Below are 1,153,433 nucleotides of genomic sequence, written 5' to 3'. Positions count from 1 at the left end.
TTCTGGCCAAGACAACTACCCTACTTATATTCTCTCACTGTTTTCTTTTCTCTCCTAATTATTAGCTCCTAAAAATAAGATTGTTATCTTCATGAGTATGCAGACCACTTATTTTGCTCTTTTCCTGTTATCCTCCCAAACACATTTGTAACAAAATTAAATACATTTTACTAAAAGCATAGCTTTTAAATGATTTATAAACACTTCTTGCCAAATATATCAGTGTACCTGATTTTTTTAAAAAAAGATTTGTGCTTATAGACATTGATTCAATTAAAGTATCATCATGTAATGAGAAATAAGCTAGAGTGAGAGGGTCAAATATCACTCGTGAGAGGGTCAAATATCACTCGTTACAAGGGGTAAAATCTAGACAGTAATAAAATTAAACTTAATAATTACTATTTTACAATTATTTAATCACTATTAATACTTATTTAATAATAATTACAGACTTACATAATAATACAATGAAATAGCACATATTTGAGATGTAAATTTAATCAAAACACATAATATGCATGCATTGAAATTTAACGATAAAAGTTCCTTTGTATAATTAATATACACTGTTAGAAAGAAAGAAAGAAAGAAAGAAAGAAAGAAAGAAAGAAAGAAAGAAAGGAAGAAAGAAAGAAAGAAAGGAAGAAAGAAAGAAAGAAAGAAAGGAAGGAAGAGAAAGCGAGGGAGAGAGAGAAGGGCAAGGCAGGGAGAGAGGGAAGAAGAAAAAAAAGGAAGGAAAGAAGGAAGGAAGGAAGGAAGAAAGAAAGGAAAGAAGGAAGGAAGGAAGGAAAGAAAGGAAAAGAAATAGGCAAAGGAGACCCCACTAGTCAGTGAACCGATCACACTGTAGAATTTCAGAATTTTTCTATGTCAATGAGAGCTGAATTGACTGGGAGGAAATTCTCGTCTTCTGGGAACTGACAGCATTTGCAAAGGCCATTGTGAATAAACTGAGAAAAGGAATGCATTCCATAATCCACCCAGCTTCCCACCGAGGAAAGCAAGATGGATGTGCAGCTACTTCCCTGAAGCAGTCGACATCTGTTCTCTCAGTCTTCAGTCTATGATTTGTTGCTGGTAAGCATCACCACCTTGTGCTGAGATTTCAACTGATACTCTCTATATTGTGTTTCCTTTTGTGGTTTCTTGGAACTTGTTTAATGAAAACATTTTTTGACTTTCTGATGCGTCTTAGGGAAAACAACTCTTGAAAACCCAACTGAGAATTTAGTTTAAAAATCAGAGAAGCTTCATTCCTTCTTTTGGGAGTCTGTATCATTGTGAATTTTTCATTTTCTCTGCTTGGTTGTAATGACCTATGACAATCTCCCGTTGCTTGAACATCCTACCTTCAAGGGATAATGGAAATTCTACAACTATCCCTTTCAGAGCCTAGTTAGTCTCCCTGCATCCTTTGTATATTCCATTAATGATAAGACATTATTTTCAATAAATCACCACCATTTTGTTTAATTGTTAAGTACATCTGAAAGTTTCAACTGAACCAATTGAGCCAAAATCTAGTTTTTTCTTGTAAATTAGGATATATCAGCTCAGTCTTTTCTGTTAATAGATTAATTTTCTTCTTTTGATAGTGTGACCTTTCTTCTACCCAGCAATCTAGAGGTGATGGAATAGTATTTCAAAACTGTCACTCCTTTCTCTATTTTATCCTCCAAAAATATGTCTTATGTGTTCATCTTAGGTGCAATTGGAAGCATTCTTATTCTTACATGCATTCCTTGGGGCTCTGTCATTTTAAATACAAGACTCCCCGCCCCACTATAAAACTGAGTTATGGGAAGAAATTATATTTTATAAAAATGTATAAAATACTAGTTGTGTGCTATCAAAGATTTTCTAAAGTGTGCAAATATTTCCAGCTTAAAGAACCCATCATCAAATTGAAGGTTATAAAATGCTACTTGCTTGGTAAACTAGAATAAATGGAAGGCAAAGACTTTGAAGTATGCTTTGGTTAGGGTTTTAGTAAAGTAAACACTTAAACTTTCTAAAGGGACAAAGAGATCAACTCAACAGTTTATTTTATTCTAAGTACAAATTAAGACAATTATTCACCAAGACCTGAATAGCGGTGAGCTAACTTTTGGGGTAAAATTGGAGAAAGCACATAGAATGTGTTTTAAATTTTTGAAGTGCCTCTTTTGTAGTCACTTACAATACTTAGTCTAGCCAGAGTTCATGAGAAAATAGAGCTGGAGGCAAATCTTTACCTCGCTTTATTGAGAGGTATAATTACAAAGTGTGGATAGCAGAGAAAGAAAGAAGAGACAGAAAAAGAAGAATGCAACTATGAAGTGAGTCATTATCAAGCTAATATGACCATAGGAAGTAAACAGTGTTTGATACATGGATGAAATAACTTGAAGAAAACACCACACTTGCGATAGAAAGAGGTGGTCTCTCTCTCTCGCTCGCGCTCTCTCTCTCTCTCTCTCTCTCTCTCTCTCTCTCTCTCTCTCTCTCTCTCTCTCTCTCTCTCTCTCTCTCTCTCTCTCTCTCTCTCTCTCTCTCTCATCATGGTCTCTTATATTTCTGGCTCTTGTCACACTTGGCCCACACACAACCCATAGGGAATGCAAGTCCTGCATCTTTTGGAGCCTGGAAGAGTTGAAAGCCAGAATCTAGGCTTGTAGTCCGGATCTGAGGCAGCTCCTATCTCAGTGGGTATAATAGAAGCTGGCACAGCCTAGGCCTAACTGGGGATGGAAGAGACAGCTGAGAGTACTAAAAGGGAACACAATTTCAAGGCTCTCTGAACAGCTGAGAGTGCAAAAGTTTGGCAAGGCAGTACAAAAAGACACATGGAACGAGTCCTCTATGATTCTCTCCTAGTACCATTCCTATTACACCCATTTGTGATATTTTAACGTGGGACCTCCAATCACATGAAAACGGTGATTCTTCATTTCATTCCCAAGAACAGAGGTATAACTACAACCAATTCCATGTCTTCCTTGTGGTCACCAAATACCATTGCTGAGAAATGACCATCTCTAATAACATCCCTTCTGCTGTTATTGATGTAGCTGTAATTAATAGCCAACATCTTTCTAAAGGCCTTTTTGCCAGGAGGAATAGTCTCAAAAATGGGTTTGAGTCCTTAGTTGCATTTATCTCCACTGTTGGGACATGGTAGATGCTTGTCCATGGACAGTTGGCAGAGGGCATGTTACTAGCAAGGCAGCTCAGTGAATGCTTTAGACCTTGGTCATACTCCTCTCTGCCCCTCTATGTTGTAAACTACAGTAGTTAAAATTTTGGTTGTCTCCTCAAATGCTCTCTTTTTTTCTACCTGTTTGTCCAATGGTATAGTTAAAAATGGCTAACTGGTTGTCACAGTCTCTAAATTAGCTGAAACTGTAATAGGTTCTTGAACAGAAGAGATAACAAACTTCACTCTTGAACACAACATTACTCACTTTCAGATCTTACGATTTTGTTTTGTACACATTTTATGGGTGGGTCACTGGTAGAGATGGTGGGATGGGTGTTTCCTAAGCCCTGTGTATTTGAGCTACCTGGAAGAACTTCACATGTTGGCTATATATTACACCTTGGAAGATAGAATCCTAAAATGTGTTTTGCTCAAACTGATAGTTTAAATGGGCTTTAAATAGATGATTTAATTCTTTTCACAGTGTATTACTGGCAAGAACTCTGCAGTGTTAACTCATATTTCTTTCTCTTCTGGTTTGAAGTAGTGGTATGAGGTTGCCACATTGAAGGATCTGTGTGTGCTGGGGATGTTGGTGCTGGTGAGGACCGGATTCCATGAGCCACAAAAAGATCTCTCAAATGGGCCTGGCAGTGATTAGAGGAGTCTTTGCTTCATTGGTTTCAAGTAGGTAGTGGGTTGAGATGGGGATCCTGTAACTCCTGCTGCAGTGGGCACTTTAAGAACTAACCAAGCCTTGTCCATCACTTGGGACAGATGTGGGTGAGAGAGTCACTGACAGTGGAGTTCCACCTTGAGCATGGCAGATGACTGGAAAGAAGTGAAGAGTGAACCACACCTGACCATAGGCCATTGTAGGCTCATTCTCATCTTCAAGTTTTTGCCTGAATATTGAAGGAGCCACACAAGAGAGAAGGCACTGTGGTGGGGTGCAGACTGGGGCTTATGAACACAGATGGAAAAATATTCAGAGAGAATATGCAGATTCATTAGAATAAAGACCATTAGATATGATGCCGCACGAAACAGATAAATATATACATACAAAAAGAGTAATGTTTTAAAATAAATAAGGTTTTGGGCTCAGCCTAGTGTCTTTTAACTACTACTCATTCAGTCCCTCAGTTGGCCCTAATGCTAAGGCATCTATTCTGAAGCTATTTTTCTCATGAGCTGCGGTACTTCGGCATCACATAGAATGGTTACCTGTGCTATCATTTGGCAGCTGAGTCCCTCTGCCTAGGTCCCTGCACCCTTTCTCCCTGAACCACTGCCTCATTATGGAAGAAACTGTCATTTTTATCCTCAGGTGCAATTCTTTGAAACCGGGGGCCATTGCTCATTACATATTTATATTGAGAGGAGTCTTCAAATTATCATTTAGCTTCTCATTATCATTTAGTATTTCCTCCTTCCCAGGAAAGTCAGGCTAGAATGATGGAGAAAAATTATGCAGGGACTCTGTCATCTCTTTCTTTTGTGAAGGCTCCTTGGATTCATCATCCAAGCAGAGGCAGTTACAGGAACAATAAAGGAATCAGTGGTTAAAGTAAATTCTCCTTAGATGTTTTTCATGTATTATTGGGCAGCGAGCTTTTTAATGAAACAGATTTTTAGAATGTAAAATCAACATATTACTTCTGCTAAATTCTGAAATACTTTGATTTTTAAAATAATTTACTCTTGACAAGTCAGCAATTATTTTGTTTTTGTTTTTTCTTGTGAAAGTGGATGGAGCAATTTATTAAGAAAATAATATGCTTTCAATAGAATAGAAGTGGGTCATCTCTAGCGTGAGGATGACAATGATTTTTATCCTGTCACAAATTTCTATTAAAGTGTGTGGGGATTGGAGTTTTAAGTTTTTCCCTAGGTCTAGCCTTTGGGAGACAATCACTGTCCCGCAACTGGAGGAGGCATACTGGATTACATTTGACTTAAAGGACTCAGTTTAGAGGCCTGGGTCTGTAAGTTAAAGACATTTTATTTGGGAACTAAGGTTGGAATGGGGCTTATCAATAGGTGGGTGGAACATTAAGAAAAACACAGCTCATTGTAATCACCTCCATACTAACAATAAAATACATTTTTAAAAATCCCGATCTTGTGACATTTTATGACTTTGGTGGGCCTAGGGAAAGTTGTCAACTTGGATTTCTCCCTAATCATCCATTACATTTTTTTAATGAACCATGTTTTAGAAGTTCTTTCTTAATCGCTACCCATTCTTTTTTTTTCATTGAAGGCTATTCTTAATTTATGGCTATAAAGTCCTCTGAAGGATTTCCACATATGTATTGAAGTGGAATTTCTCTATCTCACAAGACTTTGATTCTTCATGGTAGATACTATGGTCTGCTGCCCAGATCTCTGCAAGGAAGGGCTTGTGACCAATTGTGAGAATTGTCAGGAGGTAGCCTTTCAGCTTGAACCTTCATGATGATCCCCTTTTAACTGTAGGATTGAAGGATAGTTTTTTTCTCGAAAATGTACTCATGGTAAATAGTGTTCCTTAATGCTACATAATTCAGTCTTCCTTTTTGTGGTTTTGCAACTTCTTCTGAAATTAATTTCTAGTAGGTGGTCCACTAGAGCTGCTCCTGATTGCCTGATGATGTTTGTTCAAAGTGTTGTGCACGCATCAAGCAAATTAGTCTTCACTCACACTACTAGGTAGCCACAATCACTGTGTCTGGTTTTGTGAATAAGGAATGTTGGGCTTAGGCAGAGAAGGAAACTCGTTCCAGATTACAGTTCCATATATGATGACTCTGGATATCAACCTTAAGTTGTCCAACTCCAAGGATATCTTCTTAACCATTTCATAGTCTGCCTCTTGATACCAGGGAACAAAATTAGATTGCAATAGAGACTTTATGGTTTTTTTTTAGGTAAATAGTGAAGTTTTTATACTATTTTGGTTAATCAACAATTCTTATTTACTTCATTACTATGGAAAGAACTAATTAAACCAAACACAGAAAGTAGAACCTATGTAATTATTGAATCACTCAAATGATTTGCTATATTCACAAGAGATAATGCAAGGAAAAATGTGTTTAAAATATAACTTTTGGAGGTGATGCTGTGGCTCAAGCGATAGAGTGCTCACCTTGAGCTGAAGAGCTGAGGGGCAGCACCCAGGCCCAGAGTTTAAACCCCAAGACCAACCAAAAAAATATATATATAAATAACTTTTATCTACAAATGAATGCAATGTTGTTGTGTGTGTTTTAAAGAACTAGAAAGGTAAAAATTTCATCACTCTCTCTCTCTCTCTCTATATATATATATATTATATGTCTTGTTAAAAACAAACAAAAGAATACTATCAACAGTTTTAAGTACCTTATATTTCAAAAACATTAGGTCCAAATCCAAGCTGATATGGCATTTTTATTAAAAATGTCTCAATAGTTTATTTTTATTGTTAAGTAAGTAACTAAATTTCCCAGTTATTTTCACCAAGCATTATTTCTAGTTTAGGAAATATTACAAGAAAGGATTTAAGGAATGTTTGCTGTGAAAGAGAATCTGATTGGTTTGTCCCTATGTGTTCTTTTTAAAACAGAATTTTAAGTAGCAGATGGTTAGAATGGGGTTTTAGTTCCTTCCCTTTTCATTACTCATAGCTTAAAATTTAGAAAACCCCACTTCAGGAAAAGAAGAAAGATTATCATTTAATAGTAAGTTTTATTCCACATGCTCCCCACATGTGAGTAGGAGTAGTCATGCATTTATACTTTGGAGTATATTGTATTTTATTTCCATTCAAAACATATGTAATGTTTAAATTAGGTTGTTTGCCTGCTCTCGAACTCCTGCATAATTCCCAAGCTGCTTTGTTTTGAAGAAGCCCAATAAAGTTTAATCTTTTAGAAGTGGAAATGAGGCAATGGTATGAAATACTTAAAATTTATTCCCTGTATGTCAGCCAATTATCTTTCTTCTAAAATCACATTGTGCAAAGAAATTTCTTAGTGATGTAGGGTGTTGAAGGAAGAAATGTTCAGTATTTTGTGATATGCAGTCCAACAATGGGATCAGCTATTATGGTACCCTTTTCAGAATGGATAGGAAAAACAAAGCAACTATCTTTTAGTGGCATCTGAAAAATATTGTTTCTGTGAATGCAACCATTCTCCAATTAAGAAAGAGAAATAACATGCTCATTCTTTACTCAAACTTCTCACACACCAAAATAAAAGAAAGTAAACAAGTAAAAAATATAACACAAGGATGAAAGCTATGATATTCAAGTAGTTTTTGTAACTTTTCAATTTAGTGTAGTATTGCCATTTAGCTTTTTGTGTAATTATCATGCTGCTCTCATATTTGTTTGGTTATATCTATTTTTATTTTGTACTTTAAAATCATTACAAACTATTTAAGAAAAACGTAGCTTTCCCCCTCTCCAATTTTTTAATGCAATCTTAAAATCTGGAATAATTGCTATTTTAAATGACAATAAAATTGAGCCAATATTTATTTAAAATTGACATCAACTTTAGACATTATTGTTGGGAGTTTATACATATCTCCTTTTTCATCAAAAGTCCATTGTAGTTACTTAAAGTAGACACTGAGGAAAGAATGAAGTTTTAAATGTACTTTAAGAAGAGAAGTGGCAATAATGGATCAGGAATATTGAGGACCTAATGGTTAGCAGAGAGCAGACAACTTTGAATGATTAGCAATCAGAGATGAGCACTAGTCCTTTCACTGCTTAAATGGACTAAGTATTTGAATTTAGTTTTGGAACATGCTGAATTGTTCTCAGTACATCTGGTAGGATTGTTTAGATACTCTTTTTCAAATATCATTCTAGGGCTTAGAGAATGACACAAGTGGTAAAGAGTCTTCTTAGCAAGCAAAAGGACCTGAGTTCAAACAAACAAACAAAAAAAACTGTCAATAAAACAAAACAACACAACAACAAAGTTTGCAAAAAGATACTGTTCTTTTCCTCCTTCATCCACATCTCAGCAATTGACTTGATATTCCCTAGATCTAGAAGTCATCCTTGGCTCTTCTTTTTCACAATCTATATCCAATTTGGCAGCAGTTCTACCTGTAATCTCCTGTAGATCTGGTCATCAGCTATATCTATTTTTAATCATCTGAAGCTGGACTGCTACAAAAGCCTGTGAACTAGTATTTCTGTTTTAACATCTACTTTCCAGAGAACAGTCATGATTATGTATCTACAATGTGCATAACACTGCTCCACAACTATATTGCTCCAAGAATCTACCAAGTCATACACAAAAAAACGTGCAACAGGATAAAATAAATCACAGCAAGTGGGCTATGAAACAAACAAAAACTAGAAGATAATTCAAAAGAACTCAATTCCTAAGAGCTTTTTTTTTTTAATTTAATTTAATTTTATTTGTGAACATACTGTACAGAGGAGTTACAATTACATGGGCAGGATAATGCGTACATTTCTTACCAAGCATTGCAGCCTCCTCCTTTGTTTACCCTTCACATCCCTTCCCAGCCTCCCCCCTCCCCCCCATCCCAATCCTATTCCTTCCCCCCCCCCCCCCCCCCCCCCCCCCCCCCGCACCGACGTTGTAAAGCTCGTTTTGGACATGACAACTTGTACTTCTCATTGTTGCAACAGGCTAAGAGCTTTCTTTTAAGAGGAATGGATTTGTAATTATTTCTTGTTTGGTTCCAGCCATACTATTTACTACTATGATAAATAGTAGAAAGTTAATACACAGTGACTCATAATGTTGAATTTGAGACTTTAATATATTATATATACTTACAGGAAAAAGCCATGAGAAATACTACATATACAATGAAACAAAATAAGGAAGTAATTGGAGTGGGAAAAAACAAAACAATCTAAAAATATTCTTTAATAAGAGGTATAAAATGTCACTATCTAAATTGCTAAGATACAAAATGTTTAATTATATGATTTGGAACTGCAATCAGAATCTCTATAGATTAAAAAGCACACATTGTAAAGTGTTAATCTTTGGGAACTAGGACTCAGTGAAAAGGTAAGGCTCATAATACTTCTATTCTTGGTGTGGTTAATATTTTAATCATTATTTCCATAGTATAGAAGCTGGTCTAAAAATGTTCAAATGAAAGTGAACTATTTTTCAAAATGCACAAAGGAAGTAATGAAATTATTTAATGTCTACAATCTACAGTAAATATCATATTAATTGTATTTAATGTAAAAACAAAGTAACCCAAATAGCCCTATCAAAGTATTTATATTTATTATAGGAGACCAGTCATTATAAAATTATCTTATCTATGTAAATTAGCCCTCTCCCCACCCCAGCAATTCTTGGGAGGGGACAAGGCTGCAGTTCCTGTCTGTGTCAGCTCTGGGAAGAAGACTCTGTGGACAGAGATTTGCATGCAGGAGATGCATGTAAAGTACTTTCGGGGAAGAACACCCAGAAGGGAGAGGTCACTGAGACTCAGCAGTGGCAGCAGTTGGAGTTTCAACAGTAAGTTGACTTTGTGTGTCTATCCAAGCAAGGACAGACTTTCAGAGTTGACTTGACTTTACAAAAGGATAACGCTGGTCTCTCTTCCTAGATACTGAGGCCAGCTTTTATACATAGCTTGTCCTTAAACAGGGGAGAAATGACTCTTAGTTGAAGTCAATTCTCATAATAGAACTCACTTACAAAGCAAGAAACAATGGAAAATTGGATAATGAGTGTCTTGGTCCTGAATGGGGAATCTGAGTGAGATATCACACAGCATCTACTACAGTTTCTTAGACACCCTTTAGTGACTGGTGGCTGCTAGTTCCTCACTGTGAATGGATCCTTTCAAAGCAAGATACAGAACTTTAGAGCATTAACTGGTGGGGCTGCAGAGAAAGCAAATGTGATGCACGGTGAAATCTCAACATTTTTTATGCTTAACAAAGTCTAATACATCTATCTAGATTAATATGGGCATTTTCTCTTCTCCAACTTTCCATTTGACTTTAGATCTCATAAATTAAACATTCTTTCTCATCCAACATTGCTTATGCTGTTGATAGAGTACTATTAAGTGTTATGCCCAGAACTTAGTTTGGTCCATACATAAATACCAACAGTGGTGTCTTATGAAGCTATGAAATTAGTACTTAGGGGTGTTTTAAGGAAAGACTTTTTTACCCCCAAATAGCCAGAAATAAACATAATTAATTTGTCTTTAAGACCTGTGTGTGTGTGTGTGTGTGTGTGTGTGTGTGTGTGTGTGTGTGTGTGTGCGCACACATGCACGTATAAGTGTGTGCACCAGTCCTGAAGCTTGAATTCAAGGCCTGAGCACTGTCCCTGAGCTATTTCCTCAAAGCTAGGGCTCTACCACTCGGGCCACAGCTCTACTTCTGGATTCTTTCTTCCTCCCTCCTATCTTCTCCCTCTTCCCCCTTACTCCCTCTCTCCTCCTCCTCCTCTTCCACTTCTTCCTCCTCCTCCTCCTTCTTTCTTCTTCCTCTTCCTCTACTTTCTCTTCCTCCTCCTCCTCCTCCTCTTTTTCCTTCTTTCTCCTTCTCCTTCTCCTCCTTCCCCCTGCTCCTTCTCCTTCTCCTTCCCCTTCCCCTTCTCCTTTCCCTTTCCCTTTCCTTTTCCCTTCCTCTTCCCCTTCCCCTTCCCCTTCCCCTTCCCTTCCCTTTCCCCTTCCCCTTCTCCTTCACCTTCTCCCACTTCTTGTGATTAATTGGAAATAAGAATCTTGCTGAGTTTCTTTCCTGGATGGCTTCTAACCATAATCCTCCCTTACCAGCTTTCTAAGTAGCTAGGATTACAGGTATTAATCACCAATGCCTGGACTATTTAAAACCTTTTAATATGTCTTATATTGCCAAATATTCTCCCAATAAATCTATTTGAACCAAGAAATATTATTTGGGGGAAGATACACTTAAAACAATTTCAATGCATTTGTGCTTTTTTTGTCAAGATCATTTGATGTCATTGATAAAAAGATTTGAGATGTTTAAAAACATCTGGATTTTTGTATTTCAAAAAATAGATGTCTGATTTGAAAATCATCAATTAAAGAACAATATGGGATTGTGTTATAGAAAATAAAAGAAAATATCTGCCACGACACTTTCTAAACTTCTAGATGCATCAGTTGCATCTAGATGAGATGACTCTATCCCACCCTCCAAGTTTCTGATTCACAGTTCAGATATGAGGCTTGGAATCTTGCACAATTCATGTTTTCCACCAACATTGTTATTGATGTTTCAGAATCTCATATGGATAGTACACTGATTTAGTGAATAGATACCAATGTCATACAAATCATTATTCTACTATTTTGTGAGTTTTTAATTGCTCTTTGAAAGTATATCTGGCCTTCAGATATAAAAGCAATAACTTAGATGCTCCTAAGAAAAGTGCTGGGAAATGCTGTGTACATGTACAACCAGGGCAATCTTCTCCTTTCATCTACCACTTGTCATCAATCTTCTGCAAGCAGTAAGTGAAAATGGAAGCTGTCATCCAGACTTCAGCATTTGCTTTGCAGCCTTCAGGCAGCACATTTCTGTTCACTTTTCTTAAGTACTGAGGTTTATCCTGACCTTTCTGGATAACCAGAACTTGACTTTATCTTCACCTGTCACTCCAGCTGGTACACAGAGTTGCTCATTATTCGTGTCTCCTATATCACTTAAAAGGCTTAGCTAAGATTATTGATTACTTTTAAATATTCTTCCTTCTGGTCATAGTTACTACATCAAAATGTGTCGGTATGAAGAGCAAATGGCAAGGGAAAAAATACCATAGAATACTGAGGACACAGTGTAAGGGTATCAATATGAGGTAAGAAAATAAAGGTGAAGTTTCAAGATATCTTCGTGTTCTCATACCTAGAATCTGAGAGCAGTCTGTTAAGTAATATGTATGCAGCAATCATTTGTACGCACAGATTTTAAAAAATGCCCTCTGAGAGATATGTCCTAATGACAAATGCTATCCACTCAAACTATTAACATGACTTCAATGCAGCTGAATATCATTTGTTGCTTGCCACAATATTTTAAGAAAAATAATCATTATGAACTCTTGAAAGGGTCTTAATTGCTTTCTAACCTATGACAGCTCTGGAGGACTGGTAAGAACCATTTGACTTTTGTAGAAATTATGAAGTATGAAGGTTGAAATGTCATGTCTGCATTAGCATGTAAAAAGAATTTCTTCCATTTAGAAAAGTTAAAAGGAAGTCAGAACTTGAAAGGTCTAATAGCTTTTTGTCAGTCAGTATTGCCTTCTGTGCTGACATAATTTAGGGAATATCGTCTCAGTCACCACTGACCAATAATGTGTTCTTGAATCTGGAAGTTCTGTCAAAACACCTTTTATAAAAGCAAAGAGAACTCAAACTACATATTTGATACTTGTAATATAAAGTTATTTGTTTGTTATAGACTATAATATTGCATATTTGTTATAAGAGTAACATCAAAATTATGGAAGCTATTACATAAGCTTTATAAATAGACTTTATAATTGTTTTAATAAATCAGTGTAATTCAAATGTATAGTTGATTTCTTTTTTTTATTTTTTTATTGTGAACATACTGTACAGAGGGGTTACAATTACATGGGCAAGATAATGAGAACATTTCCTATCAAGCATTGTAGCCTCCTCCTTTGTTTACCCTTCACATCCCTTCCAAGCCTCCCCCCCACCCAAACCTCCCCCCACCCTCCCACCAAAGTTGTAAAGTTCGTTTTCGACATGACAACTTGTACTTCTTATTGTTGCAACAGGTCCACCTGTATCCTTATTTAAACGATTTGTTTTTCCCCTTCCCCTCCACAAATTATACCGACATCAAATACAGTGAAAGCAGGGATTTTACTGTGGGGGAGGGACATACAAAGCAACAAAGAAATAATCTTATTAATGCATCAGAAACAAATGCATGAAAGAAAAAAAACATTTAAATACATATCTTAGGGTTCATTTTCCTAACATCACCTTATCTGACCTTTTCTGCTTGACTCAGACATATACTAGATATTGCAAATAAGGGAAACCATGGGACCTATGTTTCTTTGGGCTTGGCTTACTTCACTTAATATAATTTTTTCCAAGTCTTTCCATTTCCTAACAAATGGGGCAATGTCATTCTTTCTGATGGAGGCATAGAATTCCATTGTGTATATATACCACATTTTCTTGATCCATTCATCTACTGAGGGGCATCTGGGTTGGTTCCATATCTTAGCTATGGTAAATAATGCTGCAATAAACATAGTTTTGCTGGTAGCTTTAGTGTGGTCTTGTTTGTAAACATTTGGGTAAATGCCCAAAAGTAGGATTGCTGGGTCATAGGGGAGCTCTATGTGGAGTCTTTTGAGGAACCTCCATACTACTTTCCAAAGTGGTTGAACAAGTTTACACTCCCACCAACAATGAAGTAAGGTTCCCTTCTGTCCACATCCAATCCAGCATCTGTTGTTATTAGAGTTCTTGATTTTTGCCATTCTAACTGCGGTGAAGTGGTATCTTAATGTTGTTTTGATTTGCATTTCTTTTATGGCTAGGGAGGTTGAGCATTTCTTCATGTGTCTATTGGCCATCTTTCTTTCTTCTTCAGAGAAGTTTCTCTTTAAGTCTTTAGCCCACTGATTTATTGGGCAGTTGTTTCTTTGAGGATGTGTTGTTGGGGAATTTAATTTTTTGAGTTCCAAGTATATTTTAGATATGAGACCCTTGTCCATTGTATGGCTAGTGAAGATCTTCTCCCAATCTGTAGGCTTTCTATTGATCTTACTAGCTAAAAAATTATACACCATGATCAAACAGTATTCATTTCAGGGATGCAAAGCTGGTTCAATATACGCAAATCAATTAATATTATTCATCACATCAACAGGAGCAAGAATAAGAACCACATGGTTATCTCAATAGATGCAGAAAAAGCATATGACAAGATCCAACACTCCTTTATGATGAAGGTTTTGGAAAAATGAGGAATCCATGGAACATTCCTCAATACAATAAAGGCTGTATATGACAAACCTACAGCCAACATTATACTTAATGGTGAAAAACTAAAGCCATTTCCTCTTAACTCAGGAACAAGACAAGGATGCCCACTCTCTTCACTTCTCTTCAATCTAGTATTAGAATGCCTAGCTACAGCAATAAGACAAGATGCAAGCATAAAGGGGATCCAAATAGGGAAAGAAGAAATAAAACTCTCCCTCTTTGCAGATGACATGATCTTGTATTTAAAGAATCCCATAGACTCCACTCCCAAATTACTCAAGCTGATTCAAAACTTTGGCAAAGTAGCAGGGTATAAAATTAACCATCAAAAATCAATGGCTTTTCTGTATGCCAACAATGAGAAAAGTGTGGCTGAAATTAGGAAAGCAACTCCATTTGTAATAGCCCCACAAAAAATAAAATACCTAGGAATTAACTTAACCAAAGAAGTGAAGGACCTCTATGATGAAAACTTTAAAAACTTGAAAAAGGAAATCAAAACAGAACTTAGAAAATGGGAAAAAATCCCATGCTCCTGAATTGGAAAGATTAACATCGTGAAAATGGCAGTACTTCCCAAGGCTATCTACAAATTCAATGCAATACCTATCAAAATTCTAACCTCATTCTTCAAGGAAATAGAAGAGGCAATCCAAAAATTCTTATGGAACAATAAAAGACCCTGAATAGCAAAAACTCTCCTCAATGGAAAGAACGCTGCTGGAGGAATATCAATACCAAATTTCAAACTCTACTATAAAGCCATAGTAATCAAAACAGCTTGATACTGGCACAAGAACAGACCTCAAGACCAATGGAATAGAATTGAAAACCCAGAAATGAACCTACAGACCTATAGCCATCTAATCTTTGATAAGGGAGCTAAAAAAATAGAATGGAAGAAAGACAGCCTCTTCAGTAAATGGTGCTGGCAAAATTGGTTAACTACTTGTAGAAAACTAAAGCTAGATCCTTATATATCACCCTGCACCAGAATCAACTCTAAATGGATCAAAGACCTCGGAGTCAAAGCAGACACTCTGAAAACATTACAGGATGGAATAGGAGAAACCCTAAGTCTCCTTGGCACAGGCCGAAATTTTCTTAATAGAGACCCAGAAACACAACAAATCAAAAAAGGTTGGACAAATGTGATTGCATGAAGTTGCAGAGCTTCTGCATGGCAAAGGACATAACTAGATAGATATAGATTTTTTTTTTGCCAGTCCTCAGGCTTGAACTCAGGACCTGAGTGTTGTTCCTGAGCCTCTTTTGCTGAAGGATAGCACTCTACTATTTGAGCTACAGCACCACTTCTGGCTTTTTCTGTGTTTAGGGTACTGAGGAATCGAACCCATGGCTTCATGCATGCTAGGCAATCACTTTACCACGAAGCCATCTTTCCAGCCCCATTACAATATTTTTATAACCTTCTCTAGGCTCTGTCTAACTCACAGTTGGGCAATGCTATAATCTCAAAGGACATAGTTTTTGTTTTTTGCTTTTTCATTGTTGTTGTTGATGCTTATTTAGAGAAAGCATGCTATGGGATTTCTTATGCATTAATTCAAAAATATATGTGATGATCTCTTTCAAGATGTGGAGTATGTCCAGAATAAAATCTAAGTGCTTTGTGGGGACAATACATAATAAAGTGGGAAACGTGCTAGAAAAGCATTACATTCGAAGAACACAAGGACTGGGAAACAAGTAAAGGGGCTCATATATTTTTCCTTCCACATATTTCATTCTTATTTCTTTCAGTAGGCAAGGGCACATAGGAAAAGTCCCTTCCTGGAGTATGAGTTCTACAGCTGCCTGCATTTCCATCAATTAGAGATCATTTATTTAACAAGAACAATACCTCCGGGAAATTACTAGCTGGAAGATTTACTCTTTCCAGTATACAAACCAAAGGCACCTACTTCAACTTTGCAGCGTTAAGACAGAATAAAATTAAAATTTTAAGATAAAAGAAGCAACTTGGGAGGAATTCGTGACCTTAACACCATCAAAAGTCTAACACTGGCCTCTAACAAAACATTGAAATGTTAATGTTCTAGTCCATAGGTAAAAATTCTAATTATGTGAACTCCCAAGTTTTGTTGTATTCTTTTCAATAAAACAGAGGCTCTTTAGTCCTCTTAAATCAACAGACTATTATTGGACAATATTTCTTTCATTGTCTTTCTTTTGTCTGATATATTGACAAGCCTGAATTTATAAGCTGATATTCTATCTGTGACTCATGATGATAGTAAGCTGTGGTGGTTTTTCAATGTCTCTGAAGTTTGTATGCTGGGATAAGTAAGATAGCTGTGATTCCTTCTCTCAAAGCTTACTCTGAAGCAAAAAGATTAGACATTAAATATGTCATTACCTAAGCATTTCCTTTCTTCTGTGAGATAAACATCCATGATCTGTAATATGGACTTAGTAACTGACTACTGAATGATCCAAATTAAGTAGTTACCTGTTCTGTTTAATTTAGAGCAAAGAGAGACTTTTATCAAGGATTATTTATGCTTGTACAGATGTGTCTGTTTTTTACTCACTTCTTTTCATATTTGTGCATTTACAGTACCATCATGCAGTATTATAACTTACTGCTTCTCAGCATGTGTCAGAACTCTCATTGGAAGAAACTTAAGAAAAATTGACTTTACAAATAATCAGCTCAACCGCAGATACTTTATCCTGGCATAATGGATGTTCTATCCTCATCATTTGGAGTTTGTATTGACTTGTACTCTGACACAATGATATTCACTTCTGCTGAAGGATGCTGCTGGAAAAAACCTGGTGAAATGCATTTCTGTAATAGTGTAAGGGTGTTGTCTATTACATTTACACTTTATCCTCCCAGAGAAGCATATGGGAAAATTTCCTGTAGATATCAAGCACGAGTATTTGCGCCTCTTCAAAGCAACTAGTTTGTCTTTATTATATATTCTATGTGAGTCAAGTGATGAATAGTGCTTTCTATATTTCCATTGGATGTGAGGAAATTGAAGTTTGTGGCTATGTCCAGCAAACATACAATATTTTAAAATATGCATTAAAATGAATCTTCTCATTTCAGTCTTTATTTTCCCTTCTTCGTTCCCCTTTTCTTCCATTTAAAGTGTCTTATTTTGCTCTAGGACACAAATGAAACCATCTAAAAACATTCCCATAAAAGAGAGATATAAAATATCAATTTGACAAGGAGCTAAACAATTGGCCTATCAGAACCCACTGAAAAATACTCTTAGTCTGCACTAATGTGAGAATTCTTTTTTATCGTACTTTAATTCTTTAATATTCAAAACTCTGTTTTGGGGTAGTTTTGTTTTGTTTTGTGCATTTTCAATACCATATTCACTCAGAAACTCTGTGTGGTTGTAGCTGCTCTTCCTTCTCCATCCTTCTTAGAATGAATGGCTCCTCGGGATTGAGGAAATAATGGTTCTTCATTTTGTGTTTTCCTGAGACAAAACCATCAGTACCAATTTTGCCCAACTCCCAGACTTCTGGATCTTGGAGTTCTTACTCTTAGCTCTATTTTCCACTGAAAGTACTCTGTAAGAATTCAGTTTTCTACTTTGTCACAAACCATTTCCAGCATTGGCTCAGCACACTTAGTACTGATCCCAAGTTCCTCTCTGTCAAGATGAATTTGTTTCCAGCAGAAATCTTCACTTTGATACCTACTTTCCACAAAGAAATACCTAGAATTGTACTCGTTGTAGTGAATATGATTGTGTGAAATTTAATATGAATTTTGTGTATCTGTTTTTCTGCTGTGTGTTTGAAAGTTTCCATAACAAAAATATTTTTAAGTAAAAAAAAGTACATATACTCAAATGTACTTTAATTCCTGCTCACGGTGAAAGCAGCCATTTTGTTCTTTCCTTTACTTTTCTTCTCCATACTACACCATACTCATCTGATGAGGTAAATGTCCTTCCTTGAAATGGACAAGAACTTGCTTCAGATAGAAACAGCACTGATCTTTTAAACAATATTGTAAATGTGATGTAAAGAGGGGTTACAGTTACATAAGTCAGGCAATGTGTGCATTTCTTTTTGAACAGTGTCACTCCCTCCCTCATTCTCTACCAGTTTTTCCCCTCCTTCCTCTCCTCCTGTTCAAATTGTAAAGTTCATTTTCAACATAGTATCTAGTGAATATCACTGCTGAACTGATTCACCCTTTGTCCACCATTTTGATCTTAGACAATTACAGAACATCCCATGAAGGCAGGCTTTGGAATAAAGTAAAGGATACTCCAACTGGGCTCAGCCAAACTCATTGACTAATGTCACCCTCAGAAAGACACACTGGTCCAGCTGCAGGTCTCGGCCTCAATCTCAGCAATTTCACAAACCTTGAGAAAACCAGAGAATCCTATATTGGAGCTCACACTCACTCCTCAGCAGAGTGAACTATTTGATCCATTTCATTTATGTATTCATATATATTCAAATTTCACCTCACTTTATTGTACTTTACAGACATTGAAGATATCTGTGAATGATATGTTTCAGTCCTGCCTTAAACAAGTTGGTCAGAAGCCATTGTCTTAAAGCACGAGTTTAACAAGATTTTTCTTTGTTGTTGCTGGTTTTAACGTACCATGTGAAATTTTTTGTTTCTTTTGTATGTTCTTCCCCCTATGGTATATCCTCTATTGTCACTGTATTTGATTTTGGTACCCTGCATCTTGTATATACATTTATCTAATTTGGGAAGGGGAAGGGGAATAACAAAATGCTGAAACAAGGACACAGGATGACCCATGGCAACAATGACACTCACAAGACACTATGTTGGAAATGAACTTTACAACTCTGGGCAGGGGAGGGAGAGGGAGGTAGGGAAAGGAAAGGATAGTAGGAGAAAAACAAAGAAAGGGTAACAATGCTTGACCAGAAATGTACTCATTACCTTACTCATGTAACTGTAATCCCTCTGTACTGCATCTTTACAATAAAATAAAATTTAAATGCATGAGTTTTATTTGATGCCTCCATATCGTAATTTGATAATTCTCACATTTGAAAACTTAAGTATGTTTGTTGCAATGATTGATCTATTATCAACTATGCTTGGTGTTAACACCTTAGTTATTTTGAGGAGTGATGGACGGTGCCCACATAAAATGACAAGCTTAAGAGATGAATGTTTGTGGGTTTTGAGCCTTACACAAGAGACATGTATCCATCTCCCTCCCTCTCCTCATCTTTCCTATCTTTGAAGATACAAAGAAACTGAAATTGGCCAGCCAATAACCTTAAAATGACTCTTAACTGTTTAAGTGAAAGATTCATATGCATAATTAAGATTAGTGAGGAAGGCATGTTGACAGTAGAGATAGTCAAAAAGCCAGGTCTCTTGAACCAGTTAGCCAATTTGTGAATGCAAAGACCAAGTTCTTGAAGGAAATTAAATGTGCTACTCTAGTGAACACATAAATGATAAGAAAGCAAAACAGCCTTGCTGCTGATGTGGAGAATGTTATAGTAGTCTGGATAGAAGAATAAACTAGTCGCAACATCCTCTTATTTCCTCTGCAGTGAAGAAGTATTGATTAAAAAAATGAGCTTTTTCTTTCTCTGTCCTCACTTTATTGTGTTCTACCCCATCGTTATTTTCAATATTTTTATCCCATATAACTTTCCAATCTTTAATAACTCACTTCCTTTGTCTTTTCCTTTCTCCATAAGACCTCTCTCTTTCTGTCTCCAGTAAGCAATCACTACAATAAAAATGAATCACACATGACCCTCAGCCTCATCCTGGGAAAGCTGAACATGTTGAAATAACTTATGAGTATGCATGCAGGGAGTTTTTTCATGGAGCTTGAATTTGGGGCCTGGACACTATGCCTAAGCTTTTGTTCTCAAGGCTAATGCTCTACCAGTTCAGTCACAGTTCCACTTGTGGATCTTCTGGTGAATAATTGGAGATAAGAGTCTAATAAGACTCTTATCTTTCCTACCTGGGCTGGCTTTGAACCACAATCCTCAGATCTCAGCTTCCTGCATAGCTAGGATTACAGGCTTGAGCCAACATCTCACCAGCTTGCATGTGGAAGTTTGTAAAAGGATACATCCTGCTTTCTTTGTTTGGGTTTTTTTAAACTGTATTTTTTGTCTTTTCTTTTTTGGTACTGGGGATCGAACCCAGGACGTTGCACTTGCTAGGTAAACGCTTTGCTATTGAGCTACATCCCAGCCCAGCATTCTGCTTTCTTATGCACTGGGTAAAAGTAATCCTAAGAAAATAACATTAGGAAGAATGAAAGAAGAGAGAAGGTACAGTGCTGAGTACTGCTGTTCCATATGGAATTTCTCCTCTGTGCTTTCTCTCCTGCGTGAATTGCAGCGTGACATTTTCTGTGCTAATTGTGATAATTAAACTGTTCTCATTTGCACTCTAGATTTAAATTGATAATTGTTCTGGAAGCTCAGAAAAAGATAATTGATATATTAGAAGAAACTAAAGAGAAACTATTCCTTAGATAATGTTAAGTAAGTTGTTACACACAAATGAAAATGGCATTTGGCTTGTAAGGTGTATACATTAGGAGTGTGCTGGATTTTTAGTTATCTCAAATTGAATGAGCTTAGAAAAAGATGTATTTCAGTTACAACTAGTCTGATTCCATTTGTCTAAGATATGCATGAATACATTCCTTAACATTTATCTTACCAGAAGTATATGTACACATATATGTATAAATACATAAATTATATAGTATATAAGCATATATGTAGTGCCTGAATTAGTTGTAACTGAATTTTTAGCACATTCTTTTCTTTTTATTTATTTTTTTGTGCAAGTACTGGGGTTGGTTATTTGGAGATGGAACCCTGTAGACTTTTCTGCTTAGTGGTTTTGAACCACAGTCCTCCAGGTCTCAGCCTCCTGAGTGGCTAGGATTACAGGCTTGAGTCACTGGTGCTTGACTGAATTGTTAGCACTTTTAATTGCCTTTGTTTTTTCACAGCTTTATCTTAATTTCCCTAAGTGCTTGTAGTGGTAAACATTTCATTATTTACACATGTAACAAAATAACGTGAAGTTCTGACTTCTTCTAATCACCTTGTTCCACCTTGTCTGTTGTAAGTAAGTTTCCTATACAGAACAGTCACAAAAGATTCCAGAATTCTGAGATTAAGGCTAGTGGGAAAAGCAAGCTGGGACATGGTTATAATAGTGAGAAAGAGCGGGGCCAGTAATTTGTCCTTCAACCTGGAAATCTCTTGTATTTTTCATCTATTCTGAATATCCAGAGTAAAGTTTTATGTACCTTATCTCTTTTGATTAATGATGTTTATTTAATCATCAGTTTGTGGCTGGAATGTGACTTGAATATCTACTCTGGATTTTTAGCATGAATCCCATTTTTCAAAGATACACTCATGTTCACAGATAAACAATTTCTCTCTCTTAGTTCTCAGTAAACTACATGAAGGCAGGATCTACATTTCTGTGTCCACTCTTGAATTTATAACACTCGATATAAAGGTGTTTATTAAACATTGACTTAGATAAGGAAATCTTAGTAAAAATTAGTTTTGAAGGTTAGCACCTACTAAACTTCATTCTTCAACCTATTTATGCTTCCTGCTTTTATTTCAGAAAAGCTGAATGGGGAAAATGAAAACTTAAGGTCTTGCTATACTTCCTCTCATTTTTTTCAAGTGCTTGTTAGCCAGAGGAAATAGGTTCTTACAGCTCAATAAGGAGTAGAGAAAGGTAAAGAAATGAAAATAGAGGCAGAAAATTCAGCTTGATTTTAAGAAAAGAGTCTTATTGCCTTTTAAAAGCTATACTAAATAAGTTGTCTCCATTCTTTGTAGAATGGCTATGAAGGCTGAAATAAAGGAAAAAATAAAGTAAACATAGAATTTATAAAATCATAGACGTACATTTTCTATGACAGTGAAGCATGAATTTTTCAGAGTAATAATTATTTTAATGTTTCCTAAAATATGATTCCCAAGATATGAATACACCATAGAGCATTAGAATCACTTTTGAAAGCACAATTACTTAAAAATCAAAGTTATATTTAAAATGGGTATGTTGACCTTGAACATTGTGATTTTTTTGTTGGTTTGAAGATACGATAAAACCTTATTAATTCAGATTTTGCTTCATTTGGAATTTGTGATCATTTGCTAAGGATGACATTTCCTTCTGCATTATCTTGAAGAAAGTTTAAAATGAGTGGATGAATAGTTTAAAGAAGATGGGGCCATTTAACCTTTATGAAAGAGACAACATAATTTTAGAAGCTTCATCACATTGTTTATATGCAAATGATGCTATTACTTATGAGTTGATTTTTATCTCTTAAAGAAGGCTTTGACTAATCTGTTTTTACAAATACAGTTTTAGTTACTCTAGCATATATAAAATAATTCCAACTAGTTAAAGACAGGGACTTGGATATGCTCATTTACCTATCAAATATGTATTTTTGAAAGATTATCATGGACCAGCCCACTAAAGGTTCAGAGATAGATGTAAAGCCTTTTTACTAAGGGGAGTTTTATTCTACTGAAGTGTTTTAAAATCTCTGATCACTCTATACTATTAGGAAAATTGTTTGATGCTATTCTACTGATATTGTGTTCTTTCAACACACATTGTATGCATGTGACATTTTAAAATATATGAAGTTCATTTAAAATTTAACAGAGAGAACAGAGCTGGAGGAATATCATTACCAAATTTCAAACTCTACTACAAACCCATAGTAATCAAAGCAGCTTGGTACTGGCACAAGGAAAGACCTCAGGACCAATGGAATAGAATTGAAAACCCAGAAATGAACCCACAGACCTATAGCCATCTAACCTTCAATAAGGGAGCTAAAAAAAATAGAATGGAAGAAAGACAACCTCTTCAGTAAATGGTACTGGCAAAATTGGTTAATCACCTGTAGAAAACTAAAGCTAGATCCTTATCTATCACCCTGCACCAGAATCAACTCCAAATGGATCAAAGACTTCGGAGTCAAAGCAGACACTCTGAAAACATTACAGGACAGAATGGAAGAAACCCTAGGTCTCCTTGGCAAAAGCCAAAATTTTCTTAATAGAAACCCAGAAACACAAGAAATCAAAGAAAGGTTAACAAATGGGATTGCATGAAATAGCAGAGCTTATGCATGGCAAAGGACATAGATAGCAAGATCAACAGAAAACCCACTGATTGGGAGAAGATCTTCACTACCCATACAATGGACAAGGGTCTCATATCTAAATTATACCTGGAACTCAAAAAATTAAATCCCCCAACAACAAATCCTCCAAGAAACAACTGCCCAATAAATAAGTGGGCGAAAGATTTAAAGAGAAACTTCTCTGAAGAGGAAAGAAGGATGGGCAATAGACACATGAAGAATGCTCAACCTCCCCAGCCATAAAAGAAACGAAAATCAAAACAACATTGAGATACCACCTTACCCCAGTTAGAATGGCTATAATCAAGAACTCTAATAACAACAGATGCTGGAGGGGACGTGGAAAGAAGGAAACCCTACTGTATTGTTGGTGGGAGTGTAAACTTGTTCAACCACTTTGGAAAGTAGTATGGGGGTTCCTCAAAAGACTCCACATAAAACTCCCCTATGACCCAGCAATCCCACTTTTGGGCATTTACCCAAAAGATCACAAACAAGACCATACTAAAGCTACCAGCACAACTATGTTTATTGCAGCATTATTTACCATAGCTAAGATATGGAACCAACCCAGCTGCCCCTCAATAGATTAATGGATCAAGAAAATGTGGTATATATACACACAATGGAATTCTATGCCTCTATCAGAAAGAATGACATTTTCCCATTTGTTAGGAAATGGAAAGAATTGGAAAAATTATATTAAGTGAAGTAAGCCAGGACCAAAGAAACATAGGTCCCATGGTTTCCCTTATTTGCAATATCTAGTATATGTCTGAGACAAGTAGAAATGGTCAGATAAGATGATGTTAGGCAAAATGAACCCCAAGATAAGGACTTAAATGGATTTTCTTTCTTGCTATTGTTTCTATCATATTTATAAGATGATTTCTTTGTTGCTTTGTATGACCCTCCCCCATGGTATAACCCCTGTTTTCACTATATTTGATGTTGTTATAATTTGGGGAGGGGAAGGGAAAAAACAAATTGTTTAAATAGGGATACAGGTGGACCCATTGTAACAATGAGATGTACAAGACGTTATGTTGAAAACCGAACTTTCCAACTTTCGGGGGGGCGGAGTTCGGAGAGGTGGGGAGGATGGGAGAGCAGGGATGGTAAAGGTAAACAAAGGATGAGGCAACAATGCTTGATAAGAAATGTACTCATTACCTTGCTCATATAATTGTAACCCTTCTGTATGGTATTTTCACAATAAAAACTTATTAATAATAAAAAATTAGCTAAAAATAATTATGACTAGAACAAGGATTAAGAGGCTCCTTGACACAATAAAATGAATTTAAATGGTCAGAAAAAGACTACATGAAGAAATTTGGCATTTTTGTCTTGGTTCACTGACAAAGAATGGAAGGCTTTTCAGCAGGAAGCATCTATAACCGGACTTACAATGCAGAGATACATAGATACGCTGTATCTATGCTATTGAACATACAGGTTCTGATTGAGATATTGAGGGGTAGTTGTTCTATCTACTAATGACTGGGGAACAGAATACAATGGAAAATAGAGTTGTATTTTAGATACATTACATTTCAAATGCTTTTAGTAGAGTGATCTTAGATGTCACCCAAACAAAATCCCAAATTTCAATGGCTTCGCAACATAAAAGGGCAATTTCCAAGTTAGTATGGTGCCCTTTTGCTCACATTCACTGAAGGATTCTGGGTCTTGTACATGGTGTAGAAGACTTACACTAAGACAACAAAGTCCTGTGAAACTAGATAAGTTTGCAAAAGAAGGAACATGGAGAACACAAACTGGCTTCTAGAGCAGAATGACATATATCTATATACTCATATTTGTTTGAAGGGAATTGGTTACAAAGTCTCAAGATACAAATTACACTACTTCTATGTGATTAAACTTCTTAGAATATACATCAATAAGATGGAGAGGTATTTTCCTTTCTGTGCCCAGTATATTTCACTTAACATAGTATCCTCCCACATGGTAAAGGTTTAGGTAGAAAAGAAGAAACTCCTTTTCCCCAGATATTATCCAAAATTATGTTTCCTCTGAAACACCAACAATGTACATGTATTTGCAGAAGAAAAGCAGAAGAATTCCAGAAGTTAGAATAAAATCTCTTGATACAGTAGACACGGTAGCTCACACCTGTTATCATGACTACTCGGTGGTGAAGGCTGGCTGGAACATGATTTGAAAACAGTTTGGGCAAAAACATTCACACGACCAGTAAAAAGCCATCAGTGGTGGCATGTACTTACCTTTCATCTTTTAAGTAAGTAAGGATCATTGGAGCAGTCATGGCTAAATGCAAAATCATATTCAAACGTAACAAAACCAAAAAAAGGTTGTTGGTGGTGCGACTTAAGTGCTGTGACCTGAGTGCAAACCCAAGTACTATCAAAACAAACACAATTATCAAAAGACAAATTTACTATATATATATATATATATATATATATATATGCTGGGTGAATGTGTGTCTAGTTAAAATCCATAAAGTCAGTTTGCTTTACAATATCAAATTTTTCCTGAGCTGGATGAAGAAATGGCACTGCCTTTTCCAAGGCTGATCAAAAAGAAATTCCTTTGTTTATGGGAAGAGCACAGAGAGGATGTAGTGGAGAAACAGACCTTTAATCATGTCTACGGTTCTCCATGTGAACAAAAGGGAACGTTAATCTTGAATGCTGGTGTAGTCATAAGTTCTGGTTTGTCAAGCCCTAGGCCTTGTGGCAGGCATTTGTTGTCACTAATGACTTTTTCCTTTTCATCTTTGCCCTTTGTAAAGGACATGAAGGATCTCACCATGTCTTTTTACCTAGTGTGACTTTGCCCATTATTTTTCTTATTGCTTTGAGATTTGAGGATTTTTCCAACTCGACTTTTCAGATGCAGCAAAGGTTTTTTTGTGCTCCCTGTTATGTTACTGGCACTGGAAGAGACAAGGCAAAGAGTATTTCTTCATTATCGGTGAATAACTGAACAGCCTGAGGAATGTGCAAATAGATTTTACAGAAGTATCCTAAAAGTTGTTACTAACATTTACTTATAGAAAGATGCATATATATATATATATATATATATATATATGTATGTCTATATATCTATCTCTATATCAGTAGGAATTAAAACATGATAACAAGTGAAAAAGAGAAGGCACATTGAGAAAAAAATTATTAATGTGTCAACTGTCTGCCACACTGCTTTTGCCTTTTATGCTAGTCCTGGGCTTGAACTCAAGATCTAAGCATTGTCTCTGAGCTTTTGTCCTCAAGGCTAGTACTCTACCAATTGAACCACACCTTGTCTTCTGATTTTATTGGGTAATTTATTGGAGATAAGAATTTCATGGAGTTTCCTGCCCAAGCTAACTTTGAACTGTGGTCCTCAGAGCTCAGCTTCCTGAGTAGTTAGAATTACAGGCATGAATCTCTGGCACCTAGGTAAGAATGATTTTTTTACATTAGCATCAGTTAGTTATACGATGGGGGTTCATTCTATCGTGTCCATTTATGTATTTAGTGCATCTTGATTGCATCACCTCTTCTGTCATTCTCTGTCCTTCCCCTTCTATATCAGTCTTGTGTTCATTTTTATATATGTGCATAAAGTATTTAACTACATTCACCATCCTTCCCCCCCGTCTCCTACTTTTACCTGTTTTTAAACGCCAGGTAAGAAATATTTTAATTTCCTTATGTTAAATCTTAAGTGCACATGAATTTCTCAAAGGAGTTTCACTGTAGTATCTCACTTATATTTATACTGTTCTTTAGTCACACACATACATTTATTCCTGTGTTTATATATGTATGCATGTATGTATGTATCTGTGTGTATATGTGTGACAATATTTCTTTTCTTTTTTTTTTCTCTTCTCTTCTCCTTCCTTTCTTCCATTCTTTTCTTCCTTTCTTCCTTTGTTTCTGTGCTGGTACCAGGGCTTGAACCCAGAGCTTGAACTCTCACTTAGTTTTTTTCTCTTTTTCTTTTATTTTTCATAGAACAACAAACATCTTTATTATACTACCTAAAGATGGTGAATGACTGATTTGCCTTTGCATGCCTTGAACTTCTCCAAATAGTACCCCAGTTCTTTGCCTTCCAGCACACAGTCATCTGCTCAGCTACACTGGCCTGATCTTGATACAATGCAGATCAAATGCCTTGCCTACTGGAACTGCTCCTCCCAAAGACTGAGGATTGTGGCATTCTTACTCCTATTGTGTTTCTTCTGAAATTTCTTGAATTATTTCTTTGTTTATAGTCTTTTCCCAGCTGGGAGTCAACCTAGCCCCTTCTTGTGGACTAGGGCAGGGCCCAGTGGGTGGATTGCATCACGCTCAGTACGATGTTCATCAGTGAGCTCAGTGCAGTTCTTCTCCGGGGTCTTGGTGTGGGGCAGCTCATCTCACGGCTGGATGCATTGGAGTCAAATAATCCTTGTTTTACAAGTAAAACACCCAGAGCCCCAGGTAAAGCTGCCTGCTTCAGGCCTCAGAGCACAGTACTTTTATTGCCTCTTTGAACTCAGACAGTGTATGTGGGGGTGGGGGTGGGTGCAGTCTTAGTGTTGGTAGTAGGTGTCACAGCTCATACTCCATTTAAAAAATATGTTTTTATTATAAAGATACTGTACAGAGAGGTTACAGTTACATGAGCAAGGTAATGAGTCCATTTCCTACCGAGCACTGTTACCCCCTCCTTTGTTGTTGCTCTACCATCCCTTCCCAATTCTGCTTCACAGTGTTAGGACTTTCCTTTGCTTCCTGTCTTGCAGTGCTTGTCCCAGTTGTCCTGAGAGATGTTCATCTCTCAGCACTGTCTGGGAAGAGGTCGCTTGGCTCTGTTGCTCACTCTGGCAGTCTTAACCCTGTCTTTTTTCTGGTTAATTGAAAATAAAGTTTCAAAGACTTTACTAGCTGGTCTGACTTCAGTCTGTGATCTTCCAATATTCAGTTATCTGGCCACCATTTGTTGAAAAGTTTGTTGTTGTTGTTGTTGTTGTTGTTCAATATATATTTGGGGCTGCAGTTGCATGAATGACTTGAGTCTTCTAATTTTTCTATTGGTCTGCAGGTCTGTTTTTGTGCCAGTAGCACACTGTTTGTTTGTTTGTTTGTTTTTATCACTATGTCTCTGTAGTTTAATTGGAAGTCTGGAATTGGAAAATCTCCAGCATTGCTTTGTTTGCTTAGGATTGCTTTGGTTATTTTGTGCTCCCATGAGAATTTAAGAATATTTTTTGTATCTCTATGAAGAATGACATTGGGATTTTAATAGAGATTGAATTGAATTTGTTGATAATCATTGGCAGTATGGCCATTTCTGAGAGACCAATTTTACTCTTCCTAAATTTTCCTTGATCATGAACATTACTGTTTGGATCAACCAAGTTGGATCCATTCTTTTTCTTATAAAACAATTTCTTACTACACAAATACTCTTGCTTTGCAATTTGGTCTCCTTTTTATGTCTTAGTAGTAATTTTTCTCTCCTAGTACAACTTTTACATTTTCACAATGTGATCTCATCTTTCTAAAGCTATGTCATCATTTTCTCCTCACAGCATTAAATATTAATATACCTTAATAGAATCTGAACATTGACCAAAAAAAGCTATGTACTTACTGAATATGAAATAATATGAGCTGCTCTTTGCTGGAAGAAAATACCACTTCTAGACAAAAATTAATTCAGAGAATTAGGAAATTATATTTTTATGTTTTTTATTGTAAAAATAGTATACAGAGGAGTTACAGTAACATGAGTAAGGTAATGAGTCCATTTCCTATGGAGCATTGTTACCTCCTCCTTTGTTTATCCTCTACCATCCCTTTCCTTCCCACCCCCCCTAACTCCTCCCCCCTCCCCACTTGTAAAGTTCATTTTCAACAAGTGTCTTGTACATCTCATTGTTACAATGGGTCAACTTGTATCCTTATTTCAGCATTTTGTTATTTCCCTTCCCCTCCCCAAATTAGAAAAATGTATATACAAGATGCAGGGCAACAACATCAAATCAAATACAGTGAAAACAGGGGTTATACTGTACGTGAAGAACATACAAAAGAAACAAACAAAAAAACCCCACATAGTACATTTTAAATACGTTAAAAACAATAGCAAGAAAGAAAAAAATAGTTGTGCCTTTTAAATGTACTACAAAGACTGCTTTTGTTAATTTTTCAAAAATCAAGGGTGTCATTTAGTCATAATTTTTCTAAAACTAGTGAGTTCTTTTAATAATTTAACCAATTATATAAAATGTCAATCAGACATGGGCAGGTAAATGACCTCTCCTTCCCTCTGACAAACTTCCCAAGTATTATTTTTTATTTAAAAAAATCAATTAATTATCAATAATATATAATATATCAATAATATATTAATAATGTAACAACCTTTTGGGAGATTGAACAATGAGCTGCAAACTGAACTCAAGTATATTAGAATTTCTTCTGTCCTGACACTTCTTCCAGCTGATGACCCTTATGGACTTTTAGCCAAAAGCTTATTCTGATGGTCAGACTCTTCTTGTTCTAAAGGAGGCTGCACTTAATCCCTGTCCATGTTCTCAACCAATGTTGCATAGAAGTTGCTGTTTCATTAGCACAGCCTCACAATCTTGGACTTAGAAAACTTGGAGGCCTCTCCTCCCTTCACATCCCAGATTTTCCCAATCGGATTAAATTCCAATTATACCCTGTGATAACACAATTCATAACACATTTATTACGAACTTCTTTCCTTTTCTGGTTTCATTTTCCCACTCAGCTACTGATGTTTTCCTGGAATCGCCTCCTAAGTCAACTGACTGTAGCGAAATATTTGAACGAATGTGGGTTTCAGGAGAAATCAAACCAAGACGTCAGATGACTTGTTAAAATGTCACTGAGACAGAAACAGAGATTTACTTTTCTCCTAAGTCTTTCGCCACTGCATTTCAGAAGTATTTTGTGTACACTAGACTTGATAGTGATATTGATTAGCTCACAGAAGTGAAAGTAGTGCACAGATATCTCTCCTCCTTTGTATTATATACAGACAAGTGGTTCTTATATTGAATATGAACTGGTAGAAAAGAAAGTACAATACATATTCTCCATATTCACATGCTTACTCCAATGCATCTCACTAAGTAGGGATGATTTTATTCCTCAAAGGCTGATTCCTTTCATAGGATTTTTTCCATTGTTCAGGGTGAGTGACATGATGAGTGTAGGGAAAGAAGCAGCCAGTATTACAATGCCACCTCCCTTCTGCACACGGAGATGCTTTCAAAATGGCCTTACACTTGCTCTCTTTCTGCCTTATCTTCCTGAATAGGTTGAGATTTTGTGAGGATCCCCATCCACATGAAAACAGTGCAAGCGGTTGTGATGGCTAAACTAGGCCTTAAAGACATTTTTTGCGTCTTTGCGGCTTTCTTAGACGCTGAATGCAAGGTTGGAAGTCATTTTTACTTCATTTTGTTTGTTTGACAATCTCTTTGATTGTGTTACCGTGCCTGACTATATACCACAGGGGATCCCTGTAATTTTTAGGTTGGTCATAATTACATATAACCAGAGTTCTTTCTTAATTTAATTGGTGGATCATCTTTTACCTGTGGGAAGCCTGTGCTTCTGAAGAAGGTGGCATGATGTCTCCTAGAATGAAGGGTAAAGGTAGAACAAAGAGTAGAGAAAGCAAAGCAGATTTAATTAGAGATGATACCAAGAGTAAAGATTATGAATTGTGAAAACATTTTTCAAGGCTTTTACTTCTCGTATAAGGCTAAAGATTTGCATAGTTGAGGTGTTGGAAGAGCCAAGGGAAGAAGGAAGAAGTATGTGCTCAGGCTCTAGTCCTTATGTAGAAAGAAAAAAAGTGTTTCAGGGAGAACCAGAGAAGGAGCCAGCTATGTAGAGTCTGCCTGGAATACCCTCTCATTGATGTTACTGTGCTCCGATGCAGCCCACACTCAGATGTGCATTTTAAAAAGGTGGATCCACAATGAGAACCTGTGAATAAAGAATGCAAAGGATTGTTGGTGTTTTGTAAAAGTTCTTTATTATTATAAAGGTAATGTACAGAGGGGTTACAGTTACATAAGTCAGATAAACAGTATATTTTTTGAACAATGTTACGCCTTCCCTTGCTCTCTCCCAGTTTCACCCTCCTGTCTCCAACCATAAGCTGTATAGTTCATTTTCAACATTGTGCCTAGTGAATATCACTGCTGCCTTTGTTCCCCCACCATTTCTGTGAGTTCAAACAACTATAAGAACTAGCTTAGGGAGAAGCTTAAAAGAAATAATGAAAGAACTTGTTCAGTTTCTGAGAGGTCACGGAAGGCTGTTGGGGCTGTCTTCAAGGGAAGAATCAGAGTAAAGATTTGCCACTGGGGGCTCAGAAGAGTTGTTCAACCAGGGAATACTGATCAGAAACTCAGTTGGATTGAACACAAGAAGTATGTTTGAGATAATTAAAATTCTTGTTAATAATGAATTTGCTAAAAGCTTCCGTTTGGGTTTTTAAAAAATTGGATTCAACTTTGGAAGCCAAATATTCTGGAATGATTTTAAGGATTCTTGTGAATAAATCAAGACTAAAGAACACCAGAAAAAAAATAAGAAAAGATCAAAAAGTGAATAGATAAGAGACCCCCATGACCATCACAATGATAAAAATATGGAAACTATATCAGAAGTCAAAAGATACATTAGAAGAGAAATCGTATGTTGAGACAGAACGTTACTAGAAGGCATTCAAAAGAGTTCTGCAGAGTCACTTAATGAAAATATATTAAACAAAACTGTACTAAGAACTTACTAAAAGCACAGTAACAAAGGCTGTAATTTCAATTGTTAGTTAGAAAGATATTCAAGGAAATAAGTAAAAACAAAATTAAATCTTCCTGAAAGCTACAGGACTGGAGAAAATGTTATTGGTTAAAGGCAGGAAAAGAAAGATAATAATGGGAAAGCTCACATGAAATTATTGTCCTCTTAAAACACTAGACCTCTTCTGAACAGAGTATTTCTAAGAGAAGAGACATAACTAAATGCTGAGCTGCATTATCTGTACTGTACTCTTGGGCAGAAGATTATACAAGGGAGAATTCCTTCCATAATTGTATTACATCACCTGTCTCAGTTCAGGCTCACAAAAACCAACCAACCAACCAACCAATTAGAAGTTCCTGGCTCATCAAATGAAGTGACTGCTCCAGAAATGGAAGATCGACATAAGAAAAAGAGATGTTTGCCAAGTGCACATAAAAAAGTTATCTGCTTATATGTCAGTAATTTGCTCCTTTGGGACATGAGGGAATAACATATTCATGTCTTGAAATAATGCTTGTCAGACTATGTGAGAGTTGTGCCTGCAAGAGGAAAAGTTTAAAGAATAATGAGATTTATTTTGAGTTCTAACCTCACATATGAAGAGATTTTTTTCTATCAGGATATTTTAAATCTCATTTATTGCCAGACTATATTGAAAACACAAAGATTCCTTGATCATTTAAAAAACTTGTGGATGTAACATATTCAAATTAGAAAGACAGAGCTGATGCATTTTGAAATCATTTTGGATTAGCAAGTGTTTTAATCATGAGATCATTTCCAATATTCGAATGTTTCATTGTTACCATTACCTCTTAGCTAATACTTATGGACCTTATTTTTTTGTACATTTTTAATGGTAAAAATATTTTATAGAGGGGTTACAGTTACATGAGCAAGGTAATGACTACATTTTCTATTGAACATTTTAGCCTCCTCCTTTGATTTTCCCCCAGCATCCCTTCCCTCCCACCTCCACAACTACTCCCTCCTCCCCCACCCCACTGAAGTTGTAAAGTTTGTTTTCAGTATAGTGTCTTGTATATCTCATTGTTACAACGGGTCAACCTATATCCCTATTTAAGCATTTTATTTTTTCCCTTTCCCTCCCCAAATTAGAGAAGTGTATATACAAGATGCAGAGCACAGGAATCAAAGTGAAAACAGGGGTTATACTATGGGGGAGAAACACATAAAGAAACAAAAAAAATCACATAGCACATTATAAATACATTAGAAACAATATCAAGAAAGGAAAAAAATTGTGTCCCTATCTTGGGGTTCATTTCACTTATCATCATCTTATATGGTCATATGTACATAGCTTTTGACCTTTTCTGCTTGTCCTAGACATATACTAGTTATTGCAAATAAGGGAAACCATAAGACCTATGTTTCTTTGGGCCTGGCTTTAATGGGGCCATGTCATTCTTTCTGATGTAAGCATAGAATTCCATTGTGTGTGTGTGTGTGTGTGTGTGTGTGTGTGTGTGTGTGTATCACATTTTATTTTAATTTTTTTGTCAAGGTAATGTACAGAGGGGTCACAATTATATAAGCTGTTTGGACCAAGTTCTCTTTAAAGTTATCCTGCTTTTTCCTTCTTGTACTTTTCCTATTCTTTAAAATTTCCCTTCTTTTTTTTGGGGGGGGGTTGTGTCATGGGCCCTGAACTCTGGGCCTGGGCGCTGTCTCTCAGCTCTTCAGCTTAAGGCTAGCGCTCTACCACTTGAGCCATAGCACCACTTCCGCCTTTTTTTCTTTTTGCTTATGTGATGCTGAGGAATCGAACCCAGGCCCTCATGCATTCAAGGCAAGCGCTCTACCACTGAGCCACTTCCCCTGCCCGAAAATTCCCCTTCTTGATCATATAGAACTGAAGAACAGATAACTCCTTGCTATACAAATATATAAGCATCGTTTAGGCTTTCTCCATGAAAAGTAATACAGATGGCTTAAAAATAGTGATATCAGAGGTAGGGGAAATCAGACATTGTAAGGCATATTTCTTAGGTAAAAATAACAGGCAGGGTTTATCAAACCTAAATTCAGTGATGGAGGAAGGGGAGTCAAGGACAAGACAATGATTTTAGCCTGTATAACAAAAATGATGATGCTGTCATTTAATGAGATTGAGAATGCTGAAATAGCTTTGGGGTTTATATTAGAAGAATGACTTAAATATGTCAAATATAAAATGCTTATTAGAAATATAGGAAGAGATGTCAAGTAGAAGGAAGAACAGAGGTTGATGTCAGAAATAAAATTTTAGAAACCAATTCAAAATGGAAAATTTATCCAGGTGTCTAGAAAGTATTGCACACTGAAAGATTATACACAGAAAGCATAAAAACATACTTCTCAGAAATTAGTCTTCTGATAGATATTGTTGTTAACTGAATTCTGTGTTCCCTTAAATTTTCTTGTTGATCAATTCGTACTATGGATGTGATGGCATTAGCAGGTAGGATCCTGGGCAGATAATTTGGTACTGAAGCAAAAGCTTTTGCAAATAGGATTAGTATACTTGTGTGTGTGTTCCGAGAATCTTAGATTCCCAACATCCAGAACTGTGAACAATAAATTTCCCTTGTATGTAAACTGTCCTGTTAATGGTAGTTTTCCATAGATCAAAGTGACTAAAATAAACATTAAGATGTCCCTATCCTATGTGATAGGGAAGTGACAATAAAATAATTCCAAGTTAAAGCAGATGCTCTGTGAATGTTACTTAGAAAAAAAAGGCAGAGACCAGTGACAAAGGCATGGATTTGACAAGGCAATGATGTGATTTCCATAGAAGAATAGTTTGGCTTCAAAAGTGAAGGAAACCTGGGGGGGGGAAGGATTGGGTGGGGAGGCGGGGAGTGGGGGGGAGGCTGGGAAGGGATGGGAAGGGTAAACAAAGGAGGAGGCTACAATCTACAATGCTTGATAAGAAATGTACTATCTTGGCCATGTAATTGTAACCCCTCTGTACAGTATTTTCACAATAAAAAAAAGTGAAGGAAAGCTAAGTGACTAAAGAATAAAGAGAAGGTGAGGAGGTAAAGCCAAGACAGAAGATTGCTGTAGAAATGTTCTCGTTATGTACAGTTTGATTTAGAATTGTAGAGATTTGTATTCTAAAGAGAATGGAACTTAGAGCATGTCTGGGGCAGAAGGGATCCAGAATGCAGGGGCTGTAGGGAACACTGAAGAACAATAGTTCCAGACAAGATGAGTGAGTGGCAAATCTGGCACACAGGACTGGCAGGACTCATTTCATGACTACAGAAATGAAGGTAAAGAATAAGGGGAAAATACAAGGAAGCTCATGGACTTGGTGACAGAGAGACAAAGTATTTCTCTCTGGGCAAAGAAGGAGAAATCTACATGAATCAAAATCCACAAGTGTTTCCATTCAGAACCAAATCAAATACCATCTCATTGACTACACTGGCTAAGAGATAAGGCACAGGTCAGCATTGAAGAGGAAATGAACTAGAGCTGACATTCACACTGTATAATAAACTTTATGTAGTTTTCCTTATAGAGTGTTGATTCAGTCATTGACAACAAATCCCTTTATCATTGCTGGAAAATCTTCAAATAAAGAACTTCTCCAGGGGTTATTAAAAATAGATCTAAGGATTTGTGGAACCCTATATTTCCACCAGGTCACAGTTTTGGTGCCCTTTGTGGAGAAACTGATTTCCTTATACTTGGTAATAAAAGAAAAGAGAAAAAAGAACAGTTGAACACTTCCATGTTTCTGAAGTGCATGGAATATTATGTATTAATCACCCACATAATCATCAAAATTGAGCTCTCAGGCAGAAATATCCTCTGCTTTTCACATTTGAAGAAACAACTAGACAAGGAAATGACTTGTCCATACATACATAATTAAGGTTGCAACTTAACGCTATCATTATCTCAGCGGTAACAAAATAATTATAGCTTAAATAGTTAAAAGGAAAGCGCAATAATGTGCAGTTATGATAGGGAGAAGATGAAAACCAGGGCAGGTACAACTTATGTAGCAATGTATCATTTAGGAAAAGTATGCATTCATATGTGTATATGTAAAGACTGTCAAATTTAGATCAATGTGATGAACAGATGAAATACTGAAGAAGAAGTTAACATGGGTTTAGAAATCACTAAATACATAAATTTAGGGGAAAAGATGTTAAATAGGATGTGAAAATAAAAAAGAATGAATAAAGAAAAGCTTTGACAGAGAAGTAATCTATACAAGGATTCTGGAAGACATTTGAAAATGTCTTCAGTAACTCTAACCAAATCTTCCATGATGTATGGGAGAATGTAGAATGACTATAATAGTGAAATAGGTAATAGCAATGATTTTAAATAGAGAATGAGCAGAGAAACCCTTGATTCTGGTGAATTCATTTGTTAAGTTTCTGCCTCCTTGTCCCCCTCCCCCTGCCCCTAGTAACCTGCTGCCTACCTCTATCCTCATGACCAAGCATTCCTACTTGCAGGGCAGTGTTGTGTCATAGTCAGGAGGGAACAATCCGTTAACTTAAAATTTTAAGATTTGTGATGAGGAAGTAGGGAGACACTTCAAGTTAGTGTGGTTGCTGTTTTCTCCTCTTGAGGATCACCCCACGATATAGGACAACACACATGTAAATGTACCAAGGGTGCCCATACTCTGTGGAGATGGGAAAAGTTAAGAATTCTGTCTTGAGTATGTGAGCCTAGGAAATTAATCCTCGTAAGAAAAGGTGCTGAATTCATAGCAAGTTTAGACTAAAGAGAGAGTGAGCTCTGTTTGTCACATGATCAGGTCAAGGTCATAGGATGAGGGTGGGGAAACACAGGAAAAAATACAGTACCAGAGACAGAATTAAAGGTATAGATAATTAACCTTTTAGAAGATAATTTTACTAGATGTACTCAGAAAATCTTATAGTACATATGATTCCCTATAACAATGTTTTGTTTGTTAATATAATGCGATAAATTCTTGAACTGTTGTTTTCTGTACGTGTGACTACAGATGCTTTTAATTTGCAAAAAGACTATAAAGTCCATTGTTAACAATAATGCAATTTGTAATACACAAAATATTTTTCTCTGTAGTAAAATGTGCTAATTTTTAAAAACTGATTTCTTAAAACTGAATTGATCATTTTAAAGCGACACAGAGTACAATATTGTTTTAGCTTCATTCTGAGCAAATCAAATAAGGAAAATAAAAACATAAATATGGTACATATCTTTTATAGTTTGGATTATGGTAAGAAAGTTTTTGAAGTGTTATTGCAAGTTATTATATTTCTGTCATGTAAGTAAAACTTATTTACATCAGAGCTTATGTTTTGTTCTATTACAGTCTCTTGAAGATTAGTGCTCTTTTGTCCTTAAACAATGGCTGTTAACCTTGCATGTGTGGACTTCTAATGTTTGCATAGGGACCTATAATTTTAATGTCCTAATAATCGTAAAAACCTGTATCATAATATTTTTATATTATAATTATCTTAGTTACACAACATCACTTAAATTTTGATGATATATGTTAATTTATACTGAAACTATTGTAAGCTATTTTAAAAAATGTCTTCTTTTTTAAAATTAACATTTATAATGGTGGTAGACTTTAAACCTTTTTTTTTTATTCTTAGCTTCTCAGTAACTCTCCAGAATGTAAACGCAGTGTGACGGGCCCTCAGCCTCCATTCCCATAGTCTTCCTCATTCTCCCTTGTTTCTCACCGTCAGAATCCTGGAACTGAGGTCCCGAAAATTCCTTGCTGAGATGCTTCCAGTTTTCCCTGATGAGAGGCACTTGTAACCATTTGGAAATTGAAACAAGGCAGGGAATGCTATTCACCCTCCACTAGTGGGAGATATTTATGTGGATTTCAAAAACCATGAATCTTAAAAATATATTTCAACACAAATGTATTGAGATATAGCATGCATCTTGTAAGTACAGGAATCCTAAATCAACAACTTGACAATTTCACACATTTTTGTATGAGTAACAACCTTATGAAGATGCAGAACAGTTTAAACAAGCAAGATACTTCCTTCATCGCACATGTCACTTGTCAGTACTCACTATCCAATCTCAACAGTATTTTGACTAATAATATCTTAGATTGTAATCCTCTCTCTACTCCTCTCCTTCTCTCTCTTCTTTTCTCCTTTCTTTCCTCCTCATTTCTTCTCTCCCTTCCTTCCTTCCTTCCTTCCTTCCTTCCTTCCTTCCTTCCTTCCTTCCTTCCTTCCTTCCTTCCTCCCTCCCTTCCTTCCTTCCTTCCTTCCTTCCCTTCCTCCTTCCCCTACATTCACACACACACACACACACACACACACACACACACACACACACACACACACATGTACTCTTTATGTATGATTTCTTTGACTTAGAATACTATCTGTAATACTCAGCATCTTAACTATCTGTAATATTCAGCATCTTATTTTTAGTTTGTGTCTAGTAGTAATCCATTAGATGACTATGCTATCCTTTATTGTGTGTCTTTAAGCTACAGATGGATAGCTGAATTATCACCAGTTTTTTACTTTAATAAAAATGCTAATAGGAATATTCCCACTATTTTTTTTACTGTACTGGACATATGGAAGATGAATACTTGCATCTGTTCCCAGTTTGGGCTGTTTCCTCCTTCCCCTACATTCACACACACACATACACACACACACACACACACACACACACACACACACACACACACACACACAGACACGTACTCTTTATGTATGGTTTCTTTGACTCAGAATACTATCTGTAATACTCAGCATCTTATTTTTAGCTTGTGTCTAATAGTAATCCATAAGATGACTATACTATCCTTTATTGTGTGTCTTTAAGCTACAGATGGATAGCTGAATTATCACCAGTTTTTGACTTTAATAAAAATGCTAATAGGAATATTCCCACTATTTTTTTTTTACTGTACTGGACATATGGAAGATGAAAACTTGCATCTGTTCCCAGTTTGGGCTGTTTCGAGGTCTCCACTATATATTACACCCTTGGTTTAGTAGGTACCTGTGGCTATGGAACTGAATTTCTTTAGTTCCATACTGATGAAAATTTTCCCTGAAACCTAGCAGTAAACTTAAAATAAAATAGAAAGAGCCCTTTGGCGTTTATTCTTCTCCCTTTTAATGTAGTTTTCAACACGGAATTTTCTTTATTCATTTCCATTTGGCTTGAGTAAATAAAGTGATTACTGTTTGGTAACAGAAATGTTTCTAGGATATGGACTGTCAAAGACAAAAATCTGGGATTGTTTATTTCACCTAGGGTTGCCAGATAAACTACAGAGTTCCCAGGCACAGTTGAATTTCATATAGACAATAAATAATATTTTAGTCTAAGGATGGCCTGTGCAATATTTGTATCTTTATTTACTAAGCTTTTCAACTGTCTATAGCCCTAGTGAAGGCAAGTTAGTTCATCGTCAGCATTTATTGTGCACTCATGGGACACAGGGGAAGGAAATGCTGACGCTGAAAATGTGGCCTGTGGTGGTCAGGAATGAAAATGTATGCAATGAAGCACGTTATGTGAGGTCCTGTGGAAACTGTTCTATTTTATTGGTTATGCCACAACTCAGTCATTGATAGGTAATTGGTATGATTTCGGTTGACTTTTTAAATTTTTTATTTTATTGTAAAGGTGTTGTACAGAGGGGTAACAGTTACATAAGTAGGATAATGAATACATTTCTTTTGAACGTTAGTACACCCTCTCTCATTTTTCTCCCACTTCCCTTGCCCACCCCAATTCCTCCCTCCCAAGTTGTAAAGTTCATTTCCTGCATATTGTCTGGTGAGTATCACTGTTGTATTGGTTCACCCTTTGCCCTTTGACTCACCATTTTGTTATTCCCTTTCCCTTCCGAAATCAGATAAATGCATATACAAGACAAGGGTACCAAAACTAAAAAAAAAAAAAAAGTGATAATTGGATAAACCAAAGGAAAACAAAAGAAAAGGAAAAAAAATAACTTCACACAATACATTAAAAACAACAAGAACAGCAATAACAAAACCCTCTTGTTTCCATATCTTGGAGTTTCATTTCAGTTATATGCACATAGGTATTGTACCCTTGCGTTCCTTTGTGTGTATTATTTTTTACTTGTAGACTTATATGCACATTCTAATTACCACAAATGTGGGAAACCATGCAACCTGTGTTTCTTTGGATCTGGCTTACTTCAGTTAATATTTTTTCAAAGACTTTCCATTTCCTTGCGAATGGCACAATACCATTCTTTCTGATGAAGACTAGAATTCCATTGTGTATATATACATTTCCTTGATTCAGTTATCTGCTGAGGGGCATCTATGATAAACCATGCTTTAACGAACATAGTTGTGGTAGCTTTAATGTGGCCTTGTTTGTTGGATAAATATCCAGGAATGGAATTGCTGGGTCATAGGGTAGCTTTATGTTTAGTCTTTTTTTCTACTTCCTTTATTTTTTAAAAATTCATTAATTATTGTTATTGTAAATGTGATGTACAGAGGGGTTATCTGACTTACATAGCTATATAAATGTTTAGTCTTTTGAGGAATCTCCATATTGCTTTCCAAAGTGGTTGAACAAGTTTACATTCCCACCAACAGTGTAATAGAGTTTTCTTTTGGTCACATCCCCACTAGCATTTGTTATTGCTAGTTTTCTTGATAATGGCCATTCTAACAGGGTAAAGTAGAATCTCAATATTGCTTTGATTTGCATTTATGTTTATGGCCAGAGATGTTTGTCTATTGGTTATTCTTATTTCTGAGAAGTCTCTCTTTAAGTCTTTTTTTTGTATGTTTTTTTTGTACATATGCTCTACAGAGAGGTTTCAATTACATGGGCAAGGTAATGAGTACATTTCTTTTTTTAATTTAATTTAATTTTATTTGTGAACATACTGTACAGAGGAGTTACAATTACATGGGCAGGATAATGCATACATTTCTTACCAAGCCTTGCAGCCTCCTCCTTTGTTTACCCTTCACATCCCTTCCCAGCCTCCCCCCTCCCCCCCAATCCCAATCCTTCTCCTTCCCCCCTTCCCCCCCCCCCCCCCGCACCGACGTTGTAAAGCTCGTTTTGGACATGACAACTTGTATTTCTCATTGTTGCAACAGGGCCACCTGTATCCTTAAACAACTGGTTTTTCCCCATCTCCTCCACAAGTTATACTGACATCAAATATAGTGAAAGCAGGGGTTATACTGTGGGGGAGGGACATACAAAGCAACAAAGAGATAATCTTATAAATGCATTAGAAACACATGCATGAAAGAAAAAAACATTAAAATACATATCTAAGCGTTCATTTTCCTGACATCACATTATCTGACCTTTTCCACTTGACTCATACATATACTAGATATTACAAATAAGGGAAACCATGGGACCTATGTTTCTTTGGGCCTGGCTTACTTCACTTAATATAATTTTTTCCAAGTTTTTCCATTTCCTAACAAATGAGGCAATGCCATTCTTTCTGATGGAGGCATAGAATTCCATTGTGTATATATACCACATTTTCTTGATCCATTCATCTACTGAGGGGCATCTGGGTTGGTTCCATATCATGAAGAAATGTTCAACATCCCTAGCCATAAAAGAAATGCAAATCAAAACAACATTGAGATATCACCTCACCCCAGTTAGAACGGCAAAAATCAAGAACTCTAACAACAACAGATGCTGGAGGGGATGTGGACAGAAAGGAACCTTACTTCATTGTTGGTGGGAATGTAAACTTGTTCAACCACTTTGGAAAGCAGTATGGAGGTTCCTCAAAAGACTTCACATAGAACTCCCCTATGACCCAGCAATCCCACTTTTGGGCATTTACCCAAATGTTTACAAACAAGACCACACTAAAGCTACCAGCACAACTATGTTTATTGCAGCATTATTTACCATAGCTAAGATATGAGTACATTTCTTACCAAGCATCGTTGCCTCCTCCTTTGTTTCCCCTTCTCATCCCTTCCCATCTCACCCCCCCCCATTGAGCACTGTTGTCTCCTCCTTTGTTTTTCCTCTAACATCCCTTCACTCCCACTTCCATAACTACCCCTCATCACCCTCCACTGAAGTTGTAAAGTTTGTTTTTAGCATAGTGTTTTGTACATCTCATTGTTAATTCTTTTTTGATTTAATTTAATTGTCAAGGTGATGTACAGAGGGGTTACCGTTACTTAGGGAGGTAGTGAGTACATTTCTTTTTTATAATCAATTTTTATTGTGAAAATACCATGCAGAAGGGTTACAATTACATGAGCAAGGTAATGAGTACATTTGTTTCCCCTTCCCATCCCTTCCCATCTCCCTTTCCACACCCCCCAAGGTTGTAGAGTTCATTTTTCAACATAATGTCTTGTATATCTCATTGTTGCAATAGGTCCACCTGTATCCCTGTTTAAACAATTTGTTTTTTCCCTTCCTATCCACAAATTATGCCAACATCAAATACAGTGAAAACAGGGGCTATACCATGGGAGAGGGACATACAAAGCAACAAAGAAATCATCTTATAAATATGTTAGAAACAATAGCTTTAATATGGTCTTGTTTGTGATCCTTTGGGTAAATGCCCAAACGTGGGATTGCTGGGTCATAGGGCAACTCTATGTGGAGTCTTTTGAGAACCTTCATATTGCTTTCCAAAGTGGTTGAACAAGTTTACACTCCCACCAACAGTGCAGTAGTGTTCCCTTCTGGACACATCCCCTCCAACATGTATTTAAGCATTTTTTATTTTCCCTTCCCTTCCCAAATTAGAGAAGTGTATATGCAAGATTTTTTTTTATTTCTGTACCTTTTGTCTGTGTATAAATTTATCTGATATAGGGAGGGGAAGAGGGAGCCAGAAACAGTGGTACAAGGGTGAATCTATTCATCAGTGAAACCCACTAGACACTATGTTGGAAATGAGCTATACAACTTAGGTGGGGGGAGTAAAGTTGGGAGGGAAAAACTGGGAGGGAATGAGAGAGGAGGTGACACTGTTCAAAAGGAAATGTACTGATTACCTGACTTATGTAACTGTAACCCTTCTGTACATCACCTTTACAATAAATTTTTTCTATAGTAAGTGATATCTTAATTTTTATATTCAATTTCTTTCAGTGTAGATATCTTACACCTGTTAGGTTAAATATATTGCTGTACACACACACACACACACACACACACACACACACACACACACACACACACACACACACATATATATTTCTGCAAGGTTTTTCTGAAAGGAACTGCCAATCAGGAAAGAGTTTATTATCCAATTGCTGGCCCACATGCAGTGGAAGGTACACAGAGAAGATATGACTCCAGGTAGAACTGGGGTTGACATAGGGAGAGGGTGGGGAGGGGTTGTGACCACAGTGGATGCAGAGGTGACCTCAGAGTCTGAGAAACTTCCAGGAGGTAACATCGCCCAGCTGTGTAGACTCCCATGCAGAAAAGTGGCCCTTTTCCCAGGCAGACCAAACAATTTCTATAATCAATGGAATTATTTTGATATCATGTCATACTAGCCTGCTAACATGTGTTTGGAAGAACTTCCTCTACTATTTCTTTAGAAGTTTGGAAAAAATGGCATTGATTCGCTAAATATCTTATAGAATTTAACTGTGAAGCCATCAGCTCCTGGATTTTTCTTTGATGCCAGATAACTTCGTTTGAAGTAACTCTGGATTTCTTGGTGATTCAATTTGTCGTCTTCGTTGGATTGATACCTGTATGACTTTTGAGAGTTAAGGAAGGTGACATTGCCATAGTTTACCTTCTAGTGATATACAATTTTAATAGAAGAATATTTCATTTTCACTTAGATTTTCCCAACTTTTATGCTGTTTTTGTTCATATCATTTATTTTTGCATACCTATTACTTCTTATTATTTGTCCTGATTTCACATTTACTTTTAGGAGACAATTTGCTGGTTGTAGAATTCTCAGTTGATATTTTTCTTTCCCGTTTTATTATAGTGTTCTACTGTCTGCTAACTTGTTTCACTTTTCAGCGAAATATGCTATTATTTATATCTTTTTTTTCTGAACATAAAGCGCATTTTCCCCTGGATGATTTTCCCTGGACTACAAATAAAGATTTTCTATCATTTTTCTGAGTAGTTTGATATTACTAGTTACGCTTTTCTATGTGTTTTCTATACATGGAAGTTGCTGAGATTCTGAACATGCTTCAAATAATTCTTGGCTTTTCTTCTGCCTCTTTAACTGTGGACATTAAGAGCATTGATATTAGGCCATTTAAATAAACTATAGGTCAAAAATTCTCTTTTATGTCTAAGTCTGTGTGTGTGTGTGTGTGTGTGTATACATATACATATATACATATATATACATATATACATATATATATATATATACATATATATTGTCGGTGGTGGGGCATGATCTCTGGGCCTGGGCGCTGTTCCTCAGCTCTTCAGCTCAAGGCGAGCGCTCTACCACTTGAGCTACAGCGCCACTTCAAGTTTTCTGGTGGTTTATTGGAGATAGGAGTCTCACAGTCTTTCCTGCCCAGGCTGGCTTTGAAGCAGGATCCTCAGATCTCAGCCTCCTGAGTAGCTAGGATTACAGGTGTGAGCCACCAGCGCCTGGCTTCTATATATTGTTTATAGTTTATATTCCTCATTCTTTTGGTTTACAAGGTTTGTTTTTTTTTTGCAAAGTTCAAAACCTACAATTTTTTTTCATTTCATACAATGCACTAGTGTCTGATTTGGTGTGTGTGTGTGTGTGTGTTCTTGGCAGCACTGAGATTTGAAATCAGGGCTTTATATTTGTTATGTGTCACTCTACCACTTGAGCTCTGTCTCCAGTCTCTTTTCTCCATCTATTTTAATTAATTAATTATGGCAATACTAGGATTTGAACTCAGAGTTTGGTACTTGCTGGTGTAACACTCTACCACTTGAACTGTATCTCTAGCCTTGTTTTTGCTGGTTATTTTTGAGATGAAGTTGTTCATGCCACCTGGAAACACACCTGAACTACAATCCACCTACAATAGGCTGTGCTCAGCTTTCTTCTGTAGAAGAAAGAGCTGGCCTGGAACCATGATATTCCCAATCTTAACCTCTCACATGCCTTGAGATTACAAATGCATGTCACTGCACCCAGCTAAGGGTTAAGAAGGGTGCTTGAGATTTTGTCTGGTTTCAAACCACAGTTCCCCTGGTCCCAGCCTCCCAAAGATGGTCTGGTTATTTTTAAGACTCACTGTTTGCCTGGAGCATGACCCTTTTGTTTATGCTTCCAGACATTGCAGAGCTGACAAGTGCATGCCACCATACCCAGCTTTTTCTGTTAATGTAAGGTCTTACAGTCTCTTTAGCCAGGGCTGACCTGGAACGTCAATTATCCTTATCTCTTTATCCAAACTAGCTGTGTGTGTATGTGAAAGTGGCAGTGTATTTGTGTATGTGTGTGATGTATGTGTGTGTGTAACTTTTGTCTCTATTTACAAGGAAATAGCATAACTTTCTGATCATATGAAATCATTTTAATAACTATGTTGATTTTTTGGTTAATTTTACCAGCCATATCCGTTGTGTGATGCTTTTGGTACATTGATTTTCTCCCCATAATGGGCATCATTTTTATGTTTCTTTGCATGCCTTGTGGTCTCAAGTTTCATACCAGATACTCTGTTTCTGAGAGAAAATAAATAAATAAAATAAGAGAAACTTTCTCCCCAAACCCTGCTTTGAGAATGTTGTCTCTTGCTCTACAAATAGACATTTCTATGTGGAATAATGAAATGGTTTTTTTCTTTTCACACTTGAAGCAGTGTAAATTTGGTTTCTATGTTTTACTTGGATAAGAAATATTATTTATGATGAATGTATAACTACTCTTTAAACAAAATTTAAGATTTAATCCATTGAATATTTGGTGTCTCTGATGCCAATTCTGTACACTTAATGTTTACTTTTAAGTGGATCTATTTAATAACTATCTATCAATATTTATTGACCTGCCATATGGAAATATGCTAAGAGATGAGTTTATATAATGAACCAATAACAAATTACATAATTGTTTCTGAATAGAAGCTATGTGAACCCCTTGACAATGTGCTGATATAAAATAAATAAGGAAATTTTATAAAAACAAGGCTTTGAAAAATAAAATCATACTTTTTAATCCATCAAAAATATAGAAATGCTAATCATTTCACCTATTTTTATTCCTATTGTTTTCATATGTTTAGGTAGAAATAGCCTACACTTAAGAATGCTCCTGAAATGTTGAAAGGAATTTTAGGTAGAATAAAATGTAAGAAAAAGCACATCAACACATCCAATCAGTATGAGAGAGAAATGATAAAATCATATGGATTACATGAATGGAGTTCCTAGGATGTAAAGGATTATTCAAATTAACTTGATGAGCCAAAGTAGCATTTTCTTCTAAGAACCACCATTTTAGGAAAAATAATATAGGACAAATGGAACGCTGAAGTATAACAGAAGCAAATACATTGTTGCAGGCAAAATTGCAGGCATTCAACTTTTGATAATTGTATCTGTTTGTAATTATGGATTATGGATGAACTGTAAAAAGTAAGACAGGTGTAAAGTAAATGCATCAGATGTGGTAACTCCCACCTAGAACTTCCTGCTAGGCATTCTGAAGGCCAGCCGGATATGATTTTATTTATGCCGTGAAATTTTGATTTTGAGAACGTTTAGCTCCATCTTTCTTAAAGTTTGTAAATGAATTTCATGCCCCTTTGAACAGCTGGAGTCAGAAGATGGAAAGATTCTAATATAAGCTGCTACTCATTAGTAGTGAAAATTCAAAAAAAAGGAAGATGGATTGAATAACACTTTTCAGCTATATTTTAATAGTGACACTGCTTTCAAGGAAAGTGTAGAAAATGTGGAAGGTCATTGAAAAGTCATTGGAAAAATAAGGAATATATACTTTAATGAAAGGCTTTGTTGTCTTTCCTAGGATACATCTAATTCAACTCACAAGTCATCTCTCTTATTTGATGTATTCACAAGGGGCAGTGGAAAAAATCCACAATCAACAAAGAATTAGTAGCCTTGTTTAGTTTAGAAGAAAATAACATTTCAAATTGCTTAGTAAAAATAGGTTTTTGTATTTACATTTTCCTGATTTTTTTATTGTGAGAATACCATACAGAGGAGTTACAATTACATGGGCAAGATAACGAGTACATTTCTTATCAAGCATTGTTGCCTCCTCTTTGTTTCCCCTTACTATCCCTTCCCATACTCCTCCCACCTCCCCCCACATGATCCTCCCCCTCCTACCAAAGTTGTAAAGTTCCTTTTTCGACATAACAACTTGTACATCTCATTGTTGCAATGGGTCCACCTGTATCCCTAATTAAACGATTTGTTTTTTCCCTTCCCCTCCACAAATTATACCAACATCAAATACAGTGAAAGCAGGGGTTATACCCTGGGGGAAGGACTACAAAGCAACATAGAAATCATCTTATAAATATGTTAGAAACAATTGCATGAAAGAAAAAAAAATTTAAATACTTATCTTAGGGTTCATTCCCCTAACATCATCTTATCTGACCTTTTCTGCTTGACTCAGACATATTCTAGTTATTGCAAATGAGGGAAACCATGGGACCTATGTTTCTTTGGGCCTGGCTTACTTCACTTAATATGTTTTTTTCCAAGTCTTTCTATTTCCTAAGAAATGGGGCAATGTCATTCTTTCTGATGGAGGCATAGAATTCCATTGTGTATATATACCACATTTTCTTGATCCATTCATCCACTGAGGGGCATCTGGGTTGGAAACTTCTCTGAAGAGGAAAGAAGGATGGCCAATAGACACATGAAGAAATGCTCAATCTCTCTAGCCATAAAAGAAATGCAAATCAAAACAATGTTGAGATCCTACCTCACCCCAGTTAGAATGGCTATAATCAAGAACTCTAATAACAACAGATGCTGGAGGGGATGTGGACAGAAGGGAACCTTACTACATTGTTGGTGGGAGTGTAAACTTGTTCAACCACTTTGGAAAGCAGTATGGAGGTTCCTCAAAAGACTCCACATAGAGCTCCCCTATGACCCAGCAATCCCACTTTTGGGCATTTACCCAAATGATCACAAACAAGACCATACTAAAGCTACCAGCACAACTATGTTTATTACAGCATTATTTTCCTAATTTTTAATATAAAATAAACCATGAGAATATTTATCTCACAGAATTGGAAAAACAGACTTCTTGAGAAGTTAAGTAATTTTTGAAAATGACACAAATATTTGTCACTGAACACAATAGAGCAGGACGTTTTTAAAAATACTTCCAGTATTATTTTTCTTTTTCTACCGTGAATATTTTATTAATCAAAAGGTACTTCATTTATGAAAATGGACAGATTGATAATATTGGACCCAGAGAATTAATTTAGCTGATTTGAATTATTATAAAGTCATAACTTTTTAACTGTATTTTTTTTGTCTTTTCTTTTTTGGTACTGGGGATCGAACCTAGGACGTTGCACTTGCTAGGCAAGTGCTTTGCCACTGAGCTACATCCCAGCCCTAAAGTCATAACTTTTTAAATGGTTCAAAATCCAACCAAATGGACGTACAACAAAATTCAATTGGCTTAGAGCTTTTTATTGAATGAGTAAATAAGTTTCCTTTACTCTGTTACTCTGATAATGTTCTCAATAAGCAGACAGTAGGAACTGTTCTTTGGTTGTGTGTGTGTGTGTGTGTGTGTGTGTGTGTGTGTGTGTGTGTGTGTGTGTGTGTGTGTGTGTGTGTGTGTGTGTGTGTGTGTATGTTTCACTTTTCCACTTAGGCATCCATTTGCCCTTCTTACAATGGGACCAAAGAATCATTTCTAGGTGACGCTCAGGCGCTGCTGAATGCATGTGTCCATGAAGTTGACTGAGATGTGGGCTGTCCCAGGCAGAACACAATGTTTTTAAAGTCACAATGATCATTTTAATATTAGCTTGATATACGCCCACCTACTCTAGTTCTATGAAGACAAGCTTGAGAATGTATATTAACAGGCTTGAAAGGTGAGATCAAATATTCCAAGCCTGCGTCTTTGAAAGCATGCAACTAAAATTCTGGTAATTTCCCATCAATTTATAAGAAAATATCCCCTGTGGCAATGTAACTTTCCCAGAAAAAATTAAGCGGAAAATTCCTGTTTTGTGAAGAGAAACAGACAGGCGCCACACTACTCTCTCGATCACAACATAATCACCATATAATCTGGACACAATAAATCAAACAATGATATCCTAGACAATGGGGATAGGGCAGGCATAAGCCTTTTGATGTGCAAAGCGACAGTTGGGCCCTATAATTGTCCCAGAGAACTGTCTAGACAGAATTTCTAGGCTGGACTCAGGGCAAGAAGACAAAATTAGACTGTGTCAGACTTCTGAGAAGGAACCCAGGAAGAATTACATTTGCAGGATCTCTCCTAGGAGTTATTGTTTGGGCCTTAAATATTTCTCAACATCCTTAGAGTAGCACTGTTGCCAGGTGGTGGAGGTTGTAAGAAATGGAACCTAGTGGGAGGTCATGAAGTAACTGGGTGCAGACCATCGATGGGGATTTTTAGACGCAGGTGTTCCATCCTTGTTGTCCCTTTAACTTTCAGGCTGATTATCTTTTCTGTCATGTGTTCCTGCCACAATCTGCAACCTTGCTAGAAGCATAAAAGCAGCAGGGCCAAATATTCATAGATTGAACCTTCCAAAACAATAAGCCCAAATAAATCTTTTCTCTTTATTTTTTGAAGTATTTTGATACTGATAGAAAGCTAACTAATACACAGTGGCAGAAACAGGAGATCTGTGCAGATAACACTCGACAACTTTAGATTCTCCCTTGAGTACTGTTCAATACAAACATAAAAGAAAAGAACCCACAGTGGTTGGAAGGACCACACAAAATTGCTACAGGGAATAGCACCCACTAATCACCACAGAATTAAGGATAGACTTTAAGTCAGTCTAGAGAACCTCATGAATCAACAAAGCCCTGAAAAGAATACTGAGAAGAGTCTTGACTCAGTAGAGGGAAATAATTATCTTTGCACACAAAATATTACTCTTTGCCTGCCAAGAAAAACTTATGAAACAAGACCTAAAAGAAATAAAATTCTTAAAAAAAAGAAATAAAATTCTTATCAAGCAATTCAATTGTCTTCTTGTATTCCATTAATAAAAATATTTAAAGAACATATAAACAACACAGAAATATCCAATGACCAGTAAGGAAAAATTTACATCATGTAATATATTTATATTATATATTTAAATAATATATATTTATAATATATGATAATATCCAATAATACATTTTCAGGAACAAAATAAAACTGGAAAATACAAACTATTGTGAAGAGACAAATCAATAGAAACTCAAAGGAATTAGAATGAACAAATACAGATATTGCAGTAATTAACTCTATACTTCACCTTCGAACATTTAAATTTAATATTAAGCAATATAAAGAAGACCCCAAATGAACGTGTAGGGAGACAAACCATGATATCTAAATAAAACACTTTATATCATTAATACTCGAGGAATAAAGTGCCATCAGATACAAATAAACAAATTAGAAATTCAAAAAGATAAGATGAAAGAATTTGGATAATCCACAATGAATCAGAACTATCCAAAATGATACAGTGGCAAAAATGTGGAAAAGTGGATATGACACTAGTGAGCTATGGAATGTACAAGATGTGTGTTAGAATAAAGTGTAAGTTCAGGCAAATTAACACGATCCAATCAGGATGAGAAACAAATGATGGATAGGGATTATACATGGATGTAATTCTTGGAATGAAAATGATTATTCACATTAACTTGATGAGTTGCTGTATCATTTTCTTCCAAGAATTACCATTTTAGGAAAACAATAGAAGACAAGACAAATGGGAAGTGTAAGTATATCTGCAGCAATTTTATCAACATTGCAGAATAAGTAATTGTATTTCCATATATTAATGATCAATAATCAAAACTGCAATTGGAAAGCACTGTAACAGCAAAAAGATCCCAAAATACTTAAGAATGACCCTAACAAATGTTTTAAAATCATAGAACCTCAAAACCACACTGCACTGCTAACAGAAATTAATGAACAAAGAAATTACAGGTATAAAATATAGGCTGGTAGACCAAATGACTCAGCATTGTGACCCTGTCATTTCAACACAGGTTAATAAATTAAAGAAATTCTAATCAGAACCCAAGCAGTGTTCTCTTTTTTCATAACTGACAATCTGACTCTAAAATTCATGTAGAAATATTTTAAAAATCTAAGAATAAGTAAAACAATTTGATGAGGAAAAATGATCTGATCTCAAGACTTATTATAAAGGTCACTTGTCAAGATGTTGTAGCATTGGATCAACAATGGACAACTAGATTAATGGGAAAGGGGAGAGAGAGTTGAAAAATGATCACATAGACATATGGACAATAAGAGTACAAAGGGGAAAATTACCTTTCAATGATTTGTGTAGAGTAATTTGATATCGATTTGTCAGAAAGTACTTGGATCTGGTAATTATATAACTTGTAACAACTCAAAATGGATCACATGGCTTATGTTTAAAATGTAAGCTTCTAAAATGTCTAGGAGCTAGGAAAGTAATGACCTCGACTTTTGCATAGAATTTTAAAATAGAACACAAAAAGTTATGAACTATAAAAGAAAAGCCAATTAGTTTGACTTTATAAAAATTAGAGATTTTACAATTCTAAAGGCATTGTTATGAACATAAAATAATGAGAGATTCTATAAAAATATAGTTGTCAAATGTACCAGACAAAGGCCTTGGCACACCAATTATATATAGAAGTCTTTTAACTCATAACAAAATGCCCAACTAAATAGGGTCAAAGAATTGAACAAAGATTTATACATGGAAAAATTTAGCACATAAACACATTTACTGTCATCAATATAATTGCAAGTAATATTCATTATAGCTAATATGGCATTTCTGTCAAGTGGCTAAAGTTAAAGAAAATGAGCAATGTAAGTTCTAAGGAGAATGAAGGAATGATGATTTTTATACACTAAATATGTAAGAGGATGCAACTAATTTATAAAACTGCTGGAAAGTTAGTTTAATAAATGGAAACATACATCTAGCCAATGATCTAGCTGTTCCCTTCCTAAATAGTTAGTCAAAAGAACTGAAGGGATATGTCAGCTAAGGTTGTACATCTATACTTAACTTAAGTGGCCTGATGAAAAATCCAAATTTACTGGGGAAGACCATAGATGAATTAATTAATCAAGGATCAGCTAGTGCCATTTCTTCATGCCTGAATACTAGAAGTCTATCCTCTTCATACAAGAAAAGAAATTTTCATCAAAGGAGATTAATTCCTCAATTCAAATATTCAAATCTCAGTTTATCTAGACTGGTTGGACAATATAACTCATTCAGGAAAGGGAAAGGAAGAGAACAGCTAGATTGTATGGTATGTAAACAAATCTTCTCTAGGGAGAAGATATATGTATATGTATATCTATATCTGTATCTATGTCTATATCTATATAGTTCTATCATCTTTTCAAGTGGAAGTAATTGATGGTTTTAGGAAAAGATAAGACTTTCTACCTACTTGGAGGTTTTGTCTTAAGAGTTGATGCTCAATCATCCCTTAACTCCAGTCGGAGTCATCTTTGTTAAGAAAGTTCTGACCATTTAGAAAAGTAGAAATATTTATAAGGCAGTGTGCCCTAACACTGTCCATACAAGATTTTCACTCAGACATTCACAGCAATGGAATTGTCAGTGACTCCAAACAAGACACAATATCAAAGTCCATCACCTGATCAGTGAACTAATGATTGCCATATATCCACACGATTCATAACACTCAACAATCAAAAAAAAATCAACTATTGAAATACTCAACTACGAGAGTGAATTTCAAAAAAAAATATGTTGAATAAAATGAACCCAAGATAAGGATTCAAATGTTTTTTTCTTTCGTGTGATTGTTTCCAACATATTTATAAGATGATTTCTTTGTTGCTTTGTATGTCCCTCCCCCAGGGTATAAGCCCTGCTTTCACTGTATTTGATGATATAATTTGTGGAAGGGAAGGGAAAAACAAACTGTTTAAATAGGGTTCCAGGTGGACCCATTACAACAAAAAAATGTGCATTCCATCCTAAATCCCCACATCATACGTAATCATTTCATGTACACAAAATTCTAGAAAATATAAGTTAACTAATAGTACAAAAATCAGATCAATGGCTACACAGCAACAGGAGACAGGGAGAGGAATGGGTTCAAAGGGTTGGAAAAAGGATCATAAGAACACAGGAAACTTTTGTGTGTGGAGTATGTATTCATTATTTGATTGTGATGATTGTTTCATAGATTCGTAAATGTGTCATAAACTATTATGTGTTTTAATTATACACAATTTATTTTATATCAGATTTACCATAATAAAACCATTAAGAACCAACTCCTCTAAAATCTTGCAGTCAAATGCTTTACCACTTATCTATACCCCTGTTCCTAACTCTTCTAGAATTTATAAAGTTAATTTGCTTTTTACTTTCTAGTTTAGAGTTTTATAGGAGGGGGGGAAAAAGAATAGTTTTTCCTTCTATCAGGGAGATTGAAGATCTCAGTGCTTGAAGTCTAGATTTCTACTTGATCTGTAGTCTGTCAGCCTGAGAACCAGTGAAACCTGGACTTGGATATCTTCACTGGACTGACATTAATCTTTGATGACAATCTGGTAACCACACAGAGTAAAAAGTGGGAAGAAGACAATTTGTTTCCACTTACAGGTCTATGACTTACTTTGACCTTGCATAAGTCATTTAACTTTTCTTGTAAAGGTTTTTAGTTTTTGTTCTAATGTGTAAGTAAAACAATTATCTTGCATTTATATGGTGGTTTGGGAAATTTTTATAGTCCATTTTACCTGTAGTATCTTAACATTTAGTCTTCAAAATGTTGTGAACTATCAATGCTCTATTTATACATTAAATAAGAATGTGCAACTTTTTGACAGAACCGAACTCCCTGAGTTTATCTCTTAAAAAATATAAATGCATGTTAGCATTATACTGCCTGTAAGGGACGCCTTTGCCTAGTTTCTCTTTCCCTTTCCTTGGTGGTAATTTCCAGTGGCTGAACACAGCTATAAATCAGAGAGAACTGGGCAAGGTGGAATATACCTATAATCTCACCCACTCAGGATGCAGAGATAAGGAGATTCGTTGTTTCAGGTGATTTCAGGCAAAATGTTAGCAGGAGTTTGATCTCAAACACAAAAACTATGGTATCACACAACTATAATCCCAGCTACCTAGAAGGCCAAAGCAAAATTATGGCTGGAGGATAGTCCTATGCAAAAGTAAGAAACTAAATTTAAAAATTTACCTATATTAAATGGAAAGACTTGGAAAAAGTATATTAAGTGAAGTAAGCCGTACCCAAAGAAACATAGGTCCCATGGTTTCCCTTATTTGCAATAACTAGTATATGTCTGAGACAAGCAGAAAAGGTCAGATAAGTTGATGTTAGGTGAAATGAATCCCAAAATAAGTATTCAAATGTTTTTGTCTGTCATGCCATTGTTTCTACCATATTTATAAGATGTTCTTTGTTGCTTTGTATGTTCCTCCCCCACGGTATAACCTGTGTTTTCACTGTATTTGATGTTGCTATAATTTGTGGAGGGGAAGGTGAAAAACAAATTGTTTAAATAGGGACAGAGGTGACCCATTGAAACAATGAGATGTACAACTCGTTATGTGGAAAAACGAACTTTACAACTTTGGCGGGGTATGTGGGGGGGTGTGTGTGGAGGGACAAAGGAAGAGATGGGAAGAGGAAACAAAGGAGGAGGCAACAATGCTTGATAAGAAATGTACTCATTATCTTGCCCATGTAATTGTAACCCCTCTATACGGTATTTTCACAATAAAAAATTACATATATTACTTTTTCTTACATAATTTTATTTTCATGTATTATTCTTTTATATATTATTTATTTTCATTATATATTTTATTCTTATGTAATATTTATTATTTTATATATACATTATTCTTCATTTTCATTATCTATTTTCTTTTTATATATTATTCTTTTACAAATAATTATTTTTATTTATGTTAATTTTTATATATTATTCTTTTATTTTAATTTTTCATTATTATGCTTAAGTAGTTGTACAAAGGAGTTGCCATTTAACAGAGCAGTTTATTAATACAATATATCAATACAATATGTCTCAATATCACCCTTTGCAACATTCTCATCCATCCCTCCCCTACCTACCACTTCCTTCCCTCTTATTAACTTTGTAGAATATACATTGCATTCTTATCTGCATTTTCTCCCTCTTCTCCTCTTCATTTGTCTACCCCATGCCCTTACCCATGTCCAGTACCTGCTTGCTGGTGTTTTATTTTCCTGAACTTTGATTTTGCCTTTCTAAGGATTATACTCTTTGAGATTTCCCTTGAATCTACTGCATTTCAGTGGGTACATTGTAAACTCTTGCATGCCACTCAACATATTTATTTATGAGTTTGTAAGCTAAATCTAGCTTCTATACATAAGGGAAAAATAAATCATTTGTCTCTCATGACCTGACCTACTTAATGTAATTTTTTTCAAATCTTTAAATTTCTTTTAGAACTAGTACAATATCATTCTTTTTCAGGGGTGAATGAAATTCCATTGTGCTTATATAGCTACTTCCGGATCCATTCATCCATTGAGAGATATCTGGACTGATTCCATACCTTGGTTATAGTGAGTAGTGCTGCAATAAACATGGTTGTGCTGGTGGCTTTACTGTATCTGGGTTTGTACCCTTTCAGTTTATTCCTTTATATATATACATATATTTATTTCTTTAGTTTGATTATATATTATATGTTATTCTTTTATTTTATTATGGAATATATTTATATATTAATAATACATTATTTTTTTTCCTTATGGCTATATGCTTATAAACTTTTTGGCCAAATTTTACTATAGCTTCACCCTGTTATCATGGAATTTTACTATAAAACAACTGAAATTGTAATGCACATCATTTATGTGACATTTTGTTGGCCATACATTGTGATCTGGTAATTGACTTAATTTTCCACTTTAGACTAGATTAACTTATAGATGATAACAACTGACAATCACTGAAAAGGGCAGATCCTGAGGTGGGTGGGCAGTGCATTTGAACCCAGTTTGCATAATGTCATTTTTAAGTGTTTTACTTGTTTTCATACATTTCCTTTAGTTAGTTATAACAACCATGATCCCCCAGAGCAAGCTTACATTTCTTCTTTATGGATGTAGTACTTTATTTTATTTTATTGTAAAGATGCTGTACAGAGGGGTTACAGTTACATGAGTAAGACAATGAGTACATTAATTGTCGATCATTGTTACCCCTTCTCTTTTCTGTTGTTGTCCAACTATCCCTTTCCCCTTCACTCCCCCATCTCTTCCACTCCGCCCACCCCGAAGTTGTAATTATACTGTCCTGTGGGTATCCTGTGCGTCAATCCTGTGTCCTTGTTTCAGTGTTATACTTTCTTGGTATGTGTAGATTCAGTATTTGTGAGTTCACGTAGTCATTAAAATGCATTTGTAGCTTCCCAAAATAATATTTAATACTTTAGTATTTCCGTAGTCATTTGTGGCCATGTGAACATTTGCATCTCCTGCCCAACTAATCTATTCTAGGAGAACAAAATGCTCATACTGGACCCAAATGTCCTTTTTACTTTTTTCTCTTTTCTGCTTCTATTTAGTGCTATATTTTTACATTTTTAAATTTTCAGTTATTCCCCTACTTAAACTGGGCCCCTGCTCTAATGTTGAAGTGCTGTCTAGTGATCCAAAAATGGAGGAACAATACAAGGGTCATGGAAATCTCATTTTGACATCAGCACAGTAATGTTTACAGGAAGTTCACCACTAATAAATCCACAAATCTAGAAAAAGCAAGAAAATATTCCCTGAGTTAAAAGGAGGCCACTCCAGAGCTGAAATAGCATCAACATGGGTCATGATGCTGTGGAAAGGATTTATGCATAACTTCTGACTCCTTTTTTTCTTAAGTCAGTCTTGAGACTTGAATTCAGGGCCTATATGCTGTCCCTAAACTCTTCTCTTTTGCTCTACTCCTACTCCACCACTTTGAGCCACATCTCCACATCTATTTTTTTAGTAGTTAAATGGAGATAAAATTCTCAAGGGGTAGTTTTTTCCCAGGTTGGCCTCAAACAGCAATCCTTAGATCTTCTGAGTAGAAAGGATTACAGGTATGAGCCACGGGTGTCCAGTTACAACTGACTTTTATTTTATTTTATTTACTAATTAGGATTTTATTTTTGAATTTATAATGAGAGGGATTCTTTAGGTTGGTTCCATATATACATTAAATGTAATTTGAACAAGTTGACTCCCTCCACCATATTCCCATTCTTCCTCTCTTCCTCTCTTTCTCAAGTAATATTTGATGATTTTTATTGTGTTGCATACAATCACACATATATGAAGCACGCACACACACACACACACACACACACACACACACACAGTGACCCATGTCTGTCTTCCAGAGTTGACCTTGGAGAACTCTGTTTCCCTGAAGTCATTTCAACATTTCAGGTCACATAATTCAAATCTATTATTCATTGGGAACTGATTTTTGCAGGGTAAGAAATAAAGATCTAGTTTGTGTTTTGCACAAGCAGCACAGGTTTGTGTTTTCCCATAATTGTTTATTGAAGAAAATATCTTTTGTTCAGTGTATATATTTCAGCTTATTTGTCACAAATTAAATGGCTATTTATGTATGATTTTATTACAGTGTCTTTGTTTCCATCGGTCTGTGTGTCTGTTTTGGTGCCAATACCATGCTTTGTTTGTTATGATGGCTCTGTAGTATAATTTGACATCTAGAATTGTGTAATACATGAGCACTGCTGTTTTTGCTCAAATTGCTTTTATGTTTCCCTATGAATTTTAGAATTCATATTTCTACCTCTGCAGAGAATGATATTGAGATTTTTGATGGGAATTGCTTTTGGTAGTATTACCATTCTTATGATATTAATTCTGTCAGTCCATGAACTGGAATATCATTCCATTTCCTGGTTTAGATGATAATTGATTTTTGTGGATAGTTTTGTTATGAGACTAATTTTCTTTGCCAAGAAAATTATGGTCATATTACCCACCATCGGAGACATGTTAAACCATTCTAAGCTAGTTGTTGCTGGCACATGCATTAGAAAAGGCAATAAGATGTAAAAAAAAAAACTCCAACTTTCAAGTGAGGCAGGATGTGAAGAAGACAACATTGCAGAGTAATGTGTAAGTGCCTTTTTGATGTGATGCAGGAAATATTTTCCAGGAAGAACAAACTTTTATTCTTGATGAGAATGGTTTGTTTAATAAGGGCAGTGGCAAAGAAGCTTGTATGTTGTAAATGATAGTTTGGATAATAAAAATGGAAGATTTATAGGAACCGAACCATTTCTTCTAAGGGCAATAGTTTAGGGATCATGGTGATTTTGTAGGACATAAGTATTGGAAATAATCAGAATTAACTGCAAGTGTCCAATGATGCTATATTTTTCTTCTTCCACTGAACTAGATTTCATTACTACTTTATATCAGTGAGTAATCCTCATGATTTCCACTAGACATTTATTTCCCTGGATAATGTAACTAATTTTGTATATTACATGTATACAATAAAATAATTGGCCCTTTAAGCCTCTGCATAAAAAATTAAAGTATCTAGATTATAGGTATATAAGATTCCAAATCCTCCTTCTCTCTGACTATATCACAGTCTAGTTGGGTACTTTACCATTAACCATATGAACTAGCTTGGGGAAGGGAAGGTCCTCTTAGGTATCTCAATACTTTTAAAAGTATTTAACACTATCACTAATCTTCAAACTAGGAGAACAAAATAATACATGTGTCAGAGGCTTCTCGTATTGAAGTCACAGTACAAGGTAGGACAAGGTAGGGACTCATAAATAAGGTGGCATATTATGGTATTTTTGGAGACTTTGAGCCAATTAAAATTATGTGGCAAATTGTTATAGTTTTTTGAACTCCCTTTTCTTTTAATAACCATGCATTTTATGCATCTTGGCTCTTGTGGTCATGCTTTAAAGCAATTTACATTTCAGAAAAACATGGAAATCATAAAGTAGGTAAATAGGATCACATGGTGTATTGAGATGTTAAGAAATTCCATTTCAGTTTTTCAAACTTCATATTAACCATCTGCTAAGATATAGCTGCAGAACTAGCCATATGTTGAAACCATTCTCTTATCTAATGTATATATTTTTATATATGACTCTGGTTGCTATTGTTTTACTACCTCATGAAATGTATCTAAAGATTTTCTTTTTAATACAGGTCATTTATTTGAAGGGAATTTGGTCACAGTGAACAGTAAGGCAATATTTTCTCGCATTTCATTGAACAGTTTTGAAGAACTGGTCTCATATCCGCTTTTAGCTTTCAATTATTCAACATATTTAGTAAAATCTAGAGACTTTACATATATAATGTATGTAAAGCTGGAGCATATTATTTTCATTTTCTAAAAAGTTCCTTCTAATTATATATTTGGCAAGTACATGATACTTCAAGTTGAATTTGGTAGAGACTGTTAAATTGGCTATCTTTTTTACCTTTTATGGAAATTTTTATTAAGATATTGCCAAGATCGTTGTTTGATTTAGATTTTCCTAGTTGTATTAACTTCTGGAATAATAATACTTTATAACTATTAGGAAAGTTAACTTAAAATTGTTATTTGAGCATATCCATGTTCATAACAATTTATCCAGGAAGCAAACCATGTCCATAGCACATGAATGGATAAGTAATGTATGATGCATGCCTGAACAATGGAGTATTTCTCAGTCTTAGAAAGAAAGGAAATTTTCACAAGTGCTAAAACATAGTTGAATTGTAAGGAAATTCTGGATGATTCTGATTAAATGAATTATCTAGAATAGCCAAATTCACAGAAACATAGAATGAGGTTTTTAAGGAATAAGGAAAGGGGGAAACAGAATTTTTATTGTATTGATGAAAGAGTCAGTTGTACAAAGTAAAAACTTCTAGGTATTAGTTATGTAACAATACAACTACGTTTTTGATGGTGTACATTTCTGGACTGTACTTGTCTGTAATTTCAGCTAATCAGGAGAAAAGAGTAATGGGGTTGTTCCAGGACTAGCCTAGGACAGAATGCATTGCAGTATCTGATAGAACACTCTCTAAACAGCAAAAAAGAACTGGGATCATAGCTTGATAGAGTACTTACCTAGTAAATAAGGCATTCAATTGAACCCATTGATTGTATATACATACACACAACGTAAAATTTCTTTTTACTATTGATATGTTATAAACTGATATTTTTCTGATTAATTTCAACTATGTGTGTCCTTTCATTATAAATCCAGTAATTTTAGAAATCCATAAATAAACCACACAAAATTTGTAACATTTTTATTTTACAAAAGTAAAAATCTCTGCTCAAGGAATGTTTACCTCAATTCTTTGTTTTATTTAATGAAATGAAAAATTAATGGGCAAATTTATGGTCAGATTATTAGCACATGATCCTCAGTATGTGTATGTCAGGGGCAGGCCCTCACATCTGCATGTCTATGTATTTGTGCTAAAAAATGGGGGGCAAATCTCCCTGTTAAGTTGCTGTCAGTTAGGTCTCCTACTATGTAACAGTTGACTAGCCCCATTTTTCTAAGAGTTTTTCCTCTGCTAGGATGCCATGTCATCGTTCTCACTGATGTCTTTTCATACACTTTTAACAATTATTTTTGTATGTTTTTTATTGTAAAAATGCTGTACAGTGGGGTTACAGTTACATGAGCAAGGTAATGAGTACATTTCCTATTGAGCAGTGTTGCCTCCTCCTTTGTTTTCCCCCTACCATCCCTCCATCCCTTCCCTCCCACCTTCACACCTACCTCCCATGCCCCATGCCACCCCCCCCCCGCCCCTGCCGAAGTTGTAAAGTTTGTTTTCAACTTAGTGTTTTGCACATGTCATTGTTACAATGGGTCAACCTGTATCCTTATTTAAGCATTTTGTTTTTTCCCTTCCCCTCCCTGAATTAGAGAAGTGTATATACAAGATTCAGGGCACTGACATCAAATACAGAGAAAATAGGGGTTATACTGTGGGGGAGGAACATACAAAGCAACAAAAAATCACATGGTACATTATAAATACATTACAAACAATAGCAAGAAAGAAAAAAGATATTTGTGCTCCTATCTTGGGGTTCATTTTGCTTAACATCTTCTCATATGGTCATATGTACATAGCTTTTGGCCTTTTCTGCTTGTCCTACACATGTACTAGTTATTGCAAATAAGGGAAACCATGGGACCTATGTTTCCTTGGGCCTGGCTTACTTTATTTAATATAATTTTTTCCAAGTCCTCATATACTTTTGATGGCCTTTTCTTGTTCTTCCCTCCTTGATTTCTTCAATGCTGTTTCTCTCTCTAACCAATGTCTACTAAGATGAATATTTTTCAATTATAATGTTTTGGACTTTATTAATAAATGCTCTTTATCAATTATTGTTTTCATTGTAGGTGTTTTTTCTCTTTAAAATTTTATTCTCATAATCTTAACCTTTACATCTAAAATAAAATGAGCCAAATAACTTAGTTCCTTATTCCTAAATCTTGGTAGTGGCCTTAATTAAAGTTAGGCTAGAACTTAAATTAAGAGAATCCCAAAGGAGCAATAAAGGAAACAATTGTACCCTCTTGCATTAACTTATTTAATGAACATTTGTTGAATAGTTATACATGTGATAGAAGCTAAGATTATAACAAACTATGAGAAACAATTTAGAAAGAGAGTGACATAAGCAAGTCAATGGTTTTAGTTTAGTGGGATTATATTTATGATAAAATGATTAGTTGTGGAAATAAAAAATTTAAGAAAGGAACTTATAATTAGCACTGGTGAATCTTTACCTTACTCTGTGAAAGGAAATGCTACCAATCCTGATTGATAAGATTTATTGATTCTCCACAGTGTAAATATCTATATCAAGGATGTTTGATTGGGGTTATCAAACATGTCACTGAACCTCGATTTGCAAAGAAGCCTGCTTCCAAGGACTATTTATGAGTCAGGTGCTCAGGATACTGTTTTTGTAACTGACTAGGAGTGCTAAATAAATGCTTTCCTGAAGGATACCATTTGATGGGAAACTGGTGCTTGAGTAGTTAGTTAGATAAAGGTGATAGACGAGGCAAGAAATGGATTTCTACTAGAGAAATAACATGTGGAAGGCATATAGTTTTGCAAAGAGTGTTGTTTGTGGGAACATCAACGATTATGTTTAAATGTAGTGAAGTATAGGCAGAAGGGAGCAGTGTTAAGTTGAGATATAGAGGAAGCCTTTATGTGGCTAGAGGGCTGAACCCAGAAAAGAATCTCTATGAGAGATGGAACATACTAAACGTCTAGTTTCTTTTGACTTAGGTGCAATATCCTTGGTTGAATATTTGCTATGATTTAGGCTTAGCAATATAAAGATGAAAAATATAGAGTTTTTTTCTCTTGAGTAAATTCCAGTTGAGTAAGAGACTAATCAGAAGTTTGGTTGGTAAATGGTATCTTTATAGATGATCACAGACTAGAATAGCCTCAGATTCTTTGTTGTACTTTGATGAAATGAAGCTGGCCCTTGGATGAGAAGATATAGAAAAAGATGCTGGGAGGTGTTCAGGAATGTGTCTTGGTGGTAGAGTGTTTGTCTGTGGGGATGGGCATGCTGGCTCTCAGTGAGAATTTTAAATGCTATACCAAGGAGATAACATTTAGACTGAGTAGTGTAGGGAAGAGCTAAGAGACAACCATTAAGTTTTAGAGAGATAGATATTGAGAAGTATAGACAGGTAAAGAAGGAAGAGTTGGTTTCCTGTGGTAGATTTCCACAGATTTATGACTTTGATTGTTCCTGTGATAGGTCCCTTGTTATCCTTCTTCTACCATGTTCTATTTGATTAGCACTCTTCCTTTTTTTTGGTATTTCTATTACTTGAAAGATAAACTCAATGCCTATACTCAGATATTTTTAGAAGCAATTAAAAGTTTAATTTAATTTTATTGTCAAGCTGATATACAGAGGGGTTACAGTTACATACAAAGGTAATGAGTACATTTCTTTTCACATTGTTATCCCTCCCTCATTTTTCTCCAACTTTTCTGCCCCCCAACCCCCCACCAAGTTGTAAAGCTCATTTCCGACATAGTGTCTTGTGAGTATCCCAGTTGCACTGGTTCACTCTTTGTCCTTTGTCTCACCTCTTTGGTGTTCCCCTAACCTTCCCCAAATCAGATAAATGTATGTGCAGGACACAGGGTACCAAAATCAGAAACAGCGACAACAGGGGGAAAAATTAAAGAAAAAAAGAAATAAATTCACACAGTACATTAAAAACAACAACCAAACCCTTTTGTTTCCATATCTTGGAGTTCATTTTGATTAGCATTATTTTATATGGTCATATGTACATAGCTATTGAGCTGTAGAAGAAATTAAATTGAGCTATTATTCTGGCACAGTAAAATGCAAAAGAATATATAGTTTAATGGATTTTTAAAAATATAGGCAACTACTTCATCCATCCATTGACTCAGGATCTAAAACAATTCCAGCACCTCAAAAGTTCCTATGAACATTTTCCCTCCTAACGCCTTTCCTCAGAGATAATCATTGCTTTGATCTTATCCATAGTTCATTCTGTTTGTCTTCAATCTGTTCATGCTTTTTCACTCAAGATAGTATCATTGTTTTGTGGGTTTTTATTGTGCATTGTCTCGTAAACTCAGTGGCAGGCTTGCTAAGCATGTACTCTACCATGTGATCCATGACTCCGGTCCTTTTGGTTTGTACTTTTTCCAGTTTGACCTTGATTTATACTTCTCCTGCCTCTGAATTCAAGGACTTGGGATTGTTGGCATCTACCACACCTGGTGTCAGTATAGGGTTTTTGAAATTCATGTTGTGTTTGTAATTTGCTCTTTATATTGTAGTGTTCTTTCAGTAACTGTATCTAGTTTATGCATTTTCTTAATGACAAAATACTGGATTTTTTCTCTGCTTATTGACTATCATCAGTAAATCTATATGAATATTTTGGACAACTCTATATTTTCATCTCTTATCTGTAAACCAAGACATGGAATTGTGTGTAATGTAGTTGCATGTTTAAAATTATACAATATTTTTAAAAGTTTCCTAAGAAAGTTCCAAAGTTGTAGTATTTTACAACCCCACCAGAAATATAGGAGAAATCTACTGGCTTTACATCCAACAGCATTTTCTATTGTTAGTCTTTTCAATTGTTTTGACTCTAATAGTGTGATGTGGTATTTCATTATGGCAAATTTTCTGTTTTTGCTGAACTTAACTCCTGTTTTCTCATGAATCTGCAAACTCCTTAGACAAAACTTTGGCCTCCGAGAAGCCACAATTCCATTGTGTTTTATAAATTAATTCAATTGAGTCACAAAAACCACAAAGTACTATCACTAAAATAAAATGCAGAGTGAATTACTATTCAAAAATATTGGTGATGGTAGGAGGAAACAAAGGAAGAGGCAATAATGCTCAATAGGAAATGTATTCATTACCTTGCTCATATAACTGTAACCCCTCTGTACAGCACTTTTACAATAAAAAAGTACAAAAATATTTGCTAAAAATATTTGCATTATTTTAGGTATAAGTTTTCCTTGTAGAAGGAAAATAAATACAAGTTTATACCTAGACAACACATTAAATGATTAATAATATAGAAATGAAAACTGGCAGGTTTGATAGATATACTGAATAGAGAGTAAAATATTATCACAAGAATAAGTTGGCAGGGTTTAGGAGAGACATAATAGTTCTTGCTTCAAAGATCTATAGTTTATAAAATTCTTTACACTATTAATTACTAGGTCAAATGGTGTGTGTGTGTGTGTGTGTGTGTGTGTGTGTGTGTGTGTGTGTGTGTGTGTGTGTGTGTGTGTGTGGTTTTTACTAGGGAAGGTAAATATCCAGAAATGGTTCATGATCTCCAGGAAAAGAGCAAGTAAATAGCTTAATAGTTTAAAAAAGTATTGTTTCAAACTTTCTCTACATATGTTTTTAATTAACTTCCAATTTATTTGTATTTTTAAGAATTTAGATAAATACAATTCATCTTTGTCATGAGTTTTATTCTCCTCTCTTCTTAGTATTCCAATTCCTAACAGAGCTAAATAAAAACACAGCTTCTGCTAAAAATCTAATTGCTCCAAAGTTTGAGCTTTCCTTGCTAAGTTATGTTAGAACATAGAAGCATGATTTATTTCATCAGCTTTTCAAAAGCTACTGTTGGTCTAGTCCAATAAAAGTTGAAAGGCCCTAGAACTTCTACTCTTTATGTAGAGATAAAACATAAAGAGGGTTGTGTCTCTGGTGTGTTATTTTCAGTTTGACTTAAGAAATTTCGATCCACTTGATCCATTTGATCTTGACTGACTTCCTTAAGGAGAACACTTCCATTTCAGAGAACAAATGCCTGTTTGAGCTTATCCTACTTCAATATCTAAATTATAATAAAGTGCTCCAAGTACTAGAGAAAAGATAAGTCCTGATAAACACTAGTGGCTTAGATAATCTTCTCTAAGTATGCGTTATTGATCTTCTTACTTTTCAACTTCCTATTCAAAAATAGTGAACATTTTCTTGTACATATAAGGAATCCATATTTGTACAGTAAAAGAAAAGCTTCTTAACTTTATAAAATTGGAATGGGAGTCTTTCTTCAGCACTGGAAATTGATGTCAAAATCTGTATATGAGCCAAATTAGGGCACTGTAATCTTCATTTTTCTGTAGTAAGGAAGGTAGAAGTTATGATATAGACATTTGATCCAACATTCCCTGTATTGAACTCAAACTTTGATCTTGTTTTGCCTAGTGGTTGGCATGGTAGGAAAGCAAGACCTACTGATCAATTCCATTTTTTACTTTATGCAGTTAATGTTGATGGATCTCTATCTTTTCTTTTGGCTACTGTTTTTCTGCAATCTCCTACCTTTATAGTCACCTCTGTACATCCATGCTAAGAGCAAAATTTGAAAGCTTTCATGTTCCAATAGATGTGAGTCTTATAATAATCCTTACCTTGTGCATTATAAGACTTAACTTTGTTACCTCCGTTTTCTCTTGCTTTCTCTTTGGTCTCACCAGTTTCTGGACAAATAAAATTATGTTCTTATGTCCAGTTCTAAAGTGTGTGATCTCATTCATCCTTTTGGAGTTCATTATCATCTCTGGTTCTTATTCCTCCTTGAAATCACATTTCTGAATCCAGAGATAAAGCCTGCTCTTCCCTCTCCTTACTCCTTATTTTAGAGAGAGATCTTTTGTCTCTTTGCAAAGTTTTATGCTGTTATGAATCTCAATCCGTAATTTCTAGGATATTGTTTTCTTATAACTGACTTTAATTGCACTGCATTTTCTCAGTTTTTATTTGGAAAAAATTATGGTAGAAGGCAGCAAATTACTATAAAGATTATGTTGTGGACATGACTAGTCAATCCAGTAATCAGTGTTATAAAGTGAGAAACTCAGTCTCTATTCCAAAATGATAAGACATGTTAAAATAAGGTAATCAGATCTCACAAAAACTAGTATGTAAAATATGAATGCAGTTTATTCATCTGAAATGAAAAATGTAGCTTTCAGAATGAAATGGCCAGAACTATCTTCCTATCTTAACAATGTACTTATGATTTGAATGATGTAGGTAGAATAAAATTATTAGATAAATAGACTAAATGTATGCCAGCCTCTCTCTTTGAAAGTTTATTGAGTCCAGATCCTCAAGAAGCTTTTTGGCCATGAAAACTTTGTGTCTAGGAAGATATCTTCTATCCTAGTTGCTGTTGGATTTTTCAATGTGAATGTTTGCTTCTGCCACAGTCTTAAGGAATGTGTTTTTATCTTTTGTGTTTACTTTCTTATTTCAGTTATTGGAAGAAAACCCCAACTTCTCCTACTTCCCTCATGTACATCTGTGACTTACTTTGATGATCATACAATGAATTACGTGTAAATATGTACTTTAAAATATATATGGTGCTACACACAAACCTTTATATTTGGAAATCTAGCCCTAAAAAGCATATGGCAAAACAGTATGTGCATTTCCAATTCCTTTCATAGACAATTTTAGCACTTGGAAAATATCTTTACCTAGCTCATCTTGATGTATTTTTCTGGTTGTCCAGGTATTCTCTATACATTGGAGAAACAAGTTAATGTAGGTAAAGTATATGTTAAATTAGGAAAAGGAAAAGTACATGTTAGGAAAAGTGTATATTAAAATACAACTCCTGAATTCCAGCATTGGTAGTAAATTGTGAGACATATTTTTAGAGATAATACAAGGTATTAAAAGAGATGAGTGTGTGATCATATTTTCTAGGCATACAAACTATGAGAGGGTCAGAATTTAAATGACTTTCTTTAGTGCAGAAGGATATAGTAAAGGGGAAAAATGGAGACCATAATGTAGGGACGTCTAAGAAATAATATTGTGTGGGTGTGAAAAATGATTAGGATATTTCCGGTCAGATTGGAAGAATGCATTCCATTATGTTTGGAAAGGTTGAGTTTGGTATAGGAGGGTTGCAGTTAAGAGGCAAGAGGGCAAAAACTGGAAAAGTCAGTCACGGGTGATTCTGAAGGACCTCCGTCTTGATTGCAAATCTTGGTTGCTTTCTGTATGCAAATGGAAAACATGACTTTTAATTTTAGCAAAGTATATATTTTGTTTTTAAGAATAGATATCTGCACATTGGACATGATGGCTTGGAGAAGAGTCAACCTAGGAACCAGGAGTCCAGTAATCAATGAATGAATGGAATAGGTCAGTGATTGATGTATGGCTCACACCTATACTCTTAGCTACTCAGGAGGCTGAGATCTGAGGATAGAGGTTCAATGCCAGCCCAGGCAAAGAAAGTCCGTGAGAATCTTTTCTCCAAGTAACCACCAGAAAACTGGAAGTGGCACTGTGGCTCAAGTGGTAGAGTGCTTATCTTGAGCTGAAGAGCTCAAGAACAGCTCCCAGGCCCAGAGTTTAAGCCCCACAACCAACAAAAAAATAAGAAAGAAAGAAAGAAAGAAAGAAAGAAAGAAAGAAAGAAAGAAAGAAAGAAAGAAAGAAAGAAAGAAAGAAAGAAAGAAAGAAAGAAAGAAAAATACATTTGATTTGAGGTTCATTTCTAAAATTAAAACTTGTAAGACATCATGACCAAATTGATACAAAGGAAAAGGAAAAGAAAGAAGGAATGGAACAATTTCAAATTTTGTAGCTTTGGAGCCTAATAACTAAAACGTCTAACAAGACAGAAGAAACATAGAGTAGGCACAGTGAAAGATGATCTGTTGTCCAGGAGGAGTCCGGTTTACTTTTCTTCCAGTATGTCCATGTCTCTCAAGAAGTAACTGCAAATGTACCAGGGACACACCAAGAAAGATTTGGGAGAGATTATGTACTGCTGAGGCTAATTCTAACTAAATACAGCCTGTAGACTAAAAAGAGAAGTTAAGAAGTTTAAGCAGAGCAGGAATGCTTCTCTTGTGAAGATTTGTTTGGGAATCAACCAAGAGATCTAAATATACTTCAAGTGGCAGGGGATGTAGCTCAGAAGAAGAGTGCTTACATAGCATGCACAAGGTCATGGTTTTGTTCAACACACACACATGCACGCGCGTGCGCACACACACACACACACACACACACACACACACACGGACGATGTTTCATATTTGTTAAGGAGAATATGTGAAGGGAGTGGCAATGCAGTTGAGAGTAATCAGTAAAAAGTCTCTTCAACCCTCACTCCACCCCAGTCATGTCTAGACTTTAATTTTGTGTCTCTAAGATTGATCTAAGATCTCCAGTAGTATAATTAGTTTACTTCTGAAAGTTACCACAATAGTTACTAATCTGTCATTTCCTAACGCTTTTAATTAACTCCTTTCCTTTTACTGTTTCTTAGATTTGTAATTTATTTTTGACTCTCATCTTGAGCTTCTTAATTTCCTCAACCAAATAACAAACTTCCTTTTCCATCCACTTCATTTCTTCTAACTCTTATTTTCCCTTTGATATCACTTTGAAAAGGATCCTCAGCCTTTCTGGTCTTCAAGTGTCAAGCTATTATTCTTTGAGACAGCTTCTTTCCCTGTCTTCAGAATACTTTACCAATGATGTAGATATTGTTATATATCTTTGTTCTTTCATTTCATTCAGACTCCATTCTCTCTATTTTTGCACATTCATCTTCTAAAGCCTTTTATAACCCTTTCTCATTCTTTCCCTTTTCTAAGAAAAAAAATTACTTGTTTATACTTCAGTGCTATGGATTGAACCACAAGCCTTATATATGCTAGGTAAGTACTCTATCACTGAAAAACCTCAGCAAAACTTCCCTTAATTTATTGTACACTGTATGTCCACAAACTCTAAACACTAGTTCGGAGAAAATTAGCATCACACTTAAATATCTGACAAGTTTGGGGTATAACTATCCTTTTATATTCATGTCTTATACTGTTGGTGTTTCAAAATCTACTATATCATGAATAGATTGTTAATTGAGAAAGCTTTAAAATTAATGTTTCTAGTATTCTATAAGTGGTAGTACTCTGCCATAAATGTTTACATATGAATTTTTCTTTTAGAGAGGATTTATGACTTTAGTTAATTTTTAAGAGTTTTTGAGATGAAAATAAACTTGCCTACTTATGAGAATGAAGATCAAGATCTTGACTTCAACTTATGAGAAGAACGAACATGATTAGATTTTATTATACATTTGTAACCATTTATCTATTGATGTCACTATTTTTGTTCCTTCTTAAGTCGATTGGTGTTAATATTATATAATTCATGGATCATCTTCAGTAAGGCCTAGTAGTTGTTCATTGCCTTTCTATAATAATAGCTGTTTTGTTAAGCCTTTGAATCAAAAGCTCTACTTAAAGTTGTTCTTTGGAAAAACTTTTTTCCCCCAAAGAACAAAAATCTGAAACAGGAAAATGGGAACTTCTGGCAGCATAGAAGCAAAGTGTGTAATTTTCTAGCCATTCAGCTGCCACCTGCCCTGCCACTAGAGATTCAGTCTAATTATACTCACTGATCTGCGCCAGCCACAGAAAGAGACATGATGTATGTGAAAGGGGAGGTTCTTTGAAGAGTTAAAGCAATCTTTCTTTAAAAGCTGGTTCTGTTTTTGCCTTGCTGCTTGCTTTAACTGCTTCTTCTTGCCATGGTGCAAGCTCAGTTTCCGTAGAAGTAGTGGAAGATGACAGAGTGGAAGATGACAGTGCTAACATTAATCATGAGGAAGTCTAATTTTCCTAGCCTTCGGTTCCACTAAGTGACAGGGCGATTTTTACTTTTCCTCTTCTAGAATACTAATGTGCTAGATGATATTAAGACTTCCCATTCTCCACAAACTATCCCAGTGTCATTTTCAGGATACTAGTGTTTGGACCATGGGCACATCTGTGTTATTCTTTTTCAGTGTAGGTAACCTCTTGGTAATATGTCCCCCAATCCAGGCAATATGGGTTTGGTGTTCTTTTTTGTTGACCTATTTCTGAATAAATGTCAAAAGCTCCCACAGTGATCAGCTCTTTGACACTGCTGTAGATGGTACATGTGGCTTGCGAGTGTTTTATTACTGATTATTGCAGTCCGTACTTTTGAATATAACATTGATAAGTGATGTTACATTCATTTAGATCCAATGAATATTTATCAGAAAGCCAAGTCTGACTTTGGGACAGTTGCTACAGCTTAGTTGAAGCTGTTTTGGGTTTTATTTTTAAATTCAGGTTCTGCAAAAGTTTGATTCATAAAAGTACTTCCTGCAAACTAGGAAAATGGCCCTCAGCATAATTGGACTGTGTTCCTCCTATTCTTGGACCTCCAGTTTCCAAAACTGTGGGAAAATTATTTTCTTTGTTTCAACCACCACTTTATGGTATCGTGTTATCCAAGTTCATTTAAACATCATGTAAAAATAACATCATTGAAATACTAATTAGGAAGTAAGATTTTGTACTGAAATGTTATTACTTGCAGTCACAAGAATCTGGTAGCATATACCAGATTCTGGTAGCATATACCAGAACTAGAACTAAATACATGCAACGTGCAATACATATGGAGCACCATAAAGTTCCCTCACACACTACTAATTCATCTATAAAATGTGTTAGTAAACTTCTTTTGTGTGCTGAGGAAGCCAGTAATTGTTACTATCCAATAGTATTGCCCATATTTCCCATAGATTCCGTCTGAGCTGCTCATCTGTGTTCATGATATCACTATTCCATCACACCTATTAGCCCCCAAATGGCCACTTCTTTGTTTTAAACACTATTTTGCTTCTCTCTTCAATCTCCTTCTGTTTTCCCCTATTTTGAGAAAAAAAAATCTCAGGAATTTCTTATCCATATGTTCTACAAAATATTGATTGTGTATTTTGTCACAATATATATACGTGTGTGTGCGCACACACACACACACACACACGCACACGCACACACACTCCCTCTGCTTATTTAACTCTCCAGCTCTCTTCACTAATTTTAATGCTTTGTTCTAGCTCATCAGAATTTTCTGTAGCATGGAAATAAACTTAGCAAAACTTCAAGCTGTCTTCTCATTGAGTAGATACAATCTTGAATGGGATTTTTAGCTTGTGCTAATTTGTTTTAATCAAATACTTAGAACCAGCAACTTATTAAAAATAGAAGTGTTTGGCCCATGCTTCTGGTGACTGGAAAGGCCAAGAGCATAGCAGCAGCATCTGGTTGGCATTTGGTGAGAGTTTCTTGTTGCGTCATAGCGTGGCAAAGGTGTCACAAGCCAGGCAGGACAAGTAAGGCCATTCATGCGTCAGGAAGGCTCCACCCTCATAGCTTCATTGAGGCCTAATTAACAGCCAAAGGCTCTACCTCCAAATAACATTAACATTGGAATTTGAGGCATAAGTTTCCAACATACGAGCTTTCCAGGACATAAACCAGAAAAAAATACTAGGATGAGTTTTACATCTGATTTGGGGTTTCTCTCCTCCCTGTGACCTTTAAGCACCTTAGTCTTTGTTTAGAATGTTATCCAACACTCTCCTCTTTCTAACTGTTCACTTTTGATCTTGCACAATTTCCCCTAGTCATCTTTTCCTCCAAAGGGTACAACAGTTGGACACCAGTGGGTGGCCCACACCTGTAATCCTAGCTACTCGGGAGGCTGAGATCTGAGGATTGCAGTTCAAAGCAGCCCACTCAGGCAAGTTCCTGAGACTCTTATCTCCAATGAAGTATTCAGAAAAAGCTGGAAGTGGTGGTGTGGATCAAGTGGTAAAGCAAAAAATAATCCCAGAGACAAAACCCAGATACAGAGTTCAAGCTCAGGACCGAACCACCGCCACTCCCCGCCTCCCCCCCCCCCAAAAAAAAACCAAGAGAACAACTGTAAACTTACCTAAAGCAAGTCATTATGCTATTCTCTCCTACATCCAACCATAGCTATTATTTTCTTTTCTTAGGCAAGTCAATCATCTATAGTGACATATCTGTTTCCTATTGGGCTTTGAGATACAGAAGATCAGGGACTTTGTCTATATCCTATTACTTAACATGCAATCTACTGATAGTGCCTAAGTAAAGTTTACAAGCTATTTCCTAGTGTTTCAGGCTTCTAACCCTAGCCACTTAGGGCTGGGATCCAAAGAATGGTGAATTGAGGATGGCTTAGAGAGTACACTAGACTATCTCCAAAAGAACTGGCAAAAAAATAAATAAATGAATAAAACTAAGCTAGACTAGTGCTTAAAGAACAAGCAGTTCAAGCAGAGTTAAAGAAGAAGGAGGAGGAGGAAGAGGAGAGGAAGGATTGGGAGGCGCAAGGGGGGGAGGAGACAGAAATGCCCAATTTCCTTCCTACAAAATGCCTTTAGATTTACTACTCTACAGAAAATTTTCAATAATGAATTTTTAAATGTTGAAATCATTTTTTAAAATACTGGAGCTGGAAGTCAGGTGTCTCACACCTACAAGGCATGTTCATAGCCATCTGAACCATGCTTCTAACCCTTTTTTTTGCTTTAGGTGTTTTTCAGAGTCCAGTTTGGGCCATAATCCTACCTATGAATCTCACCTTGCTGGAATCAGAGGCATGTACCATGATGCCTGGCTTATTTGTTGATCTGGGTCTTGATAGCCCTCTGCTCAGGCTGCTCTCAAACTACAATCTTCCTTCCTGCTGCTTCTTGAGTATCTGGGATTACAGCTATGCGCCATTGAACCTGACCATTATATTCTAGACTTTTCATGTCTATTATTGATTGGCTATCCATCAAAGGTGAACATGAGCACTATCATGCTTACAGAAATCTAGCACTGCTTTGTAAGATGCTGGTTTGAATGCAGACACAAGAGAATGTTAGAAATTAATATAAAATACTTTGTTATAAACATTTAATACAAATTGAGGCATGTTAAAACACTCATGCAGATTTGTTTAAGGACATGAAATGAAGTACTGTTTGTATTCAGACCTACTACTGAAACTTTAGGATTGAACAAAACTAGGAAAAAATAAAATGTTAGGATTGGGAGTTTATATTTGGGAGTTTTTAATTGAAGACTTTATAATGAAAGTAAGAAATGCAATGAGAAAGCAAAACAAAAATATGGAGAGAGAAAAAGAAAGCTAATTTTTTAAATCTTGTATCCTTTTTTTCCAAAGTGGTATTTTAATTTTTATTATTAATAAGTTTTTTTATTTTGAAAATACCATACAGAGGGGTTACAATTACATGAGCAAGGTAATGAGTACATTTCTTTTTTTCTTTTTTTTTGGGGGGGGGCTGGTCATGGGGCCTGAACTCTAGGCCTGGGCGCGGTCTCTCAGCTCTTCAGCTCAAGGCTAGCGCTCTACCACTTGATCCACAGCGCCACTTCTGGCTTTTTTCTTTTTGCTTATGTGGTGCTGAGGAATCAAACCCAGGGCCTCTGGCATGCAAGGCAAGCGCTCTACCACTGAGCCACCTTCCCAGCCTCATGAGTACATTTCTTATCAAGCATTATTGCCTCCTCCTTTGTTTCCCCTTTCCATCCCTGCACTCCCATCTTCTCACTTCTCCCCCAACGATAGTTGTAAAGTTCATTTTTCAACATAACATCTTGTACATTTTATTGTTGCAATGGGTCACCTGTATCCCTATTTAAACAATTCAATTTTTCTCTTCCCCTCCCCAAATTATACCAACATCAAATACAGTGAAAACAGGGGTTATACTGTGAGGGAGGGACATACAAAGCAACAAAATCATCTTATAAATATGTTAGAAACAATAACAAGAAAGAAAAATCATTTGAGTCCTTATCTTGGGGTTCATTTCACCTAACATCAACTTACCATTTCTGCTTGTCTCAGACATATACTAGTTATTGCAAATAAGGGAAACCATGGGATTTATGTTTCTTTGGGTCTGGCTTACTTCATTTAATATAATTTTTTCCAAGTCTTTCCATTTCTTAACAAATGGGTCAATGCCATTCTTTATCAGAGAGGCATAGAATTCCATTGTGTATATATGCCACATTTTCTTGATCCATTCATCTACTAAGGGTCATCTGGGTTGGGTCCATATCTTAGCTATGGTAATAATGCGGGGGGAGGATGGGATGGGAAGGGGAAACAAAGGAGGAGGCTACAATGCTTGATAAGAAATGTACTCATTATCTTGCCCATGTAATTGTAACCCCTCTGTACAGTATTTTCACAATAAAAAAAGAAAAAGTAATAATGCATCAATAAGCATAGTTGTGCTGGTAGCTTTAGTGTGGTCTTGTTTGTGATCATTTTGGTAAATGCCCAAAAGTAGGATTGCTGGGTCATAGGGGAGCTCTATGTGGAATCTTTTGAAGAACCTCAATACTACTTTCCAAAGTGGTTGAACAAGTGCTGGAGGAATATCAATACCAATTTTCAAACTCTACTACAAAACAGCTTGGTACTGGCACAAGAACAGACCTCAAGACCAATAGAATAGAACTGAAAAACCAGAAATGAACCCACAGATCTATAGCCATCTAGTCTTCAATAAGGGAGCTAAAATAATGGAAGAAAGATAGCCTCTTCAGTAAATGGTGCTGGCAAAATTGGTTAATCACTTGTAGAAAACCAAAGCTAGATCTATATATATCACCCTGCAACAGAATCAACTCCAAATGGATCAAAAACCTCAGGGTCAAAGCAGACACCCTGAAAACATTATAGGACAGAATAGGAGAAACCCTAGGTATCCTTGGCACAAGCCGAAATTTTCTTACTAGAGACCCAGAAACATAACAAATCAAAGAAAGGTTGGACAAATGGGATTGCATGAAATTTCAGAGCTTTTGCATGGCAAAGGACATACCTAGCAAGATCAATAGAAAGACTACGGACTGGGAGAAGATCTTCACTAGCCATACAACGGACAAGGGTCTCATATCTAAAATATACCTGGAACTCAAAAAAATTAAATCCCCCAACAACAAATCTTCAAAGAAACAATTGCCCAATAAATAAGTGGGCTAAAGGCTTACAGAGAAACTTCTCTGAAGATGAAAGAAGGATGGCCAATAGACACACAAAGAAATACTCAACCTCCCTAGCCATAAAAGAAATGCAAATCAAAACAACACTGAGATACGACCTCACCCCAGTTAGAATGGCTATAATCAAGAACTCTAATAACAACAGATGCTGGAGGGGATGTGGACAGAAGGGAACCCTACTGCATTGTTAGTGGGACAATTAATTAACCACCAATTGGTCTATCTCTTTTTACTATTGGTGGTAGATACTACTGGCTATTTTCCAGTATATTTTCTTTCCTTTTCAGTAATATAACCTTTAGTTAGGCATTGACCTGAGTCATCACTACACTTCTCAGTTACGTAAGTCCACAGGTCATGAGTTTGGGTCAATAGTCTATGAACAGAAATGGTGAGGATGCTTTCTAAGCCATGTAATTGAAAAGGCATGTCTTCCTTCTGTCTATCCTCCTACGTTTTAGTTATTATATAGTCAGGATCATAGAACATAGAACATGATTTGAATTGTGAGGGATAAACCACATAAGGTCATTCGAAGGGCAATAGGTACAAATAAAACTGGTCTCTTCTTGATGAAGACTGGGACTCCTACCATCTGGGACATACCAACATTTCAGAATCTTCTCCCCAAATCTTATGTTACACCTAACCTTAAATCACCACCTGCAGTCGATCTTAAAGTTTGAATTAATCCCTAAAGACCTGTCCTGAAAATTTCTACCTGCTGAGGCCTGAGATGGAAAGTTAGTGCTTTGGAGAGAAATTCCCTTACACCTGCACATCAGGCAATTCTAGAACTCATATCTCTTCTAGCAAAAGATACATGGGATTGAGTGGCTGCAGCTGCATCTCAAACCATTGTGGCTGCTGCCACCATGAAGTATTCCCAGAAAAACCTCCAGGTACATATACTATCACTACCTACAACATCCATCTTCAACTACTGATTTACTTTTTATTGACCCTTATTTCTATACTACATAGAGCAAAAAAAAGGTTGAGAAGAAGATAGATTCCATCATGTACAGGTTGAAGTATTCCGCATTGTATTTCCTCAATTCAATTCCTTTCTACTCCTACAAATCTTCCTCATTAGAGATACTGTTATCCCAAATATCTCATGCCTGTCTTATATGAGAGCTAGTGAACAATAGAAAATAATTACTCCAGCTACAAGAAAGAATGGTTACATTCAACTTCCATGTAGAAACTTTTTAAATACGATTTTATCGTAAAAATACTGAACAGAGGGGTTACAATTATATGAGTAAGGTAATGAGCACATTTTCTTTTCTTTTTTTGGGGGGGGGTCCGGTCGTGGGGCCTGAACTCTGGTCCTGGGCGCTGTCCCTCAGCTCTTCAGCTCAAGGCTAATGCTCTACCACTTGAGCCACAGCGCCACTTCTGGCTTTTTACTTTTTGCTTATGTGGTGCTGAGGAATTGAACCCAGGGCTTCAGGCATGCAAGGCAAGTGATCTACCACTGAGCCATCTTCCCATCCCAATGAGCACATTTTCTATCGAGCATTGTTACCTCCTTCTTTGTTTTTTCTCTACCACCCTTCCCTCTCCAACCTTCCCAACTCCTCCCTGCTCCATCCTTCTCATCTCCCTTCCCCCCAACCCCCACTCTCCACCAAAGTTGTAAAGTTCATTGTCAGCATAGTTTCTTGTACATCTCATTGTTGAAAGGGGTCCATCTGTATCCTTATTTCAGCATTTTGTTCCCTTCCCTCCCCAAATCAGAAAAATGTATTTACAAGATGTAGTGCCCCTGAATCAAATACAGTGAAAATAGGGATTATACCGTGGGGGAAGAACACCAAAGAAACAAAAAAAATCACACAGTACATTATAAATATGTTTAAAAAAAACAATAGGAAGCAAGAAAAAACACTTGTGTTCCTATCTTGGGGTTCATTTTGCTTCACATCATCTTATATGGTCATATATACATTGCTTTTGACCTTCAAAAGACTCTACATAGAGCTCACCTATGACCCAGTAAGCACGCTTTTGGGCATTTACCCAAAGATCACAAACAAGGCTATACTTATTGAAGCATTATTTACCATAGCTAAGATATGAGACCAGCCCAGATGTCCCTCAGTAAATGAATGGATCAAGAAAATGTCACACACACACACACACACACACACACACACACACACACACACACACACACACACACACACACTGGAATTCTATGCTATGCTTCCATCAGAAAGAATGGCATCGCCCCATTTGTTAGGAAATGGAAAGATTTGGAAAAATATATATTAAGTGAAGGAAGCCAGGCCCAAAGAAACATATGTCCCATGATTTCCCTTATTTGCAATAACATGTATAATCTTTCTTAAGCTGTACTTTGATGTAATCTCACTTCTTTTGGTCCTCAGACTCTATTTTTGTCTGTATCTTTCAAGAATACTTGATGTATGTGACAAAGAGAAATTAAGAAGTTTAGGTCCTACTTGTACAATGATATTCAATTTTCTTTTTAGCTAATGAACCCAGTATTCTAATCAAATTTGTGTATGGATCTACTTATAGAAGTTTAATACGTTTGGAAATTATATGACTAAATTAAAAAATAAAAAGCACTCTAGACACTGGACCACTTTGGAAAATGAATGACCTATGAATTTGGTTGCTTCCTTCCAATAGTATTATGCCTTGTCCTTCCTTAGACATTTATCCTTTTTTCCCCCTCCTAGTTATGGAGACAAGACATTTTGTGCCAGCAATTTAAAGAAGTATGTTTGCTTTGACTCTGAGGTCTCTGATCCATTTGGAGTTGATTTTGGTGCAGGGTGTTATATAAGGACCTAGCTTTAGTTTTCTACAGATGACAAACCAATTTGCTAGCACCATTTACTGAAGAGGCTGTCATTCTTCCTTTCTATTTTTTTTGCTCCCTTATGAAGATTAGATGGCTATGGTCTGTGGGTTCAGTTTTGGGTTTTCAATTCTATTCCATTGGTCCTGAGGTCTGTTCTTGTGCCAGTACCAAGCTGTTTTGATTACTATGGCTTTGTAGTAGAGTCTGAAATTTGGTATGGATATTCCTCCTGCACTATTCTTTCTGTTAAGGATTGTTTTTGCTATTCAGGGTCTTTCATTGTTCCATATGAATTTTTGGGTTGCTTTTATTTCCTTGAAGAATGAGGTTGGAATATTGATACGTATAACACTGAATTTGTAGATAGCCTTGGGAAGTATTTCCATTTTCCCAATGTTGATACTTCCAATCTAGGAGCATGGGAGGTTTTCCCACTTTCTAAGTTCTGCTTTGATTTCCTTTTTCAGGTTTTAAAAGTTTTCATCATAGAGGTCCTTCACTTCTTTGGTTAAGTTAATTCTTAGGTATTTTTTTTTGTGGGGCTATTACAAATAGAGTTGCTTTCTTGATTTCAGCCACGTTCTTCTCATTGTTGGCATACAGAAAAGCCATTGATTTTTGAGGTTAATTTTATAAACTGCTACTTTGCCAAAGTTTTGAATCAGCTTGAGTAATTTGGAAGTGGAGTCCATGGGATTCTTTAAATACAAGATCTGCAAAGAGGGAGAGGTTTATTTCATCTTTCCCTATTTGGATCCCCTTTATGTTCGCGTCTTGTCTTATTGCTGTAGGTAGGCATTCTAATACTAAATTGAAGAGAAGTGGAGAGAGTGGACACCCTTATCTTGTTCCTGAGTTTAGAGGAAATGGCTGAAAATATTATAGGATGAAATAGGAGAGACCATAGTTCTCCTTGACACAGGTCGAAATTTTTTAATAGCGACCCAGAAACACAACAAATCAAAGAAAGGTTGGAAAAATGATTGCATGAAGCTGCAGAGCTTCTGCATGGTAAAAGACATAGCTAGCAAGATAAACAGAAAGCCCACAGATTGGGAGAAGGTCTTCATTAGGCATACAACGAGTAAGGGTCTCGTATCTAAAATATACTTGGAATTCAAAAAATCAAATCCCTCAAAAACGAATCCTGAAAGAAACAACTGCCCAATAAATAAGTGGGCTAAAGACTTCAAGAGAAACTTCTCTGAAGAGGAAATAAGAATGGCCAATAGACACATGAAGAAATGCTCAACCTCTCTAGTCATAAAAGAAATGCAAATCAAAACAACATTGAAATTCCACCTCACTCCAGTTAGAATGGCTATAATCAAGAACTCTAATAACAACAAATGTTGGAGGGGATGTGGCCAGAAGGGAACCATACTGCATTGTTGGTGGAAGAGTAAACTTGTTCAACCACTTTGGAAAGCAGGATGGATGTTCTTCAAAAGACTCAACATAGAGCTCCCCTATGACCCAGCAATCCCACTTTGGGGCATTTACCCAAATGATCACAAACAAGACCATATTAAAACTATCAGCACAACTGTGTTTATTGCAGCATTATTTACCATAGCTAAGATATGGAGCCAACCAGAATGATGGATCAAGAAAATGTGACATACATAGATAGATAGATAGATAGATAGATAGATAGATAGATAGATAGATAGATAGATAGAGATAGAATGGAATTCTATGCCTCCATCAGAAAGAATGCATTGCCCTATTTGTTAGGAAATGGAAAGAGTTGGAAAAAACTATATTAAGTGAAGTAAGCCAGGCCCAAAGAAACATAGGTCCCATGGTTTCCCTTATTTGCAATAACTACTATTGTCTGGGACAAGTAGAAAAGGTAAAAAGCTATGTACATATGACCAGATAAGATGAAGTTAAGCTAAATGAACCCCAAGATAGGGATACAAGTAGTTTTTCTTTCTTGTTATTGTGTTTAATAGGTAACGTGATTTTTTTTGTTTCCTTTATGTTCCTCCCCCATGGTATAACCCCTTTTATCAATGTATTTGACGTTGGTATAATTTGTGGAGGGGAAGGGAAAAAGCAAAATGTTTAAATAGTGATACAGTTTGACCTGTTGTAACAATGAGATGTTCAAGACACTCTGCTGAAAAACAAACTTTACATTTTAGGTGGGGGGGGCGGAGGTGGGAGAGAAGTGTAGTTGTAGAGGTGGGAGGGAAGGGATTTTAGGGGAAAAACAAAGGAGGAGGCAACAATGCTTCATAAGAAATGTTTGTTACCTTGCTCATGTAACTGTAAACCCTCTGTACAATAAAACACACACACACACACACACACACACACACACACACACACACACACACACACACACATTTAGAAGTAAGTTTGAAATAGCTGGAACTACCAAAGATAGTTCATAATTCATATCCCACCTTTGCCAGCTTTGGGGCCCAATGCAGCCCCAAAATTTGCTGTTGAGCTAGGAAACTTCAAAGTATGGGAGATTTGCTTTTTTTTTTTAGAAAAAGTATTTTCTCAAAACGTAAAGAGATGAAGGAAAGCAATGGAGGGAGTAAATCTGGTCATGTCTACATTATATGCATCTATACACTTGTCAAAGTGAAAATTCCTTATACAATTAATTGGTGGTAATAACAACAATAAAACATTAATAAAAGAAGGAAAAGGATGATCTGGAGGTTAGACTATATGACCAAAATCCCATGGTCTAGGCCTATACACCCAACATGTAAGTAGAAAGAAGAGGGTCTATAGAAATGGAAAGAAAGCAAGCTCTGTGTTTTTGGCAGATCTGTGACTTTACCTTTTGTTTGTTTGATTTATTAAAGTTGATGTATACGTTACCTAGGGAATAGCTAAGATCCTATTGAGTTGATGGATATTTTCCCCCTGAGTAGAATTTCATTTTCTTTTGTTGTTTTTCCTCTCTTTCTTTCTGGAGGCAGTGATGTTTGAACTCAAAGTCTCACATTTGCTATGTTTGGCACTCTACCACTGTACCCACACCTCTAGCCCTACGTTACACTAGTAAAATTTTAGAGAATGAATAGAGTGAATTTTTCTGTCCGTGCTGGCCATAAGCCAAGATCTTCTAGATCTCAGCCACCTAGGCTGGCCACCCTGCTTCTTGTGTAAAATTTCTTTATTCAATATTTGCTCTGGTCCCCAGAAAGCTATCATGTCCTGATTTAGTCATTATTTAGAGGGAAAAAATGAGATATGAATAGATATTCTTCCATATATGCTCCGGTTATTCTCCATACTAAACCCTCCTGAATATAAGAAGAACCAAACTCAAGACATTCTTATGAACTAGAATTTAAGCTGTCTGCCTATAGGTTTCTTAAAGTCACATAGCTTTCCTGCTACAGAAGAGCAAACATGGAGTGTGCACTGATTTGTTCAGTCTTCTTGTAGGTTTCTTTTTCAACCTCTGAGGTTGTGTTGATTTTCTTGCTACTTGTTCTGTTTCTGCACTTGAGTAATTGGGGGCAGAAGTTGACCCTACTGGTGTATAAAAGTAATTGACCACAGTAAATTTTGCCCTTTGTGTTGCACAGGTAAAGAAAGTCCTTTATTTCACACTACAGTGTAAATTATCTGCTCATAGCCAGTTTCTGAAATTGTCTTTCCCAACTTCAGTTAAAGTTCATGGAGTTTGATGGGTAGATTTAGTATAGGATTAATTCCAGAGCCATGACCTTTTTACACATGGGTATTTCGTGTATGGCACTTCCTATTAAGATTGGATCTGATTAGAACATAGATATTTACTCCTTCAGAGCCGATGGCTGCAGCAGCAGCTCTTGGATACATACTTCAATTACCACTGGATTCTCTCCTAACAAAGCTTTATTGGTTGGGCTGTTTTTTGCTTTGCTCTCATGATTATTATTTATTTAACTTTGATTTCATGCCATTTTTTATTTAACCAGCCATATGTAAAAATATAAATGAAAGGAACCACATGAAATACATGAAAAATAAATGGCCAGGCACATGTTTCAGGCTGTAAATTAGAAGGAATAATGTGTAGACTAAAGCTGGTATTTATATATAAACTCCTATCAGAATGACTGACAAATTTCTAAAATAATACAAAAGCATTGAGCAGAATCTCAGTGGTATTTACTGGTAAATAATATATTTCTTTTTTAATAAAATAACATCCATAAGTTATAAGAGGGGGTGGGGATTTATTGTGACTTTCCCCCCACATGTTTACAATGTTTCTCAACCAATCCCATCCCCTCCATTGAACTCCTTTTCCCCTTTCTTCCTTCTTAAACAATTAAATAGGTTTCATTGATCTGTTTTCATATCCTTCTGGTTAGCCCAACTCCTTCCATTACTACCCACCCTCCCAAAAGAACCTCTTTCTTTCTCACAAAACCTCTTACTGATTAGCAGCTTTTATTGAGATTTTTACGGTGTTTTTATATATAATTGCACGGTATTTCAAGATTATTCATTATCTTTCTTTATCTTTTGCCTCTTTCAAGTAGTTCCTTAGTTAGATTTGTGCTCTGGCTGTCTTTCTTTCTTTCTTTTTCTTTCTTTCTCCTTTTCTTTCTCTCTCTCTCTCTTTTTCTTTCTTTCTTTCTTCCTTCTTCCTTTCTTTCTCTCTCTCTATTATTGTATATAGGGGCAAATAATTTTTTTTATTGTGAACATACTGTACAGAGGGGTTACAATTACATGGGCAAGATAATGAGTACATTTCTTATCAAGCATTGCAGGCTCCTCCTTTGTTTACCCTTCACATCCCTTCCCAGCCTCCCACCCGTCCCCCCACCCAATCCTCCCCCCCCCCACCAAAGTTGTAAAGTTCGTTTTCGACATGACAACTTGTACTTCTCATTGTTGCAATGGGTCCACCTATATCCTTAAACGACTTGTTTTTTAGGGGCAAATAATTTTATATTTCATGCAATAAGAAGTGCTTATAAAGAATACTTCATATTAAAGCAAAATTCTAAAGCAGAGGCCTATCCTTACCCCCTTCTTCCAAGTTTGGGACTCATAATTCATTCTTGTTTTGACCATTGCTTTGAATACTAATAACTAATGTGCTACCATTTTCATCATCAGTATTATTATTGTCATTATTATCTTTAGATATACAAAAGGTTTCAATATAATGTCAGTTTGTGAATATACTGCATCTCAAATTTGCATCTTTATCATTCTTCCCCATCTCTCCCAAACCTACCCCCTCCTCAATATTCCTAATTCCATATTCACATATATACATTGGATAATATAACTACATTTTCCCATCCTTCCTCTCTCCATTTGTCTACTCTCACACCATTGTTGCCATTTCCTTGTTCATCATTCTGTTTTTGCAGACACATTAAAAGAAAAGAAAACTGGGCTCCAGATCTGTCATCAGCAATGCACTTTCCTCACGTAGACTCTGGGAATGGGAATGTGTATATAACTCTAAGTATAGCTACCAAAGCAGAAAATTAGATTTCCGGAAGTTACCTGAGAGATGCCTTTTCCTATCTGAAATTCTCTAAATAAAAAAGGTAGGAGGAAGAAAAACAGATTAAATCAGAAAAGACCATAATGCAATTTATGGCAACAAACTGTAATGGGAATATTAAAATCCTCAAAGCAGAAAGTAAGTCCAAATTCCAAGCTCTGTATGTATAATCTAATTTTATGTACTAAAGAGATTGTGAATTTAGTTAGAAGGTGCTACAAACACAGGAGTCAGTGACAGAGAGCCTCAGGTGAGGAATATGTAAGAAAAGCATGATGATTATCAGGAATTAAACAACATAGACAGAGGGTATACAAAATGTACCTGGTTTAAGACACTTATGGAGAGAGTCATGAAGCCCTTCTGGATCATCAAGGTTATAATGATCCAAGATAGATAAGAAGAATTAAGGTTTGTTCTACAATTCAAGTCCTCAGTAACTGAAAGGAAATGAGATGTGCAAAGGAAGCAAACGGGTTCTGAGGTAATTACTGCCAGGCTTTAGTAGAAAAGCCATTATAAACAAGAAGGACTAGAAGACTGTGCTGTGAGGCAGGTTGGCAACAGCACTGGGCTCTTATGCCTTAAGTCAAACATCTCTGCACTCTCTGTGCTGTTATGTTTACTTACTGGAATTATCCAGTTCTTTACCAGTGAGATGCACATAACAATGCCAGGAGGTTATCTGAGGACTAATTGAATTAATATGTATAAATTATGTCACTCCCACCTACATCACCCAAAGATTATATATCAAACTTTGTTGGCAGTTACAGTTTCAATCCTGATTAGTCTAATTAGTCTCACCTCAAATTTTGGGTTCAGAATAAGAAAGAGTGTTACTTAACTGTATTTGAGACACTCGGTGAGTAGTTTTAAATTCACTATCAGTCTCACTGGTGGGTCTACTTGGATTCTTCCATTCATTCATGAATAAATTCATTGAACAGATATGCACTGTCTGTTTCTAGAGAGACTTTTAATTTTAATTATCAGCAAATAAGATAACTTCAGGTAATGGTGTCATAAAGGAAAACAAATTGAAAGGAGCAAGGGTGGCTGAGGAAGAGGCTATTAGATTTTTATTAAAAAAAAAACTTTAAAAAATTGTTTTGTTGGTCACAGGGCTTGAACTCCAGACCTGGGTGCTATCCCTGAGGTTTATTGTGCTCAAGGATAGCACTCTACCACTTTGAACACAGCTCCATTAGCAGTTTTTGAGTGATTGATTCGAGATAAGAGTCTGGTAGGACCTCTTCTACCTTGGTTGGCTTCAAACTGCGATCCTCAGATCTCAGCCTCCTGAGTAGCTATTGTTACAGACATGAGCCACTGGTACCAGGTGGCTTTTTTTTCCTAAATGAAATGCTTTTAATTTAAAGGAAAGCCTTCTTCAGGCATTTGAGCAGAGATCTGAATGTGAGAAAAGGACCATCACAGAAATGTTTTGAGAAAATATTCCAAGAAAAGGAATTGATAGAAGTAAAAGCTAAAAGGCAAAAATTTGGAATGTTCAATGCTTCAGAGTAAGAACCATTGTATCTAGACTAGCACTGATCCAGAGATTTCTTAGATGAGAATGAGCTAAGGGGGACAGAAGTGTAGATTTGGGAGCCGATAAAGGACATGGTAAGGAGCTTGAATAATTTCTACTCAAGGTCTTAATTAACATTAACATTTACTCACCTCCAAAGCAAATCAAATGGGTCATTATATCTTACATCTAGCATGAAGCCTTCATTACTTCGCTGATTTCTGTGAAACAGTAGTGAACTCATATACTAACAAAACACTTCCCTAGAATTTCTATTGATTTGGAACATCAGTGCCTCAGCCACTTCGAACCCATGAACCTGGTGAGCCATAATATCTTTCTCATCCATACCTTTCCTTAAGGGGTTTTTACTCACACTAAAGGCATAGACCTAAATCAACTCTGGGTCCCAGGAAGATTTTTTTGTTATTAACCAGATAATTGTGATTGATTTCAGACATTTCCTGACCTCTTTAGATCTTGTATATATCTGGATCCCAAATACCCAGATCAAATAATGAACAGTTGACTATTGTAATGTAGGGGGGTGAAAATATACATTTTGAAGAACAAATAACTCGTGTCAGCTTAAAGTGGACTTAGCTATTGAATTGGCTTGGTACTCAGAGGACCAAACCCCATTTGTTAAGGGTCTTGTTGACTGAGACACAGAACCTCTTAGCAGCCTCTTTTAAAATCCAGTAATACCTTTTACTTATCGAAAGTTTTTAATCTAACTTCAACTTGTTCATATTGGCTCTCTAAGTGTAGATGCATCACTTGACTTTGAGAAGTTTGTCAGTGAAACAATAACATCATTATTTTCATTCAACATATATTGTCTTTATAGTTAGCACTTAGTTGGACCAGAGTATGATTGAATAGGTGCCATGGGCTATTGATTAAATCCTGTACACTAATGCTACTCACATGACTACTCTCTGATCTCTTCTCACTATGGATTCCAGTTTGCCTTTATCTTCTCTCTCTGCCTAATTATTTCTAGGAAAAAATATTTAAAACATTTCCCTCCTTGTACATTTAAGTTCTTATTTGGAACTGGAAATAAGTAAATGGTGATGACATCCTTGACTCTCAAATGATTTACAATATAGTTTTTATATCATAAATTGCTTTCAGAATTCCTTTCTGAAGATCTAGCTCTTAGTACATGGGAATGCAATAAGTATATTTGTAGACAGGGTCTTCAAAGAAGAAATCAAAAGTGAGCTGTGGTTGAGTGTTTACTAGAGTACACAAGATCCTGGTTTTAATCTTCGTTACTACAAAAATTAGGTTTTATTGGGAAAGTGTCTTCATTCTATATAACTAGGATCCTTAGAAAAAGAGGAGCTGAGGGCACACACACTTATGTAGAAACGGAGAAAACAACGATGAGGCCAAATACAGTCCTCAGAAGAAACAGATCCTGATCACATTTTGATCTCAAACTTTTAACCTTTGAAATAGTGAGAAAATAAATTTCTGTGGTCTGAGCTACCTACTTTACTTACTGGTGTAATTTGTTATGAGAGACCTAGAAAACTAATACAATAGCCAAGCAGATAAAGTAACATTGGTTCATTTTTCAAATACATCATACTCAGAGCATCATGAAAGAAAACAAAGGATATAGTACTTTTGAGGGTTAAAGGGTGAAAGGGTGAAAAGGAAAATATTCATAAAAATGGTGATATTTCAGCTGGATGCTGGTGGTTCAGGACTGTAGTCCTAGCTACTCAGGAAGTTGAGATCTGAGGATTGATGTGCAAATCTAGTCTAGACACAAAAGTCTGTGAGTCTTTTCCTATAAACTAGAAAAAGCTGGAAGTAGAACTGTGGTTCAAGTGGTAAAGCACTAGCCTTGAGTAAAAGAAGCTGAGGAACAGCACCTAGTTTCCAAGTTCAGGAAAAAAAAAAATAATGGTAATATTTGAGATTCTTTTTTTTTTTTGTCAGTCACAGGGCTTGAACTTTGGGTATGGGCATTGTCCCTGAGCTCTTCAGCTCAAGGATAGCATTCTTACCACTTTGAGCCACAGTGTCAGTTTTGATTTTCTGGTGATTAATTAGAGATAAGATTCTCATGGACTTTTCTGCCTGGGCTGGCTTTGAACCAAGATCCTCAAAGCTCAGCCTCCTGAGTAGCTAGAATTACAGGCATGAGCCACCAGTGCCAGACTTAGATTTTTTTTTTTTACAAAAACTATTATCCTCATATGAAGACCAGGGAGTAAAATCAGCCAAAGGCCATGGGACTTGTGACTGTTTCTAGAGGACAGATTCTTTTCATGGGAGAAGAGGAAGAGAATACTGTCAAGAATACAATGAGATGTACAAGTCGTTATGTAGAAAACAAACTTTACAACTTTGGTGGGGGGGGAGGAGGATTGGGTGGGGGGTGGGGGAGGATGGAAAGAGATGGGAAGGGGAAACAAAGGAGGAGGCTACAATGCCTGATAAGAAATGTACTCATTATCTTGCCCATGTAATTGTAACCCCTCTGTACAGTATTTTCACAATAAAAAAAGAATATTTGAGATTTTGAATGATGAATAAGATTAAGTGAAAATAAAGAATATTTCAGGTGTAGTGAAAAGGATATATAAATATGAGAATGAATGATAAATCATGGCACATTTAGTAAAAGAAAGTTGCTTTGTAAAGTTAGAAATATGTGTGCATGTGTGTGTATCTCTCTGTGTGTATCTGTGTGTTTGTACATACTCACTTGACGGATTGGTGTTGTATGAAGGGAAAGGAGGGATGTATTGGATAACTGGAGACTATGAAGTTAGGCAGTTCTTACATCAGGAACCATCGTTCATATAAAGATAATATATCTATACTTTATTACATAGATTACTTACTCTCAGAATTAGAGATGGCATTCCCTCACAAAATTTTAAAATTACCATTATAATGGATAAAATGAGAAATGTCTATATGTCTATGAGAAATGTCTATAAAGAAAAAATATTATCTGAGAGCCGTGACTTACAGTTGTAATGCTAGCTACTCAGAAGCCAAGATCTGGGGATCAGGATTCAAAGAGAGCCCAGGCAAAAAAAAATTGAGAACTGAATAGAAGAGCAACTTGATGTGGTAACTGGTAACAAAGGAGGGTAGACTGGGAGAGGTAAGTCTGCATGCAAGGAGAAGTTAACTGGTCATATCAGTAGGCTGGGGAAATTAAAATTTTGACCTACACTCCCAGAAACAGTGATGAGAGGAGACAAGCTCAGAAACAGAATTGATGAAACCTGGCAGAATCAGAAATATGGAAGTCAAGGGTGATCATGGCTCTTTGATTCAAAATCTTGAGTGATGATGCCTCCACTCTTCTGGCTCGGAATTTTAGTTGGAGACAATAGTTTTAAAGAGGTTTGTTTTATTTTGGATAGATTGAGTGTGAGAGACTGAAGAAAGTTTCAGGTGGGCAATGCAGACATGAGCAACACTCTATTTCTGAACCTAGTATTTCCAATCAGTCATCTATAAGAGGAAGTCAAATCTTGAATCTTTTATCAGCTCATGAGAAAAGAAAAGAGGGGAGGGAGAAAAAGAAAAAGACAAACTATCCTGGCAACTTGGAATTGCTTATCTTTTCAGTTTTTGGCTACGAGCTTGGAGGAAGTTATTATTTTTTCTGGAGTACCTGCTGGGGGCTATATCTTACATAGCATGGGAGACAGTGAATGCTTGAATATCGCTCTATAATACAAACATCCCAAGTTTTTATCTTCATACTTCTCTGATAGCAGCTCTCTGAGGTTATGCAGAAATAAGGTGGGGCTGAAAGATAATGAACTTAGAAACTAGCTTCTAGACTTTCCAATTCAATACTGCAATCTTTTGATAGTTCTAAGTAAGATTGCTATTTTTTCTGAGAATTAGTTTCTAAATTATTTTCATTCTTTTCAGTAAGCTTAAACCTGAGATAATTATATTCATAAAATTTATATTTGACTTTGAGTTAGGAAGGATAGGTTAGCAATATAGTGAGCACCTCTAACATTGAGTGATTAACAGAAAGTTTCCCACTCAGTTTTTGAGTGTAAAAGTGAGTTTGCAGCAGAGAGCTCTTCTCACAGTAGTTACTTGGAGGCCCAAGTTGGCTTCTTTTATGCATATACTTCTAAGATTAATTCATTAGTGGGAAAGAAATGTGGTAACACACACACTGGCTTTTCAGGTTTACACAAGGAAATGACATATGTCATTTGCACTCAAATGTTATTAGCCAAAGCAAGTTAAGAGACACAAAGATGAGTCAGAGTAAATAAAAATGGTGGAAAACAGTAACAAAGATTAGCAAAATGAGCTACACGGGTATCCTATGCATGTAGCTTATACTTGAAACGAATATTCACTCCATAGAAGATATAAATCTTCCAATGACACAAAATTATGTAACGAATGAGTGAGTTCTTTCTATTTCAATTGGTTTTATGGTGTGAAATTTGGTGAGATTTAAAATCTCTTGTCAGCTTGATCGTAATATCTAACTGCAAAGCTTTTGGAGGGAAAGTGATATTCTTGGAATTCTCTCAGTTATTCTTACCACTATGTACCAAATGTTCTTCCATTTTATAGGCTATTTAAGTGGTTTTCCAAAGAGAAAGCTTTAAATGGGCTACAGAGCATGTCAAACCATGGAACCCAGTGCTATTTACCTTCAAACTACATCAGGATATTTTTCAGGAGGGCTAAGGATCCATGGTTGTTTTGAGATGTATAGATAAGGGTGAGAAAAGTGGCCAAAACATTGAGCCTGTAGAAGAAAGAAGATGAGCGAATTTCTCATATTGGGCTTCTCTCCAGAAAGAGTCATCTGGTGAGTTGGCAAGTACAAAATCAAACAGCTATCTGCCAGATGTGCCCGGCTGTTGTTGGGCCATCTGCCTTTTGCTTCTATGCCATATGCCACTTTTACATTTAGTTGACTGGGGTATCAGAGGCAAATTTCGGATTGTACATGTTTCTGTTTGTTCTTGTAAATTTGATCAGAAAAAAATGAACTCATGAATGAGTTTTGATAGAGAGTGAGTACCATATAGTTAATGCAGTATATAGGTTTTAATAGGCATGTTTATGTGTACATTGTAACTGAACAGCTAGCAATACCTTTCACAGCATTGTGGTAAGGTGACAACATGGTGCTATGATTCTGACTCATTGGGGTCCTTGTTAACTTAAACTGACTCAAATATTTTTTTCTTTTTTTCTCTTAAGTTGTTCCATTTTGCTCTTCCAATGATAAACGGATAGCTGTGGTACTTTTGCAAATAAAAGCAGTCATTCAATGTCACTTTATTGGAAATGGGCTGAAGTATATTTCTAAGTTTTTGTTCTACTTGGCTCAGTAAAACATTAGCAAAAGAAGAGATTGCTTTGCAATTTGAGTTCTGTAAGAAATATAATAATACCACTGACAGGGTATAAACAGATGAAAAATGAAATATGGTGTGCTTACATTTCACATTCAGAAAAGAATTTGTGGATTTTCTTTCAGTGGCCACAAATCAATATATTTGCTGTTTGCCAGTTTGGAATCTATTTGAGGCCAAACTTTAGCCAAATATTTTTCTGAATCAAAGCATAGTTTTAATTAAGTTAACAAATGCCCACAGCTTTTAATAGAATCTCTGCTTTATCTTGCTAGTAATATTCTTATTTTGGATATAGCCTAGATAGATAGATATATTAGATTGATTGATAGATACTATAGTAAACTATACAAAATAACAGTATGCTTAAAATTTTAAAAGCTGCGCTGGGCATCAGTGGCCCACGCATGTAATCCTAGCTATTCAGGAGACTAAGATTTGAGGATCACAGTTCAAAGCCAGCCTGAGTAAGGAAGGTCCATGAGACTCTTATCTCCAATAAACCACTAGAAAACCAGAAGTGGTGCTGTGGCTCAAGCAGTGAGTGCTCGCCTTGAGCTGAAGAGCTGAGGGACAGTGCCCAAGCCCAGAGTTCAAGCCCCATAACTGACCAAAAAAAATTAAAAGCTGAGATGCTTTTTTTTAACATTTTGTGAATATTGTATTAATATGTTAAGTTTTACATGGAACAAACAAGCCTAAGAGGCCTTAATGATGTATAAAAAGTAAGTATAAGGTAGTCAGGTGCTAATGGCTCACCCCTATATCCTAGCCACTCAGGAGGTTGAGATCTGAGGATCACAATTTGAAGCCAGCTGGGCTGGAGTCTGCAAGACTCTTATCAATAAAGTACTAAAAGTTTGGAAGTGGACCTGTGGTTTAAATGATAGCATGCTAACTCTGAGCAAAGGAAGCTCAGGGGAGTGACCAGGCCCCAAGTTCAAGCCCCAGCACTAGCACCAAAAAAAAAAAAAATATATATATATATATATATATATATATACATATTTATGGAAACATATTCTTAAGCAAGGATGGAAAAGTTCTTGATTAGTGGCTGAATTTAGCTTCCTTATCTGAAAAATTAGTAGAGTAGAATAATATATACCTCTACTCGGTTATTATAGTATTTGATTGCTACTGGAGTCTGTTGGTTTTCTATTCTTTGGTTATCTACACCTAACATAAAAAGTTGAGAACAGATTATACATCAAGGCCTGCATCATCCATGAAGAATTGAGGGTAATTGAGGAAACATTGTAGTTGGTTAACTATATCGTAGAAAGTGAGCTAGATGCTTCCTCAAGTACCTCTATAATCTCCTCAGGATACATATTAGAGTTCCTTATTAGATTATACCACATAAATTTACCTTCTTCATAGGTAAAAAAACTGTTCAATATTCAGCAATATTATGTCATTCTAAATGTTCTCAACTTGGCAAACACTCAGTCCCAGAAAAGAAAGTAACTTTCTTGATTCCACAACTATTTAATTGCTAACCTGAACTTTAAACCTATTCCAATGTTTAAAATAATATATATCACACTGCTTTCCATAAACTGATAGTTTATTAACTTGCTTTTTCTATTTGCATATAAATAATGCCCTACAGTTCTTTCAAATTATATTTTAATGGGTTAAATATGCTCCCACCGGACAGATTTTCTTCCTAAAAGTCTCTACTTTTTCCACATTAACATACCATATATTAACTCCAGACAATGACCCGTGGCAATGTAGCTGCTATGTATCAAGTGCTGACTGTTAACATATTAATAAGGTAGAGTTTTATATATGAAGTTCTGAAATCACAATATATTTTTCCTTAATTTTAAAGAACTTTCACCTATTGAAGGGTTAACTCCATTTTTGAGGCAGTGACCATTTGCTTAAACTATTGAAAGGTTAAAGTAAACCTAAGATAAGCAAATCCTGTGAGCAAACCTAGAACACCAATTATCTCAGCTATCAGAGCAACACGTGGTGGTGATCCAAACACCTGGTTGTTTGCCTTTATAATCCCTGCAAATGTTTAGCTCTGGGCTCTCCTCCTAGGCTCCGCTGTGTCAGAGTGTGGAGTGTAGGACGAGGCCCGAGTTGCAGCTCGTTTAAATAAAACCTTGTTTTTGCATTTGGGAACGTCTGACTCTCGGTGGTCTTCTTGGTGGGGGTCCTGCGACTTGGGCACTACACTATGACCCTTCATTAGAACTCTTGTGATTGTGTTTGTGTTTAAAGAGAGTATCATGGAATATTATTCAACTTTTGGAAGTCCTTTTTTGTCTCCTTATGACTGGTTTCTTACAAAAGATCTTTGTTGGTTTTGAACAATATTTTTTATAATTAAGAAGTATTGATTAGAGTTTAATGAGATGGCTGAAATGACTAAGTAATTAGCTATGTAAGATTTTGAGCTTGGCAGACTTTGGTTTAACAACCCTAGTCTTCTGTAAAAACAAAAAAAGTAACAGAAGCAGATATACAGGCTAACTTGCTGCACTTGTCCAATGCTACCTTGCCTCTGTGTATAGAAATGCAATGTGGTAAAAGCATCCTCCGATGATCCTTTGCAATCACTTCATCTTTTATAAGTTGTGGCTAGGACAGCTCCCTTACAAGTTGCTTCTCTATTCTCTTTGCTTATTTGAGATGACTTTCATGATCTGAAAACTCATGCTAGATGATTTACGTAACAGTGATTTACATAGAACTCCTGCTCAATTATATATTTTTTATTTATTTGTTTATTTATTTATTTATATTATGAAAATACCATACAGAGGGGTTACAATTTTACATAAGCAAGGTAATGAGTGCATTTCTTATCAATCATTGTTGCCTCCTCCTTTGTTTCCCCTTACCATTCCTTCCCATCTCCTTCTCACCAGACCCTCCTCCTGTACCCCTCCCCTCACCCTGTGCCAAAGTTGTAAAGTTCCTTTTTCGACATAACATCTTGTATATCTCATTGTTGCAATGGGTTCGCCTGTATCCCTATTTAAACAACTTGTTTTTTCCCTTCCCCTCCAAAAATTATACCAACATAAAATACAGTGAAAGCAGGGGTTATACCATGGGGGAGGGACATACAAAGCAACAAAAAATCATCTTATAAATATGGTACATTGGAAAGCAGTATGGAGGTTCCTCAAAAGACTTCACATAGAGCTCCCCTATGACCCAGCAATCCCACTTTTGGGCATTTACCCAAATGTTTACAAACAAGACCACACTAAAGCTACCAGCACAACTATGTTTATTGCAGCATTATTTACCATAGCTAAGATATGGAATCAACCCAGATGCCCCTCAGTAGATGAATGGATCAAGAAAATGTGGTATATATACACAATGGAATTCTATGCCTCCATCAGAAAGAATGACATTGCCCCATTTGTTAGGAAATGGAAAGGCTTGGAAAAAATTATATTAAGTGAAGTAAGCCAAGCCCAAAAAAACATAGGTCCCATGGTTTCCCTTATTTGCAATACCTAGTATATGTATGTCAAGCAGAAAAGGTCAGATAATGTGATGTTAGGAAAATGAACCCTTAGATATGTATTTAAATGTTTTTTTCTTTCATACATTTGTTTCTAACACATTTATAAGATTATTTCTTTGTTGCTTTGTATGTCCCTCCCCCACAGTATAACCCCTGCTTTCACTATATTTGATGTCGGTATAATTTGTGGAGGAGAAGGGGAAAAACAAGTCGTTTAAGGATACAGGTGGACCCGTTGCAACAATGAGAAGTACAAGTTGTCATGTCGAAAACGAACTTTACAACTTTGGTGGGGCGGGGACGATTGGGTGGGGGGGTGTGTGGGGGAGGCATGTGAAGGGTAAACAAAGGAGGAGGCTGCAATGCTTGATAAGAAATTTACTCATTATCCTGCCCATGTAATTGTAACCCCTCTGTACAGTATGTTCACAATAAAAAAATTAAATAAAAATAAATAAATAAATAAATATGGTAGAAACAATAGCAAGAAAGAAAAACCATTTGAGTCCTTATCTTGGGGTTCATTTCGCCTAACATCAATCTATCTGTCCATTTCTACTTGTCTCAGACATATACTAGTTATTGCAAATAAGGAAAACCATGGGACCTATGTTTTTTTGGGCTTGGCTTACTTCGCTTAATATAATTTTTTCCAAGTCCTTCCATTTCCTAACAAATGGGGCAATGTCATTCTTTCTGATGGAGGCATAGAATTCCATTGTGTATAAATACCACACTTTCTTGATTCATTCATCTACTGAGGGTCATCCCAGTTGGTTCCATATCTTAGCTATGGTAAATAATGCTGCAATAAACATAGTTGTGCTGGTAGCTTTCATATGGTCTTGTTTGTGATCATTCGGGTAAATACCCAATTTTTGAATAAATGGATGATTTGATTTTCACAGTAACATTAGCAAATGGATACCATTACAGCTCTTTCACAGATTAGGGGTCCAATAACCCAAAACAATTGGCCTCTTCCTTTTGTTGTCCCTGACACAAAAGTTCATGGTGAGAATGTGATGCTCGTGTGCATCTATGATATAAAGGATTCTGAGCCCTCCACCTGCACAACCAGCCCATAATGACTGCCTATTAATATATCTAGCCTGTGTCCAAGCAGACGATAATGTGTAGAAACAATACCATGATTTTGGAACCAGATAGATCTGAATTTGAATCTTGATCTGCAACAATGTAATGATATGCAAATAACTCCTTTGTTCTTCGTTATTAGAGCTTATAAAATGAGAACAATAATATACAACTCCAGGTACTTTTCAGAAGATAAAAAGATAAAGATAAAAAGATACATCTAGATCATCTAATAGATTGATGTCAGAGCTAAATTCTCAACATATGTCAGCATATGTCCTTCTTTTGCTGAGCCCCTTTTCTGCATTGAAGCTTTCCTTGATGTTGCTTCCCACAACCTGGAGCAGTATGATGAGTTATCAGAGCTGAAAAATGAAAAAAGACAGCCGAGGTGGGGGAGAGAGAGACAGAGACAGAGAGAGACAGACAGAAAGACAGAGAAAGACAGAGAGAGACAGAGAGACAGAGAAACAGAGAGAGTAAATCAAGCAGGGACCAGGGTACAAGGCTTACCCATTCCTGAACACCAGATTCCCATAAACAAGCCTATTTATTTAGTTTAGTACAGGGAAGATTATCATAGGTATGTGTAGAAAACAACACATGAATCTATTTTGTTATTACAATCGTTGAAGTGAAACAAGGGTTTGTGTATATCATGATTAACTGCCCCCTTATGCTTTTGGAGGCTAAGACTGCAACTTATTCATAACTTACACATCCGTCCTGCTTTATCTGTTTTGACCTTTCCAGGATCCTGTTCTCAGCTTCTGAGTATCTGCCAGTGGCCTTTCACTTCTTAACCCTTTCCTGGTGTTACAGCTCAGCTTCACCCTGATGTTCATCTTACTGAATTTTTCAGTTTAGAAATGTTCAGCTTTAACCTACTTAAAAAAGGAGTTTTGTTTCTTTGGAAATGAGTTTATCCTTACAATTTCCTAAACAAACACCATCTCCAGCAATAGATGAATGAAAATGATGGGTTATTATTTCCATTGGAAAGTACAATAAGAACTAGAGCAAAACTGGCATGGAGAGAGATCCACACATTCATATTCACAAAGAAGCCTCAATCTTTACTGGAAATAACAGGTAGATTGAGGATGAGGACACAGGAAGAAGTGCTTCCTCTTAATGAAAATATGCTCCATATGAGAAGATGCAACTGATAGAGCTTATAGGATATGGAAGAATATACATCAGGTATCCTCATCTGCTGTTAGAAAGTACTTATAATAAGATTCATATTAGTATTTATTTATTCATTTGCTGAAATGTTTTGCTCTTTGTTTTTATATTTCTGTATGCTACATTAATTTTTTCTCTTTGAAATTTTTTACAGCCATCTGCAGCTCTGGGAACTAGAAAAGTTATTATGACAGCTAGTTTCAGATTTGGTTAAGCTTACTGGTAAATTGCATGCATTAGCTTTTAAATTTTAAGGGGGAGATTTGAAACACCTATATACTAGATTTTAAATAAAATGTGTCCCTCTAACATGCTGGAAAATTCTCAAAAATGAAAAGAACATAAAATCTGTTCACTATTTTTCTTTGAGAATATTTTTTCAGCATGTAAAGCATTAATTTTATTTAATTAACTTTTGTTGAAACAGAACCAAGAGTTTTCTTCCCCACTATGTTGATTTGATTCAGTTTTCTGTAGTCACTGACTCTAATGGCCAATACATTATTCTAAATACTTCAAACCTTCTTCTCTACATAGCTTAGCATGAATTATTTTCTACTGCTCTTCTACTGCTTTTGGTTTTTTTCTTTATACTCTTCCAAACATTTAACTTCCTCTCTGTAGTATTAATCTCTTCTGCGTATATTCACTGTTACTCAATGAACTCATATTCTCCTATAGCTTCAGTGATTACCCATAAGTGAATGATTTTCAAATAACAACCATGTTTTCAAGCTCTGTTTTTCATTTCCAACTCTTTGATTGACAACACTCAGAAATTCCCAATGGCACTAAAATGAAATCATTTACCCTTTATTTCTTCTCATTTTTTAACACTGGGGTGTTTAAAAATATACAAACCAAAAATCTCAACTTCATTTGAGTGCTTCATTTCCTGCTTCATCTTCAGTAATTCATTTATTAAATTCTGTCAAAACTTTTAGTCTCTTTATCATTTTCATTATAACCATTGTACTGCATTTCACCAGTTCTAATGTGGATATTTGTTCCAATGTTAATGTCTCTGAAGCAGCACATGTCTTGCAATCAATGATGGATTGTGCCTTAGTTTAATCAGCAGTGCTTTATGATCTTTTGTGGTCATTTATAAAACAATAGTGCTTTTTACAACTGATAGTTTCTCTGATTTGAGGTCTCATTCTATGTAAACTTCTAATTTCCACACACTTGGATTATGTAATTACTTCATCAAACTCCAATTGTTCTTTTCATTATTACCAGAATGCTCCTCAGTACAATTCTGACCAATCATTCTCTTGGTCAATAATCATTTCTACTCATTTATTACCATGTAAATCTCAAATCATATGTGTTTGCCTTAAAAAGCCCTTGGTAGTGTGACCCTAATCTAACTTTGCAGTCTTATTTCCTCACAACCTTTATCCTTTCAAACTGCAAACACAAACTAGAATAACTATAAGGTTCATTGTGGTTTTTTTTGTTGGTCAAGGGGCCTGAACTCTGGGCCTGGGTGCTGTCCCTTAGCAATTCAGCTCAAGGCTAGAGCTCTACCACTTGAGACACAGCACCACTTCTGGACTTTTCTGCTTATGTGGTGCTGAGGAATCGAACCCAGTGCCTCAGGCATGCAAGGCAAGCATTCTACCACTGAGCCACCTTCCTAGCCCTCATCATGTGATTTCTTACTGATGGTACCTGCTGAAGCTGGTGTTCCTTTCATCCATCTATTTTTTCCTGTGAAGCAAGCCACAGATTGTCACTTTCTCCCTGAATTCTTAAATTTACTGCATCTCTTCTTGTTCTCAATCATGAAAGGAACATGATGATTAGATTCCTCATTTGAATGGAGAAAAAGTCAGGCATAAGAGACTTGTCACTCAAGGGTCAGGCTGTGAACATAAATGTGTCTGGCAAGAATGGACATGTAGTTACTGATGTAATATAGTGGTGAACGAGCTGAATAGCAAGGAAAAGAATCCTAAGTATTTTCTTTCTATGTTGTGCCCAGTAAAGAGCGAATACTAACTTCATTTTATCTTAAAAACTATTTAGTAGAAGCATTCTAATATCTATTCTATAGAGCTATCAATCTAATATTTGTCTATCATCTATATATTTATCAATTTATTGTCAACTTGTTGGTTTATGTTCCGATTTAACGTCTTTTTACATATTTGGCCATATTACAATAGGCAGTATAACGCTGCAAGCTGCATCAACAATGTTGCCAGCCATAGGCTTTGCTAATAAAAAATTTTTTTTTAATTAAGGAATCCTCCAGAGAAATGCACATACACATATACGGAGTATAAAAGCATGATGTGCAACAGTATACTTTTTCATAAGAATAAGTAGGATTCTACAGATGAAGCAGATGCAGAAACTGGGTTTTCTATCTACCATTCCATGCAGAGGTCAGGTAGTGTAGAGGACACTGAGGGATATATACCAAAGCAACTGCATGAGTTTTATGTTGCTAAATGCTTAGAACTCTTCCATCTAGCATTGCAAGTATGTGTGAAAATAGGGAATCATGAAGCTCTTTAGGATCAGCTGAGTGATTTGCATTCAAACATCCAAATCCAACCCAAATGCTCCTCAGTAGATGAGTGGGATCAAGAATATATATATATATATATATATATATATATATATATATATATATAATGGAATTCTATGCCTCCATCAGAAAGAATGGCAAAGCCCCATTTTTTAAGAAATGGAAAGACTTGGAAAAATTATATTAAGTGAAGTAAGCCATGCCCAAAGAAACATAGGTCCCATGGTTTCCCTTATTTGCAATAACTAGTATATGTCTAGGACAAGCAGAAAAGTTCAAAAGCTATAAGATGATGCTAAGCAAAATGAACCCTAAGTTAGGGACACAAGTTGTTTTATATTTCTTGCTGTTGATTTTTAATGTATTTATAATGTACTGTGTGATTTTTTTTGTTTCTTTTGTATGTTCTTCCCCCATGGTATAATCCTTGTTTTCACTGTATTTGATTCTGATGCCCTGCATCTTGTATATAAGTTTTTCTAATCTGGGGAGGGGAAAGGAAATAACAAAATGCTGAAATAGGGATATAAGTTGTAACAATGTACAAGACACTATGTTAAAAACAAACTTGTTAACTTTGGGAGGGGGGAGATGGGGAGGTGGGGAGGGAAGGGATGGTAGGGCAAAAAGAAAGGAGGAGGTAACAATGTTCAATAGGAAATGTACTCATTACCTTACTCATGTTACTGTAACTCCTCTGTATAGCATTTTTACAATAAAATATATACAAAAAAAAGAAAATCCACTAATGTGGTTTTTACAGAACCTAGTCTATCAAACCTCCCATTACTAAATGGTGTGCCATTGGAAGCCATCATTCACATAGAGATTCATCACTAACTCCAGTAAAAGGAAAAAGTTTTCACTTAAAAATCCAGTATCAAGCTGCAAGTCAGTGCCTCATACGTGTAATCCTAGCTAATCTGGAGACTGAGATCTAAGGATTGTGATTGGAAGCCAGTCCAGGCAGGAAAGTCTAACTACCAGAACACCAGAAGTGGCACTGAGGCTAAAAATGGTAAGGCACTAGCCCTGAGTGAAAAAGCTCAGAGACAGTGCCCAGGCCCTGAATTCAAGCCCCATGACCAACCAACAATAAAAAAATTAAATTAAAATTAAAAGTCAGATCACTGATAGTATGATTTTCATGAAAAACATCCATTATAAATGTAGTTTTATGAACTTTAGCAAATGTAACAATTACCACCTCCAAGAAAAAGACTAGAACTAGAATATTTCCTGTAGGTCTTTCCTGTCAATTCCATTCCTCACCTTATCCCGCACAACCACTGCTCTATATTCTGTTAGTATAAATTAAATTTTCCTGCCTTTAGACTTTTATATAAAGGGAATATGATTACATTTTTTATTTGTGTATATGTTTGTTCTGCATATTCTTTTTGACATTCAGCTATATTTTTATTGAAAACATTTTATTTAATAAAAGTTAAACATACAAAACTGACATTAACACACATCCTAAAAGCCGTCTTCTTCCATTAACAGGAAGACCCTTTTATGCATATTTGGCTTCAACTTAACTTGGGATACCTAAGATATTCACTTACACCAACAAATGCTGGCAACTTGATCTAGTTAATAAAAATTGAAAACTCATCAGCTATATTTTTACAGGGACCAGTAACAACTTTTTTTCCACACTGAGGACTATTTTTCTGTATTTAAAAGTTTGTTTTTCCATTCACTTGCTGATGGATATGTGGCTTATTCCCATGTATTGACTATTCAGAATTAAACAATTTAAGTATTTTTGTTTAAATTTGTTTTTCCAGTGCTGGGGATTGGATTTAGGAATTTGCATGGGGTAGGTGTGCACTCCTATGACTTGACAATATCCTTTGACCCTACATTAATATTTTGAACGTGTTATAAAGAGATATGCTTCCATTTTTCCTGCATAAGGCATTAAAGAGAACATTTACATATTCAACTTTATGAGAAATCCCTGAATCTTTTGTAAAGTTTCTTAATCATTTTACATTTTTAGTGCAGTGAATCTATCTCTCATGTGTCCATATTCTATGAACCTATAGTATTCAGCCCACATCTTCCCTCAAGATTAGTAGTGCTGAATATTTTAAGGCTAGCCATTCTGGTGGGTATATTTTAGATACTGTAGTTTTCCTTTTGCTGATGATTTCCTTTTCCTTTTCCTTTTGCTGATGATTAATAAAGGTGAATTGTTTTATGTTTATTAGCAATTTATTTATCTTCTGCAGGGTTAGATTTATTTTGATATAAATCCAAAATTGAATGTCCCTTATATTGAAAGTTAGCTCCCTATCAGATATTAAGAAGGCAGAAACGTAATCTATTTATTATATTTGCAGGTGGGACCTTTGTGAAATAACTAAATTTAAATATGGTCATAGAGTTTGACCATAATTTAGGAGACTCTAGATTTGGTAGGGTTTATAAGCAAAAGACAGACTTGAACAAGAGCATCCATTCCTCTCACTATGACCTCCCAAAGAGTCCTCACCAGTTAAAAAAAAAAAGAACAAAACAAAAACATAACTTATTAGATAGAGCTTCCATTTATCTTTTTGCATTTTTTAAAATTATCTTTAAAGTAGTTGTATAAGAGAGTTGCTATTCAAAAAGCAGTTCATGACTACAATCCATCGTGATCAATGCTTCCTCATTCATCATTCATTATTCTCTTCAATCCCTTTCACCTCTTCTCTCAGTTTTTATAATTTTGTAGGAAACACATTGAATTTTATGACCGCATTCTCTCCCAGTTTTTCTCTTAACTCATCTACCCCTTTCTTTTGATCACCCCATTTTGAATACCTATTTCCTGGTGTTTATTTTGTTGGACTGTGAATTGGTCTTTCTAAAAAATTACACTATTTGAGTTAACTGAAATACAGTAAATTTGGAGGGCTGTGTTAATCATGAATTGCTTCACCTCCAGAACTGTGAGCTGAGTGAATCTTTTCTTTATAAATTGTTGTCTATCATATATAGTTATAAGTACAGGAAATGGATTAAAATGTTAATTTATCAATTTTTTGTGGGGTGATGTTCAGATATTTTCATACATATTTTAATTGTAAAAATATTGTACAGAGGGATTAAAGTTACATGAGTAATGTAATGAGTACATTTCCTATCAAGTGTTGTTACCTCATTTTTCATTTTTTCCCCTAACATACGTGTGATCAAGGAAATATTTCCTATTCTAAGATTACAGAGATTCTCTTCTTTAACTCTCCTATACTTTAAAAAATGTTTACTTCTGCTTTTAAATCTATTTTACTTGATTTTAGTTCATTTTCATATAGGCTTTAAAATGTGGGATAAGGTTGTTGTTCATGTTTATCCAGCAATATTTGTGTTTTTTAAAAGAAGCACACATTTTGCTATTGTGTTGCCAGGACTAATATATTTCAAATTATTTGATGTCATATTAGTGAATTCAGCTGAATTTTTATTCTGTGATTTATTTCATATATTTATTTTCTATTTTGGTTACTCCAGTTTTATGTTAAGTCATTAACTTCAATCTTATATTATAAAATTAACATCTTTAGAAACCTACATTTGACAGTTTAGTCCTTCTTGGTTACCATTAACCTGAATATTCCAGAAAATTTTAAGCAAAGAAAAAGTTTGCTATATTAAAAAAAGTTTCACTATTTTAATATGGTTGAATGTACAACACCAAGCTTTTAAAAAAGAAAGTAACTGGATTGTAATGAAAACTGAAAGAAAATATTTGATAATCATGTATAACTAAGTGCCAAACATCAGTCTCAAAATACAGACCAGATAGTACAGGGCAAAACAACATTGTTGAACTTACTTCTATCAGAAAATTTTTTAAAGAATGAAAAATAAGTAGAGATATAGAAAAATAAAATGCAAGTAAATTAGAAGTATTTGATACATATATAAATCTACTAATAGCAAATTGCTCAAAGAAAACAGCACATACCTTTATAAAAGATGCTTGTAATACTTAATATGACAGTTCAGATACAATAAAACTAAATAAAATAGAAAATATAAAAAGTAAAGATAGTTTGGGGCTGGGAAGGTGGCTCAATGGTAAAGCGCTTGCCTGGCATGCATGAGGCCCTGGGTTCGATTCCTCAGCACCACATAAGCAAAAAGAAAAAAGCTGGAAGTGGCACCATGGATCAAGTGGTAGAGTGCTTGCCTTGAGCTTAAGAGCTGAGAGACAGCACCCAGGCCAAGAGTTCAGGCCCCACGACTGGACCCAAAAAACAAAAAACAAACAAAAAAAGGATAGTTGGACATTAGTGGCTCAAACTTGTAATTCTGGCTACTCAGGAAGCTGAATTCAGAAGGTCACAGTTTGAAACCAGTTCAAGCAGGAAAGTCCCTGAGATTCAACTCCAATTGTTCCATCAAATGGCTGGAAGTGAAGCTGTAGCTCAAGTAGTAGTACACTAGACTTGAGCAGCAAAACTGAGGGACTGTGCCAGGCTCTGAATTCAAGCCCCAGACCAGCACGCGCGCGCACACACACACACACACACACACACACACACACACACACACACACACACACAAAGTAAACACAACATTCTATGTTTATTTTATTACCTGAAAAAATTCTATCACCTGAAAATGATAAACTTGAAAAACTTGTAAGTGAAGGGCATCCCGAGCAAAAATTTAAAATATCTAGAAAACAATAGCCGAAAAGTAATTGAAACATAATAATAGTAGTAGCACCTAGAATAATTAATCATATGTAGCTAAAATTGTAATAAGAGGAATTAGATATACAGATCAAACAGCAAGTTATAAGAAAATTTAAATAGTGAAGTGATAGCTGAAGAACTAACTGGCAAAGCAAAAGAGGCAAAGCACAAAAATACCATAATTAAATGAAAAATTTAAGAACTGATTTAGTGAACACAATCATAACAATACCATTATCAGGCAATAAAAGAGATAACATGAACAAATTCAATAAATGCATGACATTAGGGAAAAATTAAGCATGGCAGGGAAATGAAGGACTCATCAGAGATTTTAAGAGGGAGAATGGTGCATAAGGTGAGTCTGATCAAGGGACCTGCCAAAATGAAAACGTCATGTATAATTAGTGTTAACAAAAAATTGGTGTAAAGAATCTACTAAAATTCCAATTTGATTGAACATATGATTTCCAATCAAATTGCAAGTATTTTTATTGTAAATCACTAAGAATGTATTTAAAAAAACAACAATCCTAAATAAGTCAATTACCATAGAAGAAAGTGGCTGAAGGCCAATGTGCCACTCTACTTACACAAGTGCAAATACTCTATGAAGAAGGAAATTTAATTTGGTGTATTTACAGTTCCAAAAGGCTGGACTAATCTAAAATTTCAATAGTCATACATTACTTATTTTATTGATGGTATGTTCTTGTATGCATTATAAAAGATGAAAAGGCTATATATGTATTCTTCAGGATAAATTACTGTCATATAAACAGGTTAGAAAAGTATGCCATAGTAAATTACTAAATGATAAATGTAATATACCACATTATTTGTGAATGGAAAGTTAATTTAGTCTGTATCACCTTTTATATTTTAATCTTGTATCATTTTGAATTATACAGCCTATGATTGATACTACTTTAAAAGCACTAAATCTATTAAAAGAAAAGAACATGTAATGATGTGATGATGATGATGATATGATGATAAGACAATAATGTGACATGTGATGGTGATGTGATGATCTAATACTGATAATGTGATGATGTGATGTTGACATAATGATATAATGATGATGTGATGGTCATGTGATGATGTGATGTGACAATAATAATTATGTGATCATGATCATGGTGATATGATAGCACACAGGTGATATGATGATGTGATTATATGATCGTGGTTTAATGATGTGTGATGATGATAATACCATGCTTAGGTAATGACAAAATGCTGAGATGATGTGATGATAATAGCTATGCTGTACTGAGTATCTGTGACAGGGCCTTTCATAAGCAGTGTTATTTTAATGCTCCTATTTTAAAGATGAGGAAACTTAAGAGGTAAGTAATTGTGAAGGATTCCTGGTAACTTCTTTATCACATGGGAATCATAGCTATCTAACTTTAAAGCCAGGGATAGCCAATGTTGGCCCACGTTCAACTGAGCATCAAGTTAACTAACTTTAAAAAAGATGTCAACCATTTTTCTGCTTCATTGAGCCACATAACACAACTTTTTCCTCTTAACTGCCAGATTCTATATAAATTAGCTAACTTTATTGCTATAGTTTAGGATTTTATATACATGAAATCTTGTTTTTCTGAAAGATCCAATTAAGATTGCATAAAGGTTTACAACAGTCCTGTTGTGTAAATGGTTCAACATTCCAACAACAAACTAGATAAACATTTTGCCAATCACTAATTAAAAAGCTGGCTCTAAGTACAATAACCTAGAGTCAGTTTGCATTCGCATTTCTATTAAAGGCTAATGAATACACAGCTAAACTAATTTAGTCAAATTGTTTCTTCATTGTGTTCAAAGTTAAAACTAACAATTCTGCGTTAGCCCTCAGTCTTCTAAATTATTTTTCCTTCCCTATTGAGTAAAAGTCTAATTAAAAGCTTTTAGTCTTTCCTGTTGTGCAGGCTGTTAAGTGATATTGTTTGTCTGTAGGGATTCAATTATTACTTGGCTTTAAAATATACAATTCTACAAGGAATTTTATAGCTCACATTGCAGGAGAGGTTTTGTGTTCTAAAATTTAATCTGATAACAACATTGTTAAATTGTGAAATAAAAGAAAAATTTTCTTCAAGTATTTGGGATAAGGTTTTGACTCAGTCGTAAAACTTACTAACTGTACTGTGTGAGTTCCACATGAATTGGTGTAGAGATTTCAAAAATGTCCAAAAGAGTATGCAGTACATGTAGGTTTTACTCAACATCTTTACAAACAGAAAGAGCTACGTGACTTTTATGGTCTCATAAAAAAGGAAAGTACAGAACCCCTTGCTCAAGAACTGAGAATTTTAATTTTGTGACTCTTAAACATTAAATCCAGACCAAGGATTTGCTCACCATGCTTCCTTTTACAAAGCTATAGATTGCTTCCTCATGACACAAATGACATAAGCCCTGATAACAAGCAAAGTGCAGAGCTCTCACATAACATCCTTATCTTAAAACTGAACTCATTGCTACGTCTCATTGCTCATGCCTGTAATCCAAACTACTCAGGAAGTAAAAACCTGCAAGACTATAATTGAAGAACAAATCTGTAAAAATAAAAAACAATAAAACAAAAAACCCAACTTAACAAACTTCTTCACAACCAATAATCTGGATGTGTTGGCAAGCATTTGTGTGTGGGTGGGGAGATGGCTTAGGTAGAATGGCCAGGCAAAAATGCATGATCTCACATTTTTTATTAAGTTTTTTTATTGTGAAAATACCATACAGAGGGGTTACAATTACATGAGCAAGGTAATGAGCACATTTCTTATCAAGCATTGTTGACTCCTCCCTGTTTCCCCTTACCATCCCTACCCTCCCATCTCCACCCCCCAAGCTGTAAAGTTGAGTTTTCGACATAGCATCTTGTACATCTCATTGTTGTAATGGGTCCACCTGTATCCCTATTTAAACAATTTTTTCCCTTCCCCTCCACAAATTATACCAACATCAAATACAGTGAAAACAGGGGTTATACCATGAGGGAGGGACATACAAAGCAACAAAGAAATCATCTTATAAATATGTTAGAAACAATGGCAAGAAAGAAAAAACATTTGAGTCTTTATCTTGTTGTTCATGATCTCACGGTTAAATAATTTTTAAAGTAAGCATGAAAGGATTGGCATGTGGCTTAAGTAGTGCTTAGTCAGTACAAGGCCTTGATTTCACACCCCATTACAATACTGCCAAAACAACAACAACAACAAACAAGCAGACAAACACTGCTCAGAAAGAAATGTACTCATTACCTGACATATAACTATAATCCTTCTGTGCATCACCTGTACAATAACAATAAAAAAAACAAAGCCTTGATATGGCTATGTAAATCTCAATCTATGATACTGTATACTGAAAGAAAATTTCACATTATTAAATTTTCCCTTCTTAATAACCAGGAACTATGAAGGCATAGAAGGCTCCTGAGTTTTCATGTGTGCTCATTCAGCCTTTCTACTGAGTTTATCATCTAAATCATTATATAACAAGAGTCTGGCCTACAGTGAGACTGTGCATGCCAACTAGGTTCTGTAGTTATCATCTCATAGCCATTCTGCCCATCAGTCTTGCCAGTTCAACCCTAACAGCTTGAGCTGCCTCTGTGAACCTGGGCTAGCTCTCCTCTCGGCAGCCTGGCAAGAAGCCCCTGGCGAGGAGAACATAGTCACTGTGTGGTAGTCTCCATTGCTTATTATTTTTCCCCTTTTCTTCTTCTTATGAATGTCCAGGGTTATTTCTCTATTCTGGATCTTTCAGCTACTTAGTTGTTTGGAGGACAGTTAGATAGTCCAAACTTTTAAGTACTTTAAAAGTAAAAATAAATAATTTTTAAAGCAAAACTTCTAGACATGAGGAATGAAAGATCTTTAATTTTTTTTAAAAAATCTTTACAATAAATACATGGATTTAAAACTTGCATGTGGATATCCTGTTTTCATTGCACCATTTATTAAAAAGATTACTTTCTCATCCTGTGCATGCTCCTGGAACCTCTGTTCACAGCCACTTGAATGGAAATGTTTACATCTTGGTTCTCTAATCTGTTCTATTGGTTTGTGTGTCGGTATTGACACACATGCTGTCATTATTATTATTATATACGAATTGTACAAAGTAACGGGTTTCCCTATATTTTCTTTTTTTTTAACAGAGGAATGAAAAACAGTTTATTTTTATTTATACTTATTTTTATTCTTTGCCAATCCTGGGACTTGAACTTAGGGCCTGAGCACTGTCCATGAGCTTCTTTTGCTCAAGTTTAGCACTGTACCACTCGAGCCACAGCACCACTTCTGTTCTTTCTTGTTTATGTGGCATTAAGGAATCAAATCCAGGGCTGCATGCATGCTAGGCAAGCACTCTACCACTAAGCCACATTCCCAGTCCCTGAGTTTATTTTATAATCATCTCCCACATTGATTTTCTCTTCCTGTACCTTTAAATCTATTTAGTTCATATGTTATTCTGCTTCTTGCTTGTGATTTTTTTCTCAAGTTCTATTTTCTTTGGATTTCAAAAACATTTCAAACATTCTTGTATTATAATATCTGTATTATAACATGTGTTATAATAATCTATTATAATCTGTAATGTAATAATGAACATTTAAAACATTGTATTATACTATCTGTATTATAATCTTATTATATAATCTACATTGTAATAATTATAATGTGAAAGCTTATAAATATAATCGTTATGGTTTTGTTTGTTGTGCTTTCTCTTGAGAGCTTATATTTTATGGTTTGATAATTTTGGTTTCATGATATGTTCATTTGTCTGTGTTTTTTCCAGAAACCTAGACTACTAAGCATAGAATCTTAAGGGATTTATTTCTTGACATTTCTTGGTCACACGTGGACCAAGTACATGTAATATGAATTCTATTGCTAGTTCACAAGAATACAGGTGCTCCTAAGAGGAGGTATTGTTTCCTTTCCTAGAAATGACATAGAGACAGATAAGTTTCTTTGACATCTCTTCCATTTTAGAATCAGGAAGATTTTCTTTGGTTTTCTCAAAGGAATGAAAGTCATCTTTTTATTTTGTAATTGAATGATTTTAATACAAAAAAGAACAAAATGATTCTTTTAGACAAGGCTTCTGGAGGAATTATCTCTTCAGTTTTTCATCAACTTAATTAATTAATTAATTAATTAATTTTTCCCAAAAAGTTGTGTTACTTTTAGCACCTATGTATTATTTTAAATTTAATTTTATTTTATTTGTGAACATACTGTACAGAGGAGTTACAATTACATGGGCAGGATAATGCGTACATTTCTTACCAAGCATTGCAGCCTCCTCCTTTGTTTACCCTTCACATCCCTTCCCACCCTCCCCCCTCCCCCCCAATCCCAATCCTTCTCATTCCCCCCCCTTCCCCCCCTCCCCGGCACCGACGTTGTAAAGCTCGTTTTGGACATGACAACTTGTACTTCTCATTGTTGCAACAGGGCCACCTGTATCCTTAAACAACTGGTTTTTCCCCATCTCCTCCACAAGTTATATTGACATCAAATATAGTGAAAGCAGGGGTTATACTGTGGGGGAGGGACATACAAAGCAACAAAGAGATAATCTTATAAACGCATTAGAAACACATGCATGAAAGAAAAAAAATTAAAATACATATCTAAGGGTTCATTTTCCTGACATCACATTATCTGACCTTTTCCACTTGACTCATACATATACTAGATATTACAAATAAGGGAAACCATGGGACCTATGTTTCTTTGGGCCTGGCTTACTTCACTTAATATAATTTTTTCCAAGTTTTTCCATTTCCTAACAAATGGGGCAATGCCATTCTTTCTGATGGAGGCATAGAATTCCATTGTGTATATATACCACATTTTCTTGATCCATTCATCTACTGAGGGGCATCTGGGTTGGTTCCATATCTTAGCTATGGTAAATAATGCTGCAATAAACATAGTTGTGCTGGTAGCTTTAGTGTGGTCTTGTTTGTAAACACTTGGGTAAATGCCCAAAAGTGGGATTGCTGGGTCATAGGGGAGTTCTATGTGAAGTCTTTTGAGGAACCTCCATACTGCTTTCCAAAGTGGTTGAACAAGTTTACATTCCCACCAACAATGAAGTAAGGTTCCTTTCTGTCCACATCCCCTCCAGCATCTGTTGTTGTTAGAGTTCTTGATTTTTACCGTTCTAACTGGAGTGAGGTGATATCTCATTGTTGTTTTGATTTGCAATTCTTTTATGGCTAGGGATGTTGAACATTTCTTCATGTGTCTATTGGCCATCCTTCTTTCTTCTTCTGAGAAGTTTCTCTTTAAGGCTTTCGCCCACTTATTTATTGGGCAGTTGTTTCTTTGAGGATTTGTTGTTGGAGGGTTTAATTTTTTGAGTTCCAAGTATATTTTAGATATGAGACCCTTGTCCGTTGTATGGCTAGTAAAGATCTTCTCCCAATCCGTGGGCTTTGTATTGATCTTGCTAGCTATGTCATTTGCCCTGCAGAAGCTCTGCAACTTTATGCAATCCCATTTGTCCAACCTTTCTTTGATTTGTTGTGTCTCCGGGTCTCTATTCAGAAAGTTTCGGCCTAAGCCAAGGAGACCTAGGGTTTCTCCTATTCCATCCTGTAATGTTTTCAGAGTGTCTGCTTTGAGTTCAAGGTCTTTGATCCATTTGGAGTTGATTCTGGTGCAGGGTGATATATAAGGTTCTAGCTTTAGTTTTCTATATGTAGTTAACCAATTTTCCAGCACCATTTACTGAAGAGACTGTCTTTCTTCCATTCTATTGTTTTAGCTCCCTTATCGAAGATTAGATGGCTATAGGGCTGTAGGGTCATTTCTGGGTTTTCAATTCTATTCCATTGGTCCTGAAGTCTGTTCTTATGCCAATACCAAGCTGTTTTGATTACTATGGCTTTATAGTAGAGTTTGAAATTTGGTATTGATATTCTTCCAGCAGTGTTCTTTCCATTGAGGAGTGTTTTTGCTATTCGGGGTCTTTTATTGTTGCATATGAATTTTTGGATTGGCTCTTCTATTTCCTTGAAGAATGAGGTTGGAATTTTGATAGGTATTGCATTGAATTTGTAGATAGCCTTGGGAAGTATTGACATTTTCACGATGTTAATCTTTCCAATCCAGGAGCATGGGAGGTTTTGCCATTTTTTAAGTTCTGTGTTGATTTCCTTTTTTAAGATTTTAAAGTTTTCATCATAGAGGTCCTTCACTTCTTTAGTTAAGTTAATTCCTAGGTATTTTATTTTTTGTGGGGCTATTACAAATGGAGTTGCTTTCCTAATTTCAGCCACACTTTTCTCATTGTAGGCATACAGAAAAGCCATTGATTTTGGGGGGTTAATTTTATAACCTGCTAATTTACCAAAGTTTTGAATCAGCTTGAGTAATTTGGGAGTGGAGTCTATGGGATTCTTTAAATACAAGATCATGTCATCTGCAAAGAAGGAGAGTATTATTTCTTCTTTCCCTGTTTGGATCCCCTTTATGTCTGCATCTTGTCTTATTGCTGTAGCTAGGCATTCTAATACTAGATTGAAGAGAAGTGGAGAGAGTGGGTATCCTTGTCTTGTTCCTGAGTTAAGAGGAAATGGCTTTAGTTTTTCACCATTGAGTATAATGCTGGCTGTAGGTTTGTCATATACAGCCTTTATTGTATTGAGGAATGTTCCATGGATTCCTAATTTTTCCAAAACCTTCATTATAAAGGGGTGTTGGATCTTGTCGAATGCTTTTTCTGCATCTATTGAGATAGATAACCATGTGGTTCTTATTCTTGCTCCTGTTGATGTGATGAATAATATTAATTGATTTGCATATATTGAACCAGCTTTGCATCCCTGAAATGAATCCTGTTTGATCGTGGTGTATGATTTTTTGGATGAATTGTTGAAGTCAATTGGCCAAAATTTTGTTGAGAAGTTTTGCATCAATGTTCATCAAAGAAATGGGTCTATAGTTCTCTTTCTTTGATGAGTCCCTGCCTGGTTTGGGGATGAGGGTTATGGCTTCATAGAATGTGTTCGGTAGTGAGCTTTCTCTTTCAATTTCATTGAAGAGTTGGAGGAGTATTGGTGTGAGCTCTGCTTTGAAGGCCTTGTAAAATTCCGCTGTAAAGCCATCTGGTCCTGGACTTTTCTTAGCTGGGAGGTCTCTTATTGCTGTTTCTATTTCAGTGCTTGATATGGGCCTGTTAGGCTGGTTTAATTCATCTTGGTTTAGTTTTGGCATGTCAATATTTGCTAGGAAAAGGTCCATTTCTGTCAAGTTCTCAAACTTATTAGCATAAAGTTTTGAGAAGTATTCCCTTATAATGTTCTGAATCTTGGTTGTTTCCGTGGTGATGTTTCCATTCTCATCTCTGAGTTTATTAATTTGGGTGTGTTCTCTTCTTTTTCTGATAAGATTTGCTAAGGGTCTGTCAATTTTGTTAAGTTTTTCGAAGAACCAACTCTTTGTTTTATTGATTCTTGCTATAGTTTTTTTGGATTCTAATTCATTTAATTCTGATTTAATTTTGATTATTTCTTTCCGTCTACTGGATTGGGGTTTATCTTGCTGCTCTTTTTCAAGGATGTTTAGATGTGTCATTAAATTGTTAGTTTCAGATCTCTCCAATTTGTTGATGTAGGAGCTCAGAGCAATAAACTTGCCTCTGAGTACTGCCTTTGCTGTGTCCCAGAGGAGCTGGTAAGTTGTGTGTTCATTTTTGTTGAATAGCATGAACATTTTAATTTCCTTTCTAATCTCTTCCATGACCCACTCATGATTCAGCAGTGTGTTGTTCAGCCTCCATGTGATACCGGACTTTCTTTGCTGGCTTTTGGTTTTGAGTTCTAATTTTATTCACTTGTGGTCAGAGAGGATGCAAGGTATAACTTCAATGTTTCTGAATTTAGACAAGTTTGCTTTGTGGCCTAAAATATGGTCTATTTTAGAAAACGTTCCATGTGCTGCTGAGAAAAAAGCGTATTCTGATGCTGCTGGGTGAAATGTTCGGTAGATGTCTGTTAAGTCTAGTTGATCTATGCAGCTGTTTAGATCTGCGGTTTCTCTGTTGAGTTTTTGCTGAGTTGATCTATCTAGTGGGGAGAGTGGTGTGTTAAAATCCCCAACAATTAATGTCTTTGGATCTATATGGGATTTGAGGGAAAGTAGTGTTTCTTTGATAAATTTGGGTGCTCCATTGTTTGGTGAATAGATATTTAGAATTGTAATATCCTCCTGAAGGAGAGATCCTTTAATTAGTATGTAGTGACCTTCTTTATCTCTTCTCACGAATTTTAATTTGAAGTCTATTTTATCTGATATTAGGATTGCAACTCCCGCCTGTTTATGGGGGCCGTTTGCTTGGTAGATTTTGTTCCAGCCTTAAACATTGAAAATGTGTTTGTTTTTACGGGCAAGATATGACTCCTGCAGGCAGCAGATAGAAGGGCCTTGTTTTTTAATCCAACTAGACAGTCTATGTCGCTTAATTGGAGAGTTCAGTCTGTTAACATTCAGAGATAGGACTGAGAGTTATTTTGGAGTTCCTGCCATGTTATCCACCTTCTTGGGGGCTGCGAAAACTGGGTTCTTCCTATGGATCTTGGATTCTCAGTTTGGGTGCAGTTTCTTGGCCTTTATTGCGGTCTTGTTGGTTTTCCATGTGTAGGACATCTTTAAGAATCTTTTGTAGGGCTGGTTTGGTGGAGATGTATTGTTTCAATTTTTCTTTGCTATGGAAGGTTTTTATTTGGCCTTCAGTTATGAAGGAGAATTTAGCTGGGTACAGTATTCTTGGTTGATAGTTGTTTGTTTTTAGGGCATGGCATACGTCATTCCAGGCTCTTCTTGCTTTGATTGTCTCTGCTGAGAAATCTGAGGTGATTCTAATTGGTTTCCCTTTATAGGTGATTAACCTTTTCTCCTTGACAGCTTTAAGGATCTTTTCCTTGGTCTGAGTTGATCCTGTGTGAATTATAATGTGACAGTGGGATGTCCTATTCTGGTCTGGTCTATTTGGGGTTCTAAAAGCTTCTTGTATCTGAACAGGCCTATCTTTTTGTATGTTTGGGAAGTTCTCTGCTAGGATCCTGTTAAACAAATTTCCTAGACCATTAACTTCTGTTTCTAGGTGCTCCTCTACACCCATTATCCTTAGATTAGGCCTTCTGATGGTGTCTTCCAGGTGTTGGTTAGATCTATCATATTTCTTGGACTTGTCTTGGATGGTTGTATGTTCTTTCTCTATAATATCTAGGCTGTCTTCAATCCCTGAGATTCGATCTTCTGCATGGTCTAACCTCTGTCAAGACTCTCTACTTTGTTTTTATCTCTTTTCCTTCTAATTGGTCAGCTTTGATGGCTTCAAGTTCTTTGTTGAAGCTCTGTTTTAGGTCTTGTATGAATTTCTTTACTTCCTTAATTTGGTGTTCAGTGTTTGTTCTCAAATCACTTAGTTGATTGGTTATGGTTTCTTTGGACTCCCATTCCTTCTGTTGGGTTCCATTCAGCATTCCCTTTGTGGTCTCCCTGACTTCCTTCAGCTCTTTGTTAATGGATTCCATGAATGCCTTTAGTGATCTTTGTGTATTCTCTACCTGGTTTCTCAATTCCTGTATTACTCTTTGATTAGCTTCCTCCCGTTCGTGGGATTCCTGCAGTTCTCTTTGAGTGTTCTCAGCCTGTTCATGCCATTCCTCCCTTTTTCTTTGAGTATTCTCAAGTTGTTCACACAAATCCTGTATCAGTTTTTGAGTATCTTCCTCACGCTTATGATATTCCTGTATAAATTTTTGGGATGCCTCCTCTCTCTCCCTATCACGCTCATACAGAGTCCTTTGTAAGTTGTCAAACTTCTCATTTATCATGTTTGCCAGCAGTGTTTGTAGAGCTATTTGAGAACTCTCCTCTGGATTATTCATTATCTTTTCTGACCCCTGATTATCAAGATTGGGAATTGAGATATCCGGATTTGCCATTTTTCTTGTGTTTTTCCGGCTTACTCTGCCCATTTGAGATGAAAATAGCACCCATTTTGTGCTAGAACACTATCTTAAGGCAACCATCAACCAAAGTTTGCATTTGTACAGTCAATAGTCTACAGATACAATCTAGTTCAACAGATACATCTATTCAACATCAAACAACTATATGTTAATGGGCTTCGAACTGCAGAGAAGAATTTGGAAAACCAGAAATTTTTAGGGTTAGGGAGAGAAGTGGGTAAAAAATAGGAATAGATTGGTGTGGGGAGGCACAGGGAGAGTTAACTATGTCCTAATCTCAATGCAGGAAATAGGTTGGGTAGGATGCAAGTAGAGAGAGAGAGAGAAAGAAGAAAGGGAAAGGGAAATGAAAAGAGACCAAAAAAATAGAAACGTAAAAATTAATATAATTATGGAGATTAAAAGACCATCTATTTAGAGAGGAATGTGAATATATTGAGAGAAGGGGAGGGACATAGAGGAGATGTGAAAAACTTTAAAAAATGCTTAAAATATTATATAGGTATAAAGAGGTAGTACTGCTATTAAGGAATTTAAGTCTCAGAGGTTTTGAATTGAGTAATAAATTTGTGGATTACGTGTGTACACAATGTGGGATAGGGTCTATTAGTTAACTACGGGTTTATCTGAGGATGTGCAAGACAAGAGTTAAGTCACATAAAGAAGAACAGAAGAGAGGAAAAGGTGAAAAGGATAAGAAAGGGAGAAAAAAAAAGATCAGAAGTTCAGTAGAGCTAGACAAAAAACAAAAAGATAATTAAGAAAGAAAGAAAAAGAGAAAGAAGACAAGAAAAGAAAGGAAAACACACATTCACGTATTCCTAAAATAAAAATTATAAGAGGAATAAAAAGTTACTGGAAAACAATTTTTTTTCCAAAAAGGCAAAAATTAAAGATTAATAAAAGTTTTAGAAAAGGAAAAAAAAATTTTATATATATAAGGTACCAAAAAAAAAAGAAAGAAAAAAGAAAAGGAGAAAAAGAAAAAAGAAAAAAAAAAGTTCTTTGATTTTTTTTTATTTTTTTGGGAGGGGTGGGAAGAATCCTGTATCTCCCTTTTGTCTGTAAACAGCCTCTTGTTGGAGTCTCTGGTCAGCTTGAGGTCCTGTGGCTTGATTGGTTTCTTAAGTCAGTTTGTTTGAACAGGCAGAAAAATGCTCTGCTTTACCCAAGATTTTGAGATCCCCCTCCCAGGTTAGTTTAATGGGAGGGTGATCTGCTTTGAGAATCACAAAAGAGAGGGATGCAGTGATGAGGCTAGGTTCTGGGTAGAGTTGAGGCCTTTCAACAAACAGTAGCTTTTCCCTGGGGCTATTTTGTGAAAAACTCACGGAGCCCAGCCTGGAGCCATTCTCAGGGTTTCTGTTTTTCAATTGATTGTGGAGGCTGCTAGAGGGTGGGGCAGCCTCTGGCTCTGGTTACCCAGTGAGGAAAGCCACTCCAATGGCTGGCACCTGAGCTGGGTGACTTTTCCCTGGATGGAGCCGAGTCTGGCAGGTCACTTTGCCATTAAGTTCTTGTGACCTGCTAAATGACTCCTTTTATTCCAAGGCCTGAGTTGGAGCTAGCAGCTCCTCCGAGCTTTGTCGGTATCCAAGATGGAGATCACCGGTGCTGGGGGGGGGGGGGGGAGGGGTGGCCTTCCCTCCTCTGCTCCCTGAGAAGGAGTGAGGATGTCGGGCTTGTACTCACGCCGAGTCTTGGATCCTGGGTCGTCTCTGGTCTGCAAACTGCAGGATGAAGATGTCCGCTCCTTGTCGGTTCTTGCTGGTGTTGAGTAGAATCTGCTCGCCTGCTGCGTCTGGCTCCTTTGTCCCGGACTCTCTGTGGCTCAGGTATGGCCGCGGCTGTGGTCCAGCGACCCTGCCGCCGCCGCCGCTGCTGCTGGCAAGCGCTCAGATGTGTCTCCTTGCCTTCACTTCCCCTCTCTTGTCTAACTCTCTGTCCTGTGATGGCACACTTGGTGTGATTCTCTGGCTTAGGACTGTTCACTGGAACTCTAAAACTGCTTTCTATGTGAGAGCTTGTTCAGATTCCAGCTTCTCCTCCGCCATATTCCTGGAACTCCTTCCCTATATTTTCATTTCATAAATATTTAATATACTTTGATTATATTCACTCCCATTTATGATCTCCCCACCCTTTCGTATGTCTAGTAGTCTTTTTACTTTCATGCTCTGCCATTTGCTTTTACTAAGCAACTTATATAAAAGAAAGTATGACACAGGTCTTTCTGAGTTTGGCTATTTTACATATTATGGTGATATCTAGTTTCATGCATTTCCGTGTAATGTTTTTTCTTCTTGATGATTCAATAAAATAGATCATATTTTCTTTATCCATTGATAGACCTTCTTGGTTGATTTGATAACTTGGCTATTGTGAATAATGTCACAATAAACCTAGATATGCAGAGATATCTATTTGTAGATGAACTTAAATTTCTTAAGGTATATACTCAGGATTGGTAGAACACAGTCATATGGTAGATCTATTTTCATTTGTTTATTTTTCTTGTAAATCTCTACACTTATTTCCATGATGTATATATGCTAATTACAGTTAGTTACATCCAGACCAACAGTGCATAAGGGTTCATTTTCCCTTGCATATTTACCAACATTTGTTATTGGTTTTACCTTTATCTTGTCTGTGATTCTAAAGGGTTTTTCAAGGTTTCATTTTTTTTTCATTCAATAAAATGTTGGCTGTAGGTTTGTTGTATACAGCCTTTATTATGCTGAAGTATGCTAATTTCTCTCAGTTCCTTCAGGGCTTTTTTTTGTCATGAAGGGATATTGAATTTTCTGTATCTCCATGTATGTACTATATATTGTGCATTTGAGCATCCCAAATTGTCCTTGCAGTCCTAAAATTAAATCAGTTTGATAATTGTGTATACTATTTTTAAAGTATTAATCCATCAAGTGACTGAGAACTTGTAACATCTATGTTAATCAAGTCATTTGTTCAATAATTTTTATATGTTGCTTTGCCCTCATCTGATTTTGAGTTCAGGATAATACTGGTTTGATAAAATAGTTTGGAAAATTTTCTTCCCTTTCTACTTTTATGGGATACTTTGAAGATTGGTGTTAATTATTCTGTAAAGACATGGCAGAATTCAGTAGTGGATTCATCTGCTACTTATTTTTTCTCCTTTGAGAAAAGGTTTTATGGCTTCTGTATTATTAGTCATGATAGACCTGTTTCTGTTATCTACTTCTTTCTTCAGTAGTACTTCTTTCTTTAGTAGTTCATGTATGTCTGGGAATATATCCTTTTTACCTATATTTTCCTTATTTTTTAGGATGTGAGTTTTCAAATTATTATCTAAGTACCCTCTGGATTTTGGTGTTAACTGTAGTAATGTCTCCTTTTACTTCTTTAGTGATATTTGGTTCTTTTCCCATACTAATTTTAAATGTGGCCTGCATTTGTTCTTGTAAGACACTGAAGTTGTATATTTGATATCTTGCTGATTTTTTCAACTAATCTACAAATTTCCCTCTGAGAACTTTCTTTGCTATATTCTACATATTTTGGTAAGTGGTATTTCCATGTTAATATTTTCTAGGAATTTTTCAATATTTCCCTTGATTTCTATAGTAACCCACTTATCATTCAACAATATGTTGTTCAGTATCCTTACGTTTATAAATTTTTCATTGTTTCTTTGATTCTATTTATGTTATGATACAATTTTTGTATTTATAAGTTTTGCTTTATTGTCTAAATTGTGATATCTAGAAAACATTTCATGGGTATCTGACAAGAAAAATACATATTTCTTATGTGTTGGATGGAATATTCTGTAGGTGTGTATTAAATTTGATTATTTGATTTATGATTTAGTTTAACTAAAAAGTTTCCTTGTTGATAATTGTGTGGATGATATACTTATTGACAAGAGTGAGTTATCAAAATCAGCAGCTATTTTTTGAAACTTTTAGCAAAAATTCATTTTAGTGTAACAGGGGTAACATAAATAGGAATTGAAAGGGAAAGAATCATTTTCTGTTCATTATGCAAGAAATGGAACTTAAAGACTCCAAAATTTCCCATTGTTACAATGTCTGGATCTATTTGTCCTTTTATGTTTATTAGTGTTTGTTTTATAAAATTTGGTGCACTTGTGCACTCATATAATGATTTGTAATCATTGTATCTACTTGGAAATTCATTCCCTTTGCTATTATGTTTCTACTTTTATCTTTTGGAACAAATTTTGTCTTCTACTTCTTTTGTTAGATGTGTATATAGCTACTCCTACTTGCTGTCAGAGTTCAATTGCTTACAATGTCAGTTGCCATCCTTTCATATTCAGTCCATGCATATTCTTTGAAGTGTTTTTCTGGAAAATAAGAAAACAATTGGATCCTCTTTTTTCCTGTTGATGTTTTAATATGTCTGTCTTTTAATTGAAGAATAAAGACCATGAACACTTAAGTTTTATATTGAGAGGTATATACGAATTCCTCTGGAGGTATTGCTTAAGTTCCGGCTTGATTCAACTATTCTTTGTTATTTTCTTGTTCCATAAGATCATATCTTCTGAAAACATGATAATTTGATTTTCACTTGTCTAATTCAGATTCCCATTTTTTCTTTCTCCTGCCTACTTGTTCTTTTTACTCTGGGACTTCCAGTACTATGTTGAACAAGAAGTGGTAAAAGTGAGCTCCTTTGTCTTGCTCCAGATCTTAGAGAGAACACAATCTGTTCCTAAGATGGTGTGATGTGGGACATTAGTTTGTTATTTAGGCCCTTCATTATATTGAGATACATTCCTTTCACATTAGATTTGATTAAAATTTTATAATGAAGTGGTACTAAATTTTATCACATGTTTTTTCTGCATCTAACAAAATGTCCTTTAGTTTTGTTGTCCATTCTGTGGATATTATATATTTGTTCTCCATTCTATTGATATTATATATCTGTATAGTTATTTACTTGTATATCTTAAATCACCCTTGCGTCATTGAAAAGAATCCAGCATGACATAGTAACTATTATTTTCTAGTGTGCTATTGGATTTGGTTTGTTATTATTTTTGTTCAGGAATACTTTCATCATACTATTACTTCTAAATATGTCCTTCGGCAATTACACATTCCTTTTTCCTCAATTTGTATAGCTTTATTGTAATGACTATGTATTATTATTTGTTTGACTGCTGCTCCCTCACTTTCACATCTTCAGACTTACGTTTTGTATTGTAAAGAAGAAATACAAAGGGATTACAGTTACATATGTGACTTTGAACAACGTTACCCTCTCCGTTTTCTCTCGCTTTCCCTCCCTGCCCCCACTCTGCCCTCTCTTGCAAGTTGTAAACTTCATTTCCAACGTAGTATCTAGTGACTATCACTGCTGCATTGGTTCATCCTTTCTCCTTTGTCTCACCCTTTCTGTGATTCCCTTTCTCACCCCCATTTCGTCACAAAGGGTACCGAAATAAAAAACCATGCCAACAGAGGGTGAACCAAAAGGGGAAAATGAAAGACAAAAGAAATAACTGCCTATAGTACACTATGAAAAACAAAGACCAAAAAAACCCTCATTTCCATATCTTGTAGTTCATTTCTATTCACATCATAATGTCATATGTACATAGCTATTGACCTATTATGATCCTCCACTAGAACTATCCTAAACATATACTAATTATTACCAATGAAGCAAACTAGGTATCCTATGTTTCTTTGGGTCTGGCTGACTTCAGTTAAAATTTTTTCCAAGTCTTTGTATTTCCTTATGAATGGGGAGATATCATTCTTTCTGATGGAAGCACAGAATTCCATTGTGTGTGTGTGTGTGTGTATATATATATATATATATATATATATATATATATATATATATATATATATATATAAATTGATTGATTGATTGATTGTTAATCTGGAGATAAAAATATAGTATTTTTTTTGTCCAGATTGGCCTCAAACTGTGCTTTGCTAGATTCGAGCCACCTAAGTAGCTAGGACTACAGGTGTGAGAGACTCTCATCATGTTCTTCTATCTGCTTTCTTTTATTTCCTTTTCTCTGTAGCACTTAAGGATAAACACTATATAGTACTTTCCATTTTTATTTCATTATAGTACATTTACCCATGTACTACTGGAAAATTAATGGTGCATTTAAATTTTTATTTTTTCTTACCTATTTGATCATCTCTCATAAGAAATGATTATTCTGGCTCCAGCGGACATAATTCAAGTATTATGCAAAATATTACCAGATAGTCTGAGGAATCTGGATTATTGATAATCAGGATCATTGAAAATGTTTCATATAGAGAATATCTTTCTTACCTTGTCTCCTGTTCAGCTCCATTGATTCCACCTTTCTTTTTCCTACTCTCTTTTTCAATTTTGATGAAGAAGTTAAATTATATGCAAAAATTCATTCCTTCTTAAAATTATAGCATGCATACAATTTACAGACTTATATGGCCAACATATTACATAAGAGTGTAATAAGTTGTGTGAAGGCCTTGTCATTTAGTCAGAGGCAGTTGCAGGAGATTTACTTTCTAGCCTATTAACCCCACAGGGGTTAGCAGACCCTCAGGTAACCACTGTACTTTGAATATAAAACCTTAATCACTTATGTTTCTCATATAGGCCATTAATGATAGCAATTAGGCAAAAGTAAGTTTCCTTGCCAGTGCCAAGGTAACCTTAGCCAAATTTTCTCATAAAAGGAGAAAAACAGAGAATCTTACAAATTACTCCAATGGGAATTTTTACACAACCTTAGTTTCAGCTTCAATAAGATATAACATTCAAATGGAAACCTGTAGGGAGTAGTTAATGGTCAAAATGAATTTCTCTTATTATTCCCTAGTAAATTGTCAATGTGCTGCCATAAAGCTATCTCAGTAACAGTTAAATTATAAGTGTAATTGAATGAGAGGTCAGTGTAGAAGAACAAATTAGAGAACTGTTTAAACTTCTGGCCTTTTCTGTTTATATGGTAGTAAGGAATCAAACCTAGGGCTTCATGCACGCTAAGCAAGCACTCTATCACTTAGCCACATTCCCAGCCCATAAACTACTTTTTAAATAGCCAAGTGCATAAGTTTTCAGAGAGTTATTATTTTGTAAAAAACTAATAGTCATGATTGTCTAGTTTTTGTACATATTTCTTTTAATTCAGTACTTTAAGAGAACTTATACTATTACTTTTTTCTTTTCTATTTTTTTAATTCTGAAAATACTGTATAGAAGGGTTACAATTACATGGGCAAGATAATGAGTACATTTCTTATCTAGCATTGTTACCTCCTCCTTTGTTTCCCCTTCCAATTTTCTTATAAGCTTGGTTTTCTCTAAATTTTCTATTAATTTTTTTTCAAAATTGTTACCTGCAGCTAGGTGCCAGTGTCTCATGCCTGTAATCTTCAGAGATCACAGTTCAAAGCCAGTCCAGACAGGAAAGTCCACAAGACTCTTATCTCCAATTAACTACCAGAAAACTGGAAAGGGCACTGTGACTCAAGCGGTAGAGCACTAACCTTGAGCAAAAAAGGTCAAGGACAGTGTCCAGGCCCTGAACTCAAGTCCCATGACTGACAAAAAGAAAAAAACAAAACAAAAATTCCCACCTGCTCTACAAAAGACATGGCATCATTTGGGATTGTGAAATATTTTGGAATTCAAAGCAATGACATCAGAGAGAAAGTCTCCATGATTCCAACAACGTTTTTCACAATAATTTTTCTTGTATTAAAAAAATATATTTTAAAGATGAGAATGTGGCTTAATGGTAGAGTGCTTGCCCAGCATGCATGAAACCCTGGGTTAGATTCCTTAGTACCACATAAACAAAAATAAATGAAAGAAATTAAATCAAACAGAGAAAAAAATATATAAAAACTCATTTTAACCAATGATGTAAAAACATAGAAATCATGCATATTAGTAGGGTGCTTTGTCATGTTCAAATAATCTATACACTGTATTATGTTTATAAATGCATACATATATTCTATCACATTTTAAATGGGTACATCTCCAAAAGCACTTACTATTTTGTTAGGGTAAAAATTTCAAAATCCTTTTCTCCAGTGTTTTGAAATATATACTTTGTTATTGTTATGTAAAGTTAACCTACTGTGCATTAACTCACAAGAACTTGTCCCTCTTTTCTAACTGTAACACATTTTCTAACTGTACATATTGATTAAGAACTCCCCATTTCCCCTGAAGTCTTTCCCATTGCCATCATTCTGCTTGAACTCTGGAAGGGCTTAGAAAACTTATAATTAACTGAAGTGAACAGAGAAATTCACTGAAGTTTTTTTAAATTCTCTTACACCCAGAAGCAAGCTGAACCCATAACCCAAGATTCTACTATACTATTTTTAATAACATTTTTTTTGTCAGTTGTGGGGCCTGAACTGTGGGCCTGGGTGCTATCCCTCAGCTCTTCAGCTCAAGGCTAGCGCTCTACCACTTGAGCCACAGTGACACTTCTGATTTTTTCTGCTTAGGTGGTACTGAGGAATCGAACCCAGGGCAAGGCAAACACCCTACCACAGAGCCACCTTCCCAGCCACTTTTAGTAATATTTCTGTAGGGTTACAGATTTTTGGTTTAAAGTTTCTAATTCCATTATTTTTTCTCTTTGTTCTTTTTTAAAAATCATCAAGACTGATAAGTATCTGATAAGTCACTTTTTTAAAAAAAAATGGGCAAATGACCAGTAGATATATAAAAATAAGGAATTATGGTAGCTCTGTTTTTTTATGTAGAGGGAAGAAAATGCATATCCTCTGCTTTCTTAATTTTCTGTCTACTTTATTACATTACATTAAAATAATTCCTTGCTCGGGGCTGGGAAGGTAGCTCAGTGGTAGAGCACTTGTGTTGCATTCATGAGGCCCTGGGTTCGATTACTCAGCACCACATAAGCAGAACGAAAAAAAAAGCCAGAAGTGGTGCTGTGGCTCAAGTGGTAGAGTGCTAGCCTTGGGCTGAATTGCTGAGGGACAGCGCCCAGGCCTAGAGTTCAGGCCCCATGACTGGACCCAAAAATAAATAAATAAATAAAATAAAATAAAATAATTTCTTGCTAAAACTTCAAAAACATATGGAGTATACTCATCATGGGTGAGAAGCAAGTCAGAACCACAATGAGCTGTTATCTCACCCTAGTTCAAATAAATATTGTCAAAACCACAAAATTTAACAAATGTTAGCAAAGAATAGAAGACAGATAGCTATCAGACTATTAGCAGCAATCTGAATTAGTCTATGAATTATAGAAAATAATGTGAGGTTTCTTCAAAGTGCTAGATGTAAAGCTATTATCTGTCTGTCTGTCTGTCTGTCTGTCTGTCTGTCTGTCTGTCTGCCTGAGTGTTTTTTTCATATCAACAATTTCTCATGTGAATTCTTTCCTTTATTACTTCTGTTATTGATTTCTAACTTTATTATATTATCCTAAGAAAAAATACACTGTATATCATTTAAACTTTATTAACACTTTGTACTTTAACATATAGTCAGTCCTGAGATAATTATATATAGGAGGTAGGGTTTAGTTAAAGAATGGAGGGCCTGCAGGATATCCCTGGGGAATATATGTTCTTCTGTCCTTTCTCTGTATTCCCTTTCTCTACTTCCTGGCTCCTGTGACATAAAACTGCTATAGTCCAACATCCTCTTCCCTTTATAATAGGCTGACATCTCTGAAATCATAATCTAAAATAAATATCTCCTCTACTTAAGTTATTTTCAGGTATTCTAGTCACAGTAATCCAAACAAAGTATTATAATTCAGGATCTCTTTGGGCCTCCAAAGAGATTGCTTTGCTTAGTTTGCCAGTAATCTCCTTCAGGTTGCTTGTATTTGAGCTTTACCTTGTTTTTTTTTTCTACTAATTCCACCTTTATACGATTTATACGATTGCCTTCTTTGTTTCAATTAATATTCCCAATATTTTGCATAGTTTATAACTTTATGAAATAAGATTATAATATCATGATAAAATATAAGATTTAAATTTTTATGATTTCCTGTTTCTATACCATACTTGATATATGACCTTAGAAAATCGCTTTACATCTATTAAACCTAAAATTTTTTTCATGTTAAAAAAGGAGTAGGTGTCTTAGCTGTCAAAGACAAAGTTCTTATTTCCAAAGATAAATCTAAAAATCTATTTTTCCTTTACCTGAGAATACAGACATTTTAAGTAAAATTAGAACTTATTGCTTCTCCTGCCAAGTTTTGTCTCAGAAAATATAAACGAGGTCCTGGCCTAGGAGATTTTCTTTTCTCCAGTCATGATACTGCATGGACAGCACTTTATAGATTGGTGCCATTGGCTCATGTCTGTAACAGTAACTACCAAGGAAGCCAAGATATGAAGAACTGACATTCTAGGCAGCATGGTCAGAAAAGTTCATGAGAATACATCTCAATGGAAGAAGCTAGTTAGGTTGTAAATATCTATTATCCAGGCTACTGTGGAAATAGATAATAGCAAGATCATGGTTTAGGCACAAACACATGAGGGAAATGAGACCCTGCCCTACGTCAGGCATAAAGGAAATGAAATTATGTCCTCTGCATGACCTGGAGATCATTCTTTTGAGTGACTCTAAAACCAAATATCCTATGTTCTCATGCATTTTAAAATAATAATGATGCTGATAAGAAATAAAATCCTTCTAGGATAAGAATAAGTGACAACAGTTTATATCCACCTAGCCTTCATTGTAGACAATAATTAAGAGAGTTCTACATTTAAAAAAGATGAAAGAAGACGATCATAAACATGAGAGTCCAAGAAAGAATAAAACAAACAAGAATAAAACAAACAATAGAACCACAGTAAAAACACCTTTCAATCATAACTCTCAGGGCTGATGGACTTAATTTTCCTTCCCCCCCAAAAAAAAAAATTGTCAGCATTGGTTAAGTCAAGGTGGGCACTGGTTCTTCAAGCCTGTAATCATAGCTACTCAGGAGGCTTCTATCCGATGATTACACATCAAAGCCAGTCCAGGTAGAAAAGTCCCTCAGACACTTTATCTCCAATTAATCACCAAAAACCCAAAAGTGGAGCAGTGGCTTAATTGGTAGATTACCAGCCATGAGTAAATAAAGTAAAGGAAAGTGCCCAGGCCCTGAGTTGAAGCCCCATTACCAATTTGTTATTCACAGCTCATGAAAACACACTGAGACTTAAAAAAAAGATAGAGAAATGTAAACAAAACAAATAAAAGTCAAAAATAAGAAGGGATAGCTAAATTCATATCAGATAAAGCAATTTCAACCAATCATCTAGTCAGAAGAGATTAAAGGGTACTACATATTAATTTTACAGATGCAAGGATAACCCAATGTATACAAACCAATTAATAAAATACAGCACATAACAGAATATAGAATAACAAGGAAAGACCACATGATCATCTTAAGAGAGATAGAAAATACCTTTGAGAAGATTCAACATACATTCAATCAAAAACCTCTGAAGAAACTAGGAATAGGAGGATTATACCTCAGCATAATAAAGGAATATATGACAAACCTACAGCCAACATTGGGGCAACAGAGAAAAAACATTTCCTCTTAAAAGAATAAGCAAAGGATGTAACATAGTTAACAACATAGTTCTGGTATTTCTAGCAAGAGAAATAATGCAAGAGAAAGAAGTAAAATGGATACAAAAAAAGGGATAACTGATTAAAGTTATCCCCATTTGTAAATGATACAATTTCCTAGATCCAGTAACTATTTTTGGCAACATATGGGGATATAAAACCAATATATGAAACCCAATAGCTTTTTTGTACGTCAACAATGTCTGGGAAAGAAATCAGGAAAGTAATCACGTTCATAATATCCTCAAAAATAAAACACTTATGAATTAACTAACTTATGGAAATGAAAGGGCTCCAAAATGAAAAATGATAAATGACAGAAGAAATTGAAGAAGACACTTGAATGTGGAAAGACCTTCTGTGCTCATAAATCAGCAGAATCAAATTGTGAATATGGACATACAAAATTTCAATGGCGTTCTTCACAGATACAGGAAAATCAGTCCTAAATTTCATATGGAATCTCCAAAATACTTGAGCAGTCAAAGCAATCTTGAGCAAAAAGAGCAATGGTGCAGATATCATAATTCCTGACTTCAAACTGAACTACAGAGCTATTGTTACAAAAATAGCATGGTGCCAAAACAAACATATAGACCAACTGAATCCATGACTCAGAAATAAGCCCACACAGTTACAACGAGCTTATTTTTACGAGGGCTCCAAAAACACAGATTGATCATTGTTGAAAGTTAAAGAGGATATAGAAGAGAAAGCATTACTGGGGGTTAATCACACTAAAGCATACTATGTGAAGGTGTAAAATAACCTGCTGAAATCCCTTGTACAACTAATACACCCTAAATAAATTAGTTGGAAGAGGTGGATATTAGTTGAGAGGGTAAAGAAATGTGATATATTGGAAACACATGTATTACATGTATGAAAAGAGGATAATGAAATTTGTGGATGTTGTTTGAAGAAAGAAGGAGAAGGGATGACTTAGAGTGGTAGAAGGAATGTGTTTGATCGGGAGATATTGTGTGCATACACAGAAATATCACAATTAACCCTCCTTATAACACTAATAAATTCTAACAAATAATAAATGATAAAACTTTGTTTTAATCATGCTTATAATCTACAGTATTCATCATTTGTTGTTTGTATATCAGGGTTTCAATTCTATCTGCCTAAAAAGCTTATTCTAAAAAATATACCTTATAATGCAGGTCAGCTGGTAACAAATCCTTTCTTTTTCTATGCTCCCAAAAGTATTCTTGAAAGATATTTTTGCTGAGTAAAACATGTTATGTTGACAGACTTTCTTGTTCTTTTGCTATGTTGAGAATATTTTGATCTAGTCTAGCTTTCATGGTTCAAGGTAACAAATTTATTGACATCTTTATTTTTGTTTTTCTGTACATATTTGCCCTTTCCTGACAGATTGTATGAGTTTACCCTTAATACTGAGTCCACACAGTTATAATGGCCACAGTTATATATAGGCCATAGTTATAGTATGGCCTAGTATAGTTTTGTCCATGTGTCACATGCTTGGTACTCATTAAGCTTATTAGTCTTCCTTTCGTTAGACATCACTTTTTGGAATTTCCTCTAGATTTCCTCTAGATTCCCTTGCCAATTGAGGGGACATGAAGTTGTCTAGGGTCAAATACTTGTGTTAGCCAAGGTTCTTCTGCAATAAGAAAACTGAGACCGATTCTGGGTCACAATTTTTTTCATAAAAATACCTTACCCCAAATCCTGCTGGATCTGTGTAGAGGTTATTTTAAAGGCCCATAAATGGAAATATGTCCAAATCTTTATTACTGAGGCTTGCTGTGAAATAAACAGAAAAAAATTATAATCAGCTGGTACATTTGGTAACTCACTGTTGCCAGAAGCCATCAGCCTTCTCCCACATTCAAGTTTGTGAGTAGATGGTCAGATACAGATAAGTTTCTTATTACTGATTACTGCTTTTAACCAGAGAAGACTAAGTGTATGAGGAAGATACTAGCTTTCAATTCAATCACCTGGAAAAGGTTTTGGCTCATATTCTTTTTTCTTTGTCCTGGTATAGTAAAATCTCCCCACCCCCAAACCTGCATATAAATAAATAAATAAGAAAGTATGAAACATGAAAAAGAGGCCAGAGTTTCACACTGGTTTGCTCCCAGTATTTGTACAGAGTTATAGGAAAGCATGGAAGCTAGGGTGAAATTAGGTTGAATGGCTAGTGGGTTTTCTTCTGATTTTCTTGACTTTTCTCAAGTGTGCATTTATAAAACTGAGTGAAGACTTTATTCTATTTGTAATCTGGGTACAGTTCCTCACAAAACTATGATGACCTCTATGTCCATGATGATTTTTATCTCTTTACGGTTGATGGGCTTTTCTTACTGGTGTTATCCGGTAATTTTCCAGCAGTCACTGTGCTTGAACACCCTGTGCTCAACATATTTGAGAAAAAGTAAGAAGAAATGGGAACTGGTGAATCCCCCTCATGTTTCTTCTTATCCTACAGAAAATAATTATTTCATCTAATTAAACCAACACTTATGGCTAATTGGTATTCTTCATTACTTTTTCCCCTGTTTCTGTTAATCAACAAAAAGTGGCAGGTTGTCCCTAAATTACCTTCGTCTTTGCTTTCAAATTAATAGAATCCTACAGTACCTCTCTCAAGAATACAATGAACAGATCCTAGAACAGATGAAGAGGAAGAGGAACCCTAATACACTGCTGGTGGGGAATGGAAACTTGTTCGAACACTCTGGAAAGTGTGGAGATTCTCAAAAAAGTAAACATAGAACTACCCTATGATACAGTTATTCTATTCCTGTGCAGCCATGTTCATTGCTGCACTCTTCACCATGAAAAGTATGGAAAGAACACAGATGCCCCTCAATGAATGAATGGATTTTTTTAAAGTAGTATATTTATAGGATGGAATTTTTATTTATCTATTAGGAAGAACAATATTACAGTATTTGCAAAGAAATGGATGGGCCTGGAAAAAAATTATGTGAAGTCAAGCCCAGAGAGACAAAAAAATGATGCATGTTTTCTCTCATGTGTGGAAATAAGAACTAATTTATAACATGTGAAATGTATGTAAGTGCCTACAAATGTGTTAAGTGAAGTATGGTTTTTTCAGAGAATTCAAATGATGTGATTTCTTATTAAGGTCCAACAAAATGAATAGGAGGAACTGTAATTTAAAAAGTGAGGAGGAGAGGGGATGAAATCAAATGGGAAAAGTTAGAGGAATGAAGAGAGGAAGGAGGGAGAATGGAGTAATGATATTCAATGTAATTAAGAAAATTGAGGAGAAGGGTTGATTTGGGGGGAAGAATGTTGAAAGGGGTGACATTGATTAGGCTGCCTTGTATTTAAATTGACATGTTGAATAGTAACCATGTTCGTACAACTACTTAAAGATAATAATTAAATCATTAAATTTAAATATTATTTGACTTAATTAATTAGATTTAAATATAATTAAAAATAAAAAGCAAACAAGATAAAAGAAATGGGAAAATATGTGAGTATATATGTACTTTTGCTTGTGTGTGAAATTTTTGGTGAAATTTAGTTATTTATAAACAAAAATGATTTTCATAAAATTCCACATCTACTGAAGTGATAAAACATAACAGAATTTACTCTATCAGGTGTTTACATATTAGGCCTTCTTGGCTATTGACTAGCAGTAAGTAGTGTAATGCCACCAATTGCTTAAAAACTATGGTATCCCTTACTTTGTTGTTATTTCATTTGGCTCTGAGCACCATCAATGGTGATAACAAATAACTATTCATTTATCCACTTAACTTTGAATTTCATTTAAATGTCTCATTTCTCAGCCATCTTTCTGGGGGATTAACTTGGCAGTATTGAAGTCGGAAATATAGATAATGATGAGCAAACAATTCTGGAGGAACACTTGCTTTGGGGTAGAGGTGGCAGATACCTTATGAATACCACTGAAAAACTGTTCGTAAGATCAAAACCTGGGGAAAATTTTAATATATAAGAACAGAATTGGCCGAGCGCTGGTGGCTCACGCCTGTAATCCTAGCTACTCAGGAGGCTAAGATCTGAGGATCGCGGTTCAAAGCCAGCCCAGGCAGGAGAGACCGTGAGACTCTTATCTCCAATAAACAACCAGAAAACCGGAAGTGGCGCTGTAGCTCAAGTGGTAGAGCGCTCGCCTTGAGCTGAAGAGCTGAGGGACACCATGACCGACCAAAAAAAAAAAAAAAAGAACAGAATTGTTCAATATATTATGGTATATTTTTAAATGAAATATGTTAAGTAACTGGATTGATTTATATCAATATGGATAGATAAGACTACCACAACTTATTTCCTTTTTAATTAGCATGTGTTAATTACACAAAGTAAGGGTTTTCATTATGTCATTTTCACACATATTGTATACTTTCATTGTATTTATAGCCTCTATTACCCATTCTTATTTATTTTCCCCCTCTTTCACTTTTAATTTCCTGTTCTTTTTTCTCCTGAGATTCCATGTACAAGAGAAAACTTGCACTACTTTTCTTCATGAGTCTGGCTGGTTTAGTCATAACATGATGCTCTCCTCCAGTTGGATCCATTTTTCTGATTAAGAATGCCTTAATTAATTATGACTGAATAATATTCTGTGTAAATATATTTTCTTTATCCATTCTTTTGTTGTTACATACCTAAACTAATCCCATAATTTGGTTCTTAAGAATATTTTTCACACTAAACATTAGTATATAATTATCCCTATCATAAAGTGCCTTGGAAGCCAGATGTTGGTGGCTTATACCTGTAATCCTAGCTAGTCAGGAGGCTGAGATCTGAGGATTGCAGTTCAAAGCTAGCCTGGGCAAGAAAGTCCATGAGACCTTCTTGAAAACAGGCAGTGGTGCTGTGGCGCAAGTGTTAGAGTGCTAGGTTTGAGCTGAAGAGCTGAGGAACAGCACCCAGGCCCAGAGTTCAAGACCCACAACTGACAAAAAACAAAAGACAAAACACAAAAAAATTGAAATGCACAAAATACTAGCATTGCTTATGAATAATTTAGTATATAAGAAATATGACAATAAACTCAAATATAAATATATACATATAATAGAGAAATTCCATGACAAGTTGACTATAGTTAGAGAAGAAAATGCAATTATAGATTGACTACTAAAAGAGATTCAATTGTATAAAAATGCTTTGTATATTATAAATATTTTATAGCAAATAAAATACTAATACTTGCTAGTTATTTATTATTTCTAAGTGACTTGTTATTTATAATATTCTCTTCATTAGAATTTTACATCATTCTAAAATTTTACTTCTCCTTTGTACATTGCTACGGCAAGTCAGCACAATATTTTATATCATTTTATCTACCTTTTTTAATATTGATTTTTTTGTCCGTTGTGGAGCTTGAACTCTGGGCCTGGTCACTGTCCCTCAGCTCTTTAGATCAAGACCACCACTCTACCACTTGAGCCACAGAACCACTTCTGGTTTTCTGAGTGGTTTATTGGAGATAAGAGTCTCACGAACTTTGCTGCCTGGAGTGGCTTTGAACCACGATCCTCAGATCTCAGCCTTCTGCATAGCTAGGATTACAGCCATGAGCTACCAGTGCCCAGCTTTGATTATTTCTCATACTTCATGGTTTTAATAGGTGAAAATCGCATGTATTAAATATTCACACACATAAATATCATGAGATTCGATCTCCCAAAAGGTGTAGTAGAAGGGTGTAACTCCCAGCTTCTGGCGAGGGAACAAGGTTAGTTGAAAGAATAACTGAACTACTTTTCGGAGATGAAGATGCCCTCTAATTTGCACTGAACTTTATTAAAATCCCATTTAAGTTAGTGTGTTACAGGCAGAGAGAACAGAGATAGGATAAGGAGAGATAAGACATATTATATTTGAAATCAGTGGAGAAGATCTCTAGAGTAGGATGCAAATGTCAAATGTTTATGACTTTAGAAGATGGTTGAGGTCTCAGGGTATAGTCTTCAGGAAGCAGCTACAGTCAAGTGATGAAAGACAGAACCAGTGTTGAAGGTGAGTGCAAAATGGGACGGACTCTTCACTGTACAAGTGTGATGGTAATGAGAAGGAAACAGAGTAGTAGCTTTGAAAGAAAGAAAATTGATTCATAATTGTATCTGAAGTTTATTTTCAGATCTATTACATAATAGATGATTTTCAGACATGTAGCACACAGAGCATCAGAGTTTTAATAAGATGGGTTGTTTGGGAGCTTTTTATAAGGGGAAACATGACAGAATTCTGACTTTTAGCAAAGGCAAGAGACCCATGAAATCTCTTGTTATAAATTATGCTGTTCATTTCATCTATCATTTTTACTACCAGTACTGGAGTAAAAGATTTTTTTGTAAAAATTTCAGCAATATTGAAGTTTGGGGGGTTGTACAAGAACAAAACCCCACCATTTGTAGACAATTATCTCTCTGTCTTTCTCTGTCTCTCACTCCATCTACCTTTCTCTCTCTCTCATTTTCCTTCCTTCCTCTTCTGTATTTTCCCTCTCTCATCCATTACTTAGAGAAAGGGAATCATATTTTGGTTAACCCTTCTAGAAAGACTAAAATGAGTGCAAATAAGAATTCTTTGATTCTACACAGGCTGTATAATACAAAATAGGAATGAAGAGAAGGCAGGCAATCCAGGGGAAGTGCTGTTTAAATTGCATGTTGTGGAGGAGTTGCCTGGGGAGTTTTGAGATGGCCAGAAATAGAACTGTTCCTCAAACTTTCTAGGCAGACCAGGTGCCACCCAATATAGGGACTGAGTTTTCTGTGTGCACAGCTGGCTGTGGGTGGAAGAGCCTTATCCACCCAAGCTGTGAATTGAAAACCAATTCCTTTGAAATTTTCTCCATTTAGATACAATCTCTTCTCCTTTAACCCACCAACTAGCCATGAGAGCCCCAAGTTTTGTTTTTGGTATGTTTTGCTTGTTTGTTTTTTGTTCCAGTTTCCAGGACTGAACACAATTCTGAGGCTAGAGCTGCTTGCCATTCTTTTTCTACCTGATCCATTTTCATATTCAGAGTATTATACACTTGATTAAAAGTACTTATGTATTTTACATGGAAGCAAACATTTCCATCTCCATTTTTCAGAAGAGGAAGCAATGGCTGAAGCTAGATTATTTACAGTAAGTTCTGAGAGGTGATGGGTAACTCTGCCCCTAGGAAAGATTCTGTTTTCTTAAAATTGGAAGAATAACTATGAAACTTATGTGGGCTCTTCATGTATTCCCTAAGAAAGCAGGATGTGATATTCTGTTGCAAATTCAGAATGTCATTTGATCCTTGTTTGAACGCTAAGGCTTCTACAGAAGCTCATGGGAGAAACCACGCTGTCCACTTTCCTTCTTCACTTCCAGGTCTCATGTGGTAGATCTCTTCTGTCTTTGTCAATATCACAAATGAGGCTTGGTGGGACATTCCCACCCCATACTTCCAGTCCTCTGTATGTGATTGTTAGGTGTGGGTTCAAGAGTTTACATTAATCCTAGCTACTCAGGTGGCTGAGATCTAAGGTCATGATTCAAAGCCAACCCAGGCAGGAAAGTCCATGAGAATCTTATCTCTAACTACCACCAGAAAACCAGAAGCAGCACTGTGGCTCAAAGTGGTAGAGTACTAGCCTTGCATGAAAGAGCCCAAATAAGGCTCTCAAGCCCCAAGTTCAAGTCCCATGACCTACAAATCAAAAAACAAAAAGAGTTTACATTACCTAAGTTTAAATCCAGAATTTACATTTACACATCAATAGTTCTTTCACTCAGATATTCTAAGTGGTTATTTAATTTTTTATTTTTTTTTATTTTTTTGCCAGTTCTGGGACTTGAACTCAGGGTCTGGGCACTGTCTCTGAGCTTCTTTTACTCAAGGCTAGTGCTTTGCCTCTTGAGTCACAGCTCCACTTCTGGCTTTTTCTGTGTATGTGGTACTGAGGAATCAAACCCAGGGCTTTGTGCATGCTAAGCGAGCACTCTACTACTAAGCCATATTCCCCTCTAAGTGGTTATGTAGAAGCTTCCAATTAAAACTACCATTCTGTCTGCATTGTTTTCAAAGTGTCCCCCATCCCCAAGCCATGGTGAGCAAAGGCATTATTTAGAGCTAAGCACTATAACTCAATCTTCTCCTTATATTAGCTTTCATATAAAAAGTTAGTTTTTCTGTCACTACCAAGAAATGCCCATTTCCACCCACACTGGCATCTCAGACAGGGAAGTGGGCCCTCTTGGTAATCTAAAGGGAAGACAGAAGCTTCTGGGTGGCGGAGTGTTGACAGTGTGGTGCTTGTGTGTTTTTGATATCCTGTGACAAAGCTATACATTGCACACCATCTATTGCCACCTGTGCTAGTAGTAATATTAGACTCCCTCCAATACCTAAATGCTGTTGATCTTTATTATTGTGTTTTTGACTATTCTCTTAAATATTCTTCAGAATGACCTGAAACTTGAATCTGAAGGAGTATTTGAAGAGTTTTCTTTTGTGCTTATGCAGAGTTCCAGCCGTATCACTGATACACCTATTAAAAGGCAACTTTGGGGGCTGGGAAGGTGGCTCAGTGGTAGAGCGCTTGCCTTGCATGCATGAGGCCCTGGGTTCGATTCCTCAGCACCACATAAGCAAAAGGACAAAAGAAAAAGCCAGAAGTGGCACTGTGGCTCAAGCGGTAGAGTGCTAGCCTTCAGCTGAAGAGCTGACGGACAGCGCCCAGGCCCAGAGTTCAGGCCCCACGACTAGACCCCCCCCCAAAAAAAAAACAAAAGGCAACTTTGAATAAAAACAAAATAAAGGGATATGAAAAGAACAGAAAGACATGGCAAATCGTAGAACTCATTCAGTTTAGAAGAGATGATAATAGAATACACTAGTTGAGTCTCTAGCTCCAGAGAACCGAAAACAATCTGCAAATCTGTTTAACTATGACCATAAAAATACTTTCTTATTAAAATCTATTCAAAAGTAGAAAATCCATTTGAACCAATGACTCTGCACTGAGTTGCACTCTTTATACAAAATCTTTTTGACCAAACTCTACATCATGAGCACCCAACACAAGGGACAGATCTTTCTGCAATCAGCAAGAAAATTCTAGTTGTAAACATCTCAACTAGATTGTAAATTTTTCTAGGGTGCTGACCATCTCATATGACATTGTTGGGCTTTTGTTCTATACTTATAGGGTGATCTGATTGTATTCTGTTGAAAGGAATGTGAGTTACTTCACTCATAGATCATACTACAAATGTATCAGTACATTAGCACTCCAAAAGATAAGTTCTAAACTATGTTGGAGTCAGTGGGTGATCTGAATCACTAAAACATAGGATGCAAGGTCACAAATATTGACTCCAAAATAATTGAATACTACTTCTGGTTTTCTGTATCACATACACTTTAAATATCCATGTTTCTCTGTAACAACCCAAATTCAGAGGAATGCTGAGGGAGGGGGGTGCATTAGTTTCTTCTTCCAATGTTGTAAGAAAGAAGCCTTATGCTTTGTGTTCTGTCAGTACTGAGGGAAAATCTCCAGTATACTTTGAACAATACTGTAAAAACTCTGCCTCCATTTACTGATCACTCTTGGAGAAGGGGAAATACACAAGACTACACCCCACCCCCGCTGCCTTTCTATCATAGCTGAGCTCCTTTTGAGACCTATGGAAAGGATACTTTTCTTCCCTTTCAGCCCTTGCCCAAATACATAAAACAAGTACACAAACTTGACTGAGAAAGTCAACAGTGGTTATTAAGTATACTGATATGAAATAGAGCACACCAGAGACTTTAATTAGAAGTCACAATAACTGAAGTTCTGTGCTATTATCTCCTTCTCTTTTTTAATCACTAGGTTGAGAGGATGGCTTCACCAAAGTTGAATGAACTAAGCAACTCAATCGTTGAACAAGCCCTAAAGGCCCTGTGTGTTACTTATTCTAATGTAAACCTAACTTCAAATACCTTTCAGTGTACTTTTCTGCTTATTCTCCTATGAATCAAAGGTGGAAAATTGTGTTCTGTGTCATCTGTGTCTTTCTTCTGGAGATAGCAGATCGAAGGGATGAAGCAGTGCGGTGTGTCACCTTGATGCTAAAATCAGTGCATGGCACCTTTGTAATGTTTCCTTTATAGAAAAACGCTCCTGCTTCTTGTCTGTTTTGGAAGATTATTCTCTGTACTAGTTTTCTACAATCACTTATTATTTCTATGGCTAATCTTGGATATTATTCAAAGAGAGGCAAATAATTGTTAGCAGTCTAAACATGTCAATTGAAATTAGGTTCAGAGGACTAAAGTATTTATTATGCTTCTTGGGAGGGGAAAGGGTGTTGATAAAATAAAAAGTCTGCATATTGCACACTTGAGTGATATGACTAAATCATGCCAAAATACCATGGAAAGATGTGGTATCATTTTTATTAAAAGGAAAAGAAAGAAAGCATGGAAACCATGATGCACTAAATAAGCTTTTGTTTCCTTTCACAAAAACATCTAAGATGAGAATATGCTAGTGGTGCAAACTATAGACAACATAAAAATATATTGTGAGGTTGCATTGGTTAGGTTTTCGTGAATTCTTATTTTCTTAGTTTACCTTTAGCTTCATTTTTCCTGTCTGGTAAGCACCATGCGTTCTATGGCTTCTTTTCAAACTTTCATAGAAGGTAGCCTCAAAGGATATTCTGTCACCTTAGATGAACATGGATTGAAAGTTCCTAAGAATCATTATTTAAAAAATCATTTTTATCCTATCAGAATCCAAAGACAGTTCTGAAGCATAGTTCTAGTGGATGATGATAATAACTCAATGGCTATGTACATAAGACCATATAAAAGGATTGTAATCAAAATGAACTCCAAGCAATGGAAGTAAGAGGACTTTTTTAAATGTATTGGGTGGGTCGAAAAACGAACTTTACAATTTGGCGTGGGGAGTAGGGGGGAGGGAAGAGGCGGGGAGATGGAAAGAGATGGGAAGGAGAAACAAAGGAGGAGGCAGCAATGCTTGATAAGAAATGTACTCATTATCTTGCCCATGTAATTGTAACCCCTCTGTATGGTATTTTCACAATAAAAATAAAATAAAATAAAATGCATTGGGTGAAGTTATTTATTTTTTATTTTTTTTTCCTTTGGTTTTTTTCCTTGTTGTCACTGATTTTTTATTTTGGTACTCCGTGTCTTTTATACACATTTATCTAATTGGGGGAAGAGAAGGGAAATAACAAAATGGTGAGACAAAGGACAAAGGGTGAACCAATGCAACAGCGAAACTCACAGGACACCATGTTGGAAATGAACTTTACAACTTGGGGGTGGGGAAGAGAGTCAAAGGGGAGGGAAAAGGGGAGAAAATGAGAAAGGGAGTAACATTGTTCAACAAGAAATGTACTCATTACCTTACTTATGTAACTGTAAGCCCTCTATATCAACTTTATACTAAAATAAAACAAAGTAAAAAAACAACAACTAAAAAACAAAAGAAAGTACTATCAGTGGAATAAGAATTTTTTTTTACTGGCTTAACTAACTCTCTAAGTGTTTATTGTTTATTCACAAAGTAAGGACTAGATTAACTTGTCGTTCTTCTCTGTTCTATCTGATTCTTTTCTGTCTTAGTGTATGCATGCATGTGCATACTATAAGGCATTATGAAGATGGGTGCCCGTGGTTTATGCCTATAATCCTATAATCAAGCTGAGATCTGAAGACAGGTTGAAAGCCAGCTCAAGCAAGAAAGTCCATGAGTCTCCAACTAGCCACCAAGAAGTTTGAAGTGGAATTGTGATTCAAATGGTAGAGCACTAGCCTTGGGCAAAAAAAAAGCCAGGGGGCAGTACCAAGGACCTGAGTTCTAACCCCAATATTAGCACACAAAAATACACACACACACACACACACACACACACACACACACACACACACAAATCATAACAATAAAGCATTACTTTGCTCTGTTCTATTTTCTTTAGGACATGTGTTCCACAATAGCCTAATAAGGGATTTACCATGATTGTGCTCACTTAAATCTATTTATTTAATTAGTGATAGGAGCATCAAATTAGACATTTTTCAGTGCATTCATGTTGAACATTACATTTGTTTATCTACTTCACTCAACATGTGCTTGTTGTGAGATTTTTCTGGTTACCTATCTCTAGTGGAGAAAGGCTCAGAAAACATTCTTCTCAAAGACTTCAACAACAGGCTGCCCTGACACAAATTGCTCTCTTTCTTGCACTTGCAGAATCACAGCTGGGTCTCCTTATGAAAAGAGAGGACATCATAATTGCACTAAATATGCATTAAATTACTTTGCAAAATGATAGTGGCATCCATTATAAATCCTGTGTTTGAGGAGTTTAATCAGCTATTTAAATTTCCATCAGGATGTAAGTCAACATGTAAGTTCTTGGCCAAAGGCATTCTATTTATCATGTAAATATTTGTTGATTAAGAAAAGCACAAGCCCCTACACTTTCCTAGGGTTTTAGAGGCACACAGTCATTTCTCGGGAGCAATAAATAAAAACATGAGATTTTATTTTAGACAATCTAACTTGAACTTTGATACATTATTTAGTTGGCAACTATGTGTTTCATGAATAATATGCCACTTCATGGTGATTTAATATTAATAGTCCTCAGGAAATCAAGTTTAGGAGAGTGGAATTAGAGAATCCACAGAATGCTGGTAAATTGTATTATAGAAGGGCAAGGCTAATAAATGCAAAGCAAATGATTTGCTGATTATTTCACAGATTTTCTTTTAGCTTCTCCTATGTTAAATCTTTTTCTATGCCAGTGCATTTAAACTCAAATGAAAATGAATGGTGTTTTTGAGGTCTTAATATTTTATTTGCATATTTCTTTACCTAATGAGTTACACACAAAGAATGGATCTGTATTGATTAGATTTAGAAAATAAAATTGTTACAATTTGTTTTCTCTGGACTCTAGGAACAAAATCAAGGAAAAGTAATTTTTGGTTTTCCTCACAAGTGCTCCTTTTATGGAATACTGGGTACTCTGCAAGTGTTGGCAGGAAATACTAATAAGAAGTGCTGACAGGAAGTAAGAGCAGGAGGGACAAAGGGAAGGGAGAAGAGAATGAAGATCACCTTGACCTTTGCTGGGACTAACTCTTGGAATTTTTTAAACTTTTCCTTGGAATGCATTAACATTCTAAGATGAAGAGTGGGAGTAGTGATTATCTGTAAAAACCATAAATGAGACTGCCCAATAGAAAAAAAAAGAGAAATAGTTGATGTTGTAACTGTTCATTGAATGAAAGTTTATAATACAGGAATGTTCACATTATCATGACACTTCTAATAGCCAACAATTACTCTACCAGATATAAAGTGAAAAGGCTGAAGATTATTTTGATGAATTTCCTATTCTCCTTGTAAGTGATCATTTAAACACAAATGCGTGTTCTCATAAAAGTTATGCCATATTTGGTCCAATAGATGTATCTGCCAGAATTCAAGTCTGAAGGCTAAAAGAGGTCACTGTACCTACTCCTATAATATAGGATGGTGGCTACAACATAACAAACATTATTGAGTGAGGGAATAAAAGTATGAATGCATGTGTGCTTAGAGACTAAGGGAATGCAATGGGATCAAAACATCCATTCAGGGAAGCACAGCCCTTTTGAGGGCTTCCAAGTGGAATGAAACTACTGGATTCAGTTGTTACAGGGTTATCAAACTCAAGTGGAATGCTTATTGACGAGAACACTTTCTCAGTTATGACGTATCTGTCATGTTTTCTCTCTTCGTTGAAAATGTCATTACTAAGATGGATGATATCTACACAATGGAAAGGAATTTGGAAAATGATTGTGTAGCCACTGCTTTCTCTATTATTCATGTTTAAAGACCTGTTCTTGTCTTCTAAGCCAAAGGCTTTTGAAGGCCAGTAAACTGCCTAGAATACTGAACATTATTGAAAATATTGGTTCCAAAAGTCTGAAAGAGTATTCTGTCATTGCCAGCTGGGCATGTATCTCCAAACAAACAGCTTTACTTCCTCAGCCTCTGTTTGTCCATGTGGGGACTCTAATTAAGCTATTTGGTGGAGAGCTTCCAGGTTTCTTCTAACAAAATAGCCTTGGGCTTGTGTGCTAAGATCTATTTACCTTGACTGCTGCTTACAGTGGACAAGATCTTACTGTGTGGCACTTCTCCCATTGGGAAGTTCAAGTGGCTATAACTTCCATGTTAATGGGTAGTGCTCTGGGTAAACTTCAGTAACTAGGCCCAGCTGTTGAGTGCACTTGCTGCACCACTCTCTCATTTGGCCTCAATGGGACTCCTGTGTAAGCCAGGACAGTATTCAAGCAGTTGGAAAAAAGGTATTTCTAAGTTCATATCTTAAAGCTGCATGGTACACAGATTCCTCCTTTTTCTACTGTGTGTGTATGTGTGTGTGTTTGTGTGTGTGTGTGTGCTTGGTGAATGGGCATGTATACATAGCCTCCAGCAGCACAAAGAAAAAGAAGATATAATCCTGAGACCGAAAATTGTCAATCTTTTCATAAATATAAACATTCTTATGAGCAAGCTTTTTCAGTGCCACAATAGCACCAATTAGTTTACAAAGCATCTCACTACTTGTATGGGAAATGATGAACTCAGAAATCTAGTCTGTTCTCTAGGGCAATGATAAGATTTGTCTATTCACAGACTCTTTAATCCTTCTATCCACTTCTATATACTTCAGGATAATGTCTCTGCTACCAAAATCTTTTCTTGATTTTGAGCCTTATTTCCTTTTACTTTCTTCCATTCATTTGGTTTTAATCATACACTTTAAAAGCCCCTTAAATTTTTCTCTTTTCAATGTATTTAATCACTTTTTCTATAAGTATTTGAAAGATGATTTTTGAAAATTCCTGCTCATCTAAATAATTTTAAGTTAATCATACTGCTCATGTGCTCTCTCTCTCCTCCCTTCATCTCCCATAAAATTGAGCTCTGTGTGGCACCTTGGGCAAGAACTTAAAGTTTATGCCATTAATCTGAATATCTGTTCATCTGATATTTAGAAACTCACTGAGGCAATATGTGGTTTTGAAAGTAAATACATTCACCCCTTTCCCTCAGTCAACATGGTTGGACATTTTGAGTATTCATAGTCAATGCCTTTCCAGCCTCTCCATCCTGCCTTATACAGTCACCACTCTCCACAAATCTCTATTAATACCTCTTGAGCCTGTTTCCTTGGAAACAAGGGCAAAGGGACTTAAGATTTCAAGGGAGATCAAACCAGGAACATAAATATATTTTGAAAACCATACCCTCATACTATGTTCTCTATAGTAAATATATGAGGGCAGTACTAATTATTGTAGGAACTCAGAAGCTGAAGTAGAAGCAGGTGATGAGGGCCCCAGAGATGGCCCGCTAGTCCTGTAACCTGAGACCTAGCTTAGCTATTTTGGAAAACGGATCCATTTGCCACCAAAGGGTACATAACTGGACGTCTCAAACCTCAAGCATCTACTAAAATTGCAACAAAATCTTTTTTTTTTTTTTTTTTTTTTGGTCAGTCATGGGGCTTGAACTCTGTGCTTGGGAGCTGTCCCTGCGCTCTTTAGCGCAAGGCGAGCACTCTACTGCTTGAGCCACAGCGCCACTTCCAGTTTTCTAGTGATTTTTATTGGAGATAAGAGTCTCAACAGATTTTCCTGCCTGGGCTGGCTTTGAACCGTGATCCTCAGATCTCAGTCTCCTTAGTAGTTAAGAATACAGGCCTCAGCCACTGACACCCGGCTTGCAACAAAATCTTAATAATCACTCATGTCCCTTGAATTCCCAGAGGCTGAATTTTCTCCCCAAACCAACTTCTCTGAACTGTCTTTCCAAGATCTGCTGACACAGTTCTGAATGCTAACAACCTCTTTGTCCATTGTTCCTTTTAACTAATCAATGGTCTTTGCTTGAATGGGTTCCTTGAATTTCAGATGAAGTACAGAAAGTTATGTTTTTTGTTCTTTCCTGTCTTTTCCCCCTTGATTAACTCATCTCTAAACTTCAGTTCTTTTTCTGGGTCCTTAATCTTGTCCTTTAAGCTATTAAAATCTTCAGTAGTTACCATTGTTCAAACTTTGAAGTTTAGATCAAAATTGTGCATAATCCTGAATGTCCTGGAAATTATTGAAAAATTCTAGAATGTGGAGAAATAAATTTACACAGGATTGAAAAGTTGAAATCCAGTAGCATAGTTAGGAAAGAAAGAACTATATAAATATTTTCCTTTATACCATCAGATTTATAGGATGTTTTTGTTTATAATATCCCCTCCAAATTTCAAAATTTTGCAAAATCTTTCAAAATTATGGACACGATTTGTTCTATTATTAGCACATGCCTTTTGAGTTTCCTTGTAGATGATTTAAAATTAGGTGTGCCTGTTTTCTAAGTAGGTTTCATGGTACCTAGCATCTGATTGAGTCTTGGACTATTTCGCCATCTATTATAATATTATGGATCACCATATTGTGACATAATGCTAAGACTTAAGTTAAAACTTGTTTCATGAAATAACATATATTGTTAATAACCTGTAATTGTTGCCCCAGTAAATGTCCACAAGCCATAAAGTTCCACAAAGAATCTACTTTATTTGGAACGTCTATATTTATAGATGTGTTTTGTTGTGATTTTAAATTATGAATATTTCAATGTTAAATTACTGTACCATGTGACATTTTCATTTTATACAATTATTATTAATTGCACAAGCCCTGATTTTTAATTTAGGGTAGGCTGAACTTGTAATTTTAAAATACTTTTATGACTCGAAGCCATTTTTCAGTGATAATTAAAATTATATTAAGTGAATCTTGTAAAATGTAACACCATAAACTGTTATAGTGGTGCTAATCTGATAAATCTCAAAAGCAATGAATGTCATTAGCACTTTAAACAAATGGAAAACAAACATAAAGAAGCTACAGAAGCAAATGTAATGCTAGCCTTTAAAATCTAAAACTATTAGCAGTAATGATTTATCTTTAGTGTATTTTGTGATTCTTGAGAGATTCCAACTCTGTGCTTCCCTATTTCTTTAGGAGAGGAAGAGTACCAAAGTGTTCACTAAAATATTACCCTTTGATGAACTGTGAAGACAAATGACAAATATGTTAATGGAGTACTTAGAGTATTTACCTGCAAATAGAGATGAGAAGGAAATTATTGGAGAAACACAGTAGGTCACCAGTAAATTCATATGTTAGTAGTCTTCCAATTACTCTTCACACCTCCTTTCAGTTTTCATTTTGAATTCATATATATATATATATATATATATATATATATATATATATATGGCTTGGAGATAATGATCCAAAGAACTCTTCATGCATGTGTGACAGCAGTGGAGTTCTTGGAGGCCAGATTTGCCTTTGAAGGGGAGTAGCTGAAGCACAGTGGTTAGTGCAACAGCACAGTTCCTATGGTTTTCTATCGACATCCTACAGGTCTACTGTTCCTCATAGACATTAATGAGACCCCCTACCAAAGGAGATCAAATTTCTAACAAGTTTATAGTTACCAAATTGTGTGGCAGAAATGTCCGGCATGCAATGTGCATAATTTTTTACACAAAAATAACTTCTAAAATAAAAAAGTGAGATGTGAATGCCCATCCTTTGAAACATAACATTGAAAAAGAATGTTATAATTTTAAAATCTGCATAAAGCTAGGAAAATACATTTTCATTTGAGTAAAACTCTAATAAATTAAATTTCATCTTATTAGTGTGCAGGGCTATATATTAACACAAAAATATTGAAGCAGATTTTTGAACTTACCATTTATGTAGTCTGTCACCATTCTAGTTCCTTTCCTTTGAAAATTTGGTTCAGAATTTTCATACAATGTAAGTGCATATGAAAATACCAAAATGAGGTTCTTTTGTATAACTAATATATACCAATAGAATGTTTAGAAAAGGCTTTTCCTTAATATAGAGCATTCCAGATTTAGTACATGTGGATTTTAAGAGCATTTTTGGTGGAAAATGGAGCAAGTAAAATGACTAATACTTTGAACAGAAAAAGAGCTCAGGAAATTGCATGGAAGATAGCACAGGTGGAAGATGGCACTCTACTTCTCAAATGTGTCCCAGGTTTTGAGCAGAAAAAAATATGGATAACTCTTAAAACTATAGAAGAATCCTTCACAGTGCATTATGTTAGGATAAAAATGTCCTACCTCTGGATAGTGGAAATTTGTGGGGGGGTTTTCTTTTTGTTTATTAATATTCTGGTCAAGTCAATCCCAGTTCTCACAAAAGAATCTAATGTCACACTCTATCTCTGATTTTAGCTTTTGTGCAATAAATTAAATAAAATAGTAGTGATTAGCAAATATAGTAGAATGTTTCATAAGACTGCCTCAAGAGACACATAGAACAATGATATAACTTGAGTTCTTTGTTGGGAAAAGTGCAGTTCAAAAGTGACAGAGCTTGCCACAGAACAGGCCCAAATCTTCTCCTCTGTTCTAGTTTATTCTGACATTGCTAAGTAATGATTGAAGGTAGCCCTCATAACATTTTGGAGTATATATTTGGGCAGGCAAAGGAGTGAGGGATAAGGTCTCCACAAGATCTATCACTGCAGCACACTGACAAAAATTCCAGAGTAGCTGCAATTTTGTTGCTGTTCTTGCTTGATTATCCTTCATCTCATTTTGTCAAACACTCACATTGTTTTGGTTTTTTTGTTTCTCTGAAAGAAGAGCGCCACAATTAAGGTGAGAAGGAGAAAATAAAAAACTTGGATATTTTTGTAAAGGAACTGACTCCAACTCAGTATGTTTACAAACTTCAGCAAAACAGTCAATTAATAAGCCTTTCATTAAAACAATAGGGAAAGGATCCTAAAATAGCTCCAGGAAGGACAAGAAAATAGAAATGAATTGAACAGTGCTGGCAACTAATCATTTAAAATGTATTACAATGCGTCTGTGTTGTTCAAATGAATCCTCTGCACTTTGTTCTTGCTAATATAAAAGTGTTTATAGGGCTTCCACAGGTCTCATGTTACCAGCTCCCTGTGCCCATTTCCAAATAGTCTTACATTTCTCAAGTGCGAACTAGCTCACAGCAAGATTTCAGAAGGCCATAGTGCACAAGTCAGAGAATGACCATTTTACTCCCCAGGTTACTATTATGTCTAACTCTGAGAGGCTGGTACCCTGAATTCCTTTCCTGAAAATGAGAAGTATTTTAACTGATAAATGGAGTCTCTTTTATCCCATCATTGCTTATTTTCAAGAGCCCTAAACAGGTGTAAGGAACAAGTTCCTGTGGAGCACAATGAGGATGATTTCAGGAAAGTGGCTGTCAGCCCACTGAAACAATGTGTCAGGCAAATATTGTCAACGTGCTTTAGCTGGTTATATTAAAACCATCCTGTCAGTTTTACCTGATCTATCTTTCTTTCTTTCTGCTTTCTTTCTTTCTTTCTTTCTTTCTTTCTTTCTTTCTTTCTTTCTTTCTTTCTTTCTTTCTTTCTTTCTTTCTTTCTTTCTTTCTTCCTTTTGTCCTTCCTTCCTTTCTCCCCATCTCTCTTTCTTTCTATTCTCCATCAATCTAGAAATGTAAACAAAATGCACTCTTTTGTTAATGGATGACAAGGAGTATGTAGGGAGTACTCACCAGCTCTTACCTCTTTCTTCAGTCAGTTACCCTGACATCCACACACAGGAGGAAGCACCAACATTGTGAGTGGGCACCTGCCAGAGCCATATTTCTAGTGGGCAGTAGTACATGGATACAAATCCTTAACTATCCCTATTTTATTTTCTTCCTCTTTTGCTAAATTCAGCTTTGGGAAGACATATTATACTCCATTTTGCCTGGTATAAGACTAAGCATTTATAGACAACTTCTATCCAGGTATTAATCTTTTGTGAAGTTAGAAAGCAAAGAGCAAGTGATTCCAAGTTAGAAAAACAATGGTATTCTGATTTTCATTTGCTAGTATTTCTTTGGGTTTACTCTGTGTGATAGCTTAACATTCTGAATGTGACTTTGATTCAGCCCTTCTTGCCAACTCTTGTAGGATGCTTACTCAGCAAGAAATAAAATTTTATGGTTCAGAACCACTCAGAATTGTGGTTGTGAGTTACCATATTAATAGTAAAGCTCAGTCTTATCCTTCCTCAGAATAGCTTCAGTTTTGATTCAGGTTTTTTTTTCCATATTGCCCACTGTGTCTCTTAGTTTTTAGGGATTATTTGTTTATTTGCTCTTTTTGTGCTAGTACTCAGGCTTGAATTCAGGGCATGGGCTCTGTCACTGAGCTAACATTCTAAAGCTTGAGTCAGAGCTCCATGTATGGCTTTCTTGGTTTTTTTTGGGGGGAGGGGGTTAATTAGAGATAAGAGGAGGTAGGAAGGAAGGGATGGTAGGGGGAAAACAAAGGAGGAGGCAACAATGATTGATAAGGAATGTACTCATTACTTTGCTCATGTGATTGTAGCCCCTCTGTACAGTATTTTCACAATAAAAAACTTATTTTTTAAAAAGAATATCAGGACTTTTCTACCTGGGCTGGCTTTGAACCACGGTCCTCAGACAGCCACCTCCTGAGCAGATCAAATTACAGGTGAAGCCGCCAGCTGTTTCTCTTATTTCTATCTTAGTTATATATTAGGCATAGCTCCAAATACCTCTTTTAATTGAGGGCAGAGAGTTTGAAGTCTGATTTTGACCCATCCAGAATTTATTCAGAAAAGAAGAGAGTTGTGGGCTTTCATCTTCTAGCCAAGGTGATGTAGATTTATGTCCCAGGTTTTAACATAAATACCAGAACTTGGTCTCTGTTTCCAAAGCTATAGTTAGGCACTAGTGGCTAATCTTATTCACAACAGAGAATACACATTAGAATCACATGGAAAGCTTAATAAAAAGGAATCCCCATTCAAGTTCTCTGAAGATACATTGTGAGGTAAAGGTGGATATTTGGAACCATGGTGCATCCAACGTACAGACATTACTGAGAACCTTCCCATTGAGAGAGAAGGTATGCCAGGCGTTTGTCATTATCCCATGACCTGCCAAGAAAATACAGTCCACTTTTTGTGCTCTGAGAACCACTGTTTAAATTCTCTAGTCAGTAATGGCATGGATATTGTGATATTTGGGCAGATAAAAAATAATCAACATCATCTATGTATCAATTTTATTATTTATTATGCCATTCTCTCGCTTTTCTTGGTTTCATCTTCATCTCTGGACAAGAAGATCTATTTTATTTACTGTGCAGAGAACATTGGCTTATTTCCCCAGGGTTTGCACAGTGACCAAAATATAGCTGATTTTCAAAAAGTACTTCTTAACAAATGAAATATCACTTAAAACCAACAAGTAGGGATGAATAGCAACTGAGAGTAAAAAAAAAATACATATCATTAACTTAAAGAGAGACTTTTCTGAAGAGGAAATAAGAATGGCCAATAGACAAATGAAGAAATGTTCAACTTCTCTAGTCACAAAAGAAATGCAAATCAAAACAACATTGAGATTCCACCTCACTCCAGTTAGAATGGCTATAATCATGAAATCTAGTAACAACAGATGCTGGAGGGGATGTGGCCAAAAGGGAACCCTACTGCATTGTTGGTAGGAGTGTAAACTTGTTCAAACACTTTGGAAAGCAGTATGGAGGTTCCTCAAAAGACTCCACATAGAGCTCCTCTATGACCCAGAAATCCCACTTTTGAGCATTTACCCAAATGATCACAAACAAGGTCATACCAAAGCTACCAGCACAACCATGCTTATCACAGCATTATTCACCATAACTAAGATATGGAACCAACCCAGATCCCCTTCAGTAGATGAATGGATCAAGAAAATGTGATATAGATAGATAGATAGATAGATAGATAGATAGATAGATAGATAGATAGATAGATAGATAGATCTATCTATCTATATCTATATCTATATCTATATCTATCTATATATATATGAATTCTATGCCTCCATCAGAAAAAATGACATTGCCTCATTTGTTAGGAAATGGAAAGACTTGGAAAAAAAATTATATTAAGTGAAGTAAACCAGGCCCAAAGAAGCATAAGTCCCATGGTTTCCCTTGTTTGCAATGACTAGTACATGTCTACAACAAGCAGAGAAGGTCAAAGGCTATGTACCTATGACCATATAAGATGATATTAACCAAAATGTACCAGAAGAGTTTTCTTTCTTGCTTGCTATTGTTTTTAATGTACTTATAATGCACTATGTGATTCTTTTGTTTCTTTTGTAAGTTCTTCCCCCATGGTATCCCTGTTTTTACTGTATTTGATTCCGGTGTTCTGCATCTTGTATACACATTTTTGTAATTTGGGGAGGGGAAGGGGTATAGTGAATGCTTAAATAGGGATGCAGGTTGACCCATTGTGACGATGAGATATACAGGACACAATGTTGAAAATGAACTTTACATTGTGGGAGGGGGGTAGGAGGGAGGAGCTGGGGAGGTGGAGAGGGAAATGATGGTGAGGGGAAATCAAAGGAGGAGGTAACAATGCTCGATAGGCAATGTACTCATTACCCTACTCAACGATAGCTTATTAATGTGTTATATACAGTTTTTTAAAATCAGATTGGCAAAGGTTTCTTAAAGGCAATGTTCAATGCCAAACAGAATAACTTGACTAGAATGCTCAAATTCCACAAGGAAGAGCAAATTAGGACAACCTTTGGGGAATGCAATTTTCAGTTATATGTGAAAGGACCTGAGAATAATTCCTATTGACTAAAGAATGCTATTCATAGAAGGTATCCTGCAGAAAGAAAAATCAATTATTTTATCCAATATTTGCACACAATGATATTTATCTTAGTTTTATCCAAATAGAAAAAGTCAGGAAGGAGACTATTTATTAAACAATGGTATTTAAAATATATTATAATATCTCCTAAAATATTAAAAAAACTGTAACTTGTTGAAAATATTAATAACAGAAAGAAATGTCTGCATTATAATATTGAGGAAAATAGGTATGAGAAAATTCTAATTATCTTTCATATATAACATATATATGTATATCTATACATGCATGTCTAAAGTGCTTATTTCTTTGGTCATATAATTTAAATTCTTTGTAGTTTATTGCTTTGTGATGGAAATTTTTCAGTCTGTATAATCTGACCATTAAAAATAGGAGGTATAGTCAAGCACTGTGGCTCAAGCCTACAATTATGGCTATTAAAGAGGCTGAGATCTGAGGACTGAGATTCAAACTCAGCTATTGCAGGAAAGTGTGAGATTCTTTTTTTCAATTAATCACCAAAAAGCCAGAAGTGGAGATATGGCTCAACCAGTAGAGCACTAGCTTTGAGCAAAAAAAGCTTCAGGACAGTGCCCAGGCTCTGAATTTAAATCCTAAGACTGGCATGCACGCGTATACACACACACACACACACACACACACACAGAGCAGGTGTTTCTAAGGAATAAATTCCATGTGTGAGAGATTATTCTGAGCACTAAGTATGGCTATTGACTCTATTTTACAGATCCAGATGTATAGGCAAGAACTGACTAGGTAACTTTCCCAAGGTCAAGAACTCAAATTCAAAAATCTATTGTCTTATACTAATAAAAAAGAAAAGCTTACTTTCTTTTACTTTTTGAATTAATATAGGAGTAGCTTTAAGTTCTGAGGAAATCTGTTCGAGTTCACACATTTTCTGAATTAGAGTCCACATATTGGACAAGGTTGACCCAAAGGCTAGGAGAATGAGAGTATTTGTCAGTGAAGGACATTAAAAGAACAAGTCCTACCTCCTGCTTCTTTGATGAATAAAAATATACAATTGCTTCTTTCAGAAAGCATTTTGTATATCATTTTACTTCGAAAGAGTTGCCTGTGGGGTATGAATGGCTCATGCCTGTAGCTATTCAATAGACTGAGATCTGACAATCATTGTTCAAAGCCATCCAGGCAGGAAAGTCTGTAAGACTGTCCAATTAACCACCAAAAAGCCACAAGTGAAGCTGTGGCTTGAGTGGTACAGTGCTACCCTTGAGCAAAACAGCTCAAGATTCATTAACAAAGATAAATAAAAAATGGACTATTGGCCCGGAAATCAGGTCCCGTAAACAATATGAGAGAATGAGAGAGAGAGAGAAAGAGAGAGAGAGAGAGAGAGAGAGAGAGAGAGAGAGAGAGAGAGAGAGAGAGAGAGAGAGAGAGAGAGAGAAAGGATAAGAGATGCATAGAGAAGAGGGTGGTCACAGTTACAATGACTGGTTAGACTGAATCAGGTCTGTTCCTTCATCACTTTTTTCTTCCACATAAGCTGAGTGTTGGCTGGTAGATTCATGCTAATTTAAAATTAAATAAAAAGAAAAAAAAGTATGTTGTGGATGTGGCCACTTGTATCCTAGAAGAGATGTCACTGGAAGTAGGCACAAAGTTATCAGTGAATCCCCTAATCCATCAGTTCTGGTGTATCACCCTGGCTATGGATTCCGAGAATGAGAAGACCAAATATAGGCTGCCACTGTCAGTTCATGAGATCTGTGTTTGTCCTGAGAGCAGACCTGATGACCCTCAGGCCAGCCTTTGCCCTTCCTCTCCAAGCAACTAAATGACTCCATGAAAATCTAAACTTAACCTGGTGGCTTTCAATATTTCTAAAACTTCCTGGGGGGTAGTTTTTCTCCCTTTCTTATGCAAATGATTTTGATCTTTTTATTTAAAAACACATCACTAGCATCTTTTCCTCCAAGGTGGTGAAATTACTCATAGTAATTTCAATGAAAAAAGCATTTTGAGAAAATGGAGGATGAAAATCACAGTAGAAATGTTTAAAAAAAAATCTTACATTAATGAAACCTAGCATTTTATTGGACCCTTCGCAGCATTTTTCATTGCCAAATCAAGGTTCATTATTTTGCACCTGAGCACCACAATCCCTAGAGTTCTACAGCATGTTGTAATAATAAAAGAGATGTCCTGTTTTGTTTTATCAAAACCTTCTTTTCTTTTTCTGGATGCATTTTCCTCGGTAGTTTTTTCTTTTTTCATGGTCTCAGTGATTCATGATTTCAAATATAAATCCACTTAAGATACTCTTAAAAAAATGTGTGGCTGTTATTGTCTGAGAAATAGTTGGCTAAGTTTTGCCAGAAGTTTTGCATTAGAATGTATGTAATAGAACATTTCCTACTTCAGGATACCATACAAGCTTTGCTGGCATCTTTACACAAGCATTATGATACTTTGTGGCCTGATTCTCCTGTCATGACAATCCTTGTCTTTTGTGATCTCAATAAGTACTGGAGACTTGGATAGATTACAATGAAGCCAGACGCAGTTGGCTCGCCCTGTAATCCTAGCTACTCAGGAGGCTGAGATCTGAGGATCTCGGTTCAAAGCCAGCCCAGGCAGGAGAATCTGTGAGACTCTTATCTCCAATAAACCACTCTGAAAACCAGAAGTGGTGCTATGGCTCCAGAGGTAGAATGCTAGCCTTGAGCTGAAGAGCTAAGGGACAGCACCCAGGCCCAGAGTTCAAACCCCGAGATCGACCAAAAAAAAAAAAAAAAAAAAGACTCCTTTTTGCCTTCATTAATCCTTCTTTCCACACAAAATTCTCCCTACTGTTTTCTCACTTTGTATGTGACCTTCTGTCTTTTATTTTTAATTATACACAACTCTTTCACTGTCTTGTATAGTGAGAGTAAAAAATAAAGTTCATTTATGAATGTATCTTACATATTAAATACAAGATAGACACACTTTTGTATTGACTGAATGTAATTGATTGCATTAGCAAGATCAATACACTAATAAAATATTGCCTTTAGATGAATTCTATGACTGCTTGAGGTTTGTCATCAGTTCAGCAAGAGTGAAAAATATTTGTATTAAATAACAAATGCTAAATTCAAGTAAGTAAATGTAAGTAAAGTATTAAAATTTAGAAACCTCATTAAAATTTAGAATGTCATACTGACTACAAGTATATTTTAATAAATAAAAGAAGTATAATCCTCAATGTTTATAAAGTAGATAATACAAAAAATTATAGAAAATGTAGAAAACAAAAGGCTTGGAACTATTTTTCTTGTAACATTTCTAACAAATGAAAATAAAAAGAAAAGAAAACAACAAAGTTCCCTTTTACACATTTTTAAGTCAAGAATGAATAAAACAAGCTGCAGAATTTCAAAATAAGTAATTTAAAAGCTATAGGATATAGATAATAATGAACCTCAAAGAAAATATTTAGCACAGCATAATTCATTAAATATTATACAATAAAAATAAATCATTTAAATATCAGACTCAAACTAGGAAAAGAAAAGCAAATTCCAAGAATATAAAAAAGTGACTTTAAAGAAAATGATAAAGTAATATATTAGGAAAAATAATATAGTAAAATACTAAATCCAGAGCTGGTTTCATGAAAATAAAATAAGTTTAAAAAGAAAGATAAGAAGAAGCACAAACAATAAGAAAAAAATACCTACGGACAAAGGAGATTGCATAATATAAATGCTAAACTACTTATTTGTGCCTTTCCATTTTAATGAATTTAATAAAATGATAGATTAAATTAATGGTTTTAGGGCTGGAAATGTAGGTTAGTGGTAGAGTGCTTGCCTAGCATGAATGAAGCCTTAGGTTTGATTCTTCAGTACCACACAAACAAAAAAAAGCTGGAAATGGCACTGTGGCTCTGCTAGCCTTGAGCAAAAGAAGCTCAGAGACATTGCCCAGCCCCTGAGGTCAAGGCCCAGGATTGACAAAAAAATTAAAAATTAAAAATAAAGGAATGATCTTGGAAGATTTTCACAAACATACATTTCTCCAACATGCAGACTCCACAACATACTACCAACAAAATAAGATAAACCAGTTTAGAACAAAACAAAGAGAGCAATCTGAAATGGCCTAGAGTGATTTGGGAGGGTTAGGTGACATGGATCCTCCTCACCCTGCCCTGAAGATCCCACCGGCTCCTCTGCCTTCCAGCAACCATATTGGTGCCCGATCATCCCCAGAACATGGGAATGATGCTTTACTAATAGAGCCTTTGCTCAAATTCTTTTACTCACTACCTATATATGTGTGAAAAATAAAAGTTGCATTTTGTATCACTGGAGTAAAATGGATTATTCAATAGATGCTCGAATAGTTTTTAGCTTTTAGAGGAATGTTTTCTATCACATTCCTGATACTAAAAATGTTCATGTGGTTAAAAGAAAACATAGATGTGGGAATGATATGCAGTTTGTACAAAGTCATACAGTCATACTAATGAGACAGGATATATAGCTTATCAATATATCTATTTCTAGATATCATCCATCTTCTTCTTCTGCCTCCTCTTCTTCCTTTTCTCTTCGTTTCTCTTACTTTAATATGTAACTCTAAATGCAAGTTAAGATAATGTTAAAAAAATTTATGTATATGGATGAGGTCACTAAGCCATATGATTCACTGTGGCAAAAAAGGTGAACATTATGACCAACCCCAAAAGAAACAATTTGACAAAAATATTTGCCAGAATGATATAGGTAAAATGCAAACATCTCTAATGTATTTTTTTAAATCTTTGAATAATCTTAAAAAATAACTGCCAGTAACTTCAGCAATAATTAAAATCCAAATAAAAATTTTAATTAAGGAAAACATTGATATTCAATGTTGGTAAGTATGAAATCAAGTTCATTTTTATTCAGGTTGATGAAAGGGCAAATTACTATTTGCTTTTCTATGGATCTTGCCTCTTAAAATGTTTCAAAGTGCATGCCCTTTGATCCAGAAATTCTATTTCTAGAAAACAACCTGCAGTATTATAAAAGAAAGATCTAAGCACAGGAATGTTCACTTCAAGAATGCAAAGATAAGGAATAAAATGTGCCTGTTTACCAATTTGGAATCAGATGAATATTTTATAGTATAGTCGTACAAAGATTGTGCTGCTATTTTACAAAATGAGATTTATCTATTTGTTCTAATTGTGAAGGCTTATAAAACATATTAGATAAACATGACTGCATCAGCACAATATATTCAGCATGATTGTTTCTGTAAATATATATTCATGTAGCTGCTTGTATAAATATAGAAGCTTATACACGTGTGCACATACACATATTAATATTTGTAAAACTTAGAACGTAGATTCATTATCTGTTAATATTCATCCCGTTGAGGTTGTATTTTCAATTTCTAAGCCATACATTTTGGGGTGATTTGCATTTTTTAACAGTGAGCATGCACTTCTAAAACAAAGTAAAATTGTGATTTTAAAAGAAGAATATAAAGGAGTTATAAATGTAAAGACATCTTGAAATATTTTTGGTCTTTTTTTCTGTAACAGGGATTCAGAACTACAAGCTAAAGAATGAACACAGCATCTCTAAGCATAGGTTCCATGAGACAAAAAGTGATTAATTATTTCTAGGTAATAGATAACAAAATATGCAAGCTGGACTCTCTTCCTTGAGTTTTGAAACATACTACCTCACAGGAGATGAACTTCATAGAGTATTGTACTTATCAATTTCTGTTAATTGCTATGCTACAAAAAGGGGACAATTTTTAATATTTGCGAATTTTACATTTTATCTTCTCAAAATTTCTATTTCTATATTTTGAGAAATATTTTCCAAGTAAATTGAATGAAATTTTAAAAAATAATTTAGTAATTTGTCTTTTTGAAATGCTGATCCTTAGAATATTTAAAAATTTTCCAGCTCATCAGTCTCCTAGTTACATTGAATAAAGTAGAACACTTGCACTTAGTTAACCTTCTTCAGGGGGAAGCTTGACAAGAAACTTAAGAAACAAAACAAAACAAAAAACAAAACAAAAGCAATACTCACGTGACAATATATTGAAGATTCTGCAATCAATAACAATAAAAAGCAACATCCTATAGTAAAATCTTATTTCTGAAAATAGTATTTTACAATTATTTGAGCAAAGGTGAACTTTAAAAAACATGGACCAAATGAAGAAAAACATAGTACAGTTTTTCTCTTGTAAGTCACACTATACCAGAGAAAGGAGCAATAGATTGTCCGTAAAGAAAACTGGGAACTGACAAGGTCAGTCCATGTTCAGCAGACTTACAGGAACTAATCGCAACAGATACAGGGGGAGAGAGAAGGAGAAGACAGAGAGGGAGAAGGTGGGGGGGAGAGGAGAGAGGAAGAGAGGGAGAGAGGGAGAGGGAGAGAGAGAAAGATTCTCTTCTTGGAGCCTGCAATTGTAAAAATAAAACCACACCAGTAATGATTTCTAAATTCTAATTAAGTTAAATTAATTCTATTTTTCCTTATGTTAAAACCCAGGGCATCACACATGCTAGGAAAGTTCTCTGTCACTTGAACCATGCCTACATTAATTTTAAATTCAGACAATCCAACAGGGACTAGGTGAGTCACTTTGTGTTCACATATCTTCTATTGATGCTACAAACATTAATGAACCTGAGAAATGCTTGAGTTACTCCAAAACTAAAGTTATTAAATTAGTTTGTAAATACAGATTAAGAATTCTTAATTTAATTATTTACTTCTTATAAGATATAATAATTTAATTATTATAATGAAAAACATTTTTATTGTTAAAATGAAACCTACATATGGTTAATAGGCATTTTAGGTTTATATATATATATTTGAACATCCATATCTTACAAATATTCTAAAGTCAGATATGTTATCTCAATTTTATTAGTGTATATAATTTTTATATTAAGTTTGCAATTTGGAAATTTGAAATCATTGAGGATGGAAGCATATTTATTTTTAGTATATATCTATTTTGGTCAATAGTCTTAAATTACCTTATGTAAATAAAACCTCATAGTTTTTTTTAAAAGAGAGATGGCTGGTTTTGACAAAATTATAATACTAATAACACATTAATGAGAATGGTAAACAAATTGCTATAGAATAAAATCTATTGTTCTTTGAAGCAAAATTAGTTAATAATTAAATAAAATTATCATAACGTGTTTCAAATACTCAATTAACCTGTTATCTTCCTGACTAAAGTAATGTCTTCAGGAGACTGAACAACCAGTGCGTTTTTTGTCTTTTCTCTATTATTTTATTTTCCCCTGAATGAGTGGTTAATAATTGTTTGTTGATGGTTGTCAGTAAGTTCAAAGACCCTGACATATATAGTCTGTGAAGCGTTAAATATTTTAGCTGCACATTTGGGATTGAAATAATTCTACATTCAAATCTATTTATACTAAGCACATTCTGAATTTGCTAATGTGTGTTAAGAGAAAAAGCTTACTAAAAATGAATCTGTTCTACCAGTTTTACAAAATTTGCTTAAGTATTCATCTTCAATTATCTTTTTTCTTCTTCAAGATTTGATTTTCACTTTTAGAGAAAAGTGAAAGTGTTTCTTGTTTTATTCTTTGTGATTCAGAGAATTCAAATGGATCTAAAATTCAAGCAACCATTAGAGTTCAGGGTTCTATCTTATATTTTGGTATATATTTTTTGCATTTGGATTTGTTTTTCAAGAACATCACTTAAGACCAATTACAAGTTGCTTACTGAAGGCAGCTGATTTCTGTTGTTTAGTGATTTACTTATTTGCTCAGCTGTTTATAGGTTTGTCTATGTTATGTCAAAAACTAGAATATAGGCAGCAATAAATACTGCTTTGGTGGCTGAATGGTTTCACTTGCAGTTTGTTTATACATCCATATACATACATAAACACATATATTTACACATATACATACACATACATATACACATACACATATGCATATATATATACATGTGTGCATGTGTATACATATATTCCTATACATGTATGCATGTGTATATGTTCTGATTATATAAGATTATATAAATATGTATACATATGAATATATATCTCATTATCATCATCACTGATGAGAGGGTATTAAGGTTTGCGTAAGAATAGAGGAAGTAGATCAGAATAAAGTAAAAAATAGGATGATATGCATTTACCCCCAAATAATCTATGATTTACTGTTGTTTCTGCAGAAAAGTGCATCATTTCTAAAATATATGTGATATTTCTTGTGTCTGAAAGCTGTTTTCTTGTAGTTAATTAATGATATCAAGATCCGCCTTTTAAATTGTGATTAGGAAATTTCCACATGTAGAAGACTGAAACTAGTTGCCTATGTCTCACCCTATACAAAAAATCAAGACAAAAATGCATGAAAGATTTTAATGTAGAACTTGAAACATTGAAACAACTACCAAAAAAACACTTTAAGACACAAGCATAGGCAACAACTTTTTAATAGGAGTTCCAATAGCTCAGAAAATAAGAGCAGTAATATCCCACAAAGTAAGAAAACTTTTATATGGCAAAATAAACAATCATCCAGAAGGAAAGTCCAAAAAATGCCAGCTATACACCTGACAAAGTACCAATATAAAAAAATATATAAGAATTCAAATATTAAACACCAAAAGAGAACATAATTTAATAAATGGGTAATAAATCACAGTTCTCAAAAGAAGGAACATAAATGGCTAGTAAATACATAGACAAAAATTATCAGCATCTTTAATCACAGTGCAAATTACAACCAAAAGTACTTTGGGATTCTTTCAATGACTATCAAGAAAATAAACAACAAAAAATGCTAGGATGGGGGGGGGGGAGAAGGAGAAGGATTGGGATTGGGATGGAGGGGGGAGGCTGGGAAGGGATGTGAAGGGTAAACCAAAGGAGGAGGCTGCAATGCTTGGTAAGAAATGTACGCATTATCCTGCCCATGTAATTGTAACCCCTCTGTACAGTATGTTCACAAATAAAATAAAATTAAATTAAAAACTAAAAAAAAAATGCTAGGATCTAGGGAAATGGAAATTTTTATACACTGGTAGTAGGAATGTAAATTAGTTCAGTCATTGTGGGAATTTATATGGACATTCCTCAAAAATAAGTAAAAGAAGAAGTATGATATGATCCTATTATATATCATATTAATGAAAGAAAAACAAGGCATATATTAGAGAGACATGAACATCCATATTTATTGTTGCACAATTTACAATAGCCATACCATGAAATTAGACTCAGTGCTTATTAACAAAAGAATGCATCAAAAAATTATAGACATTGGACTATTATTCAGTCATAAAATAGGGCAAAATTATGTCATAACAAGAAAATAAATAGAACTGGGTAGCAATATATTTATTAAGTGAAATAAAGATAAATATTATATTTCACTCACCTGTTCCATCTAATTTTTTTTAATATGTAAGAGCAGGAGGTGAATTTTGGGAGATTGAAGAGATCAGTGGAAACAGGTAAGCATTTTGTCAGGGTGACAATGTTTGAAATACAGTATATGCAAGTATAACTATATTGTTATGAACACTATGCTTGTGTAACAATTAATTTCAGAAATTATACAAATGAAAACTACAAAAAAATATAAAGAAAACCAAGTCATATCATTCTAAAATATAAATGTGTATCAGGATTGAAAGACAACATAAAGGTTACTTTTCAAATAATGATAAAACTTTACTTCTGCCACAATATCACAATATGTGACACGTGGATCCATAAAAAACATTTGCATATTTTCCTTTTTGTTTAATGTAGATTTGTAATAAAATATATATCATGTGATTAAGGAGCATTCTTTAGTCTGCAAGTTATTGTCCACACTAGCAATGATATTGTTTACTGTAGCATCTCATTGTTGCATGGCCTATATTTAAACAAAAATATTTTTTGTATTCTCTTTAAACAGTTGTACAAAGGGGTTTCAATCCAACATGTCCGCTTAGAGTTGAATGCCTCCTGATCAATGAGATCCTTTCATCATTCTCCCTCATCTGTCCCATTCCCTCTCAGCCCCTTCAGTTACCTTGTTCTATTTCACGTATGTGCATTGTGTATTATGACTACATTCATTGTGTGCTTTTTTAAAGAGAAATCACATTTTAATCCAATAAACAGTGTAATTTGAGAACCATGGTTTGGTCTTTATTGAATATTTTAACCTGAGACTTGCACTTGATCTACGAAACAGAGTGATATATTCCTCATCAAAGCTCTTGGAGACAGAACCTTGACACTGCCACCATCTACTTGTGATCTTAGTTTAGTTCATCTACCTCTGAACCCCAATTTCTCCACAAAAATCTAGCCTCTCATTTTGAACACCTAGGTGTTTTGCAGTCTAAATGTTCTGGTTTGCTGCTTATTAGTTTGGGGTCGTAGACAAAAAGAAAAAAGACAAATCTTGCAAGAATTTGAATTTGTTTTAGGATAATTACCTCTAGCATAGTATTATAGGCACCCATTTTCAATCTTACAGGCTCTAAGAAAAGAGTATAATTGTAGCTTATGTGTCAGGGATGTAGATCATGCTTGTGAGCATCATTTTATGAGGAGTCAGAAAAGAAGGTTGAGGATTTCAGTCAGCAGGGCTCTGTGCTCCATGTTTCACCATCTTATGGATGGATTGCTGATACTGCCCGTTTTCTGCATGTTCTCATAGTTGGTCATGAGGCCTGAACTCTGGGCCTGGGCGCTGTCCCTCAGCTCTTCAGCTCAAGGCCAGAGCTCTACCACTTGAGCCACAACAACACTTTCGGCTTTTTCTGCTTATGTGGTGCTGAGGAATCAAACTCAGGGCCTCATGCAAGCAAGGCAAGCACTCTACCACTGAGCCACCTTCCCAGCTCTAAAAAATAATTTAACAAGCTGGAAATGTTAAGCACCCCAATGTGATCATTGCACAGTTTATGTATCACATGGCACCCCACATATGTGTGTAGTTATCATCATAAATCAATAAACATAAGAAAACATGCTTTTGTTTACTTCATTTACCACACCAAGCATTGCTTTCTTTTATTTGTTATGTATTACCCATATTTTTTAGAACAATTTACTTTTCTAGAAACACAAATCTCTATATATTTGTAATCACAGTTTTGATCAATGATAGATTCATGTATCAAAATAGGTAAATGTGAATACATACACACACATATATATGCGTGTGTGTGTATATATATATATATATATATATATATATGTAATAGTCTAAACAAGAACAGTTAAAGTGCTTTTAAAACCACCAAGGCAAAGATTGAAAGCTCTTGGAAATGAGATGTTGTTGCATACATTACCAAACAGAATGAAAATCAGTTTGAGGGAACGGAATGCTGTTGCTAAATGTTAAAATATGATGCCCTAAATCTTAGCAAAACTAAAGATGATTGAGTCAATGAAAAAAATAAGGACCACCGGAATAGATAACATTTCAAGTGCTTTTGGAAAATGCTCGGTGGTAGTGGAACAACTTGTTGACAGGGTGGCGAGAGTAGTGAGATGAGAGACACTGGCAGACTAATTGCACTGCTCGGAGGAGATGAGCGAACGGATGAGCTGAGCTCCCCACAGCTCAGCAGCTCTCCAGGGATTCTTGTGCACAATCAGAACAGAAGAGAATTTTAGAAGTACAGAGTGTCAGGGAATAACAATAATTAATATTCAGAAGTACAGGAAATAGCAATATACACCATACCGTTCAGTTTGCCAGTTGTTTAAAAATGTATTTTTAAATTCATTGAGATAATTTGAAAGTGTTTTGAAAAACATCTATTTTATAAAATACAGAACTAAATATATTTTCTAAAAGACTTTACTGACAAAATGAACACTTGTATAATCTAAAGATTACAGGTATTACAGGAAGCAGATACTTGGAAGGTGTGGGGGAGAAGGCAGAGGAGGAAAATGAATGAAGAGAAGAAGAGTGGAAAATGAAGTGATAACATGTGATGTATATCCTTTGAAACTAGGGAAATTGAGGGGAGGGGTGGTGTTGGGAGGGATGGGGGAGGATGATGTAAGGGGTGATACGAATCAAGATGCATTGTACTTATAAACTGATTGGTTGAATGGTAACCCCTTTCATATAATTACTGAAAGATAATGAAACTTATTTTTTAAAGTGAGTTTACTTTCTTTTTTAAAATTTTATTTTATTGTAAAGATGCTGTACAGAGGGGTTACAGTTATGTGGGTAAGGCAATGAGTACACTTCTGGTCGAGCATTGTTACCCCCTCCTTTGTTGTTCTCCCCCTCCCCCAACTCTCTCATTCCTCCCCCTCCCCCTACCAAGTTGTAAGAACCACACTAAGAACCAATGACCAAAGCTCATAAGTACGAATATATAATAGAACTGATCATGACAACCAGAACTAAAAATAAAGTAAATATCCATCAATAACAAAAAAAAGTGAGAATGGAGGTGTAGATAAAGTGAACAATGGTATCCTATTGTATGTAAGATTTTAATCTATTTAGACCTGAATAAGGACAGACAACCCCCCCCCTCACTCCCTCCCCTGCCCACCATGGAAGGATATATCTTATCCAACAGTCTAACAGTCAGTGGTAAACACAGGTGATAGCCCATCAGGGAGACATCAGATACCAAAAGTCAATACAACATTAAAATCAGCATTTATCACAATATAAAATAAGCTTTAAAAGCATGAAAAGTCAAAATGAAGTAAGCAGGGCTTTCAAATTTCACTTCTAAATATTTATGCAAGTTCAAGAATCATGAAGAGTTGCTTTCATGATATTATTTTATAGGAAGTTTATTATTTTCATTTTTCTATACTGCTTATTTTATATGTTAATTTTGTATCTTGTACATTTCTGCTGTTTTATCAGTTCTAATAGTGCTTCCATGGATTCCTTTGGTTTTTCTATAAATTGTATTACATGCAAAGAGGAATACATTGATTACTTCCTTTCTTGGGGTGTGGAGAAGAGGAAGAAGAAATAAGATACAGGTATTATGTCAAATATTCATATCTTTTTCAAAGATACTAATTAGAACCTTTTTCAATGACTAGTATCTTTGAAAAAGTCATCTAATTTTTCAGAGCTTTGGCTTACTTTCCATCTGATTAGTAAAAATATTTGTTGTATATGCCTTACAGAGTAAAGAAAAGGACTCAAATCAGATTCAAAGATTGTATACTCTTTGAGTAATTGACATAAAAAAGATATAGTTGAAAGATTATATTGTTGAGGTTAATTTTTAATATATATTTTTATTGTAAAGATACTGTACAGAAGGGTTACGGTAACATGAGTAAGGTAATGAGTACATGTTGAGGTTAAATTTTTTGAGCTTTGAACATGTAGTTGAAGGAACTAGTGATCCTTTTAATTTCTATTTTGCAAAATAACTATATCTAATGTGTCGGGAATCAAACAATACTACAGAGTAAAGCAGGTGCTATGGATTTCAAAGAGCAGAATTCTGAGAAAAAGAATCCAGTAAAATATAGTGGTATATCTTTATTTGCATTTTGGAAATGGAATTTGACTTGTGTTTCAATTTGCTAAATTTGAAATTCTGTTTTATACATATCACAAGGTAGCTTCTAAATGAATGCAATTATTCAGCCTCTTTTTAAAAGCATGCAGAAGTCTAATTGATGCACTGTGATATTAACTTTAAACATGATTTTATAAAAGATCAAATTTGCATTTAATGGAAACTTAATGCTGACACTTGTCAAAGATATGAAGGAGGTAGCATTTTCATATGCACAATTTTTGCTTAAAAGAACCACTCCTAAACGGGTACCCAGGGGAGTCTCAGCCATGTTTCCTAGCACTTGGTTCCTCAAGGTGTCTATGCCAGTTTTACCACTCTGTGATCCCATCTGTAATTGTGTAAGAACATACTCAAATTGCACATCTTTATATATATACCTCCTTTTACCTCACGGAAAGGGCTTGAGTTTCATAAAATATAGTGATTTTCTTATCAGCTTTGTCAGTGCTAAGCAGTGGCTTGTGGTAAGGTAATAAATCTCTTTGAATAAATTGGTTATTGTAGATGAGCAGAATGATACATGAGGAAGTATTGACTATTCATGTTTTCTTGCTGAATGAGATTTATATCAAAAAATAAAGAACTTCTACACCAAAGTCATATTCTACTAAAAAAAAAAAAAAGAAAGAAAAAGTATTATGCTTTTGTGATTGAGGCAGAATGGGGTGAATTTGGGTCCTATCTTGTAGGCTTTCAAATCTGGTAAATATTTGATAAAAGGGCAAACTAGAAGATTCATAAATTCATTTGAACAGAGATGAGGACAATGAAGAGTTATTTCTTACTAGTTTTTCACTATGGAATTTGCTGCAAACCAGAAACAGGAAACTGTAGGATAAGAAGTCTCTATATTTGGAGACTTTCCTGTATGGGTTTTAAAATAGAGCCTTTGCCATTGAAAGGCTGTGTCCACTGTTTTAGTGTGAGGAATGAAAGTGTTTAGTGTGGTAAGTGGACAGCAGGTAGATGGCAATAGGCCATGTGAGTCCATGAAAATTGCTGCCAGTTCTACTGGTTTGTGATATGGTCATGGAAAACAGGGCACCAATAATCTGCTTCAGCTGGGAACGCTCCCACCCATTTCACCTATGGAAGATTCATTTGGATCTGCAGCTTCTAACACTTGAGAAGGAAATACAGGCTTACTATTTATTCATCACTTACTGTAAATCGCTCCAGGTTGTTTCCATAATTGGACATTTTGATGGAACATGGTGACTAGACGGGGAAACAGAGGTAAAGGCAGGCTGGGCCTGTAGAGACATTTGTTCTAAGAACTTATTTCCATTTTTTAAACTCTGTATCTATAACAAGTTTCCTTTTAATTTTGGGTTACAGAATCCTCCTTGAGGATTTCAAAGCTGTGATACGCAAACGTTCTTACCTTGGATAAAACATTCTTGGCAACTCCTTGGTAGCCACAACCTGGCTTGGAACATCATAGGAATTCTACTCAGAAAGCAACTGAAACTGAAACTATTTGAATGCTCCAGAGATCAGCTTCTTGTGCTCATCTAGACTGGAAATTTTAGATTGGAAGTTGGGAGTGGTATTTATGGCTGAAAGGAATGCAGTGTAGAATGGGATGAGTCATGTACTAAGTGAAGATGGCTGCAATTACAAGTGCCCTGGAGGAGGAATCTGCAAGCAAGTGTGTGTTGCTGGCTCTCAGATGAACGAGAAGCTATTTGTAGAGTGTGTGAATTGAGTTGTAGGCCACCTAGAGATGCCTCTGGCTGTCAAGAAGATTGTCCAGTCAAAAGGGAGCAGAGGTAGAACTAGATAGCATGCCCTTCCCTGAGAGCAGACAAAAAAAAAGTTTTAGGGAAAAATCTACATAGTGATAACTCAGTGCTAGGCTGGCTATCCTATAATTTTGTCTCATGCTACTCAGACAAGGTTAAAGTCAAACTAGAGGAATCTGCTAATCAAAACAAATATTTCAAGATTTTATTTTTCTATTTTTTTTCATTTGGCATGGTTTCTTCCACTTCTTTGCAAAAAAGAATGTACAAAATCTGTACTTTGAATATGATAGAAGAGTTTGGAGTGGATGAGGCATTCTACTTTCCAATCCAACGTCTAATCATACAGGTGAAAGTGAAGAAGAGCCTACAACATAGCCCACAGTAGCCTAAAGTCCTTTGGAATTGATTTGTATTTCCTGTTTTATCTAAAAAATTCAATCAACTTGACACTGGGTTATTTAAAATATCTATGCATTCATATTTTAATATAAAATAATGTCTCAAATATCCTAATAGTTATAAACTTACCATATTATCACATACTTTTGGTAGATAGGCCACAATAATAGAAATATAGGGCAAATTATACCTTTCATCTTTGTTAGTTTTATGACGTCAGTCAATTGGGTGCCATTTCTGAATGAGTGCTACAAAGAAAATTTTTAAAAAGGAACATTTAAGAAGTTGCTCAAAATATTAGATGAGAGAATGTGATGTCCCCAGGCCTTGCTAGACCTTCAGTACATGATTATAGTACAAGAAGTTGTTGGACTTGTTGTTTTAATGAATTGTAATACTGGAGAGAAATAGTTGTCTTTCAAAGAAGTCAGTGTGAGCAGATTGAGGGCTGTGGAGATGAGTCATTCTAGCCATGTGTTCATTTTAGTGATACAATATTCAGAGAATAGGCTATTGAGGGATAAATAGGATTTCTAATTTTTGTTTTGCTCCTTTAATTTTCTCTTTCCAGCATTTTATGCCTACTACTGAGGTATTCCAATTTGGGGTTTGGGGCTTGAACTCAGTATCTGAGTGCTGTCCCTGAGCTTCTTATGCTCAAGGTTAGTGCTTTACCACTTGAGCCACCGTGCCACATCTGGCCCTTTCTGAGTGTTTTGTTGGAAATGAGAGGCTCCTGGGCTTTTCTGCCTGGGCTGCCTTCCTGCAGTGATTCTCAGCTCTCTGCCTCCTAAATATCTAAGATTACATGTATGAGCTACCAGTTCCTTGATTCTTTTCTTGTCATACTGTGGAAATGTTGATTTTTCCTTTATTGCAATTGAGTTCACTTTCAGATCCCATTTTTGTGATTATCATCTCAAGCATCATGTCAAAAATGAATTTCCAGTTCTCTCTTCTTGCTGAGACTCATGAAGCCCCGGGTAGCCATTGGCTTGCTTTTGTGTGTACAGATTGCTTCACAGGGGTATCACCTTCATGTTCACTCTGTACCTTCTTCCCCAGTCTCTGAACACAGACTCCAGAAAGATGGCAAACTGAATAATGGCTCATCACAAAACCTCTCAGTATGCCATTTGCTGGGGAATACCACCACATTCTTTTTTTTTTTTTTGATGCAATTGTTCACTTTCATTTGTGAGTAGTAACATCTTTTAGCATTTTAAATTTTGTACTCATTACCTTACTCATGTAACTGTAACCCATCTGTACAGCATCTTTGCAATAAAATAAAATTTTTAAAAAGAAAACCCAGAGGGCAACTATTTTTGAAATGATTTTAATGATAGGACTTAAATTAAATAAGGCATCATATGTATCTAGAAGGTTCTATTTTCCTTTGTAATTTCATCTAACAAAGAAGGTCCAGGGGAGATTTGCAGTCATATTTGCCACCTTAAATATATTTTTTATTTGTAAATATTTTCACTGATTTTGTACCAAAAATGGGTATTCTTGTGGGGTAATGTTATACTCATTCAAAAAGCAAATTGGATTATGGAGATTTAAATACATTTTTGCCTTCAGCAATTTTTTCCTCTACCCAGTGAAAAATTTAAATTCTTCTATCTTCAGAGTAAAGATAGAAAGGCCTCAGAGTTTGCAAGGATCAAAAAGTACAGAGAATATCCAACACATCCAAATTTTAGGTTGGGCTTTAGAGACCCTGGTTTGAGAGAAGTGGACCAGGCAGATATCATGTGCATTGATATGATCCAGCTACCATAACAAAATATCACAGCTTATGTTTTTAAAAAAATTGAAGCTGAAAGTTTGAGATCAGGCTGCAAGTACGATCGGGTTCTGACGAGGACACCATCCTGCAAGAGAAATATCCTCACTCACTCTTGGAGTGGCCTCACGTGGCAGCCAACAGGACCTGTCTTCTTGCAAGGACATTAATACCATTAATACCACCACAGGGACCATCTTCATGAGCAATGTTAGCCTAATTACCGCCCAAAGTCCACATCTCCAAATACCACCACTCTGGGGGAGGGGGGTAGAGATTCAACATAAATCTGGGTAGAGAACACAATTCAGTCCTTAGCAATTTATTCTAGATTCAGTCTGGTTTCTTTATTACTAAGACTGATCTTGGTTCCAGAGAGCAAAACATGCTTTGAATCCCCTCCCCCGCCCTTTTTTTGGCCTGCTATTTTGGGTCTGTGGTAAAGCTATTTTGTTGCTGGTACCACTCTAACTCTGATGGTACTATTTTATAAGTGGGCTTTATCAAAAGTGGGTTTGGGTTCATAGGATTGAACTGCTTGTTGTGCTCTCACATCACAATACAGAATGGATAATGGGTATCAACATCTCACAAGAGACTGGTACTTTTATTATAATTGTTGTACCTACATTGAAACATTGCTATCATTTGAAGCCCATTGTTTCTGTTTGGGTTTCCACCATGTTATACATTCTGAGTTTTCACAGATGTTTAAAGACATGTGTCCACTAAGATGGTGTTATAGAGAAAATTTTCACTGCCCCAAATTCTCTCTGTTGTATCTATTCATCCACCCCTCTCTCCTAAACTTGGAAACCACAAATCCACTGTTTTGTTTTCTCCAGAATGTCATACAGTTAGATAGTTTCAGATTACCTTTTTCTTTCCTTATTCAAATAATTTTCATGGCACAATAGTGCATCCATTTTCTACTTCCTAGATTTGGCTCTAAGTGTTGTCTGTTTAATGTCTAATTTTCCATTTCTGCTACTTTGATCATGACTCTTGGTTTTTGTAACCTGTGTTATCTGACCACTTTCTTTCTTGGACTGATTTCTTATCCATGTTCCTTCATGTGGCACAACTAAGAAACTCATTGTCAACAGTCCTGTTTGTAAATGTCTGACTTCTGCTCAATCCCACACATTGGCTTGGCCTTCCTTTGGTTGACATTCCACCTTTGGCTGAGCTATTAGAGTAGTTGACAGGTAATCAGCAACTATAGTGCTATGGAAATAATTCTTCTGCATTTGCTCTTGATAAACCTATTTCAAACATCAAACTATAAACTTATCCAGTTAAGAGAATTCTGCCATGATAGTATGAATCCTATCTTTAAAAATAATATCACTCATACCCTAAAAGGAGCACAAAAACACTAAGATGGTAGTTGAGGTAAAATATTATAATGTTGTGAGAATACCATACAGAGGAGTTACAATTACATGGGCAAGATAACGAGTACATTTCTTATCAAGCATTGTTGCCTCCTCTTTGTTTCCCCTTTTTTAAGTTTCTTTTTAAAATGGAATTCTTATCCAGGATATTTGAACTTTACCAACTAATACTGTTGTTTCTTATAAAGCAAAGAATTTACACTCAAAATACATAACTCTCCCTTCTTCTTCTTCCATCTTCCCAACTTCAGTACTAAACAGGAAAATCATCCAAATGATGGATAAGAATGATGATAGCGTCATGCATGCCCAGACTTTAGCAAGTTCAGAAGAATATGAGAGCCAAAGCTTGACTCAATGCCATAAACATGACCCTGCCATAAGTACTTGAGCTTGGTTGTAATCATCTGTCATAGATTATTTTTAGACAGGAGTAAAATGGTAGACTGCATAAAGAACTCTGTTAAAACCACTGGAATTGGTCTTGGTTTCTCTGTATGGATAGAAATGGCATAATTGCAAATTGTGTTTGAATCCCCAAGGAACTCTGAAGAGATGTTGTGAGAATTCATTTGATGTTGTTTAAGCTCTATGAAAATATGTAAAGGACTCTATATTTGGAAAATTCCATAACAATAACAAAATGTATACTATTGTTTTTATTACAGCAGGTGCAAATAAGATGAAAGGGAAAGGCAGGTTTGAAAAACCTCAGTAATGGGCCAGAAAGATGGGATGGTGGTAACCTTTGCCATCCACAGTGCTTTCTTTGAATGCTCCTTGATGAGATTGGAGACAGTGCCAGGAATTATGAATGTATGTCATAATTATGTTCAACTGTATTCACAATGACCTGTTGTTGACCCATCTCTGAGAACAATTCAGTTCTTGTTTCCATTCCTATGGATTAGTTGAAATCTCTTTTGTTTCTCTTTAAGGGAATGGCTAAATTCAGTGTTATAAAACTGTGGATGACTGAATTTAACATGAAATGAATAAAAATGGGCTTAATATCACCTTAATTGCTGTCATCATTTTAATAGTAGAAGTCTTTTTTTTTTCTTTGCTTCTGGTGTTGGACAAGATCTGAGAGAGAAAGGACTTAGAATGCAAGGCTGAGGAAGCATCATGCTGTCTGTCCCCGGGGAGAAAAGAAATCTGTCCTCATTTTGAAATAGCTCTTGGCTATGGCTCAGAAACATTCAATGGACAGCTTTAGAAATTGTAACACTTTCTTTGACAAAGGGAAAAATCACTGTATGTCTGTGTACTGTTAAAGGATAAAGAGGGGTTAAGAAATAATACATAGAGTATTAAATAATTGTAATAGGCACACATTTTATTAAACATTCTTGCTTTTTATCAGAAAAATATGCATTTTGTGAGCATGATTTAAAAGTTTTACAAGGAGTGTCTGATTTGATTTACTTTGTTCTATATTCAGATCATGTGTTCCAATTCTGCATTAGGAAGTATATAAGAAGTACATAAATTAGCATACATTTGAAAGGATTTTCACCATAGCTATCATTGTTTCATCAATATTCTTTCGTCTGAAAAACATCTTTACCTGAAGTGTATAGTCCTTCTTTTGCAGAAACGAGCTGGAACATGCATCTCCCAGATTCTATCAATTACATCTTCTATTCCCACACTTGAAGAACTAATCTTAGATTTCCCTCACCTTTATATTGCAGGCAATAGAAACTGCCAAACTTAAAAATCAGTTTTGGAGTTGAAGAGTTTACAAGGGTCAATGGAATTGGGAGTTAGGATTCTTTTCTGTTTAAAAGTTATTTCAACCAGGGGGGAAAAATCAGCAACTGATTTTTGTTGTCAGTCTGAAGAAGTATGAGAAACCTGACACAGGTACAGGACATTTCAACAATATAATGAGATAAAACCCTGAAAAATTGGTTTACTCTTATACTGTTTTGAAGTTCTGGAATAAAACCACCTTTATAAAAAATAGAGGAAGATTATTTTTGAAGTTTCCTTAAGATATCAGTAGAAACCCAAGTATATTATCAAAATATAAGCTGAGTCAGAAGACCTCCTGATATTTTTATTTTAAAAATAGTATTCTTTTTTATCAGTCATTCCCAGAAAGTAAAGTGAAATAATACGAACTTTGGAAGAAAATAGAGCTATGCACAACACACTGATGGGCAGAATTGGAAGACTCCCCCACCTCCTCACCGAGACAATCTTTATATCCTCTTTTGGTTTGTCCCTGGAGAAATAATTGAGGCAAAAAAAGTGCAAAACACCTAACAAAACTTCTATGTAATAGCTATTCATTAAAGATCTATTCCTATATTCCTCTCCCATCCCCAAAAAGTTATAAGAATTAAGAAAAAAAGTCCCAGTTATAAGGTAGAGTTAAATATGGACTACTGTGAAACTTTTTTTTTCTTGCCAGTCTTAGGGCTTGAACTCAGGACCTGGACACTGTTCCTGAGCCTCTTTTCTCAAGGCTAGCACTCTACCACTTGAGCCACAGTCTACTTCTGGCTTTTTCCGATTTGTGGTACTGAGGAATCAAACCCAGGGCTTCATGCATGCTAGGCAAGCACTCTACCACTAAGTCACCTTCCCATCCCCATGCCAATCTCTTAAACAGTCACAAATGAGTAATCATGGGAAAAATATAATTTATTGGGATGTAAATGATTTCTCAATAATTTTGATATGGTTCCTGTACAGGGGTTAAAAACTATTGGTATACACAAACACACACACACACACACACACACACACACACACACACACACACACACACACACATTAAAAGCCCTATCTCCTCCGAACACAATCAGATAGATTTGCTGTCTGAGGGCCAGAAAAATGTAGGCTTACCTCCAAAGTTCGTCATCTGCACTGATAGCCTTATTCCTTTTATCTAATTATGCAACTGTGTGTTTCAAATGAGAGAAGGCAAAATGGGTTTATAAATTAGACAACTAATTGTACAATATCCTAACAGAAAATTATAACTGGACATGAAAATGTGATAAGCATAATATAGTACACTATTTTACATGTCTTCACCACTAAATATTTGTTGTCCACCTATTCCACAACAGACTCTGAGAATAGAGCAATGGATAATGGAATTATGGCCTCTCTTTTATAGGGTTTGTATTCCAATGAAGCAGACACCAAGAAAAATGTGAAATGGAACCACAGATGGGACCATATGGCTCGGGAGGCCATTTTCAGGAAGGTAGCTACTAAAGTAATAGCTATAAGGTGGAAAATCATGAAGAACATGAAGATCTAGGGCAAAAGAACTAAAGGCTGAGGAAGGAAGGAAAATATGGCACAGGGAACAAACAAGTGTAAAGGTCAGAATGAGCATAGTATGTTCTAAAAAAACAGTAAAATCCAGTGTGACTATAGCATTACAAGAGAGGATGAACTTGGTAAGAAATTAAGTTAGAAAGATCAGTAAGCTTTGCTGAACCATTTGAAGGGATTGAATAACACTGAAATAGAGTAAGTGTGGTCAGGAGGATACAATAAAATAAGGTCAATTTGATGTAACGTGAAAAATGAATAAAAAGGCGCAAGAGCAGAAATAATCATTTAATTTAGTATGTCCCATCAATAGCTTTGGAGTTAGGTGATTATGGTTTGGGTTGCAGTTTTGATAATGACCATTGTGAGTCAGTACAATTAGGATATGTTGTAGAGGGAGATCAAGAAAGATTTGGTGAAGAATTGGCTTTGAGGATGGTAGTCTTAAAAGGAAAAGATTCATGAATGGCTCTGAAATTTGACTTATGCAACTGAGCAAATACTTGTGATTCACTCTATTGTGTTGACATGGGGTAGATTGAAAGGAAATGGCTTGATATTTGGGGGTTTGCTTGGGATGTAGTTTTATTGGGCATTCTAGATCTTCATGTAGCTGAGTTATTCTCACTTTACCAATCTTTATTCAATCACTATCTTCTCCAGGATGGCTTCCTTCCCTGTAGTTGATTATGTATACAGGATTAATGGGAAAGGTTAATATACTTTAGGTCTCTAGTATATAGATTTTAACATCTGGCTTTATCAGAGAAAATTACTTGTACCTTCCCCTAGTTTCTGATGGTCCTGGCCCCTGGCCAAAATCTTAGATTTTGTTTATTTTTTTTATAAAAGCATCACTCCTATTTCTTTCCTCATTTTTTCATGGTGGTCTTCCCGCTGTGTGTTACCTTCTCAAAATTTAGCTTATATTATAAAGACACAAGTTATATAGAGTTTATATGTGTTGTGTCTCTAGAGGTTCATCCTAAGCCAGTATTACCTCTTCTATTTTGTTAATTACATTAACAAGGTCTCATTCATAGTCATAAGTACAGGGTAGTCATGAATTTTGGTGAAATATTATACAACCCATTCCGTCGCAGTTGTCTAATTTTTTTTCTAGAAGTGTCCAGTGGCTTGGGATTGAGTACAGAGTAAGTACATGTTTGAGTGTAAAATCAGGAAGATGTTTTGGAGGTTACTATAGTATTGTTTCTTGTCTACATTAACTGTAGCCCTAAAGGATTTAATTAGGATTTTAATGGATTTTGGTAAAGTAGAAAAACATGTTGTTGTTGTTTTTGAGCTAGTATGTTTCTAAAGTTAGATTGTAAGATTTGCATATTTCTGGTGACTTTGAATGAAGCATCAAAGAAAAAGAGGTACATACCTTTTGCAATTCAGTCATTGGTTTCAGATCATTATAATGGTGGTAAAAATCCAGGGTTCTGAGTACTCCATTCCAGAATCTACTGCTGTCTGGTACTGGTTCTGTTTTGTTTTGTTTTTTTTTTAAATAAAGGAAGCAAATAACAACAGCAACAAAAACCCATCATTTTTATTTTTACACTTCAGGTATTTAACATAGTTAAAAACAAATTCTGCTCCAGATTTTATAGGTGGGAAATCAGATGCATGAAAGGAATTAAATTACTTACCAAAATTTTAAAAAATTATATTTAAATAGAGATTCACTTGGTGCAACTTTTCGTTCATGTTGTTATGCTATTTCATGAAATATCTGGACTTTATTTTCTCAATTGTTCTTTCAAGATGATTATATAGCACGAGAAGTAAGCAAATAAAAGTTATACATTCTAGTTCTACTCCCTATAGTTGAGCACAAGTCTTACTTCTAATGTCTGGATCCTGATTTCTGACACTCTTGTTTTGTTTTGTTTTGTTTTTGGTGCTAGAACTAGGGTTGAACTCAGGGTCTGGGCTCTCCTTCAGCTTTTGTGCTCAAGGCTAGTGCTCTACCACTTGAGATACAGCTCCACTTCTGGGTTTTTAGTTAGTTGGAGATGGAGGCTCACAGGTAATTTTCTTTCCAGGCTTCCAAATGTGATCCTCAGATCTCAGCTTCTTGAATAGCTGGGATTACAGGCATGATTCACCAGTACCAAGCTGAATCCTTATACTTTTGTTGAAATGATATCAATAAAATGAAGTTCATATAAATATGAATTTTATGTCTTAACTCAAATGAATATGAATCATAATTTACTTTTTTGATTCCTTCACCAACACAGCAGTTTTTAATGATCAGACACTTGAAGCTTCCATACAACAGACTCTTTCTTGCTTATTTCCTAATTTATATGTATCTAATTATTTATTTTTGCAAAATAACTCCAGTGGTATCAATTTTTCAGTCCAGGAGGGACAATGTGTATAACCATACTTATAATTTGTAAACAGGTCTTGGTTGGGTAATTCTGCTTATGAAGTAGAAATGTGGTCAACAAACCCTTAGTCCCTACAGTCCACAGAAAAGGCTAAATCTTCTTTTGAGTTTTACATGATTGGTTATATAAAATATTGATGCAGCTAAGTGATGCATTGATATTGTTATTCTCTTTGTGCTCAAATTAAACATGTGTTTACAAAGTGGTGCTTGGTCTGCAAACAGAGTGAAAAAAGTTCACATTAAAAGTTTGTTGGGCCAACAGATTGCAGAATAAAAGTTTATTTTCTGATTTTCCCACTTTCAATTATCGTACAGAGTATGAGTCCACATTTTTATTCTCGCCTCCTCTTTGTTTGTTTCCCTTTCACTTAAAACTTACTGCCTCATCCATTAATTTACAGAATTAAAATCCGTAACTGAATTCTATTACTTCTGTTGTGTGCTCTCCAGCAGTGCATATCTGTGCTAGACCATGCGACCCTAATCCAGCATCCTGTGTGACTCTTTGGTAGGAAGAAAAATGAAATGGAGGTGGTCAGCAGAGTGTCAATATGCTTCATGAACATCAACCCTGGAAGGTGAGCTCACCTGCAAGAAGAAGTTTGAAAATATTTCTAATTAGAATCACTTCATTAGAGGAGGGAAGTCTATTGGCACCCTGGTCAGTTTATAAAGGCTCTCATGGGTGGCAAGCAGACCCCTCTAGGCAGGGTCATTAAGAGAACAGTCTTAATTCTGTATTTGAAGCAATTTCTATGGTGAATTGACTCAATCAAGTATTGTTAAATACAGTAGATCTTGTTTCCACAACCACAAAATTAAATAGGTTACCTAGATAGGTTGATTAGCTTTTATTTTATATGTATCCTAAAATATGTAGTATAACTTGTGTATAGATAGACAGATATAAACATGTACCTATATGTATTCATATATAAGCATATACATGTATGATATACATATAAAGAGACATATGTAATATATAAATTTCAACAATATATAAAATTCAACAATCAGAACCAACTTACAATTTTCCTTCTCTCTTCCTTTCTTTTTTTTTCTTTTCTTCCCCCTCCCTAAGTCTCTCTTTTTCATTCTCTCTCCGTCTAGGTTTCTTTGTTGCCAATATAACGGCTTGAATTCAGAACTTCCTGTTTTCACTCATCTTTTTCTGAGCTCTACAACTTGAACATTACATCCAGGCTACGTTTTTTGCTCATTAATTGGAGATAGAATGTCACAGACTTTTCTACCTGTTCTGGCTTTGAATCTTGATCATAAGATTGCTGCCTCTGTAGCAGCTAGGGTAGTAGGCATGAAACTCTGGATTCATGATAAAGTTTCCTTTAAAAAAAATCAGCAACATATTTTCTACATTATTACAGAACAACTTAGAAACACAATACTTTTACAAATCATCTCCAGTTCTCATTTTGTCTTTCTCCACTGCATAGTTACACAGTCAGAAAGCATTAATGGCTGGTGGATGCAGGTTTTTCTTAGCAAATGGATCATTAAGAAGGCATTTTCATTATGGGTTAAGGGTAATACTCAAAGTGCCTTTTTACTTCAGTTTTCACTGCCAGAGAGTGGCCTTTGGGCTCTTTTGAGAACACGCTTAGGGCTTCAGATCAAGATCTGGAATTTTACTTGGAGTCTGACAAAGTCTTAAATATTCTTTCCATTGACTGTTTTTAAACTGCCTTCCATAATGAGAGGAAGCTCCTCTGATGTTTTGGCTTCAAACTCTTTTCTCAAGGGTTTGTGGAGGGAACATTTTCCCATAGTCTCCATATTCCCAACCCTTCATACTCCTACCCTGATCTGATTAAATATATCCCTCCTATCCTTCAGACATATGAAACCCTTTGGTATAAGAGAAGGATAGACCGCACATTTCCCACCAACTTCCTCTGATATACCAGCAAGGATAATAAACTATGACATGGATCCTAGTTCTGCCTGTATTCCTCATCTTTAAGATGAGAAATGTGCATTTGATAAGACTATTTAAAGATTTGAAAATCAGTGCTGGATGCTGATGGCCACTGCCTATAATCCCAGCTACTCAAGGAGGCTGAGAACTGAGAATCAGGGTTGGGGTCCAAACCAGCCCAGTGAGGAAAGTCTGTGAGACTCTTAATTCCAATTAAACACCAAAAAGCCAGGAATGGAGATGTGGCCAATTGGTGGAGTGCTATCTTTGATCCAAAAGCTCAGGAACAGTGCTTAGACCCTGAGTTCAAATCTGAGCACTCTCTCTCTCTCTCTCTCTCTCTCTCTCTCTCTCTCTCTGCCTCTCTCTCTCTCTCTCTGCCTCTCTCTCTCTCTTACACATACACACATATGGCATTTTATGTGAAGAGGTTCCTATAACATAAAAGGTTTTAAAAGGTTTTAAGTAAATAATACTTACTTGAATTTTTGTAATAAAATTGTTGAGAGCAAAGATGCATGAAACATAGTCATGAGAATTTGTATTTTGTATTTTGGCAGAATTTGGTCCTGTGGTTTGGGAAATACACACACACACACACACACACACACACACACACACATACACACACACATCTATCTATATATCTATAGATCACACCCTGAATGTCTTCCTACCAAGAGTGAGAATTTATTTCCAACTTGCCATCCTCCCAATGACTTTGCTTCCTTCTTTCCTTTTAGGTGATCTGAGCTGCCCTTGCTCAGTGTTCTATCAGTGCTTTCTCCAAAAGCAGAGGAGCATCAGAAATATGAGAATCTTGCCTACATTTTTCTTCATTGTCTTAATTTCCCTGAAATACTGTATATTTTCAGAAAGTATCTGCTCAAATGGACTAGCTTGCTATTAAATAGGGTTTGGAGATTTATGTATTGATGAGAGTATGGACAACATCAATGGGGATAGATGAAGAAATACAATACAGATGATTAGAACTCCAATAGCCTAAAATTTACACTCATAAAAAGAGTAACCCAGGGTATTGGGGATATTCAAAGATTTGCAAGATACAAAAGTAGAGTGGCCTTGAGTGCCAGCCAACTATATTTCATTATCCCTTCACACTTCCACACTCCTAGAGTCTTTTTAAAGTTGCATTTTATTCTCTCAACACGTAATACTGTTTTTCCTCTCAAGATTCTCAGCATCTATTTAAATTCTGTTTTGTGAAGAAAACACAAAGAACAACAAGAGGACTTTAGTCTTCTTCCTATTCTTACTTTCCATCACCTCTTCTTACATGCACTCTGTAAGAGTGCATGAATTCTTTAGATGGGACCAAGACAAGCGGTATTTATTTGGGAATGAGGATAATGGGAGCTAGAAGGTGGTGTGGAGGTGACTATGGGGTAAAACAGTCCAGTAAGCAGCTTTGGAGCTGGTGTAGGAAAATAGGGCACACAATGCCATATTCAGGAATAATTAACAACTGTACTATATACTCTAGCTTTCTCATATTTATTAAGCTAATTAACTCTTTTGTTATTGAGTAACATCTCTGTTTGTAGTGAAGCCCATCTTTTCTTGAAAAGTTAAGGATACCCATCCATTGCCAATCTCAATAGAATGCAAAATGCTATCCATACTATCATCTGTATAAATACAAAATCCTTGGTTCCTATGTTTGTCCTCCAGATACTACCTAGCTTATGCTCTTATTGAAGAACAAAAATCCCTGAGAACAATGATTTTATCTGCACTTTCTATTTCAAGTATTAATTCCTGTCACTACTATTCTTGTCACCAGTGGCTTCCATGCTACTGTATCAAATGGGCAATTCTTAGTGTTCATTAGGAGCAGCATCAGCAGGATACTTTACTTGGCTTCCAGAAACTTTTGGTTCTTCTCTCTAAGTGGCTGCTTCTTCATCTCCTTTACTATATCATTCTGTAAAAAAAAGTATATATTGCAAAGGTAATGTACAGAGGGGTTACAGTTACATGAGTCAGGTAATGAGTACATTTCCTTTTGAACCATGTCCCTCCCTTCCTCATTCTCTCCCCAATTTTCCCCTCCTGACTTCCCTCTCCCCACCCCCAGAGTTGTATAGTTCATTAAGTTCATAGTGTCAGGTGGGTTTCACTGCTGAGTTGGTTTATCTTTATCCCTCATTTCTGTGCTTATCCTTTCACTCCTCAAATCAAATAAACTTATATACAAGACCAAGGGTACATAATGCTCATTCTTCAGAACATTTTAAGGCTCAGTCTTGAGAACTCTTCAGTTTTCTATGTCAGAGCCTGGTGAATGTATAGTTCTTGAAACTCTAGATCTATGTATACAGCGGCTTGTTCAGTATTTCTACTCAGGCATCCAATGCATCCAATGCATGACACAGACTTTATACATCCTAATTCTCACTCATTTCCTCCCAAATATCTGCTGAACTTTGTCTCCTCCAGTATTTCTTATCTCAACAAATGCATTTGCTAGTTATTCAGACCAAAACCAAAACCATTTTTCATTTGATCCATTTGCAAATTCTCCAAATTTGCATTAAAATGAATCTAGACTCTGACCAAACACGTAAGTATGTTTTTATACTATTCAAATTACTGTTCAAATGTCAACCAGTAAAACAGTGAATGGGAGACCTTCATTCACCAATCTACATAAATGTCCATGTTCTCAGACATGTCCTCCCAGCATGCTCTATTAAGACTACTCTGCTTTTTTCCCCCTGTAACACTCTGTAGTATCTGACATCTTAGCATATTTGCTTGTCTATCAGCTAGCTTCCTATCTCAAAACTAAAGGCTCAATGAGGGTAATTAGTTCATTGTTTTGTTTTGCTAGCACTAGAACCACATGTAACAGATAGCATACACTTAGTATCTGTCGGTTTCAGAAATGATAATAGGTCTCATCCTCTAAGAAAAGACATATTTTATTTTTCTGGGAGAAAAACTGAGTATGCCATGATAAATTATGAATGTTTTATAGTAATTTATGTCCAATTGCAGCTAAAAAGACCAGTTGGGAATCAAGATACTTAGTCTCAAAAACTGTCCACAACTCACTCTGTGACTCTGAGTAAGTCTTTTGCTGTCTAGGTTTTCACATATGTAAATAAGGATACAGGTAGACCCTTTGCAACAATAAGAAGTACAAGTTGTCATGTGGAAACGAACTTTACAACTTTGGTGGGGGGGATTGGGGAGGGAGGGGGGAGGCTGGGAAGGGATGGGAAGGGGAAACAAAGGAGGAGGCTACAATGCTTGATAAGAAATGTACTCATTATCTTGCCCATCTAATTGTAACCCCTCTGTACAGTATTTTCACAATAAAAATAAATAAAAATTTAAAAAATGGCAAATGACATAGTTGACCCCAATCAAAGATTCTTGACCTGAGACCTAGGAGCTTTCACCAGCTTGTAGTCTTTAGGAAATTTGCACATTTTATTCATTATGTGGGAAATTGGAAGGGGAAATAAATGTCTATGACACTAAAATGTCTTTGAAGTTCAAACTTTCATTTATATTTTTCTTTCTTTAATTTAAAAAATACTTTTATTTACTTCTTGGTGGTTACTGGGAATTAAACCCTAAGTTTGGGGTACACTAGGCAAGCATTTGATGACTTAGCAAGATCCCCTTCACCCCATGAAGCTTCCTTTAATCCTAACTTCACATGAGTGGAAGTTTTGAAAGGGAATGACTGGAAGACAGCCAGATGCATCTCTACACAGCTAGAAGGCAGTTTCAGTTCTGCCACAATCTGAACAAGTCCTCCTTCTCCTCTGGCACTTTGTTCTTTATCACCTGTATGGTAAAAGAATTGGATGAAATGATCCAAAATAATACGTTCTAATTCTTCACACAACGAAACCAAACTAGGCCAAAATATACAAACAACCCCGATTAGTAAACTTGAGAACTCAGGTATGACCTTCAGTTTTTAGAAGGCAGGACCCTTGAGTGGCTAATGTTCTAAAGACACTTTCAGAAGATAAAGGGATGGGGAAGGGTTTCTTTTGTTATCGGAGGGAAAGATCAGCCTTCCTGAATATATGGTCTTAGGGTGACTAGGAATGGAGTGGCCAAAGTTTCATGATTGCCCCCCCAAAGGAAACTGGATTCAGATTTCTTAACTGTTTAACCTCATTAGTCCTGAGGAAAAAATTGGAAAAAGAATTCTTTTTAGTATTGGAGAATTTGTTTTGAAGGGTTGAATGGACATGTATAGTCTAGCAATCCTTTGTTACTTTACTCTTCTTAATAGGATCGGATAACCTTTTAATATTAAGGAAAAGATGGATACTTTTGTCCCACTTTTCTCCCTCTCCCAGCTCTTTCTTCTGCATAGTTCTTTATAAGTGTGAGCTGTTTGCTCCGTAGTAGAGATCCATAAGTAGAGTCTAAGATCACACACAGCACGTTTTATATGCCTGTCCCTTCCCATATAAATACCATGGGAGCCTGGGGACAACAGGTGACAGGAACAACATGCCAGTCCCTATAATAAACACTAAAATATATTAGCTACCTTCCCTGTTGTACACTCTCAGATTACCACAAAACAGAGCTGATGTCTTTCCCCAGGAGACTCTCCCCTGGACTCTAGGAAGTCAGTTTTTTGGCCCCTCCCTCTTGGAAGGGGTAGGGCTTTCAGATGATGGAGAGCGGCCTTGGCTAGTAGACAAGTTGTCTTCATTACTCCCAGGAGGGAAATGGGACTTGAATAGGGCATTTTCCCCCGAGCCTGGCCCGAACTGGACTGTGCTTGGAGGACCCATTAGGCTGCAGGTCACAGCAGCTGGAGCCCAGGCGCCCGGAGTCAGTCACGCGTCTGTGCTGCCCGCTCCAGGATGCACAATGGACTCATTGACAATTTATTTTCTGCTTACAACAAGGCTGCTGTTGACTTAATTACTGGAACCTCCCACCCACCCCCCTCCAACCCCCACCCCGGGATTTTTAAACGATTACAGGGCCTCCTCTCCGATGCCAATCTCCTTTCCCCTTCACCTGAGCCAGAGTCGGTCCACACCCAGGCGGGTACCTAAGCCTTGTGGGTGTGGCCCAGGGGGCGCGGGAGGGGGGTGGAGCTGTGTTAGGGACTGGTAATTCAGGGGCAAAGGGAGTTAGTTCATGAACTTCTGCGCGAGGTTAGATCAGTGCCCCAGGGTGTGGACGGTGACGGGTCGCTACCAAGATCAATGAAGACTTAACTCTCTCGGGGCTGTGTGGGAGACGTTCCTGGGCAACCCAGGCAACTGCTCCCTGGCGACTCAAGAGTCTGGGTGGATTACCCAGGCCTCCACAGAGCCTCTTCATCCTCCCTCCTTCCCGCCCTGTACAGCTCATTGGAAATGTGTCTTCAGTGTGCCCGGCCTGTTTCCACTCTGGCTTTTACACCTCCTTGAAAACCGCAGCCCACCAATTTACTCTGGGGAAACCTGCCAGGTCTCTGCTCTAGTAAATATTGTAGGGCTGAGGATAAACTAGAACCCGTATTGAGTCGATGTTGGCTTTTCCGGACCCAGAGGAGAGGAAATCCGGGATTGTTTGCAGAAGCTAATCGCTCCCACAGAGAAGCTGGAGGTGGGGGAAAGCCAGGCTGGCTGCTACCAGTCCCATCCTGACAGCGGAGTCCTGGCAAGATTCGGGGACCCAGGGACCTGCCCCATCTCTGGCCTTAAAAAAAAAAATCCAAGCAGGCACTGGCTGCACCGGAGCAGTTGCCCCAAGACTCCTTTCCTCCACCCTTTGAGACTGTGGCGTCATGTTCTAGCGCTTACTGGCTCTCAAATCCCACACCGCAGACCTTCTGCAAAGTTGAGAGTTCGGGACTTAATGAGGAGTGGAGCTGAAGGGGCCTGAGCTGTGCGGCGGCGCTCCTGTCCCCGTGCGTTTGTAGTTTGCAGTATCAGAGTCGGGGAAGGGAGTGACTCGACTTCCCCGAGTGTGTCTCTGATCTGAGTTCCAGAGCCAGGATGGCCACTCTTTGGTTGAAGCAGGGATGGAGGGGTGGGGGGAAGGACAGCGTGGATGTACTTCTTTCCCGCAGACCTCCAGAAGCAGACGTAGTGGTACTAAGAGGGCCACTTTGGAGACTACCAGCTGCTCCCCAAACCCTGGCAGCGGAGAAGTCGCGTTGCTATGGTTTCGGAGAGGTAGAAAAGCCATCATCCCAATCCAAACGTGCTAGGGTTCCCCCAGTAGGTGTGGTGGCCTCCCAGGGCCAGGCAAGTCCCCCCACCCTTTCCCTTTCCCCCAGGTTCTTTGGCATCACCCACACTCTAAAGAGAGCATCTGTGTGTGGGGGTGTGGGGGGTGTGTGTGTGGGGGGGGAGTTGCTCAGTCCCCTCTTCCAAGGAGACTTCCTGCCTCCAACACGACACCTCGTTGCAAGTGTGGCAGCGCCCGGAAACCTCTCCCTCTGGGTCTTTTTTTCTTTTATTAATTTTTAACATGTAATTAGTTTATTCATTAATTGTGGCCATCACGGGGAGGCGAGCGCCGAGCCTAGGTGTCCCCCGTCGCGGGAAAGGAGCGCTGCGCCTTTAAAGCACGAGGCTCGGAACCCCCGCCAGGAGGCGTGTCCGTCCCCGCCGCCGCCGCCGCCGCCGCCGCCCGGCGGTCTCCGTCCGCCCCGCCGCCCGCCGTCACTCGCGCTCGGCGCCGGCGGCTTGCGTGGTTCGCTCTTCGGAGCAGCCCCGAGACATCCCGACCGACCTCCTCCCGTGGCAAGCCCCCCGGGAGGGAGGGAGGGAGGCCCACCCACTCCTCCCGCCCCAGCTCCCCGCAGCTCCAGGTAAGGAAAGTCCCCCTGGCTGGCCGGCTGGTTCCTGCCCCCGGGGGTTCGGGTCCCCGCGGGGACGCCGGGATCGCGGGTGGGCGAGCGGCGTTTTCCGCCTGGAGGAAGGAAGAGGCGGGCGAGCGCCCCGCGCTCAGCCCGGGCGCCCGCGGCACCGGCGGGACCGCGCGCCGGGACCAGCCCGCTGGCTCGCCCGCCCCGACACCCCGGGGCCAGCGGCTCCCTCCGCCCGCGGCCCGCCCGCAGCCGCTCCCCGCGGAAGACCCGTGCGCGCGAGGCCGTGTCGGGAAGTGGCCGCGGCGACAGAGAGGGACGCGGGTGGCCAGAAGCTGAGTGTATCTGCCCGAGAGTCCGAGGAGCTGGGGAGCCTGGTCTCTGCCCACCTCCTCTTCCTGCCATGACCCCTGCTCCTTAGTTTTCTAACCTCAGGATTCCGAGGCTCTGAATAAATGAATAAAATAACCAAAACTCCGGCGGGTATCCATCAGGCTGAGGAAGACATAGTGTTACTGCAGCGGATCTTAAATGTCCAGAACTTTTTTTTAATAGCAAACCACATCCCTTGGTGAGAGAGAGAGATAGAGAGAGAGAGAGATAGAGAGAGAGAGAGAGAGAGAGAGAGAGAGAGAGAGAGAGAGAGAGAGAGAGAGAGAGAGAGAGAGAGAGAGAGAGAGAGAGAGAGAGAGAGGTGTTAAACTATCAAGAGATTCTTAGATCCTAAGAATAGGCAATGAGTATTAGAAAACTCACTCGCTACTCAGAGCCTTCTGGTAAGGCACAGATTCCCTTCTGTCATTTCTTCATACTGTAAGTATTCTGTCATCAGAAGCGATCTCATAGATTAATGATGATTTTTCACGGCACGAAGAATGATTTCGTTTGAATCTTAGTATCTGGAAGGTAAGCAATTGTATTTCAGGCTCGACTTTACTTAGTTCATTGCTTCACAACTTTGTAGAGCACGTTTCTGTAACCACCAGGGCTGCGTATCAACTTCCAGTGGCCTTCGGTACTTAGGAGTTAAACAAACAAATTGAATTGCACCTGGAGGATGGTGGTAGAGAAATGAATGATGTCTACAAGTCCGATCTGTTTATTTTCTTGTATTGAAGCCCATCAACGATTCCACATTCTGGATTTTTAAAAAGAATTTTAGGATAGACAAGTCTAATCCACTTCAGTCTCTTAATTGCAATGCATATCGCTGTAGCATTTAAACATCAATTGAAATTTTAAATGCCATTAACCATCACTGCAGCAGAATGTTAGTAGAACAGATGAGAATGTATTCAGGGGAGAGCAAATGATAACATAGCATTGTAGACAGGGAAACTGCATTGCAAGTATGCGGTAGTGTAATTTCAGCTGATCTCAACTCTGACCTTTATTCTTTGGCCTCTTCAACGCCATGCAAAAGCAAACTGTTTATTTTTGCTAAGCCACGATGCAACAGGCCATTTGCATGAAGGAATAGGTTAAGTGTTACTATCAGATAAGGTTTCCCAAAAGGTCTCATAACAGCAGGACTCCAGTACAAAGTAAAGTAGAATCTTTAGGATGATTTCCATGTGGAAAAAAAAAAAACCAACTACTAAACTTAAATGTACATATAACTTGGAAAAACCTTAGAAACACCTTTGAAATTCAGGTTGTTCTGATATACACATATGCATATATACATATATATATATAATATATATATGTATTGCTGTTTCCAGCAAAAGTTATAGGCATTGTCTTTTTAAATGTTGTTCTATCAGGATTATTACACATTTGTTCATGCCCCAGCAGGTGGCAGCTAACTAGAATAAGATTCATTTTCACCAGGGGAATAGGAAACTAAAATTGCTTCTCAAGTAATATTGCCCAAGAATAAGAGGTCATTAGTGTCAGCAAATACAAAAATACAGCAAAAGATGGAGCAAATAGCCTGTGGTAACAATCTTTGCATGGATCTATGTGCGTTTTTATTTCATAGGCTTGCTATTCCTCCTATCAGCCTTCTGTGACATTTTTTTCAAGGCTTCTAGCCATAGTCCTACCCCCCCCCACGTGTGTGTGTGTGTGTGTGTGTGTGTGTGTGTGTGTGTGTGTGTGTGTGTGTGTGTGTGCAGTCTTTTCTTTTTTGTAATCTCAGTTTTGGCCTTGGAACCCACATAGTGGTAGCTTTTACCAATAGAGGTTGTCATGTAGTTAAACTGACAATAAAATAAATGAGGCTAAAGTATATAAATCTTAGTTATTAAATATAAACCATCACCTGACATTGAGTTGCAGCATTTTTCCTATTATAAAAGGAACAAATTACAGAACTGCCACCAAAAAGGTTAATATGGTCAGTGAAAATAGTATATAATGACCATGAGTCCTTCATATAGTCTCAGGACTACTATTATACGTTTGATGTTGGGGAGAAACTTGTGATAATTTCAAAATGCCCATACAATAGGACATCTCCCACACCACCAAATCATTGTGTGCATTGGGGAAGTCATTTTTTTAGCTTTGTTACTGTTGCTCTGGGGAAGAAGTGAAGTTGAAGAAGAAGGTGGTAATTAATCTTATTACCCTCACAGCAGATGGAAATCTGGAGGTGGAGAATTGAAAGTGATAACTAATTGTACATTTTAGAAATGTCTTTAGCCACTGAGTTCTGACAGCTTGTTTCATTATCTTTAATTCGGTGTAATCTTTCAGAAATATTTTTATTGAAAACAAGTAGTGCTAATTAGGGGGTCTCACAGTGAATGCGAGTGTCTTTTATAGTCATATGTTCTGGAATAAGATCACAACTAGCACATCTGGACACGTTAAAGCAGTCCTGTTATGCAGGCTGAAAAATACACTCACCACAGTTGACAAAATTGTCCTCTTGACAATATGTGCTACAATAATTCAAATTACTGGATTCTGTGTAATAGAAATATGCACATTGTCATTTCAAATGGCACATTACCATTCAGTGTACTATTTTCAATGACAACCTCAGAATAAATAGATGCCTGGGGTGCTGTCCAAGGTCCTGAAGAAAGGTTGTCTCTAGTCTTGCAGAAGTTCAATTGGACAGGTGGAGTTGATGTCTGCAATGTTTAAGCTTTGCAACTAAGTTGATGGACATGAATGAACACAACTTAGCATATGTGTGAAACTGGCTCTTTGGGGAAGAATTTATGGTAGACTTTTTTAACTGTTATTTTTTTTATGAACTTCATTGAATCTGAAAGCTGTTCTTTCACTGTTTCAACTAGACATACAACAAATGACCCTATACAAACTAAGTAGTTGTGAATACCAGTTTTAAGTACGTCTATTAAATCTGCTGTGCCAAATACCCTTGTGTTAACAGAATACATGAGCAAGGAGTTGTAGTACATTTTGTTTTCTCAGGTTCTACTAAATGCCAGCTACACTGCAAATCTTTTGATGAACCACAACAGGACATGGTATTTTAAAATAGAAGCTACCAATTATGTTGAGAGATGAGAAAACACTAAAATGTTTATTTTTGCTTCGGCAGTCATTATTGTCTCTGATAGGGTAAAAAATGAGCAAATAGGATGGAATAAATGAGACAGCAGACACAAGCATGTTGGACTGTGCATGCTTTGCAAGAGATGTTTTAAATATGGACTGAAGGAGTCGCTAGATACCCTTGGTTTTAACACTAGGTGTTCCTTTTAAAGTGCTCCAACAGACAGCTTATTTGATTGAATTGCTTGCAAGGCTGTAGAACTAGCCATTCATGATGTTTATTTTTGACATTGTGGTTATGCCTCCATCTTAAAAAAAATCAATGACACTTAATATCCTTGCAAAATGTAGAAATGTAGGGTTTTTTCCCTCCCCAAATCAGCTTTCTAGAATATTGATTGGAAAACATCACAATGATTGAATGAACACATTCCTGTGTTTTGTAGGTATTTGAAAGAAACATAACAAGACTTAAAAAGTACTCATAACCTTATTTTTAAATTGGACAGTCTTCAGATAGGCATAATCTTATAATTTTTTATAACCCATGCCCTGTTCGTTGGTAATGAAAATGTGATTAATTGTAAAAGATAGGTTCCATAGTATGCCTTTTGTGCAGCTTAGTCAGCTAAACATGTTCACAATGATATATTTATTGCTATATGTGTTAGTTTGAATTACTAATGTAAATAATGCTGCTATTAGATTTTGAATAATAGACTGTATTTATGTTAAAACACAAATATATTTCTATACCTTTTCTCTCTTAAATAAATTGTTGCTTGTGTGTCATCCCAGAAAGGGGATTCTAAATATTCTCCTCAGAAAACCGGCAAATGATATTTTAAGGGAAAGCTATGATATCTCACCCTTTAAAGAAAAAAAATACTGAAAAAATATGAGAAGCAAGTAAGGCATAAAAATCCTTTAGAGTTTGCTGTATCAGTTCAAACGTGATTGTCCTTTATATATTCATAATTATTTCAGATGAGCTAACATGGGCGTGAAAGTAAGATTCTTTCATTTTAAGTCAGTATTTTCTCTCTTGTCTACTTGCAGAAATTTTGCACTTGGATAGTAATCAATATTCCACCTAAGTTCTAAAAGACCAAGTTCTCCTCTCTAATTGCATTCCAAGTTAAGATATTAATAAAGAATAGTAAAAGTTTTACACTTTTAACTTAAAGGCTTAACTTAAACTTACAGAAAACCTTCTGTCTTAGAACAGCGCCGTTGACTTTGCTAGTTATTTATTAAAACCCAATCCCTGATTGTAAGACATGTGCCAGTTTAACTCTCTAACAAATTCTCACTGAAAAAGCAACTTCCATCATGTAAATAAATCTGGCTTCTTTTTCTTCTTCTCTCTTTTCTTCTTTCTTCTCCTCTCCTCCTCCTCCTCCTCCTCCTCCTCCTCTTCCTCCTCCTCCTCCTCCTCCTCCTCCTCCTCTTCTTCTCCTCCTTCTCCTCCTTCTCCTCCTCCTCCTCCTCCTCCTTCTTCTCCTCCTCCTCCTCCTCCTCCTCCTCCTCCTCCTTCTTCTTCTTCTTCTTCTTCTTCTTCTTCTTCTTCTTCTTCTTCTTCTTCTTCTTCTTCTTCTTCTTCTTCTTCTTCTTCTTCTTCTTCTTCTTCTTCTTCTTCTTCTTCCTCCTCCTCCTCTTCCTCTTCCTCTTCCTCTTCCTCCTCCTCCTCCTCTTCAGCAACTCAAGGCGGGCTTTCAGATTGGTTGCATAATAGATATTGGGAAGCTCACTGGCAAGGAGCCTGAGAGAGAGAGAAAGAGAGAGAGAGAGAGAGAGAGAGAGAGAGAGAGAGAGAGAGAGAGAGAGAGAGAGGTGGGGGGAGAGGGGGAGGGAGTGAAGCTATCTCAATTTTCCTCAGTTAATCTTGGCTTCACGTCAGGAGCTGTGTAGCAGTGCAGTAAGAATAGGGCCTGGCCAACCCTTTTCAGAGCAGAGCTCCTTTTGTGCTGGGACTGTGTGGCTCCCAGTGCACAGCTCGTGGGTTTCCAAGGTTAGATTTTCCTATTGATTTTCCTCCTGCTTTGCTCCCCCAGGCTCGCGCGCGGCCGGGCCGGACGTGGTGGGTGTGCGCGCTGGATCCTCCCGGATGCTCCCGGACTAACATGGAAGTCCCGCCATCCCTTGCAGTGGAAGCTTGCTCCTTGGCGCAGTGACTGGAGAGCATGCAGCGATTGCTAATGGGTTTGGGAAGCGGAGACTCCTTCCTCTCTCAGTGACCATGCCGTGATCCTGTCGGCGGCCACTACTCGACGCATCCTCCTTCCTGCCCCAAACCGCGAGCAGAACGCTAGATCGGGGAAGTGGGTGCCGCGCGGGTAGGCACAGAAACACCATGAAGATTTTTCCCCCGATTCTAAGTAATCGAGTCGTCAGGCGCTCCCTTCAACTCCTGCTCTGTTTACTGTGGATCGGATATTCCCAAGGCACCACACATGTGTTAAGATTTGGTAAGATTCCCCCCCCCCACCCCGCCTCCACCCCCCACCCCGCTCCCGCTCCGGGCTCTCCATCGCTTAGCTGGCCGGGCCGTGGCTGGATGTAAACAGGCGGGTTCGCGCTGCCTGGCGGTGGGCTCAGCGCCTGGCGACCTGTTTGTTCAGGGCTCAGTTTTCTCCAGGGTTTTCAAGAATCTCCTCTGTGCTTTCACTTATCCACCCCCCCCCCCCCCGCCTCCTTTCTTGATTCTTCTTTTCTTTTTCGCCACGGGAGGGTGAAGAGGGTGCCGGTGTGTGGTGGTGGTCGATGCGTCTTCGCAGTGGCCGTTCAGCCACCGCGCTGGTGGTGCTGACGCCCCGGGCACGGCCAGCGCCTCCGCCGCCGCTCTCTCCCGCAGCCTTCCCGGCGCGTGGAGGGGAGCGCGGTCCCGGCGACCGTGAGCTCTGGGGCGGCCAGACTCCCAGCCCCATGGAGCCGAGGAGTGGATACCTGCGAACTCGTGGGCGAGTTGCGTCTGTCCGCTTCTGTCAGGACCCAGGCCAGTCATCCCGTGCCAAGGAAAGACACTTTCTTATCCTCTTTGGTGTAGTCGGTAGTGCCTTCTTTGGTGCCTTCTTGGTTCATCTAATGGCTTGTCTATGCCACTTTTCATGTCCTTATTGGAACGCAGCGCTTTAAAACAAAATAACGCAAGCTTTTCTTCATGGGAGGAAGACACATCCCAGTAAAACTACCTCATCCTGAGACAGTCTTGTTTGTTTTTGCTTATAACTTGCTGCGTCCCTTTTTTATATATAGCGTTTGCTGTGAGAATCCTGGACTAAAAGAATGATGAATGGTGTGTGTGGGGGAGGGGGGGAGAGTTGGGTGTGTGGGGTCCAGATCTGAGTCTTTATTTCACTCTGTCATAAAGAGATCGTTGCATTTCAGGAGAATTTCCTGCTTTCCCAAGAAAGAAACTAGGTTTCTTGGGAGCTGGAAAGAAAATCTAGAGGTGAGACTCCATTGGAATCCGTGGTCAGGAGGATATGCATCACAGGAAAGGCTCATTTCACTCCCTGTGGCCAATGGAGTTTTAGTAGGAGCAGAACTACTCAGGGAAAGTTCTCTAAAGTAGAGGAGAGAAAGAGGAGAAAGCCAACAGGGTAAAGCTTCAGCTGTAGGCAGCTCCTTTGTCGTTCAAGTGGATTTAAACCAAAGAGTGCAGGAAACCACATAATCCTGAGCATGTGCCTTTGAGATAAAAGCAAATGCATTAAGTTATTCAGTCAAATTTAAAGCAGAGTGATTGCCTGCATTTTCTGTTGACACCAGTGGCATCTTCTTTTCCTGTTTTGTTTTCCCCCATGTGCTTTTCCCCTTCATGATAAAATTCATTATCTTTATCGTGCTTTGTGAAAAGAAAGTAGGGATGCTTATATAGAATATATATTATATTAAAAATGGAATGTCAACAACTCTCCCCACCAACACTCACATGTTAGACACCTGGAGCTAAGAAGTCTGGCAATAACAAAAGAGACAATAGGGTATATTTTATTTCTATTGGAATATTTCCCTGCTTTCTTCCTGTTCTTAGATGGTACTTAAGCATGTTGCTCTTAGCAACAAGCATCCAGAGTAATGTATGTTTCTTTGGACAGGATTAATAGATCCCTCATCATATTACTCTGTGTGTGTGTGTGTGTGTGTGTGTGTGTGTGTGTGTGTGTGTGTGTTTAACAGCTGAGCTCCAGGCATGGAAAATGTTACCATATGATAGTTTGAACCCATATTGTGACTATCACAACATACTTACATGGACTCTTTTGATATCTTTCAGTATGTATTTGTGAATAACTGTGTTAGTGTGTTTTTGGACTGCATAGAAAAAAAAAAGTAAAGATGATTTGGAGCTGGGAAACAGCCACCAATATGCTAAAGATTTAATTATTGCTTCCCTGATCTTGCAGCATCATATTTGCTGAATCATTAGATTGTTACATTCGCTGATCATTTCATATCTTCATATTAAAAATCTTGGCGACTGTAACAGAGTGTGTAGCAGCTTTCTAAAAAGAGCTGACACATACACAAAAACACATTTTCCTAGACCAATTCATAACAAGAATGTTCTTAAGAAATAGGGTACGGTACCTACCAGTCCCTTGATACCCTAAAGCAAGAGTTGGGTTTCTGGGTGAACTGTTATTTTTCTACAATAGCTTTAAACATCTTACACTTGGAGATCTATTTTCTCTGATATCTCACCAGAGTTATGAGAAAGGGTTGTCTACAATGGTTATCATTGGAACATTTATTTCCCTTTTGGGACTATTTCATTGTGATGTTGGCAATTTTATTATCTTCTGTGGTAAATAGGTTCTGAGTGAATTGAATGGCTGGTGAAGCAGGTGTAAGATACTGGAGAAGGTTAATTCTCAACTCTGTTTTAAAAGTTGAACTAGTGCTCCATGCCTGGCCCAGTGCCAGGGGTTGGAGTTACTACCAGAGCAACTGCTCCTGGGTGGCTGACCCCAAGATCCAGGTGAGATCACTGGCATCCTTGAGAGGCAGCTTCAAGTGTCTCTCCTCCCTCTCCCTCTCCTCTCTCCCCTCCCCCTAGGGGGATTGCCTTAGGCTTAAAGTACTTCTGCCTTGGAAGAGAGCTATGGCAACTAGCAAGCCTAAAGGGCACCTCCTCCACTGCCCTCCCTCCCTCCCTCCCCCCACACAGCCCTCATGCTGGTGGTGGTTCCCCCTTAGAAGCTCGGGCCATGTTTCCCAGCTGCCAATAGAACTGTGATGCTATTCTTCCTCCTCTTAAGCTCCAGTAAATGGAGGAACCCCCAGTTTGGGGTACTGACCCTGGCTGCCTCCCTTCTTTTCCCCCACCAACCTTAGGCCCTCTCACTCCCTCTCCCCTCTCACTGGCTTGTGCTGGACCACACACACCCACAGCCGCGTGTGTGAAGGAACACACACACACACACACACACACACACACACACACACACACACACACACACACACACACACACACACACACACACACACACACACACACACACACACACACACACACACACACACACACACACACACAGGGCATATGCGCTTTCCCAAAGCAAGACTTACACTTGACCACAGCAACTCCACTATTGTGTCCAAGAAAACTTTGTAGTTGTATTTAGGGGCGCACCCCCCTCCAGACTTGACTCCACTGGGCTGGGCCCCCTGGTCCCACCTTCTACCAGCAGCTCAGCAACAGTCTCCCGGCAGGCACTGGAGGGGGAAGGGCTCAGTCCCAAATGTCCAGACAGCCCAGGGCAGTGGAGAGCTGGAACTGTGGCTTATCCAGTGTCAGCTCCTGGGCGCCTTGGATACCCTTAAGGAGCATTTTAGAAAGTCAGCGGCATGTCCCAAGTCCAGTCAGATGTTTGTGGGCGCCGGCTTTTCTGGCACAGAGCCTAGGAAACTCTCCTCCACCCGGACCCCACCAGGGGGTTCTTTGCTGAGCCCTTGCACGTGCAAGCACAAGTCCCTGAATTGTTCAGAGGACGAACCTTTGTTCCCCTTGTTCCCCCGCAGCCAGCCGCAGCCGAGTCCCAGTCCAATAGTAGTCATAGAGGGCTAGGGTGAATCTCTCCTTCCAGCCTGGGCATCAAAGCCCGCCGGGCCTTGAGTATTTCTTTGTTACTTTAGCTACTTCTTCTCTCCCAGCTTCCGGGTAGCATAGTCCTCTGTCCCCCGAAAAGTGCAGGTAAGCAAGCAGAGCAAAACCAGCTCCTTTTGTGGTCTGTGCCTGGCACTTCCATTCAGGCCCTGGTATGTTTGAGCATCTCTTAAAGCAACCTATTCCCACACTGTTGCTGTGTCTTATCTTTGCCTTCAATTATTATTCAAAGTCTTTACCTAACATGTAATTTGGGACGCCGGAAGCAAACTTGCCAAACCTAAACTTTCTCCCAAACTCCGGGGCAGTTTCTCCAAGTTATCTCCTTTCTTGGAGGCCTGAGCATGTGTCAGGCAGCTTCTTGCTGTCCACTTTCTTTCTCTTTTTTCTTTTTCTGAAGCATGCTGGTAGAGCAGAGGCTTTTTATTAGACGGTTTCCAAGAGTCCAGGGCTTCGCTCTTGGAGGCGCACGGGTCGCTCTGGCCCTGCTCATTGGCCCCTGGCGAGCAGGCAGTAGCCTTCCTGTGCATGGTTGAAGGCTGCCAGCCTGCTCAGTCAGGGGCTGCTGCTCAGGATATAACATACTGTATGGCAGCGGACTGACAGGGTTCTTATGCAAACTGCGCTGCTCTTCTGGGCATTCCATGTGCTCCCAGATAGAATAATTGGTAGCAGATGTACTGCACCAGAATGAGAAGGAATCGACTGAACTTGGAAACTGCCACTCACCACAAGTTCTATGAAAGAGATTTTTCTTCCTTTGGGAGGTAAAGTGGGCGGGAAGGAGGAGTGGCCTTACATCTGGAATGAAGAAAATCCTCTCTTGGGAGGCGGGAATGTGGGAGTGATAGTGGTTACTATCTGTAACAGATAAAACCCAACACCTGTTCACTTGAGCTCTGGGATAGCTTGAGAGGAAATCTTTCCTAGAATCGCCAACACAATGGGCACACTTTTTTTTTTTTTTGAAAATCCGTTTTCCTGGCAAGTTCTTGCTTACTCTGAAAGCTTCAAAGAATAACTTGATGTGATCCATCAACGGAGGCACAATCATTTCAGAAAATGACTTTGAAAAATGATCTTTTCGTCTCTAGAAATAGCACTCCTCCACCAGGCACATGAAACTCAACACTTTTTTCTTTTTGGCTCTGGGAGGTGGCTTTTCAAAAAAGTGAACAAGCAGTTTATATGTCAGTGAACATTTCTTCAGACAAGTTTTGCCTTTTGGTTTAATGCAAGTGATCATTATAGTGTGTTCAGCCCTTGAGTTGTCAAAAGACACTTTCAACATTTACCCAGCACAGGAAAGTTAATGTGAATTGCTGTCACACAAAAGCGGAAAATACCATGGGCCAAACCAGGATGTATCATTGATTATTAGTCTTTTCAAGTCTATTTTAACAGAAAATAAAGTACTGCCTGTGATATGATGACACAATATTTCATGCCATTTAGTTATCATTATTTCTGATGCAGAAAATGTTTTGCCCTTTTGAGGTAGGAATTTAACATTCACGTGGAGAATTGATTTCCTTTTAGTTCTACATCTATTTCCTGGAAATTGTTGTTGCCCATTTTTACACATCAGAGTCAAAGTAGTTTACTTGCTTTCAAGTGCAGGGCACTTAAACCCACAAATCTACTGAAGGCACAGTACCAGAGCTATGTAGATCTTTTCAGTAGATTGGGATAGATGTATTGAAATGTAAGTGTTGATTGTTTTTCATTTGGGTGGTGAAGCTTTTTCTTCTGAGAGAGTTTTTCAATTTGTAGTTCACTTATCAAAATATTAAAAGTACTCCAAATGAATCTTCACCCCTAAATCTTACCTTGAAAGGGAAGGTCAGAAGTCCCTGAAAGGGAAAGGACATGGGTGTATCTCATCATTATTGGCTAGTCCAGATTAAACACCTAAGAGGAAGATTTCAATCTGATAACGTCATAGGGCTTCCTGTTTTTCTTAGCTGCTTCTGCTGACAATTTTGTAAGGTAATTAAATTGGCTGATTGAAGTCACAGTGGTCATGGGGCGATAAAGACCATTTGGATTTAATGGAATTTAAAACAACAGAGCACAGATTGAACACAACTCTTACCGAACAAGAATTTTAATGGCCCATTCAGGGTGCTGACTAAATAGAACGCCCTTAACAAGTTTAATTGAAAGGGCAAGGCAGATTAGCACTGTATAGTCTTTATGATAGAAGATGGGGGAATTAAAATTATCCCTTTAAAAGACTCATTAATGCATTATCAAGATTTAATGTAAGTTAAATAAGCTTTTTTTTTTTTTCCCTTTCCTCGTGGACTGTGAACTTAGGTTTAGGACCAAATTTCAAGAAGGAAATATTTATAAGAGCTGACTTCATACATGGAAGTATAGTTTTCTCTCATTCAAGAGTAAAAGCCATTTTAAATTCATTGAGCATATACAGTGTGGAGTGGGAAAGGGTTGATGATAAATCCTTTCATTTCTGTAATTGAAAAAAAAACACCTTGACTTTTATTTTAAAGTTTTGACATCAGTAATATTTTCTCTTATAAACAAAGTTTGTGAGCTATAGATATGGAAGAGATAGTGAAGGGATGCTTCTTTCTGCAGTTTCAGTACACTAACAGGTACTGTTTTTCATCTGGACTGCAGAGGTATTGTATTTTGTGTTGTCTTAGTAACCTTGGCTTATTTTTTCTTACAGGAATAGTAAAATCATACGATAATATTTTATTGTGTTTCAATTCCTTTGTTCCCCCACCCCCCAAAATTCTATGTTTCATGTTGGAAAAACTCAGATATGATGAGTCCTAAGGTAAAAAGTGTCTTTGATATTTCTAGACAAACCTGAAAGTCAAAAAGTTCATATCAAACTACCTAAAATTTTACTGTAGGCAATGTTGAAAAATATTTTGAAAATCCATGTGGAACAAATCCTGAGCATTTAGCAGGTGTATTTGGTTCAGATGTCACCTACTTTCATCCTCTACCCTATCCCCTAAAGTAGCAAGTTTTCTAAAGCTCACATGCTCTGCTCACTTCTCATTGATCCATAAACAGGCCTCTTGTGTTCACCCTTGGGCCAAATATTCAACATTTGTGTATTTTTAGAGTGACAATTAGGTAATCTGATGAAATGGTGGTAATCTGAGTAGGAGGTTAGCAAAGACTCTGCTGCTGTTCAAGACAGCAGCCTGGGGATATGGCATTTGATGTCTAGGTTCCTGTCTATAGAAGTTTCCTTAGTATGAAGCTTGAACATTCTTTTCTGGATTTTGTAGAGATACCAGTCACTAGACAGCAGTGTCCTGTATGAGCATCTGAAAGATCTGGCGAGTTGTGTCTTACTGATACCTATAGTTCTATCAAGTTTTCTTTTTCCTTTTGGTTAAACATGACATGGCTACCATACTTTTAAGATGAGTATATTCTGGAAGAGAGAGTGGGCATAGTCCCAAGACTGTAGTGTTAAGATGAGTTCATTAGATCAATCGATTCTATCTATGACAGAGATGCTTAGATACAAAAGAGAATTCTGGGGGCCTAAGGGAGTGCTGAGTGACAGGGAGGATGAGAAAGACAACAGCTAAATGATGTTTGATACTCAGTATTTTTTTTTAAATTTTATTTTATTTTATTTGTGAACATACTGTACAGAGGAGTTACAATTACGTGGGCAGGATAATGCGTACATTTCTTACCAAGCATTGATACTCAGTATTTTTGACTTTTACTGACAGATGTTTGCATGCTTTGTGAATTGATCTTTTTGCTTATATTGGTCCAAATCTTTGTGCATATATGATTATTTTAAATGAGATGCCATAATTGTTAGTTATGCTGACATATTTCTTCCAAATCAAGAGGATCATGGATGCTTCTTTCACCTTCTTTTAAATCAGTCAGCTAATATTCTGTCATTGAACTAAGCCACGTAGGAAGGTAGTGCCTTTGGAAGGTAGTGCCTCTAGCTTTCATTTCTCTCTAGCTGAGCTCTTGACCTATCATACTAGTAATATCACTTGCCAAAATGATCAAATAAACAAAATATATTGAAGAAATCTTCTGCCTCTGAACTTTCAGTATGTTTCTAGATATTGCCTTTTTGATTTTGCCTTTCTTTCTCCTTACTGAAATTTCTACATGCAGTGCAAGCTGGTTCTTAATGCATCCAGGTTTTTTCTTTCCTAGAAGAAAGGAAATGGTAATTCTCAATACTAGCAAAAACTACAGAATCCAACGTTTTCTGTACTGATGGGAACTTTGGAAGTCTAGTATCCTAAGTTTAGAGATGAATTCCCCAAGGCAGTTAAATAACTGATTCTGAGTCATGTAGCCTATTTTGAGTAATGATTATAGGTGTCAGATTTTAGAACAAAACAAGAATATCCTAACTGCTAATCTTGTATACTTTTTCAAAAAATTAAGTTGGATGATGATGATGTTGATGATGATGATGTTGATTTAGTATAACTTCTAACTACATTACTTATAGTTTTATATTAGTTTTAGCTGTAAATTAAGAAAGTGAGCTTTGGGGAAGTTAATGGACCAGAGGGTTAATGGTCCCAGTTTTGTAGAGCTTTACCATTTAGATTCTAAAGTTTGGACTCTTGTGTATATCCTCTGGAAGGTTGCTAAAAGTGAAAGAATGGGCTTGCAGCAGAAAGCCCAGTGATGTTTTTAGTCTGTTGGTTTCATTTATGAACAAGTCAAATCCTTTCTCTGTAGTACTGAAATAGAATCAATGATTTCATTTTGTTCTTGGTCACTGAATCTTTTCAAGAAATTCTCGGTTGCCAATGAGGCTCTGGGTTCAGACCACAGCACTTATTAAAATGGTTTTGTTCTGAGCTTACAAATTCTATTAGTCTTGGTCTTCAGAGAAACAGAAACCACAATAAAGAGAGCTTTCTACTATACTTGGTTTATGATTCAAATACTGATCTCATCCCCAAGGACCTTCACAGACTTATACAGAGTATTTGAGCAAATACCTGACTCCACATAGTGTTGTGCATTGACACACATAGTTATGCATCCTGCAGATACTTCCTAAGAAAAATTCTGAAAGAAAATAAAAAGATTTTTGATTAGCACTGGAGAGTTCAAATGATTGATCAAAGAAAAGTGTTAGTCTCAAGGAATATACATCAGAAAAAAAATTTACATCAGAAAAAAAAGTTACTTTTGCATTTATTTGCTTTTTTGCGGGGGTATGATAAGTTGCTTTCTGGTCTTCTCAATATTTTACACCTAGATCCAAGACAGCTATATTACATGAAATGTAAATATTTGAATATATGGTTGTATCTATGATATATTGCCATGTGATTTTATATAACAATTTATTTTAAATTAGAAATTATATTTATTATTTATTGACTTATGGTGCCATCTTATACCATTAGCCTTACCATTGTGTCTTGATGTCTAATGTAAACTACCTTGGATTCTTTTTTTAAAACTCTGTTGCCATTTTGGGGAGAACACAGAGGTGCGTAGGGCCTGTAATCCTCCTAATCAATGGTGTCACATCAGATTATTCAGTAGATCATTTGAAAAAAGATTTAATACACTTGTAATATTTGTTTACATTTGGAAAATACTTTTGAATTAGAGAATTAGGCTGTTGAGTTTATTAAACAGTTTTATGGCTATTGATGATAGGCCTTGAATAGTTTGGCATTTTACTATTCAAGGCCTAAGTATCATCAATAGCCATGAAATATATATATATATATATATATATATATATATATATATATATATGTGAGTTGGAGGTGAGGTAGTTTCAAGATTTTATGCTAATTTCAAGTATAGGCAGTTCGGGATTTTTAAATTAGTTTCAAGTTGGCATGGACTAGACATTGGCTGAAAACACTTACCTATATTAACTTTATGTGTGTTTTTTTTGTTTCTTATTCTTTCTTAATTTGATTCTTTTGCTCTCTTAGATCCATTTCACTGATTTGTACTATTCTAGTTATGTTTTCAAATTGAAGCCATGTTTTCTTATCTTCCAGAGGTCAGTCTTAGATAAGTATTCTGTCATAAAATTGGGAATCATTGACCAGAAAATGTGACTAGCCTAATATTTTTTCAACTTTGTTGCACATCAAAAGGTAAAGGATTTAAATAATTAATTTGTATTCCTCAAATATGTAGATTCTGTGTTTGCAGGTATTTTATTCTTCTATGAACCTGGGATATCTTTCTATTCTTGTCTTCTTGAGTTTCTTTCATAGTGACTTAGTTTTTTTTTATTGTTTCTTACTATTAACTAAATTGAATAGACCTATTATGTGAGTATTATGTCCCTTTATTCATTTTAGAAGACTTCTAAGTAACTATACTTAAACTCTAAATTGAGAACCAATCACTGTTATATATTTATGTGGGATTTTTGACTTTTAATATTACTTCCTTTGTTTATAATGTGGAAACATCAGTTTTGGGGATTGGCAGTTGAAAATGAGGAGTTAATTTTGTTGGTAATGGCTGGGACTTTAATGTTTTATCATTCCTCACAGAACATACAACATTGGCACACCACTGAAAAGCTGACTGAGTCGCTAAACTCTTAGGTTTATAATATTCATTCATGTGCATATAGCCAACCTCATACCCCAAAGGGATTTTAAACAGATGTTGTTTAAAAATAATGTCAAAGATGATGTATGGCTGGGGGACCTTTCCCTTTCGACTTTCTCCTAAAGGAAAGCTTTATAATCATCTTACTGGCTATTACTGTATTGTTTTTTTTTGTCTGTTATGGGCTTGACTAGCTATTACTTTAAAATGTTTGCATTTGACTCAGCTGTATAATTTAACAAAACATTCTTGAAAATGGGTATGTGACATTTTCTTGTCTTTTCTTTTTTAGGCAATCACTAATCCAACTTATTTTTCTTAATTCCTTTTTTCTTTTCATTTACATTTTACTATTGTTTATTTTTACTTCCTTATGGTTTACTTATTCTTTCCCTTACTATGTGTGAGACTGTGGGCTGGGCATTTGTGCTCTGAAGATTTTCAAGTAAAATGAACAGGTGTCTGCATCAAGGGCATCCTAATTTATAGGTATCCATAGCCATACAAAAGAATATTGCAAACAACGTGACCACTGTGCACACCAATGTGTAAAAAAATCTTCTTTAATGAAGAAAAGCATCTAGCTGCTTCAACAAAAAAGTATTTCCACATCCTGTTGTTTGCATTTGGCTCTAAAACTTTTTATGTACTGCGGACTTCATGGAGAAATTTTGTTCTTTGTCATGACTTTAGAATGACTGAGTTGTTTGTGCTCCTTCTCATCACACCACCTACTACCTGGGACCCCAGCTAGAACTCTAGTCTTGAATAGTGATGCCACTTATGTATACTTTCTGTTTTTTATATATTTATTTTTACAGGTATCACATACAATGTTTTAAAAAAGAAACCGAGTATTTTAAGTGTTTAGACACAGTTTTTAGTTAAAATCTAAAGTCAGGGACATATCATAAATCCCTTTTCAAAACAACAGGAAAAAAGATAGATGTTCAATTCTTACTTTTCTATCTAAATCTGGGCAGAAAGGGCAGAACTTCCACCTTCTGGGGCTCACACTGCTCCAGGCAGTCTAACCTAGTATCTACAGGGTCTGTCCTTCTCATAGTATAAAAAGGGAGTTCTGATAATTTCATTACTTTCCCAAGAGTAGAGTGGACGCTCTCTACTTAGTATACTGTGAATTGAATCCATATTATAAAAAAGTATTCTTAAAAAAAGTATTCTCAGTTGAAAACTTTAGGGTCTGTTTGTGAGAAAGTTAAGAAGAATGCATAACGAAGGATCACAGGCATCCATTTAAAGATTCAGAAACCATCCCTTTAAAATTTCAAACATTATGTGTGTGTGTGTTCACAAATACACACATGTAGAGGGTGTCATAAACTAACATTTGTAGTATACTTAGAAACTATGAAGTAATATAAAAGTGAAAATACAGTGTCCAATAAGTATAGTATTCAACATAATTAATGTTGTCATTTTGTAAGCCTATCAAGGTATTTTAGTTGATTATAAAATAATTCATATTGTAGATAATGTAAACTATATAGAAAATTATAAAACACACAACTATTATCTCACCATAGGTACCATTTGACATTTACCTTTGATCTTACTATATGTGTTTTGCTAACTTTCTCATTTAATACCTCAGTAGTTTACCTTGTGAAATTTTCTCATTCGCTTTTTAAATATTTTACCTTAGGTTTTTGTAATTGGCTATTTTTTGTAATAATTTTTAATAGTATCTTACTTTCCTTTATAAGCACATAGTGTTTTTTTAGCCAGTCTCTCTCTCTCTCTTACAGAGTATTGAAATTGATTTTAGAATCAGGAATACCTGAATGTGAACTTGACTCTTGGTGCTTTTGAGCTCCATAATGGGAATAATATATGCTTGAATCATCCTACGATTTATGGTCCTTATTTGTAACATAAGGATGATAATTTAGAAATGTAATGGACTGGACAAGGTGTGGTTGAGTGGTAGGCTGCTTGCCTAAGACATATGAGGCCCTGAGTGCCATCCCGAGTACTAAAAAAAGTAAACTTCAAGGATCCTGATTTGTGGATACAGGGATAAGTTAGTCAGACACTTTGTAGCTGTGAAAAATACCTGAGGAAAACAATTTAAAAGGGATTAAAACAACTTATTTGGCTCATGACTTTAGCCTAGGAAGCTGAGCACAGTGAAACAAATTCTGTTTTACTGTGGACTGTGTAGTCAGGCCTGGGCAAACATGTTAACCCTGGAAGCATTTTTTAAGGTGACATCTTTCAAATTATTTTAAGCCCTGAATTCTGCAATGAGTGAAGTCGTTCAATTCCTGAGACTCAAAGCATCTTTGCTATTATACCAGTGCAAAGTATTTAACTTGTTTGTAATGGCACATATCTCTTTAACAGACATTCCCTACTTGTCCATTACTCCTAATGCCTCCTTTGTCTGCTAGATTGCACATTTTTCAAATCTTGTTCCTAATTGTCACTGTACACTTGGCTAAAAGCAGCCAGCAATAACTATGCCATAGACTGAATGCTATGCTGCCTTGAAGTTTTTTCTACTAATTTAACTAGTACTTTCTGGTCTGCAGATGTAACTTAACATTAGAAAACTAATCTAGCATTCACAGGGCTCTGGGCTCAATCCCCAGCAACACACCACACACACACACACACACACACACACACACACACGCGCACACACACACACACACACACACACACACACACACACACACACACACACACACACAAAATCATAGCTTCCCACAAAGGTTAGTATGTTGAATATATGTAGACAAAGCAACAACATGAACAACAAAAATGGTGTTTAGTGCCAGTGGCTCATGTCTGTAATCCTAGCTACTCTGGAGGCTGAGATCTGGGTTCATGGTTCAAAGCCAGCCCAGTCAGCAAAGTCCGTGAGACTCTTATCTCCAGTTAACCACCAGAAAGCCAGAAGCAGCTCAAGTGATAGAGTGCTTGCCTTGAGCAGAAGAGCTCAATGACAGCGCCCAGGCCCAGAGTTCAAGCCCCATGACGGACAGAAAAAAATAAGTGTTTAATCCAGGCTGTAACACACTCCTAAATCCAATCTGAAAGCTTGTGAGTGTAGTCTTTAATGTCTGAGGGTCTATTAGCATCCTATCAGCTCCCAGAAATGTAGTCCACTAAGCTTTGCTTTCACTATCCTAAGGTATATCTAGTTCACATCTCTGAATTGTTCCAAATTCTGAAAACTAACTCCAAAGTCATAAAAACCACATGGTATGTTTAGTCACACCAAGAACCTCACTTCTGAAATCACATTTCTGGCTTTTAGGTGTGTGCAAGTGCACGTGTGTGTGTACGGGTACTGAGACTTGAACTTAGGGCCTGAGAATTTTCTCTGAGCTTTTTGGCTCAAGGTTAACACTCTACCTCCTGACGAGGCTGACTTCAAATTGTGATCCTCAGACCTCAGCCTCCTGACTAACTAGGATTACAGATGTGAGCCAAAGGCACTCAGGTTTAAGTATTTGGCTTCCTGTGCTTGGGCAAAACATCATGGTAACAGGAGTATATAGCAGAGATAATTCTTCATATGATGTTGGACAGGAAGCAGATAAAGATAAAGGTAACTAGGCCTCACCTTTTACCTCTTACTACTTCCCAATAACACCAGCATATTATGAATCACCAAGGGATAAGTTCATGATTAGGTCAGAGCCCTTTAATGTCTCAAAAAAAAACAAAACACACTCCCAAACTTCCCCCCCCCCCCACCCAGAGATAGCTTTACAAATCAACTAGGTATATCTCAATCCAATTATGTTGACAATTAAGTCTAGGAGGACATCAAGGACATATAAGGGTGAGATAGATGACAGAGGTGCTCTATCATTATAGGCAAGGGAAGATTGGTTTTAGAGGAGGACAAAACAGTGTTTTAATTCTTATGTGTATGCTAGGCTGAGCCTTTGGAGCATGGCTTGTATCCTAGGATGTATCCTAGGATGGTCTCTCAGTGTGCTGCTGTGGTTGGACAAGGGAGGGAGGCTCCTGAACAGTCATCTCCACTTTGCTTTCTGATTTGCTAAGCGAATTCCAGATGTCTTACTTGCTAATCACATTATCATCCCCGATGCTTAATTATTTTCTGTAGGGAAATAGAGTTGTTTGATGCTTTCAGGAAATTAAATTGAACTTCAAAAGCCACTTCCACATAACAATTAACATTTTGAAATGGGTAATTCCTCAGGGTTTCTTGTAGGTGCGTTTACCCAGTTTTTTTTTTTTTTCTTTAAGAGGTGTTCTTTTAAGTAGTGAATTTATTTGTTCTATTGGTTTGAGATTATACTTTTAGAAGTTGAGCACATTAAAAATGCATAATGGCATGGGAATTTTCTTCTAGAATCTTTGATACAGACTAATGCTGGCAGCTGTGGAGTAAGATTTTTTTTTTTTTTTTTTTTTGCCAGTCCTAGAGCTTGAACTCAGGGCCTAGGCACTGGCCTTGAGCTTCTTTTTCTCAAGGCTAGCACTGTACCACTTTAGCCACAGTGCCATGTCCAGCTTTTTCTGCTTATGTGGTACTGAGGAATCAAAACCCAGGGCTTCATGCATGCTAAGCAAGAACTCTACCACTAAGCCACATTTTCAGCCTGGGTATAAGATATTTGAGATGATTTTTTTGGGGGGGTTTCTGTTTGGGAGCAGCTCCCACCACTATATAAAGCATGATCGTACAGAAGCAAGTGGTTCTATTTTGAATGCAGCACAAATGGCTGTGGTGTCCTGCATGTGTGCAAGAAGGTGAATTTGCATGTAGTTTGTGGACATTGTTCTCATTTTCTAATGGTACCTCTTTAATCTCAGCACCAATGTTTTCAATCTCATTTCAGTAACAGAAATTCTAGAGCTTCTGTGTTGCTATAATGTGCCCTTCCAATATTCTCCCATTATTAATACTTAGAGATTCTTAATTCTTGAAAGTTGGCATTATGTTAAATATTTCAGAATTTGACTCCACATAAATACTGTACAGCCATATGAGAATTCTAAATCTCAATTGTTCCTCTTTCTAAAATGATACAATACAGAATTTTCTATATTGTATTTTTGTGAATATTGCCAGGTAATAGTTTCTGAGAAGTCTTTCTAAATTGCCAATAGCCTGATATTATCAGAAGCTTTTAGATTAATATTGAAAAAAAAAACATGGATAGTATGGTCAGGAAAATTGGAATTCCAGTGCCAGTTCTATCCCTTGTAAGGACTAACTTTGAGCCTTCCTTCTTATTTGAGAAATAAGACTAACTGCTCACTTCTTTGATCATTTTAGGGATTAATGGAAATCAAGCTTCTGCACTTAGGAAGGTTCCAAAACATCCCTTCTTTTATTGTAATCCCGGAAGTTTGCATTTGGAAGACTTTTGGAGCAATGGATCAGCTCTATATTCCGCAAGTGCTTGTCTGTCAAATAAAGAATTCTATGTGTTTATTGAGTGCTAGCTTTGACTTCTCTACTGCTTAGTTACAAATTCAGCTGTAGGCTTTTACCCACAGATCTGTGAGGAGAAAGGCAGGCAGGCACCTGTAATTACAGTGGCAGTGATGAGTTGCCTCTGAATTGTATTGTGTGTTAGGACGGTTCTGGCTGCTTGTCACGGGTATTGCTACAGCAAATCTGGAAGTAAGTGACAATATTTTCTCAAGTGTTTGTCTTTTCATTATCTGTCTTTCCATAATCTTAGACTCTCCACATATGCACAGGAGTTATTTTGCTGCTGCAGATAAAAGGAACAATTTCTTTTTGTGAAGTGATCTGTGCAGACTTTAATAGACCTTTTTGGACTGCTGTTAGATTATATCTGAAGGAGTACATAGATCACAGATTTTACATTGAGATATGTAAAATCTTAGATTTAAGTTTCCATGATTAAAAATGTTACTGTACACAAGTCTTAAGACTCTGTCCTTTGCAAATGATTGTCCCTTGTTTCTTTAATTCCTTTCTCCATGTGGGTTATGAACAGATCTGCCTACTTGATCTGTTCAGGGGTTCCTATGGGAGTGATTGGACTTTCTTTGAGGCACAAAGGTGGGCCTGTGAGAGAAGGTGAGAAAAAGAAGCACTTTGTTCCCTCTATTACAAACCTCCTCCCCTTTTAAAAAATCAGATACTCTATTTGTCTTCTTTCTTGAAATTCTCATAATAGAAGAGCCAATTCTTTCAGCATCCATTGCCTGAAAACAAAGATATTCTAAACAGCATCTGCAAAATGGCATTTATGAAATCTAAAAGAAAATGAGCCCTCCAATCTCCACTTTCTTTCATTTACTTTAGAGCCCCGGTAACAGGTCACCCTGACATGCTAAGGAGATTTAAAATCTTTAATGGAACTTATTGAATATGCTATTTTTAATATTATCTCTTTTACATGACTTTCATAACCTTTGAGAGTAGAGGTGAATCTTAATTAGCTGTGTCCACAATTGGGAGGAAGAAAGCTTTTTCTATAGCATGCACTCTTCTTATACTGATGTAGCTGCTTTGATTCATTCTGGAGGGAAGGATGGTGTGATTGATGCCTTGTTTCTTTCTTCCTTCCCAAGCTAAGTATCAAGCTAGTTTTACTCACTTCTCTTAGTTTGTTTTAGCCCATGACATGTTATCTATCATGATGTAGGATCTATTTTTATCTTCCCTCCAACTTTCCAGGATGCACGTTCAGTTCTTTCTGCCTGTGCCCATGCATTCTCAGCATAGCTTTTTACTTCTATGTGTAGTAGTTTATTCAATAACCCAATGCAGCTCTTCAAAGAGCCCAGGGAGGGGTCGAGATATTTGGGCCCTCTGCTAAAATATAAGGATGGCATAGGTACTAAGATAATGAGGGATTCTATGCAGCCATAGTGTCCATAGTTTATACCCTAAATCCAGGCAGTGGTCTAATGGATTTGGGTGGATTTAGAGGACCATAGAATAGTGTGATTGGAACTTCTACTTCCTCACTGCTTAAGGAAATAACAGTGTGTACTGCTTTGCATTTTAGGCATTTGCTTACACAGAATTTATTCTGTATATTAAGTCTATGGAGTATTTACTATTAATCTCCTTTTATCAACAAAGAAAGGGTTGGGGGGGGATAAGTAATTTGCTCCAACATCTCAGATATTGAGGGATTTGAAGTTAGATTAGACTTTTGGCTGTATGTTATGTTCCTTTATTTCCTACAACTTTCATTTGAACTTAATTGAAGTTCACTATTCTGTGACTGGAATGTAAGATTTTGTAAATACATATTGGATCTGGAGTGGGAGTTGCATCCAAGTAGATCCACCTCTGCAGGAGATTCCATCTTGTTCTTTTGAAACAATCCTCCAGCAGCCCTATTTCCAGTTCAGGTTCACTTGTACACACAACACAGAGAATTTATAGAGGTTTATGGAGGTATTTTAATCTCTAGTTTATTGATCACTGTTAAGATGATAACAATAATAATGAATTTAATAATGGTTACTCTTATCAAATATTAGCCACATGTTTGGTGTAATGTAATTATTCTATGTACGTTATTACAATCAGTTGTCAAAGCAAGTGATTTGGTTCCACTTTGGAGCATGAGAAATGTAGGCTTCAGGAAGGTAAGCAATTTACTTGAGGCTGCACATCTAGTTAGTGTCTATAATGTCACGAGGAGAATTTAAATGCATTCAGATCTGTTGGTTCCAGAGCCCATGGCCTCTAGTCTGCCCTATGCATTTATGCTGCTTTTGGATGGTAAATCTCCATAAAGAATATAACACATTGGGGAGAATGATGAAAAAATGACATCAATCAAGATGCATGGTTCTCATAAACTGACATATTGAATTGAACCCCCCTTGTACAACTATTTAAAGATAATAAAAATAAATATATACATTATATTCAATAATTCATTCATAACTATTAATTCATAAGTATGTTAGTTTGAATAATATTAGTCTTCTAATGGATGACAATATGAGACCAACAAATATGGTGGTTTTATGTGGATTGACACATGATTCTCAAAATGTATTTCACAGGCTAGAAGCATTACCACCACTATAGAACTTATTCAGAATGAACTTTCTCAGATTGACCCAGAACCTACTGCATTAGAAAATGGATTAGGGCTCATTAATTGGAGGTTGAACAAAAGGTTGAACAAATTCTGACACTGATTAAAATTTGGGAACCATTGGCTAAGTTAACCTATCTATCAGAGACTAGCACACAGCTATACTCCATGCTGATGCTGTGGAGGCTAGAGTGCTTGCAGTATGAACAGAGAGAAACATGCCTCTTGCCCTTACAGAGTTTGAACTTGTCTGAAGAGGCAAATGTTTGAGGAATACAAATACGTAGTGTTATTTGTAGCTGCTCCTAAACTTACCATGCTATATCTAGATCAGCTTATTATCAGGTGAAAGTATCCTAAGTTGAAGCTGCATTTAATACAACTAATGTACTGAACATCAGAATTTAGCAACACAAAACATTTTGGTGCATGGATTATCTCACGAGTAGACCAGCACACTCGTGGTTAATAGATCTCCTCCCAAATAATGAAATCTTCTGAAGCCAAGTCAGAGTGGAAAAGAGTTATCTTCTCATCATCTGGTTGGGCACAAATTAAGACAGACAACCATGGATGCAGGGACTGGAAGGTAGGAACAGAGGTAGGCCCAGCACTTAGTGCATCAAACTCAAACTTCTTGTTCCCCCGTCCATTCCCTTTCTCTTTCCTACCTCTATGGGTGTCCTTTTCACTTTGGGATCATAATGGGGTATAAAAGAGTGAAAGAAGTCCTCTTCTAAGCATGCTATGCTTGTTTAGCCCCTTCTGACAGTTTTAACCTCTTCCTGAAGTTGTCTTATTTCTTGCCCTGGGAAGCTCCATTTCTTAGACAGATGTCAAGGACACAGAAAAGGCTTTATTCCAGAAATCTACGATTTTCCCATTGGGAGGCTGTTTAGTATAGCAGGATTCTCTGCCTCCAGCAGCCTAGAGGTTGACCTAGGATTTAATCATGGATGGAAGATGACATAGCAAGCATCAACTAGTATGGAGAACAGTGTTCAATCCTCTCTTATTCAGCTGGAATATCATGGTCCTTGATATGTTCATTATTCCTTTATTATCCAAAAGGGAGTTATGACTACAATTCTTCTATTCACCAAAGCTCATGGTTTTCTTAAAGTTTAAGAAACTCTATTGAGTATTATTTTAAAATCATAATGATCTTGTGTTCTTATTGGCTTTTTCTTTACTAGATAACCTTTTTCAAAACAATAACTTAGGTTCAAGTCATACTGTTTAAGTAAGGCCAACTTAAAAAAAATCACTAGGCCATTTGTGCCACCAAGTTTCCAAACATCTGTTGCATTCTCTTAGGGAAAAAAGCTAATCAGGAACCTTAAAAATTCCCAAGTAAATGACCACTGATTCTCATTTGGATCCTTCCCTTTCCACTGGTAGCAACTTATAATTTGACATAAGATTTAATATTGAAACTAGAACTTGAAGGATACTTTGCCTTATAAGTACAGGTAACACTTTATGACATTAAAATGTTGTTCATATTATCATTCCTTGATTTGCATTAAATCCTCAAATTCAATTCTGGCTTGTTGCAGGAGAAATGACTCACAAAGACAAATAACAGCCGTTGTGTACTTTGAAAAGGCAAGCCAAATGCATATCATGCATTAGGAATGGACGTCCTGCCTCTGAGAATTCAGCAGAGTGTTTTCATAAGCAGCCCAGATTTTTTTCAGTTGATTGAATTATATTTCCTCTGCTTTAACCAAGGAGGGAAATTCTAAAGGTTATGAAATCAATGCAAGCTGCTCTTGGATTGTATTACTTACTTGAATTCAAAATCCAGATTTTTCTCATCACCTGAAAGACAAATCATATTTTTCTCCTGGAGTCCTTCAGAAATTCCCAGAGTATTCTCCAGTATTCTATGAATAATTCATTTTTACCCACTATATCTTACAGTACTTAACAAAGGCTGAGGCCAGCATCCCTTCCTTGGGGAAGCCAATTTGGGGCATTATTATGACTCTGAGTTCACAATGATTAGCAGTTTTATGATCCACCTGATGAAGCCCTCCTTTCTTGTTCAAACCTGTTAGAGAACCACTTCAAGTTAAAATTTCATTGAACATATTGTTGGAAGGAAACCATGCTAGGCTTTCATATTCACTACACTCCTACCCTTGAGTAAAAAGAAGAAGAAGAAACCCAAAGAGATACTTGTGAATACAAATGAAATCTTCTTGATATGAATGTGTGTGTGTATGGGGAGAGAACAAGATGGAGGGGTGAAAGGAGAAGGTGATGGGGTGAATGTGATCAAAGTGTGGGAAAACGTGAAGGGGACATAGAACAGTGAAACACATTAAAATGATTTAAAGAAAGGGAGGGGAGGGGGAAAGTAATAGAGGGGATGCATTTGATCAAAGTAGGTTATATATGGGTATGGACATAACCCAATGAAACCCCTTTGTGCAATTACCATATAATGATAAAACTCCTTGGACTCACCAATATTTCCTCCTATTGAAAATCAAATGACCTAATTTGGATGTCCAATCAATATTGGTCGAAATTATCCAACATTTCTCCTCATACAGGAATATTAATTACATGAGTAAGTATGTGGACATTATTTAGAATCTGTATGATGTCTTTGTGTTTTTCTAGAGTGATTTTTTTCTTATGGCTCTTATGATAATTCATATGACCCTTCATATTGCTGTAATTCCGCAGTGTTCTCAGTTCAATATGTCACCATATGCGATGTATCCTACCACATGGCAGATGGCCTTGTGCACTTTAGCACATGATGTAATACACAAGTGTGAAGGCTGGCTATTCAGCTGTCTCCAATAATGAACGTCAGTCCTTATGGCTAACTCTTTCTCAGCTCACTATCCACCAAGTCAAACTGCTCAACAAGTTCAGTGCTCTTGGACAGACCAAGTAGAACACTCTTAGAATCTCAAGTCCCGGTCTCAGTGTCTAACCAGCGCTCAGTTGAGTATGTTTTTCAGAGTGATTTGATTTAAAAGATCCAGGGGAATCCCTTTTACTTAGATGAGTAAGGCAGATAGCTTATTCTTTTCTATACTTTAACAGTTTACATTTTAAAATTAAAAATTTATTAGAGATATTAATTATTCAAAGGGATTCCCTCGTAATTTTCCATCTATGTATATAATGGACTTAGTCATATTCACCTCCTCTATTACTCCTTCTTGCTTTTCCCTTTATTCTATATTTCTCTATCTATCTATCTATCTATCTATCTATCTATCTATCTATCTATCTATCTATTGATCTAGTATCCCTTTGAGTTTTTATTACAATAGTGACAAAATAAATATATATGCATATATTAGGTCTATACTACCGTGTGAGCTTATATGCATACATATGCCTATCTAGTAGTTAGTATAGCTCTTCATAATACTATCTGCCTGTAGTAGAAAATCCCATTAATTGTTCATTAATGTCTGGAGGGGTAAGGCACATGGATATATAGAGTGAATGTAGATGTGGATGGGAAAAGCAAAGGGAGAGATGAATTAAGAAAAAAAATCACCAGTGAGGAAAGAATTCATATACACAAATGTATGTATTGGTATGAAGTTATATACATATACATGATATGTACATATATACACAAATGGCATTCCATGCATAAAGAACAGAAGTGGAATATGCAAAGAGGAAAACTAGCAAGGGAAACCTTAGTAGAAGGACTCTTTCATCAAAATTTAATCATTCTATTTAATATCATTCCTTTCTTTTTACTTTGACAAGACGTTAGAGGAGAAAGTAAAGATGAGTGTTAGGCATGAAGGGTTGGAAGAAAATGAGAGGTCAAGAGGAATGTGGAAACACATGGATTTGTGGAGCCTGAAGAGACCACTCTGTGGGAGAGATCACAGCCCCTTCTCTGTTTTGACATTTAACTAAGGTTTATTTCATCAAGAATAGAGCTGACTTGGGTCCAAACTGAACTGAAAACTCTGATTTATACATGTCATTATCCACATTTTTTTTTAAAGCAGGCCACATGTCAAAGAAGAGAATTACCCTTGACATTCATAGAGAATTCTCCCAACTGGAGAAGGTATATTTTAGATTCATTAAAGCTTTGACTTCTTGGAAGTATAGCTTCCAGCCTATATAAAATTCCCCAAATCTAGGATGTGGGTGGTTGTGGGAGTAGTAAATGTCTAGAGTCAGAGGAAAGATTATAATCATCATTTGTGTGAGAGTGTGATTCTCCTAAGGAAAATATAAACATGTGGGTGCTGTTACAATTTTCTCAAAACAAGTGTGTAACAAAATCAGCAATATATTACCAACAATCCAAATTTTAGTATCAACACAAGAAAATTAGTAGAGATACTGGAGGCAGTTAATACTGAAGGATATTTAGTTAAATTAGTATTGACCAGTTTTATGTTTTACCAGTCCAATTATATTGTAATGAATATGTTTTATTATAAATGTGTGCAATAGTATCACACAAAAGAAAGAAAACTAAGATTGCTAAGACAACATTTACAAGCCCAAGACCATGTACATTTACTTGGTGTTTGTATTGTCACATGTTGTACTCTGGTTTTTCCAATAAGCATCATGTTATTTCTAATTTTTACCATGACCAAAACAATTTTATCCTTTAATTTCATGTTACATCATAATTTGAAGCATTTATGAACATGAAGTATAAGATTATATATTTAAAGACAGCTGAACCTTTTTATTTTAAAGTAATTAACTGCAGTTAATCCTCCACATCACGGGCAAATTCAAACTTAAGATAGATTCACTTTTACTGGCTTTGTTTACTTCGTTTCTAGACCTTTAAAGATCTAGACAATTTTGTTTCTAAATTTTTAGCTCTATTCTCTTCATGGCCAACATTTTTTGTGGTTCCTATTAACATTTCTTATGGATTATTTGTGAAGAATTCAGTCCTGCCTCTTTAGTATCAATGCCATCTCCAAGATCTGAAGGATTTACTGATAGGCAAGTCACAAGCATTAAGGTGATTATCTGTTATCTTTTTTCAGTGAACTCATACTTTCAAACTTGAAAGTGTGGAGGCATCTTGGATTTCTCTCTCTCCTTATGTCCATTGATAGATACCATATTGGAAACTTTATATCTTCTCTCTATTCTAATACCTAATTTACACTTCTTTATTTTCTCCTATAAACACTGTGCACTGGAACTCAGTTTTCTAGTGATTAATTGGAGATAAGAGTCTCACAGACTTTCCTTTCTGGGATGGCTTTGAACCATGATCCTCAGATCTCAGCCTTCTGAGTAGGGAGGATTACAGGTGTGAACCATCAGTGCCTGGGTAGCTTAACCTTTTTTGGGGAAAGGGGAAACATTAGTTCTGTCAAACATTGACTGTGTGTGACCTTGGACCATATTCTGTGAGTTTCTCCCTATTTCTGATTAGTGAAAGTGCAAATAAAACAAAATTCTCAAGCTTGTGGTAAGGATTATGTACTATCTGAAGTATGCTAGGTAGACAAAAATATAGCCCCTATCATATCAATTCATTCCTCTCCATCTTTCATCAGTCCTGTGCACCACTGCCAGGTTGATTTTCCTAAAATAAAGGCACTATCTAAGATTCAATCCTACCTGCCAAGTGAAATCCAAACTCTTCAGCTTGGAAATTCAAATTCTACAAATGACATCTCAAGACCCAAATTTAGCAGTTTCTTGTGATCTACATAATAAAGATGACATGCAGTTTTCCCTCAAAAGACTTAGTTTAAAGGTGAAATGTACTATCCCTTAAAGCACAGGGACAGATGGCAAGCTGCAGCTTGTGAGGGAACTGGGGACCTGTACATCAGAATTATCATTGCCTCATTGTGGGAAGCCCAATGAAAGAGTCCGGAGCAGCCGCTGGGAAGGAAGAGCACCCTAGTGAAGAGACAAAGGGAGAATCTCAGTCTTTTAACTACAGCTGAGGCATACCAACTGGATGTCAGCTCTAGGCAAGTTCCTACCTTTTTATTAAAAAAGTGATAGTTTCATACCTAACAATGTTTCTGATCAAACGCATCCCTCAATCCCTCTCCCTTAAACCTCTCACCCTTTCCTAAAACAATTTCTCCAGATTTCAATGTTCCTTCTATTTTCATATATGCAAATGAACTGCTTAGACCATAATCACCCTCACATACCCTTTTCGTTCACCCTCCCTGTCTTGCTGAAACTTGGTTCTTCCCCAAGAGAGCCTCTCTTACATTCCTGCCATCTTATGATCCCCCTCGTCTTCACTGAACTTTTGTTGGAATTCCTACACATTCAGGAAGAAACTTCCAAGTCTATTGCACCTTTAAATAGCACCTTTCCCCCAATTCCTTCCTTCCTTCCTTCCTTCCTTCCTTCCTTCCTTCCTTCCTTCCTTCCTTCCTTCCTTTCTTTCTTTCTTTCTTTCTTTCTTTCTTCCTTCCTCTTTCTTTCTTTCTTTCTTTCTTTCTTTCTTTCTTTCTTTCTTTCTTTCTTTCTTCTTTCTTTCCTTCTTTCTTTCTTTCTTTCTTTCTTTCTTTCTTTCTTTCTTTCTTTCTTTCTTTCTTTCTTTCTTTCTTTCTTTCTTTCCTTCCTTCTTTCCTTCTTTCTTTCTTCCTTTCTTTCTTTCTTTCTTTCTTTCTTTCTTTCTTTCTTTCTTTCTTTCTTTCTTCTTTCTTCCTCCCTTCCTTCCTTCCTTCCTTCCTTCCTTCCTTCCTTCCTTCCCTTCCTTCCCCTTCCTTCCCTTCCTTCCTCCTTCCTTCCTTCTTTCTTTCTTTCTTTCTTTCTTTCTTTCTTTCTTTCTTTCTCTTTCTTTCTTTCTTTCTTTCTTTCTTTCTTTCTTTCTTTGTGAAAATACCTCACAGAGGGGTTACAATTACATGGGCAAGGTACTGTGTACATTTCTTATCAACTATTGTTCCCTTCTCCTTTGTTTCCCCTTCCCATCCATCCCTTCCCATCCACCCGCCCACCCCTCCACCCCCCTGCCTCCATCACCCCATGCCAAAGTTGTAAAGTTCATTTTTTGACATAACATCTTGTACATCTCATTGTTGCAATCTCATTGTTGCCCACCTGTATCCCTATTTAAACAATTTGTTTTTTTCCCTTCCCCTCCCCAAATTATACCAACATCAAATACAGTAAAAACAAGGGTTATACCGTGTGGGAGGGACACACAAAGCAACAAAAAAATCATCTTATAAATATGGTAGAAAGAATAGCAAGAAAGAAAAACCATTTGAGTCCTTATCTTGGGTTTCATTTCACCTAACATCAACTTATCTGACTGTTTCTGCTTGTCTCAGACATATACTAGTTATTGCAAATAAGGGAAACCATGGGACCTATGTTGCTTTGGGCCTGGCTTACTTCACTTAATATAATTTTGTCCAAGTCTTTCCAGTAGATGAATGGATCACTTGTTTTTTTCCTGGTTCGAGGTCTTGAACACTGGATGCTGTCTCTGAGCTCTTTTACCCAAGGCTAGCCCACTACTACTGAACCACAGTGCCACTGCCTGCTTTTTTTCTGTGATTTAATTAGAGATAAGACTTTCCTGCCTGGGCTGGCTTTGAACCATGATCCTCAGATCTCTGCCTCCTGGGATTATATGCATGAGCCACCATCACCCAGTTTATTTATTGTCTTTAATATAGGAACACATAGAATTATATATGGATGACCAACTAAGCTGAACACCTGCTCTAAGACACAGCTGTACACTGCTCAATTCTCTACCCCCAGCATGTGCTTCTGTCTGTCTGGTCAGTGATTCGTGGCTTAGTGAACAGCCCAATTTTGTTGTTGATGTTGTTGCTGGCAAAGAAGGCTTGGGAAAGGAAGAGATGGGGGAGGAAAGGAATAGTGGGAGAAAAACAAAGGAGGTAACAATGTTTGACAAGAAATATTCTTATTACCTTATTCGTGTAACTGTAACCCCTCTGTACAGCATCTTTACAATAAACACAAAATAAAATAAAAGAATGCTTTTGTACTCCACCATATTTTTGCACATGGACTTCTAGTTACAAGGTTTGAATTATTTTGGATTATGACAGTATTTTGTATCTGTGCATTCTGTAAGAAAGTAGAGCTGAAATATTTGACCAAATTAAATTCCTCTCCCTCAAGGGGAGAGGAATAAACAAATGAAGAGAGGAAAGGGGAGGAATGCAGTCATAAAATTCAATATATCCTACATGAAGAAAATTGAGGGAAGGGGTAAATTTAGGAGGGATAGGAGAGAGTGGTGAAACGGTTGAAATTGATCAAGATGCATTGTATTCATTAATTGACTTGCTAAGTGGCAGCTTTGTACTACAAAGATAATAAAATATATTCACAACTAAATTACCTATTTATATAACAGGTCATTTCATCTGTCCACGAGCCATTCGGGCCTTGGTCAGTCTGTTGGTCAACTTGTCTAGCATTAATCTGGTCATTTACTAACTTGTTCAGAGAATGTTAACAATTCACAGCAGAAGGATACTGGTGGTAGTGAGGTTTCCAAGGGGAGATGATACGTCATGTATGCAATATGCAGCATTTGTATTAAGAAAAAGTTGCAAATGCTTTTCTAATTTCTGAATTTTCAAATTATCTACATAGAAAGTAGTTTAGGAATCATCTTATGCTTAATGTATCCTGTTATGAGATGTTAAGTAGCTCATTAGGAATTACTGTCTGTGTTGCAGGTAATAGTCTACACTGTGTCATCAATAAACAAGAATGTCAGTGATTTTCCTTCATGTGAACTAGACCAACACACAATGGTAATTTCTAAGCAAGAATCATCAACATTAAAAATGAAACAGCAAATCTAGGCTTCTCTTGAGCATGGTGATTGCCTTGTTGTCTGCTCTGTGAGCTAGCTGTGTCTTGAAATGTTCTTTAGTGCAACTTTGATTTGTTAAAATGCAGATGTGTTATATGACTTTTCATATTCCAGCGAGGGAAATGCATTTCTGCCATTTTTAGCTATTTTTGCAGCATCCAGTAAAAACAAAATGGTGAGTGAATTTTTTTTGGGGGTCCGGTTGTGGGGCCTGGACTCTGGGCCTGGGTGCTGTCCCTCAGCTCTTCAGCTCAAGGCTAGTGCTCTACCACTTGAGCCACAGCGCCACTTCTGGCTTTTTTCTTTTTGCTTATGTGGTACTGAGGAATTGAACCCAGGGCCTCATGCATGCAAGGCAAGTGCTCTACCACTGAGCTACCTTCCCAGCCCCAGTGAGTGAATTTTGTATGGCAACTACTAACACAGAAGGAAAAGCCCAAAGGTTTGACATTTAACTTTTCCCAAAATTGTTTTTTTGTCTACAAATAGTTGTACAAGGGGGATACCATTTAACATGTCTATTTATGTTTACAGTGCATCTTGGTCAGAGTTACTTCTCTTATCACTTATATTCCTCTTCCTTTTACCTATCCCCTACTAATCATGTGGAGCTTCCCACTTCCTTCTTTTTAAATTTTTTTTTATTTGTAACTTTCTTTTCTGATACATAAAAAATAGTTAAATATGGTTGTGCAATTTCCTTTTTTTGGGGGGGGGGTGGTCCGGTCGTGGGGCCTGAACTCTGGGCCTGGACGCTGTCCCTCATCTCTTCAGTTCCAGGCTAGCTCTACCACTTGAGCCACAGCGTCACTTCCGGCTTTTTTCTTTTTGCTTATGTGGTGCTGAGGAATCGAACCCAGGGCCTCAGGCATGCAAGGCAAGCGCTCTACCACTGAGCCACCTTCCCAGCCCCAGCAATTTCCTTTTTTTAATTGTGAAAATACTGTACAGAGATGTAATGAGTACATTTCTTATCAAGCATTGTTGCCTCCTCCTTTGTTTCCCCTTCCCATTCTTCTCTCCCCCCCCCCCCACCAAAGTTTAAAGTTCGTTTTTCCACATAACGTCTTGTACATCTCATTGTTGCAAGGGTCCACCTGTATTCTTATTTAAACAATTTGTTCTTTACATATATACATTGAACATTCTCACTGTATTCATTTTGTTCCCTTTTCTATCTATTATTATCCTCCCACAACTTCTTTCCCTCAGTTCAAAACAGGTTTCAGCTTCCATCTTAATACTTATTTTATTAAACTATCTGCTAAGTTTTCATATGATTTATACCATGGAGTTTTATTCCTGCGTATACTATATTATAGTCATGTTGGTCATGTGTGTGTATACATACACACACACACACACACACACACACACACACACACACACACACACACACACACACACACACACACACACACACACACACACACACACACACACACACACATATATATGCCCCTATGCATGTTTACCTGAGAGGTTGTGTTTTCAATCTGTAATCCACATATGAGATAAACATGTCCTTTGGTTTTCTGGAACTGGCTTACCTCACCCAAATTCATATTTCCCAGATTCATCTAGTTCTTGCAAATGACAATAATTTCATTCTTCTTGAAAGCTGAAAAATTCTATCCTATATATTATATTTTTACATATACATTTATATATAAATATGTAATACATTTTTCTTGGTATATATTTATTGATCCATTATAAATATATTTTTCCTTTATCCATTTATTCATTTTGGGGCATCTGAGCTATTTCCATTATTTGGCTATTGTGAATAGTGCTTCTGTGATCATGGATGTACAAGGGTCTGTATTTTATCTTGCGATCTTTCAGATACATGGGCATTTAAGCTTTGTAAAAGCTTTATCATCTAATCTAAAAATCTTGGTAAGATATTTTTTATTTAACTTTTACAAAGATCAATGGATATTTTGATAAGATTTAAGAAAACATATATTAAGCTAGGAGTGTGGTGGTACATGCCTGCAATCCCAGCCATCAGGAAGATACAGGTCAGGAGGAATTCAGTTGAGGCCAGTCCAAGTAAAAAAGTTAACCAGACCTATCTCAACCAATAAGATTGGCATGATGGCATATGTCTGTAGTCCTTGCTTTAAAGGATGCTAATAGTTGGAGGACTGCAGTCTGAGACTCTTCCTGGTCCAAAACAAAAGAATCTATAAAAAAAAAACAGCTAAAATAAAAATAGACTAGGCATAGCTCAATTGGTAGAATATCTGCCTAGCAAATGGGAAACCCTGATTTCAGACCCAAGTACTGTCTAAGCAACAACAAAAACATATCATGATATTGAAAAGGAAATTGCATAAAGAAATTGTTAGTATTATTAAGAACCAAGCTAGACTGAAAATCTATTTGTTAGTTTAAAAAAGATGACTTAGGGATAGGTATCAGTGTCTCACACTGTAATCCTAGCTACTCAGGGAGCTGAGATCTGAGGATTCCAGTTTCAAACTGGGCAGGAAAGTTCTTAAGGCTCTTATCTCCATTTAACAACCAAAAGGCCAGAAGTAGCTCAAATGGCACAACACTAGTCTAGAGCAAAAAAGCTCAAGGATAGTGCCCAGGCTCTGAGTTCAAGTCCTAGGATCCCCACCCCAAATATGACTCAGTTAAAATTTCAGTTTAAAAGCAAATTGCACCTTAAAAATCATGACATTCAATAACCTCATTTCCTCCCTAAGGAATGTACGTATCCAAGCAATTGCTTAGTGTAGTCTGTAGGTGGGTGACAGGGATTAGACTCCTACCTGTGCCTCTCAAGTCCCAGTTCTGTGCTCTTCCACAGAAGCAAACTGTCAGTCTTCCAAATTTTTGTATGATTCTCTTCTTTCTTTTCTCAAATTTCTTCAGGCTTGTTTAGCTCCCCCCTTCACCTGTCCATTCCTCCATCTCTCAACTCTCCCTTTTTTCCTTCTTTCCTTCTTCATCCTTCCTGAGAGCTGAGTACAGTGTCTTCCAATGCTAAATACAGATTATTACCTGCCATACTCCAATTTTAAGATAAATTCAAATTGAAAAATGAGTTATTCTCTTTTTATTAAGCCACAGCTTTAAAGCATTGAAGCTTACATATACACTCTTACTTAAATGACAAATGGAAATGCTGTGTGTTCCCACTTCATTGAGAACAGCAGAAGTCATAGTAGCCCTGGTGTCCCCAGGACCATCCAGTGGCATGAGTTGAATGAGACTCACAAGCAAACTGTTTGGAAAGTACTTATTTACCTTGCATTTCTAATTCAAGCACCAGATGGACCTTGATTTTGTAGCAGATTAAGAGAATCATGGTTCAGGTGAAGGAGAAAATGCATGTAAACCCAAGAAAAATCATATCCTTGTCACCATTCAACATTTCATTGAATCTTAGCTAGAAAGACACGTAGTGCACTTATTATGTATGCACTGTCCTTCTTCTCTTATATTTTGAGCAGGATAATTCACAGCTGTGAGTCAGAATGGTAGCATAAGGGCTTCAGAGCTCTGGATAACAGACCAAGAATTATCTTGGCAGAGAAATGAAGAGCGGTTAGTACCGAGAGTCTAAAAAGAAAGTGCTAACTAGATAATTAACATCTTTTCTCTCAGTGGCAACCTGGAAAAAGTTCTTGGTCTGGAGCCACAGAAAGGACTCAAGGCTTCTAGGAAGAGAAAATCCTTAACAGATCTACTCTAGGCACAAGGTGGGGAGGAGATGGGAGGGAGGTAAGGATTTGACTCTAGATGTGTGTGCTTGGTGTGTTTGTATACATGTGGAGGGGAGTGCATGATTAAAACAAATTTAACCTACAGTATTTATGTGTTTGTGATTAGTATGAGTCTGTCCACTTGATAACTGGAATACTCAGCTATGACTCGGCCTGACTAGACACTTTGTAAGCATTGATTTCATATTTTATGTAAAGAGGAGAAGAAACTTCAGCCACTGAATAATTAGGTTAAGGAGCATGAAACTCTGTACACATGACAACAGTTTTTAATGTACTCCCATGAGTAGTTTTCTTCACATGTGTATAAACTGCAGGGACAGCCAGGTAACAGAGAGAGTCTGTAGAAAGCAGACTCTCCAGTCTTGTATTACCCACAGACAAGGAGCTAATAATTCACTTGATGAAAATTTTAAAGAAATTATATTTATGCACACAATGAAGTGTCTTAGGGCTGTTTAATTGCTGTTTTATTTCATTACTTATCTTTCTTCTCCTCTCCAGATATCCCATGCTCTTACCTCTCCCCTCTACTTCCTGGGGGCTTCGCCTGGGGCTTCTGACCCTTGACTAATCAGGTCCTTCCTGATTAAATATATATATATATACATATATGTATATATATATATATATATGTATGTATGTATGTTGTTGTTGGCCATGGGATTTGAATCAGGGCCTGGTGCTGTTCCTAAGCTTTTTTGCTGAAGTGTAGTGTTCTACAACATTGAGTCACACTACCACTTCCAGTTTTCTGATTGCTAATTGAAGAAAAGCATCTCATGGACTTTTCTGCTCCGGCTCACCTTGAGCCATGATCCTTAGATCTCAGCCTCCTGAGTAGCTAGGTTTACAGTTGTGACATAGTCTGTTTTGCTTTTTCTAGGAAGAATTGCTTCCCGAGTCATTCATTCATCTCATTCAACTAATAGGTACTGGAATATCAGGTGACTCCTGACCTTGTTTGCATACCAAATAGAAAAACAAGTCCCTGCTCTCATAAAGTTTATATTCTAATGCCTTAGTACTTTACATCTGTTTTGACATAGTCATACTAATTAACTATTAAAGTCTCAAACATAGGATTAAGCAATATATCCTGCCAAGATAATATTCAACAACAGTCCACTCAGTAAATATTTATCGAACACTTAACTTTAAGTGGGAGTATGAAGATGAATCAGGTTCAGTTCCATAGCTGGCTGACTAGTCTACATGAGGAGATTGACGAGTGCATATTGAAAGTGATGTTTAAATATAAATGTACACTTTTCTTTTTGCCTATTTACAACGATTCTATTTTAGTCTGTCTGCATCCATCTGCTTTGGGTGGCAGGGTGGTGATTAGAATTCGCTATGGAAAGGATGATAATAATATTCAGTTTTTGTTACTCCAGAATAAGATGAAAGAGGATAATAGTAACTCTACAAGAAGGGCTACTTTCTTGAGAAGGATCTTCTAAATATCTTTTTATGTCCCCTGTGGCAAATCAACAAAGAATTGAGTATAAAGCGAAAGAACTAGGGCTGAGAATGTGGCTTACTGGTAGAGTGCTTGCCTAGCATGCATGAACCGCTGGATTTGATTCCTCAGTACCACACAAACAGAAAAAGCCAGAAGTGGCAGTAACTCAAGTGGCAGAGTGCTAGGCTTGAGCAAAAGAAGCTCAGGGACAGTGCACAGGCCCTGAGTTCAAGCCCCACAACTGGCTAAAAAAAAAAAAAAAAAAAAAAAAAGGAAAACAACTAAAGGAAACATGAATCAGATCCCAGTCCCTTTTTTAGGCCTAATGATTTTAGGGAAGAGGAGGAAGTGATGGAGGGTGGAGGAAGGCAACAGGGGAGTAAAAGGAAGTTGGAGAACAACGGGAAGAAAAGGAGGAAGAGAGAAACAAAAATATCCCAGCTTAGTTCATGTCCTTGGAGACTTGGAGGTAAAACATTTGAGACTACTCCTAACTGAATGGAGGTATGGATTCCTTGTACCAAGATGTGACCTAAGCAGAGACCGTGAAGGGCTTCAGAACTGGCAAAATGTCAAGAGATCTTTTCTGTACATCAGAGGCAATGATAACTGGGGGCTACTGTGGTATGCATATGCATGTGGCATCCAGCATGCCCAGTGTGGGAAAGGGTTGACAGCCAGGTTCTGGTGCAGGGAGGGAGGGAGGAAGGGAGAGAGAGAAAGAGAGACAGAGACAGAGACAGAGTGAGAGAGTGTACATGGATATTATATGAGTGCAAGGAAGAAATACCTATGCATGTTAGAAGGCCCAGGTCCCAGGGTAGGTAGGAAAGTGAAGGGTGGAGGAATTGTCAGGGCTTCTCAAAACAAAACCAAGGAAAGAGGGAGCAAAAGGAATGGGGACCCAGGGAGGAGCCATGTATCCTGTGGCCACAAGAAGACAGCTGGCTGTGAAGTGAATTCTCCACCATCCTCTTCCCCCTCATTTCCTAGCTTTCTTTCCTTTTCCCTAGGCATCCCTTTCTGAGAAGCCCCCACCATACACATATGCCCATAGAAATTCTGGGTATCCCCCCAAATGCTTCAGAAGTGCAACTTAATTCCATATCTTGTCCCTGTGGCTCAGGACACAGTAAAAAGACTCCCTGGCTTGCTATTTGTATAGCTTTATGAACCTGAGCAAATTGCCTCACCTCCTTAAAGTTCAATTTCTTCATCTATAAAATGAAGATAATATGGGTAACTACTTTGTTCAATGCGGTAAAGTGATTACATATGCAGTATGCTTAGCCCTGTGCCTTATATGTTAGAAGTGCAATACATTTATTGTAATACATGTATAGATTATGTCTGAGACTAGAAATTTATCTTTTTGTCCCCTCTTTTTCTATTATTTGATGTGTCTAAAAATTACCTTTGATTTTTCTTCAGTGGCCATCTAAGTTGAATGCCCTAGGGCTCATGCCTGAATCCAGCTACTCAGGAGGCTGAGATCTGAGAATTGCCTGGTTAGGAAAGTCCATGGGACTCTAATTAAACAGCAACAAGTCAGAAGTGAAGCTGTGGCTCAAGTTGTAGAGTCAACCTTGGAGCAAAAACACTAAGTGAACAATCCCTAAATTCAAGCCTCAGTACTGACACACAAAAAAATAGCATTTACCTCAGGTTCTTAACTTATCCTCTTGTTGTTCTAATTCTATCTTCCACACACTGAGGAGAGAGATAGATAGCTTTGTGTTCCACAATGGAACAAATGGTCTGTGGAGATGAGAACTTCTTACCTTAGAGGTGAGAGGTTTGATTAAGATAGAAAGTTCTACATTCCTTTATCCCCTCGTTGCCTACATTTGCAGTCACCCAATTAATAGTCACCATTGCTAAGGCAAATTACTCCCAAGTGTAGCATCAGGAACATTTTATGAGTCTTGCAAGCTAGAAATAGATCTTAAAACAGTGACTAGAGACTTGAAGCCCTTCTTTACTATGTCAGGATAAACAGTGCATGACAGCCACACCAACATGGTAGCCCTCAATCTTCCTGTAACCTCCTGGTAGAGGAGGATGTAGATGATGTGAAGGTCACCTTAAATTCAGGGCAGCATCAGGCCATAGGCTTTTGAATAGTAGAAAGGAAATGGTGTGAACGCATGCTTCTGTACTTGCTGTTACTTGCATGCCTGAGATGGAGCTGTTTTGGGGAAGGAGAATTCTAGAAGAGAATTCTGGAGCAGAAATTCCAGTTGGAGGTGCAGGAGAGAGGAGGAGTGAAGCACAGGTCTTGGTACTTCTTGTGAGGAAAGACTGCTGTGATCAGTCTGTGGATGAACCCAGTTCACCGCAATCTCCTCAATTTCCTAGTTCAGTTTTCATATATGCGTATGGAGAACTATAGTTGTAGCTGTTCACTATCCTCTTTCCATTCATCTACTCCCCTTCAAGTCCTCAATCCATTCAGTCAGGAGATTTTGCAACTTCTTCTTCTTCTTCTTCTATTTTATCATTTTAAAGTAGTTGTGCAAAGGAGGTGCCATCGAACAGGCAGTTTAAACATGTAATGTATAACTTGATCAATGTCACTCCATTCAATGTTCTCATCACCTCCCCCCAGTGATATTTATTTTGTTTAACTCTTTTGTTGAACAACTTTTTTTTACTAGAAGAGCCAAGAAAAAGATAAGTCAGCTATATATTTTCCTCTGAGAAGTGTTTGAATTTTGGAAAACTTTATATCTCTATCAAGTTTAAATGAATGGTTTGAATATCATTCTGTAGATTTAGAGTTTTAAATTATTCTCTTATCTTGCCATCTTTTTTTTGGAAGGAACCAAAGTCATCCCACGTGAAGGGGGTTTGTTAGTCTTTCAGTCACCACCTAATAAGCCACAAACCTGGCCTTGCATGTGGTCTCCCTATTGTTTAAGGCCAGACTTGTCATTACATGCACTGCTATAAATAGAGCCGTCCTTTTTCAATTGCTGACTGTCATCTCTGGAGAACAAACAAAAACCCATGAGGAATAAAGATGGTTGGGTTAATTTTTCTCTCCAGGGGAACAGCCTGGGAACTTGGTGAATCTTGCTCCTGAAGAGGTGCCTGAGAAGAAAAGAAAATTCTGTTCAGTGAAATTTAGGCTTTTCAAACTGAGCCTTCATTTTCAGGGAAAATAATAGATTACATCTTTCCAGTTAAATTTGTTTTTCTTTCTTTTTTATTGATGCCACATCCCAGTCCCTCTCCCACTCTATATAACAGTTTCTAGATATAAGATTTTTTTTAGTGCTTTTATTCAGTACCAGTGAGTGGCCTTCTCTATTCTTCACTTGTAATGTAGTGTGACTCAGCAGCAGTTAACAATGTCTTGTGCTCAATTCTTCGTAGCTTTTGGGAACCATGGGATCACTTTTACCTTTGACGTGGACATTTTCTGCTGTTAAGGGCCAAATCAGATCCCTAAGGATTAAAACTTCCTTTGCCTGGCTAGACCATGCCAAGAATGAGAAATTTCTCCAAAATTGACTACATTATGAAGATGCACAGTGAGTTTTTCCTTTTAACTATAGGAAGAATATTTAAAATAAATATTTTGAAGTAGGGTATTACAATTGGCTATTTCCCTGTCTCACCACTCCAAATATGTCATTCTTCTGGTTTTCTCTTTGTGGTGCCCAAACCATTCCCTTCCCAGTTTGCTGCTGACATGTGTTGGCTTCTTCATTCTCCATTGCCTACATACCAATGGCTCAAAAAAAGTTTCTTTGCACATGATTAATAATAATTTCCATCTTTAGCTTCTATAATTCTCTAGTTTTGTTTCTGTGTCATCAAAATGTCTTTAGGTACTCAAGATGAATGTGTCCTGAAACCAACTTTTTATCCTTTCTTTTTGTGGGGGTACTAGGGGCTTAACTCCTAGCCTGGTACTTGCTTAGCTTTCTTGCTCACTGCTACTCTGCCACTTGACACCATACCACAGATCTGACATTGTGGTCGGTTAATTGGAGCTAGAATCATGTAAACTTTTCTGATTCCTACTCCTCATTCTTAATCCATACCACTGAGAAGTCTCCATTCCCTTGAACTTGGAAACTTGGTTTTGTCTTTGACTTTTTTCCTCTTCTTAGTCCCTGGTCAGATCATTTTTTCCAGCTTGGGAGACACATTATTCTTTATGCATCCAGAAGTACACCTCCACGCATGTACAGCCAGGTACTGTGCTTTCTCACATGGACAACTGAATGCTTCATAATTGGTCCCTTTAACCTCATTCTCACTTTCTTTTGTTTCCTATGGATGGATATATATATATATATATATATATATATGTATATACATATATATCCATAACATGTTATATATATATCCATCTATATATATATATATATATAACTATAAATATAGTTTTAAGAGGACTTGTTTTTTACCCTTTTCAAAATTTGATCTAAGACCATGTATAATTTTTCCTCCAAAATTTAATGTAAGATTTTGTTCATATACTTCCTATCTATTCAGAGTAAAAATTTCAAGGTAAAAATTTTAAGAAGTTGACATATTTATGTACTTAAATACCTAAATATTTATAGAGCTGCATTTTACTATCTTTATAAGGGAGTCAATGAATTCAAGTTATATTTTCTTTTTTTGGGGGGTGGTCTGGTCATGGGGCCTGAACTCTGGGCCTGGGCGCTGTCCCTCAGCTCTTCAGCTCAAGGCTAGCGCTCTACCACTTGAGCCACAGAGCCACTTCTGGCTTTTTTATTTTTGCTTATGTTGTGCTGAGGAATCAAACCCAGGGCCTCAGGCACGCAAGGCAAGTGCTCTACCACTGAGCCACCTTCCCAGCCCTCAAGTTATATTTTCATGACATATTTTTGAAGGTTCATACATGTTGTATTCCTACAGTATGTTTCTTTCAGTGTCTCAGAATATTCTAAAAACCAGAAAGCTGAGATGATGATTGTGTGTGTGTATGTGTGTGTGTTTGTGTGTGCATGCACGTGCATGCACATTGAACTCTTTGTGACATTGTCAAATTTCTTTTTTCTAGCTACAGGCTATGTACTGAGACATTTTGCATTTGCCTCGTGAGAAAAATGTTCTGAGGCAAAGCCTGAATAGAGTGAGGGAGTGGTAGATAATTAGTTTTTTTCTTTCCATATTTAGATCCTATGATTTATGTTACCCTTGCTCTTACTGAAGCAAGATTTTTATGTGGGAGCAAGTACTAGTGGGGATAAAGACTATGTAATTTGGGAATTGGTATTTTCTGCAAAATTTTAGATCCTTCTCAGATCATTTCATGTATAATTTTTCCTAGAACTAAATCACCACATTTTAACCCAGTTTTCTTCACATTTTCTACAATCAACAATGATTTAAAGTATACATTAAATATTACATATTTAAAATTGTGATATAAATTTCTTCTAAATCAAAATTTGAAATGACCTTTGTCATAGTGCCCAAAATACAGATCTGATTTAGTTTACTATTGTTTGATACTGCATGCATTGTGATAATGATTTTAGATTTAAATACACAAATGAATATATATATATATATATATATATAACATTTTAAGTTTTAATTACAAAGAAATGAAACATCACTATTGGCTACATTATATGGAATAGTTAGCAATGAAATAGGCCTTCGTTTACCAAAGGTTGGAAGGGAGTCAGACTCCTGCCACTTGGTGCTAGCAAGCAAGCAGCAGGCCTCATTGCTGGCTTAATTTTTAAATTCAGGAAAATCTTCAATTTTTGATTCTCACAAAGGGAAAGACATTAGCAAAAATGTTGCCTTGCATTCCTCCACGAGTCCTATTTACTTAATGGAAATCTTAGCAAGTATTTTCTTTTCCCATTATTTAGAGTGTCTGGCTGCATAATGGAAGCATAAAGTGGTGAGTATCTAATGTACCTCACAACTGCCAGCTATAGTACCTATTAGGACAAAAAGGATTGCTTGCTCCATTTCCATTCATTTCAGAGACCCTTTGTGGATTCTCGGTTGCTGTACAGAAAACATTGTGATAAAAAAATTTTCCACTTCTTCATTATTATTTTTAAAGAAATTGTCATTTTACAGGACATTTATCAATAAGAAAGGGTTATAAATAAATAGAAGTATGCTTTTAACATCTTCAGGAATGAGGTAAATTTTATTTATTGACTTTCTTATAGAACATAAATTATAATACTGTTTTTTCCAATGTGTCCAAAGTGCCCAACTTGCCATCTATGTGGCCTTGAGCATAACCTAAGCTGTGTGTCTCATCATTTACCTGTAAAATAGGGAGAAATACAGGGTTTATTGTTAGCAAGTAAAAGAACTGATACATGTAAAACTTCTGCCAGGGTATCTGATACAGTCATCTACACACATTTTCCAGCTTAATTCCAACACCCCATTCTTCTTCTTTTTTGTCTTCTTTTAGAGATACACAAATATAATTACAAGCATAACAAAATAAAATAAATTATAGAGCAGTGTTTGAGCAAACTGTATTCAGTTAGGAACTCTCAAATTTCTGTGAGTCTGTGGGACCCTGATTTGATCACAAATTCATTATGTGTGCCCATCTGATCCACTGGCTAAAGTTTATAATTACTTTCAAGTAGCTGTACAAAGGACTTGCTATTCAACAAATCCGTTTATGAATACAATGTATCTTGATCAGTACCATCCCTTCTAACATTCTCATTCTTATCCATCCCTACCAACCCACCCCTTTTTTCACTTTTCTTGAATTTGTAAGTCTTCTTAAAAAATTTGACCACATTCTTCCTCCTCCTCTTCCTTTATTTTTCTGGTTGTGAGGCCTGAACTCTGGGCCTGGGCCTTAGCTCTTCAGCTCAAGGCTAGCTCTGTACCACTTGAACCACAGTGCCACCCGGCTTTTTCTGCTTATGTGGTACTGAGGAATCCAACCCAGGGCCTCATGCATGCAAGGCAAGCACTCTACCACTGAACCACCTTCCCAGCCCCCTTCCTTCTTTTTATTCACCCTTTCCTCCTCCCCTTACCCTACGTATCTCTTTCAAGTACCTGTTTCCTGGTTTTTATTTTGTTGAACTATGATTTTGCCTTTCTAAAGAAATATAATGCTGAGTTTTTTTCTAAATCTACCTTATTTCTATTAATGCATTTGTGTACACTTCCATAACTATAAATCAATTCTACATATGAGAGCAAACATGAAAACTTTTACTTCACTAAACCTAACTTTTCCCAGGCCCTATATTTTTAGGGTTTTTTTTTTTTTTTGGTCAGTTGTAGTACTTGAACTCTGGGTCTGGGCGCTGTCCCTCAGTTCTTCAGCTCAAGGCCAACACTCTACCACTTGAGCCACAGCTCTACTTCCAGTTTTTCTAGTGGTTTATTGGAGATAAGAGTCTCACAGACTTTCCTGCCTGGGCTGGCTTTGAACTGTGATCCTCAGATCTCAGTCTCCTGAGTAGCTAGGATTACAGGCATGACCACCAGTGCCCGGCTTATTTTATTTTCTTTAGGTAATTGTACAAAGAAGTTGCCATTCAACAGGGAAGTTTATGAATGCAGTGCCTTTTAGAAAAATCAGTGTCATCCCTTTTAACATTCTCACCCACCACTCCCACCTCATCCCTTCCCTCACTTTTCTTAATTTTTAGGCAATGCATTGAGTTTTTGCCATAGATCAAAGCAATTTATGTATACAATGCATCTTGATCTGTGTTATGCCTTCAACAGCTTTACCCTCCTTCCACCCAGCTCTTCCCTGATTTTCTCAGTTCTGTGGCATGTGCAATGAATTCTTGGTTGTACTCTACACATTTCCATGAATTCTTCTACCTTTCTCTTCTTGATCCCTCCCTCCTCTCAAGCACCCATTTTCTAGACTTGGAGCCATCTTGTCCTTCCATTTTTTAACTGGATATGATTTGGTTAAATGGAAACTGTGTCATATAGACAGGAAGCTTCTTGTCATTCTGATGTTAGTGATCCTGGTGGCTTTAGAAGTAGATAAGGGAAAGGTTTTTGTTTGTTATTGTTGTTTTCGCAGGTTTTGAACTTAGTAAAATAAAATATTTTCACAAAATGATATAATTGACCAGGACAACTTGAAGTGGTACTACCCTTTAATTTAATTGCTTTAATTCCTTAGATGAATTTCATTTAGATATTTAAAATCATAAAGTATAATACATCCTGTGAATAGCTCTACTATTAGGAGTTAATAATATTTATATGTAACTTCTGAATGGAACCTAGATACATAGATCTTTTCAAATGCAGAGCCTTCTGGAGAAACAAAAATAATACAGTCATATCATGAAATCACCATCAACAAATTTGTGGTGAACATATATCTATATATCTGTTTATATATGATGTCATTAAGTCCATATATGTATGTATATATCTGTGTATATATGTATATATATATGTGTATATATGCATATATATATAGAGAGTGGGGTAAGGAGGGATAGGGTATGGGTAAGGAAATGGATAGATATAGATATATAACATGTAAAAGTGAATCAGTTATGATTTAGAGTTTTCTCTGTAAGCTGATTTATACTTTTCTCAGTTAGTGGACAAAGTTCTTTAGTTTCAAGCCACAATCAAGGAGACTTTAGTCATCACCATACAGATGGACAGTTGAATCCTGGGAATAGCTTTTATGAGCTGCAGTGATTTTGTGATGATAATAATGATGACTGAGTTTGTTATAGGTGTAGAAAGCTAATGTGTTTCATATGTTTTTGCTTATTTTGCTTTGTTAACTTGAATTCCCAACTTCATCTTAAAATTTCTAAGCCTGAGAAGTGAAAATATCACATAAGTATTTTATACAGTCGCTCAATTGGTGATTACCTGTCTGGTGGAGTGAGGGTTATAATCCTAAAGTGGATCTCATTAAGTTCATATATGCTTATATTACATGCAATGTCATTGTGGTTGTTGCTCAGAGTCCATTTCAGTGGCAAGCATACTTAGGTATATCTGTTTTAGGACACCAATCTCTTGATCAGTTACTAGGAAACAGTAATGGTTCCCTTGTGTACTGGTAGATAACAGCAACAGCTTTATGTATTTGACATGGTTAGCTTCAGAGAGCAGGCAAAATTGTAGCAGCTATGCCATGTTTCATAGACACCATTATCAATGGCATCATCTTTTAGAATCTAAACTTTTAAAGCTAAGTAAGTTATATAAAGTTACACAGGAATTTGAGCTCAGACTTTTTTGTCTCCAAAGACAAGGAAGAAATTCCGTTATATAACACCAATTCTAATAATGAATCTTCTCTTCAACTTTTTAATTGGAGCCATTAATATACATGTGGATATGTACATTGAACATTAGTTTGAAATGGTAATTCAATGCATTATGTTTGAAATAACAAAAACAAGCAAATATATCACTGAGACATAGATTTACAAGTATTATTCTAATTTGTTCTTCACTGATTCCAAGATTAATACCTAGTTTAGAACTTTGGGATATATGGGCATACCTACTAATTCCAAACTTAAATGCAATTTCTGAAAAAAACACAGCAACATTTTTCTTAGAGACTCTGATAACGATTCTTAAAAAGACTCTTGAGGTAATACCAACCTAATGCAAAGCTGAATTTAAAAGCTACAGTTGTGGTAATAATGATTCTATTGGCAAATGCTCACTTTAAGGTTTAATGAAAAATTTATTAGATAAACGTTACCAAGTTCCAATAGAAGAAATAGTTTCTTTTTTTTTTAACTGTATTTTTTTTGTCTTTTTTTTTTTGGTACTGGGGATCGAACCCAGGATGTTGCACTTGTTAGGCAAGCGCTTTGCCACTGAGCTACATCCCAGCCCAGAAGAAATAGTTTCTAAGGAACAAATACTTTAACATATATGCAGTCACAGAATAAAGGTATGAGGTATTAAAGAGGAATAATGTTTTCATGAAATATACTTGGACAAGAATTAAAATAACAGTAGGAAGTCATCAAGGTGAATTTAGAGAAAAAAATCAGTGGAATTGAGTTTGAACACAGCATGAACCACTTTCATTTGGTAAGGGTCAGTTGATGTCTACAACATCTGGAGGGAAATACTGGATTTGGGGAGAAATGAACTAACTTGTAATTTAGCTCAGTGCATTAAGTTAGTCAATAATTAAGATAACCCCGCTGAGACACTTGACTCTCTATTTCTTTATCCAATGGTTTGGAGCCACATGAACCCTAGGACAAATGCTTGCACAGTTGATCCTGTAATCAGCCAATTCTAAGATCAGCGAACTTTGAAAGAAAATCATTTGAAGAAGATTATTGTACCCAGTTGGAAGTAACTGGACAGAGAGATTGCACATCTTTCTGCTGGTGGATAAGATCTGTATTCATGAATGTTGTACTACTCTAGGTCTTTGTAGTTAAGGTATAACTGAAATTGATGATTAGATTTCAACTGGGCCCTGGAACATGGTGACACATTCATTCTTATGTTGATTTTTATCATCCAGAGCAGCTCAATGTTTATCTACACCTCTAATCCCAAGATGTTCACCTGCATTCACCCCCAAATGTGATTGTTGCATTGAAGGCTCAAATCCTTTTAGAACTACACAGACTTGACATGTGTTACTGTTGCAATGATTGTATCTCATAAGTCAGCAAAGAAACAACACAAGATGTCTCAGTCTTTGTCTTTTTTGTAATATTTGTACAGAATTAAATGTGAAGACTTTTGCTTTTGCTTGCTGCCCCCTCCATTGACATTTTATCATGTAATAAAATGCAGTGGATCAAAATATATCTCAGTGTCTTAGAATGGATCACAGAGCTATCATCTTAAAGTTGGCTGATTATTATTTTTAAATTTCTGAAGTAAAAAGCAGTTTTCAAGAAAAAAAAATCCAAGTGCTGATGTCTCACACCTGTAACGCTAGTTACTTAGGAGGCTGAGATCTGAGTATTGAGATTCAAAGAAAGCCCAGGCAAGAAAGTCTGTGAGACTCTCTAATCTCCAATTAGTCACACACACAGTCACACACACATATACACAGAAGCAGAGCTGTGGCTCATGTGGTTGGGGAAAAGAACTATCCTTGAGCTGAAAAAGCTGAGGGACAGAGCTTAGGCCATGAGTTCAAGCCCAGGATGCCACACTCCCCACACACAAACAACAACAACAACAACAAATAAAAAGAGAGAAAGGAAACAGATCCAGGGTAAAAGAAACATAAATACTTAAGGGACGCAAGATTCAAATAACATCCTATGTATAGGTAAAAAGTGAATAACATAGATTGTTGCTGTTCTTTTCAAGCATCTAACAGCTCACTTGAGAGAAAATAAAGAGAAAATGTCAGGAAATATAGAAAATATGTATCTCAAAAACTAAGTAATTTAATTCCAATTTACATAAAAATACTATCACAGAGGAAAACATCAAAACATCTAGTGATTGATATTAAAAGCAGAATATATTAGACATCAAAATAAATTATGTGCTTGTATTGTGATTATTCCTCAGGGCAAATAAATGGATATGTGTTTTTGAATTTTAATAAGGGAATTCAATTTTGGTCTGCCATATGTTCTGAGTCAAGAGGAAAGCTGAAGTGGGGAAGTTAATTTTAGACTCAATGAAATGTTTTTCCCCCAAAAATCATTTTGAAGGTGATTATCATTACTATGTGTCAATGGAAATTGTTTCTGGATCTTGTAGTAAGGTAGGTTTTTTTTTGATGATATGAATATATTAACATGATAACAATACCATTATTAAATAGTTTTCTCTCTCTTTTTTATTACACATTCTAGAGATATGATACTAGCCACACATATTCTTACTGAAAATATAATCTTTTGTATCTCAACCTGAAATTGCATACATTCGTAAAACATTTATTTCTTAAATAGGAATGTTTTCATGTGCTGAGGGAAAGTCTGGATGAAATTATACTTGTAGGTGTTCATAGAGTTATTTCTTTAATGATTTTTTAGAAATGTTTTAAGTTTATATTAATTTTTTGAAAATGTCTCACTCACAAGCCTTTGGTCTATAACAATATAATTTGTAAAATATTGCTTAGAAAATGTGTTAGGGTTTCTGAATTAGGACAAAAAAATCATAGTTTATTATGGTTATGGTGACTGTTAGATTCTAGTTTTCTCTTCTTTTCTCTTCCTTCACTTCTCTTCTCTTCCTTTTATTTTTTGTTTTGTATACTGAGGTTTGGCCTCATGCCTTATCCTTGCTGGACAGGCATTCTCCTAATTAACCTATGTCCAGTTTATTTTGGAGATACAGACTTTTCTGTATAGGTTTTGAACCATAGTCTGATGGATCTTGGCTTCCTGCTTAGATAGGAGTATAGGCACAAACCATTGGCACTCCATTGATTTGTATGTGGTTCACCTTAATTACATTTTGTAATGGTTCTATACACTTTATTGACTATGCAATAACTTCCACTATTAGAATTGTAGATCTTCTTGCTTATTGGAAAAAATCTATGAATTAAAACACAGGATATATACTTGCTCCACATGGTTGATGGTACCAGAGACTTTTCCATTAATTTCTTTGTTCTCTTCTCCTATTCTTTATCACATTACTGAACTGTGAACTTTCATTTTTGTGTGTGTGTGTCTTTTACCAATTCTTCTCTGTTTATCACCATATATATATATATATATATATATATATATATATATACATTATATATATATATTTATGCTTGCCTTCTCGGACCTTCAGGCCACTCTACACCATCTAGTATTTATCAGTCACTTTAACTTTGCTGTACAAATATCTCATTTTCCTGGGAACAAACTAACTCTACACCTAATTTTTAATCTCACATTTTATACTTTTTCTTCTTATATCACTTCAAATTTCAGGAATCTCTGAAATTCTTCTCCTGTGTGTGCTGCTTCTCCATCAATTCCTTGATAATTTTGGAACTGAGAGGTAGGTTCAACCTCCACTCTTTGATGACCAGTACATGAGAAAAGCCCTCCTTTCAATCAAAGTGGGTTGCTTCAAAGTTCTTGCTTTGGCCTGGCAGCTTGGCTCTTATTGATTGTTCTGCTAAGACAATATCAACAGAAAAGGGTCAAGAAAGATAAAGAAAATAGCAGAGGGTGTGAGAAAGCTATCATGCCCTCTTCAACGTAGACAATCATGAGTAGATGGTGAACCTGAGGTCAGCCATTTTGAGGAATGGGATGGGATCTGCTGCATTAGGGAGAAAAAGGGAACAGCCCCCCATGTTCTGTGTGTTGGCTTGTCAGGTTTTTGACTGATGTAGCACCCTCCTGCAGAAGTGAACTGTGCCTTGCCAGCTTCTTTTCAAGTTGGTGTCCTTATATGCTATACCCTAACATGTCCTAACATCCAGTTTGAACAACTAGTTTCTTCTTTGGTAGCTTATTTGGTAACTTCAGTGGTTTTGTTTCACCGTCATATCTAGAGACCGTGTCCTCAAGTGGGTAATTTCTGTCTCCCACTGCTTTTACCTCCTAAAACCTAGTGACATTTGATTCAGTTCAGGCTGAACTTCCTGTCATTCTGATTACACTCTCATTACTTGAACATATTCTATTTATAAGATTTCTTATGCTGCCTAGTTTCTGTGAATGCTACCTCTTACCCTCGCTCTCATAATGAACTCTTCATTTATCTCCTCCCCTGAGTCCTTCTGTCCTTCTCATATGCCCTCTGCATCTCACTTCATCTGCTTAAATGTTCGGCTCCTACTCTGGGGATAGACATTTCAAAAGTGTACATTCAACCACTTTACAATCTATTGTCCCTTTGATCTCCTACCAATTTCCTTTCATCCTTCCATAGCTCAAGTTATTCTCTCGAGCCTTTTTGTTTTGTAATGGGCCAACAAATTTAATTGACATGAGCTATGGACCCAAACGATTGCTCCCTAACTAACTCTGCAGCGCATTCATGCAATTTTGCAGGAGTTAAGACACAGCCATTTTGTTTTCTTTCATCTCTAGTTCACACATTCACTGTTGGGGTCATAAGAAGCCTCTCTAAATTGCAGGACCCCAGGATATTTCCTGTTACTCATGTACCTAATAGACCTTGTAAGGAATTAGTGGGATAATATGATTAAGACCTTCATATTCTTGCCATTCTATAAATACTTCTCACACTATAAGTTTAGTGTTTATTCATCCTGATATCTGCCTGTGATATCCTTTTGCAACTCAAGATTTAGCTCAAATAGTATTTCCTTCTTTTTGACCTCTCCCCACTAAGAAAATTCTTGTTGGCTTTAATGACTAGACATGCTTATCTTAGATAACCTGGATTATAAGACTCTGGGGTCTTGTTAATCTTGGTAATAGTTAGGTCAATGCTCTTTACTGAGTTGGGTAAATAAGCTAAATATGTTGAATACAATTAAATTGAGTGGTGTTTTGCAAATTTAGAAACATATTTCTGATAGCAAAAGGTTTCTGGAATAATTCATATGACTTTTGTGAATTTAAGTTCTCTTTATAAAATTTGCCTTTGTACTTTATTACAAAGAAAAGAAACTTAATATACAGAATAAAATCACACAGTATTCTTTTATACTAGACACTGATGCCTATATTCTTTAGTGGTCATATGTTCCTTTTTATGTACTAAGAACTTAATGGTTTTAGTAGCATAAGATAACCATCTTGTAAAGTAGTTAGATCACATCAGATAATCAGCTTCTTGTTGGTAAGTCATATTTTTGAATGAACAGGACAAACAGATTGATTTTTATTATCAACTGGTTTGAAGAATAACTTCAGTCAAACTAACTATGCATTTTCAAAATGTCCCTAAAACTCTTGCACCTTAAAGGACAATTGTATTACATGTCAAAACAATTTACCAAGTCTATATGGCTTTAAAACATATGTTGGAGAGAAATTTTTTGGAAATGTCTCTTCTTCCTGACCAGAGGCATTTCAATCGCTGTTGAGCTTTGCTTTTGATTACATGTTGAGTATGCACTTTGTGCATATAGTATTGCCATTCTTTACCTTTTTCCTTTTCCAACACATGTGAGGGATATAAACATTTCCCTTAATAAGAGCAGACACCTGGAGTCTTGTTTTTCCATCACAGTGGGAGGACAAGTAAAGACCCTGGATCTTGGACCCCTACATGGAAATTATTTGCATAAGGCCTAGAAGTTTACAAGTAGGTTCTTAACAAATCAGTTGTGCTCCTTACACAAATTCTCAATGTGCACTGTAAATTATGCATTTGATTTCTCCCAGACATTTGATTTAATCTGACCCAATAATTCTTAGAGTCAAAATTGTTCCTCTTAAATATCTTCTCCAAAATGGAGAATGATGAGAGATGTCTGTATTTGCTTTCTTCATATTCTTGGAATAATAGGTCTCAGGAATTTTCATTACAAATTATTTAAACAGATAATTGGGAAAGTAGAACCATATATCATTCTAATTTATTGGTTACATAACATTTTAGGATCTTTTCAACAAATATAGAAATGCTACTTTTACAGATCTTTAGAAGCTATGCTTGTCAAAATACATGAGAAAGACCTTAGCTGCAATGTGGTTCAGTTCTGAGGTTTTTCTCTACACCATTTTCAATGGATGAATTTCATTGTAGGTGGCCATTTTGAGTATCTCTATTGATGGCATTACCTACTTTGGAGCATATTTTTTTTTTTATTGAATGTAGGTTAGTTGAGAAATGAATCCCAGCATGCATTAAATAGGAAGAAATTAGTCTATATTATTTTAAAGAGGTAGGATGTAGCAATGTTTTCACATTTTTCTTTTAAAGGATTCTTCTTTGTAATTTTTAGTATACTGCATGTTTGCAGTACATATGTACTCTCATATATAAATATATATTTATGAGTAATAATTCTATAGAGAATGAACACCTATGTATATGTATCATTTTTCCAGAATACTATACATTATTAATTTCACTTATATGAAAACATCAATGCTCAATTTATATGTTTAACTTATTTAATATATAATATGAATTTAATATATAGATATATATAGGTATTTAGGTAAATAGGTATTAATTTAATATACTTATATATAGGTATTAATTTAATATATAGGTATATAAATTAACAATATGTATATAAATTAATAGTAGGTATTTATTTCAGTATATAGGTATTAATTTAATATACCTATATATAGGTATTGATTTAATATATAGGTATATAAATTAATAATATACATTATTAATTTCACTTACCTGAAAACATCAATGCTCAATTTATATACTTAACTTATTTAATATATAATATTAATTTAATATATAGGTATACTGAGTTATTAATTTATCTTGACTGACCATGCACATTGTTAACATTTATGATATATATGACTTTTACAATTAGGGTCCACTTGAACAAGGTTGAAATTGGCATATTGCCTAGATCACTAATTTCATGAGAAGGTAAGATACTATATTGATTCAAACCATAATTCATGTAATATCAGAGAAATTATATAAAAATAACAATTAAAATGCTCCAATTTAAAATTTAAAATGAATGGTTTCATTCATTAAATCTTCATGTGAAGACCTCTAGGTGGACAGAATGTGGGTTTTAGTTCTTAGGTCAGTTTATCAGAACTGATAGAATCTTGGTGTCTAAAATTCCTTGTCATAATAGTTTGTGTGAAGGATTTAAAGCCCTCCATAGCTGTGAAATCCACAACTCTTACTCATGAGCTTTGCTGTAGGAGGGAAAGAGACTGAATGCATAGGTCTATTTATGGAAGAGAAGATCATGAATGTTTGGTCTTTTATTTGTGTGATATTATCATACATTAGTCACAACTTCCAGCATTGTGTATGTTGCAATACTTTTTAGAAGTAATTAATAAACAAAACTGTGTGCATTTCTTGCTCATTAAATACCTAAAATTGGATAAAAGAAATATCAATAAAAGCATGGACCTATTTCTATATTAGTATAATATTATTATGTGAATTTATTCATTTGAATTACCTAAAAGACATTAAATGACAATAAATAGGAAAATGTTGTCAGAAGGACTGAAATAAGACTCACATAGTAGAGTGCTTGCCTAACACATTCAAGGTCTTGATTTCAGTCTCCAGAATGGAAGAAAAAAAAGAGAGATAAAAGTTGTTCAGTAAGTAAAAAGGAACAAATGTTTTAACTATTTAAGCTTACATAGTTATGCAAATTAAGCACAAAATGTATGGTTTAGTCATCGTAACTAAATAGAAATTCAAAAGTAATTATAGGTTTAGAAAAAATTGATCTATAACCAAAGTTGAGGAAAGTAAAGGAGACTGGCAGATTAAATAATTGTTCATAGCATATTTGAATGCATTAGAAATAAAAAAGCAAGCTAAGAAAATATTGTAAAGAAATATATCAAATAATATCAGTACATGTGGAGTTATTGTGAGAGTATAGAAAAATCTTTAAATATTAATAAAAAATTGACTAAAAACATGAAAAATAATTCTCATGCCAAGAAATCTAAATTCTCTTAATAAGAAGTAAAATGACATTGGTTTACTGAAATTATCTTTGCACTACTTGTTTTCTTTCTTTTGTGCTACTTAAAATAATTAAATGAGTCCAAATACAAAAAATATAAACAAAATTATATAGTTTTTGGTAAATGAATACCTAAAACTTGATAGTAAACAATAACAAATTAAAAATATCAACAAATAGTATTTTCACTTCTAAAAGTATGAATTTTCACCTGTTTAATATCTATATTTTGTTCTCTTTTTAAAGAAATGCACTTTTACAACTGAAGTAAATATAAACCATAACTTAGCTCTGGGCTCCCAGGAAGCTAGAGCAATATAGAATAAATACCAGTATATACACTGCATCGACAAAGGAATACCTTTTTCTACTTCTCAGTAGGTTATGGCTGTGGTTCCTGTGACAAAATGGCAGATTAAACAGTGTCATAGTTTGAATATAAAATATTCCCCCCGGGCTCATGTGCTTGACATGGTTCTATATGACCAATCTGCATGCAGTAATATACAGCATATTTCATAACATATAGTGAAATTGTACTTGAGGATAATGTTGAAGTTAGGCAATAAGTGTTTACTATGTAGCTGTGTGCCTGTATATGTGTGTGGTCTTTATACATACAGGTATATATATATATATATATATACACACACACACACATACACAGACAAATTTTTGGAACTTTTACTTAAAGGCTTATGTCTAAAAATGTTTCCTATATATTTAAAATATTTTGTCTACATAAAATTTAAAATGTTTTGAGTTTCTTGGTAGGCTGAATTCATGGTTTCTTTCCTGCTCTAGATATCTGCCAGTATTCCAACAATGCCAAAGAGATGAAATCTAGAAATCTAGTAGTTATGTTATTGATTAACATTGATTATAAGCTACACCTAAATTGGGAATAATTCATTTTAGTGAATATTTTTAGAATTAAAAGTTTGAATACATTTTCTGCTCAATACGATTAATCTATGAAATTATCAACTTGTTTAAGTCAAATTACCTGCATCAGTTAGTGATGTTCTGGTTTTCAGCAGTGTGGCACACTGAAAGCCATTTAAATGTCATACATTTTGGAGACTTTGCTAGCATTTTACTGTGAACATTTACACTGCTTCCTGTCAATGGCAGAATACCTTGAATATATTTATCACTCATATTTATTCCTTTTTGTTTCCTTTTTGGTAGGGAGGATTGAACCAAGGGCCTTGCGTATACTACACAAATGCTGTACCTCTGAATTACAGCCCTAGGTGTATTTATTAACAAAATAATATTTTCCAGGTATTTTTATCTGTAGTTTAGTGCATAAGAGGAGGAATAAATTATGAAGAGATTTGATATATGTTATTCTGTGAGTACAGATGTTAACAAAACTAAGATCAAAACTTCAGATGTGAAACTGGGAAATGGGAATATTTACCAAACTGAGAAAAGTTGAAGAAAATAGAAGACCATCATGACTTCTTCTTAGAGTATTTTTTACTCTTTGTTCTCCATAAAATTATTTTTGTCATTGTACTTTTTTGTAAGTTGAATCAAAGACTCTAGAATATTAGGAGGTCTCTCAAGAGCCATCCTGGAATTCAAGAAATTTATACATTTTTTTTTTCCTGATGGCTTTTGGTTTGTGGCCTTCTTGTTCAATTTGCAATAGAAATCTTGGAAATCACAAATCTCCTGTCCAAATAGCCTGAAAATTTGTAGTAACAGATTTAAAGAGTAGAAAAACGAACAAGAGACATTTTGTTTCAACTTTGTTTAAATGAATTTTTTGAATGAAACTTATTAAAATGTGGCAACATAGGATAGAAACATTGACCTTTGTTGATTAAGTTAGCAGTGCCCTGAGGTTTCAGCAACATGGCATATGTCTGTATCATTGTGGTTCTGGACCAGGAACACTTTCAGGATTAGCATCAGAACTTGTAGTCCAGTAGCCAGCTGCCTAAAGATCTGATGTACCCATGAGAAAACATTTTCCTATTAATTACGAGGTCCTTCTGAGTGTAGCAGGAACTACTCAGAGTTCTCATTGTCTGTGTGATTTAACTCAATGCTTTTCCATGCTGTTTAATGTACATTACCTAGAGTGTGGCAAACACACTCTCCTCTTCCTTCCCATAGTGAAAGTGAAATGAAAGAAAACCAAGAAAGGGTTAAAATGAATAAAAAAGAACAGAAAAGAAGGAAAGAGGTGAAGGAGGAAGAGTGGCAGGGGAAGGAACCGAGGTAAGAGCAGTGAGCACCATTTTTACGTTTAGTCGGCCAGCCATTTCTGTTGTGATGGTGACACATCAGGCATCCGTGAGCTTAAGTTTGTTCAGGGTTAGATTAGAAGATATTCCCTAATCATCTTTAAGGTGGCTTTCAAGACTTTTGATTATGATCTCATTGGTGGAAATTGAGCCATTTGACACACCATCATTTCTCTATTCTGTTCTTCAGATAATCTCACTACTTTTTACCAACCTATGAACATTACTTTTAGAGACATTGTTTGCACCCAAGTTTTAACTAGACAGATACTATTCTGATTCTGTTCTGCATCTGTGATCTGGAGGGTTACCAACTCTTTCCTGGTCTTATTATTATTATTATTATTATTATTATTATTATTATTATTATTATTATTATTTTACTTTTTTTGGGGGTTTGGTCGTGGGGCCTGAACTCTGGGCCTGGGCGCTGTCCCTCAGCAATTAAGCTAAGGCTAGCGCTCTACCATTGAGCCACAGCACCATTTCCGGCTTTTTTCTTTTTGCTTATGTGGTGCTGAGGAATTGAACCCAGGGCCTCATGCGTGCAAGGCAAGCGCTCTACCACTGAGCCACCTTCCCAGCCCCTCTGGTCTTATTTTAAGATGGTGTTACAATATGTTTAATGGACTGACTAGAATATGTTTCTTTCAAATGGTCTGTTTTTCTTGCACCAAACTTAGTGAATGTTAGAACTTTGATTTTCATATGACTTATTTTGTTTTTTTGGTGTTTTTACCTTGTTGATAAATAATATTGAGACATTCCGATATTACAGTATGAAGAAAGTATTCGTGAATACATTCAATACTTTATTTTAATACAATATTTTATCTCAACAAGCAGTTTTACATGAATATGGTTCTAGACAATATTTTATTGATTTCAAATTATGGCATGGATGCATGGTTGTATTCAGTACCCTTCTGTTGTTCAGAAAATAAATGTTGATATATTTCTTATGAAAGTGATAGAAAGCTAAAATGTCATTTTGAATATTGCCTATGGAATGTATGGACTTACACATATGTGTTAAGCACCTGCTTTAAGAAACATGTCTATCTTTTTCCTTTCTTTTTTTTTTTGGTCGGTCGTGGGACTTGAACACTGTGCTTGGGTGCTGTCCCTCGCTCTTCAGCTCAAGGCAAGCACCCTACCACTTGAGCCACAGCGCCACTTTGTTTAAATAGGGATACAGGTGGAACCATTGCAACAATGAGATGTACAAGTCGTTATGTCAAAAACGAACTTTACAACTTGGGTTGGGGGGCAGGGGATCGAGTGGGGGGTGGTGAGGGAGGGTGATATGGGAAGGGATGGGAAAGGGAAAAAAAGAGGAGGCAACAATGCTTGATAAGAAATGTACTCGTTATTTTGCCCATGTAATTGTAACTCCTCTGTACGATAGTCTCACAATAAAAAAAAAAAGAATATTACTGGAACAGCTGAAAAGTTGAAATAAAGGTTTCATATTAAATAAAAAAAGAAATGGACTCATTATCTTCCCCATGTAATTGTAACCGCTTTGTACGGTATTTTCACAATAAAAAAGAAAAAAAAACAAACAAAAACCCCCCCAAAAAACAAAGAAACATGTCTATCATATTGATAATCAGCAGAGTATTGTGCCCTGACTTAACTAAAGATTACAGTACTCCATTTGACAACAGTGAAAACCATAATGATATTTGATGAAAACTTTACCTTTAAAATAGTGATCCTCAAGATTGGTCCCATACAGGAATAACTGAGGAAGTTTGAAACATGGCAGTAGCTGAGTTTTCACTTGTAGATATTGTTATTCAGTTGATCTAGGTCTTTCTTTCTTTCTTTTTTCTTGTTTTGAATGCTTTCTAAATATTGACAGGAAGGAGAGCTGCTGTTCTCAAAGTATCAAATAAGACATTGCCTTTGAGTTCCTCAAAAATTACTTGACACTGTGAGGGTTATTTTTTCCCCCTCTAAAAAGGTGGTTATGATAGCATGAAAGATATGTTTGCCCAACACTTAAGGCAGTTTTCGGCATCAAAAATTGAAATGCCTTCCAGCAATACCTAAATAATGCACACACTGTTTTTATTGGAAAGCAAGTTAGAATTCCATTTCAATATGTTTCTTTATTGCTCACCCATCTTCAAAGAAAGAATTTACAGCCCCAAAGTAAAATCAAATGGGTGGAAGAGGGTCAATGAAACACAGAGATTGCTATCTGAGGGTGTTCATCAAAATATTTCAGAACCTAATAGTCTCAGAATCCACAAGTGATCAACATGCAAGCTAGGTGATTAGTATTAATAAAAGAAAATGGCAGTTTTCTTTTTTGTAATAAATTTACATCTATCATTTACAATAAAATATATTTTTCTGTAACATGATTGTGCTAAAAAAAGGAAAATAACCCTTGCATGCATTTTAGGCGACTGCTTGTGAAAATGATGTATTGATTTTCTACGTATTAATATTTTCAAAATAGATTTCTCTCTCTACATCTCAATGACTTCCAATAGCTAATGCTATTATTCAACTGTAACCTTCTATTAAGATCAGAATAAGAAATAGTGGCTTTAGATTTTTTCATTCTTTTTTTTGTTTCTGTTTCCTTCTCAGTAATTTCCTTTTTAAAATTCATCATCAGATTTATCTAGCCTTGGCAATTTCAAGCTAGAAGAAACAAATTAAGAAAAAAAATTAATTGACTGTATTTGCTTTAATGCTGCCAGTGCATATTATCTGCTTTCTTAAATGAGTTTGGAATTGCCAGCTTTGAGGGTATTACACTACATTTTGGGTGACTGCCAAGCATATCCTGAGCAAATATATTTAAATCAAAGCAAAGCTGCTTAAATATTCATGCTACGCTCTTATTATGGTTTAGAGAAATGTGGAAGCATTTAAGACTTGCAAACGTGTTAGATGGCAAAAAATGGATTTGAATTGTCAGAAATAGACTTTAAATTGATAGTGTTAACTTAGTGTAATAAGGACAGGTTTCCACAGTATTAGGTGCAGTGCATTCAAATTATGTAATTTGTAACTATCCAGTCACTAGGACAATACAAATCTAACCTTTTTCTTCTGAAATATCTGTTGGATATGATCCCCAGGTATGCTATGCTATTAAATGTTGTGGGCTCTTTGATTCCATGTGCCTTGAGTCTATTCTTTCATGTTTTTTTAAGTACACATTTATCACATATAGACTATATTTTGTGGAATATAATTTTCCCTTCTTCTTTCTCCACATGTTCTTTCAAAAAAATATATTTTCAGCACTTAATATAAAATACTAATTTCCACTCTTAGGATTAGAGGACTCTTGATTATTTGAACAAAGCATAACATATGAAAAGTGAAAAATCAGGAGATACTAAATATCAAATAACCACTACACGAAAGAAAGGAAGGCAAGGAGGCGTAGTTGTACTCCTGGTCTTCATCTATGACAGGAGGTAAGTTTCCCTATTCTAGATTGAAGTAGAACGCCCATTTTCCTGTTGTCTTCTCCTCCCTCTCACTGTTACTCTTCTTGTATGGGTAGCATGACCAATTGCTTATTTAAAGCATCTGATTTGGTTTAAAACAGTTTTATTTCTTTTGCTTTCTTTCTAGACAAAGAAACTACTCAGAATTTATGAATTCCAGGATGTCAAAGACTATTTGTTTATAATCATACATTCTAATAAGAGTAGAATGATCAATGATTTATGAGACTGAGCATTTTTAAAGCATTCTGAGAAACTCAATATAAATTCATGAAATGCCAGTGAGAACTGCCAATCTCCTGCCTTCTAGTTCTCACATGAATGTGGTCAAACATGTTAGACCTTCCATACAGGAAGGGCTGGGAAAAGATGCAGCTTTCCAAGACAAGCCATTGATACTGATTCTTACCTTTCACTTAAATGTTCTGGTTCAACATAGCACATTAGCTGGGCTCTAGCAAGCACCTGGGCTAGAATGTGAGACCACTCTACTAAGCTCTTTCCTTTCAGGATTTTCAAGGCTAAAACCTTGGAAGGGTCAATCTAACTATGAGAATTCACTGAATCCTGCTCTCTATTTTTGAATGTTATAGAAATGTTCTAATAAATTTCTTAGTGAGGAAGCTACGGACTTATTTATTTTTCTACAGAATGGCATAAGCCTTACTGGGCAGTATCTTTTGAGGATTCCATGAGCATCTATTTTAGTGTATAGATGGGGAGGAAATTAAGCTTATCTTTAAAGATGTGTTTGGATCTCAAGGTTTTCAGACATTGGCTATGAAGATGTATAACATCCATACAACTCAACATTCCAACACTTTCATATGCTGCCAAGTGTGTCACTTTGTGGATTGTTCAATTTTTTTTTTTTTTTTGTCAGTCATGGAGCTTGAACTCAAGTCCCTGAGCTCTTTTGGTCAGAGCTAACACTCTACTACTTTGAGCCACAACTTCACCTCTGGTTTTTGAGTAATTAATCAGAGATAAGAGTCTCTCTAGGACTTTTCTTCCTGGACTGGCTTTGAATGGAGATCCTCAGATCTCAGCCTCCTGAGTAGCTAGGATTACAAGTGTGAGCCATTGGTACCCAGCTGTTTAGTGTTATTTTTTTCCATATGATTTTGAGTATACTTGATGGTTGAAATAAATTTTAAGATTTTATAATTTATGGACATTTCCAATATTTTATATACAGGAATTAATAATAATAGAATAAAAATGATTGTTTTAGGGACTTATGTGCATGCTGCTGGAAAGAGTTAGAAGGGTTGATTGTTTATAGAGGGCTATGCCTGAGAATTTAGAATTCTGCCAGCCAAGTGTATAGATTTCTTTGTTTTGAGGTCTGTGTTTTATATACCTATAAAAGAAAATGAATTATAAGCAATTTATCTTGAAATATTTGTTTTCTTTGATTCCAATGATTTTTAACAAAACATTGCATGTTAATAATTCTCTGAGAAAAAATTAGTAATTTAAAATTGTGCTTGCTAAATGGCCAGGGAAGAAGATTAGGGTTCATTACAGAAAGTTTTCTTTATTCTTTCTTTTTCTTTTACAACTTGTTTTCTTTTTTGGGGGGTGGGAGGGTTCCAGTCATGGGGCCTGAACTCTGGGCCTGGATGCTGTCCCTCAGCTCTTCAGCTCAAGGCTAGTGCTTCTACCACTTGAGCCACAGCACCACTTCTGGCGTTTTTCTTTTTTGCTTATGTGGTGCTGAGGAATCGAACCTAGGGCCTCATGCATGCAAGGCAAGCGTTTTACCACTGAGCCACCTTCCCATCCCCCAACTTGTTTACTTTTCTGTCTCTTTCTGTCTCTCTCTCTCTTTCTTTCTTTCTTTCTTTCTTCCCTCCCTTTCTTCTTCCCTCCCTCCCTCCCTCCCTCCCTTCCTCTCTCTCTCTTTTCCTTCCTTCCTTCCTTCCTTCCTTCCTTCCTTCCTTTCTCTCTCTTTCTTTCTTCTTTCTTTCTTCTTTCTTTCTTTCTTTCTTTCTTTCTTTCTTTCTTTCTTTCTTTCTTTCTTTCTTTCTTTCTTTCTTTCTTTTTTTTTCCTTCCTTCCTTCCTTCCTTCCTTCCTTCCTTTCTTTCTTTCTTTCTTTCTTTCTTTCTTTCTTTCTTTCTTTCTTTCTTTCTTTCTTTCTTTCTTTCTTTCTTTCTTTCTTTCTTTTCTTTCTTTTCTTTCTTTCTTTCTTTCTTTTCTTCTGGCTTCAACTCTGGGCCTGGGTGCTGGTACTGAGCTTTTTTGCTCAAGGTGAGCTCTCTACCACTTGAGCCACAGCACCACTTCTGGTTTTCTGGTGGTTAATTGGAAATAAGAGTTTCACAGACTTTCCTCCCTGGGCTGGCTTTGAACAGGGATCCTCAGATCTCAGCCTCCTGAGTAGCTAGGATTACAGGTGTGAGCCACCAGCATCCAGCTTATAATTTATTTTCTATTTTGAATTCCTTACTGTATTATTCTGACATTCTACAGGGCTTGGATACTTTATTGAAGATGTGTTATAAGTGTTGCATCATAAAATAATTAGATCTAGTCTAGTGTTATATTCCTAAATTAATTTTAATAAAAATGAGTAGGCTTTTTTTTAATAAATTAAGGCTATGGTGATTTTTTCTAGATTGTTTTTTAGTGATTTATTTACTTGGTTACAATAGGTGGGTGCTAATTTGATTTGAAAATCATCAGATAGACACAACATAGAACAACATTAATTATGGACCCTCACTTAAATACCTCAGGGATTAAGTAACAGGGTTTAACAGGAGATTAAAGAAAGCTCTTTATAACTGGATAAGATAACCAGCTTTATATTGTATGTGATCTGATTATGCTATAATGCCTTTGTGGTAGGGATCATCAAAATTGGAATGACAGTTGTGCACGCACTAGGTTTGCTCTCTATATAATTCAATTAAATATCTCATAGTTTTTCCTGAAATGAGAGGAAAAAATTAATGTCTTAAGGTGAAAGAAATCTGCAATTTAGATGTTGGACTTTTTTTTCTGTGGAATCAGATATAAAGTCTTAAAAAGATAGTAAAAAAGACTTCTGCATCCCATTTCTAAGTCTGTAAATAGAGGGTTTTGGTTAGGTCTTCTGAATGCTCACTCTAGATCTGAAATAAGTTCTAAATTGAAGGCTTGTCTTATCAACTATTGCAATAATTCCTGCAGTTTAGGGCACTATCTCTAGGAAGCTCCTATTAACATGTAATATATTACTGTGAAAAGTAATCTATTATCCTGGTAGGACACATTAACACATTAGCTTGGCTTATCAGCTAAACTGGCTGCTGTTCATTAGAGAAGGCACCATAGGGGAGTTGATGCTGGGCCTGCCTCAGAGAAGGCCTTCAATAAATGTTCATGTTGCTTCCCAGACAAGATAGCATGACATATCATGAACTTGGTTTGGGATATGAAGTGTCCAGTATAGAACAAGTTTGGAGGTCTAGGTGAAGAGACCCAAGGCTTTTTATCTAAGATCTAGGTGATGAGATATTAGCCCAAGGAATCATGGAAAATTTGCTAACAGAAGAATGATGAAAGGGACATGTGCAAGCAAGATGATACTAAAGGGAAATCTTGCTCACATTGTACTTTTGACAAAATATGGTCCTGGTTTGACAAGAAGAGGTATTTTGAAATCCTAGACTTAAAAATGCTTCAGTAAAACCCAGAATTGGGTACTGATATAAAGTTAAGTTGAAATGATTTCCTAGAGATAATTTATACTCAAACTTGGCTTAAGCTGATATTACATAGATAGGGGTCATAGAAAGATAAATACAATATGTACTAGTCAAGATTGTGCTGAAAATAAAATTCTGAAAAATAGATGTTTTTGTCAAAGAACCAGTAATTTATGGGAAGTGAAAAATTTTATAACAAGCTAGGACATAATAATAAATGCTCATTTTTTTTTCTTGGAAAAATGAAAAAAAAACATGGTTCAACTCAGCTTCAAATATATATTGCAACTGTGAATGTTTGTGTTTGTGGGTGAATACAACCTTAGTTTCCAAAAAAATAGGGAAGGTAATAATATAAGCTATCTGTATTTCTTATTTTATAAATGTTGGCCTTTACATTACTGGGTAAGATTTCATTTGTATCTAATTCATATTTTTAATCTAAATATAAGTTTTTAATATTTTCATTTTTAATATGCAAGAATAAAATCTTTCATAGATTAAAAGTTTGCCAAACAGTGCTAGGAAAAACTCTGAAGTACACACAATTAGTTTTTGATTGTTTGAGCAGCTTTTCAAATAGATTGATGTTCATTGCCTATTTGAAGAAAGCCATGATAAAAACATAACATTTAGAAGAGTTGGATTATTGGGCTGATTGCTGAACAATTCTACAGGGAACATCATGGATTTTTGAATATATGTTTATGATCAGAGGAAGCTCAGAATATGATTAACATTGATTTCTTTATTAAGCTACAGATGAATAACTATCTGTAATCAAACCCTCACATCAGAATTCATTAATACATTCTGAGTACATCTATTTTTCCTGTGTATATATCAATGTCAATATTCAAAACTAGGGGATTGTAAGAAGGTGTGCTAAACTTAGTGAGGTATAAGCATTGTTAATAAATTAGCACCTCTTGAGGTCACATATTGATTATTAGCAAAGCTTGTCACTTTGCATTTAATGGAGCAATTACTTGTGGAAATAATAGTAGGACAGTACCAAATACAACTTAGCAATGTAGCAGGATGGCACCTACTATAATTGAAATGTCAATAACTTTTCTTTGCACATATGTCTGGAATCTTTATGAATCAAGTTCCTATACTCACATTTTGTGCTTATGATATGCATTGGTAGTACTTATCAACATTAAACCTGTCTAAAGACATTTAAAAATTGCTATTTCCAACCAAATTTGCTATGTTTTTGGCTTTACTCTTCATAATCTATAGCTCAGTCAAGTTATATTTATTTGCCAAAAGCACACATGGGTTTTTTGTTTTTGTTTTGTTTTTGTTTTGATTGGGCCTGGCTATGCAGCCAAGATTGCCTTGGAACTGGTTATAATGGTTATGGCCCAGGCTTGCCTCAAACTTGCAATAATCCTGCCTCAACTTTCCAAGTATTGATTTTGTAAGCATGTGACAGTGTGTCTTGCTTCATTCTTTTATATTGAATAAGAAACTTCAATGTCATTAAGCTTCAGAGATTTGATACATCACAGATAGTTATTTCTTTGAATGTTTTCTTGCTCCTAACAAGGTTGAATTGGAATTAGAAATTGTGGCTTGCCATGTCTCATTAGACAGCTCCTTGAATTACTCAGAATCCCATGGCTTCTGGCTTGAAGTTAAAGGTGAATGCCATTCACTGGGATAGAAAAACCTCTTATAGTAAAATTGTAACCATTAACCTTTCTAGAGTATTTTTATTTCAAAACATAAAACATCCTATTCAAATTTTGAAAGTAAATTACTTTGAAAAGTAAAGAACAAAAAGGCACTTCAAATAATTATATCTGCAGATTCTTTTAGGGCAAATTAATGTTTCCACCAAAACATACTGAGCATACTTAGGAATGATTAAGTCATACATTTCTGTTATTTAAATATATGATATTACTATACTGACAGATCAAATTATTTAATTTTTGTTGTATATCTCATACTAAAATGTTTTTGTTCTGAGAAGGAATCTAATATTTTAAAGAAAAATTCTTGATAAAAAAATGTTAAACTTATTATCTTTATTGTTATTTCAAGAATTTTATGCTACGGTGTGATTTGTTCCATAAAGTTCTGTTTGTGAAAAGCTGTGAGCCAATCTTTTTTTGGCTGTATATTCTTAGTTTGTTCCCCATCTCTCTTAGTCAGAATAATTAATTTTTTAGTTCAGTGCTTTATGTGTTTTTCACATTTTAGCTTATGTAGAAAACCATCAAGTTTGTATGGCCTGCTGTGATAAATGGAAGGATGCTGACAGCTATCAGCTTCTGGCCCAAGGCCTAGGCTGTTCGAGCCTCCTGCCATATCTTCTAGTCCTGTACCTCTTGAGAGGCTCTGATGACTGACACTCTCAGACTTGCCTTCTCTTGAGGCCACCACAGGTACAAAGAGCCATGAAAGAAGGTCAGGATCCTCTCTGTATTCTGTGCCAGACCCACATTCACTGGGAAAACCCAGTACATCTCTAGTCATGGAAGTTCCCAGTTCTGAGGTATGGACTTTGTAGCAAGAAAGATTTGCAGTCAGTGCTTTTCACTTGCTAGGCAAGTACTTTATTGCTTGAGAGTTGTCACGAGTCTTTTGTGCATTAGTTTATTTTTCAGATAGGGTCTCATGTTTTTGTTTTTGGCCTACACTGATCTGGGACCACTGTCTTTCTATTTATGCCAATCATACATTACATTTGGGTACCACCATGCCCAACTTTTACATTGAGATAATATCTCACCAACTTTTTGCCTGGTCCTGTCTTAAGCCATGGTTCTTATATCTCTATCTCATAAATTGCTAGGATTATAGGTATGATACACAACAGTCAGCTCAAATTTAATTTTAATTATTTTTTAAGCTGTAAGAAATTAGCTAGTATTGGTTAAAAGTTTGGACTTTCTTTTGGAATTTTTGTGATTATGACCACTAAATTGTGTGAATTTAATACTTGCAGAAATTACAAACATCCAATGCATCAATGCTTGTATTTTTATGTTCAAAAGTAGGTTCTCATTAATGGGAACTATGAAGATTTCTGAGTCTTCTGCTTTCTGCTTTAGTGTTATTTAGGAGATTAATACTGAGAGGTTAAGGTATCCCATATATTCTCTCTACAGAAATATGATTTTATTGACCAGAAGCTGAATCTGTCAAGGGAATCTATCTATCTTGCATGAGGCCAAGTCTACTTTGGTAGGCTCCAAGGACTGTTAGAAAGGCAGTTGACATTTGTGATGATTACCTAAATTGAATCGAACTTTTGAATGTTGTCATTTTAAAACATGTGATTCAGTTCAAAGAGGAAGCCTAGTAATAGCCACATTTTACAGTTTCTGTCAGTGTGGAAGAAACCATTTGGTTTTCCATATGGAAAGCATCAGTATACCTAACAAGCAGCTTAAGGAAACATGTTATATTGTATACTCACCAAAATTGTCTTCCCACTCATTGTTGGTATATTTACCATAGAATAGTTCTATCCAGAGAAGCAAATTCATTCTTTTCAACATGCAGCTTAGGTGTATCTTAACTAAGCATGAAAGAAACTCATGGGAGGTTCCAGACTGGCATGTTTTTTATATGAAAAAAGTGATCAATGAGCTAATCCCAACCTGAAAGTGTTCATTTTAGATCATCTTACATAGTCTTACATCCTTGTAGTTTGAAGGATATCTTGTTTTATTTATTTATTCATTCATTTTTGAGATGAATTCTCACTATCTTGCCAAGGCTGTTCTTTTTTTAAAACTTTAAATTTTTAAAAATATTTTTAACAACTTATTTTCAGGTATTTGTCCAAAGAGTTTCCATTTAACAAAGCAGCTTATGAGTGCAATATATGTTGATTGATGTCCCCTATTTCATCCCCTACAAACTCTTTTTTTTTTTGGGTCCGGTTGTGGGGCCTGAACTCTGGGCCTGGGCGCTGTCCCTCAGCTCTTCAGTTCAAGGCTAGCACTCTACCACTTGAGCCACAGCGCCACTTCCGGCTTTTTTCTTTTTGCTTATGTGGTGCTGAGGAATCGAACCCAGGGCCTCAGGCATGCAAGGCAAGCGCTCTACCACTGAGCCACCTTCTCAGCCCCCTACAAACTCTTTTTGATTGTGGAAATTGCTCTTATTCATACAACCATATCTTCTAAATTCTACCTCTACTCCCTTTTCTACCTTCTCTCCTGTGCCTCCCAGCTTACTTCATGAGCCATGACAATTCCAAAGCCACGATTGAAGATCACTTGCATTATACAGCATTTCCTGGCTTTGTCTGGGCTTCTTGTCCCTTATGTAATGGGCCACTGTGTTATTCCCTAGGGTCATTTGCTCTGTTTATATTTGGCTACATGTTGAAAGAAGTAAAAACATTTTTTTTCCTGGAATAATAATCTTATAAGCCTAAAAGCCATTATACAACATTCTGATGAAATTTGAAAGGAGGGGGTGTAAAAGTATTTCTTAACCGGAAGCTTGTTTCTCCTTGATTAAAAAGATAGATACTAAAATAAACTTACTGCATTAGTATTGCAACACAAGTTCATAATCTAATTTGCAGCTGTGTGCGTGTTCTTAACACTGAGAAGAACTGTTGCAAATAAGCTAGAATCATCTTCTGCAGTTTTCTACTTTTCTAATAGAGTAGGAATGATAAAGCACATGTTGGGGATATGTGCCACTTCATCCTGGACATATTTGCATTTAATCTTTGAAAGCAGGGGGTTAATCTTCATATAGAGAATCTTCAACTTTCACTATACAATTTCTTAATTTTCTGTGGAAGGACCCCTGGAAGAATTAAGCACCCAGTTTCTAACATAAAATTTTGTGTCCTTGGAAGTCTGAGAGAAAGCGGAAAGATGTTCTTGACTAGTCATTTTTTTTTCTTTGATGAAAATTAATTTGTCATTTATATATTGATTTAACAATAAATTGAATCCTCGTAGTGAAATTTTTGTAGGTACTCATTTTAAGTTGAGAATTAGAGCTGACATGGAAGACTTTTTTTTTTTTTTTTTGTCAGATGTGGGGGCTTGAAATTGGGGCCTGGGTGCTGTCCCTGAGCTCTTTCACTCAAGACTACCACTCTAGCACTTTGATCCACAGCTCTACTTCCTGTTTTCTGGTGGTTTATTGGAGATAGGAGTCTCACAGACTTTCCTGCCCAGATCTCAGCCTACTGAGTAACTGGGATTACAGGGAGTCACAAGAGCCTGGCTATATAAGACATACATTTATTTATTTACTTATTTATTTATTGCCAGTCCTGGGGCTTGTCCTCTAGGCTTAGATGCTGTCCTAAAGCTTCTTTGTCTTCAAGACTAGTGCTCTACCACTTGTGCCATGGGGCCACTTCCAGCTTTTTTTGCGGGGGGGGGGGCTTTTTAATTAATTAATTAATTTTCTTTTTTTAATTGTGAAAATACTGTACAGAGGGGTTACAATTACATGGGCAAGATAATGAGTACATTTCTTATCAAGCATTGTAGCCTCCTCCTTTGTTTCCCCTTCCCATCCTCCCCGGCCCCCCCACCCAATCCTCCCCGCTTCCCCCCCCCACCAAAGTTGTGAAGTTCGTTTTCGACATAATGACTTGTACATTTCATTGTTGCAATGGGTCCACCTGTATACCTATTTAAACAATTTGTTCACTTCCAGCTTTTTTGAGTAGTTTATTGGAGATAAAAAATCTCATGGACTTTCCTTCCCAGGGTGACTTTGAACCATGATCCTCAGATTTCAGCTTCCTGAGTAGCTAGAATAACAGGTGTTAGCCATCACCCAGCTGTAAGACTAATTTTAACAGCAGTATTTTCTATACTATTGTGTGTGTGTGTTTGTGTGTGTGTGTGTGTGTGTGCCTAGTGTGTGACATTATCCTGGATATCACTAGAGATCTATTAAGGTAATGTCATGTGTAGACAAAGTAATAGTTTTGTTAGTGTTCTATTTTTTTTTGTCGGTTGTGGGGTTTGAACTCTGGGCCTGGGTGCTGTCTCTAAGCTTTTCAGCTCAAGATGAACGCCCTGTCAATTGAGCCACAGCACTACTTTGGTTTTCTGGGTGTTAATTGGAGATAAGAGTCTCCCAGTCTTTCCTACCCAGGCTAGCGCTGAACTGCGATCCTCAGGTCTCAGCCTCCTGAGTAGCTAGGATTACATGTCTGAGCCACTGGAGCCAGGCTTTGTTAGTATTTTTTAACACAAACCAAAAATTTAATTGACTTCCTAGTTCTTAAACTCTGGAGATGAACCCATATGGACTTTTACAGACGTTGAATGTGGGTACACATAAAGAATAATCTTAAAGTTCATGGCTTAAAGCAGCATGAATCTATTTTTTTATTATTATTTTGTAGGTGGGAATTCAGGTGTGGGTCTTATCTTTCCTAACATGGAGGTGTTGGCAGGTTTGCATTCCTTCTCAAGGGTCTAGGATACAATTTGTTTCCTGCACATTTTGCTTTTTAACCGTATTCTATTCCTTGAGACGGAAGCACTGAAATCCCATTGATGTATTGGCTGCTGGCCAAGAACCGTTCCTAGGTTGTAGATACTACCAGAGGCCTTTTCTCAAGGCTGATTTTCTCCATCTTTAACCTAACAGAGATGTTCTTGGAGAACCTTGTAATTTAAAGTAAGATAGGCACAGAAAGTCACATGACACAAGTTCTCCCACCTTAAAGGTGGATCCACCTTAAAGGTGGATCATATAGAAGGAAAGTGGTGATTACCAAAGGTTTTAGTGGTAAGGAGAAAAAGAGCACTAATATTTCCTTGTCAAAGTACATGTAATTATAATTAGATAGAAGGAATATTGTTTTCAAGGCCAACATATAGATACAAGAAGTAGATAAATGACTACTTGGTGATGAAAGATGGGGTTTCTAACAGAGGTGGAAAGATAAGAGAAATGGAGTTTATCTTTTGGATTATTAAAATGTCCTAAGATTTATTGTGATGCTAGTTGCCAAACTCTATGAATAAAACTAAAAACAATCACTGGATTGTATACTTTTTAAATGGATCAATGTTAGGGTATGAGAATTTTATTTTAATAAAACTTTTAAAATAAAAAAGCAAAAGCAATAAGAGAAAGTCAGGCATGCTCTGTCATTTCTCTCAGACAACCAGGAAAATTTTCCTACTTTTTAAATTTCATGGGATTAGATTGGGCTCACCAGGATAATCTGAATGATTTCCACATGTTTGGGTGACCCTTAATCACCTCTGCATCATTCTCAGATTCCAGGGATTAAGATGTGTATGCTTTGGGAGTCCATTTTTCTACATAGCACATGCTAAAGAATATGACTGTGACAATTCTTAGTTGACAATTGCCAGTAACCACTTCACGTTAGAGATTATCTGAAGAATATTAATCTGGGTTATACTACCACTATTCCCCCCAAAATTGAATTATATTTTTTAAACTCTAAATCTCAGATGTTTTCACAGTTAATAGTTTCTCTACAGAATCAGTGTGTCCGAAATTTACAGTCCTTGTGTGTGTGTGTGTGTGTGTGTGTGTGTGTGTGTGTGTGTGTGTGTGTGTGTGTGTGTGTGTGTGTGTGTGTGTGTGTGTGTGTGTGTGTGTGTGACTTGAGTCTAGAACTCAGTGCCTGGGGTGCTGTGCCTGATCCTTTGTGGTCAAGGCTAGTGTTCTACCACTTAAGCCTTAGCTCTACTTTTCTCTTTTTGGTGGCTAATTGGAGATAACAGTCTCATGGACTTTCCTGACTAGGCTGGTTTCGAACATTGATCCTCTTCAGATCTCAGCCTCCTGCACAGCTAAGATTACAGATCTGAGTCATTTCAGGCTTATTAACTATTCTTAAGATATGTGAGGTTAAGCAATAATTCATATGGTACCTGAGCTTGAATGCCAGCTGTAACTTACCTGATTCTGAACACTTCAGTGAGAGAATTTATGCAAACTCTTGTGCCTAACCTTGCTCAGGTGAGACAGAGATAAAGTATGCCCACCTTATTTATAGATTTATCATATGCAATTTTGACCTAGAATGGTGAGAAAAAATAAAAAATAGATAAAAATTTAAATTACTAGGTGCTTATTACACAGCTCCATTGATGTGGATAAGCTTTCAGCAAGTCCAGTGTTATCATCAGTCTTGTTTAAGGTGTACTGTGTTCTGTCTGTTGTTCTCATGTGCTTAATTTGGTAAAAAAATATTCCCTCCCCTCAAGGCAAAATAAATGATTTGGTACCTCTCCTAAAATGAGGTGGAAGTAATGGTAATGTTCCCATCCTAGCTAATTTAGTGATAAAAATTTTTAGATTTGGTGATAGGTGCATGTCAAGGTGGGAGATGGACAGCATTAAGGGAAAAATGAATCAGGCAATCATAGTACAGTACTGAACCTTATGCTACTTGAGTATTCATGGTTTTTCCTCACTGGTGGTCTCCTGGAAATCATATAACTGCAGACAAAGAGGATCTACTTTAGTACTAGTATCTTTTTCAGAACGTTAAATGTTAGCATGTTAATGCATTGTTCTATTAAAATTGTTCCAGTCTAGCAGTATATGAGTTATACATCATTATGCATGAGTTACAGATAATTGTAAAATTATACATGTGAAATATAATTATATAATTATACATGAGTTATGTATAATACACATATAGTATGAATTATATTTCATTATGACAGAACCATACATTGCTATCAAATGCTCCAATATACCTCATTTAATAAACCTTTAATCTCATGTAATAGCCTGCTACATCTGAAATGGAACCCAGTCATTTTCTAAAAGGCAATTATTTGATTGGAGAGGATATTTCCTGAAGAATGATTATTTTGAAGTTGGCAGAATATTTTCAATTTCTCAGGAGAAGGTTAAAATCATCCACGAGGACAGTCTTTCTCTCCTCTCTCTCTCTCTTTCTTTCATCTCTCTCTTTCTCTGTCTCTTTCTCTCTGTCTGTCTTTCTTTCATCTCTGTTTCTCTGTCTCTCTCTGTCTCTCTCTCTGTCTCTCTCTCTCTCTCCCCCTCTCTCTCTTGAAAAGAAAGTCAGGGTGCTGTTTTAAATATCTTCTGGATATTGGTAGATATAATTTTTCTACATTACAATGTATCCTTTTTTTAAAAGATAGATACAGGAACATCTTTGAAACTTTATACATTGATTTGATTTTATATGTGCTCTAGGGAATGAAAGTCATGTCTCTGCCACTATTTGTTTGTTTGTTTTCTCTTGTAAGAGGTTAGTTTATTTTCACAATCATTGTGTCCACAGTTGGCCATTTAACAGGAAGAGGCTTATGGAGAATCACTGAACTCTCAGGACTGTGGCTTTGCTGTCAGGCTGTTACTGGTGATACAGGTCATCCCTGGAGCTTGTTGAACTTATCTCCCTCTCTTCGACCACCTTTTGGTGGTCCATGGTGATGGAGCTTCTCATTATCTCATGGTAACAGTTGACTTGTGCTGGCTGTCTCCCTTTCTTAGCTTTAACAGAAGCAGTGCCATGGAGAAGCCTTTTTTCTTTGATCTTTCTTGATGGGATTTAGGAACCTTCATTTTCCTTTTAATGGGAAGCTTCTGTTTGTACCTGGCACGAAATACACTCCTGGTTTTCTTCTTCTTCTCTTCAGTAAGAGTTTCACTGCTGAGAAGTCACAGAGGTGAGGTGTCTATAGACAGACATAATCAAGGAGGAAACAGAAAGTAAAGCATCAGTGCAGGCTTGGAAGTGAGCAGTTTAGACAATAAGTGCATACAACAATCTCAGGAAAATAGTGATCCTGTACAAAATATAGTATAAGGAAAAAAGTAAAATCCTTATCAAGGATGGAGTCCATAAGTAAAGTATAAGAGAAGTACAGGTGCCTAGAGGTAACTGAAGAAAATTCAATATTGTGGTCATCTAGGATGTTTAGAGTTTCAAAATTTTCTGTGTCTCCTTTCAGCAGGAAACCATTTCAGTGGAACAGGTTAGGAACCTTGCCTGTGGTCGTAGACCATCGCAAGGTGCTTCGTTATAATTTATGCTATATCTCCTTATAAAACCATGGTAAATTCTTGAAGATACAATACATAGTCCTTGGAAAGGTTTTATACCTGGCAGAGATGGAGTGTTTGGGGGGAAGTGGATCATTAGTTTTTTCATAAGTCAGCCACACCCAAAGGACTTCTAAATTCTTCCCTACAATTTCCTCACCTATGGTACTCTCTCAGGTAGTTTTGAAATGAGAAATGACCATCGACTTGAGATGGACTTGAGATGAAGTCAACCTTAACTTTTCTTAGAGAACTTGTTATGAAACTGTTTTGTCAGACTCCAGATTTAGAGGTGACTCAGATATTTCTCAGGTAGGAGATCCAGAGACCATTGCCATGAAGAGACTCTTGAAAACTGCAAAATTAAAAAAAAAATCCCTTCTTCATGTGGGAAATGTCAAGCAGGCTACTCCTGTTGTTTTAATCAAGGCAATTCAGAGATATTAAGATTCCAGTCAGGTCAAGACTTGAGCAATGCTTCTCAGAAAGAAAATTATCCTCAATTTGAAGATTAAGATTAAATTAGTTCCAGTCATATGGGAGTTGAGTGCTGTGTTGTCTGGGAGGAGGCAATGTCTGAAAGCATTAGGTAAGATCACGTGCCCTAATGATTTAAAAACCAAGAGCAACAGTAAATCAAAGGCAGGTTTATTTAAATCTTGGCTTCCAGTCAATGTTGTGGTCATTCACACGTTAGGTTATTATGGCTCACACTTCTTCACTTTCCAAAATATTTTGGTTGTCATTGCCAATGTTTTTAATTTGTCAAAGGACTTGTTTCTGGGCCACGGTATCATCACCTTGAAACTCTTCAAACTTTGCCCTTCCATTAAAAGTAACTCTTGTATAGTTTTCATTCTGTTTATCTAAAAAAGAAAAGGTTACATGTTATGAGTATGTAATGTTTGGTATATTTATTAATAAGATCCCTTTTTGCTAATTTTACTGAAGATATAAGTTTAAAAGATTAATATTCAATATTTGTGGCATTTTAAAGTTCAAGTTACATTAAACTATGACTTGTTACTTAGTAGCCTGGCAATGTATTGAACAACCTTAAAAATGATCAACAATCAGCTGGGTGCTAGTGGAGCATGCCTGTAATCCTAGCTACTCAACAGGATGAGATCTGAAAGTCTGTGAGACTGTAACAAACTAAAAGCTACTCAACAGGATGAGATCTGAAAGTCTGTGAGACTGTAACAAACTAAAAGTAAGAAGTGGCACCATAGCTCAAGTAGTAGAGTGCTAGCTTTGAGTAAAAGAAGTTCAGCAACAGTGTCGAGGCCTTGAGTTCAAGCCACAGAACTGGCACACACACACAGAAAAAGTTCAGCAATCAATAGGAGATGTCATGCATGATTTAATTTGTTATTGGGGTTTATTTTACAACTAGATTCTGTGCCATATAAAGAAAGCCCTTTTGAGTTAATACTAATGTGCTCACTGGTTACTTTGATATCCTAAGAAGAGTTTGGTATTCTGAAACAGCTGTTTCTGCACTGTCACTTGTCAAGGAGCATACATTGTTTTTCATTCATTCTTTTTCCAGGATGTAAACTTCCTTGAGACTTCAACTTTATGGAGAGCAAAGGAGAAATAAACAATTTCAGGGAACTATAAAACTCATGTACTTTGAGAGACAATATATGCTTTTATGAGTTTGAACAGGAAATTCTTGCAGGTGATCAAGGTGGAAATGTAGAAATGTTGCCTGTTATCTATACAAAATAGGGAATCATCCCTATTTACTTCTTGATGGATAGTATTTCAAAGCATGGGTGAATTTTAAGGTAATTAGATAATTGCCTTCAAATACTTTATAAAAATATTTTCCTCTAATATTTGATCTAAGTACCTACTAATATACAAAAATAGTAGCTATGTCAGATATAATGAAATGAAATGTCCATTCATTTCTAGCTTAGAAATTTGCATATCACAAGACATATTTTATACTCTTTCCAGCAACAGATATATATTTAAATTGTATAATTTAAAATCATTTTCTGTGTAAAATTTTAAACAAATTGAAAATATTTGAAAATGAATTTTTTTTCTGGATCAGAAAAAGTACTATGAATGAGGAATACATATAAATAATTGAAAATGAATAAGAGAAAAAGCCAAGAATTCATTTGCATTTTTGAATAAAGCCAAATTTCATTTAATTATACAGTAGTGGGCTTTAAGCATATATTTTTAGTCAAGTCTGTAAAACTGCCAGATGCTAAAGTAACATGGATAGGCCAATTATGGATTGTGCTGCATTAACATAACCAGAGATTTTATAAAAAAATAAAAAGCGTTCAAGGTTTGGATCCAAGGTTTTCAACGTCTCTGTAGCTTGGTAAAAATGGACCATGATTCAAATGCAGAGGAGAGAAAGCTGTAGTCTTCCATCCTTATTTTACTAGTTAACAAACCTGGGCTCTATTTTACATTATTCAGTGTCATCCTTATCTGCTTTGCTAGGAACAAAAGGAGAGAAAAAAAAAAACAAAATGGCAACACACTGCAAGGGAAATCCTACATCCCAACTGGTAATATTTCTACCTTCTTATACTAGCTAAGTTTGGCAGTCTAGGAAGACATCACCACATAGACCTTATGTTGCACTTCAGTAGACACATTAAATAAGCCTGAGATCTCCCACAGTGAGAGGCAATCTAGATACGTTTCCTAGGAAAGAGCCTACTGTGTGCTGCTCTGTAGTCCTTCCTCAGTTATTTTTAGCTTTCATCCAGGAGTGTGGGTCACTTCGCAATTTTTTATTAAAGTTTAATCCCACATGTAAAGATTTGGTTTTTTGAGTCTTCCTGCAGAGGGAGAGTAGATCCAAAAGAAACTTGCATTGCATTTCCAGTTATCTCACATGGCTTTTTATAGTATGCATTCATTTTTAGTATGGAAGCAAAGCTAAAACTGCTATACCTGGAAATTATAATGAAACTTGCAAAGAAAACTCAGGGCAGACTTTATGTTGCTTTTTAAAAAAGGTTCAAAATGCTGTTTTAGTCAAAATAGTTACAATGTATGAATGGGTTGTCTCTTGTAATTTTTAGTTTGCTTTTGACATAGGTTCAAGAAACATTCTCCTTTGAAACTGATAAGATTATAATGCTAGATAAAACACCTTTTACTGTACCCAATTTGCCTGATTGAATCCTGATATAATTTAACACATATGAAAGAGATAGACATACTTCACAGGTAGAATTTTAGGAGATTTTCTAGAACTATGGTAAACAATTAAGTAACAGAATGAGTTTATGTTCTCTTCTACATATGATCAATAAAGAAAAAAAGTTACCATATTTTTCTAAGGCTTCATGTTATAATAGCCTCATATCTTCTTGTAATTTCCTTCTCCCAACACAGGTGACTTAGATGCATTTCTGTTGGGAAGAAGTAAATAAACCACCCATGGACTGAAGAGGGATTAGGACAGGGGATTGCTGTCTATTGTTCTATTGGAACACTGATAGAATGGGGGTGGTTACCCTTCAGAAACTAGAAGGGAAAATTCTTAGTAAAAATGGGAAACTCACTATGGATTTTTTGATAATTCTCCAATTAGAAAATTATGTAGTTGCAGCTCTGTAATAGAGCTTTGGTTTGTTCAAAACTACTGACATTTGTGTTTTCAGATTAGTTGATCTGGATCAATGATCTAAACTACTTCACCACAGGAAATACTAATTATTGTTTCAACAACATTGGAAGATCATGGAGATGAAATAAGGGGAAAACATTATAGACAAGATATGACAACTATTTTTATACTTCTTAATTCAAAACTCAAGCTAATCAGAGGAAATTTTTTTACATATTATTTCTTCTTTCTTTTCTAGAAAATAATTCCTTCTTCAGAGTTAATTCAGTGGATCTGTGTAGTCTGACAGGAAATCCCAGTGGATTTCCTGTTACTAAGTATGAAAAGTAATGTTTATGATTAACGAAAGTTTAAAACTAATGATGGCTCAAACATTTGTTAGGGAAGATACATTTTAACTCCCTGAACTCAGTAAGTGAATGGATGTGAAGTTCTAAATCAAGGCTATATCAGTGCAGTATTGAGTATTTCCTACCCATCTTTTAACAGCATCCTAGAACAAATTGTACAACTTTATAGTCACTTTAATTCCTAGAAGCTAATTCTCTTTTATTTCATTTCATCTTGTGCTCGCCTCCCATTACAGGGCTACGAACGTTATGATTTCTAGGAGTGGCCCAGACTTTCGTATTATATTCAAGGCCTAAACCTCTCTTATTCCTTCTCTTTAAGATCTAGCTTCTCCAACTGTGAAGGGGCTGATGGGAAAAGGGCGGTCCTCACGCTGTGGAGGCTCTTGCTGCCTGTGGCTCAGAGATTGTGGATGCTAGCATTAGCAGAGTGCTGATCCCCTCCACAGAGCTGGCATCAGGCTCCTTCCAGTTCTTCAGAGGCTTCATGAGGCCTGACTGCAGTCACTTAGAAAGAAAACCTGGATGGTTTGACTTCCTCTACTCCACCTTAGTTCTTACTCAGGTAGTTCATGCTTACTCAGGTAGTTCACTCTTATGAGTGAAGAACTAGCAACATGACTGAGGGATCCTCTTACATTCTTGCTAGGTCAACTTGTAGTACAATCTGTTTCTCTTTCACATGCCATCTCTTTTTCCATTCTCTTTCATTGTTCAGTCATGTAAGGGGATAATCCAGGAGTTGTTGCCTAACATCTCCAGAGGAAAATGAAAATTCATCCTTTTGCTTTTTGTTGTTGTTGTAAAGACTTCCAGTTTTAGGTGCCATTCTTTCTTAAACTGCCCACTAATGTAAAAGCATTTGGTATGGGAAGGTTTATATCCTGGAGATGGGCAAGGTGAAGGTGATTTTTTTTCTTTCTTAGCAGGGTGGCTTCACTGCCTACAGGAGAATAATTAGCTTCAAATTTATTTAGCCTTTGTCCTCAGTCTGCAAGCTTAGTCACAGATTTCAGAGAAACAGGAAATGCCCTGTCACTATTTTCCCACACACTGATATGAAATTCTACAAAGGAAATACAACCTAACACGTCTTTAGATAACATTTTGCAATGGAAAAACAAGTATTCTACATATCTGCCTATTATATATTTTACATATATGAAATCAATTAGTGGACTGCATGATCTATACTACAGTCATGATTTTATAAGTCATAATATCCATTTGGGGACATATTTTTAAGTTGAATACAATGATGAAAATATAAGTATCTTTTAGTACTTTTCTGGTGTTCTAACATACAATGAGAACTATATGTTTTATCAGTTCATTTTGTTCTCTTGATGTGTAACCATCATTTTAAGTTTATATGTACATTTGGAAGGAATTCTATATTTGGCCTCTTATACCTAATATCAAATCAGAATTAAGCCAATCACATAATAAACTTTTTTATCTGTTTTACATCTGCCACCTGATTTTACTAAGTCTCTAGGAGATTGATTTATTACATAATTTTATATAACCATAGTAGATGCTTTGGAGATAGTTTGATTACTATCATTTAGCAGAGATATAATGAAAAACTTATCTTACAATTAAATACTAGTAATACAAATATTTTACAATTATTAATGTAGCTAACAGGAAACTGGATTGTTCTGCTTTTTGTTAAAGATCTTTTTTTTTTTTCTTCATTGGTCATGGGGCCTGAAGTCTGGGCCTGGGCACTGTCCCTCAGCTCTTCAGCTCAAGGCTAGCCCTCTACCACTTGAGCAAAAGCACCACATCCAGCTTTTTCTGCTTATGTGGTGCTGAGGAATCAAACCCAGGGCCTCATGCATGGAGGCAAGCACTCTACACCTTCCCAGCCCCTAAACATTGATTTTTAAAATTAAGATTGTTATAGTTTTACTCTTGCAGTTATTATTTGCCAATCTATGAAATATAATATATAAAATCTATGAAATATAAATCTTAAAGTATTTAGCATTCTGACCCATAAATAGGTGGCTTAAAATTATGAAATTCTTAAACGGTGCTTATATAGGTAAAGCCTAACCACACCTTTAAATTAGTATAATTTTGAAATAATCCTTTCCCTTCCGTGTGTTTCTGTCAGTAATAACACACTTTAATGGAATAGAGGTCAACATGTGGTGAATTCAAGGTAAGCTGTATGTTCCATATAAGTCATAGTGTCTTATATGTAAATACATTTTCTTCAAAAAAGAATATATATCTTGTTACTAAGCCACATTTGAAATATTGTTCTTCTTACAGGAACTTGATTGTTGGATTTATACTGTTAAATACTTCATTGATATTTAGCTTGGAGTAGTTACAACATTTGTTTGCCAAAGAGGAATAACTTTTTCGTAAAAAAAAAAAGTGCCTTTGAAAGTTACTTTTTTAGATGTTATGGTTGACAGTATTTAGATTTCTTTTACAGCTTCTCTTTTGGGATAGTTTTTGTTTGAAAATTTCATCACCAAAAAAATTGTCTTTCAAAGACATAGTTTCCTTTGTGCCTTATTTTTTGTTTGAATTTGTGTTCCCTGTAGAGGTATATTACTGTTTAGAAACAGTGATACTGAAGATTACCTTTTGTTCTGGTATCTTTCAAAATACTCAGGGTTATACATTTTGACTTCAGTATTCAATGTGGAATCCTAGGAGACACATCATAGATTTCCTCATACTGAATATATGCATTTAAAATAAATACATTCAAAACATATTTACAAAAATATAAAGGCACTGAAGGATTTTTTATTCTTCTGAAATCAGGAAAATCTCCCATGATTTGAGAGACATATGCCTAAAGACTACTCAAAATTTATGAAGTTTGTGCAGACTGAAATTTATTTTTAAGTGTGTGAATAAGAAACAATTTCCATTTCAGGTTCTATTGGAGCTGGCACAATACATAATTACAATTAGCTGATTGGCAGCTATTCCTTCTAGTGATTTAAAATCATTATGCAGTTTCTGCACTGTCCTCTTTGAAAGTTCTTTGATTGCTAATTTTAAAGACTGATACTCATTTCAGAATGGAAAAACGTGATATATTCAGAATTTGGAAAACAACAAATCATGTTCTTTTTTCAGCTTTTTATTTTTTAGCTTAACAGAAACTTTAGAATAGATGTGAGGAGAGAAGTAAAAGAGGCTTGATAAATAAAATTGAGACTATTTCTAATTGATCCTATCTTGTGTTGATTTATGGAACATTCTTTCATTTCTGTATAATTTCTTAAAATATGCATGCACACAAATACACACAATAAGAAACAATGAATGCCACTCTTTCTTAGAGCTCCATATGTTTAATTCAGAATGTGACACACTACCTCAGAAAAGTCATCAATTGATTTCAGCTTTGAGATTTCATTTATTCATTGCTTCTTCTAAGAACTTAAGGAATGAATATTAGGACTTTTAATACGAGCACTACTCCAATTTTTTTTCTGTGTGCCTATTGTTCTGTTCACCACCTTGATTTAGGAAACCTTTGGAATGTGATTCCTCATAAATAACAATCAGGTAAAATTCTGTTGGACTTCATAATGTTAGTGATTTATGCTTTATAGCTCTGACAGTCTGTATTTGGAAACAAATATTTTCTTCCAGAAGCACAAAAAGAAATTAGAATTGAGCCAAAGATTTCCAGTGACTGATTTGGATAAGACTATTTTCCCTGCCATTGGAATAGCTTGTATTTTGTTCTAGAACACAATAATAAATGAAGGAATTGGTTCTATTACTAGTTTTGGACTGGTGTTTTCCATGTTTCAACACACTGATGCCCTTAGGGTTGTAACAAATTTTATCCATTTGCTCTATCCTAAAGTAAAACACATTCATAGCTTTGAGGAATAGATGTGGTGATCGATCACTAAATGGAAAGCATACACACACACACATAAATGAGCAGCAGATGTTGCTTTCTCTCATTTTGCTTTATTTTACAAGCCACAAATTAAACTCATGTAAAAATTTGTACCAATATTAGCACATACTCCCACCATTTTATGGCTACAAATCCTGGTGCCTGGTTCCTTTTAACTTGTCAGCCACTTAGCCAAATATATCTAGTTTTTTTCGTACCTTCCTTTCCCCTTTGGCTAGATGAATAATTCTTATGTTATTGTTTCTGGGGAAGGGGTTTGTAGAGTGCATTTAGAATGAAAGAATAGAGAACCAAGGAACAGTCCTTTCCTAGTCTGGTATGTGGATGGCATACCTTTTCCCAACAAGTTATTTATTGTCCACTTAAAATAATCTAGTTGTGCTGGATGCTGGTGGCTCACAACTGTAATCCTAGCTACTCAGGAGGCTGAGATCTGAGGATCATGGTTCAAAGCCAGCCCGAGCAGGAAAGTCCATGAAACTAATCTCCAATTAACCACCAGACAGTCAGAAGTGGCTTTGTGGCTCAAGTGGTAGAGCACTCGCCTTGAGCTGAAGAGCTGAGGGACAGCACCCATGCCCAGAATTTAAGCCCCACGACTGAAAAAAAGTCAAATCTAGTTGAATAAGTAATTTTTAAATCATAGAGACAAAGACCTTCAAAATGACCTAATCATCTGGGATTGAAAAGTTAAGCTTGTCCATTAAAAAGTATATATCTGAGGAAGACTGAAATAGACAGAACATGGAGAAGATATAACACCTTCTTAGTATTAGGACTGTTTACATTTAATATTATAAACATAGTAAAGACTAAACCAGCCAATTAAAATGTTTTATTTATGATGAGATCAGGCTTGCTTACCTTGTTTCCCACATTTCTTATAGATTTTTTTTAATAATGTATATACAACGAAGCTACTATACCTGTAAAATTCCATAAGAAAAAGCAGATGGTGTGGCAGCTTTTTTTTTTTTTTTTGGGTCCAGTCGTGGGCCTGAATTCTGGGCCTGGGCGCTGTCCCTCAGCTCTTCAGCTCAAGGCTAGCACTCTACCACTTGAGCCACAGCGCCACTTCCAGCTTTTTTTTTCTGCTTATGTGGTGCTGAGGAATCGAACCCAGGGCCTCATGCATGCAAGGCAAGCACTCTACCACTGAGCCACCTTCCCAGCCCGGCAGCTTTTTTTTTTTTTTTTTTAACTTTGCTTTTTTACAACCCAAATCACAGGATTTAAGTGGAATGTTAGATAACATTCATAAATAATGTACTTGTTTAAAAGAAAGGTCACATCATATGGACTGTAAGTGGTATACAGTTTAGGATGTACAATATGTATAATTATAAATGTAAATCTTTACATCAGCTTTTTTTCTACTCATGTAGTGGACAGATTATTTACTTCCTGTTATCCCATGCAAACAAGCACTTGAGTGCTTCATTACGTGGATCATTTGTGCTTCCTAGATATCCAAAAGATGTAACTCTTGTTTAGATCAATTACAGGAAACTTCCCTAGAGGCCTCAGAAAAAAAGAATTCTTGAAAGGAATTCTTATGTGCCTTCCCCAAGTCTCTCTCTGATGACTGATAACACATCTAAAGGCTAATATGTGTTAGAAGCTGACACACACTTGGAAGGGTGTAATGTGCCCTGGAGATGTGATGCTTTCATTCACGACTAGAATTCTATCATCTTTTTGTGTCTAGTGAATTTAGAAAAGTCGACTTGGTGTACAAAACCATCACTGAATTTATTTTGTTTTATCATCATAAGTGTTGTATTTGTCAGTCTGTCAAAATGATGGATAAAGTATAGATTAATATTATATGGGAAATATATAGAGTGTGGTTAACAGGATTTGGGATTAAAAACAAAATTTTAGACTTCAGTCAGTAAACTTCAGTCAGTTTAAAAGATACATCAACTTAAGTAATGTATAAAGCATTTCTGTATCATCTTGATGTTCTCTCTTTAGTTTGAATATTTGTTTTTGGGTTTTGTTTCTGTTAGTTTCTCTGTACTTTTCCATGAACAGTTTAGTGTGCACTGTATTATCTCTTTTCATAAACATAAGGAACAAGAAAGTTGAAGAAAGTGTTCATTAAGTTTATATGTTTATTGAAGCATTATTAGGTAACATGCAATGCATTACTGACAGAGTTTATAACAACCTTAAAAATTATATTAAGTGAAGTAAGCCAGGCCCAAAGAAACATAGGTCCCATGGTTTCCCTTATTTGGAATATCTAGTATATGTATGAGTCAAGCGGAAAAGGTCAGATAATGTGATGTCAGGAAAATGAACCCTTCTTTCATGCATGTGTTTCTAACGCATTTATAAGATTATCTCTTTGTTGCTTTGTATGTCCCTCCCCCACAGTATAACCCCTGCTTTCACTATATTTGATGTCAGTATAACTTGTGGAGGAGATGGGGAAAAACCAGTTGTTTAAGGATACAGGTGGACCTGTTGCAACAATGAGAAGTACAAGTTGTCATGTCCAAAACGAGCTTTACAACGTTGGTGGGGGGGGGAGTAAGGGGGGGAAGGAGAAGGATTGGGATTGGGGGGAGGGGGGAGGCTGGGAAGGGATGTGAAGGGTAAACAAAGGAGGAGCTGCAATGCTTGGTAAGAAATGTACGCATTATCCTGCCCATGTAATTGTAACTCCTCTGTACAGTATGTTCACAAATAAAATAAAATTAAATTAAAAAAAAAGAATTAATTTTTTAAATTTAATTTTTATCTTTAAGTAGTCTTATAAAGAAGTTGGCATTCAACAAAGTAGTATATGAATACAATAAATCTTGGAATTTAGATCTAAATGGTTAGCAATTATGTGGATGAATAGAATATAAGATGACATATAAGAATATAAATCCCTAGTATTTATGTACAAGAAATATTCCTTTATTAGAGAAATACCCTTTTTCACATATCTTCTATTATTCTTTTATTGCTTTCCATATTGGTGGGTAAGAAACTGAGAAGTTCAAATGTCATCAGGAGAAGAAATTATCTCTTTAAAGAGAGTTAACTGGCAGGATCCTTTTATCTGGACCATTAGCTGAGAATAAGTTGGCAGACAGTGCATTGTACTGACTAATGGAAAAGGCTCCTGAGTCCATGAAAACTTGCTTGCATACTAACTGTGTGTTCTTATTATTTTCATCTATAAAATTGGGATAATTACAGGCTCTAATTTATAGGATTGATTGCTAGAAATGAGACACAGAAAGAGCTTGAAACTTGGAAAGGGTTCACTGAGTATTACTTATATGGTAATTATATTGTAGCTAGGGAAAGAAGGGAGGCAATTTTAGAATAGTTCTTAAAGTTCTCCCATAAGAACGTTTAGTATTTTGAAAACTCATGTTGATGGCTTATTAAAGAATCATGTTCTGCATCAATTTCTTAAAGATCTGGCTATTGAGTTGACTAGAATTTAGGCCTGTGTATGACGTTAACACCATGCTTAAATCAAGTTTTGTCAAGCCAGTCTTTGTGAATGAATTTTTCTTTATTATTATTATTATTATATTTGTATCATCTTTCAGTAATTGCACAAAGGGGTTCCAATTCAATAAATCAGTTTATAAGCACAATACATCTTGATTGATATCACCCATTTCATCATTCTCTCCTCTTCTTCTCAACCCTACCCCTCTCTTCAGTATTCCTAGTTTCATAGCATGTGCATTGAATATTATTTTCCTTTCTCTTCCTTTCTTCATTCATTACCCTCTTCTCTTAACCTTCCCCCAGTCTCCTGCTGCCCCCCCAACACATTTTTTTTTAATTTAATTTTATTTTATTTGAGAACATACTGTACAGAGGGGCTACAATTACATGGGCAGGATAATGCATACATTTCTTACCAAGCATTGCAGCCTCCTCCTTTGTTTACCCTTCACCTCCCTTCCCAGCCTCCCCCCTCCCCCCACCCAATTATACCCCCCTCCCCCCCCACCGACATTGTAAAGTTGGTTTTGACATGACATTTTGTACTTCTCATTGTTGCAACAGGTCCACCTGAATCCTTAAACGACTTGTTTGTCCCCATCTCCTCCACATGTTATACTGACATCAAATATAGTGAAAGCGGGGGTTACACTGTGGGGGAGGGACATACAAAGCAACAAAGAAATAATCTTATAAATGCGTTAGAAACACATGCATGAAAGAAACGAAAACATTAAAATACATATTTAAGAGTTCATTTTCCTAACATCACATTATCTGACCTTTTCCGCTTGACTCATACCTATACTAGATATTGCAAATAAGGGAAACCATGGGACCTATGCTTCTTTGGGCCTGGCTTACTTCACTTAATATAATTTTTTCCAAGCCTTTCCATTTCCTAACAAATGGGGAAATGTCATTCTTTCTGATGGAGGCATAGAATTCCATTGTGTATATATACCACATTTTCTTGATCCATTCATCTACTGAGGGGCATCTGGGTTGGTTCCATATCTTAGCTATGGTAAATAATGCTGCAATAAACATAGTTGTGCTGGTAGCTTTAGTGTGGTCTTGTTTGTAAACATTCCCCCAACACATTTTTAAAGTATCAGCTTCTTAGTATTCATTTTGTTGTACTATGAGGTAGTTTTTTAAGGACCTACACATTTGAATTCTCCCTTGCAAATATCATTCCTTAGTTAATGCATTTGTGCACGTTTGTCTAAAATCCTGTAGACGTTTACTTATACATTTATAAACTAGATATAGCTTCCACATATAAGAGAAAACTTTTGTCCTCCTTCTTTCTGGGCCTGACTTACTTCACTTTAGACCTTTTTCCCCCAGATCCATCCAGTTCTTTGCCAATGATGCAATATCATTTTTCTTGAATGAAGCTTTCATATTGGCCCAGGTAGATAAGATCACAAGATCACAGGTCCTTTTTGGTGCAATATGGCTGATCTAAGAGAATTTATACATGTTCAAATCTCAAACAGTAATTCACAGTCATAAACCAGCAAACTAGAATTATGAATTGTGAAATTTTAAAAATGTTTTTATTTAAATTTTAAACTCTGTATGGCCAACAGTACTATTAGATTCAACCTAGTTCTTATGCATTTAGGAAACATTGTAAAATAATGAGTGGTTTGTAAATCTGAATTTTCTCTTTAAAGAGGATGCATAGATTCCTCAAGTTTAATCTGTACCTCAAGAGTAAAGAGTGAAGAGCACACTTTAAGGAGGTGTTTAAGACAGTGTCTCAGATGTATGATTAAGAATCAGCTGTCCTTGGGCTTTGTGTTGAGGAAAACAGATAGCAGTTTGGTGTTAGGAAGAAAAGTGAAAGAGAAGCACAAGAACTTGAGAATCACGAAAAGGCCTCTCCTTACTTCAGTATAACCACACTGCTCCCCTCTCCCCTGCCCCCGCCACCTTTTCAGAATTTATCCCACTAAACAATAGTGGCTAATGATGGACCCTAGGATTTAGGGCAGGATTTGAGCATATTGGCTACTTTTCAGTCCAGTCTATTGGCAGGATATGGACCTCAGCCATATGGTGAGGCAAGGCACTTGTACTCATTCTAGAGATTTATTCATAATGTCTGCTGTAAGAAATTAGCACTGTTCACACTTGTTTAGCTTTAATAAAAATCTTTTTAGCTGAAGCACAGGGATAAGGTCGCCATCTGCCACATAGAAATGCCAGTATCAAATGAGCAACAGGAGGGAGGTGTGTTTTATGCTCAGAAACTTTTAGAATGAACTTCAGATGGATTAAGCTTTAATTGGTTCCCCTCTTCACCAGTTTAAGGCATCATTTACATTTATATTGTAAATTGCATATTTTACATTGTAATAGCTGTGATATCTATTGGGCTATATACTGCATGACATTTCTAGAAATAGCACTATAGATAGCTTTTAAAAATGTAAATGACTTTAAGATCAAACATATACTATCTGTGTCAGACTCTGCTTGAAACTTGAACTGACATGGATGAATGATCACTTTTGAATTTTCATGGAAGGTCTTAGGTATATTATAGGCCATGAACATTCCTGACTTAAAGAAAGAAAAAAATTAAATGTAGCTTTAATGTTAATGGAACTTTAAAAATTATTGAAAATTGCAAAATGTAATGAATACTGTTTTAAATATGAGTGGGTTCTCTTGAGTCCTTATTTCCAAACTATATGGTACTTAAAAATCTTGCTTTATTGGCAGCAATTTAGTTGTGAAAAGAGAGCTAAAATATTCAAATAGCACGTGGGTCATATCCTATGGATTCTGTGTCTACTGGTAATGTTTAATTTGTTTAGTATATTCTGTAAAGAAATTCCAATGAATAAATGTTTAAAATGGTCAAAAAGGGTTTACAATAAGCATGCTATGGAGATCACTTAAAAGTCTCATTAAAGTTGCAAAGGAATGAACTTACTCTTTTCCTCATCTTTTTAAAATTACATCATCTTTAAAAAGGGTGAAAACATTGAAGCGTTGATATATACAATATCCAGTTTGCTTCCATTCATCATGTTTACCTTGTTTGGTAACATGTCTTTATATATTATTTGCAGCAGTATAATCATAATTCTTCAAGTTTATAGTGGCATTGTTATTGAAGTAGATTATTGTGATGATATTAGCTACAAAATCAGTAATTTTTAGGTAAAATTGATTACAGTAAGGATGTATAAAACAAAAATAAATGAATCATTTGATAACTATTCCTTATTTTATTTTAGTTTTAAAACTTGATCTTACATAATTACACAAATTAGACAGGAAATGTCTAGACTAGCCCAAGCTCTCATACCTACTGCTACAGTCGCTAATCTTATTTGGGCTTCATTTTTCTCTGTAACCTTTACTTCTTAGCAGTTTGTACCCTGTGTTCTAACATTATTTGCAATGTCATGAAGATGTCTCTTTCAAAGATGTTGTAAAGCAAAATTATCTAGATAGTTATATCATGTAAATATTCCCTTGTCAGCAAGGGAGAAATTCCTTTGTATTTTAAGGTTAATATGACTTTCCCATAGTTGAAAAACCAACCCAGTCATTTATCATCATGGCTATTTCCCCTATGTCTTCATCTAGTATACAAAATGCTAATTAGGAGGCAAAAATGGACTTTAAGGTCTACATACCATGATTTGTATTTAACATTAGCTTTAAAAATCAACATTACAACTGGGTCTCCAGTAGCTCCTTCCTGCAATCGTAGTTACCCAGGAAGCTGAGATCTGAGGATCAAGGTTTAAAGCCAGCCCAAGCAAGAAAGTCTTGAGACTCATATCTCCAACTAACCAACAAAAACTTGAAAGTGGAGCTGCTGTGGCTTAAATGATAGAGCACTAGCCTTGAGCCAAAAAGCTCAGGGACAGCACCCAGGTCCTGAATTCAAGCCCTGGGACTGGCACACGCACGCGCGTGCGTGACCCCTCCCCCCACTCATGCATATACACACACACACACATACACATAAATCAACTTTACAGTTTTTGAATTCTTAACCTTTCTGATGAAATTATTATTTTTAAAACTTTCACCAAGTTTATTATTTCCAACATTATTATCATTCATATTTCAAGATACTTTTGTTAATGTAATAGGTTTTATTACTGTTAATTTGAGTCCATTGTCTGTTAAATGTCAGTGGTAGATGTCTTTTTTACAATTAGACTTTTTTAATTTATGAGAAGTGAATGACAAAATTTTTTGTTAAACTGTAAAAGGTATTAAATGTTATGATTCCTTTAGAGAATCATAAAATAAATAAATACTGTTAAAGAGAAAATAAGCACTAGATGGCTGTTTAACCTTCAGGAACCATTATACTTTACTTTCTGAAGAAAAGCCAAAGCTTTTTGCCATATTCAATATTTTCTGATCCTCTGGATTGTTTTTTTATGAGGGTAAAACTTAACTGATGATTCAGAAGCATTTTAATTGAAAACATGTCAGTTTTGAGGAGCATTGCCTACTTTAATAGGTCGAAAGGTAGCACTAACTGATAAACATGTGAAGCAACTTGAACATCTGCAGAAAATTTAATACCATTGATTTCAACCTCCTCTACTGGGTCCCATTCAAGACCACACCCTTCTCAAGGTTTCTACAATTTTGCAAAGTCATTTTCAAGGTCATTCTGCCAAAGCATTTCTGCTTATTTTGGAGAAGTTCCTGCTGTGCGTCTTAGCAAAGAAGGATAGAAACAAAGTTTCTTTATCAATGTTGAGGATCCCCCCCCAACAATTTAGAAAAAATAGTTTCAAGAGCAATAAACTTTGTTGATTTTAGGAGAGCAAAAGAGAAGGGTCCTATCACATAATTTAAATCGCTTTAAATTTGAATTTAAAACGCCATTGCTATGCTATCTGTCATGATTTCAGCTGGTCCCAACATCCTAGCATTCTACTGGATTCTCTTTTCATCTTGTCTATATCATCCATTCTGATGTTGCATTCCTACTGTTGCAGAATAAAACCAATCTCATTTTCTACTTCAAAGGATATTTCATTTTCTTATTTCACTGTTTCTTTGGCTCCTGCCAATACTAAACATTCTTTTCATAGGTTTGTACAAGGCTTTCCCAGAGGAAGAAAGTTTCCTCTTTAATTGAAACATTTTTTTTTACCATCGGCAAAGATAATAATTCTTTATATTTTTACCAATAATTTCTTTTGCAGATTGTATACTCAAAATTGTTCTAGATGCATGCAAAAATGGACAGATAGAAAGTGTCATATACATTGATTACTAAGTTTGCTTTTCTTTTTGTTAGTCTTGGTAATAGTATTAGATTATTGAAAAACAGAAAAGTTCCACCATGATGAACATTGGTAAAAAACATAAAACTATTGATATTTTGGCAACTCAAAGTATCAGAGTACAAAATAATCTATGTAAAGTAAGAAAGATAAATCATGAATAGTGTATTATGAATCATATACACACAATGAAAATGCAATTTGGAAATCTAAAGATAAACACATATTTTAACCCAATGACAATTTTTTTTAAATTTTATTTTATTTTATTTGTGAACATACTGTACAGAGGAGTTACAATTACATGGGCAGGATAATGTGTACATTTCTTACCAAGCATCGCAGCCTCCTCCTTTGTTTACCCTTCACATCCCTTCCCAGCCTCCCCCCTCCCCCCAATCCCAATCCTTCTCCCCCCCCCTCCCCCCCCCCCCCCCCCCGCACCGACGTTGTAAAGCTCGTTTTGGACATGACAACTTGTACTTCTCATTGTTGCAACAGGTCCACCTGTATCCTTAAACAACTGGTTTTTCCCCATCTCCTCCACAAGTTATACTGACATCAAATATAGTGAAAGCAGGGGTTATACTGTGGGGAGGGACATACAAAGCAACAAAGAGATAATCTTATAAATGCGTTAGAAACACATGCATGAAAGAAAAAAACATTAAAATACACATCTAAGGGTTCATTTTCCTGACATCACATTATCTGACCTTTTCCGCTTGACTCATACATATACTAGATATTACAAATAAGGGAAACCATGGGACCTATGTTTCTTTGGGCCTGGCTTACTTCACTTAATATAATTTTTTCCAAGTTTTTCCATTTCCTAACAAATGGTGCAACGTCATTCTTTCTGATGGAGGCATAGAATTCCATTGTGTATATATACCACATTTTCTTGATCCATTCATCTACTGAGGGGCATCTGGGTTGGTTCCATATCTTAGCTATGGTAAATAATGCTGCAGTAAACATAGTTGTGCTGGTAGCTTTAGTGAGGTCTTGTTTGTAAACACTTGGGTAAATGCCCAAAAGTGGGATTGCTGGGTCATAGGGGAGTTCTATGTGAAGTCTTTTGAGGAACCTCCATACTGCTTTCCAAAGTGGTTGAACAAGTTTACATTCCCACCAACAATGAAGTAAGGTTCCTTTCTGTCCACATCCCCTCCAGGATCTGTTGTTGTTAGAGTTAACCCAATGACAATTTTGATGTTATAAGTCAGCTCTGTTTGATTTCACTCTAAAGTCCCTATAAGTAGAGAAAAAAAAAATCCTTAGTGACACATTGACATTGATTTTTTAAAATGTAACTGAGGGAATATATGGTTCAGATATATTTTGGGGACCCTCTTAATTTGAGGTTAGGAATTAATATAAACTTTGAAATCTTGTTTACTTTTTTTAAGGGAGCCTCATTGCTGCTTGCTCATTTGGAATTAATACATAAAGCTATTCTGTTTCCGCCATTGCATCTGAAGCAAGTCTGATAGGAACCTTCATAGTTGATTATCTGTAAAGCAATCGTTTCAGTTAATTATTAGTAGTTCCTATAACACATGTGAAGAGAGATAATGTTCTGTTGGTATGTGGAAGGTATTGCTTATAGAACATTTGAAAAACAATGCTTTATTATATTTTAAAAATGGCATTCATTTGAAATTTGTACTCACTTTACATCAATTTAAAAGGAAACTCCAAAGTATATTCAAGTACTAAAGTGCATAGTATTTTCAGCAAACTACAATTTTATATCTTTAAGTTCAAGAAACAAATTTAAATGATGAAATGGTTCAAGTACATTTTACCATGGGCAAGTACTTGCATTTTAGACCCAAATCACTGATTATTACATACACTGGTGAAGTCGGTCTAATATTTTTATTCCCTTAAGTTATATTAAAACTTCTCTTGTAGATTCATGCATGAAATAAACATTTATTGAGCACCTGGTGTTTTCACATCTATTCTCAGCACTGTAAAAGTTAAGTGATTCATACTCCAACGTCTTAATAGGTTTATCCAAGTTCTCAACAGGCAAGATGAATTGTCTGTGACACATCTCTCCTTGTTGCTGTTCTGAGTGAAATAACATGTATAGTTGGAAATTCACAACAGTTTCTGGAGTTGAAGATGTGCAGAACTGGTGATACCAACTTGAAATTGTAGATGATTGTGAGCGGGATGAGGGAAAAGCAAAGGATGTGAGGGGCGTCAGTGCCCTATATTATTCAGGCGCATCAAATAATTTATTTTGCCTAAGAGAAAAGAGAGTGAGGTTGGAGCTACCGATGAGTGACAGAGGTAAGCATGAGTAAGATATGAAAAATGTATTTACACCAATGTCTGTGAATCACAGTATAACGTTTAATAAACCTTTGGAAGATTTTGAGTAAAAGAATAACATCTGACTTGTATTTTAGGAAAATCATTGCAGAAGGAATCTAGATTTGAAAAGTGTTGGAGACCAGAAGTATTTCGGTGGATTTGAAGTATAGGGGAAAACAACCATTTCAAGAACTCTTAGAATAAATAGCTAAGAAATGGTGGGACTAGATTAAAGTAGTGGGAATGTGAATGGAGAAGAATGTAAAAGTGATGAAGGGTTGGCTATCTCAATGACTTAGGATATAGTGGAAGAGAGAAGCAATAAGGCAAGATTCTAAAATGGCCAAATCCATTATCAATACCTCAAATATGGCTATCTCGCAATGTGCATTTAAAATGTTTTGCTTGGTATTTTACCAAGTTATACAAAGGGAACCCAAGAATTATTTTACATTTGTCAATTGGAATAAAAGTTACTTGCATTAAATGTGTGACTTTTCTACATTATGTGCTAAAAAGATATTCAAATAAAACTAGCTTGCAAATGCATCACAGTAGTCATAAACCATCTTATATTGTCTTTCAAAACAGAGGTCATTTTATTTCATTTTTTTATAGCTTTAAAATGGTGCAGAGTTTATAGTAATAGGTTCAATGATTTATGGAGTTCTGTCTGAAATCTGCTTTTTTCCAGATTTTCACTGTGACAGATGCTGTCCTGGATAGGGGACAGTATCATCTCTTACAACCACTTTACTATCAAACAATATTTTCTGAAGCTGGGCATCAGTGGCTCATACCTGTAATTTTAGCTACTTTAGAGGCTGAGATATGAAGATCAAGATCTGAAGTCACCGGGGAAAGGAAGTCCATGGGACTCTAATCTCTGTGTAAGCACCAGAAAGTGAGAAATACGGCTGTGACTGAAGTAGAGCCTTGAAAACAAAATCTCAGGGACCTGGAAACTGGAGTTCAAGCCAAAGGACTGGAACACACCCACCCACCCACCCCCCCCCCACACACACAATTTACTAAAATAGTACCTTTAATTAGTTTGATTATCTGTAATTGTTGCTTCTGCAGTTTTCCTGTATCCATTTTTGTTGGTATACTCTATCTTTCCCCTCAATGTCTTATTAAGATGAAAAAATAATATGAATATTTAGATTATGAGAGATATCAGGAAGACTGTTAAGAGTGTTTTGTAGGCTTTTTAGGTTAGGGAAATGTGTCAACATTGGTTTAGAACATGTTTAATTGTTTCTTTTTAAAAAAACTTTGTAGTCAACCTTATTTTCATTTTCCCTGTGAATCCACTGATTGACATAGACAACAAAGAGCCAAATGATAAGATTTTCGTCCTAGCTTCTCAGCTTTTTTGATATCACATATAAATTATTTACTATTCACATTTAATAGCATATGCTATATTCCTTAATACATCTATAACCATCCACTCTCTGAGGGAAAACTATCCTGCTGCTTGTGGTTTGTTTATTTGGGTTTTCAATGAGAGTTGAAGAGAACATTGAATATTTTCCCCAAGACCTACTGCAGCCTGCTTATTACTCCTTTAGCATATTGCCAATTTTGTATATTCTGAAAAGATTTTCTTCCAAATCCTATCAGGTGAAAAATAATTTAAAATGCATTCTATTTTGAAATATAGCTAGTTGATTTTTACTCTGTATTGGTAGTACATTTGACATGTATATGTGATTATATATGTGAATTGCTATGGGTTATGATCAGTTGATATTTATTGCTGATGTGGGAAACTATCTGGCTTTGTAGTATTAAGATGATATTTAGGCAATTGTTTCAATGTATCCCTTGAATGTATCACTTCAAGTATATCATCACCATCACCGTCATCATTGTCATTGTTGTTGTCACCAGCGTCATCATTGTTGTGGATATTGAGGATTTTTCTCAGGTATCACAGAAATTTGAGATAAAATATATTTTTTTAACTTAGAAAACATACTATTGGCTTTTTTCAGCAATTCCAATTTTATCTCAATGCTTATTATATATTATGTATTTCTAGACAAGTGTGAAATTATAGGTGCGGAATTTATGAGTTCAGAATGCTTCTTCTATTATTGACAAATAACTTAATCACAGGACACATTTATCACTTTTATTGACATAGCTGACAGACAGCAGACTGCTGCTGTCTTGAAGGAATCAAGCTGCAGAGTCCCCTTGTAATTCAATTGAAACAACATTCCGTATCAGAAAACCAAATAGCATCAAATACCCTTGACTTTCCATAGTGGGAGGACAATGAAGTTGACCAAACACCAAACACAGGTCGTTTGCCTCAGGAAAAGGAGCAGGCTTCTAAGTCAGTGAGCAAAATCTTACCAATGCCAGTATACTAAATACCAGTATACTGAATCTTGCTACAAATTATGTGAACCACCTTACAATCATCTATTGTAAAAGAAACTAGTAAAGAACAAAATCCAATTCCTTAATTTCTTAGAAGAGAACATTTAGATCCCACTGATGCCAATTTTTTTTTGTGTGTAAAAATACCATACAGAGGGGTTACAATTACATGGACAATGTAATGAGTACATTTCTTATCAATTATTGTTGCCTCCTCCTTTGTTTCCCCTTCCCATCCCACCCCCGCCCCCACCAAAGTTGTGAAGTTTGTTTTTCGACATAAGGACTTGTACATCTCTTCATTGCAATGGGTCTACCTGTATCCCTAGTTAAACAATGTCAATTTTTTTCCCTAAGATCAAGCAGATGGTGAGTGGCCAAGTGGGGATATAATATATGATCCATTTTCCCAGCCAAATCCAGTAATCTTCTTGCTTTGCATTAAATTCAGAGTTTTAGGCAGAATCGTCTAATTGGAATGACTAGTAACTTCTCTTTAATCACACAGAAATATTTTACTTTATGAGAATTTTGTACTCTTAAAAAAACTATTAGGTTTCTTTGGACATTTATATAAAATATAATGATAGCATTATTCGTTTGCCATTTGTTTTAGCCATTAATTATGAAAAGTAATTTTTAGGGAATTTAGAAAAGGATTTACCCCATACATATTAGGAGATTTGATAATAGCAATCAGGGAGGATTTATGAGGAAAAGGGAGTTATACTGAAATAAACTTGGATGATAAAATTTAAATATAAAGTTAAAGCCCTCAATATCAATAATTTTTCAAAAAATAGCACAATTACAACTACATATTTGTATAATAGGCAAAGAAAAGCATTATATATTTTGAAGCATGATATGTGGTCCAAAGAAGTTTTGCATTTTTAGGTTATTCTGCCATTTTTCTAGCTGTGAGAAAAAGAAATTAACTATTTTGTGTTAGTTTATATTTAGTAAAACGAGATTTATTCGTTTTAAGGGAGAAAATGGTGGTATATAAAGCATTATGCTGTGAAATTTATGGCTTTCTAGTTACACTTTTATATAACTAAATGAAATTCAGTATGTCAACCTTTTAGTAATGAAATTGGTGAGAATAGATAAGCTTTAACCTTGTATCAACATTTTCCCAGGGAAAGGTGTTGTCTCTGGGAAAAAAATCACCTTAGTGCTTTTTCTTTCTTTTCTTTTTTTGGGGGGGGGAGGGTCCGGTTGTGGGGCCTGAACTCTGGGCCTGGGCGCTGTCCCTCAGCTCTTCAGCTTAAGGCTAGCGCTCTACCACTTGAGCCACAGCCCCACTTCCATTTTTTTTCTTTTTGTTATGTGGTACTGAGGAATCCAACCCAGGGCCTCATGTATGCTAGGCAAGCACTCTACCACTGAGCCACCTTCCCAGTCCCTTAGTGCTTTTTCTAAGTCTCTTTTGGTCTTTTTTAAGACAAGTTCTCATTTTGTAGATAGGCCAGCCTCAAACTCACAATACTTCTGTCTCTGCTTCCAAGTGATGGAATTGCAAGTATGTACTACCATACTAGTCCTGTTTAGAACTTTTAACAGGTAGAATTTACATAAAGGAAAAACTGCTCTAAAGTGGAAGAAGTGACTAATTAGGAAACCTGTATTTTGAGAGGGTGTGGGGGAAAGAAGTTTGTGGCAATAACAGCATTGGAGAGTCATGTTGAGTGGATAAGGATAGGACACATATATAATACATATAGGATTGATATTGGATCTGCATGTGTGCAACAAAGTAATGGAAACTTGTAGATAAGGTGGAAAAGAGAATAAGCAATTGCAGAAAATTTGACAAATCAAATGGGTTTGCTTCCATGGAAAAAATAGCTATAAGGAAGTGGTGCTGTGGCTCATGTGGCAGAGTGCTTGTCTTGAGCTGAAGCACACAGGGACAGCGCCCAGGCCGAGGGATCAAGCCCCACAACCAAACAAAAAAAAATGGCTATAAGGTCCAGAAGAAAGACCAACTCTTTGCTGTATAAAGGAAGATCAGATTGGAAAAGAATCACAAAAATGCAAAAAATTATTAGTTCTTTGGTTGTATGTTTGCTAGCAGAATCTAGAAGTGGGCTCCCAAAACACCTATTTCACAAATTCAGCTTCCATTGTGGATCATAATAAATGAATGTGTACATATGACAATAAAGAACAGAGGTGGGGTTTAGGTAATCTACTTGAAACACTTGCACACATAAAACTCTCTGAAGCACCACTGAAGTATTTACTAACTCTCAAGACTAAGTCTATGAACTAGCACTGAATTTTGGAAGAATGTGCTCCATAGAGCAAGATTGAGTGTCTTGAAATATATTTGGCTACCAGCAGGGCTCTGGTGGTTCATGGCTTTAAGCCTAGCTATTTGGGAAGCTACAAATGGAAGGTGGTGCTTCTAGACCAGCCCAGACAGAAAAGTATTCAATCCTTAGCTGGGCATGATGGTATGGCCCGTCCTCCCAAATGATGTGGAGGTTATTGGGAAGATCACAGTGCCAGCCCAGACAGGCAGAAAAATACCTGAGACTTCCTCTCTACAGAGGGACACTGGATGCAGTGGCATGTACCTGAGACCTGAAGAATGTCAGGAAGCCGAGAGGCAGATCATGCTTTTTTGAGAATCAAGACCACATCTAAAAAATAGTGAGCAACAATGAAATGTACAAAGTGCTATGTCAAAAACCAAACTTTACAACTTGGCAGGGTAGTGTAGTCATGGAGATGGGAGGGCAGGGATGGTAGGGAAAAACAAAGGAAGAGGCAACAATGCTTGGTAAGAAATGTACTCATTATCTTGCTCATGTAATTGTAACCCCTCTGTACAGTATTTTCACAATAAAAAAACTTATTAATAATAAAAAATAGTGAGCAAAAACTACGGCTGGGGTTATGGTTCAGGGGGTAAGGTACAAGCCTAGCAAGTGTTAGACCTTGAGTTCAAATTCCAGTACCACCTCTATATGCATGCATGCATGTATGTGTGTATGTATGCATGTGCATGTATACGTGTATATTGGGATGCAGGCATAGGCTTTGCAATTTGCTACTCTGGGCAGCACTATTATTCAGGATAAATTTGTCTTTAATTCATGTTCTAATTTTATTCAAGCAAAGTCCCAGTTAGAGGGAATCTGAGGGGACTAAGGACTGATAAAAACATCACACGCATGACTATTTCTTTGCCTTTGTATTGAGTTATCTTCTCACATAATAAATTCCTCCCAATCATTTCATAATGTTAAGTAATAAGGAAGTAATCTTTTAATGTATTGAGACCAGATTTCTATATAAAAATTCATTTTTGAGTAAGATTTCCTATTAGAATGGTTAAAATGCCTTAGGCTATTTTTATTTATTTATTTTTTTTGGTCAGTCGTGGGGCTTGAAATTTGGGTCTAAACACTGTCCCTCAGCTCCTCAGCTCAAGGGCAACACTCTACCACTTGAGCCACTGTGCCATTTCTGGTTTTTCTGAGTGGTTTATTGGAGATAAGAGTCTCATGGACTTTCCTGCAAGGGCTGGCTTTGAACTGCTGTCCTCAGATCTGTCTCCTGAGTAATAGGATTATAGACTGAGCCACCAACTCCTGGCTTGCCCTAGGCTATTTTTATTTAAACCAAAGAAAATTCCAGCATGTCTCCTGGAAATAAACATTAGCACTTGTGTCACAGGGGCTGTGAGACTTTATGTCACAGATCATTGCCATTGCACATGACTGCTTCTGGGAGTAGGTGTCCCTACCTCCTGAACCTCAGACCTTCTTTTACAACCTGGAGGTGGACACTAGTAGTCCATAGCATTTCTATGGGGAGAAATTGAGAAGTAAGGACAACCATCATTTTTTACTTTACGTGCTTGTCTTTTGACCACATTGACAGCCATCTTAGCAGGGGGTCATCCTGCGATCCTAACTATTCAGGAGGCTGAGATCTGAAATGGTTCGAAGGCAACTCTGGGCAGAAAAGTCCAAGAGACTCATATCCAGTTATCAAGTGAAAAGCCTGAAGTGGAGGAGTGGCTTGAGTGGTAGAGCACCAGAGTTGAGTAAAAAGCCAAGAGACAGCTCAAAGTCCTGAGTTCAAGTCTTAGTACTGGCATGAATGCATGTGCATGGGCACACATGCATACGCGCACATGCGCACGCACACACACACACACACACACACACACACACACACACACACACACATGCCAGGAGAGCACCTTGAGCCTCCACTTGTTTTCATGACCCCTTACCTTTCCCAATGAACTCCAAGGAGATTCCAAAACCACAATTCCTGATATTTACTGATATTGATCTCTTATATCCCTCTCCACCATCTTCAAATCTTACACAATAGGAAAAGTCACCAACATATAAAATATAAACTGCTTGGGAAACACGCTATTACTTGTGTATAGCAATATTATCATATTTCTTCCATTGCTTTGTATCATTTTCTGAGCCATTCAACAAATGCATATTCATTACATATACTAATGATACCATATAGATTTTAGTTATAACATTAAAAATATGAAACTGATTATGAATCATTTCACAGCTTATATTTAGAGAGAGAACAAAAGTAGGTATTTTATTTTTTTCAGAACCACATAGAAAATAACAAAATTAATTATGAAATAGTATTATCATTTATTTCTTTAGAATATAGGAAGAAAACACTATACATTAACTGAAAAAGATTTTTTTCATAATTATCAAAGAGCTGTAAAACCACTCTAATTTCATTAAAGTTAAAAATATAAACTCTATTCTTTATGACTTTTGGCTCAAAATTGTGTTTAGATGATTTCAGCTGTAAAATTTTAAATTCTTATCATTTCCTCTCTTTCTCTTCAGAATGTATTTAAAAATGAATATAAGGAAACACAGAAATAGACATGAGCAAGTCTTAAAATATTTTAGACATCATTAGGGCTTCTAATAATATTTTAAAGTGTTTGCTTAAGGAATCTTCACGCCCTATATTTATCCAAATTATCCTGACTTGTTTGCCCCTGTAAAATATAGAATGCTTATGAAAACATTTAAGAGTTCTCTTTAAGAACAGCAGTATAACATCCATAGTTGATGACTCTCAAAGTTCATATAGTGCTTTGACAGGGTGTCGGGAGAAATACATAAAAGAGACTGTGGGTTGTGAATTGTAGAACACACCATGATTTAAAATGTGAGAGACATACATTTATTTATTTATTTATTTCTTTGTTTGTTTGTGTATTATTTTTGTCTGCTGTGGGGCTTGAACTCTGGGCTTGGGCGCTGTCCCTGTGCTCTTCAACTCAAAGCAAGTGCTCTACCGCTTGAGCCACAGTGCCACTTCCGGTTTTCTAGTGGTTTTATTGGAGATAGGAGTCTCACAGACTCCTGCCCGGGCTGGCTTTGAACTGTGATCCTCAGATCTCAGTCTCCTGAGTAGCTAGGATTATAGGTGTGTGCCACCAGCACCCAGCAGACATACACTTATTGTAATAAGAAAACAATGTTCATTATGTTAATTTGTTAATGATGACCATCTTCTCTTCAAGGCTTGTTCTAGTGTGCATACATATATTGGCAGTACTAGACTTGACTAAATAATCACTCTTATCACTTCAGCTAGACCACCGGCCCTTTTAGATAGGGTCTTGCACATTTTTGCTTTGGCCAGCCTTGGATTGCTAGTCTCCTGCTTCTGCCTCCCATATACATTGGATTAGATGTGTGAAAAGTTATGCATTGCTTAAAAGTTGAGATGGGATCTTGGCTACTTTTTTACCCATGGTAGACTTGAACTGTGATTCTTAAACTATCTGCTTCCAGAGTAGCTAGGATTACAGGCATGAACAACTGTTCTTAGCTATTGGTTAATAATGTTGTTGGATGGATGTATCCTAGATGGCTAGAAGGATGACTCTGACAGTTTTTAGGGAACCTGAGTTCTAATTTTGGTATTATCATCCATGAGTTAGATACTTTTCTTCTCTTGGCTCATCTAAAACAAAATGGCCAACAAAATTATTTTTTATTTAGGTTCTTAAATTAACAGATACACATATAGTATATGCAAAGTTTTGTCATACTTCTGCTTACTTTTTAAAGTGAGTTTTGATTGTTTATTCATGATAATAGGTGAATTTTTTCTCTTCTGTGGGAGATTAATTTATAGGTTATAGAAAGCATAAAAATATGGTTCTTAGGGTTTCCTTTCAGATACTGCAAACTCGATGGAAGTCTGGCAAGTTATAGGAAAGACAAATTGAATAATGTTTGCAGAGATGAGTTTTAGAAAAGTCATGTGACTTCCAATTGAACTGTACAGTTGATCATCTATACTTCTATGGAAAATTTAACATTGTTGTTCTTTTGAATACTATGACCACATTTTTTAACACTTTAACAAAGACCTATTTGTAGCATTTTAAGTGTAATTTTTTTTAAAACTGTCATACATACTTAGGAAAGAGTTCCCCCTCTGTGAATATGGAGGTGAGACTCCATTAGCTTCATTTAACAGAAACAGTCATGATGATCATAGCAGATAGACACAAACTACCACCAGGTGAATGTGACTGCGGAATCTTGCAAAGTGGAAGCAAAGCACTTTGCCTTCCATGGGAAGTCTCCTTATAAAGAACTGAGGATTCACAAGTGTCATGTAATTATTTCACTCTGGAAGCCCATTTATTTCAGACATAGACAGAGTCTAGCGTTTCAGTTCTGTAACACTGATTTATTCATTGAGAATATGGTGGTATTTTGAGACACTTCTTTTGAAGATAGATTTGTGAATGTGACACTTTGTCAAGATTGGTAACATAGTGAGCTTTTGTTGTTGTTGTTGTTGTTTCTGTTCAATTTAACCAATTTACTTCTTTTTAAATAAAACGGCTAAAGCCAAAGCAATCTTTTTACTAGAATGACTAGCCAGACCTGTGGTGTTGTCTAGTCTCCCATTCTCAAAGATGCAACAAACATGGTTTTATTTATTTTTGTTTGTTTATCTTTATTTTTGTGTTCAGCATGATTTTATAGGTGGAGGCAAATCCAAGTATCCAAGGATATTTCTCTAACAAGTGTTTATGGATTATGAAGTTCCACTATTAGAGAGTTTGTTCCCTCAGGTTAGGCAAGTACTTTCATTGCATGCTCTAAGATGAAGCTACATGTACATGCATATTTTATCCAATCTGAAAATATAATATTGCTTGTTCAGAAAGAAAAAATATCTGAATGCATCATTGTCATATGCTTATAAGGAAAAGGAAAATGATGGTGATATTCTTAAATAACTAGAATGACTATCTTACTATAAATAACCAAAACTATTTAAATTCAACAATACCATATTCCCATCAACAAGCATTGAGCAGCAGGCAGCATGGTCTATTTAAATAAAAGTTTTGTGCTCTACAAGGAATAATGAATCTTAGATGGAAGAAAACAAGCACAGTATTATAAAGTATTTATTATTTACTACATGTTATGGTCTATGCGATTTTTCTATACCATCTCATTTGGTCATCAATAGAGCCTAATGGAAAAGGATTACTAACAAGTTTGCATATGAGGTAACAAAGACATAGGAAATCTAAAGAGAATCAGCCCACATATATTAGTGAGAGAGAAAAGCCTCGAATAGTCTATGTTCTTAACCTTCCTACAATCCTATACTCATGAAGGGATGGAGTCCAGAAATAATTACTGTAAAGTTTCAGTAAAGGCAAAGGTTAGTTAACAAAATCATTTCTGAAGCTCAGTTTACAAATGTGTGTTTAATATACAAGTGAAGACATACAAGGAGGTGTTACTGAGGAAGAATTGTTTTGAAGAGAGACAGAGATGTAAGATAAATAATTGTTAAAGGAGTTCATATTACTAATATGACATTGGTATTTGGCCTTCCTTTGGGAACAGCACTTCCATCTAGAAGAACAGCAGCCAACTACAGCCAGCCCAGTAACCCGAGGAAGCCGATGGTAATGGTGGCAAGTAAAACCACAAAGTATATCACATGAAAATACTTTCTTAAGTGTTTATTTCCATTCCTGATAAATGGTGCTGAGTAATTCCTGTTGCTGAAGCAATTATCACACACATACATGCGCACACACATGCACACACACACACTCCAAACACATAATAATTTTAAATGATGATAGGTAGTTTTCCAAACTAAGAGACATCTTAAAGGATCAGCAACAGGGAGAAAATTGACATCCAGAAAGGTTTCTATCATTCCTTGGTGACCTTGAGACCTCCATAAGCCACACATGTAAAGGTCATCGGCAGAGGCTGACCCTTAGCAAGACAGAAGTTGGATGGAAAATACCTGTGTAAAGCAGCAACTCCCAAGTTGCTAGGCTCTCAGTGGGAGAACAAGAACAATTAAACAAAAAAGAATCCTACCTGCTCAAATACAAAAGTGCATATACTTACTTTAAATCTTTATTAAAAGAGAGAAAAAAGAAATAAAACCTCAACATTACTTTTAGAAACCCATACATTTATTTGGTGATGGAATTTACGCCATTGTGTATGGCCTAGAAAACTTCAAGTTAAAAATATAGTTAAATAACTACAGTAAAGAAACCTATTAGAAATTGTTTAAAAAGCAGAATGATAAGAAAAAGTTTTAGAGATGGTGAATTTGCTGAAAATATATGCATGCATGTATGGAAATTTCACAATGTGAAATCCCTTTTAAAGTACATAAATGAAAATAAAAAGAAATACAGTAGTCACATGGAATTGTGACCCACATATTATGCAGATTCAAACACAATCTTCCAATAAGAATACATATTTTTAAATGATTGAGTTATAAAATAATTCAGAATTGGGTATGAGAAGATAATGAATACCCATAATTTACCATTTAGGTTTTGTAAGTTAGCCTTTTGAAAATTTGCCTTGCTTATTTTTTTACATTTTTTATCTCATTTTTGAACCTTTTGAATATAACCTAAAGATATCCATAATACTTTATCCATAACCTATACTTTGACATATACTTTCAAAAAAACTGTCTTGTATACCACATTATTTTCTTTAATATATTTAGCATAACTCATAAAGTATCAATCTATATTCAAATTTCCATCATCTTTTCTAGGCATTTTTTCTAACCACTGTTCCAATCTAATTTTCATATATATATGAAAATATATATATATATATACATATATATATACATATATGCAATGTATATAGGTGAATATTATATGTGCACATGTATTAAAATTGGTTTTAACTGCTTAAGGACTATAAAATTTTTCTGATGAGAATATTCTCTGGCTAGGCACAAGTGGCCCATGCCTTTAATCCTAGCTACTCAGGAGGCTGAGATATGAGGATCATAGTTCAGAGCCAGCCAGGGCAGGAAAGTCCGTAAGACTCTTAATCGCCAATAAACCACTAGAAAACAGGAAGTGGTTCTGTGCCTTGAACTAAAGAGCTAAGGGATTGCGCGAAAGCCCAGAGTTCAAGCCCCCAAGACCAACAAAAAAAGAGAGTAGTTTTTGTAACACACTTCATATTGCTTCTCACCTGGAGTACAGAAAATACAATGTTGAGCTTTTGATAGGTCTATGGTTAATAGCCTAGGTAAGGTGTTGATTATAGGATTTCTAATAAATGTACTTATTTTTCTAATAAGTATACTTGCAGTTAGTAAATTATCATTAGAATTTACTTAAATGTCTTTTCAAAATAACTTCTCAACCATTAGTTTCAGTATTGTAGTTGAATCTAATATTCTGAGGGTTGATATTCATTCATTGATATTTATCATTGGAAGCTGTTGTTCTTCCATAGAGATGTCTTTTCGTTCAGCTATTGGGAATAAATCATTGTGTCAGCTAAATGATACATATATATTTTCCCCTTCAGTTGCTAATCTTCAGAGAATGTTATTACCATTCAGGCATCAACTCCAGTTACAACAATTAAACAAGTGTCTTCTCCCCCACACGCCTTTCTCTTTTTTGAGCATCATAATGGATTCATTTTTTTCCCCAAAACTTATTCCATTGTTACAATAAATTGTGGTTATTATTCCTTTGAAAGCCACATTGTCCTGAGCTATCATCTATATCTTTTTGTATGCTTTTATTTGTTTTTGAGAGTTTGCTTCCTATATAGCACAAAGTGTTCTGGGATCAGTGTGTTCTTTACCTTTTCCAGGAGTCACAGAGGAATCTAATTTAAAGACAGACAATTCCCTTGGATAAACTTTACAAGGGCTCAGTGAAAAAGTACACAAGTCACAAATCTCAATGTAGATAGCAAAAAAGCAAATTCTAGAATCAGACCTTCAGAAACTATAAATATGCCTATTATATTCAGAAAGCAATATGTTTATAATATTTTTAGAATTAAAAGTGAATTTTGAAGGATTAAAACAACCTAAGACCTAAAACCAACAAAACAAAACAAGGCATGAAACAGTCTCAGAAATAACCAGGCAGGTTTTAAGAAGACTTTAATTTCTTGAATGTAAAATAAGAATATTTATTGAAGTTAAAGAATACATTGGAGATTGGCTCTGTAAAATCAGCTTTAGCAATGATGCCTCCTTTTTTGAATATTTTTTTAATCTTCAGTTGTACAAAGGAATTGCCATTCATTGAAGCAGTTTATGCATACAGTGGTCTTTATGTATATATTTTTTATTCTAAAGATACTGTACAGAGGGGTTACAGTTACATGAGTATTGCTATGGAGCATTCCTACCCCCTCCTTTGTTTTTCCCCTGCCATCCCTCCTCCCCACCTCCCCAACTCCTCCCAGCCCTCCCCTTGCCCCGAAGTTCTCAAATTTGTCTTCAACATAGTGTCTTGTACATCTCATTGTTGCAATAGGTCAGCCTGTGTCCTTATTTCAGTATTTTGTTGTTTCCCTTCACCTCCCCAAATTAGAGAAATGTAGATACAAGATGAAAGACACCGGAATCAAACACAGTGAAACAGTGGGGGAAGAACATAAAAAGAAACAAAAAAATCACATTGATCAATGTTATCCCTTTCAGAATCCTCACACACCCTCCCAACCTACCCATTCCCTTACTTATATTAAATTTTGGTTATGTATTGAATTTTTTCCCATTTAACAAAGTTGTTTATATGTACAGCACATCTTGATCTGTATCATCACTTTAACACTTCACTCCACTTCTATCCACCCCCTCCCTTCTATTTCTCAGTTCTGTGGCATATACAATGCCTGTATTCTCTCCCACTTTCCTCTTGATTCTTATACCCTTCTCCCTTGGGCCCATCCTCCCCTGTTCTAAGTACCCATTTCTTGATATTTATTTTGTTGGGCTTTGACTTAGTCTTTTTTGGTTTTTTGTTTTTATTGTAAAAATAGTGTGCAGAGGGGTAACAGTTACATGAGTAAGGTAATGAGTACATTTGCTATTGAGCTTTGCACCTCCTCCTTCGTTTCCTGCATAGTGTTTTGTACATCTCATTGTTACAATGGGTCAAACTGTATCCTTGTTTCAACATTTTGTTATTTTCCATCCCCTCCCCAAATTAGAAAAATGTATATACAAGATCATACTAAAGCTACCAGCACAACTATGTTTATCACATCATTATTTACAATAGCTAAATCATGGAACCAAACTAGATGTCCCTCAGTAGATGAATGGACCAAGAAAATGTGGTGTATATATGTACACAATAGAATTCTGTGCCTCCATCAGAAAGAATGACATTGCCCCATTTGTTAGGAAATGGAAAGAGTTGGAAAAAATTACATTAAGTGAAGTAAGCCAGGCCCAAAGAAACATAGGTCCCATGGTTTCCCTTATTTGCAATAACTAGTATAAGCAGAGGACAAGCAGAAAAGGTCAAAAGCTATGTACATATGAGCATATAAGATGATGTTAAGTGAAATGACTTAGTCTTTTTAAAGGATTACAAATCAGAATAGAATACTGGAAAGGCATGTAAATTTGAAAGCAATGGTTGGTTTTAAGCGTTCTGTTACTTTTGAATTCTTTCAATTAAATTTCTGTGCACATGGGTTAAATTCTGCAAATAAAATAAGCCAAACACAGAAAGAAAAATATTTCATACTACCTAAAAATTTGTCAAATATAGAAATAGCAAAGAAAATACAGGTTGTGGGGTGGGGCGGGGTAGGAAAATGAGTAGAAGAAGATCAGATGTTAGAAGTAGCAAAATATGTAGGGTGAACAAGACAGGAATATATTACACTCAAGAATTTTTCTGGAGTAAACTGTAACTGTTTTTGTCACAGTGGATAGGGTGGGTGTTACAGAATAAATTCATTTGTTTCTGTATCATATCCTTTTTAACTATATGTGTGTATCATATAATACCATCCTGTGTATTTTAAGCATATTCTGTATCACACACACACACACACACACACACACACACACACACACACACAGAGTATAAGGATGGATTCAGTGGTAGGTTTGACAGTTAAGAGAACTAATAAACTAAAAAATTGGCCAAATTATCCACAATAGAGTACTAATGAGAGTTTCAGATGTAGAAGATAGAATAAGGAGATATAATATGTATTTAATCAGGCTGCTGGGTTCCAGGAGAGAGAATAAAGGCAAGATTCAAAGAGATAATGGTAAAAAAGATTTGGAAATATTAAAATCATGAATTCAGTTATTCAGAAAATCTAACAAAAGAGAACTTCCTACCTAGACACATTTCAGTGTAATTGCGCAATAACAAGGAGAGACTGAAAATTCTCAAGAGAACTAGATAGAAAAATAAAGTACTTACACAGGAACAAAATTTGATTGATAGCTCACTTCTGGATAGAAACAATCGGAGCCAAAACTTAGTGAAATAATAGATTTTTTTAATCTCTGGGAGACAATACTTTTTCTTAGCATAGAATTATATACTTAAATTAGTTTTTTCTAAACATGAAAAATATAAACATTACCAGGCCACAAATATTCAGAAATATTTCTTTTAGCCAATCAAAATTTAGTGAACACAATTTATAATGATCATTTCTGCTATCTTATAATTAAATTTGGATTCTTCTTAAGTTCAATGTTATAATATCTAGGGTAATCACAAAAATAATAGAAACAAACGTCTAACACATACATACAGGGAAAGCTGGACAGGGCGGACCTGTGGGGACAAGTGGAATGCCAGCTCAGGAGGTGGATTGGGCTGCACTTTTTACCTTGTTAAACATTTCTTGTTTTTGTGCCATTCTTGGGGTTGGAAACCAGGGCCTGAGCACTGTGCTGCTTTTTTTGAAGAGTAGCACTCTATCAGTTGAGGTACAGCTCCACTTGTTGTTTTTTTCTGGTGGTTAATTGTTGGCCAAAGTCTCATGGATGTTCCTGCTCAAGCTGGTTCTGAACCAGGATCCTCAGGCTCCTGAGTAGCTACGTTTTCAGGCATGGGCCACCTGGTGCTTGGCTCAGAATCTTACTTTTATAAAGAAAGAAAATATGTAAATTATATATACTATATGCTTATATATTATTCTAATATTTTATGTATTATATGTGATGATGTGCTATATATTATATGCATATTATATTATATATATGCCCTAAAGTTTAATATCTTTGAAAATTTTGTTTTTGGTTATTATCTTGTTTATAAAACTAAGTATTATCAAATGCTATGGCTCATGCCTGTAATCCTAGCTACTCAGGAGGCTGAGATCTGAGAATAATGGTTTGAAGCCAGCCCACACTAGAAAGTCAGTAGGACTCTTATCTCCAACAAACTACTCAAAAAAAAAAAAACAAAACCCAAAACAACAACAAAAAAAACCAGAAGTGGCACTGTGGCTTAAGTCATAGAGTGCTAGCCTTGGGCTAAAGAAGCTCAGAGACAGTGCCCAGCCTATAGTTCAAGCCCCAGAACCATAAGCAACAACAAAGACAATCCTAAGTATTCATTGTAGGCAATTTAGTGTCCCAAATGATATAGTTCACAATATATGTTTTAAATCGCATACTCAAACAATATTCTATATTGTGTAACACCATATTATACAATGAAGAAAGCTATTTGTAATTTCTTCACTTAGCCATTGTCAATATGTTCAAGCAATTCCATTTTGTCACTTACGTTTATAATAAAATCATTATTTTAATGTTTTAGCATATGATCTATTATCTATATGTCTATTATCTACTTAATTACAATCCTTTTGCCTATTTTTCTAGGTTCCTAGTTAGTTACTCATGTGTCATTCAACTTCTAAGATGCAGACAACATTGATCTCATTTCTATACATCATGGAAACTCTACTGATTTCTCTAAGATGTTTGCCACTTCTTAGACACATGTGCATATTTGATTATATTTTGAAAAGTACATTAATTTGAGATTATTTTATAAATATAAGAAATATCTCAAGACGATACATGGTATTAGATTACTTCAGTGTGCAGACCTGAAACAGGGAACAATAGAATTGTGATTTTTTTTTCTTTTGCCAACATTGGATTCTAAGGTAGATTTTTCTTTTCTTGAAGTATTTTCCAAGTAAACGTATAAACTGATTTTATTTTCTTTCCTAAATCATCTTCACTAAGAAAATAAATAGCATCAGAAAGGAAGAATGTGTGCTGGTATGTATTTTGCATGTCTAGCCTTTTTCTAAAAAGAAGAAAAATAAAATAGCTATCAGCCCGTGTGGCTAAAAATATCCAACCTGAAAATAAAGCCTTTTTGAGAGTGGTGGTAGAACACAATGTCTATGATTTACTTTGGAATTAGGCCCATAACTCCCATTAGTAATAATGAAAGTTAATGACATGCCTTATGGGATCAGACAATGGTCTTCAATATTGGAAACTACTTGCTGGGGTACATGCTATTCTGCACTGTCAGTGGGTGTCAGTTTGTAATTACAAATTGCACAAACACTCTGCACGGTATGTATTTTGCCAACAAGGATTAAGTTGGCATCCAGAAAAATGCTTCATTTTTAACACCCAAGAGAAAACAGCATCTCTGCCTTTTAGAGTACAGAGTTTGTAAAACAACTAGGGACTCAAGATACATAATTTATAGCTTTTATGTCTAATCGACAAGGATGCATTTGGATTTTTTTTAAGTTTAGGTGATCATGTGCTAATATCAGACACAAAGAATGAATTAGAATGTCATTTATTTTACATGGATATATAGCTCAATAGATTTAGTAAATAGTCTAAGGCTTTAGTGACAATGAAATACATCTTAGAAGTGGTGGTATCCATCTTAGCTTGAGAAATAATTTCATTTCTTAATGATTTCTTTTTTAAATATATTTGTTAAAATGGCCAAATCTGTTGAAAAATATCTAGAGTAAAAATACACACATTTTAAGACGCCAGGCAATGAGCATCACCTAGTCCCTCCTCCCCTTCACATTTCTCCTTTTCCCTGCTCTCCCCTCCTCTCCTCTATCTTCCCTTCTACCCCCTGCCTTCCCTTCTCTTCCAACTTCCTCTACAATTACTCTATGGCAAACATTTAATTCCTTTCCACTTCAAGCCTTTCTCATATTTACTTCTCACCTCTAACAATCTAATTGCTTGCACAAGGCAGTCTGAGAAAGCTACTACTTCTGTTTTCCTCCGCATACTTTTTGATTATTTCATAAACGGCAATACGTGCATGCCTGTAGTCATCTTTCTATGTGGGGATGCAGTCCATCTCTCCAGTGTCTGCTGGCAAGACCCTTCATTTCACATACCAGGTCTAGCTTTTTAGTCAGCTGTTTCTAGTTCCAACCCGAGTTCTTGACACCATAGCAGCTGCTCAATAAATATTTTACAGGCTTTATAGTAAGCTGAGTAACCAAAATGAATGGCTCAGAAATATGCACGTTTGAGAAGGTTGGGATTCTATCCATTTTTCAATCTAGCTTTGTTTAAATATGACATGTGTGCCTTTGTCACATTTTCAGATGAAGTAATAACATTTTTGTTCCACCAGATGGAAGTATGAAGCTAAAAAATTGTCTAACCTACTATACGCTTATTCTTTTGTTTATATATTTGTTACCATAAAGTTCATACTTAGAGCCAAAAATCTATTCCTTATCTAAAAGGTTCCATATGCTCACATTCACCACTAATTTAAGGTTAACTTTATATCCTACATTTTTGAAATGGTATGACATTTTGCTTTAAATTATGAAGTAAATAGTTATGACTAAAATGGTCTGAGTTATGTATATTGAATATTACCATTTAAATGTTAAGCATTTATTATTTTTTAAAAATTTTTTATTAATAAGCACTGTTGTCAACATTGTAAAGATGAGGTATGCTTACAAAATCCAATGGTATGTGATCATAAAATTTGATTTAGGAAAAGGTTATGTTATTTAAAATAGGAATAACTGCTTTCACCTCCTAATATACATATCTTCGTCAAATCTAAAATAAAATATTAGTTCCTGCATAATATCATATGCTCTTTATTGTTATGTTAGTACTTTTATAGCTACCCAAATTCAATTCTATTTACAATTCTATTTCTATTAATTTTTAATACATAGTCTTAGGTTACACTGTTATATTAAATTGACAATGGTATTTAAATACTTTTAAAATTTATTGTTTAGTATTTTAGAACGAAGTCTCAGTATGTAATTGAATGGCTTCAAATTCACAGTTCTCCTGTCTCATCCTCCTGAATGCTGGGATTGATAGGCATATGTCAGTACTTGTAGTTTTCAGGAAATTTTGAAGTGCTATGATTTTTTTTTGTGATTCCCTTAAACATTTACTTTATTTTATTTTTATTTTGAGTGAAATTAATTTACCAGAACTGTGTATTTGTTATTTGTAGTATTTAACATTTTGTAATTCTTCCATTATTATTTGTCTTCAAGTTGGAATCTTTTCATTATGCTTCTAGACCTATTGGTGTTTTTTGGATATGTGCCACAAGCTCTGTGAAGTGGGGACTATGCCACAAACTCCATGGCAGTGCTTAACATGTGGTGCTTAGTGAATATTTGTGTATTCATTTCATTAACTCATGGATGAAAGGACAAGATGAACTGGCATTTCCTTCATGTATAGCAAAGGACCAGACTGAAAATTCTCAGCTTCCACAATAGTGTATATGTAATATACATTACATTCAAGATAAATTATACAGTACATAATTTTTGGTTCTTTAATTTCATCTTCACACACACACACACACACGCACACACACACACACATATATAGGTGTAAGAAAAATATAAATTAAATGTTTTAATCATAATCCTAAATAATGGTGAATTCTGGATTAAAAACTATAAAGGAAGTTGTTTTCTCTGTCAAACTATCAATATTGTTTATCTATCAATATATAGAGAGGTTGTGGAGGTTGTGGGTTTTTTTTTATGAAAGGTTTACTTTTTAAAAAGTTTTATTTTCTTGTAAAGATGCTGTACAGAGAGGTTACTGTTACATCAGTAAGGTAATGAGGACATTTCTTGTTGGGTATTTTTATCCCCTCCTTTGTTTTTCTCCCACCATACCTTCTCTCCCCAATATCCCCCATTAACTCCCCAAAGTTGTAATGTTCATTTCCACCATAGTGTCTTGTGGATTTCATTGTTGCCATGGGTCATCTTGTGACCTTGTTTCAGCATTTTGTTATTCCCCTTCCCCTCCCCAATTAGATAAATGTATATACAAGATGTAAAGTACCAAAATCAAATACAGTGACAACAGGGATATATCATAGGAAGAAGAACATACAAAAGAAACCAAGAAAAAGTCACATAGTACATTAAAAACAATAACAAAGAAAGACCTCTCGTGTCACTGTCTTGGGGCTCATTTCGCTTAGTATCATCTAATATGGTCATGTGCACATAGCTTTTGAGCTTTTCTGCTTATCGGATAAGATTATTCGAGACATATACTAATTATTGCAGATAAGGGAAACCATGGGACTTATACTAACTTGGGTCCAGCTTACTTTACTCCTGGGGATTAAACTTGGGACTTGAGCACTGTCACTGCACATTTGTGATCAAGGCTAGAGCTCTATCTCTTGATTTCCACTTCTGGCTTTTTATTTTTGGTAGTTCAATTGGAGATAAGCATTTCACCAGTTTACTTTTTTGAAAAACAAGACTTCTACTTACCCTTGTATTTGGAATTTTATGAGGATCAAGTGAATCTAGCAATTCAAAATTCTCAGTTAAGTGTAGGTCTGCCCATTATGATGGCAAGTTAGTATGACACACATTTGCAAGCAATTTATGTTATGATAAGGCATTTAAAAATTACATTGCTTAGATGAGAAGCTTTCTAGACAATTAGATTATTCTTATTCAAGAATGAATTTTATAGAAAGACGTTGACTGAACTTTAAGAAACTACTTTTTTGAATGGTTATTAAATTAATCTTTTAAAATTAATTATATTTAGCTAGTTGCATTAAGGAGTTTCAGTTTGACATGTCAGCTTATGACATGTCTTGATCATTGTCACCCTTCCCGTTATTTCCATGCATCTGTCCCAACGCACCCCATAAAATCAATCTTAATGACTTTCAATACATTTGAGAATGTTCTCTATTCCTAATGCTGCATAAACTTAAATAGATTAACTAGATATTAGAAAAATGTGAATTTGTTTCTCTTGATGATAACTATGTCCTCTATGAGTGAATAAAAGTACATTTTAAAAAAATTCTCTTAATGAAAGAATTATTGGTTGAAAATGACTGATCTTTAAAGACTATTACTGATGTTTCCTGGTAGCTCATATTATTGGTGATAACTCCTTCCATATCTTTCGGATATTGTAGTATAATGAATCTACCTTTGATATTCTGAGAAGAGTTTGTACTGCCAACAAGCTTCATAACTTGGTTAGGTTGACTGCAAATTGAGGTTAGCAATATCTACTTTGCAAGGTGGTAATATATAGCATCAAAATAGTTGGGTCAGATGTACAAGTCGCTATGTTGAAAAACAAACTTTACAATTTAGGCGGGTGGGGGGTGTAGTTGAGGAGGTGGGAGGGATGGGATGGTAGATGAAAAACAAAGGAGGAGGATGCAACAATGCTGGATAAGAAATGTACTCATTACCTTGCTCATGTAACTGTAACCTCTCTGTACAGTATTTTCACAATAAAAAACTTATTTTAAAAAATAGTTGGGTCAAAGTGTATATCACTGCCTCATGATACTTGATAAATGCTAGGTGTCATTAACAATATTTTACAATTCTAATGACTGTCTACTAGATTGTTGTTTCCGTAGACAGTCAGTCTACACTTAAATCATGATCCCAACTCCCATACCAGCTCTTCTTGTGTGTGTGTGTGTGTGTGTGTGTGTGTGTGTGTGTGTGTGTGTGTGTATGTTTGTTGTTGTTCATGTACAGTGTCCCATTTTTTTCTACAGCCAGCCTAGATTGTGATTTTTTTCACCTATATCTATGTATAGCAGGCTGACAGACACATGCCCCCATGTCCATCTGTTTTTGTTGAGATGGAGGTCTCCCTCATTTTCTCAAGGCTGGCTTTGAACTATGATCTTAATCTGTTTCCAGAATAGCTGGAATTACAGGTGTGACCCCTGGGCCCACCTAGACTGTTCTTCCCTTGAAAACTGGGATTGCACCTATATGGAGATAATCATGATAGTAAATTAGACTTTGAATATTGATGACAGATGTTTTCTCAGATTGAAGTACAATTCCCTTTGGCAATCCATACATATTTGGAAGTAAATAAAGCTCATTAAAACAGTCTTGAATAAAAGATGTATCTGGGAGTGCCTTTCAGACACTTCAATCTGTATTTTGGTATTCCTTTCTCATTCTACTTTATCTTATTTAGAGTAGATTAAAAAAAACTTTATTGAGTTCAGAAAACTTCCTTCTTTGAAAGCAATTTTCAAGACTAATAAAAGAGCCTAAGAGCCAATGCTAGTTTCATTTTGGCAGACTATGCCATTAACTAAAAATTAATATTATGCATAAAATATAAAGTAAAATCATTGCGGTAAGTAATGATTTTGTCAAATTACTTACACCAATTAACTTGCTTGTAATTACAGATTGCATAATTGCTGCACAGATCTTTCAAAGACAGCATATGTCATATTATCTAAATAGCCACACTTCATTGTGTCTAGACGAAGTTTGATGGCTTTACATTCCAATTGACAAGTGAGGCAATTACTAATCAACATGACCTATAAGTTCTGCATCTGACTTTCCCATGTGTCTTTTCTTTATAAGCTGCAATGTCTCTAGGAAGAACTGGATTAATCTGGTTTGAAACTTGGCTTTGCTTACTAGCAAAGTGTGACCACTGCCATTCACCCCATTACCATCAGCACTGTAGTTCAGAGGTTCCATTCTTTCACTGAACAGTGGACAGGATATGCTAGAAAATAAGTAAATTCTTAGAGGACTTTAGGGATTTTTTTATTGTGAAAATACTGTACAGAGAGGTTACAATTACATGGACAAGATAATGAGTACATTTCTTATCAAGCATTGTAGCCTCCTCCTTTGTTTCCCCTTCCCATCCTTCCCCCTGTCCCCCACCAATCCCCCCCACCAAAGTTGCAAAGTTCGTTTTCAACATAATGACTTGTACATCTCATTGTTGCAATGGGTCCACCTGTATCCTGAGTTAAATGATTTGTTTTTCCCCTTCCCCTCCACAAATTACACCGACATCAAATACAGTGAAAGCAGGGGTTATACCGTGGGGGAGGGACATACAAAGCAACAAACTATTTTTTTAGAAAAAGTAGCCTATCATTTTCTTTAATAAACACCATTTGTCATAACGTCAAACCATCAAATCAAGCTCAGTAAAAATCTGATCTGGAAGTAGTATATATGTTTGTATACAAAATTTCATATAGCTATAACTGGTCAGTGGTTCAACAAGACGACTTGAAATCTTCAGAGTATTTATACAATATCTCATCCATGAGATATTGAGATAGATCCAGAGACCAGAGGTTTTATTTTTATTTTTGAGCTGCATTTGATATCTTCCTCTCTACTGCCCATGCTCCACACAAACTTCCTACTCTTTCTGGAACTGAAGATAACTGTTCTAGTGAAGAGTGACAGATGACAATGAGCTTTGTATCTCAGACGAAGCATCAGGGAACCAATAACGAGTAAGAGAAGGACAGAGCAGAATGACCTCTGGAGAGGAGCCAAAAAAGTCAATAAGAGGATAGAGGAAAGCAAGGACATTGAGGTATTATTAGAATGGAATACAAAATGTTTTAAGAAAGAAGGTAATGAGTAATGACATTAAAACCTACAAAGCAGTGAGACACATTAAGTTTTGAAAAGAGTTATGCTCTTTTAATTTTCTTATTTATTTAGATTTTTAAAATATAGAGCAATACTTCTTGACCTTGGTGATGACAGTTACAAAAGAGTTAGAAGAAAAGGCAGGATCTTGTCCAAAGCAAATAGATATGCAGAAGGTGGGAATGCCTAGATTGTAGATCAGTCTTTTCAAGATACTTAGCAGTGAGCAGGAGAGAGAAAAATGTAGGGAAGGGAAAGGCAGTGTGTCCTTCACTTACTGCTTTTTGAAGGCAATTTTATGTTTATGTTACCTATCGAAAGTCATCATTCTTGGTAAGCATCCAAGCCTCAAGTGATTAACCAAAACAGCAAATCAATTATGTTATTTAGATGTGCGGTTGGTAATTAGTTTTTCTTGGAAGATTTCCAAAGAAGTTACTTTGCTCTAATTTTGACATTTTTCTTGGTACTTTGCTTTATGATGGATAAAGCATTGTTTAGTGACCTTGAAAATCTCTCACTCTGAATTTACTGCATCCGTGATTTGTGGCATAAATTTTGAAGTGTTCATGCCCACTCATTCCATGACCTAACCAAAGCTCCACATGTTCTTTACCATTCTGTTTTACAGTGAATGATTTCTTTCAGTCAGTTCTGTGCCTCCTTTTATCCCAGAATAATAACAGCAAGAAGGTACAGGAAGAGAAGTTTGACTTATCTAGAAATACTGTGTGTAAGATGTCAGAAAGATACAAACTATGGAGAGAGTTAAGAATCAGAAGATGTTTTGATTTTTATTTGTAAAGTAGAGCAAAAAGCTGATGATCTCTAATACTTTGATGAATGTATTTTTTAATAATATGAAATGTTAACTTTAGTTGATAAAAAGTTATTTCGAATTAGGAAGAAATACATTATTAGACATTGATTTACGAAATATACACTAAAATCACAATTCTACCTTTCTTAAGTGCTGAGATTGTTTTGCATGCGTTAGACAAATGAACCAAGTTAGTTCTCATTATCCCTTAGTGAATTACTTCTTGTCATTGTTCTCATTCTACATATGAGGAAAATTATGCATCATGTATCACAGATGTGTGGCAAACCTGGAGTATATACTCCGGAAGGGTGGCTTAAGCACTAAGTTAGCATCACTCTTCATAGATACTAGGACAAAGTTCAAATATTGGTTCAAATATTCCATTTGAAAGATATTGGACCAATATTTGCTTTAATATTCTGAATCTTTAAAGAAAAATCCAAAAATATTTATTCTTTCTACTGCCATATTTTTTCAAAGCAATATGTGGCTATAGAGAGCATTTGTTTTATACCTGTATGATGCCAGGCATATAAAATAGCAAAATAGCTATTAAAATTGCAAACATGAATTATTTTAAAATGTTATTAAAGTAGCAAACATGAATATTCTATATATAGGAGCTTAAGGTTGAAAGTTTCAACTTTTATTCCTGTAGTTGACTTATAGATATTGGATGAATAAACATTTTTGAAAGATCAGAGTTCCATGAAAGTAGAAAAGATCAATAGAACATTGGAGCTTTTGTTTCAATTTTTTAAACAGCTGCTGATATTGATAGCTCATGATACTTAAATAACTGAGACTATTATATATTCAAAGATCTCAAATCATAACCTTATAGGCATATTTTGTGGAATTTGTGAAGTGGGCAAAGAATTAAGGGAAAGTCAAGCACCTTTTTCATTGGTTTCTGGATTTATGCCTAGACCATCCTGGGCTGAGGTCCTTCCTGTGTTACTGGAGGATCAGGTGCGCAGCACTGTACCCAGGCACAGGTCAAGATGTCATCTCAAAAACTTTTGAATCCAGGCTGGCTTCTAACTATAATCTTATAATCTCTGCCTCCCAAGAAGCTACAATTACAAGCATAGACCAGTGTACTTGGGTTGTCCTATTTGTATAAAGCTCAAATAAAATAAAAAGTAATATACAAAGCAACAAAGAAATAATCTTATAAATGCGTTAGAAACATATGCATGAAAGAAACGAAAACATTAAAATACATATTTAAGGGTTCATTTTCCTAACATCACATTATCTGACCTTTTCTGCTTGACTCATACCTATACTAGATATTGCAAATAAGGGAAACCATGGGACCTATGCTTCTTTGGGCCTGGCTTACTTCACTTAATATAATTTTTTCCAAGCCTTTCCATTTCCTAACAAATGGGGCAATGTCATTCTTTCTGATGGAGGCATAGAATTCCATTGTGTGTATATACCACATTTTCTTGATCCATTCATCTACTGAGGGGCATCTGGGTTGGTTCCATATCTTAGCTATGGTAAATAATGCTGCAATAAACATAGTTGTGCTGGTAGCTTTAGTGTGGTCTTGTTTGTAAACATTTGCTTTCACTATATTTGATGTCAGTATAACATGTGGAGGAGATGGGGGCAAACAAGTCGTTTAAGGATTCAGGTGGACCTGTTGCAACAATGAGAAGTACAAAATGTCATGTCAAAACCAGCTTTACAAAGTCGGTGGGGGGGGGAGGGGGGTATAATTGGGTGGGGGGAGGGGGGAGGCTGGGAAGGGAGGTGAAGGGTAAACAAAGGAGGAGGCTGCAATGCTTGGTAAGAAATGTATGCATTATCCTGCCCATGTAATTGTAGCCCCTCTGTACAGTATGTTCTCAAATAAAATAAAATAATATTAAAAAAAAAGTAATATATATATAATATTATAAAAGAAAATATGAGACCTATAAAATAAAAGTAAGATACATATAAATATACATGAAAATCAAATATATAACACTCTTTTGTAAAAAAAGATGCAAGGAGAAAAGTAGACCCCCCCCAAATCAGGAAATGAGGTCATGGGGAAATAAGTTGTTGATGAGAGAAAGATAATGGGGAAATTCTAGGATTTCAGCAGGAGTTACTTTGATCATTTGGTTCCTCAGATGGCATAAACACTAATTATTTGGGATCCATTAAATACTACATGGGGAATAAAGGTAAAAGACAATTGTTGATTTTTGCTGTTTGTCTTGTATATACCTTAAGAGAAACTGGGAAAATGGATCGCCGAGGCAAGTAAGATGGGTTATGTGCTCATGAGTTCAACAATAGGTTTACTGAGTTTTTTTTAAAGGACTAGTCCATCCTTCTTTAAAACTTTATATTTTAATTTTCACTGTTTTCCATACTAAAAGCATATGAGAAAATTAAATTTAACAAATATTTATGGAGTTTACTCACTACTTTCAAGAGACAGATTCATTTCTGCTGGAATATCTAGCGTGAGGAAGACAGAGGTCTGTTCTTTGGGACCTTGGAGTCTGTTAAGGCCAAGAGGAGACATGCATCTAATGTTCTAATTAGTACACATTCTGAAAACATACCCTGCTAGGCAAATTGAAATGAACAAGTCTTAAGAGCAATCCATCTCAATATAAGAATTATTAAAAGGCAAAACATTATACAGCAAATAGATCTAGACAAAAATTTAGTTCCAGGTTTCCCTTATTAAGTCAAAAGTATCAATAACTGTGATGTGGCTTATTTCAAAGGGATATTTATTTTCATGCTAGAGACATTTGTCCTGAATGGCATTATGACTTACTGTCATTGAATATTTATTCATTTACTAGCAATCGGTTTTGTATTTATTAGGAAACCTTTCACAACTTTCACGAAGCATTGCCATTTTATATAGCTAAATATTTCATTGCTTACATAAGAAATGCAAGTAAATTTTTTGAAATGCGAATTTATCTATGGGTACACTTTTCTATCATCTTGTAAAATTTAATAATCTATATGCAGTTCCACACTGGAATGGTTACATGGATCTTTAGAGTAAATATATCTTTCAATGACCTAGGAATTATAGGAATTCAAAGCACCCAAGTCAACTCTGAGTGATTTCAAACAATGATGATTTCAAACAGTGATTTCAAAATGATGCATAGTGCATCATTTTGATTTTATCAAAAAAATACCCCTATGAGAGGGTTTTAGTTTTTTTTTCTTTATAATTTGTTTGCTTTTGTTACTAGGGACTGAACCTAGGGCCCCTTGGTTCATAGCTAAGAGTTCTACGACTTCATTTCAGCCCCAATCCTTTTAGTTTTGCTTTGTAGACAATCTCCCTATCTTTGATCAGGCCACCATTATTTATTTATTTATTTATTTATTTATTTATTTATTTATTTATTTATTTATTTATTTATTTAGGTCTTTTGTGGGGCTTGAACTCTGGGCCTGGGCGCTGTACCTCAGCTCTTCAGCTCAAGGCGAGCGCTCTACCACTTGAGCCACAAACGCCACTTCCAGTTTGCTGGCGGTTAATTGGAGATAAGCGTCTCACGGACTTTCCTGCCCGAGCTGGCTTGGAACCATGATCCTCAGATCAGCCTCTCGACTAGCTAGGATTACAGGTGTGACCCACCGGCACCTGGCATCAGGCTATCTTTAAACCAAACTTCTTCCACATCTGCTTCCAAAGTAGCTGGGAACAAAGATGTGTTCAACCATCCTTTTTTTTTTTTTTTTTTAAATATAACTACAAGAGCGAAGTCCAAATCACTTTTAAAAATCAAAGTACTACAAGTTAGAGTTTATAGTTGAAATTATTTCAGTTGTGAAAATCAAAACCCAAATAGGATACCTACTTGCATGTGTTACCTTGACCCAAATTAAATGATAAATGATATCTAAACTACTGATGAATCAGTTTATGCAAGAAGAGACCAAGATGGTCTTCAAGTGAGATGAGGATGAAAATTATATCAAATTTTTTCATTAAAAAGAGGAAAATCAATGGTTGATTTTGTTTTGGAACTAACAAAATTCATGAACAAAAGTAGAAGAGAAGACATGACTTATACTCATGGCAAGTAAATCCTGTGATTTCATGGAATTGTGTGGGAAAGAGCTTTGTCCTGGCCCTATTAGAGAAAGTTCAGCAGTGCATCTTGGTGGCCTATATTGTGGTCTTAGAGTTGGGAGAGAGTTGAGGAGGAGTCAAGTTCAAACAGAAAGATAATACAATTACTGTTATCAAAAAAAAAAAAGGTACAGTGAATGCCAGGCAGGCAATAAATGATAAACATCTAATAGAGTAGGACTCACAAAATAGCATAAAATAATTGATCTGAAAGAGGAAATAGTCTGATTTCTTTTCATAATGTTGCAGGAAACTTTCAGGACTTTATGTGTATCTTGTTACCTAAGCTTTGGGGAAGTCGCTATGGTACCAGGTAAATATTTTTTCAGACTGGAAATACTGATTACAGTTACCTTATCATAAAAAGAATTTTTAATGGATTTACCAGAAACACTCTTCCAGTAACAAATCATTCATTGCAATTTAATTTGACCATAAGTCTGCATCCATTTATTTATGTGGTTTAATGGAAAAAGACAGAGGTTTATATGACCTGGCTTGTTGACCTGTAAGTATTGAGTTTCTGGTCTTCCTCAATTATTTAATGAATGAGATTGTTAGGAAAGATCCATAAGATTTCTTAAAATTATGTAAAATATTAAAATCATGTAGCTCTGAGTGTTACAAATAAAATTAAGTTTAAAACAGTAAGATCTCTTATGGAGAGATTTTCTTCTGGGTTTACTTAATGTTTACTTAAATTTTATATGTACATCATCTAGTTCAATATATTATTCATTTGTTCTCCACCCAAATTATAAAAGTAAAAACTTATATTATTAGAAAAATGAATATAAAATAGATTACCACCTCTATTTCTCTGGTAGGAAATTAGGAGAATGATAACAGAAAATGGTGACTTTTCAGGGTAAGGTGGGGATTGATTCAGGGAGAAAAGATGCAAGGAGTGACATTCATCAAGATCCATTGTACTCAAAAATTGAAAAGCTAAAAGTAAGCTCTTTTGTACAATCATGTAAACACAGTAAGCCTAAATTTAATAACAAATAGCATGTGACTGTTCATCACAGTCGTATGGTAAGATGACCTTGAAGGTAGTATTTCTTTTCTTCTTGTAGTACTTTGCATTGACTCAGACCTACAGGATCCTGGCAAACCCTTAAGTTGAGCTAAACTTGTTCTGTTTTGAATGTTGTTTCATATGTTTTGTACTTTGTTTTTGATAAAGAGCCTCCAAGTTTGCCAAGACTTGGATTACATTCACAACATTCCTGCTTCTGCTTCTTGAGTAGCTGAGATTACAGGAGTGTAACACCATTTTAAGTGAAGATACTTTCATATAGTCTTATTTCTGGTTTGTTTACATGTTGTTTACAATAGTGTTTATAAAATGTAGTTAACAGTTTGAAACCAACTCTGAAAAAATGGATTTATATCATAGCTCTTGGTACTTTGCATTAATTATTGGTAATATAATAAGGCAAAACTAGAAATTACCCAAAGAAAGTATTCTAAAAACTTAGTTCTGAAAGCTTCATTTGCTAAAAATATTTTTTAAAACAAATTTTGTTTAATATCATCATTGATTAAATATATGTATATAATGCATATATACCTTTATATATCTTTAAGGACATATTTTCATTTCTGAGTGACATTATATACCATATGTATTACAAAATATGCAGTGTACAAATTTTAAAAAAGAAGACCAAAATAGACAACTGAGTTAACGTTTTTAATTGTTATTATAAACATGATGTACAGAAGGATTACAGTTATGTAAGTAAGGTAAAGGGTACATTTCCTTTTGGATAATGTCACCCCTTCCTTTGTTCTGTTCCAGCTTTTCCCACCTATCCCCACCCACAAATTTTATAGTCATTTTCAATGTAATATCTAGTGAAGTACCACTGCTACATTGACAACTGATCTTTGAGGGAGAAACATTTTGTTGTTTTATTCCTGCTGCTGCAAACATTTCTGCTTTGATAAAATTGAGCAATGAAATATAAGGTGAGACAATTAAATATTGACCATTATTTTACAACTTGGCTTAGCATTTGGATTGCAGGCATTGGTTCTATTATAGATTTATTAGATATTTAATGTATGTATTATTAAGGTGATAACTCATGAAGATAAAAAGATTGCAAATGCAAATTGTTGGCCAGAATATTTGCCATGACTGCTGAAATCCAGTGGATGAACAATGTCCATTGAGTCGCTTACTCTGCTTGCAAAGTAATAGGTATATTTTTAGTACAGGCTTTCAAAATCATGTGAAATATTTCACATACTATTTCACATAAGTAAAATATTTCTAGGCACCCAATTCATTCCATTTTTGTTTTTACAGTATTAGCTTTTTTCAACAAGTTACTTTTTACACAAAACTCACAATCCTCTATGTGAGTCATAAATAGCAATTATGTTCACCTCCATCTCAATGCAAAGAATTCTAAAGATTCACAGTATTTGAAAATTATGTTATCAAAAGGTTTACTGCTTTAACAAGCCCCTTCATATTAAGAAAACAAATGCCAAAATCTTTTGCCTACGACTAGTATAAATAGTGGTTTCTCTGTATGTGATATTCTTATGATCTCCAAGGTTTGCTTTTATTTTTAGTTAGTCTTACTAACACTGTTATATGTGATGTTTACTAATCTTAATAACACTGTTATATGTGATATTTACTGTTTTATCATGAGATATTATTTTAAGGGACTCATTTGCTATTGCAATTATATATTTTTTCTTTTGTGGTTAATGCTAAAAAGTAAAAAAGAGCTATATTTTCTTTTTTGCATATTTTTATTGTCAAGGTGATGTACACAGGGGTTATAGTTACATAAGTAAGGTAATAAGTACATTTCTTGTTAAACTTGGTAACCCTTCCCTCATCTTTCTCCTACTTTCCTTCCCCCACCCCCACCCACAAGTTTTACAGATCATTTCCAACATCTGCCTTGTGTATGTCATTGTTGTATTGGTTCCCCCTTGTCTTTTGTCTCACCATTCTGTTGTCCCCCTTCCCTTCCCTAATTAAAATTAATATAGATATATATATATATATAATAACAGCATACTAGAATCAAATACATTGACAATAAGGGGAAGAACATACAAAAGAAACACAAAAATTCACATAGTACATTAAAAACAACAACAACAAAGAGAAAACCTCTTGTGTCCATGTCTTAGAGTTCATTTCACTTAGCATCATCTTATTATTGAAGCTATGAAACCAATATGCCAATCAGAGACATGTAAGAGTCAGAGCTGTGTGGCAATCCTGCCACTTATAAAAGAATGAAAGTTAAACAGGGGCTTTTCTTAAAAGAACAAGAACCTCATGTTAAATTACATCTCCAACAAAGACATGCACTATTAGATTTGTTCAAAGTAAGACTGAATTTCTTCAGTTTTTTTTTTGAGATAAAGTTAAGCAGCTCTTTTGTGGGAATTCATGGAAACACTGAAATCCTGAAATGACATGTATAATTTTTGAGGACATATTGAAATCCTCAGTTCCTGAAGAAGATGGATGATGATACAATAATCCCTCCTTGCTTAAATAACCTGAAAGCAAACTGCCTATGTTTTACACACTGTTCATTTACATGCACATAGATAAAATAAAATATAGACTTACATTGAGTTAGAAATTTGGCTGCCTTCCCAGCAAAAGGCAAGTATATAAAAACTCAATTTCCTCCTCTGTTAAACAAGTTGGCATCTTTATCCGTGTGTGTGAGTGTGTGTGTGTGTGTGTGTGTGTGTGTGTGTGTGTGTGTGTGTGAAAGAGAGAGAGAGAGAGAGAGAGAGAGAGAGACAGAAAGACACACAGAGACAGAAAGACAAAGAAAGACAGAGAGAGACACAGAGAGAGACAGAGAGGCAGAGAGAAAGAGAGAGACAGAGAGAGAAAGAACAACATAGAGAGAAAGAGGGAGAGAACATATGATCATTTTGGTAATTTTAATTCTGGCAATTAGCAAGAGTAATGCAGTCCTGTTTCTTAGATACACTTCTTTGATGAACCAAGTTGGGAAAATTTACGGGTTACTGTAAAAACAATAGTTTATCACCTTAGTGGTGCTGTAGCTCAAGTGGTAGAACGCTAGTCTTGAGCTGAGGAGCTGAGGGACAGTGCTCAGGCCCAGAGTTCAAGCCTCACGACCCTCAAAAAAATAGTTTATCACCTATTTTTTTTCCTGGAATTCATTTCTGCCCTTGCCTATTTTTATCAAATATATTGAGTGCTTAATCAATGAGCTGAAGACTAGACTCCAAGAGAAAGGAGGTTGGCTGTTACTAAGACCATTAATTTGTACTTCATGCAAAGAGATCGTTATTAGTAGCCAATCTAGCAATCGCATATTTATCTGCTTTAGAAGAGTGATAACGTTTGAACTCACTTATTTTTTTCACCTTTGATGAAATATTGTTAAATGTGGTATTTACCATGTATGAGAAATCCAATATTCCGATAAAGTTTCCAACTCTGTATTGTCTTCTAAGTTAAACTTTATTATGTGCTTCTACTAGGGATTAAGCAAATGGAAAACCACTCTTGACTTTTAAATCTTGACTCTATTTACAGCAAACACATTACCTTCTAAGAAGACAGTGTTTAATACTTAATACCTTTCAATGAAGTAGCACATGTCCACAGTTTTGACTTTATTCCTTGTTTTTCTGTTCTTTAACAATATTTCAAATTCTACTATCAATTAAATATGCTAATGATAATCTAAGATATATGTAGGAGAGGGTGAATTGTGGCATTATCAGCCATAGCATAATTGTCCTTTTTTAATTTCTTTATGATTTTCATACTTAGGAATTGATTCCCTTATGTCTTTTGTCCATCATAAAATTATCTGGATATTTTAAGCTGCTGATATTCTAACTGGAAGCTAATCTTTTTTAAACAGGAAAAATAATTTTGTATTTCTCCCAAATAAAGCTGTTATGAATGTTTTGAGTCCCCAAGTGTTTTGAGTTATTAAAACTATAAGATGAAATGTTTATTGGAATGTGTCTTGTTGCTAAGACAAATATTTTGGCAATAAGGTGAAGAGAAGAGCAATGCTGTTTGTTTAATTGTAGTTAGAGAGAAAAGTCACTGTTAATGTACCACAGCTTTAAATGGCACTTCTGTGTGTGATAAAAGCAAAAAGTACTTTCATTAGTTAAAAAGATGGAAATGGTTTTGGGTCCTACTTATATAAAGGCTCTGCTTTCACATGTATTCCATTTGAACTTGGGGCATATATAATTTCCTTTTGTTAAACATGTAATCTGTCAGCTAATCAGCAAAAATTGATTGCACATCTTTTCTGCACCATGTGTTCTGTTATTTTCTCTGCAGAATTCAAAGATGGTAAGATGAGGTAAGTGGCTTCCTATCACAGTGAAGAGGCAAGAAATCCTCCACATGAAGCAGTTAGCAGTATTTGCTGATGAATGAAGAGGTGATAAAACTAGAGGCACCAATCAGCACTTCCTGAAATACTCCATAAAACATTATTTTGTTGAAAGGCTCTGGCCAATGTGTTTGGGAAATGTGGCTCAGTACATATTTCCTATAGAGCTTGGCAGCTCCTGTCTTTCATAGTCAAGGGCCTGGTATAAGCAAGCCTGTAAAATCATTTGTCCAAACAATTTTTGAAGTTTATTTGACCATGTCCTATGTGTCTCTTGTAAGAACCTACATTAGAGAGGTATTTTTTTAACTTAGTGTCTAATTAACTAATTATTAAATCTATTAAAGCATCCCCCTTGGATGTAGGGATGCTTACTTTTAAAGACTAAATTGTTGATTTAAAAGTGTTACCTTTTGCAAGGAATTACTGAGGTCAGTGGAGATTGTTGACAACTTTTCCGGAGGAAAAATTGCCAACTCAAGTAAAAATGCAAGATATAAGTGCTCTTTGACACTGGAATCATACTTCTAGTCATTTACCTATATTCAAAACTTCTCTTTTATAAGAACAATCTCATTAGCATGGCATAAAATATTCTTCACAATATTTCCCTTATATTTCTTTGGATGAATGGATATACACGGCATATGATACTATAATGAAGAGCACACATGCATGTTTGGAGGACAGAAGGACTGGGAAAGATTCATGAAACAGGTGGGACTTACATCACCCATAGTGTTCCAGCAGTATTTTGATTGAAGAGACTTCATTATGAACTTGAAATTTAGAAGTCTAAGGTCAGATGAACAGTTGACATATTACAGATTAAAGCTGTTGTGTTGTTGTTTTGCTTTTTTGTTGGTGGTATTATCATATATCAGGCAGATACATAAAGATTTTCTTATATTATTGTAATCCAAAACTTATCTCATTATATTAATGTGATTATTTTACTTCTCAAAAATTGAAGTTTTATTTAATCTCCCCAAATCAAACTGTTAGGGGATGTTAAGAGATTGCTAATTCCATTTGGAGGTTGGAATTTAGTCATAGTATCAGGAGAGTGTTTTCTAAGTCCCAGAAGATAAATGTCTTCTAAATCTTTCTAAGGGAAAATGAGGTTTCTATCCTATTGAGAGTCATGTTATCTGACAGTTATGAATGGGATAGTAAAAGGAGAAATTCTGAATCCCTGCTCGTGCTTCAATTCAACCATACTTACACATGTAATACATGAGGTTCTGAAGTTCTGAAGTTTCCTTGATTTAAGTGGAACAGTTTTAACTGCCTATCTGGTGCTTGGTACTTTAGTTTTTCTTAAGGAATTTTATAATATCAAGCATGAAAATATATACAACTGGCATTCTTTTGATGACTGACATTCTTTTCTTTTAATGTAATCAGTCAGAGTTGAAGTTAAAATCTGGTTTGTGAAAAAAATAAATCCACCTATTTATTTTCCATTACAGAACACAGGAGAAAGTGATTGGAAAACAGATTGCCTTAAATCTGTTGCTACAAAAGCTGTGGAAAAATCAAAGTTATCCTTTGTTTCCCCCCTGGGTTTATTTCATTCTGAGGCATAAACTATAATGATGATCAAGTATAGAATTCTCAATTGAATGGAACTTAATAAAGTTTCTAACTTATTATATAACCCAGAGAAATAATTTTTCTTTGAAATTCTAAAGTATCTACATTAAAAAAAAACTTTTCCTGACATTTCTTAGTTAACTGTTATGCTGGGACTTTTTTTTCCTGGACTATTCAGTATGCTCCTTATCATTTGCTTATTCTAATAGATTTTGATAGGGCTCAGTAATCAATGGAAGGAATATGTACAGAGAATTGAGTAGTTATTAATAAACAGCTATTATGCATTTAATATTGCAGCAGTTGGATTGCCAATTGAGAAGAGAACATAAAAGGTACATAGGGAATTGAGCACAATGATAATACTGGCTGTTCTTTGCTGCAAAAGCCTGCAAATCTTATTGCATATAGCAACTGGGCCAGGAACTTCTTGTTTATTTGGTAGACAGTTTTATTTGGCATGTGATTTGCAACTAATTTTTGAGAAAATTAATTGTTATGGTTAGCAATTTGAATAAGAATTTAAAAATGCAAACAAATGTGAAATGATTGCATAGATTTAGAAGAGCAAAACACTATCCCTGCTGGCATCTGCTAACTCACAGTATAATCCTAGATACTTGGGAGGTAGAATTAGGTGGATCAAGATTCTAGGCCAGACAAGACAAAAACGGCCATAAGACACTAACTTAATAGAAAAAGCTGGGAGTAGTGACTCAGGCTTGTGTTCCGTGCTATGATAGGAAGAACAAATAAGAGATTCCTGTCAAATTGTCTCAGGCTGAAAGCAAATCTCTATTCAAAATAACTGTTGCAACAAAGGCCAGGAAAGTGGCTTAATCAGTAGAGTTTCCCCTTAGGAAGTACTCAAAGAAACAAACAAATAAAACCCCCCACAATATCATTAGTATCCTCCACAATTCAATACCAGTCAATGAGAATTAACATTGCAGTCCTATAAGGCAGAGCAGTGTCTTGAGATCGCTGAGAAAATTCAATTTTGTCTCTGAGTATTGTCATGTATAATGTGTTCAAAATTACTATTTATATACACTGTGTATGTAAATATGTATACAAGTGCATACATATATATATACATTTAAAAGAAATATTTTAAAAGAAAGTTAATATGTTAAAAAAAACAAATTAGTAACATTTGTCCGAGTTATTGTTTCTGTACATAATTATACAGATGGCATTTTGAAAAAAATTATACTTCCAGATGAAAATATTTATAATCATTTGCTATAATTAGTTTCTCTACAGAAATAAAAGCCTAAAAGTTATAATTTCAAAACTACAGTACCAATTCCAATTTCTAGTAAATGGTGTTTTCTTATGTAGCTGGGAAAATAAAACTATCATACACCATAAAGCTATCTAGATTTAATTGAGTTCACATGTATTTTAATAGTTGTTAACTTATTTATTTATAAATAAAACATTAACACAAATCATTAACTTTATTGGAAAATCAACATTTATAAGATTTTTTCTATATATTTCAGAGTATTATTTTAAGGAATTATTAGTTCAAGAAATTAGCCATTTAAAGCATCCTTATGCAAACTGTTATTTCTGTTCCAAATATCACATTGCATTCCTTGTCAACATAAAACTGCTTTCTCTAATGACTTTATTCAAGATTACAAAACTTACAAAAATTGAGCAGAGAAATTTTACATTTCAAAATAAGATGAAATAGCTGGGCACCGGTGGCTCATGTCTGTGGTCCTGGTACTTAGAGGTCAAAGCCAGCTAGGACCAAAAAGATCCCTTAAGGCTCTTATGTCCAATTAACCACTCAACAAGTGGAAATAGTACAGTGGCTCAGTGGTAGATCACTAGCCTTGAGCACAAAGAGCCTCAGGGACAGAATCCAGGCATGGAGTTCAAGCCCCACAATTGGCAAAGAAAAAAAAGAAAGAAAAAAAAAGAAAAGAAGACAGAGATGAAATAAAATAAGAAAGTGCTTTTTGTTTTTTTTTTTTTTTCAGCTCAAGGCTAGTGCTCTACCACTTGAGCCACAGCGCCACTTCTGGATTTTTGAGTGGTTTATTAGAGATATAAGTCTCAAAGTGTTTTTTTTTTTAAAGTCATTATTATACACAGATAATCATTGTCTAGTTTCCTTAGTGATAATTTACATTTATTGTGAAATAAGTTGAGTATTCACTTTATACTCCTTTAGCCTTCTCTTTCCTGGTTTATGTTTTGTAGAGAAAAAGATTAATAAGAACCAAATAGAAAAAGCTCGGCTTTATTTTAATCCAAACATAAAAGAAGTTTAATTTTCTTGGAAATGTATTGTCTAGAATAAAAGAAGTTATTTAAAGTAAGACAGACTATTCTTACTTATTGAAACTTCAATACTATTTGGTGTACTTGTTTTCATGAATATGAAACTTTTTAAAAAGTTTTATGGAAATAGCATCATCTTAGAAATTGCATCATTGTAGATTTGTTGAGTACCTGCAATATTCATTACAGCTATCAGAAGTTTAGGGATAACAAACCACTTTGAAGAAAATCTCTAGAAATTAATTACTTAGGAAACTTTGCAATTTAAATTATAAAGTTAATTTTTTTAGTTTCATAAAATACATTTGTTATTTTTGACCCCAAACATTTATTTTTTCCTTTTCTTAACTCATCTATACCTCCCCTCTTTCCTGCTTTTTTTTTTAAATTTAATTAATCACCACGAAACTTTTTGATCTCTTCTGTATTAGTCCAGAAAGGCCAGCTATGATGTATTAAATGAAAGACTAAACCCTCAGTGCCCTAGCAAACTAAAATGTGAGTGTGAACTCACATATGGCTGTTGTGTATTAAAATAGGCTGTTAGGGCCTGCTGTTCTTAATGTGGTATCTGTATTTCTCTTTGCTTCCATCTGAAACAGTTTTTGTAGAACTTCTTTCTGGAAGGAATATTTGCCCACATATCCTGGAAAGGCAACACTGGTGGGCATTAGCATTTTCTACCAAACCTTCTGGAAAAAAAAGTATTTTTTTCTCCATCTTTCTTCTGTTTGATCTCTCTGGTATCACTCTCTTCCATAGCCTTTATTATAATGGATTATGTAGCTGTTCCTCTTTTGATTGTAAGCTTCCGAATTTCTGGAGCTGTATCTATTCTTGTTCATTATTTTATTTATATCATATAACAAAACAGCCATATTTTGAATTATGAACTAATCTGTTTCTATAGTTTACATTTAATTAGTGTTTTAAATACATATGTTGCATCTGTATTAGTTTCTATTAGATCTCCCGTGGTTTAATTATGATGTACACCTAATATGTAGCATGAAAATTATTTCAGAGTGGATAAATCAACTATATAGTATATGTTATATAATGGATACTATTTAAAAATATGTATTATGGATGACTGTCTATCTAAATAGAGAAAAACTTTAACATTAGGAAGCTTGAAATGATTTTCTAGCCTTCCCTATACAATTAACCAAGTTTTAATTGTAGACTTACTATGATGGAGATAATGCCAGAAATTTGTTAGGGGAAAACCCAAGGCAAATCAAGGTGAACAATCTCTGTCCTCAAACTGCTGACGTGTATTAGGGATAAGATATGCACAAAAACCACAACAGTAAATAAAGTCCTATGGAGGATAAGAATTGGGGCTGTGATTTCTAGATCAGCTCTCAACAGTAAATTTAATCAAGATATACCAAGGGTTGCTTATTATAAATGAAGGAGCATGTAGTTATCTTTTATATATCTAATTACACACAAATGATAGTTTAGATTGTATCTATATTATCAATAGAATGGATATTCATAACAGAAGCTAGTATTTATGATTACTTTCAAAGATTCAGAGAACTATGTGTGATACTGATTCTGGGGTTGCCATATCCTGTTGCTAATGGTGATATGTTAATTCTTAATAATGACAATGTGTTAGCTCCATCTAAACTTTGAGAAGCCTAAGTCCTATTTTCAGATATGTAGGAAAATAGTGACTATAGAGAAAATACCTCTGATGCTGAAACACAGGACCCTAGTTAACAATTTCTCCCCTTAAAAAAATCTGAAACCTTTACTTTCAAATGATTATTTATTTACTTTTGGTTGTGATGGTGGCTTACTCTGTAGCCCAGACTGGCCTCAAGCACAATCCTCTTGTTTCTGTCTCCTGAGTACTTAGATTCTAGCTGTGTGCCACTATGCCCAATGTCATCTGACATATGAAGGACTAATTTTGAAACTTATAGAAAAGCAAAATTGTAATTATTTACATACTTCAAACCCTGGTTTTAATTTCCTTATTCTTTAGGATGAGTCAAGCTTTCTTGTATGCTAGCACTCATTTCGTAAAATATTACATGTGCACATTGAATTTCAAACATTACCCAAGTGAACATCTTTAAGAAAATAATGCGCATTGTAAAATTACACACAGTAGCTTCTGTTCTATAAGGGTGGAATACCAAGTTGGTATATTAATCAGGCTCATTCTTTCACACTTTCCTCCTTGGAGTCCGGCTGCTATTTCAAGGAGTGCATAATGTGGTGAATAACAGGGAAGAAAACAAACATTACCTATGCTATAGAAAGTGTAATGTAGTAAAGAATCAAACAGAAGTAATGTTTAGCAAGATGCATTTGAAGTTGTGGGGATTAATTAGAATGTATTAACAAGAAGCAGCTGCAGAAATGCTGTGACAAATCGATTCCTAATCTGTACCCAGGATCTGCCCAATTCCATGTAGATCACTCATTTCTTGTTATTGTCCATAGTTATCCTGGACTTCAGAAAAGAATAAAGAAAACTTCCATCAGTTCCATCATTACTAATATTTTTGCAACTAATGGATTGCTTCTCTGTTTACTCAACAATTCATGATTTACTATTTATTGTATTTTAAAAAGTGATGCTCATTGACAGGATATTTTAAAAAATACAAAATTGAAAAGGAAAGTTAAACTAGAAATTCTAGCAATGAGGGTAGATACAAAAAGCCACTCAAAATTGCTTTATTGAAGATGTTTAATCAAAAAGAAAATTAGAAAAATAAATCAGAATATTTTAACTCATTTTATGGGACATTTGTTGGGCAGTAAAAATAATGAAATCAGTTATTTTTCCATCTAGCATGAGTTCAGTATGGTAGATTTAATGATGTTGGATCTGTTGATTAGTACTGATTTTCTAGAACCAGATGTGTAGGTATAGATGGTTCATTTTTCTTCAGATAAGTAGAACTTAATAGAGGGAGCCCAGAATCAGAGTTGGCTAAGTGTGGATGTGGTATGACATTTTTTGTGGTACCTAGAGGGAGGAAAGAGTAAGATCTACTGTCATAAAGATGCTGATACATTTGTAATCCTAGCTATGCAGGAAACTGAGGTCTGGAAGATTATAATTCAAGGTCATCCTGGACAGAAAAGCTGTCTAGATTTCATTTCGAAAATAACTAGCAAAGACAAAGATCCCATGGTCCCCCTTATTTGTAATAATTAGTATATGTCTAGGACAATCTTAGCAGATGAGCAGAATAACTCAATAGCTCTGTACATATGACCATATAAAATGATGCTAAGTGAAATGAATTCCAAGAACTGGACATAGGAGGTTTTTCATTGTTGTTCTTGTTATCAAAGTACTATGTGATTTCTTTTTCCTTTTGTGTTTTTCCCCCTGTGGTTTATCCCCTGTTGTCATTGTATTTGATTTTAGTACCCTAGGTATTTTCTACACATTTATCTGAACTAGGGAAGGAAATAGTGATGCAAAGGACAAATTGGGGAACCAATGTAACAGTGATATACACAAGACAATATGTTGGAAATGAGCTGTACACCTTGGAGGGGGGTGGTGGGGAGGGAAAGAGGGAAAAGGAAGGAAGGGGTAACAAATTAGACAAGAAATATAATCACTACCTTACTTATATAAACTGTAACCCCTCTGTACATCACCTTGACAATAAAATAAAAAATATGCAGGGCACCTATAGGCCACACCTGTAATCTAGCTACTTAGGAGGATGAAATCTGAGGATTGCAGTTCAAAGCCAGCCCAGGCAGGAAACTCTGTAAGACTCTTATCTCCAATTAACCACCAGAAAACCGGATGTGGCTCTGTGGCTCAAAGACAAGTGATCTACTTGTCTTGAGCTGAAGAGCTCAGGGACAATGCCCAAGCCCAGAGTTCAAGACCTAGGACCCACAAAAACCAAAAAAACAAAAAAGAACAACAAAAAAGTCAGAGCTAGAGATGTGGCTCAAGTAGTAGAAGACCCAAGCAAGCAAGCAGAAAGCCCTTAAATCAAACCCAGTACCACCTCCAATATACCAGAGTCATTCGTTTAGAAAAGTTACACATATGTGTGAAGCTTGATGTTGTAGCAATGAAAGCATTTGCTTTGGCTTATTTCATTTTTTTGTTTGCTTTATTTCTAAAGCTAGGTTTGGGATGAACTGATTTTTAGAGCCCAGGGCTCACCTACAAGGTTCTAATAGATCCTTGTCCTGCAACTTTCTAGCATTACTGTCAATAGGTAGCAGTAGATAATGAGTCTGAGCTGAAATGTCAAACCATCTTCTTATTATAGTCATATCCTTTGCAGCCATTTCTTGTATCCAATGTTAGCACTGTGGGAAATTCATACCATTTTTTGGTTAAGATATTTAGGAAAGTCAAGAAAAAGGGTTTTCCAAATGATACTCTTGGAATCAAGAAAATCAGCTAGTTAAAGCCTGAGTGAGGCTGTGGCTTACCCTATGAATATTTTCATTATTGTACAAGATTGATACCTCTCATTTTGTCTTAATAATGGTCCGGATGGAGTATGAACCAACAACAAAATAGGAGTGCATAAGAACCTCATGCACCCAAAACTAAATTTGCATTATTTATTTATCTTGTCTTTTACTTTACATTTCAAAATTCTTTAGGGTCATCTCTGGTGTCTACAGATGCTGAAAAAACTCAAAATATAGTTCATGTAATTCAATTTATGTGTTGCCTGTTTTTAGTTTGGTTGGTTTTTTTTTTTAATCTTCTTCAAAGAAGAGAACCATGAACAAATAACTGTGTGGAGTTTTGCTTGACATTTAGAGAAATGATGACTAAACAAATGCATTACCACCCAATAATTCCATTATAGTCTCCAAGGATCACCACTCATTAATTGCTTTTCTAATTGCTTTATGAGAAATTGCTATTTGATAGGTTTTTCTTCTTTCTTTCTCTTGTCATTGACAGTTGCTAATTTACTTACTAGATAATTTAGGCTAGGTTATATAATTTATTTGAACATTTACAAATAATTTCAAGATACTGAATTCCAAATTGCCCTTGTGACATAGCATTCTCTGCTGATCTATTTTTAACACTCATTAACACAACCATTTATTCAACAAATCATTTTGGAATATTTGTAATGCACAAGTCATTGATCCAGCTACTTTAGAATCTATAAAGAAGAGTTGTTGTTTTAAAGGAGCTTATATTGTGTTAGGAAAAAAAGAAATAATTAGAATTCAAGGTCAAAAGTAATGAATGCAGTGGATTGAGCAAAGAAGAAGAATAAAGATCATTTCTGATTGGTGGTTTTGAAAATGTTTCAGTGGAGCCAGTTTTCATTAGAAGTATATTAAAGGTAAAATGCCATTCACTTTTATTTAAAATAGGTTAAAATATTTCCTTTTGATTACCCATCAAGTACAGATTGGTTTAGTTAAAAAAGATGCACTTGTAAAGCTAAAATTCCAAATAGGTGCTTTGCTTTTCAGACTGGATAGATGGTAATGGGTTCACTGTCCTGGTATCTTCAATATTGGTGAATATTGATTTTTTTTTCTTTGTTGCTGGTATTGGGACTTGAACTCAGGCCCTGGGTGCTTTTTATAAGCTTTTTCACTCAAGGTTGGCACTGTACTACTTGAGCCACAACTGACGTGCCTGGCTTTTTCCTGGTTTATTGGAGATAAGAGTCTACAGTTATATATTTGTATACACATATTTATGTAAATATCTCTGTATACGTATATGTGTACATGTGAATGATCTAAATGTGTACATATGAATATATATGCATAGGAGTTCTAAAAGATTTTCAATGGGAAGAGGTAAAGGAGAGTATGGATTGCTGCAAAAGAATCAAGTCAAAGTTTTAAGAATATAGTTCTCGGTGACAAATAGAGAAAACACTGAATAATAAAGAGAGGGCTTCTTTACCCAACTTTGTGTCTTTAGCGTTTAACTCATAGTTCTAAATGTTTACATAGAATGCCAGGGAAGTTGAGCGAGTGAGGAAAAGAAGGAAAAGGTGGTTTAGGAAATTTATATGAAGATAAAATGAACAGAAGGTACAGCACATCACAGACTATTCCATGAAGCTGTCCAAGTAGCTATATTTTCATCCTTTTATTTTAGCATGCTGGCTATCGGCAACTTCCTTGAAATGGACACTACTTTGAAACCAGTTTATAGAGAGCTCTAAATGAGATGATAAGCCAAGTGCTGATATATCACACCTGTAATCCTAGCTACTCAGGAGGCTGAGATCTGAGGATCATGGTTTCAAGCTAGCCTAGGCAGGAAAGTCCATGAAACTCTTATCTCCAATAAACTATTTAGAAAAAGCCAAAAGTGGTACTGTGGCTCAAGTGGTAGAGCACTAGCTTTAATCATAAAGAGGCTCAGGGACAGTACCCAGGCCCTGATTCCAAGCGCAGGACCAGCATATGAGAGAGAGAGAGAGAGAGAGAGAGAGAGAGAGAGAGAGAGAGAGAGAGAGAGAGAGAGAGAGAGAGAGAGAGAGAGAGAGAGAGAGGAGAGACAGAGAGAGACAGAGAGAGACAGAGAGAGAGAGAGACAGAGACAGAGACAGAGACAGAGAGAGACAGAGAGACAGAGAGAGACAGATACAGACAGAGACAGAGAGACAGAGACACACAGAGAGAGGTAGAGACAGACAGAGACACACACAGAGACAGAGACAGAGACACAGAGACAGAGAGAGACAGAGAGACAGAGAAAGAGACCGAAAGAGACAGACACAGACAGAGAAAAAACAGAGAGAGAGAGAGAAAGAGAGAGAGGGAGAGGATAAGTACTTTGACTTAAGTCTCTTATGCAGAGAAAAACTCAATTTATTCCCAGTGAACAAGTGTCCATTTGGAAATGATCCTTTATATGATCTAAGTTTATCTGACTATATAACATTAGAATACTGCTACAAAAACATAACATAAGCATCCAAAGATTTACGTATTCATACCTATAGATATTAATGTTTCATGGTGAGCAAAAAGAAACATTTAGGTAAAGTATATTAGAGGACATAGAGACAGTAGTTGGAAATCAACTAACTTGGGGAATAGAGAAGAGGCATGAGTGGGGTTAAGGAGAAAGAATGATAATTTCCATACTTTGTTTTGGTCTTTGTCTGGAATGCATTCTATGAACTCTTCAAGATCTCATAGTGTATATGGAAGAATGCTCAGTTTTTCAGAGATGGCAGAACTGTTTGGAACATTTGAATGGACTCAAATAGCAGAGATTTCATGTGCGCTGCCACATTCTGCATGCTCATCATGCTGCTAAGTCTTTCATGCTCTAGAGACTTCTCAACTGCATTTTAGTTTTGACTGTGAGGGCCTAACCCTACGAGTTCAGTGATTTTACTACAGCTGCTGATCCAGTTTCAGTGTGAAGGAACTTAAACACCAGCCCTTAGCATTAGTAACAATCTATGACTTCCCAGTTCTTGCTCGATTTTATAATAATATTTCTGTTTACTTACAGATACCATAGTTTAAAGACCTGATTATTTAATATCACTGCATTCTGCTTTTATGACTTCTTCCTCATGGATATTAAAAGATACATTTCCAGAACAACAAAAAAATAGTCGGTACAAAAATGTCTCTTAGCGTCACCTGTTACCATGGGCGCGGAGGACCAAGCTCGAGCTTGCAATAAACCGGCTCTTTGTTGCTTAAAAAAAAAAAGTCACATCTGGCCAAGGTAATACAAACATCACCCTGCTTTTCTAAGAAAGTGATGTTATTAAGCTAGTGAGAACTGGAAGGTGTGATATAAAACACATTTTAATTTATTCATATGATACTTTATGAAATCTAGAAATATTTCTAGTTTTGGAGAAAAAAAATCTTCAAAAAATTCTCATTTTGTCTATCCCAATGTTTCTGATTGGCTTTAGATTTATTTGGCATTGTGTTAAAGAGTACTATTGTATGTTTTCAATTTTTGCTTCTACTATGTACAGATATCATCCTGTTTGTGATATTTAAATTGTTGAGAAAGAAAATAACACTTAAAATAAGTTGTTTCGAGTTTAGTACTTTGTTTTCTTCCCACTAAACTTTAAACCAACGTACTAATCCTGAAGGGATTCTGAATTTGGTCATGGTTCTGAAATTAGCCCCAAAATGTGTATTGATGGACATTTCTGTTTGTGTTTTATAGGTCTTATTTTCATTAAGATGTATTTTCAATACAACTTGAAAGGTCTTGTGGATATTGACACAAACAGAGCACTTGATATATAATAATTCACTTACTACTTTTAGTTATATTAGGGAGAGTATTTTTATAAAAATTGGAGAAAGAATAATTCTTTTGAAGCTTACTGTGATACAAACCCTGAAAAAATGTAGCATATCTCTGAGTTATTAAGTCAATTATTCGCATTTCATTAAGAACAAAATAGGAAGGGCTAGGTCAAAGTAAGTTGAAGATGTTAAAGTGATGACACTGATTAAGATTCATTGTCTACACTAACTGCTTTGTTAAATAGCAAAAATTTCCAATACCTAAAATTAACATAAATAAGAGAAGGTGTGTGTTGGGAGGGTTGGTGAGAATGTTGAAAGGGGTGACATTGATCAAAAAGCACTATATTCATAAACTGCTTTGGTGAATGGCAACTGCTTTGTACAACGACTTAAAGATAAATATTTTAAAAAGAAAAGATGAAAAACAATAATATATTTTACTTAAACTCTTAATACCTAAACTATCATTACAAGATATAAATCATAAATTCTATTAAAATTATTAATGTACTATTTCGTTTCTTATGTGTTTAAATTGTAATGACTAAATTACAATTAAAGCATATCTTTCAAAGGTTCAAAAAAAAACAAGAACAAAACAAAACTTATCAATTGAAACATCCACAAATTCTAAGTATTTTTTCCTGACGAAGAGTAAAAGACTACCATCATAGTGAATTTTCAGGGTTTTTGATTTTTCTCTCCTTTCTTTTCTTACTCGACACCAGCACATTTATAAGCCATGTACTTGAACAGCAAAGCCATTTGCCATTTGGTGGAATTGGCTGACATTTCATTTTTTTCTGGGCAGATTGCAGATTAGTTTGACATTATTTTACTGGGCTCTGAGCTACATCATTAACATATTGCTTATGAGAAAAAGCAAAGTAGTTTCATTTCGTGGCATAATACCCCACATTTTCTCCAAGTAGTAAAAAGTATGATATCTCTGAAAATAACTAGGTATTGCTTCAGTCTTGTAAAAAAATAAAAAGGCAGAATTCTATTAATGTAACAAAATGTATCACTAAAATGATGTGTCAGAGGGGAAGGAAAACCGCCATAAAGGCATGATGTGTTTACTGTTGATATCTCTAAATCTTGGCTAGAAATGAGAAACATTCATGAAATATTGGACTAAAGCTGAGATTACATCAGTACGGTAGCAATATCATACTTGTCATCTAACAGAATATAACTGCTTGGTTGTACCACATGAAAATGAAAATTCACTTTTTGATCTAAGACATAATTCCTTTCCTGTCTATACCCTATGACTTCTTGTTTTCAATGTAAAGAAAATATGAGTCAGACAAAATCCAGTATCCCAAGATGGCTTTGTTTGGGAAGCCAGGGGAATTAGAAGTGGCTGGTGTATTTTTTAATTAAAGTGATAAAATAATTACTAACACTCCTTGTTACTGTTTTTAGTGTATTTTCTCACATTCCATTTTTCTTTCATAAATGAAATCATAGTGCATAAACAAGGCCATGTTGTACAATTGTTGGTTTCTCTTCTGTTTCAAAAGTAGTAGTAGTGTTATAATTGTATTCTTTTTTTTTTTTTTTTTTGTCGGTCGTGGGGCTTGAACTCTGGGCCTGGGCGCTGTCCCTCAGCTCTTCAGCTCAAGGCGAGCGCTCTACCACTTGAGCTACAGCGCCACTTCCGGTTTTCTGGTGGTTTATTGGAGATAGGAGTCTCACGGTCTCTCCTGCCCCGGCTGGCTTTGAACCGCGATCCTCAGATCTCAGCCTCCTGAGTAGCTAGGATTACAGGCGTGAGCCACCAGCGCCCGGCTATAATTGTATTCTTATGGATGAGTTATATGGAACAATTCACAGTGGTTTTTCTCTCTCTCTTTTCTTTCATTTTGCTGACATATTTTATGAACATCTTCATGTTGGAAAATTCTGCTTTTAACGGCAGTAAGCACCTAAATGAAGTATTGTGACAATGTTTTGGTCACACACTCTTTTGTGTTTAAGCAAAACATTAAACCAATTAGCAAGCCATGCTTTAGAGTTAAAATATATATCCTGCTAGCAGATTCTAAAACATGTTTTCATTTTGTTAACATTCATGAACTTGATTCTTCCTAGTTACATGGAGACAGATAGAAAATCTTGAGGGGTAAACTCTAATATCATGATCATATGATATTATTATACTAATTGCCTATTATTAATATCATTTTATCTTTGTTTCATTGACATTTTGTATAGTAATGGAGATTCTTTCTTTTGTGTGAACTTACTTATAACCCCCACTATGTTTTTATAATAAAAGTCCTCAGGAATGATATACATTTCCTAAACATATACCATTCATGTTGTGTATCAGGGATTCCCTGTTTCTAGAGAAAATGTTATTAAACTACCAACTAATGTATTCAGTTTTCAAGAATGATCTCCGATATATCGGGCATATCTTCTTTTTTTTGTTCTTACATACCTATTTTCTTCTAATTCAGCCCATATGTTAGGTTTTATCTGAATAAAATCTCTATATTCTGTTTTCTTTTGTTAGGGAAATTTAGGAGATGAGGAACAACCCACAGCAAATAACAAGACCTTAAAGACATTTAAAGCATACCTCTCTTCTATTCACCCTGTCTTATTATTATTTAGCTTGCTCTGTTCTACTTTATTTATTTTAAGGATGTCTCATGAAATTTCTCCAGGTGGCAAAACTGCCTTCAGTATTTTTTATAGTTTACTATATGTTTTGGGATATGATCTAATTATTATTACAACTATTGAAATTTTCCTTCATAGAATTTGACATGCATCTATCTATGACTAATTATCTTAGTTAAAAGGCTCTATTTGAAGCCAGGTGCGGGTGTGTAAGTGTGAGATCTAAGGATCATGATTCAAAGCCAGCCAGGGCAGGAAAGTTCATAGAGTCTTTTATCTCTATGCTACAGGTGGAGCTGTGGCTCAAGTGGTAGAGAGCTAGCCTTGTCCTAAACACTTGAAGGACAGTGCCCAGATCCTGAGTTCAAGCCCCAGGATTAGCACACATACACACACACACACACACACACTCACACACAAACACACACACACACACACACAAACACACGCATCAACCCCCCCAGTATTTGTCCTAGTTTTAATAAATTCCACAATATTAGAATCCATATGAGCCGAACATTGCTTATTCATGAATACTATCAATATAGTTTTTATTTTCTAATGGAGTAGAAGACAAATTGTAAAGGTATAGCTTTTGAAGTGAGTGGTATTCTGTTGGTTGTTTCAAAAATGGATTAAAACTGCCCAGAGGCCTGCACTTTGAGATCCCTGGACTTACATTTTGCATTTTGTTCTGAGAGAACCAGAAACAATCTTATAGGCTGGAGGAGTTCAAGTCCTACTAGAGCTAATCCATTACTTTCTGTGGAGTACCTTGGGCTCTGTGTTTTGATTTCTTGTATTTGTAATTTGCAATAAATACTTTATTTTCACTATAAACTATTACATAAATCAATTGGGATGACTTTATTTTGCCTAATGAATTAATATTCACTTCTAGTCAAGGTAGGCTTATTAATATTTTTCAAAAGCTGGTTAATTGATAAAAACTAATTAATAGTTAAATAAATTATTTTATGTACTAAAATGAATGAGAGACAGAGAGAGAAAAAGAGAAAGGATGTGTTTAAGGAAGCAAAGAAAATATTTCAGTCATGTAGGCAGAAGGGAATGATTGTGTGTTGCTTTCTTTATCTATGTTCCCCTCTCTGCTCAGACACTGCTTTGCTACAAAGAAGGTATATCTATAATATCTAGGCAAAGTAGAATAGTTTGAGAGGATTTCAGAATTTTCCTATGAACTTACAAGGACTATCAATGGTTTCTGCAATTTTCTGATTACTTCAGGAAACATGACTCTAGTCAGGTGACCTGCACAGATCATCAATTATACTTTTTTGTACTTGAGGCTGCTCAACAATGCTAGAGGAAACACGTGTGTGTGTGTGTGTGTGTGTGTGTGTGTGTGTGTGTGTGTGTGTGTGTGTGTGTGAGCAGAGATTTCTTAACACATACCTATATGCTAAGATTTTCTTTTTGAAAAATATTGTCAAGGTAATGTACAGCTAAGATTTTCTTAACCTGTCTGAATATTGTTTTGCATAAAGCATTCTGAAATAGAATAAGGTGGAATATTCAGGTTTACACTGATGCTGCAGTAAGAGCGAGTGCTTATTACCACAGAAACAAGAACACAAGCGCAATGACAGCTTTTGTGATACAAGCAAGACTTGGTACATCGTGAGCTGGCATCTTTTCCTACAATATGATTTTGGTTATGTTATTACTGGAAAGTATACTGTTACACTGGCATATTTGTGGGACTACAATTTGTCTCTCATGCAATGACACTCAATTAGGTTGTTCAGAGTATAGCATAAATAAATATATTGGTAGCAAATGACCTCCTAGGCATGCAAGTAAATTTCCTAACAGTCAAATGTGTATGGTTGTATAACATTGTATATTATTGAAAAATACGAAAACAATAGTTTCTTTTAAAGTCAATTTTCCTATAATTAAAATTGAGACAAGTACAAGTACTTTTTAAAGAGTCATACTAGAATATTTATTGATAGGTAATATATTCTTATTTTCTTATATAGTCACCACAATCACATATAAAGTATTTCTTTACACTCTGGGCCCATGTTTAGGAGCCAATGCTTATATTATGACTATGTGAGTTTTAATGTGTCATTGCTTGTATTTGGTCTAAATGAATCCAGAATGCCATAGTATATTTTTAAAGGTGACTGTACCATAAGTACTTCTAGTGTACTGGCTTCATGTATTTTATACAAGTACCATTCTGCATTCCTATGAATAGGTTAGAAGTATTTGTAGAACCAGAACAAACAGATTCTGAGTGTATCTCTTCATTCTTTTTTTTTCCCCTACTGAACATTTTATAAACTTTGTGTAGAGAATTCCTTATCAACTCAGTTCCAATCAAATTCCCATGGTTCAAAATTCTGGAGGGCTAACTCATTGACAACTGGTGTTGTTTGTATGCTGTGAAAGTACCACCAGAGCCACTGTTTCCCCAAAAGAAGAATATGAGCAGGTAGGAGAAGAAAAGACAGTTTCAAGGTTCATCTAGCAAGTCAATTGAAGAATATTGAGTCAATCAACAAATAATCATTACTTAGAGAAAAGAAATTGAACTGTCACTTCATGCCTTTGGTTAAATAATGATTAACAGACTCTTGAAATAAAATAAAAAGCACTTCTGAAGGGCAATTTGCTCCGGTTCTCCATAGTAAATCTAACCTGTTAGCTTTATTTACTTTGCAAAATTCCTAACTATTGGCTTGCAGTGGCAATCACGCCGAATAAGGATGAATATTTGGTGAAAACACATCTCTGATGGGCATCTGCAATTTAGCACTAGTCTCTTAACTGAAATTCCAGAACATTAATAAAATTTTCATGGCAATTGAAGGGAATAAATAATCTCATTACTTAAAAACTTAAAAAAATATTAAATGATGAAATGACTTTTTTTTTGCCAGCTCCGGGGCTTGACCTCAGTTCCTAGATGCTATTCCTGAGCTTCTTTTGGTCAAGACTAGTGTGCTACCACTTGAACCAATTTCTGGATTTTTCTAAGTAGTTCCTTGGAGATAAGAATTTCACAGACTTTCCTGCTGGGACTGGTTTCAAACTATAATCCTCAGATCTCAGACTCCTGGGTCACTAGGATGACAGGCTTAATCAACTAGCATGGAGGGTACATTTTTATCTCATTTTAACTAGTTTAAAAGTGAAAGTTATTTTTGAAGCTTTTGCAATAGTCATCTGGGTAGGAAAGCCAGTAATAAGGGACTATGGCTTTTTTGTTAACTGAATTTTTTGTGAGCAACCTTTTATTACTTTTGTTAGGCTGATGTCTCCTAAGTAACATTAAAATTTTCATCTTCAATTTTGCATTTGAGATGGCTGAGTCATAAAGAAAGCCAAGTCTTAAGGTCTTAAGTCATGTCTGTACAAGAAAAATAATTCTTCTAGATACAGAGGTGTTTTCATTTTTAAAACACCTGAAATTTTATTTTAGAGATCTGAATTTTTAAAAAGTGGCAGCAGTTTGATTCAGAGACAAGCAGTTAGTTCATAGTTCTTTGTGGTAACAAAATAGGATTTTAGCTTCCTGACCACTCAAGTTCTTATTAATGCTAAGATTCATTAAATAATATTAAGCAGAGGAAGATGACTGTGCATCCATTGATCTTTGGCTTTTCAGGCTGTAATATTTGCCAAGAAATACTCGTTTTTGTGGCAGCTTGTCATGAAAGGCCAGTAGTTCTTGGATTTTTTTTTTACCTTTTAATATCTACGCAAGTATGGCTATTTTTCTGTGGTAGAACTTGGGGGTCTGTATAGATGCATATTCTTTTGCCTTTCCATCTTATAAGAGTTTGAGTCTATTCCGAAAGTTTATTGTGGAGCATGTAAGAAAAGAAAACTTGTGTCAAGTTAACTTTAGACCTTTTTGGAAAATGACAGAGTACATTAATGTTCCTTGAAAAAATATAAGATGAAAATTTATGAGGAAGATAATCTTAGCTATGTGCCAAGTCTTATTGACAACTAGAAACACCCAAATAAGAAACTGTCTTGTGCAATGTGGGTTTCCCACCAATGAGTATATTAAAGGAGCAGCTGTATGAGCAACTAAATGCATATGGTCAGGATTTTCAAAAGTAGTGATGCTCTCCTGCATGGAAGAAAATTCTTCCTATGTCAAGTTATATTGAGATTTGCAACTGCGATGGATCTACTAAGCCCATCGTTCCCTCGCATAGGTAGTTAGGTTTATCCATCAAGAAGTGTTTCTCACTGATTTTTGCCTGCCTTAGATGGTCTTCCAGGTACTCACAAAATTGATCTACTTCAAGTGAGAAGGAAATTTACCAATTTTCTTATTTTATTCTTTTATTTTTGTTTCTAATACTATTTACCTTTTCCATTCTAAGCATGCATACATATGTATGCATATGTGTGTGTATATATATATATATATCAGCTGGGAAAGAACATTTGTATTTTTGTATTTAATGTAATTTTTTTCTTGTGTGGTTTAACACAGAGAGAATTCTCCATTAAGAAAAAGTATCAAGCCAAGTGCTTGTGTCTCATGCCTATAATCCCAGGTACTCTGGAGGCCAAGATCTCCGGATCGTGGTTTGAAGCTAGTACTGGCAGGAAAATCTGTAAGACTACTAAACTACTAAAAAAAAAGGCCTAAAGTGGAGATGTGGCTTACATGTTAGACTAAACTACTGAACTACTAAAAAAAAAGGCCTAAAGTGGAGATGTGGCTTACATGTTAGATAAATTACTAAATTACTAAAAAAGGCCTAAAGTGGAGATGTAGCTTAAGTGGTAGACTACAAGCCTTGAGTAAAAACAGCTCAGGACAGTGCCTAGGATCTGAGTTCAAGCCCCAGGCTGAAAAGGATTTAATTCCAGTTGTTACTTATTCTTTCTTATCCTCTTTTCTAGCAATCATGGGGCAAATTAGTACCAATTGGAACATATGACAGTCCTCAAAATAGCCACTGATCATGTTCTAAATGTAAAATACAGACACGGTTATTAACATTGCATTTTTGGCATCATTGAATTTCATTTCATGTGGACATTAATATTTCATAGTCTAGTTAATTTTTGCTTGAACTGTGAGGTCATTTAACTATCACAGTTATTATATAAAAACATAAGTATAAAATTCCAAAATACGTAGTTTTTTCTCAATTGCTATTTGTAGGTAGTCTCAGAATTGTTGACTTGTAAATGCTTTGTATAAGTATTATGTGTAAGTACACATAGTACTTGAAATTGTACAAGTTATTATCCTTAATGCACATTTGCTGACAGAAAGAAATTCACTTTTTAAAGAAAATGCTACCACTTCTAAACCTTGTGCATGAAATATAATCTTCTTGCTATATTGAGCATTCTTAGCTATGTTTGTTATTGGTATGAGAACATTTGTATAGATTTTGTGCTAAAATGTAGGCAGTCCAGAGTTGCTGGGGATATTTATTCAAATGTGGCTACAATGAATATGATATATATATATATATACGTATGCATCTATGCAATTTGTTTTTAAGATAGTCATTTCTAATTTCACCAACAATTTCAGCCATGTTACCTGGATTTTCAATTCTCTTATGACTGTCATTTTTTAACCTTGAATTTATAAGAAAAATATCTGAAAGCTCATTGCAACTATGATTAGGTCTACTTTTGAACTGGGTTTCATCAAAGCTTAAAAAGTATCAGATGAGATACTTGATTATTTCAGTTTCCTTAGAAACATCAGAAACAGTAAAAACACCTCATAATCCAAGAGGTTTTTGGCAAAGAATCATACAGTCCATCTGCTGTGTTCAATAATTATGGGAATACAAACAATAGCTATCATTAAAATAACTATGAATAATTATATTATGCTAATTAAGCAAAAGAATTTGCATTGTCTTTATGGACTGTAAAAGTAAATAGTATTATTATGAGAAAATAATAAAGAGAAGGAGGAGGCAGAGAGAAAGCAAGGAAGGAAAGTGAAAGGAGCAAAAGACAGCATCCATTTAAATATCCCATGCAGGTCAGTGAGTCAACAACTTACTAAGTAGTATCTTCCACAGCTATTGAAGGGTGTCCAATAAACTCATAAGGTAATAATTTAAATTCATATAATTTATTTTTTGTTTGAGCCTTCAACATGTATTTATGGCACAAAATCCTGTATGTGAAAGGCTGCAGGAAAGTTTGAAGATTTCACAATGAACAAGACATTATCCTTGTCTTCAAGGAGCTTAGAGGCCACTGGAGAGACAGAAATAGACACAAATTGTTTTATCTTTCTAGCAGCCTTCCTCACTCCCATCACATTCTTTAGGTAAGATCTTTATCCTTTCTTTTGTGCCAGTCCAACTCTCCCTCTTTCAAGGTAACATTCTCAGCCAACAGTCTTCCTAGCCTTTGATATTTTTATCCTCTCCTTCCAACCTTCGTTTTCATTCCCTGGTGTGGCTAGAAGAGCAATGTATCCCAGGACTTACTAGGATGCATTGATTTTCACTGGAAATTGAATGCTGGAATAGAGGCCCTCAAGGATGTCAGAGTTTGTAAAGTAAGCTGTCAATTGGTAGTGTTGAGATTCAGGACTGCCAGGGATCCCATTTTTCTCTAAATTTTGTTGCTCATTTTTCATTCAATTCTGCAAGCTATAACTGTCCTCCCCCAAAATCTGTTTTTCTTGCTTATGCTACTGAAATTGTTGTTGAAAGCCTGGTTTTATTAATGTGTCTCATATATCACTGTAGTATATCAGTACTACTTTCCCATACATAGGAAAGACAGATGTTTTAAGCCTGAGTCATCTAGTAAACCTTGTTTAAACAAAATCCCAAGCTTAATATTATATTTTATTTGGATCTCATAGAATTAGAAAGAACTTTAAGAGAATTTCACTTAGTCTCTCTCAGTGTTTTTTTTTTTTTAATCCGGGGAAACATAAACCATTGCACCAATAAGCAGAAAGTTGACCCATGTGCCAGTGTCTCAAACCTATAATCCAAGCTATACAGGAGGCTAGGTCTGAGCACTGCAGTTTGAAGCCATCCCAGGCAAGAAGGTCCATTAGACTTTTATCTCCTATTAACTACCAATAAGGCAGAAGTTTGATCTGTGACTCAAGTGTTCAGGGAAAGCACTCAAGCCCTGAGTTCAAGCCCCAGGGCTATCACCAAAAAAGTAAAATGGTTGATAATAGTTTTGACCAATGAGACAAATCAAATAAACCATACTGGGTGGATAATTTAGTAAGTTATACTTATTAAGAACAATATCATTATAAAATAAAAAATGATAAAATATACTTGGAACTCAAAAAATTAAATCCCCCAACAACAAATCCTCACAGAAACAACTGCCCAATAAATAAGTGGGCTAAAGACTTAAAGAGAAACTTCTCTGAAGAAGAAAGAAGGATGGCCAATAGACACATGAAGAAATGCTCAACCTCCCTAGCCATAAAAGAAATGCAAATCAAAACAACACTGAGATACCACCTCACTCCAGTTAGAATGGCAAAAATCAAGAACTCTAACAACAGATGCTGGAGGGGATGTGGACAGAAGGGAACCTTACTTCATTGTTGGTGGGAATGTAAACTTGTTCAACCACTTTGGAAAGCAGTATGGAGGTTCCTCAAAAGACTTCACATAGAGCTCCCCTATGACCCAGCAATCCTACTTTTGGGCATTTACCCAAATGTTTACAAACAAGACCACACTAAAGCTACCAACACAAATATGTTTATTGCAGCATTATTTATCATAGCTAAGATATGGAACCAACCCAGATGCCCCTCAGTAGATGAATGGATCAAGAAAATGTGGTATATATACACAATGGAATTCTATGCCTCCATCAGAAAGAATGACATTGCCCCATTTGTTAGGAAATGGAAAGGCTTGGAAAAAAATTATATTAAGTGAAGTAAGCCAGGCCCAAAGAAACATAGGTCCCATGGTTTCCCTTATTTGCAATATCTAGTATATGTATGAATCAAGCAGAAAAGGTCAGATAATGTGATGTTAGGAAAATGAACCCTTAGATATGTATTTTAATGTTTTTTTCTTTCATGCATGTGTTTCTAACGCATTTATAAGATTATTTCTTTGTTGCTTTGTATGTCCCTCCCCCACAGTATATCCCCTGCTTTCACTATATTTGATCAGTATAACTTGTGGAGGAGATGGGAAAAAACAAGTCGTTTAAGGATACAGGTGGACCTGTTGCAACAATGAGAAGTACAAGTTGTCATGTCGAAAACGAGCTTTACAACGTTGGTGCGGGGGCGGGGGGAGGGGGGAGGCTGGGAAGGGATGTGAAGGGTAAACAAAGGAGGAGGCTGCAATGTTTGGTAAGAAATGTACGTATTATCCTGCCCATGTAATTGTAACCCCTCTGTACAGTATGTTCACAAATAAAATAAAAAAAAAGAAATTATAAGAGGAAAAAAAATAAAATAAAAAATGACTAACAATGTTTTAACTGTTACTATCTGCCAGTTATCTTTCCATATCATTTTGTAGATATCAATGTATATGATGACATCATACAATATATATTTTGTTATAAATTTATATAAAATATTGAACATTGGAAATACATATTATATAATTCTTTAATACTATTGGAAGGAACACTATTATCTATCTATCTATCTATCTATCTATCTATCTATCTATCTATCTATCTATCTATCTATCTATCTATCTATCTTCTTTGTACTAAAACTGGGCTTGAATTCAGGACCTGCAAACTGTCCCTTAGCCTTTTCACTGGAGGCTGGTCCTGTACATTTGAACCACAGTTACATTTCTGGCTTTTTTGTGGTTAATCAGAAATAAGTGTCTTATAGACTTTATTGCATGGGCTGGCTTCAAACAGCAATCCTCAGATCTCACCCTCTTGAGTAGCTAAAATTAACAACTACGAGCTATATAAAGCCATAAACTCCTGAGCCTGGATTCAAACTGAAACTCTGCCCCTAAGTGCTATGGCCTTAGATAAGAGATTCAACTTCTCTATGCCTTTGTTCCTTGAGTGCAGTATGAGGATGATAGTTCTTGGACCTGAACCATTGTTAGGAGAACAAAAACTTTTTGTTCATTAGATGTTTAAGAAGTCACTGATCTACAATGGGACATACATTCTATTGAACACAAAATATAACCCAGACGATAAAATTATCAGTTACATAAGAGATAGCCAACATACTGCTTTTAGCTGTGTGCACCAAACAATACGGGGTAGCAGAAAGTGATTGAGTACGCAGAGTATAATGCAGTGGAGAAAGCGCTGTGCTCTCTGTGGGACACTGGTTGAGCATATGTCAAGAACCGGGGGTTGTAATTACTTAAAATAAACAGACACTGGGCTTTCTTGATGGAAATGTGTCAAAACAGCACTAACTAGATCTGATACTTTCATCTTTTTTCAGTGTTGTAACCAATGTAGTTTTTATTCCATTTTATGTCCTTACCACTCTTTTGTCCTTTCTCCTCTTAATTTTAAAAGTGGGCTGGAGTCATGAGTCAGGTAGTAGAACTCTTATTTAGGAAATATGAGGCTTTGAGTTCAAAATCCAAATCTGTCTAATAATAATAATAATAATAATAATAATAGTAATAATAATAATAATCTGGCAAAGATTACCAATGGGGGAAAATAGTTGCAATGGTTTCCCACATAGTCAAAGTTTGAACTAGTAGATTATTTGTATAGGTTTTTTTTGTTCTAAAGAGATTTTTAGGGCATTAATTGTCACCCATTATCATTATCATATAACACAAAGTGAGAAACATCATTGACCCTGTGAACTCTCATGACACCTTTGCTAAATTAGGACTGGGTATATTAAGGGCATAGAAACTGGACTTCAGTTATTCTAATTATTCTGGAGAAGTCAGGTGGATATGAATCATCCCTCCCCCAACCCCCATAAGACTTGAAATGTGTGGGTCCTGGAAAATTTCAATGCTATGGATCCTGTATAAACTGCCACTGGAATAGCTGTCTATTGGTCCTTGAGTTGCCAACTTGTGTTTTATTTTGTTTTCTATTAATGTGACCTATTCTTTCCTGTCCTGCTTAACAGCATTTTACTTTCAACTTCAATTACCCTTGTTTGAGTGCCTCTCCTACACCATTTCATATACTTTTCCATATTTCAGAACAATTCATTTTTTAAATTTTTTTATTGTAAAGATACTATACAGAGGGTTACAGTTACATGAGTAAGGTAATGAGTACACTTCCTATTGAGCATTGTTACCCCTCCATTGTTTTACCCCTATCATCCCTTCCCTCCCTGCCTTTCCCAAGGTTCTTTTTTTTTTTAAATTGTGATTAAGTGATTACATAATTTCCCAAATTTCACAGTATTGTGGAATAATGATGCTCATTTAAAGTCACAAGCTCATTCTAACTTTCCTGGAGCAAATTGTCTATCATGGTCTATAACATATAATGGTGTACACATATACACCATACATGTGATTAGCAGCATGGGGATATTTGGTAGTGATTCGACCAGATGAGTGGAAGTTCTTTGTTTCTTAAGTCCTGTTAATTTTGTCATATCACCTAACATTTTGGATTTAACACCCACTTATCAGGGAGACCATGTACCATTTGTCTCTTTGCTCTTGGCTTACCTCGCTCAACATGATTTCTTCTAGTTGCATCCATTTCCCTGCAAATGCCATTATTTTGTCATTTCTAATGGCTGCATAATATTCCATTGTGTATAGATGCCACAATTTTTGGATCCATTCATCTGTGATGGGGCATCTGGGTTGTTTCCATATCCTAGCTATTGTGCTGCAATAAACATGGAGGTGCACGTGTCCTTGTATATTGGTTCCTGTTGCTCAGGGTAGATGCCTAGAAGTGGTATGACTGGGTTGTAAGGGAGGTCAATCTTTAGCTTTCTAAGGACCCTCCAGACTGCTTTCCAAAGTGGTTGTATAAGTGTACATTCCCACCAGCAGTGTAATAGGGTTCCTCTTTCTCCACATCCCCTCCAGCATTTGTCGTTGGCTGATTTGTGGATGTGGGACATTCTGACTGGGGTAAGGTGGTATCTCAGGGTTGTCTTTATTTGCATTTCCTTCACCACCAGGGATGATGAACATTTCCTCATGTGTTTCTTTGCCATTTTTATTTCTTCATCTGAGAAGTCCCTCTTTAGTTCCCTTGCCCACTTAGTAATTGGTTTGTTAGGTTTGGGAGGGATTAGTTTCTTGAGTTCCCTGTATATACTGGATGTTAACCCCTTGTCTGATATATTGCTGGTAAATATTTTTTCCCAGTTAGTTGGTTGTCTTTCTAGCTTTGTTGTGATAGATTTAGCTGTGCAGAAGCTTTTTATTTTAAGGTAGTCCCATTTGTTGAGTCTCTCTCTAATTTGTTGTGACCCTGGGACTCTTGTTCAGGAAGTTCCTTCCTGTGCCTATTAGTTCAAGTGTCTCTCCTACTCTGTCCTGCAGTAGTTTCAGAGATTCAGGTTTAATGTTAAGGTCTTTAATCCATTTTGAGTTGATGTTGGTGCATGGTGATAGGCTGGGGTCCACTTTTAGTTTTCTGCATGTAGCCGCCCAGTTTTCCCAGCACCAGTGGTTGAAGAGGCTGTGTTTCTTTCATTGTATGTCTTTGGCTCCTTTGTCTAATATCAGCTGGCTCTAGGCCTGTGGATTTATTTCTGGATCTTCTATTCTATTCCATTGGTCTTCGGGTCTGTTTTTGTGCCAGTACCATGCTGTCTTTGTTATTATAGCTCTGTAGTAGAGTTTGAAGTTCAGCATGGATAGCCCTCCCATATTGTCTTTATCCCCTAGAATTGTTTTGGCTATTCTAGGTCTTTTGTTGTTCCATATGAATTTTTGGACTGTTTTCTGTATTTCAGTGATGTACGTCATTGGGATTTTAATAGGAATTGCATTGAATTTATATATTAATTTTGGCAGTATTACCATCTTCACTATATTAAGTCTGCCTATCCAAGAGCATGGGAGGTCTTTCTTTAACTTTTTATAGTTTTCATTTAATAGTTCATTAATAGTTCTTTTACATCTTTGGTTAGGTTAATTCCTAAATATTTTATTTTTGGGGAAGTTATTGTGAATGGGGTTGCTCTGTTTATTTCCCTCTCTTCTTGTACATTGTCAGTGTACAGGAAGGCAACTGATTTTTGTGGGTTGATTTTTGTATCCTGCTACTTTGCCGAAGTGATTTATGATTTCTAAGAGTTTGGGGATGGAGTTTTTGGGATCGTGAAGGTATAGTATCATGTCTTCTGCAAAAAGGGATAGTTTAACTTCTTCTTTCCCTATGAGGATCCCTTTAATGTCTTTTGCTGCCTTATTGCCCTGGCTAAGGGTTCCAGGACTGTATTGAAGAGGAGTGGAGACAGTGGGCATCCTTGCTTGTTCCTGATTTTAGGAGAGTTGGTTGTAGCTTTTTTTTGGCTATTGGTCTGTCATAAATGGCTTTTATTGTTTTAAGAAATGTTCCTTCTATTCCAATTTTCTTTTAGCATGAATGAATGTTGAATTTTATCAAAGGCCTTTTCTGCATCTGTGGCAATAATCATGTGATTCTTGACCTTGGCTCTGTTGATGTGTTTGATTATATTTATTGACTTACGTATGTTAAACCATCCCTGCATCTCTGGGATGAAGCCTACCTGGTCATAGTGTATGATTTTTTTTATGTGTTTCTGGATTCTGTTAGCTAGAATCTTGTTAAGGATCTTTGCAGGTGTAGAACAATTCATTTTTGTAATTACTCTTTAATATAGTTACCTCATTTATTTGGTTGTACCATTGGGGAAATGAAAATGGGGAGAATCTGCAAAGTTAATTAAGTTGTTCAGTCAGGTTGGGGTGAAGCTGTAATTCTGACAGTGCTCTTCTGCCTGTTACAAGTGGTCGATTTCTTCCAAACTTTTTCATTGCTTAAAAAGATTATTTTTATTTGAAAAGGCTAAAAACAGAGGAGTTGCAGTTATTTACACCAGGCAAAGTTACAAACTGTCTCTTGAACTGTGCTCAAAGGCTAAACTCACACACATACACAAACATTTATATGTCATACAGAACGAATTTTTCTATTCTTTTATAGAATGACAAATGCCATCATGGTTGGATCTCTACAGAAATTCCATTTTTATATGTAACATGTTAAAACCTTAAGGAACACTTATTTCTTCATCTTTTTCATTCTGTTTCCCTACCTTAATTTTTTAATGTATGGAACCTTTTAAGAAACCTTTGGATATTTTCATTGTTTTATATTATGCTCATCTTTTCTTAGTCTTTTTTTTCTTTTGTTATTTTTTATTATTGTAAAGGTGATGAATGGGGTTGGGATTACAATTACAAAAGTGCGATATAAGCGTATTTCTTTTTAAACAATTGTTACCCCTCCCTCATTTTCTCCCACTTATCACTCCCAATGTCCACCCCCACACACAAGTTGTAAAGTTTATTTCCAACATAGTGTCTAGGAAGTATCATTGTTGTATTAATATTTTTAGAAATATTTAGTTATGCCACTAGGAAGATGCATACAGAATCATCCTATTTCTTGAGTACTTCCACAAGTAAACTCCTCTCTGATCTATATCCCAGATGGCATGGGCCATCTCCAATATGTCATCTCACTAACTCCCTTCTTCACAAAACAAGGGCAAGAATTTCTTTTTTGTTTTGTTGTTGCTTCCCAAAGTGGTTGAACATGTTTATATTGCTTTTTGCATACATCCATACTAGCATCTGTTATTGTTTGTATTCTCAATGATGACTATTCTAATTGGGAATGAGGTGGAATTTCAGTGTTGTTTTGATGTGCATTTCCTTTACAGCCACAGATGTTGACATTTCTTAATAGGCCTGTTGATCATTTTTACTTCTTCTTTTTGGAGGTCTCTACTTAACTCATTAGTCCATTTATTAATTGGGCTGTTGATTCTTGGAGAGCTTAAAAAAGCCCTGTAGTCTGAATATTAGGCCATTGTCTGATGTATAGCTGGTAAAAATATTCTCCCATTCTACAGGTTATCTTTTTCACTTGTTTGCTATACCCTTTGCCATGAAGAAACTTTTTAGTTGGATGCAATTCCATGTATCAATTCTTTCTACTCCTTCCTGTAACAGTTTCATGGTTTCCGGTTTTACTTTGAGATCTTTGATCCATTTTGATTTGATACAGGTGCACGGTGAAAGACAGGGTTCTGGTTTCAGTTTACTGTATATGGATGACAAATAATCCCAGCACCATTTGCTGAAGAAACTGTCTTTCTTCCAGCCTATGCTTTAGTTCTCTGAAAGCCATAGCCTAATTGTCAAGTACGTCTCAGCTTGAGTAGCCCAAATGACTTATTTTCAAGGAAAATTTCCTGGGAGTCAACTGTTTCCTACGGTAAATTCCACATACATTTTTGCATTTTGCTCTGCAATACAGAGGCCTTTGTAGAAATATAAAACATCATGTTCCTCAAATTTTCAATAAAATGTTCCCATCCACGCTTTTGTACCTTGTTTATCTTGGGCAGATTTGTGCTTATGTTTTGGGAAGAGAATATTGCATGTTAGTCTGTTTTTATCACTGTGATAAAAAATACTTGAGGAAGATAAAAGGAGAAATTATTTATTTTGGCTGATGGTTGCAGAGATTTTAGTCTGTGGTTGGCAGACTCTATTGCTCATAGACCTGTGGTAAAGCAGAAGCATCATGGGAAAAAAGTGTGGTAGAGGAAAGTTCCTTACCACATGATAGAAAGGAATCTTCGAGAGAGGAAAGAAGGGGCTGGAGAGGAGGCATAGTACCTGGGGTGTGTCCCTTTAACCTAATTCCTTCAACATGGTCCCAACACCACCATTCCAAGACCCACCCTCCCCCCCCCAATAATTCATCCATATTATGAATCCATCAATTACTTCTCCAAGCCTGTTAGTTGGCAGTCAAGCTTTTTAACATTTGAGTTTTTGGAGGGATATTTTAGATTTAAACCAGAGTGCTGCACTCTGAGAAGCACAGAACTCAAGAAAAATTAAGCTTTATGTGGCAACCTACAAAACTGAATGATAGAAATCATTTCTGAAAATAAGTGGCACTGTGTAATTTTTCAACATATGAGTGATTCTATTTGTGTTGCTTCACAGACATTTGGCTTGACTTTGGTGGAAGCAAAAAATAACATGCTGTGAACTTGAGTAATAAAATCTATGTTGCACACTTTCATATATGCAACCTTTCACTTGACAAAGGTATTGACATAGGTTAATGTAATTAATATAACTATATTACCCAATAGTGAAGGAACATACTTAGAGGGTTTTGCACAGCAGTTAAAAATCTGTTTGTATTTTATAATTAGCCTGTGTTTATAATTAGTATTGAGTATTTATTTATTTATTTATTTATTTTTGATGGTCGTGGGCTTGGGAGCTGTCCCTGAGCTCTTCAGCTCAAGGATAGCACTGTACCATGTGAGCCACTTCTGGTTTTCTGAGTGGTTTATTGGAAATAAGAGTCTCACAACTGTTCCTGCCAAGGCTGGCTTTGAACCATAATCCTCAGATCTCAGGTAATCCTCAGGATTACAGGTGTGAGCCAAGGACACCCAGCAGTTTTTCAATTTTTTTGTCACTTTTCTTATTTCCATAGTATCTGAACTGTCATTTTTGCTCAATACATTTGTTCTGGGCAGAATCCTTGACCTTCTCATCGCTCTGTAATCAGTGTTCCTCCCAACTCTCTCTCTTGCAGTCAAATCTAATAAAATCTTATTTAGATTTTACTTAAGTCTAAATTTTATTTAGATTTATTTATGAATTTATATAACTACTCAGAATGTATTGAAATATATTATTTAAATGTGTTGCAGGCCTTTTTTATTAGGTCATATTGACTATACAGAGAATTGGGTTTCATTGTGACATTTTCCTACACACATATAATGAACATTGGTTATATTCAGGGTTCTTCACTTTTAGATTGTCATCTATCAAATACATGAGAAAATTTCCACTTAACTGTTTTCCATAGGCAATAATGATACTGAGCTGGGTTACACATAATAAACATCAGGAAACATTAACTAGATCAAGTAACATTAATGTTAAAATAAGGACATAAAATAGCATAGTTTTCTCAAAAATGATTGCATAAAAAGGCAATAAAATCTTCTATCCTGGAACAGAATCTCCTCACTTTAAACATTGCTTACTAATCACTCAAAATGATTAACCTTGAACTCTTATGGTGGTCTTTTACTTGACTATTTTACATTCTTATCCTTAATTTGCCTTTAATTTTCTGTTAACCTAAAGATTTGAGGAAGGTCTCCATATGGTAGGGGCCATTACAAAGGTGAAGTTGAAAGCAGAGATCAGAGACAAACCAACTGAAAGCATTAAACCACTTTTTTAAAATTTAATTTTATTGTCAAGGTGATGTACAGAAGGGTTACAGTTTCATATGTAAGGTAATGAATACATTTCTTGTGAAACATTCTTAACTGCTTCCTCATATTTCTCCTACTTTACCTCTCCCCCCAACTTCCTCCCGACCCCCAATTTGTAAGGTTAATTTCCAACATAGTGTCTTGTGAGTATTGCTGTTGCATTGGTTCATCCTTTGTCCTTTGTCTCAGCAATTTCTTGTTCCCCTTCCCTTTCCCAAACCAGGCAAATGTATATGCAAGGCCCAGGGTACAGTGACAACAGAGGATAAACTAAAGGAAAAAAAGAAATAACTTCACATAGTGCATTAAAAACAACAGCAACAAAGTAAAACCTCTTGTTTCCATAACTTGGAGTTCATTTTGTTTAGCATCATCTTATATAGTTATACATGCATACCTTTTGAGTTATTGTGAGGCTCAGCTAGGACTATCTTAGAACATATACTAATTAGTACAAGTGAGGGAAACCAAAGATCTTATGTTTCTTTGGGTCTGGCTTATTTCACTTACCATTTTTCAACAATGAGACCTTGAGGAAATTAAGTTTCTGAGAATAACAATTGTTCTTAGCATTCAGAATTTTTGTATGGATTAAATGATGAATATATCTTAAAGAATAAACAGGACAGTGGCTGACACTTTCTTACGTATGAATAGTTATGAACATTGTTCCGTAATATTATTCCACTTTCTCTTGTAATTATTCATAGTTCTAGGGTCTCATTCCTATCCTAGCTTTTCTATTTTCCTGTAAGTCTTATATATATATATATATATATATATATATATATATATATATATATATATTTGCTTCTTAAGCTTATGTCTATGAAATAAGGTGTTGTTATTACATTCTTGTATTTCTTCTTTTTTCTTATAATTTATAAAGTTAAAGGAGAGGATGAGCTGAATATTCTAATTATCTCCTCCAAATTTCTATCACATATTAATCATTCACAGTATTAAGTGCCTTGAAAATGAGCAGTTACTTGAACTATTATCATGGTATCATCAACATCATCATTTTCTTCATCATCATCATCATCATCATCATCATCATCATCATCATCATATCACGACAATCACGATAAAACCTTTCCATATCTAGAATTTATACAAAGTTAGGACCTGCCAAGAAGTAGTCTGAGCATTTTTACAGTATTATGTAGTTTACTACTCACAGAAATCACATGAAGTAAGCAATAGTATTATCCTGAGTTATAGATATGGAAATGTTGAGATGCAGCTGCTCATCCTACTGCTTCCTTACCTTCACAATGCATCAGAGAAAGAAAAAAAAACTGGCCTCTGACAGAAAAACCCATGTTCCCTTCTCGTCTTTGATCCTTCAGAGGAGAGTGACCTGCCATTGAGAGGATGACAAACCCAATGTTCACAATTTCTCTTATGAAAACATTGAAGATTAATTCAGGGAATATTAAGTGTGCCCAGTGCTTGAATACATGGATCATCCTGATTGGTTTTGGCAGGTAATGAATTAGAGGGAAAAGCCCATACCAGCATCCATTGTGACCTGGAATGAGAATGAGTCTCTCTGTAGGGTTTCAGATAATGCCACCTGGAAGGATCAAATGGAGGAGTCCCAGAAATGATGAATTGAAGAAAAGATGGCCTGTGGAATTGATCTCTGGTAAATGAGGCCAGCCTGGTGGGGTGAGAGGGGAAAGTTTGGCACTTCACAGACACAGATGCTTGAATGGCTTTTGCAGGTGGTTTTATGCTAGTTCATGGTGAGCTCACTGGCAGATTTTACCCTTGGTTCTTTTAGTTCAATCTGAGCTAGAGGTGACACTGCACCTCTGCTAGCTCTCTCTGTCTAACTGTCTCTGTTTCTCTCTCTCTTTCTCAATGATCTTTCTCACCTTGTCAATATTATATGTTTATTTACTTTTTAGCTGATTTCAATGCAGATTTTTCTGATGCTTTATAACTTTGGAAAGGTGATTTTTAGATGACATTTCCTTGATTATGAATTAGCCCTCAAAAGGCTAGGATAAGAATAGTTATTAAGATAGATATCATTTGATGCAATTTAAAATATATGCACTATTTTAAATGAAACTAATAGAACTTACACTTGCACTGCGGCCACAGTGGCAATATTTTTAAGTGTTTTGCATATACTGTTGCTTTCAATTTTCATAAAAAATCCAGTGATGTAGAAACCACACATATCCTTATTTTTATTATTATTATAAAAATTTAGTATTATAGATTTTTTATTTTATTGATAAAGAAAGCAAAATATAGAGTAATTTCATAACTTGGCTGAGGCTACCCAACAAAGATAGCAAAGCAGAATTTGTATCCAGGTCTCTGACTCAAAAACTTATGCTCTTAACTGTGGCATCATCTGTTTTGTACAAACGTTTCTAAGCCAGGTGCTTTACTGCACTGTTTTCTATAGCTATCAGGCACAAAACAAATGAAAAGCTCTTTTACCATGACTACAAAATTATAGATTGCATTTCTGTGTTCTCTGCTTTCCTTTTTACTAACTTGAAAATAGAAAAACCTAAGTTTTTATTTTAATTAGTAACATTGAAATGCATTAAATGGAATCCATGGCAGCTGTTGTATATTCTCACTTTGATTTGAAAACTACATTCACCGATATCCTTTTATCTTTGGAAAGAAATCTATTGTCTAGGATAGCCGCTACGGCTCTGAACCCTTTTGATAATTGTCCATGCAAGAGTCTTTTCTCTCTGCTTTTTTGGGGAAAGGAGAAAAATAACAATGGCATACTGTACTTCACAGGTGCAAAAAAATGAAATGATTTGTCCTATCATTTAGCTCCCTTAATTTACAGCTTTCTATGTTTAATTATGTCTATTGTTCATAGATTGGATATTGAGGATCCAACAAAGATGGCATTTTGCATCAGCATCGTAATGTCATTGAGTAGGTCTTACGCTGCTGGATACTGAAGTATTTTCTTCAATTGCGACAGTTTGGATATCCTCAGGGGTTCCAAGCTGTCTTCACTTATGCCAGCTGTCTGAAGGCAGAATGTAAACCTACTATTACAGTAGGGAATTAAATATTATTTGGCCCACTTTTACCTTTCTAATCAACACAACAGTGAATAGCACATGCCTGTATGTATAGTGAATGCAGATAGAAGCTGCATGTGCACCTACACTGTGGACATAGTTTTCCTTTCAAAGCATTTATGATTTGGAAAGCAAACGAGCAGACACTAGTAAGTGGAGTAACCCCGGATATGTGTCTTTACGTCCCTCATTTCTATTTCCTTACCTAAATTAGGGGGTTACAGTCAATATTTTGGAAATCACTGAGATAAAACTAGCCACATTTTTCGATATTAGCAATTTTGTTGTTCTCACCCTTAGATCTTTTCATTCAGATGAATAGAAGAATACTCTTACCTCCACATCTCACCTCAGGTCTCCACAGTTTTCTCCAAGGATGGGCAACTTTAGCTAATTCACTGTGATCCCAAACTCCTTCCTACCCCTTGCTCTCTAGGACCTTATCCTGATCTTATTGTGGACTAATATTCCTAATGAAATTCCAATAGATAGTACCTTTTCACCCTTCGGACTGTTGTACAGCAAGTTTCTCGTTGGCTGTTTTAAATGTGATTCTATTTGAATGTGCTTCACATGGCAATTGCCAATAGCTGATTGAGGCTGTGTCCTGGCTCAAGAGGATCAAATGTGGTGCTTGTTTTTTCATCCTTTTCTAATTCTTCTTTAAATGCATCCTAAGAATGCATCATTTAATAAAATACATCATTTACCACTATCCATAGGGAATAGCATGGAGGAGGAAATTTTGAGAAGCAAAAGGACACTGGTATATGTATAATCTAGAAGCCTAAGATATTTGCCAGCTTATCATGAGCACTGGACCAGTTCTGCTGGTTCAGTTAATAAGTATGAAATTTTTGTCAACGCAGAGAATGTTAGGAACTGTTTTAGATCTTGGGAAAACAGAAGACATCAAGTCCATCAGAACCCCTGACTTTGGTAAGACTTGCAGCACTGCGATTGCAGCTGAATTATATCTAGTCATGATATTTCTGTTGATTAAGGTAATAATAAACCACTGCCTTACTTTTTTGCTGTTTTTAGACTCCCATCTAATCATCAAAAATATTACTAGGAAATAGAAAAGTATTAGGATAATAGAAAAAATGTGACTATCTAGCAATCTCTCACTTTCAATTAGTATGGCAAACATTATACGTTGGGAAGATTAACATAAAGCTTCTTCAACATCAAACATAGTGCTGACCTAAAAGTAACAAGTAATAAATGCATAGCATTGGACAAATTTTATTTTGGTCTGTCAAGAGGCTTGGTTATAGAAGGAAGTGACTGAAAATGAAGGAGGCATATGTTTTGTTGGATTGTTTCTGTTTTCGTGGCACTGGGGTTTGTACTGAGGGCTTCCTACTTGCTTGGTAGGTGATCTACTGTTGAGCCCAAACTTCATACCTGATTTTGTTAGTTATTTTTGAGATAGGGTCTCACCACCTGCCTTCCTGGGTATAATCCACATATGTTAAGCTCTCTGTCTTAGCTAGGATAGCAGACACTTTCCTCTGTATCCTGCTCTCATTAAGAAGAGATCTTATAAACTATTCTGCCCAGGATGGCCCAAAACTGTGATCCTGGGAATCTCAGCCTCTGGTGTAACAAAGATTACAGACTTCAGCCACCCGTGACTGTATGTGTGGCTTTCTAAAAGTATACTGCGTAAAGGAGAAGGGAGAAAAGTTATGTAGTAGTATTTTATGAGTGGAAAAAAAACTCACAATCACACTGAATAAATCCACTCAGATATTCCTGTTAGTAGGCAGGGGAGGAAATCTGAGTTGAAATATTTCAAATGTTGTGTCAGAATTATATAGAAATTCATTGTGCAGTTTCTGGTGTGGGAGAGTGGAAATAATGGGATTAACATTCTTAGCATTCTAGTTTGGTGAAAGCAGTCATAAATGTTAACCTTAAGGATCTCTGTTACTGGCTTTCTTTCCCTCTGCTACTTATGGGACTCATGGACATATTTTCCTCCTTCTATTTGTCTATTTTTTTTAGAGAAAGTCTTTTGGGTTTCCACCTATACCTACCTAATTTTTTAAGAACAAGCAGTCCTTTAGACTATTATCTGATGACAATTTTTAGAGGTCCTTCCTTCCTTCCTTCCTTCCTTCCTTCCTTCCTTCCTTCCTTCCTTCCTTCCTTCCTTCCTTCCTTCCTTCCTTCCTTCCTTCTGTTCCTCTCTTCCTTCTCTCTCTCTCTCTCTCTTTCTCTCTTTCTCTCTCTCTCTCTCTCTCTCTCTCTCTCTCTCTCTCTCTCTCTCTCTCTCTCTTTCTCTCTCTTCATTTTGATGGTACTTATACTAGGGTTTGAATGAAGCAGCAAATGGGTAGGGGCTACAACACTTAGGCTATACCCCCTATTATTTTTGCTTTAGTTATTTTTCAGTTAAGGCCTTTGACTTTTGCCCAAGGCTGGCCATGATCTTCCTATGTCAGATATCTTGTGTAGATAGGATCAGGCACTTGATCATTGGCGAATGGAGTAAGAAGGTTGTCTCACCATTTTTTTTCTCAACCTTGTATCATCAGTTTCTGCCTTCAAAGAAGAAGAGATTATAAGCATAAGCCACCATGCTTCTCAGACATTAGAGGTTCTCTAAAAATTTTCTTTGTATTTTGTTTTTGCCACTACCAAGTTCTGAATTTAAGGGCTCATGCTCTTAGTTTTCCTGCTCATGTTTGGGACTCTACCATTTGAGCCATCCCTCTCATCCCACATTTTGCTGATTAGTTGGAGATAGCATCTCACGGACTGTTCTTCCTGAGCTATCTCTGAATCATGATCCTCCAAGATTCAGCCCCATGAGTAGCTAGGATTACAGAAACGAGCCAATGACCCTTCACTCCATTAGAGGTTCTGATAAAGGTTTTTCCTCTTATAGTAGATTTTGTCTGTGCCTTGCCATTACATTATGTGTGGGTAGGAAATCTTAATGTGTTCATTCAGTGTGGTTGGCCTTTTGGATGCTTCACTGCACTCTATGAGGCATGGATCTCAGTGCAGCTGTGTCTAACCTGCTGTACATACACCTGAGAATTGAAAAAGTGATGTGCTCAACATTTTATTATAAACACATTTCTCTTGGGAATTTAAAAGCTACAAATGAAAAAAGCTTCTTTTAACACTTGAGATTTCTGCTGACTCAAAGCAATCTATACCTGAAGGTCAAATTACTAGAATCTCATATATCTGTTGTATAAGAGCATGGTTTTTAATGTCCACTTATAATCATTTTGGAAATGTGTGTCTGTGTGTCTGACAGCTATCTCGGTAAATATTTCACCCTTGTTCACTCCATAGCCAAGGCCAGTTCTCTGTCAGGCACTGAGGATATGGGACATAAAATATCCTTATGGAGTTCACAGTTTGGGGAAGGAGGAAGAAAAGAAAACTGAAGGATAAAATCATAAACACTGAAGTTACACAGAGTGTTGTAGATTTCACATACTATCAGAAATGTTCATTTTCCTTTTAATTAGTAAATGTCTGTGTTTCTATGATTCCTAAGTTTGAGAAAATATCACAGACTCATCCCAGAATTAGGTCAAATGTATTAATCTAGAGGGCATATTTTGTTTTTGTAATTATCACTGCTCAAACATTTCATTTTGTAAGAGAATTTGTTGAAGAATTACTTTGTACTTTGCTGGAACCTCAGAATTTACAGATAGTATGCTCTCAATGACTATCTAAGAAATGAATGAATTGTTCTTTAGGTTAGAAAAACACTATCATTATTATTTGATCATGGAACCATGCAAAATGACTATAAAGATTTTAAAACTAATTTGGTGACTAGACAAGAGCTTTGACTTGGATAGTCTGTAGAGAACTATCAGACTGAGCTCATAATTTCCTTCCTTGTTTAAGAAAGTTAAATTTTTGTTAAAGAAGGTAGCAGGGAATTAACATATGGGATTTGGCTAAAACAATCAGATTCTGCTGACCATCAATCAAACTTTAGATTAGAAGGAGCTACATGATTCTATAAGTTCAAGGAATATGGACACAGGTTAAAGCAGGGGAACCAAAGTGGGCTTTTAATTTTGTCATGGAAACCTTGAATCTTAGTGTTGAATTCATGCTAACCTACTTATTCTACCTTCCAAAAGAATTGTCTGTATCTGTCAGACACGGCTCCCTCAGCATTATATGGGCCACTTGGTCTTCTTCTGACCTGTTGCCAGAATTTGAACTGTTTGTGTGTATGCAAATACAGACATTGGAATCCTAAGCTAGAGGAGCTATGGTTATGACTGAATTTATTAAGAGGCAGAAAAAAGCACAAGGACAAAGACAGAGATATGTTGGAAAGATGAAGTCCTGGGGTGAAAGAAACATTAAGCAACACTACTTTAGGGATGTAGAGATAGAGGGCTGGCAATGCCCCTAAAAGCTACCACAGATCCTCTGCACTTAGAATAGCACACATTTCACACATTCACATTGATAAGATTTTTAATCTTATTTTAAGAAATGATTAAAATGGGTTTTGTTCTTAGCAACCCACCCCAAAAGCCAATTAATATGCTCATGAATACCAACTTAATTGAAATTAATTGAGAGATGTCTGGATCAGAGCATTTCCACCACTGTATCCCAGAGAAAGCATCTCAAGTTCCTTCTTCCAAGTGCCCCTTCAGCTTCCTGTATCTACCCCTGTGGGTAGGTGATTTGCTAGAGCTGCCAGGTTCTCTGTATACAACACCATTATGGAAATCCCTGAGCCATGAAATTTGAATCCTTGACTTTTGAAATTTTCTCATTGAGACTCTGTATTTGTCAGTAGGTTGTAGGACCTAGTGAGAAGGTTGTTCATTTCTTGTGTTTTCATTCTCACCTTAATGCCAGAAAAATGCCAAGTACTGGTACATTCTTGATGCATGCTTGCTGGGAAAACTATTGTAACTGAACACAGGAAAGATGCTATTTGTTATTAAGTGCACTGATTTCAATATTGATTTTTTCCAATTGTAGTTATGTGATATCACGCAAAAGTGAATAATCTAAGAAAAATTTAACAATGCGGTTTAACTAGATTTAATTCTTACATCAATATTAACTGCTGTTGTGTACTTGTAGTTAAAAAAATTACTGAAAAAAATTTGAATAGAACTGCAAGGGATTCTGCTGCTTTGAATCCTTTTTTTCCATTTAATAATTTTTTTTAGGTTTCCCTCCAGGGAAACCTGGACTTCGAGATTTCTACTTTTCTTCTTCTGTTTGGGGGAATCTCTTTGCTTTTTTTGCTTGGGATTAGAAACAAAAATCCCATTAGTCTTCAGAGTAAATGAATGTCTCACACAGTGAGCAGAGGTGTGTGTGTTCCAAGCAAAGCTAGTTCCCAGTTGCCCCTTTGTTAGTTACAGGATCCCTGGGGAGGACACTGGAACATATTCTTTCTTGGGACAAGCAGCACACATATGAATGTTCTCTTGATTTTCAGGAAACATCTGGATCAGTAATTTTTGCCTCTCCTTTTCTTTCTTATTCTTCTTCTCCCTCCCTCCCTCACTCCCTCCCTCCCTCTCTCCCTCCCTTCCTTCCTTCTTTCCTTCCTTCCTTCCTTCCTTCCTTCCTTCCTTCCTTCCTTCCTTCCTTCCTTCCTTCCTTCCTTCCTTCCTTCTTTCCTTCCCTGTCTTTCTTTCTCTCTCTTTCTCTCTTTTCTTTTTGTAGGTCATGGACACTCAGGGCTGGGAACTGTCCCCAAGCTCTTTCACTCAAGATTATTGGTCTTCCACTTTGAGCCACTTCTCCTTTTTTCAGTTTTTGAGTGAGATAATAGTCTCATGGGGACTTTCCTGCCAGGGATGGCTTTGAACTGCAATCCTTAGATCTTAGCCTCCTGGGTAGCTAGGATTTCAGGTGAGCCACCAGCACCTGACTCTCCTTTTCATTATCAAGTTTATCATATATGCATAAGAGATTTATAGATAATTCAGAATAACATCTATAATCCAGAGGGGTAGGCATTGAAAGATAAGTTAGAAAAAAGGCATATCCAGAATTTAAATTATTTTTTAAAATTTAAGTAAGGAGTTTTGCATTGGGTTCAATCTGTCCTTTAGAAAGGTATTATTGTTGTTGTTGTTGTTATAATTATTATTATTTTGCTTTTGGTGATTCAAGCCAGCTCCTTGGACATACTAAGATCATGCTTTATCACTAAGATACAAAGAGTTTTCACCGAGATTTTACTAAGCTTATTTATTTAATGCCAAATCATTATAATAGTTTGAAACATGTAGAAATACTAATTATTTTACTAAATACAACATTTTGAATTGCATTTTCATCAGTAAGTAATCTTCCAACTAGAAAAAAATTGCATACATGGTCATTTTGACTGTCTTATATCAATGTATTCATTGTATTTAATGCATTTATTGAGACAAACATAAACACATTATAGTTAGTGGAGGATTTGGATGAAAATTTCTTTCAGATGGAATAATATATATTGGAGAAACTACTGGAACCCTACTTATTGATACAAAAAGGAAGGCCAAAATAAATTAACTAGTAAAGAAGAAAGAGGCAAATTAGAACCTGGCTATGATTGTAGCAGTAAACACTGAAATTTTTAGGAAATTTTAGTGTTAGCAGTTCATAAATAGGCACTCTGACAAGTACAATTTTATTTACGTATTATATATATATATCTTCAAATTGCAAATATTTGAATATAGCTACATAAATGGTCATTACAAGGATATAGCTCTTTGGAAAATTATATAAAACTATTTTTGCACAAAGCATGTTAATAATAAAACTAATTTCTCATTTAATTTTTCTACATATTAGTTAGTATATTAATTATAAAGGTTTTCTTTCTTGTTTTAATTTAAATTTCATTGTAAAGGTTATATACAGAGGGGTTGGTTACAGTTACCTAAATCAGGTAATGAGTATATTTCTTTTTGGTTAGTGTTGCCCCCTCCTTCATTTTCTCCCACTTTTCTTCTCTCAACCCCTCTCCACTGAGTTGTAAAGTTTATTTCCAACATAATATCTAGTGAGTATCACTGTTGAATTGATTTACCCTTTGTCTCATAATTTCTGTGATTCCCTTTCTCCTCCACAAATCAGGTAAACTTATATACAAGACAAAGTAACAGAAATAAAAAAATAATGACAAAAAGGTATAAACCAAAGTGAAAGAAAGAAAGAAAAAAGAATTAACTGCAAACAGCACAATAAAAAACGACCTTTTTTCCATTTATTGGAGTACATTTTGATTATTGTCATTTAAATGGTCATATACACATACCTATTGAGCCACTGTGATCTTCTCCTAAGAATATTCTCCTTTGTTCACACTGTAAGAATCCTTAGAGTGCTGTTTAACTAACCATAATCTAGTGTAATTATTTGTCTTTTGCTGTCCATTGGATTAATTGTACATTTATAGATGTATTCTCATTATTTAAATGAGGGAAACCATCCAGCCTATAATTCTTTGGGCTTGGCTTATAATCACTTAATGTAGATTTTTCCAAGTCTTTTCATTTCCTTATGAATGGGGCAATGTAATTTTTTTGATAGAAACATAGAATTCCATTTGTATGTGTGTGCATGTGTGTGTGAGTGTATGTGTGTGTATGTGTGTGTGTGTATACCACATTTTCTAGATCCAATCATTCTTTGAGGTCATCTGAGTTGATTTCATATCTTAGCTATGTTAAAAATACTGCAATGAACAGGGTTGTTCTGGTTGCTTTATTATGAGCTGGTTTCTGATTATCTGGGTAAATGCCCAGGAGTGGGATTGTTGGGTCATAGGGAGCTCTATGTTTAGTCTTTTGAGAAACCTCTGTACTGCTGTCCAGAGTGGTTGAACAGTTTACATTCCCACCTACAGTGCAATGTTGTTTCCTTTTCACCATATAGTATTTGTTATTATTCTTGATAATGGCCATTCTACCTGGGGTGAGGTACAATCTCAATGTTGTTTTGATTTGCATTTCCTTTATGGCCAAAGATGTTAAGCATTTCTTCATGTGTTTATTGGCCATTCTTATTTCTTCTTCAGAGAAGTCTCTTTTAAAATCTCTAGCCCACTTATTAAAGGGGTTGTTGTTTCTTTGAGGATTTGTTTTTTTGGAGGGATTAATTTTTATAGCAAAGATTTTCAAAATTGATTAGTCCAGAAATACCACATCAACATATGATATATTGGAATTTTAAAAAATAAAATTATTTCATAAAATCAACAGCTGTTTCTATGTATTTCACTTATTTATTATTTTATTTATTGAAAAAATATAAAAAAGGATTAAATCATCTTGGTTTAGTTTGGGCATGTCAATATTTGCTAGAAATTCATCCATATTTTTCAGTTTCTCAAACTTATTAGCATAAAGGTTTGAGAAATGTATCCTTATTATTTTCTGAATCTTGGTTGTTTCTATGGTGATGTTTCCATTCTCATCTCTGAGTTTGTTTATTTGGGTATATTCCCTTTTTTTCTGATAAGATTTGCTAAGGGTCTGTCAATTTTATTAATATTTTTCAAAGAAAGAACTCTTTGTTTTGTTCATTCTATAGTTTTTTTGGACTTTAATTCAGTTAATTCTGATTTAATTTTAATTATTTGTTTCTGTCTACTGGATTGAGGTTTAGCTTGTTGCTATTTTTCAAGGAGCTTTAGGTGCCTCATTAAATAGTTAGTTTTGGATTTCTCCTGTTTTGTTAATGTAGGAACTCAGAGCTATAAACTTGCCTCTGAGTACTGCCTTTGCTGTGTCCCAGAGAAGCTGATAGTTTGTGTGTTCATTTTTGTTAAATATCATGAACATTTGAATTTTCTTTCTAATCTCTTCCATGACTCACTCGTGGTTCAACAGTGTATTGTTCAGCCTCCATGTGTTACAGGATTTCCTTTGGTGGCTTTTGGGGTTGAATTCTAATTTTATTCCCTTGTGGTCTGAGAGAATGCAGAGCATAATTTCAATGTTTCTGAATTTAGACAAATTTGCTTTGTGACCTAAAATGTGGTCTGTTTTGGAGAATGTTCCATGTGCAAACAAAAACAGGTCAAAAGCATATTTGATAAGATGTTAAGTGAAATGAATCTCAAGACAGGGACACAAGTGGTTTTTTTCTTTCTTGCTACTGTTTTTAACGGACTTATAATGCACTTAAAATAAGTTCCTTTTGTATGTTCTTCCCCCGTGTTATAACCCCTGTTTTCGCTGTATCTGATTCCATTGTCCTGCATCTTGTATATACATTTTTATAATTTGGGGAGGGGAAGGGAAATAACGAAATGCTTAAATAAGGATACAGATTGACCTATTGTAACAATGAGATGTACAAGACACAATGTTGAAAATGAACTTTACAATTTCAAGGTTGGGGAAGGGGCAAACAAAGGAGGAGGTAACAAAGCTTGTAGTGGTTTTATCTTTCTCCTTATTGTGTCTAACATATTTATAATGTACCATGTGATTTTTTTGTTTCTTTATATGTTCCTCCCCCATGGTATAACCCCTGTTTTCACTGTATTTGAGGGCAGTGCCCTGCATCTTGTATATACATTTCTCTAATTTGGGGAGGGGAAGGGAAAAAACAAAATGCTTAAATAGGGATACAGGTTGACCCATTGTAACAATGTACAAAACACTATGTTGAAGAATTAACTTTATAATTTAGGCAGGGTTGAGGGGAGTGTAGTTGTGGAGGTGGGAGGGAAGGGACAATAGGGGAAAAAACAAGGAGGAGGCTACAATGCTTGATAGGAAATGTACTCATTACCTTGCTCATGTAACTGTATCCTCTCTATGCAGTATTTTTACAATAAAAAACTTATTAAAAAACAAAAACAAAGCTCAATAGGAAATGTACTCATTACCCTACTCATGTAACTGTAAACCCTCTGTACAGTATTTTTACAATAAAATATATATGGAAAAAAGCATAACTATAGGAAAAAATATTATAAGAACTCATAATGGTAACAATAGCTAACGTTTATTAAGATATTACTCTGTTATTTGTCTTTAGAAATTATTTATATGCGGCAGGTTCTTTTATTTTCATAACAAACCTGTGAGATTGGTGCTTTCCCAGTCACAAAAGAGGTACCAGGTGCGAGTATTATGAGCATCTTGCCAAGATAGTTTAGCTACTAAATAGAGGATTAAATATTCGAACAGGTTTATTTAATGTCAAACCTCAGGCTCTTAAGCACTTCACTATATTTTAGAAACGTACTTGATGGCGATATTTTAAGAAACATAAATGATATGATAAGGTTACGGTACTTCAAAGTGGATTAGAATACAAACATTCAAGTCACTAGAGTTCATTTGGCAAATGAATTAAATTTACTTTTTTATTCGTGTAAGCATATGTGTTCTAAATATTTTTGTTACCTGATTATCTAAGCCACATTTTAAGACTATTTTAGGTAGACATGGGAGTCAATTCAGTCTAATGTTTTAAAATAATTTCAAAAAATTTATATGTATAGTGTTAATATAATACATACCATTAATTGCTTTTTCCTAGATTCCTGTTCCCTGAAATTTCTTGATATATTTTTAGACCACTTAAATATCATGAAAATTAAAGGTGATAATCTTGATTTGGACACTGAGCAAGATCCTAACCCTAATTTTGATATTAAGGGGAAAATTGTGATAATTTTAGCCCATTTCATGATTTTTTGTAAGTTTTATTAAGTAATGTATTTTGTAATCCAAACTCCACTTACTTATAATAGCTATGTTAATGTTTACAATGCTGCCTCTTAGCTATAGAAAATTTTATATACTTGTTTTTGCATTTTTAATAAGTTTTTTATTGTGAGAATACTGTACAGAGGAGGGGTTACAGTTACATGAGCAAGGTAATGAGTACATTTCTTATCAAACATTGTTGCCTCCTCCTTGGATTTTCCCCTACCATCCCTTCCCTCCACAACTACACTCCCCCCCCCTCCCGCCCGCCTAAATTGTAAATGTTTGTTTTTCAACAGTGTCTTGTACATCTCATTGTTGCAATGGGTCCACTTGTATCCCTATTGAAACATTTTGTTTTTTCCCTTCCCCTCCCCAAATTATACCGACATCAACTACAGTGAAAGCAGAGGTTATACCATGGGGAAGGAATATACCAAAAAAAAAAAGTATCTCATGGTACCTTATAAATGCATTAGAAATAATAGCAAGAAAGAAAAAAACCACTTGTGTCTCTATCTTGGGGTTCATTTTGTTTTACTTCATCTTATCTGGTCATATGTACATAGCTTTTGACCTTTTCTACTTGTCCTAGACATACATTAGTTAGTGCAAATAAGGGAAACCATGGGACCTATGTTTCTTTGGGCCTGGCTTACTTCACTTAATATAATTTTTTTTAAGTCCTTCTATTTCCTAACAAAATTTGTATACTTATTTTTCAGTTGATTCTGTGGAGTTTTATGTTTGTTTCTAAGTTATACAATCATGTAGCTATTGTCTATTTTCCATCTCATTCTTTCATATTTCTATTTCTGATGTCATACTGATGTGTAGCAGACACACCACATATTTGTAAAATGCACTCATTTAGTATAAACATATTGATATTTTTTTCTACTGGAACCAGCATTCCCTACACTGACATCCCCTTCCTTTTCCACTCCAATGTAAGAGGAAAAAATATTCATATTTGCTTTTAGCTACCTGTCCATTTAGTATGATTGCCTTCTTTGTTTCTTCATGTCCCACAGCTGTACCCAGAATTACATTTCTTAAACATTTTTTTTTCTCAGCTTATAAATTGAATCAAGATTTTCCTTGTCTTAAGTTCCTTATCTTGAATTTAGCCTAGGTTCCCTTAAAGGTATTGTCTTTTCTCAACCACTCTTCAGCATCAAACTGTGGATAGTGATCTGTAGTTGTTCTACCTAGATTACCACCCACTCCTTCCTTAATACTTTATTCTCTGGCTTCTTCCCACAGCATCACAGTGAAATTGTTCTCCCAAAGGTCCTCACCTCACTCTGAATAGCCCAACGTAGTTTCCTATTTTCCCTGTTCATAATTCAACACACATAAGATGTTGTAAGGCACAGGGTGGAGAAAATTTCAGAGGAAGGAGCATTTGAATTAGTGGGCAAGAATTCTGGGAAGAAAAATTGCCCAGCAGAACAGAGAAGTTAGAGCAAACACATCATGTGTTGGACATACTGAGAGAGGCTCAGCCTTGTCCCTGGAATCTGGCCGGGTAGGTGCAATGCTAGGACATTGAAAACAGTTCAATGTCAGATTGGAGATATTTAAAACTTCTTTCCTTCATCTCTAATCTTTCACTTTAGTTGTTTTTTTTTTGTCTCCTATGTTGTTTGCTACTTTTCAAACAAGAGTCCTCAAAAACAGATCATCTATCTTTTTATCACCCTGTGTTCTATTTTAGATGATGCTATTCACTTAACCATTATACTATGTAGTTGAACCTTACAAAAATACAGAATTTGTCCTTGCTTTTTCTTCTCAGTATCACACGTAAATATTCATCTCTTTCTGTTTTAGTTCATATGATGTCAGATACAGTAAATTGTAGTATATTTACTATAATGACACATGTCTTCTGCATTTTTCATGTCATTTGACGAAATAACATTCTCGTGATTACCAAGTGAAGGTGTTGATGTTAATTTTTATTTCCTCCTCTAGCTACCTCCCAAGATCCAGTTAGCCACTCTGTGAGATACTTGCTCTCTATTCTGATTGTTTCTTATAATGATCAAGTTTATGATAGCCTTTTTGCCTAAACTATTACTAAATTATCAAATAATTATTTCAGTACAGATTATTTCTTTTGCTATTTCTCTTTTTTTCTGTATTGGATAATTGTGTGATTTTTTAATTATAATTTTTATTGTAATGGTGATGCACAGAGGGGTTACATTTATGTAAGTCAGATATTGAGTACATTTTTTTTAACACAGTGACACTCCCTCCCATTTTTTTTCCTCCTGTCTGCCCTCCCTACCTCAATTTGCATGGTTGCCCACATTTTTTTTTTGTTAGTTGTGGGTCTTAAACTCTGGGCCTGGGCGCTGTCTCTGAGCTCTTTAGCTCAAGGCTATCACTACTTCTTGAGCCATAGCACCACTTCCCCACATTTGTAATAATTAGAATGTGCATATAAATCTACACGTAAACCCAATGGATAGTAAAGGACAAAAATTTCAGTTGGACATGATAAATTAAACAGGACTCTAAACATTCATGCAGTGAGACCAAAGGAAGTTATTCTTAGGAGAGGATCACCAGGGCTCAATAGCTATATACATATGATCATATAAAATGAAAGGAACTCCAAGAAATGGAAACAGGAATTTTAGTTTACTTTTTGAGGATTTTTTCTGTTTTTCCCTTTTTGCTGCTTTTTTAAAAAAAATTCTGTACCTTTTGTTTTGTTTGTCAAATGTCATGGTATCAAATGACGCCATGGTTTAATTTATATAATATCATGTTGTGTACATGAATTAACTTGTTTTCTTTCTAAAATCTTCCATTGTTCCTCTATTATTTACACAGTAAAATGCAACATTGACAAGGACTAATAGAGATACTTTTTGTTATCTTGTTGTAACCCATCCTCTGCACCTGAAATTCCCAGAGTGATCATCCTTCCTGTACACAGTCAGTGCAACCTCTCATTCAAATTTAGTGCTCTTTATGTTGACCATAGGAATTTCAATTACTTGGAGATTACAACTATATGTTATGTACGTATTTGACTGAATATATCTTGGTAATATAGATTTTACTATGCTTACACAACTTTAGAAAATTGGTTACTTGTAATTTAAAGTTTTGCACTGATTAATTGGACTGTGCAAATTTATACTCATTGTTTTATATCGCTATATGTAATTATAATTTTAATAACAAGACAGAAAATTTATTTGTATGTGATGCATATTCATGATTTATTGCTACCTTTCCACCAAATAATGTCTGATTTACACATATATCCACATTCACCTACATATATAGAGGATAAAGCTACTGATTTTAATGCTATCATAATTGAATATGAGGGACTCTGATATAGATGAATAAATAAAAATACAGTTATGAAATGAGTATGATAGTAGAACAGTAGATAGTAGTACAGTAATATCCCTCTTCAGTACTGATAGTTTGTGGGATAGCATCACTCACCTCTATCAGATGAGTGTAGGGAGAATGTATCATTATCCTCGATTTAGTTTTACTAGTCCATTATTCATTTTATCTGCACAAATATTTCTTAATTATTATTTAATTTTAATGGAGGCTGATGAAATTGAGTATGCAGATTTATTGACTAATTTATAAGCAAATTGGTCATTACTTTCATTTGTATTAAAGATATACTTTTGGGTTCTAAGTCAGTAAAAGTTGTTTAATAATAGTTGATAAGTATGGAAGTATTAAAAATTAAAAGTCTCTGTCGTTTCCAAAACAGATGATGAATTTCCAATGTAAATGTACTTCATGTAGTTTTTGTTCTAAAAGTTGACAGTTCCCTAACATAAAACTTTCACACATATATATATATATTTAAGCTAATTTTATTTTTGATATATGATTATTGTATTGATTTCTTTTTCTTTTTTGGGGGGGTCCCGTTGTGGGGCCTGAACTCGGCTGGGCGCTGTCCCTCAGCTCTTCAGCTCAAGGCTAGCGCTCTACCACTTGAGCCACAGCGCCACTTCCCGCTTTTTTCTTTTTGCTTATGTGGTGCTGAGGAATAGAACCCAGGGCCTCAGGCATGCCAGGCAAGCACTCTGAGGTACTTTAGGGGTAACAATTCCACATTACTATATATTTCCTTTAGTTGGATATCCAAAAACATACAAAGTACATCTTCTTGCATATTGGGTTATTTGCTTTTAGTTGAACCATGATTTCTGACATGCAGTATGCATATCATTCCTTTGCTTTTCTTAGTTGATTGTCACATAGAAATAGTAATTTTATTGTATTTTTAGTAAAACCATTAAGCTTTAGCTCTAAAATCTTCACATAGTAAACTATGAATTTATATGGTTATTTGCAGATAGGGCTATGTATCATCAATTCACATCTGTAGCCAGCTCTCTGTTTCTCTCCTGATCATCTTCTATACTCCCTTTTCCAAGTGGACTGGGTTGACATATGTACTTCTTCACCTGGGTTACATGGAAAAAGGAGTAAAGTATAGAAGATGATGTGAAAAAGTACATAAGTACATACGTCAACCCAGTCCACTTCCAATTCAGAAATATTTCTAGAAAAGCTGAGAAGTAATTGTCACTTAGCTAAATGGTCATGTATTGGTATCTGGAATTTGTCTATATTGGGATATATTTTGATAGAATAAAAGTATATCTTCTAGTACTCACAATGTCTGTGGGCATTGGCCAGGATGACAAGGAGGTACTAACTCTATAAGGCATTGCAGACCAGGTTTTTGCTCTATGTTTCTTCAGCTTGACAACCTACAAAATAATTACAGTCACTGCTATTATCAGGAAGGCAGTTGTAATGTTTATGCTAATTGTTAAGACATCATAATCTGAAACTCCCCAGTACAAGTTCTAATGAAGTCACTCTTTTTTGTTTCCTTTATCTTAGAGGAAATTCTTATTCACCTTGGAAAGTATGCTCCATCCTGGCATTTTTTTGTGTAAGAAATTGGTATGTTTCCCAATGTTTTGTTATTTGACTATTTTAGATCATACACACAGGGTAAAATATCTGTCACAATATGCATAGAAGTGAATTTTATACTGGCTTTCTTTGCTAAGTTAAGCTCTTTTGTTGTTGGTTTACCAAGACATAAACATAAACATTTGACCGTTGAAGAAAATAATGGCCTTTACATATTGCTTTCTTGTACAAATGAGGAGTATTGCTCAGGCAACAATGCTTGATAAAAAATGCACTCATTACCTCGCTCATGGAACTGTAAGCCCTTTGTACGGTATTTTTACAATAAAAAAATAACATTTAAAAAAGAGACCTGAACATGAAAAGTGTTTACTGGATTCTGTTTTGAAATGTATGTTTTTTCTAAGGATGTTATTGTAGCAATAGGTAGAGAAGCATAAACAAGAGGCATTTCCAAAAAATTTGCTCTTGTGATGTGTAAATAAATATGAATTTTATAAATATATAATGTCCTATTTTTATATTTGGAAGCATAATCAGTTTGTAGTTAGAAGCAAATGATAGAGATTCCAACCCTGCTTAAGAAAGGTTCTGACCACACAAATAATTATGGGAAGTGTTACATGTTACTGGGCTAGATATATCCACCTCACAATGCATATGTACTGCAAAAATATGTTACCAGTATATACAATTAGATCTGTCATTCTAAAAAGGAAAAAATGAATATTTTCAAGACATCCTATTATATGTGATAAGTGGATATAATTTTATCTAAAGATTTAAAATAAATAAACTAATGAGTAAACGATTTAAAATTTGATGTTAGAAATTGGCTATTTTGAATGTGTCATTAGATCTCAAGCCATGTAACTATTAGAGCTGGTTTGCTTTCTTGGTTGGACCAGCTATAGCAGGTTGAGTATTGGTAATATTGTAAATATATATTATGACTAAAAGTCATAGGTCAATATAAGCAACAAGGAGGAATGACTCATTAGGTTTCTTTTCTTTGATGTGATATAGTTTACAGATCTCTTTTTATATCTAGTGGCTCTTTCTTAAAGGATAGGTCAATGCAATTTAATTTTTCTTATTTTTACCCCCCATGGAAACAGCCTTAGGAGAGAGCAACCAAAAAGAAGTATCACCAATTTGATAAATGTAAAGGGACAGAGAAAGTCTTTAGTCAAAAGGATGTTAAAAACAGTATTTAGTCTTGATCACAAACCTGGCTAAGTCCAGTCCTGGATCAATGACACCTTTAGAGTCTTTCACCTCAGGTCCTCTCTCAGATGTGACTGGAGCCAAAGAGTCTTGATGCAGAAGTTATCAGTAGCCACTGTCAGTGGATATATCCAGCAGTGCATTTTAACTAGGGCCAGGGATGCACTGTTTTATACATCTGTAACACTAAATGGTCTCTTTTTCCTCTTTTTGTGACTGTCACCAGAGTGCTAATGTAGAAGAAATGAGCTATGTACTAGGTAGAACTGAATATAATGTCAGTGTATTATTGACGGTATCCTAGGAACCACTCCACAGAACATACTAGGTTAAATCTGAACTCTATGCTTTTTCAGCATTGTTGACTGAAATTGAAAGATTAGAATAGCTTTGGCACTGAGCTGACATTTCATTTTGTTTGAGTCTCAGCTCCACTTTATTATAGATTACCACAAGCCAGAAAAAAACTACCCTAGATTGGTATGTATGCCCATGCCAAGAAAGCTAATGAGAGTCTCACATGTGGGGCATTTGAACAAGGAAATGGATGTTAACTACCTGGTTATGCATTTGGACCATTTCAGGAGCACTGGGTATTACTTGGTAACTTGAGAGGTAGCTGTGAGGGATAAAACAGCTGTGTCCATTCTACTTGTAAGCGGCCTAAATTGCATTCTTTGACTTTCCCACCACCTTCCTCATAATATTCCCCTTTGCCTTTATAGATGCTTTCCTAAATTGTTCATGAGCTATTTAATGAAGATTTATTTCTAAATTTAGAAAAGTCTTTCTGAGGGCCTATATTCAACCTCAGTGAACATTTATTGAACATCTATTTTGTATCAGGTAACATAAATTTCATTTACAGATATGTAGCCAATAAAATGGTAATTGAGAGCAGTTCTGATGCCAGACAGACCTCATAGGCTTCGAGCACAACTGTGCTGTTTATTAGTATGACTATAGAAGTGAAATGTCTGTGTGCTGTCTTTTGCTAGGAATCTTAATAGAAAAGTTAGCATAGTAGTGCTGAATGAATGAAGCTAGCATGCATGTGTACTTAAACCAGTACTAGGCATACTGAAAGATCCTAATAGCAGATTTGAGACACAAAACACATATACACATACACAACTCCATTAAACATTCTAATATAGTTAAGAATCAAATCATGCATCAAATTATGTATTTCATGATTAGTTTTCATCTTATATCAACCCATAATTTCAGTATATTTTCTCTTACCAGGAAAACTTCAAAAGTAGTTTCCTTCTAATGATCCATTGTCCTCCTTCCATTGCTATTTTTTTTTCAAACAATGGCTTAGTCTTCTTTTGAAGCATTTGAAAAACTTTATTTTCTACAAGAACTTGCTAAACATGCTTGAAGAGAAATTTTATTTTTTCTTGGCTTTTAGGCTTGCAAGGCATTTAAAAAAATTGCTCCCCCAATTTGATTGTTGCTCTCCATTGGTCATCTTTGGGATTATTCTTGAATTTTATATGTCTTTTAGAAAGCTCCAGGACTCATAGCCATTGGTAAACTTCTTTGCATTTTTGTTCTGAGATTTGTGTCTCATCTTGAAGATTTTAAATATCATCTATAATCTGGTAACTCCCAGATTCATATCTCAATCATGGTTTTCTCCTTGTACATGAGACTCAAGTTGAATTCCTGATATTATTTTTCAACAGTATAAGTGGCTATTGCATCCTCCTAGCTGTGAAAATAAAAATAAAAAATAAATAAATAAAAGAAAGAAAAAGAAAAAGAAATTCTTAGTCAAATTTTCTCTTATCCTTATTCCCCAATGTGTGATACCAACCACCCTGTCACCTCCAAATTATATACAGAATCTGATCAGTTCCTGCCTTTGCTACCATGACCTTTCTGGCCCAAGCTACCAGTGTCTCTTATCTGCATTATTACAATTATTACAAAAGCTTCTCTTCAGGCCCTATGTATCTGTTTATGCCCTTTGTCCTTTCTTTTCTGGACATAACATTCAAATTATACTTCTGAATGTATGTATAAGTTTGCAAAATTCAATTGAAAAAAGTCAAAACCCTCTCCACTGCCTTTAAGGCTGCCCTAATTCTTCTTCTCTCCTCGTTTTCCTTTAGTCCTTGTAACTTCTTTGCACTTTTCTAGATATATCAAATGTGTTCATACCTATGGATATGTTTCTTCTACCAGGAATGTATCTTCTTCAGAGATCTTCACAATCTTCACATCTCTCTCCAAATTTTTATCAAGTAGAGTGTTAGCTTCTAATACACATGTGCACATATCTACTTGTTTCCTCTGGTAAAAAAATTTCAAAAGATCAGGAAATTTTGCATTTTCAAGTCACTAATGTCTACCTATGACAGTTTGGCAGACATGAGTTACTCAACAAATACTGTGGAACAGTTAAATTAATACGTCCACAGTCCAAAATTTACTGAAAATAAGATATACAGAATCAAACCAGGTGCTACTTAGGGTAGATAAGGAAATAAATATTCCACACTTAAGAAAATTAAAATGGAGTTTAGAAAATGAAACACATATAATCGTCCTACAAGAGAGAACATGATAAGTGGAATAAATAATTGAAATATGAGGAAAAAGAAGGTAAGAGAAAAGATTAAAAAAATAGATTCTGAGTATTGGGAAAGACCTGAAAGAGGAAGGCTAAGTTGGGGATTGGAAGATTTTTAGATTTGTAGAAGAAAGAATAGGAGCAAATCTACATAGACATGGGAATGTTTGCACTACATGCAGAGAGTGGATTGCATTTGAGTTTGAGAAGAATGTAATCAACATGCATATAAATGGAGAGCTGTTGTGTGTAATGGACATAGACACTGTATGAATGTCTCTGGCAAATGGAAACCACATGGTTTCCATGCAATTTTCCCACCTTCCTGAGTTCTCCTTTGTCTATAGACAATGAAATCAATAGTCGGCAGAATCCTGTGAGCAACCTATTATGGAGAGCATTGTTCTCTCAAACTGAAATAATTATCTGAGTGAATCAGGTTTTGCCTCCTGGGAAATTGAACAATAAAATAAAGAGCCAATTAGGCCAGGGTAACAGGAGTATACCAGAAAGGTCAGAAGACAGGGAGAAGCCAGAAGGGAGCATGAGTAAGTAGAAGTTATAAGCATTTGTAGGTACACAGACACACTAATTAAATAAATGTTTAATGAATGTTTGAAAAGAGACTGATTGAGGTGAGAAAATAATATACAGAATTAAAAGTAGCCTGCTGATTGAAGGAAAATTAGCCAAGAAAAAAGAATTAAAAAACACGGAGAGGACCCAGAACTTGATGTATATATAAGCTTTCCTAACCAAATATATTAAGGTCAAGATGATGTGCTCTTACTGCTGTTGGAGCAATAAAGTGAGCACTCTGTAGATGCTGATTGATGAAAAATTTCTCTTTGCTTTCTGTGACCATCTTTCTGCTTTATGACCTTATATCACTGTGCCATATGTCCTCATTATTTCACATTGCTTGAGTTAGTTCCTTTTTCTTTCATCTTGATGGTATTGGTCGAAGTCATTTGCCCTGAAGTCATTGGCTTCCTCTTCTGAACTGCAGTATATTGACAAAGCAAACTGCTTAGATGCTTTTCAAGGTTCTATACAATAGCGGGAAAATCTCAGTGATTTTTTAATGAAATATTACTTCCATATTGTCTATACAGAATACTATTACCAGAAAGCGGTCTATTGTATTTTGACAGCTAGGAACAGAACAAAATGAGTCTAATGAAAAATTATGCAAAAAAGTCAGTATTTTTCTTCTCTTATTATATTTTGTGTTTTTGTTTGATGCTTATGTCTTATCCATGAAATACGTTACCATCTTGAAAAAAATGGGAATTAAATTGATCTCATCAAACATACTGCCTACTCTAGCAGCGAAAATTAGAAATTCCTTTAATATGAGCAAAAGCCTTTTTAATATGGGAGATTTAGTATGACATAGATGTATGTAACTAGATTTATATATACTGTATGCCATCTGTCATTGGATATTAGGATGATGGTTACAATTGATGTAATTATATGTGTAAATAAAATAAAAACTGTATCTTGATTTGCAGGTGTGTATTGTTATTTAGGTTTTTTTCTTTTAAAGAAAAAAGTTGAATGTAATAACAATATTTTGATATGAACTTGTATTTTAAGGTGTTTCTCCACCCTAAAAATATTTTAATTCTATTAATTTGCAATGTTTACTTTTGCTTTCTTGGAGCTAGTGGTACAAGCCAGCTCTCTTGGAAGCATTATCAAAATGAATCAAATATTTTCCTCTGATTCATTGTTCCTGTCTCGGCAGAGAAAATTAAAATTCTTTTCAACATTTATAGCATTTGTTTCTTTATCACCAGGGGAAGATATTTTTTTCCCTGCAAAGCAACCCATACTTCATAAGTTTCTAACTGAAAATGGTTGAATTTAATGCGATTTCCAGAGCTTTTTTTTTTCTTTTCAAAAAGAGACTAACACATCTTCTGCTTTGTTCTGTATCAGGAGACATTTCCTTGATCCACTAGGAAAAACTAACCTTCTATAAACTACCATAAAGAATCTTAATTTAGGAAAAGTACTTAGGGAACAAAATCTAGAACAAAATCAAAACAAAGACTCATTTCTATCAAGTGATTCAGCTTAAATGTTGAAAGTAGCTATAGCTATAGTGTACCAATGCTTCAATTTTTATATCTTTAACAAATACCATTGACAGAAATTTAAATTAGCTTAATCAACCGAAGGTATTACAATGTTACCCAGATTGTATGCCAGAAAAGTTAAGGACTAACCTGGATTAACATGGAAAATGTTTCTCAAATGTCTAATGTGATATCTATTTATAAAGACTTACACATTTATTTACATACATATGTGTCAGAAGTCAAAAAATACCCAAGGGCATGGAAGCTGACTGAGTTACATGATGAAATTCCAATAGATGACTATGCTCCTACAAGAAAGAAAATTCACTAAATGAACATTTCTCATTTTCTTACAGTTGAGTACCTTTTTAAATTTATTGTCCTTTTCTTTTCTTTCCTTATTTTAGCAGTACTGTGATTTGGACTCAGGGCCTGTGCTTTGTAAGGTAGGCACTCTGCTGCTGTGCTATAAATCCAGCCCTATTTTGTAATGAACATTTTTGAAATAGGGTCTTGTTTCTTGCCTAGGCACATAATTGGATCATGATCTACCTAGTTTAGTTTCCCCATAGTTGCTGGGATGACATTGCTATAATGTCCAGTTCTTTATTGATTAAAATCCTTGTAAACTTTTCTGCCCTAGCTGGTTTGGTACCATATTCCTCTTAGTCTCAGCCACCCACATAGCTTAGGACCATGTCACTACTCATAGCTATAAATTGTGATTGGGTTTTGTGAATTTTTCTTCCTGGACTAGCCTTAAGGCATAATCCTCCTATTATCAGCCTCCTAAGAACTTAGAACTTATAGGTAGGAGCCACTGATGCCCAACTTATTTCATTGTATATTCTGAAGAATATAAAAGACAAGAAAAGGCAAAAAATGTAAAAGGGAAAGGGAAAGAATGCTCAATGCAAACCAACCAGCTATGTAAGTAACTGCTCAAACCTACAATAACATTTTGTTTATCCTCTCATATGCTTATGGATGGCATTGTGTGAGGAATTAGTAAAGAAATGGATAGCTGTAAATGTTCTAAATATGAATTTATGGCAGCCAAAATATACATGGAATACAATACAAAACAGAAAGAAGAGAATCTCATTAGACAGAATAGCATAATCCATAATTTGTGTTAAGGAGAAAAATTGAAATTTCCATTGATTTTCTACTTTGTTAGGCTCAAGTATAAATACAACTTAATACATGAGAGTTATCATAATACAAATAGATATTACTTTGAAGCTAACGGATAGAAGTTGAGGAAATTAATGGATCAGGCAAGTGTTGAGAAAACTAGTACAAAGGAAAATAAAAATCAAATCGAGATCTACACGTAAAAGCCTGAAAGTCTTGGAATGTAGTCACATTTAGAAACTGCAAAGGTCAAAATGTCTGGACAGGATGCAAGTTAGGGGAAAATGAATAGAGACCAATGTATGATGAAGTTGAAGGGATACAGAGTTATAAAGATCTTTACACTTCATATCAAAGGATGTATTGAGTGAAGATAGTAAATTCAGTGGGCTCTTTTGAGAGGGCCATTCCGGAAACAATAGACAATTCATGGAAAGACAGGTTGAGTGCTAAGTGAGACACAAAATAGAATGATGTAAGGTGATAGCAGAGAGAACACCAACAAGTGGAATAGAGAGGAGAAAAATCTCTGAAGAGCTGATACAATGTGGAGAATGACTTGGAAGGAGCGATGAAACAAAGTTGTATCTTTGGGCTTGGATAGAGAGCAAGAAGGGATGTGGTGGACAAAGACACGGATCAGGTTATGAAGAAGAGGGTTTATTATGTTGTTGTTCCTCTGTTTTTGGTCATTGGCTTTTATTGGATTCTGAACCTGTGGCTTGAACTCAGAGCCTGAATGCTGTTCCTGAGCATTTTTTTCTCAAGGTTAGCACTGTACCACTTGAGCCACAGCTTCATTTCTGGCTTTTTAGTGGTTAATTGGAGGCAAGAGTCTCACAGATTTTCTTGCCAGGCTGGCTTTTAGCCATCATCTTCAGATCTCAGCCCCCTTTGTAGGTAGGATTGCAAGAGGGAGCCATTGTACCAACCCATTACCTTTCTTAACTAGATCTTAATAGTGGGCTATGGCAGAGGAATGCAAGATACAAAGTATCTTTTCTTTCAAAGTTTTTCACTTACTTTTAGAATTACAACTTTCTACCTAAGTTAGTTTCCAAATATTTTTGGCAATTATTTTTAGCCTTTTAGATAGTAACTATGATTAGTTACTCATTCTTTATATGTTCCCATCAAATTATTGGTTTGTTTTTTGTCTTCTTAGTGTACCCTGACTGATAAAGTAACCATGTATGAAGTTTGTTGGAAGATAGACACTTTCCTAAACCAAGAATTACTTAGAAAGGGAAATGAAACAAAGAAGATAGTTTCTGACATTTGTTAAAACAATAGTGAAGGACTTGTTATGTATATGACATTTAGTGTGACTTTCATTTTAAAAATAATTATATTTTCCAGATTTCTTTGAGTTTTTATATCTGATTCCTGGGATTTGAGACCTTTTGGTTTGGGTTTAAATCTCTCAATTTCATCTACACAAGTCGTATAATACATTGGTTAGAGAGCATGTATATGTCTACATATGACATATTTCTACTTCTATGACTTGAATTTAATCACTACTTAATTTTCCCTCTTCTTTCTGACCTCTATTTCTGTTCAGTTTTCAAAGTCTGCATCATCCATGAAATTTCTCTTTCTTGAGTCTTAGTGGATATTATACCCCTCCTTAAAGGGAATTAACTGTTATGTCTTTGGTCTGCCTTTCAAGACTACTTTCCTTTTTGTATTCCTTTTTTATTTTTTATTTTTTTATTTTATTGTGAAAATACTGTACAGAGGGGTTACAATTACATGGGCAAGATAATGAGTACATTTCTTATCAAGCATTGTAGCCTCCTCCTTTGTTTCCCCTTCCCATCCCTTCCCATCCTCCCCCGCCACGCCCCCTCACCCAACCCTCCCATCCCCCCCTCCCACTGAAGTTGTAAAGTTCTTTTTCAACATAACAACTTGTACATCTCATTGTTACAATGTTCCTTTTTGTATTCTTTAAAACATGTTTTGATATTGATTTTGATGATTTACATAACATAACTTGTTTAGAAATGGATTAACAGTGATAATCAGTGGTAAATTTAGTGTTAAAAATTAAGAGGAAAACAGAAAAGTTTTGGGGGAGAGTTATAAAAGTCATTAAATCAAATATGATGAACAATTATCCTAAATTCAGATTAAAATTATGAGGTAGACATCAGTGAGCAGGAGTTTGCACAAGGAAAAGGCAATAGGGAGGAATTGACAGGGTCAAGTTGGCTACAGGGGACATACAAAATGGTGTGAGCTGACCACTTAGGGAAGCTTTGAAGATGGGTTGACCTTCAGATTTGTCAGAGATGAGATGAGGGAACAAGGCCTGTGTCCCCTGGCACTGATTAGTTATTCAATTTGATTGTTATTTGTTAGTCATTCAATACTTAGGACGAAATTTAAACAAAGTCCTATGCATGATCCTAGTGATATGCATGTGGGTAGAACCTAAAAACATGGTGTCAATTTTCAATTGTCCATGGTGTCTCACTGGAAAATAGGAACCTTTAAAGGAAAGAAAAATATAAGTAATGTTTGATGCAGCAGTAGAACAGATGCCACAACGAATTACGTATTACATTACATGATTAATTGCCAAATGAGCCACATTAAGACTTTGCTGGAACAAATAAAAACAAATTACCAAATTAATGATATATGCAATCATTACTACAGGAGATTAGCTGGTGTGGAAAGTTAGGAAAAACTGAGCAGCTGGAGATAAGGGTAAAATGCATTTAAATAAAGAACTTCAATTACCTCTTCTAAAATCCTAGGTGTATAGCCAAAAGTTTGTGAAGGCCATGGTCAGTGCTTGCCCTGATGATAGTGCAGTAAATTAGAGTGTTAGGAGAGTGAGGGCCGATGGACAGCTGGTAGGAAATGTGTAAGCTACTTATGAGATGGCAGAGAATATGATAACAGAGGCAGATTCCTTCAGAAAGATTATTCTGTCTATTCCCAGTTGATTTCTTTCTCTACAATCTCCTATAGGCATCAGTACTTGTCTTGCACAGTTTGATCCAAATTTTCTATCTTCTTGTGAGTCTAAAAACAATATGGGCTTAATATCATTATTTATATTCCACAGAATGTTCTCATTGCTCATCTGACTCAAGTATGCCATGAGCCAGAAAGAACTGGAAATTCTCCATGTTTAGATGTGAAGACTAAAACCTATTCAAATGTTATTATTCTGCTCTCACTATTAGAGTTCTTCAAGCTACAAAGTTTATTTCCATCCTAGTTTCAAGTAGGAAGACAGTCCACAAATTTTAAAAAGATGAGTGGGAGTTCGTATTTGAGGCACTACAATCTCATAAAATTAGGTGTTATAGATTATGCTGCCAAAAGATGACTCCAAGTAATATTAAAGTTGACTTTTTCATTTTTTACTTCCGAATGAGCAAGTTTAGCTTTTGAACAGATGACAGCTTCATATGTTATCTTAGGTATAATATCACATCTGGGGGACCTCCTGCTATTGAAAAACCCTCCACAATTTTCAGACAGATGATAGTACAAGTATTTTTCTAAAACGCTTATGCCCCCAGTAAAATACATGTATATACAGATATATTTATGTAAGCAAAATCTTCTCAGAAATAGAAACACTAAATATGAGTAAAACTATGAAAATTTGGATACCAAATAATGCACAAATAATACTGATTTTTTTTTTCATTTAGAAAGACAGTACTTTTCTTTTCTTTTTCTTTTTCTTTTTTTATTGTGAAAATACCGTACAGAGGGGTTACAATTACATGGGCAAGGCAATGAATGCATTTCTTATCAAGCACTGTTTTTTCTTAAGATATCTCAAAAAGAAAAAATAGTCCACAGTGACTTATTAGGCAATTTGAAAATGCTGAACCAATACAAGAATAAACCCTAAAGTTCCAGCTTTTCAATCAACTATTCTATCATCAGGGAAAGTGTCTAAATGTAGTTAGAAGAGATGATCTCTGAATCTTCTTTTAGGTAGAAAAGCATTGATTCAATGGCTGTTTAGTGTTTAAGGTATATTTGAAGCTTGAAACAACAGGGAATAAGATGTATCTGTTTATCTTCCTGGAGCTTAGATATGAGTACTGATTGTGTGATGGATTTGTTGTGTCAGAACTCAAAGGAGATGGGGATTCTGCCACAAAAAGGTGCCAAATAATTCCAAGAAAGGGAAGAACAGCATATATTTTACTTGCGCACTCACATGATTTTTAGAGACTAAAGTTTTGATAATCAGTTAAGTTTCAATAAGGACACAACTTACTCCACTAAATAATCCACTAATATAACCCACTAACGTAATCTGAAGAAAGATGAAAGCATAAATTAGGTGTGAGTGGCTCTTCTATGTTTCATCAGTCTATAATAAAGTGGAAATATGATCATGCTTAATTGGAACCAAATATGGAAAGAGACAATATTGTTTTTATATTACAGCAAGAGTGAGAATTCAATATGGAATCATCTGAGTTCCTGTGGGATTTGCATCAAGTTGGCTGAGATGCTGAATTATCTTTCAGGATAACTGAAATCTGTATATATTTTACTTTCTTATAGCAGAGAGTGGAATAAATGTTCAATCTACATTGTTATTCTCATTAATTAATTGTAATTCTCATTAATATTTTTACAATTTACTAGCATAACTTGACTATACAGGAGGTTTCATTGGAATATTTATGAAATCTGCACTTATTATTGCTTCTTCCTGACCTCTCCTATTTTGACAATCTTTGGTGGGTTTCATTATAGTATTCACACACACACACACACACACACACACACACACACACACACACACACACACACACACACACACACACACACACACACACACACACACACACACACACACACATAATTTTCAGCCAGGCATCAGTGGCCTGTACCTAAAATCCTAGCTACTCAGGAGGCTGAGATCTGAAGATCATAGTCCTAAACCATCCCAAAACTAGTCTGGGCAAATTCTCCATGAGATTTTTATTTCCAATTAACCAGTTAAAACCAAAAGTGGCTCAGTCTGTGGCTCAAAGTGTAGAGTGCTAGCCTTGAGCAAAAGAGCTCTGGGACAAGGTCCAGGCCCTGAGGTCAAGCCCTACAACCCACCAAAACATTAAATAAATAAATAAATAAATAAATAAATAAATAAATAAATAAATAAATAAATAAATATCTTTCTAAATTTATCTTTCTGCGTTTTCCCTCTCACCAAGTGGTTCCCCTTCTCAACCAGTCATGTTGCACACAACATTGTGTGTGTGTGTGTGTGTGTGTGTGTGTGAGTTCCCTTTTTAAAAAAATTATTGTGAAAATACCATACAGAGGGGTTACAATTACATGGGCAAGATAGTGAGTACATTTCTTATCAAGCATTGTTGCCTCCTTCTTCGTTTCCCCTACCATCCCTTCCCCTCTCCACCTCCCCACCCCTACCCTGCCTACTCCCCCCACCTCCCCACCCTACAGGTGGACCCATTATAACAATGAGATATACAAGGTGTTATGTTGAAAAACGAACCTTACATTTTTTTTAACTTGAGATTCCACATGAGTACAAATGCAATATTTGTCTTTCTGAGTTCCTGTTGTATATATTATAATACAGCTTTTATTTGCCCAGATTATTATTTCAGTATGTTAACATCCTCTAGGAAAGCATAAATCAAATCGATGACACAATCTCTGATCTGAAAAATGTGATATTAGGGTGTAAAACAGACCTAAAAGAACAAGCAAGAACATACACAACAGTTTCAACTACATGTCACTTATTCTTGTGTGCTCACATCAAGACAAAGTAAGTAAGTGCTTGAATTCATTGGCTTAACAGGCACCATAGAAGGGGGTGACGGCTTTGTTTTTGAGAGATAGCATCTGGTAGATCTCTGTAGAAAAGAAGATGAGTATAACCACAAGTTTAATAACAAGGAGTTTATGTTGTTATACTGATACCTCTATGATGAGGAAGACCTGTTTAATACTAGGAATGAGATTGACTGCTGAAACTATGGGGAAACTTAAAAGTCTATGCTCAGCAAAGTCTAATTTTATGATTTAATGTGCTTTTGCTTTTACTGTGTCTTTTGGCAAAATCTTCTTTCATAAACTGAAAATAACTCATGAATGAATTATAACCAGTATCTCTTCATGTTTTAGAAGCTCCATGAATTTATAATGAATTCTATTCTTTGTATTCTCTGTTTGACTGATGAAAGGGGTCAGAAGCCCAATTTATAGGTTAAATGATATTAGAGAACTATGCATTGTATGACATATTTCATTAAAGCAGAGGCTATGAGCTGGGGCTTTAGCAACCAGGAATTTTGCACATTTGACCAGCAATCTTCTTCATAATTACTTTTATAATTGCTAAGAATAAGAAAAAAGAACTGTGGGTATGCACTTTTTTAAGTTTTAAAATTGGAGTTTTTTTATTCAAAGTGAATTTTAGTGGTGAGGAGTCAGATAGTATGCCATAAAAATGTAAATATCAAATAGTATAGTAATTGCTGCCACACAACTTATAGAAGCTAAAAAATTTGTACAGCATTCTGAAAATGTGTAGTAACATTAGTAATTTACTAAAACTGAAATTGAAATCTTCGGAGAATTTATCTTTGTTAGGAGAAGAAAAGGTTAGTTACAAATCATTTCAAGAAAATTAAAATGCAGATTAGATCCCTTGTTTCTCATTAAAAGGTTAATACCATTTAAAACCTGTTTAACATTTCTCTATTCCAAAATTAAGTATTTCAAAATAAAAGCTTAATGTAATATGCAATTATATGATGGTAATAGGTCCACATATATGGAATTATTTTACGGATAACATTGGCTTCCATTGGTAGTAAACAATAAAGTATTTCCTGTTTGTCAATTTCTTGGCATTATTGCTAGTTGGACTTTAGGACCTCTCTCTTATAGGCAGCTACTTTACCACTTGAGTAACTCCACAAAACTTTTTGTATTGGGGCTGGGAAGGTGGCTCAGTGATAGAGTGCTTGCCTTGCATACATGAGGCCCTGGGTTCCATTCCCCAGCATCACAAAAGAAAAAAGCCGGAAGTGGCGCTGTGGCTCAAGTGGTAGAGCGCTAGCCTTGAGCTGAAGAGCTGAGGGACAGTGCCCAGGCCCAGAGTTCAGGCCCCTCGACTGGATCCAAGAAAAAAACAACAAAAAAAAAACTTTTTGTATTAGTTATTTTTGAGAAAGGATCTTGCTTTATGCCTGGGCCTCCTTAGATAATTTTCCCTTTATTTGTGCTTTTCTTGTAGCTAGGTTGGCAGGTACATGACAATAACTGAGAGAATATTTCAAACTTTTGCCAAGTAAGCTTTGAACATCAATTCCCTAAGAATCTCTACCTCCAATTAGCTAAAATTATAGGCTTGAGCTGCCAAGCCTTAACATTCTTCTTTTCATCTTTTCTTCTTCCTTCTTTCATTTCTTTCTATTTCTTCCTTTCCTTTTTTTTTTCTTTGTTGATATTGGAGTTGGAATTCAGGATCTCACACTCACTAGGCATTGTGCAACAGAGTCATAACCTTAGGTCTTCTAACCTTATATTCATGACATAGTAACAGAAATGAAGAACAAGACAGTCAATGTGTAACTGATAAACAGCACAGCTTTAAATTAGTGGTGGAATTTAGCAGAAGTAAATATTTAAGAAGAGACATTTTTCCAAAATTTGTAACACTCATTTTATTCATTGTAATCAATAGCCAAAGGGAAATTTCAGAACTGAAGATTATATCCTATGCTGTTTGAAGGGTGTTAGTAGATAAGATTGGTTAATTATGCACATAATGAGCCTTAAATGCTAATAGTTCATTTAAATATGTAATGATCTGTTTTACAATGAACATTTTTACTTCATTGCTAAACAAGATATGATATCTGTTTTTCTATTATAACATGTAACATTAAAGAAATAGTACCAAGTAGTTTTTCTTTTCAGGACAAAAAAATGTCTAAATGTGGGGAGTTGAACCCATGAAAATGAACATAGTCTTAGAACTATGAGCAATAACAAAAAGTACATATTAAAATGGGAAGAGAAACCGTGGGACCTATGTTTCTTTTAAATTTTTAATATATATTTTTATTGTAAAGATACATACAGAGGGGTTACAGTTTCATGAGTAAGGTAATGAGTACATTTCCTATCCAGCATTGTTAACGCTTCCTTTGTTTTTCCCTTACCATCCCTTCCCTCCCCACCTCCCCAACTCCTCATTCCTCTCCCCTCTCCCCTCCTAATTCCCCAAATTTGTAAAGTTCATTTTCAACATAATGTCTTTTTTTTTTAATTTTGAGAATACCATACAGAGGGGTTACAATTACATGGGTGAGATAAAGAGTACATATCTTATCAAGCATTGTTACCTCCTCTTTGTCGACCTATGTTTCTTTGGGCCTAGCTTACTTCATTTAATATAATTTTTTCCAAGTCTTTCCACTTCCTGACAAATGGGCAATGCCATTCCTTCTGATGGAGGCACATTTTTTTGATCCACTCATCTACTGAGGGGCATCTGGGTTGGTTCCATATCTTAGCTAGGGTAAATAATGTTGCAATAAACATAGTTGTGCAGGTAGCCTTAGTGTGGCCTTGTTTGTGATCATTTGGGTAAATGCCCAAAAGTGGAATTGCCGGGTCATAGGGGAGCTCTATGTGAAGTCTTTTGAAGAACCTCCATACTGCTTTCCAAAGTGGTTGAACAAGTTTACACTCCCACCAGCGATGCAGTAAGGTTCCCTTCTGGCCACATCCCCTCCAGCAGCTGTTGTTATTAGATTCTTGATTATAGCCATTCTAACTGGGGTGAGGTGGAATCTCAATGTTGTTTTGATTTGCATTTCTTTTACGGCTAGAGAGGTTGAGCAATTTTTCTGTGTCTATTGGCCAGTCTTATTTCCTCTTCATGGTTTCCCTTATTTGCAATAACTAGTACATGTGTAGGAGAAGCAGAAAAGGCCAAAAGCTATGTACATATTACCATATAAGATGATGTTAAGCAAAATGAACCCTAAGATAGGGACACAAATATCTTTTTTTCTTGCTATTGTTTCTAACATATTTATAATGTACCATGTGATTTTTTTTTGCTTTGTATGTTATTCCTCCACAGTATAACCCCTCTTTTCACTGTATTTGCTGTCGGTACCCTGCATCTTGTATATACATTTCTCTAATTCAGGCGGAAGGGAAAAAAAAATGCTTAAATAAGGATACAGGTTGACCCATTGCAGCAGTGGGTCACTATGTTGAAAAAAAACTTTACACCTTTGGTGGGGGAAAAGAGGGGTTGTGTAGTTGTGGAGATGGGAGGGAAGGGATGGTAGGGGCAAACAAAGGAGGAGGCAACAATGTTCAATAGGAAATGTACTCATTACCTTGCTCATGTAACTGTAACCCCTCTGTACAACATTTTTACAATAAAAATGTACAAAAAATAAAATGAGAAGAACTCATAATTTCTAATGTTTTTTGGAATCTTATAAAATTACTGGATGACACAACCTCATTGCTTTCTGTTCCTCACTTTTGGCTGATATACAGAAAAAGGAGATTGCACAAGAGCATCTAAGACACAGATCGTCACTGTTCTTGTTTTTAAAATTGGTTTCTATTTTCTGGTGTGATCTCAGCAAATGTGTATATTATGGCTGATATGAAATGGAGAAATTTCGTGATTTCATACAGAATATTCCAAATTTGAGTCCTTAGTCTGTCACTTTTACTGTATAATCTTAAACAAGTCTCTTAATTTTTCTGAGTAAGCCTCTTATTTCTTAGTCAAATGTTGAGCAGTACCATTGCTTTCCTCTCCCCCTGACAAATCTGCTGGCTTAGGGTGTGTTAATTACCAAGTGCTTTTGAATCATGATCAGTTCTTGAATTACTTTTCCTTTCCACACTACCTCTTTTTCTCCTTTCTCTTTCTTTGTAACACTATTAAGGAAACAAAGGAGGAGGCAAAAATGCTTGATAAGAAATGTACTCAGGGGGCTGGGAAGGTGGCTTAGTGGTAGAGTGCTTGCCTTGCATGCCTGAGGCCCTGGGTTCGATTCCTCAGCACCACATAAGCAAAAAGAAAAAAGCCAGAAATGGCGCTGTCGCTCAAGTGGTAGAGCGCTAGCCTTGAGCTCAAGAGCTGAGGGACAGAGCCCAGCCCCAGAGTTCAGGCCCCACGACTGGACCCCCCCCCAAAAAAAAGAAATGTACTCAGTACCTTGCTCATGTAACTGTAACCCCTCTGCACAGTATTTTCACAATTAAAAACTTATGAAAAAAGAAAATATCTAAAAGAACCTGAAAAACTTTTAAATAATTGCGCTTCATATTGCTAGAAGTTAGATATGATTGTTATAACCTTCTAATTCCAACACTTAACTTTTTATGCAGATATTCAGTTGTTATGTAATTACAAGGTCACCAGAAATCTGTGTTTACTTTTGTGTAGGCTCATATCAGTGTTATTTTTTACTAAACTTTTACTAAACTTGAAGAGAAAGCATGAAGAATGATTTTGTAGAGAGTGACTCATTAGCATAAAAATTTCAGAGGGTGGAAGTAAAAGATTAGGTTCTATTTCACATATGTACCTTGTTACTATACAGTAGAGTCAGATTTCTAGTCTGGAACGAGATAATAATTTTCTGGTGGATATAGCACTAACAGGAAGAAAAGACAGTATAGGCTAATAAAATCCATAGTTATGATTTCTGCTGTTCAGTACAAGGTCAATGGTTAATTAAGTCACTAGTAGTGGAAATTTGATCATGGATGAGGTCTCCAACTTTGTATTACTGAGCTCTCACTAAATGACTAGGCTAAATCATTATATTAACTTTGTCTCTTTCAGACAGGTACATGATTCACACTGGACTGACGGGGGATTTAGCTTGTGGTGTTGTAATAGTACTTTCTCGATATTATTAGATATTTCAGAAAACACAGTTTCCTCAGAAATAGGATTTCACCTTCCCTGTTTAGCTTGTCATGAAAATTAACTACAAAATGTCAAAGACCAGCAAAGGTCTTATAAGCGCCTTCAGTTACTGATCTATTAAATTATTCCCTCTTTTATTTCCATCAATGTTCACTGAGTACCTATGGGTTAAGTGTTTTCCTAGGTACTAGAGTTAAGTTGATGAAAATAGATGGAACAGAGTATGTCATGCTGTTCTGTCCACAAAGAGGTAAACTGAGGTCTTGAATACTTAATTGACTTGCTTCAAAGGCAATTTGTGACTGGAAAAGTCATAATAGAAACACAACCCATTGACTTTTAACTTTCTTTTGGTAAATTCACATATGCATAGTATAAAACATACAAGCATGATTTATTGTTACTAGCATTCATATTCATAAAAATTTAACAATGGATACCAGGGGAATTAAGGTGGGTAAGTTGCTGCCCATATATATACAAGGCCAGCTGAGAAAATCTTTTCCTGCTTTAGTGAAAAAATAAAAATAAAAGATCTGTTCACATTTATACCATTTTCTCAGGATCTTTGTCTTGTCCATAAAGAAATCCTCTCAGCTTTTCTGTAGACTATGCCTTGTGTCTTGTTTTCTCTGTCACTAATAAGTATGTGAATCGACAAAAAAAAAAAATGCTTTCAGTTGAATTAAGAATGTGGTATATCTATTATCCTCTGACAAATGTTAAATATGCATGAATGACATCCTGTAAATGTAGCCAAGAGTATGTGTGAGCCTTTAGGCTGCCTTCAACTAGGTCACGGCAGGCAGATGAGGAGATTCACTGGTCTGGTCTCATGTGGCTACTGGGAGGAATCCATTTCTGAAGGCTGAGTTAAAAAGGTTTCAGTAGTGGCTTATGTATATTTATAGTACTTGCATTTACTCTCTTGCAGTTCCCTTGTGTGAAGTGTTGGATCGAGGACTTGTGGCAGTATTAGATGAGACACAATGTTTTAACCTCTCCTCTCTTGTTAATTATATAAACATGTACACTCTCCATGGTGACCTGGGAATGATGATCAGAACATCTGTTACGATAAATGAAACAATGAATGAGAGTTGATTTTTTTGAATTGTCAAGCACTAAGAGTCATTCTTCTGATCGGTGGCTCTATGCAAATAGCAACATTTGAAAACGTTGCTGAGATTTGTCATTCTTTTTTAACTTTTTTTATTGTAAAAATAGGGTATAGAGGGGTTACAGTTGCATGAGTAAGGTAATGATTGCATTTCCTAACAAGCATTGCTACTTCCTCCTTTGTTTTTCTCCTACCATCTCTTCCCCTTCCACCTCCTCAACTCCCCTGCCCCTCAACTCCCCTGTCCCCCCCCCCGCCAAGTTATAAAGTTCATTTTCAACATAGTGTCTTGTACATATTATTGTTACAATGGGTCATCCTGTATCCTTATTTCAGCATTTTGTTATTTCCCTTCCCCTCCCCAAATTAGAAAAATGTATATACAAGATGCAGGTCACCGATAGCAAATACAGTGAAATTCTTTAACTTAGCAGAGGTAGAAAGAGGAGTTACATTTCATTGTTCTCACACTGTGCTGTTTGCTGTTTGTGGAATCAAATAGGTTATTTTTTATTGTGATTTACATAGTATTATAAGCATTATAGAGGCTATGGAAAGTCTCAGTGTGAAGTAATTAAAATATTAGAGTAACCTCAGACTAACAAGACATCTGAGCAGTAGTTCTTCAGCCTGGAGTCTGCATGCACTTGAGCATGCACTTGATAAATTTTGGCCTAAGCAATAAAAGCTATGGGGGACAAATTAATTATATAATTATTACTTTTTAATTTGTTTCCCCCGAAGGGAAAATATATTGAAATAATCCTTAAAAGCAGGTAGGGCCCATTAGTTTCTGATTTTTTTGCAAACTCTTTTTTTTTTTTTTTTTTTTGTCAGTCGTGGGGCTTGAATTCTGGGCCTGGGCACCGTCCCTCAGATCTTCAGCTCAAGGCAAGCACTCTACCACTTGAGCTACAGCACCACTTCTGATTTTCTGGTGGTTTATTGGAGATAAGAGTCTCATGGTCTCTCCTGCCCTGGCTGGCTTTGAACTGCGATCCTCAGATCTCAGCCTCCTGAGTAGCTAGGATTACAGGCGTGAGCCACCAGTGCCGGGCTGCAAACTCTTTTTATCATATCAAGATTCCTGTCTCAGAATTGTGACTTATGTAACTGTAACCCTTCTGCACATCTTCACAATAAAATTTAAGTTAAAAATAAAATAATTGTCAGTTACCTTTCCTTCATTGACTTAGCTGCAAAAAGAAGACATTAGAAAAGAGTATTTTAAAATTACTTCTCATATACTTGTTTTGCATCGATTTCTAAATATCTTTTAATTTCTTTTTTTTTTCTCATTCCACTCACAATTGATTTCCAATTTAAGCTATAATTTGATTGTGACTCCAAACAGCTGGGAAGAAAATTTCAGCCAAGTCATTTACACAGATTAAAGAAATATTGGAAAGTACTATGGTTGGGCAAGAGTTAAGCAATGGTTGGTCTAAGTCATTTTCTAAAACCAGATGATCTTTTTGTTTAACTTTCAAAGTCATTGTTTTGTACAGGTAAACAAATGGTTGTTCCAGCATTGGGGTATGATATTCTAAGAATTTCAACTCATTCTCTCATTTCATCCTCAATCCTACAAAGTTGGTTCTTGATGATATGAATAGCATAGCATATAAGGAACAAAACAGTTGTTTAAGGATACAGGTGGACCTGTTGCAACAATGAGAATTACAAGTTGTCATGTCCAAAACGAGCTTTACAACGTCGGTGCGGGGGAGGGGGGGAGAAGGGGGGAGAAGGAGAAGGATTCAGATTGGGGAGGAGGGGGGAGGCTGGGAAGGGATGTGAAGGGTAAACAAAGGAGGAGGCTGCAATGCTTGGTAAGAAATGTACGCATTATCCTGCCCATGTAATTGTAACCCCTCTGTACAGTATGTTCACAAATAAAATAAAATAAAATTAAAAAAAACAGATGACTCACCTCATAACACTAGGCAGAAGATTACAATGGGTTGTAAATAATTAATTTCAGGACCCCATCTTAAATTATTATGCAATATTACCTTTACTCTTTTAGCAATACATTATGAATGATTTCCATTTCAGCAAATGTACATCTGCCCTAATATTTTCATTCTTCTGGTGGTTTGCAGTTTTTTTTTTCTTGCGCCAATCCTCAGGATAAATACATTTAGATTGTATCTAGCTTACTTCATTAATAAAAATGTTTCTGTCACAAACATATTTGAACATGTGTAAATTTAGGATTATTTGTATAAATCTTTATATAATACATCTTGCCTTTCTTGCCAGTAGGAGTTTGTTTATTCACCATAATTACTTGCTATACACTGATTCCTTTATTCTTTATATTAAAGCAATTATGTTAATGTGAGAAATATTTATCAAGTACTTACTGTGTGGTAGACAGTCAAAAACTTGTGAATTCAACACAGAGCAAATGCTAAAGTGTTTGTAGAATGGCAATTCTCATTAGTAAGTGAATTTTAAAGAAAACACACCTTAAAATCCTGATTATAGAAACACAGTTTGCTTTTCAAGACATGTTTAGTGAGTGTGTATGTCTGTATGTTTTGATACATACTGAAAAATATATAATGAAAATTATGTTTGATTTACAAAAGAGAAAATAGAGATTGGAAGAAAGGGCTTGCTTCTTCAAACACAGGTTTGCCTTTTGTTTCCATTTATGTGATCTTTTTTTAAAAATCAGTACAATTAATGTGTGTGCTCTTGTCCCTCAAATAGTTGATGTCATATTTATTGTCCATAAGGAGATTGTTCTTGTAGCTCCCTCCCTGTTATCTCTGCTTGATCACTTCTATTTCTCTCTTGATATTGTTCAAGCATCTGCCTTTCTCATCAGTATGCCTTCCTTTTATGTCTAAAATTGCTAACATTTAAGTAGCCATTTTTCAATTTTCCTCTCAGTGTGTAGTATATTTACTTCAAAATTAATATGACTTGAATATGTTACTCTGAGACTTCCCCTAGAATTTTAAGGGTCCTTGTAGAAAGAAAAGTCAGCACCTATTTTCCATTCACTAATGAAAAACATGTTGAAAACAGTAGGCAGTATTAAAGTTAAAAGCTTATTTATTTTTTAAAATAAGAAATCACATTCACATACCCATGAACAACCAATGCCTGTTTAATGTCAGCATTACATTATTTCCTCCACTTGATTTCACTTTATATACCACCTTTCCCCTCATACTTTATGCTAGACTGTTGAAATTTCCCTTTCTGAAATCCCTAGTACAAGCTTGAGTTGAAGAAAATACAATAGAAGTAGAAGTATACAAGAGTACCCTCAATATTCCCTACACTGAAGGAGTGTTAAACCATACACAGTCTAATACATTTCTCAGATAAAATTTTTTCATTGCTCGTAGGACATACTTTATTTCCAATCTGCAACCATTAAACATACTTTGTAACTTTACACTGTACAGTTTTACTGGAGTCTAAGACACAGGGCAGGGAAGAGCTTCTAGATTGGACTGTGGTCCTCCTAGCACCCAATCCATTGTGGGAAGGAGCCTTTTGAAGACAAGGCTGCCCTTGTTTTCATCCCTCCTGATGGGTACACCAGATCCCTCACCAGAATGCTGAGGAAGACAGGTTCTGGGTCTTTTTTCTAGTTGCTGGTGTTGGAGCTATTTTTAGCACTGTCCACAAGGTCTCCCTGGGATTGGGAAGAAGAGGAGGAGGAGAAAGAAAAGGAGGAGGAGAAAAGGAAGAGAAAGAAGAAGAGGAGGAGGAAGTAGAGGAGGAGCTGGGCACATGGGATTCTCTTCTTGTGGAATTATTGGTCACATATTTTCATAATTTTATTTACCCTAAAATATTGATCAAAGTGCTAATTTGTATGCACTTTTACATACGTTTAAGTTTTTATTCATTTTTGAGGTCACGCGCTCAAAATCTAGGTGGAATTACTGGAGTTAGCTCTTTTATTATACTAGAAATATGTATTGCTTCTTGGCTCAAGAAAATCAAAAGCAAGGAGTGAATGCAGGAGGTTTCTCCTATTAATAGCACCATGAATGTTCATGTGTGAACTGAAGATCTATCATCACTTCTTTTCTAGAAAAGTCTTTCACACTAGTCACCTCCACTAGTCACTTTGTGAGTCACTGTCACAAGATCTGTCTTCATAACATGTCAATCATTAGAGTCCAAGTGTGCATATGTTTTGTTACCTGCATGGACCTAGAATTCTAAGATGCCACCAACTGCAAACTCCTTTTCAGAATATTATGGTCATATTTCATGTGGAGGGAAAACAATAAGAATTTCTTTTAGGAAATTAAAATTATATACACTCTTTTCTTTTTTATTTATTTATTTTTTATTTGTACAGAGGGGTTACAATTACATGGGCAAGATAATGAGTACATTTCTTATCAAGCATTGTAGCCTCCTCCTTTGTTTCCCTTTCCTATCCCTTCCCATCCTCCCCCCTGCCTCTCACCACCCAATACTTGTTTTCTTTCTTTTCTTTTCTTTTTGTCGGTCATAGGGCTTGAACTCTGGGCTGAGGCACTGTTCTTTAGTTCTTCAGCTCAAAATTAGCACTCTACCATTTGAGCCAGCACTACTTCTGGTTTTCTGGTGGTTTACTGGAGATGAGAGTCTCACAGACATTCCTGCCCAAGCTGGCTTTGAACCGTGATCCTCAGATTTCAGCCTCCTGAGTAGTTAGAATTACAGGCATGAGCCACCAGCACCCAGCTATTCTTTTATTTTTTTAATTGACATATAAAAACATAATTGTTGTCTATGTTAATGGGATATTGTGGAAATTTTAATACATGCATGCATTCATAATGAATAAGTCACATGAAAAATATTTATTTCTGGAGACATTTATTATCTCTTTATGTTGAAAACCTCCCAAACTCCTTATTCTTGCTTTTAGAAATGTACCATTTAGAAAGAGGAAAAGTATTGAGAAAACAACCAAAGTTCAGGTTGAAGACTTATAAGATTGCCCTGCAGGAAGCAGTACAGTATGGTGATTAAAAGATAAAGCTTGGCTTTGAGGTCTCTTGTGTTTTAATCCTGTGTCCACCCCTTGCTGAGTGTGCAACTGACCTTAGGCAAGATATTCAAGATGCTGGACCTGTTTCAAAGTGTTGTTAAAGCAGAACAAAATAGGTCCACAGAAGCAGGTTGCTTGAGAAATGAGTTAAAATACCTTGTGGCTCATAGAGAAAAAGGTAATTTATGGGCTCAATAATTTGGACAATTTAAATATCACAATTACATTTAGACTTAAAATGTTAAACATACATAGATGTGTACATAATTATGTATATATCCATTTTATGGTTAAACATATATGATTAAACATGGAACAAAAATAGAAGTAAAAGACTTCTCAAAAAAGAGGAGATGGGAGAATAGAAAAAGAAAGTGAATAATTTTGTAATACAATGCAAGTATGTGTATGAGCAGCACAGAGAAACTGATGATCAACAGGGAGTAGGGAAAGAAAATTAGACTGAGGGTTGGTGGGGAATAGTGGAAGTTAGTGTGCTGCTTGGGAGGATAGGGGAGGTTGAATACTGTGTAAATAAATTGCTTGCAACTATGAAAATGGAACAAGAAACCTATCAGGGATACTACTTTTTAGGGAGAAGTGTCAGAAAGTATGATAGAAAGGGTGGAATTAACTGAATATAGTGTAAACATGTGAAGTTGTAACAATGAAATCCCTCTCCATATAAATAAACCATTGAACTACATAAAAATCTATCTATCTATATATATATTGAAGATGGAAAGTGTAAATAAAATAAATTTCTTGATGAACACGGTAAGAAAGGAGTAGGAAAATGAAGATAAGGCTTAATGCTTAATGCTTAGGCAGCCACTGAAACATTTTAGAGAGTAGAATCCACTCAGGCTCAGAGGCACATTTTAGAAATGCAAACTGGTTGCAATCAGGAGAAAGAAGTCAAGAAGTCATATGGGAGTTGGAATCTATGAAAAATCCCACAGAGACACATTATTTATAAGTTGGTAGATGGTGCATTCTAACTTGGCCATGCACTTGAAAAGGTTTACAGTGACTGCTGTAGAAATGGTAGAAGCCTATAAATTATCAGGTGGAATAAAAGAGCAGGTCATTAACTAGTTCGACAATAGTCTTCAATTAGAATATTTATAAATTTATGATCTATGGCTTTGACAATAACTCATTGTGGCTCATGACTTTTATTACTGATTTGGAAATAGAGGCAAAACTATGTTTGACCTAAAAATGTAGGAAATAGAAAGCATTTCATATTGGCTTGTAGGTTTAACAATTTGCCATGACTTTTTTCTTTCTTTCTTTTTTTCTTTTTGGTCAGTTGTGGGGCTTGAACTCTGGGCTTGGGCACTGTCCCTCAGTTCTTCAGCTCAAGGTGAACTCTCTACTGCTTGAGCTACAGTGCCACTTCTGGACTTTCCTGCCTGGGCTGGCAGATCTCAGCCTCCTGAGAAGCTAAGATTACAGACATGAGCCATCAGCACCCAGCTTGCCATATTTTAAACTAAAAATGGATGTTAGAATAAGAATCTGAATAGACTTAATTAGAAAATTAGATCAACTCTTACTAAATTCTACTAATCAGTGGTACATGGAATTTTTTTAAATAAATGGAAATTAAGATAGTGCTTAGCAATCTTAATCTTTTTCAACAGCATACTTAAGATGAATTTTGTACTCTAAAACAAAAATCTACTATTCATTTTTATGTATAATTAAAGGAGCTCACAGTCCCATTATAATTTGTATGCTAGGACCACTTGTATTATCACATGGAGTGTTTTAAAAAATAAGCTAGGAAGAAAAGAAGGGTAAGAATAGTTATATGACAACCAAAAGATTTGGAATTTTTATTATTGTGGAAATATCATACAGAGGGATTACAATTACATGGGCAAGATAGTGAGTACATTTCTTACCAAGCATTGTTGCCTACTCTTTTGTTTCCCCTTCCCATCCTTTCCCCTCTCCACCCTCTACCCCATCACCCCCCATACCACCACAGTATATATACACAATGGAAGATTTGGAATTTTTGACCTTACTAAAAGAAATACGGTTAGAAGACGAAGTATCTTTTCAAATTCTGGAAGTAGATATTGTGTGAACTGGGCTTGAGTACATGCCGGTCAGAACAATTATAATCTTTAGGAAAGCAAAGGACTGATTAATACTTAAGGGAACTTGGAGTTATCTGGAGGGCTAAAGCACTACAGCAATCAGGTAATAGGTTCGTTCCTGGAGGCCCATTTGTACTTCGTAGAAGAGAGGAAAGACATTCTGAGTATCCAGAGAAAAGTTTAAGTATTGTGTAACAAATACTCATATACTCATTAGCTTTGATGACACACTGTTGACATTTTCCCAATTTTGTTATTATGGTATTCTTTATACGTGAGCACTTCAGTATGGATGTCCTATGAACAAATATATTTTCTAGTATAACCATTTTATCATCATTTGCTCAAGGAGTAAAAAAAATCTCTAATATAACTTAATATCCAGAACATTTAAAAAATGACTGGTTCATTGTATTTTATCAACATTAAAGAAGCTTAATGATTAGTATTCTTTGGATAATGATTTGCACAAAATTACAAACAAGGGGGTCACCTTTGTGTATAGAGGCAAAGTAAGTTCAGTAAAAAAATAAAATAAAATAAAACTGACTGCGAATACCAGCATACCTTCTGGAAGAACAATAGGTAATTTGTCATTCAGAACAGCAGTCCCTTTATTAAATTGAAAGACTGTAATGCAGTGATTGTACCCACTGTAAGATAGGATCAGTTTGCACAGTATCAGAGGTTAGATGTGAACATCCATCACAGGTTTATGAGTCACACAATCCGTACTGGTAGTTAAAATTGATCTGTAAGAGAAAGGCATTGGCTAGGTTTTGGAGTTGACTAATAAATCTTTCATTTCAAGGCAAGTAATGTTGTTCTTTTTCAAGTCAGAGGCTAAGATGAGAAAACTTTCAGCATCGGGTGTTCTCTACATCTCCAAAACATAGGTTGAACTATGCTTAAAAAAATTCTCATTTGTTTTCTTTCTTCAACAAACATGCCATAGTCCAGGAAGTTCTCTAAATTTTAATACAAAATTGGAATAAAGAACTGTAGGCATTTTATTGCTTGAGATAGGGGATAGTATAAAAGAAGATGGGTAAATCCTTCTTAAGTTAGAAGAAACCAACCAAATAAAAATAGAGCTGAAAGACTGATAATATTAGATAATGCTTCTGAAGCTGAAAAATCCAACCTTAAGTATGAGGAACAAGTAATAATATATTTGTAAGTCCACAATAAATATAGCATTTGAAAACCTAACTGAAGTAAGCCAGTCCCAAAGAAACATAGATCCTATGATTTGTTTCCCTTATTTACAATAATTAGCATACATCTGGGGTAAACTTAGCACATGAGCAGAATAATGACATAGCTGTGTACATATGACCATGTAAAATGATGTTAAGCAAAATGAACTCCAAGACATGGACACAAGATGTTTTACTTTGTTGTTGTTTTTAATATACTGTGTGATTTTTTGTTTCTTTTGTATGTTCTTCCCTCTATGGTATATCCCCTGCTGTCACTGTATTTGATTTTGGTACCCTGGTATTGTATATACATTTGTTTGAATTAGAGAAGGGAAGGGGAACAACAGAATGGTGAGACAAAGGACAAAGTAGATACCAATGCAACAGCGATACACAGAAGACAATATGTTGGAAATGATCTGGACAACTTGGGAGTGGGTGGGTCAGAGAAGAGAAAGTAGGAGAAAAATGAGAAAAGAGGTAACAAATTTGTCAAGAAATGTACTTATTACCTTACTTATGTAACTATAACCCCTCTATATATCACCTTGACAATTAAAAAATAAAACATTTAAAAATGTGAAACTGAATGAATACTGGTGCTAGAATGACTATAAAATTATTGATTTCTAAAATGCTGCTGTCCTGTAGTTCCTATATTTTTATGACTCAGCTTAGTATTTTGCCCAATTCTCTTTCCAATGAACACATGCTTATGACACTTCAGCATAAATTGAGTAAGTCTACAGACTTTCAGAGGAGATATATAGCATAAAATGAGTATCACTAGTTTTTCAAGTTGTATAAAGAGAAAAGGCTTCTTCAAATCATGTAAACATTTATTGTTTTGCAAATTCATAAACAGGGAGAAAAGTACTTGGCTATTTAATTTTTAATAGCATTTTTAAAATAAAAAAATCCTTTTAAAATAAAGCTAACTTATTCATTTTTCCAGAGTCAACATTGTAGATTTCATTTTCTGCTCTACAAAAAAAGCATATAAAACACATTTCCCTCAATTTCTTACTCATCTCCTACCTGCAAATTACAGGTAGTTTCCTCTTACTTCAGTGAATGAAGTGTCTTTCTCCTAGCACTTAGCCTATTTCCCAGGCTTTGGGTCTTGCCAACTCTTAAAATTTCCTTCCTGTTGGTTTTTTTCCTCATTGCAAATACATATGTTGTCTTTCTTATCATAAAAAATGCCTTCGAACTCTGAGATTTAGTATTCTCATTTCTCAACTCTTCTATTTTATGATACTTATTGATAGTGAAGTTTCATTTTAAAGCTTATTTTATTCATTGGTTAAAATCAATATGGGATCAAATAGACATCCTTATGCTTCCATGATATAAATTTCCATATGCCCACGATCTCTTTGGAGTTACAGCTCTTCAGAGTTAGAGGAGTTTTTATGTTTATTATATATGGATAGGTGGTTTGCTTGAAGTGTGGTCAATTGACATCCATGAATCAAAATACCTACTTGTCTTATTCAATGGAATTTTATGGAATAAAATTTAAAAGGGGCAAAGAAAAATGCCCTTCATTTTAGTCTCGCATTAGGTACTTCCCCTTTCCTTCTATTCAACAAGCCAACAAGAGAGAGTCTGTCATACAGAAATTTCAGTTGTCTCCCAGCTGAAGAGAGACCATTGATTCCAGGGAGGAGGAAGGGGAACAGAAGGAGGTAACTAGGCAGAAACACAGCTGGAATAATGTAGCAAATTGAAGAAACTTGTTTTCAATTATATGCTATGTTTTATGGCCCAAATTGCATGCTACAATGTTATTAATTAAGAGAGATGAATTGTTTTTGGAAAAGTATACATCATTTATATCAAGTGTGTCCTGAAAGGGACGTAGGAGTAAAATAAAGGGAGAAGTACTACTTAGTTCTCTTTATCCGTAAGTTTGCTTTGCAATTATTTTAGAATATTAACAAATGAAGTCTCATAAAAAATGGGCCAACGAATTCTGACTTCTGAGTTAATGAAAACAAATTTAATTCTGTTTTTTTCCCCATGCTAAGCTTTAGACTTGGTGTCATCACAAATAATTTATAATTCTGGGATTATGTGCAAAATTTGGGGGAATCATTTTCCTTACTTAAGACAACATTCATACATGCTTATGCCCTAAACTATGTCATTGTTAAAGACAAAAGAGAAAATCACATTTAAGTCATATTAAATTTTGGCAGAAAGACTAAGGTAGTTTGTTTAGTTTTCATTTATCTAAAGAACTGTATCCTAAAGTTCAAAGAAAAGTAAGCACAAAACTCATCCACTTAATAGAGAACATACATACACACACACATACAAATACACCCAGACACGAAATCCAGAAATGATCTGACATGATCTCTGTGTTGTAAGAGCTGTCTCATTATTCTCTCTTGTTTTGCTAGGAGGTATTTTTGAATATGTGGAATCTGGCCCCATGGGAGCAGAGGAACTGGCTTTCCGATTTGCCGTGAATACCATCAACAGAAACAGAACCTTGTTGCCCAATACCACCTTAACTTATGATACCCAGAAGATAAACCTCTATGACAGTTTTGAAGCATCCAAGAAAGGTAATTGGTAGATATTGGGGATTCCCAGCTTTTCTGAAGAGAGTTCTTTATTTGATCATGTACTCAGTACTTTGTTAAGAATAATTGCATGTGAAGAGTTCCTTTAAATATGTACCTAAGTTTTATTCAAGGAAGGTAAAATGATATAACTGTCAAAAAAATCTACTTATAAATACAGTTAAATCTAATATTGTCCACTTGTTTTTCTGCTATTGATTCTTCTGTCTTGTTATTAGACTATATCTAATTTTATAAGCCCACTAAAATAAAATAACTTCAGTGAATCTTGCCATTCTTAAATTTTGATTTTCATGATCAACACTAATCCCGTTATAGACTTACTGTATTTATTGACTACTTAGAAAGTTTTGTGGCTTCAAATGATCAGTCCGGCAGATTCAGACCTCACTCCTATAATTGTAATTATCTCTTTTTCCCTCTTTATTTCTTTCTGTCAGTCTTGAGGCTTGAACTTGGAGCCTGGACACTGTCCAAGAGCTCTTTTGCTCAAGGATAGCTCTCTACCACTTTGAGCCACAACACTATTTCTGGTTTCCTGTTGGCTAATTGGAAATAAGATTCTCACTTTCAAGACTAGTTTTGAATCACGATCCTCCAATCTAAGCCTCCTGAGTAACTACAGTTACAGGCGTGAGCCATCAGTGTCTTGCATCAATCCTAATTCCTTTAGAAGCTGAGATTAGGTAGGTCAAAGTTTGGGGACAGCTCATGCAAAAAGTTCAAGAAACTCCATCTCACCCAATAGAAGCTGGGTACAGTGGCACATACCTGTCTTCCCAGCAATGTAGGAAACATAAGTCAAAGGAATGCAATCCAAGCCTGTTGATTCAATCTAGGGATAAATTCAAGACCCTATATGGAAAACAATAAACCTCCAAAAGCCTAAAGATGGCTCAAGTAGTAGAATGTCTGCAATAGGTCCTGATGATACCCCAGCACTGCAAAATCTTAAGTAAAAAAAAAGAAAGTATTTCTAGAATACAAATTTAATATTTAATAGAATACAAATTGGAGTATTTAATATTTATGTGTGAAGAGTATTTATATATGAAGAAAAGCATCAGAAAGAACTAAACCAGTTTAAGGCATTTTAACCAATGAAGAGTCACAGTAATAAATGCAGTTGAGAGGTATTTCTAGTTAGTCTTGTATTTCTTATATACTCTTGTCTTTTGCATACTTAGCAATCATGTATAGATACGAACTTTAATAACTTAGGTTTTCTTAAAGGACTGCACCTGTTATTTCAAATCTCTCTCTCTCTAGCACTCTCTCTCTCTCTGTCTCTCTCTATCTCTCTCTGTCTTTCTGCCAATTCTAGACCAATTCAGACCATTTCAGTTGCTCCATTTGCTTTCTCAGGTAGTGTTCCACCACTAGAAACATTCTTCTAGCCCAGGTTTTCTTTCTGGTTATTTGTAGAAGGAGTCTTGTGGACTGTTTAACTCAGGCTGGCTTTGAACCACAATCCTCCTTTTCTGATATTCCTTAGCTAGGATTCCTGAGTAGTAGTGAGAAACCTGGGCTTGGCTGGCACTTCATACTTCTAATCAATGTTTGCATTTAGGTAATGATAATATTGTTTTACTAGTACCTTGCACTAATAAAAATGTGCATAATTATTTGAAATTCTAAGTTGGTGAATATTTCCACTAAGATTATTAATATTAATAGCAGGTGATAAGGAAGTGTTGCTCAAGATGAAAGGAACCTTCTTTTCCCCCAGCTGCTAACTTGTGTTTATCAAAGCTCTCTTCTGCCTGCCTTTTGAATTCATATCTTTATGAATACAAATATATTTTCACATTTCAGAACCATGAGAGGGTAATGAGAGGCTTAGAGAGCTGATAGGAGAAAAAGGTTAAAGTTGATAATAAAATGCTACATTTGTCATGACAAGTTCAAAATAAGTCATTAATTGCAAGACAAGTGCCTTTGATTAGTGGCATAGTTCATGACTATTTTCATTAGGAACAAGAAGCTCTGCCTCTAATGAAAGCATTCAGAATATGATGTGAGTACAATATGGATAAAATATTAATAGATTTCTTTATCAAGATTTCAAAGGAGTAGCATAAAAATACAGAATACTATGCCAAGAATACTTTAACAAACTTAAAAGGTGATAAATTCATCTTATTTCCAAAGTGTTCTAAAGAATTTGTCATCCATTAAAAACCCACTGGAAATAAAACATATCCATTGACATTGGCTTGAAGCTAGGAAAAGCTAATAAAAGTGTCTGAGTACCTTTTTAAAGGATATTATTATAATGTTGAATGCAATTTGGATCTTGTTTGTTGAGCTATTATACCTTATAGAATGCAGAAACAATTAATAGAGTGATATGTTGGAAATACAATGTAAGGGGAAAATCCATTTTCAAAGTATACAACTAATTTTAACTATTGTATTGAATTAAAAATATAAGATCACAAGATTCTGAGTTCAAACCCCTGAGTTCATCAAAAGTAAAATAAAAACAATTAGAAATCAAATGTAAGATTTTTTTCAGTTTTTTCTCTTACACCTTTAATAGGTAAAACTGATTTGCTCAATTAATGGAAAAATTGACATACTAGAACTTGAATTATTATTTGACTTGTGCATTAAGCAGATCATTGTGCTACCTCTCTATAATCCCAACTACTTCAGAGGCTGAGGCAAGAGGAAGTGGGTTTGAGGTTTATCTGAGCACATAGACTGTGTCTCAAAAGGGAAAATACAGAAAACCAAAGATACTTCTGTTAGTTAAAATATACTTTGTCAAGTATAATTCTTTTTAACTTATCTGTTGTAATTTGTTAAAATTCTAAGTTAGAAAGATCATTTGTTCTGAATGTATGTGAAGTAAAAATCCTATGTAGAGTGAACATTCTCAAACTCCTTTCTAGTGACTGAGAATGCCAGTAATCATTTAGAAATAATCTATAGATTCAGAATCAACTTATTTAGGTCATTTTGGTTTAGTGTCTCTTTGTTTAAAAATAACTCATTCATCATACCATATTTTACACAGAAAACATTTTTTTTTCTCAGAATGGTTGATTTTATACTTTGGAAGAACTGAGCTTTAGTATCTAATTTATGCCTGTAACCAAAGTTGGTTCTGGTTAAATATTTGCAGTTACTGTCTCTAAAGAGCCATTTCCAATTGGCTATAAACTATTTCATTTTTGGATATTTTTTACTTTCCCTTAAAATTTTTACAACCTTGAATTGAGTCAAAATTCATGAGAAACTTCTATCCATTTATCTTAATTCTCCTTTTGAAAATTAAACAAGACATTTCCCAAACCAAGTCTTTCGATACTTAAAGATAATTTTCATATTTTCAAAAATGATTCACTTTCTAGGCACAAAATCACCATCTGGTTCAGTGTACCTAATAGAGTTGCAGTTACTGATATGTGTGTTTTAATCTGAATGCCCTGTAGTTTGTTTCTTATAATTACTACAATTATTTTTTATTGAGGCAAATTTTTCTGTGACTAAATGTTGACCCTAAAAACATATTTTGGATAATATAGAAGGTGTATAACACAACAATGAAGTATTTAAAGATAATTATATACTTACCTAATAATTTTGTATTGAATATTTATCTAATAATTTTGTTGCTCTTCTACTCAATATAGTATGTTCCCATAACTTGATGTGTCATCTATCTACTATCTATCTATCTGTCTGTCTGTCTGTCTATCCATCTGTCTATTTATGTCTTTACATTAAGAATTTGAAAATTTTAAGCAATAACGATATGATTCAAATGGTAGAACACCAGTGTTGAGCAAAAAAGCCGAGACTGTGAAGCCTTGAGTTCAAGCCTGAGTACTCTCATACACACATGCATACACACACGTGTGCATTCACACACACATGTGCATGCACACATGAATTGAGATCATAAAGGATGATCAGTGAATGTGGTTAATGATACTATTTTTCTACATTCATAATAAGAAACTATTTTGTTCTGAAGTAAATATATCTGTCTCATCTGCAGTTACAATAATATTCCTTTTGAACTGGATGCTGGTGGTTCATGCCTGTAATTCCAGCTATTCAGGAGTCTGAGATCTGAGTATAGCAGTTCAAAGCCTGCCCAGGCATGAAAGTCTATGAGACTCTTACCTCCCATTAACTACCACAAAAGCTGGAAGAAGAGCTGTGGCTCAAGTTGTGGAACATTAGCTTTGAGCACAAAAACATGGGGACAGCACAGACCCTGAGTTTAAGCCACACCAAATGACTCACACCAAAAAGAATATATATATATATATATATATATATATATATATATATATATGTTCCTTTTATTTTTGTCCTTTCTTTCCCTTCCTTGACATTATATATGGCATTATTTAGCTTTGAATTGCTGACATTTGGCTGAATTAACCCTCTTATAACCAAATGAAAATGGTCAAAGGTAGATTAAACTAAAATGAATGGAATGTGGTATATTAAAGACAAATGTTTTACAAGGCTGATATCTTGACCTTTAATAATAACATGGTAAGAGGGGGCACACTGGCTCCTGCCCATCTTATTAACAGACTTCTCTCCTCTTCAGCCTGTGATCAGCTGTCTCTCGGGGTGGCTGCCATCTTCGGGCCTTCGCACAGCTCCTCAGCCAATGCAGTGCAGTCGATCTGCAATGCTCTGGGGGTTCCCCACATCCAGACCCGCTGGAAGCACCAAGTGTCGGATAACAAAGATTCCTTCTATGTCAGTCTCTACCCAGACTTCTCTTCACTCAGCCGTGCCATTTTAGACTTGGTGCAGTTTTTCAAGTGGAAAACCGTCACCGTTGTGTATGATGACAGCACTGGTAAGAAAAATCAGTAGCCTTTGGGTTATGTTTTAAATTTGTATCGTTCTGTAGAACTCATTCCAGATTCTGACTCTGGTTCTGTCCTTGGGGTTAGTGGGAATTTTTGTTTGCTTCTTTTTAAATTAACTTAAAAGGAAGTGAATGCCAACTGTAATTTAACACATCCAAGCAAAATACCAGCTAACTCACAGGTGTTTTCTGTATTTGTGAAGTATATTCTTCTTTTCGGTGAAATATCAACTAGCTTGAACTATAAATTGAATAAACAATAGAAATAGATGAAATATGATATAGGAATATTCATCCAAATTATTTATATACTAGGTGAAGGGCCATTTCTTACGGCAAAACCTCAAGGTTGGTTGTCAATGAAACTCGTTAAGAAAATTCACATTTTTACCTTAACAATTTTTTCTGTCTTAAATGTAATATATATGTAGAGTAATGAAATTTACACCTGTAAGGCATGTTGAGATTTTAAATATTTTTTCAGTATAGAACAACTTATTACTCATTGAGGTATTCAAGAGTTCTATAACCACTTTTGTCTGGACACTAAGATTTAGAAAATAAAATTTATTGATATAGTCTTTATTTCAGTGTCATAAAAGAATATTTTCATTGCTGTCTTTGTTTTATTATTTTAATTACATTATGTTTTTTGTATATGAATGGTTACCTTGAATTAATGAAAAACAAATCTCAGAGAAGTAGAAGAAAATAAACAGCAAAATTTAACCTTAAAGTATTGTTGATAGTTATATTGGTAAAGGAACTACCCTTGCAAATATAAAGTGACATGTGATTTCATTCAAGGATATTTTAGATGAGATGAGTGCATTCAGGATGGTATGGCCATAGACCATTCAACAATGATTTATGTAGTCTAAGTAGTGATCTTCAAATTAAGATGTTAAATTTTTTATTTAAAATATTTTACTAGGCTTTCAAATTTATATCAAGATTGAAATTCATTAGAATTTTAAATTATCTCCATGCATGACAGGAACATTCTATATTCCTTTGTGTATATACACTCTGTATGATTGCAAAGTACAAAATTCAGTATAAATTTTTTTTTTTTGCATTTGCTAGTATAATTGATCACTGCAAACCAGTGGAAAAGAATTCTTCCTAGCCAGGCATTGGTGGCTCACACTTGTAATTTTAGCTACTCAGAAGGCTGAGATCTAAGGATCACGGTTCAAAGACAGCTGGGGCAGGAAAGTCCATGAGACTCTTATCTCCAATTAACTACCAGAAAACCAGAAGTAGCACTATGGCTCAAGTGGTAGAGTGCTCACCTTGAACTGAAGGGTTGAGAGATAGTGCCCAAGCCCAGAGGTCAAGCCCCATGATCAACAACAGCAACAACAACAACAACAACAAAAGACTTCTTCTTAGGGAATAGGAAATTGTAAGTTTAAAAAACACGGTGAAAATATTTTTAAGCTTTAATTGAGATAGCTAGCCTAAATCCAAATTAGTAGAATAATCTTTTTGAAAGATTATTTCTTTTTGAAAAACATTAAATGTTTATAATGATGTTTACTACTTAGAGTTCTCAACAAGTTTTGTCTTTTAACTCAAATGAGATATTATTGAATTATATTACACTTTTTCCCAAATCATCTTTTGGTCATTGGTAAAGTTCTATAATTTGATTTGCATGGGAGGCTAGGGATGAATGCTTTGTCAGGTCTGCATCATGTATAATGATCCAAGCATTCTCCTTTATGAATTGGTCTACTTACTGAATATTTGTGGGTGGCTGGTCACAGAAGTATAGAAAATGGATACATTCATTGTGAAGCCAAAAGTGAAGCACACTTTGTGCTATCTCAACATCATTCAAATATCTTACAACCCGATATGCACAACTTTAATACACACAGGTATGTGTGATATTTTGTATTCATGTAACTCTTCACGCTAAAAACAAAATAAGCAAAAGTTCAAAATGTGTATGCATATATCATTTATCGTCACTATTGTCTCTCTGTGTGCCATGCTTATCTTAGTCATATGAGACGATTGAGTAAACAAATAAATAATGGGGTTTCTGAACAGGTCATATCTTGATTTGGTAAAGTTGTATATGCAATTAATGTCTCGTTGCTACAAATTATATTGTAAACATTTCTGTGACCAAGATCAACTGAAATAGCCTAACATTTATAGGTATTTCTAGTTAGACAATCTTAGTGGGTTATTGATCTAAGACTAAAGAATTAAAATAGTGAAATTATTATTTAAAAGAAAATTTGTCATTCCCTTATTTTTAACATCACATACATACTTGGATATTTCAAAGATCATTAATTATTTAAATCTTGTTCAATTCAAATTGTGAAAGTTGTTTGCATAATATATGTCTTAAAATCCTCTGGAAGCAAAACAATGTTTATTAATGGTCAATAATATGTAACATTTAAGGGAATGGGAAGGTGGCTCAGTGGTAAAGCACTTGCCTTGCATGCCTGAGGCCCTGGGTTCGATTCCTCAGCACCACATAAGCAAAAAGAAAAAAGCCAGAAGTGGCGCTGTGGCTCAAGTGGTAGAGTGCTAGCCTTGAGCTGAAGAGCTGAGGACAGCGCCTAAGCCCCAAGTTCAGGCCCCACAACCAGACCCCCCCCCAAAAAAAAGTAACATTTAAGTCAACACATATCAAATGGACACCTTCTGCATTGCCAGGGATTATACATATGCTTATGTGCCAGTACAGAAGTAAAGCCCTGTCCTTGTTAAATTTCTAATTTACAATAAAGAGTACTTGATTTTTGCTTTTGTTTTTGAGACTTTATTATTATTATTATTATTATTATTATTATTATTATTATTATTATTATGTAGTTATACAAAGGTACTGCCATTTAACAAAGTCATTTTTGAATATAATGCATCTTGATCAATTGTACCTCTTCCAGTATTCTTACCCACCCCTCTTCTACACACCCCTTCCCTCACTCTTCTTAATTTTGTAGAATGTACATTGGATTCTTGACTGCGTTCTCCTCTTCTTCTTTTTTCCATTTGTCTACCCATTTCCCCTTGGCCCCACACACCTTTTTTAAGTACCCAATACCTGAAGCTGTAATTTACTGAACTTTGATTTTACCTTTGTAGGGAACTACAGTATTTGAATTTTTTCACAAATCTATTGCATTTCAGTTAATACATTTGTATACACTTGCATTCGCCCAAAGCATTTCCTTATAAGTTTATAAGCTAAGTCATGCTTTCAAATATGAAGAAAGCATACATGCTCTGTCTCTCTGGGGCCTACTTACTTCATTTAACATAATTTTTCCATGTCATTTCTTTACAAATGATACAATGTCATTCTTTCTTGTGGATGAGTAAAATTCACTGTGTATATATACCATATTTTCTTGATCCATTTGTCCATTGAGGCACATCTGGGATGATTCAATGCCTTGGTTATGAAAAATGGACATCCATATGCAGAAAACTGAAAATAGACCCTTATGTATCACCTTGCACCAGCATCAATTCAAAATGTATCAAAGACCCCAATGTAAGATCTGAAAACCTGAAAACCTGAAACTATTAGAGGAAAGAGTAAGGGAAACATTAGGCCTCTTGGGCATAGATAATAATTTTTTGAGTAAAACTGTAGAATCACAGCAAATCAAAGAAGACTTGATAAATGGGACTACACCAAACAAAAGTTTCTGCATGGCAAAGGACATAGTCAACAAGCTAAAAGACAGCATACTGAATGGGAGGAGATTTTTGACTGCTATATAAATTAATTAAAGGGCCAATTAATTAATGGGCCAGTAAGCGAAAAGATTTTTCTTATTAGAAGACATAAAAGTGGCCAATACACACATGCATAAATGCTCAGTATCTCTGTCCATAAAGAAAATGCAAATCAAAACAACATTGAAATTCTACTTCACCCCAGTAAGAATGGTCATTTTCAAGAAAGTGAACAAATGCTGGTGAGGATATGGCCAAAAGGAAGCTCTAATATACTGTTGATAGGAATGTAAACATTCAACCATTCTGGAAAGCAGTATGTAGGTCCCTCAAAAAATTATCCATATACCTACCCTCTGACCCACTGCTTTCACTACTGGGCATTTACCCAGGAGATTAGAAAGTAAGATATAGTAAGACCCTCATCACAACCATGTTTATTGCAGGGTTATTTACCATAGCATAGACATTAACTTATTCTTAATGAGCTAAATTTATTTGCAACTGATCATTTGTTACCTCTTTGACTTCATAACACTTTAAATTGAAGTTGAGTGTTCTAAGTTACTTGAACAACCCTGAAAGAAGTAGAAGGTAAGGGATGACTACAGAAATAATTATTTGTTGTAATGTAATTGACTGGAGTAGAGGAGTGTTCCTGAACTGTATTCCTTAAGTATTCCTTTGGTCTTTTTGATTTGTATTTTAAAGTCCCTTGATGAACTCTTAGTTAAAATAATCAAAAAAGAGGATTTGCAAACGTCCCAAATAAACAGGATTACTATGATGTGGGAAGCAATATAATAGTGGGGATTGTGAACTGAAATGGGTATTTCCTGCCTCAAACCCAGCAAGACAAACATTATTGACTCTATTATGGACTTCCCTATCAACTATTTACTACAGGGCACACAAACCATCACTAACATGATTTTTCTTTCCCTTTCCAAATCTATTTATTATGTGTGCTACTTCTATTTATACTCATTTCATTTCCATGGCGTTGTCCATGATCATTACATTTTGAGTCTTTACTACTTCCTCCAAACAGATGGCACAGACAATAAAATATAGGGCTGGGTAGGAGAAACTCTTAAAATGATATTAACAAGATCTACTTATTTTTTATGATAATTAGCATTTGTTGTTGTTCTGGATGAATGCTTTTAAACACCATGAAAATTTGTTATAGCTCTGAATGATGTCCAAAAATAATGGAAAAGAATTGGTTTGGGAAACAAAGCTGTGTTTCTGTCAATCATTTTAGAACATGCGATTCATTTTAAACATAAACTAAAAATAACTTGGATAACTGTCAGCTTGTAAGCAAATCCAGAAAAAAGTTGTGAATATTTGCTTAAAAATTCCTGTGTTTCATCTTTGTTTATAGATCATCAGTCCATTAACAAAGAACTCTGGGCTGTGAAGCAGAAGCCTGGGATTCTATTCCCAGTTTGCTATTAAAATACTTGAACAACATTGGAAGAAGAAGTAGATGGAAATGACTATAGGAACAAGCTTTCCTGCAATACACATTGTGGTAGTTGCTTTCAAATAAATTATTTCACTTAATCTTTTGAGCAATTCAATGCATTCCAAAAAACCCCAGATTATCACATTACCATGCTAGCTACCTCTTATGACTGTCTTTTTTATCCTCTAGCAGCCTAAGAGCGAAACACAAACACCTTCTTTGATTACTTCTTTACATAGGTTCCATAGTCAAGCCCTAAAAGTCAAGTCTATCCTCTGCTCTCAAATCCATTTCTTCCTTCCATATTGTGACACCACAATCAGAAAAATCTTTCTTGTATAGTCTTTTTAACTCAGCCTCTGAATTGCATTCTCCATTTCAGTTCTACATCTCTATAATCCAGTCTCTACACTTCATTAAAAACGCAACTCTGATTGATTTGTCCTTTATTAGCTTCTCATTGGTGTAAAGTCAAGGCTTTTAAAGAAACCTTGTAAGTGATCTAGTCATTCTCCTGTGATCCCTGAATTTCTTAATATATTTTCATTTTTGAGACAATCATTTACTACATAACTAATATTTCCATAAATATGTTTGTTCCAGAGCATCAAAATTGGACAAAGAAAAGCAGGACAGCAAGTTAAAATCTCTTGGTGATCTCTTCTACCCTAGCATTTTGCAATGTCTCCCTCATTATGACTTGAATCTTAAAAAAAAAAAACAAACCCTTATTCCTTTCAAAATCAACCATTAAACTTATTTTAATGGTTAAAAATATGATTTTGTTTATGTGAAAAACACTTATTCCTGCCCACCTCTTCCTAATACAAGGTGCACGTATGTGTACATGTATATTTTCACATACATTATAAATACCATCTGCCTTGAATGTCGCAAAGAGTTTCCTGGCTCCATTTTCTAAATCTGGAACAGGTCTCACCCAAACACATTTCCAAAACACCACAGTAATTCCTATGACATTGCCCATGAGAATGTTTGTCACACTGTAAATAAATTTTTCTGGCTGTCTCTCCCACCAAACCAACCCTATATCTTAACAGGGTGGACTCAAAGACTGTCATTTTTATCACCTTATCCATAATGTCACCTGACTCATGGAAGTATTTAAGGAATAAAGAAATGGAGATATTATTATATCCATTACTTAGACAAGAAAACTTCAATGAATTATGCAATCTACCTAAAGTCAAATCCAATTAGGTCCTCTTAAATACTTGTAATTGACTGAATTGGATGATAATTTTTACGTATGTTTACATAATCTTTTCCATTATCTCAAAAAATGTAAGAAAATTAAATTGGGTTTATATCCAATTTCAGTGATACGTAAATGCATATTCATTGATTTGAACAATCACAAACCAACTTTCTCTGTATATCAAGTGCTACCCTAAGCAGAGACACAGCTCAGTGAAGAGTGAGTGAGGAGAGTGATTGATCACACAGCATTACTATGGTAAAATAAGGACAAAGAGAGGAAAGGAAGCAAACTGGGGCAGCACGGGGAGGAGGAACTTAGAGCTTTGAGAAAGGACAAAACAAAGACAAAATAAAGTGGCATGCTAATGACATTATTCTGAAGGGTTAATGGATGTGATTCAACTGGAGAAGATGTGCGTGCATGTGTGTGTGTGTGTGTGAGAGAGAGAGAGAGAGAGAGAGAGAGACAGAGAGAGAGACAGACAGACAGAGAGAGAGAGAGAGAGAGAGAGGGAGAGAGAGAGAGAGAGAGAGAGAGAGAGAAAGAGAGAGAAATGAGGATTCCTTTAGGTGTCAGTTTGTTAGTGAACTGCAAATACTTCCCTGTGAGGCATTCTCAAAACTAAGAAGTTAAGTGATAATGAGGAAAACATGGCAAAAGGCTAGGATAGAAGAGATCACCAAGAAGTTTGTTTTAACTTGCTGTCCTGCCTTTCCTTGTCCCATTTTGATGCTTTGGAACAAACATATTTATGGAAATATTGGTTATGTAGTAAATAATTGTCTCAAAAATGAGAATATATTAAGAAATTCAGAAAAGGAAACAGAGAAAGGATCTGGAAGCATGGACAAGCATAGTTTCTACAATCTTTGGTGTCAGAATATTCTGGATTGGGTATCCTGGCTCTGTTGCGTGATCCTCAGCAACTTCTAAAAGCCCGGGCTGAGGAAGTTTTAAATAAAAGACAATATGTATTTCATGGAATCGTTGACATAATTTATGAAATAATTACTTATAATACATGTAATTAATGCTTAAAACTTGCAACAATATAAATACTATATGCTGTGCACATCTATACTTAACCCTACATTATGAAAAAGTACTGTTAATCCACTTGCTAACATGGGAAAATATTCATTGGGTGATTTGGATATAAAAAGAAAGTTGTACATCTTGAATTTATATCAGGGCAATTAATTCCAGAAATCACTTCATTAAATTCTATAGCATGATATGTTTTCTTTTTTGTTTTCTTTCTTTCTTTCTTTCTTTCTTTCTTTCTTTCTTTCTTTCTTTCTTTCTTTCTTTCTTTCTTTCTTTCTTTCTTTCATTTGTTGTTCATTTGTTCTTTCTCTTTCACTTTCTCATGTCTTTCTCTTTTTTCATCCTTCCTTCCTCTCTCCTCCCTCCCTCCCTTTTTCCCTCCCTCCCTCCCTTCCTTCCTTCCTTCCTTCCTTTGCTTTCCTTCTTCCTTTGCTTTCCTTCTTCCTTCCTTCTCTCATTTTTTGTCTGTATTTCATATCAGCAAGTGGCTCCATTATAATCATTTATAAAACAGAGGTTTTTGAGTTCAATGTAGAGAATTTGTTGGGATTAGTGATGTATGGGGCTGAATAAGGTGAGTGCAGAAGTAGAGGCATATCTGAGAACACAGTTCAGTTTCAAGTAAGGAACTTTATATGAAATGATGTTTAGTAAGACAACTCTATGATTTGAGAGATGGAGACTTACAAGGAAGAGATATGGGGAGGGAGGATAAAAAAGGATGGAATAACCTCTGAATTGGTCTAGGCAGTGGAATTTTATTACTTAATGGAAAACAACAAGAAAAAGAGACACAGATAGAGGAGGTGATAGTGAAAATTAAATTTTGCACATTAAATTTGAAGTATCTGAGCTATGTATGGATTTTTATCAATGTTATAAATATAACTTCAAAAACAGGAATTTTGTATGAGCATGCAATAATATCATTGGTGGTTTGCTTCATTCTTTGTTGGCAATGTAAAAAATCCTAACCCAATAAGATTAAAAGGTATGAGAACATTGAATTACATTCACGAGTTCATAATCATTAAAAATGCAGACAGAAAAGAGGAGAGAACATGAATGCAGACATAAAAAGAGGATAGAAAGTGAATTAGAAATAGAAAATCAATAATTGTGTTAGGAATTGTAATATTTAACTAATTTAACACTAATTAGCTTTTATGATATGATATTTTTTTTAAAAAACAGGCCAAATTCATTATCTAAACAAAACATTTTCCTTGTAACTTTATTAACTTGAGTCCATATATATTTATATATATACATATATATACATATATATATGTATATATATACTGTGTTCCAAATACAACTGTGTGATTTTGGTGTAATAAAAATGAAAAGTCAATTAATAACAAAGAATGAATTTTTCTTTATCCGCTATATTTACTTAAGAAGAATAAAATGAAATAAAGCAATACAATAGACTAAGTTAATTTGGAAAAATATATTCCTAGAAGATACTAATTTTGCAGAATATGATAATTTTTGTAGTTCAAGGCATAGAATTAAATAATTTTAATTTTATTTTAGGGTAAGGGATAATTTAAATCTAAGATGATTATATGTTGCACATTTTAAGTGCAAAGCTTCAAGTACTATGTTCGCTAATTCCAAGAACAAATACAATTAGCAATTACAAGTTAAACCTAATTATTTGGATGTAGTTGATTATATAGCTTGGCTTAGTACTGTTTCTACTAAATTGGTTTTGTTTGAATTTGATTTCTTTTATACTATTTTCTTCTTATTTAAAGTACTAGTTTCTGGGTTCTGATTGCATGATCATATTCATTGGACTAATTTATTTTCTAATTTTTTCATTCTTCTGGTATACCACAGGAAAGGACAAGAATGGGATGTCTAATCAACAACACAAAGTTAATATATCTGCAGATAGAGAAATACATTACATTATACTTTAGAGAAATTTTTCCTTTTGTTGAAAAAGAAAACCAAGAAGTGAGACTAATTTCCATGAGTATTGCCACCTTAACTAAATTGAAAATCTTCAACTTTGTTCATAGTGACATATGCACGTTGGCGGGACCCACCTTGAGCCTTTCCTTTTCCTATCTATCTCCTTCTATATGCAGCACATAGGAAAGAAAATGATTTCCTTGAAGCATTTGATTATTGTGACTTCTCCTTCCTTGAGAAAACAAAGCATTGGTATCTATGACCTTTCTAGCCATCAATTCCCGTTTACAGTTTCTTACACTCCTTTCTTTTGTCTTGTTCTTTAAATACTTACATTTTCCAAGAGTTTATTCCAAATCATCCTGTTTTCTCTTTTGCATACCTTATTTTCAGTTTTTCCTCCTCTGCCTACATGCTGTAGATGCACAAATTGATGTACATTGGTTTACAGATTTTCCTGAATCAAAGATCTAGCTACTTATTGGTAGCTAATAATGTCTAATAGAAACAACACAACAAAATCCCACCTGATACATTTATTCCAGAATTTCCTTTCTCTCCTCCTGAATTTCCCTGTTCAGCATAAGGTCTCAGTCTGATCTCTAGTGACAATCCAAGACCTTTATCTCCTTTGCATCCCTAATTTATTATTGGCTATTAATAATTCTCATTGTTATCTCAAATTTCTCAAAATTTCTACTTGCCTTCATCCCTATCGCCTGTCTTAATTAGTGCCCTTATAATTTACTGCCTAAATCACGTCTTCTCTTTCCTATTGAAGCTCTTCTGTCTGACACAGACAAAATAATCTTTTTAAAAATGGAAGTCTGATGTTGTTATTTTGAGTGGTAAAATTTTTCAGCTGCTTCCCAGTTCAAGGAAGAATGAACTCTGATTCCTCAGCAGTATGTGCCTAACCTGCATCTGTGTCAGTCACATGCCATCCTCTGGTTTTTTGACCGTGCTAATTCTTCTTAGTTCCTTCAGACCAAATTTCCTTGAGTACTTGTAATTCTCCCTTACCTATCATACTCTGCCTATCATACTATATCTCAGACTATTGGCTATACACTGGCTATTCTCTATGCCTGATGTGTCTGCTCCATTTGGTGACCTATTCATTACTTTCAAAATGTACTTCAAAATCACCTTGTGAAAAGAACCTTCTGTGAATCCTACTTACATGACTGATAACTCTATGTTTAGTGGGTATGATGCAGAATTACCCTAGTTGTTAACTTTATCAACAGTTTTGTAGTAATCCTGATTTTCATGTTACTCATGTAACCCATTTTGCAGTGTCTATGCTTTTCAGGACTTGAGGGCTACAAATGTGGTACAATTCATTTATCTATTTACTTACCTATCACTTTATGCCACAACTAATTTTTAAGTATCTGTCATGTAACAACTCTGTTTATTACTACTGAGATAAAACAGTGACCAAAACAGAAAAAAAATTCCTTATGGGACATACTATACTATATTTATATAGCATATATAAATATATTCATATAATATAAATGGCAATACTAGAATAAATATGCATATTCCATAGTAGCCAGTGTGATAAATGTAATGGTGAAAAATAAAGGAATACAAAGCAGAAAAAATTGCAATATTAAATAAAGCTGTAATTTAGAAGGTGACAGTTGAGCAAACATTGATATAAACTGAGAGAATAAACCACAAGGATATTTGAGAAGTTGTTTCAGGAAAAAAAAATAGCAGGGGAACAATAACCAAGGAGGCAGGAGATTTTCTAGGCAAATATTTCAGTTTGGAGGAGGAATTTTTGAAATTTGAAAAACTGGGAGACATTTTTCTGGTTTATGTCATTTTCCAAGTGTGAATATATGATTGCATATATATATATATATATATGTATATATACACATATTTATCTTCCATTATTGTATTGGCAAAAGTAATGTTATTTCTTTAAAATAGCTGAAACTTTGAAATTATTACAGGAAGGAATAGGGAAAGCACTAGGACTATTGGCATAGGCAGTTACTTCCTTAGTTCAGCAAATAGGAACAGAGATTGACAAATAAAATTGCATAAAGCTAAAGCTTTTGTAGAGCAAAGGAAAAAGCCACTAGACTGAAGAAACAGCCTAGAGGATGAAAGAAAAATCTATGCCAGCTGTACATCTGACAAGGGATTCATAATCAGAATACAGAGGAGCTCAAAGTCTAACTTTCAGAAGAATTAATAACCCAATTAACAAATAGACAGTTGAACTGAAAAGAAATTCCTTGAATGAAGTACAAATGACCAATAAATACCTGAAGAAATACTCAACATCCCTGACCATAAAGGAATTGCAAATCAAAAAGACTTTGAGATTTCACCTCACTCCAGTCAGAATGGCTATCATGAAGAATACAAAGGAGGAGTTGGGCACTGGTGTCTCACGCCTGTAATCCTAGCTACTCAGGAAGCTGAGATCTGAGCATTGCAGATCAAATCCAGCCTGGGCAGGAAACTCCGTGAGACTTTTATCTCCAATTAACCACCAGAAAACTGGAAGTGGTTCTGTGGCTCAAATGGTAGAGTGCTTGGAGGGACAGCACCCAGGCCCAGAGTTCAAGCCCCATGACAGACAAAAACAACAACAACAAAAAGCCAACAAAAACAAAGCCAACGAAGAAGAAATGCTGGGTTGGAGGGGCATTTTTACATTTTACATATATACTAGTGTAAACACTATGGAAATCAGTAAAGAGATTCCTTAAAAACTAAAAGCAGAACTACCACTAACAATACCACTCTTGGGTGGGCATATATCTGAAGAAGGAATGTAAGTCAGGACATAAAAGAGGCACCTGCCTACCAATGTTCCTAAAAGATAAGCTATTATGGAATAGCTTGGATGGTCTACAACTCATGAGTGCATCAAGAAAATGAACTCTATACGTACATAACAGTATTTTTTCAGCCATGGCAAAAGAATTAAATTTTGTTGCATGGAAATGGATGCAACTGGAGACCATCATATTATGAGAAGTAGATTTCAAAATGAAAATGTCATATTTTTTGTATGTGGATGCTACACCTAAAAGATAAAAATATAGGTAAACATTATAGCTGAATATCCATATATATGACCAGGTTGATTACATTATGTTATATTTATACAAATTTATTATCATGTAACTACATGATAAACTTCTTTTGAACAATTAACATGAACAGAAATGAACTCACAGCCCTATAGCTATCTAATATTTGATAAAGAATCCAAAAGCATAGGATAGAAGAAAGTCAGCTGTACAATAAATGATGTTGGCAAAATTGGCTATCCACATGCAGAAAACTGAAACTAGATCCTTATATATCACTTTGCTCCAGAATCAATTCATTGTAAGGCCAGAAGGCATGAAAATATTACAGGAAGAGTTAGGGGAAACACTAGGATTCCTAGTCATAGGTTGAAACATTCTAAGTAAAGATCCAGAATCACAAGTAAAAGAAATACTAGATAACTATGATTGCACAAAAATGAAAAGTTTCTGCAATGCAAAAGACATAGCCAAAAATCTAAATAGAAAGCCCACAGAATAGGAGAAGATTTTTACCAGCTATATATCATCCAAGGTCCTAATATCCAAAATATACTTAACCTCCCACAAACATATAAACTCTCAAGGAAACAACTACCCAAGTAGTAAATTGGCTAATGACTTAAAGAGACACTTCTCAGAAGAAGTAAAAACAGCCAGTAGACAGAAAAAGAAGTGTTCAAAATCACTGGCCATAAAGGGAATGAAAATCAAAACAACATTGAGATTCTACTTCATAACAGTGAAAGTGGCCAATATCAAGAAAATTAACAATAATAAATGGCAAGGATGTGTCCAAAAGGGAACTTTATAACACAGTTGGTGGGAGTGTAAGCTTGTTCAACCATTGTGGAAGGCAGCATGGAGGTTCCTCAAAAAAATAAATATAAAGGTACCCTATGATCCCGCAATTCCACCCCTCGGCATTTATCCAGTAAAGCACAATGTCACACTAAAGCTACCAGCACAACCACGTTCATTGTAGCATTATTTACTATAGCCAAAATATGGAATCAGCCCAGATGCCCCATAGCAGACAAAGGGATCAAGAATATGTGGTGTATATAAACAAGGTAATTCTACTCATCCATCCAAAGGAATGATATTGTACCATTCATAAGGAAATGGAAAATTTTGGGAAAAAATATATTAAGTGAAGTAAGCCAGACAAAGAGAAACATAGGTTGCATGGTTTCCTTTACATTTAGTAAGTAGAATGTACTTATAAGTACTATATCTATGAGTAAACATTAGGTGATAAGCAGTGGGTTACAAATGATTGACTGAAGCGTAATAGACTCCATAGAAAATGCAAATAGAGTAATTGTTTAAAAAGACTAAGTCAAAGCCCAATAAAACAAGGACAAGCAAATGAGTACTTGAAAGAGGGGAGAGTGGGGCTAGGGGAGGATAGAAGAATGAAGTGGGGAGGGAGGGGAATGAAGGCAAGAATTCATTGTATATACTTACATAAATGAGAACTATAAGGGAAGGAATGGGTCAAAGGGAGGTGGGTGGAATATGTTGAAGTCATGACACAGATCAAGATGCATTGTATGCACAAATTACTTTGTTAAAAAGCAAACAATTCAAGATGTAGCCTACAATTAAGATAAGTAATGGAAGGGATGGGTTAGGAGGGGTGAGTAAAATTTGGAAAGGGGTGACATTGAACAAGTTGCAGCTTATTCATTAACTGCCTTTGGTGAATGACAACTCCTTTGTGCAACTCCTTAAAGATAACAAAAATATATTTTTAAAAAGCAAATAATTGAGGCTAATAAAAAATAAAGCTGCAATTTAGCTCAAATAGTACAATACTATATAGCAAGTTAAGGATTGCTATATAAATATACTTCCCTCCTCCCCAAAGAAATCTATATTGAAAAAATAATTGGTAGTAATCCAAATTTATCAATATATCAACAGGTATCATTTATAAAAAACAATTTAATAATTAAAGCTAAATTTAGAATTGTTTTATAGTGGTTAAACATTGACAGAATTATTACTGTGTATACATGTGTGGATGTATTCAGACCCTGGCCTCTGTCCCTTAACATTTTGCTCAAGGCTGGTGATGCTCTACAAATTGAGCCCATGTTTTGCTTCCAACTTTTGTGTGTGTAATTGGAGAGAAGAATATCATGGACTTTCCTACCTGGGTTGGTTTCAAAGTGAGATCCTCAGATCTAGCCTCTTAATCTGATTAGCTAGGATTCCAGGCCTGAGACACTGTGGCCGAATAAAATTATAACTGAAAAATGTTCATTTCCGGGGCTGGGAAGGTGGCTCAGTGGTAGAGCGCTTGCCTTGCATGCATGAGGCCCTTGGTTCGATTCCTCAACACCACATAAGTAGAAAAAGCCAGAAGTGGGGCTGAGGCTCAAGTGGTAGAGTACTGGTCTACAGCTGAAGAGCTGGGGGACAGCACCCAGGCCTATAGTTCAGGCCCCACAACCGACAAAAAAACAGACAAAGGTTTTTTTCATTTTCATGGAGTTTTATATTAATACTTCCATTTCTCTTCAGAGCTTATTCTGGTACCTAATTTAAAATAGTTTTGCAGTAACTTCAAAGTGATATCACTTACAGCAAAAATAGTCAAATTTAAACAAAAAATTAGAAGAATCTTGTGTTGATTTAATGCTTTATATCTATTTCATAAAATTGCAAATACCTCTTTTTAATTTAACTTTTAATGGTTTTGCAAAAGTACTTATGGCACAGGTAACAACCACAATTTGTTAATTAGCTTTATTTTTTTTTCTTTTCCATTTTTACAATTAACTTTTTATCCAATTGAACTAATTGGCTTGGCATTAAAGACAGCAAATTAAGTCAGTCCTTGAAATCTTAACACAGCTTCTTAATTACTCTATTAATTGCAAAATAAGAAATGACAAATTATAATTCCCTTTCCTAAAGTATGACTGAAGGTCAGAGAGCCACCTTAACTGGCATACCTAGAGAGCAGCTATTACATAAGAAACATTTAAAAGACAATTTCATTAGATAGGAACTCAGCCAAGTGACTGGATCACTATTTTAAAGATGATTTCAAAAAAACACAGTTCATTTTCATCATTGGTCTGTGTTCATCCAATGTATGTCTCCATTGTAGGTGAGATTACACAGTTCCAAGTCTGGTTTGGTTGAATTGGTGTCATGAAACCCAACTCGACCTAATTTGAGTTGGGCTGGTCTTGAACGTCAGTCTTCCTGATCTCTGCCTTTTGAGTGGCAACTACAAGACTTGACCCAACATTTATTCTTTAAAAAAACCTATTATATATTATGAAATAATATTTGTGATATTTGTATGTTAAAAGAAGACAAATATAAGGAACTTGGAACCATCATCCAAGTCTTAGCTTTTACACTATTGACAAAAAGATCTTCGGCCTCTAGAAAAATTCAAAGAATATTCATACAAGGTATTGGTAGATAGAGATAAAATTGGTAAAGAGAGATACAAAGAGTAGTTTTCTCTGTTCCAAAATAATAATTTTTAATCTCTTCCTTTCTCTCCTTTGTCTTCTCCCTCTACTCCTTCCTTTCCTCTCCATGTCCCACCTTTCTTTCTTTTTCTTGTTTCCGATCTTTCTCTGTAAAGATAAATCAGGCAAAGCAGATTTCACTTACACAGTGACCTCCTATGGTAGAGTTTACACATTTTTGATGTGCTGTCCTCAAAAATGTTTAGAGGCTTGCAAATGCTTTGACATTTGGATAAATAGCATAAGATCCAAAAATTCTTTAGCACTGAAACATTGTAACTCTCTGGAGTTTCACTTTACAATAGAGGTAGACTTGAATACTTGAGAGTAAGGGGAGAAAATGGAGTTATACAATGCAATGCTTAGTCTATAAAATTTAGACAATTGAGGGAAGAATTGGGATGGGGAGGATGGGGGAGAAATGCTCATCAGTTTTGCATCACATATCAGATTTTCTTTGTGTTTAAGGCCAAATTCTTTCTAGTATCTTTATCATATTGTTGATCCATGCTGTGTGTGTGTGTGTGTGTGTGTGTGTGTGTGTGTGTGTGTGTATGTGTGTGTACTGGGGTTTGAACTCAGGGCCCACACACTGTTCCTGACTTTTTCAATTTTTGCTCAAGTATAGCACTTTACCATTTGAGCCAAAGATTGACTTCTGGCTTTTTGGTAGTTAATTGGAGATAACTCTCACAGACTCTCTTCTTGCTTTAACTGGTTTTAAACCACAATTCTCACATCTCAGACGCCCAAGTAGCCAGGAATACATGTGTTTTTTCTTTTTTTCTTGTGTGTGTGTGTGTGTGTGTGTGTGTGTGTGTGTGTGTGTGTGTGTGTGTGTGTGTGTGTGTGTGTGTGTACACATATTACTCTCCTTTGGTTTTACCCGGAGACTTGTAAATAAAACCTAGAGATAGTAAGAATAACATGTCAAATTGATTTATTTTACAATTGAATACTTTCTGTAAAATTTATGCTTCTACCTTTCAGGATTTTCTAATGATATCACTGAATAACTATTTTTAAAAATTTTATTTTGTCGTAAGATGCTATACAGAGGGGTTACAGTTACATGAGTAAGGAAATGAATACATTTCTTGTCGAGCATTGTTACCCTCTCCTTGTTGTTCTCCGCTATCCCTTCCCTCCCCTACCTTCTTCACTCCTCCTCCCCATCCCCCAAAGGTGTAAAGTTCATTTCCAATATAGTATCTTGTGGGCATCATTGTTGCAATGGGCCATCTTGTGTCCTTGTTTCAGTGTTTTGTTATTCCCCTTCACTGAATAAATCTTAACTAGCGAAGTAGAAGAAAGGACAGGGATTAGGTTAGATGGAGGCAAATGATGAAGAAGTGATGTTGATAAAGACACATTCTACTTAGAAGTGGTCTGTTGAATGGCAATCCCTTTGTGCAATACTTTATGATAACTTAAAAATTATTTGTCAATAGAATCCTTATATGCCTTGACAGAGAGAATTTTAAATTGCTACATTTCTATCTTTATGAGAAGATAAAATATTTTTTAATATTATTTTATTTTATTTGAGAACATACTGTACAGAGGGGCTACAATTACATGGGCAGGATAATGCATACATTTCTTACCAAGCATTGCAGCCTCCTCCTTTGTTTAACCTTCACCTCCCTTCCCAGCCTCCCCCCTCCCCCCACCCAATTATACCCCCCTCCCCCCCACACACCGACATTGTAAAGCTGGTTTTGACATGACATTTTGTACTTCTCATTGTTGCAACAGGTCCACCTGAATCCTTAAACGACTTGTTTGTCCCCATCTCCTCCACATGTTATACTGACATCAAATATAGTGAAAGCAGGGGTTACACTGTGGGGGAGGGTCATACAAAGCAACAAAGAAATAATCTTATAAATGCGTTAGAAACATATGCATGAAAGAAACGAAAACATTAAAATACATATTTAAGGGTTCATTTTCCTAACATCACATTATCTGACCTTTTCCGCTTGACTCATACCTATACTAGATATTGCAAATAAGGGAAACCATGGGACCTATGCTTCTTTGGGCCTGGCTTACTTCACTTAATATAATTTTTTCCAAACCTTTCCATTTCCTAACAAATGGGGAAATGTCATTCTTTCTGATGGAGGCATAGAATTCCATTGTGTATATATACCACATTTTCTTGATCCATTCATCTACTGAGGGGCATCTGGGTTGGTTCCATATCTTAGCTATGGTAAATAATGCTGCAATAAACATAGTTGTGCTGGTAGCTTTAGTTAGCTTTAGTGTGGTCTTGTTTGTAAACATTTGGGTAAATGCCCAAAAGTGGGATTGCTGGATCATAGGGGAGATCTATGTGAAGTCTTTTGAGGAACCTCCATACTGCTTTCCAAAGTGGTTGAACAAGTTTACATTCCCACCAACAATGAAGTAAGGTTCCTTTCTGTCCACATCCCCTCCAGCATCTGTTGTTGTTAGAGTTCTTGATTTTTGCTGTTCTAACTGGAGTGAGGTGATATCTCAATGTTGTTTTGATTTGCATTTCTTTTATGGCTAGGGATGTTGAACATTTCTTCATGTGTCTATTGGCCATCCTTCTTTCTTCTTCAGAGAAGCTTCTCTTTAAGTCTTTCGCCCACTTATTTATTGGGCAGTTGTTTCTTTGAGGATTTGTTGTTGGGTGGTTTAATTTTTTGAGTTCCAAGTATATTTTAGATATGAGACCCTTGTCCGTTGTATGGCTACTAAAGATCGAGAAGATAAAATATTTTAAGGTTAATGTAAAAATTGTAACATTCAACTCAAAGATGGGTGAAAAATATTTTGGAAGGTAATTAGATGAATGATATTATAGTAGAAATAAACAGTGGAAAAAGACATAAGCATGAGGGCACAATATAAACTATAATGAAAAGAGCCACTGAAAAATTGCTATTCGACAGATATGTTAGATATTTAGCATGTATTCTTTTTTCTTTGTTATGACGGTTTCTTCATATTGTCTCATGTAAACAAATATGAAATATAAACCTTCATGACATTTCCTAAAATGCACTGTTAGCAAATATCACAGTCAGAAATTGGACCCAAATTATCATATGTATATATATGTATGTGTGTATGTATGTGTGTTACAAAGTATCACTCATAAAAATATATACACACATTTATATACACACATACACACATGTATTTATATGCATAGATACATACACAAAGAGACAGTGAAGAATGACAGCTGTTAGTTCTAAAAGGGGCTCAGGGTTTAACCTTCCCTTCCATTTAATATTTCTGCAACACAGAGCTCTGATACCGATAAGTGCCTCCAGAGAGTGGAATGTTGAAGCATTCAAAAAGCAGTAAATTGAAGTAATAACTTGGTGTGATTTTTTCCAAGTTTTGCACTGTATGCAATTTTGATCTTCAATGCTATAAGAAAGAGCACTATACGCCAAGTTTTTGTTTTATGAGACATAAGAAACACAGCCAGATAAAGAAAAGTAGGAGATAAGCAGAGATGAGTATATGGTATGTAGTATCTTCAGTTTTAGGGGATAAAGGTTGTATCAGAAGCAGCCCACTATCACTGTAAAAAGGATACATAATGTGGCTCATGGAATTCAGTTATTTTTCCCCTATGAATGAATAAGTTCTGGCATATTGCAAAAGAATAGGCCAAGTAAAGTTCAATCATGGAAAATGTATCTATATGACTGGAATACATATGTTACGAATGACTAGATAAAGTATCCTGCTTCAATGGTAACCAACATTACATGTCACTATATAATGTTCAAAGGGCTAGTTTCAAATATTTCTGGCTTAGACCAATTTTCTCCATCTTGACCAGACCCAGAAAAACTCTGTGTGTGTGTGTGTGTGTGTGTGTGTGTGTGTGTGTGTGTGTGTGTGTGTGTACTGAGATTTAAACTCAGGATCTCTCTCACTTGGCTTTATTGCTCAAAGCTGGTACTCTACCACTTAAACCACACTTCACTTCAAGCCTTTTGCTGATTAATTGAAGATTTGTCTTCCCAGGCCAGCTTTGAACTATGATTATCAGATCTCACTCCCTTAAGTAGCTAGGATTAGAGGACTAACCAACTCCCAATTCAGACAACCCATTATTATGGGGCTATTCCATGTATTATAGGATGTTTATCAGCATTCCTGGCCTCTAACTACTAGCTGTCAGTCTCCACTCCCACCTCTAGTTATGCCAATCAAATAAATCTCTAAATGAGATTTTTTTTTGATCATTGCTAAATGATCCCTGAAAGTATTTTTACTCTTGATGGAGAACTGTTGGCTTTGTGGAATATATCTCAAATAGTTATTGATTCAGTAGTTGTATTGCAGACTTGCAATAAAAATAAACTACAACTTTTGATATGCTCAGGCTTGAAAAATCTTTCCATAACTTACAATAGAATCAATACAGTTGTAATTGGAAAATGCACTATCGCATAAACATTTGTTAGGTACATGCTAAGTGCTTGACATTATTTGAGATTTAAATTAGACCAAGGATTATATAAACTATTTACTAACCCCTATCTTCTTAATCCCACTCTGTTTTTTCTTCTGTTTGATCTCAGAAGCAACAGATTGTAAGCCCTGTCCACTTATGACTAGGTAGAAATATTTTCATATGCCATTTTTTCCTCTCTGAGAAATGGATATGAAAATTGCTTCACTATTTACTAGGTTTTTGTTTTTTAAAAGATACAAAATAACAGTCATGTTATCATTTTTGTCAATGAACATAAAGATATGTGTACATTATCATTTTAAAGCTTGTGAGCTGGTCATAGCAGTGCATACCTGTGAATTCCAGATACTTGTTAGAAGTTGAATGTAATTTGAGATGAGCCAAGTAAAATATGGTGCAATGCTCCATCTCAGCCAATAAACTGGAAGCAATGATGCACCTGTCATCCCTGCTACATGGGAAGCTAAACTAGAAGGATTGTGGCACAGGCTAACCCAGGCATAAATTTGAGACCATTCAAAGCATAACTAAAACTAAAAGGCACTGTCAAACAGTAGAGAGTCTGCCTAGTAAGTAAAATCCCTGATTTCAAACCTCAATACCTCTCACTTGAAAAAGTTTAAGTTTGTATTCCAGGGTATAAACATTGTTTATCAATTGTTTACTAGAATAATATTTTAAATTATTATTTGTTAGGTAATTGTAGGCAATTGCAAATAATCACTAGAACTAACAGAAGCATTATTCTGCTACTTCCTTCTCAGTTTTTCCTCTAAGAAGGAGATTTGGGATCCTGAATAAACATCAACAAGAGACATAATTACAGCTCCAGAAATTGATCAATATTTCATTTCTGTCATTTTATTTAATTCTTACAGGAAATGGAGAGGACTCATAGAGAGCATGGGAGAAGTAGAGTTCTCTAACTTGCCAAGCATCACACAGGACTTGTATCTATATCTGCCTCAATCTCAGGTCCCTGCTTTAATATCCCTCCCACTTTGCCCCTGAATGGTAGGAGGTTTGCTTTATATCTTTAAAATGTTATATGATCATTTTTCTTCATAGGCAACGAGCACTAGTCACTACACTACTGAAATATCTACTAGCTTATAACCAGCCCAACTCTCATAGGTAACTTCTATCCAGATACAAGTACAATCTATATTTAGAGTCTCTATAGTATCTTTTGTGATGACATTCTCTGTAAGGTGCTTGGAAGTTTAACACTTACAAAGAGCAGGAAACTGAGTTGATAGAATGTTCCAGGCACCAGCACTGTTACTATGCTTCAAGGCAAGGCTAGGAAAATCCGAGCAGAAATCAGCCAAGAATAGAGAACATCTAGAGTATACACCCTGGGTTACTGATAGCTCATAGCATGTAGTTAAGGAAGGGATGGAAGGTGGGTTTATTGTATAAAGGACGAGTGTGTAGCACTGTGCACATGGTCATCGATGGGTCTTCAGTGCCATATGTGAGCAGAGTGCATATATTCCAGCTATAGATGAGAACAGTGAAGACCAGAAGAATCTCTGTGATCTCTAGTTTTTGTGTTCTTCCCAAGAATATCTCATATAGTCTTGGTTGAGTCAGTGCCCCTGTACTAGCTCTCTGAACCAGCCTGACAAATTAATGTTTCCTTTGATAAAAAAAACAACCTGAAAGCAGGTTGACCCATTTGTGGAATCAATTCAGGTACTTCAATTTACATCCCAGAGCAGATAACAGGGTGCAGACCACTCTAAAGAGCAAAGATAGAAAATACTAATAATCCCCAAGAGAGCAAACAGATTAGAAAGCCATTTGTATGTCTGTCAGTCTAAGTGGTGAGGCACAAAACTCCTTGTTTGGATATTGGAAGAAGGGCAAGCTTACAATCCACTCTGTGTCCTCTAGTAACAGAGCCAGTCCCCCTAGGAGGAAAAGAACAATGAAGGGATTCAAAAGGCAAAGGTAAAATTCATCCACTCCCTCTTCAGCTTAGCCTAACTGGTTCCAAGTACTCAGCTAATAAAGGGTTTGTTTGAGTTCATAACTGGTGATCCTTAGACACAGCTGATGATGGAGGGGTTATATTAGTGAAAAAGCAACCCCAAACTCTAAGGTATGTTGACTATGAGCATTCTGGGGCTGTCTGAAGAGGCTCTGGCCTGCTCTTCACAGTGCCTGCTCCCCTTTTTTTCTCCATTAGAAATAATCACTCTAAAGTGGTCCATCATCAAGTCCAAGGCCAGCATGACTATGACTTTTTCCCACATTTGATTTTAGACTTTTCTCTTGGCCCACTTTTATTTACTTTTCTGTTTTGTTTCTAAGCATATACTTTTTATTTCCACCACCTCCTCCCCTTTATCTTTCAGTTAACTGACTTGAAAACATCTGGTTTGAAATGGGGCTCACAAATGAATTTCTTCTTTCCTTACACAGATTTCCTCCCCCACCACCCAGGAACAGCCATCACCTATGCATTAACCACAAGACCTATTAGTGGAGTATTGTTTTGCAGATCTGCAGACAAAGAAGAAAGAGAACTTCAGTTGGAACAAACTCTTTTTATATATACTTTTTGGCAACAAATAGCCTCCTTTTAAATTCAGAGATGAAATGGCATTGAGGCCTTAAATTGCTGCCATCTAAAATGTTTTACTCCCATCTCCACTTCTCTAGATTATGATCAATTTTCCCACAGAATGAATTATTCAAATTGAGCCCAGTCTTCTGAATCCTTAGAAAAAAACAAAGCTTTAGCACTTTAGGTCTATTCTACTCACTTATCCCTTGGCACATTCTGTCTCGTACTGGCAGAAATCCTTTATATATTTTTTTCAACATATAATTTATTTCTCCAAATGGACTACAAGCTTCTCAATATTAAAGATCATGTCATGTCATTCATTCACTCAACAAACACATCTAAACCTCTACTACATGCTAAACAGGCTGTAATCACTTGTGAGGCAAACAAAAATTAATCAGACAAAAAAAATCCCTCCCCCTGTGAAGTTAATATTCTATTAGAGACAGAATTTTTTAACATTAAATCAATTCACGTATCTGTAAATATATGAAATATAGAATATATTAAAAGTAATAAACACAACAGGAAGCAGTATTCCTATGTGTTAGGATTCTGGAGTATAAAAGGATTAAGTGGATAGTTAGTAAAAAAATAGTCAATGTGGATGAGCTAGTAAGTCATGTAGATAAATAGTAGAACATTCCAAAGGGCTAGAAATCAGAGTGGGTCTGAACTGGCTTCGAAAACTGAGACAGAGGTAGAGAATGGGTTTTGATTTAGGGATGGATAAATTGGGTAATCTCACTAACATAGCAGTATAGATGTGATGATATATAGTTGGAAACAGGAGTTTCGAAATCCAATAAGACTTGAACTAGAATATTTATTCGAAAATAATTATAGAAGACCTGAAACTGGGTATGATGGCCAGCGGAATTTAAAAGAAGAAGTCTGGGAAATTATCTGCAAAGACCGGAGAAATCAAGTATGTGAGGTATCCTGCAAGCCTGGAGCCTGGAAGGTCAAGGCCTCCCTTGATCTGTCAAGGGAAATAAAGGGTGAAATTAACGTTGGTACTCAAAGGTCATCAGAACCTAACAGGTCACCAGACATCAGGACAAGGGCAATTTTAGTGGAATGATAGGGAAAAGATTTGCCCAGTTCCTCTGAAATGAAAACCCAATGCACAAGATAGCTTGTATCATAACTGGGAACTAAATAATAATAGTCCTTAATTGTTATTTTGTGCAGAACTTCTGAATTTGGGCTCTGTCACCAAATCCTGCAGTCCTTAGGTTTTATATTTTGTTTCTATTCCTTATCAATATGATGTTATCTTCTCTACTGCTTGATATCTTAATTATAGGTCTGTGCCCCAAAGTGGTTCATTATACACTTTACACAGAAGTAAGAACATTCAGACACTTTTATCATTTTGGCTGTATGAAAACATGTTTGGACATTCTGAGACAGTCAGAGGAAACCTATGAAACTGAGTCTTAAGTAAATGAGTAATATTGAATGAATCATGAAGAGCTCCTGGCATCTAGGAAGCTGAGAACGAGAGAAGAAAGCGTTAGAACAAGATAAAGTCTAGAGAACTTGTTTCCCCCATTTCTAGTGACCTATAGCTAGGACTCATCACCTAAGATTTCTAGAAGCTCCTAGAATGTCAGCTCAGAATCCAGCCTTTAAAACACAAACCTGTAGAGATACTTCTTATTTAAACAATAACATACCTGAAATTAAATTGCTTTGTCTGAGTTAAAACTTCAAAGTCAAATACACAATGAATTATAATGAAAAAATGCAAGGCTAACTGTGAAATTTAAAAAACAAAGAATGCCTCCCAGACAAGTAGGATTTGACTGCAACCTGACTAAAGTTACTAACCTAGCTAAAAAAAAATTGAATAAAATGTTGAAATAATACATTTCTCAGAAAGAAGATACTCCAGACACTTACTCTGTGTGTTTGTGTGTTTGTGTGTGTGTGTGTGTGTGTGTGTGTGTGTGTGTGTGTGTGTGTGTGTGTGTGTGTGTGTGTGATAAAAGTGTCTGAATGTTTTTACTCCTGGGTAAAGTGTATAATGAACCACTTTGGGGCACAGACCTGTAATTAAGATATCAACCAGTAGAGAAATAACATCATATTGATAAGTACTAGTCTTGAACTAGCACTCTATCACTTGAACTGCAGTTCAACTTCTGGCTTTTCAGTGGTTAGTGGAGATAAGAGTTGCAAGACATTTCTGCCCAGGATGACTTTGAATTGGGATCCTCAAATCTCAGTCTTGTGAGTAGCTAGGATTATAGGCATGAGCTACCAGTACCTGGTTTAACTTTCTTATAAGCAGGGATTAACTTTCTTATAAGCAGGAATTTACAGAATAGAACAAAAAACAACTGTTGGCCAAGAATTTCTCATGTAAAATAGATGCCTGGCTTCTTTTACTAAAAAGCCAGCCATGTTAAATAGATAGACAGACAGACAGACAGACAGACAGACAGACAGGCAGACAGACAGACAGACAGACAGACAGACAGACAGACAGACAGACAGACAGACAGACAGACAGACAGATAGATAGATAGATAGATAGGTAGATAGGTAGATAGACAGACAGATGATAGATATAATGGATTTGGAGAAATCTTTCAGGGTTCATAACTTGTTCAGAGATATGGACTCTGAAAACGATATCCCAGATTCAATGTTTTTATCCCATCTTAAAACTAATTCTAGTATAAAAATATTGTTTTACTGTAGAGTCCCTTGTTGATAAAGCACAAGCCTTCACTAAATACTATCCTTGTTATATTCATTGGACCAAATGATTTATTCTGATTTTAACCTAATGTAAAACAATATTCAGATTATTATATCATTTATTGTGTAGCTTGAGAATTGAATAGTCATGCATTTCTAGTATTGTGACAGTTATATTTCCTAACAAATTGGCTTTTTAGTTATTTAGGTCAATTTCATGGTCTTAATTATCATTACTTTATGATATTAACAACAATAAATATTTCAAAAAAAAACAAAGATCTTTTGAGCTAAAATCAATATTAAAACTTCAAACCAAGGTGCACTTTTAAGGAAAAAGATTATGCTTTATATGTAATTCTAGAGAAGATGAGATTGGAAGGATTGCAGTTGAGGGCCATCCTGAGCAAAAAGTGAAATGACCACCCCATCTCAGTCAGTGAGCTGGGCATGGTGCTATCTATGGTCCTGCATATTCGTGAGAATGTAGGTAGAACGATGGTGGTCTGAAGCTGGCACATGCAAAATTGCATGAAAAATAAAGCAAAATTAGACTGGAGGCATGGCTCAAGGAGCAGTGTTTCTGCACAGCAAGTGTAAGATGTTGTGCTAAACCAAAAAGAACAACACATGAAAACTTTTTATTTCCAAAGAAATAATAACAGAGAATTGATACACACATGATAGCTCATCTGTTAATCTTGGATGAAGGGGGACATCAAATGTCCCTGCTTTTTTTTTCTCATTTAGGGCCATAAAGGACTAAAGAAAAGGTGATCACCTTCTCATTAACATCTTGTACTACTATCTCAATGCTGTAGTTGACCACTTAGGATTCCAGTCTTAGAAGCGCCATCCCAGTGATCCTTCTACAGGAAAATGTGTTCATGTCATTCTTCTTATTCCCTTTAGTGAATCTGAATGGGCAGAGGAACTAATTCATAGAACATCCCAGCTTCCTAACACTGAAAGATGAGGCCCACCCTATCACACTCATACCTTATGGAGAGTGAGTCCATGCCCCTGTTGATCATAGTTGATCAGACCAATAATAAATACCTATGGACCAATTACATTTTTGCTTGCAGAATTTTGCAGTTGAGTTATAAACTAGTGCGTTCCTGCCAGCTGCTGGACATATAACAAGAATCCACAGCTTCTACACAAAGTATAATTCTGGAACACTTATTCTAGTTAAAAAGGAGAGGATGAAGCAGATACATGTATAAGAATTGAAACGAAAGCTGTCTTAATAGTCTTCTTTCCTACTTATTTCTAAGAAAGGACTGAATTCACACAACAGAATTTTGTGAAACTTCCTATTTTTTTCTAGTGTTACTTTTTTATTTAAGTCATGGAAATTAAAAAAAAATAATTGTAGCTAGGTTGTTCTTTCATTTAAAAAGTACCTTACAACACAATGCTTTTCTTAAGTGGATTTTATCTACTAGTGATAGAATTGCCTGTCCTGCCAGACAGAGCTGTGACTTCAATCTTCCAGCTGTAGGTATCATCAAACTTCTACACTCTCCAAAACAGATGCATTGCAAATCTTGTTTTCTCTTTCTCAAATCCACTTTTCTACTTCACAAACTAAATGGTCATCCATGCAGGCATTTGCCCCTTATAGCTTCCATCACACTTGAGGTAAAACAAGTCATTGTAGAAAAATTATTTTCAAGCCAGTCCACCCTACTATCTTATAGAGAATCAGTTGAAAATCTTCATTGTTTATAATTCTGCATTAATTCCTTAGCATCTTAGTTCAAAACACATTTTACTTAGCTTGGCCCAAGGTGTCTTGTACATGGTTCTCAATTTTCCAAAAGAAAAAGATTCTGAGTTCATGAGAAGCAAATTCTGAGCCAACAAAGTCTTAGCTATGTCCTGTTCTTAGCTGTTCGGTGCTCCTCCTCTGATTAAAAGTAATGCATTCTTTTGATAACTAGCTTCGGAAAAATGAAATCATCTGTTTGAAGTGAAAGGATTCATGTTTCTTCGTTTTCCACCTATATAAATATTGAAAGAATACTGTATTAGCATTTTTTTTATTTTTTAAAAATATTTTTATTGTAAAGATACTGTACAGAGAGGTTACAGTTACATGAGTAAGGTAATGGGTATATTTGCTATTGAACATTGTTACTTCCTCCTTTGTTTTTCCCCACAGTCCCTTCCCTCCCCACTTTCCCAACTCCTCTCTTCCTGCCCCCACCCCACTGGAAGTTGTAGAGTTCTTTTACAACATAGTATACTGTAAGTCTCATTGTTACAGTGGGTCAACCTGTGTCCTTGTTTGAGCATTTTGTTGTTTTCCTTCCCCTCCCCAAATTAGAAAAATGTATATACAAGATTCAGGGCATTCTGTGCTGCTTACCATTAGCTTGTAAATGAAGCCAAAGCTGCAGTTCTGGTTGCCACTCTGCCTCCCAGGGTAGTATTCTTTAACTTCCAAAATAGTAACCTTAAAGCTTAAATAAAGAAATATATATATATATATATGTATATATATTTACTTATAAGCATTGCGTATTATATTTAACATTATCATGTATTACATGTATATACATATATAACATATCATATACATTTTACATATTATACAATAATATATATGTTATAAAATTAGGCAAAGGAACTTTTTAATATTCCAATCATTTGTGAAAAGATATATGTGCCAGCATGTTCTCATGTATTCATGACTTTCAACTGTTCATAGCATGAAGATATATTCTCTGTGAGTCCAAAAATCAAAAGCATGTGGTTTTATGGCAGCTTTATTCCTGGGACAAAAAAAAAGTGGTGACATGAAATCTAGGCACTTACAAAGACACATTCTCACGAGCAGTTTTCATAGAGCAGTTCTGATAATTATTGTTACTTATGGGCGCAAGCATATGAGGCTTCTGAAGCTGATTTGTCATTGCCAACTTCAAACCATATTTGATGTATTAAGTGACAGGATAAAACCAGTAACAGCAGCATCCTGGGACAGAGCCAAAATAAGAGCTGTGAAGGATTGTTTGTTGCTTCATAGTTGGACTGACCTGGACACAAGTGGGGATTAGAGGACAGCGGGCTATCTAATCAGCCTCTGTCTGGAGAGCTGAAGTTGGGTTATCACACACTGAGAGGGCAGCAAGAATGACAGAAGGACAGGTGTACATCTGGGCTGGTTGTCAGGAGACAAAGGAACGTCAACACAGCCATCAGAACTGAACAAAGGGTATGTCAGTCCCACCGGGGGAGGGTCAGGATCAGTGCCAGGGTAGTGATGGAGTAAGTAGGATGCAGTATGAATCATGCTGGGAAGGAAGAGGAATAAAAAGACTTCTGGTTTACCCAGGATGTCCCTAGACTACACACACTGTCTTACTCTTTCTGTTAAGTATTTGAATCTATTCTTATTGTTCTCCAAAGTCCACAGTTTAATCCAAAAAGTTAGATTGGACATTGTAAACAATCACTGACTCAAAATATTACCAAATAGTGCTTACAAACCAAAGTACAGTCATCCTGTTCAGAAAGTTTTCTGAAACATTACTGTGATATATTTCTTTGTGATTTTTATTTATGTTGGGTTTTCCAAAGTCATTTTGGAAGGGTGTTTCTTAGTCTAAATAGTTCAGATAAATTTCCTCTTCTTCATCCACCACTCTCTGAGGCCATATGGATAAACATCCAGAGTTGATTCTTCTCCTTGACCAAATAATCCCAATGCTTCCTGAGACTTTGGCAGAAACTCTGTGGGAAATATCTGTTAATAATTGTGAAGTTCCATTGGTAATCTGTGTCATTACATAATAGGGAAAATGTAGAGGAAAATCTAAATGAGCTACAAGAAAAATAACTTCTTGCTTCCACCTGGCATTTTTTTTAAGTGATGTGGCTTTTTTCTTATTGTTCAATGTAGTTTCAATTGAGTCTGCATATACTACCCAAAGAGTACTGAAAAATACAACTTCCTTTTTATTAAATTATCCAACTTTTACCTGGTGTATTACAACACATATAATTGAAGTGCAGTATTTATATAAATAGGATAAATAAAAATTAGAAGATAGGATGGATGCAATGTTAGACCAGCCTAGAACAAAGCCACTTACCACGACTGAGGTGACCCAGGTAAGCATAGCACTTGAACCAGTCATTGCTGTTCTAGTTTTTTCGTAATTTAGATGCAAGACCATTTTAATGGCAATAAGCCAGGTGCCAATGGCTCTCTCCTGTAATTCTAGTTACTCAGGAGGCTGAGATCTGAGAATCATGGTTTATAGCCAAGCTGGGAAGTCAAATGCTAGAGACTGTTATTTCCAACTAACCAGCAAAAGCCAGAAAGTGGAGGGGTGGCTCAAGTGGTAAAGTGCTAGCTTAGAGTAGAACTAACCAAGTGAGATCAGAAGGCTGTGAATTCAATCTTAGCAAAAAAAATAATAGTCAATTAACTAATAAATTATTTAAAATAAATAAAAATAAAGCCAAAGGAAAGAACTTAGAACCTGAAGCTTTACAAGTCAAAGGGATTTGACTTGGTGTAGTCAAGAGTACAGCTTACTTTTAAACCATGGCACAATTGCTTTACTCTCGTGACTGCTAGAAGTCACAGAGATGGCATATTTTGGTATCCACATTAAGATGAATAGTTTGGTAGGTCCTCACTTGCTTCATATTTTTTTTGCTAAATTTCCAGGTAGATTCCACATAGTATCTGCCTTTAATACTGTCTCTGACCAGATAAGTGCCCTCTGGGTGGTATGCAACTTAATGGTTTTTTTTCCTTCAATATAATTCTCTCATTGCATCACTGAAATATCACAAATTAGTATCAGGATCCTTGATGGTATTTCTGAAACTGGTTGAACTGTAAAACAACAACAACAAAACCTAACAACTTAGATCTTAGTCATCAGCCTGTTGAACGGTTCCTTTCTCAGAAACAGATTCCATCCAAAGAAAATTCTGAAATCCTTCTTTTTAGCAGTTGTTACTTGCTGAATCAAAGCAGCTGAATTTGAGACAATGTCAAGGATTATTCAAGGATTAACTCATCTTCCTGGGCTTGAGGTACTGAACAAGCAGCACCTGTCCTCATTCGAACTCTTCAACAGTGTCAGAGATGAATTCTCCTGAATAATGATGCTGATGGGGAAGTGAGCATACCCAGACCTCATATTGTATCTGAAGCAAAGAGTAACACCCTTGATCATGTTTTGTGCTTGACTATAGAAGGTAAAAAAGGTGGCCAGTTTCCTTGTTTCCCCACCATTTGTCTACCTGGAGCCTCTGCTTTTTCTTTCCAAATGGACAGAGTTGTACATTGCTGGGGGGCCCTTCACAATCATTGTGAGTCCTTTCAGAGTGATGTAGACATTTTCTGGAATGTCCACAGTATGATGGCTGAATATGTCTTTCATTCTTGCAGAATGAAAGGGGCAAAGAGAGCATATCTATGCAGCTTATCTTGAATACCAAATCTAGCCTCCACACACACTGGACGTGGGGCACTCTGTCCCCTTCACCTACACCCTGCGTTCAGCTTCGCACACTGTAAACACAGAGAAGCTGAAGCCACTATCACAATATACCTTACCATATTATATTGAGTTAAATGTAAACCCTCCATATTTTAATGACCGCTGCTAATGGCTTTATTTAGCTTCCCTCATGGTGTGCAGTCCTGCACCACAGACTTTTGCTCATTCCTGTCTTCTTTATTCCCCCCTTCTTGTTCCATAAATATACAGCACATTATCTTTACCAATAAATCCCATAAGTTATTGCTGAGTTTACAATATGCATAGTCCTCGTTAAGAGGCTATTGCAATGATATATTGAGAAATTCATGGTAGCTTGGTTTATTTTGTCCCTTGCTAGGTATATTTTGAAGGTAGGATTAACTAAAACCGTAGAAATAATAGGTGCCAGAAATAGAGCAATCTTAGATGATACTGATGTTTTTTGACCTCATAACTAGAAAGCTTAAAAGTGTCCTTCTCAGCCAGGCGCCAGTGGCTCACACCTGTAATGCTTGCTACTCCAGGGGCTGAGATCTGAGGATAGCAGTTCAAAGCCAGCTCGGACAGGAAAGTCTGTGAGACTCTTTTTTTTTTTTTTTTTTGCGGGGGGGGGGGGTGTCCGGTCGTGGGGCCTGAACTCTGGGCCTGGGCGCTGTCCCTCAGCTCTTCAGCTCAAGGCTAGCGCTCTACCACTTGAGCCACAGTGCCACTTCCAGCTTTTTCTGCTTATGTGGTGCTGAGGAATCGAACCCAGGGCCTCAGGCATGCAAGGCAAGCACTCTACCACTGAGCCACCTTCCCAGCCAAGTCTGTGAGACTCTTATCTTCAATAAACCATCAGAAAACCATAAGTGGCACTCTAGTTGTAAAGCACTCACTAGCCTTGAGCTGAAGAGCTGAGTGACAGTGCTCTCAGGCCCAGAGTTCAAGTTCCATGACCAAGAAAAAGAAAAAAAAACTGTCCTCCTAGGTAGAGAGAAATAATGGGGCAGCAGCATTGGAAGGACCAGGTTGAAGAACCAGTAAACTGGTAGGCACATGCTGTCTGGAGTATCTACTAGTCATCATATAGAGATGTAGCAAAATTCTTTGAGTCCCCAAGAACACCAAAATCCAAGGGCCTCCAAGATCTTTCTCATTTAAGATACAAGCTATAACTTCAAGAGTCATAAAAATCATTCTCTGATGTTTGCAATGACTCAAATTCACTGCAAATTGTCCCCTCAATTTTATTATAATTTACAACAGTGAAAGGATATGGGTTAAACTTGGCTTGTAACAGAGATGCATAAGGCTGAGAGACTGAGAACTCTGGGTTTTTCTGTCCATTTGGTTTGTGGACAGTGCTCACTTCTTCAGACAGTGATTTGTACTAATATATGTATATGATAAATCCATGAATATGGCAGGCATACTCTTAGCTAGGGTCCTATTTCTTATGTTTTCTATACCAAATATAACCACCTTATGACTAAGAAGAAGATGATTGATAAAAAGTTAGGAATAGACTTTTTAAAAAATCAACACCAAACTGCCATTTCTATCAAGCCATTTTTTGTTATTATGAACTCCCTTCTTTATTTTTTACAATGCTATCATATACAACAAGGTCCATGCTTGTATGCATGCACTGCCCACTTTGATTTAAAGTACTTCTGTAGCCCAATTAAAATATTCTAATAAAAACAACTGATGGAAATACCATACTTTTTCCTTCTTGATGAATTATGATCTTCTCTTAGCTGAAAATAATATAATGCTGAAACACTGCACACAAAAAGTCAGGTTTGGTTTATATTGCTTACTATGCAATGCTTTATGGTTGGAGTTTGAGCTTGCACAAAGACTACCTTATCCCAAATGATAAATGATACTAGTGATGTAGCCAGGTGGCCAAACTGTGACTTGTATGGCTGCTGCAATGGATACCTGAGTGGGGAGGAGGTTTGGGACTCCCTTCCCGGGGCTAGGGGAAGCTGGACCTGCTGAAGAAGTGATCTGATTGATCTCCTTAAGAGACAGTGCCAGCTGGAGTGCACGTAAATGGCTCCTTCTGGATTCTCCTTAAAAGCTAAATTGATGGCAACTTCTGAAAAGAACAGCTCAGATCTCTGCCCCTGCATGATAAAGATAAACCTTGACTTCAGCTACTGCTGGAATCAGTGGAAGAACCAAAAGGTTAAAAAACAACAACAATAATATACTCTCACTGAAGGAATTAGAGGTAATGGAACATTACTCATCTACTAAAACAAGGAGATAATTGCAATGTGGTGCTCTGTTTCTGTGAGGAGAATTTTAGGAACCCATCTGTGCAGATTGTTGCTTTTTTATTATCATTACATAAACTAATTACATTAGGGGAAAGGGGGCATTTTAATTAAAAGACTGTTTTAAAGAGTTATAATTCTACTTTTCATTAAATAACCTAACCAAGTGCCAAATTTGTTAAAGTAAACAATAATTCTGAAAACTGTTGTGTGCAAATTATTTGTGTTCACATATTTTTCAACAAAATAGATTTGTCTTTTATTTTATTTAATGAATGTGTTCTTTTATTTTTTTTAATGTCCAGAATTGTACATTATCCATGTCATTTTTTAAGGGGGAACTTAACTGTTATTAAAAAAGAAAATCATCTTTTAGTATTAAAGACGTACATATTTGTTTGCATAATGATCGGTTTGAGCCAAGTAATCTTTTTCAGAAAGAAAAATAAATGACATTTTCTAAACACAATGTGTTACAAAAGGAAGCCAGTGGGGAAAGGGAAAAGACAGAGACCCAAAAAGGAAATGCACAGCCAATATTGCAAATAAAAGACATCACTGCTAATAAACTGTTTTCCTTTGAATAAACACTTCATCATAAAATTTATGCTACTTGGTAGCTATCAAGTATTTTTCATAAAATGGGTGGAAAATGGTCATTCTTCAAAGTTTCTCTGAAATAAGTGCAATACAAAATGGTTAAAGCAACAACAACAATTATGTACTTTTTTCTCAACTCTCCCCCATTCATCTAAGGTTCTCTAAATGTTAAAATTCAATGGGAGAATTTTATCTAAATGTTAAGGTATGTGGAGAATTTTATCTAAATGTTAAGGACCAAGAATAAAATATGGAGAAATGAGAAACAAGATTACATGACAAGAGCCACAAATGCTTAGAAGTAAAGAGAAGACTCTAAGCACCGGATACAGGGAGTGATGGAAACCAAGATTTAGAAACTCCAGTTCTACTTCAGCATTCAAACTGCTTTCTAGATTTGTGATTGAAATGCTGCATCATTTTTAGTAAAAAGAAAATTATGTGATAATCATTATAATGCCACAGTCAGACTATATCTCGTGCAGTGAAAAGACTGGATAAATACTATTATTACTATCATTATATTTATTGCTGAAGCAGTGTCTTGTCCATAGAAGACATGTATAAAACTTATGATGAAAGGATGAATAGAGACAACATTTCATTAATGTTTTCAAGTAGGAGATGGCAGCACCTGCTGGCAGCAATGAGATAGAGAGATAGAGAGATAGATAGATAGATAGATAGATAGATAGATAGATAGATAGATAGATAGATAGATGATTTTCTCTCTCTTTCTTGTTCTTCACTGTCATTCCCTAGGAAAGTTTGCAAACTGAAATCTGCTCCATTAATGCCAACAGGAATGTGTACGTGTGAAGAGAATAGTAAACATTTATTGTACCCGATGGTTCAATGAACTAATCACATGAACTCTTAAGATATTTGCAAATACTTGACAGTATTTATACTTAGAAGAAACTCTACAAGTGCTATCTGGGATGCTATCCTTTAGAACAGTGCAATTTCTGACTCAGTTGAGCTATTTCAAACTCTTGAGCTCATCTGTAACTATATAGTTCCTTTCTCTTTGGTAACATGTTAACCTCCAGAAAGTTCTTTTAAATTTTGATAAATAGAGGGTTTTTTGGTTGTTGCTATTTTTTGTTTTTGTTTTTGTTTTGTTGGCCATGGGCCTGGGCACTGCCCCTCAGCTCTTCAGCTCAAGACTAGTGCTCTACCACTTGAGTCACAGCACCACTTTCAGCGTTTTCTGCTTATGTGGTGTTGAGGAATCAAACCCAGGGCCTCATGCATGAAAAGCAAGCATTCTACCACTGAGCCACCATCCCAGTCCTGACACAGGGTTTTTTTTTTTTTTTTCTGGTGGGATGGTAGGGCGGTGGGGGTGGGGAGGGAGAAATAGATAGATGAATTTTTTTTTTTGGTGGGTCGTGGGGCTTGAACTCTGGGCCTGGGCACTGCCCCTCAGCTCTTCAGCTCAAGGCGAGCGCTCTACCACTTTAGCTACAGCATCACTTCCATTTTTCTAGTGGTTTATTGGAGATAAAAGTCTCATGGACTTTCCTGCCCAGGCTGGCTTTGAACCGTGATCCTCAGATCTCAGCCTCCTAGAGCTAGGAATTACAGGCTTGAGCCACTGGTGCCCGGCTTAGGTGAATTATTTTTGTTTTTAAAAAGGTATGAAGCTTTAGAAGAGAAAAGGAAATTGTTTCCCTTGGTTGGAATTGAATCAGTTCTTTTTATTTTCCTGTGTCCTCTCTTTTTATATTGGGCTTTCTGAATTAATTCTTAAATGTGTTTCATTACTTGAAATTTATGTAAAGGAATAAATTGAATAATCTAGAAATTCTTCCATTTCTTCCAGATTCTCAAGTTTGTTAGCATAAAGGTTTGAGAAGTATATTCCCCTATAATGTTCTGATTCTTGCTTGTTTCTGTGGTGGTTTATTTTTAATGCATTAATTCCATGACTTATTTGATACGTTTTGAAACATAAAATCAGAAGCTACTTCTACAGTTAGACGCCTTAGTATATTGACATTACTTAGAATGATATGCCTAGAAAAGTGCACAAAGAATGTGAATTTTGCTCGAGGCACCATGGCTCACACCTGTAATCCTAGCTATTCTGGAGGCTGAGATCTGAGGATCCTGGTTTGAAGCCAGCCCAGGCAGAAAAGTCCCAATTAACTACTCAAAAATATGGGAACCAGAGCTGTGGCTCAAAGTGGTAGAATGCTGCCTTTGAACAAAAGAGCTTAGAGACAGTACTCAGCTCCTGAGTTCAAGCCCCCTGACTAACAACAGCAATAAAAAAGAATGTTCATTTTACTTCTTAAAGTAATTGTACTAAAATGTGGTCCAAGTTATTTAGAACTTATTTTATTAAGAAGAATTATTTCACCCAAATATAAATATATTACCAAATATGTATATGCATGTATATTTACCACAACATTAAAGACAAAATAGAAGTAACTGGAGTTTTCAATAAAAATTAGTAGTTTCATAAATTAATGTACATGATAGAATGCAGAGTTTTTTAAGGACAAACTAGAGTAATGGTCAGTGATTTACAAAGACCTCTCAGACATTATCAAAAATAGTTTTTAATTTTTTTTTAATTATGAAAATACAGAGGAGTTACAATTACATGGGCAAGATAATGAGTACATTTCTTATCAAGCATTATTGCCTCCTCCTTTGTTTCCCCTTCCTATCACTTCCCATCTCACCCCCACACCCCTCTTCTCCCCCTTCTCTCCCCCACCGCCAAAGTTGTAAAGTTCGTTTTTCAACATAACGACTTGTACATCTCATTGTTGCAATGGGTCTACCTGTATCCCTATTTAAATGATTTGTTTTTTCCCTTCCCCTCCACAAATTATACCAACATCAAATACAGTGAAAGCAGGGGTTATAGTTATTAATATATTTTGTAAAAATCCCAACAGAACAAAATTGTATGTTTAAATATATGAGTTTACTGAAAAAATTACGGAAAAGAGTATATATACTGAATAATGCTATGATAAACATAGTTGTGCTGGTAACTTTAGTATGGCCTTGTTAGTGGTCATTTGGGTAAATGCCCAAAAGTAGGATTGCTGGATCATAGGAGAGCTCTGTGCAGAGTCTTTTGAGGAAACTCAATAGTGCTTTCCAGAGTGGTTGGAACAAGTTTACACTCCCACCAACAATGCACATCCCCTCTAGCATCTGTTGTTACTAGATTTCTTGATTATAGCCATTCTAACTGGGGTGAGGTGTAATCTCAATGTTGTTTTTATTTGCATTTCTTTTACGGCTAGAGAGGTTGAGCATTTCTTCATGTGTCTATTGGCCATTCTTATTTCCTCCTCAGAGAAGTTTCTCTTTAAGTCTTTAGCCCACTTACTAATTGGGCAGCTGCTTCTTTGAGGATTTGATGTTGGGGGATTTCATTGTTTGAGTTCTAAGTATATTTTAGATATGAGGCTCTTGTAGATTGTATGGCTAGTGAAGATCTTCTACCAGTTGGTGGGCTTTCTATTGATCTTGCTAGCTATGTCCTTTGCCATGCAGAAGCTCTGTAGTTTCATGTAATACCATTTGTCCAATCTTTCTTTGATTTGTTGTGTTTCTGGGTCTTTATTCAGAAAATTTCGGCCTGTGCCAGGGAGCCCTGTAATATTTTCAGTGTGTCTACTTTTACTTCGAGGTCTTTTGATCCATTTGTGGTTGGTTCTGGTGCAGAGTGATATTAAGGATCTAGCTTTAGTTTTCTACAGGTGTTTTACCAATTTTTCCAGCACTTTTTAGTGAAGAGGCTGTCTTTCTATGTGGTATGTATTTGCAATGGAATTCTATATATGGAACCAACCCAGATGCCCCTCAGTAGTTGAATGGATCAAGAAAACGTGATATAAATATACAATGGAATTCTATGTCTCCATCAAAAAGAATGACACTGCCCCATTTGTTAGGAAATGGAAAGACTTAGAAAAACTTATAATAAGTGAAGTAAGCCAGGCTCAAAGAAACATAGGTCCCATGGTTTCCCTTATTTGCAGTAACTAGTATACGTCTAGGATAATCTTACGAGACAAGCAGAAGAGGTCAAAAGCTATATTATGTATGACCATATAAGATGATGCTAAGTGAAATGAACCCCAATATATGGACACATGATGTTTTTTCCTTTGTTGCTGCTGTTGTTAATGCACTATGTGAAGTTTTTGTTTCTCTTGCATGTTCTTCCCCCATGGTACAACCCCTGTTTTCACTGTATTTGATTCCGGTGGCCTGCATCTTGTATATACATTTTTCTAATTTGGGGAGGGGAAGGAAAATAACAAAATGCTGAAACAACTATACAGGTTGACCCATTGTAACCATGAGACATACAAAACACTATATTCAAAATGAACTTTACAATTTCTGGTGGGGGAAAGGAGGAGTAAGGGTGGTGAGGCAGTAAGGGATAGTAGGGGAAAAACGAAGGATAAGATAACAATGCTAGATAGGAGATGTACTCATTACCTTACTCATGTAACTGTAACCCCTCTGTACAGTATCATTGCAATAAAAATATATTTTTTAAAAAAGAGTATATATAGCAAGTCACAGATATTGACAACCTACTGCAGAGGAGAATCCTGTTCATAGAGACAGACTATTTCACACTGTATCTTGTTACATAGTTGAAGTTTTATGTAATTAATTTCACTATTTTAAAAATCCCTTAAAGAACTTGACAACTTAGTATTCTAACAAAAATATCACACCTAAGGTTTTGCTGAAATAGGAATTTGAATGTTCATGATATACACCTATATGTGATGAAGAAAATTTTGCATCATAAAGAATGTTTGTGCTTCCTCATTCACTTTGATTTACCTCTAATGTCTTTTCCCCTTTTTAATTCCAGGTCTCATTCGTTTACAAGAGCTTATCAAAGCTCCATCAAGGTATAATCTTCGACTTAAAATCCGTCAATTGCCTGCTGATACAAAAGATGCAAAGCCCTTATTGAAAGAAATGAAAAGAGGCAAAGAGTTCCATGTAATTTTCGACTGTAGCCATGAAATGGCAGCAGGCATTCTGAAACAGGTAAACTTTAAATTGCTAAAATGCTTGGTTCCTTTGTAAGCTTACACTTAAACTATGATCTTTTTCAAAGAGACAACAAGTAATATAAGGCTAATGTTGTATAATTAAAAGTTAGAGACATCACCTGGATATAATTTTATAACAGAAAGTCTGAGAAGTGCTTTTCGTTATTTGTCTTAAAGGAAAAAAAGACGTTAAATTTTTAAGGTCATTTTCAAATTTCAGCAATACTGCTTATTATTGAGATTGTTGATGAATGAAGTAGATATTTCTGCCTTACATTAAAATAAGGGAAGATAATTTGGGTACATGACTGAATAGTTTCTTCATACATGTCAGCCAACCTTTAGAGGAAAGATTAAGTGCATTTATTCTGTACTTAGAATCTAATATGCTATGCCTTCATATTTTTACCATTATATTATGATTATATGATTATATTATTATAGATAAAAAGTATCTTCATTTACAAAGAAACCCAGTCTCCTCTTGAATGATGGAGTGATTTTACAGGAGCAAAGAAAGTGTCAAAGGATATATATTTCACTTAAGAGATTTGTTTACAGTAAAGCATTGGTTACCTAAAAAGATGTTACTAAATCAACAAAAATGAAACAAGTTTTTAGCAGTAAAACAAAGTTGTACTCCTCATACCCAACAGCAATCTGGAAAATAGGATTAAATGGGTAGTGGAAAATCATATCCTAATGAACTAGTTAGTAGAGCCTGGGTTTAGAACTCAATTCTTTAAATTTTGCCTTTAAAGCTTTTAAAATATGCTTTGGGTTTACATTAATAGTGGCTTGGGATTAGCCAATCATTTTTCCTACCTCTGATGTGTAAGATCACTTCTCTGCATTGGAAACTTATATGTTTAAATTTCAAAATATCATTTATTATATGTAAGTATCAGCAGCCAAACCTATAGTAACATGGTCAGCTTATTAAATAGATATCTGTCCAATATTTCAACACAAATGTTGGTTTTACCATAGTAAAATATTTCAAAGAATTTGTAAAATAGTGTACTAATTTTATAGTTGAATAATGGAGTGTATAAAAGAGATTGCTATTTGACTTATTTTAGTAATAAAGTTTTGTAATTAACTACAGAACTCTAGAGTGAGATTTTTTTTCATATAATTTCCAATAATTTCTGACCTCATTTAGAAACAGATTTAGAAAGGAAACCTTTGGTTTGTACTGAAAGCAGTATACTATTACAGTGAATTTGCTATGCTCAGTTTTCTCTGAGTCTCTAACAAATATATAATCTGTTGTCTTTTCTCTAAAGAACTAATTCTGATACATTTTTGCTGTATGAGAGGTTAAGAATATGCATCAACTTTGATAGGAGAATTTGCTTTCTGCCTTCTATTGATTTATCCATTATTGCATATTTGGTTGTTTTTGTGTAAAGTGCTCTATTTGCCAAATACAGAACTGAAATGATAAATATATTCAACAGAAAAAACCCTGCAATTAAAAAAAAAGATTAGTAAATGAAATATTAGAGCAAAGTTAAGGAGAAAAATATGAAAGTTAAAATGTAGTGAGTAGTGATAATACTGTATTAATGCTTTCTCTAATGCCCTGTAACACTAGTAGACATATATATATACATACACATGAACATGTGTATATGTAATATATACATTATAACATATGTATTCTATGTGTTTTATTTATGCATATAATACATAATATATACGTAAATACATATATGTTTACTAGCATTATGTATACAGATATAATATATATGAATATATAATATATGTATTGATATTTTATATTTCTATATGGATACAATGTGTGTATATGTGTGTGGCTGGTTTTTTTCTTTTTTTAAAATGTATCTGGTCTTAGAATTTATGTTACATTTGAGTGTCAGTTGTTAGGGAAAGCCAGTTTAAAAAGAAAGCAAATAGTTTCCTTCTAATAAACACAGCTGTAAATTTAGTAAGGAGCTATGCTAGAACTAGATGAGTGTGGAGGAGTGGAGCAGCAGAAACAGATGAGCTTTCAGCTGGTCTGGCTTCATTTACCAGTGAATACTAGGAGAATCCAGAAAAAGGAACGGCATTAGTCAAGTTAACCCTGTTGGTTTGTTTGCTTAATTTATTTAGGATATTTATTTAAACTTATCGAGCTTTTACTAAACATTGGACAGCTAAATTTGAAGAATGTGTTGTTTGCCTGAAAGCTTTAAAAGTGAGTGGAGGTTGGGAATGTGTATAATTCTCTGAGACGAACAGTATGCTACTTGTTGGGCATGCCTCAGTAGCAGAGGTTTCCACCTCTTTCCAGATTTGTCGTGGAGAATCCCGTAGGGCAGAGCCAAGATATTCTGTCACACAGGGAGAAGACTTATCAAGAGCTTCAAGGTTTAGATCAAAGAGTGTAAATAAACTCCTTCTATGGAAGTAAAATAAAATCAAATGTAAGATTTCGGTATAGAGTCCTACTGTTCCCTATTGCTAACCTTGAGCCCCTCTTCAATGATCTCAACTCCCTTCTACCTTGCCCCCAAGCGTCATTTATGCACTGGCCTAGAGTGCTAAGGTTTCTGTTTATTTACCATGCAGACTATAGCTAATGGAGCCTTAGGAAATGTGTTAGTAGTAGTTAGTAGTCTGTTAGTAGACTGTGAAGTCTATTAGATGCACTTGAAAATACTTATTTGTTGCTATTTGTTGCTAAGAGCTTTTTAAAATTTTATTTTATTTTTATTTTATTTTTTATAAAGCTTTCTTTCTTTTTATTGGGGGGGGGGGTCCAGTCGTGGGGACTGAACTCTGGGCCTGGGTGCTGTCCCTCAGCTCTTCAGCTCAAGGCTAGCGCTCTACCACTTGAGCCACAGCGCCACTTCCAGCTTTTTTCTTTTTGCTTATGTGGTGCTGAGGAATCAAACCCAGGGTCTCAGGCATGCAAGGCAAGCACTCTACCACTGAGCCACCTTCCCAGCCCAAGAGCTTTTCATTAAGTTAAAGAAATGACAATTTTCAGTGATTGCTAATTGATCCGGAGTTATTTCAAGTACATTCTCTATTTTCACTAAGGAATATGAGAAGGAAACTTACCACTTGAATTTTGAATATCAGTAAAATTATTTTAAAATTGATAATCTAAATTTACTAAGGAGTATAAAAATGTAATAAATTATATATTTTTAACGGATGTATTTAATTTAACAAATATTTCTTTAGTTTTCTGTACTTTCTTCATAGTTGTGATATGAATTTCTCTCATTAACATTATGTTAAACTGTCATAATAAAAATAATGTTCCTCACTATAGTTATTTGTAGTGAAGACATTAAAAATATAAGGAACAAAGATAGGCTAATTTCAGAATCTTTTTGTTCTAACTTATTACTTCTGTAAAGTGTAAAGCTATCAACTACAAATGTTAAAAAATAGCTTTTCTATCAAGAAAATTAGTTCAGAAATTCTTTCATTAACAGGTAATTTTTTTACTGTTGAGAAAAGATTTATCTTGGCAAACTTTTGGACTACCATTAATAACATGGCTGAAGTCTTCATTACATCTCACCTGTCTTTTGACGGATATAATGTATGGTATACTATGTGTATTTTCAATAGTAACATTTTTTATTTTTTTATATCTTAGGCACTAGCTATGGGAATGATGACAGAATATTATCATTATATCTTTACCACTCTGGTAAGTAATTTCTTAAAGAATAAAGACAATGCTCTAAGTTTGATTGCTGTAATTGTAAAACAAATTGAATGAAAAGAAGTAATATGAAAAATGACAGAGTATACTTTACTGCTACTATCATTGCAACAATCACTACTACTATAATTGGCATTTCTGAGTCTTGAACTCAGGGCTTAGTCCTTGTTAGGTTACTTCTTTCCTGCTTATGCCAAGCTCCAGCTGTTTTTGCTTTACAGTTTGTTTTTGATAGGATCCTTGCACATCTTCAGACTGCAGTCTTTCTATATTGTGGCTGAGTTTACAAGTGAGCAAAACCACATGCAGATCATATTTCATTATGTGGGAAATGAACTATACAACTTGAGGAGGGAGAGGAGATGGGAAGGGAAAAACTGGGAGAGAATGAGGGAGTGGGTGACACTGTTCAAAAAGAAATATACTCATTATCTGACTTATGTCACTGTAACTCCTTTGTATCACCTTTACAATAAAATATTAAAAATTGAAAAAATGGGAATTATGAGACAACTACTACTCATGGTAGAAAGTTGATGATTTTGAAACAATATCATCTAAGACATCAATTCAAACTATTTTCTGATTTATTTTTATATTGCTTCAGAGGACTTTTAGAACATAATGGATTTTATAATTAGTTTGCTGAAAAAAATCAATGCCTTAGACAAGCACAGATTCTTATACCATTATATCAACTTTATTCATTTTATGAAAATCAGATTTTTCTAAAGTTGCCCTTTCAGAAGATTAAATTTTCTATATTCAGTTAGGTTTTCTAAAAGTCACTATGCTTTAATTTGCAATTAGAAAATTGAATTTTACATTTATATTTTGTTTTTACATACTCATCTCATAGTTTCATTTTATTCATGAACATATGACTTTGTTTTTTTCAAATCAATCCTAACTCTTAGTTTTATTTCTTTTTTTCTTTTATTTTCTTTTTTATTTGAGACAAGGTATTTATTACAGGCTAGCTCTAAACTCACAATCATCTTCTTCTTCCTTCATAGTGCTGAGATTATAGACACATACTACCATATATGGCATAAGTTTTATTTCTCTAGCCACAAATCATGTCTTCCCTTTCCTGTGAAAAGTATTTCTTGCTCACTAATCCTTTACTAATGATTTTGAAATTCTGATGATATTTTCAAGTTTGGACATCCATCTGATTTTTCTTTTCCTCTTCATTTATTTTATTTTATTTTAGGGTTTGGTAGCATATGTTTAAACTTCCAGAAATGACCATTGCTCAAATGAAGTCCAAATAGTCATATGTGATCATTCTAATGATGGCACATAATAGAATAATTCTAAATGTGTGTCAGTAAGATAATTGGAAATAGTGTTTGCTGATGGCTTATGCCTATAATCACAGTTAGTTGGGAGGCCGAAATCAGAAGGATCAGAATTCAAGGCCAGTCCAAGTAGAAAAGTTTACAAAACCATTTCATTAATAGCTGGATTTAAGGGCATCTGTCATTCTAGCCACTTGGGAGGCTGAGATCAAGAGGATCATGGCTATAGTCAGTTTAAATAAAAAAGTCATCCGGGCTGCATCTCAACAGAAAGATGTAGGCATGATCTTATGAATGTGGTTCATTGGTCAAACATCTGCATAGCTAGCCCAGGAATGTAAAAAAAAAAAGGATAATTTTTAAATACTTAAATTTTAATCATTGTTCTCCAGATTGACTCAACTTATTTCCCTAAAAACTTTCATTATCACTGTTACACCATTCACGAAATTCTACTGTGGATTTTCTTCCACTTGCTGCTAGCATCTGTCTTCCTCTTCCCCCACTGACCAGCCTAATCGTTGTTCTCTTCTAACACAAAAGTTTTTCAGTTGGTTTTCTTGCTTCTGGAATACTTGGAAATGCCAGAACAACTTATTAAAATGTGGTTATCTCCATAGCTTCCTGTGAGGACAATTCTCCAACAGACATTCTTCATGTCCTAGGTTGTACTTCATTTTTAGAAAGCGAGACTGGCTCTGCTATATGAGGTGATTTTTTTTAAGCTTATATGAAATTTAGTGGTAGGCAGGTGATGGAGAGGGCTTTCCCTCATCAGTAAGTTATATTAAGTGCCATTTGAACTTTATTAGAATCATAAGATTTCAGAAAAACTGAAATTATCCTTTAAGAAAATAATGAAACAACTCATTTAGGACACATGTAACGCATTAGCCTTTAAATAAGGCCTTTAGTACTTGGATCCTAATCTGTCCTATTTTAGTTTTCTCTGATTCTCTGTTATGAATTCTCATTTACCATCAAATGGATCTAGATTATTCTTATGCTTAGCAGCTATGTTTTCACATTTTTGTGTTTTTACTTAGCATTTGTTTTCTGGAGTTTAAACTTAGGGCTTGTCACTTGCTAGGCATGCACTCTACTGTTTGAGGTAGCCATTTTTGCTTTGGTTATTAGTTTAAATTTATTGTTATTATTAAGGTGTTGTATGGAAGTGTTACTCTTACAAATCAGGTAAGAGTACATTTGATTTTGGACTATGCCACCTTTCCTTTCCTTTGCTCTGGTTATTTTTAAAGATAGAGTCTTGCTGTTTGCCCAGACTGGCCTGGAGTAAGATCTACTTATTTACACTTTCTGTCATAACCGGGATGACAGGTGTGTTCCACCATACCTAATACTTTCTGTTGAGATGGATTTTTCCAAACATTTTTTTCTCAGGTTGGCCTAGAATTATGGTCTTCCAGTTTCAGCCTCCCCATCAGATAGGAACTGCAAGATCCTGGCCTCTATTCATATTTTACCAGTTTTCAGTAATTTACCTATCGTGAAGTTCATGCCTGTGTCATCTATAGTAAAAGACTGATTAGCAAGAAAAACCTATAGCATTTTACCTCTTGTAAATTGTAGGTAGATGACCTGGAAGCCTTGCAGAAAGAGACAGGGAAATTAATTTATCTATGCATTTGCTTGATGAAGAATTGACAGTAGTACAGAAATATATAAAGGAGAATATAAAAAGCTGGGAGAATTTAGCAATTCTTTTGTTCAGATTCTTTTTGGTTTTTAAGTATTACGCTGGATACATATAAAATAAGGGACTTATGATCTGCTTTTAAGGGTAGGAAAATTTTTTTGTAGGTGAAAGAAAATCTGCATTCTACATTTCCCCAGTTTTCTTCAGTTTAACACATTCAGATGGGAGGCACTAGTTGCTCACGCCTGTAATCCTAGCCACTCCCAAGGCTGGGCCCTGAGCCTTGCAGGCCAAAGCCAGCTCAGGCTGGAAAGTCTGTGAGAATCCTATCTTTTGTTCAAAAATAATTATTTAAATTTTATTTTATTGTAAAGATGCTGTAGAGAGGGGTTACGATTCCAAGAGTAAGGCAATGAGTATATTTCTTGTCAATCATTGTTACCTCTTCCCTTGTTGTTCTCCCACTATCCCTTCTGGTCCCAACCTCCCACATTCTCCCCCTCCCCCGACACCTCTTGGGGGTGTCATTGTTACAATGGATCATCCTGTGTCTTTGTTTCAGCATTTCGTTATTCCCCTTCCTCTCCTCAAATTAGACAAATGTATATACAAGATGCAGGGCACCAAAATCAAGTTCAGTGACAACAGCAGATGTGCCATAGAGGAGAGAACATACAAAGGAAACTAAAAAATCACATAGTGCATTAAAAACAACAACAAAGAAAAACCTCTTCTCTCCATAACTTGCAGTTCATTTCACTATCTTCAATTAACCACCAAAAATCCAGAAGTGAAGCTGTGACTCAAGTAGTAGAGCGCTAGCCTCGAGGATAAAAACAAACAGCATCCATCCCTGAGTTCAGGCTCCAGGATTGTTCTCCTTAAAAAAAAATGCCCAGTCACTCAAATCACCAACAAAAAAGTTTTGAGCTGCATCTCAAATGAAATTCTGTTTTCCTTAAACATAAAATTCAGTTGTCAGTTGTTTGTTTTGCTTATAACTTCTATTTTGCTTGTCATTTTCACTATTTTAACCCATAACAAATAGTGTCATGCATTATTTATTTATGCCTAGAAAATACCTTATCTCCTGGGTGTTATCATGAATATTAAATTTAAAAAAGCCTAAAGGTGCTCAATAGCACTGAGTCTGACTCAGACCAATGTCAGTTGCTCTCCATGGAGTTTTATTCCGGCTGTCTAGAGTCTAGACAAGCTGTGCACAGGGCACTGACCTTTGTCTTGCTCTGGTTCTCAATATTGTCTGTGAGCTATGAGGGTGAGCTAATGTCATGTAGAAAGGATAGAAGTCCTAGGGGCTGTAGGTCCTCATAATGACATCTAGCTCTCTCCATGGCTTTGACCTCTCATCTCCTGGGAAAATAAAGGGCAGAATATTCATTGCAAAGGACTGAAAAAGGGGAAGAGAAATAAAGTAATCACTAGGGTGGAGTTGCTAAGTTGCAAAGGAGGTCTGGGATCTACAACCAACAGGGCTAGCTTTCTTTTTTAACTTTTTCCTCTTATCTTCCTTATAGTTATTATTAGTTAAAAGCCATATTTCATGATCTGTGTTTTAAATGTAAAGAAATAAAAACCTCAGACCAAACGAAATGAAAAACATTTGACAATATAGGCTTAAGTAAGCAAGTCATAGGAAAAAAATCTGTTAGTTTGTAGTAAAGTGGTGCTGTGCAAAATAGAAAAGCAATCTATCCTTACCATAGAAAAGGAAGCTCACACAAATCTTAAGTGTAAGTAACAGAAAGAACTTATTACAACACTTATATTTACATGTGGTATCTTCATACATGTCTATGTATGAGCCATATGTATCTGCATTATAGAAGAATGAGGACATTTGAACCTTGTGTTTGTGTGAAGTTTAACATTGCTCAAGATACAATAATAATTATTACTATCAGGGAAGTAAGAACAAGTGACTGTTTCAAAATTTGTATATAAATCAAGTCTCTCTGTAATAACATAAAGAAATTATTTTTCAGGACCTATTCGCTCTTGATGTAGAACCCTACAGATACAGTGGTGTTAATATGACAGGGTTCAGAATATTAAATATAGAAAATATTCAAGTCTCCTCCATCATCGAAAAGTGGTCAATGGAACGTTTGCAGGCACCTCCGAAACCCGATTCAGGTTTGCTGGATGGATTTATGACGGTATGAATAACCATTTAAAGATCAGTTTGTGTGTTTCTAAGAAGTACTGCATAAATTATTAAATTCTCTGGGTTCAAATTTTATTTACTTGTTTAACAATAAAGGTATAATATTAAAGATACTATTGCAAATAAATTTATGAACACTTTTCCAAACCAATATTACCTACCTGTTTTATATTTTTATCCATGGAATTCCAAAGATATTACAACCATCATTAGGCTATAACCATATGAGAATATTGCTAAAATTATCTAGAGCCATATACAGACCCCTGAGGGACTGAAAAATGTCATTAGTTTGGTCATACTTCCCAGCATGTTTTCTCTTTGTCAGGATGGTTTTGGATTTTGGGTGTTATATGAATGACTTAATACCACACAAAATCTCCCCTGAGTTCAATCATTCTTTAAAGTTTAATATTAACCAATATTCACATTTTTCATGATCAATTCTTACTATAAGCCTAGAAAATGTACTAATGTTTAAAATATGGAAGAATCCCATGTATTTTATACCTATATTGCCAAGGAAAATTTCATAAAAGGCACATGATCACTTTTAAATTTCTGATAGTTATGTTAAAAATGTTGTTAATTTGTTTTATCAAACTAATGTAATGAAAACCCTGTTCTCCATCCAACTAATCAATATCAAGACTATACCTGGTATTTTGCGTTTTTTTCCCCATTAAGCTGCTGTGTATTTGGTGCCAGACACATTGATTCAGATGAGCCATTTCATAGTCAAATTTTCCCAGTAGCCTATAGGGCTAATAGCTATCTTGAAAAGACATGTTGGTTTTTAGTTTATCCTTTAAAAAGTGTGTTCTCACCGGACATTGGTATCCCATGCATATAATCCTAGCTACTCAGGAGGCTGAGATCCAATGATGGTGTTTCAAAGCCAGCCCAGGCAGAAAAGTTCATGAGACTCATCTCCAAGAAACCACTCAAAAACCCAGAAGTGGCCCTGTAGCTCAAGTAGTAGAGTGCTTGCCTTGAGCTGAAGAGCTGAGGGACAGCATTCAGGCCCAGAGTTCAAGTCCCATGACCGACCCCCCCCTCAAAAAAAAAGTGATTCTAATTATTTATGTGGCATTACAATCCTATACATAAATTTCTTACACTATAAAAAGTTATTTTATAATTATATTTTCATGTAACTCTTGTTTCATGTGGATATCTGATCATTTATATTAATAAACCACAATTAAATAATTTTAGGAAAAGTTAAGTGACATTATGGCAGTCATAATACTTTTATACTTTAAAACTTCTACTGATGTGTCCATAGACTAGTGTTCGTTTCTACACATAGGAATACTAAAAAAAAAAAAATCCAAATTTACTTGGAAATATTTGCCTCTTTTCAGCCTTTGTATGGATCTAAAAGTCATCCCCTAAAATAACATTGTAGACTCTTACATAGACTATTGAGGATAGATAAGTACAAGGCAAGGTATATTAATTTCTTGTCTAGAGAGGCAGAGCAGTTTGGATAGAGTTAATTTTAGAGATGGTATTGTCATTAGGGTATCAGGATGTGTATCTGTTTATGTTCTCTTTATTCCTTTTTTCTGCTTTTTTGAACTTGCAAGTAATGTTATAAAAATAAATGACAGAGCAAATGTAAACTACTGAGAAAATTAGCCAATTATTCTAGGCATTGTATGTGGAACATCGACTTGTAGAATTTTGAATATGACACTTTTTTGTTCTGGAGTACTTTTCAAGTGACATCTTAAATAGGAAAAAACTGGAAAATGTAAACATAAATAGTTACAGCTTCATGTCTATTGATTTTTGAGTTATTGCAAGCTGTAAAGATTTTACTAGGAAACTTACATAAGAACAGTTTTTAAATGTGCTGTAGGGAAGTTAACCTGTATGACCATTCCTTGAATAATAATGCTTATTAAAACTGTATGTTATTATTTATTATGTTTATAAATGAAATATCAAGATATTTTGGAAATATGTATGAGCATTCTCTTTAATATAACAGCTTTTTCCAAGATGGATAAAGATGATGATTTTATAATTTTTCTTACATAAAGTTTAAAATATATTTTTACAAATCTTTTGATTAAATAACAAATAATATAGAGTATACATAAAATATTTATATAGCATTGATTCAAAATATCCTGTGGTTTTTATAAAAATAAAAATAACAGCAATATGAGCTCTGAACTAAAATATTGATGTATTAGTACCTTGCATGAGTGTTCATTTTCTTTGTTATTTCATATTAGAGTGTAAGCATTTTCCTACGTCACTATACGTTTAGAAAGAGAATTGAATTGGCTATTTTCACTATAAATGGACTTGGGAAATTAAGGGGATTTTAGTTATAAAAGAAGAAGAATTATAGCCTGGCAATATGGCATTGGCAGTATTCCCTTCAGACAATTGATGAGACCTCCGTGTTTATGAACTTCTTAACCCCCCCCCACTATGGTCCCATAAAGAAATGGAATTATCAGCAAAGTCCTTACTGCATGAAGCCAGACCTATCATTATCAGTATCATAGTCATTTGCCACTTGTAAGATCATAGTACTTGGAGCTCCCACATCCTCTCTTCATGTTTGAGCTATAAAAAGAAACAATGAATTGCACTCATAAAAGTTTTTTCTGGTTGAGTTGGCATCTTAATTGCTCTCTAGGATAAATGTTTATCAGCTACATGACTAGTGACTAGAAGAACACTTTTCCAGTTGTAGTTCCTTGTTTTATGGTCTTTGGTCTTTCTATCAAAAGTGTTAATGTTCCTTGTCTCTGTACAGATTTTATCTTCACTTGTTATAAATCTAACTGAGGAACCAACTTTTATCTTCACTAGTATAAAACAAGGAAGGAAACAACTCTTACCATGTATCCAAGTTTCTTCTTTCATACAAATTTTTTTTTCCCTCATATCACCTTGTCCCAATTTCTTTCATGCCTACACACAGCCATCCAGATGATGGTCTAAATTTCCCAGACATGAGCCCCATATTTTAAAAATGGTTCTCTATTTACTGATAATTCTCTAGTAGTTGTTCACACCTTTTCTGGCTTCTAGGTGTGTGGAAGTTCCTTGTGCAAGCATTGTCACTGTCTGCTCCTGCATATTTAAATGTTATTTCCTCCAGTCCCTTGCCCGAATGCTCTCTGTCTTCTTTGAGCAGTTATTATGAGTTGACAATGAATTCAGAAATTTATGATAGTTGTACTTATTATTAATCTAATGAGTTTCTTGCATTCTTTTTTTTTTGGGGGGGGGTCTGGTTGTGGGGCCTGAACTCTGGGCCTGAGCGCTGTCCCTCAGCTCTTCAGCTCAAGGCTAGCACTCTACCACTTGAGCCACAGAGCCACTTCTGGCTTTTTCTTTTTGCTTACGTGGTGCTGAGGAATCGAACCCAGGGACTCAGGAATGCAAGGCAAGCCCTCTACCAGTGAGCCACCTTCCCCACCCACCCAAAGTTTCTTGCATTCTTAAGAGAATGGAATAAGGTACATATACCTCAAAGTAAAATTTAAGTGAATACCTACAGCTCAGAAATCCTTCCCAGTGAGTCCAATAGGCCTCCCTATATTAATACTAATGTGTATATAAGCCTACTAGTGGCTTAATGATTATCATTACTATCTCTTCTGGTGCTACTATGTAAATATAATGCCATATGTTCATCTATAATCTATGTATATGTCACAAATTAGTAACTCTGGCACTTGGATTGCTATAGAAAAATTAGTGTTTTAAATTGTGTAAACTACTCACTATCTCCAGTTCCTCAGTTTTTTCCTTCTAAACAAGTGCCACTCTCTGTTCTACAATATCAACTTTTTTTTATCTTTTTTATTTTTTAATGTTTGTTTTGATTGTGAAAATACTGTACAGAGGGGTTACAGTTACATGAGCAAGGTGATGAGTACATTTCTTATCCAGCATTGTTGCCTCCTCCTTTGTTTTTCCCCTACCATCCTTCCCTCCCACTTCCACAACTGCACTTCCCCTCCACCCCCGCCTAAATTGTAAAGTTCATTGTTCAACAGTGTCCTGTACATCTCATTGTTACAATGGGTCAACCTGTATCGCTAACCCTCCCCCATGGTATAACTCCTGTTTTCATTGTATATGATGTTGGTATAATTTGGGGAGCGGAAGGGAAAAAACAAATTGTTTAAATAGGGATACAGGTGGACCCATTGCAACAATGAGAAGTACAAGACGGTTGTCGAAAAACGAACTTTACAATTTAGGCGGGGGGGGGGGGGGGGGGGGGGGGGGGGGAGGGAAGGGGGCGGGGAATGTAGTTATGGAGATGGGAGGGAAGGGATGGTAAGCGAAAACAAAGGAGGAGGCAACAATGCTTGATAAGAAATGTACTCATTACCTTGCTCATGTGATTGTAACCCCTCTGTACGGTATTTTCACAATCAAAAACATTTAAAAAATTTTTCCCTTACCCTCCCCAAATTATACCGACATCAAATACAGTGAAAACAGCTCTCTTCTTTTTATTTTCAGATATATGTCTTAGTTAAAACCTGGTGTTCTTTCCATTGGCTACTTCAAGTATTTTAAAAGAAGAACAAAACTTCTAACAATCTGCCTCTAACATCTTTCTAATTTCTTTCTAGTGTGATTTACCCACATCCTGGCCTCTCATCATTTACTGAGTGGTACCTGGGCTCATCCGTGGTGCTTGTAAAACCCACCATGCTCTGGCTCTGCCTATTTATCCCACCTTGTCTTCATCTGTTTTCTAGTCCCATAAACTATCAATACACCCTTTGTGTGTCATCCCTCATCACTCACCCATCTTAGTACAGAGTTCCCATTGTCGCAGCCACTTGCTCCTGTTTTAATATGTCACATTGCTTTTTTATGCTTTTTTTAAATATGTCACATTGCTTTACTGAGTCTGTTCAGTACTGTACATGAGGTCCATTATTTATGCACTTCACAGATAATTTCATGTTGAACTACAACTATGGTGCTTTTGCTAGTCTTCATAGTCTGTATCCAACAGATGTAAGAAAGACATATATTCTCTTTTTTGAAGCCTCTGTGCCCAGTTTACTGGCTGGTACAATATAGGTGTTCATAATGAAAGATGACTTCCTGTATTTTTTTTTTTTTGTCGTTGGTGGGGCTTGAACTCTGGGCCGAGCGCTGAACCTCAGCTCTTCAGCTCAAGGCTAGCGCTCTACCACTTGAGCCATAGTACCACTTCTGGTTTTCTGGGTGGTTTATTGGAGATAAGAGTCTCATGGTCTTTCCTGCCTGGACTAGCTTTGATCTTAGCCTCATCAGTAGCTAGGATTACAGGCGAGAGCCACTGGCGCCTGGTTACTTCCTGTATTTCCAAGAAGGTATTTTAATCATATTACATCTGGTTCTAATCAGTGGGTCCCCTGATTCCTCCAAATATATCCTGAATACCTTTTTAGTTTATCTACTTCCACTCTATTATCAAACTAGCTAATCACTTGGAAAATTCAAATAAGCTAGTCTCAATTATTTGTTAAAAAATATCTTCAGCAGGTGAAAGCTTAGAAATGCATTTGATTAAATAGCAAAATTTCAGTAGATTAGAAGACTTTTTATTATTTTACAAAGGAAGACTGAATATTAATAAGATAAGGCTAGTCTTTTTTGCACTTAAATTTTAATGCTTTTCTGGTTAGAAACTATTATAAAATACTATTTGAAGTAATAAATCACAGCCCAGAAAACTTCAAATTTTTCTCATTATTTAACCATTTTATATTAAATTTAATTTAATTTAAATTAAAAAGAAATTATGTTGCTCTTCCTTTGATCACTTTGTAGGGATACATATATAACACTCAAGATTTGGTCATAAAGATAATCTTATGCTTTCCTAACAAAAGTAGAACAGAAAAAAATGAGAAGACGAGAGTTTTAAAAAGTTTCAGGTTTGCTTTCACCAAAATTATATATAAAGTTTGATTTTTGATAATCTCCCAATTTGGCATTTCTTAAATTTCATTCTCTACCTTCCTTAAAATTCTTGTTAAAATTTCTAGTTTCCATCATAGTGCATGAGAGTAATGGATATGTCAAAAGAGAAAAATTCAAATGAATTCCCTGATAGAAGTTATTTGTTTTGGTGGCAAATAGGGGAAAATGCATGAATCACACTGTGTCCTTTCTGCAAAATAAAATGAATATCCAACATAGCGATAGCCCAATACTGAATTTTGTAAATAAATAAAGGAATAAATAAATAAATGCAAAAGGAGACATGGTAGCGGGAGAAAAGCAAATTAACAACGGCTTGCTTCAGGCTAATTTTGTCCTCTTAAAGACAAAAGCAAGAGATAACTTTCTTTTTTTTTTTTTTTTTTTTTTGTCGGTTGTGGGGCTTGACCTCTGGGCTTGTGTGCTGTCACTGTGCTCTTCAGCTCAAGGCAAGTGCTCTACCACTTGAGCCAAAGTGCCACTTCCGGTTTTCTAGTGGTTTATTGGAGATTAGAGTCTTGTAGACTTTCCTGGTGGGCTGGCTTTGAACCGTGATCCTCAGATCTCAGCCTCCTGAGTAGCTAGGATTACAGGCCTGAGCCGCCACCGGCGCCTGGCTTCGAGATAACTTTCTTTAATGCATTCAACAGAATAAAATATCCTGTTTTTAAAGGGAAAACAAGCCCCCCCTCCCATTTATAAAAAACATGGGGCTGGGAATTTGGCTTACTGGTAGAGTTCTTGACTAGCATGCATGAAGCCCTGGGTTCAATTTCTCAGTACCACGTAAACAGAAAAAGCTGGAAATGGAGCTCTGGCTCAGGTGGTAGAGTGTTAACCTTAAGCAAAAGAAGCTCAAGGACAGTGCCCAGGCCCTGAGTTCAAGCTCCAGGACTGGCAAAAAAATACAAAACAAAACAAAAATAAAAACCAAAACCCAAATTGTGTGCTTCCTAAAAGTTTTAGTTTGATTACATGTCATATGAGTAATTCAAGTTTGCTTTCGTCTGGTGTGTTGAAATCTATTGCAACATAGCAAATGAAATCAGTGAACTCCCCTGAGTTTAGCTAGTGCAGTATATTTAGAGGGATTTTATATAACCTTGAGCATTTTGTTAAAAAAATGGGTAACATTTCACAAGACTTGTTAATATAAATTTTATAACTGATAATATAAATTTTATAACTGTTATTTTTATTCTTGGCTCTACCAAGGAAGAAATATTTTGTAGTCCATAGTACAATCAAATATGACAGACATATTTGTACAAAGTATTTCATAGTTTGAAATGAAGCCACAACTGTCCCATTCATTATGTTTATGTATGAGTGATTTAATGATTGTAAAAGGACATGGGATGTGTAGCATATGCCTCTCCATCTACTGTGACACAGTAGGCTTCAATTAGAAACTGAATATGAAAAATTGAGATCCTCTAGAAATCTCATTGTTTAACATAGAGCATTCCATCTTACTGTTTTTGTTCATGGGAAGATTAAATAATTGGCATTTATTTAAATTTGATGAAGGGATGGAATTTCTATTTAAAGTAAATATTATTTACATAGAAAATGGCATTTGCAGTGAAGTATTGTCTCTATAGATACATTATGTTTAGGGAATTTAAAACTTTTCTCAATTTTAAAACTATTTTCAAAAAAGGCTGAAATAGACATTTGTATATCTCTCCATCTTAAAGTACAAAAATTTATCTTCAAAGCATTGATATAAATCTGTGGGATAGAGCTGAGCACTGGTGGCTCACGCCTGTAATCTTAGCTACTGAGGAGGCTGAGATCTGAGGATGGCAGTTCAAAGCCACCCCGGGCAGGAAAGTCCATGAGACTCTTATCTCCAATAAACCACTCAGAAAACCGGAAGTGGTAATATGGCTCAAGTGGTAGAGCACTAGCCTTGAGCTGAAGAACTGAGGGACAGCGCTTGGCCCAGAGTTCAAGCCCCATGACCAACCCCCCTCCCCCCCCAAAAATAAATAAAAATAAAGAAAACTGTGCAATATAAATCTGTAAGCATGAGTAACATTTTTTGTCTTTATACAAGCGTATCTCAGTTGTACAAAGGGATTTCATTGTAGCATTTCTAATATCTAGTATATGTCTGAGTCTATAGGATAAATATATTTCTGCCAATGATTTCTTTCAGGTTTTTTAAGATGTTTATTTTATCTTTAAGCGCAAGGTTAATCAAACCCCTTAGATTCTTTGACCAGCTTTTTAAATTAGTCAGCCAAAACCAGCAATCAAAAGTTATTAAATGAATGTATTGCACATACATTATAGAGACCTCATAGAAATAAATCAAAGAGATTGATAAAAATGAGCATTTTAAAAAAGAGCAATAATTTGTAGAAAATGACAAGACAAGGGAAAGAGGGTTGACCTGTTAAAGGGTATATATTAATAACTGTGAGAAGGTAAATATATGGGTAACCTGATCAAAATTAAGGGTAAGTTAGTAAAATTTGCTATTTAGATTCCTCTGGTTTGCTAAACACTCCTAGTTCCTTCTCATATAAAATAAACTCTTAAATAATAGTTAGAGTGTCTGAATTCCATAAGTTATTGTCCTTAAACCTCATTTATCATAGAAATGATAAATTGTAGGGGCTGTTCTAAAGAACTGAAATAATAAACATAGAATTATAATATTAATTAACATTATGTTTTATTAACATAAAATTATAAAAAATACTATTTTCTTAATTATTTTGTATTATTTATTCCTTTTGTATTATTTAACTCCCAGTGTCAATTTGGAGATCATTATATTTCAATTCATATATTCATTATTTCATTATTAACTATCATTTTATTTGTTTATTATTTCTTATTTTCTGTAACACTAATAGAAGATTGTATATACGTGTGTGTGTGAAAGTGTATATGTGGTTTTGAGTTTAAACCCTAGTACTTCAAAATATTTAATAAAAAGGATGTGCCATTTATTTATTCTAAGTGCCAGGTTGTCTCTTCTTTTAGGTAAATATATGGCTTATTGGTCATAGAAGTAAAGGATGGATTTTTGGTTAGTGTATTTTATACCTGTTGAAGAATACTGTTAAGTTTATTGGCTTTCTATCTTAGAGCAATATCTTTATAATCAGAATCTCCTTATTGAATCTAAGTTTTCTCCTTGTATCCATTGTAACCTTCTGTTAATATGTAATATCTCTGAGCTTCAATTGCATTATATATACAATAGAAATTGTGTTACTAACCTTATAGTGGTGATATAAAAGTTAAATATGTAACATACTGCTTAAAGTCATTATTAGAGCATGCTAGATAGAGTCTCCATAAATAGGACAAAGGTATTCTTGTACCTTAGTGCAGGTACTATTTCTTCTCTGAGTAAAGATGTCTTATTTGTACAAATTTTACAAGTGAATGTAAATGCAACTGGATAAATACCACCTTAAAAAAATCTGAGCTGAGGTAATTGTTCAGTAAAGTAAGCATTAAAATGCATTTGTTGAGGCTAAGTGAATAAACATGAATCATGACTAATTTCTTAACCAAGTTGTTAGTGTTTACTTCATGACACTGATATTCAAGTTATTATATTTACTTTAAAATATAATTTTTACAAAGTGCTGTCTATGCAGTTTTGTTATGTAAAAGCCTGAGAAATGGTCAAGGATCTACTTTGATGCAGTAATTCCCGTGCTATGCTTGGCCAATACTCTTTAAATCCACATTAATAAATCAAAAGAATATTTCAGACAAAATGAAATAAAGAATTTTAGGGTGAATCTGCCTAGGGGATATTAGGAACTCTCATGGTTTATTATGCAGAGGAGAAATATTATGTTGATTTTTCATTTGCCTTTCTAAAAGAACTCATAAATATTTTATTCATTAATCTTCAGAATACCCTGTGACCAAATTGGACCAGGAGGGAAAAGTAAAGTTATTAAACAGACACCAATATTGAAATGACACCCATACCAATGCTTTATGAAAAATTTCTGTGCATTGTTATGCATTCACCCATTCTCCAAATATTTATTGAAAACCTTCTATATGTGATGCGTGGTTTTAAACTATGTGAAAGATAAGAAATTTTTGTAATTTACATCTTAAGTTGAAGTGATCAATTTAGTAAGGAAAGTGCAGCATATGCATCAATAATTGAGACAATGTCCACATATAATTAAAAGCACATGTGAAAAATAGAGCATTTATATGAGAGTTTTAACCATTTTGTCTAGGAAATAATGATAATTTCACATAAAGACACAAGTTGAGTTTTCCATGACACAACAGCAGGAAGAATAAGCCACTCTCTGGATAGTTCCCTCAGCATGTTTAAAAATCTACCTTCCTGTGCTAACTCCAGTTTGGTCAGGCCCATTGGCCTATGGGCTCCATTGTAGGATGTTCAACTTAGTGAGCTCTGTGACAACAAAAGGATTTCATAGATGCCACCAGATTTGAAGCATTTTGGAAAGTACAGTTACCATCCTGGAACTACTACCAGTACTGTATCCCAGTATTTCCACTGATAATTTAGTAGTCAAACGGTTATCTCTATCTACTTACACTTCTGTTCCTTGGGATATTGGAGATCAGCTTTTCTTTCTCTAGTCACTGATCTCTTGAACCAGGGATTAAATTCACCCAGAAGTTGACTTGGTCTCCCACTCTTCTGTCCTTTAGTTTTGGTAAGTCCTTAGGTTATACAACACACATGTCCTATAAATCTGCCCCTGAGTAGTTACAGGAATTTCTAGATACAGCCTTTCCCCAAGACTGACAATTGTCAATATTGTGTCTTCTTTCAGATCTGGATTCTTCTTTCTCATCTGATTCCACATAAGCAGGCTCAAAGACATTCTAAATTGGGGTCTTATTTGTCTTATTTTCTCCTAGTAGTTTCCTTGACCCTTTTGCAAATTATCCATTTCCTCATCATCTTACAAAGCATTGCTACTTATAAATTCAATTGCATGGTACATTGGCTGCCAGGAAAATGCGGCAGAATTGGCTTTCATCTATTTACATTTTGTTTAATCACTTAAGGATCCAGGAAACATATATTACAAAAGAATTGGATGTTTCTCTCTTTCAGAGCTAAGTTAGTAATGCTACTGCTTTATTGCTGTCATTTCAATATTACAAAGTACTGGACACACCTCTGTTTTGTAAAAATTCAACTTTGAAGTGATCAGGAAAGGAATTTGGAGGATAATTTTTGACCTGGATATTAAATGTGCATTTGAACACAAAGTAGTATTTTGATAAGAATAGATGAGATCTAGAATGTGATTTTAGAATAAGAATGGAACGTTATAAAAATTTTACAATAAAAGTGGTATTTATCTTGTGACACTTTTTGTTACACAAGTCAGTTGGGATAGAGTAGATATAGGGAAGATTTATACCAACTCTTTATTTTAAAATATTTTGTAGAATTTATTATTTCTCATTGAAGGTGATAGAACTGAGGCTCAAAAAGGGTTTAGTATGTTGTCCAAGGTCATTCAAGAACGTCCTAGAAAGGTTTGGTCTGAGTTGAGAAGTTCTTCTAACTGTACAACTTGTGTCCTTCCTGTTATGCCTTGTTCTAGGAAAGCTTAGATACATCAAACACACTCTAGCTGGGGCAGGAAGCAGTAATCCAAGTCTGAAGTAATAAAGACTGGGAAAGAGCAGGGGTTTCTTTAAAGAATGACTGAATGGGAAGATTTTTTTTTGAAGTAGGAATATGAACAAGGAGACAAAAGAATCTTTTGAGTTTTCAATTCAGGTGACTGGAAGTATTCCACAGTTTTTAATAGAAATTGGGCTGTCTGGAAGAACAAGAATATTGAGAAAGAGATGGCATTAACAAAGCTGTGAATCACTAAACACCAATAATACTTGGTAAATAACGAAGTGACTGACCATTGCATTATATATGATTGCTAGATGGTCCTGTCTACCCTGGGCTTAAGTAGCTGAGCATATCTTGTTTTGTGGTTCTCTTTAAGTAAATATTTTTATCTGATGTGCACAATATAACTTTCACATTTATGCCCAAGGAAAGAAACCCATATATCTCACAATATTTATATACAATCTAAGAAGGAAATTGGCTATTTATCTGTAGTCATGAGACCAAACAGCGTGTTTGCTATCCATGAATCAAATCTTTCATTGGTCACACTGATTAGAGGCCAGTGATCCTGGGGCAGGCACATCAGATTTGTGGTCCGTGATGTGAGAGTTATTTAGGTTTGTGATATTGTAAGATTCCAGTTTCATCTGTTGGTGATGATATGAATGGATTTCCAGCTTTACATTTCCTTCTCATATGAGACAGTTAATTTTCATTCCAATGGGCACATTTCTCATATAAAAATAAATGAGCTGTGTCATGATATAAAACAAAACAAAATAAAAACAAAGGAGGAGGCTACAATGCTTGATAAGAAATCTTGCCCATGTAATTGTAACCCCTCTGTACAGCATTTTCACAATAAAAATAAAAATAAAAAATAAAATAAAGAGATGATAATGAGTGTAGATATGAAGAATTTGAGATGATTATGATAGCCAAAGAACAGAGAATTGACAAGGGTCAGAAGCTGAGTACTCTTTCACTGCAATCATACCATAAGATTTCTGTTGTTCTATTGGCTGTTAATAGAATGGGAAAATATCCCTGACTCTATTAGACATATGATTACAACCTTTTATAAGACAAAAACTTATCTAACCTTTTGGGCAGCCTTCCTCAAACTCTGAAAGGTAGAGACTTTAAAGATTCTTGAATGTCAGTAAAGCATTCTTACATCTTTTAGTGCCTTTGTTTCTCAGTGGTGATTAAGATCAGCCTGAAGCTCCACAGAGCTTATATTTGGTTTGTGGAAATAATGCCTTCAGAAAGAGATGTTAATTTGAATTCTAATTCTGGACACTTGCTAAATATTGTCTTTAAGAATCAATTTTTCAAACTCCATTTTCATCTATTAAATATTTATTCATCTTTCAAAATCCTTTATCTTAAAGCATAGATTTCTCTGGCCCCTAAAAAAAAGGTTAAAAAAAAAAGAAAGAAAACCAATGAAAAAAATCCTCATACGTAGCTTTCTTGATTTGAGAATCTGGAAAGTTAAAACAATTTAAGTAAAATTTGGAATGATCAAAATCAGAATAAGGTAAATATAATGTTTCTTACTAATTAAATTATGAGTATTTTACTTTTCTGCTTGCTGTGTAATATTAAGTTATATAAATATTCTCTGAGACAAGAACATTGATTTATATGTCCTAGAAAATGAAATCTTCCTATAGGAGCTCTGGGAAATGTTGCAGTGGCCTAGGGTCCCTGAACAATAGAGGTGAACTTTGATCACTGGGTCATGAGTGTCCAGCTTTACACATGTGTGTGCCCCGTATACTAACATGTGCTGTTAAAATATTTTTGTATAGATGCTATAGCCTGTGAAAAATTATAAACTGTAGTCAGTGTTTCAAAGAAAGAATTCTCTTACTTAACATAATAACAAAGGAAGGACATTTGCCATTTGAACAATCAGCAGAAGATTTGTTAATCTACATTTTCTTAGTTGGTTTATGAAGTAAACACAGCTCTATTAATTAAATATATAGTAATTGATGTCAATAAAATCTTCAAAAATAATCTGTAAGTTATTCTGTCACATGGCTGCATTTTGTCCCCATGTCTGGGCAATTTTAATATGGTCAATATGCTTTCTTTATAATTAGTTGATGTGTTGTATTTATTAATTATATAATTCAATTAAACATTATACAAAATAGGGATACAACACCAAAAACATTAAATTCTTTCTATGAAACTGAGATTGTTATGTTCGAAAACTTGATAAAAGCAGGTGACTTAAAATACCTGGGTTTGTGAATGCAATATAATTCTGAAAACTTTATTCTACATGGAGATTGCTTTGTAAGTGTCTCTTTATTCTGCTTCCCTTAAAAGAAACTGAAACTGGAAACAGATAATCTAGTATGTTTGGGGATTATATAAGAAGTTATTAGTAACCATGATAGAATTATTTTCTTGTGTTTGTGGGGGGGGGCAGTGTATTAGGAGAAAAACAATCATGAGGTGGAAAGGAGGAGATTTCAAGTCTAATCAGTAATTGAGGGGTTTCCACTCAGGATATCACAAAAGTGATATAAACAAGTACATAGATGATATTTTTTTCAAGTTTAGGTTGCTATGGTATGTTTGTGTTCTAATAAGGAAAACAATTAATGAAGTGAGAAAGAGCAAGCCTTCTGCAAAACTGAAATCCAAGGATAATGACTGGAAGTTAGACACAAGCAGAGATTTATTCTCTCATGTTAAAAGAGATGAAGAGTGTGACTTCAGCCTTATCCTCATATCATTAGATGAAATGCAGATAAGCCCACTTGCTAATTGTGTAATGCACCAAACTGCTCATTGCTTGTTGGAAACTTTCCATTTAATGCCTCTTTTTGAAAGAGGCATCTAAAGAGTACCAAAACATTTTAAGGTGCAGACTTCAAAAAGCCACAGAAATAAAAGCAATAAAAGAAATCATTCAGTTTAGTGAAATATATCATATTCTATATAAAATAAAATTAAAGATGTTGAATGCAACTGAAGCTACTATTTTAATAGGCTATCAATGTGTGACAACAATCATTTATCATTGCCACCAAACGATAAAGCTAATTATGATAGAGTATTTATATTGTGTTTATCCATCTATTTCCATACTGCATTAGCATCATTTAGTTGTGACAAGAGGTTTCATCTTGACATATCCATATAGGAAGACAAGTGACTTTTTTGTTTTGTTTTGTTTAACTTTATTGTCATGATGATGTTACAGGGGGGTTACAGTTACATATGTAAGGGAAGGAGTACATTTCTTGTAAAACTTGTTACCCCCTCCCTTATTTTTGACTCTGATCAAACATTCCCTCTGCCACTCTTCCTCTTCCTCATTTTCCCCTTCCCAAGTTCATTTCAGCTTTGTCATTCCATTTCCACTTATGTACATAAAGTATTTTGACCATATTCACCCTTATTTGCACTCACTATTCATACTCTACACTCTCACTAGCTCCCTCATCATGGACAGGATCTATTTTACACTCTTGTCATTCATTTTTTTTTTTTTTAATTTTTTTTATTGTAGAGATACTATACAGAGGGTTACAGTTACATGAGTGAGGTAATGAGTACACTTCCACTTCCTCTTGAACATTGTTACCCCCTCCATTGTTTTCCCCCTACCATCCCCTCCCTCCCTCCCTTCCCCAAGGTTCTTTTTTTTTTTTTTTTTTTTGATCGTGATTAAGTGATTACTTAATTTCCGGAAATTCACAGTATTGTGGAATAATGATGCTCATTTAAAGTCACAAGTTCATTCTAACTTTCCTGGAGCAAATTGTCTATCACAGTCTGTAATATATAACGGTGCTCATATGTTATATACCATATATGTGATCAGCAGCATGGGGATATTTAGTAGTGGTTCAACCAGATGAGTGGGAGTTCTTTGTTTCTTAAGTCCTGTTAGTTTTGTCATATCACCTAACATTTTGGATTCATCATCCACTTATCAGGGAGACCATGTACTGTTTGTCTCTTCGTTCTTGGCTTACCTCGCTCAACATGATTCCTTCTAGCTCCATCCATTTCCCTGCAAATGCCATTATTTTGTCATTTCTAATGGCTGCATAATATTCCATTGTGTATAGATACCACAATTTTTGGATCCATTCATCTGTGGTGGGGCATTTAGGTTGTTTCCATATCCTAGCTATTGCGAACAGTGCTGCAATAAACATGGAGGTGCACGTGTCCTTGTATATTGGTTCCTGTTGTTCAGGGTAGATGCCTAGAAGTGGTATGACTGGGTCGTAAGGGAGGTCAATCTTTAGCTTTCTAAGGACCCTCCAGACTGCTTTCCAAAGTGGTTGTATGAGTGTACATTCCCACCAGCAGTGTAATAGCGTTCCTCGTTCTCCACATCCCCTCCAGCATTTGTCGTTGGCTGATTTGTGGATGTGGGACATTCTGACTGGGGTAAGGTGGTATCTCAGGGTTGTCTTTATTTGCATTTCCTTCACCACCAGGGATGATGAACATTTCCTCATGTGTTTCTTTGCCATTTTTATTTCTTCATTTGAGAAGTCCCTCTTTAGTTCCCTTGCCCATTTAGTAATTGGTGTGTTGGGTTTGGGAGGGATTAGTTTCTTGAGTTCCCTGTATATACAGGATGTTAACCCCTTGTCTGATATATTGCTGGTAAATATTTTTTCCCAATTAGTTGGTTGTCTTTCTAGCTTGGTTGCGATAGCTTTATCTGTGCAGAAGCTTTTTATTTTAAGGTAGTCCCATTTGTCGAGTCTCTCTCCAATTTGTTGTGACCCTGGGACTCTGTTCAGGAAGTTCCTTCCTGTGCCTATTAGTTCAAGTGTCTCTCCTACTCTGTCCTGCAGTAGTTTCAGAGATTCAGGTTTAATGTTAAGGTCTTTAATCCATTTTGAGTTGATGTTGGTGCATGGTGATAGGCTGGGGTCCACTTTTAGTTTTCTGCATGTGGCTGCCCAGTTTTCCCAGCACCAGCGGTTGAAGAGGCTGTGTTTCTTCCATTGTATGTCTTTGGCTCCTTTGTCGAATATCAGCTGGCTGTAGGCCTGTGGATTTATTTCTGGATCTTCTATTCTGTTCCATTGGTCTTCGGGTCTGTTTTTGTGCCAGTACCATGCTGTCTTTGTTATTATAGCTCTGTAGTAGAGTTTGAAGTTCGGCATGGATAGCCCTCCCATATTGTCTTTATCCCCTAGAATTGTTTTGGCTATTCTAGGTCTTTTGTTGTTCCATATGAATTTTTGGACTGTTTTCTGTATTTCAGTGATGTACGTCATTGGGATTTTAATAGGAATTGCGTTGAATTTGTATATTAGTTTTGGAAGTATTACCATCTTTACTATATTAAGTCGGCCTATCCAGGAGCATGGGAGGTCTTTCCATTTCCTAGTGTCTTCTGCAATTTCTTTCTTTAACTTTTTATAGTTCTCATTAAATAGTTCTTTTACATCTTTGGTTAGGTTAATTCCTAAATATTTTATTTTTCGGGAGGTTATTGTGAATGGGGTTGCTCCCTTTATTTCCCTCTCTTCCTGTACATTATCAGTGTATAGGAAGGCAACTGATTTTTGTGGGTTTATTTTGTATCCTGCTATTTTGCCAAAGTGATTTATGATTTCTAAGAGTTTGGGGATGGAGTTTTTGGGATCGTGGAGGTATAGTATCATGTCGTCTGCAAAAAGGGATAGTTTAACTTCTTCTTTTCCTATGAGGATCCCTTTAATATCTTTTTCTTGCCTTATTGCCCTGGCTAAGGGTTCTAGGACTATATTGAAGAGGAGTGGAGACAGTGGGCATCCTTGCCTTGTTCCTGATTTTAGGAGAATTGGTTGTAGCTTTTCCCCATTAATTGTCATTCATTTTTTAAGCAGTGTTTGTTAATTGCTAAGCTATTTTCACTGTGTTTTGATTAAATTGATCCCTCTTGCAGTTCACTATTTTGCATTGTTTCTATCCCCTTTAATGAGTACTGAAGGAAATTCATTAAAAGGTATAATAAAATAAATAAAACAATGATAGAAAGCATACAGGGAGACTTGCAGAATCCTGTTCTTATTAGTGGTTTTGTAATCAATATTTTGCTTTTACCATACTATATACCCACAAGAACAGTGTTGGGATGAATATCCTTCTGTGATCTTTAGAAGATCTGTATTGCCTGTAAATGCCTCAGTTTGGAATCAATGAATGTGCTTTAGGCTTTGATTTTTATTTGCAGTTCAAAGACAAGGACCATGAGAACATCATTGAAAGAAAGACTTACCATATTTTGTTTTAGACTTCTTACAGAGAAAGCTGACATTTCTTGTCTTTGTTCTATCAGATGCATTGCTATGCATATGGAAGTCTTACAAAATAAACTTTTGAAGGTATTAGAAAAAGTTTGGCCAAAGTAAATCAAATTGAGTGCTACCATCATCTGGACAAAAAAAATTATATCACCCTAAATCATGTGTGCTGGAATATTTTTTGTCCAGAATTTTATTTTCTCATATCAGTCTATAACTGCAAATGTCTAACTTTACTGTTGTGAATATCAGTTACTTTTAACTTCATAATTAAGATGCATCAAACACTGTGAATGCATTAGCCTTACAGGAAGCTAATGCCAAGAAGAGGTTAGATGGACTCAAGATATATTGGCATTTATCTTTATGGAGAATTAAGAGGCAGAAAATTAGATTATACAGAGATTCTTTTTTCAAACAACTGAAATGCCAATCAGAAACTTTTGAAAAGAGAATAGAGAAGATAAAAGTGGTTGAGATAGTAGATAATGGCCCAAGAGCCTGAGACCACATCGCAAAAATTTTAATTAGGTAAATGGGGATTTGTAGAACTTCAATTTCACAACGTCCTGGGTTCGATCCCCAGTACCAAAAAAGAAAAGACAAAAAAATATACAGTTAAAAAAAAACCCAAACAGGGCTGGGATGTAGCTCAGTGGCAAAGCACTTGCCTAGCAAGTGCAACGTCCTGGGTTCGATCCCCAGTACTGAAAAAGAAAAGACAAAAAAAAATACAGTTAAGAACTTCAATTTCACTAACAGAATTGTGCATCATGCTGATATATTCAGTATAGGCTCTTACATGTTTGCAGAATGAATATACACATATTTGAGTTTAACATATAATGCTACTACTATATGTATGTGAACTTGTAATAACCATTACATTTTAGTGAACAAGGCCATAGATATTGAACTAAATAGGAAAACATACTTTTAAAGATTGAGAAAGTACAATCATATAACAAGACACTAATGACCCAGTTGAAAATACTCATGTGACTTATACCTATATTATTCACTTTTATTTAAAAATTTTGATTTATGTAGGTATTTATATGATGGGAGTTGAACATAGGGCTTCACACATAATAATTGTAAACAATAGTTAGGTTGTAGAGGTAAAACTCCACTAGAGATAGGATAATTAAATAGACATTTATGTTCTGTGAATTTGGGAGGTTTTCAGCTTACTTTATTTTAATTAATAGATCATAATTTAGTACTTAATTCATAAATTTATTTATTTGTTTATTTATTTTTGCAGGTCCTGGGCTTGAAACTCAGGACCTGAGCACCTGTCCCTGAGCTTCTTTGTGATCAAGCTTAGTGCTCTACCACTTGAGCCACAGCACCACTTCTGGTTTTCTTTTGTATATTTTATTGGAGGTAAAAATCTCATAAACTTTTTGCCCAGGCACTGGCTTTGAACCACAGTCCTCAGATCTTAGCCTCCCGAGTAGCCAGGATTATAGGTATGAGCCAACTGTGCCTGGCTTTATAAAATTTTTGATTCACAAAAACCATAAAGATTGCAGATAATAAATTAGTGTGGGGCTGGGAAGGTGGCTCAGTGGTAGAGTGCTTGCCTTGCATGCATGAGGCCCTGGGTTTGATTCCTCAGCACCACATAAGCAAAAAGAAAAAAGCCAGAAGTGGTGCTGTGGCTCAAGTGGTAGAGCGCTAGCCTTGAGCTGAAGAGCTGAGGGACAGCGCCCAGGCCCAGAGTTCAGGCCCCATGACCGGACCCAAAAAAAAAAGTTTAGTGTGGCTGTGATGAATGAGTTACTATTCATTAAGGCATTTTTACACTGAGTAATACATTGTAATTTATATTTGCTATGTCAGGCATTGTACTGGGTACTACTGATATACAGGAGAAAGAAATCAGATGCTCATAATTAAAATTCTTTTATTATTTAAACAAAATATGATTTCATATGTTTTGAAAATGAAGATATTATAGTAAGTAAACAAAACAAAGATAAGTGAATAAAAATAAATACACAAATTCCAGTGCACAACTGGCTAACAGGTATGTTATCTTTCCTTGTAGAAACTCTTTATCCTTAGAAACTTTGTCTACCTTTGTAGCCTCTGAATTTATTACTGCTGTGCACTGTAGACTCTACAATGCAATTTGACATAGTGAATATTTAGAGAGAATCACAGTTTCTTTGGAGAAACACATTACTGAGAGATAAATGGATGGTTGAAGATGTATTATCATCCTAGCATATGTGAGATCCTGGGATCCATTCCCAGCACCACACACAACAACATAAAATTTCTAATATATCACAGGTAGTGGATTATACTTATAATCCCAGAATTCTGAGGCTGAGGTAAAAGAGTTCAAGTTCAAGATCAGTTGGGAGTAAATAGTAAGTTCATGTCTCAAAAATACTGAATGGAAATTGGAAGCTACTGACAGCCCTTAATTTATGTTTAAATCTTTACAATAAATAAACCAATATATATGTTTTCAAGAAGTTAAAATGATAACATTGAACAGTATAGCCACAAGGATATTTCTGTTAATGACTTGTGTGTGTGTGTGTGTGTGTGTGTGTGTGTGTAAGTGTGCACTCACATTTTAGGGAGTAAATCCACATAAACTTTAACATGAATTTAACTTGATGCATACTTGGGTTACTTAGAATTTACTAACCATATATTTTTAAATTATTACATTGGTTTCAATGAATATGTGTATGATAATTTACTTATAGTAATTTAACTTGTTTACATGTACTTAATAAACATGTCTAGTGTGTTTTTTTTTTAGTATTGGAGGTTGAACCTATGGTCTCAGGCATGCTAGACAAGTGCTTTATCACTTAAGCCATTTTGACTTTTGTACTTTTGTTTGTAAAATCGGTGTCACTATACTTTTCCTGTCCTGACCTCCCACTTCTGCCTCCCTTCTAAGAGGTTACAGGTCTGTACCTGTTTATAATTATAAAACTCCATAAACATATATATATTATTTACTTAGGACAAATTGTTAACAAAAGAACACTTATCAAAGTGTTTACAAGTTTGAAATCCCAATGAATGTCTTTAGAAGACTCTTCAAATTCCATACAATAGTTCTCTCATTTTTCCTCCACTAGAGGTTAAATTTTATCTCCCCAAAAAGTATTCAGACCATAGTCCTCATACCTGTGATGTGGCCTTATTTTCAAATAAGTTCTTTCATTTGTAATGGAAGTTGATAGGAAGTCATTAGTGTGTGCCATTAAAAACAAAAAATAAATAAAAATGATTAAAAAATAAACAAAAACACAGAAACGCTCATGGAAACAGAGAAGAACAAAACAGCATATGACCACACAAACAGGAAGAATAGTAAGTGAAAAGAGAGATAAAGACTTGAGTTATACAAGGAGAAAGCTAAGGCATAGTTGAAAACCTCAGTAACTAAGAGAAAGTCATGGACAGAGGCTTTGCCTATTCTCTCAGGCAGATTATGACTGCACAAACTTGTAATTTTCACATTTGGTATTCAGATTATGAAGAATAAACGTTGTGGGTTTTAACCCATCACAGTTTATGGTAATGTGGTAAGGCATCCTTAGAAACAGAATAAAACTTTCTGACAATATTCCAGTGTGCCCCTGCCCCTGCTTCCCAGTCCCCAAATCAAGCACTCTTATACTAGGAAAAATAAATTTTAAAAAAGCACAATGAATTTTTGTAAAAGGCACAGAATTGTTACGTTATTCATATATATATATATATATATATATATATATATATATATCAGCCTACCTGTTAATTTCTTTTTTAATAAAAGGATTTAATCAATTCTCTCCAGTGAGTCTGGGGAAAGTTTGAAGGAATGGAAATTTCCATTAACTAGATAACTTAAATACCATCCTCCCGGCTGAATAACTGAGCCTTGAAATGTCTATGTATTTAGGCTTATGGCTATAGTAGTGTCTGGATTGTAGGGTTCAAACTCATGTTACTGACTCTTGGAAAGTCCTTTATCTCTTAGTTTCAGGTTTTGGCGTGGGTTTAGTATGGCACAGAATCATCTGCTATTTCTGTGATAGAAGGCAGAGAATTCTCACAATTAATGTTCAGCTTGCTCTCATAGGAGTTGGACTAAGATGCTGATATATGCAGTGTTTGTTCCGGATTGGAAAGTGCTTCCTGACAGTGTCTAATTCAGGGATGTACTGGGTTTATCCTTCGCCTCTGGGGATTATATCATGAGAGGCAAAGAGTCATACAAGACTATAATGCCACTGTCAGATATGGTTGGTTTTCAGGTGACTTGATCAGGATGACATTTATTGTGCTGTAAGAACAAGAAGAGGAGTCCACTGATGATTTCTCATTGTGAAGTCTTTTCAAATATAATATATTTTAAATGTCATCATCTAGAGCAAGAAGGTAGCTTCACAGCATGTGGTTTTGAAGTAAGATGGGAAAGCAGGTACTCTGTGAAGAGCTTTGTTTTCATTCCTGTCTTGCACCTTGTTAGCTAGACCCTTGGAATGGTGTCTTGAACTCTGTTTTCTTGCCGGCCAAATGACTTACAAAGTATATGTCAAAGCTGGTGGCTTATACCTGTAATCCTAGATAATCAGGAAGCTGAGATCTGAGGATTACAGTTCAAAGCCAGCCAGGTCAGGAAAGTCTGTGAGACTCATATCTCCAGATAACTGCCAGAAAAACGGAAGTGGTACTGTGGCTCAAGTGGTAGAGTGCTAGCCTTGAGCTGAAGAGTTGAGGGACAGAGCCAAGGCCCAGAGTTTAAGACCCACAATGGACCAAAAAAAAAAATATATACCTCAAAAGCTATTGTAGACGTGTGCCTATGGTTCACATATGTAATAGTAGTTAGTGAATACTAGTTAGTGAGATTATGGTTCATAGCTAGTACAGACAGGAAAGTTGTGAGACTTTTATCTCCAATTAAACACTAAAAAGCCAGTAGACCTGTGTCACCATTTTTGAGCAAAAAAATGCTAAAGAACAAATGCCCAAATCCTGAAATCAAGCGCGCACACACACACACACACACACACACACACACACACACACACACACATACACACACACACACACACACACACACACTTGTGGAGATCAAATGTGATTACATTTAAGAAGTGCTGAATGCTAAATATGTGCAGTTTTTCAGATTGAACAATTTTAGTTTAAATTAAAAGTGATTTAATTTAATTTAATTTGAGAGTTATTATTACTCATGAAAAGTGAGTAACATTTAATCGAGAGATAAAAACATGAGCTGTACAATAACTGAAATTTTGATTCAGTATGACTCCAGGGGAAAGTATCATTCAGGAGGCTCACAGACACTACTCCAGGGTTACTTTACTTTCTAAGGAGGTTCCATCTTAATATGAGGTCATAAGACATCCCTGCCATTCTCCTTTACTTTGTTGGTCTGGACCATATACAATTATTCCTGCACCATTATGCTTTTCAAATTATACAATCTGATAACTTAATAATCTAAAGATACAATCTGATAACTAATAATCTAAAGATACTAAAGTATCTTTTCTGATTTGACAATTGAAAAATACTTCAAGGATAAATCTGCCTTGCTATCAAATACTCCTGTAGGGCCTTGTCTGTAATATCACCTGAAAATCGGTAGGTATTTTGACATGACATTTCAGAATTCTCAGGACACTTGGACTTCTGTTCCTAACAGTAAAGCAGGAAGTGAAGAAGTGAATCATCTCTTTAGCAGACAGAATTCAGTTAGGATTCAGCTCTGTTCATGAGGATGGAAGTTCTGGTTAGCTAGGAGTAAATAAAACAGATAAGGAATCTACTACTCTAACAATCATACATACTTCAAGCCAGGTAATTTTTTTAAATGACGATCATACACACTTTCTATTTCTATGTCCCTGACCTAGAAGCCAGAATGAAACACCGGTTTCGGGAGACTGATTGCCTCCTTCCTTGAGCTGTGTACATTTTGACTATAAAGAAATCTTTTTTTCCCCCTCTCATCTTGTTACACAAGCACATTATCTACCTCTAGCATTTGACACAGAATGTTTCAGAAGAACATTGCTTCTGTCAGGACATGATTTCCATTGGCAGAATTGTAAAATGTTCCCCATCCTTTTTATTCATTTACACTAGGTGCTCCACTTGTCCTCACGCAGATCTGGTCACATCTTGAGTGTCACTCTTCATCGACTTTATTCACTTAATTGTAGACACAATGCCTTTGGAATTGTGCTCACTACCTGTTTTACTGTCCTTACAGGCAGTAGTAGTCTCTCTTCTCTCTCCCCCTACACACTCTCTCTAGAAGGGGATTGGATCCAGGGCTTTGTGCATGTTGGGGAAGTGCTCTACCACCAGAGCTATGTGGCTCTTAGTCTTTTGTTTTTTAATAAATGTAATTACTTATTTAGATATAAGGTTTTGTTGACTAGCCATGTTGGTCTGAAAGTGGTGATCCTCCTGGTTCTGGGGGATTGTAGCTGTGTGCTACCACAAGCTCCCCCTACCATTTTCCTAGGCTGGCCTAGAACTGAGATCCCTTTGTCTCCTCTGCGTGAGTAGCAGCTAATACCTATCTGGTAAATGTAAGAAGGTAAACTATGAATGTTTAGAATAACGTACAAACATCAAAACAAATAGTGCCATAATAAAATGCACTGACTATATAGCAAATACCTTGACAATTATATAGCAATTGACATAAAAATATATTTAAAAAATCATCTTGCATTTATGTTTTATCCATATGCATACTAAATTTTATTCTATGATGAGCTAGAAAATTCATACTTATATAAAATCTGGAAATCAATTTTCATGACCATGGTGAACATGCTTCTGTGCATTCGCGCTTCACAGGTAGTTGTAATATTAGTAAACTATGTAATGTAATAATTCACATAAAAGGTCATGATTGAGTTTAAAGAGCTTTGGCATTGCTTATGATGCCCAACTTTCTTGAAAAACAAGTGACTGCTATTCGAGCCCTTTGAAGCATAGAAGCAAAATAGAATTTCTTTAGTGCTATGATGAGAATTTAAATGTCAGAGAGTACTATTGACTTAGTATAAGATCAAAAGAAGAAGTGTGTTATGACAGATAAACCAAAGTCAGGAAAGAATTCTCACTTTAGAACCGTAACTAAAAACATCTAGTGGCATTTCATATATTCTCAACATATGTATCAGAAAGAATTAGCCAAAAATGTTAGCTGATAAAAGCTAGAACCTTTTTCTCTTAAAGATAAATTCAAGTGTGGCATGATACTTAATGTTTACAACAACTCCTTGTTTTAGGTGTTCCTATCAATACAAGCACCTAAATTGATTCGAAGATCAATTTAGTTTTAGTTTTAATTTTCAATTGGTAAAATCTGAAGTACAAATGCCACCCCCCCCATGTAGATCTGATTATTCACATGAATGTTCACATTTTCAGACAAGCTGAGACTATAATTTTTAGTTATAATTAGTAACATAATACACATCGAATAAAGGTAATCATGTGATAGGGGAGATATTTAGAACCTTGACACATTGATGCTCAACCACTGGATGAACTAATAGCTGATGGCTATTAGTTAGAACATGGTTGCTCCTCATCTGTCTATTGAGCAACAGTACCAACATTGGGGCAGAAACATGGAATCCTAGGCGCGAATCTAGTCTGCCTTTTAACAGACTCCTCTGTGATTTATATGTACATGAAAACTGTAGATGTGGTGATTTAAAACATCGCTATATACTTTCTCATGTTTTTCTTATAGATAATAAGCATGAACTACCTACTAAGGTGAGGTTTAGTAAACATATTCATTCTGTCATAAATGTCAACTATCCATTAAGCTTTCCATACATTTGTGAGGCCATATAAGCCACATTCAAGAGTACTGTTGCAACATATATTTTATATTCTGCTAAGTAGATATTGATTTTCTTTTTTGTTACTAGAAGATTTAAAACTATCCAGATATGTCACTAAAGTGACAAAGCATTTCTTAGCAATAGGTGTCAGCTGAATTTCCACTTCGATCACCACAGAGAGATACAACATTCCCATACCCATCAAGGCAAGTGCCATCAACTGACAAAAGAGTTCTTGCTCAAATCAGTTTTGAACAGCATAACATTTAAAATTTACTTACATTTTCCAATTAGCCTTCAAGCAAGAGATTTCCCTGTGTTTTAAAATCCACACAGAGGCACAATTACACAATCAGAATTTTTTTCTATTCCAATAACTTAAATGCTTCTTCATACTCAATAGTATTCTTCAAAAGAGTAAGGACTACCCCTGCAGTGAGATGGGTTAATTCTGCAAGCAAAACCATTCCACTAAGGTATTTGAAAAAATCAGGGGAAAGAAAAAAAAAAGATCCAAACTTCCACTTTTCCTTTTCATGCTAAAAACTTGTCTCAAAGAATAGAGCATCAGGAAGAACTGGATGCAGGCCGGGTCTCTCTGTGTGTAGGAGGGCAGACTGTCAGAAGAGAGATGTGACTGTGATCGAAGGTCAAGGCCCACTGTCTTTCAGGTTGGGGGAACTGTTCATTCTACAAAGAAAAATTACACCATTAATCCACTTAGAGGCATGATGTCTGTCATCATTACTGATTTGTATGCATGAAAAACACCCTCCTGACCTTTTCTTCTTTAAGTTTTATAACTCATGTGAATGCAGTTTCCCAAGGCCCTAATAAATGGTGCTATTATGTTCTTGGTCACATCACTTTCCAGTGTCCTTCAGGTGGTTGGGTTAGTGATGACCCCAATCAAAAAAATCCTTTGTTTACAAATGTGGTAAAGTTTTGCTTAGACAAAAGATGCAACTGGAGAAGTGTGTTTATCAGAGTAAAACAGCTGAGTGGGCTTTCTCATTTTCAACCATATAATATATTAAACTATGTAAAATGTTTAGTATGAGATGATGTTGAGTCAAGTTTCTTTTCATGGAAGCTACTTTGACATCTTTATTCCTACTACTTTTCACTGTCTATACAACTGTACTAGTATTGAAACTCTATTTCTGGCAATCAGGACATTGTAATTCCCTTCTTTAATAAGTAGGATTAACAATGAGCATACTTCTGGCTTCACCTGTAATGGATAAAGTTAAACTTTCTAATTCTTGTTTTTTCAGGTATCTCTTTTCACTGAAGCAAGTGTCTCTTGTCCTTTTGTCCTTTAATCTTCTATATAATTATTTTTAATGGATATATATTTATTTGGAACTTGTTCTGGGTACCGATGATATTTATGTTTACAAGTGAAATAGAGTCCTGCTATTTGAACCTTCACAAAGAGAACAACAAGTTTATATTGGCAATTCAATTTGCATTTTCATTCTCTCTGTCTGTCTCTATCTCTCTGTCTCTCTGTCTCTGTCTCTGTCTCTCTGTCTCTGTCTCTGTCTCTCTGTCTCTGTGTCTGTCTCTCTCTCTCTCTTTCTCTGTCTCTCTCTCCATATATACCACATCTTCTTTTTTTTTCTTTTTTTATTGTGAAAATACTGTTCAGAGGAGTTACAATTACATGGGCAAGATAGTGAGTACATTTCTTATCAAGCATTGTAGCCTCCTCCTTTGTTTACCCTTCCCATCCTCCCTCCTCCTCCACCCAATTCTCCCCCACCTCAAGTTGTAAAGTTCGTTTTTGACATGACAACTTGTACTTCTCATTGTTGCAACCGGTCCACCTGTATCCTTATTTAAACGACTTGTTTTTCCCCTTCCCCTCCACAAATTATACCGACATCAAATACAGTGAAGGCAGGGGTTATACTTTGGGGGAGGGACATACAAAGCAACAAAGAAATAATTTTATAATTGCGTTAGAAACAAATGCATGAAAGAAAAAAATACATTTAAAATACATATCTTAGGGTTCATTTTCCTAACATCACCTTATCTGACCTTTTCTGCTTGAGTCAAACATATACTAGTTATTGCAAATAAGGGAAATCATGGGACCTATGTTTCTTTGGGCTTGGCTTACTTCACTTAATATAATTTTTTCCAAGTCTTTCCATTTCCTAACAAATGGGGCAATGTCATTCTTTCTGATGGAGGCATAGAATTCCATTGTGTATGTATACCACATTTTCTTGATCCATTCATCTACTGAGGGACATCTGTGTTGGTTCCAGATCTTAGCTATATTCCACATCTTCTTGATCCATTTATCTACTGAGGGGCATCTGGGTTGATTCCATATCTTAGCTATGGTAAATAATGCTGCAATGAACATGATTGTGCTGGTAGCCTTAGTATGGTCTTGTTTGTAGTCATTTGGGTAAATACCCAGGAATAGGATTACTGGGTCATAGGGGAGCTCTATGTTTAGTCATTTGATAAACCTCCATACTGCTTTCCAGAGTGGCTGAACAAGTAACCTTCCTCTAATCTTTTAAATGTGAAAATGAACATATATTGTACTCTAAAAGTCCTAAGATTGCCTTCTTTGTTTGCATTAAATTTATTTTTAAACCCACTTTTTGAGAAATGCAAGCCATCCCTTGAAGTATATTGCTTTCAAAACAAGCTTTCATCTTACAGAAATAAACATTTTCCTACTTGCTCTACTGAAATAGGTAGGACTAGCACGTTCATTTGTTACTTATAAGGGCACATACATTTGTTATTTATCAGACTTAAAGACATAGACTGCCAGCACATTTCTCCGGCTGATAACACATTTTAGCATTGCCCATTTTCAGAGTTTTTCAACTAATAGAAAACTTTGGACCTAGAAGTTCTATACTCTGAAATTAAAATTAGTCATACCTTCAAATGAAAGTGAATCAGAAAATCAATTTTTACAATAATTATTGAAATAATTCCTCTAAAAATCTTGTGCTCTTTAAGTAAATTGATATGTCTTTCCCTATCTCTCTCTCTGAGTGTTAAATTAACTCTTGAGAGCTTAATTAAAAAAATAAACTATACCTGAATTCTGTATTCAAGAAAAATACTTTAAAATTGGTATTTGGTATTGATTTTAAATGGTTATATTCCATTTAAAGTTTTTCTCAGAGACTCATTGTAGACCTGATGACATTTAACTGCTTACTTGTTTTTAATATAGTATTTGCTCTCAACCTATCATTTACATGTCTTACTTAATACTTCCCATCTCACTTCTTAATTACTTTATCAAACCCATACTTTTCATTTTTGTCTTTAACATGTATTACCTCTGCACTTAAAATTCTTAGAAATGCTTATTGTTGTTTTTAATTTCAAATTAGGGAAATTGATATTGTAATGTCTTATGATATTAACGAATTGTATAAGCCATATCAAATAAACTGAAATGCAAGTTTAAATGACAATTATAATATAAACAAATATACTAATACAATAATCTAAAAAATGTGACTGAAAATTAAGAACATAGTTAAATACTAATTTGTGACATTATACTGTTTTTTTAAGAGTTGATGTTCAATTATTAATCAGCTAATATGTACAGGAAAGAAAAAATACAGTAAAGCAATACATTTAGGGAACTGAGATAATACCATATTCTACAGGATAGGTAGGATACAACAAAAAAAGGAAGGAGCAGCTATAGTAGGTTCTACCAGTTTGGGTCATAATACTCAATAGAAAAATCACTAAAATACACTAAAGTCTATTACTATAATAGTCATTAGAGGTACTGCTTATTACTTTTATTTGCCAGATGTTTAAAATATTTTGTTCTTATTTAAATTTGCAAACATCTCAAACAGAAGTATATTATTTCTATTTATAGAGAATTAGTGCCTGTAAAAACTCACAGAACAGTTCCTAGTAGACTTCATTGACAGCCATGGAGTGAACATTTTTGTACTGGGTTTTTAGGAATTTAAGTCTCTGAAAATTTGACCCTGTGAGGTTAATCTTGGTAATCTATAGAAGATTTGAAGTAAGCACAGACATTCCCATTTCGTAGCTTAAAAAATAGAGATTTGGAATGGTTGAATTAATTGTGTGACCTGAGGCCATCCGGCTTCCTCTCTGGTGCCCTTTCCTTTACATTTTTAGGGGTCCTTAATCTCCACCTGAATCATTTTCTCTTTTCTATCAGCCTTCAAAAGCTTGTTGATTGTTCTCTAATTATAAATACTTGGAGAAAAGCATGTAAATTGATATGCAAATGATCTTTCTCCTTCAGCAAATTAGCACTTTACTTCGGTCTAATTAAGTAGTTTTGTGGAGGAAATGGATTTTCGAAGGAAGGATGCAAAGTGTTTGGACTTGTTCTAGGGATGGTTCTGATGTAGCAAGCCTTGTGAATGAGGTGTGAAAAAAGGAGTCAAGTGTAGGAGGAAAAGATGAACATGGAGCAAAAGACAGAGATTGGATAAGATAAAAGAATTTTTAGTGTAATGCCTGACAAATTTTCATGGAAAAATAATCAACAGCTCCTTCTAATAAAACTTTAATAATAAAGTTCTGTTTCTTTTAGATGTGAAACATACCACTCAGTACATTCATCAGCAATAGTTATAATCTAAGTTACTAATTTTGTTATGAGTTTAGAATTTACAGGATATCTTTTGAAGTCATTTTAATTGGCAAAATTGATTCCTTAAATATTTTATTTAAGAATTCTGTTTGATATAATGCAAATCAATGGGATAAAACTCTATTTTTACATATGTTTAATGGTTTCTGTAGTAAGGAATTTATTAGTGGGTGGAATGCTATGTTCAGTAAGTTAACATAGATAATACCAGTTTTTATTTATTTATTTATTTATTTTGTGGCAGTCCCGGGGCTTGAACTCAGGGCCTGGCCACTCTCCTGAGCTTCTTTTGGTCAAGGCTAGTATTCTACCACTTGGGTCACTGCTCCATTTCCAGCTTCTTCTGTTTATGTGGTACTGAGTAATCCAGGGCTTCATGCATGCTAGGCACTCTACCACTAAGCCACCTTCCCAGCCCCAGCAATTTAAAATTTCCATACAAAAGATTAAATTCAAAATAATCCTCCCAAATAATGTTTTCATGGGTTTAACAAGCTGTTTATAAATAAATAGTTTTGTTATGTATGTTTGGGAAAGGCTTGCAATTTTTACTAAACATTCTGGGCTCATAAATACCAGGTTCTTGTAAATCACAAAATGTCATGTTAAATTATATTAGCTTACAAAGGGAGTGACATTGATCAAGATACATCACACTCATAAACTGAAATGGAAACTTCTGTAAAACTTACATAAAGATGATTAAAAAATAAAATCCATATCAACCATTTTTCTCAATAATAAAAACATATTTATTAATACAATATAATTTCATTTCTTGCTCATGTTGTTTTATACCAAGTAATATCTTCTTACGATGGAATATTATTTATTGATTTATAATATGTTATTGTATTTTATTTAGTAAAAAAAGAGAAATAGCCACAAGTTAATACCAATTTAATGTCTGGCAAGGCCCAGTCTTTCCATTGGCAAAATCATTAATTTTGTTCTAGGTGCCTTTTAAGAAAAATAAAGACATATTATAGTTAGTTGGTCCTTTGTAGAAGATTGTTAATATATGGCAGAAACATTTATGCCATAAAAGAGCTAGAAAACAATTGCATATGAAATATACAATTGTGATATAAATTATGAGAACCATTGTATTCAGTGGGAAATAATGACAAATATCAGCTATAAGAGAAGATGCCAGATATTAAGTTGTTGATTTGGATGCAAAAAGGTTGATAACTCTTACTGAATACTGATGTCCCAAGAACAATTGCAGATATACAATTCTTGCAAATTGCTTTTCAGTAGCAAGGCTTTTTTGACATAAAGATTATGAATTTCAGGTCCCTACATCCCTTCATCATTTTCTCTACTATGCTGTGGTTTCTCCAGGTTACTAAGAAATGTCCTGTGAGAGCATGTTGCCTATATCTGATTCTATTCTGTTCTAAGTGAAAGTTATTTTTTCAAGCTTATCTAGTATTCCATCTTTAATATTTCATGAAACACACTGAGTTCCAGAGGCATCATTGAAATTTATCCCATTATAGTTATTCTTTTTCTTTTTTTATTGTAAAGTACAGATGCACAGAGGGGTTACAGTTACATTGGTCAGAGAATGCGTACATTTCTTTTTGAACAGTGTCACGTCTTCCCTCGTTTTCTCAGAGACTTTTTTCCTGCCTATCCTCCAGTCCTCCAAGTTGTATAATTCATTTCCACCTTAGTGTCTAGTGAGTATCAGTGCTGAATTAGTTCAATCTTTGTCCCACTGTTTCTGTGCTTCCCCTTCTCCCCCCAAATCAGATAAAGTTATATATATAAGACAAAGGGTACAGAAATTAAAACAAACAAACAAAAGCAGCACCAAAAGGGATACAATCAAAGAAAGAAAGGAAAAAAGAAAGAGAGAGAGGAAGCAAGGATGGAAGGAAGGAAGAAAGGAAGGAAGGAGAGGAGGAAGGGAGGGAAGGATGGAAAGAGGGAGAGAGGAAAGGAGAGAGGGAGGGTGGGAGAGAGAAAAGAACCATAATCAGTACAATAAAAAAACTCTTGTTTTCATTTCTTAGAGTTCATTTTGATAAGCATCATTTTATATGATCTTATGTGCATATCTATTATGCCCTTGTAATTCTCTCCTAAGAATATCCTCCTTTAGTCTCACTGTGTGAATATTTAGAGTGCTGCTTAATTAATCATGTCTAAGTGTAGGTTTTTTTTTGGTCTTTTATTATCCACTGGGATTACTTATAGGTTTATAATTACATTCTCATTATTATAAATGAGGGAAACCATGCAGCCTATGTTTCTTTGGGTCTAGCTTACTTAATATATTTTTCCAAGTCTTTCCATTTCCTTATGAATGGGGCAATTCCATTCTTTCTGTTGGAAGCTTAGAATTCCATTTTGTATACATAGCACATTTTCTTGATCCATTCATCCGCTGAGGGACATCTGGGTTGATTCCATGTCTTAGCACTGGTAAACAATACCGAAATGAGCATGGTTGTGGTGATGGCTTTAGTATGGCCTGGTTTGTGGGAAATTGGATAGATGCTCAGGAGTGGGATTGCTGAGTTATATGGATGTTCTGTTTTATCTTTTGAGGAACCTCCACACTGCTTTCCAGTGTGGCTGAAGAAGTTTACTTTCTCACCGACAATGTAGTAGCATTCCCTTTTGCTCACATCTTCACCAGCATCTGTTATTGTTAGATTTCTTGACAATGTTGTTTGGATTTCCATTGCTTTTGTGGCCAGAGATGTTGAACATCCCTTCAGTGTGTATTGGCCATTCTTATTTCTTCCCTCTTTGCAGGTGAAATAATCTATATATAAAGAACCACATAGATTCATCTCCCAAATTACTTAAGCTGACCCAAGACTTTGACATAGTAACAGGGCATTAGATTAACTCCCCAAATCAGTCACTTTTCTGTATGCCAACAATGAGAAGAGTGAGACTGAAATCAGGAAAGCAACTCAAAAAATAAAATACTGTTAAAAATAAATTAAAGATGTGAAGGATCTCTACGATTAAAAAAAAAAAACTTTTAAGACTTGAAAAAGGAAATTAAAGCAGAGTTAAGCAAATGAAAAGCCTCCATGCTCCTGGATTGGAAGAATTAACATGAAAATGGCAATATTGCCCAAAGCTATCTACAAATTCAATGCAATGCCCATTAAAATCCCAACAACATTCTTCAATGAAATAGAAGAAGCAATCCAAAAATTCATATGAAATAATTGAAGACACTCAAATAGCAAAAGCAATTCTTAGCATGCAAAACAGTGTAGGAGGAATATCAACACCAAACTTCAAACTCTATAGTTTTTCTTCAAGTGAAGATTTGATTAGAGATCTCCAAATTGATTCTCAATGAAGAGAGAGTTTGAGTGCTGATATAGTATACTAGTTTATTTTCTTTCTTATACCAAAGACCTGAGATTGTACTTTTCTTTGCAAACTAAAGAACATTATTTGGCCTATCACTCTGCTAGCTGGATGGGTTGAACATGGTGTCAGCATCTGGGCAAGAGCCTTGACTGTATCACAACTTGGTGGGGAAATGAAAAGGGAACAATCCACATTCACAAAGGAGATACTACATGACAGACTGAAAGAAAGTTGGGAAATTTTGGGGAGCTGGCTTGTTCCTTTTAGGAGAGCTCAATCTTACCCTAGCATCTTCTAGAGCTATATTAATCTCTTTTAATATGGCACCCTAAAGAACCTGCCACCTTCCTTTAAGCTTCACCTAGTAAAGCTTCTACCAATGCAACATACTACAGGGGAGAACAAGCCTCCTGCATGTCTACCATTGTGGAGCACACCCATATCATACTCATAGTGTCTTCATGTCCTGAATAACGTCATTACATGTATAATTTGTATAAGGTTATCTTACTCCAAAAAAGAAAACACATTGGTGAAAATTTCTACAGTTATTAAGCACAAAGAATTCAATATATTTGTATCACTTTTTTCTCAAGTCCAAGATTTTTTTTCAGGATTTTCCCCAAGACATATATATATATATATATATATATATATATATATATATACATATACATATATATACATATATATTCATATACATATATATTCATATATATTCATATATATTTACAGAAGCCACATAAATAGATTCCCTGAAATATGCAACATACTGCAGGGCTTTTTTCCATAATTGCCATAATGGTTTTAAACATTTTTAATGTGGTTCATGGCAGATTTCCTCAATCTAGTGGCAGCTGTTTAGGGAAAGTATCAAGCACCATCTCTCTAGGCCCACTGGTTTTTGTTTTGATTTCAGATCCTCTCACCATAAACTGCACAGCAATTGAGCAGGCAGGGTTGTTAACAAAATATACTTTCACTGCTAGCTAGACTATCTACATGACCTAGTAGTAATGTATGATTTTATAGCATTTACTTAAGTCTGTGCATGTCTTAAACAGAAGGACTAAAACCCAATAGGAGAAAGAAAATGGGGGAGGGAGGATTAAGCAGTTGTGTGCTATCGAATAGGTCCAAATTAAATAATGAGCCTTCAGCATGCTGGGGTAGAGTAACATTAAGTCTTAAGAGCTTGATAGACAGTTAGATGCACTAATGGCGGTGCTCTACTGGGAAAGTATTTTAGCTGGAAGTGTGTGTGTGTGTGTGTGTGTGTGTGTGTGTGTGTGTGTGTGTGTAGATGGTTGCACATTGCGATATGAATAGTTGTACTAAATGCATGGAGGTTTTCTGCCAGTACAGGAAGCGATTAAGGCCCCTTCCACCAGAAAACAGCTCACTGGAGGAATGTAATAAGGCAAAGTAAAATCTGAGAACAGATGATTTCCCATTTAATAGTCCATTGACTCTCCTCTTAGAGCCATGATGGTGATGGCTCTCCTTTATTTTCATTTCTAAAGAGGCACAAGTTGTTTGATATTTTTGAGCTCTTACATTTCCTTTTTTTTCAAAAATAGAAGGAGGAGAAAAAGAGAAAAAAATGTTTCGCATTAAAAACAACTGGAATTGATTCAATTATCCACTTTAAGAAATATTTATTTTTGTTTAAATAGGATGTTCATTGTAGTTTTGAGTGATGTTTCATTTTCCTTCCCTCCCTTCTCTGCCTCCCTTCTCTACAGAGCTTTGCTAAGCTATGTCTTTTTTGTTTGTTTGTTTATTTGGTTGTTTTTGGTTGTGGGGCTTGAACTAAGGGCCTAGAAACTGTGTTGTTCCTAAGCCTCTTTGTGCTCAAGGCTAGCACTTGAGCCACAGAGCCACTTCTGATTGTTGATTGGTTAATTGGAGACAAGAGTCTCACAGAGACTTTTCTGCCTGGGCTGACTTGGAACTGCAATCCTCAATCTCAGCCTCCTGAGTAGCTAGGATAACAGGCATGAACCACTGGCGCCTGACTTAGGCTGTGTTTTAAAAGTGATTATAGTTATTATTTGCTTCTACATCTTGGTCATTTCTGAGAAAGTACATAGTAATTTATGAAGTTCTTATGTTAAGCAGAAAAATTAGGGTGTGAAAGATCAGAAGCTATTTGAAGGTTTCATTTTTCTTTCTTTTTTGTTAATGTATATTAATAGTACAATGGAGTTTCATCACGTTATTTCCATAATTGTATATAATGTACTTAGATCAAATTCAACCTTTCTGTTCCCCTTTCTTGTTGAAAGCTTTACTTTCTCTACAGCAGAAATAGATGAGAATGTGTTAAATGTATTAAATCTTTCACTACTTCTAACCTGTGATTTGATCTTATGCTCGTGTATTAAAATATACCAAATACTGCACCTTTTTCTGTCTTTCCTTTGACTTTCATATTCAAGTAACAGTTAAATGTATTTATGATCTGATCATGTTTATTTTCATGTATTTTACAACTTTCATTTTAGAAGAGGTTTGAATAAATAGACAACAACTCAGATCTATGAAACTTATAATGTCAGTAAGTACAAGTCCTGTTATTCAAGACCCATTTTTAGTTCTGTTTTGTAGTTTTACCTTCTTATCAACCTGGAAGTCTTCCTGGACTACATACATGCAAGGTGTTAATGTCAATGAACATCATCCTTAGAACTGGTTGTTGTTAGGCATATTAAGGACCAAGGAATAGAAGTGTATGTGATGATTTGATCACTAGGATGCTTTGGAGTGAGGCAGTCACTTTTAGTGCCAGATGTTGTCACATGCCAGTATTCTTTATCATGGATGCATCTTACTATATGTTTGATAGGCATTATATATAGAAACTACATGTTAATATTAGTCTACTGGTAGAAAGTTGTAATTATATCTAGAAATAAATAGACAAAATGGATAGGTAGATTCAATCCTTGATCTCTTTTAGGAAAATAAAAGCATCTCAAAGCATATGCAGTAATCTGAATGATAAATAATTTCACCTTCAAATACAAAGAGTGGCAATTTCTCCACAAATACTATTGATATAGACATTAGACTTACTTTTATACTTTATACTTCCAAGTCTGTTCTTTCACAAACACTAAATATGTAAGTTGCCAAAGTAAAATTTTCAAATAAAGACAATAGACAGTGTTTATCATTCTGGTATAATAGAACTCAACTATGAGTCATGCTGAGATGATGACTCATATTTTCACTGAACATCTGAGATAAATATTATTGTGGAAATATAAAAAAGAAAAGTAGAGCAAAAAATACCTAGCAACATTTTATTCCATAAGCAAGAAAAGGGAAACATGAAAGATATTTATCTTTAAAAATGTCTTGCAACCTCCTCAGCTTCATTGGTTGAGGATACATTTTGTGCTACATTTCAATAACCAATTACAGATTGGAAAGGTATTTCATTAATCAATTGGTGCAGTCCTGAAATCCATCTGGCTAAGTTAATTAATTGTAAGTGGAATTCAGTAAAGCTTTTGAGGTACTCAACAGCCCGAGTATAGTAAGTACATAGTTCAAATTACTGTACAATTGTTAGACAATCTAAAAGAGATAAGTGCAGGACCCTTTTTCTCCAAACACCAAGGAAAACTCCTAATACAACAAAGGAAATTGGTATGATTGGAGACGTGTTGCTAGTGTTTAAATTAGGAGGAAAACCAGGAGGGTAATGAGCCACCAGCATTTAACTAAAACCAATCCTATAAATTATCTCCCAAAAGAATTTCTTGAAGCATATTTCAAAGACCTGTATTATATGCCTACAGTTTTATAAGGTACAGTTATAAAATATTTCACTATTTTGGAGGGACATGCTGGGGTTTGAACTCAGGGCTTTGCACTTGTTACACTGGCACAGTCCTGAGCCACCTCTCCAGTCCTATCTCTAACCAGTTCATTTTAGGATAGGGTCTTGCTTCCTGCCTGAGCATGTGCCTGAGTTGCAATCTGCCCATGTTAGGCTCCCATCATTTCTGGGATAACAAGCATTTGCCATCACATCCATTTTCACTACATGCAGATTGAGTCCTGCAGACTTTTCTGCCTGGGCTGGCATGGAATCGTGATACTTCTAATCTCAGCTTCCCAGATAACTAAGATTACAACATGCGCCATCAGCATCTGCATAACAATTCATTATTTAGCCTTTGTTTTTTCAAAAACAAAAACAAGTATATATATATATATGTATATATATATATATATGTATATTTTAATTTCCACTACGTTTCACACTGATCTATCTGTTAGGGACTTACAGTAATACCATTTTTTGTTGCAAAAAATACTCACATTTACAATAGTGTGCCCTTTGAAAACATGAAAGCTAAGCCAGTGTGAAACCTGAGAAAATTTAAATTGCTTAGCTGGAATTCTAAGATATTTTACTGCTTAAAATGTTTTAGGAGTGAGAAAATCCATGCTATGTTTAATACATGTAAAAGTGGTTGTCAGTAGAGAAAAACTTCTTACCATTGGAAGATCCCATTTCCATGTAAGGAGGGTATGGAAGCATAATATCCTGAAGGTAGATCAGCAGCTACTGATTCCTGTCCAGAGATGAAGACAAAAATACTCACTGGGAAAGCAAATTCACAGTCAGTGGAATTGAAGAAAGTATGAGACACTCAGTTGTTCCTGTCTATAAATGAGTAGGTATATAATTTTTAAATGATGTACCAGTTCCATAACTGTTTATATATTAACTCTTGACAAAGTTATAGAGTAGTTAAATTTTTCTTACGTTGAAAGTTTTGTGTTCTGTTTTGTTTTGGACATTCTTAATTCCCTTAGTGTCTTTGTTATAAGACCCGCATTCAACTTGGGCGCTGGTGGCTTATACTTGTAATCCTAGCTACTCAGGAAGCTGAGATCTGAGGGATCACAGTTCAAAGCCAGCCTAGGGAGGAAAGTCCATGAGACTCTTATCTCCAATTAACCACCAAAAAAACTGGAAGTGGTGCTGTGGCTCAAGTGGTAGAGCACTTGCCTGAACTGAAGAACTGAGGGACAGCGCTCAGGCTCAACGTTCAAGTCCCATGACTGACCAAAAAAAAAAAAAAAAATACCCTCATTCAATCTCAAAAATTTCTCCATGTGAATATTTGCTTTTACTTTTGGTAATGTAAATTGTATGATGATTGATTGCAAAACCAGAAGTAACTTACAACAGTTGTCTTCTACAAAATCAATTAATAAAACTATGAAATTAATTTTAAATACAATGATTGGATTTTTTTCAGGATATTTTAACCATATAAAATGATTTTTTTTACTCATATATATGTAGGCCTTCACTAATTTCTATCATTTCCTTCTCTTGAGGAATCTGAAGAATAATCCCCCTGTGCTGGATAGATATTCAGGCCAACATTGTCTAGAGAAAAAATCTACTCCCAATTAAAAATGGCTATGCCTGGTTAGCCTTTGTTTAACAGAAAAATATCAACTTGCTAGTGTAAGGACTATGCCTGTTGATTTGGAAGATGATAGCAATAGTTTTCCAGAATGTAATGGAAGTTATTAAAATTGATCAATGATCTGCTAATTTTTTCTTTTAACTTGAGAACTTGAAGCCAGCCAATAGAGTCTCTGCTACCTACTTGAGAGGCCGAGAATTAAGGGCTAGCCCAGGCAGAAAAGTTCTCAAGACCCATTCTAAATCTGCACACACATGCCAGTGCCATACCTTTGCCATCCTAGTTTCAGAGGAGGCTAATTTGGGGCACACTCAGGTGGCAGAAAGGTCCCAAGAGATTCCATCTAAACACAAGTACCTAGGCATGGTGATGTGTTCCTTCCCAGCTAAAAGAGGAAGCCTAACATGGATTGATTGCAGTCCAGAATGAATTGCCTGGTCAGGTAGCAAGACTGTCTCAAAACTAGTGATTGGGGGGAAGGGGGGAGGCTGGGAAGGGATGTGAAGGGTAAACAAAGGAGGAGGCTGCAATGCTTGGTAAGAAATGTACGCATTATCCTGTCCATGTAATTGTAACTCCTCTGTACAGTATGTTCACATATAAAATAAAATTAAATTTTAAAAAAATGACCGGTGGCCCAGGGCAGGAGTATAATGCCTAGAATTGCAAAAATAAAAACAACCCCCCCCCAAATTGAAGAGATACTGTTATAGCTCTGATTTGAAAGTAAACTTGTAACACATGCAAATATGAATTGAAAATATACAGAGGGGAATCAAATGTGGTAACAGAGTTCAAATATTTGTAATCACTTGTTTGGTAGAATCTAAATCTATGACAGTTTCATTAATGATGAAAGTACCTACAAATGAAAGCAAGGAGTACGCTGGTAAAAAGTAGGAGTTACACCCAATTTAATATATTTTAAAAACATTAAACACTGATTTGTGTGTGTGTGTGTGTGTGTGTGTGTGTGTGTGTGTGTGTGTGTGTGTGTGTGTGTGTGTAAATAATATATAATTTTGTGAGTTTTCTCTTTCATTTGGGCAAATTTCACCTTTGTTTTGCTTCTTAAAAACTCAATGAGAATCCAAGTTCAGAAAGAGATATGGTGCAGATTTTCTCTTATATGTGGAAGCTAGATCTCAAATACAATGACATGATAACCTATACAGGACTGTAGGCATTCACACACTGTTTAGTCAGACTAAAGGAGGGTAGCTTTAGAGGAGGAATACAAAGATGTAACTTCTCTGAACCTTTAAAATGGTATTTTTCAAATCAAACTCCAGGGAATGGAAACTTTTTGTTGTTGTATGTGGTGGTGTTTGTTTTGTCTTCGGTTTTATTGTGAGCAGAGATGGGAAGGGGAACCTGGGGAAAAGCAAAGGAAGGAGAGACACTGACAAAAAAATAAAAAAAGAGATGAACATATTATCTGAATTTTGAAATGGTAACCTCTCTGTACAACACCTTATTAATAATAATAAAAAATTTAAAAATAAAAACAGTGAATGATAAGACATTAATATTTTAAAATGCCATCCTGAACATAGCAAACAGGTCAAAGACATTTAAAGTAATTTTATACTTTGATGCTTTTTTTATTGGCCTGATTTAAACTAGATATAAACTGAATACAAATATGAAAGTATAAAATTAAATTGTAACAGTATTGACGATATTACTTAAATCCTATTATCCATGTGTTTTAGTAGGTGACATTTTATATTTCTCAGTAAATTATTTTGCATCTTTTGTGGGGTAGAATCTAAGCATTACTTCTTACAAATATGCATTTTATTAAACATTTATTTTGAGGAACTAATCTATATTTTAAAAGTATATATATAAATATATCCTCCAAATTATATTAGTAACATGAGACAAATGTTGTGATATACGTGCTCTTCGTTTGCATACATAGTTATAGACAATCCTCTGGGGTAAAAGTGTGAGGAAGATGGATATTAGCTCATGATTCAAGTAATACTATCCTAATTGATGTAGTTGTAGAATATTTAACGTGAGAATGTCCTATAAAGAATAAACCCTCAAATAAGGATGTGGGATTGCTTTCGACTGCATATGGCTTTATGAAATCAGAGAGCCTGCAAAACCTCCACATGGGCAACCAAGACTTGCTTTCCTATGCCACTCATCAGCTTTCCCTAGGCTTGGTTCACCAGGCAGGAACAAGATGTACCCATCATATATTACACACTCCCTTTTAATCTTTTAGCAATTTTTTTTCTGTCTGTTTTCCACTTTTCCTGGAAGGAGAGCAGAGTTATTTGAAATTTTGCTCTCAGAGGTTTCCCTCATGGCTTTGTTATAATGAGGTCCGGTTCATTTTTTTGATTGATTGTGAACAGAATACAAACTATATAATAACGAGAAAAGAGATGTAGGTGTGAAATAAGAAGTTAAAGGGTAGAATGTGGCCATCATGCTTTTAGGAAATAAAGGCTTAAAGCACATAAAGAAAATGGTGGCCTTTGGATAATTAAAGTTATCTGTTTGTTCATGAAGTATATACATGTGGGTAAAAATAAGAAGTGAAAACAAACAAATATTTAACACAAAATGATGAAATGATAAAATGCATTTATTGATTAAGCTTATCAATAACTGAAAAGTGAACTATGTCAGATAGCTGTGAATATGCTATCAAATGGTACTCACACCAATAAACAAACATTAAGTTATTTTTGAATGCAAATCTGAGATTGCTTGTTTTTATTCATTTTACTTAATTTTTTAATCTTTAAGTAGTTGTACAAAGGAGTTAGTTGCCAATCAAAACAGCTATTTATGAATGCAATGTATCTTGATCAATATTACCCCTTTTATCATTCTCCCCTATCCCTTCCAACACAACCTTTCCCTCAATTTTCTTAATTTCGTATTCCTTGAATTTACTACTTCATTCTCCTCCCCTTCTCATTCATCTCCTTTCTCCACTTGACCTCTTCTTACTCTTTTCAAATATCCATTTCGTAGTGTTTATTTTGTTCAACTATGATTTTTGTATTTTCTAAGCAATTGCACAGTTTGGGTTCTATCATAAATCTACCACCTTTCAATTAATACATTTATGTGTACTTGAATACCACCCAAGGTAAAATAATTTCCTTAGCCAGATATGGTTGTGAATGCTTGTAATCCTAGAATTTCAAGATTGAAATGAGAAGTCAGAGTTTGCAGGTAACTCTACATAGTGAGATCCTGCCTACATGAAATATCATGAGATTATCTCATTGAAGAAAGAAGAAATTTCTCATTTCTTATCACAGCCATTCCAGCTTAAAATATTAAGCAATTTGAATCATATATCTGTGACTATATAAGTCAGATCATTGAGTGTGCACTTTGGACTACATATAATAGGTATTGTTTTTAATTATATGATCAACACTGCATAGTATATATTTCTATTTCCATTGGCTACACAAAGAAAATGATGGAAAAATTAAAAAGGCATAACAACTTAATTAATGGAATGTCAAAGTGGCATCCAGAACTCTAACATCAACACATTTTTCTAAAAGAAAAGAAATGAAATTAACTAACCAAATTAATGGAGAATGGACTTGGAAGAAAATTAGACTTATGATAACCACTGTTCTGTAGAAGCTATATAAGGCTGAAATTTACTTAGCTTATTTGAGTCCAAGTTACTTCATTTTTAATGCAAATTAAGCAGTTGGTATTGTGGATATTTCATTGTAACTGACTGAGTTATCTGAGAAATATAGCTTTGTTAATGTTCGTGAAAATATTTTAAGGGTATCTTAACTTGCCTTTTAGTAAGGAACATAATAAGGACAATGTATATGACCCTTTTCCTGTGATACTAAACAAATAGCTGAGACTTATATGAAAAGTCACTTACCAGTTCTTTCTCAGACAGCTCCTATGTTGACATAAGTGCCTCATGAATATTGCTTCATAATCTTGTTAATGGAATATGGATATATTAAAAGCAACTCTTCTTGACAACCCTTTATTAGCAGTGAGCAATTAAATATATTAGAAAGCCTTGTTTTGCACACTCTCTCAACCACCGAGCACTAAAGATGTATATATTATAATTACAATTATCCTTTCTCTTCATTGTCCTGTGGAGGAATGCACTGTAATTCTGGCAGCCAGCTCTAAAGTTGGCTTGCTTTCCTTGGATTGCAGATGTCTAATTGCAGGCAACCATTTCATTTAAAATGCCTCATTAAAGGAGAAAACATTTAGCATCAGTAACATGGATCAGCATCCATGATTATGCATTTAATTAGAGAAGTATGTTTGTCCCCAATTTTTTATTTCTCTATCAATCTATGTATAGATGGATACATACATTGACTTATATAAATATAGAAACATAGTCACACAGACTTATATAAAGCCATTTTAGACATTAATTTTACTGCCTCAAAATAACTGAAATGTCTTGGCTAATTGTCCCCTGGAGTATATGAAGTATTAATTATGAAATTATAGGATGTGTTATTACTTAATATAAATAGGTTGGATATTGTACATATATGACTAAATTTCCTGTTTTGTAAGCTTGTACAAAAAGTACTGTACACAGAGTACTTGTATACAGAGTAATGGGGCTTGAACTCAGGGGTTCTCAGTCTCTTTTTTCTTTTTCTTTTTCTTTTACTTTTTCTTTTTTTCTTTTCCTTTTTTTTTGTTCCTGGAACTTGAACTCAGAGCATATTATCTGTCCCTGAGCCTCTTTGTGCTCAAGGCTAGCACTCTACCACATGAGCCACAGTGCTACTTCAGCACTGTGCTACTTTAGCACTACTCAGTTTATTGGGCATAAGTTTCAAGGGGACTTTTCTGCCTGGACTGGCTTCAAATTGCAATCCTCAGATCTCATCCTCCTGAGTAGCCAGGATTACAAGTGTGAGCCACAGGCACCCGGCTTCCTTTGGCTTTTTCAATCAAGGTTGATGGGCTATCATTTGAGCTTCATCTCGATTTTCAACTTTTTATAGTTTAATTGGAGGTAGAATCACATAAACTAGACTATTCTGTCTGGAGTGGCTCCTACTCTAATATAAGGGTCATGATTTCAACAACAACAATAAGAGAAAAGAATGAGAACTTTAATTTAAAGAAAGTTTTATTCCATGGGAGCCTTCAGAAATCAACATCTACAGACTCAGAAAACTAATCTTATTGTTACAATGAGGCAACATGCATCCCTATTTAAGCATTTTGTTTTTTCCCATTGTACAATGAGATGTACAAAACACTATGTTGAAAATGAACTTTACAACTTCACTGCGGGGGGGGATAGTTGGGGAGGTGGGAAGGAAGGGATGGTAGGGGAAAAAACGAGGAGGCAACAATGCTCAATAGGAAATATACTCATTACCTTACTTATGTAACTGTAACCCTTCTGTTCAGTATTTTTACAATAAAAAATTAAAAAATAAATCAAATAAAAAACTAATCTTATACTTAGGTTAGATGAGAATTCTACAGACCTATAGAAAATTTAGAGAAAATACTATGATGTTAAGGAGTGAGTAGGAAAAAAAATATTACAGCAAGGCTAATTTGTCCAGATAGTTCCTCCTCCCTAAAACCTTTCTTCTTTCAGGTCAGACCCTTTGTCATGAAAGATTGCATTTCTTAGTTTGTCTGACTTGCTTGGGGGAAAGGGATTGGGGTTTGTATGACCTGTCTTAGAGAAAAGGAATTCTGATTTTGATGAGTCCATTGATGTGGGAGAATGAATTCTGATTTCTATGACTCTGTTGGGGTGGGAAAAAGAGGAGCAAGATGGTAGACAAGCAAGCAGGAGAAGGTCAAAAGCAAAGGAAGACAGATTCTAAAATTATTCCTGAACAAAGTCTTCCAATCTCTATTTGTTCTTTAACTCCTCAATTGAGCTTCAGTTAGGAATATTATATTTTGAGTTCCTATAGAGTTTACTACTAGTCAATAAAGTAGGGCTGTACAAGCAGGCAGATAGACAGACAAGATAGACATAAAATATAAAGATGGAGAAGCAATACCAATACTTATTATCCTGCACAAAAGATCAATTACTGAAGAACAGTTTTTTTCTTTATATAATGATATATCCTATTTTTAATATTGTGAAAATAGGTTAATTTAAAACCTTTATTTAGAAATAGAATGTTTGGATATTTTAGCCATATTTCTTTTAATAATAATTACATTTAAAAGACACAATTGAAAGTTATTATTTATATCAAAATTCAATGCAGTGATGTATTATATGGACAGCAATTAGTTGATTATGGAGTCAGGGTTTACATAGTTATTGGTAAACTGTAAATGGCCTTAGGTGTTTCAGATCTATCAATTTCAATAAGTGCAATATCACTTTGAGGCTTTTTTAAAGTTAACTAAGGATGAACTACGTGGTCTTTTCTTAACTTTTTTTCTCATTTCATAGAGTCACACACACACACACACACACAGTATACTGCAAAATTTAGATTTGCTAAAGCAGTGTCCTGTGCTTAAATCTAAAGCAGTGAAGAAAGAACCTCTGACCCTAAAGCATTAATGAGCCACAAGGAACTAAAAGTCATGTGTTAAAATATACTTGTATATGTTATGCCTAGTATTACAGGCATGTTCTCAAGAATAGATGATAGGGGATCACAGTTCAAGCCCCGCTTATGCAGCAAAGTCCCTTAGTCTTCCATCTCTATCTTCAAAATAACCAGCAAAAAGTAGGAGTGAAGACATTGCTTAATTGGTATACTGCCAACCAGGCAAGTATGAGTGGGGCCCTGGTTTAAACTCCAGTACCATCCTAGTAACATAGAAGACTTAGATCTGAGGATGTGGTTTGAAGCTAGTGCAGGCAGGAAAAGACATGAGACTTATCTCTAATTAACTTCTAAAACAAACAAGCAAGCAAACAAACAAAAAAAAACCACTGGAAATGGAGCTGTGGCTCAAGAGGTAGAATGCTAGCCATGAGCAAAAAAGTTCAGAAACAGCACCCAGCCCCTGAGCTAAAGCTTCAGGACCAGCACAAACAGCAACAAAAGTACCATCACCACCACCACCACCACCACCACCAACAACAACAATAACAACAAAGGTATAGTACTATAAGACCATAGAGTGTTACTTTAATTAGTTCAAAGTTGGTGAGTCTTTAATACAGTTTATTTACTTTCTCATTGGATCTCTAAATTGCATTCTTTTCTCTCCATGTCACTACTGAAGTTAAAAAAATAAAGAATGTTGAGAAATAGTGCTAGTGGCTCATTCCTATAATCCTTGCAACCCAAAATATGAGGATCTCAGTTTGAAAGCCAACCTGTACATGAGATTCTTACCTCCAATTAACCACTAAGAAAAATAAAGCCAGAAGTGGAGCTGTAGCTCAACTTCTAGAGAGCAAGCCTTGAGCAAAAATGCTCAGGGACAATGCCTAGACCAAAATCAATGTCCAGAACAGACAGACAGACAGACAGACAGACAGGCACGCACGCACGCACGCACACACGCACACACACACACACACACACACACACACACACACACACACACACACACACACACACACACACACACAAATGTTGAAGATACTTTGCTGCCCCCAAAAGCTATAAAATAATTATTACTACTGAATGCTAACCTCTTGACAAAAGTGATTGGTATATTCCAGTTATCTTTCACTTACTCATTTTCTTTTATTGGTCTCTTAATTTACATTAAATACAAGAATAATAAAAAGGAGACTGGGGAAGAAAACTGGTTATACAAGAAAAGGTGAAGAAAAAGAAAGAGGAGGAACAAGAGAAGGAATGGTATTACACAGCTAGGCGAGATGTAGAGGAAGCAAAATGGGAAGTTAATATTAAATATATGGAAGGAAACGGGAATAAGTTTTGAATCTGAAGTGTTAGTAAACTATGCTCCTCACATACTGCAATGTGCATCTTCAAAGACTCATGAAATATTATCGCTACTTTGAAATGCAAAATAGATTATTGATTACTATTTATAGTTTTCTCACTTTCTTTACAAGCAGATCTTCAACAACTTCTATATAGCTGTATAGCACACCAGTCTTTGAAATTTTCCAAGCAAGGAAGACAGCTTTACTCCACTTTAGGAAGGAATATTCAAAATGAAAACCAACTGGGACTCTTCGATCAATGGACAATGATGCAACTGTCTTCGGAACTCCGTTGAATCCCTGATTTATGTCTCATTCCTTCCCTCAGATATTACACTAAATTTTTAGTGAGTGCCTCAGAGGGGGCCAATTTCAAATTTTCTAAAGGGATAACATTGATCATTATGCATTGTACTCACAAACTTACAAGTTGAATTTTTTGTGCAAGTACTTAAAGATAAAAATAATAATGATAGAAGGATTTTAGGAAGGAGTAAATATAAAGTTCATACCAAGTCTCTGTCCAAATTCACCAGAACTGATTTTAAAAAAACTTCTAGGCAAAAGCCTAGAAGCACATAAGTGGTGATTTTTCCAAGACTGTATGATGAACTAGAGTGGATATTTTAGAATGAAAAGATGGAAAAACAAATTGCACTAACATTACCACATATGGTTTCTCTTAAGCTGTTTAATAACAGAAAACCTAAATTTATATTTTATATGTCACCTTTTTAAGAAAAAAGGTAAAAGTAATGGCCCTCCTAGCAATATAAAATGGACCCATATTAAATGTTACTTAACTCACAAGGAAATCAGAGAGAAGTCATAATTACTGGTAGGTGAATCTGAAGACCAGATACCCTGATAAGCTATAATCTACTAATGGAACATAACTTTATTTTCCCAAAAGGAGGAATGTAGAAGTTAACTGAAGCCTCTAGCAACAAGGTATAATTTGTATATCTGATAGTTGGCTATAATTTACAGAGTTTTAAATTAGTTCCAATAGAACCATAATCTGGCATTTGCTAAGTCGAGGTGTGGATAAATTATATTAACTTGTCTCTGAAGTTTAAATCATTTTTTCTAAAATAATAAGATCAAGAATGGAGAAAACTCTTACAGTAATGACTCCATATTTTCAAATAAATTGAGAACATATTTTCAACAGTACAAAAAGACAGAAAACCTACTATAAAATATTATGTAATACATGTTAAATTATTTGCGTTTTTGCACACAATACACATGTCCATTTCTCTTTCTTAAAGTGATTGTTTTGTATTTTTATCTTTAAAAAATGAACTAAATGTTTCAGTTAGAATAATCAATTGATCTAATCTTTGAGATGTTACATTATCTTTCTGCATAACCTTTAGTGGAAATGTGCAAGGGTTTGACTGAGAGCTAGTGTCTGTAGTTAAATAGAAATGTTTTATTTCTTTAATTAATTAGACTAATTTAGTAGCTATCACTTTATTAAGATTGCATTTAATAACTACTTACAATCTTATTTCTTTATTTTTGAAGAGAAAAGATTATTATTTCCAGTGTCCTAAACAGATTTAAAAGAGCTGGTTATTGTTTCAACATAATACATATTTTTCTTTATTCCATGGCTCATTTTCTTGTAACTCCATTACAAATGGGATTTTTCTAAAGCAGAATTCAAATATTACAGAGAATTGCAAATATTCACACTCTGATTACCTCTGTGCTTTCATTATCTTTATGAGACTCTTATTAGAACATTATATTCACTCAGGTTTGTATTTTGGATAAAAGCATCCCAGAATCAAAATGCTCCTCTTACTCTTATTCTTTTCAAAAAGTCAAGCAGATCATTACATTGACCTCCTGGCTTAAAAATCCTTCAGGCACACCTTCTTTACCAAGGTATTTCAGGCTCTGTTTGATCTGGTGTCTACAGACTGTTCCTCCTTATTCTTTACATTCATCCTATTTTTTTCCTGGCTTGCAGACACTTGCCTCTTCACTGTGACCTCTTAACCTAGAGACAGAATGTGAGTTAAGATTCCTTTTTATTAAGACACCAATCTCATTGTGAAAGCTTTATTAATGTGATGTTACATAAATCTACCTCCCGACGGAGTAAACATCACGTAGAGGTTTCAACAAATTTTGAGTAGATTCATTCTATTCCTAGCCCCTGAAAATCATTCCACTGAATGCAAAATACCTTCATTCTGCCCAAGCAGACCCAACATGGTAATTAAATTCAGCATCAATTTAAAATCATCTGTCTCTGTATATATATGTGTATATATATATATATATATATATATATATATATATATATATATATATATATGAGACTCAAAATACAATCCTTCCCAAACTAAAACTCCTCTCCAGCTATGAACAAGTGAAACTAGGCAAGTCACTTGCTTCCAAAATATCATAGCACAAACAATGAGAAGTACAAAACGTCATGTCAAAACCAGCTTTACAATGTCGGTGTGTGGGGGGGAGGGGGGTATAATTGGGTGGGGGGAGGGGGGTAAAATTGGGTGGGGGTAGGGGGGAGGCGGGGAAGGGAAGTGAAGGGTAAACAAAGGAGGAGGCTGCAATGCTTGGTAAGAAATGTATGCATTATCCTGCCCATGTAATTGTAGCCCCCCTGTACAGTATGTTCTCAAATAAAATAAAATACAATTAAAAAAAAATAAAAAAAAAGAAAGAAAGAAAGAAAGAGAGAGAGAGAGAGAGAGAAAGAAAGAGAGAGAGGAAGGAAGGAAGGAAGGAAGGAAAGAAGGAAGGAAGGAAGGAAGGAAAGAAGGAAGGAAAGAAGGAAAAGAAAAATATGAAAAGATGAAATCAGAAAAGATAAGGGGTAGCAACTAGGCCCTAAGTTCAAGCTTCAGCATGCTGAAGTACCCAGTTTTCGGATGCCCCCTCACAGACCACCAGAGACCACGATCAACTGCAAACAGCAAAGAGTCGTTTATTGCAAGCTCGAGTTTGGTCCTCCGCGCACTTGATAACTGGTGCCGCTAAGAGGCCCTGAACACAGAATCAGCACAGCTTTTATAGTATTAAACAAGTCACAAGTTCAGGGGGTTTCCACACAAGCAAGTTTATAAGTTCAGGGGGTTTAAGTCCACCCTGACCGCACTTCCCTTTTTCTGATGGAACACTTAGGCAACTCTTCTGTTCCTTAAGGGTGTGCAAGGTTGGTGTCAACCTGTGGTTTGTCTGAGAACTATTTTTCTCTTTGGGGTTTACTCTGAGGGCAGCACAGCTACAGATTGGTGGGGTTAATCTTAAAATGAAGTTACTTTAGCTCTTCAGATGAGTGTGCACACATGAGCACACACATACGCATTCAGATTAAAAATAAACCAGGGGGGCTGGGAAGGTGGCTCAGTGGTAGAGTGCTTGCCTTGCATGTATGAGGCCCTGGGTTCGATTCCTCAGCACCACATAAGCAAAAAGAAAAAAGCCGGAAGTGGTGCTGTGGCTCAAGTGGTAGAGCGCTAGCCTTGAGCTGAAGAGCTGAGGGACAGCGCCCAGGCCCAGAGTTCAGGCCCCACAACTGGAACCAAAAAATAAAAAAATTAAAAAAGAAAAAAAAATATCATAGCACACACATCCTATTGTAAAAGGGAGAAACAGAAATGAAAGAAGAAACAACGGTTCTCCAAAGCTCTAAGCAGAGAGACCCTGTGGCCTTTTGAAACACAAATTATTACTCCACCCTTGAAAGTAATCAGGGGACTCTGGTATCTGGATTGCCTTGGAAATCATTATACTCTTTCTCTAAAGTGCACAGAAAATTAGTGACCAATGATCCTGTAAAATCCTGAACACCTGACAAGGATCCTCCCTCAGTCTCAGTCTCTGTCTCTTTAGTCAAATCTGGATGTATCTTTGCTGGAATAATTCTGACTCCATTTCTAATCTTTGTGAAAATGGCTTATTAAATCCAAGAGTGTTAGCATAGTATCTCATTATCAATTGATTTATGTAAGCCACGTCTTTAGTGCTCTCTTCAGAACTTTGTCACTTTTGTGTAATATGAATAGACTAAAAATTATATTAATTTTGATATATTGTTTCTTTTTGTTGTTCAAAATTTTCCTTCTTTCTCTCTTTCATTTGCATTTTACTGGAAGTAGTAAGGAGGAACAAACCTAGTTGTTTCTTTAATGCTTTACTTAGAAAGGTCTTCATCTGTCAATGGGCACCCTGAATGTGCCCGATGGGTCAGGCCTGGTTAGTACTTCGATGGGAGAAATGTCTTCAGCTAAATATCTAGTTTTATCTCCCATGAATGAGAAGTTCTACAAAATGTAGAATGCAGTTCAGCCATGTTAGTTTCCCTTTTATAACAATCGTCATATTTCCTTGTTTCCAATAACATTTTCACATTGTGAGCCCTTGTAAGAATAGTCTTTGATCTCTATACTTTTTAAATATACCACATAATCCTCTCCTACCCACACACTACTGCATTCCAAAGATACTCTCTCCCATATGTTCAAGTATTTGTTATAGTAGCCTCACACTTTTACTAAACCTGTATTAGAGTTCTCCAAAGAAATTTTACCAACAGGTAATTTATATCCTAGGGATTGATTCATTTATCTTCAGTTGGCAAGCTAGAGACTTAGGAGAACTGCTATTGTAATTCCAGAATAAAAACTAGAGTCATTTTACTAAATGTATATATGTGAAAATAGAACTATGAAACTGGAGGGGGTCGGGGGGTAGAATGGGTGGAAAGAAGGGAGAAAGTGATATAAGGGATGATATTGATCAAGACTCCCTGTACACAGAAATTGGGAAGTTGAATCTATAGTCCTATGTACCATTATTTAAGGAAAATTTTAAAAATGATTATTTTTAAAGATCCAATATTTTAACTTGAGTTACAAAGCACATAAAGATCCAAGCTCAATAGTGTCAGGCAAGTATAGTTTCTTCTTATTATGAGAAGAGCCATTATTTTTGTTCCTTTTAGACTCTCAACTGGTTAGACAACTCCTATCTATATTTGGGAGAGAAATCTTGACTGAGCCTGCCAAGTAACATATTTTAATCTTATCGAAAACACACACAGGATACTATTTATCCAAATATTTAGATACCTTGTGACAGTAGCTCCTCACTGGAGGCTTAGAGGTAAAGATCCTAATGGGTGGACTCATCTTCACAGGGCCTTGAAGGCTACTGTAAAGGATTTGGACTTTTTCCTAAAAATAATGGAGAACTATTGGCAAATTTTAAAATGAAAAACATCTGGTCAAGTTATAGAGTACACACCTACCAAGCTCAAGATACTGAGTTCAAACTCCAGCAGCAGCAAAAGCCAGAAAGTCAAGAGATGACCTAATCATTTTATGAAGAAAGACAAACAAGAAGGTAGTATCATCAAAGTTGCGGTTTGCCTCCAACTTGGCTCCATGGACAAAGAAGTAGAGAGTGTTGACATACAGTGAGAAACTGAGTTAATGTGAGGAAAAATTAAGAGGGAGGAATCAACCCTATTTCCCAGGTTTATAGTTTGTGGAAATATATTTATAATGTTCCATTTACTTAAAAGAAAGAAAATGAAGGATGAATTTTGAACAGAAGATGATGGCTTGGAATGGTGTTAGTCTGAGGTCCACAGGAGGAGTCTAGTATGTACTTATTTACCAGGTAGATTGATAATATGGAAATAGAGAGGGAAATGCCAAGAATTACAGTACATGTCCACAATTCCAGTTCTTTTTGGAGGTAGAGTCATGAGGCTTGTGACAGGAGGCTAGCCCTGATAAAGTTAGTTTGAGTCTATATCTTAAACCAAACATAAAAGGAAATTGAATGAAGGCATAGCTCAGGGATTTAAATTCCTGACTATGAACATTAGGGCCTAAGTTCAATGCTTAATAACACACACAGAAGAAGGAGGAGAAATCAAAGGAGGAGTGTGGAGGGGAGGAGGAAGAAGAAAAAGAAAGGAGGGAAAGAGTAAGGCGAGAAATGAGAGAAAAGAAGAGGGAAAATCAGAGAGATGATCATTGAAAACAGATCCACTTGTAGTAAAGGAAGAGGTACCTGAGGTACCCTTACTAAGGTGTTTGGTTTGTCTTTTGATGCTGTTACGTGGATTATTTTACATTTGTCAGCAAGATACATTCTTTTTTGTTTTTTAATATTATTTTATTTTATTTGAGAACATACTGTACAGAGGGACTACAATTACATGGGCAGGATAATGCATACATTTCTTACCAAGCATTGCAGCCTCCTCCTTTGTTTACCCTTCACCTCCCTTCCCAGCCTCCCCCCTCCCCCCACCCAATTATACCCCCCTCCCCCCCCCCACCGACATTGTAAAGCTGGTTTTGACATGACATTTTGTACTTCTCATTGTTGCAACAGGTCCACCTGAATCCTTAAACGACTTGTTTGCCCCCATCTCCTCCACATGTTATACTGACATCAAATATAGTGAAAGCGGGGGTTACACTGTGGGGGAGGGACATACAAAGCAACAAAGAAATAATCTTATAAATGCGTTAGAAACATATGCATGAAAGAAACGAAAACATTAAAATACATATTTAAGGGTTCATTTTCCTAACATCACATTATCTGACCTTTTCTGCTTGACTCATACCTATGCCTCCATCAGAAAGAATGACATTTCCCCATTTGTTAGGAAATGGAAAGGCTTGGAAAAAATTATATTAAGTGAAGTAAGCCAGGCCCAAAGAAGCATAGGTCCCATGGTTCCCCTTATTAGCAAGATACATTCTTATTGGATCTTTCTCAACTTTCATCATGATGGGGTGCTGTAAAAGAAGAGGTTAAGCAAAATAATTAGTCCATGTCAGAATTTATTAGAATCAGGAAAATTTTCCAAAGTTAACAGGATATTGAGGATGAGAATAATTAAATGACCTCTAGAGGCAAATGAATTATTGATTACTCACAAATATCAGTTCTAAGAAGATAAAGATATATGTCTTAATTTTTTTCCTACTGAGGATAAATGGACAATCATTCTTCTGTGTAATTTGGAATTTTAGTCTTGAAAAATTATCACAATATTGCAGACAGAAACAAGATAGTTGATTTTATTTGTCAGCTTTTTCGTGAGTATATAGACATATAATATATATATATATATATATATATATATAACATCTTTAAAGTACACTCCCCTATTTTTTCTGGTGATTATTTTTTGAAGGTTTTTTAATTGTAAAATGCTGTAGAGAGGGGTTACAGTTACATGAGCAAGCTTTTCAGAATTAGCTGTGAAATAAGCTCTCAAGAGCTTCATATACATTTTCAACCTACCTTTAGGATTCATGGTCTGGGGCTATCATAGTCAGTTTGTCTATTTCCCTGAACATTGTTCTAGTGTTTGCTTCAGTTCTATCTTCACCTAGTTTGACCACTGCCGTCTTTATTTACTGACACCTGTACATTCACTCATTCATTCATTCATTCATGTATCCATTTGATTGGTTCAGATTTTACCAGGCAAAAAAATTTCTCAATCCTTGTATCTTATAGGAAGAATTCTCAGCCTTGAGACTGTTGGCATTGGGTAGCAGATAATTCTTTCTTATAAGAACCTGTTGTGTGCAATGGTGGTGTTTAGGAGCTTTCTTTGTCTCTACCGTTGCTATTAGATACCAAAAAAAGCCTCCAAACAGTACCTGTGTTCCCCAATTGACAAAATTGTCCTTGAAGAAAATCATTGTTTTAGAGGATTGAAATGGACCATAAGAATATAATGCAGCATAATATTAGCAGTGATGAGCTGTGTGAAGTCAAGTGGGAACTGGAGCTATGGTAGAAGAGGCAGCAGGGCAGGCGTTCTCAAGTTTACTTGTCAAGGACAATGATCTACATAGTATGGAGATATGAAAGCCCTCTTTCTCTTTCCACAGATGCTTATCATTCACTGAGAGCTTGTCTGTGAAATTGCCAATTAAGGCAAGAGCATGATATATTATTTACATGATTAAATTATTTCTGGCTCTTGACTATTTACAAAACGCCACAGTCACAGTAAGATGGTTTTTAAAAAATATGTCAAGAATCTCAACTGAATAGTGTATTTATAGCTTCCAATGACTATCACATGTTATTGATTTTGCTGTCCTGTTTCTGCCACTGGAAGACACAAAGATCAATAAGTCACATAAGCCCTCTGTGAGTGATTGGAGGGTATATTTATTTAAGACCATCTGTTAATTTCTGTTTATTACATTATTTAATCTATCTTAAGGCAAGTCTGTCAATTTTATTGGTTTGAGAATTGTCAGGATTCTGAATGGAAGATGCTCAAACACCGCCATAGATGAGAAAGCAGTAGATTGTGAGAAATCTTAGAAACAAGTTCAGGCTCTGCTGTTCACTGGCCAACATCTTCTCTTAAGTGAAGACTCTTGCACCATCTTTATTTATTGCCAGCTTTTCTATAATGCATTCTGACTGTAAAATCATCTATTATAATGTTATTTGTTGTTTTTTTACAGGAAGAACTGAATGCATTTAATTGCATGGGAAATATTGTTATTCAAGGTGCAACAGAAAATGAAATGAGAATTATTAATTAAACCAGAATAACTTAGCTTCTTGAAAAGAAGAATATCAGGCAGCAAAAAAAAAAAGCCATTAATCATTACCAGGTTACCATCATTAGAATTACACAAAGAGAAGTTGCCAAATACCTTTATGGCCAATATCATTTTGGAGTCATTACTGGCTTTGTACCTGTGAAACTGGGTATTAAAATATTTTAAGAATATGTTTTCTTTAAAAATCAGAACAGCAATTAAGGATGATTTGCTCTCAGATACTATTAAAGCTGAGGAAGAGTAAGTCATGGCTTCTTTGCTTCATGTTCTTTTTATCCACTCTATTCATATTTTTTATCCACTTAGGAGTTTCAGGTCCCTAACCACCTGAACCAATCTCCCTTTAGTTTTCTAGAATGTGTCCCCTGCACTAAATCTTGACAGAATTTTCTGTAGAATGTGGCTGCATCAAAAAGATGAAAAAACTAAGTACAATAGGCTCAAATCATCTTGAGTGCTAAGACACTCAACTAGAATGAGATGAAATATCAAGGAACAGAAGATAAAAGTGTGAAAGAAGATGCAGTACCATCAGTGAATAAGGACAGAGCTGGAGTTGCTTTCTAAGGAAGGTCCTCCATAAACCAGGGAACAAGAAGAATTTTATTCAGGGAGTTTCTACATATGTATGAATTAAAGCATACATAGTATAGTCCATATTGTTGGATATGTTTGGTTTAAGTTGAACATATCTAAGCATGTTTAGTTTAAGGTCATAGTGTACTCCTTCTAAATACATAGATGGTTTACATAAATAAACACTTCTGGGCAAGCTCAGTTCAACATTTCAAAAAGGCACCTTTAAGTCTAAAAGAATGAATCAGAGGGGGCTCTCTGATCTTGGCTGCTTCCCCTCAGTTTCTCCAGAATTTTAGCTGAAACAAAACATTAGAACAACTTGAAGTTACACCAGTGTAGGGTTTCTAGTGGCCAACAAGACAATTAGATCTTTTTTTTCTAGAAGAGTAGTGGTTCTTCTTATTGTCACTCCATGTACCCCAAGAAAACTTACAGAAATGTTTCCCTAAATGTTCAAAATGTTGATGCTATAGGTATGAACTACCCCCAAATATTTTCCCTCTCTGAGAGTAGTATGCGTGTGGATGGGAAGAAGCAAATACCACTGGCCTTGACAAATCTAAGTTTGCCTGGTTGAGAATGCATGTGATAAAAATTTCTGCACACAATCCTATTGGGCCTACAATGTGCGTGTAGTGTGAGAAAGTGTCTCAGCTAGTGCTTCTACTGTCAGACCCTGCCTCTCTTAGCTGCTTTAACCTTCCCAGACACTTCATCTCCCTGAAGAATTCTTTGGCTATAGAAAATATATTGGCTGCTTCTGTTGAATTCTCAAGATGTGTAGAAAACTACTAGCACAGTACATGGGAGATAATAAACTCACATTCTTATAATTGATTCTGAGTAATAATCACCAAAAATGGGGAGAGAAGGGGAAAAGAGAAAACTACTCTTTCTTTCAAGTCTGTTTTGTGCATGTGTGTAGTGGATACTTATACTTTAAAAAAATATGTTCAGAATATAACCATTGCTTCTGTTTTCTTTTATGTTTCTAACATGGCCCTGTGTTTTAGCCTGTCATCTGATATTTTGATTGGCCTTGGTGGCTTTCACTAGCGATTTTTATAAAGCTGAAAAAGGATGTAAGCATATAGATTAAAAATACAGCCATTACTTTGAAGAAGACAAGACTAGGGAAAGTTACATGAGTGCAAGTATACAACTAGAACGTGCATCTGAGGAGCATGGTTTTCCATCTTACTTGCATAATATTGAATATGGTATACCCTAGATGTTAGAATGTTTAAAATACCCATCAGGTGAATGTAATGCAATTCCCCATCAAAATCAAGATACATCCATTTAGGAAGAAAGTATTTCTACTACAACTCAGGTTCACATGGCTAGTGAATCTTGAGGTAACTGACAGTAGACAGATTAACAGGAGGGAAAAGAACGTAGTTTTTATGTATGAGCATGTATGAATATTTAATGATTTGTAACCAGTGTAAAATGTGTCATTTTAGTACACGTGTTTTCTCTTTAGGGCTGCACGTGAAAGCCTAGGAAATGTATGAGGCTTTTTGATACTAATGAGAATGGACAGTCTGTCTTCATGACTGCTGAATTCAGAGGAAACTCCATTGGAGGGGTTAATGGAAGTTATATGGTGAGGGCATTCTGCTTAACTCAGATAAAGAACACGCACCTAAGATTTCTTTTTCATCTCTGATACTTCAAATGTTTTCACTTTAAAATATTCTTTACACCAACATGTGATCCATTTATATCTGATAACTCTGAAAAGCAGAGATACGGAGAACAAACTATAACTGTATCACAGCAGCAAGTGGTACCAGTGTGGTATATCTGAGTGCTACCCTGTCCCAGTTTTGTAATACAGGTCACATAATTTGTTCAATGTCAACAGCTAATGAATAGAAGAGCCAGAATGGACTCTGTGATCACTATGGCATATGACAAACAGCATTGCCCTTGAAGTCAGGTAAACCTGAGTTCCACTGAGGTTAATAAGCTGATTAACTTATTTTTGTTTTTGGTAAGATTCATACAATATAGTTGTTTCTTCCACTTTGGACAAAACTGAAATTTATATATACATTGCCTTGATCTTTTATTTTTTATTTATTTAGTTAGTTATTTTGCCAGTCCTGGGGCTTGATCTCTGGGCCTTAGCACTATCCTTGAGCTTCCTTTGTTCAAGGCTAGCACTCTGCCACTTGAGCCACAGAAAAAAACCACTTCTGGCTTTTTCTAAGTAGTTTAGTAGCAATCAGACTCTCACAGACTTTCCTGACAAGTTCAAGGGCTGGCCTTGAACTGTGATCCTCAGATCCCAACTTCCTGGGATGGGCCACCAGCACCTGGCCTGTTTTTTTTTTTTTTTTATCATTTTTAACTGGTCGTGAGAATATTACATATATTAAAAACAATTTCACTTAAGTATAGTAATTTGTGTAAATCAGCTAGCAGTCTTTTCTGACCTATATAAATCTCATTCTCCTTGCCACATGAATAAAGCAAAATCAAACTAGGATTTTTTGTTTTTATTTTTGTTTTTATTGTGAAAATACCATACAGAGGGGTTACAATCTCTCTCGCACTCCTTTCTCCTCTCTCTCTCTTCCTCTGATGACTAGTATCAGTACTAACCTTAATTTATGATCACAAAATTCCATGTGCTAAGTTTCCTCACTTCTTTTTCTTCTTACTGTAAAAATGATGTTGAAATTAAATCTGCTTATGGCAAGTGTTAAGTCTTCCTTAGTTGAATTTGAACACAATTTTGATTCCTTTTTAGATAAGGCCAAAAATAAGTGAAAAAAAATATATGCACCATTCTTGACAATAAGAGAAAATTATATAGTTCATTTGAAAAAAATAACTTTTATGCACTAAGAAAAATGTATTAAATCCATGCTTGTATATAGAACATTTAAAGCATGTCTATTTTTAAGTAGGATAGTGCTACCTTTCACAATCCTCCTGATGCAGTTTCCCAAGTAGCCAGGACTACAGGAACATATTCTTGTGCCTGCCTCGCTCAAGGGGTGATCTTAATAATATTTCTTTGAGGTTATTTGATTTCGGAGTGGACATGGTCATAGAGTTTGAGCTTAAGGCCTAGCTCTTGCTAGGTAGGCACTAGGAAGGCACTATGCCTTCAGCCCTGACTTTTTGCTTGGTTTTTGGAAGGGGTAGGGTTTCATATCCTGTCGAACCAAGTACCTTTACATGATCCAACTATGTTAGGCTTCTCAGTAACTAGGGGAAGAAAGTACACACATTGTCTCTAGCCCCTCGTGGATTTACTTATTTCTGCTGAGCTAGCCTGGGACTGTGATCATAACCATCTCAGCCTTCCATGTTGCTAGCATTACAGGCAGAGACCTCAGGGACTGGACTCTAATTATTGCATTTTTTTAAACTTTTGTTCAAAGCTGTAGAAATAATGTCAACTTGTTATTCAGTGAAATCTGAATCTGTGAAATCAGTCTGTTGGTACCAAGAGTGTTAGGCATTTTTGAGGTCTACCTTTTAGGTTTAGACAGCTGAGAAAGTGGATCAGAGTGAATGACCATCATGCCACATTGACTCATCTGGCAAGAGTCAGTTCCAAGCCTAACTTTTGACAGTATGTTCATGGCAAACAGCTGGACAAGAGCCCTGATATTCTGTTGTGCCAACAATTGGTGCATTAAACAAAACAAAACAAAAAAAAAATGGTTGGTAATCTGATGGAATGGGTTGAAGGATATTTTACATAAAAATAGATGGGAGGTAAGAGGTGACATTTAGTTTCCTTTGATCTGGTCTCCCAAATTTCATGCCAATTACAAAATACAGAAAAGGAAAATAAATACAAATTCTTAATTCTATTCATTTTTGGATTTTGCAAATGGCTTTCAAAAGCTCTACCTGCAGTTCTATTTTTAGGTGTTTTGCAATGTCCTCTCTTAATGGAATCACTTAGGATTGTAATATTTCAATTTTCATTTTCAAATGGTTCTAGATAAGTCTTTTCTAATTGAGTACCTCATTGTTTAAGAATTTTAGGATTTTTCATTTTCTGAAAAACGTCTTGTATAGACTGATTACTTAATGCATGAACTTATTTATAATTTTATATCATAAACCTCATCTTCTAGCCACTCTTCCCTAACATATGGATGACAAGTTATACGGTAGCCTTGAGTGATATATCCAAGCAAGAGCTTGAGGGCCTAAGTTCAAGCCTCAATACTGGCACTCCTGCCCACTGACCCCACCCCACCCCCACACATTCACTCTGCTTCCTTGAGAAGTGACAGGCATTATTTAGTTACATGATTGTGTAGAGTTGGAAGCCTTTTCCCTAAGTCATGAATATCTGATTTTTGGCATTTTTGGAGTGCCTATAATTTATCTCTAATAAATAAAATTATGATATATTCACTGTCTTAAATCACTGAGTCACTATTAATGAATTTCAAAAACAATGAAAAGATTTATAATGCTATTTTTTCATAACAGTACCAACATTAATATTTGTAGACATATCACTTACTATCATTGGGGTCATTTAACTATCTGGATTGCTAATTAAATCTAGATGAAAATAGAATGTGTGTCTATGTTGTGCATTTTTTGTGACCAAAATTCATCAAACAGAGGAACTTGAAATGCAGAACATATCTTATAGTATTATTGAATAACAATTATATTTTATTTTGTCCTACGGCTGGCAGACATGTGGTATAGAGGCCAGCAGCCAGAGCCTCTGCAGGAGAGATTCAGATTGTGCCAAGTCACAGACAGCAGCCAAGGAATCTGGCATTGCAAATGCTAGAATTTCTCCATAAAATGCTTGTATTTAGCACAAAGATTAATAGCATGGTATTGCTATGATACCTGCCATTGAAAACAAAAAACAAGTTACAGGATGTGATCATGTAAAGTATGTAACTACAATATATACAGGCAAAATGATGAAAAAATCATAATTAATTATTTGTTTTCCTTTTAGATATTAGAAACAAGATGGACAAAGATGCACACTCTGTGACAGGAAGTTATAAAATTCTAAGCTTACAGTACAATTCTAATTTTATTCTGCAATCCCTTGGGTTACTTTAAAATTAAAATAATCAAATAAAATTGTTAGGAATAATAAAAATTTGTATTTTAGGAATTGATTATTATTATTTTTTGGGGGGGTCCAGTCGTGGGGCCTGAACTCTGGGCCTGGGCGCTGTCCCTCAGCTCTTCAGCTCAAGTCTAGTGCTCTACCACTTGAGCCACAGTGCCACTTCCGGCTTTTTTCTTTTTTTTGCTTATGTAGTGCTGGGGAATTGAACCCAGGGCCTCAGGCATGCAAGACAAGCACGCTACCACTGAGCCACCTTCCCAGCCCAGGAATTGATTATTTTTGTTTGAAGAGAAGACTAATGTTATCAAACTCTGGTATTGCTAAACAACATTAAGAAGTACAGCAACCAGACACTGGTGATTCACACCTGCAATCCTAGCTTTTTAAGAAACAGATCTTCAGACCATGCTTGAAAGCCAGCTTGGGCAGTAAAGCCTGTGAGACTCTTATCTCCAATTAAGCAACAAAAAAACTGAAAGTAGAGCTGGTTCTCAAGTTGTAAGCTGCTAACCTTGAGCAAAAACTGAGTTCAAGCCCAGGAACAGCACCAACATAAAAAAAACAAAACAAAAAAATGCCAAAGTCAGCAAATACTATGTTAATAGAAATACACAAAATTGCCATTTTTATGAGTGAAAATGATTGCTATCTGTTTTCATGTTTCAACTTAAACAGTATTTCAAATATATTTTCAATATGAATACTGGTATAGGTTTCTTTCAACCAGACTTCTATTGCATTAGGACAAGATTATTGATGTTTGTATCTCTTGTACATTTTTATTGTAAAAATGCTGTACAGAGGAGTTACAGTTACATGAGCAAGGTAATGAGTATATTTCCTATTGAGCATTGTTGCCTCCTCCTTTGTTTTCCCCCTACCATCCCTTCCCTCCCACCTCCACAACAACATGTTCCCCCCCCCCACCGAATTTATAAAGGTTGGTTTCAACATAGTATTTTGTATATCCCATTGTTATAAGGGGTCAACCTGTATCCTTATTTAAGCATTTTGTTTTTTCCTGTCCCCTCTCCGAATTAGAGGATTGTATATACAAGATGCAGGGCACCAACATCAAATACAGTGAAAATAGGGGTTATACCATGGGGGAGAAACATACAAAGCAACAAAAAACATCACATGGTACATTATAAATACATTAGAAATAATAGCAAGACAGAAAAAAAGATGTTTGTGTCCCTATCTTGGGTTTCATTTTGCTTAACATCATCTTATATGGCCATATTTACAAAAATCTATGTTTGTATCTCTTGTATTTAGATAGTATCAGATGTCTGGAAGGTGGCAAAAAATGATGAAGTAGGAATTAGTTTGATAAAAAATTTGAGACCATACCCAATGACAATTGCATCCAACATTCAGATTAAGTGACTAAAATATACTTAAGGTAGTATTTACCTCTGAATTATGGTCCCATTTATTACAAAGGCTCATACAAAAAACTGTAAAAAGTGTAAAAACTGTAAAAAGTGATTTTTTTCTGTTTTATAAGAGGACATCAGCTTAGAAAACCTCTGAAATTCAAAAATAAATATGGAATTTGTAATAAGTGTTTATAAAGAACTAGTGACCTAACTTAAATCTATCCTTTCATTCTATTTTTAAAAAACTGAATTGGACAAAGGAAAAGAAACCCATTTTTATTAATTTTATGGAAGAAAGATGTTTTACTAAGTTTCACATTACAAAAATTATTATTTCTCCTAAAAAGTTTTCAAAGCTGAGACTCCAAGAATCAGGTGTGTTAGCCACAATCTTTATCCAGATCCTGTACCTAGTCTGACATGAAGCCTTATAAATGAATTCCATTCAAGATGAAGACAGTATTTCTTTATGGTAAGACTCTTGTAAATAAGCAGGCAAGTAAGGAACAAGTATCTGACTTGTTTCATACATTGAAACATTTCATTTCTACATATTGAACAAGAAAGACTACTAAAGAAAAAAGGCAACTTTTCAATGTTTATCATCATCTTAGATCCAATCAATAGCAATAACAAGATGACATAACAGTATTTGTATATACTAGTTTCTATGATAAATATTATCATATGCTGTCTCTGGCAACTCTCATAATTTCCTACTAGTTCATCATTGCAAATGATGATTAAGACAGATCAAGTTGGCCAGTGTTGCATAAATAGTAGGGATATGTCAGAATAGGATTTGAACTCAATTGTCACCAAATTCAAAGCCCATACTTTATAATAATAATGAATATTGAAGCCCTTCTCCTGGGAGCCAGATTTTATGATGTATCTATGATGTTTTCTTCATTTTGGGGGGGGGGGCGGTCCGGTCGTGGGGCCAGAACTCTGGGCCTGAGCGCTGTCCCTCAGCTCTTCAGCTCAAGGCTAGTGCTCTACCACTTGAGCTACAGCGCCACTTCCGGCTTTTTTCTTTTTGCTTATATGGTTCTGAGGAATCAAACCCAGGGCCTCATGCATGCAAGGCAAGCGCTCTACCACTGAGCCAACTTCCCAGCCCGCTTTCTTCATTTTTTTCTTTCTGTTTAACCTGCTTATAGAGGCCTACACAAATGTTTAAATCATTAAATCATATTTATTGACTGTTGTAAAGAAAGTAAGAAGTATCAGCCTTGTAGGGAAATCCCTTTATCTCTCAATGGCACAGCCAGTATTTCTTTCCTGTGCAGCTGATTAATTGCATACAAGTTTGCACAGACATTCCAAGTATTTATAGTACAAGCAATTGTCCCAAGATTCATCAATGGCTTGATGATGTAACAAGAGCTCAAGCATTTGGGGAGAATGATGAAATTATTTTCCTGTAGTTTCTATTTGTTTTTTAATTTTATTTTGGAAAGTTAGCCACTAAATAGCCAAAGAAAGGGTGATAACTTCAAAGAACTCAGTAAAGCCTAATCTTCTAAGATTATGTGCCACTGGGCAGACATTTGGTAATGAGTCAGCTCATGACTCTTCATGAGAGGTCTACTGGCTGCTTCATTCATGATGCTTTCATTTACTTTCCCTACCTTTTTTGGACTTAAATGAGTAATCATCTCAGATGCAAGTACTGCTAAATGAATAAGTAAATGATAGTAGTAAGTAAATACAGCAATAAATAATAAGTATAAGTAAATGCAGGATGTGATAATTTCAGTTCTAATTTGGAGCCTTCTGTCCAGTCTTAAAATCTTATATCTTTATTTCCCCAGATGTGAGAGCCTAGCTTTCCAATGATAATATATGTGAATTAGACTACCATGTAGTGAATTGACTACCATCACTTGCTTTATCCCATGTACATGTGAAAGAGTCTCTGGTCAGCAATACCAACAGTTCCGTGTGTTGTGATGGTAATATATAGAAAAATAATATTTTATGTGCAAAAATACATGGTAAATCCAATGTCCTGAAAAGAATTTGGTTGCTTTTAGATGTAATCACAAATATACTTTGGAAGTATTCACATAGATCTCCAAAGGAGAAAAATTTGTCATAACTATGATACAAACACAGAAATGTTAATAGGCAAACTTTGAATTATTAATGTAAAGCATATACAGTTGAATATTTTAAATAAATACAGTGTAGCCTCACATATCTGAAATCTCAGCTATTGGGAGAGTAGAGACTAGGAGAGCCATGGTTTGAGACAAGGCCAGACAAAAATTAATAAACTGGGCATGGTATTTCATATCTGTAACCTAAGTTAGGCAGGATTCTTGTGATCTGAGTTTGACCTAGGCAAAAAGCAGGAGGCTCTATTCAAAAAGTAACTAATTTAACAAAGAGATAAGGGTGTAGCTTAAGGAATATAGCACTTGCCTATCCCTAGTTCTGCTAAAAGAAAAAAACAAAGGTCACTACTATGCTGCTTTTTCCACAATTTTTTTTTTACAATATTCCTACAAGAGTAAAATTTTCTAAGACATTAGGCCATTTAAGGGAAGAAATCTGTTCATCTTTCATAACATCTAAAACCTATCACCTTTTCATATATCCTTACTATGAGATTACTAATAATCTATCATCTTTATTGGGAAAGTGAACTTGATAGGTAATTATTAATTTAATACATGAAAGATAAGTATTTGTTTCCAGATACAATGCTTAAGAGCATTCATTTATTTCTTTGACTTTTAAAGATCAGTTTGACCATTAGTAACTACGAATCAATTGGGTTTAATGTTCATAGGACAAATATGAGGTATGGAATTCTAATGAAAGTTTGTGACTTATATTTCTGCCAAGTGAAAATTAAGTTTCCTGATATATTGGCCAGTTGTTTCTGAAGTTTTCTACTGTGTATAATAATATGAATTATTGATTATATAGAATACATTAAAATAAGAGCATAAATTGAACCAACTGGACTAATGCTACTGTGTACAGTAATTTTGTTAATTACAGCTTTTTATTAATTAAGGAAATGTGATACATCCTACCTTTTAAAATGTTTTAATATATGTTTTGGGTCCCCTAAACTAAAGCCATCAAAAATATTTGAATTTTTATTCAGTTCCAACATGAAAGATGACACTAAATTTGTTTTATTAAATAAAAGCAGTAGAAAATATCAGGTTAATGGTTGATAAAGAAGAAATATCACAGTATCTTCTGTTTTGTACACCTCCTATAAAAATGAAGCAGTGCGGTTGGGCACTGGTAGCTCATATATATAATCCTATATATTCAAGAGGCTCAGATCTGAGAATTGCAGTTTGAAGGCATCCCAGACAGAAAAGTCTTTGAGACTTTTATATTCAATTAACCACCAAAAGTCAGAAGTGGAGCTGTGGTTCAGTGATAGAGCTCTAGACTTGAGCAAAAATGCTGAGAGACAGTGCCTAGGACCTGAGTTCAAGCCCCGTACTGGCACACAAAAGAAAATGTAAAGAAAAATACATGGCACTGGTCACATAAAATGTATGATTATGATTGTGCATTTTCAGAAATATTTTTAGAGTTCAGGAATTGTATGTTTTCATGGAATAAATGAGTGTTAAGCAGCATCTTACTGGAAATGATATCTTCACATATAGCTATCATAATGTCACCTCAAGTGTACCATAATTTGCATCAAAGTCAATCTCTTAAAAGGTGCCTTGTGATCACAAAGTAGATGCTTCTAGTCTACTTTCTAGGTGTTCAAGAAGTGTAGCCTAAGGTACCTGAAAACTGTCACTGGGGAAAAGAGTGAGTGACATCATACAGAAAGCACAAGACATGCAGAAGGTCGGAGAGGAGAAGTGTGGTCACAATGAGGAAATAAGCTATCATTCCCCGTTGCCAGGCTCTGGAAATTAAAGGGATCAGGGATCCTGGGACAAGCAAGGGATTGATGGGAAGTGGCGGGCCTACTGAGTGCTTAACAAGCTACAAGGGAAGTCTGGACGTCTGGACGTGCTCTTGGAGAGAGTGAGGGATTCTTAGAGAGCCTTCATTGGACTCTACTTCTGTTAGATCAGCTTTTGTTAGATTCCATATATGATGAGAACATACGTTGTCTTGTTAATCTTTCATTTCCTGAAATATTCTCCATTTTTTGTGCCATCTAGTTTAGCTTCTAGAGAGTTCTCGAAAAGGTTTTTTTTTTTTTTGTCATGTAGACATAATGGGAGGAAATAAATTCTATCTTTCCAATGAGCTACTTTGTTGTCACCATAGCTTGTCAGATATATGAGACATTAGACATGGTCTCGTAAATGCTGGTCATTGGACCAGTATCAGATGCAGCATTATAATAACAAAAATGACATATGACAGAATGGTGACTAAGTATCATGAAAATATGTTATTCTCTTAGCACTGTCGAGCCTGTTTCAAAACTGATTTATATAATACATATCACCAGAGGAGAGCAATTTAAGAATCATTATTGTAATGGAAATTGTATTTTTTTCAATTAGTTATTAAAAACCACAACTTTAACTCCTCAGGGAAAGTGCTTATAAAGAATGCTGTGTTAAAACTGGGCATCAGGACAGTCCATTTGAACTGTTTTATACCGTGAGGACTTCTCCAGGAGATGGAGAGTACTGGGAAGGGACTTCTCCGGGTATGTTGTTCTTTAATAACATCTAAGGGCATGCGATGCCATTCCTTGTTAGCACTGCTGCTGAACAATTTCAGATAGGCCTAGGCAGAGAGGTATATTTCCCTAAGGGAGTAGTTAGAAAATTAATTAAACTAAGAGAAGCACTGGGATATTTAGAAAACAAATTAGAGTCCACAACCAAATACAAGCAAGAAGAAAAAGAGCAACAGAGGCCAAAGGAAGACAAAGCTTATTACCTGACATTGCTTCACTGAAAGAATATTGGAAGCTGCTAGCTTCCATAATACAATATATTTATAAAAGGTTACATTTACAAAACATAAACATTTAATTCTAATATTGCTCAAACACTGATATTTTTCCTCTTTGCACAATTTTCATTCCAAACATGAATCTCCTTGGCTGATAACATTCCATTTAATTTTGGAGTTCTTAGATATTCTTAATAAAAGACAGGTTTATGCAGACTTAATTTGAAAGCAGACCTTTAGCTCTCTCTAAAAATGATTTCTTCAAATGGTCAGCATCTGATTTTTAAAAGTAGTCTATTTTTTTAAAAATCTGAGGTAACTGCAAAGGTACAAGTACTACAATTTGTTGAACAAGTTGCCTTAAGATTTCATTTGTAGCCGGGCGCTGGTGGCTCACGCCTGTAATCCTAGCTACTCAGGAGGCTGAGATCTGAGGATCGCGGTTCAAAGCCAGCCCGGGCAGGAGAGACCGTGAGACTCCTATCTCCAATAAACCACCAGAAAACCGGAAGTGGCGCTGTAGCTCAAGTGGTAGAGCGCTCGCCTTGAGCTGAAGAGCTGAGGGACAGCGCCCAGGCCCGGAGTTCAAGCCCCATGACCGACAAAAAAAAAAAAAAAAAAAAAGATTTCATTTGTATAAAGTAGAGCTGATATCCGTGTATTTATCAAGGCAGCATTTCTTTCTGCTGTTACACTAAGAATGAAATATTTATCATACTCAAATCACAGAATATTTTCAAATATATCATGGATATTTAAAAAATATATCTTTAGAAAATATGTTTTTAGTTTACTTACTGAAACCAGTAAGTAATTACTATCTAAAAGTTCCTTTAATAAGTGAGGGAATAGATTGTTGGCAGGGAAGGAGAAAATAACATCTTTGCCCAGCCTTTGATAAGGCCATCTGGATTATTATGCTTTTGTTGTCTTTAAATTAATAAAATGCTGAGCCCTTTGCTATATTATCTATCAAAATAATTTTATTTTGTAACATGAGAACTGAGGTTTGGACACTGCTTTCCAAATGAGTCAATAAATATTTAATATGTATTGTGTTTAATATGCATTGCAGAGGAAATAATACAGTTTAATAAAGTTCACTTCTTCAGAGAACATACGATATAGTAAGACTGAAAAGTTATAATAAATATATTATATCCTTTAAATACAAGTAATAAACTAAAATGAAATGTATACTGTCAAATTACATATAGCAATAAAAGATCTGTTTTCTTGGATGGTTTATCCTATAGAGTATTGATCTTTGTACATTATTTTTATTTTCAAAGTGGGATTAAATTTACCTTATTTCTCAACTGAAAATTGAAGTTAACATTATTATCATATTCACAGGTGAATACATAAAGTTTAGAGAGGAGGGTCAACTTGCCTAAGTACACAGTCATCTTCCCATCTTTTCCACTGTTTCAATTCCTAGAATTTCTCTTTGAACAGTCCATATATGGATTAACTTCATTAGCTGAATTGGAATTCTACTTTTGGTGTTGCTGGGGATTACATTCAAGCTCTAGCCCTTGCTAGCCATATGCTCCCCCACTAAAACCACGCCTCCAGTCCCTCTGCCAGGCATTATCTGAGAAGTATATTGTACTGTTCCACAAATGGAAACAAATGTTTTCCTATGTCTTTATCATCTCCTCTAAGGTTTTTCTACGCCTTTACCATATCTTCTAAAGTTTACCATTTACCTATTCCTGTATATTTATATATGTGTATCTATAGACATACATGTATGTATACAAATATATTTATATTATATTGTAGTAGAAACCTCTATAATTTTACCACAATTTTAAATGTCATTTCCCTTTCTGCCATTAAGAAGTAAACACAGTGTAGCATTGGTGGTACAGTGGTGAGCATAGCTGCCTTCCAAGAAGTAAACACCGCTGGGCATCAGTAGCTCATACCTATAACCTTAACCAAGAATTGAGATCTCTGGATTGTGGTTTGAAGCCAGACTAGGCAGAAGAAGTCCATGAGATTCTTATTCAATAAGCTCCTCAAAAAAAAGAAGGAGGGGGGGGAGAGGAGAAAGGAGAGAGGTGAGGGAAAGAGAGAGAAAGCATGGAGCTGTAGCTCAATTGGTAGAATGCTAGTCTTGAGCAAAAACCTCAAGGTCAGTGCCCAGGCCCCAAGATCAAGCTCCAGGACCAGTATGAAAGAAAAAAATGTGAACACATCCTGTAACCGTGAAAATGATTAAATGCCAGGTAGGTTTTCTGAAAAGTATTTTATGTAGCTAAAGCATATTAACATATTTTTGACAGTCTATCTCCATACCTATTTTATTCTAACACTAAGCTTGTGAAGACTTTCATTCATTTCATGCCTTCCTCTCTTTAAAATATAGTTTATGTAGTTCAAGGTATGCACAGATTATTAAGTGCACATTGTTTATAGTTAAATGACTTGCTGATGTTCATCTATTGCTCCCTGTTGGAAGATACTACAATGGGAAATGAAATCTCTGTTCTTCATTTAATTGTGCCCTAGGGTAAAGATGAGAATGTGTTTAGGAGTGAGAGAATACCAGCTTTAATAAGCATACAATGCAATTTAACAGTTCATAAAACAGTAAAATTTAATCTCAGACTGAGAGATTTATTAAATTTCACTCAGCAAAATGGAGTATGGGATATATGAGCAAGTGAGAATTAAGTGAAATGATTTCAGGGTTAATAGATTTTATTACCTGATAAAGTGGTGGAAACAGTCTTCTTTAAAGTGCTTCTTCTTAATTCATTCTTTGGAAATAATTGTCTTACATGGGAAAGCTTTTTGGAAACAAAAGAAATAAAGTGGAAACTACTAAGAGCTTTCATTTATTTGCTTAATTTCAGATGAAGAGTCCAATAGTCTTGTGAAAGTCCTATTGAAATTAGGACTAAAATATTGTAAAGTATTTTCTGATCAGGTAGAACTGACCAATTTTCATCATTTTAATATTCATTTAAAATGCCCCCTACTAAATGGTGCTTGACAGCAATGCGATTTGAGATAATCCCTTTTTTGCATTTCAAGTAGCAAATTAAAATGTTCCTAAGACATATTCTTTGCACCTATAAAAATTCCATTGAAATTTTATAAAAAAGGTGTAATAACTTATTTTTAAAGTTTATTTTTTCCACATGTTGCTTATCATTTATTTTTTAAATATGTTTTTATTGTAAAAATAGTGTACAAAGGGGTTACAGTTACATGAGTAAGGTAATGACTACATTTCCTATTGAGCATTGGTACCTCCTCCTAAAGAACTATTACTTCTCACTGAATATGCTACTGAAGAATATAGATTTCAAGTATAAGATTTCCTCAAATTTAAGATATTAAATTGCTAGGGTTTTTTCCTTGGTTGGAGTTTGAGAAAAATTTTTTTTATTACAAAAGACATTTTTTTCCAAAGCTAGAAAATCTCGTGTATCAAAAAACTATACCAATTTATGAGTGGATAGTGTTAAATAGACACATAGCATCATTGGAGCAGATTATAATCTGCTTCAGAAAAGAGATATGGTGTTATTACCCCTAAATTAGAGCTGAGGAAAGCAGGTTTGGATAAAGTTATGATGTACCACTAGACAGAATTGGTAAATACAGAAAAGATTAGCACCAGAGTTTAAGTCACAACAACACTGTGAAGAACTGTGGTTCTATATTAACCAGCCAACCTTTATTATCAGTATTTGTAAGAATTTTATTCAAGAATCATAATTGCATTTTTTGTAAATAATATCCATGAGCAATTCCGATATTAATTTCTCATATTAAAATAAGGCTTGTCTTTTAAATAATCACTAACCGGATAGTTATTTTATGGTTAAACAAAAATACATTGAAAAATGTTTAACATCACTGAGTGATAATTCACCTGTGAAAATTTTTAGAAACAACCTAAATTTTAGTTGGGCGACATTTAATTAAATATATGTGATATTATAGAATTAATATAAATATACATATATATGTAAATATATGTATGTATGTGTGTTTATATCTCTCTATATAGGATAATTCAAACTATGCTGTGTATACTTTTATTTTGAGAGTTTTGTTTTTATGTAGAGTTAGATTGTCATACAGAATTGTTCCCTTTCATCTCTTGACTTTATCATCTCTGCAAGATTCTGTTTCATGTAAGATATTTAATAATATATTAAATAATGAGGATCAAATAATAGCTTTTAGTTGACGAGTGCCATGAAATTTCATGTGATATATTAGGAGTGAAATTAGCAAAACTGAGTAAAGAAAGCTAAATATCCCCCAGAAGTCAACTATTAAGCATTGTCTTTTGAGTCTATTTAGAAAGCTCATGGAATTCTGGAAGTGAGGAATACTAGTCACAAGTTAGTTCTTTCAAGAATACCTATAGTTTTAGTCTCTGGAGCTCTCAGTGTTACAAAGCATAGCTCTAAACAGAAATAAGATGCATTCTGGGAGCTGATACAGGAAAATGAAGTGAACCAGAAGTATTTATGACTGTGTGCATCTGAGGATTATACCTTCCATTCTTTTCTCATCCTTCCTCTCTTTCTTCCTTCCTACCTCTCTTCCCTACCTGCTCCCCCGCCCCGTCTCCCCCCCCCCGTTTTCAGCTAAATAGGTTAAAGGATGTTCTTCAGAGGTAAATATAATTGATCCCTTTGAAAATAGATTGCACAAAATATTTTATAATTTTAGTTCCTTCATTTTCCAGAAGTCATAATGTGATGTGACCTTGCTCTCTTGGCTGTACATTTAGATTTTCCCCACCATTCTGAAATACTCTTTTTGCTAATTATACAATCAATAACTTTATATATTATTTAATTTTTCACTTGAAGAGGACATTAGAAAGCATTAACATTTCTCCAAATTTATTTTAGGCACTTTTATCAATCACCACAATATTTTTAGGTTAAATGTTTAATAAAAACAGATGCAAAAGTTTTACCTCACCACACCTTAAAATGCCCTCGTTTACACACACACACACACACACACACACACACACACACACACACACACACACACACACACACACACACACACACACACACACACACACACACACACACACACACACACACACACACACACACTGGTTCTTACTCTACTTAGAACAAGAGACAATGAATGACTAGGCTCTTGTTTGCTGCTGAACCTGGTGTTCAAAATGACATGACCAGCATTTCCCTGGACGACTTTGATTAATGGCTTAGTCTAAAATGGTGTCATTGGATATATGCCTTGACAGGGTTGGAAGTTTGTCCAAATTCAAAATGCTAATTACAATTTTCTTGTGTAGTTAATATTCAACTAAAAAGCTGTACAACGGGTGGTTTCAGATACCCATAAGATTGATTTAAAAATCCAAATATAATCATTTTAATGCTAGGTAGTTGTAGCTTTTTTGAGAGACTCATTTGTTTCAGAATCAGTGGGCTTATAGAAGTGATTCTTACTGTATCCAGCTAGAAGGGGTCTGGCCAATCTCAGCAGCATGTAGAGATCCAGGGCTGTCAGCAGGAAGCTACAGTGCCAGGACAAATCATGCTGGTGTTCCTTGGAGACTCACATGTACAAATGAAATAATGTTTCAAAGAACATCAAGGCCATCCTCCAGAGGAACAAGAAGTGACAAAAGGACAATGTACTGATCGAGGGTCTTGGCAGAAAATCAAAGGGACTGTCCCTACTGCTTTGATTCAGTGACAATGCAGTAAGAACAGTGGAGTTGCAGGATTTGCTTTTCACAACTGAATGATTCCCTGGATACCAAAGCTCTGGGCCTGTGTAATTGTCCTAATTTACTCCATTTTGATAGGGTCCTGAGTCTGAGGCTTCTAGAAATGGATATTGGTCTTATTTTGTCCCTGTATGTTCACTGTTGGCATCTGATTAAGCAATACAAATTAACTGACTATGTGCATGTGTTCTAAGTATTTATAGATCTCTGAAGAGACAGATTTCTTTTCTTAACATAAGGAAGTATCTTATATTCAATTACTCAACCAATCAAGATTGTCTTTATTTTCTACTCAAACTAATTCCCTTTTGGAAGGAATTATGTTTGCCTGCTGCTATTAATTTGGTGAAATAAGGGAGACGTTGTACCCCTTTTAATCCCTCAAGACTTAAAAAAAAATTGGATAGACAAAATAGTGCAATTCTAGTTACCTAATGTCATAAACCAGACTGAAGCTTAAAGATCATTCTCTGTGCTACTTTCTCAGATGTGTGTGACCCAAATAGTTGCTCAACATCTCATTTGATAGTACTAGTTGTATAAGGAGTTATACAGTTTTGTTTTTTACTAAACGCTGCAAGCTACAGTCACTTCTGTTTGCTGTAAGAGTTTAAATAGAGACATAGAGTCAGTAGCTTCACAATTAAACTAAGCCTTAGAGCAACAGTAATATGGACTTTTTATCTGACATGAAAGACATAAAAGTTGTTTTGGAAGGTAAACTCAAATTCAGAAAGCCATATGGGAAAGTCTTGACTTTCTTGAAGCCCCTGTTCTTTTAAGTTCTTTTTAGGCATCATTTTCCTTATGTTCTTCTTTCTTATGAATGAATGACTAGCTGGGTTTTTTTCTTTTTGAAACTTATTCTTGAGTGTCATTTGCTTCCATAGTTTCCATCCTTGTCCATTCAACATTTATACCCAAGAGTAATGTCTATCTTTTGAGCCATGATCTCCTATACTTACTGCATCTTCCAGATAGTTCCATGGCAAGGTTTGATCCAATTCATACTTAACATTATCTTTCCATGTGAAACCTTTGGTCTACTGATGTGGATACAACAGCCAATCAACTCTCTATGTGCTCATGGGGATTATATCCTAGAAGAGATATTTGTGCATGTAAAAATTATAAGCTTTCTGAAGAAAAATAATAGAATTCCATACAAGACAAAAAAGCAATTGTGAGGGCATATTTCTGAGAGCATTTATCTATTAATAAGGAATATGTTGACTGGCTTCCTATCGGCTCAAACAATAGTACGTCTGGGAACTTTTATAGCCTTTTCTCTGCTTCCCAGAGCAGTGCCTCAGTTACCAGTATATTATCAACCCTACTTCCAAACATGTCTTGAATTCATCAGATTTTTCTCCTTGGTCTTAATATGCAGATGCAAAGTGCTGTCATCAGTCACTAGTATTGCTTGGATGAACCTCCTGAATATCCCTCTCCTTTATTGCGCACTGTGATCAGCATAGAGAGTACTTTAATGATTTTTTTCCCTTGTCCTCCAGGTAAAATGTACACTCTGTGCATGACTGATGAAAATTTTCATTTTCTGATATTTATTTGCAAACCGAAGTCCACCAAACAGTGTTTGAGAAGCGAAGAAGAGGGAAGGAAAACCAGGAATATAACGAAAAGCATGAATTTATTCAAAGAGCACTGTGTGTATATATGGAATTGTCACAATGAAACCCCCTCAAAAGCCCCCTCAGATAACATGTCTGCCAAATCAGAAATAAAATAATAATTTATCAATGACTGCAAAAATCATTTCTGGCCCTATTTAATATCACAAATGCAATGAGGCATTCCTTCACAGGGAACTTTGCTCAGCTCCTCAGAGTGGCTTTGCTTTCCCTAAATTCAAAGCTGTCATACATTCTTCTCCCTCTCTGTCTGACCACCCCTTACTCTGCCTCAGTGCCAACACCACGTTCTCTTGAAAGCTTTCTCTGAGTCCTTCAAGTTAGGGTTTTTGGTATATGCCTATTTTAGCACTCTGTCTCCTATTTCAATTTTAGCACTTAGCACACTTTATTTTTACTGCATCTTGAATTGCTTCAATTTTACTGGGCATGAACTCCATAAAGACAGGCGTTACATCTATCTTCCTTATGGTTTTGTCTTTTGCGTTAGCACAGTGCCTAGCCCAGGGCAGCTGAATCCCGGTGCATGTGTGCTCTTTCTCTATATTTTGCTCTGCTTTCCTTCTGAATGTAAATGTTGTTATGAATATGTTATTGTGATTCTATGTAAATACAAATGATGATGGAAATTTCACTTATCATATAAAGATCTGAATAGTTGGTATTTTCTAGGAAGAATTCATAGAAATCCTTCATAGAATTCTATGAAGGATTCAATTATTTGAGATGCATTTCAGTTTAGAAATTTACATCTATTTTCTCTTTTGCCAAAGCTTCAAACATCAGTCTTAAAGTGAACCTCCCTTACCCAAAGGCACATACAAGGTAAACTGCCCAGAAAAGTCATGAAAAACAGTCAGGAAGTCTCATCATATGAAACCCGTCTCTTTTTCTTCCTCTGCACGAAGCAGAAATTTGCCCCACTGTAGAGTAGCTTATATTCTTGGAAGATCTGCACTATGTTTAAATAGGGTTAAGTTGATGTTAATTTGGATAAAATGACACTTGATTTAGAAATTAGAAACATAGCAAGGGGCAATTTAAATTTCCCTCTATGCTTAATACTGCATAGTTAGTAAAAAAAAAATTCTAAATTCTAAAAGTGCTTTTACAGACTCCTTTGTTTAACATCACAAAAAACTACATTTTCTTACATGAATTTAATCCCATTAAAATGTGACTGCTTTACCATATGATCCAGCGATATCATTACAAGATATATATATATAATATACATATATATACATGTATATATACATATATATACATGTATATTTTATATATATATATATATATATTCACAGGACATGAAATCAGCCTGTCAGAGACCTCTGCACTCCCATGTTTACTGCAACAATATTCACAACAGCCAAATTAAGCCATCAATTTAAATGACGTAGTGGAATTTGAACATATCAATTTAAAAAGAAGGGAAATCATTTATGTTCATTTACAAATATTTATCGGTAACAGAATATCATCCACTTTGTAATAATATAGAATAGTTTAACAATCTATATCTGTATCTATATAGATATCTGTATCTCAGATATCTGAGATACAGATATCTATATAGATACAGATATAGATATATAGAAATATATATATATAGGCACAGATATAGATATAGATATGAGAAAGCGGGAGAGGGGAGCAAATCCCAGGCTCTTTTAGTCATATATTTTGGTACAGTGGGACAAGAAATAGAAAGCATAATTAGGAAGTTGTGAGACATATTCTCAAGGTGTAAGTGCCATGGTGAGACATGCATACATATTCAGATACATCACATGGAGAACAGGAGCTGAGGAAGACACTGGGGTTAAAGGGCACTGTTCAGTCACATTTTCCTGTGCATCTTGGACTGATGGTGGTATGTGGGTGAGTATAGTAGCTTCTTTTGCAAAAGCAAAGTGTGCAGAGTTTCTCTCGTGTAGATTCTCTCATAAGGATCGGGTTGGTGTTGTGGACAAAGGCTTTTATCTCACATGCTGTACGTGAAAAGCTTTTCTCTTGTGTGGATTGTCTGATGCACTCAGGTTCAATGCCTGGTAGAAGCCTTTGTGATACTCAGTACCAATGGTGTCATCTTCCCTTGTCTTGTTTTATGGGCTAAAGGGTGACAAAGATACATAAAGTTATTGGGACATTTCTACCATCTGTCTGATTTGGGGCCTCTAGTCTTTCTTGGAGTCTCTCATGTGTGGAGTTTCATAGTCTTGTGAAAGGAGCAGACTTGTGGAACACCTTGATAAGAAAGGCATCCTCCTCGGACCTAGAGGGGTCTCAGTTTCTTCTTCCAGTAGTGGGTTGATTCTTGAAAGAAACACCTCCCTCTGTGGGACCAGGACAATTCTCTCTCTCGATAATGAAGAAGGAAAATATTTGATTTCCATGATGAATAATATTGATATTAACTCGAGCAGTTTGCAGACATTTTTATCTTCCTCCTCTGGTTCTAAGGCAATGAGGAGCCACCCTATATTCCTTCCTGTTGAGATTTCTGCGCATAAATGTGAGGCTGTTGTTGTTGTTATTATTATTATTGCTGTTAATTGTTTTGAGGTAAAGGATGACTCTGTGTGTGTGTGGGGGTGGGAGGTCTGGTCTTGGGACTTGTACTCAGGGCCTGGGGGAGGATATTGGGTTGTAGCTCCACTTCTAGCTGTTGGTGGTTAATCAGAGATAGGAGTTTCAAGAACTACCTTGCCTGGACTGGCTTCAAACCACTATCCTTAGATGTCAGAATCTGGAGTAGCTAGGATTACAAGCATGAGCCAAATGTACCTAGATTAGATTTTCTGTCCTTGCGTACATGAGACACCTGACTTTATACAGTCCTTGTTCAGGTTCTTCATTAATTTCTCCAGGTTTCTCTCACTTGACTCTCATTTCTCTTTCTGAGTGGTTTTGTCCTTGAAGTCTCTACCAATAATAATGTACTTTAGAACCTATTGAAAAATAATGTATCAAGCTGTGCTTTCTGACTGTGATCATAAGTGAAAAAATCAGGATAATTGCAGTTCCTGCCTTCCCCATGAGTTACTGCTGTATGGACATGTGCTGAGTGCTTGACAACTCAGAGATTTCCTCTCTTCTGGACAAGAGATTTATGGGTTGGTAATTATTCAGAGATCATTCATAATGAGAGGTGTTTCAGAGGCCTAGAAATCTACATTTAGCAAGAACTCTCAGAGATACCTACCGGGATACCCAAGTAGGTGTCAATATTTCATGGTAAGGCATTGTTTTCCTTTCTTGCCTACATTCTTCCCTTCCTCCTTCCTTCCCTCCCTCCTTCCATCCTTCCCTACCTCCCTTCCCATATTACTTTCTCTCTCCCTCCCCTTCCCTTCCCTTCCCTTTCTCTATCTATTTCCCCTCTGTTCAGAACTTAAAGGGAAAGCAATTGTTTCCAAAGCCCTTGAGGTCCTGAAAATGAAAGAGAAAGATGCCTTCAGATTCCTTTCAGTAGGAATCCACTTAAATGGCAGTAACCTTGATTTCTAGATGGAAGAGTGATGGTATCTTCACCATACATCTAAAGATGACCTGAAAAAGCTTCTGTTAAAGGCTAGTGTCATTGTTGCTGATGAATTCCTTGTTGCTGTGGGTGTGTTTTTGTTCAGGAATCTTGGCCAGTGGGTGGTGCTGACATTTGCTTCTGTCTGGAGCTACCTACTCAGATCGCTTACTGCTTTACTCCTGGAACCTTCACTAACCAGATCTGGTGGCCTTTGGGGATGTATGCCTTCTATTGATTACTGATTCCAGAGCAAACCACTGTGCTGAACAGTGGGTAATTTAGACCATTCCTCAGCAAGAGGATTATTTTCAAACCATGTAGTGCCTACCATTTCTCTGTGTAGCACAGATTTTCCTCTGGGCTGCTTTCACATGCAACAAAACACCCATTAAGTGTTCTAATGTGGTGGTTACTGGCCCAGAAATTTCTGCAAATGCACGGCACATTCACTGGTGAACATTCATCAAAATATCATGCCTGTTTTCTATTTCTACAGAAATCCTGAAGGGATTGACAATAATGAGCAGGCCAAAGTATAAAAGTCTGTGACCAAGGAATAATTTCAGGGTGTGTGGTCTGGCCTGCTCCTATGGTCACAGACTAGTCTGAAAGTATGCAGGTACCATCTGTACCTATCCAGTAGTTCTTTACAGAAAACTGGAGAGTAATCCTCTTTCTGAGGAATGGTCTAAATTACCCACTGTTCAGGCCACTAAAGGGGTGGGAACAACTACTACATGGTTTGAAGCTGTTAAAATGCAGACACTTCAGCAAAATGGAAAGAAGGTTGATGGAAAATAAGCACCTGTTTAGAAAAACAAACAAAAAGAATTCTCAGAAATGTTCAACTTTGAGTATGCTGTCTTTGCCCTATGTTGTCCTTGGGGGATGCTTTTTCCAACAATGGGTATGTAGTTAAATACTTTGAGCTCCTCAGTGGAAGTCAAGCTGGTAATCCTAGGCTGCATACAGAGCTGGTGTTTGGCTGGATTTCTGGTCTGAGTTAATCACAAGAGGAGACCTTATCTTTTGTGACAACATTGATGAAATCAGGGGGCAATATGTTAAGTCAGATAAGGCAGGCATGGAGAGACAATACTGCATTAGTTTATCATATATGAAATCTAAAGAAAAAATATCATAAATAGAATAGTGGTATGGAAGCAGCTGGATCTTTAGGGGGAAGGGAAAATGATGGGATATAGGCCAAAGGATTTATAATCAAGGTTGCATATGTTCAAGAGATCTATGATATACCATTGTGATGATAGTTAATGAAAACATTCTTGAAAAGTGCAAAGAATATGGATGCTAAGTGTTCTCACCACAAAGATGAAATTACAGGAGGTAACCCATTTGTGAATTAAGATTTTGGGATCCCAAAATGTATATGTACTTTAAAACATCATATTTTTCTATGGTAAATGTAATCATTTAGATCAATACAGAGGACAGAAGTGACATTTCCATTTGTATACAATGTACATCTTCAGAATATTTATAATTCTAATCAATTGAGTTCTTAACAGTAATGAGGTAGAGCTATTTAAACTATAGAAGAGTATATTTTTATTCTTCAAGCAAATTTTAGTTGAATATATCATTGTTTAATTCATGGTCATGTGAGGTCCTTATTGCCCAACCAATCTCAAAGGTTCAAAAAGTAAACATTATTTACTTCTCTGAAATGTATGTGTAGCACTTTTGTACCAGTTTCATTCACAATAAAATTAGCTTACAAGAATATGTGTTATAGCACATGTCTATAATACTAGCACTTGGAAAAGCTGACATGAGATCTCATCTTGAACAAGCAAACAACAAAAAAGCACAAATGTTTAAATTGACAATGTGGCCAATTTTTCTCACCATTTAACATTCAATTGCGGTTGTTTTATTTAATTTTTTTGAATTATTTTTTCTTTGCAATGTATGAAAATAGGGTATTTATCTTTACCCTTAAATAGGCTATGTTTGAGAGGTCAGATAAGAAGATAGTGAGCCATAGATAATTGTGGAAGAGAAGAATGAAAGGCTCAGGATTATAAGTCCAAAGAGAATAAACACGATGCTATGAAATTGTGAAAACCTAAGTTTTTACTGAACATGTACATCCTTGGACCAAAGTTCTTTGGAATTTGAGTTTAGGCAATATCGATTTCATAGTCTTCTTCCATGAAATCCCCAAATTCTCATGAGTCAAGCTTAAGAATGAACTTGAGTAAGTCCTGAAAAACATAGCTTGAGTTTCTTTTATAAAACAAATGTATTGAATTTCTTTGTTTCCACTCAGACTGTTTTATTCTGTAGTTTGTCATTACGAGCTTTATCATATGTAATAGTTGTTTTCTTCAAATGGTGGTTCTTTGTTTTCTCCTTTGACATTTTTCATTAGTGTGTGTTAATTCTACAAAGGTTTTTACCATGGTGCATCACAAACACATATGTTGTCCTCTGATGAGACCATCATAGATTTTGTGACTTTCTTACATCCTCTTGTGGCTAAGTTCTCTGTAGATAAGTTACTATTCCTTCTAGCTTTCCTTTGTATTCTTGCTCACACACCACCCTTCTTTCTTTGGCTGCAGCTGTTCAGTTATCACTTCAAACAAGTGAGCTTATGATGTTATTTCTTTTTCTTCCAAATAAAGTGGGATCACCATTCTCTCCTGTGTTTGTTTACTTTGAATTAATTTTCTGAATGACATGAGTGCAAAGAAAATCCTGTTTTTATAATGAAAGCTTTTGTGTCCTGGTTTCTGATTATAATTTGTTTAATCATGTTTAAAACTCAAAAGTATAAATGTCGAGAATTAACTGATACAGTTTAATTGGTTGCTAATCTTGATGCCTGGCTTTTAACCTACTAACTAAAAGGACATTGTCATATGTTACTTTGCATTTGGTTTTGGAGTTCTTTATTATTGATGTTCAGTAGTGTACCATGAAAGATTTTTTCTCCAATTCATACCATGATTTTCTCTAAACCTGCATGGTTTATTAAAGGAAAAATAACTCTGATATAGACAGAATTTAATCCATGTATTTTGGTGGCTATGGAAGACTCCTGTGCTATCTCACATTTGTTCCAGTGTGCTTTTATAATTCTCTTTGGTAAACATTATTAATTATCTACAAATTTCCACTGTATACTAAATGTTTACTTCTACAATGAATTTCACTTATTAAATATGTAAAAATATTATATAATTCTTTGAGGATAAAAGGATAAGAATAATCATATTTTCCTTAAGGGAATTGAAGTCCAAGTCTATTTTTTTATTGTGAAAATACTGTACATAGGGGTTACAATTACATGAGCAAGGTAATTTCTTATCAAGCATTGTTGCTTCCTCTTTTGTTTACCCTTCTCATCCCTTCCCATCTCCCCCCTCCACTCCCCCTGCCCACCCCAACCCCGCCCCTCGCCAAAGTTGTAAAGTTCGTTTTTCGACATAATGTCTTGTACATCTCATTGTTGCAATGGGTCCACCTGTATCCCTATTTAAACAATTTGTTTTTTCCCTTCCCCTCCCCAAATTATACCAATATCAAGTACAGTGAAAACAGGGGTTATACCGTGGGGGAGGGACATACACAGCAACAAAGAAATCATCTTATAAATATGTTAAAAACAATAGCAAGAAAGAAAAAAACACTTGTGTCCCTATCTTGGGGTTCATTTCACTTAACTTCATCTTATCTGGTCATATGTACATAGCTTTTGACCTTTTCTACTTGCCCTAGACACATACTAGTTATTTCAAATATGGAAAACCATGGGACCTATGTTTCTTTGGGCCTGGCTTACTTCACTTAATGTAATTTTTTCCAAGTCTTTCCATTTCTTAACAAATGGGGAAATGCCATTCTTTCTGATGGAGGCATAGAATTCCATTGTGTATTTATACCACATTTTCTTGATCCATTCATCTATTGAGGATCATCTGGATTGGTTCCATATCTTAGCTATGGTAAATAATGATGCAATAAACATAATTGTGCTGGTAACTTTGGTGAAGAAAGATAGCCTCTACAACAAATGATGCTGGCAGAATTAGCTATATATGTGTAGAAAACTTAAGTGAGATCTTTATATATCACCTAGCACCAAAATCAGCTCCAAATGGATCAAAGACCTTGAGGTAAATAATACAAGAAGGGATACACTAGGGCTTCTTCACATAGGTCAAAACTTCCTAAATAGAGATCCAGAAACACAACAAATCAAAGAAAGGCTGGAAAAATGGAATTGCATTGAACTGCAGAGCTTCTGCATGGCAAAGGACATACCTAGCAAGATAAATAGAAAGCCTACAGATTGAGAAAAGATCTTCACTAGCTATACAATAGATAAGGGCCTCATATCAAAAATATACCCAGAGCTCAAAAAAGTAAAATCCCAGTAACAAATCCTTAAAGAGACAACCACCTCCATTAATAAGTGGGCTAAAGAATTAAAAAGAGACTTCTCTGAATAGGAAATAAGAATAACCAATAGACACATGAAGAAATGTTCAACATTTCTGGCCATAAAAGAAACACAAATCAAAACTGCATTGATAGGGCTGGGAAGGTGGCTCAGTGGTAGAGCGCTTGCCTTGCATGCCAGAGGCCCTGGGTTCAATTCCTCAGCACCACATAAGCAAAAAGAAAAAAGCCAGAAGTGGCACTGTGGCTCAAGTGGTAGAGCGCTAGCTTTGAGCTGAAGAGCTGAGGGACTGCGCCCAGGCCCAGAGTTCAGACCCCATGACTGGACCAAATAAAATAAAATAAAATAAAAACTGCATTGAGATTCCACCTCATCCCAGTTAAAATGGTCATTATCAAGAAAATAAATAATAATAGATGTTGGCGGGGATGTGGCCAAAAGGGAATGCTACTACACTGTTGGTGGGAATATAAACTTGTTCAGCCACTGTGGAAAGCAGTATGTAGGTTCCTCCTAAGACTAACTCTCCTATGATCCAGCAATCTAAATTGTTAACTATCCCATCTGTTATTAACTGTCCCTAACCACTCCTGATTCTTTTCTTAAAGATTGCTGCTCCATCTGAATTGTTAACTGTCCCATTTCATCTGTTTCATAATTATGACATATTTAAAGAGCCTTATTAGCCTTTTATACAAATTTCTAACTATATTCTTCTATTTCTTTGAGGTAAACTGATTTTTCATTTGAAAAAAGAGGAAGGTAAACTAAGAAACATAACTACTCCCAGGACCACTAAGTAGTATAAGCTTTCCATGGAAATTTTACCTGTTCAGGGTTTTAGATGTTATTATGATTTTATAGAAGAATAATAAGCACACTATGTAAAGCTAGATAAATATTTTAAATACAATAAGAACAAAAATTCATAAACCACACATATTTTGATTTGTTTGCACAAATATTGTTTTAGCTGTTCAGAAATGTGTGTATATTTCTATACATTACTTCAAATCATGGTTAAAATAGGATTTTGCCATAATTTAATTTAATTTTTGTATTGGATAACTTATATATGAGTTTTTATCAATTCATTTTTATAGACATCTGGAATTAGTACTTATATTAATATGTAAAATTACAGTCCCAAAGATAGATAGAGAAAATATATATACCAGATAATCATACATAATCATATATGTATATATACTATAATCATATATAATCATAGATATATGATTATAAATATATAATTGGAAAGGATCATAGTCTGTTAGTACCACAAAATTATTTCTAACAGTATTAAAAAGTAAATATAAACAATATTAATTATAAATATAAACTATATATAAATATATTTATAAATATAAACTGTATTAAAAATTAAATGTAAACAATATTGATAGATGCCATTGTTAATGCAAGAACCTAATTTAAACTGCAAATATCAAGGTAGGTGGATGCATTGGAGACCAGCTGGTGGCACAAAGAATAGTTCCCCGTATTGACTCTTCTTTAGATCAATAACAGCTCCAAATGTAGTAAAAAGTAGACAAGATTTAACAGGATCTAAATTATTAAGGTTTGTGCATTGTTGCTGGAGAGTTCATTAACAATCCCATCAATACAGCGTGGTTCATGGACATTGGTAAGAGCTTCATGGGACATTTTAAAAGAGAAAGAGATATCTCAGTGGACTGATCTTGGTGGAAAAAAAATTAATTAGGTAAGAATAATTACATCAGTTAAATGGAACTTTTAATTGAAAACCTGTTGGCATTTTTTAAAACCTGTTTAACAGCTGGACCTTAATCATTTAGTTCTAAAGAGTTCCTGTACATGATTTTGAAAGATATCTAAATATCTGGGACATAAATGTTTAAAGGAGTTTAGAAAATGTGACCCATAGAAACAAATAGAATTTTTGCTTGGGAAATGGTACATTTTAAATAAGCATGTCAGGAAAAAAATAGGCAATATTCACAATAAATACATGTACTTCTTAGAAACAATTCAAAGCAATTTTCTCCTGAAGCTTTAACAATTTTAACTTTAAAAGGAATTTCATTCCTTAAAAAAAATCTCTAAAAGTTTACAGGAAACAACACTCTTCCCACAATAATCTTATTGAATTGTAAAGAGAAATGATACCAATCAAATGATCTTGAAAGATTGAGAGCCCATATTTGTGTAAAGTAAACATGAAGGACCAATAAAAACTCAGCAAAGGTATTTAGGTTGTACCTTATAGAGTGCTCAAAATAAAATAATTTGAGTTAGAAAGTTTGGTTTAGAGAGGCATAAATGTTTATTTATTCATATACATCTTCACTAGGTGTTAATTCACAGGAACACAAAAACAATTCTTTGTGTCACTTGCTTATGACATTATTAATTCAGGCTCATGCCATTTCTTACTTAAGGCCAGCAGCCACTATCCCTACAATCTCCACTTGATCTTCAGCCATTGCTTACTCGGATTCACCACACCCATCCCAGGGGACCATGCAGAGGCAGGCAGATTCAGGAGAAATATCATTATAAGGTTTATTAGGGAGGCTATATGTCCCCTAGGAGAGGGAGCAATATGGCTTCTGCCTCTGTGTAGGTGGCAGGTAGCTCTGGGGCTAGTGGCAAGGTATTGTGCAGGTAGGTCTGGTCAGAAAGAGGGAGTGGCCATTTTTATGGGGGAACTCTAGGGCAGGGAGGAGGAGGAGCTCATGTCTGGGTGGAGTTGAGGACCAAAGGTGTGGATAATGCTAACATAGCTGAATTTTGATTTTCTTTCCAATTCATCAATTTGGCAATAAGTTACTTAATTTCCCCTTCTTTTTGCATTTTCTCTAAAGAAATTTTGTTTAATGGGCACTCAAACCATAAAAAAATTAAGAATGTGGTCAAAGATTATGATAGAAGTAAAAAGACCAAACTAATATTAGAAATCAGTTGTGGATTTCCTAGTAATGAAGTGCAAAATGTCTAATGACATTTACAGTGAACTTGGTTGTGTCCCTTCCTTTTACAGATGAGGATGTTAGATTTCGGAAACAATAAGGGAAGCTTGTCCAGGTTCACACTGATCATGTGAAATGGTTGGTCAATAATAGTATAATAATAAATAGAAGACAGTATAGCTATAATCATAATTCTCATGAGGCTGAGATGTGGGATCATAGTTTGAAGCCAGCAAGGGCAGAATAGTACATGAGACTCTTACCAAAATTGACTAATTAAAAAGACAGATGTGGAGCTGTGGCCTAAGTTGTAGAGTGCTAGCCTTGAGCAAAAAGCCTGGCCCAAAGTTCAAGCCCTGGTATGGGCACAAAAATAAATAAATAATAAAAATGACAATATAGGAACTTACTCCATATTTTTTCTTAAACTCTCAATTTGTTAATAAATCATCTATAACATCTTTTATTAGTTTTTTTTAATTTGACCTCCGCTGAATTGCAGCATTGGGCACACATCATATTTCATAGGGATCATTTGCATGTCAGTTTCCTCCTACTCCTTCTCCCTCTAGTAGCTGTTCCATTTTCTTCAATATTACGAGGCCTAGTTGAAGTTAACACTGGGTGCTGTAAGGTTGGCGCATTATACATTGTAAACCAGCTCTTTGTTTTGGATGATATCCATCTTCATGAGATTACCAGTCTTCTGGTGATCAGATCATCACCATCATCCCCCAACACCTGCCTATGCATGACTTGCCAGGAACTGTGCAAACTGCTTTAATGTATTATCTCATGCAGCCTGTGCGGTCCACGCAGCTGTTGGTAAAGAACTCCGCTTTAGAGTGGTACAAAGAGCTGGCAATAGAGAACACATCATGGCAGCTGCAGTATAACTGGGAGAATTGTCTCTGACAATGGCCCTGATTGGTTCTGAGGGCATTTTCCTCATCATCCCCTCACATCTATTTAACAGCCTTAATGTACTTGCTTTGTGTCGGGCAGGGTTCTGGGCACTGTGCGCCAGCTGAGTGAATGAATACCAGCTTGCTTTCCATGTGTGATCTCACTTCCTACCTCAGAGAAATAGTTGAATATCTGTCCCAGTTAGAGTTGTGCTGACTATGCAGGGGAGGTCTTGAAGTCAATTATCTACCCCTTTGTCCATCACCCTTAATATCTACATTTTCTAAATGAACAATCAATGTGTGAAGTTGTTTTGCTCCTGAAACCGGTTTTATGAGTGACTTTTTATTCCAACAAGGAAGCACTGTGGCAGATCATCACTTTTTATTTCCAATTATAATAGGAGGAAACAAAGCTAAATGAATATTTTGTTTCATTATTTGTTTTAGTGTAAAGGCTAAATCAATTTAAAAGAGCACAGAGTCTGTGAACTTATGTTCTATTTATTAAACCATTCAGCTCTTTCTTTGAGTAATCAGAAAGGAGCAAAATCTGAGACATAGGTGTTCCAGAATGGATCTGCCACCTGCCAGCTAGCATTCTTCTCTCAAAGGGGACCTGCCTGCACTTACTTAATGGAAAGATAAATGTGTTCACAGAGCTGTTACTATAAATTCATTTAGAAATGGGACAGAGCCTGTACTCACATTCCTCTCAGGATGGAGCTGCTGGCATATTTGGTTCACTGTGCCTCTGGGAGGTAATACATTCTAGCTTAGGTGGCAAAGTGTGATTGTTATTCAGACTTCTCAAACACCTATTCTTTTTACTGTTTAAATGAACTTTTTGAAGTTGAATTTAGGTATTCACTTGAAAAATACTCTTAAGACACTTATGAGTAAGACAATATACAAAATATTGTGTGGGGCACAACATTGTTAGTATTCACACAGTGGTGACATATATTGTGAAAAGTTAGATTTAAAAAGATGAGAAAAACCATGAACAGTTTTGTGAAATTTGGAATGTACAAGAATGGATGATGCAGACCAGTGGTGCTTAATTTGGGAGGATTCTAGATCCATCTAGGATACAGTTCCATCTCTGAACGACCATCCCAGAGAATTACATGAACACTCTTCTATTTTAACAGTTATATTGGGATATAATTGTATTCTGTAAAAAGCCAATGTTAAAATTGTACATTTAATTAAATATTGGCATTATGTTCCTGTCAAACCATCTCTATAGGCATGACAGAAATTATGATTTGTCATTCTTCTATTGGCATCCCTGTTACATACTCCATTCCTAAAAGTAATTGCAATTAGTATGATAAACCCAGGAAGAAGTAAGTGAGAAGTTTAGTCCAGCTTTAAATGTATTTGCAGGCACGTACAATCATTTCCAGGTATTTATTTAGAAAGATTATTATAATTCCACTGAAAGATATGTGGTTATATCATAGAGTTTTAAATGTTTGAACAAAAGTGTTTTGGGTTGAGATTAATTCTGGATGAAGGAAAATGAAGTTCCAATTCCAATCTACTCTAAGATAGGCATTCAGAGTGGCTCCTTCACTTAAACGAGTGAAGAAGGAAGTCCTCACTCACTTCTGTCCTAGTTAGCTCCGTCTACCTACCAATCTATTATTTCCTTGCTCTATGTACTCCAAGAAAATAGTGTAAACTGGGCTGGAAAGGTGACTCAGTGGTAGAGCACTTGCCTTGCATGCCTGAGGCCCTGGGTTTGATTCCTCAGCACCACATAAGCAAAAAGAAAAAAAGCCAGAAGTGGCTCTGTGGCTCAAGTGGTAGAGGGCTAGCCTTGAGCTGAAGAGCTGAGGGACAGCACCCAGGCCCAGAGTTCAGGCCCCACAACCAGACGCCCCTCCCCCAAAAAAGAAAATAGTAAACTGTTATTCAATCTTGATGCCCCCCAAAGGTACTCTTTGTAGTAGCTATAGTATAAAAATTTTAAACAGCAGAAAGAGACACATGATTTAGGAACCAAAATCCATTTTATGTTCCATTCCAGTTCTGAAACAGTTCTTATTCACTCTAAGATGACTGGAGTCATAATTATTTGGTATTCATGAGAACATCGCCAAATAGGAGCCCTTCATACATCAATTCACCTCTCTATATGAACTAAATGTTGACAAGACTGTGTAGGAATATGGACTATGGGAACTATTAAGTTTTGGCTTCTGTTTTTGCCTATCTTATTAAGATAAGAATTTACGAGAGTTTTTTAACCTTCCTGAGCTTGCATAGTAATATTGAAAAGATATGGCGTTTTTGTGAGAATTCAATGAGTTTTTTTTGTGCAAAGAAATCACCAGCATTGTGTGTCATAGAGTAAGCATCAATATAACTTTACAGTGATAACAGTGTAAAAATAATGGCATGGTTGTCGGACCTGTGTCTTCTGTAACCATTCCTCCTCCTCTGTTACACCCATCCTTTCATTCCTTGTGATTTTTCGATCAAGAGTCAGGAAGGATTATAGAATCAATATGAGAAGTCAAAGATTTAGAAGCAACTAAATCTATACATTTGGGAGTAAGAAAAACTTTCAGACTTTAACCTTGAGCTTGAAAGACACTTCTTTGAAACATTTCCTGATGAACAACCAGATAGAGAACCAGAGTGAAGAAAGGGTCTTTGAGAAGTATTGCATAAGGGAGAATTGGGGGTTAGAGTTATACCAGCATTTATAAAATAGAGACTAAAATTGTCACCTTTTGCTTTTGAAATAATCTTTGTAGCTGTTTGGGTCAGGATTTCTTAGAATTTTATTCTGTTGTTATTTCTTTTTATAAGTTAATTCTCATTTATTACTTTTTTTCTTCATATTTTTAAGATTATCTTTTTCTGCACATTCTTGGGCCTCTTATTTTCATTCTTAAATTTTTATATAATCATGTGCAAATAAGATTCTCTCATTTTTTTTGTAGTGATCAAATTTTACAAATTACCTGGTCATGATCAGAGATCCTTTGGACTCCCTGCAGGGTGTGTGGTGACTCAGTCAAAATTGGAGAATGATAGTGCAGGCTCATGACTTTTATCTTAACCATACTCAATCATTTAAATTGTATATTTCACTTTATATAATATTTAATTTGAAAATCTTCATGATATAGTCTGATGTCTTTGTAAGTATATTATCAATGTGGTATTGTTTATAAAAGGGCTTAATAATTTTTGGAAATCTTACTACTCACAATGTGTTCTGTTCCTCCAGTATCCATAAAGAAAAACACATAATTACATGTGTGCATGTATATTTCCGTACATTTTATTTCTTTTTTTACATGTCTTTTAATTTAGTTCTGTGAGCATGACAAACTATTATTGAACCTATGCATCTATTTTCCATAAAGTTATATATGCAAATTCTCCCAATCTCTAAATATCCTTACTTTCTTATTATGTAAATATTTGCTGCTTATCAAAAAATTATATAGATCAATACACCATTTATTGGAAAAATTCTTAGCACTATGTGACTCAGTTGACTGTGATGTTAGGGATTTATTTCTGTGTTCTCTATTCTGTATCATTGAACTGTAACTATTTTCACGATAGTATCATGCTGTTTTGATTTACAATGTTTATAGTTTGAAGTTAGGCAGTATAGTTTCTCTGATGTTATTTTTTTAATTTGGATTATTTTGGCGACTCAAGGTTTTATTCTACTTTATGTGTGTTTATACAATTTTTAACATTGTTTTTCCTAGTTCTGGGAAGAAAGTTGTTACCATTATGATAGAGATTCCCTGAATTTCTAAACCACTTTAGGTAGTTTAGACATTTCAACATGACTTATTTTTCTAATTCATAAACATCAGATGTCTTTCCATTTCTTTTTATCCTCTCCAAATTCTTCCATCAGTGTTTTATAGATACACCATAGAGATCTTTCACCTTTTCGTTTAGACATATTTCTCATTATTTATTTTCTTTTATAGACCTACTTTAAGTAACCTTGCTTTCTTGTTTTTTTATCCTGATAATTCAGTATGCTCTATAGGAATATAATTTATTTTTGTTAGTTTTATGATGTGCTGTTTGCTGAATTGGTCCATTGATTCTAACAGCTTTTGATAGCATTTTTGGAGTTTCCAATGTATAATGTCAGGTCATCTCTAAAGAGTGACATTGTGACCTTTTTCTCTAATCAGGTATCCTTTATTTCTTTTCGTAGCCTGGTTGTTCTGGCTAGGACTTTGAGCACTAGACAAGATAAAAGTAATCTAAGCAGACATCCTTTGTTTATTGCAAATTTTGGAGACAAAAATCTTTACCCATTCCTCTCTCAATGTGATATGAACTGTTGGCTTGGGAGAAATGGCCTTTAGTATGATGATTACATGTATTTGTTTGTATGTATGTATGTATGTTTGTATGTATATATACATTCCTTCTATAGAAAATTGTCCAGAATTTTTATCAAGAACTAATATTGAATTTTACCAAATGCCTTATCTTCGTCTACTGCAAAGATCATATGATTTTTGTACCTTATTCTATCTGTGCAATGTGTTTATTAATTTGTCTATAGAGGGGCTTTATTGCATCCCTATGAAAATCCCTCTTGATCAAGTCTAATAATCTTTTCACCACTAATCAAGGGTATTCAGTTTTCTTTTTTGTTGTTCTTATCTGGTTTTGGTATCAGGGAATGATAGTTGGAGTATTGACAGTTTTCCTCTTTCTTTAAATATGCTGTTGAACTTGCAATGAAGACATCTGTCTCCGAGCTTTTCTTTGGTGGAAAACTTTTTATTACTGATTAAATATTGTTACTATTCATCATCGGTCTTTTCAGTTTTTGTTTTCATATGTTGTCAAGGTTCATGTGGCCAGGAAATTATCCATTTTCTTCAGGTTATCAAATTTTTAGCATCTACTTAATCATAGGAATTTCTGATCATCCACTGTATTTTATTTTATTCATGTAATTTTATTTTTGTATTAATTTACTTTATTGCTATCATAGAGGTGATTTACAGAGGGATTACAAAATTATATGATTCAGGTAATGAGTGCATTTCCTTTTGTACAGTGTCATCTGTTCCCTTACTCTCTCCCAGTTCCTCTCTCATCTCCACCCATGAATTGTATAGTTCACTTTCATCAGTGTCCAGTGAGCTCCACTGGTATACTTTTTACCTCTTTTACCTTGAGTTCTGCATCTACTGGATTTTAGTTGTGTTAGTTGGAATAAGTGCATACTTTTTCATCCTTTATTTTGAATATTACTCTTTTTTTATTTTGTCTGTCTTTTTTAAGACAACTTTTCAGTTTGTTGATTTTTTGTATCATTTTACATTTATTTATTTATACTATTTATTTACCTTTTCGGCCAATAGTGGGGCTTGAACTCGGGGCTTGGGGCACTGTCCTTTAGTATTTTCACTCAAGGATGGCACTCTTCTATTTGAACCACACCTCCTCTTCTGGCTTTTGGTATTTAATTGGAAATAAGAGTCTCATAGACTTTTCTGTCCTTGGCTAACTTGAACTGTGATCTTCAGATCTCAGCCTCCATAGTAGTTAAGACTACTGGAGTGAGTCTACAGCACTTAGCTTGAAACATTTTAAAGAATGCATGCCAATTATGCCTGTTCTGACCTTTATTATTTCTTTCATTTTACTAGTGTAGGGTTTGTTTTGCTTTTATTGTTCCAGTTTCTTAGATAGAACAGTAAGTTTCATATTTGAAATCCTGCTTTTTCTTTCTTTTAGTACTGCTCTTCTATCACATATGTTTTCTAATACTGTATTTCCATTTTCATTGTTTAAAGAGCTTTCTTACTTTACTTCTTAATTCTAACTAGGTTCATTTAATTGTACTAGTGTGAGTTATTCAATTCTGTTATTTATGTAGTTTCCATTTTTATTATTCATTTTTAGTTTTATTACAATGTGATCCAAAAAGACAGTGATAGTTACAATTAAAAAAATAAGACTTTAAAAAATAACTAATATATGTACCCTTTGTTCTCATCCCCAATTTTCTTAGGAAAAACTCCAGAAAGAGGAATAATAAATTAGAAAAAAAACAAGGATATTCTAAAGACTTGTTTGTGGTGATATAGTAATAATGTCTTTCATATTCCTTTTAGCACTACCTAAAAGAGTTAGCTTCTCTATATTTTTAAGTGTAACATTTTAAAACTCATATTATTTTTACATGAACATACATCCTTTACTTTTTGGTAACAGTTTTTGTGACTGCAGGTATGATATATTAAATGTGTCTATTGAATGTAAATTCAGACCCAAGACAATTATTAGCACAATCCTCAGGTTCACAGTTTATATCAACTACACTAACTCCTACTTTCACTATATAGCTATCTGGGGCAACAAAATTAATCAGCCTGACACTTCTAAAAAGAAGTGAAGAATCTGAGTTTATATTTCTCAAAAACATGGTCTCTGCCATGGCATTGCTGTGGGTCTCTTTAGGTTCTTTTTGCTCTTTAGCCATCTTCCAGTTCAGGATGATAAAATTCCTTAGGATCCACTTGCATGGACATTACCATTTGTACTGAAGGGTGGCAAGCACTGCAATCTTCAGGGTTCTGATTCATTTCTGAATTCATTTCAAAGCTCACTCATTGTCTCAATAGAAAGAGGAAATATATGTTTTTATTCTGAAGCAGATTACACTGATAGCTTAAAGGTCATCAGCCCTGTCAGTAAGGTACTGAACCAGTCATAGATCCATCAAATAAGGCCATTAACCACAGCATAGGACAGTAACTAAGCCTCTAGCTTAATACTGGTAATTTTTTTTCCTTTTAATAATGAACCTCTAACTTAGTTGGTCATTTAAGCAGGTGCAGCTCATTTGGAGAAGCCAAATGAACTTGTATTGATATGGAAATTTTGAGGGAAGAAAATAGCACAAAGGATTAAGCTTGTTTTCTTGAAAAGAGATTAATGCAGGTATTGAGATTCAAAGTTGTAACACCAATGCTAGGACTGTGTATTTCAGAAATAGAGTTGAAGAAATGATTAGGGTTTATGTCTTTAAACCTTTGGAGTGAATAGCCTTTAAAACCTCTTTCTTTCCTTCTTACTGTACAAGAGAACCACTTAGTTGTTGGATTCCACATGGGATCTGCGCAGTCATTCAGAATGTTAGGAATGATATTCAGTGTGTGTTTGTGTGTGAGAGAGACAAAAGAAGTAGGCACAGAGAAAATGAATAATTAGAATGATATTGTCCCATTCCTAAGGAAATGGAAAGACTTGGGAAAAATTATAGTAAGTGAAGTAAGCCAGAGTTAAACATAAAAATGTGCATGGTTTTCTTCATTTTGGGTAGACTGTACCTATAAATCTATAAGCAAACATATTGGGTAGTGTATAAATGATTACAAATAAATTATCTGAAGTGTAATAGATTTCATGGAGAACTCAAATAGTATAATCTTTTAGAAAGACTAGATCAAAGCCAAACATAATAAGCACCAGGAAATGGGTATTTTTAATGGAATTATAAACGTTTTTTAAATGGGATTGGTGTGGTTAGTTCATCACAATGTGCCAGGAAAAAGAGGGAAACACAACATGTGGGACAAGATGTTTTCTAATACTAAGAAAAACTGCATATATGTTTCCCTCACATTATCCCTCTCTCCAATTTCAAACCACCTGTCCCAGATTGCATGGGTGTATTCAATTGATACATTCTTTCTTTTGGTTTTCAGACGGATGCAGCTCTAATGTATGATGCTGTGCATGTTGTGTCCGTGGCGGTCCAGCAGTTTCCTCAGATGACTGTCAGTTCCTTACAGTGCAATCGACACAAACCCTGGCGCTTTGGCACCCGCTTCATGAGCTTAATCAAAGAGGTAAGTCAGGGAGGAACTCTATCTCCTTGTGTCTACCCTCTGCCGAATGAGGTGAGAGTATTGCACGCACCTTATAAGATGACCTTCCATCTTTTATATCAAACTTTCATTCTTCCCTCCATAAGCAAAATTACTGTTTTTAAGAATGTAGAGATATATACAAAGCTGTTAAATAAAGCTAATTTTTAGTGATAAAAAAGGAAAGAAACAATAGGAAACAAAATTGTTGTGAACATACAAAAGTTGGTGAATCACAAAAAAATGATTCATGGTACTATTAGCTTTTCCATCTGTCAATCTTCATGTATAGCTTTATAGAGAGATATAGATATTTGTCCAATTATATTAGAATAGCAGTGTAAAGAATATATTAAGCAATAAAACATTTTTTTTTGTTGTTGTTGGTCATAGGCCTTGAACTCTGGGCCTGGGCATAATCCCTCAGCTCTTCAGCTCAAGGCGAGTGTTCTACCATTTGAGCCACAGCACACTTAGGGTTTTCTGGTGGTTAAATAGAGATAAGACTCTCACAGACATTCATTCTTACCCCAGCTGGCTTTGAACCACAATCCTCATATCTCAGCCTACTGAGAAGCTAGGATTACAGGTGTGAGCCACCAATGCCTGGCGCAATAAAACATTTTTAACATTGATGCTATACATTAAAATGATATCAAATGTATGAGGCTTAAAATGCAGATATTTTGACCTAGTGTCTTGAAATAAAATATCCAGTTATTACATTTATAAGGTCTGTTAAGAAAAAATGAAAATATCTATTCAAAGAAGTGGAAACTTCACATCATATCAAATAATGTAATCATTCATATTGTGAGGTTTTAGGCGAGCAAAGAACACGCAGGAGGAGGTAAAGGTGAATAAAAGAAAAGTTTATTGGGTACGCTCCTGGGGGAACTCCCTGGTCCAGACAAGAGAGATCACCCAGAGTCTGGTTGTAGCAGGGTTTATATGGCCAAGGCCAGTAGGAACTTTTAGCATGTAACTTGTTTTGCAAGTTTGAGCAGTTTCAGGCTAGTGCCCCCAAGAATGATTGAGACAGGTGGTGTATAAAGAAGTGGCTCTTCTCAGATGTCTCTGCCCTTCAATGGCCTGAAACTATTATTTCTGATGAGTTTTTTTATATACTAAGCAAGCCTCAAGTGCAAAAAATTAGAAGATTATACATAAATGGACATATATATTAGTTTCTTTCTCTTTTTCTGTGATTAATTGAAGATGAGTCTCAGATTTTTCAACCTGAGCTGACTTCAAAATACAATCGTTAGATTTCAGCCTCTTGATGAGTTAGGATTGCAGGTGTGAGCCACTGGCACAAGGTTCATTGTTTTCCTTGTGTCATATAAAGAAAAGCCCTTCTTGTTCTCTTGTATTTTTATAGATGATTTAAAACTGATTCTTAATCTTTACTGTAAAAACAAACATAAGATTATTATCACATAAGATTTTTTTTTTTTTGCTTAAAATAAGTCATCGAGTTTGTAATACATGATTCTCATGGAAATAAAAGTCCTAATGAGATCAGGAGCAAGAGCTTCTAGGTCCTTGGCAAAGAATTAATAATAAAGTTTCCTTGTCTAATACTTCACCACACTCTTAAGTAGGTGAGTTGATGCTCCCTGAAGAACCTGAGTTTATTAGCTACTCCACACTCTCAATCGACTTCTGGCTTAAAACCAGGCACCACAGAGTTGTAACATAGATCACAGGTCTCAGGAGCTGAAAAAAATCGATTTTTCTGAACTCAGCACTTGAACACTGAGACTATGATGTGTGTCAAGCAGATCTAAAAGGAACTTTGTATGGCATTCCCCTCCCCTGTTGTATTTATCATAGGGCATAACTGAGAAGTTTGTCCATTAAACCACCCTGGGCTTCCTTTAGGAAGATCAACAGAAGAGATTTCTCTCAATACCAGAAAAAGCTGTTTCTTCTGAGCAGCTGGCATGTCTCTAACTGTGATCATCTATATTTGGTGTCCTTCATTCTGTCTTTTCTTAATTGGTTGACCAAAAGTTTCAATATTCAATTTGTGATAGAACTTTATTTTAACTGTGTTATGCTTTTGAAAATCTGATCTGGTTTTACTGTTCTATTCTTTAATCCTCTACTTCTGGATTGTTTTGTATGTTTCATATTGGTACTTTCTTTTGTGTGTATGTGTGTTTTTGCTAACCACCTAAAATTTTCTTTTGTGATAAAGGTGGGTAAAAATATGGTTCTTCTGAAATTACTTAACAAATGTTAACTTTAGTGAGCCTAAAGATGACTACAACATTTCTATTTTATTTATAATTTATTCACTTCAAATTATTTTTAAATCATGCATGTTAGTAAATAAGAAACACACAAGGAAGCTAAGAAGCATTGCAATAATGATATTTATTTGTAAACATTATTCAAGTATTATCTTTAACTGCTGGGATTTACTTCTGTTAGTCCTTGTGTATTTTATTTAAACATTATAGTTGTGAATTTACATTGCATTAGTTACATTTTTCACATAAATATTTTCCAAGCAATTTCCAAAGAACAATCATTTGTTTTTTTTAAAAAAAAAAAAGCTGGGAACCAGTGGCTTATACCTAGCTACTCAGGAGGCTGAGAGCTAAGGATCTCAGTTCAAAGACAGCCCAGTCAGGAAAGTTCATGAGACTCTTAGCTCCAGTTAACCACCAAAAAACCAGGATTGGGATTGTAGCTCAAATTGGTAAAGTGCTAGCCTTTAGCAAAATGGCTCAGGGACAGCCCACAGGCCCCAAGCTCAAGCCCCACAACTGATCCCCCCTCACACACAAAGCAAGCAAGCAAACAAACAAACAAAGAAAAGAGTCCATGTTGATTGGTTCATTGGGTCCTGACTGTAATTCATTAAGCAGAAATTGAGGGATCACAGTTTAAAATCAGCCCAGTTAATGGTTGGTGAGATTCCAATTAAAAATTTCCAATAAAAGCTATGTTTCCTCATATGTATCATCCCAGCAATGTGGGAATTATAAATAAGAGAATCTCAGTCTAGGCCTATTTGGGACACAAATGGGGTGTCCCACTTAAAAATTACTAAATTAGAAAGAGCTGGAGACATGGTTCAAGGGACAGAGTCCCTACCTAGCAAATGAGAGGTCTTGAGTTCAAAACACTGTATTGCCAAAAAATAAATGCACATATTTGCTCACCTCGGAGATATTATTAGGTAGATTATAAAATGTTTATAATAATTCTACAACAAAAGCTGAATATAGCTTGATAAGAAATAATTATAATACATTCCTTCATATCTTAGGGGGAAATAACATAAGTGAAAAGTTAATTATTCTACGGGGAAAATATGTAATTGAAGAAATAAAACTGGTTTTTCATATCTAACTTTTTTCAATGTAATGATTCGTTTCCTATTATTGTAAGTTTCCTATTATTCTAAATTTAGAAGTGCTATTTTCTAACCACTCTACGTACAATGCACTGTGAGATATTCAGTACCTAATAATAAAAGACTGAAAACTTCTGACTGTTTAAAAGAGTTCATTATTTAATCATCAAATTTCTCATAGAATCAATTATACCTAAAAACAAAAATTGTAGAAAATGAAAAGTTACTACAAATTTCATAGTGAGTCCAAGATATGCTGTTTAGAAAAGATGACCTCCAAATTTCAAGAGAAAATGGAAAAATAATGAAATCTGGGCAATGTAAATTTATGGAAAACTAAAGATAATAGTTTCCTCAGTGTTTGCAGAAAAAGCACTTAATCTTATTTTTTACTTAAAAGTATATATTTTTATTTTCCTTTTCCTTATAGGCTCATTGGGAAGGTCTAACAGGCAGAATTACTTTCAACAAAACCAATGGCTTACGCACAGATTTTGATTTGGATGTCATCAGTCTCAAAGAAGAAGGTCTGGAAAAGGTACTTGACTTGTTCCAGCTTACTTTCTTTAATTATTAAGTGAAATATAAGATGGAAGTGTAAGATAGAAAAATCTTTTCAGTTGACACATTTCACTGACATTTAATTTCACTGAGTAATTCTGAAATATGGAACTTCAATTTGTTATATCAAATATGAATTGACAAAAGATTCAAGAATAAGGTGTCGTAAGACACCTGGAATAATTTGTTTTCATTGGAGTTTTTTTTTCCACAATACATAATTTCTATTGCATATACTCTTAATTAACCTTAATATTTCATGTAATAATTAGAAAATATTTGGTTCAGATATTTTTTGTATATGCAACTTTTACTTTCTTGTGGGCTTTCCTACTTAGAGCAGCCCATAAAAATGAATTAGTTGCATATAAACATCTAAATTAATGCTTCATAAAGTAAATTAGGTCTGAATCTAGATATAAATGCCACATTGGATTATCTTACTTGATTCTATGTTAAAGAAGAAAGACTTGTAACATTTAAGAATGTACTTACTTAAAGAATATTTTAGGGCACACTGGTTTACATTTGTAATGTGTGAATTTAGATATTTTTTTCTGAGAGTTTCATTGAAAAATACCAACAGACATTTTTATATGAACAATAAAAATATTCATTTGAGGCAGTATTGCCTTACAGATAGCAAAACATGTTAGTCTTGCAATTGAACAGGAAACATAATCTATAGGTAGAAAATAAAGGAGGAAGATGAATCAGAAAAAAAGAGTGTTTTACTCCAGGAGAGTACAACAGTTTTGAATGCTGATTCAAATTACCCAGAAGAGAGGGAGAACCCACAGTTTTGATAATGTCATCAGCCCGGGGATAAGTACATCCCTCTGTATAGAGGGATAGGTACTAAGTGATGATGCTTGATTGTAATGAGGAGGGTGTTACCTCCCTACACTGTGAGTTTCAGACTTCATGTTTGTGGTTACTATGCAAATTCCAGAAAGGTTTATAAGAAACTAGAACCCACACATTCATGAGGGAGTTGCTTCTGAAATCACTTCCTTCCAAGATGAGTGCATGAGCTTTGTATCCAATGATGGGACGTTTTTAGACAGTGCTTAAGGACTGTGACTTATTGGGAGTTGTCACTGCCTTACTTTTGAAGCATCTGTTACTAACATGAGCTTCAACAATTGTGTAAATTTTAGGATGTCACCACAAAAACAGTGATGCTTTTCATATCAGCATGGATCCAAAATTGAAAACTATCTTATCTTGGATTCAAAATTAAAGTATTCAGAAGCTTTCTTCTATGCCCCTGTGTGGCTTATAGAAAGACCTATCCAATGGTTGCCAGGTATAGATGATAATCTGCTGTACTGCTAATTGACATAAATCAGTGTGAAATAGGAATGGAGCCACCGAGATTGCATAACGGGCTTTCATTCACATCCGATAGTGTGCATTCTTAAATTAATTACACATAGTATTTTTTTCTCAAAGGATATACAATTAATAGATAATATATAAATGTGACTAAAGCCTTCAAAAGAATAGATTGAGCTGGGTGAGGTGGCTCCCTGTAATCCTAGCTACTCTGGAGGCTGAGATCTGAGGATGGCGGTTCAAAGTCATCTCACACAAGAAAGCCCGAGACCCTTATCTCCAATTAACTACCAGAAAACCTGAAGTAGTGCTCTAGCTGAAGTGGTAGAGCACTAGCCTTGAGCTGAAGAACACAGGGATAATACCCAGGCCCAGAGTTCAAACCTCAGGACAGATTAAAAAAAAAAAAAAGAATAGACTGATATCTGACAAAAGATGTGACTAAGTAGATTTATAGTAGATGAGGTCCTTGGAATTCATTTTTCAGAAAGAGGGAATTATTCATTGGCAGAGAATAAGCCAGTTTATAAAGAGGGAATATGGAGAAAGAGGCATGAATTTGACTTAATTACTGTATTTGTACACACACACATGCATGTGCACATTCATACATACAACAGAAGTGATAATAAAATAATAAATAGGGCTGGGAAGGTGGCTCAGTGGGTAGAGCGCTTGCTTTGCATGCATGAGGCCCTGGGTTCGATTCCCCAGCACCACATGAGCAAAAAGAAAAAAGCCAGAAGTGGTGTTGTGGCTCAAGTGGTAGAGCGCTAGCCTTGAGCTGAAGAGTTGAGGGACAGCGCCCAGGTCCAGAGTTCAGGCCCCACGACCGGACCCCCCCCCAAAAAATAATAATAAATAAAAATAAAAATAATAAATAATAAAATGCTGTCCATGAGTCATAACATAAATGCCTGCTCAAGATATTTGCAATGCATTAGTGTTCAATCAGTTTAAGAGATAGTAGCCTAGAAGATTAGGGACTAATCTGGAAGATATAATAACTTGAAATAATTTTGGTTGAAGGAATGGATTAAAAACTATTAAGTGGAAGTAGGGTATGAACCATTGGTGAAGAAGGTATTAACAACTTTAAGCAATATTGTTTGTTTGAGGATTAGTAGAGCATCAGGATAAAAAAATAGAAATGAAAGAACCAGATGGCGAAAGTACAAACTATGAAAGGAAAACTATGGAAAAGAAACAAATAAAAGGAATAATACAAGAAAGAAATTCCTTAAAAATCTGCAAAGGTACTGAAGATAAAGTAAGAAATAAAGGGAAATTAAAGATTTCACAAAAATATCTTCAAAAATTAGTACTTGGAGTTGTTACTAAAAGACAGGTAGATTTAAAGTATTGTCAAAGTTTAAAACAATTGCAGCATTAATGCTCATTAGACACCATGTTGAAAATGAACTATAAAATTGAGGCTGGGGATGGGAAGGAAATACTGGGACAGAGAGAGGGAAGGGGTGACATTGCTCAAAAAGAATGCACTCATTACCTGCCTTACATAACCATAATTCCTCTGTATATCACCTTTATATACATATAAATATACACACACACACACACACACACATATATATATATATGTACATGTAATGGGAACTTCTATCTTGCCTTACATAATGAGAACTTCTATCTGCCTTACTTAACCATAACTCCTCTGTATATCACCTTTATATACATATAAATACACACACACATATGTAATGGGAACTTCTATCTTGACAGACTTGAAAGAGCAAAGGTGTAGGGGTAGTGTTGTTAAATTTTAAAAGGCCTTCCTCTGGAAAAAAAAAAGTGGACTTGTCAAGACCTCAAGATCTAGACTCAGATAGAAATGTCCTCAACTCCTTATTATGTCATTTACTATCATAAACAGATTTCCTATTCTTTCTAAAACACATTTGTATCAAGTGAAATAGCAGCATTTAACTCATAAGGAATGAGTTGTTTTAATTGACTCTTTTTTTTTCTGTGAAGTTACAAACCCACAGATGAACAGAATTCTACCTTGTAAGTGTTCACAGTTTGGAAGGGATAGTAGATGTTATTCCAGAAAGCTTGAAATGTAGCTCTGATAATATCAGAGTTGGATGGTGTGCAAATCTTATACCACATCCTTTTACTCAACTTCTCTATTTAAATTTCCTCAGCTCAAAAAATGTGACTATTAAGTAATTTCCTTTGAAAGGTGTGAAGCAAGAACATCATGGAGGAAATGAACAAAGAAAAACCTGTAAAATGCCAGCCTTATTTATTACTTCTCCTCATACCTACTGAATTTTCTTTGTTCTGTCTAGGTCAGGTCATCTCTGACAAAAATGGAAATTCATTATGCCTTTAGTCCTATTACAAATATATAGTGAAGATCTATTTTTGCCCACAAAGAAGGTCATATTCTAGTAAAGAAAACCTGTCAGCATTAAATAAAAGTACAAGTGCTAGAAAGTTATATTGTTTTTTAATCATTAAAACAATAGACTTTCAATCATTTCTTTGAAATATGATCCTAATATTAAAATAATTCACAAGAAATCAATCCATTCTTCTGAAGCTTGGAATTGTGTAGCAGATTTGTAAGAAAAGAACGAGTATATTCCAGTGAAGAGCGAGGAACAAGGCATGTTCTGGGGACTGAGTCTGGAATTGAGGTGTTATGATAGGTATCTTTCACACTTCTCAGTACCCACAGGTCAAAAGCCATCCTTTCATTTCTATCTTGGCACGGGCATTGGTTGCAACCCAGTTCGGTTAGCTGTGGCACAAAAATGGTCACCAGCACTGTGTAGCAACCACCACAACTATTCAAATAAGTTCTCTTGATCCGTGGCCGAGCCTTCTCTAGAGCAGAGGAGAGGATTCCAGGGATGAAGGATAACAGATCCCGTTCTAAATTTTGTCTACTTGGGGGCAATAATAGGTTGTCCAGTTTTCTTGATGAACAGCCTGATACTTAGTGTTCAAGATTAAAAAAAGGAAAATCAGAATAAGTAATTTTCTTCACTTAATTGTTCCACATTCGATCTATATTTTTAATTGAGGATTGAATTCATGCCTCATGCTTGCTAGGCAAGTGCTCTACCACTGATACACATATTTCCTAGTCTTTCTATCCACAAAATATGTTTAGAATCTATTTCTCACAGTATTCGAGTGCCTCAGTCATATGGAGTAGGCTTTATCTGTATAACATTGGAGTCTCAACAAGCCTCTCTGTTTATTATCCATTTCCTAAGTCATAGTAGATAGATGGCAGATGCTTTTCAAAACAAACTGCTACCTTCTCTGGGAAAGCCCACTTTTGTGTCCTGATTGTATTTGAATAGAAGCAAAACATGACTTAGGAAATCCAAATGAATCCTACCTAGATCCTCCCCCTGCCCTGAACCAGTTAGTCTCTATATTCTGCATTTCTCACTTAGAAATATTCCTATACTGCTTGGCTGGAGAAATCTTTTATGCTGCGGTTGCATCATTAAGTATTATTTTGGCAATTGTGCCTTAATAAGAATCTAATGTGATTTAAGTATCTAATTATTTATTATGTTTGTTTTCTTCCTAGCATATATCAAATATGCAATTATTTATTTATGTGTACTTTAAAAAAAGACCTCTCCTTATCCAGAATACTATCTTATTAGATGGAAAATATATTTCCTTTATTTTTATGATTTAATGCTTTTTATGATTTAATGCATGTATGTCCTAGCAAAGTGTTGAGTACAAAGTATATCCTTAAGAAATATTTATTGACTAGTGAATTCAAGATCACTATCATTTTTCATAATGATGGAGGCACACGATGCATGTGAGATCAGAAAGATACTTCATGTAATAGGTTTATTCAAGAGCTTGGTCCAGTTATTTTCTAGTAGCATACTTCATTCATTGTCTCCTGTTTTGCTGCATATCTATGATATGGCACAAAACAAAAACAGTACACAAGGAAGCTGTGGGCTGCTGGGACTATGGGTCAAGGCTTCTAGGAATAAAATATTTTGGAATTCAGGATGAGATTTCACTGTTGTCTAGACTCAAGAAAATGTGCATCACACCAGTGTCAAACCTGACCATCTGTAACTTGATTCTCTATTGCTGCATCAAAGAACAGGGATTATTACATGGCTCTGTTTATGGATTTCTCTCTTTTTTCCTTCTTATGAGTTTTTGGTATTGGAATACACAAAACCTACCCAAATGTGATCAAAAAGAAGTTTGTATTCATAGCTTACTGCAGGAAACAAAAAAGGGGTGTGGCTGCCATCATCAAATGGTTGGAGCTGAGATTCAAAGGGAGACAGCAAGCAGAAAGTATGACAGCCGACAAACAGAAAGGGCTCATTTGTTTGAAAGGATACTGTTACCATGAGGGGCTTAACTAGACAAAATGTTTTTTGTAGAAATTTTGTGTTTTTATTGAAAAAGTATTAATTGATACAAAAAAATCCTTTGTTATTGAACTTTCCCTTGCCTGTCGAATCTTGTTCTTATGGGGGGAAATGGATGATTGGACTTACACCTGTCAAAATTTATCTAAACCCAGAACTCCATGCTAGATAGGTGAGAGCTTCTTATTTAATAGATCTCTGGATATCTGATGCACAGCATTTAAAAAATCGTTTCTTAATGGTGTTTGGGACAAAAACTTCCATCTCCATGACAACAATGACGCCCAACATTCTCAAAGTCTGAGATTTCTACTGCCTCCCTGTAGGAAAGCAGTATTAACACTAATGATTCTAATAATCTTTAAGCTACTCAGAAATGTTTTATCTGCTTAAAACCAAAATGTAACAGTAAATCCTAGGCTAGATCCAAGAGTAATGTCATTGGTTAGCTATAACCACTTATTGGTCGAATATAAAAATCTACCATACTTCTTGACTCAGAGCTATGCTCTTATTTCAGTGTCATTTTGCTCATAAAATTTTATGATGATAAAATACTTTTCAAGTACATTTTTGATATTGTTTATACTTAGAAACTAATGGGATTGTCTTATTTCAAGGTTTACATTTTCATGTTTTGAGTCACAAAATTTCTTGTTTTGCCCCATCAAACAATGCCATATTTTGATTTGTTTTCTTTTAATTTTTTGAATGTGAATCCAAACATACACACTGAACAGTATGTTAAACCAACCAAATTGGAACTACATTTATTTTTTTTTTGTCAGTGGTGGGGCTTGAACTCTGGGCTTGGGCGCTGTCCTTGCATTCTTCAGCTCAAGGCAAGCACAATACCACTTGAGCTACAGTGCCACTTCTAGTTTTCTGGTGTTTATTGGAGATAAGAGTTTCACGGACTTTCCTGCTCGGGCTGGCTTTGAACTGTGATCCTCAGATCTCAGCCTCCTGAGTAGCTAGGATTACAAGCATGAGCCACCAGTGCCCGGCTTGAAACTACATTTTTATCCATGGAGTATGGTCTGTAATGGATATTTCTACATTGTTGTTGAGATTACTGAATTAGTGATTCAAAATTTATTTTAAAAGTGAGAAAAATACCCAACAACAAAAACTCCTTTTATCTCCTAACTTGTCCATTATATTCATGGTTGCAGAGTGGTTCCTCATCATTACTTGGCCTTTTCTGGAGAAATAGTTCTGTACTCTTGCTCAAGACTGATATATTTGCCTAACATTAAATAAAAACAGTGCACATGCGAGCCCAGGGCAGGCTACAAAAGAGCTCTTCCACTGAGCTATACTTTTATCCCTATGTAATTTTGCAATAAAAACTTTACACATATATCAACATTCAATGAGTATTTTGTTTGTGAAAGCCAATTTGGTAGTATAAAAAGAATTTTAGTAGATCCCATTGAACCAAATTCAAGCAGATAATTTTAAAATTGTTTCTTAAGGAAGCTTGACATCATGTACAACTAATATCTTTGAGCCTAAATGAGAACATTCATTTTATTCATATATGAGAAAAATTCTGGTATTCTTGCCAAGCAGATTATTACTTCCATAAGCAAGAAGAGATACAGAATGAACCTTTAGAAAATACAATGAGGATTGGGAAGGTGGCTCAGTGGTAGAGTACTTGACTTGCACGTATGAGACCCTGGGTTCGATTCCTCAGTACCACATAAGCAGAAAAAACTGGAAGTGGCGCTGTGGCTCAAATGGTAGAGCACTAGCCTTGAACTAAAGAGCTCAGGGACAGCATCTAGGCCCAGCATTCAGGCCCCTTGACCCCCCCCCCCATAAAAAAAGATATGATGAGATTTGAATTACGGATAAAGCAAACATGAACCTTGAGAAGACCAGAAAGATTCCTTGAATATTATGAATATGAGTCACAAAAAAGCCAATTTATGCTATATTTTATTAACACAATTTTGTGAGCTGAGAAAAATTTCATCAAACAGAACTAGCTAATCAATGAATCGATTACTGAAGTAAATAACTTGAAATTACTTCTGAAAGCTAATGGTATACACACATACCTAGAAAAAGAAACCAAATATAACCCCTGTTTTCACAATACAGTTGGTGCCCAGCATCTTGTATATACACTTTTCTAATTTGGGGAGGGGAAGGGAAATAACAAAATGCTGAAATAAGGATACAGGTTGACCCATTGTAACAATGAGATGTACAAGACACTATGTTGAAAAAGAACTTTACAACCTGGGTGGGGGAGAGAGGAGTTGAGGAGGTGGGAAGGAAAGGGAGGTAACAATGCTCGATAGGAAATGTACTCACTACCTTACTCATGTAACTGTAACCCTTCTGTACAGTATTATAAAAAACATATAAAAAGAAAGAAAAAAGAAAAAGAAACCAAAGGCAAAACAGCAAACAAAATTATACGAATTTAAATATTTGTGAGAAAAAAATAAATTAAGTATGAAATAGCTACCCAGAGCACTTATTGAGTATAAAACATACTTTGAATATAGCTTAGGAACAAATATAAATACATGGTAAATGGATGCAGGATACTGCCACAAACATTAAATAAATTGCAAAGATGGCTTGAAAAAAATGCAAAACAGCAATGACGAAAAAGAATAGATACATATGTATGTTTAATAATTGCTAAATGAATAAATGAATGAGATTAAAATATCAACCTAAAAAAAAACCCCAAGTTTTTACAGGAAGTAACACACTTACATACTCTACGCATTTATTAGTACATTCAACAAGAACTTCTAGCATATTTATTAATAATTCAAATATATGTGACATCATTCTTATTAGTGTGTTTAGAGTATAACAGGATAATATAAGCAAAAATAAAATATAATTTTAATTCATGGCAATACATGTCATTTTCAGATGAAGAAAATAACACATTTGTTCAGCTTAAAATTATATTCAGAATTTAAATAATTAATTGGCTAAGCCAATGTCTCAACCCATTAGATATCTAAGTTGAAATTAGCGATAGAAAAGAAACCAATTTAAATATGATGTGATACTTAGAACAGCAAAGCACATGTAAGTTTTTACTATATGAAAGTACAGTCAATGGCCACCCACAACTACACAAAGTGTTGTTGAATATATGTTTTGAAGTAGAATCAAGATACATGGGTGAGATAGTGACAGAAAAATATTTATTATATAGAGTATAGTATTTATAAAACACAGCAACAAAATAATTCAGGAAAACTCCAATACTCTGTAAACTCTATATTTGGAAAGAAGTAGAAAACATTGCATTATTGATCAATAAATTAAAATTGTTGTGCCTTATTCTATGCCTTTCTCATAAATTTAATTCAAAGTAATACATGTGTTGTTCTAAGATTAGGGAAATAACACATTTCTTTATCTAACAAATATGTACAGAGGAAATGTGTAGAAAGTGTTCAAAAACCTTAGGATAAAATGATGACAAACTCTCAACCCATAGGGTATTTAAGTTTAAGCTAAATGAAATCAGGATATAGAAAAAGTTTGATGTTTCTTTCCTTTAAGTCGCTTAGAGTCAACAGAGTAGATCGAGTCTATGTCTACTAGTAAACTTGTCTATGATAAGTAAAAATAAAATGCAATTGTTTTAAGGTAAAGGAAATAAGTTTATTTTAAAGTGAAAGAAAAGCCACAGAAGAGAGTTTCAGACACTCCAAGTCAGGAGATGAGTCTAAAACAGAGTCTAAAAAAATAATTTTAATTCTATTTAGTTTTTAATTTTAATACATATGAGCTACAAAACATACACTAAAAATGTTTATATATACATGATGTATATATACATACAGAAAACATATCTCTATATGCGCATATAAATACTCATATACATATAAATCATATATATATCCATTATGACTGAGATTTAAAAGATCTAGAGAATGCTACAGTATTTAGAATATTGCCAATCAAAAACAATTATTAGGTTGCTTCCAGTCATTTTAAGAACATTAAATATTAGAAAAGAATAAAAAAGCCAGAGTTCAAAAAAAGATGACTTTGGCACAATATTTATTTACTTATTTATGCTTTCTTTATATAGATTAATAACAAAAATATCTGCAGCATAAGGGAGAGTTGAGAGGGGTAGGTATGAATGATGAAAGGAGTGACATTGATGAAGATGCACTGTATTCACAAACTGCTTTGTTGAAAGGGAACTACTTTCTATGACCACTTAAAGATAAAAAAAAATCAAAATATATATATATATATATCTGCACTGGGCACCAGTGGCTCATGCCTACAAATCCTAGCTACTCAGGAGGCTGAGATCTGAGGATCACAGGTTGAAGCCAGCTTGGGTGGAAAAGTCCCCAAGAGACTCTTATCTCCAATTAACCACTCAAAATCAGAAGTAGAACTGTGGCTCAAAGTAGTAGAGTGCTAGCCTTCAGCAGAAGAGCTCAAGGACAACACCCAAGCCCCAGTCCAAGTCCCACACTGTCAAAGAGATAAAATTAAATAAACAAATAAGCAGCTTTTTGGAAGGTGGAGATTAGGAGGATTGTGTTTCAAAGCCAGACCTACCAAAATATCAACAGAATCCTATTGCAGCCACTAAGCCAGCTGTGTTCACATGGCTTTAAATTAGCACATTGTATCATTAGCTTTTTGAAGAAAAGAGATAATCCAGAATGCATGAAACAAAATAACCAAGTGGAGAATCAGTGTTTAGACGTCCAGACTAAATAAGTAGAAGTGTGAATTAATTTATGTGGTAGCAGAATGTACCAAATACATTGGTATAAACCACTAGAAGATTTGACTTTACTTTCATTAACAAATGTTAGATATCTTTATAGTGTATAAGGAAAATTAACTCTGCAAAAGTTTGTAAGATGCCACTAAATATACATTAATATGGAGTCCCTTGTACAGGTAAACTTATCTTGCAATAGTATAGGAGGAACTACATTCACACACAAATAGTACAACGGCATATCTACCCTTCTGGCAATCAGAAGGATTTCTAGTATTTGTCATTTTATAATTCTTCAGTGAAAGGGAAAGAGTTGTGTAAATAGTTTACTGAAAAGGTCATATAAATGTAAAGGGGACCCCACTAGGTGAATATGCTGAAATAGAAGGAAATACAAAGATATTAATATTTATATGAGTAAAGATATATTGATATATTAGATACAGATAGGTATATTAACACCCTTGATAAGTGGAACAAAATAATAAATGATAAATCAGTGTCACTTTAAAAATAATTTAATTTATATGCAACATTCTTTCTTGAAGGTAAGTTAAAAGTTTTATTTTCTATAAGTAAGTTGAATAATTGGCTAGGGGATTTTAGAAGATAATCTTCATTACTTACGTTTCCACGTTTGATAAATGAGGGCAAAGAACTATTGCTTGCCTTTTTTTTTCAGCTTCTCTCCCCCATTAATGATGCGCATAGAGAATAGAGTAGTGCAGCTTCCATGAACCACCCAAATGATGTATTTGGTGTGATCCTGTCCTCATGTCTGCCCAGTGGCCTGTCTTTCAGCATCCATCCACTGGGTTGAGTGGGTATGACATGTCTGAACACATTACACCTAATCATGTATATGGCCTAATGGAACAGAAAGTATTACTTTCATTAAAATCTCTCTTATAGAACAGGAGGAAATATGAGAATGAGTTATCTATATAAGATTGTGCTATAAACTTCTTTTCAGGAGTATTTTAAAAGGTACAAAGGGGTATTTTTTTTTAATTTCCAAAGATAATTCCAAAAATGGTTTTACTAGGTGGGAGGCTCCATAAAATACTCATCAATCCCTCTCTGCAGCCTGCCTTTGCCCCAGGGTTTTCGCTGTCTTTTAGGTTGGCTTTCTTTCTTCATAATGAGGGTATATGATAGATCCATTATACTAAAAGATAGACCTTATTCATGAATTTCTGACCAGTATCAAAGTATCATTGGATGTGGTTTATCTTAGTGAATGGAAGTTTGAATGGAAAATTAAACTCCCTCTGACTGTCTCAGTACCATGGCTCATTGTGTTCTTCGATGTCACATTTCACTGGACACACTTCACAGAGCAGTGAATCATGCTTAAAACAAGTAGCCTTTAATGACAGCAGATAAATGCAGCAGAGGTGAATAATGAGTGCTGGCAGTCTCAACTTTCTCCTGTAGTATTTGCTCTCAATGCCTGGTGGACAATTTACAAGGTACATATGCTATTTTATAGATTGGAACTTGGGATCCAGCCAGTGGCCTAAATATGACTGAAAGTCAAAAGGGAAAACCAGCTAACATCACAGACTCCTTATCTAATCGTTCTTTGATTGTTACCACCATTTTGGTAAGTATTTGTTTTTACATTATTTTCAGACAAATGTAGATTCTCATCCACATAGAAAAAAAGGACATTATAATTGGAATAGTAATGAATAGACTGTGATGCATTTTGCATTATTTAGTAATTACTGCATCACAGACTAGTCAATGGTAATTTAGTCAAGGTTTTATTTTATTAATCTTGAATGATGTAAATTATACATTAATGTTTAAGATGTATATATTGATAAATAATAGTTTCAGATACTACTGGAATCTTTACAGTTCTGCAGAATTAGTCACTGTCAAAGAAATGGAAATATCAAGATTTGAAATATATATAAACATGTAGATGTATAGATATAGTTCAATGAAGAGATAGATGTGAACTATATTTCTCTTCCTTTCTTGAAAATACATTTCAGGGGTTATAACATTTATTTTTGAAAATTGACTTTGTCTTTTCTTTTAGTTTCATTGTTTTTATTGAGAATAATTTATACTTCAATAGTCTCCCTTATAAAAATCAGATAACAAGTGCTTTTTGAAGGCAGAAATACGCCCATTCTAAAAGAATTAAGTCATTATTGATACCCTAGATAGTTTTATCCCTGCTGTAATTGTATACTTTAATTAAATTTCAAAGTAATAGTCACTTATGTTGCTTGCAAAAAGAAATCTTAATTTTAGAATAAGCAAGGAACTCATACATTGATTCAGTACTTGCAGAAGTTTATCAAAGCTCATTCTTAGACCACTCCAGGAGTCAAGTGAACATCCAACAAATCAATACAAATATTTAACATTTCTATAATTTCTAAGTTTGATTTACAGTGAGAAATCAAGCCAGAAGGAATGTATAATTATACTTTTAGTAGCAAAAGGAGTGTCAAAACTAGAAATGTCCAAAGAAAATAGATAGATTCAAAGATTTTTGATAGTGAATCAAAGAAGGCAATTATGAGGACTGTTGAAAGTAGTCAAGATTTTAATTTCTGCCTTGCAAAAGACCTCAGGACACTTGTTTTATCTGTAGACAAACTTCGAGTCCTCTTTAAATGTAATTTTAGATCTCTCTTTACAAACTAATTCCCATAGCCACAATGCAGCCATATTCATTAGTCAAAGTTTGCTCAGAATACAGTAATACATCTTCTGTTTTACCAACCAGTATGTCAGTGATCACATTATATCATACTATAATTATTGCAGTGATTGTAACCATCCCGTCTCCCTGTCTATATCCTCACTCCTTTCCAGTACTTCCCATCCTCACAGAAAAATAGAATGCTACTTCCCTGTTGACTTGCTTAGACGATATTTTAGTGAATCCTTATTGAACATTTCAAGCTAAAAAAATCTAGTCTTAATATTCAAGGCCTTCCATTATCTTAACTTCTTCCATTGTTTATTCTAATTTCCCCTCTTTGCTTTAACTGAACTTCAAAACCCAGTAGCCTGCTACTGCCATTGTGTAAACTCTTCTCTTCCTGTAATATGTTCCTCTCCATTTATGGTATTATAGTATTTGTCAGTACTATTTGTAGCTCAGAATAGATATTGTGTTATTCTTCAGTTATTTCTTGGGTGCCTTATTTTTCCGAACACCCTGAAGATCCTTGGAGGGAAAGAATTTGATGAAGTCTTCTGATTTTTACACCACATATGCCCTGTAACTTTTGCCGAGTAAGGAATGTTATACAGAAGAAATCTAACCTCAGCAATCCCACCCCTATAGCTCTTTCTAAATCTGATGAAACAACCATCCTCAAATCTACCAATTATTTTAGGCCTTCAAAATCTTTACTCAGTTCTTTATGTTCTCTTGGATAAACTCAATTCATCATTCCAGACTCATCCTACATACAGTCCACTCCATGAAATGCTTTCATCTCTTCGTTGCATGTGTTAAGTGTAGGAGGTTGTATATTTCATCTACAACAATATTTCATCATGGCACTTACCAAGTGCTTCTTTTTAATTTGTGAAAAATTGTGTGTGTGTCTCTATCTCCACTTGACCTGAACTATACAAGGCCAATAATCTAATTTTAAACTTTTAAGTTTCTCAAGGTTGCAGGAAAAAAACAACAACAACAAAACAACAAACCTTGGGCACAGCAAACATTCAATGAAGGTTTATCAAATTAAATGTAATAAATGGTATTTAATTAAATGAGCAATTGGGGGAAATAACCGACCTTTAAATGACTATACTAAAGTATTTTTCAAGTATGCCAGTTATTGCAATCTTTTAGTGAAAACAAATCAGTTGCTTAATAGTATCTATGTAATTTCTCAATCTTGCTTAATTGCTTAAGGTAATTTTATGGGGAATATTCAATTATTTTCTCAATCATGAAGAATTTTATATTTGTCTATTAAACAAGTAGCATTTAATTTTAAATTTATGTCAGAACCAGCCATAAGGCTTTTAGAAAAGCTCTGCTATTTCAAATATACTTCATACCATTTGGAGCAGTGTATTTCAACTTTGGGCTTGATCAGCTTCACCCTTTAAAATTCCATAAAGAATGTTGATGTGTAACTACACCTAAGGACAACTGCTTATATATCAATAGGTTTTATAACCAAATGTAAGAATAATTATCAAACTTGCTCTATACTTAGATTTTGGAAGTAGGTTATTTTAACTTAAGAATAAAATACTGTTAGTTTCTAAAATGATTTTGTAATTTCCTAAAAGGATAAAAACGTCTTCTTGTTTTCATAGAGCTTAGTTTTTTTAAACCCATTTCTGAATATGCTGGCTATCAGGTATTGACAATTAAGATATCAAACTTGGAGGAACGATTTCCTTGATTATGTGAACTTTAAGCTTAGTATAATTTACTCCTATTTTATTTATTATTTATGGAGAGATTCAGATTAATTAATGTTATGGCTAGCCTTTTTTGTTTGCTCTTTTAGAACTCAGAGGAAATTCTAGGTATCTTGTAATCAATGGTATGTCTCCCAAAGTCACTGTCATGTAAAGAGAACACAAAGAATAATTCACTTATGGTTCTTATTCCTTACTTTTATAAGTCCTTTGAAAAAATGAAATATTATTGAGTATCATCTAGCTAATTGTAACCAGTTCTATTTTTCATGAACATTACTGATTTACCCATTTATTTAAATTAGTCCACTCATTACCTTATTTAACAAGCATCTATTGAATGTAGCTATATTTGGTAAATGAAGGAGACATAGCATTTGCTCTTATGTAGTTTAGAAGATTTATTTATTTTTATTTTTTGTTGGTCATGGGGCTTGAACTCTGGGCCTGGGCACTGTCCCTCAGCTCTTTAGAAGAAGGTGAGCACTCTACCACTTGAGCCACAGTGCCACTTCTGTTTTTCTGGTGGTTGATTAAAGATAAGAGTCTCAAGGACTTTCTTGCCTGGGCTGGCTTTGAACCATGATCCTCAGATCTCAGCCTCCTGGCTGAGAGGCTAGGATTACAGGCATGAGTTAATGGATTCCTGTGGGAAATTATATATGAACAGCTTGTGATTCAAATATATGGAAAAAAGTAAATGGTGTGATACCTTACTTTATAGATGAAACTGAATTACCCTCAAGATTAAGAGTAGAAGGACAAGTCACATTGAAACTCTCAATGGATAAAGAAGGAACTGGCAAGGGAAAAGGAGGAGAAAGTGTGTGATAGACAGAAGCACATATGCAAAGATCCTAATCCAAGACAGATCCCAGAAAGTTTTCAAAATTAAAAGTAAGGATGGTGCTTTGCTCTGCTTCCCAGCTCATCCTTTGGCAGCTGTGGTTAATTGCAAGTGGTAATAGCAGAAATTTATTAAATACCTACTATGCATCACACATAGTTCCAAGCACTTTCCATGCATTTATGAAATTGGCATCTGAGTCTTTTGTGGTAGATAGCACTATTTAATATCTTCTTATAGTCATCACAGAGTCACACAGCTAGAAAACTGTACGGTCTCTTTCAATATATTGAATTAGTTTGAGCTACTACTATCATACAAAGAAATTTCCAGTGCTTTACAATGGAAAAAAAAACTAACAGCACCATTGTAACTCAGTATTGCCCTGTTCAATTAGGTATCTGACACCATTTCTAAAGAAAACAACACCTTGATTGGAAATCACTCGCCAACAGAAAACCTTGTCATGAAAAAATATGCCATGTATGGCAGTGCAATATGATGCTCTTGTGGGTATGTCACTGATATACTAGCATTCACCTCTACAGAGGCCAGGATTCAGGCCATTCTTGCTTGGATCTGTTGGGCTTCTATAGTCTGTGGTTTTTTAATTGAATATTTGTTTGTTTTCAACTTCTGTACATCAAAATTTCAGATACTTGAAGGGAAAAAAGTATAATATTGGAACAACTTTTAAAAAACATCTTTGGAATCTGGATGAAGAACTGTAGCTTGTATACAAATGTTTTCTTCACCTCAGCAATATAACCTAGACCCAGTACACGCATAGTCATATTATGAGGAGAATTCACTTTAGAAAGCGCTAATCTTCTTTGTGATATGTAGATTCTTTCGTTGTTTTGAAATAAGTTTTAAGATATCACTAATTTGGACATTTTCAGATCTCCCGCTACAATCAGATACCTAAAGCTGCAGTCTACAAATGTCTTCTTGTTCTCTATTTTCACATATTGCTTCTTTGGCCTTTGAATTTGAAATTCAGTGTGCTTTCATTTGTTTCTCATTCTTTGTAGAACAAAACTGATAAAAAGCACATTTTCTTGCATAATAATTTTGTCATGTGTTTGATTAAATTATGACAAGAATACTGAGCAAGTACTGAGAGCATTGGGAGAATCACCTGTGCTAAAAGGTGTAGTTTATAACATGATTCTGCTGTCTTTCCTCTTATAGATCCACCAGTTAGAGGGAGGATTGGATGACTGAATACTTACTTAGGTTCACATATGGAGTGCCTATTTCCTCTCAGATTGCTTGGTGTTCAATAGATTTTTTTCAGTCCCTCTAAACATGTTGAGTGCTTCCCACTGTGTTTCTTCTCTATAATAATTGATTTTTGTCCATCAAAAGATTACTAGCATTTAAATGTCTCTGTACATTTCTTTCCTTTCCTGACTAGAAGCACTTTAGTATGCAAATAGCAATGCTTTGCAACTATGCATTACTTTTTGTAGGAAAGCATTTACTCTCAAGATGATATTTTTTTTCTTCCCAGTTGCTCAATGAATTTAACAAATGTGCCTGAGCCTGCGACTTAAGCCTTATTTATTCCCCCCAGTATTTTGTGGAAGGTTGTATATTAGAGTCTCCAGTATACTTGCTTATGCTTGTAAAGCTTTTTTGTTACAGTTCACAGATACAGAGGCTTATCTGGGAGCAAACTCCCAAGGACAACAGAAGGATTCATAGTACAAAAGAGAGAAGTGACCATGTCATCCCCTAAGTGGTTTTGCAGCTTCTTCTGTAATATCAACAAAGGCAGATTTCTAAGGCTTCCAGAATGTCACTGCAATCACTTTTCCCTCGGACTGTTCTTAAACCCATTGTCCTAGAAAGACTATTTCATATGTAGTTCTTAGAGAGTTGTAGAGCATTCAGGTTTGGAAACCCAGACACTACAGCTTCACAAAGAGAAAGATCTTCATGCTTCTAAACGGGCATAAGCATATATTGTGGAACTAATAGGGTCAAATAATGTATAGAATATGTGATAGAGTCTCATGTGCAAATACTGCTTATATTCCAACATGTGAGGTAAGAAGGATTTGGTCTAACTTAATCTTGTATCTCATTCATGCAACCATTTTGTTCAAAGGCAATCAAGCCTTTCTCACCATACTTTCTTCTATTTAAGACAATATATTGACATTACATTCCTCTATACCATTTGAACTGTGATAGCTGTATTTTACTTCTAAAGTATTTTAGTTATCATTCTCTCAATTACATAAATATAAAACTATTTGTGCTGGTAGAAAAGTTGGAAATAATAGAAAATAAAGTGTTTTGATATGTAATTAGGAATTACTTCTTAAAATCCAATTATCTTAAAGTCTTTGCAACTAATCACTACTCTCATTTTAATTTACTCTTTAATTTTTTACTGCACACAGATATACACAATATAGATACACACAAGTACACCTACATAAACAAATCTACCCTTGCTTTTCTAGTCATTTTGAACTGTCTACTTCAATTATCTATGAACATCAAGATTCATAAGCAAATTCATTTTAAGCAATTATCATCATTATCTAGTAATTATACTTTATTATGATTTTATTATTTTATTGTCTAAATTACTGCACATACTATAATTCTGTTGAGGACTACTTTAATATGAAATTGTATTGTTTTCTATAGAAGAAATAAGAGAGAAATCTGAAGTTTTTGTTTAGTTTAACTGTGGGAAAACTATACTGAAAGTGCACATTTCTATCTTTCCTTTCTCATTGTAAGACCGTACACAATGAAACAATTCAAATGTAGCTCTTATTTCAAACTGAGGGTCTAATGTATATTTTCATCTGCTGATTTAAAGTAGTCAATGTCCAGTTTGAGGTTATGGTTCTATTATGTTCTGGTACTATTCTGCCTGATTCTCTTATATTTTTAGTCTCTGTTTAGTATTTCACTGCTATTTCTATTTTATTCATCTAGAGTTTTAGTGGATATTTAAGTCTTTATAAAACCCATATCTACAATTTAAGCACCAAAGAGAAAGAAAGGGTATATTGTGCTAAAAATATCCAACAAAGAAAATGTGTCACATTTTGAACAAACACGTTGTGGTTTATTCATGAGTACTGTTGAGTAAGCTTTATTACTAGAGTGTGCTTTGAGAAATATTGTACTTATAAGAAACGAAACAGAGATGGTACTATAGAAAAATCAAAGGTGGAACTATGCGTGTGTGTGTGTGCGTGTGTGTGTGTGCGTGTGTGTGTGTGTGTGTGTGTGTGTGTGTGTGTGTGTATCAGATAAGACAAAAACTATTGAGAAATATATATAGGATTTAAGGGTTAAAGGCCTAGAGGCAGAGATGTTAGCTTGTTCATGTGTGTTGGGAAAGAAGATAATGAAGTCAATTTAGTCATGTATGAATGGTGATGCTGGCAATAAATTTTATGCAGTCAAATCTTGATAATTAATTTGAAGGGATAATAAATGAGGCGCAGAGACAAAGCACAGTTTGGAGATTAGCTCATAGGTGCAGTCTCGCTTCCCAGCAAATCTTTTACTGGAACAGCAGTGAAATGGTACATTTGATTGATTAGAATTTCACCTTTTTCCCCATCTTTGTTCCTATGAATTAAGCTAATTAAACATTTAATGGCCAAAATACCAGTATCAGCAGAAAGATGGCAACAAGTAAGGCCTCCCATGTAAACTGGTATTTTAATCAAGTGGAAGAGGTTAAGGACATCCCAGGTTTTACTATAGTAGGACATTTTTTAATACATGTGCTATGCTCAATCTTTCTTTAAACCTATGTTATTCTGATATCAGAAAATACCTTTCCCGAAATATTAAACAACAATGTTAAAAAATCTCTGGTCCTGTTTTTTTTTAAAAATGAGTTCAACTGTATTATAGTCATTTTTTAAAGATACACTGTAATCTCAAGTCCATGAATACTATTTTTTTTTAAAAAAGATATTTTTGCTAACTTCCCCAAATCCAGTAGATTTTCTCTAGTTTCAGAGAAAACGCAAAACATTTTCTAGATAGTTACAAATAACATAAGGATTTGAGTATGCCTATATCATTAACTAAAACTTTTCCTGTGTGTCTAAAAGGATGGTGAAAAAGAATGCTTTTGAATAATAGGCTTACAGAAGAAAAGAAGGAATGGAAAAAAGGAGAGAGAGAGAGAGGAAGGGAGAGAGAGAAGGAGGGAGGCAAGAAGGAAGGAAGAGGGGAAGGAAAGAAGAAAAGAAGGAAGGAAGGAAGGAAGGAAGGAAGGAAGGAAGGAAGGAAGGAAGGAAGGGAGGAAGGGAGGAAGGAAGGAAGGAGAAAATGGAAAATGAAAAGGGAAATCTTATAGATTGTCCCATGTTGTTTTGAAATTTGTTTCAAAAAATAAATAGAAAGTACAATTCATTTAAAAAGTTATTAAAGTAAAATATTGGTCAATTGACCTGTTGCTTGATTACATTGGGGTTTAAAACCTACACCCCAGATGAGGTTTTGTTTTCTGTCTGGATAGTAGATGTGATTGTACCTTTTTAATAGTGTCTGGAGGGACTGGGAATGTAGCTTAGTGGTGCATGCTTGCCTTGTAAGCATGAAGCCCTGGGTTCAATTCCTCAGTACCACATAAACAGAAAAAGCTGAAGAGGTGCTGTGGTTCAAGTGGTAGAGCAAAAGCTCAGGGACAGTCAGTGCCCAGGTCCCAAGTGCAACTACAGGACTGGCAAAAAAGAAGAAAAAAAATAGTGTCTGGAGACATGGAAATGGGGTGGGCAAGAGAACATCACAGGAGTCGACATGGGGACTTACTTCACAGTAGTTTTTGATCCTCAACAGATCAGTCATCTTTAGTATCGCCTTAATTTGAAAATATTAAGTTTTTCTGATGGCAGCTGCTAGGCCTTTTCACTTTTCCTCTAGGTAGTCACGCTTCTATTGTGATAACCTGTACTGCATAGTGGGTTTCTGATTTGAATGCTAATTAGGGATGGGAAAATTCAGACTTTTAAAAGCCACTGTGAATAAAAGAAAATTGAAAGTCAGTAGAAAAGCTGTATTTTCTGGAGTGGCAAAAACAGGAAAAAAGAAAATTAGAAATGAACAGATAGTGGCTTGTCAGTGGAATCATAATAAACAGCTCATGTTATTATTTACACCTTTCTGTTTTTTACTATCCTATGACCATGTTGGAAATTAATTTGGGGTTTGCACTGTTTAGTTTATATGTAATTTTCCTACACCCTTTAGAGTATTACTAATCATTGAATGTAATCAAATGCTAGAAGTAAGCCTAATTGTCAACTATTCCTTTAGATACATGATTGTTTTCTCTTTTGAGATAAAAATTTTGCTACCTATATTTGCAAAACTTAATTTGGTTTGGAGAATAATAACTGAAGATTACATTAAAAAGGCTAAAATATTATTTAGGCTAGTGGTGCTATTTATTATAAGAAATGAGTTGAAATTATAAACTTTGATTCCTGTACAGGCCTTGTATAAAACTGAAAGTTGTAAAACTTTCATGACTATTGGTCATGAGTGTTACAAATGTTAGTGATATTGAATTGTCATTAAATTTTCTTAAATTTAAAAGTATTATTTTAAAATAATGCAAATAAATGTCTTACAAATTAATCATTTGTGTGTAATGTAACAATCTTTACCACTGCTTTCCTCTTAAAAATTATATAAAACATAATTGACTCAATTATCACTTATATATATTATTTCCTAATATCAATAATTATGAGCTGGGTGCTGGTGGCTCAACACTGTGATACTGTCTGTTTCTGAGGCTGAGAGCTGAGGATTATTGTTTGAAACCAACTTGGGCAGAAAAATCTGTGAAACTCTTCTCTCCAATTAACCACTAAAAAGTCAGAAGTGGTGCTGTGGCTCGGGTGGTAGAGTGCTAGCATGGGCAAAAAGAGCTCAGGGACAGTGCTCAGGCTGAGCTCATGCTCTAGGACTTGCATAAAAAATATGAAATTATTTTGAAAATCATTTGCCAATTATGAGACTCATAATTTCAGTCATGTACATGAATCAAAATAGTAACAGAATAAATATCTAGAAACTTTATTGTTTCTCATCATAATGGTTTTTATTTTATTTTCTTTTTTGTCGGTCATGGGGCCTGAACTCTGGGCCTGGGTGCTGTCCCTCAGCTGTTCAGCTCAAGGCTAGCACCCAACCACTTGAGCCATAGCACCGCTTCCTGGTTTTTCTGCTTATGTGGTGCTGAGGAATTGAACCCAGGGCCTCATGCATGCAAGGCAAGCATTCTATCTCTGAGCCACCTTCCCAGCCCCAACAGTTTTTAAATTAAAAGCAAATACACATGGTCTGAAGTCCTTGAAGATAAATACAAGAAAATATATATTCTGGAGGGGAATGCAGGAATTACTCAGTTAGGACACTTCTTATTTTGCTTGGAGGTGCCTGACAATGGCTTGCTTGCTGGCTTGACAGATGGCCTGGCACCCCATGCTAGCTGTCAAGAGGAAGAGGAAGGCTAGGGTTCTTTAGAAAAGCTACCTTATGATATACCCCTCCTCCCCCCCCATTAGATCTGAAGAAGCACAGAAACTGTAGAAATAAAACACAGAATTTCCCTTCATGAAGAACCTGGCTCCTTATTTTTACCTTTTATTTTTTTCATCATATATCTTTTAGTGCTGGTATTTCTTTTTATATTCTGGGGCTGGCTTTATAGTCAATACTTAGAACTAATGGAAAATCCACAAAATTAATCGTATAGATGTTTGTAATGGTAAGGGTCATCATTAGTAATGTAAAAGATATGCATCTTTATGATAAAATTCCTATAAAGATTAGGAGAAAAAACCACACAAAAACATTTTAAAATACTATATTATGGATTAAAGTTTAAAAGATCACCTTCATCACAATTTCTGGAGGAAACACATGAATACAAATAGAATTTATGGTTTAATGATAAGAAAATACTTTGTTTTAATTAAAGAAAATCATGTTATTTTTTAATATTGCTCTTGCCATGAGTGTTTTTATGGAACTATTCTTGTGTTTGTGAGATCTACAATGAATAATTTAATAATTAATTAGACTTCAATAATTCATTAGAAATAGCCAGAATTTCCTTCCTCTTTATCAATTTTTTATTTTTTTGAATTTGCTAATTATGAGTTTGATAATTATGAATTGGAGATGTGGCTAAGTGATAGCGTACCAGACTGACTCCAAGTGTTGAGTTCAAGTCCCAGAATTTACACATGCACACAAACATTTAGCATATATTAGTCAAAGGATTTTCATTAGATTTTCATATGTTTATAAAATGTACTTTTGATCAAATCCAACCAACCTCTTACTCTTTCTAACCCTCTCTTCTTCAAAAATTTCAAACATTTATTTTTATACATGTTTTTATATTATTTTATTATTAACTAAGGCAACAGATTATGATCAAATGAAGTATTTTACTATTCGCTTTCCCAGTTACTGAGGTTTAATTCACGATCACTCTTTTTTTTTTTTTTTTGGATCCAGTTGTGGGGTCTGAACTCTGGGCCTGGGCGCTGTCCCTCAGCTCTTCAGCTCAAGGCTAGCGCTCTACCACATGAGCCACAGAGCCACTTCCAGCTTTTTTCTTTTTGCTTATGTGGTGCTGAGGAATCGAACCCAGGGCCTCTGGCATGCAAGGCAAGCACTTTACCACTGAGCCACCTTCCCAGCCTACGATTACTCTTATTCAGCGGGCATGCCACGACTTGAATCATGAATGTATCCAGTATGGCTTTTTGATAGTAACTGGATATAAAGTCTTGAGTACCTTTTGGCCTAGGCAGGCCTCAGAAGCCTTGTCTGATGCTATTCTCCCGAGTAGCGTGGATTACATTGAACCATTAGCACTTAGCCCAAAAATTTATTTTAAGGAATGCGTATCAAATGATTGAATAACTTGGTCACCTACAGAAGTTTGTCATTAATTTTTATAGTTTCATCTGTTGTCACAATAACATCAATCAGTTTAAAAATAGTAAGACATTTATAATCAATCAGTTTTTAAATAGTAAAACATGTATAATCTGGAAATAAGTGTTGTTCATAGTTGAAAAATATTTTAATGAGCTGCTATATTTCAATTACTATCGTATACTTAAGCAGATGCAGTTTTCAGTGTTGTATATATAATATCAAACACTTTTTATTCTTTATATCTTCATTGTTGACCTGTAAATATAAAGAAAATCTAGTTTCAAAGCATTTGCTATGCATGAAAACCCTTCTGTCATGACATCATGTGTTTGCATTAGGTCAAAAATAAAAATGTTCCAGTATTTAGGTTTTTAATTTTTTTCCCTGAAAAGATATTTTCAAAACCTTTTGTAATTTCTTTCATTGACATTTTCATTTATGTATATGTATACATATGCATTATATGTTAATATGTAGTATATATCATGTATATATACTATATATATCATGTATATATACTATATATATCATATATCGCATATATAATATGTATCATGTATATATATGATATATACTACATATATAATGAATAATACATATATAATATACATATATATTACAAAATAATATAATAATACATATATTATATATAATGCATATGCAATACACTTTTTGAATCAGTCATACAGAAAGAATAAGTTCTCAAGTTCCACAATATATGAGAGTGACTATAACTTGTGTACTTCAGAAGAACTAGAACACAGAATTTCTTTCATGATTTAAGTGATCATTTATTTTTTTATGAGATCACAGGCAAATAAGGCTGTGGTATGCTATCACATATGGCTTCCAGAGAAAAGAAACCCTTAAATAATACTGGTGATGGAATCCCTGACTTCCTGAATGGTGAAATTATAGGAATGTGCCACCACAGCCACCCTTCCTAATAATTATAAGGATCCTCTGGCTGTATCTTTTGTTTTTTTTAAGGCTTCTTTTTAGTCTATGAAATAAACATGAAAACAACCCTGGCAAATTTATCTTCCAGTCCATCTAGTGGTTTACAAATTTTTATTTCTGTTACAAATTTAATTTCCAAATGCTTTTGCTAGTTTTTAAAATAGGATTGGTTCAGAATAACAATTTTCATTGATTCTTTATTGTTTATTTTTATGTGTATTTTATTTTCTCTGTTTTGTTTCTACCTTGATTTTAGAAGTTCTTCTTGACTTTTCTCAAGAATGTGTTTACTGGGCTGGGAAGGTGGCTCAGTGGTAGAGTGCTTGCCTTGCATGCCTGGGGCCCTGGGTTCGATTCCTCAGCACCACATAAGCAAAAAGAAAAAAGCCGGAAGTGGCGCTCTGGCTCAAGTGGTAGAGCGCTAGCCTTGAACTGAAGAGCTGAGGGACAGCGCCCAGGCCCAGAGTTCAGGCCCCACGACCGGACCCCCCCCCCAAAAAAAAAAAGAATGTGTGTTTACTCTTTAGAGAAAGATGTGTGTGTGTGTGTGTGTGTGTGTGAGAGAGAGAGAGAGAGAGAGAGAGAGAGAGAGACCTGACAACAGGTGTACTGTAGTGTGGAGTGGTTGCTAGAGTTAGGGAATGTAATCTTTCCTTGTGTGCAGACAGTCAACTAGATCTACATTTCTTTTATCTTGTGCTGTTCAGTTTCTGAAAGGAAACTGCTTTCTGGGTGATGCAAATTTGTCTGCTTTCATTGTGAGACAACAAAGGACATTCTAGGTGAATCTGGAGCACACTGGGCCAAGTAAATTAAACTAGAAACAGAAAGATAACCAGCATTATATGATCTAACTAGAGGAATATACATAAGCAAAGTATTAAAAGCATATATTTTTATGGAGTTATTTTTTGCTGTTGTTTGTATCATTTTCTTTTAAACTTTATTTTCTTTTTTGTAAAGGTGTTGTACAGAGTGATTATGGTTGTATAAGTAAGGTAATAAATACATTTCTTGTCTAACATTTTCACCCACTTGCTCGTTTTTCTCCCCGTATCCCTCCCCACTCAACTCCCCCATCCCAAAGTTGTAAAGTTCATTTCCAACCTAGTGTCTTGTGAGCTTCACTGTTGCATTGGTTCACCCTTTGTCCTTGTTTCACCATGTTGTTATTCTCCTTCCCTTCCCCAAATCAGATAAAAGTATATACAAGACACAGGGTAGCAGAATCAAAAAGAGTGACTATCAGGGATAAACCAAACGGGGAAAATGGAAAGAAACAATGAACTTGATACAGTACATGTCAATAAGGCCAACAACAACAAAAAGACCGCTGTTTCCATATCTGGGAGTTCATTTCAATTAGCATCATTTTATGTGGTCATATGTACATAGCTATTGAGCTGTTGAGATCCTCTGCTAGGAGTATCCTAGACATATGCTAATTATTACAAATGAGGGAAACCATAGACTGTGGACTTCTGGGCAAGGGCTTTTGAAGGGAAAGAAAATATTTTCAAACCATGGCTGAGGGACACAGCATTAGGAAGTACTGTGGCCTTTTGTTTAATGCCAGTTTTCCAAAATGATATGCAAAGTTCCTGATGGGATTTCTGACACTTTCCCAAAATATAGTATCTTGGTGTCTGAGAAGAACTCTGAGGATCACCTTCTGACCTCTCTCTTTTTACTATGAAGTAGTACTTATGACCTACATATGAGACATGCATATTCCTAGAAAATATAGAATTTGAGTCAGTATAAGAAAGTTTGTGTGTGCTTATGTAAGTGTGTGTGTGTGTGTGTGTGTGTGTGTATGTGCACACATGTGCATGTGTCTGTTCATGGAGCTTGAACTCTGGTTCTGGGTAATGTCCTTAAGTATTTTTGCTCAAACTAGTGCTCTACCATTTGAACCACAGCTCCACTTCTAGCATTTTGAGGGTTAATTGGTTATAATAGTCTCATGGGCTTTCCTGCACAAGCTGACTTTGAACTGCTGAGCCTCAGATCTCAACCTCCTGAGTAGCTAGGATTACAGGCATGAGCCACTGGCACCCAGCTTAAGACAAATTTGATAATGGGCACATTGCATTCATTTCCTTATGGTACATTTATCATGATGCCATTTGTAGATGTAGCTCCAAAGCTCAAATAATTTGGTTGGTAATGGGAATTGGAGATGGTGTTTGCATATTGAGACATTTGTATCACTCATATTTCTTTCCTGGCCTGATACTTCCATTGATTCTATTTTAATGCTTACCCTATTCTGTTTGGCATGGTAAGCAAATATATAGTCAGGGCTTCCAAGGAAGTTTAAAAGTGTCTTGAATGGAAATATATGTATACGTATATATGTATATGTATATATATATGTATATACCAAATATACATATATATACAATATATACATATTCTCTCATTGTACCATGAGGAGCTTTTGTCTTGATGAACCAATCATAGTTCATGTCAAAAGAACCAATGTTAAAATGCACTTAGTACACCTGAATTCTAAGCATCATTGACTAACAACACAGTATCCTAAAGACAATTTGTTGCTTACTGTAGTGATTATGAGGCTTTTTGGGAGTTGTGGCTGGCTGCCACTGCCCAGCATCACTAAAGAAAATTAAAATGAGCCTGGTGCTGGTGGCTCTCGCCCATAATCCAAGCTACCAAAGAGGCTGAGATCTGAGGACCACAGTTTGGAGCCCACCTGTGCAGAAAAGTCCGAGACTCTTATTTCCAATAAACTACTCATAAAAAGCCAGAAGTGGTGCTGTTGTTCAAGTGATAGAGTGCTATCGTTGAGCACAAAAGTGCTCAGGGACAGAGCCCAGGCCCTGTGTTCAAGCCTCAGGACTGAAAATGAAATTCAAATGCACAATGCTAGCTCAGGAAATAAAATCCAAATAGAAATTTTAAAGATAGTTTTTACTAAATGTGAATGCTTTAGCACCATTGTAGTTAAAAGTGGTAATTTCTATCATCCTTAAATCAGAGACTATCGCATTTTGCTTTCTGGTAGATTCAAAAGTTCTTCATACATGCTGGGAGTGTTGTTTGTGAGATGACAATCATAAAAATTCAATTTCCAGGAAGTCCTCAATTGTGTCAGATACATACAACCCAACTTCATTTTCTGATAGATAGCTGATTTTCAGGTCCTGATCTCTGTGTTTTCAACCACCACTTGATTACTTGATATTGATTCCTAATTAGTTCACTTCATTTGAGATTTATTGGGCATTCTAAATGATAGACTATATCTTGACTCCAATTAACCTAACTACAGTGATTTATCCCTCATACACACACAAAAACCCAAACTGGGTGTTGGTGATTCAGGGCTGTGATCCTAGCTACTCAGGAAACTATATATTTACTTATTTTTGTAACAGTTCTGGGATCTGAAGGCTGTCCCTTAACTCTGACTTTGGATTGATGCTCTATCACTTGAGCCATAATTCCACTTCTGGTTTTTATATTTGGTGGGTTTTCATGGTCAATGAGAGAAAAGTGTCTCATGGACTTCGTTATACTAGCTGGCTATGAACCAGAATGCCCAGACCTCAGCCTCTTGAGTAGTTAGGACTACAGATATGAGCCACCCAGCTCCATGGCCTTCTGAGTTTTTTTACAGAGCACTACAAATGTTTTCTTGACGCTTTATGTTTGACCTTTGCTCAATATCAGAGTACTATATATGTAAATGAGTTATAATTATATTGTATAACTAGCAGAATAATATGGACAAACATGCCATGATTTATTTATACTGTTCCTTTTATTCAAGTAGGGATTCTAGCGGACAGGGAGAAAGTTCAAGGGGTCATATTTTATCTCTTTCTTTCCTTCTTATGGCCATGTCCTTTTATCCTTAAACTCCCCTTTAGAAATGAGATTTGATCAGATCCTCTTGAGTAGCCATGCCAAGGGGCATGATGATTCTACCGTTTTTTTTTTTGTCTCTTAGGAAGTTTTACTAGCTGACTCACCTTCCTCAGAGCTGACTTCAGCACTGACTTTGCCTGTTCTACCTGTTACCCATCCATCACCTTCTATTGTCAGTCAACTTCTAACCTTCCTTTGCCTTCTTTCATTGCCACACTCTAAAACTCCAGTTTCTCTGCTATTATTTATGATTTATTGCCTTCTGGCCTAGGAAAGTAATAAGACACAAAAACAGTAAAGATAAGCCTGATAAAATAGGAAGGAAAATATCAACTGCTCAGAGTTTTTGGGTTGTTGTTGTTCCAACAATTGTATTTTATTATCAATATTATTGTGTTTTTAAAAAATTAGGTCTATTGCATTGCTATTTTTTGAAGCTTGTTTTGTTTCATCAACTCTACTGTATTGGATGTTGGTATAATTTGTGGAGGGGAAGGGAAAAAACAAAAAGTTTTAATAGGGATACAGGTAGACCCATTGCAACAATGAGATGTACAAGTCGTTATGTTGAAAAACGAACTTTACAACTTTGGGGGGGTGTTGGGGAGGGCTAGGGGCGGTGAGGGGGGAGATGGGAAGGGATAGGAAGGGGAAACAAAGGAGGAGGCAACAATGCTTGATAAGAAATGTACTCATTATCTTGCCCATGTAATTGTAACCCCTCTGTACAATATTTTCACAATGAAAAAAAAAGACTAAATTAAGCACCATTAACTTTCTGAATGCATTGATACTCATGTAGTTTGGTTTTCAGCTGATTACAACAAATCAATACAAAAAATGCTGTGGTCACAAAATCTAGAGTATTGTAGTTCAAAGTACCATAGGCAGAAAAATTGTGAGACTAAATCCCCAAACAACAAGCAAAGAGCTTCGTTGGGTGTGTGGTTCAAGCAAGTAAGAAAGGAAAGCAAGGTCGAAACAACTGCATAGGAAAAAATGTAATTATGGTACTTGATGAAAATACCCTACTTCTAAGATCTAATTAAGTGACATAGAGACGATAATACAAAATATTGTGTAACATATAAGAATTTTAAATTCATCACTAGATTGGAAGTTCTATGAGAATAAGGATTTCTGTGTTATTTTGTTCCCACCTCCCAAAGGAAGCTGGGGCAGAGGCTCTATAATATGTGAATGAGTTCATTAATCAGTTTAGTCTTACTAGGTATATTACATATAGCATGTCAAAATTAATTTGCACTTTTATGTCTCATTTTGAAAAGCATGAACATGACAATGACAGCTAAAGGCTAACACATCGACATGATAATTGAGTCCTAGGCTCCAGTTGAGAGGTGTATGAGTTATATACTTTAAAATTATTAAAAGTTTTATTATATTTAAATAAAACATTTTCTCCCCTAAACCTTAAAACATATTTCACTTTTCACACTTCATTTCAGATTCATTTTGTGCCAACTTCCAGTCTAATGCAGATAAAAATACATGAGTTATTGGTATGCTCCTTAAAACTAGTCGTGAAGAGTGGAAATTCTGAAAAGTCCTCATTACAGATGCCAGTGGAATGAAGTGTCTTTACCTCCAGCAAGTGCTGATGTGCAGATTTAAGACTATCTGAGAAATCAGTAAAGTTGCCCAGGAGAGTTTTATCATATTATTCATTGAACTCTGTCCATGATGCAGTAATTGCTTCTGGTACCATTTTTCTTTTCCTTACACAGGTTATTATTTATCTTTATGCCATGTGAAAAAGAGAAAGAGAATTTAAAAGAGAGTCATAACTTGATATAAAACTATCTTTTGACACAGTGTAACTGGAGATGGGAATCTTAGGTAGAAAATGGTGTCTTACTTATCAGAATTAAATATGAGGACAGTAACACTTGATATTATAGAGATATATAAATACTAAAAGAAGCAGTCAGTCCTGCATTTTCTTCTAGTGATATACAAATCTGTTTCTTTCAGACTTTAATATTTCAAGAATTAGCATATTTTCTATTATAGATATTTTCTTACTAGCTTGTAGATGAAGAAAATCAAATTAATGTGTACAATGACTACTTGAACAATTTCAGCTAATGTGATTTAAATAGTAAACATTTAAAAATGATATTTGCTACATTTTTGTTCTGTGCACAATTATATCCTCCCTGTATCTTACTCATTCTTAAGTAATTATTAATTTTATCTTAATTTTCTAATGTTAAATCACATGGAATGGGGCTGGGAAGGTGGCTTGGTGGTAGAGTGCTTGCCTTGCATGCATGAGGCCCTGGGTTCGATTCCTCAGCACCACATAAGCCGAAAAAGCCAGAAGTGGCACTGTGGCTCAAGTGGTGGAGCGCTAGCCTTGAGCTGAAGAGCTGAGGGACAACATCCAGGCCTAGAGTTCAGGCCCCGCAACTGGAAAAAAAAATCACACGAAATGCAAACTCCACCATGAATATTTCAGAACAGCTATTTAAATAGAACAATGATTTAATCAACAAATTTAAAAAATCAATACACATAATGTTATCTGAATCCAATGCACTTGACCTGCTACCTTTTTAAATTCTGAAACTTTATTTAGTTAATATGATATATCACTATTTAGAGAAGATGCATTCTTATGTAGAAAATAAATTTTCCAGGTAATGTATATATTTATTTTTTCTTTAATGTTATGCAGTCTAATCAGAAATACCATCTGTGTGTGTGTATATATATATATATATACATGCCCCTGGACTTATATATGTATATAATATATACATACAATAATAAGGCAATATACTATGTATTTATTATGGAATGTGATATGGACAATTGTTCACTGGCAAGAGGCTTGTAAATGATGACTGAAAGTGTTTTGACTCTGGAATCATATTGTGATAGTAAGTGCCCCAGCACTATGGTTACCTGGATTGTATACTGAGTGGAGGTAAAAATAAGTAAATATTAAAATAGCACCTTTCCTTTCTTTTTTTCTTCCTAAAATAGAACAAGTAATATTATAATATTACTGATTTCACATTATTATGGGGATTATATAAATTAATTAAAGCAAAGCACATATAACATAGCCTGGCTCATCCTGACTGCATGTAAAATATTAGACAATGCTAGCACTTATAGTACCTGGAGTTTAACAACTTATCTGTCTTTGTGCCTTTTAATTAAGAAAATGAAATTTATCTTTTTTTATTTGAAGGTATTAAACTTACTAGAGCCTAAGAATGAAGTCCTAAGTAGTTAATCTACAACCAGTATGCTTCCTTTGATTGCCATTCTACTAGCCCAGAATTTTCAGACTCTTCCCTTTTGCACAGGGCTTTCCTCAAACTTTAGTCCTTTGGACATGGGATAGAGACTTGAAGATACGTTACAATTTGTTTAAAAAAACATCAAGTTAGGGCATCTGTATTTAATAGAGGCACTTACTTGTCATAATGTTTTTCCTTCACGTTCAGGTTTTCTATTGACCAGAGAATCTGTTGCCACTCAATTCACTTCCCCAAATCATTTTATCTGTAAACTTTCAGGAAACATAAGGAATTATATTGCCAGATAAATCACTCAAGTCTAGTTCAGCAGTGTAAATTAGCATTTATTCCCATTACAGTAGATGTTATGGTGAAATTATGCAAAAGTGAGTGAGCACAAGAAAGAGATCCTTGAATACACACACACACACACACACACACACACACACACACACACACACACACACACACACACTCAGTTCAAAGGGCTGCTTAGCCAGAGTCTTTCCCTTTTAGGACAAGGAGGACATTGTGTGATTTGCAGAAATGCATTCTCTAATGTAGAGGACTAAGAGGCCTGGAAAGGTAGTAAGGTAAATGGATGTTACCAATACCTGGGGCAGAAGAACACAATTTCCATCATAAATGCATGGAATAAATTTTATATGTGATAAGATGGCACATAAAAATCAGATTGTATCTGGACCATCTCTTTAACTTATAGTGAGGCCAAATATTTAAGTAATGAATATTGTTACAGATTTTTTTTTGTAAGCTATATTTTTGTATATTTAATTGCTATTTTAATGTTACAGATTTTTTTATTCCTTTTTATTTATCTACAACAATTTAGCAAATGTGTTTCTCTCCCAAATGATGTTACGGTGTTATAATCAATATAGAAGAGCTTGAACTTAGATTCAAGCTCCTTTGTCTCTTCTCAATTGTTCATTACCTCTTTTTTTAGCTATCAGACTGGGGAAATTTAAACTCTTCACATTTGAATAGTAACTGTAATGTAGTCTATATAAAAGGTTGGAGCATATGAAAATGTACTTAATATCATAAATCATTAGAAATCTGCACATGTAAACAACAATGAGGCCATTTATAAGAGCCAAAATCCAGACCCTTGACCATAACAAATTCTAATGATGAAGGGAGACAATAAGAACTCTTCTTCATAACTCATCGAAATGCAGTGCTACAGTCACTTTGGAAGATTGGTTCTGTCTGGAACCAAGCAATCTCTTAATGAACGTCCCACAGTTGAGCTCCATGGCATTTGCAAATATGAACTGTGAATTTATATCCACACAAAACCCAGAACATAGATGTTTCTAGCAGTTTCGTTTATAACTACCAAAACTTGGAAGGTACCAACATTTTCTCTAGTAGATGAAGGAACAAATTAATTGTGAATGCAAACCATGTAAACTTGTTCAGCAGTAACATGAAATGAACTACCAAACAATGGACAAACATAGAGGAAAGGTCAGTGCATATTTGTACTTATTACCTTGCTTATGTAATTATAACCCCTCTGTCCAGTATTTTCACAATAAAAAATACATTAAAAAAGCAGAAAATGTTATATGAGCCTATCTACAGGCAAGAGTCTAGAGATATCCAAAAGATTAATGGTTGCCTCAAGTTAGAGAAGGAGGGAGGAGCAGACAGGGCACTAACTCAGTCTGAAACTTAGAACATGTGTACTCAGTTAAAACACAAATGTTTGTTAGCTGGGCACTAGTGGCTCACACCTTTAATCCAAGCTACTCAGGAGGCTGAGTTCTGAGGATCAAGGTTCAAACCAGCCAAGGTGGAAAGTCTATGTGACTCTTATCTCCAATAAACCGCCAGAAAACCAGAAGTGGCTCTGTGGCTCAAGTGGTAGAGGGCTACCCTTGAGCTGAAGAGATTAGAGACAGTGTCCAGGCCCATAGTTCAAGCTCTATGACTGACAAAAAAAAATTACAAATGTTTATGTGGCATGCTTGTTAGAGTCTCATAGAGTTTTGGTTTTCACTGTTTTATTCTTCATTTTTATCATGCTCAATTCCTTCACATACTGTATATAACTTTAGTAAGGGAGCTACTGTTTTCACTTCAATGTCATTGATTTCAGAGCTTTGTATTTACTATGTCCTTATCTTGAAATATTCTCTCCCTATCTCTCAATATTTTCAAATAATTAGAGTCCTCATCTTTTAGGTTTTACTGTACATCTTACCGCATTTGAAAGTATGTGAACTTATATTACTCAATTTTATCTTATCTTTCTGAGTACCTTGCAGTTTTTCACATTTCTGACCAGTTTTATATTTTGGTAACACATATCTGGTTCTATTTGTTTGAGCATTTATTATCTACTTCTTTAATTATTCTATATCATGAATTTCATGGTTGAAAGGTTTCTTTTTTATTTCCTTTATGAGAGGGCTAGCTTTCGATAGGTGCTTCACAAAATAAGTTTGGATGAATATTTAAGCACTTGATATGTGTTCATTTAACTGAACTTAAAATGGTTATTACTTTCTCCATTTTAACTATATAAAGCAGCTGTAATTTGCATATTTTTAGGACAATGAATCATTATGTATCTAGAAATTATCATTCTGATTCTTAGTAAATTCTATTTATATGTCAAATGAATTATTTTTCATTCATGCCAGAGATATTATTAAAAGAGCACAACAGTAATTAATAGAATAACTCCAATTGGGATATTATATTCACTTTGAAATTGTGTATTATTTTATATCATGTATCACATAACATATTTATTTTGGTATTAGATGGACAATATATAAACTTTTATCATCCAATTATATTGAGAGTTAAATATTTTCTCATAAAGTATGATTATTTCCTGAGTTCTTTCCTTCTTTTCTTAACATTTTAAACTGTATTAAATAATTTTCTCTTAGGAGAAAATTAAGCTAGCTTTTTTCCTAAATTAATGCAAATATATCAGTCTTACAAGAAAAGCTGTCATTCTGATGGTAAGTCACATGGTTAATTGATATCTCCTTGCTTCATATTCAATGTTTCCAGGAAGAACCTTATGTTCTGTTTAAGAAGTCCGACAAACCTCTCTATGGGAATGATCGATTCGAGGGCTATTGCATTGATCTCCTCAGAGAGTTGTCTACGATCCTTGGCTTTACATATGAAATCAGGCTTGTGGAGGATGGAAAATATGGAGCCCAGGATGATGCTAATGGACAATGGAATGGAATGGTTCGTGAACTAATTGATCATGTAAGTCTCTTATTATTTAATACTTTGAGCAGGTTGTTAGATTTGCTTTCTCTTTATTTATAAGAGTTCAAGTGGTATATTTCAAGTAGGTATTTTCTTCAATAATTATATTCAAAATATTTGTTATTTTCATCATTGAATCTAAGAAAACTATATACAATCTAGGAGAAACCGATATTTGTCTTAAATTTATATAAGGGTTTAATATTTTGAAATAGTTGATTTTAATTTCCAAGTTGGGATTGATTTTACAGCAGTGTATATTTTCTTTATTTTTTTAATGGCAACTTTCTAATCCACAGAGGGGATAAGTGATGCAGAGTAAATTTTATGCTAAATGTTGCATGAGCTAGAGCAAGATACCACTTAGTTTAATAGCTAATTCGTTCTATAAGAAAAAGAGTAGAATTAGATAACATAAAAATCAAATAAGAATACTACGTTGATTGAATGTTATATAAGCCTTTTTTATTTAATTGAAAAAAATTGGTCAGAAAAGCATTATCAGAACTTCTCTGTTGATAGTGTCAATTCATCTCTTTGAAATAAAAAATTTATAAAATAAATAACAGAACATTGATTTTCATTTTCAGTTTCATGATATTTGCTTGAAATTTTTCAATAATAAAAGGTACATAATTATTACTAAGATAAGAATTCCACAAAATAACTAAAACATTTTTTTCTCAAAACTGTTAAGACCAGGGCTGGGAAGGTGGCTCAGTGCTAGAGCGCTTGCCTTGCATGCATGAGGCCCTGGGTTCGATTCCTCAGCACCACATAAGCAAAAAAAGGAAAAAAGCATGAAGTGGCGCTGTGGCTCAAGTGGCAGAGCGCTAGCCTTGAGCTGAAGCGCTGAGGGACAGCGCCTAGGCCCAGAGTTCAGGCCCCATGACTGGACCCCCCCCCCCAAAAAAAACTATTAAGACCACTATAAACTCCAAATATAAATTTGCACTAATAAAACATTAATTTACACAGATTTTTGAAAATACTTTATTGCTATTAATTCATTACTGCAACTAAAAAATAAGGTATTCTGATCTCTGAAATAAAGATAGAAAGAACTTTAGAGAAGAGAGAAATTAGGCTTTGGTTAGAAGCAGAATAGCAACATTACGTATGGTTTCTAAATTTCTTTATTTCTTCAGATTTTTTCTTGTAATAATTTGGAACTTACTAAATATGATAACAAGTTCTAGACATTTCAGTTTACTTCTCAGAATTTGGTGAAGTAGAACATTTATATGTCAACTTTGTAGTCCATTGGAAAATGATAAAACATATCCGAGTGCTTACATTTGAATTTTACGTTAGTTCTATTAACATAGCCATAAATACTAGAATTATATCTGATGCTGCTTAAGCAAAAATTATCATTTATTAGTCTAGAGGGAGCAAATGGACCCAGATGTGTTATACGCCAAACATCAGGATTTAGACTCTGGATTTTAATTATAATTACTTTCTGCCTTCTGCATTTGTTTTACTCTCTTCAGCATGTGTCTCTCAAGAGGTGGCAAAAAGAGTTGCCACTAAGGAACTCTAGATTAACCATGCAAGCAGAAATATAGCAACTTTAATAATTTCATTTTAGAACCCAAGTAGATCTTATCTCATCTGATTTTAGTAGTTAAGAATATACCTACCACGAGTGACAATTTCAAAATAAAAGTCATAAAATATGTTGTGGAAGGAATCCCAAACAAATTATCTAGTTCAGAGGAAAGTAGTCTCATTGGATTATTTGGAGCAAATACTTAAGCAAAATCCTAGATTATATCCAGTAAATCAACATAGATTTTGAATAAGGAGCCCGTTTTATTTTTTTATGAGTAAATTAAAGTGTTTATTCTTGAATAAAGTGGAGTGAAGCCTGCATAAAGAAATTCAATGAATGGAACTCTGAATAGACAGTTTATGGGAAAATTAGGCTGAGATTATTTACACTAGTACATCTAAGTCCATCTTATATTTTTCCTTGTAAATATCTCCAAAGTACCCAAAAAGCAATGTGACCCAATCATTTCTCTATTGTACCTTTTTCTTCCTGCAGAGTCAGCAATTCAATAAGGGCTCCAAACTAAAATTTAGTTCTCATATCTAGTTAGTTCTCACTATCCCATGGTTTAGCATGCTTCTTAGAGAACACTGAAACGTACCCAATTCTCTCCATACTCACTGACACTGGATAATATTTCCATATGATCATGTTTTCCTTCAAATTTGTTATTATCCATATATTGTTTAGTAAGAGTTATACTTTTGTGTTCAGTCTCCCAACACAAAAATTGTGTAGGAATGGAGTCAACAGGACTCCTGAGCTGCAGATCCAAAAACCTGGAAAGGAAACACAAAGTCCTCATTATCTATTGATGAGACACTGCCTTAGACCAGGCTTTTATCCTACATGGAATGCCACAGTTCCTAGAAATGATACACATGGGAAGCCAAGTCTCCCCTCTTGTGAAATCTTCTCTGTTCTCAGTGTTGAATTACTGCATTTCTGATACTACCAGCATCGGGTTTCTGCATCATCCTTTAAAATTGTTCTGTCTAGTGGCTCTCAGGATACGTCTCACATAGGTGCAGAATGGGCATCATTTACAAACTAATAAGATATGCACAATTTTTGGTCTCTACCCTTAGATCTACTGATCTACTACCTTAGTTTTTCTTTCTTGTTTCAAAATAAAATCAAAGTGTAAGCATACTTACAATGCAAAACCAAGCAAAAACTTAGTTCAGGCATTGAGTAAACATGAAATGTGCAAACTATTCACAATGCAGACTTATTTTTCTGTAGTCTCATTTCTGTGTAAACAAATTTAATATTCACTTTCATATATCAAAGTACACATCTAAGACAGAGCTTTGAAGGAGATATATTCATTGGACACTTTTTTTTTATTAATTTTGTATTAGTAACATACTTCCTTTCCACATAGTGACAAAGAAGTTCAAGATAAAGCAGTCAAGAGTGGGTACACCTCTAACCTTAGCAGTAAGGAAGATTAGGTTGTAAGTCCACACATCAGAGCTGGCCTGGGCAATTGGATGACCCCATCTGCAAGACCAACAAAAGCATAACTGGACTGGTGACATCATTCAGTGTTACACTGTTTGCCTAGCAAGTGTGAGGCCCTCAGTGTTACACACACACACACACACACACACACACACACACACACACACACACACACACACAATATCCAACTGGGGAAGCTTTTCCTTAGGATATTTGGAAAAATTTGGAGAAATTTTTGATTGTCAAAGATTATGCTCTACGCTCCTAAATATCTACTGATACCATCTAGAAGCACAGATTCATTTTCTCCACCTATTAAAGAATTAAAAGGCAGGAAAATGTTTAAGGTAAATAGGATAAATTTATTTGAAAGCAAAAGTAAAGCTGTGAAGGAAAGTAGAGGCAGATGACACCCAGAGAGAAGCCCCAAAAAGAGTCCAATGGAGTCTTATTGGAGCATGGTATATGATCTTACTGGATATGATTTATATATATATATATATATATATATACACACACACACACACACACACAGAGATATATGTATACACTGATTGCTTGGTGACCTATGCATGTACCATCCTGGCACTTGAGTTAGGTCCATATGTATCATATTTATTGGGAATTTTAATACAGTGTAAGATTTGATTACACATCTATGTATATGTATATATATATATATGTAAATATATATATACAAGTATATGTATATGTATAAATATATGTATATATAAATATATGTAAACATATGTGTATATATGTATATGTGTATGTATATTTGTGTCATATATATGTATATATATATATATATATATATATGACTCCTCCCATATATCCTTCCTTGGCCTTTATACTGATTGCTTGGTGGCCTATGCATGTACCATCCTGGCACTTTTTTCTTGTTGAATGTTCACCCAGGGAATTATTAGAAAGTAATCTAATGGGAGTCCAAGGCACTATGCCCGCATCATGATAGGCCACACTATCAGTCACTTGGTGTAACTTCCACTTTTTTATTCCTACATAATAGTTCCTCTTTCTTTCCCTCATCACCATTCCACAAGACAACCCCTTACACAAAAGAAGTATCTGTCCCAGTGTTAATTGTACTGTAGTTGATATACTCTCCTCTAGACATATCTTAGTCTTCTCATCCTTTTTAGAAAGAAAGAGATCCTGTTCCTATGTCTCAACAAAATTCATGCAGTGATAATAGTGATAGAGATTAAGTCAATTTCTCAAGCACGAACAAGTGCCCACCTCAGAACTAATCCACAAGGCTGAAATTAGGAGGTAGTAGATGGATTGTACCATCATGAATCATTTGTGCATACCTGGCAATGTGTGATTGAGTCAGGTCCATATGCATCATATTTATTAGGAATTTAATACAGTGTAAGATTTGATTACATGAAAGGTTAAACAGGATTTATTTTCCTTGTTTAAATTCTTCAAAATGTGACCCAGCTTGTCACAACTTTAATTTTTAGAAAATAAAAATGTTAGTGATGTTTTTGAAAGGTTAATGATATTTTGTTCTACTAGAGTGGAAGTTAAGAAAACATTTATATTCTTTCCCTTTCTAGATGACATACTTTAAAAACATTTTAAATATAGGAGATCCTTCCATCATGCTGAGATTTTGAGCTTTTCTAATGTCTGGGGTGACCTGATTCATTCTAATTTGAAATTTGTTGCTCATCTGTAAAAAAACTGATCATTTTCATGAGCCATGGGACTGACCTGACTCGAAATTAGGATACCATTTTCTCTTCTTAATTTACTGCCTCCATAGTTGTATGGTTGTAGTACACTTTCTTTCATCTATCTGCTTCAAATATATAAAAAATAACAGGGAGACATAAATAATATGAATGAAACGTTCGGAATATAACGGTATTTATTGAACAAATGGCATAAATATTCCTCAGTGTTCCTGATAACAAATGTTAAACTCAAACACCATGCTCCTTAGAAACCAGGCTTTGTATTTTTCAAATGTTTTTATTCTTACTTTGTCTTCCATGAGAAGCTTTTACCTAAGGACTAAGCAGAGAAAAAAAACAGTGCTATAGTTCCTATCAAAATTAAAACATCATTAAAAGTTTCTGCATATTTTACGAGTATTTGAGCAAGTTCTTTGCTCCTCAAGCTACCTTAGCTACTTAGCCTAAACACCTTAGTAAGGAATCCACAGAAAATCAGGAATGCACACAGTATATTAAGTTTGACATAAATTTTCCTTGTAGCTTTGGCTTCTGTATCGTCTTTATAGCTAATAATTCATTTCTGGCCTCAGGAGACATTTGTTGAGTATGTCTTTTTGTATGAAAACCAACTAGAATTATTCATTAGCGTGAGAGGAAACACCTAAGCTGCAATAAGCTAGCAATATTATGAGGCTACTTAAAAGTGACAAGGGCAGTTAAATTACTTTCAAGTCTCCTGTGATGTTTGCCTTGGCATAGAAAAACCTTCAGATGATTTATGCTTGTAAACACCCATATATAAGCTAATAAAGCACTACATAAAAATATCAGTATGTACTAGTTAAACATGGGCCTCACTTGTGTCCCCACCCTCCAGTTTTTCATCCAACCAATGAAACTCAAATAGTTGCGGCTTCATTATGGATTAGATAATTCCTGGCTCTGATAACTTTTCTAGGGTTGAAATTACACATCACATTCCTATTTCAATGCAATTACTAATGCTTTTCCAAAGCAGTCTTAGCAAAAATACTAGAAGATACTGAAAGACCACATTATACAATGCCAAGCACTAATGTTGGCCTTAATTATATCCTCACTGTCCCTGACATCCGGTAGCTCTTGCAGTCCTCAGCTCTCTCATCTAGTTACTTACTTAAAGATCACTGCTGGAGTTCTGCTGGGGCCCTGCTTGTCAGGGTCTTTCCTGAGTATATCATTCTTTTAGAATCTATTCTCTTGGATACCTGTAGAACTACTTCTCATATTATTTCACAAACATTTTTGAATGCTTAAAGTTATTCATCCTTACATCTCTCACTCAGAAGAAGAAAATTTTTTCTGAGTAAGTTTAAAAGCCAGTTATAAGCTGTAGGTTCTCCAACCTCATGTCATAATAGGACCAAAACATGTCATGCATACTTCACACTCATGCTCAGCAGATCTACATGATCTCTTTACTTTTAAATTAATGTTCTTTCCCTTAGGGTGTGTGTGTGTGTGTGTGTGTGTGTGTGTGTGTGTGTGTGTGTGTGTGTGTGTGTGTGTGTGTGTGTGTGTGTGTGTGTGTGTGTGTGTGTGTGTGTGTGTGTGTGTGTGTGTACCTAAGAAAAAGAGACAGAGGGACAGGAAAAGAGGGAGGGAGACAAAGAGAGAGCATAGAGAGAGACTTTCCCAAGGCTCTACACAGAGAGACATGATGGACTAATAGAAATTGTTTATTTTTTTTTTATCTTTCTTCTGTCTTGAGGTCAGGTAAAATGGAATAATATATCTCAATGAAGGATGATGTAAAGTAGCTGTTAGTATCCAAGAGTGGCACAGTAAAGGGGCCTTTTATAATGTAGTCTATATCAATAGACTACAGAAATGAAGGTAGTTGGAGGAGAAATATAGGGAGGAGAGAAAGACAATGTGGTGGGAAGAACACTTTTTTGATGTTGGAGGACAGTGATAGTGATCCTAGTGTTGATAAAAGGGTCCTTTCTGTCTCCCATGTGAAAGCCGTTGATGGATCCTTACATCGTCATAGGAAGTAGAGCTGTGGCTCAAGTCGAGTGCTAACCTTGGGCAATAAAGCTCAGGGACAGAGTCCTGGCTCTGAGTTCAAGCTGAAGAAGGAGGAGAGAGGAAGAAGGAGAAGAAGGAGAAGGGGAAGGAGAAGTCAGAAGGGGAATTGAGAGGAGGAAGGAGAGGAAGTATAAAGAGGAGGAAGGGGAGGAGGAGGAAGAAGAAGAGAAGGAGGAGGAGGAGGAAGATAGAGGAAGAGGAAGAAGAGAAAAGTAATTGTTAAGAGGGATAGGGGTTATAGGAAGAGCTCCGTCAATGAGTGAATAATTAGATTTATCTAGGAAGAATTAGTTCTGGCATTCTATAGTAGAGTAGGAATAATAGAAAACAGTTCACAAGAATGCATTGTGTAGCAACATAGCTAGAAGATATTTTAAATGTAGTTAAATGTGGTTAACAATTTAAATTGATGTATTTGCTAACTACTCTGATTTAATCGTTGCCCCATGTATACATGAATCAAAACTTGAACCTCCCCAAAATATGCAAATATGACATATCAAATAAAAGAATTAATGTGAAAATCCTGCTAACATGGTGTGCAACTAAAGAACAGAATTTATTTCTCTGGCTGGGCTATTTATGGGATTTCAATCAGATTTGAGAAGCTGATTTTAGCTTAGGAAATGAATGTATTGCCCAAACCCCTTGACAGGAAGTCATTTGTTATGATTGCAAATAACTTATGCAAAGGGATATTTCTCTCAATTAGCTTTAAACTAGCCTTAAAGTCTATGAGCTAGATTGTTGTTTATTGCTAAACACACACACACACACACACACACACACACACACACACACACACACACACACACACACACACACACACACACACACACACACACACACACACACACACACACACACACACACACACACACACACACACACACACACACACACACACACACACCACGGTGTTGCTGGGCCTTGAATTCATGGCCTGTAGCTCCCACTTGTTTTTTCAGTCACAGCTGACTCTCTGAAACTTGATCCACTTTATTTGCCCAGATTTTTTGCTGATTAATTGAAGATAGAATCTCTTGGGCTGGCTTTAAACCTAGACTAGATCTTCAGATCTTTAGTTTCCTGATTAGGATTAGAACTTCCCTAAAGGAACCGTAATTGTATGTTGACTAATATCCAACATTGCTGTCAATGGATAAATTGCATCTAAAATAACTGCAAGTGAAAACTCAGCTTATTTGTTAAGTATTCATTATCTCATTAGATTAGATATGAAAATTTTGTGATGTTTTTATGCAAAATTAACAACAAAATTCTTCAAATGATCTCTTTTAAAAAGGGATCAGGATCAAATACAGTTTAAATTGCTTTGTGTTTTAAGAGAATTGCATGGTAGTACCATTTACTACTTGAGGTTGGTTGAGAGAAGAAAAAACACTTATTGGACCATAAATGCTGTTTCTTTCCACTGTTTTCCTTTTGTAATTCAAGTACAGATTAAGTTTTAGATATGAACACTTGGACATTGGGTTCAAGTGTTTCTCAAAGAAATAGAATGAGAAAGTAGTTCTCTTTCAGGTTCTAAAATAAATTTTGTAAACTGAAAAGTCTATTGGAATCAGAATTCGCTCATGCTTTCTACTATTTTTAAGCAGTAACAGGCCCTGGATTTCCAGCTGCCTCCACAACTCTCAGCATGGTGTTTTGGCATTGCAATTGATGTTTAATGCTATCAAGCTATTTAGGATTCATCAATGAACCTTAGAGAGGACCACACTATCTTTTGCTTTGCCTTTTCATTGCTCTTTCATTGTGCACAAGGAAGGAAATCAAATATTTGTTTTTCAAGAACTTAAAAAGGCTCCAGGTATTACCACAAAATGGAAAGACTAAATCAAAAACAATTTCTTGTAAATAGGAATAGCTGTGTGCTGCCATAGCTTTGAATTTTGATAGTATGTTTTTTGTTTTTATTTTACACTCCAGTTGAGTACTTGTGATAAAAGCAAATAAAAATAAACAATAGCCACCAGTAACAAAACCTCAGAAATATTTTTTCAATAGTAGTAGATTTATTAGTGTCATCTCTTTAATTTGGGGAAGAATAATTTAATAATTTACAAGTACAAATGTATTACATGCAAAAATGCAAGGGTCCTAAGGTTTCTTAAGGTTCTTTTGTCCACCTACTAAATATTCATTAAATTTATAGTATATTGATTGGCTTTCCACTTAAGTAAAAGTCTACATTTTGTCTATAGTCTTTATGACACTATCCCAAAAATTACTTAAGCCTAAAAAATGCTTCTCTTCTATGAAAAAATAACTTGGGAAGCAATTGCTATGATTATTTTTAATACAGGAAAAGTATTAGAAATTAGGAAAATCATATAGCATTTTAAAAGGACTAGTATAAACATATACATATACTTTAGTAAATTTTTATTTGTTTGTTTTCATATTTCTTTGAAACATAGCTTCCTTAGTAGTACTGTTTGACCTTAAAGTCTTGATTCTTCTACCTCAGCCTTCCAAGTGCTGGGATTACAGGCATGTACTATCACACTCAGCTTAGTATAAATGCTTTTAACTGAAGTTTTTCTATTTTTTCTAAAAGTAGATTTAAGCAGAAAGTATTGTTAGATATGTATTAACAAACTGTCAGAGACAGGATATTACCAACAAATACAATGATGGTTTGTACATTATTAAATTTGTTTCATTGGAAATTATCCTACAGTAGCTGCTTAACAAATATTTATTGAATGCATGCTCTGAGAAAGGCACTTTTTTGTTAAAAGGAGCAATCTTTTATAATTGTCTATAATTGTAATATAATGGTTAGAATTAGACAATTAGTTTTACCCTATTTCATAACTGTGCTATATATTGCTGAATATATTTGCCCGGAGTTTACTACTATATTCTTCAGATACGATTCCTGAACTTATGTTTTTCCCCCTATGGTATATCCCTTGTTGTAATTGTACTTGATTTTGATACCCTGAATCTTGTATATACATTTGTCTAATCTGGGGAGGGGAAGGGGAATAACAAAATACTGAAACAAGGACACAGGATGACCCATTGAAACAATGATACTCACAAGACAGTATATTGGAAAGAACTTTACAACTTTGGGGGTGGGGGGTGGGGAGGAGGGTGAAAGGTGGGGGAGGGAAGGGATAGTGGGACAACAAGGAAAGGGGTAACAATGATCGACAAGTAATGTTCTCATTGCCTTACTCATGTAACTGTAACACCTCTGTACAACATCTTTACAATAAAGTAAAATAAAAAATGAAAAAATACTTAAATACCTGCAAAACTGTTTTAAATGCCACTAGAAGAAAAAGATGACACAAATACAAAATTTGAAGCTTAAAAGAAAGTAATATACTAAACCAATATTATAAAGATTGAAACATGTATAATTGAATAAAGGCCTTTATACCCTCCCATACATTCACTTTATAAAAAAATTACCCCATATACATGTATACAATTAGCTAATTCCACACTGCCAGGTGCTAGAACCTTGCTTTAATATAGGCAGGAAAGAATCTATAAAAAAAAAGATTGCTGTATAAAACCTCCTTAAATGAACAGAGAAAACAAGTAAGACTGGAAAAGACTTGGAGGTAGGAATTTGCTTACTCAAACAAATAGAAACTTAAGTGAAACTGAGCTATAAATATAAACTAAGGGCAAGTATATGCTGAAAGGAAGCTGTCAATCTGAGCATTTCAAAAACACTGGGATTCTTTGAATCATTAATAAAACGTTTGTATTTGGTTCAGAGAGTGAATTTACAGAGACATTGCTGAAGCAGTGGGCTGGAAAATCTGTTTATCTGTGGTATACAGACATCTGTGTGTTATTAAGTAATAAACACTGATTTGCATCTATTACTAGAAAAGTAGAATATATATATAACTGAAAACAGATAAAAACAAATATGACATTTTCTTTAGAACACAGAACAAAGCAAATGAACAAAACAAAGAAAATCCTTAAACCAAAGCTAAATGAAATCATTGATAAAAGGAGAAACAAAATAAGACATTTTTAACAGAAAAATAATTTCCATTTCTATGTTAAGTGTGGACTAGTTTCATTTCAAATGAAATTATATCATTTCTTTTCAAAGTAAATTTGAATAATGGAAATAATACAATTGTTAAAGTAAGATATTCTTCATAATATTCCTGAATAGAAACATAATTTGATTCGTTATTTTTGTGTCAATCACAGTTTTAGGGCAAGTAGCTATGAAGAGAAGGATAAATTCTAGGTAATACTTAAATTATTTTCTGTATATTTTAGTTAATATCTTTCTAAGATATTGTGAGAAACAAAAAGGAATCATTAATCCTGTTTGGAAGGGAAAGGATCAGTGAAATTGTTCAAAATAAACTACCTGATAGTGACAGATGATCTTTGCATATTTCTACTTCTATGCTACAATTAATTACAGCACATAATTCTACTTAAGATTGCTATTGTATATAACAGCACACATGAATGATAAAATGAAATTCAATTTAGTTAGATACATTGACACACATTGAGGAATTCATGTAAACATTGAGGATTTCATGTAAACTCTGGAGCAAGAAACCTGAGCAAAAGCTCAAAGCCATGAGTTCAATCCCTGGTATCAGCACACACAAACAAAATTCTCTCTAGCCTAGTATGATGGCTCATACCAGTTACTTGGGAGATAGGCATAGGAAGAATTGTAATTAGAGTACAACTCAGACAAAAAGTCTTCATGGAATGGCCCTTTCTAGAATGTATTATAGTGTTTTATTTCCCATCCTGAAACTTTATACCTGTATGATGTTCTTATGATAATTTTATACTTTATATTTCATTTACTCAGAAATATAAAATCCATGTCTTCCACATGTCTCATTCATATTTTGCCTGTAAAACACTGATGACATCTTTTTAGTAACTACAGACTTTTATTTTTTCTTGCCTTGTTTATAGATTTATCTTCTCTCTACTTGTAATATTCTGTAATGTGCTTATCCTCTCACTGTATTATCTTTTATTCTCTTTCATTTACTCTGAATTTCCTCACATAAATTCCAGTCTTGCTTTCCTTTAAAAAAAGAGCACACAATTAAGTTTAATTGTTCATTCAGTTTTCAACCAGCTTTTAAATAATTTGAACATCAGTTTTTGTTCATATGTATGTTGACAAGCTTGTTTATGAATCAAAAGGTGAGCTTAGAATCTGTAAAACACAGCCACACCTATGTGATATTCTATCTAGGTTTCCCAATTCTGTGTCTGGACCTTAGTAAGACAAGTCCTTAGTGTTTATGTAAAGGTCATTCAACTAGTTAAACACAAATGGCTGATTTTTAAAATAAGTATATTAATGTCTAAGTTAATGTAACCAGGTTCAATCCCTCTTCATCTTTCCAGTTCTCATGGATGGCTTTAATTAGAAGTGAATTTACATTGCTGTGGCAAAATAAAAGATAAAGCTTGAGTAAACAAAGGACTTAAGTGTTGCAAAAATTTTTTTGTGAATATTTTTTTCTAAGCACTAATGCCAGAAGCTAAGAAACAAAGCATCCTTTCATAGCTAATAAAATTTGCCCTGTTTTTTTTCCTGAAATTTAGTTATAGATATTTATATATCTTATTAGAAAAAAAACAGAAATACAATGTCTGAGATATGACATCACAATCGAGTAGATATTTACTTATTTATTCAGTTATTTGAGCTTTATTAGACAGAATGCCATTGTATAACCCAGGCTGGCCTAGAACTCAAGATCTTCTTTCCACAGTTTCTCAAATACTGACTACAGGTGTGAACTATCATACCTAGCTCTCTTTTCCTTAATTTTCTTTACTTTTTGAAAGTTTTCTTTTGATTTGTTATTTTCCTCTATGACTTTGAAGCTCTAAATTTAATTTATTATTTGTTATTTTAATAACTTCCATGGAAATTTTAACAACAAATCTATGAATCTATCTACATATCTATGTATCTATCTGTCTGTCTATCTGTCTGTCTGTCCTCTTTATGTGTGCAGGTCCTGGGGCTTGAACTCATGTCTTGGTCCTGTCCCAGTACCACTTCTGGCATTTTGGTGAATTGGAAGTAAGAATCTCATGGACTTTCCTGCTTGGACCAACTTTGAATGGTGATCTCAGCCATTAGCTCTCTGCCTTCTTAAGTTGGTCAAATCCCTACTGACATGTATTATATTATTTCTAACTTGATTCACTTTTAGCATTAGAAATAGCTATTAACACTATTATTTTTGATGGAACATATTTAAAATACATTTGTTTCATTATTCCTTCTCATAGCACAGACCTTCTGAAAGATCACATTTTCTTCAAGAATTTCTCTCTCTTATATAGGTATATACATACACACTACAAACATGACTTTTGAATTAAATTTGGAATTATAAATATAAAATGTGAGTTATATATAAAACATAATCAGTACTTAAGTCAAAATTTAAGAAGAAAAATATTGGGGTAAATTTTTAATTATGCAAATAATCATATTAGATGAAAACATGAAATCTCCATCTTGTAAGTTAAACAAAATTATTAAATATTTAACATGATGAAACATGATGAAATCTCTGTATTTTTCTCCCTCGTGATGTTATTTAAAAATTTGCAATAGCTCAGTTTACCTTGTGACTTAAATGAATAACCTCAACGACAAAAATCTAAATGGAACTCTAGTTTCTCTTCTTCACCTGAAAATTATCCTGAATACTCATTTCTGATATTTTACAAGCTTTCTTTAGACCTCAGAATTGGACATAAGTCTAGTCTGAATGATGACAATGCGATTTCCTACACAAACACAACAAAAGTCCCTCCTCTCAACAGCAGTGTTCAGGACCCAAATCCAGAAAGTGCCAGAGACCAGTCCCCATTGTTTAATCCCTGGCAAAGTTCAAAGACAGCTCATCAATGCACAGTGAGAATTAATGTGCAGCACTCACTGGCCTGCTGAGCTCCTTTGTGGATGCAGTCAATTTCCATGCTTTTTGTGAGGCTGTGTAGTTGTATTCCCCGGATTACCACCCATGATGGCCATAGTAACAAAACACCCACTGTCCTGTTTTCAGATCAGTCTATCACTGTGTTAAAAGTGTTTTGAATCTTGGTGATTCTTTTTGCCAGCTAATGTTTCCAGGTCATTTTACCCCATAAGTGAACAATGTTTCATGTCTAGGTGTGTTTTGTAGAGTGAGTCACTTCCATGTGTTTCTTTACATAAATTATTTATGTTAAGATTTGTATCAGTAGACTAAACAAAATGGAATATGGGATATTGCCGCAGACCGGGTTCTGTCGGGACGACGGAGGATACCTAGGGGAGGAACCTGGAATAGGATGGGGAGATGGCAAACAGACAACTCACACACATTATGCTGAGTGCTGAGTGCGATTTAATGCAGAGGATAACAAACTTTTATAGCAAAAGTCTCCATAAGAAAGGGCAAAAGGTTACATAATCTTGCTGCAGGGCTTCATTCTTGGGCGGTCACCAGCTGGTCGCCTGAAAGGGCAAAAGGTTACACAACCTTGCTGCAGGGCTTCATCCTTGGGTGGTCACCAACTGGTCGCCTGATAGGCACTTGTTTCCGGCTTTACCTCTATTTTTAAGAAATACAATGGGTTTCGATGATTGTCACCAATTAACCACTACTTTTTTCTATAGAGGCCTTAACTGTCCCATTAAGATCTTTCCTGTTTCTTCTTTAATAGTAAGCACCAAGGAGACTTAGATTTAGCAAGTCTCTTAGTAAATGAGGAAGTTCTTTCTGCTAAGTAGTTATCTCAGCAATTGCCATACATTCTTTCTGTTCTAGCCGCGCCTACAGCTTCTTGTAAATTTCTTACAATTCCTTCTGCTGGAGTGACTTTGTGAAACCCCCAATACTTTTATATTTGCTTATGGCTTGTCTACTAGCCTTCATAAGAGGGGTTTCAGGGTAGCACTTAACTCTGGTGAGTTAGTCATATTTTTAAGACACTCATCAGATATTGGAGTCATCAACACTCTTAAGAAAGAGCTTTGAATAAGGGAACGTTGACAATGAGTAAGTACAAAGAGCAGTAGAAACAGTAAAAGATTAATAGGCACTCTTATGAGGAAAAGATAGGCAAAAACACATCTTTTCCAGGGGTTTTGCCAGCCTTTTCCCAGGAGTAGGCCTCTTAGAAGCCCTATTCTCCAAGGTAGACTTCGGTGAAGTCCCAAAACTTGGAGATAGGTTTCTGTAAAGCCCCATTCTCTGAGGTAGACTTCGGTGAAGTCCCAAAACTCAGAGATAGGTCTCGAGGCCCCTATCATGGTCTGATAGATGGTTTCCCATGCTAAGCAGACTCTACTGGGGTCGGCGTGGCAGGATATGCATACTAATTGTAATCTTAATCCTCCTATATGCTGTCACCTTGTCTGTGTGCAATTCACTGTGTATTTTGACTTTTACAGTTTTTTGAATTCTTGGTGATATATTATAACTACACACATGCATGCATACACATATACTTTCAAATATTAATATTTAATGAAGAAAATATACATGCACACATATCTTTCTATTAATATATTAATAGGACTGCATATGTATACAAAAATCTGATTTGGATTGTTTTTTGGTAGTACTAACGTTTGACCTCAATGCTTTGTGAGTATTAGGCAGGTGTTCTACTGGTTCAGCTCCAACACTAAAGTCTACTTTGAAATAAAATATCTGAATACAACTTAAGTATTTAAGTAGATAAAGCTAAGAGTGGGCCAAGGAAAACCTTGATGCCCTGTTTGAAAAATAACAAAGGTAATAATGGCTGAGGGCATGGCTTCAGCAGCAGGGAATCTGCCCAAGGAGCATAGGTCTCTGTGTTCAAACCCAGGTACCTCCAGAAAAGATCTCCAAATTGCAAAACTGCACAAAGATTAGATATGTTTTGAAGAACAATGCTATGTGTTTCAATGTCAATATGAATTTCATTATGAACATCTGCTTTTGCTTTCTTCATTGAAATCTATTCATTTCATTATTTGCCAACATCATTTTTTCATTCTGAGTTAAAATATAACCAGTTTGCCAAATATATTTGTAATTTTTAATCTATAGGATGATGTAGGACTCAGCAAAGATTCTACATCCTCTATATTCAATGTTGAACAGCTTGCCTAAGTTCTTTGAATCCCCACTTGTCTCATTAATAGAAAACATAGATAAATGCTTATGTTTCATGGTAATGATAAAACACCATAATATAGGTTGCTTGATGGTGTCAGAAATTTTATAAGCACTGAGAAAATATTAGCTATTATATCCTTATAGAAACAATGCATTGATCTTTTGTTGACTTTGCAGTGACCCAAATTATTACTCTTCCAAACCCCCATCAAGCAGTTCATTATCCTTTATGAATTCTCATTTTCTTTCATCATTAATAGTCTTTCATAATCAAACTCGTCCTTGATGTTTCCTATCCTGTTTTCTTTCTTTTCTATTATTAAAACTGTTTACTCTGGTGTCTTGTCAATCCCAGTGATATACTGTCTCTCCCAGTCTGCTTTAAGAATCTTGCTCAGGTCTTCTGGATTGCCTAGATTAAACACCACGGGCCAACTAATTCCAGTGTTAAAACATTAATTAGAGTAACTTTTACTTACAGAGACTGTTTCTCCTTGTCATTGCAGTTAGATCATAGGTCTGCTGAGGTTCTGACTCATGCTTTCCTGTTTGAGTACTCAAGTTAATGGATTCACCCTGTGATGGGCCGTCCTTTCTGGGAAGTAGAACAAGAGCATATCGCCATAGAAGTGACAGCATACCAATTGTACTAACATCCACTTGACTAAAGCAAGTTGTATTCAGATTCAGGGGAGAATGATGCACAGTCTGTTGTGTATTTACAGACAAACTGAATGGAGTGTAGCTGGGTATTTCTACAATTACCCAAGATCCCAACTATTCTTTCTAATTTGTGACTTGCTTAGACCTCAGTAAAACCATGCTTCTCAATGTTTCATTTCTTTGGATATAGCATTCCTTTTTTTCTTATATTATCACCTACACACATCCTGATAATGGTTATTCATCCACTGTTAATTTTATTTATTATACTTTTGTAAAGGTGATGGACAGGGTGGTTACAGTTACCAAAGTAAGGAAATGAGTATACATCTTCTTTTGAAACATTCTTATCCCCTCCCTCATTTTCTCCCTCTTACCCTTCCCCACTCCCCCATTGTTAATTTTTGCAAGTGACTTTTTTTCATAGCCTTCACTTCAGGACAGTTTCTTTACAGATCAATTCAGTGTCTTTAAGGAAGAATCATCCTTCATCCTGGATACTAAGCTTGATTTCTTTTCAAGCAACCTCTTAGCCACCTAATATTATAGGTTTATCACAGTCAAGCCCCAAGACCATCAAACATGTTCGCACGTGCGCGCGCTCATGCACACACACACACACACACACACACACACACACATACACACACAAAAACAATAATAAGCACCTGTCTAGTGAGTACTAGGTAGGAGTAAACAGGTGTTAGGTCATCATAACCCAAAGTACGCTAACATTTAGGTCAACTATTTATAAACTCAGCTCTTTTCCTTCTTGATTACAAATTTAGTTGAGTTTACTACTTTTTGTTTTGCTTCTATCAAATCCACAAGTTGGTCAATTATTCCTTTATTGTTATATATTTACTTTTGTATTATAGTCACTGTCTTCCATTTTTAAACTTATTTTGTTGTTGGTGTTTGATAGTAATTACCCCTCTTCCCTCTCAAAATCTGAGGCTATACTAATGTATTTATCTTCTTGGTTTTTTTTTAAAGAATTATTAACTAGTTGTACAAAGGGGTTACAATTCCATAAATCAGGTAATGAGTACAATGCTTTATGGTAAATGTTACCCATTGTTTCTTCCCTATTTTTCCCCTCCTATCTCTACCCTCAAGTTGCAGAGTTCATTTTTACATAATGTACACTAGATATAATGACTACATTTGCTCACCCTTCTCAATAGTTATTTTCAATCTTTTACTATTCCTTTTTATAAAGAGTACATTAGTTATTCAAAGGAGCCAGATCTTTGAATTCTTCCTCTAAGCATACTATTCTTTTGTTAGCTTGTTTGTGTGTAAATGCATTGAGCCCTGCATTTGTTATCATGCATAGTTGTATTTTAGATCTAACTTCCTCTATAAGAAAAGACATGCACCCTTTGTCTCTCTAAGACTAGCTAATTTCACTTAAATTTCTGCCTTTATAATCTTTACTTAAAGAGAAAATCGGGATGGAGAGTTATCAACCAAGTGGAAAGAATAGAATCACTAAAAATTACAGTGAACATTCTCAGTTGCAGTGCGCATACTGAGCATGTATAGCCACCACACATTCTTTTATTCTGCCCAAATCCTCTAACTTCCATTCATTTCTTCATGATACCTGTGACTCTTAAACTTGAAGCATAAATGCTGATTCAAGTTTCTATAAGAAGTAGAAACTGGTAGATGAGAAAGTCTTTCCTCTGTTTTCCAGCAAGTTGACAAATGTTGCTCCATTAACACCCATCCTTTCATCCTCGTTTTGCATTTGATGGAGAAACTGCTTTCCTGCTTATAGCTATTCCTTCCATCTAACTGTTCAATTTCATCTTGTTTATTTAAGAAGGCTTGAACTTTTCTATTCTCTTCTTTAGACATCATCCTTTTCTTGTGTCTTTTTTATTATTGTGCTCTTAATTATCAGAATTTTTAATTATGCCTTTCCCATGCCACCTAGTGTTTTATTATTCCCTCGATGCAAACTTGTCAACTGTCAGAAAATATTTTTAGATTTAATGAGTAGACAGCACAGAAGACAAAATGGTATGATAACAGTATGTGATAGAAGGACTAAGAGATATGGAGAATAAGAAGAGAGCCACCAGGAATTGAGTAGCAGGTCAGAAATAAGACATGAGAAGGTCAAACATATGAAAAGATTTAAAAATAGCATTGAAGAAATAACAGCTGAAAATTTTTATAATATTGAGATAAAACACCTACTACTTCAATCAAAAGTATATTTTGAATAAAGGACAAACATGCAGAGTGAGAAATAACACTCAAAAGACCTAAAAACTAGAAAAAATGTCCCCAAAGTTACAATAAAAATTACAGCTGTAGAGATTCAGCTGCAGGAGATGAAGGATAGATAATCTGTGTGGACAGAGCTGGGGAGTAGTAATAATTAATGTAATCACCTAAGTACGAGGCCAGGTCTCAGGTTATGGTTACTCCATACCATCCCTAATAATGAGTGTGTAAAAGCTAAAGAAAACTTCAGGATGTCAAAACAGCAGGTTACTCTCCAAATGATGACATGGGTAAGGGAAGGGAAGTATTATTCTGTAAATGATGTGGAAATACTTAGAGTTCCAGAAGTTATGTGTCTCTGGTATCTGACATTTCACTCTTTGGTTGAGTCAACATGAATCCCTCTTCAGCTGTGACTTGAGTTATACCCATGTATTGAATATTTGGCCAGCTCCTTGGGATATTACAAATAGATAGGACATTTTTTTTCTCAGGGACAGCAAAATATGGGAAAAATATGATGGCTGCTGAATGGACAGTTTAGGCCACTTGTGAGTTCAAACACCATGTTTATTAACAGCTATCTTGGTTTTGCTATCTTGGTTTTACTATTAGTTTGTCTTAACTATTTGATGAATATTCTCCTAACTAAACCATTGAGCACTTTCTCAAATAACTCATTTGTGATCTAAGGTTTCTCTGAATATTTCTTGCTTCAAGGAATCATGTATAAGCTGTAGGATGGATCATGTTTAAATGTCTTTGCATCTCCATTTTCCCTAGTTGGCCAGGAAATAATGATTAATTGATTTTGTCATAGTACTTCTCAGTTGAAAAACTGGAAACTTACTTTACTAGGGAATATACTCACGTGAATATTTTAAAAGAAAGGGATGATAATGCCTCCTGAAATCATGGACATTTAATTTTTTCTCTAAGTCCTATTTTTAAATGTGAAGATAGGTAGTCTTGTTGATAACTGTTCCTTCTCATTCCTGGAAAAACTATATGAACATAGGAGATAAAAATCAGCAACCTTCAAATGTAGTAGGAAACATTTTCCCCAACATAGAGTTTTAATATTCTGTATCAGTGTTTTCATCAGAACTATGCAGGTATAAATAGATTTATGAAATTCTTTTCGTATTTGTCTTTGTCCTCAAAATAGCAAGTATATTGGCTGCCTGTTAGAAACTGAAACCAGTACACATTAGTCCTTTAACTCATTTTTTCCCCTTTTTCCCTTTAACTCTTTACCTCATTTAAACTTTATTTTTAAGCATAAATATTTTGTGCTGCAGTTATTCTATAATCTAAGGTCAAATAGAAGATTTCACATATGTTTTACTTGTCAGTGGAACAGATAAAACCTATTATGAAATAACTTTGTTGGATTGTAAAGAGGTATACCTATATCAATAATAAGAGCTATTTATATTCATATTTAAATATTTTATTGTATATTCTTCTTATGATATGCTAATAGTTTAGCTATTTAACAAATATTAATGTGGATTTTTTCTAACTATAAGTATATAATATAGATCTTGATGTCTGTAGAAACTAAATTACATTTGACCCATTGTAAAAGAGAGTATGTTTAGTAAGTTAGCATAAAGTATAAATTCACTTAGAAGGCTGGGAAGGTGGCTCAGTGGTAGAGCGCTTGCTTTGCATGCCTGAGGCCCTGGGTTTGATTCCTCAGCACCACATAAGCAAAGAGAAAAAAGCCAGAAGTGGCGCTGTGGCTCAAGTGGTAGAGCACTAGCCTTGAGCTGAAGAGCTCAGGGACAGCACCCAGGTCCAGAGTTCAGGCTCCACTACCAGACACCCCCCCCCAAAAAAAAAATCACTTAGAAAACCAGTTTTTAGCAATGTTATAATCTGTATATCAAATCTTATACTTTTACTGTTGGATGAAAAACTGAAGTTTTTGTTACAGTTGTTTATAGTACTTGCATAGGCTTAAAATATACTTTTAGTTAAGAATAAGGAGACTAATAAGGAAATTGTTTATTTGTGTTTTACCTGAAAAAAAAATGAATAGAGGGATGATCTGGGAGCCCCTTTAAGTTTGCTTACATGAATTGTAATTGTTAACCAACCTTCAACTCTTATGTTCCATATTGATAATGAACTCCCCCATCATTGTTAAAAAAAAAAAAAGTCCAATCTGGGCACCAGGGATCACGCCTATGATCCTAGCTACTTAGGAGGCTGAGATCTGAGGATCATGGTTCAAAACCAGCTGGAGCAGGAAAGTCCGTGAGACTCTTATCTCCAATTAACCACTAGTAAACCGGAAGTGGTTCTGTGGCTCAAATGGTAGAGTGCTAGTTTTTAGCAGAAATCAGGGACAGCGCCCGTACCCAGAGTTCAAGCCCCACGATGAACCAAAAACAACAACAACAACAGAAAACACAACAGAAATCCAGAGATTGAAACTGGAAAACAAGAGCTATAAAATGATTTATAATACTTATCATTTTCCCCTCTTGTGTCCAGTGCCCATTCTATAATGTCAATCTGTGGAGGGGTGATAATATGTGTGTTTTATCCCCATTTCAACTCCACGGTGGCAGAATAAACACAATTGTAATAATGTATTTCATTTTATATTACCATATTAGGTCAAGAATTGGGAAGCCAGTACAAATGTAGCACACATTTACTTGGACATATTTCAACTGAAGTACACTGACATTTTTGGTTATTTGCTTCTTGCTTAATCTTTTGTAGGCTACTGTAAGCACCTGAGGAATAAGATTATTTTAAACAACTTTTGCCTTATATATTGCCCTAAACCTGATGGAAAGCTTCACTTTGATAATCTTTTGTTACGGTAACAAATATTTTAGGTAAATAACACAAATTAATTAGTATCCAAATTATTTTTATAACCATTATCTCCAACCTATTTTTAAAAAGGAGAAGCTGGAAATTTAATGTGATTTATCTATTATGTGAAGAAAGATTTACTAGAGCAAAATTAGAAATTCAGTATTTCAATAAGAAGTTTTCTTATAGTCTGTCCACCGTCATCCACCTTAGTGCAAGTATTTGTTACTTGGTACACTAGATATGGTCCCATAGCCATTTAAAGTAGGAATGTGAAATAGGATTAGCAGAAATATATAGATGGTGTTCCTTAAAATCAACCACAAAATGGTATGAACCTTTTAGAAGTGCTATTACTAACCAGAGACATTGTAATTAAGTTTTGAAAAATCTGCACATATACTTGCATTACAATTTCATTTGTCTTGTTCCTCAAGTAGTTCCTTGATAAAAACCTAACTCTGCTTTTGATTATCATTATTTTTCTCTGTGTTATCTATGTTGAACTATAATAAATGTAGTACACAACAGAAAGTCTTTTGTACGGAGGTGACTATCCTTGATAGGAAAAATTTTCACTAAAATTATTTTTTAATGCTAGTGATTACCTTTACATAAGGAAATTATTAATACTGCAAATCAAGCCTACAAATATCAGGGCTATCCTTAGGAAAAATAGACACCCTAACTTCTACTTTAGATTATTGATATATATGACTTCAGATTATTTGTAAATATTGTTTTTAACTTGGCATTACTAATGTATAACATCCTCCTCAATTTCTAATACATATGTTCTCTAGGGAGCTGAACTTACTCAAATAGCATTGAACTATTAATAAATCCATGGACATGATTAAGTCAAAACAATATTGTAAAAATTATAGTGTTTGACTATAACTAACAAACTATATAATTAAAAAATGTACAAAAATTACTTTTTTTTAATGACTAAGTACAGCGAACAAATCCTCCCTCTCCAAGCTTCCTGAAACCCTAAGGTCTTCTTTGAACTATGGATCCTCTGACTTCCATTTCAGAAGTTCATTTTCATTCTACTATCACTGGCAAGTTTGTTAGATTTGGTCAGTTTAGTTAGAAAACATCACATTTCATTTTTCCTTTCTGCCTGTGTCTGTCGGTCTGTCTCTCAACACCGCCCCTTCTTCTCCCTCATTTCCTCTCTCCCTCCCCTGTGTTTTTTAAACTCTTAGACTGTGACAGTCTCCTCTATAGTTTTAACAAATATGAAGTTTTCCCTGAAGCCCAATTGTGTAGGTTACATTTTATAAAGTAAGCAAAAACATGGAGAGGAGCAGAATGATGGAATGAATGAATGGTCAAAGACCTTTAGAATAACTGACATTAACACAGACACAAGAAGGAAGGAAGAGAATGAACCAGGTGGATGAACGAGTGATTCATTTTTATCTGGGCAGGTAAGGCCCTGAAAGGGAGCCTGCAAAGATGATAAACAGTTGCTGACGAAGTGTTTAGAAGCTGTGTCCTGTGCTAGAAGTCATTGGCCAGTTCTGAGCAGGAAGTGATCATAGGCTGTGTGTCTTTGAAAGTTAAGATGGAGTATGGATTCTACTTCGGCAAGAATGTACATACAGGATATTTGAGGCTGAGGTTATTAATAATGAAGGTGGCACTCCATATGAACATCAACTGTGTTTCACAAAGTATTTTCCCACAATTCCATTGTGCATCATTTAGGAAAGTGTGGTACTGCCTTCCAGTGAGATTAAGATGATTATGCACTATTAACTGGCTTAAATGTCTTTGGTAAATAAGATTTAAGATGTCTTAGCTAAGTCAGATTAAAATATTCTTGTGAAGTAAATTTAATCACATGCACTCAATTGCTGATTTTATCTACTTCATTAAGCATTTTTTAATATCACGGACAAGAAAACAGTCTTAGAATTTGTTTGCCAGAGTGACATATCTAGTTTTTAAAAGTATGCTTGAGAAGTTTCACTAATATGATTATTTAAAATAAAATCATTGGATTCTTTGTTTTGTGATATTTCATAAAATAGGTTTTCATACTATAGACAAATTTGGATATGTATCTATATGTTTTGTTATCTAATTTATGTATAATTTATGATGACTTCTACCATTGTTTTATAAAGCTCAAGCAGTATATTGCTCATAGCTATGCCACCATAAAAGGCTATGCCGGGATCCGGTGGCTCACGCCTGTAATCCTAGCTACTCAGGAGGCTGAGATCTGAGGATCACAGTTCAAAGCCAGCCTGAGCAGGAATTCCATGAGACTCTGATCTCCAATTAACCACCAGAAAACTGGAAGTGGCATTGTGGCTCAAGTGGCAGAGCACTCCCGTTTAGCTGAAGAACTCAGGGACAGCAACCACGCCCAGAGTTCAAGACCCATGCCCAACAAACAAACAAACAAAAAAGAACTACTCTGTTCTCTGTAGATGGTTAGTTAACTTGGGACTATATTACTATAGAAATACTATAGAAATTATTCTATATGATATAGAGCACAATCAAAACAGCTAATTAAAAAATTCTCCATGAGCTTTTCTTGTAATCTTCTTTAAAAATTGTAAGATGTTAGATTGAGACAGTGTTCAGCAAGACATTTACCAGGAAGTTCCTTGGTGTCAGATTTTGTCTAGTGCCTCAGGGATGTTAGGTTCCTTACAATCATAAAGATGAATAAGACAATTTGGAGTTCACATAGAATATCAAATTAATGCTTATTAATTTGATAAGATAGTCACTACCTAGATAAGTTGGTGACATTTCCAGAGAGGGATACTTTACCATTACCGCAGTTCAGAGGTATATGCTTTGATTGGAATGAATCTCTCTAGGTTATGAAATGCTTAGTACCTCATAGGAATGTGGACAATAAACTTATAAGTGTATTCAAATATCTCTCACTGTAGTAGCTGACTTATATGTAAAATAATAAGGAATAACAACACAAAACATTGCTATGTGTAAAATTCTATCGTGCTGCATACAAATGCTACACAAATCCCTGAAGAAAAATGAATGTCGACAGAATAGTTGATGAAGGCTGCACAGGAGGAAAGTACCCCATATGTATGCTAGGGAATGTGAATAGTGGAGAAAGGGGATCATTTTGGGCAGGGAAATATAGAACCAGCATAACAGTAAGGTGGCTTCCAGTGTACTTGAATACTGTACAGGAAACTAGTGGGATATAAATATAGCTAAGTCATCTTTGGGCTCATGTTCGCTTTCATCTTTTGTGATATCATTCTGTTATTATTTTTCACTTATAAAATGAAGTCACACTAAAAAATGTTAGAGCTCTTATTAAGATTAGTGGAAATAATAGGGGAAAAATGATGTTGTCTTGGACCATAAAACCACTATTAATACTAGAAAATTCTGTGATACTGTATTTCTTGCTGTGTCCACATTCCCAATTTAAGATTTGGAGAACTCAGAATCATTCATTCTTCAAGTTGTAATTTTTTTTAATGTAGAATTTTCTGACTCAATCAAATAGAAGTGAGCTTTCTTTTTCCTTTCTAATACTGATACAATACAAAACTTATGTTTATTTTGCTAAAATGGAATTTAAAACAATTGTACACTGCCTTTTCCTAAGAAAGGATTATTTTCTTTTTCAAAATCAGAAAACTTAATTGGAGAGTTAAGTCCATCAATGTTGAGAGTTAGGACTGAGAGGTATTTGGGAGTTCCTACCATGTTATCCACCTTCTTGGGGGCTGCAACAACTGGGAACTTCCTATGGTTCTTGGATTCTCAGTTTCGGTGCAGTTTCTTGGCCTTTATTCTGGTCTTTTTGGTTTTCTATGTGTAGGACATCTTTAAGTATTTTTTGTAGGGCTGGTTTGGTGGAGATATATTGTTTCAATTTTTCTTTTCTTTTTTTAATTTGACCTTCGGTTATGAAGGAGAGTTTAACTGGGTACAGTGTTCTTGGTTGATAGTTGTTAGTCTTTAGGGCATGGCATAAATCATTGGGGGCTCTTCTTACTTTAATTGTTTCTGCTGAGAAATCTGTGTCTAACATATTTATAAGGTATTTCTTTGTTGCTTTGTATGTCCCTCCCTGCATGATATATCCCTTGTTTTCTCTGTATTTGATATTTGTATGATTTGTGGAGGGGAAGGGACAAAACAACTTGTTTAAATAGGGATACAGGTGGACCCATTGCACCAATGAGATGTTCAAGATGTTATGTCAAAAATGAACTTTACAACTTTTGGCGTGTGCAGTGAAGGAGCAGTTTGGGGGCGGGGAGATGGGAAGGGATGAGAAGGGGAAACAAAGGAGGAGGTAACAATACTTGAGAAGAAATGCACTCATTACCTTGCCCATGTAATTGTAACCCGTCTGTATGGTATTTTCACACACACACACACAAAAAAAAAAATCAGAAAAGTTTTAATTCTATTTCCATTAAATCATAATAACTTTTCAAAAGAGAAAAAATTTATTCATTATTATTAGGATGATTTTTAAACTACTTATTTTTTTAATAACTTGGCATTTAGTGGGAAAATACCACAACTATCATTTGAACATCTTGAATATAACATTTTATTTAGATTTCAAAGTTGTTTTATTATTGAAAGATTGTCATAAAACAGACTATATTTACAGAAAATGTAAGTAAATACATAAAATCATTTTACTGCTCATGTGGTGTTGAAATTTCCTTGTTAAAACTTATATTAATTTATTTTCAGTGTGCAATTAAAAACGACTTGTTTTGATAAATGATGCTTGATCAACCAATCATGGTCGCGAACTAATTCTACCTAATCAATCAACATAACATAGTAAACGTGTGATCATTATAAAAATAAATGAGGATATTGTAAAAATAACCATTTGTTTTTAAAATTGATTAAAATTTAATATTAGAGAAAAAATTCAAGGTTTTTAGAAAAATTGTTCAGAAAGTAGAATTTTCCCATACCTATTCCCCAGTACAATTCTTCACACTTTTAATGCAACTCTAATTATTAACACCTATTAGTGTACTATTTTTGGTCTAATTGATGGAGGTTGTTGGTGCATTCATTATTATCAAAAGTACAGTTCTGTGAGTTTGGCTAAATGTACAATGACACGTATTGTGTTACTCCTTAAGCATGCTTTGTGTGTTCTGTGTTCTCATCTCCTTCTTCCCGCAGAAGTACTTGGAAACTAAAAATAGTTATAACAACTTCTTTACTGTTTTCTAGAATATCTTAGAGTTGGAATGCTACAAAATTTAATCTTTCACTTAATGTGTTTTTAGCCCTCCTTCATGTCTTTTCATGGAAACATTTCTTTTTTTATTACTATTAGCCCACTATACGGAGGCACATGCATTTTCTTCTCTCTCTCCTTCTCTTTTTCTTTCTTTCTCTATTTATTTATAAATGTTAGGAAGAATCTACTTGTATCTTGCTTCAAATGACTTTTTTTTTTTTCTTTTTGTCATCGGTCTTGAACTCTGGGCCTGGGAGCTGTCCCTCAGCTCTTCAGCTCAAGGCTAGCACTCTACCACTTGAGCCACAGTGTCACTTCTCGTTTTCTGGTGGCTTATTGGAGATAAGAGTCTCATGGACTTTCCAGCCTCTGCTGGCTTTGAACCGTGATTCTCAGACCTCAGCCCCCTGAGTAGCTGGAATTATAGGCATGAGCCACCAGCGCCCGGCCAAATGACTTTTTTATAATTGAAAATATTTTAGTTTTTACTTTTGTTTTAGTCCCTCCCCCCATTATACTTGGAAGGGAATTTTTATTTTAGGGAAGTTCTATAGTCAATCCTACTAATACATACCTTAAAAAAGTTGGAGTTATGTGATATATTAATTTAATATGTTATTTGGATTGTTTCATGAAATGGTTGACACATGTCAAAAACATTTTTCCTGAAGAATAAAATGGTATCATTTACTATAGTTACCAAGTAGTACACTATATTTCTGAGCTTATTCCTCCTGCTTAATTAAAACTTTTTATCCTGTGAGTGTGCCCTCCCAACCTCCCATCCACCCATGCCCTGTCACTGAAGCAGCAGCCAGTCCTGCACTTTACACTCTGTACTTCTGTGCAATCTACTCTTAGATTCCATGTATAAAGAGAATAATAATTAAGAGCTAAGCATTCTCATCACCAATGACAGTGAGGTAATGGATGAGATAGTGATCTAATTGTGGTCATTCTACAATATACGTTCATTTTTAAAACAAAACTTAACTTTTTAAATTTATAATTTTGTCACTAGAAAAGCTGACTACTTTAAAACATGATCACTAATATGTTTTAGACATGATAAAGTTTTTCTTCTTATGTGCCAAACAGGAGGAAGGCTTCAGAGTGAAACTTACATTTTCAACTTCTCCAACAGAATAAACCATGATCTCCTCTTGTCTCTCTTTGACCTGTAGTCTCTGTTTTTGTAATTTTTTTTTCCTCTAAAATGATCACTTACTTTTGCAACCTGTTTTCTTCCTTTCTTTTTTTTTCTATTTTTTAATTGTGAAAATACTATACAGAGGGGTTACAATTACATGGGCAAGATAATGAGTACATTTCTTATCAAGCATTGTAGCCTCCTCCTTTGTTTCCCCCATGTTTTCTCCCTTTCCATACAAAACACTCCCTCTGCTTAAAATTCATTAGCCTCTACAAGGAAGAGTGTAATCTGTGGATTGTTAGCCTGGTGTGTTTCCACTACATCTCCACAGACACTTTGCTGAATGAATGACTTCTCTATGATTACTTTACTAGTTGTGGAGATGCATGGTGTGATAAAGCACCAGGCATAGATTCCAGGTGATTCCATTTTGACAATTAACTCAGATCTAACTTCCCAAGTGTCATTTTACTTTTCCAAACAGGGAAGAATGGTAAGAATGCATAAGGATTAAGTGAGATAATTTAAAGGAGGCTCATATTACAAGATTTTCTTCCCAAGGAATATTAGCAATAATTTTGAAATTAATCTTTTTTTCTGATACATGTCAAATTCCTTCCTCAGGACCTGTATTACATTGTTTTCACTTCTTATTATGTGGAAACACTTCTTTCTTTCTTTCTTTACAGTGTTTCTCAAAAATCTTCTTTCCAAGCATGTGAGTGCCAGTGTCTATCTTCCACAAAGCACACATATGTAATAATATTGTCAATAAACTTTTACACACTGAAGATGATTCCTTTCTAAATCTTTCGGCAATGACTAAGAAAAAAAGAACACAGTTCATTTTCTTTTATAGTAATCCTTTCTGTTGTGCTCTAAAAGGAGCATTTTTATTCATTCTCTGAAAACTATCAAAAAAAGAAAATGAATGCAATGATACAGCTTCTCATCAGAGATGTCTTTGTTGTCTTAAAACTTTATAATTATTTCTTGCAATATACTAGACATAAACTTATCACTGACAGATGGTTATAACATGATGAGTTAAAAGCATTAGTAATTTAACATATTTAAGCCACCGTGGAAAATTAGCAACTTTGTGAAAATTGACAAAACTCATTTCCTAATATGATTTAGGCAAAGCTGTAAGGATTTTCATTAAATAATATAAAACAAATTAGAAGGATAGAAGGAAGATCCAGGGGTAGTAAATAGGATCATATTAAAAGATGTCTTTAAGAATGTTTTAACTATTTGAAGACTGAAACATTAATATTGCATTTAACTATAGCTTGAAAACCAGAAAACCCTTTCTTGATTTTCAGATAAATAGTCCCATTGCAACTAGAATTTGACTAATGCATTTAGAAAATTATAATAGATACGAACCAGAATTTTTTAACTGAAGGTGAAAGCAACTATGTAATGGTTAAGTAGAATAATAATGTGCATCCTGGATATATGTGAATGTCTTCAATAGTTTTGCTTTCTATAACTGGTTACAATAAATACCGATTTGCTAATCTGGAAGCACAGAAATGGATATTTTAGCAAATTAGATGCTTTACTTCAGAGTGATGAATGCTTTCAATTTTACCAGAAGTGCTACAAAAAAAAAATCTCAAAAGTAAAATTTTCATTTAGTTGCCAGATTTTTCTTGTGAGTCATACCAATCTTTTTTCTTTCTTTTCCTTTGTGTTTCTCTCCACAGAAAGCTGACCTTGCAGTTGCTCCACTGGCTATTACCTACGTTCGAGAGAAGGTCATCGACTTTTCCAAGCCCTTTATGACACTTGGAATAAGTATTTTGTACCGCAAACCCAATGGTACAAACCCAGGCGTCTTCTCCTTCCTGAATCCTCTCTCCCCTGATATCTGGATGTATATTCTGCTGGCTTACTTGGGTGTCAGTTGTGTGCTCTTTGTCATAGCCAGGTAACATGCTCACTTTTGTGATTTTTTTGGCAATTGTTACCTCCTTTTTCTAACTAATAATTGTCAAAAGTCACAATCAATTTTACTTCTCTTTTTCACTTATATCTCATGGGTGCTAAAGAAAAACAAAAGGAACTTGAAGAATTATATGCACTTACTATAATGTACTACAATGCTGCCTTTTTGGGGCCAGAAAGCATGCTGGTTGTGTCAGTAGGCTATAAGTGTTATAGGGATCTTAATCAGACTCTAAAATTAGTCACAATTACACTGATTTAGAATAATTTCTTCCTTTTGAAAATGCCTTTGAACCAAAAGCATCTTTGGCTTACTTGAATTAATAACATTCTGACATCAGAAAAAAAATCAAACCAGTAAATTTTGAAAGGAGACCCTCTTTCTAAGGAGCCAATCAAGTTATTTTTAAAACAATCATTCTAAGTGTATAAAAATTATCATAGTTTTCTGCACTGAAAGTTGTTTTTCACAGAATAAATACATCACTTCAAAAATTAAATCTTGTCATTGGCATTTGTATATGCTTCCAAGCAGAAAGCTGAATGCCTCAGTAGAAAATGAATAGTTCCAAATTATTACGATGGCCTCTAAAATCTCCAAGTCCATGTGGGATTTTTTCCATTATGTTTCTGGGAGAGGTAGATAGTTACAATAATTTTATTTTTACATTTCTAACGAACTTTTAGCTGATAAAAAATTTCAACATAAGTTAGTTTTCTCTTGCCCTAGTTAAGATTAGTAATGACATAGACAGTCACATATGTTTTTCGTTCTTTGAGACAATATATTCTATTAGGTAATAAAAAGATTCCAAAATAAGTTAGAATTTTACATATAATTTTTCATGTAGATAAAAGTTTTTATCTTGTAAACTAAACTTATTTCAGTGCCCTATGATGAAATTAAATGTGAAAATGTCTTTTACTCAATTATATTTTTATAAATTTCTTGGTAAAATATTATGGAAGATATTTGTCCTTCATTAAATTTATTTTCTTTGTGAGAACACCATTATTTTCATCATAGCAAAACAATAAGTTTTGTTTATTGAGTTTTAAAATAAATTAAATCAATTAAAGGGGTAGCATATTTTATATAGTTCTATTTTTGATATAGTTATTATATAAAGAATGTATATAATATAAATATATTGCTTTTTTGTTTTTACTGAATGGATTCTAAATTTAGACTTGAGGATTTAAGACAAGTATTATTTGCCTTTGTCTGAAAAATTTGTATTGAATCACATGATCTTATAACATTTGAAGCCTAGTGGTAATCTGTTAGAATTTTATTTAAAGTTATGGATTTTCCCTCAAAAATTAGAAATTAGAGTGACATTCAGAAGCTTTTAGCTCAAATGATTTCAGATTCTATAACAATAGACAGATCTGAGGATCATAGTTGGAATCCAGCCCTGGCAGAAAAGTCTTGGTGAGACTCTTAATCTCGAATAAACTAATCAAAAAAAAAAAAAAAAAAAAAGAAAGAAGAAAGAAAGAAAAAGAAAGGAAAGAAAGAAAAAGAGAAAGAAAGGAAAGAAAAGACAGAAGAAATGAAAGCAACCAAGCTTGAAGTAGTTCTGTGGCTTAAGTGGTAGAATGCTAGCTTTAAGCACAAAGAGGCTCAGGGCCAGCTCCTAGGCCCTAGCTGGTACTCAGGCGAGTACCAGCTCCAGGACCAGCAAAATAAATAAATAAACAATAAATAAATAAATAAATAGGATCTTTAGACCAATTACATCTTCTTTTTAATATTCCCCAAAAAAGCCATCTTACTTCTATGTATTCAGAAAAATGAATTCAAGGCTTTCAGCTTATTTAATTGAACAATTAGAAAACTCCTCTTTCAGCTCAATTGAACTAGACAGAAAAATAAATAATGTGAATTGTAGTAAAAACCTTCCCCCATATTTTCAGGTAGAGTTATTCTTTCTTAATCAAATAACAAAAAATGTTTCCAGGAAAGACACAAATAAAGCCTAAAGAAAAGTTTACTGAGAAAATGTTGAAGAACTATCTAAACATAACCCAAGAAAAGTCTAACAGTAGTTTGTTAGAGCTCTTAAATATGGACATTTATGGTATCCTGAATTTATGTTAGAGATTTTCAATATTCTTAATTTTTCCAAGCCAGGGTTTTTGTTGTTGTTGTTGTCGTTATGTTATGTTTATTTTTGTCAGTCATGGGGCTTTAACTCTGGGACTGCGAACTATCCCTGAGCTTTTCTGCTCAAGGCAACTGCTCTATCACTTGAGCTATAGTGCCACTTCTGGTTTTCTGGTGGCTAATTGGAAATGAGTCTCACAGACTTTCCTGCCTGGGTTGGCTTTGAACTGTGATCCTCAGATCTCAGCCTCTTGAGTAGATAAGGCTGCAGGCATGAGCTAGTAGGTGGCTGGCTTTTTTTTTTTTTCCTGTGTGTGTGTGTCCATCCTGAGGCTTGAGCTCAGTGTATAGATACTGTCACTGAGCTTTTTGTGCTTAAGGTAAATGCCTACCACTTCAGCCAAAGCTCTAATTCAGAGATTTTTAGTGATTAATTGGAGATAGAGTCTCATGGACTTTCCTGCCAAAGCTGGATTCATACCCTGATCCCCAAAGTTCAGCCTCCTGAGAAAGCATGATTGTAGGCCAAGCCACCAGCACAGGACTAGGACCAGATCCTTTGAAGTTAAAATCAAAAACAAGAACTGAAAGATGTCTCTGTTTCTTTAACAATTTTGAACAACATTAGCTAACACAGACAAATGACACACATACACATATATATGCACACACATATAGCTATAAATCTCACTTTGTATCAAAGTGAAATATTATGTAATTGTGTTATTGTGTCGATTAACTATCATTATATTTTTTCTAGTTTTATTGGTTACCAAAACCACATTTATGCTGGGTGCTGGTGGCTAATGCTTGTAATTCTAGCTACTCAGGAGGCTGAGATCTGAGGATCACGGTTCAAAGCCAGCCCGGGCAGGAAAGTCCATGAGACTCTTATCTCCAATAAACCACCAGAAAACTGGAAGTGGTGCTGTGGCTCAAGTGGTAGAGTGTGTGCCTTGAGCTGAAGAGCTGAGGGACAGTGCCCAAGCCCAGAGTTCAAGCCTCACGACCGACAAAAAAAAAATCAAAACAAACCCCTCCCCCAAAAACATATTTATATGTATTTGAATACATAAAGTCAGATATTGAGTCATTTTCTAGTATCTTGTAACATTAGAAAGTTGTTAATATATTTGTCTTTGGTTACTAAATTTGAAAATGATCTGATTTCAGCTTCTTATTGAACAATGAGAAAATCAATTCACAATTACGTTTATGTAAGTACTTGATGGATGAATTAGTAGATATGCTATTAAACACTAATTGTTAGATAACATATGCTAAGTAATAAATATTATTTGATATCCCTGGTGAAGTAATACATAATATATAATTAAACATAGTCATTCACAAATACATTGTTCACTTCCCAATAATGAAATAATCTTGTTTAAAAATACATTCAACTCTTGGAGAAAACCAAAACAATGAAAAATCAGTTTAAAGAAATCTTTGAATAGATTCAGTTTTACTTCTAAAGTGAAATTCCAAACTAGAATATTAGCTTAATTAGCCCTCTAAATTAGGTAGAATTTAGGTTATTGATAATAATGATGCAGTATTTTCTCTAGCTATATATTTTATCTCTGATAATTACAAAGGAAAAGTTGTTTAACCTAATTTTTGATGTGCATCTCATTTTCATTGATAATAATTAACACAAAGGTCTACATTAAATACTCCATTAACAAAATTCATTATTTTATGTCATTAGGCTATGTCATTAAGTTTTAGGAAATTATGTGCTTAAAAGTACATACTTAGGTCTTTGGTTTCTAATCTGAAACATAATGAGTGATTTAAATATTGTAAATTTTAATTGTTATTTTTTCTTTTTTGACCACCATTTTTTGTATTCTTATTGTTATAATTAATCTATGCCATTTTAACTATTAAGCTTTGTCTTCAATTTGTTTTATATTTACTTAATTATTCCATCCATCATTCACATAATTAGTCAAATATCCATTAGCCTCTAGTAAGGATGCATTTGGATCCCACAGCATCATAATTTGTTTTCCCATGTATTCACTAATAGATTCAACAAAAAGTTTATCTCTCATCTATTCACAATTTATTTAACAATTCTCTACTGGCTACTTAAAATGTGCTAAGAATTGTACCAGATGATAAATGCAAGAAAAGAGATGATTTGATCTACTTATTCATAAAATATCCACTATCAGATATTAATCTGATAGTAAACACCACTAGCTTTGAGTGAAATTATGAGAATATTTTATTGCTATCCTAAGATTTTAATGTATGCACATATTTTAAGCATGTATTCCACAGAATGTTTTAAAAAGGTACATATTTCACTGGAGAGAAAAGTTGAACCCTAAAAAAATATTGTGCATACTGTTCTGATTGAAGCTTATTGAATATCGCTCTATCATAGTATTAATAACTTTAATTTTATTAACAATAAAACAGTGATTGTTAGGATTCATGTATTTAAAAATGCATTTAAAATGTATAATTTGGGTGATGAACTTTAAAACTTTCTTCTCATTTTTTTCTATAAGTAATACCTCTAAGAATGCTTAAGAAATGCTCTAAGTATATTTTACCAATGTCAAGGAAGAATTCTGTGCTATTATGTTTATCTTGGTATTGTTTTGCATAGTAAGGTCTCTTACAAGCAGATTTAATATAACTTATAGCATAATGACAAAATCAGCATGCTTCTGTGAATTAGCTGAGAACTCATTTAAGAGTAAACAGGAGGCTGGGATGCTGCATTCTAGACAAATAATGAGAGTACAAGTATCCTAAGTGTAGGGCTTGACTGCCAGATGTTTAGAAAGAAGTCTTGTCCATGATGGACTGTCATATAATAATTTTTTTCTCTTTTTCTTTGACCTAGATATAAGATTATTATGATGCAGTTTTTAGTCATATAAAAGACTGGCTAGGGCACCCACCTGTTATATGGATAGTTTCACCTTGCTTCAAATATTTCCTATATTAAAGAATAGATACTATCAATGTTATCTTTAAAATGAGTTCATTTAAATTCCCCTGGATATTAGAGATTTTTTTCTTTCAACTACAGACAGCTTTAAGACAACCACAGCTGTTCCTAAATTCAGCATCTAAACCTTGTCCTAGAATTCTTAATAGTTTGGTATACAGACATTAATAACTGAGGACAAAATCTAAAAGATGGGAACAGAAGTATACACATTTCTCTCCAACAGGATTGATGTGACTTTAGCTTGTCACTAAGCATTTAAGACTATTACACATCTATTTGTTAATTTATATTTTTAAATGCAATACAAATAAAATCTGAGAAAATAAATAATATTTTAGGAAATTTTATATGGAAAAAATTATACAAAACTTTAGGCTGCTTAAATAAGCAAAGGAATCTGGTCACACCTAGAAACAAGAGTAAAAACATTGAGCGTATTCACTAACCTGCTTGTCTTCACTGAATTGAAAAACAAAGAATACTCAATGTGTTGAAGATATCACATCAGTTTCCTAAGGGGGAAAAAAAGCAAAGAAACATTTTTGTGCCTTGGTGTTGAATTAACTTGCATGACTTTAAAAATAATAGGATATTACCAATTATGCTATTAGATTATGTAATGTGTGGCTTTTAAGAATCTGTTCAAGTGTTTATTACTATGAACACCAGAGTGTCTTGACATACATTTTTGTCTCTGACGTGGCCTGTGGTTACAATACGACAAATCTATTTCCTTACTAAGAGTTCTACACTTTAAAAAATAATCTACACTTCTCTGAAGCTTAGAAGTAAAAATATACTAAACTTAGAAGTTTTGATGGTTTTACTGATGATAAAAAAGCATGCCCAAAGTGCTTGCTTAACAGCTTTGATCTTGGCTCCTGACGGCAATAGCTTTTATATTCCTGTCACAATGATGGGTGACATTTCCTGTACACTGAAGGGCAACAATGAATTATTATGCACTTAGGAATGGAGAACTGTTTGGGTGGGATGTTGAGTGTTCAACTAATCTGCTGTCAAAGAGATGGTTGTCACATTAAAATGAAATGCCTATTTTGTTGTGTGCCCATGCCACCAACTTGCCAACCTCTTACTCAGAGAAACACTTGAGAATTTTCCTTTCCATAGGATATATTAGAAATATATTCTGACTTTTATAGGGAAGCCTATTTATTATTTCCCTTCCCATTTAGCCATTTTTTTTTTCACTAGAATTTGCTTGTTTGGGTTTTTAAAAAGTACTGTTCTGGCTGGGCTTCAGCAGTTTACGCCTGTAATCCTAGCTACTCAGGAGGCTAAGATCTGGGGATTGCCATTGAAAGCCAAGTCAGGCAGGAAAATCCATGAGACTTATCTCCACTTAACAACCTAAAAGCCAATAACGGAGCTGTGGCTCAAGTGGTAGAGTACTAACCTTAAACAAAAAAGCTCAGGGACAGTGCCCAGGGCCTGAGTTCTGAGTTCTGAATACAAAAAAAATATGCTGTTCAGCCTTTCACATATATGAAAATGATTGCAAATATTCACTATCTATCAAAATGTTTATCTTAAAAAAGCTACAAAAACACTAAACACCCTACACACACTATCACACTAGGGAATAAAATATTTTCAGAGGTGGTGAAGCTATTTCTACATGGAATGGTTTTTCACTCTCAATTGCTATTTGGTATGCTCATTTTTTAAATAATGTATCTCTTGTCATAGTTTCAACATCCTGTTTGTAACTGGAGGTACTAACTTATTCCACAAACCCTTAGCTTATGTCATTAGGGGAACCAAATCCACCGAACACTCAATTGTTGATTTATTTTTAGTCTGGTGAAAAGATACCTAGATAGCAAGCAGTAGAGATCACAACTGAACTGATCTTATTAGGAAAGAGTAGGAAGCCCAGTATCACTGAGAGGTAAAAGCACATATTTCCACTTCTCTAGTTACTATCATGGGGATTTACAAGAATTAGTTATTTGAGATAACATGTGATTAGGACCAATACAAATTGAGATTACAATGCTTTTTCTCTCATTTTCTATAGCTAATGTTTGTTCACATTTTCTCTTTTGAATAATTATGTTTGAATAATTTTTAAAAGTTTTTGTTCCTCTTTTCCCAGTGCACTTTATTTATTTGCTTCAATTTTTATTTTTAGCTCTGGGAACCCAGGGCCTCCTGGATACTAGACAAACACTCTACTACTGAGTTTTTGGGATAGTTTCCGAATTACTTGTTCTTGATTGTTAGGGCAAAAATAAATTTAAAAGCACAATTAGAAATTTTAGAGCGCATTTTTGTTTTTAAATCCTATGGCTAAATCAATTACCTTTCTGTCTCTATTCTATTCCTTATCAGAATTTTGCTTAAAGTCTCCTGGAAGCCAAAGAACTAACCCTCTCTTAGATGTGATTAGGTGTGTATAATTAATAAATATTGTGACCAAAGAACTTCTGTCAACTATGGTCACTCTGTGACAATTGTTTCCAATTCGAAGTTAAACAGTGTCTCTCTCAGTAAATCACAGAAACAAATTTTAACAATGCATTCTGTTTGGGATTACACTAAGCAATTGAGTAATGCTAAACATTTGAAATTAAATACTTGCAATTTAATGCATACTAATTGTTACTTTTTTTCCTACCAAAATGGCACTTCGTTTGAGCATATAGCTTGGTAGATTACCTGCTTAGAATACTCAAGACCATCAGTTCAATTTCTTACCACAGAAAAGGATATCACTTCTGTTCATAATGAATTTTTAAGGAATATGTAATCAGAACTCCTATGAAAATGTATACACACACACAAATGCATGCAACATGCACACTGTCTTCATGAAACACAATTGCCTTTAAATATCTATCTGTGGATCGATCGATAGATAGATTTGGCCAGTTGAGGGGCTTAAACTCTGTAAAAATACATTTTTTAGAAATATTTAGATATTAACTTTTCCTTTTTTGGCAGTTGACAGACGATCTCTTCTTCATTTTCTATTGTCTAATTCAGGCTGAGATGTGACTTAACCAAAACTTAAGCTCATAAAGATTTATTTGGTTCTTTCTCTTTTTACTTAATCTATTTTTTGTTTGTTGATGTGAAGAATTTTTTGAGATACACTTTAAAACCCAACAAGATAACAAAAACCACACATGACTATTAGCAAGTGATGCAGATTTCCTTGTTTCTAGGTAACTTTTCCTAACAGCTGCAGATTACTCTGAAATGCCTATAAGAAACTGCCTCACAGTTAGTCTCTACCAGTTCTCTAAACACAGATGCACTTCTGCTTTTTCCTAGTCACTAGTAAAATGGTCACCTGTGACATTTTATCAAGTTTCAGTTCACCTAAAATCTAAAAAGTCTTCATAATTTAATATTACCTTGAAAAAAATCAATGGCTACACAGGGCCTCATAATTTTGCTTGACTTTTTTCCCTCAAGGCTTTCACTTTTTCTCTTGAGTGTCACCTTCACTTCCAGCTTTTTGCTGGAGATAAGAGTCTCTCAGGTTTATCTGCTTGGGGTATACTTCAAAACCACAATCCTCAGCTCTCAGGCTCCTCAGTAGCTAAGGAATACAGGTGTGAGACATAAGTGCCTGGCTCTTTTTTAGGAGTTCTTTGGAAAATATGTTATAATGTCTAGTTAAAAGGCCAAAGCTTTTATTTCAAATTGCATATTGAAGGAGTAGACTCTGTTTATCTTATTACTTACAACAATAAGCATGTAATTTTCATTAGCCTAAAAATAAGGAAGTTTAAAATTTAGTAAATCAGTTGCCTTATGGTCCTATTCCCAAGGAATCCTAACTTTCTTTTCCTAAAATTTATTAGCTGTGTAAAGTGAAAAGTGGAACTACATTATGAAGGGTTTTTTTTTTTGAGAATTGTGTTACTTAGAATTACTTTATTTCTATTTATCATGTTTGTGAGAGAATTATCAATATTAAATGACAATGTAGAGACAAATTTTAATAGTAACTTATGACTTTATTTCTTCATATTAAGTAATGCACTCTATCCAAATAATTAATGAGTGGGAAATACAGTGTCATCAACCAGTACAATTTCATTCATTAGAGCATGTCACAACACCTCAATTGCTATAATTTTTTACATTCCATTACATAATTACATCATTCAAGTTAAATTGTTTTCATATCAATCCTGTTGAATAGAGCAAGAGAGAGAGGGAGGGATTTTTGTTAGAGAAAATATTATGGATCTCTTCAATGGTAGGGAGAGTTTTTAATATATATGGGTAGAAAGTCCTTGATAACACCTGTTTTGTGTACAAATTAGTAAAACAATACATGTTACCCAATTGATATTCAATGTGTAATGTTTTAAATATGTCTATTTAATCCTTGCATAATTAGGGACACTGAAAAAGTGAAATTATTACTTTTAGAAATGTATTGGCTTTACACCTAGTTTTGAAATTTTGTTTGGAAGCACAGAAATTAAGTTCATACTTTTAGGAAGTTGCTAATGAAAAAATTTTCTACATCTACAGTTTAAAACTCTAGTGATTAGATAGTTATATTTCAATTGATGCCTATGGGACTAAAACAGTCTTTCATTTCCAATATCTCATAACTTAAATAGGAGTAACTATTGTTTTCCACCCTTAGCCTGGATATTCCTTAGTTTCCTAATCTTTCTAAAGAAAGATGCATGATCTTAACTTATTTATTTGAAAGCATTTTCTATCTCCTTATACTCCTGCTTTTTACTGCACTTGAGATGATAAAAATGAAGTGAATAAATTTACAATATATTTTTCTATTAAATTAATGAACTTGATATTTGAAGCAAAGGTGAAATTGTAGGTTTTCAATGTTACTGGCATGATAAACATTATAACCAAAATAGGGCTACAACTGTCATCTAAGTTGGTTCAGAATATGCACCTGAATATTATCTTAACATAATAAAACTAGGTAAGTGTTTCCCTGCTTCCCTTACTTTATTGATATTGAGAATGGGGGTGTTGGGAGATGTCTATCAATATAAATTTAATAAGTAACTAGACTGCAGAGATGTTTTGGAAGCTTGTATTTCTAAAGTGATTTTTTTTAAAAAAAAAAGTAAAACATAGTAAAAAAATTCCTGTAGATTGAGATCCAAAAGAGAAGTGCATGTTCATTGAAACATATACTTCTTGAAAAATATACTTATTTCTATTTCAATTTTCAGTGAGGTGGGAGACAATGGCTCACACCTGTAATCCTAGTTACTCAGGAGGCTGAGATCTGAGGATCATGTTTCAAAGACAGCCCTGGTAGTAAAGTCTCTGAGACTCTCATCTCCAATAAACCACTCAGAAAAATCTGGGAGTAGGATTGTGGCTCAAGTGGTAGAGCACTATCCTTGAGCAGAAGCTCAATGACAGTGCCCAGGCCCTGAGTTTAAGCCCCAGGAATGGCAGAAAGAAAGAAAGAAAGAAAAAAAAAGAAGAAAGAAAGGAAGGAAAAGAAAAATATTACAAAGATATTTCAAATTTTCTACTTGTCAAGAATTTTTGATGGTTCTTAATATGGATAGTTTAGTTCAAAATGAAATGATTTCCAAATATGCCATAATTGTATTAGGGCCTAAACCATTATACAGAACATACATGTAGTTTTAAAATATTTTACTGATTTGTTTTATGCCACCTTGTGTATTTTCAAGACATTTCCAGTCCAAAAAATAGGAAGTATATCAATTATTAAGTGTAGTGAATGTGTTCTTATAAGTTTTTATAGTTAAAACTTTTAGTTAGCCAAAGAATAAAAACTTAAGTGCCTTGCATGTTTATAGTTGATGACATTTGATAATTTTGTATAAGCCAGCCAATCACATTTTAACTAAATAATTTAAATCAATTCACCAAGTGATGATAAAAATATTTAATGTTACTTTTCCAATGCTAGATTCACATTCTTGTTGATAACATCTTTTGCTCTGGGTGTCCATTTTATTTTTATTTTTTTTAAAGAGGCATAGTCTGTTTCATTTTTCAGTAATAGATACCACATGACCAGCTGACTGATCGGCAGTCTGCCTTGAGCCTTTTAATTCTGGACTGACTGATTTTAAAATCCTTAGCAAGGGTATTGCAAGATAACCATTTACTTCCAATCTGTAAGTCTAAGAGAGAAATTTTGATATGTGAATGGTGCTGATACTTACTGCAACATATCTAATTTTTAATGTTTGGTACTCCATTTGCAAACAAATAGCTAACTTATAAGGAACAAATTTATAGAACAAGTTTATTTTCACCATGATTTATGATCCACTTTCCTTAATATTCTCAATTTAAAGCCACTCTTAATATAATTCAGTGTAAAAATTGGGTATTTAGTTTTGAGAATAGAATTTTTCATTTCTTTTCTAGAATTTTATCACCAACAGTATATTTATTTTTCTCCATATAGCTTGTCTGATCAATGATTATAATAAATATATTTAAATCCTTTAATAACAAGTACAATTTGAGTAAAATAAGTAAATAAGTTTTATTCTGCCCTCATGACTCAGATTTTCTTTAAAATAATACTTAGAATAGGAATGTGCATATTGATGAAGTTTAGTTTTAATTTTATTTAAAGTTTGAATATTAATCAGCAGGAAGGTCTAAACTTTAAAGATACTCACTTTTATTGCTTTTAGTTATTTATTCACAATTTAATTTTTTTCAAAATATGAAACTGGAGATAATCACCATTACCATTTCATTAACTTCTTCTAATCCATTGAGATCTACTTAATAATATGTTCAACAGCATATTATTACATTTCATGTAAATAATTTTTGCATGTTATACTGTAATTCTGGTAACTTTTTAGGTGACCAATTCCAATTAAACAATATCCAGGTTAATTAATAAATAATGTGTAGTTTGCTTAAATTTAGCACAATGTTATATATTGTTCCATGATATAATTGTAATCATTTATCTATGGGATTGAAAGAAGCTTTGGTTTATACATTTGCCAGATTTTAGGGTCATTTAAATGTTCTAATTTGCATCAAGCTATGAAAGAAAGTTTTCTCAATTCAGAATTAGAAATATAGTTGGAAGACTGATTCTCAAAAGGCAATAGGAAGAGGTTTTTTAAATCATACCTCTATGTCCTTTCCTCTCGTCTTTCTTTTCTCATGCTCTCTCCTTTTTTCTCTCCTTTCTGTTTCTTCCTGCCCTTCTTTACTTTTTCCCTTCTTTTATCTCTTATCTCTCTATCATGGATACATATAATCTGTCTCTTTATCACATATCTGTCATCCATCTATTTATATATATATATGTATACATATATCGTATCTATATCATCTGTCTGTTCATCTGTCTGTCTGTCTTTCTGTCTGTCTGTCATATATTTAAGGGAAAGGAGAGTAACACTTTCCAGCCCAGGCAGGAAAGGCTGTGAAACTATTATCTCCAATTAACTGCCAGAAAACCGGAAGTGGTGATGTGTCTCAAGTGCTAGCCTTGAGCTGAAGAGCTGAGGAACAGTGCCCAGGCACAGAGTTCAAGCCCCATGATGGACAAAAAAGAAAAAAAAAAAAGAAAAAGGAAAAATGAGTATAGCTCAGGACTAGGCAAAAAAGGATTTTCAATTCAAAAGGGACATGCCAACTTATGTGTACCACAAATCTTCATAGATGCCATTTCTTTCTATGATGCCTCCATAATGCTTATACAATATAAATGATTCAGCATATATTACAACATATTACAAGACAGACTATTTCTAGGTTGGAAAAGAACTCAGTAGTCACAGATCATCAGAAGGACAAGAGTACAAATAATAAATGAAAAGCTCTACAAATAAAGACAACTGAATTTGTTTAACTGAACTTTCCCCCAATGCTTTTGGCCAGTGAGTTTCCTATTAACCTGTTATTTTGCTATTCCAGTTGCTTCACAACCACGCAATCTACTGATATCATGGTGTGGAGTATTGTATTATTAGTGTGTGAATTCATTTAAAATTTTCATCTTCAGTGTACACACTCACTATAGATTAAATCAGCTGTAACAAGAATGAACAGGCATCTGTGCTCATGGAGTTACTACCACAGCTCATTTGCCAATGTGAAAAGATTCACAATATTCTACCACATCTATTATATGAAGTTACAACCTTCAATGTTTTATATTAAACTCTCCTCAGATTATAATTGTTATAATTTGTAATATTTCTTTTCTAGGAATATGTTAAATTCACTCATTAAATTAAAAAAATTGATTTTCATTTGAAATCTTCAATTTTAGGACAATCTGTTTAGAACTTGATTTTTAAATTGAGTTATTTTTTATTATGCTAGCTGAAAGGCTCACTGAGGAAAGAAAGCGTTTCCTACATGCAATAATACTTTTAAAAACACATTGAAAAGTGAGTGTGGGGGAGAATCATGGAATACATGTTTTATTTTTATCAATTATGATCTGAAAGCAAACCTTTGACAAATCCAGTTTTACTAATGATATTAAGTCATGCATTATAATATATCATATATTTACCTTATATATGAAAATACTTTGTATTTATTGTAATAAAAAATATGGTACCGGGTATCATAAAGTTATGGTTATTGGGACTTGAACTCAGAGCCTTATACTTATTAAATGAATGTTCCACCACTTAAGCCATGGTTCCAGTCCTTTTGCTTTTAGTTTTCAGATAAGAGTCTCTTTCAAAAGCATTAGGCATCAGAATGTGGCTTAGTGGTAGAGTGCTTGCCTAGCAAGCAGGAAGGCTTGTGTTTGATTCCTCAGTACCACATACACACAAAAACCAGGACATGTTACTGGGCCTCAAGTTGTGGAATGCTAGCCTTGAGTAAAAAGAAAAAGAAGCTCAGGGACAGTGCCCAGGCCCTGAGTTAAAGTCCCAGGATTGGCAAAAAATAAAAATAATAAAAAATAAAGCTATAGGGGGAAGTAAGGAATAATAGGAGAAAGACAAAGAAGGGGGTAACAATGCTGGATGACAAATGTATTCATTACTTACTCATGTAATTTAGTTCCTCTGTAATAGCATCTTTACAATAAAATAAAATTTTAAAAAAGTTTTAGGCAATGATAGCTTTAAGGATAAGTATTCTGCATAATATAGCAAGTAAAGATACTACAAAGTAGAGCAAGTAAAAGTAGTAATTGTATTTTGAACTGAAATATAAGGTAGCCAGACATTTTGTGGTACAAAACAATAAAGATAAATATCTCAAAAACCTAGTTTTTTGAGAAAGAAACTGAAAATGTTTTTTTTTTTTCATTTCTATTCTAGGACATCTGTTTGAAGGGCATTGAATAATACTATTCAATTCTTTGGCATATTATCATAAAGTTATATTTTATGTTCAAATATATGTATGTGTTTTTTATTTAAATTGTTTTTTGTTACTGTTTTAAGTAGTTGTGCAAAGGAGTTACCATTCAACAAAGCAGTGATCAATGTGATCACTATTATCATTCTTACCCATCCCTCCCAACCCATCCTTTCCCTCACTTTCATAATTTGGTAAGATATAGATTGAATTTGTTTCTTCGTTTTCTTCCTTATTTTCTCTTCACTTGTCTTCTCCCTTCTCCTTGCCCCTATCCTACCCCTATAAAGTACTAGTTTTCTGGTGTGTATTTTGTTGAACTGTGATTTGCCTTTTAAGGAATTATATCATATGAGTTCTCCTCTAAATCTACTGTAATTCAAAAATATATTTTGTCCATTTGTATATCTCCCAAGGTATTTCCTTATGTATCTATAAACCAATTCCAGCTTCTACATGTGGGAGAAAGCATGCAACTTTTTTTGTCTTTGGGCCTGACTTACTTCACTTTTACATAATATTCTCCAGGTCCTTCAATTTCTTTGCAAATGATGCAACATAATTTTTTCCTAATGGATGAGTAAAATTCCATTGTAAGAAATGCTCAACATATTTAACCATAAAAGAAATTCAAATCAAAACCACAATGAGATTTCACCTTACCCCAGTTATAATAAAAAATCAAGAATACAAATCATAATCAAGAATACAAATAATGACATGGTGATATGGATGTGGGTAAAAGGGAGCCCTAATATATTGTTGGCATGAATGTAAACATGTCCAGTCATATTGGAAAGCAATAGTGAAGTTCTACCCAAAAGTTTACATTTTAAAGCCATTAGCACCACTATGTTCATTACAGCACTATTCACTACCACATAATAGAATTAGCTCAGATGCCCCTCTGGGAGTAAAAGCATTTACTCCTAAAATTTTGAGTATTCATTCTAAGAAGTGTGAAAAAATACAAATCTAAGGTATATGTAATCTAAATAGAAGATCTTATATTTAGTCTTGCAAAGAAAAAATGTGCATAGGAAAGTACTAAGTACGAGCAAATTAGTCTATCCAGAGGCTGCAGGCTAAAAGGCACAGTCTCCAAAAGGGAACAAATCTGCACAGTAGGCTCACAAAGAAGGCTGAAAAATGCATTGCTGGCATTTCAGTACCAAGCACTGCCTACAACAGCTGTGATTCTATTCACGTTTGTCTATATCTAAACATTAGATGAAGATAATAGTGATTTTTATTTGTAATTTCAGCTCTGTTACTTACCTGTTACCTGCTGATACTTTGGTTTACAAGCCTAGGAAATATTAGTCTACACTAGGATGCAGTAGCCTAACAAACAATTATTTAAATTATGATTTTCCTCATTTATTATTAAAAAAGAATTTCTAAAATTTATTATTATTATTATTATTATTATTATTATTATTATTATTATTATTATTATTATTATTATTATTATTATTATTTGTCATTCATGGGGCTTGAACTCTGGACCTGGGCACTGTCCCTTACTCTTCAGCTCAAGGTTAGCGCTCTACCACTTGAGCCACAGCGTCACTTCTGGTTTTTTATTTCCTGCTTATGTGGTGCTGAGGAATTGAACCCAGGGCCTCAAGCCACTGAGACACCTTCCCAGCCCCAAGAATTTGTTGCATAGCTATCCAGATAGAAACAAAAGCATGACACATCAAGTGCAGAACCAAATGACAAAAGTCTTGATAAGAATGTGAAAAGAATGCAATGACTTTTAATGTAAAGGCAATGGAGCTGCTGGATACAGTTCTGAAGATAATCTGGATGATTTGAAAGCCAAAGTATAAATAAATATATAAAAATGTTACAGAACAGAAATATTCTACATAACAGTAAAATGAGATGTTGAGATTCCACTCCTTACTAATATAAAGTTATAAGTTCTATTAGAACTCTCATACAGGCAGATTTAATTTCAGGAATGACAAGAATGGTATATAAATACTTTAGGTGCATTATGACTTTTAAACTGAATTATATAACTAGTAAAAAGAGTAAATTCTATTTCAAATAAAGTAATATATAAAATTCCAGGTCCCTATTTGATACTAAAATGTTTAACATATACTCAGGAGAAACTTATGACATAAATAAAGCAAAATAATCCATACTTACTTTTAGTCAGAGAAATGAAACCAAGATATCAGCATTGGGCGACATCCCACATACAACAGGAACTTTAGATTTATCCAACCAAACGCGGCCTTCAGTGGACTTTACCTTTCACAATTAGAAGCAAAGTTCGAGGTTTAAAATCTTGAACCTGTAGGATTTTATCACACATAGTTAACAATGTACTTAGCAACTATCAGAGGAAATCTGCTTCCTGGTAATATTTAATTACATATTCGGATTTAGTTCATTCATTGGTTTTAGCTTATTAGCTTTTAATTTTTTTCTTTCTTTAGAAGCCCTTTAAAATAATTTAACCTTTAAGAGAGCATAAATTTTGAGTCCCATAAACTATACAGTGTAACACAGAATACTTCATTTTAGTTTATTTATTGTTTTAGGAAAATAAATAGATTATAATATGATCAAATAGATTCTAATATGATCTTTCCTTTCCTTATATTGAGAGTTTTAGTGAAATTGTTACAGTTTCAGCCTGTTTTATTAGGTGCAGTTTAATTAAATTTTATGCTTGACATCCTTTAAACTTACAAGCAATTAATTATAACAAATGGATTTGTTTAGATATTTGAATTAGATATTTGAATTGGATATTTGAAATATTTTATGCAATTAAATATTTGTAGCAGTGCCCTTCCCCCTCTCTCATTTACTTCTGATCAGTAGAAGCCTTCATTCCCAAGAATGTTGAATCTGACCTTTAAACCAATTCAAATGATGCTCTCATCCAAACTCTTCACAAAGCATTCTTTGTTTTCATGGTGGGAATCATAAGAGAATAAATAAAAATAGGGAACAAAATGATCAATTTTCAAGGGAAGAAAATTTGAGTGCTTTGCTTTATTATACAAATGACAGAAAAAAAGAGGGAGAAAATGACATCATAGATAAGATTACATGTAGTAATGCATTCTATTCATAACTATTAATTTTATAATTCCCAGGGCTTCTAATTGACTTATACAATCACTTTAAGCCCTTCAGACAATGCCAGGAAGTATAGCTCAAACTAGGTTTTTGAAAATTTTATTATTATTATTACTAATTATCATTACTATTTGTATTGTTATTACAATACAATAGGCTCTCTAACTGCAGGTTCAGCTCTTAGCACTTAGCATTGCCAAGGATGCAAAGGCAGTTCTTCATCCCTGTCAGTTCCCAGTATTTACGTGCTCCTTTTTAATTCATGCTCAAGGATCATGTTATCAACAATGATTAGCAATGGTGGGAAAGCTGTGCTTGAAAGAGCTGAATAATGACTATGGCTTCTTTCTCTCCCTTCACTTTAAGAAGCAATGCTTTCATTCCCTGCCAAGATCCCACTAACAGGGGTGGGTACTATTGTTCCTACTCCTGCATTTCAGAAGAGATTTGTTGTTTCTTGGAATGTCCATTCACCACATCTAATTTCTTGTTTCTTTTTTTGGTACACTAGAAAATATCTTTCACCCACTTTTTTCATCCTGTTTGCACAGAAGTCATCAATCCAACAATTGTGTGAAGTTCTTAACATTATTTGTGTACTGGAAGTACTGGAAGAAATACATCTATTATGTAAAGTTTGTAAACCAGCCATATTGTAGAACTATCCAAGCATTCTTCTGAGGAAATTCATACTTAATAAAAATGCTTATGTTTAACTCTATATTTTTGTAGGCATTTTTGTTTATTGTGTAAAGAAAGATTTTAACTAGGTAAAAATGTAGAAGTGGTGTGATTCTGAGTATGTTTTATTATACAAGGCAATAGTACTTATTCCATTCATAGTGTAGGAAGTAATTATGTTCAGGAAGGAGATTACATAAATGTGGCAACTAGACAGACAGGGAGTACAGGGAATGAAGACAAATACTGCTTTTGCTAAATGTTAAATATTGACTAGCTATCAAGATGCACACACTCTACTTGCTTGATAAAATGGAAATGAAGAACAGATACATTTTTATAATAATTGTACAAACTACAATGCTTCTGCATAACAATTAAGAAATTTCTGTGCATTGTTTTTTAAAAAGCAATATTATGATTATAGTCATTTTCTAAGAAAGTAACCATTTTCTGAATCCTCTACATCCACTAACACCATGTATTCTTAATTTCACTGAAAAAAGTACGTTTTGTGAAAAAAAAGATTGTATTTTTCTATCTATACCAGGTACATATATAACACTACTACTGAAAACTTCTTCTGTGCTCAGTATTTTTCTCAGGCTGGACAAAGTATAAAATATAATAACATATTTCCTCACTTAAAAAGTCTGTTATCACAAAAAAAATTAAGTAAATTAGGCATTAAACATGAAGAAAATGATGGTTAGTGGATAGTAATGGAGATACAATTTCAAAAGAAGGATATAGCATTTGCTCTTCTGCTAAAGGGTTTATCATTCAACAGGTAAATTTGACTTTAATATATAAGTAGGGTATGAATTAATTATCCGTAATGGAAGAGTATGTCTACATGGGTAAAGAAACAGCCAATCTGTATTCTACTTCAGGTGTTGGTATAAATATCATATGTGAGGTTTATTGCTTTGTTTAAATAAATTATAATATACTGTTAGGGTTTCATAGAGACCATGATGTCTGACAGCTTACTTAAGTCTTGAATATTAGGCAGAAGAGGTTAGAACTGAATGGGAAGGAATAGTGAGTTATTGCCGAGTATTGATCAAAGAGCACTAAAGAAGACTAAAGTTTGAGAAGTCTTGCCTAATAGCATAGACAGAGAGATGTGGATAAGAGAATCAAAAACTTCTTGATGAAGGCTGGATGAACACTCTATTGACACTACAGTTTTGGGATATGGGAGTGTTTAGAAATGTACAGTATAATGGTTAATATATAGTGTTCAAGGTTAATATAGAGCCCCAGTGTTTAAAATGGGATCCTGACCTGAGCATAAATGACCCTTAATTCTGAAGCCTGGTGATGTGTTTAATTGGATCAAATCTACATACATCAAATTGTATTTCTTTTATAGAAAATTGTCTTCCTAGGTTGTTAATTTGTGCTTTATTGTTCATATAATCGTATTTCCTGTTTTGTGCCTTCCATTCTTTCCTAACCATAGGTTAACTCCATCCAACTTGAAAACATCACCATATCATTTTACATTATCTAGTCTTTTACATCTGAGCATACAAAGCACAACCTTAACTATTACCCTGCTCATTAATGATTTGGAACACCTAGAGTTAATTGTGTTGAGGGGTTATTTTTCTCAGAGTTGTCTACAATTGCAACTTATTATTATCACTATTATTGTTACTGCTAATTAATTTTTTTGGAAAGCTGAGAGTCAAACCCAGGGCTTTCCATATGCTAGGCAAGTATCTACTGTTGAATTACATATACAATTAAAAATCAAATTCTTAAAATACGTAAGATATGCCCTGTTAAAAAATTGTATATGATAATTTTTGTCTTATATTCCAATGCATGGAGAACTACTTGGTGTATGTATGTGTGTGTATATGTGTCTGTGTGTCTGTGTGTGTGCGTGTGTGTGTGTGCACATGTGCGAGTGTGTGTGTGCGTGCACGTGTGTGTGTGTGTGTGTGTGTGTGTGTGTGTGTGTGTGTGTGTGTTGGCCATGTAGCTTGAACTCAGTCTCTGGACGCTGTTCCTGAGCTTTTGTACTTAAGGCCAATACTCTACTACTACAATTCCAGTTTTCTAGTGGTTAATTGGAGAAAAGAATCTCATGGACTTTCCTGCTGGGGCTTCTGATGAACATCTATTATTGGATTTGAGCCTCCTGAAAAGTTAGGATTATGGGTGTGAGCCAATTGTGGCTCAGCTAAAACTACTTTTTAGAGTGTAAAATTTTAAAGTACTGAGAGGGAATATTTTTGTATATATTTTTGTCATATATAACAATATATGATATCATATATATATGTATATATATTAGGTCCGGTCGTGAGGCCTGAACTCTGGGCCTGGGCGCTGTCCCTCAGCTCTTCAGTTCAAGGCTAGTGCTCTACCACTTGAGCCACAGCGCCACTTCCGGCTTTTTTCTTTTTGCTTATGTGGTGCTGAGGAATCGAACCCAGGGCCTCATGCATGCAAGGTAAGCGCTCTACCACTGAGCCACCTTCCCAGCCCCAAATATCATATGTTATATTATTATATTATCATCTATATTATATTTGACAATATAATATCATATATTGAATATATGATATATAATAGCTGGTATTGAATATCAGGCATTTTTTCTGCAAGGAGGTCATTTATGTCTACTTAAGCTGTAAAAACTATTGAGTATTAATCATAATAAATTCTGAATAGTAACTGTTTAGAATTAATTTAAAAAATAAAGAAAATTGGTCAAGCAGACAAAACATAGGTGAAATTCTACTTGCCAATTAGGAGCAAATCATCCCTAGAACAATTTCTCATAATCATTTGGTATGTTAGTGGGATAGGCTACTGAAAAGACACAATTATTTGAGTTATAACAAGATAGAACAACACTTAAAAATGATTTCAATATTTTGGGTTTCTCATGACATTATTAAAGAAAATAGCACAGATTAAACTTGAGCTCAGCAAAGATAATTTTTCAGAAGTTTTCTCATGGTCAAACCCTGTCTTCCATATGGATATTAGAAAGATAACTAACACTGTGTATGACATGGTGCATTTTCTAAAGTTTTGTCACCTTGCACTTGATAATTATTTGATATAAGACATTTTAGGCTTGTTACAATTTATTTTCTGAGAGAAAATCACTTATAAACATATAGATTTGAAACAGAATCTACCCTGGAAAATTTTTCCTCCCTTCTTTCAAGACATTGAGCTTGATTCCCTTAACTTATTTTTACAAATATTTCAGTGATAATTCACTGAAATTTCTGAGGCTTCTGCCCCTTTCAGCATTTCTTCATGGATTCAAAGAGATAACTTGTTTTCTTAAAGAGTAAAAGAAGAACTACTCTATTCAATATGCTCCACATTTAAAACATGGCTGGCAATGGTAAGAAATAAAGAAATGATAATACTGTAGGAATCGTTTAGCCTTTGGATGAGTTTGTACATCCTTGAAGGATTTCAAGTTTATGGATGATGTATAAGTTGATGGTAGTATTTAAACTGTTCAGTATTAGGGTTTTGATGTGATGACTAATAAAAAGTCATTTGTTATATTTTTAATAGAAATCAGCACTTAATTCACTTAATACATATATGACCTATCTTGGGATAAAAGAAAGTTTTTGTAATCTGATAATGTGTGTGTTATGGTGAAGATGTTTATAAGTATCTCAGTATTAATAAGTTTGCTCTCAGAAGTGCAGAATATTAATATGCTAAAAGATAGGAAAGAAAGAATATTGTGTTCTGAGTAAATACTGAGAAATCCCTTATATAGTTATTAGAGGGCATGAAAACTAGAAATTATTATACCCCTATCCATAGGGAATGCATTCATCATATGAATAGCCTTTTGTTTTTCTATGAAAGTTGATAAAATATTGACTTGCTAAGATGGATTACAGTAAGAGACTAAATTGTTGCTTCCCAGAAGCCTCCACAATTGACCTGGACTTCACCATTTGTGGACTCCTGTCAAGGTTATTATTCTATTCAAAATCACCTAATAATCCTAAGAGCAGTGCTGTTCTTAGGTCATTTGTTATCATACAAAATGAGATAACATAGCCGGATGTTGAATAATCATTAAGTATGACACAGACTTAAGGTAATAATTTCATGTCTTATTTTTATAGTTTATTATTTAAGCTAACTTTATCTGGAGTGCCCAAAGCTCTCCTTTTCACATCTTGTTTTAAGCTCTCCTGCAGTTGAAAGCATGCTTGCGTTTCAAAGGGAGAAGCTCTTGTTTAATGTCTGTTCCCACCTTATCAGAACAGATTAGTTTCAACAGGTCACACAGAAGAATATGTTCAAATTGTTCACGCCCTGGCAATCCTGCACAGAGCTCTTTTCCTATTTTTATTTGATTGTAATCTGCCTTACTACCTAGTATGACTGCTCTTATAGTTGGTCCTCTCCATAGCATTCCTGGGTTAAACTCACTAACAGGAACACTGCACCCTAAAAACAAAGTTACCCTGTCAGGATCTAGATTCAATTCCTAAAATGCAGTGCCAGTTGTGTCTATTTTCATTTACGATCAAAGTAGCTATGAAATTCACTCTCATGCTCTGAAGCCTAAGTAAAAGATGCAAATATTTTCATGACTATCAATCAGCCTTGCTCATCTATGTATGAAAACATGTGGCAATAATGATTGATTTTAAATACTAAGACTATAAAAATGGTTTCTAGTTATGTGAAGAGTTCTAATCTAGACTGTTTTATCATTTTTAATCTTTTTATATGTAGAAATTAACCTGGATCTTGTTTCTCCACCCAAAATTATGTCACTTGGTTTATTAAAAATTGGATGAAATAAGTTACCATTTTTTTTTCTTTCTCATAAGAAATCTGCAGAGCCTGGCGCTGGTGGCTCACGCCTGTAATCCTAGCTACTCAGGAAGCTGAGATCTGAGGATCGCAATTCAAAGCCAGCCCAGGCAGGAAAGTCTGTGAGACTCTTATCTCCAGTAAACCATTAGAAAACTGGAAGTGGTGCTGTGGCTCAAGCGGTAGAGCGCTCACCTTGAGCTGAAGAGCACAGGGGCGCCCAGTCCCAGAATTCAAGCCCCACGACCAACCAAAAAAAAAAAAAAAAAAGAAATCTGCAGTATTTTTTAGTAATTACTTCAATCCTTCTCAAACAAGCAATCAAAGTAAGATTGTTTGCTCAAATAGAAGAAGTAATAGTTGAAAATTTTACATCACATTTTGAACTTTTTAATTACTTAGAAAAGTACCAAAAGATTGATGGTCTTCAAACACTCTTTACTTATATGATTATGAAATGCTGAATCTATTAAGTTGCAAGTAATGTTAAGAGGGTTTGTATTTCTCACTAGAAACACTAGATTGTTTTATTTTTAAAGTCATTTTAGAAATGGTTATGTCTAATTTCTTTGAGATAGATTCAGTTGGAAAGTTAAGCATTTTCCCGTTCCAATGCATAAAAAATTTAATCCAATGGATAAAATGAGATGAGAAACTTCTGTATCAAAAACAAAGTAATTAAGCAGAATAAGGTCATGATAAAAAAAAAACAAAAGAAAATCATAGCCTCAATGAGTAAAATTTCAAGCAATATTTCCTTCTGATTTGTTAAAATTCAGGTGAAGTTTAGGTTTTTGTGTAGTAACAGTGAAGTAATCAGGTCATAATGAAATAAAGTTTTAAGATATAAGTAAAATACTGGAGATAAAGAGGATAGTGGGAATAAAAATGTCTAACCTTAGAGGAAAAGGGTAATTTAGCTTAGAAATGAAGACTGGAAGATGAGCTGTCCCAGTGCATGAAAGAGAGAGCATTCCATAGCTGCTTACTGGCAAGGCCAGTAAGCGAAAATGGTTCAATGTTGGAACACTGCTTGAAAATCATGCTCAATAACCTGGGGGAAGGGGCAAATTGCCAATGAGAGAAGAGCAATAAGTCAAAGGGAGACAGAGGCAAAGCTTCCTGATTATTACCAGGAAGAAAAAACTGAATATTCAAGGTAGATTTTGTAGGTTAGATTTCTACTTTTGAGAGCCTTTGTCCACTAGGTCTCTATAGTTTAAAGTTAATACATTTTCAGGAGTAGGAAAATAATATTTTAATTATACAAAAATTAAAATGAAGGAACTCACGTCATGTAGTTGAGAGCTACAGATCTGCAATTGAGATGCTAATCACATAATCTAACTAGTAGATTACACTATTCCTCATGAACTATGACATTTTAAATTATTTACTGGCAATATTTTTAAAGAAAATATGTGGGTATAAATCCCATTGGGTGTGGGTGGCCAAAGTCTGTAATTCTAATTAATCAGGAGGCTCAAATATGACGATCAAAATTAAAAATCACCAATGCAGAAAAATCCCAGAGACTCCAGCTCCAATTAGACCGTGAGACTGGAGGTATATCTCAAATGATAGAGTGACAGCAATGGGTGAAAAACTCAAGGCCCTGAGTTCAAAAGTCTGAGTTCAAGCCCAGTACAACAGACAAAACTTAAATAAATAAATAGATACATACGTGTATATACATATACACATGTATACATATATATGCATACATATATACATGTGTATATGTGTGCTTCATAAAAGAATGGCTTTCAAATTACATTCATATGTTTACATATATTTCGCTTAGATATACTATATAAACTATCCTTACTAGTATAAAAGGCAATTTAAATAAAAACATCTATGTCTACGAACAAAGCTAATCCAAGTGTACTCAGACATACTAAATCAGAGCATAATGTTTTTATTACTTTGTGTGTGTTGTGCCAGTTTAACCCTTCATTTGTTAAGCATAGATTATCAAAACAAGTGTGTTCTAAAACTGCATTAGAAAAAAATGATTGTTTGATCTACTGAATTTTAAAAGGTCAGAAAGATGATTTTTGAAGAAAATTGGCCTCTCTGAAGTGATAGATATTCACATAACCTTTACTGATGGCAAGATTAAAAAATATACTTTCATAGAAGGCACATATAGTAATTTTCTTTATAGAAGAGTGGCTTTAAATTTGAGATTTGGGGAAAATATTTTTAGTTTATTAATTACACTATACTTAATTATGGGGATGATGTATTTGAATAGTTATAGTACTTTACAAATAAGTCTGGGTTTTAATTAGCATAAATTAATTTCTATGTGAAGTTGACACTTGAAAAGGTTTTCAGTTTGAATTATATGAGGGATGCTGATATTTCTTAAAGTTAGATTTGATTGTCTTAAAATGTAATTCAAATGATTTCTGGGTTTGAACCGTAGTAAATGAGAAAAAGCCAGCCTCTCTTTTCATTTTTATTTTTATACTGCTCAGATAATATTCATATTAGTGAAAGCTCTGAAACAGAATGATATTGAAATCTTGTTAGAATGCAGAGTTTTTGACATTTTTGTTGTTCAGAGTTAAGTGTTACTATACAAATAAATGTGAAAGCACACGGTATTCTTTTCTTAGACTAAGTAAATGTGCATTGATTATTTTAATCTATCACTGGTGGTGTCCATTATATAGTGACAAATTTTAAAGATGATTTTTCAATTTTTCTCATCTTTAACAATGTTTCCATAGTCTAAAAACTGTTCATTTCACTACTAAGTTGGCTTTCTTTTTCAATAATTTTTTTTCTAGGTTTATTTTAAATGAGTTAAAAAAAATCTTGAGCATGAAAATACCCCCTTTAAAAAAAAAGTTATGGTTGACTGATATACAGATTTTCTTCTTGCAAGTAAAATACTGTAAAGAAATGTCATTTCTTATCCTAGTATGGAAATTAACTGATAAGGATGGGGATCTTTAAAATTTCACACTGGCTGTCATGAATATGAAATCTTACTATGAGAATGTCTATTTCTGGATTCTATTTAATCTTACCTGTCTTTTTGTTTCTTTTACAGCAAAAATACTGGATAGGATTTCTTCTCACTGCAATTTAAATATATTCTTTTTTCTGTCAATTACCACAGGTTTAGTCCCTATGAGTGGTATAACCCACACCCTTGCAATCCTGACTCAGACGTGGTGGAAAACAATTTTACCTTGCTAAATAGTTTCTGGTTTGGAGTTGGAGCTCTCATGCAGCAAGGTATACGATTCAGCCTGCTATTCTCTTGGGCACCATGTCCCACTCTTTGCTGGGGGTGACAGCTCTTGCTGGCAGAAGTCGCTTGCATGGGTGCCTCTATGCATGTAACCATATTCCAGCTTCTCCATCTACCTAACGCCTGTAGGCCTCAAATATGATCCCAGAGAGATTCTTTTGCAAATCCACATAGTGTATTTTCATCATTTTTTTCTTAACCCACAGTAGGTACATTATTTCATAGATAACAAAGCTAACCTGATTCATTAGCTAGAAGCTGCATTTAAGGTACTACTAAAATTACATCTCCTTGAGACAAGAATGCAGTGTGATCTTCCTGTTTCCTGTCTCATTTTGATGTAAAAACTTACCCTCTTTCATATTAATTCTTGATTATTAGATGCATTGCATGATTACTAAATATACTGCATATAAATCTATAAAATTAAAATATTAAATCATTTAAAGTTAACTTTTTGAGTAAAATCTTAGCTGCATTTGATAGCTTATAAGAATATACTGTATTGCATGCTGAGGAGTGCATGCAAGAATACTTTTAGTTATTTAAAATTTGTAATATAAATGTTAATAGTAAAGGCTATATTTTAGAAAGTGCTAACATACATGTAATAATATGTTAATAGTTTATATGATTATACTATCATTTTCAGATATGATTTTATTGATGTTTTCTTTTATTAATATTTTATTATCTAACTATAAAATTTGGATATTACTATACCTTATTACTCAAAATAAGATTTTAGTCAAGATCTAAGATTTTTATGTACTTAAATATAATAGTTAAGATTTAAACAGGTACAAAATATATCTGAAATTTGAACAATTTTGAACAAGTGGCAATCAATGGAGTAAGGAGGAAAACATATTCCTGCACAACTCCACGTGCCATAATGTTTTACTTTAAAGTTTGGTGGCATATTGATTATATGTAAAGAAATTCATTTTGTTATTTCACTACAGACCCAAAAGAATGAAAATTTATTGCTCAATTATAAAATGTGTGTAAAAGATACTATAAAATCCCATGTTTAATGTTATGCATAAACCTATTACTTTATTAATACTCCATTTATAATTTTTTGTAAAGTGAAAACAGACTTGTTAAAAGCAACAATTTACTGATAAATAATTTTAATACATATTGTAAGTAAAACCTACCATGTTGAAATAAATCTCTCCCTGTAAACATATATATTATATATACATATATATTATACAAGCTAATCTAAGTATGTGGCATCTTTTTTGAATTAACTCCAAAATAAGGAGTAAACAGCTGTATTTTCCCTTTCCTATATTTTGGGAACAAGGTAAGAATGTTTTTCTTCCATAGGCTTATTCTACACTTGGAAGACTTGGAGTTCTTTCAAAATATTAGTAGTGAATGGAAGCCTAATTTTATGGGGGAAATTCTTTTATAGGTATCCTTGAGTAAAATATAATTCATCTAGATAAACTGCTAGTGACCTGTCACTTATTAAACTTAATATCGCAGAGTGGGTTTTTCTTGTAATAAAACCCTATAGTAATTTATTTAATTTTTTTGATATCTCTTTGAATAATAACCTAACCCTTTAAAAATTTTAAATTCCCTGAAATTGTTGGAAATCTTTGAGAATTTGTATGTTCACAAGATGAACTTGCTGTCAGCAATAATAGTTAAGCATGAGACTACACTGAGATCTCTGAAGATGATAAACAAAGATGAAACATTCAAATATACATTTACTTTGCCACACAACTACGGCTGGTGGATACATGAAAGAGGACCCCATACCATCCTGGCTGATGCCCAGTTCCCAGGAATTAGTGGGATATAGTGTCAGACGTGACGTTACCTTGAGTACATGACAGTCAGCCCCTAACCAGGCTCTGATTCACAAGCCTAGGAGGTACTCACAGAATTTCTGTCCTTGGGTAAGATACAAACTTGTGGTAATTGGGCCATTTTTGTCAAATGTCTCCACTATTGTTTTCTTTCCCAGTCTCGTTTGACTTTATTGGTTTGTAAAGAATTAAAAAAAAAAAAAAAAAAGAAAAAGAAAAACAGCCACAGCTGCTGGTCCTCTTGGGAGTGCTTTAGTGTTTCAGTGTCCCCTTGTATGTCTGAAAGGGCCTAGGAGCAACTACATCAGAAAGGTACTTTTCTGGGTTTGTTTTGCTTTTGTTATTTTTGTTTTTTGTTTTCTTTGCAGAGGGGTAGGCAGAGTCTGGAGCTGGAGTTGGCTGTCATATCCAGTTCTTTCTACCTTTGGTTTTTTTGTTTTGTATCTTTGAAACTGCAAGGGTAAGATGAATTGTGGTGTAAGATGGGCTGTTTTGACAAAATGCTGTCATAATATCACACATTGCAGTGTTAACATGTGTAGTTTGTTTTACTTTTCAATTCTGCAAGAAATTTGTTATTTTTGTGCTTGCATCAGTGATTATGTTGAAGATCTGACTCTAACAGGTCAGCAGAAAAGGAGTCCATCTTTGCTTCATTCCATTTTACTGAAACTCAGTTAAAAATTAACTACTTTTTATACATGCTTTTTGGATTATAGATTCAAAATGACTAGAAGATAATGGTCACATATTTATATATCTACAAATTTAGTGTATGTTCTTAATTAAAAACTCACATTCTATCATTTCAACAATAAGATTGCAAGTAATGTGGTAAACAAACTAAATACAGTAAATAAATTTAAATTATAAAGCCAATTAAAAAAATTCTAGGGTAATCTTTTGTAATCTAAATGCTTTTTAAATTTTAATAATCAATTAAAATAATTCTCAGATCCTATTCTTTGATTAATACTATGGGCAGGCAACTCCAGCCATGTATTATGATATGGAATATTTATATATGTATAAAAACAAATTTGTGACAATTTAATCACTTATTCTTATCCTAAATTTCCTCAATGAAGCCAGTCATAGTGATGGGAGATGTTTGCTTATGCTTAAGAATTTATGTACTGCCAACCTGAAAATAAGCACCGGGCTAAAACCCCATCTGAAGGACTCTGGGTAACCAAAATTATTTTATCATTTGCAATATTTCTTTTTAAAAATGAGACAAAATGTTTGGGCATATATACACCTGCAAGTTGAAACCTTGCGTAAAACTTACTAATATTTTGGATTTAAGCAAATGTTAAAGATTTCTTCTGAATATCCCCAAATAAGAAGAATACAAATGTAAGTTTAGACTGGAGAAAATTTTTAGAGCATTATAAATGTTATGCAGTGATATTATGCAGTGATATTGCACCATCTTAGGAAGAAATAAAATCTCCTCTGTTACTATACTTAAACCCAAGCACTGGAAAAGTTTGTTATCTGAAGTTAGCATCCGCTCTTCCAATGGTTGTTGCTTGCTTATTATGAAAGCAGGACATCCATCTATGGCTTAACCTTTTATTACACAGTGATCCCATCCTGCCACGCTGAACGAAAGTATCTGATTGCTGATCCAACTCTTTGTATTCGTTTTACCTTTCCCCCAATCTCTGTTAGGTTCTGAGCTCATGCCCAAAGCGCTGTCCACCAGGATAGTGGGAGGCATTTGGTGGTTTTTCACACTTATCATCATTTCTTCGTATACTGCTAACCTAGCCGCCTTTCTGACAGTGGAACGCATGGAATCTCCTATTGACTCTGCTGACGATTTAGCTAAACAAACCAAGATAGAGTACGGAGCAGTAGAGGATGGTGCAACCATGACTTTTTTCAAGGTAAGTCCTATTTTCTTGCTAAAAGTTACATACTACCATGTTAAAGCACAAGTAACTCTCTGTCAATTTATAAATCTAAGGGGAGTAACAATACTATGATGTGAGCCAAATGGTTAATTGCCTTTAACTGAAAGGGTACAGAACTGTACACATCAGTATATGACCATTGGAACAAATCATTTTAATCCCTAAAATGCTGTGAAGTGTATGCTTTATAAGGATTTCCTTCTATTTAAGGAAAGTCTACCCAAAGGTAACAATTTTTTCTTCTTGGTAAAACTTTATTTGAATAAATAAGGAAATAAGAGGCTAAGATCTGAGGATTGTAGTTCAGAGTCAGCCACGGCAAAAAAGTCTGCAAGACTCTTATCTCCAATAATCTATTCAGAAAAAATCTGGGCATGTTGTGGCTCATGTGATAAAGTGCTAGCCTTGAGCAAAAAAAATCTCATTGACAGCTCCCAGGCCCAGAGTCCAAGCCCCAGGACTGGCAAAAAAAAAAAAAAAAAAAAAATTAGTAATAGCTTCAGGTTTTATAAACAGTGTTTTTTTCCAGAACAGACCACTTGCATGCAGAGTTATTTCCTGTGTGTGTATATATTTGTGTTGAAATGGGAAAGTATATACCAAGTACAGGAAGGATAAATTCTTGTTATCTGTGCACTTATCTATTTAATATCCTGCAAGGCAATGAATCTGGAAATGAGCTGCCACGTGTAATTCACGGTGAGTTCTAGAGACACAACCCTATAACAAAACAGTTACTTGGAAAGTGTGGTGGCATTCAGAGTATCCTGCTCCTTTGTTCGTTATTTTTCTTGCCTTTTTTCCTACTGATCTCACTAGGCCAAAGAAGAGCAGAGAAGGACATTTCACTTTAAAAAGTTAGCATCATTTTGTAGTTCCTAGCATGTTTTACAAACTACTTTTAAACTTTTGTAGGTAAGTTTGGCAAAACTTTTAAGGATTGATATTTCCCTTGCTTCCTCATACAAATGCAATTGGAAGATCACATCACCATAGAAATGGTAGATATTGTTTAAAAAGTGGGTGATTGGGTCAAGCTACATAATTCTTTCATCAAACATTCATCAAGTAACTACAGAGTTTCAGAAACTGTATTACTCGGGAATTCTATACCAAATACTAATTATTTCTTCCTAGGAGACAGCGGAAAATGCAGGTATAATACTGAAACTGTAGAATTGTTCTCTTCATTGTGATTTAAAACATCAACTTTGCCAAAAAATGCATTTTTTTTTGGAAAAGCATCTGATAAAATGAAATTAGCTTTTGTTCAACTTTTCACAGATGATAATTTCATTTAATCAATCTATACCATTTAAAAATTAACAATTTCCAAAGTGAATTTCTCATATGGCTAAAAAGTCAATGTATATTTTATATTTAACTCAAAAATCATTATTGCTTAGTTAAATTTATTGAATTACCAAATATAAGCAAAATATTTTGTTCAATAGGGTGCTCTTTGAATATTAAGTGCAATAGGCCAATGTCTTTTCCTAATTAAGTGTTTAGAATTATTAGAAATAGCCAGTCGTATAAAACTTGGGTTTGCATTTTTTTAAGTATTCAGACATTGGAATTGCTAAATGTGCATTGTCCAGCTCAAGAACTTTGCAAGAAGTGACTGTGATTATATTTAAATTATTACAGTATCCAGGGACTTTTGAATTTGGATTTGTAGTATAATCAGAAGTATAATCACATGATTGTGTTTGGTACATTATTCTACTCTGCACACGTTGACACATTATTATATCCCACAAATATTTCAGGGTTTTAATTTCAGTTTCTTTCCAAGAATTAGTAGAGTTAAGCCTATTTTACTGAAACCAATTCCAGAAACAATTTCTCTTCTCAGCTCTTTATATCATGTTTTTCTTTTCTAAGCTTATTTTTCTCCTTTGTATGTCTTCTCACTCTTTTGTTCTTTGTTCTCAGTTGCTATATGAAGTGTCATTTTTGTCTACCTTAACTTTTCCTTACTACTGATTTTCTTCTTACCATCTCCTTTCATATCTTGTTTTTCTGTCTAGCAACAGGGTACTTCCAAGACATGGAGAAAATTGATCGGAAGCAACTTTGTTTCCAATGGCACAGATTTCCTTTAGAATAGAAGCTTTCTGGAATTACAGTTACAATAATAACCATAATCACTGAGTTGACAATTACCTTATATTGTCATTTCATACATGCTGAATGCTTTCTTTTGAAATTAGAAAAAAGTCAAAGCTTAATTGTTGGGTTTTCTTTTTGTGTTTTTGTTTGCCTTAAGAGATTCTAATTGTAACTTCATGTTTTGGCTTATTACATCATATAGACATATTAGCCTTGATATACAATTAAAAAGATCTAACAACCAGGAATTCAAATAAATACATACTCACTTAGGTAATAAAATAAGCTGTGGAGTATCATACATTCTTATTTATATTTGATACTATTTATTTTTACATTAACAAGAAAATATGTAACTACTTTCAGAAGCACCCTTATTAAGGCTTTGTCTTCTAAAAGAATTTCCTATACATTTTCACTTATTTCATTGTTATGTGATTGTTTTAGAATTCTCAGTTCAAGAGAATGGTTTCAAAAAAAATAGTGTAGTTTGGGTTTTTTGGTTTTTTTTGTTTTATTTTATTTATTTATTTATTTATTTTTAATTTCTTTTTATTGTGAAAATACTGTACAGAGGGGTTACAATTACATGGGCAAGATAATGAGTACATTTCTTTTTTTTTCTGTTTTTGTTTTTGTTTTTTTTTGTTTTAATTTAATTTAATTTTATTTGTGAACATACTGTACAGAGGAGTTACAATTACATGGATGAGTACATTTCTTATCAAGCATTGTAGCCTCCTCCTTTGTTTCCCCTTCCCATCCCTTCCCATCCTCCCCCCATAGCTGATGGTATCTGGCCTCAAAGTGAATCATCTGAAAGCTGTAGAGACATAGACAGAGTGCTACAAGTGGATATTTATTTTCTAACATGATTCTGTTGTTCAACAGATAGGTAAAACATTTTCTTCAAAATCCGTGATCTTGTATAGCATTGCCTGTAACCATTGGTTGAAAGTCAGTGTATTTGAAAGTTCAGTGAAGTAAAGAATGCCAGCTCTGCATTATACTATCTGGAAAAAGTTTTACCTTCTAGTGTCTAGAAAGAGAAAAGTTGGCTGTTCTCTGTCTGTCTCTCTCTTTCTCTCTCTCTCTCCTACACACACACACACACACACACACACACACACACACACACACTCACGATGTGTTCCTGTTTTAGGAGAACTCATAGTATGTTCTAACTACCCAATCATTATTTTTCATAGCAACCCTTAAGAAAGGTGGGAAGTAATTACCGTTATTCTCCTTTAACAGATATGGGAACTGGGCCACAGAGAGGTTAAATGACTTATTAATTATGAAAGCAATAATCAAGGGACTCACTGTATCACAATAAAAGTAATAATGAAAGACATTGTGACATAACCATCATTACTCAGAAGAGCTAAGAATATTAGTCATTCTGATTCACCTCATGACCTCAACTGTTGGATCCCATTAAATTCCTGAAACATTTATGCCATTGGGGCAGATACAGCTACAACAGGTTCAATATAGACTGACACTTATCCTGATGTCATCTGTTCAATGAGCTCCTAAATTAAATTATATTGGATTGATAGTGTAGGTTTTGAAACCTGAATAGCTAGCCTGGTTTGCAATGATTTAAGAACTTAAATGACTTGATTTTTTGAACCAGAGGGGATCACAATTTTCAAAAGGAAGGATAAAAATGTGACACATTTTCATTGTATAGCATTGGCTTAAAGAGTAGACGTATAAAAGTCTATCATTCTCTAATGTATGCGAATGATAACTTTTGTCTGTTATATTTATTACGAGCAGACCAGTTTTCATACAAATAAAGGCATATTTAGTACAGCAGGTTCAGTAATTACTGATGAGCACATGGAGATAAATTTTAATATGTCTTTAATTATACACATATTTACCAGTAATATATACATTGTAATTATTTATCACCACTATATAGATTTTTTAAACAATATGAGACTTAGAAATTCCTTCTGGTACTTCAGTAACACCAGGGTTGATTTTTTATTACATAGTAACTACTGACAGCAGAGTAGTCTTAGAGATTACTGATCTGATACCCAGTTTTGTTTCAGGTTATCATTACATATTCAGTCAGCTTAAGCCTAGTAATTATATTCTTTTTATTCTCCAAGTGTAGGGAAATATGTTTTCAAGTTACAACTCATGAATGCTATTGTCTCTATTCCAAGGAAACCAGTTTAAAAGTCAAGTATTCTCATAAATAGGTATATTAGCTCAGTCATTTTTTAATTTTTTTATTATTTTATTTAATTTTTTTATTTTTGATAGTTTAAAATTCCATGTATACATTAAAAAGTCTACATCAGCCGGGTGCCAGTTGCTCACGCCTGTAATCCTAGCTACTCAGGAAGCTGAGATCTGAGGATCATAGTTCAAAGCCAGCCCAGGCAGAAAAGTCCATGAGACTCTTATCTCCAGTTAGCCACTAGAAAACTGGAAGTGGCAATGTGGCTCAAGCTGTAAAGCGCTCGCCTTGAGCTGAAGAGTGCAAGCCCCATGACCGACAAAATAAAAAAAAAGTCTACATCACTGTCTAGCAATGGTAAAGATATTGTCTATTTTATCAAAATCTCAAGATAAATAAATAATTTAAATTATCTTGGACAGTGTTTTTTCTTCCCCACAAAAATTGTAGGAAATGTCCCCATGCTGGATAGCATATCATATATACTTCGTAAAGCAGAGTAATTTAATGACAAGCCATCATATCACTATGACAAATAAAAAAGTATTGAGTTTTCAAATCAAATTTCCTTTCTTTGAGGGATAATTACATTAGTGACCTCCTTGTATGCATTATTCAGCAAGTTCTAAATGTCTGTAAGATGTTACTTATTCATGTCTTCCAACTGTGAATTAGTCCTAGAGACCTAAGAACTAATGCAGTAATGACACTGAAGAATGACAAATTGCATACAGGAAATGTCTTTCAAGAGTAGATTGGAAATATTTCCACCATACATATACCTAACAAGAGGTAACTTTGTCAGGTGATGGATGTGTTAATTAGCCTGTTCCATCATACATTTTATGTTGTAATCCTTAAATATCTAAATTTTTTCTCAATTATTCCTAGGTTGTATACAAATATCAATTTATAACATAACAAAATATGACTGTGTTTAAGCAAATTCTCAACCTGACTGGATATTAGCACATTATAATCATTTTAGCAGCTTTTAGAGAATCATGAGATCCAGGCTCCAAATCAGATCAGTTAATTTTGTAAAAATACTACTTGAAGGAACCTATTGTATACATATTTATTTGTTGGAACTTGAAATTATCTCTACCTTTTTGACACCAATATTAATAACTAATTGCATCTAATTGCATATCTTTGCATTTAGGGTAAGTATTTTTCTTTTTGTTAAACCCAGACTTCACAGAAAAACAAAAGCATGGGATGATAATTCTGACTATAGTCTCTTTACAAGTTACATGCCAGAATTGTACGTACACCTTTTTCTGAGAATAAATGACATTGCATGTTTCTTTCTGGTAATATTTTAGAGGATTCTAATAAATAATATGCAAATTTTCCTAGCGAATGATGGAGAAAGCTAAACACGTATTTCTCAGAATTGTATTGTGGGGTGGATCTTGACTTGTTGTTGCTCATTGTTGCTGACTCAAAGTTAAACCCTGGGGAATCTATGTTCTGATCTATTGCCAGGTCTTCTGCCAGGGTGGAGGATTAGAGAAGAGACATACAAGGGGATATAACACAGTCATAGAAGGGATTTATATGTGAATGATGTACACATCTAATAGGGAGTAAATTAAATTAATGTAATTGACCTTAGAAAAGTTCATTGCCATTAAAAAGATGACTTGCAATTTACATTAATGAGTTGACATTAACTTGCCCTACTCTATATGTTTACATTAAGATGGGTTCTGAATAAGAGTATTAGATTGAAAATCAAGTAGTTTTCTTGTCTGACCATGTAATTTTCAGGACTACTACTACTCCCTTCCCTGTTGTGGATAAAATATTTTAACTGTTGACGATAAATTACTACACAGTTCTCAAGATCTCCTTACAGATCTAAATAAAATATGTCTCAAACGTGATATTCTGCTCAAATCTTGGTTGATGGTAAACTTAATAGGCTCAAGCAGCCAAGAGCTATTCTTGCCAACTTGCTTGCAAATCACAAATTGAGAGTAACTATGGTAACTTACGATACATAGAATTTTTTTTTGTTTCACATGTTGAAGTTTTGTGGAACCTGTTTATTTTTCTACATATTGAGACAAATGAAACAATGCTTATATTGCTTAAAAGCTGCAATATAAATAGGTTTCATAATTGCTTACGAGAAGTTAGAGTTATGGTTAATATGATTATTTAAATTCATCTGTTCTTTTTTATTAAAATATTTTTTATTTCCTTTAGGCAGTTGTACAAAGTAATTGGCATTCAACAGAGTGGTTTAGTAATATAGTACCTCTTGGTCAGTGTCACCCCTTTTAACATTCTCAAACAACCCTCCCACCCTACTTGTTCCCTCACTTTTCTTTTTAGGTTATATATTGATTTTTTTTATTCTTAACAAAACAGTTCATGTAGGCAATGCATCTTGATCTGTATCATTCCTTCAACATCTTCACCCCCCTTTCCCCTTACCTCTTCCCTTTTTCTCAATTCTGTTGCACATACAATGCATTCTTGCCTGCATTCTACTCATTTCCATCATTCATTCTTCTACCCCTTTCCCCTTACCACCACCCCCTTGCAGGTACCCATATCCTAGTACTCACTTTGTAAAATTTTGAATTAATTATTCTAAAAAATTATACAATTTGCATTCTCCATAGATTCTATTATACTATATTAATTCATTTGAAACTGCTTGGGTGCTTCATTCTAGATTTATAGGCACATTCTAGTTCCCACTAATGGGAGAAACTATGCAATCTGTGTTTCTCTAGGTCTGGCTTACTTCACTTAAGTAAGTTGCCTCTCCAACCCTTTCCATTTCATTATAAATGCTTCAGTGTCATTTTTCTGATGGACAAGTAGAATTCCACATTGTGTGTGTGTGTGTGTGTGTGTGTGTGTGTGTGTGTGTGTGTGTGTGTGTGTGTGTGTGTGTGTGTGTGTATCATGTTTTCTTGATCCAGTTGTCCACTAAGGGATATCTGGGTAGATTCTATATCTTGGCTATGGTAAATAATCCTACAATAAACATAGTTTTGATGGTGGTTTTAGTTCATTTTCTACTTGATTCCCCCCTTTAAAAAATATCTCAGTGAAGGTTTTAGTAGTCACTTAATTTCTCTCTTTAAAGTCATTTTCCCTTTCTTAATTGTGCCAAAAATTTGACTGTGGAAAATGCATTCCTCTTAAAATTAGTTTAAGCGGTTATAAATTATATGAGGGTGGTATTTTAATGAAATAGCTTGTTTAATAAAACCAGTTTGGTATGCTAAAATTGTTATTACTATCTTAATAAGGTTTTGATACAAACGTGTCCTATTTGAAACAAATATTTAAAGTAATTCTTTGCTATTCATTTGTTTTCTTCGTCTCAAAAGAAGTTTTTTTTTTGTTTTTTTTTTTTTGCCCATGGAGATTGTCTCCCTCCTCCTCTTGTCTAACACACAATTTATTGTAAGGGAGGCCTGATCCTGTGTTTATTACAGGGATTTGCATAAGGCCTACAGGAAACCAACACCATTTTACTATGTTCTCATTGCAAGAAATAAAATGGTGCCTTTGAGTAAAGCTGCTTCATCAGACACTAGTTTAGCATGCCAAGTTACAGCCATCAATGGCGAAGCAGCAGATGCGAAGGCTAGTTGGCATCAAAGCATATGAGTCAAAGACTTTCCTATGGGAAAGAAAGTGCTTCATTACACTTTATCTATAGCGAGAACATTGGTTCTATCAAGCTGTCTGAAAATTAGAATATGATGGGTTTTATTGCCGGAGCTCTGCCAGAGTGAATTCAATAGTTAAAAAAGAAAGCGATAACACCATTTTGGGAATTATAAGGAGTGATTAGAGTTTTAGTGTAGTTAAAGTTGGAAGGAGCAGCAACTTTTATCTTAGAAAGTCGCTTCGCTGAGATATCTGAGGGACAGAAGTTTAATCCCTTTCTAATTGTTACATTTGCAATATGTCCTAATGCCGCGTTGGGGCACTTTAATTGGAGAAAGAGAGCTATGTGTTTGACTCAAATGTAAAATCTGCTAAACGGTTTTCAAATTGCCTTGGAAAGCAAGCAGCGCACTAGGTGGCTGTCATTCCAGAGTTCCAGGAATACAGTGTGGCTGTCTTTCTCTTTCCTGTCCGCCTGCTCTCCTCCTTGCGGGCCAAAGGGCCATTTGTGCTGTTTGTCAAGTCAGGGAAGAAGGCTCAAACACTATGTCTCACCTCATCAATCTTAGGAGCTAGGGCCCCACGGGGAGTGAGAAAACTGAAAGTCGGTTAATAGAGTGATGTTGAGTTGGCATGTCGAGTGCTGGATAATGGATCATAGTTGTCACTGTGAGAGTTTATAGTCACTGGTTAGGCAACATTTTGAAGGAAATTTGAGCAGGACATATTTTTGGACACAAAAGATATGCTTACATACATATTTCTGAAAGCCTAACCTTAGCATTTTAGAAGCAGAAATGTTTATCTCTTCCATGAAATAACTAAAAGGAAAATCCCATTCATTGTCTATAAACTGCTGAATTAAAATACCATTTGATATTTCTAAAATAAGCAGGCAAACAACAGGCCCGATCTGATTTGTTGATACTTTGAGAAAATGATATTTACTGGCACCATGGCCACTGTTGCTGACTGATTTCCTTTTCCTTTCCTTTCTTTTTGAGGGAGTTTCTACTTGAAAGCATCAAAAAGACACAGTGTCTTTATTTCTTTAGGTAGTCCTTTAGTTATGTGATGAAAATCCTGCAACTTATATTTTTTCATTGTACTCTCGGCAGCCAGTGTTTTATGATACTTCAGGCTTATGTCTTCTTTTCTGGGGGAAAATGTTCTTTGGTCACAGATAAAATTTAAAATAATCATCATCTTTGGTCAGTTGAATTTCCTTTGTTCATCTGCTTTTCTTTCCCTTCCTCTGGGGCACAAATAACAGTAGTAACACTTAGTTCTTGATTATTAAGAGTGGACAGAGTATACCGCATGATAGATATTTTTTTCTCATGATGTGAAAGGAGGTTTGTTAATTTTTACTGCTTTTGATTTGACTACTGCTGTCATCTTCAATGTTTAGGCTCTCAGGTAAGGAAAACACAATACTTCTTTTTCTTCTTTGGAGAGGACACAAAGCTGTGTACCCTTCTGCTGGGCAACCATCTTACCATTTTATCATGTACATTCACAAGATGCACAAATGACCCCATGTTCCTCAACCTTCCCTTCAGTCTTTGGTAGATCGGTGAAAGGACTGGATAAAATTTACAGGTCTTTCATCAGTTTATAAAACTGAAAAATGAATATAGCACATGCCTTCCAAAACAAAACAAGATAAACAATAAAAGGGGTAATATCCTGTTCTTACAGATACCACATTCAATGACAACGTCAATCCATCTTTATATTATGACATATATGATTGTCATAGTGTTAGACCTGTTTCATTGTCTAATATACAATGGTGAGCACTTTTATTCACCTGATATATGTAGAGAAATTCTTTCATAACTTCATAAATAAAGAACTTCCCAGATGACTGTGCATCTTCAGGTGTGTGTGTGTGTGTGTGTGTGTGTGTGTGTGTGTGTGTATTCATGTGTGTGTGTGCAGGTGTAACTGAGCATGTTTTGTAAGAATAAGATATGCTATCTTAATTAAATTGTAGATGATTTGTAATTCATTTTTCTTATACCAAGTATCCACATTAAACCTACTTTAGAAGAAGAATAGTTCAGGATTGGCAATAAATTACACTTTTATACTTCTTGACAGCATTTAAATAATGCTTCTGATTGTTATTAGCCTATTGTATACACAATAGCAGCCATAGAGTTCAGTGAAAGGATTTGATTATCTCCAAATGTAGGTGTTTAATTTATTAAATATTGTAATTACAGCTAATTAGAAGCTGCACAATAAATTATTTTGCTTTGTGGGTCCCTTGACTGTTTTTAGAACTTTATGAGCTTATGCTTCTTTAATTTATTATAAAAACAGTTAAAGACTGAAGAGTTGGAAAGCAGCATAATTCTGCAGTCAATGGAATAGTTTAATATAATGGCTATATATGTAGACTAAATTGGAGCATGAAACTTTATATCTCTAATGAATAGTGCACTACTCAACTTCTTTGAGCTTCTGATTTCTCATAAGTAAGCTAGGGGTATGAGTGTATATGTTATGATTGTTTCTGTAAACACTAAATATGCAATCAAGTCTTAGTATATACTTGCTAATATTCCTATTATATGTATATAGAGCTTAATAGTTGAACTATTAAGCTTCTATAACAAATAAAATCTTTTACTCCAGTATGAAATACAATACTCCTTGAAATACAATACGGTTAACCTTACTGCTGAGATCTGATATTGAGTTGAACTCCTATTTCATTAATGATTTCAACTTGCTCATGGGTGACAAAAAAGCAAAAATTCTGGTTCACTTTCTGATACACTGAAAAGAAAACATACTGCTGTTATATTTTCATACATAAAATATAGGTAGTCTATTTTTAACAGAGTATTGTTTTAGTTTCAGATTCGTGGTAAAACTGAGTATAAATAGAGAAGGTTCCCATATATTTCATATCTGCACATTTCCCATCTCCTATATAGCCTCCAGAAAAAATGGCGCATTTATTATATTTGTTGAACCTATACTGGGGCCTCATCACCTGAAGTCTGTTGTGGATACCATGGTTCATACTTGATATTAGATATATTACAGGTTTAGCAAAATTTATGACTGCTTTGTGTAACATAGACTATGCTATGTTATAATATATGTAGTATACTATAATATATGTTATACTATATATATTATACTATGATGTATATATATACAATATATATTATATAATATATAATATTTTATGTATTTAATATATTATACTATAAAATTTCTCTTTAGAATACTATAATGGTGCATGTAATCATGTATGGCTATGTCTCCCATTGCTGAGACTCTATAACTTGAGCTACAATCCATTTCCAATGTATAGTTAATTAGTAATTATTTTATTAGTGTGTATTATTGAGTTTGGCAAGGGCCAGTGTAAATTTTGCTTTCCTGTGGTGAATGAGGCTTGACTTAGATTTGCAGGATCTCACAGAAATATAAATGGAGGTTGGATTTGATTTGACAAACAATTCATGCTCAGAATATGGCTTGAATTGAGGGACTCCTCCTTTTACATCTGCTATTTTTTTCTGGTGGAACTAGAGTTTAAATTCAATGACTTGCGTTTTTAAATCCAGTGCTCTACCCCATGAGTCATGCACTCAGTCTTTTTGGATTTAGGTTATTTGTCAGTAAGGGTCTCATTTTTAAACTGACTTATCTTGGGAACATGATCCCTCCAACTTCCATACCCCACATAGCTCAACTTACAGCCAAATGCCACCATGCCCAGTCTAGAATGTTAATGTTTTGAACTAAAACCACAAACCGATAGCTTAGATACTCTTTGTATCTATGCCATAGTTTACAGTTATCAAAGGATAAATTCAGAGATAAGTAGAAAATTATGGCTTGCTTTATTATAAGAACTATGGTTGATGTTCCAACCTATGTTAAAGCTATTTAGATTTATCTGAATTTTAAATGGAGACTGATTTTTCCCTTATTACTCTATTCTGTTCTACCAAAATTATGGTGTGTAGTTTTCTAAATAACACTGAAAGTGCCTTAGTCACAGTTGTTAATATTATCTACTATATATATTTATATATATACATACTGTATGCATGCATACATACTATATGTACATACAGTATGCAGGTGGTTTGTGTGTGTGTGTGTGTGTTTGTGTGTGTGTGTACTGTGACTCTACTAGTTTGTAGCTCTGCTTCTCCCACAGAGTGTGAAATAGGGATTCTACCTTCCTAGAAGTTTAAAGTTGGAAGAGATGGCTTTTAGTTCTGGAGAAAGTTGTTGCTGCTTTGCAATTTTCATAAGAAGCTTTAACATACATTTACCTCTCAAAGGGAGAGAGGATTTATTATTGCTAGTTATCTAAAGTGATTGCTGAAAGGATATGGAGCTCAGGGGCTTCAAGTCAGTAAAAGCTGTTTAAGATAAAACCAAGATGCCTTCATTAGTGACCTAAATACTGAAATGAAAATTGAAAATACTGAAATGATCTTTAATAGTAATGTCATGTGATATAGTGGCTCTTTCTTCCCATCTGACTGTGGTGTGAGTTATAAATCGTATTGCTGGTGATATTTAGTAAGGGGGATGGTATCGGGTATAAGATATTACAATATACTTATTGCACATGCTGTATTTGTGTTCTTTATAATAATTTTTGCTTTCTTCATTGCCTTATGGAGCTTGGACTTTTCTTGTTACTTTTGTGTTTGAAGACTGGAAATATTTTCAATATGTTAATGTAATTGTTAAATTTTAGCACTAACATTTTAGAACTTTACAATATTGGTATTATTAACAAAAATAGTTCAATATGTTGGTAATACATTTAACTCTTCCAAGAGTTCTAATAACCACATAAAATAAATTAAATTTAATCATCTTTAAAAAGGAATTTTTATTGTTGTAAGTTGTACTTAAACATTCTGTATGGTCTGAATTCTATTATGTTTCTTGATCTATGAACAACAATTCTTTGTGAGAAATCTACAGACAGATTTATATTAATATAATTGAGCAGATTAGTAGTATATGTATCCAGGATGAAGAAGTATAATACAAGAGAACAATGACTTATTTAGTATGTAGCTTTATTTACTTTTACTAGTTTTATTAACAGATAAATAGAATTTTGGATTAAAAAGCATTGGATGTTGAAAACTTATCTCTTATTATAACCAGGCCTTGGTACATATAAGAGATCCTTACTTTGAATCCAAATGTTATGTTACTTCAACACACATCGTCTGAATATAAACGTTAAGATATGGATTGATGTCTTAAATAACTTTTACTATACTCCTGAACATCTACATCCATATGTTACACTTTGAAAGCTATTATTATTGTTATTGATAGTTATTTCAGAGAACATGCGTTAGATTAAACATGTGGCTGTCTTTAAATTACATGGAAGAAGTCTATATAAACATTTACCAAAATATAGAAATTGTGAAGAAATTGACAAATATTATTTCAAGCAATATCTATATTTGAATGGAATCTTCATAAGATTTTAAAGTTTATTTGGGAAAACCCGATTGAAGATTACCAGTGCTTAAAGAAAAATGTTAAAGACTATAAAATATATTTAAGTAAAATAAGAGACACCAGGCAAATTGAGTTCTGTTCTATGTGTTGAGGGTGACAGTTTGAAGTATTGACAGTTAGTTACTCCCACATGTGAATGGGGAGTAATTTAATGTATTGTGCTCCCTTTAACTGGGAAAGGATTTGTAGACACTCGAAGCTGTAGTGTTTTGTAACCCAACACTTCCAATTATCAAGTAAGTAATATAAGCTACAATTTACTAGTTTTTAGATAGAGGCAGTCTTAGTGAGCAGTGCCATTTTTTACATGTGGTTAGTTCCTTACTTATTTATTTTTTAATTTATTTATCTTTATTGTAAAGATGCTGTACAGAGGGGTTACAGTTACATGAGTAAGGTAATCAGTATATTTCTGGTTGAATATTTATTTTTATACATGATAATGTATATGTATGTATGTAAGGTTTCCAGACAGAGAATTAAATATTACAAACATTATAAAAGCAAAACAAGCAAATTACATTTCATCATTAAGCTGGATAAAAGGCATCATATTGCCAGTCTGAGGCAAACCGATGGCAAATTTATGCAGTTATAGAACTGTGCTTTGTAACTATGAGTATATTCCATAAATGTGCTGATTCCTTCATTTGTGGCTCATGCACCTTTTAATATTGTGTTCTGAAATAAATAAATACATTTAATTATTAAATATATTCTTTGACTAAGAAAATTTTGACAATTCAAATTTATTCTCACAAGAACATATGTGATTGGATTTTCTTGTAAATCTCCTTTGGAATGAAAGACCTCGAACAAGTAGTTTCTTAGTTCATTTGAGATATATGAACTCTTTATCACTTACAGGTTATAACTGCTAAAGATTTGGATTTGATTATGATAAAATGCATTAAATATTTTGGACATACACATTCAGAATTGTATTTTTAGTCAGCTCTGGAAACTTCTCTTCCATTATTTTGGTGATAATGGTATATGTCCCAATCCTGCCGATTTCCTATCCTGGGCCAGAGCAGAATTGCCCAAAGCAGTAACAGCTGACTTTGTTTCATGACCTATGAGCTATCAAAGATCTTTTTCATTATTTTTCCTAGCTTTTCCTGTTTCTAATGTTCTAGAAAAAGGTTGGAGCTATTCTTCTATGCTAGCAATTTCTTTTTCAAAATGTTCTACATTTACTCTGTATATGTATTTATAATCTTTCTTTATCATTTTCCCTTTAAGTACTGTAATTTCAATTTTTCTTTTCTATCTCTTGATACATTTTAAATTTCTCAATGCTTTTATCTTTGTGAATTCTCTCACCTGTTTTATAAATTCTGGTATTCTTGCATCACATTGAGACTGAAAGAAGAGCAAGTTTCACATTATTCCTTCTGTTGCTGTGAGAAATCACTGTCAGACATTTGTGTACTTCTAGAGAATACTCTTCTTTAATTTGCCCCCACTTTCATAATGTTCTGCTTCTTTCAGGGTTCATTGAAAGAAATTTGGAACTTCATGTTGACCAAAGACAAGTTAAATAATTTCTATATCCACATAAGACAGGCTCATATACAAAGTTTATGACAGGAATCTCATCTTTCAAAGATGAGGATTATATTATGTTACATCTAGTCCAAACATCATATTGAATCTGTTTTGCAGTTAAATTACCAAAATCTTTACATGGCAAATCCTTAACAAATAACTTTGGAAGTAAATGTCAGGTCTTTTGATGTGATTTGCAAATAGGTTTGAATTATTTGTTCAGTGTGTACTTATTGTAAGCAAAGTTTTGAATTTCTGCAATCATAGAACTGTATGTCTAGGCCTCTTTTTTTAAATAGTTTTCATATATATTATTTCTATATCTGATACAAAGCTAACAATTCACCATGAAGTACTAAAAATCCAGTAATATGACATGGTGCTACTAGCCTCCAAAATTTTCAGTGTTTCAGACAACACACTTTGAACTTATTCATGTTCTTTACCAAATCAAATTATTTCTTTTGAAAAGAACATCAGATTTCTCATTTTCTTTATCTTGCCTATGTTCTTGGACAACATATGAGCCATTGCTCTGTGGCTATGAGCGAAAGATTGGAATGGCTGCAGTTCAAATCCATTGTATTTTTTTAATTGTGAAAATACCATACAGAGGGGTTACAATTACATGAGCAAGGTAATGAGCACATTTTTTATCAAGCATTGTTGCCTCCTCCTTTGTTTCCCCTTCCTACCCCTTCTCATCTCCCCCCCCCAGCTTTCTGCCCCCCCCCACTCGCACAAAAGTTGTAAAGTTCGTTTTTTTCGACATAATGTCTTGTACATCTCATTGTTGCAGTGGGTCCACCTGTATCCCTATTTAAACAATTTGTTTTTTCCCTTCCCCTCCACAAATTATAACAACATCAAATACAGTGAAAACAGGAATTATACTGTGGGGGGGGAAGGACATACAAAGCAACAAAGAAATCATCTTATAAATATGTTAGAAACAATAGCAAGAAAGAAAACCATTTTGCACTTCAGTTGTTCTTAGTCAGATTTAGTAGTATTTCCTATGCTTTTTTCCTTTAATATTTTGTGTGCTTTAAAATAATTTCTAAATACTTAAAATGTACGTGTATGCATGTATAGGTGTGTTGCATGAGTGTGCTTGTGAGTGTAAAAAGTTATGTTTATTTAGGGGTAAACAGGTTTGCATACCCTTTCTGATCCTATCGGGGATACATGTTTCGGACACTTCCTATTCTTCGCTTTCTGATCTTGGGATATTTGCTTTACTGCATAAAGGATCAAGTTGATAATAATGTCTTACATATTGAACTAGATAAAATTGTTGAAACTTATTGCAGTATCTGCCCATAAAATGATCCAAAAGATAAAACATTTTAATTCTTTCTTTTAGATATCCAAATGTGTCACCCTCATTTGTCATGTTTATCTTCAGCTTCATATATGTGTACTAAACTTTCAGCTTAGACTATACCTTCTGAGTTTGTATTGTGCATGTGTTTCTTATATTCATGGTTTCTTTTTAGTGCTATGAATGTAACCCAGAGTATCAGGCATACTACACAAATTCTCTTAAGCAATGAAATCTTAATAATAAGGAAAGCTAAATGTTTACTTTTGAAATAAATAAAGAATAATGTGAAGGCATAGATCAGAATCCTCATCAGAAAAGTATGTTACCAGAGAACTGATCCATTTTATAAGCATTTTTTAAAGTAGAGTTATTTTCAGTCTAGCAAATAAATCAGTTAATACATACAATAATTAATTTAGTACTTCCAGTATGTAATCAATAATTGTATTTTATTCTATTACACTTCATGTAGAAGGAAACAGAAAATTAAAAGGCATAAAAAATGAAGTGATTGATTGTCTTAGGGCAGAGTGAGGAAGGAATTAGAGAAAATGGAATGAAAGAAGTAGTGCCCTAGCAGGTTTTCAGGCTGACAGAATGGATAGTTTTTTAAAAGGCTGATGACAGTTCCTGGAAAAAGACAAATGCATTACCAAATCTACTTTTTTCTAATTGTTTGGATTTTAACTCCTAAAGAAAGATGCATAGAGGACTTGACTGTTCAAGTTACTGTTTCCCCTGAGTGTATAATGTAACCAAGAATATTGTGTAGATGCTCCAGAAATTGTCAGTGTGTGGCTGATTCGATAAGTGGAGAAATGAAAGAGGCTGAGTGATTTCTAATAAACATTCAAACAGTCAAGGGTATCAGGTGAGCAAGTGAAATGTGAAAGCCTGAGAAAATATAATTCTGCATCAGGTCCTTTAAATAATTCTTTTGCTTTATAGGTGGGTCTGAATATATGTAATAGAATATTTTCTGTGGTCCTAAATCAGTGTCTCACAGAAAATTACCCTTCTTTTTACTTTCATGCTTTGGCCCTTTTTTGGGCGGGGGGATCCGGTTGTGGGGCCTGAACTCTGGGCCTGGGCGCTGTCCCTCAGCTCTTCAGCTCAAGGCTAGTGCTCTACCACTTGAGCCACAGCGCCACTTCCGGCTTTTTTCTTTTTGCTTATGTGGTGCTGAGGAATCGAACCCAGGGCCTCAGGCATGCAAGGCAAGTGCTCTACCACTGAGTCACCTTCCCAGCCCTGGCCTTTTTTTTTTTTTTTTAACTCACAAAATACCTGCCTGTATCAGTTCTCTTTCTGGTTTGGCATTTTGATTTTTTTTTTTTGTCAGACAGATTGAAGGGTTTGTGGATTGAAGAATTAGGGGTTTGCGATGGACAATTTGAAGGTAGCAATATCAGTCAAATAGGTCATGATAGTAATGGTATAAGTAATCAAGCACACATGACAACATATAAGGGAAAGTCAACAAGGTAATATTATTTAATTTTGGAGGAATGACCATATCTAAAATCTTCATGGAAAAGACAGGATGCTCAGAGAAGCTGCTGTACAGAGCCAAGTTTTGGAAATTGACATGTGAGAGGGGAGTTACTTCCAGATTAGGATAAAAGAAACAATAAATTAAAGGAAGAATACATATTTAAATGAGTAGTCTGGTTCAAACTGATTGTTGGGTTTTGAGAATAACTGATAGGCAGCTGTGGATGAGAAGAATGATCACTAAGCTTAAGTGGCTTTTTTCTTCCTTGCTATTGTTTCTAAAGTATTTATAAGGCACCACGTGATTTTTTGTTGCTTTGTATGCCCCTCCTCCATGGTAGAATCCCTGTTTTCACTGTATTTGATGTTGGTATAATTTGGGGAAGGGTAGGGAAAAAACAATTTGTTTAAATAGGGATACAGGTGGACCCATTGCAACAATGAGATGTACAAGACGTTATGTTGAAAAACAAACATTACAATTTAGGAGGGAAGAGGGGGGATGTAGTTGTGGAGATGGGAGGGCAGGGATGGTAGGGGAAAAAGAAAAGAGGAGGCAACAATGCTTGATAAGAAATGTACTCATCACCTTGCTCATGTGATTGTAACCCCACTGTACAGTATTTTCAAAATAAAAAACATTGTTTTTAAAAAAGAGTAACAACTTTTTAAAAGTTGTTATGTAAAGTGGATGAAAAATACTAAATTTAATCAGTGAAAGCAGGTTAATTACATACATGCAATAGCAATCCATTTTGAAGCTTTTGTGGTTTGTTGTGTAAATCTGGAGCTATGCAGGATTTTTCAGCTACTGCTAAAAAGAATTGTTGTCTGGACATTTGTATAAATAGTATTGTATTGGAACACCAAAAGCTGGTCTTTCTTGACTGAGATTAAGGAACTTCTTCCACATGTTTTCCTTTAGTCTCTTTGAATGTAGATGAATCCCTTTTTCTGTGTTTTGTGGGTAACTCAGAAGTTACTTTGCTTACCAGTGGTGAGGCTGGGACTTTCAGAGCAATTGTAGGCCATTTTACCTAAGGAATTTACATCTTTTGGTTATACCTATGCAGTTAAACATTACTGCTAATAATAAGCTTACCATGCTGTATTATATAGGGATTTATTACCAAATAAGGCACTTCAGGTAAAGTTTTGTTGGTCACAAAGTCCAAAATAATGTCTTAGTAGAAGAAACAAATCATTTATTGACATGTAGAATAGGGGACATTAACAAGAATTGCTGTACTATCTGGGATCTGTTGTAATTTGCTATGTTCAGCTAGGTTCAATAACATTTACCAAAAATAAAACTCTACAAAATTAAGTATTAAGCAATTTAGGAAGTTGAAGTTTCCTCACATTACCATGAAGACACAATATGAAAGTCAACATTGACAATATTATGAAAAAAATTGCTGCGATTCCATTTCCCTTATCAATGCTTGCTCCTTTGAACTTAGAATAATATTAATGAAGTGGCTTGGCATTTGGATGGAAAAGCCCTGGAAATCCTGTTAAACTCTTTAACAGCACATAATTTTATAGAAGTTTGATCAATATAACCACCTAAATATCTCTAGGTCCTTTAGTAAAACTTGTTATTATTTAGTATTTTGTTCTAATAATGATTAACCTATTCATCTGAATCTAAGAAAGATTGCAGCAATGCTCAATAGGGAACAGACTCATCACCTTACTCATGTAACTGTAACCCCTCTGAACAGTGTCTTTACAAAAAAAATATATTAAAAAAAAAGAAAGATGTTTCTTTGATGTTAAACTCTCAACTCTTTCTTATTGAGCTCTTGTAAGTTACCAAACATAGCTAATTAAACGTATGTTTCATGCAAATAAAACCCATAATTTCTGATTTTAAAATAATACTGTGTTTATTTCTTTTTAACAGTTTTACATGTTTGGGGTTAGAATGCAGGCCCTAATGTTTGCTAAGAAGGACACTCTCTCATTCGATCCACTCTTCTAGCCTCTTTGGGGGTTGGTTACTTTCAAGATAAGGGCTTTCCTTATGTCCATGCTGGCTTGGACTATGATACTTCTATTTGTGTTTCTCTGTGTCACCTGGATGGTAGGTGTGTATATCATGCTCCTCCAGGAGTCATAAACTTTAGTTCACTAGCCTGTCAGTGAATTGCATTCTTCCCATCTCTATGTCATTATAAGCTTTTTCCACTACCAATTGAAATAATGCCTAAAAATATTTCTAGTTTTCTGGCAATCCATTAAGAACTCTTTTCTAGGATGTATTCTGATAAATTCTTGCTTTATTTTTAAAGTTTATGGGTTTTTTTTTTACTGGCACAAATTGAAAGAGTTGACAAAATAAGATCCTAGTTACTTGTGTGAGAGTATCTAATTATCTTTTTAATAAAATTAGAAATAGATATTTTACATAATAGAAAGAATAATGCATTATTTTTTGGTGAGAAATTCTTTTTAAAAATCTTTTTTGAATAAAATATGATAAAAATCAACATAAACTCAGAAGGTAATTCTGCAAGCTGCAAAGCTCTAAGATATAATTGAAGAGTAATCTTTTATAATCACTTATTTAGAACAATAAAGCCAATTTATCATTATAATTAAAAGCCTAGTTGTAATTTTGCATGTTTAAATAATTATGAATAAGCCACATAAAGACCTAAGGAATTGACAATTTCATTGTACATTTAAGACAAACATTCTAATCTAATCTAAGGCAAATAAAATTTCCCTGCTAAAGTTTTGTTCATCATTAGGGGAATTCTTTACTATATAAAGTAAATTAATTTTAAGAAGAAGTTATATTTTAAAACAAAGACAGAGAAGTACTTGATCTCTGTGTCATTATCATGGTTCTTCTGTATGTATTATTATCATTGTCTTCAAAAGAAAAGTTAGCATTTTTTGTCAGAAAGAAACCAAGGAGGCAGGTAAGTGAAAACTTACGTCACATTAAAATATTTCTTCAGCATAGTAAAACATAGATACATAATACATGTTTCTACTGTCACACATGTTCCTTTTATCTTCTTCCCTTTGGGAAGAAAGAACATATTCATTAGTGTGACAAAAAGCTATAGCAATTTTGTCATATTCTGTGTATTGTATCATTATCATCTCAAGTCTTTATCTTAGAAATATTTATGTAATAAATAATTATCCATTTCCCAACTCATTTTAATATTGTAATTCTGGAAGAGCTCCAGGATTTTGTGATTTTTTTAATTTTATTTTGTTGTAAAGATGTTGTACAGAGGGGTTACAGTTACATGAGTAAGATTATGAGTATATTTCTTGTAAAGCATTGTTACCCCTTTCTTCTAGTACTAACCCTTCCTGTAATACCACCCCCACACTCCCCATGCCCCGAAGTTGTAAAATTCATTTCCAGCATAGTGTCTTGTGAGTATCATTGTTGCAATGGGTCATCCTGTGTCCTTGTTTCAGCATTTAGTTATTCCCCTTTCCCTCTCCAAATTAGATAAATGTATATGCAAGACGCAGGGCACCAAATTCAAATACAGTGACCATGGGGGATATACATAGGGGAAAGGACATAAAAGAAAAAAAAACAAAATCACATAGTATATTAAAACAACAAAAAACAAAGAAAAACTTCTTCCATATCTTGGGGTTCATTTCACTTAGCATCATCTTATATGGTCATATGTACATAGCTTTAGAGGTTTTCTGCTCATCTGATAAGACTGTCCTAGATGTATACTAATTATTGTAAATAAGAGAAACCGTGGGACCTATATTTCTTTGGGTCTGGTTTACATAGTAATCAAAACAAGAACAGACCTGGGGACCAATGGAATAGAACTGAAGATCCAGAAATGAACTCACAGACCTATAGACACCTAATCTTCGATAAGGGAGCAAAAAAAAAAAAAAAAAAAAAAAAGAATGGAATAAAGACAGCCTCTTCATTAAATGGTGCTGGCGAAATTGGTTATTCACTAGTAGAAAACTAAAGCTAGATCACCCTGCACCAGAATCCACTCCAAATGGATCAAAGACCTCGGAGTCAAAGCAGACACGCTGAAAACCTTACAGGAAGGAATAGGAGAAACTCTAGGGCTTCTTGGCACAGGCTGAAATTTTCTTATTAAAGACCCAGAAACGCAACAAATCAAAGAAAGGTTGGACAAATGGGATTGCATTAAACTGCACAGCTTCTGCACATCAAAGGACATAGTTAACAAGATTTTGTACATTTTTAAGGTGATAATTGTTATGATTTTTTGTTGCTTTGTATATCCCTCTTTTTACTGTATTTGATGTTGGTATAATTTGGGGAGGGGAAGGGAAAAAACAGTGTTTAACTAAGGATACAGGTTGACCCATTGCAACAATGTACAAGACGCTATATCGAAAAACGAACTTTACAATTTAGGTGGGGAGGGGATGTAGTTGTGGAGATGGGAGGGAAGGGATAGTAGGGGGCAAACAAAGGAGGAGGCAACAATGCTTGATGAGAAACGTACTCATTGCCTTGCTCATGTGATTGTAACCCCTCTGTACAGTATTTTCACAATAAACATCTTACTTAAAAAGTTACAGTAATAATATAATAAAGACTATATATGAAAAGAAATATTGAGAAAAACTTTCCCTAGGGTCTCATATCTGTAATCCTTGCTACTTGGGAAGTGCAGATGAGGCCAGTTTAGGCTATTTCTAAGACATCATCTCGGCTATAAAATCCTGGGTTCAATCATATGTGCTTGTGATCCTAATCACATGACAAACATAAATGGGAGGATCATAGTTTAGTACAGTCTGGGAATCAAGACAGGTCCCTATCTGAGAAAATAATAATAATAATAATAATAATAATAATAATAATAATAATAATAAAAGGTGGGGTGCATGTTCTGAGTGGTAGATCTCCCACCTGACAAACATGAAACCTCAAGTGCAAACCTAGAACCACACAGAGGGTATCCCAGTATGCAAGACAGAACAAATGACTCAACTTATTTTAGGCTGAGACCTAAGGATCACAGTTCAAAGCCAGCTCAGACAGGAATATCTGTGAGACCTACAGACAGGAAGTGGAGCTGTGGCTCAATGTGGTAGAGCAGTAGCCTTGAACAAAATGTTAAGAGACAGCGCATAGACCTGGAATTCAAGCCCCATGACTAACAAGAAAAGTAAAACAAAGAAATAAAATTGACATTTTTATTTCTAAATATAAATAATTTATAAGAAGTAATGAAAATGATTGTTTTCTTTTTTAAATCATAATCAGTAAACCAGTTGAATTTAAAATGTTATACAATATGTCCTTTGTGGATCATCTTTAACACTAGAAACCTGTTTGTTAAAATGTTTATTTTTTAGGTATTTAAGAATATTCAATTTCTGAAACCATTTTTAAATTTTGATCAACCAAACAGGATGTCAATGTTTTTAATGTAATGTTTCTGTAATAATGTATCAATATTATCTGGAGATATAGAATACCCTCAAAGGCAGACTCAGGCATGTAGAATCAGAAATACAAGTCAAGCTAGACTCCTACCACACCAGTCAATGGTCAAAGGTCAACACAACAGTACTATTATTAAATAAGTATGTCTCATTTCAGTGTACATGAACCATTTACTCAAATGATTAGAGCTCTAACCACAAGTAGAGCTCTAACAACAAGTAAAATGACCAACAAACCAGATTCTCAATCCTTTCCATCCCAAGAGGAATAGATTTTCATCATTAGACATCAAAAAGTGGTCAGAGTACAAAATCAAACGTTGGGGTTATTAAAAAACATTCTTTTACCCTGGTGCTAGTGGTTCACACCTAAAATCCTAGTTCCTCAGGAGGCTGAGTACTAGGTTTGTGGTTCAAAGCTAGTAAGAATTTGGGAGGATCTTGGTTTGAAGCCAGCCTAGGCAGGGAAGTCCCTGAGACTCTTATCACCAATTAATGATCAAAAAGGCATAAGTGGAGCTATGCTCAAGTGGTAGAGTGATAGCCTTGAGCAAAAATGATCAAGGCTCATGCCCTGAGTTCAAATCACCTGACTGGCAGAAAGAAAAAGGATACAGTGGTGCATGTCTGTGATCCCAGTTAAGAGGGATGATGCAGGTAGGAGGACCATGGCTTGAAGCTAGTATAACAAAAAGAGAGATCTTCACTGCAAACCCAGCCATCAAGTGAACACTTTGAAAATGTGTATGTAAATGAACTGAAACATCTAAAAGAAATGGATGCATTTCTAGAAAAATTGCAGTTCGAGTTTTGCTAGTTGATTGGAGATAAGAATCTCACAAATTTGTCTGCCAAGGCTAGATTTGAACCTTCCTCCTCAGATCTCAGCCTCCTGAGTATCTAGGAATGAAGTCATGATCTCAGGGCTCTACTGTCGTCCAGTTTAAATGTTTAGTTGGAAAATTAATTTTCTAATTGCAACAAACTGCATTTTCTCTATTTCCGATATGTGTTTATGTTTCAGAGAGAAAATGGAGGGAAGGAATCTTTCTGTAACATGTTAGTTAGATTATGCTATAAACACAACAGTGTTTCTCTAGAAGAGAGCAGAGTGTATCTATTAGAAAAATTTTGTTGGATGCGCTCATCAAGGTAAAAATTTTCCACATTGTTGAATCAAATCCCCTCAAATTTTCATAAAGGTTTCCATAGTAGCAAGTTTGCATAGTAGCAGTTATCATTAATGTTCAATCATTAATATGAACAGAGAGTGTTCCTAAGAATGTTACATATCTTTCCACTGTGCTTGGTTATAAAAACCAACTTTGCTTTTGTTAGCTGCAAAATCCCATAAAGGCCTTATTAAAAAATGTTAAAATCAGAGTCCCCTTTCTAGTTTACTGAATCTAAAACTCTAGGCTTGGTTCTAGTAGGTTCACCTTTTAGCTACCTCTCCAAATTCTGCCTGAGTGTCTTGGATGTGAAAGCCTTCAAGAGATGGATACCACTTTTAAGTGCATTTAGATTAGGGCAGTAAATATGCATAATAATCATTCAACCTCAGTAATCATCTACAAACTGAAGAACATAGGGATCTTATATATTGAAAGCTATATTTTTCAGAGAGATTTCTACCACCATCACCTTCCCACAATTCTTCCTTTCTCAGAAAATTTAAATTGCTGTGATTTTTCAAAATGTTTCACAGTCTCAAGATACATATTGGATTTCTTTTGTACATTTTTATTCATTATAAGAATATTTATTTTAAATGATAACACTAAGGGATCAACAGTGTGTGATAATATTCACACATACACACATGCAAGTGGTTCCACGAGGTATATAAATCATCAAATTATTATTATTATCTGAAATGAAATCTTTGAACATTATTCTCTTAGGATATAGTAAAGATGAAAAGCCTTATTAAGATTGAATAAGTGTGAAAAATGCTTTAATGTCAAGTGTATTTCAATGCAGTGAGTCAAAGAGAGTATTGAATAGGTCCACAGTATCTGTTTTCTGGTGTAGGCCTGAATTTATGTAATTAGGTACTGGTAATATCATAATCAAATGTACTTTTACTGTAATCATTTATGTGAATCATCAGATTTGTGTTTTTACACAAAAAAGTCAACATATGCTGTGTTAAGTTACACAAATTACACATTCTGAAGGCTATATTTGGTACTAGAGTATCTACTATACAACTTCAACAATTTAAGTGTGGGGAATTTTAACAAATTTATCATTTTGTAAAGAATCATACAAAGTAAATGCATTTTATGGAATGTAAATAATGCCAAAGCATTTTTACAATGGACATGCAACTTCCTCCTATATTTTTTTCCAAAGAAAACATTTTTTTGACCATCTTCTACATATGCTTGGAATGATGCTAGATTCTTAGGGCTACTGCTCAATCTCAGATACTATACTGTATATCTTCTTATCTTGGAAAAATATACTAAATAATATAAATATGTGAAGATATAATCAAATATTTGTTGAAAGGTAACTAAAAGGTGGAACTTTATTTGAAGGTATTGGCTCACATAATTGTAGAGTGTGAGAAAGAGAGAGGGAGAGAAAAAATAGAGACAGAGGCACAGGAAGAGAGACAGGAACTACAGAGAAGAAGATATGTGCAGTGTGCAATGTCAGAAAAATCAGGAAAAAGTTGTGTGTTGACAAAAACATTGTCTAGTGCATGGTGGCCTGTGGTTTTGGCTGCCTGGAAAGCTGAACAAATAAAGATAGCATGTGGGGAAAATAATTTGAATTTCAAAACAGAATGTTACTGAAAACACTGGGTGAGAAAAGGAAAAGTAGGAAGCATGGGTTAGGGGAAAGAAGGCCACAGGGACAGAAATTCTACACAGCCCCTCCAAATGCACACATGAGGGACATGCAGTGTGTTAACTGACTGGAAAGAGAATGAGAATACGAAGTTCTGCACAGAGATGGCTACTAAAGCAGTGACAGCTGCCTTGGAATAGTAGAGGAAATTTGCAGAAGACAGAGAAGGCAGGTCTGTTGTCAGCTTTCTACATGTACATCAAACTGTCATAGTTCCACGTCAAAAATCAAAATAATTAAAACTATGGTAAATAGATAAATTGATGAGGGAGCGAGTGACTAAGCAGCAAGCAGCAATAGTAAGGACCCCATAAAGTTATATGTAGTGACCTGTTAGCATAGAAGCAAACTCGGCATCGGTGGCTCATGCCTGTAATCCTAGCTACTCAGGAGGCTTAGGTCTGAGGACCACGGTTCACAGCCAGTCAGGGCAGGAAAGTCCATGAGACTCTTATCTCCAATAAACCACCAGAAAACTGGAAGTGGTGTTGTGACTCCAGTGGTAGAGCACTAGCCTTGAACTGAAGAGCTGAGGGACAGCGCCCAGGCCCAGAGTTCAAGCCCCACAACCAACAATAACAGGAGTTCCGGGAAGATGGCGGAGGAGAAGCTGGAATCTGAACAAGCTCTCGCATAGAAAGCAGCTTTAGAGTTCCAGTGAACAGTCCTAAGCCAGAGAATCACACCAAGTGTGCCATCACAGTACAGAGAGTTAGACAAGAGAGGGGAAGCCAAGGCAAGTGGTCGCCAGCAGCCGCCACGGCGGCGGCGGCGGCGACAGGGTCGCAAGCGGCAGAGACCACAGCCGGGGGCCATACCTGAGCGCTCACACAGAGAGTCCGGGACGAAGGAGCCAGACGCAGCGGCCAAGCGGATTCTACTCAACACCAGCAAGAACCAACAAAGAGCGGACATCTTCACCCTGCAGCTTGCAGACCAGAGACGACCCAGGATCCAAGACTCGGCACCAGAGACGACCCAGGACCCAAGACTCGGCGTGAGTACAAGCCCGACATCCTCACTCCTCAGGGAGCAGAGGAAGGAAGGCCACCCCTCCCCCCCCAGCACCGGTGATCTCCATCTTGGATACCGACAAAGCTCGGAGTTGCTGCTAGCTTCAGCTCAGGCCTTGGAATAAAATGAGTCATTTAGCAGGTCACAAGAACTTAATGGCGAAGTGACCTGCCAGACTCAGCTACATCCAGGGAAAAGTCACCCAGCTCAGGCGCCAGCCTAGCCTCACTGGGTAACCAGAGCCAGAGGCTGCCCCTCCCTCTAGCAGCCACCACAATCAATTGAAAAACAGAAACCCTGAGAATGGCTCCAGGCTGGGCGCTGTGAGCTTTATCACAAAATAGCCCCAGGGAAAAGCTACTGTTTGTTGAAAGGCCTCAACTCCACCCAGAACCTAGCCTCATCACATCCCCCTCCTTTGTGACTCTCAAAGCAGACCACCCTCCCAGAAAACTAACCTGGGAGGGGGATCTCAAAATCTTGGGTAAAGCAGAGCATTTTTCTGCCTCTTCCAACCAACCGACTTAAGAAACCAATCAAGCCACAGGACCTCAAGCTGACCAGGGACTCCAAGAGACTGGTTGCAGACAAAAGGGAGATACAGGATTCTTCCCACTCCTCCCCCCCCCCAAAAAAAAAAAATCAAAAGACTTTTTTTTTTTTTTTCTTCTTCTTTTTTTTTTTTTCTTTTTTTTTTTTCTCTTTTTTTCTTCTTCTTCTTTTCTTTTTTTTTGCTTGTTTTTTGTTTTTTGTTACCTTATATATATATATATGTATATAAATTTTTTTCCCTTCTAAAACCTTTATCAATCTTTAATTTTTGCCTCTTCTGAAAAAATAATTGTTTTCCAGTAACTTTTTTTTTTCTCATCTTATAATTTTTATTTCAGAATTACGTGAATGAGAGTTTTCCTTTCTTTTCTTGTCTTCTTTCTCTTTTTCTTTCTTTCTTAATTATCTTTTTGTTTTTTATCTAGCTCTACTGAACTTCTGATCTTTTCTTCTCCCTTAAAGCTTTTCACATCTCCTCAATGTCCCTCCCCTTCTCTGAACATATTCACATTCCTCTCTAAATAGACGGTCTTTTAACCTCTATAATAACATTAATTTTTACGTTTCTATTCTTTTTCTGGTCTCTCTTTATTCCCCTTTCCGTCTCTTCTTTTTCTCTCTCTCTCTACTTGCATCCTACCCAACCCATTTCCTGCACTGTGATTAGGACATAGTTAACTCTCCCTGTGCCTCCCCACACCAATCTATTCCTATTTTTTACCCACATCTCTCCCTAATCCTAATAATTTCTGGTTTTCCAAATTCTTTTCTGCGGTTCGAAGTCCTTTAACATATAGTCATTTGATGTTGAATAGATGTATCTGTTGAACTAGATTGTATCTGTAGACTATTGACTGTACAAATGCAAACTTTGGTTGATGGTTGCCTTAAGATAGTGTTCTAGCACAAAACTGGTGCAATCTGTATCTCAAATGGGCCGAGTAAGCCGGAAAAACACAAGAAAAATGGCAAATTCGGGTATCTCAATTCCCAACCTTGATAATCAGGGATTAGAACAGATAAAGAATAATCCAGAGGAGAGTTCCCAAATAGCTCTACAAACACTAATAGCAAACATGATAAATGAGAAGTTTGACAATGTACAAAGGACTCTGTATGAGCGTGATAGGGAGAGAGAGGAGGCATCCCAGAAGTTTATACAGGAACATCATAAGCGTGAGGAAGCTTCTCAAAAACTGATACAGGATTTGCGTGAACAACTTGAGAATACTCAAAGAGAAAGGGAGGAATGGCGTGAGCAGGCAGAGAACACTCAAAGAGAACTGCAGGAATCCCACAGAAGGGAGGAAACTAATCAAAGAGTAATTCACGAATTAAGAGACCAGGTAGAGAATACACAAAGATCACTAAAGACATTCATGGAATCCATTAACAAAGAGCTGAAGGAAGTCAGGGAGACCACAAAGGGAAGGCTGAATGGAACCCAACAGAAGGAATGGGAGTCCAAAGAAACCATAACCAATCAACTAAGTGATTTGAGAACAAACACTGAACACCAAATTAAGGAAGTAAAGAAATTCATACAAGACCTAAAACAGAGCTTCAACAAAGAACTTGAAGCCATCAAAGCTGACCAATTAGAAGGAAAAGAGATAAAAAACAAAGTAGAGAGTCTTGACAGCAGGTTAGACCATGCAGAAGATCGAATCTCAGGGATTGAAGACAGCCTAGATATTATAGAGAAAGAACATACAACCATCCAAGACAAGTCCAAGAAATATGATAGGTCTATCCAACACCTGGAAGACACCATCAGAAGGCCCAATCTAAGGATAATGGGTGTAGAGGAGCACCTAGAAACAGAAGTTAATGGTCTAGGAAATTTGTTTAACAGGATCTTAGCAGAGAACTTCCCAAACATACAAAAAGATAGGCCTATTCAGATACAAGAAGCTTTTAGAACCCCAAATAGACCAGACCAGAATAGGACATCCCACCGTCACATTATAATCCACACAGGATCAACCCAGACCAAGGAAAAGATCCTTAAAGCTGTCAAGGAGAAAAGGTTAATCACCTATAAAGGGAAACCAATTAGAATTACCTCAGATTTCTCACCAGAGACAATCAAAGCAAGAAGAGCCTGGAATGATGTATGCCATGCCCTAAAAACAAACAACTATCAACCAAGAATACTGTACCCAGCTAAACTCTCCTTCATAACTGAAGGCCAAATAAAAACCTTCCATAGCAAAGAAAAATTGAAACAATACATCTCCAACAATAACAAAAAAAAGAGCACAGAAACATTCCACAAGGCAAGTTTAATGGGGAATAAATGAAATTAAGTCTTAACTATATATTAGTGAATATAATATGTAGATGAGTTTGAACCATTCTGAAACAGATTCCAAGGTAGAATTCAAGCTATTGGGCAAATAGCTGTGAATAATGAAGAGAGAGGAGAGACATCAGACAAATGTCTTCAAACAGCAATTCAGGATTGATACAGATGACAGCAGAAAAGGAAGGAGTTTGAATTGGGAAGGGAGAGCTAACAAGCCCACAGATACTCTGAAAGAGACTCAGGGAGACAGATGAAGAGCCCTAAGCTAAATGGAAGAGTTCCACATCAGGTAAGAAAGTGCAAGATTTTGAAGCCTTGTGACAGTTGGTCCTGGGCTATGAACAAAGCATGGCATGTGTGGCTGTGGGATGAAAGCCATCTTGGGCCAACAGTGTAGCAGCTGGGGGCTGTCAGACAACTCTGCTACCAAAGGGGGTGTCTTGAGGAGACATCATACAAGGAAGACCCATGGCCTTTGTATTGTCTTTTCATATAGAGAACTTTATGCTTTTTTTTTTAACAGTATCAATATTCTTTCATTATTTTCACCTAGAATTATTCTACTTAGAAAACCTGACATCTACTAAATGAAAAATTCCTGAGTATCCTTCTAAAAGGTAGAACATATGTCATCTATGATGGATGGTGTCTCAATGTTATTCTTGTGAATTAGCAACAGCAACTCATTCAGTTGTATAGACACAAGGATTTTAGTTTTTACCTAGTTATAAATTATAAATTTCAAATTAAAATCACAACAGCGGCATTCTGCTGCTGAGTTAAGTAACATGGCCCTCTTGGATTATGTTAAAGGGCATCTTGGCCCTTAGTTTCTTAAATGATGGAAGAAAGAATGTCATATGTATTGAGAATGAGGCATGGGATCAAAAGGGACAGAATAGATAAACAAAAGGAAAACAGTACAAAAAATGCCATACATTGAGAGTTAAAGATTCTCAACAGCTGGCTCAAGCTTGTAATCCTAGCTACTCAGAAGGCTGAGATCTGAAGATCATGGTTCAAAGCCAACCAGGGCAGGTAGGCAGGAAAGTCCTTGAGACTCTTATCTCCAATTAACCACCAGAAAAACAGAAGTGGCACTGTGGCTCAAGTGGTAGAGTGCTTGCCATGAGCTAAAGAGCTCAGAGTCAAGTCCCAGAGGTCAAGTCCCATGACCAAAAATAAAAAGATCCTCAACAACACTCTTACCTATGTAACCTATGTATAGGGTAATGACTGGATAACAAGGAGTTATCATACAAAACCCATTATTATTGGCATCCTTCTTGACTGGGACACTTATTTTCTCTGAGTGACAGTGAATATCCAAAGTTATTTCCAGTTCTGTGATACTCTTCAGCAATTGTTTACCATCATAGAATCAGAAATATCTGTGGATTATACACAAACGACTATATATTTACCATACATGCACACACAAACGTGTCTATGCCCACACATACACACATACTTAGCACATGCATATACACCACCTTCTAATTTAACACAATATTCTTTGTCAGAGAAGTGAGTGATGGGCTGCTCCATTTTCAAATCAATGCCAGGAATAGCAGTTGTGCAATTTAAAATTGGTTTTCTTATAACCAATTATAAGATGATCCATAGATCATACCCAAGGATGACAACAAACTACATTTTTTTTTTTTAAATTGTATTTTATTTTATTTGACAACATACTGTACAGAGGGGCTACAATTACATGGGCAGGATAATGCATACATTTCTTACCAAGCATTGCAGCCTCCTCCTTTGTTTACACTTCACTTCCCTTCCCTGCCTCCGCCCTCCCCCCACCCAATTTTACCCCCCTCCCCCCACCCAATTATATCCCCCTCCCCCCCCCCCCCACCGAAATTGTAAAGCTGGTTTTGACATGACATTTTGTACTTCTCATTGTTGCAACAGGTAACAAACTACATTTTCAAGCAAAAAAATTCCATTTTATTTAAACAAGCACTGTAATATTTCTAAATATAATATTAGTAATAGTTATCTAACTGTTGATTTTTTCATTGTCCCATGAAGAACTTTGTAGCCCACACTCTTGTCTTCCAGGGAAACTTTAGAAATTTTTTTTTAATCCAATAGCCTCACGGATCACAGAAGCAAACATGAGCAAACATATTGTTATGAATTATAAATCACCCAACTCAGCAAATGTTCTAGTAATAAGCAAAGGAAGTAAAATTTGCTAGTGGTGAAGTGACTTGGATGCCATATCGTTCCCTAAAGCTTTCTTTTACATTCAATAGAAAATTATGATGAGCCAAAGAAAACATTTCTATAAACTATTTTGTTTGCAGAGTACTTTGTGGCACATTCTGGCTGAGTATCATGGTACTCTTTAAAATATTTTAATTTGTTCCAACTAAAGAATTTATCACCAAGCTATCATTTCTTTAATATTAGGCCATGTGCTACGTTGAAACTCCAGCTCCTGTGACCGAGTCGCAGTTCAACAATCCCCTCAGTGACAATCTGTTTTATTTTCATTACAGCCTTCTTGAATACCTACTAACTCTTCCCAAAATCTGAAGACCTTTGGCATTGTGATGTGTGTTTTAATATTTTCTGAATATACTGCCTGTTAATGTGGCTTGACAAAGCTGTGGTAGTCAGTAAATGAAGCACATCTCACCCACACAAGCCACAGACTACAGAAGTTCATACTACAGGGCTGGGAAGGTGGCTCAGTGGTAGAGTGCTTGCTCTGCATGCATGAGGCCCTGGTTTGATTTCTCAGTACCACTAAGCAGAAAAAGCCGGAAGTGGCACTGTGGCTAAACTGGTAGAGCAGTAGCCTTGGGCTGAAGAGCTGAGTGACAGCACCCAGGCTCAGAGTTTAGGCAGGCCCTACGACCAAAACAAACACATAAACATAATATTTATACCATAGTTTTAGACAAAAGAGAAATAATTGTGACAAATTGTGAAAGAATAGTTCCTAACCATCTTCAAAGAAGATTTGTAAGAGTAGATGCAGAGAACATGCAGTGTAATAGAAAGGTATGAAAGAAAAAAAACATTAAATATAGAAAATGACATGAAAGTCAATGGAAGATGCAGATATGTTTGGAACATAATTTTTAGTTAATTTGTGTATATGTAGTATTTTGCCTTCTTATATATTATATCTTATTCCCTAACAAGGAAAAAGAATATATAAATATGTATATTTTATCCTCATAGTATTGCAATGTTTCAACTATAAAGTTCACACCATATCCATTTAATACTATGAAGGACTACATTTGAATATAAATTTATGCACTTTTATCTCAATGTCTGGATTTCAATCTCTTCCAAATTAGCAATTAAATTGAACTAACTGCATTTTGATATGCTTAAATGCCATTCAACTCTTTTTTCCCCCTAAGCTCTCATAAAAATGATGATTTTATTGTAGTGGGCTACAATTATAAACCCTCAAAAGGAAGCCAGTTTCTATTTTGTCAAATGACAAAAAAATCACAAAATTTAGAATCAAAAATAATGGAACTTTTTCCTTGAATTATTCTTTTCTTTTACATTTATATATTCAGTGTGTAGACAAAGTTATACCTCATACTCCAAAAGAGAAAACCACTTAATAGTTCACGAGCATCCTGTCATTGTGTTAACTAAATACTTCCCCACTGCTAACACACATCTCAGTTTTCATGTTGTCTGCTGAAGTTTGACAGCTCTCTGCTGAACTGGTAGGAGGACTCTGAAGTTTGCAAAAGTACTAGAGTGAGTAAGACCAAACATTTGGATATTTCTTTGTTTTCTAAATTGTGTATTTTTCAGCATAGGAACTTATGCATTTATTTTGTCTGGACACAATACCACTTCCTTACTTGTATATGCTGGTGAGGCTGTAGAAGAATATTGTACTTAAGCCTGATCATGATTTTGTACCAGACCATTAGGAAGCCATCATTCAGTTCCATTTCACATTTGGAACAGTGATTGGCCCTCATGGAGTAAATCTGTCAACAAGAAAATCTGTTCTGCCAATGAAGAAAGGTTAAAAGCAACTGTTAATTTAGAAAGTATAATATATATATATATATATATATATATATATATATTTCACTACCAACTCAGTATATTATTTGCCTCATGCTATTATGTAAGTTCTTAGCTTAAGAACTTTAATGTTTCTATCTTTACATGAAAGATTTTTTTTCTTTTTTGTGTCAGTCCAGTGCCAGGCTTTTTTGACAGTCCTCATGGGTATTGTCCCTTACCTTTTTTTTTTTTTTGCTTATGGCTACCATTCTACTACTTAAGCCTTAGCTCTACTTCTGGGTTTTTGGTGGTAGATTGGAGATCAGAGTCTCATGAGATTTCATGTGTTAGCTGGCTTCAAACTACAATCCTTAGAACTCAGCCTCCTGAGTAGCTAGGATTATAGAGTAAGTCACTGGCACCTGGTCAGAACTGTATTTTCACTCCCTTTATGTTAATCTTTTGGAGCATTTATATGTATGTGTTAGCTAAGATGCAGATATGATTATATTTTAGGTTAGCTCTTTAGAATGGAAGAATTGAAATTCTAATATTATGCAAACAAAATCAAAAAGTGGCTAGTTCTATGTTGAGGACTATGAGTTTGCTTTTATAGTTTTTTCTTTTTTGAATTATGTTTTTTATTGTAAAAATAGTGTACAGAGGGATTACAGTTACATGAGTAAGGTAATGAGTACATTTCCTATCAAGCATTGTTAACTCTTCTTTTGTTTTTCCATTAACATCCCTTCTTTCTCCATCTCCCCAACTCCTCCCTCTCCCCCAAGTTGTAAAATTTGTTTTCAACATAGCGTCTTTTTGGGGGGGGGTTCGGTCATGGGGCCTGAACTCTGGGCCTGGGCGCTATCCCTCAGCTTTTCAGCTCAAGGCTAGTGCTCTACCACTTGAGCCACAGTGCCACTTCCAGCTTTTTTCTTTTTGCTTATGTGGTGCTGAGGAATTGAACCCAGGGCCTTAGGCATGCAAGGCAAGCCCTCTATCACTGAGCCACCTTCCCAGCCCCTCAACATAGTTTCTTGTACATCTCATTGTTACAATGGGTAAACCTATACCCTTATTTCAGTATTTTGTTATTTCCCTTCCCCTCCCCAAATTAGAAAAATGTATATACAAAATGCAGGGCACCAACATCAAATACAGTGAAAACAGGGGTTATACTGTGGGGAAAGAACATACAAAAGAAACAAAAAAATCACATACTACATTTTACATACATTAAAAACAATAGCAAGAAAGAAAACCCAAGTTGTATTCCTATCTTGGGGTTCATTACACTTAACATCATCTTATATGATCATATGTATGTAGCTTTTGAACTTTTCTGCTTGTCCTAGACTTGTACTAGTTATTGCAAATAAGGGAAATCATGGGACCTATGTTTCTTTGGGCCTGACTTACTTCACATAATATAATTTTTTCCAAGTCTTTCCACTTCCTAACAAATGGCTATAATCAAGAAATCTAATAACAACAGATGCTGAAGGGGATGTAGCCAAAGGGAACCCTACTGCATTGTTGGTGGGAGTGTAAACTTGTTCAACCACTTCGGAAAGCAGTATGGAGGTTCTTCAAAAGACTCCACATAGAGCTCCCCTATGACCCAACAATCCCATTTTTAAGCATTTACCCAAATGATCACAAACAAGGCTATATGAAAGCTACCAGCACAACTATGTTTATCGCAGCATTATTTACCATAGCTAAGATATGGAACCAACCCAGATGCCCCTCAGGAGATGAATAAATCAAGAAAATGTGGTGTATATATACAATGGAATTCTAAGCCTTCATCAGAAAGAATGACATCACTTTTGTGGTTTTCTTGATTTGGGGCACTACTAAGATTTGAACTCCATACCTGCTAGTCAGGTGCTGTACCAATTGAGCCACATTCCTACTCCTTTTTACTTTAGGCTGTGTGTGTGTGTGTGTGTGTGTGTGTGTGTGTGTGTGTGTGTGTGTGTGTGTGTGTGTGTGTGTGTGTGTGGTGTCTTGAATTCAAGACCTTGTGTGTGTGTGTGTGTGTGTGTGTGTGTGTGTGTGTGTGTGTGTGTGTGTGTGTGTGTGTGTGTGTGTGTGTGTGTGTGGTGTCTTGAATTGAAGACCTTGGTGCTGTCCCAGAGGTTTTGTACTCAGGGCTAGTGCTCTACCAGTTTGAGCCACAGCTCCACTTCCAGTCTCCTGGTGGTTGAGATGAGTCTAAGGGATTTTGCCACCAAGGTAGCTGAGTTTACAGCTAGAGGCCATCATGACTGGCCCTTGTTCTAGTAACATCTGTTGTGTCTTAAATTTTAAGCACAATATAGATGAATCTTTGATTTTTTGTGGTGGTGTGGATCAAACGTGGGGCCTTGAATATACTAGACAAATCCTGGACATGGAGATTCTTCTCCAGTTCTCTTTGATCATTGTAATATGATTGTAAGTTCATCTTTGTAAATGATGAAAAGATATAATATAACATAAAACATATTGGGCAGATTAAGGCTATGTTAAAACTACTAATGAATTCTTAATAAATACAATTAGCTCCTAATTACAATTATTTTATGTAAATCAATTATTAATGCACAATTAAATATACAAGCAAATATAGCTATATATTAATATATATTAATATGTATTGTGTTAATATATTAATGTAATATATTACTAAAGGCTAGTAAGTACAGATTTATATAGATTTGTAGCTAGGCATAATCAACAAATACATTTTCTATAACTCCTTTTGGTGTTTTATATGGGCTTAATTTTCCTTTGATTGGTTTCACTAACTTTTTAATTTTAGCATTAATTTTCCTTTTTTTTTTCTTCAGTACAGTACTCAGTACTCCTGATTATAGATTCAATGTCTGTAACCAGTTACCTTGGAAACTATTTAAAGAGCATCTTTACTATTTGTTTTGAACAGGTCTTAAAACTGCCTTCTTTCTCCTGCATCTGCTGCTTTAACTCAGTGCTGTAGGCACTGAGAAGATTCAACTTGTGCACTTGTGTGCATGAGCATGTGTGTTTGTGGAGAAATGTGGGTAAATGACTATTAGTTGATCGTAGGAACCTTGAATATTTCTTTTTACCATTTTTGGGGAGGAGGACATTTGCATATTGACTTAACTGTGGATACTGAAATATATTCTCTCATCACTATTTAAATCTTTCAATCTGCACAGTGCAGTATTTCTTAGTAAGATATGTACAATATTGTCAGTTTGTATATCTAATCTACTCTATGAAATACAGCACAATCCATCAGGAAGAAGGTAGATTTGGGAGCTACATTGCCTAAGTCTGTTCACTTGTGTTCACTATTACTTGTGTATCTTTAGAAAAGCTGCTAATGTTCTGTGAGTTACCTGTTAAATAAAATGAAAAAAAAACCTATTTCATGGATTTATTTTCAGTCATGGTAATAGATATATTTATGTGTGTATTTATGTAAATACATATGTATATACATATATATTCGTATATATTTTTATGGATCTAACCACCAAACTGAAAATAGCTTATTTTTAATTTAAAACATCTGATAATACATTGCTGATAATCTGAAAAGAAATTCAATTTGCATCTTTAAGTTCATAGCCTCAGCAGTAAATGTCAATGAAATAAAATTCAAACTGATAAATACTATAGATTTACTTTTGAGCCCAACTTTTGAAGTTAAAGCATATTAAATTTAAAAAATATAATGATGCCTGAAGGAGCTCATTAATTAATTTTGGATATCCTTGCAAATGGCCTATTTCTGTTGCGCATCTCAAAGCTTTTGGTTTGTGAATACATCACAGTGGTTTTTATATTTTTAGACGCTTATCACATCAAAGACATAGAATTAAACTAAACTAAGGCCTTTGAATATTCCACTATGTTATGATTTCAGCTCATTATGGATTGAGATATACATTCATGTACAGAGCACAGGATTTTTAATTTGCTAAGCTACTTAAAACATTTTTATGTAGTATTAAATCTTCTGATCGATTCATTTAGGGAAAAAAACAAAGGCACAGTGAAGGCAGAAAATATAGAGAGTCAGTTTGGTATTAACCATGACTTTGTTCATATAAGTAAATTGAATGACCTTCAAAGACAAGTATTTTATATCTACTAAGAACTCAATAACATTTCTCAGTAATTTCACCTCAAAAAGTTTCTGATCCTGAACTTCTGTTTATTCAATGTCATCTCAGTGCTAAGAAAGTCCACTATATAAAATTATTTGTAATTTGGAGTTACACAATACAATTCAAAGAGGGCCTGGATCCTCATTGGTATACAATAAAAGATCACTTCCTTAGAGACAGTCATAAGATCAAATAATTTTTTTATTACTTTTTGAAATTTTCAGAATAGAATCTAAAGTGTTCATTTACTAAATATGATAACAATAAGAAAAAGATTTAATAAAAGTTTTAGGTATGTGTTATAAATCCATATTAATCATTAGAGAAAATATGAGATTGGATAACAATATATCATATAAAAAGGGTATTTTTCCAGAAATATAACTACTTGTTTTTCAGAGACATATCTTTGATTTTACTGTGGATAAATACATGCAGTGACTATGACACCTCCAGTTGTAAGTGGTACTGAATGTGAATTTCTTCTTTGAAGGACAGACTTACTATTTCCCCACCAGTGGTATAGTTAAGTCTTCCATCAGTGAATATTCGTCTGGCTTTGAAAAATCAGGAAGCTTGACAGTTCTTCATATGCATTTTTGTCATCACTTCTTATGAACAATCTGAGCAAATCCTCTTAGTTACTTTACAAAAGCAGGGAATTAACAGGTTATAAGGTTTGAGGAATGCTGAAAGACAAAGTGTCAAAGCTAAGATTTTTAACTCAACCCATACCTCCAAACTACTATGCACTGTATCTTTGCTCTTTTGCTCACTCCAATTTCCACTTAATATTTTCATTTTCTCTGAAGAACCAGGAAAGTTGGAATGTTTATAACGCAATACATCTTGAAGAGCTCTGAGGAGAAAAAGAAAATCAAAACATAGAACATGAAATGAAAATAAAAACATATCTTGTTAGATAATGAAGAGGGCAGAAATGCTTTGAAAACTTGTTCTAATTGTAATTTTATTAGGGACAGTCAAAGGGATTTTTAAGGCTATTCACAAGTTTTAGGTTATGTATTATAGTCTTGTTTTGGAAACAATTTCAATTCTCTTCTTCATATCTGAAATAAGGAACTATGTAAAATAACAAATTGACACCAAAAATTAAGAGGGTGATTGTGGTAATATTTGTCTCATTGTTTTAAATTTCTACTTTTCTTGCATCTTACTTAGCGAATATTCCTTAAAGCAGAAACTGAAATACCAAAATATTGCTTAATTTTAGTGTAAATGTGCATATTAAATTATTTCATTGTGAGTAAAAAATCTACCAAATAAAAGAACTAAAAATTGAGGATAGCATGTTTTACCTAAAAATTCTATGAGTGGAAAATATATACAAAAAACTATAAATCATCATTCTATGTTTCACTTTTGTTGAGTCATATTAGAATATTTTCACTACAATAATTATTTACTGTGATATTTTTCCTTTGTGTGGAATTGTTATCTTAAGCACTAATGCTAGTTAATTCTGAATCATAATATAAATATCAAATCACTCTTTTAAAAAGATATCTTTCCCATATGCAAGATAGAATACTTTATAGGTCACCCACAAATATTAATTAGTTCTACAGTCTTTTTATCTTCTTTTTTTTTGCTGCCCTGGGGCTTGAACTCAGGGCCTGAGCACTGTCCCTGAACCTCTTTGTGCACAAGGCTAGTGCTCTACCACTTCAGCCACAGCTCCATTACTGACTTTTTCTGAATAGTTTACTGGAAATAAAAAGTCTCATGGACTTTCCTGCCCAGGCTGGCTTTGAACCACGATCCTCAGATCTCAGCTCCTGAGCAGCTAGGATTACAGGCATGAGGCGCCAGGGTCTAGCTAGTTCTATAGTCTTATATAATAGATGAGGAAGTTGAAATTTGGAGAAGTTTAGCAATTTGATATTAACAGTAGGAAATGCGAGTATACACTTGGGATATTTGATTCTAATACCCAATATCTTATTAGCTTTCATTTTTTAAGCTTGTGGTTTACTTCCTTTCTTTTATCATTAGTAATAAATGAAAACATAAAATAGTAACAAGTTGAAAATCCCCAGTTTTTATATTGGCAAAATAAAATATAATGTTAAAGAAATACCAATTTATCATATACCCTAATGGGCTAACATAATATTTTCTCAAGGATTAATCTTTGCTCATTATTTCCATGCCAAGTCTACTCTCTATAAAATTTTTTTAAAAATATAATTTTCTCATATTCTTAATTAGATTTGGCATTTGTCATAGTAAGAAAATAAAAGACATACATTGTGGAAAATGATTGATGTGTGTGTATATATACATATATACACAGGTAGATTTATATTTATAAATAGAACATGATGATACTGTACTTGTAGAAAAGGTAAAACCATTTCCTATGAATAACCCTTAAAACTAAATTGCTGTGCAATGTGTTTGAATGATTTGCAATAACAATTTTTTCTTATTTTTCTTCAGATGTCCTTGTATTCAATAGTTTTAATATTTATGTTAATTAAGAGATGAATGCAAAGGGAAGGATCAGTCAGTGACAGTTGTAAATAGCTTCTCTACAGTTTCAACCTGTTGTTCCCAAGGAAAGACAGAGTAATGTGACCTCCGATTAACTCTCTTTCCTATTATTTGTTTTTGAACAAATAAAATCGCTATGGTCTCAAGGAAAAAAGGGTGATATATTCTGATATTGCTGTAGCATTTGGAATGACATAGATAAAAGCCTATTTAGGGGGAGGCATAAGATAGCCAAAAGCCTCTTGTCAATTTCTAATGAATTCATACATATCAAAAAGGACTCAAAGAAAAATAACCAAGAGGAAAGATAATGAGGCAGTGAAAGCAAATGCTTAATGCTGCTCTTCTTTGATATCAATCACAGTGCATATGGGTGAGGACCAAACCAACGGAGGTCAACGGAGAGGATTTGGTTAAGGCAAAAATAAAAACTAGCTAGTGATTTCAGACAGATTGAAATTTTAACAGTGAAGCACAAAGGTCACAAGATCAGGTTCAGCTTGCAGAAGCACAGTAGGCAAGCTTTAATGACTTCTCAGCAGAGCTTTCTAAGAGAAGCACTGGAGTTTGAACTCTCCAGACAAACTAAACTTTTATTTTAATCAACAGGAATAGTGAGAGGATATTCTAAAGATTAAATCACACGATGATTTCAGCTTTTATTAAGGAATTTTCCCACTTGGGATGCTTAAAGTAGCTTGTTTTAGAAAGGAATTTTTAAAAATGTGTGTAGGTTTTCTTCAGAGATTATAAAACATATAGGGTCATTGTTCCACAACATTGATAAGCAGCCATAAATTGAGATATATTGGTATCTACAATAAAATTATACTTCACCTAATCACTTAATAGTGGTACCATAGTTTAAAAAATTCCTAATTTTCATTCTTTTGGGAAATGTACATGTTTATCCTTGAAAAGAAGTACACTTAAGCCTAGCACCAGTGGCTCATGCCTGTAAGCCTAGTACTCAGGAGGCTGAGATCTGAGGATCGAGGTTCAAAGCCAGCCCAGGCAGGAAAGTATGTGAGATTCTTATCTCCAATAAACCACTCGAAAACTGGAAGTGGTGCTGTGGCTCAAGTGGTAGAGCGCTCACCTTGAGCTGAAGAGCACAGGGACAGCACCCAAGCCTAGAGTTCAAGCCCCAGGACCGACATAAAAAAAAAAAAGAATTACACTTAAATCTGTCATGCTAGTATATGTTTACATAATATAAAATACATGTATGTGTTTATTTCTGTGTGGGAGAAAGATATTAAGCTAATATTGAAGTCTATCTATTCATAATTTCACAATGTCACATTCAGTTGAATCAAGCCCCGTGGTTTTATTTATTTATTTATGTATGTATTTATTTATTTATGTATTTATTTATTTATGGATTTTCTGCCAATAGTTATTCTAAATCTCTCAGTGATCTCAAACTGAATTTTTCCCATTGAGGACATTTAGCTACATTTTCAGCCTTTTGTCATCTCCTTTTGCCTTTTAGTACAAATTGTTATACCATCAATGTTCATTTGAAGAAAACTACATAACAAATGAAAGTATAACTATATTAAGCATATAGTTTTCAAATAATGGTAATAACTGATTCACTTTTCTCTTGCTCTAAAATTATGCAACATTATGTTTAAAAAAAGAACTGATATTTTATACATATTTTGGTCTTTGAATATAAAATGACTGATTATATGTTAAATTCTATTATTTTATTTCTCAATAATCTGGAAAAGCAGATATATAGCAGGAATTGGTATTTTAATTTATAGAGGGAAATTTTTATTTATGAAAAACAGAGACATGCCCAAGATTTTCCCATAGTGAAAATGAACTAGTGCTGAAATCTAGCACTCCTGACTGACTGCCTATACCCTTTCTCTTAGAGCTAGGATTAATATGGACAGGTTTTTCAGGAAAGTTCTACTTGTTATTGGATACCTAGAATTGATCACCAATACCTCTTTTTTTACCTTTATTTCAATAAAAATAAACTACAAGGAAATAAAAAAGAAACAGGAAAGTAACCAGAAAAGGGTTGTAACAAAATACGTTAATTTGTTGATAATCATTGCTGTGTTTAATGCTGTGTTCACTGTGTTTAATGCCATAGAAATCCTTTTTAAGTGTTTCACCAGATGAAAATTCACAGTGTAAGCATTCATCACTACTTTGACATAGATCATTATCATTTTGTCTTATTTGGAAATTGAATTATTTTAAGTATCTGTAAACATTGTAAAACAAACTACAGGCATTGCATGATGTGGAAACAGGCCCATTGACAGATCTATACTAAACTTTCATGCCAGCTTGCATATGGAATAGAGATACAGCGTCACTTGTTTGAAATATACAGGTTAGATTATGTGAAATAAAAAGGACTCCTGATTAATCAAAATGTCTAAAGGAGCAGGCAATTTTTGTCCTCTGAATAAATTAATAGGTGATTAAATAGTCATATCAGCTATTGAAGGTTTTTTCATAATATCTTTGCTCCAACAACTTTAAGACTAATATGTGAAAATGGAGCATATTTTGCCTGATGTTTACTTTATTTTGTAAATTTGCCCATTGTCTCCAGAAATGAACTTTCAGTTCCAATGATCTTGAATTTTCATAGTTTCAAACTTTATTTCATTTAGAAAGTTATAATTATTGATACTATGATACAGCAAATGTAAGACTATGTTCTAATTTCCCTCAATATCTACTCAAAATGTCTTGACTTCTTTGGTTTATTTGTACAGAGGAAAGATTTGACAAAGACTGAGTTTTGTTCAAATTAATCAATCTCGGATCATCAATTCCCTTATTGGAAGTGAGGGATATGTCAGTGTGTGTGTGTGTGTGTGTGTGTGTGTGTGTGTGTGTGTGTGTGTGTGTGTGTGTGTGTGTGTGTGTAAAGGGTACATAGCCATTCAAATAACCAAGCAAAATTGCTTTTAACAATCTTATTACAGAGAGCACAGAACAGGAATGAAAATACGTTGCACTGTCTATCCACAAAATGGCTTAAATAAGTCCAGTTTAAAATAAAGATACTGATGTGACTAATGTATGTTGGCTTACATTTTTAACAAGACTAGATAAGTTCAAAGCATGTTGAAATTGTAGGTATTTCAAGGATGTTTTAAGGTTGTAAGACTGCAAACTCTGCATCATCACAAGTCGTGGCTGGGATGAAAAATTCACATGAACCCTGAATAAAATATGCTATCTTTAATTCTTTTTTTTTTTTTTTTGGCCGTTGTGGGGCTTGAACTCTGGGCCTGGGCTCTGTCCCTCAGCTCTTCAGCTCAAGGCGAGCACTCTGCTTGAGCTACAGCGCCACTTCCGGTTTTCTAGTGGTTTTTTGGAGATAGGAGTCTCTCATGGTCTCTCCTGCCCGGGCTGGCTTTGAACCGCGATCCTCAGATCTCAGCCTCCTGAGTAGCTAGGATTACAGCGTGAGCCACCGGCGCCCGGCTATCTTTAATTTTTTTAGCTGTTGAAGAAATAACCATCTAGGGGCTGGGAAAGTGGCTCAGTGGTAGAGTGCTTGCCCCTCATGCATGAGGCGCTGGATTCAATTCCTCAGCACCACATAAACAGAAAAGGCGAGAAGTGGTACTGTGGCTCAAGTGGCAGAGCACCAGCCTTGAGCTGAAGAGCTTAGAGACAGCGCCCAGACCTAGAGTTCAAGCCCCACAACCAACCAAACAAAAAAAAAAAAAAAAGAAATTTACATTATCTGTAAATTACCTTTGCTTCTTTCTTACTGTCTTTGATAATCATAGACTTAGTCATTCTTTGATTTTTTAAAGATATAAAAATAACATTAAGTAATATTGCCATTAAAATCTTAGAGCAGAACACTCTTCTTATGCTAGATGTATGCAAAGCAACTATCATTTGATTACTTTATTAACTTGACAAATAATGGTTTAATTATCAGCATGGAATGGAGTATCAGCCGTGACAAGCAAGAGATTCCTTTTGCTGAGTAGTAATCTTTGCGTTCTGTGTGTTTATGGCCTCATCAGAATATAGTGCTTCAGAAAGCAAGCAGAACAAGATAGAGTCCTTTGTTAGCTTTAGTGTTCTTCTATTTGCATGGGTGTATTTCCTCATCGATCTGAACTACTAAAAACCAATGTTTACTCACCAAAGATTGGTCATGCATTTGTAACATTGAATCACTATTTAGAAAGTGTTTTCTCCACAATCCATCTACTCTCATGATTATTGTCAATGTAGTTTTTCTCTAATTTTCTGTATCTTGAATTATATTAAAACTTGGCTTTAGCATCAGGAAAAATATGCTTTCACATATGCTCTCTGTTCATCTTTAAGATTCTTTAAAAATAAATGACTCAGCTGTAAAGTAGACTTTCATGTGCTGTTTTCCAGATGTATTGGAAAATTTTGAAACCTATTAGGATATACACTGTTTCCTCTCTGTAAGAAAGTAAGAATGAAAAAAAAATTGTGCTGAAGAACTTAAGAACTTGCTAGTCAGTTATTGTATGTCTTTGAGCCATGACTCCTACACTTTTATAATGTAGTAACTATTCAGATAGGGGGTCTTGAGTTTTTGCCCTAGACCCGACTTGAAGCAAGATCCTCCTACCTTTGCCTACTATGCAGTTGAGATTACAGGTGTGAGCCACCAAGTCCAACTGTGAAAAATATTAAATATTCAAATCTATAGAAGCATAATCAGTTTTTTATTGTAAAACTGCCTTTGGAAAATATGTGAAATTCCTTTGTTGTTGTTGTTTTTTTTTGTTCTATGAGATAGTTTTGCAAAGTATCATGTTGTCCAATAAAAGGGCTGCTTCAGCTGGCCACTGGTGTCTGAAATCCTAGCTACTCACAAGGCTGAGATCTGATGATCAGGGTTGAAAGCCAGAAAAGCTCAAGTACTCTGTCCAAGCCCCATAAGAGATGACCACCACCACCACCAACAGAAGAGTTGCTCCAATAAAGATGACTCATTTCATTTTGATTATGTGCCTTATTGAAATGACAGGAATTGCCATTAAAATATTGACTAGAATTGATGAAAGCAGGTTCCTTGTTCCTAACCTTAAGGAATAAAAATCAGACTTTTATCATTAAATATGTTAGGAAAAACTTCAAAATATTATTATTATTTTAAGTTTTTCTTGCATACTATATGTTAATAAGTAAAATAAGTTTTAGTATATGTTTTAATACATATAGACAATTATACATATTTATAACAAACTGTATGAATACCGTCAAACTTAAATTACATAATAGATTTAGGTCAATGTACTTGAAATTAACCTCAAGTGGAATTACTGGTTTAAATTAAATTAATTGAAATAAACTTATGTAGACAAACATTTCAAAAATTCATACATAATCATCTTTGTGTACATTTTTGTTTTGCTATTTTATGAAATGTGTAGGTAAGTAGTCTACATTCTCTGAACATAAGAAAAGTAAAAGAAGGGCTGGGAAGGTGGCTCAGTGGTAGAGTGCTTGCCTTAAATGCATGAGGCCCTGGGCTCTATTCCGCAGTACTATATAAGCAGAAAAAGATGGAAGTGGAGCTGTGGCTCAAGTGGTAGAGCGCTAACCTTGAGCTGAAAAGTTGAGGGACTGTACCCAGGCCCAGAGTTCAGGCCCCATGACCGACCAGAAAAAAAAAAGCATAGTAAAAGAATTGGAAGATACAGCTAATGAAACTTTTAATTTTTTATTATGTAGTTTTCCACCACAAGCTACACAATGTTCACTAAATTTGAATAACTTCTCTATTTACATCATGATGAGGAAATGTCTAAAAGCTATTTTCCAAGTCAGTTTCTTTGACAGTTATTTGAAATTAACTGGTTATAAGCATCTCCAGAAATTTCAGTTCTTTAATGCCATACTATTTTCTTTTTCCTAGTTGATGGAAGTTTATGGATCAATGTGAATCTCTTTGGATAAAGTTCTTGTTTAGCTCTGTTTCTCCTCATGAATTGCCTTCAACAGAAGCTGGCAAAGGTGTAAAACCTTTTCCCCAAAATGGCAGCACTGAAGGGCAGTCATACACTGCCTAGATGTTTGGAAAGGAAGTAATGATTTAAGATTAAGCTTTCCTGAAACACATAAAGATACAAGTTACTTATTGAAATAATTCACATCCTTTTGTCTGTTTATTTCCTGGTCATTCCTTGTTATTTTAGTCTTTCAAACTCATACCATATATCTCTCTGCTATGTGTGTGCTCCACAGAGAAATACAACAACAATGGATATTATCTAAGGGAGGAACTAATAGTCCTGTATGGCAGACACCTAAGAATATGGACTACTCCTTGGGAAACTATTAAAAGATTATTTTAGTAAAGGTATTTTAGAAATAAGAAAATGTGGGGGTAGGGATCTAGTTCAGCGGAAGAGCATCTTCCTGGCGAGCGCAAGGTCCTGAGTTTGGTCCTCAGCTCTGGGGGGGGAAGGAAGCTATAGAAATGAGAGAATGTAAGATTAAGTCATGTACATATGTATATAGTTTAGAAAGCCTACATTATAGTTAAGATCCTGAAGCCTTATGATTTAAGCTATATGAATGTGTATGAATATATGTATATCTAAGTATATAAACATATGCATACATACAAGGATATGTGTGTTCTCTAACCAATAGTTTCCATTTTAAAGAAATGTTTTAGGTATAAGGCAATATTGAGCAGAAAACAAACAAACATTTGGTATGATTATGGTGCACATTTAGCACCGTAACTGTACAAGTTTTTTCATTAAAATTAATTTACTTTATTATTATTATTATAAAGCTGTTGTACAGAGGGACTAGAATTACATGAATCAGGCAATAAGTACATTTTGTTTTTATGACTGACCAGCATTACATTGACATATCACCACTGGAACTTTCGTAGTTCACTCTTAATATTGTATATTGTTGGGTTTTAAAAGGTGATTCCAATGTAATACAGGGTAATTTCACTGCCAGTGACACCCCCCATGCTTTGTCTCCTCATCCTGTTCTTTTCCTAGTCTATGGTAACCAGGACTCTTTTCACTATTGTTAGTTTTGCCTTTTGTGGAATGTCACAGTAGGGATTGTACAGTATGAAGTCTTTTCCATTGGCTTCTTTCATTTTGTGTATGCTTTCAAGTTTCATCTACGTCTTTTCTTTCTTGGCTAGATGGTTTACTTCACTTTAATGCTGAATATAATTTCATTGTGTAGGTGGACTATATAATATCCACTCATGTACTGATGGACATCTTGCTTCCTTCTAAACTTGGATAGTTTTTAATTGAAATTGCTACAAATGTTTGAATATGTGTTTCTTGGGGACAATATATATTTTCAATTGATTTATGGGGAGATCAGAGTGAGATTACTGGATCATATGATAAGAAGAAGTATATATATATTTAAAGATTTTCTATCTGTTTTATAAACTGTTACCCCAACTTTATTATTTTGCATTCCTATCAACAGCACATATGAGTTCCCATTGTTCCACAAACTCTTAAGCCTTTAGGATATCAGAGTTGGGATAGTAGCCATTCTATTATCTTCCTGTGATTCAAAATTAAACTATCTTCATAACATATAAAGAATATATTTATGCATATGATATTATAACATATAATATTATCTAAGATATTATATGAATAGATAATGAATTGCTTAGTTACAATATATTTCCTTATTGTAGTTGTTGGTCTGTTTAGGACTCTTGACTGTTTTGAAATTAATCATTTTCTTATAGTTTCATTTAAAAATTAAAAAATATTAGATGAAATTAATCAGAGAGCCCATTTCGTGCTGTTGAGTTCTGCTTCAGTTTACTATTCTTTCTATTTTTAGTAGGTATACACTTTCACCTATTGTATGCTTATTTTTTCATGAATTTGATAGATTGTGTTTGTGAAAGGAATGGTCCATTCCATCTGGGTTTGTTGATTTTGAGCAGAGGTGTTCATGATATAGTTGGTAATTTTTAATGTCCATTTCATGCATCATCATGTCATCTTTTTCATTTATGATGTGAGTGAATTGTATATTCTCTATTTTATTCTTAATTAGCTTTGCTAAATGTTTATGATTTTGTGGATCTTTTCAAAGGTTTTAGATTTGTTGATTTTTCTCCATTGTTACCCTATTTTTTGTTTCATTGATTTTCATTTTTTTCTGGTATTTAATTTGAAATTGGCCCTCTTACTTTTTACCACCTCTCAGTAATCACAGCATATTATGAATCTATCAAGGCATTGACCCAGTGACTAGGTTGTAGCCCTCAAAATCCATCACTGCCAACATCATCTGGCAACGAAACCTCTAACGGGACATTTGATTGTAAAACCATAACATTTAGAGAGGCATTGAATTGTAATTTTCTTTCTACCGAATAAGTTGGGCTCTTCAACTCTAGCATGTAAGGGTTTGTTAAGCATGTTTTTGTTTTTTGTTTTTTGTTTTTTTACTGAGAACAGGCCTTGCTCAAAGAAGGAGCTACTCTGCAATATTTCAAAATGAATCCTCCTTACATATATTGGTCCCCTTGGAATTTTGTTGTTGTTGATGTTGTTATAAGGAACAGAAATGTACTTCCTACATATCTTCAAACTGGAGAGCAAAGCTCAAGGCTGTCATCTATTCAGTAACTATAAGGGTCATCTTTCTAGCCCCATAGCAGCAATATTTTGCTGTGTATTCCATGGCAGATGGTTCCTGAAACTTTTATCACTTAGGTTTATGAAGTCTGAACCCCCATCAATTTACCCATTATACTACAGCCTTCCGCCTATAAGACTTGTTCCCAGATGTGGTTTTGTTCATGGGGTTTTGCTTCATTTCAGTGAGACAAAATGTTATATCTATACTTACCTGTTTGTCTCTTGTATGGTAGTATTATGTCCTGCCTAATCTCTTCGGGGTTGATTCTTTGGTTGTTCAGCTTTTGTGTTTGTGTGATGATTTCTTTTTTTAGTTTGCAAGCAGCTTTTTTCAAGGTAGCCTTGAAGAAATATTAATTCTATTAATATGAATTTTATTTAATGTAATATTTTATTTTCTGTTCCTAAAGTAAGCAACAATTACAATATTCTGTGAGAGATTTCAGTTACATGGCTTTTTGTTTGGAATACATTTTCAAGCATTAATGGGGGGGGTCATTTAAAACGTCATGAACAACCATGTGTTTAGTTGGTTAATTAAATTTTTGAACACCATAAAATTTGCTTAAGCTTCTTTTACATACTATTTTGTGACTAGCATTTGTTCTGGAAATCAGTTGGTTAATCTTGCAGTTCTGCTTACTTTTATCAAATCAAAATGATGTATCAGCTGAAATTCAGGGCTAGAGTTAGTCAAACTGCCATCTTAAAACTTGTCATTACCATCTGGTTTGATGTCTTCCTAACATGATATCTTTTTGATGGATGGTGTTACAGGAATCTCCCCATCAGCAAAGGCAGTATGCTTAGGTATCTGCAGTGTCTTTCACATTAACAAAAACATTCTGGGGAAGTTATTTTGACGTTCACCTCAGCAGATGCTGAGTTTGTGCCAATGGTAAGAGGCTGTAATTGCTGTATGGGAAAGACATACAATTACACTAGCCCTAGCTTAACATTCTGACTCACATGTCTCCATTTGTCTTTCATGTTTAAATGTCAACTAACTACCCCTGAAAGGGCACAGTTATTTCTCTTATATACGATCGAGCTTTCTTATCTCTGTGGCACACCACTTCTCTCATCAGTGATGCAGATTTTTGTCCATCTCTAAATTGTCACTTCTCAACCTGTTCAGAATGATGACATGCATTCCACATTCATATCCACCCAAGGGAAAAAGCATTAACAATCAGATTTGGAATATCTCTCTCTTCTAATAGGTTTCTCTCAGAATAATTCATTGATCTGTTTCATTGTTTTTAGATGCCCATAGACCAAACGCAAATCTAATTGCTTTCTAGATCTTTTACTCTCAGATATCCGCATAGTTACCTATGTCACATTTCGCTTAGTGCACTATTTGGTCCATCAATTGAAACTAACTCTGGTTATATCATTGTATTTCCATGCAGATGTTAAAAGTGTTTTACATGTTAACGATGTAGTTTTCTTTTTAATAAAACACATTCATTAAAAAATGACTGCATTTGACAATTCATATTGATAATACTTAGAGTAAATGATCTCAGCAAATGCTTTTCTTTATCTAGGCCGGCAGTCAGCAGTTGAATCAAGCTGTTGGACTTAACTAAAGTGATCCCAAAATTTGCTTGTGGAATGACATTTCAAAGATTTTAGATGTGTCATCAGTAATTCTGTAATAGTGCTAAAAGAAGCCATAATAAAAGATTCGTGGCAGGGCTGATCAGCGTTTCAGCTTTTTGTTGGTCATTTGAACATAGCAACTAGATTTCCGCCTCCTGAGCAGTGGTACGGCTGGCTTGAATTGTTTGCTTTAAAAAGGGCTGTCTTAGATTTCAAGAGAAATCTTGAGCTTCACTTTGATGGGCAGTGAAGGAATCACATATGAAAATGATTAAATAAAAATTTATTGACTTCACATAAAAGAAAAAAGAAGTATGTTCACAAATAAAATTAAATTAAATTTAAAAAAAAAAAAAAGAATGACTGCAGTTCCACAATGGAAGCAACTTAAAGTGCTGCTGTTGTGTAGTCACTAAGAAAATCCTTGGAGCTTTTATGTTTGAGTTGTTATAAAATATATACCTATAAGCTACTTGATAATGTTAGAGAAAACAAGTTATTTAATGATGCTTTCTCATGTATGATAAGCCTTTATTCTGGACCATTGTCTTAGGTGGGAGGATTACTTCAATATAATTTTATATTTGGAAAAGATTGGGCTCAACTCCAAATACATCATGCAAGTAAGAATTAATATTGATTGACAGTACTGAATGAAGGTAATATTCTAGAATTACTAGTATTAATTTAGACTTCTAAACAGCTTAATTTTCATTTTGTACCTTAAAAAATGATTCTAGTATTGTGTAAGAATAGGTGCTAAAGTCTGGGCCCAGAGTTCAAGACCCATGACTGACCAAAAAAAAAGAAAAAAGAAAGAAAGAAAAGAAAAGAATAGCTACTACTTATTTTATCAGCAACCATATTCACCTATCTTTTAGTGGACTGTAATGTTAATGTAATTAGACTATCATTTAAATCTATCCACATAATTATTAAATTTAATAAAAATGGTAGATTGAATATTTTCTTCTTTTTTTTTGTTGGTTGGCCTCAACTCTGGGTCTGGGCGCTGTCCCTCAGATCTTCAGCTCAAGGCTAGTGCTCTACCACTTGAGACACTGCACCACTTCTGGCTTTTTCTGTTTATGTGGTGCTGAGGAAGTGAACCCAGGGCCTCATGCATGCAAGGCAAGCACTCTACCACTGAGCCACCTTCCCAGCCTGATTGAATATATTTTGAGGTGTTTTATAATACATTTATGCATTATTAATTAAAAAAAGATGAATTAAGAAATACATATTACTGAATTCTTCCTTAGATACATCTGAAGTAACATACCTTTTCATAATCTGGTTTTCCATGGTTAATTGTTCTTTTATTATTTCATTAATTCATAGCACCTACTTCACCTCAGTAATCTGAGGCATGCTAAGTGAGTTAATAAAGTATAGGTTGATAAGATGAAATAAGAGATTTCTAAGAACCACACCCTGCTAGGTTCAAACTATGATCCATTCCTCTGATTGTTAGAAACAATGGAGGACAAGAGAGGTGGGAGCTGGGTGCCTACACATAGGAGAGAACTTGAAAGCATTGCAGGCTGGACATGGACTAAAAGAAGTTTCAGAAGTCCTTTAATAAAGGAGGATGCTTAGACAGATCATGGTAGAGAACTGTGTGAAAAATTAGGAAATAGAATCATGAACATAACTGATTCTGTTGTGAAACAGAAGAAACAATGAAGGTACTAAATTCAGAGGGAAATTATGATACCCAAAGGAAGGAAAGGCAAGACCTAAAAGTCTTAAGCATCTTTGTGTTTTTAGTTAAAAGAGAGTGGTATTTATAGAGGAAGGAATTATATAACACTCCTTAAAAGGATTCAGGATTATGATGGGATCCAAAGCAGAACATAAAGGATTCTCTTTAGGAAGAAGGGTTACAAAAGAAGCAAAGACATTATTTTTTATACAGAAACATGTTTTATGTAAGAAGAAATTAGAACTGGTTGTGAGTATGGTTCCATATAAGGTTGAGTATTTCTTTTTGAAGTACAGGCAAAGCTAGCTAGTCTAAAATGAATGAGTTCACAGAAATTTTAGTTTCCAGAAATGACAACTCATAGAGAAGATAAGTAGTAAGATTTGTGAGCAATGTTGTTACACCTACTCCAACTTCACACTCAGTGGTCTGATTTTCTCCAGATATATTGGGCTGTTGGGAACAGATGGAGAGAACACTTAAGTGTTAGAATTGATTCATCATGGAGGTTGGGTTAGATACGGCAAAGAAAAGAGAGTTTAGTGAGTTTAGGGTATTGGACACACTCAATGGAGTATTGATGTTCACACAAATTGAAATTAAACATAGGAGGAACTTGTATTTTTCGATGGGTTTGAGGATTCAGTGATGGAGAATTAACAGCAAAGGAATTTAGTAGCTCAAGCAGGCAAAAAAAAAAAACCAACAAAACAATCAGGTTTCAATCATAGATTAGGATAATTTTCACTGATATTGAACGTAGAAAAAGTTGGGGGGATGGGAAATACATCATATGATCAGGAATTTGATAAAAAATATTATTGGAGGTGAATTTTAAATATCTGAGGAGTTGCAGAGGGTATTTGGAGTTGGTTTGTTCTGACATTCAGAAATTTTATAGTTTTGATAATATTGGGTCTGGAAGTTGATATAAGCAGTAAAGGCAGCAACAGTGAAAATAGAAATAAAAGTATTTCAAACCAATAAAACCACAAATTAAAGACAGTTGTCGAACATTTGCTATTTGATGCCCCCCATGGTGGCAAAATATCCTAAGAATGAGATCAATATATAAGAAATGGAAAGACTTACCTATTTTTGTGACACTAGAGTTAGAACTCATGTTAGATATCTTCCAGGAAAGGCCTGTACCATTTGGGCCAAACCTACTACTTGTTTTAGCTTTAGTTGGTATTCAGGTAGGGTCTAATATTTTTGTCCAGTAGATCTGAATCAAGAACATCTTACTTATACTTATCTCATGGTTGGGATGACAAGCAAGCATCATCATGCTTAGTTGTTTTGTTAAGATGGTGTGTTGCTAATATTTTGCCACCCTTAGCTGCAATTTAGCTCCCAATTTCTACCTCCTGAGCAACTAGGATTATAGGTATGAACCACTAACCCTGGCTGGCTGGTTGCTACTTACCATATAAATAAATGTGTATGTATGTATGTATGTATATATATATATATATATATATATATATATATATATATATATATATATTTGTCGGTCTTGGGGCCTGAACTCTGGGCCTGGGCATTGTACATCACCTCTTCATCTCAAAACAAGTACCCTACCAATTGAGCCACAGTGCCATTTCCAGCTTTTTCTGCTTATGTGGTGCGGAGGAATCGAACCCAGGGCCTCATGCATGCAAGGCAACAACTCTACCGCTGAGCCACCTTCCCAGCCCCACTTAGCATTCTTGATGTATGTGGAGTGTGAAATATATTTTCGTTAAGGGATTAAAGCCGAATTTTATGTTAATTAGAGCTTAGAATTATTTACTTAGAGCAATGATCTTTCAACCCTGCTTTACAACTAGGCCAGTGATATTTTTACTTACCAAATTAAGCCATAAACCAAATCTGAGAGTAAGATCACTTACATTGGTAATGCAAGAACCAAAGTTAATATATTCATCTTCCAAATCTAATGGAATAGGAAGAATTGCATAGAACCCATTTATTTATTAATTTATATTTCTAATATATTCAATAAATAGCTATAGGCATTTAATAGACAATAGGCACTGTTCTGGTTACAAGAGATATTAGGAGATACAAAAATTCTGCCCTTGCAAATTTAACTTTTAGTAGGTGGAGATTAGAGACTGAACTGATGAAGAAATATAAAAAAATAATATATTGCATAGTCATTAAGTTCTCTGTATGAAAATAAGGCAGGAGGAAGATAGTGATATCTCTGATCAAGCAGGGATTATAATTATAAATAAGATAAACTTTGAAAGTCATGAATAGGTGATGGTGAGCATAGACCAAACAAAAGTGAAGAAACTAGATATCTCTCTTTAGCCATGGAAAATAGTGCATTCAAAGCTCTAAGCTAGCATGTGGTTCTTCTAATTAGAGGATGTCTCAGATGAATGATTTGTGTAATCATGAATGAAGTCACTTTACAGTTACTACATTTGTGATCATTGTGTCCAGCCAGTGGATGAAGCTGTAGTTAAAATGACTCTTCTGTCTTCTGGGACACTTCTCAAACCATTTATTTACTATTTGGGAATAAAATGTGGAATTTATGCAGACTTTGATAATCCAACTTTACCATATGCTTTTTATTTCTTTAAATTTTCAGCAACTCCCAAAGAAGTTTAGAAACCTTAGAAAAAGTGATGCCTTAAAATGGAGACCTTTTGAAAATCTCAAAAGCAGAGACTGTTTTTTTGTTCTTATATTCTATTGCTATTCATAGTTTGGAACTTCAGTTAAAAAGATTAGGAAGAGATCCAGCAAAGGTGAGACTACCAAATAAAGGATTAGGAATTATATCCTCTGACTTTGTCATAACTGCTTCATCAGCTGTATCTGTCATTTATCATGACTTTCACCAGATCCTTGATGTACCTAGTGAAGGGGTCATGCTTTGTTTTGATTAATCTCTGTATAAAGACGGCAGGCATGCTCACCACTCACTATTCAACCCATATTGGAATAAGCAAATGAATTATTGAATGGAGGGAGCTGAAATTTAAAAGGAAAGCTTTGAGCCTTGGAGGTTCTTCACTTGGGAAGAGCAGATAATTATGTCATGTTGCTCAAAGTCCTAACAGCCAGTAACAACTCAGTGCTTTTGCTAATCTTACCCATTAGGAAGATCAGATCACATTAGAGAGAAGAAAGGTAGAATGTTTTCCTATCCCTATGATTACGTGCATGTGTTACACAGTCATATCATATATGTTTTTCATCTTTATTAGTTACACAAATCATTCAGTCATATACTCTGATGTTTGAGGCATCAGTATGGCTTTCAGAAAGATTTTTTTATAAACTCTCATAACATTGATGGTAGTGGTAAGGAAGATTTTTATTAGATAGATCTGGGAAGTTGTATATTATTGGAGGGCTCAGATTGACTTAGTCTAGTTTTAGTCAGGTTTTCTAATTTTATTTTAATTTGTCTAAATGACAGCAAAATGCATTGTTGATTACTATGTTTAATAGTATCAACAACATTTGAAATCTTATTAAAGAACACAATATAAGCTGGGTGTGCTAGAACATGCCTATAAATGCAGCTACCTGGGAGGCAGAGGCAAAGAACATTAAAAGTTCAGGACCAGCCAGGGCAAAGTTATTAATAATAACTAACTAAACAGATAAATGAAAAACTAGACTGGGGGATATAGCTCAAGTTATACAGTCCCTGCATAACACATGCAAGTCAACAGAGTCAGTACCCAGTACCACAATAAATACATAATTACAAAAATACATAAATAAGATGTAATGATCAGGAGACTCTGAAGGATACTTAATGGAGGGAGAATAAGTGACCAGAAACTGTAAGAAAATCAACTTCCTAACTGCATCAAACAGTTCTAAACTCACTACCTAACATATATGCTCAGTCATGCTGCTTTTTTTCTTCTTTTAATAACGCAGAATAACAGGAAGAGCTACCCCCTCTTCCTCATTGTCCTCCCCTTCAAATATCCTGTTGTATGAGACTGCAGATGCTTTGAGATAAAACTTCCAGAATGCTTCCAAGGACTGACAGGCTTGCTAACAACCAGTGCTTTTCAGATCACTGCACTGGTTTCAGATCTGCTTCTAGTTAGGAGCCACATATGGCTTCAGTCTTGTTTTTCTGAATTAACTTCAATTTCCTAGTGACCAAGGTCAGATGAGTCCAGGTCGGGCTCAGCTGTCCTTATCTAGTACATATGTTCCAGTATTGTTGGCAATTTATTTACTGTAATAAAAAATTAAAATGCAAATCTCAGCCAAATTCTGTTACTGAGGAAGATCTTGGTATGGGCTTTTCTCAAAAGGTTACTTTTTCTAAAGAAAATAAGAAGGTATTGATAGTACTCATTGCCAAATATTTGATATTTGAACGAAAGCTTGTTCTGTGAAATTTATTAATAGAGAATAATGCTCTGAGAATAGAGAAGTTCTGAGTATTATCCAATTTACTTCATGAAAAATGGTTAGAAATTACTTTTTCCCTTTGAGTAATTTTGCCATATTCATTTATGTAGCAAAGTTTCACTTATGATTTAAGAGATCAAACATCTATTCACTTATTAAGAAATATTTTTATTCATTTAATTTAATATTTATTTAAATATTATCTATTAAAAAATATATTAGGAGATTTATAGATAAAACATTCGTGAATGCTTGTTTTCTAAGTGAGAAGTAATTAAATTTGTTTCTGTGAAAATAAATTGCTTCAAGATATTTTTGGTGGTCTACCACATGGCTAACATTTCTAGAATCTTGAGTTAAGGTCAGTACTTCTAATGTTATGATTAGTAAAACACTAAAATCAGCACCCATTTTCCATTCATAGTGCTTTGTAGTTATGACATTTAAAACAAAATTATTGATACAGATTTTTCATTTAATGCATGGAGACAAACTTTCTTGTGGAACATATTTAACAAATTCTACATTCTAACAACTAAAGTATTGATAATGGAATTTTCTTATTATTTAGAGCAGTCTGACAGGCTTATGACAGTTTCAATAAGCACATGAGAGTTTCTAAATTTTAATTTATATTTGTCAGTAGGCAAGATAAACAGGCAATTTGTTGAATATTTAAACCATTATTTTTAAATGAAAGTTTTTTATTATAATAAAAGACAATATCAATATTTTCAAGAATATAATGACCACAGTAAGAGTAATGAAAACTCATGCTCATGATATGAATGATGCCTACCTTCTTAGATTTCCATAATATTTTATAATGAATAGAAATAAAGTTATAAAGTACTGTCTTTACACTGATATTGGATCAGTTCACCAAAAGATTCTGAAGTGTTGATAAGTCCCATAATTATCTGAGAATTGCAAAATGCTAAATAATTTTGAAATGGCAAGCTTTATTTGGAATGCTAGCTGAAAATAAGCAAATGTATCTTTTAGTTTTAGATTATTAGAGATATATTTCAAATTTTTCAAATACTTGCAATGCATGATCTTTGCAAAGCACAAAAATCTGTTGGCATCTGTGAAGAAAATGTAAAGAAATGATATACCTATCTGACTTAATATTTATTCAGGAGTCTTTTCTTTTATGTTTTCATTGTTGTTTTATTCCATGGAAGCTGCCTTTATAAGCTTTTAACAGCAGATAATGAAATATGATCTGGTCTCATTGGCTTTATGATGATAGAGTACAAACAAAAGCAGCTCCCAAGCTTCAGAACTTTGATAAAATAACTTGCTAAACATGGAAACCATCATTTCACTGTAACAAAGAAGTATTATGGATATGGAAAATATTTAAATAAGGAATAAAATAGGAAGAGATTTGTACTGGTGTTCTCAGTGGCAGGTATAAGAAGTTTGAGTGACAACACTTTTATTTACAGAAGTTGAAGAAATGTTATATGACTGTGGTTTTCTATGTATTTCATGGGACCTTTCTGAGACATAACTTAAATTTATTTTGCTGGCTTAACCTGTCTTAACTGCTATGTATGACATAACTCAAAAGACAATCTTTAAGAATGTTTTACATTTTTGCCAGACAAGTTATTATGTATTATAGCACTTAACATTCTTCTCTAAAATCACATCATGTAGTCTGTTTAACTTCCGTCAGAAAAATTTTCTTAACAGGTCACCTTCATTCCCTCATGTCTAAAGGAAACAAGTAGTAAAACATGAACTCTATTTTTTCCCAATAATTTCAATTTGATTTTTACTTCACTACACTTTTGAACTTTGCAATACTTTTTCGTTATTTTTCAATTATTTCCTTTTTCATTATTTTTCAATTATTTCCTTATAGAAAATTATCTTATGATATGCGTTCTTTCTACCTATTTTTAATTGTTTATCTTTCTTCTTAAGTAACGTATCCTCCAAAAAGTGCTTCCTAATAAATTTTGTAGAATCAGCAAGCAGGATAGTCTTACTTCCTGAGTATTTCCTGGCATTTTGTCTTATACTTATTTCTCCACAGTAGTGTGGCCAGATGTCTATCAAAGAGTATGGATATTTTGGTGCAGCCATATATATCAGGTGTCTTGATTACGATGTCTAGCTATTTCACTGAATGAGACTAGCCAAAGTCATAAGAAATTGTGTAAAAGTTATTACAGTTTGTACTTTGAATGTGTCCATAAGCTTCTTCCTCTTTTTTTGGTTGGTCAGGGGGTTTCAACTCTGGGCCTGGGTGCTGTCCTTGAGCAATTCAGCTCAAGGCGAGATCTCTACCACTTAAGCCACAGTGCCACTTCTGGTCTTCAGGAGGTGAATTGGAAATAAGAGTCTCCTGACTGGGATGGCTTTGAAATGTGATCCTCAGATCTCAGCCTCCTGAGTATCTAGGATTACAGGCATGAACCACTAGTGCCCAGCCTAGGCTTCATCTTACAATCTTCAGTACTTGATAGGTCTTTTTGAAGTCACATGACTTTCAATTGACAACCATGTATCCATATTTGATTATTGATTTTGTTTTAGTTACCTGTTCACTTAAGTATGCTTTGCTTTTTTTTTTAATTAAGCAGATTTTATCTATTATATCATTTTTCCAGATTCTATAGCCTGTTTTACTTTAAGAATGTTCATCAAGCTGGGCGCTGGTGGCTCACGCCTGTAATCCTAGCTACTCAGGAGGCTGAGATCTGAGGATCACGGTTCAAAGCCAGCCCAGGCAGGAGAGACCGTGAGACTCCTATCTCCAATAAACCACCAGAAAACCGGAAGTGGCACTGTAGCTCCAGTGGTAGAGCGCTCACCTTGAGCTGAAGAGCTGAGGGACAGTGCCCAGGCCCAGAGTTCAAGCCCCATGGCCAACAAAAAAAAAAAAAAAAAAAAAGAATGTTCATCAATTTACCACCTTATTAAAAATAAATCAGTCTGAGTGTTTCTTCTACACAATAGAACTTAAAATGCTAATATAATTTCAGGTATTTTTGACATAAATATGTTGAAATCAGAGCTCAAGTCAGTTGAAGTTTTAAGTTCTACTTGAAACATATTATTAGAAAACTTGCATTATTTTTCCAATTATATTGAGATATAACTGACAAGAACCATGTTGTTTTTTTATTTGTGGATATATTATCAAATGATTTCTCTATTGAAAATCAAAATAATTTTCATATCTGTCAATTATACAATACAATATAATTATCCTTGGTGACCATTCAAAGTAGTTAATGTCAGGAACAGAAAGATAAATACTACATGATCTTGTCTGTGGAATTAAAAAGGTAAAACTTATAGAAGCAGAAAGTAGAATGGTGGCTACTCTGGATCCTGTGTGTGTGTGTGTGTGTGTATGTGTCTGTGTGTGTGTGTGTGTGTGTGTGTGTGTGTGTGTTGGAGGAGTAGAGGTGGAATTAGAAAGATGCTAGGCAAAGGAACTTGGTGTTATTTATCTTTCTTATACTGACATTTTCATTTTTTCTTTTTTCATTTTCATTTATCCCACCCATTGACATTTAAACATGTTCAAATCTCTTCAATTTTAAAAATCTTACTCAAATCAAAATATTTCTTACTGGCCTTGATCATCAGCATTCTGCTTTTGATTATTTTTTTACTTATGAGCTCAGATATACTTTCCCCTAATGCTTCCCTTTTAATATGACTTCTAAGTCCTTAATTAACTTCTGTTAACCAAGGAATACGCTATTCTCACACTCAGCCAAAACTGAGTCCTTATTATTTGTAGGGTGTTTTGTTTGTTTGTTTTGGAAAACAGTAAGTGGAATTTTTACTTCATTGAACTAGAACACCTTCCTGGGATCCTAAGTTTCCAGGTGTTTTTCCTTCTTTGTTTACCCTCTTTTGTCTGATTAGTAAACTTCATTTCTATGCCATGCCAACCACTGAAACTCAATATCCAACAAAACTTGATCCTAAAATCCATGTTCTCCTGTACTATTTTTCTCTGCCTTCTATTCTTCTATTGTTTTTGGCAAGTTTATCAAAGGATGATTCTAAAATCCCACCTTATTAACTTTGACTGGTATACTGAATTTAACACCAACATCTTATTCCACATGACAAATCTTTTTGTGAGTTCCTAAGGCACAACTAACCTACTAAGTAGAGCTTTCTATCCTTAACTAGCCTTTTTTATTTTTTATTTTGTATTTTGTTAGTGGAACTCAAGTTTAAACCACAGACTCATTAAGTAATTCTAAACCTTCTTGACTCTTTGGTGTTCCAAAAAATACTGACCTTCTCTAAGTAAACAAATATCTTTATATCCACATTTCACATTGATATTGGTAAAGAAACGTTTATTCCAACAACACGGGAGAGAAAGAACACTGATGAAACTCAAAAAAAATTGGGGTATAGTAAGATTTTTCCGGAGAGGGACAGGTTTAAAAGTATATTTTAGGGTATGTTTTAGCTGTATATTTTAGAATATATTTTATCTGGGCACTATTGGTTTACACCTGTATTCCTAAGCTCATCAGTAGGTCCACATTGTGATTCAAGGCCAGCCTATGCAGTAAAACCTGTGAGGCCTTCATCTCCCATAAACTACCCAGAAGCCAGAAATAAAGTTATGGCTCAAGGGGCAAAATGCTCAGGGACAGTGCTGAAGACCTGAGTTCAAGCCTCACAACTCTCCCTCCACACCCCCAAAATTAGAATATGTTCTTTGTACATGATAATGGATTACTCCCTCCCTCCCTCCCTCCCTCCCTCCCTCCCTCCCTCCCTCCCTCCCTCCCTTCCTCCCTCCCTCCCTCTCTCTCTCTCTCTCTCTCTCTCTCTCTCTCTCTCTCTCTCTCTCTCTCTCTCTCTCTCTCTCTCCCCACCATTTCTTCACGTTTATTTGAAACCAAAAGAAAGCTGCAAAAGGAAAGTAGGGGGTTAAACTCTCTTCTCAGAAGAGAGCTTCCCCCCACTGCATTGTTTGTGGGAGTGTAAACTTGTTCAACCACTTTGGAAAGTAGTATGGAGGTTCCTCAAAAGACTCCACATAGAGCTCCCCTATGACCCAGCAATCCCACTTTTGGGCATTTACCCAAATGTTTACAGACAAGACCACACTAAAGCTACCAGCACAACTATGTTTATTGTAGCATTATTTACCATAGCTAAGATATGGAACCAACCCAGATTCCCCACAAATATATCTGACTGCTGTTTAAACTCAAATTTAAAAGCTTACATGTTTGACATGAGAATACATATTGAATTAATTATTGGGCTAGAATTGTTATTTTTACTTCTCTTTCTGTAACCCTCTCTTCCAAATTCATTTATATGTTACTCAAGCAAATATAATCAATTATTTATCAATGGTGAGAGTTATACAGAAAATGTACCTTAACATTCTTCTTCAGTGTAAGAATTCGCTTCAAATGCTTTTTACAATTACTCTGTTAATCATCTTCAAATACTAGAATTTGGATGATATTCATGCTATACAGAATTGTCTAAACTGTGAGTCACAGCTTTAGAAATAATAGAAGTAAGAGAATTGTCTAAAAATGTCAAAGATTAGGTCTCCTTTTCATGTTTCAAAGGGAATAGTTATGAGGGAGATTATTTAATAGGTCTGAATTTCAGAAAATTTGCTTGTATATGAAATTGCTGGAATCACACAAATATGACTAGAATTTGTCCAGGATAGATCCAGTGGAAGAAAAGCTTGCTGTATTTATTTCATCTAACACATAACTCAGCATAATACAAGCCATCCTTAAAATTCTAAAACACCACTTTCTGATATCCTTTATCTAAATATGGAGTTCTAGTTAACAAACTAAAAATATACATACACAAAGTCAATGGTCTAAGTCAGTAATATCTCTCATCTCTTTTCTGCATAGTTACATTTTAATGCCATAATTGGGAAATAATAAAAAGGACTTACACAGTTAGAAATTGTAACCACACAACAAAACCAGTGAAGAAATCATAGAAAAAGCTTTGAGTAAAATGACTTCTAATTTTTCACTGCTGTGGTGTGACTACCAGATAAGCATAATTCTTTAAATTTTGTATTCATGACTTTTGTATTTATTATGAGCAAACAATTGGGGTGACTTTTCTAACTAATGCTACTATGTAATAATGGAAACATACTTTCTTCACACAGGATGAGTGCAAGTTATAGACAATAGATCCTAAAGACAAGCAGGCAACAAACAAAAGACACTTAAAAACAAAGGACAGTAGAAAATTATTAGTTTCAAAATGAGTAGAAGTTATGCATTCTAGAAAGTACTCAGATAAGTGACCAAATGTTTTCAAAAAGTAGTTCAAAAATTCCAAGTGAAAATATTCTATAAAATACTTTTCATGGGGCTGGGAAGGTGGCTCAGTGGTAGAGCGCTTGCCTTGCATGCATGAGGTCCTACGTTCGATTCCTCAGCACTACATAAGCAAAAAGAAAAAAACCCAGAAGTGGCGCTGTGGCTCAAGTGGTAGAGCGCTAGCCTTGAGCTGAAGAGCTGAGGGACAGCGCCCAGGCCCAGAGTTCAGGCCTCATGTCTGGACCCCCCCAAAAAAAAATACTTTTCATTAAAAGTTGATATGGCAAAATTATTTTAAACTGTATATTCTTGTGAAGAATAAAGTAGTAACATTTCCTAAAACCACTCATCATTTAACTGAAAAACAGGTTTGATATAATTTACCACTTATATTTAAGAATTAATTCCTGCATAAATCATTTTAAATATAGTCTAGTCTTTGCTGTCTAAATAGTAGTTAAATTTGAAAGTGTGATTTTTGATTTAAAAAATAGTTTAAAAACATGTTATAATATTTTCATGATTATTATAATCATTGTGTTCTGCTTTTCTTTGGGACAAAGTTCTAGTCCTGTTTATTTACAGTGAAGTTAGCAATGCAAAGAGCATAGCATAAAACAGAATTATAATAATAAAAAGAATAAAACATTTTTGTTAATTTTCATATAACCAGAGTAAAGAAGATAATTTAGGCAATTTTGAGATCATTGTACACAAAAATAATTTTTTCTTAAACCTGGTTAGTTTTTTCCTAGTGTTTGACTTTATAATGTATGTAATAATACTAGAATTTTAATATCATTACCTACTTTGCATATGTTAACTTTTAAATGGTGAGGTAAGTGCAATGTAATCTCATTTATATCATATGTATTATTTTATCTGTCACAGATTGACTAAGAGAGAAACAGTGTCTGTTTTATTTCTTTACATAAAACCCCTTCAATCTACAGGTATCTTATTTGATTTTATTTTCACATAGTTCTCACTCCAAAATACGAGAAGAAAATGTACTTATTACATAAAGAAAATGAATTTTCTTTAGCCAATCTGTAGACAAACAAGATTGAGAAACCTTCATAGTTGGTCATGTTAATCTCAGTAAAAATTTTGTCATAACCTTAATCTTTGTTTCCTTAGATTTGCTTCTCTTCTTGAAAATAAAAACACACAATCATAGTTTCTCCTCTTTGTGTTTATAGATTCTGTATTTTGTATTTTATGAGGAGGGTTTCAGAGATGAGCTCTTCATAAGCGAACATATTAACTCTTTTCCATGATTGTGAACACAACTCATTTCTTTCTGTTCATAATGAAGTTCTAATAAAGCTCTACTAAGAATTTCCAATGGGATATACATCTGTTCCATTGTATTGGCCCAAGAGATTTTAGTTTGTTAATGTAGTAAAGTTATTGATTTCTTGCTGTCTTAAGAAAAGCTAAAAGAATTTCTATGATTATTGTGCTGTCCTAATGGAAATGTAACTGTAATCATTTGTATCATTATTATTTCTCATGAATTATCCTCATGTCTTCAACCTATACCTTTGTGTATTCTTGGACACAAATACAACATCTAGGTAGCAGTCAACCAAATTTTTGAAAACAAATGAAAACGTCAATAGTCTGATGGGATCAGTGTATGCCCAGTATCTTTGTCTTCTATTTTTAGTATTACAGTGATGGTGAAAAATGACCCACACATAACACACATGTAAGATACAGGCACAGAAGTTAATTGTGATGCTTTTATTACTTTCTGTAATTTAATAGTTTTAACTTTTTTTAGAAGACCCTTTTAATATCTTTACTAACAAAAAATTAATATTACACCAGGAAATACAAGAAAGAATTACTGAGAGGAACTTGATAAATTTGACATTATTTCCTGTAGGTATTTTTTAAAATTATTTGTCAACTAACTATAGGATGGTGGGAGAGAATTAAAGGAAGTGAGTTGAGAGCTAAGATCATGATCATTAAACTATGTATTTTTTTCCTTCAGAAATCAAAAATCTCCACATATGACAAAATGTGGGCCTTTATGAGTAGCAGGAGACAGTCTGTGCTGGTGAAGAGCAATGAAGAAGGGATCCAACGAGTCCTCACCTCAGACTATGCGTTCCTCATGGAGTCTACAACCATAGAGTTTGTCACCCAGAGGAACTGTAACCTGACGCAGATCGGTGGTCTGATAGACTCCAAAGGCTATGGTGTTGGCACTCCCATGGGTAGGTTATATGTCAGATTTTTCTTCTTTGATCATTAATCTGAGTTATGATGACCAACAAGAAAAGAAAAGAAAAGAAAAAAGAGTAAAAAAATTTACAGTTATTTGGTGGATCTTATAATTATTTTTCTTTTTGCTCTTTTTTTAAACTGTGAATGAGTAGCTTAAGAATATTCATCTTTTTTAGTGTATAAACAAATAAAAATAGTTACTAACAAATAATCACAGGATACATTTGTTATATAGCTCTTGAAATGACATTAGCTCCTTAAAGCTTTTCTGGGCCCAATCTTATGTTCATTAAGTTATACAATTATATTTTTGCAATAAATTTGTTTGTTTGCCTGTTTGGTGCCAGTCCCGGGACTTGAACTCATGGCCTGGATGCTATCACTGAGCTTTTTTTGCTTACATCTAGTGCTTTTCCATTTGAACCACAGCACTACTTCTGTTTTTTTTTTTTTTTTCTAGTTTATTGGAGATAAATAGTCTGAAGGATTTTCGTGCCTGGGGCTGGCTGTGAACCATGATCCTCAAGTCTTAGCCTTCTGAGTAGCAAGGATTACAGGAATGAGCTATGATTCACAGTTGAATAATTTATTTTTTTTTAGATTTGATTATTAGTGCAAAGGTTAAATAAAAGAAGCCACAGATGTTTCTTGTGAATATCGTTGCAATTATTTCAATTGAGATTAAAAAGGAACAAACAGGTAATTTTGCAGTAATAGTTAGAATAGTTAGAATATTTGGCACTCAGGGTTAATTAACTTTATCATGGTCTCCACACAACTACAGGTGGCAAAGTTATTTTCATTCACAATATTAAGATGGAATAAAACAATATTTTTCAAGCTAAGCAGGATGGCACATGCATGTTGATCTAATTACTCATGAGAATAAAGTAGAGGAATGTTTTTGTGACTAACTCAAGACTAGGAAAAACTTTTTTAAACAAAATTTTTCAGAAAACATATGAATAATATACAAATAATATACTATGCATATATAACATATGTATGCATAGTATAAATATGTATTGCCATTAATACAAGATATTGTACACTTCTGTACTTGTGACAGAATAATGATTTCCCAAAGAGATCATATTCTAATTCTTAAACTCTATGAATATATTATCTCAAATAGCAGATATCAATAAATTAACCATCTATAGAATGAGGGATTTACCTGATTAAGAGATTTTAAGAGACTAGAATTGCAAATAAGATATTTAATAGAATAGAGAGGAAGAAAGAGAAAGGAGAGAGAGGAGTAGGAAGAGGAGGGAAGGACAGGATGGGGATACGGAGGAGAGAGATTAGAAGAGAAGAATAGAATATAAGGGTAAGGAAAAGATAAAAACCTACTTGCTGGTGTTAAGATTAAGGAAGAGCTACAGATTGAGAAATACTAGGGACTTAGAGAACATGTAAAAGTCAAAGAAAATTATCCTAGACATCTTTTAGTTATTACAAATGAGGGAGACCATGCAGCCTAAGTTTTGTTGGGTCTGGCTTTCTTTGCTTAATGTAATCTTTTTCAAGTCTTTCCATTTCCTTACAAATGGGACAAATGCCATTCTTTCTGATAGAAGCATAGATTTCCATATATACCACATTTTCTTTTTAATTTATATTTATTTTATTGTAAAGGTGATGTACAGAGGGTTTAGTTACATGAGTAAGGTAATGAGTACATTTCTTGTCAAACAGTGTTACCCCCTCCTTCATTTTCCCACATTCCCTCCACCCTCCCCAATTTGCAAAGTTCCCTATGGTATTCTTAGCAGAGGATCTCAATAGCTCAATAGCTATGTGCATATATGAGCATACATATGATGCTTATTGAAATGAACTCTGAGAATTGGAAACAAGAGGTTTTTCTAGTGTATTGTTTGCAGTTATTTCTTTTCTCTTTCTTTCTCCTGCCCCCTAATTTGGTTTATTCCCTATTGTCACTGTTTTTGATTTCTGTAACCTTTGTCTTGTATATAAGTTTGTCTGATTTGGGGAAGAAGGGAAGGGGAAATCAAAGAAATTGTGGGACAAAGGGTGAACTAATGCAACAGTGATACTCACTAGACACTATGTTGGAAATGAACTTTACAACTTGTTGGGGAGGAGAGTGGGGAAATGGGAGAAAATGAGGGAGGCGTCAACACTGTTCAAAAAGAAATGTATCGTTACTTATGTAACTGTACCCCCTTTGTACATCACCTTTAAATAAAAATTTAAAAATAAGTTAAAAAAGAATGCCAAGGATAAATTTTTAGAAGCCATAGAAAGAGCACAGCTCAACAAGAATATCAAAGGTAATAATTTGGTATTGATACTGTGAGATGATAAAACTAGGTATTGTGGCTAAGAACTTAGTTCATAGCAATTGGTTATAGCAGCAACAGGAAATTCATTTTATAGCATGAGAAAATAACTAACATTTTAATTTGAACAATACATCTTTTAAGAAGAGAAGAAAGCACTCATTAGCTATTCATCATAGTAAATAATTTTAAATACTTATTCAAAAGAGATCATATGATCATGTTTAAATCGTTAAACTACAATTATCAATATGTTTCCCTGATAATTTAATTTTACTTTTGAAAAATTTTTCTCAAATGAACAAAAGTTATACAGAATTAGAAAGTTGGACACACTATTACAAAAGTATCATTTCTTAAAAATTACAAAATGTACAATTCTATTCATATCTTTGACTTTTCATGTCATTTCCATAAAATTCATATTGTATTCTATTATATTTGGTAACATCATCTAAAATTAATTATGATTCAAAGTAACCTGGAATGGTATTGAGAAAATTTGAAGATGCTAATTTGTAAAATACAACACATTTCAGCATTTATATTGTAGAGTTAAAAATATTTGAAATCATTGTAGAAGTACAAGAAATTTAAAAAGATCTGTGTTTTTAGCACAAAAATGTGCAAGTATAAACCAGCCCACATATATTTGGGATCTATTATGTTTTGCATTTTTTTTTCAAATTAATTTCCAAGTAGCATCTGATGTTTGTAAGAGAATAAAAATGAACACTTAAAGTTAATAAAAAGCAAAAAATGATTTGTTAGAACTTTTTTACTACTAAAAGGTATTTTGAAGCAGGAATATTCTGTCTCTAATTATATTAGACTTGACAGTACATTGTGATAATTGATGCTATTACTGTTCTTAAATCCTCCACACAACGTGCAACCTTTATTCCTGCACCAATGAGCATTCTGGTAACTTGGCCTTTTTTTATCCATGTCATGTATAAATTCAAAAAAAAAACTTCACAATTAATTTTAAGTATGATATCATAAATACACGAAATGATTGCATTTTCACTAAGATGATCCTAGAAAAATACCTTTCAAAATGTGTAATATTATTCTTACATTCTCACAAGTCTCAGATTTGCAGTTCTACTTGTTTATTAATGGAGTGCTCAAACCATCACATTCTCCAGAGGTGGATCAGGTATGGTCCTTTGTCTTAGTAAGAATTAAATTCTTACATTTTAGCTGTTTCACCTCTTGTTAAAAATTTGTAGTGTACAACTTATCCCTGCTATTTCATCCTCCTAAGTACTGCGGTACACCACTGTACTTGGTTAAGTCCCTTTTTGCTAAAATTATAAAATAGGCTTATGCTACTTTACTACTCTTTAAATAGTAAACGTGGAGTAATTTGCCAAATAATGCATGAGATAGATTCCCAGATTTTATCTATGTAGTCCAACAAATTACATGGAGAAATATGCTCAGACATGCTTAGAGTTATGAGGGATAGAAGCAGGAACTTTCTAGGCTCTCATTCCCTCATTCTCTTATTTGCGAAGCTGGAAGAAAATGTGTTCACTTATCAATGTTGATTTTGAAAGGAGTGACTCTTATGTATCGCTCCTGGCATCCTCTGCTAGTTTGTGTTGTCTGGATGATGACAGAGATTATGGTACATTTTATGTTATTACCATTATGGTTAATACACAATGTATCTGTTCTCTGTGGGGCCTTAATTATTATTTACTAAAAAATAAATTTTCCATCTGGAGATATGATAGTGCAACAAGATTTATAAATAAGAAAATAAATCACTTCTAGAACTACACATAAGGATGGCATATTACATTATTAAATGTGATGACTTCATTAGGTAAATAAAATGAGTATTATTGTTTATTTGAATTATATAAGAATTCAAAAATGAGAAACTAAGTTCAGTAAGTAGTAAATCTTATTTAGAAAGTATGTCTGTGAACTTTAGTTCATATAGCAGATGTTATTTATTATTGAGAGTTACACAATAGCACTCATCAAAATTTCTCAGGAGTTTTTACTTACACCTTAATATAAACTATAATTGAGTTTCTTATTTGTTCTCTTATTTTGTCACTATACTCTGCCCACATTCTGACTCTTTTAATAATACTGTCTTGCTCTGAGAGAAGATTGGCTAAAAATTAACCAGTAATGTATTTTACAAATCTCAAAAGGTAACAGGAAGACTTCACTTCTGAGGACCATTTTCAAATGAAAGACTGTTCTGAGTTCTTTGTAAATCATTTGTCAAAATCAAGCAATCAGCAATTTTTTATCTCTCCTTATCCTAATACCATTAAAAGCTATAACTTAATTTATCTATTTTACTTATTTTACCAATGAAGTTATACATCTTGTAGCTAAGATTCCTGGCCAGAGGCCTGACTCTTGAGATACTAACATCTCAGTTATAGCCATTGCCCCATTAGGCCAAATAAAGGGACAGGCAGTGGTGAAGGGAAAGAAACCGATTCTTAGTATGTGGGTAGGCATGTGACAGGAAGTGACAAGGCAAGCGTTTGTGCTCATTTTTAGGGTACAAAGTTGAGCTTTATGTTTAAATAGAGGAAGAATTGGTGCAGGGAAGAGAGACATGCTGAAGTAGAGTTCCAGGCAAAGTGTGATTCCAACAAAACTGTTATTAATATCATCACTTCAGAAAAATAATGTGGTTCCCCTCAGATATGTATTCAAATGTTTCTTTTTTATTTTATGCGATTGTTTTTAATGCATTTATAAGATTATTTCTTTGTTGCTTTGTATGTCCCTCCCCCACAGTATAACCCCTGTTTTCACTGTATTTGATGTCGGTACAATTTGTGGAGGGGAAGGGGAAAAATAAGTCGTTTAAATAGGGATACAGGTGGACCCATTGCAACAATGAGAAGTACAAGTCGTTATGTCGAAAATGAACTTTACAACTTTGGTGGGGGGGGGCGGGGAGGATTGGGGGGGAGGCGGGGGGGGGGGGAATTGGAAGATATGGGAAGGGGAAACAAAGGAGGAGGCTACAATGCTTGATAAGAAATGTACTCATTATCTTGCCCATATAATTGTAAACCCTCTGTAAAGTATTTTCAGAATTAAAAAAAAGTTAAAAAAATTAAAAAAAGAAAAATAATGTGGTTCCAATGATATGATCATTTATTACTAATCATGCAATACTAATATAATTATTATGATAATAATAATAATAATTTTACCACTGGTAGAAACTTGAACTCAAAACCTTGTGCTTTCTACGTACTTGGGCTGGGACTCTATCATTTGAGCAGCATCTCTAGTCTAATTTTCACTGCTCAAATTGGAGAAATTGGAAATTAAGTCTCACAGACATTTTTCTTTTTTTCTTTGGCCTGGGATGGCTTTGATCTGCTCTCATCCACTTGAGTAGCTAGGATTGCTGACATGAACCACCAGCACCTGGGTCAGGGTCATTGTAATCTTCATCTGGGGAACATTATGCTCTGTGGAGCTGCTCAGTTCATTTCCTTGAGAATAGTTTCCATCCCTTGTTGTAAAGACAGTGTCTATCAGCCCTGGTCTTCATGGAACCCAAGGTGACTGACTGCAAGAGGAAGACTCACTATAAAGGGAACAGAATTAAAGTGATACATTTTAATTAAAGTTAAAATGAAAGGAATTCCAGGTTTTCATTCTGTTAAGTGCCTTTTAGAAACATAGTAACAGATATGTAAACACTATTTTATTAACATAACACTTTATTGGGTAAAATAGTGGATCCATCATGTAAGTTTTCTTTCTTTTATATTTTTATTATCTTTAAGTAGTTGTCCATAGAAGTTGCCATTCAATAAAGCAGTTTATGACTACAATGCATCTTGATCAAAGTCAGCCATTTTAACATTCTCACTTATTCTTTGCAACCCATCCTTTCTCACACTCTTCTTAATTGTGTATGATACACAGATTTTGTTTTTTGTTTTTTGTTTGTTTGTTTTTTTGGTCGGTCTTGGTGCCTGAACTCTGGGTCTGTGTGCTGTCCCTCAGCTCTTCAGCTCAATAGCACTCTGCCATTGAGCCACAGCGCCACTTCTGGCTTTTTCTGCTTATGTGGGGCTGAGGAATTGAACCCAGGGCCTCATGCATGCAAGGCAAGCGCTCTACCACTAGCCAAATTCCCAGTCCCCAGATTGAATTTTTAACTATATTTACCCTTCTTCTTCACTTCATTCACATACTTCTCCCCCGCTGACCCCATCCCTACTTTCAAGGTCCTATTTGCTGGTGTTTATTTTGTTGAAGTAGGATTTTGCCATTATAAGGATTTATGCTGTTTGAATTCTCCCCTGAATCTACCTTACTACAGTTAATATATTTGTATACCCTTGCATATCCCACCCAGAGTATTTACGTATGTTTTTATAAATGAATTCTAGCTTCTATTTCTTCTAATTTTAAGCTGACTTATATCGACAACGTGAGAAAAGAAAACAAATTATTACAACTATAAGCTTGAAGATAGAGATTTTTTTCCAATTTATCTGTAGAAATCGGATCAACTCAGTTTTTCTGGAGAAAGCTTAGTTATTATGAAATATATTCATGGATAGAGGAAAAGTCACTTGTATGAGCTATTTATGGAAGTTGACTTACTCCTGTATTTAGTTGGAATTTTTGTTATGTCAATTGGTGTGATATAACATATAGTATATTTATATTTCTATTTAAATAATTAAAAAATAAGTCAACAGTTCAAAATAACCTAACATCCATAAAGACCGTCCTAGAACTTCAGTGTATTTGTTAATAAAATTGCAAACTGATTAGAATAACACTTAGATATTACCAGTAATATGTGATCCAAAGGATGTTTTAGTTCTTGATTTCTTATTTTTGTTGTCAAATAATGCTGAATTTAAATATATTACATTTTATAAGTCTAGTGCTATTGGCTGATACTTGTAATTTTAGCTCTCGGGAGGCAGAAATTTGAGGACTTCAGGATTGTAATTCAAAGTTAACATAAGGCAAAGTCTGTGAGATTCTCCAATTAACCAGCAAAAAGTCAGAAGTGAGGTATAGCCCAAGTGGTTGTACTCAAGAGCCTTGGAAATAGAGCCAAAGATAATGAGAGGCCCTGAGTTCAAGATCTAGTTACACATTTAATATTTTTAATAAATCTATTTTTGAATCTTCCTCATTTGGACACATTAAAGCAAACTCAAAGGAATGAAAATTAAATCCTTCATTTGTAGACACTGAAATACATTTTTTATATATCTTTTACTTAGTTAGCTTCTTTTCCTCTTTAATTTGATGGTAGTAAATTCCTAGCTTTGATGAGTCACATCATATTCATTCAAAACACAGGATAACAAAAATGGATTTGGATTCAGCACGTTATGTGACTCTTTACTTTCTCATAGGACTTCATGAAAGAAGTTTGATCTAGAAACAGACATTTCACACTTCACTCCCCTGAATAGAAACACGTGTCAGGCAGTAATTTGTGATTTCCCACTTCATACTTCTGCTAGAGATGTGCCTTCATGAATTATTTATATTTGTTTAGTCATTAGGAAGTACGATGACACACAGTTGTAATACATGAATGCCTTGACTTACCACAGACTGGCAAATAGCACGGCCATCTAAGTTTGTCAACTGGTTATTATTTGCCTTTCCTCTTTTTATTTCCTAATCATTCCAAGGATTATTACTTATACATTGCTTTTACTTTGTTTTAAGATTTTCATTAGTTAAAAGCCAATAATGAAACATGCCTTCAGATGTCAGAAAAATATATTATTTTCCCAACAATAATAAATGGGCGAAACTTTACACAAAATTTAGATCATTTCCAGAAATTCGATAGGATTTTGAATTAATATCTTCAGGAGCTGTAATCCTTCAGGAAAATCTCATCTTTTTTTTTTTAATTAATATTATTTTATTTTATTTGAGAACATACTGTACAGAGGGGCTACAATTACATGGGCAGGATAATGCATACATTTCTTACCAAGCATTGCAGCCTCCTCCTTTGTTTACCCTTCACCTCCCTTCCCAGCCTCCCCCCTCCCCCCACCCAATTATACCCCCCTCCCCCCCCCACCGACATTGTAAAGCTGGTTTTGACATGACATTTTGTACTTCTCATTGTTGCAACAGGTCCACCTGAATCCTTAAACGACTTGTTTGCCCCCATCTCCTCCACATGTTATACTGACATCAAATATAGTGAAAGCGGGGGTTACGCTGTGGGGGAGGGACATACAAAGCAACAAAGAAATAATCTTATAAATGCGTTAGAAACATATGCATGAAAGAAACGAAAACATTAAAATACATATTTAAGGGTTCATTTTCCTAACATCACATTAAGGAAAATCTCATCTTTACCAATATTCTAAAGAAGTGTGATTAGAAAGAGAGGTGCTTCCATTCTTTGCTTTTATCCCTGTTCAGATCTTGAGATGTTACTGCAAAGCCTTATTTGTGTTTGTGAAGTAAATTAACACAGAAAATAGCCTGACTCCTTTAGAATGGAAAATGAGAAACAAGTTTTAAAAATATACATGATCCCCCAATCTTTTTTTCTCTCCCTGAATCCTTGCCTGCTCATTCAGGGGCCGGTCCCTCACTCTTAGTGGGGTGATTACTGCCCAAAGTATGCAGGGAAATCACCAAATGACTCAGATATAAGCTATTTAATTAGGAAAGCTCTGTTTACACAAAAATTCCTAAGTGGAGCCATCAACAATGATGTGGAGGTAAATGCTAAATAAGCATAAGCTGCTTTAATTAAGTTTTGAGTGACATTAAATTTCTTTCACAGTTTTCCTGACAGCAGCAATGTTATTTTAATGTGGCATTTACTGTGTGGTATATGTTTTGAGTTGTAGATGTTTTTACTCATTATAATAAGTTAACTGAATTTTCTTATTTCATTCAAAATGATATTTTCAAAAGAGCTGTAGGTGAGGTAAAAGCAAAAAGCAAATCACAGCAGTTTCATTAAGAAATATTTAGAAAATGTCTGAATTTCTATAATCTTGCTACTTAATTCACCATAGGTGATAATCTATTTATCTGAACAGGGAGCCTTTCTATTTAATGGAAATTTTGGCTGCTTTGCCTGTACTCTGACTCTCCATATTAAAAGCCTTCTTGTTTTCCTTATTTCAAAGATTGAATGAATATTACATGTTGGGGACTAAGCAAGCACACTGTATTGTTTATGAACGAATGGGAAAAGAAGGAAGGAAGGAAGGAAGGAAGGAAGGAAGGAAGGAAGGAAGGAAGGAAGGAAGGAAGGAAGGAAGGAAGGAAGGAAGGGAGGGAGGGAAGGAGGGAGGGAGGGATTTGTTGTGTGTCTGGGTCTCTTTTAAGAAAATTTTGGCCTGTGCCAAGGAGTCCTAGGGTTTCTCCTATTCCATCCTGTAATGTTTTCAGAGTGTCTGCTTTGACGAGGTCTTTGATCCATTTGGAGTTGATTCTGATGCAGGGTGATATATAAGGATCTAGCTATACGTTTCTACCAGTGATTAATCCATTTTGCCAGCACCATTTACTGAAGAGGCTGTCTTTCTTCCAGTCTATTTTTTATCTCGAAGATTAGATGGCTATAGGTCTGTGGGTTCATTTCTGGGTTTTCAATTCTATTCCATTGGTCCTGAGGTCTGTTCTTGTGCCATACCAAGCTGTTTTGATTACTATGGCTTTATAGTAGAGTTGGAAATTTGGTATTGATATTCCTCCAGCAGTGTTATTTCCGTTGAGGAGCGTTTTTGCTATTCGGGGTCTTTTGTTGTTGCATATGAATTTTTGGATTGCCTCTTGTATTTCATTGAAGAATGAGGTTGGAATATTGATAGGTATTGCATTGAATTCGTAGATAACCTTGGGAAGTATAACCATTTTCATGATGTTGATCCTTCCAATCCAGGGGCATGAGAGGTTTTTCCACTTTCTAAGTTCTGTTTTGATTTCCTTTTTCAGGTTTTTAAAGTTTTCATCATAGAGGTCCTTCACTTTTTGGTTAATTCCTAGGTGTTTTATTTTTTGTGGGGCTATTATGAATGGAGTTAATTTCCTGATTTCAGCCATGCTTTTCTCATTGTTGGCATACAGAAAAGCCATTGATTTTTGAGGGTTAATTTTATACCCTGCTACTTTGTCAAAGTTTTGAATCAGCTTGAGTAATTTGGGAGTGGCATCCGTGGTATTCTTTAAATACAAGATCATGTCATCTGCAAAGAGGGAGATTTTTACTTCATCTTTCCCTATTTGGATCACTTTTATGTTTGCATCTTGTCATATTGCTGTAGCTAGGCATTCTAATACTAGATTGAAGAGAAGTGGAGAGTGGACATTGTTGTCTCATTCCTGAGTTAAGAGGAAATGACTTTAGTTTTTCACCATTAAGTATAATGCTGGCTGTAGGTTTGTCATATACAGCATTTATTGTATAGAGGAATGTCCATGGATTCCTAGTTTTTCCAGAGCTTTCATTATAAAGGGGTATGGATCTTGTCAAAAGCTTTTTTTTTGTGTCTATTGAGATAACTATGTGGTTCTTATACTTGTTCTTGTTGATGTGATGAATTATATTAATTGATTTGTATATATTGAACCAGCTTTGCATCCCTGAAATGAATCCTGTTTGATCGTGGTGTATGTTTTATTGGATGAATTGTTGAAACTGATTGGCCAAAATTTTGTTGAGAAGTTTTGCATCAGTGTTCATCAAATGGGTCTATAGTTCTCGTTTTTTGGTGAGTCCCTACCTGGTTTTAGGATGAGGGTTATGATGGCTTCATAGAAAGAGTTCAGTAGTGAACTTTCTCTTTCAATTTCATTGAAGAGTTGGAGGAGTATTGGTGTGAGCTCTGTGTTGAAGACCTTGTATAATTCCACTGTAAATCCATCTGGTCCTGAGTTTTTCTTAGTTGGGAGGTCTCTTATTGCTGTTTCTATTTCAATGCTTGATATGGGCTTGTTAAGATGGTTTAACTCAAGTTGGTCTAGTTTCAGCATGTCGCTATTTGCTAGGAAAAGGTCCATTTCTGCCAAGTTCTCAAACTTACTAACATAAAGATTTGAGAAGTATTCCCTTACAATGTTCTGAATCTTGGTTGTTTCTGTGGTGATGTTTCCAATCTCATCTCTGTGTTTGTTTGGGTATGTTCTCTTCATTTTCTGATAAGATTTGCTAAGGGTCTGTCAATTTTGTTAATTTTTTAGAAGAACCAATTCTTTGTTTTGTTGATTCTTTCTATGGTTTTTTGAATATTAATTCATTTAATTCTGATTTAATTTTAATGATTTCTTTGCTCGACTCTTTCAAGGAGTTTCAGTGGTCTCATTAAATTGTTGATTTAAGATCTCTCCAATTCGTTGATGTAGGAAGTCAGAGCTATAAACTTGCCTCTGAGTACTGCCTTTGCTGTGTCCCAGAGAAGCTGGTAATTTGTCTGTCCATTTTTGTTGAATATCATGAACATTTGAATTTTCTTTCTAATCTCTTCCTTGACCTATTGGTGGTTCAACAGTGTGTTTTTCAGGACTTCCTTTGGTGGCTTTTGATGTTGAGTTCTAATTTTATTCCCTTGTGGTTTGAATGAATGCAAGGTATACCTTCAATGTTTCTGAATTTGGACAGGTGTGCTTTGTGACCTAAAATGTGGTCTAGTTTGGAAAGTGTTCTGTGTGCTGCTGAGAAAAATGTGTATTCTAATACTGCTGGTGAAATATTCGGTAGATGTCTATTAAATCTAGTTGATCTATGCAGTTGTTTAGATCTGCAGTTTCTCTGTTGAGTTTTTGTCGAGTTGATCTATCTAGTGGGGATAATAGTGTATCAAAGTACCCAACAATTAATATTTTTGGGTCTGTGTGAGCTTTGAGGGAAATTAGTGTTTCTTGGATAAATTTGGGTGCTCCATTGTTTGGCAAGTAGATATTTAGAATTGCAATATCCTCCTGAAGGAGAGATCCCTTAATTAGTATGTAGAGACCTTCTTTATCTCTTCTCACTAATTTTAATTTGAAGTCTATTTTATCTGATATTAGGATTGCAACTCCTGCCTGTTAATGGGGGCCATTTGGTTGGTAGATTTTGTTTCAGCCTTTCACTTTGAAAATGTGTTTTTGTTTTTTTATGCACAAGATGTGACTCCTGAAGCAGCAGATGAAGGATCTTGCTTTTTAATCCAATTAGACAGTCTATGTCGCTTAATAGGAGAGGTAAATTCATTAATGTTGAGAGTTAGGACTGAAAAGTGTTTGGGAATTCCTGCCATTAACACCTTCCTGTGGGCTGCAGTAACTGGCTTCTTCCTATGGTTCTTGGATTCTCAGTTTGGGTGCGGTTTCTTGGCCTTTATTGTGGTCTTGTTGGTTTTGTATGTGCAGGACATCTTTAAGTATCTTTTGTAGGGCTGTTTTGGTGGAGATATATTGTTGCAGTTTTTCTTTGCTATGAAAGGTTTTTATTTGACTTTTGGTTATGAAGGAGAGTTTAGCTGGGTACAGTATTCTTGGTTGATATGTGTTTGTCTTTAGGGCATGACATCCATCATTCCAGGCTTTTCTTGCTTTATTTGTCTCTGCTGAGAAATTTGAGGTGATTCTAATTGGTTTCCCTTTATAAGTGATTGATGTTTTCTCCTTGACAGTTTTAAGGATCTTTTCCTTGGTCTGAATTGATCTTGTGCGGATTATAATGAGACGGTGGATATCCTGTTCTGGTCTGGTCTATTTGGGGTTCTAAAAGCTTCTTATTTCTGAATAGGCCTATCTTTTTCATGTTTGGGAAGTTCTCTGCTAGGATCCTGTTAAACAAATTTCCTAGACCATTAACTTCTGTCTCTAGGTGCTCCTCTACACCCATTATCCTCAGATTAAGCCTTCTGATTCTGTCTTCCAAACATTGAATAGATCTATGATATTTCTTGGATTTGTCTTGGATAGTTGTATGTTCTTTCTCTATAATATCTAGGCTGTCATCAATCCCTGAGATTTGATCTTCTGCATGGTCTAACCTAATGTCAAGACTTTCTACTTTGTTTTTTATTTCTTTTCCGTCTAATTGGTCAGCTTTGATGGCTTCAAATTCTTTGTTGGAGCTTTTTTTTTAGATCTTGTATGAACTTCTTTACTTCCTTAATTTGGTGATCAATGTTTATTCTCAAATCACTTAGTTGATTAGTTATGGTTTCCTTGGACTCCCATTCCTTCTGTCGGGCTCCATTCAGCATTCACTTTGTGGTCTTCCTGAATTCTTTCAGCTGATTGTTTGTCGATTCCATGAATGCCTCTATTGATCTCTGTCTATTTTTATCTCGCTCTCGTTATTCCCATATTGCTCTTTGATTAGCTTCCTCACGTTCACACAATTCGTGTAGTTCTCTTTGACTGTTCTCAGCCTGCTCATGCAATACATGTCTTTCTCTTTGACTATTCTCAGCCTGTTCACGCAATTCCTTTATTTCTCCTTTAGTGTTCTCAACCTGCTCACTCAATTCCTGTAGCAATCTTTGAATAGCTTCCTCATGCTCACGAGATTGCTGTATTAATCTTTGATTTGCCTCCTCTCTCTCCCTATCACGCTCACACTGACTCCTTTGAAGGTTTTCAATCTTTTCATTCACCATGTTTACCAATAGTGTTTGTAGAGCTTTTGGGAACTCTCCTTTGGTTTATTCATTAACTCTTCTGTCACCTGATTATCATGAGTGGGAGTTGAGATACCCAGACTTGCTATTTTTCTTTTGTTTTCCCAGCTTGTTCTGACCATTTGTTATGAATGTAACACCAATTTTATGCTAGAACACTATTTTAAGGCAGGCATCAACCAAAGTCCTGTAGTTGTAGAGTCAAAAGGGTGTAGATACAATCTAGTTCAACACATACAATCTATTCAGCATCAAACAACTATGGATTAATGGCCTAAGAAGGGCAAAGAAGGATTTGGCAAACCAGAAATTATTAGGTTTAGGCAGAAATGTGGGGGGAAAATAGGATCAGAGGGCTGTGGAGAGGTAAAAGGAGAGTGAATTTAACCAAGTCCTAATCTCAGAGAGGGAAATGGATTGGACAGAATGATAGGAGGGTGATTAAAAACAAAAACAAGAAAAATGAAAAAACAAAAATTTAAATTTAAAAATTGAAACACTTTGAAAATATGTAAGTTTAAGGAAATGATATTGAGAGAAGAACGATAGGATGAGAGCAGGGGAGAGATAGAAAGGAGACATGAAAAACTAAAAAATAAAAATTCTTAAAATTAGTTACATTAAAATTATATAGGTATAAAGGGATAATACTGCTATTAAAGAATTTAAGCCTAAGAGCTGTGAATTGAGTAATATATTTCTGGATTAAGTGTGTATCCACTTGGGTATAAAGTCTCATAATTGACGACAGGTGTATATCTGGGGATGAGCAGATCAGCAATTAAGTCACGCAAAAAAGAAAGAAAGAGAAAAAAATGAAAAGAATAATAAAAACAGAACAAAAAATCAGAAGAGATAAAAAAGCACACACACGTATACACCTAAAATAAAAATTATGAGAGAAAAAAAGATTAATAGAAAACAATTTAAAAAATCAAAATTAAAAATAGGTACAAAAAAGCTTTCTTTTTTTTTTTTTGGTGGTGGTGGGGGGGAGAATGGGAAGATCCTGTTTCTCCCCTGTGTCCATAACCAGTGTCTTAATGGAGTCTCTGGTCAGTTTGTGGTGTTTGCTTTTCCTGTGGCTTGATTGGTTTCTTAAGTCAGTTTGTTTGAGCAACCAGAAATAATTATTATAAATCAATAATACTTTTATAATAAAGTATGCATAGTGAGAGTAATCCTGTTAATAAGTCTCATGCAAGTTTTAGTTCATCAGAACATCCTTATCCATACTCAGCCTAAGGTAAAACATGTAAGAAAGGGTTATACCATTGACTATTGTGGAAATGATCTACCTTGACATTTGAATAATGTGACATTTCATTATTTTTATTCTCTAATGTTGCATACATGAAATGTACTACATCTTTATTTCTCATTATTTGATAAAGTATGAGACATAAAACTGGTACCCAAGGAGGAATATTTTTTGTTTGAGGCAGATGGCAGGGTTTACAAAACTAGAAATCAGCAAGAGAAGCATGTTTCCTCCTAGTTTTACTCACCATCCATTTCTAGAATTCCCAATTCATCATGTAATAAGTACTGTAATATTCATCATTATAGATGCATAAAATTGCTGGCCTTCAGCTTTTCAACTTTACTAAAATGAATGCATACATTTGTCTTCATTAGTTTAACATAATGCACAAAAATTGATGCAAATTATTCATGTTTCTGCAGGTCAACCCTGCCATTAAAATGCATTCTATTTTGTTTTTGTATAAGCAGGATAATTTTAAAATTATTGATGTGATTTTGCTAAGGATAAATTGAGATCTAATAATTTTCAGGAATTAAAATTTTTTTAAGTCAAATTATACCTGTAGAAGCTGTGCATTCCTGGGATAATTTTTAAAATCTAGATTGCGTGTCAGTGAAAACAGATGAGGGTCTCAATAAGTGTTGCCTACTCCACAAATACTCCCTACAGACTCTGGCATGCCAGAATCTAGAAAGCTTCCAAGGGGAATTTGATGAATTGAGAGCACCAGTGAAAACAGCCTTCATTAATATTATAAATTATGACCAAGTGGTATCCACACAATGAGGAAAGAGATAATTTACATAACATCAGGGCTAGTATGGATATCTTTTATACACAAAGACTAGATCATTTAATTCATTTAGTCCAAGGCTATGGATATAAACTCTGTTTAAAATTATCCCTGTCTGACTGTGCCAGACAGTCATCCTTCAGTTGATCAAGCTGACTAAGTACAATGAATCACTTTTACTAGAAACTCCAACAAATCGAGGTGTTAAGTTTATTCTTAGTATGCAGAGTATCCTTGGCCTTCATATTCAGATGAATTGTGGAAAATCCTTGTTTGTTTTTTTAAATACTAGGAAAATTTATGGCCCTACCCTGAGACTCACTGCCCTTCTCTTCAAATAGATATAGTAATGTCAACATACTCGAGTGGCAAGGAGAATAAGTTTATTACATTCAGAGCATTTGAGTAAGAACATATGTATGGCCAAAGATGATTCAGTTATGCCAAAATAAACATGTGCTTCAAACCATCTTCATGTTGTACGTGATAAACACATGCTGTCTTATCTGTCAATTTGAAGACAAAAAAGTACAATAATTCTAAAGGATTTTCTAATAATGTTTTCTAATAACTGATAGAATGCATTTGTGCTATTTGTACTTGAAAAAATACTGACAGTGGTTATGAAATGATCTCTTCACAAAAACATTTAACTGTGAAGTGATGAATATACTAATTAGCTATAAAAGTTATTCAAAAAATAAACTCCAAAATGTCATGTATACCACAAATACAAATATGCATGTCAATGTTTTTTTTTAAGTAAAAGTTTTAGAACAGAATGACTGTTGGGCTCTGGTGGCTCATGCCTGTAATCCTAGCTACTCAAGAGGTTGACATTTGAGGTCTGAGGTTCAAATCCAGCCCAGGCAGGAAAAGTCCATGAGACTATTACCTCCAATTAACTATCTACAACCAGAAGTGGAGCTGTGAGCCAAAATGGTAGAGTGCTAGCCTTGAACAAAAGAGCTCAGGGACAGTGCCCAGGTTCTTAATTCAAGCCCCACACTAAAAAATAAATGAAAATATGAGAATGGGAATTCAGTAATATAAAATGCAATCTGAAATTTAAATATTGCATTTGACTTAGCAATTCTTAGGATGGACCATATAGGTGCTTTGAAGGATAATAAAGCTCAGCCACCACTAAGAGAATGTGCATGGTTCTGATCTTTTTTTTTAATAAGTTTTTTTTTTCATTGTGAAAGTACTGTACAGAGGGGTTACAATTACATGAGTACATTTCTTATCAAGCATTGTTATCTCCTCTTTAGTTTCCACTTACCATCCCTGCCCTCCCAGCTTCCCCTCCCCACACCAAAGTTGTAAAGTTCTTTATTCAACATAACGATTTGTACATCTCATTGTTGCAATGGGTCCACCTGTGTCCATATTTACACATTTTGTTTTTTCCCTTCCCCTCCACAAATTATACCAACATCAAATACAGTGAAAACAAGGGTTATACCGTAGGGGAGGGGCATACAAAGCAACAAAAAAAATCACCCTATAAATATGTTAAAAACAATAGCAAGAAAATAAACCACTTGAGTCCTTACCTGTGGGTTCATTTCGCCTGACATCAACTTATCCAACCTTTTCTGCTTGTCTCATACTAGTTATTGCAAATAAGGGAAACCATGGGGCCTATGTTTCCTTGGGCATGGCTTACTTTACTTAATATAATTTTTTCCAAGTCTTCCAATTTCCTAACAAATGGGGCAATGTCCTTTTTTTCTGATGGAGGCATAGAATTCCATTGTGTGTATATAACACATTTTCCAGTTAGAATGGCTATAATCAAGAACTCTAATAACAACAGATGCTGGAGGGGATGCGGCCAGAAGAGAACCCTACTGCATTGTTGGTGGGAATGTAAACTTGTTCAACCACTTTGGAAAGCAGTATGGAGGTTCCTCAAAAGTTTCTAATCTTCTTAAAAGATTTTATCATGGAAAGAATGCTATCTTGGGGCTTGACCTCAGAACCTGATCACTGTCCCTGAGCATTTGTGCTAAAGGCTAGTGCTCTACCGCTTTGCATCATGATATCACTTCCTCTTTTCTGGTGGTTTATTGTACATAAGAGTCTCATGGACTTTCCTGTCTGGGCTGACTTTGAACAGGAATTCTCAGATCTCAACCTCCTGGGTAGCTAGGATTACAGATGTGAGCCACCAGTTCCCAGCTGTTCCAATTCTATTTCCTTATGAATGGTGCAGTATCATTTTTTTGAACAAATGAGTAAAATTCCATTGTGTATATACCACATTTTCTTGATGCATTCATCCCTTGAGGGGTTGATTTCCTGCCTGGGTTTGCTAGTTATTTTGGAAATAGTATCTAGCAAACTTTTCTATTCAAAATGCCTTTGATCTGCCACTTGCTGGTCTTGGCCTCTTGAGTTACTAGCATTATAGGCATGAATCCCCTATGCCTGGCTAGATTATTTTTGTACCTGTATTTTTTTATGGTACTGGGGTTTGAATTGAGGGGGTTGTACTTGCTAGTCCCTAATGCTTGAGTCATATACCCAATACCTTTTGGGATAAGGTCTAACCCTTCTTGGACCACATCCTTCTAATTTTACTTCCTGTCGGCAGATACACGTACCATGCTTACTTTTTTTTTCTGATGAGATGGGATATCACCAACATTTTATCTGGTTTGGCTTTAAACTGTGATCCTCTGAATCTCTGCATCTTCCGTAGTTACGATTCTAGGTGTGAGTCACCAGTTCCAGGATAGACTTCAGATAGAATATTTAGAGGCTGAATGCAGAACAAAAACCATGTAATTTTCTTTCTTTCAAAAATAGTTTCATTAGTTTTGGCATATGCATGGATTAAATAATTCTTATTACTTTTGCCTCTCAAAGTAATCTTCTAGAAACTTGGAAGCCAGGCATAAAGTCTTCACTTTGATACCAATTCTCATAGGATAAAGGTCTGTGAAACCATGGAGCAGGAGATGGAAATACAACTTGCTTGCTTTAGTACCACACCATGTGAATTCAAAGACAGGGAGAAGGATATAGGGATGAGACCAAGCAGAAAATCTAACAAGGAATCTCCTATTTCTGAGTGTGAGACCAAATGTAAGCAGTGGCTTACAATATGTAGAGATTATTATTTCTAAGGAAGTGAAAATTCAATTTGAAAGAATATTGGGGGTCATCAATAGATGCAATAAAATTTTATTTCCCTAAAAGTAACTATTATAACAACTACAAACATGAAGAATTGTGCACTGAAAGTCCCTAAGTTAGCACATGGTTCTTATAATTAAAGGATGTCTCAAATTAATCAACTGCATAATAATTGATGCAGTCACTTTACAGATACTAAATTTAAGAAGATTGTACAGTATATATAAATTGGCCTTTTTTCTATTTTGTCCTTAAATTGGAAGTTGGAAGTCTTAATCTTCTAATATGTTAAGCAAAATTGCAGCAAATATATACATATATAAATATATATATAATTTTTTATGATACTACTCAGGATCCTTTGATTAAGAAGTCACTCATAATGAAACCCAGATACATTTCCCCAAAGTGACAAAACACAGGTTCAGAAAATACTGGTGTATGAGTTTTAGAAGAGATATTGATGGAAAAAAGTCACCTCATTTCTTAATTACTTAATTTGCTTCTACTGTGGTTTGAACTCACAGCCTCAAGCTCTTGCTTGGTTTTTTCCTCTCCCAATTGGCACTATCACACTGACAATCCTGTATTTTTGGATGAATTGGAATAGTCTAGAGGACTTTTCTTACTGAGAGTGACTTCCAATCTTATCCCCACATCTTATCTTCCTAAGAAGCTCATATTATAGAGGCGAACCTCAAGCTTCCAGCTCCCTTGCTTATGTTTCATTGATCAAACCATGCAAAAATATGCTATGGAAAAGAAACTTTCATGAGTATGGATGGGAAATTGCCAGTATGGAAAGACTGATTTGGGCATGTCTCATTAAAGCACATTGTAGACAACATGCTGAACAATAGTAACAAAAAGCTTTCAATAAGTCTCAGAATTTAAAGCAATATGGCTTGCACTGGCTTGATTATTCCTATATTATGTAGACAGATTCAAGTAATGTTGCTACATGAAATTGTAACTTTGTACAGAGAATTTAAGTGGCATCATTAGAATGAATATATCAGTAAATGGTGTATAGCTGGGTTAAAATTTAGAATTAATTAGGTTACTACATGTGTGTTGCATTTTTTTTTGCTAGTCCTGGGCTTGAAGTCAGGGCCTGGGCACTGTCCCTGAGCTTCTTTTGCTCAAGGTTAGTACTCTACCCCTTGAGCCACAGCATCACTTCCAGCTTTTTCTGTTTAGGTGGTACAGAGTAATCTTACCCAGGGCTTCATGCATGCTAGGCAAGCACTCTACCACAGACCCATATTCCCAGCCCCATGTGCTGCATTCTTAAAGTAAATCACTTAAAATTGATAGGAGGGAGGGAAGAAAGGGGATGAAAAATAGGACAAAAGGGAGGAGAGCAGAGGAGGGAATGAAATTCAAGAAAGGGAATGGAGGGAAGGAATTAAAGGGAAAACAAAAGTAAATGGTGACAGAAAGAGTGAAAAGGAAAAGACAAGGATAGGGAAAGGGATAGAAATGCAAGAATAAAAGGATTAAGAGAAAGAAAAAGCAAGGGAGGAAGGAAACAACAAAGAAGGAAGGTAGGAAAAGGGAGAACAGTGGGACTGAAGAGAGAGAAGGAAGGGAAGAAGAGGAGGAATTGAGGAGGGAAGGTTCATTTTATGCTTTGGACCTTAAGCATTTGCCACATGAAAACACTTCAGTCAACTATACATGCCTTCTTTCTTCCTTCCATCCTTTCTCCCTCACCGCTTCCTTCCTTTCTTCTTTCCTTCCTTTCTCCATCCCTCCCTCCCTCCCTACTTTCTCTCCATTTTTCCTGTCTCTTTCATCTTTCTTTTCAAATTAGAACACTTTCTACCATGTAGACTGGATTTGTTAACTTGCAAAAACAGATAATTAGGAAAAATAATAGTTCACTACTATGCATATAGAATATGTTTAAATGATTAAATTCTCAGAAAAGGAAGAGTATAAGAAAAACTAAATGTCAGAGATTGCATAATGAAGACACTAGAGCTAAATTCGGCTTATTCTTTATTATTTTTTCCCAAATTGCATACTAGCTTGCATTTAAAATATACAGAATTTTCAAACCAATATCTCCAATGATCTCCCTAATAATGAAAACATATGGAACCTCTATTAAAGTTCTGAGGTTTAGTAAAACTGGAACTGGAATGCACCCCATCATCTCTGGACATTGCACCTTTCCACATACTTGTGTATATTTCTTCATTCACGGTGATTGTCTGCTCTCAGAGCATGTGAGGATCCACGTTAAGTTGCTTTAGTGCTGGTGATAGAAGACATATTGATAGTTCCCTCAGTTCTTTACCTGTTAGATCTACAGTATTCTGAGGGGAAAAAAACACCTTTTTCTTAAGGCAAGCATACAGTATTAGTCATTCGCTTCTCTAAATTTACCTTTAGTGCTGACAGTTTCTTGCTTGCTGGCTTATAGAATTGGTATAGAGAAAAATTTAACCTACATCTATCAAACTAACTAATGACTGATCACTTCATTAGGGCTAAGTGCATGGCTATTCACTCCACAAGGAGAATGAAAGATATCTTTGCTTTTTCATCTCAGATGTCCTTGAGCTTTCTCAATCTGATGAAATTATAGTCCACATTTGACTTCTGCTAGAATTGTATAGAAGACATAACAATTCATTGTTGAAACACCTTTCCTTAAAAAAAAAAAACCTTGAACTAAATAAATGATAGAAAGCTAAGTAAAACTTAAGTGATTTTCTGACATTGATTATGTGTATTGTTAAAAACTCAAAATTATGCATATTAATTTTAAATGTAAATTATGCATATTAATTTTAAATGTCTTGATAAGTGAAATATAAGCTACTATGTCCAAGAAAGTGTCCTGAGGTTTTCTAACCATGGTATATTTTAATATTCACAGTCATTACTGGTAACAGGAAGCTCAGCTGACACAAAAATAAGAGATGTTGTCATTTGCTAAGAAGTAAAGCTTTTAGTAGGTTGCTTGGTGCTTGCAAACATTGAATATTTTATTTGAAGATATTAGCACAAACATCCCAATGCAGCTAAGTAATTATGGTAATTTGACAATAATATATTATTCTTTCAATATTGGTCAGGAGACGGAAAAGAGCACTCACAACATACTTAACTGGATTGAGATTTTTTTCTACATTGTTTTTTTAGTTGGCCTATTACCCAACTAAAAAGTAACCACAATCTTTCTTACAATTGTGTTTACACAAAAATTCCTACATCTTTGTGTTACCCAGATGCAACCATTTGTTACAAATACTCTCACCACACTGTTTATTTCAGATACTGTGATTCTAACTGAAAAACCAAGACTAACAAACTAGTTTTACATAAAAGAAGCCCCCTTACAAATTGAATATTGTCTCCTGAGGACAAAAACAATAGTAATAACAGCTATTTGTAACTAGATGCCAGTGGTCACACCTTTAATCCTACTCAGGGAGGCTGCATTCTAAGCTTACCTGGCTAGTCTGAACTTTTGGTTCCCCAAATAACTGGCAAAGATCAGGACCAGAGGTGAGGATCAAGTAGTAGTGTACCAGGTGAACATTTAAGCCATGGTGAACATGAGGTCATGAGCTAAAACAAACAAACAAACAAACAAAACACCAAAGCCAAGAAGAATGCTTATTTGAGAATAAGACTTGACTATACTGACTTCAGATCTAGCCTGACCCATCTATTGAACTGTATTAACTTAGATACTGTAGATTACTGACTGTAGAAAAAAGCATGGTTCAACATGATAGACCTAATTTGTTGTGTTGTTACATCAGAAAGGCAAGATACATAAGATGGTTGCTTTTATATTAACAGAGGAATGCTATTAATCAGATATAATGTTCCTCTGAGTATGCACATAATTGCACAGAATTTGAAGAGATTGGTAGATGGATGGTTGGAGGGTAGATGGATGGATAACTAGATGGATTTGGTGATTGAATAGACACAGGGGTTATATATTTCATTCCATAGACATTCTAATGTAATCCTAGGGAATTTGTTACATCTAGACAGGAAAATAGTAGTGGATGAATTAGGGTGCTTATCAGGTGGAACTATGATCAGGAGAGAAAGAAAATATCCAGGAAAATATCTAAATTTGCAGAAATTGAGAAGGATGGGTGAATTCTTAGTGAGCATTAGTATTTGATACAAACCAGGCAAAAGAAATACCCTTAAAACGTTCAATTCTTGAAAGATAAAAATTGCAAGGCAGTTCTAATTACATGAAATGGGTTCTGCTCCTTTTTTTTAAAGCTGTGATATGTGTTTTACAGAGAGCAATGGCTTCTATCTTTTCTAATGAAGTAAGGATTGTGCTTTTCCAACAGGAAACTTACTTCATATGATTCTCCCTTTCTTTCAACTTATCTATTCTTGCCAAACAACATCTATAGATGCAGATATAATCACAGGCCACATTAAATAAAAGTTGAAATGTTTGGCATTTTCTGTAAGTAGGAAAACTTGCTGTGTAAATTTCTGCAGAAAAATAGAATATGACGTATAGTGTTCTAGCAAAGTCAATAAAACTTCAGATGCAGGTTATTTCTAGGTGGGAGAGGATAATAAGACTAATCTCTTGGGATAAATGTTAAACCATGCTTGCTATTTAATACTTTTCTATGCTTCTGGACATCTTATTACTAAAGATTACTTATGGTGTAGCTTCAAGTGCATAGGAAAACCCTCGCAAACAAATATTACATTTTATTCATATTGTTGCTTTCACTGACAATAATATTTTCTTAAAGCATATAATGACTAAAACAAACAAACAAAAAAAAAACTTCAGTGTCAATCCTAAGATCCATGAATTAGGTATTAGATCACCATTCCTATTTTTGAATATTTTACATCTTACATCTAAATAACCTGTGATGTTTTATCCACATAAATAGCAAATGGAGCCACAGATATCAGGAAAACATTAGTTATCTTTGAATTCAGCTTTTAACCATGACTACATTATATTATTTTATTTAATCTTGGAAAACCCATTTTCCTACACTATACCTTAAAATAGAAGGTTTTATTAGACTCTAGTTTTAGGTTATTTCATTGGGCTATATCTGGATATGAACAAATCTTCTTTGAGAATTTTTACTTAGTGAGTAGTCTAGGAACAACTGCTCTGAGGTGCCTGTCTTTAATGATTGAGACATTGTTTTTTCTTCAAGGCAACATTCCAGGTTACCCAACAAAATCAAGAAAGGCTGTCTAAACATCTTAGTACATTTCTGTTTTTCTGGCTGTTTTTTTTTTTTTTTCTGCTCAGTATTGGTACACTTCAAATCATTGGGGAAATCTCTGCTCTCCTCTCCTCATTTCAACCTTGACAAAGTCCATATATACATACTATATATATGACATTTTATTATGTTTGTGGTTATATACAGAAGTTATCATTAGGCAAATTCGTTTATAAATACATCTTGATCAATATAGATGTCACAGCCCTTCCATCATTCCCTCCCATCCCTTCCAAGCCAACTCTCCCCGCTTCATGCTTTTTTTAGTTTCATGGGCTATGCAACTGAATGTTATGACTGCATATATCAAACTTAACTCTCCTCCCTCCACACGTATCCAATCCCAATATATCTCTGTGTTCCATTTTCATATGTGTATAGAAAGTACGTCGACCCTATTCACCATCCTTCATCCTCTTGGTTAACTCTGCTTTATCCCAGCCAGCAAACGATTCCTCTAATTGGGGAATTCTGTTTTCCTGGAAATAGTTAACCTAAGCTCTCCTTTTCTAGGTTCTCCATATCGAGACAAAATCACCATAGCAATCCTTCAGCTGCAGGAGGAAGGCAAGCTGCACATGATGAAAGAGAAATGGTGGAGAGGCAATGGCTGTCCGGAGGAGGAAAGCAAGGAGGCCAGTGCCCTGGGGGTGCAGAATATCGGTGGCATCTTCATTGTTCTGGCAGCCGGCTTGGTGCTTTCAGTTTTTGTGGCAGTGGGAGAGTTTTTATACAAATCCAAAAAAAACGCTCAGTTAGAAAAGGTAAATATTACTTTCTTGCAATTTAAAAGACTTATTTTTGTTATGATAAAACACAAATGAAATGATGTGGGTGTTTTTTTTTTTGGGAGGGGCGTTGTTATCTTTTAAACCAAGGAGAATGCTTAAAAGTGTGGCTCCCAGTGTCTTCTGTCATTCATCACACAACAAGCATTATTTTTTGTGAAATATAACATATTTCACAAAACTCTTGATCATCCTCATGATTTTCTTTTTTAAATCCAGGTGTAGCCAGTTTCTGAATGAATGGCTATTTCTATTTCTGAATAAGGAGAAACTTGTTGAATTTAACTGTAGTTAGTTTAGTGGGAGGGATTAGTTTATGAAGAAGCAGAAATCAGAAATTAGTTAGAAATTAAAAACGACGCCAACAGATGAAAATGTTAAGAGGCAGTTACCTAAGCGTTTCAAACAAGGGAGTAAAATTTGAATATTTCATTTAAATATCTACTAAATTTGTTGTTAAAACGTCTTAGAAATAATTTAGAAATTTAGAAATAATTATCATTTTTCCATGATAATGAATGTATGAAAAGACGTTGTTTCTTTTATACCACTTAATACTATTCATAAGGAGTCTTTTATTGCCTTGTCCCAGAGTCTTTATGAGAATATGTATCACCTCAAAAATGTTGAAACTTACAATTTTCTTTGTATTTTAATACATTTAGCCATTTGTATAAATACTTTTGTATACTATTCTTGTAAAGTTTGTGACTTAACCTGAACTCTATATTTCTAGTTCTATAATTTCCTCGTGTTTAAAATATGAGGAAATATATAAAATCATTTTAGAGAATATATGTTGTAATTTGTATGTAAATTTATAGCCCTAGTATAAATTAGCATTTTATCAGTTTATTTGTATGTAAACATCTTTTTTTTGTTTTAATGGAAACCAAAATTATTGTCTTAATCATAGAACCTATAAGAGTGAGTTTATATTCTCTTTAATGCCTGAAAGGTTTATTAAATTTTATTGGTAAATACATAGTGCAAAAAAGTGGCATTTAAAAAATAATATCAAGGGCTGGTAGCTCAGTGGTAGAGTGCTTGCCTTGCATGTATGAGGCCCTGGGTTCGATTCCTTAGCAGAAAAAGCTAGAGGTGGTGCTATGGCTCAACTTGTGGAGTGCTAGTCTTGAGCTGAAGAGCTGATGGACAATGCCTAGGCCCAGAGTTCAGGCCCTACGACTGGCAAAAAAAAATGTGTGTGTGTGTGTATATATATATATATATATATATATATACACACACACATATATATGTATATATATATATATATATATATATATATATATACATCAAATAGTGCTACAAAGGAACATATTGTGCTACTATTTGAAATACTTGACCTTCTTTCTAAACTATGTTGGAAAACATAGTTGAAAATGTCTTCCTTGGCATTGCAAACATGAATACTGACTTCTTGAAATCAGAAATTTAATTACATAATTGTTTCTATTTAATGATAGTACTTGAGATGTATAAATGAAATATTTGTAAATATTTCAAAATATTTATTACAGAAATGAATATTTTGATAACCCATACTGTCTCTTCTTAAATATTTTTAAATTTTGAAGACTTCAGAATATCATACAATTTATTTTCTTAGTACACTAAGGCTGGGTACTCATGGCAAATATTTGTTGGACTTGTGGCTACTTATTAGACTATGGACATTTCTTGTGTCATTATTTCTTTTATAGTGTCAAAATTATCTTTGAGATTAAATTTGAAGACTAAGAAAAAATATTATCTCACCAACTACCACTTTACTACAATTTACCAATAAATGTGATATTTGGTTATTCAATGCTCATATACAAAATTTATACAAGGAATTTGAGTTTTTAGTGGAATCTCAAGTCATCCATATGTAATGTTTTTTTTTAAGTAACATCTTGATGGTAAAATAAACAAATTGAGCCTGACAATATGTGGTGGTATTCAATTGTCCTTATCTTAAGGTGTCTTGTTCATTTGGTTTATGTAGGTTATGTCCCTAACACTATTCTTTTTAAAATATAAAGAAAGAGTATGATCATTTAATTTTGAAACTAAGTTTATCTCATTGTTATTAAGTACAACCAACATGGTTGAGTTTTTAAAATACTAAGTAGACCACTTGAAATTCTACAGATCTATATGACCTTCTGAAAATAACTAAAAGGAAGTTAGTATATCTTTTTAAGCAGATGAGCCTGTTGCAGTGAGGGAATACTTGTAATACTAAGTGATACTAAGTAAATATTATAGTACTCTCCTCAATGCTTTCACACAATCTGGATAGCTTCCCTAATGAATACCAAAATCCCTAATTTATCATAAGAGACAATGCAGGACCTGTTCCTGTGCACTTGTGTTTTCCTCTTTATCTTCTTTTCTTAATTATGTCAAATTATTTTCCATTTCCCAAAGTGAATCTTTCATTTTGGCTGGAGAAAAGCTTGTCTTTTTACCTACCTTGCAAATTTTGCCATTAATTTTAAATTAAACATTAAAAACTAGGCATTAGGAAGTGGAATTGTGGCTCAAAGTGGTAGAGCACTATTCTTGAGCAAAAGTGCTCAGCCCCAAGTTCAAGCCCCATGACTGACAAAAATAAATGAGTGAATGAATGAATAAATAAATAAATAAAATTGAGCATTCAATTTCCCAGAAGGATTACCTAATCAACAGGTAAAATGAGCATAGTATCATTTTACAAGATTGAATAGGGATTTAATGAAAAATTGGACCCCCCCTCCCTCCCTCTCTCTGGCTAAGTTGCTCTCAGGTTGTTATTATCGTTCTACATATTCTTGTCCTATCAATAAAGATGGAAAATATGCTTTTCTCACATGAACCCATTTCTATCAGTAAGCCCAGCTATCTTTTCCCTATGAATCCTATGTACATTGTCATAATTTCTTAGTACATTATTGAATTCATATTTAAATTCTGATTAGAGGCATCTTTACTCTATTAAACTGTTACATTTTCTTCCGTTTAGGCCAAGTTCTTAGTGGTTTTTGTCGTTTTGTTTTGTTTTTAATTTATTTCTGGGATCTCTCGCCTCTCTCACCCTACCCAACACCCTTTGTATCTTTTATTTTCATGATTAGGATTTTTGGCTCAATTTTCCATTTTTTTCATAAAAATTGTCTTCAGGTGGATTACACAACTGTTTTATAATTTATTTGATTTGTTTAAATTAAACATAAGGTATTTTTAGTTTTATTATTAAATTTACATGAGTACAAACAGAAGTTTCCAATTTACTTACATTTATTAGATTGTGTCTTTGACCTCTTAAATTTTAAAAATGATGGAAACCCTTGTGAAATTACCAAGCAAAATTTATTAAGAACCACAGCTACAATGAATTGTTTCATGTATTCAACTTTAAGTAAGAATGTGTTATTAAATATTCCAACCTCAGATTACTTAATTATGTTTTCTCTTTTCTTCTTTTCTTTCTTCTCTGGTTACATTATTTTAATGATATTATTTTATTTTTAAAAATAAAAAGTCTAAATTTGCTGCCAGATACAATATATACATATAATAGTTAAGTATAGTTTTATAAATAAAATAACTGATAGGTACCCAGTATGGCTCAAGCCTGAAATCTTAGCTACTTAGGAGTCAGAGATCTGAGAATCAGTTCTAAGCCATTCTGAACATGCAAATATAAGTGACTTATTTCTAGTTAACTACCAAGAAACAAAAATTGGAGGCGTGGCACAAGTGGCAGAATGCCAACTGTGAGCAAATAAACCAAGTAAGAGCACAGGCACTGAGTTAAAGTCTCAGTAGCATCACCACAATAAAGTTACTGGTAGATAATAAATTTCACTAGTAAGTCTTCCCCCAGTGTTGTTGATGATGAAAAATATCACAAGAAATATAATTATTCAACTCTGAATATAAAAAGTTCTTTTTAACTTTTATGCTATAAAATATTAATAGGAATGCATAGATCTTAGTAACTATTCTTCCTCCTATCTCCAAGTTGCTTGATAATTAAGCCTACTATAAGAACAAGCTAAACATAAAATCACAAAATAAAATTGAAATCTGTGGGCCTTAGAAAATTTTAAAATGTGAAGCCTATTATTTTAAGTTGCTTTATCTTAATTTATAAAATAATGGCTTTTATTTCGATGAAAACTGTAATATAGCTAATATATATGACATCTTATTTATTCAAACTTTTTGATAAATAGTATTTTTTCCTACTATTTAGAAAGATACCACAAAGGGGTTTTTTCTTGTGTGTGTTATATATACATATATATGTGTATATATATGAAAAAATACCAATCTACAAACACCTTTTATATTTGATTTTCTTCTGGGTTATCCTTTTATCCTTTGACTATATTGATACTTAAGGTATGAATAGCAATAAAATTTTGGCACAAATATTTGTTGAAAAGGTCTTGTCTATTCATTATGTACTTGCTTATACCTCAAATCAATATTTTTTATATAGAATTTTGTTTTCTCTGGCAATTACTATAGTATCTTGGCTTTGTAAAATAATTAGAATACTTTAATTTTTTAATAAAATTATTGTATGATTGTTGTTCATTAATTTCCATTTAAATGACTTATTAATTACAGAATATCCTCATTTAAAAGATATACATAATTCTGTCTTTGGCTTTTTAGCAAGAGTAGTAGCAAACTTAGTTTGATATATTTTGTCAGGGTCCTTTAAAAATATTTTATTCCTTCTGTAATTGCAAATGATTTTTCTTGTTCAGATTGTGTATCTTAAATGACTTGATCATGAATTAAGTTTCCTGAGGAAAAAAAGATCATAAAAGAATTTTCATTTTCTAAAGCATATTTATAAATATGTCTGAGATAATTTTTGCTTAGACATCGACTGTGTATATTGAACATTGTATTTAAGTTTTCTCTGGGATGTTTAAAATATGTATTATTACAATATCTCAGTCCTATGTTAGTTATTTAAGACATTGTCCCTTTTAGACTAGGTAATTTTTGCTAATTTCCATTGGTAAACCTTGTGCAAAATAATTTGTAAATAGAGTTCCTTTCCTAGGCATTGATTGCTTAGAATAAAATTTAAAGGATATATATGCTATTTTCATTTATAGTTGATGAACATAGAGTTTGTTTTCAAATTAATAGAAGGTGGCTATAGACCAGAACAATAGAAACACAAATAAATGAAACTATCATTTTGGTAAGTAGAAAAGCCGATGTTTAGATTAAATCGATAAGACTAGGGACCCTATTTCTTATGAAATCATATTTCAAACCTGTCTGAATCCGCACTTCATAGAAAATGTATTGTCCTGACATTCCTACCTAAAAGTTGCTTCACAATGTTTAATTTTAATAGTAGTGTTTTATTAAAAATTAAATTTATTCAAGAAAGCATGGTAGACATTGTAGGAAATTATCAGTAAAATTTTATTTTAACATTTACATCATTTTCCCAATGATATTTATTTTACAAATTACAAAATATCTTCACTATCCATATATTACATTTAATGCAAGGAATTTTAACTGCATTTTCTGTTTCAAAGGTTAAAAGCTTTAAGCTGGCTCACTGTGAAGAAAATTTAGCTTCAAAAATAAATGAGTATTTATTACTTAGCCACTATGAGTAAAGTTTGGATGAATTGTCAATTTTGTATTGTATTCATGTCACAGTCATTAAGAGAAAAGCATCATTCAGTTTCTACACAAAATTTACCTAAGGGCTAAACAGGAGATGTTTAAAACATACCTTTATGTGTATTTTTATGAAATACAATAAAATAAGATACCTCTCTTCATTTTACTTACTAACTTGCTACCAAGTTATCTAGAGGATTTTCATGTCAATTGTCTCTAATAATCAATAATCTTGTTATTCCTATATAAAACAGTTCAAAACTAAAATTATAGCTTGACATATAACAATTTTGCTATCTAAGTTTTACAAATGACTTTAAAGATTTTAGAAATGTAATACCTCATTAGGTATAAAACATCTCAGAGAGCCATGAAAATGCTATCATCTACATTATGCAGATGAGGAGGAGTGTCTCAAGGATAGACCTTGATACCCAAGGTCAAAGAGACCAAGTCCAATAGTGTTTGAAGCACACTGTAGAAAGTGGAGTTTGAATATTTAATATTTTTTCTTGACTTTTTTCTCAAAGTCTATTGAAAAAATATGTAGATTAAGAATTTGAATTGGAAAAATAGGCTATATACGTTGATCCGTATTGTTGTATCACTTACCAACTTATTTAGGATGAGTTTATGTTCTTGCAAACATATTTTAATTTTCCATGTGTAAAACTGTTTACCCTTTCCTTTTTAAAAAAGTAATAAAATAACTAGAGTCATGAACCAAATTTATTTATACTTTGACTTGAACAAAGCTTAGGATCTTTAAATGCTAGCTGCAGGGCTTAGCTGGATCAACCATTTTATTTTATATTATCACCATTAAGTGGTTGTACAAAAGAGTTACCACTCAATAAATCCATTTATAAATTCAATGTACCTTTTTCAATACCACCCCTTTCATCATTATTCCCCATTCCTCCCAAATGAGCTTCTTTTTAAATAGTATTTTAAGAAATAAGATATGAAATCCTGTTATTTTAGACAACATGGATAAAATTAGATATTTTTAGGTTTGTAATAAGCTGGCAGAAAAATTATTTATTCCATGACCTCATTCACATGTGGAATCTAAGAGTTTATCTCATAGAGCTTAAGAGTAGGATGTAGTAATGGGGGCTGGAGGGAGGGTGAGAGGAGGAATGAGGACAAACGTGTGTACTATGTTACATTTACATAGGAAGCAAAAGCTCTGGTGTGGTATTGCAGAATGAGGTAACTATAGATACTAACAATATCTTCCATGTTAGGAAAAGCTAGAAGAGTGTGTTTGAATAGTTTCTCTTTATAGAAATACTAAAGGAAGAGAGAGATTTTACACTGATCATATCACCCAGCATGTATCTATACATGCAAATGGTATTACCCCTAACAACATGCGCACTTTTCATGTGATATAGGATCTTAAATTTTCAAAGTTCAGATAATCAAGATAAGTCAAGGTTTTGTTCAAGTAACTTGGCATAAAAGGGAAGCTGTTACATTTGCATAATTTCTATCATCCTTAAAGGCCTTACTTTGTAACAACTTTATCTTACTGGAAGAGAACTTGTTTAGAATTAAGCATTAATTATCTAGATGTTTTGAAAAGATGAATCATATGACTATCAGCAAAAATGTGATTATTGACAATGCTTTTTAAAGTGTTTTACTTTTGTATTGACTAAAATGGTGGTAGAGCTTGTCAGACCTTGAAAAGTAACTTTTGTAATTAAACTAGAGGAAGTTTAAACATATGCAATGATGTTCCATTTTTTCTCTGTCTCATTGTATTTGGAAAATGCATTATGAAAATACTGAGTAACTTTTCATCACGTTCAAATTTTCTTTAATTTTTTAGAATATTTGTTTATGTTTATCATAAAATAATATAGGCTACGAATTCATTTTACTAAGAATGATAACAAAATTTCTCCTGTCTTCTTTGTAACTTAGTAGGCGAAAAAATTAAATATAGCAAGAACAGAATCTGGGTGCAAAATCTTATCTGAGACCGAGATCAAAGCGGGCTTGAGTAAGGAAAGTGTAGGATGGGAGTTAAGATAACAGTCCCAACTCTGATACCAGTGTGTGCCTAACCTGGATATGCAACTTGACTTTTTCGTTTCTGTAAAACCTTACTGATTAAGCAACAGGATCACTGACTGCTTCAAGGCTTATGTGAATAGTATAACATTTAGAAAATCATAGCTGGAATAAAACTGAATATCATGATCAAAGTTGCCACATATTTTTGAGTATGAGTATTTTAAGCAGCCATTTTTCTTTTCTTTTCTTTTCTCTTTCTAAATTTTTGTCGGTTGTGGTGCTTGAACTCATAGATTGGGTGTTGTCTCTGAGCTCTTCTGCTCAAGGCTAGTGCTCTGCCTTTGAGCCACAGCACCACTTCCAGTTTTTCTGGTGGTTAATTGGAAATAAGAGGCTTAGGGATTTTCCTGCCAGGGCTGGGTTTGAACTCTGATCCTCAGATCTCAGCCTCCTGAGTCAGTAGGATTACAAGTGCAAACCAACAATGCCCACCTAACCAGGCATTTTCCTGATCTCTTTGCTTCAGTAGCTATATCAGGTAGCCTTAGATCAGTTCTGACTTCTGCTGTAAGCATTAGTGCTTTGTTTCTTCTTTTGTTGTTGTTGTTGTTGTTGTCAGTCTTGGGTCTTGAACTCTGGGCCTGGGAGCTATCCCTTAGCTCTTCAGCTCAAGGCGAGTGCTCTACCACTTGAGCCACAGTGCCACTTCCAGTTTTCTGAGTGGTTTATTGGACATAAGAGTCTCACAGAGATTACTGCCCAGGCTGGCTTTGAACCGCAATCCTCAGATCTCAGCCTCCTGAGTAGCTAGAATTACAGGTCTGAACCACCAACACCCGGCTGATATGTTTTTAAGGTTGCCAATTAAAGATAATTAAATCAAAAGAAAAGAAATCAATGTATTATTTAATATAACCATTACAATATAAATATTGGATATTATGTCTTACACATGTTTTATTCCATTTCATCTAGTGAGGTTATTATTTAATAAGCTCTAACCTTCTCCAAATATTTACAGTTACTATTTTGACTTGCCCTGACCTCATCTGATTCACGATTCTTGAACAAATTGGCCAGTAGAGTCAGAATGTAACTGGAGGTGTTAAAGAATGAACTGCCTGTGTATTCAAAATGGTATAAGAAACTGGTTAAAAGATAAATGCAAACAATGAAGCATGTTCTTTGATATACACTGGTGGATATTAGTACCCTGAGCAACAGTGAAGGATATAAGAGCGGCTCAAAGCCATTTCCACAGATATTCCCTAAGAACCATATACAAAAATTATTGGGAATTTTTCCAGGTAAAAACTGGAGTACTGTTAAGTTACCCTTATAGCATAGCAAGACACATAAAAGAGATTTTTATCCATGAAGAGTCATGTAACAGTGTGCATTTAATAGTAACATATTATATGATTTTTGGTGACAAATAAATACATTTATTCAACATTGAGATGAGCTTAAGATTTACAAAAAGCACTGTTCACTTTTTCATCCATTGCTGGTTTAAAAAAGTAAAATTGAAATATGTCAGTTTTCATGGTGAAGCACGTTTCCAACTAGATGTACAATATTTAATGTCTCTGTGCTTCTCCAAATGACATAGTATGTATGTACATGTACCTATAAAGTTGGAAGTTAAACTATGAAGAATCAATAATTCTGTAATACCAACAATGATATTTTTGAAAATACCTATGAACTATATATGTGTGTTTTATTAGACTCTATCTGCCAAAGGGCTTTTTAAAAAGGCAACGTAACTATTATAAAATTCTTACTTGTAAGATTTACAAGACTTTGCTATTTCAAGAATTAGGGTTGTGTTAATATGGGTTGATTCATTCAGTATAGCAAAATATGAAGAGTATTACTTATTTAATGAAATTATACATGCTAACAGCTCAAAGATGTAAATTTTCATTTCAGGAATCTTCTATTTGGTTAGTGCCACCATACCATCCAGACACTGTTTAGTAAACTTTTGAAAGTTACTAAAAGAGGTTTTTAATAATGGTTAGTATCCTTGTGGCTTTCTTTTCTCTTTCTGTAGTTTGTTAACTAAATGTGGAAAACCATTTTTACTGTTGTTTGCATTCTTAGGACTACTACTCTTTATTTGAAGACACCATGTATAGTATCCATTTCCACCCTATAGGGAAATATTTTTAAAAGATTTTCCCCCTTCCTCTCTCCTACCCTTCCTCCAGTTCTTCTTTCTTCTTTGTCTTCCTTCTTTCTTCCCTTTCTTCTTCCCCCACTCTTCCACTTCCCTTCCTTCCTTCCTTCTTCCCTCCCTCCCTCCCTATTTCCCTCCCTCCTTGTTTTTCCTTTCCTGCTTCCTTTTCTTCTCCCTTCTACTCCTGTTTATTTATGGTAACCTAGGAAACACCTGTTAAGTCCACAAGAACATTTTAAAGACTTATTTCCCTAGTTCGTAAAAGTCCTTGAAGTTTCCAAACATTATCTGAAGTATGCAGAACAATCTCTTTCTTGAATAACACCAAATTAAAACTTTATTTAATGATGATGGTAAAACTTTGGCAACATGCACTAAGAGTAAGGACTCTAACACAATTCTATATGATTGCAACTGTAGATACACAAATCAGTATCAAGATAAAGATAGGTAATTTATATTTACATTCTAGAACTTTAACAGATGGAGAGAGAGAAAGAAGGGGGGAAGGGAGAATAAGGAGAATGCTTGCCTTAGTAAACGAGTAAGTAATATTTTATTATATCTTTAAATCCATTTAATTTGCCTGTAAATTCCAAATTCTTACTCAAGTCTTAAGGTCAACAAAGTTTTATTGGATTTGAATTATTCTCTAAATAACAAATAACTCATTGTGTAATTTTATTAATAACATAACATATTGGCTGATATTACATGATAAATAAATAAGTACTGGCAAAATTTAGCTTATTCAGATAGAAGTTAATCAAATGATATTTTGCATTATGCAAATAACATTATGGAACTAATTAAAAACTCTTGACTAGAATTTTCATGTATTAGTTTATAAAATAGAAAAAGTCTAAAATGGTAAAGAGGATTATTATCTTTTAATTTTAAGATAGTTTCTAATTTGTAAATCTAATTACCTTAAGAATTAAAAATTATAAAATATCAAAATATTCTGGGCTTTGGAGGAGCTTTCTTATATTTTAGCATTACAAATTTTATATTTTATATAATTTCTTAAATATATATGGTTTTATAGTCTGAAATAATGCAAGGTATTAGGCATTGAATAGTCTCAATTACCAGAAATAAATTGTCATTCCATAGCTGGGAGTTCTGTACATTTATAAGACCTTTTCTAAGAAAATCCATTACTTAGTTTCTCTTTTTTATATAGCCAAAAATAAAATGTCTGAAAGTTGAAATTGCCAAGTAAAGGTATGAGAAATTTGAAGGAATTTGTTCAGATTAATCAAAGTTATTGTTCCAACAATGTAAAGATCATTCACATCCTTTAACATTTTATGATGTCAATGGAATCACTTTCTCACCATGTTGTATTATCTAACCAATTTTCTGTTAAATGTTTCAACAGAGAGCCAAGACTAAGTTACCTCAAGACTATGTATTCCTCCCCCTTTTGGAGTCAGATTTTTCCATTTCTACCGTGTTGTCTTCATCATCATCTTCATCATCATTATCATCATGTTCTTAATAATTGCATCTAATAGTAGGTATTAAGCAAGAAACAGGTGTGACCATATTCTGACAACCAAATGACATATAGATACTTCAATTGAAGTACAACTCATAAATATTAGTATTGTATAATTTAACACAGAATAAATAATGCATAGCAGTGACTCTGTAGTTAATGGACAATTCATGAGCAGCATTTAATCATCACTCATTACAATTTCTAATAAATTAATGTTTTTGCTAGTTCATTATTAAACAATCACTAAAGTTTTGCATTATAGTCTGCTAAACTTCTAAGAGAAAAAAGAAAAAGAAATCCCTTTCAACAATTGGAATTAGAAAGATATGTTAATAAGAATAAAAATATAAGGATTAAGTGTAGTTATTATTAACTTGATCAATAGTTGAAGAGTACATGTGTGCAAATTCTTTAAAATTTAGTCATAGATTGTTACATAGAAAACCTGGAGGCCATCGAGAAAAACATGATGATGAGTTAAAAATAGTGAGAGCATAAAACTAAACAGGGTGAGAATAATGAGCCCAGAATAAGGGCTTTCTAAATAAGGTAAAACTTGAGTCATATCCCGAGCTAAGGGATAAAGTTGGAGCTAGGTTCCGAATAAAAGAACTCAGCAGGGTTTCAGAGCAAGGATAACCAAAGGAGACAAGCAATATGTCCAAGCAGAGAAAGCTGTGTGAAAGGAAAGAAAGAGAGTTGGTAGGGCGAGGGGCAAAAGGGTGAATCAGAAAAGTCAGAATATGAGTTAGATAACAGGAGATTGGGATCTCACTTGTTTTCAAAGAAGAAAATGCTAGTAATATTTGACATTAAAAGAGAGATTATCCTGTTAACAGTGTCCCCTTGCTGATGAAACACAATAGGCAGAGTTTGGAGGAACACCAAACAAATTGTTTTAAAAAAAATCTATAAAGGGAAAAACAAAAAACAAAAACCTAGAGCTGGGTGCCAACGGCTCATACCTGTTATCCTAGCTACTCAGGAGATTGAGATGCAAGGATCTTGGTTTGAAGCTATCCAGGTCAGGAAAATCCATGAGACTCTTCTCTCTGATAAACTACTCAAAAAAGCCAGAAGTGGCCTGTGGCTCAAATGGTAGAGCATTCTCCTTGAGCCTAAGAAGCTCAGGGACAACACCCAAGCCCTGAGTTCAAACCCAGGAACTGGCAAAAAAAAAAAAAAAAAAAAAAGGGAAGACATGGCCATATATAAATGTAAAGATCCCAAAGCAGGGCCCAAACCGGGGTGTCAGGATATTGTGTTAGAGTTACAGGTGTGACCTGCAAAATGTTGTTACCTTCTTCTTAATTAATCTTTCTCCAATACATATAAATTTAATTAATTTACAATATTGTTATGAATGTCACAAAGGCACATGCATTCTAAGTACACTTAAAACTTCAATTTTATACATTATAATCTACCTATACAGATATAGATGTATATGTGTCATTACATTTTTTATCTTATATGAATTTGGAATCAGTATGATAAATAAAGAGTAAAGTAACAGCACCTAAATCAACCAATAGGTCTTTCCATGCTTATTAGATTAATTTTATCATGTTCTCAAAGCACTTTTTTAGAGTTGTGTAAGTTTCTCATCCATGTACACTTGTTTGATCATTGTTTACAGTTTTGGTCCTTGTACAAAAGACCCTAATTTGAGACTTAGCCCATATGAGTTTCAACTGTAATTTGTAGTTTGTTCATGAATCTGATCTATGTGTAACTAACCCACATGTATCGTAACCACAGATGGGAATAGAGACTATTTTTTTTCTGTGCTCATACATTGTGATTCCAAAGTATGATTCAGAAGGAGACCAAGCTCCAAATATACAGAAGATACAGAAAAATCTATTGCCAAAACGATGGGAATATATAATATACATATATAGATATATATGATATATATCAACATATGTATATCATATATAAAATCACTTATCTTTACCATGAGATGAATTCTAGATCTCAAATTGATGACAAAATTTAAATACTATTTGTTTGTAGATGTTTAAAATGTTACAATTTGTCCTATTTGATTAAATCATGTTTGTTTCTAATCATCACCCATGTTTTATAGGAATAATCACAAAATATGTAATTAACTACTACAAAGTATTTTTTATACTTTTATGTCTGTCTGAGTGCTGTTTTCATTGTTTTGAAATGTACAATGGAAAAAATCCAAGTTTAGAGAAAATTTGCATATCTCATCTTAAGAATTGGAAAGCAGTACATTTATTTCAACAGTGGATTTCTGGTACAGATATGGGTATACTTGCATTTCAATTGTAGGGTAGTATTCTGTCCTATGCTAATCAATTTGACATAGTGTCATCAGAAAAAATATAATTCAATATGAATATGTATGAATTACATCTTCATGACCGGAGAGGTTGTTTTTTCTTTTCTCTTTATTTCATCAAGTGGAAATTTTCTTTAAACTAAACCACTTAGCTGGCATGTTTCAACTATGTGTTCTGTATTCAAAAATGTAACAATTTGTGATAACCTTTATAATGAGATTTACCATACCTCCAAGGCTACTGTGTTGGCAAGTCTGTTGAGAATGATTTTGACACTGCTTGGGGGCATTTGAAGTAGCTCTGTTTTGTAATGTTCACTTTTTCTGTGTTCTTCTGTAGAGGTCCTTCTGTAGTGCTATGGTAGAAGAGCTGAGGATATCTCTGAAGTGTCAGCGTCGGCTAAAACACAAGCCGCAGGCCCCAGTTATTGTGAAAACAGAAGAAGTTATCAACATGCACACATTTAACGACAGAAGGCTGCCAGGTAAAGAAACCATGGCATGAAGCTGGGAGGCCAAACACCCAAGCACAAACTGTCGTCTTTTTTTTTTTTCCAAACAATTTAGCGAGAATGTTTCCTGTGGAAATATGCAACCTGTGCAAAATAAAAATGAGTTACCTCATGCCGCTGTGTCTATGAACTAGAGACTCTGTGATCTGAGCAGTTGCGATGATCAGACTTGATTTACAAGCATCCTGGATCAACCAAGTTAACACGGGGTTACACTGTTTATCATGGGTTCTCCCTTCTTCTGAGTGAATGTTACATACGCATTTTTGTGGCTGGTTTCAAATGCAGTCCAATGAGAAATTACAGGTTCCTTCTGAAGCCCAACTGTTGCCAGGAGATGGAATATCAATGCCCAATGGCAAGTAAGAGTCTTTTAAGCAAATAAAAAGTACTGAGAATCAGCAAAAATTGTAGTGATACAAGAAACAGTACAGTTTACCGAACACTCAAATAATAGAGGTGATCATGTTACTAGCCCCACCCTCACACTCAGTATAATTATCATCTGAATAGGCAATATGTGTTTATAGGATGTGAAAAACATGTAATGCAAAACACATCTGAATTCCATGGCAAATGGAATATAAAGCCAATCTTCATCAATTCTTTTTTCTTCCTTTTTTTCTTTTCCCCCCTGATAGTCTGTGTCAATAATTGAGATAGAAATTAACCAAGGCAATAACGTTTTCTTTCTTCAATTTATCAAGGCAGGCGATTTCCTGTGCAACTCTACCAGATTCCTACCTAATTCCCTGATACCCTTCCCTTCCCCTACATTAGAAATTTAAAACAAAAGAAGAAAGAAAAAAGCAACAGTTGTTTCACTGATTCTGAGTTAAAGAGATGGTATTTTGTAATCTCAAATTGTAAAAGAGGGTTCAGTAATGACAGCTATGTGAAAGACTGAAGCTTTTGTTCTAAGATTCAGATATGTCAATCCAAACCTTCTAATCTGCTTTAAATGAACTTGATGGAGTCTGGGCAGATCATGGGGATAAGAGAAAGGGAACTTGTCATCTACAGAAAAGTCTGTGCCAAGAACTTTGAAGTGGACTGCGTTGATCGGTACAGTCACAACGTTAAATGAACAAAATTCTTGAGCAGTTTTTTTTTTCAAAAAAAAATGTTCAGGTTTATTTGTGGAAATGCAAGATTTCTATGAAAATAGTTTTTGTATGGAAATTTTTGTAATACTTTTTATCAACAAAATAAGAACCTGTGTTCCTGTCCGGGGTGTTGCTGTCAAGCATGAATGGTAGTGCGTGTGCACCACCAACGTTTGGTGAAAACTATTTTTATCAAGAAAAAAAAAAGGAATCATAGAAGAGAAATATTTTCAAGTTAGATAATATAAAAGCTAGGTGCACTACCACCACTGCTTACCATGCCACACCCCAGGTTTCATGAGGCTGACAACATGCTGTAGTGAACAATTGTGTGTAAAACGGTTAAAAAAAAGACACAGACCTCTTGCCAACATTGTGATAACAGTTGAGTGCACACAGTTTGCTGTTTGAATCCAATGCACAAAATTTAAAAAAATCATTAAAATTATGTCCATTTTACTTTCAGCCTTGACTTGGGTTTTTCTCTTGCATGTGTAAATGAATACTTCTACTCCTCTTTTCATTCAGGAAAATACTTACCCTGATGTCTTGTGAGGCATCAGGCCCTACAGGCCACTGCTCAGTTTCCTGGAAAAAGAAGATTAAAAATAAATATTTAGATAGATAGATAGATAGATAGATAGATAGATAGATAGATAGATAGATAGATAGAGCCCTACTCAGAACAAGGCAAACCTGGACTGGCATAGAAAATGTCTTTAAAGTGAGAGAGAAAAGTCATTCAAAAATCATTCTAACTTTTCAGTCATGATCTAACTCCTCTGTTGAGAGGTTGTTGGGAATATTCATTTATATATTTGATGTTCAACTCATACCGTAAGAATTACTTACAGGTGAATTATTCAATGTGAATTACTCAAAGGAAAAGAAGGATTTGGACTCAATATTAATAATCAGTGACGGCATTTAGATGTCAACGTATTACTGGAAGTTTTTTTTCTCAAAAATTTATGACGAAAGAAAGGAGAAGAAGCCCTGTGAAATATTTATTCGAATTCCAATTACTCATAATTAAATTTCATTGTAGATAAAAAATGAAATCCTCAAGTCCTTTCAAAATATTTAACATCATAGTTCAGTAATAACTTTGCTTCAAGTTATAATGTTTAAGGATTACCTAGATTGTCGCCTAAAATACACAAATTTGGAGCCAGGCACCAGAGGCTCACACCCACAAACCTAGCTACTCTGAAGGCTGAGATCTAAGGATGCCAGTTTGAAGCCAGCCTGGGCAGGAAAGACTTTGAGAGTCTTAATTCCATTTAACCTGTCAAAAGCCTGAAGTAGAGGCATGACTCAAGTGATAGAGCACCAGCCTTAAGAGGAGATCATGAAGCCATGTGTTCAATAAACAACACCAGGACTGAAGGAGGAGGAGGAGAAGGAGGAGGAGGAGGAGGAGGAAGAGGAGGAGGAGGAGAGTCCTTTAATGAAAATCATTTAATAGGTAACATAGTTAACAAATTTATTTAGGTTTTCGATTAGCATTCATATTTTGATTTTATTTTAAATTACCTTTATTTAGATCTCCATTCTTTATTTTTAAATTCCTAAGGAGTAGGTAGAAAAATGCAGTTTTATTGATAAAAAGTCAGAAAATACTGATTTATGTTTCCAGAAAATGTGGATACTTACTTTACAGCCTTAATGAATTTTGAAAAAAAATCTCTGTATTGTCAACCTGAACATAATATGGAATATATAATTTGTTATTAAATCAAATTCCAGGAAGATATCCAAAATTTTTCAGAAATAGGTATTTAATATACCTATTAGGTGATTATGCATGTATGAGATGCTAAGCTTAAGTATAATGAAATGTGGGTTACTTTGAACAAGGAAAGAAATTTAATATACTGGAGTAACCATATTTCTCAAGGGTAATATTCAAATTGTAAGAAGAAAATGTAGAGCCTGTGACTTGAAGCAATCACTGGACGCACGTATATCTCAACTCACAACCATAAGCCCAATGACATGCTCAATTCTAAAATTGGTTTTTATTTTACCTTCCTAAATACTTGTTTGCTCTGCTAGGTGTAGAATTCTAAGTAGAAAATCAGTTTTTGCTTGCTTCTACCTTCCTCTTGCAAATTAGCTTTACTCAAGTAGACTCTTAATTATTATTTGTTCAAGTGCTTTATTTGCTTCTAAAAATTTGTCGAAATTTTCTCCTTTCATCTTCCTTGTGTGTGTGTGTGTGTGTGTGTGTGTGTGTGTGTGTGCACAACTGGGTTTGAACTCAGGCTGAGGTGCTATTCTGAGCTTTTGCTCAAGACTAGCACTGTACCACTTGAGCCATAGCTCCACCTCTGCTTAATTGGAGATAAGAGTGTCACGGATTTTCCTGCTTGGGCTAGATTGTAACAGCAATCCTCAGATCTCAGCCTCCTATATACATGAGCTCCTGGTGCCTGGCTCTTTGTTCTTGATTTTAAATAAAGAACAAAAGAAAAAGAAAAAGAAAAAGTTCTGTACTACAATTCTTACGGGAGTTGGGAGCAAAATTAGATAAATATCTTTAATCTTTCACTATTACCTGGAATTAAAAATCCTTTTATAAAAAACAAGTTTCATGCTGGTATTTATCATAGGAATTAAATATAAATTGTAACTACTCTAATTTCAATAGAAGGAAATAGTAGCAATCTTGTGTTTACACTTGAAAAGAATATAATTACACTAATACATTATTGCTAACAAAAATTTGTAAGCCCAACATAAAAGGATACATTCACAATTAGTATGAATATGACTTTCATAAAATTATTGAGCAAAATGGAGCCTAAGAGCATTTCTGAACTGAGGAATATTTATATTTTGCTATCTGTCAAACAGTGCTAAATTTAGAAGCTATGTAATTTATAACCTCAGGGCTAAGATCTAATTCAAAACACTATAATTTCTTTTTTTAGTAAATCTCAAGACACATGTGTTTTATAAAGCTTAAGGAACAATGTAGATGAGGAATACTTTCTTGTTGAAATATCAATTTTTAAGATTCATCTTTAATATTTGGCTTTACATAGTACCTTGTCTTTATATTTATAATGAACCTTGGACATTATGAACATTTAAAAGAGATTTCAAGAAAAATTACCTGTGCTTGTTTATCAAGGATAATTACTGTTTTACTACTTTTCAACTGGAGATTTCTATAATATTATACTTCCAAACATTATACTACTCTCAGTTGCCAATATAGTTAACCTTAAGGTTAATTTGTAGTATTTAGTACCTAATAAAATATTATTAACCCACTGAAAAATTTAAATTCCTGTCACCCTAATGAAAAATCTCAGTTTAAGGGCTCAATAAAAAAGACACACTAAACTGATGTTTTGCCTATAACAATTAAAATTATTTGTAACATTTAACCAACTTCTAGTTCAAGGTCTTTTTATGGTTTAAGATGGCTCCTATAGCTGCTGGCAGCCTATCCACCTTTCTACCAGAAGGAAACTGCAGGAAAGAAAACAAGCCTAGTTCTTATGAATATACCTCACACATCTTAATTCCCCTGGTCAGAAATTAGTCACATACTCACCTCGTTGAAAGGTTGTCTGGGAAAGCTATACATTAACTCAGACAGCAAGGTGCCTGCTGTAAGTCAGAGGCTCGGTTATAAATAAGTAAATACATATGCAGAAACAAATTGTAATGTCTGTGATATCTGAAATATCAGCTCATCCCAGCTTCCCCATGTCTATTTTGTTATATTAATGCCTTCTTTGCTCAATCTCAGTAAAATCTCTGACCATCTGTGACTAGCAGATTCTTTCAAAGTTTAATGTTTTCCTACATCTTCTTGCATAGCAGAAATTTCAGGTTTTTTTTTATGGCTATTTCTCTTGAAATTTAATAGAAGAGATGGCAGTTGGTAGTATCTGTGTCTACATCTCAGTTAGTTACTCATAGACATTTACCTTACATCATTACTTTGATTCTGATAGATTGTTTTTCATTTTTAAAAACCAACACTGCTTAATCACTGTTCAAATTAGTAGTGTAATTATAGACAAGGAAGATAATCTTATAAAATGGTACTTTTCCAATTCTATCTTGTCAAATTTTAATTTTTATTTTTATTTATCTCTGGTATGCAATAACATGGTGTTCTTAATTTGTGTTTTGCTGTGAATTAATGCTCTGGTACTTCCCTATGCACTATAGCTGCACGTATTTTATTGTCTGTGAAATGTCTGTTTCATCCTTTTTTTAAAAAATTTAACTACTTTTTAATAGTCTCTAGGATTTTAAACATGAATGATGCTATCTAAACTTATTTAACTTTTATTTTGTGTCTTTTCACAATGGTTTAATAATTTTTACTTTCTTTAAAGTATACTTTGATGACAAACATTCTATCATTTTAATATTGTTATATCAGGCTATTAATTTTTTGGGGACATCTTTAGTACTTTGTTTTGGAAATATTGCCTTCAGTGATAACAGAATTATATTTTTCTGTATACCTTTTCAAAATGTTTTAAATTGTACTCTGAGAGGTCGAATAGGCAGTCTTTATTAAAAGGCTGGCATCTACATATAGACGCTTGTCCCAAAGATCTGTAGCCTCTTTAACACTTTCAGAAAACTGAGCCATGAGAGCCTGCGAGGAAAGAAAAACAATACTAACACACCAGATCAGCTCTAATAAAGAGCTTACCTGGGCCGCCATGATGACCAGAGGAGAGACAGGAGACAGGACATGAACACGGAGACATGTGGCATGAAGTAATGGTGTCTGAGCTCATCTGAGCCTAAATAGCATCTTGTCAGGGGGCAGGGTCACATGGAGATTGAGAGCTCACACCCAAGACTGGAAAGTCCAGTAATCTACTATACAAGTCCGGCCCCTGCCTCTGGGAATTCAGCCACGCCCATTACCTGGGAGGTTGGACTTCCCTGCCTCCACCATGAAGACAAGATGGTGCCAGTTAAACCCAATATCCTTATCATCCACCATGTTGCCAACATGGCGCTGGTTAGATTCAGCATCCCTTCTTCAGTATTCTATCATATTAACTTTAATTCAATTCATGCATTTATTTTCCCTCTGGGTGTATTTTTTTTTCTTGATTGAACAGTATATCCTTAATATCAGCTCCAGTGAGATGGTCCATCTGGAACACTGGTATTTCATATGCACATTTTTCTGGGTTATATGTTAAATTCTTTTTTTTTCCTTAATTTTTCATTATGCTAGTACTTTATGATCTCAATTGCTTTAACATTATAATATCTTATCTTGTTTCTGGCATGGAAAAATCCTCTTTCTCACTCATGTTCTTCAGAAACAGATTTATACAAACCTGCACACACAAACGTTAGGATTTTAATTGAAGTGAAATAAAAATTTTAGAGATATTTACATTTGTCTGACACCTTTTTCTATAGAATTCCCATAAATATTTCTTTAATTTGTCCATAGATTTTAAGTATTTATAACTAGTATAGATTTGTATTTTTTAAATCTTATTTTTATTGTTTCTTAAATGAGTACAATAGTTTATACACACATTTATGCTTTATGTACTTAGACACTGTATTAAATTCTCTTTGGTTTTACATATTTGTCTCTAGATTTTTGCATGTAAGCAATCATTATGTGCAAATAATTATTTTTCCTTTTTTTTTTTTTTTTGTTTCTTGACTGTCCTGGGGCTTGAACTCAGGGCCTAGGCAATGTCCCTGAGATTCTTTTGCTAAAGGCTAGTGCTCTACCACTTGAATCACAGAGATACTTCTGCATTTTTCTTTTTGTTTCCCGAGGAATTGAACCCAGGGCTACATGCATGCTAGACAAGCATTCTACCACTAATCCACATTCCAAGCCCTTCCATTTTTTATATTGTTTTAAAATTTCTTTCCTCTCTCTCTCTCTCTCTCTCTCTCTCTCTCTCTCTCTCTCTCTCTCTCTCTCTCTCTCTCTCTCTCTCTCTCTCTCTCTCTCTCTCTCTTTCTCCCCCCCCCTTTGACTCCACTGTATTGGTGAATATTGTAGGGAGCAGTCTACTTCCTTGTCTTCTCCTGAAGTTAATGGGATTGTTGCACGCCAGGTGGATCTCTGATTTTTTTTTTTTTCTGGTCACGGGGCTTGACCTCTGGGCCTGGGTGCTGTCTCAGAGCTCTTCAGCTCAAGGCAAGCACTCTACCACTTGAACCACAGCACCACTTCTGGTTTTCTGGTGGTTTATTGCAGATAAGAGTTGCTCGGCTTTTCCTGCCAGGGCTGGATTGGAACAGCAATCTAAAGATCTCAGCCTCCTGAGTAGCTAAGATTACAGGTGTGAACCACTGCCACCTGGCTTATATGTGAAAATTTTAATACTTACTTTATCTTATCTTCTGTATTATGTCATCATATTTATCGCTTTTATAGTCATCAATTTATATTTATATCAAGAGTTACATATTTCCTGGACCTGCTACTTATTTATGCTTATTTAATATGTATCTAATGGTCCTATATTTAGCTATAAATGTCACTACAACATTCTTTATTATTTTTTTAATGTTTGGTGGGCTGCCTATGTTTCAAGGATGGTGATTACCTTCATGGGCATGTATAATAGAGAAAGAAAGATTAAGAGAATTTTAGTCCACTTGCACATAGTTTTAAGATTAGAGCAGTCTGAATTTGAGATTTGGAAAGGAAATTCTGAGTTTGAGATTAGGAGAGGCAACAATATCAATGATAGTTTTCCTAAGCATAATTAGAAGAGACAGATTGACAAGCAAATACTTCAAACTACATGCAAATGAAAGACCTAAAGTATTTGTAATATTTACCATAGTCACTCAAGATTCAAATTGGAAGACAAGCCATCTTCCTTTAGTGTCTCATAATATAATAAATTGTCACTAGCCACATAGAACTATTTATGCTCAAGTTTAAAACAGTTGCAGTTAAATAAAACTATAATTTCTGTTCACCAATCACACCAGTCCTAATTCTGATTTGGGGCATTTCTTTCATCAAAGAGTTCTGCTGGACATGGATGTTTCCAATTAATGATCTCAAATCCATGATAAAATGTAAATGATGTTGATGAACCTTGTAAAGCAACCAATGTTTCCATGGATATATCCTACAGATTTAAAGACACAAATTCCAAAATGTATTTCTACTGAAGTCAATGATTCTTGTATTTATATTTATTATTGATGTTAATAATAATAATAATTATTATTATCTTTAGTTGTATAAAGGAGTTGCCATTTAACAAAAGTTTATGAACACAGTATATTTTGATCACTGTCACCCCTTTCAACATTCAAATCCATCCCTCTTCTACCCATTTCTTCACTCACTCATCTTAATTTTTAGGATATACATTGGATTCTTGTCCACATATTCCACTGCTTCTCCTCAAAGATTCCTAATACAGATGAAATAAAGTTTTTGGACTTTAAAAAGTTATGGGACAATCTTTGTTTCTCATTGTAATCTCTCTAAAAATCCAAATTTAATGATCTTTCTCTTTGTTTAGGGATTAATTCATTCATTCATTTACCTATTCAAAAATATTTGACTTGCTGGTACAAATAATCATTTGACATTACATGTAAGGGAGAAATATAAAAACAACATAGTCCAAAAATGTAGACATTCATACAAAAATCATTCCAATATGTTAAATTATTTTATTCATATTATAATGGAAACAGTTCTGGATAACCTTGGCTTGTATGTTTCCAGATAGGCCTTATTATCTAGTACTAGTAGAATTTCATAGAATACAGATTCAAAATTTCTTTAGAGGAAATTATTATTATTTAATGGTAATTGTGTACAGGGGTGATGAATTAAATGTAATTCTCCCCAGTCAGTGACATCCTAACATGCCAATTTTGTTGTTTTTTGTTATTTGTTTTACTCCTATTCCCTGAATTAGGGGAGTTAATTTTCAAAGCTGGCTCTGATTTTTAGACCTTTGTTTCAATATTCTTATTTTTTTGTTATTATTTTTTTAGCAAAACTTAATGGCAGACATTTAGCATTTCCTCTTTCCTCCCTCCCTCCCTCCCTCCCTCCTTCTCTCCTTCCCTCCTTCCCTCCTTCCCTTCCTTCCTTCCTTCTTTTCTTCCTTCCTTCCTTCCTTCCTTCCTTCCTTCCTTCCTTCCTTCCTTCCTTCCTTCCTTCCTTCTTTCATTTTCCTTCCCTTCTTCCTCCCTCTCTCCTTACTGTCTCCCTTCCTATATTTCTTTTAACTTAATGTCTTCCAAACCTTCATGCTGTCACATTTTCCTAAAATGTAAATGTTATCATACAATCCACTTATTATTTTAACAGCTATGCATTTGTTTAACACAAAACAATTTAGAGTTTGCCTAGGATGATATTATTTAATGTAATTTCAAAATTTTAACATATGATTTTTTTTGTGATTTTGTGTCATTTTATTTCACTTTTACCAAAAAACCATAGAGATTATATTTATATTTGTATTGTCAGAAGTAAAAGTAAAAAGACACAAAAATATTTAAATTACAAGGTTACCAAGATATTAATAAAAATTAGCAGCCTAAAATGCAAAGTTATCAAAAATAAATAAGAATATGGTATAAATAGAATTCCTGGATAATTGTTACTATGATCATGCTATTAAAAGCACAAATTTGTGCAAACATTTGGTATCTTGTTTATATGCCAAGAATTGTCTGCTCTATAATTAATTTAACTCACAAAATGCATATCAATAATTAACTACTGGCACATTTGTTAATCATATATCATAAAAAAATGCATCATGACAAAGTTGCCTTATTTTATATGAAAAGCTACAAGACAGGAAACTTGATATCTTTATTGGATAAAGAGAATTTTGTAAAACATATTGGGCAAGCAAAAGTATTGAGGACATTTATGATGAGATTAATACACGAATATATAATTAGATGGTGAAGGCTATTTCTAAATATCAACAGAAGAAAAATCATTGATGGACTAAACATCTTTTATGTTCCTATTTTAGAATGCTCAGATTTCATTAGAATGAAAGGGCTGTTCCCTTTCTGATGAACAGAACTACAGAATGTAAAATATGAACATAGCCCAATCTATTAATAAGGTTATCAAAGTTTATAAAAACCAATCCGAAGAATATGCGTTTTGCATGATTCATATGAGAAATTTGACAAAATTTCACAACAAAATGATAATTAACAATATATGATATTATTAAATGAATATATACTTTAATACAACAAAATTTTATCAAAGTAAAACAAATCCACAATCCAGATTTAGCTAATTATAATAAAACACCATAGTTATTCATAGTGAAAGTATTTGCTTTTAATTTCATCTTAAAGAAAAAATAGACAATTGATAAAGAAAAAGTGAACATAATAATGAATAAGTAAGTTTCTGCATTTCACAATGGCTATAATTAAAAATAAATGCATACAACATGGAGTAGTTGATGCTCAAAAGCTGGGCTGGGAAGGTGGCTCAGGGGTAGAGCACTTGCCTTGCATGCCTGAGGCCCTGGGTTCGATTCCTCAGCACCACATAGGCAAAAAGAGAAAAGCCAGAAGTGGTGCTGTGGCTCAAGTGGTAGAGTGCTAGCCTTGAGATGAAGAGCTGAGGGACAGTGCCCAGGCCCAGAGTTCAGGCCCCACGACTGGACGCCCTCCCCCCCAAAAAAAAGTTGTCTTAAATACAAGAGAAATAAAATCATAGAAACATATATTCAAAAATATTGGATAAGAATGCCTCAAACATTCACCAATAAGATAGAAAAATATACTTTGTACAGTCACACATGCAATTTGACAATGCAACATTAAGATAAGATACTGTTAATAAGGCAAACCATTCCTGAGATTCAAAAGCATGAGAAACTAAAGACACCAAATATGAAATGGCATATAATTTATATGCCAATATTTCTTGAAAATTCTCTCATATTCAACATATAGTTGGTGAAGATTAACAGTACCAGGTATTGCCATACCTTGTTTAAAGTATTTATTTACTTACTTACTTTGAATGCCAGTTCTGGCACTTGAACTCCAGTCCTGGGTGCTGGCCCTGAGCTTTAGTTCTTTCGCAAGGCTAGCACTATCAGTTGAACCAGAGCTCCACTTGTGGCTTTTTTCGGGGTCAAAGAGGAGTAAGAATCTCATGGAATTTCATGTTACTACTGGCTTCAAGCCACAATACTCAGATCTCAGGCTCTGTTGGGGAGCCCCTGGCACCTGGATCTCATTGATTTCAATGGGAAAGCAAAGCAATGTAGCCACATTGGGAGATATTTCAGCACTTTGTTACATACAGTTTTGTCATAATATTAAAGAATCACCCTCATAAATGTTTATGCTTCCAATTTCATGGTTTATATCCATGATAAATATCCACACAAATATTTATAATCACTGAAAGTAAAAGAATCCAATATTCCTTTCCATACCTGAATGCACATATAAACAACTGTGATATGTCCATCCAACAAAATATTTTCCAGTAATAAAAAAGGAAATATCAAGTCACATAAAACCATTGATGTTTGTCTTAAATATAAATTATTTTGTAGTGTGTGTGTGTGTGTGTGTGTGTGTGTGTGTGTGTGTGTGTGTGTGAGAGAGAGACATTTGCAAGCAAGCAAAACTAAGGAGTTGATGACAAATCAATGTTTTCCAGAGACTTGGAGATGGCAAATGTTAAACAAGTAAAGCATAGGATATACTTTCCAGAGGTGTCACTATTGTGTATGCTACTAACTGCATTTATTAGGATCCTTGGAATTTCTTAAAACCTACAGAACTTTAAAACACAAGTAGGAAAATTTCAAAACATGTCATATAGGAAATCTAGTGCTCAATGAGGCATTACAGACTAAAAACAATCTATATCTTATATATATGGAGCATTTATATATAGATTTATATATTCTGCAGTTAATATATATTTGTAGGAGCTTGTGAATTCATAAATAGATGAATACATTCTTCAGTTAGTTGAATATATAAATTCATAAAAGTTCATTAAATTAATTTCTAGAGCTATATAATACTTTTATTTCTGGGCAATGGGAAGTAATAGAGCTCATAATTTCTCATGCACCTTAAAAATCAAACAAAAGACAAAATAATATGAAATAATATATTCTGGATCTTTAAAAGGAGATAACAAAGGAAGAGGAAACCTAGGAGTGATTACTAGTGCTCTCCCGAATTTCTCCTAGAGTTTCCATTGTTATTCTGAATACCTGGGCCTAGCAGGGCAACTAGGATACACAGGTTGGAGAGGTGAAAACTAATAGCAGTGGGAATTCTAATTCTAAACAAGTCTATTGGAACATTCAGCATAATTAATACTAATCAATAGAAATATATGTGGAATATAAACAAGGTCAGTGAATGAACTGCACCAAATAATTTTAAGAAATCTAAGGTTCATACAAGGTAAGGAAAAATACATGTGTCCAATGTAGAATCTGTCTGCAGTTCACATGATTTTTTATAGATTTTTTTCCCCCAATTTTGCATGTAAGAGCCTACCTGTGACTTAATTTGGGATAGACTTTGAACAAAATGCCTATACATATTGTTGGCTTCCTGAGAACAGATTCCATCTTAGTAGCCTCAATGTCTACTACAATTATTTGTGTGTGTGTGGGGGTCTTGTGGGGGGTGGGAATGCAGATGTGTGCTGGTGCTGATCCTGGGACTTGAACTCAGGCTTCGGTGCTGTCCTGAACTTCATTTGTCCAAGGTTAGCTCTCTATCACTTAAGCCAAAGCTCTATTTCCGACATTTCAAATTGGAGATAAGAATGGCAAGGACTTTCAATCCTGGGCTAGCTTTGAACTGAGATCCCCAGATCTCAGCTTCCTGAGCAGCTAGAATTACAAGTATGAGCCACAGGTACCAGATTGCTACCAAAATTCTTGACACCTGTCAAGTGTTAAAGTAAAAAAAAAGAATATGTTTGTAGTCTTTCATGAAAAATAAAAGACTATTGAAAGGATACTTAGCAAACATAGTATTAGACCAAGTGATTAAAGCTAAGGAAATGGTAAACATCATAGTGTCAGAATGGTCACACCCATCTATCTTCATAATGAGGCTAGGATTTCTACAGTGAATAAATGATAAAAAGCCAGGCACAGGGCGCTTCTCCCTAGGGGTCATACTTGCCAATGCTTCAGTTGTTCCAGTAACTCATTTCCAAGAGAAATCAGATTTGTATTGTATATGTCACTTAGGAACACATCATACCAAACCTCTTACTAATTTTTTATTTGTATGATACTGTATTGTTGAATTTAGATATAATACTTTACAGATTACTAGAAGTTATGTACTTTTTCTAACTGAAGCTGTGTAGTCATGGATTATCATTATCATCTTAGTTCCCCCTCTCTGCCGGCTAAGTAAGCCATCATTCAAACCCTCCATGATATAAATTATCTTACTCCACATACCTAAAGAACTTGAATAAAGTGGTATTGTTCTTTCTGTGACTAGATTATTTAATTTGGTGCATGTCCTGAGGGTTTTTGTTCACACGATGTGGTTTCCTTTGTTTGTTTTAAAACTTTATTTACAGTTTACTTTCTGATGTTAACTTCTAGTTTCTTGTTCAAGTGGGGACATATCATTTTTAAATATAAATATAAATATAAATATATTATACAAAAGGGTTACAGTTTCATGAGTAAGGTAATGAGTACATTTCCTATCGAACATTTTACCCTCTCCATTATTTTTCCCGTACTATCCCTTCCCTCCCCCTTTCCTCAGCTCCTCCCTGTCCCCCCTGAAGTTGTGAAGTTCATTTTCAACATGGTATCTTGTATGTCTCCTTGGTACAATGGGTCAACCTTTATCCTTGTTTCAGCATTTTGTTATTTCCCCTCCCCTCCCCAAGTTAAAAAAATGTATATACAATATGCAAGTGGACCAGAAACAAATACAGTGACAACAGGGGTTATAGTATGTGGGGAAGAACATACAAGAGAAACAACAAAATCACATACTATATTAAAAACAACAATAACAAAGAAAAAACCTCTAGTGTCCTATCTTCGGGTTCATTTCTCTTAGTATCATCTTATATGATCATATGTACGTAGTTTTTGACCTTTTTTTTGCTTGTTTGGTGGGATTATCCTAGAGTATACTAGTTATTGCAAATAAGGAAAACCTTGGGACCTATGTTTCTTTGGGCCTGGCTTACTTCACTTAATATAATTTTTTCTAAGTCTTTCCATTTCCTAACAAATGGAGTAGTGTCATTCTTTCTGATGGAGGCATAGAATTCATATCTATCTAATTTTTTTTAAATCTTATATTAAAATGTCACCAAATTGCAAACAAATAAAATGTTCAACAAGGAAATAAATCAACATATTGATGAAGCAATACCTGAAAATTAAAAGAATAATGTGCTCATACAAAACTGTGGATCAGTTTCAAAATATGTTGAGCCAGTAAGCAGGACAAATAATTATCTATCTATCTATCTATCTATCTATCTATCTATCTATCTATCTATCTATCTATCTATCTATCTACCTACCTATCTAACTATCTATCTAACTATCTATCACATTTTCTTGCTCCATTCATCTACTGAGGGACATCTGGGTTGGTTCCATATCTTAGCTATGGTGAATAATGCTGTGATAAACATAGTTGGGCTGGTAGCTTTAGTGTGGCCTTGTTTGTGAACATTTGGGTAAATGTCCAGAAGTAGGATTGTTGAGTCATAGAGTCATAGGGGAGCTCTATGTGGAGTCTTTTGAGGAACCTCCATACTACTTTCCAGAGTGGATGAACAAGTTTACACTCCCACCAACAATGCAGTAAGGTTTCCTTTTGGCCACATCCCTTCCAGCATCTGTTATTATTATATTTCTTGATTATAGCCATTCTAACTGGGGTGAGGTGGAATCTCAATGTTGTTTTGATTTGTATTTCTTTCATGACTAGAGAAGTTAAGCATTTCTTTGTGTGTCTATTGGCCATTCTTATTTCCTCTTCAGATAAGTCTCTTTTAAGTCTTTAGCCCACTTATTTCCTTTTTTTTAACATTAGATATTATTCTATATTCATGTCACATTATCCTTATTCATCTACATGTAAGTAGGTATTTAAGTCATTTCTACAGCTTTGTGTATCAAGATGAATGCTGAGATTAACATAGGGATGCTAATGTCTGACATATTTTTTAATATTTTGAGTAATACACAAAGGTAGGATTGCTGGATAATCCAGTATCTATCTATCTATCTATCTATCTATCTATCTATCTATCTATCTATCTATCTATCTATCTATCTATCTATCTATCTATCTATCTATCTATCTATCTATCTATCTATCTATCTATCTATCTATCTATTCCTTTGGGGAGCATCACTTTGGTAGAAATTCAGGATCCTGTTTTTGTTAGATAAGTACTTTACCACTTAAAACTGAAGCTAGGACCTCAGCTCTCTTTTCTTTAGTTATTTTTCACATAAGATCTTGACAAAGAGAACCAGTTCTAGTCATGTTTAGGGTAAGTTAATTTAACCAAATATGACCAAATTGCTAAGTTGAAAATTTCAAATGGACTGAAAATTATGTTATACATCCAAAAATGCCCCTTGGCAGAGAAATTGTTTCCCATTCTTGATCTTTGTGTGAACTTTATGTTAACAGCAATCTAGTTTTTGCTCTGTTATTGATAGAAGTTTGCAGTTTAGACAGTGTGATGATTCTGAAGCTCTATTATTTAGATCTACAGATAACATTGATTGATCAGAAATATATTTTTTAAAATATTCTTTTCTAACCCATGAACACAAAAGGCTTTCCATTTCATAGAGTTTTTAAAGTTCTTTACTCAATGTCTTATAGTGTTCAGTATAGATATATTTTCTCTGTAGTTATCTCTAAGTTCTTCACTATTTGTTACTGTAAATGGGGATATTTTCCAAATTTCTATCTGAAAATTTATTTTTGTGTGTAGAAAATCATCATCCAATGTTTTGCATGATTCTTTGTTTTCCTGCAATTTTAGCAAATTAGTATAGAAATATTATAAACTTTTCTTGTGGAAACCTTAGTATTTTCTATGTAGAAAATCATGTCATCTGCAAATAAACTTCTATTTTTATTTTTCTATTCCGATTTGGGTATCCTTAAATCTTCTGGTTATTACTTATTCTGTCTTTTTGATGTATGTGACTCTTTCTGATTTGATTTATTCTGCTGATTTTGTACTTTAACTTAGTTATTCTTATTGCCCTCATTTTGTACTTCTTGTATTTATCATCCAAACCAAGACACGTATGAGAGTACTATGAATAACTGTGATAGAACAATAGGCATAAAGCTATATGTGATTTCTGGACTACTTGACAAGCTGGGAGGTCACATTCCTTATTTCCACTCTTGGAGTACACTGAGAATGATGTTTTGAAACTTTGCCCAATACACTACACAGAGGAAAATGTTATCGGCTCATTTTGTTAAATATAGAAAAGACATAGCATTCAAAGATTGGTGGTGACCTAATTACGCAAGTAGACCCCAGTTTAAACAGTTAAAATGGCAGAGAAAACACAAATAAACAGAGAGTTAACAAAACAAGTAACCACAGCATTAAGTTCTAAAGTTCTGTATGTTTCTCAGAAAATTGACAGCACAAATAAATATATAAAACATGACCTCTTTTTTTAATGCATCCAGAGGTCCTCCAATCTACAAATTAACTTATAGTACAGTCAGCTCACATCTCTTTCTGCTTCTGATTATCCAAGTTCAATGCTCTTGTCTGTTCACCCTATTTGTTGTTGTGAGAAACTACTTTCTCTATGATTTTTCAACAGTTCAGATTTATCAGTTTCTAACCTACCAGTTGATTTCTCTTTCTACTATCTTATAACATGGGATTGAAAAATAAATAGAACACCTACACTCCCCCTCACAGACACAGACACAGACACACACACACACAGACACACACACACACACACACACACACACACACATTTTCATTGATCTTCAGGTTTCCCCTCTTCCTCTAGCTGTTGTCTTTCTTTCCTAAGGCTCTAACTTCCAATAAAACCTTAGCACATAAATTTTCCTCCCACTATTTTCTAAAGAAGCTATCATAAAACACAGCATCCATTCTTCCACTGATAGAAATGTAAGCTTTGCTTTTTTTAATATGTTTTGTAGATGTCAGTGAATTTCTTTTATCAGTTATTTCAGCTTTTTATCCTTTCACTATAAACTTTCCTGAAATCCATCTCTTATTTATACTGCCTACACGTGGGCCATCTTCATTTCTGTCCTGGCTAATAGTATCAAGCTATCTTTTGCTCTACTAGTCTACCATTTCTTCTCTGATTAGCCCTCATACAATGCTCATAGTGATTTTTCTAAAACATAAATGAGCATAACATTTTAATTGATTTAACTCTTTCAATTGTTCTAGACAAACTTTTTCTTCAAGATACGTTCAAGGGGCTCTGCCCCTCTTTTGATTAGTCTGCATTTTCAAGTCAATGCTCACACTACTAGGACATCTCATTGCTTTACTCTAGTTAAATCCTATTTTTTGTTTACAGTAACACTTTTTTTTAAATTTTGTTTTATTTTATTTGTGAACGTACTTACAGAGGGGTTACAATTACATGGGCAGGATAATGCATACATTTCTTACCAAGCATTGCAGCCTCCTCCTTTGTTTACCCTTCACCACCCTTACCAGTCTCCCCCCTCCCCCCCACACCCAATCCTTCCCCCCCCCCGACATTGTAAAGCTCGTTTTTGACATGACAATTTGTACTTCTCATTGTTGCAACAGGTCCACCTGAATCCTTAAACGACTTGTTTTTCCCCATCTCCTCCACAAGTTATACTGACATCAAATATATTGAAAGCGGGGGGGTTATACTGTGGGGGAGGGACATACAAAGCAACAAAGAAATAATCTTATAAATGCGTTAGAAACACATGCATGAAAGAAAAAAAAACATTAAAATACCTATCTAAGGGTTCATTTTCCTAACATCACATTATCTGACTTTCCGCTTGACTCATACATATACTAGATATTGCAAATAAGGGAAACCATGGGACCTGTGTTTCTTTGTGCCTGGCTTACTTCACTTAATATAATTTTTTCCAAGTTTTTCCATTTTCTAACAAATGGGGCAATGTCATTCTTTCTGATGGAGGCATAGAATTTCATTGTGTATATATACCACATTTTCTTGACCCATTCATCTACTGAAGGGCATCTGGGTTGGTTCCATATCTTAGCTTTTTTTGACATACTTGGTGTCATAAACATTTTGATCTTCTGGAAGAAATAAGGAAATACCGTGTTCCCAAAGGAACCGTATGCACTGACGTTGGGTAATTTGTTGGAGAGGAACAGCCTTCTGCCCGTAAATCTACAAATTCACATCCACTAGTTACTCCTGAATGAAGGTGCCACCTGCCTTTGAAGGCTTCCTTATCCTTGACATTATTTTCTCTACTCATGAGATTATCTTAAGAGCTCAGATGGTGCCAAGCTAATTTTTTATATGCTACTGCCTGTTATGTAATGGGCACACAATACCCCATTTCTCATGTAAGTGAAATAAGTAAGTTTACTTGACCTCTTGGATACTTGAGAACACAAGATACACATAAAAAAACTATTTTATAAATGGAGGAAGGGATCTTGCATTGGCAGGCATCTTGGCTCAATGATAGCCTAGAGCAAGGATGTGCTTTACCTTGATAACAAGTATTGAAACATGTGCTTCAATGATAGCCTAGAGCAAGGATGTGCTTTACCTTGATAACAAGTATTGAAACATGTGCTTCATTTTGGGTGTAATGCAAATGAAATGAAAGTAGCTCTTATTTTCTTTTCTTATTTTTATATGATTTTCAGTTACTAAAATACAATAATTTACATTGGATAGATATCAAAGCCACTTTTGACAAGAAATCTCAGAATGGCTTCCACTAAAAAATATGTCTAATAGGTAAGATATGAGAGAATCCAACTTAATCATAGTTCAACTTGCCACATTATGAGATCATTAAATTTGGATAATTCTTTTAAGTGGCTACCTAAAACCATACTTTTCCACTTGGAAGGCATTTAAACAGTTTTAAGTTTTGTCTTTTACAACTGACACCACACTCTATATTAGACTTGAGAAGCAGATCTAGGCTGAAAGTTTTTGTTGAATATGTTTTTCAATGCTTGTTCTAGTAGTGAGTTCCTACTTATAAAGCTGTTGTGGGTCTTCCCTGAGGACTTGAAAAAAGAAATTGATTGTATTGTTAATTGGAAATAGAGAAAACGTTTCTGTGGTAAATTAGACAAGTGAGTGTGTTTTATTGTTCCATTTTTTTTATAGATTTGTACGGCTGTCAAAAACCAAATCTTTATAAGTGATAAACTTTCTTTTTTCAAATAATAAATAACCAAACTTTCAGATACTCATCTTATTTCTCATGAGGTTACTTTTTTTTTTTTTTAATTGTATTTTATTTTATTTGAGAACATACTGTACAGGGGGGCTACAATTACATGGGCAGGATAATGCATACATTTCTTACCAAGCATTGCAGCCTCCTCCTTTGTTTACCCTTCACTTCCCTTCCCCGCCTCCCCCCTCCCCCCACCCAATTTTACCCCCCTCCCCCCACCCAATTATACCCCCCTCCCCCCCCACACCGACATTGTAAAGCTGGTTTTGACATGACATTTTGTACTTCTCATTGTTGCAACAGGTACACCTGAATCCTTAAACGACTTGTTTGTCGCCATCTCCTCCACATGTTATACTGACATCAAATATAGTGAAAGCGGGGGTTACACTGTGGGGGAGGGACATACAAAGCAACAAAGAAATAATCTTATAAATGCGTTAGAAACACATGCATGAATGAAATGAAAACATTAAAATACATATTTAAGGGTTCATTTTCCTAACATCACATTATCTGACCTTTTCCGCTTGACTCATACCTATACTAGATATTGCAAATAAGGGAAACCATGGGACCTATGCTTCTTTGGGCCTGGCTTACTTCACTTAATATAATTTTTTCCAAGTTTTTCCATTTTCTAACAAATGGGGAAATGTCATTCTTTCTGATGGAGGCATAGAATTCCATTGTGTATATATACCACATTTTCTTGATCCATTCATCTACTGAGGGGCATCTGGGTTGGTTCCATATCTTAGCTATGGTAAATAATGCTGCAATAAACATAGTTGTGCTGGTAGCTTTAGTGTGGTCTTGTTTGTAAACATTTGGGTAAATGCCCAAAAGTGGGATTGCTGGATCATAGGGGAGATCTATGTGAAGTCTTCTGAGGAACCTCCATACTGCTTTCCAAAGTGGTTGAACAAGTTTACATTCCCACCAACAATGAAGTAAGGTTCCTTTCTGTCCACATCCCCTCCAGCATCTGTTGTTGTTAGACTTCTTGATTTTTGCTGTTCTAACTGGAGTGAGGTGATATCTCAATGTTGTTTTGATTTGCATTTCTTTTATGGCTAGGGATGTTGAACATTTCTTCATGTGTCTATTGGCCATCCTTCTTTCTTCTTCAGAGAAGCTTCTCTTTAAGTCTTTCGCCCACTTATTTATTGGGCAGTTGTTTCTTTGAGGATTTGTTGTTGGGTGGTTTAATTTTTTGAGTTCCAAGTATATTTTAGATATGAGACCCTTGTCCGTTGTATGGCTAGTAAAGATCTTCTCCCAATCGGTGGGCTTTCTATTGATCTTGCCAGCTATGTCATTTGCCCTGCAGAAGCTCTGCAATCTTATGCAATCCCATTTGTCCAACCTTTCTTTGATTTGTTGTGCTTCCGGGTTCTCATGAGGTTACTTATAAACCTGTTCATTATGATGCTCCCTTGGTTCTCTATTTAATGACCCAAAGTGTTATTTCTAATGACTGCTTTAGAGTGGGTCAGGGAAAATGCTTTGGAGGCAAGATTTAATAAATTCCCAGAAACAAAAATCTCCTGACATTCTGCATAAAAATAAAGGAAAATAGTCAAAACAGTTAGGCTGGAGATGATGGCTTATGTTTTTAATCCCAGTACTAGGGAAACTGAGTCAGGAGGAACTAGAAATTGAGTGTACTCTGAGATACATAGTAAGACCTTGTTTATCAAAAAAGAAAAAAATATATTTAAAGCTTTTAGTGTACTAACAACATCATTCAAAATAGATTAACAAATATTCAAGGGAAGAGGGCAAACTTTTCTATATTCCTTCCATTAATAAACTCAAATCCCTGGACATAAAAATTAAAGCAATCATAACTTTAAAAAGATGTTCAATGGAAACTATGAACATATTACAAAGAAATGAAAAATAGAAATCTTCAGCCAAATAGTCAAAGATGTGAATAAAAATAAATTTTATAAATAGAAAATAATGAAATAATTGAATATAATAACTGAATGGAAATGCAGTGGAAAAGGACAGGGAAATAGGAAGATGAGCTATAGAAATTATAAAATCTGAACAACAGAGAAATAGTCTTAAAACCAATCATTTGAATAAGAGAAAAATATTAAACAACTTTTCTAAAGGTATTTATATCATTGTGTTGAAAATATACAGATAAATATTGTGTTTTAAATAGGTAGTTATTTTGGCATTAAATTATTACTAATTAGTCTCATCCATGTTTTCCCTTATGAAGGGAAAATTGAAATGAGGATAAATAATAAGTAGTAAATAAATCAGGAAGAAACTCCTCGAAAAAGTATTTGTTTCTGATATAGATTGTGGTGATGGATTCCAAATGAGTAAAAAAATCTTCAAACTCATCAAGTATCATACTTTAAATATGTGCAAATTTTTGCATACCAATTTTACCTAAATATGTCCTCTGTAGAGTGAGAATGATATCCTATTTTGGGAAAGATCCAATGTATATAAATAATCCTAAAGCAATTCCTCTCCTGTTCTGTAATATAAACTAGGAACATTTTAATTATGTATCTCCCCTAAATTCTAAAGTGGGCATTCTAATCACTTGGGTTTCTTTTTACCCAAGAAAATCCCACAGGATACATTAACTTAAAGTTCCATGTTGGTATTTCTGCAAAATTGTGTATAAACTCTGGTTTTATAATCCTGTGTATACACACACAAAACTGAACTTTAAAACTCCTTGGACCGTGACAACATTATTTTGGGCTATCTACTGCACCATTCCCAAGTTACCATAGACAGATTCTAATTCCTCAGGCTTTATTGTGATTCCAAAGGCAATTTTCTGTCAAGTTTCAATAATCTCACTGTATGGCCTTGAGAATAAATTTGCAAAATGATTGGCAAATTGTATATGCCTGTCTGTAATGTGAAAAGATGGTTCTCTAGTATGGGCTAAAATCCACCTACTACATTTACAATACAGATAAAAATACTGAAGATACAATAATAATATAAAAATTATACAAGTGGATAAACACACCTTCTTTTAAATAGAAACTCTTTAATTGTCATTAATCTTCTGTATTTATAAGTGTGTTTCTCATATATAGTCACCATATAAGGTGACTATAACCTTGGAAAAGTTTGATGTAGAGCTGTGGCTCAAGTGGTAGAGTGCTCACTTTGAGCAAGAAAGCTCAGGAACAATGCCCATGCAATGAATTCAAGTCATAAGACTGGAAAACAATAACAACAACAACAACAAACAATGAATATTAGTCCTTGAAAGTGATGCTTGATTTTATCCAATAAGTTTACTAAAGTATAACAGCTAATCACTAGGTCATAGAAAAGATGTTGCTGTGAAAGAATATATTTTCTGAATGAGAATAATGCTTTCAAGTAATAGAATTTTATTTTTATTTTTATTCTTATTTTTTGCCAGTCATGGGGCTTGAACTCTGGGCTTGGGTGCTGTCCCTCAGCTTTTCAGCTCAAGGCTAGCACTCTACTATTTGAGTCACAGCACCACTTTTTCTGATGGTTTATTGAGATAAGCGTCTCAAGGACTTTCCTGCCCTGGTGGCTTTGAAACATGATCCTCAGATTTCAGCCTCCTGAGTAGCTAGGATTACAGGTGTGAGCCACCATTGCCTGGCTGCAATAGAATTTTAATAAAGTGGTTATTCTTCATTTTATAGGTAGTTTTGTTTTTCATCAGTGTTTTGAAGACCAGAGACAGATGTTTCAAGAATAAGAAATTCTGTCTAAATATTATGACAGAATCTTGCCTGGATTTCAACTTTACTGGCTTCCACTATGAATATTGGATTTCCCAGCTCTCACAATCAAGCACTGAAAAATACATAATATATAGTATACATAAATATATACTACACAGTGTGTATAAAATTATATTATAATAATTAACATCATATTTACAAAGCATATGAATACATAAAACATATAAATATATAATAAAAATACAGATAAATGTTATATTTGTGTATATATACATATACATAAAGACTTATATATTCCCTTGTTTTTGTTAATAAAGAAAAACCTAACATAGTATTTATTTAACTTAACTCAACTTAATTTTTTCATCTACAACTCCAGAAAGTATGAAAGCAGGAGTTTTACCATACCTTTTCTGCATTTCATAGAGATTTCCATTACCGTTCTGTGTTAGCCTCTTAAGACATAAGTTTAACTTCTTATTAGTCTATATCAATTGAACATTCCCATACATGTGAATAAAGCACTTAGATCATATTCCTTCTATTATCTTCTCTTCTCCTTCATATAGACTTCCTTTTCCCTACTACTATGCCTTCAATTTTTTTTTCAGATTCTGCATATGAGAGGAAACATTGTGTTTGTCTTTTTGAGCCTAGCTTATTTCAGTTGACATGATTTCAACCTATATTCCTAAAAATGTCAACATAATGTTTCTCTTTGTGGCTAAAGTATGTTTGTAATTATATTGTATAACTTGGACTTTCTGTACAGTCTCCTAATAAATATGTGTGGTCAGAAATCTCTTTCATATGCTGACTTTGTTTCTTGTAGGAACATTTATTCTTACAATGCCCTGATTCACAGTTCCTAGGCTTCCTTTCTTCCAAAGATTTTTATCTTCAGCCTGATCAGCTACCTCAAACATGGTTGTTTCCTAGGTCTTGTCATAATTACAATAGAAATATGTCTTATTCTCAATTTTAAGCCACCACTATCCAAACACTTTTCTTTATACCCTAACCCTTCAGTACATCATTTACAAAAATTCTTAAGTTCTATCAAGACTTAGAAACTTATTTTTGCTCTATCGCTTTCTGATGCCTTTTTGTTTTTTCCTTGAGAGATAAAAAATTATAGCAACTATAACAACAAGGATGCTTTCTTATCATAAATGATAATCATGTTCTGGTTTGTCATTCTTTTGTCCTATCTGGTCGCCATATCTTTCAACTCTATTGAAATCCAATTTATCATAACACTTTGCTGAATGTTACCACAGTCAGAGAAATCATTGTGTTGTTTTATTCTTACTTTAAAATTAAGATTAGTACCCTCAATAGGACTTAAAGATACATCTGCTTTGGACTCATTTATCTCTCTTAAATGTAAACCTTGCCCTAAGAGACTAGATTTTTACTTCTGTTTGAATTTGTTCAGTGAGGTCCACAAGGACAGTGTGAATAGAAAAGAGGAGAGTGAAAATAAAGAATTTTCTTTCTTTGCTCCATCATTTAAGTTTATCTTGAGCTGTCTCTGTCTTTTCTACACAGTATTGATACATTTTGTGCAATATGTAGACATCTTCTTGTTCAAGTAACTTCTTTTTCCCACCTCTTATAATTCATTCTAATTGCTATTAGCAATACCCTGCTTTTCTCATGTCTTTCAGAATACTAGTGAATGCTAGCCTTTATTTATCACATTAATCATTATAGTTCACCAGCACTTCTGCCTCTCCTTTGTATCCCAGTTCCTCATTTCTCAGTTGGAAATGTAACAAAAAAGATCCTCGATATTGCTTGTCAATAATCCTTTTATTGAATTTTTTCAGATGATTGGCAGCTCCATTTTCTTATCTAACTTCAAATGAATTATTTTTCTCCTTTCTCATTCCACGGTCTCTGAAAAAAATGAAAACCAAACAAATCTCTCACAATATTGAATTCAAGTTTTCTTACCTCTATCTACACTATTCAAAACACCCAGATTTATGCATCCTACTCGCACTGTCAATACTTTTCTTATTATGGCTATTTTAATCATTAATGTGACACCACTGATGAGACAAGATAGGAACTATCAGCTCTCATGAACTGTGCTGGCCTGATCCATCAGTATTGTGCAGGTAAGGGTCTTATGAGTTTGATTTGTGCTCAATTCCCAGTTCTTAAGATAGTGTCCAGCAGATACTGTTGATCAAACTATTGGAAAAATTAATTACTCTTAATCATTTAGTTGATAAGTAATTTGAAATAACATTCAGTACATAAAAATGTGGTTATTTGAATATGTAATTTAACATGATATTATTTGATTAGCTATTACTTAAAATATATGCTTTAAATATATGCTTTAAAAGAGAAATAAATTTCTCTTTTCAAAATTCATTTACTTGTATTCTTTGCTTGAGAAAAATCTAGGTAAACAGAATACTTAATTTTTGGACTACTTTAAATATACTAACTTATTTACCTGTGGATAGTAGGATACCCCTACATAGTAACATGTAAAGACAGCAGATATTAACAACTGGCTTATTTTACTACTTTACATTATAATTAATTGACATATAGACTATATTCTTTGAAATATAATTAATTGTACTTATTTTCCAATTAACGCCAGCTAATTGAACTAAGACAATACAGAGTACTTAAGTAAAGAGACAACAGCCAACTCTCCTGAGAATGATTTATATAAACATTTATTCACCTCTTAAAGTATTGTCAGCTTCTTAAATATTTGGCTGATAGCTTTCTTCCCTTTCCCTTTCCCTTTCCTTTTTCCTTCCCTTCCCTTCCCTTACTTTCCCTTCCCTTCTTTTCCCTTCCCTTCCCTTCCCTTCCTTTCCTTTCCTTCCCTTCCTTTCCCTTCCCTTCCCTTCCCTTCCTTTTGCTTTTTTCCTTTCCATTCTCTCTCACCAACTGGCATGATTAGTGATAAGCATAGGCAAAGGAAATCCATGAAGGTAGAAAATACCTTGATTCAAGATTACAGATATTTTCCTTACATTTTATGAATTCCACGGACAATAAGATCTCTTTGTTCAGTAAACTGTTTTAGTTCTTCTGGTAGCCAAGATATCCTATAAGCTGAAAATCTGCATGCACTATAAACTGAGATTGAATGTGTTTATTTGCCTAATGAAAACTTGTTTACAGATATTTTTGAGTATTTGAAATTTTAGAATATAATAATATATGCTTAGCTATAAATGAACAAAAGTAAATCCATTTTAAAACTTACCAAAATGTTCTTTGGATAGTAACAGTAACTGGGCAGCCTGCCTGCTTCAATTATAGTTTATAAGTGCTTATTGTGTGCAAAGTAATCTCCTTTCCCATGGCATAGGTAATAATATATATATTTTCCATATTTGGAAAGTGAAACAGGTACTTCTATACTAAACTAAATAATAGCATTTAATGATACCAATGCAATACTTTTCTCAGGGTGAAGGAGATTTGCAGATGTGATTACATTAGAATGTTGCAGTGGGGATACTGGACAGGCATATCTTAGGGGATCCAAGGAAATCCCAGGGTCTGGACAAAAGGAAAGGACAAGGTACACAGAGAAGAGATGCTGGCATGACCAAGGACCTGGTGTGACATACCCCTAGGGAAGCTGAGGAAAGCTGGATTCTCCCAGAACCTACAAGAGACCAGGCGGAGAAGGCCTCCAGAAAAAGCCATCCCCCCATTCTCATGATTATAGCCTTGTAAACTTCATTGTAGGTTTTCTACCTAAAATTATGAAAATATAAATTTGAGTCATTTTAATTCACTGTGGTTGTTACGACAGCCATAGGAAATTATAATGTTATTTTTTAAAGAAGTAAAATATGTAAGTGTAGACATTTTAAAATAATTTGTCAGGCACTGGTGGCTTACTCCTGTAATCCTAGTAACTAAGGGGACTGAGATGTGGAGGACTATAATTTGAAGCCAGGTCAAGCAGAACAGTCTTGAAATTCATTTCCATGAATGAACCCATAAAATGTTAGTCTGTAGGCTCTGCTCAATGGGTAGAGCACCAGCTCAGAGCAAGAAAGCTAAGCCAAAGCACTAGGCCTAAAATTGAAGCCACAGATACAACTCAAGTGATATAAACCCAAAGAAAAAAATGTGAGTGCGGCATCTAAATGTTTATAGATGTATGTGGCATACATGGGATAACGTATCTGTAATGGTTAAGAGATTTCACTGGTAACTTGTCATCTCTTTGACCTCATTATGAGTAAGAAACTTAGTCTGTCTGTTGTTTATTTCTTTGAATCTACAAGAGCTTTGCAAATCATAGAATTATTAGTCTTTAGATTGTGTGTCTATGTTTATTAGAAACTAATTGTATACAATTTTCTAAAGTTATAGGCATGATGATATTCATTGAGATCTGTAATTTCCATGTGACACCTCATAGATTAATAATATCTAGATATCAATATTTAAAAAATAAAACCATTGAATCTATTCCAAGTTGTGTGTGTGTGTGTGTGTGTGTGTGTGTGTGTGTGTGTGTGTGTGTGTGTGTGCTGGTCCTTGAACTCAGGTGTGCTGACCCTGCGGTTTATTTCACTCAAGGCTAGCACTTTACCACTTGAGCCACAGGCTCAAACATTTTTGGTGACTAATAAAGAGTCTCATGGACGTTCAACCTGGGTTGGCTTTGAGTCATAATCCTCAGATCTCAGTCTTTTGAGTAGTTAGAATTACAGGCATTAATCAACAGCATACAGTCCAAGATTCTATCTTGAACTCTGTATTGTCTCTGTATTTTTTTAACAGTACAAATGCCCAGACCAGAGAATTAAAAAAAAAACACACACAAAAAAACCCCCCAAAAAACAGAAAACTCTGAAAGAGTATATAAAAGCTATAAATTCTTAAATACACCACATAGGATATTTATTATTATATACTGTAATATATACTAAGACCCAAGATAAAAATATTTAGTGCTAAATAAAGAAATAAAGCAAGCATTTACTGTTTGAAATAAGGTATGTGTAATAGTTTTGTATAATACTTAAAAAGAGATAATAATTTTATTTAGGTTTGATTACATTTATTCTTTTCAATGCTGACTTCCTGACTTCCAGTTAACAAGTTGCTAGTTCTGGGCTTGAACTCTGGGCCTGGGCACATCCATGAGCCCTTTAGTTCAAGGCGAGTGCTCTACCACTTGAGCCACATTGCCAGTTCTGGTTTTTTGGTGGTTAATTGGAGGTAAGAGCAGGGCTGGCTCTGAACTGTGATCCTCAGATCTCAGCTTCCTGAGTAGCTAGGATTACAGACAGGAGCCACTGGTGCCTGGTAATTTGCATTTTAAAAGAAAACAAAATCAATGTTTCCTCTTAGTAATTATCAAATTAACAGTAGTTAATTTAATAGTACAAAACTACAAATTATTTTTTATAACTGCAAGTTTGTTAACCTAGATCCATCCCAATGAAAAAAGCCAGAATATTTCCCTATATACATTATTTCTTTAGTGTTGTGTGTGTATGTTTTGTTTTGTTTTTTGTATAGTGATAGACACAAACAGTCTCTGGAGAATACTGTCTGAATTTACATGGTAATTAAATGAAATCCAAGCATTAAGAAGGCACTAATCTATCAGGATAAAAATACAGTAGAAGGCAGATAAATGTATTAAAAAATTTAGTGCCTTACTAGGGGATTGTAAAATTTAAATTAACTTTCAAGTCTTATAATTATAACTTGATAAGAATAGGGAACATTTACTCCTACAATGATTGGGAAAGTTAACTCCATTATAGTATTCCTGGAGATGAATTCCTGGAGACTTGCTAAGTCTCAGGTTCCTAGCAGGTGTTTACTGTATTTTTTTTAAAGAAATGTGGCATAATGATGCAGGGATGGCCCAAGGATAATTTGGCAGAGTTATTTCAAGAGACACCTTCTGATGTCTTAAATCTATTCCATAGCTAGAAAACTTTATAAACTGTGCGACTCCCATCATCTTAGACATCTGTATCAAAATCTTTTATTTCTATGATGCTTGTAAGAGATCATGGCAAAGTCTGTGTCAAACAGAGAATTTCAAAAAGGAGTTAATAATGAGACAATATTTATCAAGAAAGTAAAGTCATAAAGGTTTTGATGATTTTCATACAAATAATAAAGAAGTCCCAATTTTGCTGCCAGAAAGTATGTTATGGTTATTTGTTATCCACTAACATGAGAGACAAGTTGTCTTTCAAGACACATCTACTGTGCAGGGCACAGCACAGATACTTTGAAGTGCTTGCTCTTCTCTATGTAGGAGTAAGTAATTAGCATTTGTGAGAGAGAAAGATGAAAAATTGCACAGGAGGAAGTATTAGGAAATGGCATTTTATGTATGAATATTTTGAACCTTAATAAAGTTTTATGAAGTCTTCTAAACTCCCAAGACCCAGAAAGCTGGAACAGCACCTCTCACTTCAGTGTACTTACATATTATTTTCATGAATTGTTAATTTTAGCATCTTTTGAAGTAAGTTGTTTTCTATATTTATTATTATCTTTAAGTAGTTGTACACAGGAGTTGCCATTTAACAAAGTAATTTATGAATATATTGCATCTTCATCAGTGTCACCCCTAAAATACTCTCACCCATCTCTGCCCTGCCCATCTCTCTCCTCTTATTTTTGTAGGGTATACATTTTATTTCCTCACAGTTTAAGAATTCTGCATACTCTCTCATTTTCTGCAGAGTCCATCTTGGTAAGTAAGATTTAGGGGGGATTTAGGCATTGCATATAAATAAAAGACTAATGGAGATATAAATGACTCTGAAAATGTTCTCATTGACTATCCATGATATGGGCATGCTGAATTAAGTGTTAGCACTACTTGACACAGATTAGATGCCCCCCCCCCAAATAACCCAACTCTCTCACTTGAAACTAGAAAATATGTTCTTTCTGAGAGCAATATCCTGATGCTTTACCTTTTCTAATCACTGGTATCAGTCATTTTCCTTCTTTAGCTTAATACCCCTGCATTTACAAGTTATCATAAATTTAAGTATCTAAACCACAAATTTAATTATCTAACAATTTCCACAGGTCTTACATTTTGAGACGGTTTCTTTGGGTCTTCTGCTCAAGGTCACTCAGGGTGAATTCATCCTATTTCCTGAAGTTTGAATCCACTTTAAATCTCACAAGGTTGTTAGCAGAAGTCATTTCCTTAACCATTGGGCAAATACATGTCAGTGTCCAGTTCCTGGAGAGCTTCTGGGAGTTGCCTTCTGACTCTTAGTTCCCAGCTCTATTCCCGTGTCCTTCTGTCCTGGACAAGCACATGTGACTTAATCATAACTTGTTATAGGACAAGTACTTTAATTAGAGAAGTAACATATCATCATATTCACAGATTTGGGAAGTATGAAAAGTTGAGGGTAGGGATTAGAGAAGGAGTCACATACCTTGGACAAGAATTTGATCACATACATACACATACATTTTTCATTTTTTATGTTTTGTTTTATTTTGTACCTTACTGGGGCTTGAGATCAGGGTATTGCTTTCTTGCTCACAACTGATGCTCTACCACCTGAGCCATACTTCCACTTCTGGCTTTCTACAGACTTAAATAGAGCTAAGAGTCTAATAGCTTTATCTGTTCAAGCTTGTCCCAAAGTGCGATTCAGATCTCAGAAAGCCGAGTAGCTAGGATTATATGCATGAGCTACTATAATCTTAAAATAACAAAAATACTATTGGGACTAAAATAGTATCATTTAAACCCTCTACTTAAATGCAAATTGTGTTATTTTTATCCTGCTTCATAGTAGCATCTATTTTTCCAGGATAAAGTCATTCTTTGCAAAACTTCTGCCCCAAGGGACAAAATGACATACGATTCCACATATCAATTAAAGTTCTTATTTTAAGAGATTTAAGTCCTTTTCTAACATTTCTCAGTGTAATATGTAACTAGCCATAGCACCTAATAATTTGAACAGAGAAAAATGAGATTGATTCCCATTTTCATTAATAACAACTAGATTAAAAGCGAGGCCCGTGCTGAGTTCTGTATAAGAGGCCAATGGTTCTGTCAGTATAGCCTCCTATAATTCTTTTGAAGAAGAGATAATTATCCCATGTTACAGATGTAGAAAGACAAGTGCAGACAAGATCACACCATTAGGAAGTGTCTGAGCTAGGGTTATGTCCTCCTGCCCCCTCTGCATATTGGCTGAATTATATTCACTCAGTCAAAAAGCACTGCTGCGTACCAGGGATTATTCATAGAATTATGTATTCCTAGCCCTTGCATAGCAATTTACACACCTCAGAAGTTATCACCTTTCCTTCTCTGTCTTTCATGCTGAAGCTCTGCAAATATGTCCTATGGGCTGGCTACCTGGGAATAAAGGACAGAACTGATGAAGTTAGTGTTATAGGTATTTCATCACATTTGAGACAAGAGGACATTATTCTATTAAAACCTGGGTTCCTTGAAGCCATTTTACTTCTACTTATGTTATAGCTAGTGTGTTTTGGGGGTGGGGCAGGCCTTACTAGCTCAAGGCTAGCTTTCTACTACGTGAGCCACAACTCTGCTTTAGGCTCTTACGGTGGATAATTGGAGACATGAGTCTCATGGTCTTTCCTACTCAGGCTAGCTTCAAACTGTGATCCTCAGACCTTAGTTTCCTGAATAGCTAGAATTATAGGCGTGAGACATCATTGCCTGATTACTTGATTTACTCATAAAAAGATATGGGCATGAGAAGACTTTTGATAACTTTCAACAAAAATGTCTAATTATGGGAAGTTGTAAGAATAGTTAAAAACTTCCTGTAGACCCTTTAGCTAGATTAACCACTCTTCACATTTGCTGTATTTGTACCAATACAATGTCCCTGTATGTACACACAGATGTATTCATTTAACATGTATAATCATTTTTGCAATCTTCTAGAAGAAATTTGGAGATATGAACTTTTACCTCTTAAAGGTTAAATATTAAAGCTCAATGTCAATGGCTAATAAAAAATTAAAGGCTAATTTGCATTAAAATTTGTCACTGAGCTAGGCAAAAGTTCCATTTACAAGCATATCTCTGGATCTAGTTTTCTACTGAAGACGATACTGTGTAAATAAAATTCTCCTAGGGATAATCACTAAATTTATAAAAAGAGATCAAATTTGTGGATCTTTCTTTAAGTTTTATTACTACCCCTCAGATGGCCTAGGTTGAGGATGCATCAGGATGGATGGCAATATATCCTGTATATTTAAATTTTATCTTATTTATTTTTAAATTATCTACATGGTTGTTCAAAGGAGTTTCCATTTAACAATACAGATTATAAATACAATGCTTATAGATAATCATTACCCCTTTCAACATCCTCACCCATGAGTCTCCTACCCATGTTTCTCTCATTCTTAATCTTGGTGTATCTGCATGGAATTCTTAACTACATTTCCCTCTTTCCCCTCTACATTTGCCCACCTTTCCACCTTGTCCCTAACCCATCCCATGTTTCCTGTTTCCTTGTGTTTACTTTGGTGAATTCTGACTTTGTCTTTTTAAGAAATTATACTATTTCAGTTCTTCCTTGTATTTTTTACCACCCCATCTTGAAGAACACAATCTGTTTCTTTTTTTGGGGGGAGGGGGTCCGGTCGGGGGCCTGAACTCTGGGACTGGGCGCTGTCCCTCAGCTCTTCAGCTCAAGGCTAGCCCTCTACCACTTGAGCCACAGCGCCACTTCCGGCTTTTTTTTTCTGTTTTATGTGGTGCTGAGGAATCGATCGAACCCAGGGCCTCAGGCATGCAAGGCAAGTGCTCTACCACTGAGCCACCTTCCCAGCCCCACAATCTGTTTTTTGACAGGGAAATTTTCATATCACATCTTTGGATCACCAGCCTGTGCTTGTCCAGAACAGTCACAAAATTAACATTAAGAGCAAACGGTAAGTTATTTTATAAAGTGTTGGCATCAGGAACATGGTATCAGTGCATTAGTTCTTCCTGCTTTACAACCTCAGCAGCACATTTTATATTCTATAAATTTCTTAAATATGAGATGTTTCCTCATGACAGGTTTAACACACATTTTCTATTGCTGAACATCAATCCTGGTATTTATTATTCATTTATGTTTTCTCATGGAAAAAAATGACTTTCCTGTATCAAATGTTGAGTTTCTATTAGACTAGAGTTCTCTGTCTTACCAATTTGCAAACTCTGTTGAAATGTTGTCTTCCAGTTTGTGTACCCACCACAACCTTAAAATAGCAAAGTTTTCTCACTTTGAATTTAATTTATTAATTTTTCACCAAAAAGTTTCATCTTTTTATATAATGAAGAAAAAAATTTCCACTTTCAATATCATGGATATATTTTCCATTGTTTTGAATTATTTTAAGCATGTGTATTTCACATTTCAGCTCAAAATCCATCTGGAATTTCAAGAGAGGTGGAGGGAGATCAAGAAGGTGAGGATGGTTTAGAAGAGTAATATGGAATACAGCAGATCACAGTGATATACACATGCATAAAAATATCACAACTAAAGAAGTTATTCTATATAAATAAGTTTCACTAATGTAAGCAATTAAAATGTCTTGTTATGTATTATGTTTCATATACATGTCCAACTGCATATTCATATCTATACATGCATGTATAAATCAGTCTTCATAAACTTAAGGGTTATAGTGTCTGTAATACACAAAAAGGCTGGGAATAGTACCTGGTCCTGCTAGTCGGATTGAAAAAAATTTGTATGACATAATTCATGAAACATTATAACAAAAAAATCCAGACTCCATGGTGGGAAATACTATCTTTAGAATGGGTACTAATTCAGAAATTTAAAAAATATAAATTCTAAAAGCAATAGCTTCCAACTGACTTAACTGAATCATAGAAATATAGAAGAATATTTGTAAACACTATAATTCCTTAGAAAATCTTATTCACAGTCCAACAAAATAATGTCCTTGAAAGGTATGGGGTGGGTTCAAAGGAAGAGGTGGTGGACAAATGGGCAGAGAATGAAGGCATATCCTATGAAATAAGAAAATTGAAGGATAAGGTTGGGTTTAGAGAGATGGGGGAGATGATGAAAAGAGGACCTTGATCAACATTCACTGTATTTATTAGCTGGTTTGTTGTGTACTAACTCCTTTGTTCAACTACTTAAGTATGATACAAATATAATTATAAAGAATATTCATCTTATAAATATGTTAGAAACAATAGCAAGAGAAATGATTTCTTAGTTGCTTTGTATGTCCCTGCCCCACGGTATAACCCTTGTTTTCACTGCATTTGATATTGGTATAAATTTGTAGAGGGGAAGGAAAAAAACAAATTGTTTAAATAGGGATGCAGGTGGACCTATTGCAACAATGAGATGTACAAGACGGTATGTCGAAAAACGAACTTTACGACTTTGGGTCAGGGGAAGCGGGGGTGAGGAAGAGTGGGGGGGGGAGATGGGAAGGGATGGGAAGGGGAAACAAAAGGAGGAGGCAGCAATGCTTGATAAAAGAAATGTACTCATTACCTTGCTCATGTAATTGTAACCTCTCTGTAGGATATTTTACAATAAAAACTTATTAATAATAAAAAAGAATATTCAGCTGTAAGGTAAAAAGCTATGTACATATGATGCTAAGTGGAATGATCCCCAAGATAGGGACACAAGAGATTTTGTTTCTCTTGCTGTTCAGTTTTTAATGTACTATGTGATTTTTTTTGTTTCTTTTGTATGTTCTTTCCCCTATGGTATAACCCCTGTTTTCACTGTATTTGATTCTGGTGATCTGTATCTTGTATATATATTTTTTCTAATTTGAGGAGAGGAAGAGAAATAACAAATTGCTGAAATAAGGATACAGGATGACCCATTGTAACAATGAGACATACAAGACACTATGTTGAAAACGAACTTTACAACTTTGAGGGAGGGGGGAGTAATGAATTGGGGAGGTTGGAAGGGTGAGGATGGTAGGGGAAAATTAAAGGAGGAGACAACAATGTTGGACAGGAAATATACTCATTACCTTACTCATATAACTGTAACCCCTCTGTACAATATCTTTACAATAAAAATATAGATTAGAAATATTCATAGAAATACAGAAATAGCCAACATCCTATAAAGATAAAAATCATAATGTCTGTTATGAAACCAAAATTTAGGTGGCTTGTGTATTTGGGGAAAAAAAATGAGTCAAATGTTTGACCTGACATTTCACAGTGAGTACTACCATAGATACTTCAAAATATACAGATGGCACATATGCAAATAAAAAGATATTCAACACCATGCATCATTAGAAAAATTCAAATTAAAGCCAAAATACGCTACCACTATAAAAGTATTAAAATGGCTAAATTTAAACAAGCTGGCCATAAAAGTGTTGGCAGGGTTGAGGAGAACTATTTTTTGTATTTCTTCCAGTGGGAATGAAAGCCATTATATCACTATTAAAAAATAGTTAGGAAGTGTTCAGAATTAAGTATACTCCCATTGTATTATGTAGCTATTCTGAACACATGTAACCCAAAGATTTCTACATTACTGCTCATTGAACTTTTATCTGTAATATCCATAAGTAGAAATAGTCCAAATGTCCATCACCTGTTAAATGATAGAATATTCTTTTACCAAAACTCTTTATTTATCATTACAAGAATGAACAACTGGAGCACACTTCAGAAAACATCAGATATGTAGTATAATATAAGTAATCTAATACATATAAAATTACAATACATATAAAGTTTATACTATATTGACTTAAGTAAATTTCAATTTTGGTAGAGAGTGAAGTGTAGAAAGGAATTTAAGGGTGAGACTTCAGAAATCTTTTGGAAGATAGGTGTATTTATTATTTAAAAATATAAATATATATAATATATATTCAAAATTTATAAAATTATATACCTTGATTATGTATAGTTTATTGAATTTTAATTGTATCTCAATAAAACTGTTTTAGAGAATTGAATTCAGCTTCTGAAAAACATTACTATCTTATCTTTAAATAATATACGTGATATTTTAATTGCTTATTAACGATCCATTTCTTTAGGAAGTTCAGATAATTGTACTGAAAGAAATGGGAGGCTCTTTCTAAATTCTCTTCCACTTATTATCACTCTTGAGCTATTGATGAAATACTGCTTTTTAAGATCTAATTGCAATAGCTTAAGTAGACTTATAAAATTTTCCTAATTTTTCTTCATAATAGAAATAACTATAGAGTTTTGAAATCATTGTTTTTAAAAAATCACAACTCATTAATTAATCTTCCCCTTGTTTGGGGAACCACTGTTACACTACATATATCTTATATGACTGTCTTCTGTTCATCAGAAAAATACAAAATAGGACAATGATATGGAAAGAGACTTAAGAATGTCATGAAGAATTACACTTGGTTGAAACTGAACCATTAGTATATTTCTTCATCCAGATTCCATTTTAAATGCCTCTTGGGTGACACTAACTGAATGATGAGCTATAGAAATTTGAAAGGTACAGATACTTTGTTCTTTTTCACAGTTCATGAACCCCTTCTTCCATTACTGTCTATGTGATTTCCTCAAAGTTAATCAAAAGTTATTTTCCTGTAATAAAATTAACCAAATCCAAAATAAGTGCACCAATGTAATGTCTACATTTCAATTTTATAATTCCCTAAATTCTCCCTAGTTATACTTAAGGGCAGTCACTTTTCATTGGATAAACAATGATTTATCCCAAATACCAGTCTGAGCAATGTATTGCAACTACTATGAGATTTTTAATAAATAAATATATAATTTATATACATATATATACATATATACATACATATATATAGAGAGAGATGGTTGTGGGCCTGGTTGCTCTGCCTGAGCTTTTCAGCTCAAGGCTAGCACTCTACCACTTGAGCCACAGCACCACTTCTGGCTTTTTCTGCTTATGTGGTGCTGAGGAATGGAACCCAGGGCCTGATGCTTGCAAGGCAGGCACTCTACCACTGAGCCACCTTCCTAGCGCCAACACATATATTTTTGGTTACATGCATCCTTTACTGATTCACTTCCTTACTTTATATAAGTTATCAGGCAAATATCTGAACATTTCATTTCATTCTAATAATTTTTTGGTTTGCAAAACTTACTCTATTTTTTTGTTCTATAGAGATTCAAATTTTTTATATAATCAAAAGTATTCTTTCACAATACAGTACATACACAAAGTAATATAAATTCATCATTTGCAAAAATTAATTTTATCATATATCTAATTAAATTTACTGAGCAGAATTTCTTTTGGATTAATTTTCAAAATTTCATTCTGTTTTTCTCTGAACTAGAAGTTATTAAAATATTTATTTAAAAAACCTGTCATTCATACAGAGACTCACATTTCATTTAATAAATATAATTTATGGAATTTGTTACGGTATTTTTGAACTTCTTGTCTAAGGAAAATTATTAAATAAAACTAACCATCCAGAAAATTCTATACAGACTCTTTTGTTATTTTGTAAATACTACTTTAATGCCTAGCCTGTCTCAAGCAGAGATGGTATCTGCATTTAATAAGAGCTACTTCAAAGATATTCAGAAACACATTTGCATATGCTGCTGCTAAAAGAATTTATGTGATTAGTTCATAGATATTGAAATTAATTGTAGAATGTCATAAGGGAATTTGGTTGTTGATGTTCTCCATGGGGGCGTATTTATGTTTTGAGATTAAGCATTAAAAAAAATCTACTGAAAAGAATATATGTTTTCATTCATGATTAGTGGGTAGGGCACAGATACATTTCAATACATTATTAATTGGATGTTTTCAAGGATCTGTGTTTAGAATATGCCAGAGGAATGCATCTCCAGTTCTTTTTGAAGAGCTTGATTTCTCTCCTTAATAAATAATGCTTAACCAGCTGCTGCTGTTTGCTTTAAAAGAAATTACACTAGGTATGTGAACATTATGGAGGCATTTACAAGTAGTTCATCATTTAAAAGTTCCAGAAAGCTTTTAGTTGGTATGTAATTAAAAAAAAACTAGTATAATGGAAAATGCCTAGTGAATTCATTTCACATGAAAATATTTCCCTTGTATAAAAACTACAGGCAAAGTTGACCTCTCATTCCCGTCTTCCAATTCTCTTTTATAATTATTCTTATTAGTGCTTCCCTGATCATTAAGTAGCATAGTCCTGTGTTCTTAGTTCAGTCCTAATTTCCATTTAGTTCCTGAAGGGACCTCTAGGCTCAGTAGACATGGCTTGATAACCTGCCAGTAATTCAACATCCCACTCTTCTGTCTCTGGATGTGCTGGCAGTACTTCGTGCACGGTACTGGTGTAAAACATTGACATGTGCTACAAGGATAGCCAGACATTTTTTCCCTGTAGTTGTCTTAATAAAAATAAGTAAATAATTAAAAAGATATTTTGGATAATGTTTCTAAAGTAAGAACATCAACTAGCTCAGAAAATAAGGTGTAACATACAGTATACACTCATTTACACTTTACAAAGCAAGTCATAGTGATAAAAAGTTCCTACAAGTTCACCATATGTAAAACATAAATATTCACAGACAAAACAGTCAGTCAATGAAAATGGTAAACATCAAGATGAAAGTATAGAAGCAGAAAAAATAGAAGGTAATGGATTGGTAACAATATAAAAAGCAAAATTACTGGATGACAGTGGCTCACACATCTAATCCTAGCTACTCAGGAGGCAAAGATCTGAGAATCATGGTTCTAAGCCATCTTGGGTAAGAAAGTCTCTGAAACTCTTATTTCCAATTAATGATTTAAAAACCCAACAACAACAGATACCTGAAAGTGGAGCTATGGCTCAAGTTTAACTAGTCTGGCAAAAAAGCTAAGGGATGGTGCCCACATCCTGAGTTCAAGCCCTAGGAACCACCACAACACACACACACACACACACACACACACACACACACACACACACACACACACACACACACACACACACAAGCACATAACAGAAGCAACAATAAAAGATCATAGCCTGGCTTACTTCACTTAATATAATTTTTTCCAAGCCTTTCCATTTCCTAACAAATGGGGCAATGTCATTCTTTCTGATGGAGGCATAGAATTCCATTGTGTATATATGCCACATTTTCTTGATCTGTTCATCTACTGAGGGGCATCTGGGTTGGTTCCATATCTTACCTATGGTAAATAATGCTGCAATAAACACAGTTGTGATGGTAACGTTAGGACTGTCTTGTTTGTGATCATTTGGGTAAATGGAAACATGGGTCCCATGGTTTCCCTTTATTTGCAATAACTAGTATATGTCTGAGACAAGCAGAAAAGGTCAGATAAGTTGATGTTAGGTGAAATGAACCCCAAGATAAGGATTCAAATGATTTTTTCTTTCTTGCGATTGTTTCTAACATATTTATAAGATGGTTTATTTCTTGCATTGTATGTCCCTCCCCCGCGGTATAACCCCTGCTTTCATTGTATTTGATGTGGGTATAATTTGTGGAGGGGAAGGGAAAAAACAAATCATTTAAATAGGGATACAGGTGGACGCATTGCAAAAATGAGATGTACAAATCATTATGTCGAAAAACGACCTTTACAACTTTGGCTGGAGGGCAGGCGGCAAGGGGTGGGGCTCTTGGGGGCGGGGAGAGGGGAAGGGATGGGAAGGGGAAAGAAAGGAGGAGGCAGCAATGCTTAAGAAATGTGCTCATTATCTTGTCCATGAAATTGCAGAGCTTCTGCGTGGCAAAGGACATAGCTAGCAAGATTAATAGAGAGCCCATTGATTGGGAGAAGATTTTCACTTGACATACAACGGACAAGGGTCTCATATCTAAAACAACCTGGACCTCAAAAAATTAAATCCCCCAAAAACAAATCCTCAAAGAAACAACTGCCCAATAAATAAGTGGGCTGTAGAAACTTCTCTGAGGAGGAAAGAAGGAGGGCCAATAGACACATGAAGAAAGGCTCAACCTCCCTAGCCATAAAAGAAATGCAAATCAAAACAACATTGAGATACCACCTCACCCCAGTTAGAATGGCAAAAATCAAGAACTCTAATAACAACAGATGCTGGAGGGGATGTGGACAGAAGGGAACCCTACTGCATTGTTGGTGGGAGTGTAAACTTATCCAACCACTTTGGAAAGTAGTATGGAGGTTCCTCAAAAGACTCCACATACAGCTCCCCTATAACCTAGCAATACCACTTTTGGGCATTTACCCAAATGATCACAAAACTCCCAACACAACTATGTTTATTGCAACTTTATTTCCCACAACTAAGATCTGGAACCAACCCAGATGCCCCTCAATAGATGAATGGATCAAGAAAATGTGGTATATATACACAATGGAATTCTATGCCTCCATCAGAAAGAATGACATTGCCTCCATTTGTTAGGAAATGGAAAGGCTTGGAAAAATTATATTAAATGAAGTAAGCCAGGCCCAAAGAAACATAAGTCCTATGGTTTCCCTTATTTGTAATTACTAGTATATGTCTGAGACAAGCAGAAAAGGTCAGGTAAGTTGATGTTAGGTGAAATGAACCCCAAGATGAGGATTCAAATGTTTTTTCTTTCATGCTATTTTTTCTAACGTATTTATAAGATGATTTCTTTGTTGCTTTGTATGTCCCTCCCCCACGGTATAACCCCTGCTTTCACTGTATTTGATGTGGGTATAATTTGTGAAGGGGAAGGGAAAAAGCAAATCATTTAACTATGGATACAGGTGGACCCATTGCAACAATGAGATGTACAATTCGTTATGTTGAAAAACGAACTTTACAACTTTGAGGGGGGTGGGGGGAGATGGGAGGGGGGAATGGGAAGGGCTGGGTAGGGGAAACAAAGGAGGAGGCAACAATGCTTGATAAAAAATGTACTCATTATCTTGTTCACGTAATTATAATCCCGCTGTACGGTATTTTCACAATAAAAAAAGGATAAAAAGAAAAAAAATCATAGCCTTGTAATGAATATTCTAGTGGTAATGTCTAGCCCTTTGGTTACAGGTTAAGTAATTGACTCATGGTAATAAAAGTGAACTTAACCTCTGCTTTGTAGTTTTCTTGATTGTGCCTTCCATGACAAAATCAATGACTATTGTCTCTAACAGTATGATGTTCTGGGCAATAATGTCTGTACTTCCATTGCTTGTATGTGTCAGTGATGGTCAATTATTTTAGTTTTATCCCTTTAAGGATTTCAAATGTGTCCTGTGAAATAAAAACATTACCTTGTTAATGTTGGAGAACACCCATTGATAAAGCACATCCTCAGGCAGGCAACCTTCTTAGTTTCCCATTGATGGGCTTCTATTGTAAGTTTTCCCAGAAAATGGTGTGGGGTAGAAATATCTAAAGACAACAAATAAATACAATCATTTTTCTCTTTCCAAACTAAAATAGCTTTTGGACAACAGGAAGAAACCCACCTGAAATTGTAGTCAGGTTTAGAAAGGGGTTACTTACTATGAAGAATCATTGTGCATGGATATAAAGAGAATAAGGTTTGTCACTGATTTTGGTTTCCTGGTTTTGGAAGACAGTATATGAGATAAATGGTATAAGTATCTCAATATTGTATTTGTTGTGGTGAACCCTTGAATGTCCTTAGAGGAGTTAAATTAGGTAATCCAGAGGATAGATACTATAAAGAGAACTGTAGAGTATTGGCAATGATGTCCATTTATCAAGTGATGTTTCTAAGAAACATCCAAAATATCTAAAATAATGTGTACAATAGTCTAGATGCTGAAGTGAAATTGCATTGGGTGCAATTCATCAGGGATACTGAAATATGTTTAAAAAATCCCTTCTGTATCACATCAGTCTGGTACATGCACAAATAATATTCAAACAGGTAAGCTCTTGTTGAGAAGGATAAAATTAGAAGATAATCCAATACCTTTCTTACTCTTTCATTACTCCCCATTAGAGTCCTAGAAGAATAAATCTAAGAATGGCTCCTCTCTTATGCTTATGACTTTCTAATTTTTATATTTATCTCTGTATTCCCTATTATCACCGTGAAACTCCCTGTATTTTCTTATATTTTATCCTTTGCTGAAATGCTAGTTCACTCAGAAAGAGATACCAACACATTCTGCCTCTTGATTGTACCTCCTCATACAGACCTGGCAAACTAACAAGTGGAGATACTGGATTTACCAACATAAAACAAAAACGCCTATTTTTGATAAATTTTCCCATGAATTATCTACAAGACGCAGTTGGGTTGTGCTAAAATTGGTGTTTTTCATAACAAAATGTCAGTATCTTATTAAATTTGTGAATTGAGTTTCATTAGTCTATCTTTCTGGGACTAAAGATAGACAAGTTGAAAGGGAGAAAAGAAAAAACTTAAATTACTCAAAAACACTTCAAGCAAAACATTAAAAGTATTGTTGCTGTGCAGGCACTGGGGCTTGAATTTAGGATGTAAGTGCTGCCCTTGAGCACTTTTTTTGCTCAATACTAGTGGTCTACCACTTGAATAACAGTTCACCCCTAGCTTTTTTGATGGTTATTTGGAGCTAAAAGTCTGATTCTAAGGCATTGAAATAAGTAAAGATTATCTAAATACAATTCAACAAAGCAGAGATTAAAATTATTTTAATGGTTTTAAGTCACTATGATTATTATGTAAAGACTCTTGTGGTATCTTATATTAGATAAGTGCTTGATGTAGAAATGCCATTTATGAGTTTGCATTGTTTTAGCCAGAAAATGTGTGTGTGTGTGTGTGTGTGTGTGTGTGTGTGTGTGTGTGTGTGTGTGTGTGTGTGTGTGTGTGTTTGCCAGTTCTGGGCTTGAATTCAGGGCCTAGGCACTGTACCACTTGAGTCATAGATCCACTTCCAATCTTTTAGTGGCTAGTTGAAGATAAGTTTCCCATGGACTTTTCTGTCTGGACTAACTCTGAACAGTGAATCTCCAATCTCAGCCTCTTGAGAAACTAGGATTGTAGACATGAGCAATTGGCATCCAAGATAGGAAACTAATTTAAAATGGTTCTTCTTTAACAATGAATAGTAAAAGGTCTACTCCTCAGAACAAATGGGCAATCCTGAAATTCAGTTTTCCAATTGACTAGTCAGGTGACTTTGCAAAAACACCCCTCAGCTTCACAGGACCTGTTTTCTCACCTTTAAAATTTCATGTTGGATCAAGTGATTAGAGTCTTGAGATACTCACTAGACACTACGTTGGAAATGAACTAGACAACTTGGAGGTGGGGGTAGGAAGGGAAAATCCTGAGAGAAAATGAAGGAGGGGTTGACACTGTTCAAAAAGAAGTATACTCAAAACCTGACTTATGTAATAGTAACCCCTCTGTACATCACTTTCAGAATAAAAATGAAAATTAAAAATAATTATAAAGAGCCTTGAAGATTTTTCAAGCTCCTTAACACACAAAATGCTGAAAGACAAAAATAAGAATTGTAGAGAAATTTAGAAGCACTTAAATATTCATCAATAATGTGTCCAAATTCCTGACAAGCGAACTCTGGTGTGTTTTCTCATCAACCTAAATTAAGCTGCATTTGTATCCTAAAGCCTTATATGTGTATGGGCTGCTGCCAACCTGCAGTTGGACCTGACTTCTGCAGCTGTCTGTGATCCTCCAAAGAGACAAGTGAATGCTGTTGTCAAATTAAAAGTATAGAAAATGGCATCATTACAGAAGAATGAATCAATTACAATCACTCTACAAAAGCATTCTCACAAATGAACCTAGAAAATGACTAACAGATAAACCTGTAAATTGGCAGAAGTACAAATATTTTTTTAAGTTGACACTTTAACAACATGTATTTTTTTACTTTAGTTCTCTATATCATCTATGCCATTGTTAGGTAATTTTAGTTTAAAAAAACAAAAAAAATAAGATTAGAAAAGATCACTGAATGTAAAGTCAGAAAATCTATAATGAGAGGGAGAAGGTGAAGAAGAAAAATAGGAAGATAGGCCTTGACTAAGATGCATTGTACACAGAATCTGACTTCTGGAACTAAATCTTCTTGTGCAACCTCTTAGTTAAATAAACAAACAAGTAAGTAAATAAATATATGGAAGTTAAATTCAACTCTTCCTTGATAGGTTTGTAGTATATACACTTTTGAGATTTGGTTCCTAATTAAGCTTAAAGATGAAAGCAAGTATTTATAAGATTATTTCTTAGTTGCTTTATATGTCCCTCCCCCCCAGTATAACCCCTGCTTTCACCGTATTTGTTGTCAGTATAATTTGTGGAGGGGAAGGGGAAAAACAAGTCGTTTAAATAAGGATACAGGTGGACCCGTTACAACAATGAGAAGTACACGTTGTCATGTCGAAAACGAACTTTACAACTTTGGTGGGGGTTGGGGGGGAAAGGATTGGGTGGGTGGGCATGGGGAGGCTGGGAAGATATGGGAAGGGGAAACAAAGGAGGAGGCTACAATGCTTGATAAGAAATGTACTCATTATCTTGCCCATGTAATTGTAACCCCTCTGTACAGTATTTTCACAATAAAAAATAAATTAAAAAAAAAAGATGAAGGCAAGTACCATGTTTCAATCCTGTAATCCTAGCTACTTGTGTGTCTAGATCAGGGAATTGTGGTTCAAGGATAGCCTGGGCATATATTTTTTTTTGCAAGATTCCATCTCAACCAATGGCTTGGCACAGTAGCATCCATCTGCTACCACCTTTAAGGGAAAACACATTTTCTGTGTGTCCCTTTCATTCCCAGCAAACCAGGAAAAAACAATGAGAGGACTGCAACCCAGAGGATCAAGGGCATATAGCAATTACCTCAAAATAACAAAGGCAGCTGTGAGCCTGTGGCTCAAGACTGTAATCCCAGGTACACCAGACACTGAGATCTGAGAATTAAGATTTGAAGCCAGGGAGGTAGCGGTGTCCATGAGAATCTTGCTTCCAAATAACCAACAACTTTTTTGAAGAGAAGCTGCGGCTCTAATGTTAGAGGAACAGCCTTGAGCAAGGAGACAAAGCACAGTCCTCAGGCTTGATTTCAAACCCCAGAAACTGCAGACAAAAGAAAGAGAGCAGTTTGGGGTGGGGAGAGAGAGAAAAGAGAGGGAGAGAGAGAGAAAGAAAGAGAGAGCAAGAGTGTCCTACAGATCTCTGATTTTGAGTATTTGATTTCCTCAATATTCTATTTATTAAAAAGGTATATAATCATTATTTTAATACATTGCAAATTCATTGAGGACAATTTGGAGTTACTGATGGAACCAGCTAAATAAACCAGACAAAGTAATGTTTAAGGACAATGGCATTAGACTTGGAAAAAATTACATTAAGTGAAGTAAGCCAGACCAAAGAAACATAGGCCCCATGGTTTCCCTTATCTGCAATAACTAGTAGATGTCTGGGACAACCAGAAGAGGTCAAAACCTATGTACATATGACCACATAACCTGATGCTATGCAAAACAAACTCCAAGATAGGGAAACAAGAGATTTTATATTTCTTGTTGTTCTCTTTAATGTACTTACAATGTACTATGTGATTTTTTTTGTTGTTTCTTTGTATGTTCTTCCTCCATGGTACAACCCCTGTTGTCACTGTATTTGATTTCGGTGTTCTGCATCTTGTATATACATTTTTCTAATTTGGGGAGGGGAAGGGAAATAACAAAATGCTGAAATAAGGATACAGGATGACCCATTGTTAACAGTAGGATGTACAAGACATTATGTTGAAAACGAATTTTACATTTTCCATGGGGTAGGGGGGAGGAGTTGGGGAGGTGGGGAGGAAAGGGATGGTAGGAGAAAAACAAAGGAGAGGGGTAACAATTCTCATTATGTTGCTCATATAACTGTAACCCCTCTGTACTGTATCTTTATAATAAAATATATATTTAAAATTTTAAAAAAAGAAACTGAAACAGGTGAGTAATTTGAGTGTTCCCAGCAAGGTGTCAGGAGCAATGCAAATATTATTTACTTCCTTGCTAGAGTCACAGAATCAAATTACACATTTTTGTGTCTGTCACAAGTATCTGAACTGTAAACTCACCTCTGGTATTTAAACCAAAACTTGGCAGCCTCTGTCACTGCTAATAGCCAGAATATGTGAACTGGCAGAGAGAATTTAGCAGGTAGGCACAAATACAAAGAAGCATATAATAGTCACTTAAAATTTAAATGAACTCACATGTGTTCTGCATCTTTCCAAGAAAGATGTTAGATGGTCTGTCATACCTAAGACTCTCTAAAGGTTATGTTTAAAGAAAAATCATGAAGAAATCAGGTGGCAGTTGGTCAGAAGGAGGAGCAAAAGTGATTTTTTAATGGTGTATAGGCATGCAGCAAAGCTGGAATCAAAGTGCAGGTGCTAATTGCTCTTCCAGTGACACAAGTAGAGGTCAGGGAATGGAGCTTGATTTATGGACTATCATGGTGACTACTGACTAGGAATAAGTAATTTCAGATGCCAAATGCAATGGAGCATTGGTGGGATGCAATAGTAAATAGCTGTGATAAATTTTCAGATGAAAATAGCTGTGCCTCTGTTCTATTGCTCTTTTTGCTAACTAAGGTTTATTCTGTGTTATAGAATGTGGATTTGTGCTGACATTGACATTACAACTTGGACTGAATTTCAGTGTACCTCTTCCCTTTCCTACCCACCACCCATTCAATCTAATGTTTGGCTTAGATAACCTCATGACAAACATTTCTTATAATACAGGAAAAAATATTCTAAGAAATTAACTACACTTTGCATTCTTCTTAGACAATACAATTAAAAGATGTTGTGATGTCAGAATGAAATTTACTCCCCAATCTCCACTGTAAAAACAAAGCAATTTTCTATGCTTCTTCAATTCTACCTATGTAGTTATTCTTCTTTGTAGGCCTTGATATCCTTCAAACAATTTGTCTTAGCTATTTCGAATTCCTTTTTTATACTTTCAACTGTACTATTTGAACTCAATGGCTCATATGAATTTGCTAAGCTGACTTGAACCGTACATATACCCAACGCTTTTTGTTTTGGTTGCTTTTAAAATATGGTCTCATGTTTATATCCAGACCAGATGGGCAGGGAACCTCTTATGCTTCCTGCTTAGCCAAATTGGCCACTATATATCAATATCTCCACATCCAGCTTTTCATTGATTCAGATGAGGGGCTCACAAACGTTTTGCCCAGACTGGCTTTCCTCTAAGATTTTATGATCTACATCTCTAGAGTAGCTAGGATTCCAGGTATGAGCCCAATGTACTAAGGCTTTTCTCAGTTTTACATGTTGAATGAATAGGTAGATTAAAAGGATATTGGATTTGTGGATGAAGGGTGTGTACGTTTCTATTCTCTTGACAACCAAAAATATTTGCAGGTTGAAATGGCAGCACATCAATAACAGATATACATCAGTCATCTTTGCAACAGAGGACAGAATAATATAAAATAAATGTCAAAATCATATGATTTTCACCTTAGAACAGACCTACAACTACGTTTTCACATGGATTGAAATGATTAAGAAAAAAAAGTTTCCTTAGGAAAGCAACTCCATTTGTAATAGCCCCACAAAAAATAAAATACCTAGGAATTAACTTAACCAAAGAAGTGAAGGACCTCTATGATGAAAACTTTAAAAACTTGAAAAAGGAAATCAAAACAGAACTTAGAAAATTGGAAAAACTCCCATGCTCCTGGATTGGAAAGATGAACATCGTGAAAATGACAATACTTCCCAAGGTTATCTACAAATTTAATGCGATACCTATCAAAATTCCAACCTCATTCTTCAAGGAAATAGAAGAGGCAATCCAAAAATTCATATGGAACAATAAAAGACCCCGAATAGCAAAAACGCTCCTCAACAGAAAGAACACTGCTGGAGGAATATCAATACCAAATTTCAAACTCTACTATAAAGCCATAGTAATCAAAACAGCTTGGTACTGGCACAAGAACAGACCTCAGGACCAATGGAATAGATTGAAAACCCAGAAATGAACCTACAGACCTACAGCCATCTAATCTTCCATAAGGGAGCTAAAAAAATAAAATGGAAGAAAGACAGCCTCTTCAGTAAATGGTGCTGGCAAAATTGGTTAACTACTTGTAGAAAACTAAAGCTAGACCCTTATATATCACCCTGCACCAGAATCAACTCCAAATGGATCAAAGACCTCCGAGTCAAAGCAGACACTCTGAAAACATTACAGGATGGAATAGGAGAAACCCTAGGTCTCCTTGGAGCAGGCCAAAATTTTTTGAATAGAGACCCGGAAACACAACAAATCAAAGAAAGGTTGGACAAATGGGATTGCATGAAGTTGCAGAGCTTCTGCATGGCAAAGGACATAGCTAGCAAGACCAATAGAAAGCCCATGGATTGGGGGAAGATCTTCACTAGCCATACAACGGACAAGGGTCTCATATCTAAAATATACTTGGAACTCAAAAAATTAAATCCCCCAACAACAAATCCTCAAAGAAACAACTGCCCAATAAATAAGTGGGCTAAAGACTTAAAGAGAAACTTCTCTGAAGAAGAAAGAAGGATGGCCAATAGACACATGAAGAAATGCTCAACCTCACTCGCCATAAAAGAAATGTAAATCCAAACAACATTGAGATCCCACCTCACCCCAGTTAGAATGGCAAAAATCAAGAACTCTAATAACAACAGATGCTGGAGGGGATGTGGATAGAAGGGAACCTTACTTCATTGTTGGTGAGAGTGTAAACTTGTTCAACCACGTTGGAAAGTAGTATGGAGGTTCCTCAAAAGACTCCACATAGAGCTCCCCTATGACCCAGAAGTCCCACTTTTGGGCATTTACCCAAATGTTTACAAACAAGACCACAGTAAAGCTACTAGCACAACTATGTTTATTGCAGCATTATTTACCATAGCTAAGATCTGGAACCAACACAGATGCTCCTCAGTAGATGAATGGATCAAAAAAATATGGAATTCTATGCCTTGATCAGAAAGAATGACATTGCACCATCTGTTAGGAAATGGAAAGACTTGGAAAAAATTATATTAAGTGAAGTAAGCCAAGCCCAAAGAAACATAGGTCCCATGATTTCCCTTATTAGCAATATCTAGTATATGTATGAGTCAAGCAGAAAAGGTCAGATAAGGTGATGTTAGGAAAATGAACCCTAAGATATGTATTTTAAATGTCATTTTTTCTTTCATGCATTTGTTTCTAACACAATTATAAGATTATTTCTTTGTTGTTTTGTATGTCCCTCCCCCAAAGTATAACCCCTGCTTTCACTGTATTTGATGTCGGTATAATTTGTGGAGGGGAAGGGGAAAAACAAGTCGTTTAAATAAGGATACAGGTGGACCTGTTGCAACAATGAGAAGTACAAGTTGTCATGTCAAAAACGAACTTTACAACTTGTGTGGGGGGAGTATTGGGTGGGCGGGGGAGGATGGGAAGGGTAAACAAAGGAGGAGGCTACAATGCTTGATAAGATATGTACTCACTATCTTGCCCATGTAATTGTAACCCCTCTGTACAGTATTTTCCCAATAAAAAAATAAAAAATGAAAACTTATTTGCAAAGGTTAAAAAAAAAGAAAAAAAAGTTTCCAAATCACCTTGGCAATTGTAATAGGGAGGGGTGTACATGTGGGGCCTCTAAGTGGCAGAAAACAGATCTTCAAGCCCCACCTTCTGGGTCATTAATCCAAGTAAGGATCTCTGAAAATCTACAAGGAAAGTGATCTCTTGGCTGTCTCACAGTGGAACTTCTAACTTTCAGTTAACTTCCAATGGCTTCAGGCTTCGGGATCTCTATCTTAGCCCAGGAGGACTGGGCAGTGTTTACTGTGTTTTCAAAGAATGCTAGAGGACTGTTTACAGATAAAATACCCATACTTACTACTCCCTTATGTTTCTCAGGCAGAGGTAGGACTATCTGATTTTCCTCTTAAAATAACTTGAAAATGTCCTGTGTATCATGACACCACACATAAGTAAAAACAATGTCAGAAACAGATAATGTACCTGAAATCAAAGTAGAGATAGGCTTTTTATCAAGCACATCACAAAGAAATATTGTTTAATTTGATACAGTTCAGTGTACTAAGTCTACATCTTTGGCTAAAGTATCTTAAAAAAAAAACAAAAATTTAAAATTTTCTGAGAACTTGTGGCTGATGTCTGTCATCCTAGCTACCCAGGCAGCTAAGATCACAGGATTACAATTTGAAGTCATCTCTGATAGAATGCCCATAAGATTTCTTCTCCAAAATAACCAGCAAAAAAGCTGGGCTGGGAGCCTGGCACAAGAGACAGAGTGCTAGCCAAACAAGCAAACTGAGCAAGCACAAGCCCCATGTTCAAACCCTAATATAGGTAAACAGTAGCAACAATAATAAAAAAACAAAGAAACAATACAATTTTTCTATATAACCATGGATTACAAACTAATAGATTCATCTCATCCAGTTATTTTACATACATTCTTGCTTTAATGTGAGTTGTTGGCAGTGGTCATGTTTGTACAGTTTGTACAGTATTAATATAAGATTGTTTATTGTAATTTCTCAGACTTGTACCCAAGAGGAAGGACAAACATAATGTTTTCCTCCAATGATACAAGGCCAGTCTAACTTAAGAGAGTATCAGCTGCTATAGAAAGCCTCAACACTGGAATGAAAACATAGTTCACTGTTAGTTCGATAGGTCTTTGAGACCTATCAGTTCTCAAACTGTACATAATTGATTTGGCAAACCAGATACTCTATTTTTTTTTTTTGCGAAATGAGTGTTTATAACTGTCATCAGATTTACAAACTGAACTGTAAAGCACACACAGATGCAGACATAGAATCTGTGTGTGTATGTGTTTATGTGAGTTTGTGCGTAAGAGAGAGACAGACAGAGAGAGACAGAGAGAATCAGTTTGGGATTATTCGCATAAATCTAACTGGTCTGAGAATTATAAATGGTAGAACTTGTTGATCTCTGAAGCTATTGTGAATGTTTATAGCTGATCAGTGCTTAGTAATGCAGTAAAGGGAAATAAATTTTATTTTGTGAAAGTTTTAAAGACCATATGCTTTCATTAGAGAACTAAATTTTAAACTGTGCCTAAATGACACAGCCAAGACAGCCTAGTGAAAACTGTATGTTAGTTGATAATGCCAGGCCTGTCCTGTTCTCTAGTGTTAATGAATTTAAATAGAATGCTCATTTTCATGTCTTATTCACTCCTTTTCAGTTTTCTCAAGGGCACTTTAAGGGTACTAAGAATTCATATTAGAATACTGGTATTAGATCAGTAGAATAGGGTCCTCTAAGAATCTCAACACACCATGAGCATTGTGAAGAGCTCTTGAGTCATTTATCTTATACAAATGAATTCAACATTGATGTGCCACTACTTCTCCAATTAGTTTAGATAATCAAGAACTGATTGCAAAAAGCAGCTTAGATTTCTGCCGGACAGCTGGAAATAGTTCTTATTTTATTATTTCATTCCATGGAATTTTGTTCGTGCCTTTTCTATAGGTTTTCTCTTCATAATGATTGAGTTCATCACCTCCACAGAAGTTTGACCTTTGCCACATCCACCTGTCATGGTTATTGGCCCTAGATTGGAGCAAGAAATAGAAGCAAAAGATGCATTATAGAAAAGGCACTGGACTGTGCGTTTCTCCTCTCATTTCAGACTCCTCTTGCTGTGACACTGACCTTTTCTTCCTATTAAAAAATCTATTATAAGATTTCTTATAGAACTTTCAAAGCAGTTCATTGACAGTCCTTATGATTTTGATATAGTGTATAGTAGCATAACTAATATTGAGTTGACTTTTTGTAACTGCTTTTAGCATTCCTAAAGCAGTAAATACTTGACTTCTAAAAATTTAATGTAAAATATACAATTTACCTGAACCCTAGTTCACTATCTGATATTAAATTACATCTTCTATTGAAAGTGATAGAACTTAATGATAAAAGTTTATTAAGCAACATCCATCATATTGATTTGTGTACACCAAGCTCTTCCTTTCCCACAGATGACTTCATACAGAGCATTAGAATAAGGTTAGTGTACACAAGCCTTTAGATCCTTCATGCTATCAAAGCAAAGTGGAGCTGTCTAGTAACTTATAAGACACTTAAAGATTTAACTTTACTGTAACTTCTAATTATATATTGTTTCCATATCCAGTTTCAAGGGTTCCTTTTAATTTCTTCATGTCTAAGCCTTTCTGCTCATTCCTTCTGAATGTTTTTTTTTTTTTTGCTCATAGTCAAATTATAGCTCTTAGTCTTGCTTCTGATCACAAGTGCCTCTCCCTTCTTTAAACATGGTACCCATCAGCTCTTACTGTTCACTTCATGCCCTCACAAACTAGACACTGGTACACTTAGAGCTCCCCAGTTGAATTCTTTTTGATGGGTGGTGACAAATCTGTCAACTAGCTTGATTTATCTTTACTACAATGTATTCATATATAAAAATATCACATTATACCCATAAATATAGAAAATTATTTTGTCAATTAATTTTCTACAACAAATATGAATTCATTTGGCAGCACAATCCTGAGGCCAGGTGGTTAATATCTCTTTTTGATATTTCTCATAATGAAGCAAAAGTATCACTGGGAAAAAATGCTGTTCTGGAAAAAACGACTATCTTCCTGAAATTCCCCTACATGTCATTTTTCTATCCTCCCAGGATAACCAATGATGGCTACTGATAGCAGGCTGGATAACATCTGAATTCTACATGCCTTCCTTCTAGATGGATGGCTTCAGCTATGAGAGATAATGCAATACCTCTTTGTGTCTCTGTTTGCTACTTAATGATACTCATGGCATACTTTCCTTTTTTCCTGCAGGAAGTTTTAGTTTGATATACTACCAATTTATGTCAACAACTGTAATTCTTCAGAAACTCTGTTGAAGGAAATATTTTATGGCTTTAGATTTAGACTTCATTCAGAATTAAGAGTCATATATTCAAATTACATGATTAGTTTCATTCATATTAGATTCATATTAGATTTTTCAGTAATTATAAATGACAATATGTCAGCATATGTTGTAACTATAATTAAAACTATACCTAATAACTAGAATATGCCTAGCATATGTTTACTGAATCAATGAAGTTTGCTATTTTTATGTATTTAGAAAAGTTCCTCTGTGTATGTGTGCTTACCTTGAATGTGCGACTATGTATGTTTGTGTATATATATAAATATGTGTATCACACAATCTGTGTCAATTTTTGCCTCTGTGTGTGCATGTGTATCTGTGTGCATATGTGTGTGCATGTTCTTCCATTGTAAGATGGGAATTCTCTCTTCTGGCCTATGCTATTCTCCTTGCAATACTTATACCTATTCCTAGCCCAATACCTGCATTTAGTCTCTCTGGATTTATATTGTTGTTTATTCATGAAAATGAGAAGTATTTAAGTAAATATTTTCTCATATTCCCTTCGAACTGTAAACTCTGGGATGCCATAGTGCAGAGAGTGCTTTCTGTTTTACTCTATTCCTTTCTCATTTTGCTGTTATTTTCTTTCTACAGAGTGTCAAGGAATTACCCTATAAGTACAGTCATAGCAGAAAGCATGACAATGACTTTTAAAAATAATCATAATGATGCATGAATAAGGCATATTTTTATGTATTCTTATATCAAAAATTGCTTTCAAGGCAGATTGTTTATATATTGCTAATAAAAACTTGAAACTTACATGAGGAAGGTCAGTAGCTGATAAAAAATGATCTTCACTATAACAAAATCTGACTTTCTCAAGTCACTTTCTAAACAGATTCAGGTTTAGAGATAATCTGTGCCCTTTGACAATGCAGTATCTATGTCTCTCCTCAGCCCTCTGGATATATTCTTTCTCACATGTACAGAGGGGTTACAGTTACATGAGTAAGGCAATGTGTACATTACTTGTCAGTAATTGTTACCCCTTCTTTCCTTGTTGTTGTTCCACTAACCCTTCCTTCTCCCACCTCCCACACTCTTCCCCAGCACACCCCATCCTCCCTAGCCCCCCTCCTCTGGAAGTTGTAAAGTTTGTTTCCAATATACTGTCCTGTGAGCTGAAAAGCTCAAAGCCATGCTAAGGGAAATGAACCCCAAGATATAGACAATATAGTTATTGTTTCAAATGTACTATGCGATTTTATTTTGTTGTTGTTGTTTCCTTTGGGTGTTCTCTCTCAAATGGCATGATTTTACTACTCTGCATCTTGTATATACATATGTCTAATCTGGGGAGAGGAAGGGGAATAACAAAACATTTTTTATTTCCTCAAAACTTTACACAGTCTAAATAAGAACTTGAAAAAACTCACACTTGTCCAAATTTTTATTAAAGTTTTCAGTAAAAATCATGATGATAAGAAGTCTTTCAAAAATAATATAAGCCATATCACTTAGTTTTAAACATAAATTTGGATGTACTGGTATTTATACTGAGGAACTTGTATTCTTGCTCATCATGGCTGGTCCTTTAGCACTTGAGATACATCTCTAGTACAGCTTTTGCCTAGTTAATTGGAGATATAGTCTCCATGACTTTTCTGCCCAGGCTAACTTGGAATCACAATCCTCAGATCCCAGTCTTCTAAATAAGCATGAATTACTAGCACCTGGCCATGTACTTTGATCAATTCACCTAATTACCTTAAACTCCTTTTCATAATTTTATTTGAACTTATCATTCTATTTTTGTGTCTTCTTTCATCTTCCTTCTTTTTACTGAGAGCACATCAAAACATTCCCCATTTTACATTCACTTCATTTTATTCAGATCTAGATCTTACATATGACAGAATATATATATTTATCTTTGTGACTCTGGTTTATCTCACTCAGTATGATGATCCCCAGTTTCATGCAAAGTACAACATAATTTCACTCTTGGTTACAGTTGAATAATACTCTATTATATATATTTAGACTTTTTAAAATCCATTCTCCACTACTTGATGGACATCATCTGATTCCACAGCTTGGTTATTCTGAAGCATGCAATGATCATGGTAATTCAAGTCAAGTATTTCTGCTGAATACTGACAGATATTTCTTCATATATATGCCCAGAAGTGGTATAATTCTATTGTTAGTTTTGTTAAAGAACCATACTGATTTCCATAGTGACTACACTAGGTTTTGTGTGTGTGTGTGAAAACATGCATTTCATAAGGAACCATTTCCTGAGGAAAATGGAACAATTTATCTTATAATATAGGCTCCCTGCAAGCACAACTATAATGTAAATTGGTTTCTAAATACAATTTTCCTTGAAGAAAGGAATCTGCACTCCCTGGATAATGGCTGACTTCCCAAGAGAGAGAAGGAAAATACAAAAGGTTCCTACAGCATTCTTTGATGCCTGAATATAAGAAAGTAACTTTATTTTTTAAAAGAAAGCCTTACAGAGGGAAGACGGGTAATGTCATAGGACCTAGGAGCCTTCCTGACACACCTCTCCATTCTCAAAGTTACAAGACCTTGGACAATAATGTCAGTATTCAATTATATCCCTAAAATTAAACTAAAAATTACTGCAACTATGTGATATAATAGAAAGAACATAAATCAGCAAACACAGGAAAATGCCTACAGAAATAATCCAAGCATTAGTAGTAGAATGAAAACAATACTAGGCAAGTAACCATTCTGCTTATGGATACAGAAACTGGCTTAAAGACAAAAGTTTAAGTAGGAACAAAATATGCATATAATCTCAAGGAGTTATTTATAAAATAATTCAGAATTACAAAGTGAAAATAGCATACACAGTGGTGACTCTTAGTAAACACTTTTTAATGTCAAATCGCCAAAGATAAACAATAATGAGATGTAGGGCTATCATATTATCATGCAACTCCTGATCTAATGCTTTGGGAAAGTCACTTAGCCCTGGTACATCTTCTCATAATTTTGAATCAATCATGACAAACATTAAACACATTTTAGGATTAACTGGTCAACTCCTTGTAAAAGTGTTGAATTTGGGGCACAAAGAATAAAAAGAAAAGAACAAAGAAGAAACGAATCTATTTCTTATATTGGAGAAGCATCAGATGCCATGACAACTATGGTGTGAGTTTTTAGATTATTATAAACAGAATAATGGTAGAAAAACATTGAAGATGTACCATCAAATTCTTTAGTTAATAGCAAGGTTCAACACTAGTTGCTTTATTTTTTATTAATATTCTTTGGCAATATAAGTGGCCAAAATAAAGAGAAACTGTGGACTATCTGTACCGCTCTTCTATGACTCAACCATCTCTCTATATAAGCATTTAAATATTGTTGGAAAAGGACCTAATAATATGAGGGATGTAAATTTTCCCATGTTCCATTATTAAGCAAGCAGAGTAGGGGGAAAAAGAGCCTAGATAACATATAAGCTGCTTTCTAAGCTTCCTGACACTTTCTATTCCTTTCAAGAACAGCCGTAGCCAAGAGAAACCAATGAACAGAAGGTGAAAGTCAAAGTGGCTTATCTTCTTTACTTGCCCAGAAGGGAGAAAGAAGATAGCTCTTAGAAACTCAGAACACAGAGCAGGGAATAGGGAAAGGTGAATACAATGTCTTATTCCCACACTCTCAATTCTTTTTAAATAATAATTATATTATTGCCAAAGGAATACTCTTCAAACAACAAAATCTAGAACTTGTATTAAACAGCAATTCAAACAAAAAGTTCAGCATACTTATCATTTTGCTCTTGTTCCTCATAGATATTTGAATAGAATAAAAGTAAATGTCAGTCTTATCCCCTTATGTACAAGGAGATGATTGGAATAACATAGCTCTTATTATTCATTAATGGAAGCTAGATTCCCTGACAGTAGATTTGTTGTAAAATTTTAAATTGTTCTATTAGCTACCAGAGAGAACAATTTTTAATTTGCATGTATACTTTGAACTACAAGTTGTTCATGTTTTTGCTACTCCATATTTTCAAGGTTAGAATCAGAAAGACTGGTGTTAGATATGCAGGAAGAGAAAACATTTACCTTTTCTCCTATCACTATCCTTGTTAGTCATTTACTCAAAATAAAATTAACTAAGTTACAAGGTGATGAAGGAAAACCACATCAACCACTGGTGTTTCCTTATCACTTGAAGTGAACAGCTCTCTTCCTTTCTAAGTGCTCCATCAAGAACAGACTATCCCAATATTTACAGCAAAACAGATGAAACAGTAAGTTGGACTGGGAGGCACCAGCACAAAAAAAAGAGCCTTCCCCTCTGGAAAATGGAAGCTATCAATGAGTTACAGTAAGTTGCCTTGCAGGAAGTTAAGAGCAATTAACAGACTTTTTTTTTCCAGAAGAAAGCATGTATCTTCTCTCCATAGGACTCTTAACTGGTGTGTGGGATACAAGGTCCTGCTTCCCTCCAAGAGGCAGAATGGGCAACAAATGAACAGCAAAAAGATACCAAGTGGTAAGATGTTGCTACCCAGTGGACAACTAGCTCTTGTTGAAAAGTCTTTCAAAAGTCCTCCTGACAGGATTTATTTGCTATTGAACAATCTACACAGAGACCAAATTATCCATTTTTTCCCCAGACTATCCAAAGTCAAAGAAGAAATTACATGGCTATGGAACTACAAAAATGGCGGCTTGTGTCTGTGACATTAGCTAGCTACTCAGGAGGCTGACATCTAAAGATTGTGGTTTGAAGTGTCTAGGCAGAAAAATCTATGCAATTCTTATCTCTAATTAACTACCATTGCTACCACCACCATCATTCCTCCCCAAATCAGAAGTTGTTCAAGTTCCAAGCATCAGCTTTGAGCAAAAGAACTAAGGGACAGCACCCAGGTTCTGAGTTCAAGTCCTAGTACTGATGTACACACATACGCACACCCACACAAATATACAAAATGCCACATATCTCTATACATTTATATTTATATCTACTATGTAAATTTATGAGAGCTTTTGGAACAATTCCGTACATTTGAACACAAGTGTTGTCATGCACATTCATTGTCTTTCTTAAACTGACATCTAAGTTTGTGACCAGTAGATGTTGTTATCTTGAGCACATGTGAATACTAATGTTGCTTTGGGCTAAAACAGATGTTGGCAAAGCCTTTATACCCACTTCTCATTTTGGCACTCCAGTCTGTTCTTTATGTTATGATTATCTCCCGCACTATAATCACATCTCATCAGCTCCTGCTGTTCACCCTATCCTTAGTGGGTTTCTTCTGTGAATCTCACTGATCATTGACCTGCTCCAGCTGGATTTGTGAGCCTGCTGAGTGAAAACCATCTCAATCTTTTCAAGAAGAATTGCCATTTCAGTATATTTAAATAAAATTGTCTATGTATATGCCATTTTGGTTCTTCTGCACAAAACAGAATGTCTGTTCCATTCACAGCAAAAATGATCAAGTATAACAAGTGAAAGATCTGAATGGGTTTCCTTCTCTTGTGTGTAAAACTGGAGATTGAACTTCAGGAAAGAGTTCTACCATGTGAGCCATGTTTCAGTCCTTTTTCTTTTTCAAGTTTTTAAAATAGGGTCTCACACTTTTGCTCTAGTAAGCTTCAGCCTGTGATCCTCCTATCTAACTTTCCAATTAGCTGTGATTATAGAAGTGCATCACTATCACTACTGATTTTTTTGTTTGTTTTGTTGAAAAATATCTCACTTTTTGTCTAGGATAGACTTGAATTATATTGCTTCTCTCTCTTTGACTAGCTGGGATCACAGGAGCATGCTACCATTCCTGTACTGCCTTTTACTTATATATACATACATACAATATATGTATATGTGTGTGTGTGTGTGTGTGTGTGTGTGTGTGTGTGTGTGTGTGTGTTTTGTTGGTTGTGGGGCTTGAACTCTGGGCCTGGGCACTGTCCCTCAGCTCTTCAGCTCAAGGCTAATGCTCTACCACTTGAGCCACAGTGCCACTTGTGGCTTTTACTGTTTATGGGATACTGAGGAATCGAACCCAGTGCCTCATTCATGCGAGGCAAGCACTCTACCATTGAGCCACCTTCCCAGTCCTCTTACTTATATTTTTGAGATATGGTCTTGCTGTGTAGTCCAAGCTGGCTTAAATTTATGTTATTCCTGCCTCAGCCTCCTTAGAGCTGAAAGCCATACTTCCAAACTGTGAGTTAGTGTTGCTTCACTACTTGTTAATTATAGAAGTTTAGAAATATCAAATACACTTCTGCTAAGTTAGTTCATCTGCGGAGAAAAAGGAACACTTACTAGATATTACTGTCTTTCTAAGTTGTAAAAACATTGGTTTTCAGTGACAATGTATTATAATCAACTGTACAGTTTGTTAAGAATGATGGGCTCAGGCTGGGAGCACTAGCCTTGAGCTGAAGAGTTCAGGGACAGCACCCAGGCCCAGAGTTCAGGTCCCATGACTGACAAAAAATAATAATAATGATGGGCTCTACAAGAGATAAAGAAGATATGCAAAGATGCATTTTAAAGATCTTTACTAGCCATACAACGGACAAGGGTCTCATATCTAAAATATACTTGGAACTCAAAAAAATTAACCCCTCCAACAACAAATCCTCAAAGAAACAACTGCCCAATAAATAAGTGGGCGAAAGACTTAAAGAGAAACTTCTCAGAAGAAGAAAGAAGGATGGCCAATAGACACATGAAGAAATGTTCAACATCCCTAGCCATAAAAGAAATGCAAATCAAAACAACATTGAGATATCACCTCACTCCAGTTAGAACGGCAAAAATCAAGAACTCTAACAACAACAGATGCTGGAGGGGATGTGGACAGAAAGGAACCTTACTTCATGTTGGTGGGAATGTAAACTTGTTCAACCACTTTGGAAAGCAGTATGGAGGTTCCTCAAAAGATTTCACATAGAACTCCCCTATGACCCAGCAATCCCACTTTTGGGCATTTACCCAAATGATCACAAACAAGACCATACTAAAGCTACCAGCATGACTACGTTTATTGCAGCACTACTTACCATAGCTAAGATATGGAACCAACCCAGATGCCCCTCAGTAGATGAATGGATCAAGAAAATGTGGTATATATACACAATGGAATTCTATGTCTCCATCAGAAAGAATGACATTGTACCATTTGTTAGGAAATGGAAAAACTTGGAAAAAATTATTTTAAGTGAAGTAAGCCAGGCCCAAAGAAACATAGGTCCCATGATTTCCCTTATTTGTAATATCTAGTATATGTATGAGTCAAGCAGAAAAGGTCAGATAATGTGATGTCAGGAAAATGAACCCTTAGATGTGTATTTTAATGTTTTTTTCTTTCATGCATGTGTTTCTAACGCATTTATAAGATTATCTCTTTGTTGCTTTGTATGTCCCTCCCCCACAGTATAACCCTTGCTTTCACTATATTTGATGTCAGTATAACTTGTGGAGGAGAAGGGGAAAAACCAGTTGTTTAAGGATACAGGTGGACCTGTTGCAACAATGAGAAGTACAAGTTGTCATGTCCAAAACGAGCTTTACAACGTCGTTGCGGGGGGGGGGGGGGGGGGGGGGGGGAGGGGTGGGAAGGAGAAGGATTGGGATTGGGGGGGAGGGGGAGGCTGGGAAGGGATGTGAAGGGTAAACAAAGGAGGAGGCTGCAATGCTTGGTAAGAAATGTACGCATTATCCTGCCCATGTAATTGTAACTCCTCTGTACAGTATGTTCACAAATAAAATTAAATTAAATTAAAAAAAAGATGCGTTTTAATAGTTCAATGTTGTATTTCTAACAGCTTTTCAGAAAATGATGATAGTTTTTTTTATAGGACTGTTCTATGAATATTGAACATATTCATTGTGCTATATTTTACTTTGCCTTCCTTATTGTTTGAGTAGTATTTTCTTACTCTATGCGACTTTATTTACAAAATTATATGAGCCAAGTATGTAAGACTGAATAAGACAGTAGTAAGAATAAGGAGTGTGAGAGGCGTTCATGCTTGAGTTTGAAGCTAAGTCATTTCTTTAGACTTTTCAAGCCTCATTTTTTCAATATATAATATAGAAAACAATTTGCTCTTTTTTAATAAAAATGATATAAGGGTAAATTTGCAAATTTGTTGCATTTGAACATATGTGCATTATATTTAGATTTCAATTATTTTTCACACAACTTTCCCCCTGCTTCTTTTTTTTTTTAAATAGTTTTTATTGTAAAGATACTGTACAGAGGGGTTACAGTTACATGAGTAAGGTAATGAGAACATTTCCTATAGATCATTGTTACCTCCTCCTTTATTTTTTCCCTCCTTTTCTCCCTACCTCCTCAACTCTGACCTCCCCAACCAGCTTGTAAACTTCATTTTCTAACATGTATCTTGCACATCTCATTGTTACAATGGGTCAACCTGTATCCTTGTTTCAGCATTTTGTTATTTCCCTTCCCCTCCCCAAATTAGAAAAATGTATATACAAGATGCAGGGGACTGGAATCACTGCTTCTTATTTTGCCCTAAAGTTAATTCATCTACAACTAAAACAATAAGAAAATTTACTCTTCCAGAGACTGAATGTGGTGGTGTCAGCCTATAATCCCATCTACAGAGGAAGAAAACAAAAGAAGATCACAGTCCAAGGGCCTACTCTGAGAGAATCTGAAGCTTTATCTGAAACAACCACCTAAATAAAATACAGGACTGGGTGTGTGTCTCCAGTGTTAGAGGACTTACCTAACAAATGTGAAGCCTGGAGTTAAATTCCCAGTACCACAAAATATTCTTATTTATTTTATTTTTTATACACTGTCAATTTTTTGGTCTTCTAGTTTATTAAGACATTCTTACATTGAAGTCTTCTAACTCTACCTCTTTCCTTTGGCTTTTCTCCAGCAAAAGGACATATGTAACTTAAAATTTTCAAGCCTTGCCTCAGGCATATACCCAAAGTCTTCTGAACTCTCTTTCCATAGTTCTAAGGGAATGATGCAGCCTGTCACCACAGGGCTTCATGAACATGGCCTCTTTCAGCCCCTTTGCTCCCTAACACGAGGGACCTCACCAGAGGTGCCTATCATTTGACTCAGGTAAGACTCCTCTTCTAATTACATTCGTCTCTTAAACTCCATTGTGTCTGAGTTACAATTCTTATTTGTCAAACTGACATACTTACTGTTGTTGTATTACATATGGTGCATTTCAGTGTTAATTCTGTGCATCAGAGATTTTGGGAATCCCATCCAAAGCTGTATTACTTAGTGTGTTTACATTACCTGTTTTCCTGATAAATGTATGGGTAAAACTGTAATTGCAGCTAGATAATTTTCAAAAGAATGTATACATATATATTCATAGAGAATTTATTTTGAATTTCTTCTTGTCATAGAAAATAGAGAAATTGTATTTTTCTCTGACTCACTGTTTTCTTCTAAGAAATTACACATTACTAAAGCTAACGATATTTAAAAGTACATTTAATTTGCTTCTCAGCTTATTTTTTATTTAATTAGCTTTTCTTCAATCTGTTTTTGTTTTGTCATTCAAGCATCCACCAATACATCTCTTTTATTTTCCATGGATACATTCCTTTTTTTAATGGCAAGGCGATATACAGAGGGGTTACAGTTCATAAGGTGTGATTGCATTTTTGTCTAATTTGTTACCCCCTCCCACATTTTTCTCCCTCATCCCCCAAGTCACCCCCCAGTTGTACAGTTCATTTCCAACATATTATCTTGTGAGTATCTCTATTGCCTAGGTTCCCCCTTTGCCCTTTGTCTCACCACTTTATTGTACCCCTTCCTTTCCCCAGTTCAGATAAACATAAAAACATTACCCAGGGTAACAAAATCAAATACAGTGAAAATAGGGAATAAACCATAGGAGGGAAAACACAAAAGAAAAAAGAAATCACATAGTACACTGAGAACTATAACAACAAAGAAAAAACTCATGTTCAGGTTTTCTCTTATTTTAACAAAAAACATGTTTCTTTTCTTTGTACTGATATTGAGGCTTGCTTAGGGCCTGGGCTCTGTCCTTTATCTTTTATTGCTCAAGGCTACCATTCTACCACTTGAGGCATACTTCTACTTTCAACTTTTTGGTGGCTAATTGAATATAAGACTCTCCTGGATTAAAGACTAGCTCTAAAGAACACTATGACATGTATTTTAATGAGAAAATAAATTTCTTAATACTTAAAAGAGATCTTATTTTCCTTAGTAATCAGATAAAGTTGGATTATGATTTACCAGAGTTTGGAGTGAAAAAAATAGATTTTCCTAATTTTTTAATTAAATATAGAAATTAAACTTTTGATACTTTTTTAAGAGCATCTGGAAATATTCAACAACTACCTTGACAAAGTTCAAATTATTTGAGTAAGTAATTTTTTTCCCTAAGTTAGTACTGCCTTGTGTAATCCTGACAGGATATTGTATGCTTTCTTGAATAACATTCCTCTTTCATAGAAAATGCACAAGCAAGGTAATCTGTGTATTCTTCTACTCTAGTCCAATATGTACTAAAGCACTAAATATTGAAATACCTCTTTGAATTTATTTTTGTTATATATTTTCTTCATGCGATCATATGTATACTGATGACTTGATGATTGACAGATAAATCAATATTCAATAATTATACCTAAAATGAATTTTAGGTATAATGAATACTAAAAATGAAGATTTAGTAACTTGGCCTTTCTTTATCCTTGTTTCCTTGTATATCTGCTTTCTTTATCCTATTGTCTTTTCTCTGTTTATATAATTGCCAGTGTATATTTCTAGATACAACTTTTTTTCTTTATATGTCTTTAGTTTGTAAAATAAAAATATTGACAGTTAAGCACATCCTAACACCTTTTCCTTTTTCTTTTTTTTTTTTTTTTTTCTTTTTGGTGTCAGTCGTGGAGCTTGAACTCTAGGCCTGGGTGCTGTCCCTGAGCTCTTCAGCTGAAGGCTAGTGCTCTACCACTTGAGACACAGTACCACTTCCATTATTTTTTTTTTCTGGTAGTTAATTAGAGATAAGAGTCTCATGGAGTTTCTTGGTCTGGCCTGGCTTTGAACTGCGATACTCAGATCTCAGCTAGGCTTACAGGATGAGCCATCAGCACCTGGCTTTTTAATGTTTTGTTTTGTTTTTTTTTGTCAGTCATGGGCCTGAACTCTGGGCCTGGGCGCTATCCCTTAGCTCTTCAGCTCAAGGCTAGCGCTCAACCACTTGAGCCACAGCACCACTTCTGGCTTTTTCTGCTTATGTGGTGCTGAGGAATTGAACCCAGGGCCTCATGCATGCAAGGCCATCACTCTACCACTGAGCCACCTTCCCAGCCCCTAATGTTTTATATTTAAAATAGCACAATACCATTTTAATATTAATACTGTAAACATTGAAAATAATCTTTTGATTTCTTCATATCCATCCCTCTATGCTTTTAGGAAAATTGGATTTAGCAGTTTGCTCCTCAATGTTTCAGAAGGTAATTGGGTGACACTAACCACCCACTTTAAATGAAATTAGAAAAGCAATTCATTTTCTAAATGAGAAAATCAACAGTTAGAAGACATAAAGAAGAACTAAATCTTGAAGTTAAACAAATGAAAATAATTTGTTGAAACTCAAAATACTGGATCAAATAGGAAGCATTTCTGACAATAAAGACAATAGCATAACCATACACACAAATGAATAATTGAGAATCAAGAACTATGAAGCTTATGGAATATTTATATATACATATATACATCTGTGTGTATACATATGTATGTATATGGGAAAAGATCATGGCAAAACTGAACATAGTAAAACTAAAAAAGTGCAAAATAGTAAATCAGAACTATATTTAAAAATATATGCACAACTAACAAATGTTTAGAATAATCAAAGAAAAATGAGGATACTAAAATAAACAAAATCAGGAAATGACAGATATAATGAGTTTTATGGGGTACATTGTATATATGCATGGTATTGTCACAATGAAATCCACCTTGTTCAACAAATGTATACTAATAAAACAATCTTTAAAAGTGTCACAAAATTTAAATGTGCACAACTGATACCATGGAAATATAAAAGATCACTAAGGTCTATAATGAACAACTATAGGTCAACACATTTGAAAATCTGGAAGAAATAAATGCTTTTTAGACATGTACAATCTACCAAAATTAAATATGAGGTGTAGAAAACCTGAGAAAAAATGAAGAGGGCTTACTAAGATTGAAAACAAAAAGTCCAAAGAGATGCTTTCAATGTCAAATGTTATGAAACTTAAAAAAAAGAAAACTTATAGCTAGAAGGATCAATAGAAAGCCCACGTACTGGGAAAAGATCTTCACTAGCCCTGCAATGGATAAAGGTCTCATATCTAAAATGTACTTGGAACTCAAAAAATTAAATCCCCCAACAACAATTTCTCAAAGAAACAACTGCCCAATAAATAAGTGGAATAAAGACTTAAAGTGAAACTTCTCTGAAGAGGAAATAAGAATGGCCAATTTTATGGCTTTGTACTAGAGTTTGAAATTTGGTATTGATATCTACTACAAACCCATAGTAATCAAAAAAGCTTGGTACTGGCACAAGAAGAGACCTTAGGAACAATGGAATAGAATTGAAAACCCAGAAATGAACCCATAGACCTATAGTCATCTAATCTTCGATAAGGGAGCTAAAAACAAAGAATGGAAAAAAGACAGCCTCTTCAGTAAATGGTGCTGGCAAAATTGGTTAATCACTTGAAGAAAAATAAAGCTAAATCCTTATATATCACCCTGTACCAGAATCAATTCCAAATGGATCAAAGACCTGAGAGTCAAAGCAGGCATCCTGAAAACATTACAGGAAGGAATAGGAGAAACTATAGGGCTTCTTGGCACAGGCTGAAAGTTTCTTAAGAGAGACCCAGGAACACAGCAAATCAAAGAAAGGTTAGACAATTGGGATTGCATAAAGTTGCAGAGCTTCTGCATGGCAAAGGATATAGTTAGCAAATCAATAGAAAGCCCATGGATTGGGAGAAGATTTTCACTAGCCACACAACAGACAAGGGTCTCATATCTAAAATATACATGGAACTCAAAAAATTAAATCCTCCAACAACAAATCCTCAAAGAAACAACAGCCCAATAAATAAGTGGGCTAAAGACTTACAGAGAAACTTCTCTGAAGAAAAAAGAAGGATGGCCAATAGACATATAAAGAAATGCTCAACCTCTCTAGCCATGAAAGAAATGCAAATCAAGACAACATTGAAGAACTCTAATAACAACAGATGCTGGAGGGGATGTGGACAGAAGGGAACCCTACTGCATTGTTGGTGGGAGTGTAAACTTGTTGAATCACTCTGGAAAGCAGTATAGAGGTTCCTCAAAGACTCCCGTTAGAGTTCCCCTATGACCCAGCAATCCCACTTTTGGGCATTTACCCAAATGATCACAAACAAGACCATATGAAAACTACCAGCACAACTGTGTTTATTACTGCATTATTCACCATAGCTAAGATATGGAACCAACCCAGATGCCTCTAAGTAGATGAATGGATCAAAAATATGTGAGAGTATATATATATATATATATATATATATATATATATATATATATACATATACATATATATGTGGTGGGAATTGTATATATACATATATACACATGTATATACATATATATGTATATATATATATAGAATTCCCACCACATATACATATATATGTGGTGGGAATTCTATATATATACATATATATGTATATATATACATATATATGTATGTATATACATATATATGTGGTGGGAATTCTATATATATATACATATATATATGTATATATATATATATGTATATATATATATGTATATATATGTATATATATATACATATATATGTATATATATATAGAATTCCCACCACATATATATGTATATACATATATATATATATATATATACATATATATGTGGTGGGAATTCTATGCCTCCATCAGAAAGGATGACATTGCCCCATTTGTTAGGAAATGGAAAGACTTGGAAAAAATTTTATTAAGCGAAGTAATCCAGGCCCAAAGAAACATAGGTCCCATGGTTTCCCTTATTTGCAGTAACTAGTATATGTATGGAACAAGTAGAAAAGGTCAAAAGCTATGTACATATGACCAGAGAAGATGATGTTAAGCGAAATGAACCCCAAGATAGTGACACAATGTTTCTAACATATTTATAAGGTACCATGTGATTTTTTATTGTTGTTTTGTATGTTCCTCCCCCATGGTATAACAACTGTTTTCACTGTATTTGATGTTGGTACAATTTGGGGAGGGGAAGGGAAAAAACAAATTGTTTAAATAGGGATACAGGTGGACCCATTGCAGCAATGAGATTTACAAAACACTGTTGAACAATTTAGGTGTGTGGGGTGTCATTGTGGAAGTGAGAGGGAAGGGATGGTAGGGGAAAAACAAAGGAGGAGGCAACAATGCTTGATAGGAAATGTACACATTACCTCATTCATGTAACTGTGTACAGTATTTTCACAATAAAAAACTTATTAAAAAAAAGAAAACTCATTCCAATACTCCTCAAACTATTCCATAAAACTGAAGAAGATTCTACAATCTTTCCTTGAGTCTAGCATTACCCAAATCCTAGGTCCTAACAAATAAGAAATTAAAAAGCAGCTATTATATTGAGCACACAAATGTTGTACACAAAACTTAAGAATGTGAATCCAGGAACCCATCAGCGAAGATACATAAGTATCCCATCCATGCAAGAATGATGTTAAGTTTGTATTTCAAAGAATGCACTATGTTCTATCAACATCAAGGACAAGCCATATTAACTCAATGAGTCAAGAAAAGTATGAAAAAATAATTTTATATCTTCCACAATTTAATTAAACAAATTTACTGCCAGGTACCAGTGATTTATTTTAACTGCTAAGGATCATATCACATTCAAGAGTTCTACAAAGCGCAATATAATATAACATGTATATATTTTTCCATTAAGTAACTAATAATATTCTATTATTGTCATAATCACATCAAATTTATGAGTTCTGTGAAATATACTAGAAGTAAGTGACATATATTATTTAATTCACTCCTATGATCAATCTTTAACACAAATATTAAAGCAAATATATTTTGAATAATGATCATTATGCAAGGAAAAAATAAATAGATGTAAGAAGCCAGGGACAAAATGAAATTAAAAGACATATTTATTGGAGTAGCTTGCATTTTCACCCTTTAGATTTTTAAATTTTATTTTGTTGTAAAGGTGCTGTACAGAGGGGATACAGTTTCATAAGTGAGATAATGAGTACATTTCATGTCAGACATTGGTACACAGTCCTTCACTTTTCTCCTACTATCCCTTCCTTCAAAATCTCCAAAACAGGCTATAGTTTCATTTTTTCACTTCCTGTAAGAATGCAACAAAAATGACCTTTTCTGTTTCCTATACACCTAGGGGAGTTTTGAGAGTGTCTTCACATCATTTGACATCTTTGTCTTTTTAAACAAAGATTTATCAGTATTTTTGCATAAATTCTATACTTTTCTTATGACCATCAGCCATTTCCTTAAGGGATGGGAAGGGGAAACAAAGGAGGAGACTACAATGCTTGATAAGAAATGTATTCATTATCTTGCACATATAATTGTAACCCCTCTGTACAGTATTTTCACAATAAAAAAAAGAAACAAAGAAGGAAAATAGGTTCTATACTATTTCTTCTATGGGCTGTTTCTGAATTGGCTTTTTATTTTCCAGTTATCAACTGTTACCTCCAAGTTCAGTTAAAGATCTTCAGAAGAAATCATTTATAGAAGAAATCATTTTGAAGAACACAAACGGTAGAACATGAAATGGTTTCCAGGTGTAAGGAAGAACATAAATAAAGGCACAACTTTCAGAAATATTGGGCATGGGAAAGCATATGTAACTGTCCTGAGTTATATTATTGTTGAGAACCTAGATGAATATACAAGTATAGGTTAAACCTCTACTGTGAAGCACCCTGAATGTCAGGGGAAAGTGTATTAGAACAACAAAATAAAATTATTTTTCATCTATAAGGGTAGGAATAAAAATATAGGTTGTAAAATAGTAAGAGCATAAGTATGATACTTCCAATATATACATATATATATATGTATGTATATATATATGCTCCCTAAAAGGACACAAAACATAACAATACAGACCAAGATTCATCTTCTGTGTATGTGTGTTCACATGCTGCATATAGAATACATTTTTCCATGCAAGTTCATGTATTGGTTTAATGTATTACCCATGCTTAAATTACAATAAAGGAAAATGATTGGAAACAAACTATTACTTCTAAGTAAAAAAGCACAAAATTTTACTGACTGAAAATGAGCAAACATATTCTTTGATATTTTTGGTATTCTTTGTTATTCCTGGTTTGCCCATGGAAGAGAGGTCAAATAGGTTGAAATGTGTCACAAATAACTCTCTATTCTACTAAGACCAATGAAGTCTCAGCTTCTGCCTGAACACCACTACTTTCTTAGTTATCCAGTTTGCAGGCTGACTTCTGTGAGATTCCCAGTATTGTGTCTATATTACATTAGATAGTTCCTCATAATAAATTAGGTGCAGATGCAGATTGCAGATATATTATAAATATATGCAAATATATATGAAAAAGAGAAAGGGAGAGAAAGATCTCTTACTGGTTCTACTTTCCTGCAGACCCTTGACATACACGTATTTATTATTATAGTATTATTTGTAATTATTTTAAACACAGTAAAAATTCTATGATTTTATTGTGATATACTATTTACAACTTTAGTTCTTACACTACTTTAGTATGTATGGAATGAAAAGATATTGCTTATATTCTTTGTACACACTTACATAACTTGTCTCTTTATCTTTGTGCCCATTCCAGTGGTGAACTGGTTCATTTTAATCACCCAAGGCCATGCTTACATTATGTCCACTCTGTGAATTTGGACACATGCATAATGCATTACGTGTATTCACCATGCAGTGTCACACAGTGTTTTCACGTTCCCAAATTCTGTTCTCTGTGTATCAGCCCTCTGTTTCAACCAAACCCTGGGATTCACAATTTCTTTTACTTTCTTGATAGATTTCCTTTTGTTTTTCTTTGTTTCTTCATGTGTAGTAAGGAGATCTATAATCATATTTTATTGGCTTCATTCAATTACTATTATAAACTTAAGATTCTTTCATGTCTTTTCATGGCTTTTTGGCTCATATCTTCTCAGTGATGAACAATACTTAATTGTCAGAGGTACTTTATTAATTTATCCATAGTAATTAAAAAAACAAATGTTACATAGCATGTTTCTGAGTGTTTCATGTGATAATAGAAAGTGAAAAGTTAATTACTTTATGATAATATAAACATTAAAATTAATAGTATATAGAACGTAACATACACTAAAATATCCTTCATATGACAATATATATTACACACATACAAATATTGTCTATTTGTACTTAGTATGCCAAAAGAGAGCAATTATTTAGAAAAGTCATAAACACATATTTGAAATTAGCATATGAAAATGAAAATAACAGTCAATATTATGTAAAAAGTCTTTTCTTTGTTGAACTCCAGTAGTTTTACCTTTTTAATAATTATCCCTTAGTCCATGAAAATAAAATCAATTTATAAAAGGTTTTATTATAATATATTAGCTCAAATAGCTATATAGTGTGTATATATATGTAATATATATACACATATGTATATAGTTTTTAAGGTTTTTATGACCACAGAAGCATATCAGTAAGGCCTCATCAGGAGTTACTCAGAATTTATTCACAGAACAAAATGTGAACATATATTAAGTAATAGTAGAAAATTACTGAAGACAATTTTTTTCCAAAATTGTACATGGTAAGTTCTTTATATAAATACTCGGTCTTAAGTAATCATCACAACACTTTTACTCATTTTGTCCCAGGCAGTAGAACAATTTTTGCAAAATTATTATGAATTAATTTTTATCTCAATAACACATTTTTATATTTATTTGAAGTTTTATCTCAGTCTAGCCAGATTTCAAAGGAAAGAATTATTTAAATTTCATTTTTGTATCAATAGTTGACTCTATAAACATTTCATATTGTTTTATTACATATCAGGTAAACGAATGAAGATCACCGAAGGTACACAAATTTGATTGAAGACTTAAAAGAATAATTAATAGCATTTGTTATTTGAAAAATACAACAAATAGCTTAAGGAGTGATGGTGTAGTTAGTTTTAGATGTTAAGTAATACAGGGGGAGTCAATTAAATATTTCATTTAGGTATATTTTCCTTTTTATTGCATGACATACATTTTAATGCCACTATTCATTTTGTAGGCTGCTTTTTAAAGCTTAAAAGCAACATCATTCTTTCTGTCAGTTATATATTCTTTTATATGATTTCTATGGAGAATTATGTATTTTCTAGTACAGAGAAAAATAACAGCTTGATAATGTGAAGCTTGTCAAATTCAACTTAAATATTCTGAAGTTATATAATTAAAACAATTTAGAGATATAAAGTAGAATTTAGGGAAGCTAAATTGAAGATTGTAGTGTCAAAAGTTAGAGATGTCTCTGAATAAAACTACCATTTTGGCACCAGATTTTTGTAGATTCTCCATAGGGCAAGCATAATTTTTACCTTAGCAAATTTACAAATGATTTTTTATTTTGGATTAGCATTAATACACAGAGATTTATTATTGCTTATATTAATATTTAAAGTTTCTACTCCTGAGTTTCCCATATTGGGTTGGTCCAATATTCACTTAAAGTAGATGATCTGGGAAAACTAATGACTTAGCAGTAACTTGCAATCCATTTTGTCCCCTTTCTTGTGGTTGAGGAATCTTCAGGTCCATGTAAGGAAGGTGTTCCTGAACTAAAATCCTATTAACATAGTAAAAACTCACTTTCTAGCAAACTAATTATACATGACAGCAAAAAATCTTTACTTGCATGGAATATATGGTCCTGTAAGCATATTGAAAAGGAGAGACTCTGAGGTGGGACTATTTAGGATAATAAAGCCTGGAATTTATGATGTAATGGGGATGAGTCTGAAAATGTTACATGAGATATACATGTGTGTGTGTGTTTGTGTGTGTGTGTGTGTGTGTGTGTGTGTGTGTGTGTGTGTGTGTGTGTGTGTGTGTGCATGCTTGGATGGAAAACAGAGAATTAATTACTAAAATACTTCCTGATTACGAGAATGAAGAAATCACACATCTCCCTAACTTGAATCCTCAACCTAATAGGGGGCAGCTTTATCCAGGAAGGAAGAAAGGAAAGCCACACTAAACTTAAATACATCTCTTTTCCTCACCAATGACTGTTAAACACCATTTCTTACAATTACTAATGGAGTTTTAATATTCAATTATGCAAGAACTTGCAACAGTCTAAGTTGACTTCACACTCTGACACTTTCTGGTGACTCATACACTAAACAAACCCTTGGAAAGTTTGGCATAAAATTTATTTTATAAGAGAAAAGGTCAAATAAGACGATGTTAAGCGAAATGAACCCCAAGATAAGTGGTATTTTCTTTCTTGCTATTGTTTCTAACATATTTATAAGGTAATATGTGATTTTTTTGTTGCTTTGTAGGTCCCTCCCCCACGGTATAATCCCTATTTTCACTATATTTGATGTTGGTATAATTTGGGGAGTGGAAGGGAATAAACAAATTGTTTAAATAGGGATACAGGTTAATGCATTGCAACAAGATGTACAAGACGCTATGTCGAAAAACTAACTTCACAACTTTGGTGGGTGTGGGGGGGCAGTGTAGTCATGGAGAAGAGAGGGCAGGGATGGTAAGGGAAAAACACAGGAGGAGGCAACAATGCTTGATAAGAAATGTATTCATTACCTTGGTCATGTGATTGTAACAGTATTTTCATAATAAAAAAACATTTTAAAAAATGAAAGTTGATCTCTCACAGAAAATTTCTATATATTCACCACTCCTAGATAAATAAACCACCATATGACACTGAATTTAGAAATTAGTTTCTTTCCTTTTATTTTTCACACATATGCACATATGTCATTTTTGATGGATTATTTAGGCTTCTTTGTGCACAAAGCACACACAGATTAACTTCATCTTTTCCAGTTTATTTCTTGCCTCTCCTGAGTCCCATTTTAAAGATTATATTAAGTAAATGTGTTAAAGCAAAAACCATTGTCTTATTCTTAATCTCAATGGAAATATTTTCAGTTTTAACCATTTAGGTTAATATTTTCTATAGATCTTCTGTATTTAATTTAGCTTTGACTCCCTTACTTGAATCTTTAGATCTATAATCATGAAGGAATACTGACTCTTCCCAAATGCTTTTTTTTACATCTGCTGAAATAGATTTTTAATTTCCTTCCATTGATATGCTTGGCCATTTTTTAATTTATGTATGTATGGTCATCCTTGAATCTCTGGGAAAAATTTCATGTGATCATGTTATGTGAATTTTTATTAGGTTTTGAGTTCTGTTTGTTGACATTTTATTAAGCATTCTATTAAGCATATTCTATGTTCATCAGATATATTCACCAAGAAAGCAAGGGAAATAATTCAAGGTGTTGATATGGGCTGAGAGTTTATTTAGCTGCAGACATTGGCCAACACGCTGGCTGCATTTTGGGATTTGTGCAATCATGTTTAAATTAGTCAGACCAAGATAAGACTTCTTACTTTCAATGCTCTGGGTTTTTTTTGTTACACTGGTCAGGTAAAGAGTACATTTCTTTTCTTTTCTTTTTTGTCTATCATGGGGCCTAAACTCTGGGCCTGGTCGCTGTCCCTCAGCTCTTCAGCTCAAGGTTAGCACTCTACCACTTGAACCATAACACCATTTTGGCTTTTTCAGCTACTGTGTTGCTGAGCAATTGAACCCAAGGCCTCATGCATGCAAGGCAATCACTCTACCACTGAGTCACCTTCCCAGCCCCAAGAGTACATTTCTTTTTGGACAGTGTCACCCCTTCCCTCTCAGTCCCAGTTTTTCCCTCCCATCCCCAACTACAAGTTGTATAGTTCATTTTTAATGTAGTATGTTCTCTTTTTTGTTTCCTTAGTCTTATTTAAATTCTGGTCTAAGGACTATGTCTTTCCTCTTTACAGATTTGACAACAACTCTAGATTTTCCTCCTCCTTGCAGAATTCTTGCTGAATATTTACTTTTAATTTCCATGAAGAAGGGAATGCATCCGTGTATTCTGCCCACTTGGATTTCATGCCTGCGTTCTAAAATGAGACAACAAAATGTCTGATATCTTTGAAAATATTATCAATGAGCTAAAACTATGTCAAGTGTTATAGAAAGAGCCAAATCTATAGGAAAAATTGAATATGTGGTATGCAGGACAAGGTATGCCGATAGCTATAGAAATATTTACCACCTGGAATTTCAGAGAGATGTTTTATTCAATAAATTATAGGATTTGAATCATATGTTTAAATCAATTCTTTTATTAGGCTACCTACTTCTAAGGCTGATATAATTATGTGATTGAATGTGAAAGTAAGTGACTGGAATGACAGATTCTCTTTGTGGAATCAAAGTATATGACCACAGGAAAGCATTCCACGGACACTGGATGCTTCATCAATTGCTGTGGAAATTTATCTTGTTTTTGTTCAAATACAAATTCTCCAATTATATTTTGAAATTGTGACTGGCATTTAAAGGAAACATTGCTGGTAAACCTTTTGTTTCTCTCAAAGGGTTGCAAAATATGTTTTGACTTCATAATCAGTGTTCTGAGAAATTATTTTTTGTAGTTCATTTTCTTTGACATAAGCCAGATGGTGGCATCATTTTCACTCAAGTTGTAACTTTGAACTTTATTATCTAAATATTTCAGTTATTTATGTCATAGTAAATCAAATTATGTTTTTATGGCAGGGTTCAGATTTCACAAATATATCAAACCCTGGCATTGTTCTTCAGTCATGGTGCTAAGCCAGAAGAAGAAAAAGATAAATGTTGCCTAACTGTACAAACCTATTTTTCTGGGAATGTAAATCTATCAAATAAAAAGAAACAAAATTATGATTTTACATGCTTTTCTAGGAAATACAGAAACTGCAAATTCAATACTAAATAAGGTGAGTATCTCTACCTAATTGTAGCAGGAAAGTTTGGTAAAACATAAGTGGGAAAATAACATCTGAATCGAATTCTCAAAGACAAGAACACTGTGGACAGAATTTGAAGTTTATGTTCAGTTGTACAAGGATAACACAATGCTGTTTGGAATGTTACATATAAAAACGCACAATGGAAAAGAAAAACATGGCTTGAAGCAATCAAGATTAAATAAGGGGTTAGTTAGAGCAAACACCATTAGAGCTAGTGGAACAATTTATGGCAATCAACTAAAAGGTGGGATCAGAGGTAGTATGTATGTGGATCCTTTGTCATCTGTAAAACGTTGGGTCATGAACCAAGGTTGGAGCAGAACCTAATACCAGAATCTGGGGGAGGAACAGAACAAATGTGCATGTTTATTAGAACTGCATAGTTACAAAGCCATCATCCCCCCTGGCTTAAGTGGGTCATGGAATTTAATAGTAGCATTAAGGACAAAACTTTGACACATGCAAAAGAAAACCACTGTATGGAAGAACCATGATTTGGCAGATTATGTTCCAGGCCTCCTGCTTACTCCTGCACAATGTGCTAGGTCTGTACATTTTTGCTAGCATGTGAGATTAGCTCCTTAAGAGATCAGCCGTGTTGGTTTGGTTCCCATGATATGTATACTACAGATCAATCGTCAGTATCTACTTTTAGCAAGTTAACTTATATATTTCCATTTCCTTCCCTGTTCCTCCTTCGTGTTTTCTTCCCTCTTCCCTCTTCTCCTTTCTACTATTCTCCTCCTTTCCTCTCTTCATCCACTCCCACTCTCCCTCACCTCCCCCCAAGTCCCTTTCCCTTCCTTCCTTCCTTCCTTCCTTCCTTCTTTCCTTCCTTCCTTCCTTCCTTCCATCTTTTTCCTTCCTTCCTTCCTTTTTACTCACTTTTTCTCACTTCCTCTTTCCTTTCTTCTCTCTCCCCTTTCCTCCCTCTCTTATATTTTAGTCATACTGGTGACTGATTCAGGTCTTTACACTGCTAGTCAAGCAACATTATCACTTAAGTCATGAGTGCCACATTTTTATTCTTTTCACTTTAGTTATTTCACAAACAAGTCTGAATTTTTTTCTTGGATGACTTGGGTCAGAATCCTCCTATTTTTGCTTTTCATGAAACAAGGATAATAGGATTATGCCATCCTGCCTAGCTATTGGTTGAGACAGGGTCTTCCTAACTTTTTTGCCCAGGAAGGCTCCAAACTGTCATCTTCCTGATTGCCTTCCAAGTATCTGGGATTACAGGAGTGAGCCTCTACTCTCAATAATTCTTACATTTTCATTATTGTCTTCCCATATAACCTATTTTGTGAGAGCGCTGGCATTGAAAATCAATCCTACTTGATGTTGTAGCACACATCTTTTAACATTATGCCAAATTGACCTTTGCACCATTCAATATAGATCACATTTTAACTTATTTCCATTCACTTTGTGAACGATGTAGAAAAACAAGTACGTTTTTTCTAATGTTTCCTGTCATTGACAGGCATTTTAGAATTGACTGTTCCAAGAAGCAGAAGAAAGGGATCATTTTCCTTTCTGTTTGCTTTGCATAAAGGTAATTTTTAAAATTAAAGAATATTAATCAGGTAGAAGATATTTTTGTAATAATTTTACTCTTGAAATTTATGGACTAAATCATGAAGAAAAAGTAAATGTAATATCAGAAGACATGAATTAGTTGTTGTTATTGTTTTCCAAAGCTAGTAACTTGGAGATACATGACAATGTGAATTGTTAGGCAATGTGAATTTTAAGATAGAACCAAGCTAGGAACTATTTCCTCTCAAAATTCCAAAATCATTACAATGACATACAATGCAATGAAAAGAACACATGCAAATTTTCCTAAGGTCCCTGGATTTATTCTAATCCCAGGGTTGTGATTTAAAAATATTTTGTGGACCACATAAACTGCATGATTGGAAATAGCTATAGCTAAATTATTAGAATTACATTTTTCAAAAAATCTTAAAGTACAGTCATAATTACCCTGTTATGATTAAATGGAACATTACCAAGTGGACTGAAGCAATATGACTGCTGAACTTTATGTAAATGAATCAAAACTTTTGACTAAATAAGTTGCCTGAAGATATAGGTGGAATTCAGTAGAACTCCAGTTCAATGATGGGGTACATTCTGAAGACACTAGCCAAGAAAAGAAATGTAGAGCACAAGCCTTTTTAGTTTGAAAATGATGGTTCCATTCATGATAGTTTGAGGGCATTCTAATAATGACTAGAAATGTAGTCACAGGGAAAGATTTAGCAGATAGACAGGATGAACTTCAGTCCCACCCATCATCCAGAGGAGTGTGGAACTCATAGAAGATATAGTTTTCTGCTTTAACAAAATACAGCATGATAAAACCTGTATATGCATTTTAGATTACTGACTTCTCATTTTTTAAATGTTATTTGCTTTCAATTCTTGGGTATAATTTGTCTTTCAATATGCTTCTAAATATAACAAGTCTAAGCGTTAAGTTTTATTATTTTAACCTAATTAGCTGGGCTTACTATCCTCCAAATTCTGAAATATTTCATATTTAGATGAAAATAAGTCCATCTATTCCCTTTGTCATTCTCTGAGTATATTTGAAAAAATAAAATTAGATAACAACTAAAACAAATTTTAAATCTCAACTTCCATGAAATGATAATGTGGCTGGTTTTTATTCAAATTGAACAACATACAATGTATGACAAAACTATAAATATCCAGATTCATTTAAAAGTCCAGTCAAATATTTTAATCATAATTTGATTAATAGGTTGATCTATTTTAACTCAGAGACTTCATGATCTCACTAATTCTCAAAAGCTCCAACCTTAAATATTTCTGCATTGGAAACCTAGCTTTCAGCATATGAGGGACATTTTGTAGCCAAACTATGACATATTTGCTAGTGAAAGAGTATTCTAGAACATGTTACCTTGGTTGTTGATTGTCATAGTGTCATTTAAGAATCATCAATATCTAGCAAAGTGCAATTTACTCTCTGAATATGTGAGAAGATTCTCTCTTTTGAATTCACATGGAGAATATTAAGACAAATTTCTTCCAAGCTAAGTATTGAAAGAAGAAACAAATCTCATAAAGAATCATACTGAATTTATACTACAAGTCTAGATAATATATATTCTACACCTGTTCAGATTTTAAAATTTCTTGAGTTCACTTAAAGAATATTTTCTTGCATGAAAAAAACAGCTTTTATTTAGCAAAAGCAGAGTTTTTGCAAAAAATACCTGCAATGTCAAGAAAACAACAAATAAGAAATTGCTTAGAAAATTACTCAGTATAACATAGACATGAAACTTGAAAATGTTCCTAAAATCTCAAAAAAAATTTGTTAGGAAATGGAAAAACTTGGAAAAAATTATATTAAGTGAAGTAAGCCAGGCCCAAAGAAACATAGGTCCCATGTTTTCCCTTATTTGCAATATCTAGTATATGTATGAGTCAAGCGGAAAAGGTCAGATAATGTGATGTCAGGAAAATGAACCCTTAGATGTGTATTTTAATGTTTTTTCTTTCATGCATGTGTTTCTAACGCATTTATAAGATTATCTCTTTGTTGCTTTGTATGTCCCTCCCCCACAGTATAACCCCTGCTTTCACTATATTTGATGTCAGTATAACTTGTGGAGGAGATGGGGAAAAACCAGTTGTTTAAGGATTCAGGTGGACCTGTTGCAACAATGAGAAGTACAAGTTGTCATGTCCAAAACGAGCTTTACAACGTCGGTGGGGGCGGGTCGGAAGGGGGGAAGGAGAAGGATTGGGATTGGGGGGAGGGGGAAGCCTGGGAAGGGATGTGAAGGGTAAACAAAGGGGGAGGCTGCAATGCTTGGTAAGAAATGTATGCATTATCCTGCCCATGTAATTGTAACTCCTCTGTACAGTATGTTCACAAATAAAATAAAATTAAATTTAAAAAAACACCTTTAAATTAAGACCTGTGTGAAGCTTTTTTAAACTTTGTAATAATTGTTTACAAATTATTTGATCTGGAACATTGATCATACACACTAAGGTTTCAATACAATATGTTGATACATGTAGATAACGCATAATATTCAAATCAGAACAATCATTAGATGAATCATGTCCAATATTTAGCACATCCTTGCTTTTTTAACCTTCAAAAGTCTTCCCACTTTTTGATGTATAAAATAAACTAATATTAGCAATAATCATTATATTGTGATATAAATCACCTTAGTTATCACTAACCTCTCTGCAACTGTCTTCTAAACACACTGTCCAGTCTCTGGGAAGTATTAATCTAGTCTCAATTTCTATGTGATCAACTTCCTTAGTTTCCCCATATAAATGAGAAAATAGAGTCTTTGTCTTTTTGTGCCTGATCTATGTCATTTAATGAGTTCAGTCAGGGGAAGAAAGAGAAAGCACTGGTAGATAAAACAGGGAAATTTGGGGGATATAATTTTGCTTTGATATCAGAAAATAGGGGGGAAACAGGGTCATGAGGTATGGAAATGAATATCATTTTGCTTTCCTTGGCAACAAATATGTTAGTGTGGTTACTGTGGAAAAAGGAAACATTGAAGGAAATATTGAACAGATATTTTTGAGAGTCTATCCTATAAAATTCTCAGTTAACTTGCGGTAATGTCTTGGAATGAGGCATAATGTCCATTAGAAAAGACACTATATGCTTTTGGTGGTTGGCCTCAAATTATCATCCTAGTTTAACAGAGGAGTAGACAAGAATAAAGGCACTATGCCAAATAAGGCAATGGTAGGAGAGTTAGAAACCATAAGAACCAATTGGAGTTGATTGGCTAGAATTTTGTTGAGAAGTTTTGTATCAATTTTCATCAAGGAAATAGGCCTATAGTTCTCTTTCTTTGATGAGTCCCTGTCTGGTTTTGGGATGAGGGTTATGATGGCTTCATAGAATAAGTTTGGTGGTGAACTTTCACTTTCAATTACTGAAGAGTTTGAGGAGTATTGGTGTGAATTCTGCTTTGAGGCCTTATAGAATTCAGCTGTGAATTCATCTGATCTTGGGCTTTTCTTGGAGGGGAGGCCTCTTATTGCCATTTCTATTTCATTACTTGATATAGGTCTATTTAGTGGTTTAAATAGTCTTGGTTTAGTTTGGGTATATCAATATTTGCTACAAGATATGGAACCAACCCAGATACCCTTCAGTAAATGAACTAATCAAGAAAATGTGGTATACATACACAATGGGATTCTATCAGAAAGAATGGTATCATCCCATTTGTAAGGAAATGGAAAGACTTGGAAAAAATCATATTAAATGAATTAAGTCAGATCCAAAGAAACAGACTCCATGGTTTCCTTCATTTGTAAAATTAGTGTATGTCTAGCATAGTCCTAGAAGAGGATTACCATAGCTCAATAACTATGTACCTATGTCCATATAAGATGGTGCTAAGTGAAATGAATTCCAAGAAATGGAAACAAGAGGTTTTGCTTTGTTATTGTTTTAATGTATTGTATGAAGTTATATCTTTCTTCTTTCAATTTATTTTCCTTTGATGTATCCCCTGTTGTCACTGTATTTGATTTTGGCACCCTGTGTCTTGTATATAGTTTTATCTGAATTAGGGAATGGAAGGAGAACAACAAAATAGTGAGACAAAGGACAAAGGGTGAACCAATGCAACAGCAATACTCACAAGACAATATGTTGGAAATAAACTTTACAACTTGAGGGGAGGGGAAGTGGGAGAAAAACAAGGAAGGGAGTAACAATGTTTGGCAAGAAATGTACTCATTACCATAAGTATTTAACTGTAACACCTCTGTACAATACATTGCAATAAAAGAAAATTTAAAAAAATTGGAATCTAGAAAACTACACTGGAGCCCCAGAATGAATGGCAACTTATTACTGTCATTCTTGATGTTGAACTGTGATGTTGTGAATAACCTGTGAAAAGTACTAATGACATCTTCATAAATGTGCACCTATTCCTAGAACACCATTTAAACCAAAGGTGGTAATTCTGCAGGAGTAGAATGACATTGTGTCTGGAAATCAGTAATAGATGTGAGCTTCAGTAATACCTGAAGCTCTATATTAGCTCCCAGAAAACCACTTTTCATTGCCACTAGTGTTAAGTTCTCCTTGACCAGAGCCTAAGAAATATTTCCCATATGTAATCAGGCAGTATAGCTTTAACTGATAATGAAATAAATCACAATGCTTTAGAAAATCCTCTTGTACTATAGACAATAATAATATTATGACTCTGGTTATAAACAAAAGAATTGGTAGAAAAAATTAAAAGGAAATAGCATTACTCCTAAAGGTTTTCACATTAGTGTATTCTTATACTGTGATCTCTGTACTAGATATAAATTCTACAGTTATGTTCTGAACCATGTAAACATGTTATGAAAATAATGTGTTTTATTTCTCCCTGAGTCATAGATATATCATTGATACAGGTACCATTTTAATAAAAACACATACTACTTTATAGATAAATGTTCTTTAGCAATTTTAAACAATGTGGGCAGTTTAAAGCTATAGTGCTCTTAAATTCAGCAAACTTTTGCTAGGAATGTTTGCTTGCCATGCAATTTTTCACTGGTCCTCACAGCTACAGAAACATAACACCTTTTTCAATGTCTGACCTAAATGTATTTTCTTTAAATGGAATGGACCTAAAGAACAAGGCCTTAGGGATATGGTACTACCTGAGCTATTCACTCTGAGCCAAAGAAAACATAAATACATTCTTTCCTAGGTAGTGAAGTTTGTGAGTTACTGTAAATTGTTTTGTGATAGATGAACCCTAGGAAAACATATTGGCTCTGATAGAGCAATCAAAGAAATAATATTCAAGTAAAGAAATACACCCTAGGGTACATAAAGACATTTTATTATGAAGCGAGTTGAGATGACCCTTCTATCTACAGCAAGGCTTAGAACGTAGTTAAAACACTATCTGTAGTGCCATACTACCTGAAGAATCAACTCTCTACAACTGAGAAAATGTCAGCATAATAAAGGTGATCACGGAATCAAAGTACTATAGCAAGGCAGAGTGACAACAGATTGATTTAAAATATAGATTGATACATTAAAACACGCAATTCTGGGAAAATATAGCTTTGAGTAATGCTGTAACAAGATCTGTTTCTGTCACATATTTTCTGGTAGAGAGAGAACAAGTTTGTCATTTGTTCCAAGTTTCTCTTTCTAAATTTCAAGGTGATAGCATTCATTATATCTGATGGAAAAAGAAGGAAAATAAACATTACACTACTATTTTCTGAGATTGATTTGTTAAAACCATCAGTTAATTTTATGAGGAAATGTAATGCTTTAATGAATTTAATGAATTTCTTAGTTAAGTGAAATTGTATAATATAGGAATTTATGTCAATAAAGGAGACAACATAAAGGAGAAAATGAGGGCATATGCATATATATGTGTATATATGGAATTGGTTATACGTACAATATGATATAAACTTTTCCTTAAATATTAGCAATTCAATTATTTACATATAAAATATTGATAGGAAAAGTATATATATTTAGATATCTAAATCTGTTAATTATAAATTTATGTATACTTATTCCTTTATTAATTATAATGAACAGGAAAAGAAGTCATGAAAATAACTTCTTGTAGAAAAGTACTGCTAATAAGATATGCATGTTAGACAATTGATGGCATACTTTTTCTTATCTTTTCAGAATGAAATATTAGTACATGAAAAATTACAAGATAATATTAGAACAATTATTATTATTCTTGAAACTCTGGGCCTTTTCCTTGCTAGGTAAGCAGTATCCCTCTTTATGCCAATTAGAAAGGTCATCCTCAAGAATATAAATAATAACAGATGCTGGTGAAAATGTGGGCAAAAGGGAACTTTAAAACATTGTTGATGGGAATGAAAACTTGTTCAACTACTCTGGAAAGTGGTATGGAGGTTCCTCAAAAGATTAAACATAGAATTCCTTCATGATTCAGCAATTCTATACCTAGACATTTATTCAAAAGGTTGCAAATCAGGATACAGTAAAGCAACCAGCACACCCATGTTCACTGCAGCAGTTTTCACAAGTGCCAAGGCATAGAATCAGTACAGTTACCCTTCAAAGGATAATTCAACCAATAAAATATGGTATATATACACAACAGGATTTTATTCATCCATTAGCAAGAATGATATTGCATCATTTGCAAAAAAATATATGGAAGGACCTGGAAATGTATTCTCATATTTGTTTTATTTTAATTTGTTTTTAGTAAAAAGCATTTGTTTACACCCATGTGTTTGTTTACAACTTATTTTGCTTTTGAATAGCATGATTTATCTCGTTCTTCATGATAAAGTTAACACACTACAATGATGGTTTAGAGAAAGCTTGGGTTTGAACTTGTACAAAGCTTCTTACTACTTTGGAACACTGGGAAAAATCCCTAACTTAATGTCTAGTTAAGAGAATGTCTAGTTAGAGAAAGGATAGACCTCTATTATGTTTCACCAAGATGGAGAAGTGAAGATGCCTCAAACTGTCCAAAAAGTAATTAAGTAAATAAGCACTTACTGTTAGAGTGATCGATCTAAAGTATGCATTATGAATACTGTACTTCATTACAGTAGACTACAACAACATCATCCTGACAGCAAGAGAAAGACAATTTGCTTAGGAATATCCACAGAGAGTGGGTTAGATATGGGGATTTATAATAAGGTTAAAGGAATTTGACTCTATCCAAATTTGAACTAGTTTTTATAAGTCGATATTTTTTATCAATGTCTTCAAGGGCTGAAAGATTTGGCTTGGGTTCAAACCTAGCTACAGCTTCATGAGACCCAGATCAGTCAAAGTACTCTGTGACTTTGATCAAAACATAGAAACTTATAAATCCTATAAGTATTTTTTGTAAAGTTTTCCCTATAATGAATATTACTAGCATAAATTGTAGTTTTTATTTCTGCAAAATATCAAAAAGTCCCTTATTATTTAAGGACATCCATTTAAATTGAATTCATAGGTTTCTCTTATAAAGTATATAATATTGCTGAAATGTTTACCTAAATACAACTCTATCAAATTTTCCCACCTCTCTTTGTATTTTTTCTTCTTCAATCTGAAGGAAAAAAGAGAAGAAAATGAAACTTTATTCTGTCTGCATTCATTAAGATTTACATAAATGAGCAAACACAGTTGAATGTTACCAAGGGGATTTGAAGAGAAGCATACTTACAAATAATTATGGAACTGCTCTGATTAAACTTCACATGATAGGATCAGTGGCAATGAGAATTTGTTAATAAATATCTTGATTAATTCATATATAATTCTCAATAACAAGTGAGCATAATCAAGTTGTTTTGCAATTCTTCTCATAAATTGGTAATCCATTTGATGAAAGAATATCATGAGATTCAATGACAAATGGGAAATCTAAGTATGTTGATTACAGTTAAAGCTCTCTATATTGTGGTGTCTAACAACATATTTTTTCTAAATGTAAAGTCATCAGCTTTCTATATTACCAGGCCAAAAAATATTTTAAGAAATAACCATAGTGTAGTTAAAGGAGCAAGATGTGATTCCTCATCGGTGGTCATTTAACACTCTAATTTCTTGATATTTTCTCAGGATTATATTGGGTTTAGTTCAAAGTGTTGTTAGATTAAAGCATTTTCCCAAGTATTTATTAACAATAGTACTGTTTGAAAATTAAATTGTAAATTTCAGTCTGTTCTGATAGAAACCTTAATACATATATGCCATATAACATCAGAAACATATATATATATATAACTCCCTAATTGCTTATTAGAAAAAATAATTTAATTTTACATTAAAATTTAAAATTAATCTCTTAGTTGTGTGATACCTATTTTACAAGCTACTTGTAGTGAAATTTTATATTGATATTATGTCTTTACATCCTGACCAGGCAAATTTATTATAATGATATAAAGGTAATCCAATATTTTGAAATAGCTAATATAATCCACAATAATATAGTCAATAGGAAAAAAATATTGATGGGTATGTTAAAGACATTTTCTATACTCAGGAAGTTTTCTATTAGAAAAGCTTCAATGAAAGAGGAGAAAAAATTTGCACCTTACAATATACATTCAACTGTAATTTATAATGTACTATAACATATATATGTATACATACTTATATATACATTTATGTACACCTACATATTACAGAAATCAGCAACTTATTTAATAAAAAGTGATAAAATTAATGTCAAGATTAAATCTTCATTAGCTTTGTAACTAATTAGTGAAATGTAGGCATATTAACCAAAACCATTTGACACTCCAAAAAAGTGAGAAGCATAATAACTGGGGGAAAAATTTAGATAGTATAATTATGTGCTCACATCTGTAATCCTTGCCACTCTGGGGGCTGAGATCTGAGGATCGTGTTTCAAAGCCAGCCTGGGCAGAAAAGTCCGTGAAACTCTTATCTCCAATAAACCACCAGAAAACTGGAAGTGGCGCTATAGCTCAAGTGGTAGAGCGCTTGCCTTGAGCTGAAGAGCTGAGGACAATGCTCAGGGCCAGAGCTCAAGCCCCATGACCGACAAAAAAAAGAAAAAAGAAGAAAATAGATCAGAGCAAAACAAGACATCCCAACATCACATTGTAATCCACTTAGGATCAATAGAGACCAACGAATGGATTCTTAAATCTGTCAGGGAGAAAAGATCAATCACCTATAAAGGGAAAACAATCAGAATAACCACAGAGACTATGAAATCAAGAAAGAAGAACCTGGAATGATGTATGACACACCCTAAAGACAAAAAGAAAAAATCAACCAAGAATACTGTACCAAGCTAAACTCTCCTTCATAACAGAGGGGAAAAATAAAAACTTTCCACACCAAAGAAAAAATGAAATAATATCTTTCCACCAAACCAGCATTACAAAAGATACTTAGAAAACCAAGAAGATCATAATAAAGGCCAAGAAAATATTCGCAAACAGAGAATCAGATAATCATAGTAAGAACCCAGTAGACACAGCCCTGAAGAAGGTGGATAACTTGGGCAGTAACTACCAAACATTTCTCACTCCTAACTCTCAATATTAATGGACGTAACTCTCCAATTAAGCTACATAAATTGTCTAGTTGTATTAAAAAGCAGGATCCTTCTATCTGCTGCTTTCAAGAGACACACTTTGACCACAAAAACAAACATATTCTGAAAGTGAAAGGCTGTAACAAAATCTTCCAAGCAAAAGGCCCCATAAATAGGCAGAAGTTGCAATCGTAATACCAGATAAAATAGACTTCAAATTAAAATAAGTGAGAAAAATAAAGAAGGACATTACATCTTAATTAAGGGATCTCTCCTTCCAGAGAATATTACAATTCGAAATATCTGTTCACCAAATACTGAAGCACTACTTTACCTAAACTCACACACAGATCCAAAGACATTATTTGTTGGGGACTTTAACACACACCACTCTCCCTGCTGGATAGATCAACCTGGTAAAAACTCAACAAAGAAACTTCAGAACTAAACAACTACATAGACCAACTAGACTTAATAGATATCTACAGAATATTTCACCCAGCAGCATCAGATTACACACTCTTCTCTGCAGCACATGGAACATTCTCCAAAATAGACCTTTTTTTGTGATCATTTGGGTATATGTCCAGAAGTGAGATTGCTGGGTCATAGGGGAGCTCTATGTGGAGTCTTCTGAGGAACCTTCATACTGCTTTCCAAAGTGGTTGAACAAGTTTACATTCCCACCAACAATGCAGTAAGGTTCCCTTCTGTCCACATCCCCTCCAGCATCTATTGTTATTAGAGCTCTTGATTTTAGCCATTCTAACTGGGGTGAGGTGGTATCTCAATGTTGTTTTGATTTGCATTTCTTTTATGGCTAGGGAGGTTGAGAATTTCTTGTGTCTATTGGCCATCCTTCTTTCCTCTTCAGAGAAATTTCTCTGTAAGTCTTTAGCCCACTTTTTTATAGGACAGTGGTTTCTTTGAGGATTTGTTGTTGGGGGATATATTTTGAGTTCTAAGCATCCTTTAGATGTGAAGGCCTTGAACGTTATATGGCTAGTGAAGATCTTCTCTCAATCTGTGGGCTTTCTATTGATCTTGCTAGCTAGCTTGTCTTTGCCATGCAGAAGCCTTGCAGTTTTATGCAATCCTATTTGTCCAAACTTATTTTGATTTGTTGTGTTTCTGGGTCTTTATTAAGAAAATTTCATGTAATTGTAACCCCTCTGTATGGTCTTTTCACACACAAAAAAGAAAGAAAACGAACTTTACAACTTCGGGGGGGGGGGTGGGGAGGGAGGAGTTGGAGAGCTGGGGAAGGGAGAGGGTAACAATGCTCGAGAGGAAGTGTACTCATTACCTTACTCATGTAACTGTAACCCCTTTGTACAGTATCTTTACAATAAAATACATATTTGAAAAAAAAGAAAAGAAAAGAAAATTTCAAGCCAGGTGCCGGTGGCTCCTGCCTGTAATCCTAGCTACTGAGGAGGGTGAGATCTGAGGATCACAGTTTAAAGCCAGTCCAAACAGTGAAGCCTGTGAGACTCCTATCTCCAATTAACCACCAGAAAACCAGAAATGGCACTGTGGCTTAAGTGGTAGAACACTCTCTTTGAGCTGAAGAGATCAAGGATAGCACCTAGACGCAGAGTTCAAGCCTTGTGACTCCCACCGCCCCTTCCAAAATCTGACCTTTGCTAAGGAGCCCTAGAATTTCTCCTACACCTTTCTGTAATCTTTTCAGGGTGTCTGATTTTACTTTGAGATCTTTGATCATTTGAAGTTGATTCTAGTGTAGGGTGATGTATAAGGATATAACTGTAGTTTTCTAGAGGTATTTAACCAACTTTGCCAGCAGCATTTACTGAAGCATTTCTTCCATCCTATTTTTTTGGCTCCCTGGGCTTTCTGGGTTCATTTTTGGGTCTTCAGTTCTATTCCATTGGTCCTCAGGTCTATTTTTAATTTGTGGTCCCTTGGCTCCTTCTTTGATTTTCTTATAAATTTATTTGTGAGCTATGTTGTAATGATGAACAAAACATAACACATTTTGTTATGTAAAATACTACACAGAGATCAAAACTAAGAGATAAATTGAAAATCAAATGTGCCTGAAATTTTGAATATTTAAAAATGCTGCATGTGTGTGTTTGTGTGTGTGTTAACAGGTTAACACAAATTTTAAATACTTTAAAATTTTAATTCCTTCAGTCATTTTTGGAAAGTAATAATAACCACATGCTACTTTATTTAGGCCAGAAGAAATAAAATTTTATGTGGATATAATTACATATCACAGTGCCGAGAATAAGTACATGATTAAACATAATACATTATTAGTTTAAATCCTCTCCTGAAACCTGCTCTGCTTTTTTCCTAATTAAATTCTACATAACAAAAACCGCCTGTCTTTAGGATGTCCCTTTAATAAAAAGCATGCAGCCACACTATGTTTGTTTCTTTGTCTTCGTAAATTTGCTCTGATCCCATTTCTTACTTTTTCTGCCCTCTGCTTATTATTAATTATTGTAGTCAAAATCATTCACAAGAAATGTGTCCAGCCATAGAGAAATGAAATAAAAATTATATTTAAAGATTGGCAAGTTATCTTGTCAATCTCTTCCACATAAAACATAACACACAGTATTGGTTGATATAGGACAACCATAAATTAGTTTATTGTATTTCTGTTAGGAAACTACATGGTGTTATGGAGCAAATCATGGTAAAATCAAAGTGATAAACATGATAAGTCCCACTGCATCATAATAATATAAATAACTATGTGTAAGAAATTTAAAGAAACTCTTCAACTATTTTTTAAAAATTTTGTATCTAAGATGAATATCCTCCAATATATTATAACTCTGGTGTAATTTAACTATCAAGAGATTCATAATAATTTATTAGCTCCCTATGAGCTCACCCTACTGAATTTTAAATGTAATAAGACTTCTGATTTAAAATCATTTTTAATTCATGTGGGCAGCCTCCATCATTTGGTCAAATTGTGTATGTTGTTTGTCTGAACTATCATATCTACACATTTATTTGCCGAGGAGCATTTGAGGTGAAGGGAACAAACCTGACATTACTGAATCTAGATTGTCTTATCTCCAGTATAACAGCATTCCATTGATAAAACGTATATGCAAAAACACATGGAGAAACATTGATAGACGTTTATGTATTCAGAAAGTGGCAGGCAGCCATATTGAATAAGACCTCATTTACTATCTTTAATTACATTTTAACAGTAAGTTTTAAAGTCATATTTTAAATGTTCCATCTTATATATTCATAAGCACTTATAATACATTCTAAAATTTAAATTCATTCTTGATTGAAATCGCAACATGAAGTTTAAATGTTATCTCATGGGCACTAATTCCTTTCTCCATAACTGGTTGTGTGACTCTACATTTCAATTCTAAAGCTTTTTCCTTTCTCCTATAATATATCTTGAAAGATTTAAATCACACATTCAAAAAATAATTGCCATTTTAAATTGAACTCGGAGCAGAACAAACCAATTACTGTCATTGCATTGGTGTAAAGCATTTGAGTCTTTGCCCATCTGTGGAAGTGTGCATATTTCCTGCATCACAATTATTATCACATTACTGCTGCATTTGTATTCACTTCCTGAAGCAGACTGAAAAGCTTCTGAGGGGATGGATATCCTTGAAGTTTATATTGGATTTTAATGGTCTTATTGAATATAATCTAAAATATGAAAAATTTATAGTTAAACTAATTTTGATTCACTACCTCCCAAACTCTTGGCACCACTCTGAGAGTAGAAATAGTACAAATCAAAATATACCTGTACACACACACATACACATACATTCTAAGGCACCACCTAGGCACATTTATCATAGATATCTAACTAGGGAGGTAAAAATCTGTGTCTAATTAAATTTTAAATTAAGGAAAATCACGCAAAGTCCTTATGTTTTATATATAACATAAAGTTGATAAGTAACAATCTGATGAACAAGGTTTGTTGTTATTCAGTTTTATTGGTTTGTGATTTTCCTACTTTCAATGTGTAGTTTAATTAATTTTAATAAAAATTATTTTGATTAATACTCATGAAATCAAGGTAGATATTATTTCTGTCAGCACAGAAAGAATATAGAGAACATTCATCAATGCTATTCTTCTTTGCAATCTAACTCATCTTCAATCTATGTGGTGGAAATGACTTCTCTATTTCCCAACTTTTTATATTGATTTTGAAGCTTTGGAAATATTATGTAAGTTGAGCTAGATAGATATATAGTTAGGTCGATAGACAGACAGACAGACAGATAGACAGATAGACAGACAGATAGATAGATAGATAGATAGATAGATAGATAGATAGATAGATAGATAGATAGATAGATAGATAGATAGATAGATAGATAGATAGATGGATAGATAGATAGATAGATAGATAGATAGATAGATAGATAGATAGATAGATAGATAGATAGATAGATACATAGATATTATTTGTCCTGCTTACTGGCTCAACATATTTTGAAACTGATCCACAGTTTTGTATGAGCACATTATTCTTTTAATTTTCAGGTATTGCTTCATCAATATGTTGATTTATTTCCTTGTTGAGCATTTTATTTGTTTGCAATTTGGTGACATTTTAATATAAGATTAAAAAAAATTTTTGGTCCATCTTGGGGTTTGAACTCTGGGTCTGGGCGCTGTCCCTGAACTCTTTAGTTCAAAACAAGTGTTCTACCTCTTGGAAATATTTAATGATACAGATATTCTAAATGCACAGATTGCAAACTTTGGGATTATGTTCTCATTTTTTTAAGAAGTGCTTATAAGTTAAATTGCTGCTACCCTAGAGATTAGTGTGGCTTTATTACAATTTTATAAGCAAGGGACAGAATTGTGTTTGCCTCTCAGTTTCACTAATATGTGCTAGTGTCAATTCCAGTGGAATTGCAATGGTATTCTTAGATGACTATAGCTGTTTATCTTTATACATGTTCAATTATGTCAATTATGTATCTGGTCAATTATGTATCTGTTTTGTTTGTGTAACAGTCCTGGGGCTTGGACTCTAGGCCCTATCCTCTTACTTAAGGACTGGTGTTATACCACTTGAGTTAAAACTCTATTCTGTCTTTTTTCTGGTTAATTAGAGATAGGAGTCTCCCATTTTTGTATGCTGGGCTGGCGTCAATGCTACTTAGATCTCAGTTTCCTAAGCATCTAGAATTATAAGCATAAGTCTTCAGCTCATGGCATATATATATATATATATATATATATATATATATATATATATATGTATTCTAAATAAAGCAGTTTGACAAATTTTTAATTTGCTTTTATTAGATATTTATCTTATTGTTATTGTTATATATAATGTTTCTTTCCATATTATTATGTAATTGTCACAGTAGCAGTTTAGAAGTCAGGCTAAGAAAATAATTACTGCACTTCTTAGTAATCTCCATGGTGGAAAAAAGACAAGGAATAAAGATTTGAACATAATGGCTTCATCAGATAGACAGTGTTGCCTCCTGTGGCTAGAACTTGGTATCTTATGGAATTGTTATAACCTGACAAGTAACATCAAGGGAAGTTTTGAGGGCATATGTATTGGCTCTGTAGAGTATGAAGCTAGAGGAAACAAAGTGATAAAAATATTACCCTGGTATGAGGGTAAGGAAAGACCAAATTAAGCAGAAATGCCAAATGAGAGAATAGCAAATTAATCAAGCTTTACATTTAAAAAATGAAGCCTGTGTAAAGTATTACATTATTTTCATTCATTGTACTTGTTATCTACCAGAAATGAAGTAAATGCTGATGCATATTGAAAAGTGATTTATTGTATACTTAAGAAAAATATGAATATTTTCAAATATTTTGTTATATAAAAACTCAGAATAACTTTTCCAAGTCTTTCCATTTCCTTACAAATGGGAAAATTATATTAAATGAAGTAAGCCAGGCCCAAAGAAACATAGGTCCCATGGTTTCCCTTATTTGCAATAACTAGCATATGTCTAGAACAAGCAGAAAATGTCAAGAGCTATGCATATATGACTGTATAAGATAATTTTAAGCAAAATGAACCCCAAGATAGGGACACAAGTGGATTTTTCTTTCTTGCTATTGTTTTTAAGGTTATTCATATGTACTATGTTATTTTTTTTTGTTTCTCTGGTGTGTTCTTACCCCACGTTATAACCCCTGTTTTCACTGTATTTGATTCTGGTGCTCTGCATCTTGTATATACATTTTTCTAATTTAGGGAGTGGAGGGGAAATAACAAAATGCTTAAATATGGATACAGGTTGACCCACTGTAACAATGAGATGTACAAGACACTATGTTGAAAACAAACTTTACAACTTTGGGAGGCGGGGGGGGGAGTTGGGGAGATGGGGAGGGAAAAACAAAGAAGGAGGTAACAAAAAATGCTTGATGTACTCATTACCTTACTCATTACCTTATTCATGTAACTGTAACCCCTCTGCACAGTATTTTTGTAATAAAACCATATAAAAATAAAAATAAATAAATAAGCCAGGAAAAACTCAGAATAAGATTTTTAGAGATTCATGGTAGAGAATGCAAAGAAAAGATTATGAAACAAGGTGAGTTTAAGAAAAGGTTCAAGCACACATGATAAACAAGACAGGATTGTCTAAATAAAAAGACATACACAAAGAATGGCAATGAACATTAATAAGGTGAAAAAGTCTTAGATAATACTTCAAATTTCCAATGTATATATCGACAGAGTTGATATAGTTCTTAATATTTTCCCCCTGGTGTCTAACTAGCTATATGCAAAAGAAAAATTAATGTTTAGGAGAAACAGAATACTGAGCATTTAGAACCAAATAATTACTGAAGTAGCCAAAATGGTATTTATTTTCTTAATTAGCTATTAAAATAATTGTAGTAACATGTTAGTACAGATGAAAAATTCCCAGGATTTACACTTGGTAAATTAGAGACCTCAGAGAGCTCATGGGATTGCTTCAGTCCATAAGATGGCAGGCACAAGACTGAGGGAGAGCAGATGCTTCCATCTATGACTGAAGGCAGGGTAAATAGATGTCCCTGAGAAAGGGAAGCTGTCAAAAGACCTCTTGTCCTCCTGCTTTCTTCTGCTCAAGCTTTCACTTGATTTCATGAAGCTCATCGGCACTACCAGGAAGAGCAGTTTTCTTTACTCCATTTGATATCTTAATATATTTCTCTTATGTTGATGTCATTTAAAATTATCACAAGCTGGGTGCTGGAGGCTCATGCCTGTAATCCTAGCTACTCAGGAGGCTGAGGTTTGAGAATCTCCGTTTTAAACTAGCCTGGGTAGGAAAAATCTGTGAGACTGTTACATCTAATCAACCACCAGAACACCAGAAGTGGCACTGTGGCTCAAAGTGATAGAGCTATAGCCTTGAGCAAAAAGTGTGCAGGCACCTAGACTTAGTTCAAGCACCAGGACAGGTTAAAAAAAATCATGAAATTAGATGAATTGTCATTCATGTGCTTAATTCTTATTAAACTAAAGTTAAAGTCTAATTTATTTTTTGCTTCAGATATATTTTGAAATATTTGCCATAAAACTTGAGAGAAAATTTGGTGTGTCGGTATACTTAAATCTTTAGGGTGATGACCAGCAAAACATGGTCTACATTATTCACTCTTTCTTGTATTCAGCATCTATTAATACTTATTTTGGTTGTTTGTGTGTTTCTATTATGATAAAACAGAAAGATAATTATGGTAATACATGTCAAATTATGGAGATGAAAACTTAGCTTGATTAGTCTTTTCACACACACACATAAATACACACACAGAGGAATCAGATTTATCAGATTTTATAAACATTAAGGTCAAAAGCTATATACCTATGGCCAGATAAGGTGAAGTTAAGTGAAATGAACTCCAAGATAGGAACACATGTGTTTTTTTTTTCTTGCTTGCCATTGTTTCTAATGTATTTATAAGGTACCATGTGCTTTTTTTGTTGCTTTGTATGTCCCTCCCCCACGGTATAACCACTATTGTCATTGTATTTGATGTTGGTATCATTTGGGGAGGGGAGGGGAAAAAACAAAAAGTTTAAATAGGGATACAGGTTGACCCATTGCAACAATGAGATGTATAAGACGCTATGTTGAAAAACGAACTTTACAATTTAGGCAGGGTGGGGGGGAGTGTAGGTGTGGAGGTGGGAGGGAAAGAGGGATGATAGGGGAAAAACAAAGGGGGAGGCAACAATGCTTGATAAGAAATGTACTCATTACCTTGCTCATGTAACTGTAACCCCTCTGTACAGTATTTTCACAATTTAATAAACTTATTAAAAAAGTGAAATGACATTCAAAGTAACAAAGAAACAGACCATTTACTACTGATCTTAAACAAAAAACATGAATAAATCACCTTGTCTATCCTACTTTGTCTAACATTAAAAAATGTAAGTATAGCAAGAAATGCCAGTACTATTGCATTACAACCTTTCCTAGAAGTGAAAAGTACTTACAATGTATGAGAAGGAAGGGACTGGTCTTCATAGCCTTAGCAATAAAGATATATCACCGAGTGAGATCTGACAGATTATCTTAGAAAATTTCCAAAGAAGCTAACAATGTAACTGGAGACAATTTGAGATGATCTTGATGGTGTACTCCCATTCTCCTGTTTCTCATGGAACCAACCCAGATGCCCCTCCCTCAGTAGATGAATGGGTCAAGAAAATGTGGTATATATACACAATGGAATTCTATGCCTCCATCAGAAAGAATGACATTGCTCCACTTGTTAGGAAGTGAAGTAAGCCAGGCCCAAAGAAACATAGGTCCCATGGTTTCCCTTATTTGCAATATCTAGTATATGTCTGAGTCAAGCAGAAAAGGTCAGATAAGGTGATGTTAGGGAAATTAACCCTAAGATATGTATTCAAATATTTTTTTCTTTCATGCGATTGTTTCTAACACATTTATAAGATTATTTCTTTGTTGCTTTGTATGTCCTTCCCCCACGGTATAACCCCTGATTTCACTGTATGTGATGTCCGTAAAATTCATTTTCTTACATAGTGTCTTGTGAGTATCACTGTTAAATTGGTTCACCCTTTTAAATGGGCTACTTGTTTCTTTGGGGTTTTGTTTGGAGGAAATTTAATTTCTTTTTTTATTTCTTGTTTATTTTTTTATTGTGAAAATACTGTACAGAGGGGTTACAATTACGTGGGCAAGATAATGAGTATATTCTTATTTGCAATAACTAGTATATGTCTGAGTCAAGCAGGAAATTTAATTTCTTAAGGTGTTGGTGAATTTAGATATGAGACCCTTGTCTGCTTTATGGGTGGTGAAGATATTCTCCCATTCTGTGGAGTTTCAATATATTTTGCTGGCTATGTCCTTTGTCATGTAGAAGCTCTGCACTTCTATGCAGTTCCACTTACCCAGCCTTTCTTTGATTTATTGTGTTTCTGGATCTTTATTGAGAAAGTTTCAACCTGTTTCAAGCAGGTCACATGATCTCCCTCATTTGTAAGAACTAGAATATGTATATGGTATTCTGATGGCAATAACCCACGTGTTTAGTGCAAAGGACTATATACAACGAAGTATATTAACATGAACTCCATCTTATGGAAACAAGGGGTTCTCCTTAGACCCTGTATATAGTTAGTTCTTTTTTCTCTATTGTTGTTTTTCTTTTTTCATTTCTTTTAGTTTTTTTGTGCCTTGCCTTTTGCAAAATAGACAATGAAATATGGGAAAGGGAAAGGGAATCACTGAAACAGCAGAACAATGGAAGAACCACAGCAACATTGATACTCACTTGACACTATGTTAGATATGAACATTAGAACTTTGGGTGGGGACAAAAAAGGATAAGAGGGATGGGGGTAACAATGACTAAAAACAAATGTATTTAATGCCTTACCTAAGTAACTGTAATGCCTCCCAACCCCCGCTCATCACCTTTTCAAAAAAAAATTTGTTCACCCTTTGTGATACTCCATCCCTTCTCCAAATCAGATAAACTTATACACAAAAGATACTGAAATCAAAAAACAGTGATGGCAGGGAACAAGCCAAATGAAAAACAAAGAAAGAAAAAGGAAACAACAGCAAACAGTACAATAAGAGAAAACCTCTTTTTTGGGGGGGGAGAGGTCCAGTCGAGGGGCCTGAACTCTGGGCCTGGGTGCTGTCCCTCAGCTCTTCAACTCAAGGCTAGCGCTCTACCACTTGAGCCACAGCGCCACTTCCAGCTTTTTTCTTATGTGGTGCTGAGGAATCAAACCCAGGGCCTCAGGCATGCAAGGAAAGCGCTCTACCACTGAGCCACCTTCCCAGCCCAAAGAAAACCTCTTATTTACATTTCTTGGAGTTCATTTCGATAAGCATCATTTTATTATGGTCATTAGTAAACATGTATAAAAATCAACTTGAATGTTTGGAACAAAATTAGTTAGGATTGCTGTTTCTTTACACTCAGATTTCCAATGTTTGTTGTGCTAGAATATATTGAAGATGCCAAAATATTATGGGAATTTGGCAGAGTATTTTGAGTAGAGAATAACAGTGAGATTTATGTGGTTTACATACAGTTAAAAATATTGTTTATCTTGCCAGAAATGCTTTCTCTATATTAACACACTCCTTGACCTGAAGTCATGGGGCTATGGTTTCTCTTCTATATTCTTTACAGAATGTAATACAAGCTATATGTCCCCATACAGTATAAATGAGATTTAAGATGAACCTGTACAAAAATCAATCCAAAGTGGATCAAAGATCATAGTATAAGAACTGAAACTTTGAAACTACTGGGGTAAAGCACTAGAGAATCACAACAAGATACAGGTACAGACAATGGCTTTCTGACTCCAAAAACTAAGTAAATAAAAACAAGAATTGACCAATTTAAACAATTTATGCATAGCAAAGAAAACAATTACAAGAGTACAATGAAGAGACAGCCAATGGAATGGGAGGAAAATTTCTGGCAGACATTTATACTTATACTCTATGTTTACCTATATATTTATATTTGTACCAGAATGCCTATAGAACTCAAAAAATTAAACTGAGTGAACAATTCAGTCAATACACATATAACTGACTTCTTAATTGACATATATGTTAATTGAACACTTTTCAAGTTACACATGTGTAGCCAATAGGATCATGAAAACATGTTTTAATATCTTTAGTTGTGAGACAAATGCAAATCAAAACTGCATCTATAACTTATTTTAGCATAGTCAAAATGGCAATCATCAAAATGCTCCAAAAAATGTAGAGAAAAACGCAATTATGCACTGCTTATGGTAATGTAAATTTGTCCAGCCACAAATGAATTCAGTATGGAGTATCCTCAAAAACTAAAAATAGTTACCACTTCTGGTATGCATAGAAAGATTGGAATTCATCATCTCTCCACAAAGATACCTGCACATACATGTTTGTCTCATCATTATTCACAAAAGACAAATTATTGAATTTTCCTAGGTGCTCATCAACAGATGAATAAAAATAATATAATACATATGAAGTCAAGTTTTACTCATTGGCTAAGAAACACAAAAACATGTATTTTTCTGGTAAATGGATGAAATTGTAGATTGTTATTTTGTGAAATCAATTACTTCCACAAAGTCAAGTATTGAATATTTTCTTTCCTATATGGACACAACAGAGAAAATAAAGACAAGAAAATAACACAGCTTTGTTAGTGTAAAAAAAAGAGTAGGGTTATATTGAAAAACAAACTTTACAACTTTGGGGGGGGAGGTTGCTGTGAGATGGGAAAGGATAGGAAGGGGAAACAAAGGAAGAGGCAACAATGCTTGCTAAGAAATGTACTCATTACCTTGCCCATGTAATTGTAACTCCTCTGTACGGTATTTTCACAATTAAAAAAAAAGAGGAGGGTGAGGGAGTATATGAAAAATAATGGAAGGGTGAAAATGATAAAAATATATTATTTGCATGTGTGCAAAGTCATAATCAAAATGCCTATTTTGCATAACAAACATAATAAAATGGTGTGCATAGACAGGAGCCAGTCTGTAGATTTTTTTTCCTATCACCAGATATGTAAATTTTTAATGTAAAGATTTAGTTATTTTAATGCCTAATTAGTACTCCTATCAGGAATATATTCAGTAATAGAATGAGAACTTATCAAGATATATTATTTCATTATTTTGTTTTTTTCAATAATTTAAAAGTATTTCTGTGTTGTCTAGGTGTGTGTGTCTAGAGGATGTTTATCTGTAGTAACATAAGTACAGAAATAATTTGATAGAGGTAGTAGTAGGGTTTGAAATCAGTAATTTATACTCTTTTTTTTCTAGGCAGGTGCTCTCTATTGAGCCATTTCTCCATCCTACTCTTAACTTTACCACTTTTTGTTTTCCGTGCCACTTCCAGAATATATTCTTCTTTGTGGTAGCAGATAGAGAATCTGTTGACTTGCCTTTCAAACTCAAGACAGGACCTTATCTCCTAAGCACAGGTCTCTAGTGCCTCATTGAACTTGTGTCCTCCTGAAAGTCTGGAGGCTTTTTATGAGCTTATAGATGATGCATGATTTACAAGGATCTCTATTGTTCTAGTCCCATTTGCATGACCTATTGAATGAACATAATGCCATAAATATAATGGATCAATGTGATGTTCCATGAAATATCAATGTACTGTTGATACATCTTCAGAATACATTGCTACATTATAAGACAGCCTTAAAGCAAAACAGCAAAGGATCATTACTATTCATTCCAAGTGAATGAAAACTATTTCTAATTCTTTTTTAAGTAGGAGAGAAAGCACTCAGTCAACCAAATACCATATGCCTCAAACCAATGTATAATAAATGTTCAGTGGTCTTCTGTACCAATGATAGTGCATCTGCCACTACCAACACTTATGCTTCACTAAGCTTGTTGCAGACCACAGTGAGTCTGCAGCTCCCGTGTGGTTTCTGTGTGGGCAAGTTAATGTAAAATGGCAGAAACCACTGCTTTGGATCCTTTGACACTAGTTTATATCACCTTGCTGGAATGTAATATTGATTGTGGTTTAGTTGTAGAGTTTCTACTTTCCCACTGCACTAATTTACACTGAAAGGTCAAACAAATGATGTATTGGTTACTTAACTGCCATTTTGTCATATATATCATTTCCAATTACATGCCTACAAGCTAGGAAAATGATCATGGAGGAATCCCCTTCTTGGGGAAAATTTATTAATAGGGTACATTTTATTCTGGTGCATTTTCACCATACTTTAAACATAAGTATTATTTCAAATTTTAGAACCAAGGAAATTATTAATGACCAGTAGTGTTCCTTCATATATGTCTCTTGATCAAGTAGTAGCCTTCTCTATCTTTCTATTTTGCTCTTAGGAATATAACATTATATTAGCCAGACTTTTTCTCCAGAGTCAGCTCCTTTGGTTTCCATCTCAACTTTCTATTCAACAAGATAGTTACAGTCTTCTGACTTCTGGAGGTTAAATATTACATATGATGTTTATCATCATATGATTCTGTCTGCCGCTGGTATATTAAGGGTCCAGCTTGTGACTATGTTTCCTATAGATACAAGAGAAATTATTTAATGTATTAATGGTTTTGATTATACTTTCAATAGTGTATTCCTAACAACCTCTTTATGTTTCTTTTATGCAATCTTCTCAGGTGTCTTTTGCCATCTCATGAAATGTATATTAAGGCACTGTCATGGACCCTATCTGCATCCTATACTAACTTCCAGGGCAGAGAAACTTAAGCGTTTCTGTTTGTTCATCATTGACCATTATTTTCCTAGGCTTTTAGAATAGACCTATCATAGTAATAGTTTACTTGATCTCCAGGGACATTTGCCATAATATACAACATTTGCCATAATAAATAACAAAATACATTACCAAAGAGATGTCATACATATATGCACATTGAAGCATTTACTACTCTTTCTCACAAAAGAGCCCTCACAAAATCTAGCCCCAAATGCACTCTTTCCTTCTATCATTAAATGGCAGCCAATAATTGAAGCTCTATAGACAATCTCTGTATCATACGTCCTGATGTAGAGTAGCTTAGCAGCACACAGGGTTATAATGAACTAAGGCATACTTAAAATATGTATTCCTATTAGATTTATTCTAAGTAATGTAGGCTCCACACTGTACTATTTTTGTAAGGCCTTGTACTATCTTGAACATTAATTGGCTTTTTTTCCATGAAAATGGAATAAACTGGACATCTCTCTTGAAAAAATGAATGACTTATGTAAATTTGTAAAACAGGGTAAAACAGGTATAAAATCATGGTGCAACCAACAAGCCAAGTGAGTTTATTTGAGTATGGTGTGCAAATGCAAAGAAACATAAAACTACAAAGGTTTGTGAGACAGATTTTTCGATGGGCCAAAGTGTCAGAGAATGGAAAAGAGAGTGCTGAAAGTATCATTCTGAAGAGGTGTATGCTGGTTCTGTAAAAAAAAATTATATTTTAGAGCTAAAAGCTGTCCATCAGTATAGTGATCAATGTAGAGGAGAAAGATTAGAACTTGAGAACTAACAACTGATTAGCGCACAAAGACATTGATCAACCACTCAATATTTTATTGACTAATTTAATCAATATTTTGTTCTGATTGATTTTTGTGTACCTAATGACCATTTTTTCAATTAAAAAACCTCAATGACTATTCAATATTATATTTAGAAAACACGTCTCATAAAAATTCCTTTTTTAGCTTGACAGATGAAATTGAATGCATTGATGACATACAAGATATACTGAAAGGTGTAAAGATTAGAGAATGAATAATCTAGTTAACTAACTGATGCCTTGCCTCATAGGTATTATTTTCTTAATCACAGTACTTTACATGAACATTTTATTATGTTGTAAGGGAATACAGTATATCTTGTTAACTGCTATGATTTGAACGTGAAATAACAGGGGCCTGTGTCAAATGCTTGGGCTCCAGCTAATGGCACTGTTGTCAAAGGTGGTAGAAACTATAGGAAGTCAGTTAGTGAGAGCTTTGTTTGCTCTTGAAAGTTATGCAAGAGTTGGGCGCTGGTGCCTCAAGCTTGGAATCCTAGTTATTCAGGAGGCTCAGAACTAAGGATCACAGTTGGAAAGTAGGCAGGAAAGTCTGTGAGAATCATCTCCAATTAATTACCCAAAAAGGAAAAAGCCAGAAGTGGGCACTGTATAGAGCTTAATTGGTAGAGCACTAGCCTTGAGAAAAAAACTCAGAGACAGTGCCTAGACCCTAAGTTCAAGCTCTATGACTGGCACCAAAAAATAGAAAAGAAAAAGTTATACATGACACTAAGATCTTTTCTCTGTCCCATGTCCTGTCCACCATGAGGTGAGTAGTCTCTCCCTCATATTCTAGGTGCTATGGTGTTTTGCCTCATTGTGGGACTAGAATCAACAGATCCCAACACTGAGGACTGAAATCTCTAAAACTGGGAATTTAAATAAATATTTTCTTCCTTTAAGTAGATTATCTAAGTTAATTTGTCACAGCCCAAAAGAATGATACATTAACTGTAATCATGTACAACAGATTCCCCTGATATATATGTCCTACCCAATGTCGACTTGTAACTTGAACAACGTCTAACCAAACAAGGCCTTCCCACCTCAATCATTGTTAGGCTTTCTACTTTTCTGAGAGCAACTTTTCATTAGAGTTGGAATGCTCAGAAAAAGCTCAAAGATTTCTCACATGTGTCATCACTGAAGAAAATAAATCAGTTTTATGAAGGTAAGCAATTAATAGATGTTTCTAAAAATGAAAAAACACATTTCAGAAAAAAAATCAATTTATTATGTTCATTAAATATTCTCAAATAAAACTACTATTGATTTCAAATACTCCATGTACTTGTAGAATTCCTAAACATTAATATTTGGATTTTAAAATCTAATAGGAATTGAAAGAGCCACATTAATAATGGTATCAAAATTATATATATATAAACATAATACACTTACATACATATGCATATTTTGACTCATATCTCTCTATAAATATATCTACATCTATATCTATATTTTATGTATATATTTATACAATATATGTAATATATAGCTATATAATCCATAATGTAAACATATAATATTGTACCTATTTATATAAATATAATATAAATATATATACTACTATATATCTAAATAGACACAATATAAATATAGGTGATATATAGATACACAAAATATGTATACATATAGGTTCTTATATATGTATATATTATATATGACCTGAATATTTCATATTTTATTGTTTATAAAGCATACAATATGTATATGTACATGTATATGCATATGTTCTATTATCTACTTATCTATTCCTTTCAATGTTTCTATTACTTTGAGCATACAAGAAAAGTCAATGGTTTTATAATCTAAGGAGAATTTTTGCAGATAATGGTTAAACAAATGATTACTCACTATTAATTGTCTAGTACATTTTCTAGAGTTTGCAAACTACTTGAAAATAACTATCTTGGCATTATATGAATGGTTTCTTTTATATTATAATTTGCAAATAGATTTTTCTTACAAATTAAAATTTCTCTCTCCATTTTTGGAAGCTAAATTTTAGATTATGTGTGTGAATGTAGTATGCATGAAGTTAATATATGGTATATACATGAAGGTTTGTATGGGACCAGGTAAACAAAACATCCTATTATATCTCATTATAATTCTTACTGTATAGAGTTATTATTGCTTTTTGTTTTGTTTGTGTTTATCCTAATGCTTGAATTCAAGACCTTGGTGCTGTCCCTAAGCTTTTCTTGTTCTAAAATACCTCTAGACAACAACTATACTCCATGATTTTTGTGAGTAATTGTAGGTAAGAGTTTCACATCCTTTCTGGCTCAGGCTGGTTTTGTACCACAATCCTCAGATCTCAGCTTCCTGAGGAACTAGGATTATAGGCATGAGCCACTGACCCTTGGCACTCTATTATTTAAAATACTTTTATTTCTACACAAAAGTAATCCTTAAATTATCAAAGTTTTAGTTGAATCCTTTGCACATAGGTGTTTCAACAATGTTTATTTGAATAAGTAGATAAGTAACAAAAAATTTAAAGAACAGATATTAGCCTTAAATCATATACATTAAACCAAAAATAGTTTCTTTGCTTAGTACTTAATTTTATTAAAGCTTGAGCTGTATGTTTCACAGTTCTTCTAAATATATCCAATTACTTTTCTTCTCTATAAATGCTCACAATTTTTTGGCAGTGTGACAGGCCTGGTAAACATATGACCTTTGATTGCTTTGCAAATGCATGCCCAAATGTGGAGTCTGCAAACTAACATTAGATAAAAATAATCTTTCCCAAAGTTTGTTAAGCATTTGGAGATTTTAGCTCTCTTTTTTATTTTTTTTATTGTGAAAATACAGTACAGAGGGGTTACAATTACATGAGCAAGATAATGAGTAAATTTCTTATCAAGCATTGTTGCCTGCTCCTTTGTTTCCTCTTCCCATCCCTACCCATCTCCCCCTGTCCCCCCCCCCAAAGTCGTAAAGTTTGTTTTTTTGACATAACGTCTTGTACATCGCATTGTTGCAATGGGTCCACCTGTATCCCTATTTAAACTATTTGTTTTTTCCCTTCCCCTCCACAAACTATATCAACATCAAATTCAATGAAAACAGGGGTTATACCATGGGGGAGAGACATATAAAGCAACAAAGAAATATCTTATAAATATGTTAGAAACAATAGCAAGAAAGAAAAACCATTTGAGTCCTTATTTTGGGGTTCATTTTGGCTAACATCAACTTAGCTCTGTTATTATGAGTTTAGAGGTGGTTCAGTTACAGATTTAACTTGCATTTTGTCATTTTCCAAAGACTAATTTGCTTTTATAAGAGTAATGTAAGTAAAAACATTGTATATTAAGTTTGTCTTTTAAGATGAAGTTGTTTTATTTTTAGATACAATATCAAAATTTTGCCTTACGCTGGTACTGGTGCATGCCTGTAATCCTAGCTATTCAGGAGGCTGAGATTTGAAGCCAGACTGGGAAGAAAAGTCCCAGTGGGACTCAGCACCAATTTACCACTCAAAAACTGGAAGTAGAGCTATAGCTCAAAGTGGTAGAGCACTAGCCTTGTGCCAAAGAACTCAGGGACAGTGCCAAGGCCCTGAGTTTAAGCCCCCAAACCAACAATAAAAAAAATTGCCTTGAGGTGGCTTCCAATTTTGGTTCTTTCCATATCCACCTCTAGAGTAGATGAGATAGTTTAGTTGGGGCAGGTGGTGTGTGTGTGTGTGTGTGTGTGTGTGTGTGTGTGTGTGTGTGTGTGTGTGTGTGTGTGTGTGTGTGTGTGTGTGTGTGTGTGTGTGTGTGTGTGTGTGTGTGTGTGTGTGTGTGTGTGTGTGTGTGTGTAGTTTATGTTTGGGGAATAATTTAAGTGACTTTCAAAGTTTCTCAGATTGGATTGAAGTGGCGCTGTAGCTCAAGTGGTAGAGTGCTCCCCTTGAGCTGAAGAGCTGAGGGACAGCGCCCAGGCCCAGAGTTCAAGCCCCACGATAGACAAAAAACAAAAACAAAAACAACAAAGTTTCTCAGATTGGCAGTATTGTATTACTGCTGAGACAATAACACAATGAAGAGGTAGGGCCTAATCGAGATCCTGAAATCTCTGAGGAGTTACTCTCAAAGAAGACTTTGGGTCCTGGTGTCTTCTCTTTGTTTCTCTGGTTAATATGTGATGGATTGTTTCAACCTATGTTAATATTGTTCCACCTGACATCACCACAGATCAGTACAATGGTGTCCTCCACATAATCTTTTAATTTGATCTTCAAACTTCCAAGTAAATGAACCTTTTCTGACACAAAGTTGCTTGATTTAGGTGTTTTATGGTGTCAGTGCTAAGCTCACACATATACCCACTAGGGCCCTTGGCACTCTATCACTTTAAAATACTTTTTTCTACACAAAAGAAATCCTTAAATTATCAAAGTTTTAGTTGAAACTATGTGTGTGTATATATGTGTGGTTTGTTTCATATACTAGAAATCAAATGTCATTAGCTGTAAGGATGCAACTTTAATCTTTACAGCCTGAAAATGTTAGTTCAGTATCAAAATACACATTATAAAACCCATGCTGAAATGTGTATCAGGAAAGGGAGTTATAATACTAATGTATCACTATAATAAGGTATCTTATATTGCAGTACATTTTATCATAAAAATAAAATTAAAATCTTTAGCTCTAACAATGTAACTAGTAATGAGGTTTTCAGTAAGTGTCTTAAGATTTCTTTTGGAATTTTGAGGTGGGTATAACTGGTAACTGGATATTCATCGGAAATCTTATCTGGATGTATAGGGTCTAGAGCAGGCAAATGCATGATTATATTTCCACATAATAGGATTCTATATTATTAGATTGACATAATTACAGAATATCTGAAATCCTTATGTGCCACTAAATTAAAATGAGAACATGTATTTTAACAGTATTAGTCTTTTAAATGAAAAGCCATATACTTGGAAATTGCATTGAACATGACATCTAGCGATGAATTTATAAATACTAAATGAGTTGTTTGTATTGTCTTCTGTTTTGATTTTCTTTTCTTGAAACCTGTCCTGATGCTTGAATTCAGGGTCTTTGTGCAGTACCTTGTAATTAAGGATAGTGCTCTACTACTTGAGCCACAGCTCCATTTCTGGCTTTTTTGGTACTAATTGGAGAAAAGAGTCTTACAGGCTTTCCTACCATGTTAGCTTTGAACCTTGTACCTCAGATACCAGGTTCCTTTGTAAATAAGATTACAGAGATATGTGTCCAACTGTATATTTCTTATATATTAAATTATATTGTTTCTTACATGCTACTGTAACAAACTAGAACATCAGTGTTCTCGTATTTGATATGTGTGGCATAGAAAATATTGAGGTAATTTTATTTATTTTAGCCATTTTTACAAAATCTTAATTCTCAAAATTAATATATTGACCACATGTCCTTTATGGGATTTACAGAAAAAGGAGGAGGAGGAAGAGGAGGAGGAGGAGGAGGAGGAGGAGGAGGAGGAGGAGGAGGAGGAGGAGGAGGAGGAGGAGGAGGAGGAGGAGGAGGAGGAGGAAAAGAAGAAAAAAAAGAAGAAAAGGAGGAGGAGGAAGAGGAGGAGGAGGAAAAGAAGAAAAAGAAAAGAAGAAGAAGAAAAGAAGGAGGAGGAGGAAGAGGAGGAGGAGGAGGAAGGGGAGGAAGAGGAGGAAGGGGAGGAAGGAGAGGAAGAGGAGGAAGGGGAGGAATAAGAGGAAGAGGAAGAAGAAGAAGAGGAAGAAGAGGAGGAGGAGGAGGAGGAGGAGAGGGAGGAAGAAGAAGAAAAATCAGATTTCCTGCTATATGTTGAGCCCAAACAGGGAGAATTAGATATTTAGTATTTAACATTGTTACAATAAGATAAATAAGATATAATGTTTAAATAAAGATTATATGTGTGACTGAGATTCAAATGCTTGAATTCTATCAATCATCCTTTCACACATATCATTAAAAAGATTACAAGATAGAAAATTAAATGTCTCATGGTTGAGACTATTTCCCATATAGCAAGTGAGCATAGTACTACTTTAAATTTTATGTATTGGAAGAGCATATCAGAAAAATATAAGTATTTAAAAGTTTAAATATTTTAAGTTTAAATTTCTAATTTTCTTCAGACTCTGTCCTCCCACAATTCTATTTTGAGCTTGTCATTGTTTTGATTCCAATATCAAAAGAAAGCATCCACCAGTATCTTTCACTTACAAAAATCCTAGCTAACATAATCAGTTAGTACATAAGTCAAGTTACTGACAAGACATAGAAAGATAAAGAGATCTTCAGAAGGAAAATAAATACATAATTTAAAGCAAAAGATAAGTTGAAAAAAATATAACAGATATATTTAGTATTACAAAAATGCTTTCTTGATGCTTCTAAATGTTTCATTAGGTTCCCAACAAAAGCTACTGAAATATCCATCATAATGTAACCAACTTTTCTGTATTTTTAATATTTCATTTTTTATTGCATACACAAAGTATTTTGTGATGCCGAAACATATAAATAAATATAAAAGCCATAAAGTAAAAGCTGATGTGGTTTATAGAATAGCTCAGTGGTAGAGTGCTACTCTAGCATGCCATGGCCCTGGGTTCAATACTGAGTATTGCCAAAAAGTAATATGAATATACTTAATCATATATTACCATAAGCCTTAAACTTATGATAGGGAGAATACTTTGAAGTCATATATTCACATTCCTTTTCTAAAATGTTATGACTATTTAAAAATTACAGACCATTCTACCAATTATACTATGCCTTTTCTATGACATGTTGTCATGTGTACATTATTATCATCATAATTACTATAATGAAAACAATATATGGCTTTCCAATTTAACACAAAATATTGTGTTTAATATTCATTCCTTGAATATTCTGAATTTTATGATCCTTTTTCTCAATCTGCTATACATCTATCAGTATAGATTTATTTATCATCATATAGACATACATAAATTAAATACAAAAATGTTTCTTAAACTTTTTGTGTTAGAAACATAGTTCTAAATATTGTCCTATGATGCCTCTTTTTTATATTACTACATTTTGTTGCTGGAGTATTTTCTTTTAAAAGTATAACAAAATCTACAATATATTTTATCTCAGATCTTTGAGTACATTATTTAATACAGTTCTGAAAAATTGTGTGGCATTTTTCTGCCTAAAAATTCACTCTTACTTAATTTTTCACGATATGGATTTCTAGCTCTCACAGAACATTTTTTCCCTCAAAACTTTGAGCAATGTTTTCTCTTTTTACTTCATTTCTTTGGCACACAACGTTGCTGATGAAGAAACTGGATCTTTATGTTGGAAATCTGTTAGACTTTGCTCTTCATTCTGACTAGGTATGACTTCAGAAAAAAATATTATATATTTACACATGGTTTTATTCTACCCACCTCTTCCAAATTTGTTACTAAAGGAGTATGTCACTAAACACATAACTAAGGTGGATGTTCCTTTTTTAAAAAAAATGTGTTTGATGGTACTGAGATTTTGTAAACAGGACCTCAACACTAAATAGGTTGCCATGATACCACTAAGTTACAAGTCCATCCCTGCTTTACATTTGTTACTTTTAGCATAGGATTTTCCTTGTCACCTGGATATGCACCTGAGTCTTGATCCACTTATTCTAGGCTTTCCATTGTCACTAATCTCACGGGGTGGAAGAAGATGCCCAGTTTCTTTCTCCCTGTGAAAATGAATTTCGCACGTTTCTATCTGAGTTGGCCAGGTGATGTGATCTTCCCCATCTTAGCTTCCCTTGTAGCTTGAGGTAACAGATACATACCACTGTGCTCAACTATGGTTTAAATAAAGGGTTTTACAAACCTTTGTGCCCACACTGTTCTTAAACCTTGGTCTTCCTATTCTCAGGCTTCCAGGTAGCTAGGATTGCAGCTGGAAACCACTGGAGCCTGTTTTGTGTGCTTCCTTTTTAAGATCTAACATCTCCTCCCATCTGCCTCTCTACAAATAGGAGACTCACTTAAAAGCAGGAAGGAAGTTCTTCAGTCTCTGATTTTGAAATACTGGAAGAGGATGAGGCAAGCATCTAGAGAAACTATTTGCTCCAATGCCAACATCAGAGTGACTTCATGCTGTAAAGAGAGCCCTTACTGTGGCTCCCTCTCAGATGTATTTTCCTCCTTTCTTCCCTTAAAACTCTCATATTGCTTTACCCATCAGAAACTACCATCTAATACACACCACATACCTTAAGAAATTTACTCATTTGATTCTTTTCAGAGTATCAGTTGCTCTAAAGGCCTTTTCTCTTTTTGTCAAGTTTTCTCTTGAGGGTATTTATTTATTTGGTTATTAATTTAGTGGAAAGGAGGTATGCAATTTTTACTTCCTCACTGGTGTTAAACCAGAGGTCCCAGTTTATTTTATTAAAACCTCCATCAATTCTTTCTGAAGTAAGCAGTTTCTATGGAAATAGCAGACTTACACAGTGGCAGATGGAACTGCGGGCAGGCAAATGGGATAATAAGGCTTTCAATACCAAGGCTCCAATTGTATTGCAATCTGCTTTGATGATAGTGAAGGAAACAGAAGGCTGAGTCAGTTATGTCAGTGCTGGGCGTATGACTCACATAAAGGAGTTTAACATCCATGTTTAAGGTGTAAATCGTCCTCATTGTTAACACACGACCATGCACTACAGATATACTTTCCTGGGTAATGGTGGGTGTCTGAGACATGGCAAGGCTATGTTGTATTTCACTCTGCTCTCCTCTGTGGTTTCTTCACTGCAGAGTGTGATGATAAAGTTACAAACCACCGGCGTAGAGCAGCAGATCTCAGGCGTGTCTTCTACCTATGGATATTAATCTTAGGTATTTAAAAGTTTGTAGCAGTAGTTAGAATTACTTTTATGATGAAGCATTTTGGTTCACTTTTCAGATATTACCTATATAGAGATTTTAAATAATTCTTTATATACTCCACATAGTAAATCTATTATATGTTCTTCATGAGCCAGTTTTAGATTAAAATATATGTGTTTAAAATAATTGATTTCTATTATATACTGCTGTCTTTCTAGTTTTAAATTCACATGCTTTTTGTAAGAGAGGATACTCGAGATATCCTGTGTCCTCTACTGAGTATCCAGCCACGGATGGATAAACTAGATGGTAAAACTACAGTATAATATCGCAGGCAGGATATAAACATTGACACAGTAAATTTAAAATGTTGGCTTTACATTTTGAAGTTCATTCCCAAATATATCTACATATCTACATGATTTTTGGTGATACTGGGATTTGAACTCACAGGGAATCATACTTGCTGGGCAGGTGCTCTCCTGCTGAGCCATATTTCCAGTACTATATTGTACTAGTTATTTCTGAGATAATTTATTTCTTGCTTCCTATCTGGATGCACATATGGGACTAGCATCTGCCTATTTTTGCAACACAAAATGCTAGAATAAGAGGTCCCTGCCACTGCACTTAACTAAGGGTTAAGAAAAGGGGGTCTCATGAACCTTTTATGACTGGGCCTGCTGTGATCTGTAAACCTCCATATCTTAGCCCCACAAGTAGCTAGGCTTGTAGTTATCAGTCATCCCTGGTGGAGCTTCATCAATATTTTGAAGTTCTATTGTAGCTGTGTTTCTCTTGCCTAGTTAAGTTCATTCCTATATTTTTCAAGGTTACACTCAAGAGCCACTTACTGTGCCAAAATTAAGTTTTGTTAGATTTTTATAATATCATTTTTTCCAGTGATTATGAAAACAAGTATCAAAATTATATATCCCTGACACATGCATGGGTGTATGTGTGCCTGTGTGAATACAAATATGTGAACGTGTGTTTAATTACATGTAGGTGTATGCTTGTCTATGCCTGGAAAATGTGGATAGGACCTCATATGGCAAGCACTTTACCACTGAGCTATATCTGTAAGACTTGACCATTAATTCTTGTTAAAGACATCCAAATCTAGAAGCACTATTTCCTAATTGAAAATCAATAGTGTTAGTAGCAGCTAGATTGAATAATTTGAAGGATTGTAGAACTGACTATTGATTCATCAGGAAAATGTTGACCATGTAGGTCCATAGCTTTCCTTTAATTCATACTCTTAACCACTGGTAAGACCATCTATTTCTAAATAAAAAACAAAGTTTTCTGTTGGGTTTATTTTCTCTAGTCAACCTCACTTGTTTTCCTTTATTTCCTCATACTTACCAGTCCTGAGCCATGTTACATTTTCCTGAATTATGCCTCATATCTGTTTCCTAGTCTTCCAAATGCTTTACTCACCTTTAAGAATTGATTTCCTCTGAACCGATTTCAGTTATCACACTTTCTGGAAAACAAACTTAAAATATCTTATTGTGCCCCACAGACTATTGTACATACTTCCGATCATGGTTAGTATAGGAAGTATTTAGCTAATTGGCCTTATTGTCTTTCACTAAACAACAGACAAAATCTTGTAGCTCCTATAAGTGTATCACATGAATGGTCCTTAAATATTTGATAACTATTATAAAAATAAGACTTGAGTTTATAAAACTATATAGGACATTTCTCCCGGTTCCCTGAAGGATTTGTTATCTAATGTGAACAACAGACTTTTTTCGGGGGGAGAGGTTCGGTTGTGGGCTTGAAGTCTGGGCTTGGGCACTGTCCCTCAGCTCTTCAGCTCAAGGTGAGTGCTCTACCGCTTTAGCCACAGCACCACTTCCAGTTTTCTAGTGGTTTATTGGAGATAAGAGTCTCATGGACTTTCCTGCCTGGGCTGGCTTTGAACTGCGATCCTCAGATCTCAGCCTCCTGGGTAGCTAGGAATACAGGCGTGAGCCACCAGTGCCGGGCTCAGATTTTGTTCAGTTTATTGGTTTATAATTACAGTATAATGATGATGAATAGATTTCCTCTACCAAATACTTAAAAAAATTCATGATCTAACTGAATTTATTTTTATGAAGAGCAAAAATAAGGTCTAAAGATTCCGATGTATTTGTGATGATATTTCTCAGCTCTTTTTGGCAGAAGTTTATACAATGATGAGCCAAATATGGATGAGGTAGCACCCATCTCACCCTGCCCAGAACTTCCATCTGTTCTGCGCACACAAAGCTTTCTTAACTGTCAGTGTACTTAAAACACTTGAATGGGTATCTATTCAAATGTTCTCAGTTGACAGTTGACTTTACATACAAACAGAAAGACTGAAGAAGGATAATAGAAGTCAAATTTCAGCAAAGAACAAGGGAATGTATGATGTGAATTGAGTGTATCATGCCGTAAGCTAGCCCCAACACTATTGTGAGCACAGGAAGAGAGAAGTCGCCCAGGGATTGTGTGAGATCCAATTAAAAAGAACCCTTCGTCCTTAAGTTTCTGAAAACTTCCTTCATGCTGTTGCCCCTACTATCAACAAGTAAACCAGAAGAACTTCATCAAACTCAGTAGTAGGGAAGAGAGAGGTTGAATTTTCAATTGCTACACGCAAAGAAAAGAAGAAAGATGCATTTATACTTTTATAAACAAATGAAAGACTAGAGAAATAAAAATAACATTCTACAAGTACAAGAAAATCTAACTCTTTATATTCACCTTCTTTCATTGTGGGAGTACTGGAAATTAAAGGATCCCTTGTGGGAGGTTGTTGGCCACATAATATATATCGAATATGTTCCAGGTTTCCATTTCCTTTTCATCTGAATGATGCAATGTGTGTGAATGATGTAATGAGGACCTCCCATTCCCTCTTCCTTCCCAACCCATTCTACCACACCCTGCTGTATGTGTCCAAACACCAGGTTACTGGCAAAGACAGGGTAAAGGATAGATCTGCTCAGTAGTGTAAGCCTTTAAACTAGAGAGAGTGGTTTTCTAAAGTGAAAAAAATGATAGCATCAAAAAACAAAATAAGACATACCAATTCCAAAATGAAACCACATGCACATACATATACACACTACACATACACACACACACACACACACACAATGATACACAGCAATGGTTCACTGTACTGAATCATCCTATGTTCTACCCAATGTGCTGAACTGTTTCCAGAGACATTATTTACATAATTCAAGTACTAAATATACATGTGAGAAAACAAAGGCACTAAAGCTTGAAATGAATACTCAAATGTACACAGCTACTAACAAATAGAATATACAAGGCTAACAATGACAACAACAAAAATCAAAACATTCAAACAACCTAACTTCAAAATCTAATTCTTTGTAACTACTTGTGCTCATTGGTTCTACAAAATAGTATAGAGACCATAAAAAAAAAGATCTGTCAATTTATGGTGTTCTTAATATTAAGAAATTACTTGACCCAAGAGAACTTTTAATCCTAGTTATAGCAGATATAATATGAAATGCATATACCTAGCACAGAATCGTCTCATACTTGTTTAATGTGTAGGATTTGTACAAGAGGTCATTGTTTTACTATTATTATTGAGGTTGGCACCATGGGAAACGTTCAGAATAGCTCTGCTCCTATTTCTCAGTCCTGGAATAATGCAGTTTGACAAGAGGAAAATGCCTGGCCACCTTCTCATTTGTTTCAGTTTCCATTTAGAAAGTAATATTTATTTAAGTTGAACAATCCTGTGAGGGAATCAGTGTCTAGAGAGAGACTAGAGGCTGTGAGTGTATTTGAATGTTTGTTTTATTTAATAATATCAATTATTTTAAAGAGTATTTCTTTTGCGTTATGAGGCAACATATCAGGAGAGAAACCATATAAATTATTTCCTTTGTGGCCTCATCATCAAAAAAAGACACAGAACTCTAAAGCCTTTTGTAGTTCTACTTGGCAGAATAAACTAAGACCTCAGAACAAACAGAAGCCTCCTTAAGCCTTTTGTTTCTCTCCGGAGTTGGGATATAAGCAGTGAGCGAGCTCTGGGTGCTTGAAAAGCATCACATAGCAGCCCTGTGCTTGACGCCTTGTCTAATACATATGGATGCTGCAGCTTTTCATGAAAGCAGCTCAGCCACTGGTATAAGAGAGGGAATCAGTTTTCTAATTCTAAGCTAAGGCCAGGCAGTTCAGCAAAAGGAATGACATTTTATTTCATTTCTCGGACTAGCTTCTATAGCAGTATCTGTGGCTGTAAAGCTTAAAGTGCTATCCAAGCATAACAAGAATATATATATATATATATATATATATATATATATATATATATATGCCTAAATATAAAACAGCAAAAACTTAAAAAAATCAATAGACAAAATGAGGTGATGTTTTTGTAATTTTAGTTCTGTATATTAAAGAAATTGATTTTGTCATCTAAACTGTAGAATCCACAAGAAGCTAATTAAATGCAAAACCACTCATTACCTAAATTCTCTCACAACAAAGTGTGGTATTAACGTGTCAGTAATGGTAACAGAATGCTAACAGCAATGGAATCAATGATGCCCTAGGCAGAAGCACATTACAGTACCTTGGAAGGTTAGAATTTCTTGTTATCGAGAGATTTTTCAACCTCATACTTATAGCATATTATTGTGGGAATAGTTTAGTGGGGAAATAAACTTGCTAAAATAGTTTTAAGAAATTTATGATTTTAGCATAAAATTCCTAAGGAGGAGATTTAATTAGGTCCGGGTAACTCATGCCTGTAATCTTAGCTACTCAAGTTGCTGATGTCTGGAAGATCCAGGTTTGAAGCTGGGCTTTGTAAAAAAGTATGAGAGATATCATCTTCACAATAAATAGCAAAAAGTAGGACTTGGGATATGGCTCAAGTAGAAGAATGACAGCAGAGCATGCAAGCTGAGTGAGCCTGAGGCCCTGAGTTCAAACCCCAATACTAACAAAATGAAATTAGATTTAAAACCAAAAGTCTTAAAGTTCTTAAAATATCAATCTTAATGACTATTATCAGGCTGTATATACCAGGTAGTATATCATGTTTTTTGGAAGTAAATTTGATGTAGTTACTTCTATTATTAAGTGATGTTAAATTTCTTAGAATATTTTCTTTCCAATATTTAATAAAAATCAATGTATAATATTTGAGTATAATAATTGAGTATTATGATGTTAAATCAAATGGTACTTTTTATTCAAAATTCAAATAAAGATGTTCAATTGTTTCTCAAGACTTTGACAGACATACTTAGTTACAATATATTTGTTATTTTTAACATGAGATATATTTGTTACACAGATTGAGTAGCATGCTATGATAAAAAACAATCTAGATGTTTAAAATTTTTCCAACTTCCTATAATCTGAAATATTATAGATGTAAAATATTGGATTCATCAAAGTTAAATTTTAAGAATTCAGTCACATAGAAAAAAGATATTACTATAGTTAAGAATTTAAAACTAAATATGAAATGAGGGAAATAATAAATGAATTGTTTAATACTAATGATAAAATTATTAGAGAAACACACACACACTATAGATTGTTGTTCAGAAGAGTAACTATTTAAGCCTTGAGGAATAAATAGCCTGTTAAAATACATGTCTCAGGGGGCTGGGAAGGTGGCTCAGTGGTAGAGTGCTTGCCTTGCATGCATGAGGCCCTGGGTTCAATTCCTCAGCACCACATAAGCAAAAAGAAAAAAGCCGGAAGTGGCACTGTGGCTCAAGTGGTAGAGCGCTAGCCTTGAGCTGAAGAGCTGAGGGACAGCGCCCAGGCCCAGAGTTCAGGCCCACAACCGGACCCACCCCCCAAAAAAAATACATGTCTCAGTAAGAGACATTAAAATGTTGAAGATCTGAAGAACAAGAGAAGAGGAAGGCAAGATAATTTATCATATACATTACAAGATTTTTTTAAAAATACTGAAGCTGGGCACTGGTGGCTCACACCTGTAATTCTAGATACCCAAGAGCCTGAGATCTGAGGATTAGGTTCAAATTGAGCCCGGGCAGGAAACTCCACCAGACTCTTATCTCCAATTAACCACCAGAAAAATGGAAGTGGTGCTGTGGCTCAAGTGGTAGAGTGCTGGCCTGGGGCTGAAGAGCCAGAGACAGAATCCAGGTCCAGAATTCAAGCCCCATGACTGACAAAAAACAATACTGAAAAGATGATTAGTTCAATGAATATCTTTATGCACAGATTCTACATTTTTTACATATTGTCACAGTTACTATATAAGCAGGAAGCAACTGTAACATTGATCAGTGTATTTTTACTAAATGTAGGGATTTTAAATCTCACATACAACTTAAGCAAAGACAATTATTAAAAGCTCTCTCAAGCTATGTGTTGGTGGCTCTTGCTTACAATGCTAGCTGCTCAAAAGACTAAGGTCTGGATGATTGTGGTTCAAAGCCAATCAGAAAACTTTAAAAACTTGAAAAAGGATATCAAAACAGAACTTAGAAAATGGCAAAAACTCCCATGCTCCTGGATTGGAAAGACTAACCTCATGAAAATGGCAATACTTCCAAGGCTGTCTGCAAATTCAATGCGATACCTATCAAAATTCCAACCTCATTCTTCAAGGAAATAGAAGAGGCAATCCAAAAATCCATATGGAGCAATAAAAGACCCCGAATAGCAAAAACGCTCCTCAATGGAAAGAACGCTGCTGGAGGAATATCAATACCAAATTTCAAACTCTACTATAAAGCCATATTAATCAAAACAGTTTGGTACTGGCAAAAGAACAGACCTCAGGACCAATGGAATAGAATTGAAAACCCAGAAATGAACCTACAGACCATAGCCATCTAATCTTCCATAAGGGAGCTAAAAAAATAGAATGGAAGAAAGACAGCCTCTTCAGTAAATGGTGCTGGCAAAATTGGTTAACTACTTGTAGAAAAATAAAGCTAGATGGAATAGGAGAAACCCTAGGTCTCCTTGGAGCAGGCCAAAATTTTCTTAATAGAGACCTGGAAACACAACAAATGAAAGAAAGGTTGGACAAAAGGGATTGCATGAAGTTGCAGAGCTTCTGCATGCCAAAGGACATAGCTAGCAAGATCAATAGAAAGCCCAAGGATTGGGAGAAGATCTTCACTAGCCATACAATGGACAAGGGTCTCATATATAAAATATACTTGGAACTCAAAAAATTAAATCCCCCAACAACAAATCCTCAAAGAAACAACTGCCCAATAAATAAGTGGGATAAAGACTTAAAGAGAAACTTCTCTGAAGAGGAAAGATGGCCAATAGACACATGAAGAAATGTTCAACCTCCCTAGCCATAAAAGAAATGCAAATCAAAACAACATTGAGATACCACCTCACCCCAGTTAGAATGGCAAAAATTAAGAACTCTAATAACAACAGATGCTGGAGGGGATGTGGACAGAAGGGAACCTTACTTCATTGTTGGTGAGAATGTAAACTTGTTCAACCACTTTGGAAAGTAGCATGGAGGTTCCTGAAAAGACTCCAGCAATCCCACTTTTGGGCATTTATTATCCAAATGTTTACAAACAAGACCACACTAAAGCTACCAGCACAATTATATTTATTGCAGCATTATTTACTATAGCTAAGATCTGTAACCAACCCAGCTACCCCTCAGTAGATGAATGGATCAAGAAAATGTGGTATATATACACAATGGAATTCTATGCCTCCATCAGAAAGAATGACATTGCCCTATTTGTTAGGAAACGGAAAGACTTGGAAAAAATTATATTAAGTGAAGTAAGCCAAGCCCAAAGAAACATAGGTCCCATGGTTTCCCTTATTTGCAATATCTAGTATATGTATGAGTCAAGCAGAAAAGGTCAGATAAGGTGATATTAGGAAAATGAACCTTAAGATATGTATTTAAATGTCTTTTTTCTTTCATGCATTTGTTTCTAACGCATATATAAGATTATTTCTTTGTTGCTTTGTATGTCCCTCCCCCACAGTATAACCCCTGCTTTCACTGTATTTGATGTCACTATAATTTGTGGAGGGGAAGGGGGAAAGCAAGTCATTTAAATAAGGATACAGGTTTACTTGTTTCAACCATGAGAAGTACAAGTTGTCATGTGGAAAACGAACTTTAAAACTTTGGTGGTGGTGGAGGGAGGATTGGGTGGGGAGGCGGGGGTGAGGGGGAGAGGGGGAGGCTGGGAAGGTATGGGAAGGGTAAACAAAGGAGGAGGCTACAATGCTTGATAGGAAATGTACTCATTATCTTGCCCATGTAATTGTAACCCCTCTGTACAGTATGTTCACAATAAAAAAAAAGAAAAAATTACTAAGGAAAAAAAATAAATCCTCAAAGAAACAACCATCTAATAAATAAGTGGGCTAAAGACTTAAAGCGAAACTTCTCTGAAGACAACAGACACATAAAGAAATGCTCAACCTCTCTAGCCATAAAAGAAATGCAAGCAAAACAACATTGAGAATGGCTAGAATGGCTATAATCAAGAACTCTAATAACAACAGATGCTGGAGGGGATGTGTCCAGAAGGGAGCCATATTGCATTGTTGGTGGAAGAGTAAACTTGTTCAACCACTTTGGAAAGCAGTATGGCCGTTCCTCAAAATACTTCACATATAGCTCCCCTATGACCCAGCAATCCTACTTTTGGGCATTTACCCAAATGATCACAAACAAGACCACACTAAATCGACCAGCACAACTATGTTTATTGCAGCATTATTTACCATAGATAAGATATGGAACCAACCCAGATAACCCTCAGTAGATGAATGGATCAAAAAAAATGTGGCATATATCAAAACACTTTTCATAGGCTTTTCAATGTTCGCATGTAACATGTTAAATAACACTGAAGCTTTGAGTCTACACACAGAATCACATGCCAAATTTTCTCCTCCTTTGTTGAAGAAACAAGTGCTATTTTTTTGTGGAATGTTTACTATCTGCATTTGTCTGTTTGTGTCTCAAATTGCTCTTAAATAGAATTCTTCAAGTCTTGTATTTCCAAGAAAATGGAATTCAGGTTTAAACAATTGGCTAGATTCAGCTGAAACTACTTTGTGACACGTCATGTCATCTGTTCATCAATCGATGTCAATGATAGTATATCAGTGCTAGTGTTTGGTTATTGTTTGGTTTACATGTTAGCAGACATATCTTTTAATTCTAAATGCATACTTTATCCACTTTAACTCATGGTAGATAATTGTTTCCATTGATAATTGTAGCTTGAGTCAATTATTTTATTAGAATTTGTATAGCACACATTTCAAAATGATCATTCTTTACATATCACATACCTGGTGTTTTCCCATTAGCAAAAGCTATCCACCTCAACTATTGAAGAGAAACTGGTTTTGGAGTTTCTGATTTACAGAGTAAGGAGTTGGTATAGTAATTACTACAAGTATTGTAAGGTTAATCCTCGTCCTTTATATGTCAACGTGAATTCAAGCTTAAATATTTTTCATTTGCAACAGAAACTGAAGGATTACTTTTCTTAATTCTTACTGGTCCCACATTTTCTTCATCTAAACCTTAACATACTGGCCTTTATATCTCATTATCTATCTATCTATCTATCTATCTATCTATCTATCTATCTATCTATCTATCTATCTATCTATCTATCTAATCTATTTGCATCCTCACTTCTGCCTGCTCTCTTACTTTTTGTCAAACTTCACATGCTCATCTTGTAATCTTACCTGCCCTGGTATAAGGAATGTTATTAGTTCTAGTATGGAAAACAGAGAGCAAAATCTGAGCATTAGATTGACTTGAACATTTGTTATTTGTTTTGCTGCTACATGAGTAAGTAATCTAAGCTCAGCTCAATTAGTTCTAAAGACTTTAACTCATACTCTGTATTTTATTTGTTGAGTGTATTATAAACCTCATTTTCTATTATATGCTATTCTTCAAATATATACTTACATAGTATTTTTATTTGTCTAGCTATGATTCTGATCACTTAGAAATACAGAATATTGTTTTAGTACTTTCATGGATAAATCTGTAATGTCTGAGATAATGTACTTTTCCTGGTAACATATAAGTGAAATTATTTACTTATTCCTGAAGTTTTCTTGAATTAATGGTAAACTAATAGTGCATATCTTAAATGAGAAATGGTAATTAATAGTGGTACTTTTTTTCTCATTCAGATATTCCAGCTTTTTGTGGTTAGATTTTGCAAAGATTCACATAAAATTTTCACTGAACTTTAAAAAAATATGTATTTCTTTATTTTAAATTTTAATGTTTGGCCAGAGTTCCCATTCTTTCACAAATCTACAAATAAAACAAAATGACTGTCAAATGTAAAATGTTAGGCACATAACATAGAATCTAGTCAAATTTTAAGCCCCAACTAAAATTTTGATTACTTATGTCTCTTTTGTTGAGTAAATCTTGTTTACTTGATAATTTATTACCACCCCCCACTGCAGGGAATTAGGATATTATATGCAGTCCAAATTTCTGCTTTGAATTTCCACTCTAAAATTCTGCATTTGAATATGTATCCACTTTTTCAAATTTTACCAATAGAATTTCTCATTTTATTTCCCCATGAAGAATTTTATTGTATCTGAAATTTATTGGAACTCTAAATTTCCTAGTTCTGGAATGAGGTTTTTGTGGTTTATAATTAGCTGTTTGGTGAAAAGTTAGGACAAAATGCTTTAATAAATTCTATATAGGTGTTTATTTTATAATGTGGGGCTAGGAACCACTGAAATGCTTTGTTTAGGGATTTTCATGACAAATGTTTGGCAGAAACAAAATAAAGGAGGGAAGATTTTGGCGCAAGTTTTAAAGATTTTAGTCCATCATGCTGAGCCAGATGCCACACCAAAGCAACTCACCTTACAGTGCTAAGGAATCAGAAGCAGAATGCCTGCCTTAGCCAATGTTTCTTTATTACTTTATTTTATTTTGTTTAACTATGTGCCTGAGCCTATTAGGTCTCATTGCTTATATTCATAATTGATCTCCCCACCTTTGCTAGTCCTCTTTGCAAAACTCAAAACAGACTAAGGTTGGTACTTCTCAATTCAATTAAGTTAACAATCAAAATGAGTCATCTTAAGGCCACATACTGGGAACTTGAACAAGATTCCTTAAATGATAACCTTCCACCTATGCCACCTAAAATACGAATCCTCACTGAGTGTCAGTGAGTGAGTTTTCAACCCTAACAAAATTCAGGTCAAGTTATACAGTTCCAACACACAGAAGCACAGACTACACATTTCCATTCCATAAGAGAGGAATGGGACATGGAATGGAGAGACATGACCAAAGCAAGTCCAGCAGCAAGCAGGCAGAGCAAACACTAAATTCTGTAGATCCATCTCTAGCACCCAAGGATTTGGTGTATGACAAAAGGTTTTATGCTTCCATCTTTACCAGTTACAGGTCTAAGGATAGTCTGTTAGGCTGGCCTTGCTCATGGTCTCTTGCTTTGCTTTTTAGACTTCAGGCAGCCCTAACTTCATGAAATCTCCACTGTTTCTCCTGTTTCACCCATCTAGCTTCACATTATAATGTGTACTGTTAGCCCCAGCTTTACCTTTGCTGCTTTTCAGGTCAAGCTACAGCATTTTCCCACTTTTTCATTCACTTTTTTCTCACAATTCTCACTGTATGTCTGGCTAAACATAGCCAAGTAATACCCATGCCACAGTCTGAAAACTGGGCTGGATACAATTTCTTTGCCAATAAGCCAGTCTGCTACCTTTCAATTCAGCCTCAAGCAAAGTCCCAGGACAAAGACAAAATATGGGCAAGATATTTGCTGAAAAGTAACACTGGTGGTCTTTAGTTCAATTCTCAATAGATTATTCTGGAACTTCATAAACTCCTTCCTTACTGACAAAATTCCCTTCCGCCTTTTGAAGTCCCACAGAGTAAACCATGTTTAGAGTGGTTTCGACTTCGTTCAGCCTGCCTTTCCAACCTCAGCCAAATTCTTCCCATAATTTTTTCCAAAAGCTAAAGAACCACATGTCAGGTTAAATTATAGCAACAACTCTGTTGCTCCGGTACAAATTTTATGTTAGTCAGACTTGGTCATTGTGACAACTTGAGGAATAACTTCAGGAAGAAGGAATTATTCTGGCTCCTGATTTCAGGCTACGACTACAGGGAGATTCCATAGGAAGTTGGGCTGAGGCAGAACTTTCAACTCATACCAGCAGGAAGAAGAAAATGTGAATACATTCCTTTACCAGTAGGTGCCCTCTTTTATCCTTTTGATTCCATTTGAGCATGTTGCATGGGGGATGGTCCTGTCTCCACTGAGGACAGGTGCTCTCACAGGTACAACCAGAAATGTATTTACTTTTGTATGCTGTTCTCAATCCAACCAGGTTGACCTGCTCCTAGGAACCCATTTCCTCCAGCAAGGCCCAACCTCCTAAAGATGAAATAGCATGAAGTCCTAGCCTACAAGTCAGTGTGTGCGGTCATTAACTCATCCATATCGGATGAGTTAATGACAACTCCAGTGAACACTTCAAAACTCATGTTTTGCTTTTGTCACTCATATGTTCTAGTAACCGCATATAGATCGTGAATAAATTTGTCTCCGTAGCCTCAAAATTTGAAAATTACAAAAAAAAATGTCATCTGTCACTCCCCCCACCCCACGTTACTGTTTGTCTTCTATCTAATATTCTTCTCAATTTTTGCAGTTTCTGGGAACTTTTAAAATTGTTAACTGTCATTATGTTATAAAAATCTTACTGAAATTTGACTTATACAGTTGAAAGATATTTATGTCAAATGTAGCTCATATTTACATTCATATCTTATATTTTCAACTTATATAACTGAATTATATAAACTTTGCTTACTTTCCTTAGGAAATATTGTGAGTCTTTCAAAGTAACTTTCCTAGTTACTTTCCTAGCTGTTATGATGTTAAAATTAGGAAGACTTAGAAAGACAGCACATGAAGATAAATTGGATACCACTACCTGCAGTAATAAGAGGAAATAAAACTTGAACTAATCAATCACTTTTAGCTATAAATTAGTAATATTTCTGTCAGGAAAATATGACTGTTATAAGGACTTGGTCCTTATGAAATTAGAAAAACTAAAGTTATTTCTGTGAATAAACGAATTAGTGAGAATATTTAAAAAAGAACAATTGAAGTGACTGAATGAAATAAATATAATTTTAATATCATAGCAAAAGCAAAGTTGGGAGGATTTTCTCATCTAGTGAATTTCCATATTCACATCTCACATTGAAATATCCATCAGAGTCCAGTTAAAAAGTAGTATCTGTTGTGAAATTATGTGTAGATGAGTGCTTTAATGTTAACTTATTTCCTACGTCTGATTCCATAACTGACATATAAAATTAATTTTTTTATTATGTTTAACTCATATTTTTCCTTTTTCAGGAAGATTTATCAGTGTTTAACACATGTTTGACACATAGGTTTTTTTCCCCTTTTTTAGGAAGATTTATCAATCATTTAGTAAGAAGTATTTTATATTTTTTTTCAGGTAACCCATTTTGGCTACTTCAGACTTTGTAAAGAGTTGGTAAACATTTACTGTCTCTTCCAACAATAAATTCTACAAAGAAACATAAGAAAATACAAGTATATTTATCTTTCAAATTGATACATAATTCTTTTTAAATTAAGAAAAGTATGTACATATATTTAATTTTTTAATCAAAGTTTATTTACACCACTAGTTATATATGTTTCCAAATAGCTAGTTGCAAACATTGTGAATGGTTTCAAAAAAGAGGAACAGCAAATATCTGAGGTGATGTTACACAGGGTGTACATGTGTTAAAATCTAATGATGTAGCTCATAAACATGTACAATTACCTTATTCACAATATTATTGTTGAGATTCTATAGTAGAATGGTACATAAGGATTGGTGTAGCTCATAAACATGTACAATTACCTTATTCACAATATTATTGTTGAGATTCTATAGTAGAATGGTACATAAGGATTTTTCCTCTTTTGGACCTAGTGACGTCTCTTCTTTTTAAAGAAAAATGTGACATCTATCTTGTGATGATATTAGAAACTGGAAAACTGATTTTTCTCTCCAGGTGTATCATTAATCACTACTTTCTCTCTCTTTCTCTCTCTCTATATATTTATTTATATGTATATGTATATGCATATACTTATATGTGTGTGTGTATATATATATATATATATATATATACATACAAAACTACAACATCAAGTCAAGAGTAATTTGGTTCAAAGACAGTATTGTTTTGAAAAAATGATGTCTTACTAGGTAGGAAACATTGTTGTATCTCTTCACTCCCTGTGTAACATCTCAGAACTATTTAAGATAATGATTCTTAGAGACACTTGTTTGCTAGATGGTCAGACCTTCCCAATCTTCAGTTACTATGGTCTACCTCATTCTGCTACTAGAGAAAAGAGTAAAGCAAGAGTATGAGTAGAACTTGAGTTCTCAGTGTTTGGAAATACAGTGATAACAAGTAGACATCAAAGAGGGTGAAGTAACTAGCTTGTGTTTCATGGGATTCCTTACAAGAATGTTTCCTACTACAGTGTAGCAACCCAAACAGAGAGGAATTATGCTGGGGGAAATTGACAAGAAGAAGATGAAATAATGAGGAAGAAACTTTAAATGTAGAGATAAGATTATTCCCAAGCCATGTGTGACAGTCGGCAGATATTTTCTCAGGTATCTATGTCCATAAATTGCATTTAGTTAAAATGATACAATGAGATAAGTGATGATATGGTCTTGCTTGGAATGCTCTTGTACCAGACAATGTCATGACTGGTTTTTTCATTTTCATTAAGACCTTTACTGATGTCCCTCTGTGTTAGGCAATCTCTAGGATATTCCTTGATGATAAGGACATCCTGAAATTCATGTTGTTATATATTACTGTGTCACTTTCAGTGAGGACATGCAGTCCACATATGTACAGTATGTGGAAGACATGATGGGCTATCACTGCTGAAATTAGATGATCAGTGGTAATGTCCAACTCTCAAACAACTATTTCTTGGATTTCTCTTCCTAGGGGGAGTCATCTGATGTATAGTGAGCCAGGGAAACACTGTTGTGACCACACCCATGCAAGTGGAGACTGAAGCTTGTCAGCCACCAGGTGAGTGATCCTGGAAGCCGACCCTTCACTGTGAAATCTTCAGTAGAGACAACAGCCCCAGATGAAAATACGGTGGCAAACTTCCAAGAAATTTGAGCCCCAGGTGTTCATCTAAGCAAAGCTCAACTCCTAACCAGTAGAAACCAAGAAAGTACATGTTCATTGTTTCATACCACTATACTTTCGATTATTCATCACTGAGTAATAAAAAATAAGTAGATAGATTAATTTCCTAAGAGAACATTTTCATGACTTCCCTGTCCAGAAAGCTACCTTTTCTATCTTCTGGTCTTGTTTAATTTTCAGATAACCCCATCTAATATGTTCTAATAATTTTTAGATAATCCTGTCTAATATGTTCACTGTCTAATATGTTTCTTCTGATTTTGTCCTTATTTTCAATCTCTTTGCTAATAAATAAACATATAAGTTTTCTGAGGATAGATCTCACGTCTAATATACATAACAGCCCTGAAACTAATGGAATACTTAATAAAGACACTGAAAATCAATTTATACTTACTGAAAATCATATACATATTACATAGTATATGTAAATTTATGAGCAATATGTCTATTTATTTCAACAAAAGAATTTTCCTGCCTTAGTCAAACAGTATTTTAAATACTTGAGTACTATTGTATTACATAGATTTATACTATTTCCATCCAAACTAATGAATGTGTGTTTGTGTTTGAATACGTGATACAGAAGTCTTTGAGGATTTGCTCTTTCTGTTTCACCTCAGTATTGCTTGTATTTTAATTCTACATTCCAGGAAAAATAACCACTTGAATTTGTTCTTATGTTGATGTACAACAGGATAGTATTGTACAGTCTAGTTTCTCTAATTGTCTTTTTCATTTGTAGGGCTTGAACTCGGGGCCTGGTTGCAGGCCCCTAGCTTTTTTGCTCAAGCTTAGTGCTCTACCACTTGGAGCCACAGTGCTGCTTCCAGTTTTCCAGTGGATAATTGGAGATAAGATTATCAATGAGTTTCCTGCCTGGGCTGGTTAATCATGATCCCTCAATCTCAGCCACCTTAGTAGCTAGGACTAATATAAACCATAAGAATGTTTGGGATCTTCAGTGAAGAAACCTGGGGAGCTTCCACTCATCTTTTAAGCTACAAGTTCTCAGTCACTTCCTTCAGACAGCATTTTCCAATCAGACTTCTTGCTGTCTTTGTTGCCTTTCCTCTGATTTATGTATGCTTGAACACTTCATCATAGATTCACTCTCTGAAGTCCTGTTTGGCAGCTCTAGATTATACTAGACTAAAATCAAAAAGTTGTGACTTATTGTCTTTTGTCTCTTTAAATCACTATATCAGTGTGATGGTCGTCACCTCTATTGGATTGGGAGATTCCAGAGAAGAAAAGTATGTGTCCGTGAACTGAGTATGGAAGCCCCTCATTGAAGGTGAGCACCACACCGAGGTGAACCTGGGGAACAAAGAGGAACAAGGGGAAACTCTCGTGGACATGATTCAACCTTCCTGGCAGGTATTATTTTATTTTGTTGACGTTATTATGTTCTGTGCATGTATGTATAATGCATGTATATATGTGTGTGCATGTTTGCTACTGCTGTCATCTTTGGATATCATATTTGTTTTTCTTTCAAGAAGAATCACAAGAATCTTGTGATTCCAGGGGTGTTTGTCAACAGTGTGACTCCTAAATCCAGTGTGACAATTTGAGTGCTTTATTTTTTTAAATGTAAATTTAATTTTTATTGTCAAGGTGATATAAATAGGGGTTACAGTTACATAAGTAAGGTAATGAGTACATATCTTGTGGAACTTGTTACCTCCTCCTTCATTTTTCTCCCACCTTCCCTCCCCCACAACCCCTCCCTGCCAAGTTGTACAGATCATTTCTAACATATTGTCTTGTGAGTATCACTGTTGTATTGGTTCCCTCTTCGTCCTTTGTTTCACCACTTTTTGTTCCCCTTCCCTTTCCTGATTCAGAATAGATACAGGGCAAGGAAAGCAACCACAAAAATAAAGGCCTACTCCTAGCTCCCCTTCCCCTCCCTCAGGCTCAGATTAACAGCCCCAGCTTCCATAAGTGTGTTTGGGATCTTCAGTGAATTGTGCTTTTGTTTCCTTCTTACATTGATAAGGTAAATAGAAATTTTAGAAATTTTTCAAGATTGAATTTCCATAGAATCCTTTATCAAATTTGAAGGCATACATTTTTTTTCTCAAGTTTGCTAACATTTGTTAACATTTGTTTATGTGAATAAGCTGGGTGTGCCTATGTAGCTCTTTAGTGATGAAAATACTTCCAAAACAAGCTGCTTCCAAAGCACAAGAAAACAATGAAAAACAACAACCACATTGCTTTAGCTTTCTAGCATAGTATTCCTTGTTGTACATGGATGGATTTATTCTAGAAAATTAAATAGCAACCCAAATCTATATATAGTGAAATCCCTATTTTTAAGTGACATAGTATTTTTATATGATCTACATATAACCTCATGTATTTTAAATAAGCTCTAGAGGGCTGGGAAGGTGCCTCAGTGGTAGAGTGCTTGCCTTGCACTCATGAGGCCCTGGGTTCGATTCCTTAGCACCACATAAGCAGAAAAAGTCTGAAGTGGCACTGAGGCTCAAGTGGTAGAGCACTAGCCTTGAGCTGAAGAGCAGGGACAGTGCCCTGGCTCAGAGTTCAGGCCCCACAACTGACAAAAAGAAAGCAAGAAAGAAAGAGAGAGAGAAAGAAAGAAAGGAAGGAAGGAAGAAAGGAAGGAAGAAAGGAAGAAAGGAAGGAAGGAAAAGAAAGATAAACTCTAGATTATTTTTAATATAAGTGCTATGTAAATTTTGTATAATATATCATTTAAGCAATAATAACAATAAACTTATCTGTAATGGTTAGCATAGAAAGAACTTTTCTTTTTATTGTAAAAATGTTGTACAGGTTACAGTTACATGAGTAGGGTAATGAGTACATTTCATAGCGAGCACTGTTACCTCCTCCTTTATTTTCCCCTTACCATCACTTCCCTCCCTGCCTCCCCAACTCATCCTGCTTCCCCCCCTCAACATTGTAACATTCGTTTTCAATATAGTGTCCTGTACATCTCATCATCACAAGGGGTCAGCCTGAATCCCCATTTAAGCATTCTGCAATATCCCTTCCCCTCCCCAAATTACAAAAATGTGTATACAAGATGCAGAACATGGGCATCAAATCCAGTGAAAACAGGTGTTATACCATGGGGGAAGAACCTACAATAGAAACAAAAGAATCACATAGTGCATTGTAAATACATTAAAAACACTAGCAAGCAAGAAAGAAAAACTCTTGTGTCCCTGTCTTGGGTACATTGTGCTTAATATTCTCTCATGTGGTATTATATACATGGCCTTTGTCCTAGACATGTACTAGTCACTGCAAACAAGGGAAACCTTGGGACCTATGTTTCTTTGGGCCTGGCTTACTTCACTCAATATAATTTTAGAAACAGCTTTTCTAACCACTTGTTTTCAGATCACAATTGATTGAATTCATATATATTTAATCCATGGAGGTGAAACTATGGTATAGAGTCAGACAGCAGTATTATTTGGGGAGAGGGAAATTCTTCAAGTCCCTGGAAAGATGATTCACAGATGGCTATATTTAGTAATGAAAAGCTCTTCTAGGTAAGTGATTTCACAATGTGAGCCCTGAACCTGCATTACCCAGAATCATTATAGAAATGTAAGTTCTTGGGCTTCCCAGAAGTATTAAGGGAAAATCACGCACCTTGAAATCTTTGTGCTAACATATCTTTCAAGAAATCTATCACTAATGTTTGAGACTTGATATTCTAGGGCAATGATTAATTTTATGGATTAACTTGACCCATACTTGTGAGGTTTTTACAAAGTTGTGCCACTGCCCTGCCTCCTCTGTAAAGGTAATTCTTGTGCATAATATTCCCTATAGGTTATAGGACAAGATGACAACTGATACAAATCTTCTGACTTGACACAGAATGTGTCCCTCTGATACCATGTATGTCTGCTATATTCAGTTCTTCTCTCATCAGGAAAATAATTTGGGCATTGAATACACAGCTTGTCATTCCAGGACAGAGGGCCTTTGGCAGGTAAATCTACTCTAAGGAACTTTCTGTAAGATTAAGTAGTGTTCATAGGCACTTAGAATGAAGACTTGATCTATGTACAAATCTTTTATCATGGGACTGATAGCTGATCTATTTTTTTAAACTGAAGACTGGTGTGTACATACATATGTGCAAACAGAATAAAAACACCACTAGATTCAGTCATTATTCGATGCCACCAAGCATTTTTCCCCAGATTTTATGTAGTTGCCCGAAGCGTTAAAATGAGTTTTCTCAAAGACACAAACTTCCTGTGTAGCTATTAAATAGTGCTTTAACATTGAGAGACCCTCACTTGATGAATTATAAATAAAATATTTATAATTCAAGAAGTGGTTTCCAGTAAAGACAATATCCAAATGATTTATTGGAAAACATAATGTTAAATGTCATCCATTATGGCTAAATGATGAATTTGCCAATACGTATTATTTTATCCATCTTCCTCTATTAACAAGGATTGTTAAGAATTTAGAATGTGATTAAATAAATGTGGCACACATTTAATTCACTTGCAGCTCTCAGTGAGTCAACAACACATCTTTATAATGTTTCAGTGGCCATTTATAAAAATGTTCTTTAAAATATTGATGCTGTTGAGTATTTAAATGGAAGTAAATCAACCTTATTATTTTAGATTTTTTATCTTAAGTATTTCACAGGTGATGATACTATTCTTTGAATTAATTACAGAATTTGCTTTAGTTTAATCTGGCTAAATGCTAATAGTACAAGCAAATTTTATTTAGCAACATTATGAGAGTCACAATCTATTTTTATCTAAATGAGATACATCTATTTGTCCTAATTTGTCTCATAACTTTATATATTCAATTTAGATATGGTATTAACTTAGGTCTAATGCCGATTCATAAATGTATATACTTTTAAAATTCTATAAATATTCTTTACTTTAAAATAAAATATATAACTTTTACAATTTACCTACACATACACACAATAAAGTATTAGATACATTTCTTTAAAAGAAAATAGCCAATTAATTAGAGGAAGTACTTCTCAGTGATAGAGTAGCTACCTGACATTTAAAATGTCATGGGTTGAATCTTCAACACCAAACAAAGACAAATGGCCAATGAAACCTACATTACCTAATAATATGTTCTCAGACCTGATCATAAAATACACTCCAAATCTTTGTTGCTAAATAATAGATTTCTAGCCTGTAGTCTTTTATAACCACATATGTAACATTTCAACAGTTCTGAGTATGTGATTTATATTTCACAGATGTATGAAGCATTGGTTACAGAATGCTGATGCACAGTGTGATTCATTATGGTAATACTAGGGTGTGTGTGGGGGAAGGATGTGTGTGTGTCCATGTGTGAATACACCTATATACATAGATAGAGATAAAATTTCAAACTTATAGGATCTATATTTTTCAGAGATATGTATAATAGAGACTATATCAAGAATAATATGGTTTAAGTTAGGCCTATATTTCTAAACACATGTAGAACATAGGTTTAAGTGCAGAGAAGATAGTTTCTGTAGGGAGTCACTACACCTTTTAATACTACTTATGGATCTTTGTGCACAAAGATGTGTGTGTTTTCTACTTGCTGATGTTGCAGAACACTGGCTTGAAATTAATCTACCCTGATGGTGAAAAAGCCTAAGAACTGAATTTCAGGTACTAGATCTGACAGCCCCCTGGTCATTAAATCAACAGTTTCAGAGAAAGGCCATGACTTAGATGTCTCTCACTTGTGCGCTAATAGGGAAGGACTCAGGAGACACTCCATTGGGGCTCCTGCTTCCCAAGACTGAAGCACCAAAGGAATACCTGAAATATAGAGGGCACCAAAAGACAAGTTCCCTAAGCTGTGTCTCCTCCCCCCACCTGCCACTGTCCTTCTGCTTTCTGGAGTTCTGGAGGAATGGTGTGAAACTTTGGAAAAACTTTGGTAAATACACACACACACACACACACACACACACACACACACACACACACACACACACAGAGTCAATATCAACTTTTGAATCCAGAGCTGTAGATTGTAGATGAGAGCTGAGCCAGCAAGGGTAGGAAGTAGGAATCTAATGAATAACTTCAAAGTTGGGTGGAATATTAAACTTTTAATTGACTTCAAATAGTAGGACTTTACAATGTGGCTTTAAAGGTGAATGAGGGCAAATTACCAGAAATCTGTTGAATTTATAGATGTGAAGTATAGGAAAGAAAGACACAATAATGTGTGTTTAAAGGCAGAAGAGATGGGAAACAATAAAAGAAAATCATATTATTATTTTTATACCTTTCCCATTGTATACTGGTCATACTCAGCTACTAGATTATATGTGAACAAAAATAGACCACAAGTTTATATAATTTTTTGATAAAAGGTGGAGGAGCTAAATCCCATCAGATATAAAGACTAGTAATGAATCTGTAATTATAGAGATAATAAGAACTGATAATCAGTATGGTTGGTTAGAAGAACTACAAGGAGCATAATCATGCTCCTGTATAAAATGAAGTTCACAAGTGACTTTGAAAAAAAAGCGATTCTAGTAACTCGGGCCAAGTAATAGATATAAGCACTGTCTGGATCTAGATTGGTTTGTATAAATCTCAAACCTAATTCTCATTAGTTGAATGACCTTGAATAAATTGTTTAATCTCTTTGTATTTTAATTGCCACATCAATAAAATGAGGGTAATTTTAATACCAACCTCATTAATTTGTTATGAAGATAAAAAGCTATTATTATTTTAACTCACTTATACTAATCATGGGCATAGTAAAACATAGGTGTTGGTTAAATAAATCAATATTAATAGATTATTTCAAAAGTAAAAATAATATATTTCTATGAATCCTAGATAAAGTTGCATTGTTGACTGATTGTATTAATGACACCATGATAACTGAAGGAAAACAGGATAGTTATTCCTCCACATACACGGAGAATTGTTTTAGGGGTCTCCCTTAGAATCCAAGCCACATAGATTCTTTCATCACTTCTATGAAAATAAAAATATTTATATACAACATACATTCTGCTCAGATTCAAAGATATCTACATTACATTTAATACCAAACATGAAGTTTTATAATACTCTTTACAGTAAAATTGAAAATTAACAGTTCCATAAATACAAAACAATATATTATTTGTAATAAAATCTATGAAAGATAATGTATATTTATAGTAATTTTTGAGAATAAGATCACATTTTTCAACTAATAGCTTTACTAATGAATTATTATGATTAGTGATAACAAGACTCAAAAAAACCTTAAGGAATGATCATAAAGGGTTACTGGAGTGAACAACCTGTGACATTTGTTTACTCACTTTATTTTTATTAGATTAAACAATCTAATAAGATATATTTCAGTGATTAATAAACCCAAATGGAAATAATTTTATCTATTGTCTACTGATGAATCCTTACTCATATATCATGTATGTATTTAATTAGCAAATGCTAATGTTAGTTTGTATTCTCAGATAAATCTGTATTACTTTCTTTTCTTCTTTTTTTTTAGCTTTGTTTTGTGATGGTGCAGGGGCTTGAACTCGGGGCCTCACATTTTCACTCAACTGTCTGGCTCACTACTATAATGCCTCTGTTGATAATTTTGTTGGTTAATTAGAGACAAAGGCTCACAAATTTTCTGCATGGGCTGGCTCTGGATCTTGGTCATCCCCGTCTCAGCCTTCTGAGTTGCTAGGATTATGTCAACCAGAACTCAACCAAATTGCTTTTTCAGTGAAGAACTAAATATACTAGAAACATATAATATTTTGGAGAGTCTAAATGATATGTTATACACTATACATATAAAGAGGTATATCTCTACATTTCCTTTGAGGTATATGTTACTGAGAGACTGCTATATGAACACCTGTGTTTTGAGGTTATAAGAACAATGTAGAATGGAAGAATAACTTAAAAGTGCTAACAGCTAGAGCCAGGAGCCGGTGGCTTACACCTTTAATCCTAGCTACTCAGGAAGCAGAGATCTGAGGATTGAGGTTCAAAGCCTGCCTGGGAAGAAAAGTTCATGAGACTCTTACCTCCAATAAACTACCAGAAAACAGGAAGTGGCGCTATGGCTCATGTGGTAGAGCACTAACCTTGAGCTGAAGAGCTGAGGGATAGCACCCAGGCCCAGAGTTCAAGTCCAACAAACGACAAAAAAAAAAGTGCTAACAATTCTAGTCTCAACGACTTTCATAAATTATTGGTTAGATTTGTTACAACAGTTACACTACAAGTTTGCTATGTTTCTATTCTGTATTCCATGGATAAAATCTACTGGAACAACATGGCTCTGTATCAGATTGAATGTATTTAAATGTTTTTTTTCTTTCATGCATATGTTTCTAACGCATTTATAAGATTATCTCTTTGTTGCTTTGTATGTCCCTCCCCCACAGTATAACCCCTGCTTTCACTGTATTTGATGTTGGTATAATTTGTGGAGGGGAAGGGGAAAAACAAGTCGTTTAAATAAGAATACAGGTGGACCCGTTTCAACAATGAGAAATACAAGTTGTCATGTCGAAAACGAACTTTACAACTTTGGTTGAGGGGGGGGAGGATTGGGTGGGAGGGCAGGGGGAGGCTGGGAAGGGATGGGAAGGGGAAACAAAGGAGGAGGCTACAATGTTTGATAAGAAATGTACTTACTATCTTGCCCATGTAATTGTAACCCCTCTGTACAGTACTTTCACAATAAAAAATAAAAAAAAGAAAGATGCAAATGCAGATGTAGTGCAGTACATTTATATACAATCAAATATATTTGATTCATACATAGCCTTAAATATCATCTCCTTAGTACCATTTGCTTTACTGATTAAAAAATCAGAGATTCAAAAGTTCTCACTTACCTCCACAAAAGGTATTAGAACTCAGGTGCTGTATCATTTAACTAATTTTATTTTTCCCAGTGTATTAACTTAAATATATTTGGGTCTAGGAAATTAATGAAATCATTATCCTAGCCACATTTTTCATCCTAGAAAAGATTAGATACATATGTAGATTTTAATTGGAGATAACATCTAGCCAGCCCAGATACAATTAGAAACGTCCCCTAGGAGAGCTATCATAGAAAAGAACAATCTTTTCTCTATACTTCTAATTAAATCAAACATATGGCTAAACAATTTTTCCCGTAACATGAAAACATGGAGTTCTTAACGTTTTTTCTTTGTCTTATACTTTTGGCCTCTTCTGCTTTTCTGTGTGTCTAGGTCTCAGTCTGGAATGCTGGCTGAAGTAAAAACCCACAGTCACCCATTCTCCACCGTGAATTCTACAGCCTTTCCACTAGACAGTATTTGACCCATTGTTGGGCCCTTAAAACAAGATTCAGGCGAAGTGTAGAACTTGGGCAGGTTAACAATCAACAAAGCAAATCTTGTTGACATTGCTATATAACCATCTAGTTCAAATTCTTTCATAGCACCAAAGAATTGAGCAGGTATGGCAATGGACACCTAAAAATCACAACTAGGTGTGATCTGGGTACAAGGTTGGCCCTGGGAAGAGGTGGAGGATGGGGAGGAACAGGTGATCCTATCTCAAAAAACATAAAGAAACAAAAGGACTGAGGATATGGCTCAAATGTTAGATGGCTTTATCTAGTAAGTGAATGGCCTTGAGTTCAAACGTCAGTAATGTGAATAATAACAACAAAATGCGGATCTGATAAGTAACCAATAATTGGTAGAGGCTAATCATGCAATTCTTCTTTTGCTGGTACTGAAATCTGAACTGTGGGCCTTGTACACTCATTCAGCCTTTTCACTTACAGTGAGCTCTGTCTCTCTCAGTCTGTTTCTTTCTATGGCTCTGTTTTCTCTGTCTCTGTCTCCGTGTCTGTCTCTGTCTCTTTCTGTCTGTCTCTGTCACTCTGTCTCTCTCTTTGTCTCTGTCTGTCTCTCTGTCTCTGTCTGTCTGTCTGTCTGTCTCTCTCTCTCTTTCTCCCCATTTCTCCAGTTCAGCATTATGATGGTTTTTTTGGAGGTAACTCTTGTGATTTCTTCCCTAGGTTGGACTCAAACTGAAATCTTCAGATCTCAGTTTCTTGAATAGGCAAGATTACAACAGTGCACTCCCAAGATCCAACTAATCATGTATACCAGGTGAAACCATGTGACCATAAAGTATGACACTAGGCAGGAAGCTAGACAGAGATTGTGGTTTGCTAAACTGGGTTTGCTATCCACCAGACTGTATCTGTCTAAACAAGAATGAAGATATTCATAAGCCTCGCTGAAATTCATGATGTCTCTGGAATTCTGTTTTGTGGTTGTTCTCTGTATTTTATTAAAGTTACAAAAATATCGTCTTTGTAATGAGTGCAGCTTATTTTGCTTCAGGTGTGTGCTAATCTACTCAATTTCAAGACTACTAGTTATTAATAGGTTCCATTGCTGGTAGTCAATAGTGACGCTTTTTCTCTATAAATGCCCATTGAATTTGAAGACAATTTATGTGTAATTTTTTGCATTCCTTTAAAGTATAACCGTATGTTGTATTCACTGGGTTACAGATACTCTTAAAGTACCACAGGAGTTTTAAAATTTGGCAAACTTTTTTCACATTTAAGCTAATCCACTTAGTAGATAATTTAAACATCTGGATTCATATATCTGGGCAAAGGTATGTGAAAATTTTGTTAAATCTCCATTATGTACTTACGTGTATACTTACACATCAATTATTGCTGGGTGCTGGTGGCTCATGACCTGTGATCCTAGCTACTGAGGAGACTGAGATGTGAGGATAGCAGTTGGACACCAGCCAGAACATGAAAGTCTATGAGACTCTTATCTCCATTTAAGAACTAGAAAAGCAGAAATGGCACTGTGCCTCAAAATGGTAGAGCACTTCTGTGAAAGAGCTCAGGGACAGTGCCCTATGACCACTACCACCACCAACAACAACAAAAATATGATTTTCATTGAATATATTTCATTGAATATATTATTTATATATTTATATTTCATTGAATATATTTCATTGAATATATTGTAGCTCTGAAATTTAGAGAATTATTACAATTATTAAAATTTTATTATCCATTGAAGACTTTGCTTTTATATATTTTTACCTTTGTACTCTCAGACTAATATTATTACAAGTTAACAGTTCTGTAGTCTGTATACTTCTATGCAGTAGCTGAATGTTTAGAGTAACCTCATTGCTAAAAAAAATTTAAAAAGAGGAAATAATTCTTGGTAGATATGACCTTGGAGGGAGTTTGAGAATTAATATATAACATCTGTGAAGCACTCCAAGCTCTTTGAAGTAGAAGTTGTAATATAATGTAATATCACAGAAATCTAAAAGATTATGAAAGAGCAATGTATTAAAGACAGTTTATCCTTCAACAGATTAATCTTTGACAGAGCCCCAGGCAACTGCTAGGATGCAAGTACCGCTGTCAATTACATTCCAGAAGAGATGAATGTTATAACTATATACGCTTTTTTATGCTACCTTTTTTATTCCTTATGACTTCTGTATTCCTCATGATTGAGAGGAAGAGAGAAAAATAGTACAAATAAATCAAGAACAAATATACTATCCTCTCTAGTCTTTTAAAACTCCTGGCCATTTCAACCATACCACAAGTAGAAAAAAAATGAAAGTAGCCATTTTAAAATGGAAGATTGTATGCTTGCTTAAGTACATGCAATATTTTTGAGCCTCTATATTTCACACATGCATAGTTCAATAAACAATATGTATTTTTGTTCCATATGTAAATGTATCAGTCATATGTAAATTTATCAGTCATAATCAAAATTATTTTCAAGTTTTTTGATATTTTGATTTTTTGATATTTCAAAATATTTTGATAAAATACAATTTTATTTGGTTAACCTGGTTTGGCACTGGAGCAGAGGTTTGGAGATTTGGCCAATTTTTTCTTATTATGTGTGCTGCTGTAATGGATTTTAGGATTTATAAGTATAATAAAAGTAAAAAAAAAGGTAATAGTGTCAATGAATATTTTTATATATTCTACTGCACGAAGTTACTTGAATAATACAACATCATTTATCTTTGGAAAGGAAGTATCTCTGTTGTGATTTTTGTTGTTGTTGGTTCTCCAATATATAATTTAAAGATGTAAGAGGTATGTTAGAAAGAAATTTTGTGAATAAGATCAAAGCACTTTGTGGAAATTTATAGTGAAGCTTATTATTATTATTATTATTATTATTATTATTATTATTATTATTAAAAAATTTAAAACTTTAAACAGAAAACTTAAATTTTAAGCCTTAAAAACAAAACTAAAATAGGAAATTTATTAATAGAAATTAGTAATAGATTATCAGTATATGCACAATACAAACTAGTTTATTGTGTATGTAAAATATGTATTTACTTATTTTGTGTAGTAGTTGTACAAAGTGGTTTTAATTTCAGAAGTCAGTTCAGTTTGTAAGTTCAGTACATCTCAATCAATAAACTTCTGTTCTTCTCTTCCATCTTTCCCCTAAAACTAATTGTATTAAGAAGACAGAACACCAGCCTTTAGATGAATTTATAACATACTGTAATACTATCTTTTTTTTTCCATTTTCACCACTTTTTTTTACTATTTTTTTTATTTTGTGAAAATACCATACAGAGGGATTACAATTACATGGACAAGATAATGAGTACATTTCTTATCAAGCATTGTTGCCTCCTCCTTTGTTTCCCCTTCCCATCCCTTCCCATCTCCCCCTACCACCCCACCCCAAAGTTGTAAAGTTTGTTTTTCAATATAATGACTTGTACATTGCATTGTTGCAATGGAACCTCTCCACAAATTATACCAACAGTTGCCTCCTCCTTTGTTTCCCCTTACCATCCCTTCCCAACCTCCCCATTGCCCTCCCTTGCCCCCACGCCAAAGTTGTAAAATTCATTTTCAACATAACATCTTGTACATCTCATTGTTGCAATGGGTCCACCTGTATCCCTATTTAATCAATTTGTTTTTTCCCTTCCCCTCCCCAAATTATACCAACATCAAATACAGGGAAAACAGGTGTTATACCGTGGGGGAGGGACATACAAAGCAACAAAGAAATATCTTATAAATATGGTAGAGACAATAGCAAGAAAGAAAAGCCATTTGAGTCCTTATCTTGGGGTTCATTTCACCTACCATCAACTTAGACCGTTTCTGCTTGTCTCAGACCCTGTATCTTAAAATAGAATACACCTGCTAAAATTTTAGTCATGTATTTTGGATAACTAATTCCAACAAATTCATATGAAATAAAAACACATTTATATATTTTCCCCCTCCTCCTATGTACAGAAGCCACAGCTTGAGCAGAAACCAGGGCCAGTGGATCATGTCTGTAATTCTTGTTACTCAGCAGGCTAAGATTTGAAGACCATGGTTTGAAGCCAGCCCAGGCAGGAAAGTGTGTGAGTCTTTGCTCCAATTATCCACTAAAAAGCAGGAGTGGAGCTGTGGCTCAAGTGGTAGAGCACTAGCCTTAGGAGATAAAACTAAGGAATTAGTTCCTAAGCCCTGAACTCAAGCCCAGTACTCCCTTTCCAAGCAAATGTTAATAAGCATGGTGATAGGAAATTACTATTTAGACATAGCTATGTGCCAGACCAACGGAGTATTGTGTTGAGAGAGAAAATACTTCAACATTTTTTTAGAGGTAAGTTATTAGTTTGCCTCTAACACTTTAATATGAAACATGTAAAGTATGTGAAAGACAATTTAAGAAGTCATATCAAAATTTTGATTGATGTTAAATTAGCATTCAATTAGACTCACAAATTGTTGAGAAGTGGAATCAATTTCATCTACAAAGTAGACAGAAAAGGTTCCACTACAATCTTCTCTGGTAAATGAATTGGCTGATTTGATATTTAAGTGAACTTGTTCTATATAAATCTATATTAATAGCATTACTTAAGCTAGTATTGTTCATTAGTCTTTCCAACTTTGTGTGTTTGGTAGATTTTGAAAATTTGAATATTTAAAACTTCATAGTAATACTTATTTTAGCATAACATTTTATTATTAAGGAAAGGTTCTAAGTTCCCTATGGGAAATAGTCATTCTCACTTATTGTTATAATAAACTTATTAAAGCTTAATTTTGTTCACAAAAGTGCATAAATATCTATTAAATATTTCATAACTTTCATAAAGTTTATTTTAAAGCTGTGACCTTCAAATTATATTCTACCTCTGGGACAGACAGAAAATGTCAAAAGCTATGCACATATGGCCAGATAAGATGAGTGAAATGAACCCCAAGATAGGGACACAAGTGTGTTTTTTTTCTTTCTTGCTATTGTTTCTAAAGTATTTATAATGTACTATGTAATATTTTTGTTTGTTGTATGTTCCTCCCCCATGGTATAACCCCTGTTTTCACTTTATTTGATGTCGGTGCCCTGCATCTTGTATATACACTTCTCTAATTTGGGGAGGAGAAGGGAAAAAACAATATGTTTAAATAGGGATACAGGCTGACCCATTGTAACAATGAGATGTACAAGACACTACATTGAAAAATGAACTTTACAATTTAGGTGGGGGGGAGTGTAGCTGTGGAGGTGGGAGGGAAGGGATGGTAGGGGAAAAACAAAAGAGCAGGCAACAATGCTTGATAGGAAATGTACTCCTTATCTTGCTCATGTAACTGTAACCCCTCTGTACAGTATTTTTACAATAAATAAATAATAAAAATTATATTCTACCCACTTGGAAATTAAATACTTTGTTCTTAGAGGTCGAAGATGTTAAGAATGATTTTTTTATTTTAAGAATTAGTTGTGTTGGAAGTAGAGCTGGGCCTTGAGTGGCAGAGGGCTAATCTAGAGCAAAAAAGCTCAGGGACAGAGCCAAGGCCCTGAGTTCAAATTCCAGAAGTGGCTTATACAAAAATTAGATATTTGAGATACAAAATATCTGATTATTTTATCTAAACCAAAATATGAGTACACAATTAAAATCTCTGTACCTAGAGGGCTACAGTGGATCACACCTGAAATCCCAGCTATTTAGGAAGGATCTTAGGATCCAGGTTGGAAGCCACCCCTGTCAGGAAAGTCTATGAGATTTATTTCAAAAAAATTACCCCAAAAAGCCTGGAGTGGAGCTATGGCTCAAGTAACACAGTGCTAGTCTTGAAATCACAGAGGCTCAGGGTCAGTGCTCAGGCCTTGAGTTCAAGCCCCAGGACTAGAAAAACATACAAATCCTCAGAGACTTCCTAGGCATTGTAGATCAAGCTTGTAGTCCTAGCTGTTTGGGATATGTTTGTGACAGTGCATATCATTCCATTATCAATCAGTAGCTGGATCCCAGTGGTGTGTCTCTGTCCTTTGGGTTTACTAATCCCAGCTATATGAGGAAGCATACATGGTAAAATCACAACCCAAACCAGATTAGGCATAAATGCTGACCCTGTCTTAATCGCAAACCAATGTGAAAGTGCTGTGTTATACACGTTGTATAGTACTGAGTTAAACAAAAACAATGAATAAGCTCTGAATTAAAAAACAATAAAGCAATGAAACTATGTTCTTCTTTGATTTATTTCATTTTCCTCTGACCTTAGAAATAAATTTTACCAAGGTAAATTCTTTCTATTTTGATTTCACATATTGAGTGCAGTCCAGGGATCATTTTTTACCCACATTTCTCATTATAGATTAAATAGTTTGGTATTTATTTGTTTTGTTTTTTTTCACTCCATTCTGATTCTTGAAATTTAAGTCTACATATCATTTTATTTAATTTTGCTGGGATTTTAAATGTCTTTAAGCTTACACATTTTTTTCTTTTAGCAGCTATAATTATATTTAGGTAGAAAACATAATCTGAACACACATAAAGTTGTACAACTAGTAATTTGTCCCAGGTAGTGTGAATATGTACTCCTGTTTATATATACAGAATATTTCTATAGGTATTATTGAGATATATGTCAAAAGTATTCAGTATATACACCACAATGTTACCTCTCAGCTCTCAAATATCTGAGACTGAAAATTAACTTCCCTTTAAGTGATTAGGGTAATGGATTGTAGACTCACATAAATCTCATAAGTCTCAACATAGATCATAGTTTGGGCATAGATTAAGTCTGCATAGACTTCTGATAGCTTACTAATTTTTCTTCCTTTCTGGGTTGTATTCTACTTCTTTTCTGTCTTTTAAAATATCATTCTCATGCCTGCCATTGGTGGCTCACAACTGTAATCCTAACAGCTCAGGGGATTGAGATATGAGGATCATAGTTCAAAAATAGCCCCACTGGAAATTCCATTAGTTTTTTTTTCCTCCAATGTTTAAAAAAAGCAGAAGTAACATTGTGGCTCCAGAGGTAGAGCACTGGATTTTAATAAACGAGCTCATAAACAGCACGAAGGCTCTAATTTCAAGCCATAGAACCCAATTAATAGCTAGCTAGATGGATAGATAGATAGATGATAGATATAGATATGCTTATGTGCAAAGACATTCCTTTTATTTCTTTATTTTGAGAAGTTACTTTCCCTTTTTGCTACTTTATGCCAAACTTTTGGTAATGTTCTTGAGCAATCACATATTTTTAAAAAAGGTTCTACTTTTAATTTCAAAGAAAATGATTCTATCTTGTATATCCATTTTTCTATTTCCTATTTTTCTTTATATGTTTAGCAGTTCTTGAATCATTTTGTACCTTTCATTGCTAAAAGAATAAGCTATTTCCCGAAAAAAGAGTCAAAGTTAAAGGATATGTTTTTATGCAACTAAATGTTTCAGGAAGATTACACAATTGATTCGAAGTTCCTAAGAAAATAATTTCATTAAAAGTGAAAACAGTGTGTGATTGAAACACAGGGACAAAGGACAGGCTAAGTACATTTTTAGATCAGAAGTGTAAACTCTCTCATTTCCTTTTTGCTCAAGAGGGTTTTGAGACGTTTAGTGTGGAGCAATGCTTTAGTTATGAAGATATCTGAATATGAAGATATGCAAAAATAATAGTGCATTTGCTATTCTAGCCAATTAAGGATGATCATGAGGTCAAATTAGCTGAATTAAGGAAATTAGGTAAATAAAGTTTGAACTATTTATTCTTCAGGATTAATGGTAGATACAGTATGTTGGGGAAAGTAAAGATGTTCCTAATAGTTCTAAAGGACTGATGATTGGAGAGTTATAGTACTAAGAGCCCATTACATATTAAGAAGGAACTTTCTGCAATTGTTTGCATTGGAAAAGGAGTGAAAACAGGTTACACTTTGTTTACTCTGGAATTAGTTTTAGATACTTCAGTTATGTGTGTAGCCAGTGGTTGATTAGCAAAGCCATATGAAGGAAACCTTAATAGATGATCACAGTTTTAGATGGAAATAAAATAATTAGAAATGGGACAAAAGAATTAAAGATTGCCTGCAGAATGATTGATGGAGTAGAAGAATTTAAAGAACAATATCATTGTCTGGTATTAACATTAATATTAATGCTATATATATATTAATAATCTCAAACAAATGATTCACTCCTTCTGTCACTCCTAAGGTTTGAACTTAAGGCCTGGGCACTATCCTTGAGTTTCTTTTGCTCAAGGTTAGCATTCTACTACTTGAGCCACAGTTCTACTTCCAGGTTTTTGGTTGTTTATTGGTGATAAGAATATCACAACTTTCCTGCTAAGGTCAGCTTTGAACTGTAATCCTCACCCCTTAGCCTCCTTAGTAGCTAGGATTATAGGTGTGAACCACCGATACCTGGCTTGAGCATCTTCTTAATAGGTAAAATTTCTCTCAGCATTGTGCAAAGAATAACATTCTTGTGCTCTTACAGAGCTGAAATTTCCAGTTAGATAATAACAAAGTAAAAGAATAAATTGAGTTAACAGTCCACACTACAGAGGTGAGAGAGTGAAAGCTAACACATGTGAGCTCCCTCGGCCAGGAACCCTGTTTACAAAGCCATACTGAGAATGTCCAACTGGGAAAGTCAATCATGAGCTCACAACCCAGCAAGGTGCTTCTAATGCTGGACAGAGGAGAATTAATCCCACCACCACCACAGCATTTACAGGCCATAGTATCCTGACCCAGAATGCAGAATAAAGTAGAAAAGCTACAGGGTCACAAAGAGACAATGAAAATCCACTCTAGCTAACTGGCCGCCAGTGGCCAGCTATTTCACAGAAATTTTTTGGAGGCAGTAAACCTGCTTATCATTTCACTGATTAAAACTGTACTATTAATGAGTATTGGGAAGTTTATTAATAAAGACCAAGAAGATGGATTTCACCCAAGAAAAATATAATGTGTCTATTATTGTATCTGGCAAGGAAATATCAATGATTAGACACAGGCGACAAAAATTTAGAAATGGTCTGAAAAGGTATTTTCTTTTGCTAAACCCTACTAAGAATAGTAATGGAAATAAAAAGGAGAAAAGTTACAAGAGGAATTATAGAAGAGTAAGAATGACAGAAGGTTCATACACACACACACACACACACACACACACACACACACACACACACACACACACACACACACACACACACACACAAAGCACAATGAATCCTGTGAAATGCTGTTGAAAGGGGGAAGGAGACACAATAGGAATGAGAATATGTTGTAGGAGGGGAATTAGTTCAAAGTGCAATTTGTACATATATGTAACTATCAAAATGAAACATCCTCATATTAAAATATATGTCAAACAAAAAAATAAAAACCAAGCTCAATGAAAACATATGATAGAAAACATATGATAGAAAATATATGATAGAAAACATTCAATAAGTTCAGGTAAAATTAAAATTTATTGGGAACACCATTATAAATGACTTTAAAACTGAAGAATTTCATAGTTAATTATTTATATTTACATTTTTAGTTAATTTATAGGAGTAGTACCATAGCATGAGTTATGAATGCTCATCTGTATTTTTATAATATTTATTGCAAAAATACTGTAGAGAGGAGTTATAGTTACATGAGCAAAGTAAGGAGTACATTTCCTATCAAGCATTGTTGGCTCCTCTTTTGTTTTTCCCCTACCATCCTTCTCCTCTCACCTCCACAACTACACCCTCCCCCCACCCCACCACCTAAATTGTAAAGTTCGCTTTTCAACATCGTGTCTTGTACATCTCATTCTTAAAACAGGTCAACCTGTATCCCTATTTAAGCATTTTGTTTTTTCCCTTCCCCTCCCCAAATTAGAGAAGTGTATGTACAAGATGCAGGGCACCAACATCAAATACAGTTAAAACAGGTGTTATACCGTGGGGGAGGAAAATACAAAGAAAAAAAAATCACACGGTACATTATATATACATTAGGAACAATAGCAAGAAAGAAGAAAAAATATTTGTGTCCCTATCTTGGGGTTCATTTCACTTAACATCATCTTATCTGGCCATATGTACATAGTTTTTGATCTTTTCTTTTTGTCCCAGATATATACTAGTTGTTGCAAATAAGAGAAACCATGGGACCTATGTTTCTTTGGGCCTGGCTTACTTCACTTAATATAAATTTTTCCAAGTCTTTCCATTTCCTAACAAATGGGCAATGTCATTCTTTCTGATGGGGGCACAGAATTCCATTGTGTATATATACCACATTTCCTTGATCCATTCATCTACTGAGGGACATCTGGGTTGGTTCCATATCTTAGCTATGGTAAATAATGCTGCAATAAACATAGTTGTGCTGGTCTTGTTTGTGATCATTTGGGTAAATGCCCAAAAATGGGATTGCTGGGTCATAGGAAAGCTCTATGTGGAGTTTTTTGAGAACCTCCATACTACTTTCCAAAGTGGTTGGACAAGTTTACACTCCCACCAGCAATGCAGTAGGGTTCCCTTCTGGCCACATCCCCTCCAGCATCTGTCATTATTAGAGTTCTTGATTATAGACATTCTAACTGGGGTGAGGTGGAATCTTAACATTGTTTTGATTTGCATTTCTTTTATGTCTAGAGAGGTTGAGCATTTCTTCATGTGTCTATTGGCCATTCTTATTTCCTCTTCAGAGAAGATTCTCTACAAGTCTTTAGTCCACTTATTTATCTGGCAGCTGTTTATTTCAGGATTTCTTGTTGGGTGATTTAATTTTAGATTTACAAATATATTTTAGATATGAGACCCTTACTTGTTGTATGGCTACTGAAGATCTTCTCCCAATCCGTGGGCTTTCTATTGATCTTGCTATGTCCTTTGCCATGCAGAAGCTTTGCAGCTTCATACAATCCCATTTGTCCAGCCTTTCTTTGATTTGTTGTGTTTCTGGGTCTCTATTAAGAAAATTTCGGCCTGTGCCAAGGAGACCTGGGGTTTCTCCAAGGTCTTTGATGCATTTGGAGTTAATTATGGTGCAGGGTGATATATAAGAATCTAGCTTTAGTTTTCTACAAGTGATTAACCAATTTTGCTGGCACCATTTACTAAAGAGGCTGTCTTTCTTCCATTCTATATTTTTAGCTCCCTTATCAAAGATTAGATGGCTATAGGTCTGTAGGTTCATTTCTGGGTTTTCAATTCTATTCCATTGGTCCTGAGGTCTGTTCTTGTGCCAGTATCAAGCTGTTTTGATTACTATGACTTTGTAGTAGAGTTTGAAATTTGGCATTGATATTCCTCCAGCACTATTCTTTCTGTTAAGGATTGTTTTTGCTATTCAGGTCTTTTATTGTTCCATATGAATTTTTGGATTGCTTGTTCTATTTCATTGAAGAATGAGGTTTGAATATTCATAGGTATCACATTGAATTTGTAGATAGCCTTGTGAAGTATTGCCATTTTCACGATGTTGATCCTTCTGATCCAGCAGCATGGGAGGTTTTTCCACTTCCTAAGTTCTACTTTGATTTCCTTTTTCAGGGTTTTAAAGTTTTCATCGTAGAGGTCCTCCACTTCTTCAGTTAATTCCTGGGAATTTTATTTTTTTGTGGGGCTATTAGAAAGGGAGTTGCTTTCCTGATTTCAGATGTGCTCTTGTCATTGTCGGCATAGAGAAAAGCCATTGATTTTGGGGCGTTACCTTTATACCCTGCTACTTTCCAAAGTTTTGAATCAGCTTGAGTAACTTGGGAATGGAGTCCATGGGACTCTTTAAATACAAAATTATATCATCTGCAAAGAGGGAGAGTTTTTCCTCAGCCTTCCCTATTTGGATCTGCTTTATGTTTGCATCTTGTCTTATTGCTGTAGCTAAGCATTTTAATACTAAATTAAGAAAAGTGGAGAGAGTGGACATCCTTGTCTTGGTCCTGAGTTTAGAAGAAATGGCTTTAGTTTTTGACCATTAAAGATAATGATGGCTGTAGGTTTGTCATATACAGCCTTCATTGTATGGAGGAATATTCCATGGATTCTTAGTTTTTCCAGAGCTTTCATCATTAAGAGGTGTTGGATCTTGTCAAAAGCTCTTTTTGCATCTATTGCGATAATAATGTGGTTCTTATCCTTGCTCTTGTTGATGTGATGAATTATATTAATTGCTTTGCGGATATTGAACTAGCTTTGCATCCCTGAAATGAATCCTGTTTGATCGTGGTGTATGATTTTTTTGGATAAATTGTTGAAGTCGATTGGCCAAAATTTTGTTGAGAAGTTTTGCATCGATGTTCATCAAAGAAATGGGACTATAGTTCTCTTTCTTTGATGAGTCCCTGCCTGGTTTTGGGATGAGGGTTACAATGACTTCATAGAAAGAGTTCGGTAGTGAACTTTCTCTTTCAATTTCATTGAAGAGTTGGAGGAGTATTGGTGTGAATTCTGCTTTGAAGGCCTTGTAGAATTCTGCTTTCAATACATCCGGTCCTGGGCTTTACTTAGATGGAAGTCTCTTATAGCTGTTTCTATTTCAATGCTTGATATGGGCCTATTAAATTGGTTTAACTCATCTAGTTTAGTTTTGTTGATATTTCTTAGAAAATCATCCATTTCTTCCAGATTCTCAAACTTATTAGCATAAAGGTTTGAGACGTATTCGATTCCTTAGTTCCACATAAACAGAAAACCTGGAAGTGGTAGAGTACTAGCCTTGAGCTGAATAGCTGGGGAACAGCGCTCAGGCCCAGACCTCAGGCCCCAGGACCAATCAAAAAAAAAAATAAAAAGAAAAAAAGAAAAAAAAGAAAAAAAAGAAGTATTCCCTTATAATGTTCCAAATCTTGGTTGTTTATTTTCTTTTCTTTTTCTTTTTCTTTTTTTTTTTTTTTTTTGGTTGGTCATGGGGCCTGCGCTGTCATTCAGCTCTCTAGCTGAAGGCCAGCACTCTACCACTTGAGCCAAAGTGCCACTTCCGGCTTTTTACTTTTTGCTTTATGTGGTGCTGAGGAATTGAATCCCGGTCCTCATGCATGCAAGGCAAGCGCTCTACCACTGAGCCACCTTCCCAGCCCCCTCAGTTGTTTCTGTGGTGATGTTTCCATTCTCATCTCTGAGTTTGTATATTTGGGTATATTCTCTTCTTTTTCTGATAAGATTTGCTTAGGGTCTGTCAATTTTATTAATTTTTTCAAAGACCCAGCTCTTTGTTTTGTTCATTCATTCTATTTTTTATTCTAATTCATTTAATTCTGATTTAATTTTAATTCTTTTAATTCTTTCTACTAGATCAGGGTTTAGCTTGCTGCTCTTTTTCAAGGAGGTTCAGAAATCTCATTAAATTGTTGGTTTCAGATCTCACCAATTTGTTGATGTAGTAACTCAGAGCTATGAACTTTGTGTGTTTATTTTGTTGAATACCATGAACATTTGGATTTGCTTTCTAATCTCTTCCATGACCCACTGGTGATTCAACAGTGTATTGTTCAGCCTCCATGGTTACCAGACTTTCTTTGGTGGGTTTTGGTGTTGAGTTCTAATTTTATTCTCTTGGGGTCTGAGAAAAATGCATGGCATAACTTCAATGTTTCTGAATTTGGACAAGTTTGCTTTGTGATATAAAATGTGGTCTATTTTGCATAGTGTTCTGTGTGCTGCTGAGAAAAACATGTATTCTGATGCTGCTGGGTGAAATATTCAATAGATCTAGTTGATCTATGCAGTTGTTTAGCTCTCAAGTATCTTTTTTGAGTTTTGGCTGATCTATCTAGTGGGGATAGTGGTGTGTTAAAGTCCCCCCAAATTAATATCTTTGGGTCTATGTGAGATTTGAGGGAAAGTGTTTCTTGGATGAATTTGGGTGCTCCTTTGTTTGGTGAATAGATATTTAGAATTGTAATATCCTCCTGAAGGAGAGATCCCTTAACTAGTATGTGGCAACCTTCTTTATCTCTTCTCACTAATTTTAATTTGAAGTCTATTTAATGTGATATTAGGATTGCAACTCCCACCTGTTTATGGGGGCCATTTGCTTGGTGGATTTTATTCCAGCCTTTAAAATTGAAAATGTGTTTGCTTTTATGGGCAAGATGTGACTCCTGAAGGCAGCAGACAGAAGGATCTTACTTTTTAATCCAACTAGACAGTCTATGTCACTTAATTGGAGAGTTAAATCCATTAATATTGAAAGTTAGGAGTGAACAGTGTTTGGTAGTTCCTGCCATGTTATCCACCTTCTTGGGGGCTGTGACAACTGGATTCTCGTACTATGGTTCTTTGATTCTCAGTTTGGGTGCAGTTTCTTGGCCTTTATTGTGCGCTTGTTGGTTTTCTATGTGTAGAACATTTTTAAGTATCTCTTGTAGGGCTTGTTTGGTGGAGATATATTGTTTCAGTTTTTCTTTGCTATGGAAGTTTTTTATTTAGCCTTCCATTATGAAGGAGAGTTTAGCTGGGTACAGTATTCTTGGTTGGTATTTGTTTGTCTTTAGGGCATCATTCCAAGCTCTTCTTGCTTTAATTGTCTCTGCTGAAAAATCTGAGGTGATTCTAATTGGTTTCCCTTTATGGGTGATTGATCTTTTCTCCTTGACAGCTTAAAGGATCCATTCCTTGGTCTTAATTGAACCTGTGTAGATTATAATGTGATGGTGTGATGTCCTGTTCTAGTCGGGTCTATTTGGGGTTCTAAAAGCTTCTTGTATCTGTATAAGCCTATCTTTTTGCATGTTTGGGAAGTTCTCTGCTAAGATCCTGTTAAATGAATTTCCTAGAACATTAACTTGTGTCTGTAGGTGCTCCTCTACACCCATTATCCTTAGATTATGCCTTCTGATGGTGTCTTCTAAATGTTGAACAGATCTATCATGTTTCTTGGATTTTCTTGGATATTTGGGTGTTTTTCCTCTATAATATCTAGTCTGTCTTCAATGCCAGAGATTCAATCTTCTGGATGGTCTCACCTACTTTCAAGACTTTCTACTTTTTAAAAATTTCCTTTGCTTCTAATTGGTCAGCTTAGATGGCTTCAAATTCTTTGTTGGAGCTTTGTTTTAGGTCTTGTGTGGACTTCTTTACTTCCTTAATTTGGTGTTCAGTGTTTATTCTCAAATCACTTAGTTGATTGGTTATGGTTTCATTGGACTCCCTTTCCTTCTGACTGGCTCCATTCAGCATTCCCTTTGTGGTCTCCCTGGATTCCTTCAGCTGTCTCTTTATGAATTCCATTAATACCTCTATTGATCTTTGTCTATTCTCTTCCTGCTCATGCAATTCCTCTGTTGATTTGCTTCCTCATGCTCATGCAATTCCTGTATTACTCTTTGACTGTTATCTTGCTTACACAATTCCTGTATTAATCTTTGGTTAGCTTCCTCATGCACATGAGAGTCCTGTATTAACGTTTGGTTAGCCTCATCATGCTGGCAAAGTTCCTGTATTAATTTTTGGTTAGCCTTGTCTCGCTTCCTATCAGTCTCACACTGAGTCCCCTGTAGGCTTTCAATATTTCATTCACCATGTTTATCAATAATGTTTGTGGAGCTTTTTGGGAAGTCTCCTCTGGATTATTCACTAACTCTTCTGTCACCTGATTATCATTAGTAGCAGTTGAGATACCTGGACTTCCCTTTTTCTTGTGTTTCTCTGGTTTGTTTTGCCTAATTGGTATGAAAATAAAACCAGTTTCCTGCTAGAACTCTATTTTTTGGCAAGCATCAACCAGAGTCCTGTACTTGCATAGTCAAAATGGCTCCATATACAATCTAGTTCAACAGATACAATCTATTCAACATCAAACAACTATGGATTAATTGCCTAAGAACATCAAAGAGGGATTCAGACCAGAAAGTATTAGGTTTAGAGAGAATTATGGGTAAAAATAAGATTAGAGTGATATGAAGAGTTAAAAGCAAAGAGTGAATTTAACCAAGTCCTAATCTCAGAAAGGAAAGGGACAGGACAGAATGAAAAGAGAGACATTAAAAAAAAACAAGAAAAAATGAAAAAAACAAAAATTTAAATTTAAAAAGTTAAGCCCTTAAAAATTATGTAAGTATATAGAAACAATACTGATAGAAGTAAAGCATAGGATGAGAGGAGAAAAAGGAAAAGGAAAAATGAACAAATAAAAAAATAAAAATTTAAAAATGGAATACTTAAATATTATATAGGAATAAAGAAATAATACTACTATTAAAAAAGTTAAGACTAAGAAGTTGTGAATTGAGTAATCAATTTCTGACTTATGTATGTACACAATGAAGGATAACATCCAATAATCAACGACGGGTATATATCAGGGGATGAGCTGAAAAAAAATTAAGTGATGCAAAAAAAAAGGACCAAAAGGTTAAAAAGGATAACACACACACACACACACACACACACACACACACACACACACACACACACACACACACACATCCCTAAAATAAAATTATGAAAGAAAAAATAGAAAACTATTTTTTAATTAAAAAACATTAGGTAGATAAAAGAGTTATTTGATTTTTTTTTTTTTTTTGGCAAGGATGGGGGATGAGGGGAGATCTTGTATTTCCTCTGTGTCCGTAACCAGTCTCTTTGTGGAATCTCTGGTCTGCTTGTAGTATTTGATTTTCCTTTGGCTTGATTGGTTTCTTAAGTCAGTTTGTTTGGGCAGGCAGAAAAATGCTTACCCAGGACTTTGTGATCCTCCTCCCAGGCTAGTTCAGTTGGAGGGAGATCTGCTTTGAGTATCACCAAAGAGGGAGATGGCTGTTTCCTCTAGCTTGGAGTTGCTGTGATGAGGCTAAGTTCTGGGTAAGCATGAGGCTTATCCGCAATCATTAGTTTTTCCCTGAGGAGCTAGCTTCTGAGACACTCAAAGAACACAGCCTAGAGCCATTTTCTGGATTTATGTTTACTGAGTTTCAATTGTTTGTCTAGGCTGCAGTGTGGAGGGGCAGCTTCTGTCTCTGTTTACCCAGTGAAGAAAGTCACTCTGCCCCCTGGGAAGGGTGACTTTCCCCTGGGTGGAGCTGAGCCTGGCAGGTCAGGTAAGGTTCCTGTGACCTGGTGAATGGCTCCTATTGTTTTCTTCCAAGGCCTGAGTTTGGAGCTAGCTGCTTGTGCCTGTGTCAGTATCAAAGATAGAGATCTTCTCTGGTAGTGGGAGAGAGGCTACCCTCTTACCACTACTCTACAAGGAGTGAGGATTTCTTGGCTCTACTCATGCCAGCCTCTTGGTTTCTGGGCCATCCCTGGTTTGTGATCAGGAGGATGATTTCTTCTCCTTGTCATTTCTTGGTGGGGGTGAGTAGAATCTGCTTGCACATTTTGTCTGGTGCCTTTGTCCCGGGCTCTCTCTGTTGATATGGCAGCCACTGCAGCTGCAGCTACTGGCAAGTGCTCAGATCTGTCTCCTTGACCAAGTTGCTTGGATTTTTCTTCTCTGGCCAAACTCCCTGTACTGTGTTGGCATACTTGGTGTGATTCTCTAGCCTAGCACTGTACACTGGAACACTAAAACTGCTTTGTATGTGAGAGTTTGTTTAGCCTCTACTTTTCCTCTGCCATCTTCCTCTAGACCCCCCCCATCTGTATTTATTGACTCTTTAATATGTGCACATATCATTAGCATTGTCATTGAACAGTCAAAGTAGGTATTTTAGTTTCTCTGGCTACTTAACAAATTATATCAAAACTTAGAGATCTCTCCATCATTTATTGTGTCTTCACATTTTTATCAGTCACAAATTCATGTTTCCCTATTTCTACTCTACAGATTCTTGGGGCATTAATGGAATAAGTTTGTAGTTAGATCTGATTAGAGGCTCTTTTACTCAATGAACAGTGTTTGATGCTGATTGTTGACTAGAGATTCCATCCTTCTCCTAATATGTTTTCATTTTAAAGGACAATTTGATTTATTTTACAAGTAGTGGGCGATTTTCATTGCAAATATTCTGGAAGAAATAGAAGAGAAAGTTGGAAAGAGAGAGAGAAACAGAGACAAAAAGAGGATCAGGCTATAAATGGAAAGGAAGAAAGTTGCAATATATTCATGTAATCTATAATAGTTTCATTTCTTTACAATCCGTTATCAGCAGTGTCTTTTCTCAAAACTATTTCATGCATATTGGCTATCATGGGGTTTGACCTCAAGCCCTTGAACTTATTTGGCAGCCTCACTAACACATAAATCCAGGATCTTGCCATCTTTTGCTTTACTTATTCAATAAGGATCACATAAATTTGTTTGGTGTATCCCTCCATCCACAAAACTTTTACCTACACTGATATGTTTCCTTGTGACAAGAATATTGATAGAGAAAGAATCTCTAACTTTTTGAGTTAGACTAGCCTTGAACTACTATCTCCCTGGTCTTTTCTTCTTGAGTAGCTTGTGTTACAGGCATAAATCACTGAACCTTCAGGCTCATATTCTTACTTTGGCTTAGACTTCACATGAAATGCTCATGTAGGCGATGAGAAAGTCATATCCATGTAAGAGTAGATGTTTGGTACAGAGAACACTGAATTATGTTTTGAATTTTTCAACTTGTATGTCTTTAATCATTTGGAAGTTAAGATATTTCTGTACACCCTTTAATCAAATTCTATAACCTGTAATACAAGTATGTATTCCTCATTTAATTTTAGCCAGCCTTAACATAGAATTATTTTCTGTACTATGACACTAGTTTTACAATGTATTCCTGAAATAGAAATCTAGGCACCTACAAGAGAGGGAAAGGAACAGACTTAAACCTATTTCCTGGTTACACTAATCACAATGAATAAGATCAAGGGTAAGGAGAAATAGGAACATCTATTATAAATACAATAATTCCAAAAGTCAAAATAATGACAAATTGCCTGAAAGATGAGAACAGTAGATTTCCTAGGCAATTATACAAGAGAGAAAATGGGGAAAAAGAATGGAAAGAGAGAGTATAGAATCATTGGAAATGAATCCTTTCTTTTAAAAGTATAAGTGGGGGAGTGGGAGAATTTAGCAGTATGTACTCGTAACTCATACAGGCAATTGGATTAGCTCAATTCCTACATTCTCTCTTTAAATTCTAGTGCATTTAATGTTTAGCAGATCAGTGACAAAAGATTAAACCTACATAAAGATAGAATAAAACCCACAAACAAGAAGAAAGTTAAATAGTAAGTGTTAACCAAATGCTAATGCTAGTTGTATTATTATGAGATGAAAAGATCAAAAGAAGATTAGTCAACATATTAAAAAATAATACTGTCTCCATTATAGTAATACTGTGGTCCTAGAAAACATATTTATGACTGTTATAACAGTTTAACTAAAGATCAATAACCTATCATTGTAACCTATTTTAATGAAAAGTTTTAAATGTGAGTTGCTGTAGGGGCTTGTGATAATGTATACTACCTTTTATTTTTTCAGCATCAATGTGGATATAAATCTATGCAAATGAATATTCCAGTATCAACATATTTATTTCATGGGACCACACATCTTTTTAATTAATTAAAACAGGGGCTGGGAAGGTGGCTCAGTGGTAGAGCCTTGCCTTGCATGCATGAGACCCTGAGTTTGATTCCTCATCACCACATAAGCAAAAAAGAAAAAAAGCTGAAAGTGGTGCTGTGGCTCAAGTGGTAGAGCACTAGCCTTGAGCTGAAGAGCTGAGGGACAGCACCCAGGCCCAGAGTTCAGGCCCCACGACCGGACCCAAAAAAAATTAATTAAAACAATTCAGGAAATGAACAAAGGAATGGATAGAACTCGTTTATGAACACAAATCTAGTTATACTTTCTTCCTGAAGATTACATTTCTGAAGTTTGGGAATTAAAATTTTAAGAACACCTAAATAGGGTACTTAAAAATGTGTTATCTGTGTTCTTGAAATGCACTTAGACATTAACAATGTTGCAGTGAAATTTAAGCTCCTGTAATTTTATTTTATCTATAATACAGTTGGACATCAGTGCTTTTATTCTCTTTCCTTTCTATATTTTAATTATATAATTCAGACATCACTTACATTTTTCTTACCTTTGCATCCACTCGCAGATCTCCATGATAACCAAGCACCAGGGTACTGTGTCTGCTGCAGGTACATCACACTCACTCACACATGCACAAGTAAAATGGCTGAGTGAACTCCAAGTTGTTTTTCCATGTAATCATCTGTGTGCTTTAGCCATAAAATACAGTTCATCTAAAGGCCTCTTTGTTGTTTCACTTCATTTATTTAGTATAATAGCAATAAATGTTCTATTTTGTATGTATTGCAATAGTAAAATAGCTCCCGACTCTACAATAAAACTGGAGGGGATTATTATACAAAAATAGCTTATTGTGCCTGAATAACATTTACTAAGGGTGTCATTATCTAATATATCAATTATTGAAAATATTAGACTGCTATTTTCTACCAACTAGATACTTTACAAGTACACAGTAAATGCTTAGGCTCACTTAGATATTTATGATTCTTTCTCATTAGTCAATTCTCATGAGTCAATTATTTATAATCTTTCCTGAAGTATTAGTATTTAATTAAAATATGGGTATGTATATTTATTAAAATGATTATGAAATAATAGTAATAAATCATGTAGTTGATTACATTCTATAATATGAATAAAGTATGGAACTTTGACTGGCATTAAATTAGGTTTCACTTTCTTTCAAATTTGTAGTTTGTTTTGTTGTGTGTTTCATTTCTCTCAAAATAAAATTGATTTATTGGATTATATTCTAATTTATGAGAAAAATAATAACATGATTAAAATATAAATTGTTATATGGAAAATAACAATTTGTAAGTAATGTAAAAATGTAAAAAATGGTAAATACTGCAACTGTGCAATAATTACTAGTGATCAATATATTGATATATTTGCATTATTAGCTCCATATTTTGTGGCTATTTTTTAGTTTTCACCACTGAATAACCACCTAGAAGTTATTAATCCTAGAATTTAGTAAAAATATGGATAGTGAGAATTTAAAAATACTTTTAAAAATACAATTTTGAAAAGCCTTTGGTATCCATTACTTACATTAAGTATGGTAACTACTATACTTGTTTATAACAAAGGAACTCGGCAATCTTTCATCTTCATTAGATTCTCATGTAATACTATGGCTAACAAAATGGCCAATGAATATTTTGAGCAATATAAAGCATTAAAATAGATAGACTTTGTCAGGAGTCAGTTTTCAAGTTCATATAAAGTAAAAGCCCAATATAAATACTGTGGACTGAACTGCATCTTTCCCCAACCCCCAAATTCACATTTTTTCTAATCCTTGATGAAACTGTACTGAAAACAAGACCTTTAGGTTGTATTTAAGATTATAAAAGGCATAGGATATGAATTTAAACTGAGAGGACTGGTGCCTTAAAGTTAAAGGAAGAGAAAGTGTTACTCTTCAGGCACACATGGAGGGAAGGTCATGGACACACGGTGATATGCCAGAAGCTAGAGACCAAAAGACCAGGTCTCAGTATGAAGCATGCCTTGCTAATCCTAGACCTCAGGATTATAAGAAATACGTATCTGTCATTTAAGACACCCAGTAGTATATTTTATTTGGTATGGATTGATGAGACTAACACAATAAAGTATAGGAAAATTTAGCATTAGTATAAAATGAATATTTATTATGTGATCATGATGTAATTTTGACTACAGGAGTTATTATATGATTCAGATGATGTACACTAACTCATTTAAAGTGTATAATTCAGCATGGTATGTGGTATGCTTTAATCCTTTGGATGCTCTTAGAGTTGTACAACCATAACCCAAGCCTAATGAAAATCTTAGAAAGATACACTTGAGGCTTTCTTAGCAAAATGGACATTAATCACTGCAAAATAAGCATACCAACTCTCTCTAGAGAAACAATGAGAGTTTTTTCTTTGCAGGGGAAAGAATTACCCACCATACTGACTCTTTTTAACTGTTCTGTCTCATTGATGGAGGACAGGGAAAGTTAAAACATTAGAGAGAAAATTATGAAGTTTGTGAGCTGGAGATAAGCTCATTAAAAGAGATTTAGTCATAAGATTGCAGAATGAGATTATCCTCACCTACATTTTTCTGACATTCTAATACACTTCTAGAATATTACTATTGGATGAGATTTCACAGTGCTAAGAAGATGCACACACAATGGAGAAAACAACTGCTTAGGAAAACCAAGTTCATATTGAAGAGAAAATCAAGAATACTAGGAGAGTATGGTATCCCTGTGGCCTACAGCTACAGATAATGATGAGGACAGTATTACAACAGTAAATGCCATTATAATGGTTAAGCTGAGTGAATGGAAGAGAAAAAAACTTACAGATTTCAGAAAAGATGCCAAATTTGTGTATTATTATTTCAAACTGAAATCCTTTGAGGAACTGAAACTTCAGATGGAACCTTCTAGGCTGACTTTTACAACAAACAGAGAACTTTAAACATTCTCTTGAGAGGGATATCCTTTGTGGAACAAGGCTAGCAAATAGCCTTCACAATGAGAGACTAGCACCTGGGACTATGATCATTTGTAATAAGCAAATTCTTTATGTGTGTCAGAGGCTGGTGGCTCATGCCTGTAATCCTAGCTATTCAGGAAGTAGAGTTCTGAGGATCACAATTCAAAGCCAGCTTAGGAAAGAAAGTCTGTGAAACTCTTGTCTACAATTAACCACCAAAATGCCAGAAGCACTGTTGTGGCTTAAAACTCACGAATCAGTGTCCAAGCCGTGAGTTCAAGGCCCAAACCCAATACAAAAGAAAGAAGGGAAACTTATTCATTTAGCTTCTGAAACCCCTGATATATTTCTTGGCAATATCTGTAGAATTTAGCACTCTCTTAAAGATAGACCTTTCTCTTCCATTCCTTCAGATACATATCATTTTTTTAAAAAAAAGTATAAAAGCACCATTTTGAACATTTACTCAAATATTCCTCTTTTGTAAAGGTCCTCAGGTAAATAAAAGGCAAATTCTTTTATTTATTTATTTAAATTTTATTGTCAAGATAATGTACAGAGGGGTAGAGTTACATAAGTAGGGTAGTGAGTACATTTCTTTTCCAACTTGTTAACTCTCCCTCATTTTTCTCCCTCTTTCCCTCCTCTTCCCCCCAGTTGTACAGATCATTTTCAACATATTGTCTTGTGAATATCACTAATGCATTTGTTTCCACTTTGTCCTTTGTCTCATCATTTTGTTTTCCTCCTTCCCTTCCTTAATTCAGATAAATGTATATACAATACCTAGGATACCAAAATCAAATACAATGACAACAGGGGATAAACCATAAGGTGAAAAAATCACTAAAGAAAAATAAATCACATAGTACATTAAAAACAACAGCAGCAAAGAAAAACCTCATGTGTCCATGTCTTGCAATTCATTTTGCTTAGCATCATCTTATGTGGTACATAGCTATTGAGCTGTTCTGCTCATATGCTAAGATTATTTTCTATTAATTGGTTTCCTAGATTACACAAGGGAAGAATGAGGGGATCATTCTAGAATTAAAGAGAGGGAACGGAGGAGTGCTCATGCTCTCTGTCTCTGTGTTTTCTATCTCTCTCTCTCCTATAATAATAAGTTCATAAAGATGAGGAGTTAAGAAGGAGGAGTTAAGAAGACTCTGCGATAAGATGTTCATTTAACAAACGCAGCATGATGCTATTGTTTAAATGCTGATTTATTTAAGAGGTCATACTTTAATCTCTATAGGAACCAATTAGATATTGTTAAGGAAGCATTGTTGATATACAAAGGGTGTAGATATGATTAAAAATTATTAACAAGTTGAATCAAGTCTATAAAGCAGTAAAAGAGGGGACAAAGCTAAATAAAAAAATCAATGGAAAGAAAGCAGTTTAAATATTGTATGTGAGCCAAATCTGTAAATAATCCTATCCATAGTTTATAACTTTTGGAGCAACAACTCTGTATAATGCTTACCTGAGATTTACCATTTTATTCATATTTGCTGCTTCAATGATATGGTTGGTCATTTCTTTAAAGTCCCTTAGCTATGCTTTTGGAAAGGTGAATTGTCTGTCCTCAGGAGTCACAGTTTTGGCCAAGTGCTCACACGTGTGACTGGAATTTTAAACAGATCATTTGAGTGCCTCTTTCCCTGGCTTTATTGATGTCATACACAGGTGTTATAGCCAACAGTTGACTGCTCTATTGTGTTGGCATTACTCTAACACATAAATTGCTCCACAAGGTAATGCAGTTTAAGACAAAAACCTTTAACTGTATAATTTTGATGGCAAATTTTGAGATAACTTACATTTCTAGGAGAACTTTTATGGATGTGGGATTTTTAAATTTTTTTCTTTATTGAACATTTGTGCCTGTTTACCATTGCAATTGTCACCACGTGGAGTTAGCAATCTTTATTCCTCAGTGTGAAAATCTCTTTGATTTTGATAATGCCTTTCAACATGAACTTCTTAGATTTTGATCTAGATGAATTCAATTCCCTTAAGGAAAACTACAAATTGCTCATCTCTTATTGGGCAGAATATCTTTGCTTCTGCTTAGTACATTGGTTGGACACAATGTCCTGTGTCTCCCAGAGTTACACTTAGGCTCTTACTAGGGATGAGCTGGGTATGTCTTCTCATTTTTTTGGTCCTACCTAGCATGGAACTCTTACCCTTCAAATAAAATGTGGTGTCTTCTACAGAAGGGATGGTAGGGGAAAAACAAAAGAGAAGACAACAGTGGTTGGTAAGAAATGTACTGATTACCTTGCTCATGTAACTATAACCCCTCTGTACAGTATTTTCACAATAAAAACAAACAAACAAGAAAAGAATTCCAAGCCTAGGGTAATTGACCTGCCATGTTCATGGTTGAACTTTTTTTCTGACAACTGGAATCTGACTGAAAGGGAGACTCATACTTAGCCATCATATTTCCCCTAAATTTATGTATTATGGTCTGGGAGTAAGAAATACTACTCATCTGCCTTTCTCATAAGAATCTTCTTTCTAGACTAGAAAGCGTAGTTAAGTAGGGTTGTAACTGTCTGGAAAAAGCCTCCATTATACGAGATGAGAAACGCTTATATGAGGGAATGTGTATGGTAGATAAAATTAAAAATGGAAAAAAAATCACCTACATGTCTGAAATGTCTGAAAGACTGTAATAGAGGCAAATGAGCTCACACAATTTCAGATAAGATGGCCAGCTGGATACTGAAAGGGATTTGAGCTCTACTAAATAAAAGTGGTGGAAGAAAAGCATATAGGACTAGAGAACACTTTCCTATTCAGAAATTTCTCAGGATTAATAAAATTCAAACTAAATCAATCCTATATTCATAGGAGAGTCAGGTCTCAGTATTAGCAGGTAGTAAAATATTCAAGCAACAAAACAGAAGTTTTCATTGCTAAAGTAGAACTGTGCAAATGGTTCCCAATTCATAAAATTTTTGTAATTTTTGTACAGTTATATATAATTGCAAGTACTTCATATAAGAATGAAAACCTCAAGAAAGACCTGAGGTTACATGATAATTGAAAGGGTTTTGGATTCAGAATTTATTGTTGAGGAGAAATTACACAGATTTTTACATTTTTTCATATTAACATTCAACTTCTGATGACTGGTATATATACATATGTATATATATATACATATATACATATACATACATTACATATATTCACATATATTCATTAAATACATATACATATATTTATTTTTTCTGTAACTACTACTACAGTTATTACTACATAGAATTGCTACATCATGTGTCCATTTTATTCCTTTCTTACTTCTTTCTACTTATTAAATGAATTCTTTAATTCCTATTTAATACATTCATTCAACAAACTTACAAATGTCACATAGGATTTAATATTTGATACTTAGATTTCAGTTCAGTTAAACAGAAATTAACAAAGAACATGAGCATAGAAATCTCACCAGTTCAATGACAGGAGATTGACCGATACAATTATGTACCTGAAATAATATTAAATGCTTTTTATGACATTTAGGCACAGAAATAAAAATGATACTTATGTTAACAAAAACAGCCCTAAGTCTACCATATTTGCATTTTTATCATGTCCTTTCACCTCACTATCATTTTGAAATGAATTAGGCATGCCATACATGTGCAAATGTTAACGATTATAATAAAGGTGACAGGGCAGCTAGTTGCCTTTGTAGCCATGAGCAAATGGAGACCTTCAGTTGTTATGGAAACCTTCAATTAATGAAAGTATCATCAAAGTCATCTCTCTACAATATTTAATAAGTGATTTCCATTAAATATGATGGAATGTTACTTTCTAAATCCAATGACAAAGCTGAAGTTAAAAACCATATTAGAGAAAATGAAAATAGATATATCCTCTATTGTATAATGTAGAAAAATCCATCAAAAACTTCTCCTAACATTACATTTTTGTACAGGCAGCTGCAGCTATGTTGCTAATAAAATAGTAATAGCTTCTATATGGTTAGCTTTTCAAGTGGATTTATGAATCATTCTTAATTTTCTATTAGGCTACTAGGAACAGATGATGATGATGATGATGATGATGATGATGATGATGATGATGATGATGATGATGATGATGATGATGGTGGTGGTAGTGATGATGGAGATGGTGATGAGTGTGATGATGAAACCATCAAAATTGAAGCTAACTTTAGAGGGTTTGATTGACAGAGAATTTTGTTCATAATATTATGATAATTTTATTTTTATCAACACAATTCTTTCTAGACTTTTTCCTAAGTTTATTAGCACAACCAAAATAAAATGAAAAGCCAAACATTAGATTGATGAATGTGCTTTGAGAAACAAAATTTTAATTTATAATTGTTGCTACAGATAGAATGACTTTATATTTTATCTCTCTTGTTCAATAGATGCAAGGTAAATTTTCATTAGTAAGCTGTACTGACTAGGGAAAGAGAGCACAAGGAGCCAAGGGTAAGATGATATTTGAAAGATGGCACAGGGTGTGATCAGTTCTGAATCCAATGGCATTGCTGAAATTAAAAGACAAAATAGGATAAATGAAAACAGAGATTCCCCCTATTGTGAAATGGAGAAAAATCTGTCCAAATATGAGTGAAAATGTACAGTATAATGATGTGCTAGGTCAATGCAATCCCCAAGTTTGCCTTCTTCTATCAGGTCATGGTCTCTCCTTCTAATTGGAGGCCATCATTAAAATTATCAGAATATTTTATTATATTATATTTATTTATTTTATTATAGTGAATTTCAGTCTAACAAAATAAATATCTGTGTTTGGTAATATAAACTGTAAGATGAGATTACTTCAGAATGAATGCTAACTGTGGAAGTCTTAAGCACAAGCCAGGGTGGTGTAAAAGGTAACTAATAGAAGCATCACTAGAAAAGACAGTGTTCCATGATTCAGTGACAGCTTTTGTGAACCTTGGGAAAGAGATCAGAAGTTGCAACTAGGAATAATATTTCTATGGTGACATAGATATTAATTGAGTTGGAAAAGAAAGTGTCTTAAGGAAGTAGACCTTTTTGGTTTCCACTTTACTTTGCCAGGCAAACTAATCTGAAATAAAATGAAGTATGCTTTCCTTATGACCACAATGAGAAAGTGTTCATATTGTTTGATCTGGAGTATCATGAAAAACACTGAATATTCAGTGAATGCTCTTCATTTTTGTACAAAAGTCTTGTGTGTGGAACGGAGATAGAGGTGAAAATATTTTATCTGAATATACCACTAGTCACATTTGTTTATTAATAATAAAATTAAAATAAACATTAACATTGATAATTCCCATACTTGGTTTCTATGTTTTGCAAACATCTTCAGCTTACAAAATGTACTTCATAGGAAATGAAAATTTTGTTCCTCTAGTTAAATGGAAGCCTACCATGTTGTAGTTTCATGCTGAGAACATGTGATGTCAGACAGAGCACTCTAATATTTTTTTGCATCTGCATATTGAGAAATAGTAAAGTTCATGCTTCATATCACAGTTTAGAAGATAAAATACATGTAACCATCATAATGGGGCCTAGTTGTTATTACTAATAATAAATATGATAGATTATATAGTTCATCTGACCTACTAAAGTTGCTTTTTACAAAGTAATGATATTTTACTATTTCATTTCTATTCCTGTTTTAATTTTTTGCCCCATTTCCCATGAGTTTTTGGAATGAAGGTGTTTTGAAATTTAATTTTATCTTGTCTATTAGATTATTATTTGTACTTCCTTCTCATTTTCAGTGGTGTCCCCAGGTTCATAATGTGTATTTTAACTGATCTCATTCTCACTCCAGATAACATGGGACCTCTTCATGTAAAAAGCTTATATGAACATACTTATTTTCTTTCTTTGTGCATAGTTTTGTATATTTTACTTCTATGAATGTTATAAACTTCACTGGTTTGCATTAGAGTGTCTTTTATGTTATTGAGGTGCAAATTGAGATTAAAAAGTCTCTATAATTACCATATTTAGCATACATTTATTCTTAATCCACATAGATCCCAATTTCCAAATTATATTGCATTATTTTCATCAAAAAGAAATCTTTACCTTGCTACCATGATTGGCAGCTGGTAATAGATTCTGTTTCTTTCTAAAAATGCCTTTTGCTGACTGTCTGAAAGATACATTCCTCTGTATAGAAATCTAGGTCAACCTGTTTTCTTATTCTATTTCAAAGAGGTTGACCCTATGCCATCTGGCTTGTATTGTTTAGGATGGAGTCTTCTATTTTTTTCTTACATTCCATCCTCTATATAATGTTTCTTTTATTCTTCTATATAAGCAGATGAATGATTACACATAAATGTTGATATTTGTGGTACAAAGTATTGTATATTTTATCAATGGCATTGTTACATTGAGGCTACTGTGAACAAAATCTTGAAAATTTTGTCACAGCCTTATGATGTAAGAACTGTTTCATGATAACAGTCTAACTACTCTTTGTAGATGTGTTTGCACATATTTACATTTGTGATGAAATAAGCAATAATATTTTACCAGAAAGTTGTGAGGAACCTGTCAATTTAACCATCATCCATTTAAGTATTACAATCTGAATGTGTCAAATTTACGTTTATAATACCTTCTCTAAAATAAATAAATTCAAATATAGGTAGACAAGTGCATCTAAAGTCAGTTGTGTTCAGTTTGGGTTCATTTATTGTTTCAATACTAAATGCATGTTATAAACTTCCTTATTTATGACAGCATAAGCATTATTATCTTGGTACTTTAGGTTATTGCCTTCTAAACAGCAGTCCAATTATAGACCACTGTTTGTTTCATCAAGTTACAGTTCAAATGTACATTAGTTTCATTAGTATTTTGCGAATCACCAAAGACATATTGATTAGACATTCCACCTAAAAATATACATTATTTCCTTCCTAAATAATCCTCTATTATTCACTATATCCAATGTGATAAGGATATATGACTTTCAATGTCCTAGAAATTGAAAGTATAGGTACAAAGAATGGTTCAAAATTGGGTTGGCTTTAGAGCTAATGCTCTGATTTGGTATTTGTTTAAATATATTTGGGGAACACTTGGGTGAAGGGTCACCTTATTTTAGAACTGTGGATAAATGGTTTCCTAAAAGTTGAATTAGGCAAGCACTAGTACCTTATGCTTATAATTCCAGCTACTTAGAAAGCTGAGATTTGAGAACTGAAATATGAAGACAGCCCAAGGAATCAAATTGGTAGAATTCTTATCTTAATTAATCAGAAAAAAAACTGAAAGTGGAGGTGTGGCTCAAGTGGTAGAGTGCCACATGGAGCAAATAGAGCCAAGCAAGTGTGTAAGGCCCTGAGTTTAAGCCACAGTGAAAAAAATCCTATTGACAAACATAAGAGTGATTCAATAACAAAAAAATGTATACACGATGATGCATCAGGCTATATCTCAGGGATACAAAACAGAGTAAACATATGTACATCAATAAAAGTAAAATGACATATGGTAAAAGCAAAAGAAAAGAATCACATGATCATCTCAATAGATCAGTAGATGCAGCAAAAGCCTTTGACAGTAACCAGCATACATTCGTGATAAAAGCTCTGTAACAGCTACAAATAGAAGGAATAGTCCTTGATATAATAAATGCTGTTTTTGACAAACCTACAACCAGTATCACACTAAATTCTGAAAAGCTAAAAACAGTTTCCCTAAAATCAGAAACAAGACAAGGATGTGACCCTCTTCATTACATTTCAATAAAATATTGGAATTCCTAGCCAGAGCAATAAGGCAAGAGAAAGATGTAAAGGAATCCAAATGGGGAAGGAAGAAGTAGAACTATAGACATTTTCCTAAGACATAATCCTGTATCTAAAGAACCCTAGAAACACCATCACTAAGCTCTTAGAGCTAATAAATAGCAGCAAAGTATAAAATCAATCCACAAAAAATCAGTAGTTTTTCTCTATACCAACAATAAAAGCAAAATCAGGAAAGCAGATCCATTTGCAATAGTTTAAAAAAAACTATAGTAAAATATCCAGAAACCAGCCTAATCAAATATAATGAAGGAACTCTATAACAAAAAATAAAATGGGGGGGTGGGAATGGGAAGGGAAGGGAAGGGGAAACAAAGGAGGAGGCAACAATGCTTGATAAGAAATGTACTCATTACCTTGCCCATGTAATTGTAACCCCTCTGTATGGTATTTTCAAAATAAAAAATTTAAAAACACTATAAAATACTTTGAAGAAAAAAATTAAAATGCAAGGAAGTGGAAACACCTCTCATTTTCCTGGATTACCAGAATTAATAACATGAAAATAGCCTCAGGTGATCTACCAATTCAATACAATAAGAACAAAATATGGATGTCACTCACTGAGATAGAGGAAACAATCCAAAAACACATACACAACTACAAAAGTTCCTGGATTTCCAAAACAATCCTGGGCCAAAAAAGAAAGAAAAGAAAGTAATTCTAGAGGTATAACAAGTCCAGACTTCTACCTGAACAACAGAGCTATAGTAATAAAAACAGTTGACCAACAGGAAAAAATAGAAGACCCAGAAATAAAGCCACAGATATACAGCCATCTAATACTTGATAAGGGAGCCAAAAACACAGGGTGGGGAAAAGACCACTTCTTCAACAAATTGTGTTGGGAAAACATGCAAAAATCTCAAATTAGATACCTCCTTATCATCTTGTACTAATATCAGTCCAAATACATCAAAGATGATGATTTTGGAGATCATACATAGAAGGGCTTGTTGCATATATATATATATATATATATATATATATATATATATATATGCAACAAGCCCTTCTATAAACACACACAGATATAGATATAGATATAGATAAAAAGCTGATGAAGGTGCTCTCATATGCCCAGTAGAGCCATCTACATCAGAGAAGAGGAAGGTTGGCTGACTTTGGACATGATTGATAATCTTACCTTATTCTGTATGGGTGAACTCATCTTCTCCTGCTCTATGTTGTGTGGTGAAGGAAGATTTCAGCAGTAGAGGCTTACTCATTTTTATATGTTGGCAAAACAAAATACCAGTTTTCCTTTTGCATTCTAAACTACTATTTATATACTTCATATATAAAGATGTTTGGAATCTTTGTGCTATGTCTCCATTCTACCACTTTATTGCTTACACACACACACACACACACACACATGCACACACACACACACATACACACACAAACAGTTCTGTGGTTCAGGGTCATTGGGAAGTTATGGTAACTTAAGTAGCCTCAGCTAAAATGTAACATTTTGTAACCTTTACATTCCTAGGAAAATAAGGTAGGGAAAAATGTGTAAAATTGCTGTTTGAACACCCATGCAGCAAGGAAGTGTTCATAAGACCTGCAGCTATGTGTAGACAGATGATATTCCTTTGTTTCACTCTATTATCAATATACTAGGGGTTGATCACTAGGAACATTGAAAATATTATGTAAATTGTGTCCTTAAAGTCAAATTCTAAAAACAAAAACTCTGAAACATAATCTTCTGTTTTACAAAGGAAATGCTATGAAAAATTGAGTAGGTTGAGGTGAAACAATAACTATCAATATTTTTGAGGAAGTTTATTTGGAAATATCTGTAATCTAAAGTATTATTTGTCCAAGGACATGACCAATAAGTCCCTTCCTTGTAATTGGTTCACATGAAACAACATGTACATACAGATATACAGAGAACAGAAAAAAATACCCCCTGCCCAATTTCTCTCTAGAAAAGGTAATTATAATAAATACATAGATTATTGTACAGACATAAAAACATCATAAAGAGTAACATGTTGGCTCAGGCACTGGTGACCTATAAAACCAGCGATTCAGCAGGCTGACATCTGAGGATTGGTGATCCCAGCCAGGCCAGGCAGCAAAGTCCTTCAGAGACTCTTATCTACAATTAACTACCAAAAAACTAGAAGTAGAGCTGTGACTCAGGTGCAGAACACCGTCCTTGAGCACCAAAGTTAAAGAACAGTTCCCAACAAAACTTTGGCAAAGTAGCAGGTTATAAAATTAACCCCCAAAAATCAATGGCTTTTCTATATGCCAACAAGGAGAAAAGTGTGGCTGAAATTAGGAAAGCAACTCCATTTGTAATAGCCCCACAAAAAATAAAATACCTAGGAATTAACTTAACCAAAGAAGTGAAGGACCTCTATGATGAAAACTTTAAAATCTTGAAAAAGGAAATCAACACAGAACTTAAAAAATGGCAAAACCTCCCATGCTCCTGGATTGGCAAGATTAACATCGTGAAAATGGCAATACTTCCCAAGGCTATCTACAAATTCAACGCGATACCTATCAAAATTCCACCCTCATTCTTCAAGGAAATAGAGGAGGCAATCCAAAAATTCATATGGAACAATAAAAGACCCCGAATAGCAAAAACGCTCCTCAACGGAAAGAATACTGCTGGAGGAATATCAATACCAAATTTCAAACTCTACTATAAAGCCATAGTAATCAAAACAGCTTGGTATTGGCATAAAAACAGACCTCAGGACCAATGGAATAGAATTGAAAACCCAGAAATGAACCTACAGACCTATAGCCATCTAATATTCGATAAGAAAGCTAAAACAATAGAATGGAAGAAAGACAGCCTCTTCAGTAAATGGTGCTGGCAAAATTGGTTAATTACTAGAAAACTAAAGCTAGATCCTTATATATCACCCTGCACCAGAATCAACTCCAAATGGATCAAAGACCTTGAACTCAAAGCAGACACTCTGAAAACATTATAGGATGGAATAGGAGAAACCCTAGGTCTCCTTGGCTCAGGCCGAAATTTTCTGAATAGAGACCCGGAAGCACAACAAATCAAAGAAAGATTGGACAAATGGGATTGCATAAGGTTGCAGAGCTTCTGCAGGGCAAATGACATAGCTAGCAAGATCAATATAAAGCCCACTGATTGGGAGAAGATCTTTACTAGCCATACAACGGACAAGGGTCTCATATCTAAAATATTCTTGGAACTCAAAAAATTAAACCACCCAACAACAAATCCTCAAAGAAACAACTGCCCAATAAATAAGTGGGCGAAAGACTTAAAGAGAAGCTTCTCTGAAGAAGAAAGAAGGATGGCCAATAGACACATGAAGAAATGTTCAACATCCCTAGCCATAAAAGAAATGCAAATCAAAACAACATTGAGATTTCACCTCACTACAGTTAGAACAGCAAAAATCAAGAACTCTAACAACAACAGATGCTGGAGGGGATGTGGACAGAAAGGAACCTTACTTCATTGTTGGTTGGAATGTAAACTTGTTCAACCACTTTGGAAAGCAGTATGGAGGTTCCTCAAAAGACTTCACATAGATCTCCCCTATGATCCAGCAATCCCACTTTTGGGCATTTACCCAAATGTTTACAAACAAGACCACACTAAAGCTACCAGCACAACTATGTTTATTGCAGCATTATTTACCATAGCTAAGATATGGAACCAACCCAGATGCCCCTCAGTAGATGAATGGATCAAGAAAATGTGGTATATATACACAATGGAATTCTATGCCTCCATCAGAAAGAATGACATTTCCCCATTTGTTAGGAAATGGAAAGGTTTTGAAAAAATTATATTAAGTGAAGTAAGCCAGGCCCAAAGAAGCATAGGTCCCATGGTTTCCCTTATTTGCAATATCTAGTATAGGTATGAGTCAAGCGGAAAAGGTCAGATAATGTGATGTTAGGAAAATGAACCCTTAAATATGTATTTTAATGTTTTCGTTTCTTTCATGCATGTGTTTCTAAGGCATTTATAAGATTATTTCTTTGTTGCTTTGTATGTCCCTCCCCCACAGTGTAACCCCCGCTTTCACTATATTTGATGTCAGTATAACATGTGGAGGAGATGGGGACAAACAAGTCGTTTAAGGATTCAGGTGGACCTGTTGCAACAATGAGAAGTACAAAATGTCATGTCAAAACCAGCTTTACAATGTCGGGGGGGAGGGGGGTATAATTGGGTGGGGGGACAGGGGGAGACTGGGAAGGGAGGTGAAGGGTAAACAAAGGAGGAGGCTGCAATGCTTGGTAAGAAATGTATGCATTATCCTGCCCATGTAATTGTAGCCCCTCTGTACAGTATGTTCTCAAATAAAATAAAAAAAAAAAAGAACAGTTCCCAAGCCTTGAGTTCAAGCCCCACGTCTGATGTATGATGAGAGAAAGAAAAAGAGACAGACAGACAGACAGAGAGAGACAGAGACAGAGACAGAGAGACAGAGAGAGAGACAGAGAGAGACAGAGACAGAGAGAGAGAGACAGACAGACAGAGACAGAGACAGAGAGGGAGAGAGAGATGCTATAAGTCCATTCAAGGTGGAAATGTGTCTGAGTTTAACTGTTAGTGTTTTCAAAAGTAAAGAGAAGGAGAGTATATTCCTCACTCAACATGCTCATTCAGGGCTTAGTGACTGTGGTCATATCCAGCCACTTGGAGGCTATTTGTACCAACATCTGAGACTTCTAGAAGAAATGGAGATGATTAACTACAGAAGAGTAAGACCTAATTATCTAATGTCTTACAAATATGACATGAAGAGCCATCATGTTATAGAATAGTGCAAATTCATGCTAATCATACTATATAATTTAAGAACAAATGAGAAATGTTTGAGGAATCTCCACACTGCATTTCATAGTGAGTAGAACCTTTGTTATGTGGAATCTAGTTATTTTTAAAGACAAAAAGATAAAGAAAGAGAGTATTTGGGAAGATGACTGAGAGGAATAAAGAGAGGTTAATAGGTGTATAGATATGATCAAAGTATACATGTATAAAATGTTGCAATGATTCCTACAATTTCATACAGCTAATATAAGCTACTAAAATTTTCAACCAAGAGGACATAGTAATGAATGAGCAATATGGTGGGAGGTGCTAACAGATACCCTATGAACATCCTCTGGATATATCAGGTATCTTAAAATAAATATATTTACTAACATATAAGTCTTCCTCAATTGTTGAACAGTAATTATAGCTGAAACACTGTGGATTTGATTAGGAGATATGTAATGATCAGGCTGGACGGTTGATTTTTCTCAATTTCTAAGGTCTCTTGGGCCAGAACAACAAGGGGAGGCAGGAAGCATCATTCATGCTGTGAATGTCAGCAGAGGATGTGAAGTTAAGTATCTGTGTGTATATACTACAATTCGATGGTCAGAAAGCAGGTTAGTAGCCATAAAATGCCAGTAGCTAGCAGGTGTTGTCTAGGCCCACTGTAAATAGATTAGCAGCAGCACCAGTGGGAGTACTAAATGCCAGAAATTAAGTAGGTGAGGACTTGGAAATTGATGTTGAGTATTATGTCATTGTTATTCCAATGGTTGCCAGTGTCCCTTTACTCATGTTTTTGTAGCTGTTTTTGGATTGTTAGCCATAGTAATATTTTATAATTTTAGGAATTATTGTGTATTGAAAGATGCAGTGTATGCTGATTTAAGTATTAAAAGTATCCACTTTTTAAATTAACAGACTAAACTTCATATATTCATCATGTAAAACATCTTTTGAAGTGCTATGACAAAATGGTTACCTTTTTTAACCAACCCAGCATTACCTCAGTCATGATTGGTACAGTAAGAATACTTCATGCCAAATTGATTTGCATATTTTCAAGAATATAGCTTTTTAAACTAAATTCATCATGCTGTGTAACAGATCTCTTGAATTTATTCTCCTATCAAAGTATAATTAAATAACTAAATTAAATAATTAAATTAAATAGTTTTTGAACATTTCCCAACTCTCTCTCTCTCTTATAAGCACATCCTAAGTGCACTTGTTTGTAAAAGAAGATTTTTAAACATAGATATCTCAGACAATACAACGTTTTAATATAAACATATGGGATATTTTTAAATCTAATTTTTAAAAAGTCAAACTTTAACAATTTACCCTTTAAGATTAATAATTAAACTTCTTTAATTTACCTCCTTGTGTGTTATTTCTTTAGAATTCTATCTTAGACACTTTCACCTCAATTACTGTTTTTTAATTTTAGTTTTCCAGACTACTAAATCAGGATCCACATATCTCAGTGTGTTAGGTTAATATGTCATAGAATACCATCTGTCACCTAAATTTTGCATTTTTCTCTTCAACGGTATATATATATATATATATATATATATATATATATATATATATATATATATAGTATAATAATAGTCTTGATAATTTGCTTCCAAGTAAAAAAATATTTTAGACTTTTGAATTATGTGGTTATAAAAACTTGTAGAATAGCTTGTCAGGAATATGTCTGTCCAGTATCATGAACAACATTTATAATTTAACCAAGTATCAATCCATATATCTGTATTTAGATGTGAATTAAATGTATAACCTTCTAAATCAGTTTTACAACAATTCAGCTTATGGAAAGGTTTATCTTCATAAACAGGGTAAAAGCTATGAGAAATATGTATCTACCCCATAGAAAACCTGTGAATAACCTGAGTAAAATATGGTAAGACCAAATGGTTTAAGAACAATATACAGTTGACCCCCAAAATCTCCACACTTGCGCAAAAACAGTGTGATATTTCCTGCTGTCTTTTCCATTACCACTGTCTCAGGCTATTCTTTACTTGTAAACGGTGTTCAAGTTTCAATCAAGTGAGTAACGCTGAGATCAGATTCTCATTTGCTTCACTTTCTTCACCTGGTTTCCAGTTATCTGAAAAGTTAGATAAGAGTGTGAAAAAGCAAGATGATTAGAAGTTCTTTCACCTACACCACCATATCTGAGGACTATATAGTTTCCAGGAATTGATGTGGAGTTGATGTTAAATATATATTGTTTACCTACTCTGTTTACAGTCTCTGTTGTGAAATGCCTACATGGCTACTACCTTTTTCCACATCAAATCACTTTAATATTGACTTCAAATGGTCCTTCCTTACCATTAGGAAACAACAGTTCTCAGATGTCTACTAATTAATTTACAAATTAATTACTGGTGATTAGTAATTTTCATAACTATGACACTATATTCAATTTTTTACCAACCAGTTATGTACAATGTCTTCAACTATATGGATACAAGAGCAATAAAGTTAAAAGTGGACGAGTCTCTATGACTTAAAAGTACACACATAAATAGCACAAACTTTGAAAATATAAAAACATATGGTATGGAAATGTGATATCATTTCTGAGAATTTCACATGTAATGCATAGGATCTTTGTGCATTTTAAAATGCATTTGATGCTCTGTTTGAGTGAATATCATAGACTTCAGATGTTAGTTTGTGCCAAGGCTATATCCTAGGCTCCAGACATACACAGCATGACATGGTAATGAACATTGTGGTCATATAATAGTAGTAAGTCTGTATCCAAGCACAATTAAGCATAAAAAAATGTACAATAAAATTGCAGAACAAGAAGATAAAACCAGGGCATCTTGGTGGGCTAATTCCTCTAAAGGAAGTTTTCAGGCTGGTGATATGCTGTGAGTGCTAGTTAGTGATAAACGAATGGGAAGGTCTAGAGCTTCATTGGACACTATAGTACTGTTTAAGCAGTGCATACATAGGCTACACTAAATTTGGGAGACAAATTCTTCCTTTAGCAATCAACCATAGATCACTGAGAACTTTTTTGGCCTTATCAACTTTTATCTTTTTCACTCTTACACTTTCACAGTGTACAATGTAAACACACTACATAGCTGTAACAAAAATATTTTTCCTTCCTCATAGAATCATTCTAGAATCCTTCTTTTCTCTTTTAAATTGCTTTCAATTTTTTTGTTCAAGCACATTATCCTAGGCCTACTTGATCATCAATACTGTTACACCTATTTGTATATGTCTTTATCTCTCTACATCTTGTCTCACTTGAAAGTCTTCAAAGGCATAAATCTATCATCCTCTGTGACAACATGCCTTCTTCCTAGAATAAGTTCTGTAGGCCTGGCCTGATGCTTTTCAAAAATAACTTATTGTATAATATACTAGTGTATTTGTTCTTCTTTTACTAGGCATTCATACTCTGAGACCAAAGGAGTATATTCTTGGAGAGAATCACAAAGGCTTAAAAGCTATGTGCATAAGATCATATAAAATAATATTTATAGAAAGGAACTCCAAGAAATGGAAACAAGAGGTTTTCTTTTTTGTTACTGTTTTTGCTTTCCATTTGTTTTGTTTATCAGTTTATCTATCTTTTATTTGGTAAGAGGGACACAGAAATGAGGGGACAAAGGGTGAACAAATGCAGCAGTGACACACACTAGATACGATGTTGAAAATGAACTATACAACTTATGGGTGGGGACAGGATAGAAAAACTGGGAGAGAGTAAGGGAAGGTCTTATACTGTACAAAAAAAGTACTCTTGACCTGACAGGTAACTATAACCCCTCTGTTCATCACCTTTACAATAACAATAAGCAATAACATATTTTATAAAATCAGAGTATACCCTCATAACAAGTATATGTTTTAGTAAATATATAAACAGTACCCTTGTAAGTTATTATCATTTTGAAGTATTGTATACTGTGAACATTGTATGTGCTACACTTTTACACATTGGTAGGACAGTGGTTTAGTTTATACCACCATCATCACAGACATGTGAGTCATGGGTTGACTTTATAACAGCTAACATGGCAATAGGCTACAGGATATTTTCAGCTCCATTGTAATAATGTTAAGAGGAACATTAATAAACATTAATAAACATCATAGTAAGCATTTATATAATTAATATTCTATTTTTATCATATAGTCAATATATTATACTTAATATATATCTACTACATAATATTATGTAGTGTTCCTTATCTATGTTATGAATGGTTTTCTTCTTTTTTTCCTCTTTGTTTTAATTGTGACACTATGACCCTAACTCTATTCCTGCCACTTTGCTTCATTGGCTTCCACTCTACCAACTGAACCATACTTCCAACCCCTATGTTAATATTTTTGTATTGGATTTTAAGTATTGACTATTTTGTTTGCTTCATATTTTTTCCTCAAAATACCACATCTGTAACCCATACCTGAGTGGTGATCCTTATGCAGTCTAGAATCCTTACTTCATTAATTTTGTTTCTTTTCTTCTTTTTATTTTACCTCAGTAAATATATTATTCGTGGTGAAATATAGCACTTTTTATTATTTGGAGAGGAGTTTTTATGAATTGTATTTTAATAAATATTTTTCATTCTTGAATTTATATTATTACATAAGTTCTTATGAAATAATTTATGATATTGTTTCCATATCATTCCAACATATTTAGTAATTGGCTCATAGAACTCCTGCCAAAATCTTTTATACACCAACACGCATTGCTTAATTATAAAACGCATTACTTCTTTACATTTCCTTGATTTCTTAAGCTTTTTTGTATGCTGAATATTACCCTTTCCTCTTAAAATTTAACTTTGCCTTTATAGGACAGTAGTTTCTTTCTTTCTCATCAATGATTGTTTACATTCCTTTCCTTACCCACCAGATGTATCTACTGGGCTATTTTTTTCCTGTTACTTTTGTTCTAAAAAGAAAAGCTTCTCTGAGTTCTTGACCAAGAATTCAATTACAACCACTATAAAAAGACACCCAGTTTCTCTGAACCTGCGATTCTTTCTGACAACCTTTTCTGTTCTCAATCAGTCACTAAGCCTTCTGATATGAGCAGCTTGAAGTTCAGGCTTTTTCTCTCTGAAGACAAGCTTTAGGCTTTTACTCTGCTTTCAGTGTCTGCTTATCATACTGTTTGCTCTTTCCTAATTAGTGTTCTTGCTTTTGTTTTTTTTGCACTTTAGTTGTGCATGGTTAATTCTATACTTCAGTCCTATACTCTATTCTTCAAAACGAAGCCAAATGGTGTAATTCTAAAACAGATTAGGCACAAATTGGCTAATATTTTATTCTTAAAAATAACTGGTGATAACATTTAATTCTTTTTGTAATACAAATAAACCTTAGTGGCCTCATCAGAGTTGGAAGCTAGGTATTATTCTAGACGAACATCTTTCTTGTACTCTATGCTAGTAATCATACTATTTCAAAAGTAGTCACATTAAACATCTGAAACCCAAAATTGTATAGCTGAATTTCCTACTGTGTTGACTACCGACACCCTTAGCTGTTGTGCAGGTGAAAGACACCTGAATTGCATTGTGCCATAAGTTTAAAATCATAGCTCACTTAAAATATCCAATATAAGCAAGAAATGAATAAAAATAATGAAAACCATTAATTGCTCACTTAGACAATATTATTAGAATGTTATTTTGTGATCAAAATAATTCATTGCTGATGTTACCTGCTTCTTTTACTTCTAAAATTGGTTTTACATATACATTGTCATATTTAGCAAAGATTTTTGGAATGTAATACAATGGAACAAAATTGTTCAAAAAACTCTTTACATAGCTGAATGACTTCTCACAACCTTTGACTCCAAGTAGGTCAGATTGTCTTACTACCTCAATATCCACCTCACTCATGACAGGTTCCTGCTATGTAATGGCATGTCATTGTCCTGCAGTTGTTCTTTATTAGATTTTATCCATTAAGACATATATTATATAATGGTACATTTATTTCTATTTTTTTCACTCAGGGCTTTTAATTTTAGCGGGGATATGACATTAAGTTTCTATTCCTGTTTCCTGGGACATTCCTTTGTACAAACATCTCCATGTCTTGATGCATGCATTCTTTAACAAATTATTACTGTCCTTCCCAATGAAAAGTACAGTGCATATTTCAGTCATATTAAATTATGGCCTGTAGCATTCTTTGGCCAACAGTTTGTGAGTAAAGTTAAAGTGCGCAAGTACAAAACCTCAGCTTTAAACAAAAACAAAAACAAACAATCAAAAAACATCTTGGGGGCTAGGAATGTGTCTCAGTGGTAGAGTGCTTGCCTTCCATGCATGAGGCCCTGGGTTCAATTCCTCAGCATTGCATAAGCAAAAAAAAGCTGAAGTAGAGCTGTGGTTCAAGTAGTAGCGTGCTATCCTTGAGCTGAAGAGCTGAGGAACAGCACCCAGGCCCAGAGTTCAGGCCACATGACCGACAATAAATAAATAAATAAATAAATAACATCTTGGCATGATTGTTTTCATTTTCTTAATATACTACGCTCAAACTCCAAAAAATGCTTATTCTGTCCTACATGAAGAAATGGACCAGAAACAGAATAACCCAAATCAGCCTTCTTATATCAAACAGAATCAGAGTGAGGCCAACAGCATGATAAAGAACACAGCCTAATCAAAATTGCAGTCTTAACCACAAGATTCTAGGTCTAGATACCTACAAGGTATCTTGGTGATTTCAGCAGAAGAACCAGTTAGGTGGACTCAATTAAAATTGTCTCCTCATAAAGATATGAACAAGTTAAATGTCTATTTGTTAGAGCACATACCTGTTTTTGCTACTCAATATTAACTAGTAACTGGTGCCACTTAATTTCCTTTAACATTATCACACTTAGCACTTCATCGAAAGCAACTCCAACTGGCAAATTTCCTGCATATTCTTCTAATTATAATAGACTTCTGACTGCTTCCCTCTTATTGAATTGGCATGATCTATGAATATGTAGTTTTTAAAATAATTATAATTTTACGATGAGTTCCCCAACACATCCCTTGCTTTCATAACTACGTAACTTAGCTCTTCCCTGACAAAGAATGAGAGACTTGGAAAATTGTGAGAGTTCACAGATATGGCGGATGATACAGCTATAGATGGTATCATGACTCTAGGTTAGGCACATATTTTAACTCTCCTCATTCCATAGCGTGTAGCTACTGAGACATAAAGAAGTGTGTAACTTGCGGAAGTTGCCACAGTGACAGGCAGTAGGGCTGAGCTCTACACCAGGACACTAATCAAATGCCAGGAGCTCATGCTTTTAACTATTATAATGACATGGCCTCTCTGAAACCACTAGCCTAGCAAGCAAACCATTCCTAAGGAAACAATGAATGGATCTATTCTAACATTAAATCCACATTTTTGTAGTTCTCTCTATTTTTGTCTTATCTGTGTGCTGTAAAAATTTCAATATCCATGTTCTTCAATCATTATTATATTTCAGAGGTGCTTACACTACTGGTCTTACCTATTAAATATGACATTCTTCAAATTTATATCCCCCAATCAGGCATTTTTATATTTCCATGTCTTGCCAACTAAATTAATCACCCATTTATGCATGTCCTTCTTTCAATTGTAATTACTGTCAGCCAAGTAAAAGTGATTATCACCCCAGGCCAGATTATTTTATGCAAAAGTGACAGACTTAAACTATTGTCTTTATTATAACAACAACTGTGTCTTTCTTCTTATCGGTCATGGATCATGAGGCTTGAACTTGGGGCCTGAGTTCTGTCACTGAGCTTCTTTTGCTCAAGGCTAGCTCTCTACCCTTTGAGATGCAGCTCTACTTATTTTAGGTTGGTAGTTGGAGATGTCCCATGGCTTTTCCTGCCCTGGCTGTCTTCAAAACGTATCCTTAGATCTCATCGTCCTGAATAGCTAGGATTGTAGGAGTGAGTCACCAATTCCTAGTATCACATGTGTTTTTTTTAGATATGCTGACATAATCCTAGAATCATGCATTCTATTTGCTAAAAACCTTTTCAAATACTTTATAATGTCTATAAATCCTTCAAAGAATAATAATATATTCCTATGACTGCAACTTTCCTCTTTCACTCATTGTGTCCCTTCTCATTTCCATCCACATCCAACTTTTATTGCTCCCTCCAATACACTATATTCCTCATCAATAAACTCTGATTTAGAACAATATGATACTCTTAACACCAAGTAGTAAATAACAGAAGGTCAAAAGTAAAAGTATGTCCCTGTTTACCCATTTCTCTTTATTCTAGCTGCAAAGAGAATGGGAATAATGATGGAAGGGGATAAAAAATAATTTGACCGATTGTCCAAGATGGAAGCAAAAGCTGAGCAGCACCCCCTGTCTCAAAGCTGAGCAGCACCCCCTGTCTAAAAGCTGAGCAGCACACCCTGTCTAAAAGCTGAGCAGGACACCCTGTCTTGTGGGTAGTCTAAAGTACAGAAATTCTCCACAAGGGATTCTGACAGCAGAGAAGACAAGGGTATGTGTATAGAATCTACCCCATTGCTTACCCTGGTCTTCCTCAACTACAAAACTGAAACATATCAAACATACCATCCATTCATACTCTTTTAAACTGGTGTTGTAAAGTAATTGTACAAATGAGATCACCAGTATTAAAGCAAACAAAGGTAAGTACCAATGATATATCTGGTAAAGATTCAAAATTGAATCAATGAAAATAGAAGAGTACTGTCTTAATAGCCACACGGAAATACTACAAAAATAAAAAAACTAATATAAAATATACAAAAGACAGATGAACAATCAACTTTATAGAATGAAGCATATTTTTCAAAATAAATGTCTCATAATTTATGCTCTCCATAACATTAAAGATTAAAAATTGACAACAGTAAATTTGCTTTAAAGAAATGAAAGACAATATAAAAAAATCAAGATCCAAACTGAAGATTATTGAAACTACAGCTAAGAGATTAATAAACAACAAAACAAGAGTCGTTTTATGCCTGACAATTAAAACTTTATATTAGAAACTCAACTATTATCATTATTGTTTCACTTATAACATATTTTACTTATGGCAAATTGAAAGAAAAGTATATTTGAGAAACACAAATATGCATATATTTTATTTAAAATGTATTACTTATTAATCATTTCTATTTTCCAAAAGCAAGAGGCCAAAGGTTGTTTTTTTTTACTTGAATGACATTTCTAAGAGAGAAAGTTATATGAACGAATCACATGATATTGGCAAATTCCAAACCCAGATTATTCTGAATTGCATGTATAAATATCAAAGCACCTACCAAAATCTCTACTTAAACATCATAATGCTACTTCAAGTTGAATATATCCAACTGGAAGTAAAGTTTTTTCACTCTGAAAAAATGCCGTCAACATTCACCATTCTTTACCATCTTCCTTTTTTCTTTTCTTATTTCATTTTGTGTTTTGGTTTTGTTTTTCTTTTTGCTGACACTGGGTTTGATCTCAGGGCTTTGTGCTTGTTCTACATCTTGAAATACACCTCTAGCTCTTTTGTATGGAAGGGTATGAGAAATTTAAGGCACACCACTATGTATAAACAATCATATTTTACAGGTTTTAATTAACTCAACTATTATATGTATATGTTACACTAAGAATGCAGTGGAAGTCCAGAAACACTTGAGATAGGACTTTTTTTTTTCTAGCTCTTTTTTATCTGATTACTTTTGAGATAGGGTCTTGTGTTTTTCCCAAGGGGCTACTCAGTAATCTCCCTGTTTTTTTAGCTTGTATTAGAGCTTCCATGATGCCAGCATACCCAGATGAGATGAACTTTCATATGTAGTATATCCTGGAACCATTAACCTCCTAAATAGCTCAGATAACAAGCATGAATCATGAAGGCTCAGACTTCTTCATATAGTTTCTTAAGCTTGCTAAACCTGTGAGTCATGCCTGATTCCTCTTGCTCCATTTTCTCCAATGTCAGAGATGTTCCATCTTCATTGTCATAAGCATAGTCCATGTTGTCACCATTGCCAATTGATTTTGTTAATTCTCTAATTTTCACTTGCTGTTCTTCTGTTATTATCGACAGCTCATAGAAAACAATTACTTGTACAAATCTACTTCTATACTATTAATGAGACAGGTATTACTATTGTCCATAGAAAAAGAGTGTTGAGCCGGGCGCTGGTGGCTCACGCCTGTAATCCTAGCTACTCAGGAGGCTGAGATCTGAGGATAGCGGTTCAAAGCCAGCCCGGGCAGGAGAGACCGTGAGACTCCTATCTCCAATAAACCACCAGAAAACCGGAAGTGGCGCTGTAGCGCAAGTGGTAGAGCGCTCGCCTTGAGCTGAAGAGCTGAGGGACAGCGCCCAGGCCCAGAGTTCAAGCACCACGACCGACAAAAAAAAAAAAAAAAAAAAAAAAAGAAAAAGAGTGTTGAAAATATATTAGAATATTTTATTTTCACAGAAATTACAGGCTCTGATTATTCACCACCACTGACTTACCATATCTAGAACAATAACAAAGAACCGATATTTTCATAATTTGTTAAACCTAGGGATATTTCAACATTTCAAACTTTTATGCCTCATTATTGTATTAAAATTATGTGCTGGAGACAGAGCACAATGGTAAATGGAAACCATCTGTCACAGTCATTCTCTGAACAAGAACAATCTTGTGTCAGTACAATGAACAGTTTAAAGTGAGAAAGAAAGGAAGAGAACTAGAATCAATTTATCATTTTAATGTAAACTTTTCTCCACCCACCCCCACAAAATCAATAAACAAACCTCAGAAACAAAGGACACAATAAACTGGGATTAACAGGTACACAATATTTCATCCAACAGCAGCTCTTGAAACTCTTCAAAACAGATTATATTCTATCACATAAAAGAACCCTGAACAAACACAGCAAAATTCAAATAACGTGCTATATTCTAGAACACTGCAATAGAATCAAACTAGAACTCATGACTAAGACTACTACAAAAAGTACTGAAACATATTAAGACTGAACAACACTCTATTGAATCACCAATGAGTCACTGAAGAAATAAAGGGAGAAAGAAATTAAGCTCTTATCATTAATAAAAATGAGGACAAACTCACTAAAAACTGTGGTATATATCAAAGACAGTCTTAAGAGGAAAATTTTATACTTATGAGTACTTATATCAAAATAACAGAGAGCTTTCAAATAGCCCAATGTTGCACTTCAGATTTCTAGCAAGCCAGTAACTATCTAAATCCAGTTTATGATATTTTTTAAATCTGTATTTCATTCATTCTGCCATAATCTTTACTATGACTCTCTGTTAGTAATGCCTTTAGTTTGTTACTGTTAGTATTTAGTTTGTGTTTTATATGCCTTCATACGAAGGCATAAAGACCTTAAATAAAAACAAATCTAAATAAAAGGATGTATGGCAATTCCAGACTTCAAATTATACTACAGAGCCACAGAAGCAAAAACAAACTCAGTATTGGCACAAAAACAGACTCAAATATAAAAAGGACTGTATAGAATATTCAAGAATAAAATCACACAGCTATAGTCAGTATGTATTTAGCAGAGGTGCTAAAAACATCTACTGGAAAATAGACTGATAATCTACCCATGGGAATCAGAACTTGGATGGCCTATCTCATGTTCTGTACACAAATCAAGTCCAAACATATCAAACTAAGACCCGAAATTTTAAATCTACTAAATGATAACAGGAAAAACCCTGGAGAATTACAAGTAGAGGTAAACATTTTCTGAACGACATTTGCCTGACAAGAATAGACAAATCATACTGCATTGAATTAGAATTTGCCCCAAAATGATAAGACCTCAAACCAAGTGACAAACCATATAAAGGCAGAAATCCTTTTCATCCATATTGTAGAATATACAAAAAACTAAAAAAAAAGGTAACAAGAGAACAAGCAATCCAATTAGGACATCAGCAAGGGAACTGAACAAACTGTTCTCAGATGAAATAAAAATGAAGACATACATGAAGAAATGTTCAACATCCTCAGCAACACTCTGAAGATAATATCTCGCCTAGTCAGGAGAAAATAAACAATAAATGCTGGCCTGGATTGGGGAAATGGAGAAACCCTCATTTATACCCTGTTGGTTAAAACATGAACTAATGTAACCACTGTAGAAATCGGTATGGGGGTTCCTCAAAAATCTACCTTCCTCATGGCTTCATCATAACCCTATTAGATTTATACCTTATATCTAAAATTGTATATATAATATATATATGTATAAATATAAAGCATGAATTCAACTAAGGGACTACATAGAACTAGGTGAAGGAGGAAGGGGAAAAGCAAGATAGACTGGGAAATACATTGTAAGGCGTCATGAAAATGACATAAAGAACCTGAAGGAAAACTTGATAAATAGAGGGTTGGAGAAGCAGAGGAAAGATAAGGCTGGGGGGAGGGTAGGTATGATGAGGAGGGGTTAGGCTAACAAGGAAGATGCAAGGGGGTGAATATGTTCAAAATAGATGGTTTGCATCTATCACTATAAAACAATGAAACCTGATGAAATTGTTTAAGGAAGTGGGGAAAGTGGAGTGACAGAGGGGGTGAGATTGTTTGAAACATATTTTAAGCATGTGTGGAAAGGCACCAGTGAAATCCTTCTTTAATAACTAATGTAAGCTTTTAAAAATCAGATGAGCCTGGAGCCATAGCTTATGCCTGTAATCCTAACTACTCAGGAGGCTGATATCTGAGAATTACAGTTCAAAGCCTGCCTGGGGAGGAAAACCTGGGAAACTCTTATCTCCAACTAACCACCAGAAAACCGGAAGTGGTGCTGTGGCTCAAGAGGTAGAGCACTCACTTTGAGCTAAAGAGCTCAGGAACAACACCCAGGCACAGAGTTCAAGCCCCATGACTGAAAAAAAATTAAAAAAAAAAAAAGAAATAGACAATACAAATTTGTTATCTTAATTTCAGAATCATATTTACAGTTCTATTGGTGTCACATTTTATGAGATTCATAAAGTATTTCATTAGGTATTTTCATTAGGTCATTGATAGATCAAAGTATGTTAGTAAATTTGTAAAACAATACCACTTGTTTAATATTTTCTAATTGCTCTACTAGAAACACAGAAAATGCACAATCTTGCCAAAGAGGAGATAAAGAAAATATCTAGTATATATATTTCAATGATTCAAGAATAATCATTTGACATTTTTCTTTCTATAAACTAGTGACAGATATTGTGTGTGCCTTTTAAATGTTTAATATTTACATTATTCAGTTGAATGGGAAGTAATAATACCATTTAAAATTACTGTTGTTAATCAATTTATCATTTTAATGTAAACTTTTCTCACTATGCCATTTATTATTTTCATTTAACTGCAGATGTTGATTGCTGTATGCCATGTCCTATGAATGACTTTTATTTAATCATTATAATCTCAATACATAACTAGGTTATCTCTAGTTCTTACTGAAACATTTTGCATATAGATATTTTATCTCTTTATTTTAGTCTGTAGATTTTTTTTTTAACTCTTCATTTTAGTCTATATCTCTTCCACTCAGTCCAGGAGTTTAAGAACTAAATACTTTGATCATGGAATTATTTTATTTTTTTTTATTAGAAACATTTTTATTGTGAAAATACTGTACAGAGGGGTTACAATTACATGGGCAAGATAATGAGTACATTTCTTATCAAGCATTGCAGCCTCCTCCTTTGTTTCCCCTTCCCATCCCTTCCCATCCTCCTCCCCCCCCCCCGCACGACCCCCCCACCAAAGTTGTAAAGTTCATTTTTAGACATAACAACTTGTACATCTCATTGTTGCAATGGGCCCACCTGTATCCCTGTTTTAATGATTTGTTTTTTCCCTTCCCCTCCACATATACCATCATATATAATGAGAGCAGGGGTTATACCGTGGGGGACAGACATACAAAGCAACAAAGACATAATCTTATAAATATGTTAGAAACAATCACATGAAAGATCTCTTTTTTTTTTCTTTTTCTTTTTGCAGTTGTGGGGCTTGAACTGTAGGCCTGGGAGCTGTCCCTGAGCAATTCAGCTCAAGGCTCATGCTCTACCACTTGAGCCATAGCGCCACTTCCAGTTTTCTGTTTGTGTGTGTGTGTGTGTGTGTGTGTGTGTGTGTGTGTGTGTGTGTGTGTGTGTGATTAAGTAATTACATAATTTCCCAAATTTCACAGTATTGTGGGATAGTGATCTCAGTTAAAGTCACAAACACATTCTAACTTTCCTAGAGCAAATTGTCTATCATGGTCTATAACATATAATGGTGTACACATATATACCATACATGTGATCAGCAGCATGGGATTATTTAGTAGTGGTTCAACCAGATGAATGGAAGTTCTTTGTTTCTCAAGTCCTGTTAATTTTGTTGTATCACCTAACATTTTGGATTTAACATCCACTTATCAGGGAGACCATGTACCGTTTGTCTCTTTGTTCTTGGCTTACCTCGGTCAACATGATTTCTTCTAGCTCCATCCATTTCCCTGCAAATGTCATTATTTTGTCATTTCTAATGGCTGCATAATATTCCATTGTGCATAGATACCACAATTTTTGGATCCATTCATCTGTGGTGGGGCATCTGGGTTGTTTCCATATCCTAGCTATTGTGCTGCAATAAACATGGAAGTTCATGTGTCCTTGTATATTGGTTCCTGTTGTTCAGGGTAGATGCCTAGAAGTGGTATGACTGGGTCATAAGGGAAATCAATATTTTAGCTTTCTGAGTACCCTCCAGACTGCTTTCCAAAGTGGTTGTATAAGTGTACATTCCCACCAGCAGTGTAATAGGGTTCCTCTTTCTCTTCATCCCCTCCACCATTTGTCATTGGCTGACTTGAGGATGTGGGCCATTCTGACTAGGGTAAGGTAGTATCTCAGGGTTGTCTTTATTTTCATTTCCTTCACAACCAGGGATGGTGAACATTTCCTCATGTGTTTCTTTGCCATTTTTATTTCTTCATCTGAGCAGTCTCTCTTTAGTTCCCTTGACCATTTAGTAATTGGTTTGTTAGGTTTGGGAGGGATTGGTTTCTTGACTTCCCTGTATATACTGGATATTAACCCCTTGTCTGATATATTGCTGATAAATAATTTTTCCCAATTAGTTGGTTGTCTTTCTAGCTTGGTTGTGATAGATTTAGCTGTGCAGAAGCTTTTTATTTTAAGGTAGTCCCATTTGTCAAGTCTCTCTCCTATTTGTTGTGACCCTGGGACTCTTATCAGGAAGTTCCTTCCTGTGCCTGTAAGTTCAAGTGTCTCTCCTACTCTGTCCTGCAGTAGTTTCAGAGATTCAGGTTTAATGTTAAGGTCTTTAATCCATTTTGAGTTGATGTTGGTGCATGGTGATAGGCTGGGGTCCATTTTTAGTCTTCTGCATGTGGCCACCCAGGTTTCCCAGCACCAGTGGTTGAAGAGGCTGTGTTTCTTCCATTGTATGTCTTTGGCTCCTTTGTCAAATATCAGCTGACTGTAGGCCTGTGGATTTATTTCTGGATCTTCTATTCTATTGCATTGGTCTTTGGGTCTGTTTTTGTGCTAGTACCATGCTGTCTTTGTTATTATAGCTCTATAGTAGAATTTGAAGTTCAGCATGGATATCCCTTCCATGTTGTCTTTATTCCCTAGAATTGTTTTGGCTATTCTAGGTCTTTTGTTGTTCCATATGAATTTTTGGACTGTTTTTTGTATTTCAGAGATGTACATCATTGGGATTTTAATAGGAATTGCATTGAATTTGTATATTAATTTTGGTAGTATTGCCAATTTCACTATATTAACTCTGCCTATCCAAGATCATGGGAGGTCTTTCTATTTCCTACTATCTTCTATAATTTCTTTATGTTTTTATATTTTTCATTAAATAGTTCTCTTACATCTTTAGTTAGGTTAATTCCTAAATATTTTATTTTTGGGGAGGTTATTGTGAATTGGATTGCTCCCTTTATTTACCTTTCTGCTTGTACATTGTCAGTGTACAGCAAGGCTGTACTGATTTTTGTGGGTTGACTTTGTATCCTGCTACTTTGCCAAAGTGATTTATGATTTCTAAGAGTTTGGGGATGGAGTTTTTGGGATCATGAAGGTATAGTACCATGTCATCTGCAAAAAGGGATAGTTTAACTTCTTTTTTCCCTATGCGGATCCCTTTAATGTCTTTTTCTTGCCTTATTGCCCTGGCTAAGGGTTCCAGAACTATATTGAAGAGGAGTAGATACGTTGGGCATTCTTGCCTTGCTCCTGATTTTAAGAGAATTGGTTGTAGCTTTTTCCCATTATGTGTAATATTGGCTATTGGTCTGTCATAAATGGCATTTATTGTTTTAAGAAATGTTCCTTCTATTCCTATTTTCTCCAGAGCTTTTAGCATGAATGAATGTTGAATTTTAACAAAGGCCTTTTCTGCATCTGTGGAGATAAGCATGTGATTCTTGACCTTGGCTCTGTTGATGTGTTGGATTACATTTATTGACTTACATATGTTAAACCATCTCTGCATCTCTGGGATGAAGCCTATATGATTTTTTTTCATGTGTTTCTGGATTCTGTAAACTAGAATCTTGTTAAGGATCTTTGCATCTGTGTTCATCAAGGAAATTGGTCTGTAATTCTCCCTTTTGGTTGGGTCTTTGCCTGCTTTGGGGATGAGTGTGATATTGGCTTCATAGAATGAGTTTGGGATAGCTCCCTCCTTCTTTATTTCTCTGAAGAGCTTGAGGAGTATGGGTATTAGTTTTTCTTTAAAGGTCTTATAGAATTCTGCTGTGAATCCATCTGGTCCTGGGCTTTATTTGTTGGAAGATTTCTGATTGTTTCCTGTATCTCGTTGTAAGATATTGGCTTATTTAATTGATTTACTTCTTTGCTCAGTTTGGGCAACTTGTATTTCTCTAAAAATGCATCCATTTCTGCCAGGTTTTCTTTCTTTAAAGAATATAACTTTTGAAAGTAGTCCGTTAAGATTGTTTGGATATCTTGGGTACGTGTTGTGATTTTTACCGTGGCATCCCTAATCCTGTTTATATGGGTTTCCTCTCTTCTTTTTTTAATTAATCTTGCCAATGGTCCCTCAATTTTACTTTTATCTTTTCAAAAAATCAGGTTTTTGTTTGGTTAATTTTGGCTATGGTTTTCTGATTCTATAATTCATTAATCTCTGCTCTTAGTTTGGTTATCTGTCTCCATCTAGTAACTTTAGGTTCCATTTTTTCATGTTTTTCTAGCTGTTTTAATTGCAACATGAGATTATTTACTTGTTCTTTCTCTATTTTCTTGATGTGAGCATTGAGGGCAATAAATTTGCCCCTCAAGACTGCTTTTGCTGTGTCCCACAAGTTTCTTTGCGAGGTGTTTTCATTTTCATTGAGTTGTTGGAAATTTTTTATTTCTTCTTTGATCTCTTCCGTTACCCAGGCATTGCTTAGAAATGTGCTGTTCAATTTCCATGTATTAGAGAAATTTCTGCGGTATGCTTTGTTATTGAGAGCTAGCTTGATTCCACTGTGGTCAGATAGGATACAGGGGATTATGTCGATCCCTTTGTATTTGCTTAAGTTCCTTGTATGAACTATGATATGGTCTATTTTGGAGAAAGTTCCATGAGCTGCTGAGAAGAATGTGTACTGTGTTGTTTTAGGGTGAAATACTCGGTAGATGTCAGTTAATTCTGCTTAAAGTATGACATCACTTAATTCGGTAGCTTCTTTGCCAATCCTCTGGTTGGTAGACCTGTCCTTTGGTGAGAGTGTCCTGTTAAAGTCTCCTAGTATTATCATATTGGGATCTATTTTATTCTGTAAGTTTGAGAGTATTTGCTTAACATATCTGGGTGCACCAATGTTTGGGGAATATAAGTTGATGAGGGTAATATCCTCCTCTTGGATTGTTCTCTGTATTAATAATGTAGTGTTTGTCTTGCCTTTTTGTATTGATTTTAATGAAAAGTTTATTTTGTCAGATATCAGGATTGCTACACCTGCTTTCTTACTGGGGGCATTTGATTGCTAGATCCTTTTCCAACCCTTTACTCTGAGTTTGTTTATATGTTTGGCTGAGAGGTGGGTCTCCTGAAGGCAACAGATGGATGGGTCATGTTTTCTGATCCAATATGCAGTTCTTTTTCTTTAGATTGGTGAATTAAGCCCATTAATATTAAGAGATAGTATAGAGAGATGCATTGTGGTCCCTGGCATTCCCTATTTTCCTCAGTTTTTCTTCTGTCCTTTTGTCCTGTGTTTGCTCAGTTAGACTTCTATTAATGCCTGTCTGGGTGCAGGTCCCTGTTCCTGGTTGCTTTCTTCAGGTTGTGTTCCCCCCTCTTGGTATTCTTTGTAATGCTGGCTTAATGTTTATGTATGCATTTAGTTTTTCTTTGCTATTAAAAATTTTCATTTCTCCATCGAATGTGAATGCTAGCTTTGCCTGGTATATCAGTCTGGGTTGGCAGATATTGGCTCTCAGGGCTCGTATGGTACTTTCCCAGGCCTTTGTTGCATTCAGTGTTTGTGTGGAGAGATCTGCAGTGATTCTAATTTTTTTCCCATTGTAGTATAGCTCCTTCTTCATTTTTGCTGCATGCAAGATTGTTTCCTTATTATTCAGATCTATCATTTTTACTATAATGTGTCTAGAAGTGTTTCTCCTGGGATCTTGCTTGTTAGTGTTCTATATGCTTCTGTTATGTAGGTAAGATGTTCTTTTTTGAGATGGGGAAAATTTTCACCGATTATCTTGTTGAATAGGTGTTGCTTTCCCTTGCTTTGATATTCCTCACTTTTGTCCACTCCAATTATACGAAGGTTAAATTTCTTGGCACTATCTACTCGCTCTTGAATTTCCCTTTGGCATAATTTAAGTAATTTTTCCATATCTGTCATCTTTTTGGTTCAGTTGGTGTATTCTGTCTTCTTTATCTGACACTCTACATTCCATTTCGTTCACTCTGTTAACTGTGGCTTCCATTGTGGTTTTCATGGAAGAAATGGACTCATTTATGGATTCGATGTTGGTTCTCAATGTACTGATCTCATCTCTTAATGAGGTATGTACTACCTCTATTTTGGCATTTATTTCACTTCTTAGTGAGGTATGTACTGCCTCTATTTTTGCGTGTACCTCATGTTTGAGATCCTGAATCTCTTTTGATAGTTTGTCCCTGTGTTCTTTCAATTTCTGGTCTATTTCTCGCTTTATTTCTTGAGTCATTGCCTCCAGCATCCCTTGGATGTAGCTTTTGTCTTCCATTCCTGCTTTGCTCCCACTGGGGCTCTCCCCTGGGTGGCTGCTAGAGATTGGGGATAGCTTGCTATCCTGGGTGTTGATAAACCTGTAATTTTTCTCTGTGATTTTTGCATGGGGGTTCAGAGATTATTGGAGACTAATCTGAAATTTTGTTTTCATCAATAGGTGTCTGTTTTTGATTGGTTGCTGTTTCTGTGTTGGTAGATAGAGTCTGTATTGATCTTGGTTCTGTTGGGGGCCGACCTCCAGCTGCTAGTCTGACCCACATCGGGTTCTTGGCTCTCTGCTGTGTATCACTGGCAGTTCCTGCCTTTGAAAGGGTTGAGCAGCCTAGACTGCTCCTGTTTGCTCCTACAGGTGTTCTTGGCAAGATCAGATGTGCTGGATGCACTCTCCCAGATGCTGGAGTCTGCTATGGGCTCCTGATGGTTTTTGTTTTGTTTTGTTTGTTTTTGGGCCAGTTGTGGGGTTGAACTCTGGGCTTGGGTGCTGTCCCTCAGCTCTTCAGCTCAAAGCTGGCAGACTACCATTTGAGCCACAGCACCACTTCTGGCCCTTTCTGCTTATGTGGTGCTAAGGAATCAGATCCAGGGCCTCATGCACCCAAGTCAAGCATGCTACTGCTGAGCCACCTTACCAGCCTGAGCTCCTGCCTATTATAAGGTGCTGGCTGCCTGTGTTGTCCAATTCCCAGCCTAGAATATATGGGTCGGGTTCTGGTGGGGTTTGGGCTTCTCTTGTCCTGAGCCCCCGGGTCTTTTGCTGTCACAGGCGTGCTTCCCAGGGGTGCAGTTCCCTGTTTTTCTCCCCTCTGCTGAGGCATATGCTTAGCTTCTGACTTCAGTTGGGAGGAGTTGGTTGTGTTGCTCAGGCACCTGAACCCCAGAGCCCCCAACCTGGGGCACACCGGTTGGGCCTGTGCTGCTGTGTATCCCGCCTAGCTTATGCAGCCTGGGGTACACAGTTTAAATTTCTTCCACTGTTGGGTGTCTTGACACAGGAGTGCTGTTCCTGGCTTGGACATTTAAGCTCCCTTCCAGGGGTGCTCTTGCTCTAGCCTGGCCAGCTGGTTGTGCTTCGCGGGCTGGTGGAGCTCTTGAACGGTTCCCAGTTTTAGTGGGTCCTGTGGTCCAGGTGTTGGGGTAGGGTGTCTGGGTCAGGGTCTTGGGATTCCTACCAGCTCTGGTCTCCCTTGAGGGCTACACAATCCCCTGCGGGGTACTCACTCTAGAGCTAGTTGTTTCTGTGTGATGTAGGTCGTTGGTTGCTGTTGCAATCAGAGTTCAGTTGAGGTGGTTGCGGGCTGGGCTGGGTGGTGATAGCTCTGTGTGATTCTCTTCTGCCTCTGCCTCGGTTGATGCTGTTCAGGTCTGTGCCATGGGATGGGACTCCGGCTTCTGCCCAAGGGTTGGGGGAGGGGCCTCTGTGCAGGTTCTGTGCGCTGGGGTTTGTCTCTGTTTGCGCTCTCCAGATCTGCACCAGTTCCTTGCAGGTCTTCTGCTCTGGTGTTCTGTGGATGTCCCGTGTAACTCTGGGGTTCTAGCTGTGGGGTTGGGTGGCTTTGGTGGGATGGAGCCTCTCTGTTCGGATGGAGAGTGAGGGGTGGGGGTAGGATCTTTGTGGAGACTCCCAGCTGGTAGGTTTCTCTGTTCATGGTAATCAGTGAGTCTGCAGACTGGTACCACAGGCAACTTCTGCCTGGGTGATCTGCAGACAGCCCACTGTGTCTCTGGGACTCCAGCAGCCCCGGCCAGGCTGGCTGGCCGTGGCTTGGCGCACTGCCACGCAGCCAGTAAAGGTTGGGGGAGGGGTCTTCACGCTCCTCTTTTCTGAAATTCTTCTTTTTCTCTCTTTCTTTTTTGTTATTTTCCACCTCCTGTTTTTCTCTGGGTGTTCGTCTTTTTGTTGTTGTCGGTCTCTTGGGGAGATTAAGTGTTGGAACTCGAACTCTCTTTTTCGTTGGTGAAAGCTGTGGTGTTTCCCCTACTGCCCCTTAGCCATCTTGGTCCCTTCTTGAATTATTTTATTTTTCAGTCACAAATTGTTTTATCAATGTGCTTTATTACATTCTTGGTAATTTCAAGCTATTTTTATACAAATTTTAAACATTCTCAAATAATTTAAAACATTTACAGAAACATAATTCTCCAAAAAGTATTGTTAGAAATCTTGTGAGTATATAGAAGAGCATTAATCATTATCACATTATCTTAATTACAGATAACATTTTGCTTATGAGTTTAATAACTAGTCTGAGAGAGATTGTAATCACTGTGGGTAGGTCTGCAATAACATACATAAAGATGTGACATTTAATTTTTATTCAGTAAGTTATCTGTGATTATCACTGTTGTCTAAGAAGTATAATTGCAAGTGTGACAAATGATGGCTATGCTCCAATGACTTTTAAAATGTTTCCTATACTATACCAATGATTTGCAGTGTACATTTTAAAATGAATCTTCTAAGTAGAATGTGTAAAGCATGCAAATGTATGAATTTTCAAAGGAAGCAAAACGTTCTCTCATCCAATCTTTGAAATACATTCGTTGGTTTTAGCTCTTGCAACTGCAAAGTCAGGCATCTGTTACTGTTTGGTGTGGTGTTGAATTTCATGGTTTGTTAATTTCACATTTCTGTCTACAAAGCTAATACAAGGGGAATGGGCCAGCTTTTCATACTGCAAAATTCAGAATATCCCCTGGGTACTTTCTTCTTCATGGAATTCATTTCACATTTCTCTTTTAAGTGTATGAATTAAGTTTCCTGCTTTTTTTTAAGTTATCAAAAACTGTCATGGGTTATTCAACTTTGGGCCTGTTAAAAATAATAAAACCATTGCTATACACCATTAATTCTCCAATATGGGTTTTCAGGATTCTTTTTACTGTATACAAGGGAAGACAATATAAAATCCCACATAGAATGTATCTATTTTCCTAGTCTACATGGCATTGTCATTACACACTTGCTATTATTTTCAAAATATGTATGGCATAATAATTTACCTTTAGTTGGAAATACAGCCACTTGACATTGTCAGCATTTCACTAGTCACTTAGTAGCCTTTGTAGGCTACAAAGTAGGCTTTGAGGTTGTAGGTTAAAAGTTAAAGATCTCAGTATTTGAAAGTTGTGAGCCTAATTGAAGGAATTCTCTATAATTAAAACAAAATAGTGATGTGTGATAAGCATAACTATAAATATGAAAAGGCAGAATGGAAGGCACAGTAAAATCCATCTGAAATGGTCTTGTATACTTGGAAGACTTGAAAAAATAGATATTAGTCAGGGTTTGGGGAGAAGAATTGGAAGATACAATTTATTGTCCAAGCATGCAAGGTGATACACAGAAAGTCAAAAGCATACTCACTTGGTAAAATTGTTGGGTGGAGCAAACATCAAGGAAGCCAGAGTTCAGTGTTGAGTGGCCCGTCCAGCTCTGCAAATCAGAGTTAAATGAGAGGTCTTCCACAGTGGCTGCTTTTAATAATCAATAACTTGCTGCATGACCCTTGTTGCTATCACTGAAACCTATCTCTGAGAGTGTTGCCAGGGCTCTGTACATCTAGAGGACAAAAACTCTTGTTTTGAGGAGTTTCCTTGGAGTTCACTAAACATCCCTAGGTTGACTCCCTCTGGAGAATGATGACCTTCGGTGTCATCCACCTCACAAATATCCCTAACTAATGTCTGCAATTACCAGACTTTCTCTAGGAATTATACAGTCAAGGATCTAGATTGGAGGATAGCAGTTTCTGAAAACAGATGGTGATGATGTCAAACTGAAAAATGAAACTTAAGACAAATATCTATGTTCTTGAATCTGGTATTTGCTAGTGGGTGTCTGTATGTATGTATCTGTATACACTGAATACATATATTGTATGTAATATAGTATAAATCTATATATTTGAACGTATGTGTGTGCTAACAGTTTTAGAGCCAAATAATATGAAATGATACAGGATTTTCATAAATGTAATTTAATTTAAATGATGAGAGTGGAGATTAAGCAATATGTAAAACCTAATTCTTAACATATTCATATTAACATGCACAAAACTGACTTGTTGATGTTTCTTTCATTTGTTTTCGAGGGTGAAGTACATTTTTTCATACCATTCAGCGGCAATGGACACATACCATAATTGCACATGTCATTTGGAGTCAGTAGACAAATGACTTTTCTTATATGTAGATTTTGAGCACGTCCATTCCTCTTTACTTCCACTCTTCAAGGCCAGACTTCATTCATCTGCTGTGGGAACTATTGAATTAGCCTCCTTCTGGTTTTCCTGCATATAATTGTTCCTTCCTACCACCTCCTTTCGATCTGTTTCTACAATATAGAGTGGTATTTTCAAATTGTAAATACAAGGATGTCATATTCAGATTTTCAACTATACTGTGAAAGAGACACATGCATTATCAGAAAAATTCTGTTCAGCATTTTTCAAAAACCTTCCTCAACATTATCTAGGAGATTTAGGCCACAAAGCAAACTTGTCTAAATTCAGAAACATTGAAGTTATACCTTGCATTCTCTCTGACCACAGGGGAATAAAATTAGAACTCAACACCAAAAGCCACCAAAGAAAGTCCAGTATCACATGGAGGCTGAACAACACACTGCTGAATCATGAGTGGATCATGGAATAGATTAGAAAGGAAATTCAAATGTTCATGCTATTCAACAAAAATGAACACACAAATTACCAGCTCCTCTGGGACACAGCAAAGGCAGTACTCAGAGGCAAGTTTATAGCTCTGAGCTCCTACATCAACAAATTGGAGAGATCGGAAACTAGCAATTTAATGACACATCTAAATCTCCTTGAAAAAGAGCAGCAAGAAAGTCCCCAATCCAGTAGATGGAAAGAAATAATCAAAATTAAATCAGAATTAAATGAATTAGAATCCAAAAAAACTATAGAAAGAAACATTATCTGAGAGAGTTACCTAACTCACTGATCTTCTAATTCTGAAGGTGAAAGTACTGTCTCAAACTGGCAAGAAGGTTTAAAAAGTGAAATATTTAAATATTGCCTTAGAGAAAATTACTTCAACTAATATTATGCTCACTTTATTTTCATATGTTAAAGTATCTTTTAAAATAATAACTACTAGATGTCCTGAACTAAAATCACAATACGAAATTTTGTCATTGAGATTTCTTATGTTTATAATTTTAAAGAAGTATAATTGACAGTGACTTTATACAAGTATACTTTTAGAGAAGAAAATTGGCATAAACATATTTGGATTAAATTATTAGTTAGGTTTGAGATGTGCTTCCTAAAATATTATCAAAATAAAAGTATCAAGTATTTCTATCACCTCTTCTTCTCCAAATGGTGTCATCTTTCCCATCTCCTAAACACAAAATAAAATTTGGCATGTCTTCTAGTACTATAGATTTGTTTTCAATTTTGGAATTTTTTTTTAATTGTATTTTATTTTATTTGAGAACATACTGTACAGAGGGGCTACAATTACATGGGCAGGATAATGCATACATTTCTTACCAAGCATTGCAGCCTCCTCCTTTGTTTACCCTTCACTTCCTTTCCCCGCCTCCCCCCTCCCCCCACCAAATTTTACCCCCCTCCCCCCACACAATTATACCCCCCTCCCCCCCACACACCGACATTGTAAAGCTGGTTTTGACATGACATTTTGTACTTCTCATTGTTGCAACAGGTCCACCTGAATCCTTAAACGACTTGTTTGTCCCCATCTCCTCCACATGTTATACTGACATCAAATATAGTGAAAACGGGGGTTACACTGTGGGGGAGGGACATACAAAGCAACAAAGAAATAATCTTATAAATGCGTTAGAAACACATGCATGAAAGAAACGAAAACATTAAAATACATATTTAAGGGTTCATTTTCCTAACATCACATTATCTGACCTTTTCCGCTTGACTCATACCTATACTAGATATTGCAAATAAGGGAAACCATGGGACCTATGCTTCTTTGGGCCTGGCTTACTTCACTTAATATAATTTTTTCCAAACCTTTCCATTTCCTAACAAATGGGGAAATGTCTTCTTTCTGATGGAGGCATAGAATTCCATTGTGTATATATACCACATTTTCTTGATCCATTCATCTACTGAGGGGCATCTGGGTTGGTTCCATATCTTAGCTATGGTAAATAATGCTGCAATAAACATAGTTGTGCTGGTAGCTTTAGTGTGGTCTTGTTTGTAAACATTTGGGTAAATGCCCAAAAGTGGGATTGCTGGATCATAGGGGAGATCTATGTGAAGTCTTTTGAGGAACCTCCATACTGCTTTCCAAAGTGGTTGAACAAGTTTACATTCCCACCAACAATGAAGTAAGGTTCCTTTCTGTCCACATCCCCTCCAGCATCTGTTGTTGTTAGAGTTCTTGATTTTTGCTGTTCTAACTGGAGTGAGGTGATATCTCAATGTTGTTTTGATTTGCATTTCTTTTATGGCTAGGGATTTTGAACATTTCTTCATGTGTCTATTGGCCATCCTTCTTTCTTCTTCAGAGAAGCTTCTCTTTAAGTCTTTCGCCCACTTATTTATTGGGCAGTTGTTTCTTTGAGGATTTGTTGTTGGGTGGTTTAATTTTTTGAGTTCCAAGTATATTTTAGATATGAGACCCTTGTCCGTTGTATGGCTAGAAAAGATCTTCTCCCAATCAGTGGGCTTTCTATTGATCTTGCTAGCTATGTCATTTGCCCTGCAGAAGCTCTGCAACCTTATGCAATCCCATTTGTCCAACCTTTCTTTGATTTGTTGTGCTTCCGGGTCTCTATTCAGAAAATTTCGACCTGAGCCAAGGAGACCTAGGGTTTCTCCTATTCCATCCTGTAATGTTTTCAGAGTGTCTGCTTTGAGTTCAAGGTCTTTGATCCATTTGGAGTTGATTCTGGTGCAGGGTGATATATAAGGATCTAGCTTTAGTTTTCTACATGTAGTTAACCAATTTTGCCAGCACCATTTACTGAAGAGGCTGTCTTTCTTCCATTCTATTGTTTTAGCTTCCTTATCGAAGATTAGATGGCTATAGGTCTGTAGGTTCATTTCTGGGTTTTCAATTCTATTCCATTGGTCCTGAGGTCTGTTCTTATGCCAATACCAAGCTGTTTTGATTACTATGGCTTTATAGTAGAGTTTGAAATTTGGTATTGATATTCCTCCAGCAGTGTTCTTTCCATTGAGGAGCGTTTTTGCTATTCGGGGTCTTTTATTGTTCCATATGAATTTTTGGATTGCCTCCTCTATTTCCTTGAAGAATGAGGGTGGAATTTTGATAGGTATTGTGTTGAATTTGTAGATAGCCTTGGGAAGTATTGCCATTTTCACGATGTTAATCTTGCCAATCCAGGAGCATGGGAGGTTTTGCCATTTTTTAAGTTCTGTGTTGATTTCCTTTTTCAAGATTTTAAAGTTTTCATCATAGAGGTCCTTCACTTCTTTGGTTAAGTTAATTCCTAGGTATTTTATTTTTTGTGGGGCTATTACAAATGGAGTTGCTTTCCTAATTTCAGCCACACTTTTCTCCTTGTTGGCATATAGAAAAGCCATTGATTTTTGGGGGTTAATTTTATAACCTGCTACTTTGTCAAAGTTTTGAATCAGCTTGAGTAATTTGGGAGTGGAGTCTATGGGATTCTTTAAATACAAGATCATGTCATCTGCAAAGAGGGAGAGTTTTATTTCTTCTTTCCCTATTTGGGTCCCCTTTATGTCTGCATCTCGTCTTATTGCTGTAGCTAGGCATTCTAATACTAGATTGAAGAGAAGTGGAGAGAGTGGGCATCCTTGTCTTGTTTCTGAGTTAAGAGGAAATGGCTTTAGTTTTTCACCAGTGAGTATAATGCTGGCTGTAGGTTTGTCATATACAGCCTTTATTGTATTGAGGAATGTTCCATGGATTCCTAATTTTTCCAGAACCTTCATCATAAAGGGGTGTTGGATCTTGTCAAATGCTTTTTCTGCATCTATTGAGATAACCATGTGGTTCTTATTCTTGCTCCTGTTGATGTGATGAATAATATTAATTGATTTGCGTATATTGAACCAGCTTTGCATCCCTGAAATGAATCCTGTTTGATCATGCTGTATGATTTTTTGGATGAATTGTTGAAGTCGATTGGCCAAAATTTTGTTGAGAAATTTTGCATCAATGTTCATCAAAGAAATGGGTCTATAGTTCTCTTTCTTTGATGAGTCCCTGCCTGGTTTTGGGATGAGGGTTATGATGGCTTCATAGAATGTGTTCGGTAGTGAGCTTTCTCTTTCAATTTCATTAAAGAGTTGGAGGAGTATTGGTGTGAGCTCTGCTTTGAAGGCCTTGTAAAATTCCGCTGTAAAACCATCTGGTCCTGGACTTTTCTTAGCTGGGAGGTCTCTTATTGCTGTTTCTATTTCAATGCTTGATATGGGCCTGTTAAGCTGGTTTAACTCATCTTGGTTTAGTTTTGGCATGTCAATATTTGCTAGGAAGAGGTCCATTTCTGTCAAGTTCTCAAACTTATTAGCATAAAGTTTTGAGAAGTATTCCCTTATAATGTTCTGAATCTTGGTTGTTTCCGTGGTGATGTTTCCATTCTCATCTCTGAGTTTATTAATTTGGGTGTGTTCTCTCCTTTTTCTGATAAGGTTTGCTAAGGGTCTCTCAATTTTGTTAAGTTTTTCGAAGAACCAACTCTTTGTTTTGTTGATTCTTTCTATAGTTTTTTTGGATTCTAATTCATTTAATTCTGATTTAATTTTGATTATTTCTTTCCGTCTACTGGATTGGGGTTTATCTTGCTGCTCTTTTTCAAGGAGGTTTAGATGTGTCATTAAATTGCTAGTTTCCGATCTCTCCAATTTGTTGATGTAGGAGCTCAGAGCTATAAACTTGCCTCTGAGTACTGCCTTTGCTGTGTCCCAGAGGAGCTGGTAATTTGTGTGTTCATTTTTGTTGAATAGCATGAACATTTGAATTTCCTTTCTAATCTCTTCCATGACCCACTCATGATTCAGCAGTGTGTTGTTCAGCCTCCATGTGATACCGGACTTTCTTTGGTGGCTTTTGGTGTTGAGATCTAATTTTGTTCCCTTGTGGTCAGAGAGAATGCAAGGTATAACTTCAATGTTTCTGAATTTAGACAAGTTTGCTATGTGGCCTAAAATGTGATCTATTTTAGAAAACGTTCCATGTGCTGCTGAGAAGAACGTGTATTCTGATGCTGCTGGGTGAAATGTTCGGTAAATGTCTGTTAAGTCTAGTTGATCTATGCAGCTGTTTAGATCTGCGGTTTCTCTGTTGAGTTTTTGCCGAGTTGATCTATCTAGTGGGGAGATTGGTGTGTTAAAATCCCCAACAATTAATGTCTTTGGATCTATATGGGATTTGAGGGAAAGTAGTGTTTCTTTGATAAATTTGGGTGCTCCATTGTTTGGCGAATAGATATTTAGAATTGTAATATCCTCCTGAAGGAGAGATCCTTTAATTAGTATGTAGCAACCTTCTTTATCTCTTCTCACGAATTTTAATTTGAAGTCTATTTTATCTGATATTAGGATTGCAACTCCCGCCTGTTTATGAGGGCCGTTTGCTTGGTAGATTTTGTTCCAGCCTTTAACCTTGAAAATATGTTTGTTTTTACGGGCAAGATGTGACTCCTGCAGGCAGCAGATAGAAGGGTCTTGTTTTTTAATCAATTTTGGAATTTTTTAATAAGAGGAACTGGCATTATTTTTGAAAATTAAGCTGGGGGAATTGCATGAAATTTCCAATATTAATTATTCTTTGAATATTGGATGAACCTTACATTACATTTAACTGTGAGTATATTATATATTTCTACATTTAATGGACACAACATATTTCAATTTGTTGGTTTTTTCATTAAGTTTTTTTATTGTGAAAATACTGTACAAAGGGGTTACAGTTACATGAGTAAGGTGATGAGTACATTTCTGATCAAGCATTATTGCCTCCTCTGTTTTTCCCCTACCATCCCTTCTCTCCCACCTCCTCAGCTATACTCCCCATCCCCACTCCATTGTTTTAGAGGTGTTTATCTATGTTCATGATTGATAGTAGTCTGTACTTTTAAATTTTTTTATTTTTCTTAATCTTTTGTGTCATTCAAGCCATTTCCACACAAGTCATTACATTTGGGGGCTTAAATCTTACTGCATTCCATTATCATCCTTTTATGCTATCGGCAATTATGGCTGCTATTTCATATCTAATGAGAATCATTTGTGCTCTTTCTCTCTTGCTTAGCTCTTAGTTTATCCTACCTAAACAATTTCATTCATAATTTATCCTTTAAAAGCTCAATTAGGTTCTTCTACCCTATGTCTCCTGACCTTTGATACCTGCAAATGACAAATATTTTCAAAGTCTTAGCAATATCACATTTTTGGAAATGTAAAATATAGTATTTGTATATGTGACTTTTGAAATCATCAAGCAAAGTAAATTTTCCCCTCTTTTTGCTTTTGAAAATCTACAGTCCATTCATTGCTTTTATAATGTTATAGCATGAATAAATTTGAACTAAAGAAATTATATTAGTCCATAATTTCTTTTATATATGAACTAAGTTTGTATTAGAACATTGCTGTATTTTCTTGTAAGACATAAAAATATTCAATGTTGTCATTCTTATAGTGTCTTTACAAATTTTGATTTTAAGTTTAAGCTAGACTCATAAAACACTTTAGAATAACTTCTTTAATTCTGCTTATTATCTTGAAGTTTTGGTTGAGATAAATATTTCTTCCTTCTTAAGGCATTGAGATAATTCAATACTAAACTGACCTTGTTAATAGTTGTGCTCATTCCTACCTTTTCAACTAAAGTATTCAACTATCTTCATAATAAAATATGGATCTTTTCTAATTCATAAACTTTGAAAGATTACAATTTGGAAATCTTTTCACTTTAAACTTATAGAGAATTCTTTTGTAAAAATAATTTAAAAAATATCTACAAACCATACATTGGGTTTTATGTTTTTAGTGTAAAATGCTCTATTAAATTTCTTCTTTTCAAAACCAATCTTCGTAGGTTTTTTTCAGATTTATTAATCTTTTCAAAGGAATAACACAACTTTATTTGTAGTCTAGATCTTGATATATGTTTCTTTCAGCAATTAATGCTATGATATAATTTTACTTTTCACTTCTCTCTTAGTAGTGTTTTCTACTTGCTCTGGTGTTCACAAAAATCAACTTAGATTTGGGAAGAATTTTAGTCCTGCATATATTCCCATATATGTACTCAAGCCTAAATTTGACAAAGACTATGATGCAAATCTATACAAAAATTTGCTGGAAACATACATTTATGTATCATGTATTTATCTAATTACATAGTAACAACGCATATTTTTTCATTTAAGATCAATTAGAAGATAGGTATTTTAATGGAAGATGTAGATAGTAAATAAAGAAAATTGTCTCTTATTTTCTTTGGCCTTGATATTGTCCCTTTTTTATGTTTCAAAATTAATAACACTTGCTCTCTTACTTATTGCCTTATGAGCATACAAAGAATTACATAATTAATATTATAATTTGGGGTGTTTATATATTTAAAAAATTGCATTGTAATATGTAAACGGTCTCTGGTGATGTATAAAAAAACATGGCCATCAGTGATCTAATGTTTTCTCTGTAATAATAATAAAAATCTAAAAAATATAGTCTTTTGGATCAGTTGTGAAATCTCTGGAAATGGTAGCAGGTTATACCCACCAGTAATTTCATTGTAAGTGCACTGTGATTTTCCACTTTTCATACACTGAATACTTCAGAACTGGTCCCTAGGTACTGGACATATTCCTACAAAGCAGAAGTACAAGCAAGAAGATGTAAACATTTTTCAAAGAAAAATCAATGAACATACAAGAAGTATGTGAAAAAATTACTAAAGAAGTAATTTTTGTGAACAAAATTTGGGTATACACATAGCTAAGATAGGGAACCAACCATTCATCAGTAGATGAATGGATCAAGAGAATGTGGTATATATACACAACGTAATTCTATGCCTCCATAAGAAAGAATGACATTGCCCCATTTGTTAGGAAATGGAAAGACTTGGAAAAAATTATATTAAGTGAAGTAAGCCAGGCCCAAAGAAACATGGTTTCCCTTATTTACAATAACTAGTATATGTCTGAGACAAGCAGAAAAGGTCAGATAAGGTGATGTTAAGCGAAGTGGACCCCAAGATAGGAACACAAGTGTTTTTTTCTTCCTTGCTATTGTTTCTAAGGTATTTATAAGGTACCATGTGATTTTTTTTGTTGCTTTGTATGTCCCTCCCCCATGGTATAACCCCTGTTTTCACTGTATTTGATGTTGGTATAATTTGGGGAGCAGAAGGGAAAAACCAAATTGTTTAAACAGGGATATAGGTTGACCCATTGCAACAGTGAGATGTACTAGATAGTATGTCGAAAAACAAACTTTACAATTTAGGCGCGGGGGCCGGGAGAGGGGGGGAAGGGGTCTGGGAGAGGGAGTCCGGGTGGAGGACTGTATTTGTGGAGATGGGAGGGAAGGGATGGTAGGGGAAACAAAGGAAGAGGCAACAACAATGCTTGATAAGAAATCTACTGATTACCTTGCTCATGTAATTGTAACCCCTCTGTACAGTATTTTCACAATAAAGAACTTTTTAAAAGATTTGGAATTTGGATATACATTGGTAAAAATATGTATTCATAATATCATTATTTTAGATAATAGGTACAAATCTGCTAGAGTAGCTGGAAAGACTTACTTCTGTACATGTATATTTATGAATAATTATATCTACTGCTATTTATCCATCTATCTATCTATGTTTGTGTATCTATTCCACTACCTATGTTTGTATGTATACATACAGGTAAAATTATACTTATGTATATATGCATATTAACACAACGATACAAACTATTCTTAAAGATAACATTGCAAGAGTTATTAGATTCACTCTAAATGAATCTGCTACTAATTTTTTTTCAGTGCTCAGGATAGAATCAAGTGGCAAGTAGTCTGTCATTAGTCTATATTCTCAACTCTTGCTTCTGTGACATAGGTTCTCTCTGTGTTCCTTAACCTGGACTTGCTATTTAAAATCATAAAATGAAAATCTATATAAAAATCAGCAAAAGTAACAAAATCCCAAGAAAATTTCTAACATTTGCCAAATGACTTTTCACAGGGAGAACTTGTATCTAAGGTTTATAATGAATAACAAATATTCAGGAAATACCAGGCCCAAGAAAATTACATATAGGTATAAAAAAGTATAAAACTAAGTGTATATGTTAATTTTATATTTAGATGGTATTCCTATATGTAATTTTCTTATTATATATGTATATATCATGCCTCATCATAGATACCATTAAAAGGACATCTATTTTACAAATAGTATCAAGAAGTAGAATACCATATCCAAAAGAGAACTACTTACTTATGCTGATTTAATATGTGACAAATTGTGCTGGAGATCATCAGAAAACCTAGAGTTTTGAATAAGTAGTTGGAAATAGCTACATATCTTGATAGATAGAGTAAAAAGTTTGTTTTACAATATGCATCCTCCATACTCAAGAAACAATATAAAAGTATAGAAGATAATTTCTTTAAGGCACTAATTTTTAAGGTGTGTATGTGTGTGTGTGTGTGTGTGTGTGTGTGTGTGTGTGTGCATTTCTTCAAAGAGAAATACCTGGGAGATTTCTGATACCTGAGAAGTTGTCATATATGTGACTCATAGGTAGCAACTGTCCCAAGCACTGTAATTTTTTTCAATTGTGCATAATTTTTATGATTTTATGTATCTGTAATATTTTAATTTCAGCTGATGTAAAACATAATGGGTACATACAGGTAAAATTATACTTATGTATATATGCATATTAACACAATGATACAAACTATTCTTAAAGATAACATTGCAAGACTTATTAGATTCACTCTAAATGAATCTACTGCTAATTTTTTTCAGTGCCCAGGATAGAATCAAGGGGCAAGTAGTCTTTCATTAGTATATATCCTGAAATAAATAAAACAAGGGAAGACCTGAAATAAATAAAATAATTCTCAACATAAAAAATAACAGCATGATATAAGGCATAAATGTTATTAAACTGTATTTCAGTAATATTTGTTAGAATTAGTAAAGTGACTAAGATGAATAAACTTACACTAGTAGAAATCAGTAAATTATGCATTTTAGGACAACTAGAAATACGTATAAATACTTCATCATAAGATGCTGACATAAAATATCACGTTTATTGACAGCGTTGTGCAAAAAGAAAAAAAATCACAAACCAGCAGAGCAAAGCTGGAAAAAAAGTAAGGTCAAGTTTAAGAGAAAGTTTTAAAGATGACAATGAGCGATGATCTGCCAGATTGTGGCAACCATGATAAAATATATATGTAAAAGCCTTTGAAAACTTCATGTGATATCTCACTATTTCTTAGCTCCTCACATCCCTTTCAACAGTGATTCAATTTCCTTTGCCTTCACTCCTGTGAAATATAACCATGATGAATGTACAGGGTTGTTTTTTTTTCCCTTGCTAATTTAAGGAGGGAAATGTGGAGCTTGCTGACAAGAGATTAAATATTTGTGAAACAAACTGCTCTTTAATAATAGTAAAATAGTGTTAAAATTTTAAGGATACAATACAATGTGATTGATAACATATTTACTTACATGAGTGATCGGAATATTCACATATTGCTATTTTCAAGTATTTTGTTTCTATGCCCAAAGACAGAGTAAAAAATTTTAGTGTCAATTTTGTTTTCAAAGAGCTCTACAGTAATTTTACATGCAGCATTATAGCTATTTCTGATAGTCCTGCTGTCATCTGAGATAAAACATATTTTGTATATAAAAATTTAATGCCCAGGTAGAATTTTACACACACACACACACACACACACACGTCACAAAATATCACAAAATAGAGTTCTAATAGAAATGTTTAGGCAAGATTTTCATTGCTGAAAGTTGCATTATTTTAACTTCATTTTTAAAATTTAAAAATAATAGTAATAACTTGTGAGCATTACTTATTTCAAGCTTTTATTTATAAATAATGGAATTCACTTACATATTCTTTGCTACTTGAATCAGATTGAAAGCATTTTTAAAGCATAAAAGGTATATTATACCTTTATTTAACAATTCTAGGTATTTAAATCTCTGGTTGATTTCCAAGTCAGCATCAATTCTCTTGGCTGTTAAAAACTAACCATATCTCTTTCCTGAAATATTGTTTTAAAAACCAATAACTGTTCCTGCAATGCAAAGGAAACCATCAAAATAAAAGAAATTACAGTAGCAGCATCAAATCAACTCAAAAATAAGTAATCTGTAAGGAAAATGACAAAGGAATTACCACAAAAGGAAGCCATAATGATATAATAAGAAAACCATGACATTGTCCCATTTGTTAGGAAATGGAAAGACTTGGAAAAAATTATATTAAGTGAAGTAAGCCAGGCCCAAAGAAACATAGGTCCCATGGTTTCCCTTATTTTCAATAACTAGTACATGTCTCAGACAAGCAGAAACGATCAGATAAGTTGATGTTAGGCGAAATGAACCCCAAGATAAGGACTCAAATGGTTTTTCTTTCTTGCTATTGTTTCTAGCATACTTATAAGATGATTTCTTTGTTATACCCCTCCGTATAACCCCTGTTTTCACTGTAGTTGATATTGGTATAATTTGTGGAGGGGAAGGGAAAAAACAAATCGTTTAAATAGGGATACAGGTAGATCCATTGCAACAATGAGATGTACAAGACGTTATGTCCAAAAACGAACTTTACAACTTTGAAGCAAGGGTAGATGCGTGGTGGGGGCGGCGGTTTGGGGTGGGGGATGGGAATGGATGGGAAGGGGAAACAATGGAGGAGGCAACAATGTTTCTTACGAAATGTACTCATTACCTTGCTCATGTAATTGTAACACCTCTGTACGGTATTTTCACAATTGAACAACAACAACAACAAGAAAGAAAAATGATTGATGATTAACAATTAATCAATAAGAAAAGTTATACATAATAATTCATAATTTAACCATGGGAAGTTCTGTTTCTAATAAAGTTCTGCCAACCATTCTTCTGGGGGTAACTTCCCCAATTTAACATTTTTGTATTTTTTTTTAACTCAACCATCTCTTACTATTGAATTTAAGGAACAAATTTATAGCCAGTTTTCCAAAGCCTTCAAGGCAAAAATTAAATAATATTCATATAGTGTTAGAAATGGATTTATTTTGAATTAGGAAAAGTTACCTGTAACTATCATGCATTCCACTTTGAAACATTTTTTCTTTCTTTTTTGTACTCACAGGTTTATTTTTCTAGTTTTTGTTAACTCTATCCATCTAAAAGTTCAATGAGACATTCCAGACTGCACTCCATTCATTCTCTCTTGACCTTAATGACCTTGAACTTATTTACCTAGGGTTGGCAGATGTGAGATCTTGAAGCAAAGCCATTGAGGGAGAGTCCACTGGAGCTTCCGACTCATGTATTCTATTTTTGGAATATTACATTGGCCAACAGAGGCAATATTTACTGTGGTAATTGTGATTTGTGACTTGTGCTCAGTTCCTGCTGGGGCCAATTTCTAATCATCACAAGTATTTTGTTTTTCCTCTGCTTTTGTATCTGTTAAAAGATAACTGGTTACAATACAAAAATTAAGAAGCAAAACACAAGATATGGTTGTCAAGCTTTGACAGTCACCTAAATTCCTTCTCAAAGACAGACAATATTAAAGGATTTTTCTAGCTACCCCTATCTTTCTACTTTGTTACTGCTAATTATATACTTTCCATTCCCCATCCAGCTACCCAGAGTAGCTTAAGTTTGGCTCACAGCATGCACCTCTGAAGATCACACTAATGAGCCTCAGAAAATTTCAAATATTGGCAGGTCTGAAGTGTGCTTTTCTCCCATACTTCCTTGGCCCGGTTACTCCAAAAGCCTAAAGAACAGTATTAAGACTTTGAAGCTCCTAAATATCAATTTAGAAAAGAAAACTTAAATTCCCTAAACGTATCTGTAAGACATATACCCTGATCCATCCCATTAGTAGATAACCTACCTGGAAGTTGAGCCAAACCATCAAAAACAAAACAAAACAAAACAAAACAACAACAAAAAAAAAAACAGCACTAGGACTCATTCTACTGTATTGCTTTTCAAATTTCTCTTTGAGGCTCTCTGAATGTGAACTCATGTCCCATTCCAGTACTCTAATCTTGAGGGCACAATAGCAGGACATGGGACAGGCATGGAACTGTCTGAAGTTGAATCATGATTCACTTATTCAAAATTAGGTGTTATTTGTCTGGCTAGATCTCTCCAGCTTTATGTTCAATCTTTTATTATATTATACACCAAACCCCCAAATTCTGATGAAACAATGAACTTATTCCATCATTTCAAATTGTAAAGCATAAAATGAAATGTTTGTAGGTTTTTAAAATATATTTTATCTTACCTTTGTCTGTAAATTACCCTTAAGACATTTATATGACAGATATTGATCATATTTATTCTGGAAGATATACATTGTGTTAGACCTGGTCTCTGTAGTCAAAGGCATATGCAGGCTAATACTTTCAAGCAGAAGGTATTATCATAGGAAGAGATCAAATAATGAAAATATTACACAGTACTGCAGGTTTTTTCAATGAAGGTGCTTCTTCCAGGAACACAAATACCCAAGCAATCTCATTTTTTACATTCTTAGATAGAAATTACTAGCTACATGAGCTGCCTAACTTAAAATAGTGGGAGTTTGTCTGAAAATGTTTGAAAGATATTGATAGGTTCTAATATTGATGCAAATTCTATTTATACATAACTTTGCTTATTTCACACATCTCCTTAAATTATGTGACCTAACTTTTTCTAAATAAGAATACATAATGGAGCAGTAATTACATTTGTCATAATAATATATTTGTAGTGTGTGTATGTGTGCATTGTGCAGTTTTGCTTATTGTATCTGTTTCATTTATTTCTGTGTTTCATTCATTCATTTCTGTGAAGAAGTTATTTTGTTGATCATGATAATACAAAAGCTTCAAAAATATGTGGCAAAAGTAAAGATATTTTAAAATGCTATTGCTATTGTTATACTACATGTATGTTATTATTATTGTTATTGTTCAGAATTTAACTTTAATATCTCCTCTTAATAATGTTAAAGGCTTTTAATTTTCTGTTCAGTTTTTATTATATTTAAGGTTTGTCCCAAGGGGTTTCGATTCAACATATCAGTTTAAAGAACTTTGTATGCTTAACCTATTGTTCCCTGGGCGACCACTTATTAATATGGTTGCAGGTTGGTGTTCATAGTCTGACTGGAAAATTCTTCATGCAGTTTTATGTTAAAACCGATTGAATGCATGTTTTGGAATTCATTTCGCTTAGTATAACTTCATATGGTCATATATACATAGCTACTGAGTTATTCTGCTCATCTGCTAAAATCATCCTAGATGTATGCGAATGATTACAAATAAGGGAAACCATGGGCCCTATGTTTCTTTGTGAAATGAACTCCAACACATGGACACAAGTGTTTTTTTTTTTTGTTTTTTTTTTTTTGTTGTTGTTGTTCTCAATGTACTACATGATTTCTTTCTTCTTTTGTGATTTTTCCCCCTATGGTTTATCCCCTGTTGCCATTGTGTTTGATTTTGGTACCCTGGGTATTGTACATACATTAATCTGAACTAGGGAAGAGAAGGGAAACAACAAAACAGTGAGACAAAGGACAAAGGGGGACCCTATGCAACAGCAATACTCAAAAGAGAATAGGTTGGAAATGATCTGTACAACTTGGGTGAGGGGAGAATGGAGAAGGAAAGAGGTAGAAAAATGAGGGAAGGGGTAACAAAGGAAATGTAACCACTACTTTACATCTGTAACTGTAACCCCTCTGTACATCAACTTGACAATAAAATTAACAACAAAAACAAAAACAAAAATCTGATTGTCTCTCATCTATAATGGGTGAGAAATTACCCAGATAATCTGTATCATCTACATGGATTTTTTTCTTCCAACATTTTTATTATCTTTAAGTAGTTTTACAAAGGAGTTGTCATTCACTACAGCAATTTATGAATACAATACATACAATCATTTCTTAACTGATATTTTGGCCCAAGTGAAAAAATAAACAAATGTCAACTATATTTGAGGATTTTAAAGTACCTGTTACATTTTTTTTTGAGAAAGAAAAATCTAGACAATATATAAAATCAAAGAAATAATTACAAAAAATTAAATTACAAATAATTAAAGTATCCTCAAGACCTGAGTTAAATCCTAGGTCCTGGAATTCTCAGCCGATAGGAAATAGGTAATGACAAGCAAATGTGTGGCAATTGTTCTACCAATGATAATATTCCCAGACCTCCAAAGCATTAATAAAATGATGAGCTCAAGATCAAATGGTGTGCACACATTTTCCTCTCTTCTGAAGAAACCCTAGTCAGCAGTATCAACAAGATAAAACGTTTTTTCTTCTTCAAAAGAGATGAAAGTGATCAAAGATGGTAAGCTAATTGAAGATATGTTGTTGCTTAGTCCATAGATATTAGAAATGAAAGGCACACACATCTGACTTGTCCAAACTAATAATAATACACAAGAAGCTAAAAAGAGCTCTTATCTAGGATGAGTCAGCAACAAAAAAGTACATTCATGACACGTGTGTAAATAAAATTAATGTGTTTATATATGCACACACACACACACACACACACACACACACACACACATATATATATATATATATATATATATATATATATATATATATATATATGTTTCAATGTACTAACCCAAGACTCAGACTTATAAACAAGAAGTTTATTTAACTAGATTTTCAAAGATTTTTTCATAGCCATAAGGATTTGGCAAAGTCATAAAACTCTTCTCTGAGCTAACAAAAGCTCACAAATTCTAGGAAAGTTAAAAATTTTGGTCATTCATTTTAGTGAATTTTAGATACAAGAAGTATTATTGATAAAGGTTTAGATTAAATGTTCACCTTCTTTTAGAGAGCAAGCACATAGCTGCTAATTGTACAATTTTAAGAGTTAGGTTTTTTTTATATTTGTACTAAGTTGTTTTCCTCAGTTAAGGACTTCAAACCCAACCAGAGAGAGCTGTTATCATCCATTTGGGAAACAATCAATAAAATGTATATTCTTAGAGTATAGATTAAAGTCTGTCCAGAAAGCTGATGTCAGAATGAACCAATTAATTCCTAAAATCACTATTAATAAGAAATAGATGTGGTAAGAATACAGATGTGGTAGGTTGGAAAATGCATGCATGTATACATACCTACCTACCTACATACATACATACATACATACATACACACACACATAAATACACAGTTACACAAATGCAATGCTTCCTGGACTAAACACTGCTACTTGGCTCTCTCATGATTTCCACAACAGCTGAGAATACAGGTGACAATAGATATTGACAATGTCTAACAGCCCTTGAGGTATTACCCAAGGTCACTATTAATCTGATTAGAAGTTTACTTAGAATATTCTATGGATTCTCTCAAAATAAAAAGAATCAATAACCAAGAATACCCCATCACTTTGATAACATATCTAACTTTACATAAATTCATTATCATAATTACAAACAATATCTGTCCCTGAGCTATATAAAAGTAACCGAATATTCCACTTAGCCTCTTATGGAAGTAACAGCAGAAAATCTGAGACTATAAAAATCAGTTCCTGAAGTTAAAAATTCCTATTAGCCCTAACATAGTGCCACAGGGCTGACCAACCCTGATGGGCACCCAGCTTCCTGATGCTCTTTCTTACTTAAGTATGATCATCAAATAAAAATATAAGTTCTGCAACTTAGGTTACGTCATATAGTAAATAATTGTATAAATACCTAAATTCAATAGGAATAAGTTAGGATTGCCTATGTTCACACTAAAAAGAAACAAAATAGCTATAGAGATGAAATCAAGGATACTACATAGATGGACAATAGCTGCTTAATTCTTTTAGTTGTTCTCCTCTTCTAAATATCAAATATACTTAAAATTTATCCTAACAAATTATTTGTCGTTTTTAGGATTATTTAAAAGTATATTCACAAATTTATGATATATAAAGTAATAAAATTATCTAGAATCTTGTCCAAGATTTATGTTAATTAAAATTGACACAACTATAGAAATAGTAATTTAAATGTTAGTTATATATATAAGATTAATGGGAACATGTTGAATTAGTAGCATTTTTAACAAGCTCATGGACTTTCTATATTCACTGAAAGAGGTTAGTCTTGTGAGGTCAAGAAAACTTTAAGTATTTTGATATTTACTTCTATACCTGTGCAAGAATGCAAATGTATCTTTGTAAAAGTAAAATACTGAATTGAATTATGAAATGACATGATCAAATTTCAAGGAATTGTAGTGGAAATCAAAGTTCAATGTTGGAAAAGTTCAGGAGATTAAAATACTTGTATATATGCAAAACAGCTTTCAGTGGAGATACTTTTGTTGCCATATTTCTGAATTATTTTAGATGTCTATGATCATTCATATCATATATTATAGCCAAATTGTATAGCCCTTAAATGTTCCTGCCTGTCAGAAGGAAATACTATTTTAGAAAATGTTTCAGATTTAATTACATTACTTTGTTTCTTTTTTTATTATTGTAAAAATACCATACAGAGGGGTTATAATTACATGGGCAAGGTAATGAGTATATTTCTTATCAAGCATTGTTGCCTCCTCCTTTGTTTCCCCCTTACCATCCCTTCCCCTCTCCACCCCGACCCCCACACCCCCCTACCACCAAACCCCTCATCTCACCCTGCCAAAGTTGTAAAGTTCGTTTTTCAACATAACGTCTTGTACATACTTTTAACCATTAATATACTCATATTTGGTAAAACAAACAAACAAAACCAAGTTTTTAAAATAAAAACCTGAAATTTCTCGTCAAGAGTAACAATAAAGTCTGCGCTAAAAAGTGAAGGATAAAATTGAGGTAAAAGCACATGATTCTTTTTATTGATATTATTTATTTTTTACTGTCAAGGTGGTGTACAGAAGGGTTACAGTTATATAAGTAAGGTAGTATCTAACTTGTTACCTCCTCCCTCATTTTTCTCCTACTTTTCCTCCCCTCAACCCCTCAAGTTGTACAGCTCATTTTCAACATATTGTCTTGTGAGTATAGCTCTTGCATAGGGTCCCTCCTTGTCCTTTGCTTCACCATTCTATTGTTCCCCTTCCCTTCCCTAATTTAGATAAACATATATACAATACCAGGGTACCAAAATCAAATACATTGACAACAAGGGATAAACCATAGGGGCAAGAACACACAGAAGAAACAAGAAATCAGTATTTTATAGTTAAAATAGATAGTCCAATACTATCTGCAATGACTCAACATGTCAGAGTACACAGAGCAACTTAACACTGTCAAAAAAGCATGACAGATAGCTTAGATGAAACATCAAGAGCAATTACAACAAATAGTCTGAGTAGATTACAAATACCACACTTGGAAAATATTTATGTTAGGCTTATTTTTTATATTATACCTATCTTGATTTGTGCGTTTTCAATGTGATTATAAAATCAGGGTTGAATATTTAGGTAATACTTCCCTATACAGAAATGAATGTGTTTTTACTCCCTTATCCATGATTCTATAAAAAGAAATGTGTGAAATCATTCCATTTTGAGTCTAAATATGTCAAAGCATGTTTAATTGTATGATTTGGTAATAGAATTCAAACCTTTATGAAGAAAGCTTTCAATTAAAATAAAAGAAAGAATGACATTTAATGTGGGTGCCAGTAGCTCATACCTGTAATCTTAGCAACTCAGGAGGCTGAAGATCTGAGGATCGCAGTTCAAAGCCAGCCAGGGCAGGAAAGACTGTGAGACTCTCACCTCCAACTAACTGCCAGTAAACCGGAAGTGGCACTGTGGCTCAAGTGGTAGAGTGCTCACCTTGAGCTGAAGAGATGAGGGATAGTGCCCAGGGCCAGAGTTCAAGAGCCATGACTGACAAAAAAATGACAATTTAAAAAATAATGATATAAGTGTAACCAGATTGATAATAATAGCTCAGACCTAGAATCCTTGCTACTTTGGAGGCTGATTCAGAGGGTCCTGATTCAAAATCAGTCACAACAGAAAAGTTTATGAGACTCCTTCAAAATTTAACTAACAAAAAGCTGAGCTGCACTTGTTGCTTGAGTGGTAGATTGTCAGATGAGCAAGACCTTGAGTTCAAATAATAGTACAGACAGAAAGAATAATCTAAATTTTTAGAGATGTTGTAACTACTGATATAAAGCCTACATGAGGTAAGGGAAGTATAAAAGAGACAAAGGCAGCAAAGATTAAGGAAATGTTAATAATCTGAATTCAATAAATCAAGGACTAGAAGATATATAATATCCAAGGAAGAGGAGAAATATGTGGGAAAGATATTTGGGAAGAATTTTTTCTTAGAACTAGCCATTTCAGCATTTAATCTTAAATCAGGTCTCTTTCATACTTCTGTAGTTATGTGGTTCTTGGAATCCTTTGCATGGCCTTCCATTCATTTAACCTATGATTACACAGATACATACACAAATATACATATGATCATATTTTTTCTTTGATTTTATCATACATTTGAGTGATAGTTCCTCTCGCTATATACATATGTGTATTACCTATAATATGCATATTATATAATGTGAAATAGCAGATACTTTTCATGCTTCTTTTTAGAAATGATATTATTTAGTGTAGATCTTTATGTCACTGTTTTAGGAAGAGATATATCCCATAATATTTAAACCGGCTTGTCATTCAGATCCTCTGGCATGCATGTCCTTAGGCCCATCTGCTAAGTTGTCATGATGCCATATTGAGGAAGTGGCAAGCCAGTTTCAAGTAGACATAAATGCCAACCAAAGATTAATTTAGCAGGAGAGCTTGTTGAGTGCAAAAGTGACATGTCCTGTAAGGGGAAACTCTTGACTGGCAATGCCAAACTTGGGCTTTGTGCTCAATTACATGTGAGTGCATCTGTTGCCACTTGTAGGCATAATGCCATCCAAGAGAATGAATTTCTTTAGGAAATCTCTGGAAAAGTGAAATCACAGGTCATTGTATACTTTTGGAGGATGTACCTTATTGCCACATATATATACATATATATATATATATTTGTTAAAATAAATGAATATTCAATATTTCTCTCATGATTTCAATTTCTTGGTTAAAAATTTAATGAGATGGTTAAAGAAGAAAGTTTAAAGAGGAGTATGTAGTTTTGAATGGTGTGTTACAGAGACAACATAGCTAATAATATGTAGTTAACAATAAAGACAACCTAATAATCTCATGTAAAAAAGAAATAATAATATACACAATTTGAGCATATTTTGTAATTTGGATTCTGATATAAATGACTCAAGGTCCAAAATAAGAAAAGAAAGAAGCATTAATTGAAAATTATGCCAAGAAATATAAATATATATGGGAAACACATTTTTGTTTTGTAAAGTATCAGAATAATAAACTGTTTAGGATTATGATAAAAAGGTTAAAAACTTAGAATATCATAAATTTCATGAATGTTGCAGTGTTCAGAAGTCATCTCTAATTCAAGATAATAATTAGTCATTAATTTATTTAGACATATTTAGTAAGTATCAAGCATATTTCAAACTCAGAGGCTGAGTGGTCTTAATATCTAATTTGAAACAAGTTTTAAATAAAGGAATTTTATTTTTTTTATTGTGAGAATATCAAACAGAGGAGTTACAACCACACGCTTATCTCAATAGATGCAGAAAAAGCATTTGACAAGATCCAACACCCCTTTATGATGAACGTTCTGGAAAAATTAGGAATCCATGGAATATTCCTCAATACAATAAAGGCTGTATATGAAAAACCTACAGCCAGCATTATACTCAATGGTGAAAAACTAAAGCCACTTCCTCTTAACTCAGGAATGAGACAAGGATGTCCACTCTCTCCACTACTCTTCAATCTAGTATTAGAATGCTAGCTATAGCAATATGACAAGATGCAAACATAAAGGGAATCCAAATAGGGAAAGAAGAAGTAAAGCTCTCCCTCTTTGCAGATGACATGATCTTGTATTTAAAGAATCCCATGGACTCTGCTCCCAAATTACTCAAGCTCATTCAAAACTTTGGCAAAGTAGCAGGGTATAAAATTAACCCTCAAAAATCAATGGCTTTTCTGTATGCCAACAATGAGAAAAGTGTGGCTGAAATTAGGAAAGCAACTCCATTCGTAATAGCCCCACAAAAAATAAAATACCTAGGAATTAACGAAAGAAGTGAAGGACCTCTATGATGAAAACTTTAAGAACCTGAAAAAGGAAATCAAAACAGAACTTAGAAAGTGGCAAAAACTCCCATGCTCCTGGATTGGAAAGATCAACATCGTGAAAATGGCAATACTTCCCAAGGCTATCTACAAATTCAATGCAATACCTATCAATATTCCAACCTCATTCTTCAAGGAAATAGAAGAGGCACTTCAAGGAATTTTATTTCTAAATGACAAGTTATCTTAAGACCAGAGTTTTGTAAATGCCAATAGTTGAGTGATGAAAGTTAAATAGTCATACAAACTATGAAGGAGTTATCAGATTGGATGTAATAAAACACTTTTCTTTCTTGTTTCTCTGAAGCTATGCTTGAAGGAATTGTATTTTATATTACTTTTCCAAAAATCTTAATTGTGATTTTCAATTTAAAAATCTCAAAATGGATAATTAGGAAGATCTATTAGTACCATATTTCAACAGAGATACACATATACACAGTGTGAATTTTTCTTTAGGTAATTTATAGAGTTTTTCATTTATTTATTTTTCTTTTATTGTCAAGGTGGTGTACAGAGGGGTTACAGTTACATAAGTAAGGCAGTGATTACATTTCTTGTCTGACTTGTTACCCCTTCCCTCATTTTCTCCCTCTTTCCCTCCCCTCTTCAATCCACCCCCCAAGTTATACAGATCATTTCCAATGTATTGTCTTGTGAGTATTGCTGATGCATAGGTTCCCCCTTTGTCCTTTGTTTCACCATTTTTTGTTCCCCTTCCCTTCCCTAGTTTAGATAAATGTATACAATACCAGAGTACTAAAATCAAATACAGTTATCACTGTATACCATAGGGAAGAAGAACATACAAAAGAAACAAAAAAAATCACATAGTACATTGAGAATACAACAACAAAGAAAAGCCTCTTGTATCTAATTCTTTGAGTTCATTTTGCTTAGCATCATCTTATATGGTCATATATGCATAGCTATTGAGTAATTCTGCTCACAGTGTATATTTTTCAACACACTTTATTAGTACATTTCCTGAAATTCACTCATTATCTTACTTATGTAACTATAACCCCTCTGTACATCACATTTACAATAAAATATAAGAAAAAAACGTTTTATTAAATTCTTTCTTAAGAATTCTTAAAAATTCTTTAAGTATTTAATTCTTAAAAACATTTTTCTTTCTTACAAAAGGGTTTATTGGAAATATGATATTCGATAGAAGTTGAGCTTTGTCTTATTGCCCAGCATAAAGAAATGCATTAATCCCTTGAAATAATAAAATAATTGGCCTGATTCCAAAATTTTAAAAGCCATAAATATCTCAGTTCTTTAACACTGGACAACTTCCTTTTATGTCTTTACAGTTGTGAGTTTTCTTTCTCAATTTGATGACAATGAAGGCAGAGTTATGCCCTCTGACATCCTAGATGATTAAGGTAGATGTGTTTCTTTGAAATTTAGAGTATTCAAGACAGACTAATTCATATTATCTTTGTCATGATCTCTGAAGAATTTCAACTTCTAAAACATATTAATGTTTCAAGTAATGGGTTTTCTATTTTGATCCTCAATTAATCATTATTATTATTTTGAAAAAATAACTTACCATGTCCATTGTACAATAGTAAATAAAAACAATTGCATAAATATTGGAGACTAAGGGTTTTAAATGAATTTTCATATGTTTATTTTTCAGATGAAGACATGGTTGAGATTGTTATTGTACCCATCCCTTTCCCATTACTGAGGAAGAAACTGAATCATTGAATTTATGCATATAACTTGTTCAGGGTCTTATAGCCAGTAATGGGTAGAGTAAGGATTCAAAGCAAGCCAATCTGCTCTCATACCTTTTTTGTATATATTTTTATAGTAAAAATTCTGTACAGAGGGTTTACAGTTACATGAGTAAGGTAATGAGTACATTTCCTATTGAGCATTGTTACCTCCTCTTTTTTTCCCCTACCAACCCTTCTCTCCCCACCTCCCTCATTCTTCCCTCCCACCTTGAAGTTTTAAAGTTTGTTTCCAACTTAGTGTCTTGTACATCTCATTGTTACAATGGATCAACCTGTATTTTTATTTCAGTATTTTGTTATTTCCCTTCCCCTCCCCAAATTAGAAAAATGTATATACAGGATGCAGAGCCCCGAAATCAAATACAGTGAAAACAGGGGTTATACCATGGGGAAAGAACATATAATAGAAACAAAAATAATCACATAGTAAATTATAAATACATCATGCACTCATACCTTTAAACTAAATTAAATCCTAAATGTGCAACAAAACTTCTGTGAACAGCTTATATGAAATGAAAGTTATATTTTTGCACATATTAGTGAGGTAGAAATGAAGGGAAAATGAGAGCCAAAGCTCTATAGAAACACAAATCTATAGGATTGAATTTGGCAACTATTTGGCCATTACCCTGAGGATATCCCGTGCTTGCTGTCCATTCTTATAGATAACTGTTGTCATCAGCATATGCTTTGTGAAGGAGCAGGAACAAAGTCAATGTCCAAAGCAAGGGTGAGCTCAGTTCAGACAACATTCTTGAAGTATTACTCACCTTCAGTGAACGAAATCAAGTACAAAACAAATACAAAATACTTGCTTTGCTAAAAGACATACTTGTCTCCTAGAGAACTCTGGGTTAAAATGGAAAAGAGGAAAAATCTCAACATGTGTCAAAAAGAGAAACTCCAGGATGATTTGCTGAGGAATATCGAGTAAGTCTAGGTAAAATTCCACAATATTAAGCAGGAAAATATTAGAACACAAAATTAAGCAAATGTAAAAGAAAGTGCAGTACATTTTAGAAATTACTAGATTATAAAGTTCAAAATGGATTAGTATCACAAACACAGATTAAAACTAGTACAAAAGAAAATTACTGAAATAGCTGGGCATGGTGACTCATGCCTATAATCCTAACTACTTGATAGTCTGAGATTGGGATGGTAAATTTTGCTGGAGCCAAAGTTCACAAAACCTCATGTCAATCAATTTTAAAAAACAAAAACAAAAAACTAAGCAAGGTGGTGCCCATCTGTCATTCTACAGTGGAAATGTTAAAAAGGACAATCATGGTCTTGGACACCAGGATAAAGAGAGCGAACCCTACTTACTAACTAATTGAAGCAAAAAGGCTGGGGATGATTCAAGTGGTAGAGCACCTGTCACACCTGTATAAAGACTTCAGTTCAAACCCAGTACCACTGATAGAAGGAGAGAAATGAGAGACAGAGAGAGAAACAGAGGATTACTAATCCAAGTGACAGATTATAATAAATTGCTAATAATTGAGTACTGAGTAGTAGAGAAAAGAAATGTATAAAAGAGAAGACAGGGGCTCGGACAGTGGCTCAGTGGTAGAGCCCTTGCTTTGAATGCATGAGGCCCTGAGTTTGATTCCTCAGCATCACATAAGCAGAAAAAAAAAAGCCGGAAGTGGCGCTGTGGCTCAAGTGGTAGAGTGCTAGCCTTGAGCTGAAGAGCTGAGGGACAGCACCCAGGCCCAGAGTTCAGGCCCCACGACCCGACCCCTCCAAAAGAAAAAGGAGTACAAAGTAGAAAAGAAAAGAATAGAATAATCTCACGGACTTTTAATCACATTTTCATAAGGAAATAATAAGGTTAAATAGAGAAGGAGCACTTTAGATGATAGGGAAAGTGAACATTTTACGATTCAGAAGTTTCAGTGAATCTCAGAGGTAATAATACAATTAAATTGACTTGTAGATACATACTGAAACATCAAAGTACCTCAAATCAAGGATTAAAGAAATAAATTAGCCAAATGCTTCCTATAGTTACAATATATCAGATTTAATTCAAAATATCATTTGGAAGGTAGAAGTGAATGGAAGTATATTGAAAGGCTGTGAGAAAATAATCATCAACCTAAAATTGCATAATTTGAAAAAGATATGTAATGTGAGACAAAAAGCAAAACAAGGATTTTCTCAGATTAATGGATTTTAACTTCAGGATGGGTTTACTGACAGCACTTAACATAAATAAATAGACAGATTAACAAGCAATGACATTCCCTAGGAAACAAAATGAATCAGGAAGATTTGAAATACAAAATGGAATGGTAATCTGATCATTAGTAAATACAAGTCACTATAATCATATGTCAATTCTAAGTAATAATAGTGCCTAATCAATTTAACTTTAAAAAAGTAAAAGTTGAAGGCCAGTCACCAAATGATGAAGGCCAGGCACCGGTGGCTCAAGCCTATAATCATAGCTATTCAGGAGGCTGAGATCAATTTAAAGCCAGCCGGAAAAGTCCTTGTGTGATTCTTATCTCTCCAATGAACCACTCAAAAACCAAGTGGTACTGTGGGTCAAGTGGCAGAGTGCTAACCTTGTGCACAAAGAGGCTTAGGGACAGCACCCAAGCCCTGTTGTGCTATGGATGGAAATGATTAGAAGTTTGGAAGGTTTTAAGGTTTATATAGTTGTTGTTTTTTTCATAGAAGAAACCCTTCACTCCATTGTTTTGTCCTTCACTCCACTGCTTTGCAACAATTTCCTTATCTGGTAGAACTTTTTAATTTACTACTTGCATACAGATTTTCATTGTAGTTATTAATAACAACTTTATTTTTGGTGGTCTTGGGGCTTGAACTTTGGGTTTGGGCACTGTCTCCGCACTCTTCAGCTCAAGGCAAGCACTCTTGAGCCACAGCACCACTTCTGTTTTTTTCAAGTGGTTTATTGGAGATAAGGGTCTTACGGACTTTTCTGACTCCGCTGGCTTTGAACCTTGATACTCACATCTCAGCCTCCTGAGTAGCTAGGATTACAGGCATGAGCCACCAGCACCCGGCTAAAAAACAATTTGTTATCTCAGAGATCACTTCAGCCATTGTCCTATGGTAACTTTTAATCTCCCTTGTAAGGGAGCTGTGATCCATCTGACAACTATTTTCAAAAAGTCATTGGAATATTTGATGAAGTGTCTGGGAAAGACAACCTACTGAGACGTAATGATGGGTCCATATGTTTTCTAAGACTTCATTTCTGTCTAGAGAATAGCAGAAAGGCAGTATAGGAAAATGTGACAGAAATTATAATAGCAACCTCCCCACACTATTGCAGTGTGGAGCAGTTGAAGCATTTGTACTGACACCATGTTTCCATGGTGTCATGACAACTTGTCCATGCCACCAGTGAGTTGTCTGTATAAAGCTACTCATAGTTGGAACAATGTTGTTAGGAAGCAGGACTTTAACAAAATGATACAATTGTTTATAAACACATCATTCTAATAACTTTGGCCATTTGACGGCTCCATTTATATTTATGGACAGAATTAAAGCATCTATCACCTTAGCTGCATTAATCTTAATAGCATTAATCACCTTCATTGGGTTTTTTTCCCCTATCTTGATCATTTAGACTTTCTCCCCACTCCCTTCACTATAAATTCTCCTCCATGGTTCTCTTACATTCTATCACAAAGTACCTTCATTATAGTTAGTATAAAATGTTAAGTGCATTTATCTAGTGGACCACATCATATATATCATTGTACCTTACTCAAGAAGCCCTCTGTGTAACCTTTGAAACATGGACCATCAAACACAATGGTGTATGTTAAAATGTTTAAATGTCTTCATAAATGCGATAGGCACCAATCTTTTGCTTTTTTTCTTTGAAAATAGGACTGTATACACAGAAATTAAACAAGTCATTATTTTCAAATATTCTAATATAATTTCAAGAAATGCAAATTGTGGAATGCTGTGCAAAATTCAAACCTAGTAAAACGTACACAGAACAAACACACATAGAACTATATGTTTATACTGGTTTAAACACTCACAGAACAAACACACATAGAACTATATGTTTATACTGGTTTAAACACTCCTATTAACATATTTCTAAAACTATTGAAATGAGTAGTGATGTCTTTCTCAACTTATCTAATCACCATCTCACAATAAACCTTTTAATATGTCATATATGGTCCCTTGTATTTTGGTAAGAATTTTTTTGTTTCTATATTCATCAAAGATATTATCCTATAGTTTTCTTTTTGTGCTATTCAATTATCTGTTTTGATTTTTACAAAAGACTATTTTTTAGAATGTTTGGTTGAATTTTCCATTTCTCTTTGTTTCTTTTCTTTTATATCTGGTTTCTTCATGTGACAGAAAAATGCGATATTTGTTTTTTGAGCTGCTATTGTTGAATAATATCCCCATTGTGTTTATTTTCCACATTTATGAATTCACTTATTAGCTATTGTGCACATAGGCTGATTAGATAAGTTGACTATTATGAATAGTGTTGCAATAAAATATGGGTGTGAGGGAAAACAAGAACAATTTATTCTACAGTTCCAGAAACATGACTAAAGTGTCTACTTTCTTCTCTTATTCAATACAGTGTCTGAAACCTTAGCTAGAGAAGCTAAGAGAAAATAGTGAAATTATCCCTATTTGAAGATGATAGAATTTTATACTTCATAGACCAAGGGTCTTCACAAGAAACTTCTTAGATATGATAAACACTTTGGCAAAATAGCAAGCTACACAAACAGTACAAAAATTAGGATTTTTCTTTATACTAATAATAAACTGACTGAGAAAGAAATCAGAAGAACAATTTTACTCACAATAGCCTCAAAAATGACTAGGAATAAACTTAAATAAGCAGAGAAAAGGACTTTTGTAATGAAAACTGTACAGTAGTAAAGAAAGAAACTGAAGAAGACACTAAAAGCTGGGAAGACCATGGATCGTAGAAATAACATTGCAAAAAATGACTATACTACAGAAAGCAATCTACAGATTCAATGCAATACCAATAGAAATACCAATGCCATTCTTCATAGAAATAGAAATATCAATCCTAAAATGTATACGGAAGCAAAGCCCAAACAATCATGACCAAACAAGAAAAATGGTGACAGCATCAGTACACCTGATTTTAAATTATACTCCAGGACTATAATAAATGCTAACATGGTGCTGCCACAACAGCTATGAACACATGGACTAATGGAATAGAGGAACAAACACACAAATAAACCTTACAGTCATCAGATTTTGAAAAAAGAAGTCAAAGGTACGAGAGCAAAAAGAGAAGCTCTTCAATAAATGGTGTTGGAGGAAATGGCTATCCCATGCAGATGACTTCGGGAACTAGATCCCTGTCTCTCGTCCTGTACAAAATTCCATTTACAATGGACACAGGATCTTAATGTAAGACCCTAAACTTTGATATGATTACAGAAAACATGACTACAGAGAAAATTTGCAATGAAAACACTAAAAGTTATAGCATTGGCAATGACATCCTGAAATGACATCCTGACATCCTGCTAGATCCTCAAAATAAAAGGATGATTGACATTGGGTTTACTGGGTGCTTGGTCTTATGGTGATAGCATGTTATTGGGCTCTGAGCATGAGGATTAAGAAGCCTTGTGTAAGTTTGGTGCCCCGTCAAAGAGTAATTTGGGTCATCCATAGGATTTTAGAGGAAGGGTGGTGGAGATGGTCTTCATTACCTGATATTATGCAGTTCCCTTGTCTCAGAACATAGTGGCAACCAGGCTGGTAGCTTTATCTATTGTGGGTTCACTACTGACCCATTCTTGGGTCATTAAGGTCTAAGGCATGGACTTAATTCTCTCTCCATTCCCCAGGCAGATGGTGCCTTTTTTAATGCTGGTCTTGAAACAGCAGGAGGACGGGAGGAGGTGGGCAACTCTTTCCTTCCTGCCGACTTCTGGACAGCATTTCATTTTGCTATACTTACATTAAAAGTAGGCCTTTGGGTCCTGGACCCAATTCCTTATGTCTGTACTGATAGTTTAGTGTGCTAATAGATATTTAACCTAGTGCATCCATTTGAAGAAATTCATGACGGATATTTGTCAACCAACCATCCGGCTCTGCCCCACGGTAGAGATTTTTTTAAATTTTTTTTTTATTGTGAAAATACCGTACAGAGAGATAACAATTACATGGGCAAGGTAATGAGTACATTTCTTATCAAGCATTGTTGCTCCTTCTTTGTTTCCCCTTACCATGCCTTCCCATCTCCTCTCCACCACCCCTCCCCTGCGCCAAAGTTGTAAAGTTAGTTTTTCGACATAGCATCTTGTATATCTCATTGTTGCAATGAGTCCATCTGTATCCCTATTTAAACAATTTTTTCCCTTCCCCTCTCCAAATTCTACCAACATCAAAGACAGTGAAAACAGGGGTTATACTGTGGGGGAGGGACATACAAAGCAACAAATAAATCAGCCAGGCCCCAAAAAACATAGGTCCCATGGTTTCCCTTATTTGCAATAACTAGTATATGTCTGAGACAAACAGAAACAGCCAGATAAGTTGATGTTAGGCAAAATGAACCCCAAGATAAGGACTCAAATGATTTTTTGTTCTTGCTATTGTTTCTAACATTTTTATGAGATGTTTTTAAAATACTATTCTTACCCTAGATCTCTGTAAAGTTACATATTACCACCACCAAATTAGTCACTGCAAACTTCAAAAATAAAAATTTCATTCCTCAAGATATATTGTATTCACAAAATGCTTCGTTAAATGGTAGTTCTTTCATACCATGACTTTTAAATACAATAAAAAATAAATTTTAAAAAGTTCAGTTTTCAGAACTTTATGGATTTCCAAATTATGATGGGGGAGTTAGGGCTGTAGTACCCCTAATGAGGGAAAAAGTTAAAGCAGTTTCGTGTTTTTTCTATGTTGTCAAATTTTCTATTCTTAAAAATAATTTATATACTAAGAGAAAAATACTCTAAATTCTATGTTTATAAATCCACATTTGCAATTCTAAGTAAAATATATTTGTGCAATTTAAAGTATCTCCATATGTAATAGTTTTTAAAGCAACAACATTTGAAGTTCAAGATGAATTTTAGATTTTTGCCATAGCATGTTTGCAACTGTCAGGATATTGGGGCCTCAATGTAAACATGGGAAACTAGAATAAGTCATTTGCATGGATTTAAATTCATATCCTCCTACGGAAAAAATATTGACTACTCATTTTCAATCTTCTGGAATATAACTTTAAGAGAGAAATACAGAATTTTAGTATACAATCTTATTTTGCAATCTTTGACCAGATATCATGATAAAATTCATTTTACCATTTCAATAACAATGTGTAGGTCACAGTATATTTTATTAACTTATTTAACATTAATTGTCAGTGAAATCTGTAAGTTTGCAATGATCCAACTTCCTTAAAGCCATGTAATATGAAACCTACTGCTTCCAATTTCTCAAACTGGGTTTAAAATCTTTGGAGTTTATTCATGATATAGTGTATAAAGTTTTAAAATATTTTCATTGAAAACATTTATTTGGTGTATCAAATATTTTTGTCTTCTCATGATAGGTAACATTATAGCTATTTGCATGAATAGCTTACAATGACATAAACTTTCTTTAAAACACCATAGTTCCATTGAACTGAACTAGCTGTGTAGATGCCAACAGAAGAATGAATATATATATTATATATACACATGTATGTGATGTGTTTATATATATTATATAAGTATATGTAGAGTGTGATTATATATAGTTATATATATAACTCTGAAAGGAATATATTGTTTGACCAATAAAACAAATAAGCTCATATATTGTATTCTATAATGCTAAATCTCATCCATAGTATTAGGATAAAGAATTTCTCTAATTGAATTGATTTTAAAATGTATGTTAATCTTAAAAGTTTCTTAAACTTGATTTATCGAAAGTAAATTCGCTGTCATATTAACATCTCAGTCAGGTGAACTGTACCACAATTAATATACTTTTCTAAAAATCAGCTTATCCCTGGGTCTCTCAGAACCTCTCACTTTCAAGTTTACTTACATAACTAAATAAAATCTCATGAGAATTTTCACCACTAGAACATATTAGATAAGTTTCATCAGCACAAATGTATAAAATGTGTAACTCCTACTTCTTCACTATACTCAATCATTTTCTTATCAATATTCTGCATATTGCCTGGCATAATTTGATGCAAAATTTTAAAGTGCTGTGCTGTGCTCCTCTGTTTTTAAGTCTATTTAAATCCTCTTAAAGGGATTTGGTGGCTATCTTCACTGAATTATTTCTGCTAAAATCATACTCTCTGCTTGCTAGATAAGACTTTTGTCTGTGTATTTTGTATATGTATGTATCAGGGCAAACTGTCATCACTAACTTATTTTTGCATATATTACTATAATTTTCCTTGAGGTTGTTTTGCAATTCTTCCTACGAGAACAATAAATGTAATTAATTAGATCTGTCTGCTTTAGTTCCAATGGATCATATTCTCTATTGAAGTACTCTATTTCCTCAGTTCATATCTGTCTTCTTTAAGAGAGTTGAGCACTTTAATACTATGATCCTTTTTACTAATATTACAACTAATGACTAATGTAATAATTTATAAAATATATGTGAATTTGACAATGCTCCAGGTTAGTTGACCGAATATTTTATTATGTTTTTCTTACCAATTTTACTGCACATACTTAATGTATATTACCTAATGAGTATAAACTCATGAAACCATAGTCACAAACGATGCCTGCATATATCCTTCACTTTGGTAATTTTCTTCCCATACTTATTATTTACTTTCCTTTGTATCAAGAATATTTAGTATATGATTTGCATTCATTTATTGTAAGCAGAAGACATTTCTGCTTGAAGGGCAGAATTCTAGCTGTAGAATGCACAGGAGGAAAAGCTTTGCAATGCCAGTCCCATAGAACTCATTCCTCTTCCATAAATGAAACTATGTGCTTTTTCATAGCTTCCATCCCCCCTATTCATACCACTTCTGGGCAACCACCACTGCACTCACTGATTTTTTATGTGTTTGATTATTTTAGATTCTTCACCTTGGTGAACATTGTTTACCCCCTCCTTTGTTTTTCCCCTACTATTCCTTCCCTCCACACATCCCCAACTCCTCCCTCCCTCCACCAATGTTATAAAGTTCACATTCAACATAGTTTCTTGTATGTTTGATTTTTATAGTGGGTCAACCTGTATCATCATTTTGTTATTTCCCTTCCCCTCCTCAAATTAGAAAAATGTATATACAAGGTGCAGGGCACTGGAATCAAATACAGTGGGTTATACCATAACAGGGGTAATACCATAGTGGGAAGAACATATAAAAGAAACAAATAAACCACATAGTAAATTAAAAGCAACAGCAACAAAGAAAAAAACCTCTTGTGTCCATATCATGTGTCCATATCTTTGTTTAACATCATCTTTTATGGTCATGTGTACATAGCTTTTCACCTTTTCTGCTTGTCTGGTAGGATTGTCCTAGATGTATACTAGTTATTGCAAATAAGGGAAACCATGGGACCTATGTTTCCTTGGGTCTAGCTTACTTCACTTAATATTATTTTTTCCAAGTCTTTACATTTCCTAACAAATGGAATCATTCTTTCTGATGGAGGCATAGAATTCATATATATATATGTATATATATATATATATGTGTGTGTGTGTGTGTGTGTGTGTGTGTGTGTGTGTGTGTGTATTTATCATATTTCTTTGATCTGTTTATCTACTGAGGGGTGTCTGGGTTGGTTCTATACCTTATGTAGGATGAATAATGCTGCGATAAAAATAGTTGTGCTACTGTTCACAACAGTCAGGATATGGAAACAACCCAAATGTCCCACCACAGATGAATGGATCCAAAAATTGTGGTATCTATACACAATGGAATATTATGAAGCCATTAGAAATGACAAAATAATGGCATTTGCAGGGAAATGGATGGAGCTAGAAGAATTCATGTTGAGCAAGGTATGCCAAGAGCAAAGAGACAAACACACATGGTCTCCTGATAAGTGGATCTTAAATCCAAAATGTAAGGTCACACGACAAAATTAACAAGACTTAAGAAACAAAGGACTTCCACTCATCTGGTAAAATCACTACTAAATAACCCCATGCTGCTGATCACATATATGGTATATATGTGCACACCAGAGGGAAACCAGGACAAAACAGAACTAGAGGGAATCGAGGAAAAACATACAACAGCAGGACCCATCACCTGCAGTGGACATTGACCAAAATGAACTAAGCAACACAATGGCAGTGATGGGAGGGAGGGATCAAGTAGGAAAGAGGGGACAGCTAATGCTATGCAAAACAAAAGAAATGTACATATCACCCAATGTGGAAGAAATAACTGTAACATGATAGACAATTTGCCCCATGAAAGTTAGAATGTGTTTGTGACTTTAACTAAACATTACTATCCTACAATACTGTGAAATTTGGGAAATTTTGTAATCACTTAATCACAATAAAGAATTTGAAAAAGAAAACAATAATTGTGCTAGAAGCTTTAGTGTGGCCTTGTTTGTGATCATTTGGGTAAATGCCCCAAAGTGGGCTTGCTGGGTCATAGGGGAGCTCTATGTGGAGTCTTTTGAGGAACCTCCATACTGCTTTCCAGAGTGGTTGAACAAGTTTACACTCCCACCAACAATGCAGTAAGGTTCCCTTCTGTCCACATCCCCTCCAGCATCTATTGTTACTAGAGTTCTTGATTATAGCCATTCTAAATGGGGTGAGGTGGAATCTCAATGTTGTTTTGATTTGCATTTCTTTTATGGCTAGAGAAGTTGAGCATTTCTACATGTATCTATTGGCCATTCTTTCCTTTTCAGAGAAGTCTCTCTTTAAGTCTTTAGTGCACTTATTAATCTGGCAGTTGTGTCTTTGAGGTTAATTTGCTGAGTTCTAAGTATTTTTTTTACACATGAGGCCACTGTCTGTGGTATGTTAGTAAAGATCTTTTCCCAAGTGGTGCTCTAGCTCAAGTGGTAGAGCACTAACCTTGAGCTGAAGAGCTCAGGGACAGTGCCCAGACCCAGATTTCAAGCTCCATGACCAACAACAACATTAACAACAACAACAAAAAGAGCATGTGGCAGGTAGATCTGAGCTCCAGTTCTGCTTTTAATTTAATTTAAAATACCCCATATTTCCTCTCCCCTCATTTTATACTGCTATTAATAATACAGGGTTTTTTTGTTTTTGTTTTTTTTAGTATTTCTTTATCTTGGTCAATTGCTATCTCTTGTTTAAATTGTTGCCTTAGGACCGAGGAGATTCTACCCTATTGTGGATTTGATTTCTGTTTTTCTGATATTCTGGATATTCCATAACATTTCAGAAGTGTGTTGATCAATTGTAAATCTCTTCGGAGAAATATAGACTAGAACACTGTGTGTATCTTTTGTACCCAGGTTATTGGTATTCCTGTTGCAACTGAGCTGCAGATTTTCTTAGGTAAAAACTTCTTACACTTGGGTTACATCTATTTTCTTCTATTCCACACATTTCACTTTTGTATAATATTTCCTTTCCCTTGTAGTGCCTTTTAGTTTAAAATACTGTAACTTATCTATTTCTTTACTTTGATTGTGTTTTGATGTCATATCTACATATTATTTCCAAGGTCAATGTTAAGAAAATTTTTTTCTCTAAAGTTTTAGTTTTATGTTCCTGTTTTAGAGTATCTTAAGCTTTTAGACAAGTTTGGGTTAATTGTTATGTGTTTCATGATATGTTGGTTTCAATTCCATTTATTTGAATGCGTATAGTCACTGTTTTCAACATTTTCTGATCAGACTTATTTCCCCTTGGTATTCTTTACACTTCTATTGAAGAGCAGCTGATTATATAGATATAATTAATTCTAGACACTTTCTAAACTCTGTTCCTTTTGCTTATATAACAATATTACAGGTTTCTAATTACTAATGCCTACTTTGGCCACAGTACTTTTATTAAAACTATGACTAAAAATTCTTACTTTTCAAAGAGATGGGAAAAATACATCCAAATAGAAAAGAAATAAAAATAAATAGAATCAGGTAATTTGGAATGGAGGGGCAGGGCTGGAAGTGAAGGGATGACATTAACCAAGATGCACTGTATTCATAAACTGATATGTTGAATTAAAATCCCCTTGTAAAACTACTTGAAGATAATAGAACGTATAAAAAATTGAAAATATCAGTTTACAAGTCACATGATCCTATATGAAATACTAATGAATATACATACAAAACACACATACACACAAATGAAAGTATATTTTAAAGAGGTCTAACATTCAACAGTGTTAAAGCTAATAATAAATTGCAGTAAACTTACAGTATAAAAGCTAAAAATACATTTTATATTACCATACAATGTAACTGAGTGACCTAAAAAATGCAATAACTTGAGGGCATAAGTGAGAGGGGGAAAATATAGGGTAGAAAGATGGAAGAGGTGACATTGAAGAAGAAACATTGTAACTTGGATAATAGAATTGTAATCTCTGTATAATTAATAATTATATTCTAAAATAAAATTTAGAACATAAAACACTACAAAAATAGAATTAGTAAATACAATAAGTAAAAACAAATAACCATATAGCTGAGATAATTACACATTGATGTCTATAAATCATCATGTTAAAAATTAGAAAATATGCAAATAAAACTAAAGATACCCTATGTTCATAAATTAGAGAGTATCATATTCTTAAAATGACCATATTACTCAAAATGAGTTATGATTTCGATGTTATGAAAGGTAGTTTTTATTTTTGAATATTTTTATTATCTTTAAGGAGTTGCTATTCACCAAATCAAGTTATGAATGTAGTACATCTTGATCAATATCTCCTCTTTCAACATTTCATCCACCCCTCCCAAACCATCCCTTCTTTTACTTATCTTAATTTCGAGTTTTCACAATTTAGCAAAGCAGTTTATGTGTGCAGTTTATCTTGATATGTACCACCACTTCATCCTCTCAACCTCCCCTTCAACCCATCGCTTCCCTTATAATTCTCAATTCTGTGGTATATAGAGTTAATTCTTACCTGCATTATCCTTCCTTCCCCCTTCATTCTTCTACTCATTTCACCTTGGTCCCACCTTCCACTCTTGCAAATACTCATTTCCTGATACTAATTTTGTTGGTATTTGACTTAGTTGTTTTTTTTAAATAATTAAACTGTTTGCCCTCTCCATAGAGTGCATTACGCTTCAGTTAATTCATTTGAGCTGTTTTCCACACAGTGTTTATTTGTAGATGTACAGGCATATTCTAGCTACCAAAAATGGGGGAAACCATGCAACCTATGTTTCTCTGGGTCTGACTTAGTTCATTAATCCAATTTTCCAAAGTCTTTCCATTTCCTTAGAAGTGGTAAAATACCATTTTTCTGATGGACGAATAGAATTCTTTTGGGTATGTATACACATTTTCTTGATCCATTTGTCTATTGAGGGGCATTGGGACTGGTTGTGTATCTTGACTATCATAATGCTGAAATGAACATGGTAGTACTGGTAAATGCATTCATTTTACTTAAATGATTTTTCTAGTTTTGAATGAACTTTAAAGAAGTTAGAATTAGCTATCTTTGAAAGCATATCCATTATCCATTTTTTTCAATTCAATGGATTTCACAAAATTTCAATAGCTGCTTATGAATTGTTTCATTTTAATTATTCAGAAGTGTAAGTAACATCATATTAAAAAGCAAATTTTATTTAAACATGTGCAATCAAAGTGCTCATTTTGAAAACATAAGACTAGGTATCCAAACAAATCAAAGGAAGTTATTTCACTCCATTACAGATGTGCACTGAACTTAAACAAGTACAATTATATACATGTAGGCTGTATGAAATACCTTATCAAAAGTAGAAACTGACATCATAAATTTATGTCAGTATTCAAATTTCTGCTTTTACTAATATCAAGGAAGGTGGCTGGGGCTGGGAAGATGGCTCAGTGGTAGAGTGCTTGCCTTGCATGCATGAGGCCCTGGGTTCAATTCCTCAGCAACACATAAGCAGAAAAAGCTGGAAGTGGTGCTGTGGCTCAAGTGGTTGAATGTTTGCCTTGAGCTGAAAAGCTGACGGACAGTGCCCAGGTCCAGAGTTCAGGCCCCACAACAGACAAAAAAAATTTTATATATATATATAAAATCTTTGAAAATTTAAACCGATCCTTTAAAATCTTGAAATTAAACACAAGTATTTAATTTCAGAAAATATTATATGCAGAAATTATTATGTTTCATATTTATTTGAAGAAATTAAAGATTTATAAACTGTGTAAGACTAAGTAATGGAAAATTTGTATCCATTCTTATGGTAATTTTTAGAGCAAAGCATACTTGTTATAATACTATCATATATAATCATATGATGGTTTACCTAATGTCTTTTTATCACTCTTCTTTTCATCACTTTTCTTTTCATCTCTCAATTTTCTATCCTGCTTAAAGTTATTCCTTTAGTCTTATTTCCTAATTCTCATATTACCAGACTACTAAAAAATTCATTTAACATGTTACTTACCTTGACAGAATTACTTTTTTTTTTTGTCAGTTGTGGGGTTTGAACCCTGGACCTGGGTGCTGTCCCTCAGCTCTTCAGCTCAAGACAGGTGCTCTACCACTTGAGCCACAGCACTACTTCCGGTTTTCTGAGTGGTTTATTGGAGATAAGAGTCTCATGGACTTTCCTGCCCCAGCTGGCTTTGAACAGTGATCCTCAGATCTCAGCCTCCTGAGTAGCTAGCATTACAGGAATGAGCCACTGATGTCCAGCTTGACAGAATTACTTCTATCTGCCATTGGACACCTGAGTTACCAACTCATTGAGTGTTCTTTGATTTGTAAAGTAATCACAATAAAAGTTAAACCTCTTAAGTATTCAACCTTCACAAATACATTGAGATAATCAAGGAGCTTAAGATAGCGTGATTTAATACAGCCATTCTCTTTAAGTGGGATAAGGACATTCTACCATTGGAATTCTGCTTCTGAAATTTGGCTGAAAGAAAATATGAATGGAAATAGATTCTCTGAGGGTGAAAGAATATTTTGAAACATATAACATCATTGTCAAACCACTTGTAGTGAAGAATTACATTTTTTTCTTATTGAACTTCATTGTTTTGTAAAATGTAGTAAAATGAATTATTGCAAAAATAAAAGACCTCTTGTCTTTGCATTCAATTGATATAAATTTAGTCAGATAAGTTGCTTATTTTCATTTCTTTTTAAATTTTATACTGACAGCAAGGAAATTCCAGACATCATTGTTTATTGTGGTTATTTTTTGGTGTGCTAATTGTTCCTTTCTCCTTATTATATATCCAAATCTCTCACTTATTTGGAGTGGTGATAATTCCCCAATATATGCTCCATTTGTCTCAATCTAGTGAAGACTTTCTGGAATAAAAAAGGCTAATCAAAGTGCTTAAGGAGCTTTGCTTTATATATGGTACAAGGTTAGGACAACCAAGGTGAGTAGAACAAAAAATAAAATGAAACAAAAGGAAAGCATGACTATGGCGTTTATAGATGTTTAAAAAAGCACTATTCATCTTTCGTCTAATACCTGTAGATACTATACTTCATGTGTGTTGTGTTTCTTTCGGGTGACATTATTACATGAATACATCATCCATGTGATTATGAAACTCACTAAAATCTGTTAGAAACAAGGAAGATGTAAAAAGCAACCAGGAGTTAGTCTAGATAAACTGCAGTGAAATCAATCTCTAAATTTCAGCAGTTTTATAAAATAGAAGTCTTGTAAAAATAGAAGTGAAGGGGTTAATTCTATTAAAAAAAGAGTTTAAGTCTTAAAATCGAACTTTTTGTTGTTTTTATATTTTTTATTGTAAAAATACTGTACAGAGTGGTTACAGTTACATGAGCAAGGTAATGAGTACATTTCCTATCAAGCATTGTTGCCTCTTCCTTTGTTTTCCCCCTACCATCCCTTCCCTCCCACCTCCACAACTACCCCCTTCCACTGCATCAAAGTTGTAAAGTTCATTTTCAACATAGTATCTTGTACATCTTATTGTTATAATGGGTCAACCTGTATCCTTATTTAAGCATATTGTTTTTCCCTTCCCCTCCTTAAATTAGAGAAGTGTATATTCAAGTTGCAGGGCACCAACATCAAATACAGTGAAAACAGGCATTATACCATGGGGCAAGAACATACAAAGAAACAAAAAAATCACATGGTACATTACAAATACATTAGAAACAACAGCAAGAAAGAAAAAAATTGTATACCTATCTTGGGGTTCTTTTCACTTAGCATTATCTTATATGGTCATATGTACATAGCTTTTCACCTTTTCTACTTGTCCTTCACATGTATTAGTTATTGCAACTTTTATGATGTAGAAGTAATGAGTCTTAGTCAGGGATAATTTACAAACTCTCAAGCAGCCAATCAGGGAACTGGATTCCATGACAGTATTCTACAGACAGTTTCCCACTCCTATGTACAGAGCTTGCAGACTGAGAGAATGCATGGAAAATAGCACTATAGATAAGTCTGAATGCCAGAAATAACATGAATAACTTCGGTTGAAATTCTCTTGTCTAGAATTTAGTCACACGGCTACAGAACCACGTCTGTATACAGTACCTAACTGAATGCTTAGAACTGAAGGCCATAGTTCTTCTTTATCTCCAATTAAGACAATAGTGGTTTAGGAAAAAAAAAACTTCCACTAACTTTAACAGAATGTGTTGTTAAATAGCTAATACTTACTGAGAAGTTCTATAGGCTTTGAGCACCAATGATAGTCATATTCCTAGTCTCACATCATAAAATGTGAAATGCCTATTTTTGATAATAACTTGGCAATAATTTTCTTTTCCCAGAAGAATATTTCTTTTGTTCTAAGTGGATAACTATCTGACCAGAATGTAGAGGTCTGAAAATGTCCAGCCTTGAAAGTGCTCCATCCCTCAGGGAATTTCCAAATGGAGTTGTTCTCTCTATCCTCTGAACACTATTCTATCCTAGGATCAGTTATAAACCCCAGCTATCAAAGAGAGGGACAGATGTACATTCTGAGGAAACAGGTCAGTATAAAATGTGAGTCTTTAAAGAATACATACATATATATATATATGTATATATATACACACACATTAATTTTCTACTCTCAAACTCTGTGGGTATTTTATATAAAGTTTGATTAAGCCAATCAAAAATGGTGAAGCCAATCAAAAAGTGAGTGAGGAGGCAGAACTTGAGTTTCATGCACTCTGGTGGTGATTCAAATAGTGAATGAGACATGGACAGAAGGAACTGTGGCACTATGTCACAGTGTTGTTGTGGGATTTGTGGAGAGATATTGTCTACCCTTCTGAGGATCCACCAAACTCCATGCCGGAAGATTGGAGAGAACAGGGCATTACCTTAGACATTTCCTACTTGTCCTAGCTCTATGAAATTAAGCCTGCATGGTCTGTGGCTGGCAGGTTTAGCTTAGAAGCATCCACATGTGTATGAGTGACAACACTAGGCCCTCAAATGTAAAAAGATTATACGGAATTGATTTCTTCCACATATACTGAGATCTGTAATGGTCCCTTAAATATTCTGCCAATAAGTTGACATTAGAAGAGTTAGAAAGCTAAAGTGATGTATCAGAAAAGTGTACTGGATAAAAGATTGTTCTTAGATTTCTAGGTGATAAGAGGAAAAAGCTTTGGTCAGAGAGCAATTGAAAATAGTAACATATTTATCTAATCGAATATTTCCTCTAAAAAGAATAAGTGGCAGAATTTTAACCTCAGAAAAATTATGGTGATATGACAATGATACCCAAGGTAGCTCATGCTAAAGTTTGGATTTGAATCTGGGTCCGATATGTCTTGAAATATATTCTTTTAAATTGCCATTACACCCATGTCCTCTTACATCCAGTGGACTATAACAGCTCCTTTCCTCATAAACCCAGGCTTGTGTTCCCACATTGAAGAGATGCCACTGCATTCTCAATATAAACCTCAGGTACAGCCTTAGCCCTCGATTGATTCATTCCATACACTGGTTTTTAAAGAGAGAAACTATCACAAAACTTCATATTAGTTCAGGGAGACACTCTTCTCATATAATGTAACATGTTCCAAAGACTTTTCTATAAATGGTAGGCAATTATTTTTCTTTTGCTTAATTCTCATCTTCTATACCGAAGTGTTCGACCTCTGATTAAAACCTGGTCATTTTCCTTTTCTCTTGCCTAAGGTTAATTTCTCCAGTTCTGCTTGACATCCCTTTCCTAACTCTTTAAAGCCTTTGTTATTCCCTCCACTCCCTATTCTCTTCAATATCTTTCCATGTGCACTTTTTAAAATTTGAAATGTCCAAATCTGTCCTAGCTAACAATAGTAACCTCACTTTCTTTCCCAAATGATTATCTCTACTTAGCCTCTGACTTCTCAGAGGACTTTTCATATCTCTGGTTAACTATGGACTATATTTAGATAATCCTAAAGTTCCAAACAATGATTGTGATTGAGATTTGGAGGCACCATAATTCCCTATTGTGGTATACAACAAACAAACAAAACCCCTCTGAATCCCCACAGTGTTTATTAATTCAAAGTTTATCAGAAGAATAAAACAGAAAGAAAAGTCTTCCAGCTTTTGCACTGCATGATTCTGACCTTAGCTAAAGGTACTTCTGCACTTTTTCCTTTGCTGTAACTTCTAAATTAGCATTCACCTCATCTCTGTTCTGAGTATCAGTTTCCTAAGCTCTGCAGACACCTGCACATATTCCCAGGCCCTCAAAGTGATATCCCTCGTTTCTCTTCTGCACTTCAACCTGCTCACATCAATCCTTTCTTTTGAGACTTTTGGAGCATCATCTATGCTGTATGTCTTCAATCCACAGAATAATGCCACTTAGAATTAAATATGCTTTTTCTTACAAATGGAACAGCATCATTCTTTCTGCTGGAAGTCTATAGTTCAAATATATATATATATATATATATATATATATATGTATATATATGTGTGTGTGTGTGTGTGTGTGTGTATGTTTGTGTGTGTGTGTATATACACACATATATACATATATATCACATTTTCTGAGGGGCATCTGGGTTGGTTCCATATCTTAGCTATGGTGAATAATGCTACGATAAACATAGTTGTGTGGTAGCTTTAGTATGGCCTTGTTTGTGATCATTTAGGTAAATTCCCAGACGTAGAATTGCTGGGTCATAGGGGAGCTCTGGGTCGTCTTTTGAGGGACCTCCATACTGCTTTCTAGAGTGGCTGAACAAGTTTACACTCCCACCAACAGTGTAGTAGCATTCACTTTTAGGCACATGTCCTCCAGCATCTGTTGTTACTAGATTTCTTTAGTAAGTTTTTTTTATTGTGAAAATATTGTACAGAGGGGTTACAGTTACATGGGCAAGAAAATGAGTACATTTGTTATCAAGCATTGATATAAGGTACCATGTGATTTTTTTTGTTGCTTTGTACGTCCTTCACCCACAGTATAACCCGTTTTCACTGTATTTGATGTTGGTATAATTTGGGGAGGGGAAGGGAAAAAACAAAATGTTTAAATAGGGATACAGATTGACCCATTGCTCCAGTGAGATGTAAAAGACACTATGTTGAAAAACAAACTTTTGAATTAAGGGGGTAGGAGTGTAGATTTCTTGATTATAGATTATATCTTGGGGTGAGGTAGAATCTCAATGTTGTTTTAATTTGCATTCATTTATGGCTAGAAGAGTTGAGCATTTCTTCATATGTCTATTGGCCATTCTTATTTCCTCTTCAGGGAAGTCTCTCGTTAGGTCTTAACCCACTTATTAATCAGAGAGTTCCTTGAGAATTTGTTGTTTGGGGGATTTAATTTTTTAAAGCTTTGGTCAGAGAGCAAAGCTTTGAGTTCTAAGTATATTTTAGATATGAGACCTTTGTCTTTTGCATGGCTAGTGAAAATCTTCTCTCAATCTGTGGGATTTCCACTGATCTTGCTAGCTATGTCGTTTGAAGTGTAGAAGCTCTGCGGTTTAATGCAATCCCATTTTTCCAGCCTTTCTTTGATTTGTTGTGGTGAAGTAAGCCAGATCCAAAGAAACAGGTCCCATGGTTTTCCTTATTTGCAATAATTAGTTTACATCTAGGATAATCTTAGCAGATGATCAGAATAGCTCAATAGCTACTTACTTATGAACATAAAAGATTCTGCTAAGCAAAATGAACAGCAAGATATGGACAGAAGATGTTTTTCTCTGTTGTTTTTTGTTTTTGCTTTTGCTCTTTTTGGTCAATCGTGGGGCTTGAACTCTGGGCCTGGGTGCTGTCGCTCAACTCTTTAGCTCAAGGGGAGCACTCTACCACTTTAGCCATAGTGCTACTTCCTGTTTTCTGGTGATTAATTAGAAATAAGAGTTTCACAGCTTTTCCTACCCAGGCTGGCTTTGAACCACGATCCTCAGATTTCAGCCTCCTGAGTAGGTTGGATTACAGGTGTGAGCAACCGGCATCCGGCTTGTTGTTGTTGTTTTTAATGTACTACATTATTTCTTATTTATTTTGTATGTTTTCCCTCCTATGGTTTATGCCCTGTTGTCACTGTATTTGATTTGGGTACTCTGGGTATTGTATATGCTTATCTGAATTAGGGAAGGGAAGGGAAACAACAGGATGGTGAGACAAAGGACAAGGAGTGAAACCATGCAACAGTGATATTCATAAAACAATATGTTGGAAATGATCTGCACAACTTGGAGGAGGGACTGGGGGAAGGAAAGTAGGAGAAAATTGAGGGAGGAGGAAACAAGTTTGTCAAGAAATGTACTTATTCCTATAAACCCTCTGCACATTACCTTGACAATAAAAAATGAATTAATTGTACTCTCCACAGTCAAGCAATAGAAATAAATGTCTTACATATTTACTGAGCAAGATATTAAACTAGTACTCTAACGTTTTTATTATTTTGCAATAGATTTCCTCTTTTGTCCACCATAACTGTAGCTCATATACTGTTCTCTGTATAAATACTTTAATACTCGCCTACTGTTTTCCCTGTATGTTCTCCATCTTCTCTGAATTCTGTAGGTCTTTAGGGAGTTAGTTCAAAGTCTAACTATTTGGGGAACTTCTTTTCAAGGCAAAGCAACATTTTTCCCCCTGTGATCTGTTATAACATAGGTATAGGTATATAGCAACAGAATCTACCCTGAGGCTTATTTCTCCAGAATTGCAGGAAGTATTTACTTTGGTAATTCTCTCTGGTACTTGGGTCCCAGGCTCAAGCCCAAATCCAGCACTTCTTAGAATAGCACAGGACTCTGACCACATCATCAGAGGAAAAGCATCCCACATCTGGGGAGAATATTTCTGACTCCTGATTTATTTTGCTCCTGGAACATTCATGGGATTCTGTAGTTTTCTAATCCACTTAACGTAAGGAGAGTGGACCTCAAAGATGAGCAATGGAAGTACATGAATAGTAAAATTTGCTAAGGAAAAATGCATTTGTACTTGGATCAAATGAGAAGAAATGCCAAAGCACTCTCAGAACAACAGATCTAACTAGCTATAGGAAAGTGTCAGTCTTTTGTTGTTAAGGAAGGGTCATGGACATGACTAGACTTTCTAGACAACATGTAATTAGAGAGAAGTATGCTGATAGAACTATAACATGGCTTACTTAATGTTAAACATTATGAACATTTATGTATATGAATCTTACCTTTTCCTGGTTAGATATTTTCATTGAAGTTTAATACATAAGATCTTTTAAGGTTAGTAAGCAAAATCATCTGTTAACTAAAAAGTTACTAAAAAGTTGACATTTTTGTATTGAATCTGATCTGTCAGTTTTCAGGTGTTTTTCAACATGAAAGCAACACTAACTTTTCTTGTTATGTACATGACAAATACAATTAAAAAGGAAATACATGAGTTACGAAAAAAAGCTTTCTTAACAACAAGGGTTAGGAACATATTTCATGTTATTTTTTAAATTAGGGGGAACTTTGTGACATTGCATATAATAAAAATATTGTCCATTTTAAAATGATTCCTGGGGGCTGGGAGGGTGGCTCAGTGGTAGAGCGCTTGCCTTGCATGCCTGAGACCCTGGGTTCGATTCCTCAGTACCACATAAGCAAAAAGAAAAAAGCTGGAAGTGGCGCTGTGGCTCAAGTGGTAGAGCACTAGCCTTGAGCTGAAGAGCTGAGGGACAGCGCCCAGGCGCAGAGTTCAGGCCCCACAACCGGACCCCAAAAAAATAAAAATAAAAATAAAAAGATAAAATGATTCCTATAACTTGAAATATCTTTAATTGATAGATTCAGCAAGGGTCATGTAAAGGACAAACTCATTAAATGACAGGAACCAATGTGCTTAATCCTGCTTTACATTTTTTGCCCAGAGCACTAAATTATATGAATTATGGAAATTAGTACTAATGCTTCATTTTTTACTTCCTTTTCATATATTTTATTAAATTGCATTTGGTATGATCATAAATGTGCCATTTTTGCAATGTACATTTGGCAAAAATACTGAAATAAACATTGTCAGATCTGTGATTCTAAACCAGCATGGGCAGGAAACTATAGGAGATACTTATGTCCAATTAACCACCAAAAAGCCAGTGGTAGAGCAGTAGCCTTGGGCAAAAAGTCAGGTACAGCACCTAGGCGCTGAGTTTAAGTCCCAGGACTGGCACATACACATACCTTATTATCTACCTTACCTATGCTATTAAACACAAGAACAAATTTTTTCAGAGGTTTCTTTTTCTTTTTGTTGTTATTGCATTCTTTTTCTTTCTTTTTTTCTTTCCATCCTTCCTTTTTCACTCTTTTTCTTTCTTTCTTTTGCTTTCTTTCTCTTTCTTTTCTTCTTTCTTTCTTTCCTTTCTTTCTCTCTCCCTTCCTTCCTTCCTTCCTTCCTTCCTTCCTTCCTTCCTTCCTTCCTTCCTTCCTTCCTTCCTTCTTCATTCCTTTCTCTGTCTTTCTCTCTGTCTTTCTCTCTGTCTTTCTCTCTTTCTCTCTTTCTTCCTTCCTTTCTTTCTTCCTTCCTTCCTTCCCTCCCTCCCTCCCTCCCTCCCTCCTTCCTTCCTTTCTTTTCTTTCTTTCTTTCTTTCTTTCTTTCTTTCTTTCTTTCTTTCTTTCTTTCTTTCTTTCTTTCTTTCTTTCTTTCTTTCTTTCTTTCTTTCTTTCTCTCTCTCTCTCTCTCTCTCTCTCTTTCTTTCTTTCTTTCTTTCTTTCTTTCTTTCTTTCTTTCTTTCTCTCTCTCTCTTTCTTTTTTTCCTTTCTTTCTTCCCTCCCCTTCTCTTCCCTTATTTTGCCAATCCTTACATTCAAACTCAAGGCATAGGCATTGTCCCTGAGCATTTTTATTCAAGACTACCACTCTACTACTTAAGACACAGTCGCACTTCCAGAATTTTGGTAGTAAATTAAAGATCTTAGACCATGAGCCTCACATCTCTCACATCTCAGATCTCAGCCTCCTGGAGTACCTAGATTAGAGGCATGAGCTACTGGTGCCAAGTTTCACGATTTTTGTGTTTTGAGTGTGTGTGTGTGTGTGTGTGTGTGTGTGTGTGTGTGTGTGTGTGTGTCTGTCTGTCTGTCTGTCTGTCTGTCTGTTTACAGGAACCTGGGCTTGAACTTAGGATCAGGACACATTCCTTTAGCTTTCTTGCTCAGGGCTGGAACTGTACTACTTCAGCCACAGATCAATGTCCAACCAGAAGTTTTGCTAACTAATTCTGCCCGAAGCATCTATCGAATCAATCTTCTCAACTGGCATATCAGTTATTTGTGTAGCTTCTAATGTATTTTTATTTGAATTCGGAAAATGTACTAGTAACTTATTTCATAGTCTATATGCATGTTTATGTATTAAAAATCATCTCATAGCTTGACAGTTTTTTTTTACATTTTTAGCAATATAAATAAAGTATACTAAGGAGTTTCATTGTGATGTTTAAAGCAGGTATATAATGCAATTTAAATATAGTTTACCCCATCTATCTTTCTGAAGTACTCACCTCCTCCCCTTTCTTTCAGACAGAGTTTGGTTATTTCCATTATGTTATTTTTCATATGTGTTATGTGTGCAATGCAATACTAATGTACTCTGTAATATTTATCTTCATTGCCTTCTCTTTTCCCACTTACTGATCACTCTTCTACCTAAACAAATCTGACTTTTACAATTATGGCTGTTTTAGGATTATATTTCTTATATGGTTAAAATCAGATATATACTTTTCATACTTGGCTTATTTTGCCAGTTTGCCCATTTTCCTACTAATAACACAATTTCATTCTGAATAATACTTCATTTAATATCATCAGTGCATTTTCATCATCTGATCATTGGTGGCTGGCCATCTAGGTGTGTTCTATTGTGTGGCCATTGTAATTAGTGCTGCTATAAGTTGATCTATCTTGTTTGTTGATTTAAACTTCTTTGAATATTCCAAAGAATGTTGTAGCAAGATTACATAGGAGTTCTATTTTTAACTCCAGTAGGACGCCATCTTGATTTCCATAGTAACTATGCTACTGTATACATTTCAACTAGAAGTGCTGATTGTTCCTTTTCCACTGTATTCTCATCAGTTGTTTGTTGTTGTTGTTGTTTATGTACTTGGTGATGGCTATTTTGATTGTGCTGAGATGGAAACACATTATTACTTGGACTGTCATTGCTTTTATGGCTAAGGATACTGAATATCTCTTCATGTGTTTATGAGACATTTGTGTTTTGACTTGGGAGAAACGTCTGCTCAGTTTGCTCAGCTATTAATTGCACTTATCTTTTGGTGTTTAATTTGTTGGGCTCTTTTTATATTCCAGGTCTTTTATTCATCTGTTCACCTATTTTTTTTAGTATTTATGCTTCCATTTTATTATTTTAAAGAACTGCCACCTCAGTAGTCTTAAAAACAATATAACGAAACATACATTTAGACTTAAGTTCATCATTAGCTTCCTTAAGAAACACTAAACGTAATCTGTTATCCTCCTACCCACCAACCCTCTTCAATTACTTGATGAATTCAAATCTAGCAGTTAAAAATCTTTGTCTGCTATAGGACATTCATCTCATCTGCTTCCCTGCATAACAAATTTATTAAGCCTAACTGAAAATAAATCACTTTAAAAATTTCATTTTTCAATGTGAAGTTTTACCATGACATTATTTTATCTGAAACAGGCTAAGTGTTGTTTTTTGTTTATTTTTTTTTAACACATTCAATTCTAGTAAATTTCAACAAAAGGAGAGATCTTCATAGTTGAGACACTTACAATGAGTTTGGCTACTTTCTAACTATATGAATCATAAAACAGTTTGGATTTTGAATAGTAATCATTTTAATAGCTCCTAAATGGGAACATGAAAAAGAATCAGGTCTGCACCATTGAAGACTACCAGATAATTTTGTTTACCTATCTTAAGACATTAATTTATTAATGTTCCTAGCTCTCCTGTGAGGTAATTCTGTTCACTAAAATAAACTTCATTTGATTTGTTCATGGTCATGATATATTTTATAAAATAAATAAAATAAAATAAATATTTATAACTGCATTTATAACTGGTTATTTTATATACCTATATTATTTTCCCTGAGAAGATCAATCTTACTTTTTTGAAATAAAACATGAATATACATGTATAGGCCCACATGACAAATAAGCGCATGTGAAAATATCTACATTTATGTAGATATGTATTATGTAGAATATATGTAATGTACACAACTTCAAACCCATGGACAGGCACAGGCACAGCAAAAAAAACAAACAGCTATACCCAGATAATACATGTGCATAATCACATATATGTACACAGACATGTTTGCACACACATAAGCACATGGATATAAATATGTATGCACATGATCTATACTTGTAAGCACATATAAAAATGTTATCCATATATATGCTTTTATACTTATTTACAGACATAGATATTTGGCATTGAACTAAAACAAATATGCCTAATTTTATTTAATTTAATAAAATTACCAAGGGTGCAATATATGTTTTTAGTAAATGCATGCATCATTCAAAGTTTATAAGCATTCCTATCTACAGCCTCCAGGCTCAGCTTCATCCCACCCTTTCCTAATTCTGCTTTAGTAGCATTACTGTTTGTTTGTGACATAATCCACCTCCACAGCTGCTAGCAATTTACTGAAAATGGAATCCAATTGCTGATGTGAGGTGAAACACAAATGTAGAAAGATTCTAGAATTCAATGAATAAGGAGTAGAACAATGACATTGGGAGCAGGCTATCAGTATCTTTTTGTTGGCATATTCTTCCAGAATAAAACCTCTGGCAATGGATTTAAATAGATGAAAGTTGCTGAGTGTGTGTAGCTTATTACATCTGCCTTCAAAGAGCTCAGCTTAAGTGTAGTTGTTTCTATTGAAAACACACTCAAATATGTGAGTATAAAGAGATAGACTTGCTCTCTTCGTTGCCTTATGTGATTAAGTGGGTGTTTTAAGAGCACACTCTGCCATAATTTTTCCATTTTGTCACACACATTACTATTTCTCACTCAACATTCTAAGAAAATGATATTCACTAATAGTTTTTCTAATATATTTAATACTGATTCTTAATAGACTACTTTTTTTCCCTCATCTTGTTGACTCCTGTGTATAATTTCTCTCAACTGGATATATTTTCTTGTAGTTCCCATGGCAATAAACTTTTTGTTATTATTAAAAACATATACAGAAATTAATCTATTCACATTTATATCCATAGATCTTTATTTTGATGTGGCTCATGAATAATGATATTTCTCCTAAGATATTATTTTTCCTCTATGCAAAAGCTATAGTAAACCTCATCTTTAACTATTGTCCCAACTAATACCAGTATTCAATAGACTACTTTACATATTCAATTAACAGCTGCATGACTACATCTGCATGTCCCAAGACAAATAAAACTATAGTGAGCTCAATTGACAATCAACAAAAGTAAATAACCCTATAGAGCCTTTTAAAATAGATTTACAATGAACAAAAACTTCACATGCTGAATATCATATAAGTGAAGTTAAACAAACATTATAAAGACAAATCCATACAAATATTTTCAAAATGAACATAGGATTTGGAATGGGGATGTACAGTCGATGTATTATTAAATTTCAAAGCCTTGACATTATCAAAATCCTTCAAAAACATTAATAGAAGTTCTTCATTCAAATAGACACTAATGAAATCTAACTATATAACATTATGACCAAGCCTAAAAATTCATAATCAGAGAGATAAGGGAGAAAAATATCATGGGTCTAGTTCACTTTGTAAACTGGGCATTTCAGTGTATTTCTGAACATTTTTGAATTGGGTTTGACAATTCTACACTTGGGTTCTCTTGGACATTTCTTCCTTTATCAGTATATATTAATAGTATTGAAATGTTTCACTGTGATGTGTACCTGAATGTAGCTATACTTTTGGTCAAATTCTCTTTTGACAATTTATTTTTATTAATATGTTTTTTATTGTGAAAATACCGTAGAGAGGGGTTACAATTACATGAACAAGGTAATGAGTACATTTCTTATCAAGCATTGTTGCCTCCTCCTTTGTTACCCCTGCCCTGCCAGCTCACCCAGCGCCACCAAAGTTGTAAAGTTCCTTTTTCGACATAACATCTTGCACATCTCATTGTTGCAATGGGTCCACCTGTATCCCTTTTTAAACAATTTGTTTTTAAAATTAATTTTTGTTGTGAAAATACTGCACAAAGGGGTTACAGTTACACGAAATGAGCAAGGTAATGAGTATATTTCTTACCCAGCATTGTTGCTTCCTCCTTTGTTTTTCTCCTATCATCCATTCCCTCCCACTTCCTCAGCTACCCTCCCCCAACCCGCGCCTAAATTGTAAAGTTGGTTTTTCGACCTAGTGTCTTGTATATCTCATTGTTGCAATGGGTCAATCTGCATCTTTATTTAAACAATTTGGTTTTTCTCTTCCGCTCTCCAAATTATACCAACATCAAATACAGTAAAAACAGGGTTTATACCGTGTGGGAGGGACATACAAAACAACAAAAAAAGTCACATGGTACTTTATAAATACGTTAGAAATAATAGCAAAGAAGAAAAAAAAACAATTGTGTCCCTATCTTGGTGTTTATTTCACTTAACATCAACTTATCTGACCTTTTCTGCTTGTCTTAGACATATACTAGTTATTGCAAATAAGGGAAACCATGGGACCTATGTTTCTTTGGGCCTTAATATAGTTTTTCCAAGTCTTTCCATTTCCTAACAAATGGGGCAATGTCATTCTTTCTGATAGAGGCATAGAATTCCATAGTGCATATTCCATATTTTCTTGATCCATTCATCTACTGAGGGGCATCTGGGTTGGTTCCATATCTTAGCTATGGTAAATAATGCTGCAATAAGCACAGTTGTGTTGGAAGCTTTAGTATGGTATTGTTTGATCATTCAGGTAATGCCCACAAGTGGGGTTTCTGGATTATAGGGGAGCTCTATGTAGACTCTTTTGAGGAAACTCTATACCACTTTCCAAATAAAAGAAATGGAAATCAAAATAACATTGAGATTCCACCTCACCCCAGTAAGAATGGCTATAATCAAAAACTCTAATAACTACAGGTGCTGGAGAAGATGTGCCAGAAGGGAACCCTACTGCACTGTTGGTGGGAGTGTAAACTTGTTAGACAATTTACTTTTATTTTTAATATTCAAATGACTTTTATGATATGCTGGATATTCTATATAAATCAACATTATGGATCAAAGAGGATAATTTACACATTTATACAATCTTTAATCTGTCTAGTTTCCTGAAAGGAAATGTGGGTTCAATAAGACTCCATGTATGGATGAATCCAAGTATTTTCAAGTGAAAATAGGGTTGTTCTTCAGCAGATCTTTGTTATGTGATTTCAAATCATTTCTGGTGGTCTTATTTTCTAGAGCATATCGACATTTCTCTACAAGTTATCACCACTCAGATTTTAATGTACTTTCTTTATTTTATAGATTTTTTTTCCACTGTGAGCAGTAGAAATTCCAAAATTAGTTTTAACAACAATGAATCTCCCCTATATATTCTGTACCTTTTCAACTCATTTGCAGTTTAGTTTCTGTTTATTAGTACTTTGGAGTAGAGGAGAAAGAAAATAATGGTGTATGTTTTAGAAGATTACACATAGAAAATGGTATGGAGTACCACTAATCTACACATGTATTTTAAAATAGTCTTTATCTTAGATATCATTCTTTTATTTAAGGATTCTTAAATAAATGCTTAAATAAATCACTTTTTTACCCAGCTGGTTACTCTAGTTTCCTCCCCTCAGCTCTTGGCTCTTGGCTATCTATCTTAAAAATCAATCTGGTGGTGTTAGAGTTCTTGACTTCCCCTCTCTTGTCTAACTCTTGTGGAGGAGATGGGGAAAAACCAGTTGTTTAAGGATACAGGTGGACCTGTTGCAACAATAAGAAGTACAAGTTGTCATGTCCAAAACGAGCTTTACAACGTCGGTGCGGGAGGGCGGGGGAAGGAGGGGAAGGAGAAGGATTGGGATTGGGGGGGAGAGGGGAGGCTGGGAAGGGATGTGAAGGGTAAACCAAAGGAGGAGGCTGCAATGCTTGGTAAGAAATGTACGCATTATCCTGCCCATGTAATTGTAACTCCTCTGTACAGTATGTTCACAAATTAAATTAAATTAAATTAAAAAAAAATCAATCTGGGTGCCAGTGGCTGGTGCCTATAATCCTAGCTACTCAGGTGGCTTAGATCTGAAGAACGCAGTTCAAACCAGCCCAGGCAGGAAACTCTGTGAGACTTATCTCCAATTAACCACCAGAAAACTGGAAATAGTTCTGTGGCTCAAGTGGTAGAGTGCTAGCCTTGAGCTGAAGAGCTCCAGGACAGCAACTAGGCCCATGACTGACAAAATAATAATAATAATAATAATAATAATAATAATAGTAAAATAATTCTGATAAGATCCTCCCCCTCTACAAAGAGGCTCATCCTTATCATTTATAATTGCTCTAATCATCTTTCTTCCTTCTCATCTGAATTTGAGCTAGGGAAATAAATACTCATCTCATCCTGCATTCATCTTAACTTGGAATTTTTTTTATTACTCTGTCATTTCAAGATAACAGTCCAAAACTTTCTCTTTGTTTTATAAGAAACTTACTTTGTATATCTTTTAAGTTCCAGAGATACATGCCTTGATTCCTGAGGTATTTCTTTGAAATGTAGCTTATTTAACTAGGATGAAGGGAACAAAAACATCTATTTCCCTTTGGAAAATTGAGTATAGACTGTATCATTCTGAAATACCTTCCAATAAATTTCTCAGCTTATTTCAACCAATGTTTTATGGTAGTGTGGGTAGATGTCCAGATAATTGGTATTGTCACCTTTTTAGAGATTCTGCATAGATTCTTTTACTATGTGGAGTTTATATGTGATATATTTGCCAGAAAAAGACACAGATACACAGAAATACCAATAGATAGATAGATAGACAGACAGACAGAAAGACAGCTAGCTAGCTAGGTAGATAGTTAGATATATAGATAGAGATAAGAAGACAGACTTTGCTGTCTTTATTTTCTCCTCAAAGCCTAGAAATTTCTCTGGTCTGTATTTGGAAGCCCTGCCCCTTTTAATTAGTATTCATAGAATTCTTTCAAAACTTCCTCAGGGAAGACATTTCTGACCTCACAGAATACACAATAAGCCCCTGATCTGTGCCTCAAAGCATGTTTTTCTTTTCTAACATAACATTCATAACAATTTATTCCAGAATCCAGTGCCTGAGGTTTTCTTAAGGGATACAAAGAAGAAAGGAAGTGAAGAAAAGCAGGGAAAACACTGTAGTAAGTCTCCAGAAACATTTAAAATACTACACACATATTCTCAGAAGTGCTACCTCTCTTGAAATCATTTGTTGAAAGAACTCAAAGCCAAGTGAATTTCTAGCCAAATCTAGGTATGTTCACAAAGACTGAAGAAAAATAAAAGAAAAAATCCTTAAGCTCAATTTAATATTTCATTTTCTGTATCAGATTCAAAGTCATGAAGGATAACTTTGTGATATTAATGACTTGTATAAAATAATATGTTTCAGACATAAAACTATACAGCCTTGACACTTCACCATGTATTTAAAGAAGAGACAATTATACGTTAAGAATGTTTTGTTAATAACAAATTATTAGTAGTAATTTTATGACATATTAAGCACTTAAGTTACTTTTGTTTCAAATGCAATGTGTCCAAAAGTAAAAGGTAACAAGAAAAAATATATATGTTTCATAAAAAAGTGGTCAGTGATATCCCATATACATACATACATATTACATAACTAAATTCATACTCACATGCATCCTCTGCTGATATAATTGGCTTGTAAAATATTCTTGTTTTTTAGCACACAATTTTACTAAAAAAGTAATTGTGAAAGTTTTTTTAAACAATATGTACATATTAATGTGTATTCATGTACACATTTTTACTTTTTTGGCAGTACTAAGGTTTGAACCAAGGACCTTGTGCTAACTTAGCTGGTGCTCTAGGACTTGAGCCATGCTTTCAGACTAGTGAAAGTTTTTTTAATTGAGGGGTATTTTTTAAAAAAAAGAGTTACATGTATTTTTTATTTTAACATACATTATACAGGATGATGACCAAGAAAATTCTCAAAAAACTGATGTTAACATGCAGAACAATTTCAAGTCTACAAAATGAATAGGCTTATCTTAGTAGTAATATAATATCTTTCATTTGGCAAGACATTTACAAATATAAGCAAAAGGGTCATTTTTGAACCCTAACTTTTATTCTGTGCTCTCTGAAGATACTCCATTCTCTCTTTTATTAACATGTTAAATATATTACTATATATGTAATCTTTATATAGACAATGTAGACAATCTTTATGTAGACAATCTTTAACAATTTTTCTGATTCTGAGAGTTCTCTCCAAGGTGTGTTTTGTCACCACCTACCTCTATCCTTCTCATGCACAAAAATAACAGACTCATATTTGCTCAGATTCTAGATTTATATTCCATCTTTAAAAATTTTTATTTTATTGTGAACATGCTATACAGAGGGGTTACAGTTACATGAATAAGGCAATGAATGCATTACTTGGCATTCCATCTTATGTGGGAAAAAAAAAGAGATCTCTGCGGTAAATGCACTTTTTTAACCTCAATATTTGCCTCCAGTTCACTTTCCTCTGATATCTGTACATATATCAAATGTACACAGTTCATAGTTTACAGATTGGTGTCATTCAGTCATGCTGTACTCTCTGTCTCTGTCTCTGTCTCTATCTCTGTCTCTCTCTGTCTCTCTCTCTCCCTCTCTCTCTCTGTTTGGTTAGTGCCCAATATTAACAGATGAACAACTCTTCACATGACTTCATAAGACATAATAAAATGTTGTGAGTATTAATATCTATTTTATATTAATTAAGATTACATTATATTTCCTCTCAACTGGACATTAGCTAGGTGTCTTCATGTGAACAGGGCCCTAAATGATTGTTTTTCCATGAACATTTACCTTGGAGAATTGTATTTGCAATTTCTGTGCCTATGACATGCAAAGACTAGTGTTTATCACACAGGAATAACTTCCTCAAAGATGTAGGACCCGTATCTTTCAAAGTGTTCAAAAAAGATAATTATTTATCTCCTAGTATCTGAGAAATGTTAGGATACTAGCTTCAGTAATTAGCAATTACCAAACACAAATATCTAATTTTATTGACCAGCCTTTACATCCAATACTTTTATTATTTTGACAATAGTTTGTCCCCAAACTTAAACTTAAGGTCTCCCTTGAAGATGTTTCCAATCTCTATCCCCTGTTGGAATTATTCTTATAGAAACTTCCTTGACTATTTGACTTCTCTACTACAATTTTTCTTTAAAATTTTTAGTTTAGAATTGATGATATGGCATGATAAGTGCTATAAAAGTCTGCTTATAATAAGTAGAGTTTAATTTACTTTTTTAATGTGTCATTGGCTTCATTTAGAGATACTATAACAAAATCTACATGATTGTTTTCTGTTTCCACTCTCATTATGTTTCTCATTTTTGACTGTTCTTATTTTTCTCTTCTCTATTTAACATCTCTGTTAACTTTATATTTCAAGTTAAGAGCAAATTCAGATAAAAATTCTGCTAATAATATGTTTTTATATGTTAAAGACTGGCTTATTTAGAGTAAATGGACATTTATTACAATTTTGGATAGGAATAAACTCTTAAATTTGTGTATCTTAATCTATTCAGGAAATTTTAAATATGATTGTTTAATCATCTGATTTATGTTAAGTAACATTAGACAGACTCAGAAAGATAAATAGTGAAGTTTTGCTCTGCTACATTGAAACTAAAAATTGTTGGCCTGAGGGTCAAGGAATAATCATTAGGGATTGGGAAGGGTTCAGGTGAAATTATGGAAAAAAGAAGAATTAGGCAAGATCAGGAGATATTATTTGTGTGTATGTGTATTTGATATAAATTAATAAAACATTTTAAAATTCAAAAGTATAATAATTATAATTTTAAGAAACATTTTTAATTGTTAAGGTGATGTACAAAAAGGTTACAGTTGCATAAGCAAGGTAACAAGTACATTTCTTGTCAAACTTATTACCCCTTCCCTCATTTTTCTCCTATTTCCTTCCCCCATAAACCTGTCCTCCAAAGTTATACAGAACATTGCCAACATAATGTCTTGTGTATAATGCTTCACATTGGTTCCCGCCTCTTCTTTTGTCTCACCATTCTGTTGTTCCCCTTCCCTTCCCTAATTCAAATAAATGGATATTCAATACCAGGTACCAAAGTCAAATACAGTGACAACAAGGATATACCATAGGGGGAAGAACATAGAATAGAAACAAGAAATCACAAAGTACAATGAAAACAACAACAAATAACCTCTTCTGTCCATGTCTTGGGTTTCATTTTGCTTAGCATCATCCTTTATGGTCATATGTATATAGCTATTTAGCTATTCTGCTCATCTGCTAAAATTAGTTATTGCAAAGAAGGGAAAACATGGTACCTATGTTTCTTTGGGTCTGGCTTATCTCACTTAATATGATTTATTCCAAGTCTTTCCATTTCCTTACAAGTTGGGCTTTTGATGGAGACATAGAATTCCATTGTGTGTGTGTGTGTATACAAATATATATACATACAAATATATATACACATATATGTACATACATATATATGTGTATATATGTATGTGTGTGTGTATATATATATATATAATATATATATATATATATATATAAATATTTCTTTATCTGTTCATCTGGGTTGGTTCCGTATCTTAGCTACGGTGAATAATGCTGCAATAAACATTGTTGTGCTGGTAGTTTTAGTATGGTCTTGTTTATGATCATTCGGGTAAATGCCCAAAAGTGGGATTTCCGGGTCATTGGGGAGCTCTATGTGGAGTCTTTTGAGGAACCTCCATCCTGCTTTCCAAAGTGGTTGAAACAGTTTATACTCCCACCAGCAATGCAGTTAGGTTCCATTCTGTCCACATCCCCTCCAGCATCTGTTGTTATTTGATTTTTTGATTATAGCCATTCTAACTGGGGTGAGGTGGAATCTTAATGCTTTTATTTGCATTTCTTTTATAGTTAGGTTGAGGATTTCACTATGTGTCTACTGGCCATTCTTATTTCCTCTTCAGAGAAGTCTCTCTTTAAGTCTTTAGCCCACTTACTCATTGGGCAGTTGTTTCTTTGAGGATTTGTTGTTGGGGGATTTACATTTTTGAGTTCAAATTATATTGTAGATATGAGACTCTTGTTCTTTGTATGGCTAGTGAAGATCTTTTCCCAATCCATGGGCTTTCTATTGATCTTGCTATCAATGTCCTTTGCCATGCAGAAGCTCTGAAGTTTCATGCAATCCCATTTGTCCAAACTGTCTTTGATTTGTTGTGTTTCTGGGTCTTTATTAAGAAAATTTTGGCCTGTGCAAAGGAGCCCTAGAGTTACTCCTATTCCTTGGTAAAGTTTCAGAGTGTCTGCTTTGACTTTGAGGTCTTTGATCTACTTGGAGTTGATTCTGGTTCAGGGTGATATATAAGGATCTACCTTTAGTTTTCTAAAGGTGTTTAGCCAATTTTGCCAGAGCTACTTACTGAATAGATTTTCTTCCCTCCAATTTTTTAGGCTCTCTTATGGAAGATTAGGTGGCTATAGATCTGTGAGTTCATTTTTGGGCCTTCAGTTCTATTCCATTGGTCCTCGGGTCTGTTCTTGTGCCAGTACCAAGCTGCTTTGATTACTATGGCTTTGTAGTAGAGTTTGTGTTTTCCATTCAAGGTCTTTTATTGTTCCAAATGAATTTTTGCATTGCTTCTTCTATTTCATTAAAGAATGAGGTTAGAATGTTGATGGGTATTGCGTTGAATTTGTTGATAACTTTTGGCAGTATTGTCATTTTCACCATGTTAATCCTCACAATCCAGGAACATGGGAGGTTTTCCCTCTTGCTTAGTTCTGCTCTAATTTCCTTTTTCAGGTTTTAAGTTTTCATAAAGGTCCTTTACTTCTTTTTGTTTTTTTTTGGTGGAGGGCTATTACAAAGGGAGTTGCTTTCCTGATTTCAGCCACACTTTTGTCATTGGCATACAGAAAAGCCACTGATTTTGAAGGTTAATTTCATACCCTGCTTCTTTGCCAAAGTTTTGAATCAACTTGTGTAACTTGGAAGTGAAGTCCAGGGGGTTCTTTAAAAACAAGATCATGCCACCTGCAAAGAGGAAAGTTTTAGTTCATCTTTACCTGTTTGGATCCCCTTTATGTTTACATCTTGCCTTATTGCTCTAGTTAGGCATTCTAATACTAAATTGAAGAGTAGCGGAGAATTTAGAGGAAATGGCTTTAGCTTTTCACCATTAAATATAATGTTAGCTGTGGGTTTGTCATAAACAGCCTTTATTATATTGAGGAATGTTCTGTGGATTCCTAGTTTCTCCTGAGTTTTCATCATAAAGGGGTGCTGTATCTTGTCAAATGCCTTTTCTGTGTCTATTGAGATGATCATGTGGTTTTTCATGTGGTTTTTATCTTTGCTCTTGTTGATATGATGAATTACATTAATTTACTTGAGTATATTGAACCAGCTTTTCATCCCTGAAATGAATCCTGTTTGATCATAGTGTATAATTTTTTGATGAATTGTTGAAGTCGGTTGGCCAGAATTTTGAGAAGTTTTGCATCAATGTTCATCAAAGAAATGGATCTATATCTAATTCTCTTTCTTTGATGAGTCTCTCTCTGGTTTTGGGATGAGGGTTATGATGGCTTCATAGATGGAGTTTGGTAGTGAACTTTCACTTTCAATTTCATTGAAGAATTGGAGGAATATTCCTGTGAGTTCTGCTTTGAAGGCTTTGTAGAATTCTGCTGTGAATCCATCTGGTTCTGGGCTTTTCTCGGATGGGATATCTCTTACTGCTATTTCTATGTTTACTAGGTAGTCTACCAATAGACAGTAGACCCATGACCTAAATCCTTTTTCTTTGGTTAGTTTTGAATTAGTCTCATTTGAATTAGTCTCATTTTTGCCTAGGAAGTTTAGATCAGTCTTTGAGCTGTTTCCCATATGGCTGTAATGACCAGCACATACTAATATATTTTAACTTTTTATCTGATAAGATGAATTCTTGTTAACACTTTGCTTAGGCTAATCTGGACTATGATACCCTTGCTACTTCTAATCTTTACCTTTTTAAAAATGTACAAAAATCTATTTCAAAACGAGGTCTAGATTATCAAATGAGGTACTGTTTCTATATACACTTTGTGAACTTCCTTCTTTATGCTATATAATTGCTTTGAAATTTGAAATAATTACAATGCTCAAGTTCATATCATAGTAATCTTGAATGATTATTCAAGATACTTTATTTTAGATTTTAGGCAGATTAATCACACCTTAGTCAATGCACACATTGTAAAGTGTCTTTCACCACTTTAGCAATAGCCTTTATGAGGCATAGTTCTAAGTCACAATTCACTTTAGAATATTAAAATCACAGCAATAGATAACATAATATGTAGGAAGCCAATAGGAGTATCTTATCTGAATCAGTGTGTAGTTATTGCATTTATTACATGCTAACCAAATTTTTCCATGTAATGGTAAGGTACTACATTTCTAAAGTTTAGATTGGACTTTAGTTTTGAATTTATCATGTTCTATATCAGTTGGTAATTTCCATAGTATATGTTCTTTGACTTTTTTAGTTTGTTTTTTCTTTAAAATATCTGGTCAGGATTGCAAAGAAAGATTTTTTTCTCCAAACACTAATATTCAGCCATAGATACAAATTATGTACAAATAGAAGCTATTAAGTCAAGCCTACTTAATATGAAATAATCACTAATCTCTCTATTTCTGTTTGTTTTGTTGAATTCATTTACACACATTTTTATGATAACTTGACAAGACAATAAATTTCTAATTAAGTGGACATCACTCCAAAAGTGCAATGACTAACCAGATTGAAGCTTACTGTAATTTTAAATAGTTGATTTGATGGTGTTGACACATCTAAAAAGAATAAGATGTGCATGGCTAACACGACAGATGGATCATATAGCAATCAACAGCTGCCAAGAGGTCCCCATAAAAGGGGCTTTTATTTTGATTCCAGAAAACCCAGTCCTTGGACTCTTTTTTAACTTCTTCCTATTGTGAAATCGATTTTGACACAAAGCATGATTACATATTGAATGAAACAAAACTTGTTTTCGGGTAAGTAGTGAAATGGTAGTAATCAAACCAGGCACAGATATTCAAGAACACATTGAATGTTCACATCTTGATCTTCTGTCTTCAGATTACAGTAAACTCCTCTGTGCCAGGTGCTCTTCTGGCAGTCATTACATGGCCAAATTAGTAGACACTAATTGGGATCTCATTTTTAATGTATAAGAAACCTTTTTGTTGGCCAATGTGTTTAGAAGAACAGTAAATCATGTATATTGCAGGAAGCCTGCTGATAGATGGATATTTTATTTAAACTTTTATATACCTGGAAGCACTAGATGCATATAAATTGATATAATTATTCCTATTCCTACTGGTTGGGTAGATATAATTGATGTGGGCAAGTTCTTTCTTGCTGGGTTATTGATAACTCTCCTTTTCTTGCCATCTGGTATCTGTTTCCTCTTTTTAGTCTATCATGGCTACAAATATAATTAGTTAGCTTAGCTCCAGATTGTCCGAGTGTAAGACTGCCTTGCAAAATAGGTTTTCAATAGCAATCCAACAAAATTGATTGTGCAACTACTGTTTCACTGTTGTCAAATGAGTGGTAGATTTTCCCTTCTTCTGTGATATGCACAGTTTTAAGCCAGTGCTTTTGGAAGGGAAGCATCAGACTAATCTGCTGCATAAATTCTAAAAAAAGTAGAAATTTGACAGGTATGAATTCATGATAGGTTTTTGGCCATTACTTCTGTTTTCATTAAATTACATTTTCCATTTGTCTTTTAACTTCACAATCTATGTTTGTTAAACATGATCTGATAGGTGATGCTGCATTAGACATTTAATAGCATGCAATTTTATAGCCTTAATTGTCACATATTATCTCCACAATAATTAGAATATCATTCTATTTTATTTTGATTTTATTTGATGAAATTTTCATGTATCATGTGCTATATGACAAATGTATATATTGTATAATATTTAAATCAGGTGGTACATACATGATAATATGATAATGTTTAAATGAAATGGCTTGCATGTTATATATATATAAATATATATACATATATATACATATATATAAATATATATACATATGGTGGGACAGATGTGAGTGTGAATATAAAAATACTATATGTGGGAATGTAGAGTTCTTCATCTTCCTTACATAAAGATCAGTATTCTGCATTAAGCATTTGCTTTGTAGTACAGTACACAGAAGAGTACTATACAAGAGTTTTTTTTTTTTAAGTTGTACATCTGGAAAACCTAAATCAAGGGTAGATGAAATCTCTCTTTGTTATTTTAGTTCCATATGAATATGAATCTATATCTATCTCAAAATAACTGTAATAATGACCCTTTCATTTAATCTTTTAAATGAATTGATAGGCTTTTTTTACTTGGAAAAAAAGAATTTTCTATTTTCAAATTTAATATAAGTATTTTTCTAAAGCTATATCTAATTAGCTAATTTATAGTAAAATTTATAGTGTTTCTTTCCTGAGGTAAGGGTAATTTGTGATTGATTTTAAAGGCCTGTTAGAGATCTAAAAAATAAGAAGAGATCAAAATGTAAAGTATATGGCTACAGAGAGGCAGAATATTTTTCTGTTTGGTAATTGATAAGATTTGAATATCCTAACTTGTTCAACCACTTTGGAAATCAGTATGGAGGCTCCTCAAAAGACTCCACATAGAGCTCCCCAATGACCCAGCAATCCCACTTTTGGGCATTTACCCAAATGATCACAAACAAGACCATACTAAAGCTACCAGCACAACTATGTTTATTTCAGCATTATTTACCATAGCTAAGATATGGAACCAACTCAGATGCCCCACAGTAGATGAATAGATCAAGAAAATATGGTATACATACACAATGGAATTCTATGCCTCCATCTGAAAGAATGACATTGCCCAATTGTTAGGAAATGGAAAGACTTGGAAAAAATTAAGTGAAGTAAGCCAGGCCCAAAGAAACATGGGTCCCATGGTTTCCCTTATTTGCAATAACTAGTGTATGTCTGAAACAAGCAGAAAAGTCAGATAAGTTGATGTTAGGTGAAATGAACGCCAAGATAAGTATTCAATTTTTTTTTCTTTCTTGTGATTGTTTCTAACATATTTACAAGATGATTTCTTTGTTGCTTTGTATGTCCTTCCTCCACAGTATAACCCCTGCTTACACTGTATTTGATGTTGGTATAATTTGTGGAGGGGAAGCAAAACCAAACTGTCTAAATAGGGATACAGGTGGACCCATTGCAACAATGAGATGTACAGTTTTATGTTGAAAAACAAACTTTACAACTTTGGCGGGGGCAGGGGAATAGATGGGAAGGGATGGGAAAGGGAAACAAAGGAGGAGGCAACAATGCTTGGTAAGAAATGTACTCATTATCTTACCCATGTAATTGTAACCCTTCTGTACCATATTTTCACAATAAAAAGAAAAAAGAAAAGATTTGAATATCCTCCCCAGCCAGTGGAAGACAAATATTCACACAGGCAGGAACTTCATTTCAAATAGTAGCTTTTACCATTTAGCACATAATTTAGCTCCATGAGCAATTGACAAGGATGTTACAGGAAAGAACTTCTAGTATTTCTAGTATTCAAGTGTATCAAAGTAGGCTCCACCCACTTATAGGTATTCTGTGTGCTTTCTGAAATAAAGATATTTTGTTCCTCTAGCTTACCTCCCTTTGTTTGTATTCTGATCATAACAGAAACAAGTCATTATTGCTTTCAACTCTGGAAAATTGATATACTTATTACACTATTCTGGTTAGACTTCAAAGTGTATATGTTCTGGTAATGTAAGATATACATCTTAAAAGTCACATTGTATTTTTAAAATATAGATAAAAATATTTTATTTCCATTTAGCTCTGTGATTTGTTTTACCAATGTGAATATTTTTTGCAATTTTTTTGAGTTTTGGTAAAGTGATTACATAAATTTTACAAATTTCACAATATTGTGGGATTGTGATACTTAAAGTCACAAACACATTCTAACCTTCATGGTGAATATTTTAAAATCACTTCTTTACATGTGCCTATATTTTTCCTTTTTATATAAATGAATAAAGCAGAAAAAATATATATAATTTTCTTTTTTCTGATAGGGTATGATGCTAACTTTTTTTGTCATTTTGTAGACTTTTTCTTTTAAACATATTTGCTACAATTATTGCAAATGTAATCTTCTTCCTCTTTTTGAAGCCTGTAGAGTACATCAGGATGGGATGGATCAAGCTTTATGCAACAACTCATGAATAAGCATTTGGTTTATTTCCAATGCTTGGTAATGAAAAGCAATTGTGCAATGAATGATACAGGCATTTTTGTTTCCTTTCCTGGGATTATTCCCTGGGGTGGGATAGCTGAACTAACTGCATATGTAATTTTGTGTGATATTGCCAAATTCTGTTCCAAAATAATTGTATCAGTTCCCACTGTCACCAACAATATTTAGTGTCTTTTATCTCAAGGCTTTGCCAACGGAATGTTTTCTCACAATTTTCAATTTGTACCAATCTGTTCAAAGGTACTCAATGTGATACTCATTTGCATTTTTCAACTCCGAAATAATTTGAAAATCTTTTAATATATTGAAGATATTTTAATTGATTTTTGTAAAATTTAAATGTTTTTCAATCATTTTCTATGTCTTTTTATGTATATATATATATATATCATTCTAGTGAATAGAGTAGTCATACATATTTACAAACACAATATATTGTAAGTATTTTCTCAATTTTTGGTTGTTATTGTTGAAATTTATGTGTTGCTACTTAACTTCTAATTTATTTTCCTTTTTCTTATTTTTTTTCAAAGTTGTACTCTGTAGTACAAGCCAGCCTCAAACTCATGATCTTTATGCCTTAACCAAGAAAATTCTGGCACTACAGGCATGTAACACAATTAGACTTTGGTGTTGTATTTTTCCAATCTAATATATTTACTCAAGTTCATTGAAAATCTAATAGCAGATTTAGAAATCCTTTCTCTATTATCTTTTAGTATTTAATGATTTTACCTTTTCCTTTTAGATGCTTGATATCTTTGGAGTAAAATCAGTAAAAGCTGTCAATGTCATTGAATATATATGGGTTTATCATATGGATTTTTAACTCCAATGTAACTTCTGACAAACTTATGGTTTAACTGAATATTGTTCAAATAGGTTTGGTGGTTGGATACATAATATACAAATTTGTTTTGAAAAGGAATCTTCATAACATTGTCCATGATTTGGTGCTATATTTTTCTCAATGGCTTTCAATAATATTTTTCAATTATTAATTTAAAATATTATAAATTGATGGTGCCCATTGTGATGTGTGTTTATTACATTTTCCAAATTTCACATTATTTATCCTACTTACTGAAAAATAATGAAGTACAGTGGAAATATTTTCACAATTCTATTGTTTATTTTTATAGTTCTTTCTGAGGTAAGAGTTATAGCCTTGTAATTTCGTCTAGAGTATAGTGTCTCCAGTTATGGATCTTGAATTCTACCTTCCTTCCCCTAAATGCGTCTCTCTCTCTCCCTCTCTCTATCTCCCTCTCTCTCTTGCTCTTTTTTCTCTATCTCTCTCTGTTCTGAAGTTTTAACTTTGAACCTCACATTCTCACTTGCGTTTTGCTCAAGACTAGTGTTCTATCACTTGAGCAACAACTCCACTTCTGTATTTTTTAGTGGTGAATGGTTAATTTGAGAGAAGAATCTCACAGAATTTCTTGCCAGAATGTCTTTGAACCACAAAAAAATAATCCCACAATAAATCCTCAGATCTCAGACTCCTGAGTAACTAGGATAACTAACAGGTATAAGCTACCATGGGTGAGCTTCAACAAACTAGATAAAAGCAATATTCTGTCTCATAACAAATTAGTCAATAAATTCTAAGTATTTATGGATTCTTTTTTGTTTTGGTTCAATGAGCAAGTGGTATGGTAAAATCTTAATGGACATATTGAATGAAGGAAATAAAAATATCATGTAAATTTGGAAAAAATTTATCTTGTGGCATTGTTAATATACCAGATCATAGAAATGACAGTAACTTGCATTTATCTGATATTAAGTAGTTTTATTTTCTTATAAATCAAGAAGTGAATCCTCAGAAATCAGTGCCTATATACTTTCACTCTGAAGTAAGCCAGGCCCACAGAAACATTGGCTCCATGGTTTCCCTCATTTGTAATAATGAATGTATATCTAGAATAGTCCTAGCAGAGGGTCACAATAGCTCAATAGCTATGTACAGATGACCATATAAGATGATGCTAATAGCAATAAACTCCAAGATATGGAAAAATATTTCCTCTGTTTTCAACTTGATTTCAATTTAATATTCCAATACCCAGATTATTTATTTTTCTATGTTAATAAAAACTAATTATTTTCTCAGTTTTTCTAATGTGACTTCAGTTAGCTTAGGAATGTAATACTTCCTTATAGTGAAAATCCATACTGCGTTACATTTTTTCTGAGCAAACCAAATAACAAATAACACTCATTTTTCCTGAATGACTAAAATCCTTTCTGCTTCTCTTAAGTACTGTATTGCTTAACTATTCTAAGACAATACCTGGCTTTGAACCTGCTCTTAATGTTTCCTTGGCAAAGCTCATTTTTTCTCAGCTAACAGTACCCATGGGGGCAATCAGAGAAGCAGATGGAAAAAAGCACAAGTGCTGCAACAGACTCTAAATGGAGCAGGTATGTAACCTCTTCCAACCAAAACGAACTGCTATTTAGACTGCACATATTCCCTAAAGCATCACACATTTAACACTTACAGAAAATTAAAACACAGTGTACTGAGAGCCTCCCCAGGGCCCATATTTTCAGAGAACTGCTCACATGAGAAGCTGGCACTTATGACATGTGAATCTTTACCAATGTGATACCCTCAGTGGACTGCTGAGGCTGGATCCAGCTTTAAGCCTGCGTTGGGCTTTTTAATCCCTTAAAGGGATACAGTAAAAAGAGCACAATGACACTCTCAAGAAAAAGAGAACATCTTTCTTGCCTGGAGACAGTAAAGATATTTGGAGAAAGTTTTGGTAATCTGTAATTATCTAGTCTTAGAGGGGGAAAGAACTCCTCTTAAGATTTACCCACTCGAGCTGGGAAGGTGGCTCAGTGGTAGAGCGCTTGCCTTGCATGCATGAGGCCCTGGGTTCGATTTCTCAGTACCACATAAGCAAAAAGAAAAAAGGTGGAAGTGGCGCTGTGGCTCAAGTGGTAGAGCACTATCCTTGAGCTGAAGAGCTGAGGGACAGCGCCCAGGCCCAGAGTTCAGGCCCCACGACCAGACCAAAAAAAAAAAAAATTACCCACTCTCCTTAAGAATTAGGCCAGATTTAAACCATAAAAATCATGCAAATAAATTGAAGCAGACTAGAGAAAGTCACCTCAAAATGAGCAATCTGATGCAGTCATGCATAGACAGTAATAGTCATCATTTGGTTCCAGGTGATATCACAAGTTTTTTCTGTAATTAGTATAAGAAGATTATCTGCCTAAATAAATATGGTCAGATGCTTATTTTTCACTGGCCAATCTAAATGGATTTAGAAGCAGTATGAAAACCATGCTAATAAAAATGAAAAAAAATCCCTAGATCATTACTAAGTAGTGTTCTGAATGATTATTAACTTATCTCTTTGGCTTCCATTTCTGACAGCCATCAGAGTCCCAGATAAAAGAACAGACACAGGACTTAGACAGAACAAATCCTTAAGGGCAATGTCACTGTCAAGGGCTACCTTATGTACCTGATTTCAGTGATAGCCACATGTGAAAGTTTAAGATTTATTGCTTTTAGATCTTCAGGCAAGGTAGGGTGACCGGAGTGGCATAGACAGTAATCCTCTCACAAAGCAACAGCAGCCCTGTCTACAGAGGACTTGAGCTGGGGTGTGAAGACCAAGGACTGAGCTTGCTGTGAGTTGCTGAGATGTGTAAACCTGCAGCTTTAAGGCTGCACTGAGTCCTGAGCCACTCCATATTATAAATCAATTTTTCAGCTCTAAGCCATTCTACTTCAAAATGCCCAAGCAAGAATGATTCCATATCTTGTTTATGCAGTAAACAATCAGCATCTCTCAGCACACCAGGAAGCATAAACTGATAATAATTTATCTGTGCCAATAAACAAATATCAAACCCTATCAGAAATAGTAGGCCCATGGACTTCTGAAATACACTAGACCCAGGAATGACAAAATCCCTTCATCTGAATCACATCAAAGCAGGGACTCCTAGCACTGAGACCTGTAGCAATCACTGACATGTCAGTGGATATGCATGTCAGATGAAGACAACTTACAGTGTCCTTAGGATCATCTCATCTGGTTTCCCAATTTTCCACTACTCAGTATCCAATAAGCCAGAGGAAGTTCATAAGGTCATCTCCACACCAGGAATCATCTCGGTACCCTAAATCAACTGCACCTTAAATCAGTTCTGCCAGCCCCAAGCCATCATTGCACCAAGGAGAATTCTCCACTTTGATATCATCCAGCTTCAAAAACGCTGTGATTGATTTCTTTGCTTTTGTCTTGTCTGTCTGCCTTGACTCCCTTTGCCTTTCTCTGTACTCTACTCTGGCCAAAGGCAAGTTCTCTTTGAATCCTAGACGACTTTAACTCTTTCTTAGACATCTGGTAACCTCCACATTATTGTGAAGTGTACTACATGATGTGAATGAAAATCAATCATGATGATTGGCATAAAGAAACTGTATCACCTACAGGAAGACTATTAAGTGACCACAGTTTTAGCTTGTGAATTAAGACCAAGAAATTGGCTTAGCATTTGAACTTGTTATTCAGTATATTGTGACATTGTGTAAAGCAAGCGCTCTACCACTGAGCCACCTTCCTAGCCCCTATTGTGACATTGTGAAAAGGCAAAAATGGCTCAGTCTATTTTCTGACTAGCATGCTCTAATTTCTTGGTGCTATTAGATACTGAGCACTTTCTGATGGAATGGGAAACTGAGAAGTTGGATGTGAAGTTACAAGGTTCCACAGAGAAACTGACTATGGAACTTAGTCATCGTGAGAGTACTAAGCAACAATCCAGTTTTCTTTGACCATGACTCCTAACACAGGTAGTTAGCTAAGAAAATTCTAAAAGATTTCCCCAAAATATCTGGAATTTGTTCATCTGTTGAACAATGTTAACTTTTGTCATGTCTTTTCATTAGTTCCTAAACCCATACATGCAAAATATGAGGTTCAACCAGGATACTTTCAAATGGATAATGTCCATTCTTTTTTTACTCCTTATATGGATGTTAATGTCTCTAAATCATCTGAGGTTGTATTGCCTTTTTGCTCTGGAAGCATGGTAATTTTTCTTGTTTGACTTTGCTGTGGTTGTGGTACATTGTGACGATAGCCTTCAAATTCATGATGTTGAGAAATTCACTATGTGATAGAAGTAAAAATGGGGCTGCAAATGCAAGGAAGACATGGGCCATAAGCCAAAAAAAGATAAATGAAAGTGTGAACATATAAATAAAGAAACAAATAAATATTTTCCTAGAGATTTTGGACAGGAAGACAGCCTGATAACACCTTGATTTTTTTAACTCCCTGTACTCTTTCTTATTCGCAGAAACATACATAATAATTTGTTGTAGACAACTGAGACCATAGGAATGATTTTGGTGATACAGGGGTGTGAACTGAAGGCCTTGCCCTTGCTAGCCTGGTGTTCATTCACTAGATCCACACCTCTAATCCTGCTTTGTGCTGGTTAATTAGAGGGAAATACAGTTTAACTTTTCTGCCTGAGTTAGCCTTGAATTATGATCCTCTAGCTATTAGCCTCCTGCATAGCTAGTTTACAGGTATGAGCTATTGGTTCTTAGCTCATAGTGACTTTTATAGAAGCCATATGAGTCTAATATTAACCACGTTTTTAAAAATATGCAATAAACAAGATGATTCTATAAGAATCCATTTATAATTCATTGACACAAAGGAGACTATAAACCTGAACATTAATTAACGAATTCATTGGAAGCTGATAAAGCAGTTTTAAGTTCAAAATAAGTTAATTGTTTTATTTTAGTGGTTACACATGAAATTTCTTCCACCTGATGAAACCTATCTCAGTAAAAATCAAGAAGTTAAAAAATACTTATATGCTTTTGCATCATGAATGTAAACTCTTTGTGAGGAGCAAAATTATATGCCCACATTAAGTCTAAGATGATTTTAATATTGTCAGGTGTAACATTTTGGACATGTTTTAGAGAATGTGGCAGATACATGGAAACTTTCTTCTAAAACTCTTATAATAGTTCTAGTATTTATAAAGAACATGTAGAGAATTTTTCAAATATCAAATGACATTTTTTATCCTAAATCTGCATTTTTCTATACATTTCTTTTTATCACTGCTATCAAATTATTCTACCATCTGGCAAAAAGAAAGAAAAGTAATCTGATGAGATGCATAATAAAAATATGTCATGTTATCTTTAGCAGTATCAAATTCTTTATATACATAATTTTAATTAAAATCAATACTGAAAATGAGTTTTTCTCTATCAGTGAGTTAATGACAACTCTGGCATTCTAGGGCGGTTGGTTAAGTTTACCCCACTGGTACTGACACAGATGGAGAAACACATGCTTTTCTTCTGTATCCAAACTCTCCATCAAGGCAGCCCTCTGCACTTAGAGAAATAAATAAATTAGCTTCAACATTTCAAGTACTCTTTGCTATTAAAGCTTTAAGATGTTTTTATTTAACCTGTGAATGTGCTTATCATGATGACACTTGACTGAAATTTGACTTGAGAAATTGATTTATACTTCTTATACATTTACTTATTCCACTCACATATTTCAGAATCATTCTGAGTAGCAAAATGAAGGTTATAATACAAAATATTTTATGTGAAGTGAAGTTGCAGTTTTAGTTTCCTACAACATATTGCTAATGCCCAAACACCTGTGTCTGTACATGCATATATAGGTGTGTGTATATATGCATATATACATAATTAAATATTCAATTTCATATGAGGCATAACACAGAATTATTTTGAAAGAGAAATGAAAAGTTGGGGTCATACACAATTTTGACATCTCAAAGTGCTTTAGTCTCAGTATAAGGACAAGGTAGAGTTAAAGGTGACTCCATGTTCGCTACTTTCAGTATGACCACCCTTGCCTCAAAATTTGTTCTCAGGAACAGAAATGTGTACAAAGACTTCCCATGCATTGCTTCCCATGTGGGATTTGAGTTCCAGATTCACACCTATGTGGAATAACTAAAACTTGCAAGCTAAATTAGTGGCAGCTTGTCAGTGAATCTGGGGACCTGACAGAAGCAAATGCAAATGTTCTCTGAAGAAGTGCAGCATCGACATAGACTTCAACTCTCAGCAGAGGAAGTGTCAAGTTCAATGAGTTCAACGTCAACTCTCAAATGTAAAAAGTACAAGACAATTGAGATTAAAAATACCTTGTACTAATGTGAAAAAAATAGAAAAACTCAAAGGAGCCAAAAAGAGGGAAAATTAGAGTAATGGAAAATAATCATGATAACAGAAATTGAAACAAAATATTTCTTCAAATGATAATGACTTTATTAAAGCTCCAGAAATCTGACGCTTACGAAAATATAACAAGGTATGAATTAACAACATTAGAAGTAATTATTGGTTCTCGCATTTCTTTTATTCCTCCCTTTCATAGTTTCAATGTTTCTGGTTTTATGTTGAGGATTTGATCCATTTTGAATTAATATTAGTACAAAGTGAAAGATAGGAATCTACTTTCAGTCTTCTGCATATGGATATCATTTTTTTCCACGCTTTTGTTGTAGAGACTTTTTTCCCACCATATATTTTGGCTCTATTGTTAAATATTCACTGGCTATAGGTGTGTTCATTTCTGGGTCTTCTGATGTGTTCCATATGGTCTTCAGGTCTTTGTGATTTTGGTGTTAGTACTGGTTTTGTTACCATGACTCTGTAGTACACTTTGAAACCAAGAATTATAATACCTCAAAATTACTTTTTTATGCTCAGGCTTTCTTTGGATATTATGGGTTTATGATTCCCTATAAAATTTTGCATTGTTTTCTCTATTTCTATAAGGAATTTATTGCATTATATAGTCAGATATTTAGCATTTTCCCCATTATATTTGTTAATTATTAAATTAAAGTTATAATACTCTGATTTCTTCACTAAAATATATTCTATAGGAAGTGGCATTGTGGCTCAAGTGGTAGAGCGCTTGTCCTGAGCTGAAGAGCTGAGGGACAGTACCCAGGACCAGAGTTGAAGCTCCATGACTATATATATATATGTATATATATATTTATTCATCATATTGAGCCATCATTTCTTGTTATACAGGGATCATTATATTCAAATGTCTGATATTGAAACTGATGACAGTTGTGTCATTTGATACTTTCTTTTTTAAAAACTATTATCTTCGGGGAGGTAGTGGGGAGGAGTGTGGGAGATGGGGGATGGAAGGAATAGTGGGACAACCACAAGGGAGGGGGTAAATGTAACCCCTCTGTCCATCTTTGCAATACTATTAAAAAAATTAAAAAATTATCTTGAGTTGTATGAAGGAGCTGCCATTTAAGAAAACCTTTTATGAATATGATCTATCTCTATCTAAATTACTCCTTTCAATATTCTCACCTCTCCTTCTCATCCCACCACTTCCTTCACTCTTCTTCTTTAAAAAATATTTTATTGTAAAGATGTTGTGTAGAGGGCATACCATTACTTGAGTAAGGCAATGAGTACATGTCTTATGAGCATTGTTACCTCCTCCTTTGTTTTTCCCCTACCATCCCTTCCCTCCCCACTTCCCCAACTCCTCCCTTGCCCCCATTCCTGAAGTTGTGTCTTGTACATCTCATTGTTATGATATTTCCCCCCTCCTTTGTATGGCATGTTTTTAATGCAGCTCTTTTCAGCCAGATAAATTTCAAATGTATCTCTGTTCAGTATGAAGGTGGCCAGTACCATGCAACTTGGCCTGGAACCATTCTCCCCAGCATGGAATGCAACTTCTTTAGTCCATTCCTGCATGGAAATTGTCTTTTTCTACCTTTGTCATGATAGAATCCCTGTCCTCAATGTTAGCAATGCTCCTCAGCATGAATGTTATTTCTGTAGCACTTCTTTGCATGATCAATCACTCTTCTTAATTTTATAGAATGTATATTGGATTCTTGACTACATTCTCCTTCTCTTCGCCTATTCATTCATCTTTCCCTCGTTCCTTGACCTCACTCATTTCCTTTAATGTAGCAGCATCCTGGTGTTTATTTTGTTGAACTTTGACTGTGTCTTTCTAAGGGATTGCACTATTTGGAATCTCCCTTCAATCTACCGTATGTCAGTTAGTACATTTGCCTACACTTACATATTACCCAACATATTTACTTATAAGTTTCTAAGCTAAACCTAGCTTCTATAAATATGATATTTTCTTTTTTTAAGTTGTTAAATTTTTAATTATTTTCACAAGCTTATAGCATATATTAATTTAATTTTTCTACTATTTACAGATATTTCATGTACTTTAATGAAACTTGTAATGTCTATGTTATTCTTTTTTATCATCCTTCCTAATATTTTCTTAATGTAATAAAATCCAACATGTACTTTCTTGGTTGTTTTTATATCTGAGACTATGTTTAGCAAAACATATATTTTATTTTTATACTATGTATCATTTTACCTTAGAAACAGTTATGTCTATATTTAAAATTAGATTTACTAAGAAAGATTTTGATTTAATTAAATTTATGCAATATTAATTTATTGATTTTACTGTTAAAATATTTCACTACAAGATTTATTTTGTTTTTTCTTCTATTTAATTGGATTATTGTGCCAGTGTCTATTTTTGTAATTTCTAAGTTATAACTATAATTTTCCAATTATAAGTTATGCTTACACTTTTTTCAATGACTAGTAATGGGTAGTATTAACAAATTATTTTATATCATACTGTCTCTTATCTACTTTTATTAAATGACAATGTGATTCTGAGTCATTGACATGTTTGCCTTTATTTTTTGGTGGCTTTCAAATTTGAATACAAGTCTTTGTGCTTGCTAAGCAAGGAGTCTTCCACTTGAACCACCATCCCAGCCCTTGTTTATCAATTTCATTGTAGACACACTGATACTTGTGTTTTCAGTTTTATACCCTAATCTTTTAGTGTCAACACTACAAAAAAAAGAGGAATCAAACACCTGTCCTCTAAATTTCACTCACATGCACATTTCCACTTATTTCAATAATTTCATGTCATGATATTGTATTTATTACCGCTTGACATTTTGAAAAAATGCTAGTTGAAAATCATTTTTAAGGTATTAAAAATAATTTTTCTCCTGAGCACTAATGGGTCCCACCTATAACTCTAGCAACTCAGAAGGCTGAGATCTGAGAATCACGGTTGAGAAGGAGCCTGAGCAGGAAAGGCTGTGAGACTCTTATCTTCAATTAACTACACACATGCACACACACACACACACACACACGCACACATGCACACACACACACACACACACACACACACACACACACACACACAGTAGAACACAGGAAATGGCTCAAGTGATAGACTGCTAAACTTGAGCAGAAAAGTTCAAGGACAACACCCAGGCCCTAAGTGCAAAGTAGAAGACCATCTCACACATGTACACACACACACACACACACATACACACACACACACACCCATACACATGACACACACACACATAAACAAATACTACTAATAATGTAACAATGTTTTCATTGCCTTACTACTTAAGAGATATTTAACTAGACAAAATCTCGAATAATATTCCCTTTCCTTGAAAGTTTCTACTTGCTCTTCCCAGACTAGCTATTACGTAACTAAAGTTTGAGACATCATGTCTTCTCCACTGATAAGTCCAAATATTCTGCCTTGACCACTCCAAAGAAGCTTTCCAATTGTACCCTCTATAATTTTTCAATACATATATACCAGATGGCTTCATTTAAAATATTCTGTTATATTTTTCCCTTGAAGGTTCAAGTACCAATATTATGTATCTTCTTTAAATTTCATAGTTATCATTTTAATCAATCTACTTTAGAGGGTCATTTACCTTTCAACACAATAGGCTTAATTACCATAATACACTTTGTGTTGTTATTTTTATGTATAGCTCCTGAGCTTCCATCCTATGTTGATTTTATCTCTAATACTACTAAGGTATTATCTTTTCTATGTTGATCTTTTCCTACTTAGTTGTGGATTTCCTGGCTTCCTTGTTCTCAGTTCTCTGAAGTCTTCATAGAGGTAATTAATTGGTTAAAATTTTTGATTGTTGTTTTTAATTTGTTGGTCAAAATTTTCATCAACAATCACCTAAAACTTATTCTTCTACTTTATAAATAAGTTAACTTTTGTTTTTTTTTAACACTTTCTGCAAGAAATGTGATCAATCTTTTATTTTAATCTTTATTTACTGTTCATATTGTTACTCTAAATGTACCAGGAAACAAACCTCAGGTTTAATTCTCAGATTCTGTCCACAATATGTCCTTGATATTATTTATAGTCTTGCTAGAGATTTCTAAAGTTGCAAGCAGAGTGCTTCTGTCTCTTAATACTTCCTTTTCTCTAAGTAGAATACTCAGTGCTGCACTGTACATTGTGAGCTTTCAATTTAAAGCATGGTGTTGACTTTTAGCCGTTTCCTTATCTGAAAATAAAGTAAAAAGTTTTATGTCTTTGAGATAGCTTTGGGATTTTCCCAGAAAATATGTCTGTAATTTAGAGTTTCTGGTATGACCTGTAAACTAAAAGCCTACATATCAATTACAGATTTCCTTCAAGTGACATAAAGTCACTTTTCATTTGAGAAGTATGTTTTCATTATGTGTATATGAAAGAACAAATTCACGAGAAAATAATAATTTATTTTAAAGTATACTTTATAGACTAGTGAAGGTGAAATCAAGAGGAGAAAATGGATTTCATATTATCTGAGTTAAGAAAGTGAGTAGGCAAAAATAGCCACCAATTTTTAAGATGCAACAATAATAAATAGTGTATGGTTAGTATTTTTATATCATACTCACTAAAAATATGCCATATAGAGCAAACATAAGTCTTTTTCTATAACAGTTAATATTAAGCAAGTGAATTAAATTTGACATGGCTAGGGATAGGACAAAGGGAAACTTGTGTTAAGCTAAGCATGAGTTTTACACTGCACTCATGAGTTACGAAGGAGAATATGAGTCCTAAACTGTGACCAACAATAATACAAGGATGAAAGAGAAAGCCAAGTATGTGAGGGTAGCACCTGAGTATATCTTAGTAGTCCCTAAGGAAGAAGAGGCCATTGCCCCAATCCTTGGCAAGATTAGAGACTAGCTTATTCCTATTGAAGGGAGACAATGCAAATATAAGTGTAATGATCACCAGGGAATCAATCAGACGTTATTTACATAGTTCCATCTATATGCACATATATACATATACATATATACATATATAGCAGCAGTTGTTCAGTCCTTTAAATTTTCAACATCCATGACATTAGACATTTCTCCAAACTTAAAAGAAAAAATATTTTCAGCAACAGAAAATATTGGGTCAAGTTAAAGCTGTTTAATTTGTTATATTGTTAACTCTTTATAGTGTTTAACATTTTATTTAACAATCTCCACCTATTATTTGCTGTAATTCTCATAATTAATCTTAAAATTAACTATAATTAAACACACATACTTTTATTTGTTGGAGGAAAAAATTTAAAAAAACATTCTTCACATTCTGGGTAACATGATCTTAATTTTTATAGTTATAAACTATTCTGTCAGTTTAAATAGTAATCTCTACTAATACTTGTAGCAATTATTAAGATGAATTACTTAAGTATTTGGTAACTTCTATTAAGGGCTATATGTATAATATGAAACCTTACTAGAATTGTATTTAGTCTGACATGAAGACATATTGTAAACACTCTAAAAGACACACACACACACACACACACACACACACACACACACACACACGACTATCATAAAGTTACTACTACAACTTTCCACCTACTTCACCCTCTAAGGAAAACCCAGAAGTTATATGACTGAAACAACATTTTCTGTTTATGTACATTCTATTTTTAATCTATGAATTTTCCTTTCTATGTTATGTTTCTTTTCCATAGCTCACGATAGAGATCATATTAGTCTGCTGGGGATGTTTCTGACTGATCCTAAATTAACATTGGTTATTAAATTGTCAAGTTCTATTTGCAAGACTGATTTTCATAAGGTGAACAAGTCTTAGAGGAAAAAGTGTAATACTTACATGCCCAAGATAGAAAACAGGAAAGGAAAAAACACACTAAGATGATCTTCACATCTGGTATTTGGCATGGTCTTATGAGTTTTGAATACTATGGAGAGCTGAATCTAGTGTATTTCCTTGGGAATGCAGAGTAGGCCTTGTGTTGTGAGTATTGAATGGAACCAAGCACTATTTTTAGCCCTTTAAATCTCTCACAGCTTGTTCTTAAGAACAAGCACTCTAAGTATTACAAAGAAGAAATGACAAAGGAGCAACAGACTCCTTGTTTTTCCAGCTATGTATAGATGCCCATCTAAGATTGGCAGACAAGCAGTAGACACCTGTTTCTGATTTAGGATATAATTACTCTTATGAAATCTGTGCCACCCACAAGCTCTTAATGACTGAGAACATTTGAGTATAACTGCTGTTTAAAAAAAATCTCCATTTCCAATTGATTTAAATTCATACTGCACACTATTTTCATTGCCAATTCCTCATAAACAAAGTTTTAAAGTTTATTTATTTGCTTCCATCACACTGTCAAAATATTTGCTGCTAATTATATATTTGTGGAAAAGACCTTTCTCAGTTGGCATATGGCTACATATGTGCCTTATTACTGATTAATATGATGATAGAAAAAATTAAATTAATGATATATTCCTTGGTAGAAAACAATTAGATACTTGTTCGCTCCATTTTTACTCAATGGGGTGTGCAGAACATGTCTATAACTAGCTTCCTATGCTGGGTCATCTAAGCTTTTCATAACTCTCACTATGACAATGTCTACATCATATACATCTATGTTTATGTTCTTTTTACAGCTTATCTTTATTTTTATATATACCCACATCTGTCTAAATATCCATATCTGTCTATATCATCAAATATAGTTCACATAATTAATTCTAGCATTAAGAGGTATAGGGGTGATTTAGACCTATTTCAGCCCCAGCCTTTAGAATAATCCCAGATGATCAGTTCTTTCACCATTCTATTGGAAGGAAACCATCTGACATCTTAATTCTATGAGCTGAAAGGAGCCAAGTTACCTAAGACAGTCTTCAAATTAATAGTTCTCAGGAGAAGTACCTGGCTTCATCTTAAAAAGTACTGTATGAGCGAGACCTAAACATGTACTACATCAGTGAAAGTAGAGTGGTTTTTTGTTGCCCACATACTTTTCCCTGTCACCTGAGAAAGATTTTTTTGTAGTTCTTTTCAATCCATTCCCAAGTCTAGAATCTAGAGCTCCTAGCTCTACCACAGGCATCCTCTCTTCTAATTGCCATGAACTATTGCCATGAACTTCTATTACCATGAACTCTTCAAATGTCCAATTATACTAAATTTCAGGCTGAAGTGACTGCTAAGGTTTTGCTGGGTTTGATTCATGTAGTAGACTTGTCTGATCCAGCCCCATTCTCGGAATATGTTACTTAAAAAGGAGAAAACAGGACATTCAGTACCCATTAGGGATGCTCCCTCACTGAAACTTTAGCTCTTATGGATTCATGACTCAGACACATATTTAAAGTATAATTTTGGCACTATATCTAATTGCTCTAGTTTTTAAACAAAGCATTTTCTTCTTACGATTTACAATATATTAATGAAAAAGAAAAGTTCCTATTGTTTGTTATAATATTATAGAAATAATCCAATTAGTAGATAGTTGTATAGACTTAGGCATTTATTTCAGCAAATTGGCAATTCTTCTTCATTGAGAAAGCCACCATAATAAAGCTAAAGTTAACCCAATGCTCCTGTTTATGTGTGATAGTGAATTTAGGGGCTTCATTGTAAACTTTGTGGTGTCTACAAGGTATTCAGAAAAGATAGGTGGCTGAGAACTATATTTTGTGATATTTGTTTTATGTTTATTAATTATTAGGATGATTTATAGTTCAAAAAATCAAGTATAGTATTCAACTGCACTAACATTCAAGAATTGATGAATTTAGGAAACATTTTTAATTGTCAGTCTTTAAAATTTAAATTTAAAATATTTAGATTAAGATTTAAATTTAAAATATTTAGATATATTGTATTTAAGCATCAATATGTTTCTAGTTTCTCTTAATTATCAGTCCAAATAATATTTGTGGTTTATTGTAAGTTATTAGTTTCTAAGTGACTATTGTTATTTCTAAAGCTTTAAAAACATGGACATTCAGGCTGCTTTTAAGACCAAGGAATTTTGGTGGCTTGGATGTCTCTATGTTGACCAACAGATGGAGAAACAAATACCAGATGGTTTCATGAGCAGCTCTGTCATCTTGGTATTTAAAATGCTTTACATGTCAAGGCTGTAAAAGTTTGGCCTCTGCTCTCCTGCAACAAGCCTGCTGCTGGCCTGGGTCTCTGCCTGGTTTCTTAGCAGATTTTGTTCTCTGACTTTCTTTATACATCTTGGCCATGTATGTGTTGTTTCTCCCTGCATTCACACATTTTCACATTACTTCATTGCACAACACTTTACTCTGTTAGCACCATAAATTAAATCCTTGTGCACGATATTAAAGAGTGGTCTTTACTCTGAATTGTACACCTGTACCACTTTTGAGACTCGGGATGTTAATATATATATATATATATATTGATTTTGTTATGCTTCAAGCCAACCACAGACTTATTTAATATATATACACACACATTGACACAGAGAAGGCTATAAAGAAGTTAGAGTTATATTCTACCTAACTTAAAATAAAACATGACTACTAGCATTGTATAGTCTTTAAAACTTCTTTTATTCATACATGCAGAAATTCACGAATATACTCATTTGTATACATATACATACATAGACATATTTCTATAGGAGTAGAAACTTATATAATGATACTTTGAATACAATAATTTTATTTAGTTGTCAGTTTAAAGGGAGCATTATTTCCATGTCAGTATTCAAACGAATACCTGTCTTATCATTTTAAATACTACATAAAATTTCAATATATGTATGATGTATGTAATTGACTACTCCAGCATGTTTTTACTTGTTCTCAGTATTCTTATTTCACTTGTGCTTTATGACAAATGCTGTTTTTCTCAGGCCTGTGTAGACTTGATTTATGGACCACTTATCATGTTGACAGAGCACCTGTAGATTTTCATGCATTACCATATGAATTTTTCCCCCGAAGTCTGTGGAATACTGTTTTAATCTTGATTGTTGATAAGGAATGTGAGTTTACAGAAGTCAAGATATACTTTAGATAATTTAGAATAGAAACTGGATGACTGGGGACAGTTATAAATAGCTCAAGTTCCCATGCATCTGAGAAATTTGGCCAAAGTTAGCATCATGCTGACAAGTCTGTAGTGGGATATTTTCTTGGCAAAGCATTTTCTGTTTTTCAAACTAGTCCACCATGAAGTATTCTTTTGGAATATCTTTTGATACTTAATGGTCCTAATAATCTAGCTTTGGGGCACAAAAGTGATCTTGTGACCTTTGCCTCATGACACAGATGTTCTGATTCTAGATTGAATGGCTGTTTAGGGAACATCAGATATGTTGAAGAAAATCTGGGTCCTACAAGAGTTTACCAGAGTGAGCTGGTCACAAGAAAATGACCTTTTATTCTCCTTATATAATTAGATCTGTATCCCTATTTAAACATTTTGTTTTTTCCCTTCCCCTCCCCAAATTATACCAACATCAAATACAGTGAAAGCAGTGGTTATACCATGGGGGAGGGACATACAAAGCAACAAAAAAATTACATGGTACCTTATAAATACGTTAGAAACAATAGCAAGGAAGAAAAAAACCACTTGTGTCCCTATCTTGGGTTTCATTTCAGATTGACCCATTGCAACAATAAGATGTGCAAGATGCTATGTGGAAAAACGAACTTTACAATTTAGGTGCGGGGGGGGGGGTTGGAGTAAGAGTGTGTGTGGGGGGGGGGTGTAGTTGAGGAGGTGGGAGGGACAGGATGGTAGGGGAACAACAAAGGAGGAGGAAACAATGCCGGATAAGAAATGTACTCATCACCTTGCTCATGTAACTGTAAGCCCTCTGCACAGTATTTTCACAATTAAAAAAACTTATTTTTAAAAATAATTAATTCTGTTAAAATAATTAATTCTGTGCAGCTATGCAATAGGAAAATAAATAATACTTAGATTCTCCTTTTTCCTTTTGAGATATGTCCCTATCAGCCAATATGCAAGTAAAATATATTCATAAACAACAGTAAAAGGCCAGCACCAAAACCTTATCTACCATTATTTCCTGCCCTTTGTTCTCATACTTTAGGAAAATGTTCAAGAATGAAAAATGTCATTTTTTTAATTTTTATTTTTTGCCTTGTTCATACATTTTATTTTTTATTGTAAGGGTGACATACATAAGAATTATAGTTACCTAAGTAAGATAATGAGCACATTTCTTGTCAAACCTTGTCAGCCCCTCCCTTGTTTTCGCCCACTTTCCTTCACCTCCCTCACCCCCACCCCCACCCTAGCTCCTTTGTCATTATTTATAATGTGAAGAAGGAGGACTATTAGTTCTAACCTGCAGGTTCCAGGATGAGGAATGAAAAAAATACTCATGCATGGATAGCTCATATTGAATATTTTAATATCAAATAATTGATATTCCAATATCACCTTTAGGGTGAGGAATGAATTAACCATGGAGATAGTTTAAAGGAAGATTCCTTCCCCTCCACTCCCTGCTTTTTATAAGTTCACACTGGCCTGAGGCTCTCTTAAGGGAGTTTAGGGAAAATAAAAGGGAACATTCTAAGAGGTAGATAACAAGAAATCAGAAATCACTAAGGAAAACTATTTCAGTAATGCATCCAGGATACCAGAATCACTGAGATAGGTACATATAGAGACTCTTGTGGTCTTTTGACATTATTATGGCCTAAAGTCAGACACTCATGTTCCTGTATCTTATTTAGATATAGGATAAACAACCACACAACTAATATGTTGCTCTAACAGCTTTCAAACTCCAAACAAACTAGTTAAATGTCCTGCAGCCAAGTCACAGTCTCCACAGATATTTAGAGTCCCACAAGGGACCAAAACACCCACCTTAGAAATCTGGATACTAAACTGGGCACCAGTGGATCATGCCTGTAATCCTAGCTGGTCAGGAGGCTGAGATCTGAGGATCACAGTTCAAAACCAGCCCTGGCAAAAAAGTCCGTGAGACTCTTATCTCCAATAAACCGCTAGAAAAACAGAGTGGTGCTGTGGCTCATGTGGTAGAGTGCTAGACTTGAGATGAAGAGCACAGGTATAACTCCCAAGCCCAGAGTTCAAGCCCCATGACTGACCAAAAAAAATATGTATACTTCAAGGGATAATTACAATTTTCTTTCTAGAAAGGTCTAGCTTCATCTAGTATGTAGTGAGTCTAGAATTACAAGTGCTAATAACTGATTAGTCTAGATAATTCCGTAAAACACCAAGAGAAAACATGTGTTTAGCACACGGTCTTCCCATATGTGCAAATATCAAAATGAAACCACTTTGAGCAATGAATTTACACAAATAAAATTTTTATTTTACTTGTTAGGAATTACTCTCAGAAATACATGATTATTTGCCTTTGGTGACATATAGGGTACATGAAATACAGGGTACCATGTTTATATTGTTTGACAAATGCGAAAGAAGTGGAAGACCAATTGGACCAATCATTAATCTGTTTACATTGAATAATCCAAGGGTCCTTAACATAAATTAAATAATTAAATAAGTGAACAAACAATAAATAAGTAAAAAAAAAATAACATAAATAAGAAGGGTATTTTCCTATATATGATAAAAGAAATTAAATGTGAACCAGAAGTGCACTTTAACAAGAAAAAAATTTCTCTCAATAATCTTGTTAATCCCACCACCTACTACTGCAATAGCAACAAAAAAGTTTTCTTGGGATTTGAGGTGGTTCAAATCTGCTTTGTTATGATGTGTGACTATATTATTTACCTTTTTACCCCGTTTGTATTATCTTTAAATCAATTATTTCCCCACATTGTTCTTACAGAATTTAAAATAAAGCTAGATACTAGTGGATGAAGCCTCTAAGCCTAGCTACTCACAAAATTAAAGTCTGAGGATTACAGTTCCAAACCAGCCCTAGCATGAAAGTCCTTGAGACGCTTTTTTCCAACAAACAATTAAAATCCTAGAAATAGAGCTGTGACTCAGTAGTAGAGTACTATTCTTGAGCAAAAGAAGTTCAGGAACAGCACCTATATCCTGAGTTCAAGCCCCAGAACCAGCACACACACACACACACACACACACACACACACACACACACACACACGGTAGTGTATTTTCTGTGTCCTGATATCATTTTTTAATGAACACTCACTGAATACTCATGCTCAATGAAACTCATTGATGAAAACTCCATGTCTGATTGGATGCCTGTTTAGGTTCATTTAGCTATCACCATAAACACAGTCAACTACAGTCAACTCACCCACACACAATAGGCTCTGATTTCAAAAGCGCAACAGGGAAAATTCAATAACTTCCCCCATTACCCTTATTCTTCATCAAACAAAGGGATTTTCTGCAGAACATTCATATTACCATATTGTTTATTTCCATTTGCATTTCAGAAATATTTATTGATTTTCAACATTTTTTACCCCTTCAGGAAAAGAAGCTACTTCATTTTTTTTAAGAATTTTTTTGGGGGTCCAGTCGTGGGGCCTGAACTCTGGGCCTGGGCGCTGTCCCTCAGCTCTTCGGCTCAAGGCTAGTGCTCTACCACTTGAGCCACAGCGCCACTTCCGGATTTTTTCTTTGTGCTTATGTGGTGCTGAGGAATCTAACCCAGGGCCTCATGCATGCAAGGCAAGCGTTCTACTACTGAGCCACCTTCCCAGCCCAAGAAGCTACATTAATATGAAGACTTTATTATAAACTGATGCAATTGAAAAATGGAAGTGTTTGAATATCAGAAGAACATAACAGTGCACTAATTGCCTAGAGTTTTAAAGTCTAAGTAGTAGTAATGGTTGTGACAGTTGTACATTTAATAATTTCATTTAAAACATTTTTTAATTCTCTGAAAACTCTTTCAGCCTATTTTATCTGAATAATTCCACCTAATACGCAGGCTTGAACAGTAGTATTTTATCTGATAACTACTGATATGACTATCAATAGTTATTAACAGCATAAAATAAGGAATATTAAAAATCTGTTCTAGAATTATGCAGTGATTGTATACCCCAGGACAAGTGTGTCATTCTTTGAAACGTTTGGAGTAAACCAAAGAATATATGAGAATACTACGTCCTTTATTTAGTCTTCACTCATTATTTTCTAAAGGAGCATCAGAACTTCTAAACTGTCCACATATTATGTTTGAATGCATTCCAGGAATTTCACTTTTAAATTCCAAGGAAGCACAAGAGAAAGGCATAGAACTTTTAATGAAACACCAACTCTTTTGGGCTGCTTTGAAGCTGATTGTCATTCAGTAGTCACAAGTGCTGGAAGTAGGACTGGAAGAATAGATTGTAACTGTCCTCCATGTCATTAATTAGGTCTTTGGGCTCATTGAAGTTAGAACAGTCAAATTGAGGACAATAAAAAATAATTTAGCTTATATGATTAAAATTAACTGGGAAAAACCATGTTAATACTGTAAACGTTTTCTCAATTAGTATATTTAGAGGGAAGATTAATATTGGCATGATCATTTATCTATTTTGAAGTCTTACAATCCTTCATATTTTGTGCCTATGGGGCAATTTCTAGCATTCTTATTAATCTTTTTACTTTAACTTTGCAGTTGAAATTCTATGAATTTATATTTGAGGTGCAGAAAATCCATTTGAACATGTTCAACTACAATGAGACAGCTCCCTTTCTAACTTTGTCCTAGGTTTGACTTAGAATCTAATTCGATATTCTAATTAAAATTAAATGTTTCCATTTTGCTTAATACACCACACAGGGGTTTGCAAGCAATGTCTACCCTTAGTAACCAATTTAAAGCCTACTTTGAGCCTTTTTCAGCTCACCAGCAGCACAATTTTATTGAGGATGATCTTTCATCCTGAAAAATGAATCCAGCTGTGTTGCCACTAAAAACTGGTTGTGTGCAGTCTGTTAAATAGCATGCAGTTCAACTAAATCCTGATTACAATGTGTACAATAATAGGATCATCATAACCCTTTTATGCATGGTAAATTTACAGAATACATTTATTAGAAACATATTGTATGCATTTTTAAAATGAAGCTCTCCATTTTATGAGATTGTTTGTCAAGATGGAAATTTGTTTAAAGAAAACTTGAAGAGTGCATTTTAAGAAAGGTATCTCTCATCTTGAAAAACTGCATGAGTTCTGGAGAAATGCCATCTGTGAATTTTAGGCTCATTTTTAATATTAAGAAGGGAAGGGAAAAAACAAATTGTTTAAATAGGGATACAAGTGGACCCATCGCAACAATGAGATGTACAAGTCATTATGTAGAAAAACCAACTTTACAACTTTGGCAGGGGGAGACAAGGTGGGGTGGGGATGGGAGATGGGAAAGGATGGGAAGGGGAAACAAAGGAGGAGGCAACAATGCTTGATAAGAAATGTACTCATTATCTTGCTCATGTAATTGTAATCCCTCTACATGGTATTTTCACAATAAAAAAAGAAAAAACCCTAAAACTAAAACTAAAATATATAAGACTCTATGGCTGAGTGCTGGGTGCTCACATCTATTATCCTAGCTACTAAGGAGGCTGAGATCTGAGGGCCATGGTTCATAACCACCCAGGACAGGAAAGTCTGCAAAACTCTTATCACCAATAAATCATCAAAAAGCTAGAAGGAGAGCTGTGGCTAAGGTGGTAGAGGGATAGCCTTGAGCAAAATAGCCCAGGGAGAGCACCCAGGACCTGAGTCTAAGAACCAAACTAGCAAAAACGAAAATAAATAAGTCCATGAAGTTAGATTAAAATGATAATGTGGTTGTGATGTGTATTTTCTTCTTTTTTTCCCATTCTGCTTTTTAGAGGAGGGCAGAGGGGACATAGAAAGATAGAGAGGAAGGGTGAACAAACACAATCATGGCATTCCATATACATTATGTAGAAATCATACTAGGCAATGTGTAGTCAGAGACAAGATGGGGAAACTGAGGGATTGTGATGGAAAGAGTGAAACTGTCCAAAACAAACATGCATGTATTACCTGTGTTATAAAATGGTAACCCTTTTGTACAACACCTTAATATTAACCATAAAATATATTTAATAAATGATATAATATTAATTTTAAATACAAACATAGAAACCCATATAATACTATTAAAATAATGCCCCACAGAACATTTTGTACCTTGCACAGCTCATCAGTGCTATGCCAGCCCTTAACGTGTTTATTTTCTTTTTCTGGTGGTATTGTACTTTGTAGTCAGGGTCCCATACTTGTTTCTTAGGGAGGTGTTCTACTAATGAAGCACAACTCCAGTCCTATTTTACACTTTTACTCTGAAACAGAGTCTAACTTCTTACTAGTCTCTGCCTTAATAGCAATCATCCCATTTTAAACTTATAGTATAATAACATATACATATGTATATATATGTGTGTGTGCATATATATTTGATATATTTGTGTACATACATGTGTGTATATATATTTATATATTTGATTCTGGAGTTTGAACTCAGTACCTTATGTTTCTAAAGCAGGCAGTTGGGCATCAACATTTGAGAAATACCTCCAGCCAAAAATAATAGTATATTCACTTCTAAACATACCAATACACAGGGCTACACAAGTAATCATAGTGTATAGTCATGGTCACTAAGAGTCAAATATGAAAAGTCAACATACTAGCTTTACCATATCATGATAAATTACATTCTTCTCCATCTTTATGTAGCCTACACTTATATTGTGCTTGAGAACTGAACCCTACAAGAAATCACCATCAAATTATTGACAGCCACATGGAATTGAAATTATCATTAAATCTTACTTATGCCAATGAAACTGATCTTTTGATCAATAAGTTTGGAGAAATAAATTAACTTTGCTATATGATGCCTGACTAATTATATCTCTACAAACTGAACTTCTTCCCCATACTCCACCATAATTAAAATTAAATTATCTAGTATCTGTAATGATTGTCATGAAATTAACTGAAATCAGTAAATCTGAATGTAAAATTTGTGCTCAATTATAATTAATTAATTAAAATTAATCAAGTATAATCAATTTTATTTACTTGTTAACAACTTGCCTGTAACTGCACAAGGATTTTCACATTGTTTATGAGAGGAATGTGAGAGTGAAAATGAAGACCTGACTTAATATATAGTGTGAATGAGTTTGTGAAATCACCTCCTTTTAGTTTCATACTCTATTCAACTTCCACACTATCACAACTTTTGTAAAATGATAATGGGTAGATATTAACTGTTCTTGCAAACATAACAAAATGAATTGAAAGATTGTAAAAAAAAATAAGAGAATTAGCTAACATAGGAGTAGAAATCTAAAAGTGATTAAAAGTTTAGGTCTCCCATAAAGGAGAGATGGGATAAAGAAGCAGATAAAGAAGAGCTTTTTATTGTGAAAATACCATGCAGAGGGGTTACAATTACATGAGCAAGGTGATGAGTACATTTCCTATCAAGCATTGTTGCCTCCTCCTTTGTGTCCCCTTACCATTCCTAGTGCTCTCTGATTTCTATCTATCTGTTTTCATAGTTATATCTCGCACATGTGAACTGAAAGTATAACTTAAATTGATATTGTATTAATTCTTAGTAATGCAAAGCAATAACATGGTATTTACAGGTCTCTGCAAAAGATGTAGCTAAAATGTAGGTAAAGCAAAGGAGAGATGGATAGAACACAGGGATGCAGCAGAAAAAGCCAAGTTCTAAATTGGAAGCACAAAATGATGAAATGTTATGGAATGATTCCCATCCTTCAAAATACCAAATATACAAAATTTAATTAAAGAAAAATTACAGGGATTATATGTTGACCTACAAGTTCAACTTCAATACAGAGTTGAAGATTTATGAAATTTGGTATGCATCATCTCTGTCCTTGAAAACTGTTAATTTTGGAGTGTACCTTACTTTAGGTACCTTAAATGAATAATAATTAGCCCTAAATGAATAATAATTAGCCCTGAGACAGTTCAAGGAAAAGAATGACATGTTAACTATGAATTTAAAAAATAAAAAAGGGGGCTGGGAAGGTGGCTCAGTGGTAGAGTACTTGCCTTGCATGCATGAGGCTCTGGGTTCGATTCCTCAGCACTACATAAGCATAAAAAGCCAGAAGTGGCACTGTGGCTCCAGTGGTAGAGTTGGTAGCCTTGAGCTGAAGAGTTGATGGACAGTGCCCAGGCACAGAGTTCAGACACCATGACCAACAAAAAATATATAAATAAATATAAATAAATAATTAAAAATAAAAAACAGCTACAACAAACAGCAACCAACTCTTTGCAAAGGATAAAGATGAAGATAAGTCAAAACAAGTCCTTGTTGAAACTATGGAGAGACAAACCTGGGCCCCACATACTTTATGCACACTCTTTTTTTCTGCTTATCTTGAACTAATTCTACTAAATATTTGCCTTTTAGATATGCAAATTAAACTAAAGAAAACCAAAACAACCTTCTAGGTATCTTTGAGGATCCCACGAGTTTTCCATCCAAACTGATGGGAGTCAGTAAAATATCATTAAAGAATAATAGCAATCTGGAACTAACAGAAAAGCTTCTGCTGCTCATGAGAAAATTATAAGATAATATTCATTTGGTTGTAATCATCCCCTAAAATGATGCCCTAGGGATAAATGGAAAATAATGTATTCCAAATTGTTTATTTATTTTACGGAAATGATTCCTTTATGTATCATGCAAACATACTAACTCCTTTGAAACAAACCTTTCTCATCAGCTTGCACCAGTGCTTTGTAAATTCAGCTGGAAATGGAATTGGTATTAATGGATTGAACAACTAGCAATTTCTTGAGATGATGATGATTTCTCATAAATATTCTATTTTTTCTAGATCTTAATGTCTATTCATATTTATAAATATAAAATTAAAAGTTTTTGTCTTAAAAAGATTTAGCACCAGAGGTGTATTTTCTTTCTTTCTTTCTTTCTTTCTTTCTTTCTTTCTTTCTTTCTTTCTTTCTTTCTTTCTTTCTTTCTTTCTTTCTTTTTGTTTTGCTTATTGTGACTTCATCTATTTTTGGTGATATTTGTCTGATTATTAGTGAAATTAGTAGTAATATGAGAAGGTTCTGAGTTTCTTTTATCTGAATTAAACCTTCCATCTTCCCTTGAGTATGACAAAATTCCACCTGCACAGATATGTTCAAAGTCTAACTGGCAGACTTCTCTTAGACTTTTTTCACCTGCCAAGCAGTATTTACCACAGCTGATCACTAGTTTTCCAACATTCATTCTCTTGTCTATTTGGGGATCCAGGATCTCTTTGAGGGCTGCCTTACCTCTTCTGCTGCCTTTATCGCTCTAATTAGTTGTTTTCAAAGTCAATCTTCAAATAACCAAACATCTCATTTTTTTCTTTTAAAGAAGAAAAATAATCATACCAATTTATACTTTCTGTCTATACGATTGTGTCTCATTTCAGGATGTCTGTTAGAAATCATACGCATTTCTACATAATCTTTTGTTTTCCAGGCTTGACCACTTTTCTAGATTTCAGGTTTGTATATTTGAACATTCATTCTAAAACATCATTTGTATGAACCACAGGACCTCAGCCTACAATGGTCAAAATGGTGTCCAGCCATTACACACTTGGTCTTCAAAAATTTTACAGGACTCTAAACATTCACACAGAGAAACCAAAAGAGAATATTCACAGGAGAGGATTAAAAAGACTCAATAGCTATATATAACTATATATAACTATATATATGCATATATATAAGCATATAACTATATAAAATGATGTTTATTGAAATGAACTCCAAGAAATGGAAACAAGAGGTTTTTGTTTGTTATTTTGCTTTTAGATTTTTTGTTTGTTTTATTTTTTTCTTTTGTTGATGTTTTTTATTTCTGTACCTTTTGTATATAAGTTTATCAGTTTAGGTGAGGGCAAGGAGGAATACAGAAATGGTAGGACAAAGGTGGAACAAATGCTTCAATGTTACTCACTAGACACTATGTTGAAAGGAACTATACAATTTGTGGAAGAAGTGGCGCTGTAGCTCAAGTGGTAGAGCGCTCACCTTGAGCTGAAGAGCTGAGGGACAGCGCCCAGGCCCAGAGTTCAAGCCCCACAACCGACAAAAAAAACAAAAAACAAAAAACAAAAAAAACAATTTGTGGAAGAAGGGTTTCAGGAGGGAAAAACTGGGAGAAAATGAGGGAAGATGTGACACTAATTCAAAAAGAAATGTATTTATCCTGTCTTATGTTCACATAACCCTCCTGAACATCACATTTATAATAACAATAAAAAGACTTTCACCATGTAAATTAAGATTATACTATCAGTATAATATTATCAAAGAATTCTCACTGAAAAAGATTGTAAAAATAATTCAAAATCCAAAAAGCCTCATTCCAGACAGTCTTCTACTCAAAATTTTAATTCAACTTGAACTTCACCATTGGAATAACAAAAGATCATTGCTTCCAGTCTGATTTCCTAGTCCTTTCTTACAGTATCCAGTGTTCTCTAGGACCTAGATAAAACAAAACAAAATAGGACATTTTGCATTAGCAATACCACTGGCTTAGGTGCTAAGCATATAACATTAGCATATTTACAAATAAATATGTTAGAGTTATCAATTGTTTTTCACTCGGGATCTTCTTTAAAGATGGGAAAATAATCAAGCCTTTGCTTCTTTAAAGTAGATGCACTGCACTGGGCTCAGGAGGTTCATGCCTGTAATCCAAGCTACTCAGGAAGCTGAGATCTGGTGATTGCAATTCAAAGCCAGCCCAAGCAGGAAAGTTCCTGATACCCTTATCTCCAATTAACTACCAAAAAAGCAAAACTAGAGCTGGAGCTCAAGTGGCAAAGTCCCAGCTTTGAATAAAAAGCCACACAATAACAACCACATCAAAAAATAAGAGCTCCCAAACTCCAGGTCAGGTACAAAATAAATGGATAAATAAGTATAAAGAAATAAAGCACTCCCTCTGTCCTTTGTGACTATAAACTTTCCATAGAGCTCTAAATTATTTTTATATTAGTTGCCTCATAATATTTTATCCAAATATTTATCAGAACAATTCTGCAAACATTTGAAGAATTCCTTGGATTGCACAATGCACTGTGGATTAAGGTTTCTCTGTATGAGCCACCCCCATTATGATTAGATCTCTTCACAGGCTCACTGGTATTGTTTTCACAGGTAATTTTTTTCTTGCTGTTAAATAACTGACTTAATTTTTTCCAAATATTTAGTACCTGTTTTCTTTACTACACAACGGTTTTTACATAGGTATTTCAACAATTACAAGCTTCAAATAAACCTATTTCCTTATATTATCCTGATGATCATGTCTTTATGAATTTACTTTTCAATTGATTTAACCACACAACCACTAATTTCACCAGTTTATAGAAATTAAAGGTCAACTCACCATATCTGGGGTACAATCTACCACATATCCCCAGTAGCAAAATTAAGTTTTATACACAGGCACACACACACACACACACACACACACACACACACACACACACACACACAAACACATATCTTCATCTGCTGGGCACTAGTGCCTCATTGCTGTCATCCTATCTACTCAGGAGGCTAAGATCTGAGAACCACAGTTCTAAAACAGCGTGGCCAAGAAAATCCATGAGATTCTATTCCTAATTAACCACCAAAAATGTCAAAGTGGAACTGAGGTTCAAGTAGGAGAGCACTAGTTTAGGGACAGCACCCAGGCCCTGAGTTCAATCCCCAGGAATGGCACGTGCATGTGCTTGAGTTGAGTATGTGTGCATGCGTGCACACACACACATACACACACACAAACACACCTTAATCTTTTAGGAAACGTAATTCCAAGATGAGAGTAGGAATAGAACACATTTCTTAGCTTCAGTTTTTACTCGGCTGTAACAGGAAGTCTATCTTAAGGTTCATTTCCCTAACATCAACTTATCTGACCTATTCTGCTTGACTCAGCCGTATACTAGATATTGCAAATAAGGGAAACCATGGGACCTATGTTTCTTTGGGTCTGGCTTACTTCACTTAATATAATTTTTCTTAAGATATGTATTCAAATGTTTTTTTTCTTTCATGCGATTGTTTCGAACACATTTATAAGATTATTTCTTTGTTGCTTTGTATGTCCCTCCCCCATGGTATAACTCCTGCTTTCACTGTATTTGATGTCGGTATAATTTCTAGAAGGGAAAAGGAAAAACAAATCGTTTAAATAGGGATACAGGTGGACCCATTGCAACAATGAGATGTACAAGTCGTTATGTCGAAAACAAACTTTACAACTTTGGTGGGGGGGGGGAGGATTGTGAGGGGGAGGATGGGAAGAGATGGGAAGGGGAAACAAAGGAGGAGGCTACAATGCTTGATAAGAAATGTACTCATTATCTTGCCCATGTAATTGTAACCCCTCTGTATAGTATTTTCACAATAAAATAAAAAAAAGAGAAAGCAAAAAAAAAAAATAACAGGAAGTCTAAAATGGCTGGCTTAAAAAAATCTTTCAATAAAGAAAGAAATGAAATAAAATCTTTCTTTAATGCTATTCTCCCTTTCCACTTTATCTGAGATGAAGAAATCTTTCATGACTCATCATGATCTTTTTGTAGGGTTCTGTTAATAAAATTCACAAAGCTTTGAGGCTTTTCTGATGCTGTGGCCTCCAAAATTATAAGCTCAATGCAGTCCCCACTCAAGATTCCAGAAATTCATCAACGTTAGCATGTAATTACACCTCTTACATCCTTTCAGCTTCTGCCATCTCTATCCAAATCTCTGGATGATGATTTGCCATGTGGCTACATCTCTGAAAAAGCAAAAACATGGATTTTCAGCTTCCTTAGGTTTGTCTTGTTAGGATGAAAATGTCATCTTCAATACTTTCCACGTGTTTGCTGAAATTAAAAGTATTAAGTATTTTTCATTCTTAATCAGAATCCTCCCAACTTAGTTTGAAACATCTGTATATGAGGTTCTACTGCACAATCTCTTCTGACATTCTAATAATCGGTCTGGTGAAAAAGCACCTACTTCACCTGCAGTTTTATCAGTGACTGCCAGCTTCAAAAGAGGGATCACATGCATGGCCATCAACTTAATTCCTTACTCTCTCCATAAAGTAAAATTCTGTTAGGGCACTGAGTATTGTTGCTACATTTTTGTCTTCTCCCTTCTTCCTCTGCTGCTCCTTTCATTTAAAAATATTGTTATTATTAAGGTGATGTACAGAAGGGTTACAGTTACATACGTCAAGTAATAAGTACATTTCTTTTTTGGACAGTGTCACCTTTTCCCTCATTTTTTCCCAGTTGCTTCTTCCATGTTTATGACACGTACCTCATTTTTTTCACCATCACATAGTTCCTTGGGCATCAATGGAGATAGCTTCCTACGTATTCTCTTGGCTTCCTAAAAGCCAAGCTTACATAAAAGCACATGATTCGAGAGCTCTTTTGATCACAGCATCAATAGCATTAAGTGGTTTCCTTTGAGATATCAACAATCTAGTTCAGGTTCACTTGATATTCATAGTATTCCATCCACGTAGGAAGAAGCATTAAATTTGTGCTTTGGGGGTGAAATAAAGTGATTACTTCTCTCAGAGAACATTGTATTCATACTTTGCAACAGATTGGTTTTCTTACAATCAGAAATTTAAACAGTTCTAAATAAAATATTTGGAATTATTTTTTTAATCAAAAGTACAGTTTGTTATGTATGGAGTATTTAGAATTTTTTTAATTGTGAAAATACCGTGCAGAGGGGTTACAATTACATGGGCAAGGTAATGAGTACATTTCTTTTTTTAATTTTTTTAATTTTTATTTATTTTTTATTGTGAAAATACTGTACAGAGGGCTTACAATTAGATGGGTAAGACAATGAGTACATTTCTTATCAAGCATTGTAGCCTCCTCCTTTGTTTCCCCTTCCAATCCCTTCCCAGCCTGGCCCCGCCCCCCCAATCCTTCCCCCCTCCCCGACCAAAGTTGTAAAGTTCGTTTTCGACATGACAACTTGTAATTCTCATTGTTGCTATGGGTCCACCTGTATCCTTATTTAAACGACTTGTTTTTCCCTTCCCCTCCACAAATTATACCGACATCAAATGCAGTGAAAGCAGGGGTTATACTGTGGGGGATGAGTATATTTCTTTCTTTTTTAAATTTTAAACAATAGTTTAATCTAATGACATATTTAACCTTCATTATAATATATAAATACATATTCATGAATATATACTTTGGTTTAGGTTTGGGTTTGGGAATAAAGGATCTATCTGAGCATATATATCCTTTAATTCTTTGTTCTGAAATGATATGCACATCATTCAAGGGACTCATTGAAAAGCCTCTGTCTAAAACTGCTGAGAAATTTTGTTACTGAAGTGATTATAAACTAGAAATCATTCATTTATACACCTTTTGGGAAAAATTCTTTTTTTTTTTGGTTAATAGTGGGTTTTTTTTAATTTAATTTTTATTTTTTGTGAACATACTGTACAGAGGGGTTACAATTACATGGGCAAGATAATGAGTACATTTCTTATCAAGCATTGCAGCCTCCTCCTTTGTTTACCCTTCACATCCCTTCCCAGCCTCCCCCCGCCCTGTGGGGGATGAGCACATTTCTTATTAAGCATTGTTGCCTCCTCCTTTGTTTCCCCTTCTCATCCCATCCCATCTCCTCTTCCTTCCCCCTCTACCCCAGTTCTCCCCCCCACCTAAGTTGTAAAATTCGTTTTTCTACCTAATGTCTTGTACATCTCATTGTTACAATGGGTCCACCTGTATCCCTATTTAAACAATTTGTTTTTCCCCTTCCCCTCCCCAAATTATACCAACATCAAATACAGTGGGGGAGGGACATACAAAGCAACAAAGAAATCATCTCATGAATATGTTAAAAACAATAGCAAGAAAGAAAGAAAAAAAACATTTGAATCCTTATCTTGGTGTTCATTTTGCCTAACATCAACTTATCTGACCTTTTCTGCTTGTCTCAGACATATACTAGTTATTGCAAATAAGGGACCTATGTTTCTTTGGGCCTGGCTTATTTCACTTAATATAATTTTTTCCAAGTCTTTCCATTTCCTAACAAATGGGGCAATGTCATTTTTTCTGATGGAAGTATAGAATTCCATTGTGTATACATACCACATTTTCTTGATCCTTTCATCTACTGAGGGACATCTGGGTTGGTTCCATATCTTAGCTATGGTAAATAATGCTGCAATAAACATAGTTGTGCTGATAGCTTTAGTATGGTCTTGTTTGTGATCATTCAGGTAAATGCCCAAAAGTGGAGTTTCTGGGTCTGAAAACTTTAAAAACCTGAAAAAAATAAATCAAAACAGAACTTAGAAAGTGGAAAAACCTCCCATGCTCCTGGATTCAAAGGATCAACATTGTGAAAATGGCAGTACTTCCCAAGGCTATCTACAAATCCAGTGCAATACCTATCAATATTCCAACCTCATTTTTCAAGGAAATAGAAGAGGCAATCCAAAAATTCATATGGAACAATAAAAGACCCCGAATAGCAAAAACAATCCTTAACAGAAAAAACAGTGCTGGAGGAATATCAATACCAAGTATTTAGAATTTAGTAACTACTGAGATATGGCATTTTACAAAGCTATAAAAGATGACTTAGAAAAAGTAGAATTATAGTACTATATTAAGGAAAACAAACATTTATAAAATTATGTTGAATTTCTCGATTTACTGGCTCAGCCCTGGTTTGAAATCCCTAGGATACCAGCCACCAAAGAGTCTACTAAAAAACTATTGAAATGAGGAAAACCAAAAACTTAACTTTTGACAAAATAGAACAGAGGAGTGGTTGTTAAAAAAATCATGTAGAAATTCTATTGCTTTGGTTTTTCTAGAGCAATATTATTATTTCAAGCATTTTGAAAGAATTTTAGTCCAATATAAAATATTACCAGAACCTTTGATAATAAAAAGCATGGAAACAATAATTCTCATCAGTTTCTTAAAAAGTTTTATTTTGGTAAGTGTTGAGGTTCTAACCCAGCATCTTGGTGATATTAGGTATACATTATCACTGAGATTTATTCCTAGTCCACAAAATATGTGCTGAGTAAAACTTATCAAGGCTTTATCAAATTCCTAAACTACATTTTCTTAATTATTAAAAAACTCCAAAATTTGACTAATAATGTCACTGGAAAAATACATGTTTTCAGATATGATTACAATTTTAACATGCTCTATATTTTTACCCTTGGTGTTGATCACAAAGGAAAGTTTATAGTGGCATATAGGTGTGAATGTGTCTATGGTTATGTATCTGATTATGTACATATAGTTAACTACATCAGATAATATTGAGAATGAATGTTTGATGAAATTAACATTGTAAGTGAGTTACATACCATTTAAGTTTATTTTCTTCTGTTGCTTGATATTTTTTAGTAATACAGAATTTCCATTTCCTATAAACAAATAGGGAAACAAGTATCAAATAATTTGAATATGGCATTCAATGTCCAGGGTCATAATATTAGTAGAATATTAAGAATGATATTATATACTTTGATATTTACCCATTTCACATACTTCTGAAGTCCCTTCCTAAGAAAAAAAAGTACACTATTGAGAGATGGAAAGTGTCAGGAAAATCATAGTCACGGAATGATAATTTGTCCAACATGTTTTGTGGGTGTCTCTGAACTGGGGCTTGTACTCAAGGCTGGGATTCTATCATGTGAGCCATGCTTTCAGTTTCAGCCTTTTCCTGATTAATTAATAATGACAGGAGTTTCATGGACTTGTATCCCTAGACTGGTTTTGAATCTTAATCTTTAGGTCTCATCCTCCTGAGTAAGAACTATTGTTAGGCACGAGACACAGTGCCAGGTGTGTTCAACATTCTTTACCAATTTTTTTATATACTCTCACCAAATTTGATTTAGAGGAGAATGATTTCAAGGGAAATTTTCCCTAAAATACTTAAGTCAATATAATGCATTTAGGAGTATTCTCATAGGTTTTAAATTGTGGTATGACATGAAAGATCAGATGTGTATTTACATGTCATATTAAGTAATTTCCTGTAACATATTACCTAAGCAACACTGACATTGATTGTGACATCTTTTATGTGGAAAAAATGAACTACACACATAAATATGTGTATATTTCTACAGTCGGTTTCTTTGTTTATTTGTAAAAGACCCAGAGCTCTTATATCATTGTTTATTTTCTGAAAAATATATTGAGATATTAATATTGTGCTTTCAAGTATGCTTTATTTTGTCTAGGACATATTATGTAAGTTTCAGAGAACCAGGTCAAATAGCTTAACATGAATAATTAATGTATTCATAAAAACAAACCTGGTGAAATCTGTTCACAAAATACTGAAATGCTAAATTATCTGCTAAGATGTTATTTTCACCCAGGAGTCATTATATTGTTAACTTAAATCTTCACATCACAATAGACATTGGAGGAAAACTTTTTATGAAAACACTTTTTTATAAAAAAAATTAACCTAGCAACACTATCAGAATTAAAGTGATAGAAATAATTGACATTTCTAATTCCTATTGCAATCCTAATTTTTTAATGCAATTGCTATTTTTTCTAAAGCTGAATACAATACCAGTGATAAATTTTCATACTAAACCCATCAAATTCCAGCACTATGAAGACTGAGACAGGAGGCCACATTAGGCTACAGACCATGAGTATGCCTCAAAAGACCAATGGCTAGGATGCTAGATCAGTTTTAGAATGTAAGGCCCTGTAGTAACTCAAGCAACACAATAAAATAAAATAAATTCACAGATAAATGTGGTAGAAGAGAAACAGTGTAAGAATTACGTAAAGAATACATAAAAATGCATGTGTAGGTAGGCAGCTTGGAGTAGGTAGTTTCAACATGTATAAATGAGATCCATAGAATAAGAGACTGGTGCTATAATAGTTAATCTCTTCTCAGCAGGACTACTGTATACACCAAAGATCTCCTTTTAAAATTCGTTGTGTTTGGTTCTGTTATTAATATTGCTTTTGTTTTCTTTGGCTGTAACTAATGCTTGCATCCATCTTATATTTTCCTTAGGATTCAGTATAGTTTATTTCCATCAAGTTACAGCTACCTAATTGATTAAAAATATTATAATTGATTTTCATCTTATCTAAAATTTGGCTGTTGCTAGAGTAAGAAAAATCCCTTTATGTCATATAAACATCTCTCTCTATATATGTGCAAACATGCTGAATCTTAACCAATTCTTTTTTATTTGACTGAATATGTTACTACTTTGAATTTTCCTGCATTGTTTCTATCTAAATGTAGCATATATAGAATATATAATTCTGTATCTTGCTATTCTGCATAATGAATTTTATTTAATAGAAAGAAAATCTTTTTGTAAATATTTTAAATATTCATAGGGTTTTTTCTTGTTCCCTCCATTTTTTTTTAGCTACTTCTAATAACATTACTGGCATAGTGCACCAAAAGGACAAAGCTCAATAAACAGAAGAGCTGAGATAGCAACATCTAAGGCCTGCTTTTGTTGGCATTCTGTAAGAATAATGTGTTACCTTTGCTTTGCTTTCTATAGTTGATAAACAAATAGTTACAAAGAATGAAAACTGTGATGTCACCTAGTTATTACTGTTATTTCTCTTCTTCTATTTTTGTTCAAGAATAAAAGCCATGAATAAATAAATCCTGTTGATGACATACTTTTACATCGTCTAGTAGTGCTTGAGATTCTTATTACTTCTGTATTTTCAACAATGGTAGCACTCAATTAATTTTCCTGCTCCATCACATCTAAAAAATAAAACTTACCTGCTTATTATAAGGCTTTTAGTTTAAAAATTCCTTTTATTTAAAAGGTAACACTAAGTGATATTCTGAATGAATTATTATGTTTTGTTATGAACATAACTGCATTATTTATTTTGTTCAGAGTAGGGATTCAAATAAAAAATAGATTAAGAAACTAATATTTCAAGAGTAATAAAATGAACATTCCATTAAGAACAAAATAATTGAGCATGTAATAGCAAATATTCTACACTTATTTTACAAGGTTATTAGTTTTTCATGAAAAAGTAAAAAATATATTAGCAATATTAATATTGCTATTAATAATTGATTATCATGAATATGCATCAGGGAATTTCTTTTAATAATTTTGGAGTTATGGATTGGAAAACTGATATCTCACACAAATGATAAATTCATGTTAATATGATATTGCTAAATTTTAAGAAGCAGCAATCACTGAAAGTTAGGGAAACGTTTCAAATCTCATTACAGATACTTGTCTGCATGTGCCTCCTTTCTGTATTCTTTAATTAGTATCTGTGGCTTCCAGAGAGTAACAATTAGTTCTATATAATTTTGTGACAGTAGTGATTAACATTAAACATATTTGAGTAATCTTTTCAGATTTAATTAGAATATGGCATTCACTATGGAAGCATTTCTACCAAACTGTAATAATTATTTGGTAGTTCTAAATCATCCTAAATTTAATTTTGCTAAACACATATCGCCCATAAGTTTAAATGAGAATACACCGTGCTTAAAATGTTAATCTTTTAACAAAGCATCCACAATATTCCCAAATTTTTACCTATCATGACTTTTTTATGAATTCTAAAACCTTTAATTGAATTACAGTTCCTTAGATTACTAAAATTGTAAAATAAACACATCCTGTACTGCTAAGTACCTAAAAGACTGACATGTTTGATTTTTATTAGATCTCTAGAAAATTTGCCATAGGTATATATAGAACGAAACAATCCTCATTCTTTTAGCCTAAGGCCTCATTTAGGGAATTTGGTTGAACCTGTAAGCAGCAATAGCAAAAGAAAAATTTGGCAGTCCACTCAACTATAGATAAAAAGTTGTAATTTTGAAAGAAATTTCATTATAAAACACTATTAAAATGATAAGAATACTTGTGACAGCAGAAGAGGCAGGTAGGCTTAGATATTATGAAATGCTATATATCATAAAATAAAATAATATATTTACATTTAAAATGTAAATAAGATATTAACATCTTCTGAGGAAGAATATAAGTTCTTTGAAGAATTTTAAATACATAATTTTATTTCTGAGTCATTGATTTAGGGAGAAAAATGGAGATAAGAAGATACATTAAGGAAAGTTTATCATTGTTCAGTGATTGTTAGTGTTTCTTAGACTAGTATTACCTTCATGAAAATAATGATATTTAATGGGTAAACTGAAGTTACAGTAGAAAGAAAACAGAAAAAGGCAATTACATTTGAAGTGTGCTAGAAAACAATCATAGGGGAATGGTGGCATTATTTACTAAGATGAAGAAAATGGAAACCGAGTTGATGATAACTGTTTTGGCGGTAGACTATGAATAGTTTAATTTTGGGATTCAAATAATATTGGGCTCAAATAATAATGGACACATGGAATAATCTGACAGATACTTAGAGTTGTGAGGTATATGTTCAATGGCAAATGTTAAAAGGAAGAAAAAATGAACATGCTGATTTTTCTTGAGCCTATGAAAATAAAAAACACTATTACAGTATCTAAAGGCATAGGGAACCATGAGTTACTTTTCTTTGGAGTTCTTCCATGAAGATTTGGCAAAAACTTTCACTGGTAATGGATTCCAAATATCCATTGGTATACAGGAAAGAATGTTTGCTATCACATCCTGATAAAGTACATTTTTAAATACTTTAAAAAGCATCATGTTTTCTCTCATATGTGAAAGGTAGATCTAAAATACAAATCTGTGTGATAACATAGACAGAGCTTAATGCATTTACATACATACAGATTGACTAGAGGATGTCTTATACTTAAGGGAGGAATCCAATGGTATAACTTGGAAGGGGAAACATGTTTTTGGGGGGTAGGATAAGGGGAACATACAGATAGAAGTAGAAAATGCGGGCATTACATTCAATGTACATTATATTAAAAATGAACCACCTCACTTGAGGATAAGAATGGGAGGTGGAAAATGGGGGAAGATCATGGAAGGGGTGATATTAACCAAGAAGCATTGTACTCATTGCCTGACTTATGGAATTGCAATCTCTTTGTACAACTTTTCAATCATAATCATACTAAAGAAAAAAGAACTTTAATAATCTATATCCTAAAATTGTACTGCAGGATACAAGAAAAATGTGTAACCTCTCAAAAATGATTAATTTTAAATAAGAAAATAAAATTTAAATAAGAAAATAAAAAATTTCAAGATGGTACAAATTTTAGCTGCTATGGTAATAAACCACTGAAAAGCATAAATGTATAAACATGTTGCTTGATATCAAAACTTATGACAAGAGTAGACTGAATACTTTTAAATGACTCTAAATGCTTTGAGGATTTTTTAATTTTTTTTTATTGTGAGAATACCTTACAGAGAAGTTACAATTACATGGGCAAGATAACGAGTACATTTCTTATCAAGCATTTTTGCCTCCTCTTTGTTTCCCCTTCCAATCCCTTCCCATACTACCCCTTCCCCCCACCCGACCCTTCCCCCACCCACCAAAGTTGTAAAGTTCATTTTTCCACATAATGACTTGTACATCTCATTGTTGCAATGGGTCCACCTGTATCCCTAGTTAAACGATTTGTTTTTTCCTTTCCCCTCCACAAATTATACCAACATCAAATAGAGTGAAAGCAGGGGTTATACCTTGAGGGAGGGACATACAAAGCAACATAGAAATCATCTTATAAATATGTTCATATTGCATGAAAGGAAAAATAAAACAAAAAAACATTTGAATACTTATCTTGGGGTTCATTTCCCTTAACATCAACTTATCTGACCTTTTCTGCTTGACTCAGATATATACTAGTTATTGCAAATAAGAGAAACCATGGGACCTATGTTTCTTTGGGCCTGGCTTACTTCACTTAAAATAATTTTTCCAAGTCTTTCCATTTCCTAACAAATAGGGGAATGTCATTCTTTCTGATTGCTTTGAGGATCTGACCATACATTTTTTTAAAATGTGGTGGGTAATGAATATATTGTCAGGAAGTTTATATTTGTTATTATCTCAAAAGTTCTGGTTTGTTAAGGTTATTTTACTATTTATTTACTTATTATTTAAGCTATCAGGCTGGCCATAAATATAAGCAAGCAATTTATTTTATCATAAATTTAATTATGTATTTTTGTCATTTGGAATTGGCATATTATTAAAGGATGTTAAGATTAAATTAGTTAAATCATATATTTTCCTTACCCAGATTAAAATCCTAAAGTAGTATTAAATTTCACTTTATGGTTCATGTTTATTTGGAACTTCATCTTTCCTTAAAAGTTGTCTGTACTCAATAATGATAATCTCAAGACTAAACTAGTATGAAAATATTTAATATATGTGTGAGTATGTATGTGTATCTTCACCTCTATTCCCACCATCTCCTTTTCAATATTCAGCTGAAAAGATATTTTAAATTCTACAATCTTTAATGTTACACTTCAATCACATGATAAGCTCTTATTTTTTACAGTAAAAAAAATAGGAGGGTTAAAACACAAAGCAAGTAAATATATGTAAGTAGGAATGGGAACATTTCTCACCAAATTACTGAAATACATGTGTTAAATACATGTGTAGAACATACATTGCAAGAAGAGTGAAGCATATATATTTTACTTTTTTTTCAACAATTGAAAATAAATCTGTCTCTATTCATAAATTTAGTTTTCTGCCTACCATTGAAGGGGGTAAACATATGATTTAATTTTGGATAGCTTTATTCTCTAAACTGTCTAATCATATTTAACCTGACAGATAAAAAAGACAATGTTGTTTTGTGTACCCAAACTGCCAATCTCTATTTTGAGTATCTTTTATGCATCCATGCGTCTTGCTCTGTGAAATCATTCTGATGGGACATGATTAGAACTGTCAAAGTTTTATGTGTTCCTTTGAATTTATAATGTACCCTTTTTAACTTGACAGGTGATGATTATTTTACATATCCTTAAGACACTGTTGAAAATATTTATATATTAACAAAATCCCACATTTCCTCACACTTCTTACAAATGACGAGTACACAAAAGTGACACTGTGTTTGAAGTCACACATCACAGCACTTGATTCATCTTTTCTCAGTCCTTGCCTTGACAGGTGCTGATTCTTTGCTTCCGATCTTGGTAACTGCTTCAAGCTGTCACACAGGCTTCCAATTAATACATATCAGTTACAGTCCAGCAGCTCCAACAAATGCAAAACTACAAAATTCTTCTTCAACTTTTCATAACCAGGTGTTGCCATGGTTTCTTGTTTGGCAGGTAAAGTCAATGTGGCCAGGTTCTGACAAGTGTATTGCCTGACAATCATTAGGCCTACACATGTCGCTCATTGACAAGAGCCTTCCATCTAATAATAGGACTCACATTTACAGTGCAATTCATTGAAAAATGAGAGGGGAAAAGTCAGCGAACATCTGATGTGACTGCATATAGATGGATATTAATGGAAGTTGAATTCTGTTGAATTTCAATTCAAAATTTTGATATTTGAGAATATCTTTAAAGTTTTCATGAATTCCAAATATTATAACAACCTCCTTAGAAATGTTAAAGCATGTCTTTTTGAACTTGCACCAATATAGATTACATTCTAACATAAAAACTATTGGCCAAAGTAATCTCAAGAATGTTTCCTTCATTAGAAGATCTAAAACATTATTTTAGGACTGGCTATATATACATGTATACCTAAATTTATATCTGTGATCTATCTTCACTATGCTTATATAAACAAAATGTTTTTAAAAGGTTCTTGAATCATCTTTAATGATAGATATGACTACTCATATCCAAATACAGAAATGTCAATTACATTTTTAAAATGTACAATGAAGAAGCTTAAGAAAAAAGGTTAAAGTGTATTAAGATGACATTTTTGTGTTGATCTAAAAAGCATTATTTCTTTTGTAAATTGTATTGAAATGGTACCAAAGTGGATCATGTTAGCACATTGATGACTGTAAGTCAAAGAGGGAGGTATAACTGTTCAATCCTCCCTAGTTAGCACAAAAGAATCTCAGTTTGATGGCCACAACAATGTTAATTGAATTTTTCTTTCCATTGTGTCAGCATCAGCAGATAAGCATAGATGATTCTGTAGGAGTATGCTTAGGAATGTGAGCCTAGGTGAGATACTGTCTTCCTAAGTGCCTATATCATTTTATAATGGATAGCGTTTCCTTACACAAATGGAGTAGGAGAGAACTCTGAGCATGAATGGAGAGAAAGCAGAGAAGAAAAAGGTCACACAAGAAAGAAGATGAGAAACACATGGATTGAGATTGAATTAAGAAAGTGGCAGTAAATTCCATGATGCCAGAGTCCTCTTTCAAATATGATTTGTACAGCTAAGTGAATCTTCCTCAAATGATATGCACTTTAGAAGGCCCACAGAATTCATCTCCTACATTCACTCAATTCTAATAAATACATTAAAATCACTAGTATATATGAAGCCCTATGTTCCACACTGGGTGAATGTTGGCAGCCTGGTTACCACTGTATGTGAGCACTCAGCTGATGGTCTATCGACTTCTGTACTGAGGATTTTGGAAGGATCTATCAATGTTATAGTTCAGTGGTCAGCCCCCAAATTCATGTTAAAAAGTAAGCTCCATTGTGAGATGATAAGAGGTAGGACCAGGTAGATTTAACTAGAGGTATTAGATTATATATAACATGCTCTCAAGAGTGAATTAATCCATTTTTATTTAATAGGTAAATGGATGAATGGGTTAAGGGAGTGGCTTATGAAAGTAAGCTATCCATGGTCTGACTTTCTGTTTTCTTGTTTTTTGTTTGTTTGTTTGCTTGCTTGCTTGTTTTTGGTAGTGAGGCTGGAACTTGGGGCCTGGGCTCTGTCCCTGAGTTCTTTTGCTCAAGGCTAGTATCCTAACACTTTGAGCCACCATGCCACTCCTGGTTTTCTGGTGGTTAATTGGAGATAAGAGTCTCATGGACTTTTCTGCCTGGACTGGCTTTGAGATCTAATCCTCAGATCTCAGCCTCATGACTAGGTAGGATTATAGGCTTGAGTAGCCAGTGCAGGGCCTGGCTTATGTTTTGATGTTCCATGATGTCCTGTGATGCCTCAAGTTTCTGTGTAGTCCCCTCTACCAAGAATGCTTTCACCACACGCAGCCCTCCAATATTGGGGTTTCAGAGATACAGAATAGTGGAAATCCATTTTTATTACAACCCAGCCTATGGTATTCAATTATATAGCAACAAGAGAACAAATCAAATTTACGTAGATCTCTCTTCTCAGCTCTATTCTAACATAGAGATTTACATATTAAACATTCTTAATAAATGCATGTATGCCATAGGGGATCAGCTGATATTAGTTATATGTGGGGGGGGGAGATTTCAGGTAACAGGAAAAGGGTTTTTAATTGCAGTGATTGATTTAAAAATATAGTTGCATTGGGCTGGGAAGGTGGCTCAGTGGTAGAGAGCTTGCCTTGCATGCATGAAGCCCTGGGTTCAATTCCCCAGCACCACATAAGCAAAAAGAAAAAAGCCGGAAGTGGTGCTGTCGCTCAAGTGGTAGAGTGCTAGCCTTGAGCTGAAGAGCTGAGGGACAATGCCCAGGCCCAGAGTTCAGGCCCAGTGACCGGACCCAAAAAATAAAAAATAAAAAATATATAGTTGCATTAAATTTACCCAATACCATATGATTTTAGTGTATTTCCTATGAAATGCATGTTGCTTTTCATTAGTTCATATGCCATGTAAATAATAGCTGTCATGTATGTAGCATTTTATGGCAATAAGATATTGTTTTAGCATTATGCACATTGGCATATATTAATAGAAGTAAAATATATGCAGAAATAGACTGAAATTGCTGACAACTGAAATGATTAAGAAAAAGCTCCTGGCACTGGTCTTATTTCTAGGGCACAAGACTCAACTTCTAATAGCACCTGGAAGGTTGTTGTATGAACCTCTGGGCAGGGACTCCTGCTGTTTGGTGAGTGCAGTCATGGCCACCAGACTGATTTAGCCACAGACCTTAAACCCTGCTCACCAACTCAAGGCAAATGTGCAGACTTGTGCCCAGCCAAGAGGGCTAAGGCTTTAGTCACAGCTCAAGCCAGATTGTCAGCTCCAGAGTTACATGTCCTGAAAGGCTTCCAAATGCATTTGCTGTTGTTGGATCAGTGTCAGAAGGGACAATGCCCACAGCTGGTGTTAAGCCTAGAATGGAAGGCATGCTACAAGAACATGTAAAATCCCATAGAAGCTCACACCATATAATGGGGATCTCCTCAATGAGCCATAGTTGGTTAGCTCAAGCTAGAAAAGAACTTTCATTCTTCAGAATCACTGATGTCTGGAAGTAAAGGGGATATTGAAGGAACTAAAACATGGAATAGATTTGACAGAATGTTTGCAACTCAAAGATCAGCATTTCTTCAAAAACTCTGAAGGCAAAATTATAAATTGTCAAAAAATTCCTGTTCTTTGTTTTTGTTCAAATTTCAGCATGATAGAGTTTTTCTAGATGTTATGCATTTGTGCTGTGAAAGAAAGAAGGTACAAAGTTAAAAAAAGGATTCTAGAGTTGTCCAAACGGATCATGGAGAGTAAAAATACTAATCCCAGGTGGAATGGTGGTTCATATTTGTAATCTTAGCTACTCAGAAGTCTGAGGTCTGAGGATCATGGACCAAAGCTAGCATGGACAGGGAATTCTGTGAGAGTTTTATTGACAGTAAGTGATCAGAAAAGTTGGAAGTGAAGCCTTGGCTCAAGTAGTAAAGTGCCAGCTTTGAACAAAATGCTCAGGAGCAGTGCCCAAGTCCTGAGTTCAAGATCTAAGATCCCCTTCCTGCAATAAAGGAAAAAAATCTCTATCTATCTATCTATCTATCTATCTATCTATCTATCTATCTATCTATCTATCTATCTATCTATCTATCTATCTATCTATCTATCTATCCATCCATCATTGTAAAGATACTGTACAGAGGGGTTACAGTTACATGAGCAAGGTAATGAGTCAATTTCCTCTCAAGCATTACCTCCTCTTTTGTCTTTCCCTTATCCTTCTTTCCCTCCTCCACATCCCCAACTCCCCCCCCCCACAAAGTTGTAAAGTTCATTTTCAACATGGTGTCTTGTACATCTCGTTGTTACAATGTGTCATCCTGTATCCTTATTTCAGCATTTTATTATTTCCCTTCCCCTCCCCAAATTAGAAAAATGTAAATACAAGATGCAGGGCACCAGAATCAAATGCACTAAAAATAGACAGGGGTTATACCATAGGGGAAGAACATACAAAGAAACAAAAAAAATCACATAGTACATTATAAGTACATTAAAAAGAAGAGTAAGAAAGATAAAATTTCTTCTGTCCCTGTCTTGGGGTTCATTTTGCTTAACATCAGCTTATATGGTCATATGTCCATAGCTTCTGACCTCTTCTGCTTGTCCTAGACATATACTAGTTATTGCAGATAAGGGAAACCATCTGCCTTGCCTGATCACTTCCTGATTAGCAATTTGTTTTCATATCTGTGTCACTTTGTTCTGAGAAGAAAGCATTACTAAATTATTGGTTAAGCTGTCTTTATGGTGAGAACCCAGACCAAATCCACACTTTTACTATGGAACAACCCTGTCTACGCAGTTCAGCTTTCTATCTCACATCTAAAGTCCAGGTGAGAGCTACTTCTTACAAGGTGTTAGCTTGCTGGATGCAAGTGCAAGAACATTAAGACCTTAACATCATCCTGCCAGGGCTTAGAAAATAAATCCCCAAAGTATGTGTGCTTTAGGCTAAAGATCACTGTCATGTCTCAGAAGTAGCCTCAAAAATTTGCCCTCCTGCCTGTTTATTCTCCTTCAAACATAAAGTCACAGGAATTAGAGTTCCTCTACCACAAGAGAGGCCATAGAAACTAGAGCCCTCTTTCTATAAGGCCAATTATAAAAATATATTTATATAATTATTTCTCTGAGCTCCCTTTACTTGTTTTTCTGTTTAGGCAGTAACAAAAAAGAAATTCTCTCACCTACCTTATTCTAATAGGGATGATAGATATGGCTTTATCTTTCTTTACTTATATCTACATCTATCTATTTATAAGGTATCTATGCATTTATCTATATCTGTTATTTTAGATATAGGTATTTGAATTCTGTTCCTTACCTCTAACTCCCTCCCGCAAAGAGATCACACTGCCTCCAATTTCTCTCTTCCTCAAGGCATTTCATAATAACTCTATCACCCCACCCCCATCCGCCTTTTCTGCTTTGGAGGCAGCCAAAGGAATTTCCTGACCTAAGCTTGCTGATTCAGGTCATTGAATCCCCTTCATTCCCTAGGACCCTGCCCCATCCCATGGAGGAAAGAATGCTTCCTGGAGGGTCGGGATGCCAACACAGGTAAGTCCAGCCGTGCAGTTTCCCAACCCAGAATACTAACACTGGATCCTACCCAGTTCAATCGTTTTTTTTTTTTTTTCTCCTTTTGGATTTGTGCAGCAGTGTCTTGCTATATCTAAAAATTGATTTAAATTTTTTTGAATTTTTTTCTTTTAAATTTAAATTTTATTTTAGAGGTGATATACAGAAGGGTTACAGTTACATAAGTAAGGTAATGAGTGCCTATCTTTTCAATCAGTGTTTCTCATTTTCTCCTACTTTCTCCCCCACTGCCAATTCCCTCCCCTCCAAGTTGTCAAGTTCATTTCCAACATAATTTCTGGTGAGATTCATTGGTTCAACCTTTGTCTCACTGTTTCAGTAATTCCCCTGCCCTCTCCCAAATGAAATAGACTTATATGTAAGACAAAGGATACAGAAATAAAAAACAACAGAGACAACAGGGAATAAAACAAAGGGGAAAAAAAAGAAATAACTAAAAACAGTCCAATAAAAAACCTCTTGTTTTCATGTTTTGGAGTTCATTCTGATAAGCATCATTATATATGGTCATATTCACAAAATTGACATCTTGATCTTCCTTCTTCTATCAATTAACTGTAAGTGATAAGATTATAGCTATATTCTATCACACCACACTCAGCCAAAATAATGAATGTGCTATCTGTCTGTCTGTCTATCTATCTATCTATCTATCTATCTATCTATCTATCTATCTATCTATCTATCTTTCCACCATATAACTTGAAATACTGAGGACCAAACTTTTACCCTTGCAAAACGTAAACAAATAATTTACTAATGAGTCACTTATTAGCTGTTCATACTTATGTAGCTGTTCAAACTTATGTAGCTGTTCATACTTCAGTGATCTCAAGCATAAAATAAAATTCTTCTGTATTTTTAAATCTTTTCTCTAAAGGCTTACATGTATCATGAATTAATGACTAAATAAATGTGTTGTGGTATTCTTTGTTAAAAATAAACAGCAACATCTATACATGAAAATATCTGGTTCAATTTTAATATTTATAAAAATATCTGCAGAATGCTTCTAGGATTTTCATAATTTACTTACATATTTTGTATTTTAAATACATTTAGATCCTTTTGAAATATAGTGTATACTATGTATTATTTATGATTTTCATCATTTCTAAATAAATTTGTAAAACTATGTAACAATACATGAAAGAGGTAAAATTTATGGAAATAATTGATTTTTCTGAATAGTTTCTTTTACTTAAAGACACAGATATTTCTGCTTATAATCACATTTCCAACCAATCTAAAAATCAATAGCTAAACTTTTAATTTAGAGTTTTAAAGTATAAAATAAATTGATGGCTATTTTTGCATGTCCTTATTTATTTGAGTAGTACTTTATTAATACACTAAATCAACTTAGAGTTATAAAAACATCAAACTTGCTTCATTCTGGTCATCTGTCAAACCTCTATCATGAAGACTTTGTCTCCATGTTCACTCTCCACAATCAACAGGAATTCCTTGTAAGATATTTCTTAAAACATTAACAATAGAAAAATGTTTGATGTTATTGTTGTTTCTAAATCATACTTATTCTAGTTCTCCATAGTATAGAAAAAAATCAGAGTGTTAATTCAGGGGTTAATTTTGTCAGATTTTTGCTTGTTATTAGTTTTTACCCACATTCTTTCTTGAGAAACATGACTTCCAATGGACAAGGTGGCACAATTGGAAATACCATTGACTGTGTAAAATCAACTTGCATTTTGGTCCTTTTCACTATTTTATATAGGATGGTATTTGGTAAATACCTGCTATCGTTTTGTAGAATTGTATCTTAATTTGTAAAATGAGTAAAATTATGTCTACCTATCTGTAAATTGAATAGTTAGTTCTAAGAAATTGTCTAAACTCAAATAACCTGTGTAAAGTTTATAGACTGCTAATGCCACTGACTAAACAGGAATCAAATTTGATTACTACATGTTCAAATATATACATATATTTACCTGTATACACATATGTGGATATGTTTGGTAAAACATAAATAAAATATTCTTCATGTATGAGGATATTGAAAAATAACAAGGAGATAAATTAATTTCCCCCTTTTTCTAATGTCTGTAATATCTTTTCTTCTTATTTTACTGGACCTAAATTATGCCATCAAATTTTGATGTATGTATTTTGGTTATTATCTTTTAATTTACTTATAAGAAATCAGTCAAAATTGGATTTGAATTAAGCAATATATTAAAATTATACAGAATCTGTTCTCCATCTATGCAGTTTATTGTCTTATGAAAAAAAATACATACCTTGTATGCTACTCTAATTTTGAATTCATGAAAATAATCTTCAAGAAGGCAAATAATGTGTCCAGAAAACCATGGCTTCCTTAGTCTGGTTTTGCATATGTATATAAAAATATTGTCTATAGTCTCCTTTTAGTCTTCTGACACATTATTCTCTGTCTGTACTCTCAACAAGTGATTATGGTTTCCTCTCCATTGTTTGTGTATTCACTACAGGTCTGTTACTGAGGATGCACTGCTTTTGTATCATCCACTACTGATGACAAACTTTTTGTATATAAGCTCTCTATACCCTAACGCATTATTTATTCTCTTATATGCTTCAAGTTTAAATGAAATTTTCGTTTGTCAATAATGCTGAAACATTGCAACAATGATGCTCACAAGACATTATGTTAGAAATGAACTTTTCAACATGGTGGGGATAAGTAGGGGTGGTAGGGGAGTGAAGTGATTGTAGGAGAAAAACAAAGGAGCAGTAACAATGCTCTATAGGAAATGTACTCATTACCTTCTCATGGAGCTGTAACCCCTCTGTACATTATTATTACAATAAAATAACATTTAAAAATGTCCATTTATATAGTCCATTTGTACTATATAAGGAAATTGCAAAACTAAACATTCTCAAAACTGCTATAACCCTTTTAGGTTATTATATTCTACATAGCATTAGCCCTTCTATAATACTACATTACTTATTGACTAGTTCTATTATTGATTGCCTATATTCTCCCACTAGATTTTAAGTTCCACATTTGAAAATGTTTGTATTCTTTTGTACTAGGAAAATACTTAGAAAATGTTTGAGAAATATGCTTTTGAGAGCCTGTATCACTGATACATCTACTAGGACAATTGTAGAAAACAGACAGACAGACAGACAGACAGACACACACACACACACACACACACACACACACACACACACACACACACACGGAATTAATTTGCATATGATAATAGTAAATATGGGATTGCATTTGTCAACTATTATGTTACATTCCATGCTTTACTTCAGTATAGTTAAAATCAGATACAAAATAATCTCTATTATAAATATGTTAGAAACAATTGCAAGAAAGAAAAAAACATTTGAGTCCTTATCTTGGGGTTCATCTCGCCTAACGTCAACTTATCTGACCTTTTCTGCTTCACTCAGACATATATAGATATTGCAAATAAGGGAAACTATGGGACCAATGTTTCTTTGGGCCTGGCTTACTTCATTTAATATAATTTTTTCCAAGTCTTTCCATTTCCTAACAAATGGGGCAATGTCATTCTTTCTGATGGACGCATAGAATTTCATTGTGTATGTGGTTGTAAGCTCAAATTCTCACCAAACATTATCCAAGTCTGTATAAGTTAAAAAAAGATCATATATGCTATTAGGGAAAACTGTATACCTCTTTTAAAAGTCACCCTAAATGCCAGGTATTTAAAATAATTTTCATTTTTCTCAAGCAGAATTGGTTGATGCAGAGCACCTATAACACATTTTCTCCTTTGAACTGAAAAGGTAAAAATTTTATTTTCCTTATATTTGCCTAGGAAATGTTTGTTATACATTCTCAAGCACACTATCAGTTATTTCATAGCAAATATTTAAATGTACATCCTATTGCACTCCAAACTGCACTTAATCCAAAATAGAACTCCAGTAAATATCTGTGGAATTGGGTTCATTTTTAAAAGGAACACAGTAAACTCCATTTTGGGGGTAAATCAAATGATGTTTTTACAATTTAACCTTAGTCATCTTTCTCCTGTACCATCCATCTCAAACACTTGAAGAGACAAATTTATGAGCTCATGCAGTTGAGCAGTTCTGCAGTGTGCAAGTGTTAAACTTAAGCAAACACATGAAGGAAGATTCTCTGCAATGAGCAGAGAATCATAAATGAGCCATTGGATGCCCAAGGCTTTATTTCAGAATTTTAATGTTTGTTTGGTTGCTTCAGAGTTACTTGAAAAATCCCTGGCTTAGAAATCTTTAAAAAACCCTTTGTTGTTTTGGTGATTTTATATCTTGAATAAGGTAAGAGTTTTCAGAGAAGCAATAAATAACTTTTAAAAATCATTTGCCAGGGAAGCAGTTGGGCTCTTTTTTAATTACTAAGTATTATAAGTTTCCACAAAAGCTAGTATTTTATACTTAGCATTTAGTATAGAAAATTCTGATGACTTTAACATCTGAAGTGCTATGTTGGCTATAAGACTAAAATGATTGTAGCATGTTATTGCACTTCAAGCCTGGACCAAAAAGTTCTTGGCTATTATTTCCAAAAATCCTCGCCTTTCTTCTGAATAGGAATGCAGTTTTCCTCATATTTAGAAATTAGACCTTTTTAGGAGAATTTTCTCCTAAAAAGATACTGTATTTTAAATCTGTCTATAGCTTTTTTTATCATCATGGTCATCATTTTGCCTTGGAAATAATCACAAGTAAAAATTTGATCAATGGAGATCTATCACCACTATCAAAAAGGTCAGTGTATTAACAATCGTTCTAGCACTATTAACTGGATATAAACATCTGTTTGGGATTTAATATTATAAAGATCCTCAGAAAAAGTATTTTTTCAAAAATATAGAAACTAGTTTATTTTGAGCATAAAAAATAAAAACCAAAAGTTACTTAATCATTTAAAAATGCAAATTTAAATGCACGTGATCCTCATTTGCATGCATGCGATTCCAAAATGACTTTTTGTATTTGTTGCAGATGACTAAGAATGATTTGTTATTGAAAAGCATCTGCTACACATACATAAGAATATTATTCAGCTTAAACAAAACTTTGCTATTTACATCAGACTGACATTGTACAGGCGGGAAGCAACAAATAATGAAACATTATTGTATAAATTGTATTTAAGTATCCATGCAATGATAAATGTAGCTATGGAAATATATTTTACTTTTCTGTTTTTGGTATTGCATGATATTAAAACTTAGATATGATAAGAATACTGGGCTCTTACATTTGACAGAGTCCTTTATAGGAGTCCTTCATTTCTTAAAACCCTGATTTCCCTAGCTGGGTATACTCAGTGATGGATCTTAATTGCCTTTCTTTTCTAAAATTATTTTTAATATTTTCAAATAAGAATATTGTTTCCTCTACAGTATCCAGAGTCATTTGTATTATGCTATCTTGTTTTTGTTCTTGTATTTTTTTTGTAAGCCACCCACATTTACATTAAGAAAGCATGTCAATCATATGTTAGATCATGTTCAATTAACTCAGCTTATATATTCAAAACATGGAAATGATCCCTTAGGGGAAAATTGGATCAAAAAACTAAAGGCAATTTAAATACATTATAATAATTGTCTATGCACATAATACAATCATGTAATTCAACTATATATTTATTTACCATACTACCAGAGCCTTACAAAAATAAATTCTCAGCTTATATCATTATTTTTCACTGATTAAAACAAGCATGTTATTTATTTACATTGCTTAGGATTAAATTTTAAGTTTTCTTTATTTTTCACATATTCTAGCATTGATGAAAACTGTTGATATTTCTTCTTTTAGGGTGTTCAACTGCCATTTAGTATTTTGAGGGACCATTTATAAACAGAATCATGTTTTTCTAGGAGATATAAATTTCAATATTGTTTGTGTAGCTTCATAAACACACATTTGCTTCTGAGAGTTTTGTTTCAATATTTTATATTTTTTCTAAAATATATTTGTGTACATATGATATATATCTAAGATAGGTTAGTATATGTTAATAATGTTTGCAATATAAACTATGTAACAAATGTATATGCTTCATATATAATATACATTGTTATCACCAACACTTTTGCTTTTATATCATCTTAAAGTAAAAATATCTAAAAATGATTCATATTCATATTCAGATAGATACCATATAGAGAAACATTTATTGGGCATGATCATCTTATAAGAAATCTATGATTAAATATTTTTTCAAAACCAAAAAACTACACAGAATTTTGAAGAGTGAAACATTGACAAGAACCTCCTCACCCAGATCTTTCTTTTTTTTTTGTATTGATTTTTTTTAATTGTGAAAATACCATATAGAGGGGTTACAATTACATGGGCAAGATAATGAGTACATTTCTTATCAAGCATTGTAGCCTCCTCCTTTGTTTCCCCTTCCCATCCCTTCCTGTCTCCCCCTTCCTGCCCCCCTCCCCGCACCAAAGTTGTAAAGTTCGTTTTTCGACATAACAACTTGTACATCTTGGTAGGTCTTCTAGAGGAATTTCAGAAGGTGACATTCTTGTCATAGGTGATAACTCTAGGACTGGTATTGTCTATGGAGACCTTACTGTGGAGCAAGAGGTCAAGGTAGAAATCAGCTGACAGAGAAGTAATTGTTTCACAGAGTTTCAGCCCCAATGTCAATTAAATTAGGTACAGAAAGGTACATTCTAAGATGAGAAAATCAATAGCTAGAAGCTGACAAGGGATGTGGTAGGTTTGAGAATAGATATATCCTAAACAGATATCCCAAATAGACATATCCTAAACTCTATGTGTGAGGCATATACATCATGGGATAAAAGCATATATATATATATATATATATATATATATATATATATATATACACATGTGCTTATATATATGCATATATATGCACACTCATACATATAGACACACATATATATGCATGCACACACAAGCATAATTTATATGTACATATATACACTATATGTGATATATATAGTCATGCATCATTGCATCACTTTACAATGAAGATGATTTCTGAGAAAACTGTAACTTTATTATTTCATTATTGTATGAACATCACATAGTGAGCTTTCACAAATGGGGCATGGTTTAGCCTAGTACTCCCCTGGCTATGCTATGGAGTACATTCTTTCTGAGACCTTATACTGTACAGCATGCAACTATACTGAATATTAGAAGTAACTCTGGGTCGGTAAGAAATATTTGTATACATAGGTAAAAAGAGGAAGAGGAGGAGAAGAAGGAGAAGCAGAAAGAGGAAAGGATAAAATAGGTGTATGGGAAGTGAAAGGGTTTGGTGAAAGAGTAGGAGTTGGGGAGAGAGAAGGCCAAAGGGAAGGGGAAAGGAAAGGGAAAGGGAAGGGGAAGGAAGAGAATGGATCCTGTGGGCCTGCAGGAGTCCCCGAGTGATTCACTGAACGGAGAGTGTACACAAAAGCCACATTAAAAGTATTATTATTCTTTTACTACTAATAAATTTATATGAAGATACTGAATTTTTTCTATGAACAAGAAGTAGATTAATAAACCGCAGGATTATGGGAGTTTCCCCTTGTTGACTTCCTGGGTTACTGTGCATTCTGTTTCAGTCAGCATCACAGCTCCCTATATTCACCTTGGAAATGGCAACTTGTTCCAAAACAGCACTGGAATCCATACAGTGTAAGGTGTTCCCTCTATCCCTCTCATTCCTTCCCTCCCATTGCTGCCCTTGAGTTGCTTAGTTCATTTTCATCAATGTCCAGTGCAGCTGATGGGTCCCTCTGTTGTATATTTTTCCACTTTTTCCCTCTGATTCTGTGGCAGCCATTTCTTAAACCACATCTACTCTCTTCCCAATGTTCTTTGCTTTTATTAAATTTAGATGCTTCCCTACTTAGGAAACTAATTTTGTTTAATTTCTTGTGTTAAAACTACTGGCATAATTTCTATTTACATTTTATGTTTTTTGCTATTATCTTTGATAAGTTGAAATATGATAGCTTTATTTACACATAATCCTAAAAGAGATTTAAATTAATCTATTTAAACTTACACTGAGTAGTTAGTTGTATTTATCTCCAGTGGCAATTTATATATCCATCTTAGATTTGAGTAAATTTTCACATCAAATGAATAAGAGAAATAGTGATATTTAGATTTGAGTAAATTTTCACATCAAATGAATAAGAGAAATAGTGATATTTAGATTTGAGTAAATTTTCACATCAAATGAATAAGAGAAATAGTGATATTTTGGTGTAGGTAAAAGTTTAATATAGTGCTAGTCTGTATATATTTCTTTCTCTATGAATTATCTACTTAAAATGCTTATACATTCTAATGGAATGTAAAGAATCATGGATATATAATGATTAGTTCAAAGCAACTTGGTGGAACCAAGTTATCATCAGCTTTAGAAAAATATTGAAAATTATGCGTTCGTTTTTGAGTTTCTGTCATTTACTATGTAATTCCTGTCATTTGAGGAACTCTCATGGAGTGAAACATGTGCTAAGGTTTAAATTTTTCAGTTGTGGAAGTACCTAAACTTCAGAGGGAGAAAAACACATTGCGAATGTTCTTTCTTACAGTCTCATTTCTGTGAAGAAAAGCTTTTCTAACGTTCGGGAAGGATTTTTATATTGCTAAGGGTAAAATTGTACTAATCTTTACAGATCCAAATCTTTAGAGATAAGAGCTTCATAAAGGTCACACAGTTATCAAGTCTGTGGCATAATTATTAGTTCCAAGTTTATTGGTACCAAGTGACATTGAATGACTTTGAAACACAATGAAGAAACAACAATGTGTATATTAACACACAAATAACCATGTGTGGTATGAATTTCTCCCTTTGACATATTTCTCTAACGCTATAAAGTGAAGACTGAAACTTCAATCTTAACACTGTTTTAAGTATGTGATCTGACATCCAACATTTATGACTATGAATGATAACAAGATAGAATGTGCGTTTTAGTATATTATATAGCAATTTGTCTATTATGTAATCTATTATGTAATAAAGTTTGGCCTCAAAAATCTAATGTAACAAAATAGATGGAAAGTATTTTTCCATGAACTCAAATATTTATAGTTAATTTCTCATGAAATACTCAAAAAATTATCTTCCAGTTTGCCATATGCAGTTCATCACTTTAATATTATTTTATTGTCACATAAAATCAAATAAGTCATTCTCCTTATCTAATTGTAATTTTGTGTTCATTGATCAACTTCTCTCCTGCCCTTACTTTCTACTGAACCCCTCACTTATTTTTCACTCTCTGCTCTCTGCAGAAAAATGAATAATACTTTTAGATTCTTGAATTATTTCAAAGTGAGATCTTTCAGTATGTCTGTGTCTAGAGTATTTTATTTCACATCTCTGAGGTCACATAGCTGGAATGACTGGATGGGGGATTGCTGGATATTTCTTTCTGGATTTCTGACATAGGCTTTGTGAAATGTGAGGTCAAACTTTTTGCCTGAAAGCTGGATTCCCCCAGAGTGGGTATGCTGATAGATGGGATATGGTTGGTCTTATTGGGAGTCTAGAACTGGGACTCTGCCTTTTCTTCCATATTCTCTTGGTCAAAGCAGGTATCAAGGCTTTCTAGACACACACTGTGATCATTAACCTGACTGGGGAATCATGCCAAATAAATTTTTCAACTTCTGTTTCTCTACTGCAATTATTGTCATGAAGTTATTTGTTGAGCACTGACTAAAGACAAATGATAGATAAGCAGAACTCTTTTCACATTATAGAACTCCTGGAACATGGAAAGGAACAATTGCTTGAAAATTAAAATAAATTCCACGTGAGTAACTGACAACCATCTAGAGCCATACAATCATCAGATTTAGAACTGAAAACCAGAAACTGGGATTTCATTTGACGTTATTTACCTATATATCCAGTATAGATGGCAACTAAAGATCTGACTTTGGATGTCATTTAGAGAAATAAGAGATCAAGAGTAGAATGTAAACTTGTTCAACCACTTTGGAAAGCATTATGGAGGTTCCTCAAAAGACTTCACATAGAACTCCCCTATGACCCAGCAATCCCACTTTTGGGCATTTACCCAAATGTTTACAAACAAGACCACACTTAAGCTACCAGCACAACAATGTTTACTGCAGCATTATTTACCATAGCTAAGATATGGAACCAACCCAGATGCCCCTCAGTAGATGAATGGATCAAGAAAATGTGGTATATATACACAATGGAATTCTATGCCTCCATCAGAAAGAATGCCATTGCCCCATTTGTTAGGAAATGGAAAAACTTGGAAAAAATTATATTAAGTGAAGTAAGCCAGGTCCAAAGAAACATAGGTCCCATGGTTTCCCTTATTTGCAATATCTAGTATATGCATGAGTCAAGCGGAAAAGGTCAGATAATGTGATGTCAGGAAAATGAACCCTTAGATATGTATTTTAATGTTTTTTTTTCTTTCATGCATGTGTTTCTAACGCATTTATAAGATTATCTCTTTTTTGCTTTGTATGTCCCTCCCCCACAGTATAACCCCTGCTTTCACTATATTTGATGTCAGTATAACTTGAGGAGGAGATAGGGAAAAACCAGTTGTTTAAGGATACAGGTGGACCTGTTGCAACAATGAGAAGTACAAGTTGTCATGTCCAAAACGAGCTTTACAGCGTTGGTGGGGGGGGAATGGGGGGGGGAATAGGGGGGAAGGAGAAGGATTGGGATTGGGGGGAGGGGGGAGGCTGGGAAGGGACGTGAAGGGTAAACAAAAGGAGGAGGCTGCAATGCTTGGTAAGAAATGTACGCATTATCCTGCCCATGTAATTGTAACCCCTCTGTACAGTATGTTCACAAATAAAAAAAAAAAAGAGATCAAGAGTAAACTAAGAGGCCCAGGAAAAATGGATATATGACCAATTTCTAATGGTCAGGATAAGACATGGCAAGAATAAATAGATAAATGTGCTTTGATATTTGATAGAAGGGGAAGAAATTCCATTATCATAAAATATATAAGAAAAGAGTACTGTGTTAAAGAAGGCTTTGCAACTGGGAGAGCATCCTGTTCATTAAAGCAGCCTTCAGTCCTACCACAAAAGCACAACTTTGAAAACTTGAGAGCTAGTTATCCTCTCATTATCCTGAGTAATGTGTCCTTTAGAATTGCCATAAACGTCCTCATCAAGGTGAGATGTGCTTGCCACACCTGTAATCCAAGCTACTTTGGAGGCAAACACAATTTTTTTTTCTTAAGGAAGAACAGGAAAAATATCAGAGAATTCTATATTCAAATTTTGGCCAATACACTGATCTCTTCATTTATTTAACTATTTTAATTATAAAAGGAATGGCATTTGGAAGAGCTAGCTATAAATTTTCTTTTCTTTTTTTTTCTTCTTTTTTTTGTCGGTTGTGAGGCTTGATCTCTGGGCCTGGGCCCTGTCCCTCAGCTCTTCAGATCAAGGCAAACGCTTGAGCTACAGTGTCACTTCCGGTTTTCTAGTGGGTTATTGGCGATAAGAATTTCACAGACTTTCCTGCCTGGGCTGGCTTTGAACTGTGATCCTCAGATCTCAGCCTCTTTAGTAGCTAGGATTACAGGCGTGAGCCACCAGCGCCCAGTTTACCTATAACTTTTCTTATGGTTTATGGGATAACCCCTGTTTTCACTGTGTTTGATGTTGGTATAATTTGTGGAGGGGAAGGGAAAAAACAAATTGTTTAAATAGGGATACAGTTGGACCCATTGCAACAATGAGATGTACAAGACTTTATGTCTTGGAGCAGGGTGGGGGGTGAGGGGGTGGGGGGTGGCCCAGTGGGCAAGGGGAGGACAGGAGGGACTTGGGAGAGGGGACAGGAGGGGGGGGGGAGATGGGAAGGGATGGGAAGGGGAAACAAAGGAGGAGGCAACAATGCTTGATAAGAAATGTACTCATTACCTTGCTCATGTAATTGTAACCCCTTTGTAAGGTATTTTCACAATAAAAAATAATAAAAATATTTCCATATAACTTAAAATGTTTATAATCATTTTTATAGTTTTATATCCTGTTGGTTATTTTACATTAATTTATATGTATAAGTAATAATTTAAATAAATCAGAAGGAAGATCAAAGATACTTTAGGAAGATTTACTCATTGAAACGATCTTTCTGGATGTTGAGTTAGGTCTCAGAAAAGTTCATATAATGTACTACTAAAATTAAGGTTGAGCCTGGTGCTGGTGGCCCAAGCCTGTAATCCTAGATATTCAGGAGGCTGAGATCTGACGATCGCAATTCAAAGCCAGCCCGGGCAGGAAAGACCCTGAGACTCTTATCTCCAATTAAACACCAGAAAAATAGAAGTGGTGCTGTGGCTTAAGTGGTAGAGCTCTTGCCTTGAGCTGAAGAGCTAAGGGACTTTGCCCAGGCCAAGAGTTCAGCCCCCACGACCAACAAAAATAATTAATTAATTTTAAAACTAAGGTTAAATTTAGATTGGAACTGATTTTGAAAACCTGAGACTATTACCTTGTTATAGAAATGTTTCTTTCAAAAGTAAAGCCTTGCATTTGTTTACTTTTTAAAATTTTATTTAGGATAGCTTCTGTTTCTGTTCTTTTAAGTCTTGCTAATTATTATTATTTTGGGGGGGGGTTCCAGACCTGGGGCCTGAACTCTGGGCCTGGGTGCTGTCTCTCAGCTCTTCAGCTCAAGGCTAGCCCTCTACCTCTTGAGCCACAGTGCCACTTCCGGCTTTTTCTCTTTTTGCTTATGTGGTGCTGAGGAATCGAACCCAGGGCCTCATGCATGCAAGGCAAGCGCTCTACCACTGAGCCACCTTCCCAGCCCCTTACTAATTATTTTATATGATGGTTCTATCAACAGTTCCTTACTACTTTAGTAGTACAGAAAAAAAGTCAGGGTCTGAGAAATTTTTGTTAAAAATATTCTGTGTTAAATACTTCAGAGGACTTTAAATTTCTTTAAGTGCCTTTTTTATATAAGTTTTATTTATTTATTTTTAATAAGTTTTTTATTGTGAAAATACCATACAGAGGGGTTACAGTTACATGAGCAAGGTAATGAGTACATTTCTTATCAAGCATTGTTGTCTCCCTGCTCTTCCAGCTCCACAACTACACTCCCTTCCCCCACCCCAAAGTTGTAAAGTTCATTTTTTGACATTGTATCTTGTGGATCTCAATGTTGCAATGGGTCCACCTGTATATAAGTTTTTTATTGTGGAAATATTGTACAAAGAGGTTACAGTTACATGAGCAAGGTAATGAATATATTTCTTATCAAGCATTGTTGCCTCATCCTTTGTTTTTCCCCTACCATTCCTTCCAGGTTTTTTTTTTTCTGTTTTCTTTTCTTTTCTTTTTAAAAACCATTTTAGACACATTTGGCTTTCTTAACCCTAAGTTTTAAGCAAAAAGGATCCTGTGGAATATGAGTTATCCAGTGTGTTATGGGAGGCTTTGTTGCCATTTCTGAGCTATCTCCTTTTCAGGTATGATGTTGTACAGAATAGATGAAAAAAGATTCACATCGAGAGTACAGCCTTCAATGAAATGCAGTTATTCCTCTGGGCTGCAAGAAAAATAAATATGATAAAAATTCCAATTTAAGCAATAAAATAAATTCAGTATAGTGAATATTTTATAGTAAATAGATTAGAAAATGTTTTATTTTCTTAAGTATAGAGAAATTTGTAGTTCTGAAAGAAGATGGTACTATCTCTTGAAAACATTTGCCATCATAGTAACTGAGAAAAAATAAAGTTAGAATACAAATGTCAGATGGAGGGTATGTTTGATGTTCTGATTTTATTTTGCAGGATTAAAAAAAATCTCTTTATTAAAGGAAGAATGGTATAGGTCATTGTTCAGAGATATTGTCCTAAGGATTTCTTATAGTTCTTGCTCTAAGGATGTCTTACTGTTCTAAGGATATCTTATTTGAGATGAAAATTACACTGTTAAATTCTTTTGTTCATACTTTATAGGGCTAGTTAGCTGAAGATTTCTAGTTCTGTGTCACACAAACATTCCTAATATATTCTAGGCAAGAACTCTACAATTTAAGCTATGTCCTAAGTCCTTCAGTTTTATTTTATTTATTAAATTGGATGTCTCTCTTGCTATTTTTGTGCAAAGGAATTGCCATTTCATAAAGCAATCTGTGAATATAATGCAGCCTGATCAATGTCTCCCAGCCTTGAATTTCCAATAGTCATGTCTCTGGTTTCAGAATAGCTAGAATCACAGATATTTGTTACATATGATGCCCTAGGATAACCTTTAATGAACCTTCTGAAATATCTCCAGACATTGTCTGCAGCTATTTATTGTGATTAAAATTTTTTTCCCTTGTATTGAGATCTCAACTTGATAATTAAATCCTTAATGATGATGACTAAATTTGTGAAACTTTCAGTTAAGAAAGAAGTGACCATAAAAATTTATTGAAATCCTCAATTTCAGATAAATATTAGAACCCTAGTAGTTGAAAATATTTTAACCAAAATTATATTTGTTAAGGCTATGACAAGAAGATAAATAAAGCAATAATTTTACTCAGCAATTTCATTAAAAATGTTTGAAATCAATTCCACCAAAATGTAATAGAAGATCAACTATGTACATAATTGTGTGAATTATTTGTCAGGCTCTAGTCTTCATTGCATTATTTTTTAAATTTAAAATACTTGCTAGTATAAAAGTAGCATTCTAATTCTAAGCACCTCAATTTTAATCTCATCTAGTCCTAGGAACAATATGCTTCATTTCTGATTTTAATTTCTTCAAAACTCATAAGAAATATGCAATCATAGAAATTTAAAATTGTCCTTATCTATGAATGTGTGCATTGAAGGAATACTGGATTTGTCAGTTTAAAAAATGAATTTATTTTAACATTGAAAATAAGGTTCTTATTTTTAAAAAAAGGAAAGAACAACAGAAGTCTACTGTTAGGGTAGGTTAATTTGTTTAGAACTCAATGTGAATTTTGGCTAGAAATACAAATTTATGAGTATGAAGATAAATAAGCACAAATACAAGGGTACAAGAAGTTTCCTGTTGGTGGTTTTTAAATAAATAGATTAAAACCAATGAGATGTTAGATACTAATCCAATCTGGATTAGTATCTGGAACTAATAAACAAATAGGGATATTTTGCCTTTCCAGTTTTTTAGTCTTAGGAATCTGGTGATGTGGTTTCTTCTTAATGTTTCTCACATACTGTTCCTTCCTTCAAAAACCACTGAGGCTAGCCTCAGTGACCAGGAACACTCTTCTTGTCCTGATTACCTCTCATAGCCACTGAAACCCCACACTCCACCTTGTATTTTTATCCTGTCGTTTGTTGAACAATTCAAATTGTTATGCCCTATGTATTTTAATGTTTATGAATTCCAACCTGTAAAGCAACATTCATAGTCAATTGCAAAAAAGGGGGAAAATTGGCAACTATCATAAATGCCTATAGTTTTATTAAATGTGATATTGAGCTCACCTTGTTTCACAAAGTGGGGATGGTTGTCTTTCATACAAAAAAAGCGCACACATCTATGGGCATTAAGAGAAGCAGCAAAACTGTAATAGAACAGGAAGACTTCAGATGTCAGACAAAAATCAATGAGGTCACAAGTTCCAAGGCATTAGGACATGGCCCTTTCAGCTGTAGAATTTTATTGCTCAAATCAAGACCTGGTTCTACTTGACAGTATTTTCTAAGGTAATCTGTGTGTTTAGATAGAGTGTAAATTAGCAGTGTCAGAATATCATGTGTAACCTATTTAAGTATTATTTAATCTTATTGAAGAACAGAAATGAATCCATATGAGATAAACAATTGCTTAGACTTTCACAAACCATTAAAAATAAAATGCTGTTTTGAATTCGTTTCACCATGTTAAATTTTAGTCTATGTGAACAGACATTCACAAATAATTATATCATGATATATTTGTTATCTTAAGGAATTTTGAGATAACACATTGGAAAACATAAATATCTCCTTTCAATTAAAAATTAAAGCACTTTATTGGAAATTTAAAGTTAGAAGTGCATTAATAATGGAACAGAATCCATGATTCCTTTAACTCCTAAAAAGAACTAAAAAATTTAATTTGGCATATTTGAAGAAAGATTGGACATTTGTCTATTTAAGAAAGTTCAATCCAAGAGCATTGAGTAGTCTGTTTCAGAAATTGAAGACATTGGCATAAAGAAATAAGTTCCATATGAAAATGTCCTGTTATTGGTAAAGCTAATAATTAGCAGATATCTCCATAAAGATAAATCTAATTTCCTCCCCTTTTTCTTCTCTAATATTGGTTTGTGTATATGCATATACTCACATTATATAATATTGATTAAACGGATATTTTTCAAAAGCAAATAATGGACAAGGTTTTCAAAATTAAGAATCACTCCTGTTATGAAGTTCTGATCATTCTGATAACCAGTATATAATAAGTGTCTGGGTTCCTGCATAAGCTTGTTAAAATTACCCAATATCTGTGAAGTTGTTAGGATTGTATTCTTTTTACCTGGATGTAATTATGGTTTACTTCATACTTAGCAAGTAATGTGATGTTATTGATAAAGGATTGTTCTGCTTTATGTTCACCAAATAATTAAATTTAAATCCCGTAGGTAAGCATTAAAAAGTAAAGGAGAATCAATAACTAATTCTGAGGCAGAAATGTAAGATAAAGCACTTGAAAACAATTTTAAGATTGCTGATCATTGTGTATGCACATAAGAATATTTAATCAAAGCTCAATAATGAATTTTTATTATAAATTTTTGTTTAACTGAGATATAAACATTTTTAAAAGTATACTTGTATCTAGTACCATGTGATGTATCAATGAATATATATGTTGTATAGTCTTTAAATCAGGTCAAACATGGCTATATACTCAAATATTTTTCATTTTTATACTGACAATTTCCATCTTTTTTCTCTAATATTTTAAAATATATATAGCACTTTATATTTTTATCTACAATCGCCCTACTGTGCATGACAAAGTTCCTAGGTCTTATCTTGACTTAGTATCTATTAATTGGAATGTTTTCTGACCCTAGTAACCAGAATCTCCTCAGCCTGTGGTAACCATTACTTCTACCAATAAAAATTTTAAGATTCCATCTATCCATGATTCATTTGATACTAATTTTTTATGTGCTTGACTTTCTTCATTCAAGACAACAATCTCCATTTCTCTTTGTACTGTCACGAAGTCAGATTTTGATTATTATCTCACCATCTACATCTACGAAGTTGCAAATACAGACACAACATATTGAACAGGAAACATTTGCAAGAGGTTCCTATTAAAATATATAAAATCTTAAACATTCAAATAGAAACCGAATAACTTAAATAACAACCACACAAAGATCAATTGAGTTTCTTCTGTAGTGCAGATATGAAATCCTTTCTAAATGAACAATTTGCAAATATTTTCCCTCATTCTTCATATTGTCTCCAGGTTGTTGGCTGTTTCCTTTGGTAGCTGATAATATTTTACTATGCTATAATCCATATTTAATATTAATTTTTCTTCTACTTTTCTTAAATATTTTCAGCATCTTTTAGTGATACATGGGGCTTTTCATGATGATATGTAGTATATGCATAAAAAGTATCATTTCAAACTGTTGTTTTTAATCTTTATTTATACAAATTTCCTAAAGAATTTGCTCCACATGTCCTCTAGTCTAGGTAGCTAGTAGTTCAGAGACGAACTATTAATACATAGATACCCCTTTATTTTATGGAATTGTTTGCGTAGAATCAGTTAACGTAGCCTTACTTATTTAGTAGAATTCAGCTGTAAACCTTGGGTCTGGAAACTTTTTCTCAATATATTTGTCATTTCACTATTTCAATTTATTTCTTATTATTGACTTGTTTAGCTTGATTATATTTTCATTTTCAGCAGGTATAATATATCTAGAAGTTTAGTTTCTCAAGATATTTTCAAAATGTGGCCTAGTAAGCTCAGGTAATCTATTTGTATGTACTGTAATGTCTCTGTTTTCATATCTACTTTGATTCTTCTCTTTCTTTAATTTGGGTCAAGTTTCATCAAATTGCTTACCTATTCAAATAATCAACTATTTGCTGCATTGATCTTCCATATTTTTTGTTTCCATATAATCAATCATGATTCTGATCTTATTTTCTTCTCATAATTTTTGGCTTGTCTTATACTGCTAATTCTAAAACACTGAAGTACATCATTATGATATTGATTTTGAGAGCATGAAACTGTGATTATATTTTTTGTATTTTATTGACTACTATCAGTATAAAACTTCACTGACTTTTTCTTTTTTTTAAATTGTGAAAATAGCGTACAGAGGGGTTACAATTACATGGGAAAGGTAATCAGTACATTTATCAAACATTGTTGCCTCCTTTGTTTCCCTTTCCCATCTCCTCCCCCCACCCCTGGGCCTCCCCGCTCCCCCCCTTTCCTGGCCAAAGTTGTAAAGTTCGTTTTTCGATATAACGTCTTGTACGTCTCATTGTTGTAATGGGTCCACCTGTATCCCTATTTACACAATTTGTTTTTTCCCTTCCCCTCCACAAAGTATATCAACACCAAATACAGTGAAAACAGGGGTTATACCATGAGGGAGGGACATACAAATGTTTTTTATTTCTTGAGATTGTTGCTGACTTTTTCTTCAAGCACTGATATTCTTGCTTACACTTCATCTAGTCTACTGTTAAGTTTTACCATTTGAGTTACTACTGGATTTACTGAGTTTACATTTCCAATATTTCATTGTTTTTTTTTTAAATTTATAATCCTTCTCTTTCTGCTGAACCAATCCACAAATCCTACACTGTCTTTTTAACTTATTTAACTGTACATTTGCATCCATTTTGGAATGATTTATCTTTTTAAAAATTGGACTTTCATATTTTTTGGCTATTATTTTACCTGCTTATATGTCCATTGATTCAGTTACTGAAGAGTAATAAATTTTGGAAGAAAAAATTTATTTATTTATCATCAATTGGGGATCTTGAACTCTGGGACTGGTCGCTGTCCCTCAGCTCTTCAGCTCAAGGCGAGTGCTCTACCACTTGAGCCACAGTGCCACTTGCATTTTTCTGGTGTTTAATTGGATGGAGATAAGAGTCTCACCGACTTTCCTGCCTGGGCTGTCTTTGAATCAGGATTGGCAGATCTCAGACTCCTGAGTAGCTAGGATTACAGGCATGAGCCACCAGCTTGAGTTGTCTGTTACCTTTCTTTTGAGTTTATCACAATGTTACTATTTGTTCAACTGTGAGGATGGATATTTATTTTACTTCATATGAGGGTATTATTACTTAAATCCTTCTCTTAGATGTTCAATTCCAATATAATACAAGTTACAATTCACAGTAATTATACAAATGCAAAAATAAACCAGATATACAATTTTAGTTGAAAAAATACTTAGTAATGTTTATTATACCGCTGATCTCAATTTAAAAATGGAAAACAGATGCAAGTATAACTAAAAAGTTAATTTTCATGGAAGTAAGTAATATTAATATGATAATAAAGAAATGGTATGGGAAAAGAAACATATAAGCATTAAGATAAGAAAATTATGAAGAATTATGTGATACAGATTTGTAAAAATTAAAAAAAATAGTATGAGAAAACAGATGCATACAAATTCAGTGCCAACACTGGTGAAGAAAGGTGAAGAGTCAGGGATTACTCCACCCTGTCAAGATATAGATTCTGCCTTCCCAGCTTCCATTCTAGAGTTTGAAAAGTAGTGCAGGATTTCCAGTGCAACCTTTTCCTTAACAGAGGCACACAAACAAACAATACTACACTAGTTAGAGTGGACGTTGATCCCAGACCTGTCTTGTCCATCTACTTGTCTAAGACAATGTGTATGGTAATGCTTTGTGTATGCAAGTGGGATGTATGTCTGACCCCAGAACATGGTGAAATTAGGAGTTCCCTGTGAATAACTCTTGCCCACTGAGGCTGAGGAACACTCAATGGCTTCTGTGTTCTTTCAGTCTACTGATAAGTATGGAAAATTCTCAAGCAACTGAGGTATATGCTATGTTTCTGATCTGCTGAATATGGAGAAGATAACCAAAACTATGCAATCTTCAAAGCGTCCATCACTGGGCACTGAGTCATTTCCTTACCTCCAATACTGGATCTCCATTCTGGTCTCTGTCGCAGGTCCAGATGGATTCATATACAACTAGTCTCATATTTCTATTTAGTAGATAACCCATCTACTAAAATTGGAAAGAATCTTCTTGTCTCTGCAATGCAAACCATTTTTCCTACCTTATATACTTGTATCCATGCACTTATGTCCAAGCTATTAGATTCCTGAGCCCATGATAATTCTCAGGGTGGTTGTTTAATTATCTAGTCAAATCAAGAGACCCATTTGACTTGGAAGTATATTACTGTGAGTACTTCTGTTCTTCTGCTAGTTTATATCAGATAGTACAAACTTTCTTTTAATATCTCTTGATTAGGACAGCTGTGACTAAGCTATAGATATTTGAAAAGTCCCATGCTCCAGTGCTCCATGGATTGCAGATATAATGACTAGACTGTATATTTGCAAGGTGTTCAATTTTGCATTGATGGAGTTCAATGAGACTCTTTCCTTGGGAAGAGTCAACTTGAAAATGATTTTACATTTTTCTCATTGAGGTCTCCTACACTGGAGTCTTAAACTTCCAGTGTCCAATATCGATCACTGATGACTGATGCAATTTGGTTCATTCCTACCATGCTGCATCTTTTCTTTTTCTTTTTATTTTCAGGTAAGGGGTAGGTTTATTCAGTAGACCTGCTGGGACCAGGCAAGGTTGGCACTCCACGTGGCTGGGAAAGGCCTGGGAATGAGAGAGAGCTGGGAAAGAGAGGAAAGAGAGAGGAAAGAGCTAGAAAAGAGCAAAGAGAGAGAGGTAAGAACAGCAAGAGAAAGTCTGGGAATAACAGAGAGCTGGGAAAGAGAGGAAAGAGCTAGAAAAGAACAGGGAGAGCAGAGAGAGAGCAGAGAGGAACAGAGAGCATGCATCTTTTCTAAAACTATAAACTTACTCTCTTGGTTTAATCTTGTAGAGATGCAGAAAAATGTTAGACATCTCTAATCTGCCATATTCCAGCTTGCCTCCTCTTTCAGCTTTCTTAAACAATGTTGCTAAAATCCTTTACTTCCCTGTGCAAATTTATTATTATTATTATTATTATTATTATTATTATTATTATTATTATTATTATTATTATTATCCATCATGGAGATTTAACTTTGGGCCTGGGTGCTGTCCCTCAACTCTTCAGCTCAAGATTAGCACTCTACCACTTGAGCCACAGTACCACTTCCACTTTTCTGGTGGTTAATTGGAAATAAGAGTCTCACAGACTTTCCTGCCTGGGCTGGCTTTGAACCACAATCCTCAGATGTCAGCCTCCTGCGTAGCTAGGATTACAGCATGAGCCACTAGTGCCCAACATTTGCATTACTATTGTAGCTATTATATATGGTATTCTTTCTTTATCTCTTTTTAGCTTCTATTTTTATAGAAACACAAATGATTAGTACAATGTAATTTGGTATCCAGCAAACTTATTAAATTGGTTTATATCAGTTCTAATGGAATTTTTAATGAATTTTTCTGGTCAAGTCATCTCATATGAAAACAGAGATAATTTGACTTCTTTCTACAACTTGATTGTCTCAGATTTTTTTCCCTAATTGTTCTGGCTAGCACTTCCAGTATTGCATTGAAGAAAAGGGTGAAATGGATATCGTTGTCGTACTCCATGCTATCGAGAAAACATTTGCAACTTTTTTGGTCATTCAATACCATGTTAACTGTGGTCTTCTCAGATGTAGCCTTACTTGTGTTGATGTATTGTTCTTCTAAACCTAACTTGTTGGATTTTTTTAATCAGGTGAGGAATTTTCTTCTCTTTCTTTTTTTTTCTTTTTTGGGAAGAGGAACTCTCTATGTAGCACAGTCTGACTTCAAACTCACAATCAAACTCCTGCTTAAGTTTTCTTAAACACTTGGATTATGTTTGCATCACCATGCTATGTGGAATATTGCTAATGAGAACTTTTTTCCTTGCATATAGACATGATCATACAGTTTTTCTGCTCCTCATTCTGCTGATGTAGCACATTTTTATTACATATATTGAATTATTCTTATACCTTGGGATAATAATTAATATTATTTTGGTAAGTGTTATTTTTCAGTATATCTTTATAAGGGATATTGACCTATAGTTATGGAGAACAATGTTAAATACCTAAAAATAGTCTACTGCTTATTAAAGAAATCCTACCTTCACAAACATGCAAAGTAAAAGAATAAAATTATTGAAGAGACATATGCAGTATCATGCTTGTTTTATCATTTTTCCATGGTAGTCAAATAGGTTAAATGTTGATCTATCATTAAATGGACAAAGAAAATGTGGTAGATATTTATAGTGATAACTGCTCAGCCTTAAACAAGCAGGAAATATTGACAACCTACTCAAAGGAGAATATTTTATGATCTCACTAACAAGGAATTTAAATAGTGATGCTCACACAGGCAGAGGGTAGATAGTTCTTTACAGATCTGGAAAGGGGTGAACAAATGTTTATTTAAAAGTTCAAGGTTCAGTTTGACTATAGTCACAATTACTAACAATCTATTATAGAGAATAAAAACATAAAATTTAATAATACATACTTGAATACTAGTGAAAAATTAAATTTTAAATGACAAATGATGGATATTTTAATTAATTTGATTTATTAATGTAATAATTTTACATGTATGTTTGCAATAATTTTACACAGAGCTTTGACTAAATGATTTCCTTTGCAACATCTATTTAAGAAACAGGCAGATGAAATGAACAAACAGTTTGTTTCTTGGTGCTACTATACAGTATTTTACTTTACATGTTTCCCTATAGATTCCGTATTATTATTCCATTTGAGTTCCTAGTTTAGTCCCCTTTTCTCCAAATTAGTCTTTCAATTTATTACAGTCTTCTCAGACTTTCTAACACTTTGGTCATTTCAACTGCAGTTACTCTATGCCAAGAGTCAGTATGTCCATGACATTTTCATGTCTCACCCATTCCTAGTCTCACAAGCTATTTTCAGCACTATTTTCTCTATGTGCAGTTATATTCAATTTTAATATTGTAGAGAAAATATCCCCATTGAAACTAAAATGTTATAGCCAAGGTGATCAATTGTGTATTTCAGAGTGATTCAAAGTTACAGAAAAATAATTTAATAACATAAAATCTTGCCTCCTGAAAGAATAGCTCACCAAAGCTCTTTCATAGCCCAAGGGTACTCTTCTTGCTGAATAAAAATGTGCAATACCTACAGCAGCAAGGTCTCTAGCTAACTGGTCAGTCTAAAACAAAACTATATTTCAAATTGCTGTTTTAAGAGTTGGTTAAGATAAAGGGAGAATGGGAATAAAAGTTTCATGTGGAACAATTCATTTTTCAACTACTTTACTTGCTAAACTTGCATTCTCAAGATTGTAGGGCTCGAGGGCAAGAACTTGTCTTCTTTATGACCCTTGTATGGCAACAACAAATGATATGTACTTATAGGCTTCACATATTCAGCAACTTAACACATCTCTAAACATAGGTTAATATTTTAGGCTCCATTCTTTAGATTTTACCCAAAATATTCTCTGTAGACAAACTTGTAAAATACTATAGAGTAAAATCAGACAAATTTTCCTTTATAAGTTCCCTATTCTATAACCTGAAATTTCAAGTAACATGGGAAAACAGGCTTTTACCTTAAAATTTCATTACATAAATTAATTGTAGAGACAATTTCATTCATTTTTATGTAGGAAAATGGTTTGTTCTATTGATTTTCCACTTTATTGTGATTAAGCTTTACTTGATATCACCTTGTATGATTCTTCTCCCTTTGCAGCTTTAAAAATTTGAGAATTAAGAAAATTAGATTTTTTTCCAATATGAAAGCATAATTTTCATGTCATACATTAGAGACATAACATTTCCCTATAAATTAATTTAGGAAGTGGTGGTTGAAAATGTAGCTGCACTGCTAAAGGAGTTTGGATTTAAGTTTAAGATCTATAGATACTCTTAGCTATGCATTTGTCATGTTTACCACTGTGTTCCCAATTAATTGGCTGAGTACAAAGAGCCAAATCACGTAGTTATCACAGGATGTAATCACCCAGGATGCTTGCAATGAACAGTGATAATAATTGGTATGTTCGAAAGAAAAAAGGAAGGAATAAATAAACATACCCAAATTCTATGTTTTTCCTTCAGCTTCTTAGCTGTAATGGGCTTAAATCAGTAAATCTCAATGTATCTCTGCTCAAACAATGGGCAGAATTATTTAAAAACACAAATGATTGCATCATTGTTGTTTATTTTCCCATTTGGATTTGTTCTGAAAACTTCCATAGATGACTATTTTATATCTGTTTATCATCTCCAAGACCAACGTGGTTGGGGGCAGTATGCACTCAAAATTATTTGTTGGGTGTAATAGTTCATTTTTATAAGCATCACCAATACCTGCTGGAAGCAATTTAAGTATTTCTGTGGTGCTCACTGTTTTGGAATGTTCATTCCATGGCTGCTTATCCTCAAGCAGTTGAGCAGAACATCATGGGACCATTAACAGCTTGTGGGAGATGGGAAGCAGGACAGGAAGACAAAGACAGAGGGAGGCAGGAGAAAGAGGCAGAGACAGAAAAGTGGGCAAAGAGAGGCCTGAGACTAGAGAGAATTATCAAGGACTTGCTCCCAATATACACTGACCCATCTCCTGCAGTTTTCAGAAATACTCAAATTTACAGCCACTAAGTGGGGACCAGAGTTTGAGTACACTAGCTATTTGGGGAGACACTTTATATATAAAGCATAAGAACATGTCAGCGAAGTTCAGGAAAAGCAAAAGTTCCGGGCACTGCCTATACAAATTGTTCACCAATATCCGACGTGAAAAAGTCTCACAGTATGAATGAACTACTTAAAAAGTCCACATCTGAAGTATGTAATTCTGCACAGTCCACCAGCAGTTCAGAAGGAAGCTCATTTAATACACATGACTTTATAGTGAGTTATCACACGTCATTGGGAGTATTAGGCAAATGTTTTCATCTGCATACAGAAATTTACAGTTTTTGCGGGGGAGGTCCGGTCGTGGGGCCTGAACTCTGGGCCTGGGCGCTGTCCCTCAGCTCTTCAGTTCAAGGCTAGCACTCTACCCTTGAGCCACAGCGCCACTTCTGGCTTTTTTCATTTTGCTTATGTGGTGCTGAGGAATCGAACCCAGGGCCTCATGCATGCAAGGCAATCTCTCTACCACTGAGCCACCTTCCCAGTCCACAGAAATTTACATTTTTAAATGTAAATTTAAATTGTTGAGGTAATATAAAATAATAAAATTTACTGAAATGTACTATTTTTTTTCTTTAGTTCCAGTTCTAGTTCTATTGCACTGCTCTTTGCTCTGAGTAGAATCCATGGCTTTGAATGTTCTACCACTGAATTCTATCCTCTATTTTTTTTAATTTTTGCTGAGGTTCTAGAGCTAGATCTTGAACTTGGGCCTGAGCATTGTTCCTCAGCTTCTTGCTCAAGTCTTGTGCTCTACCACTTGATCCACAGTTTTTGATGGTATGAGCCAACAGCACTGGGCATCGCTGTAATTATTATTGAATAATTTATTAACTTTATTCTGCCTCTCTTAACATAAGTAGTCTATCCTATCCTATATACTATTGTTTAACCTCATTATTTTTGTACTTTATAACTTAAGGTATTTTTTAAAAAGATTTTCTTTAAAACCAACTAATTCACTACTTATAAATTAAATAACAGTAAACTCGTAAAAGGGTTTCTGAGTGCCTATTTTCAATTTTGAGGCCATAAAGGAACATCATCTAAATGGTTAAAGATTAATTCCTGCAATATGGGTCAAAAATTAACCAATACAAATAAACCACAGATTCTACTATAGTATTATGGCAAGAGTACATCTTCTAACAGTATCATTTATTAATTTGTGATTTGTCTTTATTTTGTTTTGTAGTGAAATATTTCTATTACACTGACAGAAAAAATTTTAGGTCCAGTACAAGTCAAGTAATATATCTCATGGAACACTATGGTTATAGTTTTGTCAATCTTAAGTTGCTTGCTTTCAAGATAATTTTAAGGAGAAGCAGGATGAGAATTATCCCACAATTAGAAGGTGATAGAATCCTTTCTTGTTATTAAGGCACTATAAACAGAAATGCATCTGAAGAGGCATAACCCTTGCTTAAAATAACAGTTGTTTGAATAAACTAGATATGGAGAAATGTTTGACTTTGAATGAAACAGATGAGTGACATTTTAGATAAAGCCCTTCAATAACAGTCTTGGGTAAAACCTACCCTGTGAAGTTTCCTGAGTCCAGGAAGTTATGTTCATGTTGCTACCATATTTCTTTGACGCTCATAACAAAGAAAGAAAAATAATATACTTCATAGGGGCTAATATCCAATTCTCTTCTGAACAAAGCATCGAAAGCTAGAACTATATGTAGATAAAGTAGATACTTTATAAGAGTCTAACATTAAATACAATATTTATTGAGGTTGTCCTGCATAAGGTGAGATAGTAATAGTGGAAAATCTATTTGAGCTTCAATAAATAGAGTATAAATGATAATTTAATGTTTTCTGATTAAATTATATTTCTGAAAAAGTGATAATACATTTTGTCACACTGAATAGATCACCAATGAGCCTTTGAAAAATCTAAAAATGACTACTAGTAGTCTAAAAATGAGGTAGCCTGTGCTACCTCATGGTTTGGTTTTTTGAGCTGAACATTACTTGATTTGTATACCTTTCCATCCATAATCAAGTTTGGAGATGAAGCAAAAACAAGCCATGATATTATTTCTATTTTTCAAGATTTTATTTTGACTAGAGATTATTTTTGAGACAGAGAGGCAGATTAAAATATTTCAAGTAAAGTCGTTGGTTTCTCAACAACAAAATCAGATTGTTCCTAAAGGCATTTTAAAAGAAACATTTAAATCCATTATCTTGATTTGTAGTTAAAGGATGAGAGGAAAATCAGTGAGAGTTTTTCAGTGGATCAGCTTGATTATTGTCTTGTAGAAAAACCTCTTAATGGAAATTAGTGTTACATCTTGCTTACAGCTATAATTACTAGATAATTCAGATTTTTCAAGTATCGAGTCAGAATTCTAGACTTTCTCTGAATTAAAAAATTCCCCACATCAAATTGGTCACTATATCCTATATAATCTAAACACTGTTGGGATATTGTTTCTTGGAAAGATTCAGAGTATGATTAAAAAGTATGAAATTGATTGGAATAGCATGTAATCATATGTAAATGTTACAATGAAATCCTTTCCCCTAAGTAACAAATATAAGTCAATAAAATAGTTCTCCTCTGTATAGGTAATATACACTAACAAAAATATTTCTTCCAAATAAATCTGGAAAATGACTGTGCCTCAGCATCTCAGTTCCCACAAGCAGCTATTAAAACAGTCTTCTCTGTGGTCACAAATTCTCTATCATCCTTGCTATGTATTCATAACATAACAACCTAATTATGTTCAAAAGCCTTTCCATTGAATCAGTTCTCAGTGAATGTTTATGAAACAAGGATATGAATGTCACATACATGATAAGTGTTCGGAGAAGGAATGAGGGAGATAGTGAGCGAATTTAGCACTTGTTATGAGAAGATATATAAAATGAAAAGGAAATATGTATATATATATATACACACACACACACACACACACACACATATATATATATATATACCACATATTTATTCTTTGATAACAAGTTCTAATATCATACTGAAGAAAAAATCAAGAATTTTGGAGAAAGCTAAATATATTGCACCTTATATATGAATTTTGACATTAATATGACTGTAATTTATCATTTGCTATATTATGTAAGCTTTTTTTATTGTCAGTCATGGGGCTTGGGCAATGTCCTTCAGCTCTTCAGCTCTAGGCAAACTCACTACCACTTCAGCCACAGTGCCACTTCCAGTTTTCTGGTGGTTTATTGGAGATAAGAGTAGCTAAGATTACAGGTGTAAGTCAACAGTGCCTGGCTTAATATGTAAGCTTTTTAAGGAAAGAAAGTATCCATAAGATTTGTATAAAATAAATAGCATGAGTTTTTTATAATCATTTTATTGGTTTACACTATAGTTTCTATATAATGTTGCCGCCAAGACTGAGGTTTTGAAACATTTGTCCTTAATGAAGCTGAATTTAGAGGTAGGGCTATGTATAATGATTTGGCAATAAAAGCATAATGCACAGATGAATTAATAGTTAACTTGATAACTAGATGGTGGAGCCTTGTTGGAAGAAGAAGGTCTTTACAAACATACCTTTGAAAAGTCTATTTTCTCCTTGATCCTTTGGTCTTTTCTTTTTTGAATTCACTGTTCATCTCTTGAGATGAACAAAGTTGCTCCCTTGGTGTCTTCCTTTACATGGTGTCCACCTTTGCCTCAGGTGGGACCAAGTAAGTATCAGTTGAAAACTTTAAAGCATTTTCCCAAATAAACTCTCCCTTCTTTAAGCTAATTGGACATAAATTGTGTCACAGTGACATAAAGCTAACACAGTAATCTACAATTTCAGTAAAATAGTAAGAAAAGAGGTAAAAATATGATGCACAGGTAGCCACAAATGAGAAATGCCACTCAAGTTTAATGAGGGAATGTAGCTACATAAGCAACCAATAACATGGGATATGCATGCATATATGTATGTCTCTAGGTAACCAGTGAGCAGTGGGCAGATCATTCAAAGGTATTATATAATCCTTTGGCAAAATTAGATAAATTGTTTAGTGGGAAATGCACTTCTCTGTAGTGAATATATGCAAGAGAGAAGTGCTTGAAAGTATCTGAAAAGAACCAAGGGGACTCATCATTTACTAGGCAAAGGACTGCACTCTTTTACTCTGGTAGAAAAAGAAAGCTTACTCATAAGTAAGTGCATCTCTACCTGTTCTCATCATGAGAACAGGTGACTTACTTCATGAAATTCCTTTTCTTACCCGGTCCCACTAACTTTATCAGAAAACAAGTGTCATGTCCTCTTTGGAAACAGAAAAGTAAATAAAAGCAGCAAACATATACCGATTCTGGCATAGACAGAGATAAGCTATTTTATGTGAAGCAGTCTTCATTTTGCATGGTGAATTCAAAGGTACAGCACAAACAAAGCTTGTCCACAGATTTGAACTTCCTGTTGGCATTTTATGTCCAGTTCATAAGTATGAAGAAAAGAATAATCACTGGGAATCAGAAAGTATTGAATGAATTATCTCAAACAGAAAAACAAACGATGAGACTCAGACACCAAGAATCAGATTAGTACTTCATTCCAATTGTGACTTTGTATTACACTGTATCCCCACATGTATCCTAGTAATAGGAATAATTATATGGTTAGAGACCTTACAATACATATTTAAATAATACAACTTACATAACACAAAGGAAAATTGTCAGTGTGTATTTTCTACTATTAAAAACTGAACTCTATTAATATTCATTGCATAGATTATAGTCATTAAGACCTTTTGGACGAAAGACTCTAAACACATTTTCTTGTTTTGACAAGTTCACGTTATTCATCATTGAATGATGTGAGGGGATGTTTCTGTCAGCTTTGTTTTCAATATGCATTATTCTCATTTGCAATCAATAACTTGACTGGCAGGCAATTCCCAGGGAGGTAGAGAGAGTAAGGATATTTAACTGCCAACTTTGCATGCCACATCATTTAACTGTACTGCTCAAGCTTCTTTAAGATGACACCACACAGAAAATACAACAGACCAGAGCTTCATAATTGGCTTCCTTTTTACTTTTGATATTTTTTTTCTTATGAGAAGTAGTTATGGTACATGACTTGTTTGTGATGTGTTCTCATTCTGATTTAGCTGGGAAATGAGGAGAAAGCATATTTTCATCAAACCAATCTAAGAAATGTCATGATACTTGGAGCTTTAGATATTGATTGAAGTCCTAGTATTATTGGAAAAGTTATCTCACACATATTAAATACTGTTCTAACGGGTGTTACACGATATTATCTTGTTTATCCTTGATCCATCCCTTGTCAAGAATTCAATGTTGCTGTGTTCACATATGGAAATCCAAATAAATGTATTTTCTCTCAAGGATTTGAAATTAAAAACAAAAGTCTACATAAGTAAAAATCTCTCTCTTACAAGCCTCAGTTGATCAGAGTAAAAGGAGAGTTGAATTTCTATTAACAACATATGTTAAAAATGAAACTGTTCTACGATATTTATATTTTAGTTAAATGAAAGCAAGTATGGAAATATTCTGAAAATATTGAGTCAAGTCTGAAGAAACACAGACAGACAAAATTGGCAGTCAAACTGCCAAAAACAATGCTAAAAATAAATATGTGTTCTGATTTAGTACCATAGAATTTCTAGCAACCATAATCAGAATCATTTCCATAACTAGAATATCATCTTTTATCTATCTGGGGTCTACCTGAAGACAACCTTACAGACACATTCAGTAAACAATGATTTTAAGTGTTTTTATCAGCCCAGTGGCTCATGCCTGTAATCTTAACTACTCAGGATGTTGAGATCTGAGGATTGTAGTTCAAAACCAGCCAGGCAGGAAAGTCTGTGAGACTCTTATTTTTAATTTAATCACAGAAAAAGCCTTAAGTGGCACTGTTGTTCAAGTGGTAGAGTGTTTGCCTTGAACAAAAGGATCTCAGAGATAGCACCCAGACCCAGAGATCAAGCCTCAGGACTGGCAAAAAAATAAAAAGAAAGAAAGAAAGAAATTAAGAAAGAAAAGAAACTATGAAAGAAAGAAAGAAAGAAAGAAAGAAAGAAAGAAAGAAAGAAAGAAAGAAAGAAAGAAAGAAAGAAAGAAAGAAAGAAAGAAAGAAAGAAAGAAAGAGAAGAAAGAAAGAGAAGGAAGGAAGGAAGGAAGGAAGGAAGGAAGGAAGGAAGGAAGGAAGGAAGGAAGGAAGAAGTCCATGTCTTTGTTTTTATTAAAAGTCTATTATACTATTTAAAGTATAATAATATGTAGTAAATCATATTTGCAAGAGCAATGCTGTTAACTGATTTAAACCTAAATTAGCTAAATGTCTAATGAATGTATAAAGGAGCTTTTCAAGGTGTGGTCATCAGGAAGTAAGGAATAATAGAACATTGCAAAGATACTTTTGTTTCAACTCTAAACCTAGAATCTAAAGATAAGACTGAAACTCAGAAATTTCTGTTTCAATAAGCTTTCTGAGAGAATTTTGAGCATGTTAAGTTTACAAGATTGAGAATATATTTAAAAAGAAACCCGGTTATCAAACTTGTGCATCAAATTATAAAACTAAAGTGTTCATTTTTCTAGTTACCAAATAATAATTCGTAGTTTTTTATTTTTTTAAAAAAGATTTGAAATATAAACACAGTTTAGGAAAAGTCAGCTTTTTAAAAAACATGTGGTTGTTTGGAAAACTCATTGGCTCTGATCCAATGTATTATAAAATCATTAGGCACTAATTCAATTTAAAGGAAAAAATCATAGTAGTTTTTATAAGAAAAGGCTTGTTATAATGCAGATTCTGATCAGTAGAGTTATAGTAAAATATATAAGACTTATACTTTGATTTTCACCATCTGAATCATGTTTCCACCTTTTTGCTTTATATATTTTTTTAGATAGGGTCTCTCATTTTTGCCCAGATTGGTCTTAAATAGCCATCTTTCTACATCACCTCTAAAGTAGCTGGGATTTCAGGTTTACACCACAATCACTGGCTAAAAGAAGGCTAATGAATTAAGTTTAAATGCCACATATACAGGAATTTGTAGGACCAATGGGCACTAATACATGATTCTTTAAATCCAGAAAGGAAGGAGCCATTGAAGTTAATCATGAGCATAAAAACCATTCAAGTTGATAGTCAATCCTGAGGTTCTGAGCAAAGTATCATTCAAAAATAAAGTCAAAAAATCCCTGTGTATGAAAATAACTAAGATTTCCCCCCTAGCAGAACTACCTTACTATAAAGGTAATAGTAAGGGAAATTCTTAAAATGAGGTAATTGATAACTTAAGTCTAGTCTTCAGCAAACTATATAGAAGATTGCTTATGGTAAATATCAGATAATTGAATTATAGGCTGGAGCTACCTTGTCTTTTGTTTTTAGTCTTTAATTGTGAAAGTTTATGGGTACCATATGGTAATCCAATTTATGTGTCTAGAGAGCAATGATAAAATCAAGGCAGTAAGTATTTCCAGATTCTTAAACATCTTAAAATATTTTAATTAACATGTGATAACTACAGGGTAATTTAAACATGTATCAAATCAGGAAAACTAGTACTTTTAAATCTCATCAGTACTTTGTGTTTGAATCCTTCATACTTCTCCTGTCTTATAATAATTTACAAAAATAAAATTATGCAGAATAGTACAGAAATATGGCAGAGAATATTAAACAACTTACAAAATTATTAGAATTTACAGGTGAATTTAGCAAACTTCCTTGACTGAAATTTACAAACATTACATTAATTAGACTTTCATAATTGAAAATTAAAGTAATTATAATATCACCAAGCTGCAAAATAGGAATAAACTTCCCAAAAAGATATTTACTGAAAGCTGTAAAACATCACTAAGAGTAATATATTGAGGAATATATATGTTCTTCCATCTTTGAGCTGAGTGTTTGGGCAATGTCAATTCTCCTAAAATTGATTTACAGATTCACTGGGACTACCATAAAATTCTCAAGAAGGTTTTTCAAAAGAAGCTGGCTTCTGAGCTTCATTATATGTGCCAAAACAAAGGAGTTGAAGAAGCAAACAATATTAAGAAAGAAACAAGGTTTCATGTATTTATTATCTAATTTCAAATGCTAATATAAAGCTACAGTCATAAAGATGTGGTATTCACATAGAAATAGCGCTTTGTGTTGTACAGCCCAGCCCACAAAGAGACATATGTATGCTTACATGATTTCTGTTCAAAACAATCCACACAAAGAAAAGAGGTATCAAATCTTGTTTGCCTGTTCCAATTTTGGGAAATATTTTTAAATGAACAATATTTTAAATATTTCAAGCATAATGGCACAAATAATTTCTATTAGATAGTGATTATGAAGAATACCTGTATAATCAATTTATCAATATATTATTTATAAGAAAAGGAAATTGTAATATCATACACAATACACTTCACAGGCACAGAAGAGTTCTTTATTTTCTGAAGGGGGAGAGCAAAAATTCACTTATTCACAGGGGAAGAAGAGTTCTAAATGGACTTAATATATGTTTCTTAAAACTCCTTACAGAATCAAATGGATGTGTGTACATGCATTTTGAAGGCAGAAAACAATGACAGAATTTTTCATTGCAATAAAGAAACTATGTGTGCTTGTTGACTGTTTACATTTCTCTCTCTCTCTCTCTCTCTCTCTCTCTCTCTCTGTGTGTGTGTGTGTGTGTGTGTGTGTGTGTGTGTGTGTGTGTGTGTGTGTGTGTGTGAATGTTACACTGCTTCTAACACTTGGGTTGGGGCAGCCAGCCCTCACACATAAAGTATTGCATCTTGCTCATGAATTCCTCAGGCCTGCTCTATTTCCCAGGGGCAAGAGCTTTGCCCAAGTTTCAACGGACAATACTTGATTCTCAAGTCTCTCCCTCTATGTATACACTCCAATCCTATTACAAAAATAGACCTAGTCTAATCCTCTTACTATCAGGCATTCAATAACCTACACAATCCCTCCATAGGTGTTTCTTGGTAGAGGAGCCTTGCTTCAGAGTTAGCAGAGACCCTGACTCTCGTGTTTCCTTTTATGTTATTCTGCAGTATTCCTCAAGTCGGTGTCCTTTGATCTTTCTGTGAGGGCTAATGATTTATCACTCTCTGTCTCACTCTATCCGGCAAAAACCCCACTGTATTATATTCTCTCCAAGCTGGACAGGATCTAAAGTAAGATCAATCTGCCTTTGGAACCTGCAGTTCTCACCCCTGGATAACTCCTGAGCCTTGGGTTTCTGGTAGAAATGCTTTTACTGCCTGTCTTGAGGGCTTGATTTTAACTTTTCAAATGGGTCCCTGTCTGAATTTATATGTGATTACACACGTTCTCCAGATTTACATCTCAGAAATATGTATTTCCCTCTTTTACTTTTTCCAGGATCAGTACTTTATACTGCATTGGAAACTTGCTGAAGATTTCTGAACCTACACACTGTAATAAACAGTAGTTTCAAATCTGATTAAAAATAATCTAGGCCAGCCGCTGTGGCTGACCCTTGTCATTCTAGCTACTCAGAAGGCTGAGAACTGAGGATTGAGGTTCAAACCAGCAGGTGTATGAAAGACTATGACACTTTAGTTTCAATTAACTATCAAAAAGCTGAACATGGCTTTAGAGCTCTACCCTTGAGCACAAAAGCTCTGGGACAGTGCCCAGGCCCTGAGTTCAAGCCCCAGTATCACAAAAACATTGAATTGAAAGACTAGTTTGTCACTCACCATGAGCAGGAACTTTACGGCATTGGAAATAGCAGGTCAGCTCCCTCATTCATGGTGCTGCGGAGTATGCTATTCTTGGTGTGTGTCCCGTGTTGTCTACATTGCACCCTGCTCTTTGACAACAGGGCTGTCACTTTCTATGATGACTTCAGAAACATGTCAGTTCCTCTGGTCGCAAAAGCTCAGCGTTCACACTTTCAGACACCTTTCTTTCATGTTTTTTTTAATATGTTAAAAAAATACTATTTTGCTAACAGACCCAATAGCCTTGTGCAGCACTAGGATCTAAGGAGAGTAAGTACCTTTCTAATGATTTTCAAAACTAAATAAATAAAATGTCTGACCCCTATTATTCCAGCAACAATTTCTTCCTCTGTGCTTTGTATGACAGTGCTCAGATGATTTCTCTACCCTATTGTCCCCCCACCTCTTGTTTTTTCTGCAAGATATACTAGGGATCTTAAAGGTTATTCAAGTCCTGGGTTTATTTTGGTTGGAAAGGAAACACTGTCACATTTAGAAATGTCACTCTCACTGCTGGTGTATGAAATGTCATTGATTTTTATGATAATACTATTTGTTTCTATGTAAGCATATTTTGTTTAGCTTGAGCAGTAGTAGTTTTGTGGTTTAACATAATTTGTTAAGTGCATCATGTGCACTTTAACAATCCCACTAATGTCTTCATATGGATGGAGATTGTAAGCATTCTTTCATTTATAATTTTAAATTAGATTCCATGGACTTTTTCTTGAGTCCCCGTTGGAGTTAATTGTATTACCATCTGTATTTTTCCATGAAATTCTAACTTAGTAGAAGTACTTAAGTTGTCCATAAACATGATTCATTGATGGTTCAATTTTCTAATTATAATTATTTTTAAGTGTCTACTAGTAACTCTATCAGTATTATTAAGTATATTTAAGTGTTTAGTCATAATTGAATTTTGGATAATATGTTTGTCAATTTCTTGTATTTCTTATTCTATAGTTTTAAGTCATAAAAATCCTATCATCTGGGTTATGCCAACTGAGTTTTGTAGTTCCAGATACAGCATACTACAGCAATGTAGGAGCTTTAAATGTTATTAATTCAAGTAAGGTTCCTTGTTTTGTCTTATAGGAAGGTCTATAGGAAAGATTATCTTCCTGTAGTGGAGGATGGGTGTTCTACTCCATTATAACTGATACATTACTAGATTGCTTCAATTCATGAGGTTTGGATTTTTCTTTTAAAGGAGTTCTGTTCTGTGGTTTCACCTAAAAGCAGGCTTCTATCCTATACAGAATACTAAATCACAAACTTCCTAGGTCTTTATTCCATGTTCTGTGCTTAGTTTCTTATTTTCCTCACCAGTACTGAAGAGGATGGCTAACAATTATCAGTAGGATTTCCAGTGAGAAATTTGGAACTTCTGTGGTTTCATTCTTCTTGGAACCTTAGTGGTTCAATTGAAACCTTTGAAAAGTAAAAGATCTGAGTGACTTCTATCTCCCCTGCCCAGTGATATCTTCGTAGGTTCCTATTTTTCACTTTATATTTTATACTTGATCTTACAAGTGGAGATGAGTACCATCAAATGTCTTGAAATTGCCACTTTCCTAAAATTGCCTCTTGGACCAAATTGGAAAATTAAACGCAAACAGCTGTAATAGGTCACCCTCTACCAAGTTTTCTTAGGTTCCAGGACAGGAAATGCAGAGTGCCAAACTGAATGTCTTTTATTCTGGACTACAAATGAAGGCTCTGTGTGAAACAATAAGAGTTCATGAATAGGCCCGTGAGAATTGTCATTCTCACTCATTCTTGTTACAGTACTATGAGCTGGGTTTTTGGATCTAGGAAGGAGAACACCTAGGAAGTTTCAAGTTTCAGTGTACCTAGAGAAGCTGCAGCCCAAGTCAAGACACAATTTAAAAACTGGAATTTATTTCTCAAATTGTATAAATAAATTTACCAAATCTGAACAGTTGTTATTTTATGCTTACTATGTTTAAGAAATCAACTTTTAATTTCCTAGAGAGAAATAAAAAAGGATAGAAAGCCTTATTTATGAAAACCATTGGGAAGTTAGAAACTTATTTGCAATTATTCTGCATAATTCTTCCATAAGTACTGAGGGTGTAGTTATTCTGAAATGTCTACAACTGCTCAGAATCTTTCTCTCTCTCTCTCTCTCTCTCTCTCTCTCTCTCTCTCTCTCTCTCTCTCTCTCTCTCTCTCTCTCTATCTATCTATCTATCATCTATCTACCTACCTACCTATCTACCTACTTATCTATCATCTATCTTCTATCTATTTATGTATCATCTGCATATATCATCATCTACCTATTTCATCTGTTGATGTATTATAATGCCATAAGAATCATTATGCCATCATAAGATATGGAAGTAAGTAAAAACAATTTAAGTTGTATACCATTAGTATTTACAATTTATTAACTGAGTTGAAGAGGTTTAGCTGCCACAAGGAAATTAATTCTGACAAAGTAGATATAGATATATTAGTAAATTTTGAAGCAACTTACATATTGTATTATATATTGTACTACAGTCATTATATATGCATCTTAGGATATTTAGTATGAAGACTAGAGGGAGTGATGATAGAAAATTAACTTCTATGTGATAGAAAGTTAACATGGCTTTCAATAGTTTGTAGAGACCATTAGCCTTAAATACATGGAATCTCTTTCCTGAAGGATTTATTCAAAACCAATTTTTTCGGGGGGGGGGGTGTCCGGTCGTGGGCCTGAACTCTGGGCCTGGGTGCCGTCCCTCAGCTCTTCAGCTCAAGGCTAGCGCTCTACCACTTGAGCCACAGTGCCACTTCCAGCTTTTGTTTTTCTGCTTATGTGGTGCTGAGGAATCAAACCCAGGGCCTCATGCATGCAAGGCAAGCGCTCTACCACTGAGCTACCTTCCCAGCCCTTAAAACCAATTATTATTGGTACTGCTTTTCTATTATTGATTTGTTTTATTTCTCAAGACTTCTCTCTTCCTCTCTCCATCTCTCTTTCCCTGTCTTTCTTTCTCTCTCTCTCTACTAATTATGTTTATTCCAAAGTTAGTATATTTTGAATTCCGAGATGCTAGCCATGATTGTCACTCTGTGGTTATTTTAATGTTTAGAAGAGCTATTCAAATCAACTTCTTTCATCATTAGCTCTCATGACACTACTATATGTTCACTCAAATTTGAAGATTCAAGTTCATCACCATAGTCAATTTCTTCTGGGTTCATCTATTTTTCTCAGCCCAGGGGAGTGTCCTCACAGTCTCATATACAAACTTCTTTTTCTTTTGTGTCACCACAAAATCTAATAATGTTAATATAATTGGTTATATAACATTGATCAAAGGGAAGATGTTCTGAGATCACAGAGACCCTTACAACTTTGCTCATTATTTTCTTCACATATGACATGTTTTCTGTAATTACTGGTCTATTAAAGAAGTAAACGCATATGTGTATTTATATCCATCCAAAAGAAGTTTAAAGAATAGTATTACAATGTTTTGTAAATTCGTGTTTCTCTCTCTCTCTGTCTCTCTCTCCCTCCTTCTTCTGTATCAGTGTTGCTGGTCTTGGACCATTGCCTATATGCTGTCCCTTAGCTCAAAGTTAGTGCTTTATGACTTGAAACACAGCTCAACTTCTAGTTTTCTAGTGGTTAACTGGAAATAAAATCTCATGGACTTTCTTACCTAGGCTGGCTATGAGCCAAATCATCACAGCCTCCTGAATAGTTAGGATTATAGGCATGAGCTACCAGTGAAAGGTTACAGGGTTTTTTATTGGATATATTTGGGGAGTAAAAGATAACATATTAAAACCTGTATTTACATAGTGAAATACTTGTTAAGGTAAAGATTATGAAAATATTCATCATTTCACGGTTAGTTTATAAGAACCCATAAAAACTCCTTCCTATGGAAAGTTTCATTATTCAATTAGGTGTTACTAACTGTACTTACCATGTTGAACATCAAGTCTCTATTTATTTAAGTGAACACAGTAGTTTCAGATAAAATCTATGGATAATTGAGATTGCAATGCTTTTAAAATAAGTAATCACAAAAAATACTTTGTATGATAACTATAAAGTAGTAGAGTAATTTTTAAAGTACGTAACAAGAATTAGAATTACAAACACTTATGTTAGATATTGAGACATAGCTCCACTAGTGGTTTTCAAGTGGTTAGTTGGAAATAAAAATCTCATGGTAACAATTAAAAGAGAACAGAAAATTTAAGCAGAAAGAATTATGAAAATAAATCAGTGGTACAATTCTCTTTTTCTAAGTATATTTTAGATACCTAAGCCTAAATCCAGATTCTCTCTCTATGAAACTATGATTCTCTCTCTATGAAGTTAGTAGACTACTTAGAGTGAATAATTAAGAATGAGTCAATAAGATTGTGAACTGTATGAAAAATAATGGTCACAATAACATATGAATTAATTAAAAGCTAACTGGGTTATATCTATACAAATTAAATTGAATTAGTATGATGATTCTTGGGATTCATAAATCCATGTATATCTGAATAAAACCATTCTGCCATAATATTTAAGTAATTATTTTAAATGCTTAACTTGAAATAATTTCAGTTATGGAAACTTCATAATGATATCTTTATGATTTTTTAATGTCTTAGAAGAAAAGGTAAGCAGAATTTATCTTTCAGGTGATTGTTTCTAACACATTTATAAGATTATTTCTTTGTTGCTTTGTATGTCCCTCCCCCATGGTATAACCCCTGCTTTTACTGTATTTGACGTTGGTATAATTTGTGGAGGGGAAGGGAAAAAACAAACCGTTTAGATAGGAATACAGGTGGATCCATTGCAAGAATGAGATGTACAAGTCGTTATGTGGAAAAATGAACTTTACAACTTTGGTGCGGGGGGGGGGGGAGGAGGATTTGGTGGGGGGGTGGGGGGAGAATGGGAAGGGATGGGAAGGAGAAACAAAGGAGGAGACTACAATGCTTGATAAGAAATGTACTCATTATCTTGCCCATGTAATTGTAACCCCTCTGTACAGTATTTTCATAATAAAAAATAAAAATATCTTATCTTTTATATGTGAGAAAAATATTCCTTACATGGTAAATGAGGAATAAGACATATTCTTCCTTTAGTTAAGAAAAAAAAGTTTATTCCAACTGTTTTACTTCGATGACCAAAGTGTGTGGCATGGGGATTTCTATTATATGAACAACACCGATGGTAATTAATTTCTGCTTCCATATTTATCGTGATACTTGGATTAGCCTCCATTAGATATCAAAAAGCATGAAGGGTTCTGAGCCTGTCACTGAACATGTGTCCAACATAAACCCTGTTATTCTGTTTTTAACTCTTCCTGGTAGAGAGTATTTTCAAAAGATGTGTCTCTTTGGATCTGTTAATGAATAAACATAAGAAGTAAATCATAGTATGTAACAAAAAGATATGCTAATATTTTAAATATTACAGTTCAAGATTTGGCATCTCTTAGAGCAGATTATCACCGCTTCAGGCAGTGTGCTTCGCTTATTTTATTTGGAAAACAAAAGCATCACAGTGGCCTCATTTGTAGCCTTGAGTGTTTTTTCCACATCACAGCATCACTTGCAATTCTGAATGACCATGACAGTCACAGGCATTTATAGTTAAAGTACTTTAAGTCAAGATTGGAGCCTGAGCTTCCAGATTCAATATGAATGCTCAGCCAAATGTGAGTTTCTGCTAAACCATGATTATTTTTATTAGTATGTCTTGTACATATATTCAGGATATACTTATGCTAAAATTATTTATCTTTATCTGAAACTAAAACTAGCTGAGTACTATGTATTCTTACTTTCTCAACCTGTCAAACTTAATTATGGTTCATTGACTAACATGTGAAGATATTGGTAGCTAGCCTTCTACCTATTCTTAGAAAGTCAAAGCAATTTCTTATTCTCTTAACTACAAAGCCTCTTGGAGTTCAATTAGACAAGCAGTAAGTAATATAGATTGTCCCATTCTATAAGACTTAATTAAGTTATATAATTGATGTATTATAAACCATTTAAATAGATTAATATAATAAATGTCAAATTTTTAACAATTAAATAGAGTTCATTTACCATGATCTATAAAGCTCCTAAATTATGGACACTATGAAATACTTCTTGTATTTGTCATTTACAATTCAGATTTCATTTTATTAAACATAATGTTAAGTAATAATATAATACATTTCTGTAAATTAAAGCTTATTCAGTGATATTTTTAATCTTTGCCATTGGCAAAATGATTACAATGATAATGAGTTAATAATGAACATATAATTTTTTTGGTTGGTTATGGGGCTTGACCTCAGGGCCTTGGTGCTGTCCATGAGCTCTTTTGTTCAAGGCTAGTGTTCTACCACTTTGAGCTCTGGCTACACTTCCAGTTTTGGAGTGGTTAATTGGAGATAAGAGTCTCATGGGAACTTTTCTGCCCATGCTGGCTTCAAATCATGATCCTCAGATCTCAGCCTCCTAAGTAGCTAGGTTTAGAGGCATGAGTCAATAGCACCCCAACACACAAAATATTTTAAGACTATAAGCAATTTACATTATCTAAATCCAATCCAATCATCAACCATCAATTAATATTAATAAACAATGCATAAATGTATACAAATATTTCAAAACAATTGAAAGGAATGACATTGAACAAATTCATTGTGCTTATAAACTGCTTTGTTAAATGACAACTCCTTTGTACAACTCCTTAAAGACAATGAAATAAATAAATCAGAAAAGTTAATATACTAACTCAGTAAATAAATAAACAACTGGGAAATGCTAAGTCTTTTCATTAGTGGCCGGAAAGCATTAATGGCAGCCAGAGAAAAGACAAATTATATACATATATCTGGAATCCCACTCACATTTGGAAATTTTTGTTTCCTGACATTTTATTGGATTGTGAGTTTATATTTCTAAGGAATTATACCTGATATCTGGAATCTGAAAGAATCATTCTCATAGCATGTCGAAGGAGAAATGTGATGCCCAGGGTCTAGATTAGGAGAAAGGACCAAGGCTTCAGGAAAAGTTGATGGACTGGTGCCAAATTAGTTAGACTGGATAAAGTTTTTGATACTATTATACTTTAGAATAACTGTAGAATACAGTAATGTACCTCAAAAAAGTTAGAAGAAAGGATTTTGAATATTTTTAGTATATAGAAATAATGAATATCTGAAGAGAAAGACTGAACATCATTTAAATAGAATGTGGTGCTCACATATATGGAATCACTACAGTAACAAGTATAATTTGTGTCTTTGTTTCTTTAATTAACCCCTGCTTTCACTGTATTTGATGTTGGTATAATTTGTGGAGGGGAAGGGAAAAAAAAAAACAAATCGTTTAACTAGGGATACAGGTGGATCCATTGCAACAATGAGATGTACAAGTCGTTATGTCGAAAACGACCTTCACAACTTTGGTGGGGGGGGAAGGGGGAGAGGAGGGTTGGGTGGTGGGGGGAAAGATGGGAAGGGATGGGAAGGGGAAACAAATGAGGAGTCTGCAATGCTTGATAAGAAATGTACTCATTATCTTGCCCATGTAATTGTAACCCCTCTGTACAGTATTTTCACAATAAAAAAAGAGAAAGAGAAGTTAACTATAAACAAACTCACTATAAATATTAGAAAAAGCTATATGTACAATATTATTTGTGTCATGTTAAAAACATCTATGGTTTTCATTCAAATATTATAACTTTTAATAATCTTATTTTCTCTATCCCATGAAGAGAAACATAGAACAAACTTCTGATTTTATAAATAAATTATGAGGATAATTAAAATCAAATTACAATGTATTTACCTTAGTAATATTTCTATATTCTTTCTTCTGTATGGAAATCTAAGAAGAGATTTCTCACTTAGATCACTGCTTATATCTAGTTATTGTTTTTCCATTATAGGCTTAATTAAAATAAATTCTATTTAATTCTGAAAAACTGAAGCTAGACACTGGTGATTCATACCTTTAATCCTAACTACTTAAGAAACTGAAATATGATTTTAGTTAGAAGCCATCTCAGACAAAAAAGAACTATGATACTCCATTTACAAACTATCAAAATAATGTTGTCCTGGAAGTGTGGCTCAAGTGGTACAGTGCCAGGTTGTTATTGAAAAAGCTTCAAGCCCTAGACCCAGGACCAGAGAACCCATATGACCCAGTAATCCCACTTTTAGACATTTACCCAAAAGATCACAGACAAGGCCATAATAAAGCTACCAGCACAACTATGTTTATTGCAGCATTATTTACCATAGCTAAGATATGGAACCAACCCAGATGCTCCTCAGTAGATAAATGGATCAAGAAAAAGTGATCTATCTATCTATCTATCTATCTATCTATCTATCTATCTATCTATCTATCTATGGAATTCTATGCCTCTCTCAAAAAGAATACTTCCCTATTTGTTAGGAAATGGAAAGACTTGGAAAAAATTATATTAAGTGAAGTAAGCCCGACCCAAAGAAACATAGGTCCCATGGTTTCCCTTATTTGCAATAACTAGTATATATCTAGAACAAGCAGAAGAGGTCAAAAGCTATGTACATATGACCATATAAGCTGATGCTAAGCTTAATGAGTCACAAGATAGGGCCACAAGAGATTTTATCTTTCTTATTGTTCTTTTTAGTGTACTTATAATGTACTATGTGGGGTTTTTTGTTTCTTCATATGATCCTCCCCCATGGTACAACCCCTGTTGTCACTGTATTTGATTCCAGTGTCCTGCACCTTGAATATACATTTTTCTAATTTGGGGAGTGGAAGGAAAAAAAACAAAATGTTGAAAAAGGATACAAGACGATTCATTATAACAATGAGATGTACAAGGCACTATGTTGAGAACAAACTTTACAACTTTGTGGGTGGGGGGAGAGAGGAGTTGGGTAGGTGGGGCAGAAAGGGATTGTAGGGGAAAAATAAAGGAGGTGGTAATAATGCTTGATAGGAAATGGACTCATTACCTTGCTCATGTAACTGTAACCTCTCTGTACAGTGTCTTTACAATAAAAATATATATTAAGAACAAGAAAGAAAGAAAGAAAGGAAGGAAGGAAGGAAGGAAGGAAGGAAGGAAGAAAGAAAGAAAGAAAGAAAGAAAGAAAGAAAGAAAGAAAGAAAGAAAGAAAGAAAGAAAGAAAGAAAGAAAGAAAGAAAGAAAGGAAGGAGGGAAGGAAGGAGGGAAGGAAGGAGGGAAGGAAGGAAGGAAGGAAGGAAGGAAGGAAGGGAGAGAGAGAGACAGAAAGAAGGAAGGAAGGAAGGGAAGGAAAGAAGGAAGGAAGGAAGGAAGGAAGGAAGGAAGGAAGGAAGGAAGGAAGGAAGGAAGGAAGGAAGGAAGGAAAGAAGGAAGGAAGGAAGGGGAAGGGGGAAGGGAAGGCAGGCCGGCAGGCAGGCAGGCAGGCAGGCAGGCAGGAAGGAAGGAAGGAAGGAAGGAAGGAAGGAAGGAAGGAAGGAAGGAAGGAAGGAAGGAAGGAAGGTGAAGGGAAGGGAAGGGAAGGCAGGCAGGCAGGAAGGAAGGAAGGAAGAAAGAAAGAAAAAAGAAGGAAGGAAAGAAAGAAAGAGAGAGAGAAAGATGAAAATAACAAGTTCGATATTTTTACTCATATACTTATTTACATACCACTTACAAAAAATTTAGATTGTATTATATGTGCAAAATGTGTTCTTTAGAATTTGTTTTCTTTTAAACTAAGGTGATCTATAAAATCTAAAAAAAAAAGGAAGACAATGTTAATGTGTAGGTTTGTATACATTAAATGTATTTTTTTGCAGGTAAATATTACTTAATGCCATAAGAAAATACATAAGCTTCCCTCAAGAGCTTTTTATATAGCAGTGATGCATACATCTATAGTCATGCTAAATAATTACTATTTTTTTTGTCGGTCATGGGGCCTGAACTTGGGCCTGGGCGCTGTCCCTCAGCTCTTCAGCTCAAGGTTAGTGCTTTACCACTTGAGCCACAGCGCCACTTCCGGCTTTTTCTGCTTATGTGGTGCTGAGGAATTGAACCCAGGGCCTCATGCATGCAAGGCAAGCACTCTATCACTGAGTCATCTTCCCAGGCCACTAATTAATTTTTGACATCTCATTTTCTTTGTTTTAATGGTTTGAGTTTATTTGTTTGAGTGAAGATGTTTATGTATGAGTTTATGTATGTTTATGTCTATTACACATTGTTTTCTTTAGAAACTTTCAGAAATTCTAATTATATTGATAAATAGATCCTGCAATGTAGTACGTTTGTTTGGACTCCAGTCAACTCAGCTCTTCAAGCATTATACACAGTGATCACCAGGTGATTATTTAACCATACTCTCTCTGAATTTCTGGCTTTACTTCTTTCCCAGAATAAATTATAAGTACAAAATATATACTGGTAAGCTCTTTAGCACTTATAGGTATAATGCTAAAATATATTTTATAACTCTTGAGTAAATTTGTTACATTTAATAAAAAATATAGTTCATTTGTCTACTCATTTATTTCTTTATTTTATGTAAAATCAATAAAATATTGAATGTCTAGTATCACTGTAAGAAATATCAATATGGCCCTCTCTCATGATTTGCTTCCACAAAATCCAAGAACTTGCTGCATTAATATTCAAGTCTGGTGTAAGTCTTGGAGAGTCTCTCAATCCATATCATTATTTGGTTCATAGACACACTGTTGAAATGGACTTGATAGATAAGGCTAAGAAATACAAAAGAATAGATTTGTTTATATAGAGATTATTTTAAGCTTGCTGGAAGCAGCAGAAAAGTCCCAAGGGAAGAACTAAGAAGCAGCCAGGCAATCTCAGGGCCTCTCATCTTCAAGCAGTTCCTAGAGGTTATATATAAGAAGATTAGAAAGTAAAGCAGAATAGCAATGGAAAAGCTTTGTAATGAAAACAAATTTATTGTGTTTGATTGCACATATTTGTCACCATGCTTTGACAAACACATAATACAGAATGATGATTTAATATTTTGGAACTATTTACTATACACACAAACAGGGACAGTTTGGTTACTGACATATGGCTGATATATCTCCCACAATATTTAATGACTGCCTTAGTTCCTATTCTTGACTTTGTAAGAAAAGGAAGGAATGAAGGAAGGAAGGAAGGAAGGAAGAAAGGAAGAAAAGAAGAAAGAAAGGAAGGAAGAGAGGGAGGGAGGGAGGAAGGGAAATGAGGAAGGGGAAGGGTGGAAAAAAGAGAAAAGAAGAAAGTACATAATGAATGAAAGAAGGAAAGAGGGAGAGAAGGAAAAAAAGGCAGGCAGGCAAGAGAGAGAAGAAAGAGGTAGATAAAGAGAGAAAAGAGAGGGAGAAGAGGTAAGAGGCAAGTGGATAAAATGGAGGAAGAGGAAAAGAAGAAGGAAAGAAGGAATAAAGAAAAAAGGAAAGAAGGAACAAAAGAAGAAATGGAAAATATTTTCCCTAATAGAGAGTATTGTAAGATATTTATTTATATTCCAGTGTTTACATATGTATTAACATCAGTAATTTGTTTCCTGTTCACACACATTACAGGCTATACAAAAATATTTTTACAAATATTTAAATCTCAATAATACAACAAAATATTTTTACAAATATTTGAATCTCAATAATACAACAAGTAAATGTGTGAGAAGCAAGTATGTGATGAACGAGTTATATATTGTTTACCTACAATGTGAATCCAAAAGTGTAACTATTCATTCTTTTTTTTTTGGTCGGTCATGGGGCTTGAACTCTGGGCCTGGACACTGTCCCTCAGCTCTTCAGCTCAAGGTGAACGCTCTACTGCTGGAGCCATGGCGCTACTTCCAGTTTTCTAGTGGTTTATTGGAGATAAGAGTCTCACAGACGGACTTTCCTGCCCAGGCTGGCTTTGAACCCTGATCCTCAGATCTCAGCCTCCTGAGTAGCTAGGATTACAGTTGTGAGCCACCTGTGCCTGGCTCAAGTATTCATTCTTTTATACTAAATTCTATTGTCAGTTTAGTAAATAAATATATGGATTACTTTTCCAGCACGATCAAATAAAGGTGACCAGAGAATACATCACATGAAGTTTGGAATGAGTCAAGCAGAAAAGGTCAGATAAGGTGATGTTAGGGAAATGAACCCTAAGATATGTATTCAAATTTTTTTCTAACACATTTATAAGATTATATCTTTGTTGCTTTGTATGTCCCTCCCCATGGTATAACCCTTGCTTTCACTGTATTTGATGTCGGTATAATTTCTAGAGGGGAAAAGGAAAAACAAATCGTTTAAATAGGGATACAGGTGGACCCATTGCAACAATGAGATGTACAAGTCATTATGTCGAAAAAGAACTTTACAATTTTGGTGGGGTGAGGGGAGGATTGGTGAGGATGGGAAGAGATGGGAAGGGGAAACAAAGGAGGCTACAATGCTTGATAAGAAATGTACTCATTATCTTGCCCATGTAATTGTACAGTATTTTCACAATTAAATAAATAAAAATAAAAATAATAAAATAAAACAGAAATAAATAAAATATTAACTATAGTTTTCTGCTTGTCAGAATTGGTGAGGAGAAATACAACAGAAATAAAAGAATCCATCCTCTCACTCTTCTGTTCTGTGCCCTTTCCATCTTCCTGACTGTGGATCATTTCTGAGCCAGCCCCAGGAATACAAGCAGATAATAGGCCTTGCCAACCCAGACACAGCCATTCCCCATAAACCACACACAATATTCCTCTTTGTATTTCAACCTTGACAACCTAATGTACTTGGCTTCCTGACTTGTCACCCTTTAGGCTGCTTCAGAGGACTTCTTGGTGTCTTCTTGTGGTTGCTTCAATTTTAACCCTTTGTCATTCCAGACATCCACTCCCTGAGTCTATATGCCAAGATGTTTTTAATAGTAAATGATTTTATCTACACCACTCAAAGGGTAGGTGCTCGATTTTATTGTTGTTTTTTTGTTTTTATCAGTCATGGGGCTTGAACTCTGAGCCTGAGTGCTGTCCCTTGAGCTCCTCAGCTCAAGGTTAGCACTCTACCACTTGAGCGACAGCACCACTTCCAGGGTTTTCAGGTGGTTTATTGGAGGAAAGAGTCTGGCATTGAACCGTGATTCTCAGATCTCAGCCTCTGGAGTAGCTGGGATTACAAACGTGAGCCACTGGTGCCTGGATGTTTGTGTTTTCTTACGTGAAAATATCCATACTGCATGTGCCTTCCTTCTACCCCAGAGCAACACTCTACCGGTGTCACCAGTGGTATTGCTAGTAACTTAGTGGAAAAATGAAATGATAATTTATTCAAACTATTTTTCCATGAGTTAATAGAGGTTTTTAGTCATTGTGGAAATGTAAAAGGAAAAATTAAATTGATATTTTTGCTGGGTAGTTAATGATAATAAGAAGGTGGAGAGACAGTCCAACCAGTGTAAAACAGGATTGGAAAACACAAGGGAAAAATACAAAAGAAATTATGAACAGATGCTATTCATGAGAAGGCAAAAAGAGAAAGATGGACACATTTGGTGAAGTATTTGGGAATGAGGTGTCTTGTAGGAACAATGGACATTACTGAGAAAGGAATCAAGAAAATAGCAGATTTTTTTTTCTTTGTCAGTCATGGGGCTTGAACTCTGGGCCTGAGCAGTGTCTCTGAGCTCTGTTGCTCAAGGCTAGTGCTCTACCACTTGAGCCACAGCGCCACTTCTAGTTCTCTGCATGGTTTATTTGAGGTAAGAGTCTTACAGACTTTCTTGCCTGGGCTGGCTTTGAACCATGAACCTCAGAACTCAGCTTCCTGACTAGCTAGGATTACAGACCTGAGCCACCTGCACCCAGCAGCAGAATTTTTGATAGATTACTAAATGCTTATATATTGCATTAATAGCATTCATGATATCATATTACCATATTTATTCTATATTAATAGCATATTCATGAATTCTTCTTATGCTCTGACTATAGTAACAATGTAAACTAGCTTTATAAAACAAATAATTTGTGTTCATCTTTTTTTTCCGATCAAAGGGAGGGCATTGGTGACTGTGAAGTGGAGGGAGGGACTGTGAAGTGATATATAAAGCTAGGGCTGCTATAGAGTCAGGCCTTCATCCTGCGCAGTGTGACCAAGGTGGTGAGTATGAGAGTCACATAGTATCTCTGAAAGGTAGGGACAGAGGTATCAGAACAAAACTCAAAGAGTGCAATTCCTTTGGAAGGCAAAGTCAAATCCCACCAAAATAAACACCAGGAAATGAGTACTTGCAAAACATGTGTGTGTGTGTGTGTGTGTGTGTGTGTGTGTGTGTGTGTGTGTGTGTGTGTGTGTGAATGCATAAGAGTAGAGGAGTAGAAAAATGAAGAGGAGGGGCCTACAGTCAAGAATGCAGTATCTATACTACAACATTCCAAAGAGAAAGGGAAGGTGGGGGGGGGAAGGGGGGGTAAGAAGCTGAAAAGAGTGACAATGACCAAGATGTAGTATATTCATGAACTGCTTTGTTGCATGGCAATTCCTTTGTGAAACTACTTGAAGATAATTTAAAGACAGGAATCAACATTTTCATAGTGATCATGGTCATTCCTTGTACACTGCAGATCTCGGTTTACAGGTATCAAATAAGAAAATAAACATTTTAGAATATTTTGACAAAGCATATTTTGTCCTATGATTCCACCTTAGAATTTAGCGTTTCTTTTCATTTTTGTAGAAGTGTTTTTTCAGCAATAATTTCTGCAGAATCCTACAACAAATCAAAATAATTTTGTATATCAAATTTGCCTTTCTGTAGATACTAAGAATTCTTTATTATGGGATGATTGCAAGAATAGTGCTTCAAGTTGCTTAGTAACCCAAGTTTCAGCATATCCAATCATTCTCTTGTACATCATTCCTTGTTTATTTATTTATTATTGTTTATTATTTATTTATTGTTTATTCACCTGTAATACTTAAATTGTACATAACAATGTATTAGCCCCAGCTAAATTCCCTTGTTCCTTATTGTCCTAAGTCATGCATAACCTCCAGACTTAATTTTCAGAATGTAAAATTATTAAAGTATTGCCACTGTGTAGCTTCATTCACAACTTCTCGACTTTATATTTGGAAGAGGACTGACTTTTTTGTTTTAGTTATTTTTATCCTGGGGCTAATCTCAGACAGGGATCTACAGCTAGAACCACAAATATGTGCTACCTACATCTAGTTCCTTTTTGACAGTGGGCCTCCCTTTAGGTATTTGTATTTTTGTTGCAGTCCTTGGACTTGAACTCAGATTCTGGGAATTGTCCCTGAGCTTTTGTATTCAAGGCTAACGTTCTATCACTTAAACCACAGCTCTACTTCAGGCATTTTTGGTGGTTAATTAGTGACAAGAATTTCATGGACGTTGCTGCTCCAGCTGGCTTTAAATCCAAATCTTCAGATCTCAGTCTCTTGAGTAGCTAAGATTATAGGTGTGAGCCATTCCAGCCCTGTTTGGGTCTTACTTGTTGCACAGGTAGGCTTCAAACAGTTATCCTCCCAATGAGTAGTTGAATTATAGGTATGTACCACTACAGCCTTGTAAGGCTATATTCTTGATGGTTATGAAACAGAGACAAATATTTTTTAAAAACTTTCTGGAGATTCCATTATTACATAACCATATATCTATGCAATATGTAAACACAAATCAATTTGAGCTTGCCCTAAGGTGATAAAAATGATTTAGGTGACATGGTATAATTTCCCAGAATGCAAATGATATTGTGAGCTGATCTTCAATCATAGAAGATAAATTAACCATATGATCCATCCATCCATCCATCCATTCATTCACAAAGTCATTATTGATAATTAACAATATGTCAATGAAAAAAAAATAGTGGGAACACCAGAGCAATAGATCTTGTCTTTGTGCCTCCATGATCTTGCTATCTTATGACATAGAATGATAATGTAATTGAATAAATTAAGGCATGTGGTCATAAGCATAACAACAGAGAGACCAAACTATCATCATATTGTTCTAGAGAGATTAAATACTTCAGTTATTTTTGTTTTGCTCGTTGGAACAATAAAGAAAATGTTTTCTGTTAAACCTCTCAATATGAACAAGGAATGTTACTATAATATACAGAAGTGTAGGTAAGGAAGGAGTAATGTCAGTAATCAAGATAAGCTATGGGATTATATCACAGTGTCAGGACCTCAGGAGGCTTGGTGAACACATTCTGTTCAGGGTGCCTAGAAGTGTAAGCTTACTCAAGTCTTGGAAATAAGATGTCTTTTGTGTGAGTGCATGTGTGTGTGTGTGTGTGTGTGTGTGTGTGTGAGAGAGAGAGAGAGAGAGAGAGAGAGAGAGAGAGAGAGAGAGAGAGAGAGAGAGAGAGAGAGAGAGAGAGAAGAGAGAGAGAGAAAGAGAAAGAGAGACAGAGACAGAGACAGAGACAGAGACAGAGAGAGGGGGGATTTGAATTCAAGGCCTCCCACTTGCTAGACAGACATTCTATCACTAATTCCAAAACCTCAATTCTTTTCTGATTTAGTTATTTTTCAGGTAAGGTCTTTCTTTCTTTTTTTTTTTTGCCAAGTCTAGCCTCACACCATGATTTTCTTGCCTATGATTTCCTTATTGCTGGGATCAGAGGTGAAAGCTGTGATTACTGCCTTATTGACTGAGATAGGGTTTCACTAAAATTTTGTCTTGGTTTGTCTAGAAACGCTAACATCTCCACTTCCAGAGTAGCTGAGACTGCCAGCATGAGTTGCTGCAATCAGTATAGCATGTCTTTCTTAAACTATTATCACAAGATAATTAAGAGTAGCCAGTGGAGTTGAATGCAAGACAAGTCCATCATCCCTTAAGTTAGAGTTATTGAACATAAATCATTGAACATAAGTTGTCTGACTTCTCAGGCTAGAGCTATCTCCAAAGAATTACTTCAATTCCTAAACAACAATTTGTTTCTATGATATAGGATAATCATCATATTTTCTTTATGTAATTATTAGAGAAAAAGGGGGTAATGGCTTTAATGAGTTTATCAAAGGAAGTGGCACAGTGTCAATGCTTTCTTTCATGATTTTTATTGATACTTTATACAGTTTCCCTGAGTACTTAATTTGTTAACTTTTATTTTATTGTGAGTGTCTAATTTGAGATTAACAAAGCATCCTGAGTTTTTCATTTAAAACTTTTGGTGTTTCACATACTCAAAAATATATTTATAAATAATCAAGATAGTCAACCAATTAAATATGAAATAAAAATTATTCTCCTTAATTGCATTTCCTTTGAATAAAATGTGCAGGTATAGCCATACTTTAATTAAAAGGAAGACAAATTCAGAAAATTTTAATCTATTATTTTTTTTAAACTTCTGACAAACTCATAAGAATTTGTTTAGGCAGTCTCTAACATTTTTCATTTGTTTTCCCCTTTTTGACATCCACTTCTCAACAAGATGGTTGCAGGAGCCAGGGTGCCTGTATAAACTCAATACAGTGCAACCATCTCAATATACAAACTCATATCCATAGGCAGAAATTGAAAGGTAACCACTGTGTCCCAGCATGAAAAACATTCCCTTACAACACAGTGATCCACATCAATCTCTCTCTAAATAGCCCTCATAACCACTAAAAGCAGCATGCACTCATTCTTTGAAATTCTCCTTGGACATAGAATTACCTTGGTTTCCAGTAACCTGTACCTCCTCATTATATTCCAGTACTGTAGGTTATGCATCAACACACTTAATTTCCTTTTTGATTTTTAAATCAGGTAACCAAGGTCTAATTTACTAATGATTTCTGAATGCTTTTTTTATTTATGGTTTGGGGCTATTTGCATGGCAGTCATTTAGCAAATTAATGTAGATGAAAAGCAATAATTTTACAGATGTTTATTGCAATCATGCTGTCATCCCATACTTAAAATGCTAATCTATTGACATCTATTCATTAGAGATGAGCTCCACTTACTTTGTAACATTAGTGTTTTATAACCTGGGGTGTTTTGAAGTAGGCTCAAAGTCAGAATTTTAAGTATACCTTTCAGAATGGATTTTTTTAGAGTGTAGACATATTTTGTTACTTATTACTTTAAAACTGTGCCTTTTCCAGATGACATTACACAATCTTCTACTCACTCTTTGCATTAATATAAAAACTAGTACAAACTATGTGTTCATATTAATTTTGTGTTTCATGATGTTTGTCTAACTATCTAAGCCAAAGTCCAATTTACCTTTGCCATGTATAGTGGCTTAGGGGCACATCTCAGCACAAGTAAGTCCAGCCATAGGCAGGTGGATGTGGCAGAATCACATTTCTAAAAGAGTCTAGACTACACAGTTAGACAGACTCCATCTCAAAAAATAATAGGACTCGAAGGCTGGATACATGGATTCATGTCTATAATCTTAGCTGCCTAGGAGAAAGATTAGAAACATTGTTGATCTCCAGCCAGTACAACATAATCTGAGACCTTCAATCAAAAATCAAATTGTACATGGTTGGTGGTACATTCCCAAGTGCCCAGGGAAGTGGAAAATCTAAGCAGGAAGATCATGATCTGAGCCCCACCTGGGCAAAAATACACATACTTAGCAGAAAACACCAAGTGAAAAAGGACTGAGAGCAAGGCTCAAATAGTATAGCACCTGTGTAGCAAATGTAAGGTGCTGAATGCAAGCCCCAATACTTCCACAAAATAAGACCAAAAAAAGTCACCCGTTTCCCCAAAATGTCCAATGCATATTAATTAAATTGATAGAAAATAACAAGGTTAGAAATTAAAATTCTGCCTTTTGTGTTAGAATAGATGGTTCATGTAAGATTTGTATGCTAACTGAGAATTTTATTCATTAAAAGTTTTGATTAAAAGTACTTGTACAAGGGTGGCTCCTCATGTCGTTTACATACATATATAGAATGTACTTCTATGTAACTCACCCCCTCTACCACTCTCCCTTTGCCTACACTTCACTCTTTAATTCAATTTCAATGATTTTCTATTTCCAGAGTTGCATAATCCTGTGCCATTCACTGTTAGTCTTATCTTGGGAGCCACAAAAAAAATCTTAATTGCTTATCATGTGGAAAATATCCTCCTATACACAGTTGCTCCTCTCACTAAGAAAACGAAAAACTAAAGAAAGAAGCAGGGGAAGAAAAACTGGCAGGCAGACAGGAAGGCAACATGATTACAGCGAAAGGAAAGAGAATGAAGAAAAGGAGCAAGGAAAATATGAGCAAAGGAAGAATGGAGCAAATGAATGCAGGAAGGCAGGCAGGCAAGCAGGAAGGAAGGCAGGAAGGCAGGAAGGAAGGCAAGAAGGAAGGCAGGAAGGAAGGCAGGCAGGAAGGCAGACAGGAAGGAAGGAAGGAAGGAAGGAAGGAAGGAAGGAAGGAAGGCAGGAAGGCAGGAAGGCAGGAAGGCAGGAAGGCAGGCAGGCAGGAAGGAAGGCAAGAAGGAAGGCAGGAAGGAAGGCAGGCAGGAAGGAAGGAAGGCAGGAAGGATTGGAGGAAGGGAGGGAGGAAGGAAGGAAGTTGTGATGTGAGTCTCCATTGTTATTTTCAGGAGCAGTATCCTGTTCCTCATGCCAGAAAACTGTTAAATAGGTACATGTCACTCCTTTGCACTCAAGTCTTCATAGTTACCGATTTTTTTAGACTACTCCATTAATTTCTTGCTTAAAGAAAGAAACTGTACTGCCAGTCACATTTATTTGCTTTTTATTTATATTCCAATTATGTTACAAGAAGTATCAAACCCAAATTCATTGCTTCCAGTGATTTATATTTTATCACTCCCTACTTTTGGGTAGAGTACAAAATCCTTAAAATGATTGGTTTGCACAAATGCTGATCCCAAAATGTCTACTCATCAATTCTGCCTATATCCACATTTGAATGTTGTTCTTTGGATTTGTATTTCTTGGATTTCCTGTATACTTTTCTATATTTCTATATTTCTGAAATACAGCTCTAAAATGTGTGTGTGTGTGTGTGTGTGTGTGTGTGTGTGTGCATGTACACTGTCCATGTGTCTGTGCCCACACTTCCTTTTTACAGACACAGATGGGTTTTCTCCTCAGTAAATTGTTATCATATGCTATTTATCATTGTTGAAGAATGGACATATATTACTAGGGAATTTCTACAAAGTGTTAAGGGAAGCAAGAATTAAAAACTCTTCAATGCAGGATAAAAAGAATTATTTAAATATAACTGTTTTCAACTCCATGTGCATGTGTCATTTCCTGTTGTTGTTTTTCCATAGTTGGATTTAAACTGACAGACTGCATTTACAAAGCAGGCAACCCTCCATTTAGGCCTCATCTGTGTGTCAGGGAACTTCAACCACAATTTTTGCCATTCCCTGTATATAATGAGGTCTCTCCTGTGGTGACCAAAAAAAAATCATGGGGCAGACTCAAACACAGGTAATCTTCCTCTATACACTCTCTCTCTCTCTCTCTCTCTCTCTCTCTCTCTCTCTCTCTCTCTCTCTCTCTCTCTCTCTCTCTGTCACTGGTAGTAGAGCTGGTACTCAGGAACTGGACTCTGTACCTGTTTTTGCTCAAGACTGGTTTTCTATCATTTGAGCGACAGCCCCATTGTTTTGGCTTTCTAATAGTTAATTGGAGATGAGTATCATGGACTTTCCTGTCCAGGCTGGCTTTGAACCAGGATCCTCAGATTTCAGCCTGTTTAGTAAATAGCCTCCAGTGCCCAGATCTTTTCTTTAATTAATAGTAAAGATTAAATGAAAAGTCTTATATTTTTTCTAGAATTTTATGTTTTGTTATATGCCTTGTTGAAAAAAGTTGGTAGTTGAGATATAAAAGCAGACTAAGAGTAAAATTGGGCCCATCCAATTTACTGACATGAGAAAAATCACACATATTAATTACATTAGAAAACTGTAAAGTATGAAATGCAAAATCTGACTGTAAGTGGGGATATTTTGTCACCAGAGCTGAATAAGAGGAGAATAAGAGGAGCTCATCATTGTATTCTCCTTCAATAACTAGGAAGGAATTCATTTAGTTTCTAGATAATTTGTCTTTTGGATCAATTAATTCTAAAACTATGTGAAAATCAAGTCCCTTGACTATATCCAAGTTGTTTTACTTAGTTAATTTCTAAGCCAGTATATGCCAGTGAAATAAGCAAACATATAAATCTAAGCTAAAAGTTTACCATAAAGACATGTATTTTGCAAACAAAACAAACTGGTATTTAAAAAATCAATACAAGGGCTGGGAAGGTGGCTCAGTGGTAGAGCGCTTGCCTTGCATGCATGAGGCTCTGGGTTCGATTCCTCAGCACCACATCAGCAAAAAGAAAAAAGCCAGAAGTGGTACTGTGGCTCAAGTGGTAGAATGCTAGCTTTGAGCTGAAGAGCTGAGGGACAGCGCCCAGGCCCAGAGTTCAGGCCCCATGACCGGACCCAAAAAATAAATAAAAATAAAAAATCAATACAAATGTTTTATTACTACTAGTTTTCTCTTTTCTCTCTCTAATAGTTGGAGCAATCAAAATCAATTTCCTAACCCAAACAAAAAGTTTTGGTACCATAGAATAAATATGTGTAAATTCATATATGCATAAATTAATTGCTTATATGATGTGAGCCACTTACTACTCTATTTACCTTATAAAATGTTCTGAAAACAAAGCTGTTCTAATTAAATAGTTCACTTTACAATGACAAAACTGACATGATTTAAATAATTAAGTTGGGAATTCAGCTGAGATATTCTAACTCTGGAAATTTTGTTTGAATTATTAACACATGAACTTTATAAAGTTAGTAATCAAAAGAGTGTACTCAGGAACCAGCTGCTTTTCTAAATCCTGGCACTCCTGTTCCCTATGAGTTATTAAGAAAAGATTCATTGACTACAAAATGAAGGTTAAGTATAGTGTTGTGGTTAAGTATTTTGTGAAAGTGAGGTAATGTGAGAGAAAAGTTGGTAGCTACCTTTTATATAATAAATGGTTATTATATGCTGGTTATTACTATAGCATGACTCCTTCTCCTGCTTACCAGCAATATTTTCACCAGTGAATTTCTGGTGTGTAATAATTAAGAAGTAGAAGCAGTAAATAAGAGCAAGTACTATAAACTAATTTTTATGTATATGAATAAATTCAAGACATTTTAAATCACACAAGGCAAGGATTAGAGGCAATTTATTCATGGAAAGTTAGATGTGCTTTGGATGGAAAGGAGTCTTTTCTTTAAACTAAAATGGGAATGCTGAAGGCAGGGGAAAGTATTGTATTCTTTTGGGGTTGGCAAATAAGTGTATATATATATATATACATATATATAATATTGTAAATACTAACAATATTAAATCTTAACAAAAAAGAATATTATGTAAATTTCAATTATATTTGAATATTACTTACAAATGTCATAAAATTGAAGTGTGGTACTCTGTTTTAAATTTCAGTTAAATACATTACCATTATTTTGTCTAATCATTCACAGAAGTATATTTTAATGCATAAGCAAATACTTAAATGCAGTGTATATTAAGGATGAATATTGGTTCCATTTTATGCTACTCAGTACAAACCATAGCAGAAATGCTAATAATTGGGAGCAATGTAAATAGAGATAGGGAATTACAAGACAGCAGAATATTTTTAGGAACAAAATGTACCTACAGCCGGGTGCTGGTGGCTCACGCCTGTAATCCTAGCTACTCAGGAGGCTGAAATCTGAGGATCGTGGTTCAAAGCCAACTAGGGCAGGAAAGACTGTGAAACTCCTATCTCCAATAAACCAACAGAAAACTGGAAGTGGAGCTGTAGCTCAAGTGGTAGATCACTCGCCTTGAGCTGAAGAGCTGAGGGACAGTGCTCAGGCCCAGAGTTCAAGCCCCCATGACTGACAAAAAAAAATTATATATATATATATATATATACCTAGAATAAAGTGGGTATAAAATTGAGTGAAAATACGCACCTAAATTTAGGGAAAAATAAGAACAATATGTGTGTGTGTGGAGGGGGTGTATGTGCGTGCGCGCGCACGTTCATGTGTGTGTCCACCCATTTTCTCGAAGTTTGTAGTAGTTTTGCAAGGTCATAGAGAAATGCTAAAGCACTAAAATTATAGTAGCTCTTCACCATGCAGTCACATAGCATATATGCAGATTATCTTATTTACCATAGCCAAAATATAGGGTCAGCCCAGACAGATTAAGAAAATGTGGTGTATATACACAATGGGATTCATCTCATCTATTAGAAAGAATGAGCTTGTATCATTCATAAGGAAATCATTCATAAGGAATTCAAATGGAAAGAGTAGGGAAATTTTTATTAACTTAATGAAGCCAGATGTAGATAAATTATGATTGAATAGTTTCCTTCAATGGGATAGGTATACTGTAGCTATAAATCTGTAAGTTTACTGGTGGTTTAGTGGAGATAAAGCCTACCCAGGCTGGTTTTGAAACACAATCCTCAGGTCTCAGCCTCTGAGTAGGTAGGATTACAGACATAAGCCACTGGTACTCAGACCCGTGTTGAGGTTTTAATTTGGTATTGCCCTGGAATATATACAGCCCTATACCTATGAATTTTTGTATTTGTAAGTCTAACTCAATCTACATACATCATTGGGTATTTCAAAGGTGTTTCCTTAGAAAGCCATTTCTTAATCACATTATCCAAAATGGCACATTTTTTTTCTCACTATTCCTGTCCCTTTGTTTTTCTTCAATTTTCCTTTATACTACCACTCACAGTTTAAAACTGATGGGATGAATTTATGTTTCAAAAAACATATGTAGAAAATGGATAGTAAAAGTGGTTATTTATTTCTTTTTGTGCCACTCCTTCGGCATGAACTCATAGCTGGATGCTTTCATTAAGTACATGCGTTTGGTTAGTGCTCTACTACTTTGAGCCACAGCTTTATCTCCAGCTTTTTAGAAGTTAATTGGAGGTAAGATTCTTATCAATTTTCCTGCATTGGTTGGCTTTGAACCTTAATCCTCAGATCACAGCCTCTTGACTAGCTAGGATTACAGGTGTGAGCTACCATTGCCTAGCTAAAGTAGTTTTTATATAACTAAAAGATCCACAATTATTAGATATAATTTTTGGGGGGATTATGATTATTATTTGTTGAACTTTTAGCCATTTGTTTTGAAATATAAAATTAACAAATATAAAGAATAATTTGAAGAAAAGATAGAACTTTTTGCACGCATATTAATAAAAAGACATAATCTTCACCTTGGAAGGGAGGAACACATTTGGAGGATGAAGTTAGAATAATCACAGTAATATATATTGCTTGAACAATGTAATTTGATATAAAATGTAATAAGTTTCTGTGTGGCAAGGGCTCTAATAACAGATTGATCAGCCTATAACTGAATGGCAGACTATAGTCCATTTATGGTAGAATAAATTGAGCTTTGTAATTGCCTATCTCTCATTTGTTTTAATGAGTTAAACCAATATTTTAATTAAAGAACTTTAAGTAACATGATGAAACTGAACTCAATAAAAGTTAATTACAAAAATAATGTGATAAAATTAAAGTGTCTGTATTAAATTAGAAAATGTCCAAAGGAGATATATGGCTTTGTAGTTATGAAAAAAAATGATGCTGTAATGGCATTATGGTCTTTTCAAAAATCCAGAGGGCTTTGAAGACAAAGTCTTATAAGCCAACTGAACAATACATACCTAAGTTATCCTTTAAATTACTGTAATGAGTTAAAGAGTGTCTTGTAAAAGGGTAGGAGAGTGCACAAATTTGATATATAAATCTCAAAAGGGCTGTTTTTTTCCTTAATTTTATCAGCAATGATTCTCAAGAGCTAGAATGGTTCATGATACGTTTCTTCCTAGTAATACCTGAACAAAAAAAAGGTAACATAAGAAAATGAATGTTTCAAATTCTCACTACGTCTAAGATGAAAACTTTACACTAAAGTTCACGGCTATGTTTGTACAGTATTTTAAATAGTTTCTTGGTCTACCTGTTTAGAAAGCTGATAATAAATATATTTCAATATATTTCCAAAGCTTAAAGACTTTTCACCATTGCCTACAGTTTGGAAGGCTCATAATTTGGTGAAGAATATCAAGCAATCTAATAAAATATATCCATTGTAGACCAAAGACTTAGAAAAATAATGCAATATTCAATGAGATACTTTAAAATTAGTCATTAAGTATTTTTTCAGTGAGACATCTCTATACATATATGACATATATTATTACTGAGTTTATCTGGAGGCAGAGTCAGTACTATATGATACCAGGAAATCAACTATGAGAGGAAAAATTAGGTAAACTTTTCAATATGTATTATAATTAAAATGGTTGCTCTGTAAGACTCAGGTAGATGGAATGTCCATATAATAATAGCTCAATAATGTATGATTTGTTAATACTAACACTCAAAGTTAATAGTTGCCAAGGAAAATGTTTTCCACCCATGATGAAAATAAAATTAAAAACCTATGTTTGTTGTTCTTTCCTATATCAAACAAACTGTTTGCATTTAATTTCATTGTGAAAATGATTTGACATGGTAAATGTAAACACTGTATTTGTTAAAGGTCAATTTGAGCAATTACATTAAATTACATATTATATATTTTATTTATTTAGTTAGTTATTTTTCTCAGTTGTGGGGCTTGAACTCTTCTGGGCTTGGGCGCTGTCCCTGCCCTCTTCAGTTCAAAGCGAGCACTCTACCGCTTGAGCCACAGCGGTTTTCTGGTGGTTTAGTGTAGATAAGAGTCTCACGGAGTTTCCTGTCCAGCCTGGCTTTGAACCACGATCCTCAGATCTCAGCCCCCTGAGTAGCTAGGATTACAGATGTGAGCCAGTGACACTGACCATATTATATATTTTAATATATACATAACTTTAACTTTATTATTTTGTTCTTGATGATTATTTTGTACTTCATTTTAAAGACAATGTCATACAATGCTGTAGATGTAGATGCTTTTAGAATCTACAACCCTAAGCACATGAGACTTCAGACAAACAGTATCTTTGCTTATCGGTAGTTTTTTGGTATTGGTCCTGAAACATGAACTCAAGGCTTAGGTGCTGTCCCTGAGTTGCTGTTGCTTTAGTTTCTCAAGGCCTGCCCTCTACCACTTGAGCCACAACTCCACTTCTAATTTGCTGTTTTTGGGGGGATTTGATTATTTGTTTGTTCTTGTTAACTGGAGATAAGAAATTCATTGATTTTCTTACCAGAGGTAGCTACTGCCATCGTTGTATATATGTTTATCTGATTTGGTGACATCAATCAAGAGGCATTGTATTTACAAACTCCTTTTTTAATGGCAAGTCCTATACAACTCCTTAAAGATGAAATAATTAATTAAAAATTGAAATAATAGAAAACTAAATATTTACTTTGATATTCTATTTTATTGTCAGATGTTTTTACAAATTATTTGTATAATTGATACATTTAGAAAAATTTGGGAAATGATATATATTTTTTTCTTTTTATGTGCTGATACTGGAACTTGAACTCAGAGTTTGGGCATTGTTTCTGACCTTTTATGCTCAAGGTTGGTGTTCTACCCTTTAAGCCCCAGCTCTAGTTCCAATAATTTTTGTTTTTGTTTTTGTTTTTTGTGCTTAATTGGAGATAAAATTTCATGGACCTTTCTGCCCAGGCTGACTTTGAACTGTAATCCTCAGATCTCAGCCTCCTGAGTAGATAGCAATACAAGCATAAGCCACCAGAGTCCAGCTAAACTTTCTTTTTACAATGAAATTGAAATATAAGTTTAGGCACATTGAGTATCTACTTGGCAATGAATTATATATATCAACTGCATCAATTCATTCACAGTACTAGTTGTATAGGATACATTGTAGTGTATATACTTGTCATTTTTGAAATACGTTGTCACCAAGAGTAAACAATGATGCTATGAAATTTTGCTTTAATGTTGCAATCCTAATTTAACTTTGAAATTTTATTCTATCCAGGTATATCTACCTGACTCTAATATTGGTACATATTTACCTTTTATTTTTATTTTATTCATCCTAAACATAGTTGTTACAAACTTGACAGTCTTTCAAGCTTTCCAATTCACTTCGATGAAATATATGCTGAGATATATGTTCCGTTTCTTCTTCTGTCTCACCTACATGAGCTTCCCTGCCTCAACCTTCCCCCATCTGTTTCCAACATACATCAAAAAATATTTTTCCATAATGTATCACCTCAATTTTCCATCATTTAACAACATAAATATCTTAAGTAATGTAACACTTGCTTCAATAAAGTAGAAAAAAGCTTTTCCTTCTAAAGACAAGTGTAGTAGTCCCTTTTCCTGAAAATATGATGAAATACCCCCAAATAGCATAGCTATTGATATTTCTATTTATTTATATGTCTACAAAGTACTATACATCTTATTTTGTTTATTTAGTCTTAACTTTTGTCATGATGCTTATTTATTGGCATGAATTAAATTATACAAAATAAGGGGCTTCATCATGGCATTCCCATACATTATTTTTTTACATCTAACATAATACAAAATTTATATTTTCTTATTGCTTCCTTACAAAATATTACACTCATCTGTCAGTAGTTCTCAAAATACTTGCTATTGATCAGCAAAACAGTAAGATGAGGACATTCTGCAAAAAAGAAATGAAGAAGTTTGAATTAAATACATTTCAAATAAAAACTAACATGTGGTAATATTTTGATTAAAAAGTTAAAAAAAACTCTTAATTGTTGACCAGTGCAAAATCCCTGCCTCCCCCCACTTCCCCAGAATGACTCTTGCAATGCCAATGCATAGATTGGGTCTCAATAAATAAATAAAATGCACCTCTTGTATGATTAATTTTCCTTCCTTCAGAAATCCTCTAATGTACCAGCAGCTGAAGTAAATAAAACGCTCTTCTTTTAATATGCCCATGAGTGAGCCCATCCTTTTTAATCAAGTTACACAACTATGGAGTCTCATTGACCAAGCAGGTAGTGCAGGCCTGCATCTAGCTTGAGTGTACTAATGGTACCAACATCAGTACTTCATTGAGTGCATAAGACTGGGAATGTAAATACGTGTTGAAAACAGAGAAAGATAAAATTCTGATATTAATGAAATGGGAGGAAAACTCCCTGTTTTGACAATCTTGTCAAAAGTTGAGTGTTTTCATTTGTGATAATTTAATTATAGGTGTTTGGGCTTCCTCACACAGATCATGAATACTCTTTGAGAAAACAAGCCAATTCTATGGACGTGTGAATTCCCATAAGTTCTAGAGTGCAATTAACTCTACTTCTCACCACGCTGTGGCACCTGCAGACAATGAAGAAATCTGTTACAAGAACTATTTCCATAGCATGAATATGCAAGTGCTGGAATTAGAGTAATTCATTCAGCTGCAGATTATCTTGGTTCCAGCAACAATACATTTTATTGCCATGTGTCAGCTCACTGACAGCTTCATAAATCCTGTTCAATAAACATTAAGTATTTAATTTCATTGTCTAGCAAATAAGAAGCCTGGGGAAAACTTTTTAGGATACGCATTTTAGTTTCACAGTCATATTGCAATTGAAATTATTTTTATCTAAAGCAGGAGTTACCATGAAGATATCTATTTTCAACCATTGACAGATATTATTTGAAGCATAAAAAAACTTCCAATTAAGATATTATTTGAAGCATAAAAAAAACTTCCAGTTAAAATGGGTATATATGAAACAAGAGCTTTTATATAAAAGATTTCACTTTTCCAAAGCATTGCTAATGAAATAGAAATCTAAAGGCATGAGTCAATATAAATGAAATAAAATAGCAAGAATAATACTATAGAATTTTTTAAATCTGATTATTCATATCTCTGCAAAAAAGCAGAGTATAAACTTGAAAGTACTCAAATAAACGAATTTGAGAACATTTATTCAAAATTCTAATATACAATAGATCTTTTAAATAAAATAAACACGAGCACTAATGCTGAATAGGTAGAAAAGGATGATTAAAATATTTCTTGAATGATAAAATTCCTAAGGTAGGAACTGAAAATAGCAAAATAAATTTTAACAAAGAGAATAAGAAGAAAATAGTATGGTCCAAATTGTAATTTTTTTAACAAATGTATTGAGTAACAGAATAATTCTGAGAGGTAAAAATGTGTGTCAGCACACAAATCAACAATTCAACACAGCTTTATGAAGAGAGTTCATTGAAAGGAAATCAGTTACCTGCACATACAAAGTTGTTATTCTCAGTAACAACTGAACACTTGGGAGAACTGAAACCAAAGGTGATAAATGATTTCATGCATCAGACCAACCAAGTATACTTATATTTCCAAGACTGTTGTTAATTTGATTATAGCACAAAAGCAACAAATCAAAGGGTGTAAAAATGTAGAACCAATGAAGCATGTTATAATGAATCCACGCATGAGTTTGTGCACATAACAAATAGTTGGAAATGTAAATGAAATATACTTTAAAAAAAAAAGAGAGTGGAGAGAATCTCTTTCTTTGGAACACAGTATTTCAGTATAAATATCTGAAATTATTTTCATAATAATGTAACTAATGAAGAATGCCACTGAGAAGCTTGACTTAAATATTCTTATGTGAGATTCAGTTACTTTCTTTTCTATTACTTATGAATTCCCACACAGTTTTAGAGTATACATCTTGCCTTTGAATTGTTTGTATGACTTTTTCAATGCACAACTTGAGAAAAGACTAGACTGCGCTTGTAGATTATTCTGTAAATCTTCAGATCATATTTCTAGAGAACAAAGAAGAAATCACAGTTGTCATAAAAAGAGAATATTTCATTTGTTAAATGTGTACTTGTAAAAGTTATATTTTATGCCTTTACATTTGCTTATTTAAAAAATTAAAAGAATAAAATAGCTTTACTTATTGTTTTCATATCATCTCCACTTATTAATGTTTATTGTTTTCTTATTTTTATGTAGTCTCAAAATAAGCATCACATCACTTGAAAATATGCCAATTTAGAGCACATTCACTTTACTGAAAGCACATATTAGTTTTACAATGAAGAATACAAGGATGGGCAAATATAGTCACAATATTCAATGTACATATGTGAAAATAGAACTTAGTAAACTGAGGGGTTGAATGGGTTTAGGAGAAATGGACTAGAATGATGAAAGGAGTGTCATTTATCAAGATTCATTGTATTCGCAGATCAATTGAATGCAAACCCCTTTATACAACTACTTAAAAACAATGCAAAAATAATGGATCATTTTCCATTCTAGGTTGTTCTTTAATCTCTTAACCTCAAGCATAAAGAGTAAATACTCCCAAGTATAGGAATATTTCAAATCTGTACTTAGGAAAAGAAAAGCCGAGACATTGATATAGATATCAAGGAAATGAAGCTTTGTAACTGTTCTGCTTCAAGCTTAGGTTGTGTGAGCAGAAAGAAAACCTATTAGTGCAGTAAAAACCGTATTCTCCTTTCTCCATTTGACAGATGAAAATAATGCTTATCAAGAACATACAGGCATTCAATCCTGCATTGCCAGTACTTTATCTGCCTATTCCTAATTAAAGCAAGTATCTGTCCTAGAAAATCTCATTTTAAACTTCATAGAATTTCAAAACATCAATCATTAAAACACATTATTTATTGCTTCTTTGTTTTTAAGGAGGCCTGCAAATTCAGGGGTGTTTTAACCAGATGCAATGAGAATCCATGAAGATTCTTATAAAATTACCTGTGAAATAGTAATAAACATTAAGATGACATTCAATAATGAATAGCTCTCACTCATTACATTTTAAAGATATTTTGTAGCATTGTATTGTTCTACATATTAGTGCATAATCCAACTGTTCTTTCATATTTAATATACCCAATTTCAAGACTATTTATTTGCATATGTTACATCTTTTAATTGATTATGATTCAAGTTTTAATCTATGACCTGGGCAAAGAATAAGGACACATATTTTTATGGGCACTGAGTTTCTCTGATACATATAGTGCTACATTAAATCAGGAATTTATAAAAAGTTGTAAAATGTCATAACTACATGGGATATAGAAGCAATGATGTAAGAATAAAACAGACCTAGAATGTGCTCTATTTTGGAAAATGTTTCATGTGCTGCTGAAAAAAAACATGTATTCTGATGCTGCTGGGTGAAATACCCAGTATAAGACTGTTAAATCTAGTTAATCTATGCAGTTGTTGATCTCTGTGGTTTCTCTGTTGAGTTATTGCCAAGTTGATCTATTTAATGGGAATAGAGGTATGTTGAAGTCACCAACAATTAATGATTTTGGATCTATGTGAGATTTGAGGGAAAGTAGTGTTTTTTGGATAAATTTGGGTGCTCCACTGTTTGGCAAATAGATATTTAGAATTGTAATATCCTCCTGAAGGAGAGATCCCTTAATTAGTATGTTGCAACTTTCTTTATCTCTTCTCACTAATTTTAATTTGAAGTCTATTTTATCTGATATAAGGATTGCAACTCCCATCTTTTTATGGGATCCGTTTATTTGGTAGATTTTGTTCCAGCCTTTCACTTTCAGAATATGTTTGTTTTTATGGGCAAGGTGTGACTCTTGAAGGCAGCAGATAGAAGGATCTTGCTTTTTAAACCAACTAGACAGTCTATGTCGCTTAATTGGAGAGTTAAGTTTGTTAATGTTGAGAGATAGGACTGAGAGGTATTTGGGAGTTCCTGCCATGTTATCCACCTTCTTGGGGGCTGCAGCAACTGGGTTCTTCCTGTGGTTCATGGATTCTCAATTTGGGTGTGGTTTCTTGGCCTTTATTGTGGTCTTGTTGGTTTTCTATGTGTAGGACATCTTTAAGAATCATTTGTAGGGCTGGTTTTGTGGAGATATATAGTTGCAGTTTTTCTTTTCTATGGAGGGTTTTTATTTGACTTTCCATTATGAAGGAGAATTTAGCTGGGTACAGTACTCTTGGTTGATAGTTGTTTGTCTTTAGGGCATGACATACATCATTCCAGGCTCTTCTTGTTTTAATTGTCTCTGCTGAGTAATCTGAGGTGATTCTAATTGGCTTCCCTTTATAGGTGATTGATCTTTTCTCCTTGCCAGCTTTAAGGATCTTTTCCTTGGTCTGAATTGATCCTGTGTGGATTATAATGTGACAGTGGTATGTCCTATTCTGGTCTGGTCTATTTGGGGTTCTACAAGCTTCTTGTATCTGAATAGGTCTATCTTTTTTGTATGTTTTGGGAAGTACTCTGTTTGGATCCTGTTAAATAAATTTCCTAGACAATTAACTTCTCTCTAGAGGTGCTCCTCTACATCAGTTATCCTCAGATTACACCTTCTGATGCTGTCTTCTAAATGTTGAATAGATATATCAACAACTAGTATATGTCTGAGACAAGCAGAAAAGGTCACATAAGTTGATGTTAGGGAAATGAACCCCAAGATAAGTATTCAAATGGTTTTTCTTTCTTGCTATTGTTTCTAACATATTTATAAGATGATTTCTTTGTTGCTGTGTATGTCCCTCCCCTACAGCATAACTCCTGTTTTCACTGTATTTGATGTTGGCATAATTTGTGGAGGGGAAAGGAAAAAACAAATTGTTTAAACAGGGATACAGGTTAACCCATTGCAACAATGAGATGTACAAGACGTTATGTCAAAAAATGAACTTTAAAACTTTGGCGGGGGTGGGGGGGACAGGGGTGGGAAATAGGAGGGCAGGGATGGTAAGGGAGGCAATGCTTGTAAAATAAAAAAAACTTATTAATATTAAAAAATGCAACAGAGACATATACTTTTTTTTGTCAGTTGTAGGGCCTAAACTCTGAACTCTGTCCCTCAGCTCTTCAGCTCAAGGCTAGCCCTCTACCACTTGAGCTACAGTGCCACTTCCTGCCCTTTCTGCTTATGTGGTGCTGAGGAATTGAACCCAGGGCCTCATGCATTAAAGGCAAGCGCTCTACCACTGAGCCACCTTCCCAGCCCCAAACATATACTTGTTTTAAAGGCAACCATAGATTATTACTGTATGTTGTTATTTCCTGCCCCAAACCCCCTTCTAGGACTGAAATACTTATTTTCACAGCTGAGTACTCCCATTCTGTGCCTCCCTACACAGATGCCTCCTTGATTCTGGGCTGGCAAACATTTGTTGGTAGAATGTAAGAATGGCACTCATTTCTTTTGTTTCATTTCTTTCTGGGATTATAGTCCTAATTACCTATAATTTAATGCCTTAAACACACTGATATATTTACTTTATTGAGATGTTTTAGTTGTTTCTGAAGGTAGAGCTTCTTTATAAGAGGATGGTGTACATCTAATAGTCACTTTTTAAATGAACATTGGATTCTCAGTTATTTTGCTTTTTCCTGGCTGTGTTTTGTGGCTTTCAATTTGGTTAGTGCTCTTTCTAAGTTTCAGCCACAGTCCTATATGTTTAGATGTTCTAGAATACTGTCTGCATTTTCAGTGCCTTTTCATTCACTCTGTTTAGCAAATTAGGAAATACTCTGCTTCTTCTAATCTCCTTGATTCTGTCTTCTAAATATGTATAGTGACCCCTTCTCATGAATAAAGTTTTTTCATTACTATTATTACTACTACTATTACTATATATTATTGTAATAACTATCCCTTTCCTTTCCACTTGCTTGACTCCACAGTTAAAGTTATCCATCTGTCAAAATGACAACAGGGGATATACCACAGGGGGAAGAAAATTAAAAGGAAAAAGAAAAATCACATAGTACATTAAAAAGAAACAACAACAGAGAAAGAACTCTGTGTCCAAAACTTGGGGTTCATTTCACATAGCATCATCTTATATTGTCATAAGTACAAAGCTTTTGAACTTTTTTGCACATCTGATAAAATCATCCTAGATATATACTAATAATTGCAAATGAAGAAAACCATGGGATCTATATTTCTTTGCGTCTGGCTTACTTCGCTTAATATGATTTTCTAAGTCTTTCCATTTCTTAACAAATGGGGCAATGCCATTCTTCCCGATGGAAGCATAGAATTCCATATGTTCTCCATCCCTATAGTATACCCCGTGTTGTCACTGTATTTGATTTTGATACCCTGCATCTTGTATATTAGGGAAGGGAGGGGAATAATAAAATCCTGAAACCCATTGCAACAATGATACCCACAAGACAGTATACTGGAAGTGAACTTTACAAAGTTGTGGGGGGAGATGGGGGGGCGTGAGGGAGGTAGGGGAGGAAAGGGAAAGTGGGAGAAGAACAAGGGAAAGGGTAAAAATGCTCGACAAGAAATGTACTCTTTGACTTACTCATGTAACTGTAACCCCTCTGTGCAGCATCTTTACAATAAAATAATTTTTTTTTTAAATTTTTGTTCTTGGGGCTTGAACTCAGGGCTTGGGCACTATCCCTCAGCTCTTCAGCTCAATGCAAGTGCTCTGCCGCTTCAGCCACAGCAACACTTCCGATTTTCTGGTGCTTTATTGGAGATAAGAGTCTCACAGACTTTCCTGCCCGGGCTGGCTTTGAAGCACGATCCTCAGATCTCAGCCTCTTGAGTAGCTAGGATTACAGGAGTGAGCCACCAGTGCCCAGCTACAATAAAGATTTTTAAAAAGTTTTCCATCTGTCATTTTTTGTTAAGGTGCTCTTCATTATATGTGTGTGTGTGTGTGTGTGTGTGTGTGTGTGTGTGTGTGTGTGTGTGTGTACACGCGAGCATGTGAGTGTGTGTAGGAGATAGGACTAGAGACTGTGAGTTCAGACCTAACCTTTACTTAGCAAATGCTTTATGACTTGTAACTTTAGTTATAGTTTGTTGTTGTTGTTTTGTTTCTTTTTTAAATTTGCCATGCTTTTTGCCTAGCCTAGCCTCTGACTGATTTTTCTACCTAACTTTCCCATGAAGCTAGAAGGATATTTACTGCCATGCTGGGCTTGTTCTTTGAGACAAGGCCACACCCATTGTTTTGTTTTGTTTTATTTTTCGACTTGCTTAACTCTGAGTTATTTTTCTTCTACTCCTCTCATTTAGCTGGGATTCAGGCTCAAGCCCTGGGAGCTATCCTTAATTCTAATTTTAAATTATTTCTTGGGCATCTATTAATTGCACAAAGGAATGACTGTCTCTTAAAGTTGTTCCCTGATGAGAATGTTGTTAAGTTTCAGAGAAATCTTTGACACGTGGGTGACTGTAGGTGACACACCCACACGGAGTGTTCTAGTGGCAGTAAATGGTTGTAACATTTTCTTTTAGATACAGTCATCTAGTTCTCTCAAGGACTGTGCTCGGTGAGTCAGGTTTACAAGTTTGTAGTCAGAGCTAAATTCTTCCTGACGACTAAGTAACTAAGCTGTCACTGGCACTGCTGGCATCCTCTTTCACTCTGACCTCAGACAGACCACAGGTTCATCCCAAACTAGGAAGAGACACCACCCTATTACCTGGCTATCATGCTGTCACCCTAATGTACTGTCTATCTATCTTGGTAGGTCTCCTGTGTAAAATGTGGATCCCATGTCCTCCTTTAAGAATTTAGAATTGCTTTTGTTAGGATGTATGTTTAATGCCACTTGTCTTCTATCTGCTGAATTATATCTTTCGATACCTGGAAATGTTTGATTTCCCTTTAGCCCAAAGCCATTGGGCAACAATACACTATTTCTTCATCTTAATTCAAGACTCACTTCTGGGAAGTTTTTCCTCAAAGGGAAGTTATGCTATTTTTAATTTATACATTTCAGGGCTTACTCAGAATATACTGCACTGTTTTGGTTGTCAGTCTGTCACATGCACATGAAATATGAAAGGTAAATGACTCATGTAGAATGTAAATCCCTGAATATGGATTATCCAAACTGTAAGTTTCACTGTTAGGTTTTTATCACCCTCCGTAGACTAAAGTTAACATACTTCATAGTAGATAATAGCAGTACTGATAATAATCTACAATGCAAATTCCAAGTTCCAAAAGTTAGTGATAATAAATTTTCTTTTCAGTCTTATTTTCTACGTATTATTATTAGTATTATTATTAATCTACTATGTATCTATCTATCCATCTATCCATCTGTCTGTTATGATACAGAAAACAAAACCTAACAAAATAATACTAATTGAAACTAAATGATTCTAATAGCCTTCATGAGTTGTTATTAAAACTGAGAGAACACTGGGCTCTGGTGGTTCACACCTGTAATCCAAGCTGCTCAGGGGGCTGAGATCTGAGGATTGTGATTCAAAGCCAGCCCAGGCAGGAAAGTCCTTTAGACTCCTATAAACCACCAGAAAACCAGAAATGGCGTTGTGGCTCAAGTCGTAGAGTGCTCACCTTGAACTGAAGAGTTTAGGGAAAGCGCCCAGGCTCAGAGTTTAAGTCCCACTACTGGGGGTGGGGGTAGGGGGAACAATTAAGAGAGTAAGAAAAAGGCCAAGCAGGAAAGTACTTTCTCTTTCTCCTGTCCCCTTCTCTCCCTCTTCTTTTCACTCTTTCCTCTCATAGTTTGACTTTCTCCCATCTTTTATAGATTATTTTCACTTATAATTTTTTCTTATTAAATGACATTTTTCTTCATATATCAAATAGCCCTTTAAGATCTTCCTGTAATTTACACCTAAGAGAGTCTAAACAGAAATCCAAGAAGAGTTAAAATGACATAGATTGATCCACAGTTGTGAAATGCCAGGCCAATTTGGACAGAGTTTGGTTATCACTTTCTTACCTGATTTTGTCATTGCAAATGAAAGAATTACTCTTTGTGTGTGAGTGGGGGGGGGCGGTCCTTGGGGCTTGAAATCAGGGCCTGGATTCAATTCCTGAGATGTTTTGTTCAAAGCTAATACTCTACCACTTGAGCCACAGCTCTACTTCTGGCATTTTTGGTACTTAATTGGAGATAAGCATCACAAAGACTTTCCTGCTTGGAAAGGATTTGAAACTGTGATCCTCAAATCTCAGACTCCTGAGTAGCTAGGATTACAGATGTGTGCCCCAGAGTCCAGCCCAAGAAATTACTCTTAAAGCAAGTTCAAGTGCTAATCACATCTAAAGAACACTTGCCTATTACATGTAAACTTTACTTGCAGGAGGTATGAAAGTTAACTCAGCAAAAATGTTACTTTGCATGTAAAAACCTTATCTTAAATTTTAGTTTAGTATCTGCCATACAACAAAACCCAAATTGTAGACTTGGGCTGGGAATATTTAATAAAAGAAAATTCCAGCTACATATGTGTTAGTCAGCTTTTCATCAATGTGATTTTCAAGAAAAGCAACTAAAGGAGAATATAAAGAAGAAAATAGTATTTTAGCTCATGATTTCAGAGACATCATCCTAAGGTCAGTGATTTTATTATTTGGAATCTAAGGATAGTCTGAATCTCCCCAAATTAGAAAACATCCCTGTGAGCCTTTGGTTTTAGTTGGGGAGACTGCTCACCTTATCACATCTAAGGAGAGAAAGAAAGATCATGGAGGAGAGAGATAGAAAAATAGAGCAATTGAGATAGAGGAGACAGAGATAAAAGACAATGTAAATACATGCATTTATCATATTCTGTGAAATATATGATCATTTGTATATGTTACTATAATGGCATCTATGGTTTGATATTTCCATTTCAAGTCTATGTGTAATCATTGGGAAAGAAAACCACAGAGCTCTACTTACCTCACTATAACTGTATTTCACTTTGAGCATCAGGCAGATAGTATTTGTTTTATATATCACCTGCGTAGCCTATACTAGTTTTTCTACAACACAAACATATGTATCTGACATAAAACACAAAGCAAGAAACCTGAAGCTGAACTTCTTCCAAGTTGGAGACACACATTGTGAATTTCTTTCCATTATTCTAAATATCCTGAGCTCCACTGACGGACAGACTAGTTTTCACTGGCATGAAACATGTGGTTTATGATGGGAACCTGAATGCTTTTTTAGGCTGTGAAAACGCTTTCTCTTTTTTTTTCAGTTCGATTTTGTTCTCTTTGTGCAGAGTTGATACAATTGGCCCCTTCTGTTGAAACTGAGGTATAAGCTTCCCTAATACTTATGCCAACATTTCATTTTCAATGAAAAAAATATGAAGGTTGGTTTTTGGAAATCCTGTTGAATTTTTGAGAGAAATATAATAAGAACATCTATACTTACGGCTAAACTAAAACAATCCCTGCTGTCTATTTACTTAGAAAAATAATCTTAACTAAACCAATGAAAGATTGGTGTGTATGACCCAAAACAAAATGTAATTTTCTAGTCTCATTATATAGAAGAATTCATGGCTGATAATTATTCAAGTCAATCAAATTGCCTTTAGAAGAATTCTGTCATTTATTATAATCTATGATGATTAGAAATATAGTTCCTCATGCCTATCCTTTCTCTATTCTGTAGGAGAAATTTGAATTAATAACATACCCTGCAAGTTAGGACTGGCCCTAAGCTTCCTTCTAAGCAAAGCACTTAAGGAGTCCTAAAATTAATTGAAGCCAAGACATGACAGGGACAATTTTTGGCTATTTCTAATACGTTACATATTTTCCTCTTAATACCATGGCATATTCAGGCACAGTGGCAAACTCTGAGCTCAGTGAACAAGCCAAATTTGCTCCTAACCAGGACTGTCCAGGGTCTTGTCTCTTCAAGGAAACTGAACAGCCCACGGGCATCTTTCCAGGCGTTCATACTATATTGACAGAGGCACATAAAATTAGAAAGTATAGCAGCATCAAAGCACAAGATGATTGACAATCACAAATAACACATGCTGTCTAGGTAGCAATAAAGATCCTGTGAAGAAACCCCTGAAAAGGACATGAGTAAGGATTTTTCAGTAAGTGTTAATGAGGACACTAACATCTGACATTTTGTAGGTGGCTAATGAATTCTGGTAAGAGATAGACACATTCTGAATGATAAGAAAAAATACAAACATATCTTTTTAGCTAACAATTTCATACTAAAGATTTTTTTTAAGCATGAGAGTTCACTGTGTGTTTAGTGTAAAGTAATGAGATCAATTTTCAGAGTTCACATAGCAAAGGAATAGTTCAATGTGAGCCACTCAGTTTTGAATCACTTCCTGGAGAGTGTGTTGTGATCCAATCATGCCAGTGCCCAAGTGCCTTCCCAGTCACCCTGCTTCTGCCAACTCTCTCACCAGTGCTTTCAATTTCAGACGAGCAGCTTGATCAGCAGAAAATGCCAAAGTGAATCAGTGGGAACTCTATTTTGTTTCTACACAGAAACACTTTCGCAACTGATTTGGAAGACTCATTTTATTTAGGAGTGTTCCACTTGACCTTTTCTTCACTTGACACAATTTGCACATTTTTATTTTACATTGCCTTTTAACTTACAAATATGGTGAAATTGAAACTCTCCATACAAACCTCATGGAAACACCAAAATGAGATAAGATAGTGTTAATACATACACAAACACACACACAAATAATCTATCTCAGATGCTAAAAAAGAATGATCTGAATGGATTTTGCCTTTTCAACTATTTTCCAAACTCTGTCTACAATGTTGTCAGCAATTCTTACTTGTTTTATCTTCTGTATATACAGGTATTGCAGATACCACTTCTTCTTGTCATCCACACCTCTGCTCTGCTCATTCAAAACACCATTATCTCTCCCCATGACTGTTTAATGAGGCTTTTACTGGTTTCTCATTTCCTGGTTTGCTCTCCTACAGGCTATTCTCCACAGAGAAGACAGTGTGATTCTTTTAAATTCTAAGCAAAAGAATGAGATTCCTCTGCTTTACATCACCTAATAGCTTCTCATCTTTCTCAGAATAAAATCCAATAGTCCTAAATGACTTTCCCCTCTTCTCCCATCTCCTGCCACTAACTCTCTGACCTTATTTCATATGACCACTTCTCAACTCTACTTTCTGCTTCAGACACACTAGTCAAAGCTGAACATCATAAATAGGCCAAGCTTGCATCTGGTCAGGGCTTTCATGTGTCTTGTTTGCTCTTCTTGGTAGACAGCTACACTGAGTAAACCTCACTATGATGGCACTTCCACTCCATTTTCCAGATCCTATTCTAGTTTAATTATAATGATTATTACCATTTAAGTAGTTACAAGGTTATTTATTTATTTATTTACTTATATTGGTTTTGGGCTTGAACTCAGGGCCTGGCTGCTCTGTCCCTGAGATTTTTTTTTTTTTACTCAAGGCTAGTGCTCCACTTCCTGTTTCCTGGTGGCTAATTAGAGATAAGAGTCCCACAGATTTGCCTGCCCAGACAGGCTTTGAACCACCATCCTCAGATCTCAGCCTCCTGAGGAGTAGATACTCAAGGCAAAATGTGAATAAGAGAATCTTTTGATAATAAATAATATTTAGTATCAAAGAAAATAAGTTCCAATACAAAATCCTTATTTATGCTATGATGATCTTATTCAAGTTACTGATAGGCTCTAAACCTCATTTCAATCAACTAGAAAGTATAGAATATGTAAAAACCATTTCCAAGTCTTTGTGTAAGTAATAAAGTATACTGAATGTATAAGTTATTATACTATTGCATGTTCTATAAATCCTTTTATTATAAAGGGGGGGTTACATTTACATAAGCTAGATAAGGAGTAGATTCAGTTTTGAACAGTGTCACCTCTTCCCTCATTTTCTCCCAGTTTTTCCACTCCTGACTCTCACCCCTCCAAGTTGTATAGTTCATTTCCAACATAGTGTCTAGTGAGTATCACTATCGAATTGATTCACCCTCTGTTCCACTATTTCTGTGCTTCCCCTCCTCTCCCCAAATCAGATAAATTATATATAAGACAAAATATATAGAAATAAAAAACAGTGATGGAAGGAAGCCTTGAGTTACACTACCTCCCTCATCCTGGACCTTGAGTTACAGTACCAGTTTCAGCTTTTAATGAGCAGTTTATTGGAGATAAGACGCTCATGAATTTTTCTGTCCAGGCTGGCTTCAAATCATGTCCTCAGATCTCAGCCTCTTGAGTAACTAGGATTTCAGGCATGAGCAACAGTATTTTTCTAGGAGATTGTATAAAATTTAAAGACAGACTCAAGTGACTTACTTTAACTTGAATATGCAAACTTATTTAAGTAATTTTGTTATTTGGAAATCAGATTAAATGAGAACAGGGTTATTTAATATAGATAAGGCAGTCATTTTGCAAGAATTGTGTAAAAATTTCCAACATTTAACAAAAATTTGTCTATTCCTATGATGAATAAATCCCATTGGATTTTCATTATCCATAGACCAAAAAGGAGTAATACTAAGAATATTAACACAAAAATTTGAATAATAGCATACTATGTGAATCTAAAGGGAAGAATAAAACTTTGCTTATCTCACAGCATATTTAAAAGTTCTATGCTTATAATTGTCAAGCATTTATTTAGAAGAACAAAATTAGCATTTACAATGTATTTTCCTTTGTATTTAGTTTTAATTTCAATATGATACAATTAAGTGTCATCTACTTATAAGAAATTACAGACACTCTTCTGGCTAGTTTTATATTAGTAGTTACATTTTAGGGTTTTATAGTTTGTGCTTTTGAAAATCCATCATCAAAAATAATTTATGATAAAATTAATATTTTATAAAAAAGCATATTGATTTAAATTTCTTATCATTTCCTAGAAATTATTTCATGAATTTTCACTTCCTATAGCTAAATACAAACATACATTGCAAAATCTTTATTAATCAGAAAAAATGTTTAATTAAAATTATTATTATCATTTTCAGTATATATAAGTTGCTTTGATTAAAATACACATGCATAAAATACTTAAAAATAGGTCTGGAAGAAGATGGTGGAGGGGAAGCTGGAGGCTAAACAAGCTCTCACATAGAAAGCAGTTTTAGAGCTCCAGTGAACACTCCTAGGCTAGAGAATCACACCAAGTGTGTTATCACAGTACAGAGAGTCTGGCCAGAGAGGAAAAATCCAGGCAGCCTGGTCAAGAAGACAGATCTGAGCACGTGCCACCACCCTGGCCACCATACCAATATGGAGAGCCTGGGACAAAGACAGCAGATGCAGTGTGTGAGCGGATTCTACTCAACACCAGCAAGAACTGACAAGGAGCAGAAATCTTCATCCTGCTGATCACAGACCAACCAGGGACAGCCCAGAAACCAAGAGGCTTACATAAGTACCCTCAAGACATCCTGACTCCTTCTCACAGCTGTAGGAAGAGCAGTGGGAAGGTAGCCCCTCCACCACCACTGGAGAAGAACTCATCTTTGATACTGACAAAGGCCCAAGCAGCTAGCTCCAACTCAGGCCTTGGAAGAAAACACTAGGAGCCATTCAACAGGTCACAGGAACCTGACCTGACCTGCCAGGCTCAGCTCCGTCCAGGGGAAAGTCACCCTTCCCAGGCTGAGAAGGCTCTGTCCTGGGAGGAGTGGCTTTCTTCACTGGGTAAACAAAGCTAGAGGTTGTCCCTCCCCACTGCAGTATAGACCAGGAAGGGTAAAAGACAAACAATTGAAACTCAGTAAACATAAATCCTGAGAATGGCTCCAGTCTGGGCTCTGTGAGTGTCTCAGAAGCTAGCCCCTCAGGTAAAAGCAACTGATTGCTGATAGGCCTCAGACCTACCCAGAACCTAGCCTCATCACAGCAACTCCAAGCTAGAGGAAACAGCCATCTCTCACTTTTGTGATATTCAAAGCAGATCTTCCTTCCACTGAACTAGCCTGGGAGGAGTATCACAAAGTCCTGGGTAAGGCAGAGCTTTTTTCTGCCCGATAAAACAAAACAAACTGACTGAAGAATCCAATCAAGCCACAGGAAAACCAAACACCACGAGCAAACCAGAGACTCCACCAAGAGACTGGTTACAGACACTGGAATACAGACTCTCCCCTAAACACCCTAAAAATCAAATAACTCGTTTTTCTGCTTATTTTTTAATTTGTTATTTTTTAATTGTTTTCTATTTTTTTCTTTCATAATTTTTATTTTGTGGGGTTTTTTTTGGTTTGATTTAATTGCTGTTCTGTTCATCCCCAAATATATACCCATTGTAGATTATTAGTGTTTATCCTTCATCATTTACATACTTAACTCAGAAATTGATTACTCAATTCACAACCTCTTAGGCTTAACTTCTTTAATAGTAGTATTATTTCTTTATACATACATCCATCCATATATATATATATATATATATTTATATACACACACACACACACACACACACACACGTTTGTTTTTTTTTTGTCGGTCATGGGGCTTGAATTCTGGCTTGGGCACTATCACTGTGCTCTTCAACTCAAGGCGAGGGCTCTACCACTTAAGCCACACTACCACTTCCAGTTTTCTAGTGGTTAATTGGACATAAGAGTCTCACGGACTTTTCTGCCCGGGCTGGCTTTGAACCATGATCCTCAGATCTTAGCCTTCTCAGTAGCTAGAATAACAGGCATGAGCCCCTGGCAGCCAGCTCCTATATAATTTTTAAGTATTGTATTGTTACATTTTATTTTTTATTCTTTCATTCTTCCTTTTTGTATCTCTCCTCCTCTAATCCTATCCTTTTCTTCTATCAATATTATTGCTTTATACTTACATAATTTTTAAGTGTTTCTTTTTTTTAATTCAAATTTTTTGTTCTTTCATTTGTTCGTGTTTCTTTGTCTCTCTCTTCTCATTCTGTTCTATCCATTTCCTCTGAGATTAGGACTTGGTTAAATTCACTCTTTCTTTTTAAGTCTTCACATTCCTCTAATACTATTTTCCCCCACAATTCTCCCTAATGCTATTAATTTCTAGTCTGCTGAATCCCTCTTTGATCTTCTTAGCCCATTAATCCAGAGTTGTTTGATGTTGAATAGATTGTATCTGTTGTACTAGAGTGTATCTGCAGCCATTTTGACAGTGTAGCTACAAGATTCTCGTTGATGCTTGAATTAATATAGTGTTCTAGGACAAAATTGGTGTTACTTTTATGCCAAAGGGGCAGAACAACCCAGAAAAGCACAAGAAAAATGGGAAATCCAGGTATTCCAACTCCCACTCATGATAATCAGGTGACAGAACAGTTAATGAACAGTCCACAGGAGAGTTCCCAAAAAACTCTACAAACACTATTGGTAAATATGGGGAATGAAAAGCTTGAAAGCATTCAAAGGAATCAGTGTGAGCATAATAGGGAACAAGACAAGGCTAACCAAAGATTAATGCAGGTATGTCACAAGCATGATAAGGCTAACCAAAAATTAATACAAGATTCTCGTCAACCTGAGGGAGCTAATCAAAGATTAAAACAGGAATTGCGTGAGCAGGCTGAGAACAGTCAGAGTAATACAGGAATTTCATGAGTATGTGGAAGCTAATCAAAGAGTAATAGAGGAATTGTGTGAGGCATTCATGGAATCCATAAACAGAGAGCTGAAGGAATACAGGGAGACCACAAAGGGACTGCCAAATGGAGCCCATCAGAAGGGAAGGGAGTCCAAAGAAACCATAACCAATCAACTAAGTGATTTGAGAATAAACACTGAACATCAAATTAACGAAGTAAAGAAGTCCATACAAGACCTAAAACAAACCTCCAAAAAAGAATTTGAAGCCATCAAAGCCGACCAGTCAGAAGGAAAGGAAATAAAAAACAAAGTAGAAAGTCTTGACAGTAGGTTAGACCATGCAGAAGATGAAATCTCTGGGATTGAAGACAGCCTAGATATTATAGAGAAAGAACATACAATTATCCAAGACAAAACCAAGAAATATGATAAATCTATTCAACATTCAGAAGCCATCATAAGAAGGTGTAATCTGAGGATAATGGGTGTAGAAGAGCACCTAGAGACAGAAGTTAATTGTCTAGGAAATTTATTTAACAGGATCTTAGCAGAGAACTTTCCAAACATTCAAAAAGATAGGCCTATTCAAATACAAAAAGCTTTTAGAACCCCAAATAGACCAGACCAGAACAGAAAATATCACCGTCACATTATAATCCACACAGGATCAATTCAGACCAAGGAAAAGATCCTTAAAGCTGCCAAGGAGAAAAGATCAATCACCTATAAAGGGAAGCCAATTAGAATCACCTCAGATTACTCAGCAGAGACAATTAAAGCAAGAAGAGCCTGGAAAGATGGATGCCATGGCCGAAAGACAAACAACTATCAACCAAGAGTACTGTACCCAGCTAAAATTCTCCTTTATAATGGAAAGTCAAATAAAAATCTTCCATAGCAAAGAAAAACTGAAACACTCTATCTCCACAAAACAAGCCCTACAAAAGATATTTAAAGATTTCATACACATAGAAAACAAAAAAGACCAAAATAAAGGCCAAGAAACTGCACCCAAACTGAGAATCCAAGAACCATAGGAAGAATCCAGTTGTCATAGCCCCCAACAAGGTGGATAACATGGCAGAAACTACCAAACATTTCTCAGTCCTAACTCTCAATATTAATGGACTTAACTCTCCAAGTAAGCGACATAGACTGTGTAGTTAGATTAAAAAGCAAGATCCTTCTATCTGCTGCCTTCAGGAGTCACACCTTACCCATAAAAACAAACATATTCTGAAAGTGAAAGGCTGGAACAAAATTTACCAAGCAAATGGTCCCCATAAACAGGCAGGAGTTGCAATCTTAATATCAGATAAAATAGACTTCAAATTAAAATTAGTGAGAAGAGATAAAGAAGGTCACTACATAATAATTAATGGATCTCTCCTTCAGGAGGATATTACAATTCTAAATATCTATTCGCCAAACAACACCGAAATTTATCCAAGAAACACTACTTTCCTTCAAATCTCACATAGGTCCAATGACATTAAATGTTGGGGACTTTATCACACCACTATCCCCAATAGTTAGATCAACATGGCAAGAACTCAACAGAGAAACCGCAGATCTACACAACTGCATTGCTCAACTTGCTTTAACAGACTTATACCGAATATTTCACCCAGCAGCATCAGAATACACATTTTCCTCAACAGCACATGAAACATTTTCCAAAATAGACCACATTTAAGGTCACAAAGTAAACTTGTCCAAATTCAGAAATATTGAAGTTATGCTTTGCATTCTCTCAGACCACAAGGGAATAAAATTAGAACTCAACACCAAAAGCCACCAAAGAAAGTCTGGTAACATGTGTAGGCTGAACAATAAAAACGCGTAGGCTGAACCACCAGTGAGTCATGGAAGACATTAGAAAGGAAACTCAAATGTTCATGATATTCAACAAAAATGAACAAACAAATTACCAGCTCCTCTGGGACACAGCAAAGTCAGGACTCAGAGGCAAGTTCATAGCTCTGAGTTCCTATATGAACAAATTGGAGAGATCTGAAACCAACCATTTAATGAGTCATCTGAACCTACTTGAAAAAGAGCGGCAAGCTAAAACCCAATCCAGTAGACAGAAAGACATAATAAAAATTAAATCAGAATTAAATGAATTAAAATTTAAAAAATAATAGAAAGAATGAACAAAACAAAGAATGGCCAATAGATATATGAAGAAATGCTTTACCTTTCTAGCCATAAAATAAATGCAATTCAAAACAACATTGAGATTCCACCTCACCTGAGCTATAATCAAGAAATCTAATAACAACAGATGCTGGAGGGGATGTGGCCAGATGGGAACCCTACTGCATTGTTGGTGGGATTGTAAACTTGTTCAACCACTTAGGAAAGCAATATTGAGGTTCCTCAAAAGACTCCACATTGAACTCCCCTATGACCAGCAATCCCACTTTTGGGCATTTACTCAAATGATCACGAACTAGACCATACTAATGCTACCAGCACAACTATATTTATGGCAGCATTATTTACCATAGCTAAGATATGGAACCATCCCAGATGCCCCTCAGTAGATGAATGCATCAAGAAAATGTGGTATATATACACAATGGAATTCTATGCCTCCATCAGAAAGAATGACATTGCCCCATTTGTTAGGAAATGGAAAGACTTGGAAAAAATTATGTTAAGTAAAGTAAGCCAGGCCCAAAGAAACATAGGTGTTATGGTTTCCCTTATTTGCGACAACTAGTATATGTCTGGGACAAGCAGAAAAGGTTAAAAGCTATGTACATATGACCAGATAAGATGATGTTAAGCAAAATGAACAACAAGATAGGGACACAAGTGGTTTTCTCTTTGTTGCTTTTGTTCCTAACATATTCATAATGTACCTGTGATTTTTTTTTCTTTGTATGTTCCTCCCCGACGATATAACCCCTGTTTTCACTGTATCTGATGTCAGTGCCCTGCATTTTGTATATATATTTCTCTAGCTTGCAGAGGGGAAGGGAAAAAACAAAATGCTTAAATAGGGATACAGGTTGACCCTTTGTAACAATGAGATGCACAAGACACTATGTTGAAAAACGAACTTTACAATTTAGGCTGGTGGGGGGGGGTGTAGTTGTGGAGATGGGAGGGAAGAGAAGGGATGGTAGCAGAAAAACAAAGGAGGGGGTTAACAATGCTTGATAGGAAATGTACTCATTTCTTTGCTCATGTAACTGTAACCCTTCTGTATAGTATTTTTACAATAAAACACCTATATAAAAAAGAGTGAACAAAAGAAGTATTTCCAGGAAAACTCATGTTTGAAATTGGGGATTTTTTTCTAGTCTTTCCTATAAACATATGGACTATTGTCATTTTTATTTTGATTTAATTTTTCTTATATATCTTTATTTTCCTTATATATCTTTTTCTAGGATTGTTTGAATTCATGATATTTCTTAGCTGTTTTCAATAGCTTAGCTGTTTTCCTTAGCTGAATATGTTCAATATCTTTGGTTAATATTTTTTCTGAAATATTAGTTTATGTTAAAGTGCTTTTCTGTAGAGTTATTTAGTCAGCAGTTTATTAGTTGGACTTTGGCATTATTTTTTATAATGATGCAAACAGTTATGTAACCCTTTTTCTTAATACCTTTAGAGATGTAGTATTATTTGATTAGAATGTTTTAACATATATTTTCAAGTCTCTTTGGTTTTACACATCTGTAACCACACAATGCGTTTAATGTACTTGGACACTTTTTTTTTACAGTCTTTGTATTCATTAATATTAAAGTCCTCAATAGTCATTGTTTGTGACTTGGAACTCATAATACATAAAATTTTGTTAAATTGCCATCCACAAAATACTGTCCTCACTTTTCTTTTTGTACTATTTCCATCTAAATCCCAAAGGGGTATTATGTGATATGAAAATGGAATGATGGATATTATAGAACAACCATTATTTGTCAAGCTCTGGACTTAGTATGCTATGTGTTAGCTTATGTGTTTCACATCATTTTCCTATGAAGTAAACAGAAATGTTGCAGTTATTCAGTTATATGAGATAGATATATTCAGTAAGAGCTCCAGGTGTCAGCATTAATAAGATCATACCGCAGACATCTTTTGGCCAATTTTACATTTTATAACTGTGTAACTTTGGGCTTGCTGTCATCAGTTTGTCAGTGAAACCAATTAAATTTATGTTTTATGCATAAAATGGCTATATATATTGTTAGGAAGTAATTTAATTGAAATCTTTATTTCTGCCATTTTTTTCCTGGAATTTCTAAATCTAGCTATTTCTCAAGATCTAGGCTGGGGAGTCTCTTCTTAATTCCACAGTTCTCAACACATACAGCAGCTCCTGCTGATAGAATCCAAGATCCTTGGGGATTGGGACATATTATTATTTATTACTATATCCCTAGATACATGACTAATACATCCTGAATCCAGGATCTAATACATGTTTAATCAATAAATGGCTGCAGCTGATGGTCATTAATATACCTTTCTTCTTGGATTTTTTTTATTTTTAATTTTATTCATTATTTTACTATTCCTGGTCACAAGGCCATATGCTTGCTTGACTTTAGTCACTCTGATGTTTCCATTGTTTCATCTTAGTTTTTGCTTATTATTCATGACAGTTTCCTTGTTACATTCAATAATTATGCTTCTGTTTTTGCTGTGTATGGGTTCAGAGGCTGGAACTCAGGGCCTCGCTGTCACATAACTCTCTTCTTCAGGACTGTTCTAACATGTAAAACATGGTTCCATTCTGGTATTTTGTTGGTTAATTGGTGACAAACTCTTGCACAATTTTCTGCTTTGGCTGGCCTTCAAATCAGGATCTTTCAAGTCTCAACCACTTGAATACTATGTAAGTAGTTATAGACATAAGTTACTGAGATCTCCCCATACAATTTGGTTGTATTTTTGCTCTTAGGAGGTTCTCTTATTTTAAAGGGAAGAGATAGAAAAAAATAGTATTTACAAAGACCAAATGCCAGTAAATAGAGCAACATATAAATCACAGATAATGCATCACTTTTTATTCAATGGCCACACAAAATCAAAGCTCTGTATAACCAAAAGCTAGAAATTGGACTAGAATATATGTTAACTTGGAAATATTTTAATATACTAATATACTAAGCTGTTTACTAGTGTCATAATATATGAAATTATATTTATTTAAAAATATGTTTATGTATAATTTACATTTATAATGATGTACAAATGGACAAAATTTATAATGCATATCATTTATGCAATTGCTTGATTGGTAATAAATATATAGTAATTTATATTCATGGTTATCTACATTTATAATATATGACATATAACATATAATTTCTAATTATACATATATATAATTTATACATGTAATAATTTCAAATGATTAAATCAATACTATGACATATTGAAAGTTACCAGACCATCCAGGAAAGATATCATGTAAATTTAAGGTAAAAGAGTAAAGATTAACTTACCAGACAAGCATAAAATGTCAAAAGCTATGTTAATGTAATATTAACATATTATTAACATAATATTACATATGACCATATTAAGGTGGTGTTAAGTGAAATGAACCCCAAGATAGGGACACATAAGTTTTTCCTTTGTCACTGTTGTTTTTAATTTACGTGATTTTGTTTGTTTCTTTTGTCTGTTCTTCCCCCATTATATAACCCCTGTTGTCACTGTATTTGATGTCGATGCCCTGCATCTTGTATATACATTTTTCTAATTTGGGGAGGGGAAGGGAAATAACAAAATACTGAAACAAGAATACAAGTTGACTCATTGTAACAATAAGACATACAATATACTATGTTGAAAATGAACTTCACAACTTTCATGGAAGGGGGGGAGAATTGGGGAGATGGGGCAGGAAGGGATAGTAGGGAAAAACAAAGGAGGGGGTAACAATGCTGGATAGAAAATGTACTCATTACCTTACTCATGTAACTGCAACCCCTCTGTACAGTATCTTTACAATAAAAATTTTAAAAAGAGAAAAGATTAAAAGAGGTATTGCAATTTCCCCAGTAGCATGTAGAAATACATCGGCTTAGGGAATTTGTTATTCAATATTGATACTATTCAGTATTATACAATTAGAGTTATTTTGACTTACATGTGAGAAGCAAATATTTTACTCATTTTCCAGACCCTTTACAAGTTATAAAAAATGTAAATATTTGGAATGTATTCATATGTATAAACTATCCATTTATAAAAATATATGCATAATTATGTATGAAAAGATATTGTATTTATACCCATAAATATTTATAAAAATTATAATTTACATATACATACATATATCAATATTTATAAAAATTATATTTTATATATACATACATATATCAATATTATGAGTGTAAATAATATAAATGTTATTTATTATGTATCTAACAATAGGTCTATTTGTTTATTTATGTATTTTAAAGTATTCATGGTTTCTGGGAAGCAAAACTTATAAATTGAACTTATAAATGAACTTATATATTTTGTGAATTTCAACATTACTGTTTGTCAACACTCTTTGTCTATGGAGAAACAATCTTTCTAGTAGTTCATTTTACTCTTCAAGAGTTGCTAAATGTGGGGGGAGAGGAGGAGTCCAGGGGAGAAGAAAAAACAAAATTAAACAACAATAAAAACAAGTTCAAATAGAAAAAAACCACAATTTAAAAAAGAAGAGTTCCTAAAAATTGACAATAAAACCATTTTAAATTATTTGGGGCAATTTTCTGGTACAGTTTAAAAACTATGTGTATATACTTTACCATGTTTAAGTTTTATCATTTAAAAATCACAGACAGTATTCTATACAAAATGACAATATAATTTCTAGTATTTCTACAAATGACATTTTGGTGGTAGAAGATAGAGAGACTTCCATTGACTTATCATAAAGAAATATTATAAGATGATGTTAAGTGAAATGAACTCCAAGATAGGGACACAAGTGTTTTGTTTTTTTCCCCTTCTTCCTATTGTTTTTTAACATAATTAAAATGTACTATATGAATTTTTTGTTCTTCCCCCATGGTATAACCCCTGTTTTCATTGTATTTGTGTTGGTGCCCAGCATCTTGTATATACATTATTCTAATTTGAGGAAGGGAAGGGAAATAACAAAATGCTGAAATAAGGATATGGTTGACCCATTGTAACAATGAGATATACAAGACACTATGTTGAAAATGAACTTTACAACTTTGGAGGGAGGAAGTTGGGGAGGTGGGGAGGGATGGGATGGTAGAGGAAAAAAAAGGAGGAGGTAACAATGCTCAATAGGAAATTTACTCATTACCTTACTCATGTAACTGTAACCCCTCTGCACAGTAATTTTACAATAAACAACATATTTAAAAAAAGAAATATTATGCTAGGGAATTATACCACTAAATTGCATTCATTTTAGCATTTCAAATATGGTATCTGAAAATTTCCATAAGAAGTCTAATATTATTTTATGCTACAAAGATGATGATTATCCAAAAATTAAACAGAATAAATGTCTTTTAAATGTAAATAATCTATTTTTATTTTTACACATATTATATCTTTTTTCCAGCTCGGTTCTCTTCAAATAGAACACAGTAATAATATGTGTGATGTTCACTAGGAATGTTTTCCATTTATTAATTCATATAGTTTTGCTGTTTTCTACATCATCTAGTGTTTGCCATTAAAACACATGACATATACATACGGAAAATGGGAAATGTTACTGGATGTTCCAATTATTTGCCTTTAATACAAAATACTTTTCATGTAGAATTCTCTATTTTATAACATTTTAAGCATTTCTCTTCAAAATTGAAATATACATAAAGACCAGAACCCCATAGACTAATTAAACAGCATGATTCTATACTTTGGAATCTCTAAGACATGTATTAAGCTAGATAAAGCTCTTAGAATTGTACTCCTTTACAAGCCTTATGAAATCTCATCATTGTTTGAATCCTAAGTAGATAGCGAAAGCTATTATGGAGCATATGGGCTTGCTATGGAAGTCCATATGCTTTGTAACAGTTGGTGTTCAGATGAAAATGTGTGAAGTCAAATAGAAATGAGGCCCAGACAACAAAACCTAATTAGCAGTAGCAGCATTGAACTAACTGCAGGCTTTCTTTCAAGACAGTTATATCACATTTACAGTAGCTCTACTTTTCCATTTTCCTTATTAATGTAATATTTATGAACTTATAATAATTACCTATAATAATACAATCTTTCTCAGTGAGAACATAAAATTTAAATTAGAAGTAGAGCTTTCATTTCAATTTCAATTGATGGATTTAAAAGAAAATAATGTATATCTTTAGACATTCAACAGACAAGGACCTCATATCTAAAATATACTTAGAACTCAAAAATTAAATCCCCCCCCAAAACAAATCTTCAAAGAAACAACTGCCCCATAAAAATTTGGGCTAAAGACTTAAAGTGAAACTTCTCTGAAGAGGAAATAAGAATTGCCAATAGCCACATGAAGAATTGCTCAACTTCTCTAGTCATAAAAGAAATGCAAATCAAAACGCCACTTCCCAGTTAGAATGGCTATAATCAAGAAATCTAATAACAACAGATGCTGGAGGGGAATTGGTCAAAAGGTAAACCTATTGCACTGTTGGTAGGAGTGTAAAGTTGTTCAACCACTCTGGAAAGCATTACAGAGGTTCCTCAAAAAAATACACATAGAGCTCCTCTATGACATAGCAATCCCATTTCTGGGCATTTACCAAAGGATAACAAACAAGGCCATACTAAAGCTACCGGCACAACTATGTTTATGGCAGAATTATTCACCATAGCTAAGATATGGAACCAACCCAGATGCCTCTCAGTAGATGAACGGATCAAGAAAAATTTGGTATATATATATATATATATATATATATATATATATATATATATATATATATATATATTGGGGCTCTATGCTTCCATCAGAAAGAATGACACCATCTCATTTGTTAGGAAAGAGCACATTTAATTCTAAGTAGCATTATTCTGTGGATTGAAGACCCACAGCACAGGTGATGCTGCAAAAGTCTCAAAAGAAGGGATTGATGTGAACAGGTTGAGGTTGTGCTTCAGAATTCCTTTACAAAGTTCATAACTAAATACAGGAAGATTAAAAAAATGTTCTGTTAGGTATGGGGGTTAGGGTGAAATTAAAATCTTGTACTCTTGTTTTTTAGAAACATGAAAGAATGTATTCAGGCTACCTTACTGTGTTACTTCATTCCATTTTAGTATTCATGCTGCAGATCAGAAAAGTCAGACTTGACAGTGCAATCTTACAAAGTATTTGAAGGAATATTCTCACTGGAAAGACATAATGATAATGAGACATTTGGCAACATGAGTAACCTTTCTGAATAATATTTGTTGACTTTGAAGACATGAAATTCTAAAGAGCTTAACCTGAATAGTAGAATTTAAGCACATGCTTTATTTGGGAAGACATTTGTATCCCTGTCTTTACATAGATATCCAGAAAAAAATATCCAACAAGCATTAATATTGTGATTAAATAGGGTTAAGCAAAAAAAAAACACAAGTAATTATGCCACAGGAGAGAATAAGATCATGACCAAATATGATAAAAAGTAAAAACTGGTAAAGTAATCTTTGATTAAATATAGTGACACAGAGATCAAAATATCTCTTGAAGAATACAGTGAGAATGATGTGTTCTTGTGATGAGGAGTGAAGAAGAGAGAGGAGGGGACTATGAGAGAAGGAGGGACAGACCAAAATAAAAATACTTGCTCTACTGAGGGGAGGAGCAGAATAGCTCAATAGCTACGTACATATGACCATATAAGATGATGCTAAGTGAAATGAACTCCAAGACATGGACATAAAAGGGTTTTTTTGTTATTGTTGTTTTTAATGTACTGTGTGGGTTTTTTGGTTATTTTGTATGTTCTTCCCCCTATGGTATAGCCCCTGTTGTCACAGTATTTGATTTTGTTACCCTGGTACTGTATATATGTTTATCTGAATTAAGGAAAGGAATGGGAACTACAGAATGGTGGGGAAAAGGACAAGAGTAGAACCAATGCAACAGTGATATTCACAAGACAATATGTTGGAAATGATCTGTACAACTTAGGGGGGATTAGGAGAGAGGGAAAGTAAGAGAAAAATGAGGGAAGGGTAACAAACTTGACAGGAAATGTACTCATTACCTTACTTATATATCTGTAACCCCTCTGTACATCACCTGGACAATAAAAAAGAAGATTAAAAAAAATGCATGCTCAAGAAGAACAAGAGGAAAGGTAAAGTAGGATAAGAGTTGAAGGTGAAATAAAAAGAGAATAAAATATATAATTTTAGCAGTTAAGTTTTAAGAGATTAAGAGATTAACCAGGTGATTGGTGTTTCTGAGGCTCACACCTGTAATCCTAGGTACTCTGGAGGCTGACAGAAGCAGGATCATGGTTCATGGTCAGCCTGGGAAGAAAGTTCACATTTATCTTGAAAATAACCAGCAAGTGTCTTTCAAATAGCCTAGCAAGTGTGAGGCTTTGAATTACAAACAATGCAGCCCTGAAACCCACCCCCTGAAAATGTTACATAGGATTAAAAACTTGGTACATTTTCATTTATTATCAGTTATTTCTGAGGGAGGTTTCACATGAATATAAATATTATTTCTTATTTGTATAAAAAATGTGCCTACACATTTTATGGCCCCTGGTTTGCAAAGGAAACAGTTCTATTTCTTGTGTTTGTTACCATAGATAAAGCATTACTTTTGCCTGTATTGATGTTACTTATACCTTTTTAAAGGTCAGTAAGTTAACTTTTATAAAACCAAAATATATATTTTATTGGGTCTTTATTAGTACATGCACATTGTAATTGGAAAAATTCAATAAAAGGTCATTCATCTGTAAAATAGCTAAAAATATAATAGTATGTTGTATATTAATGTCAAATAAATAATTTCATATGAACATATATAAAAGAGAGATTCAAGGTATATGTAAAAAGACAGGTTCCTTGATAGCATGGAATAATGTAAAATAAAATTCCTATCTCTATGTGTTTCTCTTTCTCTAACTAAAATTTCAAGTATATATTTTCATTTGTGTATATGTATATTACAGGTATACATCTGATAATGTATATGAATATATGTAAGTGATTCAATGAATTTTACACAATTAGAAGAAAAAGTAAAGTCAAAGATAAAAGAATATCAAAGCCTTGTGCCTGTGGCTTACGTCTGTAATTCTAGCCACTATGGAGGTGGAGGTCTGAAGATTACAGTTCAAAGCAAGCCTGGGAAGGAAAGTCAGAGAGACTTTTAAATCCAGTTAACCAGCAAAAGGCTGGAAATGGAGGCACAGTTCAAGTACTAGAGCAACAGAGTTGAGCATAAAGACTGCACTAAGAATAAGGTCCAAGTTCAAATCCTGATACTGGCACATACATGTGCATGCGAACATGCACTCATACACACACACTCACACACATACACACAAGTAAATCAAATTTTGAGAAAATGGTTATAAGATTCTAGTATCTAAGAAAACTGAATTTGAAGGATTATATTTCTTAAACTTCATAGAAGGATTGTTTATACCATGGATTATGTTTCATAATTTGGAGGAAGTACAAGATATATTTCTAAGCACAAAAAACTAATGAAGTTACAAAAATCATGCTGAGGTACATATATATCTTTAAATGTTATATAGACATCATGCATTTGCATGTTAGCATTTTGGGTCTTCATCCGACACACTGAAGATGGACAGGGTCGGAGGAAGGTAAGTGCGCCTGTTCCCCAGCCTCCCTTAGCCTCAGAGACAGTCAGACGCAGCGGGAACTCATTTATTACCACACAGCAAGCACTTTTTAAAGCAAGAAACCGCATGGTATGGAAGGGGAGGAAAAGGAACCAACAATTACTGTAGAGGTCACCCTATCATGTGCCTAAGCTTTCTGTACTTTCCATGCTGTCTGGAGCTGTTCACGCACTGACGTCACTTCGCCTGGTTGTGGTACCCAATCAGATTTTAACAAACAACTCGGGCTCTGCCCACTAAACTTCCTCTCAGCGCCATCTTTGCTGCCCATGTGCCCTATATTAACACATTACACCAGAATCTAGAATTGAGTAATTGCTGTGTTTGGGGCAAATCTAGGGTTAGTAATTGCTAAGATTTCCATGCCTATATATCTATAATTTCATTTTAAAAATTCTGTAAGATATACAAGCTACCAAGTCTGAATTTTCAGATAAGTAACATATAGAAAATTACAGAAAAATACCTATATAATTGTCCTTGTAAATTTTATTGATTCATTGATTACCTTGATCTATCACAGGAAGAAAGTGATATTTTAAATGTTTTATATTTTTATGATAATTACTTACACACACTACAGATAGCATTTATATTCTAGAGATAGGATACCAATCTAAATAATTATTACCTATCCTAATGGTTAAAGACCTAGTGTGTGTTAATTGACATGGAAAGATCATTGTGATATGCAGAATATCGTACAAAAGGTGTTACATAATAATGATGCAAACATATCCATTGGGTGTATATATATATATATATATATATATAGAGAGAGAGAGAGAGAGAGAGAGAGAGAGAGAGTTTTATGTATAGTTTCTGTGTTTATAGCATATATTTATTCACATATGTGTGTGTTTATGAGTAGCTCTGAATGTTGGCACACTGGGAAGAAGAAAGGATTGAGGCACTAGAGAAGACATGCCTAACATTCACTGTTGGCTGTTCTTTTCTGGGTGTGTGATACAGTGTTAATTATTTAGCTTTAAAAATCCATTAGAAAAAAATAAGCAAAGAAAGCATTATTAAAAGAGAGAAATTGCCCTCTATTTAAAAAGACTTGTCTTAACCATTGTTTATACTGATTTTTTTATTTAGCTGTAAATATATTTTAATTTAAAAAATCTATTTCCTTTGTGCCAAAATTTAGCTAAAACATAACATAAATATATATCACAATCAGTGTGACCTATTAGGTAGTAACAGACAGGCATACTGGATTTGAAATGGACTAGGAGCTGAGGAAGATTTTTAAGTCTCTTTCAGCTCCATATTAGTCAGGTTAGTGATAACCAGAAGTGTGGGCTAGGGGTGTAGAAATAGCACTACATATCACTCTTCTGCAAGCCTGCAGCCTTCAGCTTAGTGACAGTACTGAGCAGCTGGACTTGTTGATAGCTTCGTGACAAAAATAAAACACATCAAAGTACAAGTTTATCTGTGTCTGTCCTGCCAAGGATCAATGTGTCTGAAGGCAGAAGGAAGATGCAACAAGTCTTGAGATTATCTCCATAACCCAGAGCCTAAAGTTCAGATTTTCTTTGATTCAACCCAGAACACTGACAGCTGCAGTATGAAGTACATTTCAGCAAACATCCATTTTCTTTAATGAAAAAAAGACTATGTCCAAATGTTCATTTATATATTTTCTACATTAGGCAGCAGAAGTGTCCACCAGATCTTGTTTTTGATCTCACCTGTGCCTTAGTGGGTGTCAGTCATTTCAAAAATTATTGGCACTCTAAACCACAGTAATCTCTGTAAAATAAGGATAATTATGGATACCTCATGGTGTGGTAATGAGAATTAAATGATATAATATTCATAATCTTCTTAATAGAGCTGCTGACACATTGACAAATTTACAGATAACAGCATGGACTATAGTGCTTAGACTTGCTGAGTTCAAACTCTTGTGTCTTCCATTCCTAGCTGTGTTACCATGCTCCATTGCCTTTAACCTTTCTCTTACCTGGGTTACATTTTACTTTTACACTCATGATGTATCATGTGACTCCTAGGACTGTTAAAAGTATTAAATGAGATTTCAAAATCAAAGGAAACCTCTTCAACATGCCAGTACACACAGACATGCATACATGAACATGTGTGCACATGTGCACACACAAATACACACACACAACTTAAAGGGAGCAAATAATAAATGTCCATTTAGTGCTATGATGTGCAAGATTAGGGTTTCAAGGTTTCCATGATTTTTCATCTGCAAATAAGAATTTAAATACATTCCATTAACTTCCAAACATTGCCAAAATTTAAGAGTTCTTTACAAGGTTCATTTTTTGATAAAAGGACAGAAATGAATATTTTAAAAAGTGATAATATATACAGGGACCTATGAACACACATACAACCAAATCTTTTGCTGGGGAGAATGAAGGGGGGGAACACAAATGGAGGAAGGAAGGATGAGTGAACACAGTCATTACATTCAATGTGAATTATGTAAAAATTGAACTATGTAACTTAACGATAGGGATGAGAGGGACAATGGGGAAGAAGGATGGAAGGGGCTAACAGTGATCAACACGTATAATACTCATAACTTGATTATGGAATTGTAACCTCTTTATACAACTGCTGAGTAATATTTTAAAAGAAAAAATGTAAAAGAAATCTTAGATTTATAGAAACTGAAAAGATTTTTCAAATAAAAGTGCACCTGGTATTTCCAGTTTAAACCTTGTTATTATTCAAAAGTATTTACCTGAGAAATCCCATAAACGGAAGATAATTCCCTATCTTTACCAAAGGGATATGATAATAAAATAACCTTACATTAATAACATAGTGGTCTTTTTCTGTCAGTCATGGTGCTTGAACACTAGGCCTGGGCACTGTCCCCAAGCTCTTCAGCTCAAGATTAGCACTCTACCATTTGAACCACAGTGCCCACTTCTGGCTTTTTCTGTGTATGTGGTGCTGTATGTAGTGCTAACCCAGAGCCTCATGCATAGGAGGCAAGCACCCTACCATTGAGCTACCTTCTCAGCCCATAGTAGTCTTTTATAATACAGCTAATAAGTATTTTCCCAACTAAATCACGATTAAACATTTTTATTTCATATTACTCTTCTATTCTAATTGAGCAACATGTTTTAGTCATAATTATGATCATTTGTACATGGTTTTAATTTCTGTTTACTTGTTTTCATCACAAAAGACACGTAATTTTAGGAACCCTAATTAAAGTTATTTTTCTTTAATTTTGTATAAATTTCCAAATTAGGTTTTCCAACATAATACACTATGATCCATATTTGTTTAAATATTTTATAATCAAAAAATAACTTAGTTACCAAAAAAACGTTTGACTGAATCCCATTAGATCAGAGGAAGAATTGTCTCCAGACTGAAGAAGGTATTTGAGCCTTTCAACCCTGGTCTCCATGCTGACTAGGTATTCTGTGGGCCTCTCCTGGAGAGTGGCATGTAGTCCTGAACAAATCTGCAGCCTATGGACAAGTACAATTCCTAAAGAAGGTACCAGACAATAGTACATCTGTCATTTGAGAGAATTCAAATTTGGTGTAAGTCTAAAGGCCCACAATCAACTTCCTCTCTGTATAGTTTATTTGTGGATCATATTGATTCTAAACTGTACTAGATATTGAAATGATACACTTGACTAGATAATTCCACAGGAGTGGCAATAATTCTTTAAATGAGTTTCTAGTGATGAGAAAGTCAGTTAAAGGCTGTTTATCCATGTTAGCCACTGGTTAAACATACAGAAAACTTTAGTGTGCTATAACTTAGAAAGCATATCCCTTTGGCTCTAACTCTTGGGAAAAAGGAAGAGAAACTGTTTGCCATTATTGAAAGAGATTAGAAGACAAGAATTGGAAAAACCTTGAAAAAAATTATATAAAGTTAAGTAGGCGAGGTCCAAAGACAGGTAGGTTGCATGATTTCCCTAATTTATAATAACTAGGATATGTCTATTATGTTCTTAAGAGGAAATCTCAATAGCCCAATTGCTAAGTGCATAGGACCATATATAAAGAAGCATATCAAAATGAATTCCAAGAATTGGGAACAAAAAATTCTTATGTCCTGTATGCAGTTATTTCTTTTTTCTGTTTTAGTTTTCTGTACCCTGCATCATATATATGTACACACACACACACACACACACACACACACACACACACACACACACACACACACATGCTTATCTGATCCATGGAAGGGAATCACAAAAATAGCAGGACAAAGGATGAACTAATGTAACAATAATACTCACTAGACACTATCTTGGAAATGAATTTTACAACTTTGGAGGGAGGGGAATAGAGAGGACTAAATGGGAAAAAAAAATAAGTGAGGCAGTTACATGTTTAAAAAGAAACATACTATTTACCTTATCTAATTGTAACCCCTGTTCATCATCTTTACAACAAACAATTTCAAACATGAAAGATAACAGGAAAAATAATTGAACTGAGAAAGCAAAAGATAATATAGGGAGCCAGACACAAGGTGCTCATGCCTATAATCCCAGCTACTCAGGAAGTTCAGAATTGAAGATTGTGGTTAAAAGCCAGCCCAAGCAGGCAAGTACAGAAAACTCTCATCTCCTATTAACCATCAGAAAGCATAAAGTGATGCTGTGGCTCAAATCAAAGAGCACTAACCATGAGCAATAAAGCTAATGGACAGAGATTCAAGTTCTAAGCCATGGGCCAGTAATGGCAGACATATACAAAAAGTAAAATAGATCATCTAGAATGTAGGTAATTCCAGCTAGACTAGTAATTCCAGATCATAACTCAAAAGATAGAATTATGGAAAAACTGTGCTTGGCAACATTCAACAAAACTTCGGATTCATTTAAGTTCTAAAGTGTAAGTTCAGTTTAAAGATAGTGCTGACAAACAAGAAAAAATAGAACAACTCCATCAAAACCTAAAAACTTCTTAAAAGAAGAGCATAGGTAATACAAGCCAGACTCTAAAACTATTCAAAGAAATTTGGACATTTCTGCTGTGTTTGTTCAGAAATCCAGGTGTTAAAATTTTCTGTCCTTCAAGAATATACTTAATCCTAAACTCTAGTATAGTTGATATATGGAGGACAGATAGTAAATAAATTTTATAGTAATTTTTCATAAATTATAATAGGGATTCAAATATTTTTATATTCTTGAATAAAGCATGAGAAGATAACCAAATAAAATTTTCATTTAAAAAGGCTAAATCTTGCCTTAAGTATGTTTTTTTTTTATTGTGAAAATACCGTAAGAGGGTATAATTTGTGGAGGAGATGGGGAAAAACAAGTCGTTTAAGGATACAGGTGGACCCGATGCAACTATGAGAAGTACAAGTTGTCAAGTCAAAAACAAACTTTATAACTTTGGTGCGGGGACAGGGGGGTGGGACGGAGGGGGAATTGGGTGGGGGGGGGCGGGGAGAGGGGGGAAGCTGGGAAAGGATGGGAAGGGGAAACAAAGGAGGAGGCTGCAATGCTTGATAAGAAATGTACTCATTATCTTGCCCATGTAATTGTAGCCCCTCTTACGGTATTTTCTTTTTTTTTTAATTTTAATTTTAATTTTTTGTGAACATACTGTACAGAGGGGTTACACTTACATGGGCAAGATAATGAGTACATTTCTTATCAAGCATTGCAGTCTCCTCCTTTGTTTACCCTTCACATCCCTTTCCATCTCCCCCGCCCCCACATCCCCAACACACCCCTCCCCCCCCAAAGTTGTAAAGTTTGTTTTTCGACATAACGTCTTGTACAACTCATTGTTGCAATGAGTCCACTTGTATCCCTATTTAAACGATTTGTTTTTTCCCTTCCCCTCCACAAATTATACCAACTCAAATACAGTGAAAACAGGGGTTATACTGTGTGGGAGGGTCATACAAAGCAACAAAGAAATCATCTTATAAATACGTAAGAAACAATTGCAAGAAAGAAAAAACATTTGAGTCCTTATCTTGGGGTTGCAACAAGCATTAAAATAAAATGTTATAATATAATGAAAATATAGTGGTTTCAAAAGTAATTGAAGTAGTTTCAGCTTCTTAAAGATATGATATAGGTAAAATTTGGGCAACACTGTTGTTGAACACTAGAAAAACTGGAATAATTATGAAATTACATATTTACATTTTTCCCCAACTGCTGGAAAATGTATTTAATTTCAAAGAGAAGGTTATTAAGAGATGAAATAACAATAAGTAGATACTTACTTTAATTTTATGTTTTCACTGGTATGGCAGAAGAAAGAAAACTAAGCTTAAATTTCTTTTGCATGTTATTTTGTTCCTGTTTAGATGAACATATTTGAATCTTGGGCTAATGCGTGCATTTTACAGTCTTTGGTCCCTAGTTTACTGTTGACTTGAAAATTTTACTTAATTCGTTTTGTAAAGTTATGTTATATGTACAGACTAGTTATGCACTCTTTCCCCACTTCCAGAAATAATATTCTTTCTTGCTGGTCAAAAACACAGAGCAATGACACTTTTTCCTCTGTAAATGTAGGGCTTGGAATGTGGAGTTGTGGAAGAGTACTTGCCTAGCATCGATGAAGCTCTGGGTTTGATTCCTCAGTACCACATAAACAGAAAAAAGCCTGAAGTGGTGCTGTGGATCAAGTGGTAGAGTGTTAGTCTTGAAAAAAAAGAAGCTCAGGGACAGTGTCTAGGCACTGGGTTTAAATCCCAGGACTGGCAAAGAAAAAAAGAAAAAAAAAGTAGATGTAATTTGAATATTAAATTCAGACAGGATGGCCTCTTTGGTGCTATAAAAACTGTAACCTGTCTATGAGCTATACAATAATACCAATGGATACTCCCCTCCCCTGATAGCTATATTATACTGAATAAAAGAGGAAATGTTGGAGTAAAAGAAAGACCATAAACATGAAAGTAATCATAGGTATCATACAAAAGAAAGAAGAAAACAGAAAAAGTACAAAGGGAGAAAACAGTAAAAAGAAATTAAAGAAAAGGAATCTAGAATGTGGGTTAGTTTAATATCTTATGAACAACAACATATAGAAATTATTTCCTTTCCCAGAATATAGGCAGCATCAAGTATAGTCATTCTTCTACTGTAAGTACATCCTAAGTCAATAAAGGAGACAGAAGAATAAAATAAAGAGCCAAAAAACAAGATGCATAAGAAATCACAAGTCTACATGTGTTGAATAGAAAGCATTCTACATAGAGCAACATTATTTGAGGCTTTATGAAAGTGTTAGTCACTAGGTCATTACTTGCAAGACAAATAGATTTTCTATGAGAAGTACTAAGTACGTCTTCATCTCCCAACATATGGCGTCTGTGAGATTTATAAAGAGGAAAAAATAGCTACTAAGTTTTGTGTCGGAAATTGACATAGAATCATACTTGGACTGAGGAGAAAGACACCATTTAAGTTCACACCTGAGTGTCATAATTAATAACCTCCATGAAGCCTCTAGTACATGTGCATCAGATCTTATATATGACTCTCATAGTCAGCAGCAGAATTGTATAATTCTGTAAAGAGCTGTGTATGAGGCAAAACCATTTGCTTACATTATTTAGATGAAACAACAGAAACCACCTTATTATAATAGTCCATAGGGTTAGGAGAACAGAAAGGACATTTAATATCTGAAGAACAAGGCATGCAAATTACCAGTACCATCACTTTGGTCCTCAGACAAAGTCAGCATAGAATTGAGTAAAGGCAGCAGAGGCTACTTGGGAGAGTGACTTCTAAGGAAAATAGTGGGATCAGTGAGTTCAGTAAGAGGGACATCCTAAGACGTCCAGCATTTATTTCCATACCTAACTCACCAAAACCAGAACATCCCTCAGCCAACGACATCCTAAAAACATTGAGGGCAGCCACAAAAACTTCAGCCTCTGTTCTCACATCAACTTGCATGTGTGTTTTACTGGCATACCAATACCTTTTCAATGTCTTGCTATTCAACAAACATGTTAGGAAAATACATCTTAATGAATATTAGTACTTATCTGAATACTGACGATGAAAATTTGCAGTGACATCAAATAAGTGTTGTCATTCAAATAGAGAGGAGGTCAGTGTCTTGGAAAATGTCTCAAGAGAAAAAAAGCAAGGCAGTAATGTGGGGAGAAGAGCATCACCAAAGCTATATAGATATTTGAGCTGTGAATAATATATATGCACGTAAATACATATATAAATATACATGCATACAAATATACACATATGTATATATGCACATATACAGTAATTCATGTATCCATACACATATGCATATGTATATATACACATATACATATATTATGCATATATAGAGTCTCCAAATGTTTTTAAGAGAAGTGTTTTAAAATTGAATTCTCAACATGAAGAGTACTAAGAATATTGTTAAAATATGTTTTATTCATGTAACCATTACATATACCTGAAAAATCCATATAACATGTTTTACATAAATCTCAGAGATCTTTCCACGAGAATAAAAAATAAATTATTGGAAAAAACAAATAGTTTAAATAGGGATACAGGTGGGCCCATTGCAACAATGAGATGTACAAGTCGATATGTCAAAAATGAACTTTACAACTTTGGCAGGGCGGGAGTGGGAAGGCGGTTGGGAGATGGGAAGGAAGGGATGGGAAGGGGAAACAAAGGAAAAACAAAGGAGGAGGCAACAATGCTTTATAAGAAATGTACTCATCTCGCCAACGTAATTGTAAGTCCTCTGTATGGTATTTTCACAATTAAAAAAAGAATAAATCCTAGATTAAATAAATAAATAAATAAATAAATAAAATATAAATTATTAGTAAAATCTTGGTTAGATTTTTTTCCCTCTTTTATACTAAGCAGTGAAATCGTGATTCATAATGTATGGTATATTGAAGTTGATAGACAAAATGGTACTTGAAAGCTCCAGATAAGTGAGGTTTTAAGCCAATAATAATTGCTGAAATTAATGGGAAGCCATGAAGATGCAAAAGCCAAGAAATTCTAGAAAATGACTGCATAAAGTAGAGATTTTATAGGAGTTAGACTAGGGAGAGTTATAGAAAAAAATTAAAAACAAATAAATAAATAACCCTGAACTTAAGAACTAAATAACAGAAACAAAGTTTAACATTTTCAAGTATACTGTCACAGGAAAATTTTGGCAACAGCAGAGAAAAAGCAGAGGGAAAGAAAGACACTGTAGTTTCCTTGATAAGTTATATGTAAAGATATTTTTCAGAACAATATATTTTACTTAGGGCCGGTTTTCCAACTGTGATGCCCAAAGTCTCGAGGAAAATATTAAACCCAACAAGGAAATTCAACCTTGGTCCTGGAAAAATTCTACTTCAGAACAAAATTTAACCCATATGTTAGGGGAATTAATGTACAGTTTCTAATTTTTATTGTATAACTACTGTGTATTAGATTATTGCAAACATGATATATGTTTAAAAAACATTTCCCAGCAATATATAAATGAAAAAAATATGCTCATATGTAAAATAAAGTCTAATATTATTTTCTATTCTACATGTGTACATTAAATGTGACTTAGTGTTGACTTGGCTATCCTAAATGTCAATGTGATCAATGGGAAAAAAAAGATGAACATGAGGATCAAGGGAAGAGGTATGTACATGAACAGAAAAAGAAGGTGAGAGAGAAAACTTTTCCTCTCAGAGCAGGAAAACTTATTTATTTATTTTTATTGTGAAAATACTGTACAGAGGGGTTACAATTACATGAGCATTGTTGCCTCCTCCTTTGTCTCCCCTTACCATCCTTGCCTTCCCATCTTCCCCCTGCCAAAGTTGTAAAGTTCGTTTTTCGACATAGCATCTTGTACATTTCATTGTTGCAATGGGAGGAAAACTAATTTTTTAATCCTATGACCAGATAAACGCTTGTATCTTATTCAGCTCATCAAAAAGAAAGCACTGTGCAAGATAGAGATCAGGCTCCTTATTCTTCTGACACGGTGTTCTACAACAAGCTTCACAAAAGGATTGTTGGGGGCTTTTTTCATTTTTGACAAAGTTAAATCATAATTTATTCAAATTGGACTCAGTGCTGGGAGTCTTTTTTTTTTTATTTAATTTTATTTATTTGAGAACATACTGTACAGAGGGGCTACAATTACATGGGCAGGATAATGCATACATTTCTTACCAAGCATTGCAGCCTCCTCCTTTGTTTACCCTTCACCTCCCTTCCCCGCCTCCCCCTCCCCCCACCCAATTATACCCCCCTCCCCCCCACACCGACGTTGTAAAGCTGGTTTTGACATGACATTTTGTACTTCTCATTGTTGCAACAGGTCCACCTGAATCCTTAAACGACTTGTTTGTCCCCATCTCCTCCACATGTTATACTGATATCAAATATAGTGAAAGCGGGGGTTACACTGTGGGGGAGGGACATACAAAGCAACAAAGAAATAATCTTATAAATGCGTTAGAAACACATGCATGAAAGAAACGAAAACATTAAAATACATATTTAAGGGTTCATTTTCCTAACATCACATTATCTGACCTTTTCTGCTTGACTCATACCTATACTAGATATTGCAAATAAGGGAAACCATGGGACCTATGCTTCTTTGGGCCTGGCTTACTTCACTTAATATAATTTTTTCCAAACCTTTCCATTTCCTAACAAATGGGGAAATGTCATTCTTTCTGATGGAGGCATAGAATTCCATTGTGTATATATACCACATTTTCTTGATCCATTCATCTACTGAGGGGCATCTGGGTTGGTTCCATATCTTAGCTATGGTAAATAATGCTGCAATAAACATAGTTGTGCTGGTAGCTTTAGTGTGGTCTTGTTTGTAAACATTTGGGTAAATGCCCAAAAGTGGGATTGCTGGATCATAGGGGAGATCTATGTGAAGTCTTTTGAGGAACCTCCATACTGCTTTCCAAAGTGGTTGAACAAGTTTACATTCCCACCAACAATGAAGTAAGGTTCCTTTCTGTCCACATCCCCTCCAGCATCTGTTGTTGTTAGAGTTTTGAGGCTGCGTTTCAATAACCTGAACTACAGAAGGATGAGGTTGGAGAATCACCAGTTCAAAGCCAGCCTTGGCTATAGAGTGAGAACCTGCCTTAAAAGAAAACGAATTACATGCCAATAGCCATTATGTATCATCATAGATATTTATTGATAAATATCAGAGAGATGTTTATAAATAGATAATTTTTTATCACACATATTTTAACATGTTGTAACTATTCACTGAAGTAAACCCGAGTGGTCCTGGTGCGACTTAGAGCTGTTAAAAGACTAAGTATACCCGGGTCCTGGTCACTCACTCCTATAATCTTCAGCTATTTAGGAAAAGTTCTGAGGCTTGAGGTTTGAAACCATCCTGATGAGGAAAATCCACGGGCCCCTTATCTCCAACTAACCTCCAGAAAACCGGAAGAAGAGCTGTGCCTCACAGCGGTGGAGGACTAGCCTTGAGCACAAACGCTCACAGACTGTGCCTAGGCCCTGAGTTCAAGCCCCATGGCCAAACGAACAAACAAAAGTTTAGACAAAGTAAAGTTAGCAAAGTTTATATTTGAGCAAAACCCTCAAATGTCTATAAATTTCATGCACTCAGAGTCCAAATAGAATCAGAGAACTCTGCCAATTAATGGTGGGCAGGCAGTATTTACAAAAGGAAAATTATATTCGCATCTAGAAGTAGCTTCATTGGTTATAACTCAGCATTTACTTTATTTTGATACAAACTGAATACTTGGCAGCCTGTGGGTGGCTGAAAGTTGACTACTGTGATTGACTGGAGATATTTTAGATATTCTGATATTTCTATATGGTTGACTATGAGTTGAGGATATTTCTTGATTTAGGTTTCATATTAAATTAGATTGTAGCTCAATGTATAGCAATCCAAAATATGAAAGCATCTTTAGACAAAATTTTATTTAATTTGATGGAGCTATTCCATCAAAAGTAAAACAAACACCACAAACAAGCAAAATTTTAAACAACCTTACCATATAGTGAAATAGAAGAATAATGTTTATGAAGAATATATCAGACTAGTGTATAATTTATAAAGGACACTAAATCAAAACACAGCTTAAATATTTCTAAACCTCTTCTTTTCCCATAATTTAATATTGTTTTCTTCATTGCCTTCTTATCTGAAACTTTTTCATAAATTTATGCATGCATCAGTATTTTTATATTGCTTTAACAATTACCATGCAAGTTGTAATAACTTTACATATATTCTTTATCATCCAAAGATAGTAAAACAAAATGATTTCCAAAGTGTCATATAAATTATAAAGCCATAGAAGCAGTTACACTGTCTCAACCTTATTATAAAAAACTGATTCTCAAAAGGTCAGATAAGTTGATGTTAGGTGAAATGAACTCCAAGATAAGGATTCAAGTGGTTTTTCTTCATTGCTATTGTTTCTAACATATTTACAAGGTGATTTTTTGTTGCTTTGTATGTGTCTCCCCCATGTTATAACCCCTGTTTTCACTGTATTTGATGTTGGTATAATTTGTGGAGGGGAAAGAAAAAACCAAATTGTTTAAATAGGGATACAGGTGGACCCATTGCAGCAATGAATTGTACAAGATGCTATGTCGAAAAACGAACTTTACAACTTTGGGGGGGAATGTAGTCATGGAGATGGGAGGGCAGGAATGGTAAGGGAAAAACAAAGGAGGAGGCAACAATGCTTGATAAGAAATGTACTAATTACCTTGCTCATGTGATTGTAACCCATTTGTACAGTGTTTTCACAATAAAAATTATTAATTAAAAATTATAGCATGTATATTCTTACAAAGGATTCCTGTGCTGTGTCTATTTTATTATAACTCATATTACAATATTTTATGAACATTTTTATTTATGATCAATTATACAATGTGTGTTCCACATAGTTCTTTGTCTTATAGCAGTATAAAAACACTCCATTTTAATTATGCTTTTAACTTTTTGAATTACATTTTTATCATCTTTAAGTTCTTGTACAGTGGGGTTGCACTTCAGTGTTTCAGTTTAAGATTATAATGCATTTTGATCAGCAACACCCCTTAGTATCATTCTCCCCATCTCTCCCAGCTCTACCTCCTTCAATATTCCTAGTTTCATAAGATATATTGAATATTATGACTTTATTGTCCCAATATCTTCTTTTCATTATATTTTCAATATTAAATTTAAAAGTAGTTTCCATATTAAAATATACTACTTTAAAGTGTATATTCATGTTTAAAAGTTTTTAGGTGATCTGACCATAATTTACCTGTGTTCAAGGTCCTTAAAGATTTTATTTTGGGAGGATTAAACTGAATTTTCTTCCTGAAGTCTCATATACCTAACATGATTTCTTTAATCCTTCTCTTCTCTTTACTGGCATCCTTGATTTGTTCTCTCTCGTTTGATTTTGTAAAGAATGCACTCACCTCCGTTTGCTTTTAATATTTGAGTAGCATTTCTCCACATCATTGTTGTCATATTCCTGGTGTCTCTTTGTGGTTTTCTTTTTATCTAAATATTCTCTTCCACTGGGCTTTTAATCTTTTCAACCTACTTTACCAACACAGTCTCTTTTAATCTTATCTTGGTGTCCTTTTTTTGTTGTCACTCTTGATCTTTGAGTCTAGTTTCTGCTTTATCAAAAATGACTGACTTGCCTGTGTTGTGTTATGATTAAAATCTTAGCTGAATGTGATTCTATAATAACTAGGAAAAAAGTTATAAAAGATGAAAACTTTTTAATGACATATACCAACTTATTAGTCTAATGTCAGCTTCAATTTAATTATGAAATGTTCTTCTGTATTCATTGATGTGCTAGAAAAAGAATATTCTCATCTCTGCTATCTTCCGTGAGGGGGAAATTCCATCTTAGCACAAATTGAGTGTCAGGCAATCAAGTTAGGAGGTGCTGAATGTATAAAAAGAGGAAAGACTTTCTATACTTGTTCATATAAACTTCTGTTTTATTTATAGTAGTCTTGGATTTGTGTTTTAATCATATCTATAGCTCTCGTAGAACAATTGGATACAATAATACACACATTAACTATAGTACGTAATCACAATTTTATAATTTCCTGCAAATAACCAAACCATTGGTGAAATTATACAGATGGACCAATGATATGCTTATTAATTTTCTAGAAACAAATAACTTCTATTTTTGTAGAGAGTTGACAAAAATATATCTCCCATCAAATTCATATGGCAAAACCTTAATGTACTATAAATTGCCTAGTAATTGAAATAAGAGCTAGAGTCTATAATGTGGCAATTATGGTAAATTAGGGAAACTGGAGTGGTTCCTATATGACTATAGTTCTAATGGAAGGAGATTAAGACTTAGAGGGTCATGAAACCAGCACAGGCAGAGTAGAAAAGCCACCTGCAAACTAAGAGGAGAAAAGACCCAGAATATTCCAAATGTGCTAACACTTTAATTTGACATTTACTTTCTTTAGAATGTTGAGAAAATCAATTTCTATTATTCATGCCAATCAGTCTATGTTGTTCTTTTATGATAAACTTAGCAAACTAACAGGATCTTTTTATAATGTTTTCCAAATAGTGTCACCTTTTATTGCACTTTGCCTATGTTACAGATAAAATATTGTTGCCATCGAGGGAAGGGATGATATTGTCCAAAAATAAATGTTCTCTTCATCTGACTTATGTAACTCTAACCCCTCTGTATTTCACCTTAATAATAACAATAAAAGAGAACTGTTGGGAAAAATTATATATTTCAGGATGACATTATTTTTACTGCTTTTAAATACATTTATACTCTTGTGTTTATCAGCTTTTTCCCCTCAAAAGGCAAATTATCAGTTTCATTTTGGTGTGAGATTTTAAGTAAAAATTTACAAGTCTGAAAATCATCACTAGGTTATTTGAGGGCAAATGTTTTATGTTGAGGGATATAAATATATTAAAGACTTTTATTTCAAGTTCAGCAGAGTCCACTTATACTGCACTACCTCTAATCCATGGGTGCTGATTTAATCAATGCCTAAGGCAAGAACCACATTTCTTCCTTTTGCTTTTTAAGCTTCTGTTTAAAAGTGAGTAGTAATCTACTCTTGAGGATCAAACTTGCATCTACTTATAAAATATCCTCAGATCCTAGTGCAAGGCTTAGCAAAGGAAGTGTATACTGCTTAAATTTGAATGAATTTATATGGTATATTTGTGTATACATATGTGCATATATATATATATATATCTTCTTCAATGTATTGAAACTTTTATTCAGTAATTTCTTGTTAAAAGGCATTAGAATATAAGAACAGGATAAACAGCTGACCTTCTGTGATTACACACAGGCTGGAAGGTGTATGGGCTCACCACAGTTAGAACAGAAAATATATTCTTATACAAATTAGCATATCATTCTTTTAGATTTCTATTTTACCAGTTATATTTTTGAGCTTATATTTCATTTCTATGTTCATATGAGTGTTTTGTATACATTAATTCATGAAATCTACATCCTTACTTTTCCTAAGTCAGTTTTTGATAAACATTTTCTGGCATAAAATCACAAACAAGCTTTTATTATCATTAAATGCTTGTGTAGAGTTCATATGTAACATGTAGCAACATAATATTAGAGGCATAAATGTGGTTTAGACCTAAAGTGTTTATGGTTATTGCTATCATCACTGAAATGTTATAAGTAATAATGGTTACAAACAACCTGTATACTGTTTTTACTTTTTATCTTTTAGCAATTTGAAGAGGAAATTGCAACAAATCAAAGAATTTCTCCCACTGCTTATTTCTACAGGGGATTTTCCAGGAATGGATAACCAACATATTTTAGTGAATCTTCAACTAGTCCAGTTATGCCAAGAAGTAATGAGAGTGTACTTAGATTAATTTTTCTGAATTAGAAACACCAGATAATTGAGTGCAGGGGCAGGTCCCAAAACGGTACCCTATCAAATGAAAATAAAATCCTGGGAGGCAGAAGAAAGGATACAAATATGAGAAAGACGTGGAAAATGTGGCCAGAGGTTCTGGAAGGAAGATGCATGGGCTCATCATCATAACACAGGACTACAAGGGGGTGGGGTGGGGGTCCTTCACCACAGCTTTCAGCTTTTTTGTCTCTCAGCTCTTCAACTCAAGGCTGGCTCTCTACCACTTGGGCCACAACGCTACTTCCGGTTTTCTGGTGGTTTATTGGACTAGCACATGGACTTTCCTGCCCCGACTGGCTTTGAACTCTGATCCTCAGATCTCAGCCTCCTAAGTGAACTAGGATTGCAGGTGTCAGCCACCGGCACCCGGGCTAGCTTTCAGCTTTGACGCTAACTTCAGCTTCAGTTCCCAGCCAGACCTCATCTTAACTCACAAATACACTCCACGGTGGATGTAGCAATGAAAATTCTCAGACACTGCTGACTGTAACTCAAAATCATAGAAATGTAGACTATGAAGCTAACAGAATCTTACTATAAATTCTGGTAATTATATCCTGGACATTTGTCCACAGAAAACCCAAAGACTAATTTTCACCCCAATTGTTATTCATAATATTCAAAAGGATTTTGATTGCAAAAATCCTTTTCAAATATAAATGTCTGAAATTCCTTATGCACATTTATATGCTGGGAGAGAATGCTGTGAGTGACAGGAATGTTCTATTGTTGCTGTATACACACAAAAAATTGCAAATGAATAGTTAAGTGAAATGTGTAGGTTTGTAAAACTCCATTCTGTTTGATGCATTAATGACAAAATCTCAAAGCTTTCTGTGAAACATTCATTCCTTATCTTATCACTTCTTATATTTTTATTAGCTGATACTAAAAAC

At 34.7% G+C, this 1,153,433-nt stretch overlaps 1 protein-coding gene, 1 long non-coding RNA gene, 1 other non-coding gene and 1 pseudogene across 6 annotated transcripts; 1 reads left to right on the top strand and 3 right to left on the bottom strand.

The window, feature by feature from the left end:
- Nucleotides 1-183,101: 183,101 nt before the first annotated feature.
- Nucleotides 183,102-743,483, top strand: Grik2 (glutamate ionotropic receptor kainate type subunit 2). Of its 4 annotated transcripts, XM_070011020.1 has the most exons (18): nucleotides 183,102-183,184; nucleotides 188,713-189,126; nucleotides 391,261-391,428; nucleotides 396,023-396,280; nucleotides 435,276-435,457; nucleotides 439,088-439,141; nucleotides 444,124-444,297; nucleotides 538,957-539,100; nucleotides 542,919-543,026; nucleotides 555,030-555,143; nucleotides 577,955-578,161; nucleotides 608,000-608,223; nucleotides 634,413-634,531; nucleotides 638,057-638,274; nucleotides 703,737-703,962; nucleotides 728,908-729,158; nucleotides 738,786-738,872; nucleotides 743,200-743,483. In XM_070011020.1, the coding sequence occupies exons 2-17, from the start codon at nucleotides 189,012-189,014 to the stop codon at nucleotides 738,831-738,833; spliced, it is 2,610 nt and encodes an 869-aa protein (XP_069867121.1). In that variant the 5' UTR covers nucleotides 183,102-183,184; nucleotides 188,713-189,011; the 3' UTR covers nucleotides 738,834-738,872; nucleotides 743,200-743,483. The 4 variants fall into 4 exon arrangements, with proteins under 4 accessions (XP_069867121.1, XP_069867120.1, XP_069867118.1 ...); XM_070011019.1 differs by lacking the exon at nucleotides 738,786-738,872 and having other exon boundaries at nucleotides 183,109-183,184; nucleotides 638,171-638,274; XM_070011017.1 differs by lacking the exon at nucleotides 738,786-738,872 and having other exon boundaries at nucleotides 183,110-183,184.
- Nucleotides 423,436-425,180, bottom strand: LOC138819272 (uncharacterized). Its single transcript, XR_011369387.1, has 3 exons — nucleotides 425,064-425,180; nucleotides 424,394-424,487; nucleotides 423,436-424,025 (listed from the first exon to the last, which is right to left on the bottom strand). It is a non-coding gene; the product is annotated as an uncharacterized lncRNA (long non-coding RNA).
- On the bottom strand, nucleotides 426,916-427,430 carry LOC138819209 (large ribosomal subunit protein uL6 pseudogene; annotated as a pseudogene).
- A 23,546-nt stretch (nucleotides 743,484-767,029) lies between the features above and the next one.
- LOC138819548 (small nucleolar RNA SNORA26) lies at nucleotides 767,030-767,151 on the bottom strand. The gene has a single exon (XR_011369474.1). It is a non-coding gene; the product is annotated as a small nucleolar RNA SNORA26 (small nucleolar RNA).
- Nucleotides 767,152-1,153,433: the final 386,282 nt, after the last annotated feature.

This window comes from Dipodomys merriami, unplaced genomic scaffold, assembly GCF_024711535.1.
Source record: "Dipodomys merriami isolate MVZ:Mamm:240054 unplaced genomic scaffold, mDipMer1.0.p SCAF_8, whole genome shotgun sequence".
Lineage (NCBI taxonomy): Eukaryota > Metazoa > Chordata > Mammalia > Rodentia > Heteromyidae > Dipodomys > Dipodomys merriami.
Note: the sequence above shows the minus strand (reverse complement) of the source record. Positions and strands in the feature narration are given on the sequence as shown.

Coding starts and splice junctions, on each gene's coding strand:
- Grik2 (XM_070011017.1), top strand. CDS start 189,012: ATGAAGATTTTTCCCCCGATTCTAAGTAATCGAGTCGTCAGGCGCTCC. Junction 444,298..538,956: donor TGCTGGATGGATTTATGACG/GTATGAATAACC, acceptor TTTGGTTTTCAG/ACGGATGCAGCTCTAATGTA. Junction 608,224..634,412: donor GTGCTCTTTGTCATAGCCAG/GTAACATGCTCA, acceptor CAATTACCACAG/GTTTAGTCCCTATGAGTGGT.